The following is a 1,153,433-nucleotide window of genomic DNA, read 5'->3' on the forward strand; positions in this document are numbered from 1 at the left end:
TTGGCAAACACAGACATTGGGTGATTAAAGGACGGAATATTAGATGATAGAAACACTTGGGTGGTCACGATGGGTTTCTGCTATGGATACCTGTCTGACAAATGACTCCACTTAATCCGAGTTTCGGCAATGCAGATGGAACATTAGGAAGCTATTGGTTATAAATGAAAGAATGTCATGTTCAAATGGATTAAATAATGCAGGTAGCTAACGACACAAGTGACTGTACGGACTAAAGGGTCATCGGTAGCAAGCTGGCCAACAGCGTTACAAACACCTGTTTTATTTCTCTCTGTTTGCTTCACCCTTTGCAGTGGCTGTTTCATCTTAAAGCTGTCACAGAACGGCTGCCGGCAGCTACACATTTCTCTGCTCTCTTCCTGCAGGTCAAAAGAACATTGTTCCCTATAGCTCTCTTATAAGTACAAGGAGGTTTCTTTCTCAGAAGCCCTCATTCAGTGTCTGCTCAGAACTAATTGGCCCTCCTTGGTTTCCATGCCCTGAAACTTACCTGTGGCCCTGAGGAATGGATGTGCTAATGGGCTTAAACTGGGGGTCGTCTCAGCTTCACCTGAGTACAAGGCTGAACCTACAATGGATGGCTGTTAGCACAGCCAATTCTCAGGGCCACAAGTGAGTTTCAGAGCATGGGAGCCAAGCTGTATCCAGTGATTTCTGCATTACTGAGCATTTTGGTTTCAACAAATGTATGTAGTTCAATGTCTAACATTAACCCCAAAACAAGGGCTTTGTTTTCATAAAGCATGCAGAATTGCATGAGGCTGCACTGTGGTTTAGCATTTTCAGTTGTCCCTGTAGTTTGTGTGTCCATTCAGCAAATATTTAATCATCCCACCGTATGCTAGGAACCACACTGTTCACTAGTTCATAGCAGAGGTTCATGAACGAAACTCACTTCGTTTAATTTTTACCAACGATCTTTCAGAATAAGTATTTGTATTACTCAGCATTCTCATCCACACTCAGATTCTGGATAAATCAAACAGAAAGGAAGTAATTGATCAGATATAAGGGAGCTAACAGAATCGATAGGGTGTGGAGAACCTGGTTCAGAGAAGGAAGCAAGGTGTCTCAAGTGGCATAGGCAGCAAAACTCCCAACAGCTTCCTAGAATCAGTGACTGTTCTGTGCACCACGAGTGTTCCCTGCAGCAGATGTCTTACAACTTCACAAATCTTTGCACCATTGACTTATGTGAGAAAGTCAAAGTCATGGGGTGGGGAAGAGGGAAGAAGAATCCAGCCCCTTCAGATTCTGTAATAGGATGGACATGGTTTTCTGTCAAAAACTCACACAATCAAATATTCCTCCAGAGTGAACCTGCTTACTAGGAGTAAGCAGGTGTGCATACAGGACAGCCAGAGTCTGAGAAGTGTCCACACCACCGTGATTATCTCCATTTACAGGATGATTGTCTGTATTTACAGGTAAAGAAACAGGTTCAGACAAGATGAGTCATACATTCCTTCATTCTCATACACTCTTCAAGTCAGCCATTGAATCATACTGGGTGACCAGTTCATGATATATCTGAATTCCTGAGATATTGGTTTGTTTCTGTTTGCTATCCTCCTTATTTTGACTTAGTTTTTAACTTTTGTAACTTGAAGTCATGACGTTAATTATTTTGTTGGATTCATAAAGAAAATGACATTGGTAAGTTACCCCTAATTTCGTATTTCTATGTGACTTTGCTTTAGAAGATTCTTCTAGAACCTTCTGAGTCATGAATCGATAGGATTATCTTGTATTTAACATCTTTAAATCTCAGGTGATCTGCAAGGCATGAATTTAAACCAACATCGATATCTCTTCTTGTGGGATACTTAATTTTCATTCCTGATCCAAAAATATGTATTTATTTGTTTTTCTTTCTTCTTTTTTTTTTTTTGGCCCTTTATTTTCTTTTAATTTTTATTAAATTTATTGGGGTGAATTGGTTACTAAAATTATATAGGTTTCAACTGTACAATTCTACGTCGTCTATATATTGCATTGTGTGTTCACTACTGTATTTATTCCTTATTTAAGAATTTGAGCATGCATGGCACTGTACTTGATGCTATAAATACAGTGAATTATTAGTTAGAAATGCAGTTGTATGAGAAAGAAACTCAACTCATACTAGCTTAGGCAAAATAAACAAAAAAATAAAAATTTAATTTTTGATTAATTTAACCCTACTGAGGAAGGGACAAAAATGGAGCCAGCCTTGGAATACCTTAATCCATGGACTCTAAGACCTCTCTCTCTCTTCCGCCCCAGCCCTGGACAGCTGCTCCTAGGAGGATGGATCCAGGGGGCATTAGACAATTCTGGAAGTATGTCCTATATCCTAAAAGGGAAAACGGTATCTTCCTGACCGTCTTCGGTTTAACAATTCCACCGTGGATCGTATGCCACTCCCAGATCAGTTACACAGGTCTGAGGACTCCTTGGTTGAAACTGGGTCACATGCCAAAACCTGTGGCCAAAGCTAGTATGATCTCCAAAAGAAATGTGGAAGAAATCATCAATCACATGTAGTCCCTGACCTCATCAGAGTTTGCAGTGCAGAATGCTGAACAAAATGGGAAGTGAATATAAACTACTAGTAATTACAGGTGAGAAGAGTGGTACTCCGAACTATTTGGACTTTTTTTTAAAAAAAAGCTTTTAATACAGACAGAAAAGGATTCTTCAAGAAAGTGGTACCTTAGATGACATACAAAAAGGCATAGGGATTAACTACATAAAGGGTATAAGAGTTTCCCAGGTACAGGGAACAAAGAAAAAGATGGGAAATATAAGTAAAGCCCCAAAATATGCCCTAGAGAGTCAGAATTATAAGGTTAAGAGATCAAAAGGGATCTTGCACAACCTTTGATAAGATTTTCTTTAAACTCCAAGGGTATTCAATAGCTTAAATTTCATTCCCTTTATTCACATAATATCTTAATCTAATGACAGGATCTTACATAACCTATAATAAGGTTTTCTTTAAACTCCAAGGGTATTCGACAGCTTAAATTTCATTCCCTTTATTCACATAATTTCTTAATCTGACAGTTGTAGAACAAGCGCTAGCCTTGGAGAAGACGTACTTCTGACACTACAGACACAGGCTGACCTTGAGTAAACCATTTTCCCTCCCGGGGCTCCACGCACTCTACATTTTGTGAAGGGGTTGGATTATACCAAGCGTTTTTCCCCAGTAATCTCTGTCTCCCACAAATGACGGAGGTCAGTAAGGAGATTGATGAAGGTAAGGACAGGCTGGGATTAAGGATTAGCCTTCTTCCAGAGTGCCATTTGATGAAGCGCCCTGAAAGCTCACCAGGGTAATCACTTATCTGGAAATAAAGTAAGTTGGAGAAAATGAAATTACCAGAGTCCTAGTGAGGAAAGGTTCATGTGAAAAGACTACTTGCTGAGTCACAAGGAATGGGGGTGAGCCCTCCAAGGGACCTGCTGATAGAAGCAGAGCCTCCAAGGTGTCTGCTAAGGAAAGGCAGTCTGGCTCACTGGGGAGGCTTGTTTTTCTGATTGGGGCCTGCTAGCTTGTCACCAAGTGTGAGCTGTCCAGGAAAATAGAGGCTGAAAACTGCCCACAGCCGTGGCCGTCCGGCTCTGTTTTCTGCACATACCTCAGAGTGTCTCCTAAAGAAATACTTAACTGCGTGTTGGTTTGAAGGGTTGCCAAGACGTCAGGCTGTCCAGAATACTGTAGGGTGTGGCCCAAGGTTAGGAGAGAGTGCCTCTTAGAAACCTGACTGCTGGCTCCAAACTGCGCCTCAGGTAGGAAACCTGAAGCTCTTCCTGTCTGCACAATAGCTTAGCATCAGACCCCAAGCTGTGTGCACGGGTGTGTGAGTTACCTGGTAACCTGTACCGCCATCCACCCCCAACCAAAAGAAGAGTGAAACAGAACCTGGTTCTGACAGTGCAGGGAAGCGAAGGAGGAGAGTGGGGCCACTGCCGCCACCCTCAGAAGGAAATCCGACCACCCAGTGCAGGATACATGCCCAGGAAAGTGAGAGGGCTGAAGGTATGGCTGTGTTTCCGGGACACTGGTAGGCATGGCAGTGAAATGTCAGCATTCATGTTTGCCAAAAGAAGAGCAGCGTCAGGGTGTCTGGGCTCGTCAGAGGCAGTTAGAAGTACCATTTATTCTATTACACACTTTCTAGAAAGGAACACATACAGACTAATTTGGTGGTTCATTGCAATGAAAGGCGTCATCAGGATGCATTTTTAATCCAAATAGATCTCTTGTGAAATTATTTTCCGGAGACACAGTCTAATGACCAAAACCAAAACAGTCTATAGCTAATTCTGGAGTCAGTAGCGAGCGCTGAGATTTCAGACATCTTTCCTACATAATTGTCAGAGGAAAGCCAGGCTGTAGTGTGGTGGGGTTTTTGTTTGCCTGTTTTGTTTTTAACCTTGAAAAGAAGGTTGAAATCTATTTTAGATAACATATGTATTTTCATTGGTTCATAAAAGAACTTTATTTTGAGTTGTTTTCAGAAAATTATCTCTCAGTTATTAAAATACTTCAGTCCTTCCCTCCAGAAGAAATTAATGGCCTAGGAGACGTTGTGGACTATTAGTGGGGCTAAGCTGGCTCTTTTGATGCTGTGTTTTTTTCCTGGGTAAGCAACTTTACTTATCTTAGGACTGGTTTTTCCTTTTGTCAGCTGGAGATAGCACCCTTTCTAATTCACTGCAATCCTAGGGAAGTTTGAGATAATAAATTTTCAAGTCATCTTTGCATTCTCTAGGAAAAAAAGGAGAATTTCCCTTGTTGTCTTTAAGATGAGAGTAGATTTTGCATGTATCAATTCTTTATGCAGTGCTTTGTATTGTGTGAACTATCAGTGAGTCCTTGATGAAGATGAAGATGTTGGTAATCACCGTGATGATGGTAATAACATTATTAACTTAGGAAATAAGTCAGTGCACGGAGACTCATGTCCTAAACTGGAAAGCTGAATGAAAACGAAAGGCGCACTGTTGAAATGTCATCCGTCCGTGTAGGTTACTGTGAGCGATGTTAATATTAGATACATGGGTAGGTAACAGTCTGGTTTTCATCACCTTATTTTGCAAGTATTTCCAGATCAGTGGGTGCCACCCTGAGTTCTTCAGAGCAAAAGATAAATGGAGAGTCACCAGCAATTTCGCGACCTCACTATTATTAAAAGTGTTAAAACAATCAAACACAGGCTTAAAAAGAAGTCAATCTGCTGCGTTTGCGAGCCCAAAACGTTGCCTTTACAAACTGCTTATATAATGGTTTTATTTCCAAAGGGCAAAAGGGAGACAGATTTTTGCCCCTGAATATCGTTACTAACAGCTTGGGGAGCAAAGTAACTAGAGTGTGTTACATGCATAAGTCACAAGCATTTGAATGTGTAATCTGTATTTTAGCATCATTAGCACATTTGCGCTGTGTGATGTTTGCCAAAGAAACTCTTAAAAAGTTTCCCAAGCGTGCTCCACGGAAAAGCAGTGTAGGAGGTGGAGGGGAATCAAAAGGTCAACATAAAGTCTTTCTACCACATGGAGCCAGAGTGTCTCAAAACACTAGACTTGTAGCCAGATCATCTGAGTTAAATACTTGAAACTGAGTGCAGACGGAAGGGCTGTGAGTGTCGCCGAGGGTGGGAGGTTCCCAGGGGAAGAGTGCTCACCCAGACCAGCCCTGCCCACACTCCATTTGCACACGTGACTCCCCCACGGAGAAGGGGCACATGCACACGCATGCATACTCTAAGAGTGGACATCGACGCGGAGCGGTGAATGGAAGCCACTGAGCCTCCCAAGAATTCTAGCAGCTACAGGAGTGAGTCACTGGGTCACTTCTCTGGTGAGCAGTTATGTGACAGATCAGTGGAAATGTCATGGATCAGCTGTGGTTGCCATTAAGTCAAAAGGTTGTTGAGTGGGGGTCTCAGGTAGGAACTGTAATGTGTGCAAAATGTGTGTTGTCACACGTGTGCGTGGAAGCCCCCTGTGTGCACTGACGCAGCGCCAGTGGGGCTGCTGAGCTGCACACTCCCAGTGACGGGCACGGACACTCAGCAGATCAGAAATGGCGTTAATGAATTTTCTGATGCCCCCACAGAGCATGCCGGGGCCTCCCAGCTCATTCATCATTTCTGGAGAGCCCAGAAGCACTGCTTTGGGTCGTCAGACTGCTCAAGACTCACGGATTCTTACACCCATTTTGTGTTGGTAACTGACTAGTAAAAACCATCAATAACAGATAGGCCGTTAGCTTGATCACAGAAGTCAACAGTCAGTGACATGCTATCATGTGATACAAATATTATCTGTAGATACAGTTTCAATCAGACCTCTCAGAGGTCCAGAGAGACCCAGAGATTTTCATGTTCTAACATCCTTGGAATATCAAAAATTAGGAAATGCCAAACAAGCTAACAAAACTTGTACGATGTCACCAGTGTTTCCATTTAACGAATAATGTCTGATGACAGTCTTTTTACATCTCTGTCACTCTTTCTGGGACTACATATAATATTTTACTTGAAGATGACATCAAAGAATCGAAATGTGAGCCACTGCCTGATTGTAATGGCCAGGCTTCTCCTGGGACATGGAATTGATTTGCAAATATGAGTTTGGGGGAAGAATAATAGACAAATACTTTATGTAAATATCATTACATAGAGAGAAATAATAGACAAATAGAAAATACCAAGGGTGGAAAAGAGGAATAAATATTTAAAGTAGCGACAGCATGTTTGAAAGTGACTTTTCATTTTTAATGATCCTCTAACAGAGCATCTTACGTTGTCGTCGCTGGAATCCATGTCCTGGGACCAGAAGGCAAGGACAGTGTGTCCAGCCCCAGACAAGTAAGTACGTACTGAAGATACCCAGGTGAGCAGAGCAGATGTCGCCCTCACCGCTGTCCGCCGTGCCTGGGGCACTGGTGACGCTCAGACGTGTTTGTATGAATGAGTGAGTGAGCGAGTGCTGGCCTCCCGGCAACGTTAGGTGGCAGGTGATGTGGCCATGGAGTGTGTAGCCCACCACACATTTCCCTTGTCCAGATTCAGCTGGAGAATCTCCAGTCTAGCCTGAGTCTCTGTCTCCTTACGGGACTGTTCCTGCTGAGGAGACAGTTCTTGATCTGCAGGCCTGAAATAAGAGGGGCTTCTGGGTCATGTCCGAGGCTGTGGCCTTCACAAGGCATGTAATCAATGGTGCATTGAATGCAGGGACTGTTGCCATGGGCAGGTCTTGCGTGAACCATCTGCTTGAATCCCATGCTTTGTTCAGCTACCAAAACACAATGAGCCAAGAGCACCTCTGTGCAGGTTTTCACTGCCTTCAGGGAGGGCCCCACTGTTATTCAGGGGCAGGTCTAATGGTCCCTGAAGACACGTTTCCCTAATATCGGGCATGGTGAGGACGGCAGCAGCAGATGCATGAAATGCCAGGGAACTCAGTCAAGATGGCAGGCAGATGCCTGTGGTGCCCTCATGCTCCCGGGTGTTGGGAGAAGGGCCTGGAGCAGCACCCAGACACACAGCCTCCACGCACCTCTCACCCTTCAACAGACGTGAATACTAACACCAAGCAGTGTCTCACTGTTTGATTAAATTAGACCTTTTGTTTTCTTCCCTCTGCAAAAGTAGATGCTACGCTGTTTCCCCGAAAATAAGACCTAGCCAATCAGCTCTAATGCGTCTTTTGCAGAAAAAATTAATATAAGACCCGGTATTATATTATATTATATTATATTATATTATATTATATTATACCCAGTCTTACAGTAAAATAATACCCGGTCTTATATTATATAAGACCCGATCTTATAGTAAAATAGTCACACTAATTTTTGCTCCAAAAGACGCATTAGAGCTGATTATCCGGCTAGGGCTTATTTTCGGGGAAACAGAGTACCAGCTTGGGTCCTTCACACGTTAGGACCAAGCCAACCAGACACCTCAGTCTTGGAGCTTTCACAACTGAATATGTTCATAATAAAAAATAACCAGAAAAATGAAATCATGTCCTATTGTATTTTCTCCAGGAGAAGCCGTTACATTTTGAGGGAAATAGAAGCCATTAAACAGGGAGCTCTGTCACAGTCGGGCGCTCAATAGAGAAGGTACCTGTAGGCGCTTATTTAATCTCTGGAGTGTCCTGGCCGTGCGAGGACAGACAGACTGCAGAACCCTGGACCTGCCGAGACCTAGTCTTTCAGGACATCAGTTCTTCTGGGATGGACCTCAGTGGGCGTGGGGGTTTCTCTCAGCGCAGCAGTGATCGCAGTTAGTCTCATGGGCCAAGTAAAACAGGCTCGTTCGGCACAAAACAGTAAGAAAGGGGGTGGCAGTGATTCCCCTTGATTCCAGGGTCTGATTTCAGAAAGAATAGAAATAATAGCTAAAGAAGTTTTATTTGAAGGCATCCAAGAGTCAATTATACACAATGCAGAGTAAAAATAAATGATAAAGTAGTCAGTACTTAAGAGCTTATGCATAACAAATACGATTTATTCAGGTAATAATAGATGGTGGCAGCGTTGCTGGGGAGCCATATTCTGCCATTATTAAGGAGAAGGACAAATACATTCATGCTTAGCTATTCGAAGAATAAACCCACGTGTGTGTTTTTATCACTCCTCCACAAGAATGAAAACGTGCACTTACTAAGCAAGTCCTAACTTTTATGGTCCCATCAGGGTAGATTTTTAACAATAAGTCAACTGCTAACGTACACAAAAGGGCCCTACACGATAATAACATTAGTTAAAAAGGTGAAATTCCCTGAGTTAGTACAATTTCCCAATAAACACATTACACTTAAATCGTAATCAGAGCTTAAATTACCAACACTGAACAGTAGCTAAGGATGTTTCATGATATCTTGGGTTGCACATTTCTCAGAAAGAAGGTGTCTACTTTGCTTGTTTTCTTGTTTTTCAGTTGAGAGTGTACCCTTTCTCATTGACCTGAGAAGAGGACAACTTTCTTCTTCAATAATTACTTCAACGCTAGCGAAGGAAATGTGCTACTCTTGACTTGTCGATCTAGAATAGCCTGAATGCAAGAGGTTTTACGACACTGAATTAAAAACCCAGAAGATTTATTTTTTCAGAAGTGTCTTAAACATATAAGCAGATGCCACGTTGTTCCATCCCTGATGCTTTAATCATAAGAACATCTTTTTATCTGAAGACTCCTGGCTGTATCTGCGTGCACTTTGGTTCTCTTCCCGTAGGTTCTGTAAGAGTGACCTGCTCCACAGGTACCGAGCCAGAGTGTCACACACCTCTAAGCACAGCCGTGTTGTCTTGTTTAGTTTTCTTTTCTTTTTTAATGTCGAAGGGAATGTCAATGACGAACAAGTTGAAAATCATTCAGAAATTGTTTTCACTCCCATACTAAACTGTTTCCTAACTTATATAAGTGCCATTCATATAACTGCCATTCTTATTCCTAATTGTAAAATAAACTACGGGGAAGCTGATTCCATCTTGCTCACCATGTGACAACCACTTTACAATGCCTGGCAGAGACTGAGCTCGTGATAAATGTCACAAGCTCAGAGAGGCTGTAGAGAACACTAACTACTGTGGTTCTCAGACTGTCCTCTGTCAACTTTAGAAGAGGGCAGGTAGACGGACTAGCCCAGCAGCTACGATTTCAAGACCCTTCTTTGAAGATCTAATCAAACATTAAAAAGCACCCATATTACATAGTAAATAAAAAAATGTGAATAATTTTTATAACTTTGATTTTGAAATTGTGTGGCCGAGAAACTCATTTAATTTATTGTCTATGATTTCTCAGCAATGACAATGTATATTCAGTATTCGTGCAAAGTGCGAAGAGTTTAATCCATATAGTGTTCTCAGAAGTGATGAAATTTCTATGGATGGTAAAGTTAACAAAACAGGCTTTGCAGGTATTCGTTCAAGTATTTATATTTTGAAGGTTTTTTTTTTTTTTTTTTTTTAAGGTTTTGGAGGCTAGACATGGTTTTCATTCTCAGATCTTTCAAAGGTGCTATAAGTTTTTGGGTCCTGGAGCCGTGGTACCTGACGGGTGGGATGGCTCTGTTCTCAGCCCTGCTTTAACTAGAGCAGAGCCAATTGGAACCATCTGACACATTGGACAGTCGCTAAAAGTCAGTCTTTGGAGCTGGCAAACCACTGATACAGAAATTTTTAACCTACCAAATGTGGATACATAATAACATAAGTCTCCATTTAGAAATGAGAATTCAGGAAGTCTTTTCGGGACTTCCTGAATTCCATATGGGACTTTTAAAGGAAGATAGCTTATTTGGGGGGAAAATTATACAGTTATTACTTGGACATTTCATATTCAGTAAACTGCCTTTGATTCACAATATGTAAATTGCCTTTGGGATTTGAATACTGGCTGGCTAAATTTCCAGGGCTATTTTTAAAAAAATCCAACTCAGGCTTCCTCGGCTACACTCTGTTCTTTCTGCTGAGGGTCCAGCTCCCCAACTCTCCTAACTCCTCAGCCCGAGGAGGTTGAGCAAGAGGCACGTTTTACTCTGTTGGAATACATATTCACGTCTGTGTTTTGTAGAAAATCAGTGCTGTGAAATCTATTTTCAATAATTGTAGAAGTCTAAAACCCAGCTAGCGCAGATTACAGTAACAGTTCATAAATGAACCCATCGACAATCTCATAGGATCCACGTGATTTCCCAGTGGATGCTTTCTTCTCTGTTTGTCAGCTGGAGTTCAGACCTTTGCATAACACCCCTTCTGAATTCTGTGTGAAAACCTGAGGTATGGCTTTGGAACTTCTCAATCCTTGATTGTATCAAAATAATATGCCTGTGCTCTAAGTGTTCCAAGAAGAAAGTCAATCCTTTCTACAATAAGATAAAATCATCCAGAGACTCTGCATTGTTTCATGCTCAATGTCCAGCATTCAAAACGGCCAGGCGTGTCTGAGAAGAAAATCAAGGGTCTAAACCCCGTGGAGAAAACAGACTGTAGAAATAGGTGCAGAGTGACTGGGATTCCCAGGTGGGTTTATAACAACTACGATTGGAAAGGGAGGACTCTGCATCCATTAGGGGCCGGATATCTCGTATGAGTTGCATTTCCCTTCGGAGAACAAGGATAAGTCTATGAAAGAGGGAACCATAAGAGGTGCACTCTGTCTTTACTTGCACACTCCCAGTTCACGCTGACAAACAGGAAGAAGTCACGTGTGAAGAGGTGGGGCTGAGGAGACAGCTTGGGGTTCAGGACTGCCAGAGCAGCTGGCAACTGAGGGGGAATGCCCCAAAGTATCAACCGCAATGGACAGTGCCAAACATGAGTGTGGATTCATCTCATACCCTTAGCTGAGTCCTCAACTGCAAATGTATAGGCTAAAAAAATATTTTAAATCATGAGTCAGCATCTAACCAGAGATTTCAGCAGTAGCTGAATGCTAGGGAGATGGAGATTTGAGATAAAATCTTGTTATCTTAAAGGTACTTTGTAAACACATTGAGCTTTCTGTTGAAACCCCAAAGGTCTGTGACGTAAAGCATAAGGAACATGTCCAAGGACAAACAACATTGCCGTAGAAGTGATGGCAGACTGAAGGAACTCCATGGCAACAGCCCAAATGGAGCCACAGTCTGAGTAAAGTGACCTGCAATGAGTTAGCTTGCTTCCAGAAAAACTCAACCCTCTTAAAAGAAAAGAATAAAATGTGAAGTGTTCAAACTCCACAATGTAAAGCACAGAATAAAAACTGCTGGACTTACAAAGAAGTGACTCAGACAGAGGCTGAGTTTGGCTCCCCTGGGGTGCTGGGGAAGGACCCCGCCTCAGCCCTGGGCTCACCATCGGCCTAATAGAGGACTCTGCAATGGTGACAGGACTTCGTGTTCACCGCAAAAATTGTCTGAGGTTTTCAAGAAAACTTAGAGTGCTAATATCATCTGAATTTCACAAGTTTTCCTGAGACTGCTGTTTTTTTCCAAGTTTGAAACATTTTTTTTCTGTTTATGCAAGACGTTTGTAAGAAGTTTTAATAAGGCATTTAAACATCTCTTTTCTAAAATACATGTCTTTAATAATTGCAAAGAAACCATTACTGCTTTTTAAAACCACAATTTCAAGTTCAGAGCTAGATAATGAAGTTAAACAAGTACCTTCTTTCTTTAATATTTCCAGATAGATAATTTCTTAGAATGTAAATCTCAATTAAAATTTCTTTGTATTCTTTAGGTGAAAAAGCTCTAGGGGCTTCCAATTTAGTTTTGTCTAACAAAGTTATTGCAGCTACAATTGTGGGTTATATTGGAAAATCTACAAAGTGCTTTTTCCTTTAATAAGATGTATTCACTGGACCTCTTTAGAAGCATTTAGGATCTTGACCATGAAATACTTAAGTAAATAGCTGGTTTTTCTACAAAAATACCTGAGTAAGTTACATGTTTTACTTGAACAATATTGGATGATTTGTGCTATCATTACCAAATTCTCATTTGTCTAAATAATTTTCCTAAAATGATCTCTGATTTTTTTAATATATTGAAAGGAAAGAAGCCCCTTAGGAAAATGGGGGCGCTTCACTGGGGGTCACCTAATCTGGTCTCCTTTCCCGAGTCTGTCAATAACCAGCTGGGTGACCTTGTTTGTCTCAGCTTTTTCTCTGTGCGTGGAGGCTTTGGGTGACGTTATTTATTTCCCTGGTTCCTTTCAGATCTGAAACTCCTTGTGAGTGCCACAGTCCTTGTATTTCTGATTATTCAGTTGCTTTACATTAAACCTCTCTGTGCCGTCCTCAGGGAACGTGTTCAGCTCTGTAAACACAGGCTCTCGCACTGACATTTGCATGATAATTGCCTCGAGATATTTATTTTAAAAAGACTCTGGCTCCACATCCATAACTAAAATTTAGTAGGTACGAGGTAGGGCCCAGGTATATGAATTTTCAGCCATGATGCCAGATGATTCTCATTCAGCCATCACAGATACCAGAGCCTTAAATTTGGGGGAGGGGGGTGGTTATCGTTTGTTGTTAGTGAACTCTGTTATCCAGACGGGAAAATTCTGGAGCCAGTATCGTTTCAGTGGACATAGAAAGAATAGGATTGATCTGGGATGTAGTGTGGAGTCTACTGGACCAGACTTTCATCAAACTATTGAATGAATCAGTGGAGAAGAGAGGAATCTGGGAGAAAGACTATGTTTTTGGCTTGGGCAATTCGATGGACAGTGAGGTGTTTCACTCTGAGGCCAGCAAAAGGAGTAGAAATAAATGGGGAGTGAGTGAGAAGAAGAGTCGGGAATATTGATAAGATTTGGACATTGTTGCCTCTGGAAGATCCACGTGGATTTGTTCCAAATGCACTTGGACATTTGGGCCCAGTTCTCAGGAGAAAGCTTGAGATTGAAAATTCAGATTTGATATTTATCTGAATACAGATGGCAATTGAAGTCCTGAGAAAGGGTAAAATGTCCAAGGGAAAATGAATAAGTCATGAGAGGTCGTGCAAGAGACTTAAAGAACACCGGTGCAGTTCAGGGAGCGGGTACCATATGTGATGTGATGAAAATTATCTGAGTGCTCTCATGGCTTCCAAGGGCCTTACAAAAAGAGATCTGTATTTTGTTAAACTGGACTGGACCCAGAAGTCAGACTTGTAACTAGTGTCCTCGTGTGATTCTGATGGAGGGACCCTAAACCACATCTGAGGATACACTATGTTGTAGGCTCAGGAAGATGATGGTATTTTTCCCTTTCGAGATAAGTATATGTTTATAGAATAAGCATTTGAGACAAAACAATTACTCTTACCTGTCATATGCTCAGTAGAAATAATGACCGTCTATGTTCATGAATAAGAGTAACTTTTTTCCAACCACTAGATTGAGAACTGAGAGTCTATTTGTGTTGTTCCTGTCGATGTCATTGCTTCCCGTGGCTTTGCTGGCTGGTTAGCACACAATAAATGCTTAATAGATATTAATTGAACTGAATTATAAGAATAAAGTTTTTGGCAGATGTTGCTTTTTTCCCTTTCTTTTTTATAAATATCTATAATTGCAAAGTAATTGAGCATTACTGAATTGGAAAGCCCAGAATTGTAAACATGTCAGCTTCCCTCAATCTTCCCTTTATTAGATGTGTGTGAACATTGTTAGGTTCCTAATCAATAAAACAAGATAATAATAGAAGCTGCTGGGGCATTCAGTTTGTTAAGGACAGACTAGATAATTCAGAACCGCTTTCCCAACTTGAATTAAAGTGGGGTGTTTTTTGTTGTTGTTGTTGTTGTTTTTGTCTGCTTTCAGGCAGGCATCAGGGGGCCAACAAGACAATGAATATCTTTAAGAAGGAGGAAAGCAAGAAGGTGAGCATAGATTGGGGGGACTCTGGTTCCTTGAAGTGCATCATTCCCAGTCTGGAAGAGGGGCTGAAAGACTGGCAAGTGATTCATGTTTTTAACAGCCTAATGGGATTTGGGGGGCCTAGCTCCCCAGAAAAGCGCCTTGGTAAATCTTTCATGCTGTGGGTTTGGACCACGGGGGGCTACCCGCCAGGAATAGTGATGACCTGGAATCCCTGCCGTAGGGACTAGCTGACTTGAGATTGTCCTTGACTAGTCGCCTGCCAGAATCAAGCAGACATACCTAGTGGAGAAAACCATATCATCTTAGGCCTCAAATTATATCTACCACCTTTCATAGACATGTCTCAGACTGAACCAGAAAGAACCAGGCACATGAGGAGGAAAGACCATGTGAATGCAAAGCAAAAGAGAAACTGATTCCTGAGAGGTCCGATCATGGCGCTGTTAGAACCAGACTGGAAAATCACTAAGGTGGTTGCATTCAAGAAAGACACAGTTGGGAACTTTGTTAGAGCACCGGATAGACTGGAAAACACAACAGCTGAAAACTCATTGGGTGGGTATGAAAGCAGATCAGATATAATTGGAAAAAAAAACAGTAAACTGCGATATAGATCACAAGGAAATATCCAGACCGAAGATTAGAAACATTCAGAGGGGAGGATAATTAAGCATAGGAAATACAGTAAGAAGGCCTAACATATGGGGGATTGGAGTTCAGAAGGAGACTGTTGAAAGAACCAGGCAAAGCAATATTTGAAGATATGCCTGAGAGTTTTACAAAACTTAAAAAGACATGAAGTTACAGGTTCAAAAAGCTCTACCAATGATGTGGTCAACTGAAAAAAAGAAAGAAAAGAAAAGAAAAGTGGCCAGAGGTCTTCCCATCCCTGAATGAAAGCCATTTTGTTATGTGCCCCGTTTCTCCTTCTATCAGGAAGCTGAGTGGAACTTCTGTCATTGGATTAGAACTGGCCTTGTCATTGTTTCTACTGCTAAGAATCTGGAAGAAGTTTGGAGGGGGGATTTCTGAGCCCAGACCTCAAGAGGCTTTGGGACTGGGGCTGACACTCTCGCTGCTTGTAGACCGCTGTGGCACCAGCCTCCTTGCGGCTGAGACACCGCATGGAGAGAGAGGCCCAAGGAAGAGCCAACACCAGTGACCACTAGGAGGAGCGCCCGTTCCCAGGTGAGCAATCAGGTGACTGCAGCTGCGTAAGTCACTCCAGGGCGGACCAACAGAAGGGCCACCAGCGAAACGTCAGCAAATAAATCGATTGTTGTTTTAAGGCGCTACACTTTGGGGCTAGTTTACTAAGCAGCAACAGATAACTGACACAGAAATTGATATCTCAAAGTAAAGTAGTGATACAATAAAAACATAAAATGTGCCAGTAGCTTCAGAATTTGGTGTTGAGTATAGGCGGGAAAATCAGGGAGGAAATTTGGAATGTCACCTGGAAAGACCAAGAGGAAACATTTCTAGGACATAGAAAAGGTGTGACCTGGGATATTTAGGGGCAGGTGAGACTCTAACTGGGAGGGACTTGGAACCTGGAAGGAATTCCTGCATGTACCTAAGGCCGTCTGTCACGGAGTGCTAGAAACGTCGGTTTGCAACCAGGATGTAGAGGAAAAGTAGAGGACCCAGGACTTTCCAGGTTGGCAAATAAAACCTTCTCATCTCCTGTGCTTCCAGCTAGCAAAATATTCTCAAAGTAAGAATTCACCTCTGAGTAAGGATCAAATCACAGGCACGGACGGCTCTCACCTCTCAGAAAGCTGTGAGAACTTGAGCAGGGCCCCACCTCCGCTCAGCAAAATGACAGTAAGACTTGCTCACAGTCGCCTGATGTGACCAAAGAGGGGACAGGTCTGTCTTGAAAACACTGCATGTGGCCTCGGAGATTTGGAATGTCACCCAATGTTTAAAGGAGAATCACAGAGATTTTATGACTGTTGTGTTATTTAAAAAAGCAAACACTGCTAGTGTGAACTAAAAAGGACTGAGACTATTCAGGCCATTCGATATAAAAGGTAGCCTGGCAGCCTCTCACTGTCCATGGATGAGAAGTACATTCAGCAGCAGAAGGGACCATTTCCTGCAGAAAGGGAATGGCTGTCACTCGCGTGGCGAAGGACTGAAGAACCGCCAATGGGAGCGGATCGGGCCACAGCGGAGGCGGGCGGGAGCCAGACTGTATGCAGCTGCATGCCAGCGTTTCTCAGAGCGGCCCTGCTTTGTGCGCCTGGCTCCCCTCTGAGCAGGAGTTTCCACCTGCCCCTGTCTCTCCGCGTGCCCTGGGCCTGTGGGGGCATGCGACTTCAGTCCAGAAGAGGCGGGACACAGAAGGAGCTGCAGCCAGCAGCCTCCTGACGTCTGTACAGATCCAAACTGGGAGCCTGATGATGGGATTGGCAGAGCGGAGGGGCTTCCGAGAGGCAGGTGAGCAGACTACCCACGTGAGAAGACGGGGACGATTTGTGACCAGACGACAGACTGTAGAAAAGGACAAACTAGCTGCCGTCGCGTCACGTGCATGTGCACACAGCTGTTGGCAACGTAACTTCCCGTTGCTCCCATCCAGAGACGGTGCCCACTTTTCACTACTTTGAATGAGGATTTGCCTTGTTCCTTGCTTTGACCAAAAAATGGAGCAGAAATTCTATTTTAGGAGTCCCAAATAAGGCCTGGAGGAGACTCACAGCTCTGCTGCACAGGAGTCAGTGAAGACGCGGAGGCTCGTGTCCGTGAGAAGGACAAAACCCAGAAGGGACGTCCAACCACTGTCTCACTTGGGACACCAGACGTAACAAGGAGGGCGTCATGCAGCAGCCGTCTGCAGTCCCACTTCAGATGACTTGAACCACATAGCAATCTCGGCAGGGTCCCCGGAAGACTCGATCCAAATGGCGGCACTCAGAATCTGAGCCAAGTCAATGTTGTTTTAAACCCTTAAGGTTTGGATGTTTGTGTGTGTTTGTTTTGTTTTTTACAGAGCAGTAGATAAGGCATACAACTCCAAGTACAGCCAGTATGCTTTTGACAAGCAAAGGAGAAATAAAGGAATTTTCACACAAAAATATCTATGAGGGAAGTCACTAAGAGCAGCTCCCCAGTAGGGGCAATTCTAAATGAATCCAGATAAAAAAAAAGGTTCAGGAAAAATCCAGAGAGACTCAAAGAACGGGTCGGTATCAATGAGTGACGACTACATATGGCAGCAGTTTTAGTGCCCCAGTGGGTAAGACAGACACATGTGCAAGTAGATAATCCTGGGAGGGAGAATTAAAAGTCACCATACTCACAGCATTCAGTTTGGGGGGGAGCAGTAAGTGGAGTTCGTGTGTTCTAAGGCGTACTGATTACTGGAAAAGGGGAAACGTTCCAAGAAACATTCAACTAGTAAGTCACGGGTGCACAGTGCACATGTAATCTCTAGGGTAACTTCCAAAAGAATCCACAAGAATGGGTAAACTCAGACTAACGAGGAAATGGGTTGATAAAAACAATTTACCCAAAAGAAGGCAAGAGAGGGGAAGAAAATACAGAACAGGCAGGACAAATAGTGTGAGGATTTGAACATAAATACGCCAATAATTACATTTAATTTCAGTGGAAAACGCTCCACTGAAAAGATAACGATTATCAAACTAAATGGAACAGGACAGAAGGATTGTTAGCAGTTAGGAGAGTTACATTCAGGGAAAGGTACTGATTGAAAGGGGCATGGGGAGCTTCCGGGGAGCTGGTGGCTCTACGTGACATATTTACTGGTACAAAGGTGCCCACTTTACAGCAATTTATGGATCTCGACATTTATGTTTATGCACTTTTCTCCATGCATTTGTTTCACAATTTATAAAGTTAAAACACATGCACACGCACACAGAACTTACCTCATAGAGGTATTTAGACCAGTTGACACAGGGCATGTAAGGACTAGGTTTATTTTATGGCACACTTAATAAATGTCTATTAGGTGTTACTATCATAATTTTCCTATATTTTACACAATCCAAATAAAAATATAACTAATAATTTTTAGCCTGACGAAGTCATTCTAATATTTGTTCAGAAGAATCAACTAACAAAAATAACCAAGAAACTATAGGGGAAAAAAAGAGAAGAAGAAGAATCAAAAGGTTTGCTTGTTCTAACAAATATTTAAATATATGTAATAATAAGAATGATACTGGTATATGTCTCAAATAATAAAATGAACAAATCATAGACATGAATTTATAAAATTGACACGTGTCAGACTTTTTTTATCAAAATAATAAAGTAGCGTTTCAGGTTTGTTGAGAAGAGATTTGTCAGGAAAATGGAACCTGCATGATTGGTGCTGCTTTTATTTCCACAGCAATTGCCTATGACATGCCCCCACGCCCGCCCCGCCCCGCCAGCCCAGCTGCTGGATGCTGCTCTGTCAGTTTGCTCTGGTGGCTTTCTCAGAGAGCAATTTACTTCTCAATTTGCTGGGAAGGCTCTCTTTTCCAAGGGCTAGTCACCTGTTATTTCATACTTTTCTTCCTCCAAGCAGAACCTTTGAGGAAGATGTTCCCAGCCGAGTGCTGTATCTCGGAGACATTTTCTTCAGCATCTTAGTTGTGTTCTTTTCAATGAGCATTTCTTCCCCACATAATTCAAAAGACATCCTTATTTCTTTTACAAAAGTAGAATTGATACCATTATGGCTAAACTGCTGCACACGGTGATGTTGGAACAACTGGTTAATCATTCATAAGCAAAAACGACAGTTAAAAAAGTAAAATCACCTATAAACTAAAATTAATGCCAGATGAAGTAAGGACAAATTTTTTAAGTAAAAGCATAAATATGGCAGGAGAAAACATAGGTGGCTATATACATTCCCTTGAGATGAGAATTAGGGACTTTTTTTTTTTTTTTTTTTTTTGGTAACAGCTTCAATTCACATACCATACATTTGGTTTTTAGTGTATTCACATAGTTGTACAAATATTACCAAAATTAAATTTATAGCATTTTCACCACCCCAAAACCAAATCCTGTATTTAACTGTCACCTTCCTGTCCTTCCCTCCCAACCCCCAGCCCTAACCAAACCACTGATCTACTTTCTATCTCTATAGATTTCCCTGTCCTGGACATTCATATGAATGGAACCGTATAATGTGTGATCTTTTGTGACTTGTGCCTCAATTTAGCATGTTTTCAAAGTTCATTCATTTTGTATGGTTCATCCTTACTTCATTCCTTTTTGTGGCCAAATAATACCCAATTGTGGACCACAGTTTGTGTGCTTACTCATTATTTGATGGACATTTGGGCTGTTTCCACTTTCTGGTTATTATAATTAATGGTTCTGTGAACATTCATGGACAGATTTCATTGCAGTTATTTTTCAATTCCAGTAATAACTCCAAGTGGTTCTCGTATATTTCCCTCTCTTTATTGACCTCCTCTGTCTGATGCGACGTTGCTGAGATGCCTTCCTTTACTTCCTTAACCATGCTTTCCTTTACTTCTCTGAACAGATTTATAATGGCTGCTTTGAAGTCTTTTTCTCTTAAATCTGACACCTGGTCTCTCACTGGCAATTTCTGGTCCCTGTTTTTGTTTTCTTCTGTTGCATGGGTCACACTTTCCTGATTCTTCTTTGCATGTCTTGTAATTTTTTTTGTTGTTGTTGAAAACTGGGTATTTTCGATAAAACGCTGTAGCAAGGCTGGTAATTATTGTTTGCTTTTTTATTGGTTTAGTCACTCACTGGACTATCCGAGTGAAGTCCTTTTTGTCACAGTGTGCACACTTTCTTTTGCTCCTCAGACGGCACAGGGATGCACACAGTCACCCCGGGGTAGCAGTGGAGTTAGGGGGCTCTGTTCAGATTCGTCTTCTCTGGTCACATGCAGACGTTAGGCTCTGCTAATCACCGCTGACGGTCCCGTTGTTTTTAACAACACACTGGGGCCTAATTGCTCCCTGGACTGAGACTGATCTGATTAAACTTGGGTTCTTTTACCCAAAACGGGGAGTTTTTGAGGTAAGTGTTGGAGGCCTGCTCTGACCCAAGGAAGGCTCTTCTTAGCCGACTTTCTCTGGTGACCTTATCAGCCTCTGATTTACCTGATTTCCTCATGAAGCTACCAGCCTCCCTCTTAATTGCTTTCTACCAAAACTTGCATTGTTTTTGAGAGCACCCTTGGAATTTAGCTTCCTCGCACTCTTTCAAATAAACACAATAATTTCTTGCCATTCTTGTTTTGCAGAGAACCTCTGGGTGCTCTGTTCTCATGGCTTACTTCTCCCCCTGGGCGAAAGTTCAGAGCGTGGCTTTGGAACCTGTGGTGGGAACAGTGATAGGACTCTCTCCGAGTGATCCCCTAGACTTAGCAGAGTTCTGGGTAGGAACAATGGCCTCTGCTGTTCTAGAGGCAATGGACTGACTGTTCTTGACCTGGAATGCCCACCAGACAAGTGTGCTGGGGCTGTAGCAACTGGACCCCCAGGAGTCTCAGCCTGTCATGGTGGAGGTAGAGTCTGCTCTATGAGGGAGGGCTGGCGAGAAGGAGGTGACCTTGACTTCTCAGCCACACTCAGCTGGCATTTAGCCACTGCAGTAGGTAGTAGGGAGGAACATAGAAATGCTAAAGGCCTGCCCCTCCCAGCAAGATACCACATCCTGCCACTGGAAGTTGGGCATGAGGAGGAGGGAGGAGCCATGTGTTCTTGGCTCTGCCTGGAGTGGAGTTTCTGGCAGACTGAGCCGAGGAAAGGGAGTCATGATTCAAACTCCATAGACTCTCTGTTCTTCCTAACTTTCACTAGATTTTCTTGACTAAATGTTTCTTCACTTGATGTGTGCCCTTAAAACTACTTCTAGAGACTTTAAATGTGTGTGTGTGTGTGTGTGTGTGTGTGTGTATGTGTGTATGTGTGTGTGTGTGATAAAACTAATTTTCACCTTCAGTATTACTGGTTTTCTGAGTAGTTGAGAATGCAGAGGAGGAGACTCCAACGTCTGTGACCTCACAAAGATTAACAACTAGACAGCAATCCAAAAACAAAAACAGAAGAGGTCAGGAGTCTATTTAAGAAGCTTCAGCAACACAAAGAAACAAACAAAAAAAAAACCTAAAAATAACTGCACAAAAAAGGTCAGGAAGAACAGTTTCGATTTGCCTGCATCCCCCAGCTCAGCACTTCTCGGCTCCAGGAAGGAACTCTTTCAAGTGCATATGGAACATTTTCCCAGCTATGTCAGGTAACAAAACAAATCAGTGCATTTAAGAGGATGGAAATCATATCAAGTGTCTTTCCTGACCACAGTGGTATGAAACTAGAAATTAATAAGAAAACTGGAAAATTCACAAATATGTTGAGATTAAACAACATGCTGCTGAACAACCACTGAGTCAAAGAAGAAATCAAAACAGAAATCAAAGATGCCTTGAGACAAATGAAAATGGAAATGGAATGTACCAAATGTATGGGATACAGCAAGAGGAGTTCTAAGAGGGTAGTTCATAGTGATAAATGCATACCTCAAGAAACAAGAAAAGTCTCAAATAACAACTTTACACCTCAAGGAACTAGAAAAATAAGAGTAAACAAAGCCCAAAGTTAGTAGAAGGAGTGAAATAATAAAGATGAGAGCAAAAACAAATGAAATAGAGATTGAAAAGATAATAGAAAATATCATGAAACTCAGAGCTGGTTCTTTGCAAAGATAAATAAAATTGACAAACTTTCAGCTAGACTCACCAAGACAGGACTGAAATAAATAAAATCAGAAATGAAAGAGGAGGTGTTAAAACTGGTTACCACAGAAATACAGAGGATATTAAGAGACTACTATGAATAATTATATGCCAATAAATTGAACAACTAGAAGAAATGGATAAATTCCTAGAAATATGCAATCTACCAAGACTGAATCATCTGAAATAGAAAATCTGAAGAGATTACTATCAAGGAGATTGAATCAATAATCAAGAACTTCCCAAAAAAGAAAAGTTTAGGACCAGATTCCTTCACTGGTAAGTACTACCAAATTCAAATAATCGATACCAATCCTTCTCAAACTCTTCCAAAAAATGAAAGAGAGGGAATTCTTCCACATTTTACAAGGCCCGCCTTACCCTGATATTAAAACCACACAAAGATGCCACAAAAAAGAAAAGTATAGGCTGATATCCCTGATGAATAGAGATGCAGAAATCTTCAACAAAATATTAGCAAACCAAATTCAACAGTGTATTAAAAGGATCATACACCATGATCAAATGGGATATATTTCAGGGATGCAAGGATGGTTTAACATCCACAAATCAGTCAACATAATACACCACATTAACAAAATGAAGGACAAAAATCATGATCATCTCAACAAATGCATTTGACAAAATCCAGTATTTATTTATGATAAAAAAAAAAAGAAACCATTAACAAAGCAGGTGTAGAGGGAACATAACTCAACATAATAAAGGCCATATACAACAAGCCCACAGCTAGCGTTGAGTTCAACAGTGAAAAGCTAAAAGCATTTCCTCTAAGATCAGGAACAAGCCAAGGATGTCCACTCTCACCACCTTTATTCAACATAGTATTGCAAGTCCTAGCCAGAGCAATTAGTCAAGAAAAAGAAAAGTCATCCAAACTGGAAAGAGGGGACTGAAATTGTCTTTTTTTTTTGCCGATAACATGATATTATATATAGAAAACCCCAAAGACTCCATAAAAAATCTGTTAAAAACCAATAAACAAATTCAGTAAAATTGCAGGATACATAATCTCTCCACAAAAATATGTTCACTTTCTTTACACTAATAACCACCTATGAGAAAGAGAAATTAAGAAAGCATTCCCATTTATAGTTGCATCAAAAGGATAAAATACCTAGGATTCATTTAATCTAGGAGGTAAAAGGCCCATATGTTGAAAACTGTAAGACATTAATGAAATAAATTGAAGAAGACACAAATAAATGGAAATACAGTTCATGTTAATGGATTGGAAAAATTGATATTGTTAAAAAATCCATATTACCCAAAGCAATGTACTCATTCAATGCAATCCTAATAAAAATTCCAATATTTTTCACAGAAATAAAACAAGCAATCCTAAAATTTGTATGGAACCACAAAAGACTCTGAGTGGCCAGAGCAATCTTAAGAAAGAAGAACAAAGCTAGAGGACTCATGCTCCCTGATTTCAAACTATATGACCAAGCTTCAGTATTCCAAACAGTATGGTACTGGCTTTAAAACGACACACAGATCAATGGAATACAATAGAGGGCCCAGAAATAAGCCCATGCATGTGTGGTCAATTAATTTATAACAAAGGAGCCAAGAATATACAGTGGGGAAAGGACAGACTCTTTATTTAATAAACAGTATTGGGGAAATTGGATTATCACATGCAAAAGACTGAAACTAGACAATTATGTTACACCATACACGGAAATAAAAAGGATTAAACTCCTGAATATAAGACCTGAAAGCAAAACCTCCTAGAAGAAAGCAATATAAAATGATGTAAATTGTGACATCAAAAACATAAAATGTGGTGGGGTGAGTAAAACAGTTTTTTGTATGTGACCAAGGTTAAGTGGTTATCAGCTTAAAATGGACGATTGGTTCTGTAAGGTGTTTCGTGTAAGCCTCAGGGTTACCACAAAGCAAACCCTGAGGTATATACAAACAAGGGAAAGAGAAGGGAATCAAAACACACCACGATGGAGTATCATGAAATCACAAAGGAAGATAGCAAGAAAGGAACGAAGGAATTACAAATGGACAGAAAACAATTAAGATAGCATTGGTAAGTCCTTACCTATCAGTAATTATGTTAAATGGATTAAATTCTTTCAAAGGCATAGAGTGGCTGAATGGATAAAAGAACAAGACCAACACTTCAGATTGAGAATAGACTCAAAATGAAGGGATGAAAAAAGATATTTCACACAAATGGAAACCAAAAGTGAATAGGACTGTCTATACTTCTATCTGACAAAGTAAGCTTGAAAACAAAAACTGTAACAGGAGAAAAAGTAGGACATTATATAATGATAAAAGGCTCGATATATCCCGAGGATATTGCAATTTTAGATACATGTGAGTCCAACAGTAGAGCACCTAAATATATTAAGCAGATCTGAAGCAAGAAATAAAAAAAAAAATATGTAATAATAGTGGGTAGAAGAACTGAATAGCCCTTTTTTTTTTTCCATAGAAGACATACAGATGTCTTCAGGTACATGAAAAGAGCTCAGCATCACTGATAACCGGGGAAACGGAAATCAAAACCACAATGAGATATCACCTCACACCTGTTAGAATAGCTAGCATCAAAAAGATGAGATGACAAATGCTGGTGAAAATGTGGTGAAAATGGAAGGAAGCCTTGTCACTGTTGGTGGGAATGGAAGAGGAATGAGTTCTAGGCTCTGATGACAGCATGGTGACTACAGTGAACAGTACTGCGCTGTAGTAAGTTGGTAAGGCAGTAAATCTGAAATGTTCTCACCATAACAACAACTGAAAAATGGTAATTATGTGAGGTGAAGGATGTGTTAATTAACCTTCTTGTAAGAAATATTTCATGCTGTGCACATCCATCAAATCATCACCTTGTATATTTTAAACTTACACAATATTATATGTCAATTATATCTAAACAAAGCTGGAAAAAAGATATAAGGAAAAAGTAATAAATGTGATTATATAAGAATGTAAAATGTCTGTCTTTTCAGAGTTAGAAAGCAGAGAAGTATTTGCAACAGGTAAAATTTTATTTTCTTAAATGTACTGAAAACTTTGACAAATCTCTAGGATAAAGCTGAACATTTAAGTAAATGAACAGAGAACCCAAACTGTCATTATATGATGCATATAACAAAGAACCACATGTAAAATGTTTAACCACATTAGTAATAAAACAGAAACTCTTTATGTCCACAAATTGGAAAAGATATAAATAAAATTATATTACTCAGTTAGCAAGTATGCAAGGAACTGAGAAAATATGCTACTGACGAAAGAGTAGATTTCGGTCATAAGAAAAGATGAAATACTGCCATTTGCGACAACGTGGATGGATCTTGAGATTATTATGCTGAGCGAAGTTAAGTCAGACAGAAAAGTAAAGAACCATATGACTTCACTCATATGTTGGATATAAATCTAAAAGCAACAAATGAACAAGACGAACAAACAGAAACGTGTATACACAGACAACAGTTTAGTGGTTACCAGAGGGTAAGGCGGGTGGGTAGAAGAGGGTTAAACGGAGTCCAGTATGTGGTGATGGAAGGAGAACTGACTCTGGGTGGTGAAACACAATGCAATGTATAGATGATGTGTTATAGAAATGTACACTTGAAACATAATTTTACTAACCATTGTCACCCCAATAAATTAAATAAAAAAGAGTAAATTTACACAAAATTTGGCAAAATGAATAAACATATTAAAAATGAGCATAGCTTTGCCATGCTTCATTCAATTCATTTAAAAATGATAGCATAGTGTGATGTATGGCTATGGTTCTGTGGTGTGTGTACGTGCACGTGTGTGCGTGTGTGTGTGTGTGTGTGCGTGTGTTGGGTTTAACCAGTCTCTTGCTGTAGTTGGTTAATATTTGTAGTTCCCTAATCAGGAAAATGTTTCCAGAGATGGGTACTTAGCATCTGAAAGCCTCCTATCAGAAACCCACATGAGATTCAATTAACTTTATTTAAGATCAATGATAAAAGCTTTGTTAATTGGCATAATTGGAGGTAGCAATGATTACTCAGTGGTGAAATTATGGTGCTCAAGATATGGGTTGGACTAGAAATGGGGCAGTAAGTTTCACTCCAGCAGAATCAGGTGTGAGGATCTGGTGAGCCCCATAGCCTGTATTCCTATGCAGTCATTTCTGTGCGGAGCTCTTCTCAGAGGATTTCGTTACCTGACTCCAATTAAAATGTTAACTGAATCCTGCCCTTGCAGGACTAATATTGTCGCCTTTGTCTCTACTAGTGAATCTTTCAAAGCGCTGTTGGAGAGCCTAGGGAGAGAGTTGGGACTTTGTTGAGCTTACAGTTTGCATGATATTTTTTATGTCTGCTGGATGTTTTCACATGTGCAGAATTTTGCCTGGAATCTTCTTTATTATAACTCACTTCCTGATTTTGAGGATGTTGAGAATAAGATGTAGAGTTCTCACCTACCTTTAATTGTTGGACAGCATGGATACCTACCAAAAAGAATCTAATAATTAAGAATGAGTAAAATCACAATACTTTTTCACTTGGTAGTTTAAAATCTAGGAATTTATCCTAAGGAAATAATTAGGGATGCGTGTAAAAGTTAAGTTCAATATGTTTATCAAAAAGTTGTTTAACATGACAGAAGATACACAATTTAAATGTTCAACGATTGAAAATTGATTAATTTGTAGTATCTAAAATAGAATATTAAGCAGCTTTTTAAAATTAGTGCAAATAAAACTACTTGGTAATAAAAGAATTCAGGAGACATTGTAAGAGAAGAAAATGATAATAAAATATGTACAACATGAAAATATTTTAGAAAATATGTAATTGTGCTTATGTGATTATAATATCCATTGTTTAGGAAAAAATGAAATGTGTGACTCGATGAACTCTCTAATTTCTCAGTATCTCTTTCATCTGCAAATATCAGGGTTTCTGAAGGGGGAACTATGAACCATGTGCATCAGAATCATTTGGGTTTTCTGTCAAATCCACATATCTAAACCCCACCCGAAACTTATCCAATCAGAATATCTTGGGGATGTTTTAAATATCTATTGCTATGTAACAAATTACAACAAGCCATAGGAGCTAAAACTAACAAATATTAATTATTCAATGTTTTTGTTGGTCTGGAATCTAGGTCCTTAGTGAGGTGCTTCTGGCTGAGGGTCTCTCAAAGCCAAGTTCAAGTTTTGGCCAGTGACTCCATTATCTCAGGACTTGACTAGCCCTGGAGAATCTGCATCCAGGTTCACTCACACAGCTGTTGGTAAGCCTCAATACGTCCACTGCTAAACGTGCCCACGAATGGTGGCAGGCGTGGTGATTTGCCGCGTGGAACTATCCACAGACTGAATCTCTTCACAACAAGGAAGGTGGTGGTCTGAGAGAGAGAACACCCAAGACAGAAGCCACAGCTTTTGCGTAACCTATCTTGAAAGTGACAGCCATCGTTTCAGTGATTCGACAGTAGTGACACAGTACGTCTAACCAACAATTGAAAGGAAGTAAATATGGGGTTGGGTACCAGGAAGCCTGGAGGGCCATCTTGTAAAGCTTCCTAACATGGGCTGAGACCTCAAATCTGAATTTTTAACACTGTTCTCAAAAGATTCATATACAAACCATTTACTTTCACAGTCCCTTTAAAAGAGTGAAACATGGGATGCGTAGTATCTGACGGACTGATTTCAGCCCATGGGTGGGTCTCCTCTGTATCCAGCCTCCCGCATAGATAATTGTCAGTCTTGTTTCTCATTTAAAATGATCTTGCTGGAGCGCCAGTGTCCTCAGTTCCTAAAGTCACACTTTTCACTCCATGAAGCTTCCTCTCTGTTCACCCTTAACTTTATCTTAGTTCTTGAAATTATCCTGCTTTGTGCCCAACTGCATGACGTGTAATGTTGGACAACAACAAAATCATCAAAGCAATTGTGGTATGCAATACACAGAAAACTCCTCTATGTGATTTACTCGAGGAAGCTGGCAAAGGACAGTCTTTTTAATAGTTCAAAATATACCTGTTTCCTCAGAATAATATGTTCGTAAAATGATTGAGTGCAAAGTGAGTATCTGCAAATTGAATCACATACCATTGTTGACTTTAAACATAGACAGAGATACATGTCTCCAGCAAAATGGATTCATGAATCGGATCATGTGGTCTGATGGAGAACCATGCACAAACCCCCAGAAACAAAGGAGACTTTTTTTTGTTAAATTTATTGGGGTGACAATGGTTAGTAAAACTACATAGGTTTCAGGTGTAGAATTCTGTAATAAATCATGCATGTATCACATTGTGTGCTCACCGCCCAGAGTCAGTTCTCCTTCCATCACCATGTATTGGATCCCGTTTACCGTCTTCTAGAGTCCCCCTCCCCCCTTACCGTCTGGTAACCGCTAAACTGTTGTCTGTGTCTATGAGTTTTTGTTTACTTGTTCCTTTGTTGCTTTCAGTTTTATATCCCACATATGAGTGAAGTCATATGGTTCTTGACTTTTTCTGTCTGACTTATTTCGCTTTGCATAATAATACAAAACTCCATCCATGTTATGGTAAATGACAGTAGTTCATCTCTTCTTTTACAGGGGAGAAGTGCTACCTATGGGCTCCACCTCTGCCCAGGGGTGGGAGAGCTCCCCCTTCCATTTTAAGTGAGGTTTCTCCTTATTAGTTTTTACACCATGTGGACTAATGTGCTAGCCACTTAAAGGGGATATTTGGCACAGTCAAATCCATTGTTCACAGGTTCCTACTTGCTGAAATGCATTTGCAACCCCAGGGTCAGGCACTTCTGCATTCCTTTGTGGACACACGTGGAACAGGGAAAAGTCCGAAGTGCCTGCTTTCCTAGGTAAAGTGTAAAGAGGTCCTGCTCGGTCTCACTGTTCTCTCTCGTACTATAAAGAAGTCTCCTTTTTGCAGTGTATTTGGTGCCACCTTTTTCAAAGTTTTGTGCTTTTTATTGGTGACCTCGCCATTTCAAATGGCCCAAAGCTCAGGGCTGAAGCACTGTGTGGTGCACGAAGGCTGTACTGGGCCTTCAGAGAAAATCTATGCGTGGCTAAGGCTTGTGCAGGCAGGTGTTACGATGTTGTGGCCACAAGTTCAATGTTCATGAGTCAATAGTGTGTCCTAAATAAGGTGTCTTTAAGCAGAAGTACACACAAAACAAGGTTTTTGTGTTGATTAATGAATAAAAGTCTTGTTACCCAAGGCTCCTAGGAACAGGACTCGTTATTTCTCCTAGGAGCGGAGGCTTCAGTGTTCGCAGCCACTTTATAGAACAGAACTGTGAGCAGCGGAAATCAGCTGTAAATGCTTTTGCAAAGTAAAGCCCTCTGGAACTTTTCTGTTTACATTTCGTATCAAGAATCTAGTGAAATTGGGAAAAGTGTGGAGGGGAGCATGCTGATTGATTCTTAACTTCCCTGCACCATGCTTCGCTGCAGGGGCCTCACAGCCTTGTTGGTAGAGGAGTCTCAGCTGGTTCAGGTTTCTAGTTCACTTGGACTCGAGCTGTGAGCCTGTGTCCCAGCCTGCATGGCCGTTAACTGCTTTTGTGAGTTCATGACCGTTGCCCACTCTGCAGCCAGTGTTACTGTTCCAGCCTTTGTTTTAAACTCACATGTCAAGCAGTCACCTGACTCACCTGCAGAGGAGGAAGCTCAGGCTGCTCTGAAAGCCTGTACCTGAGCTCGGGCTTTTTGCACTCTATTTCGGCACTGAACGCAAAGCTGTTCCTGACACAATTCTTTAGAAAATACTGCTTTATCCACTTGATTAAAGTGAATTTAAAGTTAGTTTAAAAATGGAGATAGGCTACAAGAGGTGCTTTGTACCTGAAGATCTATCAGACACCTCATACATAGAAAATAAACAATCGTTATCAAACTAAGGTAACTTTTATCTGATTGCGGCACCCTGCCATTTGATGATCTTCCTCAAGTCATTTAGAACAAAGAGGGCGGTGTGTTGTGAGTCTCTTTAAATCCCACTGATGCGAGGTACTTGGAGAACATTCAGTCAAACCCGATGTGGCCAGAAGAGATCGTTTCTCCTCCTTGGTGCTCTTCCTCTCTCCTTCTTGTTCCAGCCACACCCACCAAATCCACAGGACGTGGGGGGAAGGATAACAACAGTGGACAGAGAGATGTCCTTTCTGGAGTTTTCGGAACCTTTGCATGCTGTGTCTGACCTGATGATGTATTCCACCCATGTCTCCAAAAAGTCAAAAGCATTTTCAGTGCGGTTCCGCTTACGAGTTACCAGATTTCGTTCCGATTGATTTAGTCAGTGTGCACCAGGTGACCTGTGTCCACACAGTACTCCTGTACGACAAGCTCTGAAAGTCAAACTGCACATGTGTAATTAATTATTAGGGGGGTGTGTGGGGGGGGCGGGTATTGCAGCTCTCAGCTCACAGGCCACCAAAGCTAAATGACAGGAGGAATTTTCCACTGCGTTCAGATGATGATGATGATTTGCAGCTTACATGAGGACCAGTAGTTCATTCACGAGGGTACTCAGGGCAATGGCCTTGAACTTGCTGCTGACAGCTTTAATTGGTTTGTTAGGAACATTTTCCCCCAGAGGATCCCAATGACAGTTTCCCTGAGCAAGAAACTGACACCCAGCCAGGTTCCCTGATATGCGGGACACGTGTGTGAGTATGTTGCTATCAAAATAAACTGTCCTTTCCGGCCAGGGTCTGGCTGTCCTAGCACTCCCCAGCCCTGGGGGCTTTGGTGGGAGCCTTTCCTGGCGGGGGTGGCAGCTGCGCTTCCTGTCCCTAGTGGGCTGGTGAGAAAAGGGACTGGATCATTGGTTGCGTTTTAAACAGCTGCTGCTCTTCTTGGGAAATGTTGGGGAGGGGCTGATCAAGCTTCGCATTGGGAGGTGAGGCCCTGTTGGTGAAAGGAAAGGCTTCTCATCAGAATGTGTAACTGATGTCCCCTCAGCAGGACCCGATCTGTCTCCTCCTCATAACACCTGTTTCCCCAGCTGTGGGGAGAACTGGGAAGCAGAGTCTGTTGTGGTCATTTTCAGTTTCCCAGCACCTACTAGAATACAACGCCAAGCAGATAGTAGTAGACAGAAAAAAAGGGTTAAAGGGAAGAATAAAAACACAATTTAAATTTGAAATTTAGAAACTGTTAAGGGACTTTGGCCGACATCTTCATAACACTTTGAAAATTACTTCAGTTTGTAGTCTCTTTGAGATTGTGACAGCCTACTTTATTCTTTTTTTTTTCTTTGAAATGTCTAAACTATCACGTTTCCCTGAACATGTTAAGAGTATATATGTATAGGAAGGGATTTTTCTCTGGAGATCTTCTGGCCAGGTTTTTTTGGTGGTGGTGGTTACATATTTTTAGTGGAAAAAAATACTTTTAATTGACTAGGTGCAGAAAAATAATCTAAAAACATTACATCATAGTCATTGTTCTGGCAGAAACACAAGCCTTTAGAGTCAGTGGAGACAATTCATCTTATCTAGTCATTTACCATGAACATTCTTGTGTTACCCACATTCCGGTTTGCAAAAGTGCCTCCTCCATTGGAGAAACACACCACACAGCTTAAAATCTCTCCATGTTTAACCAATCGGGAAATCTGGGGAAAAACAACAACCCTAACTCCTCTCTTTAGCATTAATCTCAGGGCAAGGAAACCATGGAATTTCAAGTGGCCAAAACACCACCAACCACCGTGCGTGGATTTGCCCACTTCCTGAACAGGAATTCAAAAACAAAAACAAACCACTGTGTGAACTAACAAGGCAGCAGTTCATATTTGGAGAAGTTAGTTTGCTTACTCCAGTAGTTTAAAAATAGTTTTTCGGTTAACACCTTTTCCACATAATGGAGATGTCAGGGTAGGTTTTCGTGGTGGTGTAAATGGTAGGAGGCTGTGCATGGAGCTGTACACAGCGGATCGCTGCACAGGCAGACGGGGTTCAGCAAAGCTCCGGGGGATTTTCCCTGCGGGAGGCTGCTCTCGGGTTGCTGGAAACAGACCGCGGGTGCGTGCCGCCGGCGGCCTTTCCTCCGCCCGCCAGACTCGCGGCGCAGGGTTGGTGAGGGCTGGGGGGCGGGGGGCACTGATGTCCGTCTCCGCGGTTACCTGAGGTTTGGAGTTGGGGTGCAGAGAGCCATTTCTGCGGAAAAACATCCCTTCAGTACAGTGACCACGGAAACGTCACTGTCGGGAGCACATGCTTTTGAATAACAAAGCTTTCAATAGTCCCCACGCAGAGCAAATTGATCCTCGCACTGATTGTAAACCGTTTCCTCCCGCCCCCGCCGTAAGGATGGGACTCCAGGTCGGTAACGCCGCCTGTCTGGCCAGTGGCCTCGCCTAAGGACAGGTAGGTGAAACATTCCCAAAGCCCCCTCTTCTGGCTTCCCAAGTTCCGCGTCGTCCCCCACCCCTCACTCCCCTGGATTCTGCAAATCGCAGCCCCGAATCAGACGTGGTTGTTTCCTTGGCCAGGACGCCTGAAAGATCCCGGAATTCCGTGTCTCCGGGAGGCCGGAGGTTTGGGGACTCGGGCAGGTCGCGCCTCCTTGCGCCCCGATACGCGGGTTGCCAAGGAAGGCGGCATCGCTCCGGCATCTTCTCCGTCGCTAAGCAGCACATCGCTACACCCGGCTCGGGAACCGGGTAGATCTTCGGATGCCTGGGCTCAGGCGAGGCGCCCTCCCCCGGTTTTGCGCGCGGGGCCTGGGGCCTCCCTCCCTGCAGGGCCGGCAGGTGAGCCCGGGTCGCACCTCCTCCCGGCCCCGCGCACCGAGCATGCTCAGCCCGCCGCGCCCCTCCTCCCCTCCCCTCCCCTCCCCTCCTCCCCCCGCGCCCCTCCCCCAGGCCGAGCAGCAGGCAGCGGAGCGGCGGCGCCGGGTTTTCCGAGCCGCCGCGAGCGCAGGGAAGGAGGGACGCGGCCCCACACCGAGCACCGGGTTCAACCCCGGATTGGTCGCAAGTAGGCAGCGTTCGCCGGTCCGCGGGGCCTCGGACTGTGCCCGCGCCGCGCAGGTGCTGAGGTGAGTGCGGCGCCAGCCGCCGGGGCCCGGCTGTCGGGCGCCGAAAGCGCAGGGTCCTTGGGGGCGGCGGGTGGAGAGGGGCTCCCCGGGCTCCCTCTCCCGCCGGCGGGACCGGGGCTGCGGGCGACCTGAGCCCGGGAGGAGGTAGGGCCCGGACGCCGCCGCTGTCACCCCACGGCGACCCCTTTGCTCCTCGTCAGTCAGGAAATAAGTTTGTTTCGCTGCGAGGCAGCCGCAAAACCAGGAGCGCAGAGCCAGTCCTGCTGCGGGGACCCCCAGAATCAGCCCCCCGACCGATTCAGCCTGCTCCCCTCTGCGCGCCCGCGCCTGGGGCGCAGGTTCCTCCGGGTTCCTGCCGATGTCTGTACCCGGCTCCGCTGGGCCGGCCGCCGCTCGGAGAGGGGACGCCGAACTTGGGCTGCGGTTCCCAGGGACTTGGGACGAAGGGCGCTTGGGCTGTAGCGAAGCAGCAGTGTCGGAACTGAGGCAGATTTGGGGCGCCCTCTCAGTGCCAGGCTTGGTGCTGAGCGCTGGGGTGCAGCGGCGAGCCACACAGACCTGGTCCCCGCTCTGTGGCCGGTCCCTGCGCACCCCGGCTCTACTGAGAGCCCGCGGGGGTGCGGTTCATTTGCAGCAACTTCGGGGGCCTTTGCAGTTTCTTTGCTCAGGCAGAGGCCGCCAGGTCTCCTCTCCGGACCCTGACACCCGCGGATGCGCCAGGCTCCCCGCAGACGCGGAGCCAATCGCTCTCCTGGAGCTGAGGGCGCAGACCCCGCGTGCGTGTCCCCTTTGTGCTTGGTGTCTGTTTTATGACTATGAGTGGTGTGGAGGGGACGGTCGCAAGACGTGGGCGCCCGGGCGTCAGATGCCTGGACCCATGTGCCGCACAGTGGAGCCCGCGCGCGCGGAGGCGACTTCGCAGGACCGCGGGAGCCTCTGGAGGCTGCTGGCTGGCGGGGTCTCCAGATTCTCCGCGAGAGGGCTGGCGGAGGGAGTGGGGGCCGAGTCCGGTTGACCCATGCCCTTGGGTGGGGCGGCTGCATGCCGGGCTGTAGTGGGGGTTGGTTTGCAAGATGGGGTTCCTGGGAGGATGAATCCTGGGGACTTTTTCTAGTTTTCCTACTGGAATCAACAAGGGGCGGGAAGTGCTTGTGGGAAGCACACAGGTCTTGTCACTTCTTGGGAAGCTCCTGCTCTCGGCTGCGAGGGGAGTGGCTGTTTCAAACAGTAGTTCCACCACTGGTTTGTTTGGACACTTACAATAACAATTGGGAACGTGCCTTTGTTGTGTCCATTGAGGTTTATGGTTGACGTCCGTTAAGGAAGGGGGAAGGAGCATGAGCTCGGCAGGTGGCAGGTTTCCACGCGGTGGCATTTCCAGGCGGGCAGAAGAGCAAGTTTGTCTCTCCCCAAGTGGGTGAAAAAGAGCACTGTGTCATGGAGGCAGGCACCAGGGGTGATTTTCATGGTATTTGAGAAAATTCACATTTCACCCATAACTTTATTCGTCTTGGCTTCTTTCGAGATTTGCGTGCATCTCCACAGCGGGTCGTGGGAGTGGAAGATCACCAAGTCCCACAGGAGTATTATTTTTGCCATCTTATAAAATGCAGTTGATTTTTTTCTTCCAACTGGCTTCCACTGCCTCAGATTGATGAGCAGGGATGATGATGATGAAGCTCCGTGTTTTTCAGTCTGCACCCTGCGAGGTAGCTGCAAACGTGGGGACAGTGACCTTTTCCAATCAGGGGCCATGGCTCTGGGAGAAGTGACCTGTTGTTTAAGGGGGCAGCTCAGAGCCAAGTGGAAGTGTCAACAGGCAGAGTTGCTTATCTGCAGCCTTTAAAAACCTCTTTTCAGTTCCTTTAACTGGGGGCCTGTGTCAGGGAGTCAATTTCATGTTGGTGGGTGGTGAGGAGTGAATAGGGAACAAGCCTTTCAAACAATGTTAGATTTTTAAAGTCATCCTAGTTCTCCCTCTCTTTCCTTTCTTCTCTCTACACACTGACTCTATTGGCTAGAAATTTTCTTCTGAAAGGTCTTCAAAACGAAAGGTGACCAGAATAATTAAGCTTCTCAGCAGAAGAGTTCCCCTTGTAGTTGTGACTTTTCTGCCAAGTTTATCTAATAATGGTTTTCACTTGTTGGATTCTGCTTTGTTATATTCAAAGATATAGAATGCATCCATTTCAGTCCCTTTATATCTGAAGCATGCTTTTGTATGATTTTAATTGAATTAAGCTATTTCACATGATGAGCTGGGAGATGGCTGTACACACAGATGTGGAGAGTTTTGTTGTTTTCATTTTCCAGTGTACAGCGTTCTAAGCGGTGAAGGAGACCAGATTTATTACCTAGACTTGGTCTTCATATTTTTTTTTATTACATACTATCCGAAGAAAATTGGACCACGTATCACTAAAATTTATTTATGTATTATATGCATATACTGATATGTTGTTAGACTTCTTAATGTTGTAAAACATATGCAGGAAGAAACTAAAGGATAAATAAAGCAAATGTTATGAAACGGAAGTTCTAATAGTGGTTTTCTGTGTTCCACTGGATTGGTTTGCACAGCCCCCACGTGTCCACTTTGCAGATGGCTGATGGCTGAGGAGTTTTTACCTTTCTCTGCTTATCTCTAGCCCTGCCATTCATCATCCCCGATACTGTAGCCAGTTGCAAAGCGGCTAGGAAGCTGCATGTCTGAAACATGGGCCAAGAGCGCTCGCTTCCCATTCCTGGACTTGGATGGCATAAGGCGTAAGAGATGGATGTGAGCTAGGGCTCTCCTGATCTCCCAAGTGGGCTGCACAGACGGAAAAACACAAAGTTTTAATTCACAGAGTGAAGTTCCAGTGGTCAGAAAGTGAGAATTGGAGGAGGCAGTGAGCGAGGAAGGGACGCCCCGTCTCCATGTGGCCGTGTTGTGTGGCTGGGGAGCCAGCAGGTGCCAGGGAGCAGATCGGCCCAGACCTGGGTGTGGCCTGGCACATCACGACATTGGACAAGATGGTCCCGTGGCTCCTGTGAGTCTTCAAATCCTTAGCCGTCTGCTTGGGATGACGTCTATTTCAGGGCATCGTGGTGGGGATTAAACATGGGAGCGTCTGTACAGAGCTTGGCTGTACTCAAGGGGGTGGGTTAACAGCTACGGCAAGTGAATCGAAAAAGTGTACTGTGTCAGATGCAGAATGAATTGATTTCTCATTCATGTAAAGTCCCAGAAGGGGTGATCCTGGCAGCACCCGTCCAGGGTGATATTCAGACACCGCACCTTCAGCCATTCCGTGCTCCTGCCGTCTTCAGCAGGTCCCCACGTTCATCCCCATCAAGCCACGGGGAGGATGTTGCTTGCCGAGACCTGAAGGCCTACATATCATGTTTGCTTTCCCTCCATTGGCTGTATGTGGGTGCGTCTTCCTCAGAGGGAGGCTGGGAAATCTCATCTGTCTGTGTTTCCAGAAAGGAGAGAAAGGGGTTGGAGGAACAGCCCGCACTTTGTAACATTCTATGGCTGTGTGTGGTGGTTCCTCCATGTTCTGTAAGCATCACTCCTCTTAACTTCCCTCAACCAGAAAAACTGGGACAAATATAGAAAACAAGAAAAGAGCCACATACATAGCGCTCACTATTTCTGAGATACTTTTCTAAGCACTTTGTCCTGCTGGAGAGATACCAACTCTGCTGTAGACAAGAGGAAAACCAGGCTGAGAGAAATTGAGTCACTTGCTCATCACAGCCAGTAAGTGGCAGAGCTGGGATTAGAACCACGGTCTTAGGCTCCAGAACTGATTTTCTTAGCTTCACTGTATTAATTTTTTTGTTCTGGCTTCCGTACTTACCTGATTATAGCCGTCAGACTGTCTTTTCTTTTGGTCTTATATAAAAAAGTTGAAAGAGAACTTAAAAATCCCAAAGAAGAAAAAACATTGCCTTGAATCTGAAATCTACTGCAGTATGATTCAGGTTTATCTGGAACAGCCAGCAGGATCAGGTAGGTATTTCCAGGAAGACCCCCCACTGCGAGGCTTTGCACTTCTGATGAGCAAATAGTGCGGGGCTGGGCCCTCCTGTGACCTTGCTCTTCAGCTCTCACTGTGGGAGTCCCGGGCTCCCACTTTCATGCTGCAGCAAGTGACCTAAATTCCTGTTTGCTCCTTGGCCTAAGCACATGTCCTTTCTGGTAAGTTTGCAGCTGAAATATCCTGTCCTAACCTTCCTTCTGCTCTTCACCAACGTTCCCTCCTTTCGTTCTCCCAGCTCTGCTAAACGTTGTCAGATTTCCTGCATGGTCATCAGGGCCTCCATCCAGAATCCCAGCGTCCTCTGAACGAAATGACAGCTCGCCCTGTTGTCCTGTCCTCCTGACACTAGAGAGGCTGCCTCAGCTCACCGTTCCTGCATATTTGTCTTTTACAGACATGCCTGTCAGACTTTTGGCTTCCCCATGGCTGCAGTGGAGGTGTGAGGTGGTGGGTAGGGGCAGTACTTTGTGCCACGACAGTTTGTGGTCCAGAGATACAGAGTCCTTCCTTCTTATCGTGCAGTATGTTCTTGTGGCATCGTCCCAATCAATCAATGGCACGTGCAGACATACTGTGTACTTCTCACCGACCTCTTCCTCAAAAGTCCCCGTTCATTTCCTCCTCGCGTTCCCTGAACTCTTGTCCTAAGAAATCGGCTGTGATTCCATTTTCTAAATTTCCTTCCCTCCGTCCCGCTTGTCTCACATCCCTGCCATTTATGCTGTGCACACGTGTGTGTGCGCCTGTGTGTGTAAGCTCCTCCTCATCATTTTAAGGGTGTAGAGGGGTGCGAGGTGCAGACCTGCTTACTGTCATGGTTGCACACTCCCCCTGAGCCGTGTCCCCCAGGGCCTTGTGCAGAGGTAACTAGCTGCTGTGACAGGTAAGCTGTCAGTTTCCAGTGACGCCCAGTAGCTTTATACTTCATGGTCATGTGCAGTTATCCGGTGCTCACGGCATTGTTCCGGACTGAGTGGCTTTCCGTGGTGTCAGCGGAGGACTCAGGTTCCTACCCTCTGTGGCTTTGTCCTGTCCTGCGTCCCCAGAGTCCTGTTCAGACAAGGTGGAGGGGGTGTGAGGCGAGAAATGTCCTGATGAGTCACAGGAGGGCTGGGCGTGGTGATCGTGGCTTCTGCCCACATTCTACGTGGCCATTCCCTCTGCAAGGGAAGCTGAGAAGTGGAGCCCCACGGATGCCCAGGAGGAAAGGAAGGCAGACTTGGTGGATGCCCAGCGGTCTGTGAGCCGTTTCCAGTGAGCGAGTATGGTGACCAGCTGAGTCCCTACTTCCCTCCCTCTAGGTTTGCAAACAGAAGAGTCTAAATATTATTTGCCGAAGTATGTATTCCCTTTCTTCCTCTTAGTGGGGCCTCTGTTACTACCCCATTCTGTTTTTTAAGGCTTTGTTTTTTAGAGCATTTCAGTTTTACAGTAAGATTGAGAGGGGGGACTGAGATTTCCCTACACCCCCGAGCCCCCACAGGCCCACCTCCCTAGCGTCAGCGTCACTCACTGGACGCGTGGCCATCACCCGGATTCCGGAGGTTGCCATAGCGATCCTGCTGGGGGGGCAGGGGGGTGGAGGGGTCATGTCTCCTCTGGGTTTGGACCAGTGCCCATCCTGCCGCATCACACAGAGCGCTCTCCCCACCTCCGTGCTCCACCTAGCGTCCCTCCTCCCTTCATCCCCGGAAAGTCCTGATCCTTTTATTGCCTCCATAGTTCTGCCCTGTCCAGGTCGGCATGTGGTTGGAATCTCACGGTGTGCAGCCCACCTTTTCCGACTGGCCTCCTTCGCTTAGGAATGTGTGTTTCAGGTTTCTCCCGGGCTTCTCCTGGCCCAATAACTCCTTTCCTTCCAGCGCTCAGTGCCATCCCACCGCCTGGTGCTGTCCCGTTCTTAGTGCCTGGCGTGGGTGGGACTCCGTTTCCTACCTGAGGAAGAGCCCTGGCCTCCTGTCCCCAGCAGCCACCAGGGGTGTCAGATGCTTGCTGTCCCTTGGTGGCTCCAGGTGGGCTCAGGGCCCATCCCTGAGCCAGTAGCTATGAACAGGGACACAGAAGCAGGAGGACACTGGCCCATGTTCTTGCCACCAGAGAGGAGCCTCCATCTGCTTCCTGGGTCACTGCGTGTTGATTGAGAATGAAAGCCAGTGAGAGGAGAGAATTGCGGTCCTCTTACGCTGCTTGAGGCCACCCAGACATATACTCATCACTAAATGATGCAGCCAGAGCTCCCGTTTCTTCAGTCTGTTCTCCTTGTAGAGCTGAGAACAGAAGTGGAAGGAAGCCCCGCCCATGCTCTGAATTCCCTCAGGAGATGGCCTCTGGCCCCTCCCAGGTAATGTTCTCTTTCTCCCATTGCACCCCCTTCTCAGGCCTGCAGCCCCCGCATCCATCCTGGGAACTGTCAGGTGATGTCTTCCTAAGCCTTTGTGTACAGTGCCTCTCTGGCTGACCTATTGCCGTCTTTCTCCACCATGTTTATTATATTTTGCACAAATGTCATGCTCTGCTCAAATGTCACTCCGTGAAGCCTCTTTCAATACCACTGAGGCATAAAGAATGGCTTCCTTCTCTGTTTGTGCTCCTGTTTCATATATATTTTTTCCATGTCACTGCTAAAATACCTACTGTGGAGGTGACCAGTCTTCCTGGTTTTCCCAGGACTGACGGGTTCCCAGGACACTGCACATTCAGTGTTAAAACCAGGAAAGTTCTAGGCAGATTGGGACAAGACCGTTGCCCTGCCTGCTGCTGCATTGTCACACTTACTTCACGTGTCACTCAGTACCATGTGAGGTGCTGGAGACAGTGGGTAAGAGTCTGGAATCTGGTTCGGACAGAAGCCTTACGGTCCTCAGTGCACGTGCACTGGCTCTGTGATGGTGGGTGGTAGCCAGTTGCGCCTTGTCTCGGTCTCAGTGTCATCCGCTGTACAGTGGGAACGTGTGCATTTTGTAGGGTTGTTCAGATCATGAACAGACGTGGTAAATCACTTAGTTTGCCGCTGCGTGCATCTGTCAGGTCGGGCCGTACCTGAAGGCACTGGAAGTGTGGGGAGACTTTGTGTCTGCAGAGTACTTGGTACATAAACCCCAGCGAGCGTCCGGTTCACAGGTGTTCAGTGGGTTGATGTTATTGATACTAAAGTATCTCTTGCCGAAAATATGGTAGGCACCAAAAATACCAGAAAACGCATGTTCACGGAGCATTACTGGTGTCACCAGGGGTTTCTGATACGGAACTTATAGTCAAGGAGCGTGATGGGAAATATTTGAGAAAGATTTTTTTGGTGTTTAAAACTTGAAAAAGCAGGACTTGGCTGCAAGAGTAGTTCCTTTTTAGACAAGGTTTTATTTTTCTGGCTTTTAAAAAGCCAGAATCAACAGTTTTCATGGTTTGGCAAGAGAAAATTTTTTCCATATGCTGGCAGAGTCAGTTTCAGCTCATAACCCTAAAAATACATATTTTTCACTGTTAATAAAACAGAAGAGATGCGTTTCTGGGAAGGGAGTTTGCTTCATGAGAAAACATGGATCAAGGGATAGGAGCATTGCTGATTCCAGAATGATCCTGAGTTTTAAAAAAAATGCATACAAATGTCCTTCGTGGCCACTGTAGTAAGATGCTCTCTCTACCTTCGTGCTGAGCTTCTGTGGGTAACATTACTCTGTACCCAACACAATTGTAGAAATAAAAACCATAATAGTTCATGTCTCCCTTGCCTTTTAGGCTTGTCCTGGAAATGTCCAGTGAGGACAGGTGTTACCAGTGTGCCTGTGCCGAGATGGCCCTAGTTTGGAGAAGACAACCAAACAAAAAAAATGACATGACTCAACTCCCCAAATGTTTTATAGGCTTGATTGGGGGTATCCGACCATCATTTGTGTTGTACAGATTTGTATTGTGATCTGCATTAGGACAGCTCTTCAACTCTCAAGGACAAATATGAATATTTTTATCTTTAGTGACTTATTTGATTAGCTATTATCTTGCTATTGATTTTAGACTCCATGCAGATTAGCCAATTAATAGGGGGTCCAAGCACAATTTTACTGTGTTTAATTAGGTGAATGACATCCTTAAAGAGATAATGTTTATGTAAGTCACATTTCTGATTCCCAGAAAATTATAGTACAAACATGGTTACGTCGAATTCTTGGAACTAAGTAACTGTAAGTAGAGGTTTGTCATTAACCTAACAAGTGATTTTTAATGTCAGATCTATTACTGTCCCCTTGGCACAGGTGACTGGATGTGATTTCCTTCTTGATGTAGGATAGTCGTTTAGACCAGAATGTGGGCTTTTGATTCCCACAGACCTGGACTTGTTCCGCCTCTTACAGCTGCATGACCGTGACCGTGAGCAAGCCCGTAACCCTTCCCAGGGCAGGTTTTCGCATCTGTGAGGTGAGGGGGACCACGCCCACCTCACGCAGATGCCATGAGCACCTGTGGAGAGGTTAGGCCAGCACAGGGGGAGGCCACGTCAGCCCTCTACCAGGCTCTCTCAGTACACGGACGTGCTTCCATAGTTGAGGAAACAGTACTAGAGGCTGTGACAGGACCCCACATACGCCGCCAGAGGCCCGTCCTGTCTCTGCTCTGCTGCCTTTTAGGGGCTCATACACGTGTGTTCCTGGCTTTGGTGATTTGCTATTTCTCACTGTGAAAAGTCAAATATACAACCATTCAAACTGCATTTAATAGTTTGAATAGATTCTGAATGAACCCCTTTTGGTGAGAGAATAGTAGCGTGGGTGTTTTACATCCATCTCCACTGCCTCAGTTTCTCCTCTCCCTGCTTCCTGACAGAAGTACCAAGAGGTAAAGCGTGACTGTCATACAGGAGAAATAGAAAACGTGTGCTCCGATAACATTGTCACACGTCTTTCTGACATGATTTGCGGCAGAGTCGCGTTTGTGAAGCTTCCGGTGTGTGACAGTTGTGGACAGTTGGCTATCTCACCTGCAGGACAGGAAACTTCATTCGGAAGTCTGCGCTCTGAATCCGGGTCTTTCTTTCCTGTATGAAGTTCCTTTGTGTTTTCTTTAGCGCACTGCAAGGTCTCACCCACTGGTCGCTAGCATCGAACTCAAAATTATTAGTATGTCCCCTCTTTTTTTTTGTGTGTGTGTGAAGCTAAGGGTCAGAATTGGAATCATGTACACAACTGTACATACTGTTAGGGTGGTTGTGTGTGTGTGTGTGTGTGTGTGTGTGTGTGTGTACGCCCACTGAGTAATGTGGGTTATTGAGAATTCATAGTTCTATTAACTCTACTCGATCCTTTTGTTAGTAGCAATTTACAAGTAAATTGTAGTTTATATCATGGGCTGTAACTGAAATGAATACTTTTTAAAAAACATTACTGTTATTCAAAGCAGCAGTCTTTCGTTCTTCTGAATTAATGAGCTTTTACAAATTTTAATAATTTTCTTATAATGTAGCTCCTTAAATCAACACATGAGGGTTCACTCTTAAGAGAAGAAACATAATATAATGCACTCCCCCAAATAATGAATTCCATGTTTTAGGTTGGGATTCAACGCTGCAGATGGAAGTCACTGTTTTATGTGATGTACAATAAAAGAAAGCCGGTAGCTGACTTGGTTCCAGAGAGCTGTGATGACTCAGATTCTGGCCCCACGACTTGTGTATCTGTGAGATGAGATCAAGTTATTCAACCTCTCTCAGCTTCGTGTTTCTGATGTGTATCGTGGGGACATTCTTGCAGGGGTGTGAAGACTAAGATGAGTTAATTATGTATACATGTAGCTCGGCACATAATTATACCATTCCTAAAATAACTGAGTTTATCATTAGGACCTTATTCTTTTGATAATTTAGTCCGTACGATACCTATGTTGTTGATGAAATATGTGGAAGTTATAATTTACACACCCGGAATGCCGTGCTTTTAAAATACCCCGTGAAGTGGCTCGTGTTTGCTCCCTTGTCTTCCTCGTGGGTAGACGACGTGATCTGCCTTGGCCCTGTGGAAACATCAAAGCAGCATCTCCTCGGTGCCTCGTCTGATGGCTGACCGTTAGAGAGAGAGGCGATTAGTGTCAGAACCGAGAGGCGATTAGCACTATGTGAGATTTCATTTTGGGGACATGGTTTTGGCTATGGTCACGAATCTTACTTATTAAAAAGAAGGGAATACTGAATAGATTCTCATCTGTATTCTTTCTACTTCAGCTGGAGCCCATTTTGCCATGCTGCAAGAGGAAATGAGGACGTGTGACAGCAGAAATGTAAAAATGTGTCGAGTTGCTCTCAGGCCAATGTGATTGAAATTTTTAAAAAGATTTACACTTTTTTTTGTCTTATTTGTAATACTGACAGTACTGGGAAATGAAGTTCTGTTTACTCTGGAGAATAGCAGTGTCTTTATGGGTACTTTGAATTTCAGAACTTAGCGAGCCTCACAGTAATGACTGCTGTATTGTTAACATGCATAATGAAAGAGTTTTACATGTTTGAACTGAAGCAGGTTAATGCTATTTTACTTCCTATGTGTTCAGAACGCAGTAAGTTCCTTTTGAATGTTTCTCCACTTCCTCCTTGTGTGTGAGTTTACGGAATTCAAATAATACTTTTATCGCATATTGTTTTGTTCATAGTTAACCATTTAACCTCATGACTTAGCTGTCTCAATTGCTTTTATATTTCTTTCTCTATTTCTAACACATACAGTAAGAACTTATGTAGGTTTCAGTTGTAATTTACATTTTTCCCCTTGCTATCTACCAAGCTGATTCACATATGAATCTTAGTTCCTTGGCAGACCTCCATCCTTGCATTTCATGGAATCCGAGCTGGGGCTTTGTTATGGAAATTCTAATCATTAATGCCCCGTGTTTTCCCCATTAGTTTATTCTCAAGATGCTCTTTGTACTACAGGTTCTCAGGGGTTCTTCCACCGCCAACCAGACCGAGTATTCCTGGAAGGCCGAAAGCACGCACTTTCCATGGGAAGGGTGGTAGAAATCCTTAGGCTTGTAGGTGTTAGAAAGAGTGGCAGAACTCATTACGTGGATGGATTCCACCACCCCTGCCACTGAAATTACCTGGGCTGAGTAACTGAAGCGGGTGGCGGGGCTGTTTTCCTTACATCTGAAAATAATAGGACAGATTGTCCATCGATAGCGTTATTTGAGTTTGCCTTTGGTCCTTGATGTTACTTAGGTTCCTTACTTCCTGACTAAGGACTGCATTTGGGTGGGGCCTGCGTGTACAGTCTAAATTCGGTACAGAATGTCACTGACGTAGGAAGTTTGCCCAAGACTTGCTGTCACTGTAATCTCGAGATTGACTTTTCCTGGGAGCTTGTGAGGAATGCAGCTCTGTCCCCCACCCCAGACCTCCTGTATCAGGATCTTCATTTGTGCAGGTGATTTTCATTCACTGTAAAGATTGATAGGCATTGACTTACATCGTATTCTTAATGAAATGAACCAACTGGTCCCCTGCTACTCGGCTTAAGTGTCGAGCATGTACTCACCATGCTTACTTGTCTACTGAGGATGAAATTCTGCAGAATTAGACAGGTACAGTAGGAGGGCTTAGCCTAAGGAGGATCAGAATCCAGTGGGATAGATTTTATATACGAGGTCTGACAATTAAGTTCGCGGACTTGTTGCAATGGTGTTGCTAACCTTTTTGATATCAGAGGGATTATTCGTTATGAATTTGTACCAACTGGACAAACAGTTAACTAAGTTTACTATTTAGAAGTGCTGAAAAGGCTGCATGAAAAAGTGAGACGACCTGAACTTTTCGCCAACAATTCATGGCTCTTGCGTCACGACAATGTACCAGCTCACACGGCACTGTCTGTGAGGGAGTTTTTAGCCAGTCAACAAATAACTGTATTGGAACACCCTCCCTACACACCTGATCTGACCCCCAATGACTTCTTTCTTTACCTGAAGATAAAGGAGATATTAAAAGGAAGACATTTTGATGACATTCAGGACATCAAGGGTAATACGATGACAGCTCTGATGGCCATTCCAGAAAAAGAGTTCCAAAATTGCTTTGAAGGGTGGACTAGGCACTGGCGTCAGAGCATAGCTTCCCAAGGGGAGTACTTTGAAGGTGACCGTAGTGATATTCAGCAACAAGGTATGCAGCACTTTTTCTAGGATGAGTTCGTGAGCTTAAGTGTCAGACCTTGTATATCTCTAAATTTCAGGAATTCAGGCAGAATGTTGTCCCATGAATGGAACAGACAGTGCTTCAGAGTTGTGGTGGGGGAGCATCTGCATGTCCTCGTCATGGTCTTCCGAAGCCCTTGGTGGGGACTCTCTCTAGCCCTTCCTGCTTACGCTGAGGTCAGGCACGTCTAGTGCACCGTCTTCCAGCCCCCATTGGTGTAACTGATCAGCCTTTAGAGAGTTCCGGTTTTCAGGACAGATTTCTGACATATGAAAAGCCATGTTAAATGTGCTTTCAAGGAGCTCTTTGCTTGGTGTGGACATTCATAATTACAATGTGGTGTGGGATAGTATGGTGGCAGTTGCCTAGAGATGATGGGGAAGAACTGGTAATTGAGATGAAGTGGGAAGATAGGCAGGATTGCAGTTCAGGCTTGGGAAGAACACTTAAGAAAGAGAATATGTGGTCACAGTGGCCTGGGGTGGGCCTTAGTGTGTGGGATGGTGGCGATGGACATTTCATGGACGAGAAGGAGAGTGACAATCTCAGAGCAGGGCAGGGAACAATCAAAGACACTGCAATTAGTGCATCACAGAACTGTACTGTCACATGTCTAGTGTGTGACCCACGTTGGGGAATAAGAGGAAATTGGGCCATAACCTGGAGGCCATCGAAAGCCATTACAAGATTTTGAAGGGCTGGGGTAGCATCTGATTGTTAAGTTTGAGAGATCCGTCTGAATCCAGTGCTGAGATCTGAATAATGGCCGGGGGTATGTGTGAGGCGACAACCGTACGCTGTCTCCACTTTTGGAAGGATGCCTGGCCTATGATTAGTTCCTGTTTCCTGTTCCGGTCATGTTACTTATGTAAGATAACAGTAAACTGGGTATAAAAATGCTTTTGCATTTTATTTATTTAAATATTTATGCAGGTCTAATGTATTTCATATTTAAGTCCAGTGTACATAGGGATTAATAAGTAATTGGGGGCTTAAATTAGAAAACTAAGAAAATGAGCAAACAGCAAGATTCTTACTCATATAATGAAAAAAGCATCTCACCAGGTAATTAAGTGGGTTTATACTGTACAATGAGGAGACGTGTCTCATGGCCATGGTTTTCCAAATGGACAATTTCAATTGGGTACAAGATCTTTTTTTTTTTTTATTTAAAGAAACAAAACACTTGATTTGAAGTGTCAGACATTTACATGGCAAGGTACCCGGTGCCCGTCTGCCGTGCACTATGTTTCTGGGTGATTCCGCACCTCTCCTGTGACGGAGGTGCTTTGCTAATGACGTCCGTTGTCCTTAGACGTTATTTTGGGGACACTCACGCTGTTTGACAACGTTTCAAGTCACGCCCGATGACGCTGTGATGCCCAGTTTCACTTTTAACTCACAGGAACAAGTTCAATTTCTCAACAGCGAATCTCTTCCACTGTCCGTGGTCTTGTTGGGTCATAGATGCAGAGCCTCCCCCGGGAAGTGGACCAGGACGTCTGGTGACTTCTCGGCCAGGCCCTCCCTCTGTGCTATGTGACCTGCACCACACCTTCTCCCCTCATCGCTCCCATGGAATCTCGAGCTCCATGACACGAGGCTTTAGCAATGCTCCGTACAGCTGATTCTTTTTACAGTGTCAGGGTCTGGCCAGACTGCCCTCTGGTACCTGCACTGGGAGGTTTGGGGTTGCGAGCTTCCCCGGTTCTCCCTTCTGGCCTGTGACCTCCCCGTATCCTCTTTATAGAGGACTTTTTTCTTAGGCTCTCACAGTGGGTTATTCCCGCCTTCAACCCAAGAACCTGGGAGGTTCTCCCAGCATTTGCACGTGTCTGGAGACGCTTCTCACTTGCCATGTGCCTTCGGTGTGACCCTTGCCCCTTCTGTTAGAGATTCCGTGGCACAGACACACAGCTTACGTTTTCGTCCCTCGTTAGTCTGAGGCCCCGGCAGGAATGTGGAACAGTCGTCCTCCTGGACAGCGGGTGGCATTTTCCTCAGTTTGCATTAAGTGCTCATCTCAGTGTCCTGCAGAATGCAGGGGAGATGGCTGGCAATCGGTGTGTAACTCCCTGGCCTCCCCTGGTTTTCAGGTTTGGTGAGTGGCTTTATGCAGAAGGAGTTCTGACAGCTCATAGGGCCAGAGCTGCCACGTGGCTTCTGCGTGAGCTGTGCCTTCTCTGGATAAGCCCCACCAACCCCTACCTGCTGACATTTCAGGTAACTGACAGCTGGGTGTTCCCTTCTTGGTCCAGCTGATACTTACATCCTTTCTGCAGATGTGTCTCTGGAGCTCTGGTGTCACTGTCAGGAGCTAAAGCTCAGCATTAGGGGCCTTGCCTGCAAACTTGTCGTCTCAACGCTGAGTCCCGAGAGTTTGGTACCTGGACACTGAGGCCTCCTCTTGTTCCATGTACCTTCTAGGCAGAAAGGTCTCTGAGTTCACCTGGGGCCTGGTCTTCAGAACCGGGCAGCACCCAGGCCGGCTGCTCTCCTAGTACATGTCACACGTAGTCTTCACCATGAAACCCTTGTTGACCTGTTAGGAGCAGGGCTTTACAGCAGACTCACTGTCAGCCGTAAAGACACACCCCTGCCCGCAGCGTGGGAAGCGGACAGACCCGCGTTTGTAGGACCGATACCAAGTCTCTAGGGTAGTTGCTGCAAACAGGACGCTCAGAAAAACCCGGGCACCAGAGGGCGATGACGCCTCACAGCCCCACTGGACGTGCTGGATCAGAGCCCCGGGGGTGAGGCTGATATGCCACCCACGTGATCCTGATGTTCAGCCAGGTTTGGGAATGAAAGCACATTCTTCAGGACACCAACCCTTCAGATATAAATAGGATCCCTTTAAAAACAGCGAGCAGAAGTGAGCTCAGGACACTCTGGATTTTAAACAGGTTTTCTCACATTAGGATTCTCAGAATGCTTGTGTGCACCTTGACACGCATGTTTCTCAGTGTGATGGCTGCTGTAACCCCGTAGGATGGACTGGGGGTTTATCTGCAGCAGGGGCTTCTCACAGTTCTGAAGGCTGGGAAGTCCAAGAGCAAAGTGGCATCAGACCCCGTGTCCCACCAGTGAGAGTGACAATCTCAGAGCAGGTGAGCCTCAGTTTCTGGCTCATAACAGCTGTCTTCTGGCTGTGTCCTCACAGGGAGGAAGGGACACCAGAGCTCGCTGGGGTCTTTCTTGTAAAGGCTCCAGTTCCATTTGTGAGGGCTCTGCCCTCATAACCTAATCACCTCCCAGAGGGCCCACCTCCGTTTACCCTCACTTTGGGGATTAGGTTTCAACATACGAATTTTGGGGGGACACAAGCCTTCAGTCTGTAGCTACCAAGAAACAACCCTCCACCCACAAGTCCTGTCTACTAGATCTGACGCTTGCGGCTGTCAGCCTGGCTGCTTCTTAGCATTGTTTGATTTAGGTGGTCTGCGGTGAGGATGGTTCTGGAAAATGCTGGGTTTTTTTTTTTAAGCTTTCCAGATGATTTTATTAAGTGCAGCAGGGTTTAAGATTATACATAGAATGTTATATTTTTTGGGAAATTTAATCCTAGTGTTTTTCATGTCAGCCAGTATTTTACTGTTTCATACCTATTAGGTAGTTTTATTCAATTTATATATGTCTCATGTCATGTGTTTTAGAGTAGGTTTCCAAATATCTTTTTTTTCTGATTACAATAGAAACTTTTCTAGGAAGAAATATCCCCCCAATCATTGGAGATACTCTGTGAGAAAAAGAATGAAAAATACACACACACACACACACACACACACACTCACACACTCATTTTCTAAGTAAATTCTATTCACAATGAGTAATGTTAATCAGACACTTACAATGTACCAGGCAAGTTGCTAAACGCTTCTGTTATATTACCTCATTTAAACTTAATTGTCCTGTGAGTGAGGTGCTGCGCGGACCCCTGGGTCCTAAACGAGAAAGTATTTGTCAGAGACCTTGAGTCACTTGCCTCAGGTCGCACTGCCAGTAAGTGGCAACAGCGACGTCAGGTCCCAGGTATGCCTGCCTGGGAGCTGCAGCCGTTGACGAGTTCGGATCCTTGCTAAGGTAGCAATTGTTATGTTTAATGCTAAGTGTGTGGTAGCGGGACCCAAGCTTGCACACGTTGCTTTCGGAAAGTGCATTAATTGCAAGGACTCTGAATCTTCATGAATTACTGGGGTTCAGGAAGGCATTCCAAATGTTAACAGCCATTTCAAAATAGGAAAATTTCCAAACCAACTTTGGTGTTTGTATGTAAACAGCATTTTTATAGTTATAGTAGATTGGTAATTTGTGTATGTAAATTATATAAGTTATATTCATTATTCTGAATGCATTTGAATACTCAAATTCACTGTATAAATATATTTTTCATGCAGATAGGCCTCCAAGTATTGCTAAGCATGTAGAAAATACTGAGATTGATAGTTTTTGTTACTCTGGCCACACATTTAAACAAAGGGAAAAGAATGATTTTGACTATGGGCTATAAAACTCACTGAAGGGGATTTATGTCTGGGTCCAAATGCATTTTTTTAATGAGTCATTCAGAACATGATGCTTCATTTGAAAAGTACAAGCTTTTGCATCTCATTATAACACTTAGAAAGTTTTCAGTTGCATGTCTTTCATTTTGGCAGAGAAGATAAATTGAGTAATATGTAAATGACAACACAGGTTCTTTTTAATCAAGTACGATGGTTAATCTTATGTGTCAACGTGGCCTGGCCACAGTCCAGACATGTGGCCAAACCCTGGATGATGTATGTCTGGATGATGCCACGAAGGTGGTTTTTAGATGAGATTAACACTTAAATCAGGAGTCTATGAATAAGGCCCAGCCATAATGCGGGTGCAATCCGTTGATGGCCTTCAGATTGAGACTGACCTCCCTCGAGGAAGAGGCCATTCTACGAGCAGATGGCTTTCAGATTCAAGCTGCAGCAGCATCTCTTCCCTGGGTCTCCTGCTGAGAGGTGTCCCGTCTACTCTGCAGGTTTTGTACTTGCCAGCTTCCACCGCTGTGTGAGCCAGTCCCTTGCAATCAGTCTCTCTTAATCTCTCTCTCTCTTAATCTCTCTCTCTCTCTCTCTCTCTCTCTCTCTCTCTCTCTCTCTCTCTCTCCTTCTTTTTCTCTCTCTCACACACAAATGCACACACATTCTATTAGTGTTCCTCTGGACACCCCTGACTACTGCACCAACAGTCCTTTTCTCCCTGTTTAGAGGAGGTTCCCCCATTGTTTTGCAATGAGTTTTACTTGGACATCTTGTCCACAGAGTTGACGTCATGCTCTTGCAGACCGACGGGCAGTGGATGGCCCCAGGCTGTACCGTCTCCAGCACCGGCTGTCTCTCACTGATGGGCAGTTTTACCATCACCATGTGGGACAGATGGGCGCACACAGTTCCAAATGGAATGTGCTGCCCCCTGCAGGTTTGTGGTGTTACAGGTTTCCAGGTGTGGTTTTGGTTTTCCAATCAAAGGGAGATAATTTTACAAAAATGTGAATGGGATCCTTCTAGAATCCCCTTCATACTTCCATTTAACTTACAGGTAATGAATGGTATTCAGTGTGAGGGCCACATTAGCTACTGTGGGTAAGAAAGAAAAATGTGGGGAATGGACCCCTCCTTGGTGGAGCTTAGTGTCCGGTAGGGGAGACTGAAAACCACAAGTTAAATGACCCTTAAAATAAAACTAGTTACAAACTGGAGTAAGTGGTCAGAAGGAGAGAAGGAGCGTGCCAAGATGGGAAGATGCACTTCTGATGGCCGCGGGAAACAAGGGTTCCTGGTGAACATGATTTTTGAGACCTGAAATGTGAGAAGAAGCCTGGCCATACAAATAACCAGGGAAGAAAGATCCAGGCGAAGAGAACAGCGTGGAAAGGGAGGGAGGCAAGGAGGAGCCTGGTGCACCACTTGACTTTCGCTTTGTGTTTCAATGGTCAGGACAGCTGTAGACCGAGCCCAGCGACAGAGGCTGTGGACAGAGTTGGGGAAGCCCTGGGAAAGTGAGGTTGCCGTAGGTGGCTCCAGCTTGAGCGTGGTGCAGGGGAAACCTCAACTTCACACTTCCCTGGTTTTTATTCTGTTGAGCTTTCCTGTGACATAAGCCGTCCATGAAGCATTCAGGTCATAAGTACATGGTTTTGGTACGAGTATGACCATGAACGTGAATCCCTATGTGTGACTAGCTCGTGGATACCTGTCTAGAGATCTTAAACCCCAGAGTGTCGTGCTGTTGGTTTGAGAGGCTGTCCATGCTGACAGGCTCTCGGTATCTCCAGTCACTTGAAACTCTGGGCTTCCTGATGAGAATTTTAATACTATGACTCTCTCTCCCTTCCCTTCCGCTCCCTGATTCCTCCTCTGCTCTCCTCTACCCCTTCCTCCTGTCATTCCCTTACTTCCATTTTCTGTTCAAGTCCTTACTGAAGGCTAAGAACTGAGTACAGCTCTGGGTACAGTGAACGTCCCGTGTCCCTGTAGGAAGTCACGTGCCTGGAGGCGCGTGTCCTCCAGCCCTGGAGGACTGTGAAGTCGGCCAGTGTAGCACTCGTGTTGTCTGAGAAGCCGCTCGCTGAAGAACTTGAGCCAGCGTCAGTGCTGTCACTTGGCAGATTTCCATTTCGGAGCTTGAAGCATTCAAGTGTACAGCCTCCATCTTCATTGTTGAAATGAAGAATTAAGGTAATTATCCATATCATCTAAAGGGGAAAAATCCGGTAGTGAAGAAGTGGGCTCTGAGATCTTGATTGATTTGGACTGGCTGTTAATGTTGTTGAATTTCCCTGGATAATGCCTGAACTTTCCATTTCAGTTTGCCTTTATAACCCTTTGTATTTTTAATTATTCTTCCGTAAAGGTTATATGTCTGTGAGTGTGCATTTTAATAGCATAAAAGGGTATCTGTGGTCAAAACTAAGCAACCTTTCCATTACCTTCTGCTAGCTCTTTCTTCTAGAGGCAAGGTTATGATTATTTGTTTATCTTTCCAGAGATATTTCTTGTATCTGAGCATGTACGTGTTAAGGTGCTTTTTCAGTTAAAACAGGAATCAGAACATTTACTGTGAAACCGATGGCATACCTTCGGCAATGTATACCTTTAAGGAATACCCTTTCTTCCCTTAAAGGTGGGTCTCAATCGTCGGTCCATATTGCTCTGTAACGGCAAGTGTTGTATTGTCTCCTGCCTGCACTGACCACTCTGAAGCTGAGGCCACGGTGCTAGAACCCTGCTCGTTGTCATCGATGCTCTTTATAGGACTTTGCCGCTCTGAAAATGAGTTTTGTAAACGTGTGAGTCTATCTGTAGAATAAATTCCAAAAAGAGGAACTGGAGTTTCTCAGTCAAAAAGCCGTGCCTTGTAACTTTTATACTTATTTCCGGATTGCCCTCCAGAGAGACGATCAGAGTTTACATTCTGTAGAGTGTCTTCGTAACTTTGGATTTAGGAGCCCCGGTGATTAGCAGAGGTTCATTCCGTAATCCGTCCACACGCACAGTTTTCACAAAGGCTCCCACGTGGTCACACACCGGGCAGAGCGGCTTCCATCAGGTGTCGTATGCAGGGTCATGGTCGGCTGTGGTTCCATCGTCTCCCACTGTAGGAGCTCATGATGGGCTCCCAGCTGCATGACTGCCATGCTGCCCTTTGAGGCATTGGGTTCTATAGGTGAGACCCTGGCCCGACCAGACGGTCCTGCTGCTCTGTGCGTTCGTGCGGCAGACGGAAGAAGCCGAGAATATATGCTCTTGGTCCGGGCGGCCTCAGGGTCTGGCACCCAAGTGATACCCAGCTGATCGTAGGGAACCTGCGATGGTATCATGAGCCGACAGAGACTAATAGCTCTCCTTTGCTGAACTCTGACAGTCTGCCGGGAACCTGGGCATCCGTTATTTCTAGTCTTTACAACCACCCTCCAAGGTGGGCGTTGTTATCCGCTCTTTACAGTTATGGAAGTTCAGAGACGCCGAGTGCCTCCTGGGTTCTAATAATTGGCACAGTAGAATTTCGGTTCTAAAGTCTCTGCACCCGTATTTGTGACGTAGCTGGATCTGCTTCCGGAGGCGTTTCCCTTTGATTTTGCAACGCTGCAGATGACCGGCAGAATCACTTTGCTTCACTCTTTCCTGCTGATCAGCAGCCGAACAGTTGTAGAGGCCGCCTTGCCTGCAGCTCCCTTTCCTTGGTGGCCACTGCTGCCCCAGGTGCTGAGACGTGGCTGCCAGTTCTGAGTTCGTTGTGCTCTGCCCGGATGCCATCTACAACCTTATGTTTCTGAACTGACATCTCCCGAGAGTTATTGAGATGCTGTAGTTTTCTAGCCCTGCACTGACTGTAATTAGTCGCTGACATATGATGATTTATTACCGAGATTTCCTTAGAAACTTGCTTGGTGTTTCGGGGCTAAGAGCCAAGTGTTAAAATTTCAGATTTACAGTAGTTCTCCCACACCACTTAACACATCAAAACCGTGCGTGGGGTCACCAGGCAACCTGACATCGTAGCACGGGTCAGCCCTGCCGCCTGTCTCTGAGTGAAACTGAAATGTGTAGCGATTAAGAGCACCGAAGAAGCTACGCAGCCAAATTAATTCTTCTTGATTAGGCCCTGGCGAGTTCTTCAATATATAAACAAATTAGAAGAATTTAAGATGTGGGCTGGTCAAAGCCAAGAATCCAGGAAACCTAACAATTCCACAAAGATAGAGACAAGCCAGAAGGTGAAACCCGGGACCATCAAAGCATGGAGAGGCAATAAGACACTCTCCCCGTGGCATGGGTGTCACACAGAACGAAGATTAGGGAAGAGTCAGGGACGGGACGTCGGCAACACACTCTGTCCAAGAGTGTGCCCGGACAAGTCAGGGACAGTTTCCAGGCCACTTGCAGGTTTTGGAGGGGGGTTTGGGGGGTGCAGATATCTGCACTGACTTTCACTCTCACTGGTGTTCTCACCCCCGTGAACCAGGCCCATAGGTCAGCTTGGTAGGCTGTGAAATGGGGGCGGTTTTAGGGAATGATGACTTTATCGATAGAGGATTCTTTGTCTTGGAAGTCACGTATTTCTCAAAGCCTTCCTCTGCATAGATTTCTATTAAGACTTCCGGGCCCCTCGGGTTTTGTTTTTGTTCTGAGTGTGTTTTAGTTTTTAAAATCCCATCATACTTAGGGTCCCCCGTTCCCCCATGGGTAGGTTTAGCATTGATTGTGACTGTATTTTAGCAGAAGCCCTTTCCGCTGTGTCTCGTGTTACAGGTGTCCCTTGACTGTGGAATGGTGAATACAGCCACTCGAATGCTTGCGTATGAAACAGTTCACTGTCTTTGCAGCGTGTCTGCCAATGACCATGTTTTCCTGTTAGCAGGTCACTAATCTCTATCTCGTTAGAGCCCTCAGGCTCTGGGTGATAGGATAGAAAATGAAAAAATACATCCGCCCTGTGCGTCACAATATTTTCTTGTCCTTATCGCCTGTTCCGCTGTGAGATAATTGGCGTGTTTTTCTTGTCTGTGTTCTCAGTTCCTGGGGCCCTTTAGTGGCTGCGCACAGTACCTGGTAGTAACATGCTCGGTAAACGTATGCGAGGATTCTGCCTTTGCTTCCTCTATCTGACAGCTTTTCTTGTACTTTCTGGGCAATAGAAAGTAGATAGACATCTGGGTTTCGAGTAGATTTATACCTTATAATTAAGAAATATTGATTTAATATTTTTTCTCCTGTGGACTTTATTTACTCATTAACTAATAAGATTTATTGAATACCTTGCAGTTCTAGCTCCTTAGCCCATAATTGTTTTGAATAGAATGATACTTGCATTTAATCTGATACACAAAACTTAGTGTTGTGATGGGAAGAGTGACAGGAGGGGAGAAAATAGCTTTAAACATGGCTGAAAACTCGTCAGGCACCTTTCTTACTATTAGAAGTACTGTGGCCTCCTTTGGTTGCAAGACATGGAGATTTATTTAGGATCCACTAAAGAATGGAGGTTTTTCAGAAGTTGAGATACAGACATAAAGAACAGAGAAGTACCTTGCACGTGGAAGGTTCTGGTAGGAATTCTGAGAGGCTGCACAACCACAGTGTGGCTGGACGTCCCCAGGCCAGGGGGGCTCAGGACCGGAAGGGGACGTGGGGTCTCTTGGTGTTGATGAGCTCAGTGGGAGTGCGAGCGCTTTACAGATCCCCGTCCCCCTGGTGCACCGTGATCTACCTTCCCACCCCGTCTTTTGTGACGGGCCATGTTTGTTTGGTCCCCCCACCCCCCTGAGCTGCGTGCCCTTTTTCAGGAGAAGCCTGTATTGATTATGTCACCGTGTCCTCAGTTTGGGGGCAGTGGCCTTGCCAGGCCACCTGGTGACTGCTGGCTACCCTGCAGTCCCCTGCGCTGTATGTATGACTGAAGGGTGGCTTCACCTGCCGAGATTACAGGTGTATCAGGGGACTCTCAGAAGGGCCTGTCTGTGGGTCACCCTCGGGGGCCATTGGGTGCCTGTTTTTTTGTTTTTTTAACTTAAGAAGGAACTCAGTGTTTGATCAAATTAAGTGGCCTGAGGGGAAAGGGAGTCATGTGATGGTTACAGGGGGACCTTCAGGCTAATTTAACTGTGTCATGTCCCATAGTCCTTCGAAAACAAGTGCCATGATTAAGGCCAGTCTCTTTTAGTGGAGTGTCTACTCTTTTAATTGATTGTTGGGAATCAAGAACATTCCTGACACATCCTGAACATTGCATGAGAGGTCATTTGAGCCTCTTCAGTGTCTGCACTCCTGCCAGGAGCTCCCCCAACCCCACCAGTGATGGAAGGTTGGGGTCCCATATTGGAAACTTAGGCCGAGTTCAGTTCGGCTGCTCAGTGCCAAGAATTCTTGAACCCACGAGATGCTGGAGGCATGGGCTAAGTGGAGCCCCATTCATCATTGCTGTCAGACTCTGCCAGTGTTTAAAAGGTGCTGCAGGGCAGGGTCAGTCATGCACAGAATTAAAAGATCGCAAGCTCCGCTGGTCCAGCCAAAAGCCCGCTCTAAGCTGAGTGGCGTCAGGCCAGGGGTGGAAAATAAGCAGATGCTGAGTTCGTGCTGCCCACAAGCGCCGCTCTCCCAGTCCGAGCGGGGATGCTGAAGCCTGCGCGTTCAGTCAGTTCTGCCCACACCCCCGTTCCTCGTTTGAGTTGAAGGCTTTAGTGGAGTGCGTGTCACCGAAACCCTCCAAAGGAAGCGACACATCCGTCCCTCCATGGGAAGGTAAAGATGGAGTCTGCTCGGTAACCGTTTTGCGGTCAGGGCTTTATCTGCTTGTAGCTAGCCTGTGGCTTGTTTCTAATCCTCTGCCCGTTTCTTTCCCTTTCTTCACTGTCCCATGTACCTGCTGATTCCGACCGGAGCCACACTCACTGTTGATGGCTTGGTGAGGTCTACTTTTTTAAATCGACCAAAGGAAAACATGTATTTCCCAAATGGTCATATCAATACTAACATTTATTGAACACTTATTATGGGGCACCGTCACTCTTTCAAACTGAATGTTTGCAGAAACCTCACGACGGCAAGAACTGTTGTTATAGCTCTTTGACTAATGAGCAGAGTACGGCTTCGGGAAAGTGAGCCAAGTGTCAGGGTCTGCAGGACAGTGAGCGGCAGAGCCAGGGCTTGGACCCTGGGAGAAGTGGCCGGCGCTGACCCTGGTCTGACACGGCCACACGCTGGGGCTGTGCGTGACAGCACTTCACCGGCCTCCCACCCGAGCATGTGTCGTGAGGTGAGCAGCTTGGGTAGTGATGCCAGCCCAAACCAGGAGGAATTTACGGTGCCCAGCTCCCGTGGTGGAAATTCGGTGCCAAGTATTGGAGTAGATGTCTTCACATACGCGAAAGGCTTTCCAGGGCAATACTGTCTGCTTTGCATTTGCACGGATGTCAGAACCCAGAAAGGAAACCTCAGGGAGCCGACTGGGTGGAACGGCCCCCAAATGAGCAGTTTGTCTCAGCAGGTAGTGAGTCTCCCATCACCAGAACCACTCAAACATAGGCTAGGTTCTGGTTTTATAGGAATCCCGGGTCGCTGGATCGATTATGATGCATTGTAGAGAAACGTTATCCACTGTATACTCTGTGGAACTTCAGAAAAGTACAAATCATGATTTTCTGTGAACAACTATTTGGGAAATGCCTCCGTTATCAGCTCATAATATATACTAGGACATTGAAGGCCTAAGAACTTATTCAGGAAAACAAGACAAAAGCAAAAATGCACAAACTGTTTATTTAACCCGGAGTGTCCCCAGATTTTAAATTTATTTTATGATTCTTAAATACCACAAAGTCTTTCTTTTCTGCGGCACCAATTAAGAGCCTGTAGAACATGGTTTGTGAATTCTGGTTTAAACATGCATGGTGTGCCAACCCCTCCCATATGAGTTGGTGCCCCTGTTTGTAATGAGAAGCAAGAGCACCTCTGGCTCCCTTGGTGGACTTTCAAGAAACCAGTGCATTCATGTGGTTTTGGGATGGATGAAGAAAGTTGCTTCAGACTTGCTGTTTTGCATCCTCTTGTATTCTCAGAAACAGCAAATGCCGACGGCATTCGGCATTCGGTTTCCTTCCACCCATGCGTAGGGACGCAGAGCATGTGTCTGGACAGGGAGCTTAATTTCTTCTAGCAGGCTCTCTTTTCCTGGGCATGTGTCCACTTACCTGGCATTATATGTATTTCAATACCCCAAAACTGTTTACTTATTTTCATTTGCGAAACCCCAAAACTATTTACTGTTTACCCTGGGAGTTAGAATCCATCTGAAGAAAACAGACGCTCCCTGAAAACTTCATGAACACTGCAAATCTGCTAGAGACTTTGGAGAGACACTCTTCACCCTGTTTATAAATGATAGGTTTTTTTTTTTTGTTTTTTTTTTTTTTTGCTTTTTTAACGAATGGTCTTTTGCATCATCTGCTTGGCAGTTAACTTCATGAACTTGAGCGAATTTCCAGTTTTATGTAACCCACTCTCTTTGTTTCCCTACTTACGCCACCGTATTGTACATAGTACGATGTGCCACATATCAGTGCTGATATGGACAGGTTCTGTCACACAAATTTATATTGGTGATTTTCTGGGTGAATCTTGGGAGTTGTGGCAGATAAACATGTTTTCTAAAAGGAAGGTTTTTCAAAACTGGCATTATATGCATTTCAAAACCCCAAAACTGTTTACTTATTTTCATTTGTGAAACCCCAAAACTATTTACTGTTTACCCTGGGAGTTAGAATCCATATGAAGAAGAATTTGTAAAAGGATTTGAAGACCTAGAGTGGGAAGGTGACACGGTGTGGTATAACTTTATTCGTTATCAAAAGCAATGGCTCTCTCTGTGTCATTCCAGTTTGAATTATACTTTTTCGTTTTTGTCATGTGGAGATTTGCACACGTTTATTCTCAACTTTCCATTTCAATTTTAAAAATAGAGCCTCAGCATCTTTCTTCCAAAGTTAATAAATTAACCCTACAGGAAAGACGCTGCCGTGGGCTGTCCCAGGGTGGGATGGTAATTCAAACTCTGATGTTCCCAACTCAGTACGAGTCAGAGGACATGGTACTCAGGGACAGCCAGCCTGGGAGAACCCTATGCGTATGGAACCCATGGTGTTTCATTCATGGAATAAAATATAATTCTTCATCACCCTAAATTAAACAGCTACAGGTCTAGACCAGTTACATGCCTTAACCAGAAGTAGGATGTTTGTAGAGAAGCTGATCCCATTATATGTAAACTTGCCCCTTTGGTACAGTCTACTTAGTTAGGCAGTATTAGTGAAATGTTCGTCTGTTGCGGAAATTGGCTTTAGTGTGATTTCTGGGTTTTGATAAGTGATTCCAGTCTTCTGGGATCAGCCACGGTTCTCTTTAGCCACTATTCTCAGTGGATGTTTTATTAGAAATTTTTTGAATGGATAATAAGTTATAGGTCTGTAGTCCTTCTTATCTGAAACCCTGGGGTCAGAGGTGTTTTAGAATTTCCCATTTGGGAAAGGGAGTGTGCCCCCGCTGCTGACTGTCCTGTTCCTGTAGGCTCTTGGGCAGCACCTACACATGTTGACATTTCCACAGCTCCATTTAAGCTCCAGTCTGGTTTTGCTGACAGTGGGTTTGGTTTTCAGAGCTTTTTGGGTATGAGGATTACACATAAGGGCTGTGCTCTTCTTACCCCATTTAATTTCTGCAACTCTTTGAAGAAGATGTTATTCATTTGGTTTTGAAGAGGAAGAACAGCTTCAGAGATGTTGAGTGATTTGCCTAAGGATACACACCTAGGAAGGAAGTGGTAGAGTCATATTTAAACTAAGTTGAGGAAGACCCACAGCTGGCGTGTGCAGCTTTTGCAGCTTCCGGTCCTGCCAGTACATGCCAGTGTGTGTGATCTGCAGGACACAGACTCTGGCTTACAGCAGCACAAAGGGACGTGACCGGGAAGGCATCAGGTGGCCAGAGCACCAGGTCCAGGGGAACAAGTGGGGAGGGCGTGGGTCTCATTAGCAACGACTCTACAGGACACTCCTAGGATAAGCTCGCTTCCCACATGCAGTGCTTTTGCCACTCTGTTCAGATTCAGATGGCAGAGGTGGGAGTAGAATGAATACTTGCACAGATCTGCCCTTAGCTAGGGAAGAGCAGGGCTGGGGCATCTAGCATGGGAGGGATGGTATCCCCGAAGGAAAGTGATGACCGGTAGCAAAAGAAGGTGTGACTAATGCAGGTAGTGACCACCACCCTGACATGTCCGCTCTGTGGACGACGAATTAAGTGCAGATGAAATTAACATTTGGATGAGAACTTTTACTACCTTTTTAATTGTGATCCATTTTACTTTGAGACCTTAGTATCTGAAAACTTGCATCCCTGTCCCATTTCAGACAATTTCTAGCTACTTGGCTTTCAGACAGAGGGTCCAAGAGTCGGTTTGTTATTTGTAACCTCAGAGAAACAAGACGTGTCCCCTGACCCAGTAGGCCTTGTGATAGATAAAGTAACCCAAAGCGCTTTTAGCCTTCTACCCCGGTGGCCACCTCCCACCTGGAAGCTGGGCTGGCCGCATGCAGTGATGCTGCATGACCTCCATGATTAAATCACTCGGGAAGGCGGGGAGCCACTGCAATGTTAGAAGTCTGAGCAACACGAGGTCAGACAATTTTACGAACTCGTCCTAGAAAAAGTGCTACATGCCTCATTGCTGAATATCACTATGGTCACCTTTGAAGTACTCCCCTTGGGAAGCTATGCACCGACGCCAGCACCTAGTCCACCCTTCAAAGCAATCTTGGAATTCTTTTTTTGGACTGGCCATCAGAGCTGTCGTCATATTACCCTTGATGTCCTGAATGTCATCAAAATACCTTCTTTTTAATATTTCCTTTATCTTCGGGTAAAGGAAGAAGTCATTGGGGGCCAGATCAGGTGAGTAGGGAGGGTGTTCCAATACAGTTATTTGTTTACTGGCTAAAAACACCCTCACAGCCTGTGAGCTGGTGCATTGTGGTGATGTAAGAGCCATGAATCGTTGGCAAAAAGTTCAGGTCGTTTTCATGTAATTTTCTCACGCAGCCTTTTCAGTACTTCCAAATAGTAAACTTGGTTAACTGTCCAGTTGATACAAATTCATAATGGATAATATCTGTAACATCAAAAAAGGGTATCAACATCGTTGCCACAAGTTCACAAACTTAAGTGTCAGACCTGGTTTGCCACCAGGAGGCACAGGCTGGCCTGTGGAGAGAGGGCGACTCCCGGCCAGCCAGCTGCTGAGCCAGCCCTCCCAGTCAGTGTGCTGTCGTGACAATGACCTTGGACACCCCACTCAGCCAAGCTGTCCGGTACTTCGGCCGGAAATGCCATCCGAAGACAGGTGGCCAGCTGCGTGAGAGCAGTCGCAGAGACGCCAGGGATAGTAACCCATGGTAGGGAGTCAGGAAGTTTCTGGGGGGTTTGCTGTCTACTGGGCGATATCCCCAAAGAGATTTGTTGTGAAGAAGGGAAGTAATGTGTTAAATTCCTCACGTGAAGGTGAGCAGCTGTTTCATTATCATTGTTTTGACTGTCTCGAATCCAAGGCCTTTCTCGCTAACGTTCTCAGAGATTCCATGATAATCTGCCATTGTGGTGAGGGTAGTGATCCTTCCATGCTCCCTGGTCGTGGACGGAGAGTATTTGTGGCTGGCTGGCAGCCAAGACTGTCATCCTTTTCCCTTACAGCAGGAGTTTAAAAAACTCTGCCTTTTCCACGCATATTTGTTTTTTCATAATGAATGAGATTTTCTGCACTAACAGATCTTTATTGTTATGACATACTTGGAACTTCTGATGGGTCCTCATTTTGGATGGCAGGCCAATTTCTCAGTTTTCATAGACTCTTCGTCTGTCTTGACACTCGAGGAGTAAGATGTGACGGATTTTGAAAAAGTGGCAGTAAGAGTCGAGAGCGGTTGGCCCAGGAGCTTCCCAACGATTGGGAAAGGCTGCCAGAGGGACTGTCAAAGAGACATTGGTTCTCGGTGGTGTTACAAGCAAGCGGATGGTGAAACGAAGGAAGAAGAAGGAGTAGGAGGGACCTGGGAGGAAGCGGCGGTGTGATTCTGGAGCACGCAGCAGTCTGGGGGGGGCGTTGGACGGAGGAGTCAGGGAGGAGAGGAGCCTGGGGGGCTGGTTGGGATGTCTTCACCCAGTGGTTTCACTCCCCCATCTATAATTAATTCTAGCTTCATTCAGTCATTTGCTCTCTAGAGAAAAAGAGGGCAGAGGGCTGGCTGGATTGTCTCCTTTATCTTACAGTTGTTTGAAATCAAAGGGCATTTTCTGTGAAGTCAGTTTCCCCTGTAATTCTTCAGATTTCGTGTCCTTGTCTCATGAAATTGAGTCTCCATCCACTTTATGAGCTGCTCACAGAGAGAAGAAGTTAATGGAGTTTTGCCAAATGTAGTGAGGAGCACGTAGCACGTTACAATGTTGAACAGTCCCCGAAAGGGAGTAACTCAGCGTTTCTCATAGGGTTTTAAAAGGTCTCTGATTCTTGTATTTTTCCTAGTTGTGCATAGATTTTACTTCAAGGAAAGTTTTATGTAGTTACATTATCCTTATTATTTACTGACTTTCTGTGGAGTTCAAATGGACAAATGGATGCCCTTGAGGATGAGGAATTTATATTCTGATGAAGCCAAGTAAATATATGTGTACTACAGTGTGAATTGTTGTTAAGAAACTTTAGGAAATTACTTGTGTACCTGAGTTCATGAATTATTCAGTTTAGGGTTACTTTCCTTTTAAAATTTATCACTGGCTATGTCCTTTAACAATCCTTTGATTTATTAAAAGTCACTTTCCAGAATTAGATTTAAAGCCTTATTGTTTTCCTATGAAAATTGAGTATGTGTCGTAGAAAGCCTGTATTTCTTTCCTATGACTTCACCTATTCCCCTGTTGGGAAAGCCAGTTCTTTGAGAGCTGATGGACTTAAGAACATTTGAGCTCATCTGGAGAGCTAGTTCGCGGAAGTAAAGACATGTCATGAGCGTTCTTCACTGACAGGAGAGACAGTTGACTTGCCGAAGCCCATCCTGGCTTCCACGAGGGGGCAGATTACTTGGCAGAGAGAACTTGATGGTAAATTAATATTCTGGGATGACTGTTACCCAGAGGAAGCTGAGATACAGACTGGGGTAACGCGTACATATATTGCCTCCCTAGGGCCAGTAAGAGGGTGCGGGTGTGGGCGGAGCCTTTGTTTGGGGTTGGGGGTATACGGACGAAGCGGCAGTGTGGGCACCATGCCACTTAAAATACACGGTGTGTGGCCTTCGTGAGTGTCTGATGGCCTCTGATGGCCTGGTCTGGGTCCAGATTGGTTGTTCAGAACAAATAGGGTTATCCTAAGTTTGGAAAATGGTTCCTGAACTCTCAGAACTTCCGTCTGATTGGAGAGAAGAGGCTGTGAAACCGCCGTAACCTATCGGCGTTCAGATCCCATTGCCCAGCTGGTAAATACTTCCTGAGTTCCTCTTGCGGATGCCATTTCCTCACGATTGTGTCTGAGAGCTGTTGGCTTCCTTCCTGGTGCGAGGGCTGCGTTTGGAACATAGGCATAGTGTTTTGGAAGCATTTGGCCGTAAGTCTCATTCAGGTATGGAGCCATGACCACAGGTGATTTATTCAGGTGCATTGATACTCATTCTAACACTTTCTTCTTCCTTTACTTCTGCACTGGGTGGTGGAGGTTGTCATCCCAACTTCTCAGCCATCCTGAAGGGAGGTACTGTCTCAACGTGTATTCAAAGGAGAACATAACCGAGAGGCGTGGTACCCTGTGTGCTTCTGGATGCAGCTGTATCTGAAGCCAGAACAGCCCTAGAGCTCAGTTACGTAAGCCAGGAACTTTCTGTTTTGATTATACAAGTTTGTGTTGTATTTTCTTTCACTGATGACTGAAAAATTACCAAAAGACACACTGAATTATTGGGAGAACTCTTACAATAAGAGAGGGACTGTGGTAGCCAAGTGATAACCGGCTACCGGATTAATTAAAGTGGATTAATCTTTCATACCCCATTACGTAATTTTTGTGAACATATTTACAGTATTCTTCCTTGGTTGTGCATTAGTGTTTTGGCAAGATTAACCCAATGCACAGGCTTTCTCTGTTGACGCTTTATTTAAGGTGTTTTTCATATTTTAGAGAGCTGTGTTTGAGAAGTGATGTGATTGTGGTTTGTGAGAATATAATCCTTAGAAATTTAAAGGGTGACATTGTTTCCTTGGTTAAAAAAAGAAATCATAGAGTGTTCTAGATGTGTGAACAGGAACAGGGGCCATACACTATGGCTTTTGTAATTACAGACACCACTCAACAGGATTGTCTGTGTTTGCTTTTTGATTAGGGTACTGTGGGAACTAGTGAATTGTAAAGTCTGTTCTCATCTGACAACGTGAAATGAGTAAAGATAAAAATATATGGATTATCAGTTTGAAGAACTCGATGCTTGTTATCCTGCTTCATATGATTGCTGAAATGTAAAAAAAAAAAAAAGACACAAAAAACAGGACCTTAAATAGGACATCTGTGACATAACCAATTAGAATCTAGGAGAGGAAAACATTTTCACAGTATCCAAAGCCATTGAATCAAAATAGTTGTGTAGATCATACTTGAGTTCAGATATAACCTAGATAAATTCTCTAGCTGGGGCACCCATGTGTCAAAAACTAAAACTCTGGCTCTCATTTAAAATGGCTTCTTTAGACTAAGGTCATCTAACTGTATCTGAAATGGACATGAAATGTCAATTTCATAACGTTATAGCGGCACATTTCATACAGCTGCATTTAAGGTTATGTCAGCGTTACCCATAAAAAGCAAACGATTTAGGTTTTATTCCAAATGTCCTCAGCTCAGGTATCAGTTGCAGGACTCCTTTCCCCTGCAGATGGGTGTGGGGCATGGGAACCACCTCCCGGAGCCTGTCTGGAGCTGGGCCCTGTCCCAAGGTGGGATGTGCTCCCCAGATTTCCCCATTTTCATCTCCTGCACATAATCATTTTGGGGGGATGTTTTTGGAAAAATGCTTGATTCAAAATGAGTTTTGCTGCCCACAAGCCATTCAATGCATACATTCAACTTGTGTATTATTTTATGTATAATAACTTGATTACGTTGGGAGGTTTTTGAACCTTCTGTGGGCAGAAGACTGAGTCTGGGAGCTGTGCTCATCACGGCTTTTCTGACAAATGACAGAAAGATGCTGCAGATGTTTAAGGCGAGAAGGAACCCGAGAGCCGATCTTCGGTTGACCCTCAGAACTGTGCAGTCCACTTCTATGCGGATTTTTTTCAGTAAATGCTATAAATGTATTTTCTTCTCCTTATGATATTTTAGATAGTGTTTCTTTTGTCTAGCTCACTTTATTGGAAGAATACAGTATATGATGCATATAATGTACAACATGTGTGTTAATCGACTATTTATGTTGTCGGTAAGGCTTCTGGTCAACCATAGGCTGTTAGTTGTTAGGTTTTGGTGGCGTCAGAAGTGATGTGTGGATTTTGGAGTGCGTCACGGTCGGTGCCCTTAATCTCCGTGTTGCTCAAGGGCCACCTGGAAGAGCCTAGATCTCAGGTCCCCAACTTTCCTGGATCTCAGCGAAAGTTAGTATTTCAGCGATGTTTTCTGTCACTTGTAGGCCAAAAGACATACTCGGCACTTTCCTTTATTAAGTAGATAGGTGGAAACAAATTATCAGTACTTATGTCCTAACATACTTTGAAAAAAATTTATACCATTTGAAAAAAATACACACAACTTGGAAGAAAAATATTTTTATTCCAGTCTTAACCATGATTACTCCAGAATAGGAGTGCATTTGTGTTGGGCACTGAATAACTTCTCAGACACTGGGATTAGATCGGAAGCTGCCACCCTATTTCCGTGCAGCCCATTTTGTCACCACAATGGTATGTTTCCAGCTATGTGAAGATATGACATCATCAAGAGGCGTGTAGTGCCATCCAGTGTTGAAATTGAACTCCCTTGAACTGCCTGGAAAGTGGAACCCCACTAGGGAACCATGCACTAACTTGTCAGAGAAGCTCTGCTGGGGTGATGATGGACATTTGAGGTTAAATGACAGGCACCCTTGCCACACAGCTTGGCTAGGGGGTGTTACAGCACCTGGGGGAGCCAGAACCAAGGGCGGGGAAGCCAAGGTGCCCAGTCACGGCCCCTCCTTGGGCTAGCCAGTCAGCGTCTGTCCTGTTCCCTTCCTCCGTCAAGCCGGCACTCATCACGGATGTGTGCGGTCCTTTCCTGTCGATCCACAAAACTCACCTAAAAACCTGCAGCTTGTAAAATACTTGTTTGTTGACGCATGAGAAAGACATCTTTCTCCACATATGATCCGCAGAAGGCCGCACCTCTGCTGCCCAATTGGGCTGATAAAGAAGTGTATCTGAACACATGGGTTCCTTTGGCTGGTACCGTGTATACTGACACAAAGCTGGAGCATGCCTTCACATTTCTGTGTTGGATTTGGAAAACTGCTGACATCCCTTTCTTTTCTTCTCCACGCTGTTTGTTCATCTGAGCTCCCTTGTGTATGCCTCGGTCTGTTATACGTACGAGTTGACTGTTTCACTGTGACAGGACGACCCTCTAATTGTGTTAAGAGCTTCATCCAGCTTCTTGCTCTTTCATGTTCCTGAGTTTCGTAACCTCCCAGCCTGACAAACTCAGTGTCCAGGCTCCAAGGTAAAGGGCTGTTGGAGCCCTTAGACTGGCTGGCACTTACCCTGTATTTCGGCTGGAGTACTGGTTGTGGGAGAGTTGGGGGAAATTCCTACCAGGCAGAGTGCCTGAGCATTTCAAGTGCTTTTCCGCCACGTGGGGTGTCATGGGAGGAGGGACACTGGCCCCGCCTGATGGATACATCCTAGTCACTGTGAAGACGGAGGCAGGAGAGCTGGCGTCGGGCAAGGACATGTGACGATGGAAGCAGAGGCCGAGTAATGTGACTGCTGGCTCCGAAGACAGAAGGGGGCCGCAGGCCAAGGAAGGAGAGCCCCCTCTAGAAGCTGGAAAAGGCAAGAGAGCGGATTCTCTTCTGCAATGCCCCAGAGGAGCACAGCGTGCCGACGCTCCGTTTTCGCCAGTGAGACCCATTTTGGGACCTCTGACTTCCAGAACTGCAAGATAATGCGTTCATATTACTGTAAATCCCTGCGTCATGGGGATTTGTCATGTCCGCAACAGAAAACGAATACGAGTATGAAGCGGAAGAAACCATATAAAGTTCCCTGAGCCCTCTGACACGAATCTTTAACTCACACCCCAGAATGACGTGGCTCTCAGCTTCAAACGGGTAGCTGCAAACCCTTCAAACGGGTAGCTGCAAACCCTTCAAACGGGTAGCTGCAAACCCCACATCACCGCTCTCAGCCTTGTCACGAGGTTAGTTCCACCATGCTGTGTTCAGCTGGTTCTTCTCACTGTGACATAGTGTGTACGAGGGGTCTGCTGACGGTTCCAGAGGCTTCCAGCTTCTGGCAGATGCAGCCATCTCACGACTCCAGCTTCCGTGAAAGGAAAGGTCGAATGTGCTCACCGCTGCCTGGCCCTGGCCCAGTCGGAACCAAGGCGGGTCTGCACATTAGCCCCTCACTGCCGGTGAGTCCGTGCCATGCCGACGCCGGGTTTCTGCATCCGACACCGCGCACGTTCATCTCATGGTACTTTAGTTGTTTCTGCGCACACATAAACCTGCAGGGCACCGTTTTGCTTTCTCAGGGGGCTCTCGCAACGGGTCCTCCAGCCAGAGAGGGAAGCAGAGATGTCCCGTGTGGGGGCATCCAGCCTTCCCCGTATGTGGGGGAGCACCCATGTCTCCTGTGATCGCCACGGACTGGACCTTCATGAAAATACTTGTAACCTCTCAGAACACAGCAGCCGTCCCCACTCTGCTCAGCGCTGGGCCCGTGCACTCCTGCCCCTGGCGATTGTCTTCTTTCTCACTCCAGGTTTTTTGAATCACCCTTCCCTTACCAGTTCAGAAATGAGATGAGGAAACCTGCCTTCGCAGGGGAGGAGGGGGGTGGGCAGAAGCGGAAGCGGCAGCTTTCTAGAAAGTAGGATTTGATTTCCGGCATCTAAGGCGAGATCTTGAGAGGCTTGGGGAGTGAGTGTGCACGTGGCTTCTGCTGTTGTGATTGAGCTGCCACTTCCTGTGACGGTCAGGCAGTGCTGCTACTTCTCCTGTCTCCTGAAGAAGCCAAGTAAGTGCTCCGCGGCTTCCTCCGCTTGTCTCTCTTACTATCCAGCCGTGAGCCATTACGGGAGCCAGGGTCTGGCGGTCACGGGCAGCGCGGTGCTTGTTTCTTCTGGACCATCCGCCTACTGCGGCCCGGCCACACCCAGCCCCCGTCATCTGTGGTACCTCTTCATCTCACGGGCTGGGGCTTTGGGTTTGTTTCCTTGTGTTCTTTTAAGGGGTCCCATTTTCTTTGTAACTTAGAATGAACCATGGGCAAATTAATTGGTAAAATAGTTTTGTTGTGATACGTGTTTTCTTCTTCCTTTGTTTGCAGATGTGGTTCACCGTTACATTTACAGGGGTTTTGGGTGAAACCAAAGTTAGTCAATTCTGGTTTTCCATAAACTGTGTCATGTCTATAATGTGTAATAATGTTCATTCTTTTGTTTAGTCCTCACAACAACTTTTAAGAGAAGGGGAGACTCCTCCCCCTTTAGAAGCTGACTCTCAGAGAGTCACCAGCGACTATAGTTCTGAGCTCAGACGACCATCCTAATTGTCGCCCTTCTATTGTAGCCCCCGCTAGTTTCACGGACGCGGTATTTGTGAAGTTCATGCTGTACGCCAGACATCGCGCCCAGTCCTTACACTCATGCATCTGGTCCACAAAGCCAGGATTGGTTATTCTCTTTGGCCCGCACGAGGGACAAGTGAGTCTGGTACGTGATTGCCCAAGGGTCTGCTGTGAGCAGGTGCGGGATCAGAACCACACGGACCTGCCACGTCTGAGCTCTTGGTGGTGGTGACCCAGTGAGGTGCTCGGTCAACGCATCCATGACTCATTGTCATGGCTCACAGGTTAATTTGTGCCTTAATGCTCTGCTGACTTCCTAGGTCTTCTGAGGACGCATACCTTCACTGTGGCGGCCGGTGGTGTGAGGGGACGTAGGGTTTCTGAGCTCCAGCAGCGGTTCTGATGAAGATCAGTTAGCATTCGGTGCGAACCAAGTCAGATGCGTTTCTTCCCTTGTTTGGGCACAGCCCACCTCAGAACCCGGGGGCCCTTCTAGACAAGGAGGTTCTAGCCTCTGGCCTTAACATTGTTCTCCTGGCTCTGGTGGATGAAACGTGAGTTCCTTCTACCTGAAAACTTTCTATAGACAGTTCCCCTGATAATTCACTCTAATGAATGGCATCTGTTTGTGTCACCTTATGGGTGTCCATAGAGATTCCAGAAGGGAAAGACAAGCACTTGCCTGAGTGGTTCTGCTGTAGAAAGTTCTTCAGCCTTGGGCCGAACACACAGATGGAGGAGTTGAGAGCAGGGCAGTAGAGAGTGTCTGTGAGGGGCATGTGTGGCGCTTGTCACCTGTGATGGGTGACGTGGCTCGGCCCCCATGTGACCTGGCCTGCTGAGGATCTGCACTGTGTTCTGCCCGTCCTTCTGGCGCCAGCTCTAATGTCAGTGCTCCTTAAACCCGGCCTTGGGGACCTGAGGACAGGGCGGTGTCTGGCTGGTGCAGTGTCCTCTTGTCAAGGATTTCCCCGGGGACATCGCTCAGCACTGAGTCCCCTGTTCATGCTGATTTATTTTACTTGTTTGAATAGGAATACACAGGAAAGGAAGATGAGATGTCACCAGAAGGCTTTTGCACAGTGATGTGCACCGTGCCCGCTCCCCCAGGAAAGCACTGCTGGTTAAAATAATTTGGGGGGGGGGGTTCCATGATAGTAGATGTGTGGGTGTTGGAGTTTATCTCTGATGCTCTGGGCTTATTTTTAATAACTTTCTCCCCAAAGAGAGTGGTTTTTAACCTCACATTTCCTTTGCTCACTTGGAAATACAGTAGCGGAGGGTCAAGAGAGCCTGTGACCAACCACTGAAGTCTGACTTCTCGCGTCACTTCATCAAATTAGTTCTGGTGTCATTTTGTTTTCCTGGAAATCAGTCACTGTTAAGTGATTCTTTCTGAACCAGCACACACATTTATCACACCCTGGAGGCGCTCAGAACCAATTTAGGGGCGTTTAGGTCCAGCTGGTCGTGTTGCTGGCCTGGCAATTCTGGCCTTGTCATGGGCCGTCTCTCTCCATCCCCTGTGCTACTGTGAACCCTTCAGAATGGGCACGGGGTGTTGCATTCAGAGGCTGGGAAGGAATCTTAGGAAACATGGTAGTGTGGTGAGGTGATGTGGACCTTTTCATTTTTCCAGGTGAACAGAGTGGAAAGACTGATAGGAAATGGCAGATGAATTGAGGGTAAATCAGAAATAATGATAACAAATCCTCAGAACTTTAGCTTTGATTCATTTCCGTCACATTTATTTTTAAGAAACGTGCTGAAAGCAACAATTGGCTTTCTGTGTAAGTTAATCGTGCCAAGCATTAGACGGGAAATGGAGTTTCAGTCGTATTTGTTGAGCTTTTTTGAGAGCCTGGCATTCGTGCCCTTTCCAAGTTCTCATTCTCCTCCTTACAGACCTATCTGCTCAGTGGTGTTATTCTCATTTTCATACAAGGGTATTTGGGGATCAGAAAATTGAAGTAATTAGACACAGGTCGTACAGTGTAGTGCAGTAGGGTGGGATGCAAACCCAGGATGCTTTAGATACTATACTACGATAATGGTTATTTTCGAAAAAAAGAAGTCTTAGCATTCGTTTAAAAAAAAACATTTTTAATACTCTTGAGACTTGATGACCATTTTCAGTAAGTAGTTATGTTATATAAATTTAAAAATCACCTAGAACACAGGTGAGCTTGCCACATTGTTTATGATGTTTATTTTATTTTAAAAATAAATAGTGATTTTCGTTTATATTTGAGAGGTGTCGAGGCATCCAAGACTCTACCACACATTAATATTGATTATTAATTTTGTTTACTGTGATTTGGGAGAATAATTTAATAGACTGTTATATTAATTCAGGTATCATATGCAAAACGGCAGTTAATTGCTGTTAGAATTTTAGAGTAGAGATGTGTTTATTCCCAAGTGTAAGCTGAGTAGTCTGTCTCTAGGTCATGTGTGACGCTCTTGTAAGTAGTACCATAGCTTTCTAACTTGTTTTGCTGAGACACCAAATAAATACTGTCCCTTTAAATACACACATACAGATGCATATATAAAAAAGTGAATGTCAGGAAGTATCGGTGACCCTCATCATAGCCACTGCTCAATGGTGTTTTGTATTTTAGCCCATTGCCAACTATATGCTGGTCCGACCCCCAACGTTGCTGTCATAAGTCCATCACTGTCACCACCACAGGCTGTGGTTTGTGGCAGTGGGTGTGGTAGATGAAAAGGAGGTGGTTTTTCAGTCAGACAATCCTGGGGTTGGTACCGTGTTTCCCCGAAAATAAGACCTAGCCGGACAATCATCTCTAATGCGTCATTTGGAGCAAACATTAATATAAGACCCGGTTTATTTTACTATAATATAAGAACAGGTCTTTAATATAATAATACAATACAATACAATACAATACAATAATATAACACCGGGTCTTATATTAATTTTTGCTCCAAAAGACGCATTAGAGCTGATTGTCCTGCTAGGTCTTATTTTTGGGGAGACGTGGTACCTAGGCGGTATACGTTAGTTATGTGTCACCCCAAGGAAAACGTTAATAACCACTATTCCTCAGGAGGTCGTGAGGCCAGGGACAGACTGGGCACTCAGAAATGTCCCTTCCTTTTGTCTTTTGAGTTCATGCTTCAGCCCTTAATCATTACCCTGTAATATGATAAAAGGTGTCTGGTTCGGTCATTCTAACACTTGGTTGGATTTTATATTATTTATGACTTTTACTATATCTATGCTTCATATCCTGGGCCCCGAAATAAAAGCCAATACACAAAACAACAGCCAAAAAAAAAATGTAGTAATTTTAACAGATCGACGTTAAGTGTCCATAAACCAGGACAGAACCTAGGGGCTCGTTCACTTTTGTGTCGTGTTTATTACCACAAATGGAAGTGACTCCTGGCATCTGTGAGTGCTATTGGAGAGCGCCCGTGGGCGTGCCCTCTGACCCCCTTCCCTGGCCCGTCTTTGTAGGGCTGCCAGCTGGTCACAGCTTCAGCCTCTTTAGCCTCTTAGGCCCCAGTCGACACTGTCATCGCTCCTTCTCATCTTGCCCGTTAGTGGTGGGCTCCCCAGCCGGAGTCTGAGGCCCGGGTGCTACCTTTGGGGCCTCATTTCCTTCTCGTCTCCAATCTCTATGCTAACTGCTCTCTACTCATTAGACAGGGCTCGTCGGTCACACTCCATAGCGGCTTCCTGTTCTCTCCTGACTCTTCTAACCCATGCTCTCTTCCCTCCACATCACTTACCTGGACGCTGGTTTTTCTGACTCTGCCTCCCAAAGCCTTTCTCCTCCCCTCTCCTCCTCCCCTCCCTTCCCTTCACTTCTCCCCCCTTTCCCTCTCCTTCCCTCCCTTTCCTCCCTCCCTCCCTCCCTCCCTCCCTTCCTTCTTTCCTTCCTTCTTCTTTTTATCTCACTTTTTTCTGTGAATGTGTGCATTTTGTTGCTCATAATATTTCCACTCTGCAAACACATTTGAAATAAATGAGCTACACAAACCCCTAGAAAACTACATGTGTCAAATTTTTGTTTTCTTTCCAGCTTTATGGAGATAACATTGACATATAACATTTTGCACTTATATATTGCAAAGTGATCACCACCGTAGCTTAGCTAGCACCTCCATCACGTCACGTACTTGCCATTTCCTTTCTGTGATGGCAACAGTTAAGATCTGCTCTTAGCAACTTTCAAGTATATGATAGAGTATTGTTAACTGTAATCCCAACGCTGTACATGAGCTCCCCAGGACTCACTCCTCTTACACCTGGAAGTATCCTCTTTGACTGACACCCCCCCACTCCCCCACACCCCCCCCTCCCCTGGTAACCACCATTCTACTCTGTTTCTCTGAGTTCATCTTTTTTCAATTCCATGTATAAATGAGACCATACAGTATTTGTCATCCTCTGTCTGACTTATTTCACTTCGCATAACGCCTAGGGTCTTCTTTCTTCCTATCTCAAGGCAAGTAAGGTCTGTCTCAGGTTGGAAATATTTCATAGTTCTCATACAGCTGCTCAGAGTAGCATTTTCTCACCGGAGGTAATCCAGAAAAATAGTGGCAGGGCTAATTGCAATTCTGCAACTTTGGCTTTAAGCAAACACTGTTTCTTGGGCTATGCTAGTCGGGTGAAATTATCCAGTTTGTATACATCTTTTGCGGCTTGATGAATGCACTTAATATTTATCAGATGATGGCAAAATTAAATGAGTTGGTGAATATTAATGTCTGTCTTTCCGTACAACTAGACGCCTTGGGACAGTTCCAACGTGTGGCATTTACATTGTAGTATGATGCATTAATAACGTGGCTCAGAGAGAATTACAGTTGAGGAGAAATGTAATTTTCTGTGAAATGGATATTTAATACTTTTTAACATTTAGCTGATTATCTTTGTATGCCAATTAAACATCACGCTCCCCCTTCTTCCGGTGAGGTTTTCGTGTGTGTATTGAGTGAATCTATTAATTCTCTTATTGTGGTCTCAAATGCTACAATATTGTAGATTTCCTTTAGCTGTATGGAGTTTGGTATATTTTGCTGACTCTGCTCTAGTTGGAGATGTTCGTTTTTGCGATTTATAGCAAACCAGGCAGGTTTCATGTTGTGTTCTGCTTTGGGGTTGACTATTAGGCTGTCATGTCCTTTTAGAAATGTTCCGTCTGCCATGTGTCAGCCTTCAGGGTGGAGTGATGGAGCAGTGCCGGGAGTACTGTGTTGTCAGAACCCCAGGGCGTAGTGCAGGCTTGATTTGGTTCTGCGTGGGTACAACTTCCATTGGCTGTTTCCATGCCACGTGGACAGCTCCAGTGATGGCAAGTTAAATGGCAGCCCTTAGTCTGTGGAGGGACGCGCTGACAAGGGTGCCACTTGGCCAGAACTTAGTGAGTTGAGATTACTGCGTACTCCACAGGTCCCCCCGGCTCACAGGGATGGCTGTGCCCGGAAAGTACCTTCAGGTTATACGCCGAAAATGGTGATCTCCCTGAAGGGAAGTTCCATTGCCTCACGCACCCCACAGCAAACGCTGCGGGGAACTCTGTGCCGCGGCCTGACGTTTTTAAACAGCTCACGAGTAGGTGCTGCTCTAGGTCACGTGTACTTGTAGACACACACACAAGTAAGCTCCCAGGTTTTAGAATAGTAATGATAACATTTCCATAAGGTGGTGCAGGGAGTTTTGCCATGAATACACAATTCTTTTAGTGTGTAACGAGATGGTAAGCTCCGGTTGCCTTGTAGGTTCCAGAGCTGGCGCGTGTGTTTTCACTTTGGTATACTGATGCCATAATCGGGGTCTGACCCAGGCCAGCCCCACAAGGTGTCAGCAAACCTTTCCATGTGAGCACCCGTTGAACAGGGAGTGGACTGCAGATAAACTGATGTTTATGTTTAACATTGTACAGTAGGTGGGCATAGGTGGGATCAGAATAAAGAAAATAGTGGTTGGGTTGCCTCCATACCTTCATAAGCTGGTATCTGCTCAGGTAATCTTCTCAGGAACTTACTCACTCATGGTAAGTACTCCACGAACCCACGCTACTCTGTAAGCATTCGCCACAGGGGTAAGGCATACACTCGAGCAAAACGCTCTGGGTTTTAGCTAGGAGACTTCACACCAGTGGCTTAACCGGTGCCTCTACTTCCTCACCTCCAAATTGGGATAGAAGTACTTACCTCATAGGGTGATTTGGGGCAAGAAAGGGGCCCAGTGCATTGAGAACACTGATAACAATGTTTTTAATAAGCAAGAGAATGGTAATAAAAATGCGAGCGAAATGTTAGTTGTTATGTGTAATGTATTCTAAAACGAATTCTTAACATAACTGTGCTTCTTAATATTCTTGAAGAATTAGTACTACTTCATTTCCTTGCCGTTCTTGAGAATCTCACATTGCAAGTAGCTCTACCCAGGTGTAGGGCATACATCTTTCTGGTCTTTCTCCCTTATTAGAGACTGGCGTTTCCACGGAATGGTCTGACTATCTGTCTACGTGTCCTCCCCTGGGCTTATGTAGCAGCTACTTCAAAGCTGTCTCCTCTCGCACTTAATCATGTGAAACATCAAATAACTTGCCAGCTCATTTTATGCATGTTTTCCTATTGAGAGAATTAGTAACCTAAAATGAGTGCAGAAGCTCATTTTCTCAGTTCTCCCTTCGAGTAGTTCTTAAGCATCTCTATGTTGGAAAAGTAGGGGTGTGTGCAGGTTTTAAGAGTGACTGAACTTGGGGACACTCGTCCAACCACCGTACTCAGATTGCTTCTGTTGAATTTCCTAAAGCCTGCCCTCCCTTCAATGCAGTTACCGTTTTTCTTGCCCATCACGGGGACAGATTTGTTCTCCCTCCTAGAGGGAGGACCTTATTTATGAAGCACGTATTTTTGGAGCTTTCCTGGCCCACTAGGCACTGCTCCAGGGCATGGAGGAGACGATGACTAAGATCAACCACGTTCTGGCCCTAAGGGGCTTTCGTCACAGGAGAAGCCACAATGAGAGCCTAGCAAATAGAAGACATTTGGGAAGCTGGGAAAGTACGACGAAGACATTGGAGCAGGAAAATGGGGCAGAGGCAAGAAGAAGGATATGCTTTAGACGAGGTGACCAGGAGCCCTCTGTGAGGACGTGGGAGCTGAGTAGAGACTTGAATGGTGACGGAAACTGTCGCGCAAAGAAGGTTCCAGGCAGAAGCAACGTAAGTGTCGGGGCTCCGAGGCCGAGAGGAGCCCGTTCTGGGTGGGGGAGCAATGGAGGGCTGAGTTCCTTTTGTAGCCTTGGGGTCCCCGGTGTTCTCCGGACGTGGGGGGCACACCGTGAACAACGTGAGCGATTTCCTTGTGGGGCTTATATTATCAGGCTGGGGCGTGGATGGCATGCGGGGCCAGACAAGAAAGGAGTTCATTATGTACACTATTAGCTAATCAGTAATGTGGAGAAATAATGGGGGGCCAGGAGCTAGGGGGTAAGTGGGCTACAGTTTAAAGTACTAAAGTCCATGCAGGTTTCACAGAGCAGGTGACTTTTAAGCAAAACAGTGAAGGAGCTGGGAAGTCTGCCCTGTGGGTATCTGCAGGAAGAAACCACCGGGCTTGGTAAGAGCTAGTGCCAAAGCCATAACGGCATTAGCCTGGTCTGTTCTGAAAGTCTCAGGGATGCCCTGTGACCAGAGCAGAGAGAGACAGAGAGAGAGAGAAAGAGGTGACAGCATGGGGTTTCTTGTCACCCTCTGCCAGGACTTCATTTGGACTCTGAGTGGAGTGAGTGATGAGTAGGGGATGGACCGGGTGGGCGGGGAGCAGGGACCTGTGAGCACAGTCGTGGGACCACCGGCAGGCACACCCTGGTCGCTGCTACAAGGCTGGTGGGAGAAACAGCAACACTGTGTCAGATCCTGGTTGTATTTTGAAGGCTCCTGGCAGTGAAGTGAGAGAAAGAAGAGCCGAGAAGGAGTGCATGTTTGGTCTAAAGTCCTCAGGAGGTGGCGATGGGCAACAGGACAGCTGCTGCTGGTTCGTGTTCGGGCAGCGTGAGCTGTGAGATGTAAACTGGGAGGCGTCTGTTACACGCGGGGTCAGTGTCCCTCGTGTCCCCCGACACAGTATATCCCCTCCTGACTTGGGCCTGGCAGTGTGACCGCCAGTGGGTCACTGGAGGGGAGACAAGCGGGATTGAAATGTGCTCACAGCGTGGGGCTCAGCCTCCTGCACGTCCATCTTCCGGAGCAGGTGAGAGCTGGTGTCCTCTGACAGGGTCCCCAGTGAGTGCGGGGGAGCGGAGCTGCCCCCGGGAAATGCAAGGACTTCCGACTCGAAGCAGGGCTGCCCCCGAGCCCGCCTGAGGTCATCAGACCCTGTCAGACCCACAGATCCATGACGGGGGCTGCTGTGATAAGTCACGGAGTTTGGGGTGATCTGTCACGCACAAGTTTTATGCAGAAGTAACTCAGCCAGGAGCACCTGAGCAGGGAAGGGAAAGGACTTGGGCATGAGAGTCCCGTTCAGAAGTCCGGCCGGAGATAGAGCTGCAGGTGTTATTGGCCTGTGGATGGTATTGGAAACGGCAGGGAGTGTCCTGAGAGGGTGACCCAGGACTGGATCGCTGCGTCTTCACAAGCTCCTGGAGGAGGGGCGACCCGCAGAGAACACTGAGAGGGAGCGCCCAGTGAGGCCCAGGGAAAGCAGATTTCCCTGGAAGGGAGGTGGGCAAAGCCATGATGGAGGAGGAGGAAGACATCGGGGCGTCAGAGGCCACCACTAAGAATTGCTGGTGGGAGGTGGGATTTGGGAGCCCGGGGGCATGTCTGGCTGGATCAAAGCTGTTTCACAAGCCTCATTAGCATGGGTTTAAACTTGATGTAGGAGGAGAGCAATTGGCCACAGTGAGTGAAACAACTTTTTGAGGCGTGTTGTGGGAGGGACTGGCAGGGGCCGTCGCAAAGGGGCCGTGGGTTTTATTCGGAGTGAGCTGAGAGGCCCTGGCACAGTGGACAGTGATCTGTCTGTCTGTTACGTGTTGCTCTGACTAGTGTGTGCAGAAGGGTCTGGAGGGAAAGTGGGGAGAACGGCCAAGAGGCTGTTTCCGTTTCTGGGGTCACAGAGGGTGTTGGTGTCCCAGCGTTGGAGGTGGGAGACGTTTTACAAAGCGGTGATGTGGGGACTTCAGCTTAAAGAGCTAACACAGGTTTTAAGATTGAATGAAAAACATAAATGCACATGAGAATTATTTTTTAGCATTTATTTCCAGCTTTACTTTATGTGAAGAATGCCTAGTTGAGGCCACATGATGTCATGTTGATCAGTTCATTAAGATTTACGTTCTGCCATGTTCAGAATGATAGTTTCTGTTGTCTGTGGAAAAAAATGGATAAGATCATTTTTCTCGCCTTCAAATTCCATTCCACACTGAACCCATTCTCGCAACACTGGCCCGTTTTGTACAAGTCACATTTCAGATGGTTTCTGGTTTGTTGTACTTGTCCGAGTTTGTCAGCAAAATAGCGGGTTTTTTTGTTTTTTTGTTTGTTTGTTTGTTTGTTTTTGATTGGAAGAAGTTCCATGATCTTTACTTGGGATGAGGAGGAAGCCAAATAAAAGCGGCCTCACTTCCTTTGACCTGGGGTTTATATGTACTATGGAAATGTGGAATAAAGTGTTTTCCAAGGGTGCTTTCAGTAGAGACTCAAATGAGTGTCTGTGATGTGTTTTACTCTTATACCACGTGCAGGGGTTCCCATGGGAACCACCCCCAATTCGTGGGAAGAGTCAAATTTAACAAAAAGTACAGAAAAGCCATTTAATCATTCTCCGCGTGATCCATGAAAGAACCCAAGAAATACGGAGGAAATGAAATCACTAGAATCTCTATCTATCCATAGGGGACTGCTCAGAGAAAAACATCCCGCTCATCTAAATAGATTTGATAGATAGCAAAACCCCAGTGTCCTGGGTCTCACAGCTCCACAGCCTCTCCCGTCGTCTGTCTCTTTCTTGGTCCAGATACCTTTTTCAGAATCTATGTGTTTCAGTGTCTTAGACTTTGGCATCTTGCCAGTCATTTTTATTTAACCGTTTTTCCTCTGAAGAAGTTGTTTCCAGAAAGAGCTGAGGGTTGTAATACCGTGAGCCCTGTGCATAATCTCCTTGTTCAGAGAGCTGATTGTAAACCTGAGCTCCCCCTTCTCTCTCTAATCCGACGCTTACCTGCCTGCATTCATTCATTCCTGCATCTCAGGTCCCAGACCATCCGCTGCTGAGCACGGGGGCCGCGTGTCTGTTCCGAGTCGTGGGGCAAGTGGTGCCACAGGATATACAAGGACAGAGCATACCTGGGAGGGAACTTTGTGACAGGAGAGACATTGGGGTCCCCCAGGACTTGTGCTAAGAACAGAGGACACCCCCAAATGTTATTTGAGGACTCAGATCCCTTTTCCTTGACTTGACTGAAAACTAGTTTTAAATGATTTTTTCTGCTGAGTTGCGATGGACACTGAGCCCTAAACACGGTGATCTGGAGGGTCTTGGGGACCCTGTAGTGTCTTGGGGACCCTGTAGCCCGTGGTCCGCTTGGTGTGCACCCGGCCTCCTGTCCAGGACCTGTCCTCACTCTCCCTGTCTCCTGTGAAGCCACGCTGGCCTTTGATGTATTTCCTCAGACACTCCTCTCTCGTTCTGCCCCAGAGGCCTTGCACACTTGGTTCATTGCTCCTGAATATCTAGGTAATTCGCATCCGTTCTGACCCGCCCAGATTCTGTGCCGTTTCCTCCAAAGGTCCTCCTTGACGCTCCAATCTACGTTAGTTTTCCTGTGTTGCTTCCTTACTGTACCTTTACTTTTCCGTAAAAACATTTACCATCCTCCATAATTACATTTTGTAGGTGACATCCTACAAGGAGGGTGTTTTACGTAGGTTTGCCTCTTCCCCAGTGACAGACATTCCAGACTCCCTTGCCGTAGAAGCTTATGTGATTGTCCCCCTAAGCCCAGGCCGGGGCTCAGCTGCCTCAGAAGGGATACCTGGGGGCATCTGAGGGAATACAAATGGGATTTCGGGGAGATGGTAGATGTCACAACCTTACCTGCCCAATGCTTCCATGACCAGCCGGGGACTTGGGAGGAGGCTGTTGGTGGAAATTTAAAACTCTGAGCCACGAGAATCACGGAAGCCCAAGAACTGGGCGTCTTGGATGAGCTTAGCCTTCAGGAAGTGAAACTGTTTCCCGTGGGCCACGTGGGGCCTGAACCCGGGACTGTCTGAGCAGGAGCGCTGGCAGCAGGGGCCGCTTCCTTAAACAGCAGCCGTGTGTGGCAGCGGCCAGCGGTGACAGTGATCAGGTCTCTGCTCCCTGGCGTGCAGGCCCCAGGACTTCTGTCCGTGACGCATGTGGGTTGTGACGAGGAGGCTGGGAGAATAAGACACGCCTGCACGTGAACCCTGGAGTGGAGAAGCATGTTTCCTCTGGTGTGTGAGTCACTGTAGACCCTCCACGAATGTCTGTTTTGTAAAATGAGGAGATGGAGGCCGAGAGAAGTCAGGTAACTCATCACAGGAACAGGCGTGATGTGGTGGGTGAGGACCAGACCGGATCTTCTGGCTCCGGATTCGGTGTCTCTGCCGTTGAATGACGCCACGAGGAAGGCTGGACACATTCCACGATGTGTGCTAAGACCTTACAATCTATTCCCTCCTTACGAGGGTGATGAAAGTTATAAATTGCCACACATACTCCTGGCTGTTTTGGAAACGGTAAGTCTGTGTCTAGGGTGCTGTTCTTATGTCTGTCGTCATTGTGGCACCATTCAAATGTCTCTTCTGAGGTCTGTACCTCCTCTTTCCAGTCTGCCTTCTAGCGTCCCTTTTTCTCTTTTCACTTGTGTCCTCGAGATATTTTTCTGTCATGACTTCCCCAGCTAGATTTCTATAGACAGAGGAGTTTTGTTTTCTGATCTGAAGTTACTCTCTTACACGTGCAAACACGTGGAAAAAAATATTTTAAAAGTGAAATAAGCGAAGTAAGCACATGTTAATATAATAAGGTAGATTACATACGGGCTGGTGGGTAATAGAAGTGAAAATGGGCTGATTGATGAGTGAATGGCTCCTTGGAGGAAGAGGCTTTTAGGACGAGGCACAAAAATATGGGGAGAAGATGTGCATTCTGGGGGGAAGAGGGAACAAGACGTGTGTCAAGCTGGGAAGGGACACTTGCTGAGCTCAGTGGGGAAGGTGGGTGGGGAAGGCGGCTCAGGAAGGCGGTCCTGGGGTCAGTGGCTCCTGACGTTTCTGAGGGGCTGGTCCCGGCAGGACATTAGAGGGCCTCGTGTGACGCAGACTCTTCTGGGTACAACCAATGGAAAGGGATCGTCCCAGGTTTTACTTGTACACCTTGGGGGTCACCTCTACATTGTAACAATAAAAGATGAACAACCTCTAGCATAGTTTCTGGTTTCAGAATCTGACTCTGTGGCTTAGTACCTGGGTGACTTTGGATACACTTTTGAAGATCTATTTCCTCCCGTGTAAACTTGAGGTTTTGTGATGATACGTTGAAATGCCCAGGAAGATGTCCCATGATAGCGATGGCTTACAGGACATGTCCAGGACGTGTTAGTTTTATACATGAAAATATATTCAGTCGAAATTGTGATGACTGGCATGTTTGTAGTTTTGAATGGATGCTTTCAGTTTATCTTGAATGATTTAGTTCCTGACTTAGAAACTTTTCCCTTTGGATTTTCTCAGAAATTAATAGTCTTTCATAAGTGGGTGTAGAATCAATCACTGTTTTCATTCAAGAAACATGGCTGAATGAGCAAGATTTGTACAAAATCACTCCCAGGAATCTATCAACATGAATTGAAAAAAACGAAACAAAACAAAAAGAATCCCGAATTTGGAAGATTTCATTTCTACTGAAGTTAGAGTGGAGTCTCAACCCCACACCCTAAATTACAAAGACTAGTGTTTGGGTTCATTTTAGGAGAAGTTGTCAGGATTTAATTCACCTGTTCCTTAATCTTGGCCATCCTGACTAGGTGGGAAGTGAAAATGTTTGAAGGGTTTTTTTAACAACCCACTAAATAGGATGGAGTGGAAAGTTACACATCCACTTTTATGTTCCAGAAAATGCAGCTTATAATGAAAACACCAACAAAGGGGAACGCTGTTTCCTTACAGTACTCATGGAAGGAGCTTAGATACGTTTCCAAAAGTCTACTATCCTCCGCTATTTGTCTGTCGGTGTTTCGATACATTTGTACTCGGTGTTCCTTAACATGCCGTTGAGCATTAAAAGCTTTTATTTAACAGAGTCTTCCCATGCACACGTGGTCCTGGTCTCCACAACTGCTACAAGGATGACGAAGGACAAGCTGAGCTGTGACGCCCAAGGCAACCTTCACAAATGCTCGGTGTGGAGGACGATGGCCGGGCAGCTTACCTGCACCTTTTTCAGTTGCACATGTGAGAAGCATTTAGACTCTCAGTGGCTGAATTGTCACTCACACGGGCAAGTGAACTGTCCTGCCAGCAGGGACCGCAGAAGCCGACAGGGACAGGTCTGCGAGGATCAGACAGTCACGGCCGCAGGGGGTCCGCAGGGAAGGGGGGCACTCAGGCCGTGTGATTTGGGAAGCTGCACCCATTGTGTCTAGATCTTTGGTTTTTCTGGAGAGGCAAAGCTGTGTTGGGCTTGTTTGTTTTGTTTTTTGGGAGGGGTTCAATCCGCAGATTTAAAAATGTTGGGACCCAGTCCATTGTTGGTGCAGCGTGAGTCAGGGCAGGGCACACTGTGTGGCCGGACCCGTCCCCGTGACCCATTGCAGCCCTGCAGCGACCTGGGGGAGCGGAGGGCCCGCGGGGCAGGGGTGGGGTGTGCAGTCGCCCTCAGCCCAGGTGCCCCTGCGTCTCCCTCAGTGATCAGAACAGAGTAGAGCTCTCGGGCATCCGTACCTGGTCTCCTGGCGTCCTGACCAGCTAAGGATCATTACCAAGCTTCTCAAGTGCATACCGCTTGTGCTGGCGCTTGCAGGCCTCCAAGTGAACAAGGATACAGAAGGCATGCGATCGTTGGTTCAGGGAGCACCGTCTCCCAGCCTGTGGACTTGGCACTAAATGGGTCGTCCGCCTAGCCTTGGAGCCTTGGAGCCTGTGTCTGATGACTGTCCCAGCAATCTGGTGTGTGAGGGACATGAGCCTTTTTCTCTCTTTCTTGCAGGTGGTTTGTAGGCAGATCTGTCAGCAGCCACAAAGGATACCCTATTATATTTTTAAAGCAGTGTATAAGTGGATGACATTCGTCCCACTCTGATCTTTTTTCTTCTGAACAATCAGGTCAGTTTCACACAGCCTGACTTTTTTTTGTTAACGTTTAGTTTAATCCTTTGACAAACCTGGCCCACATTTGTGTTTGACCTTGGCCCACCTGCCTCCAGCTGGTTAGGTGATTTACACATTAGGAAATGACTCTCTCTCTCTGTCCTTGCTGTTGAACTCCAGACCTCATCCAGACTCTTCCTTTGCTTTGCTTTGCTTTCCCCTCTATCTCTCTGATTTCTTCTGTTCGTGCTATTATAATAAAATTGCTTGAAAAATAATCTAGTCAAATGCATAGTTCCCTAATTTTGCACGGAAAAGCTCAAGTAGGATGGGAAGGATGTGTCACTACATTGGAATTTAAAATTTCTTATCATCGGATGTCAGCCTTGCAGGATTCCTTCTGTGACTATAAATGTGCATTCTGTCTACTGTCAGGTGGAAGCAGCATTGCGGTCCGAGGGTCTGAGCCCCATGTTTTCCTGAAAAGGCCGCCGTGCACCAAGTGGAGAGGCCTCGTGGGCAAGGTCGTGCACATGCTGCTGGGGAATCAGGAGAGAGCATCTGTAGAGGTTGAGAGCTTAGGATCTGAAGTCAGACAAAGCTCAGCTTGCGTCCTGGCTGGTGCCGTATAGTAATTGTCCCGCTGTGACACAAGGCAAGCCAGGTGAGCCTTCTGAGCCCAAGTTTCAGCAATCCCACTGTAGAGATAACAGTCCTCATGTCAGAGGGCTGTGACGAGGAAATGGGACAGAATGCACGCTGCCTGCGTGGTGCAGGGCTCGGCCCACAGCTGGTTCTCAGTCAGCTGTCACTGTGACTGCTGGCGTGTCCTAAGCCAGACCAGGTGATCCGTCACCCAGCTCTCGCAAGTCTTCCAAACCATCCAAGTCTTCCTTGAGGTCTTCCAGACTCCCCAGCAGTGACTCGGGCCGTGTTGTCATTGGCTGAGGGCCGGTGTCTCTGCTGCTGCTTCAGCTGTGCATGTGCGGGGGTGTTAAATGTGCACCCTCTGTGTCCACGTCTCATATGTGGTGTGTGAATTCACCGAGTCCGCAGGGAGCACCTTCTCCTGTGCACACAGCTCTGCGCTAGGTCCCAAGTGTGCAGGGTGGGTAAGAGGGCACAGCCCCTGCTCCCTGTGCCGGCCTCAGGGCCGGGGCAATAGATGCTGAAAACCGTTCTCTGTTTGTTTATGGTCCCGGCAAGTGATGAAAATGGGTACCAAGTGCTGTGAGTGAGTCACAGAGGGCACCCACGTGGGGTGAGTCTTGGCTGGGCAAATAGGGAGGAAGCTTTGTGTTTTAAAGGGAGAGAGAGCAGAGGGGCAGGACGGGGGATAGTAATTCTCAGAGTTCGTAGGAAGTCGTCGTGGCTGACCCGAGGGGCTGCTGGAGGCTGAGGCTGGAGAGGGGGCCTCAGACTATGAGCTGTTAGGTCGTGCTAAGTTTTCTGGGCTGTAGGATGACACAGAGGAAGGTTGTTGGAAGGGTATAAACAGCAAGGAGCGTGCTAGCGCTTTTACAAAGGCCATTGAGGACTCCATGAAGAATGGGGGTAGGAAGACACTCAGAAACAGGAAGAGCTGGTGGGGCTGGCGGGTGGGTGGTCATGGGGTGGGGGGTGGGGGTGAAGATATGAGAGATCCATGGGCCCATGTGCGATTGATGGGTCCCCAGAGGCGGAAAGAGGTGGAGATGACTCCACTTCTGCCTTGAGCTCCTGATGTCGTGGACGTTGGCGTAAGGAGGACGTAGGGTCAGAATTTTTCCAGATGCAGCCAGAGCACAAAGGCTGATGGAAAGGGTGGAGCACACGGCAGCGTGTAGGAAAGCCTTTGTGTGTGCTTCTCCCTCATCCCCCGCCACTACCATTCTCACAGCACTTCTGACACCAAACGTGTTTGTTTTTCCCACCCCAGGCGAGTTCAGCTCTGACACGATCAGAGCACAGACCGTACATAAGACGGATCCGCCGCACTAGACCACCTCCCTACATCAGGCGTCCGTCACAGGAGCAGGGCCCTGGGTGCCCCACCGCTGCTGTGTGACTCGGCTGCAAGTTGAGTTTCCCATGACCCCTTCCTTGGATCCAACCATTTTTGCCAGGACAGTTTGACAAAACTCAGGGAAACACTTACTTCTGTCTCTCAGTTTGTGACACAATAAAGGATACAGGTGACTAGCCTTATGCAGAGAGACACAGGACGAGGTCTGGGAGGGTCCCGAGTGCAACAGAGCCTGTCCGGGTCGGGTTGGGATGGGATGTGCAGGGATTGTATTCACCAACCCAAAAGCTCTCGGGACCCTGGACTTTTGGGGGTTTTGTGGAGGTTTTATCAGGTAGGCATGATGGGCCGCTGATTCCATCTCTACCCCTCTCCCTTTCCCACAGGATGGGGGTGGGGCTGAAAGTTCTGAGCTTCTCAACATGGTCTGTTCTTCGTGGTGGCAACTAGCCCCTGTCCAGGAGCCCATCAAAAGTCGCCTCATTAGAACAAAACACACTCCTGTCACTCAGGAAATTCCAAAGGTTTTAGGAGCTCTCTGCCAGGAACCCTGGGTGAAGATCACATACATAGTTCTTGTGCTAAATTACAATATCACAAAGAGGGAAGGGAAAAGAGGACTGAACGTCATGATTAGGATAGAAGACATCCGTACTTCAAATATGTTGTTAAGTAGAGACAGTCAAGTGCCAAGATTGGTTAAGTAAGTTGTGATTGGAGGTTTGTGTATGTGAGTCAGGACTCAGAAAGTCTTGTCTCCTGTTATTTTGATGGGCAAAGTGTTCTCCAGCGACAGAAATCAGATAAATACTTAGGTCAACTAAATTCATCACTTTTTAATAGTAAAACCTAAAGTAGTCTCTCTGGGTTCTTGCTATAAATTGATTGATTACAATGTTTGCATTGAAATTAAGCTGAAACCACTATCATTTGTACACTAGATATTGATCTTGTATCTTTTAAGCATGCCTCCAGTGTTTTATTTTTTGTTTAGATTTATTCTTTTTTAATGCTTCAGACTAAATATAGTGTGGGTGCAGATGAGGATGAAATAAAATGCCACATAATTTAGTGTAGTTTTCCTGTCTGCATTTTGTTCACTTCAGCATGTTATGACCCCTCCTTGGTTTGTACTGGAAGTACTCATTTGTGTTCATTGCCGTGAGGTTCCTATCTGATTGAGAATTAAGTATTTTACATTCAGAGTTTAGTTCATAATATTGGAAACTATTCCTTCTCAATGTTCAAAAATTTTGCACATGTACATATGTTTGGATTTTTAAAAATTCAAATAATATCAATGTGAAGAAATTTGGAAGACCAGGATGGGAGTTTAAGCAGGTTTTGTTTGTTTTGGTTTTGTTTTGGACCTTCTTTCTTTCCATGTAAGAGTTGGAAAACTATGTCTCACAACTGGAAAATCCGTAAGGGTCCCTATCCATGTACTTGAACCCTTAAAGGGGGTCCGAGCCACTCACTATTCGTGCTACGGGTGAGCTGTCGGGACCTGTTGGGACCTGTTTATGGGGCCCATGGTGTCTGTCAGATCAGGGAATGGGGACACATGCTCTCGCTGTCTGCAGCACATGGCCTGTCATAGCCCAGAACCAGAGTCGTTTAGAGAAAGTTTAATGCTGTGTACAGGACAGGACTACAGTGAGAGACTAATAGAAGTTCTCAGTCAGACACAAGGAGAACTCACACTTATCAAACAAAAGCGACCATGAAAAAAAAAATTGAAATTAAAAGCAAAAAAAAAAAAAAATTAAAAATTAAAATGGAGATTGTTAGGGGGAAAAGTACACACCTTATTAGAGATGGTAAATATCAGAAAGAACGCTACTGGATACCCATTTAATTACCTGGATGGCTGGCAAAATGAGAATAACTGCAAGTAAAGACCGTTTATAAAGGAAACAATAAGACACAGAGGGTGGGTCCTGGTCTGATAGCTAATAATAGGGGTTTTAGAAATAGAGAGACACGAGGGATGAAGGCAGAGAAATAGAGAACCGTTTCCCCTTACATTGACCTGATTCTTAAAGCTTCACATTCAATAAACGCACCACAGGCTGATGAAGATTAATGAAAACACAAACTTTTAGACATATCATGGCAAACATTTTGAGTTCCAAAAACAAAGAAAATTCCTACAAAAATTGACACAGAAAAAGAAATAGGTTACTGACTTGCAAAGAAACAGTGCTGTGTTACCTGATTTCTCATCTACAACAGAGAATGCCAGAGGACAGTGCATCATTCTTCTCAGAACTCTGAGTGAAAAGGGTGGCAACCCCAATATTCTTTAACTAGACACAATTTGGTCACGAAGGACTCAAAGTATTCTACAACGGTATTGTTGTTTTTTTTTTAATGAAAATGGGAAAGAAAAAAGGGGAGAGGTAACTTAATGAGGTACTATATAGCCCAACCAAAAGTGGGTCAGGTTATGCCACGGATGAGGAAGATGTGATAAAAGGATCACAAACGATGCTCCAAGACCGGCCCTGGGCTGAGTGCCTTAAGGACACCGAAGGGGACAGTAAGTGATGATTTTGAGTGTCCAGTGTCAGGGCTGGACAGCAGCCTGTAGTGTTAGTACATTTCCAAAGAGATCCGACACCCAGCCACGTTTGGTGATCTGTGAATAATGAGTCCAGTAAAAATATATTTAAATTATTGGTGATCACGTAGTCACGAAATGTTGATGTGATAGTTCAGATTCAACTAGAAGGAACAAAGTGTTAGTAAATTTTTTTTCTAAAACTGAAGTCCTAGTTTTTTTAAAAAAAGAGAAAAACTAAGTGCCGTGTGTCTGTTACAGTGAGAAGGACATGCAGGGTGAGAGTCATGGAAGAACCGAAGGGTGTGGCCGTCCTGCCTTGTTCTCGAAGGGGTAGTTCTCGGCGATGGTTTGATTACTGAGACGGAGGGAGAAGTATGTTCTTTGCTAACGTATATCTAATATAATGAACCATAAGATAGAAAGAAGATGAAGAGCTTCATAAAGACTAGAGAGTGGAACACAATAAAAGAGGAGAAAAAGAAAGCTTCAATAATAGAGTAAAAATTTGGGGGAAGGGAACAATAGAAAATGTAATGAACAAAGAACTGAGACAAAGTGATAGACTCTCTCCATGTTATAACTCAGGTGGGTAAGTTAAATCTTAATTAAAAAACAGATATTCTTTCATTAGGAAAAAGGTCTCATATACAGTTAATTACATGCTGTTTAAAAGAAGATGCATTTAAAGAAAATAACCAGAAGGTTCTTCACAATTATGTCCACAGAACTTGGCATGATTGAGGATGCGATTCAAAAATGGTTGTTGACTCATGAAATGAATGAATGTACGAAAATGTAGCAGAGCCTCCCACCACCACCACCACCACCGCCACCACCACCACCATCACACACACACATACACACACACACACAATTCAGGGTAAGTGATACCGATGTCAAAGAAGAAAGTATTAGATAGCATAGAGGCCTGTTTTTATTGATAAACATTCAACCATCCAACAAGGTATAGGAGCATTAAACATTTATGCACTGAGAAGCATGCAGTAAAGCAGATGAATTAGCAAGTTGGAAACATGAGGGAAAGTTAACACAGCTGTTACCAGACTGGGATATTTTAACACATCTCCGAAAATTGGACTAGTCAGAGGAATCCACATGAATGATGTCATGTGTTTTACACTTTAAAGCTCATACCTCTTCTTTGATAACAAAAACCTCTACCTTCTTCTCTGATGGCATTCCAATTTTAAAATAAAACCAATTTGGTGATTAAAAAATAAACCAAAGCATTGGAACAAAACACTTCTTCGCTTATACACCCTCCCTGGCCAATTTTGACATGTCCTTTAGGTTATTGTACGCTATGCTGTTTCCAGTCCTTCATTTGAGAACCATGGTTTGAATATTACAGTTCATTCAAGATTTATTTCAAAGATATAGTTTGAAAGTTTTACCATAAAAATGTGGGCTATGCACTCTTCAAAAAATATTTGTGGAATGTTTATGAAAATTGACCATACAATAGATCTAATGAAAGTTTCAAATTTAAAATTTTAAAAATATTACAGGTTAATTCTCTAATTAGAGAGCAATAAACTATAACGAGAAAAAGTGAAATTACTTGGAAATTAAAAGAAAAAAGACAACTTCGGAATGACACTTGGGTCAAAGATACAATGCTATCTAAATTTTACAGTATCTTAAAAAAAGTCAGTAAAAATGTTTAATATTCTGATGTATAATCAGGTCTTTACTCAGTCTTTTTATAAACATTAATGCTTTATTAAGTAGGAAAAAATGAAATTAAATAAACAGTTAACTCAAAAGGCTAGAAAACAAACATTACAAATCAAAAGACATTAGTAAAAAGTAATTAGTAATATAAAAAGCAGAAGTTAGTGAATTGTGTACATAAAAAATATGTACAATTAAAAATAGCCCATTTTTTGAAAAGACTGATTAAATTAACAAAGCTTAGTCCTGTTTGATTCAGAAAGATGAGAAGCTCAGAAATACATAATAAAGTTTAAAGGCAGTAGGAACATAAATATGTAATAAATTTTCCAAATTGTTTTATGGATATATACATATCCATAATATACATATAATATACATATATGTTTATGATTTTATGGATATATACATATAAACAAAACTGGATGTTTTCTTGGAAAAAAAACTATAATTTTTTTGTCAGGAATAGAAAAATTCGCGATTAAATGCTTTACCAGGGGAAAAAAAATGAAAATATTGTCTTAGATTTAGCTTTATTTCTGTAAAACGAGCAGGTCCATGGCTTGTATAGTTAAGAGTTTGAAGCAATTAAAGAAATAAATCATTACCAAGTATTTAAAATGTTTCAGAACTTTCAGACTAGAAGTAAAAGGGAATACTTTCTATCTCATTTAAAGTTCATGTTTTGAGAGGCTCACATAAATATATTTTCAAATTTGAGAAAGGCTGCACCCAAGTAACAATGGCAAAAATTGTAGACCAGTTTCCCTCTGATTGCTGATGTAAATGTTAGTGAATCAAAGCCATCCTTGCATTAAAAGAATGATACAAACTTATCAAATACATATATTTTTTAAACAATGTAAGAGGTTCAGTATTGAGAAGTATTATGCTAATGTAAATTTTACAATATATCAAAAAGATAAGGAATTCCGTATTACTGTTTTGATAGATATTTAAAGCCATTTGATAACATTGAATAGACAATCCCCAATAAAGATCTTAGCAAACTAGGAAAAAGAAAAGAAAATTTCTTAGTATAATTACAGTTGAGGGCATCTGTGACCAATAGCAGAAAACTTAGCAATTCATTGTAACACTCAAAGCATTGCTGTTCAAAATCAGAGAGGACAGAGATGCCCCTTATCAACGCTCTTAGCGTGCTTTGAAGGATGGAGAAGGTACAATGGAAACAAGATTAAGAATAAATAATGGGAAGGAACAAATTATTACTATTTTCAGATTATATTTCAGTTCTTCAATTTCAGTTATTTACAGTTACTTAACTTTTTGAACTTATGGGTTCAGTAACATAGATATAAGATACAACCAGTAGCCTTACTTAAAAAAATCAGAAATGTGAAGGAAACACCATTATGTTCATAGGAGAAACAAATATGAAAAAAAATTGAAGTAAGCTTAAGTAATGTTCAAGACCTACATGAAGAAATGTATTATCATTCACTAAATCATGGAAAAGAGGTGCTTGATTGACAGGTAAAGCATGCTCTCTCGGTAAACAGGAAGACCTGTCATTCTAGGGATGTCAGTTGTGCACAACTTTATGTATGTTTACTGGTGTTCAGATGAAAATCTTAACAGGTTTATTTATTCCTTTATATACTTATTTTTATAAATATGTTTATTAAAATATAGCTAACGTATAATATTAGTTTCAAGAGTACACCACAGTTATTCATTTATAGACCTAAAGAAGTGATCATAAGTCCAGCCACCATCTGACACACTCCCACACTGTCACAATATTATTGACTGTATTCTCTGTGCTGTACATTACATCCCCATGACTTATTTATTTTATCCCTGGACATTTGGACCTCTTATCCCGCTTCACTTTTTTCCCCTTTTTACCCCTTTTAAAATTTTTCAATTACAGTTGACATTCCATAAGGTTTTATGTTAATTTCATGGGTACAGCATATGGTTAGACATTTATATAATTTAAGAAGTGATCCCTCTGACTAGTCTAGTACCCACCTGGCACAATACAGTTATTTCCTTATCATTGACTATATTCCCTATACCTTACTTTACATCCTAGTGACTATTTTGTAACAACAAATTTGTACTTCTTAATGCCTTCACCTTTTTCACCCTGTCCCCAAACCCTGTCCCATCTATCACCCCAATAAATCTAGTACCCATCTGACACCATACATGATTGTTACAACATTATTGACTACATACCTTATGCTGTACCCTACATCCCCATAACTACTTTTTAACAGCTAATCTGTACTTCTTAATCCCTCCCCCTTTTTCACCCACCTCTCAACCATCCTCCCATCTGGGAACCATCAAAATGTTCTCTGTATCTATGCGTTTGTTTCTGTTTTGTTTTTTAATTTTGTTCTTAGATTCCACATATCAGTGAAATCACATTGCATCTGTCTTTCTCTGTCTGCCATACTTCACTCAGCACAACACCCTCCAGGTCCATCCATGCCTCTGAAGATGGCACGAACCTTCCAAGGGTGAGCAATATTCCATTGTATATATGTACCACCTCCTCTGTCTGTTGATCCATCGACAGACACCCAGGCTGCCTCCACATCTTGGCCATTGTAGACGATGCTTCAATAAACATATGGATAGCGGTTCAAAGGGGTCTGACACTGGAGATAGAGAGACAAGTTAGGAGGCTGTTAAACAGGCCCAGCAAGAGGTAATGAAAACCTCAGGTGGAGCAGAGGAAATAGAATTTGGAAAGAAGAATCAAACGAGAGAGACTGGAAGTGAAAACAGGACTTGGTTGCTGATTGCATGGACGGGCCAAAAGAAAAGAAAGGCAGAGGTGGCTAAAGTGTAACGTGTATGTGACAGGTACCCTTGGCACCACAGATCAGAAGGGTGACCAGTCGGTGCCGTGCACATTGGTAGATCGTGCGTGTGTGGGTATCAGTCGTCACAGAAATGACTGGTTTGTTTGGATGTCTGCATTGGGGCTTTCATTTCATCCGAAGGAGGGTTGAAGTTCTCAGTGGTCAGCATTTGAGCAAAAGGGAACACAGGTACAGTGGATGCTTTGCCGGATCAAATATGATCTTTATGGGCTGTGGATGCCTCATGAGGACGCAGTGACCACTGAGCAAACAGACCATTTGGCTTGAAGAGAAACGTGACAGGCATGATGTACTGACTCGCTGACTTGGGATGGCCCTAGCTGGTCGACGGCCTTCAGCCAAGATGCGGGACGGTGGGAAGCCACTGCCGGAGCGCCCGGACATCCGGGTGACCAGTCTGTGTTTATCCCGTAACCTAATTTAGCGGTGTTCGTTTATCGGCTGCATCACAGACTCCGTCCTCCCAGTTTGCACAGTGCCTTATTTACACGTTTATTAGGCTGATGGTTCATTTATCCCGAGCAGAGCTTTCTGTCGGATGGAGAGCTCTTAGTGGGTATAAAGAGATAGGCTATTGCTAGGAGGAGGGCAGCGTGGACCGTGTATACAGTAGGAGAAAACACTCTGGAAGCCCGACGCCTGCCTCAGCTGCTTCCTCTCTGAGCAAGCGTGGTCACTGGGTTTCTGTGGCAGGCCTCACCTCAGCCAAGTGACGTCCCTGTACTTCCACCAGCAATGAGGCAGGGACCTCTTGTCCCACTGTGACCTGTCTGCTGTGACATGCGTTTCAAACAGCCTGGTTGTGTATGTTTGTATATAAATCTTTCTTATCTTACTAGATTGTGAATTCTCTAAGAGAAAGACAGGAAAATCTGTTTAAGAATGTGGGAGGGTTTGAAGCGAGAGGGAGAGGCCCTCTAAGCCCATACTGAGGATTTCATCCTCCTATTAACTGCAGTCGATGAACCAAGAAGGCTCTCTGCTGCAAAGGCTGCCGATCTTTAGGAAGTGGCCTGGCAAGCGCTCTGGCTAACTGGTGTGCTGGAGATGTCATGGTGACACCGACCCAGACAGGTCCTACGAGACAATGAACAGAGAGTGGAGGCTGAAAGGTACAGACAGGCCAGCAGTCAGACACCACGGGCACGCAGATAGCACAAGACAGAGTTAGTGTAAAGAACGAAGTTACTAGAGGCAGCACAAGGCCATTACCAACCCGTTTATCTTTACAGAAAGCCTCATTAACTGAAGTGACCTGCAAATGTGGCTTATTGCTTGTATCTGGGGAAAAAAACACAACAATGATCATCGAGCCTAAGGAGTACAGCATGACTGTGTAGTGATACAAGGACAGAGGATGCTTTCTAGGCCGAGTGTCCGTGCCCTCCCTGGAGCTCCATGCACAAGGACCCACCATGCTTCCTGACGTCACACAGAACGTACACGACCTACGCGGCCAGAGATGGCTTTCCAGGATGGGCAGACGTCTCGGGAGTCGGGGGGGTGTGGTCTTTTACGGGAAACTTTACAGGAAACATTCAGTGTCAGGACCATGGCCCCACTAGGAATACAGCGCTAACTAAAGGGTCTAAAGTTTACTTCTTACTGCAGCTTTGACAGGTAGGATGTCTATACATGTAGGGGTGCTATGGTTATTTGGTGACATAGTTATGATTTTGTTTTAATACTTATATATATAGTATAGTGTATATTAGGAAAATATAACTAGCATGACAAATCCATGCTTTCCCAAATTCTCTTGGTTAGGACAAGTGTAATGTAGGTATTTAAATTGAAAACATGAATTGAAAAATATTAAGTAAACAATTTTGGTGGCACCATGTATGATCAAAATAATGGAGGATGTTTGCTAACGACTTATTAATATAAGACTTCTTTAAAGAAAAAAGTGTTACCAGATCAGCATGAAATGCCTCAGGCAAACTGGATCAAGATCACCACCTTTTTTTTTGCTCCTAAATTCCCTGGGTATATTTTAAGGTATTAGGTTGGTGCAAAAGTAATTGCAGTTTTTGCAGTTATTTTTAACCTTTTAAACTGGAATTACTTTTGCACTAATCTAATATTTTATATATTTTGGGAGATGCATTGCTTTAAAAGTCAGCTCAAATGTAAAATAAAGACTATTCTCTCTACTAGCACTAATAGTGCAAGAAATACACATCATTGCAGGGCCTCTATCATGAAGTTGGACTCTACTCTGAATTTCAAGAATATACTGAGGAGGAATAACTTTGTGTCAAACAGAAGTCAAGAGAAAATGAGCAAAGAGTTACCTTTGTGGCAAACACCCAGGAAAACCTCCAGACCCGCATACACGCATACACATGTGCGAAAATAGGAATTAAAAAATCACTTCCTGGAGTCAGAGGGAAACATCTTTTTTCATAAACATTGGATGCCCATTTCCCTGTCAAATAAAGAAATGCAGGTAAAAGCAGAGTTGCGGTGAGTACTTCTAGGGTGTGTATCCAATTAAGGGATGGTGGAAACAAGAATGCTTAAAGCAAGAGTGGCTAAAGCTGTTTTCTCAGAAGAGCTCCTGAGTCAGATGCACAGGTGAGAGTATGTGATCTCATCACTGTTCCATTTTGTTACAGGAAGGGATTCAGCATTATCAGCGTCATTTTCACAGAATATTGTATTGGGAAAGTTAAGTTGGTAATGACCTTCTACCTGGGCTTTCTATATCCAGTGTCTTTTCTCTCTGGTCCATCGGGGATACCAGTGATACACATGTCCCCCTAGAACATCTGGATTTTTTTCTACTCACCATGAATCCCCCCTCACGTTAGCATTTTTCAGCAGGCCTCCGCTGTCTGTTCCAAGTCTGCTTTTTTTTTTTTAGATTTTTTTATTGGGGAAGGGGAACAGGACTTTATTGGGGAACAGTGTGTACTTCCAGGACTTTTTTCCAAGTCAAGTTGTTGTCCTTTCAATCTTAGTTGTGGAGGGCGCAGCTCAGCTCCAGGTCCAGTTGCCGTTGCTAGTTGCAGGGGGCGCAGCCCACCATCCCTTGTGGGAGTCGAACCAGCGACCTTGTGGTTGAGAGGACGCGCTCCAACCACCTGAGCCATTCGGGAGGCAACTCAGCTCAAGGTGCCGTGTTCAATCCTAGTTGCAGGGGGCGCAGCCCACCATCCCTTGCAGGACTTGAGGAGTCAAACCAGCAGCCTTGTGGTTGAGAGCCCACTGGCCCATGTGGGAATCGAACCGGCAGCCTTCGGAGTTAGGAGCATGGAGCTCTAACCGCCTGAGCCACCGGGCCAGCCCCCAAGTCTACTTTTCCAGAGTTTCCCTGTATACTTGTATTTATTTACCTTAATTTTAACATGCTGTATCAGTTAGGGTTCTCCAGAGAAACAGAGCCAGTAGGTCGGTTGGTCTCTCTCTCTCTGTCTCTCTCTCTCCATATATAAATGAAGGAATATATACACATTATATTTGCAATAATATAACACAGGAACATATTATAATGTATTTTGTTGTTATATGTATATGGGTTGGTTCCCACATTTATGGAGGCTCGCCTGTCTGACCTCTGTAGGGTGAGCTGACAGGCCAGACACGTACACAGGGCTTGATGCTGTAGTCTTGAGTCTGAAATCTGTGGGTCAGGGTGGCTGGCTGGAAACACAGGCAAACTTTCTATGTTGCAGTCTTGAGGCAGAATTCCATCTCCAGGATACCACAGTTTTTGCTTTAAGACCTTCAACTGATTGGATGAGGCCCAGCCACTTTATTGTAATGTATCACATGGTAAAGTAATCTCCATTACTTAAATTCAACTGATCGTAGATTTTAATCACATTTACAAAATACTTTCACAGCAATATCAAGACAAGTGTTTGACCCAACAGCTAGGCACCATGGCCTAGCCAAGTTCATGCATAAAATTTAATTATCATTCATGCCTCCCTTATTTTCTATCTTGATTTGTTTTGCATTCTGTCTTATATGTCCTTACGTGACATTTCTAAACTTAAATACCCTTCAAGCCCTGGCTACTTTTCTTCCTCCTCCACTGCAAAGATACCACTGTCCACTTGGTGCAGGAGTGATATGTCTAGGACCTGCGGAATTCTGTTGCAGGACGCACCACTTTTCTAGTGTGCATTCCGTGCTGCCTGATATGGAATGGATTTATGTGAGGTCTTTACACTCCCTGAGAGCTCTGAACTTCTCAAGGGCCAGGCCGGTAACTGTCTTTGCATGGAGTCCATATGTAACGCATTGCTCTACACAAAGGGGCTTATAATCCACCCCATCTCCCTTTTTTGTGTTCTGAAGTGCAGAGTGCTATTCTGAGCCATTTTTAGCCTCAAAGAATTACAGATACGTTCTAGCATACAGTGGGAGTGTGTGATATAACATAGTGTTTCACCAAGTGTCATAAGCATTCTACCACAGGAAGTAAGTAGTCTTTATATTAAGAGACACATGCTGATTTTAGTGCGATTTAGAAAAATGTGATTAATGTCAAACAGATAGATTTTCAGGTGTTAATACTTAGGATGAGATTAAAATTGAGCCCTATGCTAGGCTTGAATCCATTATTAAGTAAGAGAGGGTTGACGTGTAAATATGGCAACGCTGTGAAGTAATATTTGAAGGGAATAGGTTTGTGAGGTGTGAGTGCAGGGCAGTCCTAGACTGGGAATGAGAAGGTCTGACGGGCACTTTGCTCTCTCAGTGGCTGTCTGCGTGGTCCTGAGACATTTTAACTCTGTCATCACCTGTGTCCTGTTTTTTGTATAGACACTCTGTTTGTGTCTCTTGCAACTCTAAGTATGATTAGTTACTAAAATGGCTTTGAATACACAACACAGATGGTGCACACATGAAGACGTCTCTTGATTGGTGAGCTGAGCCCAGATAGGCCGGGTAAATAGCCAATGAAATCGGACCAAGAACCCGCTAACAGCAGGCACAGTGCATCGCTTAGCTTGGGGCCGAGCAAGTCGATTCATGATCCAATCTTTCTGTGACAGTCCTGTTGAGTCAGTGGCCCCATCCTCCTGCCCTCCTCACGTTCCTCCTGGGCTCATTGTACTCCAAGGTGGTCGTGATCGCTTGCGAGTATAAATGTCCTACGATCAGTTACCTTGCAGTTCACAGGTAACCATCTGCTGATGTCTCACAAAGCTGCACGGGCACGGTAATTATATTAAGAGTCATTATCATGTAATCGCACACGGTCATTTGTACCTTATTGAGTGTTCCCATAATTAATATAGTTCTGGCCAAATCAGAATCATCCCTGGGATTACTGTTTTTTTTGTGGAAAATAAGAAAGGTTGCTTCCCGGTCTTCTCTTTTATGGATTAAGGAGTGCTGTCGAGCTGACATTCCCCTAACACCCCCAAAAGGATGAACTGGTAAGGAAAGGACAAACGTAGCTTTCATTAATAGAGTTCCTTGCACATCCAATGAAGTTGAGATAATAAACTTCAACTCTCAGCATGGATGAATGCTTTCCGTGCAGTGGTAGCTGTACCAACAAATATTACCCCATTAAGGAATACACTGTGAATGGCATTGAGGACAATGTGTTTTGCGTGTCCAATACCCCCACTCGCAATTTTACTCTGAACTTTTGTTTTTCTCACATTATTCTCGCTTCAGAACTTTTAATATTCACCTACTCATACCCCTGTGTATTTTAACTTCCAAAGGCTTTGTTTAGTGTGGGGCGGGCTACGTGTATGATTCTAGAAGCCTCTGCCAAGTTTGATTATTCAAACTTCCATTAAAGAACAGCTATATATACCGGCACTGTCCTTTACAAATGTTATGCAAACTACATATGTGATTTAAATTTTTCCGGTAGCCGCAGAAAAAGCAGTAAGAAGCAGGTAATTTTAGTAGTATATTTTATTTCAAACAATCATTAGTTCAAAGCAATTCAGTGTAAAAATTACCTTTTTTTGGTACTAAGTCTTTCAAAGCTGGTGTGCATTTTACTTATGGCGTACCTCAGTCCAGATCAGCCATATTTTGGAAATACGTTTGTCTGGCTTCCGTGATGAGGCTATCAAAGGCACATGGTAGATTTTGCCTTGCTGTCTCTTGGGTCAGCTTGCTCTGGGGCAAGCCAGTGGCTTGTGGAACCCCAAAGAGACTCAAGCAGGTCCTTGGCGGTGTCTCCATGACAAAGACCTGAAGGCATCCGGCCAGAAGTGGGCGTCAAATCACTGATCACGTGATGAGTCATCTGGGAAGTGAATCCTCAGTCTGAATCCAGCCTTCAGCTGCATCCCTGGGTGACAGCCGCTAGAACACCCCCAAATTCCTACAGAAATTGTGGGGAGTAATGATTATTCTTGTTTAAAGCACACACACAAAAAATAATTAGCCACATTTTAAGTGCTCAGTAGCCATCTGTAGCCTGTGGCTACTGACCGAGGTAGTGGAGGTATATTGATTATATCGATCATATCTACATGGTAGAAATATAAGAGTCCTACTACATAATTTGCTTTCTAATTTTGTAAATTTTCTATCAGCTTATATTTCAGAAGCTGGTAAGAAAATGTGTCCAATCTTTTAAAAATTCTATTTTTTTAGTACAAAGTTTGCTACAAGGACAGGGATGGAGCTAACACTTGTGAACAGCTTTATGTGGTCATATATGTCGTTAAGTCCATCGATATTTGTTACCTAACTTAATTCTCAGATAGCCCAGAAAGATAAGTTGTGTACCCTCACTTTACAGATCAGAAAAGTGAGGCTTAGAAAGTTACAGCGGCTCAGAGTTTTACACCAAACAGTGAACTGGTATCGGGGCGTAGCTCTCTCTGAAAACAAATTATTTCTCGTGCTTTTCATATAAAAAACACATATTTTGGGTCCACGTGCTCATTGGTGCTCCTGGCAAGCGCAGTTTGGATGACCCATGTTTCCCAAAATATTACATAGCAGGCGTGAGTGGAAGAAAGTTGTTGATTTTTGTTGTTTTTTTTGTTTGTTTGTTTGTTTTTGATTCTTAGGCTTACTCTTGACTTTCCTTATCCGTTGAATTAAGTTCCCCAATTCAGTTTCTTGAATTGGACTCTCCTGATAGCTCGCTCTGGCAAACTTATCTCAAATGCAGGATAAATTGCCTTTTGGCAGCATTGTCACGGGAAGTTTGTTGACTATCACACACATCCGTAGGAAGCCTGCCTTTGGGGATGACTCTGGGACTGACAGTGATGCCTCCAGAGCCATCTGATTGTAGTTACAGAGAAAACTTTCCTTGGATTGAAGAGCCACGTGCCAGTGTGATTGACAGCGTCTGAAAGACAATCAAGGTCAAATCCAGAGTGAATGGGGCGCGTGGCCGTGGGCATCGGCTGATAAGTCATGTGTCAAATGTTGCTTCGCCATCTGGTTACTGCTCACGGTTAGGCTGGATTCACTGTGTAGCACTTCTTATTGAGGACAACTACATGGGACACTTGTTTGTTTCTCATTTATCAGTGAAATGTGCTTTATCTGCTCGCACAAAGCAATTCTGCTTAAAAGTGAAGCTGAAAAACCATCAGCTGTAATGATTCCAACATGACCTTCAAAAAATCCTTTACTTGGGAGGTTGTCATAACTATGTTGTAAAATACGTTCTCATCATTTTAACGTGATTTACGCATTATTGGAAAAATATATTAGGTGCTGAAGATGGCACTCATGAATTGGTGCATAATTCCTTAAACAGTAATAAGAAAACACAGTCGGCCGCCCCTGGGGGTTTGGACGCCCTCAAATGTTTAAAGACCATGAGCCAATCTGTCTACCAGATGTGTGGGTAGACCGTAAATAAACTCACAATCTGCATCCCAGCAGGTGATGGCATGTCACTGATAAGCCATGCATAAAGGGCCAGGTGACTTGAGTGAAATTCAGAAAATTCGTATTCAGCACAATGTGTCTGAGACCAGGAGTGAAGAAACTCCACGGGCATTATTTGGTCTGTTTTGGAGGAAGAAATGAAAACACAGGGAGGTGAAGTCAGTTAGGCTATGTCATGTTATTCTTAGAATGGTGTTCACAGTCTCCTGATTGTTAGTTCAGTATTATTTCCTCCTATAATTTTGCTGTGTTTGTAAATGATTATATTTGTAATACAGTGTCTGATTGGCTTATCAATTAATGTTAAAAAAGCCATTGTCACTCTTCATCATTGATGGATTTGTAACCATCATTCTGTTCTCAACTACCGTATCATCTTCCGAAATAGACTATTTAAGAGCTGATCCCATTGATAACAGGCGGGATGAGCCTGTCAGGGGTAATTAAACAAATTCCCAGGGAAAACAGCAGTGTCCCCAGTTTGGGTGGTATGATAGCTACATTTCCATATATAAAATAGAATACTGCATAAGCAATAATCGGAACCGATTCTAGTTGGTGATCTGTATGCCGCCACTGGTTTCCTTGCAAGGGTGGGTATTGACTGCCTCTAGGCGTTTACAACAACCACAGCAAATCCATTCCAACGATGATGGCTTCTTGAGTAAACAATATAATAGAACCAGCAGGTTCTAGCAAACTGTAATTTTATCATCAATTACATGATGTTCTACCATGTTAACACTTATGCTCCAGCATGTTTTGGATGGTACTGCTGGGGTTGAAATTCTCAGCCAGTAAGCTAGGCTAGGTGGTGGCTATTTCAGGATGTAGCCAGGGATAACACTTTCTAAGTGGAAAATTGGTTATCAACTGTACTTTCCTTTTTCTTTACTCAGGTTTGTTTACATATCTGTCATCTGTCTATTTACCTGTCTGTCTATCCATCCATCCACCCATCATCCATCCGTCCATCATCCATCCATCCATCCATCCATCCATCCATCCATTCACCCACCCACCCACCCACCCACCTATTATTGTTAGCTATTCAAAGACAAGACCATAAATAAATTCACAATAGTGTTCACTGAAAAGAGATGATAGAAAGTTGTTAATCATCTTTAATAAAATCTGGAGATGCAGCCTTAGTTGTATTTTGTTTATTCCTTTATCACTAAATAGGAGATGCTAAGTTATATCATTTCATCTTTTCATTATAAGCAGCGAATATGTAATATCTCCCATCTAGAAGCATCATAAACTATCTGAACTAGTGTTTACAATTATGGGATGGCCATCCAAAAGACTACAAAATATGCAGTTCATTGCATATGTTTTGAATTACTTGAGGAAATGTTTAAAATTATGAGTCAATCAGCCAAAAAGCTATTGAATACATAACTCATTACAACCTTAATAGAACCAAATATGTCTTTCTATAATCCAATTATCGGTAATTTCAGAGCTATTTCCAAGCAAAATTTCCCCATAAGTTTGCTTTTTGTCTTGGTTGAGAACTGGCACTCTTGAGATAAAGCCACTAACCCAGCGTGTGCATTTTTTTCCTACAGAATGATTTTGTTCACCTTAAAATGACTGTTTTTAACAGCAGGTACTTTCTTCTTCCTGTTGAATTACACTCAACATGCTTTTGGTGTTTACAAATATGGAAAAATCAGCTATAAAAGTGCTGGATAAAAAAGAGCTATATGCATATAGTAGGAAAATAACATTTTAGCTCTAGTTCATGTCTTCTCTAAAAATTTCTCAGTAACTTCAAAAACTTACATCATATTTTCCAGGAAGTCCTTCGGTCTACTTTCAAAGTGTATCCAGAAACAGGAAGCAGTTATAAGGTCTGACTGGCTCCCTGATTATGAGTGAAATAAAATCTTTACTACCTGTCAATCTTATAGCTGCATGACAAACATGATTTTTAACTCTTTTTAAAATTGAGTATATTTTACAAGTTTCGCAGATCTTCTACTAAATGTTCAGTGGATTCAACTGGCAGAGCCAGGCAAATGTTGTCACAAGAGAAGTACACTTCATGGGAAATTTAAACCAATGTCGTGTCTTCTCTTCTCTCCAGAGATGAAGTCAAGGAAACAATAGAATTTTGCTGGCTTTGTTTTTCTCATTTTAATATTCCTCTCTACTAATTTTGTGTGCTTCTTTTTTTGTTTGTTTGTTTTGGTTTTATTTTTGACCTGATAGTTTATTTCTCATTAGTGACAAGAATGATTGGCAATTTGGTTTTATGTTCTGACCATCCTGGACACCTGCTGGGCAGGAACAGGTTACCTTTCTAAATGGATTAATGGTTTATAGAGATCTGTTCTCTGTTAGGTGAGCTATAATAGAGATTCTGGTCTGTTAGTCTTTGTCTGTTTGCGTACTTGTCAATTTCAAAATTTCAGTTAAAAATTTTGTGCCCACTGGGTAGGAGAACAGCTCTTTGATATCTGGATTGTATGCAATTGGACATAATGGCTGTGCAACCAGAGCCTTGCCTGGGATGTCGTATTTGAGAATGACGCTTATTTAATTAGCCCAAGCTACTGAGGTTTTAGAAACCTTGACTGCAAATGCAGCAGAGATAGGAGACAGTACTCCCTCATTAGAAGAAACAGATATAACTGGAAAACGTGTTTTTTTTTGGATAGGAGAAACCCATCCTTTTCAGAAAACAAGCTAGTGAACATATTTTGTCCACGTGGACTGAAAATCTGCATTGAAAGGTATTTCCCTTCCAGGAGGGAGTAGAGTAGGCCTTTGAGGCACACTAGAAATGACAGCCCCAAATGACAAGCCCAGAGACGGGGTGTTTGTCTTCCTGGACACCTCCTGGTTGGACCCGAATGGGGACACAGGCTCCTTGGGAAGCCTAAAAAGTGCGTGCTGCAGACACAGTTGACTTCTTTACTGTTTCTAGGACATCAGACCCTGTCTCTTAACTGCCTGCACTTGCTAAAAAATTCAGACCCTGAGAATCTGCTGGAAGTCTGGAGGGTGTGGCCCTCGTTACTTAGCTTGAGGAAGAGGCAGGTCTGCAGTTCCAGGCTTGTGCAGCTGGGGCCTCTGCCTGAGCCCGCAGTTCTTCCTTGTGGGGGTCATGCTCTCCTGCCTGAAGCTTATGCCTCAAGCCTCGTCTTTGCTCCTGCATCGGTGCATGGCTGACATGTGTTCTTAGCCTTTGGTGTCCATGCAGCCACAACTCTTACTTGAGCAGGGCCTGGGCTCTGCAGGGCTCCTCGCTGCCTTTTCCCCTTGGATGCAGCCTATTTTTTCTGAATTAGTGTTTTGAGGAGCCGGTTCTCTTGGGGGCAGGATCAGGGATATCTTACCCAGCAGGGACTGGATCTGGGCCTTCAGTGGGCAGAGGCTGTGCAGGGGAAGTAGGAGCATTGGTTAGCCAGCGTTAGGCTTCAGCTGGCGTAGGTTTTACCCTGAATAAGACAAAGGGAGGTTCTCCTGGAGAACAGCTGCCCCAGACCAGACCTGTAGACAAAGTGACGCTCTAGGTACCTGGATGAGGGACTCTGGGAGGGGTGACTCCACTTATGCTGCAGAACCCCTCGCCCGCGCCCCCGCCAGGTTCCTGGGACGGGAGATGCTGGGATCTGCGCAGCTGCTCTGGTCTCAGAGCCCGAGGAGAGCTGGGGATACTACCGTGTCCTGTTCCACATTAAGTAGTTCTGTGGCTATCGGAGGCTTCAGTTCAGAGCCCTGCCTGGGCTGTTTTGAAATGACTCCTCCTTTTCTTTCTTTTCCCCAATCTGAAAGTCATCATCTTCATTACCCTCTATCCAAATGCTCATTGACATCCGAGCTAAAGAAGAGACGCCACCAGCCTCCACATGGGGGATGCATCCTAAGAGAGTCTGTGACGTACGGGACGAAGGTGCTCTAGTCGCAGAACCTGGGAGCTGGTGGGGAGGACACCCCATCCTGCCCAGACTCCAAGCCAGGAGAAGCCAGGCAGCCGTGGAGCTGTGGTCCATCTCTGGGGATATTAGAATGGAGAGGCCATCCAGCTGGGGGGCTCTGCACATCTCTCTAGGGTGGAACTCAGTGGAACGAGAAGCATGTCAGAGAGAGATAAAGTGGCGTGTGGGGTGCTGCAGTGGAGAGGGTCGGTGGCCCTCACTGGCGTGTCCTTTCCTGAGTCTTCTGCTGAGGATGTTGCAGACCCGTGGACTTCCAGGGACAGGAGTGGACTGAGCACCTGATCAGAGGCTTTCAGAGGCTCAGCATCGCTCTCCAGACCAGCCCTAGCGCAAAGGCTCGGAGCTGCGTCACAGGAGGTCCTATGGGGCGGGGACGCGGAGCGTGCTGGGGACTCTGCCCCTTCCCCCCCCTCCCCCCCGTGTATCTTCCACTTTCAGGGACACCGAGTGATGTTGCAGATTGTACCCTGGCGTCCTCTGTGATCCAGAAGCCCTGCCACCTTCCCCAGCCTCCCTCCCCACTCTACTCTGCCAGGTCCACTAGAAGGATGACGGTCTGACTTTTCTTGAGAAGTTTCGTCTCACTGGTTTAGTCATTTGGCAAAGAACAGAAAAAAGCATGAGTCAGTCTAAGCTGGCAGATGGATCTGGGGTCCTTTACCTCATTTTTGCCTCCCTGTCTCTCTCTTTTTCTCTTCCTAAGTGTAAAATAGGTGCTTCTAGAGGGAGCACCGACACAGGAGGGAGCCCGCACCGCGCAGGAAGCAGAGCCGGAGCTCACCCGTGCGCAGAAAGGGGCGGCAGGAAGCAGAGTCCTGCGTTCCGCAGCGCACTCCTTCCTCGGAGCGGGGCACGGAACGCAGACGCCACAGCCTGGAATTCCGGCCGCGTCTCAGAGCATCCGTCAGCCTCAGGGCTCCCCAGGGCAGGGCCGTGGACAAACACGCCGAGCCTACAGGCCCCCCACGATCTGTCCCAGCAGACCCCACCCCTCCGCCCGGCCTGGTACAGCCCTGCAGCCTCCGCTGCGCCTCGTGAGGTTTCACCTCAACCTCTCAGCATGCTGTATCCGGTGGTATTCAGGTTGGAGTCAGGATGAGAAGACGATACACACTCGCAGTGCACACTGTGTGTGCATACATGCACACACTCACTAAATATACGTGCCTATGTGGATGCTATGTATATGTATATGTACATGCGCACAAATCGTGCCTCTGTGACGCGCACGTACTCTCTCACACCGCGGTAGAATTTTGTCGCTCGCCCCCTGATACCCAGATATTAGCGGGGTTCCTCTTCGCCCCGTGCAGTAATGGCTCTGACGTCAGCAGTCCGGTGGCCGTGCGTGTTGGCGTTCGCCCAGGGCTTCTGGCCGATTCACATGTTCCCCTCCGAAGCTCCTCTGTCTTCATCGCAGGCCTCCTGGCATAATGTGTTTTTCTGTTTTGTTTTTGTTTTGTTCTGTTCTCTTGCACTGACCCACACGTAGCACTCAACTCCCACTCCCCTTTCGGGGTTTGCTAAAATAATCTTTTTTTTATTTTTTAATCAGCCATTAGTAGCCTCTGTGTTACAGCTGCTGTGAGCGGTAAGGCTGGAGACAGGTGTGAGCACAGCCCCACAGCAAAGCATTTAAAACCTCACAGTCTGTCCGTCATTCCTGTCCGCCCTGGGCTGCTGTGCCTCATGCCTCTCAGATGCCCCGAGGGACCCTGCAGGCTGGTCCCTCTCTTCGGAGAACCCGCTATCCCGCAGTATTTCCATGTTTTTCTCGTTTAGCCTGTTCGTACGGAGCAGCTCAGGTCTCCCATGGCCAAATCCCGACCTCAGCGTGGTGAACGCGTCCTGATTCTGGCAGGAGCCCAGTCCATCTCTTCAGCTCAGTCAGCCCCGTACCAGAGCGGCTGGCCTTACAGAGAGCGAGATGTTTGATTTGAATTGCACATGTGGCTACTTCTTGTGTGAATGCTTTTCTGACCTTTCTACTTTCTGTCTTTCTCCAAGAACACTATTGATTTGCTAATATTTGAAAAAATAAGTAATGAGGTCAAATATTTGGTGGTGGTGGTGGTGGGGGGATATGTGTTTGGAGGGGGAGTGTGAGTGTGTGTGAGTGTGTGTGTGCGTGAGTGTGTGTGTGAGTCCGTGTGTGTGTGCGTGTGAGTGTGTGTGAGTGCGTGTGTGTGCATGTGTGTGTGAGTGTGTGCGTGAGTGTGTGTGAGTGCGTGTGAGTGTGAGTGCGTGTGTGAGTGCGTGTGTCTGTGCATGTGTGTGAGTGCGTGTGTGTGAGTGTGAGTATGTGTGTGAGTGCGTAAGTGTGTGTGTGCGTGTGTGCGTGTGTGTGAGTGCGTGAGTGTGTGTGTGTGAGTGCGTGAGAGTGTGTGTGTGTGTGTGCGTGCGTGTGTGCATGAGTATGTGTGTGCGTGAGTATGTGTGTGTGTGTGTGTGAGTGTGTGTGTGTCGCCGTGGGCTCCGGGCAAGTGACAGACCTGGGATACTTGCAGCTGCGTCCCTAAGATCACAAACGCAGGAGTCACGCACTGACTGGGTTATGAATATGCTCAGAGGGGTGGGTCTCCACCAGAGCTGACTGGTCCTTTCTTTGCCGGTTTCCTCCTGCAGCAGAAGTTTCTCCATACTTCCCATTCCCCCGGAATACTTGGACATTGTCTTTCTAATCTACCCTCCCTTCACTGCAGGATTTCTCTCTGTGTGGAGAATTTCCTCCCCATGTCCTCACATTTCTGCCATTGTCACTGTGGCCTCATCTGGCCCTGGCTTGCTTTAAAGCCTCAGAACTCCCAGCCTTCTCGTTTTGAAGAAATATAAATCCCAGAAAGATAAGATTAAGGTGATACAGTGGATTATAAAAATGGCCCATCAGCTTTATTCTTCACAAATATCAATATCAAAAAGGAAAGAAATGCTGGGGAATTTTTTACAGAGTAAAAGATGCTAGAAATAAGTGATGACTGCCTATGCGTAGACTAGAGTCAGATCTGGAGTGGGAGAAATACCGGCTATGTGGCCATTACTAGGAGAGTTAGCAAAACTGAACCCCGACCCGCAGATAAAAGTTCTCTGTAAATCCTCAGTTCGGTGAAGTCAGTGACTATACTGTGCATGTGAAAGGAAATACCCCCTTTAGGAAATGCTGGGATCGCCAGGTCCATGAGGCCTGTCATGGGTCCAGGAGAGAGAAAAGCAAACAATAGGACAAAAATTTATAACTGGGTGCTATGGGTTAAATCCCCACCCCCAAAGACATGTTGAAGTCCTAACCCCCAGCACCTCAGAATGTGACTTTATTTGGAACTAGTGTTATTGCAGATGCAATCAGGTGAGACGAGGTCACATTAGGGTGGGGTGACCCCTGATTCAGTTGACTGGTACCTTTATAAGAAGAGGGACATGTGAAGACACAGCGGCACCCAGGGAGAATGACACGTAAACAGAGGCAGAGATTGGAGTGATGGAGCTGCAAACGAAGACCAACCAAGGATTGCCAGCAAACCCAGCAGCTGGGAAGAGACGGGAAGTCTGTGGGGAGTGCGGCCTGCACACCCCTGGACTCCACACCTCCTTGTACACCTGGGAGGCGATGCATTTGTGTCATTTTAAGCCATCTTTGTTACAGGAGCCCCTGGGACCCTAACACAGCATGTGGATGTGAGTAAAGCGTTCAGAAATGTTCTTTTCTATTCTTGCAGCTTTCAGCGTGTTAGAGATTCAGCAAGATAGAAAAGACACTAAAAATGGAAATACGTGTGTGCATGCACACTCAAACAGGCAGCCTTCTCCACGTGCACCCGTCACCTGGCCTGAGTCCCTCATCGCGCTCCTAGACCACTGTACAACCTTCAGTACTTCTCCCTGCTTTTACATTTGCCCCTCCCTGGTCACTGCAGTCTGCTTTCAGCAAAGGGTGACCCGTTGAAAGTGGCATTTGTATTCTGCGTCCTGCATTACTTCCTTCTGCTCAGAGTCTAAGCCAAGTCCTTACAGTGACCCTTGATTCCTTCTCCTGCCCTTCCGCTCACTCCGCCCCAGCCAGTGACCGTGAACTCACTAGGCACAGAACCATGTTTTACCTGTTCTCTCTGCCTGAGTGACTTCTTTACCCCTTTCATTCTTTCAAGTCCTTGTTCCGAATACATCCCGTGGAGTCCCTGTGGGCGCCCCCACTTAATACCCCACACCCTCTTCCCCGGAAATCCCCCCAGTCGCCCGTCCCCTTTACCTCGCTATGCTACCTTCTGCCATGCTGCTCACACGTTCCTTCACTCTTGGGGACCGTGCTCTGACTGCCCCCCATGATATAAGCTCCTCAAGGCGAGGTCTCTTGTACTGTATGTTGCTGTATGTCAAAGCTTAGCACCTCGTGGGGGCCGAGTAAATATCTGTGGGATGAAGGGCATTTTAAGTGTGAGTGACGGAAGGAGATTTTTAGAGTAAGTGTAAATTTAGTATGTCTTCCTCCCCTAGTTACCTGTGAAATAATCTGCCATTTTATTTAAAAATATGTAGCCATACTAATGGGTGTTTGCAACCACGGATTGTTAGTAAGTAGCCCTAATTACTTAGACTAGAATTTTTAGAAGTGCAATAAATACGACTTCTTCGTGCATTCTGTCAAGAGCAGTGTGGGTCTCTCATCACCCTCCCATTCCTGCGTGATCTTAGAAGTAAAATGCCTTTTAAGAGAGAAAATAGTCCACTCACATCTGTTCCTCCCCAGTCCGTTCTTTCTCTAACATTCCACAATATGGGAATAGTATTAGGAAGCTTTTAGCTGCAAGGAAAAGAGCCCTAACCTATCAGGTTTAAAAATGAAGATCTTTATTATTTTTCCTAGAAAGAAGCCCTGGTGTCTTCTCTGTCACTCACTCCTGTCGTCTCTGTGCTCTGAGCAGTGACCTACCTCTAACCTGTGGAAGGTGCCTGAACTCAGATCTTTTCCAGTAGTAAACTGAAGCACAGGCTTTCCTGAGGTTGTAGCAGCTTTGAAGGAATCTTCATAATTTAGCATCACTTCCCTAGTTCTTCCTTCTCAAAGTGGTCCTTTGGCCTCTACTGCTCTTTGCAGGTTTCCATGGGTGCTCTGGTCACCTGGATTCGTCCTGTGTATGTAGGAGGGTGATGGCCCATTTTTAAATTCAAAATGCTGTCATTCCCTTTTCATTCCTTCTTGGTTTGCCTGCTTGGACTGCTTAATTTTTTTGTTTGTTTGTTTTTAATGAAAAAAGGCTCAGGAAAGGATACACCTGAATTACTCCACACTCAGGATTTACTGAGTGCCTGTCACGTGCCGGCATGGGGGTGTAGTGCCTTAAGGCACTGCATTTCTGGTAATCCTCAAAATAGCCCTGCAGGGTCTGAGTCCCTTTCTTTACAGGTGAGAAGGCTGAGATTCGGAGGTTTGTCAGTGTCTCGTGTTAGTTAATACATCTCATCAGTGGTCAGATGTGGATTTGAACTCAAGGATTCCTGGCATACATTTTCTGTTCTTTTAACATGATCCTGAGTTAAGAGTATCAGTCTGGTGAGAAGATGGAAGCTGATAGGTACATCCTTTTTAAAACAGGGATGGATGTTCAATAATGCATGCATTCTCCTGAGGGAACAGTGCGGCAGATGGTTCGGTTTCACCACACGGGGTCCTCGAGTAGTGACAGATTCATAGGGAATCATGGATCTGTGACACTGTCACACCAGGAGGAAGATGTATCCGTCTCCCTAATCACGCTCTTTTTAGTGTTGAGAAAGTTAAGTTTCTCCTATTAACTTGGTTGCTCTCAATTTTCTTACCATGTCAAAAATACATGTTTCTAATATCACAGCAAAGAATAATGCCTTTGGATGATTCATTTTTAACGTTTGAACAGAATAGCCTAGAAGTCAAGCTAATGTCAGTTTTCAAGTTTGTGTTGTGCTCTTTTTAGCCAGTACATGCGGAGTATGACAATATCTGCATTAAGATGATTTTTACTAACTGCACAATAATTTCACTTACAGTTGTGAAATCACATAGGGATACATACATCATATCAGAATCACAAAATGCTTGTTCTAACTAAGTCTGAGGAAAATGTTATTTCCAAATGTCCAAATTTATAAATAACGGTGGACCTCTGGATTGGGGTGGAATCGGTCAGGAAGAAAAATAGAGTCCAGTCCGAGAAATAAATGCCCTCGCCCCACCCCACCCACCCCCATCATGAGGGACTTGCATAGAATGTCGTGAGACTTAATTTGCTTCGTTTTGAGAGCTGTTTCTTTTTCAGGCTTCGCATTACATTTTATTTGCAAACCAGCTCTTATCATTTTAGTCATTATTGTCAGAGATTCCAAGTTCTTAAATTATGCTCATCACAAAAGATACTAGTTTTATGTCCTCATCTCCTTCAGTGACTCATCCCACATCACAGCCAGGGCCACACTGGTGACATCCAGCACAGGTGACAGCCTGTGTTCGGAGCAAGCACACACAGAAATGACGGGAAGCCGAGTCACCATTCACTGAGGCACGAGGAGTGTCTGTTGGGGTCGTGCGGCCCTGGTGGAGAGCTGTCCACGTGTGTCTAGCACACAGAGACGCGCGATTAGCACGTGGCGGTGCGTCCGTCCCTCACGTGGCGCTATTAATCCAGACCTGTAGGCAGGTGTGCCCACAGCACGCGGTTTGCCGAAACACACACTGACCTGCACTTTCAGCAGAGGCCGCCTTCGCTCACCTCCCACAGGCTTCTACGGTCTTGCCCTCCCTTCTTGCTTCCCCGCTATTCCTTGTCCATTCCACTGTTTGGGCATTTTCACACTCTCTAGAAAATGTGTGTGCTTTCTAGAAAATGTGTGCACGTGCGTATGCATGTGTGCGTGTGTGCGTATGCATGCGTGTGCGCGCATGTGCATGTGTGCACGTGTGTATGCATATGTGCGTGCGTGCGTATCCATGTATGTGCGTATGCATGTGCGCGTGCGTATGCATGTGCGCGTCTGTACACGTGTGTGTGCATGCGCGTGTGTGTGTGTTCCTCTCCCATCGACTGTGAGCATCTCCACTGCACAGACGCCACTGCACTTACCTTCTATCTTCCTGTTCCTACCGTCCATTATAAACATTTTTGTTAACTGAAAGCTTTGAAATTACTGGTTTTAGTATAATGGGAAGAGCCAGCTGGATTCCGGTTCTGACTTTATGACTTATTAGTCACTAAATACTACTTTTATTTGGCATGCATTCATTGGGCACCCACTGTGTGCCTGGTTGCTCCAGGTGCTGGGGCTGGTGCAGGGAGTGAATAGATGTGGTGTCCTGGACTTTGTACTCCAGGGAGAAGACAGAGATGAATAACGTGCGTGGACATAATCGAGACACACATGAAATGATGATATGCAGAGAATTAAAACAGGAAACGCATAAATTGCTCCTTTAAGTTAAGTAGGTCGTTTAGCTGAGATCTGACCTTCAGCCAAGAAGGTCAGAGGAAAGGCATTCAGGACAGAGGGCATGGTTTATGCAGACACCTCAAGGCGGCAGCGCACTTGTCACACTTGGAACGTGCAGGAGGTCATGGAGACATGTGCCGGGAGAGCGATGAGCAAGGCTAGAAGTTTGGATTTTATTTTCAATGCATTCGGTCAGCATGGTTCTAAACAACAGCGTTTTGAGCTTATCTCTTAACACGTGTTCCTCACGCGCTATGTGGAGAATGGGTGTGAGGCAGGAGAGGTGTTAGGGTCCCGGGTGTGTCACCACCGCGCTAGCCCACCCTCTCCGCGTTTCACTGCTCCAAGTGGTGCTAGCAGACATGGAGTTGGGTGGGTAGACTGTGGAATATGTTTGAGCCAGAGTTAAAGATTTGGTGTTGGTCTGGGGAGGCTAAGTAAAGAGAGGAATCAAAGTGCTTGTAAACTTGGGAAAGTTGCTTAAATGTATTAGTGACAGGCCCCTCATAAAATCAGAATTATAGATCCATCAGTGAGTGATACCAAACTGGGAACAGTTTTGCATCCCCACAGCGTGCTGCGCTGGGGCATTTGGCAGTATCTGGGCACATTTTTATTATCACAGCTATGTATGCAGTTGATGCTGCTGGCATGTGGGGGGCATGGACCAGGGAGGGCGCTGCGCATCCCATCGTGCACAGGACGGCTCCCTCCGCCAAGCCTCACCTGGCTGCAAATGGCCGTGGCGCCGAGGCCAAGAAACCCCGGAACACATCTACCCACCTGGCACGGTGGTGCCGAGGACTGTGGACCGAGTATATCCGAACCGGGATGGAAGGTTTAGATTCTCTACAGAGACAAAGCATTATTGACGCCTCCATTTCACAATGTCTGTTGGGCTAAAGACAAGTTAAGTTCCCACAGTGGAAGAATCCAAGGGATCCCTTCCCGCCCAGTTCTGAACGGAAGCGGTGCATTTTAAAATTAGTACTTTGGGCAGTAGTCCCGGGAGGTGGGGGCAATCGTGAGACTTGAGGGGTGTTGTGCCATGTTTCTTCGTTAAGAACTGCCAAGAGAATTAATTAAAGAAGCTGGAGAGAACAGAGGCTCAGATAGAGTAGCCGGTTCTCCATCCTCTGTCTCAGCGGGGGGCGCCCCCTACAGCCCCAACACGTGCTCTGCACCGAGCTTCCTTAGTAACCTCCCCCAGTACAGGGCACCTCCCTCCAGGAGGTTAGGCCTGGGAATTAGGAAAACAAGTGCGCCTCACCTGTAAGGAGCTTCAGGAATACTTCTTACAATGCAAGAGAAGTGCAAAAAGAAAGACAGGGAGGGAGGAAGGGAGAGAAAGACGGAGAAAGAGAGAGAGAGAGAGAGAGAGAGAGAGAGAGAGAGAGAGAGAGAGAGAGAGAGAGAGAGAGAGAGAGAAAAGATTAAATGAGTTGTTAATTGGGTACAAGATAGTGTTGGTGAGAAGTTTAAAATATTTAAGGAGCAGTAAATATTCAAGGCAGGTCCTTTGAAGTGATCAGTGGCTAGGTAAGCGCATACATTAGCTGGCAGGGAATCACTCAATCAACAGTTGACATAAAGGAGAGGAGAATTAAAAATGCAGAACTCAGAAAGAGGATTAGCAAAGCTGCTAATTGCATCCAGGTACTGTCTTCCTCCCATCAGTGACTCTTTACACTCTTGTCAAAGTATTGCTGAAAATAACCAGCTGTCAGAAGGTCCCTTTGGGTGTGTTGACCTGGTCTGGTGTTCATCCGGCTGGTCTTTATCGGACACCTGCTTACTTGGATTGATTGATGACCAAGTCCAGCTGGAGTCCCCAGCTGTGAAGTTCCAGGAGGGGACCTCAGAATGCGGTCCTTCAGCCTGAGAGTCCTGCGGCTAGCATGTGATGCTGGGCAGAAAAGGAAGATTTTGTTCGTTTTTATCCTTCATCACTTCAAAGTTCCAAACTTTTCCTTCTGCATCCAGACGTTGACTGAGAGAATCAGACAGTGAGCCCCCTGCATGACAGTGTACTGAAACTGACACAATGCATGGTTTTCTTCATTTAAAAAATCCCCACTTATCTTTCTTTCCCAATCCTTCTCAGTCTCCTCTACACCCTCCTAAGTATACAATAAAATGTATTAAAATGGTATCAATTTTACAATGGAGGCTATTTCCAGTATCTCCAACTAGAAGAACAGAGTTCTTAAACCACAGAGTCACTTGTTAGAACAAGGCTTTCCTACAGGCATTTTTCTTTTTCTTTGTGAAGGAAATAGGACTTTTTCCCCCTCCAAAGAGCAGGTTTCACTTCTTTGTCTGGCTCCAGTAGCCATTAAGCAGTCCTTGGTGCTGAAAGATACATAGAGATCCCAAGACATTTTCTGGTTGGAGGAAAACAGTGCATATTTTCAAGTCTCCCTGTCTTCAAGGCTCCTAGCTCTTAGTTAAAGCAGCAGGATAATCAGCTTACTGTATTGTTGCCTATGTTTTCCTTGGGAAGAAAAGGCATGGAGCTGGGAGTTAGAAGTACTCTGATTTCTGCATTGTTACTAACTACCTTTGTGGCCTTGGGCAAGCCATTTACCTTGAGCTTCAGCTTAAATGCAGGGATGTTAACACTGAAACAGTCAATTTGTTAAGTGGATTTGAAACCTGATGGAGGGTAAGAACTGACTGAGTTTGGGTTTTTATAAAGTCTCAAGTGATGCATTTTTTTTTACAGCCAGTCTCCTAGTATTTGTGCATCCCTGAAAATTCATTGCCTTCAGTTTGAAACTAGAAATTTAAGGTTCAGAGAAGCTAAGTAATTTACTCAAGGTCGTATAGCTAGCTTATGGTAAAGCTTGGACTTTAAATATAATCTGCTGACCTGCAAAACTGTTGTTTCCCAATTTATTACTTGCTTATTTAATGTGAGAATGACAATACCTTTTTTTGATAACAACAGCAATTTAATATATATATATGTATATATATATATGTGCATGTATACATATACGTATATGTGTGTACATACATATATATGTGTATGTGTATATGTGTGCGTATATATACACATATATACATACGCATACACACACATATATGTTTATGTATGCACACACACACACACACACACTCTCAACAAATTGGGTATAGAGGGAATGTATGAGTATCTAACACATTAAAGACCACATATGCCAATTCCACAGTGAACATCATACTCAGTAGTAAAAAGGTGAGAGCTTTTCCTCTAAGATTAGAAACGAGACAAGGATATTCACTCTTGCTGCTCCTATTCAACAGAGTACTGGAAGTCCTAGCCAGAGCAATTAGAAAAGAAAAAAGGAAAAAAGGGCAGCCTCAGAAAAGAAGAAGTAAAATCATCTGTATTTTCAGATGACGTAATATTATACATAGAAAACCCTAAAAATGTTACCAAAAAACTATTGGAATAAATGAACTCATTTAAGTTGCAAGATACAGAATCACTATACAAAAATCAGTTGTATTTCTATTCACTAATAATAGAATATTAGAAAGAGAAATTAAAACAATTCCATTTGGGATTGCATCATAAAGAATAAAATACCCAGGAATAAATTGAACCAAGGAGATGAAAGATTGGTACACTGAACACTGTAAGACATTGAAGAAAATACAAATAAATGGAAAGATGTTACATGGTCATGGTTGGAAGAATTAATATATTGTAAATTATTCATACTACCCAAAGTGATCTACAGATTCAATGCAGTCCCTTTCAAAATTCCAATGGAATTTTTCAGGAAAAAAAAAATTCTAACATTTGTATGGAACAGCAAAAGACCTCAAACACCCAAACCAATCTCCAGAAAGAAGAAAACAGCTGGAGGTGTCACACTTCTCAATTTCAAACCATATTACAAAACTACAGCAATCAAAACTGTGGTGTTGGCATAAAAACAGGCATTGGTCAATGGAACCGAATAGGGAGACCAGAAATAAACCTGCACGTACATAGTCAATTAATTTACAATAAAGGAGCCTAGAATATAAATGGGGAAGGACAGTCTCTTTGGTAAATGGTGCTGGAAAAACTGGACAGACACATGCAAAAGAATTAAACTGGATGCCTATCTTACACCACATGCAAAAAGTAAGTCAAAATGGATTAGAGGCTTAAACATAAGACCTGAAAACATAAACCTCCTTGAAGAAAACATGGGGTAAGCTCCTTGACCACGGTTTTGGCAATGATTTGTTTTTGGATTTGATACTAAAAGCAAAGGCAACCAAAGCAAAATTAAACCAGCAGGACGACGTTAAACTAAAGAGCTTCTGCACAGCAAAGGAAACCAGCAACAAGTGAAAAGGCAACCTGCAGAATGGGAGAGAGTGTTTGCTAACTATGTATATGCTAAGGTTTACTATCAAAAACGTAGAAAGAACTCATAAAACTCAATAGCAGAAAAAGAAGCAATTCAATTAAAAAAGTAGGCAGGGGAACTAAATAGACACTTTTCCAGAGAAGACATGCAGATGGTCAACATGTCCATGCAAAAGAGCTCAGCATCACTGATCCCCAGGGAAACGCAAATCAAGACCATGCTCCTGTTAGGATTGCTGTATCAAAAAGACAACAAACAAGTGTGGGGAGGATGCGGAGAAAAGGCAAGCCTCCTGCCCTGTAGGTGGGATGTAAATTAGTTCAGCCACCTTGGAAAACAGTATGGAGGTGCCTCAAAAATTTTTAAATAAACGACCTTATGACCCTGCAATTCCACTTCTGGGTATTTATCCAAAGGAAATGAAAACAGAATCTCAAAGAGACATCCAAACCTCCATGTTCACTGCAGCATTATTCACAATAGCCAAGAGATGTAAACAATCGAAGTGTCTGTCAATGGATGAGTGGACAAAGAAGTTGTGGTGTGTAGGTCTGGGGTGTGGGGGAACAGGGAGAGGTTGGTAAAATCACGCCGACATTCAGCTATAAGAACAATGAGGTCTAAGGATCTAATGAAACGTGGTGAATATAGTTAAAAATATAGATGTGTGTATTCATATGCATACACATTAACTTTTACAGGATTGACTAAGAGAGGTCACGCACCAATTACTCAACCGTAGACAGTTCCTTAATTTATGTCAGCTTTGTTCATTTTTTCCCAACTCAGAAGCCATTATAAGGATCTCAGGTGTAGCTAGCGAGGGTCCCTTAAAATGCTTCATATAAAAATAAAAGTGCCCACTATTGTATTTTAGTGGCATCCCTATGAGGCCATAGCACTTATCATTTTAACCACTAAAATTAATTGTAATGCCTTTATTTCATCTAAGTAACATACGTGTACCACTGGTTCATGCTTTCCCACCTGGGACTCAGGGAGGGTTTGCTCATTGTCCCGTTGTGTGGATCATGTCCCGATGTATAAAATGGAAGGGTCTGGACTCATTGATCACCACTGGCCCTTGCCTTCTGGAGAGAATGTGTATCTCTACGCCCCATTTCACTGACGCAGACTGTGTACAGGACGCTGTGCTAGGCGAGGGACACTGAGAAACGGGGTGCTGTCACGGTGGTCGTTTGATTGCCAAGCACGTACCTAGCATCCATAGTTTGCTTGTCCGAGGTGCTATTCTTCTTCCTCTCGTATTTCTGAGAGAAATTCATGAATCATTAAAGGAAAAGAAAGCCAAATGGAGCACCTTTCGTTCTTCTGGGGCTTGGGTTAGACTTGTAGAATTGAAGTGTAGTATTACAGACCACGGCGGATGGCGGGGGTTCATTTCCCAACGGTACGTAGTCGGTACTTGGCCTGTTTGGCCTGCATGGGGGCGGCCTTCCACCTGTGCACGGGGATTCGGTACTGAGTCAGCTCGTTACCACAGACGGTCACACTGACAGAGAACAGAAAGTCACAGCCTGTCCAAGTGCTCCGACCTTCGAAGTTCCACCCATAGGAGGTGTGGCCTCATCAATGCCTAGAATTGTCCACTTCAGATCAATGGTACTCCTTGTCCTAATTTTTCTTTTCTCTTGCAATTTATTCATATACTTATATGTATATGAGTGGTATACGTACTCTTTAATCTCTATATTTAAAAGTTCATCGTGTAAATGTAACAAACAATTATAATTTTTGAATTGTTAAATTTTATGTTAAATTGTATTTTATAGCACATATCTAAGGTTTTGTATTCGTTCATTGGGAAACCCCATGAGACTTGCTTGTGAATACTTGGAAAGACAGAGGAATGGTTACCTTTCAAGATCTTGGAAGTTCACACCTTAATACATAGGTTCAGTAAAATTCATATTTCTTGACATATTCATTACTCAGCAAAAATTGTGTATGTTTAAAAATATTTTTTTGTTTCATGTGTACAAAACACTGTAATAGTTAGACATTTATCATTTATACCCCTCATAAATTGATAACCCCCTCCCCCAATCTACGACTCCTCTGACATCGCATACAACCCTGACATTTCCACTGCCTCTATTCCTAATGCTGTACTCCACTTCTTGTAACTAATATATAAAATTATAGTTGACATTCATTATTATTCAGCTTCAGCTTCAGGTGTACAGTGCAGTGATCAGGCATCTACATCATCCCTGAGGTGGTCTCCCTAATGAGACAAGTGACCATCGGATACCCTGCAAAATCGTTACAACATTATTGATTATATTCCCCAAATTGACTTTCATCTCCCCGTGGCAATCTTGTGGTTACTGACTGTGCTTTCTAATCCCCTCACCTTCCCCTTCATCCCCACCCCTCCTCCCATCTAGCAACCCTCAGTTTTTCCTCTATGTTTCTGAGACTGTTTCTGGTTAGTTCATTTATTCCATTCTTTAGATTCCACATACAAGTGAGATCATATGGTATTTGTCTTTCTCTGTCTGACTTATTTCACTTAGCATAATGTTGTCTAGGTCCATCCATATCATTGCAAATGGTAAGATTTCATTCTTCTTTATGGCTGTGTAATACCCCATTGTATAAATGTACCACAGTTTCTTAATCCAGTCGTCTACTGATGGCCATTTCGGCTGTTTCCATGTCTAGGCTATTGTGAAAAGCGCTGCAGTAAACATATGGGTGCACAGATTTTTTCAAATTAGCTTTTTGGAATTCTCTGGATAGATACCAAGAGTGGAATTGCTGAGTCATAAGGTAGTTCCATTTTCAGTTTTTGAGATACCTTCATACTGATTTCCATAGTAGCTGCACCAATCTGCAATCCCACTAACAGTGCACGAGCGTTCCCCTTTCTCCACATCCTCGCCAGCACTTGTTGTTTGTTGATTTATTGATGATAGCCATTCTGACCGGAGTGAGGTGGTATCTCATTGTGGTTTTTATTTGCATTTCTCTGATGGTTAGTGAAGTTGAACATTTTTTCATATATCCATTTGCCATCTGTATGTCCTCTTTAGAAAAATGTCCCTTCATATTCTCTGCCCATTTTTTAATTGGATTGTTTGTGTTTTTTTGGTGTTGAGTTGACTGAGTTTTTTATAAATTTTGGATATTAACCCCTTATCAGATATATCATTGACAAATATTTTCTCCCATTCAGTAGGCTCTGTTTTTGTTTTATTGGTTTCCTTAGCTGTGAAAAAATCTTTTTAATTTGATATAATCTCATATGTTTATTTTTTCTCTTACTTCCCTTGCCCAAGGGGATATATCAGTAAAAATATTTCTCTGAGTAATGTCTGTAAACTTTCTTCCTATATTTTCTTCTAAGAGTTTTATGGTTTCAGATCTTACAGCTAAGTCTTTAATCCATTTTGAATTTATTCTTGTATATGGTATAAGGAGGTGGTCCAGCTTCATTTTTTTTTGCATGTGTCTGTCCAGGTTTCCCAGCACCATTTATTGAATAGACTGTCTTTACCCCAACAAATTATTGCTTCCATTGTCGTAGATTAAATGACCATATAGGCACGGATTTATTTCTGGACTCTCTATTCTGTTCCATTGATCTATGTGTCTGTTTTTATGCCAGTACCATGCTGTTTTGATTACTATAGCCTTGTAGTATAATTTGATGTCAGGTATCGTGATACCTCCCACTTTGTTCTTATTTCTCAAGATAGCCAAGGCTATCTGGGTCTTTTATGGTTCCATATAAATTTTAGGATTATATGTTCTATTTCTGTGAAAAAATGTCCTTGGTAGTTTGATAGGAATTGCATTGAATTTATATATTGCCTTGGGCAGTATGGAAATTTTAACGATATTAATTCTTCCTATCCATGAGCATGGTATGTGTTTCCATCTATTTGTATCTTCTTTAATTTCTCTCTTCAGTGTCTTATAATTTTCTGAGTACAGGTCTTTTACTTCTTTGGTTAAATTTATTTCTAGGTATTTTATAGTCTTTGAAGCAATTGTAAATGGGACTGTTTTCTTAATTTCACCTTCTGATATTTTATTATTGGTGTATACAACTGCAACTGATTTCTGAATATTAATTTTGTATACTGCTACTTTACTAAATTCATTTATCAGTTCTAATGGTTTTTTGGTGGAGTCTTTGGGGTTCTCTATATAGAGTCTCATGTCATCTGCATATAAGGACAATTTTACTTTCTCCTTATTAATTTTGATGCCTTTTATTTCTCTTTCTTGTCTGATTGCTGTGGCTAGAACTTCCAGAACTATGTTGAATAGAAGTGGAGACAGTAGGCAACCTTGCATTCCTGATATTAAGGCAAATGGTTTTTGCTTTTCCCCCATTGAGTATGATGTTAGCTGTGGGTTTATCATATATGGCCTTTATTAAGTTGAGATATGGTCCCTCTGTTCCCACTTTCTTAAGAGTTTTTATCATAAATCGCTGCTGTTTTTTGACAAATGCTTTTTCTGCATCTATTGATATGATCATATGATTTTTATTTTTCATTTTGTTAATGTGGTGTATCACACTGATTGATTTGTAGATGTTGAACTAACCTTGAAAACCAGTAATGAATCCCACTTGATCATGGCGTATGATCTTTTTAATGTATTGCTGAATTCTGTTTGCTAACATTTTGCTGAGGATTTTTGCATCTATGTTCATTAGGGATATTAGCCTATAGTTTTCTTTTTTTGTAATGTCTTTGTCTGATTTTGGGATCAGGGTGATAGTAGCCTTGTAAAAAGTGTTTGGGAGATTTCTCTTCTTCTGGATTTTTTGGAATAGTCTGAGGAGAATAGATGATAATTCTTTTTTGAATGTTTTATAAAATTCTGCTGTAAAGCCATCTGGCCCAGAGCTTTCGTTTGTTGGGAGCTTGATGATTATTGGTTCGATTTTCCTGGTAGTAATCACTCTATTCAGGTTTTCTGTTTCTTCTTGAGTTAGCCTTGGCAGGTTGTATGCTTCTAGAAAATTGTCCGTTTCTTCCAGATTGTCTAATTTGTTGGCATATAGATGCTCATAGTAATTTCTTAATTTTTTGTGTGTTTCTGTGGTGTCTGTTGTCACTTCTCCTCTTTCATTTCTGATTTTATTAATTTGGGTCCTCTCTCTTTTTTTTTGATGAGTCTGGCTAAAGGTTTGTCAATTTTGTTTATCTTCTTGAAAATCCAGCTCTTGGATTCATTGATCTTTTTTTTCTTTTTCTTTTTCTCTTTTTGATCTCTATTTCACTTATTTCCACTCTGATCTTTATTATCTGCTTCCTTGTACTCCCTTTGGGCTTATTTTGCTGTTTTTTTTCCAGATCTCTTAAGTGTAAGGATAACCTGTTGATCTGTGATTTTTCTTATGTCTTTTGGTAGGCCTGCATTGCTATGAATTCTCCTCTTAGGACTGCTTTCGCTGAATCCCATAGATTTGGGGTTGTGGTGTTTTCATTTTTGTTTGTCTCAAGATAGCTTTTGATTTCTTCTTTGATCTCATTGTTGACCCATTCATCACCATGTTTCTCTGAAAATAAGACCTAGCCGGACCATCAGGTGTAATGCATGTTTTGGAGCAAAAATTAATATATGACCCAGTCTTACTTTACTATAGTATAAGACCGGGTCTTATATAATGGAGTGGAGTGGAGTGGAGTGGAGTGGAGTGGAGTGGAGTGGAGTGGAGTGGAGTGGAGTGGAGTGGAGTGGAGTGGAGTGGAGTGGAGTGGAGTGGAATACAATACCAGGTCTTATATTAATTTTTGCTCCAAAAGATGCGTTAGAGCTGATTGTCTTGCTAGATCTTATTTTGGGGAAACAGGGTATTTAGTAACATGTTATTCAGCCTCCATGTATTTATGTGTCTTCCGATTTTTCAACTGCAGTTGATTACTAGTTTCATAACACTGTGGTCAGAGAGGACACTTGGTATGATTTGAATTTTCTTAAATTTATTGAGACTTGTTCTGTGGCCTGACATGCGGTCTATTTTGGAAAATGTTTCATGTGCACTTGAGAAGAATGTGTATTCTGCAGCTTTGGGGTGAAATGCTCTGAAAATATCGATTAAATCCAACTGGTCCAATGTGTCATTTAAGGCTGCTTTTTCCATATTTATTTTCTGTCTGGAGGACCTGTCACTTGTTATCAGTGGTGTGTTGAAGTCCCCTACTATGATAGTGTTACTGTTGATCTCTGTCTTTATGTCAGTCAATATCTGTTTTATATATTTAGGTGCTCCTATGTTGGGTGCATAGAGGTTTACTAGGGTTATGTCCTCTTTTTGGATCGAATCCTTTATTATTATGTAGTACCCATCTTTGTCTTTTAATATATTCTTCATTTTAAAGTTTATTTTGTCAGATATAAGTATTGCTACTCCAGCTTTTTCTCATATCTTACTCCAACCCTTCACTTTCAGCCTGTGTGTGTCTTTTGATCTGAGATGAGTCTCTTGTATACAGCATATACAAGGGTCTTGCTGTCTTATCCACCCTATGTCTCAGCCACCCTATGTCTTTTGATTGGAGCATTTAATCCCTTTACATTTAAAGTGATTATTGATAGGTATATAATTATTGCCATTTTGTTATTTGTATTTCTGGTCTTCATTAGTTAGATTATTTTCATCTTTCTTCTGTTTACAGAAGCCCTTTTAACATTTCCTGCATTGCTGGCTTGGTGGTAATGAATTCCTTTAGCTTATTCTTTTCTGGGAAGCTCTTTATCTCTCCTTCAATTTTAAATGATAGCCTTGCTGAATAAAGCAATCTAGGTTGTAGGCCTTTGTTTTTCATCACTTTGAATACCTCCTGCCACTCCCTTCTGGCCTGCAAGGTTTCTGCAGAAAAGTCATTTGATAGTCTTATAGGAGTTCCCTTGTATGTAACTCGCTGTCTTTCTCTTGCTGCTTTAAGGATTCTTTCTTTGTCTTTAACCTTTGCCATTTTAACTATAAAGTGTCTTGGTGTAGGCCTATTTGGGTTCATCTTGGTTGGAACTCTCTGCACTTCCTGTGCTTGTTTGTTGGTTTCCTTCACCAGGTTAGGGAAGTTTTCGGTCATTACTACTTCAAATATGTTCTCCATCCCTTGCTCTCTCTCTTCGCCTTCTAGTATTCTTATGATGCGCATGTTGTGCTTAATGTTATCCCAGAGGTCTCTTAAATCATTTTCATTGTTTTTTCTTTTTTCCTTTTGTTGTTCCACTTGGGTGATCTCTGCTAACTTGTCTTCTAAATCGCTGATTTAATCCTCTGCCTCATTTAACCCACTGGTAATTCCTTCAAGTGTGTTCTTTATTTCAGTTATTATATTCTTTAGTTCTAACTGGTTGTTCATTATGATTTTTCTATCCTTTTTTATGTTGTCACTAAGCTCCTTAAACATTCTTACCATCAGTGTTCTAAACTCTGTCTCTGATAGGTTGGTTACCTCTATTTCATTTGGTTCCAATTCTGTAGGTTTCTTCTGTTCTTTTATTTGGGACATGATTCTTTATTTCCCCATTCTGGCTGAATCTCTGTGTTTGCTTCGATGTATTAGGTAGATCTCCTAGGGTTCTTGGTTTTTGCTGGGTTATCTTATGTAGTATGTGTCCTTTATATTTGACTTGCACCACTTCCCTATTCTCCTGTGCATGTGCTCCAAAGGTGACCCTTGTGTTGTATGTATTCTCCTGTTAAAGTTGAACTTTAATTGCTTTTGGCTTGTCAGTAGGTGGGATTGACTCCTAGGCTATCTAGTTGTGAGCATTGGCTGTGCCCACAGTGGATGAGCTGCTGTGTGAGGGTTGACCGCTCAAATGAGGCTTGGCCGCTATGGGCTCTTGTGCCTGTAGAGATTTCCCTCTGGGTGTGAGACTTGTAGGTCAGACCCCGTAATACTCTGGTTTGGTCTGGAGTTGGCCTCTGGGTGTGTTGAATCTTGTGCCTCTTGGGCTGGGCCCTGGTGTAGGGCAATTTTAGAACAAAGCAAATCAAGAAGCATAACAGCAACAACAACAACAAAGAAAAAACCAAATACATTCACACGTAAAAACAACCGATAACCCACACTCAACACAGGCAGAAATATCAAAACTACAAAAAAAAAAAAAGAAAAAAAGAAGAAAGAAAGAAAAGAAAAGTAGCACCAATTTTGGCTTGAGCCCGCCAAACAATCTCCAGGTTGTTCTCTGCTGTACAAAGAGTCCTCTGCGTCTTGTGGAGGCAGAGCCGGCCACCTGGCACCAGAGTGTCCCTGGCACTGCAGTTCTAGCTGAATGGGGCTATGGGGTGTGGTTGGTAGTTTCTACAAAGTCAGTGCAGTTTCTGCTCTCGCCTGCACATACACGTACTGAGAGCACCACAGCCAGCCACTGGGAGGTGGGTTTATTCCTGTGCCCAGGTCTCCTGAGTCATAGGGCACTTCTTCCATCAGGGGGTGTGGAGGGTGGGAGATTTCTGAGCTGCTGAAAGCCCAGAGCTGCCTCTGCCACCTGCTTTTGACCTCTGTGTGTGTCTCTGTAGCTGTGATCGTCCTGCAGCAGCAGCAGCCCAGAAAAGATGGGGGCTGGGAAGGGAGGTGTCTGCTGTCTCCCAGCCCAGCCGTGTCACACTCTAACCAGCTTCTTCCCTAGGTCACAGCTGTAAAGCGGGTTTTTCTGGGTCCTGAGCACTACCGCTCCTCTGTAATCTGTCACTACTTTTCAATTCAGGGACCAGCTTGAGATTCTGGAAGGGCGAGGGTAGGACTGCTGTGGGAGAGTCGGGGGACGGGGGGCCCAGGTATGGAGTTTGCCTTTTGTCTTTTTTTCTGACCTAGGGCCCAGCTGGAGATCTCCGCTGAGGTTACTGCCTCAAACCTGGATACGGGATACGCTGCTCTCTCTGCAGGAGAGATCAGCTGTGGGATGCAGGGAAAGAGCCCACCTCATGGCTATCCCTTCCCCTTTCCCCTGCTAACCCTGTTTGCCCACCTTCACGGAATCCTCCTGCGAGTCTCTTAGCTGTTCTGTGTGATGAGCAGAAAATCCTTTGATGAGTTATAGATGTTTAATTTGTGGTAAGTTCCAGAGGAGAACTCAAGAAGATCTCGCTCGTGTACATCTTTTTAATTATTCCCCAACTTCCAGTGCCTTCAAATCTTAACAGTGAATTAATTCCTTTGATGTTACATACGTTCCACAAAATTATGTGCAACTACGCTATAAAATAACACAAGGCACTCTTTTGATCCTAAAAATAGGCACACTGTCTTTTGCGATTGTAGAATTTGTTCACACATTCTTCTTGGAGTTTTGCACTCTTGTGTGTTTCTGTTTGCTGCATCATTGCTTAAACAAAGTATGACTTCTGGATGGCTTTTAAAACTACACATGCTTCAGAATTAATAAACATAGTCTTTAAATAAGTAATGTTCGACTAAGAAAAAACAATTCCTTTTAAACCTCTTCCTTTAGGGCACACAAGAAAAAAACCCTAATGTGTTAGTTTTTGTTTCTAGAATCTCAAAGTCTGCTGGGCGCCATTTCAGATAAAGTCACCCTGTTTGGAGGAATATCAACCCTGTCAGCTCTTGAATAAACACTTGAAATAGTAATTTACTGAATGGATAATGGAGAAAGCTGAGTTAGGACAGGATTTCTGGTCCTAATACATATGACTGTCTCATAATTGTCAGTATAGAATCCTATGAAATCTATGAACTTTGAAACTTACTGAAGATATTATTTCATTTATAGTTAAGTTAAGTATTTATTTATGTGTAGTAGATAGATGCAGGTTGGGATATACTTAGGTTTTGCCTAGTAAAAGAGTCACAGCTTTTTTTTTTTTTTTTCCTTTTCAGATCATGAATTAGTTTTTTTTTTCTTTTTGATGAGAAAAGGTCATAAAAATCAATTATTGTTAGCAAGATTTTAGTATTGTCTCTTTTTATGCCCTGTTGAGTTAAAACAGCTTTTTAGCCTTCTTATCATACCTTTTAATATGTGAATGATTTTCTGTCATGTCCAATATTTAATAATACGTTTTTAAAATTTCTAAGTGTAGCCACGGTATTTGTAATTTTTTTCTGAGGGTGAAAGAATACTATGAAAAGGCAAAAAAATATAACGACTGATGGAAGTGGGATTCCCCAGCCTCATACTACATCCCTTTGTTTTTCTCCAACTGGAACTTCTACCAGGAACTGCAGATGTGAACTGCAGGGACTTCTTTGTCCCTGGAACCAGCTTGGGCCCCAAATGCAACCTGGTCGGGTCCTTACTCAATGCTACGGTCACAAAGCGCAGGGGTCACGTGTGTCTTGTTCTCAAGAGGCTAACGCAGGGTCAGGCATATAGTAGCCATTCAGTAATGAATGTCAAGTACGCATGTGCAGTTTTAAAACACACCCCTCACTTCTTTCATCTGCAGTCCAAGTAATAACACTAGAAACCCAGAAGGAAGCAGGAATAACGTGTGTCTAGGCAAAGTGACATGTATGTGGTTCTCAGAAAACTGTTTCTTCCTTTTTCAAAGCATACGATTATTAAATAAACTTCTGTAATGAGTGGATGTGATGGTAAATCCTATGCACATAAGCAGAGAAACACTTAATCAGCAGTTTGAGAGATGAGTCTCATTTTGAGGCAATACAGAACAATCGAATACATATCATTACTTTGAGTTTAAAGTAGGTGGGTTTAAAGTAGGGAGGTGATGAATGCTCAGAAAACAATCTAGCTAACCCAGTTCTGTCTGTTAGGTGGCAGCTATAGTCACTGACAGGTGAGAATATTTCACTTGTATTTCCTTTATAGATATACGCTCTTCCAATGTACTTTTTCCTCCCATGGATCCTCTCTCCTTCTTCATTCCCAAGTGAAGCTGTTGAAACAGAACAATTTTGAGATAAAGTGAGAAAGAAGAGAGGTCATCGCTCCCGGCCTCCTCTTTTTAAACAATAGGGAAAGATCAAAGTGAAGGTCAGAGCTAATATCGTCAACTTATGAAAGCGCCCGTTCATCATGTCTACCTTTCTTTGGCAGGACCTACAAAAGCTTCTGTAGCTAAGGATGATTTTATTGTCAATATGCAATCAGGCAGGTCAATGTTCATTTCATTTGTGAAGAAAGCCACATCAAGCAAATTTCATTATAAAACCTAAAAATCAATATACATTTGTACCAGTGTTCTCTAAATAATGAATGCGAGCCCTTCTTTACCCTGAAATAACATTTTTAAGGATTGGGTTTTTACTAAAAGAAGTAAGAAGCCATATTTAGTTCTTCTTTGGACAACATTTGTAATAGATGTTAAGACAGTGATATTAAGAATGATGGTTGGAGTCTGTTTTGTATTAAATGCGTGTATTGGTCAGTAACGGTGCCTGTGTAAGTTGAGGCTGACTTGGGGTAAAAGTATTGAGACATATCAGCTGGCAAATAGCAGAACAGTGATAATAATCCAGCTAGTAGTTGTTTAGTGTGTCATATGTATGGACATGGGTAAGAATTTTTATTTGTTTTTTGCATTGACTCTTTGTAAGTCCCCATGTATGGGGGTACAGTGGCATGTGGGGGCTAAATGCCATAGCGGTGACCTCCACACCATACACGTTTTTATTTCACCTAGCAGTTTATTACCAATGTGTTGCTCCAGGTGGGCCCGCCAGGTCTCAGAGCTTAGGAATCCTTTGCTCAGTTCAGTGCTCCATCCGATACAAGAGGGAGAGAGCAGGTGGAGAGGGCACGCGTGGCTGTGTCTCAGCGAGGCTTGGAAGGGCCATCTCCCCCTTTCTTTGCATTCCACCAGTCAGAACTCAAGTCATGTGGCTACACCTAATTGCAAGGGAGCCTGGGAAATGTCATCAACCAGGTGTACAGTGAGGAAAGGAAGGGAGTTCGGTGAACAAGCAGCCAGACTCACCCACATAGGGGTGTTATTCCTCTTTTAGAGATAAGAACCTATGGCTTCAAGTTCAAATACTATCCCCATAACATCTCAGTGGATAGTGGTCCTCCCAGGTGTGCCTGAGGGTCCCTGTGTTTCAGCACTGCCCTCTCCCTCAGGCCTGGGCCTGCAGTGGGGCACCTGACTGTGATCTACCCGGAAACACATGGTGTTTTCCCAGTGCAAAGACTAGCAAGGGAGAGGCATGGCTGAGATTCTGACGTGTGCTCCAGGCAGGGCCCTGCACGAGATCTCACTGGAGCCCCACTGGTAATGCTGACACCCCAAAATGGAGGCAGTAAGCACTACATCTGGGGGAAGTTAGAAGAACCCGCCGGCAATCTCTGTGTGGGCTCTTCATCGTGACAGCAGGCCGTGCTCCAGTCGGAGCCGTTCAGGCAACCTGGGCCCCTGGGTTCTGCGAGCAGGGACCGCTGTGGGCCCCTGCTGGATGTTTAGTGTTTTGTGTAACCACTGAGTTTTAACGTAATTTTATTTTGTAGTGTTACTGTCACTGCAGCATAACCTAGCCTTTAGCCCCAAATCTCTACTTTCAGTGTCTGTCTTACAGGACTATTTATAGAGGCACAGAAAGATTTCTGTGTCCCTGTGTCTATCTGTCTATTCCGTGATATTCACTGGAGTCTTGTTTTAATAAGTTATGGTTGAAAGAATTATGCTGCAACCACACAATAGAATATAAGGAGCTGATGAAAAGGATACAATTTAAACCTATATTTACTTACATGAAATGATGTACAGGATGTGTGATTACACGGAAAATGTTAAGTTGAAAAGTACATAAATTATAGATGTGTTTGTGTGTGTGTATACACATACATAGTTAGATATTGTTATATGTGTCTGTATATGTTTCATGACGTCAATAAAATCTTTGTTCATATTTCTGTAGGGAAGAGGTCTCCCCAGACAGAGAGCTGGAGGAGGTGATGGCATCTGGCACTGTCCCCTGTGTAGTCCCAGCCACCACCACCTTCTGCCCAAATCACCAAATTAACTTCCCCGACGGTCTTTCTCCCTCAGTTCTGGCCCCTCTGACCCATTTCCACGCAGTAGCCAACAGGACCTTTGCACTAGGTCTCTGGAGTCTTTTTTCTCCTATTAAAACTGAAAGCGACTCCCATGGTTCCCATGAAGAGCTCCAGGTCCTACCCTGTGTTCCTAAAACAACAACATTTTCAAGCTTTGCTGGGAGGTGCGATCCCTTAGCGGCGAGCGTAAGGAACACGGGAGGTGAGAGGGACAAGGAAATGAGGCAGCAAAGAGATGCCACGGTACCAGGGTGGCCACTGCTTTGTGATCTGCTTACAATCAAGGACGTTCGCTTGGCAGATACCGCAGCTGGCCCACGTGAGACATTGCTGACGTGTGTACACAAGGAGGGAAGAAATGAGAGCATGAACTGCCCGTTCCCTCAGGGCTCACTGGAAAACCCGCCCGTGTTTCTGGGTCACACTATCAGGCCCTGTGGAGCTACTGAGGAACCCCAATTCCACGCGTGCTGTGGTGGTTGATCTGAATGTGACATGAGCGGGGTAGCAGAGATTTGGGGACACATGGCCGTTGGCCCTCAGGAGGCAGAATCTAGGGGGGCTCCCATGAAGTTGGACAGCACCCACACAGGCTGAGGTGGAGCAATGGCAGAGGGTCCAGCAGTGGGGGGTGGCCCGACCTTTCAGGAGGCACAGGGGACGTGGTGGGTACAATCTGTCGTGGTTAGAGCCCTGGGTCCTGGCACACCGACCTCCTTCCTGGGCCTGTGAGCACGCTACTTCTCATTGCCTTCCGCCTTTCCTTAGAAGGCACCCCTCGGAGACATTGCAGGTCCCTTACAGACCACCACAACAAAGTGAATGTCGCAATAAAGCGAGTCACACATCACAGGAGTAAATGTTTTGGTTTCCCAGTGCACATAAAAGTTATGTTTGCACCATCCTGTAGTCTATTAAGTGTGCAACAATATTATGTCTACAACATGTGCATACCTTTTAAAAAATGTCCTTTATTTCTAAAAAATGCTAACCATTATCTGAGCCTACGTTGAGTCAGAATCTTCAATTTGCTGGGGGAGGGTCTTCAGGTTTTTCTTTTTTAAGCAATATCTGTGAAGCACGGTAAAGCGGAGAGCACTAAAACACGTATGCCTGTTTGTGGCTAAGCATTACTAATTTATTTAGGGTCTTGGCTTTGTTTCCCCTTTCTCTGCAATGAGACGACTCACCTCTTTCCTAGTTGCCTTTCGTTTGTTCTCGTTGCTTTCTTAACATCCTTTAATTGTCTGTTTGAATCTGCCGACTTCCTTTACTACTTAGAAAGCTCTTTGGAGGCAAAGTTCTTTTATTAACTGTTTTCCCCCAAAGTAAACACATAGTGGAAGAGCTAATAGTAATGAATTGATGAATGATAATGACAACTAATGTTTCTCTAACAATTATCATATTTTAGGCAATAAAACAATTTCCCTGATAACTGGGTTTTCACAGGACTCTTGGGTAAGAGAGCAGCTCTTGCTTTAGTTCTTTTTCCCTTGGACAGAGCACGTTACGCCCTCACGTGCACGTGTAATTTTATGCCCCTCTACACCCCCTATTGTCTTTTCCTCAATGTCACAGAACTATGGGTGTTTTTCTAGGTGGATTAAAAGCAACTTGTTTTTAATTCCTGTATTAAAGGCGTTCCAAACATATTTGATAACAATAAGTGTCACAGGAAGGCATTTCAAAACCGGTTTCATAACAATTTTGTGTGACAACTACCACTCCTGAGGCGTTTCAAGGAACAGTTTAGCTAATTGTGCATATAGAATTTAAAATTTACTTTTTTATTGTTAGTTAAATTGTTTTATTGTGAGTTAAAAAATACTGAAACGGATCTGAGATATTGTGCTTTGTAAGAGAAAGATATATTTGGTCATTCTTTCCCATATGTATTTGGGATTCATCCATGATTCCTGACTCACAGCTCCCAAACCCTTGGAATTTCCTAAGTGGAGTGAGTGGACAAGGTGTGTCCTGTTACGTGAGTTTTCTGACCCCCGTAAGCATGGGGCTGGTTGTCAGGAGAACCCACCTTGTGAGCAGAGGGTTGGAACACCTGGAGGCTGAACCAGTTGCACGTGGCCATGAGTTAATCATATGTAATGAAGCCTCCATGAAACGCAGAAGGACCGGGCTGTAGAGCTTCCAGGATGGTGACCACTGCGGTGTGGGGACAGCTGCTCCGGGAGGGCACGGACACTCACCGTCTCCCAGGCCGGGCCCTGTGCGTCTCTTCCCCCTCGCTGTTCCTGAGTTCCAGCCTAGTAAGTAAAATGCTTCTCTCAGTTCTGTGAATTGTTTTAGCAAATTAAGTGAAGCCAAGGAAGGAAGAGGTCGGGGAAACTTCCATTTCGTAGCTGGTGGGTCAGAAGCACAGTGACAGCTGGGGCTGGCGGTTGGCATCTGAGGTGGGGGCAGGCCTGTGGGACTGACGCCTGAACCTTCGGAACCTGGTGCTGCCTCTGCCTCTGGGGAGACCGTGTCGTTGAGTTGAGTGGTGTCCTGACACTGGCTTGTTGCCGTGGGGAACCACATCCCCTCATTGGAAAGGGCACCAAAGTTCACTCACAGTCTGTAATGTTCTTCTGCCTATGTCAGTCATGAAATTATACAGGTGTTTCTTCAGGCAGTGGGGTGCCCTCTTTGGGCAGACTCCTGGGTAGACCAAGGCTAGCTCTTCGACAGTCTGTAAGGACACATCTTTAAAAACCTCTCCCCACATTAATCACTTATACCTGCTGCCGTTTGTGCACCATAGATATATCTCATTACTGGTATTTCTGTGCTTTAAAAACATTCCTTCCTCATAGAGAAACTCTTCTTGACTGCCCTTAAAGTGCCCCCCGCCCCCCATATTTTACTAATTTAGTTTAAAACAGTGACTTTCAGTCTTCGAACATTGGAATTGACTGGAGACTTAAAGCAGTAGTAATGACCGCCCAGCCCTAGGGACTTGGACTAGATTGATCAGAGCTGGGAGCCCAAGCACAGGCTTGAGAAGCGCTCTGTGATTCCTGTGTGTAACGCGGTTGAGTTTGGATTGAGCAGAAAGTTTCTGAAAGTATGACCAACAGATCACCAGGGATTTCTATGAATGTTGGAGATCAGCAAAGGTCTCATAATAATACAGATTTTGTTCCTGGTACGAAATAATGCATTTTTCAAGTCCAAACCTGCCAGGAATCTTGCCGTTATTGGCATCACTTTCATAAATGATGTGGTTTGTTGGGTGTTGGTTAGCAAGATGCAAACCTGACTGACGGACTAAAATTACTGTCTTAAAGTTCCTGAAAGCCAGGGGACACTTAGAGTGTTGGAGTTGAGAGTTCTCGTTGTCTTTAGTCACACCCATTTTATGGACGAGGAAACTGAGGCCCAGATGGATGCAAAGTGTGGTTCAACTTCACGTAACAACCCAGGCGAGGGACGGGCTAGGAACCTGAACTCCCAGCCCAGAGGGCCTGCCCTTTCTCCTTTGCCCCTTGCTCCCAGGAGCCTTGGGAAATATCGCAGGATTTCAGACTCCACTTGTTCCCACAAGCTGAGTCCCAGAAACCTCACCATGTGTAGTGGAGGTCCCAGTGCCAAGTTCTAATTGCCATTCAGTAATTACCGGGAGCAATACGCATTCTTTTCTAGAAGAAGACCCAAGTTGCGTGTGATCCGCACCTGTGCCTTACACAGGGCTTCTCTGCTGAGACATAGCCGTCAGGACAAACATACAGACTCAGGTAGCCGAGGTCTGGAATTGAGCCGCGAACGTGTCCTGTAACGCCTTCTGTTGCCCACGGACGTGTTCTCCAGGCTCCCCTCAGCATGCCCTGTCGCCAAAAGTCTGCTTTCCCCCTGAAAAGCAGGTTTTGTTTTTGTGCCGTTGTGGGGTACCTTGTGAAATGAGCTAGTGCCTTGTGAAATGATTCCCCAGGGAGCTTAAAGTAAGAGAGTCCGCTGTGTTTTGTGTTCTTCCATTGCACATAGCTAAGATTACAGAGCTGGGATGAGGTTAGCAACAAACTACATCAGTGGACTTACAGCTATTTTTTTCAGGTTTGTATTAAAATATACGTAACATGCAATGTTATATTAGTTTCAGGTGTACATCATAGTGTTGAACAGTACCCACCTGGCACTACACGTAGTTAAGTGCCGTGTTATTGCCTGTATTCCCTGTGCTTTACATCTCCATGACTGTTTTTTAACTACCAATTTACACTTCTTAATAACTTCACCTTTTTCACCCACACCCCCAACCTCTTTGGCATTTTAATTATAATGTGTTTTGGTGTCGGCCTCTTTGGGTTTATCGTGTCTGGGACTCGCTGCACTTCCTGGGCTTGTATGTCTTTCCTTTGCCAGGTTAGGGAAGTTTTCAGTCATTATTTCTTCAACTAGGTTCTCAATCCCTTGCTCTCTATCTCCTCCCTTTGGTACCCCTACGATGTGAATGTTGGCATGCTAGAGGTTCTCTCAGAGCCCCCTTTAGCTCTTCTTATTGTTTTGGATTTGTTTTACTTTTTGCTGTCCCGATTGGGTGTTTTCTCCTACCTTATCTTGTAAATCACTCATTCGATCCTCTGCTTCATCTAGTCTACTGTGGATTCTCTCTAATATATTCATTTCTGTTATTGTATTCTTTGTTTCTGACTGGGTTTTTTTTTTATGTTTTCTATCTCCATTTTTATGTTTCCTATATATTTGTTGAAGTTCTCCCTGAGATCATTTAACATCTTTATAATCAGTGTGTGGAACTCTGCATCTGGTAGATTGCTTGTCTCCATTTTATTTAGTTCTTTTTCTGGAGCTTTGTTCTGTTCTTTCATTTGGGACCTGTTTCTTTGTCTCCCCATTTTGGCTGCCTCTCTGTGTTTGTTTCTATGTATTAGGTAGGGCTGCTGTGTCTCCTGGTCTTAACAGAGTGGCCTTATGTGGTAAGTGTGCTGTGGGGCTCAGTGGTGCGCTCTCCTGGTCACCTGGGCTGCACACTCCAGGTGTGTCCCTTGTGTGGGTTGTGCTGCTCTCCTCTTGTAGTTGAGCCTTGGCTGCTGTTTGCATGTCAATGTGAGGGTTTGACCCTCAGTCTCATTGGTTGTGAGGAAGAATTTCTTTTCTTTTTTTTTTTTTTTAAGGAGTGGGCTCCCGGCATGCCACAGTCCTTATCATGTTCAGAAAGGAGGATGGAAAACACTAGTAGACTTATTTAGTACCAGGATTCAATGACATCGTGTGACTTGGGGGAATAGCATGTTTGTTTCCCTTTAATTTCATAGTTTACAATTTTTTATTCTTTTCACCCTGGGCTTAACCTCGGTGGTCTCCATGATTGGGGGGTAGGACTGAAGTTTTAAGTGAAGTTTTAAGGACTGAAGGTCACCTGCTGGTTGGACAGCTGACGAGGAGGCTATTGTGGCTTGTCTTGAATGGTCTTCATGGATGTCCACTTGATCAAACAATCGGTCACATTTACATTTGATTAATATTGAGCTTTTATAAATGTCACTGTTTTCCTTGAATGGGATAATGAAACCCCTCCCCCATATTTCTTATTTCTTTCCAAAATTAGTAATAGTAGTAAAACAGACTATCTCAGATGGAAGGAGAGGGGAATTATCCATGACTGGATTTTGACTTTATGCCTTGACGTTACAGTAGAAGTTTTCCACGATGAAACTTGACAGCATAAACATTTTCACAAAGTGAGGAAAACGCCATAGAGCCCATGAAAAGAACCCCGTGAAACCCTCACAGCGGCCATGTGAAAACATTAAAACCTCAGGCAGGATGGCCCCTCCCTAAGGAGGGGCTTCTGCTGTGTTCCAGTGGGGACACGACAGATAACTCTCAGGCCGTGTACTCTTCAGAACTGTTCAGTGGAATCTGACATCTTCCATAATAGTAATCTAAAATAGCCGTGGTTACTTGGAAAAAAATGCTCTTTTAGCATTTTCATTTTGCAAAGCAAGTTATGATTATTTGCAATAGGTAAACTAATATGAAGATAATACCCATATGCATATATTCTTAACCTCCTTTGAAAAATAACATGCTGCTGTGTTTACATCAGATCCATGTTAATTACGGAAACAGTTGAACCCGTAAATCATAGATTCCATGGCAGCGCCTGGCCCCATCTCCTTCTCATAAGATGCATTGAACGTCCTGGATGGAGTGTGTTCCCATCTTTTGTGTGTTCACACTTTTATATGAATTAATTTATCCAAAAAAATATATAGGATCATTTTGTGTTAACATTTACATAAGTAACATGATGTAATACATACCCTTTGGCCCCTTCTTTTCTTTTTTTACAGAGGGTGCCAGCAAATTTTACACACATTTCAAGATGGGAAAATGTATTAAAATTGTTACAAGAGATACCGGTAACAAAAGATGAATACAACTCATGTGTACCCATTTTGTTGGCACCCTGGTATTTGCTATTATACCATCAACATGGATACTAGTAGTTCATCTATTTTAAATGCAGTTGAATAGTCTGTTGCTTGAGTGAACCGTGATACTTATCTGTTCTCATTTCTGTTTCAAAAGTTTCATTTTTAACAAACTGTCGGCTGATTTCCTGGGACATACATTGTCCCAATGGAAACGTGTCTTAGGGCGGCCCCCACAGATGTGGGACCATGGTTGTAGAGTATTGGCGTGTCAGCTTTACCCGGTGTCCCTGACTTTTCGGGAGTGGCTGTTCCAGCTTCCACTCCCACCAGCAGTGTTCGAGTTCCCTTGCTTTGCTTTCAGTCGGTGTCCTGTTCTGGCTGCTCCAGGCCACTGAGCCCTCCTAACCCCACAGCCGTGACCTTGGAATAGCCCCGGGTGTCGCCTGCTTTCTTACCCCTCCACGGCAGGTTTGTGGGACCCACGCCCCACTCCTCTAGCTCATGGTGGATTGTGCAGCTGCTAGCTGGCCTTTACTCTGTGACTTAGTGCCAAAAAGCAGACTGTCCTGTTATATGAAAGGTGCTTGGACCCCCACTCTGAAAAGTGGATCATTCTGCTCTGCCCAGAGCCTGCTGCTTTAGCATTCCATGTTACGTTCAGGGCTGACTTTGACTTCTTAAAGTTTGTCTTCCAAGGATTGAAGTTCAACCCTGAGATTCCATCTGCTTCTTGGGACTGGGTGACAGGCTTGTGCGTGGCCACGCTTCACCAACACCTCCATATCCTCCTGGGCTTCCTTCCCAACTGTACATAGAAGGCTGTTCCTTAGGTGTCCCGTTCTTGCGAGCAGTGTGTTTTCTGGCCGGGCTGGTTCTCTGGTCTTCTTCCTGGTCTTGAGCGCCAGTCCGGTTCCACCAAGGACCCTGCCATTGATGCCATTGAAGAAAATGATCGATGGCTGTCACCACTGAACGTGCTTCCATGCTTGATCTCATGTGTTTTAAACCCTGGCAGTTTTTGAACTCCTCCTTCCTGAATAAGCATGGAAGGTCATAGTCACTTGCAGGACAACCTGACCTTGTTCAGTGATGGAAACATCTCCTCCACAGAGGTGACAATGACCAGGTTCAGATGAGCCAGAAGCAGGTGACTGTCCCTGGCTCCGAGGTGTGGAGATGTCAGAAAACCAGGGTCCCAGGAAAGCATCGTAGTGGGAAAGCAGCCTATCTGTCTGGGACTTATTGACTTCACAGGAGGCACATGTTCATTTTAGAAAATGTGGAAAACACAGCAAATCATAAAGAAAAATGTGGGTTATCATGAAACCATTGACCTTTCCTACCAGTCCAGATGTACAGATGCACGTGTACATATGAACTGAGTAAATATTTGAGTGCCTACTAGATGTTGGGACGAGAACGAGAGTGATAAATAGATCAAATATAAACCTTCCACTCATGGAGCTTGCAGTCTGTGGGCAGAGACAGGTAACAGACCAATAGCTGCGTATGTGACAGCACACTGAAAAACGCTGTGGCGGTAATGGGTGTGGTGACAGTTATGTGATCACGTGGGAGGGCAGGGGGCTTACAAGGCTGAGGGTCTGGGTGGAAAGGAAGCGATCTGAAGGGGGAGGCCCGTGGATTTTAGAAAACATTTCAACCGAGTTCCACACGAAGAGGACGCGGGCATGTGATCCAGAAAGGACGTTCCCGGGAGATGGACCACCCGTGCGGATGGCATTAGACATAAAAGAGGGTGGCACGTCGCTAACGTTAGGGAGACACACTGTCGTTCTAGTGAGCTTTCTGTGGCGGGGACAAGGGAGGTAGGAATACAAGAATGAAAATGTGCAGCGCAATTTTATGATATAACCAGTTAAGCGAAATTGAAAGTTTATAATAAAATGTACTTTAGAATTAAATACTGTGGTATGTTTATGTTTTTTAAAGAAATTGGGAACATGTATATGCCATACTGTGTTTCTCTGCAAATGAGACTGGGTCTTATACCACATTTCCCTGAAAATAACACCGGGTCTCATATTAATTTTTGCTCCAAAAGATGCATGAGGGCGTATTGTCAGGGGATGTCTTATTTTTTCATGTACAACAACCTGCATTTATTCAAATACAGTCACGTCATCTTCTTCTGGAACATCGTCATAACGTACTAAATGCGTCGGTCTGTCTGGCAATCTTAACGGGGGCTTATTTTCAGGGTAGGTCTTATTTTCGGGGAAACACGGTAGTGTTTTAAAATGTTTCTTTAAACATAAGTCTAATACCTGTTTTCCGACATGTTTCCCAGCCTCGATATAGAAATTCACTAATATGTAAGTTGGCTTAAATATTCGGTGGCGTATAATTGAAAAGAATGCCATATCTGCACCTCTTTGCTTTCTATATAAATCTGATACACGTGTTCATAATATGAAACGAAAGAGATGCTTCCTTTCCTCAGCTCTGGAGGCGGAGTGCATGATTACGAACCACAAGGAAGCACTGGTTCCAGTCCACCTTGCTCCTCCCTGAAATTCTCCCCCCAACCTGAGTGATGTCCCCCCGCTTCTCATCTTGCTACGAATGGCTCATTAGATTGTGCTACAGCAGTTCCCATTGTGCTTATCAGTTAGGACCAAAGTGTGCCATCCTGTTTTCTATATTTAAGGATTGTGGGAAGCTTCGCTTGGCGTGGGATGTGAGTAGCATCTGTTAAAGAGAGTGCTGGAGCTGAAGGTGTTAGATGTTTAAAGAGACGATGAAGCTTTGGACTCAGCTTCCCCCTACTTTTGCACAGGCCTTGCACACACTGAAGAGCGAATTCTCAGCTTAGTTGTAGGAGGCAGGTTTTATCTTCCCTTAATGCCTGATGCCTAGGTATGGGTCTTTGGTGTTTGGTGCAGTGCTAATGTTTCTATGCCTGGCTGGATAAGAACTTGATGTAACTCTGAAAGAGTTGGTGGTTTGTCTTGTTCCTAATTTAGGACAGTCTATTTTGTCTATAGCTGAATACCTCTTGTGGGGCTCCAATTGTTTGTGTGCGTGCGTGTGCATGTGTGCATGTGTGCATGTGTGTATCAGTAGTATTGAACTTTTATACCCAAGTGACAGAAAATTTTTAGAAATGTACAGGAACAAGTCAGAGATTCTCTTAGTGAATTAAACTTTACTTCCCGTATTTAAAGTTTCTTTCTTCTTGTGTACCTCTATTGACTGTTACTGTTATTTGGCTCGGCTTTGTCAAAGTCTTCGATTTGGATTATGTTGGATCTTCAGGCTACTGCGTCCTTTTCCTGCTTGTTATTTGGAGGTCTCTGGTTATCTATTGAAGTGTCCGTCACGTAGCCTCTCCCGGAGCTTTGACGTCTCTCTCCCTGTGTTTACAGCACAGTCTCCTGGAATAGTCTTTAATGTTGGCCCATATCAACAATAACAGATAAGAAAAAGATGGCTTTGTTTTGGTTTTAATTACAGCAAAGTAATTTATAACAGCTTTGTTTATTTGCTTAGAACTCAGAATCATTCACATTTCAGACTGATTTAAGCTTATTTTTTATGGTTGTTTTGAGCTGGATCTTAAGCTCTCAAATGTTCCCCAATAAAAGACGGCATTTTTTTCTAGAAATATAGACCTTAAAATTTTAATGGAATTTGCTTTGCCAAACTCATACTACACTTCTATTTATTTCCCTATGATAGCTTTCTTCTCACATCTAATTTGTTTCAGATTATCTTCCCACTTCCTTCCCGTCTACCAGGAGAATGTTGTTTTCACCATGTTCAGGACACAGTTTAAATGAGTTGATCAATATATCACTACTTTCTTTTGGACAAATAGCACTCTCATTGCTTTTTCTGTGCTGTCACTCATGTTTCCTTCATCTGCTGGGCTGTTGTGCTGGCACGGGCGGCCATCACAAAATGCCATAGGCCGGGTGTTGGAACAGCTGACATTTACTCTCACCGGGCTGGAGGCGAGGAAGTCCAAGGTTACGGTCCCGGCAGGTTGGGTTCCTCTTCTTGGCAGATGGCCACCTTCTCCCTGTGTCCCCACATGTCTGGGAAGGAGAGCTCTGGTCTCTCTTTTCTTAGAAGGACACCAATCCCATTGTAGGTCCCCGACCCACATGCGTTCATTTAAACCTAATTACCCCCAAAGGCCGAACCTCCAAATGCCATGACATTGGGGGTTAGGACTTCACCAGATCAGACCGGAGGGACGCAAACATTTAGTGCACGACAACTGTCTCCCTCTTTTGTCACCATCCTTCACACCCCTTGGGTTACTCCAGCGGTTCCCATTTGGAATTCCTGTGACAACAGATGGCCACGTGCCGTGAGTTAGTGTCAGTGAGGACGTGTTTGTTTTCCCACTGTGCTAACACCTGCTAGAGAGCCTATCATTTCTGTAATCTTCACGCACCTGCCTTCTCTGTGCTGTGTACTCAGGAATATCAAATGCACGTCATCAGGAAGTGTCTTACCTAAGCCATTGGTCCCCGTGAAGGTACTGGCCTTCACATATTTCTGTCCGCCAGTAACGAGAATTGGAGAAGAAGTGAAAAAATTGAAACCTTCACACACTGCTGGGGGGATTGTAAAATCACACAGCCTGTTGGGAAAACAGCTTGGCAATGACTCACAGTGCTAAGCCAGCAATTCCACTCGTCAGCATATACCCAGGAGAAATGAAAACGTACAGCCGCACCAAAACCTGTGCGTGAATGTTCACATCAGCATTACCCCCAAGAAGAGTCGAAAACTGGAGCCGACTGATGCGTAGACACACACGCAGTGTATCCATGCAGTGAAACATTGTTCCCAATGAAAAGAAACGGGTCACAGGTGCCTGCTACAACCTGGATGAACCCTGAGGACACTGCTACGTCAAAGAAACCAGTCTCCAAAGGCTGTAGTCGGGCTCACGTGGCAGGGCCGGCAGCTGGGAGGACGACCGTGGACCACATCTCCCGCCAACAAGCAGCACCTAGCAGACAGACCCCTCATCACAGGAGAGAGAAGGGGGCCCAGGGAAAGGCCCTACAGTGTGCAGGTTAGTCAGAAGAGCGGTCCTACAGGTCCCTTTCCGTCATCATAGTAACAAACACAGGCAGGTGAAGACTGAAGTTCCTCATGCGCCCTGCAGTGAAGTACTTGCAGGTGTACTGGGTGGCACGGGGCAAGACCCGCTCAGTGTACTGCAGAGGAGGCAAGAGGAAGAGGGGCTGGTCCCAAGAGCCTGTCAGCCCGCTGCCTGGGAGCCTCAGGGAGCCACGTCCAGTTCTCCCCAGCGGGTCCCTTGGTGCATCAAGCTGCCCTCTAACTCCCCTTTCTCTCCGCAGACTGACCCACCCACTCATGATTTCTATCCTGAGAGGCTCCTAGGGACCCCTGCACTGGTATCAAGGCCGCATATTATATGATTCCATCTAGATGAAGTTTCCAGAATAGGTTAACTTATGTAAACAAAAAGGAGATTCGTGGTTGCCAGGGTCTTTGAAGGGGCAAAATCGTGGATAATTCCGAATGGAAACATCGGAGTAAATTTACATAGTTTTTTTTGGGGGGAAAGGGTATAAAAATATTCTGAAAATAGACAGTGATAGTTATATGATCCTTGGAATGTGTTCATACTAATAGCAACTGAATTGTATATTTCTATTGGGTGTTTTTGTTATATCTCAAATCAAGAATAAAGCTTCTCCCTCCCCTGCCCTGAGAAAACCTAACTGAACGAGAGTCAGGGTTTCATAAAATTTGATCCATCAGCCACTGCTGGCCTTAAATGTGCTTCCTGTAAAGAAGGCTGAGAGGTACGGAATCCTTAAGAGAGACTTTTACTCCATCATTATCTGCCCCAAAGAGACACTGGAGTTGCCCTTGTCATGCTGATCCACGCTGCTTATTCCTTTCCGGAATCCCTGAACGGTATTGATGGGCATTGATGGGCTTCGGATCCATTGTGAGGACTCTGACAGAAGCCAGACCCAGGCCCGAGGCACAGCTCTTGCACCTCGTGTGCCTGTCTTTCATTCTCTGGATACAAAGTTTGGCTCCCATTCTTCCTGCAAAACCAGGTCGCCTGCTGCAGGGCTTCTTGCTTTCTGCTCTTGTACTTCTTCAGTGGTAGGAGTTGATATCTCCTGGAACTGACTAATGAGAGATGGAGAACCAGGAAATAAATACTCTTAGGTGTTCTGGATGGACAGCTAAGTTCCTTTTACACTGGACAGCGGTGGACAGACCCTGTACCCCCACCCTCTTGCCCACGGTGGTGAGCGGTTTAGTACACACCCTTGGACTCGCTTTCCATCCTTCCTTTTCCCATGCCTCCTAGCATCCTTCTGACCCCCCCACACCCCTTCTGTTTTCTGGGATCCCCCAACACTAAACCACTTATGTCTGAGCCCTTGTCTGTGTTTTTAGAAGCTGTAGGGCTCAGACACAGTGGAACTTCCAGGATCCTGTGTGAGTTCCGTACCTCTCGGGGCCTCAGTTGCTTCACCTACATGGAATAATAACAAAACTGGTCTCCTGTGCAGGAAAGAGCTATCAGCTTTCCTGCGACTGCTGTCATGAGAGGTACAGATTGGCCTCTGGCCGGCATCCGGCTGGTACTGATGCCCACTTTTTCCTAATTGAGAGGAGTTGCTCACTGCCTAGACTGTACAAATAATGTGGTTTACGCTGAGCACCTGCTGCTTCTGGTAATCAGGAATTTTTGTTACTTCAGGCAGAGGGCACCTACGTGATCAGCCCTCCCACAAACACACAAACGCTGAGCACTGAGTCCCTCATGGGACCCCCGAGTCAGAACTGTTGTACATGAGTTGAGGCCTTTTTCTTGCTGGGAGAAGAGTCCACTGCATGAGCACCACGCGGAGGGCAGCGGGGGCTGGGGGGACACAGGAAGCCTGCCGTGGATTCCGGCAGACCCCACCTGTCTTCTCTTCATCCTGCCATGTGTCCCTGTTACCCGTTGCGATGGATCGTAGCCAAAAGTACAACTTAGATGCCGAGTCCTGTGGGTCCTTGTAGCAAGTCTTTGAATCTGGGGTTGTCTTGGGGACCCCTGGCGATACTTGCTGTGCTTATTGTGGAGATGACGTCAGATAAGGCTTGAGCACAATGTGAAAGTTTTGAGCACAATGCTGTTCCATCCTCAGTGCAGGGAACGCTCACCCTTACTGAGGTGCTTCCCGTCAGCTCACAGTGGGGTAGCCCTTTGCTTGCGGATCCCAAGAGAATCAGACGGGCTGTGTCTGGAGGTCATATCAGAGTCTCCAGGGACAGGAGGGGATAGCCTGGCATCAGATGCTCTGGAGTAGAGATTTAGCTTGTTGATGCTCAGTGCAATCGCTTTGAAACCCTGGTCCATCTCCCTCACCGTTTTGCACAGCCGGCAGGAAACGAAGAGTGCGCACAGGCTGCTGACTTCTCTATTTGCGCTCAGGCCTCCTCCCCATCCACCCATCTTAAGCCATTGGCCTGAACTGTCCTTTAGCTCCCTGAGGCGACACATTTCTCATTTGCGGTGACCTCTGCCTCCCATCAGCGGCCGCCTCCTGACCACAGATCATGCGCTGGCTGTCATCTTCTCTCTGGGAAGTTATCCCTGAGTCCTGTGGGTCTCTCCTTTCAGGCAACAGAGTGCTGTTGAATCATGGATGTGAGTGAGTGGACGTCTGGATCCGCGCAGTGAGTGCCTTGGCCTCTCTGTCACTGTAGACTTGAGCAGGTGACGTAGGTGGCCCGAGGCTGTCTGCTCATCTGTAGTACCAAGGTGCTCGTTTATTTACTGAGGATTACGTGCCGGGCTAGGCTGCGATGGAGGCACAGAAGGAGCTGATACACTGGTGAACACACTGTATAGTCAGCAAAGCACTATGCTCGTGTCTGCCTTTTTAGTTATTATTTCCTCACTGTATAGATTTATGTTACTGTTATTATCTTCTATTAGGTTGGTGCAAAAGTAATTGTGGTTTAAAAGGTTAAAAACCATTGCAGAGACTGCAGTTACTTTTGCACCAACCTAATATACTGTTTCATGTTGTTCTACTTTGATTCTCCAAATTGATTGTAAGCTCCTTGAAGGTTTGGGCTGCCTCTTCGCCATCTCGACCTTCCCTGTGGAAGTCAGCAAGGGGTATGATGGAACTGGGGCTCAGGTGGGCATCTTGTCCAGTTCATGGGTGAGGACCTGGGAGTTCGGAAACGGTCATAGGGATGTTCCGGAGAGAAACAAGCACAGGACGGGGGTGTGCCAAGTGGGAGCTAATGAGGTGGCACCTTTCCGGGATTGTTGTGGGCCAGTCAGATCTGCTGGTCACAGACTCCTTCCTCAGTAGCTGCTTTAGAAATAAGTGCCCCATTGCCCTGGAATTTTGTTTCATTAATTATGTCAAATGGTGGTGGTATCTGAGGAAAACAAGCCTTGGGTTTCCATTTCACCCTAATCACTGGCAAACATTTATTACGCATACGGCTATTAAGCTCTTTAGATTATCTTTCTCATGGAGATACAGAGAGCCACTTAGTAGTGACCTGTGAAAATGCAAGGAGTATAAAGAAATAGTAAAATAGAGTATACTCAATAATGAATAATTATTTTGGACATCGCTTTATTTGACAAACATTTATTAGGTAGGTGCAAAAGTAATTGCAATTTTTGCCATTAGTTTTAAACTTTTAAACTGCAATGATTTTTTCACCAACCTAACACATATTCTTACTTTGTGTCAGACAATATTAGAAAAAGTTTATACCTATTAACTGTTTTAATTATGTTTATACCTATTGACTGTTTTAATACTTTGAGGCAGCTGTGATCATGACTTCTGTTTTGCAGACAAAGAAACTCAGACGTAGAATGGTGGGTTAATTGTCTAAGGTCACACAGACGTGTGAATGGCGGAGCTTATCGAACCAGTCAGTCAGGCTCTGTAGTGTGTTCCATTAAGGCCTTCGCTATCCCGCTTTCCATTCTCACCTGTGTACCTGACTCCCCGTAGACACATGCATCCATGGTGATGTGGACGTCATTGTAATTGTTTGGGGGGGCAATGTGGTGTCCTGACTCAAAATAAACTAACAGAAAGCTGTGTTATGGATTAGCAAACTTCTGTTCCTGCCTGACTTGTTTATCTCATCCCTGTACTTTCACTTTTCCTTGTGATTTCGTTCAGGAAGGTAACTAAGTAGGTGGATGATAAACTATGGGTAGAATAGAAATGCTTGGAAGGTGTCTCCAAACTCGTGAGTGTCACGAGAGCAGCTAATGTGCTCTCTTGTCACCTTCACGGCGTGTCCTTTGGCGCTGCGTCCGTCCGCGTGATGGCCCCAGACCGCGGACCTCACGGTCGTCCTCTTTGTCCATATTGCATGGAATCGAGCATTAAAAGCATAAGATATAAAAGGATGAAAGGACTCTGTCCCACTTTACTTATTCAGCTAACTCATCACGTCTCGACCTCAGATCAAATCCAGCCCATCTTTTCCGTCCTGCGTCTCTACCCATTTTCATCCTGCAGACAGATTTAATGGATAGGGAGTCTGTGCGTGAGTAATGAGAACACGAGAAGGGTGGCCAGCGTGATTAAGATTTTATTTGTAGTGTAATTCCATTCTAAATAACATTTTGTAACTGGAGAAACATGGTGTTTGCCCCTTTTGCTGGCAGATGTTTTTAAGTCAGTGGCAGAAAGGAGATGACCCACTTTTTGAAATTGTTCTTGCATCTTGTTTTGGTGGACTTGTTTGTTTGTTTCACAGGCCACAGTTAATTTAGTAAGGAAAATAAGCAATATGTTTAACAAGCGCGCTAAACAAATTTGTTTGTAGTGCTTTGAAGTACCGTAGTTGAACTTTTACATTAGAGATAAAATACTGCTAAAAGGTGGGCAAAATGAAAGGTTGTCTAAATAGTGAAAACAGCGTATTTCTTTTTTCCAAAAATGTTCAACAGAACTTAAATATAAATAACATGTATATAGAGAAAAGCATTTTCAGTTGGTTACAAGTGATTTTTTTCAAAAACTAATTGACCAATTAATTATATATGAATTTCCATAAATTTGGACCGGACTCCAAGGGGTTGGGGTTGGCAACCTATGGTCTGTTGGTCAAATCTGTTTCTCTTCTTTTTTGTGTTGCCCACAAACTAAGAATAGTTTTGATATTTTTAGATGTTCCAAAAAAAAAATAATCAACAGAATAATATTTAATGATACATGAAGTTTATATAACATTTAAATTTCAGTGCCCACAAATAAAGTTTTATTGGAACACAGCAACATTCATTTGTTGATGAATTGTTGACGATTGCTTTCATGTTAACACAGCAGAGTTGGGTAGTTCTGTTATAGATTTTATGGCCTGCAGGGCTGAAAATACTTATCATTTGGCCTTTACAAAGCAGTTTGCAGACCCCTGCCCTAGCCAATAAAGAAAACATAACATCAGTAGTAATAATACTGTGAGAAGTACTTTTCTCTGCATGATTTCTAATATTTCTAATATGACTGCAATGTAGATAGAAGCATTTCCATTGTACAGGTCAGGACAACTGAGGCTCTGGTGATAAGCTCATTTACTTGGTTAGAGCTGGGTTTTGGAGATAATCTTGTAACTCTAATGACTTGTAATATATGACTAGACTTTAGGCCTATTTAAGACCTACATTGTAAGTCTTTGGAAAATAGGGTCGTGTCTCCTGTTATCATCTCATTAATAGATGTTAGTAGGACTGGGTTGATGGATGTTACAGCGGTCATTCCAGGGTGCGAACCTTCTGACAGGCCGGCTCAACTCATGGCTGTCGACACAGGGGCGGCCGGTATGCCATCTGATAGTAGGTAGAGCACCTTTCCTTTGTCCATATGGATCCGCTTTCCCTCCACTATATATAAGAAGATCACAAATGGGGACCGCTTCCGCTTTGAGAAGTCTAACACAGCAGTCTTGTCGAATTGGCCTGCAGGGCCTCTCTGTGGAAATGCTTGCTGCTCACTCATTTATTGTAAAAAAACAAATTGGTGTACGTGGGAAGAGCTCACTGAGCAAGGTTTAGAAAGGAGGCAAGGGTTACTGATGGCTTTTATCGTTTATGTCTCACCTCCTCCCTTGCTGAACTAGAGACCAGGATAAATGATGCTTGCATTAGGATGTGACGATGGTGGGCTTTGTGTATTAAATTTAAGAAATGGCTTAGGTGGAAGTCCTAACAGGGTAGGTGGAAGGTGAACAGGATACGTAGGCCAACGTTAAGCCCGAAAGAAGAGGGAACCATTGTTTCTTCAGAAGCTTCCTGAAATCCAGTATTAAAAGACTGATTAAATGAAACATGTCAGGTCAACTGCACCTTAGTTTGCAGACCTGTTTAGACTTCTGATCGAACCTTCTGAGGACCAAGGCTGTAAAACACAGTGCTAAATACAGGGCCCCAGCCTAAGATTGGCACAGTGACATCGATACTGGAAAATAGCCCCTTCGTGGACTCCTTGAGATATGGATGGTGACCTACATAATAGCTGAGAGTAGACCCTCTGCTTGCAGTGTCCTCAGTGTCTAGAACAATCGCTAAACAACAGTGAACACAGTTATCTGTAGCTAACCTTTACAGAAGGGACAGTGTGCCAGGTGCTGTGCTCAGGTTGTACATTTAATACCTTATCTAATTGTCCAAAGTATCTGCTGGTCTTAATATATATTACAACGCTACAGGCTTACAGGGCCACATGACACTCTCCAAATGGCTGAAATTAGCACTCAGGTGTGTCTGGCCTCACAGCTGAAGACCGTTTCCTCGCTGCTGTGTGGCTGCAGACGTGTGATGAGGGAATGCGTGCGTCCACGAAGGAGAGTCCGTTGTTATCAGGAAAACCGCATCCTGGAATCTGGAACTGTTTTTAATCTAAAGTGTCTTTGCTCCTGATTCTAGTCCTATGAGCATCATTAGTAAGCTTTGTCAGAGTTCTGTACTCTTGCTTTGAAAAAGCATCATTATAGACCAATCTGAGTTAGGACTTGGGACTGAACAGGTGATCTGCCCTACACCGTGGTGTCACTGGCAGAGGGTCGTGTTTCTGCTGCAGTCTGGATGGGTCATATCAGGCGGTTGTGCCAAATGCCATTTGTTGAGCTAAAACTAAATAGTAATATCCCCTCAAGTGCCATAATGTGTACAATTTGAAGAGTTCTTATAGATAGCTCAAATGGTTTTCACAGCAATGCCGTTAGTGTGGTGGACAGGCATTTTACAGCTAAGAAAAGGGCCTCAAAGGAGATAAGGGAAGTGTACAAGTACCCAGCTGGGTGCTCAAGCCTTCTGAATGGAACACACACTGGGAAGTGCCTGGAGTGGGACGATGGGACCCCCATGACGAGCATCAGCCAGTCTCCCCAGGGTAGTGAAGGCAGGATTGTAAGGACTTGTGGGGTCTTCCCTTTTAGAGACTGATGTGGTTACTGGAGCCACCAAAGCACACGCAAGGAACACATGGCATACATGCATGTCGCGGGTCTTAGGCCAGTTCCATTGGAAATACAAGGATAGCCAAAACATCATGTCAGCTTCTCAAGAAGTCACAGTAAGACGTACAATGAACAGGTGACATTTTTTAAAGGTGACAACATGTTCAAAGTATTTCATCAAGCAATTATGAATGAGACACATTGTGCCCATTTTTTGCAGTCTTCAGTTCTCACTGGCTATACTGTAAGCTCCCAGTGGTCGTCTGGCGAGGGGCTGCAGTCCTGGACATCACAGCTGTAAACAGGGCAGTCCAGTCCAGCTTCCCTGGGCAGGTTTGGGGTGCGCTCTCAGAAGAGTCAGGGGGGACGTTTGCCTCATTAATTCCCCTACCCGTCCATTTTGGTCATTCAGGTGATCTCCTGTATGTTTAAGTGTAATTGAATTTTCATATTTTAACCTCACTGGCTGGGGCTAGTCATCTCACTGTTTGATATTCAACCATCTGATAAAGAGTTTCTATTCTCAAGAGTTCTCTGAGGAAGCGGAATATCTGTGCAAGGATATACATAAACATGACTCTAGTGACTGGAACAAAATTAGAGATTCCTGAGGAAAAATAGCTGCTGGAATTTAATAAATGCACTTCAACAGCACCCAAGTCTCAGGAGAAGCAAAGTGGTTATTTTGGGTTAATGTCAAATGAATGTGCTTTCGTTTTGCTTTTTCCCCCATCTTCTTGTCAGTGAGCTAAAATGAATAGTTGGTAATCGTTAGAATGCCATTTAACTACAGAAAGAGAAGAAAAGTCCAGAAAATATTTAAATTACCTTTCAACTCAGTCAATTATGTCCCAATAAAATTACGGTAATTTGGATCAAACTTACAAGGATTTTCGTACTTTTCCCTAGTCTTTTAGACATTTACTAATCAGTATTAAACATCCCTAGGAAATTAACACATATCATTATACATAAATTATACACTTCTATAAAGACATTTCTCCAATTGGCAAGGCTTACCAGAGAGTTTTTAAATATCATATTCTAGATCTATAGCTGTGTATAGGGAACACATTTTTTTTTAACGTTATGAATATAAAGCTCTCCTCCACCTGTCTGAAATTTTGTATTATTGCCTAATATGACTTGATATCATCATTATCATCTAATAATAATTACAGTAACATGAACAACTATTGAGATTTATTACCTTACCATAAGTGCTAGTGCAATTCAAGTCCTTCACATCCATTATTTCATTTAGTCTTCACAACGGCCCTATGTGCAAAGCTTTTACAACCAGTAACAGGTGGCCCCCATGACTGTATACTCCTAGACTGTATATTAGGAAGCATTTTTGAATAATGAAAAAAGTGCTTTTTCAAAAAGCTATTGGAGAATAACCCTCCACAGCGTTTGTACCAATGGATCCGCCCACCATAAATGCATGTGAATGTCTGTTACCTCACGCACTTCCCGACACAGCGTAAAACTTGTGATCTTGGCACATTCCCTGGATGGAAAACATGATGTGTGAAAATATTTTTGTGTTTGTATTTTCCACTGTAATTGAGACCAAGCCCTCTCCACAACTCTTATCACCTTTCAAATCTCCAGACAGCACTGCCAACGAGCGGATTAACAAGTTTTAAATGAGACAACTTTATGGGTGGAAAGTCATGAGAAAAATTGAGTTGAGGAAGAGATGTAGGAGCTCTCTGACCTTGGCAGATAGACTCTGCTTCTATGAAATGCATAAAACTGGGGCAGTTTGAGCCTTTTCGATAGAAATCTCTTCACACAGTAAGTTGGTTAGTGGAGCACCTGTTAGCAGCCTTCAAACCATCCCAGCCCAGCTGGCAACTTTGGCCACTGTTACTATATTTGTAAACTAAATGGGGGTCAGACTGAGCTGTTGAGATATAACAGTTACTAAAGACACACCTGCAGACACCCCAAAAAGATGCTAAGAATTGATGGGCTTTCATTTTTACATACCAGATTTTTCACTGATCCGGGGCTGAAATCGGCTGTCGACTCTTCACTCAATAAATGAGTATGTATTTTCCTGTCAGGAGATGGCATTTGCAGATAGAAATCTACTTCATAACTTCACCTCACGGCCTGTACGTAACCCCTTAAGTGGTCGAATAAGAAGCTTCTTCCTCCTTTTTATTCCAGTCTTATGATATATTCCTCATTTTCCTCTTGGCTATCTGCATTGACTATCAGAGACAGCTTTTCAGAGCGAGGCATAGACAGTCAGCATGCAGTACTTGATTTTGGAATACTACCACTTAAGGATTCTCTCCAGAGCCGAGGCCAAGCAGGCATGCGTGGGAAACGAAAGTTGTCCAGACCCTTCAGACCATTTCCTTTGTGCTTATTTCATAGCCGCCTGGTAAACATTTTAACAGAGCAGCAGTGTGATAGGATGGTCCTAGAAATCCTCGGTGTTATCTCTGCAGACTTGAAGGTCATCGAGCTCTCCCCTTCAGTTTTGTAGAGGGAGGAGCTCACCAGCGGAGTGACTTGTCTGGGAAAGTTACTGGGAAAGTCAGGACTCCCTGATTTGAGCCCAGTGAGTTTTCCTTTCTCAAAACCACCGATGCCCTGTTTCGATAAAAAGGGAAATTCATAGCACAAAATAGAAGGAAAGCAAATCAAGATGAAAATCTGTTAATACCTTATATAATCAGTGCTGGCACTGTCTCTTCTCTACTCAATATGACTCTTAGGCATCTAATGGGCTTTCCTTGTTTCCAGATGATAATTGACCAGATAGCTTTTAGATTCTGAAACAACAACCCCCTGACAAGAAAACCAGTAATAGCTATGGACGCAGAGGTCTCCATTGCATCTGGCTGGGACGTACAGACTGTATCAGCAGGTGGAATGCTCTGCTGACCACGTTTATGTTCACAACTATTTATAAAAGGCCTTTATTTCAGGCTCTGGACCGAGAAATCTTTGACAGGAATTTATGCTGATGTATCTTATATGTACATTCATTAAATACTTTTTTATGAAGCTGACAACTCTGGGTACAATACCTAGAGTTAGGAAGAAGGTATTATTTTCTTTAGTGTGAGGCAGGTGGGTGGTTGATTACCTTTGTTGTAAAAAAACCTTATTTTATCTTCCTCAGTTAGTCTTTCTCAGTGTGGTCCTCACACGTTGCATATTGCTCTTGTCTTTTTTTTCCCTTAGTTTTTTTCCTTCTTAGTTAGTAGCAGCCATTTGTCTGCCAGAGAAACCCATGACTGTGTTTACAGTGTTACCTCCGTTACAAAAGACTCAATTTTATGCTAAATGGAGGCCAGATACTTGGCGTTCTTGTGACTGGAAGCTTTGACAAAAGCTATTGACTTGCTTTGATCAGTATTGTTCTGAGTTTATTTCTGCCTGAGAAAAAGCCAGAGTGATTTGGGAGAATTGAGTTCTCATTTATCTTGGTTTATCTGTGCAGTTGATACGATCTGCTAGCTTAGGACTCACTCAGAACTAAGAAAAGAACCAAGTGGCTGAGGAGACCTGTAAGTCTATACATCTCAGAAAGGAAAAGGATTTATTTTTCCGTGTTCACGTGCCTTTTGAATAGTTTGAGTTGAATGGCTGTTGTGACTAGCATGAGATTTAACGATGCCAACATCAGCACTTTGTCCATTTAGTGGAGTGGGAAGGATTCTGCGTACTGGGCTGACCTGAAAGCTGCTTGGATCAAGCAGTTTATTAAGCTAGAAGTTCAGTGTGATAGGGTCAGAAACACAGAACCCCACAGGTCCCTCTCGGGAGGGATTCTCTAAGCCTGTTTCCCAACATGCTACCGAAATATTTAAAAGAAACCTGTTAACATGTTGAAGAAATCAAACCTGTTCTGTATTTTTTTTTCACTTTTGAAAATTCATTCCTTTCGTTGTTTTTATAAGGTTTGAACTTGTATCTGTTTAAAATATATTTTTCTGATGTAATGGCTTTTGTCTCTTAACTCCTCAGTAGGAGGAACTTCGCTGTCCTATTGTGGTGATGACGGTGAGGTAGCAATGGTTACTATGCCGACTGGAGGATGAGATATCCTTGCAGTGCTCTCACTAGACTTTAACTTTTGGTGATTTAGAAATCATGAGAGCATCTAGAACCTGGCATATTCTGGGCGAACTCATTTATTTGCCGTTGTACGCATCCACCCAGTCCCGCTCTGCAGGGACCCCTGGAGCTGGAGTGTAACTGACCACCCGGCTTGAAGGCAGCCACGGTTTCATTCAAGGAGAGGGAGGGAGCAGGAAAGGAATCTGGAACGCAGCAGGAGGCCCTGCGCTGGGCGATGCTGACAGCAGGCCCTTAAGTCCCCGGAGAGAGGCCGGGAGTCCTCTGGCGCGCGGGAGTGCAGCCCCGAGGGATGCGAAGCCAGGGTTTCCTCAGATGTAACGCTGTGCCACTTGTGAAGGTGCCGCCCAGTTCCATGTAGCGGCAACACGATCACCACGCTGTCGCGGGATGGTCCCGTGATCCCGTGGGGGCATTGCCAGGGTTCCGTCGCGTGGATTACCTACCGCCAGGCTCTGAAATTGAGCGGGTCGCGCACAGCAGGCGGGCCTGGGAGGTCTCGTCCTGCTGCTTACTTATTACAAGGCGCGCAGGCCGCCCCCCGAAGCTCCCTGACCTCCTTCCTGCCTGTGGACCGAGATGGTACCGCTGGTGCTTGACTTCCCGTCCCAAGGAGATCGTGTAACTGGGAGCATATCCACAAAGGGTGACTGCTTTAACCCTGGAGGTGTGGCTGCCACACCTGGATTCTGTGGAGCGAATCACAGGTGGGGAACCAGTAATTTTGTGGCAGTGTTCACCAAGCTGGTAGCATTTTGTCAGGGTCACTGTTGGACCCCACGCCTTTTGTTTTGGAGCTTGGGAGTCATCTTAAGTATGTTCCTCAGGATAACAACATGGGACATGCTTCAGTACAAATAGAAATACGTACCCTGAACTATCATTTGTATTCATTTATGCACGTTGACGTCACTCACTTTAGATGCCAGGCTCTCCGCTTGGCACCAAGATACACAGCCTGGGTGCCACCCTCAGTGTAGAGAGCATGAGGGCTGTGGCCACAAATGGCACAGGGGATCTGAGGCAGATGCTTTGAAGAAGCAAGTGCTGCCCTGTGAGAATGAAGGGGGACCCGACTTAGGGTGTCGGGAAGTTTCAAGGGAGCCACAGGAGGAGGTGGGGCCGAGAAAGAGCATACGAGAAGAAACTGTGCATAAAAGCCTTGACGTGGGAAGGAACATGTCAACTTTCAAGAACTGAACCACTCCATTGTGTCTCGAGTGCAGAGAGCCAGACAGGGGATGGTGGGCGGTGAGGTGTTCCAGAAAGGCTGGTGACAAAGGGACCTATAAGCCAAAGAAAGCACTTGGGTCTTTTTTTCTGTGACCTAAGACACTGAAGCATCTTAGGAGGGTCAGGGTTGGGAGGGGTGATAACAGGGAAAGGCCAGGTGGGGTCAGGAGTGAATGCAGTGAGAATATCTTCACTCCTATTGCAGCTGAGGTGGTGGTAGGCTCGTGGAGCCGGTGACAGAGACAGAGAGATGTGGGTGCGGTCAGGCGGGCTCCCCAGCTGGTGGCCTGGCTCCTGAACAGAGGTGACAGGGAGAGGAAGGGCTGTGAGACTGTGAGACTCCTGTCTTCTGCCTTGTGAAATTGGATGAATGACTCTGGTGCCGTTCACTGCCGGCACTGGGAGTGGACCAGTTGGGGGTGGAGGAAGAGGGTGGCATAGGAAGTCATGTGATTGTGTTTAGACATGTTGCGTTTGACTTCCCTTTAGAGTGTCCAAATCGAGAGGTCAGGTAGCCAGTGGGCTATGTGCAGACAGAACTCAGAAAAGTCTAAAGACAAAATACTACAAATCACAGAATTATAAATACATATTTGTGGTAGGTCCAAGCTATCATCAGTGTCACTGCAAATTTAGGAAGGTTCAGTGCAAAATTTTGGATCGTCAGAACAGTGGTGGATTAGTAAAAATTGGATCGCCCTCGTATCATTTAAAAGTTTTATAGTTGTTGCACAGTTTTCTTATCTAACCTTTAAAATTAGATTTCAGGTTTTTATAAATGTTTTCATTCTGATCTAAAAAATGTGGTAGTGATTTTAAAGAAATGGTAAGAATGGCATTGTTGTCACATAGTTTATAAGAAATGAGCACTAATTGTTGGTCCTGATGATCTTAAGAAGTTTTTTCCTTAATTTGAAATGAGACAGAGTTTCGACTTTTGTATGAATATCAAATGATTTTGCTTATTCAAACATATTACGATATTAGTATCTTATTTCAGATACTTAGATATAAATCAGCCTATAATAGGCCTTTTTTCTAGATTTACTGTGACGGTTTTCTTGCTCATCAGAGTAACTTATTACACAAGTTAAAGAATACCATGATAAAATCAGGTCCTCTGTAATTTAGTGAGTAAACTTTTTCTAACGTTACTTGCTATTGAAACTGTCTTTTTTGTAAAAGTAGTGATAGAACTTGAAATGAATAACACATTTTAGAGTATGTACCATTTTTAAATAAATAAAAATATGTAATAAAATACATAAATATATATTATCTTTTAGGAATTATAAAAAATTGAGTGGGACTTCTTTTCCTTATAGTTATAGAATGAATCAATAGCTCTAGCTTGTGTAAATAATATATACAGAAAACAAAGACAATGGATTTTATATTAAACTATAAGATAATAGGTGATTTTTAACGTAATGTGTAGCCCACAAAGTTCATTTGCAAATACAGTTTTATTATTATATGTCATTTACCAACGTATTTTAAAATTGTAGATTTTTCAAAGTAGGAACCAAGTTAACTAATTATCTTCAATTAATTACCTGAATAACTAAATGTAATGCACAATGCATTTATTAGTTTTCTCTGATATTAATTTGGCTGTAAATCTTTGGTTTTTAAATAAAATGTATAGTTTTGCTGTATTAAATCCTAATGTCATCAAAATGTACATTTTGGAACCCAACTTACCCTTATAAATGTATGTTACATGTTGGCCTTTTTTAAAATTTTTTTATTTTTTTAGTTTCACGTGTACAAAACTATGTAATTGACATTTCACCCCTCACGAAGTGACACGCCCTCTCCCACAATCTATTGCTCCTCTATATGTTGTCATTTTTAGTTGCCTCTGGTTTCAATAGGAGATTTCTAGTAATCACCTTTTTGATTGGTCAGCCTAATGCCTTTATGTTTTATGCAGCGTTCTCTGTCTACTCCTGGTTTGGGGCAAACATCATATCCTGGAGAATTACCAGTTTGCTTGTTTTAGCAATTTGTACTTTGGTAATTCTGTGATAATAATGTGATTTGTATTTGGTTACCATTGCAGAAAATCCTATGGCATTAACAGTTTAACTTATGGGGAAGATCTTTAGACTTAAAAAGGATTACTGACCATTTAAGAATGAATAATTAATCAGGATACAATTGAGTTTTAGCGGTATTAATGCCTATCTGAGCTGCACACAGATGCATGCACAGACCCACGGCCGCCCAGTCCCATTGCAAAAAGACCAGATGTTAACAAAGGGGACCTTTGCCTGTGCGCTGAGTCCTCACAGAGGGGCTGGGTCTAGAGTGACATCTGTGTAGCCAGACTGGCTGTGGGGTCCCTGGTAAGTCAATATCCCTAACGCTTCATTTCTTCATTGGTGTGATGAGTAGGCTAAATCATGTTGTTTCTTAGGTTCCTTCTTCCCTAAAATACTTTCCTTACATCCTACAAAACGCTAGAGTGTGATAATGTTGTATTAGTAACATTTCTATTAAGTAAGAGCTTACAGGGAACATGGAAGAAAGAGAAATTCATGTCCTGAATTAAGACAGTAGGAGAGTCCAGTGGATTCTTTAGTCTGGGACGTCATGTTCTTGGCGTATTGAGGGTGGGAGAGCCAGGAAGGCAGCCTTCCCTGTGTACCCTTCATCCTGTCTGACCTGGAGATTCCGGGTTGGCTCATGTGGAAAATCACTCATTTTGAAAGACTCCTCATGACCTTGTTAGCTCAAGGTTATCTTTGATCTGATTTCTCTCTTCCTGGACAGGGAGCAGGCTGAAGAGCATTAAAATATCTATTTTCTTAGTGGTTTCCTTTTCTAGATTTGAATAATTCACTTGATTCTTCCCAGCTACTTAGATGAAAGTGTGTTATCTAGGAATGCTAATTTTAGTTCTTTTTGTTGTTAGTTAGAGAAATAAGTGCATGTTTTCAGCCTAAATAATAAGTCCTCATGTCCTTCAATGTGGTCATTTGAGAAAACTCTTTAAGTTACATTCAGGTACCTTTTGTGTTGTGAGATTAGATATTTGGTTGAGATCTGTGTTTCCTTTTCCTGTTCCTTTACTTTTATTATTATTGTTTTATCTGAAGAGAGAGAACAAGGGGGAAATTCCCTTGGAGTGCCGGGCTTACTCTGCATTGAGTTCCCTTCTGCCCCACTCCTGTACCATTTTACACTCCTCATTTCAAACTCGCCAACATCAGATATCAAGGTGAGAACATTATACCAAGGTGAGTTTTTAATGAACCAGGCCAAAGAATCTACTAGCTCTCTCAGACCTTTATTCTAACTCTGAAGTTCTATGATTCTATTAGATTAAAATCTAAAAAAAATTGTCATTTTTGTAGGTGAAGAATTGTGTAGGTGTCATGTTACATGGTTCAGCCTACATGGGAAAGCTTATTCATTGTTTAGAAAAAAATGTATAACTCATCTGTGAACATGGTCACGACAAGCAGCAAAGCTTATTCAGACACTAACTTTTTTTAAAAAAGAGAAAACTTAGTTATCATCATGAGTGATAGATATTAAAAACTGTATTTTAAACATTTGTAAATCAAATGGGAATAAAATTTTCTTTGCATATCGTATTTCCTTTTGTAGGGAATGTTTTTATTTTTTTCCTGTGTTTTATGAGACAAATCACTGGCCTTACACTTTGAAATCAATTTCATTGTTTTCTTTGCAATTGCAACATAGCTGCTGAATATTTGCATAAGTTCTAATGACTAATGAAGTGCATGCTTGATTATATGCCATTTGTAAAAAATATCTTTTTATGGCAAAGGGTGGTTTTTAGCATGGCCTTGACAACGGCAATGCAGAAATGTGTTACTTCCCTTAAAAGAATGTAAATCAGTGTAAACAAATTTTAATGGAACCATTTAAAAATAAACAATTAAAATAATGGATGTTCGTTGTGTATTTCTTATTGAAGTTATACGAACATATACATAGAGCACCTACGTCTACCTATTTTCAGAGGCTGGTGTAATACTAATTTGAAAATTTATAAACATCACAGTCATTCTCTATTAAATCCGTTTGCATTACCTACATGTTCTTTCGAAGTGTGTCAGACATTGGGTAGGTGGTTATGATGCTGACACTGAGAATGTTCCCACGATTACTTTTCAGTGTTTCTAGCCCTCATTCCATGTTCCCGATCCTCCTGCCGCTTACCTCTTGGGATTGGAGCCAGCATTTGGCCCCACCTCCGCCTTGTATTCAGTTGCCTTTGTCAGGACACCCCTTCCTTCCTCCAGTCCCTACCTGTCAAGTTCTGCTTATCTTTCAATGTCTGCTTTAACTTCGGCCTTTCCCACAAGACCATCCAGATGCCCTACAGTCAGAACCCCTGCTCAAGGTCATTGCCGTCAGCCTGCCCTTCACTGGAGCTCATCTAAAGCATGTTGCTGTGTGACCCACATGCTCTGTGTGTCCCTCCCCCAATGTGACTGTACCTCTCCTCACTGTGGTCCCTGCTGTGGCACAAATCATGCTTGTCTAAGCCATCCAGGTGTGTTCGATTGAATCGTTTTCTAAAATTAAAACTGCATCCCAAGGTGGTGGAGATTCAGGCTTGATTTCCCCAAGTGCTTCATGTGGAGTGGGTGGGCCAATTATTTCCGCCTCTTCCTTTGCAAAGGATTTCACTTATCCTCTTGTTTTCTGCCCCAGTGGATAAATCTCACACCATCATTCATTTAACTTCAAGCACAGTTCCTGAGCGTTGAGAAAGAAATACTAGGAAAAACAGAATGTCTGCATCTGCGTGCAGGGTCTTAGGTGTTCGGTGAGAGACCGTGAAAAATGTACATGGGTGCTGGGAAGAGCACTTATTTAAAAAGGAATAAATGAGTAGTATTTATTTTATCAGGGAGCAGGAGGAAATCTTTGACAGAAACCACAGGGCGGGAGACGCTTTCTTTGACCCTTCTTTCTCTGTTTCTTAATATCTCTTTAATCTGATTAATAACAGCACCAATGCCCCAGTTTCACAGTTTCTGCTTAACACACTTCATCATCTCTGACCCTCATGGCATCATATCTGACCATGAGATTGGTGGGGCAGAAGGTACACATTATTCAGATTTGGCCGAGATAATTGGTTACGAGCTGTCTAATATTTTTTCAAGCCTAATTGTAAAATCTTGCTGCATTTTTTTTTATTAAATGTTAGTCTAACCTGTTATTTCTCCAACCTCTTTGCATAATTTAAAAATCAAGTAACATCTGTAGTCCAGAACGCAATGTTGTGACTTACCACTCTGTAATTATATGTTTTATAGCTCTATCTTTTAAAACAGATATCACTATTTTGATCATAATCCATAGGCTCCAGTGCCAAGTTGCACCATTTCAGAGTTTCCTGTTCCTGTGGACAAAGGGATTAGATGAGGAGGAGGCCTAGACCCTACCATTTTAGGATCATCAGAGTCTGGGCATTGAGAGTGGGGGCCTGTCTGTATAAGAAGGTGCTGCTGTCCCTGCCATGAGGCTAAGTAAGCCAGGACACCAGACGAGAGAGAGGGAGGCGGGGCAGGGCAGAGCCCTGAAATGGTTGAGTCCCCACTTCTCTCTCCTCAGACCCTGTTGCTGCAGCTCTTCCTCCAGTCCTGTGAGCTGTACCCTAGGGTACTAGGGAGCTAAAGGAACCAGTCGCCTGTTATCTGAGGCAGTTTGAATTGGGTCTTTGTTATTTGCAATGCAGAGTCCTGACTACTACAGATAAAATCATTCATATAAATGTACACTTCTCTTCCTGCCCCAAGGTCCATTCCTCTTTCTCTCTTCTCTTCCTTCCTTTCCTTCTAGTGCTACTTTTGACTTTATTCCTTCCCCTGTCTTTCTCCCTCTTACCCACCCATCCATCCACTGTGCATCCATCCATCTAATAGCTCACCAACTGCTTAGCATATATTAAGTGTTAGGCTAGGTCCTGAGGACAAAAGAGAGAAATAAAATACAGTGTTTGTTCTGTTTAGGATCAAGTTTCTTCTCTTTGATTTTAGGGAGCTGGTGTTCTCCACAGGGAGGCAGAGCCCACACCAAAAATGGGGGGAAATACCATAAAAAAGGGAATTCCTTAAAGCACATTCTTGATACTTAAAGTTGGTGGAAAGGCTGAAGATAGGAGGGGTTAATGGAAAGGGTTCGTGGAAAAGATGATCTTAGAGCAGAGATACTTTTTAACAGCTGTTCTCCAGTGAGGTCAAGGCAGAATATGAGTACCCAGTGCATTCCATGCACTTTAGTGCAACATTTAAACTTGTAGAGGGGAAAAACATAAAAAGTACACTGAATTTTCCTGACTCTGTTACGCATATGAGGTGTGGTGAGAAGGAAGCTGGACTCGGCACCCTTTCCTCTGTGCTAAGCACTGTCGGAGTAAAGGCTATGACGACACAATTAATTACATAGAGCATCACAGTCACCGGCTGCCCTTGGAGGTCAGCGCCTCACAGGGACCAGCAGGAGACAAGCTGATGACATGTCCTTAAAAGCACTAAGCACGTGTCGCAGCTCAGTCAAGGTCTGTGCGTGGACATTCCCGACGATGCTGGTCATTTGGAAAGAGAAGGTGATGTTTTGAAGGCACTGATGTGTGACAGTTCCTCATGAAAGATCTCAGCTACATTTCTCAGTTTGGCGCGCAAGGTCCCGTGAAAGCTGACAGCAACCCACCTTCCTTCCGCCTCTCACCTCAGTCCCCAAGCTCCTGTGCTTCTTCGCTCTCACACCTCACAGCACATGCTGCCCTCTCTCTGATGCCGTCTCCCTCCCCCCACTGTCCTCTGGGGAGCTCATTCTTTTAAGACCTACTTCTGCTGAAGCCGCCCTCCCCTTTCCCTGACTGTCCCAGGCAGACTCAGCCTTCTTTGTAATTGTACATCTCTTTCTCATGTCAGCAACCACTGTCTGGGTTGTTACTGTTATCACTGTATTTTCCTGTTTCCAGTGAGACGCACTCTGTCAGAGTGGGAAGCATTATAGCCATCTCATATGACCAGTTTCCATGCCCCTGCATGGGGTGCATTGAGTGTTTACTGCTCATTGACTGAGTGAATAAATGAACAAAATGAGATTGATGAGACATATATGTATGTCTTATCTGTGTATGTTTCCTTATTAAATACACTGAGAAGTCCTGCACCTAAAAATCGACCATGGTTTCAAACAGAAGCATTCACATATTTTGAGGATAGAACTCACTCCCCCTTCTCCTCTGATAACCAGTCTTCTACAGAACATCTTTTGAGTCACTGACCTAACAGAAGATAAACCCGTAATAGTTTAATAGGGAGAAAACGAGGCTGGAAGGATCCCTAATTTATCTGTGGTCTTAAACTGTCATTTTTCAGAAGCAGAACCTTGGGCAAAATAGACACATTCATGCAATACTCAGCGCGGCTTGAGAAACGCTTTCTGAGCAGCTCCTTTGTGCCAGGTAATCTGGCAACAAGAAGATGCATTAGACAGGCAGGTTGGGAAATACCACAGTAGGTAGGTTCCCAGGGACGGCTGATGCCGGTGTGTCCCCTGACTCTGAGCGTGATTCTCCTGCTATAATTGATTTCCCACAAGCTCACATTGCGTCGGAACTCTTGTAACTGTTCCTCAGAAGTACAGACTTTGAAGTGGGCAAAAGAAAATTATTAAGAACACTGAGTGTTAGAAATGTACCATGTGCGTGTTTTAAAAACTCTTACCATTTTGATTTAAAACAATAAAAATAGGTGCGCATATCTTCTTTTTAGACAAACAACTGTGTGGCGAAAAATTCTAAATTTCCCCTAACGTTTCATTTTATTAATTGTGTCTCATTGGTCCCATACCATGAAAAATGATGCACCTTCCAGCTACCTTTAACGAGATACGCGTGTCCTATCCTGAATCATAAAGCGATGCTGAGGTTTTCATGTTTTTTCTGCCTCCGTAGTAAATAGTGGTAAATAGCATTGCTTTTGGAGAATTATCCGTTTCCTCCCGCCCCGTCCTCCAACTTGACGGGCAGCAAGCAGACAGATGGGTACACGTGGGTGTGCATTCCTGCTCTTTCTTACTCACTCTGTCACACTCTCTGCTGTCACCTTCTCCTGGATGAACACCTTTCGCAGTGGTAATTTTTCAGAATGTCAGCAGTTCAATTTTTTTCTCCTTAGGGATCTTTTTGGATTCTGTTTAACAGTAGTATCGATGTACTTCCTTTTCATTTATTCCGTGATTCGGCTTGTCCCCCTGCTTATCTTGGACATTCTCATCCCGCAGCCATCTGCCCTCCCCACGTTTTTGACAGTCTGTGGCTCAGATATAGTCATGTGAACATAATCATATCATCGCTTACTTACTTGTTCAACAAACTGTCATCAAACTGTGTGTTTGCAGGTGTGGGGACCGTACTGAAAGGATTTCATAGTTCCCCTCATCGTGAAAGGAAACTTTCAGTGGGGAGACTTTTTGTCATTGTATTTTAAAAACATCTGCAAAGCACAACTTCTGTTTTGGACCTTTGCTTTAAGTAGTTGTTTCCATAGACAGTTACTTAGATGCTGGCGTAGCTTTGCTGGGGAGGATGGAAGGCGCATTTTTACTGGGGATGTCAGGACAGAGGGCAGCATCATCAGTATATGCACTATTGGTTTTTCTTGCAGTTTATTGAGAAATAACTGACATGCAGAAATAACTATATGTTTAAAGCGTGCAGGGTGATGGTTTGATCTGCAGACATTGTGACATGGTTACCACAGTAGGTTCAGCTAACACCCATCCTCTCATATCTATACAATAAAAGGAAAATAAAGGACAAAAGAAAAAAACAATTCTCCTGTGATGAAGACTCTTAGGATCTGCTCTCCAACCCTTTTCCTGTTTGTCACACGGCAGTGCTAGCTGTCATCAATGCTGTGCGTTACGTCTCCAGCACTTAGGATTCTTATCACTTATCTCTCTCTCAGTATTTGTTCATTCACCCCCATCTTTGTAAGAATGGAATACATAAAGAGTATTTTCGTAAATAAAAAGATAAACTGATATTTTCAGTGCCCATGTTGTTTCCACCAACAGGAGAAAGGGGATAATGGATACAAACACATGACCCGAGTACAAGGTAGAAATGCAGAGGAGCTTCTGAAGGAGGTTTGGAAGGAGTCTGGTGGGGAATTCAGAGAAGGCCAAACTACTTCTGTGTGGGTCCAGGACAGTGCTATGGAGGCGGATGGCATTGAATTTGCTCAGTGACCGTGGTCGGGATGTGAGTGCGTAGGGCCGTGGGTGATGTCCCTGCGGCTGAGTGAGCCGTGCAGTACAAACACGGAGGTAGGAAACGTGGGGGCTGGATGTGAGCCGTGAGTGCTGAGGTCAGTGGAGTGCAGACACAGTTGGGCAGGGGCGTGCCTGTCATGGCGGAGCCCGTGTACGTGGGGTCCTGCTCTGTTCAGGCAGTCTCTCCTCTCTGCAGGGCGCATGTGCACGGGTGCCTTTCTACCTGGCCAGTGTGCACTCAGTTCTGTTGATACAGTCAGGCTGGAGTAGTGACTGCAATGATGCCGTCTTCGCCAGCTCTGGGAGGACATGGAATGTACAAAAGGCAAACCCAAGTACCTATTAAGTCATCAGATGTCATCGTGTGTTTATGAAATCAGACGAAAGCCAATTTCTGCATTAGAGCAAACCTACTCTTCTGCAGTTGGTGGGGGCTGTAAAGAGAGAGCACTCTGCTTCCCTAAGAAGGTTAAACCGTGGTCTAGTTAAATATGGACTTAACATGACACTGCCAAACTCGCTGCCTCCTATGATTGATGATGATGATGACGAGGGACGATGATAGTTTTGAAATCAGTTTTGCAGGGGAAATTGCTGTTTTTCTACTTCGGCTGGTGTAGTCTGGATTGGGGATTTCTGGTCATAGTAGGAATCTTTTTGATTAAAAGGCTAATTGCTAAGGACTGTCTTCTCTGTGATAAAATGACCCTAAAACTGAGCAATGGGGCCAATGATTGCAAGTTGCTCCATACATATTAGTTGAGTGACAGCAGTTTTTCTGGGCTTTACGGTGTCATGTCTTGGTGACTTACGTTTTGGGAAGCACACAGCAACCCCTGTCTGGTCAGGGAAATGGTGGAAAGTGTGGTACTGGGAAGATACTGTAACAGATAACTAACATTTGCAAAGAATGACCGCGTGGTACTGTTCCATGTTCCCTGCAGGTCTCTCAGGGCTTCAGCGCTTGGTCCCTCTTCTGGGGTTGCTGTCCCCACATTCCTGCTGGCTGGTCCCTTATTGCCCTGGACCTTTGACCAGCTGTTGTCAGCAGAGAAGCCTTCCTTGGTCTTCGACTCTACAAGAGTGTCGGCAGCTCTGTTGCTCGTTCTCATCTCTCTGTGGCACTTTCCAGCAGCACCCGCTGTGTTGTTTCTCCGTTTATGGTCTGTCACCCCGTGCTAAGAGGTAACCTGCATGGCAGCAGCAGCTGACTAGTCCAGTGCTATAAACTGGGACCCTATAAAAGTTTCTGGCCCATATGAGGCAGGCACTTAGTAATTGTTGAATGACTAGCTGAATGAATTAATCTTGATTTTACACACGGGCGAAATAATGTGCTCAAGATATTAAAAAAGAAAAAAAGTTAATGTGTGGCTCCAGAGCCAGTGTGAAGCTTTTGGGCTTATTAACCCAAATTGCTTTGGTTTGGTTATACACAGATAACACAGACAGCGAACACCCCCCAAAGGGAAATGGAACAGTGAGGGCTTCCTGTCAGGGGACCATTTTTATACCTCATCACATTCTAGAAAAAAGGCATCAATGCTGTTTACTACAGACTCACTGGCAACCACTATTCCCTACCATTCCATTGTGTAACCTGCGGGGACCCTTGCCTGATAAAAACATCCTCGGAAAGGAAAAGAAAACAAAACATAACACCCCTCTCCCCCCCGCCCCAAGATATTTTTCAGAGGCCAGTGATATTTGCGTGCATTGGGTAAACGTGATCCATCTAGTTTTACAAGCTTGACCTGGCTGCTTCCTTAACAAATGCGGTTTGGGCCTCGGTCATTCATCATAGGGGAGTTGGGATAAGGAGCTTCAGCACTCTCTGAGGTTAACCCTGAAAACAGCCATGGGGGGGGGGTTTGTAAATGGCTGAGCAACCACGTGTCCTCCTGACAACACAAAACTGCATGTTGTCGCCTGTTGTGGTGTGTACTGGCTCGATGTGGTGACGTCAGCTCAACTCTAGGAGGAGGATTTGCTGTAACGGGGAGATCCCATTAGGAATAGAAAGAGCTCAGATACAGATGTTGAAGGGATTGCCCTGGACCCTCCAAGGGTACAGGGAGTTTCCTAAGCAGACTGAACTCACGAGCGGCTCAAAGCAGTGTCATCTCCTGTGTCAAGTGAACTCTCTTAAAAAAATTGTAGATGGTCTTAAATAACCAAGATACAGATAGCTGCTGCCACCATCATTATTTAGAGGGGGTGATGAACTGTTTTGTGTGTGTGTGTGTGTGTGGCGGGGGGGGCTATGACAAATGAGAAGCTGAGCCAGTGGAGGCCAGCATGTGGTGTCACCTCCAGGGAGCACTCAGCACTTGGGGTCGCGGTGCAGTCACGGTGATCAGACCTCTGAACTGCGACTACACCAGCCGTGTGTCATCCCATGACTCCAAAGGTTATCTGTTTCCCAGGTCAGTTAGTGCTAATGAGAGTGGCAGCGAGACGGGTGACAAAGACAGATGTATTTAGTTCTTGTTGTAGAACTGGTAGGGCTTTGGCAGAAGGATCTAGCTCTTCGGGTCAAGTTCAGACATTTGTTGAGGTTTACAGGGAGCACGAGTGGCCAGAACAGATGAAACAGCAAAGATTGGGCCAAGAATCAAATGGAGGGAGAAGGGGGTCGTGGAAAACATGCAGATGAGATCCAATGAGTAGGAAAGAAAGCAGCCACGCAGAAATGCCAGACCCTGAAGGTCATCAAGTGGGAAAAGAGTCCCAGCACCCCGGTTTTAGTTTCCACTCGCAGTAGCCGTTGCCATGGACAGTTTCTTTAGAGGAACCCAGGACCATACTTACGCCTTATCCCCTGCATAGGACTGTTAGTACTGAACCCCACTTTTGGATATTTTATTCTTTTCTAGATCCTTGCAGTGGGGTTCTGGATGATTTTGCATCCCTGCTTCAGCTGGGAGGCGTGCCAGAAACAGAGTTGAAAATGAGCCGTCTTCGTGTCTCCCAACCCTTCCCAAGATTGCGTGCTTTGCCCAGAATGTTGTTTTTTAACGTAGGTTTGGGGTCTCATGGGGAGAAGGTGGTTCCCTCAACAAATTAAAGTATCTAATAACTTGCCCTTGTGATTTAACTTTTTTACATAAAACTGTATTCATGTCTATGTGGTCAGGTAGCAATAGAAGGATTTAATTTCATCAGAGAACCTAGATTTGAAGGGACATGAGGGGATTACCACCTGTCACTTTACAGACCGGGAAGAGGAGGGGTTGTCATTGGTTTCCCTTAAATGACGCAGCTCAGTCACAGTAAAACAGGACACACACCCCGGTTTTAGGACCATCGTGTTGGGGTTCTTTCTTGTAGAAGAGCAGAATAGGGGGTTTAGAACATAAGCGTGGCAGTTATTAGGTTGGTGCAAAAGTAATTTGTTGTGCGGGGTGTCAGGCGGGGTCTCTGGTCCCGCTCCCCACATAAGAACGCAGGACATGGCTAGGCCAAAAAGGAACACCCACGGAGCCATAGGTAGGGGAGTCACACCACTATACTCTCACTGGCGGCTGGGTTGGAGACACAGGAACCAGGAGCAACATAATTCTCAACCCTCACTGTGCCGCTTGCAGGCTCAGCCACCATCTTCTTGCTAGCTCCCCCTTTTTTTCTGCTAGCCTAGCCACGGCAGTTATATTCATGGCTAATGGCTCACTGGTTACAGCTGACGGCCAACTAGCCACAGCTGCTGGCCATTTGATCACAGTCGATGGCCATTTACTACCTGAGCCAGCACCTTTCTATGTGAGGCCGAGAGCCTGGAAACTGCTTTTTGGGGCTCTGTCCCCACATAATTGCTGTTCAAAAGGTTAAAAACAATGGCAAAAACCACAATTCCTTTTGTACCAACCTAATAAAACCAGATTACAGTTTCAGCTCTCCTCCATATTAGTAGCTGTGTAGTCTTAAGCAAGTTATTTGCCCTGTAAGCTTTTTACTTCTTCATCTATAGAATGGGTGTTACGCAGGGTCTCTGGTCCCGCTTCCCACATAAGAACGCAGGACATGGTGAGGCCAAAAAGGAACACCCACGGAGCCATAGATAGGGCAGTTCTACCGCTATGTTATCACTGGTGGCTGGGTTGGAGACACAGGAAGCAGGAGCCACACGATCTGCAACCTGCCGTCCGCTTCTCTGCCAACCAACCAACCGACGTAGCCACGGCAGTTGTATCAGTGGCTAATGGCTAACCGGTAACAACTGATGGCCAACTAGTCACAGCTGATAGCCATCTACTACCCGAGCCAGCACCTTTCCACGTGAGGCCAAGAGCCTGGAAACTGCTCTCTGGGACTGTGTCCCCACAATGGGGTTTTATAATAATAACATTTTGTATTTATATTATGATAATGCCAGTTGATAATAATAGCATTTATTGTATGCATTTGTTTTGAGGATTAAATGGGACAGTAAATAGAAGACTTAGCACAATGCCTGGTGAAGTCATAGAAAACGTTCACTACGTTACACCACATCTGTATTCGATGTTTATTTCTGCATAACACATTACCACAGCTCTAGAAGCCTAAAATAACCCACACTAATAATCCACACTTATTACCTCGCAACTTCATGAGCCAGGAGTCCAGCATGTTTTGGCCGAGTCCTCAGCTCAGTTTTTCATCACGCTGAGACCGAAGTGTCAGCTGCTGTGTCCTCCGCCGGGGCTCCTTTGGGGCCAGGCCTGTTTCCAGGCGCCCTCGGCTTGCATTGCAGGTGGAGTTCCTTTCCTTGCAGTGGAGCCCAGGCCTTGGACCCTCTCCTTGTAGCTGTCAGTCAGGACAGCTCTCAGCACCCAAAGCTGCCCTCAGTTCTAGGCCATGACCCCCGGAAGCAACTTGCCACCCGGAAGCTCCTCTTCTTAGAGGTTCTTTGGGCAATCTCTGTACTTCCAGCCCTGCTTCAGGAAGGGCCCCAGGCCCTTTACCTGAGGAGGTCGACAGCACCCAGGAAAATCTCTCAAAGCCAACTGATGTAGGACTTCAGTCCCATAAAGGAGAATAATCATACTCACTGCCCCACCCTCACTGACAGGGACAGGATTATACAGGGTGTGTACACGGAGGCGCTGGAAACTCCGGGCTATCCCAGAACTGTGCCTTCCTCGGAGAACTGTTATTACTGTCGGTTATCATTCTTCTTATCATTATCATATGTTTCTGAGGGATGACGGTTGAGAGCACTATAAGTAAAGGTGATTCTATGATGACAGTAGGAAATAAAAACAACTAAACAATCTCTTCACAAGCTGCTTGTGAAGGAACTTACCTTGTGTCATTCTGTTTGCATGTTCATTTGGTTTTAGACTGCATAGCCAAACTGAAAATATACTAACGGGTATCCCCAAAGAATATAACTTTATACACCAGGTCCCGAATGAAGACAAAAGTAGACAGTGATCATGGAAACCCAGGTCATAATATTCAGTGATAATTATAATGCTTAGTGATTTAGAATAGAACCTTTCATTGATTTGGTGCTAGTTATAGTTAATGGAGGAAGAGAAGAGATTATTTTAAGAGAATGATTAGTAAAGGCACTTGCGGATTTTACACATATATCTGAGGAATAGAGATTCTGCTTATATGCTAATGTTGTGTTGTCACCTATTTGCACAGTGTCATTATCTAAATAGTCTCAGAATTCCAAACAGGAATGTGTTGCCTTCTTACCATAGAAAAGAAGCTGATTAAAAAAAAAAATCCTCCTGACCACTTATTAAAATGTATTTTCTGTCCTATAGGCCATGTCCTTAATTTCCCAGTACACTTTGAATATGTCACAAGCAATTTGTAATGGCATCAATTAACATTTGGGAAGTTGAGTCTGGCCATCTTGGATATTAAATATTTGCTCCAGGAATGCTAATAAAATCCCAAAGCATTTTTTTATATTCCCAAAGCATTTTTTTTAACAGCAACAGCAATGTTAAGGGTACCAAATAAATGAAAGAATATCCCGTTAGATCCATTTTCCTCATTTCTTCCAATTTTTGTGTTCCCATTTGATTCTGAACACTCTCACTCTTGTTTAAAGGTTAAAGTTTGGGAATAGGGCTCTCGGGGCTACATCACTACTGGTCCTGTAGAAAATGTGTCTGCATAACCAAAGTCATGGCGAGGACTTGGGGAATGAAATGAAAAGAAAGAATGAATTTGCCCTTCTCTCTATGTCTTCGAAGGGCCATTGCTACTTCTGTATTTAGGGATTCTTGGATAGCAAGGAAATATATTATTGTTACTTAATTTAGCCCTAGTTATAAAATATTATGTAGACATTTTTATTAGGGTGACATTTTAGGGGTAAAAAAGATAATGTCCAGTTGAGTTGGTACTAGTTATTGTTCTTAATTCACAATATATTACGTAGGCAGGTTTGGTATTTTTCTGTATGTTTCATACCATGGGTTACACTGAAAATAACGTTGGTTTCATTTCTTCTAAACCATGCCATGAAGCAGAAATATTAAAAAGAGAGGTCATTTTCCCATTTTAATCAGTTGTCTACTCGATATATTCATTTGTCATCCAATTTATTTAATTAAAACAACACTGTTAGGAAAGTGAGTATATCAAACTTCGTTTCATTGACTTAATTGTATTTATTTTGGCCTGACATAATTCAAATCAGCAGTATAACTTGTGATGATTTCTACTCATTCTCTACATTCATATTTATATGAATTAGAATATGGTGTGGCACGTAATAGGTGCTAGGTACATACTGACTTAGTGAAGGGATTTATGGATATTAAACCATAGAGTCTCTAATGAAATGATTGAATTTACTTTTCCCCAACTTAGTTGAATGGTAAAAATACTCTGGATAAAGTTTTTGATTATAGTTTAATGTGTTAAGGCCCGTTGGAAATGAAATGAACTTTCTAAATGGATCCTCAACAAAACATTAGATACTTAAATGAGTTTTATTTTATATTTGTGTATCTCTTTTGGGACTTTATTATTGCTTTATTAATTTATAGCATTTTGGTATTTCCTAGATACGTTTTCAAAAATTCCCAGGAATTATATATTAATAAAAATAAAAATTGCTTTCTTTTTCCCCCTACTTTTTTTGTATTTCCATTGATTATATTCCATACATGTGAACAAGGGAAAACGGGGGAATAATAGGGGGGCATTCATTGGGAAGTGAAAGGATATTGCTTGTCATAATGGTCAAATCATAAACCATTGATTAGACGGCTTAGCTCTTACAATAGAACATGTCCTCTTTTTCTGGGTAATCTGTGGATTTACTGGGGCTGATGATTTTCAAGCCCATCCACTAGGAAACTTAACACACATACTTAAGGAAGGTTATACAAATGCTGAGTCCTTCTAAGTATGTATTGGCTGGATAATCACATTTGATGACCCAGCAGCTTGTCTTCCGAAGCACTCTAGAATATTTAGTTCTTTCTGAAGTCATCGATGTTGTCCAAAGACTTCAGATATCAAGTTTGTCTTGAAAACTGTTGATTAGGTCTTTGCTTCCCAAGGTATTTCGTCATCTTACTTGGTCTTTAAACTTTTATGCCAGTTAAGCTTATTTTTTATGTATATTTTTGTCTTTTAGAGACATAAATTTACAAAAGAAGAGCAGATAATACATGTAAAGCCCAGGAAAAAGAACCCAGATTTCATAGTTGCATGATTACTTCCAGTGATATCAATGGCCATTTCAAATAATTGAAGACTCAGAGCATTCCTGGAGGCTAGAATTATTCATTTTCTTTCTTTTAATTGAAGTTGATCAGAATGAGTGGATAACCCTAAATCTCCTGTGTCCTTTGTGCCCTGTTAGTTTTCTAAGTATGCTGAAGGATTTGCTCCATTTGTCAGCCTTTTAACAAGTGTCTAAACTACTTCCATTTCTGCTACCTTATTTTCAGGCCTATTAGGGTGAACAGTAACTGTATTTCAGATAGATGTAACCTTATTTTCTTTTAAAAATGTATTTTTGATAAGGGTTGATGTTGTTTATGAGAACTGAGATCAGAAATTCAGAAGTGATAACATAATGTTTTAGTCAACAGAACAAAGTAAAACTACAAATATTTGGCCGCGTGATTTATACCATGATTCTAGAATCTTTCTCTACCCTATGATCAATTCACTGTTAGAGAGCTCTGCTCAGTAATTTTTATTAAATTATTTCAGAAACAGAAATACAACTTCGTGCTACTAATCTTCTCTTTAATGGAATCAGGTGGATCACAGTGTGCCAAGATTTCTGAGCAATTTATCATTTTCAGTTATATCTGCATAGCTGGCATATGTCTTCTTAGTTTCCAATATTCTGATTTTAAAAGTTTTATTGAATATTATCAAAGATTGTCTCCTTTTTTTCTGTCTCAACTAGGAAGTTGCTTCCTAATAAACGAGAGGGAGGCCTAGACAATTGCTGGGTGAAGTCTTTTATTTTAGGATGAAATCTTGCGTGACGGGCCAGTGAAGAGCGTCTTCTGCCCTCGTGGCCGTGGTCTCCTGTGTGCACGAACGCAGCACCGTGCGTCATCAGCTCTGAGCTTCCTGGATCACGCATCCCGTACATAATATTCCATTCACACAGCCCATTGCTCCAATCATATCTGGAAACTCCAATCTTTTGCTTCACAGATACTTTGATCTAGCCTCTCCTGTCTTAGCCTGACTTCCTGACCTTTACAATTTTTATTTTTGATTATTTTGTTATTCATATTTTGATTTGCTCATTTCCCCCATTAAAAAGTGAGATTTATGAGAGCAGAGACCTTGTCCATGCCAGCTACCACTATTTCCCTGGTCCTCAGGGCACTGCCTGGCAAAGAGGGATTCTCAAAAAACTAAAATAATAATAATAATAATAATACAAAGTGTACACACGCGCACACACGCCTCTGATATGATGCCTGTTACTATTATTGGCATCACAACATCCCAGCTGGCAGGACCGTGGGCTCTGACTGCTCCTCGTGCTTTGTCGTCTCCCTCAGTCCTTACAGCCGATGAGGAACAGGTGCTGTCACCCCAGGGAGGAAAGGCGGTTCCAGGGATGCCCCCTGCGCTGTACTGCGCTGGGAGCTGATTACTGAGTCTCTCAATTTCAGACATTTGGGCTTCAGACCCCTGCCTTCAACCACGCTTCTGCACACATCTCCGTTCCGACACATCTTTATGGGGTCTGGCCATACGTTTGCTTTTGGACACAAGCCTAGTGTTTTTAGTCCATCTGTGAACACAAATTAGGAGTTTGCTAACCACATGACGAGGGAGAAGGGGGAGTTCAGTGAAAGTTGTCTATAATGTTAATAATAGGAAACAACGATTGGACGGCGCCTCGTGTTTCGTAAAGAGCTTCCCATGCGACTGCTCGTTGAGTTAAATCCTGTGTCAAGTTGGGGATGTTACACGCTGCGGCCAGATTCTGCCGCTGGCAGGCAGGTGCTCAGGTCTCTGTTCGTTTTTCCTTCTGTCGTAGAAGGTTCCTTTCCTCCCACACACCCTTGTTTTGTGTTAGTCCCATGTTTCACTCCATGATTTTCAGTCTTTTTTTGCTTTGGTCGCCATGCTTTCCTATAGTTTTTACTGGTCATTGGACTTGTGTGTGGCTTTATGAAATACGGACTGGGGTAAGAACACATGGCCATAATTGCGGTTTGCTGTATAATTTAGAGAGCGGCTGGGTCTCAGTGTCTTGTCCCAAAATGGAGCTAGCAGTTCTGCTTTCTATCCCAAATTGGGGTGTGGAGTTAAATCGGGGTTCCCCACCTTGGTGTGTGGACATCCTGGGCCAGGCGGGCCTCTGCTGCAGGAGGCTGTGCCCTGCTGTGGGGCAAGCAGCAGCCTGGCCTCTACCTGGCAGCACCTTCCCGTTTGTACAACCACAAATGTTTTCAGATGCTGCCAGTTTTGCCTCCCGGGGGAAGCAGAATGGCCCCTGACCGAGAACCTCTGGGTGAAATTAAGATAGTGAATATGAAAATGTTTTTTAAATGTTGAAACACTCTTCAGATTCAAGGTATTATTGTTAGGATGGGCTTTAGGAACAGTAAAAACTCACTGGGGTGGGCGAGGCAAGGGGGCAGGAGAGATGACGGTGCAGGGAGGCAGAGGACTGGCATCGGCTACCCACTGTCACTGCCATGTGAAAGCTGGCTCAGCCGGTTCCTGCTGCAGATTTCTTGCTTTTGCATTATCCTAAGCGAATATTTCATATACTGGGGACTGCTAATAGGACTTCCCATTGCAGATTTAAGTTTCCATTTCTTTATGAAATATTCTGCAGCACATTCACTGCCATTGATGAATAATTAAAACTAAATTGTACTTGTCAAAATACATGAATACCCACATTTGGAAAAAGAAAATTGCCTAATTTTTTTTTTTATACCACTTGATTTATTGCATATTATTTGTATTTGTGGTGTTTGGAGCTATGTAGAGAGAGACTCAAAGTTATTCAGAGTTAGAGCATTGATGCTAAATTTGTTTTGTCGAGTTGAGACTATAGAAGATGAGAATTCGATTTAAAGGCCTCCATGTTGGTTTGTCTACTACTCCCAGAGTAAAAACTCGAAAACACCCTCGGAGCAGCCTCATGGGTTCACATATCAGGTTTTGTTAAAATGGCTCAGTTATACATGATTTATACAGGAGGCCTCGGTGACAGTGCTTTCAGAGAGCTGTTCAGGACAAGAATGCCAGCAGCCTCCCTGTCAAGAATTCTCTCCTAGTTTCTTTTAATGGAACTTGCTACATTTACCATCTGGGATGGACGCTTGAGTAGCAACACCAACTACTCCAGGCGGCAGAGATTCTGCAATTATCCAGAACGGAGCAAATAGTGTAGGACAGGCTCTTCTCATCACTCTCTCCTCGCACTGGCATAATGCTCGGATGTAGACACGAGTTGTTTAATTTTCAGACAGAGCCGTGTGCCTTGAGAGTAGCTGGACCTCTTCCATTGGTACTACTTTTTATTATTGTCAGAACGGATCAGATAAATCTGCCTGAGTATCTGTGTGCGGGATGCATGTTGAAGGTGATTTTATTTCTCCCCAATAAGTCCCAAACATGCTGTCGTCTTTATTTTATTTCCCTCTTCCATCTTAGACTGCCTTTTGCAACTTGCCTCACAAATCACATTGTCTCTACTTATTACCAAGGCCTTTCTCTCGCTGGTAAATGCATTTTTTCCTTTTCTCAGCGAGATTCAGAGTTTTCCCTTGTCTTATTCCCTATATCTTCCCCTTCACTTTTTAATGGGAAAATTGCAAATATATTTCTAAGGCCTTCTGTATGACGCTCTCCATTTATTGAAAACTCATGCCGTATGAAGTAATGTAGACGAGATATCTAAAATGCTTCATCTGTTTTCTGCTCTGTGTCCCCAGCTGGACCAATTTTTCCAGATAATTTTCCCTTTCTTTCCAATTTCATCTGCACCATATAATTCAGGAAACAAAAAGCACTTTTGTTTTGCAGATTCATTCTGTGATGCAAACTTTCCTGACTAACAAAACTACCAGAGTCCACTTAGGATTTTTGCAATTTTGCACAAGAGAATAAATGCCCTCTGGCTGGAGTAGGGCGGCCAGTCCGTTTAGGTGCCGAGTGAAAGGACATGTAGGTTTTATAAGCTTGGACTGGTCTCATCACCTTTCGTGCCATGTTGTTTATGTAAAGTGAGAATCCCGTCCGCTGTCCTCTTCCTGCCCAAAAGATTATCGAGGTCCCCGAATGTGAGGTATACAAATATGTGAAACATTTCTGCAGTTCATGTGTCTTTTACTTTGCACATGCATTTCTCCTTCAGAACTTTTGCTGGTTAGAACTTTAAATACCATTTCTTGTTCATACTTCATTAGGTAGGGTTAGACCTGGCTGTCAGAGAAAGACAGCTCGTAATGGCAGAGACTTAAATGAGATAAAGGTTGATTTTTTTTTTCTTTCTTTCAAGTGGAAGTCAGGTAGATCTTCCCAAGCTGCTGTGGCCTTGCAGGATGTTAGGGACCCAGACTTGGCAAACATGACCTTGGCCTCCTGACTGCAGGTGGAGCTTTGGTGTCCTAGGCTCTTGCCAAGCAGCAGCATAGAGAGAAGAACATGCATCTTCTCTTGAGGGAAGTTCCAGTGGTTACTGTGCAGCTGCTCTGGTTCATCCTGTGGCCCAGAACTTAGCCACGTGGCCGTGGGTGGTTGCCAGGAAGACTAGAAGAGAATCTCATTCTAGTCCCTGCCTGTGTGCCCAGATAAAATTCTGTCTGTGGAAGAAAAGACTGGCAGTATTTTCCCCTGCAAACGCTAATTTTAATACATCCTAAGTTTAAAAAACATTATCCTGCTGAGTAGATTGTCAATGACATGTGGGCAGGGACTAGTATAATAAAATGATTTTGTATCATCGGTCCTACTGGTAACACCAAAACAGTGAATAAATATTCATTGAAAATGTACATTGAGAGAGAGTATTTTTCTTAAATGTGCAATATGATTACTAATGAGACTGATTTTTTAAAAATGTAAAATAATTTTCAAAATTTAAACCAGTTGTACCCAACCTGTTCCTTGATTCATACAGTAATCACCAACCATCTTAGGAGCTAAGTGCTGTCGTCAGGTTAGTATAGTTTTTCTTATACTGGCGACTGTGGTGTAAACACGTATGTCTTGGATTCTCTTAGGAAATGACTTTCATACTTATCTCAAAACATGTAAGGGAATAATTCTCTTCATGGCTAATTTTTCTCTTTACACCTGCTTTTTACATATTTTGCTCTGACAGCTTTCTAACTCTTCCTAACAAATCCCTCTACCCCCCATAAGGTGGAGATCCAGTCCCCTTGGAGGGTTCTTGAAGAAGGGCTGACCTGGAGGCCCCCATACTTCTCAGACAAGGGGCCTTAATGTTCTGGGATCAAATTAATTAAATGTTTCATTTAGCGAGCACTGTCGTTGGAGAATTAATAATGCCTTCTATGCAAACTGCTTCATGGGTAATGAACAGCGCTGCTATTTTGGGTGTTCTAGAAATGTCACACTGTGGAGGCTTCTCAGAAGGACCGCTAAAGGGAAAAGCCACTGGTGGTGGCAACAGCTGCCACCACACGCGAGCAGTTTGCCTGGCTTGAGGTGTTTAGACAGCAAGACTTTGAGCTCTCTGGTAGTCAAACAAAAGACGAAATTGCAAAAGTTATTTTTATGGCTCTTCAAACAGAAGCAAATGGTGGTGTGACCCACTTTACTATTACAGACTTTTAAAGGGAACCCAGTAAGAATTAAATGCACTTTTTGGCATGGACCTGTCTTGTCTCAGAGAAAGAAAGATGGTGCCTGGGGAATTTCCCCTTCTGAGGAGTGGACATTGCCTGTGTGTGCACAATATAACATCCACCTCCTTTCTGGCTCCTGTGCCACACGTGATGGTGGGGTGTGGAAATTTCGAGCAACCGTCACTGAAAGAACCATTTCCTGAGGTGATACTGCCTTTTACTCAAGGAATAAGTAGGTTTTCGTTGAGTTGACCTATGTTTGTCAAGGGAGCACAAATTTCTCCTGTTCTCATAGGAAGAGGACGATTTCAAAGAGCCATTTTGTTTCCTAACAAAGAAATTCATACTGGAGACAAATCAGCAGTTTCACAGCTGGTTTGTGAAATCCTGAAATGATGTATACAAACCAAAGCAGGAGAGATTCACTTGGAATGAAGGGGATGTTTGAATCGCTTCCCAATTTATAATAGGATATTGTTTCATGGTTGTACAATATTCTAAACACGCCAAGGGTGTTAGACATGACAATCCTATCTCGTCTGTGACTCACAAACTTTATGGCAAAGTGACAATTTGAAAGCCTAGAATTACAGGATTGGGTGGAAGTGTGTCTTCTGACCCATCTCTTGTCCCCACTTTCCCACTCTTTGCTATTTGTTTTTTAAATGTGTGCCTTGTCTCATTGTGACAATTCTTTCTTTATTTATTTATGTATTTATGTATTTATTTATTAAATTTTATTGGGGAATATTGCAGAGCAGTGTGTTCCTCCAGGGCCCATCAGCTCCAAGTTGTTATCTTTCAATCTAGTTGTGGAGGACACAGCTCAACTCCAAGTCCAGTTGTCATTTTCAATGTTTAGTTGCAGCGGGCGCAGCCCACCATCCCATGTGGGAATTGAACTGGCAACCTTGTTGTTGAGAGCTCGCACTCTAACCAACTGAGCCATCCGGCCTCCCCACCCACTTTCTCACTCTTCATTGACCATGCTGACCCCCCTCAGAAACATACCACAACAACTCTGTGAAAACACCCATTACTTCCTAAGGTAACCTCTTATATAGTTGGACAGTATTGGATTTTCTGACATACAGTGAAAAAATACCACTTTGTTGGTTTTGATTCTGCCCCCTGGAGTCACATGGGACCAAGGCTTCCCACCTAATCCAGAGCAGGGTTTATAGGTGTTTCTGTATTGTAACCGTGTCCTGTGGAACCTGCTGCCTCTCACGCTAGCGTTGTAACAATGGAGGGATGAGAAGTGGTCAGGTTCGGAATATATGCCAGTAGGCGTCTGTGGGCGTGGTCCACTAGACTTGACCGTGGGATGGATGTGGATGAAAGAGCAAGAGGAGTCTGCCTTTGTCCTCAACTTTTTACTATGTGCTCAATGTAGTGTGTTTGGTATTGAAGCAAAATCAAATGTGCATTCAGGTGGTGGTTCCATGCTACAGGCAGGGAGCAGTGTTCTGTAAGTCTCCAAGAAGGTTGGCCAGACCTGCCTTATGGGTCAATAATGGGTTCTCATTCCTGTGCTTTGAGAGAGCTGTCCTATGTATTTACTGTGTATCAAGAGTAAAGTCTTAGCGTTCAGCTTTGTTTTAACTCTAAAAACTTGTGAATATCCAGTATGGAGGTGAGCATGATTCCACAGAACTTACAATGAAACAGTCTTAGCAGATTACCAGGGTAAACGTTTTCAGTGCAGAGATATCACACCCCGGTTGCTGCCACTAAATTTTCAGTGACACTGAGAGCAGGAATTTGATTCTTTCATACAGTACCTGTTGTATAATGGAACTCTGTACATGCGGGCTCAACTGTGGTAAAACTACAGAGTCTGTAAGTGGTTTTGTTGTGTAAATCAGATTCTAGTTAATGTGTGATCTATCTGTGTCTTTCTATACCTATAGCTTTATCTGTATCTACATATCTATCTGGGAGGAAAAGAACTAGTCTTGAAAAATCTCAGTCCTTTGTATTTTGCAATCCTTTATCTGCTTTATCCGCCATGTGCATGCAAATAACAGTATGCCTGAAGTTACGTGTGTAGGGCACAGGAGGCGGGAATCTCTGGTATATTTCAACCTTAAACTCTCATCCCCAGGTTAAGAGGCACTGGCTTCTCTCCTGTTGGAAAGGAAATTAGGTGGCTAATTATACGGTGATTGGCAGTTTTCTCCACCTATCCACAAGGTACTAGGAGACTGAATGTGACAGATGTACCAAACAGGCATCTGGCTACACATCTAATGAATTTGTTGCCTTGCCTATAACAGAGCTCGGCTGCCTTGAGAAATAAATCCAGATTAAATTCCTAGTGTGGATGTGTCCTGCAAACTTGCAAAGTTTTCGAGGGTGTGCCCTTCAACCAGGAGCGGAAACAAACTGCACATTCAGAGATTTAGCACGCAGAGGACGTTGTTTAGTCAGTGGTTAGTTTGGTGGTGATTGCACAAATTCACTACGTTACATTTAATCAGGGATGTTTCTGGCATGTGGGTGGCAAGCCTCCTGATTAATTCATTTATATTCTGGAAATAAGATATGTTCTCCTGGATGCATTTCCACTTTGGCAATTCACAGTATGCGTTTCAGCATCTCTAAATGGCTTCTTTGTTCACAGTCTCAGAGCCAGAGTCATGTTGGATGCCATGTGCTGACTAGCTCACCAGCCAAAGAATGACAAACAGGAAATGGCACCATTTTAGCTCATCTGTGTGGGAAGCACAGCAAAGGAACAGTTTATAGGTGGCTGTAAATACTGCAGGATTTTGATGTCATACATCTGAATTACCTTGAGAAACCAATTAGGAGAGGTAGGGGGAGCTCCTGATACAATGAGATCCTTTGAACAATGACAGCCTCTTCAAGTGTGATTCTGAAATTGGTTAAGTATGTTTGTGATGTAAGAGATTATACTAAAACTATTTTTTTGGGGGTAGAAATGAGACTGAAGAGATTATAGAGTCTATTCCTTTATTTCAAAAATAATGAAAAGGAGATTTTGAGATGTGAGTGGTCGTTTTTCAGCTGTAAAGATAGTTTGTAGTAGAGCTTGGAACTCAGGGCTTCTAGTTTGCTTACTGATTCTCTTTCACAGCCAGTGTAAAGCGTGTGTGTGTGTGTGTGTGTGTGTGTGTGTTCACGTACGCGGTGGGAGGCTGGTTCCTACACATGGGGATATGGAGAAGTTAAGGAATATATGAGACACACATCATGCATATGGCATCACCCTGTGCAGACATGTGATTTGCTTGTAAGTGTGGGATGGAACAGGAGTACTCACTCTGACCTGTGGTACCCACTTCCCCCTTTCCAAAAGTATCTCCCAGGTGGTTCTGGGGAGGAATACAGGTAAGGTTCCTTAGCATGATCTGTATCTACGCTCACAGACAAACTATAGGGATGAGAAAGAATTGCTTCATCGTGACCATTTTCTGGCATTTACCATGAGATATACTTGAGGAAGACAGAAAATGGATCTTTGAAATATTCAGGGTAATTGCATTTCCTTGGAAGGTCCCGAGTGGGGCTGCCCATGGCTTGGTTCCTCCTGTTCTACTCATTTCTCAGGGTCCAGCTGCTTGCTGGAGAACAATTGTTTAGTAAGCAAATGTCTAAACATTCTGTATCTGGGGTGATAGTGGCTCATAAGTTCGTAAGCTAAGGTGTCTGTTCTCTCCGAAAGAATTCTCCTCTCTGAGGTTGAACATCTCTGTTTTTGTTTCTAGAATTTGAATGTTAATTAGGCCATTTCTTAGGAAGTTAGAGACGTAGCTGCTTCTGGTGTTTCACTGTAGCAAAAACAATGCAGACTGGAGACAGAAACTGTGCCATTTCTGTGAACTGTTAAGTCCGTGTGTGATAAGCCTGTTTATACTTAACTTGCAGACACCAGAAACAGGGGCAGGTGGTGTCTTTCGTCCTCTTCACCTTGAATTCAATAACACAATAATCTCATTTATCCAAATAACTGTGTTATTGTTGCTGAGAGAGAGAGGAATGTGCTAGAAAAGCTACCTCTGTACACCTGAGTTATAATCATGGAGCGCCTGTAACTAAGAATGCATTCTTGAATGAGCTTCTTATTTTGTGGCTCACTCATACTTTTGAGGACAATTTCACGATTCTGCAGCCACAGTGCTGATTCAGGTGCTTTGTCTGCCTTTACTTGCTGTGTGGTCTTTCTCCCGCAACCTTTCTTTTCCTCCTCCATTTGTCAAGTAGGGACAATAATAACACATATGTAAGAGGTTTATTATGAAGATGCAATGAGTTAATGTTTGTAATGTGCTATGTAATTATGTATCATTATTATTTTAATGAGAAAATCATCAGTTCGCTTATCTTGTTAAGGAAAAGAATGGCATGATTCCAGGTAGACAGCCAATTAGAGTTTTCTTCAGAGCTTTTCCTGCTTAGATTTGTACTTCCGAACACCGGACACTGGCATCACACCACCTGCAGCAGAATCACCTGGTGGGGCCCCTCCTCCAGCAAATGGCTTATTGGGGTCAAAGTGTTCTTATCAGGCAACTGTCCTGAACCTGAGGACCCCACCTTATACCTGAGCTTTACTCTTCAGTAAACGACTTTTTGTAATTCAGGATCACATCATATCATTACATTTTATATCAGAATCCTAAATAATACTTAAAATATTATACAATAAATACTAAAATATTGTCAAAAACATATTTTTGAAGAATATTTGAAAATATGGGAACAAGTTCATGAAAGGTTAAGTAGAAACAGCAGGTTAACAGGGTGCAAAACAGTATTTTAGTATGAGCCTAAATTTTTAATTCATTAGAGTTTTATAATCATGAAAATGTTATTAAAATATTACAATCCTATAATAAATTTTAATGAGTACTTTCTTGATTTGGCCTTAACATTTTCTTTTTTTTCCTTCTTTCTGCAAACTTCAAAATAATTATTTATTTGATCCTTGTAGAATTTGTACGAGGTATTACATTTTGAAAAGGACAGTTTTTTCAATAAATTTTATAATTAGTTATGATTGATATCAAAGAAAACTTGATTTATGAACACTTATTTTGAATACATTCATTTTGTTGAATTTCTAATCCTTTTTCAGTGGACTGTCTTAAGTTTTTAGATGGACAATCATAGCATTTACATAATTGATACTCATAATTTCATCCTCTACTTCTAAGTAGGTTACACTTACTTTAGTTTGTATTTTTTTAACTAAATGTATTAAAGTGACAATAGTTAGTAAAATTACATAGGTTTCAGGTATGCAGTTCTGTGACACATCATCTATATAACACACTGTGCGCTCACCACCCAGAGTCCGTTTTCCTTCCATCACCATATATTTGACCCCTTTACCCCTGTTACGATCCCTCTTCCCCTTTTCCCCCTGGTAACCACTCAACTTGTCTGTCACTCTGAGTTTGTGTTTCTTTATTTGTTTGTCTTCTTTGTTACTTTCAGATTTATATCTCACATGAGTGAAGTCATATGGTTCTTGACTTTTTCCATCTGGCTTATTTCGCTTAGCACAATAATCTCAAAATCCATCCATGTTGTCGCAAATGGCAGTATTTCATCTTTTCTTATGGCAGAATAGTATTCCACTGTGTACATATACCACATCTTCTTTATCCAGTCATTTATCAAAGGACACTTTGGTTGTTTCCATGTCTTGGCCATCGTAAATAAAGCTGCAGTGAACTTTGGGGTACATATATCTTTACTGATAAATGTTTTCAAGTTTTTTTGGGTACATACCCAGGAGAGGGATTGCTGGGTCATGTGGTAACTCTGTTCCTAATTTTTTGAGGAACCTCCACACTGCCTTTCATAGCGGCTGCACCAGTCTGCATTTCCACCAACAGTGTATGAGGGTTCCTTTTCCTCCACAGTTTCTCCAACACTTGTTATTGTTTGTCTTGTAGTTAGTGAAGTTGAACATTTTTTCATATATCTGTTGGCCATTTGTATATCTTGGGAGAAGTTTCTGTTCAGGTCCACTGCCCATTTTTTAATTGGACTGTTTGTCTTTTTATTGCTGAATTGTATGAGTTCCTTATATATTTTGGTTATTAGCCCCTTATCTGAGGTGCTGTTTGCAACAATCTTCTCCCATTCAATTGATTGCCTCTGATTTATTGATGGTTTCTTTTGCTGTGCAGAAGCTTTTAAGTTTGATATAGTCCCATTCATTTATTTTAACTTTTACTTCCCTTGCCTTTGGAGTCAAATTCATAAAATGCTCTTGGAAGCCAAGGTCCATAAGTTTAGTACCTATGTTTTCTTCTATGCAGTTTATTGTTTCTGGTCTTATGTTTAAGTCTTTGATCCATTCTGAGTTAATCTTGGTACGTGGTGACAGATAGCAGTCTAGTTTCATTGTTTTGTACATGGCTTTCCAATTCTCCCAGCACCATTTACTGAAGAGGCTTTCTTTTTTCCATTGTATGTTTCTGGCTCCTTGTTGAAAATTACCTGTCCATATTTATGTGCGTTTTCAATTCTATTCCGTTGGTCTGTGTGTCTGTATTTCTGCCAATACCATGCTGTTCTGATTATTGTTGCCCTGTAACACAAGCTGCAGTCAGAGAGTGTGACACCTCCAGCATTGTTCTTTTTTCTTAGGATTACTTTGGCTATTCAGGTTCTTTTGTCATTCCATACAAATCTGATGAGTTTTTGTTCTATTTCTTTAAAAAATGCCATTGGGGTTGCATTAAATCTGTATGTTGCTTTAGATAATATGGCCATTTTAACTATGTTGATTCTTCCAATCCATGAACATGGAATATCTTTCCATTTCTTTGTGTCTTCTTTATTTTAAAAATGTCTCATGGTTTTCAGTGTATAGGTCCTTCACATCTTTTGTTAAGTTTATTCCTAGGTATGTGTTTATTCTTTCTGTTGCAATTGCAAAAGGAGTTTTTATTTATTTGTTAAATTTCTTTTGCTGAAATTTCATTTTTAGTATATAGGAATGCAATGGATTGTTGTATGTTGATTTTGTAGCTGGCAACTTTATTCATTTTTTGCTTCAAATAGCTTTTTGGTGGAGTCTTCACGGTTTTTTTATATAAAGAATCATGTCATCTGCAAAAAAATGACAGTTTAACTTCTTCATTCACAATTCAGATGACTTTTATTTCTTTGTCTTGCCTGATTGCTCTGGCGAGGACTTTCAATACTGTGTTGAATAGAAGAGGTGATAGGGCACAACCCTGTCTTGTTCCTGAACGTAGAGAAAAAGGCTTCAGTTTTTCTCCATTAATTATGAGATTAGCTGAGTGTTTGGCCTTAAGGTTTTCCAAAATGAAAATTACTTTACAGGTTTCTTTCTTTTTTCTCATTATAAAAGCTATAAAGCTCATAGTAGACATTTAAAGTCAAACAGAAAAAAGAAGATATATATATATATATATATATATATATATATATGTAGATAGATAGAGATAGATAGATAGATACAGATATATTGACAGTCTTACCTCTTCAAAATGACTGTTAAGTGCTTTTGCAGAAGTCACCCCCGATTTTATCCGTGGTTTTCTTTCATTGAAAGAATGGAGCTTGTGTTGTCTACGTTTTCCCCTCCGCAGTGTGTCACACACACCGTCCCACTCCACAAGATACTGACCCTCATGATCACCCTATGGTCTCTCCCACTGCCGGTCTCTTACGGGTGGATGGGTGTAGAATTGGTTTTTTGTTCGTCTGCACAATGAGTGCATCGGCACTACACTCAGAGATCTTCTTATGCATGTCAATTTACACTACCGAAGAGGGTTTACGAATACAGTTCCAGCTCGGTTTTTTAAAATAATGTATTGTTTTCATCTACTTTTCCTTCCTTCCTTCCTTCCTTCCTTCCTTCCTTCCTTCCTTCCTTCCTTCCTTCCTTCCTTCCTCCCTCCCTCCCTCCCTCCCTCTTTTCTTTCCTATCTATCTATCTCCCCACAGAGGCAATAAAAGGCCAACTGTGTTTGTGTACAACAAACAGACTTGTCAGCAGGATGTGTCCTTTGAGTTGGTTATCTTGCATAACTGATGTCTTCCATGGAGACACTTAACTTCACGTCTTGGTCTCGTTTGTGCTAAGGACCGTGACTGATGAGTGAGTTGAGTTTGGGATGATGGTGCATGGGCGAGGGGCAGAGTTTCGATGGCCTGAATCTTCAAGGTGGTTTGTCCTAGATATTTAATTGACTGAGTCTGTTAGATAACGGAAATCTTTGACACACCAGTCTGAAGGTCGGCTTCCCTCTTTCCTGTTTTCCTCTTAATACTAATATATGTTGAATCAAAAATAAAAACCTGGGCTGAGAGTATAACAGACCTGATTTGTTTTTTTGACATTTTTTAAAAATTTATTTTGTTAGTGAAATTACATAGGTTTCAGGTGTACAATTCTGTATTACGTCATCTATAAATCCCATTGTGTGTTCACCACCCAGAGTCAGTTCTCCTTCCGTCACCATAGATTTGATCCCCCTTACCCTCATCTCCCACCTCCCACCCCCCTTACCCTCTGGTAACCACTAAACTATTGACAGAGCTGATTTTAATTGTGGCCTGCTCCTTTATTATCCAGCTCTGTTTTCCCCAGGTAATCATATATCTCTTGATGTACTTTTTTTCATACTAGTTATCAAAGAGATAGGAGCCTTTGTCCTTGTTTCCTTCATTGAATGGGGTTTAGCATCATTTTCCTGTCTTACATAAACGTAGAAATAAGCATCCCCTGGAGATGCTGCGAGAGAAAACCATCCATTTTGGGACCTGAGGGAGGTAGCTGTGCTTTTCCATTTCTTCTGCAAACTGTGGGTTTCATGTCACACTCAAATCTTCATCCAAGTATCAAGGAATCAAGTTACTTGTCCTTCAAATCTGTAGTTGCTCCAGCATCTATGTTTGCTTACTTTTTTTTTTCCTCATGAAACCTAGGGAAGTACTGTTACTCTTTAAAATTAAAAGCATTATTTCATCTTTGCAAGTGTGGCTACTTACTTCTGTCCCTCATTTATAAATGCTATCCGTCAATGAATCACCTCATTTTTCCTCTGTTAAAGGTTTCGCCAGTGATATTCTCAGCACCTTAGAAGGTCAAGTATATGGGTCTTGGAAAAAGAAAGTTGAAAACATATTTAGAGGGAAGGAGGAAGGAACATTGGTGGGTGGGGGAGGGACTGCCGCCATTTGACTTGAGAAGCAGGAGTTCTCCCCATGAAATGGAAAGTTTACTGTCAAGCTTTGTAGTGAGAACATCCAGTAGGAGCAGTGGTGATAGCTCACGTTTCTGTGATGGGCTAGTTAGTGCCTCAGTTAGAACACAGGGTTAGGAAAGCAGAAATGGGGATCGCGCCTTCTCAGAGTCCTCGTGGTTGGTTCTGAGTGTGTGGCCCAGGCTGCAGCTCGGCGGTTTTGGCGAGTATAGATGAATTTGTGCCCGTGCGAATCCCTAATTGGAAAAAGAGCTGAAACTGCATGTGTTTTTTTATATGCTCACTCCATGGAAGGATGGAAATTTCCCCTTAGCAAGACTAAGCTGAGAATTTCAGAGTTACCTAACACTTTTGCATCTGCATTACCCACATTGTGTGTTACTGGAGTCACTGAATGTTCAGTGTTGTAAGTGGTTCATTATGAATTTACATTCTGAATACGTTCCCGTCAGCTGAGCTGTCACAGTGGAGTATTCTCTTCTTGCAGTTTTGGAAAAGCCAATGTGTAAATCATATTTTATGAATTACATGGGCAAAGCCCAATGTCACATGGAGAGTGTCCATTTACATGCCAGTTCGGTTATGTCCATTTCACATTATTTTAAGTATCTGCCAACTGCTTTTGTCTGCACTCCAGAGCCACGCTGTTTATTAAAACAACCACAAGGAAGTGTCCAGAATAATGCCCCAAATTTCATTGTCTGACTGTTCTTCTTTCAGGGATCACTACTTCTTCTGAACTTGTTTAGCAATTATTAGTTAGATGCTTTGCACTTCACAATTAACTGTTATTTCTTATGTTTATTTTTCTGATCAAAAAATCAAATTTGATTTGAAAGATTTGAAATATGAGATGAGTATCAAATTAGCAATAAACCTAACAACTGACATTCATAGTTTTAAAAATATCCTGTTACATATGCATCCAAATGATTATGTTTTCAACAAAATAAAAAAGTGAAGTTCCTACCACATGTTTCCATAACCTTTTAAACATTTTCTGCATTATTAATTGAGTCTCTCTTTGCGTGATTATCTTTTAATTTTTTTAATGGGTCAATTAAATAAGTATTTAGAAGGTAGGATTCTTCTGTTTCTTTGGAACCCCCATGGCATAATCATTGCAAATAAAAGTTCTCAATAAATAGAATTTGTGTGAACTAAATATTGGTTACTTTCTAAAGTCATTTGCTCTTTTAAATTCCTTCAGTCCATGATTACAGTGACACAGTACAGACTAATGCAGTTGCTTTTAAAGAATCCAGGTATGTCAGAATAGCTTAAGGCGTAAACCTATAACTTTATTAAACAAAGATTATTATACACATCAGTGGCAACAAAAGTGAAAAAAAAAATGGTAGGTTTGGTAAAAACAGACCAACAAAGCAAGCAAGAAAGAAGGAGCTATGTGTTCAGAACCCACTATTCACCAGGGGAGCTTTCAGGGCCATGAGTGTTCATAAAACCATGGTACCCCAGTCATCTGACAATACGATGTAGATCATCAAGTTGTTCATCTTTCCTTTGCAGTAGGATGCTGTACACACATTCTTGGCAGAGTCCAGGTTATAATGAGCAAAATACCTCTTGTCATTGGTGTTGTTTTAATATTAAAAGAGTGACTTTTAAAGTGAAAGTATATGAAAAGTGTTGCTTAGTTCAAAAACATTCCTTGGAGCTACACAAAAGTTCTCAATAAACAGTTTACAGAGACAGACAGAAAGGAGTGTAGTTTTCAGCTGGCTCTGTCAGCCTTAAAATATTTTTATTTCTTGTGCTTGTTTTTCTTGGTTTGTCTGGTCTCGTCCTCTTGCCAGTGTTCCCAGCAGGGTGTCCTGTGTGCCTTTCGGGACCCTTGTGTTGGCTATCTCTATGTGGAACCCATACCCGTGCAATTATTCGTCTTCCCCTCCAGCCTGCACTGTGGGCAGGATTCTCATTCCACCTAGCATGATATATCGCCTGCTTTTCTCTTCCTCCCAGTTTGTCCTTTCTCACTTGGGGAATATCGATTGCCTCCCTTGTCGGTGGGATGCACCTCCACGGTTTCTCCGTGCGCACTTCCTTCTTGGTGGAGACTCAGCAAGTCCCGCACAATGCTATTTATTAAACTTACCTGTCAATTTCTCCTTCCTCGCGTGGCTGCCTAATTCAGTGGGATCAGCGCAATACGAGAGCACACAGGATAATGACCGAGAATCTTTTTGTAACAGAAAATTGTAAATCAAAAAGCGACTTTGGTTTAGAAGACCAATCACTTAAGCAGGTGGCAACTTTTAAAGTTTGTACAGCAGTTTCTAACTGAATATGGCAGCAGACAACCGTTTTCTTGATGGGCTTCCTCTCAACTTTTCATTACATGTCTAAGAAGATACATAGAAAGACACAAATTGGCAGCAAGATTGCAAAATAAAAATGAGAAGCAAATATTCCCCTCTAAATATAAACAAAACAAACATAATCTATAAAGTAATAAAAATTAAAATGACCTCACTTGCTCCATATATCACTAAATGCTAAAAATCAGTAGGGCACATTTCATTAGTCTTGGAACTGGCTTAGGAAATGCATTCTTAGTCTACACAGCCTACTGAATACCATTGTATCAGGTGGCCATTGATAAAGTAAGAAAATAAACTGACCAGTGATAAACCAATCTTATTATGCACTGAAACAAATTACTAGAAAAATAGGTGATCCTTCCTTAACAGGGCACTCCCTATAATCAGAGCTGGAATCTCACGGGTCTGTCTTCCCACCAAGGTCAGCTCCTATCTCTCTGCATCAGTGCAGAAAGTACAAATCTCAGAAAGCAACATGTCAGATCAATAATATGGAGAGTTGCAGGCGTGCCTAGTGGTGGAAAGAGAAATACTGTGCCTTCAGTATACAAGTGGACATTTCTATACCCTTCCAAGTAGAACTTTAAAATGCACATACAGCGTAGTAGTTAAGAGAAAGGATGCTTAAATACAGGATGGTTTTGAATTCTAAGATTACCATGTACTAACTCTGATTCTGGAAATGTTTCCGGACATCTTGGCTCTTTAGTTTCCTCCTTTATAAAATGGGGGTAAAACACCTCATAATGTTGTCGTGAGGATTAAATAAGTGAATGCTAAGTCTGGTGTTTGGTACTGTGAGCTCTGCCTAGATGGAAGGCACTGCTACTGCTTATCCTTAGCTTCGGCTTAGAAGGAACTGGATCCCTGCTAGCTTTGCAGATCGAGCTAATAGACCATAGCCATCGTGTTAAAATCCCACGGGACATTTCAGTTGAGGTTGCCAACCTCGGGTGTTTCCCTTCTGGGTGAGCAAAATGCCTGCCCCAAGTAGATCTCTCCTTGTTCATGTATAAACAAACAGAACACCTAACTGAAACTAACAAATACATCCAAATGAAGTAATTGATTCAGGCCAGGATGAGTAATGTTTAATAAGTTGGTGTATGGGGAGCTGGATAATTTTATAATGTCAAGGTCGAACGACACAAATAACTTTCTAGTCAAAGGAAAAAAGATTGTCCAGTGAAGGAATCAGTCAGATCTCAATGCCTCCTGGTGTGATGCAACATGGACTAGATGTCATTCAGGACGTATTCTCGTCCAGGAAGTTCTACAAAATTGGATCAGCAGGCGATACAGCGAATAGAGGAACACGCCAACATCCTCACAGATGCAACCAGACGAATGACAAACGTGAGACCTTCTGGGGGACAGCAAGCAGGCCCGAGCTCTCCAAGTTAATGTCTAGGAAATGGACTGCCCTGTATTGAAAGGGACACGGAATACAACAAGCTGCGGTGCTTGAATTAGATACTTATTTTGTCAAACCAGATTAAAAGGCCATTTTTGTAGAGTGTCTACTTCTGTAGAGTATGCATTGTGAAAGGTAAGCAGAAGTTTTGCTAAAATATTCCTGGACACAACTGTGATAGATATAGTTTCATGTCCTGCAAACCTTCTCTTCCTTTCACCATGTTTTCATCATGACCAAGTATAACAATGGACTAATTGATAGGCCTTTACAAGCGTAGTTGTGAACCTACTGCTCTTGAGTAAAAGGATATTTCAAAAATTGTTTATTAGGATCCTTTGAAAGGTAATTACTACATATAAAAGCAAGAGAAAGAACGGGAATCACCTTTCCCTTCTTCCTCCCTTTTCGTCTACAAGTTGCAAGATCTTCGTTTACTGTGGAGGATACAACTGGAGAGTACTGTTCCTTGCCCCAGGCTCCAGAACTAGTGGTGTTTGTAAGTGACATGGAGGCAGTCGAATCCTGACACGTGCTCTTAGCCAACCCTGTAGGGTCTTCAGCTGTTGCCCCCGCATCTGTGTGTGGCCACAGAGGACATGGCGAAATACCAAACTGAAAAGGAGAAAGCACACTTTACAGTTTTTCATGGGAGGACCCTACCTCGGCTGCCTCCTTGCTCTGTCAGCTTATAACGACTTCGGAATGAAGCTTGCTACTTCGAGCCCCAGTTCCTGCAAAATTGTTCTCAAAGCCTCCACACCAGTTAATTTAAGTCCCTGACAAGTCAGGAGCATTAGGAGAATGACACACGGGGCTTTTGTCCCGACCACCGGGGGGAGGGACGTCACTCTGGCACCAGCCTCCAGCCGTCTTGGAGTGTCAGAAGCAGCCTTTCGGAGGTGCCACCCACTTGCTCTGTGAGTGAGAAGTTCAGATCTGGATGGCGTTTTCCACACTCGTGACAGTTGGTGACATGCTGACGGGATGAAACAGGAAGACGGCACACTGAAAGTTTGCTGTGACCTAACGAGCAAAGTTAGAGAAGTCACTCCTAGTCACATGAAAGCTTGCACAGCCTCCGTGAAACATGGCTCAGGCACTGCCAGCTCTTGTGATTCTGGCTCCCCCTGAACCGTATTTTGGGACGTCCTAGTCCGTGCACAACCCGACCCATGATGAGCTCAGGACCTGAAGCCACGAGGTGTGATGCTAACCAAATGGTTTACGTTCCCTGAGCCTCGGTCTGCCCGTCAGTGCAGGAGGGACAATGAGGATACTCACCGTATTGGGACTTGTGAGGATAAGTAAGACGTCCCACACTGTGGCTGTCCAGGGACAATTGCCACAGCTGCTGCCTGCTGGCCCCAAGGCCCGCTGGCCTCAAGCCCAAAGCATGTCGGGAGTCGGGTCCTGTAATGCTCCGAACGGCTTTTCTCATCTCTTCTCTCCACTGTCCAGTGCCTCTTACATGTCTCCTGCCTCTTGCCATCCCCAAAGGAACACAGCCACTCTGGGGGCCCCTGAAGCCCTGTGTCACACCTGGCGGTGCCATCATAGGCCAGCTGATGGGTGTTTCTTTTTCCTAATTCTTGATGGGATTAAATAGTTGCATGTTGCATGTTTGCTTGGAGAAAGGGCCGGCTGACAGCTTTGTGTATTGTTAACGAGTGTGCATTTTCCACATTCCTTTTTTGTAGGTTTATTTTAGTGCTAAATCCCCCGAGTTGCTCTATTTGTCAACTCACAAGTGTCTCTGTTGTCTAGCGTCATCTAGGGCTACGGAGGTGAAGATTGGTTAACTTGGACCAGTATGTGTACTAGCAGTATAGTTCTTGACTCACTTGTTTTTGGCTAACCACTCTATCGACTGTAAAACAATGATTTTCATGTGTTTTAAATTTTAATAAGTCATCAGCTTCTGACTTCCCACGTTCCCCCCAAGAGACATTCATTTTTTTCCCTTTATTTTTACATATCCTCCTGTTCCATTTTTACAATCATCCTTTGAAATTTTCTTATTTTCCTATATTTTACACTTTATTAATCTGTGTAAGGTGACAATATTTATTATCTGGCAGATCATGGATGTAAGCTTTTATTTTACAATTTCTTTTCTTGTGAATGCCTGTTTTACACAGTTTTGGGGTGATAAGCCTGAATTTTGTGAGGCCAGTTAAATGCAGCAAACATTTGTAAAATTACTGAAAATGAATCAATGATGACAAACATTTCATGATATGTGTTTATTGCTGGTTGGTTGTAGTTCCATTTGTCTCAAAAGATATTTTCCTGAAATAAGGGCTTATATTATAAAATGACTCTGCACAGTACACAGTAGGCATTTTCTCAAGTTCTCTGGCGAAGAGGGCAGCCACCCAGTGTCGTGGTCACGTCAGCCAGTGTGTTGCTGGGACAAGCTGTCCTGAATTACGTTCCATGGCATATGTCGCCAGCCTGGCCTCTTTCTGCCGCTTTTTCTTTTTTCTTTTTTTTTCCTTCTGCTTTGGTGACTATTTTGGACAAAAACGGCTGACCAAATGTGAATTTGACTAAGGAAACAAAGCAAGACTTTCACATGGGCTATTCAAATGCAGGCTTTAGAGTGTCTTAAGTTACTTTCAAGAAGACATTATAGCCAAGAGAATTGAAAACATATTTTTACAGAAAAGAATGTACACGGATTATTTGTAATAGCCATAAAGTGGAAACAACCCAAAAATTCATCCACTGATGAATGGATAAACAAAACGTGACATAATCATAAATGGAATATTATTCAGCCACAGAAAGAAACAACATACTCATACAAAAGACAATGTGGATGGACTTGGAAATATGCTCAGTGAAAGAAGCCAGACAGGAAAGACCACGTCTCGTGTGCCTCCATTTTTATGAATTGTCCAGAATAGGCAAATCCGTAGAGACAGGAGGTAGGTTAGTGGTTGCCAGAGGCTGGGGGTGGGGGGCGGAGAGGGGGGATGGAGAGTGACTGCTTAATAATGGATATCGGATTTCTTTTGGAAGTGATAACAATGTTGTGGAATTAGATAGTGGTGATGGTTGCACAAGCTTGTGAACACATTTATAATAAATCCACTGAACTGTATACTTCAAAATGGTTAAATGGTGAATTTTATGCTATATAAATTTTATCTCAGTAAAAATATATAAAAGAAGATGTTACGGTGAACACCGTGTATGCAAATACTAAGCAAACGGAATTAGTGGAAATTCTTTGAGTTCACGGGCATCAATCACGTGTCTGGAGTCCAGGAGAATTGACATGGATGAGCAGTTGCAAAATTATGCTACTAAATGGAGTGCATTTGGATAAGAAACACGTACCACAATCCTGCTAATGGTAGCATAGTGGGCGTTCCAGTTTCCATGAATGGACCCCTCTCCCCCCAAATAAAAGCAGATAATTTGTCATTGAATGGTGGATGGGAATACAGAGTGATGTATTCACAAATCTGTCACTGACACAGAATCACAACGTAGTTAGGTGCCGTGTCGTGAGGATTTGGACCAAAGACACTACATAGACGAACTGGATATGAAAGAGGGGTTTCCTGGGGAGGTTCCATTTCACCTGTTTTGGAAGGATGTGTAGGAGTTCTCCACAGTGTAGATAAGGAGGGAACAACACGGGCAGTGAGGGCTTTCATCTTACCTAACTCCCCTTTTTTCTATCCAGAAAGGCTTAGTCAATTCTGCACTGAACCCAACCATGCATTCTCTCTATAGAATTGTAACAGCTTACAGTTCTTACTTTTGGGTTTAGATTGTAAGGTTCAGTTTTCCTACAATTTCTGCATTTCTGTTCAAGGGAGGCCATTGGAACATTTTTGTTGTTGTTGTTGGCCATTTTGGATCGACAAGAGCTAAGAAAGCATATTTCCCTTTATGAATTTTTCATATACTCATTTGATGCTTGTGTGCTCTCTGCCCCCTTGCCTGGCCTGAAATCTTCTTACTTATCTAGTTCATCTCTTGCCGTTTGCCCATGCAAATGCAAGATTATAAACTGCTAAAATAGTAAGAGTATGTCAGCAAAGAGCAAAAGGAAAGGAAAGAGGGTGAATAGAATAAGTGCACAGACAGGGAAAAAGAGCAGAGGTGACAGATCGCTCTATGCATTTTAGGCAGAAGGAAAGAAAGAAAGTGAGGAAACAGTTGGGAGGAAGGTGGGCTGATGCTGCCTGTGGGCTGGAAGTAGTGAAGGAAGCAAGTTCAGGGATGACGCCCCAGGCAAGCACAGGGCGTCAACGTGTTTGTTCAGGTGGTAGCGACAATGCGGAGCTGCTTAACTTGCAGTAGATTTTCCTTCAGGCCCGTCTCCCAGATACCTGGGAATACTCAGCTCGCTGTGGAGTTGAGGGGGCTTTACACGGTTTCAGTTGATCCCTATAGTATTTCAGGAAGGTGGTGTTTTTTGTTTGTTTGTTTGTTTTGCTGTCTGTTACTGTTTTCCATGATTTTTTCCTTACATTTAACAAAAATATATTATTGCGTGAGTCTTATTTATACCAAATTTCTCATGATTGATGAAAAGGAAGCCAATTGTTATATCATGTGTAGTTTGAAATAATGTATAATGAGGCATCAAGGGAGGGGTCTGTTATTTAATTGTACTAGTGAAAGAGTCGAATATGCCACTCCAACATATGCTACTTTGGCATAAGGATTATTTTGAGCTCAAATCAATTGAGAAGAAGCTGACACAAGATAGGCTCCCTGCCATCCCCCTTTTTGCCTAAAAGCAGGACCTACATTTTCAAAGGTGTTTCTCTCCCCTCTCCACTAGAAAGAACAAAATTTAATCACCTGTGACAACTTTAGACCCCTGAGCCTGAAGATGGTACCAGAGAAAACTAGAAAACAAACGTGACTGACTAGCCTTTTTCCACCATTAATTTACCTACCTACAGTTTGCCATCCTTGGAAGCCTAAGACTATTTCCCTGTGTCCTGCCATGTCCCCACACATCTGTTGTTCTTTGTTGAAGATGCTGTACAAGCTGGAATTATAAGCCATCTCTTTGAATTACTCAGTCTTCCCGTGTACCACCCATGTACACATGAGGTGTACATGTTAAGAACTTCTCTTTGTTTTTCTCTTGTTATTCTGTCTGATTACAGGGGTTCTCAGCCAACTGAGAAGGGTAGTAGGAAAATTATGTTTCCTCTCCTACAGAGTTGTAACTTTCTATTTTAGAATAATTTATTTACATAGTTATTGAAATCTAACTCTTGTAATAGAACGATTTAAAATACGCCAGCATCATCTTTAAGGATGTTTATTTTTAATAGTAATATTAAGTATTTCTGAGAACGGGGAAAGAGTCAGTTTAACCCCTTATGATATCAGTGGACTAAGGGCCACGAAAAGTAATCTTGAAGAAACACTTAATAGTATGTAAAATAGTTCTGGTAAATACATGTTACAGAAAATTATTAATATTAAAGTGATTCAAATTTTACCACAGAGAGAAGTCTTGAAAAATACACTAATGGTTCAACAGTTATGAGTTAGGTAAAAATATAATTTTTATTGTATCATGTATATTTGTCAGTTTATCTGACATGGTTTTAATAATAAGAGGAGCAATAAATTATACAAACAAAAATGAAAAGGGCCCAGTTTACATAAAAATGAGGTTTCTGTGTTCTTGTAACAGACACAATAGGTAATTAGAAAGTGGCCTCAACTATTAGCAAACAAGTAGAATATGGAATTTGTAGTTGTTACATTAATACCTAAAGTGTTGCAAGGTGAGTAACAACCTGCAGGTAAAAACTCCTAATGAACTTCCCTTATTAACTGAAGTGTAATTAACATACAACATCACATTAGTTTCAGATGTACAACATGATGATTCAACATTTGTATATATTGCAAAATGATCACCACAATAAGTCTGGTTAACATCTGTTACCATACATATGATAATTTTGTTGTTGTTGTGATGAGAAGTTTTAAGATCTACTCTTAGCAACTTTCAAATACGCAGTACAGTATTGTTAACGATAGTTGCTTTGCTGTACATTCCATTGCCAAGACTTACTTCCTTCACCCATTTTGCTCCTGCCCTACCCCTACCTCTGGGAACCACCAATCTTCTTTGTATCTATGATTTTTTTTTAAAGATTCCACATATAAGTGAGATCGGACAGTATCTGTCTTTCACTGTCTGACTAATTTCACTGAGCACTAACACCCTCAAGTCCGTCCATCTTATTGCAAATGGCAAGATTTCATTGTTTTTATGACTGAATAATATTCCAGTATATCTATATGTCACATTTTCATTAAGAAGTTCTTAATCTGCAAACAAATTTGAATAGGATGTAATTTGATGAATGGTTTGGTTAACATAATAGTTTTTCTTCTTTACTGTTAATAAATAACATAAATCTGTTCAGCGACCTTGTAATTGCTCATTCTTTCACACTATAATTTCATTGATGACATATTAAAATTATTGAAGTGAGCAGGTGGAAGGTTGTGCTGGGGCATTGGGGTGCCTCCCAGTTCCCTTTCTACCCCATTCTTCCCCTGTGCTGTACCTCGTATTTCTTACATTCTAAGTATACTGCTGTGTTTAAAACATTAGTAACGTGTGGTTGCCCACGTGCAGACCTCCTCATATTACAAAGTCTCACTGTTCATCCTGCCCCTTATTGCACTGATAGTATGTTCACTTCAGAAAGCTAGAAACATCTAGATAAGCAGAACCAAGGCGATTAGCCTATAATTCTAACACCAAAAGGTTGTAACCAATGCCATTTTGGCATTATCCATCTACATTTGTTTTTCCTTTGCTTAAAGCACATAAATAAATGATTGTGACTTTTTTCCAGATGTTTTATGGCTTGTATTTCATACTTAGTGTTATAATGTGAACATCTTCCGTGTCAGGAAATATTATTCTCTATTATTTTAATGGTCAGATATTGTTCCATATATGGATGTACATAATTTATTTAACTGTCTTCTGTCTATTGAGGATAAATTCCTGAAGCAGAATTCATGAAGCAAAGAATGTATATATTTTATATTTTTAATGCATTAATAAATTTCTATTAGGAAAATTTGTACCAATTTACATGTCTGTCTACACTGAATTAAAGTATTGATTTAGCTATATCCTTGGTGATTTTAGGTAGCATTTTTTCCTTTCATTTGCCATTATTATTAGCAAAGAAAGGTATCATCTTTTTTATTCTATTAGTCAATTAATAAAATTAACTAATATATCTACATGTATGCATCTATATGTATCTATCTGTATGTACATATACATATGTATTAGACCTTTAAAAACTTAAATTGTTAAGCTTTATTTTGATCTGTGGTTGGTCTTCACATCAGTTTTCTTATTGATTAGAAAGGTGAGCACCTCTCTCTCTTCAAATTTGTAGTAACTAAATAAAAAAATTTGTGAAACATGAAAGGAACATACCACAATCCCAACCATAAAGGGTCCATTTAGCTTAAAAATACATGGTTATTAAACAAGGCTTAAGGTATATAAAAAGGTACATAAAAAGGTATTTATAAAGAACAAGAAATAGATACAATTTTCAATATCTGAATAGGAAACGTGTCCTAAAATATGTCAAATGGTACTTAGGTCAGATCTGATTCATGTGTGAATGGCATGGATGACAGCTGACTTGATAATAGATTCTTTAATATTTACAATAGGGCATGTTCTTCCTAGAACTGACTGGGTGCTCAGAGTCTCTTGGGATTATCCAAGGACATAAGCAAATTATGTTTAGTTTACTCCGGCACCGTATTTTGCAATGAACATAGGCATAGACAAAGTAGAGAATGCTGAAAGTACAGGGATAAGATGAATTCCAGGTTCACGGGAAATGTTGGAAAAAGCCAGGGTTGTTTAGGAGACTTATGACTCAGGAATAGCATCTTTGGACACAAATACTAGTGGGGCCACCGATGCAGATTTAAGTTTGATTATACTCTTAAGATGGAGGAAGGATCTGTAGGGAAAAAAGATGAGGACACTAGTCACTGTCACAGCACAATATTCATAGTTGGCTCAGACGTTTCCCTAAGGAAGTCTGTGGGCCGTTCTCTCACCAGACCTCTTCATCCAGTCCCTGGACTTTCACCGGACAAGGTTATGGTAGAGCTGATCTTATAGTCCGATGGAAGCTGAAGTAGCTTACATTTCAGGCCGTGTGTGGCCCCGAGATTAAAGATGACTTCATAAATCTGGACAGCTGAGGGGCGTCATGCCATTCTATCCACTGTAGCTCTGGGACGTGATGCGGGAAAAAGGCGATTTTACATCAGCGTGTTTGTGACCCTGAAGCTGAAATTGTGTCTGATGATAACTAGGTTGTCTGACTTAATGAACTTAGTAAACTGTTTATATTCATTTCCTGGTACTTGCAGTATAGTACAGGAGTAAAAAGCCAATCAGATTTTGCTAAGTATATTTTAAAATGAATAAATTGAGAATTAAGATCTCATTTTGATTGTGTTAATTTTATAAAGAAATATGAGGAACAGAGCATTTCAGGCAGTGATAACAATTTTGACAGAAACGGAGACATTTCATGATGCAGTGGGAAACCTGACAGCAGAATTAGCAAACAAATTAGAGTAGATGTTGGTAGAAATAAAGTAGTATGGATTTGAAAGGAAAATAAGACAGGGAGGAAATTGCTGTGAAGGCAGATTAAAGAAACTGGGAAAGATTGCAACACGCTGAGGTCTTCAGATGGTTCCTATTTGGCATGGAATAGATTAAGCCATACTAAGTAAAAACATGAAATGTATCACAAATGTATGTGTTAGCCAATAAGTAGAAGTATAGTAAGAGAAATATGAATCTGAAAACCAGAATGAAAGAAAACAACTCATTTTTTGTTGTTGGAAGAGGGCTGGTCAATGTAAGATAAGCCTATGAATGAGGGAAAGTGGTTTATATTAGTCTGAAGTAACTGAAGTTTATTCAGTAGTGGAGGGAATGTGGTGAGGACCTGGAAATGGTGAGGAATGGAGTTCAGTGGGTGCAGTATGTACAAGCATTAAAGGTAATCAGTGAGGTGGTAGGTACCCAGACCCATCCTGCCGCTGCAAAGAGTTTAAGAATCATTTAATCCAACCCCTCACCCAGTGAATACACATGAGAAGAGCTTGCAAACAAACACTCAAAAAGGAATCCATTACCTTATAGGATAATGCATTCTAGTTTTAAGTAGCTTTCATTACAATTTGTATAATAAAATATATAATACTTACATTGTACTGTATGATATGGTAAATTATAAGCTATTTACAGCATAAAGATGAAAAAAGAAAGAGGATGATTAACTTTTGTCCGGTTTTAACCAAGTGCAAACTTATTTTAGGTAAAACTTCTCCAAATTGATGGGGAATAGTCCAAAAACATCTTTTTTTTTTTTTTTTTTAAATGGGTAAAATTTGACATTTAATCATGTGCATTAGTAGGTCAGAGAAGTCAAACTGGAAAAAGACTGCAGAGTGGTAGGGGAGATGGCAGTTAGCACAGATTCTACCAGAAATGATCACTCATGGTATGTGTGGGGGTGACGGAGGGGAAGAACACGAGTGCTGAGGAAACAGGTGGACAGAATGAAAGTCATGGGGAAGAAGGCCCTGTGTGAACCTAGGAGCTCAGCAGGGCCGGTGGCCACTGGCAGACAGATTCAGTGAGGCTTCTCTCTGGATTATCTGAACATACAGACAGTTCATGTTACACTGACTCAGATCCTCTGTGGAACAGGGTGGAAGCATAACTTATCCAGAGACAGGACAATGGGAGACAGAAGCAGCCATGGACAAAGTGGTAGTGCAGGGGTAGGGGACTGGGAAAGCAGGTCCCCTGAAACCTGAGTTGATCAAACGCCATGTGGGGCCTTTGCACAGAAAGATGGCCGTGGGTTGGGTGTATGTCCATCACATAGAGATAAACTAGGCAAGTGCCCTCCCTAGCTTTTCTGTGCCTGGTTTTCTTATGTGCGAAATGGGATTATAGTTGTACCCACATCACAGAGACGGTGGATGGGTTAATTGGGTATTATACATAAAGCACGTAGCATGGTTCCTGGCACATTTATGGTGTTCCTTAAAGGTTGTTGTTAATAAGGAAAGCAAGGCGTGAAGGTATCTGCTTTAAGTCAGAATTTATGGGACATGTATTGTAGTGGAGGGAAACGGAACCAAATAGGATGGTCTTTCGGATCCTTTCAAGCCCACATGGGATTCTCTGCCCATCTTCCACCCACGCCTCTCACCCTGTGGAAATATAAAGGAAAAGGAAAAATGAAGACCAAACTAATAATTAAGGACCTCTTGCTACTCTCATCCATTTTGGGCCTCCTTCTAATTTTCTTCTACTTCCTGTCTTTATAAAAATTGTCATTGATGTACATGTTGCCACAATAGACGCTGAATAGCTTATTAAAAAATATTTCATTACAAAGCAGTTCTGTCTGGATGTTTGACGGTTGCAAATTTAAATCCACCTCGCCTGGAGACTTTGCAGTGCAGTTTCAGGGCCTCCATTACGGGTATCGTTTTACATTACTGGTGCCTCTTCTGCAGCAGGACCTCTGGGCCAGGCGCTTTGGGAGGTCTTGGAACGTGCTTGTCGCACGTGGTGGAGTGGCCAGGCTGGGATTTACCGTCACACCTAATACAACAACGAGAATTGGGGGAAACATGAGACAGCAGTTTTTAGATAGTGAACAGCAGGCAACATAGAACAGTGACCCCGAAACCAAGGCCACAAAGGAGGGGACCACTAGGATTGTCCTGGCTCCACATAGGAGGGCTTCTGGGTCACAGCGCAGGAAGAGGAAGCCAGCAGGACCTTGAAAATCTGCGTAGTAATTTTGAGAAACTGTTTAATCCAGTCTTGGTACATTGAGACTTGAATGTCATCACATTGAATTGTGTTTTATGGAAATGATTTGGCGCCATTTCCATCGTTTCATTTATACTTGTAGCATGTTTGCTGAGTACAAATCATAGATCCCGTGGTTGCAGTTACCAGGCTAATCAGTCATGATGACGTGGATACCAGAAAGTCTAGAATAGAAACAGGTAGACCTCATAGGAAACCCAGGTAACTGAGCACATGGGCAGAGCAACCAGGAAGACGAAAACGCTCAGTGTGGCTGAGATCAGGTGTTGAAGCAGAACTGGGGAGAAATGGCTAAAGAGGCAGAGGCGGGCGGGCTGCCCGGGTGTCACAGCCACGTCAGAGGTCGGTATATTGGTTCTAAGGTAACAGCACTGCAGGTGAGGTCACGGGCATGACAGCCACGCCTTGGGAGCTGGCCAGAGAACAGGCATTAACACTTCTGACTTCACGTAGATCAGATTGGAGAAAACAACTCATTTTCCTTTGAACAGAAACTCCAAATCTCAGCTTCATGGAGTTTTTTGTTATTGAAAAGACCAGATTTTCCAAAGAAAAACTCAAGACACTAATGGAATTTTGTCATGATTTGTGACTTATTTCTATGAAAGTCATACGTTGTCAAATTCAATCACTGTCTCATATTTAGCTGCATTTATTGAAGAATAGAACTTTCTGTGTAGATTCTCCTGGCTCACGCTGTGGCTGTATTTCTGGATCCCTGCGTCCCTGCTCACTGAGATAGCGAGACTCCACCATGGCAAACATGAGGATTTTCATTCTCTCCTGTTCCTCTGCTTGTATTTTATACACGTGTAGTCCTTCCCAGTACCTAACTACATTAGAGTTTTCTTGGTTCCAAAGAGTGTGTTGGAAGAACGCGTTAACTTCCCCAACACTGAATGCAGAGCGTAGGCATTCAATAAACGCTCAGTGAATCTTATGGAGAAACTCCAACCCATCCAAAAGACCTCTCACTGTTCAAGAACTTATCTCCAAAATTTAGCATAATTTGAAATTGATGAATCATTTTTGACACACAATTAGACGAGTCACCACTGCCTGTCCCCTCCTCCTTTGGGTAATTGAAGGAAAAAAAACGAGTGTTACAATTACAATGGCTCAATGTGAATGTTGCATCATGATTGTTAACTAGACGCTCAGCTTTTTTTCTGCTTATCCCGCATTTCACCAAGGGTATCAGCTACTATAATACTAAGGGATTAGTTCTTCGAAGTTTTTATGATAAAGTATTTAGAGGTTCCTCCATTTCTTCTGGGATTTAAGTGATCTTATTTGATTGAATTGCTTTGTTTTGAACTGTAAATTTTATTGACTTTGAAAAAACTAGTAAACTATTAATCAGTTGCACCATTAGCTTAAAACAAACTGCCTCATAAGTGCTGATTCTCTATCTCACTTATCAAAACTGATATTTGTATTTTCACTACTGTAGCCCTAATTATCTACCCACATATTTTGGCAGCAGAGTATTATGATGAGAGAGACTGATACATTGTTATTTTATTATTGTTAACATTATTGTTGAGGCAGAATGGACTAGCGTTAATTGCTTAGATTTACCACTTGCAAGCTGTGTGCCTTTTGGCACATTACTTACTTTCTGTGTCACATGGGAATAACATAGCACCTCCTTCACAGGGTCGTTGTGATAGTATTATTATTGTTATTAGTTATCATTGTTATTACATTTACTGGGGTAACATTGGTTAATAGCATTACATAAGTTTCAGGTGGACAGCTTTGTAGGGGGACATCCGTGTACTGCATTGTATGTTCACCACTCAGAATGTAGTCTCCTCCATCACCATGTATGGGATGCTCTCTGTACCCCTTCACCTCTGGTAGCCATCATTCTGCTGTATCTATGAGTCCATTTATTTATTTGTTTGTTTTGCTTGTTCATTTGTTGCTTTTAGTTTTTTATGCCACATGAGTAAAATCATATGGTTCTCAACTTTTCCATCTGACGTATTTCACTTAGCATGATACTGTCAAGATCCATCCATGTTGTCGCAAATGGTACAGTTTCATCTTTTCTTATGGCCTGGTAGTATTTGCTGTGTATGTACACCACATCTTCTTTAAGCATCATATATGTGTTGGCTTAGTATTTATTAGCAGTAGTGTTGTTATTTCTTTATACATTTATGAGTATATCTCTTTAAAGGAAACAGGAGTAGCAATTTATTTAAACAGTTTCATTTTGACATCTTTATAAAAATAAATTTTAATTCCATAATCTGGTTTAATGATTCATTGAAAGTCTAGGCAGTACTCTCAGTATTGAGTTTGTGCTGTTACCTATGTCTGTCTTACAAACCCCGAAACTTTGTGGCCTCAGCCAATGACCGTTTATTTAGCCTACAATTCTGGGGATCAGCAATTTGGGCTGAACTCAACTGGTGTGTCCGCTGGTTTTGGATGCAGTGCTGCTCAGCTAGCTCTAGATCCAGGTTTGACTGGCGTCAGTTAGGGGAGGCAGCTAAGACACACGTCTCTTGTCACCTAGACAGTTGTTCTGGCTTCTTCACGTGGAGGAAGCAAGGTAAGACTCCAAATGCAAGATACGAGATGCCTTGTATGCAATGCAGTGTTGCTTCTACCACGTCTTATTGCTCGAACTAGTCACGATGCCAGCGGAGACGCAAGGGCTAGAGAACTAGACTTACCTGTTTGAAGGGTGATCGGAGGACCTGCAAAGTTACATTGCAAAGGAAGGGGAGAGAAGGGTGACATTTCAGTCTACACAGCACTGCCAGTGTTCCTCCCGGAAAATCTTATTCAGATGTTTAAGAATATGCCGTCTCTAATTCCTTCTGTGGAAGTTATTGAAGAGTATAAAGTGTGTCAAAAATAATTCCGACACCACTTTGATTTACCATCATTTAAAAATGAGAACTATTTGAAGACTAACAGGAGGAGACCAAGTGTAAGTGGTTCTGCCTGGAAAGAAGAATTTGTCTGAGGGGCCCTAAATCAGTGTCACCAAATTCCCATGACAAAGGTTAGTCCCATAGAAATGTCCACACTAGCTTTGAGATTTTATAGGACAAAGGGAGGAAGAAAAGGAAAGTGGTCCCTAAATGCTGCAGCTCGCAGGTAGTGTCTGCACAAGGATGTTTGCTTTGTTACCACCTTTTGTCCTAAAAACCTGTGAGACTTTAAGAGACTTTAATGAGACTTTAAGGGAAAATTAACCTTTTATATTCTCTTGGAAGATCTTTGCTTCAGTGTTGTGAAGTTCTGTTGAGTTTATTTTAAACTGTGTCACTTCTGGGGGGTGTGTGTATGCATGTGCGTGTGTTTCCTAAACACTATTGAGTGGAATAGAAAAAGTTTACATAGGAGAATGGTGAAATACAAATTAGGTATTTCCTCATCCCTTTGATAGTAGGCACTGTTTTCATTTTTAATGCATTTGGGAGTTTTAGAGAACTTTTATGATAATTCTCACCACCTAAGGATCCTGTTGACAAAATGTGGATTTAAATCACAATGTAAATTCAAGTTAAGAGTGCTTTAAATCTCAGCTGTAATATCTTTCAGTGGATTCTTTAGTGAGAGTTTCCTCCAGATTTGATGTGAGATAACAAATAACTTATATTATTTACAACTCTCAGAATACCCATAATGCTTGGTAATTTATGTCTAAAAAGAATCTAGGACAGACTTTTCCCCTGGTTTTATTTTTAAATTTCCATCAGAAAGAAATCAAATCATCTGTAAAAATCATGTTGCAGAATATTGTCAGATGATGTTAGTAGGTTGGTGCAAACGTAATTGCAGTTTTTGCAATTATTTTTAACCTTTTAAACTGCAATTACTTTTGCACCAACCTAATAAACATCCAGGTGTTTAACCACAACTTTAAAAATTGCAAAACATTTTGAAAATTTAGTTAAGAGTTTATGTTGCCATTTAAAACAAACCAAAACAAAAAAACACGAAAGACAACAATTAGATGCCTTCTAAGTCTATCTACCCTGACCCACTTATATAAAATTACAACTTCCTTGATCCTCTGTCCAGTTTCACCCTATGCATTTAATACTCCCCAAGGTGTTTTGGACTTCTAAACCACTGTATGCTTTCCTTAGTTGTTACTGGTACTCCCAGGCCGTGTCCACATGAACTTGAGCTTCATGAGACCAGGGATGTTTGACTCACATGGAAGGATGTTTGACTCACGCCTACAACAGTGCTCGGCGTGAAGGGAACACTGAGTAAATGCTGGATGAGTGAACTATTAAGTGGAAAAACGAATGCATTTACCTGAATTTTTAAAAGACAATGTAATTAGTAATAAATCACATTTAAATGTGTATCCCATTTTGTATTTGACAATAGTTATGTGTGTAATTTTAACTTTCTCTGACAGGGATGGCTCCATCCTGTCAGTCAAAATGAAATCTAGTCTCAGGCTCTTCCTTGGTGTTGAGCAGACTTATTTTCAAACCTGGCTTCTGTCCCTGTACTTAGAATTAATATATTAATTTTTTTAATACGCAGTACCTCATCTATGACTGTTGTTCAACTCAAGTAATTATCCAATTAACCTTGCATTTTGAGAAAGCAGTTTCCTAATTACTTCCTGTATGCCCTTGAAACAAGTGGGAATTTAAAAATTTGTTCTTCTCTTCCCTCTGTCTGCTCCCCTCCTTTCTCCTGTCCCTCTGTCTGTGTGTCTTTCTGTCTCTCTGTTCCTCTGTCTCTTTCTCTTATAGAAGTTAATGGAGAATGAATTTCAAATCCTTTTGCATTCATATTTAAAAAGCTAGTAATCCAGCAATCATGCTTCTTAGTGTTTACCAAAGGACTTAAAAAGCGTATGTCACTCAAAAACCTGCACAGGGATGTTTATAGCGGCCTTATTCATAGTTGCCCAAACTTGGAAGCAACCAAGATGTCCTTTATAGGTGATGGATACATAGACTGTGGTCCACTCAGAGGATGGAATATTATTCAGAACTAAGAGAAATGAACTATTAAGCCACAAAAAAAGCATGGGGGAAACTTAGATGCATATGACTAAGTGATAGAAGCCAGTCTGAAAAGGCTGCATCAGGCATGATTCCTACTATATGACATTCTGGAACAGGCAAAACTGTGGCGACAGAAAGAAGATCAGTGCCTGGAAACATAGAGCAGATTTGTTTGACCAAGTTCTCAAAATAGGTGTCAGAATTATTTGGGAAGTTTTACAGTTTTTAATTTAAACCATACTTCTTCCTTAAAACCAGCAGCCTTGGAAAGTATAGCAAGCAGATGTTTATTTTGATCCCAAATTGTGGAACTAACATTCTCATTTATAACTGTTTGCTCTTTCCATTTTCCCCAGAGAGAGGATCAGAGTATATTTAGTCAGCGAACCTTCTCCTTTTTTTAAATACAATGTTTTATCAGAGAAATCTGAAACTCGCATGAAGCCTTGCCCAGTTGCTGGCTTTCAAATAAGGGCCTGGTTCACCTGCAGGCAGTAACGAGTTGGTGGATAATCATTTTCAAAGTATCATCGGTGTTATTCCTCAAATCCGGATTTGGTCTAAGCCATCCTTCATATGTCCTTGACCCGTCATTGAATCCGTTGCAATTGAAATGCTGTATAAATCCACTGAGTGTTCTGATACTGAACATTTACGGCAGTAATGTGGAAATCTCAGACACTCACAAATGTATTTTTAGTGCCTGTCACTGTAGAATAAAAAACTTTGTAAGCAACACTAATTACCTTTGTGATCAAGAGGAAAACAAAAATCCATATCAATTTAGATTACTATGGTCTGCATGGTATCTGCTCCTGAATAATCTGTTTTAACCATTTATTAAATTATAAATACATTTTTATAAATCTGGTTGGCATTTAGATATTTTATAAAACACAATAAATGCCAGAGAAAATTGAATTAAGAAAGCTTGTAATATGCTTTACTACTAGTTTTTTTTAAAAAAAACGTGCCTGTAAATGGCTCTGCTCTATATCAAGAATGAGTCTGATCGCAGACCAGAGAATAATTCTTTTTCATGCCAGAGGCCTTGACCTTTTTGTTGATAGCTGTTTTTTAACAGCTTCACCTTGTGTTTTATTCCTTTGGATTTGAAAGAAATTTGATTATCAGCCTTGAGCAGAAATCGTAATCACAGCAGAGGAGACAAGTCATTTAGGGGATAATAGAGTCGTCAGAGCAGCCGCGTGCCGTCTGTGTGCCTGACGCAGGGACGCTCTCCCAGCACCTCAGACACCACACTGGCACCCACTTGGGGCTTCTAAAGCACTTCTGTCATGTTCCCCCGAAAATAAGACCTGGCCGGACCATCGAATGCATCTTTTGGAGCAAAAATTAATATAAGACCCAGTCTTATTTTACTATGATACAAGACCGGGTCTTATATAATGTAATATTAATTTTTGCTCCAAAAGACTCATTCGAGCTGATGGTCTGGCTAGGTCTTATTTTCGGGGAAACAGTACTGGTTGTGTACCTTAGGCCACCAAACGTGGGATTCAGGCTGGCTTTGCATAAAAAAAGAAAAAAAAATCTCTGTGGTGTTTGATGATCTCTAAATTTTCAAATTCACTTCTAGTTTGCACAGACTGGCAATCTACTTGACAGTGATCATCAATGTCATCAAACTGTAGTCTGAAAATGACACGGGGGGGCCACTAGTTATTAATCACACCAGCGTGTGTGTATTTTATTGGCACAATTGGACTTGAACTCACTCCTATTAACATTGTCCTTTGTGAAAGTAATGTTAAGGATAAGGAAGGTGAAGGAAGGGACTATTAACATTTGCTTTGTAAAACATCGGTAGTTTGGTTACGTAATTTAAAAATAAAAACAAAGTTAGGTTATGGGGAAGTCTTGGTTTGAATTAATTGGTGTACCTTAAGTAAAGTCATCGCAGCACTTGTTTTTGAAATGCTGTCCTATTTTCTCAGATTACTTCTCCTGCCTGGAAATCTGAGAGCCAGGTCATTATAAGTAGCTTCTCCTTCCATGTAGGGTTCCTTCGTCTCCATCCATTTTCTCATTGGAAGAGTACAAAAGGCAAAGATCCTACCACTTGTGCCCACTGTAGATGCTGGGGACATATTAGTCACTTTGTCCCATAAAGGGGAGCGTCTGGTGAAATGCTGGGATGTCTCATTCCTAAGCTTCCCTCTAGGGTTCTGTTTGTACCTAGCAATCTCAATATGTACTGGATTGAGAAAGCAGAAAGTATGTGCTCCATTGATACTTAAGAATAAAAATGTGAATGGGATTTTGAACGACGACGTGCCCTTTGGCTGTATCATATGTTACATCCAGTGGCAGCCATCAGCTTTCAGGTCAGCTGGGACATTGGCTCAGAGCTGTTGTGTGAGACGTTGTCCTAAATGCCTTACAAATATAAAAACTACTCTTCAATACTATGAAGTTTAGACACTATGAATTTATGTAACTCCCATTATTCCCGAGCTCCCAAGTGGAAGAATCAGGCCATAAATCCATGGTCTTATTTTAAAAAATTACCGATTTATTGGAATATAATTCATCTGTTTGAAGTGAGCAACTTAATGCTTTTTAGTATATTCACCGAGTGAATAATTATATTCATCACCACAATCAATTTTAGAATATTTTTGCACCCCCACCCCCTCAAAAAATACCTTGCACTCATAAGGAACCACTGCTTTTCCCCATTCACTAACCCCCCCCAGTCCTAGGCAACCACTAATCTATTTCCTGTCTCTATAGATTTGCTGATTCTACACATTTCATGTAAATGGAATCAGCAATACGTTGCCTTTTGTGACCGACTTCTTTCAATTAACATAGTATTTTCAAGGTTCACCCATGTTGTAGCGTATATCAATATTTTTTATTGCAAAACGATTTCCTTGCCTGGATGTGCATCTTATCTCGTCCTTTGTTAGTTGGAACATGTTGATCCTTGCTGTTTTCCCTGCCACTCGACTTCCTGTCTGCCATTGCTAAGGTTGACTCATCCACAGGTCTTTGGCACCAGGGCATTTGGACAGCTCAGCCACTTCTTTCAGCACTGGTGCAAAGGACAGCTCTAAGCTGAGGGTTTCAGAGTCCTAGTGGCACCTCAACTCTGCCTAGCAGGGACCCTTTGGGAAGTGTCCCAAGACAAGCAAGCCTGAGTAGGACTCCCCTCTATCTGCCCTCAGCTCCCTTCAGCTGAATCCATAGCTCATGTGTCACACTACCCGACTTGCAATACAGGAAGGAAAGAATTCCAGCTAGTATTCAGAGTACAGTGGATCCTTGGAATATTGTGTGAAAAGTGTATTTTATATAACAATGAAGTATCACCTTTGGATTTTTCCTTTTTAAAATAGATTATGGCACTTTTAGTTGGGTATTATTTAGATTTCCTATTAATCGAGTACATACTGAGATGCACACAATATGTTTAGTCCATGTATCTTTTGATGGGCTATTCAAGATATCATTTGGTGACATGAGCTGCTTGTCACAATGTAATGGGGACTTGGGAGCCACTGTGTACAGTGGAAAATTTCTCGTACAAAATATTTTCTTCAAGAGTTCGGATTTATACACTTATTAATTTCATCATTCACATCAAATTAAATGTTTTATGGCTTATGTAAGAATTGTGTAGCTTACTCATGTCCAATTTTCCCTGTTACTGAAGTGTGTTAGTATATTTAAAGAAAGAAATTAATTGCATATTATAAATATCTCATTGGAAAATAGTAGTTGGATTATTAATGTACCCCATTTACATCCAGTGAAACATGTTTAGAGCCAGATTCTATTAGTACTTTTTTGAATTTTACATGATCCTTGACAGCGATTATGATTAAAGATGGACCGAAGGGAGAGAAGGGGTGTCACATCGCTTATGAGCAAGACACTTAACATCTTCTCGCTTGAATTCACAATATAATTCAGAGGAAACACTATTGGCCTTGGTAATTAGGCAAGTAATGGAGGCAAAGAGTCAGCTTTATCATATCCTGTGATCTGACCCAACAGATAAGGTGTCGCATCGCACTTCACATCCCCGGAATATGCATTTAAGTGAAGTGAGTGGAGAGCAGGGCATTCTTGGTTGTAACCCGTGCTATGTGGCTTCAGACCATTGCATTGTTGTGTGATAATCTGTTGAGATTCTATGTTTCAGAAACATCAAAGTTCTATTAAAAAGAACAAACAAAAAATGATTGGCCAATGGGGAAATATGTGCAGTTATTTATTTATTCATTAACAGCGTCTAGAGGCATAACTGGTGTTCTGCAAAGATCGGGAGACTCATAAGGAGGGTGTGAGAAACTTCCTTTTAGCTCCTGGTGTGCGGGTAGAAGGCCTTTATAGCACCACTTCTCCAGTGCTGCGGTGGCCTTTACATTCATTCCATGCACAGAGCTAGCAGGTGTTTTCAGGTTTTGACACTTGAGATGTAGCTGTATGAATAGGACAAAATGATCATGGATAGCCCACACGTATCAGTGCTGGAAACGTCTGGTTCTCATCTGGCCTGGGCAGTTAACAGCCAGCGTGGAGTACATGTTAGGGATTGCACTCTGTTCAAAGAGAGGAGACATGTATTTGACAGCTGAGATCAATTGCTCCTACCTGGGAATTAACTGAAAGTTATTCCACAATATATTTGCTTCAGGGCAGTCTTTAGGAATTATTTTGCTTTTCTCTTCTTCTTCTTCTTTTTTTTTTTTGGTCCTTGTGATGTTTTCCTGTATTTATTTGCCTTCTATTTTGCATCAACGTACTGTTGAATTTCTAAGTAGTGCACTTTACCAGTTGCCAGATTCAGCTCCCATGTTCTCCCACCAGTGTCTTGGTTCCAAATCTTGTATTCCTCTCACGCAGCCCTTCTTCTTTCTGCAGGCCAACCCACACATCACACTGATATCTTCATAAAATATGTTTGTGAATCTTTTTTCAATTTAGATATTATTCATAAACCGTAAACTTGACCTTTTTACAGTTTACAATTCAGTGGTTTTTAGAATATTCACAAGCTTGTACAACCATCACCACTATTCAGTTCTAGAATATTTTCAAAACTTGGGTCCATTACTAGCCATGGCACATTTTGTTCTCCCTCAGCCCCTGAAAACCGCAAATCTATACTCTGCCTCTATGGGTTTGGGCATTTTACATAAATAGAATAATGTACTATGTAGAGTTTCACGGCTGGTTTTCACATACCATGATGCATCGAGGTCCATCTATGTTGTAGGAACTATCAGTAATCCATTCCTGTTTACGGATAAATAATACCTCATTACATGGATATACAACAGATTTGTTTATTCATTCCTCATCTGAGGGACATTAGCATTTCAGTTTTTTTTACTATTATGAATAATAGTAATGAATGAATAATGCTGTTATAAACATTTGTGTACATGTTTTTGTGTCAGCATGTTTTATTTCTCCTGGGTATATAACCGGGATTGGAATTACTGGGTCATAAGGAAACTTTATGATGAAGTTTTTGGGGAATGAGCAATAAACTGCTTTTCCAAGAGGCTGCAGCATTTTGCAATCCCATCAGCAATGTATGAGGGTTCGTACCTCTTGATATTCTTGCCAACCCTTGCTATTGCATGTCGTTTTATAGTCACGTCAGTGGACATGAAGTAGTATCTCATGATGGTTTTGATTTGCATTTCCCTAATCACTGTTTATTTGAGCATCTTTTCAAGCTCTTGTTGTCCACTTGTACAAGTTCTTTGGAGAAATGTCTGTTCAGATCTTTTGCCCATTTTTTTTAACTGCTTTTTATTGAGCAAGAGTTCTTGGTATATTCTGGGTATTTGATGTGAATACTCTGACATTGTTCTTTTTCTTCAAGATTATTTTAGCTATTTGGAGTCCCTTTCATGATATGAATTTTAGCACCAATGTATTAATTTCTGCAATAAAATTAGCTAGAATTTTAATAGGGAATTGCATAGAATCTGTAGATAAACTTTGACTATTTCTGTCTTAATATTGTCTTCTAATTCATGAACATGGGATGTTCCATTTATGTATGTCTTCTTTAATTGTTTCAATAGTGTTTTGAAATTTTCTGTGTAGAAATCGAGTACTTCTTTTATTCCTAAATATTTTATTTTTGATGTGATTTTGTGTTTAATGGACTCGTTTATTTCATTTTCATGTTGTTCATTACTGGTGTATAAAATATAATTTTTTTTGTATTGATCTTATATCCTATAATTTTGCTGAATTTATTAATTAGATCCCATAGTTCATTTAGTGGATTCCATAGGATTTTCTGTATAGGGTATCATGTCATCTGCAAATTGAGATAGGCTTACTTCTTCGTTCAATTTGGATGCATTTTATTTCGTTTCCTTGCCTATCTGCCCTTTCTGGAACTGGAGCTGCAGTGTTTAATAGAAGTAGCAAAAGCAACGGCATCTTTGTCTTGTTTCTGACCTTACAAGGAAGGCTTTTTTTTTTTTTTAATGAACTTTGTTAGGTTGAGGAAATGCATTTCTATTCCTTGTTACTTGAGTGTTTTTATGTTTTTATCATGGAAGGGTATTGCATTTTGTCAATTTTTTTTGTGCATCTATAAAATAATCATTTTTTTCCTTTATTATATTAGTATGTTATATTACATTGATTGATTTTCATATGTTGAACCAAGCTTTCATTGCTTGGATAAACCATTTAGGTCATAGGTTCTTTTTATATCTTGCTGGACTTAGTTTGTTAGTATTTTGTTGAAGGCTTTTGTGTATAACTTCATAATGGATTTTAATCTGTAATTTTCTTTTCTTGGGATGTTCTTGACTGTTTTGGTAACAATGAGTATTGGGTATCATTACTTTGGTATTACTGGTATATTACAGTCCTACTGGCCTCACGGACAGAGTTGGGAATGTTCTCTCGTCTTGTATTTTCTTAGACAATTTAATTAAACATTTTGTAGAATTCACCAGTGTAACCATCTGTTCATGGACTTCTCTGTAGGAAGTTTCTTTATTACTAATTCAAACATTTTATTTATTATAGATCTATTTGGATTTTCTATTTATTTTGTTTTCATTGAATTACTGAATATTTATGGAATGCTTGCTACGTACTTGGCAAAAGGAACAGAAACAAATTGTCTAAAGTTAGTTTTAACACTTTCAGCAATGCCTGAGTCCTCATCATAAAAAAAAAAAAAATCTGTTCTGCTGATTTAGTATCCATTCATTGTTTGGTTAATTTTCATGTATGGTTTTCTCAAGTGTACGTACTTTCAAATATTACATTATGTTGTAGACCATTAAATATTCCAAAGACGATCTGAAAGACTAGAGGAATCACCATTGCTTTTATTTCTATTTGACAAAGCATCCGCCAGTAAAGTGAAACCCAGCTTTTTGGTGGCAGTGGAATAGTCTGATACTTGACTGCCAGACGTCCACTTTTAGAAAAAGCCCAAGCACTGGGATATAGAAAGAACACCACGTACTATGCCAATCAGTGAGCTTCTCAGAATGCACTTTTCCTGGCTTATATTTCCTGAATACAAACCATCCATTACAAGGAGCTTATAAGCAACTACAGTCGACAAAAAGAGAAGTGTAGTCAATGATGCATTTGTCTTCAAAGCATCATGTTCAACCTTGATGCAGTGTCTGAAAATGAAGTTGGTCAACATTCTAGAGAAACCAGCAGTTGTTCCAAAGACGACTGTTCCATATATATTTAAATTATTTTCTTTTCTAAGATAGTCAATTATTTTTCTATGCTTTTGATGACTATTGGTCTTCTGAGTTTTGGATCTCCCAGAGAAGGAATGGGCTAACAACGTGTGTCTGTTGCATTTTTGATGTCCTTGGGCACTTCCCCAGCTCCCGCCGGTACTGCACCTCCATTGCTCAGCTCAGCCCTCTATATATTTACTCTTGAAACAGTTTTGTAGTTTAAGTCTTTTTAGGAGTTTATCCATTTCATTTAGATTATCAAATTTGTTGGCATAGAGTGACTCATAGCATTACCTTATAATTATTTTTTAATTGTAAATTTGATTGTAATCTCCCCATTTACTCTTAATTGTAGTATTTTGAGCCTTTTCCATTTTTTCGTGTTCAGTCTAGCTAAAATTTTCTCAATTTTCCTAGCAAAGAACCAACTTTTGGTTTCATTGATTTTCTCTATTTTTTCTTTTACTTATTTTCTCTCTAATCTTTATTATTTCTTCTCTTCTGCTGGCTACAGGTTGTTTGATCTTTTTATAGGATCTTAAAGTGGAAGGTTAGGTTATTGATTTGAAACATTTCTTCTTTTTTAATATAGGCATTTATAGTAATAAATTTCCCTCCAAGTACTACTTTAGCTGCATCCTATAAGTTTTAGCATATTGTGTCATGATTTTCATTCATCTCAAAGTAATTTTCATTTTGCTTTCTTCTTTGGCTCCTTGGTTATATAAGATGAATATTTACTTTCTAAATATTTAGAAATTTCTCAAATTTGCTTTTGATCTTGATTCTAATTTCATTTCATTGGGGTCAGAACATATTTTATATGATTCCAGTCCTTTTAAATTTCTGCAATGTGTTTTATGATTTTTTGTAGTCTATATATAGTCCATAGTCTATAATCTTTAGACAGCCTATAGACTTTTATAGTCTAACTTAGAAAATGTTTCCATTTGCACTTGAGAACGATATGTATTCTGTAATTTTATAGTTGAATGTTTAATAGATGTTTGTTGATACAGTTTGTTTATAGTGTAGTTAAAATCTTCTCTTTCATTGTTGATCTTCTGTCTAATTTTCTTTCCACTCTTGAAAAATGGGTATTGAAGTCTCGAATTGTTATTGTTGAATTGTCTATTTCTCCTTTTAATTCTGCCAGTGTTCCCTCATTTATTTTGGGTTTCTATTGTTAAGTGCATGTATGTTTACAATTACTATATTTTCCTTGTGAATTGGCTATGTTTTTTTTCATTGTAAAATGTCCTTCTCTATTTCTGGTAACATTTTTGGCTTAAAGTATTAAAGTCTGATATTAGTAATATAAGTCCAGCTCTCTTTGGTTATTTTTCCATTCTTTTACTTTCAGCCTATTGTGCCTTTGAATCTAAAACATTTCCTTAGACAGCATAGAATTGGGTCATGTGTTTTATAATCTATTCTACAAATCTCTACCTTTTAATTGAATTGTTCAATCTATTTACATTTAATGTTATTATTGACAATGTATGGTTTATATCTGGCTTTTTAAAATTTGTTTTCTATGTGTATTATGTCTTTTTTGTCTGTGACTCTTTATCCATTTCCACTGACATCCTGCAGTCTAGGCCTTCACCTGGCAGGGATTCAACAGAATACCCTACTTGATTTACGTTAATGTCTCCAGTACACAATGGAATCCTGGTGATGTCAGGTCTTCCAATATATCAAAAGAAATTGAAATTTCATATTTTTTTCTGTATTTTCTCAATTTTTTGTTTTAATTTTTGAAACTAAGTTAAATTTTTAAAAACATTGTGGACCAAACAAGCTATATCTACTTGGTAAATAGAGTCAGAGAAACCATTCGACACCTGTGTTTTCCATATTTGGAAGATCTCAGGATCAACTCAAGTCTGGCATGCTTGCTTTTATATGTTGTCTTCCCACACTTATACAAATCCCGTCTCCCTGTAAAACAGTGTGAAATAACAATAATAAAAGCTTTCTTGTGTTAAACACCTTATAATATACCGAGTACATTCATATCTCTAACTCTTTATCCTTATTTCTGTTGTCAGGTAGAATATGTGAAAATTTTATCAGACAACACTTTAATACTCCAAGAGCTTCTAAATGTTAGAGCTTTTGGTACCAAATGTATGGATGGGAAAATATATATTCTGATTGAGACTTTGTGAGAAAAGGGAAGAGTGTTGGAGCAACAGTCAAATGACTTGGCTTTTGCCTGTCTTCAACGAATTGAGTGGGTACTTTTCAAGTTTCCCGCTCTCAAAGACTTCATTTCCTCTTTCACAAAGTAAAAAGTTTACCCTTGTCGATTGTAAAAGTCCCATTTTACAGGTCAATGTGATTTGGTTTTGACTGTCACTGGGGAACTATGGGAACCATGTAAGAGGTATTTCACAGTCATTCCAGAACGTGTAATGATGAGCAATGCAGGGTGTCTGTCATTCACTCTTCCCAAGAGTAATACCGTCTGAGATGTACAAAGCTTCCACAGAAACATTTATAGCATAAGGGTCGCAGTCCCCCTTTTTCACCCCAGCACATTCCGCTTCATCATAGAGTGTCCTTATTTTTAGCTTTATGCCGTCAACTGTAGCTAATGTTTGACCTGATACATGCACCTCTACGTGTTCTCTTTAACAATGGCTGCCTTTGTATCCGAGTGGCATATTAAGCACCTGGGAGACTTTAGGTGTTCCTTGATATTTTAACTCAAATTGCCATGATGATCTGTGCATACAAAAGTCTTGTAACCCTTCACCTAAGACTTGCTCTTTCTCTGCTCCCACTTGTTTTCTATCATCCTGTAGATATAAAAGGATTGCAATTGAAATGCTATAAAATGTTCTTACTGCAAGTGCTCGAGTGAGCAAATCTGGTTAGCTCTCAAATGATAGCTATCCATCCTGTCTCTCCAGTAGTAGATGTGTTTTGAAATTTTCACATTTGATTTATAAACAGAAAGTCTCCCTTGACTTTATCCTCCTGTTTTCCACACTTTTTTTTCTTCCTAAAGAATGAAAAATAACAGCTGAGAAATGTAGCCTAGAATGAAAATACCAGAGACAGAGAAGCAGACTGAATGAAAAAGCACAGCTACCAGTCCCCTTGAAATAACATTAATGTCTTACTGGATCTGACAAAAGTCAATGAATTTCTAATTGAGGGCTGTTTTTCCAGTCCTGATTCAAGCTGCCCCGCCTCCCAACAGCCGCGGGAGTGACTCACAGTCTCCTCAGAAGGCAGAGAACCACGATTGGATCAGTGATGGATTCACCCCCCCCTTGATTTGAAATATTCTTGCCTCTGCCTTTCTGTCAACCCTAGAATAGCATTTTGATTTGTAATTTTATACTGATTTTAATTTGCTTCATTATTTTCTTGGAACCATTGAAGAAATACATCAAACAGAAGCATATTTGACAAGAAGCAGAGGCCTTTCACTGACACTAGAAATGTTGGGTTTTCTTTCTGTTGACGCTTTTAATGACACTCTGACAATCTACTTTTTATCATCTGAGGTAAAAGGAACGCATAGTGTGACTTGAAAACATCTTGACAGGGAGTGCAGCTGTGTACCTACGAGAATAAATGACTTCTGATCTTCTGGGTCCCTCAGCAGGAATAGCATTTCAATAGGTTTTCTTCAGGGCTCTGGCATGCTAAGGGGAGTTGCTAGTGTGTCTTGAATCAGCTGCCTGTGCAGCAAGTTTGTTATGTCAGAGAAAGGCTTGTACACCCCATAACACTTTGGAAAATTGTATGATTAGGTAATTATTTGGAAAATTGCTTCTGTGAAAAGTAGTTGCATAGAAATACGTTTTCTCAGCAATACATTTCCTTCTTGAAAGTCCTTGCCCTTCATTTAAAGACAACAGAACATCTCAGGTAATCCTTAGATATTTTCCTGAGGTATGAAATGGTTCTAAATGAACGATGTATATCTGGTATAGTGTCAGCAGTTACAAAGCATTTATTGAATGGATGTATGAAAATTAATTTAAAAAATGGAGGGTTTTCATGACATGAGAAGACACTATTTTTTAAGCTCCAGGTAAAACTAAAGAATGAATTTTGTACAGTGCTCTGGTTGTCGTCTCTTTCTGAGTACATGACGGTGTTGTAGTTTCCCCCCAAAGTGAGGCCAAACGAATGCTGTGGCCAATGGCACATGGGGGTGGGGTTAAAAACCAGGGCCTAGTCCTTTGTTTCCCCTCCCACTGTTTTTCGGTTTTTGAAATGTTTGTTGAAACTGTCTTTCATCCACCCGAATTATTGTGTTAAGCAAACACTACCAACCATCATTAGACATAGAGCATGAATGAAAAATAAATTGCTTTGAGGCCTGGTTGAGGTGCTAATATTGGGCTGTAACGTAGCTTTTCTGGAAGATAACAAACCTCTTGTCATCAGCGGGTTTGTTACAAAGATCTACAGGAAATTTGGCATCCCAGTGAGCCAGGAGGAAATGCATCCTGGGCATCCTGACATCTGTGTGATGAAGTCCTCATGGTTCTCCACGTAAGAGCTGATACGACCCAAATGGTTGAGTCCTTGCAAATAACAAAACCGATGCTTTCTAGAATATGTGTGCCTTGTAGTGCAAAACACACTGTGAGGACAAGGAGCATAGCTTTTCAAAAATACACTGATTTTTGTCCCAAATATGAGAGAAACCAGTGTTTTCAGATGAATTGACCTAAGCCAGGTATTTTAGGTTCTTCTGGATTTTTGGTTGGTTGTCTCTGCGTGTTTCTGTGTACGTGTATGAGAGGGAGATCATTTTCATGATTTCTGTTGTTCTCACTGATATAATAAGAACTAAAATTAAAAACTAGAGTCCAGTACTATTAAAAACATGACAAAAATACAAGCAGTATATGTCAAAGCCTGTGAGGTAGGACCACAATTGTACTTTCAGGCATAAATACATAGCTTTAAATAAAATTGTATCGCATAACATATTATAAATAGAGTGAACTAATGTTCAACTTGAAAAGTTAGAAAAGATAATAAATCAAAGCTTTATGAATCAGGAAAGTAATGGAAAAATCATTAAATAATACAAAACCAGGAAATAGATAAATCTAAGAGCTGTTACTTGAAAATAAGACATATAAACTGCTCAAAGGTCACACACAGAAAAAAATAAGGAAAGCACATAAAGTAGATTAGTAATTTTAATTATAAGTTTATATATTATTAGTAATTATAAAGGGGTTACATCAATACAGAAGAAATTAAAAATGTTAGAGAATTGGATGATTTTTTGGCAATACAAATTACCTAAGTTAACTGAAATAAAAAAACATATAAGGAAGCAAAATAACTGCCCCCCCCCAAAAAAAACCCATAGAACTTATAGCTATCCCCTTTGGGATGACATTGGGCTGCCTTCTTAATGGATAAACTTCAAATTAATAGAAAATTTGTAATTTTGTGTAACAAAATTGTATCAGAACAAGAAATAGAAGGAAAAACTGGGAAAAGTTCTTTGCGAAGCAGCATAATGTGCAAGTGGCCGGTGCAGAGTCTGACAGCCTGAAGACAGGCCGGTGCTGGTGGTGCCAGAGGTGATGCTGAACCAGCGATGGACTAGGGGAAGGACAGTGCTGCGGCGTCCCAAGAGTCCGTGAGCCCCCAGCATTGATAAGTCGAACCTACTCCCCAAGGTGATGAATTTAGGAGGTGGGGCACTTGGGTGTTGCTTGGGCCCTGAGGGTGGAGCCTTCATGAAGAGCATCAGTGCTCCTGTGAGAGACCCCACCGGGAAGTCTCACCCCTTCTCCATGTGAGGACACGGCGAGAAGCTTCCTAAAATACAGGCTGAGAGAACCCGTTGGGCCTACTTTTAGCCAATAAGGAGTTTTCTTACGTAATAGTAACGTTTGTAGATCTAGACTCAGAAGGCTTGGATTCGAGTTCTGGAATTATCAGGGATGAGCATGGATAAGTCATTTAACTTCTGGGACTCTTGGGGGTCCCCACCCATAAACTACAGCTCGTAGTAACAATTTAACTTTGAAGATGTAGCTTATGTTTTTATCATGACATAGTGCTTCCTTTTTTACAGTAATATCTCATGATGTTAATGGTGATACCAATAAATGAATAGATGAAAATAAAACTGAACATTTGGTGAGTTTCCAGTAAGTAGATATTAAACACTCTGATGTTTCAAGTCATTCTATATGATCTCAATGTGTGAATTCATCTGTTTGATAGTAAATATTGGTTTTGAAAAGGTCATCCCTTGTCAAGGTAGTTTTTGAGGCATGGTCTCTACTTATCTATGTTACTTACAAAAAGGTTGAAACTCAAATTATGCTGAATGATTGGAGGAGAAAGTCTAAAAGTATAGGTTGCTGATAATTTAAATAGTTGTAAAAACACATTACAAGTTGGGTTTAAAATGAATATTCTGATAGCCCTTTTCCTAAGTGAGTACTATGAAACCAAGGCACAAAGTATGGTCTATTGCGAGGTCATTTTTATCCACCCCATTCATACCTATGGCATGAAACATCGAACATCATACCAGGTGTTCCCAGGGATGTGCACTGGCCCTCTGAAGGGTTTAATTTACCCATGGTTATCTTTTACATGCATATTAATGCAAACACTTAAATAATTCAAAAAAGAAAAAAATGTATATGCAGATTAAGTGGCGGTTGATCCAATGTGTATCTTTCTCTACTTTCTCAGGACTGCCTTTCTCCTCCCCCATACTTTCCTTTCATCCCACAAGCAGGCATACTGCCACCGTCCTAATTACCTGTGTCCTTGGTCACCACCTCACACCTCTCAGACCCCTGGGTCACTCATCTCTAACATTGTAGGGATGATAACATCAGACCTGCCTCTTTGTCCACGTGCTTTTATGGACCACGCAGCAAATACTTCATGAACACGCTGTAGGTTTCCATATAGATGTGAGGAGTAGCTCTGCCTGCTGAATCCGGCCCTGACAGATTGTCATAAAGAAGAAAAGTCTGCCTTTCTAAACTCAATTAACAATGGCACTCGTTTGTGAAGCAGTTGGCATTTCATTTAGCTTAACCTCATTAATTTATGTGAGGACCAGATGTGGTTAGGGTAGTTTGTTTTTTGGAAGATGCTAGCAACCAGAGGATTCATCAAAATAATGACCAAAACACCCAGAAAAATCGATAGCTACTTTCCAGCTCCAGATCTCTGTCCTCGCCTGGAGCGAGGGCTCAGCACGACTGTGGAGGTCGTGGTTCCTGGCCGGCCTCCCTCCTCTCAGAGATCCTGACGTTACCATAGCCATGGCCCATGCAGGTACACGTTTTCATTGGCCCGCACTTCTGTTCAAACGGGCAGTCAGCATTTCCATTGACTTCGGAGCCTTTCTTCTAGCTAATCTGTCAGTTTTCCCTCACATAGCGCGGCTGCTGTGAAAGAAATTGGAGCCGTTACACCCCGTGCTTTGATACAGTTTGTAAAATGCGAGGTGGAAGACAGTAAACCAAACACAGCATGCTAGTAATTTCTTTAAAAGGCCTGATGGGCTAGCTCTCAGTGTCTGGGGCCCAGGGAGCTGGCATCCCTTTTTCAGAGAAGACTGACATTGTTTCAAAGTGTTATCTTACTTGTGCATCAACAGAATAGGCGTCTTTGGTATGACTTCCAGGACCCAATACAGAAGAACACTTCATCTGCTGCCATTTCCCCATTGTTTTGAGTTTCTCTAGATTGAAGTGAAAATTAATTGGAATGTTAATCTTAGATGGAGTGATCTGATAGGTTAAAAGCTTGAGTATATCTACATGCCATCCTGGGAGTAGATCCTTCACTAGATACTATATAAGAAAACAGCTATCATGGTCTGGATATGCACATCATCAGAACTGTTCTTACCAGAAAGGAAGCTTGTAGCCCAAGAGCTGGACCCCGCCCCCATCAGGAATTGGCAGAGAGCGCGACGTCTTCTAACACATCAGGATTTCTTGCCCCTGAATAGGATGGCTCTGTAACCTTCCCTGTTGAAGCATTTCTAGGATTAATACTGATTTGTATATCTTCTCCTTCTAACAAGTGGGAGCTACAGGGAGTCTGTTTTAACGGAGGACGTTTAGGGGTGTGTGGCACTATCGCGATGTGCAGATTAACTTTTCGTTGTGTGTCTTTAAGTTGTCTGTTGTGGAAGGCTAGTCAAGCAGTTCTCTACTATAAGAAAATGATTTTGTCACTGCCTGTTAGTATCATTTAAAATGTTGCAATCGATTTATATTCATTTGAAAGAAAGAGGAAGATTAAAAGAAGAGGAAACAATTCACATTTCTCAATGTTTATCATATGTATACTAGGCTTCAAGCATCCTCATATATATATATATATATATATATATATACACACACACACACACATGTATACACACATAAACACACATACACACATGTGTATATAATTACATATATAATATATAACATATATATTACAGTGATACAATATAATATTATATATTACATATGTATTATTTAATACTTACAAGCACCATAGAAAAGAAATATTGCTGTTATAATTGTAGACTTCAAGGATATCCACAAATGTTTAAGAATGATAGTCGGTCAGTTGAGCAATGCCTATAAACCACATTTCTTATATTCTTTCTGGCTTCTTAAAAGAGAGTTAACTTTTTCAAGTCCTTCATTTATAATCCTAATAGAAAATAATATACAAAAGTTTTCAATTTTCAAGTAAGACCTCAAGAGCATTTTGTGTGTCCATCAGAATAAATCTGTATTTTAGGCATTATTACCTCTTGTATTTAAAAAATTGGGCTCCTACAATCTGTCCGAGTCATAGAATGAAGGGAGAAGGTGCCTTAGCAAAGAGAAAGTAGCTGAAACAAAACTCAAGTCTCCTCCCGTGTCTACTGAGAGGTGGGGCTCATTTCTCTCCCGTGACCCTTCAAGAATGTTTTGCTGTCTGTCAAGGTCCATGAGCTGTTTTAATGTTGTATAGAGGGAAAATTTGGTCGAAGCTACTTGTTAAAAAATTAACCAACACACATTACAGGAAACCTCACCTATGGTACAAGGTAGGGGACCCTGAACAAATATAGCTTATGTGCCCAAATTTATGATTCTTTCTTTACCCTGGGTTTAATATCTGGTTTCGCTTGCCTTTCCCTTTTAACTTCTTCATTCTGTATTAGCGTAGTGTCGGTGTACGTTTATGTGCCTCCCAGGTCGGTACCTCTTCTCATAGTTGACCTTCATAATGCAACTTTATCGCTATGGTTGAGGTTAATGGCATGTAAACTTTATGCAAGACATCAGTCAGTATTCCGTTTTAATTTACCATGTTAATAATGGTTGCTGTTCTAAGTTTCTTGTGTCACTTTTGGCTGCCACAAAATATCCTGAAGCAACTCTCAGTGTTTCAGAACCATACTCACTGCTGACTAATGAAATTATTCATGCCAGTCCAATGTGAAAGGAAACACATGAGTGTTTGGTTGGTAATTTCTTCACAGGTTGCTATCAGTCTTTCTCTCTAAGCAAATAGCATAAGTTCTTCCAGAGTTTACTTGCTCTAAAGGGAACCACAATTGTAATTAAGAATAATTACAGTAGGAACAGTGAAACTCTCTTTAGATCATTCTAGATATGCTGTCGTTCTTAAAATATTTTTATTTCAGTCAAGACAGCCACCATTAGACTCTCAGGGGAGAGGTCTAAAAGAAATGGTAGCTGAATCCACGTGGAGCCAGCCATCTTGGGTTGCTAAATTCTCAGAATGGAGAAATTCCAGATCATTTGGGCTCTGTAACAGGCAGGCTGACTCCACTTAGAGCTCTGAAGGGACCCATTTTAATTCTCAAGGCACATTAATTCTTATCTCCCTCATAAACATGTATTTGTTTGAAGCATTGTCCGTGCTGTGGCACGTAGCCTGGAACAATTCTAACTAGCATAGTCAATAAAACTTCAACGCAGGAGTCATGGAGATAGGGGACCAAAGTTCACCCCACCATTTGTTTTCCATGTGCTTCTGAGAGAGTTATTTAAAACTGTTTCCTTAGTTTTAGATGGAAACAATAACCATTTGTCCTAACTGCCATGAGACGTCAATAAAATAATCTTACCAGAGTGACAAGACTTAGCAAACATCTAAACAAATGGAGTGTTCTGTGATTGTTTAAATCAGAAGTGCTCTATAAGGATTGCAAAATTTCACTCTTTTACATGCAATTACTATCATTTTAATAACCTGTGTTTTCAGTACCATTATTTTTTAATTCATATCAACTTTAAATTTATTCTTTTTAATTTTTTTAAAATTTTTTTTTAATTGGGGAATATTGGGGGACAGTGTGTTTCACCAGGGCCCATCAGCTCCAAGTGATTGTCCCTCAATCTAGTTGTGGAGGGCGCAGCTCACTGGCCCGTGTGGGAATCGAACCGGCAACCCTGTTGTTCGAAGTTCACGCTCTAACCAACTGAGCCATTTGGCCGCCCAAATTTATTATCTTTTTGTACGTAGCCTGGTGATAGCTAAATTCTCTCTGAAGTCTTTGTTCTGTACCGGGAAATCTCTCAGGTTTCCATTTGTTGAATTAATACATCCACATGGTTGAGGACATTTGTGGTCATATAAACTTGAGAATCTTGATGTCTAACTCTGCTCTATCACCTGGCTATTTGTGTCATAAGACAGAGAAGTGTCTTCTGATATATAGTGACATTGACCTTCCTTTTCACCAAACAAAGACGTAGTGATCTGCTTTGAAATATTGTAGTATTTGTTTATTCAGGATTCGTGGGCGGTCATAGGGACCAGGTATTTTGGGAGGCCACATAGAGAGACAACAGAGTACTCAGAACACTGGTACTTATTTGTTTTGTTTGCTTTGGAAAATAACTTACATACCCTAAGTGGTGGTCATATTTGTAAACGTTATCGCTGCCTATGCCACAAGCTCACATATTTCACATGATAAAATGTATATTAGGTTATTTTGTAACATACTTTACAGCTATCAGGCAATGTTTTTACATGAAGAATAATGAATCAAAATGTAACTTGGGAGCTGGGACTCCCATAGCAAGCTGTAGACCAATCATAGCAACATTACTCACCAGAGCCAAAACAAGGAAGCGACTCACATGCCTGTAGACAGATGAGTGGAAAACGGAACGCAGTACATGTGTACATGTAATGAAGTATTACTGAGCCTTGGAAAGGAGTGAAGTTCTGATACATGCTAAAACATGCATGCACCTTGAAATGATCATGTTTGTGAAATAAGCCAGACACAAAAGGACTAACATCGACATACAATTTTATTTATAGGAGGTACCTAGAGAAGTGAAAGTCATGGCAACAGAAAGTAGAATAAACATCTGGGCAGGTAATGTTTACTGGGTGCAGTGCTTCAGCCGGGGAAGATGAGAAAGTTCTAGAGATTAATGGTGTGACGGTTACACACATTCTGAATGTATGTAATGCCACCGAACTGTGCATTTAAAAACAGGTAAAATGGTGAATTTTCTTTCAATACATTTTACCACAGTAAAAATATATATTTAAACATTTTTATAAGACACCAAAATTTAGATCCTGAAATACTGAAAATGTGATTGTCTGAAATGTGCTGCCAGTCAATCATCTTTTTCCTTTATTGAGTTGCTGGCTGTGTTAGCCTTAACTCAATAGAGAATTAGTTAACTCCTTATTGAGTTGCTTTATGTAATATTGTAAATGGATCAGAGCTTCCAAATGGAGACAGAGTTGGAGTCTAGGTGCGTGAGTTTCAGATGAGAACAGAGTAGCATCGCGGACGTTCAGTCTCCAGGGCCCCCGGGCTCAGCTCTGGCCGCAGTCGTGGGGGCACAGTCTCAGCCTGATAAGCACGGGAGCTTTTGGTGCAGGATCCCCGGGGGGACGGGTGTGGAGGGACTGGCGATAACAGGAGGCACACACCCCAACAGTTGATCTCTTCTGTTGTAATTTCAGAGACGTGCACCCCTGATGATTTCACCCCTGGTGATTTCAGGATGCGGTCTCCTCTAGGAGAGCTGCCCAGGTGACAAAAGCACGCCCTCTAGTCTGTCTCTGGGGCACAGACTGTCAATGGCAATGGGGGAAAAGCCAGACAGGACAGAGGCAGTGAATGCACACTGCAGAGTCCGGGACAGCGTCTGTGCGTGCCCTGGTCTGCTGGACAGGCCTGGCATCCGCTTCACCTTCTATTCGTCTGTGTGGACAGACACTTCTCTAAGTGTCTCTTCCTTCATTTCTCAGAGCTCCTGGGCTGAGAGAACCACCCGCTCTCTTTTCAGTCAGGGTACGCCTCCAACCAAATGGACATGTTTGGCAGCTAAACAAATCGTCCACCCATTACGTTTTCTTGGGTACCTGTGTGTTTTGCTGGCACATGCTGCTCACAGCGGCTGTGGCTGACTGGTGTAGGCAAGCACACGCGTGCTGGTTATGTGCCTGTGTTTACTCTCGTGGGCTGCTTGGTGCATTGACTCAAATTACCTTCTGTGAACGAGACAGTGTGCATGCAAACAGCTTCGGGAATTAGTAAGTGGACTACTGATTTCGTAGTTTGCCTGGGGGCTTTTGGAAGCGTGAGCACTGCGTCGGCAATCCCACGTGTGGGCCTGGAAACATGTTCCTCAAAGCCAACCAAAGTCATTCCCTCAAGACAGGTGTGTCCACCTCAGCACACGTGGCACAGTGACTGAATGACTCTTTGTTGTGGGGGCCTGTCCTGTTTAATGTACAATGTTTAGCTGCATCTGTGCCCACTGGACGCCAGTAACACCCTCTCCCAAGCCATGGCAGTCACAAATGTCTCCAGACTCTGTCCAGTGTGGCCTGTGGGGGAGGGACAAAATCGCCCCCACTGGAGAAGCACTGTATTGTGAAAGCACTGTGTTGTGAAATTCCAGGGGTTAGGTGTTTTGGAGCAGAATGTGGGGTGAAAAGAGAGGAGTGATGGAGGGACCAGTGAGACAGTGTGTGATATGTTTTCCGTGGTTTTGTTTCTTTTCAGACAGACAGACAACCTGCATGCAATCTCCATGACATGAGCTTTATAGAGCTGTTCCATGTTCTTGTTCTCCAGAAGCCTACGGAGACAACTTGAGAAATGGCACTTTCTATTCAAGCCATGCATGTGCTTTCTCCAGGCATTGTCGGGACTCGTAGTTTGGTTTCGGTTGTGTCATTGGCAAGTTCAGGCATTCAACTTGGGCACAGCTGAAAACGGGGATTCGAACGATACGCTCGGTAGGCTGTTTCTCTGTGTGTCACCTCTGCTTCCTGTGGTCTGTCACCAGAACAGAGACAAATGGCTCCTGAGTGCCTTGAGCCTACCCCAAAAGGAGAGGCCCCACCTCTGTCCCGAGTCCATAGATCAAACCAGGAGAAATGTGTTGGGGCTGCATTGTCTGCGTGTCGTGTGCCGCAGGCACTTTTCCAGGCGGTGCATGGACAGGCCTGGATCACCTAATCCCGACCCACTGCGCCCTGCCGACTCCCAACCCTGAAAACAAATCATGAATGATGCCCTGAAAAGGAGAGATTCTTTAGTTACTCTTTAGAAGAGAAAATTAAGCAGACATTCCTTTGTGAAAATCTCCCCCCCAATTTTGCTCAGGTGTATTTTCTTATTCTTTCTTGTCTTGTCTCTGTGGTGAATGAGGTGATCCTTCTGTCTGCTTCTAAGGCCTCCTCTTTAGTCGTTCTCAAAGTCTGGTCCAGAGAACCCTGAGGGGTAGCTGGGATTTCCAGGTATTCTGTCAATCAAAGCTATTTTCATGATCCTCCTAAGAGGGTTTTTGCCTTGTGACTCCGTCTCTCACAGTGTGTGGTGGAGTTTTCCATAACGTGTGACACCACAGAAGACTGGATGCAAAGACAAGTAGGAGAATCCAGTTCATTATCTACTGTTGATTCACACACTCAAATGATCTGCAAAAGTGTAAAGCACGCCTCTCTTCTCCCTATATTTTGTTTCACATAATCTAGTTAGTTTTCCACAAAACCTGGTAATTATGTTCATATGAAATGAATTTAGTATCACTTTTAAATAAGTATTTTTAGAAGTTTTCATTTTAATTTCTCATATGGTGAATATCGATCGCCATATCATATAAATAAAAGGCTCTTTGGGGTTCCCAGTCATGTTAAGAGGGTGCCTTGTTATGGTCTCAGGTGAACACCTGGAGTGTTCATTGCGTCCTCTCTACTCTGCCTATTGGAACAGTGACACCTTCAGCCCTGGGGAAGCTGCGAATCTGTTATGTCCCCCGCCCCATGGCTGTCCCCTGACAGGCGGGGGAATCTTGCCCCTGCACGTGCATTTTAAGGTTCTGCCAAAGACTCAATGGGGCCCCAAGCAGAAGTGTTTAGATGCTTCTCCATGCAACTTCCTCCATTTTATGACCGACTGAACCCCACACCTTCCAAAGTGCCATCGCTGCTTCCCTCGTGAGACGGCTGCTTTCAGCTTGGGCCTCACTGCCGTGTGCTATGGTTTGGGGAGTGGTCAGTTCACGAAGACCAGTCAGGCCACATGAGCTCATCTCATGCCTTCTTTCTCTGCGGCCCCACGCTTACCATCTGTTTCCTCATACATTTTGTTCAGTTTTATAGCAGTTTATAAGACTAAACTAAGTGTTATACCCCTTACTCTGACTCTGAAATTGCCTACATTGGAAGTTTTCAGTTTTTCCTACATGTAGGTGTCTCTTTACAAGGGACCTAGGTCAGAACGTTGCTAGATGACAGCCAGGTTGCAAGATGACACCTAAGGGTGGGGGACAGGTGACAACTTCTCTATTTTACATCAGTTTGAATGAACTGTTTACATTTTATTATGTATATAATAGTATTGACATAGTAGTGCATGCATATACTTAGGAAAAATCATGCATAATTAGGTCTTTTTTGTGTGTCTTTTTCCTAACAGAAGATCAAAAAATGTGGAGCTTCTCATCCTCCAATATTGGAGCTATTTTTTCTTTTTTGGGAAAATTCTAACTTGATACAGAGCAAAAAGAACAAATATTAATACCCGGGGATTAAGCAAACTTTAGCACATGCCAACTACAGAAGGAGAAGTTCGGCAGTGTCTTCCATTTCTCGTCAGCCTGAGAACTCAGTCAGGGCACTGGGTCCCCTCCCAGGATAGAATGCTGCAATGGGGTTTCACTTGGAATAACAATAGAGTGGCTGTCCCTGTGTTTGAAGGAGTGCCGCTTTCCTGGCCCTGGGCAATCCAGGTATCATGGCCTCCGTTTTTAAAAAGCAGAAGTCCAGGCTAGGAGAGAACCCTTTGCCTCCGGCCATGCAGGAGGGATCCAGCTTTGATCCAGCATTTCTCTAACACAATCCTCTTGCCAGCTCATCAAGCATCTTGGACCTAGACTGTACATAAAACAACTTCCTCCCTACAAAGATGTGGGACGTCAAGGTCATTTTTCAAAATGTTTCAAGTGCAGCACTGCCTACTCTGAAGTTCAGTTAAGCCATAACCAGTTGGTAGTGAACTGGAGAATTTCCAGTTGGTATGAATTATACAACCCTGGGCGGGAGAGAGAGAGAGAGAGAGAGAGAGAGAGAGAGAGAGAGAGAGAGAGAGAGAGAGAGAGAGAGAGAGAGAGAAAATGTAGTGCTATATTTTCTTTCAAGAAGGCTGAAGACATTGCCCACTAAATAGAAAATGTCTGCATTTTTCACATACTCGTGCATGGATTTCCAAATTGATGGCTATTTGCTTCAAAAGTAGACAGGAAATCAATCGTGGAAATTATTGTGTGCGTAGCTCAATTCAGTATGTTGTAAAATATTATTTCTCTCATCCCCTTTATGCTGCTTAGTTGCTATTTTGCTCTTCACGGCAATAGCAAAATGCCCGATGATGTGGTAAACGCAGACTGGTCTGTAACGTTCACTCCAGAGCCCAGCTGCCATTTGTCCGGTGGCCCTTGGCTGTGGCAGCAGCCGGTCACGCCCTCTGTATGGAAGAAAACCAAGGCAGGGAGTTTACATTTTGTTCAGGATGCGTTTCCCTTCAAACACATGTCAATGTGTTACTCCTACTTTTCTTTAAAGGAAACCACACCATCGGTCTCATTCTGGACTGTGAGTAGCAATGAATGTGGACAATGGTGCACATTCTCAGGAGTAGTGGGGGAACTAAGGGGTGTCCCCCGCCAGGGAGCAGGAAAACAGATGTTGTCAGTGAAAAGCAGGGCTTACGATTGGAACCCCCATTCCGGGCTCTTGGATCTCATCACTCACATGGAATTTCCCTTCTCACATTCTGGACTTTGCACAGCACGGTCACGCTGCCTAACAGGGCTGCCGTCCTTCTCCACTGGTGTCTACCCGACATGCTCTATCAATCGAAAGAGTGTTGTAACTAATAGTGGATACGAGGAACTTTTCTGTCAATAACGTAAATGGAAGAAAGTGTGCCAGAAATGGCCATGCGTGTAAAAATAAATATATATAAATATTTATAGAAGCATATAATATACACACATAGATTTAAATTCAAACGGTCGGAGCATAACACTAATAGTGTGTAATGAGCACATTTTCGAAAGCTGTGACCCTCCACAACCCCTCTGGGCTTCACACCTTCAGTGAGGAAGTCAATATGTGAGGAAGGGACGGGCCAGGGAGATGAAGTCATTTGCTGACGGGCACTCAGCTGGAATGTGGGGATCGGCGTCTGAACCCTACTCTGCCTCATTCCTTCTTAGGGTGCAGGAGATTCCCACATGGAAGTACTTGGGCTCCAGTGTTCCAGAGTCGCTTTGGGTGAATTATGTTCCATTTCATTTGTGTTCTATTTGCTGCACATAAAGGTGTGTGCTTTCTTCCCGCTACCTTGGTAAAACTCAGATAAGGAGTGTGCTCCTCTAGGAAATACTGCATTCTAAGGGTCCAGTGTATTTTTATGTCACATCACCAAGTGTGACAGATTAGGCTGTTGTGGAACATCAGGCGGCGGCACACTGCATTCCTTAGAAAGGGAGGGATGTGTTGGCAGTATAGCCATGCCGGCTTTCTGTGATGACGGTGAACCCTTGGAAATGCCGTAGTCTGGTTTTGCAGACAGCCGACAGATAGACATGTCCCCTAGGGTTTCCCCCTGGGAAACGCAGACTTGAGTTTAGGAAAGTCTGATCATTTCCCTTAGTGGAAATGTAAGGGGCTCAAAAGCCTACACTGGGATATGGGCCTTCGTCGTTTGAGGAGAGTTGTTTCCCGGCTCCGTTCCTGGGCTGCGGAGGCAGGTGAGGTAGTTCCCACAGCCTAGTGGGTGTGGACCCCTGCTGATGTGGGTCTTTCCGGTTAGGAATTCAGCACTAGCCCTACTGCCTGTATCGAACAGGGCCCAGTGCGTTGGGAGGGGGTCAGCAGCTCCCGGGTCATCTGCCCACTCCATGCCACTCCCACCCCCCAATTATGATCTCCAGCATGCCTTCCGACTGCCCCCAAATTGCCTCTGGTTGAAAATCTCTGCTTTAGAGATATAGAACCTCGGACTCCTTGTTGTTACAAACTCCTAAAATGACAACACCTTTATGCACATTTTAAGACTTTAGACGTTTTGAGAATGGCATCACATGAGCTACTATGCCAAGTACAGTCCCAAGCATAGGGCAGTAAAATAACGATTATATACTCTCTACTAGCATCTCTACAAATGTGGAGTGCTTTATAAATTACAGGAGGCTTTCAGACTCAACATTTTGTTTAATTTTCCCAGTAACTATTAGGAGGTGGTTTACCCATTTTATTGATTAGAAAATGGAGACTCAAGAAGAGTATCTAGGCCATATTTTTTTTGTGTGAGTTATGGAGATCATAAAATACCACTGTTTTGAGTAGTTTTAGGTGAGTAGAGTTTTCTTGCTGATTAAGAGCCTTGCGTAAAGAGCTCTTGTGTGGAAGACGTTTTCCTCTTGAGAGCAGTGCCGGTTCTTTCTCCTGCTCTCCTAATTCTAAGCCCGCATGATGTCATGGGGAGCTTGTCTGGGGACCTCCTGTAGAGGGGAACATCTGTCTGCAGGCCCTCCCGTGAGCTGCCCTCATTGTGTTACCTCAGGACAATGTGTGAAGCTCCGAATCTCACGTTTCTGACCTTACAGCTGATCGGCAGCACGAGCCATGCCCGTTTCTCTCCCACCCTCCTCCCTGCCTTCAGCAGATCTCTCGGCTCTTAAGCATCTTCCAGCCCCATTTATCTTGTAGTCCAGACCGCGGAAATTAGTCTTCCAGAAAATGGCTCTTCAAGCCAGAATCTCCAAGGTGAACGAGGCTGTGTGATCTTGCCAGGAAACCTCCTGCACTGTGTGACACTGCCATCTCAGGGAGGGCCACTATTCTCAGCTTAAATATCAGCTTTATGTTTCAGTACAATAAATAACCCATTTCTCTACAGTAATGACTTTTTCCCCTCACTTTGTGGAAGCTGCAGGGACCCTTGTTATCGAGAGATAATCATATCCTCCCTGTGCCAGTTATGGCGCCCAGGGAAAGTCCCGAGGATATGATTGTGTTAATAACTCTCAAGCCTGTTCTGCATCATGTTGGGCTGTTGTTCACTTGGAGTGTGTGGGGGGACCCATTAGTGTTCTCTGTGGTTGACATTATTTGTTGCAATAATGATAAAAGGAGCAAATGACATATGTCAGCTTGTAGCGAGACAGCATGACTAGAAACGCATCCCACTTCCCATTGAAAAACGCGTTGAAATGTAATCTCTTCTTCATTAGTTTACGAACCTGAATGTTAATACTCAATTATGTCCAGCAGAGCTCGTGGAAATTCTGGAAATAAACAAGGATAATTTAATGTCACCTGACCTTTCCCTCCCACAGAAACCTCGGGTTGGGCTTTAACCACCTGTGAAGGAAGTAAAGCTCACGGGAAATGGGCGATTCGGTGAAGGAAAGTGTCATCAGTAACTTCAGTGTAAGGTGGATGGAAGGAGCAGCCCTTTGCATGGGAGGCCATTCCAGAACGTGGACGGTGATTGTGTGCTAGCTACCTTTTCACGCTGTTACACTGTGATAATAGCTGACGTTTATTGAGCGCCTGCTATAGGCCAGGTGATTTTCAGACATTCTTTCACATTATCGTCCCAAGAACCTTGCCAGGGAGCTAATATCATTTCTGTTTTGCAGCTGAAGAAACGGAAACGGTGAGGGTTAAATAACTTGCCCGCGTTCCTCTAGCAGGGATGTGGTGAAGCTCAGGTACCCCTCTGCCTTCGGAGCCCCTCCCTGTGTCACCTGCTGATTTATTCAGGGTGTGGTGTGCAAGAGGTGATGTGCGATCATGGAGACTTGTAACCGTGTGTTATTGGGTAGGACAGGTCTGACCCCAGCAAAAGTGGAAGAGACCCGGAAGTGAGATCACCCTTGTCCCCACGAGTCTCGGGTCCTCTGTCAGCGAGAACAGAAAGAACTGGATACGTCTCATCTGGTTTTTTTTGAAAATTTTCATCAGAATTATTTTCAGGCTTTTACTTCTCACTTGGGAAGGATTGTTTCGTCCTGAGGAAATGACAAACACCGCTTTGAATTCCAAGGTGTTTGGGAAGGTCTGGATCAGGGCTTCTTGTTCCCGGGAGGAACATCATTCTTCCTGACCTGGCCTTGCCACCTGCTGCCTCTTCAGAGTGGCTTTGGGCCCAGGTTCTCTGCCGTCATTTGTGGGTTCCGGTTCCTTTGTGTTGGAATACAGCCAGTGCACTTAGGTTGACACCAGCGGATTTGTTCAAAACTCCTGGGGAGAGTCATCCATTGACTCATTTGTGCATGTCTTCACTTCCTATCTGTTCCCACGTGGGAGTGTTTTGGAGTTTATAATAGAAGCCATAGCTAAAATTTAACCATAACTTAATACCATTGTCACAGTAGATAAATGAGAGGGATGTAACATTGGAAAACGTAATAAATTTTCAGTGGTTTTCAGAATAATTAAGTATTTTGTGCACACGTCGCACTGGGCACTGTTGTTTGCACGGATGACCTCATTTTGCCTCACCGAAACAGTGTGTGGTGGAAATGCAGTGATTATGCTCATTTTATACATAAGAAAGCCGAACTTAAAGAAGGTGACGAAATGAAGGCCTTTCCTTGCTCTCTTGACCAGAGAGAGGCCATTGTACAGCTGCTGACGATGGATGCACAGTGTCTTTCCGTGTCCAACAGCTCAGAAGTGGCCAGGAGTAATTCCCACGTTCTTTCTACCTTTCCAGGATTAGAATCCGGTATCTATTTACCTGATCCATCTCTGCCCATGTTGGCACATCTGAGACAGAAAGTTTTAGTTAAATCACTCTGTCCGCTGATAAGAATATGTCTGTTCAACGTTTGCTTTTCCTATGAGAAATGAATAAACATTTCCTAGTTATAAAATCAAGAACTTCTCAGTATCTACCTAGGCCTTTAAGAGCAGTCGTGAAAATATGCTGTGGAAACGGGACTTCTTTGGAATGCATATCCCTTTAACTTAGTTTTTAAGTTGGTTTCATTCCTTCAGTCTGCACACAGTTAGAGAACAAATGCTTTGGACCGGGTTGAACTAAGCTCTGCAGCTTCAAGCTGAAGAGTAAAACAAGATAAGACAGGTACCGATTTTCCCACAAAGGAAGACCTGTGTTTTGTGCGGTGTCGGTGATAAACGTACTGTGATTAGTGTCATGCTGGAAAGATGCTGAACATAACAGGAGCACAGGATCCATTACGATCCTGAGACACTACGGTTTTGTTAAAGGGATTATTTCAAAAAGAATGGTCTGTTAGTCTTTCAGATTCATTTTGATGATGTTTGTTTGGTTTTTGGGGGGGGAGTATAGTAGTTTTATTTTGACAGCCACCCCATGAAGTTAGGGACCTTGTTCTATTTCTTTTTCTAATTTCTTTGAGTAAATGAATAAATTCAAATGTAAAATCTATTGGTCAACACTAGTACCATGTTTCCCTGAAAATAAGACCTCGCCGGACAATCAGCTCTCATGCGTCTTTTGGAGCAAAAATTAATATAAGACCCGGTCTTATTTTACTATAATATAAGACTGGGTATAATATGATACAATATTACATAATATATAATATTATAATATAATGAAATATAAAATATAATACCAAGTCTTATATTAATTTTTGCTCCAAAACACACATTAGAGTTGATTGTCCGGCTAGGTTACTTATTTTCAGGGAAATAGGGTAAAGGAACAGCTAGCTGACTGTGATTCCTATTCGCGAGCCAGGAATATCTGAATATGGAGATTTCCTTGCACATAGACAGCGTCGGGGGCGATTTTTGATTGTATGTTCCGTCTAGTGTTCGTCTGCATGTTTCCCTCAGTTTCTTAAGGCACGTAGCTGAGACCTCCTACTACCCTCAGAAAGTTTGCCATCAGTGGTTTCACTGCTTTACCAGCCATCATTTAGTTGCGAGGTACAGAAACCTACACCGCCAGCTTCTGTAAGAAGAAGGGCTACCGAGACCCTGTGCCAGGCAAAGTGATACCATCTAAGAGCAGAAAGCTTGGTAAAACCTGACCCTCTGGGGACTAACTTCTCACCCTCTTACTCTATTTTCAGTCCCTCATTTCTCAGAGGGATCAGGCGTAAGGGTGTGTATCATCTCAACTCTGGTTTTCACAGGTCTTTTGTTCCCTGTTTATCTCAATAGGTTTATCTGTGCCCGTAGTTCTACCTTGACGTGCCTCAGGGTCGTAGTTCAGAACCTCCCAGAGAATGATGCTATGAGTTTTACGTGGTTCAAGTATTCAATGGTGGTGAACGTGCTGTAGCCAGTAGGTTGAATCGCACAGTACGGAGAGTGGTCCTTCCCAGGAGCTCTCGGTGGCAGGGTCTTCAAGAAGCAGATGTTGACTCATGGGCCTCCTTGGGATAAGTCCCAGATATTTCGTCTCACTCCCACCCTCCCATCTGCTTCGCATTCTCTTTGCTCCAAGGCACCTAACTAATCTGATCAAGGTACTCATGCTGTTAACCCATCCTACTGGGGTGAGGGTTCCCTCTGGAAGCAATTCCAAAAATCAAAGGGATGAATTTAGGGCCAAGTGTCTTAGACAATGGGCCAATATTTGGTAGTACATGCTGTTTTTAGTGCTGGCTTTGCTTTTCATGTGTATAGTCATCCTTCATGAGACTGAGCATAATGTCTGACAATCTCTGACCGCTGTTTCCTGCCATGTTACTAGTGGGGCATCACAACACCTAGATTGTATTGTTAATCTTCAGTTGTTCTTTGAGGCTGAATAAGGTTATGGTGCCCACTTTATAGGTGAAATTGAGGTGTAGAGCAATGAATTGAGGAAGGTTGCATGCCTAGTAACTGAATGAGGTGATATGTCATCCCAGGCCACTGTCCCATGCAACCTTGACCAAAGTTTCTTTTTTTTTATTTTTATTATGGTCATTTTAATTATTATTACTGATCTGTAAACTGGAGTTGCAAACGGTGCCAAAGGCTGTAAATAGAGCTTTACCCTATCAGTACATATCCTTAATGTAAGAAAAATAAATCGGGGCTCTGAGATACGTAATGAACTGTTGTAGCCAGCTTACATACCTACAGCCGGTGACTGACCATATCACAGTACAACAAGTGGTGGCACATGTAGGATTCATGGGTAAGCTGAATATAGGATTTTTTCTATTTATAAGAAATACTTTTTTACATTCATCAGGATCATTTGTGGCCCTTGATTTTTGGGGCATAGGTAAAAAAGGACAGAAAAAAATACATTTCTGAATATATTGGCGATATAAAGAGGACATATCTGGTCCTTACTTTCTGGAAATTCTTGATCGTAACCTGGAAGTAAAAGTAGGTGCTTAATACAGTGGTAAATTATTATGCTACCCAGCAGGGGGTATCGCAAACTTAAGTGATTATGTATTTATGGCTAATCAAGAACATATAATATTTCTATCCCAATCAAGTATGCTATATTTAAACGTAAATTAGGCTACACTTCTATAATTAAAGATTTTTCAGAGTGGCCAATCTACATGTATATCTACATTAAGTGATAATTTCCATTCTAAAAATATTACAAGACAGTTATTTTACTCAGAAGTAAAGTTATGTGCAGTAGAAACTCGGTTAGAGGATACACACATGTGCATAAACATGAAGATATGAGTATCTACACTTATTCTAAATAATATTGTGTATACATTTTCCTTAAAGGGAAAAACTATCGCTTCAGGGAAAAATACTCTCAGGTGCAAAACTCATTTTCCAATTAAAGTTTAACTTCATCACCTGAAGAGAATATACAATGCCATATTTATGGGATGAGGTGTTTTGATTTTGTTTTTTGTTTTTTTATTGTTACCCTCATTTTATGTATTCACTTAACTGTAGGGTGTCCCCTTGTTCATCGCTCACCATTTCATTATTAGAAAACCCTTTGTAATGTACCTTCTAGGATACAGTCTCTTTTATTGAATCTGAACACCACAAAATATGACACGGGCCTCACAAAGCCTAGAGTGGTGACATGTCACGAGTCATACAGCCAGCGGGAGGCCGAGCAGAGAAAGGAGCCTGGCGTTCTGGCCCTGATCTCAGCCATTGCTTCAAGCTGGAAATCCACACCAACTGTATTGGATTTCGTTTCCTCCTAATTTAATTTGAGAATGGGGAGAGTTAAGCACCAGCTATATGTAAGCCCACGTATACTTAAAAATGTATTTATTTGTTTATTTGTGTTTTGTATCCTAGGAATCAGTGACATTCAGCAACTCCCCAGCATGTGGCCCCAATAACTGCCCTAAAAGGTAAGCGTCCCACGGGGAAGAGCTTGCTCACAGGTACTTCCTCTTTGATTGACAGCCTTAGTTTCTGTGGAAACATGGAGTCCCCTTCTGTATACATTGATACCTTGAGAGCATTTCTGATGTCTTCCGTAAGGTTGAGGTTACTGAAGGGAATGAAGTCATATAAATTAATACTTGAAAATAGGAAATTGAGACCTTCCTCTTGTCTTTCTGGAGGAAGATACTTGTGGTAGCTCTTCTGTGGCTCAGATTAATTTGGTAATTCAGAAACTTCGGAATTTGGCATTGTGGAAAGAGTGTTGGGAATAAAGTAAAGAATGTTGCACTTTTGCCAAATGGTTTTGCAGGACAGGACATTTTATCAGTCAAATCAACACAAATATTAATGTAACTTGGTCCTACAAATGTTCGTGTCTGAGAGGTGAAGCTGTTTATGGATAAAACAGGAAAAATGTCACTCAGTGTCTACACGTATGCCACAGTTTTCCTTAATGAAAGATACAGCTCTAAAGACGTAACACTGGTATCTGTGAGTGTCCTGAGGCTGTTGTAACAGAGTACCTGGACCGCGGTGGTTTATTCTCTCCGTCTGTGGGATGGACGTGTGAAATCAAAGCATAGGCCCCCCTCTGAAGGCTCTCGGGGGATCCTTCCTTCTTCTAGTTTCTGGTGCTTGCCAACAATTTTGTGTTTCCTGGGCTGTCGTTCCCTCACTGAAGTCTCTGTCTTGACGTGGACTCTCCCCTGCGTGTCTACGTCCAAATGTCCTTCTTGTCATAAGGAGACCAGCCATTGGATTAGGGCCTCCCGAATCCAATAGGACCTCATCTCAACTTGATTGCATCTGCAAAGACCCTTTCTCCAAAGAAGGTCATATTCACGGTGGGAATTAGGATTTCAGATATCTCTTTGGGGGACATCGTTCATCCGTAACGGCATCCGTCCCTGACATGTGACATGGGTGGTAGTAAAGTTAACTGGCTAACTGGGCGTGCGTGGGGAAAACACTGACATGGGAAGTGGTGGTGGACGAAGCTCTCATCCCGTTGGCACGCACCAAACGCAATGCTGAATTATTTTAAAAGATACAGTAATTATTTCTTGATGGCCAAGTTATCTCCCAAGCAAGATAAAAGTTAAATACAATTGTACATGGATCGATGACATCACGTAAATATCAGTGTGTGATTTGGACTCTCGGGGAAGATTGTTTCTAGCACCCTCAATTAAAAAATATTTTTTAAAAATTTCTTTCACTTGATCCTTAGATGATTTTCATAAGCCAAGATGGAGTAAGGGTTTTTGTTTGTTTGTTTTACCAAGTGGCTATTATTACTCTGTAGCAAACCCCTCTAAAACTCAATGGCTGAAAACAATGACCACTTATTATTCCTTTGGAGTGTGATGGGTCAGCTGCTTGGGTCCCCTGCTGTGGAACAGACTCTCCCAGTCGTGACCAGGAGTGCCATGTGTTTGGGGTTGGCTTGCAGGTTAGTTAGGGGCGCCTTTTCTCCACGTGGTCACTAATTCTTCAGCAGCAGCCAGGTTGCTTCTCACGGTGGTGGCATTATTCCAAGATATTCTGCCTGTTGTCATACTTGCTATTAACTTCTTTTCTGTGTTTACCTGCTCAGACTCATCTACCTACAGTCCACCCCACCTCGGGCAGTGGGGGTGATCTCCTAAATCACTGCCTAAATCTAATCAGATTACCACAGGCACCTGTAAGTCTTCCATCACCTTTATTTTCCTTGCCTCAATTCCTAGGTATTTAACATGGCTTTAGGATGTTCGGTATAAGTTGGTCCTCACTTATCTCTCTACCTTCATTTCTTTTCCCCATTCCCACCTTCCAAAATATGCTCTATCAGTTCAAATACCTTTAAATTATTTAAATATGGCATCTTTTTCCCTTTCTTTTGTTTGTTCTATTCTTTCTCCCTGGAATATTTTGTTCTCTTTCCCCTGCTCTCTTGTTCTGTCTTGGTCAGTCAACTCATTTTATTGCTAAGTGAAAACTCACTTCTTCCAGGAAGCCTCCCGTGTTTTCGCTTGCCTGGGTGAGGCTTCCCTCTGGTGAGAAGAGGAATGTCAACGACATAGTAATGACATTGTTCTGTCCTCGCTTGCTTGGTGTCCCTCCGCTCCCACGGTGGCTCCATGGAACCAGTGCGTGTGTCTTCCTCTATCTACGTCATGGTATCCCTAGAACCTCGCAGTACACACACAAAGGCTGTCGTCTGTCACGATCCACGAACAGAGAACTTAACAACATCTTCCCTATTCTGGTTCCTCCTCTGTCTTTCAAAGTTGAAGCTGTTGGAGATGTCCAAAATTAAGCTTGGAATGCAGGGGTCAGATCCCTCAAATTTCCGTGGTCCTTCTTTGGCCATATTAAGGAGGGCCCGCCCCACCACCCTCCCACTCCCAGCCTTTTGTCCTCTAGCACCAGTTGTAAAGGTGGTAGCCTATGGATCAGAACAGCCCCCAAACAGAGTTATTTTGCTTACGCAGTTGCCTTTGTTTTCTTGTTTTGTTTTGTTTTTAATTTCAAAAGGCAAAACAAAGTTTAATTTGTTGGCTGCACTTAAAAATTCGCCTTCATATATAGTGATGACTTTCAGATTCTCCGAGAAGAAATCAGAGTATCTTTCTCCCCTGGGTTTGCATTCCCAGATGGCAGGAAGGCTTCACGGACCACCAGCAACCTCCCTCTACTTGTGTCTTAGTGGATTCCAGGACTCAGGGGAGAGGAGAGTGTGGCGTGATGGCCGGTGGGCACAGGGTTTCCCTTTTGGGTGGTGAGCATGGTCTGAAATTAGGTCGTGGTGATGGTTACACAGCCGTGATTAGCGTGTCACATCATTGGCTGCCTGTGTGCCCCAACAGGCACTTGAGGTCAGTGTCCTCAGCTACACAAAGACATCTGAATTGATGGACTGTGGAAACTTAGCTCCTAAGAGTCCGTCTCTGGTGAACCAAAGGCCGCAGGTTCACCGGCTGAATGGGCCAGTTAGTCGTTCCCATCATAAATCCATCAACTAAGCGAAACTAATTTTGGCTTTGTGTTCAGAGCCCTGTGCTCAAATCCTCGCTCCAATATTACAGGAAATAACCGAATCTCTCTGAGGCTCTTTTTGCCCACCTGTACAATGGAGACTGTAATACGCGATGTGGGCTTATGTGATGTAAAGTTGCTTTATTAATACCGTAAAATGTAGTCTAAACTCCACACATGGAGAAAGTGGAAAAAGACAGTTACATTCTTTTTCTCTGGATTGCTGCAAATAATTTCCATCTTTTGTTAGGTGATATTAATTAAAATAGATTAGGAAAATGAAGGGCTGATTCACGCTGTAACATGGATGGATCTTGAAAATATGACAACAAAAGGAGCCAGACATAAAAGGCCACATGATGTATGATTCCATTCATGTTAAATGTCCAGAACAGGTAACACTGTAGCGACAGAAGGTGTATTAGTGGATTCCCGGAACAAAGGGGAGAGGAGTGTGTGGAGTGACGGCTTATGGGTACAGGGTTCCCATTTTGGGGTGAAGAGCATGGTCTGAAATTAGATTGTGGTGATGGTTGCACGACCTTGTGCATACACCCAAAACCGCCGAGTTACACAGTGAAGGGTGAATTTTGTGATATGTGAACTATATCTCAATAAAGCAATAGATTAGGAAATGCATGTTTCAGGAAGGTGAAATTTCTCCTTCACATGTGGTGACTAGAGAATGTAACAGACCCTTGGGTGCCATTCAGGTCAGTCCACACTATTTCTAAAAGTCCCACATGCCCTCTAAGGCCAAAGACCACGTCAGAGTTCTAACAGTAAGGCCCACGGTTTAACATAAAGGGTACGAGGGAGGGGGTCAGATGGTGACGGGTTCATATTTCAAGTATTTTCAGTCACGACCTCTTTAAGCCTCAGACACCTCAAACCATAAAGTGAGGGCACTAATAGCCACTTTATGGGGTTACTTTAAGACTTAGGAGGAACGAATGTCGAGGACTTACCATGGGTGCCAGTTGCAAAACGGACCCTCCGTCACCGATCCTTTGAAAATTGGTATTATCTGGTTGTACATATCAGGCCATCTCATTCGAATTATGGCCTTGCAACTGTCCCAAGATCGGCTTTTCTTTTGCTGACATTTTGCCCCAAAATAAAAGAATGACTAGAATTTCTGATTGTACTTGATGAATGTAATGAGCCCCCGAGGGACTTTTGCTATCATAGGGACCAGAGAAACAGGGTTTTTATTCTCCCTGTGTTTCTCTGGGGAGACCACAGAGCCTTCCCTGGCACAGGTGGCATTACCTGTGTTGGGTGATGTCAGTCAGGACCGTACAGCGCCCCGCCTGGCGCTAAAAATGTGCCTGCGCTTGTGCTTCTGAATGCGGCATAAGCTGCTGCCGACCAGAAAATAAGCCTCTGCCGGAAAATGGGCAATTGTCCATCATTTTTATTACTTAGGACTCTTTTCCTTTAGAATATAGTAGAGATTTTTTTTTTTTTTTTTTTTTTTTTTTTTTTTTTTTTACCTTTGGCTTTGTCTTTGAAAATTGAAATTAAAATCACACTGTGGGACTAGAGAAGATAATTTAGTGATGCAGTGGAGTCTATTAGAAGTTACAACATTTAGCAGACATTTTTAACCTTAATTATGAAAAAATGGCTACGTGACTTGCTCCGCTTGACCCAGTTGCTCTGTGCTTTTCCTTGTGGGTAGTGGGAGGGCTGACGCCCTGGTGAATGCTGGGATTGCAGGACACTGTGGGTCATTTATTCTCTCGGCAAGTATTTATTCAATTCTAATGATGTACCAGCATCTGTGTTAGGATCTGGTGGTACAGTAGCAAAGAAAATATGTAAGAGCCCTCAAATTTTGAGTTTGATGTCCAATAGGAGGGACATAAGAAACAAGTAAAAATATTAAAATTGCATGAGGTCCTGTGAAGAACAGGAAGAGAATACAATGATAAAGCTGCACCGGTTATGGTCCAGGGTCACTGCTGACTGGTGTGACTCGGGAGGGAGGCAACCGGTCACCAGTGGCCATCTGCTTTCCTTCAACTGCATGAATTGACCTTTGATCGTTACGGAATGAGACCTGTTCTCCATGATGTTTTTTGACATGATATTTACTTTATGGGATGTTAATATTACCATACCTGCTTTATGTAAATTACCAGCTCCCTGGGGTGGTTTCTTTCCTACTTTTGGTTTCAACCGTTCCATGTCGTTTTAGGTGTGTCTCCTGTTAGTAGCACGTAGCTATATTTTTCTGTGTGATCTGTTTTTCTCTCTTTTATCGAGGGAGTTGAATTGCTTGCACTTATTTTGAATCCTGAAACATTTAACATCCTTTCTACCATCTTACTTTGTGTCAGGTTTTAGATAGCTGCATACATTATGTTTGTTTTTTAGTGTCTGCCTATTTTGTGTCAGCCTTTGGTTTCTGTATATTGCATCCTTCCTGCCTTCTAACACACTGATTTTTCTTTATCCCAATATCCCTTCCTATTACTTTGGATTGTGTACTCTATTTCCAGTTTTCGTAGACTCCCTTAAAATTTAAACTTAGCAGTATCAAATTTAGTAATATTCTCCAATAAAAGCCTAAAAAAAATTAACTCTAAGTGTGCTACTCAAAGTTCTAAGTTATCGTTGTATACATAATTTAGTTCAACTTTATTTTTCTTGCAATTAGTAATTATTATTGTTATACGTAATGTCATCAAGGCTTAACTTATATAGATTTTCCAATTTTTGTTCATTGTTGCTTCTGGCATCTCACTTCCTTTGAGTTCAAGTTCCTTTTACGTAACATGTCCATATGTCCTCTTAATGAGGAGCTGTTTAATCTTTGTTTATCATGAAATGTTACCTGTCAGTATTATGTTTGAATACTGTTAAACTGGATTTGGAATTCCTAGTGGACAATATTTTCCCCCTGAATTGATAATCTTTTATGTGATCTTTTTTTTTTCTCTCTGCTTGTTTTTAAGATTTTCTCTTTGTGTTCAGAGTGCTGCATTTTCATTATGATATGCTTAATTATGCATTTGTTTTTAGTTTTTCTCTTTGATACTCTATTTTTCAATCTGAGGGCACATTTCTTTTTTTCAGTTTTGGAAATTCTTATTCATCATTTATTTGAATATTGACCCCTTACCATTACTTTCTGCATATATAATTAGATGTATTTTGGACCGTTTATTTCTCCTATCTTAACACCTACCTATCCTTTCATATTTTCTGTTTCTTTGCATCTCCATTTTGGAAAAATTCTTCAGATTCCTTCTCCAGTTTTTAAATTCCTCCTTCCTTGGTGTCTACTCTGCTATTTAACATTTTGTAGTAGTCAAGATACCTAGTTTATGCTACACTAGCAAACAATGCCCAAATCTTATGGGCTAAAACAACAAAAGTTATTTCTCCCTCATGTTAGGTACCCGATGCAAGTTAACGTGGGAGCTCTGCTCGTTACATTGACTCAGAGCCCCATGTTGGTGGACTCACCGTCAGGGTGTAAATCCACGATTGCTGACGAAAAAGAGGCCCTGAGGGATCATGATCAAGGCCGGAAAGCTTCTTCCCAGAATGGACACACGTCCTTTTCGCTCACATTTCATTGGCAGAAGAAGCCACATGGCCATGGATGATGCCAAAGGGGGAAAGGAAATACAATCTTGACATTTGTCTGGAAATAAAGGAGAACCAGAGTATTTGTGAAAAGCATTTAATTGTAACCCCAAATGTCCATTGGGTTTTACATTTTTCAGTTATTATTATTATTATTATTATTTTAATTTCCAGAAGTTCTGTTTGGTTTATCTTTCTGTGTTTCTTTCATCATAATGTTCTGTTTTATTATGGATTCAAATTCATTTTATCTATAATCATTTTACACACTCTTATTTTCTATACTTGTTTATAATCTTTTATTCTAGTAATTATATTGTATGCTCTCTTTATTGTCTCAGCTGATTCTTTTTGTGGTAAGTTTTTTTTTTCCTCATCTAGTTTTAAATTTTATATTGTGAGCCAATGTTAGTTTTTTTGTTTGTTTTGTTTTGTTTGTTTTCACCCCCTGTGGGAATATGTGTCCCCTGTGTTGTGAATGCATGCTCCAAGAGGGTTTTGTATCTGCCTATACTGAGGTTCTTGGGTTGAAAGGGCTCCTGACCCGTTTTGGTGTTAGTTTCCTGCACTTTGTGAGTAATATACATTTAGATTATGTTCTAAAGCTTAGCAAAACTTGGGGTTTCAGCTTTTTAAAGGGGATATACTGAGCCCAGGGCCAACAGCAAAATTCCGTACCCATTCTTACGGCGACTTGGCATAGTGTTTCTAGTATTTTTTTTCCCCATGGATTTAGGGGACCCATGTTTTATTCAGGGATCTGTGATCTGCTTTTCTGTGGCACAATGTCTAATGTTAGCGCCCCGGCTCATCTGCACTCAGCGCCATCACAAGGCCCATCACCTGAGCTGAGAGATGTCACATGTCCTGCTCCTCTGCTCCTTTATGCCCGTTCAGAATTACCGCTCATGTACTTAAGATTGGCAACATTTTTTTAAATATTGCTTTAGTTATATTTTATTCATTATTTTCTGTATTTGTAGGTGGGCATTGGGCTACATTAGCCAAGTCCATCAAGTTTTCAAAACTAGACGTTTCCAGCATCAAATTCCTAACCTTTAAGAACAGGTGCTCAAGTTACATTAGCCACAACAATCTCGTAACCGTATGATTTATGTGTCTATACGAACTAATGGGGAGAAAAAAAAAAACCGACTGCATATCAGGTCTCCTGTCTTTTTTTCCACTTTGATATGACCAACTGTGAGATGTTAGGGAAATCATCAAGCTTCATTGGGCTGTTTCCTCGTCTATGAAATAAGAAATTGGGACTTGATGCCTCAGATAAATGGGTTCTCTTCTTTAAGCTAAGCAGGTTTAGGATTGACAAGTTTTTAGGAAATAACTTGTCTCATCCTAATATTCTAATATTTAATTATTCAGTGATTTCTACCAGAATTCTTTCTAAACTACATTAGTGCAAAAATCGTGTGTTCACCCCACTTGATTTATAATAATTGTAAGTAGCTGTGTAAAGAGCTATCATGTCTTATTAAACCTATGGATGGAATGAAATTTGTTCTGCTATCATAAGGGTCTCGTAATAGTAGCATAAAATGTTCATTGATTACTATAAAATACTTTTTGAGAGGACTTCCAAAGTAAGCCTGCATTATTGCTGTCATCATACAGAAAAGAGAAATTAGCGTGTGTTTTTATCTTGTCATATTTACACTCAGACATATGGTAGCTTGTCAAAATTGCAAAACAAAGTCTTTAGAACATTGAGTACAGAATCGCCCTCCTAATTGCACATGTAATCAAGGAATGTAAACTTCATAGATCACCCCAAACAGAGTTAATTCCCTTTTGAGTCTCCTCTTTAAAAACGGTCTGCAAACCACAGACTCCCAGGATTTGTGCATTGCCTTCAAAGACGCAGTAACGCAAGTTACCCGAAGGCCAGTCGTTTGCTGTCAGCTCAGTTTTAGCCATGCAAATTTTAAGGAATATAATACAGATGGTACCTCTATCTGAAGATTTTACACAACATTTATTAAACATCTGAGCTTGGCGGGACTGAGGGACTGGTTGCCAACTGTTAGTACAGCTCTGATGTCACACATGTGGACTTGGATGACATCACTCAGTGGGCACGTGCAGATCCACGGTGGAGTAAGACCTCAGGTGGAGTGCCGATGGACCACTACCATGCACCGAGCACATCAACACAAGCCCCCCGGAACAAGCGAGAGAAATTCAAGACACTTAAACGTGGGGACCAGTGCAGTGAGATGCCAAGGAAACAGCAGCCAGCTTTATCTGCAGAGGACAAAGGATGCTGCATCCGGAGGATGCTAAGACGCTGCTGGGGAGCTGCCGGGCAGGGCATGGAGGGGTCACCGCAGGCTCCCTTTCCCTGTAAGACCTGTTTTGAAGTGAGGCAGTCACTTGTCTCAAAAGTCAAGGACTGAATGTACCTTAGAGAAGTGGTCCTGCGTATTGTACCATTTAATCCACCTTTGAAATGAAAGATTAGAGATAAGATGAAAGCTAACCAGATCCTTGCTGGAAGAAGAAGCAAGCTTTTAAGGGAGAACCATAATTGCAGCTTCCTTCGAGGTTTGCGGAAGCCAGGTTTTAGGGAAGTGCGGGATTAGGCATGTTGGTAATGGCAGAACCTAAGGTGGGCCCAGCAGTATTCTTAGGGGCTTGAAAACCTAGGATTTGAAGAGCAGGTGCTGGACACAGCTGCTGAGTAATCCTCTTAACCTCATCTGTACCCCAGGAGGAAGAAATAGCAGAATAAAAACCACCACCAAGTGGTTGACGGCAGGGGAATAAAGGAGCATCAAAATACACAAGGACAAATTTGTCTCAATGTTAATGATTTTGAACAAAAGAGACTGGCAGTTGCTCTAGAGATATGTGTAAGGGTATAAGAGAAAGACATAAGAACTATGCCTAACTAAATAAAGGATAGACTCGAGTAGAATTCCAGGGGTGGTCCTTTCTTCAAGGTACTTCTAAAGCTGTTTTTCACAGAGGGCCTAAATCACTCTTCATGTCTCTTTATTAATGTTCTGCTCATGAAATAGTCAGGAATGAATAGCTCTCAGACAGTATCTAGTTGATGCTGATAAAAAATTTAATCCGGGACTATCTAGATGTCTTAGCCAATAGAAATTTGAGCAAAGCAAGTGTACCAAAGAAAAGTGGGGAGCAAAGCAGGGAAATGGCATCCAATTTTGTGGGCGAAAGATATAAAACTTTAATGTATGAAGCCATTGGCAGTCCTGGATTGACGTGGCAGAGACTAACCAATCTTGGTTGAAACACCTCCCCAAAGCATGAGATAGCCTAAAATGAAAATGCCCAGCATATACCATTATTTCTGTGTAATGTCAGAATTCCATGTCTTAGTAATTCTCTGTATTTTTAAAGTCCCTTCTAGAATTCACTGCAAACACTGACTACGGAAGCCCAAGTTCTGTTTCTTCCATAGAGAATAATATGGTACTAGGTCTCCATTGAGTGATACAGCTGGAAGGAGCAAACTCCTAGAACACACACTAGGTCAAATCCAGGACCAATTTGTCATTTTACAGTTGAAGAAATTCAGGCTCCAAAATCTTTAATGACTTGTGCAGAGTCACAGGGTCACACATACCAGAAGTCTCCATTTTCAGACTCGTGCCGTTTGCACGACACTGGGAGTCTTGCTGATGTCAGTGGGGAGAGTTTACTTCCCACAATTAGTTTTTCTCCCTCCAGGACAGAGGAGGATGATCTTACGTCTGCAAAAAGGACGGGGTGACATTTAATTGTACTCAACAGAAACACAAGAATTCACATGCTTTAAAGGCTAAAGCAGTCCTCGCTCGATGATGATAAAGGTCAAAATAGCCTCCAGATTTGAGCACTTTTGATGGGTCAGGCACTTTCGTAATCCTTATAAATACCCTTTCTTCTTTGATACTTGCAACCAACCCAAAGGTAGCATCTAGCATTTCTTCCTTTTTCTTTTTCTTTGATAAAGAATCTGCAGTTTAGCGTGGTTAGATAAGTTTCCCAGTATTTCATGTTAATTGTGTGTCAGAGTTGGGATTCAAAGTCAATTCCATCTTGATTCCCGGGCTGGGATCGGTAATTATTGTTGATATTCCTACAGATGGGTGGGGGTCAGATGCTCTTCACCCCTAAGGACCAGTAAGTACCAGTGAGGGGTTCTGCACGTACGGTTCACGAAAGGCACCCGCTGGGGTGATGTCAGCCGCTGGTTGCAGCCCAAACACTTACCGTCCACAAGGTGGCAAATACTACTAGGGACTTCATGGCTGAGACGCTCCTCCCAGCAGGAGACGCTCCTGCGGAGCCCCTATCCGCTGGCGCTGTGGGAACATCTCACTTGGCTGTAAAGAAGCTGTTGATTGCTTACACGGCTTCTGTGCCATGCCAGCTCTCCTTGCCAGCCTGCTCTTCCTTATCAAAGAGCCAGGAGCTCCAAGTGAGGTGAGAATCCCACTTGACAAGCAGACATAAGCCATTTGGGGAAAATACAAATTAAAAGGCTCTAAGATGGAAATAGAAGCTTCCCCAGCAGGCAGTGTCTTGGGGATACATTGTGTCAGATTACACAGGGGAGATGAAAGAAGAGTGAGTCACAGGCTCCAGTGGAGAGAGCCTGCTGTGTCAGGAGCTGGGCAGCCTCAGAAGCTGGAGGAGCTATTTCAAGGTGCTGGCACAGCTGAGTGCCCCCAAGCTGGCATCTGCTTAGAAAGAGCCTTGAATAGTGCATGGTTTGCCAATTTCTCAAGTAGCTTTAGCCTTTGTCCTAACGTATGACCTCTGGGCCACGGCCTCCTAATGGAATTGTATTCATATTTTAAAGGGAGAAGTACAGAAATGTAAAGAATTAGAGACGTTTTGCCTAATATCACATGTGATTCAGTGGAAGAGCAAAAAGTACAATTTGATTTCAAGGCGTTTGGTCTTTAAAAATAGACATACGCTGGCATGGGCTGCGATGTCATGGGGCATGAGTGTCTTGGACAAAGAAATCTCAGTTGCGAGAAACAGAGACCCCCCCCCCCCCGGCCCCCTAAACTAGCCCAGCCAAACAGTTAGTTTACTGGAAAAATACAAAGCACCTCACAGAACCCGCAGTGAGGAAGTCCTGCCAGGTTAAAGGCAGAGCTGACAGGTCAGGCATGAACGCATGCCCCTTTCTGTGTTTCTGGGACCCTGTGGTCTGTGTGTCTGTGCGCCTGTTGTGCTGTTTCCTGGTCTCTTCGTAGGTTCTTCTATCTACATTAGCATGCAGTCAGCCAAGGTCGGTCATCCTAGCCCTGGAGTAACATGGCCCACCGGCTGCCCTACTCGGGTCTCGTTTAGACTCTGTGGCCTGATCTGAAATTTTACAGTTTCAGATAAAGCCCCTACCCCTTTTACTTTGTGGGGTGAGGAGACACAAGGACTGCCTTTCCGCCAGGCTTCTGGGTGTTGGCTTTTTCTAAGACTAGGGCCAGAGGCTTGGCGGACAGCCCAACGATTTCTGTGGGTGTTCACTTCTCCTGTAACTCACACTGCAGCAAGGGCTGGGCTGACCCCGGGCCTATGTGTAATACCCACGCTTGCCACCAGGGGAGCCAGTGCTCCCTGCCTTCCAGCGCGCCCCTGGGTACAGGTGCCGCTTTCACCCCGCGCTTCCTGAATGCTAATCCTGAATCCAAGGACGTTCAGTGTAAGGCTGTTTACACCACGTCCAGCTGCTGAAAGGGGAGCGGGGCTGGTTACCAGCCTGGTCAGGGACTGATTACGGCGAAGTACTGTACAGTTAAAAAAAAAGCGCTACCATTTGGCTGTGGCCTTTTTGTGACATCTACCTCTGAACTAAGTCAGAGTAATATTTTACAGGACACGTCTGAATCGTTTTAAAGATTTGCATCTTTTTGCTAGAAATTCCAGGACTGTCCAGACCATTACATTTATGCAGACCACAGGGCACATGCCTGTTTCTTATCACAACTTGAGACCTAGACCAGTACTTCTCAAATTCAGAAATGCCCACAGATCACTGGGGAATCGTGTTTAAAAATGCGAATTATGTACTGGTCTGAATTCACATTTTTAAGCAAGATTCCCCAAACTAATAAAAAAAAATTATATATATGAATTCTGCTCCAGGAAGATTGGGCAGAGCCTGAGTGCTTTCCTTTGTAAGGAGGTTCGTCCAGGTGGTTGGCGGACCCTGCCTTAAGTGGCAGTGACATGAAGATACTGTTTCTACCTCCAGAAACACTGGATTTTTCAGAGCAGCAGAGTCTGTCCTAACTTTCAGAACTGAGCGACGTGAACTTCAGTGTAGGAGGTGAGTTACTTCAGGATATGATCTGGAATTAGAAACTAAATTCTGTTGATTCTACCACCTTCAGGGACGGTCATATTTATCATATTGATTCCATACTCTTTTGTTCAGGTTGGTAAAAATGACTGCGTGCATGGCCTTAGTTCACTCTCACTGCCTGGTTTTCAGCTTGAGCAGGGACTGTTAACGTAAACATACACCTAGAAGACAGATTTATCTATTTATCAGCCAAGATTTTGCAAAGGATGCAGAGAGATTATTGATTGATACTAAAATTTTGACAGCTGGGAGTATTTTTTTCAGCAACAAGATGGGTAACTTGGGCTAAAGGGGACCGGTGACAATCAAACTCAGATTTATTATGGACCTTTCCAGGGAGGGGGCCTTGTCCTTTCTCAATGCAAAATAGTCTATAATTCCAACTATAAGATCCTGCAGCATGTAGATTATCTTTGAGTAACTATTATAAATAGAAACAACCATCATCTTCTCAATCCTATGTGTATGTGGTATCATGCTGGGACATCTGTAAATTTAGCATACTCTGATATTCAATATACTTCTAAAAGAATGTTCTACAGAATATATCATATTTCAGTTAGAGGTTTTTAAAATAACTCTGCTGTCTTTTATGTAATACGAAGCACGATTTCTACACTTAGTGTGTGATCGATAAGCCTACTATGTAACATAATCTGTGGTTTGGGAACATCTGTTTACCCTCCATGCAACATTTTTCTCTAGTGTGGATGATGGAAAGTCTGCTGGAGTAAGATTGTTTCTTTGGGTTTCTAACAGTTTCTACCAGCTTTATCTTTAGGGTCCTTGATAAAAAGGATACAGTATTTCTGTATGTTCCAGGTGGATGTCACAGTCCGCTTAACAGTCTGAGTAGCAACGTGCCTGGGGAGTTGTGTGACCTTGGGACAGGCTTGCCACGGAGCCTCCGTTTTGGCACTTACAGTAAGGAGATGGTAACATCTACCTCGTGGGGTAATCTGGACGAGATGGCAGCGTATTTAAAAACCTTAACCAGTACTTGGCATATTAAGCACTCAGCAGATAGTGTCCTCGTGCCCGGAGGCATTTAATACCCTAGGAATGATGCGTAACAAAACATCCTTCCCTCTAGTTACCTCTGGCACCTCGAACACGCTTCATAACTGCATAAGTTTTCATTGTAACCAAAACTGAACGATTAATAGGGTAAATTGCTGTGATGAGAAAAATAACAGAGATATGCTTTCCAGAACCATTCAAAAATGATTTTCCATGATGTGCTGTATCGAGCCCCCACACCCCTGCTTCCACGATGAGCTCTACAGGATGGGAGCTGATGGTAAAGAAAGGCAACACCAGTGGAACGGAAGTGCATCCTTGCTTCTCTTCCTGTGGGCATCGTGATTTTAGTGGTATCAATTCGTTGGTTATATGTAAGGAACTACTCTGTTGGAGTTTTGTAGGAATTATGTTTATCCCACTATAGTTACTGTCAAACAGAGAAAGTTCCTTTTATGAAATACCAGAGTATATGATGAATGAAAGAATATGCCTGGTTTCATCATAGGGCATGTATGCAAAAGTGCGCATTTTTCTTGTTCACAGTTGCCTGCACTCTAAGGAGAGGTAAGTCTGTCTGCCTTCCAGTGAGATGTTACCAGTGGGTTTCGGACTATGTCATAGTCATATAACGTCGCTTAATCATTTGGGGCCCTTTCACACTATCCAAGACAAATGATCAAGTTCTCTGACTAAAATACGGTAAATATTTACTTGCTAGGTTTTAATCCGCCCACAGCAGCCTTCGGACGTAGTGAAATGGTGACTGTTTTTATGTATCATACACCTGTCAGAGCTGCACCATTTAATTAGCTGGACGTGAGTTTACAGATGATGTCAACTCGGCTTTTAGAGCCGGGCTTCTTGTCTGGTTGCAGAGAGCGGAATACACTGGTGACATTCCTGGGATGTGTCATGCATGTTAGGAGACATTACGATGCAGACTATTCCGTGTTGCCGTGGGACCCCTCTCTGGATCGATGCTATGTCTGTTACTCACAGCTTAGGGGCTACAGTTCCTGATGGAAGTTACGCAAACACTGAGGGTGTTTTATCAGTAAGATCCATAACGAATCATCATTTTCTCTCTTAAGACTGAGACAGACCCAAACCAGCATGTGCTTAAATCATGTATATTTGATTGCTGTCTCATTTACTGGTTAGACAGATAATTTGGGCGTCTTCCCAAATTCTAGGTTCTGTGCAGTGTACTGGTAACGACATACCTGCCGTAAGGGAACTCACAGCACCGTGAAAACCCAGTGAGTAGGTCGCCACTGCAGATGTGACCACACTTGGCCTCTTTGGAGCACAGAGTATGTGGCAAACGTCACAGGAGAGGTGACATTGGAACAGGATGGTGAGGAGGAAGCAGGAGATGGCAACACACATGATCCATTTGGATTGTCTTGTTTTCAACAGCAAAAAGATATTTTACTCTCCAGTTCAATAATGTTTCTGAAAATTTTAGTCTCTCCCCTACCCCATCCCCCACCCCACCCCTCGCTCAAAAAAAAAAAAAGTCCTCTTTCATCTTTCATTGAACTGGAAGTCATGCAAAAATATAATTCTCCTGGCATTTCAGTCTTCTGTGTTTGCCCAATGAGACGTGAACCCAGCCTTCCATAATGCTGAAAATTGACTTTTGAAGAACTTGCGAAGTGCTGGGCTTTTACCTCCCGAAAGGCTGGTGTGGAGCTGCGTCTCCTCGTGGCAGACCAGCCTGAACGCTCACGGTGTGGTCGTGAGCGCACACTGGCCTCTGCCGTGGGAGTGCTGCGTGCGGGGCTGCTTTTATCCCGCAGCTCGTCATGGGGCGGAATTGACTTTCCGGGCCCTGGCAGAATTAGCGGAGACGACACTGTATGAAATGGGAAACAGGAGAGGTTCTTCTGTAAACGCAACGGCGTTTGGGCTGAGTCGCTTTCACTGCTGTTACCTGTGCTTGCCCCAGCCACCTGGGCTCACACCTCGTGCAGAACAAAGAGTGCGTTTTCTGGCAGATGCTCTGTGTCACTGGCATTCAGCCAGGGATGATTTCGTCACCAGGATACTTTTGGCAATGTCTGCTGGGGAGGGGTGGTGCTGTTGGTTTCTGAATGGGTGGAGTCTGGGACGATGCTCAGCCTCCTGCTTTGTACGCGATCTCCTCCCCGGCAAAGAACCGTGGGCCCTCCATGCCAGCAGCGGCAAGGCAGAGAAACCCTGCTCTGTCGTATCGGAAGGCCGTTCTGCGACTTTGACGTTGTTAGTTCATACGTTTATGCCTCACTGTAGAAAGAAAATCAACCCGTGTGCTTATGCAACTATATTGTAACAACTTGAGTAATTAGGCTGGAAATTACATGCTTTGCTATAAAACGAAAGTGAATCTTTGATAAAATTATGTTTTCAGACAAAAGAAATGGTTTCTCACCTAATGCGGTGTGACTGTAGCATTGGTGACGTCATCCCGTGCGTGTGCCGTGAGCACGGAACTTGCTGGTAGGCGCCGGGGGCGCTCAGGGAGCAGGTGGACACAGACGTCGCTCTCATCAGGTCTGTGATTCCCTGGGATCTAAGAAAGGCTTTAAGTGTTACGTAAGTGCATATGACATGTATAGTTCAGATCCGCGTTTTATGATCAGCAGACACGCAGGGTCAGGGTGATCTGAGAACTGTGGGAGGATCTGAGCAAGGTCTAGTGAACGTCCCTCTTAAACAGAAAAAAGGGAGAAGCAGTCCGAGCTGACCAGGCCAAGGAGGAATTCCAGGCAGAGGGAGTGGCCCGGGAAGCGCTGTGGAGGACAGAAGAGCTCGGTGCATTCCGCAGACAGCAGGAGTCAAGCAGGGCTCCTCACTGAGAACCCGGCATGGCCTGGACCTACCCACGGTCCTGTAAGCCGTGAAAAGAAGTTCTGACTTCATTCTAAAAATAAGACTAGTGTTTTAAGACTTTCAGGCAGGAGAGGGAGGGAGTGTGATGAGATTCACGCTTGGAGTTGAAGTATTAGGTTGGTACAAAAGTACTTGGAGTTTTTGCATTTTTTTTTTTAGCCTTTTAAACTGCAGTTACTTTTGCACCAACCTAATGAGACAATCGGATGGTGTTGTATTCTAAGTTTCTGCCGGAGTACATCTTACAGTCCTTGACTGATGGCGGGTTGTGGGCATCTGTGTCTGAACCCGTCAAGGCCTGGCGAATTCTCTCACGTGTAAAATGTCCAAGTGTCCCCTTTCCCCAGAGAGCCACGTGTTCGGTCAGTGTGTGATCAGACACCACTCGCATGTTGCTAAAGCAGGAAGCAAGTGTTGTCAAATGGCTCCTGCGTCCCCAGCAGGCAGAACTCACAGCCACACACCAAAGGTCAGTGCCAGGCTCAGCACGCCACGTCTCTCCTTCCTCTCAGGCAAGGGTCATTCATTTGTGCTCAGAAACCCCGGAAACCTAGGCCTCAGGGATGTTCAAGGACCTTCCTGGTCCAGGGCCCCACGGCTAAGACCTGATCATCAAATCATCACAGCTAACTTCTGTGACTCCCACACCTATGCTTTTCTCCCTGTAGCATCCTGGACGTGGGGATGTGCGTGTCTCATGTTGAAGCTGTACTGTAAACGTGTGAGCTCCGTGTCACTCTGTTCTGATTTTATACACTTGGAAATGCTAGATGGGAGTTTTGCTCCATAATTCCCAGGAGACACAGTTTAGACCTATGTTTGTCTGACTCCAAACCTGTGTGCTTTTCACTGCACCTGCTGCTGTGTCCGAAAATCATCAAAGGCGAACGTCTTTCCTCCTCTCATATGCTTCTGGGAAGATAGCGAATAACTGGTCAGCATTCCCTTCTATGTAATTTAAAGTCGTCTTTAAGGTGGCAGCAAGCTTCATAAAGCATGGGATGCAGTCATTCCGCCAAAGCCTGAAGCAATAAATAGGAAAGGTGATGCAGAATCTATAGCTTAGTGTAGGTGATGTCCTACAAACAGGAAATAAATAATGCGTATTGCATATTTCCAGTTCTGTGATCGCTTCTAATGATCGCCGAGGGGTGGAATATTTATAACAGACTAGGCGACGTTGTGTTCCAGCAACGAAAGCCCGAGCTTTGCTTGGGTGTGCTGCCATGATGTTTTATCGGGATTCCTTAACCTTGTGTCGTATGTGTATCATGGTCAAGTTTAGCTAAATCAGGTTTGGAAACCAGACAGTCCTGGGTTGGAGCTCGTGTGCTAACCCTTCTGGTTTGCAGAGTCCCTTTAACTTTCTGACCCTCTGAGCCAGCTTCTATAGGATGGAAATCCCTGTCCCCAAGTGCTTGTCAGGGTCCTGGGTAAGGCACCTGCCATGCCAGGCAGGAGCCCTGTGAAGTGGAAAGCGTCCTCCTCGTATCGTCCTACCTGCCGCGCTCGCTGCTTTTGTCCTGTTGTCTTGCTTAGTGGTCCGAAGACCACCAAGTGTTGGCATGTCAGCAGAGGAAGGCAGGTTACCGGAATCTTTGGAAGTGATGACAGTAGAATTTCCATTCTCACAACTCTCAGGTGTTAGCCCGAGTTAGGTCATTTCAAGAGAACCTTCTGGCATTTTTTGACAGGATAGCCATTCTACGTCTTTTGATGGAGTTGACCCCCTGGAGGAGTTAAATTGTCACAACCCCAGCCTGGCCCAGGAAGCAAATGAAATCAGGGATGGTGTGTTGCATCTTGTTTTGGGAGTTGCAAGGAAGGGGGAAAATGATGCAAAATCTGATCCTGTGAATCATGGTTTCCTGGTGATTGAAAGCATCCAGTGATTCTAATCACGTTAAGGGGAAAAAAGTTCTATTGTTTCTATTCTTAAGAGACAACTCCATTATGAATCTAGGCCATAGCATGACAATGTCTGGTGTCTCAATCTCTCTCTCTTCCTCTCTCTCCCTCTCTCTCCCTCCCTCCACCTTGTGTGTTTATGTTTCCTTCTGTGTCAAATATACTATTTTCATAGTCCACAAAATAATATCAATAATGGAGTGATTCAACTTTATATTAGAGACATTTTTCAAACCATTTATCCTTTGGGGTTAAGGAAGTTACAGTACAACATTATATGTATTGTGTGTATTTCATCTGGTGACTTAAGCACATTGCTTTTTGGTGTTTGTTTTGTTCGTTTGTTTTCAGTTTTGGGGGCCCCTCCACTGGCTATGTGGTTTAATATTATTTTTTGATGGAAGAAAAGGCTGCAAGGGGCTTTGAAACAGTTGTAATGAGTAGAGGTAATAATGTGCCCAGCGTCTCTTCCCTCCTGTCGTTGCCAGTTCCCTTATTTGGTTCAGTCTGGCATTTTCTGTCGTCTGTACTTCCTCAGTCATTTCTAAAGATTCATCTTCCTGAGACACAACTCTTCTGAATCCCTCATGTGGATAAAAATACCCCCCGTGGTCTGTGAAACAGAGCCCAGTGTTCAGCGTGCTTCACACTCTGTCCTCAGTTCACCTTTCCAGTCTCGTGATTTTCACTGCTTCTCAGGCCGGTCCAATTCATCTTAAGGACATGTAATTGCATTAAACACCAATTGATCTTTTCAAGTCCTTCTCTATCCAGTTAATAATAAAGGAACAGGGAAGGAGGGAATGGAAGGAGAGAAGTGAAACAAAGAGCGTGCAGAGCGCCCTTTCTTCCTCACCCCTCCCTGGGTGCCTGGTTTGCCAAAATGAATCCAGGGCAGCAGGAGAGTCTATTCTTCTTCTGGTTCCCAGGGGCCTCTTCTGTGTGGACATCTTGTCATGCTTGGTGTGGTTCTAGAGTCTGAATGTACATAATTTTTATACAGTCTGCCCCCTAAAAAAAGCAAGTCAGCAATCGACGAGGTGTAATGCTCTATGAAGAAAGAGTGATGTGTCCCAATGCTAGGGTAGAACAAAACAGAAACACACAAAGGTCTGTGTTGGGACTGTCCAGAGAAGGGAAAGGAAGCCCTCCCCCAACACGGCAAGTCTGTCATGAATTAGGGTCACTTTGATTATATCATATGTTCACCTCCTTCTTTAAGCCTTGACCCTCACTCCCACTCAACTGTTGTCTCTGCTGGCAGTCTGCCTGCCTTTGGAAAGCCTCTTCCTTTCTTGGCTACGTCCTTACATAAGAAGTGAATCTATGCAGGTGAAAAAAGTGTGTCTTCCTGTCTCTTGACTAAGTGAGAGCCCAGGAAATGAAATTCAAGTAAATCTGTCAGTTTGCATCCAAATGAGGTCTTTTATAAGTTACCCAGAAGAGATTAAATATCAGGACTGAAATTCTGGGATTCTGAGTTAAAATTCACATATATATTTTTTTTCATTCATGGTATATTTTCCTGTGTTGTAATTCTCCACTTTGTTAAAAAACAAAAAGAAGGGGGACCATATCTACCTTAAACACAGTTGGTGTCTCTTATAATTTGGATTCAGGGTCATGTCTTTGTGATGTTTTGTTGTCAGCAATGTCTTATTGACTATGTTTGCATAACTTTAATAGCTAAAGAACATTATATGTAGTAAGTTGTATCCAAACACTTTTAGTTGAAAATACCCATGCTTAGCTATAGTTTGTAGAAGCCCAGAGTAATAAGGAAAGATGTGATTTGCATGAAGTTTCTTCAAATTTAACATATGTGACCTCTTGGATCTAGCTATATTTAACGCTGTTTTGTAATAATGTTTATTAAGCATCTATGTGTGTGTGTGTACATGGGTGTGCGTGTTTGTGTAGGAATGCCCTGACAGAAGACTAAGTGTTATATAACTAAAGAGTACTTCCTTGCACAAAAACTAAACAAAACAAAAAATCATAGAAAACACACAGCTGTACCTAAGGAAAATTACTGGATTTTGAAATGTCACATTTTATTATTCTTGGAGAATACCTGTTAGATGGTACATGTAAAATATATAAGTTGCTTTTCCAGATTTTCCCTTCAAATATGCAGAGGAAAATTACTAACGCTATATTTGAAAGCTGAAATTATCCTCCCACCCTTGAAAATAGGACAATCTTAATTATAGTTAGGATGTATGGTGCATAAGTGAGGGTAGAATATCTTTTCACTGGTGGAAAAATCTCACTGGGCTTTGGGCTGATTCTTTCTTTTTTTATCGTAGGGAGAGGATCCATTGAAACTTTCTTTCTCTGCGTCTCCTAAACAAAGCTTAGAAGAGTTGAGCCTTTAACTCTCTTGGCTCTACTGAGTCCCATTATGTTTGCCTCAGGATCCATAAGCACTATACTTTTTCTAGGGGACGTTCCTCCAGATAGATTTCAGCAAGAACCTACTCCATGACTACGGTAACTTTACAAGTCAGTGTTGTGAACCGGTACTAATGGGGCTACATTACCTGTGTTCATTCCTCCTCTATGGAGACTTCTTTTCATCTGTTTTCAGAGTCTGAACATCTACGGATGCACATCCACCTAAGTCACCTGTAAAGGACTCACAACCAGTCCTTCAGTTGAGTCACCGTTTCTCAACTTTATCTCCAATTTCTCCTGCCAATTGTGTTGACACCACGCACGTCTGTAGAGCTGATGGACAAATCATCCTTCCTGCCAAAGCCTGTTCCCCAATACCTGTGAATTCCACATCTTATGGGTGATTTTTTGAGATGTAAAATATGAATGGATGGGGTTCTTTACATTTCCTTAAATAATACAAGAACAGCTAACTGAACTGAAATACAAGGTTGTAATTTCTGACTGTAGTGGGGAGTCTCTATGCAGCATTCAGTGCGAGCTTGTGGCTACACAGTAAGGAAACAGGTTTTCTTCTCTGATTGACTTCCAGCCACACCTCAAGCATCACAAACTAGCGAAGAGGAAACCGTTAACATATAGTTAGATACTGAATGAAACTTCTGCCTGTGAGTTGAGCTAAGGCTAAGGCCAAAGTGGGGAAGCGTGTCAGTGCAAATAGTCACTTGCTGATTTGAAATGTAGACATTGTCTTCCCTTCCATTGAGTTTTGGAAAGCTGGCATTTTCAACTCCTATTCGCAAAGCAGGTAAGAGAGTTATGACTTCACCCCTCTCAGTGGTCCACTTGTGCTGTCACTGTTGCTCTTGTACTCATTAAATAAAATTGGAGCTGTTATTATTTATCCACCTCCATTATCCCCCAAGTATCAAATGGCAGATCTGACAGGAAGAGCAGCAGCTTCTCCCAGGAACCTCAGTGGGACAGGAATTAGCAGGAGGCTGCGGCAAGTACCATGTTTCCCCGAAAATAAGACCGGGTCTTATATTAATTTTTGCTCCAAAAGATGTATTAGGGCTTATATTCAGGGGATGTCATCCTGAAAAATCATTCTAGTGCTTATTTTCCGATTAGGTCTTATTTTCAGGGAAACACAGTAGAAAAATGACCTTTATACACTGCTAGTGGGAATATAAACTGCTGCAGCCACTATAGAAATCAATATGGAGGTTCCTCAAAAAATTAAGAATAGAATTATCTTATGTCTCAGCAATCCCTCTCCTGGGTATCTACCCAAGAAATCTGAAAACATTTATTTGTAAACATATATGTACCCCTGTGTTCATTGAAGCATTATTCACAGTGGCCAGGACATGGAAACAACCGAAGTGTCCTTCGATAGATGATTGGATAAAAAAGATGCGGTACATACATATAATGGAATACTATTCTGCCATAAGAAAAGATGAAATACGCCGTTTGTGACAACATGGATGGATCTTGAGATTATTATCCTACGTGAAATAAGTCAGACAGAAATAGTCAAGAACCATATGACTTCACTCATATGTGGGATATAAAACTGAAAGCAACAAACAAACAAACAAAAACTCATAGTCACAGACAACAGTTTAGCGGTTACCAGAGGGGAAGGGGGGAGGGGGTGGTGGAAAAAGGTAAAGAGGGTCAAACATATGGTGATGGAAGGAGAACTGACTCTGGGTGGTGAGCACACAATGGGATTTATAGATGATGTAAGACAGAATTGTACACCCGAAATCTATGTAATTTTACTAACAACTGGCACCCCAATAAATTTTAATTTAAAAATACCATATTTAAAACAAAAAAAGAGAAACAAAACACACACAAAAAAAGAGAGAAATAAAGTGACCCGAAATCACAAATGTTCTCCTAAGTTTAGATGTAGAGGATGACGTTCCCCCCACCCCCATTCCACGCTATGGCTTTATCCGCAGGTTTTGAGTTCATGGAGCAGAATGTCCAGGCTATATTAAAAACGTGATACTTCCTTCCTCTTGCTTGGAAAGTAGAAATATAGTTTCATTTTCAAGAAAGCACAAGGTCCTTCTCTGAGGCAGAGCCCTACCTAGCAGCTAAGTGTAGAAATTACAATACTTGTCACAAAGAAATAACAATAATAGTAGTAGAGTGATGGATTAATCGTCTCTCCTCAGTAAAATGACGCTTCCCTCTTGAGAATGTCTGAGTCTGTTTCCCCTCCTGTGATGCAGGGTCCGTGGCCGTGTTGGTGGTCTCCTCTCACACAGTTTCCCATAGGACTGTGAGCTCACTGAGAACACAGCCCACAGCACCGGTCTGCAGCCCGACGACCACGTGTCCTGACCTGGTTAACTGAGTACCAACGCCACCTTTCATTCTAGAACACACAAAGCATTTTTTTAAACGTGTTTGTTTTTTATTTTTACATCGCTCTGTTCTCTTTAATGCACACAGCTGCATTTACAGCTGGAAGCGACTAGAGAACTTAGTTTCCCATTTTTACAGACCTTACGTCATCAAATACATTTGTGACATTTAATATCTTTAAAAGCACTTAATATGGGACCCATGTTAATCATTCTGCGGTATGCTTAAATCTATGAATGTTTTTTAAAAAGCTTACTAGTAATATTATGTTGGATGGAGCTGTTTTATAAGCGATGCTTTGGTGTCTGGCAATCATAAAATGATCATGAAAATGACTTAGAAAAAAACTGGGTTAGAGTGTACCAGAGTCAAGTTCAATGACATCCAAGGGAGCGAAATGAGCAGGGGACAGAGGAGGGTGAGGTGACAGAGCCATGAGATGCTCCATGCCGCTTCTGTTTCTGTTTGATCTGACAACAGTGGGAGGGTAACTGCTTAATGAGACGATTTGATTCAAAACCATTTGCATATTTTCCATCGCAGAAAGTGGTTCTTTCTGTAGTTTATGGAATGATTCTTTTATTTTATGGTGGTGCTCTCAAAGACAAGTATCCTTTAGCTTTTTATTTTTTTCAACCAGTGAATGGATTATCTGATTGATTGCTTACCACTGTCAATGTGTTTTTATCATAGATTCAAAGAGTCATAGAATTCTGAAAGTTTATCCCAGTGTTTCTCAACCAGGAAATGCATATAGACCAGTTTTTCCAGTTATGTGCTGGGTTCAACACCTGCCTCTCTCTGCAGATCAGACAGGCATTGGGGGAGACCCCACCTGCTCAGTGAGTGTGCTAAGCTTCAGTCTCCCCTGAAAAGCATGCTCTAACAGCAACATCTAAGGCATAGGGGAAGTCATTGCCTAACTTGGGGATTTCATGATTTCATACTTACATCGAGTGAGAATTTAAATCCAAATTCCCCACTTGTGTTTGGGTGTAATTTAGAGATGGATGTGAGGGGCAGGGGGGCGGGGTGCTTCAGTGGTTTCTGCTCTCTGTCGTACCCCGGAGGACCCTGCATCTGTGGGGAAGTGGATTGACACCTGAGGGTGTTCCGTCTAATCCTGGCTCCTGTGATCTAACTCAGTAAACAACCCCACCATTCGTCCTATCAAGCCAGCCAGAAATTGGAGCTGTCCTCAAGGTTCGCTTCCCACTGAACTTGGAGAAAGACCAAACACCCTTTTCAGGGCTCACACATCCCTGTATCTTTCAAGCCTCTTTCATAGCATTTATTCAAAGTACTTAGTACCTTTTAAAATTCTACTCACATGCCACTTTTCAAAAATCTTATCTGCTGAATCCAGTGCTCCGAATCTCCTCCACCTTCCCCAGTTTTCTTTTTTCATCCAGGGTTTGTCACTGTCGTCTGTCTGTCTCTGTTCTGGAATGTGAATAGAAGAGGGCACGGCTTTAGTCCTGCAACTGATAAACCCCAAATGTCTAGAATGGTACTTTGCACGCCAGGATCTCCATAAATATTTGTTAAATATCAGTTGAATATTGAATGAGTGATTATATTTATTTTTTATCATTTAATTTGTGTTCTCCCATTAGACTAAAAGGCATGAAGACAGAGAATATCCTCTGTTGTTTGCTTTTTGTGTGCAGGATTGTAGCCCTAGCGTGTTGCATATAATAGTCATGGAATACATATTTTAAAAAAATGAATTAGTCAAGAAAAGGAGTTGGAAGAATTTTAATATTTACATATCTATTAAATTTTCCCTCTAGTCCTCATAGAAGCTCAAAGCTAATGTGATGCTGTTTTTCATTAAATAATTTCCTTTGGTAGGTGATGACTGGGAAACATGCTAAATAGTCAGTGCTAATATTTATAATACAGCAGTTGGCCAAGTCCTCTAAGTACACAAATATATTTTCAGTGGAGGAATTAAAACTGGATTAAAACCAGCATCTGATTACTTTGTGCTGTTTGGTTTAGCTAAGAACAATTTCATCTCATTTAAATAAATAATCATCATGTTTTTAATATAAATGATTCTACAGACTCTGCTAAAAAGGGTTTATGTTGCTGTTTAGAGTAGGAAAGTTGTATAAATGTGACCATTCTCACAATAACCTTTTATTAAACCCTCCTGAAGGGTCAATGACAAGCATTTACAGTAGCCTTGATCTATCTATCATGTATCCGTCTATGTATCTATCTATGGTGTCTATATATCTAGCCACACATCATGTATCTATGTATCTATTATGTATTTATGTATCTATGTATCTATGAAGCTATCATGTATCTATATGTGTCTGTTTATGTATCTGTGTATGCATATATCTATCTATGTATCTATTTTTATTGAGGGCATGTGCTTCAGAAGCTTGAAACTTAAAGGACTGAAGCAGAAATACAGAGGAGGCATAAGTCGGTTTTAGTGCTTGCTGGAGGCACAAACATATGATAATTGTGTGAAGGTTTTGAAAATAATGGTTTTATATTATTGATCAGCTAAAAGATGAACATTGTGGCTGGAAGTATGTGATAGTTTACAGAATCTAAAGGGCATTAAAATATGTAGTTAATTTGTGCATTCTTCTTTGTTAGCACAAGATGTGACATGCAAAATGCCGAAGAGTCTGTAGAGGAAGTGTTCCCGTCCTTCAGAATCTCTATATCAGGGACATAGTTGAATTTTGACACCAGGGTCCAATCTTTAGTGTTTTCCGGAAAACATGACTAAAAAGGAAAGAAATGTTTCCTTTTTACTAAGGGTGTTTCTTTTGGGATGGGCTGGCTAGTTGGTGTGCAGAGCTTGACCATGTGTGTTTTTATCTATTTCCTTCTGGAAGAGGAGGAAACAGGTAGGAGATGATGGAAAGAACAACTGACTACGAATCAGAAGACCCAGGGACCAGTGTCAGGCAGCCTCCGATAAATTGTTTGACCTTAGAAAAACCACTTTATTGCTAACCCGCCCCACTTTCTAACATTTTAAGGGAGGAGGAGTGTGAAGGTCAGAGGAATTAATCTCAAAGTTTCATCTAGAGATTACGGGTACTCGAGGCAGTGTTCTTTAGTGAAAGTCAGGAGAGCTGTGGCTTGATGTCTCAGTCCCTGAGGGCGATGGCTGGTTAGAGACCTGCAGGCCAGAGAAAGGGTGACTCTGGCTGAACCCAGGCCCTCTTCTCTAAAGCCGACTGCTCTTGTGTGCTTCCCAGGGTCACTGTGATTGTCCAATGGAGTGAGGGACATAGAGGTGCTGGTAACCACTGAAAGCCAAGGGAAGAATTAGATGATGTGGATGGGGACGCCACTCTTCAAAATGTATGTACTCTTAGAATGGGCTTCATACCCGAAAGCGAGTTTTGTTTTCCATCCCTCCACTCCCACCTCAAGAACACAATCTTTAGTGTTTGGCAAATTCTCAGCTGCTATAAAAATCCCAGTCTGCTAATGGGTTCTAAATAGGACTTTGATGTTTGGCACAAGAAGTGACCAAAATAGTATTTGGTATCCAAAACAAATATGAAATTGTGATTTTAAAGCATTTATAATCATATTTGGGCAGATAGATTGTGTGTGAGTATAGTATGCAGAAGCCTTTTAAAGAATTTCAGTTTTAGAAAAGCTTTTTAAAGGTCACCCTAATTAAAGCGATGTTTTTGAACCCATGTGAAGTAGACACTCTTATGGGGAATTCATCGCAATAGCCCAGAATGGCGTTTCACTTACAGTTTGAACTTTTTATGGTTAATCTGGAAAGCAACAATGATCTTTTTGGAGGTTCTTGATCTCTGACTGAAATGACATTTTAATCAATAGTAACGATTTCTTCGCTATGATTAGGAGAACGGTGGTTCTCCAGGCAGTAATAATTAAGCAGTTCTATTTTAGAAGCCCTCCAAGAACGGCTTCTTTGGTAAGGTAAGAATCCATCTGTTTAGCAAAGGAAACAAACCTTCCTCAGGTGGAAGGTGATGGTCACCCACACTTATTTACAATCCCTTGTCCTCGGTCCCCGAATAATCGTTCTGTGGGGGGACCCCAGGATCAGCCATCCCTGGCCCCAGACAGAGCCTCAGACAGCCCAGGTCGGCTGTGCGGGGCTCATCCAGTCCTTGAAAACCCTACAGTGAAATTGGCTTCACGCTTCTTAACGCAAGCAAACTCGAATATGTAGAAAAGAGCCATTCATTCTCTTTGGGGTCACCTCAGCTGTTGGTGTCGTTTAACTTAAAAACGGTCCCTCTGTCCTAAGGTTGCTAGCACTTAATCGGTGCTCACAGAGTAGGGTCTCATGAGTGCTGTGTCATCACAGAACCAGACATCTCTGCAGGCGTCACTCTGTTGTACCGTGTCTGTGTGTAAGGGAGGATACCCGGTGGCCCTTGTGGGCTATCCTGAAGGGACAAGCCCGATCTGATCAGCACTGCTATGCCTCCAGTGAAAAGGAATGGTTAGAAGCAATGAAGTATTAATATTTTAGTCATTAGACACAAGTGATCAAGAGGAAATTAAAAAGCCTCAAGTGCCAAAACGATCATAAATATAGAAAATATAAATGAATGTTTAAATTTTTATTCAGTGATGATGAAATGAAACAAAGATCACATTCTCTGTTCTGTGCAAGACTAATCAAGTGTCACCACTTGAAATATTGATACAACAAATGAGAAAAAGATGAATGACTTTTCTGAAATGCTAGACCCATATTTAGATATAGCTTAGCATTTTATGCCATAATCTCTTACTTACTTTAGCAAATTTACTATAATTTGATTATTGTTGTATTGAGTGATATACTTTAAAAATTCAAAAGTCCATCTGACAATATACATAGAATGGGATGTCTTAAAAAGTCATTGTGTAAATCTGGCCCGAAGAGCTTTTATGAGACTGTGTATTAAATTTGAAGTTAATCAAGTTGATGACAGTGGACAGTTTCTCGTGTTTCTAAATACATGGCCTGTGTTTTCCACAAAATACAAGTTGCTACCTGCAAATGTCTTTCGAGGCATTATTTTGTGTTGCAGAGGCTCATCTGATAGAGAAGTGATTTATAGACAGGCTGTAGCTTTGCCAAAATGCCGTGCTGTGTCTATTTCCTTTGGTATGTCACAAGTCATACCTTCTCCCCCTCACTTTTTTTTTTTTTTTTGCCGCCTTCTTTTTCTTTTTCTTCTACTCCTTCCTCTCCCCACTCCATCCCCTGCAATACTGAAGGAAATGGGTTGTTTTGAAGATAAAAAATATGTTACGGTGGCCTTCTTCTCTTCAGAGCCTTTCAATTCTCAATAATATGAGTGCTCAGCTGCTCTGGTGCAAAAGGCCACACAGGTACATCAGTTAAGTTTCAGGTCCCATTCTGCTTTTTCTCACGATGGAGGAGGCGATGCAGAAAGCTCCCGTCCATTCCTGAAAGGCTATGTATCTGGAGCCAAACGCAACTCTCGTTCCCAGGGGTCCGCCCTGCTCTGAACACCTCCAAGCGAAAATGAGTCTTCTTCTCTTTCTTCTTTATCAGCCTTCAATCACCGTTTTTATGTCAAGAAGTGTCACCAGTTTTATGTGCCTGTCCACATTTCATAAAGTGAGAGGACACATGATAAAAATCTAAGAATAGCATCATAAATCATTCGTGCCTCTGAATTGCTTGGAAATGTTCAGCGCCTTGGTTTGGCTCCAGATGTTCAAATGGCCCCTTTCATACCGGCCTGACACATGTCAAGTGGAAAAAAGTAAAATAAAAAAGCAAGCAGCTGGTTCTACACAACCTCTGCTGCTCGCTTTCAGTTTAATCTTTGGTGTATTTTCCTTTCTTCTTCTTCTCTCACTTGACTATTTACTGCAGCATAGAAGGGTGACCTACCCACCTTTCAGGAAAGCTGTTTTCCACTCATGAAAGGTAGAGAAATGTGGGGCGAAGGTCATGTTGAACCAGGCCTGTGCTGGAGGCTCCCCCCGAAATGTGACGACCCCAGTAACCTGTGTATCAGACAGCAAGCGCTTTGCTGCGTTGCGCTGTTCTTCTCGTTCCCACCAAACTATTTCGTTGAAGCAGAATTATTTATTCCCTCGTCCAACTCAGAAGTTCGCCTGTTTGGTGCTCTAGGAAGTCCCAACAATGATTGGTGGCCACGGGAGGCTGAGCTACTGGAGTGCACAGAGGCAGCTCCCCTTTCCTTCTGTGGAGGGGCAGCTCTGAGCAGTCAGGAAGGGCTTCAAAGAGGGCGAGGACGGCAGTGGGGTTTGAAGGAAGTGCCTGCATATCTCCAGGCTATCGCTGAGATAAAGAGAAGTGTTTTCAGTGCCTCAAGCACAGTCCACTGTTGTACCTGTTTGTTTAGGTCTTTTTACCTGGAGAATTTCTGTGTCTCAATTTTCAAGTTTTCTCTTTTCTGTATAATTTTGTGGAAAGAGGCCTTTTTATGTAAAAAAAAAATTGTACGGTTTACATTTAATAGGCTGTAATGCCTCCACTTTGATGTGGGCTGCCCCCGGCCCCCTGGTTGTATGCTGACCATATGCTGATTCATTCTCCATCCGTGTGCAGGTCTGCGACACAGCTGAGACACCAGCTGTCTGGATGCAAAAAGGAAACAGCTGATGGCTCTCCTTCCAGTTTCCAGACACCAAGTCCAGTGATTGTTTTTTTGTGTTTTTTTTTTTAAACATGAAGGTGTTTTTAGTGTTTTCGATTGCTCCACTGTCGGACAGGATGTGAATGGCTTGTGTAGCAGACTGAACGGTGCTTCATTACACAGAGTATTAATAGAACAAGGGGTCTTCTGGGCCCGACACAGCCTTTGTCTCCTTCAGCCCCACACGGGTGATTGTGTCACCAGGGGATGCCTCGTACCCGTGTCCTGTGAAAGCTTTGCTCTCTGGACATGAGCTGTCCTCACAGCCCAGGTCAGGCAGGTTCAGGTGTCTTTGCATGCCAACACACTAATTTTCGATTTGAATTTATTAAAAAAATGAAAAAGCTCCCTTATAGTTCAGGGGATAGTAAAACTGAAGCTGCCTACAATATTTATAATATATGTTTGCATACAATATTTTTAACAAGCACACAGGATACCAACACTGAGCTTTCTGCTTCCAGAAGAATGGGTTAGTAGCAGGATGGGTGGCTCCCACCAGCTGTTGTGGTCACATCACAGTTTTTATGTTTTCTGTAGAAAGGAGTAATTGCTCACTTTTTCTTTGTTTGGAATAGGTGTAGTGTAAACCTAGATGCCCAAAGATGGAACTTGGGGCTTGAATTCTGACTACCCATTGCGTTACTTTGGGTAAGATAAACAGATTCAACACGAGCCCAAAATGCACTGACATGATAAAGTAGAATTTTATTCCTCAAGTTCATAGCAATCCAGACAGTTTCCATGTGTTAGGAGTGTGGGATGGAGGCGGTAATACTATCTACATAGTCCTTCCGGGACCCAAACACCTGAGGGGTCTGCCTCTTTCCTGCGTGCCTCCCAGGGCCATTCTGGGCACCCCCACTCCAGCATCGGGGTGCGGAAAGCATGACACCAGCGCCTGAGGGCTGTTACAGGACTGGCCCCCTTCCATTCACATCAGATAGACTTCGATCCCATGGCCTTGCTTGGCGGTACTAATGAGAATCGGGGAAATACCCTCTAGCACACTGTCTGGGAAAAGGAAAACGTGGGTCTTGGGGGACAGACAGGTAGCTACACTCTCTCATTTCTTCTTCCAGTCAGTATGTTCAGGGAGCGACCTGTTCGTTTGGCTTCGTGCTGGGCTCTGTGTTCATCGTTTCATTGGCCCATTGGCTTTCCCAGGGTACATCAGGGAACCAGCTAATGTATCTCTCAAGGGAGAGAAAGGAGTCTAAAGATTCAGGGAAAGTGTATGGGAACTTGAGACTTCAGGCTCAGGATCTTTCCTCTTTCTTTTTGAGAAGGGAAGGATTACAAATAATCCAGTAGTGTCATTCTTTCTTTTTCTGCCCTCGGAGTCAGCCTTTGTAAGAGGAGAAGTTGCTTTGTCATTATTAGCATTTTGTAAGAGTGCGTCCCTTTATTTTGGGACTAGAGGAATGGAAAGGTTGCACTGCAGTTCCATCACCTTTCCAGTGGACGGCGCTTTGTTCAGTCAGCATCCACATGTACACAGTTTTCATTGTCATGTAAGTTTAATGAGGGCAGACACGTTCCTTGTGTTTCTCATACTTCCCATCCCTTGCCTAGCACTTCTCCTTATACTGTGTGTGGGGGGTGATATTTGACCCTTTAAATGGGGTCCTGGAATAACTGAAGCATCATAAAGGCTCGAGACAGTTTTTCTAATAATCAGACCTTATAGCTCATTTTGCTTTAACTCTAGTTCCCTTTCTTTCCTTCCTTTCTCCCTCTCTCTTTGTTCCCCTTTCCTCCTTCTCCGAGACTCCCTCCCCTTCCCTTCCTTTCCCTCCCCTCTCCTCCAGATGGTTACCAATATTGATGAAACTCCCCCAGAAGCAGGCAGCTCTGCCTAGTGCAGAGGGAAAAAGCATAAGGTTGTAGGTTCTGGGTTTTGTTCTCAATCCTGCTGCTAACCTGTGATCGTACCTTGGGCAGACACCTGATTTATGAATATGGTTGACCTCAGTGTCCTACTCTAAAAAAGGAGGATGGATCCGCTGTATACAGTGGCCTCTTTCAGCTTGTCACCTAGTGGCTGGGTCAGTGTAAGTTGTTGGTTTAGGGCCATGCAATGGATGTTTATAAGATAAAACATGGGGTGGGGGCAGAAGATCTCATTTCTGTTAAAATCTAGTTTTTGAAATCAGAGCTGGGATCTGAATCTATGGTCACCATCCCATTCAGCTACATGACCTTGGGAACAATATGTAACTGCACTGAAGGACAGATTCTTCATCAGCTTAAAAAGTTGTGGGTTACAAGAGTGTCCGCTTCATAGGGTGTGGGTGAGAACCTAATTAGCTGTTATTTACCTGTCCAGTAGCACTAGCTCTCAAAGAAATGTAGACATTTGAAATAAAAAGGTCGTTCCCTTTCCTCAGTCCTTTGTGTTTGTATAGAAGGTAGGGAAAATACGGTCCACGCAGCGCTTCATTTTTTCGTGTGAACCGTGGCGGGCATCTCAGCCTGGAGGGGACCCGAGTTTGCCTGGGTGGTGGTCAGGTCTAGAAATCCGATGTTCTCTTGATTGTTTAAGTCCTTGGGATAAAGCACCAAAGAGCCCTGAGATCAGATATTGAAGCCCGGATGGAGGCAGGAAGGAGTTGAAGAAAATGAAACGAGTGTATAAAGCTCATCTGTAAAGCTCCGTGGGGCAGGTGAGACTCGGCATTAATGTGAAGAGTGGTGGTGTTTACCACTCTCTGCAGGACCCTGTATTTTAAGAACAGTTTGCAAGCAAATTAGTTTGTCTGATATCACTCCCATGAGCTAAGTAAATATTCTCACTTCACACCCATGGAAATGTAAGGAAATGGCCACTTAGCCTGAGTCATTTACTACCCTGACTATTACCAAGTTAATTGTATGCAGATTTGCTTTGCTGATCACGCATGCTTTGTGGCTTTCATTTTTATTTTTTTCTATTTCTATCCTATTTGAGGTTACACTGAATAACTTACTCTCTCTAGTGTTGAGCAGCTTCACCTGCACAACAGGGGGCATGAAAGAGAGCAGGGTAGACTAGACACTTCTCTCCAGCTTTAAAGACAGCTGGCAACGCGGTGGTTTCTGGATTACTTGATTCATAACTGACCAGCTCCCATCCTGATCATATGTGTTTCCTCTCTTCCGAATTCAGCCCTGTTGTGTTCTGGTGTCCTCAGTACCAGTCATTTCAGAATTTTTAAACCTTTGCCTTCCTCATCTTTTCTAAGGAGAGATGTACCCCAGAACTTGTTTCATCGTAGTTTGTTTCTTGGGTAGGCTTGGGAACCAGGTCAGGTTTGACTCACTTCATTACCTACATCTCACCTGTCGGGACATCCTGGGGACATCATCCACACCCTCCAGTATGTTCTTTTCTCTTCTGAAATGTGGGATCAATAAATCTGCACTGCATGGTTCTTGTGAGGCTTACATGACATAAAATACCGGAAGTACTTATGAGCGTGTCTGGCACGTGCTACAGTCTTCCTACAAGTCTATAAATCAGGATGGAACTTTGAAGACTCTGAGGTTTCTTTTATCCCAGTTAAAAATAAGTATCTGTAAACAATTTGCAAATCATCTCCACTCCTTAATGATGGGTTGACCAAAGTACCATGTTGGTTATATAATTTACGAAATTATGTATCCTTATAAGATATTGCATACTTTGAAAACTGTGTTGAGCTCATTGGAAGTACTTAGACACCATCATGTATCATGGTACTTTTTTGCCAATAATTTGAAATTTTTCTAACAAAGGACCAGGTCCTGAGATCAAATTGCCTTTCTGGAGCTGTGTAAAATGTTAAAACTTTAATTTCCAACTGATGAAGTTTAGTGTTCTTCCGGAATCCTTCAGCAGATGCCAGCTTCACTCACACACAGAAAATAGTTCCGATTTGCTCTGGAGACAGTGCGTGTGGGACTCTGTGAGTTCACTTAGAGGAGTGTTAAACCTGACCACCCTACAGCTTCATGTAAAAAACCCAATGTATACCCTGTTGAGAATGGCTTAACTTTCCTTTACTCCCCTTTTTGTGCTGTTCTGATTTGTTCATGTGAGTTTAGGTTTCTCACCCCAGGCATTTTTCAGTCTAAACCACAATCAGTACAAGAGGAACCCTTTCTGAGAAACGTGCCCTCGTCTCTGACAGACTCCCCTTGCACCTAAGTTCTGCTTATTTAAGTGCCGGTTATTTGAGTTTGAATTATAGGCAGATTAGAACCAAAAATAAGGAACACTTCTCTTTGCCTCTGATTCGGCGCTTTCTATACCGTGTGCTAAATGACAGCAGTGTGGTAACGTATGCTCAGGTGTGAAGTCGGAGAACGGTGGCATTGGACAGGGCTGAGATATAATGGGTTAAAAATGAGAAAAATAGATTCGCTGACCGCTGAAACTCTTAATGGACCCGACGGTTGATTTGGAAGGTCCAATATATTATACAGAATTTCCCAGACTTCTATGGTCACGGTCGTGAGCGGGACGTGGCTGTCAGAAGAACAGTCTCACACACGTGTGTCTTCCCACAACGTCAGATTTTATTAGAATAAAGCCATGGATCTCGTCCTACTGACTCGGTTTCCTACGAGCATTAACCCGGGCTCCAGCCAGAGGGCAGCCTCCCATTGTCGAGGGAGCGCGGTTTCACACAAGAGGGCCACATAGGTTTGCAAACAATAGGGTTAGGCCAGGCGGGCAGTCTTAAGAAAGAAGAATGAGAGCATCCCGAGTTCAGCGAGAGTCCCTTCGGTACTGGGGTGCGTGTCGTTGGGCGTCAGGCCAGGCCGGTGAGACAGACGGTAAGGAGGCGCGGCTTCGAGCGCCCCATCTGGGACGAGCGCAGGTGCTGCTGTCAGCTCGTCGGTCGGCTGAGGCCTGAGCGAGGAGCCGTCAGAGGGTTCTGATCTTATGCTGGGGGCCTGGTGCAGTGCCCGCATCTGCAGTCTGATAAAGTGGCCCTGGTGGTCACACTCCAGCCTGCGCCTGCAGTTACCTGGTGGAGCGTCCCCTGGGCACGCCTTTCACCGGAGGCTCTGGCAGGACTGTCACTCTGTGACTGACGCAGCTATCGGAATTACGAGAGTCCATTTTGTGTTCATAATGAATGCTCTATATAGACACAGATCCTAATTCACAGGATAATAACCTTTTCCAATTACCTGTCTAGCATGTGAATCCTTTTTATAACATCCTTGCCGTGGGTTTGGCCAACCCCTGCTTAAATGTCTGCAGTAATGATAACCATTCACAGTTATGATGATGATGATGAAAATGACAATGGCAGTTGCTACCACTGCTTTCTACCTGCTCTCTACGCAGTTCACATATTAACTGTCTCAGTCCTCCCACAACCTTGTGAAGTCGATACTGTTTATTTTCCCCATTTGATGTCAGAGGGGACTGGGACCAACAGGCAGCAGGTGAACACAGCCCAGAGGGAGCTGCGTCTGACCTTTGATCCTATAAAATCTTGTCAAGAGCCCAGAGATTTAATCACTATCCTCCCATGTAAATCTGTATCGATGTGCAACCATTGGACGTCTGCTTTTGGCTCTAATAGCTTAATGATTGAAAGTGTGCAAGTCCTAATGTGCCACTTGGAAAAGTTGATCATTCCTGAGGTCCTGTTTCCTCATCAGTTGAACGAGAATAGAATGTGGGTTGGCTTTATGAGGTTGGGAGTGGAGCAAATAACGTATTCCATTGCCTTTATAACATGGAGCCCAGCACGTGGTAATGGTGTGGTAACCATTAGCCACTAGGATCTAATCAATCCTGAGAGGACGAGCCTACACATGGCCTGGTGTGCTGACTGACCTGTCTGAGTTTAGCAAATCTGAGCAAGTAGGAGGTAAACACTAGGACTGCCGAATGAAGGTGCCCTTATGCGGTGTGCTGCGCCCCCACCCAGACTCTCTTCCTGCAGCTTCCAAAGTCACATGACAAGGCATCTATGAGATTACATTGGGGTAGGCAGGGCAAGCAAGAGAAATGTCCCTCCTGTGTAGATTTAATGTCCGAGAATGCCAAGGAGAGACAAAGTTATTGTGCTTCATGTTTTTTAAACACAATCGATCAGGAAATCATGAGAGTGTCCAAAACAAATCTTATGTCAGAGGGCAGTGCCAAGCCCAGCAGAGCCAGGACTTAAATAAAGGCAGTCCCTCTGTGGAAGTCCCTTAGCTGTGACAGCCAGGAGGACTGGCCATGGCGAGGCTCTTCGCCCCGCATTTCGGGCAGCTCCCTCCTGCTCATTTCTCTCTGGCTCCCAAGTCAGGGACGGACGCCTCTGCACTTGTGTGTGTCGTCTCTGCATGATATCCTTGGCTTCTAAATGGGAGGACTAAACTTCAGGTACCATTTCACCTGTGTTTGAGGGTTTCTCTTTTTATGCGCACCCTGCCTCCAAGCGTATTCTGAAAGGAGATTGGTGGCGTGGAGCCCCTTGTACGTCCCAACGTTTGAACTCAGTTTGGCTGGGAAGTCCCACTGCCTCCTCTCAGCTGCTCATGTGGTCTCGTGCTCAGCCTGTAACCCTAACGTCCAGCGGTTCTCCCTCCTGCTGTTCCCCAGTGCAAACCGATCACCGTGCGGCTGTCAGAGTGACGTATTGAAAAGTATAAGCATGCCATCCTTTTTCTAGCTTAGACCATGGACCACATGTCTTCAACAGGATAACTCTTTACGATGCCGTAGAAGGTTTTAGGATGCAGCCTGGCCTCACTCTCCAGCCTCTTTCATTCCACTTTTTTCTTCAGTGACATCAAATCACTTACAACTCTTCCTGACGAACAATACCAGGTCATAATTTCGTGTATCGTTTGTTACCCTCACCGCCCAGAACAACCTGTTAGCATCTTTGTCCTTCTCCCCAGTATTTCCTGAGCAGCGTTCATGGTGTGTTGTCCACAGTAGATGCTTGTGTGAGTTTCCTGGTGCTGCTGCAACAACGCACCAAACACCGGGCGGCTGAAAACAGCAGAAGTAATATTCTCCTCCAGTTCTGGAGGCTCGAGTTCCAAAATCAAGGCTCTGACGGGGCCCTGCTCCCTCTGAACCCTTCCTGCCTCTCCCTGCTTCTGGTGTCCCCAGATGTTTGGGTTGTGGGAGCAGAACTCCAGTCTCGGCTTCTGACTCACTTGGCTGTCTCCCGTGTGTGTGTGTGTGTGTGTGTGTGTGTGTGTGTGTCCGTCCAAGTTGCCCTTTTCTTATGAGCACACTGCTCATAGCGGGCTGTGATCGGCCTGACGACCACATCTGAACTTGATCACATCTGCAAAGACGCTCTTTCCAAATAGGTCACAGTCACGGGTCCCAGGGGTTAGGCTTTCCACATCCCTTTTTGGGAGGACAAAATTCAGCCCATCAGAGTGCGTCATCTGCATTTGACAAATGAATGAATGCATGTGTGCTCAGCCATCACTTCTGTGAAATCGGCTCGTGTTCCAAAGAGAGGTAATCAGCCAGCCCCGTATTAGTGTACTTTGGCCATACTATTTATTGTCCCATCACAATGTATTTGTTGATGTGTTTGTGTCATTAGTGAGACCATGAATTGCTCAACAAAGGGCTGGGCACTATTTATATCCCAGTGCCTAGCGTGGTCCCTGGAAGGGAAGAATGGATTCTAATTTAGCTAAATCTCCGCTTTCATCCGGTATGGGTTATTTTTCTTTTCCCCCTCAAAATTGCATTGCTGTCTGCTCGACCTTTGTGTGACGGTAGCCGAGTGGCCAGGTGGTGAGGTTGCGATATTGACATGTCCCAATTCATAGTCTTTTTCTGTGGGAGTTTTTTCCTGTAACCACTTCAGACAATAAAGCATGCTTTTATCATCTGGGGCCAATTCTTCTAACTAGCAATATCCTAAAATACTATAATAATCTGTTTTTTTCTTTCTTTGGAATTAGTTTAAATTGTTGTTTGCAAAGTCAGTTTGTGTTGTATTTAAAATATTTACTGGAAAAGATGTTTGTATTTTTAGCAGTAATTTTTGGAAAAGTTTATATAAGGGGAAAAGTAAACATTTCACATGCTTGAAGCTAGAAAATTTCTAAGGAGATGTCGGAAACTTGCAAATCTGTTACTGTTAGTTACTCTCAGCTAAAAAATGGATGGCTAAGAGCAATTTTCCTCTTTAGAAACAAAAGGGAAACTTACCTCAGCAAATTATTTGTTAAATATTATGTTCTCCTTTCAAAAATGATTTGGGGTGGGTATAACTAAAACCCATACATAGAATAGTTAAAGATAAATTGAGAATACAAAAAAATTACTTTGCACAGAGGAGAAAATTACAAAAAGAATTTGAGATAAGACGTAGCCACACCTAAGCATTTTCCTGCTGGTAGGTAAAGGAAAGAATAAAATTTATAAAAGTCATACATGTAGCAAATCCACAAATACCTCCTTTTTCCTTTCTCCTCGTCGGCTGGCTTGGCATCTTTATTTCAGGAAAAGTACCTAAGGGAGAATAGCATTTGAGTTTTGAACTTGTTCACCTTAAGTTATGAAGTGACTTCCTATATCAGTTATTACATGCTGCTGTGGTAATAAATAAATAAATGTTCACTTTGCATGTCATCTCGAATCATTCAAATTCATAAAACCGATCATTATATTAAATGCACGTTAAGTTAAATGGCTTAAATATTTTAAAAATATATAGCTACATTAAAAAATTACTTAGTTGTGACACACTCCATTCTTTTGTTACATGTCTCTTAAAAATGGTTTGGTAACCCAGGGATGTGATTCTGCTATCCGTGGAAGTCATGTCTTTCCTAACAGTTTGCAGATCACCTTTAAACATGTTACCTGATTGATGACTTATTTCTATTATTCTCAAGACAAATCTTTATCAGAAATTTGAACATTTAAAAGTAAAATTGACATGGAGCATTGATGCCATTATTAATTTATTTTTTAAAATCAAAGGAAATATGATTTCTGTGTTGTTTTATTTTGACTATGATGTCAAAATAAATTTTAAAAACATAATAATACCCTCTCTTACGTAGTTGGTTTTTTATTAGCTAAGATATTGGGCTACATTATTACTTGACTAATAAATGGAAGAAATATTTCATAACAGAAATAGCTGAAAAATTGTCAACTTTATTATAAGGATTTTAATGATCATAAACCTGAAAGTAGAGAATTGGATAAATTTCACGTTTACTTTTATTTCTAAGCTCTGATCCAAAAATCCAATTTTTAAAGGAGGTTTTCTTGTTTTGTTTTGCTGTTTCTCCTATGAGAGTTGTCACACTGGTTTTAAGGGACATACTCCCATTATTCTTCATTTTTTCTTACGTTCCACCCATTACAGCTGAACTATAGGTGTCATCAGACGGCAGAAAACAAAGAGCCGGTCTTCCCAACAGCAATGTGGGAACCAAATTGATTTTAAAATTGCCCTGTGCCACATGAGCTGTGGGGTTCTAGAAGCGTGCCATCAGCTTCTTTGAAAACGTGGCTGAAATAATACTTAGGGTCCATCAGTTCTGGTTTCCGTGTAACAACTTCACTAAGTGTGTTGTTATGATCTTTGGGGATGGCTTTTATTCCAAATTTAGTCAGTAGAGCTATTTTTTAAATACATGAAATTGAGCAATGTATGTTTTGGAAAACAATTTTCAAAATTTCATCTCTGCAAAAGGTACTTAAAATGCAGAGTTAAATGCTAGGAACATTTTTCGATGAGTGGCAGATATGTTTGGTTAAAAGTTTCTAGGTGTTATTAGTAGCACAATACACTGTGTACATGGGGTTCATCTGTCTCATGATGGAGTGTTTGGATGTGAAATGTATAAAAAGCAGGTATATTGTACCTGTTTCCTTTTGCAACAAAGGCATGCCATGCGTAGAGGATGGAAGGCTGAGATTCGAGATGCGATGTTGCACCCAGGTGAACCTACCTGTGGGTCTGTCTTCCTCTCCTCTCGCCATGCTCTGCAGTTCACTATTCAAGCAGGATCTCTGGGCCACACTCCCTGGCTTCCCGCCGTGGCCTGCATGGCGTCAGTGTGATTGGACACCCCCTGGCCCATCTCATAGGGACTCTCACCACTGACGTCCTGTTCTCAGTCAAGAATAGGCATCCCCCTCCACCCTCATTCCTGTGGCTCGAGCCAGCTCTCCGTGTTGTTTCCAGAGTCAGTGTTCCTGTCCTTCGGGGGCCTTGCCCCACCTGTGTCCTGACTCCCTCTTCTAAAACCAGTAGCCTTGTTCTGTTTTTCTGTCAGCATCGTTGGAATTTACCTATTTATTTATTCCTTCATCCTTCCTCTCCCTCCTTTCCTACTCTTCCTGTTTCCCTCTGTTTCTTTTCTTCCCTTCTATTATGCTCTACCTCCCTTGATAAAATACACATTCCACGAGAGAACGGGCCTTATCTCTGTCCTTCATTAACATGTCTCCATTGTGTAGAAAGGGGAAAATAGACACTTTATAGTGGAGAAATCTGATGGTCCCCACCTGAATCTAGTGATCGAAGTTTCCATAGTCGGTCATGGGACAAATCAGTCTTTTGATAGTTTGCACTGAGAAAGATACAACAAGTTCACGAAAGAATCAAGTTAAATGAGGAAACATTGTAATCATTCTACAAAACAATTATCCGTAATATTAAAAAATTTCAAGTACACACACACACACACACACACACACACACACAAAAAAAAAAAAAAGAAAGATTGAGGAGTTGTTCCACGTCAAATGAGACTAAAGAGACATGTCCAGTATATGGAGTATGTGATATGAGATTTGTTCTTGCTCTAAAAGGGCTTCATTGTACAAGGAGCAGAATCTGAATGAGGTCTCAGGTTACATAACAGTACTGGATAAATGGGTATTTCCAGATTTTGATAGTTTTATTGTGGTTATGTAAGAGAATGTCCTTGCTTTAAAGAAATGTATATCTATGTAGACATGCATTAAACTATTTAGAGTTAAATAAATATTATATCTGCAACTACTGTCAATGAGTTCAGAAAAAAACAGGGTGTGTTTAGAGATAGAGAGATAAGAAATGATAGAGAAAATGTAGTAAAAGGATAAAATTTGGGCAATCTTGGGGAATTTGAGCATACACTAATTCTTTATACTATTCTCGCAACTTTTCTCTAAGCCTGAAATTATGAAAATTATAATTTAAGAAAAATGCATCTAGTCAAACTTTATATTATGGGAGAACACACTAGCCACAAATAATCAATTTCAAATACTGATGCATCCTAAATAGAAACCTTAAATATACTTAAGGAAATACATTGTATAACAGTCATGTTCTACTTGTTTATAAACTAAATTGATGTGAAAACCAGAGATTTGTATCTTTCCCATTGAAATCATTGTAGGATTGGATCTAAGGTGGGGAACTTATGGTTTCTACTTTGAGAGTCACACATATAAGTTCAGTGTCTTCGTGCCGTTAGTGATTGATGAATGACCTACATAGAATTCAGAGTTTTTCTTCCCCACTTAACTTCTTTTAATGTAACATGTTTGTAGAATTAGAATAGTTTTATGAAAAAAGATGCTGGACATATAACTGAGACTTCATTAAGCCACTTTAATTTCTAAATAATGATGTTTTATTTATTTCTTGCACTGGGAAACTTTGCTCAGAGAATTGCGAGATGCAAGCTTTTAATTGAATGCCTTTTAAATACCATGATCTCCAAAAAGGCATTTCCCTCTTCCAGAAGCTATATTATTCTTTAAGAACATTTTTTTCTTTCTTTTTTTTTTAGGTTACAAAATAAAAGGTGTAGAGCATAATTCATAATGGTTGTGGTTATTATCTGGCCTAAAATTCTAATAACGGGTGTTCTTTACAGATTCTGAATAGCTGGACTATAATATGGGAGCCAGATTTAGTCTGTAATGGGTTCAGTCTTGACCTTCCCTGCCACACTAACTGTGGACATCATGCTAACATGATGAAATGACCAGCGTCTAAGGAGTGCCTCTGTTTATGGGGTTGGATACCTGCCACATCTTCAAATATAATACCTAGCATCCAATCCAAAATTACTGAAGCAGGAAAGTGAAACAGAGTGCATAATAAGAGTGTGTTAGAGTCGTTTAGTGTAGGCTTATTGTAAGCTCATTTGACTCCTTGTTTCCTGATTAAATCTATGCTGGTTCCTTTTATGACCATTTTTACAGTTGCATTATCTCAGTGCTACATGGCTATGAGTCGTTACCAAATTCAATATGTGAAACCATGACAAAACCTAAGAAAAATGGGGAAGCGTTGGTGGTCTGTGAAGAATACAATGAAATTGCTGTCTAAGGTCATGGATCTAGAGGAGAGCAAAACCAAATACGAAACTCAGTTTCCTCGCTTCTGTTCCTGCCCCACACCTGAAAGCTCTACCAACATGGCCGCCAAAGAAACTGCACATCAGAGCAAACTCAGCCTCATTTGGGGGGATGGTACCAGCATGCTCACACGTGATGCCTTAGTAGACTGAGAAAGACAACTGGCTCCATAGGCATCGTGTTGGATATTCACAAGAACCCAGCAAGGAGTCTCAGCTTGGAACTGCTTCCGCCATAAGATAATTGTTGAGAATCTAAGATCACCTGTGATCCTACAACGTCAGTAGGTAGCTTTATGATGGAGCTTGTACCCCACGAGAGCTAACTGTATGGATTCTGATGACCCACCGGTTTGGAAAAGTATAGTAAAGCCTCTGGGGTAGGTGCTGTCAGTTTGTGAATTAGGTGGCTCAGGTATAGACAGCATTAAGTAGCCGGAGCATGATTTTGTTTTCAACTCATCTCAGTCACCATGTTGGTTGGTCATTGTGGAGCTCAGATTAGAACTGAATCTTCTCTCAATTGCATCCTGCTCGTCATGACCAGCCCGGAAAAATATTGTTGCCTGACCCCAAATTAGATGCTAAATCAAATTCGATTAGACTGTTTCTGAGCCTTCCCAAAGCCATTTGACTATCTTGTCCGAGGACAGGTGAGTATCAAGGACGCAAAACCAATTGTCACTTTGTTCCCATGTGAGGGTTTCTCTTCAGAAAGTCCATAGTCAGCTGTCCCCTGGCAGAGATTTGATGGTTTGAGGTTTACTTTCCTTCTCCCCCTTACTCTTTGTGACTTCCAACACCTCGTTTGGAAATTCTTTCTGCTTCAAACTCAGAAATGTATTGTCTCACAGTGTTCAGATCTAGAAGGCCAGGACCAAGTGGTCGGCAGGGTTGGCTCCTTCCAAGGGCCATGGGGGAGTCTCTCCTGTACCATTCCTCTACCTTCTGCTGGTTGGTGTGTTATCTGTGGAGTCCCCTGGGTTGGAGATCTTCCCTCATTTCCATGTCAGTGTTCTTCCAAATGTCCCCTTTTGTAGGGACATCAGTCACACTGGATTAAGGCGTACCCCAGTGGCATTAATTTAAATTTAACTAATTACATCTGCAACAACACTGTTTCCAAATCAGATCACATTCTGAGGTTATGGGAGTTAGACATGTGAATTTTGTCTAATCAGAATTCAATGTATGAATTTTTGGAGGGCCAGAATTCGACCCATAAAATTCAGCATCTTTTCACAAACTCTTGAGGCTCTCTTTCCACCTTGTGATAGTATATGACACAGACTGATCAGTCAGTCCTTTTGGTACATGTTTGTTTTTTCATAGACCTATATGAATATTTCTTTTTGTCTATTCTACCATACTTATATAGGTAGAGAAATATAGATATCTTAATCAGCAGACATGTGCTTAATAAAATAATAAATACTTGTGTGTATGGGTCTGCCTAACTGTGTGAGGTTACATAAAGGGAAATAATATTGGACTTTTCCAATCACATTGCCTTCTGGTTCTATTACTGTCTTTACATAACCTTGGTTTATATGAACGATAAATACCTATTAAGTATCATCATCAAAGCTCACAGAAGATAAATGACACACCTGAAGAAATCAAGTGAAAGACATGGAAGAATCACCATAAATCCACGACGGCACCCAATGGAAATAATCATCAGGGCGAACTGAGACCCCGAGGAGGTGTCACAACTGCTACCAACCATCCCTCACCATCACTGCTCTCGAATGGGTCCAGATATGTCACATGCCATTTATCTGTTTTAATTCTCAATCACTAGCCTAAGAGAAAGCTACTATTCTCATTTTATAAATAAAATAAAAAGCCAGATTCAGGACTCAAGTTTTGGTCAGTATTACCTACCATTATTCAACCGCCAGTCTATCTTAGACTAATGCCCATCAGTGCAAGCTAAATTCTTCAGCATGTCAGTGAACACGAGTGTGCAAAAAGAGTGTCACTTCATGTACAAAGGAAGTGATTTTTGACTATTGAGAATGGAAAAAAAAAAAAAAGACCCAACGACTTAGCATCATCCAACTAGAACAGGGGTGTCCAAACTGCAGCCCGCGGGCCAACTGCGTCCCACAATCCATTGTTAATTGGCCTGCAGCAAATTCAAAAAATATATTTAGTTTACTTAAATAAACCAGGTGAGGCAATACGTACTTCACCTCGAGTGAGTGGCCCGGCTGTTTGTGTATTTTACCGCATACGGCCCTTGGTAAAAAACGTTGAAAAAAGTTTGGACACCCCTGAACTAGAATAAAGGGTCCACTAGAGGGTGAGTGGGCAGAACTTAGTGTGTCCAGGTACAGTCTGATTACAGGGGCAGCGGCTGGTCCTAGCCAATGGGGAGAGGGCTTCACAGGGGCGCTGTCTCAGACAATACTGAGGCATGGGCCTATGTGGAAAATCTCTTTTTAATCTGCCCCTAACTCAAAGCCCACTTTAGTAATAGTGAGGACTGAGCCTCATGCCAATAACTACATGAAAAAAGCGCTCAACGTCATACGTTATAAGAAAAATGGGAATTGTGTCCCCTCTAAATGGCTAAAGTGAAGGAGATTGACAGCAACACATTTTGGTGAAGATGTGGGACAACCAGAATTCTCATACATCGTGGGTGATGTGAAATGGTGCAACGACTTGGAAATAGTCTGACAGTTTCATAGAAAGTTAAGATGGATGCGCCTTATGACCTGGCAGTTTCGCTCATGTGCAGAGGGATTTATCCAGAAGAATGGAAACATGCCTACAGCGAGCCTTGTACGGAAACATTCATGAGAACTGCATTCATCGTTGCCCAAAAACCGAACTAGCCTCAGTGTCTGTGCACAGAAGAATGGCTATGTTCACACAGTGGGATACGATACAGCAACAAAAACCGGTGATGCGAATGAACCTAAAACGTGTTCAATGAACGAGTTCCCACACAGAGGAAGACACACTGTGCGACTCCACTGCCGTGGGCACTAGAATAGGCTCCATCCTCTCTAATGTTAGAAGTCAGTTCCCCTGAGGTCAGGACATTAACGAGGAAGGGAAACAGGAACCTTGTGGAGCTTTGAAAATGTTCTGTCTCGTGACAGGGCGATGGATCGGACGGGACACCTCAGACCTGTGCAGTTTGCTACATGGAAAGCATTCCTCAGTAAAAATAGCCTTTCAAAGCATCAGTGCTCACAGACCAAGGAGAGCCCATGCGCTGAAGAAACTGCACTGTGTGGGTTACGTGTGTCTGTGGGAGTGAGCACAAAACAGGCACACCTGGCCCTGCATGGTGGCTGTCCCCACAGAGCTGCCTCAGGTATGACGGAGAAGGAGACACACAGTACATCTGCAGCTGAAATGTTTTCTCAGAAATCCTGTGAAAGGTCCCTTTTTAGAAACAGCAGAGTGACACCCACCCATTTTTGTGTCCAGAGTGCCCTGCAAATTGAGTTACTTGCCCACGCCCCCAACCTCCTGCATCCCATGTTGTCCCCTAAACATCCTGATGCTCCAGATGCTCGTTTAAAATGATATAGTTATACTCTGGTTTCTCTTCAGGTCGTATAAATCTTTCGCCTTTTAAAATGATACAGTTATCCCTTCGAATCTCCTGAGCTCAGAGAGAGAACTCCCGTGGTGCTGCAGCAAATCCAGCTTGTGCCAAGGCAGTACTAATTTTAAAACTCAAGTGTTATGTCTGGGATTTTATTTTTTTATTTTTTTTATTAACCTCTCCGAGAACTTTTCTGTGCTGTCATCCATACATCAGAGGATTATGAAAGAACGAGTCAAAGTGGCTGTTTCCTTCTAAGGCTGTAATTTGGCTCCATGAATTATTAATTATTAGACTGGTATGGCATCAGCCCCTCCTGACCCACTATAAATTTGAAAGGCTCACCTTGTCGGTTATCATCGAAGGAGCTGCAGTCACGTAATTCTTACCACTTAGGGCTCTGTGCTGTGTTAAACGGATTTAGAATATTCAAGCCACGGAACTACTGGAATAAAACGTGAAGTAGAGAAGGTTTTTGTTAGTTTGGTTTTTTGTTTGTTTGTTTTGGTTTTTTTGTTTGTTTGTTTTTCTGCGAGTGGATTTGAAATTCAGTGGGAGGGAGCAGGTGTGGATTGCATCCAGGGTTTTCATTGTTGGGAAGGACGGAGCTGTTTCATAGATGCACAAGCAGATAGCAGGATGGGCAAAAGACTGTGCTTGGCGAGTACTGTCTGAAAGTAAAGCTTTGGAACCTCTGACATCTCTGCTGCTCTTAAGGAGGAAATAAATAATTCACCAAAGACCGAAGTTGTGCGAAAGTTAAGTTCCGTATTTGTTGAAAGCAGACATCTGACATAGTAAGTACATTATTTTTCATATGCGAATTATAGCCCTTCAAGAGAAGCAGGAACCAAGGATGTATGACCCCTTTTGTTTCTGGCTGGGATACTTAGCTTTAATACTTGATGAAGCCTCCCCGTCTTCCTTGGTTCGTTCTCTCTTTAATATGTAATGTCATTTTATTTCAAAACTTGATGTAGAAAAATATGTGAGCTTAAGTTCTGTTTCTTTTTGTGAACACCAGATTAGTCTCATTTTATGTGCAGGATTTTTTTTTTTTTTTTTTTTTTTTAGTAATTTCTGAGTATTTCATAAGTGTGCTCTCCACATAGGTACACATCTGACTCTGTCAAATTCAGACAATGTTCTTAACTAATAGTGCAAATACCACACTGCTCAACGTGACAACTTAAAGAAGGAAATTACACCAAAGCTCCGATCTCTCCAATGATTTTGAATTGGTGGTTTTATCAATATAAATGTAAGTAAGGTAGACATACATGTTGTTGTCAGCTATGCTAAAATAAATGTGTTAGGTTTCACTAACTTAGCCATTCTAGGAGATTTTTTTAGAAATAAATTATTTTGCTAAATCTCTGCAAACTCTCCTATATTAACAGAAATTTCAATAGCTTTATTACTTTGAGCACACTGCAGTGGTCCTAGGTCTTTTTGACCTAAATTAAAACAGATTACATTTTTACGAAATAATTCTGTGATGTTGGAAACTAGAGAGGAAATTCATTCTGTCAAAATGGCTAAGTGTGAAAATGACTTGGGAGCTAAAAATAACTTGATTATGCCCTGTTGCTTCTGTGTAGCCACTTTGAACAAATTGACAAGCTAAAATTTTTTTTGAATCCTGTATGACATTAAAGTATTCAGAATAGAGATGATTTTCATTGTTAGGCCCAAGAGGCCAAGGAGTGACAAGTAGTACTTCAAAGATAAATGACAGTGCATCAAAATTCTGAAAACACCTATAATTTTAAATATGCTTGAATAATAGCATACATATCCAAAGGGTTTCCTGAAAGAGATTATGCCACCTAATTGTGGGATGTACTGAAACAAAACAATGACATTTCTACCGTAGGGTCTAATCATTCATTTTTAAAAAATATTTTAAGTAAATTGTCTCAGGTTGCACCAGTAGGGGAAATTAAGCATTAGAGTGACAATTACATGAAGTTGCTCCATGGGTGCTGTTTTAGAACCCTTTACACAGTTGGCCAACAGCTATCAGTAAAAAAATTAATATTCTCCTGACTTTATTTTCCCTGGGAGAAATTGATCCCTCCTGGTGTCACTGAGGGGGACCCATAGCAGTAGGTTTCCTCTGGGTAGGCTTGATGAGATTGTGTTGAGCATCTGTGCTTTGGTTCAATATTAAATCAAAACTCTCTTTATAACGAAAGCATTTCCAAGATCCATTTTCAGGCCCATCCCTGTTGGGCATCATGATACCAGATCTTGAGAGTTCCCGGACACTCAGAGAGACGAAATGGGATCTGAACTTGACCACAGTCATTCTCCTTTCGGTTTTGCTGAGGCAACTTGACCCCTCCCTCCCATTTTACCAGAGATTTGGGTTATATATTTGGATTTTCAGTGTAACTGTAGAAGGTAGGGGTCAGGCTTTTTCCGAGGTTGATTTGTTTGATGGATCTAAGGTTTTAAATTTGTCCCATGAGGATGCTAAGTTTAAACTCCATAAGAATTTAGGAACAGAGCATTGTGGAAACAAAAACAATATGCAGAGCATATCCTCTGATCTAACCCGCGTTATATATGAAAGAGCTATTGCAGGCAGAAAAGAAGTGTCCCTTTGGTTGGAGCCCCGTATCTATGTCAGTTTTTCAAGGATGACTTTCTATTCTGGTTTGCCCTTACCTGGGTTAGTCTGGAGGGGTAGTTAGTCTCCAGGTTTCCCATGGCCATATTACCCAAGGTGAGTATTTTAAGCCTCCTCCCTTGCTGTACGTTGCCTGGTGTCTTCATTACGTCTCGTTTCACTCATGTAAGGTTCGAGCCATTGTAACTTCTGTGACCACAGTTTCAGGACCATTCTCGTGTAATGGGTGATGGCTTTTATCATGTGGGACATCTTATGATCCATTTGTGATTTCAGACTCTAGTGAGACAGCTGTTTTGAAAACAATCTGTGTACCTTCTAGCTGTTACTAGTTACATAAACTCTCTGAGCCTCTGCTTTTCTCTATTTTTAATGAAGATATTAATACTACCTAGTGCATTAGCTTGCTGAGAGAATGAAATGAGACAATGCATGTAAAATACTTAGTATTTGCCTTGCATATAGTAAATGCTCAATAACTCTATGGCTGCATTCACTTATATCGCAAGGATTTATACTTTTCCAAAACTCACTGCAATTAATTCTAGTTTGGAGTAATAATGGATCTGGTCTGTTACATGGAGTGTAAGCGAATGACCATGAATCTTATTTAAATATATATTTATTTTTAATGAAGAGAAAAAAAATCAAACAGTTTTTGTCATTACTAGTTCACCACAATGTCATGCTGTGGTAGAAATCTACTTGTAAAGAGTAACCTCCCCAGTTTTCTTCACACAGAATCAATAAGTGTGAGTGATTTTACTAGTTATGAACTATATCAAGGAGTAGTGTGACTGTACATCACGTAACGTAATTTAATGTGGCAGACACACCGAGACTCATTACGATGTTAGGTTTTTCCCAGGAAGTGTTTAGATAACTGAGTGCTGCAGGTTGGAAGTCAGTCCTATAAGGATTTCCTGGCTCTCTGCCTCCAGTAAAGCAGCACCTTCTAGCATCTCCTCTCCTTCCAGACTGAAATCCTTGAAAGAAGTTTCCTGATGAATGCCACCATAAAATAATATTCCTCTTACTGTAAACATTTCTACTATAACAGCATCAGAATCTTGGTCTTATTTTTGACATTTCCTCAATGTTTTCATTCTACCTTTGTTTCCCCCCTTAAACTTCATGACAAGGTTTTAGAACCATGCGGGTACCCTTGAACCTTCTCCTGCCGCCTGATGCGGGTTTGTGTTTTTATAGATAAGTAGCAAAATGAGTAGTATAGCTCAGCTTCCTAATGCTAACTCAGTAAGTCGAATAAACACATATATATAAAGTGTAAATGTACTAGTAAGTTGATGTTTCCAAAATATTAATAAGTACTAATATTTTCTACATGACTGTATCCTAGTCATGGTACAAAAATCATGACTATTATAATTTTTAAAATGAACTATTTGATGACATTTTGTGTCTGTAAGCAAAGAAACCGACTTTGCCATTGCTTTTGTTCCAAGTTTTCCAATGATTGCTTTGAAATGATTTGGATTCTGATGAACATAATAGGAGAAACACTGCCCCATACCCCGAATTTCTATTTCTAAGGGAATGTATATGTACCCCTTTCACCAGTTTTAACCCCTTTTGGGGAGCGTTATTATAGTTCCCATCCAGGATTCTTCCAGGATAGGTGTGAGGTATCAAGAAACTAGCACAGAATGGAGCACCTAAGTAATTGTTTTAATTGTTGCTACTCTTTCCATATTTGAGGGATAAAAACATCAAATCTTAAGATGGAAATGATCTGGCTATTCTCACTTTGATCAGCCTGTATGTAGAGTTAGTGGATTCTCCAAATTGCCAAAATCACAATCAAGAATTACTCCTGAATAGACTTTGGAGAGTATCCCAGTTGCATCACTGGGAGCTCAAACTTTTGATTTGAAGACCTCAGAGTCATGTCCTACCTCACACAGGTGGGGTCATGGTTCCCAGGACGCCGTTCAAGGTCCTGGTGCCGTTGGTGGTCAGCCCAGTGCAGGAACCAGGTCTCCTGGCTTCCTGGGTACTGTCCTTTTCATTGTGCCCTCTTTCCTCTGAGTTGCATGGATAATCTGTCCCCTGCTGGCTGTCAGAAGTCTTGCAGACATCTGTGGATAACACAGTGTAGCAGCTCTTTTTGGAGTGTCTCCCCTGAAGTTAAGGCAACAGAGAGAGTTTTCACTTGAATATGCTTTGGGGTGTAAATTATTTCACTACTTAGAACTTCTTGTTTGTTTTCCTGTAAATTAATACATTTCTGGTATTTTGGGTTTTCTCAAGTGGGCTGAGGGATGGAGACAATTCAAGGGAAGGGAGTAAATAAGAAAAATAAAGAATTATTTCATTCTCATTCAGAATGAATAATACACCTGCTTTGATATTTTGTTGTTCATTTTGTTTTTTTCGGGGGGATCCCCGAAATCCATTGCTTCTGTAGCTGGTAACACTTTGCTCTTCAGACCTGCTGAGACTTTGCAGAGGTTCAAACTCACCCCCCGAGTGTGGCTGTTTGTTTACCACAATGCGTTGCCCTGTAAAAGTTCACCAAACACTCTAGAGATGGAATATTTTAATCCTACAAAAGCACTTTTGTGTATTGGCAAAATCGCACATGGATTTTGATTATTTCTCGGTGGAGCTGGCCTGGGAATTTGAAATCCATTAGCGCTCCTCTTGGGGCAAGTCCATCTGCCAGCTCTCGTCTAATAAGTCAGCTGTATGGAGATGAGGTCTGTGACCTGCCGAAGCTGGACTTGGCCGCCCGGGCACTTTGGCGTCCACACACCCATCAGCATCAGGACAGCGGGCTTGGGGAGCTGCCCACTGGGAAAGCTCACCCTCCATTCGGGGTGCAGCTGAATTTAGTGGGGCTCTATCGGGTCCCACAGGTAGTCTGGACTGCCCTCTCTTAGCATTTCTGCCCCGCAGATTCTCCCATGTGCGTTTAGGGGTGCCTGAGGAACTGACCGAATGGCGATTGTCCCTCAGTCACCATGAAGATTCAGGCTCAGAAGGTTCAGATCCTCTTGATTGTTTTCTTTTTTCTTCTTTTTTTGTTTTCCCCACGCAAGCCTCTCAAACTATCTTATATCCATACTTTCTTGTACAATAAAGTGATAGCTATTCCCACCTTCTTTGAAGTGCAAGGTGTTTTTCAGGAATTGATGTACGTAAGATTGAAAGTTCTTTAAGTGGTTGGTACCTTCTGCAGGATGATTGTATTTGCAGTAGTTCCTTCTGTATCTTCTCTTTTGGATGAAGGAGTGTAGGCCGCCTGTGTGCTTGGGCTGTTGTCACAAAGTACCACACACTGGGGCTTACACAACATAAATGCATTGTGTCCCAGTTCTGGAGATTAGAATCTGAAGTCGGCGTGCCTACAGGGCTGGTTCCTTTGGAGAGCTGTCGGGGAGAGTCTGTTCCAGGCTTTTCTTCTGGCTTCTGGTACTTTGCTGTCAATCTTTGGTGTGCTTGGGTGTGCAGAAGCATTGGCCTGATCGCTGCCTTCGTCTCCACATGGCATTATGTGTGTGTGTGTGTGTGTGTGTGTGTGTGTGTCCAAATTTCCTCTTTTTAAGAGGACATCAGCCATATTTAATTAGGTATCCACCCTACTCCAGTAGGAACACAGTTTAACTAATTACATTTACAATGACCCTGTTCGCAAATATTTCACATCCTGAGATACTGGAAGTTAGGGCTTTCACATATGAATTGTGGGGGTGGGGGCATGAGGCAACTACAGCAAGGAACATGGGACTTTTATTTTTTTTTTTGTATTCTCACTGCGTATTCTTTTCACCGATTTGAAACTCTGGGATTACTGTAATGTTCTTCTGAATCTTTCCATTCCTCCATTCTTACTCTATAAGTGACAAACCATATCCAAATATATTCAATTTATAACCTCAAAGTAGGGCAATATACAGTGTGATAAACCTTACAATGAGTAATTGTGAATCAATCTTAGTAAATTAACAGTCTAGGTAACTTGATCACCAACCGTCACTTTCAGTCAGTTTCTGAGTGCCTGGATGAGATATCGCCCAGATTAAGTTCTAGAGACATTATAAATTCAAGTATTGAATTCCTCTCCTGTGTCATCACATTGCTCTTTCGACAGTGGGTGTAGGTAGGTTTGTGACCTATGGCTCTCTATAGTGGACCCTGCAAGGACAGATGGTTCACGTAGTCCTTTCTCAAGGTCCTTGACGTCAAACGCTTCTCATTCCTGTCACCTGTCAACCATAGTCATCATGTCTGAAGCTCAGTAGTTGATAGACTGTGAGGAGAATTGTTCCGTTTCTCTAAATCATTTTTCTTGTGCAGAAACCTTCTGTATTTGTCTCTTATTGCTTCTCTAACACATTAGCATAGACATAGCAACTTAAAATAATTCCCGTTGATGGCTCAGTTTCCATCAATCAGGTGTGTGAGCACAGCATGGATTTCTACCAAGGGCCTCACGAGGCTGGAAGCAAGAGATCAGCAGCCTTTTTGCCCTGGAGCTTAGGGGGAAATCCATTTCCGGGATCCTTCAGCTGTTAGCAGACTTCCCATCGTAGGAGCGAGAATCTGGTCCCTTGCTGGCCATTGTCCTGGCATCATTCTCGGCTCCCAGAGTCTGCCGGTCAAAGGCAGACTCGGCGGGTGGAGTTCTCAGCCCTCTTGCGCCCTCCCCTGGGCCTCCTTTCTCCGGCCTCACCTTCTCATGCACACGGGTCTGATGGCCGCATCGACCGTCCTCTTCCGCTTGTCAGTCTCATGTGATGGACTGCAGTGAGCCCGCCCACTACCCAGGATCTCGCCATATCTGCCTATTTTAAAGTCAGCTGATAAACAACCTTGATGTTGTCAGCGAAGTGCCTTCCCAGATGTGCCGAGATCGTGTCTGGCAGACTGGCCAAGGGATAGGCCTCTGGAGGGACATACAGGACTTAGAATTCTGCCTGTCACGTGCTGAGACATATGGACATAGACATAGATATAGATATAGATATATAGATATATTTGGTTTTTTGTTTGTTTGTTTGTTTGTTTGTTTTTTGTATTAAGCATTTGTATACCAGACTGCAATATGCCCACAGGTATGTTAGGGTTTACCAAGAACCTTCACATTTATTACCTTACGTTATTTTCATGACATCTCCAGGGGATGGCAGTAATCCATCCCCATTTCATAGACAGGGAGCAAAGGCCGTGAGCTTGAATCCATCTCAAATGCACTAGATGTTTGCTTTATAGAGTTCCTCTCAGCCTCAGAGATGTCTGTGAGTCCTTAAGCTCGTAAAAGAGAACCAGGCCCATATTTTCCTCCTCTGTTTTTCTTTTCATCTTTTTTTTTTCAGTAATTGAATTCTTATTTCTTTATTCCTTCCTGATGTGTGGATCTTACCAGATTACAAACCAGCTTCAGGACAGGGCAGGAGATTGTTTCAGGAGTGAAAGCACTGCGACGCAACATCTGGTTAATTTTTAGGATGACTGCAGGTTCCCCGGCTTTGTTTACTGAACGGGCATAGAAGCAGCAAGGCTCCAGGAGCCAGGAGCACACTTCTCACTTACACCTTGGCATTTCAATACCATTCTCAGCGGCTCCCAGGGCCGATTCCAGGGAGAGCAGGGGAACTATAGGATGAGCCTGGAGTATCTTTGGCACCAAAAAAGTAGGAAGTTTTCTAAAAGGATGGGTCATGTGACAGGACACAGGTGCCAACATCAAAGAGCTGGAAAATTAGAGCAACCTGATACATAACTGTGATATTGAATTAAATGAATATTCGCAAGCCCATAGGTAGATGATAGATAGACAGATGAAAAAAAAAAGGGAGGAAGAGAGGAAGGAAGGAAGGAGAGAAGACAACTCTTCATTATGGAAGAATTCCAACTAATGTACATAGTATGAGAACATGGAACATTATCATTAGAAAGCACGCTAATAATTGGTTCAGGCAAGACCCAGTGATGGATGCTGAAACTAGTGGATAAAATTTTGAGGAACAACAAACTTTTCTTACTCTCAAAGCACCCCCCCCCCCACCAAGTGTTTATGGATTCCAAAAAGGAGAATTGTGACTTCCCACTGGGAAAACCTTAACCGGGGATCGTGGTCAGCGTCACTCGTGCTGCAGCACACGGCCGTCATGTCACACACGCCTGACGTGTTGCAGAGAAGCGCTCATCATTTCTGTTTTATTTTTGAGAAAATACACAACCACAATCTGATGATGAGAACACACCAGACAAGCACAAGTTGAGGGAGACTCTGAATTGAGGAACCTACTGTCACCCCAACCACAAAGCATGATACCTTACCAGTCCTCTCCCTCCTGTCATCAGGTCACGGAATGGGAGAGGGACCCTAGTGGCCACAGAGGGAAAATCCGAGTCAAGTTCTTACTTAGTTTCTTGTTTTCATTGTGGCGTGATGGTTATGCAGGTTAATACTAGGGAAGCTGGGTGAAGAGTGTGTGGGAATGTTCCATTCTCTTTTTTCCACTTTTGTAGTCTAACATATACACACACACATACACACACGCGCGCGCGCACATACATATATTTATATAAATATTTAAAATGTTGTATGTGTATATACCGGGGGTGCCAAAATAATGTACACATTCTAAGAGCTGTTATCTACGTATTACTTTTCAAAGTTGAATTGAATTACGTAGCAATGTGTAGTATGATGTTCGCTCAAAAGATGGCGGTAATCAAATGAATGCCGGCGTCATTCATTGTATTACAATTTTAATACAGTTTTTTTTCCTTTCTTAAAATGCGTATACATTTTTTTGCACCCTCTGTGTGTGTGTGTGTGTGTGTTCGTGTGTGTGTGTGTGTGTTCGTGTGTGTGTGTGTTCGTGTGTGTGTGTGTTCGTGTGTGTGTGTTCGTGTGTTCGTGTGTGTGTTCGTGTGTGTGTGTGTGTTCGTGTGTGTGTGTGTGTTCGTGTGTGTGTGTGTGTGTGTTCGTGTGTGTGTGTGTGTGTGTGTGTGTTTTAAGTCCGGTTTCCCCATTAATAGGTTTGTAATACTGGACAACTCACGTAACCCCAGTGAGCTTCCCTTGCCTTTTCTATAAAGAAGGCGGACCAGTGCAGACTGTCACAGACAAGCATGTGACTGACATGTGACTTAGCATGATAATGAGAAGCCGTGGCTCTGAAGTCCTACAGAGGTGATGTCCATCCTGGTTCTGCCACTTAGGACCGTGTGGCCATGCATAACTTAAGTTTGTAAAGCCTCAGTTTCCCTATTTTTAGTGCCTGTAGGCTTACTGTGAATTTTACATACGATACAACAGGGACGCACTTTCCAGAGCCTTTGACTCACAAGCTTACTATTATTATTACATATTTATGAATAAAATCCTCATCAAATTAGTCGATTCTAATTATGTGTTGACTTCAGTACAACTTTTTTAAAAAAATGAGGTAAAATATATGCTACATAAAATTTACCATTTTACCCCTTTTTAAGTATACATTTCAGTGACATTAATTATGTTTACGACGTTATGCAACCACCACCATGATCTATTGCCCACACTTTTTTCTCACCCCAGAGAGAAACTTTGTAACCCCATCCATTCCCTCTCACCCCCAGCTCCTGGGAACCTCTGATCTACTTTGTCTCTGTAAATTAGCCTGTTCTACAGATTATACATAAATGGTATCTCATAATATTTGCTGTCTTGTTTTTCTGTTCTGTACAGGTTTTTACTTGAATCTCAGTTTAGTAGCTATCCTTGTAAAAATATTTTCTCTACTTATATGCTTTGCATGATCAGGAAAATATTTTGTAATGTGTTGTTTAAAAAAAGCAAATGAAGAAATATCTGTCTAATTTAATCCAATTTAATAACAAAAGATTCTGCCAAGAAGTTATATGTGAAAATGTTCACCACATATAACTTATGAATTACAGCAAAACCTTCATCTTAAATGTCCAGTGACAGGTGGATGATTAAATTAAACTGGGAGGAATTTCAAAAAAAAAAAAAAGTGCCTAATGATTTCTGGATAGTAGAAAAACAAGATGAATTTTATTTTCTGTTTTATTTTACGTAGTTTTTATTTTAAAGAAGTATTACTTTTCCTAAGAGAAATATCTAGAAATAAGAACAAATTTGTATTTAGTCAATTGATCGATACTTTTAAAAATGCAACTTGCATTGCCAATATCTGAGCTAAAATGTTCAAACTACTACCCAGACTATTATTGGTCCATAAGTTACTCATGAATTGAGAAGTAAATCTGTAAATGCTTATGTCAGAAGGTAGACCAAAAATGAAAAGAAACAAATCTGAATCCAGCGTATCTCACATTAGATTCTAATATCTCACATTAGAATTTATTTGCATAAATCAGATACTAAAATTAAGCATCTGCAATATGTAATGCACGTGCTCAGTTCATGTGCTGTTATTAGAAGATGGCAGAAATGAATAGGTTTCTATAATAAGGTAACAGGTATGTTTGCATCTGGAGAGAGGGACCATAAAGGAGGATGTTACTTTTCCTTTTAACCTGTTTAACTTGAAACAAAGAGGGAAAAAACTGAGATTAATCAGTTGTCAAGTAGCTTCTGAGAAACACGGATATATATAAAGATTCATGCTGAGATCTGACATACTTTTACGGTTTTCTTTTTTTTTTTCCCTTGCAAATCCATTTTATACACCACTTGATCTATGGATCAACCAAGATGTGATAACTTTTAGAACATAACTGCCGTAAATCTATCTCACTATATGGAAGAATGTTTTAAAACATGGAAAAAAATCATAAAACAAGTATAAAGAACATGGGAGTGGAATTTGGGCAATGTGTCTCTGTTTTAGTAGTCTTCATTTCATGCGTCATTTGGCCTCCTTTGTTGGGCTTGCTCCCTCATCTGTCATATGGGCTGATGCTTTGAGGTCATGAGAAGGTGGGGACTCTGTGACACGTTCAAACTGATTATCCCCATCCATCAAAATGTCACATTTAATGTCTGACGCATAACAAACAAGTGCAGTCCTGTAAACTTGGACTGTCACTGCCAGAAAATGTCTTCCTTTAAGAAGAGCCAGTATTTCAAAAGTGGATAAATTAAATGATTAACCACCATATATGATAAATCTTCACTTTACGAATTAATCCCTAGGTGATGCATCTAAATCGTTGACTGCCATACCACGAGTAACGTGTGTGTTGTGTATATAGTGTGTGTTATCTGTGCACTTCCACCTACTTGGTAAATGTTTGTCACATATTTGCTTAAAATAACTTTTTTTTTCATGAGCACCATGGCAGTTCAAAAATATTATAATGGTCATTCTTTGAAAAAACTCCATTAGGGAACAAGTATCTGAAACCAGTAGCACTTACTTTTTGTTTTGTTTTCATTCTCATCATAAGTAACTTTGTCATCCACTCTATCACCAAATAGACATTTTCTGTACAGTCTCTGGTTTGGGCTCGGGCAGAGCTTCATGTCCCTTGGGAACAATTACAAAGGTTCACAAGGTTGTTTTCACTTTGCTTTCTACTGGTGCCTTTTGAATGAGCCCGCCTGTAAACAACAGCATGAAGCTTTCTTGTTGGAATCCTGACTGCCGCCTTCCATCGTTTATTACAAATACATCTGGGAAATGATTTATAAATTAAATATTAGGAAAATGCACTTTAGGAAAAAAAAAAGTAGTGAGGGATATCATTTATAATTCTCATGTAGGGAAAGTCATGCCAGCAATTTCTAATGGCAGGACAGTGAGGGTCACTCTTAGGAGGTTAAGTCACAGTGTTTGTAACAGAACCAGGGTCGGGACGTTTTCACTGCATCTGCTTGGGCATGTGCGTTTGAACATATCATGAAGGCAGAGGTTGCGAATGTTTCCCTTAGAGTGGCCCGTTAGAAAAGTGAGAAATAATAAAAAACAAAACTGACCTATCAGGACACGTCATCTCAACTCCTCCACAGGGCGAACATAAAGTGTTTACAAGTACTTCTAAGTAGAAAGAGCTTCATTGTAGAGTGTGATAACACTAGGTGTCAGTGTCAATGTGGATTTGAGCTAGAGCAGGTTTTAGAGGCCATGTGACAACTCTTTTCTCAGTTGTACAGATGGGGACCTGCCTGGTTAGGACTTACCCAAGGTCTCATAACGGTAGAAAACATTAAGCTTTGGAGGTCGTTTGGAAGGTTTACTTTGAGATTCCTTTTTGCCCATACGTGGCCGATTTTGTACAATGGGGCTCTGCTGCCCTGCTGGTCAGGTTATGATGTCTGCACATTATGACAATGTCTCTCACATCTGCATCATTAACGGAAGATGAACCATAGCTGCTTATAACCCCAGAATTGAAGGGGAACACAGTAGCTTTGGGATCATCTTCCAAAACGTCACAAATTCCGGGGAATTAGAGCATACTTATCTTGTATGTTTTATTGAATAAAAACCATCTGTTTCTTTTTTGTTTTGTTTTTTTATTAAAGTATAGCTAACATACAATGTCATAGTTTCAGGTGTTCAGCACAGTGACTTGACACCTATATACCTTACAAAATGATCACCAAGGTGAATCTAGCAACCATCTGCCAGCACAGAACGTTACTACAGTGTTATTGACTGCGTTCGTATGTCATACATTATTACATCCCTGCGACTTACTTGTTTTATAGCCAGAAGCTTGTACCTGTCAATCCCCTTCACCTTTTTTGCTCAACCCCACCACCACCCTCCCCTCTGTCAACCATCAGTTTGTTGTCTGTATCTGTGGTCTGTTTCTGTTTTGGTTTTTGTTCATTTGTTTTGTTTTTTAGATTCCACATATAAATGAAATCATACATTATGTATCTTCCTCTGTCTGACTTATTTCACTCAGCATAATACCTTCTAGGTCCATCCATGTTGTTGCAAATGGTAAGATTTCATTCTGTTTTATGACACAGTAATGCTCCATTGTATTAATGTACCACCTCTTCTTTATCCCGTCGTCTATTGGTGGGCGCTTAGGTTGCTTCCATATCTTGGCTATTGTGAATAATGCTGCAATGACTATAGGGGTGTATATATCTTTACAAATTAGTGTTTTCATAGTCTTCAGAAAAATGACCAGAAGTGGAATTGTGGGGTCATAAGGTAGTTCTATTTTTAATTTTTGAGGAACCTCCATACTGTTTCCCATAGTGGCTGCACCAGTCTGCAATCCCACTCACAGTGCAGGAGGGTTCCCTTTTCTCCACATCCTCACCAGCACTTGTTTGCTGGTTTATTGACGACACCATTCTGACAGGTGTGAGTGGTACCTGATTGTGGTTTTTGTTTGCATTTCCCTGATGATTAGTGACATTGTGCATCTTTTCATATGTTCATTGGCCATTTCTATGTCCTCTTTGGAGAAATGTCTATTCAGGTCCTCTGTCCATCTTTTATCTGAAATGTTTATTTATTTTTTGATGTTGAGTTGTATGAGCTCTTTATATATTTTGGATATTAACCCCTTGTCGGATATATTGTTTACAAATATCTTCTAATTCAGTAGATTGCCTTTTCCTTCTGTTGATGGTTTTCTTTGCTGTGCAAAACCTTTTGTTTGATGTCATCCCATTGGTTTATTTCTGCTTTTATTGCCCTTGACTCAGGAGACATTTCCAGAAAAATATTGCTAAGACTGATGTGAAAGAGTTTATTGCCTATGTTTCCTTTTAGGAGTTTTATGGTTTCAGTTCTTATATATAAGTATTTAATCCATTTTGACTTTATTCTTTTATATGGTATAAGAAGGTGGTCCAGCTTCATGTTTTACATGTATCTGTCCAGTTTTCCCAACACCATTTGTTGAAGAGACTGTCATTTCTCCTTTGTATATCCCTGCTCCTTTGTCATGGATTACTTGATCATGTAATTATAGATTAATTGCTGAGCTTTCTGTTCTGTCCCACTGATCTCTGTGTCTGGTGGTGTGTCTACCGTACTGTATAGATACTATGGCTTTGCAGTACAGTTTTAAATCAGGGAGTATGGTACCTCCAGCTTTGTTTTTCTTTCTCAAGAATGCTTTGGCTATTTAGCATCTTTTGTGGTTACATTTCTTTCTATTTTTTTCTTTAAGTTCTGAAAATTTTGAAGTATCTTTTCAATACTTCTATAATGGTTGCATATAATAATTTCAAATATATAAGAAGTGGATTCATAACTATGAAAGCATAACTTGGTCGTTAACATTTCTTTTCAGAACCCATTTCAATTTCTTATTTCTTTTCTGCAAGAATGGTTAGACTGTATTTCAATATGAATTTCAAAGACATAATCAACCATGTATCATATCATCTTTATTGGACAGAAACATGCACATATATTATTTACATATACACTATACATATAGATTTATTTATTCATGAATGTATGTGTATATATACATTTTAAGTGCATTTTAATATTTATTTTTATGTGTTTGCATATTTATAAAAATATGTATTTTATCTAATTTAAAAATGTGTATGCATATTATACCATTCCTATAGAGGCCTTGTGTTTTTGGTATCTTGACCTCTGAACTGATAGTTTCTGCAGAAAACAATTCGCTAGTGTGGCTTTGTGGGTAACTGGTTGTCACGACATCGTTGGATCACTGACAAAAATTTTAGTATTTGGGAAGGTTAAAGTAGCTTATCAATAGAGTGTAGTTATTTTGTCTTTTTTTTTTTGTTTATTTTTTTTGTTTGTTTTTTGTAAAATGTGTATTAAATTTATTGGGATGACATTGGTTAGTAAAATTACATAGGTTTCAGGTGTACAATTCTGTAATACATCATCTATATATCACCACCCAGAGTCAGTTCTCCTGCCATCATCTACCACCTCCTTCCCCCCTTACCCTCTGGTAACCACGAAACTGTTGTCTGTGTCTATGAGTTTTTGCTGTCTTGTGCATTTGTCATGCTACGCGAGAGAAGTCAGTTGAAAAAGTCGAGAGCCATATGATTTCACTCATATGTAGCATATAAAACTGAAAGCAACAAACAAGTTATTTTGCAGTTTTTATTATAGACTGTAGTCCACATTAGCTTATGAGAAGAAACATCAGAGATCGGTGATATTCACTTAAACATTTCTTTTTATCTAATTTAATTCAAGTTTTGGGATTTTTTATTATAAAATGGTGTTGGTAAGTGGAAGAAGACAGCAGACCCTTCACAAGAACTGTGCGTGGCAGACATTGGAAATCTGTGATGACAGCATGCCTCTAACTCATCCTTCTGACAACATTTACAGTTAGAAGAAAACGGAGAATTCTCTAAGACTCATAGTTTTTCGATAAAGATTTGTTACACGGGCATAAAAATTCCAAAAGATTTCGGTCTTCTAACAATCTCTTGAAATTAATGAATAAAGACAGTGGCCTGCTATTCATTCAACTTGACCACACCAGGCAGTGGAAATAGAAAATGATTTAAACTTAATCCCTTCTCTTGACAGTTGTAAAGCGGTAATACTTCATTCTTATCCTCTCAGAAGATACTGGAAGATAACTTTTTTATTCTCCTATTTTCATATTCTGTCTCATCACCTCATATATCATATAGCCAGATTCTCTGTGGTCGCCCAAATAAACTGGCTCTAGAAAGCCACGGCTGTTACGAGGGCTCTGAAAAAGGTCTCAATGCTGAAAATCCATTCCAGATATATTTTCAGTATTATTGCTGCAGAATGCGCGTCCTTTACTGAGATATCAAAAAAATCAAAGACTAGATCAGCTCATTCATGTGAATAAGCATGGGGATAAATTTCCTCCTTCTCCTTGTCATTAAGGAAGCGGTGGTACAGCCGGCCTGACTGTGGCACCTCGGTCAGCAGAGCGTGATGTAGTTTTTGCTAATGTGTGATATTAATACAGTGTCAGCTGCCTCTTAAGCCCTTTATTAGCTTTACTGGGCTTTTGTAATTCCGTGTATTCAGTGTCATCACCCACCCACCACAAGTGCAGTGTCTGTATTTCAGCTGGACGTTACATTTACATTTAAAATGATGGCTGAATGCAATCAGTCTCCTCCTTGTAAACTTACAAACTGACATACAGGACATAGTCTTACTTCTTCAGAAGTATTCAGGTATTTATTTATCTAATATGATCCATAAATGTATCTGGAATCTAGTAAATAAAATCCTGATTAAATACATTTCTGGGGAAGATAGACTATTGATGTAAAAAATTGGAAGCTGCACCCTATTGACTGCCTTGTTTAGTTTTTCGGAACGGCTTTGCAAAGGGAATTTTATTTTTCCAACGGAGAGTTCCACAAGACCCTGTTCTTTCATTCCCTGGACTGATGGCTTTCTTTTCTTTTTTTCTTCTTTTTCGTCACTCTCTCTTTTCTTTCTTTGCTCTATCATGAGAAAATAAGTCAATGGGAAAAGGCGCTGGATCCATTTACTCTGTGTAGGTCATGCAATTTTTACTGTTTTCTGCCTCTTTTCCTTTGATTCTGTGGTTGTTGCTATTTGAGATACAGTTCATAACCGTAAAAAGCTCAAGACGTAAGTGCATAGCTTGATGGATGTACTCGTGTAACCACCAGAGAATGGGTGTTTCCATGACCTGAGAGCGTCCTCATCTGCCTCTTTCCAGTCAGCTCCTGCCCCCCCCACCCCCCAATGCCGTTGCTCTTCTGACTTCTGTCTCTGTGGATTAGCGGTGCCTGTCCATGAACTTCATATATGTAGAATCAGAAAAGTTTGCACTGTTTTGTATCAGGCTTGTTTTGCTCAACATAATATTTTTTGAGATTCCTCCATGTTGCCTTATGTACCACGTGTGTGTTTCTGTCATTGCCGTGTCGTAGTCCGTTGTGTGACTGACTACAGTCTCTTCCTGTGGCAGTCATACTCACGGGACATAGAGCAGATACTTAGATCATTATTGTTCTAGCCTTATAATGAAGTTGCTAATATAATTCCACCTTGTTTTACAGTATCAAGGGGCAGGAGTTCCATATAAAGGATCCCTTTTTCAAGTGTCAGAATTGTCTTAAATGTTGTTATATCTTAAAAATCTATAAAATGCACTACACACGTTCATGTCTTCCCAACTGAGTATATGATTATCTTTAAGATTTAATTTGAAACACGGATTCCTGTATGGTCTTCTCTTCACTTCTGTAGTTCTGTCACTGCGTTCCTTTCAGGCCTCTATCAGATCTCGTTATTTTAACTCAGTTCTTTGTTTCCTACCTTCGAGCCTCCTGATTCCCTGTTTCTGATCTTTGTTACATCAAACAGGAACCATGTTAGAATCCGCATACAAATTTAACTCTGTAGGCTGTGGAAGCACCAAGTTCATAGCTTTTAGCTCACAGACCGTGTAACATTTGTGTGGAGACCATTCCTGGTGAACTGGAGTAGAGGTCGGGGAGCGCTTCTCTGGCGTTTAATTTGCACTTTGAGCTGGGAACCAGCCACCTGTTCAGGTATGGATGACATCGTGCAGTTTTCATGTGCTCAAGCTTAGAGAGAGCATTAGCATTTAGGAGTATTCACTCACTCCGTGTGTTAATTGGAGATCCTCCCTGGACACGCAGTGCTTCCAAAACAGCCATGGTCTTCCTCCTGAGGTCTCCCCTCGTTTCCACACCCTAATGTTTTCATTATAAGCACACATTTAGTTCAACTCCAGTTCTTTCTGTTCTTAGTTTTCTCTTTCCCATTTTATGTACTTACACTTCTTTTGAACTTTTCATATTATTATTGGCTCCTTTTTTTATATACCATACATTTTACTTCATTTTTACTATAGATTGACCACTCAATTATTTATACGTGTACACACAGACATTTATTTAATGTCAAGAAATGAGACTCCAGTGTCTGGGTCATTGGCCTTTTGTGTTAAAATGTGAACACTGCCCTCTCTCATCACTATAGACCAATATTTGACACAGTTTAACAGAGTTACTAAATAATTCATGACACTTTGGTAACAGGTTTTCACTGCATTTATGCACCATGAGTATATATTTTTGTAATTGAAAAAAAGGCAGATTTGCATAGTAGGTAAGATGGAAATCTCCTGAATCAGACTGCCTGAGTTTGACTCATAGATATTGTACTGGCTGTTGTGTGATTTGAGACAATTTACTTAATTTCACTGGATTTTACTTTATTCACTTGTAAAAAAGGTGACATTGGAACCTACCTCTTAAAGTTGTTATGGTGACTAAGGTAACCTGTACCTTGAGAGTAGATAATAGGCACTGAATAAAAATTGGCAGTTTTTACTATGGTTCCCAGTACGCATGCCATTTTTATTCAAATATGTGCAATTTCCGTATGATCTTAGTTGTATATACGCAGTAAAAATGTAGCGTGTGAATTAAACTATTGACTGTTTTCTGTAACTGAAGTTGCAAACCTTTTCACTGTTGGGCTCTTTGTCTCTCAGTTGTGTGAACCACAGTGAATGATAATGGTAGAAAAATGGCTTTTTGACGACATATAATGAGAGACTACAGGGTACATTCCTTCAACAATGGTCTTGATTGAATCATTCTCCACTGCTTACTTTCAGAACGCAGATATTACTTCTAAGAATAACAAAAGAAAAGTCAGATCTCCCTTTTGAATCACTAAGCCTTTTGATATTGGGAGAATTCTTTAGGTGTGAAAGATAAGCATCAGTTTTGTTGGTCATACAGGTGTGTCATCATAAATTCTTTAGCTTTGCACAAAATTTTTTTCTTAATATTTTCCTCATTCTATAAAGATTTCTATATAAAGCCCTGAATATAAAAATGTTCTTATTTTTTTCTGATGACATATAGTTGTAGGTTTTTTTAGTTAAGTATTTCATATTTTTGGTGCTAACAACTCATTGTTTAGCCTGATCTCTACATTGCCATCCAAAATGTACATTGGCACCATTAATTGGGTACCAAAGATGACACAGACCTAACTCTCCCTCTCAACATGAACAAGACGAGGGAGGGTGCCCCAGCATGTGAGCAATAGATGGCATACTGATATGGCTGGAAGAGGGCAGATGTAAGACTTTCCTGACCTGTGTGATTTCAGGTTTTCCTAACAATGTAGCTTGGCTGGTGGGTTCCAAAGGTCCATGCCTTTCACATGCCATAGATGTTCCTTGAATTATTTACGTAGGTGTTTCATCCCAACTATTAGGTGGTAACTTCCTTGGGGTGTGAATTTATTTCTTCTACATCACTTTGAATAGGGTTTTGCATTTATGTCCCAGTTAAATATTTTCCAGTAAATGTAACAATCATATTAATTTTAAAAAGGACAGTGATATAAAAAGACTGCTTTTAAAGAATATGACAAGAAACATGGTATATATGCATTAAATGAATATGTAAAATGATTCTCACGAAATATTAATGGGTAATTATCTTTGGCTAGGAATTCAAATCATTAGAACTTTTCTTCTTTGTCACTGTATGATTATGTATTTATATAATCAGAAAATAAAGAATTTACTCATGGTAGATTTTAAAAGCAAACCTGAGCAAACCATTAACTAGTAGAAATCAATAAAGTTTTCAAAAACTACTTTCCAAAAAATTATCACACCAAGACTTTTAAAGAACACGTTTTTGTTGATACTTAATGTTCACTAAAGTACGGAGAGAGAAGGAAGTGATGAGTTATTTTTATAACACCACCATTACATTAATACAAAGATCAGTCAGAAACAGAACAGAAAAGAACACTTCAGATCAATTAGACTTAGGGATATAGGTTCAAGAATCCTTGTTAAAACCAGCAATGATTTATTTGTACATTAAAAGAAAAAGATAAAGAAAGGAAAATGATAAATGTTGAATGAATTTTGTTGGGAGATTTTTCCCCAGTATTTCAAAATGTCTTCCTCATCTACATCTTCAGTTCTATTATGTTAAGTATAATGCAAGTGTAGGTTTAATCACTTTCTATTTTGGTAACTCATTTAAGAGCACCCGTATTTTTATCCCGTGGATGAGGTATTCTGACTTCTCTGTCGCCTTCCAAGAGTGTTACTTCCTTACCATCAGAGTGGGAAAAATACTCTTCGTCTTGCATTCCTGCTGAGAGAACCCACTGTCTGTTTGGTGGCCGCCCCATCCTAAGTCTTCTCAGCATGAACGACCATTCCCAGAGCGAGCATATTTTGTGCAGGTATTGATTATGTTGGCTTGTAAAGGCACATAATGTTTTACCCACATCAGAGCCGCACTCTCTGAATGAAGGAACCATAATAGCCGGAGACTCCTGGTAATCTATATGAATTTTATAGAATTGAGGTTTATGGATCAGCTTTGTAGTAGTACAGAGGTTTCACTGGGCTTAACCAGGTGTGGGAAATTGTCAGGTACTTTTATAAAGTCATAACATTGCCACAGACAGGGATGTGATGGGTCATTTTATAAGAGACGAAAATGGATTAAACACATCACATTATTTCTGGTTCGATGGCCAGTGTAAGAAGGGAGGTAGTTTGTTTGATACACTTTCCTGTGTAAGCAGTGCTTTGTTCTGATGGGCTGCGAGACCAAGGAATGCTCTTTGCTATTTCCTTTTCCTATTGTTGTTTTGTTGTTGTTGTTGTTTTTTCCCTTATTCTTCTCTTACCGTGTTTCCCCGAAAATAAGACCTAGCCGGACTATCAGTTCTAATGCATCTTTTGGAGCAAAAGTTAATATAAGACCCGGTCTTATATAATGCAACATAATATAATATAATATAATATAATATAATATTATAATATAATATATAATATAATATAGTACTGGGTCTTATATTAATTTTTGCTCCAAAAGACACATTAGAGCGGATGGTCCGGCTAGGTTACACGGTAGTAACATAATTTCTGCAGGTTTCATGAACTCCGTGAGCAGCATGGTACTCCATTTGTGTATCGGTGCTGTTGGCCTTTTTATTCTCACCTCTTCTTTGCAATGTTTGTTTGTGATTTATGTTGGCATGGTCCCATTAGGGTCTGGGTTTTACCACCTTCTCCTTCCAGTACCAACTCTGGAAGCTTCCTAACGAACGCTATAAACTACGTTGGTATTACTGTACCCTCCTATTCTTAATACTGGGTGGATGTCACTAGAAGGTGAATTGGGGGTGAACTTTATTTAGTCCACCAACAGCTGTGTAATAAGTATTAGGTCACTTGCTTTGGGATTTTTAAGAGACATTTGAGATACTGATGTCCTGTCCTTACGGAGGGAACGACCTGATGGAGAGAGAAATTAAAAATACATTAACTAGATCTGGCTTCATATAATAAAAGAGAGCTGTTCAGTAAGTTAGAAGCAGATTCCCTCATGAGGTCATCCATATCGTGGGCCACCTGTATCCTCCCAAAAGAAGAGGGTCGTTCAGTGGGGACTATAGATTATGACACTTCAGATTCTGCCGTGTACTGACTCGGTGACCTTGGGAAATTGACTTCACGAGCTCTGCCCTCAGCTCTGCCTTATCTTTACAAGGGGATGATAGGAACACCTGCCCGCGTGCTCTCTGTGCAATGTGCGTAGTGTCATGTGTATAGATGACCGTTGGTGGTTAACTAGGCTCTGCCTTGTAGGTAAGGACGCTGACAAGTGCAGTTGGGCCGCACACTCCCTCGCACACACCCCCTGTTGCCTACTTCCTTATTGGAGTGCCCAGCGGCCACTGTGGACTCAGAAAAGCCCGTGGAACCTGTGGTGTAGAAGAATGAAGGGCCTTCTGGGGTCCTCACTTACTGCTGCGTCAGGTTTGCCTCTTTTACCAGGAGTCTGGCAGTCAGGTTACCAGTAAGGTGCAGTCCCTACTGTGTGACATGTTACCTGTACCCTTCGGGCATTCACCTGTCCTGGACCGGACAGAGGCACGTTTGGTTTTCATAAAACATTCTTTCCACCTCTCCTGTCCCCCGTCTCCTTTCAGTGTTAAAACAAACGTGCATTGGTGGGTGTCTGAGGACAGACGTGGCAGGAGTACTGTGTGGGGCTGTGCTGTCAGAGCGGTTTCAGTCTAGCAATTATGTGTCCCTCATCAAATAGACGGTTGGTGGCAAACTCAGGTGCAGGCACTAATCCCTTCAGTCTCACAGCAACGGCCCCACGTTGAGCTGGTTTCGGTCAAGCGCTGCATTCAGAAATTCCACGTTTGCACCGAGTCCTTCGTGCTGTTCTCTGGGGTCTGGAGCAGGGCCGTGAACTTCTGCTCCCTTCTCACCCCTCATATTAATAACCTGCCAGCAGGCCCCTTGGGGAGTGGTTGTAAAAAAAATGAGCTTATAAAATGATATTAGAGCAACCTCTTGGAAATACAAACAGAAAGTATTTACAAACGCTAAGTTATGCGGTTTGCAACACAAAACTGCTTACAGCCCAGATACTAAAATTACCACTAAACCATTAGCTACAACAGATCCTCCCAGCAGCAGACATTTACTTCCTGTCCTGTTACATGCTGCTCAAGGTCCAGTGTCAGCATAAAGCCATCATTTGGCAGTTGCATTTGTGTATTTAATAACTGTTGATAAAGCTGAAATCACGAATCAGTAAAAAAATTTGTCTTTGTAAAGCACATCCAGGGTTTAAGCAAAAGGAAATCAGTCAGCATTTCTTTTATATAGAAAACAGGATGCATGGCATTAAGAAGAAATAACACATACAATGATGTCTGAAATGTCACTGAATTGAGGGAAGTAATCAATATCATTTTTAATCAGTGCTGGCTTGCACTGTGAAGGAAAGACATAATTTAACGTGTATGATGTTCATATTACAGTGTTTCAAGAATCCCAGGAGATGAAAGAAGCCAAGACAAGGGCACTGAGACCCAAAGAGACAAAGTCCTTCCTTAAAATCTTGGGCAAAGTAGACTTGTTTAAGTTTGCTCCAGGTTTCAGAAGTAGGACTGATAGGTAGAAATTAAATGCCTCCATGGTTTAAATTTTAAAAAGCCTTTCTAGAAATTGGATATTCTCAACAATGGAAAAAAATAAACTGCTTTGAATCACAGTGAATTTTCCATTATTGCAAGTAATCAATCATACAACAGAGAACCTCCTGGCATGAATTATATACACAGAATTGCGCTGTATGGAAAGCTTGAGTGAGTGTCATCTGCAGTTCAGCCTGCTATAGCTGGGTCTTAAAATAGTCAACTTCCTTAAGATTTTACAATTTTGGAGGAAAAAAGAGTTAAAGAACTTTATTTCCTACAAGCAAATAAAAGTGGGTTGGTGGGGTTACCTCTCGAGATCCACACGTGTTCTGGGCATGTCCAGGATTTGTGTATTTCTAGGTAGGGGACAGAATAAACTGATCCCCGTAAGTCCTTTCCAGCTCAACGATTCCAAAAATTCTGGCAGTTTAGTGAAATGTGATATGGGTATCATAATATAACATAGCAAATAGAAAAGTGTGGCACTAAAAGATAAAGCCTTGTGTGTCAAATAGCATTGTGTGAATAAATCTAAAATGTAATTTTGAACCAATTTTTAAAACTTCTGCCCTCAAACATAGCGTGGTGTCATGCGAGAGATGATACAGCGCAGAGACCACAGTAAGGAAACCTGCAGAGAACCAAATGCCTTCTTGTATTAAATGCATTTGCCAAATCTGTAACAGAGTAATCGTGTGTACCTACCTGTGAGTGGTTTCCAGGCTCTACCTGTTTCTTTCTCCCTTATACACTCCCCCCCCACACACAAACACACACACGCGCACACACACACGCACGCACACACACACGCGTGATTACACATCGGCTCGAATATTTCTTCCCCTTACGGTTTCACTGCGCTTGATGACTGAAATGTTTAGCTGCAGGTTGAGTAGCCCCAAGGTGTTTACTCTTCTAAAAGTCATGATCACTGAGCAACATGGTATCTGGAAGACAGTCTGGCATGTGACTAAGGTTTCCCACTGGTGAAATGGGAATGACAGCACCACCTCCAAAGCGATGCGGTCATTTGCTTAACAGCATATGAGCGAGTCCGAGGCTGGAAGAACATTTGGACATTTAGATGGCCTTTGTGACACCAAGCATCTGAACACGGGTGAGCATGGTTGCGTCTCTGCTTCTAGTTGCCGTCTAACTTTTAGGGACAACTTTACCTGTCTGGACTTGAAAATGGAAAATGAAGAGGCAGTCGCTGGTTGCCCTCAAGGGGATAACATGACACAAACTTGGGGAGGGGTACAGCTAGGGTTTCCAGGCAGGGATTCCCGCCCATTCTCGGGAATTTTTTTTCACTTTCCTGTTCCCGAATCCCGAGATATAAACTGTTTCTGTTCTTCACGATGAATCGTTCCCACAAAGTGGCAGCCGATACTACCAGCCACCTGGGTTCAAGGAGCCCAGTTGTCCTGATTTCCTGACCAACTTTTCTTGGGATTTGGGAGCGGAAAAGTGAAAAAAATTCCCAAAAATGGGCAGGAATTCCCGCCCAGAAACCCTAGGGATAAACAGGAAAAATGTCTAAGAGATATACTGTGAGTAGTACGTTTATCCCATTGTGGGTATTACTGGCTTCAAGGAGCTGATTTTCCCGATTTTTCGATCAACTTTACTTGGGATTTGGGAACGGGAAAGCGAAAAAAATTCCTGAGAACAGGCATGAATTCCCACCTGGAAACCCTAGGTACAGCACGCCGAGAACGCTTCTAGGGAACCAAAAGGGACAGGAACACACACCTGATTTTGTGTTACCCTCTGTCCTTTAGCAACTTCTCCAAAGTAGCAACAGTGGTAACCCGGCGCCTTTGGTTTGAGTTCTGTTCCCTCTGGGGGTTTTTATAAGGTGGCCAATGTTCCGACCAGCCCCAAACAGATGGTGCCTTCTCAGGTGTCCCTAAAAAACCCAGACATCTTTTTAGTGACAAATTCTGAGTATGAATGACAGTGTACTGTCCTTAGAGTCCTGCAAGCCTGGGTTGGGAACAGTAAACAAAGTGTGGATGGAGTCCTCATCTAAAGCCATGTCCTGCAAACTGGCGTCCCCTGGCAGTCCCTTCTTCCTTACAAATCGTTGGCATTTAGGGTCTGAGAACTTTCCTGAGCATTTCGTGAGCCTCTATATATGTCCACAAAATCCTTCAGAATTTCAGAGGAATGTATTGGGATCATTGTCACAAAATGTGGAGATCGTTTGATATAAAGGATAAGCCATAAGCCCCCCATTGTTCCTAGTGTTGGAAAACAACTTGGTTTCAGAGAGTGCTTTGTCACGTGCAGGGATGCAGGGACCTTCTGGTGATGAAGTAGCGCTCTCTGAAAATCCGTGAGTGTGGTGGTGTCCAGAAGCTAATTTCCTTTATCCCCGTTTGCCACCTGTCCTGGATTTATAGCGTGGACCTGAACTTCCATGACAAAGAGAGAAAGCAGCATCGCCCTCTTCTTCACATCACCTTACGATTTTAGTGTGAAGTGATGCCATGGTTTTTAGTGCAATGAACTTTGAATGAACGAGCACAGTAACGAACAGATAACCAAAAAAAATAAATAATTGATTCGTCTCAGAACCATCTGACTCCGAGAAGGGGTTTCACTGAGACGCTTGTGTGTAAGTACCGTCTAGAAACCCTCACAAGTTTTTGCCTTTTCCTTTTTTTATTTTTTTCCAAATAGATGGTTTTTGACAAACAGACTCCTAAAGGCAGTCAAGTGTCAAATACAAAGTTATGGCTGGTGCAGCTGCCTCTGGGATCACACGCTCCATTTATCCATTACAGAAAGCTCAGATGCACAGACACGTGGTGTACCTGTCAATTTAGTCCATTTAATGAACATTGATCATGCTCATTCAGACACATTTCTCGGTGCGATAAACAAGAAGTCAGTCGTTTATGAAAGATGTAGAAACTTTGCTATTCCGCAAACTGCCTACCTGGGATGGTACTCTTTGCCAAAAATTAACAAACAAACGGGGCTACAAAAGAGAAAAAAAAAAGTTAAATAAAAAATTATTCTGGTTTTGCATATAAATCCCACATTTGTCTACTGAAAATTGAAATTTTAGTGACTTTGCTAGTCATTAGATTGCTTTATGGATTTTTCTTTTTCTTTTTTGTCTGTATATTGATATTTCAAGTGTTACAGCTTTGCTCCAAAGTCATTTTTTAAAATTTTCTTTCTATTATAAAACTTCCTACTGGGTAGTTTCACCATTTGTAAATTGTGTTGGGTATATGGACTGATTGGTGCCAGATTTATTGTTCTATATTATAGTGGGAAACATAGTCCTTTCTTACTATTTGATTTTTGCATCCTGTCAAAATATGTCATAAGAAGAATAATTTAGTTTCTTATAATTGGAAGAAATCATTTGTTTATGAATGATATTTTTGTTTGCTATTTAGTTGTTATTGGGAACAAATTAAAATAATGTATTCAATTAGGTCGCCTCAGGTAGAGAGAGGTGCGTCAGATTTAGAAATGATTGACTCGTAACTTTCATTGGGAGGCTAGCCTAATCAGTTTGGGGAAGGGCTTGCACATTTACAGTTCTCCACACATGTTATTATTTCAGCAGTTCCTGCTTTGGCTTGAGGATTTTTCCGTCACCCTGGGGCACAAGATAGCTGAAGAAGACAGATGTCTTCCCCAATTATACTACAGACTCATCTGAGAGACTTGTGGATTTCCCCAGGTGCTGATGAAAATTAGAATTGAACCAGAATACCAAGAGTCTCACATATCCCATCTTGGAACTTTCATAATCTTGTGAAATAAATTGAGCATTTCACACGGAATGTGGTATACCATTAGCAAAAAATATTCACCTAGCATTTTTTATAAATGTGTCTAAGATTGTCACTCAACAACATTAAACATGTATACAGTGACATTATTCAGGAGTATTCACTGTGGCTTTGTCACTAAAGCAAACTGAATCATCTGAGTCTCTATCCGTAGGGGAGTGGCCCACACCTACGGTGGAATATTATAAACCTATTAAAAATTATAGGGCAGATTAACATGCTCAGATTTGAAAGGATGTACATGTCCGTAGAATAACATGCATGCCATGATGCTCTTTGTTTAATAAATAAAAATAAAAACCTGTACATCTATTGATATATGCGTGTATGTGCAAAGAATATGTTTGGAAGAGAATTATTTTCCTCTGGGGAGGAGAATGAGATAGGACATTGTCAAGGGAATGTTGCTACAGACAGCTTTACGTTTCGTTATTCTACAAAAATAATGCATGAAACGAAATTTTGTGTAATTGTTTATAATTGATTTTTTAAAAGAAGAAAATCCATGGAACGGATGGGAGGAGCCATTGTTAATTTAACCAACAAATATTTATAGTGCCCATTCTATGCGTCGGGCACTGTGGGATTCGGTGGAGAGCAAAGAGACACCCTGGCGCTGAGCTCAGGGATTCAGAAATGGGTAACGATTTCATAAACGTGCGTATGTATTATGTAGGAAAATTAGAAGAGTTAGAAAAGTTGGTGATTATCTGGTCAGTGAAGGTTTCCTGAGGAAGGAGTGTTTGCACTGATATCTGAAGCTTGAATCAGGCCTAAGCAGGAGGATGTTTATGGAGTAAAAACAATGGAAACACCAAGGAAAGAGGTGAATAAAAATGTCGAGAGTGGAGTATTTCTCGTGAAAATAGGCCTGGTTTTGCAGTCTATCCAGTTGGCCACAGTTACTGTGTGATGCTTTGCAAATGGCTGGGCATCCAGAGAAATCAGTCGGTGTAACTGACAGCACAAGTGACAAGCCCAGGGTGACCGGGGCACAAATGCATCCCATTTGTGCATTTGTGATGCACCGAGCTGAGCTTCACCTTGCTCTTGCGGGCATTGTTGGGGCACGTGGGTGTCTGTCATTGCCCAGGCCATGTCCATGTCCCCTGACGGGCTCTCCTTCCTCCTTTCCTTCCCACCTTGTGCTCATGCCATCGTGCATCCATCCTGTAACACAGGTATGGAGCACCTTTATATACCACTATTGAGAAAAGCAAGCAGGGTCTTTACCCTATAAGCTCAGATTGTCCTGAAAGAAACAGGCAAAGAATTGATTAAGTCCCAGATAGTGGTTAATGTTGTGAATGGTTTATTGGGGTGCTGAGAGAGGAGAAAGAGAAGGCCTGCTGTAGTCGCTATGTTCAGGGAAGGTGTTTCGAGAAGGTGGCCCTAAGCTGAGACTTCAGCAGGGGGAAGGTCCAGACGTGGACAGAATGCAGGCAAAGGCATAGGTAACGGCCTTCACCTGGGGAGGAGCTGGGAGGATTCCAGCAGCTGGAACCAGGTGGGTACAAATGGAGGAACACATGTTTGAAAGAACTGGGATGGCCGCCCCAGGGTGGTGCAGAACCCTGGGGGTGGGGGGTAGAGGAAGCACAGTCCTGACCAGACAGTGGAAGCTCAGGGTCTCTTTTGTCATTCCCATGCCTGGCACTCTGTCTCTTGAATTCACTGAACCTGAGGTATGGTAGACACCCTACAGGGGATCTTATCAGACCCCTTCCTGTCGGTTGCCCTTGGCCGTGAAGGTCTGAGCCGCCGAACCTCTCCAGCAGTACACAGAGCTTTTCTCAGAGCCCATTTTGTGACTGACTCAAAGCCATCCCTCACCTACGCAGAGGTGATCCTGAAAACATCTGGATGCGTTTTCTGCCCTGTGCTTTTCGTTCACGCCTCCGGTGTCCTAAAAGACAGCCTTCTTAGCCGGGGAACCTTCACGGTGGCAAACATTTAAAGTCATTCCCTTCTGTGGACTCTCTTGAGCCCTGAGACTGAGGAGCATACTCCACTCTGCAGCCAGCTCCAGGAAGGGATTTTTCCAGCCCTCGCTCCTGACGTCTGTTCTCGTGACTGTCCCAGATGGATGAAGTGGGAAGTCCAGACAGTTATCTAAGTAATTCAAATCAAAGCGTTCAGTACTGACATGAATCTCTTGGGGTATCCCCATGGTTGTGTGTACAGCTAAACACCCAACTAATTGCTGGAATTCCAGCAATTAGTTACCAGTTCAATGAGGTAAGTTATGCAAAACTTCTACCTAAATGTACAGCTACAAGCCACCTGTAGTAGAGACGTGGCTGCCTTTCTTACCTGGGGTTCTTCATGGGAACCACAAACAGGAAATTACTGGAGTGGCTACTTGCCCGGTTCTCCCCAGGAGTAATGATGCTATACTAGCATCCTGCCAGATGCCTGGGAGAAAAGACAATTCCTTACGCACAACAGATGCTCCTTTTTAGAGAAAGCCCACTTACATACAGGCGATTCAGAAAGATCTATACACAAATAAATGCCTATGTACAACCTACAAATTCTACAGAACTCATTTTCTATCTATTTACTCTTGTTTCCTTTCCCCCAAAACTTGGAGCATTATATGATTTCCACCCCCTTGTAACTAATTTCTGGTTGTCAACCTAAACTGCCCGTATTGGCAAAGCAAAGTGAGGAGGCAATTGAAGAGCTACTGCAGGTCCAAAGCTGTTTGTCTCTCTTCTAGGCAAAGGCTGGACCCTTAGTAAATGTCTGGTGAGTAAAGTTGAATTGAATTAGTTTGAATTGAATTGAATTGCTTTGAGGGTGCTGGCCCTGGAGCCAATTACTTCATCCTTGGGCCTGTGTTTTCAGCTGCATATTTCCACAAGTGTTCGTTCAAGCAGTGGTTTATGGGAGGCGTAGCCGTGAGGAGCCCGGCAGAAACTCAGTTCAGGGCCGTGGACGCACAGATTAAACAAACAGTGTCCTCAGTCCCTAATTGCTCCCCATGGCACAGGAAGGTAATGTACCCAATGCCATCTGTGGTCTAAGTGGTGAGCCCTGGGAGCTCTTACAGAGAAAAGAACCGAGATGGGAAGGCTAGTGGGTGGGGAGGAGACGGCGTCCTGGAGGAAACGATACCTGATTGAAGCCCTAAAGTATGATCCTGTAGTCAGATGAAGCCGCAAATAGTATTTCCATTTAGGGGAAAGATGTCATTTTACTATTTACTCTAAGGTATTTCCTAAGCTTTTTAAGTATCTTACTGAAATTTTCTAGAATCACTTTCGATTGGCCTCTGGGATTTGGACACTGGGTGTTGGAAGGAAATCCTCCATGACCTCAGAGCTTGGCTGAGTAACTGTGAAATGAAAGGGGAAAAATTATTTATACACACACACACACATACATACATACATACATACATACATCCATATATATATTATACTCTCACTGTACATTTTAATCTCTGGTCTGTAGCTTAATGTCTCATATCTGTCTGATTTTAGGCAGTTTTGTCTCTTTGTCCCATTTTGCTAATAGACGCGGCCATAAATCGGCAGTCTGTAACTACAGTGTGTACATTAAATGGAGAGTGTCCCTGACAAGGAGAGTGTATACTCCTTCCCACTGGAATTGGCTGGATGGTTTTTACAATCACTTTTTACAGGCCCTGGTGTTAATTTCCACTTTCATCAGGTAGTAGAACAAAGTGTTTTTAAGACGAATGTCCACCGGCTTTAAGCCTTAATGGAGGAAGGTGATTTACGTGAACCGTCAAAATGCATCCTTCCTGTGGAGGTGACTTGAGTGAGACAAGTTATGTGACATGTTTATCTTTTTTTTTTTTTTTTTTTTTTTTTTTTTGCTTTCTACCTGTTTTCATATGACTGGAACCTGTTAATCACCAGAGTGCTCAAACAGTTAAGAGTTGTGCATTCCTCAGTCCCAATTCTAGTGAGGAAAAGGGAGATTTTGCCCATTAAATCTCTTTAGTTGGCAGTTTCATAGATTTTCTCTCTTTGGAAATCACTTGAGCATAAGAAAAACTAGATAAAAAGAAGTAACTGTTGTACATTATAGAAGAAAACTTTCCATAAAGAAACCGACTCCATTTATGTTCCTTAAAAATTAAACACTGTAAAATACAGTATCTATTAAAAGACCGAATTATGTGAATTCTCTCTTCACAGTATCATGAATGGCCGTTTTCCCTGCCACAAATGTGCATTTTATGTAAAGCCCTTTATATTGTGAAGTTTAAAACATCATTGCTAACGGTCAAATCCCAAATTTCTGAATCCATATATTTTGTTCTGGAGGGCGAATCCACTTAAAAGCAACCGGAAAAAAAGGAACAATCTAACAGGGCAAATTCCAAAAAAAATTAATGTGCACAAGTATCACCTCTGTTTTGTTAAAATATAGACCGCCAGGCCCACCCCCAACCATTCTGGTGGTAAAACCCTGCCTTGGGGTCTGAAATGTTTGTTTTGTTTTGTTTTGTTTTGTTTTTAAGGGAAAGCCTGAATGTTAGGATACACGTGGCTTCTAGGACACACTTGAAAAAATTTTGAAGCAGAGCTCAGTCATCTGTACCTTCGAAGACTCGAGCACTTGAGGTTGGCAGTGGAGTAGATGGGCAGGATTCAGGTAGAGTTAGCGTCAACGTCGGGAGGCGAGGGCACACTTAGTTTACTGTGGAGGCGTGCATCCTGAAACACCCAGCGTCCTATGAGGTCGTTGCAGCCTTGAGTCTCTAGGTATTAACAGATCCACTCCCAGCACCAAAACTGGGACTCACGTGATTTTTAAAGCTTCTGAGATGATGATGTGTCTCCAGCCAGAGTTTGTTTCACCTGTTTACATTCCATTTGGTAATTCTCCTTTTCTGCAGTTATGCTTATATTGACCTTCACAAGGGTCAAGGACTTTACTGCTTGCTTAACTTTGCCCTCTGTTTCTTTCATCAGTTCTTTAAAGACGTCTGGAGCTGCAAAATGTTTAAGATACCTTATTCTTTTAGTTTTAAATATTCGTGTGTGTGGGGCAGGTTCAAACAATGTCTGCTATTCATACTTCCTGTTGGAAATTGTTTGCCAAAATTAAAAACGGGGGCGGGGAGAAAGAGTGAGGTCCAGAGCAGTAGGAACACATTTCAGAAGACACTGGGCGGTGGTAGAGCACTGGCTGGGGAGCAGTTGCTGTGACGGCGGACAGTGGCCGCTAAGGAAGGTGGGTCTCTGTCTGCAGCCCAGCGTCGCCCTGGGTGGGCAGGGTGACTTCAAAGGGATATGAAGACATTGAAGAGTCACGGCTTTGGGGTACCTCTGCATCAGTGTTTCTCCAGGTGTGGTTCACAGACAGGATACACATATACTGAACCTTCACTTCCACTCTTTAGAGAGAAAGGAGCCACTACGTAGCCGGGACACTGAGATGGAGTATAAATTCGGACGGTCCAGGGTGGTGGTGTGTCTGCCTCGGCCACCCCTGCAGGGGGTGGGAACCTGCAGCACCCGCTGTTCCTGGGAACTTCCTCAAAGCTAGAGAGTCCTTAGGACCCGAGAGCAGCGGTGCTTACAGGGTGAGCCCGAGACCAGCAACACCCCGTCATTTCATCACTCGCCAGACATGCAGCTCCCAGCCCCACCCTGGAGCTGCTGAACAGAAATGGGGTGACCAGGCAGCCTGGTTTAACAGACACCCCGGGTTATTCTGACAGGTACTGACATCCTCTCATTGCACCTGGCAAACCAGTGCCTGTCTGATTTACTGTTCTCATTACATAGTATTATAATCATGTCATTTTTTAAAAAATTGGTGCCCCTCCTACTTCTATTTCTTCGTGTCACCGTGAAACAACATTAAACATCACTGACAGAGCTAGAGAGGAAATACGAATGCCCTGCCTTGAATTGTAGTCATCCGACTTTTCTACAGGAGGTGTTGGAGCGCTGTGTGTGTGTGTACACGCTCACACTAGCAAAAGCCGCTGGCAATAAGAAAATGAGATTAGCAAAGCAAGGCTAAGAGAAATGCACACAAGTTTTAGAAACTCGAAAAGCAGTTGTCTTTTCTTTCCATAATTATTACATTCACAGAGACACACTTGGCAGTGAGTCAGCTTTGTCCACTGTCTGGCTCACTTTTCAGTTTCCTGTTGGCGAAGGTCCCTGCTGAAGGATTAAGTCACACACACCTCATATCCATTAACTGACGGGACTTGAAAGTCACCCATATATCTTTATGTGCTTGAGATTTTGTCTTGTCATGTGCTATTGTTCAATTAGACACAACGTCGGTAAATATTGGGAGCAGATAATTTGTGAGTTACCCACAATCCTCAAGGACTGCAGTTCCTCAACTCACTTTTAACGTATCCAAGTCAGAGCAGCTTACACTAAAGGAAACAATTGATGTCTACGCATGTTTGAGAACAGTTTGTCTCTGAATAATTGGATGTCTCTGCATTACAGAGCCAGATATTCTGAAATATATATATTTTAATTTATCCATCCATTGAACATATATAAAAGCAGGTTAAATGACTAGTTCAGGGCCCTGTACCTGACATCAGCTGATCCCGGATGGAAACGGATGCCCTATGATACATGGTACCTACTAGTGTCCTGGGACCATTCACTTGTATGGTCTTCCCTTCATTCATAAAAGGACTTCAGTGTTGAAGTCAAAATCAGCTGCTGTTTTCCATTTAGCAATTGCTAAGTAAATGTGTGAGACATTTGCATACGTTCCAGAGGTCCCCAGAAGCCCATTGTCCAGTGGCGTAGAATAGGATGTGTATTAGTGAGCCCAGGTATGAATGTGTGACTCAATTGGTAACATTTTCCAGGAAGGAAAGTTATCTTATTTAAGCCTCCCAAATTTGTGTGATCTGATGGAACCAGCATTGCTTACAATAGGACCCAAGAGAAATACAACTATATTCCCCAGTGCTATCTGTCCCCAAAGACACTTCTCTTTATGGCAAAATATTCTGACAAACCACTGATAAAGTATAACCCTTGAGAGCCTCTTCTTTCGCATATTCTGTTCTAGAGAATAGCAGGTAATAAGCACAGTATTAGGCTAGGTTTTCAGTTCAGATTTAGTTTTGGTTGGTTCCTGCAGCTCAGTCAGCATTCAAACACAGTTTTTGCAGGTGCTGGGAAAGAGTTATTTAGCCCTGCAGTGTGACTAATTGCTAGTAATTGCCTACAAGAAGGGGTCTGGGACAGCCTGTCTCCAGCTCTCCCCCATCCCGTTTTGTGCAGGATGCTGAGAAATCGTCAGCAAGTGTGCATGACACAAAACAGGTGGGTCTCGGTGGAAAGAAAAGCCTCGTGTAAAGTGAACTTGTACACACACAGAAAACACTATGAAAACATGATTTCTAAAATAGTGCTTTATTTTCGTTACTGAGGAGCCTGAATTTGGAATTAGCTGTTACCAATATAGCATCACCCAATCTCACCTCTTGCCTTTTTCGTCTTTCCAACAGCTAATGTTTTATGAACTGATATTAAATAGGCCATTTGAAGAAATATCAGGAAATTTACCTACGTATGAAAAGAAAAATCAATTTATAATGAAAATGCATGTTGATTTAAGTCCTGTAAAATAGGAATTTAGTATATTTTTAGGTCAGATCTTTCTGCAACCTTGTGAAAGAGTACATTTCTGGTGTCAGTTTTGATTATTATTATTTTCCTACAGTTTCTCTTATAACTTTGTTAAATCTAATTCAAGATTCCGGATGGAATTCAAGTGGTTACCTTTTTACAATTGCCTAGAACTGCAAAAACCTAACAAAAAATATGTAGTAGCTTGTAGACTGTAAAGATTTAAGCAGATATAACCCAAGCAATAAAATGGATTGTTTCTAAGTATGAAATGAAGAAAATCCAGGTTTTACCAAATATCGAAAATTATCTTCTGTGTTCTGATGAATTTCAAGACAATTTTTTGAATGGAAGCATTGCAAAATGTTTTTTGTTTTATCTATATTTTTCTATTATCTCACATTCCTTAAATATTGAATTACCATAATCTTGTCATTTACCCCCCACCACACACACACACACACACACACACACACACACACACACACACACAGCTCATCTCTGGAGTTTTATGAGTTAGTCCAAAAAGGAAGTGCACTAAAATTTAGGACCTTGGTAATATTCTGGCTTGGTTAGTTTTATTCTGTTACAAGGACCTTAAACTTACTTGAGTAATTTAGTGTTAAAAACAGGCAAACAAACAAAAAAACCAAAAACTAAATTCAGCTGAGTAAATTTAAAGATCACATTGCCTTTATTCAATGATTTATGAGTCTGGCAGCATCCCCTGTAGCAAGTGGAAAGGAGCTCCAAAGAGCTGCAGAAAAGGGAAGGTTTTTAAAAGTTAGAAATGAGGAAGGACAAGGAAATCATAAACAAAAGAAAGGATTATTTCTGGCAAGGTCACCTTCCTTGATGGAACAAAAGGGGATTACTATCAGGCAGATTACCTCACTCCTGCAGACCAGGAAATTCTACCCCTTGGGGAGGTTGAAACTGCAATTAGTTTGGGTGTTCAGTTTTGGTCCGGTGATGTGGCCTTAGCACAGGGCTTGCTGTCTCTTCTAAAACAATTCCCCTTTGGATCAGACTCTCAACTGAGAGACATGATGAAAACTTAAGTGGCATTAGCGCCACTTCCAGCAACCACTCTGAAGTTCTCAAAGTTTTCGTCGATCCTTGTGTGGTGTTCACAGGTCATGGCGTTTTTTGCTTAATCTCTGTGATATTACAGGCCACAACCACAGGTTCACAGTTTTTAAGTCAACCACTCTCTTTGTTCCTTTTCTAACGTTGTTTCAGTCTTAGGGGTATCATTTTCTTGGAGGTTAGTGGCTCTGGACATGCACTGAAGCTTTTGAAGGAATACAGCTGACCAGGGAGACTCCTGTGATTACTCTGAGCAGGATAATTCCCAATGTCTGGAGTGCATCATGGTCCCCAAGACCCAAACCAACCTGAGCCCAGTACATCAAGGAAGGACCCTGTTGCGGGAGTCACCTTTTTAAGCCAAGTGGCTTACCCAGTGATCTTATGTGTCTGAGACGCATCTTCCCCAGAGGTGTTAATCCAGGTGGAGCAAGTGGTATTGGCCACAGCACAGACCTTTCTCAGCTAAAAGGTAATCAGGGGGTGTCCTATCACAAACAACTTCGGCCAGAGAGTCTAAGGAGATCGGTTGGGCAGCTATTTTCTCAGCAACAGATTCTGCAGTATTTTCAAGAATGAAGGAGAGGTTCCTGATCATAGCCTCTCTTGTACTCACTCCTAACCAGGGAAGCAGGGCCCTGCCAAAGGAAGGGAATCCTGAGTCATTAATGACCTCTGGGAGGTTCTTTCTAATTTAAAGATATAAATTCAGGGGAGTCAACCAACAAGTGTTATAGGTCATCTTTGGACAGTTAGGGGCACAGTTAGAAAACGTAAGAGGCATTGCCCAATCAATGCGCCAGTCATCTGGGCATTCCGAGGCCCCAGGAGAATGAATACCCCAAAGGTAAACCCTGTCGGACCACAGACCATCCCACTATGGCAGTACTGTTAACGGATTCATTCGCAGGAGTTGTTGCATTTGCCTGTTCAAGCCAGGGGTCAGTTAGCTTTCAAGCACATTTGGAAGTAATATCCTAGCTTGAAATAAAGAGCTGATGTAAGTACCTCGCGAAGGTGGGTCCTGCTGGTGAGATCTTTTTGTGATCGGAGCAGATCTGATATAGATAAGCATGAGGATGTTGGGGTGCAAATGTACTAAGATTTCTATAGGGGTCTGTGTCTAATTGGGCAAATATAGTCATCACTGGAGAAAGGTTGAGCAAGGTACTGTTCGTCCTGGCCATAGAGAACTCAGTAAGAGACTGCTAAGGGGGTCAGTCATAGTGTGTGGTGACATTGGGAATAAAAGAGAAATTGGTCACCGGGAAGACCAGGGTATCTCTAGCATCATGGGTAAATCAGAAGCTTTAGTGACACATCCATCACTCTGGAAGGTGAACGCCCTTGGCAATGGCCTGGGAGATACAGAAGATGGCATTGTCTTTCCAGGCCAATGCCAGAGTAAGGAAAGAAAAAGAAGAAGAAAGGGTTCTACCACAACATCAGCTCTTCTCCTCCTCATCAGTGTGATTCGGGGATCTCCAATGTCTGTACAGGATCAGATGTCAGGTGGAACCTTCCTTGGCTGAGAAGGTACCCAAGGCTCAGTGCCGTGTAGCTTTGCCCTTGGAAAGGTCCCTTCTAGGGTTGTCTTCCTCTGGCGATGTTTCCAGAATACCCAGTCACCATGCTCCAGAGTATGACCCTTTGAATCGGGATCTGGGAGAGCTCCTTTAACCTGCTGATGATAGGACTTTGCATAAGACATTAAAGACGTACAGTACCGTGTCATACTAGCGTGAGGCAATAAGGCGGACATAGAAGGATATCGTAGGAGGTTAGTGTGCGTGCCGAGAAATGTTGAGTTGCTTGCGAGTTAAGAAGACTTTGGATGGCATGTGGAGTGTATAAGTAAATGGTATTTCTTAGGGTTAAGTCCGCAGAGACTTCTGTTAACTGCAGCTGGGATGGGCCGTCGGGATGGGCACCAGAGCTGAATCAGGCTCTGGGCCCGCTAGGCAGAAGGCCTCTGCTTACACCATGTCCTTGCATAAGCGTCCCAGGGCTTAGCTCTCTCCGTTGGGAACAAATAAGGTGAGGTGTTTCGGATAGGTAGGTAGGCAGGTGGTTCTTGCATTGCTTGTTCTCCTCCCACCAAGGCCTGTGCATACTCACCTTCCTAAGGAAGAGTCCCAGGGATTGAAATTCTGTGACATTCACAGAGTAGGAAAGGCAGTAAAGACAAATTAGGAACCTGTGTTTGTGATAACCAGTAAGGCTTGCAGATCCATGAAGCTGTTGTCTGCTTATGGGCTTGCAGAATTCTTGGATTACCTTAATTCTTTTTGGAGGTAACTGGATTTCTTCATCCCTTACATTGTGACCTAGGTAATGAACAGTGTTTAGAAATAACTGATTTTTACCCCCTTGGAGACATTGTCTTTTCTCAGCTAACTGTTGTAGCAAATAAATGGAATCTGTTATAAAAGCTTCTTTGATAATTGAACAGAGCAGGAAGTTGCCTACATATTTGAAGAGAGTCAGTTTGCTGGGGGGGTGGGGAGGTCTTAAATCTTGGTGGAGAACATGGGAGAAACAAGGAGGGTCCCCAGTGATCCCGTGAGCCATGGCTGTCCGGGTATTTTGTTGATCCTCCCAAGTAAAGGTAAATATTGGCCTTGGGGATCCAATGGAATGTTGGAAAGTCTGAACAGACTCAAGGTGGTTCACTGCTGGTGACAAAAAAGGGTTTGGGTTTGGACAAACCTGGAAGTGGGGAATAAGTGTTTTGTTACAGCTCTCAAGCCCTGGACAAATGGCCATCCAACACATGAGGTTTCCGGACTGGCCTGAGAGGTGTGCTGAGGGGCTGGCAGGAGGACTGAGTAGCCCTGCGTGGTCAGGTCGTCTGCTGTGGGTGCGAGGCCTGTGGGGACTCAGGCTGGAATGGATATCAGGCAGTTTGGGGAGGGGTTTCGTTATGTCTGTTTGAATTTTGAGAGGCTCTGCACTTTTTATTCTCCCAAAGTCAGTGTTACAAGTAGCCCACAGATTTTTGGACACTTCCATTAAACTAGGGGACGTTTGCTGGAATTCTCCCTCTCCTATGTCAAGAACAAATTGTAAGGAACATAAAGACCAGATTTTCGTTGATCAGGAAATTCTAAGGTGAGGTCCAGGGGAGGTAAACATATCAGCCTTTTTTATTTGAAAAGGAGATCTCTACTTACTAGATTAGACTGGAGCTGAATCACAGCAAAAGGAGTGTTTTGCAGTGAAAGGTCCCAGAGGCATTCTTACTGGTTGACAAAAAAGCTTCTGAATTTTATTAGATACCCCACCATGAAAACCTGTCGTCCACTTGGAAGGATTTGTTGTCCTATTAGACTGGGGTTTAAAGTCGAAAGCATAGCTCCAGTGTCTACCAGAGTTTGGCAAGGTTTCCCGTTGGTTTTCAGTTTAGTTTCCCCTGGGCTTTTGAAGGGGATCACTGATAGCAGTTTACTGAGGGTCCCTGGGAGTCTCGTCAACTCGGAGAGGGGCCTACACGGGCCTTCCTTCACGGGCAGATATGGGGGTACTCGTTTATGGTGAAGGATTTACAGAGAGCCTTTGAGGACAGTCTCCTCTGCTGCCTCCCAGTTGATTACAGTTGAGACATGGATCCCTGGACCAGTGTTTTGACGGATGGACCTCTAGGAGGGCACAATGTGGTGGCCCTGGTGTTATTTGAGGTACCTGGCCTCGGAGCTGTGGTAGCTGTCAGGCCAGCAGCCTGTCGGACTTTTGCTTCTCGTCCTCTCCGAGTGCCTAGCTACGGGCAGGAAGTAGTTCAGTCATACCCCTGGCCTGTCATCCTATTTTCTGCCTTTTTATCAATCCACTAATCTCAGGAGATAATCCATTTACAAACAGCAAGGCTAGAGTTTCTTTTGGAGGAAAGTGTTTCCTTTGACAAACCTGTCTGTTCGGTATAACTGATGAGTCCGTTCCATTCTGGTTCCTGGTGACCCATCCAGCACTGAGTAGGAAATGGTGCAGGAAATGAATGTTGGGGTCCATTTGTCAGGAGGACCATGGGACCCTCAGGTCTCCTTCCATTGTTTTCTCACACTTGCTCACCCATCCTTTTCTCTTTCAGTGTTTTCCTCTCCCATTAACCCATCAGGTGACTGCCCTTTTCGTAGCCTCTTAGCATTCCTGCTTAAGCATCACCACCTTCTTTTAAAATCAGTATTGTGCTTGTAGAACAAAGAGGAGAACTCATCAAGAATCACAGCAGTTAGATAAGAAAGAATGTTTCTGTCATTTTGAGATCATTCCAAAGTAGCTTTGGTCATGTATCAGGGAGCTCAATTTTAAATAGGTATTTAAGTGCTTATCTCACCACTCACAGGGCTGGTCTCTGATGGGCCAGAGGGGCTGTGCTCTGTCTACAGACCATCGGCCTAGGGATGCTGCACAGTGACCACTCACCTGGGGTAGGCCTCCCTGTCGATTCTTTTTCTCTTCATTTAGTTCAGCAGTCAGTTTTAATTTAACTAACCAATTTAATTTGTGTATAAGTTGATTTATTTGTAGTTGATCTTTCTTTCTAGGCTTTAGGCAACGAAGGATGAAATTGATGTACATATTCTATCTGAGAAACAAATGTATGGGATTAAGTTTGAATGCCATTCCTCAGGAAACCCTTTTCTGCCTTTTCCTGGATAGTTCGAACCATTTATATTTCCTTCAGGGCAATGTCATTTTATATGTATTTGTGTGCTCTTTTTTTTTAATTTCATCAAGTATTTTTCCAATGACTACTTAATAACAGGTACCATTATCTCAGTGAATATACTCTGTGAATAAAATAGATAAAAAATACCGCCTCATGTAGCTTGCATTCTAGTAAGAAAGGCAGCACGTTAGAAATGTGTGTTACAATGTCAGGTAACGAACAATGCTATGGTGATGAAAATAAAGCAGCATACAAGTGGACAATGACCACGGGAGGTAGTGACAATATTTGATGTGCTGGTTAGGAAAGTCCTCTCTGAGAAGGTGACATGATGCCAGGGACTGAGTCACAAGCAGCTGACCATTTTGTGAAGGTCAGTCATCAAAAGGGGACCCTGAGGGAGGCTCAGTATTAAATTGGAGGAAGCAAAGGAGGCCAGTAAAGCCAGAGTGGTAAATGAGGGAAAGTGGTAGAAATACAGATTGTAGAGGCTGATAGGGACAGGTCACACGGGGCCTTACTGCCTGACATAAGTTCATGTATATATATTTTTTAAGTTCGATGGAAAGTCACAGTAGGATTTTAACTCATGTCTCGCCTGTTAGGCTGGGGTCTACAGTTCCAAGTGTAGCCCCATAGCCTGGTGCGTGGTAACTGTTGGAGAAAGGGAGGGAGCGAGGGAGGGATGAGTGAGTGGGTGGGTGGATGGATGGATTGTGGATGGAGAGAAGGAGAGAGGGAGGAAAGGAGGCGTAAGTGGGTGGGTGGATGGGTGGATGGATGGTCAGATGGACAAACTAATTAATGGTCTGCCTACCCTGTTGCTCTTTTCTTTATGTGATTCAACTAATGACAAAGCTTTTCGCTAGTTTGTTTTGCTTTGCTTTTCTAATGTTAGAGTTATTTATTGGTATTTTTCCTCGCACTTGTATCCTTGATGAAAGTTTAAAATTCGTTACACCGATAAGTAGAATTTCCTGAGTCCTGCGCCGTGAGGGCCACGTCCTTTCCCTTCTTTCTCTGGATGAAAATCTGTTTGGCTCAGCAGCTTGGACACGATTGATTACCCATATAAACTCACTTGGATTTCCACCTGGTAACTTATCCTAAAGGATCACGTGAAGCCAGATTCCCCAGCTCAAAGTCAGAGGATCAGACAGCAACTGTCCCGAAAAAATGGCATAGACAGAATGAGGGTTAATCCCCCTTGGGGGGGCCCCGGTGTGGGTCTGCCTCTGTAGGCCCCATAACAGCCTCCCTGCTGGGCAGAGGTGAACCTGAGCAGCCTGGGGAGTCCTCCCTTCAAATCCAGGTGCAACTACCCGAAAGTATTTCTTATATAAATGTAAGTATAAACATTTGCAGTTCTTGATCAATCCAGAAAGTATTAATAGAAGTGAAATCAAGGCTATTATGAGAGTAGCAAAGCAAAAAAAGTAAAAATTAGAACTGATTGCTACCATCTAAGAAACGTTTAACTAGTACAATGAAGTGTCTTGGAAATCCACATGATTTAAAGATACTAAATGTAGATTTAAAACGTACATAAGTTGTTGCCAGCTCCTGTAACAGGTCTACAGACTGCTCAAAAGGAAAATCATATTTGTGGGATGTAACACTGATGAGATACTCAGCTGGCCACTCAGTGACTGGATGGAGAGATGAATGAATGGACATTTGCTCCTGTTTTGATTTGGTTTGGGTTCTGAAGTCCATAATTCCCTAATTCGCAGCTCTGCTTAGTGCTACAAATGTCAAAATGCCCTGTGACCTTGGTGAGATCAGGGGGAAGGGAGGTGTAAGCCAGGGAAGGGAGGGCCGTTTTTTTGGAAGAAGGTCCTTTTTCCTGCGCATTTTCACCTTTTAGAGAGAGAGAGAGAGAGCAGGCCCTTTTTTCCTTTTGTGGCCCGTTGCGTTTTTATGAGGGTGCGCCACTGTACATACGTCACAGTGAGCGAGGGCACACTGGCGCACAGACCAACAGACGTGACGCTAATATGACTTGAATGCAGAATCTGTTTTCCCTTCCCTAGCCTCCAGGGCTTCGGAGAATTTTGTTGCTGCCCCATTTAACTGGCATCTTTCTTAAAGGGCTGGTTTTATTCATTCCAATTATGTTCTCATTCTCTCCCCAATTCCTTTCACTCAAATTCTGTGAGCTCTCATCTCGCAGCACCTTATCCTGCAGCTTATTTATCCTCTCACCTTCGCTCCTTGAATTGAATTCAGAATCCGATTTGGAGCTTGTCTCTCTGAGTGTAAAACACCTCCTGCTATAAATAAACACTGAGTTTACTTGGGTTTGATACTTAGATGAGTCACGTCGGCATATGTTTTGCTCCGTGCTCTCTCTCAGTGTCTTGTGGGTTGAGTTCTCATTTTCTGCTCTGAAAATGGCAGTGCTGAATGTGTGTTGAGGGACTAAGGCAGGTTGAGGGAACTCCTCGCCGAAACTGGCGGAGGGCCAGTTAAACCCAGCCTGGTGGCCTCATGCCAAAAGTCTAATCTTTCTTTCATTTTCTCCTAGTCCCCTGTACTTTTGAGGGTCATAGCTTAGTAAACTGGTGTGTAGTAGATAAGCAAGGAATAGTAGGGGGAAATGACACCAAGAGCAGAGCGGCGTCATCCTGTTTTATAGACAAACACCGACGCCTCCGAGATAGAAATGACTCGTCTCTCGTCACAGAGCAGGCAGGTGACAACTGGGATTTGAATTCAGGCTTTCTCAGTCTAGATCGTGAGTCCCACCCTGAGTGCAGGTGGGGTGAGCTCCCCATTTACCCACGGCCTAGGGGTGGGTGAGACTGTGGAGTGTGATGGACTGCCAGCTCTCCATGAGGAAACATAGAAATGCCGTTCTTAGCGGTTTGGCTAATAGTGGCAGGCCTTTTGGAGGGTCCCATGTGCAAGTCCTTCCAGAAGGATCTAGCACCTGGACAGAGCTTGTAGGGGCTTCTGTCTCTTGTTTTTAATTGCTGGGCCTCTGTCAACACTCTATTTCAGGAGGAATCTGTTGTAATGCTGATCACGCTAACATGATTTGAATGCCTACTATGTGCTGATTACATCTTCGTCTTTATCTCTGTTAGCTCACTCAGGCATCAACACACACCATAAGAAGTAGCTAATCCTAGCGCCATTTAACGAACGAGGATCCCCAAGAGGTTAAGGAGCGTGTCCGAGGTCACACAGCTGCCAAGTACATGACCCACTGGCTGCCTGGCTTCAGATTCTCGGTCGTAAGGTCCATCACTACAGGTTCAGAGGCGCGAAGTCGCTGCCCGAGGCTGTGTATCTCACAAGTGGTGGGCTTGAGGTTTAGACCGTTTCCACGACACTCCCGAACCTGTTCTCTTTAGCACCACCCCATACAGGAGGCTGAATGAGGTTGACCACTGTATCTTATATTCCCACTATTACTACGTTGTTCTTTATTAGAAGAATCTGTCCTCATGCCTTTTTCCTTCTAAACTGTATGTCTCTGAAAGGCAGAGTCTTTCTCATCTAGAAGGCTGTATTTCTTGCCCTTATGTCACCAATTATTTTCAATGCTATGTCATCAAGCCTTTGTTGATTAACCTGGAGAGAAATCCTCTGTAAAAGAGGCCATCAAACCTAGAGTTTTGATATGTTTCTTGCCCATGGAAAATAACTAGTTATCATATTATCTTTACTTGCCCGAGGTCATACAGCAAACTGTAATAATAACAACAACAACAATAATAATAATATAGAAAAGAGTAACAACATTATTTAATGCTTAAAATATAAGCACTAAAGGACTATTCTAAGAAATTTATATATGTTCACACTCACACACATAAAACATATTATTTATTTACAGTGTATGATAACCGTAGGTATATTATAGATCTTGTTATTTCCTTTGAAAAAAGAGATAAGGAATTTTAGTAATGTGCCCAAGATTACTTAGCTCAGTAGGACATGGAACCAGGATTCTCATTCAGGTAGCCTGGTTCCAGAGGCTAAACTCCCTAGAAGCTAATGTATTTTTTATTGCATGGACACTTATACATAATTACAATATAAGCAAGTCACTGCTATATTGTTTCATGTATAAGGGTGTGCATAAGACAGTGGAAATAATGGCGGATAAAATTAAATGTTGGCAGGTGTCAACCGTGGCCACCTTCTCTATATCAGAAATGTCATTTAACCTGGAAGGGCCAGTAACACTAAAAGAACACATCACTGCTTTACCAAAATACATGAGGGAATCTGACATCCCACAGAGAGTCAAGCCGCTGACGGATACTGCTGTGTCTCTGTGTGTAACGTTTTTGTTAGTCAGTAAACAGGAGAAAATCGCTGCTGCTGGGAAAGCCATGTATCTTTCTATGACAGGACAATTATGTTTGCAAAACAGGGGTGATCAGGACCTTGCTGTGTCTTCAGAATGTAAGAATGTGTGTGTCTGTGTGTATATGTTTTATGTGTATATGTTTAAGTGCACATATGTACAGTTATCCACATACACGCAAGGAAGTTATACATTTACACGTCTCAAAGTAATGGTTTTATGCTGTCCTATAATTCAAATTATTGCAGCAATGGTGCATTTTTGTAAAAAGTGTAAGTGCTTTATGTTGTTTGCTTACCCACAAACTCTTTAAGCTTACGGACACGTTTGCAAAAACACTGTCTCTTCACTTTATTTTTCTGTGGCCCTTCTGCCACTGTCCAGTCCTCAGACCCGTGTTTATCTCCAGGACCGCTGCCGTCAGCTCCTAATTACTCCCTCTGCCTTCGGTCTCTTGCCGCTCAAGTTCATTTCCCACGTCAAGGCCTTCCTGTAATGCAGGCTGAATTGTGTCGATGGGCCTTCATTGGTACAGAACGAAGTCGAAATTTTGTGCTTCTGCTTCTGCAGCACAAGATGTGCCATGATTTCTCTTTTAGTTCAAGAAAATGTTGTCGAGCTGCATGTGCTTAGCACCGCCGTCTTGCCCTCACTAACTTCCCTCCCATCATGTGCTCCTCTCTTGAACGCTCACTTCCTTGTTAGTTAGTTGTTCCTATGTGGTCTTGCCTCAGCACTCCTCCCACCCCGCTCCCGGGAGCCTAAGCCGACTGCCGTGAACGTGCTGTGCCTGGGGGGTTACAATATTGTGCATCGCTTGTAAATGTTGACGTATTCTATTACTTAGTGTCCCATTTGCCCCTAGGATGAGGTGAGCAGAGCTGAGCTCAGAGCAGCCCACTGGCGAGTGAAAGCTCAGGAGTGTGTATGAGGAGTGTTAGGTACGGGGCAAACGGTGGAATGGTCCACAGGAAACGTCACTCATCGGAATCTGAGTACCAGAGAACGTGAAGTAGAGTGTTGAGTTGAAGTGGGTAAGTATACTCATCTCTCAGGACGGGAAGAGAGATGAGTGTACAGATGGAAATAAGCTAGGTGATTGGGACACCACTGTCCACTGTTGGAGGAATAGGGAGATGTGTGTAGTAATAGGGCTTCTTAGTTGTAAGTTAGAACAACCCAACTCAAATGAGTTTGAGAGTTACCTTCTTTCTCTCCAGTGTCCAAACTAAACACCAAGAAGAGCTCTGAAGGTTTGACCAGGACATGGAGTACTGACTGCTCTGGGCCATGTGTCAGAACATGTAAACTGACAGCCCTTGCCCCAGAATCACCCAGAGCAGGAGAGATGGGTCTCTGAATGGATATTGGACAAACAACATGCCCCATTGTCTATTTAGCACAGTGTGGCAGCTGGGTCACAAATATCCAGATGTGTGAGCACCAGCTGGCAAGACGTGGAATATACAGGTCTTCGAAGGTAGCTCTGTCTGTTCAGCTGCCCAGATGTCCTCCTCTGTTAACCAAGGGCGACCCAGTCTCATTTGTGTTTCGTGCGCAGATTGAAGGAGAGTACACAGGAGACAGAGAGCGTTATGTGCATATGAAGAGCCTGTAGATACCAGGTGCTGCTTCTCCATCACTGCCAAGCCCACAAGGCTGCCTTCCTGTCCCCACATGTTCTTACTTCCGATTTCCAATCTGGCCCAGGGTGTTTTTGCCACCACCCCCCCACCCTCACTGTCACTCTAATTTTTACTTCCAAACAGAAAATCACAGTTTTGAGAGAGCACATATTTTCTACATAATTCTGGTCACTGGGCAATGCTGGGAGCTAGGGAAAACCTAGGACCTTGACATTTTCCCAAGCTAGGGCGGTGTTTGGGGCATGTCAGGTTTCCCAGAGGGAAAAACTAATAGAAAAAGACATTGTCCTTTTCAGGATCATTATCTGAAAGACCGTTTCACTGACCAGGAGTGGGATTTCTGAGTGAGGGGTAAACCTGCACTCAGAGATGCCACCAAGCCCAGGGGTCAAGCAGGCGGAGAACTGAAGCTAAGATGTGAGCTCAGTGATGGAAGGTAAGACTGTGAGATGCAGTCAAATAGGAGAAAGACAAAGAATACACCGGAATTCTTAGAGGATGAATCAGAAAACACTCATTTGTTTCCAGGCATTTGTTTTTTCTATAACTCAGTTTAAATAATGTCTATTTTCTTCCTGTGTCAAGATGTCAGCCAAGCATGTATGTGAAGAGTGGACAGGGAAAGGCGAGGGGTTTGCGGAAAGTTTGGGGCTATGTTAGTTCTCGACTTTGCACATTAGAATGGCAGTTTGCTGAAAAATTCAATATGGCAGTTGGGCAGTGGGATTTCTTGCGGTGTGAAGGTCTGGTCAGTCTCTCCATGCCTCTGGCCCAGATTCTTATCAGTTGAAAAGGGAAGTAAGCAGCTAAACACCACTGGAGGTAACGCCCAGAGCGCATGGTCCTGGCTGAAACAGAAGTAATAGATTTGGCTTGGACCAACACACCCCACTTGGAACTGATGGTGCGCTGGCCCCGGAAGAGTCTGCCTTGACTCAGCCAAACCAGCTACAGGCACAGATGTTGGCACAAGAGGGAAATGACCAAGCTGCGCCTGTCTCTGGTAGGCCCTGCCCGCTCTGCTTGGTGTATGAGGGTTAGGACCAAGCTGAGCCCAGCCCACAGCGGTCAAAGAAAGAGAGAGCAGGACAGAGGTTACAGGACCTTCCTTTCTCATGAAGAGAAGGCAGGAAGGGTGGAGGGGTGCTGAGAGCTAGCTCTGCCCCCAAAGTGTGGAGGTTCTTCAGCTCCTTTCACAGGGACTAAAAGAACATGGAGACGTAAGGGAAGCAATTTGGGTTTTCCCCTTCACGATTAAGCAATTTAATTTATGAGAACAGCGAAGAAATATTCTTAAGTAAGGAAATGCGAATGACCTTCAAAGCAGGTATATTATTAGCCAGATATGGATATAGTCAGAATTTAATTTTTATTAATATAGATAATAGCTTACATGGGCCTTATGGTGACATTACTAGCACTCTAAAATTTAATTATATTTTAGAGCTTCTGTTAATGTCTTTTGTAGGATTATACAATCTGGGGCATCACCAGGGAGCTTCATACATTTTATTTTCATTATGATTCGAAATAAGCAGGAATGAAGTACTTTGCATATTAAAACAGTTTTGAATTTTAAGGTCTTTATTTAAAATTAACCCCAAAGGGTACAAATCTGTGTTGTTTTAGTACCAAGTATTTTAAATGTATTTACATATCTATCTTAAATATACTTATTACATGCTAATGTATTAAGCACTAATCACTATTTTATATACTAATATCAATGAGTTACATTTTTATCAGTATTTTTTTCCTAATTATTAGTTGACTATATCAATCTGTGTATCTTCACAATAGTTTTAAAATACCCTTTCTGATGGCACATATTTTCCTGAGTTTTTTGTTATACAGAGTTCCATTTTTTGTCCTTTAAGTACCATACCTTGATTATATACGTACTATAATTCCCATCGCTAGTAAATCCCTTAAATTAATAGAAAATTCTGTTCCACATTTTTAGAGTCATCACAACAATGTACTAGATACTTCTATAAATTTTAAACCTGGTTTTTCCCTCAGAAGCCAAAAACAGGAATTCTGGGCGAGAATTCAATCTCTATTTTCCATAAGACATGCTTATAAAGGGAGAGAGATACTATCGATCCTTTGTTTTTCTAGTTATCATGAGTCAAATGCGTAATTTTTGGTGGGCTGCCAACCACGTACATTACTAGGTGACATTCACAGAGACTGAGAAAGAAAGGCCTGGGCAGCATGTACGTGAAGACACAGGAAGTACAGAGGGCCGGAGTCAGAGACTTCTGGGCGCGCTCTGCGATGTACCGCCTGCCCTGGCCCGAGTGTCCTTGCCTGGGAAACGAGGTGGTTGGCAGGGTGTTCCCAGCGTCCCTCTGGCTGCAGGCACACCAAGCGGTACTTGCTTAGTGCGTGCGTCACGTGAATTCAGCCAGGCTTTGTGCTGTCATCGTCCCGTCCTCATGTGCCTTCTGGTGGCTTCAGAGACATTCTGTTTGGGAGGGGACTTAGTGTGGCATGATTACAGCCTAGGAATTACAAAGTAGCAGTTGTCCCTCATCTATAGTTACAGTATGAGTGTGTTGCACGTGTGTAAAGTGGGGGATGGGCAGAGGTTCCTAAAACTTAAATGAGTCTGTGTTTTAGCCTTATATATTTTTCACTGAATTGGTATTGAAAAAGGTTGGTGCAAAGTGATTGCTGTTTAAAAGGCTGAAAATAATTGCAAAAAAAAGCAATTACTTTTGCACCAACCTAATAGTTGTCGTTTATGGTCAGGCTTCTGCCCTTTCAGAGTCAGTCATGTTCATGGACTTGGTGGGTTGGGAGGGGAGAGGGACTAAGCACAGGGTGTATAGGTAACAATGTCTAATCAAACAGCTTCTTTCTTCATCCCTGTAGGAAGACAAGATCACCACGAGTATGAAACAATGACAGGGGAAGGTCATGTGAAGTCCCAGCGTCTGAAGCAGGCGTTACCCCACATAAGCCTCTTCCCCAGGAGTTCTAGAACTTTACCGTAGTTTGTTGTTGTTACGCTGGTCTTGATCATGGCAGACATTCATGGCTGTATTTGACAATGAGTTTTTAATTTTTTTCCTGATTAGACCTTTGCAATTATTCATAATGTTCATTTGAGTGAAATGAAATGGTATACACTGAGGCAGGTGTTAACAGAGAGTAAGATTTGATATGTTTTGAAAAGAAATGATAATGATAAGTGACAGGGACCTAATTTGTGGAACAATCTTTTTGCATAAAATAATCTATGAGTTTGTAATTATGTGATTAACTCACTATGGAAATAAAGGCAATTGAGCTAGAATCATCTATAGAATCAAAAAATACCTGGAATGTTTTCAAGTTAATCGGTTACAGTGAACTTTCTTGTCAATTTCAAACATAAATACTATTTTAAAATAGTCTTAGGAGAATGGTGTTCATTTATTTGCCACTAAAATCCAAGGATGATCAAGAAAAAATAGCAAAAATAGTATTGATGACTGCTTTTTCTTACTGTTTATAAAGCACTTTCATATACATAAAACCTCATTTTAAAAGAAATATATGAATTAGTGAGGCAAAGTATAATCAAATATATTTTATTTGATTTTTTAAAATCTATTTTTCAATCACTATTGACATACAATATTGTATTAGTTTCAGGTGTACAACATAGTGATTAGACATTTATGGACCGTACGGAGTGACCACCCCAATTAGTCTAGTGATTTTAAAGATGAGGAAACTGAGGCACGGTGGGATTAAATACCACGTTCATGATCATGTAGCTTTTCAGAGGCAGAGCTAAGAAATTTATTGCATACTCTATGTTCTTTTTACTGTAAGAAAACAAAAGTGAAATATCTAGGGGATATGAGTCCCGAATGGTTTCTAGTACATTTATTTGATTTGAATTGGATCATAGAGAATTAAATTCTGACTTTACTAGCAATGCATGAGAGGAATAGAGAGATATGTCTAACTTGAAGATTGACGTTATAAAATAGCCAAAGCTACAATAAATAAACAGGGTGAATTATAGTTTTGGTCAATATGCATAATCATTTGGATGACTTGACTTGCAACAAACAAATTGTATGAAAATGTATTTATAAATTCTAATTGAAATCTAGAAGTTATTTGGAAAAGAAATTCACACGTTCACAGAGGGAATATGGAAAATACGTACTTAAGTGCTTTACTTTCAAGCATTTCTATATCCTATGACATTCTGAGAAGGTAGATATAATCAGCCCCGTATAATAAGCAGGGAGCTTGAGGTTCAAAGAAGTTCTCCTTTGTCATATGACACGAAAATGGCAAAGCCAGGATTCAAGTCTAGGTCCTTCTAATTCCAAAATTTCTATACTTGTTTTCCACACCATCTATGATCTTATCTGTACTCCATGTTAACTCATATACTAATTTAATACTCAGTAAATATTTCCTGAGTGAATGACTGAATGTGTGAACATCTCTAAAAATGTTTTAAGCACGTTTATTCTGGAGTGAGATCAAGACATAGCTGTGACACCCAGGACCATGGGGAGTGGACAGGTTGTGAAGAGATGCCATAAGCCCTTTGGCAATAGAGAATGAAGGAGTCTTAAGTGTTTTATTGATAAATAACTAAAAGCAGTGGCTAATCACTAAACCTCAAGCACACGTCCTCTTAAACACAAAAGTAAAACCAATAAATACGGTATGGAAGCAACCGATGGTTGGGAGATTGCTCAGAGAGGGCATGCGTGAGAGTCACATAAAGGAAGAGGTGGGCTCGTGAGTCCTCACAGAAAGGGCGGCCTCTGATCCCAGATAGATGCCCAGGAAGCGATAGCCATGTCCTGTCAATCAGGAAAGACCATCAACCCGTGTTTGGCTTTCTGACAACCGTTACTCTTCATTTGGGGCCATCGCTTGTTCTGAAGGTTAGGGAAACAGGTGTGATAAACTGTTAGAGCCACTGTGGTGGGATGTCGGCCCTCCAAGGCCAGTGTGACCCCAAGAGGACCATATACACAGGTGAAGTGTCCAAAGGACAGTACAGAGAAGAGATGCAGGACACTGAGAAAGAGGGCCCTTGCCTCCTTCCTTGGCCTGTTTTTTAAAGGGAGACCCTCCCCCCCCCCACTTCTGTGATTTCCATACCAGGAATCTCTTAGTGATCTTTATTGTAACTGCTCTGTTAGCAGGTGAGGAGAAGAGGACATTTTTACTGTTAAAGATTTACTATTTTGTTGGTGGTGGAAGGAGAGCACCTTCAAAAAGTATGGAAATGGAAATGCAGTGTTTTATTAATAAATGGTGTGCTTAGCCAGGTTTCTGTTTCTTGCCTCTTCGAGTAGTCATTGTTGAAGGGTGTCCTCAGCCGAGGGTGACATTCCTGTGTGGCCAAAGAGGGAGAGCTAGAGTCAAGTTTTGGGAGGAGGTCATTGGTTCAAAGGTCAGCAGACCTAACAATTGAGTTGATAGTTAGTTAATGACAAAACCTGGCCACTAGAAAATTCAGAACTTCAACACACGCCCCTCTTCTTCTCTCCTACAGCACCCCCAAAGTCACTGTCAACACTTAGATCTGTTAAGCTCAGTGTGTGTTGGTCCTGGTAAGCACCTACTGTGTGCTGGACATTGTGTTAGACTCACTGTAGATTACTTCATTATTTAATCCTCACTATACACTGTCCCAGTGGCATTTGCATCCCTGTTGTACGTGTCAGTAAGTAGGTGAAGAGAGACCTAGGGAACTTACCAACTCTGCTAGTTGAAGGCCGGTTGAATTGAGAATGAGCTTAAATCCATCTAACCCAGAGATCTCTCCCTACACCCAACCACCCTTATGAGGGAGTAAGCTCCCTACCCACGGGACCAGGGTGTGGGAGAAGTAATTTATTAACGGCTTAGTTTTCTTCTTTGTTGTTATGAATAGTGTCTAAATATTTAACCAGGTGAAATTGACATAACACAGAATTAACCATTTTTAAGCGAACAATTCACTGGCATCTAGCACATTCACGATGTTGTACAAAATCACTTTATCTCATTCCAAAATATCGTCATCACCTTAAAATAAGACCCAGGACCCAAGAAGTGATTACTCCCGACTCCTTCTCTTCACAGCAGTCACCACTCTGCTTCCTGTCTCTTTGGATTGACCTGTTCTAGACATTTTGTATAAACGGTTAATACCACATGTAACCATTGGTGCCAAATTCTTTCACTCATTGCGCTTTTGTGACTCATCCACCCTTCATTGCTTTTATGACTGAATAGTATTCTGTATACCACAATGCACTCATCCATTCATCTGCTGACAGGTATTTGGGGTGTTTCTACCTTTTGGCCATTTTGAGCAGTGCAGCTGTGACCACTCGTGGTCATGTATTTGTTTGAGTAACGGCTTTCATTGGGCGCTACAGGTTTTGGAGTATTTATTTCTGGAGTATTTACATTGTGCTGGTCCCTGAACTCATGCTTTATCTATAGAAACTCTGAATTCTCAGACCTCCATGAGGGGAATACTATCACCCCTGTTTTACAGATGAGGAAACTAAGTCACAGAGAGGTTAACGCATCTTGTTTTGGGTCACAAACTAGTGACCCAAAGCTTGGCTGGACCCAAGCAGCCAAGTCCCAGGGTCTACACACTATGTTCTTTACTATTATTAGATTTACAACAATTATTGGTATTGTGGTTATGTTAGAAAGCTACTTAGGTGTTAGTTTCCTTAAAAATGATATTTATTAGTTTTGCTCCTTAGCAAAAATTATATAGTGAACAATAAAACAAACCCCAGACCTCACAACCCAGAGTACCTCTGTTGCCATTAAAAAAATCAAATCAGATCACCATCCATGTGCAAGGTTAGAAATCCAAGCAGTAAAGAAACATAGAATTTGTCTTACGACTGTTTTTCTGGAAAAATACGTGGGCTTCCCAATCCATACTCCAGATGTGTTCCGACAGTAGTGGGGTTCCGTCTCAGTCCCATCCCCCAGGCTCTGGCCTGCTCACCGGAGGTGTATGCCAACCAGAGGCGACTGCTGGGTTGGTGGCAGACCAGAACTCCCAGGCCCTCCTCTCGGTTCTGCATCCTGGCTCGTGCAGGTGACCAACTTCACCTAAATGCACAACTTCCCAAGTCCCCGTGTAATTCATCCGGCATGTTTTGGCCCCGTGCCATTCTCAACACAGGTTTGCCTCCCAAGCCTGATGTCCACTTTGTTACTGTCACTCAGAGTGGGAAAAGGGCAAAGCTCTCTGACCATCCGGGGATTTTTATTGGCTTTCACGGGCACGTCGACTACCAGCTGGGAGAGACGGGGACCCCCTTTCGCTGAGCTTGGACGCACGGCTGCTTTGCGCTGCCTTCTGCTAGATCTGCGCTCGGCCCACAGGTGTCCGCCCAGGCGCGGAGACACTCGGACTGAACGAGGTCTGGCTGTAGGACCAGCACTTGGTTTGCAAGTAGAGTCGTTCATCAAGTTGAACTCCTGCTTTTGAAACCAGGGCTTCCATGCAATTCTGTCTGAGTATTGAACGGCACGATCTCTTGCTCAGTATAATTTATTATCTGAGGGATGGGCCTACATTTAATAGCATTTGGCCACATTTTAATCTCCCTGAGCTGCTGTGAATTAAACCAAATGGTGAAGTGATAATGTATGACTGCGTCTTTATACCGATAGAAGTTAATGTTAACCAATAAAATGAAATGTGTTTTCAAAAAATGAAATGGGTTTTGCCTAACCCTGAGATATATACACATTTTTCTTGTATCAAACAGACCGCTAATGTATGTCAAGCTAAGCTTCTTTTTTTCTTTTATCTCTCTCAGTAAGTGATTTGTATTGGAATAGAAATCCCTAAGTATCAGGTATATGTACTTCGGTTTTGATGTCTTTACTATGTCTGAAGACATTAATTAGGCATTATCTATTTATTCCCTCTTATAAAATGTTGATAATGCCCATTTGGGGATGGACATGCTTGTTACAACCATGCATGTTATTAATGAGCTTTCCAAGAATGGATTTTTTTCCACAAGTCAGCCCATAAATGTCTCTGATATCTTTACATTGGAATGAAGGCAAGCCCAATGGTCTTGTTTTCATTAAGATTATTTTTATAGGCAGAGATTCTTCTTGGCTCCCTTTTTAATGGATTTTGTGATAGGAAAAATGCAAATGAAGTAACAGCAGTGCCTGTAAATTTCTAGCCTGGTGACTGTCGTGCAGTTTTTATTGGCTTTGCTGTCCAACCTTCCCAAGCACATTTCCTTTGTGTCAGTGGCTTATGTAATACTAGATCATTCGTCTGCACGTTGGACTGTATAATTCTTCCTTTCCTCCAAGTGTGCCTTCTGTGCCACCTTCTGTGTGTGTGTGTGTGTGTGTGTGTGTGGTGTATGCGTGTTTGTGTTATGAGTGTATGTGTATGTGGTATGTATGTGTTTGTGTGGTGTGTGTGCTATGTGTGTTATGTGTGTGGTATGGCGTGTGTTGCGTGTTGTGTGTGTGTTGTGTGTTGTTTGGTGTGTGTGTATGGTGTCATGTGGTGTATGTATGTGGTGTGTGCGTGTGTGGTGTGTTTGTGTGTTGTAGTGTGTGGTGGTGTGTTGTGTGTGTGTGTGTGTGTGTGTGTGTGTGTGTGTGGTATACAGTCCTATAAGTGCAGCATAGTCTTTCTTAGCTGAAGCTAAGAAGTGTCGCCTTGGGATTTCCCCTACACATTTCAGGTCTGATACATGGAAACCCCGTGGTTATGGCAATGACACACACTTCATACCTAAAACCAGGTGACCTGCAGTCTCGGCAGATGCCTAAATGATGACCTACCCCCTTGCTGGTACACAGAGTGGTGTAAACACTACTCAGAGCAAGATCCTAGATGAGGATGGTCACTTTGGACACTTGACCGCACTACTGTACTTTTTCAACCTCTCTGTTCCCCTAGCCGATCGTGTGAGTTTCCCATCTTTAAAAGGAAACATTCATTTCGGATGATCCGGGTCTCTGATGACAGTCAGAACAACCTGACGGCTGGAAACGTGCACAGATGGTATGGAAATCACTCGGCCTACACGTGTGTTGGCCGTCCCATTGTTATTCCATTTGACATGCGTCTCCAAAGCAAAAGATATTTTGAACATGTTCTCTGTGGCATTTCCACCTGAACAATACAACTTGCTGACTGCACAGCTCTCACTGTATGTAAGGCACATCGGGCTCTCCATCGTGTCCTGCCCTGTAGGATTACTTTGTGACGCTGGGGCGGGGTGGCAAGCCGAGAGAAAAGCAGCTGCCTTCCACAGATGATACTAAAAACAGCTCCGAGCTCTAAAAGCCCATGTTTTATTTGAGCACTTTAGCTGCTACAAAAGGCTAGCTGGGTTCCTGTCCTTTGTGGCTCAATAACCCCAACCATGGGTCCGCAGGGCAGCAAACGACTCTAAGAGGATGATGTGATTTCTGTGAGTTTAGTTTCTGAGCCACGTTTCTCTCTAACAAATCTCGAATGTGTTGAGTATAGAGTGAAAGGTCTCTCACTGTCCCAGGGTGGTCACCCTGAGAACAGAAGTCCTCGGTGTCACTGTCCCTTATCCCGGGTACAGTTTATCACCATCGTCCCTCAGGATGGTCTGCCCAGGGGCTCCCAGCTCAACACTCATGCTGGCCGTCATTGTTTCTCAAGCTTCCAGTCACCTTCTACGGGCCACGCTTCCAAAATCATTCCTGAGCCATTCTGACAATTTCCACTGAAAACCCCCCGCCAGACCACGAGTGGTGGATGTGTGTGTTCTGGAACTCCTGGACGTTACCAGCAGGTTTCCACAGATGTTTGGTGCCATCACCAGTAGAGTGAAGTCTGGAACTTTGCTGTGAACTCAGCCCCTTTGTGGTTTGGCTCAGATATTAAGGAGGAAGGGGCAGGTCTTGGATGCACGTAACCGTTGGGCCATCTCCACTTTCCTGACATTCCTTGGAGTCACCATTGATGAAAATGATGGATTTGTCTGTCCCAAGTGACAAATAATCATAGTCAGCTCTGGCCTCTAAGGACGGGAGATAACTAGCCTCTAAAGGATGATAGTTACGGATGGTCCCCCACAAGAGGACTTAAGGTAGACCTTTTCTTATAGATTAGCCTACGACGTGTGCTTGGCATCTACGAGAGATTCCGGCAGGGGTTGGAACACTGGGTCTGAAATCACCAGTCAGAGATATTATAGTGTACCTGCTGTGTGACTGTCACTATGCTAGTCGCTGGCAGTGCAGTACAGATGAGGGGGGCGAGAGCCCTTGGTGTAGCTTCCAGCTGGAGAGTAAGACGGGCAGAAAGCTGAGAGCTCTGTGCCCTGATGGCCTGGTTGGGGACCTCCCTTGTCTGACTGGCAGTGATGGAATTCATCTTCACAGTCTTGTGCTCACCTGTCCTCAAATGGTGTAGCCCACCTGGGTCATGCTCAGAAGCCTCTCAGAGCCCCTATTCAAATGGTCCTTATCCTTGACTCTCCAGCTGTCCAGGTAAATAGGCCACCTGGGGTATTTACTCCAGGACACGCTAGACCTCGAGTGTAAATGCAAATGAATTGCTCTCCTTTCTTTTTTCCTCCCTACTCCACCGAGGCTACTCTTTTAAATGTCTGGTTTCCCCTCACTTTTATATTTATATGTACTTTGAAAGCTGGAAAGACTCATCGTGATACCAGGCTACCATATATTGACGGCGTTACTGAGTGCTCTGCTAAGATTTTATCTGCATCATCTCAGGGAACTCTCACGGGAACCCCGCGGAGTTGGCTTCACTCTCCAGGTTTCCTGGAGTCAGAACCCAAGGTTTAGGCACCTCCAGCCATCTGTTGGTGGCCACACAGCTGGGAAGTTTGGCCCCACAGCTCCCACCCAGGTGGTCTGATTCGAGAACCTGAACTCTTAGCCATTGCCCTCCAGTTTATCCATGAGAGAAGGTCGTTAAGCATCTTGTCCCGTGCACAAACTATTTAGCTGCAAACTCCAGACCAATACTTATGTTTTCATTGTAATATAATAATAACAGCAGCAGCTAGATCTCACAGTGCATACTGCATGCCAGGCACGCTGCTCATTTATTTAATCAGCACAACTACCTGAGCAAAGCACTATTTTCTTCCCTGTTTTACTCAGCAGGAAAGTTACATCCTGAGACTAACTCAGTTGCCTCAGGTCACGCAGCTGCAGAGGTAAGAAGCTGGAGTTCTAACTCGGCCCCTCTGATGCCAGAGTTTGTGTTCCAACCTAGCGCTTCTCAATGAGGATAGAAATCCACCCCCCCTCTGGAGACCTTTGCAATGCCTAGGGATGTCTTCTTGTCACAACTTGGAGAACCGACTGCTGGAATCTGGGGGGTAGAGGCCAGGGATGCTGCTAAACCTCCTGAAGGCACAAGACAGCCCCTCACAATGAATAATCATTTGCTCCAAAGTGTCAATAGTGCTGTAACTGCTGTTCTAGCCACTCTGCTATCCTGTCTGTATGCCACCAGCATGGTCTGGGAAGAGGCACGCAGTGCAGTGCACCCGCCCAAATGAGGAAAGCGGGGAGCACCCTCCAGCGTACATGCTTACTTAGCATGTCTTCTGTCAGGACGGCAGCTCTGGGCGGGAGACTGCATTTTATTGGGTACCTCATAAGGATAAGAGCTAGCGTGTGCCAGCAGGCACCGCCGGGGGCTCATCAATTATTACAATGGAAGCACAAATTGGCCTGTTTAGATTTTGGAGGAAAGAATGGCAGCCCAGTTGGAGAAGATGATGAAAGCAGCACTCTGATGGCTGGTGGTGATTTTGGCTTTGGTGAAGAAAAGTAACCACATTGTTATTCTAAAAACACGTTATTTCGGAAAGGAAGAAAGCTGATGTTTCGGGCATTTTCTTTTCATTAAAGCAAACCTGTTCTGCAGATTTGGTCTTTTCTCAGTAGAGACGCTCAATTGCAGTTTACGCAGCAAGTTCGGACAAAATTAAAAAGCAGAATAAAAATATTTTTATACCTACATTGTATATTTCTCGCAATAGTTTCCAAGTGTAATTACCCATGAATTTCATCCAAAAATCTTCAGCTGTGCAAATCTTACATTTGGTTCCCAGCTAATCAAAATTGGGCCTCAGTCCAGCATATACATTACTTACGGACACCGGGACACACGTTTCAAACAAAAGAAAATTTCCTTATTACTCCTCCCCAGGTTTTCTGTTGTTATCATCCAGGTGATCGAATACAGTGAGACCCGCCTACCCCCTGTGTTCCCGTTTAATAAATTGTGTGGTCTGTTTATTAGGTGCTATTAGCTTTCGTGAAGAGCACAGTAGAAATGAGATAGTCTCTGCCTTCATGGAACTGCGTCAGGAGTCACACACCTGACTCAGATATACGTCTGTGACCCCTGAGGCTGGTGGCATCAATTGTAGCAATTTCAGAGAATGTCTCAGTCATGTGAGTTAGATCTGCAGCTTGAAAATAAGGAGCATGCGAGCAGGCCAGTGGCTGGTAGGTGGAAGGAACAGCATCCTGAAACAGAGGCATTCGTGTCAGGCAATGAAGCAGAAAGCAGCTTTATCCACTGAGATTTTCTTCTTTAGCTAAAATAGCCAGGTGCTAGAGTCACACAGACGTGTGTTTGAATCCTCCAAAACCTACCACGTAGGGTCCTATTACGTTGGGAAGACCATCGTACTTCTCAGCTTCCGCGCTGCGACAGCGAGCATCGTGGAGTCTGTGACTAGCCGATAAGAGCACGCGTGCCCAGCATTCAGCGCCCTTTCCTGTCACCCCGACTGCCATGGTCTCCCCACACTCGAAGGTCCATCGAGGTGTTTCTGACTTTCCTCGCCTGGATCCGATGGTTGGCCGCGCGCCACACCGCGTCCCTCACGGGGTCCGTAGACACGCTGTTCCCTGAAATACCACGTCAGACACTTCTCCGCTTTACATATTTTAAGGACAACATTAGGGTAAAGGCAAATAAGCAAGCACAATTAATTTTAATAACCTCTTCTATTTAAGCCAGATATCCAAAGTGGTATCACTTCCACGTGGAATCAATGTCAGAATTATTAATGAGATCGTTCCCATGTTTCTCCGTTCTCAGTCTGTGAAATCAGTGTGGCTTTCACATCACACGTGCAGCAGACCTCAGTCTGTGATACGTGCCCGTCTCTTGGGGACTGTGCCCTCCTCCGTGCTCTCAAGGAAGGAAATGGTTAGCCTCTCATGCCTTTGTAACTTTATCATCATCTGTGTCTTATTTGAATACAAACGTCCAGAGGCAGAAAACTATGATATAGCTGGAGAAATAGAAGGCTATATCCATTAAGCCAGGGACAGTTTTTTACAAACACTTGACTTTAAGGCTACTGATAAAACTTTCAAGTGAGGGCGTGCTTGTGAAATAAAACCACATCATACAAAATAAAACCGAAATTCAGTTCCTCTGTGCCTCAGGCTGAAATAAAAGCTGGTGTGAGGGGCGACCAATTTATGTTATCAAAGTTAAATTTATCGCCGTCAGATGAACACAAAGGTGCAGGATAACCTTTCAGTGGACGGGATGGTGTTCCTTTATATACAAAGATACCATTTGCTTTACGGGAAATATATTCTTTAAATAGGAGTGCGCTGCTTCTGTGTGTCGGGAAGACGGGGTGGCAGGCCACGCACCTCGCTGGGAGACCAAGCTGCCTTCACGGGTGAAGCTCAGTTCTGTGACCAAGGACAGATCCACACGTGTGTCAGGCTTCATTCTCAAACCTAGTAATGGAATGTCTGGAACTCTTCACTTTTCTGTCCAATCTTCTTTGAAATTTTGTTTGCACCCCTAACATTAGGCTGTGGGTTTGTGTTTCTCAGACCATTAGAATGAAGTGTGCTTTCTGTAGGGATTTCACCGTGTTTAACTCTCACTGAACCACTTGTGACAACTTCATTAGTGCTGTGCCCTAACGGTCCTAGTTGACAAGCCCTCAGGGTACGTCGGTGCAGTTTTGTGTTTTAGTCGGTCAAGTTCAACATGGCAATTAACTGTCCCACCATACTGCTTTTTTTTTAAAAGAACTGCCTGTTACATTCTGGTAAATTTCTAAATGGTAAACTGGGTTTAGGTCTTGGGTGGCCTGTGTTCTGTATCTGGGAAAGACACACGTACTCTGTCATTTGCTGAATACTGGGTGCAGCTGAATAGTCATAAATGAAATGGATGCCATGACATTTGTTTCTTGCCTACCCAAAGGTTAAGCATCCAAGAAATAATACGGTCAAGTTACAACTTTCCACAGGTGACCACATAAACTACTTCGCTGCTCCTGGAAGGGGAGTGCTTAACTATTCCTGAAATAGCTCTGTAATTAAGTAAATGTCTAATGTGAGAAAGAAAATGAAAGATCCGCAGTGAAGGTCTACACTAAGGGGATGCTTTGTTTACTTTTATTAACTTCAAGCATGTTTTATTACGTAAAGGCATTTTGTAATCGGAGCTTTTATCTGACATACATATATATGTGTGTGTATGGGTGTATGTGTGTATATATATATATATATATATATATATATATATATATATATATATATATATAACCCATTCTTCTTCCTCCGAAAGGCAAGACCATGCCACTAACTTTCTTTTAAGAATATCCTACAACTTTAAATAAAGTCAACTTAGAAATAAAGCTATCAAAAATAAAAGTAAAATACACCCTAGCCTTTATTAGAAACCAGGCGTTGGGGCGAGCCCGGTGTCGCGTACGTTTGGAGGTGAGTGAGTTTGAATCAGCATGGCTGCTGCAGGAATGATTGCGGTGTGTCGTCTTACTGCGGTTTCTGCCTCCTTTTATCTGGTGACTGGATTGGTTAAAGGGAGGTTCGAGTTATGGGCTCAGTGCCAGTCGGGGCAGGAAGTCTTCTTGTCCCAGATTTCAGCGTTTCTCTGCTTCCATCATCAAGTGTGTTTTTGCCCCGGAAATATGAAGGATACGTGGCCCATCGTCCGGTCCCACTGCCCTGAGCAAGGTGTTAGGAAATGGCTGTGGCTCACAGAGGAGGGACTTGTGACTGTGATGAAAGGTGTGGGGCGTGGGGGGGACATTCCAATATCCTGGACATGCATCTCCTACCGAAGGCCCTCAGGTTTTTACCCCACAGATCATTAGAACATATGGCACCGTCGTGAAGTTCTATACTTGGGTGATTTCAGAGTTTACTTTGTGAGATATTCAGGAAGTCAGAAAAACGTCCTCAGGTACCTCTGGCGGTCTATTACATGTGAATTATGCCAAACATTACTCACCACTGGAGACAATTATTTAATACTTATGCCCTCTTCGTTTTTGGTCAGGACTATCCACGTGGCAAGCAAGAGAATTCAGAGTTCGCTCTTCCTTTGAGCCATCATTTCTAAATGTTGCTGTGGGAAATGTTGCATTAGGAACCTGCCTTTTGGGTTTGGATGGAGACTACAGCTTGCAGAACTCCCACTCCTGGAACCACTGTCCCTTTCCCCAGACAGGTGGCTTACAGAAATGGTAGGCATAAAGGGAAGGCAGAAAGAGGTGTGATGCTGGGGTGCAGGTGCGGGGTGGGGGTGGGGGGTCATGTGCAGGGGTAAAGGGTGAAGAGCGAGTGAGCCACAGGCACTCTGGCAGTGAGTATCCGCATTTGGTGTGGCCCTCCATCCCCAGGGACCAAGTAGAGGCTACTGTGTGGGTACCTGCACCCCTTCCACAGAGGCTGATTTACTGGGGCTCACGTTGGACTGAGAAGGTACTTTGTCCAGGATCCCAGGGCTATGGACCACACTTGAGAAACTGCCTGGAGGAACAGGAAGACTCCTGTCTTCCACTTCCGGGTTCTTTGTCAGGAAGCAGAGAATCCCAGGACCCACCACTGTTTTGTGAGGACTGCATTTATTGAACCTCCTTCTCTGGCTGGTAAACCACCTGGCACTGATTGTCCTGTGGAGGCATTAATGACCTTCTAAACCCCATAATTTAGATTCTGAAGCAGATCAGGAGAAGAAGAAAAGCTTCTTTCTTATTTCTGTTCCTAAAAAAAATATAAACTATGTAATGGGGACAGAGTTTTTGTGTGGGATGATGAAAAAGTTCCAGAAAGGGAAGATTGTGATGGTTGCACAACAATATGACTTAATGCCACTGAGTTTTACACTAAAAAATGGTCAAAAGGTAAATTTTGTTATGGTTATTTTATCACTATATATATATTGCAGCAAAAGTTTTGATTACTCACCAATTGTTACTTTTGAGATCATTTTAGTGATCTAGGTGCATGACTTCGAATGAGCTACAATGAAGCAAATTATTCCACAAAGATTAGCTATTTATCAATTTAGGAAAAAAACAACTTTTTGTGGTTTATTTGTTTTAGCTTTAGGAAAGAGCTGACAAATGTGAATGGTGTTCACTTTGGTGTCTTAAAGAAAATAAAAATTAATAGGATAGCCATTCAGGAGTCAAACCTGAAACCTCTGTGTTAATTTCTTGGAACTTGAAAACTCAGTTTCTGGGTGTCGGTTGCTTTCTGACATGAAGTTCTGTAGATCTGCAGTTTACTTAGGTCCTTTGCTTAACATCTTCATATGGAATATTTGGGGGCATGCAGGGCATAACTGGTCAGTTTGGGAGGTGGGCTTCATTGTTATTTGAAAGGGACGGGCTCGCGTTCAGACTGTGTTATGAAGAAGGTGATGAACATCAAGTGTGCAGGTACTTCCTGGCTGGCTGTGGGGGGGCTCAGCAGGGAATTTAACCTGTGATGTGTCCTCAGGGCACCAAATGGGCATCCACGCAGCCATCAGAGCACAGGACAGGAGCTCACCGCCCCGTGGTAATTACGGCGGTTACTGCAGGGGTGTCCTGCTTGTGTCAAAGGGGCATTCAGATTAAGGCGACTGTTCTCTTGAAATATTAAGGCCATGAAAGACAATTATAAGAGAAGTTCGTTTTGGGTACTTGATATTAAAGTTAAAATGCTTGTCACACAAATATATCCAAAAAATCCTGAACACCTAGGTCGGTTTCCTTGGAACTCAAGTTGCAGGAGTGAAACCTAAGGTTCGGAGCTGCGCTCACTCAGCCTGTATTTCTGTCTTCTACCAAGCTCTACAGGAGTGAGGAGAGTGAAGCACCCGTCAAGGCATTGAGTGACAGAATCGGGAATTCAACTGGAATGACGAAATTTTCATGCAAGGGAGGGGATGCCAGTGATTTCTTTTTTAAAGTAAATTTTGTAAAGATCCGGGCTGATTCTGTCTTCCCACTTGAGATTGAGTTCCCCTTGTAGCAAGCAGACTCTGGTTGCCATGGTATCTGACCTTGCTCTTGGCCTTTCTGTCACAGCTGTAACTGGTCACTTGAAGAGGGCATTATGCATGCATTTTGACCATTGTTTCCATGTGAAAGCTGGATTGTTTTGACATGTGCTTTATTTAGAAATTAGATTATTTACCTAGGGCAAGACTGCCCAAAATGAACATATCAAGGGAGCAAAATAGCGATTATATGTTAATTGTTCTAATGACAGGAGGGTTAACTGTTTGCATTCCAGCTGTTATGTTCATCGTGGGGGGGTCTTTTGTTCTTTAACAAGCCCTTAATTTCGTTTCTTGCTTTATGATTTCTTTTCTTTTTTTGTGTCACCAAAGCTCTCAGTCAGGGATCTAATTTTAGCATTCACATAGGGGGTATAAGCCACTCTTGCCTCACTTAAAAGTCTTACAGTGTCACTAATGCACATTTTTCCCCATTGGCTGGTAGGCTCAAGTTATGCTGTTTTTTGAGAGAAGCAAATCCTGATCATGCCCTGGGTACCAGAATATCAAGGGTATGGATATTGCTAAGGTTCTGAAATTGGCACAGTGTTACTAATTTACTTTCTGAGTCCTAAATTTCGTTTCCAGCCAGAACCTTTGCCAGCCCCTTCTGCCGTTGGGCCTGGAGGTGCAAGGCCTGGGAAGCTGTGTGAGCTAATTCTGTCTGCCTTTGGACAGGGACACGCCCCTTTCCAACCATCGCCACAGGACTTGTTAGCCAGGTCAGAGTGAAGGTGAATTGTGTGTGCGAGATGCACTTTCACATCATCTCAGGAGAACGGCTTCCATTGTGGGAAGGATGGGTGTCCACGTCCCAGCCTTTCCACTTAACGCTTGTGTGATTCCTAATACGGTGTTGCTAATGTCCCTGAGCCACTGTTTCCTCAGATGTGGGTTGTAATAGCTGACCTGTGATGATAATATGAAATAATACACGCAAAGGTCTGGGTAGAATTCCTGGTAAATGTAGTGTCACAGTAAGTAATCACTGCTACCCTGTTTCCACGAAAATAAGACCTAGCTGGACAATCCGCTCTAATGCGTCTTTTGAAGCAAAAATTAATATAAAACCTGGTCTTGTATTCTATTCTATTATATAAGACCCGGTCTTATAGTAAAGTAAGACTGGGTCTTATATTAATTTTTGCTCCAAAAGATGCATTAGAGCGGATTGTCCAGTTAGGTCTCATTTTCAGGGAAACACAGTGTTATTATTATTATTTTTATCATCATCATCAATAAGTACTTGATAAATAAATGAACCTTTACATAAAACAGAATCGTATGTTTTGAAGCAGAACAGAATTACCTCTTTAAAAGATCAAGACCACATACGAGAGATACAGACCTGAGTGTGGCCTCGTCCCCCTTGCATGGGAGGACTGTGCCTGCCAACGAAAACACTACCCTTAAAACTTGCCGTTCAAACAGCACCCACATTCCACTCCCTTGTACTTGACGAAATAGGTGTCATTTACATGTTTGACAGATGGGGGACCTGAAACCCATTATGACCTTGGCTACCCTGCAAATGGGAGCAGAGTCATGGCCACACTCGTCTCTGCTGACCCTAGCCCAGAGATACTTCCCTCGCTTCACCATTCTTTGTCCAGTGAGTCCTTCCTCCTTAAGAAATGGGCCCAAGAAGTTCTGTGAATAAGTTGGTATTTCATATTTCTAATGAAATGAGGTGACTCAAAAAGAAATATTAAGAGTAAAGAAATAAATCATTTGAACCAGGATTTGTTTTTATTTGGATCCTCTCTCAAGACCATACCGGGGATTCCCGATGGTTTTCAGCGAGTTCCTGAAGCCCCAGGAAATCATGTTTCATATTATCGATATGTTTCCAGAACAGAGGGTGTGTGAGATTTGGGGTCTGTGACTACTTTCTATACATAAAAAAGGAGAAGACTGTCACCAAGCCTAGGAGATAGGCAGATTGTTAGAGCAGGTCACTGGGGTGTCACCTAAAGGATGGGATGTATTACATCTAAGAAATGCAGACCTTTGTGGTGGGCTCGTGTGACTTTTTGCAGAGAGGAGTCTGTCATTTAGAAATGTGCCCATCTGTACAATGTTTGTCTCAGACACTTCGTTATTCTCACTTAACTGGCAGACACTAGGTTAGGTGGGCCCACGGTTGGTTCAGAAGCTCGCTGACGTCAGCGGTGACCTGGCTGGTTCTTTCTTTCCTCTCTACTCTCACAGTATGTTGTCCTTTAGTTCTCACGCATCTCAGGGTGGCTTTGTGCACTCCAGGAATCATATCAGAGGTGAAATGGGGAAGGGAGCATCATTAGGGTCTCTGAGTCCTCTCATTTTTATAAAAAAGAGCATGCTTTCCCAGACACGCCCCTTCCATGTAAGAATTTCCTGTAGCTCATTGGTTAAAACCAGCTCACGTGGCTATTTCTAGCTTCCAGGAGTCCAGGTACATGAGACCTGACAAAGAGAAATGAGATTGCTGTAATTCGCCCAACCCACTCTGAGTTCATCACCCACCGTGGGTGATCATAGAAAAGGGCGGCCTGGCCGTAGCATCCAGCTGCCCACGTCTCTCTTTCCTGTGGTAATTTTCCACAAATCCTGACGAGTTAACTACGTTTTGCTTTTCTATTAAATTGAGAAATTCCTTCCTAAATAACATGTTCCTGAAACATTCCAATGTGTTAAGTAGTAATCATTGACTTAGTTCTTTGACTCTTAAATATGGTAATTATTTCTAATATTCTACTTTTAAAGTTGGATCTGTTCAGACCAAGAAAGCAGGAAGTGGTTTCATGAGGGGACAGAGTCAGGAAAGCCTGGCCCAGTCCTCTGATTTCCTGGAAGGTGTTCGTCTGTCCCAGGTTAACCAACGGTGGTCATCGCTGAACGCGGGCCCTCATTTCTTACTTCGTCTCCTCCCAGTTTTATGGAATTTGTATTCTGTATGGTCCAAAAATCTTGGAATGACTTTGAACAGGAAAAATGCACTGATTATTCTCAACAGTCGTTTACTTTGCTCAGGTAGATCTGCCACACAGCTACAGGAATATTCTAACGGGGTAAGGTTGGAGCCTCACCTGGGGATTAATCAGAATACACAACCTGCTGCTGGCAGGTAGGGCCCGTTTCTCAACAACATTTTTCAATTAGTTTGCGGAAGCTAGAAGTACATCCTGAGTGAATACATAAATACACCTTTCGTTCTCTGGATCCATCGTTTCATATCTGTTGGCTGGTGGCCCAGTAGTAAAACCAAGTGTTTGAATTCCAACCTCCTATGAGAGTCACTTCCTCGTGTCTTAGTGAATAAAATGAAGTGAGTTTTCACTGTCTGAGATAATTCATCTGATGTCTGCTTATCCACCTGGTGCATGGAGGTACGAGCACGTATTGTGTTTCTATGTGAGATGAAGTATTTCACTGCAAATCTTGGGAAGACATGTTTTTAACAGTTACTGGTATAAATGTGTAGCGTGGGGGTAGCAGTGCTTTTCCACGTACTAGGGAAATGTCTTTGATGATTAGGTGAGAATTGCTTGCTTTTAGAGAACATGGTTACTGGGTAGTTCTTCCCTTTTCAACAGTGTATTTTCTCTGTTGATAACATTACATAGTGCTTTCCTTTTATGCTTCCTTTTTCCATCTCTAGCCTCCTTCTCAGTCTGGAGTAGGTTGAGAATGCTCCTCTTGGCTCCACATCTATTTTCATTTTTGATCGTGTCTCAATACTGTCACTTTTTCCCAAAACCCTTGTTCTGCCGTCATGACATCAAGGGACATTGTAGCCCCATCACAGATTTCTTTCTCCGTTATGTTCTTCTCAAGGACTCGACTTTAGCAGCTTTACCCTTAAGACAAAAAGCTACTTCTTGCCCACTCGAGCTTCTGATAAAGGCAGACCTGGTCTGCCTCTCTCTGGGGACATACAGCACATTTAGAGTCATGCCAGTTTGCACAGCCCCCTAGTAGAACTGAGGGGTGTTTAATAAGTTCATTATATCATGGACAGGTATTTGTGGGACCCCTGTCGTGTGTAAGGTTTGGGACTAGATGCTTTGAGAAACGCAGAGAACATAAAATTCAGCCTTTGCCCTGGGCACTCTCACTTTTGCAGGAGAAAGGACGGCATGTGTTTCTATGGAAGTCAGCCTGCATGTAAGGGTCTCTGTGCATCCCTGGTTGAATCCATGTTTGTCGAATGAATATGGCTCCAGTAACAAGAGCTGTAGACGTTCAAAAGAGCTGCAGGTCCTTGAGCCAAAGACTTAGAAAGCACCAAGTATGTGCCCTCAGTGAGCTTATCTAGCCTCCTCCTCTTACAGATAAGTGGAAGCAAGCCTCACACTAAGTTCCGAGAGTGACTGTGAGTTTTCAAAAAGCCACACATGTGTTAGTGACAGACCGACAATAACAGGTATATCTGGAGAAAAGTAAACGTATGTCTATCTTTGTCAAGGAGAGAGGGCTAGCTTTTGCTTCCCACCCTCCTTTTAAGTTCTTTACAATGATGTCATATTCCAGAGCTAGACGAGCAATTGTTTTCTTAGACATGAGTAGTATCTGGATTCTCTCTTTTCAATAAGGAGAATTAGCATTGCCCTTCTGAAATAGTTAATTCTAGGACTAATGCTCACTTAGTCTTGCGGTTGTTGTCCATAAATCTTAAACCTGTCAGTTGTTTGGCTTTGCTGATTGGATGCCATCTGTCCCTCCAAAGGTGTATTGCACAGTATTCCAAAACGAGGTGACCATGTCATGTGCCAGCATAGCAAATTAAGAAATCTTTCATCTAAATGTTCTAGGCATTAATAGGGCATGTTGTCAAAATCGTTTGCCAGTGGACTTTTCATTAACCTTACGTGTGTCCTGTGTGAGTCTTGGATTTTACCTTCTGAGGACATTTATAAATGCCTCGTTCTAGGGTGAAGCTGGATGCAATACACATCCGAAAGTCTAGTTTGAAAGCTCAGATGTGACAGTGAAATATGTTTTGAGTCATTTTGACACCAAAATGTTACAGATGTGGAATGTATCATTAGCTACTTAAAATTTCCAGGGAAGGATCCTGAATTTAAAACTTTCTACTCAGCCCTCCAGCAGATGAAGTAAGGACACAGGTACTTAAAAGGTAATCGGAAGTATTTTGGAAATGCTAAAATGCAATAAAAGTAATTTGAACTAGCTGAAAACTAGATTAGCATCTGAGAAAATGTTGAGAAAAAGGGAAAGCAAAGACAACCTAGGGGTTTCACAATGAAAGCAATAAATAAAATGGAAATGAAGAGTTAAACAGTATTATCACTACTTAAAAAAGAAATGGAAGAAACCTTTTGCAGAATGTGTACAAAAACATTACCACCAGGGGGGACTTTGGCGATAAGATGTGCTTTGTAATTTTTGTTTCAGATGCATCTGAGATATATTATAGAACATAATGTTATGTATTGCCGCATAGAAGAACATACTGCAGGACTTGTGTGTATGTCTGTAGCCCAGCGATATAATTCAGCGTATCAAATTACCAAGAAATGGATTCATACAGTCCCATCCACTGTCAGAATTGAGACTGAGTGAAGAGACATGTCACAAAATATTTTTCAATGATAAATATATTTGAAAAAATAGTTATCTTTGATACAAGTGTTTGGTAATAAAAATAAATATTTTTGGAATTGTACTCCTCAAATCACAAGGAACAGATCTTACCAGTCATCTCCAAACTTCTTGTGTGACAGATGAGAGACAGGGCCCTCAGAAGTGAAGTGACTTGAGTGGCCCACCCAGTAGGAAGCATCCAGTGGTGGTAGAGTCTTCTCTCAACACACTGTAGTTTCTAAGTTCCGTGTCTGCACCAATGGTACCGCCCCCACTCTGGCCTCGCCGGAACAAGAGAATTACCTGTGATCACCTGCTGGCCCTCTCTGCCCATGTGCAATCCCCAAGTCGCATTCATCCCACCTTCTAGCAAATTCTTGACTGCAGCTGCTGGGCCCAGCCCTCGTATACGGCTATCTTGTTAAAGCCTCCAGTACCTGTCTCCCGATTTACTATGACAGCACTCTAATGGTCCTCCCTACCTGGCGTCTGGCTTCCTCAATTCCATTGTCAACAGAATTTTTCTAAAATGCAGCCTTGATCTGAAATCACCCCAGTTTCACAGTGATGGGTTGTCATCCTATGACATGGTGCACAAACCCATGCAGGCTGGATTCTGCCTGCCTCTTGCCACCTCCCTCCCTCTCCACTGTCCCAGACCCTTTGCTCTAGCCACTGCAACCTGATTTTAGTTACCCCAAAGCTGCTCCCTGCAGGGATGTAGCCACTACCCACATGTGACAATTTACACGAAAACAAACTCCAGTCACATGAAATTCAATTTTCAGTTCCGAAATCACACTAGCCTCATTGCAGATGCTCAGTGGTCACCTGTGGCTGGTGGCCGCCATACTGGATGACAGAGTGTAGGACGTGCCGTCATCGCAGGGAGATCAGGTCAGCAGCATGGCTACGTAGGTCAGGACCCTCCCCTGCGCTCCGTCCTTCTCACAAGCCAGGAAGTGACTGAGGTCGCTGAGTACTCTCACTTCTCCAGGCCCCCCTACTTCCTAACTCCCCCTTCCTGTTGGTCTCAGAGGCAGGCGGCCTTCCTCTGGGGCTGCATGCTGGGGTGTCTTCTCCTGTCACTTCCCAACTCACCAGCCTCGGTTAGCTGCCCTCTCTGTGCTGTTCTTTGTACACAGGCCTTCTCTTAGCACAGCATTTCATCACATGTGTAATTGTGTGCTTCTTGGTCTCGGCCACCCACCAGACTGAACCCCTGTTTCTTCATCAGTCTCCGGTTCGGGGTCTGCAGCCTTGTGTGTGGCGTGTTGCAGGCACTCAGTAAAGTTTTGATTAATTAATAGATTAATTCAAGGGATTTATTCATTTGAAATAGAGAGGCTCACCTCATAGAATATGTATATTTATAATTTTCCAGGAATTAAAGCCTTTTATATTTATATTTTTATTTATTTATTTATTTTTTAGTTTGACTTCTCTTTTGAAAGAGAAGTTACTTTCCTAAGATATTATATTGGCTTTAAGAAAATCGCTCTTAAGGATCCGTGAGCTGTGTTAGAAGATTGAACCTGAAGCAGCTGTGATGATGATGATGAAGATGATGGCTGGCCATCTTCATAGCAGGAAATCTAAGAGAAAATTTCCCTCAGCCTCACACCCGCCCAGGGGGAGGGAACTGCATTCAGCAGGAGCCTGCTTTAGACTAAGCCCTGTGGGGGGCCCAGGACTTACTACAATCAGAACAAACCAGCCTTTTGCATTCCTTTCTGCTGCCTGCTAACCCATGACTACTTGAATACATAATTTTACAGTGGCCTCCAGAGTGAGGTAGTTCCTATTTTTAGTTGTAACATTAATATTTCATCATAGGCATCCAACACGGACAGTGTAATTGTTTTTCATGGCTGCACGATCGTCTATCCAGTAATGATAGTGTATTACGTACAGAGTCCCAGTTACTTTTTGGACAGTCAGATTGTTTTCAGTGTTTCCTATTTTAGATAGCAGTGCACTGAATATTCTCATGTAAGCAGTTTTTCTTGTTGAGAGAGAGTTTACCTTAGGCTAAATGGCGAAGGCTAAACTTAGGCTAAGTTTAGGGTATCTGGAACATTTTGGCAAATATTTCCCCATGAGCTTGGGGTTACTGTCATCACTTTAAATTCTTTTGTCAGTTTAACCGGTACAACATGGACAGAGAAGATTTAAAAATTGAGTTCATGGTGGGGAAATATATACATTTCTTTTATCAAAACACTGTGGTGTTCTTTTAGATAATCACTATCACGTTGAGAAAGAAAGTGAGTTCAAAAAAGAAAACGATGCCATTCATTTAACTTCCAGCTTTAAGCGAAATCACTAACCTCTGGTCCACCAAAGTTGATACCCCCTTTACAAGTTCTTAGGTGTACCTCCTGCAGGGGTGACGGTACGACCTCCCAGTGTTGCTCCACTCTACCTGGAGTAGGACCTGGTGAGCTCAGGAGCACAAACAAAGCCTGTGATGGAAGCTATAGACTTTTTTATTCCTCGAAGGGCATTTTATATTATGTTCCATTTCAAAATATGACAATGGATGGTGCACAAATGTTTAAATCCTCCTATGTACTTCCACCAGTCTCTCACATTAGTTGTTTTTCTTTTTCTTTTTTTATTTATTGGGGTGACAATTGTTAGTAAAATTACATAGATTTCAGGTGTACAATTCTGTATTATATCATCTATAAATCCCATTGTGTGTTCACCACCCAGAGTCAGTTCTCCTTCCATCACCATATATTTGATCCCCCTTACCCTCATCTACCACCCCCCACCCCCTTACCCTCTGGTAACCACTAAACTATTGTCTGTGTCTATGAGTTTTTGTTTCTCATTTGTTTGTCTTGTTCTTTTGTTGTTTTTGGTTTATATACCACATATCAGTGAAATCATATGGTTCTCTGCTTTTTCTGTCTGACTTATTAATGCTTAGCATTATACTCTCAAGATCCATCCATGTTGTCACAAATGTTCCTATATCATCTTTTCTTACCGCCAAATAGTATTCCATTGTGTATATATACCACAACTTCTTTATCCATTCATCTATCGAAGGACATTTGGTTGTTTCCATGTATTGGCCACCGGAAACAAAGCTGCAATGAACTTTGGAGCACACGTGTCTTTATGTATAAATGTTTTCAGATTTTTTGGGTAGATACCCAGGAGAGGGATGGCTGGGTCATATGGTAATTCTATTTGTAATTTTTTTGAGGAACTTCCACACTGCCTTCCATAATGGCTGCACCAGTCTGCATTCCCACCAACAGTGTATGTCCCTTTTTCTCCACAGCCTCTCCAACACTTGTTACTATTTGTCTTGTTGATGATAGCCATTCTGACTGGGGTGAGGTGATACCTCATTGTGGTTCTTATTTGCATTTCTCTGATGATTAGTGATGTTGAACATTTTTTCATATGTCTATTTGCCATTTGTATGTGATCTTTGGAGAAATATCTCTTCAGGTCCTCTGCCCATTTTTCAATTGGGTTGTTTGTTTTTTTGGGGATTGATGGGGATTGCATTAAATCTGTATATTGCTTTGGGTAATATGCCATTTTAACTATGTTGATTCTTCCAATCCATGAGCACGGAATGTCTTTCCATTTCTTTGTGTCTTCTTCAGTTTCTTTTAAAAATGTCTTATAGTTTTCAGCATATAGGTCTTTCACATCCTTGGTTAAGTTTATTCCTAGGTATTTTATTCTTTTTGCTGCAATTGCAAAAGGAATTGTTTTTTTATTTCTTGAGTTTCATGAGTTCCTTGTATATTTTGGATATTAGCCCCTTATCGGAGGCACTGTTTGCAAAAATCTTCTCCCATTCAGTTGGTTGCCTCTTTATTTTGTTGATGGTTTCTCTTGCTGTGCAGAAGATTTTAAGTTTGACATAGTCCCATTTACTTATTTCAGCTTTTACTTCCCTTGCCTTTGTAGTCAAATTCATAAAATGCTCTTTGAACCTAAGGTCCATAAGTTTGGTACCTATGTTTTCTTCTATGTAGTTTATTGTGTCAGATCTTATGCTTAAGTCTTTGATCCATTTTGAATTAATTTTGGTACATGGTGACAGATAGCAGTCCAGTTTCATTCTTTTGCACGTGGCTATCCAATTCCCCCAGCACCATTTATTGAAGAGGCTGTCTTTTCTCCATTGTATGTTTTTGATTCTTTGTGAAAAATTATCTGTCCATATTTATGTGGTTTTATTTCTGGGTTCTCAGTTCTATTCCATTGGTCTATGTGTCTGTTTTTCTGCCAATACCATGCTGTTTTGATTATTGTAGCCCTGTAGTACAAGCTAAAGTCAGGGAGTGTGATACCTCCAGTATTGTTCTTTTTTCTTAAGATTGCTTTGGCTCTTCGGGGTCTTTTGTGGTTCCAAACAAATCTGACGATTTTTTGTTCTATTTCTTTAGAAAATGCCATTGGGATTTTGATGGGGATTGCATTAAATCTGTATATTGCTTTGGGTAATATGCCATTTTAACTATGTTGATTCTTCCAATCCATGAGCACGGAATGTCTTTCCATTTCTTTGTGTCTTCTTCAGTTTCGTTTAAAAATGTCTTATAGTTTTCAGCATATAGGTCTTTCACATCCTTGGTTAAGTTTATTCCTAGGTATTTTATTCTTTTTGCTGCAATTGCAAAAGGAATTGTTTTTTTATTTCTTTTTCTGAGATTTCATTGTTAGTATATAGGAATGCAATGGACTTTTGTACGTTGATTTTGTAGGCAGCAACTTTACTGTATTCGTTGATTGTTTCTAACAGCTTTTTGGTAGAGTCTTTAGGGTTTTCTATATATAGCATCATGTCATCTGCAAAAAGTGACAATTTAACTTCTTCATTCCCGATTTGGATGTCTTTTATTTCTTTCTCTTGCCTGATTGCTCTGGCAAGGACTTCCAACGCTATGTTGAAAAGCGGAGGTTGATAGGGGACAGCCCTGTCGTGTTCCTGAACGTAGAGCAAAGGGCTTCAGTTTTTCACCATTAATTATGAGATTAGCTGAGGGTTTGTCATATACGGCCTTTATTATGTTAAGGTATTTTCCTTCTATACCTATTTTATTAAGTGTTTTAATCATAAATGGATGTTGTATCTTGTCAAATGCTTTTTCTGCATCAATTGATATAATCATATGATTTTTGTCCTTTATTTTGTTTACGTGATTTATCACATTGATGGATTTGCGGATGTTGAACTATCCTTGTGCCCCTGGGATGAACCCCACTTGGTCATGATGAATAATCTTTTTAATGCATTGTTGTATTCGATTTGTTAGAATTTTGTTTAGGATTTTTGCATCTGTATTCATCAGAAATATTGGTCTGAAGTTTTCTTTTTTTGTGTTGTCCTTACCAGGTTTTGGTATTAGGGTAATGTTGGCCTCATAAAATGAGTTAGGGAGTACTTCTTTAATTTTTTGGAAGAGTTTGGGCAGGATTGGTATTAGATCCTCTTTGAAGGTTTGGTAGAATTCACTAGTGAAGCCATCTGGTCCCGGACTTTTGCTTTTGGGAAGGTTTTGGATGACTTATTCAATTTCGTTACTGGTGATCGGTCTGTTTAGATTTTCCAGTTCTTCATGGTTCAGCCTAGGAAGGCTATATGTTTCTAAGGACATGTCCATTTCTTCTAGGTTTTTGAATTTGGTGGCATATAGTCCTTCATAGTATTCTTGGATGATCCGTTGTATTTCTGTGGTGTCCGTGATAACTTCCCCTTTTTCATTTCTGATTTTGTTGATTAGTGTCTTCTCTCTTTTTATTTTAGTGAGTCTAGCCAAGGGTTTGTCAATTTTGTTAATCTTTTCAAAGAACCAGCTCTTTGTCACATTATTTTTTTCTATTTTCATTTTGTTCTCTATTTCATTTAGTTCTGCTCTGATTTTTGTTATTTCCTTTCTTCTGCTGATCTTGGGTTTCATTTGTTCTTCCTTTTCTAGTTCTTTAAGGTGTAAAATGAGGTAATTTATTTGGGATTTTTCTTGTTTCTTGAGATAGGCCTGCAATGATATAAATTTCCCTCTTAAAACTTCTTTTGCTGCATTCCCAAAATTTTGGTAGGATGTATTTTCATTGTCATTTGTTTCTATGTATCTTTTGATCTCTCCTCTAATTTCTTCTTTGACCTGGTCGTTCTTTAAAAGTATGTTGTTTAATATCCATGTATTTGTGTTTTTCCTGCTTTCTTTTTGCAGTTGATATCCAATTTCAAAGCCTTGTGATCAGAGAATATGCTTGGTATGATTTCAATCTTCTTAAATTTGCTGAGGCTGATATTATGTCCCAATATATGGTCTATCCTTGAGAATGTTCCATGTACACTAGAAAAGAATGTATAGTCTGATGTTTTATGATGAAGTGTTCTATATATGTCAATTATGTCCATTTCATCTAATGTGTCATTTAGGGCTGCTATTTCGTTATTTATTTTCTGTTTGGATGATCTATCCGTAGCTGTCAGTGATGTATTTAAGTCCCCTAGTGTAATTGTGTTTTGGTCAATTTCTCCCTTTAGTTCTGTTAGTAGTTGCTTGGTATATTTCGGTGCTCCCTGATTGGGGGCATAAATATTGATGACTGTTATGTCTTCTTTTTGTATAGTCCCCTTTACCATTATGAAATGTCCATTTTTGTCTCTTGTTATCGTTTTTACCCTGAAGTCTGTTTCATCTGATATCAGGTGGCTACATCTGATTTTCTCTGGATACTATTTGCTTGGAGTGTCAATTTCCACCCTTCCACTTTGAGTCTATGCTTGTCCTTGTAGCTGAGATGTGTCTCTTGGAGACAGCATATGGTTGGGTTTAGTTTTTTGATCCAATCTGCTACTCTGTGCCTTTTTATTGGTGAGTTCAGTCCATTTACATTTAGGGTGATTACTGATATGTGAGGATTTCCTGTCATTCCATCTTTAGTTTTCTGGTAAGGCTGTATCTCCATTGTTTCTTTGTCTTTTTGTTTTTGTCTATTATTTCTGAGTTGTGGTATTCTATGACGTTTCCCTCTGTTTCTTCTTTTATTACAGTGTATATTTCAGTTCTGGATTTTTTTTTTTTTTGAGTGATTACCCTTAAGTTTATGTAAAAGAAAGTTTGATATTTAGAGTATTCCATTTTCTTCAGCATGCTTACTTTCTCCATTCCCATATTCCGGTTCAGGCCTTTACTCTCCCCCTTTTTATGTTTTGGTTACCACAAATTGTCCCTGTTGATGGTGGTCGAATAGCCTCCTTTAGTATTTCTTGTAGTGCAGGTCGTGTATTAGAAAATTCCCTCAGCTTCTGTATGTCTGGAAAGGTCTTTATTCCTCCTTCGTATCTAAAGGATATCTTTGCTGGATATATTATTCTTTGTTCATAATTTCTCTCTGTCAATAGTTTGAATATTTGGTTCCACTCCCTCCTGGCTTATAGAGTTTCTGCTGATAATCTAATGGGCTTTCCTTTGTAGGTTACCGTCTTCTTTTCCTGGCTGCCTTGAGGATTCTTTCTTTGTCGTTGATTTTAGACAGCTTCAATACAATGTGCCTTGGAGAAGGCCTGTTGGGTTTGAGTTAATTAGGTGTTCTATTTGCTTCTTGGATTCGAGGATCCAGTTCTGTCCACAAGTTTGGGAAGTTCTCATCGACAATTTGTTTGAATATATTCTCTGTTCCCTTCTCGCTTTCTTCTCCTTCTGGTATGCCCATAATTCATATATTGCTCTTTCTGATGGAGTCAGGAAGTTCTTGTAGAGTTCTTTCATTTCTTTTAAGTCTCAAGTCTCTTTCTTCTTCCATCTGTGTAATTTCCAGGTTTCTATCTTCGATGTCTCTGATTCTTTCCTCCATCTGGTTAACTCTACTACCTAAGCTGGCTACTTCATTCTTAATTTCTTCTATTGAGTTCTTAATCTCCAGAAATTCTATTTGTTTTTTTAAAATTTCAATCTCTTTCGTAAAATGCTCATGTTGTTCTTTGATTGTGTTTCCGATTTCATTAAACTGCTTTTCTGTGTTTTCTTGCATCTCGTTGAGTTTTTTCAGACCTGCAGTCTTGAAATCTCTGTCATTTAAATCACATATTTCTACATCTTTAAGTTCATTTTCTGGAGACTTTTCACTTTCTTTCTGAGCTGTCTTGTTGCCTTGGTTATTCATGGCAATTACTGATTTATTCTTTCTCTTCCTAGACATCTACAGGAGTGGCTTCTGCAACAGGTTGATAGGAAGAGGTCTTTCTTTTGTTTTCCAGTACTTGTTGGTAGAATGTTTTATTGTCTCTCCGACTGCAGCCTTTTTTTCTCTCTCACACAGTAGTGCTATGTTTTCTCTGCACTATTCCAGCTTCTCACACAATGTGGGGATTCCCTGGGAGACGGGCTTCTTCTCTGTTAATAGTTCGCCTGGGTCACAGGATGCAGTGTCTGTGTGGGTATGCGGAGAGCTTTTGAAGTTCCAAAAGCTCTCTTTTGAAGAGCTTTTGAAGTTCCAAGCTCTTCGTGCACCAGATTCAGAGCCCATATGTTTCAGCAATTCTGTTTACTCCTGCAGGGATCCACCCAGATAGGTGGGGCCATGGGCAGGGTGAGTTGTGAGAGGTGGCCCAGAGCAATGGCGGCTACCGCCACCACAGCCGGTCCTGCTTCCACAGCTCTCTCCCCTTTGCTGGCACTAGTTGGGTTGTGAATCTCTGTCTGCGGTCTACAGTTCTCAGAACAGCAAATATTCTGTTCTTTTGATCTGACACTGCTACTGTTCGGCTTCTAGCACTGGCCAGGTGGTGGCGGAGTGAGCTCTGGGAGGGTAGGGAGGGTGCGGCTAGTCTCAGTGCCTAAGGCTTCCATTCTCGGCAGTAGTGAGGGCTTAAACCACCGTTTTCAGCCTTCTTCCCTCAGTCTTTTCTCTGAGGTCTCTGCCATGAGCGTTGGGTTCAGCTGTATTATATGCTGTCCCCTCAGACCTGTGGGCCATAAACAGAGCCCTAGCAGTCCGAGTTCTTCCCTCTCCCACAGCTGCGGTAATTCCGGGAGGCAGCAAGGTCGGAGCACTGAGCTAGGTCTGCGTCCTGTGCCCACGTGGCTCCGTCTCCACACTTCTCCCTTCCTTCCTCCGCGACCCGCGCGATTCGCCCACCTTTAGGTGAATTCAGTAGTGGGCCTCTTCATCTTGCCTGTCTGCTGTGCAGGGAGTCCTTTGTGGAGTTATAGTTGTTCGATTAGTTGTAAATTCCGGGGAAGATTTACAGAGGCTCACCTCACGCCGCCATTTTGATGATGTCTCCCAGTTCTTTTTCATAGATATCAATTTTTATTTGCTTGTGTGACTGCTATAATTCAAGGCGTTTGTGGCTCAGGATGTGCTTTTCTGCCTCGTGATAACAATAATGTCGTAAAAGCAGCAGTAACAGTAATACCCAACTCGCCTGAGTATTTATGTTGTGAGTACCACACTGAATGCTTTGCAGTCATTAACTCGTGTACTCCTCAGAACAGCACTAGGACGTAGGTACTTTTTTTTAAATCTCCATTTCAAAGATGGGAAAACTGAGTCATGGGGAGGTTAAGTGGCTTGTCCACAATTGCACTACTATTTAAATCGAGGCGATCTGGTTATCTGAGTTTCCTGCTCCTCACGTATGTGCTATGCAAATGGATCAAGTCTTTTTTTTAATATTTCATGCAGTTTCTAGTGAAATTCTGAAAAGTGGAAGACAGGATGTGCTAAAGGTGTGCTTGAAAACTCGTTTGTAACTGTGCTTATAGAGGGCTTTGCAAATCGGCACAAAACCTGACTTTGGAAAGCACAAGTCTGATATGGCCTCACATCAGTCTGGATTTACTCCAAGTCTGTCACATAAAATGACTCTCCCTTTATGTCTGTGACTGTGGTCTGTTTCTGTTTTGTTAATTTGTTTTGTCTTTTTGTTTCCCTCATATAAGTAAGATCATACGGTATTTGTCTTTCTCCATTTGACTTATTTCACTTAGCGTAATAGTTTTTAGGTACATCCATGTTGCAAATGGCAAGAGTTCATTCTTTTTTTTAATTATTATTGCTGTGTAACATTCTATTGCATATATATCTTATCTTCTTTATCCAGGCATTGATGGACACCGAGGCTACTTCCATGCCTGGGCTATTGTGAATAATGCTGAACATGGGGGTGCATGTAACTTTTCAAATTGGTGTTTTTATTTTTTGGGGGTAAATACCCAGAAGTAGAATTGTTGGGTTATATGGAATAAATAAATAAATGGGACTACATCAAACTAAAAACGTTTCTGCACACCAAAGGAAACCATCAACAAAACAAATGATAACCTACGGAATGGGAGAAGATATTCACAAATGAAATATCTTATAAGGGATTAATATCCAAAATATATAAGGAACTCATACAACTCAACATAAAAATAAATCTGATTAAACAATGGGCAGATGATGGCAATACATTTTTCAACAAAAAGGATATACAGATGGCCAGTAGATGTTTGAAAAGATGTTCAACGTCACTAATCATCAAAGAAATGCAAATCAAAATTACAATGAATTACCACCTCCTGTCAGAATGGCCATCATCAATAAATCAAGAAATAACAAGTGGCGAGGATGTGGAGAAAAGGGAACCTTGTGCACTGTTGGTGGGAATGTAAATCAGTGCAGCAACTATGGAAAGCAATTTGGAAGTTCCTCAAAAAATTAAAACGATGCTATGTAAATTATACATCAATACACTGTTACCAAAACGAACCTGAAAATGATACTTGGCATAGTCATTGATTGTTAATGTCTTCTTATTTGTTTTTATTATTTTTATTAGTCTTTATTATCCATCTTACTAAGTCTTTATACTACTTAAGGTGAGAGATTACGGGATCTGCCATAGGACCCTGTACTTGGATGGATTTCATCAATATTTTATCACTTTTTTTTGGATGACGACATGCTTTCAAATTTGTGAGTGACACACCTGGGAGAGATAACTAATAGAATAAAACCCAGAACCAAGATTTGGAATTGTTTTGACAGCCTAAAAACCTGGGCTCGTTCCAATAAGATGCAATTGGACAAAAATAAATGTAAAGTCTGGCACAGGCTGGCTTCCTCAGGCAGGCAGAAGAGGGATAAGCAGCTGGCTTCTAAAGTAGTTATTCCCCTTATCAAAAATGTGTTGGGCATCCAGAAAATCTAGGACGAGGTTCAGGCCAAAAATGGAGGCTTTAGATATAAATGGTGCATTAGGAATTTGGTTGATGCCAAAATTGTGCCCATCTGGATACTCCATGCTTTGTGTTCACGTGATACTGATAGGAAGACGCATTATTTGTATTATATTTATAAGGACATTAAATATTACAAGTATCAAAGTCATGCTTCCCATGTCATAAGCTTTGTGGTAAGTGCTCTACGTGCATTATCCCATTTCATACTTGTAACCAACCCACAAATGGAACATTTTATCCCATTTTGCACGTGCACACCTGAGTCTCTGTGAGCCTTAGTCATACAGCTAGTGAGCAGACCCAGGTACGAAGCAGTCAGAATTCAGGCCTCCCATTTTCCACACTGAAGCTCTTTAATCCATCTTGAGAATTGCTTATAAGTGGAATTTCATTCTTAAAATCTAGTAAAGTAAAAATGCAAAACCAGAGAGATACCCAGCCTATGCCATCCAGGGGAGGGACCACTGATTGGTATTTGACCAATCCCAGGGCTGGTTTATTTTAGCGCTAACCCTTGGGGAGGGACTAATTTTTATCCCTGAGTTCTAAGCGGTGCCCCATCTAACGAGCCACGTAAAAATGCTGAGGTGTCGTGGTGATGACGAAGGCCATACACCAGTAGGGACAGCTGCGTAGTAAAAGGCTCTTAGTAGTCCAGCAAACAAACAGGAGACTTTGCTAAAACATATAATCTATTTTTAATGACTCTGAAATAATCGCCTGGGCATTGACATGGAAGAGTATTATCCCCAGTCAGCTGTTTCACAGAAAATACTCCACCTTGAACTGTACTCTTAGATGCTGTTTTCTGTTTGCTCTCCTATAATCTGAAGAGGGGAAAGGAAGTCACCATGTGTTTGTGAGAAATGAAACAGAGGATTTACCGGCTTGAAACACTTTCATTCTAAAGGAGAAGAAAAACACACTGGCACAAAGTCAGAAAAAACCGCAGTTGATGATTTTGTGTTTCAGAGAGGCCATGCACACCGCAGATGTTAGTTAGTCTGAGGTGCAAGGTCAATCTGAAGGTCAGAGGGACAGATGACCAGCTCTTACTAAGGAGTGTATGCATGCCGTAAGTCTCTCAAATTAAATTTTAAATAATGAATGAACAGTGTAAATTCCCTGGTATATAGGTGTCTGTTCTTACTTAGCACTGAGTGCTACTTGATCACTCGATTTTACTACATGAAATCCTGATCACAGCTTTATCAAAAGGCTATGTTCATTTCTTCTACAAACCTATAAGGGGAGGCTAGTATGAGTTCTATATTCTCTCCTGAATTTCCACGTTCCCAGCAGGACTTAACTCCTTTCCCATTCTTTCCCTCTTCCGGCTACTTTGACTACAGAGCCCCCGCTATTCTGGGAATGCTTGTTTTGTCTCTTCCTTTAAATATCCAAAAAGATGGTAGACTTCCTTTTCCTTCTAGAAAAGATGAAAAGTAATATTCAATCAATTTTACCTACTGTTGCCATTTCCTTTGCCTTTTATCTTTGTGACCCAGGAAACAAGTTACTTTTAAGCCTTCCCTATTTAATTCAACAAAGGAACCCTTTTAGAATTGCAGTTTGGCTAGTTTCTGTTAAGAGCTGCTAAATCAGGAGAAGCCCAAGGTGCTCTTGCGCCCAAGATTTTAACGAGCGTCCTGAGCTTGTACAAACCCATTAGTGCAGGAACAGTGTTTTCCGTTCTTTTTGAGGAACAAGCAGCCAGCACCTTATCCTGAACACTCTGTCTCATAACGGCTTTGGGGGATTTGGGCTGGCATCAAAGTTGTCTTGCTCTGTAACGGCCATTCATAGAATGGGGAATTAGAATTACTCAGAACGTGCCATCGGTTGCATGACCTTTGATGATGGCAACTGTCAATGCTTAGGTTGTCACCTCGAAGTTTTTAACCTGTAGAAGAACCTGTTTGATGTGACCGCTATGAAAATACCCATCTGGGGGTAAAATTTTAACAAAGTCCTTTTCCCTTTGACGTTCAACTTTCACCTTCCGTCACTCTAGCTCTGTTAACCTGCTAACTTAGTAATACAGTTCTATTATTAGACAGCATCATCTTGGGTACAAATGGCATGTGGCTTGTGCATTGTATCTGCATGAGCGAAACGATGTGTGAGCAGGGAACCCTCGGAGGGATGCGGAACTTTGAGCTTCCTGAGGGGACAGTGAACCTTGTGCTGTGCATCCATGTGGGGACGTACGAAGTGATTCCCATGGAAGAGACACACTGGCTGGCTCCTGATGAACTGGAACTTCTCGATCAGGATGCCTGCAGCACATGCCCCGTGGGACTGTCTCCTTACACCTGTGCTGTCAACTGGGGAGTTGGTCATCCCTGAAGGCCCTGCTTGAACCGCCGCAAGGACATCAAAGAGGGAGCTGAGGCTGGCCACTTGGCATGCTACCATGTGCCTCCATGTAGCCTGAGGTCAGAGGTGGCCGAGGATAGGCTTATGCAATTGAATGTTTACTTGAATCTGAAAGGAAGCTCTAGTAGGTATGAAATGTCTGATTGGAACATGATGATCTAATGAGAGATCCACAGAACAGCTCGTGAAAACACCACTCTGTACTATTATTGCATTCTAGGGATTCGACCTAGTGTGTGTTTTTCTTGGTGAAATTTCCAGTGTAAAAATAGTTTTAGTTTATATAAGCATGCCATTTCTGAATCTGATTCCTTTCTTGGCTAGTTTGTAAGCATGCTTATCTTTAGTCTAATGCACTGACTTTTATATTTCACCAGTTCTTGGTGGTGGGGGATGGAGTGGGGAGGGTATTGTTTAAACTTGACCTAAAACAGTAACAATTAGGAAAGTTACATATTTTAAAATTTTTTATTAAATTTATTGGGGTGATTTGCTTAATAAAATTATATAGGTTTCAAGTATACATTTCTATAACACATCATCTATATATCACACTGTGTGCTCACCACCCAGAGTCAGTTCTCCTTCCATCACCATATATTTGACCCCCTTTACCCTCTTCTACCACCCTACCCCCCTTACCACCTGTTAACCACTAAACTATTCTCTTTGTCTATGAGTTTTTCTTTGTTTGTCTTGTTTCTGTGTTGCTTTCAGTTTCATATCCCACATATGAGTGAAATCATATGGTTCTTGACTTTTTCTGTCTGACTTATTTCACTTAGCATGATAAATTCAAGATTCATCCATGTTCTCCCAAATGGTCCTATTTCATCTTTCCTTATGCCTGAGTAATATTCTACTGCATATATGTATCACACCTTCTTTATCCAATCATCTATTGAAGGATACTTTGATTGGTTCCATGTCTTGGCCACTGTGAATAATGCTGCAATGAACATAGGGATACATTACGGATAAATATTTTCAGATTTTTTGAGTAGTTACCCAGGAGAGGGATTGCTGGGTCATATGGTAATTCTATTCTTAATTTTTTGAGGAACCTCCACACTGCCTTCCATAGCAGCTGCACCAATCTGCATTCCTACCAACAGTGTACGAGGGTTTCTTTTTCTCCACAGCCTCTCCAACACTTGTTATTACTTGTCTTGTTGATAATAACCATTCTAACATGTGTGAGCTGGTACCTTATTGTGGTTTTGATTTTGCATTTTCCTAATAGCTAGTGAAGTTGAGCATTTGTTTTCATTTATTTGTTGGCCTTTTATTATGTCTTCTTGGAAGAAGTGTTTATTCAGGTCCTCTGCCCATTTTTTAATTGGATTGTTTTTTAGTTGTTGAATTCTATGAATTCTTTATATATTTTGGATATCAACCCTTTATTAGAGGCATTGTTTAAATATCTTCTCCCATTCAGTTGGTTGCCTCTTTGTTTAGTTGATGGTTTCTTTTGCTGTAAGGAAGCTTTTTAGTTTGATGTGATCCCATTCATTTATTTGTGCTTTTAATTCCCTTGGCTTTGAGATCAAATTCGTAAAATCCTCTCTGAACCCAAGGTCCATAAATTTAGTACAGATGTTTTCTTCTATGCAATTTATTGTTGCAGGTCTTATGTTTAGGTCTTTGGTCCATTATGAGATAATTTTGGTACATGGTGACAGATAGCAATCCAGTTTCATTCTTTTGCACGTGACTTTCCAATTTTCCCAGCACCATTTATTGAAGAGGCTGTCTTTTATCCATTGTATAAATAAACTTAACAAAGGATGTGAAGGACCTATACACTGAAAACTATAAGTCATTATTATAAGAAATTGAAGAAGACACAAAAAAGTGGAAAGATATTCCATGTTCATGGATTGGAAGAATCAACATAGTTAAATGGCCATGGTATTGACAGAAACACAGACACACAGACCAATGGAACAAAATTGAGAACCCAGAAATAAGTCCACATATATATGGTCAGATAATTTTCGACAAAATAGCCAGAAACATACAATGGAAAGTTACATCTTTGTCAAGCGACTTAACCTTCTCTTCCCTCCTTTCCTACCATCCAGCCAACCTACCAACCATCCATCCTTCCATCCATCTACTGTACAAAAATTATCCATTGACAGGATTTAGAGATGAAAATACATACTCCTTATCTTTCAGAAGCTCACAGTCACATTTACTGTCCAGAATAATATCAGCAATTTCAGCTATTCTTTACCACAGATGATTTCCTTCAGACTAAAATAAAATGTGTGTGTGCATGTGTGTGTGTGTGTGTGTGTGTGTGTGTGTGCGTGTATGTGTGTGTGTGTGTATGTATTTACAATGCCAATACATACAAACACTTAAAATATTTGTTAGTATCTGGTGAAAGTTTTCTCTTTTTCCATACAATAGATTCTGTGACTTCAAGAAAGTTTAAAGGCCTTTGGCTAGATGTTACATTGATATTGCTCTCTCATCCTACATCTTTGTAATTTTAGGAATATATGAGAAACTGTCTTTTATACTCTCATTTCAGTTTTTAATCTACTGTGGGATTTGACCCATACAAAATGTTGGAAAGAAACAGTATCAGCTTTTGACAGTAAATGAACTTTTGCAAAAACAAATGGTATGTACCAGTAGATTATATTTGTTCACTAAATAAATTTATAAATTATGACTCAGTGAATTTTAAGATTGCACATTAAGAGTACGCTTAACAAACCTGTAGGTCACCACAGATTAAAAGACACTTCTCCTTTCACCCTTTGTCCTCCTTTGTACCTGTCCAATTGACAACCCCAAAGCAATGGAGCCATCTGTACGTATCCCCAATACAGATTCACTTCCTTGCACATTAGCTAAAATGCACGGTTTGCAATCACCCTTCAGCTTGGTAATTACCTAAGATATTTAGATGCTAAAGCTTAACAATTAACATTCTAAGTTCATATTTGGTAGGACAATGTATAGAACATCTGAACTTTCAGAATTTGTATAGCAGCATTCAACGGGACACCGTCATTTCTATGCATTAGTGCATTACCATTCCCTTCAATTGAAATGAAGGCTTACTGTTGAGAAAAGCAACCAAATAATGTTATTTAAATTGAATGTAGGCTCCATTTTTAATAATAGATAGTCTGGAATCCTAGATAAAAAGGAATAATGAATAATACAATAGAATCCAAATCATTCATCTTTCCTTAGCTCTACAGACATGCTGCTGGTTTCTATCAGATCTTTTCATGGCATTAAGCCTTGCTTTGTGTTTGCAATTTTTTTTTCCTGTGAGTTTTTATGTTGAAATATTTTCCACATTTGCATGTATTGACTCAATTTTTTGCATGTGTGAAATATTGAAATAGCTCAGTTTAATGGATCATTTGGGAACTTTTGCCAATTTTGAGAGGCTGAGAAACTTGTTGAAAATTATTTTTGCCCTCTCAACAAAAGACATTAGATGTTTAAGCCTTCTAGAATAATTATATTGAATCTAATGAAAGTCATCACAGTGATAAAGGCTATGCTCAAGCCACACCAAGATCTGAGTAACAAATGAAAGAGTGACTTTGCTTCATTCATCCAGTTTTCCCTCCTGGAATGAAATTGACAGTGGGGGGAAGGGCACTATAGAAGGAACCCCACACTCCTCCACCCACTGTTCACCTTCCCATCTTATGCTAGACCTCATCTTCCCTGCTGGATGAAACCCCCCATTTCTTGCAGCTGAATTGAAGAGAAACAGAAGTTATTGCTTAGTTTCCAAAGTTCCGTGTCATAAGTAGCTGAGGGAGTTGGAAGAGTAACTTTCTGTGTCCAGAGTAGGACGTGCATGGGCTAATGTTAGAATCTCCACACTCCCAAGCAATGCTAGTTTTATCAATCACTCTTGAATGCCTTTTCTACATGTTGTGAAGTTTTAAAGCTGTTTTAGACAAGGGGATAATGTCTGTGCCTAGAATAAGCCATATATTCAGTTATTTAGGAAAATGATGGAATTTATTTTAATTTGTTTTAATTTCCTCCTCTCCCTGTTTTTTTCCTTCGCAGCCTTCCACATTTGTTTTCTTCGTATTCTCTAAGGAATAAGGAATACTCTAAGAAATACTGATTTCAGCCATTTTGCCTATTTAACCTTTATTGTAGAAAAAACATGTATGTGTGAATCTGTGTGTGTGTGTGTGTGTGTGTGTGTGTGTGTGTGTGAAATGTACTGCTCTGCTATGTTACGTGCGTCTATAAACACCAATAGGCAAATGGTAAATAGCAGAATGTGGAAGTCATACATGATCAATGATACTTTCCAAGGCAAACGTTGCTGAAATAGCAGGATTAGAATTATTATCTTCTCCAGGAAAAGAAAAAGCCCTCAGCTAACAGCTGCATGGACAAAAGTGCTCCCAGCTCTATTTTCAGAAAAGAAAAGCCTAAGCATCTGCACTAGGGACTTTTTCCTAGAAAGGCACACTTCCTTCTGAGGAGGGTTTTCTGCTTGGGGCAAGCTGTGCTTTCTCTTGAGCCCCCTTCGCAGAAGCCCTACTGACCCAAAGCCTACAGCCTCTGCTCCTCTCAGTGTTAGAAACCCCCTTGCCCACTCTCATGTTTGTGTATGTTTTTAGTTACCACCTAGACCGTCTCCAGCCATGCTCAGCTGCCCACTCTCATGTTTGTGTATGTTTTTAGTTACCACCTAGACCGTCTCCAGCCATGCTCAGCTGCCTTGTCTCGGTTATCCAAGATGACTTCTAGAGAGGCACCAATAATTGTTTTTGTTAATGTTCTGATACTAAAGTTGCAGGTGATTTCAATGGTCTACCCCATTTTTTTCAACATAAGCCAAATTTTTAGTACATAATTTTACAAAAACGAAGGTTTAGTGGTGATGAACTCATTTGCTTGACTGGGAAGCTCTCCAATTACGAATGATAAGCTTGCTGGGTAGAGTATCCTTTGTTGGAAGATTTTTCTTTCAATACTTTACATTATGCCACTCCCTTCTGTTCTGTAAGCTTTCTGCTGAGATATCTGATTAATCTTATGGGGGTTCCCTTGCACGTAATAAGTTGTTTTCCTTTTCCTTCTTTTAAGATTCTTTCCTTTAGCTTTAACTTTTGACATTTTAATTACTATGTGTTTTGGTGTGTGTCTCTTTGGATTCATCTTGTTTGGAACAATCTGGGCTTCCTTGATCTGGAGGTCTGTTTCCTTAACCAGGTTAGGGAAGTTTTTAGCCATTATTTCTTCAAATACGGTTTCTGACCCCTCCTCTTTCTTTTCTCCTCTGGGACCCTTATAACGGGAATGTTTTTCCACTCAGTGTTGTCTCATAGGACCCTTAAGCTATCTCCAGTCTTTAAAACAATTTTTTTTTTCTTCTCTGTATGGGTGAGTTCCATTACCCTTCCTTTCAGCTCCCTGATCCTTTTCTTCTGCTTCATCTATTCTGCTGTTGAAACCTTCTAGTCTATGTTTCAGCTTAATTATTGTATTCTTCAGCTCTCTGAATTCTGTTTGGTATTTACTATGTTCTATCTCTTTGCTGAAGTTCTCACAGTGGTCATCCATTTCTGCCTAGTTTGGTGATTATTTTTATAATCATTACTTTGAAGTCTTCATTGGGTAAATTATTTATCTCTGTTTCATTTAGGTTTTGTTTCTGAGGTTGTATCTTGTTTTTCTTTTTCATTTGGAACATATTCCTCTATTTCCTTATTATGTTTGTTTATATGTTTTAGACAAACAGTTCTCTCTCTCTCTCCCTCTCCCTGTCCCTCCCGACCTTCCTCCCTCCTTCCTTCCTTCTTTCCCTCTCTAAGGAGTTGTTCTGTGTCAATGAAGCCTTTACCCTTTGTTGTGGAGTAGCAGTTCAGTTAGTCCTCAGGTTCTTTCTTGAGGGATTGTTCTATATGTAGCTGTAGATTTGTTGTGTCTGTGGGAGGGGGTGTGTTCAGAATCTTCCTATGCCACCATCTTGAACTATCTCTTTATAACAGTTATTTTAAAACTTCACATTATTTAGCTTGAACTATCTTATCCAATCTGTCATTCCATGTTTGTTCAAAATCCTTCTAAGTGTAGTTTTAGTATTTATGTCCTCTGATATTCAGTATGATCGAAATGCCTAAAAGACATCTGTATTCCCATAATCCAAATCCTTTTGCTAACATTGGAAATTGACTGTCTTGAAGTATGAGGAGGTGTTTTTTTGTTTGTTTGTTTCTTTTTAAATGATAGAACAAGCTGCCTGTTAGGGTTTTATTACACGCTAGTATCCTTTCTGTGAATCATTCACAAGTTTTTATTTTGTTCCATAAAACTCAAGTGTGAACTTCTCAGACAAAGACTTTGTTTAAGTCTTCCATACCTTGTTGCCTTGTTGAATCAGAAACTATGGCAGTTTGGGCTCTATCTTTTATTATTATTATTATTGTTTGAAAGTAATCTCTAGGCACTCCTCTAAGTTTATTCAACAATAACCGAATTAAAAGGTCCTTTTATGCAGGACATGTATCCTTCCAGTTTCCTAGCACAGTGCCTTCCATATAATAAGTGCTTAATAAATACTGTTTGACTCTGACACAAGAGGAGTCTTATATGCTTTGCAGATATTTTGCACACTTTGTTATTATAGAACCTTTCTGATAGCATTTGAGAGCCTTTTCTCTAAACATGTCCCAAATGTCAGAGATTGTAGTTTGAGATCGTGGGTCAGGCTGCTTGGCTTAGACCCAGAGGCTTATCCTTGATCTGCAGAAGCAACCTGAAGACCGTGGAACTCTGATGTCATGCCCACTTGAGAATGAGAGGTCTTCTTCAGGGCTCCAGGTTGGCAGAGTGAGTAGATTCTGTTTGCAGGAATATTCTTCTACAGCACCCAGAGCTGGGATCAGCCATTCCTTTCCATTCTGCTTTCCCATATTTATTTCACATATGTGTAGGTGACCTTGTTCTTAAGAGATTTTTTTTTCTCTTTGGTGAAATAATTAAAACGTCTTAGTCATTGGCTCATTGTTAAATTTTCTCCTTAATTTTCTATTTAGCTCCTTTTTATAAAATGCTAGGTCCTTCTAGTTAAGAAACTGCAATAAATGAAGGAGGGGATGAAGAAGGTAAACTTGTATTAGCTGACTTCCTTGATAATACTGAGAAAGAACCATGTGCCAGTAGCCTAATTAACAAATCTAAAGTGTGGCAGTAGTTTATGGTTCAAACAGTATTTTCCATAGTCTTTTCAAGCTATCAGGTTTTATAGGAAGATGGCGAAAAAATTGATGGTTATAGTTCCACAGATTTAATTCAGTGAACATAAAAAAAAAAAAATGATTACCCTGAGGGCATTAAGAACTGTTTTTACTGATTGAATATTTTACTTGCATAAATGGTAGTTCTTATAAACAGCTGTACATTTTACTGTTAGTATTTTAAAGTTCTTAAGATGTAGGCGTACGTGTTTCATTTTAATTGTGAATTGCCATCCCCCACCCCGAATAACAAAAAGGTAATATACAGTGTCTTACTTTCTATTGGTACCAAAGTGATAAAATTGCCATCTACTCAACTTCCAAGAGAACTCATTTTTTGTTCTCTTCCCCCCTTCTATTTCTTAATGAATATCAGCTCTAAAATAATTGAATCATTGGGGTACTCTAATATCCTTGCAGAATCTAAACTAGACTATTCCCAAATGTGGGGAAAGTTTACAGAAAATGCCATTCCTCAGGACATAAGGTGATGAGATAAATTTTTAACTCAAAACATCAAAGCAGGAGGCTATCTGAGAGGCATTGGAGCTTTTCTGTAGCCTCCCTTGTTTTACAAATTGAGTCTCTAGCCCCCCTCATTTACCCAAAGCACACGCAGATCTAGTCAATGCTTTCTCCTTAACAAAATTTCATCTTCAGAATACTCGTTTAGTGGCTTTTAGCTGCTGCAATTTTATTGTTGGTTTCAGTATTTAGTGTTGGGTAGTGATTATGGAATGAACTGCCAGTAGCCAAGCAACATCCATTCTTTTTTTGTTCCTTAATAACAGGACATTAATATTATTTGGGGTATCAATGTGCCCAGATAAAATACTGTAATTTCTAGCACATTTGCAACAAACATGGCCATGTAACTAAGTTTTGTTCAATGCGGTAAAAGCAGAACTATTTGGGGGGACTTCTGAGAAGTTTTTTCAAAGGGAGATAATTCAGCTGGGAATTGTGCTTTCTTGTCCTCCACTCCACTTTCTTCTTTGTGCTGCCTGGAATGCAGACTTGATGGCTGGAGCTCTAGTAGCAACCTTGCACCAAGTGGCAATCTTGACTATGAATGTAACATGGCAGAATAGAGAGAATGACAGAAGAAGCGCAGGCCCTTAAATTGGAGACTATGGAACTGCTCTACCAGCTTTGGATGATGTAGGAGATTTTTCCCAGTGAGTGAGAAATGAACTCTTTCATTTGAGCTATTATTTTGATTTTTCTCTCACAAGTGGTTAAACCAATTTGGATAGAATGAAGTTTCAAATGAATGATGTTAAGAGAAGTTGAATTCTAGTAGATTAGGGAGGCAGTGTGATAAATACACATAATCCCAGTAACTCCCTAAGAAATTCATAATACTGGAAGAGTTGCTTGATTTCTCTGTGTCTCACTTTTCTCTTTGAAAAATAGAGGCACTGATAATAGCCTTTACTGTTTCTTCATATTGAGATAATGTATAAGTTCTTGGAAAAGTGTACAGATAATGTATAAGTTCTTGGAAAAATCTACAGTACTAATGGAAATATGTTTTCCATTAATAATGTTACCTTGATCTATAAAGCAAGGCTTCTTAACTGAAAGTCAGTGAATTCCTGGATTTTTTTATTAAAAATTGTAATTGTGGATACAGCTTTTTTCCTTGGGAGTTATTCCTTTAAATCCTTAACAGAATCTAGATATCAGAGACAGTGTCCAGAATGGGAAGACAATATTTTTCCAGAGAAGGGCATCTTCTGTTGCAGAACAGCTAACGTACGAGAAGATGATTTGTATTTTTACTTTCACATTATATTCAACATTTAAAGCCATCTTGAATGTCGAAAATTGACAGGTCTTATAAGTTCCCATTTCAAATACCACTTCCTCCTCAGAGCGTTTTTTAAAGTGCCAAGTAGGAAATAATCATTCCCTTTTCTAAATTCCCACAGGACTTTAATAACTATTATAATATATATCTATATGTTTTATGCTTCTGTAAGGGACTATAGCTTCCAAGAAAGCAAGCATCAAGTCGAAACCCAGGTTAAATCCAGCCACTTACACATAGGGCTTATTCAGTATATTCTTATTGGGTAAATACCATTTTCAAAACATTTGCTTATTTCATTGGTGTATACAATACATTTTTATATAGCTGTGGTGTAAAAATAGCAAACTTTAGTCTTAATAGAATTTAAAAGGAAAGGCTTCTAAGTGGGTGCAGTGTTCAGCTGTTGGGACATGGCACAGAGAGGGCAGCAGGTGGTGATCCACAGGGCATGGCTGCAGTGCAGACTTTGTCACTTGTCTTCTGTCCCTAACCATCCAGATGGCAGTAGGAGTTAGATCGGTGTGTAGTCGCTCACAGCAGTTAGACTTAAAAAGATATAAGTGATTTCTACTACGAAATATCAGTTGTTGCCACACTATACTTTCTGTATAGTAATTAGAAAACAAAGGAAAGCTAATTAAGTGTTACCTTTAGATACAAACTCAACTTTTTCAGGTCACCCAATAATATATTGGCATTAAAAAGATTCTGCCAGTAAGAAAGCCATTTATTCTCAATGATACCTGATAGGCATATAGGCTATTTCACTCTAATTATATTAGTTTGGTGCAAAAGTAATTGCTGTTTAAAAGGTTAAAAATAATTGCAAAAACAACAATTACTTTTGCACCAACCTAATACTTGACTGCTTTTAATAAGCTCATTTTATTTCTACTGAGGTACTGTACAGTCTTATGTAGTCCATTAAAATCCTGTTTTGGGATTTTGGGAGGCTTAAGAACAATACCATACTTTCCCTACAAAGTTCAGCATCAATTGAGGGGCATTCTTAGCAGTCAGACTAATAGAAATGAAAACATAACCCTTATGACTGATAAAGTGAATAAAATGGCATAGACTTATTGACAGGCAGAGTGCTAGTAATTCACCCCTGAATTGAACAGATTTACCCACACAGATACTTGTGCACCTGGACAAGTCTGTATCTCCCAGACCCCTTTCTAAAGGGACAGGCTCTGTGTTCCCTGTCAGAGAGCAGAACAGAAGGCATCCTGTCTGCAGGTGGAGATTTCTGAAGCAAGATGAGCAGAAGTAACTGAGATGCTTATGTTCCTTTCCTTCTTGGGGAAAGTCCAAGAGTGATACTCTCCCATTGTCCCTTCAAGTGGGAACATGTGGTATTTCACTGTGTTCATCTAATACTGTTTCATGTCATCATTTTCTTCTCACCAATAATCCAAAAATGTTCATAGACACTCAGCCCTATTGCATCGCATAGAAAATCCTTAACTTGACACCTAAGGTCCCTGTGAACTGGCCCGAGAGTATCTAAAATCGATACCCCATAACATGCATTTCCATAGCATTTCCATCTTCAATTGACTTAGCTCATTAGCTTGTCTTTGGAAAACCCAGAATTCAGTAAGTACATTTTGATACCTGCTTTTAGTGATTCTCCCATCGACCCTTTGTTCTTGAGCGTACACACAGAATCCTAGTCCTTTTTCGAGAGGAGTGATTTGGGAGATGGAGTGGGTTTATGCACGTAGGTCCCAGGTAAAGTTAGGCCAGCACGATAGCATATGCATTTTTTTTACATGCTTTCTATTAATGTTGCTTATTAGTCGCTGCTTTAATATTTTCCTGATATTGCCTACCCTATTGAATACTGAAGAGCCAAAATCTGTTATTCTCTATTTTATGACTCTTTATTTCTTCCAGAGTATTTAACCCAATCTATACTGTGTTTCCCAAAAATAAGACCTAGCCGGACCATCAGATCGAATGCATCTTTTGGAGCAAAAATTATATATATTATAATTATATACATTGTAATTATATATACATATTATATATAGACCCAGAATTATATATATTATATTTATCATATATATCATATATATTATATTATATTATATTACCTAGTTTTATAGTATAGCAAAATAAGACCGGGTCTTATATTAATTTTTGCTCCAAAAGACAAAAAGCATTAGAGCTGATGGTCCAGCAAGGTCTTATTTTCGGGGCAGCACGGTAGTTAATGAATTGCTTACTGATTATTTATTTGTTGTCTTTCTCTTGCCCTAGGATATAAATGCCATAATTGTTTCCATTCATTGTCTGGCTCATCAGCACCAGAATAGTGATTGGCAGGCAATAGATAATAAATATAAGATTATATCCTGACTTATTTTTACCTTAATGTTTGAAAACAGTATCGTTCCATTTTGTTCTTGCCCCTTCCTTCTGATGAGAAGTCTACTTTCAGTCTAATTGTTATTTATTTGTAGGTAACTGAGCCTTCTCTACATTCTTGTGTGTTTCTTTTTTCTTTGATCGAATCTGAAACATTCTAGTCCATTTCTATTTAAATATTGTTGTCTGCTGCATTTCCTGTTTCAGAATTCCCTTCTCATTCAGATCTTTTCCGTATTTTTTTATTACTTTATTTCAGTCTTTGTATTCTCTGTTATTTCCTCAGATTTGACACTTAATTCATGAACCTACTTCTGCAACCTAATTTAATGGTCTATCTTTTAGGATTTGCTTCGTTTTATCTAATGAAGGATAATTTACATTCACTGAAATGTGTTGGTGATGAGTTGATGATTCTTTGCTTTGCTTGTACATAGAATGGCGTCATGTAGCATCATGCCTGTCGACGTAGAAGAGTCTCGTCACTGCGGAAAATTCCCCCAGGTCCCACTTTTCCAAATCCAGTTTTCTTCCTTCAAAATGTGTAGATTTTTTAATTGTAAAAGTTTGAGTTATTATTTCTATAATAATCTTAAGTACCTAGTTTATCATGTCTTGCAGATGCTTCTGTTATTTTTAGTTCTTTGTATGCCAGCTCTCAGTTGCAGCTTCTGTTTTGTCCCTCCTGTTGGTTTTCCTCGGGTGGTGTATCCTTCACAGGTTTTGTGTTAACTACAGGAGACAACCCCCCTCCCCCAGTCCTCACGATGGTCCGCATAGCCCTATATAGAAAGACGGAATTCATTTCTGCTGGGTTCCAAATGGATTCATCGGCTTTTGCCTTGTGTTTGTTTTACCATTTCACCTGGAGACTACGGGACGACCCAAGGCAATATGAATATGGATTACCTCTGTGCAGACTGAAGTTAAACTTAACTTTGTGTTCTCACCTTTGTATTAGTTGCCTATTGTTGCTGTAACAAATCACCACAAATTTAGTGGCGTAAAAGAATATAAAGTTATCGTCTCACCGTTCTGAAGAGTGGAAGTCTGAAATGAGTCTGCCGGCTGCGTTCCTTCTGCCGACTAGTGGGGATTGTTTCCTACCTTTCCCAGGTCTGGAGACCCCTGTCACCCCCAGTGTGCCCTCCGTCGTCCACATTACAAGGCAGTGGCGGAGCGTCTTCCGCTCGCTCTCCACTTTTGCTGTCCCGTTGCCTCTGTGCCTGTGTTGTTGATCCTCCTGTGTCCATCTTATAGGGACTCGTAATGGCACTGGGCCCGCCTATATAATCCAGAATTATCTCCCCCTATTAAGCTCTTTAAATTTGTTACATCCAGAAAGTACTTTTCACCATGTTAAATGACAGTCACTGCTTCTGGGGATCAGGGCTTGGATATTTGGGGGTGGCGGGGGCATTAGGTAGCATGTGCCCCGCTGTGACGTTTCGAGATAACACACTTCTTTACCATGTGCATGTACTGGGGGTGGAGTTTTCCTACTTCCCATCTCTCACATGGTGCAGAACTTCCAGTGGCCCTGTTTGGGGCAGAGGTCTTAAAGTTTCAGTTCCACACCTCACCTGTCCCCGCGAGGGGTTCACGTTCATTCCCAGAACCCACAGATGCTTTCTCACATGATTCCGGGATGTGCTTTCACATGAATGACACCTAGTGGCGTGCAGCTGACGTCCCAGCCAGCTCTATGGCTCATTACTGGGCCCTCGACCACCAGCTTCATCTCTTCCTCTAGCTGGGTTCCCCCCCCCCCCCGACCCCACACCGAGATCAGGTAATACATGTGTTTGCTAGAAGTTCACCTTCGTTTTCCAGATGAAAATGAGGATGCTTAACTGATAAATGACCAAGTCAGGAGAGAACCTTGTGTTCTGACTCTGACATGACAGCTCTTTCATAAATCTTAATAACCGTGCTTTTATTATTATTCCTCCTGTCATTGTTAATACTCATTACTGAATTGTCAAATTATACAAGAACCTGATGAAAACCATACTGTCGCCTAGCTTTGTATCTGCAGCATGTGCACAAAAACCCTTCATACATTCTTTAAACATGTATTGAGCTGCCACACTGAGCGAGATGGTAAGTAAGGGACATTGAATGAGACATGTTATCTGCCGTAAGGAAGCCATAGTTGAGAAAAGGGAACGCTTGCATGAATAGATGATTACAGTGCAGTGTGCCCAAGTATCCTGTGAACCCAAAGACAACACGCGAAGTTCTCCCTGGGGGCTGGGAGTGATGGGGTGGGGGGAAAGAGTGGGTTCAGAAATGCTGCATCTTCAAATAGTCATCATTGGATTGATGGATGGGTAAGAAAGAGACAGGGATAAATAGATGGATCGTCACATGACACATGGTTACTATCATTATCATCGTTCTGTAGAAAGTCAGGCAGAGAGAAGTAAAGTAACTTGTTCAAGCACACAGTAAGTGGGGCATCCAGGACACGAGGCTGTTTGATTCCAGAAAGTTCACTTGTGATCTCTGACAGTTTGACCTACTTCTAAAAGGTCTGTCAGAGTTCACAAGTAAACATTGGAAGTACTTTGCGATGAAGGTGGTCGGGATGGGGAAGCACACAGGCAAAGGAGAAAATATATTTGCATGGAAGGAAAAAATAACAGGGAATTTTCAAGGAAAGAAGAGGGAAATTTCTGTTGACGAATGGGCTATAAAGCCCCAATCAGGGGGCCCGGGAGGTCCTGGGAGAGGGGCGTTGGCATGAATCGGTAGTGTCTGGGTTTACCCGGTGGTTGATTGAGGCCCCCTGAAGGCTTTTAAACAAGAGGATCATGTGCTCAGATTTCTGTTTTGGAAAGTGCACTCCCACTCCAGGGTGGAGAATGGATTTCAACCAGCGCTTTTCATTTTTTATTCATTTCCAGTTGAAAAATGCTGCAACGAAATAGCATGGTTTAGAAATCAATAAATGGCACAATTTAAAATGTCTGGAAGGAACTTATTGGCTTCTCCGTGGAGAGCACGTTCTGAAGAGGCTGACACTCACCCTCCGCTGATAAGTGTGGTATTTTTAGCATTAGTGGATACGGAGAGGAAGGTCTCATTATTCAACTTCAGACATTACCAGGAAGAGTGATGTCCAGACTCATCCTCATGCTTTCCGTCTTTCTCTCAAAGGAAAAGTGGTTAATTTCATGTTTTTTCCTCCCATCTTCATGGGTTCTAGAAGTGATGATACATTTTCATGAATTGCATGATGAGTTGTCACTGGCCTCTGCATCTGACAAATTGCACAAGCTCAGTGTTTCCTAAGTGGCATCATCACCACCGTGACTTTGATGGTGTGTGAGACGCTTGAGTGAGTGGGTCGAGATCCTTTAAGCAAAGAAATTGGCAGATTATTGAGGTTTCCGAATCCAGGTGTTTTGTAACTATCATTCTAAAAATTGATTCAGTGGAGGTTTATTGATGTATGCTACAATGACCGGGTGAAAGGTTATTAGAAAAAAGGATATGATTATGGTCTCAAAGTATCCCCAGAGGTTTCTTACTAGTTACAAAAGTGAAATGAGACTTTTGCATTTATAAAAGAGAAGTCCGGTGATGAAGTGTAATTGCGCCGCTGCCCGGACAAACTGGCAGTGCCTACCTCCTAAGGTAATGCACTGGAATCCAGGGTTACCTGTGCACAGACGACATACTAGGTGAGAGTTTTGTGTCAGTGTTAAAGCTCCTGGATGGGTTAATTACATTGTGATTATGTAGGTGAAAGTCATTGTTCTTTGGAAAAGCATTATTTGGTGAATCAGAACATTGTATACTTTAAATATTTTACAGTTTTATTTCTCAAACCTCAGTAAAACTGGAAAAATAACACTTTTTGGTGAATTCTTAGGAGAATTATTTAAAGATCAAGTGTCATGATGTCCACTCCTTATTCTCAAATGATTTGGGGAGGGGAGGTTGTTTACAGCAAGAGAGAGGAAGGAGGGAAGGAGAGGGGAGAAGGAATAAAAACACAAAGCAAACCTCAAAATCTTTCCATTAGTTGTAGGCCAGAAAACATATGGGTACTCGTTGTGCCGTTCTTTCACCTTTTCTGTAAGTTTGAATATTTTCCAAATGAAATTTGGGAATCGGGGATGACCAAGTGGAAATTGGGTGCTCTCTAAGTTATTACATGTATATTTAAGATCAACCCTGACCAACACTTTTAAGGTTTAATACGTTTGCTTTGTTTTATACCAGCCTATTTTAAAATTACAGAGTTAGAGCCACTGGTTTATTGCAGTCAAATACTCTTGGGTCCATTTTTGGTTGTAAACATGATTGGAAAGAAAAAAATTGTCAACAAAGAAAAATAACTGTTCTGCATAGTTAAGGTCAAGAAATAAAGCTGCCATTTACCAGCTTGGAGCCCTTAGGCCGCTTACTCAATGTCTCTGGTTCTCAGTGTCTTCATCTGTGACATGGGAAGAGTAATGACACCTCCGTCAGAGGGTCCTGGTGAAGATTAAAATAGATAATCTGTGTAAAGTGAGTCGCAATCTCTGAACATAGTAAGCACTTGATATAATGAAAGCCTGTGGCAGAAAAGAATTTGTCTCTGGGCAAAAGTCATCCCTCTGCATTGTGCGCTGTTCAGAATAAATCGGTAATGTCACCCCCTCCCCAAAAAAACATTACAAACTCTAAAAATTGCAAAGACCCAAATATATCACTTAGCATAAAGGCGGACATACGTATACTTTAAAGTTATATATTATTACATAATCCACGTATGGATCATGTGGCTACATCATGTAGTTTACATACATTTCAGATTCCAGCCCCCCCAGACACACTCCCCACCCCCCCACACACACTCCCCACCCCCCCACACACACTCCCCACCCCCCCACACACATGCACAAATCAGCATGCATGTGTGTGCACAATTAATAGTCACTTTTTGCTGATGGTGACTCCAAATTTCTGAGATGCTTGTGGTAAATATTGAGACATTGCATTGTATCCAGCTTATAGGTCAATTTGGTGTCATTGAGCCATAATTTTCAAAATGGGCTATTGTCTTTTCACACTGTTTTAATTTTGTGGTCTCAGTCGGTCATTGTTACAAGAATCTGATTTCTTCCTAGAAAATGGATATGGCCACACACTTTCTCTTGTGGACCCCTGCTTTTGGCTTGCTTCTTTATTATTTTATCACTGACTCCATCCCTTTTGGTTGGAAAAGAAAGTCCAGTCAGGCTGCTTCAATTGTCATTCCAGTGGGTGCCCTAGGCAGAGATTTCTGAGCCATCCATCCTTTTGAAATTTTGTTCTCAGCTGGAGAAATGTCACAGTTGTCTCAGCTTTTGACTCTGAGTTTTAGTGAGAAAGGCAAGAAATAGGAAATACGAACATTTTCTAGAAGAAGCAATGAGCAATTGTATGCACGTCGAGTGACTTACTGCTGAAGATTCTAAAGCATTAAAAAATATTGATTAAGCCTCAACCTGATGGAAAATTGTTGCCATAACTTTCATTTTGCGCGTAGATTTGCTGAGGCTCAGAGCTGTACTTAACTTGCTGAATCTGGTCTTATAGCCAGAAAGAATCCCTTTCCCCAGGTTCTTATTTACTTTGACAAGCGTATGGGTAAAATTGCAGACTCTTCAGAGTCCCAAAAAGAGGCAGTTTCTTGCAATTTCCATGCAAAACCTATTTTGGTTTTTGAAATGCATTCTGGGGTAAATGTATCAGGTTCTCCTGTCTTTGTGAGAACACTTTCTCTTGTTTGCAGTTCCTGATCGTTTTGGTCTGTTTCCATCTCTTTCTCTCTCCCTGCTATGGTTATTTTGACATTAATTTTGGCTTTGATCTTAAAAGAAAAAAATATATACATTCCCAGATTCAGGCCTTTATGATAAACCACTGCTTATTTTAAGTGGTTTGTCTCAGGGAAAAAAATATACGAAGAATTGATGGAAGTTAGAAATGTTTAGTTAGTAATTAGTACCTACCATGAGACACCAGTGCACGTCACATGATGTCGAAGTAACTGTCACATAACGTAATCAAAGATGAATCAAAGTAATTACTCGGCGAACAGAGGCTGAATACAGCTTTACACCAATTAAACTATTTCGATGAATCACTGAATAAACACGTTAGTATTTTACTTTGCCCTTCTTTTCACTTGCTTCGGCAATACATGGCGAATGTGACTGCGCTGCGCAATTGCTGTTTAATTAACCTGTTTTTGTCAGCATCTCACCTGAGCTGCGTGAAGTCTCAGGAAAGATTGAACCAGATGAAAATAACAGGTCTGAAATTTGTGCCGGTCCTTTTACAAGGTACACCAAATTGCCGCAACACCCAGAGAAATAAAGGAACGGATTTCCTTATAGAAAGTGGAATGAAAATACTTGGAAAATAACATGTTGAACCAACACGAAAGTTTAGTAAAACTTTTCAGAAATGTAGTTACATGGTTTCATCACTTCTCCCCGTTGTGTGTTGTCGTTATTAAGAAGTGATGATAAATCTTCTTGAGGCCTTGTACCTGCTTTGGGATAATTGAGTGTAGTGGACACGCAAAGGTCTGGTAGCGTGCATCTTTTACAAAATCCTATTTCCTTTGGGTGAGTGACTTTTCTAGTGATTGAGTAAAGCATCATGAAAAGTGTCAGCCCATCATCCTTTCATTCCCCAAGACCAGTATCAAAACCCTAAGGCCGTGTGAGTTGCCTTGACCTTGATGATACATGTTTTTCTACACACGATGACCTAACTGGCAAAGTGAGGAGAAGCCCCGTCTTTCTCCGCATTTGCACAGTGGGAGTATGAGAAGGGAATACACAACGGTCCAGTGTATAAATAAAAAGACTTTGTCCACATATGGAAGTAGTCTGGGGATTGGCGCCATGAAGACAAAACTTCTGCCGACTTTTGTCTCTTGATCCCGATGCTTTTACTCTGAGACAGACGCAGTTTCTGTAGAATTAGCTAAAACCATCTTCTGCCCAACCTGTCTCTTTCTTCCCTTCCACACATTTATAATTTACTCACTGAGCACCATGCCTCCAGTTCTTGAAAGCAGCAGCTTCTTAGCCAGTTTATCATGGCACCCCTAAAGGTGACCGAGACCCCTGCATTTTGGACACTTAGAAAATCTTCCTTTGATTTCATTCCCGGGACTCTGGTGACTGTGCTGAGGGGTAAGCGCCCTTCCCACAAAGGCCACTAGAACGATAGGAGAAGGTCATAACTGTGAGGGCCTCAGACACCTGGACGCAGGCCCTGTTGTACAGGGAAGAACAGATAGGCTCTGGCAGGTGAAGTGGCATACTGTACATTGCCTTATTGGAGTAGCAAGGTGAGGATTAGAACTCAGGTTTTCTGACCCCCTAAACCTGGGCTCCCTTTCCCACACAGGCTAATTAACTACTTGGGGGGGGGGGGCGTTGTGTGATGTAGAACTAAAAATTATGACCTGGGTGCCCAATCCCAGCCTGTTAATGAGTGACACAGGAGATGCGTCTCCTTGCTGTGGAATGGAACGTGTTTCAGCCCTAATCCAGGCTTGCTTAACTAAGGTGGACGTACGTGGACAGATGTCTGCAGGGGCTGGCAGGTAGCCTATACGACAGACGCGAGAGCAGCGCTGCTTTGGGCAAGTGCAGGACACTTGTTCTGTTTGAAAGTGTTCATATTCCAACTCTGAAACCTCTCCCTCGCCAAACGAAGCATGTCAGGGTCCCCTGCTAGCAACTCCTGAACACATCACCACGCCAACCACGGAGAGTTCTCTTAGTTATGCAATCGGAAGACACATCACCATTCCTTCTGTAGCGCTTGCTGTTTTCAGTTCCATGTCACCTCTGCGTTGAGCGCCTAGAGCTCAAGAAGAAGCATATCTTTGGGGCCTTAACATGTCCCCATGGAGACCAGCTTTAGTGCAACCAGTCTCCCCGAAGCCTAGACCTGCAAAGAATATATACATGCGTGTCTCATAAAACCCACAGGGAGAACGTGGCTGCAGCCTGTAACCTTCCTGGGAGCTGCGGGAATCCCGAACAGACAAACCCGATCCCAGGGCAAACCTACCACCTGCACCAAACACCCAGTGCAATTACACTCTCTAGCTGAGGGCTGACAGAAATCGCCCACTGGGAAGGCAGCCTTCCTCGCTACCCCTCCCTTGAAATCTATAAACAGCTGTGCACGCCCCTGTGCGTTTGAAAGGTTGAGCACATCTGATCGGGCAGCAGCTTGATTTCCTGATCAGGTTCAATGTGAGTGGAGCCAGTTCCAGGGCTGTGATGCTCCCGGGGTGCGTCTTTGATTCCTGCGCTAATTATGTCCACCCTTTGGGGGAACGCAGCCGCGAAGCTGGGTCCTCCCTGATTATCGTTGGCGGAGAGCCACGCGGCGCGCAGTTCAGCATCTCTAGTCCCAGCTGAGAATATGGTCCCATTATCTCCCAGCTGCCTAAGCGATCCACACGGGGCTGGTCGGCTGGGGTGAGCAGTGGAGTGGACGCAGGGGCTTGCTGAGCTGAAACCACTGTGTGATCTGCTGTGACACGCACAGCGAAACTGGGACACTACAGTCTGTAAGTACTGGGCCCCCTCCTCCCTCCAGCTTCCTGGGAATGTGACTTTGCAGGCTGCATTGCATTTTCTGTTCCATAGCTCTTTGTTGAATCAGGCGGCCGAGACAGAGTGTAATGTATTTAGAGCTTGCTGTTGCTGTCAGATCTCTTTTATAATTGATTCATACAAGGAAAGCAGAGACCTTTCAGAATGCTTTTATAGGAGTTAAAAATTATTGGCTTTGTTTCTCATCTGGAAGCATGGGTGCCCCGTGTGTGGCGCTCAGGATGGTCAGAGCGTGTATTTATCTTCTCTATCTCTGGCGAGCACAAGAAAGACGGAAGTAAAAGTAATGTGTATGTAAAGACCTCATCTGCGTTCACTTTTATAGAAAAGAAGCAAGTGTCAGTATTTCCAGAGTTTATTTAAGACAGTTTATCTTGCGGCTCTCTGCTGCCTCTGAGAAACCAGAAGCAGGAAAGTTCGTTGTTTTTCAGTTGCATGCCTTTTAGTAACTTTGCCAGGGTCGGGGAGAAGAACTGTTAGAAATACGTGCCAATGTAAACGGTGTACCTCCTTTTTCACTCCAAAGGATAGTGTTTAAAACTAAGAATGTCTGTTTAGCTCATTTGTGCTTTTGAGTGCACTACTGTTTATGAAGCGATCTGAGTTCTGAAAAGCGAAGCATATCACTTCAAACCCGGGTTCATTTATCTTTCATGTGTCTCCAAATGCAATCTGTCAAACTAATATTTGTTATCCCTGAGAGATGAATTGATCATAAAAACGAGATTAGAAATTAATATTGTTAATGATGTTTTCATGGTGACTTTCCAATGATCAATGGCTGAGTGAAATTAAAGATTGTTATCACTGTGTAAAGGGGTGTGGGAATTAGTGTCCAGGTTTCCCTCGGCTACATATAAATCACCCTTCTTCCTGGATTGAAAGTAGAAGAGTTGAGCTGGGGGGAGAATAGAATGGGAAGAGACGAGGCCAGAACCACTTGAACCCGTGGCCAGAGCTGAGTGAACCAAAGAGCCCGGAATCATTCCTACCTGGCAGGGGGAATCCGACTCCCTCACTGCACTCGAGAACCTGCAGCCGAGGAGGCTGTCATTTCCAGGGTGGAAAGAATTTTTCAGAATAGTCTCAAAGCTGAGAAAAACCACAGCGTGTGAAAGTGTCTCCTGGTGAGGACCAGTGTGTGCTCATTAGCTTTGCTTGAGGGGAACACAAGAGAGGGAGAGAGGGAGACTGAATACCGGGGTGTCTCCCTGCCCACAGGCATTGTCAGGGCTGGAGGTGTGGAAGGGAGATGCTAACAAACCAGGAAGGACAGATGAGAAGGGCTGTGGCCCCTCTGGGCAGCGAATGGTCCTGGGGCTGTCTTTGTGGAGAAACCTGTTGCCTGAAAGAAGGAAGTGTGCTCTAAGGGCGAAAACACTGAAATGTGAAACAAAGCCCTGTAGTGATGATGGTTAGCACACTGCTCCTTCTTCCCAAACAGGCTGAGTGACATGACTAAGGAAGCCTCAGCTGGATTTTAAATAATTGTTGGCATTTTCCTAACTAGTGCAAATATAGGGTCCTGCAAAGACGGGATCTTGTTTCTAATGATGACAACAACAGAAACAGAGGTAGTCCAGGTCCCCTGCTTTTTTCTGACAAATGTTTGTTTTGTGTCCACCTAATTTAGTAAATGCTGTTTGCTTTTGAATTCTCATTTTCTTTATCTGACTCCTGAATTCCTCTTTTTTTTTTTAATGTATCAGGAACTTTTGCTTTTTAGTATTTTCCTGAAGTAGTTGAGTTTTTATTTTTATTTTCCAAACGTTTAGAAATTTCAACTCACATATTAAACATTTTTTTGTAGCTGGTCACTGCAAAGCTCCAAGAGATATTTTCAAGATTTGTAGCATGTTCCTTTTACTTTCAAAATGTTTTCATCCTTTTCTAAAACTCCAGGACACTGTCTCCCCAGGTGTGTTTAATCTGTAGAAAGAGGGCTGGATGTTTCAGGGGGTAGTTTTAGGGTCTAGCCACTGGGCAGAGAGGAAGCCAGGTGGGTGTCACATACACCTTGTCAGAGGTGCTTTTAACGCCAGCCATGTGGTGATTTGATGGGTCTTCCAGATAAAAGTAAAGTGTGATAAAAGGAAACACAGGAAAAGTCTTAAATTTGGTCTGTGAAAAAGCGGTGTCTCTGTGGGTGTTTGCATGCAGGCACATTTACCCAGCAGCCTTGGGCATTTTCTGTGCTGTTCCAACTACCCCCTCAGCAAGCAGGAGGTGCTGGGGTTGAACAAAGCGAGAACTTCCTGCGAAGGGGACACAGCAGCCTGGGCCTGGGCCTCTGCAAATGGGAGTTCTCTGCCCCCACCTAATGTCCCCAGCAGCCCTTGTCAGCAGGCCCTCTGGGCACACAGATTGCACCCTCCCTCCTGGGCAGGTAGGGGCAGCCAATGGGAGGTGAGGACGGAAGCCCTGGGAACTGTGTCCCCAGGAAGTTCAAAGGAGAATGTGGCGGAGTGAAAAGAATGAACTAACTCAGGAACCCTGAAATGTCAGGTGCTTGTAATGTCAGGCGTGAGCCCTGACTCTGCACTGCCCGGCCTCCACCCCGTAGCTTCTGTGCAGGGGCAGGGGTTGCTCGGCTCAGCCTGTGTGCCGTTGCAGTGCAGGCTCCAACAAGCCGCTGCGCCTCTCTGGGCCTTCTTAGCCCTCTGCTAAGGGAGGGATGATTGCTGAGAGACTTTCCAGGTCAGGAAAGACTATGATCTCATGACCCCTCATTCTAACCTGTCATCCACTCCTCAAAAGCCCTTGAAATTGCTTAGGGCTGTGGAGCCGTCTCAGACAGCAGTTTCCAGGCTCTCGGCCTCACGGGGAAAGGTGCTGGCTCAGGTAGTAAATGGTCATCAGCTTTGACTGGTTGGCCGTCAGCTGTGGCTAGTTAGCCATTGGCCACTGATATAACTGCCGTGGCTGAGCTAGTAAGTGTGGTTAGCGAGCGGATTGTGGACTGCAGCTGATGTGGCTCCTGCTCCCTGTGTCTCCAACCCAGCCGCCAGCGAGAGTATAGTGGTATGACTCCCCTACCTATGGCTCCGTGGGTGTTCCTTTTTGGCCTCACCATGTCCTGCGTTCTTGTGCGGGGAGCGGGACCAGAGACCCTGCATGACAGGGACTGAATGAAATGTGACATAATTGTCATCGGAAACGAAATGTTAGGTACTAGGATTCTTTGTTTTTTATTCCTCTCTTCCTTCCTCGCCCTCCCTTTGTCCCTCCTTCCCCTCCCTCCCTCCCTCCTTTCTCTCTACCCCTGTCCCCTCCCTCTCTGCCAGGTCCCTGGTCCCTGTCCCCCTGCCTCCCTCTCTCCTTTTTTCATCAGTGAGCTGTTCTGATGTCAGAAACAAAATTGGGGTTTTGTTCTTTTGTATAACCTGGTCATTTGCCCCGTCTGCTTTGAGAGGTCTTTGAGGAGTGAGACACTGACAAACTGCTCTGTGTGTCACGTTTTCTTAGTACTGGGCACGTGTGCACGAGGACCCTGAAACTTATGGGGGTGTATGTATGTGTGTAGACATTACCCGTGTCCTTTTTTAAAGTAAGAGAATAATTTACATTTCAAATTGAGGGTAATTAAGCAGGATCCATCATAATGTGATAAACTAACAACATTTAATTTAAAAATTAAACAAAAAACATTCACAAATGAGAGTCCACTTCAATGTCACAGGATATGAAAGAGCTAGATTTTTAAAAAGGAAAAAATAAAAGTGTACCAAAGGATTATATTTCCCCCCAAGAAATGAAGTCTTATTCAACAGTATGGAAAATAAAAGCCATAAATGATTTCATTAAGAAACACATACCTGATGACAGACTCAGGTGAGCAACTTTGTGGACTTCAAGTGAGATTAACCGAAAACTTCATGGAAAAATGTCTTTATGATCCACTGCTTGCTCTCAGAACTACTTATCACTAGGGAAGTCTCTCAGTTAAAAGTGACAAAAGATGAAGTTACTCGACCCACCACTAATGAGTCTGGGCCGTCTGAATGTGCTCAGATCAAATTGTGAGTAAACTGCATTTGAGCACCTTCACCACAAGTACTGAAAGAAGCTCCATTAATTTCAGAATTGGTGTTTGTAGCACAAGGATGGTGGTGATTTGCGACCCTCCCCCCATTATAGGAAATAAAAATACGCATTGGCTGGAGAGCTGGAATGGCATAAAATAATTGCAGGCCGATACTCTGCTTAATAGTTGACAATATTCAGATATATTTTTCACGTCTGGTGTACTCAAAGATGGATGATAAGTAGCCATTTGATGACAGTAATAGCGCGCACATGCTGTACTTCTCATTCCAGAACAGGGTCGTGTTATGGCAGCTATTAAATGTAGGTTGGAATATTAAATTTTCTCTCGAATTTTACCATTAGGAAACCTCTGTATATGTGGTTACTACCCTGGAGTTTGAATATTAATTTTATTCCTTATTGAACTTGTAGACTCTATTTGATGTGATCCGTGCAGAATATAAAGTTAATTTCCCAAGTCTTATAAAACTGGGTAGACATCCTGGCTTTTGAGCATCCGGCCCTGTTGTAAGTGGAATTAGTAATGTGAAATAATTCCTGTTTTATAGTCGTACATCCTTCCATGACCACGACGATTTTGTGCTTACAGACTATTTCTATGCGCGAGATATAATGGGGACGGGTATGTTGGATAATGTGTGAGTCTCCAGTCCTTGGCTTTAGAGTTCCCGAGCAGCTCAGGGCGCTGCGTTTGGTTTCAGACCAGTGTGTGTGATGACCTGAGATTTCCGAGCCAATATCACCTAGTTAATTAGGGTTTGTCAGACTGTTTTATTGGGTAGTTTTTTAAAAAGGTGAAATTATAAAGCGCGCTTCGACCTGGCTTTCGGCTCGTGCGTGGTTTCACACCCTCACGCGTGGTTTCACGTCCTCGCCTGCATTCCAACGTCGGACTCTGAGCCCTGCTGCATCTTGGCCTGCAATGTCTCTGTTTCAAGGAAGGAACATGATGACTATTGAGAGGAGCCCATCAGAAGGAGCTGCAGAGAAATACGGCACTTGGATGGCTCCATATAAAACACACAGATTCTGAGGCTCTGAACAGGATTTAGAGAAGCTGACTATGCCAGGCAGGTGGCAAGGGGGATTGAAGGAGACAGATTTAAGGCTTGCCAGAAGGAAACCCTATATCAAGGGATAGAAATTTGAATGCTCCACAGAGAAAAAAAATGTAAATAAGGCAATAGAGGAGTGAGGGTACGATTATGCTGGAAGGAGACGGCTGATGCTACAAAGGGAAGCTGTTGAGTGACTGCAAATATCAAGGGTAAGGCCGCCGCTGGGGCAAATTCAAAGAGAGTTGGCCTGGGCCTCGCTAAGCTACCGCCCCATGACTGAGACATTCAAATCAGTGAGGAGATGCGAGGAAAAGGACTGCTCCTGGCTCTTAGCTGTGCTGCCCCTACACACCTTCCAAACATGCTTCCCTTCAGTGAAGTAGGTATGAGGGCACCGTGGTAGCTTGTCTTACTGTAACGAGGGTTTCTGAAGTCGTGTGTGCACGCGTTATGCCTAGTGTGGTGGGTGTTAACAAGTGTATGTGGAAATCGTGTAGCTGTCTACACTGGTGGGTGCTTCTCTCAGTTTCTGTTTCCGATCTCGATCTCACCCCTCAACACCCCCAAATGTTTATTTGCGATACCCCAAAGGCTCCCGGGAGACGGGGTGGGCTGGCGGAGCCCCAGGGGGCTGCTTTTCTGAAATCACTTCAACTGCCCAGGAAACACATTTAAAGTTCTTATGTCAGGTTAGTGCACCACGATCCTCAGTGGGTTCTTGAAATCGTTTCACTTCACTCTCCGCCTACCGAGAATCGTGTCCAGAAGAGTCCGTTTAGGTCTCTCCAACGTTTCTATAAATACGCTTGTCTGCTGGACGTGAGCTTCTAAATGAGTTGTGTCACTAATCACACACCGTCACTTTCAACAACTTAGCCTCCGAGCTGCTTAGAATTCTGTGTGTTTGTCCCCCTTCCAGATGTGTGGAGCCACTGGTGGGGGCGGGGGGGACAACCACTACTCCCGGGGGAGAGCAAACCATGTGTGCAGGCACAGGCTCGGCATCTGAATGATGGGTGTGTGTGAGTGAGTGTGTGTGTGAGAGTGTGTGAGTGAGTGTGTGTGAGTGTGTGTGTGTGTGTGTGTACACGCATCTAAAATCTTAGCACATCATTAACATGTGTCAAGAGCCATGACTGAATGACACATTGGTTACAGTCATATCTTTTTTCCAAATTATTTTCATAATGTGAAATAATATTCAAGATGAATGTTCATGTAGAGATAGAATGAAATATTTCACTTGAGAAACATCCTTGCGTATATAGATGACAGTTTTCAAGTTCCACATAATCTGAAAGGTAGAGTTAGGAGCTAGTTGGAAAGTCTGGATAGAGCTCTGACATTTCCTCCGAAGTATCTGTTTTGTAACCTTTCGGCTTCCAGTGGGAGCTTTTCCTAAAGTGTGATGAGGCAAATACCTCCGGAGGAACGTTTGGTCACTTTAGGTAGCGAATACATAGACGTTTTTAATGGATGTGTTAAAGGAAGAAACATGTAGCTAGCAAATAAAATACATCGTTTTACAAATATAATTGCTTAGGACAAGACTAAATTGACAAACTGCTTTTCTGAAAAAAAATTTGTTTTTGATAAGCAATTTTCGATTCAGTTATCGAATATAGCAGAACTTGGCATGGTGGCATGCAAGGGACCCTGCGCAGGTTATTCCTGCGTGTGCAGGATGGCCACCCTAGCGAATGGGGAACCGGTGACATGAAATGATGGCATCTGAGGTCTGGAGTGGTCTGTGGGTTTCTGTCTGACTCTCCTCTGACCGGCTGCAGGGTCACCCAGGAGAGAGTGGCTGTCACGACAGTGAGTAGGAATAGCCTGGAATTCCCAGAACGTGTGGCACACTTTTCCCGGCAGGAGGGTCACCCTGGAATTGTTCTTCAGATTCTGTGCACATGCCACAACCCAGGTCTATGCTGAGGGCCCAGAACCAAAACGAAGGCCTGAGGAGACCAGACTGAAAACATGAATGAGTGAGGAAAACCAGGTGTCAGAAAATAGAGAATCCATGGGGGCCATTCAGGACCCTGAGCAAGGGTCCCACCCAAAGTTGTTGTCATGCAGGATTGTGGGCCCAGTGTCGCCACATGTCACCGATTTTAAATATTACTATTTTTTTTATAAATGATTGATGCTAGAGGCATCTATCAAATCCATACCCGTATAGTTTACATCCTCTAGTGTAAGTTAACTCAGGGGCCTTTCCCTGGTGAGGGAGAAAACACAAGGTTCTACAGTGTGAGTGTTTAGGGAGGAACCTAAGGAGATGGTTAGAGCAAAGTGTGTTGAACTTCCTGCAAAGCTTGCTGCAGACCCTACTGTGTCTCATAATAATCAATTTGTAGAGGTCAGGTTTAAGAACTCCTATGTTACAGGTATAAATATGAAGTTAATCACCCAGAACTCAGTAAATAAATATATTTTACTGTAGCCGAGTCAGTTTAATAAACTACAGGTGTAGTTACTGCTTTGACCAACATATACTATTTTAACTTGAATTTGCCACTAAAGTTGCTAGACGTGATTTATACAGCTATTGAAAGGGATGCATTGTTGATTTTTTTTTCTTTTTCAACATTCAGAGGGTGCAAAAAAATGTAACACTTTTTTAAGAAAGGAAAAAACGATTAAAATTGCAATACTCACTATATCACAGTAACAAACAATGAATACAACTCACGTTTGACTTCTCCATTTGTAAGAGGTGCTCACAGTGGTTCCCATCAGCCTCCAGACCCTTCTGATGACGGTGAACTTCTTGCTTGAGCAACGCTGACCAAAGTGTCCACTTGTGGACATATTTTTGCCCCCCCCCCGTATATTTAACTTTCTGTAGACACTCACTGAGCACGTATATGTATCCAGGCAAGAAGAGGGAATCTGAAGATGCTTCCTTCCATCACATTAGAGGGACAAAAAAGATGGTCTAATTTCCACTTGTGTTTGACCTCATGATGCCACCTGTGTGCTATTTAGTTTTACACCAGGCATTTCCCAAGCTGTGTGTGATGAAGGAACCAAGAGCACAACGCTTCAATGTTCAGACATGCACGCTTGTCTTGGGTGTCTGTGCAGCTGACAGACTCAACAGTGGGGACGTCACAAGACTGCTGCCTAACGCAGTCGTTCACTTAAAAATCATTTATTACATGTGTGCTGTTTACCTCACCCGGCCCTGGGGTGTAGGGGTTGAGTGATGGACATGACACATGGAAATTCACAGTTCTCCTCCAACTATTGTACGTGGAGAAGAGGGAGGGACAGGCTCCGTGAGCCACCCTGGGGCCCTGTGGTGGCCATTCTGTCTCCGAGTCTCCACTACTTTCTTTTGTTCTGTTGGTTCTTTTCTCCAGCTAAAGGGGCTTCTGTGGGTTCAAGTTCATCCTATATAGGCCATGTAAAGGGGAGACACAAAACAAGTTGCCAGATATTTTTGCAAGCCCCAAATTATGTTGACCTCAAGTAGCTGAGTCATTGAGGCCAGCGTTTTATTTGTGTGTCTGAGAGCAGCTTTCTGTAATTAGGCCACCAAGGTTCTAAGAAGACCTCCCCTCTTTTTGCTTCTGTGAACAAGGCTGGGCCTTACCTACCCACCAAGCCTCTCACTGCTTAGCTGTTGTTCTTTCCACCTGCCTTAAATGATTGACTTGATAGCATGACTAATCTGAAACCTATTTTTAACTCTGTTTGTACCCCAGACGTGGGTACGGCCATCCCTCCCTAAGACATGGTCTTAAGTAGAGTTGAATTAACATGTGGGGAAACATTTAAGCTTTTTGGAACAAGATGCTTTATAACGGCAAAGTGCTATTAGTATTAAAGATACTAATTTGGAAGTAAATATTATAGCAACTGAGTGCGCAGGGGCTCTTAGTGCACTGTTTCATTTCAATGTATAAAAAGAAAATTGGTGCTAAAGTCTACGGTGTCTTTCCCACTGGTAATTTATTTCCCCAAGGCTATTGATGTTTCTCTGCCTTCCGACTCCCTTCGCTAACACAGAGGCTTACTTCAGTTTTGAAGTAGCCAGTTAGAGGGACCCCTGGAATAGATGACAGCTTTGTTTTTTGTTTGTTTGTTTTCTGTTATCTCAGCGCTGAACACTCTGGAGTGATTAATTGTAAGCGCCTCTGATATCATTTTGTTTCAGAGGCACAAAAGTTGCCATGCTTGTCACCTAAAGACAGCTGGCTCTGAGCGTTGGTGAAGTGGTCCTACCCGCTGCGATCCTAGGAGACAATCAGAGGGATGGTTGTTCATGTTTGGAGCCTACATGCTCACTGGCTTTCCAACTCTGCTCCCTTCATTCATCACAGAACATTCAAGGGGTTGGTTCTTCGCCATTCTCAGGGGCCATCACTGGGTTTCATCTGTGTGCGGCTGCTATTAGATGACGGAGGGCTCGCAGTCCAGGTTATTACAGGACAAGCCCCTCGCCTCTGGTGGCCCAGAAACAACACCTGTGTGCCGTCAGTGCCTCCACATCAAATGGATGCCGTCGTCTGAAGATCTATACTCGCTATTAACAAGGCTGTTGCATTTCCCACAGAGACGCTAACAAACGATGTAGTCTTAAATATCAATTGATTTAGAATATCTCTTAACCTGACATCAATAGTAAGGCTTTAGCGTAGCTCTCATGTGAGAAACGTGATGTTTTGAATTTTTAATTAATTTAGCAACACAGTACAGACTGTATTGTATCTCCTTTCTCGTGTTAATATGACTTAAGAGCTCCTAGTAAGAGAAATGTATTCTTTCAGTGGCCCAAGAGTCCAAACGTTGGATAGTGACACTAGTGGGAAAATGGTGGGCAGTGCTTCTCGAAGGTTATGTATGAAAAGGCAGAACCTGTTTCAGGCTTGAGCTTCTGATTCAGTAATTTGCACCCAGATGAAGTCAGAGTTCAGGGTCTAAGTCACATTTGAGTCCTAAGAGTAATGACCAGTTTGAATTCCTGCTTCAGCCCACGCTGCATTTTATCACTAAAGATTCCTTTCTTGGTCGTCATTTTTCACCTCCTTCTCACTGTATTATTATGTGAAGTCAGAAAAGGAAATGTCCTACATCAACCGTTCTACCAGCCGGTCAAGCTAAAAGTTTGCGTCTCATTTTATATCACGCTGCTTTGTGCCCTAAATCGTTGCCTTTTGTCTAAATTGATCTGGTCCTCTTTGCCTGACAGCTGAGACTTGTGGTTGGTTATTTAAAGTCATGTGAAGGAAAAGATTTTGAATGTTTTAGCGAGGAGAAATGTTTTCCCGAGAATCTTAGAACTTGAGGTGTATACTAGCGACAAAACAGATGTGCTCCATATGGAATATTCTGGAATATTTTGAATGATACTATTGTTTATTTCTCTTTTAGCCCGAGGCTGCTGAAAGTGAAATGTTGGCTTTTCTAAAATGTGCGTTCTCTAGTTTCCCATACACTGTTTATTTCCCCCCGGTCACATTGCATATTATTTGCTGCTGGTGGTGACAACTGTCGGGAAAGCGAGAGGCCTTTCGTTTTTAAAAACTTTCTCCACTGGTGACGTGATGACAGCTGTCATGGGAATGGGGAAAGATAGAGCGATTTTTCAGAGTCCGTGAAATGAAGGCACTTTCGTTGCTGCAACTTAATGAAAGTTGCTTCGTTGTGACATGTGTCAGGGTCTTTGTGATGCAAGTGGGGAGGGATCGTTTCTGAAAGATGTATGCCTCCAGTCTGGATTTGAGCTAGAGGGACATGACCTTGGGTTTGAACTTACACAAGGTTGCCGCTGTAATCAAATCCAGAGTCAGTATAAAGAGGTTTTCGATCATGAGGGCAACAGAGAGTAACCTACCGTACAGAGGTTGTGTCCACGTGGTGCAAATACCAGGAACTGTGTATGTCTCCTTGGCGCTTCGTTACCCAGAATCCTTAGGAAATAGCGGTATATTTACCCAGTCATCTGGGTACTTAGAAATTAAGGTGAAGGACTGCCTTTTCAATTTGCATTAAAGCAATCCTTCCTTATAAATTAAATATATATATGTCATTTCTCTATTTTGAAAACATATTTCTGTCACAAAACCCACGATAAATATGCACTGTTGTGAAAAGGAAAAGGAAAATTCTCAACCAAATAGTTATTAAAGGACTTTATTGAGCTGTTCATTCATGATCCATATAGTTAACATTTTAAAAGTACAATTCAGTGTTTTCAGTATGTTCACAGAGTTCTGCAACCATCAGCACAATCATTTTAGATTCATCATCCCCCAAAGAAACCCCGTACCTGTTAGCCGTCACCCCACATTTCTCCTATGCCCTCCCAAGCCCAAGGAAAGCACATTCTACTTTCTGTCTCCAGGGATGTGCCTATCCTGAATATTTCACAGAAATGGAATTATATAATCTGTGATCTTTTGGGACTCTTTTCACTTGGCATCATGCTTTCAAGGTTTATCCATATTGTAGCATGTATCAGTACTTCATTCTATTATTATTATTATAATAAAGCAATGTAATAGTTAGACATTTATACCTCTCACAAAGTGATAACCTCCCATCTACTACCCCTCTGATAACATATATAGCTATTACAAATTGACTCTTCCCCATGCTTAACATATATATATATTACATATATGTATTATATATATATAATTTATAATATATATGTATATATAATTATAGTTGGCATTCAATACTATTCTACTTCAGCAGTACTTCATTCTTTTTTATGGCTACATAATATCCCATTGAATGGACTTGCCACATTTTATTCATTCTTCAGTTAATGGACATTTGGGTTTTTTTAACTTTTTTGGTTATTACAAATAACATCACATTGAACACTTAAGTACAGTTTTTGTGTAGACATATATCTAGGAAGGGCATTACTGGGTCATCACTGAAAATTTTTAACCAATATATGTTTCAGTTTTACCAACCTTGAAACACAGTGGATTTTTAAAAAAGAAAATAGTGAAAAGCCATAAAAGAAAATATGTCTCAATGAATAGTTTTACTCAAACACACAAATAAATGTCCAATTGTTTTAGTCTCTAGAAAATGAATGTCTCCTAAACCTTTCATCTCTCTTCTCTAAACTCAAGAGTGGCACACCATCCAAGGATGAAAGGTTTGACCACCAGACAGGAAGGTATTGGTCTGTAAAAAGTAAAACCAAAATGTGTCTTTCCTGTATTAGGAGCAAGATATATGCAACTTGAAGAAGGGATATTTACACACTGGTTTAGTCAGCACATCAGGAAAAAAAAAATTGTAATTGTATCCCAGCTTAGCCTTTGGAAGCTTAAAATATTTGCATGGGGAGATAGGAAACTGTGGATGAGTTTTGTCAACCAGTCTGTAAAACCCCAAAGTTATAGATGCAAATAGGTGTTGGGCTTGTCTTTTCTGATCCCTGGAAGTACCAGCTGAGATCGTACACCGTAGAGCATGTCCGTGTTTGAATTCGACCTTTACTGGGTATCATGCGTTGCCGCCCTGGATCCGAGAGCTCATTAGACAGAGGCTGAACCAGGGCGCTGGGGACGGTGGTGGTGTTCACACAGCATCACTTCGGAGGCTGTGGTCACCACTCCTGTGTATTTGCTGTTTTGCAAGTATTCTCTTGGGACTGGCTTTTCTGTTTCCAATTGAAAATAGGTTAGAGGAAGGATATAAACACGTTAGCGCTCTGAAAGGAAAACAAAGAGAAGTTACTTCCACACATATTATCCCCCTTGACATGCATGATGAAAGGTAATATGAAAAAAGCAATGTACTGAATGTTGTTTATAGTATCAGCAATTGTTTAGTCGAAGATATTTTAAAATTTGTATATGTCTGTAAAAGACATGGATATGAGCATCATTGAATGTGCTCCAAAAGCAAATAGACAAGTGTTTTACTTAAAATATAAGTTATTGACACATCTTTATTGTATATTATGTGCTCTTTGAATGTTTTACGCCAGGCACAAAGATGTATTAGTTTACATGTTGCAGAATCTTGTCACTAATGTTTTATTTGCCTTTCAATTTGGAGGGGCCAACATTTTCCATTTAATAAGTATTATCACTAAGAAATATGGGACCTAGAACCCAGTCAGTGAGTCAGTATCGAGTGCCAGCTTTCTATAAGGATTCGAAACGTGTATTCAGAGCTGAATATGGCAGATAAACTGGGTAATGAGGGACACGGTTGGGAACTGTCTTTCGGTTCTCTTTTTAGCAGTGATGGGCTTTACATACAGAGCGTCCTGTAGAAACGAAAATCCACATTATACCCACCCCCCGGGTGCTCCTCCAAATAATGCTCTTAAGGCAGGTTTGTTGTAACTTGACTTGCAATTGGATTAATCCGTCAGTTATGAACCAGGGCCCGCCCCAGGCAAAGCTGTACGTGTTGGCTATTTTAGTGAGTTTCTCAGTCGTGGCCTCACCCACCCCTTTGACAAATTGAACCCATGCCTGGAACCACGGCTCTCTCCCTTACCCTGCTGCTCCCGAGCCCCCTCCCCTCCCCACGCTCCCTTTTCTCTCCCACTTCTCATTTCTCTATCAACACTTATTCTTCGAGAGGCTGAGGACACTCTGTTCTAATAGTTCTTGTAATTCTTAGAGTTATGAAAAGTAAAAGAGGCTGACATGTCTGCAGCACATCAGGCCGTTTCTCCAAGGTCTTACAGGAAGTTTAAGGGCAAGTCCATTCTATGGCTAAAATTTTCATACTTGCAAAAGAGATACCAAATTAGGATCCATTCCTAACATCTGTATTTTTAAAAATCAAAGTTGTCCAAGTAGAAGTTGACGGATGGAGGAAATATAATTTTATAAGCCACTAATTTGGAAATGTTTTGCTTTGTACATGGGTTACTAGGAGGAAATGAATCTAAGCATAAATATAGTCCACTCACATATTGTGTTTGGTTTACCGAAACACAAATAGGAATTAGTAATTATTCATTGCAAAACAATACTTGTTCACTTTCTTAAAAGTAAGGGTAAGTACAAGAGTCTTCGTACTCTTTCTGTTACGTTCATCAGCTGTACCTTTATGTTTTGATAAAGAAAACACATGTCCTTTTGAAGCTTGTTTACTTTAATATTTGCATAAATATGCATATGCCTATAATGGGAGAAAAGGAGGACTATGGGAAAGGAGATCATATTGTTCTGAAAACAGGGCATTCCTTTGGCATGAGGCTGCCTCTGGCTGCAGGGTGGACACGCAGGCCTAGTGCTTTTTCTGGAAACTGTTGGCTGGAGCTCTTAGCCGTGCCTTGTCCACATGGACTCTGGTTCCATCTGGTCATTACCAGTCCCTTCGCCCTGTTGTGCAGCTGAGGGCTGTGACCTGAGAGCCTTGCCTTGGTTCAGCATTTTATCTGAATGTCCTCTGAAGTTTTAACTGGTTACTCTGTCCTCCACTCTGCTCTCGTTCCTGTCACTTTACACATTGTTCAAAGCTGCCATTTTTCTCTTGAAGGCTGGTGCTAAAGGAGGAATCCCCTCCCCGCTCTGTTTGTCATCTCCTTCTGGAAACATGCTTAGGATTTCATGGGGGTAGGATCAGGTCATTGTGTAGACATGTATAAAAAGATTTAGGTGTCTTCAGTGGAATACAGTGTTGGAGAGATGCAGATCTTTATACCTCAGCTTGTCTATCTTTGCAAGTAATGCCAGCTCTCCGGGCATTGCCTGGCACGTAAAGGATCTTATCTGTAGAATAATCGTAGTTGGCACTGGATATTTATGTCCTTTCTCGCTTTCTGAAGATTGCCTTAAATAAGAATACCTGCCCTTTTTTTAAAATATAGTTTTGTCACTGTGTCTTTCTGAGAGCTAGCTGCCCAGAGATGCCTTTCCATCTTGAACTTCAACAAAAACAGAGCAACTTTGTTTCCCTGATGGCGTGTCGTCCCTCACAGTTGGATATTCTGCCGTCCCCTTTTAATTCTGCCCTCAGTTCTTTCTAAAGCTATTGCTTTCTGAATTTCAAGAATTCCTGAGCTCCCCATTTTTCAGTATATGTCCCTTTCTGGTATCTTCCCTCACTTTCAAATTCCAGTTTGGAATAACGTGTTATGTGATCATAGGCTTTTTCTGTGCTCTTCCTAAAACAATCAGGGCGCTTGCTTGTGTTCATTATTTCTTCTCCCCGTGCGAGGAAGCTGCTCCGACTCTCACGTGAAGCCGTCGGCGGCCCCTAGGCTCTCCTTGTTGCTTGTTGGCAGTGCTTCGTGATTCCGTCACATTCCAGTCCCTGCGTTGGTTGGGTCGCCCCCTTTCACCACTCCTTGTACCGGGAAGAGCCCTGCCCCTGTGTGTTTGAATTCAGAAAGCAAACCTCTAAGATTCGATTGCTTCATATTTTCATGGCATTCCATTTTGTTAAGGTGTTGGACATTTCAACGAGGAGGGCAAGCCTTTGTATGTCCATGTATGTTCAAGAGACTCTCTCAGAATAGGCTGGATGAAAAATATGCCTTTATTAACACTCTTCCTGAATTTTGAAAGTGAGCTAAGATATGGCTCGTCTCAAACTGTTTGGCAGCTCAGTCGCGTGAGGAAATCTCTCACTCTCCTGAGGCCGTGCTTTTGAAGCCTTCTTCAAGGAGCAAGCCCCCTGTTTTACTCTCAGCACCAACCAAGAACAATGAGTCCATTTTCTGGGTCACAACGAAAAGCTGTTGATGCAACACCTAAGTGCCAGCAGCTTGCACTTGAAACTATTTTCTTCAGAGAACAGTCCAAAGGACTCTCAGAGACGCAGGAGTTAAGGGTGAAGCAGTCAGGCCTGCATCTGTCACCTTGTAACTCCAACGTGGCATTTATATATATATACATGTATATCAGGGAACCTGCTAAAAACCATCCACGTCTCTGAGTAAGTTTCAGATCTGCAAAGTGCAACGGGGTGGAAAGTTTACTTAAATCTATTCCTTCATCCCTGTTTTTAAGCCTAATCCTATTGCTTTTAGGCACACTCAGATGCCCAGAGCTAAAATCATTACTGTACTTCCCCAATGACTGGTAATGGGATTGGACTTCATAAGCTGAGACCAGTTGTTATTTAATTCACTGTTTTTAAAGACCTTGACCTGAAAATCGATGTCTTATGCTGAAAAGATTAAATTAGCATTCTCAAATACATATCAGAAGAATGGTTGACCCCACTGAGGCAGAGTCATATTACAGTAGTACACTGAGTTTGAGCCCAGACAAATTTTGCACGCCATCTATTTGTAAGGTATCAAGCCTAGCAATTCTTCTAGGCCGGTGAAAATAGCTCTCTTCTTTTTCTGTCTCAGAATTACAGCATTTGACATCATGCAAGTGGGTGGTGTACCACACAATGTTGGAGGGGCCGGGCTCTAGAATGCTACTGCGTGGTTCAACTCTGGGTTCCAGTGTTTAGTCAATGTGACCTTCATAAAGGTGCTTGACCTCTCTGTGCCTCAGTTCTCAAATGTGCAGAAAACAGTATCGACCATGTGGGGCTATTGTACCTATGAAGTGAGTAGAACAGAATGAAACTCTATCGACCAAGTGGGGCCTGCGCTGCGTGTCGTTGTCGTATGTGGAACGGTGTGATGGGTTTCTGAAGTTGGGGGGGACGATTCTGTGTTACACACATGACAGGCTATCGAGGAAGTTTAGAAAACTGCATGTGTATTTCTGTACTCCGTGCTGGTACTGGGGTCTGTAGCTGGTGCTGGAGGCTCTGTAGCCACCTGCAGGGCTGTCTCAGAGACATAGACTTGCTTGAGTCGCAGAAGTCCTTGTGGATCCACTGGAACAAAAGGTACTGACCAGCGCTGGCAGGTGTGGGGAACCTAGAGGTGACCTCAGGATGGAGATCCCAAGGCTGAAGGACAGAGCACTCAGAGCCTTGTACTGGTGAGCGGTCTGCGTCTGCCATCCCCCAGTAGTCATTAGGATGTGTTTCTACTGCTTTTTTTTTTCCCTGCTGCTTTTTAAATTGCTGCTTTTTAAAGTTTAACTTATTTTTTCCCCATATACATATGTACTTTACATAATTCCAATTCTGACATATATATATATATATATATATAGTTCTACAGTTTATTTTTAATATACTAAAGCATATTTTGTTTCTGTATTACCTTTATGGACTATTTTGAGTTACATACAATGTCCTATAAAATTTATGTACCTTAAATATTATTGATGTAACTATTCCCCGTTATTGAACATTTAGTTTTCTTACAGCTGTAAGCTTTTGGAATTTATACTGCAGACCCTGCGACTATTCTAAACAAGAGAGAATATTTATCTATTTGAAGAATAGATAAAAGGTTATGACATTTTTTGATTTCCAGTAATTATTTCCAGAAGGATTATCCATGAACAAAATAACAGTGAAAGTGACTAATTTAGGATGGCAATGTATTCTTAAAATTAGCATAAACCAGTAGGCTAGAAAACAGTGACAGAAGGATAGGATTCAATTCTAGTGCTAGATTGTAGTCATCAGAATTCCAATTTTCTGAATACGAAGGTTGGACAGTTACGTTCGTGAACTTTCCACTGTGTAAATGCAGGGGAGAGGGAGGAGAATTTGCGACCTTAATTGTCCAACCTTTGTATATCGCCTTTGTTACCTACCAGGCGAACGTTTTTGCTGTTCACATGAGCCTTAGCCTGTCCCACATCTGTAATCTAATACTGTGTGTTTAGAATTGTTGTCCATTGGTGCTAACTTCTTTTCCAATGTGTCTTGAAAAAAGAAAAAAAGTTGGTTTTGCTTAGTTTACCATCTTTATTATTTTCCCGTTAATCTCCACCTAAGATAATAATCTTGAGAGCAAAAGTATTTGGAAATGCCCTTGGCATACAGCCCCGAAGATGTTCAAAATGAGACCTCTGTATTGTTTACACTTAAAAAACAAACTTTGACTTTTTGTCCTTCACCACCTGGGCCTGATACAAAAATCAGTGAGGTGATCTCGGTTCACAAGCGTGATTTCTTCTTGTCTCCTTCACAATGAAGGAAAACGTACAAAAATGAGTAAGTAAACAGATTCCCAAGCTTTGCTCCCCAACCTGACCTTCCACGCACCTCAGAGGCTTTGTAGAATTTCTGAGATAAGACAGTGTGTGCTTTTCCTTCTGATAGAGGATAGGAATGAATGGGAAACACTTGGCATCAAGAAATACTGTTTTGCACACTATCAATTGCCACTGCTCACTCAACACTTGCAGCTTAGAGCTAAGACGAAACTTAGAGTTATTCTCATTTTTTCCCTTGTAGACCCAATAATTATATTGAGAGAGTATCTTTAAACAAATACAGATCATCTATTAAAAAGAAAAGTGGCAGAGGAGGAGATAATACGCCCTAATCTGCACCATCAGCGTGTGTATCAGCGAGCATGTTTTGAGCTAACTAGAGAGGATTAGAAAAATTGAGAGGTTTTGGAGCCATCCACAGATCTGACAGAAATCACTAGCCATATGATTTCTTTGCCTCCCTTTAGGAAGTCCATTTCCTTTAAGGATTAGTAATGAGCTTGAGGGTTGAGGTGGCTGGATTTAAACCTGCACCAAATCACAGTTTGATTACATGGAGTTGCACCACATTGCCTCACCCCGCCCATGTGGGTTACCAAGCAGTTCGTTTGGAACCATGCGTCTCGGGGGCACTGCGTAGTATTTTTGTTTGTAACAACAGAAAGCAGTCAGCTGAGAGTAGAGGTGTGTGGTTGTAGAGAAGAGAGGAAAGAAGAGGGGGAGAGAGAAAACTGCGTTTGCCGCTTCATCGTCTGTGTCCTCAGACTCGTGACCGCTGCAGGTTGTTTCACTGGTCTTATAAAAAGTAGCAGATGTTTCAGTAAGATGTGTCTGTTGTCTCCAAAAATGCGAAATATGAATATTTAATCCTTAATAAATAAAGTAGCCAATTCCATAAACATTATACTTTAATAACTAATAGCAGGTCAAAACAAATTCAGGGTCAATTATAAGGAAAAGTAATTTTGGGGGGCACCATTTTATGCATTTCACTTTTCTTGATCTATGCTTTGTTAAGCAATTTATACCCTGTGCTTACATGACTTTGTGTTTATTTGGAGGTAGATTAAAAAAAAAGTGAGAAGAAAGGACATAGTTGGCATTATCAGTTAGTGATTTTACCTGAGGACGTGTATAAGGCAGAAACACTGAAACAGTAGGTTACGATAACAAAATACCTGTTTTGCAGGCGAGGAATCTGAGACTCAGGAGACTTCTTGAGTCATTGCATAGCTGGAAATGGAACCCATGTCTCTGTTTCTTTCTTTTTAAGTTTATTGGGGTGACAGTTGTTAGTAAAATTACATAGATTTCAGGTGTACAATTCTGTCTTACATCATCTATAAATCCCATTGTGTGTTCACCAGCCAGAGTCAGTTCTCCTTCTATCACCATGTATTTGACCCACTTCACCCTTCACCCTCCTCTCCCCCTACCCTCTGGTAACAACAAAGTATTGTCTGTGTCTATGAGTTTTTGTTTCTTCCTTTGTTTGTAGTGTTCCTTTGTTGTTTTCAGTTTATATACCACACATCAGTGAAATCATATGGTTCTTAATTTTTTCTGACTTAGGTCGTTTAGCATAATAATCTCAAGATCCATCCATGCTGTCGCAAATGGCACTATTTCATCTTTTCTTATGGCAAAATAGTATTCCATTGTGTATGTGTACCGCATCTTCTTTATCTAGTCATCCCATAGCTTCCTACAGCTATCTTCTGGGACTCTGGACCAGATTCAGGATGTTTGGGAAATTATTTATTTGCACACTTAAACTCATTTGAATTTTGAAAAATCTCAAATAGAGTACTTCCACATCAGCTGTTCTACGTGGCAACTTTGGGGAATGGCTGTTGTAGATTTGGAGTTGGCGTGTTCTAGGTCACTTTATTTAGTTTTTTTTTTTTTTTTTCTGGAGTGAAATGAGGGTATAATAAAGAAATAATATTAAATCATGCAGTCATTTACATATGCTTCAATTTCTTGTGCTAGCAAACCTTCTCAACATAGTATTATTAACCTTATTTTGCAAATAAGTCAAGAGAAAATTCGTGTTTTCCATGTGAAGGAGTCAGAGAGGACAGCAGAATCCCCGGACACAGAATCCCTGGAGTATGTAGCATCACTTCCTCCTTCCCGAAACAAGTACCACAGAAGGTAAACTTTGGAATTCACTGTTCATGACACTATTTATTTTACATTTGTCACATGTGATTTTCTCAGGATACCCAATATAACCTCTCCTACACATTTGGTTGAAAATTAATTGGCAGCCAATGGCAGAGGGTAGTCACTTAAATTTGCTGAAGCAAGCACAGTGGCTTCTTCCAGAGTACATGTCAGATTGTTCTAAGAATGCCAAGGGCAAAAATATGTGCTGAAGGAGCTGTGTGGGTTCAGCCTGTCGGAGGCCCCTTCAACTCTTAATTAGCGTGGAGACGCCATCCTGACTGGCTGTCCCGGACACCATTAGGCAGGGCCACTGACCTTGGCAGCTCTAATATATGTCTCTGTAGAATTGAGCTGTGAAACGAAAGGGAACTGCACAGGTGTTTCCAAGGATTTTAAAGCAGCAGTGTGCAGACTCCACGTAGGTCATTAAAACTAACTATTAGTGTACACGGCGACCAGGCAGGGCATAGTCCCGCAGGTATCAGCCTACCTGAGGGTCAGTAGCGCCAGGCCCCTTTCCATCTCACACACTTCAGCAACATCAGTTTTTATTCTGACCCTGGACATTCTGGCAGGAGAAATTATGTGGGGACAAGTTCTTCTTGATAAGATCATCAAGGGTGACAGAAGTAAGACGGGGTGTGAAAGTCTGGCCTCTCACCCGCCAGCCTTATCTCGTGGCTAAGTACCCAGCCTGTAATTATATTTGAGAATCTCAAATAGTCGGATAAGCAAAACAAGCCTTTTGTAGACCCAGGTTCAAAAGTGAGGTTATGAGATAGGATTTAAGGCCAAAGGAAGAGAGGTAGGAAAGAGGACAGGAGAGGAAGGGGGACAGAACCTCTGTAGTGAATGAAAATCTTCTGCAAAGAAAAAACATACATGAGAAATAATCTCCCAAACACAGGACTTCAGCGTCTGCATTCCCTTTTCATTCCAAACAGTGTGCCTACGTCAGCTTGTCTAGTGGAAACTTTGCTGAGTATCACATTGAGAGCTCCAGAAGGTATATATCTGCAGCAGATTAAGGTACAAATAGTTCCAGATTAGTGTTGGGTGGCGAGATCAACTCACAGCATGAGGCCTGCACCTCCACAGAGTTGCTTCATGGCATTTTTCCTCTCCCAGAAATGAAGTGGCAAATTGCTTCTTGAGTTGAGTGGAAAAATCAAAATGTTGTCCGGTTGGTGTCCCGGGCAGTGAGTTGCATGCTTCCTGGGCTGCATAGCAGGTCACAATTCTGGAAGGGGACTCACTGTTCCCTCTGGAATTGGAAGCTCAGAAAACAGGTGGCCGCACCTGTTGTACCAAGAATGACCTTGAAAAGAAATGTTTGCAGCCGTTCTGTTATCACTGCAGTATATGTACATTCACAGAGCTGGAGCAGAAGTCCTCGGCATGGCCACAGGTTAATTTTATGAAGGGTCAGGACCAGACTGTGTACATGGTCATGCCATAGGATGTACCAAAGTCAATCCTGACAATTTATTTTAGTCCCGATTACTTTGGGAAACCTGATTTTCATCAGTTACCCAAAATAGATGGCTTGTTGGCTCCTATTAGTTTGAAAAATATGGTAGGGTCTGTTTTGACCTGAAAGGGGTAGAACTCTGATCCCGCTGCAGCTGTAGTAAAGAGTTCAGCACCTCACCTGCTGTTTGCAGGTGGACTGAGCTTTTCAGGTAGAGCACTCAGTGAAAAGCAGCCTTTTAAAATGAAACCCAGCAGAAAGCCACTTAACAAACAAATAGTAAGGCACACTGTAGAGACGGTTCAGTGTCATCAAGTGTTTTTCATCTTAGGGTGGGTTCCAGTAAGTGAGGTCCCTGGGTCACCAGGGACTTTGGCACTGAGAGGGGACAGCAGTGAGTAAGGGCTTTGCTCTGGACCTCACTGTGGAGAGAGACCGCGGCCACGTGTAGCTTCTCGGCTCCCAGCTCCATCAATTCTGCTACAGAAGTGACAGTGGAGCCCAAACAAGACTATGCCATTGCTGAAGTCCCAACCACCTCCATGTGTGTGCAGGTTTGCAGACAGCTCACTGGGCACATGATGAGAAATCTGTCGCTGTGGTCACAGATGGTCCAAGACCGATTTGGAGATCACACTGCTGCTCCGTTCGTTAACACACACCTTCCCTGGAGGTGCTGAGTGTCTAAGGACTGGCTTTACTTTAAGCATTGTTTCACCTCCATGCGTTAAGAAAGGAATAACTCCTTGGTTTCTGCACAGTGGGCTTTTTTGTGATTTTCTGTTTCATTCAGGAGCCATCTTGATATGGAGGTGAGAAAGGGACTCACCTCTCTAAGCATTAGCCTTGTGTATTTAGCTGTATCTGCCCCGTTTGCTTCTCTGCAAACACACAGAGAACGCTTATAGGTGATTTATTGAATTAAAAATTCAAAAACTTTTCTTCATATAGCTCTGCATTCTTTTTACAAACTCAGGCTCGTGATCCATGATATTCATGAACCTGATATTATAATCCTAACAAATGAGGTTCAATCTGACTCTGAGACTCCAGTTCCCAACATTCATGACTGTCCCATGACAGCCATTATTGGTTCCTTTTTTTTTTTTTAAAGAACTTTTCATGGATTGGGCTTAAATATTTTGGTCAATGATAGAAATACACTCCTCAATGCCCCATTCCTCCTTTGAGAAGTTGGGAAAAAAGGTTATCTTTATGCAACCATAGGTAGACTGTGGTCATCCAAGCATATTTTTATATAAGGTTGATTCCACCTAAAGCAGTTGAATAGAATATTATCAGTCATCTTGTAAACAAAAGAGTTTAAGCAACTTTAAAATACACTTTGCAAGTCATTGTGGTGGGATTAAAACCATGTGAGAATACAGACCATGCTCTGTCCTCACAAAAGTCACAATTTAATTGGGAGAAGAAAAGAAATACAGTATGAACAACGTGCCAGTGTAAGGGACACGTCGCTTTTCAATGTAGACAATGTCACGAAGCAACATTTGATTGCCTGAACAGTAGAAATAAGAAATGCTCCAGGAGACAAGATGAAGGGGAAATGGCCATGGACTGTTTGTCTGCAAGGTAAATGGAAAAAAACAAATTTGAGCAGGATCCTAAAGGATTGTTAGGATGTACACATTTAGTCCAAAGCAGAAGGGTGTCCGAACATGCGTAACTGGGAAAGCAGAGAAATTCAAAGAGGGTTGGGGATGATGATGACGATGGTAGAAGTTAAGTTTTCATTGGATCCTTAAGCACTGCTTGGATGGAGGTCACCCGATGGGAATAAGAAAGATAAACATTGGGAGAAATCACCGACAACCCCAGGTCTTCAAATCTGGGTGAGTGGAAGAACAAAGTGGAGGTTTAACTGAAATCTGGTGTTTCTTGAAAGAGCTGGTGTCTGGGGAAGTTGTTTAGGAGATGGCTTTTACTGAATTGAATGAGAGGATTCAAAGGGAATATTCAGTATGCAGTTAGAAATCTGGGACCTGGAATTCCAGGGAGACTCACGACTGAAGGAACAGACTGAAGCTCCATGCCTATGGGACGTAGCTGAAGTCACCAGGTGTTTGTGGGAGCCAGGGGTTTGGGCTCTCCTTAGGGACCTCTTACACCCAGAGGGCAGTGAGACACAGTGTGTCTTCATTCTTCTCATGCGGAAAGAAAGTGTGTTACCCACCAGGTTTCTCAAGGTCCACAAATCCTCAAGTTACGAGATTTTGAAGCACAGAAAGGTACCAATTAGTGGAGATTTGTATTAATCAGACTTGTTTTATTTCTTGTTGTTTTTGTTTTTGACACCTGGTGCAATATTTCCAGTAGAGAAAGACTTAACTGGGAAATTCAAAATGTGTATGGATGGCCAGAGAAGAAAAGCATTTGTCTGTATGTGTATGTATCCATATGTGTATGTATAAGTGTGTAGTCCTGCACAAACTTACAGAGTCCTCTTCCTTATTCTTACTTCAAGGTGATAATGGATCAGGACGATTTGTAATGGTCAAAAATGCGCAAACTGAAATGGATACCTAACCTTATGTTAGGAGAAAAGTGAAAGAAATTACTTATATCACCAATATAACTTTGCAATGGTCACAAAATATTTTTTTAATAAAGGAAAAGCGCTAATCTTTTAATAGTAATTTTTAGAGGCATCCCAGGTTTGCTAGGATGTGCGAGGCATTGGTTTGCTAGGCACTTGCGGGTTTTGAATAATCCAGTAAAGGAAATGAGCCTCTTCTTTAATGGACACACACACACACACACACACACACACACACACACACACCCCTTGACCATCAGGCTCTTCATAAATCTTTACTCCCATCTCAGTTTCTATTAGAGTACTGTGCATGTGTTGTACATAACCAACTTTTGCTGGAATTACTGGCTTACAACAGCTTTTATTTTACACTTTTTTTCTTTAGTTATTAATAGACCTCATTTGCAATCTAAACCACATCTTTGTTTTATTTGGAGAAACAATGAAGTTTCAGAGAGGAAATGAAAATGGGCTCAAATGGATACTCAGAATTTCTCGCTGTCTGACTCAGTACCTAAGACACAATCCCCTTCCCTCTGACCAAGAACATAAACTGTCTGTCTTCACTGCCTGCTCAGTCCGGGAGAACGGTGTTCTCTAGACATAAAGTGAGGGGGGAAACACCATCAGGTGAACTGAATCCTGAGCTAAGTGAGGTTACAGGGAAGAACACTGAGCCCCACCTATATGGATTCCTGGATCAGGGTCCTGGGCATTAAAACTCCTGGTGCTTTTATCAACGTAACAAAACAAAAAGCAGGAACGCACATGTGTTTTTGTGGAAACCACTTAGAACAGTATGTTAGGTATGCTGGAGGTGAGGGTGAATTACCCAGCGACAGAGCAATTCCAGTTGTTCTGACTTTTAAAGATAGTTTAAAGAATCAAGTCTGGAAAACAGATGGCAGGTTTTTGCTAGTGATATGACACATCTGTCCACCCTGTAAGTTAGTGAATGGAGGTTCGGCACCTATGGTTGTAAGATGGTTCTGAGAATGTGATGGATGCAATGTCCTCACAAAGGATTCACACTACCTGACCTCAGCAAATATGCATCCTAGTACAGGAGTTAACATGCAATTATAGTGCCTGTCGGGGTGTGATACAGGAAATCCACAGGAAAAAAAAAGTGCATTATTATTCAGAGCAGAAGCCACAACTCTGACCTGTGAGTATCTGTAAAAGTTGTCTCGAAAGAGGACAGTTGAGGGGATTTCTTTTTTAAAAGTGGAGGAATGGAAGAAGCAGTCAAAGCAAAGCTGTATGCTCAGTATCATATGCGAAATGTGGCAAGCTCATGCATGGAGGACCTGGTTTGACTAGAGGACAGCTGCGTGCCAGGGAGGCTGGGAGATGTGGCCGGAGAGGTCCGTTGGAATTTGACTAGAGGTGGCACAAGGTGATCCAATAAGGAAAGTGAAGTACTTGGGGTAGTGGAGGGGCAGTGCGTGGGCGTGTGGAGACTGGAGTTCCATTCTCAACTCTGCCACTCGCTCACCCTGTGTCCTGAGAATCATGGGACCTGCTAGGGATATACATTTCAACCTTGGCAATGACAGTGCCCAATGGGAAACCAGTGAGTCATGTCACAGTGATTCTACGCAGAGCGTTTGTCTTGTAGGTTTGGGGTAGATGACTAAGTTATAGGCTGAACACCAGGTGAAGTACTTGGCTTGTGTTCAGGAACCGCGTGCTTTTGTGTCTGTATACGGAAGACTCCTACTCTTCCTGGGGCGTGCTCACAGTATCCCATGGGAACAGTGATTGGCTTGTGTATATCTTAGCTAACACTCACACTGGGGCGCGTGCTGTTCACAATATTCTCTCTCTGTGTTTCCTTGGTTTGTTTCTCTTCTTTTTCACTGCTTGTTTAGTTGAACTCATGTATGTATGACCAGTTTGACCATTCATCCCAAGAAGAATAAGAACATGGAAACCAAAGTCCTTTATTTTGAAACTCCAGTCAAAGGGCTGCCTTGAAATAATTACTAGATGTTAAACATTCTTACCACAAGAAAAAGAAAAAAGAAAAAAATATATATGATATATGGTCAGCTTTGGCTTCCAAATGAGCCTGATGGCATGTAACAGTTTCTCCCAGGGGATCCGATGTCAAATGTGATGGTTTTCAGCACACAGGGAAAAAGAGAGCAGAGCCCAAAGTTAGTAGCAGTATCTGGTAGATGTGTTTGGGAGATGGAAGATGGAAAAATGAGGAGAGAAAGCATATGAGAAACAGGATTTTAGACTAATTCTGCTAAATAATAGAAATAGAGAAGGCTCTTATTTCTGACAATATCTATCACCGGACATTACCATTAACTGAATTATTCCTTTCCATTTCACGGTTTTCTATTAATCAAATGGCCAAATAGGGTGATTCTTGCAATTCACAATGTTGGTCACATTCTGAACCAAACCAATATTTGAGTTAGTTTAATTGTATGGATTAACAATTGAAGAAACAAAAAAAAACTCATTTCTACTTGGAATCAAAGCTATGTGTTTTCTTTAACTACCAAATTGGAATAGAAATCAGATAATCTGACTCTTCTATGTATTGTACATGAATGGACATTTCTTTTACATCAAGTCTGTGTCACATATCTTATTCAGCTCTAGTCCTGTGTGAACAAAACTTAAATCTTTATAATGAAGTACCTCTGGCTACTTTAGGATACTAGTATGATTACTTCAAATTCGCAACCGTTCAGTTGTCTTTACTAAATTTTCCAGTATGTTAGTGTTTTAATAAATTATCCATAAGATATATTCAGGTATTAGTTCCAGACTTCTTTGTGGTAAATATGTCTGTATTTGTAAGCCTTAATTTGCTGGTTTAAGAATATGCATTGTATAATTTCTAATTAGAATTTCAAGCTGAAAATATAAACATTTTGCTTAGTTCACATTTCAGTTTAGAAAATACTGCTGGTGAGTTCAGTGTTTCAAGGACTGTGATGATGCCTCCAGTTTCATGGATCATTTCATCCTGCATCGGTACAACAATTTTGTATAACATGTCAGCGGTGGGTCCTGCTGATTTTTCTAGGCACTAATCGGACCCACAGGAGACCTTTTATTTAAGCTTAAGAAAAGAACAACCTATTACTGTGAATTGGGCATCAGTAAATATTTCGTGTAAATGGCTAGGCACTAAATATTTTTTACTGTCCGGGCTATATGATTTGTCACAACTAATCAACCCTACCAGTGTATCATGAAATCAGTCATAGACAATACCTAATGAGCAGGCATGGTGGTGTTTCAATAAAACTTTATTTACAAAAACTGGTGTTGGGCTGGATGTGGCCCTTAGATTGCCAATATTTGCTGTAGGTGACAGACATGTCCCAAAGTGATGTCTGAGGAACTTTTGTCCCATGCGATGTTCCTGGATGAAAAGGAATTTCTAGTCAAGTAATTCTGGGAAACAGCACCCAGAATACCTCTTCTCTTAGACAAATTCCATTGTCATCTTACTAAAGGGTATGAGAAGTCTTTCAATAAAGCAATCTGTCTACTTTGGTTAACTTAGTTCCCCAAACAAATATGACCTTGAAATTCTTCTTATCATAATAACTTTTAAACATATTTCAGAATCCATGACTTAGAAGCAAGTTTCCAAACTCTTAATTGGACTATCTATAGAGTTATTATATGCATGTCTTTCTTGAAATCTTTTTAAATCCTTAAGCTAATTCACAAACTTTTGTCCACAAAGGTAGCCAGGGTAAAGTCCTACCTTCTTAACTAGTTCTGAGTGATTTTCCAATTATTCTTTTCTGAGGTTGTAATTATATTACTTCCTGCTGGCAATTTGAGTTTTTGGACTTACTTGGTTTTTCCCTCAGTTAAATGCATTATAGTTTAAATTTATTCAGCGTATAGTTAGTGTGTGTCTACTTTCCAGGCACACTGATGAATGAGACCGGCTTTGTCTATCCTTTCTGGGCATTTATCATAACAAAGGCAGATAAAGACACAAGTTGTAATACTGTATGATAACTGCTCTAATAAGACGCATTCTGGATGCTGTCAAAGCACACATGCAGAGTGCTAAAACATAATTAGCAATCAGAGAACCTTTCCATGGGAAGTTCATCTCAGTACAAATTTCAAGCTAGCTGCAGAGAAACAGGGGAGAAAAAGGTGAAAAGATAAGAAGGTAAGATTGCCAGAGGTACCTGGCTAAGCCACCGTGTGACTGTGAAAGAGATGCTGCAGAGATGGTGGGGGTGGTGTTGAGCAGGTCTTTCCTGGTTCTGTAAAGTCACGCAGTTAGAAGGAACGTTGGAGGCAGTGACATGGCCACGCTGTGCTCTGGTAACACTGTGCCGGAGTGTGGGGATGGGCCCGAGGGTGGGAGCTGCTCACGGGAGGGACTCGTCTTACGCTGTTCCACAGCTTCCCCAGGAAATCTGCCATCGGGGACCCATGACTTCTCTTCAGACAGGTAACATGCCGCCAGGCCTCCTGTGTTCTGGAAAGAAAGCGAAAACCAGGCGCTTGTGCGTTTTTCCTTGAAACCATCTGCTTGCTGTTGGAAACGCGAGGCTGTCTTTTCGTTTGAGGTATTAGAAAAATTGTGAAGAGTGAATGATAACAAATATTTTTAGGAACTTTAAAGGAGGCTTTGTTACCTATTTGTAATGAGACAAAACTTGGCTCCCAGAGGCAGCCTGACTGTCCCACCTGAAGGAAGTGATGGTGTGTGAGGCGACCCTCGGTCTTTCCCTCGGTGACAGCACTTAGCCGGGCAGGGCCGTGCCTCGGGTCTGCTTTAAGACAGCGGAGCCGATGAGCACATAACTACATGCACACGTGTAATTACATACCCCATCTGTCCGCCCGCACCTGCATTGTTTCTGTACAAGCGCATGAGGTGTTTCTGGAAGTTCTCCTCAATTAGAATGAAGCATCACGTTGTGTTCAGTAACTAACACTGTATGCAATATGCCCACTTTATCCAGGCTAGTGCAGTGGAGCTCAGAAAGACGTGAAGGCTTTTTAATTCCGTTTCTTGTATGGAACAAATTATTCTGTGTTGACACTTGCTTACATCGTATATGTGTGCATATATAATATGTATGATTTATGTCGTGTTTATGTGTTTTTTCTGGCTATTTAACATTGCCCAGAAATGCATCTTCTAATGGCCAGACAGCAGGCGGGGCGGGGGTGGGGTGGGAGGTCTTCATTAGGGACTGTTTGTTGTGAGGGAGGATTGGGTGTTAAACAGGACAAAGCCATCAGTTAGGGTCTGGGCTGCGAGTCACAGAGGCTTCTCAGAGCCCAGGTGAATGTCCACAGCACAGCAGCAACGCGTTCCTTCTCACACCCTCTCCCTGGGTCCTGTCCCTATGCTCATCATGGCTCCCACACTCGTTCCTCAGTTGAGCAGACTCGGGAGAAAGTGGACTCTCGGGAGGAACGGACTCCAGGGCTTAGGAGTGACACATCTGTCATTACCGTCCCATGCATGTCCATTGTCGGTGCCCCCGCCCCACTTGAGGGCTTTCTCTGCGCTGCGAACACAGTTAGAGGACATACACACCATTTCCTCTGGTTGGGAAGAGTCTGCCTTCCTTGCGGGACACTTGGGATGCTGTTCCATTGTTGATGCAGGGGATTCTTTTCCATCCATGAGGGTTACTGTTTCTCAGTTAGTTTGGTCTCCTTCCTGCAGAGGTTTCAGAAGGCAGCCCCGAGATACAGACTGAGGCTGACGTGCGACAGGAGGAATGCCAAATGAGAGCATATGTGTATTCACACTTCCGTGTATACACACTTCCATGTATTATACCTACATGTATTTACACTTACGTGTACTCACACTTACGTGAGCATGGGTACCAGGAGGGTGTATTGTATCAAGTTGTTTTTTTTCTACATTTGGTCTTGAAACTTGGAGTTGAAATGTAGTAAAATCGCGGCTTGAACTGTGTGGAGGCACCGGCTTGAACTGAAGTCATGGGATGCAATTGTGCCTGAAGTAATTTCAACGACTTAGATCTGTCTTTAGTTCTCGACCACATCTCTGAAACAGCCTAAGCCTCACGATGTAAGTTATCTCTAATTAGAATTCTAGTCTCAAAAATGGTTTTTGTAGATAATTCATCTATTTCTTAGTGTCCACAGGTAACCAGAATTACTATATTTTCTTTTACCAACAGCATGTCCAACCGGCTAATTTAAGGAGGAATTCTGATGTCATGAAAATTATCTTATCTATCTATCTATCTAGGTACATATATAGATATACATGTATATATAAATACATTATCTATCTATCTATGTATGTATATATATTTACAGCTATTCCCATTTTTCTGTTTTTCTCCTGTCTTTACATCGATCTCACATTTCATTGCAAAGAACTCACAGTGATAGTAAGTAAGAAATTAAGGGAAAACGTTTGTGCTGTATTTTTAGCATACAAGAAATTCGGATTCCTGGCTTATTTATTTCTTTATTAAGAAAAGTAGGGTAAGCTTGCTTATTTTCAGATCTTCATTTGACTCCTTAGCAGTTTAATTTTAATTAAATTTCAACAGAGTAATGTTATTGACCATATAGATTGCAGTCTGGGCATCTAGACATTATTTCTTCGTTTCACATAATTTTTCCTCCAACCATTGTGTCTTCTGTGAACAAACTTGCATGACCTTTGAGTTTTCTCCAGAAATGATATAGCAAACCATAAATATAACATTACGCTGATATGATGTGTGAACATTTCTTCCAAAGAATATAGCTCCACTGTTGTGCAAACAAAACCCACAGATTTTAAAAGTCTGATTCTCAGGCTAGGAACCGATGGATGCAGCATTAGCCTGATTTGGAAATAACAATAGACTTTCAGAAAAGTTACCGAAAGTGGTTCCCAGTCCCCTACGCCCTTCCCTTCTGGTTCCCTGTGCTGACGTCTGACATGAGCACAACACAGTGCTCAGAACCAGGTAGCGAATGTCTGTACAATACAGGTCAGTCCACAGCAGACCTTACGTGGCATTCACCACTTCTCTGCTGATGTCCTGTTTCTGCTCCAGGGTCTAACCCAGAACCTGAGATTCTATATCGACTCATTTCTCCTTGTTGTCCTTCCTTCATGACAGTTCCTCCATCTTTCCTTGCCTTTCGTGATTGGACACTTTTGAAGTTACTGAGCGGTTGCCTTGTAGGCTCCTACTCCGTTGTCTGGTGTTGTCTGGATTGCACTGAGCCTGGGCGTCGTGGGCCAGGAGACCACAGCACAGTGTGCCCGCTCAGCGCGCCACACCAGAGGGTGCGTGAGCCGCTCTGACTTGCACTGGCAGTGGGTGCCTTGCTCATTTGTTGGAGAGGGAGTTGCCTGAGTTTCCCACTGTAAAGTTACTGTTTCCCCAGCCTTCACTTTCGACATAGACGTGTATATTTCTTCTTAACTCACTATGTATATTGTAAACTCCTTGTACTCTTTTCTTTCTCTGTTTCCCAGCTTAAAAATTAGGATACCGGAATCTAACTGTCATCCCAACAGGTGCCGTAGACTTAATACCCATCCTTTGTCGATTGTTGGATAAAAGCCACTTTATAACTGGGGATGCTCGCCATCACATCTTTAACAAGAGCTTACATAGAATGGGCAAAGTGGACTGCAAGACTGCAGGGACATGTGCTCTCTGTGTCACAGGCCAGCCCCGAACCCTGCTTGTCCCTGGCCCCACGAGGTTTGCCCGACATGGCCTACGCAGCCTAACTCAGCAAAGGACACTTCCATCTGTCACTTGCTACCTATGTGGTACTATGCTAACGGATAGATAAGCACCCACTGATAAGTGAGATAGAAAACTCTGCCCCAGCATCACACTGACATATAGGGCAGGTCCCTGACAAGCCCATGCTTCTGAATCCTGCACTATAATTCCGTCCTGTTCACGTGTATCTGGTGGTGACATGTCCCCACCCATCACAGAAAGGCAACCTTGGTAAACAGGCTTACCAGCTCTCTAGTCTATTTTTCTCTTGGAACGTCAGTGTTATGTGCACTGACACGGTATGTTCAGAGGAAATTGGCCACTTACAGGTCTAGAAGAGAGCAGGGGAGGGGTTGCAGAAGAAATAAGTGGCCCATTTACCTCCTCAAGCTTCTCTTTCCTCTTTGACAAATGGAAACAATCATATACCTCCCCCGTCAAGTTATTGTGAGGATTAGATAACCTATATAGATTCTTTGGGTAGTAACTGACACATAGTAAGCAAGCAAAGGAATAGGAAAAAAAAAAAAGAACAGCGTGTCATTTTATCACTGCCGTCTTTCATGCCTGAGATACAGATGTGGTTGCAACAGACAAGAAAATGGAGGTGAGCACTTGCTTAAATGGTTCTATTTAACGCACGTAACTTCTACACGTATTTGACACCAAATAAGAATGTAAAAGGTGTGTCAGATGGTACAGGAGCACCCTGTCATCAGCATGGAGTCCAAGCTAAAGGAGAGTGACACTGAGCTGTGCTTCTCAGGAAAATAGCCTGGTCTCCAAGAACCCGTGTTCACGAGCACATGGACTAGAAAACACACTAGAATGCATGCTCCGTGACGACAGGGCTTTGCCCACTTCACTGGGCTCTCCAGGGCCAAGCTCAGTGCCTGATCTATTGCAGGTGTTCACCAGACGTTGTTTAGAGGAATGTTCCCTATACTATTTACTTCTGTAAGTAATAGCACAGCATTTGGAATGTACCGTGTGGTTGCCGCCGTGTGAAATGGCAGGCTGTGACTGCAGATCCTGTATTACCAGTTCACTCGTGAGGGGGGCAGTGGCAGGTCCCCAGACTCCATCCATTATGCGACACTTCGGAGTCGCCCCTAGGTAAGGCAGCCCACGGTAAGATCGGTTTACGGTGCTAACCGTCTCACATGCCTGAGCTCATATACTTCTCCGTAAACTTCTGAAGTAGGCTGCAATGTTTCCAAGTTTATAGATGAAAACCTGGAGGATCAGAAATAACTGTTCCAAAACAATGCTAGTATGAGATTAAAAACAAAAACAACAACAACAACAAAACCCAAAACCAAGACTTGAGTTTAGGTCTGTTTCGGAAGACCATGTGTACACTTGGATCACACTGGGCACTTTCCTGGCCCCCGCCATCCAGCCCCCTGCAGTACTACCTTATTTGCTCCCCCAGTAGAATAAAACAAGGTCCGTGAGGGCAGACTGTGTCTGTCTCATTCATGGCTGCATCATGGGGCATTTCCGTTACTAGACTTTTAGTTACTAATTTGTGAGTAAAGGACAAAGGATAAAAGATCTTAGTCCTTTTCATAGCGTCTCAGAACTTGTGCATCTATGTTTGCAATGTGATTTCTGCTCCTTCTGATAAAGTAGACAGAGACTCTCCTTTAGGCTAGTAGATATCTGATCTGGCTGTCCACGTGCTCGCAAGCTGTGCATGGGCAAGTGTGCATACTGACGGATATAGTCGTGAGCTTTCCTTCCCCACCAAGTACATCCACGTACAAGCTCTGAAAGTCATATGGTTCTTGCCACTTTAAAGCCTACACCTAATCCATTAGGTGGTAGAGTGTTTTGTGCTTACCTTTAGCTCGTCTTTCGTTTAGATGATTAAAAAATGTCTGTTGCTGTCTCTGTGTGCAGCGTGCTTCATTAGCAGTGATTTATGTGGGCGTTTAGCAGAACTGGCACTCTGCAGTACACCAGTGGGCAGAAGGAAAACAAACGTGCAAGGATTGCTAACAGCCCTTCTTTGCTGCTCTAGTGGTGGGAGACTTCAGAAAGTATGCAAAGTTGACTTCCCATCACCCAGAAAGCGGGACTGAGACAGGCGTCTCTGGATGGTGTCATCTCTCCCAAGTCCCATCCATCCGCTCTCCTGTGTTGCCCAGGACGGAACCCAGTGGGTTGTGGTTTTCCCCTTCAGGGACACAGCGTGCATCCCACAGCCACGTGTGTCCTGAAGCTGACACTTCCACTGCTGTCCCTCTTCTTTTCCCAAGTTTACCTATCAAAGCCATGCCCAACTTTTTCTAGCAGAATCCAGTTGAACAGATTTTCTCTTGTATTTCCTTCAACAACCTTGTGTTGTCCATTACTGTCACTTTACCAAAGAGGAAAGTGAGGCCAACAGAGGTTAAATGACTTTCCCAGAGTCAACAGCTCAATGGTGGAGTTGGGATTTAAACCTGGCTTGTGTAATTATAAAGCGAATATTTTCGACCACCAGAGGGAAGCCAAAGAAGTTTTTATTTTACTTGTGAACCATATTGATTTTGTCATGTCTACCTGAGATGCTATGTTGAGGAGACTCTGGGATGCCCTTGGGCTGAGCAAGAAAGGGTGACGCCCGCAATTACCGCTGTTCTCCCTGGAGTGGGAAGGGGAGTGGGGCGCCATCTGCTTTCCTGTCTTCAGCTATGGTCTACTTTTGTTCTTGTTTTCCTTGTAATGAGAGTGTACTAATGAGGAAAACAATGTAAAGGAGCAGTAAAGTATCTGCAAAGCAGTCTAAATAAGAGGAAAACACCATGTGCTTTGTCATACAACAAGTGCAGTCTGAGAAGCCTGCATCGTGACTCCTGGGGAGAATTTCAGTAGAGTGGTTAAGTATCTATAATCTGAAGTCAGTCTTTGAGGGTTCACGTTGGGAGTAATGGAAATAACCCATACCTTGGTGGCAGGGGTAGTCATGTGGCTGCGTAAGTCTTTGAAATCCCATTCAACTTTACACTAAGAAGAACACATATCAGTGTATGTAAAATATACTGCAGTAAATTCCGGGGGGAAAGCATTCAGAGTTCATGTCCTGACTTCGTTACTTATCACCTCTAACTGAGGACAATGTATTTGACCCTTAAAATGAAAATAATATTGTTCTCCACCTTAAAGCGTTGTTTGAAAGATTAGATGAGTTAAAACTTAGTAAGAGACCACTGCATAGCAACTGTTCTACAAATGATATCTATTATCTATCATTATCTTAGGTATTTTATATTATATTTTACCATCACATTGCCTCCAACATTGTTTAATAAGTCGTTTGTTAACTACATAAGTTGTATGAGGAAATCTCACAAACATATAAGCTTCAAATGTATATATATATATATATATAATTATATAGCATACATAATATATGAGCAATTATAGCTTTGAACACGCGGCTTTTCTGTTTTCAAATAAGGCTAGCAGGGAAATTGTGTCCATTTGTTTTTCACCTGAACTATAAAAGTGTCCAGTATCTACATGTGTCCAGTCCTAAATATGTACTTATTCAAACTGATGGACTACTAGCTTTGCTTGAACACACTGAATTCATTAGACATGAAAGAATGTTTATGATGAATTTGTGACATATGCTTAAAAAGCTAAGCAGATAGAGAGGAAATTAACTCTAGAAAAACCCAAGAACTACAAAAAGGAAATATAAGCAGTGTATCTTGGGGCTCAGTTGAAAAATTATTAACCAAATGAGCTAATAAAACTGAATTTGGACAACAGTACAGCCAGGTATGCATGTGTGTGTTTGTGTAAGTGTCTCTATCATTGGAAGTGATTGTGTAATACCCCATAAAAGAAGCCCGTATGTACAACCCAAATGCAGAAATAGTGGTCTAAGCGTGTTTAATCAATATCAAGACGCATACCGGAAAAACTTGTTTTCCCCAGGAAGTGGTTCCCTTGGGGAAGGAGGAATAAGTATTTAAGCTATGTTGATGTATTACTTTAATACAAGGAAAAACTAATGGATTAAGGGATGACTTAGTGGAGACCACTAATAGTCATGTGTGTTTGTGGCTTGGGATGACATTTCCAGTAACAGCACCATACATAGAATTTAAAAACAGTGCATCTCAAGCAACTTAGATGGATGGGAAGATAATGCCATCTGAGAAGCTGTGAGGTACCTCGAATGGCTTTGGTGATGACGGGTCCCGTGGCCGTCATTCATTTCTCTAATTATACATCTCCCAAATACACGGCCTTTGTCTGGTATACTCATGCCATTCAGGCCTCCAGGGACGCTTAGAACCATTCGGGTCCATCCCGCTCTTTTCCTGGTGAAGAACCTTGCCCAGCAAGGAAATAACATCACGGACCCAGGAACCCAGCGATTCTACATTGCATGCCAGTGCCCTTTCGAAATGCCACACTGTGACTATTGCATGACTGCAGCTTTTTTAAAAGATGGCCTCCACAGTAGTGACTGTAAAGGTCCTACATCGAAGTGGAACGCAGTTGTATAAGGAGGAAGCATGTTGAGAAATGGCTAGTGGGTGTGCACTCTAACACATTCAGTAATAGGTTTTTTGAAATTGGTGTGTAGAACTCTGTTGGCCCTGAGAATGTATAAGCGATATCCTTCGGCGGCTGAAATAATGAGATATTAGCAAGCCAGCTCTTATGCCAGAGTGTCTGCCTAATGTAATCATTACATTTCTGGTAGGAATTGCCACATGTGGCAGACACTATTTTGCCTAGAAAGCCTTTAAAAATGAAGGAAATTGTCCACCTTAGCCGACCCTCTATAATTCCTCAAAATCCTCTCTAATGTGTGATGGAAACAGAGTCCAAATCAGCCAGCAAGTCAGTGAGTCTGATGTGAATTCAGGACTCTGCCTCATAGCTCTCTACCTCCCAGTTAATAGGTGCAGTTTTCCAAATGTGTTATCCAGGCCCTTCATACTTCTTTTCTTCGCACTGTTCCATTCGTACTTTCATATGCTTGGGAAAACAGTCCAGTGCGAGACAGGAACCAACACACATTTTCTCACATTTTCTCATTCCTAACAGACTACTTATTGCAATCTCCACTAAAGTAAGGGAGACATTAGGGAAATATAAATGGAAAAGCGTCTCTTCTAGTAGATGGAGTAGAAAGTTGGTACAGGAGAACCTCAAGGAAGCTAATTTGATTGACTGATGTGATATGAATTTTCATTATCCAGGAAGAACCAGCTACCATAACCATGGGAAGCAGAGACTATTTGTACTACTCACTTGACATATAAACTAACTTGTATAGTCAGTAATCTTTTCTACCCGGCTGAGTCGTCATGCCCTTGTGGGCAGAGACTTTGACCTTGACTCTGAATTCTGCATATTACCATTTGAATAATGGGCACTCAATAAATGTCCGTTGATTGATCGAGCATTAAGATTTGACTGTGTGCCATTTTCCATTGAAATGATTGACAGGTTGCTTTCTGAGGATGCTGAATCTCTCTCTTGCATTCAGAGCTGCACACTGCTTCCCACCGCCCTGATTGACTGCACCCCTCATTAGTTAATTGTGAAGTTAGAAAACACAAAATTATACAGTTGGGAACTGAGGGTGATCCTTTTTAAAATTCCTGCCTTAAGAATGACTGCACTCTAATAATTACCAATTAGTAAGAAAACAAATGTTCACGTTGGTCTTACACTTAAGGGAAAGCAACATGTCCACAACCGCATTGTCACGGAAGACTTCTGAGCCAACCTTAGTGAAATGTAGCCTTCGACAAGGTCTCTGCTCTGACACCCGTGCTATATTTTGTGTTATGAATAATATACAGATTCTGCACTTTTGCTTACTGGCATCTGGCTTGGCTTCTGCAGAAGGAAAGAAAAGCAGAGTCAGAGAGAAAAGAGTCACCACCCAAACTTAACATGCTTTAAAAGGCACATTGCTTTGTACACATTTCTGTCAAAATCATGACTGCAGAAGAAATAATTTTAACAGACAATGAAGACCCTGAAATTGTTAAAGATATTGCCAACCTTGGTTCAGTCGTCAATTCAAATGGAAACTGCAGCCAAGAAATCAAGAGAAGGCTAAGGCTCAGAAGGGCAGCGACGGAAGAACTAGGAACGATAGTTAAGAGCAAAGACGTGTCATCACAGACCAAGGCTAAGATCTTCCACGCCCTCATATTCCCAATTACTATGTACGGATGTGAAAGTTGGACAGTGAGAAAGGCTAGTAGGGAAAAAAAAAAGTTTCACTAGAAATAATGGTGCTGGAGCAGAGCTCTAGGGAGACCCTAGACCGCCAGAAAGACAAACAAGTGGGTCCGAGAGCAAATTAAGCCTGAAATATCACTGGAGGCAAAAATGATAAAACTTCAGGCACAGCATGAGAAGACAGGGCTCTTTGGAAAAGAAAAGAATGCTGGGAAATACAGAAGGCAGCAGGAAAATAGAAAGACCAAATATGAAATGGACTGACTCCATAACAGAAGCCGTCGGCTGAGTGTGCAGGAGCTGAGTGGGCCTGTGAGGACGGGACACCGTGGATGTCACTCACTCAGAGAGTCACCAGGGGTCAGAGCTAACTCAACGGCCGGTAGCAACAGCACTGTGGCAGAAAACAGCATGGTACTTGAAGTATGAATACATATGTTTGAATCCTGGCTCTATTGCTTTCTAGATGTTTGACCTTGAAAAATTCCCTTAGCCTCTCGTAGTCTAATTTTCCGGGCTATAATTTTATACACGATCGTGATGCCTGACTCCAGGGTTTCTATGAAGGTTACATACAAAGTGAATGCCAGAGCACACAGTAGGTCCACAGAAGATGTTAGTTAAATGTGTCCTTTCATTTGCATACCAACTCTTCATTGACTGCCTACTGTGCCATACACAATTCCACGTGCCTCTTAGATGTCCACGAGCGAAGCAAAGATCCCCTACGCGTATGCTCATCAAGTGTAAAATCTGTCTGGGGAGAGTCTGAATCTGAGTCTGAACAATAATGGTAATTACCGTTTGCTCTCAGACATAAGTCAGTTGATCTTCCCAGCACACCGGTGAGGAAGACAGGGCTCATGGCGTGTCCCCGATCTATAAACAAGCAGGTGTGTTCCCAAGGGTTCAAAGGCTTTTCCAACGTCAAAAACCTTGTGGCAAAACCAGGAAGAAGGAGGTCGGTGGGCTGGATTCCAAGTCCAGCGCTCTCCCGTGTCTTGCTGCCAGGAGCCCTGCTCAGTGTGTGCTGTGCTGGTTGTTCACTTAGTACTTAGAGACGGGGTTCAGTTGTCGACCAGAGAAGAGCAGCAGTGGGGGGACATGGAGAGTCCCTGCTTCTGGGGCTCAGGTTTAAGGCAGATCCCATACAGGGTGTCAGGCCGTTCTCCTGTGTGGTCATCCCCTCACCCCCTTCTCCTGTCCAGCTTCAAGTCCAGACTCTTCAATACACATTCCATGCTGTTTGGGGATCAGGGCCCTGACTTAGGCTGCACTGACCTCAGCGAGGACCTGTGCTGGGGCCTCCAGGCGTCCTCTCGGTTCCAGGCAGTGAGCCGGGAAGGCAGGCCGCAAGGCCGTTATTTCCCAGGTGAGCTGCACCCCTGGTTGGTCCGAGGTTAGAGCATGGGTCTGGGCCGGCCGACTCCGCTCCTGTCATGAACTTGAACTCTAAGTTCTCAGCATCATGCCTGTGTTGTCCTGCTCAGTGGCCTTAAAACCCCCCTGTTCTCTCTTGTGTGTCCTTAAAGGCACAGTTCAAAGTGTTAGCCCTTTCGAGAGGGTCCTTGCAGCCCCTGCCCTACCACCCTGCACCGCAGCTGAGTTAGACGGAGTTCTTTTGTGTCCTCTGTGCCTTATACTTAATAAACTTATTACGAACATTGCACTGAATCAGAACAGCAGGTGCAGTCTTCCTGCCTCGCCAAGCAAACAGTGATCTCCTTGAGAACAGAACTCTCACCCCCACTGGCTCTGCACCCCCAACACCCAGCACTGTTCCCGCCACACAGTAAGACCCGTGCCTGTTCGTTGAGCTGAGTTAGAACTATTTGGACACCAGCAAGACTTTAATTGAGCAGAACGCTAACACTGATCACTATATGCTCAGACCCAGATATAGATGCTGAACCCGGGAAGCTTAAGGGGGGAACAGAACCGTGCTTTTGTCTTAAGCACCTTATGGCTTCCCCACGACTGGTGCTCTTGGGATTCTTTGACGGGTTGGGCTACGGTAGCAAAGTGTGAAAAGAGCCTGTAGCATTCCCTGTTAGTCGTCTTCGTTGGCTTAGCCAGAGAGAGCAACCAGGTCCTGTTTCATTGAGTGCTCCCGCCCCTCTCCTGAGCCCCCAGGATTTACGGGTCTAATTCTTGAGCCGACTCTCAGAGTTAGTGATGAGCACGCTGCGTTTTGCTGCAGCCACCCTCGGGTGATAAACCAGAGAGCTCCGAGCCGCAGGGGCCATCTGTCACCGCCATAACCCTCAGCTCGGCCTGCAGCTTGCTTTCTGGCTCTGGCAGAAAACCCGAAATTATGAAACTTTGTATCCCACACCACAGTGCCACGTGAGGTCCGTGAATCTTCAGCTCCCTTCAGAAAGCCTGGTGCTCCGCTCGCCGCTGCCCACTAGACAAATTACTGTCAAGACCCCATTATTTCTGACGAGTGAAGGTGAACCTTACCTACCCGAATGTAAATAAATGCCGATGGAGTTCTTGAATTCCTTCATCCTTAAAAGTCCATAGCTCTTAACAGAGCACACACTGGAAATGGCATGGTATCACCAGGTAAATCTTTCTCGGGTAATTGGATACATTTCCTAAGCTCCTTTTAATTGCTTCAAGAAACTACTTAACATTGCCGTCCAATCCCCAGATCCGAGATGACATTTCCCTCACAAAATTAATTATTAATACCCTGATCATTTGCTTAAGACATTAATAGATTTCATTGATCAGCACATCCTGTGTATCTAAAATGGCCTAATCACCATGCGTGTCAGAAGAGGATCTGAACATATTCAATTAGATACCCTGCCCACTTTCGGCCCAATCCGCAGATCAGAAGTCGAGAGTCCCTTTTGTCTTCACTACACACGAAGCCCAACTTTATCAGAAACTGAGCTATGCAAGGGCACAGAGGAAGGCGAGTTCTTTAATGAGGGTTCTTCACTTTCTAGCAGCTTCCTGGTAAGCAGAGGGCTTCTCAGTGAGCACACAGTATAAATTAATGCTGAGTGCCCTGGAAGGACGAGCTGATGTCGGTCAGGTTTTCCTGCAAGTCTGTGTTCACTCACAGCTTTTCCTTAGGAGTGGGGGTGCCGTGAGAAGCCCCAGGTTATCATCCGCTACCATAAGGGGTGTACCGTAACAGCACCTAGCGTGTATAGGGTGCTGTAGAGTTCTCAGAGCAGTTTCCTTTTCTTAACCATGAGGTTTGTCCTTGGAACAACCTTGAGAGGGAGGCGGGGTGGGTACAGGATCGTGCCACTAGTTACAGCCAGAACTGCAGTGAGAATGCCAGTCTCCGGGTTCCTAGACTTGTCACTTGTTTGATTAACTGATGACTAAGAGGCATCCTGCTCATTTTTCAATGCCAGTGGCAGTTCATCTGCTTCATGAGGTCTCCCCAGCCGGAAAGTTCCCTCCTTCCTTCATAACAGCGTATTAAACGGCTGAAATGGCAGGTAAGTGCCCTACCCCGCAGTAGGCGACCCTGGAGGACGGAGCCGGTGTCTTCACGCTGGCATATCTTCTGCCTCACCTAGTGTCTGGGAAGCAAACAGGTGCCGTGTACATGCACACACGCACGTCGGGCCGGCAGTGGCGTTGGGAGAAGGGATGGGTGCATGAGAGCAAACACTATGAATTCTGGTTTTCTGAGGACACCGTGGCTTCATTTGGTTCAAGCAGCGTTTAGAAAATAGTGTGACCTGATTTCCAACATGTAAAACTTGGGAGATTTTCAAAATACAAAAACGTTTTCAACGTTTCTTAGGAAAGTCATAGGTGTTCCTGCAGTCCTGGGATCTGTGCCCCGCGTGTTAGCCTTCAGCTGGAGCCGAGCAGCACCTGCCGCCAGTGGCACACGGTGGTGTCACTCATGCGCTCACCTGCCTTGTCGCCTTTGGCGCACAGAACAAGCAGCCTGTCTGTGCCATAGACTTGTCCCGTTTTAAGATTCCTGGCTAATCGAGCCTTCATTGTCGTTCTTGACCATGCTCTGGGTTTGCCCAAAAGAAACCAGTAGACAGCTACTCAGACTTGGTGGAATTTCTCTCGATAGACACTGGAGCTGCGTAGTTCTGGTGTGTTTTAGAGATAAAACATGGAGCATAGGCAAAAATGTGTAGTTTGATGGGGTACTTAATTTTCCCACACAAAGCTTCGTTCTAAAACTGGGGAATTTCACCTTAAGACCCACCAAGGTTGACCCCATCTTGTTCAGTAGCAGTTCTTGTGGACTCACTTTTTTGGGTGTGTTTTAATTGGCAAATGACTAAGAACAGGGACTGGGAAGGACCTTGTAAACAGTAGTCCAATCTCCTGCCGTCGGGTTGGTTAGCATCTAATCAGAATCCATTCCTGCCTTCACTTGGTAGTCATCGGACACACCAGCTCTAATCCCCACCCACTTATTATTTGTAAGAAAAGGAAAGGAGGCTTATTGGCTTCATATTTATGATTTAACATGCTTCTCTCTTCTTGAATCGTACTTGGTCACGGGTGAATTTTATTTGTATACAAGTAAAGATGCATTTGCGAGACCACCAGGAGGAGAATTCCCAAATCTCATTGTAATATCTTTTCTTTCCTACAGATTAAAGGTTGAACGAGGCTTAAAAGAAGCAGTGATTCTATTCACTTGTTATTGGACTTGAAACTCCTTTGACCTCGGAAGCTGAAGATGAGGTTGCCATGGGAACTGCTGCTCCTGCAATCATTCATGTTGTGCCTTGCAGGTAGAGTGTCATTTTAAAACTTTTTGATTTAAAAACGCCACTGTATTTCACACTAATTCAAAAGTGGGCCTTCACTTTCGATGGCAATGATCAAATCCTGAAGTGCCTGCCACTGTGGTCACACTGGCCGACGCTGTTGAATACACATCCCTGATGTCTTTTAGTGGCTGTTTTCATGGTGTGGCATCCAGAGCTAGACACTGATGTTTCGCCTGTCTGGCTGGTCCTTTCAGAGTCATTTGAACTATTATGTTGCTTGAAAGTTGTTATTTTTGCTCATCCCAGTGCTCAGTTGCTCAGACATATCGGGCAATAAAACCGATAATTTTGTTGGGGGTGTCACCTGCTGTGGTGTCCGTGCGTGGAGTTAATCTGGGTAGCCCTTTCAGGGTCTGTGTCAATACCAGCCCAGCTTTTGATACTGATTCTCTTGCTTTTTCATGTCAATACACTTATAGTGTAGCAGGAGCCTGAAAGCAAAAAGACAGGCGGTTTTTCCCGTATACTGATGGTCAACTACCAGACCAGGGCTTTAAAAAGTTCAAACACGCTTCTACTGCTTTTGTGGTTCTCTGCAAGATTGAGGCTACCAGTGGATGTACGAAGCAGTGACAACACAGCAGGACTGAGGGTGGCTCCCTGGTTGGACCGTGGGATCTTCCCAGGTCTTTTTGAAATGTGTCTAGTTGACCTGCTTTGTCATTCAGAAGGTCAAGTCCAAGAGGGATGCCTGGAATATATTTGCATTTTTACAACAAAAACCAACATTGACCTTTGGAGTACCATTACTTCGCTTCATGCATTCATTCAAGTAATGTCACTGAGTACCTTGCAAGGAGCCAGCTCTGTGCGAGTAACTGGGAATAGAATTACAAGCATGACAGGCAGTCCCTGTCCTCTTAGAGCTCCATGAACTGAGTTCTGTAGTGACCTAGACTAGCAGCTTGATACATACAGCAAGTGGTTTTCAATTACTACACTATTAAAGGGCGTCGGGCTAGTTGTAACATGCAGGGACCCTTACTCTATGCCAGGCATTGTGCTTGTGGAACTTTATCTCGTTTCGTGCTCACATGAACACTAGGAAGTATGTACTATTTATTGTTACTCTCATTATACTATTAATATTATCATTGACACATCAAGGCGTTAAGAAACTCACCCAGGGTCGCCAAGACAGGAAGTGGTAGAGCTAATCAGATTTAAACCCAAGCAGACTAAACAGAGTCCAGACTTTGTCCATCACACAGTGCGGTCCTCTAGCTTTTGTGTTGACTTGTCCAGATCACGGCTGCCAATTGATTCTGGACAATTCGGTTTTCATTCATTCTTCCTATGTCTTTCTAATCGTGACCCTCATTCACTAATAGACCTTATATGCCCTTCAGGTCCTGAACTCCACGCCTCAGTTGGGTTCCCAGCGCCCTCCCCGTTCCCTGATCATAGATGTTGTGGCATCCAGCCTTGTCTTGCCTTGTCTTTCAGAGACGGTATTTCTCCCCCTCGTGAGGTCAGAACCCCACTCTTCCCTCCACCGGCCATGTGCCCCAGGCTCTGTGCTCCAGCTGCTTTTCTCTGGGCTTTTCGTGCCCTTTGACCCGCCTAAAATTAGGCCTCAGCTTAGACAATCCAGCCCTAACTTCTTCACAGCAAATCGATTTCTGACCCTTTGCCAGTGTGTTCATTTAACCCACTGTGCTGAGTAGATAGTGAGAAGTCAGAGGGTTGAAAATCAAGGAAGCCATTAATCTCTTCTATTGTGTTTTGAAAAATGTGGGACTCTTCACCTAAGATGTGTGCCTGTATCTACTTTATTCACTTAACTTTTTGTCGGGAATCAGTCTATTGAGTGTTTTTGCGAGTCGTTGTGTGTGTGTGTGTGTGTGTGTGTGTGTGTGTGTGTACTGTTTTACATGATGTTAATATTCCCTTTCCATATGTCTCTGTCAGTGTAGCTAAAGTCAAGCTTTAATTAATGTTTTTGTTTTCTTGCTATTTGTCTTGATTTCATTAATTTGCACAGCACTCAGCAGTCTGAATTTTGAACAGATTTCTTTACCGCCCATCCTTTTCCTTTTCTATACTTCCTTCATCGTAGATTTCTTGGTGAGTTTTTTGCAAGGAAAATATGTATGTCTATCATGTTTACCATAATTAGTGAATCTCAAATATGTCTTTCCCAGTGTTTTTCTTTACATAGGAAAATAAACGATCCACGTGACTCCTGCCAGGGATGCACCTTGAAGGGTCTGCTAATTATTCAAGGCCATTGATTCCTGATGCTCTTCTCTTTTGCCTAATGCTAGACTCAGGCTCAGACAATAATTGAAAAAAAAAAAAAAAAAAAAATCCTTAAACCAGTAGTCTGAAAATTCAGTCTACAAAATTGGCTTTCTTATTCTCCCTTTCAATCAATTTAAACCAGGCGTCACAAAACCCTGCTACCTGAGAGAGCAAGGAGGCTAACAAATGAGTGGAACGTTCTTAAAGAAACAGTGACTCCTACAGTATGACAGGCAATGGTGGTTACTGGGAAACTGGAGGAAACACGGCCAACTACAGTACCAACCAGGGAACACCTCCAGGCCCAGCTGCAAGGCCCCAGGCTCTGAGATGTTTAGGCATAATTCTCCTAATTCCTTAGCATTGCCAACTAATTAAAATTATTTTTTAAAAGTAGAACTAAAAAGGCCATATAAAACAAACCAAAGTAGTCTTTAGACTATACCCGTCCACCAGTCTGCGAAGTTTATTTCAAGCATTTGTTTTTGCTTTGACATTAGACTCGCTGCAAGTACACTAGACTCCTGGGTCTTTGTACGAAGTCTTCCTTTTGCCGAGAATGTACTTGCCCTAAATGTCCCTGTCACAAGTCCTTTAACCTTCTTTGGGCCTGTGTGCAAATGGCACCTAATTGGTGAGGCTTCTCCTGACCACAAGTAATAAAGCAGAAGAGCAACATTTCCTTCACCAACAACCTATACCTCTCTTATTATTGTCTTTTTCTCCAGAGCCCTGGTCAATATATGAATAACTATATGTCTTATTTGTCTTTGCACTAAGCGTTTTCCTTAGCAGACTGAAGTTTTATTAAAGCGGGCGTTTCTGTCTTTTCAGTCCACTGCTGTATCCCGAATTCTAGAAAATGCCTTGTATGTAATGTCATTCAATAAGCATGTCATTCATATTAAGCTAGTGCTGTGTCCTGCCGGATGTGAGAGGGGAAGCAGGTCTCCACTTCTGGGGGACCCAAGTGATCCTCTAGTCCCCTCCTAGGCCAAGCCATTCAAGTGTTTCTTTAGTTCACTTTAAATATGTCAAGTGTTTAAATTGGCCTGTGTGCCTGGTCCTCTGTATCGGACACTCTTGTTGCCACAAACACCCTCTCCGTCATCTGTGCCTTTAGCTACAGCTGGGTGGACTGTCCCCCAGCTGTGTGTTTCTGCTTCGAGTCTTTGAAGTCACAGCAAAGGGGACTCTGGGAAGTCGGCGCCACCCTTGGGTGCAGTCTTTAACCAGTGGGGCACGACAATCAGGAGACACATGCCTCAGCCTCCTCCTTTGGAAGGATGCGGCCCTCCAAGGTCCCCAGCAAGATGGTCTCCCAGTCCTCGCAGTAGCTCCTTCTGCCTTTTTCTTCCTCACCCCGGCCTCCTGGGATCACCTCCCAGGTCTGTCCCTCTGGCTCTGCTTCCCAACCAAGGCCGTGCTCACACCAGTTACCAGCAGGGAACCAGACAACATGGGTCGTGTCGGTGATTGGTAATCACACGGGGAGCAGCTTAGGCGGGGACGATCGCAGTGCTCGTGAGGTGGCTCCGGACGTATGTACGTGTGCAAGTTCTCCCTTGTACACACGTCTCTTTAAGTTAAGTCTGTAAAGATTTTCTAGGTCCTGCAACCAGGTAGGATTACTGTTCACCAGCTCTCTTCCTGTCTTTACTATTTACTGGTTTTATTGTTAACCAGCTGCTGGGCAAGTCATTTCACCTCGCCATACAATGAGGGGGTTGAACAGATGGTCCCTAAAGTCCTTTTCAGCTCTAAAAATGGGCAGTTGCAGCTCTGCACATGGTTCGCGAGGCAGATGTATATATTGCTGAGAGGGTTGGAGCGGAGCCGGAATGTTCATGCCACTCGTGTGAAGGTGCACGTATGTCCCGATCCTACCGTGTGGGACTGGTTCTGTTCACACTGGCAGAATTTGAAAGAAAGGCTCAAACGGCTGATGCACGTGTCCATATACTGCCAAAGGCATGGAGACATTCAGACACTCTGTGGACGGCTGGAGAATGCATGTTTGGTGTGTTCCTGGTCGCTCTGGGTGTCAGGGGGCTAAATGTGTTCCCATCTCGATGGTGTAGTTTACCTGCTTCAGCAACCTTCGCTTTTGGAGAAAGTATGTCCTCTCCCAATGTATTTTGTTGATTTGCTCACAAAACTGTGTGGTTGTTGCAGCTGCAGTTGGGGTGGCCGTGGGGAAAAGTCTTGTGCAGTGCGAGACAGACGTGTTCTGGGACCAGTGAGGATTCCCCAGACAGTGCATCACGGAGGGGGTGCCGCTTGGATCTGTGACAGTTAGAAGTGTAAGCCAGTGGCCGTCAGAGCGTGGGGTGGCTGCTCAGTAGTCTTTAGAAGGCACGTCAGGCTCAGAAAGTCTCTTCTCACGTAGACTGAAGTGGGCTGTCCATGGTTCTGGCTTCTTCTAGGGCCAGAGGACACAAATAAATACACAGTAGGAGCTGCCGGTATTCCTTGATGCTGATAATAAAATTCAATGAGCTCAGTCTTCCCGCCTGATTAAGACACCCAGCGAAGCTTGGGATCAGTCCTAAACCGTCCCCCTTCTTCCTCATGCCAGGGAGCCCCCAGCTGAGCACACACATGTGACTCAGAGCCTGGCCTCACGGTGCAGCCGTGTGCAATTTTTCACTTCTTAAGATTCTCATGTGTTCTTTTCCTGAGAATAAACAGAAGAACCGACAATATTCAAATACTTCTTTGTTCTACACAGATATTAAACCTAGTACTGCCTGTGTTCTTGTAACAGTAACAAGTATTCAATTAAGATCAAAAGCGCGTTGAGTAAATGTCAGTTTTCATATAGTTACTGCAAAGCAGAGTTCTGCAGTGACCTCTTATTGGATTGTTTCTCTTGCTGAGGAGCTGGCTTGGCAGTGCCTTCACGCTCAGACAGGCGGAAGCCAAGGGATGGATTTCCTAGCTCCTCTGCACTGGCTTATAACCACAGATGAAAGGGAGCCAGAGTGCTCCAAAGATTTAATAAGAAGAGAGCTAACGACTAGATTAAAAAGCAGTGACTTCAGTGATAAAAATTCAGGAAAGAATAGTGTGAAAATAATAAACAGCAAAAGGAAAACTCCCTTGGAATATCAATTTACATATTTAAATACACTTCACAGTGGGACACTATTGATCAGTCATGAAGATGTTGAGGTAAATAGAGAAAGAAGCAGCAATTATATGGTCCCACCGACAAGAACATATAACAACTGCCATACAAACCAAAAGGTGTTGGAAATACTCATTTTAAGACCACTCCTGAAGCGAAATCATTAATGGCTTCATGAGATATGCTCAGCCAAGCTGGATGTCGTAACTATATATAAAACTCTATTGATAGAGTGTAGGACATGTTATATTTTGTATCTAGGGGAAACGTGATTGGACTCTTGAATTAAACAAATTAGGGAAAGAGACGTAAAAACAGCGAAGTGCAAATCCAGACATTAGGTGCATTTCCTATCAGCTCATGTGATAATTGTCTCGAGGGTGCTGCCTGGTAGTTTGAGATGGCGGGTGAGGGAGAGCCTGTGGCCTGTCAGGATCGCCACCTGGCGCCACAGCAGTGCTGGTGACGGGCATGAACTTCCTGCCACCTGTCAGCTGCGTGATCAAGCGATTTTTGTCTCTCTAAGCCTTCGATTGCTTTTTTTCCCCCATCTATTAAATGGACAATATAAGTGTATTTTCTTCCTTTGGGTGTTTATGAGAACTGAGATAACATACAGAGGGTGCCAAAACATGTATACACATTTTAAGAAAGAAAACTGTATTAAAATTGTACTACTCAATATATACCGATAACAAAAGATGACACAAATCACATTTGACGTTTACAATCATAGGAGGTGCTCAGAGTGGTTCCCATCAGCGTCCAGAAACCGGATGATGGCGAACTATTGCTTGAGCAACGCTGACTGAAGTGTCCACTTGTGTACATTTTTTGGGCACCCCCGGTATATATTTTTCGTACTTAGCACAGTGTCTGGTGTCAGCTGGTCCTCAGTGAACCGCTGTGTGAGGACCTGCCACTGCTCGGCACTGGGCTGCCCCCAGGAGTGAAGATCACGGCTGAGACATGACCCTGTCGTCCGCGCACGGACGATGGTGACGCTGCCGGCATCAGCTTCCTGGCTCACTAGTGACTGTGGTGGACAGTCGTGTAACAGAGCTGACAGCACATGTGCACTTTGCTGCACCCCTTTGCAACGTGACCTCATCTGTAAAATGGGGACACAATCATCATTATAAGTATCTATGAAAACTCCACCCCTAAAAAGTGGATTTAACTCATTTGTGTGTGTTGAGCACTCCGCCAAGTACCTGGCCTGGTCGTGTGGCCTAAGCGTCGGCTGCTGTTCGTGTCGTCGTTGTCGTTATGACCAGCAGCTCCTAGCACGGGGCCTCCCTGTAGCTGTACGGCAGCCACCGCAGTGAGAGCCTGGCACTGGAAAGCCTGGGGACTTCCTGTGATGGGCTCCCAGAAATGTATGAAGGGCGAATGGGCAGAGGTTCTAGAAAGAGAATGCCTGGTGGTACCAAATAATGCAAGAGTTTTTAAATGCATTTTGCCCACACCGAAACAACTGAGATAGAGGAAGGAGCACGAAGAAGAGACCTAATAACTGGGTGATCGCGTCTCTGTGATGCAGCGTGCTGGGGCACACAGTCCCCGATGGCCATCCCCTGCACCGTCTCTGCTCCTGGACTCTGCGTGGTGCCACAACCAGACCTGTCCCCTACGTGAAGGACAATGCTGGATGACGATGTGGGCCCACACTACGCTCGTAGCACCTTAACTTGCTTAGCACCTGTTAGTCTGAAACGTACTTGCTGAACGGCCTATTTCAAGGCCTGGGAGGGGTGCGAGACGAGTCCAGTAATACTAAGAGCGGGGGGGCCGCGTGTTTCCGTGCCACACACTGGCTCCCATCCCGGAGTGCAGTGTCCCATTGAACCTCACCACAACCCGTTTCGCAGAACAGAGGTCACACGACCTGCCTGAGGACTCAGAGCTTGTACGGGTCCAAGGCGGGATTTGAACTTGGCTCTGTCCGCTCTGAGGCCTGGGCTTTCCACTGTTATGCTGTGATGTGCACTGACGTATACTTGTCCTCATGCAGCTCACATCTTACAGAACACTAGGAGCCAGTGGTTCTCAGATATGGACCCTGGGTCCACAGCATCAGCCTCCCTGGCAATAAATGTATTAGAAATGCAGATTCTTAGGCCCCAGGCCAGACCTACAGAACCAGAATCTCTGGAGGTGAGTCCACAGCCTGTGTTTTAACAAACTCCCTAGGGTTTTCTGATGCTTACGAAAGCTCAAGAGCCACATTAAATGCTCTTGAGAGGCAAGGAAGGCAGAAATTATCATCCCAATTTTACATGTGGGAATCTGAGGGTGACCGACCTGCTCAAGGTTACCCGGCTGGCATTAATGTCAAAGCTAGAATCTCGGCTTTCTGATTCATAATCCAGTGCCCGGCTTTCTCCCTGGCATATATGCTGCCTTTTTACTCAAGTCGGTCTGACTTTCAGGGCACTTACCGAATAGCTGATGATAGAAAAGGAAGTGCTTGTTATGTTGAAGAGGTGCCCTGAGTATTGACAGAATTTAACTTTAAGATCCAGCCTCCTTTTACTGCCTGGAAACCACTAACAGGTGTGACACTGGCCTGTGCTCTCTGTGTTGTGACGTCACAAACACAGAAAAGATGCTATTCCTTCATTCGGAAGGGAAGCAGAACTGTGTTGCAGAATCTTTGGGAAGTAGGAAAAAAATATTAAGTCCCTTGAGCCTACAAATAGAGTGTAATTATTTTGGTAAACAAGCATGTACCTGTTACTAGGTGTGAGATCTGTGCTTAGAGAGATAAAAGAAATTGTTTTTGTGTTTTGCAAAAGCCTATGTGGATTGTCAGATGGTTTTGTCTTCTCAGAGTAATCCTTTTCCTTAAGGAAGATGGCAGCATATTTTGTTTTGGAAAGAGGTGATGCCCCGGGAGAGGGTTCAGCCCTCATGTCTGAATGAAGACATGTTACCAAGGTTCTCATCTCTCCAGCAAGGGTTGGAAAATGGCCTTGGAAGACCCCTCTAAAGACTAAAACTGTGCTGGAAGTAGTCCCACGTGGCTATTCAACACCTGAAACCTGCCTAGTCCCAACTGAGTTCACAGAACCTGCAGGAGTTTCCTGTTGCTTCAGTAACAATGACCCCAGCTGGGTGTCTTAAAACAACAGAAATGCATTCCCTCACAGTTCTGGAAGCCAGAAGCTGAAAGAAATCAAGGTGTCGGCAGGGCCGGGCACCCTCTCAGGGCTCCAGGGAAGGACCTTCCTGCCCCTTCCAGCTTCTGATTGTGGCAGCCTTTTCCGGCGGTCCTTGGCTCCCACACGCACGACCCCAATCTCTGCCTCCAGCTTGATATCACCTTCTTTTTTGTGTCAGCAGCTCTGCCCTGGGATGTTGGAAACCAGTAAAAAGACAGAAGATAAAATACATCATTAGTACCACTTGTACCAATTATACATTGAAATGAATACATTGGGTTCAATAAAACATCAATTTTGCCAGTTTGTTTTTGCTTTCCTTCAATGTAGATATTAGCAATTTTTGAATGCCATATGTGCCTCCCATTATATTTCCCCAGGATAGCAGTGCCATAGACGATGAAGGAACTAACCTAATGACCCTTAAGCTGTAACTGTAGCTGAGAATAATTACCCCCTTTTCGTGTCTTTGTAGAAATAGGCTTAGGCTGGTCGCCCTGAGCCTAAAGGGAAGTTGACTGGGGAACTGGTGTAGCGGGCGAGATGCAGAACGTACATCTGCCAGGGTGACGACTCGAAGGCCTGGGTGAATATCATTCACCACGGCCCCTCTAAGATGCCTTCAGAGAGGAAAGAATGTCTGAGTCCCGTATCCAGCAAAAACATGATACACTAAAGACGAGAGGATTTTTTTAAAACACTTTTTCTAGTGAACCTACAAATCACACCAAAACAAAAGTGATTTGTAGGCAAATGTTCAAGCAGTATTACTCATAACAGTCAAAAAGTGGAGCAGCCCAAATATCCATCAGGTGATAAGCGGATAGACAAAAATGATTGACCCACACAGCGCAATATTCCTCAGCCTGAAAAAAAGGAAGAGGAACCTTGAAGATACGATGCTAAGTGAATGAAGGCAGACACAAAAGGCCACATGTATAAATCCATTTCTATGAAATGTCCAGAATAGGCAGATCCAGAGCCAGCAAACAGTTCAGTGGTTGCCCAGCGTGGGGCACAGCAGGGAGTAGGGAGTGACTATTCCTGGGTGTGCAGACTATTCCTAGGGCGATGAAGAAATTCTGGAAGTACATAGTGGTGACAGTTGCAAAATCTCATAAATATGCTAAAAGCACCTGTCTTGGTCTGTTCAGGCTGCTTGAACAAAGTACCACAGACTGTGTGTCTCATAAACAACAAATGTATTGTCCACAGTTCTGGAGGCGGGACATCTAAGAGCAAGACACCAGCTTGATGTGGTGAAGAAGCCCGTCTTCCGGATCGGCGATCCCGGCTTCCCTGCGTCCTGACTGCGGGAGGCCGGGGTTGCTCTCTGGAGTCTCTTTCTAAGGGCACCAGTCCCAGTCAGGAGGGCTCCATCCTCATGACCCGATCACCTCCCGTGGCCTCACTCCTGATACCATCACCGTGGGGGCGAATATTTCAGAATATGAATTGGGTGGGGGGATCATTCAGACCATAGCACCATTCGATGATGCATTTTAAAAGGGCGCATTGTATGGCGTGTGAATTTTTTATCAATAAAATACAAATACATCTCTGAGGAAAAACAAACACAAGTATCTGTCTGCTGAGAACTTGTCTTTCTGTCAGGGGATCAGTTCCTCAGGCAAAGCTTCCCTCTCATGATTAGCAGGATTATTGGATACAGACCCATCCCAACTGCCATATTTTACAAACAAGTTCACTGGTTTGGCCAAAGACGCCCAGATAACAAGGCGCAGAATCAGAACCCGAGCTTCTGTAATTCTCCCGCTCGTCCAATATGGCATCTCTGGTGTGTGTTTTGTGGACACTGGGGGTTTCATCTGTCTCTCCCCCACATCCGAAGTGCAGCTTCTGTAATAAAGAAAAAGGAGAAAGCGCCTATCTTCCAGGGAGAAGGAGCACTGACATCAGTTCACCTGTGCTGTGATGCTGGAGCCCCCCTGGAAGCAAGCGAGCCAAGTGACCCCTGGAGCCCCCCTGGAAGCACAGAGGGGGCAGGGGACCATCTGTGTGAGGGGTGCTTTGAGGACACAGTGTGAGCATTAACTTCACCTATTTTCAATTTCATCCCCAGTTGGCATCCCTGGGAAGCTGACCTTCTTTTCATTTTCTGCCTGTCCGTACCAAACCCCCAAGTGGCCCAAATTAAAAATCCATGTAGAGACAGTGACTAACCTTCCCCACACCTGAGCGCTATGTCCCAGGCTAAAACTTGGGAAATCATTTTGATGCAAAAAGGAAAGGCAGGTTCGTGGATGGAGAGTGTCTGAAGAACCAGGGATGTTAGGTAGATTCTTTAAAAGGCATGGATGCAGCAATGCATATTTTGCTTGAACTGCGTAAGTGAAAAGAACAAAAATCAGTATCAACTGTGTGGTTTCCACCACATCATCCACTTACATGACATCTATACCGGAAAGAAATTAATGAGGTTAGAAATGCCTTCCGTTTGCTGATGGGGAATCAGATGTCAAAACAAACAACTCAGAATCAACTGGAGATACAGAAGCCAATCCCTCTCATCTAGGGAACTCGGAAGAGAAGGCCAGTGGTTAACAGAACAGTCCATTGCGGCAAGTACGTTACTTCCACAGTCAGACACTCATGGATTCTCAAGTCATGCTTTCATCCAGCCTAGCTATCCCTCGGGCAGAGGAGCAAACCGAAGAGAGAAAGGATCAATTCATTTGCCCGAGTCACATGGTCAGCAGCTTTCAGAGCTAGGATCAAATATGGGGAACATCAGCTATACTTTTATCAAAGTGGTGATTTTTCCTGACATGGACTTGATCGTTGTTTTCTTGTTACACCGTAACGTGTCTAAACTCTACTTATGTGAATAGACATGAATTTTATTACTAAGGGTGTTGTAGTCAAAAGTTGGTTGATTGCATTTGTCCACCATTTTCAAGTAACGGTAGTGGTGTTTGGTAACTTGCTAGTAAGGTCCTGGAGGCTTTTGACACAGTGGGAAATGAATTTGGAGGAAAGCTGAGTTTCTTCTAGAGATTAGGTGGAACTTTGGGTTCCTTTGAAAATATTTACATGTTATTTGTGAATTTACTCATTTATTTGATAATTTACTAAGCATCTACTACATTCTATGGACTGGTAAATGGTGGGAATGCCTAGATATTTGTGACTTAGTCCATCGATTTGAGCAATGTACAATCTTGTGGGCAAAAACAAGTACTTTCAAACTCATATACCCTGCCAGATTTATATGAAAAATCGAGGAAAAACAGAGGGCTCTTTTCCATGAGCCATAATGTTACAATCTCAGAAGCTACAGGTACGACCTACAGTGGAGACAGCCCTGGTGCTGGGGCTGACAGAGTTCTGAGTTGGACGCCTGTCTCTAAGTATAGTTACTAAGTGTATGAACTTCCGGAAATTCTCATAATTCTCTGAGAAACAAGATGTAGACTATTCAGCACAGTGACTGGTCTAGAATCAGCCCTGATAATAATGTCTGTGGCATTGCCAATTAATAATTAAAGGGCATAAGCTTCTTTCCCCTTTACACCTGAGCCCCAGGCAGGCAAAACCCTTCCATTTACTTTCAGTAGAACCTGAATTACTTAGTATAAATAGCAAAGAAAGAAAATAGTGGGCGTGAAAGGGAAAGAGAGAACACTGAAATCAGGCATGCCTGTCATCATAAAACCAGGTTGGAAAGATCAAAAATGATGGTGTTTAGTTTTGTTGTAAAGTTGACAGAGAAGGTGAGGCAGAGCACGACCTCCTTCCCAGGTGGGGAAACAAGATGAGGGAAACAGGGCTTGTGGCTGTTTCCTCTGCCTAATTCTGTTGTTCTAAGGGTAGATTGGTGTCTTCTTCTCTTTAGAGCCACGTAGATATAAATGTATATAAGCATTTTATTACTGTATTTTTACCCAGTCTGTTGGGCAATCTGCTTGAATTAGAGAATATTAGACATGGAGACTGCTAGGTCACCCATCTAATATTTTATCGTTAACTATCAATAATTAGTATTCTCCCTGACTTTTCACATTTGTCACCGTCGAAACCTGACTTGGAGTCCTAGGCCACTTTTCCGTTACTGATGGTGAAGAAGATGATGGTGGTGATAGTGATAATAACCGCAGTATTTATTCTTTTCTCTCATCTAATGCTTTGGATAAATTTTGTAATTTATACTGGGCTCCGAGCAGCCCGGTGTGGCTCATATTGTCACCTCCGATCCTAGAAGGAGAAACTGAGTCACCATAAGTGGCTGAGGGTTCTGCAGGTGTGGCCTCACCAGCACGATGACCTCCTCCCGCTCTGTCCTGCCAACCTCAGTCTCAGACCTTGCAGCTTCCTTCTGGAGCAATAGCACCGTGTTTCTAGTTTCCACTTCCTGTCCCTTCTCCAGCGTCGCTTAGCCCTTTGTCAGCTTCCTCCCCAGTTAACGACTGGCTACATTACTGCAGAGAAAACCTAATGAAACTGCAGATGTCACCTCCCGAAGTTACTTCATTTCCTGTAGGCAGCCCCATGGTATAGCGACCTCTGCTTTCCCTCCACGGAGTTCTCTGTCCTCCAACTCCCAACATTGTATCTCCCTTTGAAGTGTCACCTTGTTTTCTCTCCACCCCCTGTGGAAATACTCATTACCTCTCCCTCTGACCCACACCAGGGCTCTGCCTCCTCTCTCCCCACTACCTTCCTTGGCTTTCTGAGGCTAATTATATTTTAGCTTAGAATACAGATGTAAAGCTAATGAAATTATCTTTAAACACTCCTTCAAACTCCAAGGGTTCACCTCCTTCTGAGTTGAAATGAGTAAAGTTGAATTTATTTCTTTAAAACTCACTAGGCGAATGTATTCACAGTCTCAGCCATGTATGGTAAGCTCTTTGCACCTGCTGTCTTCTGTGCTTCTTTCTTTTAAAGGAGGGAGTGAAATTCTCTAACAAAATTTCGTCCATAGAATAAAATACCACCTCGCATGGGAATTATGATAATTCAAAGAACAAAACCAAACCAAAACAAATTCACATCTCGGAGCAGAAGAGTAAATAATGAAAATGCAGCACTATTTGTTTGGGTCAACAGTTGTTGCCAGAACTCGATGTGATATTCTCTGTAGGATTTTGCTCAGAAGTTATGAACTCCCGGTAAGACTGGCAAATACGAGTTGCACACAAGTGATCTTTGCAAAATAAAAATCATCAAGTGAAAATGAGTTCTCTCCTCTTTTCTTCTCTTCAGCTGAGTTCTTGGACACCCCCTTTGGGGATGTTTTTCTCCCCAGTGGTGTGATATTTACACAGAACCTGGGTTTTAATATAATATTCATCTAACTGGAAACAGAGCCAATTTGAAGTCGATGCTCTAGATTTCTTGTATTCCCCTTAGGATTTCACCTACTTGCTCTGTTCAGTTGCATTAAAGATGAGGGAAGGGAAAAGATTGTCCATCAATTGAACTTCACAATCGTTTATGATCTCATATTATCTAAATTGATCTCCAATTCAGTAAATAAGTAAACAATATATATGTTTTGTTCAGTGATTTATAGTCTCTTTTGAAAGAAAAACAATGTAACTGTGTGGTAATGGATGTTAAGTAATTACCATTTATTGTAGTGGTCATTTTGCAACATACAGAGAATGCCAAAAAAAAAATGTATACACGTTTTTAGAAAGGAAAAAAACTGTATTAAAATTTGAATACTCAATATATACCGATAACAAAAGATGAATACAAGTCATGTGTATACATTGTTTTTGGCACCCCCAGTATTCACATCTCAAATCATGTTGGACACTAGACTAATACAATGTTACATGTCAATTATACCCAACAAAGCAAAGACTATTACAAACATCCAAAATTTTTAAAACTACACACAAATAAATCACTCTTGAATTTAGGGCTTTACCTTTTTTTTGATGTTAATATAATAGAAACCTGAGGAATCTAGAACTCTATTTGCCATTTTCTGGGTTTATAACTTTAGCTAAATCACTGTACCACTTAGGACCTGAGATTCTGCAGAAGTGAAATAGAGGAGCTGAGTCCAAATGAGCTTTCTAGGCCCTTGTTACCCAGAATTTGATCATCATCTGTTTTTGTCCAATCGGTATACTCCTTGTATTATGATTCACTTCAGTTGTTTATCACCTCCATTGTTTCTTTACCTAAAGAAACATTGTTGCAGCAGTATCACTTGTTATGAATACAAAATAGCCCTAAACATAAACATTAAAGCAACAAATGTATTAAAACCCAGTTTGTCCTGGATGATTGATTCTGAGTCCTGATAGTTCTCCACAAAAATAAGCCTATCAAGTATTAGACAGGTTTTTACTGCACGCTGGCATCAACTGAGACTCTCTTTGATTTGATCAGGACTTAAAGAGAATTAATTGAAAGAGTCAGTGAGTCGAGTTTAGTTACTGCCTTGTCTCTGTACAGTCTGAAAGTTTTCTCACATTCCAGTGTCACCAGGAGGCATCCACCATCTTGGGAGGTGCTAATGTCAGAGGACAGCCTTGTCCGGGCCCCCAGAACGGTGCTGCCGTGCCCCAACATGAGCTATCCGATGCACCCTGGCCATAGCGACTCTGATGAATCATATCTTTATGTGATCCTTTTTTCTTCATTATTTTTCAGATGTGGAAAATTCTGTTGTATCTTTGAACCTGTGTAATATGCAAAAGTTAGCGTTAACCAGTTGTGTTGCAACTGATTTATGTAGCAATACTGTCGCCTTTATGTGTTTGAACTTCTCTAAAACTATAGAGAAGATTGGTTCAGCCATTCTCTAGACTGGTCCGTTCATGGCTTGGTGACAAATAGTTCATTTTTAAGGTTTTCATAGCCTTAGAAAATTCACACAGATGTTAGGAAATACATTTGGTGCACAACAAAATAGGTGTTTTGTCCACGTTTTTTGTTTTTTTTGTTGTTGTTGTTGTTGTTGGACTTATTGTACTGAGCGATTGTAATTAGGTAACTGTGTATTGAGGAAAAAAGCAGGATCAGATTGGTGGCGAGTCTGAATTTGAATATCTTTCAGCAGATTTCTTTCCTTTGCAAGTTCTAATTTGAGCATATGTAGTACCCATTCAGCATCCAACTCATATGTTGGATATGCCTGTACAATTGTAATATGCACAGATAAGAATAACCGGTGTTGGGTCTATACGCCGTCTAAATGTATGGAAACATCTACTTGATGTACCAAGCACAATGTCATTCCCAAGTCTGTTGGATTTCACTTTTACATTTTGGTTGTTATTGCCACTAATAGAATGGACAGTGATGGCTAGTAAGTCAGTGGCATGACGGCGGAATGCCACATTCATTCAAATATTCCTTGAATGTGAAACTCGATAAGCTCTACCGTTTATTCTCTTAGGATCTATGTCACGACAGGACCCCGACTGAATTCGTATTTCCCCATTAGTCTTCACAGTTATCCTAGAGGGTAGATACATTGAGACCACCCTTGTTTAACAGATGGGAAAACTGAGGCTTACGTAGAACTTAACCATAGTCACACCACTGACAAGTAGCCGCAATGAATTGAAATTTGAGTTTGTGGACCTTGAAATGATACGGCAAGGGGTATTTTTTTAAAGTCCATGTGATGAAAATTTTTATTTGAGTTTTGATAGACAGGAATAGGTCATGTTTTGGATGGGCTGATGAAGGTCACATAAGAATTTTTTTCTCCAGCCCAGACCTAGATGTGCTGAAAATATTTTAAGGAGGAGAACACGTGGGTTGGTGGATTTGTTTCACCTGCTTATGGATTGAATGATTAAAGCCTGTTTTGCCCATGGCTAAAAGTATCTGATAAAAATGTAACCGTTTGGTATAAGGAAGTGAATAGAAGCTGTCATCATTATCATCACCATCCGCACTAGTCACACATATTGATTTCCTGTGATGTCTCAGTCTGTTCGAAGTACTTACACTTAAGTTTATATAAAATCATTTATTTCAACAAATATGGCAGTCTGGCAAGAATTGCATTATTCTTTACATCAACAGGTGTTTTCAGACAGTCTCATTATTTGTCTATTTCAAGAATATCGTACCTTGATGACCTTGACTTACTTGGGCACAAGATACAAATTGGAGAGCCTGAAAATCTACTGGCATGTAGTCAAGATACATTTTCACAAGCGGGGGATTATTTGGGAGCAGAAGGCATCACTTCGCTACATAGTTAATGGTTCTTAGTCTGGCATTTTATTGGAGAGCTCCATTTTATTGCAATAATGTTAAACAGGGTTCCTGAGAAGCTGTTTTCTTTTGAGAATTTGAAACATTACCGATAAAGATCCCTGTGGCCAGTTCTATGCACAAGATACATACTTATCCATCGATTCCATGAGATACTACACAAATTCCTTGCGCTTCATAAATAGACCATTTCTGCTAGTGGATTATTTTCCCTTGAGTATCTGGTTGACCAGGATATAAGAGAATGGAGCTTGGAGAGTTCTTAATGATTATATCAGAAGTGTGTGTGTGTGTGTGTGTGTGTGTGTGTGTGTGTGTGTGTGTCTACACTTCTGCGTAATTGTTTATATATGTACTTGTGTATTTAGATGAGTTTTTATTATTCATTTTCAAAGATAAATGTGATAGATTTTGCATATTTCTTGCCTCTGATCTCAGTCTAATAGAGGAAACAATGGAGAACTGATCATAAATGGAAATGTTATAAACGTTTAATAGACATACTATTAGTCCCATTAGTGACTATTTCATTTCACGTTGAGTTTGAGACCAGCCTTCAACCAGGTGAAATACTGAACCCAACATGTGATCTGACTCATACTTTAGTAGGAATAGCACACCCCTCGATAGCACACTCTCTTTTCATGTCTTACAATTTTATTGGCTTATTTTTAGTAGCCCCTTTAAAACATTGGCCAATATTACTCAATTTGTTAACTATTTCTGATGTATTCTTTCTGTTAATATCAATGCCAATAAGTTTTATAGTAAAATGCTTTGTTTTGTCATTTTAAAGGTGGTATTGTCCATAGTCACGATGGCAGGTCCTATCTGAGTTTACATCCATCCGATAGATTTCAGGACAAATTCTATAATGTCACATATCAAGGACAGGAGAACAGGTTTTATAGGAAAACTTATATCGGTCAAGAGTTAGAAAAGAGAAAAGAAGCCAAAGATCCCTTAATTCTCATCCCACATCCCACCAAAGGTGGATGCCTTGAGCCTACAATGACGGTCTGTGTTCCCGTCATCTATGTTCTCTTCAAGCATCCCTTCTCTCCAAGTCTACCTTGTCAGGAAAGGAAAGCTGGGGAAAATAGAAGACAGCAGGAAAAGAAGAAGAGCAAACCTGAGATGAATTGACTCCATAAAAGAAGCAGTCAGCTCAGTGGACAGGAGCTGAGCGGGGCTGTGAGGACGGGACACTGTGGGTGTCACTCATCCCTCAGGTCTCCAGGAGTCAGAGCCCACTCAATGGCACGTAACACACACACAAAGGAGAAGCAGATTGCTTGGCCCTAGGCGGGCTGTTTGTAGGAGCTCTACTATACCAGCTCCCAGCACCTAGAGACCTTCAGGCCCTGAGATGTCATGGTACCCCTTGCAGGGAGCATGAAGCCCCTGGCTGCATGATAACCTGAGCTGGAGGGCTGCCTGCCCTGCTGGGAGAAAGTAGGCTAGTCCTGTCCTAGTGGGCGTGTGATCTGTACATTTGCATGGTCCTCACACAGGCATGCAGAGAACATTTTCCAAAGCTGGCCACCTCTTAGGGCCTCACCATTTAGTGGAAGACTCACTGGAATAACCATGACAATTCCTCAGCATCCGTGTCCTAGGAGGGTAGCATTGCACTAATACCAGATACAACACACGAAGCTGCTATGGTGGTGTTGCCCTTCTAGGAATTTAGGAGATGACATTGGATTCTAAACTTTTTGAAAACCAAATTAACACTCTAGTATGTGCCTTTTCACATGGGGGTATAATTAAAAGCAATAAATGAATACATATGCAGATGCATTGAATTTATTGATAGACTTTTAAGGATCCTGCAGTTTGACTGTAGACTTAAGATTAAACATCTAAAATAGACCTTATAACCATCCCAGAGAGAAGCATATTGAATTATGCATAATTCTTACATTGACTTACATACAAATTAATTTGCTAAACAAATTATAGTGTATACATTGAGCATTTTTATTTAATTTTAACAGACTAGTAAAATGGACATTCTTTTTAAGTTTCCGTTTAGATAAAGATGATAATGTTGACAACAGTCTTAATACCAGCAACCACTGTCCCTTGTGGAGTGTTGACCCTGGTGGCAGTAAGGGACCAAGTGAGATATGTATGAGATACATGTATGGGTGTCTATGTGTGTTGCACGCATGCACACGCACACACACGTATGTATTCTCATTTAATCTGCACACCCAGCAACCCTGGGAGATAGACTCAGTGTTTAGGCCTATTATTCAGATAAGGTACCTTAGAGGAGCTCCATAATTGGTTCTTCGTTCCTCTGCTAGTGGAAGTGGGATTTGAGTCCAGGCAACTTGTTTGTAAAGCACCATGCGTTGTATCACTATTCAGGACCGCCGCCATGTGGATAGAATTTTTATACATAAATGCTCCGTGCTGAGTTTTGTAGAAGATTGGATTTTAAACCCACAGAGAATTGGCTGCATGTCTGATCACCAGTCCTACCTTTGTAGGTGGTGTGTATGGGACCAACTTAAGAGTTAAGCGGAAACATCCCTGGTAATATTTTCTTATTTGGATTGATCTGGTTTCCACACATACCAGATAAGAATTCAGAACTTGTTGAGGGAGCTCACTGAACAAAATGCTTTGACCTTTGTAATGGGGAAGGGATAAAAGACCAGGTCACCCCGAGCTTATGTGCGAAGAACTCGACGTCTGCTCCTGGCAGCCACCAAGGCATGTATAAGACAAGGGACCTTCTTCTGCAGCCTCCACTCCTCTGCTGCCCTCTGTTCTCGGCAGTTCCTTAGCCAGGACTTCAGACTGCCCTGGCAGTCGCAGCGAGGTCAGTGGCTGCCATCACGATGTAAGAACCACACCACTGGCTTGTGATGGACCGACCGACCGACAGACGGACAGACACTGCCTCTTCTGAACTTGTAACGTGCCTTCTCGGTTCAGCGTTAACGCTTCAAGTGAAGAAGTTTCAGGAGCTTAGCAGAGTCTGAGTACCTCATCTTCGAAGGAGAGAGCTTTAACTGAAGTTCGTATGGCGTTTCTGTCCTGACGTGGGGCTCGCGAGTCCTCACTGCGAGGCACTTCAGCAGACAGCTGGAGCACCGCGGTGTACCTGGTGACTGTACCCCAGGGGTTCCCCCTGCCTGGGAAGCTGGAGAGGACGGAGAGGCGGGCACGGAAGCCACTTGGCGAGGCGGGGTCGTGTACCTGCCCAGGTGCGGGAAGGAGCGCAGAGCGCAGGTTTCATCTGAACCGCCCCGCCCCGCGGAAGGAGGCGCGTACGTGGAGGGGCCACGCACGGATGAGAACACGGGGCGTTACAGCCCGAGGTGGGAGAGTGAGCTGACACTGTCCATCAGCCCGTGGAAACAGCCAGTGCCCAGCCCTGCGGTCCTATGCCTTGAAAGTGCACAAAGAGTGCCGTGGAAAGTACACGCACCTGAGCAACCTGCGTGAAACAAGAGGAGACAGGGCAGTTTGTCAGATTTTCTCCCCCCCCCCCCCGCCCCCCCCGACCACCACCTAATGTGCTTTTTTGCATCAGTTCTCACCAGGCCGCAGCTGAAATTCTTACTCACGGTTCGGTTGCCCCCAGAATTGATTTCTGTAATTCTCTTTTACGCCCCCCCCCCCCCCCCCCCCCCCCCCGCAGCAGGCTGCTTGGAGGTTGCGACACCCTGTGAATTCAGCAGGTGTGTCGGGCCTGGCAGCCTCTCTGCCGCCCTTCCGGCTCCCTTCACTGACTCACGGTATCAAACGTGATTGCCCCTCGATTTTAATTTGTGCCTGCTGTGTCACCGAACGACCTCGTTAGTGCTGCCACCGAGCCCCGTTGGCGACGTTGGCAGGTCCGAGGAGCGCCCCTCTCTGTAAACCACGCTGCTCTTAGCAAGTGCAGCCCTGCCCACTCCGTCGCCTTACCCTTTTTGGACAGGAAGGCCTCTGGCTTATTTGAAGGGAGAAGATACTTTAGAGAGAACAGAGAAAAAAGAACTAAAGCGAACTCTGTTTGCCTCTCAGTGTTCCAATCACCAAGGATTAGAATTTTCAGGAACCAATTTCAATCTGATGCCTCTGTTTAAAATTGAAGTGGGTGTGTGTGTGTACATTCACAGATATATTTTTAATATAGTGTTTGAACTGTAGTGAACCCAGCACTCTTTCCTTGATTTCATGTGTGTGGCCCTTTTATTCCATAATTCAAAGATATCAGGAAACCTATGTAGGTTTCACAGAAATTCAGTGAAGTGAGACCCTAAAGACATAGTATAAATAGCTCCCAACAGCTGGGGCCTACAGATCAGTTCAGTTAGGTGATGTGTTTATTTGTGCATGAGGAGGGTGACAATGACATTTGCACAGCGCTGTCCCAATACATGTACGTGAATGGGGGCATAGAGACCCGCGCTCTTGGTTTTGCAGCTGGACAAATTTCCCCAAGCTGTTACTAATGGTAACTTTTCCTATTTAGAGTGAATTTTCAAATGGAACAAGGCATATTTTTAGTTTTCATCCCTGGCTTTGGAAGTAATTTACAAGTACTTTCTAATCTAAGGAAAAAGCATATCTTTGCCACAGAATACATTATTAATAATAACAGGTAGCATTTATTGAGGACTTTCTCTGTGCCCGGCATCGTGTTCAGGGTTTTGCATGCAGGATCCTATTTTAAGCTTTAAAAAAATGGGTTAGTCAGTGGTGGTTCCAGAAACTCTGTGTGCTAAGGAATCGGGGATAGCAGTCAGCTCTTAAAGTGCATTGAGGATCTTGCCTTGAAGAGGTTTATCCGTCTTAAGCACATTAGTTTTCCTTGGTGTTTCCATTACAGATCAATATAAATAGCGGCATTTCCTCAAAATGCCTCCAGTCACACTGTGCATAAGGCTGGGGAAACATCTGGTCCATTTCAGAGAGGAGGGGCGACCCCCATGTAGGGGTCACGGCACGCATGGTGGGAGGTCTCGCTAACGCCCTCCTGTGCGACCCTTGGCAGTTACTAGTTGTAGGTTCCAGTTTTACAGACGATGAAACTAAGGCTTATAGAGTGTCAGTGACTTCTCAAGGTGATCCAGCTGGGAAAGGGTTGGGGAGGAATTCGAAACCAGTCTGTGTGAAGGCAGACCCGGCAGGGGGCATGTCATTTCCAGTCTGTTGGGGACCTACTTTCCACAGGACCCAACTGAGGGACCTTTCTTCTGTTTCTCCATCCTTTTGGTTAGTTTGAACTATACCTTTTGGGAGCTACAAAGCCAGGGGCTTGGAGTTATTGTGCAGGGTCAGAGGTGCCCAGAATGCCGCTCGGCTTTGCTTCCAGCAGTTTCTGTGTTACAGCCATCTTCTGTAGAATCCTTTGTAGCATTCATCAAACTTTGTTAAAAGTTTGTAGTGCCAGCGAATCCTCCACGAGTCAAAGAAAATCATTCCTTACAGGAAATTACATCAGCCTGTTCACCGTGGCGTCGGAAGGTGTGTTTTGTAGATTCTCTGGCAGACATCAGGGTCCTGGGGGCACCCAGTGGATAAAGGAGCGTTGGGTGTGACCTGGCTGAGGTCTGCATTGCTCAGCCCCGAGTCATTTAGTAGCAAGAGTCTAACATATCTTCTTTATCGAGATTTGAGCTGTGTGTTCCTCAAGTGAAAAGAATTCAGAACGTCGGCTTGGGATTCAACCCATCCCCGTTTCAGTTCATGGGAGTCTTTTTGTTTTTAATTAAAATTTATTGGGGTGACAGTGATTAGTAAAATGACATAGGTTTCCAGTGTACAATTCTGTAACACATCGTGTGTATATCCCATTGTGTGTTCACCACCCAGAGTCAGTTCTCCTTCCATCACCATACATTTGACCCCGTTTCATGAACAATGACGTCGTGGACCCGCAGAATACAGGTGTTGGATGGTAACAATGTAGCAGAGAAGACACAAGTGCTACTTACCTTCTTGACGGAGCACATTTGTCCGCTGATGATGCTGTCCTACGTTTTGGCTTCGGGGGAAAAAGGAAAGCTTAAGTAAATAGGGTTGCGGTGAGCACATACAGCAATATATCCGATCCTATTCAGGCGTGGCCTAGGTGGCTTCATGAATATGAATACGGGAGGAAGCTTTTTCTTCTCTTGCTTTATTATTTGTTGGTAGGATGTATTCTGGAATTCTTGAGTCCCTTCCCATTTTTATATGCCTCTCAATCCTCTGCCAAATTATAATTGTCAGGGAATTTTGGTTTTTCATTTTGGATGGAACAAACTTGTTGGTACTCTGTGTGATGGGAATGATATTTCGGGTTAATGAAATAATAACTGATTTTTCCCCGTATGCAAAACATAGAAGACTAATGGGATTTGGAAAGCAGTGTTTTCCTTAACATTGAAAATGTACAACATGAAATTCTGTCTGATTCAGAAGGCACGTTAGGGTCTCCTAGTGTGATAAAATCATTAGAAATTGTTGATCTCTGGTAACACAATGCAAGTGCCAGTTTTTAGAGATTTTTCCATGGTGAGAGAAGCAGATAATCAAATCTTTACAGAAACAAAACACTATGGAAAATAATCCGGGCAGTCTGCTGATTTAAGTGTCTTAAATAGAACGGGTTAGGTAAATATGTACAAACATTGAACATGTAGAGAGAGCAGTTTCTAAATATCAAATTCAGGAACTTTTGATTGATGACTTATATGTCATGTCATTTTCTTAAAGATTTGTTTCTTGGTTTCCTACCCTTGAAAATAAAATGAGGTGCATATCAGAGCTCCAGTGGACTGAAAACAGCCCATTTGGGGCTTATGTATTTCTACCTTTATAAAGCACTGTCCCCTGTCCCAGAGTACCTTCGGTTGATAGGAAGGAGGCACAGATATGTGTCCCAGCTCTTACACTTAACAGCTCTGCTTATCTGTCGGGATACAAGACATAGTCTAGCTGTGCTAAGTTAATAGTGCGCTCTCTCGCCCTCGCTCGCTCTCTCTGTCCCTCTCCCGCTACCCCCTCGCAAGATTTCTCACTCCTGCTGCATCTTCCAAAGTGGTTCAGCTTCAGCAGCGGGCTCTGCTCGTGGGTCATTCAGGCACCGGGGCTGGTGGAGGCTTCCTCTTAATGCCTGCTTCCAACACCACCAGTGGTGGGAAGGGCCGTGCGCCAAATCCTAGAGACCCCTTACATTTCCACCCAGAAGGGACACACACACCTTCTGTTACCTTTCCTCTCCCAGAGCAAACACATGGTCAAAGGAAAGGCAGCAGAATCCTCCCCTGCGCCCAGCCAGGCCTCACTGATGAATGACTTTGCATGAATCTCTTAGTATGTCTGAGCTTAACTATTCTAATCTGTTCAAAAATGTGGAGGATTTCCCTGACTGAACCCCTCTTCCAACCTTACGTATCATGGATGCCAAAGGAAAGTCATTTTTTTCACTCAACAAGTATTTTTTGAGCTCATATCATGTGTCAGACACTGGCTTAGGTTTGGAGACACTGAAAAAAATCTAAAACGCAAAATTCCTCATGGTGTGGATCTTATATTCTAACTGGGTCCACGGGAAACAAGTAGACCAGTGACTATGTAATATTTTAGGTGGTTAAACGTTCTAAGAAGAAAGTAGGGTCAGTTTGTCAAAGAAAGCTTCTCTAATGAGAATAAATGTGCAGACATCTGAAAGAAAGGGGAGAACAAAATTGATACTTATCAGTAGGAAACTCCTTCTCAAAGTGGAAGCGCCAACGCAGATCCCTGAGGCAGGACGCTGCCAGGTATACCTGAGGGGCCCCCTCTCCCCCCAGTGTAGTGCACTGAGTGACAAGGACCTGAGGATTAGGAGACCTGACCAGAGCAGGGTGTCAGATGGCAAAGGGCCCTGCAGGCACTGAAAGGAGTTTGAGTTGTATTCTGAATGAGTGGGAGGATTGCAGGCCTTTGACTAAAGGGGTATCATAACATGATGTGTACTGTCCTTGGCTTGTCCGTGGACGCTAAGCTGTAGGCTGGAGTAATGGCAGCCAGAGCACAGCTAGGCAGCTGCTGCAACACGCTCCGTGGGAGACAGCGCTGGCTTGACCAGAGCGCAGGTGGGGGAGGGGTGGATCCCGGACGCCTTTGAGCAGGGAACCCTCAGATTTAGTAGTGGATCGGCTGGGGGATGTGCACTTACCCCGTAATTATTACTGTATTGGTAGCACGTGTCTGTGTCACAAAACTAACCCAGAGCCTGTCAGTGCTCATGCTGTGTCGGGTTGAATTTTCATGAGGTTGAAGTCTAATCAAGGGAGGCAAACAGAAAGATGTGGGAAAAAAAAAATCTTTATTAAGAAAATAGACGGTATTACTGCCAGGAAGAAACTTGAAACATGGGTGTGAGTGACAGGTAGTCAGGCGAGGTCCGGGGAAGCTGAGCCTACAGAAGAGGCGCTGCTGGGAGGGGGCACTCAGCAGACACACAGTCGTGCGAGGATCCTTGGGCTCGGCTAGTGGTGTCGAGGTCATGGTCACTGTCATTTGGACACGGCTGAGGGAAACGCCTGCTTCAGCTGGACGTGGAAGGTGGCCTGGGCCAGTCACACTGGGCTTCACAGGCCGAGGCGAGAATTCCAGGTTGTTATGATTTGCAGCAATAAGAAGACATTGTGAGGTTTTAAACAGAGACGGAGGTGAGCTGCTTTACCATTATAGAGAAACAAACACCTGACTCTGACTGCCGGAGAACGGATTTTGAAGGAGCTGCGGCACTGAAACCATTTTGGAGGCTGTTGTTTCGTGGCTAATTCTGCATTCTTTCCTTATCTTTGCACAAGCAGTTGCTGCTTCACTTTGGAAGTGAAATTAACAGTTGCCCCTCTACACTGCCGCCAGGCTACGTTCTTGGACGATGAAATGTAGGGTCTGCTGATGACTTCCCAGTAGCTACAGTTGGTTCTTTTAAAGTGTGTATCTTTAAAAAAAAAAAAAAAAAAAAACCTGTGTTTCTTTCCAGTGAACATTTTTCTGAATATTTAACACTCACTCACCTTTTCCATGGGAGACAGTGTGGTCCAGTCCTCCCCCTTGCCTCGCGCCTTCTCTGGCTTCGATTAAAAGTGACCACTGCAAAGCTCCACACCTGTGAGCCTGTGTCCCCGGCTCCTGGCTGTGACTCCTGCCTGCCCTCCCACCAGCCCCCGCCGGAGCTTTCCTAAGCAGCTTCTCCTACCACACTGCCGCCACTCCTGCTGAATAAGTCCGATGGACTTTCTGAGTGTCAGTCTGCCAGGGCTTTTGGCTTTGAGCATCTGGTTCAAATGATCTCTCTTTTTCCTGGAAACTCACGTGAGTAAGGACTAGAGTCCACACTGTTACAGTGATGTTGCAGAGTGATGTGACCAGCTCCCCTGAGGTTGAGTATGTGCGTGCCCACCGTCCAGCAATAATAATTCTAGGTACTCACCCAGAGAAACTATGCGTGTGCCCGTGTGTGCACAAAGCTCTGTGATGACAGAGACATAGAAGCAACCTAAGTGTCCATCACAAGGGGAATGGATAAGCAGTCTGTTCATTCATCTAACAGGATGCTGCATAATGAATCAAGAGATGCATGCATTGATGAGAACACGCGAAAACGTAACACTGAGTGAAAATAGGACATTTCAAAATAATGGAGAAATGTAGCGCTATTTGTGGACATTTTAGAAATACAAAAAAATAAATAATACATACATGCACTTATCGATGTGTGGCTAATAGAAGTATAAAAACAAACGAGGTGCCAGTACATACACATTTCAGAAAACTTCTGGGAATAAAAGCAGGTAAGGAGATAGAGAGGTCTTGGCTGAATCTGTCACTTCTAAATTACGTTAAAAGAGGTCGATGTATTTTAAGCTAATCCGTAAAATGTTATCATCTGTGAAATCTGACTTTGGAGTACATGGGTGCCATAATAATTTATGAACTTTTCTGTGGTAGAACTATTTAATAATTAAAGATATTAAATAATAAAAAGTAAGTCTTTTTTTCGCAAGCCCCACCTCGATCACTTCTGTGGGTTAGTTGTGTGCTTCACACCACCCAGGCGCATAACAGAACCATTTTTTTCCCTAATGAGCGACTGAATCCTTTTTAGATGTGACGGTCCACTTTTAATGGTTAAGTGTTCTCTTCAGTAAATCCTAGGGTTTTATTGTACAGTCTCACAGAGGGACTGACATGACTTGACTGAGGTGAAATTTGGGGGCCGCTTCAGCCACCTCAGTAACCACATGAAATAACGATGCAGTTTTGACGTCAACATCAGATGAACAACCGGGAAGGGAGGGAGCTGAGGGAGCCAAGCAGAGAAAAACAGTTAAACCAGTCGCCTCGCCCCCTGCCATCAACCATTTGACTTGAGCACGGCTCACACTGGATTCTTTTCAATGCCTTTGGGTTTGAGGACAGTTGATAGAAAAGGAAGTTGAGACAGGGCCTTCCCCACACCCCGCCATCGCACCTGTGGAATATCACAGGGCATCTTCTCTCTGGAGGTCGGGTGTCCGGCGGTGCTGAAGGTGACAGCAAAGCTCTGCCTTCCTCGTCTCCTCAGGTGAAACAACCAACAACACACGTTTCACGAATCCTCTCCTCCTTTAGCAAAGTCCTGTGGAGCCTTCGTAGGGGACCTCTGGTCCCTCTACTGGGCTTTCTTAGAGAATCCATATGTCCTCCTCCCATGCTGACAGGTGAAATGCAGAATTCCAGGCAGTGACACAGCCATCATTGTTTATGAAATGCATGTTGTTCTCAAAAGCAGTGTGTCAAGTATGATAGGACTCTCACTCATCCTTAAGTAAGTTCATTACAACTTAAGGATTACATTACATTTTAGTTTCTTCTCCTTGTACTTTGCTAAAGAAAATTTGTCTTTGGGACTTGAAATATACATATTTCTGTATTAGGCACATGCATAGTGTATATTATGTATAGTATCTATTTCTATTACAACCTATGATAATCCATATTTCTATTACATTCCCTTCAAAAATCTTCTGTTGTCCAATCTTCCAATCAATTCTGTCTCTTGCTATCTATCAAGTAATATGTTTAGGTTTGCATAGGCTTTCATGTGGTATCATTGTGTTTCATTGAACAAATACCACTGACTTCGTACTTACAAAACTGTGTTTCATCCCCTTAATTTTGAATATGTTCATCCGAACAAAAATGCGTTCGTCTGGTCCTTTTGAGGCTGGAGATGATGTCCTGTTGTTTCCTGTATCCCCAGCACCGTGCCTGGCATGTGGTAGGTGCTTCAGTGCGCCCACCAGTTACAGAAGCGTCTGTACTCCTAGTAAATACAGAAACGTAGGTATTCCCTCCAACTTTGTTTCTCTCCATTAGTACTGATTATGTGTTTATACTCTGCCTTTCCTTGTCTTCTGACTGTCTCCTCGCATAGGATGTACACTCCAAGAAGACAGGCGGGCCACTTGTCCCCACACCCCACCCCCTGAGAACAGTGCCTGTTACTTTATGCACATGTTATAAATGTGGAGTCAAGGAACATACTGGTTTTCAGTAACGGCAAAGCAGATTGTTAAAGAAAGGCAAGGATGAGTCCTTTCAATTTCTTCTCCCAGGGTTTTAATATGGAACGGAGTGTTTTGAGGGTTGCCTATAAGAGTATTCCAGATTCGCTCCCTCTCTTCCCATCAAGGGTGCTCTTTTCTTTTTTTTTTTTTTTAAGGGTGCTCTTTTCTAACGGACAGGTGAGCATTTTGCATCCATCGGACCTTGAGGAAATCGACTGCCTTTTGCATGGTCGTTTATGATCTAGGGAAGTTTTCTCATTTCCACGTTTCTCATTATAATCTTCTCTTAACCAAAGAAAGGAAACCCAAAATGTTAAAGAGCATCCCTGATAGGTCAGTCCGTATATGCATAATGGCGTACTTTTATTCCTCGGGTTGCCATGCTGAAGGTGCTCTTTTTGAGGATTTAGAAACCTGTGACGATTTTGAAGTGGCTGCTGACACACATGATGAAGCTGAGGTCTGTGGCCTTACAAGGTGATTCCGTTAGTCAATTCTAACATCTCTTTTTGGAGACACTGCTTTTTTATGTGTGTGTGTTTGCTCTTCTCACCTTTTTTGCAACTATTTCCACGGAGTCATATTTCAGCACTTGTGGAAACTTGTGACAAGTTGTCATCTAGTAAGGGCTTACACGTTGTGCATGTTGCCATTCCAGCAGTGGATTGATGGGCTGTAAGTTTACCAGTCCTCAAGGTAACAGGTCTGAGGGGGAGAGGAAAACATGCAAATGGTTTTTTTTTCTGTTTTTATTAGCTTGCTTCTCTGAGGAACTCAGTGGCATGGCATAAGACTGATATCAGAACTTTTAATGTTGTAAATGTACAGTCAAGTGGGAGGGCAACCACTGTGAACATTTGCAGTGTGTTATATCTGAGAATGGGGTGGTTTTCCTTTAGCAAAGACAAACTGACAGTGTTTCACAATAACTCGGGGAAAATGCATTTTTGGGTTATGATGAGAAATTTATTAGACCTGGAATGGGTGCTTAAATTTGTGTTGCTTATGTAAAAATAAAATTACAGTTTTGGGGAGTTGCTTGTTTTTTGTTTGTTTGTGGGGTGTTGGGGTTTTTTTGTTTGTTTGTTTTACTTTTTATATGTTTTCTCTCCAGATAGAGTTCTTGTCATCTAAATCGTATAATGCTGGTGTTATAATATGCTTTATATGTGTTATCTCACGGATGGGACATGGTTGTCCTTTTCAGTAGATATCATCATTACCCACATTTTACAGATGTTGTAACTAAAGCTTAGAAATGGGTAGACAGGTCATCTTGATGGGAAGTGACAGAATTTGTGCACTTAACCTCTATTATAGTGCAACACTTACTAAATAACCTGCTATGTGTGCAGCCTTTCCACTCATGCACAAGTCAAGGTTTAGAGGTAGAAGTCCCCACAGCACCTGGGACAAAGAGAGGGACCGCTGGGACAGAAGTAAGGGCAGGTGAAGGTGACCAGCCAGTGAGAGCAGCGGCCCTCCCCAGCTTCAGTTCTAGGAGCGTAGGAAGAGCCAAGTGGCCTCTGTACCTTGGTTGTTGGCCTTTGCAGGAAACTGGTGCGACTCTGGGAGGTGAGGAAGATGTGACCCTCTCCAGCTCCAGTAGCAAAAAGATCCCACAACCACAACAGGAGACCCGCATCTGGAGAGAACCAAGTTACATTCTGTCCTTCTCTGTGTCCCACTATCACAATCCTTGGTTCGTAACAGATTTTCTGTATCTGTTGATTTGAATGTTATGAAATGAATACCAACATGGTGTAGAATATAGCTTGTTGTATGGCCTTGGGAAAGTCATCTTCCTTCTCTGAATCTAGGGTTCCCCCTCCCAGTAGAAAGGGGAGTCGTACCTGCTTGGCACAGCTGTCACATGAGGTCAGTGAGAACTCTGAATACAAACCTGCCTTGGACACTGTCACACTCTCTCTGTTGATACCTAGTGAGCAGGTGGAATACAGAATGAGTAAGAGCCTGGAAATGTTAAATTGATTTATAGTTTTAAAAATCAGGAAGATGCTCAGGAAAGAAAGGATCTAGAAGCAGAAAGGAAGGGCGAATGGGGGCAGAGGCAGAGAACGGAGCAGGAGAAGAATGAATTTTTAGGAAGCTGTCTGGAACATTTAGGAAAAACAGGTTGGTAAAGGGATTGACTAAGACATTTGGCTGTGTGTCGTGTCACAGCTACCTGGGACATCTCTTATACAGATGGCTGGAAACATTTCAATTACATTTTTAAATGTCAGTTGAGTATTTCCTTTCAGTGTCAGTTGAGTATTTCCTTTCAGTGCAGGCGAGATGAACTATTAGGTCGCCAAGTTGTATTCAGTCTGCATAGGGGATGGAATATTATAAAGCTGCATCCAGGAAAATTTGTATTAAATATGTCCAGATGGTAACATTTTAATGGCTGGAAGCACTATAAAGCTTTTACATTGAAAATCTATTTAAATAAATGTAACCACACACACACACACACTTGGTTTTGCAGCAGTTTGGAGGCAGAGATACGACATATTAAAACTAGTTTCACAACGTAGGGACCATTGTTGCTAAGGGAATTCAGTGATGAAGAGAGCTGCTTCAAGCCAGGTAAAGGGACACAGATAAAAGATGTTTTCTAGATTATTTAAATTAGGGATTTCATGTGATAAACTTAAATTTCTTATATCTTACTCTTTAATCAGCATGTACTTTATGATGTCTTTATTACAGATGCAAATATACAGGCATTTAATCTAGTCAAATTCAACCATGCAGACTTGAAATGAAAGAACAAGATGGGAGAAATAACAATCTGTAATGAGTAAGCATGAGTAAGTTTTTGCACTGTCACCCAGAGTGCTAACTCCAGTGACCTTGAGATGAGAGAAGTGAATTAACTGGTCACGCGGTCCATCTCATCTCATTCATGCCTGACTAGAGAAAGCGTCTCAGGGGCTGGGCGTCAGCATTATGTTTAGACACACAATATTGTGACGGTGTTTTCTGTAAATTGTAACAGAAGGCTGTGGCTGCAGATCGATGGAGCAGTGGCCTCATCATGACCTAAGTTATTTTTCAATATTTATTATTTTTTTTAATTTCCTCATTAATTTGCTCTGTCATTGTGTGAGTGGCGACTTAGCTTCCCTTCAGAGAGCCACCATAGCTCTAAGCTCACAGGGACACTCCAGGTCCAGTGGGAAAACTTCTTTTTCTTCTCACATTTTATCAGGGATGGAACCTTTTCCAGAGGCTCCCCAGCCTGGCTCTCCTCCCCTGTTGTTGGGCAGAATGGCATCGCAAATTCAAACCCACCCCCGACAAGGGAAGTGGTACCATGATGATTTGCTTGTGTCAGCCATTATTGAGCCTCAGGCTTGGGAAAGGGCCCTTCTCTCTGATGCATATGGGCCACCCCAGGAAAACACTGCATTCTGTTAGAAAAGGGTGGGGGGAGAGGGAAGAGTGGGTAGGTGGGCAAGTAGGTCTTGCAACCCATTCGTCCATGAATATATTGTAAAGCAGTATTTCTATGTCACATGTACACACTCACGTGACTTCATAAGGTGGTATACACAAGACCATGTGCATTGTATTTTATGGGCAATAATAGAGCATTTGTGGGGTAATCTTGACTCAGATTTTTTGCCTTAAGATTGGTGTTACTATAAAACCTACACATAGAATGAGACTCAAGTGTCATATCAATATTTGCCTTAGTTTAGAGCTTATCCTTATTAGGTGTGTCATAAATATTCTTTTTCATGGTGAATAGAAAACTGGTTTGCTGTTATAAAAGTTTGATCAACAACTTAAATATATTTTTTTTAAAGAGAACCAATGTAGAGTAACTCTACTATTCATTATTAAATAAATGTCACCAAATTCTTCCAGACATCCAGATAGGTACCTGATCTCAAAAAAAAATGCCACATACCTTCTGTGTGCTTGAGTCGGTTCTAAGCATCGTGGATAGAGCCAAAAATGAGACAGGTAAGGTGCCTATTCTCGGAAGCTTACATCCTACTGTAAGAAGAAAAAAATAACCCGGTAAAGTCAACCAGAAAAATGAATACATTAGTTAATAAAAGTGAAGATCATGAAAATCACTTTGCTCACAAGAAAGTGAGTGGCTACTGGAGGGGGCCAGGGACTTGCTGTCTAAGAAAGTGCTATTCAAGCTGAAATCTAAACGATATGAAGACAACAAAGAGCGATGTGTGCACCTCCAGGAAAGGACAATCTAAGCTCTGGGGAGAGCTGGTGCAAAGACCCCCAGCGGAGACTGAACTTGAAATGTGGGGAACAGAGGGGAAGATGAGGTCAGAGAGGTCTGCAGGGCCAGATCGCATGGGATTGTGTAATCAAATGTAAAAAGATGGACATTTATTCCGAATACAGTGGGAAGCCATGGGAAGCTCCGTGCTGAGAAGGGACAAAATGCCCACAGGATGAGGTGTGGGGACAGTATCGTGAGGAAGGACTCAAAGTACAATGAGGGGCTGTGTTCTCCAGGTGACCGGGTTGGTGGGTAAGGCCAGGGTGGTCGGAGTGAAATGTACAAAAAATGCACGGATTCAGGATATTTTGGAGACTGGATGTGGGAAGTGGGTAAATGAGAGAAAGTGGATAATGTCTAGAGTTTTGGCGTTAGATACACATTAGTTGAAGGAGTTGTTTTCTGAGATGGGTAGACAGTGGGTGCGTTGGGTAAGGTGGTAAACAAAATCAGGGCTCTGTTTGGCCCTATGAAGTTAGAGAGGCCTGTTGTGCACTGTCCTGGTGGAGATGTCAAGTAAGCAGGTGGATCCCTCAGCCTAGAGCCCCAGGAAGAGGCAGGGACTGGAGACAGAGATTTTGGAGGCATCTGCATATCAATAAGCAGAGAAGTGCCCACACAATTATTTTAATTAATTCCACAGAGCATTCTGAAGTACAATTTGGATAACTGAAAACTGATGGGTGCTTATTTATTGAAACATTTGTCTTGGAAATTTGTTGACAACGCGATTGCTGAGAAATTAATTGATTGTTCATGACAAGCAAGCAGTGATGGCTCATTTCATCAAAGTTTCCCCCAAAAGACAAAGAAGACTTTATATTATCAGCTTTGGCTTGCTTTGAAAATTTGTTTTTGTACATCACAGTTTGGGGTTAGCAATAAAATCCTCTGCTTTTGCTTCATAAATCAAACAAGGACACAGTTGTTAAATAGTCTCTATCATATTAATTAAGCCCTGAAACAAGGCAAGCATCACAGCCATTTATAACAGGGTGTTGCATAAGTCGCTAATCAATGAGAATAGCAACTAATTAAGACGCCACCAGTCAGCGTTTGGAGCAGAAGTTGGTGACTTTCAGCTTAATTAAACCTTGCAGGTGTCAGTGATGATATGAAAGACTCTTTAATCTGTTTTTGCCTAAATTCCCCCCAATGATTTTCACATCTGTACAAGCTTCAACCCACTGTTTTGAGCTAGGTAAAAGGATTTCAGTGTCTTGAAATCTTTTGCATTTTTAAAAGCCCTCTTCTGAACTAAATTGTTGAGATTTCTCTTGGATTAAGACAACTGAATGCTGTGCATAAAACATTACTCCCCAAAAATCATAAACTTAGAATGCTAAGTCCCACCTAAAAAAAAAAAAAAAAGAAATTAAACAAACTGGCTGAAAAAAGTAAGTGGATTTTGAAACACCTTTATTAAAACATAATTTACATACCATAAACATGACTGATCTTCAGTGCAGACTTTAATGATTATTGGTAAAGGTATAGAGGTGTCCAATCATCATCAAAATGTAATTGAAACAATCATGTTTTAAAGATTGGGCAACTTTACCCATGCTGGTGTCATAATTAGCTTGCAGGGGAGGCTGGGATGTAACTAACCCTTAACAATGACCAAAGAAAGGATTGTTATGCCTTTTCTTATGGTCCTGAAGTAGTCTCATGAGTTGGATAAAGCTAATACAAAAACAGGAATCCAGACAGGGTAAGTCAAGGATTAGGATTAACCTCTCCCTTACCTAATACCGAGGGTGCCAAAAAAATAGATACAAGTGGACACTTTGGTCAACGTAGCTCAAGCAGTAGTTCGCCATAATCAGAAGTCTCTGGACGCTGAAGGGAACCACTTTGAGCACCTCTTGTAATTGCCGAAGTGAAACGTGACTTGTATTCAACTTTTGTTGTCAGTATGCATAGAATATTACAATTTTAACACAGTTTTCCTTTCTTAAAAATGTGTACACATTTTTTTGGTACCCTCTATATTTAAGTACCACAATTTCTACTGTAATTAACATTATTTGGCAAAAATTAAGATCTTCGCAGTGTCCTTATTTCTTTTTAGGGATGTTCTTTTATGCCTCATCTGAGAAATACCTGTGTTCTTTTACAAGGAAAATGGTCTGTTCCTTCTCAGTTGCTGTCATGCACCACCTAAGGACATTCTGTCCATTTTGATGGACAGCACATATGACAGTGGTCCCGTGAGATTATCATAGAGCTGAAGCTCCTGTAGAAAAGGAAGGGTATGTGATTCAGGAGGAATTTGTTTCTCTGACTGGAGCAGAATCTGTGGGGCTTGGCAGGAGGTGCCCTCTCACTGCACCTCAATTCTGGGGGCACAGATGACCCCCCAGCCCCTCAGCCACTGACCGGCTTCAGCACAGAGCCCGGCCCCAGCCCTACACATTCAGAGGGCGCCACCGGCCTCCCAGACCTAGCTCGGTGGTGTTCAGATGCACGGCGGTAAGTTCTTTGTTGAGGACCTGAGCTCCTGCACGAGGACAGAAGTCCTCAGGGGCCACCTTACCGAGCGTTAAGTGCCACTGTCACTTCAGTAAAAGCTTTCTGTGGCAGGGTGCAGCCAGCCTGTCCCTGCACTTTGGAAATATTTCCAGGCTGAAAACGTGATGTGTAGATAAGTTATATTCCATCCATTCAATGCCAGAGAGAAGCCTCTGCACCAGAATGGGGGCCACGGAACCAAAAACAAACTCCCAAAGTCAAGTACTGAGTGCCCAGTCCCTCACCTCTCCATGTTAAACACCGTTTTTAAATAAATACCACAGAGTTCCTGCTCTGACCACTGCTCTGTCATGAGGTGCCAAAGCCACAGGGCCATGGCAGGTCCCTGTGTGCCTTTATCTCTCCATCACGTTTCTGATTCCTGCTGATCCCCAGGCCTCCCTTCACTCCCCCACTCCCCCCGACAGTCGGTGTCATGGTGACGTACGCCTCACCCAGCCAGCCTCTCCTCCATATTTCCAGGCTATCGGAAATGTGTCCAGGCTCCTAGCCCTGGAGCAACATGCTGGACCAGACAGCCTCGGTGTGCAGCGGGCTGGACCCTCTGGGTTGGTGTAAGTGCCTCTGATTTCCCACAATGACAAAGTCACTTAGCGAAGCATTTCTCAGAGAATGTTTCCCTCATTAAACTACACGTGACTATATAATCTTGTTGCTGAGATGATGTCATTTTTAGAAAGTAGCTTAGGAAATGGGAACACATTTCTATTTGAGTTTTTAGAGAAGTGTGAACATCAAAAATGTTTGTCATGTTGAACATATCAGGCAAAATTATTTGAGATACGCCGTGGTTTGCTGACTAATATTCTTAGTCCTGCCGTCACTTTCTGTATTCCAGGAACTGGGCTAAGCTGTATTTTGTGTGTGTGTAATTTTTACAGCAACCTGTGGAATAGGCCTTTATATTGGCCCCATTCCGCAAACTAGGAAACTGAGGCACAAAGGAATTAAACAGAGCTCAGGGGAGCCCAAGCAGTGGTTTTCAGAGCCGCGATGCCGAAGGGTGGCTGGTCCGCCCCAGAACCCTTTCTCTCACTTAGTCAGGATCTCCTACTGCACGTGTGGACGAGCGACACTGCTCACATCACGTGACTTTAGTTGTTTACCATCAGGGAGGTTTAACAAAGTTTCATGTGATGGTCCCAGTGCGATTAAGAAAACAGCCATAATTTGCTCTGAAATCTTTCAAACGTGTTAGCTAACCCACTGCTGTGCCAAGGAATCTGGACACTTGGCTTAGCAATGATACTCTTCTAACGTAATCGCAGCCACTGGGGGAATTATTTAGGCTCTTTGAACCCGTTATCTGTAAACTGCGGAAGGCATTCCTTGGCTGACCTGCTGCCTCCTTTTCTGTCTTCCTAATCACAAGACGGCAGCACAGTTCACACAGACGGTAAGCTCCTTAACGACGGGGACTTCCTCTTCTTGCCTCTGTGTCTCCAGGATCATTTATGATACTCTGTCACCTCGGGAGTGCATAGTAAATATGTGCAGATGTAAAGTATAAAGGAAAAGGTAACATTATACTGCTTTCCCTGAAGATTTGTCGTCTAGATCAAATGTGGTAGGTAGCGTAAGTGACGTTCTGTCCTTGGGCTCTTGCTACCGGCCGTAGGTGACTGGAAACACTAACGTGGGGCTACCCCTACCCGCGGCACATGTGGATTCATAGGCACAGAGGCAGCATAGAAACCACAATGTGGGTAAATAGTGCCAAACGCATAGCTTGAGGAATGGACAAAGAGCATTGCACTGTCCGCCCATGGGGGGGACACTTGCAGCGTCCATGTGTACCTTCCGTTTCTATTTCTACTATCAAAGTCTTTCAAAATAGTTTGTCAGAGACAGCTGTAGTCATTGGGTTGCAGGTGTAAATAGCTGACATTAGAAGAACTACGTGACCAAGGAGGAAAAGAAGGGACTGGTTGTGTGGAATCACTCCTAGGATAGCACACTGCACACCTCAGGTCGCTTTCCATCCTGGGAGAGAGAGAAGGCATTTCTTGTGCCTGAGGAAGAATATGGGAGGACAATCCCTTTTTCCTTGAGATGTGTTTCTATACTGATCAGACAGGCTAATCACTCAGCACACACAGTCTGCCCACCTGCCACCACTGTCCTCGTCTCTGTTCACAGGACACTGCAGTGCATTTGTTGTGCCTTCATTTCCTCCGCGGGACTCAGAGCTTATGGCTTTAATCCGTTCAGCTTTGGATTCTGTTTTTCCTAAGACAGAGACGATGCTCGTTTTTCTGTACCTGGTGTTGTTTGTTTGTTTGTTTGTGGCATAAATAAGAGAATCTCTCCACATGTGTACTCAACTATTGACGTGCTATCTGTCCTGGCCCCTGGGGAATCTCTGAAAATTGGAGGGAAGCCAGCCATCTATTTATTGGGTTATATTAAGATTGAATAATGGAAAGCAGCGCAATGCCATACTATATGAAATTGTATATTACTTTTCACTGAATACAATTTTAGCTGAGCTACTCTGGTAGTGCAGAAAGTGGTTTTGAATTTGACATAGTTATTCATTTATTAAGGGCCCATGGGAATCTAAGTTACAGAACGTGGGGTAAAATAACCACCCTGTATTTTTATTCTACTCCCAAAGATTTAGGTATAGATAATAAATATCGCTGCATTGAATGTAGTCCTGTCATTTTTTTTTTTTAGGTTGTTTGTTTTTGTTTTGTTTTGCTTTAGTTTCAGGTGTACAAAACAACATAATGATTAGACATTTATACCCCTCACAAAGTGATAATCACCCCCCAGTCTATTACCCCTCTGACACCGTATATAGCTATTAGAATACCATTGACTCTATTCCCTATGCTGTACCTCATATCATATATATATATATACGTATACATATATAAAATTATGGTTGACATCAATATTATTGAATGCAGTCCTTTCTGATGGCTTGGGTTTAAGTAAAGAAGCTGTTTACACAAGAATGTACTATGCGTAGGATAAAGAGGATTTTAGGAAATCCGAAACCCTCGCAGAGATGTGTGTATCCCTGGTCTCTGGGCTAGCCCCCCCCCCCCCAGCTTGTCCTTCCTTAGAAACCAGGCCTCAAATGCCAGAACCCCCTGCTAAAAATTAAGGTTGGTGAGGCATGATTTTATCTTTTGGGGCGCCTTTCCTGGATGTTTAGCAAAAGGAGACTACACATTTTAAGAGAAACAAACCGAAACACGAAATAGGAAAGGCTTGAAATCTGGCTTTGGAATGTACATATTTGAACTTGGGTCAGTCCCAGACCTCAGTGAATCATAATTTCAACCTTCATGAAATGAAATAATGAAAGTGACATCTGCCTTATGAGGTGGCTTGGAAGCTGGGGTCCCCTAGGGACACTCTACAAGGGGGCATGTGTCTGCCTCTGTTCCTCACCAGAAGTTTGGTTATAATTCTCAGATGTGTTTCACCCTGTTTCAATAACTGTCTGTTCCCAATTTATATTTTACCAAAAACATAAACATCTTAAATGGAGAACGACTGAACTTCGTGAAGTGAGGACCACATAGTTTACATGCATTTAACATGTATTTTTCTCTGGGTTATGGTAAGTTCTCTTCTCACGAAAGAGTGTGAGAATCTGAAGCAGGTGTGCCCAAGATGTGCCTCCCATCCAGGGTCCGTGCCGAAGGGGCTTCTCAGAAGGTGGTGTCCTCTCTGGCAGCCCCCACGTGCCCTGCGTGGCACTTGCTCCAGACCACTGTGTGCTGCCACATTGCTTCTGGACTTCCAGACTCCCATCATGCTCTGTAGCCATAGCCCACTGAGTGTTTAAGGATCTGGGGTTCATTCACATCAAGGGACCCTCCAGAGACAGCACGGAGGCACTCAGTGTCATCTGTGCCCTGACTGTTGGAAAATGTCCCCTTTCTCTCAGTCTGCTCCTGCTCTGCGTGTCTGCCTTTGGCCTTGCTGGTTCGAGGTTCTGCTTTCCGTTGCATGTCCTGTGGCAGTAGTTTCATATTTATTACCTTTTGGTGGTAAAGAGTAACTTCCAGCTGGGCATCTGAGCTGAAAATGTAGCCCTCACTGGAGACCAGGTCAGCACTTCCGTGTGCTGGAGTGGCGCCACGAAACTCTGAGCTGCAGTAAGTGTGGTGTTCCTCCCCGAACAATATCACCAAAGTGACAAGACAGACAGTGAATATAGTAGCTGCTCAATAAAGATTCTCTGAGATTAGTTCCCTTTAAGTCTCTGTGCAGTTGCTGAAGGACCTGTCATGGCTATTTTAGAAGGGTGATAATCTCCGAATTTGGTCTTTCTTTTGAAAGCCATTCAGTGAGATAATTTATGATGCTGGGTAAGTCCTTTCTGAATACTGATTCTGAGGGTATAAAAGTAGTAGAGATGCAGGACAAGCATGTTTTCAAGTAGAGAAGATGGCTCAACAACCTGGAATGTGTGAGCGATCATGGAGAAATAACCAGAATTAATATAGTTATTACTGTGTATTGCATGTTTTCATGTGTGCCAGACCCCGTGAGAAAACCCGTGTATACGGTATCTTGAGCTGGCCCCTCTGGAGCAGCCATAAAAGAGAGAGTGTGGCTGTATCCATTTGCAGAAGAAGTAACAGAAACTTGGAGAGGTCAGTTACCTCACCCCACATCACACAGCTGGAATGGAAAAGCTGGGATTTGAGCCTTAGTTCTTCTGACTTCAAAGCCAGCGTTCTTAAGGATTGGATCTCAAAGTGTGAAAAGTGGGTCAGATGAGGATGATGGGGACGTGTATCTACTGTAATTTTTCTTACCCAATATCAACTCTCCATTTATAGATAGTGGAGTAATTTTTCTATAGCTGTGAACAAGTTACCTGCAAAGGAATGGGGAAATGAAAGATCCATGCTCTTTTGGAGGGTAAATTTTCTTCCACCTTGAAAAACGGTGCAAAGCATAATAGAAATACATCACAATCCTTCGTGTTCACCTCATTCAAGGGTGCTGTTCTGTGGGGCCTGTGAAGCCTGGACATTAGCTTCTTGAGGACCCTGTTTTGAGACTAATGTTCTTTTATTTCCATCTTCAGTCTCCTGTTTTCGTTCCTGATTCTCTGCCCTCCTATTTTGCCCATTTGCGGTCCAAGCATTTTTGTCATTTTGACTCGTCGTGCTGGAACTGCGCCATCATTTCTGAGTTTCATGGATCAGTGCACAGATAGGCTGGTCTGTGCTATCAGTCGCTTCCCGGGATTCCCATGGCCAGTAGCTGTTACTGAGGGGCTTTGGGCTGGCGTCTACACAGAGGGGGCGGGAGGTCATGGGGCAGGTAAACATAAATCAGGTGTGTGCAAGCCGGCGTGATGAATGTGAGTTCCCCAAGCGCTCTGCCTTTTGTCACATGTACATACGAGGACAGAGGGCTGTGTGGTGTGAGCGGTGAATCTCAGAGCTGCTCCCTGGGCAGAGCAAGCGACGTGGGGACAGCTGCTAGAGCGCAGTAGCTGGGACACGGTTTAGGGATCAGGCATACGGACTGAAAAATGGTGGTGGCTATGTCAGCCGGAGAAAGGGGCACAGGGAGGAGCACAGTGTCCTGACTGGGACACTGGACCCGTCAGAGGGAGGTGACCACACAGCCCAGCAGGGCATCTAACCCAGGACCCACCAGACAGAGAAACCAACCAATTCTGTGTCTATGAACTGCTAAGGGAAATGTTCCAGTTCCTTCAATTCTGAATGTAGGTAATCATGGCATTAAGACTGGTTACCAGCTCTACCTGCGGCTAATATCACTGGCCTAGTCAGACCATATGAACATTTATCACAAATATCTCAGAATATCGTTTAGGATATCTACCACTTTAAAGTTTCCGTAGGTATCACACTCACTGTTAGAAAAGCACATATTATTTTATCACAAAACTTGGAAGTGTTTTTGTAATTGTATTTCAGTAGACGTGGTGTCCTGTGTAATTCTTGGTATGTTACTTTAAGCCCCACAACTATTATTCTGGGAAAACCTCCGTAGGTGTCACCAGGGTACCACACAAGTCCATGGCACAAACAGAAGCTGGGAACTCTGGCGCTGGATGTTGTTTTGAATGTTAGGTGAAGTCTGGCTTCTGAAGGGTTTAATTTGTAAACGTGATTTGAGGAAGAAAAAGTTCTACTGTGGTGTATTCAGTACAGTGTGTGTTGCCACAGTCAGCGTCTACCAGGAATGAAAATTAATTGCGGGAGTAATGCCTTTTACCTTTGATCTGTCACACCTTAACCAGCGGTCATCTGCCCCCCGTTAATCGTTGTTTTTATTATGCAGTGTGCACTGCAGTGAGACTCTGGCTCTGCAATTAGAATTCCTGGGTCTTAATTTTAGCTGCCCTGCCACCTTAGGGTGACAGTGCTGGGTACCTGATTTTACCTTGCTAAGCCTCAGTTTCCTTAGTATTCCCAAAATGGGAATAATAACCGTACCCACCTTACAGGGTTAGGGTGAGGGCTAAATGAAATAAGCACTTAGAGCGCTTAAACTCGTTCTAAAAGCATAGTAACTGCCGCATACACAGTCGCCAGTATTATTTTCAATACTGTCATTGTGTGTATAAGAACTGTCTCCCACCACCATCTTCATCCTCCAGAAACGTCCAGGCCTTAAAAACTCACACACCTTCCCCGGGACACCACAGCAGACTCCCGTGCTCTAGGGTGTCCTGGTCCCTACCATTTGCAGTGACTTATCTGATAACCAGCCTACTTTCTATTTTAAAATTAGTTTCAGTAAGTTTTGGGTCAATGTACAGGAATACTTATAAAGGATAAAGGATAGCAATATAACACAAAGTAATGACAGTGTAAGGAAAACATGTTTACAATTAACTGTGAAATTCCCAGAGAATTCCTCCACGATGCCAGCCTCTTCCCTCCCCTCAGTTGTAACCATTCTCTGAATTGTGTGTGTTATTCCATTGCATGCTTTTCTAGTTCTACCACATATATCTCCACACCAGCATAAGCTTTATATAAATGGAGTCATATTGACACCCGTGACTTGCTTTTTTCACCCAATTGAAGTTCCTGAGATACTTCCACAGTTACAACTTGCTAACATTTATTTTATTTTTGCTTTTCCATCATTTTTCTCTGAATGGGTACACCCCAATTCATTATCCTTTTACTATCCATCACCTCTTTTTTTTTTGCTATTTGTCTATAAGTGCTGCCATGCCTAATGTCACACATGTCCTGGCTGCACCTGACTCTAAAAAGAGACATTCCATCGTGACTATCCTTGACTTCACCACATAATTCAAAATTGTTTTTCAAAGGATTGTTCTAATTTCCATTCCTGCCAGCAGTGTCTAATTATACCAGTTCCTTCACGTCCTTGCCAACCGTTGACATTGTCAGACTTTGGCACGTTTGGCGGTCTGAGTTTAAAATGATATCTCAATATGATTTTAATCGGCAGTTTTTATTTTCATGTCTTTGTTGACCATTCAGTTCTCTTCTGTGAACTGACGGTTTTCTTCAGGATTGTTTATATTCGTCATAATTTGAAGTAATTCTGCACATCTGAAGACGTTCATTCTATTATCTATCTACCCACCCGCCTACCTACCTGTATATCCAATCACATCTTATCCCAGGTGGTCACCAGCCTTTCCGCTTATTTGGAGTCTTTTGAACAGCACAAGTGCTTAAGTTTAACATAGTTGAGCCTTTTAAGATTTTTCCTTATGATTGCGCTTTTTGTCTTATATAAAAAAATTCCACAATCTACTTTACCTAACAGTAAAAGGAATCAAGCAAAACCCTTCTGCATCATTTAAGAGCAAAAACCATGACCCAAAGGAAGAGGGGAGTGGTCTTGGCTTGGAAACGGTTGTTCTGACAGTTTTTGTGTCTGGCTCCACTGGGGATAAGAGCCAGGGAATTGTTTGTGATCACCCAGACTATTTAGACAGACCCTCCAGTTAGTCAAACGTCGATGTGGTGGTCACCTGTAATTTAACTTGGAGTCTAGGTCATCTTTTCTTCCCTCAGCAGTGCTGGACGCCAGTGACACACTGTTACAAGGAGGAAAACTGTGTCTGAGCTTCTAGTGCTCACATGTACCATGTCCTGGGATGTGATTCCTGGGTGACGCATACAAGCGTATCTGTGTCTCCTTTTATAACCTTAGTGCTCTATGTGTCCATACTCAGTCTGCTCTTGGACGCCGCTCCACACTCTGCTGGTCTGCTTATAACGTTTGGTCTGTTCCTTACCTTCCCGCTGCTCTGAGGTTGGGCGTTTCCTGGATTGCGGGACACTCAGTCCTAAACCCAAGCCTGGTAGTGGGAACAATGTGGTCACCCCACTTGGAAGATAAGAACTCCATATGTATTGCACCTTTGTATGTTGTGCAGCTCTTTCCAGTGTTTGCACATGATCAGAAGTTGGAAAGTGTGTTTTGTATTAAATTGGGAGGTGCTCAGTTCTGTCTTGGATCCTACTACATCTTTCTTACGTCTAATGTTTACTTCCTAGCATATGATTTCAGTAAGCTGTCATTTTTCTTAAGTATGTTTAACCTTTTTTTCTTTAATCTGCTGGCCAGCAACAGGCTTCGTTTACCAACAGGTCTGCCATCTGTGTGAGAGTACATCATGTACTTTTTTTATTCATTTTCACAAATATATCACAGTTTCCTAATTAAAAATTAATGTATTATGAATCATAAGATTACCAGGTTAACATCTCACAGACGTTAGTTGAAGATACTGGTTTATTTTTGTTCTGTCATTAAGAATCTTTAGAACCATGAAAGTTCAAGTTGTCAAGTTTTCTGTCATTGTTGAATTATCCTGGAGGTGACTTTTCTGTGTATAAATTTCCTAGGGATTTGCTTCATAGTGTAATTTGAGAGGGAGCTGAAGTGGCTCCTGTAGCTAGAAGGACCCCTTCGTTTGGCCAAGTCCCTGTCCTACACTCCAGCACTTTTCACCCATTCAGTGGGTTAACACTTTCCGCAGCACTCCCGCAAAAACGCTGGTGCCTGGGGAAGCGCAGGCAGCTCCCAGGAGGATTTGGATCTGTACCCCTCTGAACAGAAGTTAGTGTTTGAGCTGCTTTGCAAAGTTTCAGCTTCTGTCCGAGGTGTGGCTAACATGAAGGGAGGGAGGAGTCACAGCCTAGGTGAGGGGTGTGGCTAAGGAAAGGAGGGCGGAGTCACAGCCTAGGTGAGGGGTTTGGCTAACAAGGAAGGGAGGGAAGAAACAGCCTCTTGAACACAGAGCATCAAGGTGGAAAGGCCTCAGCTGCACGTTTGGGAGCTGGAGTGGGGCACTAGGAGAAAAGTCTGCAGAGACCAAATTTTCTATTGCACATCTTATCTTGGGACACAAAAGTCTTTCAAAGGTTGATTCTTGAGAACATGTTCTACTTGAGATAGAATGCAATGGATATCTGATGTGGTTTGTGCCAATCTAAGTGACTGAGAGATTTCCAGATTTCTCTGATTGCCATCAGTAGGCCAGGATGAAATGGGAAATGGGATTTTTTTTGTCCCTAGTTCCTTTATCAGTGTCAGTGAAATGAGAACTAGGCTCTCTATTCTCCCAAATTGGAAAGAAATCAGATCCAAATCTTGAAAAATCAGTTGAGTGTCCTTGAACCTATGTTCCATGTCTGATGTGTACAGAGTGGTAAGTGTCTTATTAAAAGGAACCTGATCTTGTGATAATTCAGAACGGATGTACCAAAAAGTTTTATTTAAAAAAAAATCACAAAATAATTTTTCTAAGTAGTGATAATTTAGAACTGAGCAAAACTAAAAATGTTATTAAAAAACCCACAATATAATTTCATCGGAGAAAACTTTCCTAATTGTGTGGCAAACAGAGTAGGGTGACTGTAAGGGCAAGAATCCAGCTGCTGCTACTTCTGACCTTCAGAAGTAGCACAGTTGCTATAGTGAAACTGTGTCTTAAGAAAATGTAACCCATACTGGCATCTGTTTCAGACTGAATCGTGTGACCCCAAAAGAACCCTTAACCCTAATATGACTGTATTTGGAGATAAGGTCTTTAGAAAGGTGGCTAGGGTTCAGTGAGGTGATTAGGGTGGGACTCTAATCCAACAGGACTGGTGTCTTTATAAGAAGAGGAAGAGACACCAGCGATGCACACACAGGAAAGGCCATTTGGGGACATATTTGGGGACAGAGAGAAGGCAGCTGTTGACAAGTCAAGGAGAAAGCTCTTACCAGAAACCAACCCTGTGCAAACCTTGATCTTAAACTTCCAAGCTCCTCAACTGTGAAAACATTCATTTTTATGGCTTCAGACACACACTCTATGGTATTTTGTAATGGCAGTCCTAACCAACTACTGCAATATCTAATTTCAAAATAACCATTTAAAACATGCTGTGTACTGTATTCATATAATAAAGCTAGAGAAAAGAAAAGGTCATTAAGAAAATTATAAAGAAGAGAACATATATTTGCAGTATTTATTGGAAAAAATCCGTGTGTAAAGTGGACCTGTGCAGTTCAAACCTGCGTTGTTCAAGGGCCACCTAAACAGTCACGCACCACTTCAGGACATTGCGGTTAACAGTTGACAGCACAAGTGACGCTGGTCCCGTGAGATTATCATAGAGCTGAAGCTCCTGTAGAAAAGGAAGGGTATGTGATTCAGGAGGAATTTGTTTCTCTGACTGGAGCAGAATCTGTGGGGCTTGGCAGGAGGTGCCCTCTCACTGCACCTCAATTCTGGGGGCACAGATGACCCCCCAGCCCCTCAGCCACTGACCGGCTTCAGCACAGAGCCCGGCCCCAGCCCTACACATTCAGAGGGCGCCACCGGCCTCCCAGACCTAGCTCGGTGGTGTTCAGATGCACGGCGGTAAGTTCTTTGTTGAGGACCTGAGCTCCTGCACGAGGACAGAAGTCCTCAGGGGCCACCTTACCGAGCGTTAAGTGCCACTGTCACTTCAGTAAAAGCTTTCTGTGGCAGGGTGCAGCCAGCCTGTCCCTGCACTTTGGAAATATTTCCAGGCTGAAAACATGAAGTGTAGATAAGTTGTATTCCATCAATTCAATGCCAGAGAGAAGCCTCTGCACCAGAATGGGGGCCACGGAACCAAAAACAAACTCCCAAAGTCAAGTACTGAGTGCCCAGTCCCTCACCTCTCCATGTTAAACACCGTTTTTAAATAAATACCACAGAGTTCCTGCTCTGACCGCTGCTCTGTCATGAGGTGCCAAAGCCACAGGGCCGTGGCAGGTCCCTGTGTGCCTTTATCTCTCCATCACGTTTCTGATTCCTGCTGATCCGCAGGCCGCTCTTCACTCACCGCTCCCCCGACAGTCGATGGTGTCATGGTGACGTACGCCTCACCCAGCCAGCCTCTCCTCCATATTTCCAGGCTATCAGGCCTACATCCCGTTCAGGGAGCAGCTCGGACAGCTCCCATGTTCTGTGTCTGACCCTGTGGGAGGGAAGCGGGGGGAGGGCTTGTGGGACAGTGGTTATCACGTCTGCAGTGGGGGACAGTCACGTCCTGGGCCTCACACTTACTCACACTCACTCACTCATCCTAACTCACTGACCCACTCAGGGCAACTTCCCGTCCTGCAGGCTCCGTTGATGGTAAGTGTCCTATACAGGTGTGCCATGTTTTGTCTTTTCCACCGTGTTTTTACTGTACTTCTTTATGTTTATGTACACAAATGCTTGTGGCACAGTTGGCTGCAGTACTCAGTACGGTTCTGATTCCTGCTGTACAGGCTCCTAGCCCTGGAACAACACGCTGGACCAGACAGCCTCGGTGTGCAGCGGGCTGGACCCTCTGGGTTGGTGTAAGTGCCTCTGTGATGTTTGCACAAGATGAAATCACTTGAGGACTCATTTCTCAGACTGTCCCCCTGTTGTTAAGTGATGCGTAAGTGGACCCCATTTTCCCCAGGCTGATGATCACTGCTTGACTTCTGAATTCGATTCTCTTTATTCTAATAAAGGTATTTGACCTGAGTTCTTCCAATCCCAGGTCCACACACTGACTTCTGGTGCCCACTGTGGGTGCTCCAGCCTTGAAGGCTGGTGACAAGACTTTGCAAGTTTAATAAGAAAGCTGGATGCCCAGGGTGTAACATTGACCTCCTTGCTCTGACACAGTGCACAGTTCCTCCTGTAGCCTCTAAGATTTCTGGAACTTGCCTCCAGGGTTTTGTCATCCCCCAAATCAATTAACTCTGCTGTATTTAATGCCTGCTTGATTTGATGCTGGGGGAGGGGAGACGTGTGTTTGTTTTTGTCTTTTGCTTTTTGTTTTTTTTGTTTGTTTGTTGTTTTGCTTTTTTGTTTGTTTTTTCCTAAATGGGGAATTTATGAGTTGTTACAGAGGTTCATGATACTTGGATCAAATTATGCTACAAACTCATATTTAATCATAGGCAACCCCCAACCCCCAAAAACTCAATTTGAGATTTCCCCCTGTTTCTTTTTAAGATAATTCTTATCCTCTGCTAACTTATCTTTAATTTTTACCCGAGGCAGGCAAACTAGAGTCTTGGGCCAAATCTGGCCCACCACCTGTTTTTGTCAGTAAAGTTTTATTGGAACACAGCACACTCATTGTTTTATGTTATCTTTGGCTGTCATTTTGCTACAATGGCAGAACAGACACATTTCAAAAGAGTAAAAGAGAACATATGAGCCTAAAATATTTACTACCTGTATATCTATGTATTACTAAAACATTTATCTGTGTAAAAATATTCAATTTAAGGAAAAAGTTTGCTGACCTCCTTCTGTATACTGACCTCTTTGCTTAATCTCCCCAACATACTCGTAAATCTTATTAGTATGTGAATCATAAATAATGCTGAGAAACTATACTGAATATAAATATTTTTATTAAATTAACATGACATATTTATATCTATCTAGAAATATGTTTATGTGTGTGTATATATATTATGTGTATGCTATGTGCTTAAAAAAATCTTAGGAACACTGGGATTTATTGAGTAGTGTCACTTTTTAAAACAATGTGTAAAATTTTAGATCCAATAAATATTCATAATACAGGAATCTTATTGGCACTGTCAAAGATTTTCCTGGGTGAGGAAGCGGTCATTCTCTGCACCCAAGCAAGTGATGTTCAATTTGCTAAAATACAGTCTATTTTACTGCCATCTCACCAACCCTCCATCCATTTATTATGGCTTGACCAAGTTACAAAAGGTTTGCTTTACATTTCCATTAGATCTCATCCATATTGGCTGATGTGCAAGTACTGTTATTATCAAGCAAAGTTTCTCATCTCTTCCCCAGAAATTAATGAAGTCTTGACAGCATCTTCTAAGAGTAATGGCTCGCATGCAGCATTTGGTGCTTTATTTCTATTTGTTATTACTGACTGCTAGGTGACTAGGTCAGGAAATTAGCTTGGGGGGGGAAAGAGGCGAGCAGAGATGCTAAGTTGAAAATTCGTACTGCGATGGGTACTGTGTTGAATACTTAGATTTGAAAGACTTCATTTATTATGTAATAGCCAAATGCAGTTAGCAGAATGCATCTGTCAGTGAGCCTTACAAATGGTTTAGTGACCCCCAGAGATTAGCACTACAAGAGAGCAGCAAATTTGACACTAAAACAACATGTAATTTAGTGAAAACAAAATACCCCTAAGAGTTACCATGTGCTATCGGAGACCCGCTGGTCACCCAGGGCCTGACGTGGGTCACTCATGTCCACCGTGTGGCTCTGTCGTGGTTCTTGTGTCTTCATCGTAGTTCTGATAATGGTGCTAAGGGATACATGTAGAAAGAATTTAATTTTTATAATTTTTTTATCTGAGGAAGCTGACTTCAGGTTAGCCAAAGTGTAAAATACAATTCAAACCTAGTGCACAGGAAGCCAGAGTTTGTGCTATGTTTAAAAATCATTTCATTCTTATTCAGCTGCCTTACGTTTACCTCCTCTCCTAACCTGTAATTCCAACCTTTATTTTATTAATTGTTTAATTCCCCTCGTGCTTATCAGGTGCATTTCCCACGCAGTGTAGTCAAGTCTTATTCAGAGTTTCATTTCCGAAAACAGTGCGGAGACAAAACTACTTATCAGAACCTTTTAGGAAAGGTCCACTTTGGAGGCTAACATATATCACCTCTCAGTACACCCAACGCGTCTGAATTTCCCCGTGATGCTGGAGTAAATTACTGATGGACATGAGATGAAGTACTTTTCTTATCCTCAGGGGCCGTGTCGTGTGTAAAACATGCCCCTTCAGGTACCAGAATCTCGCTCTATGTGGCACGGAGGGGCCTGTGGAGATCAAGGCTTACTCTGAAGGCTTCAAGTTCATGGCTGTCTTCTCACGCTCATTGTAGGGCACAAGGCCGTGGAGCGTGTTCTGAGCAGGATCACCTTGTGGGCGATTTTTGGTGTGATTTAATTCATGCAAATGAAATTGCCCTGTGAGGCCCAACCATTGTACTGGGTGGTGTTAATAATATTTCAAGTTTATGGAGCACTAACCGTGGGCCAACCATGTTATATGCATTTTGCGTGTCATGATTCTCACAACACTAAACAAGGTATATAGTACCGTCGTCTTTGTTTTAGGGGTGATGGAGCTGAGGGACAGAAACGTTGAGTCCATTTCTGCGGTCACAGTGCCAGTGAGTGGCCACACCAGGATCAAACGCCACAAAGGTTCTTAGTCACCAAGGTGCTCTGCCTTACCGACTCCATCAGTATGAGTTGACGTGGATGAAATACCTCAAGGAATAACAATATACTTAACTTCACACTGTGCAGTATCTACCTTTTGCTTCAGGTTGCTATTTTATTTTTATTCCACTGTACATTTATTATTTCTATCGTCCAAAGAACGACTTAAGGTAGTAAAATCGTCAGCCATCTCTACATAGGAATCTGGTCCCACCAGCCTTAGCTATCAGTCACCTGCCATACCGCACAGATCTGGGGATACCTTTCACATAGGACAGTGTGTGGGTGACGCCCCACGCCAGAGCTGTGCAGTGTGGTCCATGCCCTGACCTGCTCGCTGGTCATTGGATGCATCAGGAAAGTTTGTCTCTGTCACACTTCACCAGTTCCGTTATGCTGTGCCTCCAAATTCGGCTCCTGTGCATATATAAAACATAGAGATGTCACCACCTTGTCCAGCTTTACATGTGAGGGTTTCGGCTGGGTCGACTTTGCGCCCGTGAACGCATTGGTTTCGCGTGTTTATAAGGGAATCCAGGTAGATCCCAGGCTAACGTCCACTGTGAAGATTCAGTATATCTTTTCATTAGGTGGGGATTCTTCTGAAGCTTCTTTTCTCTCTCGTGTATTAGTCATGATAATGGAATCATAAAAACAGGGAGTTCCAAAGTGTGGTCCAAGCAGTCACAGAGTCTGCAGCCTGTGAAGTGTCTGTGGAGGCAGGAGTTCTGTGCTTATGAGCTGTTGGCATGAGGCTGATTTACAGTCACGTGGTCTCTAGCTCGTGACCTCAAAATCCACTCCCTAAAAGGGAGGAGATGAAGAGAGGAGAAAAAAAAAAAAAAGGAAGAAAACACCTGCTCTGTCACTTGTCAGGAAATGAAAGGAAGAAATGGGAGACTCAGAGTAAAGTGACACAGCGAGAACACGGACTTCCTACCGTGGGTGCCATTACCTGTCGACACTGTTGATAATGTACATGAGGAAATGCTCACCTGCTCTCCGCAGGTGACATTCCTCCCTCATAGTCACTGTTTCTCAGGGCAGGTGGATGGCGGTTGGGAAACGATTGAAATTGTTCCCGAGTTCTTTGCAGGGTCTCATGTAAATTCATCACTAACTGTGGAACCATCTACTGTGCATTTACGTAATGAAAAATGTATCAGTTTCACTACACAAATGTATTAGCTTCCTCTCTGTAGTTAAATGAAAAATGTATTAGCCTCGATGTATAAATATATTAACATTCAGGCTGTGGCATTTTCTCTTAGATGTGATTCCACTTGAACTAGTCTATAATGCAAACACTGCTTCAAGTCTGAATGCTGCAGACTTACACGTTTTGAAAAACTCTCTTCAGTAGCAGAAATATTTGTGTCTACAGTGGTATTTGTTTATGATCGCAAGTAAGTTTCCTTCCTAACAAAATGCTGTTTCGGAGCATCCTCACTGCTTCTTTTATGCCATATGCTAGAGAAGGGTATTATTTTTTAGTCTATAAATGATTATACACATTAACATTTGTAATTAAAAAAATAGTCTAGAACTGGGAGGAGATGAAGATCTTCTTTTTAGTAGAAAGACACAGCATGAGCTACTAACTGGGGGACTCACTTTATGTGGTGAAAAAAATAATAATAATAATATATATGTGTGTGTGTGTATGTGTGTATATATATCCGTGTTATTTTATGTAAATGTGACTTGTATTCATCTTTTGTTATCGGTATATATGGAGTATTACAATTTTAATAGCTTTCTTCCTTTCTTAAAACGTGTATACATTTTGTTGGCACCCTCGGTGTATGTAACTATAGATATAACTATAACTATATATATGCAAACATATATATACACACATATGAGCAGGGCACGTGTCTCTGTAGCACCCAGGAGCATTTTCACGGGACCTTTGTTGGGGGACACACCGTGGCTGTGGAACAGTGTTCGGCGGGACACTAGGTGTGAACTGCATCCCACTCATTCCAGACCCACCTGTTCAACACCACCACTCTGGTAACTGTTGAAATCTCTTCCTTCTCCATCTCCTTGAAAAATAGCCTGTTAATTTTTGAGTGAATCTGGACGTGTCCAAAGAAAGATACAAGTCAGAAAACAGGGAAGGCGTTTAATGCCAAAAGGTAATTGGAAGTCAAAGTATGTTCTCTTAATTTGTCTAGTTACCACACACTCTTTCCTGTATTAACAATTTTAGGCAAACCTTATCTCCCATTAGACTGCAGTTTGAAAATAAAGACGTGCAGAGCAGAAAACGATGTGCCATGTCAGTGGGTCTCCAGACACACCGATGCGTCCGTATATAGCCTCCAAACCAGGTGCCGTCGGCTCTTCCACCATGGATAACGGGATCCGAATTCTCTGCCCCTGTTCTCCAAGTGTTTTTGGAAGCTCCCACAAGCGGTGCCTGGAAAGCGCCCACAGAAGGACTTGAGCTGGAGGCCACCAGGATCTGCCTTCCCTTGTCCCACTCCAGCTTCTTCTGGCCACATTCAGAGGCTGCAGAATCCTTTCTTCTGGACAGGAACAGCCACCACCATCAGGAGAATGAGGACAGAAGCTGACAGGGCCCCCCACCATCAGGCCCCAGGATGTACACCACCCCTGTCCTCTGTGGCCCCTGTGCCCCCGTCTAATGAAATTGGACATAGAAGATAGAATGCTGTAGCCTTTAGAGACTGCAGTCGTTCTCCACAAGTCTGACACCTACCGCCTGGTAGAGATCTGCTCACCTCAAGGAGAAGGAAAACCAGGAATTACCTCTATCTTTAAAGTATGCAAGTCAACCTGGAAATGAAGTGGTTTGCAAAACAAAAGTGCTCCTTCATGCATTTGTGCTGGGCCGTTTCCAAGCCCCTGAGCCTAACCTCAGACGTGTATATTTTTTTATAACTGCCCCCCACTCTTCATGTTCACAATGAAATCCAAACAAACGTATAAAATCCTAACAGAAGCACAAGCACAAGGTTTCTTTGAAGCATTACATTTTCTGAAGACTATTTTCTGTTTCTGTGCAATGCATTTGCTGCTGAAGGACAAATCAGCCTTAACAACCTCAAGGTCAGTCGCTTTGGAATTAGCATTACTCCCCTATGCACATTTCTGTTCGGTTTTTAATTATTTGTAAATGCAATGCATACGGTAGTTTCCATTTTATTTACGTACACAGGTTAAAAAAAAAACAGTTAATGAACTAGTGTCCTCCTTTGCTCTATTTCTAAGACAAGCAGAATACACACATTTTGATTATTGTCTTCAGATTGTGCAATGTGGGGGTCCTAGTGTGTCACCCAGGATTGGTCCCTGCCTTAGCAGGCGGCGTCACTAAGCTTTGAGCTGCCTCAGCTGTCAAGGTGTCTTGGGACCTGCATTCTGCTACCTATTGTCACCTGCGCTTTCAGCTCCTATAAACCCCTGGTGGCTTGGAATCTTGACTACAGCTATCCCCAGGCATGTGACACAGGGCTCTCTGCCTGACCTCTGATGTCTTTCTAGACCTGTCATTTAAAGCCATGCTTACCCTTGCCTGAATACATTTCCCAAATTCCTAGTCTGCAGTTACAGAGGCTGTCCTTACTGAATCTTTATTTATCCAATACCTGATCTGAATCTGATCCCTAACCTACATGTTGGAATGGAAAAGGCCAGAATCTGGAAGTCACCTGGAATTACAACCCGTTGCGCTTGTCTACTGTATGACCTTGGCCATGCTGCTAATCCCCCATCTATAAGTTCTATTTCTCTAGCAGTAGATAAACGATAAGCCTTTAATGAGTTGTGTGTGCAAACTGTCAAGCAGAGTGCAGCACACATCCTAGGAACGTGACAAATGGCAGCTCTTCTTCTCCTCTCGCTCTCGCTCCACTTGAACTTCTAGCTCCACGGGGAAGATTTCCTCACCTGCTTCCACCTTAGTCCCCACTCTAATTTGGCTTCAGTTTCATGACTGTGTGTGTGAGGTGTGATAAAAAAAAAAAATATGGTTCATGCTTAAATAAAACATTTGATTACGGTAAAAGACACATTGCCATTAATCCCTCTCAATACACCCCCCACACACACTTCAAACACGCTTATCCCATCAGGTGTTGGAACTTCAGTCCTGCCCGCTGACCTCTGGGAAGGGGAGAGGGGCTGGAGGTTGAACTGATTGCCAGTGGTCAGTGAGTTAGGCAGTCAGACTTGTGTAATGAAGCCTTTGTAGAAACCCCAAAAGGTCGGGTTTGGAGAGCTTCAGGGTAGGTGGACGGGTGGAGATGGGGGACAGTGCTGTGCTCCAAGCCCCTGCCCCATGCCTCGTCTCTGCCTCTCTTCCATCTGGCTGTTCCTGAGTCACGTCCTTCTATAATAAACCAGTAATCTAGTGAGTAAAAAGTTTCCCTGAGTTCTGTGAGCCACTCTAGCAAATTAATCGAACCCAAAAGGGGATCATTGGAACCCCCCAGCTATAACTGGTCAGTCAGAAGCACAGGTGACAACCTGGACTTGTATTGCTGTGTATGGAGGGGACATGGGGGGAGCAGTCTTGCAGGTCTGAGCCCTTAATCTGTGGAACCTGACACTGTCTCCAGGTACAGAGCGTGGGGATTCAGTCGCTCTGTGGGACACGGAGTCAGTGTCCCTGGAGAACAGAGCTAATCGCTTGGTGTTGTTGGAGAAACCCCACGCACAGTGGAACCGGGGGCAGAATCAATAGAAGCCTTTCCGTCTTAGCCTCACCGTCAAACGTCTGGTTTCACATGATTCAGTGGCCCCGCCCCCCAACGCAGCTGTGAAAATGAAAGGCTTTCCTTTCACTAAGGTCTGGATATGTCCTAAACATTTCTCAGCCCTTCAAATTTATATTGGAATTTTAGTTGTATCGAAGAGGTGTGAGTGCACAAATTGTAGATTTCTGAAGGGGATAAACATTTGTTTCTCTTTTTTCACTTTTAGACATGCATTCAATTCACATGTCATTAAATAAAATAAAGTAAAAACCTGCAATAATAATAAACTTTGATATTTAGTTATTATTTTTAACTGTATATACACAACTCCAAAACCATGGCAGAGTGACTTTCTGTACATGAAAACAAGTAGAGTTGATGAAGCCATTTAGCTGGACACACAGAGTCTGAAATCTAAATAGGCACCTCACACTCCACATGTGGACTGGACCTCCTCATTTTCTGCCCTAACCGTTTCTCCTGCAGCCTTCCCGTCTCATGACGGCAGCTTTCTCCTCCCCACTGCTCAGACCAACGAGCTCAGCTTCCTCTTGGGTTCCTTGCTTTCTGTCATCTCCTTCGGCCAGTCCGTGTCTTTGCCTTTAAAATGTATTCCCGCTACTTCTGCCCACTTTCCATCCGGGTCTGAGGTACCAGCAAACGTCTCTCTCTGGGAATTCGGACGTCTCTTCCTAATTGGTCTCCCTCGTGCTGTCTGCACTCCGGTCTCCAATCTGGACTTCCCGCTTCTACCTTCTGCTCTCTACTGTCCATTCTCACACAGCTATGGGAGTAATTATTTTAAAAGGCAAACCAGGACCTGTCTTTCCTCTATTCAAACACTTGCATCGGCTCTTTACTCAGAGCAAAGCCAAGGTCCGGCTCTAGCCTCCCCGCGTGACCCGCACTACATCCCCTCACCCCCAACCCCTCTCCACCCTCGTCTAGTCTGCTCTGCCCTGTTCCTGTTTCCCTTTGCCCAGGGCTCACTGGTGGCCTTGCCCAGCCAGCCGTAAGCTGGCCTTGCTTGGACCTGCCTGCAGGCCTTGCACCTGCCTTTCCTGCTGCCATGATCTGCTCTTGCCCCAGGTATGTAATTGTCTTCCTGCATCTCTTCCCTCAGGCCTTGCTCAGCTCTCACCATCTCTGTGGTCTGCCCCAGGCACAAGCTACCCTCCTGCCTCCCGCCCACCTCCCTTCTGGGTCCCTTTATCCTGTTCCATGTTTTCTTTTTTCTGTAACATTTATAAACTCACATACAGTATATTTTACCTGTCTGTTATATTTGTTTACTGTACTTTCCCCCCTGCTAGCACATAAGCTGGTCTAGGGCAGGCCTCTTTGTTTAATTCACTCATGTAGTCCAAGCACCAAGAATAGTGTCTAACACAGAGCAGACACTCAGAAATGCTGAATGAATGAATGAATGAATGAATGAGTGAGTGAGTGAATGAATGAGACTGCATCTGAAGTAAACTCATTTGGAAAAGCTTACTACATTAGTGTTTTCTTGGGTGGGAGACTTGTTGCCACTATTTGTCTGCAAGGTTGAAATACCAAAGGGGCAAGAAAATCTCACCTGTTATCTGGCGTTGTGCAGATAAAGCCAAATGATTGACTGCTTGACTGAACTGGCTGTTTGTTTGGACATTTTTTTTTTTTATAATAGCTTAAGAAAAAACTAAGCTAGAGCTAGAATTGTCAAAAAGGCACATAATACACACTTGGTTTTCAAAGAATTTAGTTAACTGAATTCAATGAACCAAAAATACTCACAGTGAAAACCATCAACATTTATATGTAAAACAAAATCTGGTTTTGTCTGACTTAAAGGGGATGTAGCCAGGAGCTATCGGATTACAAAGGAATAAGAGAATAATCCGACATTGCTTTTCTCTCCATGCAGGCTTTCTAAATTCTGAAAAGACAGTATTAGGAAATTCATTACATGATGGTGAAGTGTGACAAGTTACAGAGTTTAACTCGGGGTAACAGAGGCGAACGCTAACATGAGGCCACTGGAGAAACCGCTGTCACACAGGATAAGCAGAGCTCTGTAACTGCAGTACTTTTTAGGGAACAGCATCTTCCATTTTCAGAGACTTATAAGGCAGTTTATGGGTTAATGTGGAAGGAAAACGGTCTCCCACCAAAAGGAGGTGTACAGTTTGTGTACAGAAATATGTCTGGCGTGGACCATACATGCAGGGAATGGTGGCTTTGTGGAAAGAACAGGTTGTGAAAGAGGAGGAAAAGGTAGTAAAAAATCAGTGGTTACCTGATGTCTCTCTGCGGAAAAGAAGGTTGGGTGATGATAACGATTCCTTGGGAATACTTACAAAGCTCAACAATGACTGCCGTGTAAGTGGCTGGACTCCGGAACAGCTCTTAATAGCAAAGGGTGGCTTCTATGTGAGTGTGGGTGCCTGTGTATATATAACACATGCACATACATGTGTCCTCCTATAACACACTGTGCGTGTGTGTATGACCAACACTGTGGAGGTCCTTGATCAGAAATACTGACATCACTATTCAGTCCGTGATATCAAGTGTCCCGCTGCTGATGGGTAATTCCTCTCCTGCCAAATGACTTCGGAAGCAGACAGGCCCTTCCAATAAAGGAGCTATTTCTAGGATTGCGTGTCATCATCAAGACCTCGTTCTAAGTGTGTCACATTTGTCAGGTCAGATTCCTTTCTGAGGGGAGGCAGCATTGCAGTGCTGGGCCTGGCGTAAGAAGGAAAAGGAAAAGGGTGATTACTGAGGATTAAGAAAAATTGGTGGGTGGTCAGGCAGACTTTTCTTAATTTCTCAATTTTGCCTTGTCACCGAACAAAGGGGAATTCTGCCAGATTGTTCATTATGCCTTGGTGCATTCATCAATACCCCAGAATAAACGTCGTACACAATTCCAATTACGTGTTGTTTTTTTAAAATGCAACAAATGTATCTAATTTAATGATGGATGAAATTAAAGGCTGTCATACGCTTAGCTGTTGCCAAATCGTTCCATTAATTATGATAGGTAGTTCAGCTGTGGCATGTGAGTATTAAAAACCTTATTGAATTTATCTATAAATAGATCTGAAATGATTTGTGTGTGTTCTGTTGATATTTCCCAGGGAGTACACATTATTCACATATTTCACAGAGACATAGAAGGAGGAAACACAGATTGCCCAGAAATCAGCCTTTGCGTTAAAAATGGAGGTTATTTTATTCCTCCTGAGGGCAGGAAATACCAGATTCAAGGAATCTTGACATAAGTCAAATAAAGGCCAGTGTCTCCCGTGGAGAGTGTTGAATTCCTCACCGTTAGTGGCACTCGCCCCCAACATTTTCAGTCTCACTGTCAAGACTGGCTCACATTCTCTTTTCAGGTGATATTTTTATGCTTCATCTTCGGGACGCCCCTAGTCTGCACCCCTGGTCCCACCCCATTAGTCTAAAGAACGCCCAGATTGCGGCAGAGTTTTCAGTACAGTGTGTTACAGTGTGAGCTGGCCTCCTGGAGGTGCCTGTTAAGCGTTGTGTTATCTGCTGGTTTTCCCAGGGTTTATTCGATGCCAGCTCAGAAGCTAGGGTTATAGCATCGCCAGTATCAACAGATGGAACTTTAAAAGCCTGTCAGATTGCAAGCCATATTTGTAGTATGTGGAATAATATATTTCATTATTTCAGCACTTCTTTCACACCTTAACTTTGGTGCATCACAAAATATTTCACAAAAATTTGGGGAAAAGAAGACATTCTCCTTCCTCAAATAAAATAAATCCCATAAATTACATAAAGCACATTGCTTCTGTTGGGCGTCAGTGCCTTGCAGCCTGATAATCGGTGTAGGTGTGTGTGCTTAGGTGCAGGTGTGTCTGTCCCTTTTCTGTGTATGTTTATATTACAGCCAAATCTAATACATTTAGCTTTGCTGTCCATCACGAACCTTGCCCCCAATTTCTGCTCAGCGAGCACAGGTATATTTATTTCTGCAGTTAGAAGATAAAAACTTCGTGTCTTTCCGTCCTCTCTCTTCCTATTTCTTCCTCATTCCTCCATTTGTTGAAACTCTTCCTGTACGCCAAGACCCAAGAGGCACTCTGTGTTCTCATTGCTAGGAACCCAGTTTAAACTCAGCAACACGTGTGCTGTGTGAGGGGGGCTGGTACCTAAGCTAAGCTAAGCTCTACACCTGTGTCCTCTATACCTGTGTCCTCCTCCGGAAAAAAGCGATAATAACAGGACATGCCTTCTAGTGTGGAGGTGAGGTTTTACTGAAGTAACGCCTTTACAGGGCTGTGCACAATTCCTGTCACACAGGAAGTCCTTACGCAATGCAACCTGAGCTGCAGCATCGCTTGGTGGACCCCTTTTTGTGCTCGCGCATTAATCTCTTCCCCTCAAGTAGTCGACTTCCTGGTGCTTTGCTGCTGGAAAGTTATGGACCCGCGTCCTCTGGTCCCCTGACTTGCATGCGTGCCTGTCTTCTGTGTTGCTGAGCATGTATAGAGCTCCTGCAATGCAAACACTGTGTGAGATGCTGAGAATGTGGACGTCAGAATGCAGGCACGCTATCCCTGTTTATTTTCCACCTGGAGAAGACAGATAATAAAGGAGTTAATGTGCAGACGGCATCAGTGGAGACAGTGATGAGCTAGGAAGGAAATAAAACGGGTGATGTGACAGCCACCGTTTGGGTTTGTGTGTTTGGAGATACTTTACAAAGAGTAGGTGAGGCCACACTGCTATTCTCGAGTGGTTCAGCAGCGCCCTGACGGCGCACGTCTGCGGTCCCAGCACCTGCACAAAGCTTAGAAACTTCTCTGGGAGCTGCCTCCTGGCTCTCATCCCTGCTGAGTCTCTTGTCAGATTTCAGCCTATTTTCTGCTTGTATCTGATCGCTCCAGTGTGTCCCCCATTCTACTCAGATTAAGGCTGCAGTCTGCCTGGCACTGGCTTCAGGTTCATCCCAAGACATGTCACTCACTTGCATCCCTCTGCTTCCATGTACTGCAGCCCGCGAGCAGACACCCAGACATCTGTTCCTGTGCCCCGACACCACTCGGTGTCCCTCCATGCCAGGGAGGGAGAGCAGAAAAGGGATCCCCTAAGGGCAGGTTCTAACTATCTCCCCAAAGGAAAGAACTCGGGCAGACACCCACCAACATCAGCAGCTGGCAGAGCTGGTTTGTGCTTTGGACATTGAAAAGGGTTCAGCGGCACTTGTCCTCACCATCCAGTGGAAGGGAAGTTTCCTTTGGAGAAATGGCTCCACAGACTCTTTACCACGCGCTGTATAGATTCTGTCTCTAGTATGTCTGCCGTCTTCTGAGCTCTCTGAGTCTCAGAGCCCAGGATGAGTGCTGGTGACAGAGGGAGATTGCGCCTGTCTTGCCATGCTCATTCTATCTGTCAATCGGTCTGTCTGTCCGTCACTCAATTCAAATAATGCAAAATACCTATATCTACACTGAGAGGATCAGACCAAGACTCAGGTGGAATTGGATCCCCTGGGTGGATCCATGGACTGGACTCCCCGTGGCCTCTGTGATCTGTCTGTGGGCGAGTCACAGAAGCCAGGGCACTTGGGCTCTCTGACCTACAGTCACTCACGTGGACCCCGTCCATCCACGTCCCTCACCCGAGAACGTGGCCTGATTGTCTGTGTGGGCTTTACTTCAACGCCGCATGAAGAGGCAGGCGCAGTGACTCCTCTGATGTTGAGAAAAGCAACTAATCCCTCATCGTGGATTTTGCAAACATCAAGGATTACTCTGCTTGTTCCCAAGACATGGGCTTCATGAATTAATGTGTCCTCTTCCAGTTAAATATTCAAAACCCATTTGCCTAAACTAAGTAGCAAAGAAAATAATTCCGAACATGGGTGGCAGAGGGGGTTGGTCCATTTTATTGAAAGCCCTTGATGAAATAGATTGGCAGGCCACAGCTAATTTAAAAAAATGGGCTCACTTTACTCATTGACCTCTCTTATTTTTCAGACATGAAAATGGTTCAGGCTTCACGTCTGGTCTGTGTAAAAGCATTAAGTAGTTCAGAAATCAACATGTCTTATCTATCTATTGTGCTCTGGGGAAAAAAGCCACCTTGTGACATTATTTCCTTATGTTCCAGAAACCTGGTAATACCTATGGTACAGCAGGAGTATAAGCGGTTTCATTGTAAAGAGGTTCTCGTGACAAGATCTATGAAGAACATTATGTTATTAACTTAGACGTCTGCACTTACAGTATAGCTTTTCCAAGGCAATTTTTGTTGGGCTACAGGTGGTTATCTAAGACAATCAATTTACATAGAACAATTTATTCTTTTTTCATGCTGTTAAAGCAAATTGGTATGTAATTAGATTTATATACTGAATAATCTCATTTGCATATCCAATTAATTCTTCCTGTTTTAATTTGCTAGGGTTGAATTCACATTACTAGTAAAAATAACACTTAAATTATCAAGGACTCAAATTTTCCTTTGCTGTAATTTGTTCAAGATGTTCCATTTAAAAACTGGTCCCCAGCTTTCTTTGCAAAATCTACTGGGGGTATGTGAAAGACTTCACTTAAAAATGCCCTTAAATAAAAAAATCACAAGGTTGAGGTTTGCCCTTGGCTCACGAGGAACAGGGGAACAGAGGGTAGAAAGGCACTGCCTGGCTCATGACACAGTGCTGTTCAAAACCAGGAAAAGTCAGTTCCAGGTTTTCATACTCTTGACTTCTTTTCACATTTCAGAGTGTTTAAACAGAAACACACATGCGCGTGCGCGCACACACAGTCTCTGTACTGATTCTTCCATTGTATCCTTGCTGCCCTTGTGGTTCCTCGCTGTATATAGAAAATGCATGGCCTTGGGATTCCAACACACCCGCTTAATTCTTGTTCTTCCCTTTGGCTGACTCTGATGTCCGGCAGCTCACTCTACATGCGAGTCAGTCTCCTTACCTGTGCACATAAGAGAGCGTAGTATGTAACGCGTCTTCCAGAACTCCGATGATTTCTTCTGATATAGCACAGCACACGTTTGCTAGTATGGAGCTAGCAACAGACGCTGCTCAGAAAACAACTGTGCCCGGTCTGTAGAGCAGGTTCCAGAACACGATAGAAATGAATGTTCAATTTCTAGGACTCGATACTATTTATTATTAAGCTCAGTGAATGTCTATTAATGATCGTTTTCAATGGATTCAAGTAGTGTCTGAGCATTTTGTGCAAGTTACTTAGTCTCTCTGTGCCTCAGTTTCTTTCGTTGTAAATTTGGAATGATAAAGGGACCCACGTCCTAAAAGCATGGTCAGCATTAAGGGAGTTCGTGCATGTTAAATCCTGGAATATCTCCTAGTACACAATAAGGATTCAATCCATGTTAACATTCTTATCATCTTGAAGGAACAGGCGCGCATACCAGTTTTATTATCTGTGACACAGTGTATCAGTGTGCTCAGGCTGCCATAACAAAGTACTAAACTCTGGATGGCTTAATCAACAGAGATCTATTGTCTCACAGTTCTGGAGGCTTAAAGTCCAAGGTCAAGGTGTCGGCAGGTTTGGTTTCTCCTGTGGCCTCTCGCCTTGGTGTGCAAAGTGCTGCCTTCTCATGTGTCTTCACAGACCCTGCCTCTGTATGTGTCCAGATTCCCCTCTCTGTATAAGGACAGCAGTCACATGGGATCAGGGCTCACACTACCGGCCTCATTGTAATTCCATCACCTCTTTAAAGCCCTGTCTCCAGGTGAGTCAGAGTCTGAGGTTCTAAGGGTGTGGCTTCAGTCCTCTGACTTTGGGGGAACACAAGTCAGCCCATGACACCAAGGCCGACCATTCCCCGTGGATTGAGGTGCGCTGAAAGCCGGCCTTCTGAAGTCACTCCAGAGTGTCGGCTTACCTGCTTTCATCCGGCGCTTAGAGAGCACGGGTCACCTGTGCCTTATCTTCAACTCTCTGTCACTTTCTGTGGCTACAGCCACTCTTTCAAAGCCGTGTGTCCCTTTCTCCCCTCTGGTGTTTAGTCTGTGTGTCCAACTCACGTAGCAGAAATGTCATCACACTTCCAGTGCCCAGACTAGTCCACATCTCAGGTTTACTGATTATTATCCAAATACACACATTCTACAGATACACCTGTAGGGTTATGTAAACTCAGGCAGGTCACTTCACCTCTGTGAGACTTCTTCTTCTTTTTTACTTCTCTGTAAAAGAGGACACATATCCACACAAAAAGAGGTAACCTAAGAGAGGATGCGAAACGAACTTTGCAGCTTCTAAAGTGCTATGCAGGCACCAGCTGTCTGCTTGCTAAAAAGGCTGTATTAATTCCATTGTCTCTCTTACAGCGTTAGCTTTCCATTATTAATATTAAATGGCTTTAATGGTCACCTTAGGGAAGACGGCTACTTCATTGCCAAAGCGAGGTTTACATTTAGACATAGGGTCTTCTTCCAGATCTTAAGAAAACTGTGATTTGCAATTGACATGTAATCAAATCGCTGTTCCCTGCTGCGTGCCGTTTTCATAAAAATCCCCTCCCATCACCGCCGCATTACAGCCACAAAGCAAATGCTCTACAGATTGTCTCTGGATCAAAATACCAGTTGGAACCGCCATCTATCTATGTGTCATTTCGCTGTCAGTTACTTCCTTTGGAATGCCTGTATCCTTCCTGTGTGTAACTTTCAAACCGCCTACAGGTACATAGGAAATGTCACCAGCTTCTTTGTCACTTCAGGTTGGAAGATGAGCCACCTTTTATGGGTTAAACGATAAGGGCTTGGGATTTCATAGGCTGGAGTGGTCTTAAAGGGCATCTCATTCATTTGTAATCCTGTTAGCAGACACTTTACTTTGGACAGGAAGGAGACCAGAGTCTTTCGGTAGCAGGTATTGCCTGGCCAAGTATACGAAGCCAACAAGACTTTTCCAGTCCTTTCTTTTGTCATGTCTTCCGATCTACCAGGATAAGGATTCTGGAGTGGCCACGTGGGCCAATTTGACTGTCCCGCCCTTTCCTACCTCACCCTTCCTTTTGTCCCATCTCCTCTCTTGCAGGGAGGGTGTAGACAGGGAAGAAAAACCTCTTAGGGTCTCTGATTCCTTAAGTCTCCATGTGGGCCCTTTGTATCTTGAATCCTGGGTGTCTCTGATGCCTTGAGACTCTCCTTCTCTAAACGATCACTTCTTCTCCAAGGCCACCTTGGTAGGCTGCCCGCCATGCAGTTCTATCACAGTCGTGGAGAACCAGCAGTTTCACTCTTCTGAGCATGTGCCCTGGGTGTTAAGTGCACACTGCCTGCCCTCTGATTGGCAGCATTCTCCAAACCCCTGAGGAAACCCAGCAGGAGGGAGAGAGACCGTGTCCCATCACACACTCACCCAGGGGACATGTGTGGAGTTTGTGCCTGCACCACTTACTGAGCACGCCGTCCACGGGCAGCTTTTCCTTGGGGTTTTCCCATGAGAAACTCAGTAAGCGATGGACGGATGTGAGCACTAGCATGACGCAGTGACCATGAAGGGCGTTCAGGCCTCAGGACGTCAGTGGCTGTGCCGAGTGCGGACTGGGTTTTGTAGATGTGACAGAGATCGTCCTCAGAGAAGTGTCATCACACACGCTTGCTGTTGAAAGTGTTTGTTATGGATCTTCTGGAATTTTCTGTATGGCTTGTGTTTCATTCCTCTGAGTACTTAAACTTCTGGAAAATCATTGTCCTTTGGAGTTGGGTTGCATTTTTGGTGACACCCAGCTTCCTATTTTTAGAAACTCAGTGAATGTGGTGACTACGCTGGGTCATGCTGTGGGATCAAAAAATTAACTGTGACCATAAATTAACAAAGCTACTTTTCTTATGTGACTCATAAATCAGGTACCCAATATGCAGTTTCAAAGAGGAGTTTTAAAACTCACATGAAATGACACATGTGAAAGCTTGTTTTAAAATTATAAATCACTCTATAAAAGTGAGGCCTTATTTTTTATTCATATTCATTATTAAATGTATTTCAGCACACTGCTTTAAAACTCAATACATATGTGTTGAATTCCCTTTTTTAATGCCTAAATCCGTTTCTTCATAAATTGTGCCCTTGGTGGTGTCTGCCAGTTACGCTGTAGATGGAGTTCTCCGTATTCATGTCTTGACTTCACAGCAAGTATCTTAAAAGAATTATCAAACAAGGAAGCGAAGGCTCCGAAAGGAGCAGTAAGTCACTTATGTAAGGTCAAAGGGGAGAAACGGACGGACTAGAGAATATAGGTCAGATCTCCTGACCGTAAGTCCCCTAACCTTGGCTAGGGCTGGCGAGTTGAGCCTGAAATCCTCTTCCTTCTGTTTTCTCTCCCAAACCTCTGCCTTCAGCCAGCACACTGACACCCCTTTCTCCCTGTATTCCTTCCACCTGACTTAGGGTTTAGATAACAAGAATGTGGTCATCTTGCCTGTTTATTTCCTGTAACTCCCTTCAGTTCAAAATAATGCATGTGCTGGGCACTAGATGAATGCCCGTCTAACCGTGGCACAGTTTCGTCTTCCTCTTCCCACTAACCAGTTGGTACCCAATCCAGGATATGTTTTCACTGAGTTCTCGATGACTACATCGAGCCAACTAACAGTTGTCAAACGAGGAATCTGGAAGTATTGTGCTTGTAGAGAGCTGATGCTTTTTTGTGGCTTATTTTGTCTTCATTTGTCTTCATTTATTCTGCTTTGTTGTCCTTGGTGAATAAAAGTAACCCAATAATCAGACTTACTTTTGATCATTTCCCCAGTCCTGGCTTTCCTTCCTAAAAGCAATTAATTGCCTCCTTTCTGTTCAGGGGATGAGTCTACCGACTCTCTCCGCCCCAGAGCTGAGCTGCAGGAGTTCAAGGGCGGTCTGGGAAGACCACTGAAGAAACTCATCTTCACCACCTTGCGCCTCCTTTTTTTGGCATGACCAACCTCCTGAGAATATTGTCTTAGAAAGCCCCCTCAAAGTTTGACAGCTCTTAAAATTATGTAGGTTGCAAGGCTCCGTTGAAATTACTGTGCTACTTTCAAAACTATATTGTTTGCAATCACAATGTTGAAATCACCTAAAATTGGGGGTTTAAGTATATGCTTTACGGTGCATATATTACGTCTCCATTAAAAGTGCCACAAAGCATAGTAGTTACCCTGTTAACAGGGGACACATTTTAAAAGATGGTTATTTTAACAGTTATTTTGCTATTGTCATGTCATGCGAATGTCTGTTTCATTAAGTTCATTTTAAATCCCAAAGTTGAATGTGTTGAGGAAACGCATGAAGCAGCAGGTTCTGTTTGTGGAAATGGGAAGGAGTGTAGGTGAGGGGCTGTTCTTCTGCACCATTTTGATTTTGTTTTTTGTGCCACAGGGCCACCAAACGGCAGGTGTCACGAAGGCTGTAGCTTGTTGCACACTGTATTTACAATTTGTCACTAGAGGTTACAGTGTCTGTGATGGACAGGGAGTCGGGGGCACGGCTTCCATGTAGAGTAGTGGAAGCTGGATGTCTAATTTCAAACTTAGCTCGAATACGCTTCATCAGCCTGACCTTGCAGTCATTCCCACAGACTTTTATAAAGTAGATGCACATAAGTTGTAGGGATCTTTCTGTTTGTGTCTCATTTTGTACTTGTATGAAGTTTGATGTTTGAATATTAAAAGAGTACATGTTTTAGAATCGCAAGATGCGCTCCTTTTCTCCACATGCTTTTTTTATCGCTTGTCTCTCCCTTTTCTAAAAGACTTAATGAGACCAGCCCAACGGTATTAATTCTGAGAATGAGCGAAGATGATGTTTACTCTGTGAGAGTTCAGTCAGGTGCAAGCATTCTGCCCCTCTTTGCAGTGTGTATTTGAGGGATGGATCTTTGCTTAGGAAAGAAAAGGAACATTTGGGGAACAGTGTGGCCATTTTGTTATATATTTATGCTGCTTCACTTGTGCTTTTTTTTGCCCCCTCGTCCTTTCTAACCCCAGTAAATGTAGGTAGGAGACCTGAATTTAACTTTGTAAGAACGCACAGCTGCCTGCAGTCTTTTCTAAAAGATCTGAGTCGTCAGTGCTTGCTTCTCCTTACTATCTGCTGCTTGGAGCTGGCTATTATGCCCCCGATAACGCTGTGGAAGAACTTCATCCACTAATACCTTACATGCAGCCCACTTTCCAAAACGTACAGAACTCCACGCATCAAAGTAGCATCTCACCGTAAAAACCAGATGGCCTTTTTTTTTCCCCCTAAGTAATTATTTTTGATGAAATTTTTAGACTGCCCAAGATGCAAAGTCACTTGTTCACTTTCTCTTTAGGAGGTCACAACCTATAAATGACATAAATCCTGATATTTTAAGGAATTGAGAACAACTGTTGTATTTCTCCTCCAGCCAGTGTGAGGAGTATTAAGGAGGAGCTTGCATTGCCTTTTGAGTCATTGGCTCCGAAGAGAGTTCTGGAAGTCAGACCGGGGAGATCCATAGCTGTGGCTGCGAAGGGAAAGCTTGCCTGTTGAGAATGTGTGTGCACTATTGCATCACCCAGTGTGTGTGCCAGGCTTTCTCTTCTTAATACTGTTAATGACAGGCTGCCCCTTGGGTTCTGTATGCACTTCTCCTTTCTCAGAATGACACTGATAGTGAAAGTTGCTCTCTTGGTCCCGTAAAAGTTGAATTCAGGCTCTTGATTTGGGTTTCATGCAGACAGCATTCTCTCAGCTTCGTGCAGTGGCCGTTTCTCATTCCTGCCACTAGTATTCCAACGTGCAGAGAGATTTGCCATGAAAAGTCACCACCGTGCTGCAATGCCTGACCCTCTAAAAGGGAGACACGGAAAGGAGTCTGCAGAAGAGAAACAAAGGCTGGCACGCTACCAGAGCCATTTGAAATGATGGACGGTAAGGACTTGGACAGGTAGTAGCCCAGTACCTCTTGCCGGCAGATGTTAATGAAAGGACTGTGCAAATGGCTGCGGCATCACCAACTTTCCTTTGACTCTGGCATTCGGGGTAATCCCAGCTGGGCTGTGAACCTTCACATATTGGCAGGCCCATGGTCTGGAGGGGGAAGCTGGCGTGTTTGCAGTTGCCCTAGAACATGGGTAAAGGGGGAAGACTGAAGGGCATCTGACCTCAGATCTAGGACCTGCCTTCTCAGAATTTGAGATATCTAAAAAATAGAATGGCCTTTGTAGAGTGGGGAGAGGAGAGTGTCTTATTGTCACGGAGATGTTAGGATTGCGACAAAAATGATCTGAGTTATCTGGCATGTGTTGAGGAGTGAGGACCAGGCATTATGGAATTTTAAAAGCAATTAACATAGAATGAGTATAGTTCAAGTTATAAGGAACAGCAGCATAGTCTCATTTCACTCAGTGATAGTAGATGACAATACACAACATACCTCAAGACAGAAAAACCTCTTCAGAAGCCAAGACACTGAAGATAAATTCTGATGGGTAAATAGACTACCTCAATATCACACTACTTTTGCCCGTGCAAAAAGCAGTTTGATCTAGTCCCAGATTTGGTTTCCCGGAAGCACCGTCAGCTTCCCTGCGTGTTCCTGTCTGTGGAGCATGTCCCACCATTGTAATCACGGGTTTGTTGTCGTGTCTCGCTTCTCCCTGAGCTCTGTGAATTCCATGAAGGGAGCAGCTATGTCTCCCTGCCCTCCGTTTGAATCCCAAACTTCAGTACAGTGCCTGGAACAGAATAGGAACGAAGCTAATATTTGTTGGATGAACTAATGAATGGAGACGTTTTACCAGTGTTAATGTAACGATAAATTATTGAGAGAACAAGTCTCGAAAGGGAGGTCTAACTAATTAATGTTTTGGTTTTATAGGCAATCATAGATTCGTTTACAAAAATCGCGCCTTAGCTATCCAGAGGAGCAGCACCCAGACTCAGTGGGGATAAGCAGATACACATGTGGGAGGAGTTCCAGTGCTCTTCCCCGGTCTTACCAGCTGGCTTCCTTTTCCTGGGGTAGAAACACTGCCAGTTCCATGTCAGTGGTTTGCTCACAGGGGAGGACCCTGCCTCATTGGGCGTTCTGGTCAGATACTTTCAAATTCAAATAAGCAAGCTCTCTGAGGAATCTGTGCATAACCCAAAATAACGTAAGATTACTCTGGTGGTTTGATGTGATCTGGAACGGTTCACCTACTCCTACTTGGCAATAAAAATAAATTAGAAAATGGGACAGCCAATTGTTACAGCTTAGAAAACTATTGAAGACTGAAAACAAATATGTAGGTTAATGCCATGAAGTGCTTGACTGGACAAGCATATTTTTTTTTCCAATTCTGGGGCAGAAAATGTCTGTAAACATTCCTACATGTTTGAAAACAAGTGAAAATGACCTGTGGCTTTGAGGCACTTATTGAAAACCTACTTTAAATTGAATACACAAGCCAAGATAATGCAGGCTGTGTGATAAGAAACATTAGAGAAATCTATAACATGAAGCTTTTTATTATAGGTTTATTACATCAATCTCTCCAGTGGGTAATGGAACTTGTAAATATACTCTTATGTAGGAGTCTCCTTGCCGGCTTTTTTTCATGCTGAAGTAAGTGCAGCAAACTTATTTGCTGTCAGGGTACATTGAATTCAAGATGAGTATTTATTTTGCTTCTAAGAAGGTTTTGCTTTTGTGAATTGAACGTTTGATCGGCTGTGTGAAAACAAGATGGTACTGTAGGGAGAACAGGAAGTAAATTAGTTTTTCCTCAATATGCGTTTTGTAGACCTAAGTATTTAGTTAGTGTGGGGCGCATATGTGCAGCTTCTCAGATGGGTGAATCATGTATTGGATGTGTGCGTTTATGGCTCTGTAGTTGGGTGAAGGGAGACATTCAAAATGTCAGGTTGTAGTCACTATTTGCCAGTGTGAAGAGTTCTAGGGCAAAAAAAGAGAGAAAAAAAAGTATTTTTAGAAGGGAAACTTCTTAACCTCTTTTTGACCGGAGACTTTATTAAGTTCAGGGGGGCATGTGAATAAATAAGACACTCGGAAGGCATCCAGCTACACTACAGTTTCCATAAACTTGGCAAATAACACTAACCAATGATTCCGACTTATGCTGACACTTGAAAGGAGTTTATGAGGTATAACTAAGGCTGTGAGAATGACTTGCCTCGGAAATGATCACAGTGGTAACAAGAGTACTTAGCCATGACTTTTTAATCGTATACAAAGGGCCAGACCTTGTGCTGAGTGACCTGTATGCTGTCATTTCGTACTCTCATTAAACCGGGAAGGCGCTCCGACACGCTCATCGTACAGAGGGGAAAGTAAAGCTTAGAGAAAGAAAGCACCTTCCGAGGGTCACACAGATAAATTAAAGTCTGTGCCATTTATCTGTTGTTATTTTATTATCTTGCTTTATGTTTAACAAGTGTCATCCTTCCCATTTTCTTCAGTTCCCAGAGCCATAAGCATTCGCAGCACCCTTTCTTTCTTGTAGACATTTCCAGTAACATGTCTGCTCATTTCATCTTCACTCATAATCTGAGACGTGAGTTATACTTACTCTGCCTGGGGGAAGTAAGACTGACGAAGGTGGAGTGACTCGCCCAGGGTAGGTAACTTGTTCTTAAGTTCAAGCCTTTTTATAACAAAGCCCATAGTTTCTCCAATGCAGCATGTTCACGTTCCAGGATTTGAACCTGGAAGAGGACCAGCTGCAAGTAATGAATCCATGAATTTAAATAGCTGTTTGGTATTATTTTGTATTATGTGCAGACACACACACACACACACACACACACACACACACTGAATTGTATTTGCTCATAAAACACGATAACAGAGAAAATGTCTCCACTAGGAACTCACATACATTGTGCCATGAGAGACCAAGTTGGCCCTCTGCTGCAGAATCCGATTCCATGAGACCTTCTTAGAAACAGGAGCAGAGAGTAAACGTGTACTGTCTTGCAGGTACGACCCTCGAGTGTCCTGAGGTTTCTGCTCTCCTCTCACCTAATGATTCGTGAATTGTACCGTCTCTTACATCAATATTCAGGCTTTTCCTTAATTTTTATTATCCACCCTTTCACTCATTCGGCTTCCTGGATATAAGATGGCCAGTCTGTGACCAAAGACATATCTTATTCTTTCTTTTTTATCCATTAAGACTTCTAATAATATCCAGTAGATATTTGATAACCACAACTCTGTATTTGGTTGTTTTCCTTTGATGCGGCGATGTTTTGAAATCATCCTCAGTGCACATAACCTTTTGGATGGACTTTGTATTCAACATGGCAACATGTGAATTTCTGAAAATGTTGCTTCTGTCCCGACGCTTAGAACTGAACAGCTCCATTTCCTCAGCTGTGCCTCGGACCCAAAATCCTATTCGCGGTTGGCTTTTATTGGCTTTTAAAATAGCATGACGATCTGATGTGCAGTCCTGGGCTTTGGCAAACCTGCTTCCTTGTGGCCAGAGAAGTTGGCATTTCTTCCCAAGCTACTGGACCCAAGCAGTGACCTCAGTTCAGTTGAAAGCACCCAGTAGCCTGGAAACTATAAGTCCACAGCACTTACTGATTTTCCAAGGTCTAAAGATAGTTTATAAATGATAACAAAATGACAGCAACATACTTGAAACATTTTTAAAAAGAAATGAAGTTAGAAGTGTACAGGGGCTTATTTAAGAAAGACGTACTAACGTCAGGGGCGGTGGAGTCAGCCTCGCTGCTCCATCAAACGAGTATTTCATGTGTGAGGAGATAAAGCAGCAAACTGTTTAAAATAAACAGCATGTGTTCACCTTAGATAACCAGGGCATCTCACTCGAATACACTTGCTCCCTGCAAATGAGCGCACTGCTTTTCAGAACCCAAGGCTATATTGTCTGTTAGCCAAAGCCTCTGCTTGGTCTCTTTCAGGCCGGTTATAACCTGGTCATCCGTGGGTGTGTGCCCAGGCAATTCTATCGATAGTCTCTAGCACGTTAGGAAAGCGAATTTAAAACCCCAGGCCTTGGACATTCCAAGGTCAAATTGCAATGACATTGAGCGGTCTTTTGGGGGCATTATTCCTGCCTCCTTTGTCTCCAGTAGTTATGATGATCTCGACTTAATTGCCCCTTCAGCATCCTCCAAAGGGGGAAACACAGGAGCATGATCTGCTCGAGGCCAGAATGACAGATAGAGCAGTGACATTAAACAATACGGAAGCCCAGTGTGTCAGAGCAGGACGAGGAGCCCGAGGCCATTTAATCCCACCGTGTGCTTGTCAAAGACACGGGACTGGAGCCCAGAGTCCTAAGGTGACTTGCCCAAGGTCAATGCAAGGAGACGCCCCTCCAGTGCACTTTCTCTTGGTAATTACAGGAAGGACCATTTATTGAACACCGCCCCACCCCAGCCACTGTCCCCAGCTCTCTACATGCTTTGATGTTTATTGTTGAGGGAACTGAGGTACAGGGCCAGTTATATAAGTTTCCACTATGTCATACCCACCACTCCCAAACTATTTCTCTTCAGCTCAGCCAATAGCTTCAATCTTTCCAGTATATTCGTAGCTAGACAAAGACAAGAAAAGAAAGACACCAAGCACACTTTAACTTATCTGACTGTGTCCTCTTGGCAGAGGAATGTCCCCAACCTAGGGGACCCCGAATGAGGAGGGCCCGTGGCGTGAATCCTCCAGAAACTGATGAACCCCTGAATTCCTAAGTTGACTGTGATTTATGCATCAGAAACTGAATTAAACATTTCAGAGTTTCTACGCAAGATTTTGCAATATTTATGTCAGTCAAGGTCAGCTTTCCCCAAAATATGTTCTGTGGATCACTCACCTCTAGAGATGTTCTTTGGTGGGGGGAATAAAAAGCCTGTGATCAAATAATTTTCGGAAACAAAAAACTATCATCTTATGATGCTCATTAGTATATGGAAGTTTTGAGAATGCCTGTAATAAAGAAACATGTTTTTGTTTAATGTAGCAGTTCCCAAATTTAGATAAACACAAAAATACCACTATCACCACTTTTCGTTAAAAAATTCCTGTTTACATTCCTGCAGAACAGACATGGGGAGAGATGTGTGAGCGGAACAATAAGCAGTCAGCAAATACTTTTCCAGGGCACATGTGCCAGGTATTATGGCGGAGCTTGTTTATGACGGTCACAAGCTCGGGAAGGACCAGTGCTTGTAAAGCATGGTCTCACTCTGGTTTGGTCAGAGGTGCAATGCACAGGGTGGGGGTGGAGCTAGAAAGGAAGACCTTCGTTGAGGACGCTGGTAGCTAAGTCAGATTAGCCCTCAAATCTGAGACGCCCGCATCAGGAATTCAGCTCTCAGTCCTGTAGGACTAGTGGGGGGGAGTCCCAGGACATCTGTGGCTCCATGTTGTCTCCAGGGGCCCAGTCTCATGTGCATCGTGGGACTTGTGACATCGATGCCCAGCCACTTGACAGGAAAAGAGGAAAGAGATGGGAACATTTTACAGGAGGCTTGTGTGCTCTAAATCTGAGCAGATGCTTTGCTCCCACCCTTGGGCCACTGGCTGGAGATCATTCATGGGCTACATGTTACTGCAAGACAGGTGCTGTCCTGCTCTGGGTCCAGGGAGAAACAGGAAAGGGTTTGGTGAGTAGCTAAGTGGGCTCTACCTCAACGAACTATGGAATGAGGCCATGGAGAAGGGGACGGGACCTTCCAGGCAGAGGGGATAAACTCCAGAGACACAAAGGGAGGGCAATTGTGAAACTGTTGACAACCTGCAAAGGACTGACATGACTAGAGTACAGGATAGCTGTGGCAGAACAGTGAATGACGGGTCAGACGAATAAACAGAGGCGAGAGCATGCGGGCTTTGGGTACTGCGCTAAGGAGTTTGGGATGTATTTCTTCAACGATGGTGAATTAGTAAAGAATCTAAAAAGTGTCGCGCTGGAATCCCAGAACAAAAAGAGTTAGGAGGTTATGGCTGTAGACTTGGGATAAATAATGAGGTGATAAATAATGAATGGCATGGAATACAGATGGACTCAATAAATGGTGGTAAAATACAAATGATGAGGGGCCCACTGAATGAGAAGAATGAGGAAGACAAAAGGAAGTGTCCGGAATTTCTCCTGGGCGATGTCTCGCTAAATTAGTTAGCTATTGGTCTGATTTATTAAGAAGGCAAGAGAAGGTTTGGAGGGAAAGACAGTCAGGAGGAACCCATGTGGGTCGGAAGCACAGGAGGGAGGTCTCTAGAGGTTGAGATTTGATACCTGTCAGCAGGTAGATTTCCTGGGAGTATGTAGGGTGAGCGCAGTCACAGAGTGAAAATAAATAATAACAAAAATGACAAGTCTGCGAGCCAGAATTTAAAGGACTGGAAGAGGAAGAGTTTGTCCATGAAGAGACCTAAACGATAAGAAAGAAAAGGAGAAAGAATTTTGAAAAGAAAGGTAGGAAATCGCCTAATGCCCATCAGCTGCTGAACGTATGAATGAATTGTTGTCTGTCTATACACTAATATTATTCAGCAATAAAAAGAAAGAAAGTGTTCATACATGGTACAACGTGGATGAATCTTGAAAACATGCTGAGGTATAGAATCCTATCACCAAAAAAACACATGTTGTAGGATTCATTTGTATGAAGGGTTCAAAACAGGTAAACCTATAGTGATGGAAAGTAGATTAGTTGTTCCCTGGAGTGGGAGGTGGGGTGGAGGTGATGGGTAATAGAAGGGAAAGAATAGTGAGAGCTAAGGGGCTTGGGGGGGTGGGTGATGAAACTCCCCTAAAATCGATCGTGCTGATAGTTGCACAACTGTGAATATAGTAAAAACCATTGAGTTCTAGACTTAAAATAGGTGAATTGTATAGTATATGAATTATAGCACCATAAAGCTGTCATTTGAAAAACAAGTAGTGGGGAGAACAGCAGAGTCTTGGGTATAATATCATTTGTCTTCTGATTACACTTCTGGGGGTGAAATTCTATGATTTCTAAGCCAAGTCATATATTTGTTTTTTTTTCAGAAACATATTTAAATTTCTGTGTGGACAAAAATCATCACTTTTGTTTATAATTGGGCATATTCTTAAGGCACCGAGTTACCCCCTGTGCTTTTTGCATCAATGAGTCTAATAAGTTTTCTGTAAACTAGCATTGAGACTGATGATAACTAGGTTGGGGAAGTTTTGTTTAGAATAAAAGACTATTAATATCAAAATGATCTTGGAAAATGTTGCAGTTAGCTGTAAACATGTGCCCTGTCCAGGTTAGATGGTCAGAACCACACGTTCCACAATGCCTGGGCCCCAAAGGGAACCCAGCCAAACTTATGGGAGGAAGACATTTGTCGTTTTACATTAAGAGTCGCACCCAAGATATTGTCCTGGTTTTCCTGGAAAGGCACAAATATCACAGTTATACATTATTTAGTAACCAGCTTGCTTGGCGCAGGTCAGGTCCACGTGATCCAAAATATGATACTTAGAATGCAGTAACACAAGCAGATTTGTTGTTTTAAAGTAACAGAACATGATGAGTGAAACCCGCTTTCTCTGGAAGAAAGATGTCTCCTTTCCTCAGCATTTGATTTGTAAGTGGGTTTGGCCTCATTAGTATTTAATCTTCTTTTTAATCTGTACCTTAGTTGCTATTGTAGCCTGCTTCTGGGGAGGTTTTCCTTTGAAATACCAATAACACCCATTGTTTACTTGAATGTGAAAACAAAAGCTCTCTCAGGGGCAACTAGTTGTATTTCATCTCCAGGGACATAATTATTTTGTGTTTATCTACAGCCCCTCAGGGGGCTGGTGATGTAGGACGCCCTTCTGTGGCCTTTGTCATTCAATAGAAGAATCTGGTTTGTTAGCCTGGCAAATGTTAATTCAGATGGTCTTGCATCATTCTGGTGAATTGCCTGTTCTCACCTAGCTATGTTCAAGTTCCCCGGTTTTATTAGCATGGGTCGTAGCTCTTCAAAGCTGTGTTAGCTGATGTTTCCTGAGTCGTTTTCTTGAGCTTTAGTAGTTTAGGGGTTTAGAAACAGAGTGTCTTTTCTGTTGATGTGTTTTAAGAGTTTAAGTTCATTTTCATACTCATAATCAAATGAATCAGAATAAGGAATGGGATTATATATAGCCCTCTTAAATTTGCAACCTGGTCGGACAGCAGTAAAGCTACAAATAGGAGTTCAGAATCAATACCTGTGGAGAGTGATACTGGGGAATCCAGCTGCGCATCTCCGCAGCAAGCTCGGGGCTTGTCCCCGCAAGCTGGTGCTTTCTGTGTTCCGTTCACTTGGGACAACCAGGGTGAGAAAACGGAAGTCTCATTCTGTGTCCGGAAACCAGAAGCACCGATGATACGAGCCCCAACCTGGCTTGGTGAGCACTCTTGGTCTTCACAGGAGAGGATGTTTGGGTAGATGGTCGTGGGCACTGAAGCTGCCCTCTCCAGCTCCCCTGGTGGGGCAAGATGGGTTAATTCCCCACTTTCCTCTCTAGCTGACTGCTTGGCAGATGAGGGGGAGGGATGGAATGTGGAGGACATGCTTTCGTCCGCATCCTAAAATTGTAACACTGCCCTGTGCTCACACACGTGACACAAGGCGTCGTAGAATGGGTGCTTCATCTCTTTTTGTGAAGGAAGGTTTGGCATTACTTTAATTCTTCGAGGAGTTTGTTCCCTTCATGAAGGATATTATCCACTAAGAGAGATACACTTTGAAATTAGAATACAGCCTGCAGTTAAGAATGAGCAAAGATAACCGATGAAGTTCGGACCCTTTCAAGTGTCTGTCCATCACGCCTTCCAACCCGCTGTAGCTAACTAACCACAGAACACATTCGAGTGACTTTATCTCCTTACTTTTGTTGCAAGAGGAATAATGGTGATGCTTCTTGTTATCTCGGCCAATTAATACTCTCCCTCTTTAGATATCTCAGTTCTGTTTACTAGCTATTTTTGGCCTTCCAAAACCAACTTCGTGTCTTTGGGGTTTTAGTTCACATGCGAGTCTTGTTTTTGTAGAATAGCTGAAGTCTTCACAGCCGTTGTTTACAATTCTATACATAGGTCATTATAAATAAGGTCTGATTCTTGAACCAGGGGTAAGAAAATCTACCTTAAAAAAAATAGTAATATACTTATGTTTCAGGGAGCAACCATTTTCCTTTTGTAGATCATAGTGCAGTAAGTGGCCCTTTTATGTGCATTATTGATTTTTTCCAAAGTAAGTCCCTGCTGATTTATTTTACCTATGTTATCATTTGGGAATAAAGGAATAGAATTTATCACAAAGAATGAAATTTTTAAAATACGTAACTTCCCTCTGCTTAAGGCGAAAAATATCCTTCATTAGCTTTGTAACATTTCAATTCATTAACTAATTCAGCAATAGTTATAAGAAGTTTACTATGAACCAGCCAGCCGCTGTGTCCGGCCCTGGGGTTACACATGTGATTAGGGCCCGCTGCTTGTCAGCTTTCCTTCTGGTGGCCTTAAGAAGCACACTGGTAGGTACCGTGTTTCCCCGAAAATAAGACCTAGCTGGACCATTAGCTTTGATGTGTCTTTTGGAGCAAAAATTAATATAAGACCCAGTCTTATTTTACTATAGGACCGGTCTTTAATATAATATGATATATGATATGATATGATATGATATGATATGATATGATATGATATGATATGATAATACTGGGTCTTATATTAATGTTTGCTCCAAAAGGCACATTAGAGCTGATGGTGCAGCTAGGTCTTATTTTCGGGGAGACGTGGTAACTGCAATGCACTTTGATGACTAATAACAGATATGCCCCGAACAATGGAAATACCGACTTGCTCGTTTCCAAAGGACTTTTGTACTCCTATGATGGTAAATAACATGCTGTCGTTCAAAGACGTGTTTGTTTTTTCTCCTGTCAATACGTTTTAGTGGGGAATGGTCGAGTCATTTCATTACAGAGGCACAGTCCGTGGTCAGACAACATGGGTAAAGGCCAGGCTTCCACAACGAGGTAACACTGGGAAGTCATTAATCCCATACAAGCTTTAGTTCCGAGACAGGAAAATTGAGCCCTCTTAAATACTTGTGTACGTGACTTCCATTTTTGTTGCCACATCACACCGAGGTCTAAGCCACCATCATCCCTGATGCAGAACAACTGGACCACGCTTGCCGAGACAGGTTGCAAAATGTGACCATGACTCTTCCCCATCCAGGTGTGCACAGCCCTTTCCAGTGTGGCTTTGCTGCTCCTCCCATCAAGGCGGGGGCACTGCGTTTCCTCACCTCATCCATCTGGCCTGACTCGGACCAGTGGGATGCAGCACAAGTGACACTTCTGAGATTAGGCATTCAGAGGCTTCCAGCGTTCACTTCCACCCTCTTGAAACATTGTCTTGTGACAATGAAAGGAAGCCAGTCTCGCCCACTGGGGGTGGACCAGAACTGAGCAACTTGGCCAAACGCCAGACACTTGAGTGCAACCATCTCAGACCTTCTAGCCCAGCTGACACCCCAAGGGCATGTAGCCACATAGTGAGCCCAGATATTGTGAGAAGTGCTATAGCATTATTGTTTTAACCACTCCGTTTTGGAGCAGTGGGTTGCGTAGCAATAGATAATTGAAGTACTTATCCCCTATTCTGCATACATTTCATAATAGAAAAAGTGTCCTTAAAAGAAAGAAAGAAAAAAAAATTCATATTGCAAATCCAGACCCTCATCACATGATGCCACCTGATTTGGCCCTGCCTAACTCTCTTTACCTTACCACCTCCTGGCTTCTTTCTAACTTACCCTCTAGACCAAGCCTTTTCAGACCTTTGCTCTCTCCTCTTCCTTGAATCCTTTTTCCCCCAGACATTCACAGCCCTGAGTCCTTCTCACAAATCAGTTCTCACTGAAATGTTATGTATTCAGAAAGACCTCCTCTGACTTCCTAAAATAGCCCCATTCCCACCGCCAGACAAAAATTGCCCATTTGCCCTGTTTCCTTTCCATCATAGCCCTCAGCACATCTATAATGACCTTGTTTGTTTGTCTATGTCTACATCACTGTCTGTTGTCCCACCTTCCCAAAGAGGAAAGCTCCGTGAGGTCAGGGGAAAGCTGTGGACCACTGGGCATCCAGCTTCTAGAACAATGTGTGACACAGCAATGAATGAATGGGTCCAGCGGTCCTTCTGAGCAGTTATTCAAAATAACAGACATGAAAGCACCTGGTAGAGGACCTGGGTCTGAGAGCCGAACTAATAAGGAATTCACAACCCCCAGGCCCTTCATCCCGCTTGTTGGCCTGTCTTCAATGCTTTCTTTGAAGCCGCAGTCTCTGTGAGGCTTATTACAGCCATTATCTCATTCGGTTATTATCCTCTTTACACCAATCACAAAACTGACTCTTACGGAGGTTGTATGACTGGGTAACTAGCTGCTTGGTTCTCAGATAGAATACCCAAGATTTAAACGCACAGGGTTTAACTGTAGAGTTCCATTTTTAAATAATACACTGGACTATGATTGCCTGAATAAATCACTGTTATATTATTGCCCCATCTGTATTCCTCCCTCCCACACGATGACAGAGTCTTGCTTATGTTTGGATCCCGAGCAGCAAACACCCAGGACACAGGGCTGCAGGTGTAACCCGTCCAGTCTGGGGGCCTGGGAGACAGCTTAATGGAGAAGTCTCGTTGCAGATGGACCTTGACGAATCGAAGAGCAAGAGTTGGCCAGGCGGAAAATTTCTAAGGAGAGGAAACTACACACAAAAGGGTTTTGATAATTCCTTTTTCAAAGCTTACAGTATTTGGAAGAAAATATTTTCGGGACAAAACCAACCTCTCTGGAAACTTGAGAAATGTATAAAAAAGACATTAAAAAAAAAAAAAAGAATGAAGAGAAAATGATTAGAGAGTTGATGTTTCAGAGAAGACCCTAGCTGGAAAACATTCTTAAATTGTCCTTAATTAAAAAGATGTTTGTGTGACCAGGAGGTCTCAATAGACTTTTCAGTCACTTGCAAAGAAACTCTTCAGAGTCTTCAGAGGGTTTTTAGACTAAATGTGTACCCTGCACATGAAATAAATTCAGTAGTAGGTATTAACTGTTCAGGGATTAGCACACCAGGTTCCGCTGAGCGATTTCAATGCCTTCTTGGTTGAGCAGAAATTGTGTGAGAGAAGCAAGTCATACCATCCCAGACATTTCATATCACTTCGGTGATATTGGCTATATGTTTATAACTTATTACTGGTTTATCTTAACAAGAGCGTTAGAAGTCATACAGCCTTTATGAAGAATGGCCGAGCATCATTGAACCGCATGGTTCATTGTGAGTGTTTGTTGGAAGCATTTGAAACCTTTGACTTTAAATTCCCAGCAGATGGTGGTGGCAGCAGGCAGGCGCGCTCCAGTCAGTGAGAAATCAAAGTGAACTTTTAAAATAGCTTATTCGTAAACTTGGAACAAAAAGGAGTAACTGTTAGAAGAGAAAAAAAATCAGGTTTCCTACAATGCCTCTTATTATGTGCAAATCAAAAAATTGACTAAACTGTAGAATTTGCCAAAAGCAGGAGAATGTGGAGTTTACATTATGGAAATGTAAGGCATTTAATCAGTCTGTTAGCAGAGCACTTGAACATAAGCTGTCACCAAATCTCGTTAGTGTATAATAAGGTAAGACTTGCAGCCCAATGTGTTTTTCTTCTGGAAAGCTTAACGGGGGGTGTTTTCTAAAAGATTGTGTTTTCTCTATTAATGATTTAAAGTGGGGAAAAAAGAGGGGTACGTTTTCTCTTGTTAGCCCATCCCACAGTACGGTGATAATTATCTTACTATACTTGCTATTACTCTTACTATAGCAACTATTATTTTTAATACGATTTGGGGAAAATAAATGATTCCTTTTTATTAATCATTAAAGTACTTCCTATAGCTTTTTGAGTACTTCAAAGTCTAGAATTCCATGATTCTTTGAAGAAATTCTTATCCAACCCTGTTTAACAAAATCTTATCTATTCTTGGTCGTGTTTGTACCTACCTTGTCCTTAAAATATTGATTATAACTTCTCTTTTCGATGGAAATTTTACAGATTGTTCACCTTTATCTTACTGGATAGCTGCTTCATGAAAACCAAGCCAAAAGTATCAATGTCACTTTTTCCACTTTAGTTCTCTTTTTCATGTGTCTGTTTGTCTCTGCGCTATGGTGGTGGCAGTGGTGGTTATGGGGGGGAGGGTGATATTTGCAGGAAGTGACCAGAACCGTAAGAAATGGCCCTAGCACAGAAGACCAAGTTGCAGATCAGCTTCTTGTTTTATGTGCCGTGCTGTGTCTTCTGTTATCCAAGATCCCCTAGGCCATTTTGCTCGGGTGGTTTCTCACATGAAATGGAATAGCTCACGATACCGGTCAGCCCCTCAAAATGTCAAGCACGTGACACAGCTCAGAAACTTCATCAAATGCCAGTAATAGCGACAGAACTGCATGTCTTAGGAAGCGGGCCCACACTCAGTCTTTAGGCTTGTGAGGCTTTCCTCACGCCTTAGGTGTGCTCATTCCCAGCCAGCCGCGCCCTTTCCTCAGGTGGATGATCCGGGGGTGGAAACACAACTGTGATTTTAGCTGCAAAAGTACAATTTTACATTAAATCAAAAACTGGACATGCTTTATTGAAATGCCCTCTGTATATGTTCCGAGTTTCAGTTCATTGAATGCCCTGAAAATTAAGTCAACACTCAACAGGCCGTGCTAATATCAGTGAGCTGCTTAAGCCCCCATCTTAATCAGCCATTTCCATCCCTTTCCTCCTTCCTGCCTGTCAAATGTTCCTTAATTAAGAATTATTCTTAATTACCAAGTTTATATGTCATTTTATTTTAGAGGTAATTAATTAAATTAACACTAATCGTTGGGGATATTGCCTGTTCTGCACACACAACGCTGCTCTCATCATTGGAATACCTTGAGCCCCATGACTGACAGGACTCGAGCGTATTGATTTGTTTTGTGTCTGGTAGGTGGCGGCTCATACTGAATAGGATAGAAACTCAGCCCCTGGAACAGACAAAGAAGGAGGAAGCATTTTTTTTCTCGGTTGATAAAGGACAGTGAACAAATGGACTCTGGTTACTCACTGCGTTATGTGGGGTCTCTGAGGGGCAAGAAAGGGTGATGGTTATGGATAATTTTGAGCCTAAACAATAGGCAGAGCGAAGCTATTTTGTGAGAGTCCCTTGGTTACTTATTAGAAATGGATTGGCCAGGTTTTGTAAGTGTGGAATGACCGACCCAGGTCCACCCTCGTTGGAGGGAGGAGCGATCCAGTGAGCACATCCAGAAACAGATGCACTAGACCTCTGGCCCTTCCCCCACCCCTCCCCCTCCCACATTCTCAGACTGTCTCCAGTATCACTCCCTCCGAGAAACCTTCCACCACGAAAATGACCCACCTTCCCTTGACTCCACTCATCCTTATTATAATTTCAATTCATCTGGTTGATTATTTGATTGTCTGCCTCACCCAACAAATGAAGTCTCTTCTGGGGCAGAGATCACTTCTAATTTTGCTTATCATTTATTTACTTGTCATTTGTTTAACTAGCAATTGACAGAGTAGATACTAAAGAAAAATTTTAATGAGTGAATGAATCAATTATTAAATATTTTTTTTCTGGAAACTGCAAGCTATTTGACCGTTTTTAAAGTATGAAGCCTCTAACATTTTTGGTTCCTCTGTATTATTAGGTTCTGGGATGAGGCAAGGGATGAGTAAAAGCTTATCCCTGCCTTCAAATATTTATAAGACAGTAGAGGAGAAGCCATACAATTAAATATCATATAAGCCAGACTATATAGTTGCTGAAGAAAAGGTAGACATACCAATCTATTTAAAACACATAGAAAGCAAATCTTCCAAGATAGGCAAGGCCTTAAAAATGCAGACATTATTGGAAATCTGCCTTGAAGGGAGTTTTGGATAAATGGAGAATTAGGGAAAGGCATACTGGGAAGAGGAGGACAGGAGGAGCAAAGGTCAGATGCAGAAATGAATATGACGTTATCAACTTGTCAAAGATTCGGACCCCTGGTGGCACTCGGTGCTGGCGAGGACCCAGGGACAGTGCCGTTCTCCAACTGCTGGCAGGGCTGTCAACGTGTGCATACTTTCTGGAAAGGAATTTGTCAATACCCCTCGGAAGCCTCAATTTCCTCCTCTGGGGGTCTCTTTCATGGTCAGAGATATGTGCAGTTCTTTATGTTCAGAAATTTTTGTTTTCTTTTTTATTGTAGCATAATTAACATATAACAGCCTAAACAAATCATGATAGGTCAATGATTAAATGAATTAAGGAATTGCTATAGGATGAAGATATGCATCCATTAAAAAATTACATTTTTAAAGAATATTTAATGACATGGAAAGGTGCGTAGAATGCAATGTGTATGTAATATAATGAAAATCTGAATAGATAACTGGACACCAGTTTTATAAAAGTTAAAATATACCCAGGGAGGGAGAAAAGGAAATAACAGCACGATGCTAATTTTTAGCATGAATTACCTTTGGATCGTAGGTTTACAAAGGCATTCCATTATCCTCTGTGTGTTTCCTGTTTCCCAGAGTTTCTTCCATCAATATATTAAAAAAACAGATATGTTTGGAATTGTATATGTTGTAAAGGAAATAGGGTATGATATCTTATGGCTAAAGTGTAAAATGTACATGAGGATAGTTTTGGAAAATGAGTTAGAGTTTTATAGGTTATTTAGCCAGTGATGCCCTAATGTGGGCAGAGTCTTATATTAAGTGTTCAGGGTAATAGGAAAAAGTGCATGATACCGTTCACCACTGAATGATTTTGTAATCTGGCTGGAGAGGCAAGACACAAATGTATCATTTTAAAACAGTGTCAGATAGCAGTTGTGGCCTTACCGTGGGACAGAATGCCATAAATGGCCAGCAGCATAGTAAATCCATTAGGACCTGGAAGTTCAGGTCACTGGTTAGCCTGTTCAGTCATTCCAGAGGATTTCAGGTGCTTTCGTCATCTCCTAGCTGTGTTCCCATAGTTGTGTGTGGTCTCCCTGGCTGTGCAACAGCACAACAGCTCTGCACTCACCTGCCATGGCACGGCGTTGGGGTGATGGGTGAACGTGTGCAGGCTGCTGGCTGGAAAGGTGGGGGGAAGAGTAAAGAGAGTCCAGAACTTATTGCCTAGGAGTCCAGAAATAAGTGGATGCTACTCACTGGCTTTCCTTGCTCAATTATGTATCTTTCCAAAGGGCCCCACCCTCGGTATCTAAATATATAGGTTGTACCTTCTGCCACGCGACGGGCATCAATTGCACACGTACCTATGGGTATACATATGTGTGAATATTCTGTATGTGTGTGCGTACGTATATATGTATGTATATAATTTTTTTCCCCAGAAATCACTCAGTTTCTATGACAGATGATTATATGGCCAGTGTATGTGTGTATGTGTGCGCATATCACATACATGTACATATACCATATATTACATGTACATACGCCATATATAAATATAATTTATATGTAAATATAATTTTTCCAGGAATCACTCAGTTTCTATAGCAGGTAATTATACGTAAACACTCTGAAATAGAATTACTATTTTAATTTTGTGTTGCCATCAATTTGTTTCATCTTAAATTACTAGAATGGTGAAAAATATGTACATTGATGTAACTGAAAAATGCCTAATATTTTGGAAAAGAGGAAATATATTTTTTCCAGACAGCTAAGAGAACAAATAAATTCTCCTTTGAAAGTATTAATAACAAATTCAATATCTTAGGTGAATGGGATATTTCTTAATATATAAACATCTTAAGATGTTTACTTAATTTGTTTGTGTTTGTTGTGTCAGTATGAACTTTTATCCATTCACAAATATTTATGAATCCTCTGCTGGATGTAAAGCCGCTGATAAGTGTGGCAGGAACATTGAGTACATCTTAAGGAACAAGATTTCTTGTGGTCCACAGATACTGAGAGTTCTAGAATGAAGAAAATGTACTTTTGACCATGAAATGTTTGTGATCTCTTGGTGGAGTCAGAGGAGTAAACAAGTTGCTTTTGTCCTCAGGGCAGTTAGCTGTTGACCTTGACCGGTTGGCTGGAGAGATCAAGGGCATCTTTATGGAACAGGTGGCCTGGACCTAGGCGCCAGGTTGTAGTAGTTCTTAACTTTGTTTGATGAGGTCAGAGATCCCTCTTATCATCTGATGAAAATGATGAGTTCTCTTCTCCCAAATTCACAAGCACATTGTAACTCAATTTAACAAGTTTATGGATTCTTCTCCAAGCGAATTCATTGACCCTTGAACAACATGCGTTTAAAGTGAGCAGGTCCACAAATCCACTATACTGTGTTTTCCCCGAAAATAAGATCTAGCCGGACCATCATTTCTAATGCGTCTTTTGGAGCAAAAATTAATATAAGACCTATTATATTATATTATATTATATATATATTATATTATATTATATTATTAAGACCCAGTCTTATAGTAAAATAATACTGGGTCTTATGTTAATTTTTGCTCCAAAAGGCTCATTAGAGCTGATGGCCCAGCTAGGTTTTGTTTTTGGGGAAACAGGGTATGTGGAGCCCCATAGTTAAATTAAACCCATGTTCTTCAAGGGTCAATTGTATTTTCTTTCTTTTTTATTATCATTTTGTATTGATGTTTCAATTACAGTTAGTATTCAATGTTATGTCAGACATTTCTATAACTTGTGAAGTGATCCCCTGGATAAGCCTTGTACCCCTGACACCACACATAGTTATTACAATATTATTGACTCTATTCCCTATGCTGTCCTTTACATCCCTGTGACTGTTTTTATTGTTGGGAATTTATGCTTCTTGAGCCCTTTTCACCTTTTCTCACCCATTCCCCTAACCCCCTCCCATCTGGCCACCATAAGTTTGTTCTCTGTATTAATGAATTTATTTCTGTTTTGTTTGTTTTTTAGATTGTACATATAAGTGAGATCATACAGTATTTGTCTTTCTCTGAGTTATTTCACTTATCACAATGCCCTCTAGAGCACTTTTTTTTTTAAATGGCTGATTTAAATCCCTTGTATTTATGTACCACCTCTTCTTTACTCATTCGTCTATCCGTAGACACTTAGGGGTCAACTATATTTTATATCTGTGGTTGGGAATCCACAAATGTGGACAGCTGACTTTAGTTATACTTGGGTTTTCAGCTGTATAGGGTCGGTGCCTCTAAACCTGTAGTTTACAAACCCTACTTTAATAAGTAGTCAGAGTTTGGACATGTACTAGGCTGAAAGCAGATAACGATAATTGTGGGTAAGTGATAACACCAAGGTGAAATGCATGAAGTATGTATAGAACATGGAGAGCAGCTCCATTTGACTACCTGGAGTTCGGTAATGGAAGATCTGGATTGAGAGGTAGGGCCATCAAAATGACCGAGGAGTGTACCCTGAATCATATACATTACATGAAAGTTTGATCAAACAATACAGTGAATGTTTAAATTTTAAGAAAAATTGTTATACTAAAAGACACATTGCCATTGATCTCCCTCAAAAATACTTCCCCTCGCTTTGAACATACTTATCCCATTGTTCTGGCCACTTTCTGAAGTTCTGGAAGTCCTCCTTCGTGAGTGTCTTTACTTCATCCTCCATCATGACAACGCTCTGTGTCACACCTTGCTTCTGGTACAGAAATTTCTGTCAAATAAAAACATTACGGTGTGTCCTCATCCACCTTATTCACCCGATCTGGCACCATGTGACTTCTGGCTCGTCCCCAAAGTCAAAATGATTCAGGGCATCAAGGCAGCCACGACAGCGCAACTGAAGACACTCACGAAAGAGGACTTCCAGAACTGCTGCAGAAAGTGGAAGAACGATGGGATAAGTGTGTTCAAAGCGAGGGGTGGTATTTTGAGGGCGATTAATGACAGTGTCTTTTACTGTAATGATTATCTTTTTTTTATTTAAACATTCACTGTATTTCATGATCACACCTCATATTGGTCCATTTCCAAGGGCCTGCCTTTTAGCCTTTGTTAATCTTCATTGAATAAAAGTGCCCAGTCTTCCCAGTTTTATTTCAGAGTTAGGCCTATAACAAATTTTGCTCTTCACAAGGTGGTTTCCCTTGTGCTGCCAGCATCCAGATGTGCGTTGGGCACTCTGTGGAAGCAGTGGAGAGATGGGACAGACTGTACCAATCACCGACCCCATCATTCAAGTCTGTCTGTCAGTTCCCTGTGTGGGGACATTTCATTCCCTCAGAGTCCCTCTTGAGTCAAAACAATCCACTGCCATTATTATTATAGTGTGTCCGTCTCCCAGAATGTCACAAACTCTTTACAGCAAATGGAACAGAAAGACGATGCTTTACAGACTTGGGTTTATAGTGTTTTCAGACAGGAAGGGGGAAAATGACAAGAAGAGACTGAGTGGAGTCAAGGTAAAGGATAAGGCTGCTGACTGGAAAAAACAGTCAAACAAGATTGATAGACCCTAGACGAGTGCCCACATCTCTCATGCACCACAACACACACACACAACACACACCACACACAATATACTTAGTGGGCCGAACAGGCTCAGTCAGCGGACTTTTATGAAGAGTTTTGTTGATGATGTGATCTTCCTGATATTAATTTTTAATGAGAGGAATATAATTACTGCTTATTGTTGAGTATAATTTGGTGAGTCCCTCTGAAGATAATATCCACATGTTGAAGGTAAACACTCATACCAGTGCCTGGCACATATGAACCCATTTTTAAGTGTTTTTCATCGTTGTTGTTGATGATGATGGTTGGTGGTGATAAGGATGGCTAACGATGGTGGGGGATGTTCATTATTCCTTACAATAACCCGTGAGGTAATGATCGTTTCAACCCGTTTGATATTTGAACAAAGACAAACTAAGGGATGTGAGAATGTGGCAGCTCCAGGGTTTGCATTCTCATCCTTGACTGGGATGTTCCAATAATCTTCCAGTGTCAGGTGTTTCTTGGAGTCCTTTCAGGATCACTGGCCTTAGAATCACTTGTGGTTATTGTTTTAACAGATTCCTGGGCTCTACCTACAACGGACTAAAAAGTGCATCTTTGGATAGGTCCCCAGGCTACCTTTTTAAGAAAATCCACACCTTGATGGTTAAACACACTCAAATCCAAGAACCATGGCTCTCTGCAAGCACTGACATCACTCATGTTTGCATATCATTTGTAGGATTCTACCTTAAGGAGGGCTTAATTTGATGAAGAATAGTGGAGGGGAATTACTGGCTCTAAAATGCTGCACCACTTTTCCTGCAATTCACACTATTAAATATTTATTCTCTTGGTTTCCAATGTACCTATAGGAGATTCCATTTAAAGTTTAAATAGTTGGGGGATCCATTAACATCCATTAGCACTGTGTGTGATTTAGGGATTTGAAATTGAGTCATTTAGCAGAGCTTCAGGGGGAAGAGGAAAGAGGAAATGAATTTCAGAAGACAAAGGAGAGAAGGGCAGGGAGCAGAGTAGATGGTCCCACTGAATCCTTACAGCTGAGGGTCCCAGACAGCTAGGGGAAGATGGACAAAGGAATGTGTCGCCAGCTGCCTAGAGGCAAAACAAGGAAAATTGTTAGAAGAAAATTGCCTAAATGGCTTTAAGATTTATTGGTGGTAGGGGTGGACCTTAAGGACCAGTTTTCTTGTTTCCCTCCCAGCATGACTTCCAGTTTAGTCTGATACTGGACCCATGTATTCAAAGTGTCTAACGAACTGAGTGCAGACATCTCAGCATAAATCATGGGACTTAGCATGACCCTAAACAAGTCAGATTGAAATGGAAACCTAGATTTATCCAAAAATAGTAATCAGCTAATTTATTTGGGGGAATGAAAGTTTCAATTATGAATACTGTTTTCCCAAAATTATTTTTTAAATTACATATATAAAAACTTTCAACACTTGTTTTCTTTCCAGTGGTCATAAATAAAAATAAATTTAACAAAATTCAATCCATGTGACTTTCTTACCTATGGTGTGAACATATCACTATAGACATTTTAAAACAAACAAACAAAAAACAGAAGGCTCAGGAGTGCTCAGACAAGAATAAACTGTGAAGTTGACACACAAGAGGATGCATTTAGGGAGGGTGATTAGCCAGGTCAATCCCCTTTATTTCCGGATCAGTATGACAATCTGTGTTGGTGCTGAATTTGCAAGAAAAAGAAAAGATTAGCCGGAGTATTCTTGTGAAATGGGAAGCTGCATTCATTTTTAGTGGTGGAGGCTCTTTCTTTACATGGCAGTTAGCTTTGGTCAATTGAAATGTACGCAAACATCAGTGATATTAGTTCTGCCACCTTTCCTTGTTTGTACATAATCAGCCATCTGGTCTCTAAACCTAAAAAAGCATTCACCACCATGGAATCTCCTTTGTCAGGGTCAAGTAATGGTGATTTAAAGAGGCGTGGAGGGAAACTTTTCCCTGCAGAGGCTGAGGAAAAGACACCAGAAGAGAGAAGAAAACTTGAGCATCACAGTTTACTTGAGGTCTCCTATCCCCTTTCCTGTCTGTTCCATTTATGACAAACAAAAAAAAAAAAAAAAAAAAAAAAAAAAAAAAAAAAAAAAAAAAAAAAAAAAAAAAAAAAAAAAAAAAAAAAAAAAAAAAAAAAAAAAAAAAAAAAAAAAAAAAAAAAAAAAAAAAAAAAAAAAAAAAAAAAAAAAAAAAAAAAAAAAAAAAAAAAAAAAAAAAAAAAAAAAAAAAAAAAAAAAAAAAAAAAAAAAAAAAAAAAAAAAAAAAAACAAAAAAACATTTTTTAAAAGCACCTTAAAATACAAGAATGCATACAAACCTTGAAAAGAGAAAACCAATAGAAAAAACCAATGGAAACTGGCATTCCTCCCCCACTCCATTTTTGCATGTAGTTTTATTTCAGTTTGTCCAGTAACCCCATACAATTCAGAGCACTTGGACTTGTACTAAGAAAAGACTTACAGAAAATGGAAGGGTCCTTCCAGTGAAGTGCGGCTGTGTTTAGGCAATTATGCAGTTTTAAGGTTTAGAGCTCAAGAGTAAGCTTCATAGATCATGAAAGTGATTTAAAGGAGAAAACCCAACTGCTTTTGTGTGAGTTTTATTTGTGAAATCATGAAACTTGGCCCTTTTTGTTTGTATTTTTCGCTTGGTAGGTGAAAGCCTTGTTTTTCACTGTTTGGAAGGTTTCCTGTGATATGTAAATTGTAGGAGGAATTAGAAGAGACTTAAAATGGATGATGGTAGTTGGGGTTACAGCAGTGGCTCTTCCCAGTTGTGTTTTCTATTTGAATTTCAAACCTCAGTGAGCAGTATTACACTCTATTTGGGACAGGAGAAAAACCCAACCACAGACTGACTTGGTTTTTCTTTGGAGAAATTGCAGTCAATTCCTGATTGCCCACACTGTATTTCAATCCCAAAATACAAGGAATTAAAATAATTGCAAACGAGAGGGCACACGCAAATAAAACTGTATCCTGTCCAGAAAACTAAGCTCCGCAGTTCTTGGTGGGAGGACTCAGAGTTTTCCTGGGGAGTGGTCCTAAACTGAAATCACATTATTACAAATTCCAAGCAGTGCTGTAGGGCAAGCTAGCAACATGCATGATGCATGTAGCCTGGTAAGCAGTGTTTAACCCTTTCATCAGCCTATGTCCACTGTGTTTCCCCGAAAAGAGACTGGGTCTTATATTAATTAATTTTTGCTCCAAAAGACGCATTAGGGCTTATGTTCAGGGGATGTTATCCTGAAAAAATCATGCTAGGGCTTATTTTCCGGTTAGGTCTTATTTTGGGGGAAGCACGGTACATCAATTTAACTTGTAGTCTTTGGTGCACTTTAAACCGTGCCTAGTATACAAATTGGTGCTGCTAAAATTCCATGGCATCCAAGCTGAGATGCGTGGGAGGCCACGGAAGACATGACCTGAGGTTTAGGAGTGAACGCCAAGCTAGAGGTTTAGACTGGGCAGCCCTTAGTCTCGAGGTGTGAGTTGAACCTGCAAGTGAGCATGACCTCATCTGGGAAGAGGACATGCCTTTGTCTGGGAGCCATGGCTTTCGTTAGCCTACTCATGTTTGCCCACTCAGAGTTTCAACAGTTGAAATGCCCGGTGATCTAAGAGGAAAGTCTGGATTTCTGACGTCTCTTGATGACGTGGAGACTTGCATTCCTGCATGGCAGCATTACGCTGGCCCTGAGAAGAAGCCACCGTCCCCAGAAGTCGCCCGTACTTGCTCCTGGCCTGCTTCACCCTTTGCTTGCAAGCCTGCCCCGTTGTAGACATTGGGATGTCCGGTCTGTGATTAACGATGGTGAAAACGTCTCTCTGCCTTCGATTTTATTCTCTCATTAGTTGGATGGGCAATTTTTTTACAAATGAATGGGAGTTAAAATTGTGCAACGATCAAATGTTAGAATAGGAAGAATTCTTAGCCATTATTTAGTCAGCCATTCGTTTTGTAGTTGGAGGATATGAGACCTAAAGCAGCAGGGACGGTGACTTGCTGCGTTGACAGGAAGTCCACATCATGGCAAGGACAGAGCAGGTCACATGCTTCCTCCCAAACCTTGGACGCTTGAGTTACTAACATATACTGACATGTTTGTTTTTAAGTGAACAAAAAAAGGCTGGTAGTTTTATCTGGGTGGGGATAAAAAGACAGCAAAAATGAGGGTAAAACCTGTAACTCCTCTGCTAGCCTATCAAATGAATGAGAGCATGCAGATGCAGATTTTGAAGGGAATGTAAATTTGCTTATCGCATTTGTACTTTGAACATGGCCTTTTAAAAATCATCTGCTTATTTCTACTTGTTGAGAAAGAAATTGCTATTTCCTCAGTGTTTTTCTTTGGACCACGTTGGGTTTTTCCCAACACACTTTGCATGGCAGCCAAATGAAAAGGCCCACAGGAACCACCCTCTACCCAAGAATCAAAGGAATCGCTTGGTGTAAAAGGTATGAGCCGTGCCAGGCTCAGCACCCGCCAATTACTGATCACCCACGCTGTGTTTTATCATACTGAATGCATGGAATTAAAATAATTGCAAATGTGTGTATACACACAAGAGAGATACGGCGTGTGCTCACAGCTCCGTGTTGTAGGTAGTAGAACAGGGATGCGGTTTAGAACAGTTTGCTCTGGGGTGCGATCCCCGTTACAGAGCCGGCCCTCACTGGAACCCACATTTAGTGACAGGGCAGAGGAGAGCAGGCAGCTTGTTCACCAGGACCCATTGGGCAAGGTCAGCCCTTCGGCAGGTTGGAGGCATGAAATCCCATCCAATTATCGGCTGAAGGATTTTCCAAAAATACATTCATCTGATGTCACTCCCTCGCTGGGTCTTTGCAGCCCCCGCTGGGGATGGCGGGAGCCCCAGTCTGAGCCCACCAGAGAGAGCTAAGCATTCCTGTGGCCCAGCCACTGAGGATTAAGCATCCAGAACCGGTAAACTAAGGAGCAGGCTCAAGAGGAGATGAAGTCCTTACTGAGTCCCGGGGCCACACCTGAGCATGCTTTATCACGTCGTCCACAGTGAATACCGGAAGTGAACACGCCAGAGAGTTCCAGAGCCTGCACACGTAACAGTAGTATGAAAACTTCATTTCTTAAGTTTCTTAGAAGCAACTTCTTTCTGACCCTAAAGCTCCATCCAATCTTTGCCAGTTTGGTGAGGAAACTGCATTTCCCTTCTACCTGGAGCCGACTCAGCCCCTACAGGTATACACAGGACACAGGGAAGAGGGTCTGAGTCTCAGTCTGTTAAACGTGGCACTGACAGTCTGATTGTCAAAGCCCAAGTGGGTCCTCAAATATGGCAGCTCTCACTCTGGAAAGAGAACCTGTCCTAAGGTTGTGACATCACTGCCTTGGCTAGCACCCCTGTAGGCACACAGGGGAGTCCCCAATGGTAAAACAAGCCCTGGCCTGGCACGGACGCTCACTCCCTGGTGCAGAGGGGTGTCACCGTTCTTCTTTCCTATGACCCTTCCCCCGTCCACTTGTCAGCATCTTGTTAGAGACTTTCTGCTTCCCACAAGCTCTTTCAGGAGAGAGAGTCAGAGTCAGAGAGAGATAGAGAAAGAGTGTGTGAGAGAGAGACAGAGAGAGAGAGAGAGAGACCCTCTTTCTTGGGGAGACATTTGGTGACGTCTGTGCTAAATGCAGTGCAGGGCAGTCCCATATAACATAGAATTATCCGACCCTAAATGTCAGTGGTGCTGAGGTGGGGAGACCCTCTCTGTGCCTTGTTTAATGGGATCGGGTTACAGATCTTTGGAACCATATCTGAGGGGAAAATGAGAGACAGAGACAGAGTGGGGTGGAGGTGGCGATACCGGAGAGGAAATCTTGGAAGGTGGTGATTGAGAAGGTCAGGATGGGGGCCACTCCCTGAAGTCCCACCTGGGATGAGCGGTGGAGAGGCTGATGGAAGAAGCCTGCAGTGTGAATGCACTGCTCTGGCCCAGGTTCCCTCTGCCTCCTCTCTGGCCAGCACTGTGAGAATTCCTGGTTTCTGCAGAGACCTTGAGCAGTGCACATCTCCTTTCCTACCTCCAGCCATTAGGAAAATTCTTATCAGTTTACTACTTCATGTGCACTCTTTATGGAAAGCCAGGCGTGTCCTGTGAGGGTGTGTGTGTGTGTGTGTGTGTGTGTGTGTGTGGCCATTATGCCTAAGAACTAACATTGTATTATAATATTACATCTTCTCACTGCTCTCCACTGCTCAGGAGAAAACTGAACACCTAACTTAGCTGGCTTATGATGTCCGGCCAAGCTAATAATCCCCCTTTTTCTTCCTTCACACTCTCCAGTCCCTTTGGTAAGCTGTTAGGGCAATACGTATGTTTTCCCCAAAAATTCCTGTTCTATGAGCAGGAGGTATTGTGTCCTCCAGCTTGGGAATATCTTGCCACAGCCACCATTCCCGCTAACTGACTTTCTCTGGGACAAGTGATGAGGAACCGGTTGCTGCGCTTCTGGTTTCCTGCATGGTCCCCATGGAACATGCTCATTAAGAAACAAAGTATCTGGGAGAGAGTCCCCAGGATGTTCCAGTGACTCATTTCTCAGGGAAGCTGCCCATTGGGACAATCCTGACGTGGACTCCCAGCCCTGCGACGTGATGGTCTTGGCTGGGTTTTTACTCTCTAAGCCTTAGTTTTCGATCCACAAGTCCGGTGCTAATGCCAGCGTCCCAGGTTAGGCAAATAATCAGGTTGAATCCATGAAGGGTGTTATCGTTGCTTCATCAAACTTAACAATACGCTCTTCATTTACAGAAAAGCTGGTGTCCATCAGTGACAGTAAATCCCACTGCCAGTCTCCTATAGCCCAAGTGGGCAGACTGTGGCTGGGGACAAATGCTGACAGTGGCCTGTTTGTGTACAGTCAATCCACAGGCTAAGAATGCCTTTACATTTTAAATGGTTTAAAGAATGAAGAATAATATTAATATTTCATAACACATGAAAATTATATGAAATTCAATTTTTAATGTACCAAAATAAAATTTTATTGGAACACAGCCACGCTCATTGCTGTGCCTATTGCGTATGGCTGCCTGCACGTCATAGCTGCAGAGCTGTGACAAAAACCCTTGTCTCACAGCACTTAAAATATGTACCATCTGGTCCTTTGCAGAAAACGTGTCTGGCCTGCCCTGGAGAGTGCTGGAGAGGGGCAGCCAGTGAGAGACGCCTGTGCCCTGGTGACCTGGGATGTGGGCCCTGCATTCAAAATCACGTTTACTTTTTATAGATGCCGTGACTTCATACGTCCGGCTGTGTGTCTCCGTGCAGTCACCCCGACCTATCGTCGTGTCTCAGTCTCTGCGTTCTGGGAGCCCGTGTGCTGGTTCCTGTGAGGCATCCCTCAAGCACTTCTCAAAGTTTATTCCTTCTGTGCCTCGCTGGCTGTATTTTAAATCACAACCGATAGTAGATCATTGAGCTGTTGAGAAATCTACCCAACACTTTTTCCATTGACCTAGGAACAAAGAGGCAGAAAGAGAATTTTATTTAGAATGCATGATGGTGGTGGCGGTGGTTAGGATGGAGGGGAAGAGGAAGGGCAAGGTCGAGGAAAGGAAAGGAGAAGGTTCTTCTTTCCTCCGCATGTGGGATGAGGGCACCGGGGGCAGCCCACTGGAGGACCCCATGACCTCAGTGCCTGCCCGGGGAGGCCCTGGGGACACTCCCTCCGCCAGGTACCAAGGATGCGGATCTCATGGAAGGTAACAGGAGCTGTGAGGAGCAGGGTCCTCTGAGGTTGTGTTTCATCATGCTGTTTACCTGAAGCCTTTGCCTCAGGGGACCCCTTCATTAGCATAGCCACCCACAGCGGGGTGGCACACGTACAGAAGTTAAAACGTCTATTTGTATTTTGACTGACATTTTGTCTCACTCGCAGAGGAGGCTCAGGTGGACTTTCTGGATGCTGTGACAATGTGCAGGTTGCAGGAAGCCCTTCCTAGAACTTTGTTCTTCCTGTTGTTTCTAAGTGAGCGGAGCTAGCACCCGCGCTGGTTCAGTCCCAAACCAACTCATGACCTCTGCACGCCAACCAGTGTGTGTGGTCGTCGGAGACCCCTGGACACCTACCTGCTGAGATGGTGACATGTGTCCTCCGTGCTCCTCAGTGTGCAGTGTCACGAGGGGCCACCCTGCTCCCAGGGCAACCCCCGGCGTAACGTGCATCTCAGATTCTTACAGTGGCACGGCTCGCTGGGGCGCAGGAGAAGTGTTAGGTTTCTCCCCAAGCAGCTGGCACTTGTATCTGCTCATCACAGACATGTGACAAGGCCGTCCCTTGACCGAGGTCAACTGCAAACAGCAAGAGGAAGACTTGGCAAGAGGCAGCTTTGCTCCCTGTTCCATGTTCCCCTCGGGAGAGCCATGGAGACCTCCAGGGTCCAGTGCCCCGTGTCCTCTCCCGTGCGCAGCTGCAGTCCCATGCTGTTTCCTGGCGGCCTGCTCCCTCCGGGATGGGATTCCCTGAAGCCTGGAGGATCTGGGCGGGAGGGAGGGATCCTGTGTTCCTTCATTAGTTGTGGAACCCTTGGAGTTTGTCTTGGGTCCCTTTGGCTTTCTTAATGTGACAGAACACTTAGGATTCCATTTGTCTCTGTGCGACCTGCTGCTCTTTATTTCCTTGATGAAAACATCCCACAACCGCGTATTCTGAGAAGCTTTCTTTCTTAATACTGTTTAGTAAATATTGTTTGTCATACACACATTGACACACACAGACACAATTTTATTTACTCTTGTGATGTCTGTTGAGAAAGGGAAATAATACTCTTATAGAAAAATTCTTAATTAAAATGTGTAAAAACCATTAGTAAGAAGACATTCTAGTTTTATAATACCTCTTTGGATTTCTTGACCACGGGTTAAAGTACCTTTTTAAAAATAGGGTATTCAAAAGGCTAATGCAGCACTCCAATGAGTGTCTGCTCCTACCTTGAATTTTTTTAATTAAACATCTGCCCATCACATTATGAAAATTCTCAAACATCTATTAAATTTGAAATAATGTCAAAGTGAACACCAATATAACCATCAGCTAGATTCTAGCTTTAACATTTTCCTCTATCAGTCCATCCACTCCATTCCCCGATTCATCCATTAGTTCATCTTTTTTTCAGTGTGTTTCAAAGTAAACTACACACATCCATAGAGTGTTTCCTAAATAGTTCTCCTGCATATCATTAATTAGCACTAAGTATTTGTTTCTAGAATTTTCTCCTTTGCACTAAAATGTATACACCATGAAACTCACAGATCTTAAGTGACCACTCGTGATTTGACAAATGCATACACCTGTGGAAAAGCACACCCTTATCAAGATACGGAACAGTATTACAGAAAGCTCCTTTCTGCCCCTGCCAAGTCTGCATTGACTTTTAAATCAAATATCTAAAGGATTGATTTTATAAGATTATCTTTAAAACTCCTCAGAGCCAGGAGAAAACATCAGTTAAATTCACAGATGATTTCAGATTTGCCTGGCAAACATCCTTGCCTGGGTTTTCTCTTTTGAGAGTCTCACTGACATTATGCAGAGCCTGCTTAACTGAGCACCATCTTTGTTCTCAAGGTTATGCCAGTGGGTCACTATCTTTGTTTTCAATGCCATCAAATGGATGTGTCCTGGTCATGTCACACTTTTGCAGTTTCTGACTCTTCTCCAGGAGTCTTTGAAAGCTAACCGATCCTTAAATCTAATACTTGGTGATCTGCTGTTAACGTGTCTGCCACGATAATTACTGTACAGAAGAGACCATTGATTTGATCCTCTGAATTTCCGAGTGAAGAACCAGAACTTCCAAGCGGGTGGTGGCTTTCCTAAGATTGCACATATCTTAGCGGTGTCCCAGCTAAACGTAGGAAGCAAGTGGTTTCAATACCTACCTGCTTCTTCTTAAACAAATTACTTTTCCTCAATTATTTTTTTCTGGACCTGTGTTAGATTCAGGCGGGATACAGAAGGGAAATGAGATGTGATCCGTCCCCTCTAACAGCACATGCACAGTGGTGAAAAACACCAAAATAGAAAATTTCTATTTTTACTGTGTTTTAATAATAACATGCGGTGGTTGCTATGGCGGTGCCTGACAGTGTCTGTTAAATCCATCTGGCTTCTTAGGAAAGGATTTTGGAGAAGTCAGCGGCAGTCTAGAAAAATGAATAAATGATAGCCAGGAGAAAATAGTGGTAGTGGCAAGAAATGCAAGATGTATTTCAAAACACAACCTGGGAATCAGAGAGAGTACCCAGAGGAAAGTGCATCGTCCTCTCAGGAACTCTGGAAAACAAACCCCAGGGAGTTCTCTGAGCAGCACAGCCCCTCTGTGCCTCAAGGGTAGTCCCACTACCCCCCACCTTCCAAGTCGCTGGCCCCCCACTTGTCAAAAAGATACTTCTCAAACCTTCTCTCAGTGGTTCCCTATTGCCTCCGGTGACTGATGCATTCTTCTCCCCCTGGTGTTTCTGGGAGCTTTTCATCAAGCACGTGCACGACAGAGGCCTCATCTAACTTCCCGTACTCACCCCCGAACTGAACCTCTTCTACTCAAATTGTACCCCACTCTGTACCACTCCAGTTCTCTCACTTTCATGACGTTAAGCCTTTGCCCAGTCCTTTCTCCCTCCTTGGAATTGTCTTTCCTTAATGTCTACATTTCAAGAGTCCATCTATCTGGCAAGTCTTTCTCCTTTCCCCAGAAGCCATCTTTTCTAGAAACTCCCATCCTTCTTGGCTCCCCCCTTTAAAGTCAAACCCCCTTTGGTTCTGCTGCAGCTCACGAAGGCTAACACAATGCTTGGCCTAAAGTAGGGATGTAGTGTTTGTGGAATCAGATAAAGAATTCTACCTTATGGCAGTGTATGCTGCTAGTTCTTGAGTTTCTCTAAGGTAGGGTCTGTGTTCTGCACATGTTTGTATTCCCAGAAGTCATAAAGCACTGTCGAAACTTGAACAAAGACCCAAATAAACCTAGCATGCTATTCTGTAAAGCCATACTGTTGCAATTATTCTCTGTTTACTTAATACACATCCAGGGAAGGTGTTGTTTCAGCAGGGGCCTCACAAAGATGGTCAATTGTGTATCAGTGTATTTCAGCCTCTCTTTTACTATTAATACAATACTACCCATATGGCTTCAAAGGGGGACATCATTTTTTTTAATTATTATTTTAAAAGAGAATCCTATAAATGGTGTAAAGAAAGAAGATACGGGAATGTCTTGCCGTGATAAATGTTTACCTTGGGGAGATTGTAGGTGTCATTTACGTAGTCAGTGTTTCTGCTGACCTCCTGCTGTGTACCAGGCACCAGGCCCCGGACACGTTCTGGGGTAGCATTTTGCCCAGCACAGGAATATCTTCTAACAGACCCCAGAAAGTCCACTGGTGTCTGTTTTAACCCTTTAAATTGCCTATGAGAAACTTACCATCTAGTGCACCGAGACCTTCCGTCTGCTGAGAGCCCCGGTTAGTGGGAAGTTCTTCCTAGTGCCAAGCTTTGTACTGCATCCCTTCAACTTCTCCCAGCCCTTCTTCTGCCTTCCAGGCCCCAGAACCTAAGAAATCCACTCCCGAAGTGCTTACTAGCAGTGGTGTCCTTTATGTGTCCCTGGAATTCACTGCGACTATAATTCTATGTCCTGGTTCAAGGTCTGTGGCCTTGAGTGGTGTCTTCTACATGGTGGTGAGCCAGGGGAGTGAATAACCAGCTTTCACAACAGCTGGTTGCGTGCTCAGCTTCATTCTTAGTGCTTCAGAATGGTGCGGTGAACCTTCATTGGAGAAGTTTAGCATTGTAACGTGCATTCATTGAGAAATAATTACGTGGGTCAAAGGTCGCTTTGTCCATTGGAATTTCTAGTTTTGCCCAATTTTTTTTTTTTTAATACAGAATAACCATTGTAAGGGATGAATAAATATCAGGTGAAATTTCGTGATTTAAAAAACCATAAAACTGCATTCTTTCAAATAAAATGTTAGATACAAATTATTGAATAGCAGGTCTAAATTAAGAAAGCCATCTATCCCGCCATTTAAAAAATTAAATCTTTTCTTTCGGTGTTCCTTAGCAAGTGTTTTGATGCCTGTTACCAGAGTAAACAGCACTGGTAAAACTCATCATCTGGTTGAAGATAACAAAGACACTTTCTAAAACTAATGGGAAACAGGAATATCAGGATGAAACATTAAAAATCCATGCCCTACAGTTTTATAGTTAATAAACTCCAGTATCCCACACAGTATTCAGGGTCTTATTAAAAATTAATAATAATCCACTCTTAAGCCCAGCACCCTTTTCGGTACTGGAGCTTCGTACCGTTCACCCGACGCCCGAAGTCTTATCTTCTTCAGGGCAAATATACAGAGCTCAAAATGACTTTTCTTCAGAGGAATTTGTTTCTATATACTGTTTACTTTTCCTTAGACATTTGTTGTCAGTTCAGGAAACATTCCTCCTCAGTTTATTCTGTACCAGGCTCCTGATTGGCATCTGCCTGGGGACCTTTGGGGCACGAAGAGGAGCCACGTTGTAGAGAAAATGAACGGGGCGTAACCCCTGCTGTCCAAAAATATATGCATGACGGAGGGGGGTCATCATGTCAGATTATTTCGATATGTTATTACAAATCATCCTCTGAGGTCACTCACGAGGGTGGCTCGGTCCAACGTGGGTTTTAGGGAAAGAGTTTTAGAGGAAATAAGACCAGAGTTAAGGGATTGAGGTAAGAATTCAGTGTAGCCGGTAGGGTTGTGGCGACACTAGAGTTGTTACTGAAGAATGAAGTATGGCCGGAAGTAGGGCTCCTGAGGCGTGTGTGTGTGTGTGTGTGTGGGGGGGGTGTGGGTGTGTAGAAATAGTCTGATTTATTCATTCTTAAACTTTGCAACAGTTCTTTTCTTGGAAATTAGAATTCTTTCTCGGTGGCCAAGGACTTTAGCTAATGGATTAGCGTTTGAAGGGGTCATGGAGTCAGCAGTGACGCTCATGATGCCCTGGGGGATTGTCATCAGTAATTCCTGCAGAGCAGAATTCGAGGTAGCACGTGGTGTGAAAGGTGTGGTCATAACTCAGCAGTACGTGCTCCAGGGGCCTTAGCGTGCGGGCCCCCTTCTGACACTCCATTCCTCTCTTGCCTGAATACGGCAGCTTATTTGATTCTTATTATACTGTTGATACTAGAGGAGAAGGTTTTCATCTGTTACAGAAGGGTCGCGTCCCTCAGATTGCTTGCATTCCAGAAACCAAACTTTATCTGGTGCTTTCCAATGTCATATAGCCATTTGGGCAAGCGATTGCTGTGAGTAGACGGACCATATTAAATAATCTATGTGAATAATTAGGAAGGGAGTTCTGTTGACTAAAAAATGGATCTCTCTTCTGTTCACTCGATGTCTTATATCACTCAAACCCCATGGGCTCCATCCAGGAATGACGTTTCAGTCCATGCGTCCAAACCTGCGTAAAGAAGAGAGGTACAAAATTTAGAACTCACAGTAACAGCCACAGCAGGAAATACCAGAAGCTATGAAGGAATTTTCAGTTCAATCACGTTAGCGTTTACTTAAGGCAATAGTGCATATGTGCTCGTGAAAAGGTAGCCTCCAAAATTCAGTGCCAGCGCAGTGCTCTGGACCACGTAGGGGACACCTGTGGTGTGCCTGCCGTGCCCAGGGCCTCCGCTTTGGTAACAGCAGTTAATCTTCCTCTAGAAGGGAAGGGGGGTGGGGGGTGGGAGATGAGGGCAAGGGGGAACAAATATATGGTGATGGAAGGAGAACTGACTCTGGATGGTGAACACACAATGGGATTTATAGATGATGTGATACAGAATTTTACACCTGAAATCTATGTAATTTTACTAACAATTGTCACCCCAATAAATTAAAAAAAAAAAGACAACACCTCTCCTATTTCCAGTCCTTTGGGGTTCTTCTGAGCTCCCCCTCCACCAGAAACCCATAAAGAAGCCCAGGTCGGGCTGCTCGAAGTCCATCCTGAAACTTGCTGAATCTCTGTGGAGGGAGACGTGTCTGCTTATTACCGTGTTTGAGGTGCTAAAATGTAATCCCACATTACCAGTGACCATCTTTGGGACCATGAAGATCAGCCTGCCTATAAACACAGACAAAGAAAAGACAATAGAGCTTAGACTTGGCATCTGTGTCTGACAACAGATTGATGTTTTTCTCAGACCAGTGTGAGTTGAGTTCTCTGTCACTCTACTTATGAGGATTCTCCAGAGAAACAGAACTGATTAAGATGCATGTCCATACAAAGAGAAAGCTACTTATTTTAAGGAATTGGCTGAAGCCTTGCTGGGGACAGGCTATTGTCAAATACCACTTCAGACCAGGTCTGTGCCCCAAAAGTCAAGCGTGACTTCATAAAGGAATCCTACCTGACATTTTCAAGTGCAACTTACTTGAACTCCTAAAAGTCAGGTGTAAATTGAGAATGGATTTACACCTAAGCCTTTTTGGTTGATTCCGGTCTTTATTTGGAACTGACATTTGGAGAATAACTCGTTTGCCCTTCGAATCAGTCCCTTGCTGGCTCCAAAGTGGGGAGGAGGAGGACAGGATCCAAATGGCTAGTGCAGCATATTTCTGGTGAATCTTACTTACTGGGTGTGGGCCAGTCTGGGATGGGAGTTAGCAATATGCGAATTCCCTAATTTCACCAGTGTGGCTTCTTGGGTCAGACTTCGATTCTGCAGCACATTTGCTGTCTAAAGACATTAAGGATTCTGTGGCTTGGCCTCCTGGGCCTGACCCACCCGCAGTAATATGTTGATTGTTGGTATGTGAGACGTGTTGGGTTACAGAGCTGAGTCTCTGCACAAATGCAGAGCACCCACACGAGATGCAGTGCATGGCACCTCCTCTCCTAACAGATGGACGGGCCAGCTGCCTGCGCCTCCCTGTGTCTCAGAGTGCGAGCCTGGGCCCTGCCGACGTCAGCATCCCTCCTCCGTGAAGCCCAAGCCACGGAGAGATGACACGCGAGAAGGGGATGTGGTGCCTTAAGCCAGGGCCACTCTTGAACTAGACACTGAGTGCCCTTGGGACACCCACCACTGTGACAGAGCCCTTGTGAGATGACTTTCAAAGATAAAGTTAGACATCAATGAACTCTGTAAAATCGTCATGTCCATTGTCTCATCCTAGAGATAATAAAACTGAGATCCAGAAGGGTTAAGCCCCTTCTTAAGGGGACATAGTGGCACAGAGGGGTCAAGAATTCCAGGTCCTTCTGAGTTGAGTGTCACCCCTGTGATGAGAGGGACCAATGAATGCGTGATTTCAAGTGTGAGCTTTCCATCATTTCCAACAGGAAAATGTGGACCCTTAGATCTTGGACCTCTTTCGGAATTTATTCTACTTCTCTTTTTATACCCGGAAGGAGGGACTCTTGGTAAGATTCCTCTGTGTAGAAATATTCATTTGTAAGTTGGTTTGAAATTAGCCTGTCATGTGATTCACTGAGATAGAGTTAAAATAAATTCCTTCCGCAAAACAAAACGAAAAAGCAGGGAGAAAGGATTTTATCATTTATATGGATCAATTCCCAGCGTTTGCTTCAGTTTAGTTATTAATTTTCCCTCCAGTCTGCGATATTCAATTAAGCCTTCCCTCAAATTGGCCATAAATTTCGATGAAAACGAAAGAAGCTCCATTTAGCAAACAATTTCTGTCAAAGAATCTAATAATGGGCTGCTGTAAGAGTGATTCTCACTTGAATGAAAATGTTTGCTCTGGTTGTTTTCTTTCTTTTTTTTCGATTGTTTGTTTTCTGGGTTTTGGTTTTGGTTTTGGCCCATATTCTGTGTAACATGCTCACAGTGGCTGGAATGTGGAATCAGGTGGAATTGTTTACAAGCATAAAAATATATTTCATAGCAGTGTTTTTGATAAAATCCCGTAATGTACTGTCCCTACCTCATTTCTCTGTTACAAAGAATGGCTGGGAATGAGGTTTGATCCTTATTCTCTGATTCTCACGAGAGCGTGTAGGAAGAAGCCCTTCCTCACCTTTTGGTGGGCACGTCCTTGTAGCTACGTACAGTCGCGGAGCACCCACAGAGTGTACAGAAGTAGGAATAACCCACTCCAGAAACTCCGTGGTATTTACTGAGGAGGGAGTGATGGTTGGCACTGACCTGGACCCTGGCAATGAGAGATAAAGCAGAGACAGACAACGTACGCACCCTCAGTGTGAGTACCGTCTAATGCCAGGTAAGGCAGAAATGAGATAGGACCTCAGTAAGGACACATGACATGACTTGGGGCATTGGTGATGAAAGTGCAGTGATGTTCACCCCCAATCTGGGATATTGTGTACGAAAGGGCATTTGAGCCGCAACTCAAAACATTCTGAAATAGACTTTTCCAACCTTTGTTCTGCTTTCTCTGTGAATGGTTTGCCTTGAAGCTACACGGGCAGCGGGGGGTGGGGAGAGCATCCTGAGAAATGCCTCCTAAGGCTAGTGTGAGTGTTGGCACCCTCAGGACCACCCCACTTGTTACAGGAGAGAAAACTGGGACTTAGCACAGGACCAGCTTATCCAGCAAGATGGAAACACGCTGGGATTTCAGCCCTGGCCTTGTGAGGCTGCTTTTACATTCGTTTTCCTTGTTGAAATAAAACTTCAATTTTCACAATTCCTTGACTAATTAGGGTCCTTAGGATACAAACAGCAGCAGCGACTGCAGATAATTGAAGCAGAAAAGGGAAATATTGAAAAGTTAGCAGCAGTTCCCAGAAACTCGGGAGACTTTAGATATGCAGAGCAGGAGGGAGCTGGAGAGGAGTGAAAGGTGTAGGTTACCAAGCAGTGAGCAGTTTTCTCTGGGAACGTTTTCCCTGGAATGAATGGGCTCTAAACTTATTATGGTTTCCCCATTTCTGTATTAAAATCTTAGAGAGAACAAGGTCTGATTGACTTAGTTTGAAAGGCGGGCCTGTGCCCACCCTCCGCGAGGAAAAGGCCGGCGTCTTGATGTATTCCCCACTGTGACAGCACCCAGCAGCAGTGCCCCCAAGCAAACCAGGGTGTGTGACCAGGAAAGCGCGTATGTTCAATGCGGGTTTAAGTGAGAACACACCGACAATGCCAGTATGGATTTCTATTGACAAAGCAGCAGGTGATTCTGCGGGCCTGAATTAGCAATGTGACATATATATTATTTTCTTCGTACTCTTTAGGGTCTGTCTTAATTGCACAGCCACAGCTGACAGCTTTAACTGCCCTTCTTCCAAAGACCGTGACTCCTTGCTTCTCCTGGCGCGCTCCGGAATGCAGACAATTACACGGACTGGGAAATAGGCAGGTTGTACCAGGTCCTCTCTACTAAGCTGAGAGAGTTGCGGTGGGGTCGCCCCAGATTTAAAGGGTCCTAGGGCTTCTGTTAGGGGAGCTCTCTCCAGAGAGGAAGTGTTCTTTGAGAAAGGACGGTATGACTCACCTTACCATGAGGCCTGAGGAACGTGAGTGTGCATGTGTGTGTGCACATGGGACTTGTGCATGCGTGTGCTTGTGTGTGAGCGTGTGTGCACACGTGAGTGTGCATGTGCGTGTGTGTGCACAGGCATGTCCTATGCACTGTTTGGAAGGAGCGGTACGGATGGAAGGGAGTTTTCCAGCACAAATTGACCACTTTAGGATGTTGAATGCCCTTTGCCAAAGCCATTAGGGATTTACTGTGTAAGTGTTCTGTGTCCAGCGCCTCCCGCCTGCCTGTCCAAGGGCAACGTGGTTCATGTGCCAGTGAGTTCATCTGCAGACCCAGCTACCTTGTAGAGTGGGCCTTCTCAGTGCTCTCAGGAATGCCCTTCTGGTAACTTCTGGAAGGTTTCAAATGGAACGGGAGAGTTTTGATTCCAGCCTTTCACATGTATCATCTCATTCAATTATCCCAGCCCTACGGAATAATTGTTTTTATTATCCTAATTCTAGAGCTAAGGAAGCTGAGGCAGAACGGAGGTTTAATAAGTAGCTTACGATCATCGTGACGTACCTTTTATAACATTTCCACACTCTTCCCATGACTGTTTTCTTCACTAAAGGCTCCTTGAGGACACATGTAGTTGCTTAGTTGTGTTTCCACCATCCATGCCTGACATGGTACCTGGTACGTAGCTAAGAGTGAAGACATGATTGGATAAATTAAAGACGATAAGGCACAATATAAGGGAAGGTTTGTGCATCTCTGAATATACTAGCTTCTATGAAATGAAAAAAAAACACTATTCTATAATTTGTTTATACTTTTCACATCTATTACCTCATTTGATTTTTACAGGAAATGCATTTCGTTAAAGGATTTTATTTTTTATTTTTTAACTTGAACTAAAATCTCAAGATGTAACCAGCCCATATTGGCAAAATCCTAACAACTAGTTCTTAGTTATCAATGGTATTCTACACAACAAAGAAATCTTCAGTAAATTCTCATATCTAGAAACCTAGAAATTGTATAAACCACATTATATTAGCACAGAACCACAAAACTAGAAGCTGCAAATAAAAAAAATTAAACCATAAAGTTATATTCAAATTAAATGAACATTGAATCAAAGACGAAAGCAAAATTGCAATCACAGTTACTTGTAAACCAGTGATAATGACAGCATAATATATCTAAATTAACAAAAAATACAAAAGCACTCTATGAGGAAAAAAATTCATAGATGTATTTGTGTGTACTAGACAAAAAAAATTAAAAGAGCTAGGTATTTCGTTACAAATTTTTAAAAAGTGATCATAACATAAATATAAAGAAAGTAGAAAGAAGGAAACTTGAAGTCGGAAAAATCTCTGTAACGTTTTTAGGGAAGAAGAGATGGGAAGGAATGAACTAGCGTTTCTCTTCAAATTGAAGCTGACCTGTCACACATTCCCTCTTATGTATACCACCACCTTAAGACCCTTTTAAAATAAATGATGATAAAAAGATAAAATAGTAGAGATAGAAAAGAGGGTAACACTCTAAAAATAAAATCAATTTTAAAAATACAACAGGGGTGATCTCTAATGGCAGAAAAAGAGGTGGACAGAGGAATATGGCTGAAGCGGATAAAATTGGTGACCCAGTGCAGTGACAAGACTGGTGTCCTTGGCTGAAGGACTTCATATGGCAATGGCTAAAGTAATGGTTCTCTTTTGCAGGCGTCAGACTCACTGGAGGACTTGATGAAACATATATTACTATCTCCATTCCCACAGCTGCTGGTTCAGTAGGTGTGTGGGAGGGAAGGGGAGTAGGGGGCTAAATATTTACGTTACCAGGTCCCCAGTAGCTACTGCTGCAGGTGTGAAAACCATACGTAGCGCTACTGTGCTAGAATATTGGGGATCCTCTCTGTGGCACTCCCCTCTTAGCAATACATGGGAAGAGAGCTAGATCTCCCACTGTTCAAGTGATACCTGGGGTTTGTTCTTTATTCTTTATTTATTACATGCATCTAGAACAAGCATGAATAGCGAGCCTCCTGTTTGGACCTTATTGTATATATGTGTGTGTCCAATGACAATAATGTGGATTTAGATATGGACCATTAGATTGACTTTTAGAAGCATTAAGGGGTTCACAGTTTAGAAGGCAGGAACATTTGGAGCAAATGAAATGAGAGATGTTGAATAAAAGACTTCAATGTGTAATATATTTTATTAAAGTTATCTATAGATAATGATAACTGAAGTTTTAAGAAGAGTATGTCCCTTAAGGGACATTAATGTACATTTTTTTAACCATCTCAAGTTGCATCCTAAAGACTGTATGAGTAATGATAGGATCAGAGATCACTGCAATATGGTCTTAGGCATGGATCAAGTCTGAGGTGTAAAACAGTGTTTCAACTTCAGATATGTACATCTATCTATGTGGAGGTAGACAGATGATAGATAGATATAGATAGATATTATAGATAAACAGATAGATCCATAGGTGCTTTATAAAGCATTGAGTGTAAAGTTCCCATCGACCTGGTGGAAGGGAGGCATCTATTAATGTAATAGAATAGTAGAATAGCCAAGTGTCTACAGAAGTCCTTTTTAAAATTATGCTTTCTGTAACAGGGAAAACCCAGTGACATATGCACAATGCACAGGCACCACTTTTGTGCTGACACATTCTCTGTGTTATGGTCACCACGATGATAAGTGCCATCTGCTCTGTATCCGCTCAGACAATACTCCATGGTCATTTTTGAGAGAATAGTAGTGTGGTTACTGCTGACTAGTCGTATTACTGTTTGACTCGGAAGCTGTGTTTGCAGGCCAGATGCACAGAAGGCGAGTGGCCTCCTTCCCTGCCGCCGTCACATCTGCCCCTGCGCCTCACCCACTTCACATGCTGTCAGGAAGGGCGGGAGGGTGTCACTGCATGTGAAAATGGGCAGCTTGTCACACAGGTGATCTGTCTGTGATCATTCACAGCTTCCATAGCAACATAATACTTGTGTGGTGTAAGCGAGTAGGTCGGTGGGTGTTGTGTACAACTCTTTCAACTTTTCTGCATGTTTGAAAATTTTCACAAAAAGTTGGGGGAGGAACCAACATTTAATTGTCTCCAGAGCCAAATGCCTAGAGTCAGCCCCAGGTCTCCTGGTATGTCCTGGGCCAGCCCTTCAACCTCTCTGTTGCCTCAAATATAAAAGGTAACTTATAAATGATAAACGTCTAAGTATTACTTTGTCTTGTGCACCTGAAACTAATAAAAAATAAAATTAAAAAATAAATAAATAAAATAAATAAATAATAAAAAATAAAAGGTAACTTACCCGGTGGTAATAAAATGAAGTGAGTTGGTATTTGCAGAGTGCCTTAGAAGAGTCATGGAAGTAGGGAAGGTCTAGACTGGGTGTATGTGTGTACGTTTAATTATAAAATAAAACTTCACAGATCGTTCCATAAAGGCTGTTGTCTTTTGTTTTTACTTAAAATCACAGAAAATTAAATTCAAAAAATCTTTAGGAATAGTTTCATTCAACCCTTTGAATTCCAAAGGGATAGCATAGAATTCTCAGCGAGTTAATAATAGCACAGCAGGTCAATAAATCAGGTTTTCCAATTGAAAATCCCCTATTATCACTAACACACTAGAATTTCTCCATTGGTAGTGGAAGGGAAGAAATAGCAATTTTTGTTATGATATCCTTTTTTTGTTTAATTCAATATTGTGTGATACTTTTAAGTAAGTTAAAATATGTTTGACTTTCTACAAATCTGATTGAATCTCCAGTGCTCAGATGAAAATTAATTACCATCGCTGTAATTTAAGCTAACAAGTATGAAAATAATTCAGTAAATTATAATATTTTGGTTTTACTTACTACCCTGTTTCCCCGAAAATAAGACCTAGCCGGACCATCAGCTCTAATGCGTCTTTTGGAGCAAAAATTAATACAAGAGCGGGGTCTTGCTCCAAAAGACGCATTAGAGCTGATGGTCCGGCTAGGTTTTATTTTCGGGGAAACACAGTATATAGTCATATAAGGTATAGTAGAGTAAAAATGACAGCTTGTTTTATGTAACACCGGTCCGTTCTCCTCTTGGTTCTTCTGGGTGCTGAGAAAACAAAATGAAAATTTAACAAATTGGCTTCAGTCTAGGAAGCTGATCAAATGCATCGTCCTTAAGATTATCCCATATTATTTCATATTTCAAAGTCGCAATAGGTTAATGTCGTAGTTACCATTTACATAAAAATGAAAGCTGGTGACATGAAGGTGAAATATGTAACAATTCTGGTCTTCAGTAGATACCTTAAAAACAACAATCGTGATGACAAAATACTTTCATTTGCTAATATGATGGCATTTTTAGGAGGGAAAAGGAGTGTCTAACGCAAGGTGATCTTCCTATCCAGATGCTGCCTAAATATTTGGACCTTGTAAGTAACATGATTCCCTATAAGTTACTCCTAAGCAAAGTAACCCTATTATTTACAAGCAACAGGTATAAATGGTGGGAAGGGTGGTCATAAAGTGTTCCTGGGAGACTGCCCATCACGGAGAGTATTTCTCTTCCCGGATTATTATCTTCCACTGCTCTCTGCAGAGAGCAGCTATCACCTTCAGTGACAAAACTGTGAAGTTTTAATAAAGGCTCCTACTGGTACGGGCCTGAGGCTCTAGCACTGTGGCTTGGGGTCCCACCCCATGAATATTCAAAACCTGGAGTGTTGAGACCATCATGTGCCTCCCGGAAAGGCGGTGCATTTCCTCATTCCCAGTCAGGGCACGAATGCCAGAAGAAAGCAATAGGATTTTCTCCTATTGTAAAACCATCACTATTTTATAATAAGTACACAAACGAACTATTTTGGTTGGAAATATATGTGCATATAAGAAAGAAGCTCTCCAGTCCTTGTGTAAAATGTACTAGGAGAACTTTTAAGTGTAAATCCAATTATGGATGGATGGCTTCATGCTTGTGATTGCCTCACAGAAACGTGGTACGAGTTTTAATGGCTGTTCCTCCTCGCATCTTCAAAATACAAGGTGGCATCTGTCCTTCAGATGCCCCACAGACCTCACCCCCACCCAGTGAGTTTGCTTTGCTTAGAATGCTGAGGGTGTGTTTTACACCGATCGTCACATACATAGCTTAACATTTGAAGACAACCCAGCAAAAACCTAATTTCACTGGTGGACATAAGCATTCCTTTTAGAATACGGGATGTATTCACAGATTTTTGTTGTGTTTATCTTGAGAGAGACCTGGGTTTATAGTATAGAGGGATTCTCAACCATGGGTGCACATTGGAGTCATCTGGGGGACTTCAAAACAATACTGATTATGACTTAATTCATTCAGTGCAGCCTGCATGCAGGCAAGGGATGTGTAAAGCTCTCTGCGGTGACTGTCATGTGCTGCTGAGGTGGACCCGTAATGACGGCAAGTGTGTATAGTTAGCCTCAGGCTGAAGACACCAGCTTTCTAGATCAGCTCTCTTTGCCAACTCTTGAAGATAATTTCACATCTTAAAAAAATGTTTTCGATAATTAGGTCGTTATTGAAATCTCACGATGCATGTTTCTCGTTATCTATCACGTGTTGATAACCCCCTTTATTAACATATTTAACCGTCATCTCTAGCTGTCCTTATCTTTCCCCAGAAACGCCATTGATAAAAATTCAGTTGCTCACACTAGCTATATTTGGCCCCTATTGTAAATGGAAGCAGGGTTAGTAAACACACTGGTAAAATCTCTCAGGAACGCTTCAGTGCATCACATGTCTTACATGTGAGGGGTTTGGTTTTGTAGTTGTGCAATACACGAGAGTGATTTGGGTTTTGTGACTTCCATGACTAGTTGTCCAGACCTCAGAAAACTGAGATAATGCCGCCTATGATGTCATCCATCGCGTATGGTGTATGTGGAGAGCAGTAAACAATGTTCTTCTCTTGGGCAGACACAAGGAGTCATTGGAAAGGAAAAAGAAAACTCAGTCAGGAACAATTGTAATTGTACATTGTTGTGGCAATTTTATTCTGGGTTTTGTTGTATCTTAAGAGTGACAGCTACACCCAGAATTTCTTGTTTCCGTAACTACTGCGATTTCCTTTTCCCAAAAGCTGTGTAGTTGTAACCCGCTCTTTTGTTTTCCTGCTTTGACTAAGGAAATTAATTTTTCTGTGAGTAGAAGGATAAAAGACAAATTTTAAAAGGTGTCAATTGCTTTCAGTTTTTAATGTTGGGAAAGTGTCCAATCTTGAAGTCTGTCTATAACTAATTTTAGATATGATTTTATTTTTCTGGCCACCCGTGGGTTTGTCACAAATTAATTAAATGCTTCATTTCTTTTATCTAATTGAGGCCATTTCTATCTCTGATGAATAATTTTGTAAAATTTGTTACAAAGGAAAATGCTTTGGGAGTGACTGTCTTTGCCAAGAAAGCACACACACAGAATCATTCTTTTTTTACCCTTTGCTTGTGGCAAAGGCCATCCAGACGCTCTTCTGGGAGCCTTCCCTCTCAGAGCAGGCCAGTCTCTTCCTTGGTTCACTTATAGCATGAAAACATACTTGACCCCAAGTTTCAAAGCAGAGGAGTCAGCTTTACCTAGCACGTGCGATGTGCATTAAAATCAACAAAATGGCAAGGTATGAAACCAGTGGAATGGAGAACTGCGTTGAAGTGGGGGTCATTCAGCCCAAAGACATCTGACATTTTCTGAATAAAGTCGTTGAAACACAGACTTTGAAAGTCATTGTCAGTTCTTGGTGATTTCCTCAGCTGAAGTAGTTACCACATGTAACATGAGGTCACAAATCCAGATCCTACAGAGCCCAGGTGAGGAAAGAAAGAAGTGAAGCCCAGCAGGTAGATGGTAACAGATGGTGACAGGTTTGGTCCAGACTTTGGAGAATGCAGGCGGCTTTCACTGAGTTCCAGCCAGTTTCTGCGTCGCAGGAATGAATGCTGGCCCAGTGTTACAAGAGCTCCCGATTTTTTAAGAGGAGCTATAAATCTGGGTTTTTATTTTTAATAATGCCAGATTAGAAATGCCAACCACAGAGAGGATTAGCCTGACAAAGAACGTCAGATCACTGCTGCCAACACTGGGGAACTGGTCCAATCACCCACCTGCTGAGTGTCAAAACCAGGACGAAGCAATGATCATAATTCAACTGTAAAACTGGTCGGAACCTTTGGGAGAACGTAAATTTCAGCTCATTCTATAATAAGGGTTCCAAGACCACTGAGGGTAATTTAAAAAGTGCCCAAATCCGACCGCACCTATGTCCCAGTTGCATTTGGTACAAATATTTTTAGGCCTATGTGTACTCAGCCAGTTACTTTCAACTCTCCTTTCATTGGATTAAGAATTTTTAAAAATGTTATTTATGGTGTACTTCATGAAAGGGCTTCGCGGTTCATGTCCTCGGGCTGTTAATGACAGATGACTCATCTGTCAGCATTTACTGAATCATGCAGCCATTAAGATGTGGTTTACGGAGGTTCTTTAACCGTGAAGGAAGAGCTTATCATCCCTGCAGAAGCTGGATGTGAAGTTGTACATATGTTGTGATTACAACCATTATTAGAGTTGAATTACAAAACAGCAGGAGGAAATACATCGGAAGTAGCCGTTAAGGAGGTAGAATTACGTGTCATTTAAAAAATTTTTTTTTCTGAATTGTTGTTATATGTCTGTATACTTTTCATAAAAAAATAAACGGAGGGCCACCAGAGTGAACTATCCGAAGGGAGACTCAGAGCTCAGCAATGCGTGGCTTCACCACCAGGAGGCAGAGTTCCCCGGGAGTCTCACCTGCGAACCCGGAAGGCTGAGAGGTCATCAATACATTGAGGAAGAAAGAAATACGAAATCAATATGGAAAGAATGGGCTTGGATTCCGCCAGACCTGGGCTGTATTCTGAGCTCTGTCGTTGAGGCATAGCGCCTTGGGAAAGAAACCTAACCTTTCTCGAAACCTCAGGGTTATCACCGGTGAAATCCCAAACGGATTTTCACACCTGTGAAATCTCACTTCTCGTGGTGGAAGCGAGACGGCGTCCTTGAGCGCGGGGCAGGGAGCCCGTCGTGCAGACGTGCCCTGTGATGCCCGCGGCTGCCTCAGCCATTGCGAGTGCCAGCGTCCTTGCAGGACTGGTCCTGACCGCGCACCTGCCGTCTAGCGACGCAATAGTTACCTCCTTGTTGAAATGAGTGCCCCTTACGTGCCAGGCAGAGTGCCAGGGCGCTCACGTGACCCTCTTCTCAATGTCGTCGCAATCTTTAAAAATGTTATTGACGATACTAGTCTAAGGAACGACAATCACAAAGAAACAGATGTCATGTTATTATATAATTATCTGTATCATATAGTAGTACAGTGACACCATTATCAAGAAAGCGAAGCTCCCGGAATTTCAGTGACTGTTCCAACAACTCATAGCTAGACGTGGAGGAGCTGGGATTTAAACCTGACGTTTCCGATGCCAGAGCTGTGTTCTTCCCGCCGTTTTCTCCAGACAAAGCTGTGCGTAGCCCTGGACTGCGCAGTGAAGGGCCGGTGGGGATGAGGTGAGGCTGGACACGCCTCTTCCCTAGCTGGCCCGCTGGGGAACTGAACGCTATGCCCAAAGGAACCTGAGCGTTTGAGAAGATAATGTCTTGTACCCTGCAGCTTGGAGTAAGGCCACGTTGCCAGAGCCACAGGCCCGTAGTCCAGAGACAATGCCGAGGTGAACAAGGATTCAGCCTCAAAGACACAGCTACTATCGTAAGAGTCAGCCGCTAGTGAGAAGCAGCCCAGAGTAATTACAGGGAGGGAGGTGAGAGCGTCCTGGGCCTGGTGTTCAGTCCCCATGGTGAGTGAGGTTGGGGGCTGTAAGAGAAGAGGTTAAATAGTTTAAAGGCATGGGAAGAAAATGGGCAATAATCAGGTTATTGGGGAAAACCATGGCCTTTTGTAAAACACACTCCTTCAATGAAAACATTAGAATATATTTTTAAGGTTTGGGAGACCTTTGATATGTGGAAATCCCTAAATTCACAGATACCTTATAGCGTGAATTTATTTGGGGAGGCATTTTTTTCCACAGAGAAAGTTTAGTGTCAACACCCTATTTATCCCATGCATGATGAGGAATAGGTTCTAGAAACCCCCCATATCAGTGCTGAGCGAATGTTGGGTCTACTCACTGACCTCTCTACCCCAGCTTCTCGGGGGGTCACACTTCAACATGGTGACTCAGCAAAACCACAAGCTACGGGGAGGAATTTTAGGATCATTTACAAAGACAATTGTCTCCAATGTTCATCCTTCAACAAAAGAGATTCTGTTGTAATTAAAAGAGCTTATGAACCTTATGGATATCTACATAAGTTTTTCATGAAGGCTTCTGGTACATACAGACAAAAATAATATATTCAAACCAATGAAATTATCGTGGGGATCTGACCCCAGATCAGAAGATGTCACTGTCTTCCTCTCTCCAGCTACACCTTGTCCTGCATCCACATCTTGGTGAAAGAATGAGCTTTCTGTCTGTGTGTAGGAGAAGGCAGAGATCTGATTACGGAAAAAGTCTACCTGTTAATTTTCTCTTCTCCCACAATGATAAACTGTTTAGTCATGAAGAACACTCCTCCAAGGTGTGATCAAAAAATACAGTGAATGTTTCAAAATAATTATTACAGTGAAAGACACACTGCCATTAATCCCTCTCCAAATACCCCCCTCACTTCGAACACACTTATCCCATCGTTCTTGCCACTTTCTGGAGCAGTTCTGGAAGTCCTCTTTCATGAGTGTCTTTCCTTCATCCTCTATCATGACAACACTCTGTGTCACACATCGCTTCTGGTATGGCGATTTCTGTCAAAACATTATGGTGTGTCCCACCCACCTTATTCACCAGATCTGGCACTGTGTGACATCTGGCTCTTCCCCAAAGTCAAAATGACCATGAAAGGTAAATGTTTCGAATCAATTCAGGACATTGAGGCAGCCACAACAGCGCAACTAAAGACACTCACGAAAAAGGACTTCCAGATCTGCTTCAGAAAGTGGCAAGAAGGATGGTATAACTGTGTCCGAAACGAAGGGGAGTATTTTGAGGGGGATTAATGGCAATGTGTCTTTTAATGAAATATTTTTGTTTGTTTAAACGTTCACCATATTTTGTGATCACACCTCATATTTTATATATACAAAGGAAATAAAAAGTACATTAGCCTATTTTATGTTACAGATTCTTATAATTTGGAAATTTCTTCACAATATCATTATAATTTGGGGGCAATATAGAGTATGATTGAAATGGATTTTTTTAATATCAGACCACCTTTGGTTAAGTCCCGCCTTGTTGCTTTAGCAAATTTATTGTCTTAAACCTTTATATAAAAATGAAATATCAATAGACTTTTATCTCACAGGATTGTTTTAAGGATTAAGTGAGATGCTTTATGTAAAGCGCATCGCATAGACCCCATCTTAGTCACCTAAGGATGCTGTAACAAAACACAAACATTTCTTCTCTCACAGTTCTGGGGAGGGCTCTCTTCCTAGCTTGCAGGCGGCTGCCTTCTTGCTGTGTCCTTCCATGGCAGAGAGGCACTCTCTCTGGTGTCTCCTCTTACATAGACACTGATCCTATCGAATCAGGGCTCTACCCCGGATAACCTCATGTAATGTTAATTATTTCCTTACTCCAAATACAGCCACCCTGGGAGCTAGGTTTTCAGTATACGAATCATGGGGGGATGTGATTTGGTCCATAGCAGTCCCCATTACATCTTTAATAGACTAATTACATTTAATATACCAAATTGTTTAAATTAAACTCAAAGATGTATCTCCTCTCCATGTGTCTTAAGGTTTTTTTGGGCTTTGTTTGTTTGTTTGTTTGTTTGTTTCTTAATGAAATACAATTTTCCACGTTAATGATTTTGAGGTATAGGATTCACTGGGTTTTAGTATATTCACAATGTTGTTCACCATCACACAGTTCTCTTGGGTACCATGCAGAAAGGTAACTTAGCAGGCCTGACTGCTGTGGTTGAAAGGCCTGCTTCAGAAGTGAGCCAGCCCTCCACTAGCCTCTGGGAACTTAAATTCCTGTAGGTTTCCCACTGCCCTGACTTGTAAGAATGGCTCACTCTTCCTAAACTGCTTGTGCGAACAACATGGTTTATTCTGAATTGCTGCTTTCCTTCTGGGTAGCTGGAAAAATTGGTATGTGCCAATCAGAGGCTGCCGAGGTGACCCGTCCCCAGTGAAAACCCTGGGCGCTGAGTCTCTAATGAATTTCCCTGGTAGGCAACATTTGACAGGTATTTTCAACATGTGTTACTTTTGTGTGACTCCACTGGGAGAGTAATTTGGAAGCTTGCCCCTGGTTTTCTCTGGCCTTCCCTCCACGTGCCTTTTCCCTTTGCTGGTTTTGCTCTGTATTCTTTCACGCTGTGGTGCGATGAATCCCACCTGTGAGTCCTAATATATGCTGAGTGCCTGAGTCCTCCTGGCAAATCATCAAACATGGGGTGGCCTTGGAGACTCCTGACGTAACTAGGTATATACCTAGAAGTGGCATTTCTGGGTTCCTTACTTTTTTGAGCAACAAGCTATACTCCACGTCACCTACACCGTTTCACCTTCCCACCAGCACTATTCGAGTATTCCAATTTCTCCACATTCTTGCCCACACTTGTTATTTTATGTTTCCTTTTTAATGCAGTCTACCTAATGGGTGTGAAGCGTTATCTCATTGATTTGTATTTCTCTAGTTCTGATGATGCTGAACATCTCATGAGCTTGTCTGCCATTTGTACAGCTGTTTTTGAGAAGTGTCTATTTAAATCCTTAGCTGGTTTTCTAAATTGGGTTGCCTTCTCACTGTTGAGGTGTAGGGGAGTTTTTACATATTCTGGATACCACACTCTTATCAAATATGTTATATGGAAATATTTTCTCCCATTCTTTAGCCTGTGGCCTTTTAAGTGCACATAGAGGTTGGCTGTAATTATTCTGTTTTAATCATCATGGTTTCAAATCATAACTAGTCTTTTTTCAGTTCTCAAAAATAGCTTCATTTATGTTATCTGCATATACATTATTTCCCTGGTTATTTTTTCTGACCCCGTAACTTTTGCTATGTTGCTAGCACACTGAATTCCCTGTGTTGGCCAAGTATTTTACACATTTCAGTAATTATCTATGGAAAGGCTATAAATACTTCTGTTACATGCTGGAAATTTTGCCTAGAGTGGAAGCATATTAACTGTCAGCTGCCAGCTCCTGAATTTCCTTTGACAAAATGTTAACAATTGCTCAAATCCTATCTACTTCAGGATAGCTTTTTTGTCAAGATCCCGAAGGCTCAGTGATGAATGGTTCCTTCTCATTTGAGGGCAATCATTACCCGGGCACAAATGGTTAGACTTCACTTGATTTTTTTATAGAGATTGCCTTCTGACACTAACCAATAGTTTCTTGTTGATTTCCTGAGGGTACAGAAGAGTTCTAGATGACTGTACTGTTTGAAATGTATCCTTATCACTCTTCTCCTAAAAGAGAACATACAAATTCTCTCTAATTATTCATTTTTTTCCTCGTCACGTCAACAACTTTGTTTTCACTTTTGCGACTTCTCAAGTCCCTGGAACATCCCAAAGACACTTAGCCATAATTTACCTGTTACTGCAAAGTTTCTAATATGAGCCTTTGTGTTTTTAAAGGAAATGTAGATACACATACACTCGTAAAATGTATAAAATGATAGATCCAGATGGAATCAGGAGCTTTTAACCTGAAATCCATGGATCATCTTCAAGGAAGTCTGTGAAACCCCTGATCTTTTATGTAAAATTTTGTGTATATGTCAGTTCCTCTTCACCTTCTTATCACTGTATTGTCTGATTCAACAAATGATAAAAAACTACTGGCTGGGCTAAGTGATATCTTAGGCTTGCCCAGATCTTCTTCTTTTTCTTTAATTCAATTACTAAGCATCAACTTGTCAGTGAATAGTTGCTCAAGGAAGGAGGAGAGGGAACTTGCCTGTCTTCGTTTATTATTGTATCTTCATTTATTATTGTGTTGGATTGCATGTGTAACAGAGCAGAGGCTCAAGAAACATTCATTGTATGATTCAGTGAATGGATGAGTGAGTGAAGGAATAAGAAAGAATTCCTCTACCGAAGAATATAATGTTCCTAACATAAGAAACAGGCTGCATAAAAATAATACTCTATTTTAAAATAGAATGAAAAATTAACTTTCATAGAAAACTCAAAAATTGACTTTCTTGGTGGAATGAGCGTCAGCTAGTTCTTTCAGAAGATCTTCCAGAAGCACCAGGTTCTGCTGTAAATAACACTTGACAAGCAGTCAGGATATTTCATTTCCATCTGGTTCTGCCGCGTACCAACTCACACTCATTGGCAAGTTGTCTCCTTTGTTCATTCACTCATCCATTATGGACGGATCAGATATCCACTGAGTGGCAGAAACAATGAAAAAGACTGGGGAGCAAAAACAACATTGACTCAGGTTCCCATCTTCAAAGAGATTACAAGCAATAGACGAGTAAATAGAGTATTTTCATAGTCTGGGTAAGCAACTATCATAGAGTACAGGATGTTTGAGGGGCAGAAGGAAAGACCTTTCATTGGTGGGGACCTTTGATTGCCTGCCAAACAAAGAGATCTCTCCTGCTTTTGTTCCACATCCCACTCTGCTTTTCGTGATGTGACTGAGATACAAACACCATGACATCAAAAGACAGAAAACAATCAAAGGGATTTATATTCCCTTCACTCCCTCTTAAATGCAGACATCACCCACCTTCTTTCCAGCCCGGTCGGAAAGTGACCCTTCCTGATTTAGACAAGAATTCTGACACCCATGTTGGCATCACTCATCCAAGACCAAAGGAGAAGAGTAAAGATGGGTTGTGTGCAGCCTACCCTTGAGTATTTATAGACCCAGCCAGGCTACTAATTTGGGGGGAACAGGAGGGTAAAGAGAGAAAGAGGTGCTGACCCACTTTATTACTTTCCTGGAGGCAAAAATTCTTGTCCATGATGATTTACATTCAAATGTTGTGTTGCATCAGACCGCTGAGGGGCAGATCTGTCTTCCTACCTAGTAGAGAAATATTTAAAATAGGGTTTGTTCTCCTCCCGATCCCCCAAACTCCCCTCCCCTAATCAGAAACTTTAGGGAATTTCTAGATATTTTGTGTCCCCTTCCTTGCATAGAATTCACTTGGTGCCCAGCACTGTTCTTAGCACTTTAAAAGTATGAAGGCATTTAACGCACACAGATAAGCCTGTAAGCTCAGTGCTACTGTACCCTCCATTCAACAAAGGAGGAAGCTGAGGTGTGGAATCCAAGCAACTTGCTCAAGGTCACCTACACGTACCGTTGAGATGTGAGCCCAGGCACTATTGTCTGGAGTCCATGCTTTTAATTCCTATACTAGAAATAACTTACAGATCTCAGCGTATATATTCACATAAGAAAACTGGCCAAGACTTACAGTTCCCATTGTAATTCCATCTGCATCCCTTGAGAGAGAAAAAGAAGAAACATCATGGCAGGGCCAAGGGCATCCCAGGCTCCCGAAGCGGGATTTTGTGCTCGCTTTGACAGTAGAATGAGGATGCAGCAACAGTACCTGCCTTTGCTTATACGCACGTGTGGGCTGGAGAACTTGGCCCTGAACACGGCCACGATGGACGCTAGTGGGTGGTACAGCTGCTCCTTTCCTGCCTGTCTCCTGTGGGTGCTCCCTGCTCACTGGGCTCCAGGCACCCTGGCTGCCATGGTGTGGGTGGGGGTGGGGGGGGCAGTATTGGTCTCAGATACACTTCTCAGCGCTTTTCCACTGGCCCAGGACGTTTCTGGACCCCGCTGCCTCTGTTTGCCATGTTTACCTCCCAGATGTCCTCAGACTTTGTTTTCTCCCCTCCTTCAAGTCTTGGATCACATATCATCACCTCCGAAAGGACTTCACTGGCAGCCCTGTTTAAAACTGCACTCTCCTCCCTGGACTCCCTCTGCCCCTTCTTGTTACTTCCCACACTAACCACCTTTCCACACACTGCAGGCGCTACTTGGAGTTCTCCCCCAACCTAGAACGCGGGCTCCCTTCCGGCGTGTTTATTTCTCTGTCTGGCCTGAGTGTGGTCCAGCATGTCATGGGGCCTCACGGAATACTCGGTGAATGAATGAAAGAAGTTAATCCGGCAGCCATGACAGGTATTTCCTGCTTAACTTGGTGTCTTGCTAAAGCAAACAGGAAATTTTGTTATAAAGGCCGAGAAGCTCGTGGTCGTCACCTCCTGTCTGGTTACAGGTGTGTGGGAAGGGACTTGGGCATCATGTGTTAGTGACATGGAGAGGACAGCTGGATGACTTCTGCAAAGGGCCAGCCACCTGGTGGACGTGCCTCTTACCTGGTCTTAGGAAAGCCAGGACGACGTTTTTCTCCCTCGCTTATAAGCCTGTGAATTCAAGTCAGTGGCATTTTCTGTTGCCGTCTATCCCTTCACGGAAAGAGTTTTTCTTTGTGTTTGTCCAAATCGGTGTGCATGTCACTTTACCTCATGACAGGATGACATAGAAAAGGCAGAATGTGCAATAATTGGATGCAAATTTTATGCTCTTTTCAAAAGGTTCTGAATCCCCTTTTTCATAAAGTTTTCTGTAGAGGCTACTTCAGGACAATGTATTCTTTCTGTACATCAGCATGCTGGTAATTCCAAAAAAGAACAACTTTGTAATGCGAGAGAAGTAGTAACAAGCATACATGTGATGGATGCGTTTACTCCCTCTGCTCTCTAGTGAAAGAAAAGTCTTCACTTATTTTCTCCTGAACCAAGCTTTCAAGACATAAATATTGCCCAAGTAGATGGCCTCCCTTCCTAAAGGATGACTCCATTCTCCTCCTTCACTATATTTCTGGGTAAAAGCAAACCATTTCTCCTGTTATCCAAACAGTAAAGTGAGAACACCCATGGTCCTATGGAAGACACACAGTTTCAGAAAATCAGAATTCTGCTTACAGCTCCATCACTGAGTGTGTAAACCACTTACCTGCTGAAAACCTGCCTTCCTCACCTGAAAAATGGGGTCAGATTAAAATTCTGAAGTCACTCACATGTTGTGATACCGTTCTTAGTCAGCGTATCAGAATCGCATTTGTCATTTGTTGGTGGCACTACATAGAGAGCAGTTGCCACTGTGTATCATGGTACCACAAAGTATTCGGCTCTCATCTTAGAAGACACCAGGTCCGGTCCCTGTCGTGCAGCCTGTCGTGAGGGTGAGTTGTTCCTGGGCCCCTCCTTCTCATCGTGGTGCGCGGAGGAGACCAGCATCTGCGAGCGGGGCTGTTGTGGGGGAAGTGAGACGAGGCCTACAATGGGCGTGTCCTTGTCACAGAGCCTGGCCGTACCGCGCACTCAACATGAGTAGATGTATTGTCATTATTCTGCACGTCGCTAAATAGGAGATACAGGGGCTCGCCTTCTGAGGAAAGGAAGGCAGGCATCCATTTGTGGTTTCCTAAGCATCTGTTTTCTGAGTCTGAGCCCAAGTCAGCCTTGTGTGCCAGCGGTGGTACTTGTGTTTCCCTCTCTAGCAGGACTTCTGGAGTCAGTGAGTGAGTGATGCCGAGCAGGATTCTGGTTGGGGTTTTCTTACCAAGTTCCATTAAAATGCCAGTGTCCCGCCGGGAGACTCATACTTGGAGCCCACCGCCTGCCGTGGACTTCATCTCGATTTTTTCTCCTCCCCGACTTCGTGGGGGACATCATGACAGCCTTGTATCCTAGGCAACAAAATGCAAAGTAACTGAAGTACTTACACACCAGAAAGAGAGGCGAACTAAATTCAGATTTAGTGGCTTTTTCCTGTTAGAAATATGTTGTCAGAGTTTAGCTTCAGCAGCTCCCAGATTCCTCCCTTTCACGCTTCCTAGTATATATGTTGACACATTCACTATGTGCCAAATTAAACATGTGAAACATTTACAGAAAGAAGGCATGGGGAACGTCAGCTGCCAGAGAGATGGTGCAGGGGTTCCTGAATGTTACTTGAGGAGCCATGATGCAGGGAACATGAAAAGTGCCACCTGTAGGTGTCCCGTGTTCAGGAACCTGAATGTCAGGAAAGACCGTGGGGGACCTAGGGTGTCACTGGGGAGTTAACGACACCAGCAGTTCACCCGAAAGGGCTGAAAACAAATGCTCTCCACGGAAGTGCAAACTTACGACGGAGTGCAGGAAGGCGCCCTAACCTTTGGTCCTCCTTGGGTTGAGTCGGGAAGGCTGTTTTGGCTCTGGGAACCTCAGAGAGCTGGGTAGAGTCCCTCATTGCTGCCAGTCACACAGAAGCTTGGGCAAATCCAGGTTACAGCGGTCTTAACACGGCATGAGTTTCACTTCAGGAGCCCAAGCAGGCCCGTGGGATGCCTCAGGCTCCCTGCAGCACAGGAGAACTTACCCACGAGCGTGTCAGATGGAGACCCTGCTCACCCAGGAGTACAAGAGCGGCGTCCCCTGCGTTTGCTGTGAGGGCCACACAGGTACCCTTGTTCCTTGGTGCCAGGCCAGCAGCCGCCTGGGGCACTAGACAGCCTTCGGTGGCTGCTGACATTCCCCCAATTCTTCTTCCTTAATTGGTGGCTCATGACCAGGTCACCTGCATTGGCCTAACCTGGGGTGCCTGGTTCACATGCGTATGCCCGGCCCACCTCCAAGTCCAATCAGAATTTGGGGCCAAGGGGGTACAGCTCTGTATTCGTTTTTCACTGGCTCCCTAGGCATCTCTTTACACCAAGACTGCACAAAAGCCATTAAAAGCAACACTACTGTTTTAGATTAATGATCTTTCAAAAAACCATTAAAGTTTCTGAATTCCAGCTGAAAGCTAAGAGGTTTTGGAATGGATTAGCGCACAGTCATATATTTTGTCTGCAGCAAGAAATAGTGTCCTGTGATGGAGAAGAATGTGGGAAAGACACATTTTGATGGGGCTTGTTGTGTGTGTCCAGAATTCAGGTCAAAGGAGTGGATGTCTAGGGGGCAAGTGACATCAGCGACGACCAAGTTGAGGCAGAGACACAACAACGAGAAAAGGTCCATAGAAGTCAGGTCTCTGCCTGCCACGCTGCTGAGGCCTCCGTGTGGTATTTACACACAGGTCCCTTTGGAGAACTGTCCAAAGGAACTAGGAAGCTGAGACAGAGTGAACGCACCCAATAAAGTGGTGTGTGTTTCTCTATGGATACCGTTTCGGTGACGAGTCCCTTAGCTACAGCTGATGAAACAATTCAGATTTGCTAATGGTTTGCAATGATTAGCTCCCATACCCGGGAGTCATGGGGATAAATCATACTAGGGACAGAAGTGGTTCCAGAGCTCATTAAGGTCATCAAAACTCAGCCAGTCTCCGTTCTTTAGTTTTGTTTCAGTTTCATTCTCTTTTTCTTATCTCTGTGTCTGGTGGGGGCTTCTGGCAGCTCCAGGCTTTTACCGTCTATGCAACCCTAGACTGTAAAAGGGGGTTGTGCCTGGTCGTTTCACGAAAAGCCCTGGAATGGAGCTGTAGTAGCCAGACTTACATCGTATGCTTGGGAATCTATGTAGGGACATGGGACATCACCTGGCCAGGCCATCCACCTGCTCCTCCTGGCTTGGCATTTAGTCTGTCCAAATGACTGAGGTGAGAGAGTGAGGGAGCTGGTTCTGCCGAGAAAGACTGGAATGTTCTTACCATAAGGAGGAGCGATGGATTCTGCCCAGGAACAAACCATGTCACTTAGGGAAAAAGATATTGAATGAATCGGTGACCTCACTATCTCATTTAGACTCCTTTAGCCGGAGCCCACCAATTATATTCATGTGTGTTTCTATCCTGTCATATGTTCTCATGACTGAATGGTGATGTATATAAACACACATTGAAGAGCTGGCTGCCATGGGACTCAGGGGTATCTCAGGGCAGTAAACTGTCCTGTGTGATGGTTTCATAGTGGACACAGCTTATAACACATTTGCCAAAACCCATACAATTACACAACACAGTGTATCAGTTGGCTTATCAGTTATAACAAATGCACTGCACTAAGGGAAGAGGTTAGTGACGGGGAGGGTGGGGAGAGGACAGAGGTATTCGGGAGCTTTCTGCATATTCTCCATTTTTCCGTTAACCTAAAATTGCTCTAAAAATAGAAGTCTATTAGTTAAAGAAAGAAAGTTAGCTACACTTCTCTGACAATCAGTTCCTCCAGAATGAACACTTCATGCGGGCAGGACGGTGTCTGCTGCGGACACTGTATGTGTGACATTGGAATTGGCATATATAAAAGGCCCACAAGCTCTGATCGGAAACCATTTGGGTCAGAAATGTTTGAGAATTGAGAGTTAACTTTTTTTTCTTATTTTAGAAAAGAAATAAGGTCCACAAAATGTGCCCAGTATTTATAACATCCCCAGCTGAATCTGGGTCAGCACGCCACAATCAAACACATTTATAATTCTGCAGCAAAAAAATATGAATATTCACACTGAGGCTATATATAGCCTCACATCGGTTCAGGTCAGTTTTTGCCTCCCAATGAGTTACAAAATATTTGCATTTGTTGAAACTTCATTTTTCTTTTTCATAACTGGGGCTTGACAGCAAAATCACCCAATTACTTAGTTTTAAAGGAGTAATTAATCCAGTGTTCCTGGAATTTGTCAGGGTTGGAGGTCAGGGTCGGAAGGGGATGTGTTGACAGTTCCCTGGCTGTTCCTTTCCACCGCTACAAACGCTGCCTCCAGCAACACAGAGTGTTTCTGTGGGCAGAGACCTCGTTCAACTCTCGCACTTCCTCACCTCACCGCCATTTCTAAGATCTGGCAGGCCGTCCCATGAGGTCTTCATTCTGTGTGACACAATGTGTGATGGCAGCAGGATTATTGTGTCAACCGGAGAACAAAGAAAGAGGAGGAGAAGAGTTCCCTTCTCATTTGAATTTCCTTCCACTTCCTGCCTGCCTTCAAACATATACCAACTGTCGGTAGACCTCTCTGCTTCTTGTTGCTTAAAATGCTTCTTTGAGGATATGAAAAGGAGGAAGGTGGAGGCAAGGACAAATGAAAGAACATCTTATCCTATGAGCGGCGTGTCTGTCTCCTCTAATATCTGTTTTTCTTCTGCGCCATTCAACTGAACAACCACACGGAACCACATGGAGTACTTATTCAATAAAAATGTTGTGTGCTGGGTACTTACACACACAGGCACTTGTGGTGGGGCTCTGAGCACCCCTGGCTATTTATTTTATAAAGACTAGCAAGGCTAAATCGTATTTGTAGTGATAGTTTGACAGCTGTCCAGTCATCATGTCTACAATCAGTGATTCAATTTTAAAGGAATGTTCTCACACTTGGGAAAATCAATGTTACAGTGTTTCATTTGTTTCTGAATTTCCTTAGGTTATTGCCCATACATTTTGTGAGTAATTTGGATCCGCGGAGATGCTGCTGACCTTACAGTTTTTAGCCAAAATGAATTTCCATGATCATCAGGAAGGCTGGAGGAGAAGGCTCGCAGCCAGCTGGATGGAGTGGGCCCTGTGTGTGCCCTTCTTGGAACATTCTGGTGGCAGAATGAATACTATTTCTCCCTGCTGGGCTTCCCCCGCAATAGGAGTGGTGAGAAGGAGAAAGTGGCAATGAGCGTGACTGTGGGACCACGCGCAGTAAACCGGCTACGGGACGACCCCTTCCCTGTCCCTGGTGACCTGGCCTGGCTCTGTCATCCCAGAAGGCCACATGTGCGTGTGGGGACACACACAGAGCAGTTACTCTGTTGGTGGATCAAGAGCTCCACAGGCTGCAGAGTCCAAGACAGAACGTGGCAGAGCCCCTTGGGTTTGTGTCCGGGTTCCTCTGTGCATGCCGATGCAGCAGTCTCCCCACTTTCAGATGTGACCCAGACAGAACTCACCTCTGAACCCCCGGCTCTCATTCTGAGCTCATTTTCAAGCCCCGTGTGCCCTGTTAGGTTACTTCCCAAATTGAGACTGTGGCCACGTAGGTAAGTATTTCTGGCCAAGACCAGGTGTTTCATCAAACCTCCCACCTGAGTTGTCGGAAGCTGAACTGTGTGTTACAGGCTGGGTTCCTCGGCTGTTCGGGCAGCACGTGGGACCTGCCACCAAGATAAAGGGTCTGAAAGCCCTCAGGATCCAGTCCACAGCGATGACAAGCAGGCTGGAGTCTGGTGTTTTTCGTTTTCTGCAATGAAACCACAGTGTCGCATCTTTGTGCTTTCCCAGTAGAGGCCGCTCACTGAGTTGCCAACAAACGAAAACGATTTCCAGCAGAAGTGCCCCGACCTAAGGGGGATGCAGGAAAACGTGGCCTTTGGCCCCACCCCGCTGGAAGGTGCGGAGTGATCTGACGCACAGAACAGAACTGCGGGGGTGTTTTTCTTCACCTCTGGCCTTCATTGGTTTAGGGTTGAAAGCCACCTGTGCTCAGTTCGTAAGGTCAGGTGCTGGTTTTCCAGCGGTAGGACGCACAACGGTGAGCTCTGATCATGAAAGTCCAGTGGGTCTGGCAGGGGCTCAAGGCCCTGCCTTTCGAGCACCCGGGTAAGATGGTACTGATGTAGGAGAATTCTGGACCACACTTTGAGGGATGTTTATTTTAGGCACATCTTGACTTTTTACTAAGTTGCCTTCCATGAAATATTTATCCTGAGAGCATACCTGCTGTCTGATACGGCTCAGCCCCTAATGCCTTTCCTCCCCACCTCAGCGGCCTTTTAGGATGATTCATACATGCTGTCTAAAAAAAGAACTGCGGTCAGCGTCGGGGGATTTTTCAAGCAGTCCCTCCCCACTAGCTCGCTCCTTTGTGCCTGTTGTCTTTGCTGGCCTTTCACTCCAAGTCCAGACGTCGCTCTGCACTTGCTCCTGTAACCAGGGCTCTAGGGCCTCTGCTTTGCTTCCTTGGGTCCACGGTCAACTAAGATTCAGTCTTATTGTTCTCTGTTCAGTCTCAGCAAACCTCGGGTCAGCTCCGTCTCTTCCCAATCCGTAACCCCATTGGGCTCTGGTGGCCTAACTGGGCAGCATCCTGCCTGCCTGAGAGAGAAGCTTAGGGACATGCAGAAAGGAGCCAGGTCAATGCAAAGGAAAGAGAGGGAAAGCTGCGGAGAGAGAAGAAGAGAGAGGGGAGAGAGAGAAGGAGAAGGGAGAGGAAGAAAGTGACATCATTGATGGCTCAAAGCTACAGATAAAGTAAGTGATACCTAGCTGTGGAGAGGTGTCTTATTACTGCTTTCTTAGAGGATCATTTTATTTTTAGGTGAAAATTATTTTTATTTCCATAGCAGATATAGTACATTTGTAGTCTGTGACCTGGGAAATACATTTGGGATTAAATAATCTCTTCCAATCTAAAATTCTGTGTGCTTCTATCTATCTCTTTCCGTAATCCAAAATTTGTAAGAGCAGCCTTGGGACTACATTTTGTTTCTGGGACACTGGCAGGAGGACTCAGGAAGAAGCTGGCTGGCATTGATTTTTGTCTCCTCCAAAAAATTAGATTTTAAAAAGAAAAGAATCAAATGTGAAAAGGAGGTTGAGAATCACTGATCGAGAGCAGTGTTTTCTGATAACTTTCACTATCTGATGAACAAAAGGGGAGAAGGGTTAAGAGTTGCCTGACCTTTAACCTAAATACGTTTCTGGTCCTGAAATGTCTGCTGTTTTCTGAAAACCCTAAGGTTTGTCACTCTTTCTTGAAGCATGAAAGGGGGTTTTCCTTTGCTTAGTTCTCCTCTCTTACACAGAACTTGTGTGCTGCTCAATTGGAGGGAACGCGGGTGGGCGGAGTGGCCGGAGTAGCCTGGTGACTGATGGGCAGAAGTCAGGACACCACTACGTACCTAGATTTGCACCGAAACCCCACGCTGGGGCTGAGGTCACTGGTCTGGAAGGTCTAAGACTGTATCTGGGCTGTTGGCAACCTGACTGCTCCCCCTTCTTCTTAACCATCGTTTTAGAGAATTCCCAGAAGGATCAAGATCATTGCCCACAGAGCCCCTGGGAGCCCTCTGATAACAACGTGAGCCCATTCCCCCAGCTTCTCCAAGACGTGTGGGTATGAGGGTGACTTTTCAGCCGTCTGGGATCCCACACATATGAACATCAATCCCACATCCATCACTTAAATAAGAAGAGATTCGTGACTTCAGAATAAAGGGTAGTGCTCATAGCAGGAACGTATGTGATTCAAGTGACGAGAAGACGGCACTGCAGGGCAGTGGACTCGTGGGTCTCCCTGAGGACGTCTCTTCTGTGGCAATTCAGGGCTGTCCTTGCGAGTCCTCACACTTGGCTGCTGGAGTTCAACGATGAGTGCTCTCAGGAAGGGTAGCTACATCCCACCTTTCGTCCCATACCTTGGCAAACCTATCCATTCTCTTTGCAGTGTCAGTTTTATAGTTGCCTTTCCTGGCTGAATTTCTTTCTGGGAATGTCGTCAAGCAAGGTTGATCAGACTTTGCCCAACAGCGGAAGTCCAGGAATGGGTCCAAAGCCAGGGCTGGTTGACGTTCTGCTCTCAGGGAATGGAGAGCTGGGAGCAGAAGGGGCAGTGTTAGTGGACTTCAAATCTTCACATACGAAAGAATGCCCAGGAGAGCTAGCTGAAAAGGCAGGCCATGGACCCAGGTTTTTCTGTAGTCATCCTGGACGAGGGTTTCAGCCAGCAAGCATGGCACGACTACAGTGCGGGTGGTCCAGCACCCCTTTGAGACCTGTTGGCTTATTAAAGCCTTGTCCTCTGTCATTTTCTGAGATATCCCTTTACCTCTCTAGGCTGAAAATCATGGCCCCTCCTCTCGTTACACAGAACAACTTACTGTGATAAAGGAAAGTTTGAACTTATCTTCTAGACTTTGAAAATGGCACATGCAGAGTCTTTTGTGTGTACCTTCAAGACACTTGGAGGTCCCTTTGTGGCTACTACACAAAGATAGAACAAGCTTAGTGATACCTCCCTCCATGTTTCATCTAAGAATGTCACTTTTGGGACTTTGTCACCCAGGCACCTCAAGGTTTGGGGGAAATAAAGGAACTCTGGAACTCTTTTTGTTTCCTCAAAAAAAATTGGTAATCTTTGTCTAAAGGCTTTGCAGTTAGGAAATCTGTTTTCTACACCTGGGTAGCTAAACTTCCTACAATGTCTACCTTCATCTTTGTGAAACTACATAGCTCATGCTTGAAAGGCTGTGGCTTTCCTTAGATGAGAACTGAAATACTGTCCTCTTTATGCTAATGTTTGTCTCCAGGCAGTAAGCTTTGTTAACCAAGAGAAAATAAAAACTTTAGATGAAATGCGTTATTTATAGTGAATGCAAAGCATCATTATTATCAATTCTTGTTACAAAATCCACAGAAAAAAAATATCCTTTTTGTTATTTAAATATGGCATGGAGACATTGAGAAATAGTACAGATGTTAGCCCCCAGCCTCTCAGCTGCATCCTGGATAAGCATTATTATGTTTTATTCTTATTTGGAATTACTTGTAATAGACTGTGTATTTCTGTATGCAATTCAAATCAGGGAACACCAGTGAATTGAGATGATTGATATTATATCTATATATACACACATAATTTTGGAATTGGAACAACAATAGACATATTTCTCTCTTCGAGAAAAATCCACCAAGCGTGCTGCCATGCTAGGGATCTCGCTGAGTAACGCTTGTTACCTAACTCGATGGGCCTCCGATCCACGTAACTCTTCCCAGTTGAATTGAGCTAACCCTCGACCAGCCTCTAAATGTGTTTTTAACATAACTGCGCACATTTTGAAAATCTGAAAGGTAAATATCTGGCTTTGGGAATATCCAGCCTCAAGCTGTAAGTATTGAAAGGAGGTACATGTTTGTGCACTGTATTGCACACTTTTATTTTGTATTCTTCAGTAACTCCCATTTTCCTTGTTTAAGTCTCTCATTCGTGTGAGATTTTGTCCATGGCGTGAGGAGAGAGGACGGCGGTGGTAAAAATTCACGACATCTCTGAATTAGACCTTGTGCGCGCGCATGTGTTTATGGGGAAATAATCATGGCTTCTTGCTCAGTCTTCACTGGTGTCGAGCCACTGCCCCATGTAATCCAGTCGTTGTAGAGATGACAACATGGAGGCGTAGGGTGTGAGGTGGTTCTCTGCAGGTTGTGGAGTTAGTAGCTGACCCCTGGTGTCTAATCTCAGTTCATGGTTTTTCTGAATCCACATCCTACACGTTGTCACAACAAAGCCATCGGCTGTCCCCTTTCCTCTATAATAAAATAGAATTATGTTTGGTCATCTTGGCTTCTTAATTTTTCTTCTATCCCACCCTCAGCATGTGGATTTTTTTCAAGCCTGAGTTAAAAGCCTCGAAAGAAACTACCTTACCATGCTTCACTTAGATCTCCAAATGAGCTTCCTTCTTTTTCCTCAGTCCCGATTCACCCGAGTGAATCCAGTCTCATCCTGTCACCTGTCAACAAAAGGCTGGTTATGAAGGTTTTCCAGGATAGCAGTTGTAATTCACACTCTTCAAAATAATCACATCTAAGGGGAAAATGGATTGTCAGCTATGGGGCGATATTCAATATTACTTTACATCAGCGCCACTGGCCCTCTGATTGAATGCATTAAAAAGTGAGAAAAAATGACTCTCAACCAGAACAAGTCCTTACTGACTATCTTCTATGTATAAGCTGTTGTACTTGGTAGCACAGAACGTGGACAAATGAGTAGTATACGGTCGTGCTCCCAAGGATCTTACAGTCCAAAGAAGGCAAAAGAAGGTGCAGATGCTCTAGAGAGAAAAAAATGGTGTCCACAGAGAGACATAATTTAAGAGTCATAGAGTTAAAGGAAGAAAGTGAAGGTCTAGAAAAGTCTTCTAGAAAAAAAAAGGACTTAAATTAGATTTTGAAGAATGAAAATTAACATTCATGAATATACATGGTGAGATGCATTTTGGCTAATATAGTAACCCATATTAATTATGGGTTACTCTAGAAGCACACGTACTCTACATTGCTGCTTAAAGTGTAGTTTGTGGATTATTCTAGTCTTTGTTGCTGTTCCATGACAAACTAATTTTCATGCATCTGTTTTTTTTTTCTTGTTGAGAGAAAGCATTTAGAAACTTCTACATCATTATATACACACACATATCATTGAGCTAGCTACAGACCACTCTGAGCGTTACTGAGTCTGTCAGCTCAGTCACATATGGTTCCAAGCCACGTGATACTCACACAAGCATCCCCATATGTGGGTCCATAACACTTTGGAAAAAAACAAACAACTGGTCATTCACCACAGATAATTTGAGAAGCATGACTCCAGGTTGTTTCATTTACCTTCATAGCCAATTTAAGGAAGTTTTATACCCACTTTATCAGCACAGACCTGTTTCTCATTCCTAATGTGTTTACAGAGTCATCACTGCTTACTTCCAATTATGTTATCCCATTATAGGGTGGAGACAGTTTAACTTTGTGACAGTAGCATAAAAGGGATATAGGAGGCACAGTGTGTGAGCCAAGTGACAGGGTGGGCTAAAGGCAGATGGACCCAGAAGGAGCAGAGGAGAGAAAAGGGAGTGCCGAGTGGTTCCATGTCTGGAAGTTGTTAGTAAAAAATGAGTTATCAGTGTCAAACGGGAGAGTCTCTTTGTCTCCATGATGTCTTCATGTGAATCCACAGAAGCTTCCTCTTCCCTGAGACATTTCATCCAGAGGCTGAAATTGTGAATGACTATTTTTTGTTTTGTTAGTTTATCTCTTTTATTTTCATGTTGTTTCCTCTTACTGTTCCTATTTGGAAGGTGTTCTTCATTTTTGCACATTTTCTCTTCTCATTTCAGATGACTACACACTGCATGGTCCAGTTTTCATTCAAGAACCAAGTCATGTCATGTTCCCTTTGGACTCTGAGGAGAAAAGAGTGAAGCTCAATTGTGAAGTTAAAGGCAATCCAAGACCTCATATCAGGTTTGTGGATTTCTAAGCATGTGTTCCCAGGTATAGTTTCTATTACTGAAACCAACAAGTACTCATGGAGCACCGATTACATACAGCGCTTTCAGATAGGCATGATGGGATATCCTGAGATGCTAACGACATGGTAGTGTTCCTAAAAAGTTCAGTACCCAACTTCTGTTTCAGGCAGTACTGGGAATTAACTATCCTGACTGGCCCTCTCACTGAGAGCCTTATCATTTCTTAACATCGTATTAAAAAAAAAAAATGCAACCTTTTAAAATGCACCAATAAACTGGCAGGAAAGTAAGAAATACTCAGAAGTCACAAAGTAAGTAGGTTTGGAACCCGGAGAAGAAATTGAACACGACAAGTGGTTTTCACTTTGATGAACTAAGTGAACTGGAGCTTGGATTTCGCAGCTTCACAGGGCTCTGGGGTCACAGGACAAAGCCTCAACTCAACCAAGAGGAGACTCTAACCTGAGAATGCTTCCCAAAATAGACTTGAGTCCCAAGGGCTCTATCCTTAGAGTAAATGTAACAAGAACTAAACTTGCTGCCCTCCTACAAGGGAGTGTAAAGCAAAAGTAACTGCCTATTTCAACCTTGGTGCTAAGTGGTTTTAGCAGCAGATGAGACACAGCTGAAAGGAGAATTAGTAAACTGCAAGATAGATCTGAAGAAATCATCCAAAGGCAGCGGAAAGGAGGAGAGGGAGAAAGAAGGAGGTGGGGAGAGAGAGGAAGAGGGAGATGGGGGGCAAGAGAGAGAGAGAAAGAGAGGGAAGAAGGTTGAGAGAAAACATTTACACATATCTAATAAGAGTTCCACAAGGAAAGGCAAGGGAGAATGAGATGGAGGCAATGTTTAAAGAGAAGGCTAAGAATTTTTCTGAGCTAACTAAAAATTCAAGCTCTAGTTTTAGGAAGCCCAGTGAACTGAATTCCAAGCAGTACAAATAAAAATAAAGCCTCATCTAGAATTATCGTAGTGAAATAGCAGAACACCAAGTGGGAGACATGATCATAAAAATACCCAGAGCTGTAATTTGGATGACCTTCAAAGGATGACAATTAAACCAGCAGCTGACTTGTCAGTAGCAACAGAAAAAGCTAGATAGAACACAGAACCTTCAATATGCTGAGAGCACTTAACTGTCATATTTCTTTACAGCAGAGATACTTTTTAAAAAGGAGAACAAAGTAAGTGTGTTTTTAGGCAAAAACTGAAGTTTGACTCCAGCAGACAGACTCTCACTGAAGAAAATTATAAAAGATATCCTTTAAGCAGAATAAAAGTGATCCAAGGAAGAATAACTGAGATGTAAGAACAAGTGATAAGTAAAGCAAGTAGTCAAGGATAATATTTCCACATAAAAATCAATTGCACTAACTAATAAAAATAGTAAAAACAATACTGTCCTGAGATGATAAAAAAGAAAAATTAAAAGTCATGAAATATACTAGAAATAAATTGAGAAGTGATATACTGCACAATGGACTATCCATATGGTTAAAAAAAATGAAATAAATTTGGACCCCTACCTCAGTATGTACAAAGATCAATTCCAGGTGATCAGAACACCTACAGGGGAAATTTACAACACTTTTAAAAGAAAATAGGCATATGTATTTATGACTTTGGAGGGAAGAAAAGATTTCTCAAATATGACAGAAAAAGCACAAATCGTAAGAGAAAATATTTAACCTCATTAATGTTAAGAACTTTGGTTCAACAGAATTTATTGAGATGAGTAAAATTATAAGCTTCCAACTGGGAGAAGATTTTTTTCATACTATTCTTGGCAATGACTAAAATTCAACGTGTTTAAAGAATTCCCACAAATCAAAAAGTTAAAAACAATTAATCCAGTAGAAGCAGTACCAGGACACCTGGTCGGTTACTTCTAAGAATAAGAATATCAAATATCCATTAAGCGTGTAAACAGATGATCAGTGTTATTAGTGAGCAGAAATATACAAATTGAACTAAAATGACACACTCTCAAATCTACCAGATTGACAGAAATTTAGAAATTGAATAAATAAATATAAGCCGGTATATTCCTAGCAGGTAACGGGAGGAGGCAGTAGTGAAAATGGAGGTGTTACAGCTGCAACAACACGACTGAGTAAACAAAGCTTGTCACTAAAGAACAGGGAGTACAATTCTGTATTTATGAATTTGAAAAGCAGTTAAGACAGCAGCTGTGTAAGGATAGTAACATACGTGACAAAATCATTATGAAAATCGAAAGCCAAAATTAAAGATGATATTAACAGTTGAGAGGGGACAGTGACTGGCGTCAAACTGGATACAGAAGACTTCGAAAGTAATAATATTGCTCTTCTGAGCACGGAGCTTTATTGTCCCATGATTCTTCATAACTTACATATATCTCACGAATATTATTTTGCCTCTTGAAATTTAATGATAAAAACTTCAAGCTAATAACCAATTTCTAATAGTATGTAAAAACCAAAAGGATACATAACATAAGCCATCATTGAGGGAAGGAAGAGACTGGAGTCTTCAAGGATTCACAGAAGTGGGATCTGATCTGAGAAAGGTGGTTTTCAAACAAAAAGCTGGCAAAGGACTCCCCATCCAAGTTAAGGCATGGGGGTATTGGCAGACCGAGAATCATTTTAGAATTTAACTTGTGTGCCCATTCATTCATTCATCAAACACATCATCATGCACCAGACTACCCAGTGTTTCCAAACTGAATTCCAGGGTACATGAGTTAGCTCAGGAATTACTGGGGTGAGTATCTACAGAGTTGATCCCCGAGGTTCCACCGCAGCAGCTCTGCCTTGACCTGGCTGTGTATCAGGATTCTAACGAGTACGTCTTCTAGGAAGCATGTTGAAACCACCATGGTAAGGTAAGCAGATGCAATGTACCAGGCCCTGCGTTGGTTTGGAGTAGTCAGAGATTAATGAACGGCACGTTCCGGTCGTGTGCTTCTGGGGGACTGCCTGGGGGTGGGAGTGGTAAAGTCCTATGCTGTACGTGCAAAGGGGGTGCCAAGGGGCTCCATGTTCTAGCCCACCCTGGAGGAAGGAAAGACTGCTTCAGGCTGGAAAGGGAACTGAAAATTTCACAGAAAAGTTTAACTGACTGGAGGCGAATGATCTCTTGCCATATGGATGAGGAAAAGAAGTACATTCCAGAAGAAGAAAACAGCGACTCTCTAGTGGCCATATAATTCGGGTGAACATATAATTTAGCACCAAATCAGGCCACTGTTGATAATTACTCTAGGACAGCAGGTGTGAACCCAGCACTACCTTGGACAAACCAGAATTGTAGCGATTCTCCCTATAACAGGTTGAATTCAAGGCTAAATCAAACATTTTAAAATGCTTTATGTCGTCAGAGAAAAGAAAAAAAAGAAAGAGGCAAGGTTCCTCCATGCATAAATGATGAGTTTAATGGCCCCAGCTTTTAGTGTACAGCCAAGTGTAAGTTCACAATCAGCCATAAATGGAAATGAGTTCTGCAGCAGAATTTGGCAAGTTGCTGCTTTGTTTCTCCCCAAACTGTGACCTTTAATTAACATTACTTTTGTAACATTGTATTTCCAGATACTGGGGCTTGCTTTATCATTTAAAACAAGCAAGGGAACAGAAACCTATTATGTTTCTAAAGACTGCCAGGAGAAGCTGAGAAGAACACTTTTAATCAAATGCACTGACAATTGGCTGCAGTGCACTTTGTTTTCCTCCATCCCTGGCAGTTTCTCTGTCACATAAAAGCTGATTGGTCCCTGGGAGCTAGATACTTCCTCTCCTTAAAGGAGACACCAAGGAAAGCATGGAGCTTTCTAAGGTGTTTCTGCCTGAACCTTGTCAGTGTTCAGGCCGACTTTCAGGTGCAATTTGAGATGTGCTCTCCATGGGGATCTTTTCTCAGCATCACGGTTTCCCTAGCACACCCCCACTGACCTCTCCTCTTTGTGTTTATTCCCTCAGCTAAGCCTGCTCTTTTCCTTTTTCCCTGCCCCTCCATTTTGAAAAGATTGACCCAGACCGAGAAAACTTTGAGAAGTTTTGACGTGTGCCAACTTCCCTTGTATGAAAGTTCCCAAAGGACAGGTGACATTACTTGTGGCACTCAGCTTCCCTATCCAGCCAGAAAGAGCAGTCACGTACTTGGTTGGAGTACTTTTCCTGTAAGGTTTGTATTCACCTTAGTGTGCAGACAACAAATTCCAAGTCAGAGAGGTCCTGCCCCTCCGTCAGTGCCAAGTTGAAACAGTAAACAAAGAAAGAGGCTTTCGCTACAGCCAATCCCACAGATGGCTTCCCAGCCAGTTCCGCAATACTATACCTTCTAGAGCTTCAGAACTGGGTCACGATTTCCCAAGTGATTCATAAATCAGCTTCTGAGATTCCCTGATTTGCCCTGGCCTTTGGAAGAATCTCTTTGTTCCAAATGGGTACCGTCTCTGTATTACCAGTACTTAAAACAGTCCTCAAACATTGAAAATAAATGGTGAAATTTCCAAGAGTGTCGCAGTCTGGAATAAGATATGGAATTCAATGCAATCCACATTCAATTGGAATGAACGGTGACTGCATCGCAATAAAACTAGGTAGAGTGCTTTGTAATGGAGACCCGGCTGCATTTCACAGCAGGCACTTTATTTTCTAAATAATTCCTTTGCCTTTGCTGTCCGTATGTAAAAGCTGACACTGAAGGAGATTAGGGACTCTGTGCAGAGCACTTTGGTTGAGGCAACGGGTGTAGACAAACCCACACAGCCTTTCGCATTATCCCCAAAACCACTTTTCTGAAAAGACTCCTGTGGTCTCAGTCCTGAATTCCACACTCTGCTTGCAGCTCACATTATACTGCAATTTCCTCTTTGAGTTCTTAGATTTGTCATATTAAATTGCTCAACTATCATTTGAAGTGAGAGTTATGGCTGAGACGTGATCAGCTGACAAAAAAAAAAACTGTCTAAGGCAGGCAGGCAGCTCTGGAGATTCATGTGCACATAGACCCGCTGAAATAGAACCCAGCTGTTCTCTTTTTATTGCTTATTACTTTCTTGTCTGTGTCAGAACACAGAGAGAATTACTCTCCAGCTTAAAAACAATGTCAGCCTCTAATACCCATCTTCTTATAAGCAAACACATAAAGAGCTATGGCCCCTTCCGGGCTTCTGGCCCACCTTTCCCACACTTAGTGTTTATAAGATTTTACGTCTCAGAGACATAGATGTGGACAAACATATCCCGCTGTGCAGTGGTGAACCAGAATGCTTCATAAATTATGTATACACAAAGCAAAAATATCCAGCAAAGAAGTAAAATATCTAGTCAAGTGCACGAACACTTATGGAGCCCAAGGAGAGTGTCAAGTTCGAGGTCACTAAAGGAGAACACAGCTGTGATCTAGGCGGGTCACCCACAGTGAAGGCAGAATTCCTACAGAGCGGAGTGCAGGGAATTCTGTGGGAGATCGGAGACAAGTTCTGTTTCCGTTAGGAATAGTGAGGAAGACCTCATTGGAAGAGGTGTCCTTGAAGTGACCTTGAAGTATGTGAGATCTCCACAGAATGGGATCATTCAGTCTTTAAAATTCTGGTTTTGTTGATACCCAAATCGTGAAACTAACTGGCCTGCATTTTTCTACTGAAATCCTTCTGCGTTGTGCACACCAGCCATAGGACCCCAGAATAGGCATGTCTCCCATTCATTACTCCGGTGATTGCTTCTGATCCATTTCCTTTGTGCTCCTGTGTCTCCTTATTTTGGGGTCTCCCAATGTGAATGCTACTGTGAGACTGTTGATAGGTCAGAAGCTCCAACTATGCGATTTTCATTACCTGTTATTCAGTGTAGGATTTGGGAGGGAGGGGAAAGATAAGATAGTCATTGATTTGTATTAGCTCCGAAGTCACTAAGTATCCAAGTGACTTACTGGTGAAGATAGGCTCTCTTTGAAATGGCATTGGCTATTTAAAAAAAAAAAAAGATTTTATTACTAAAGATTTGCTGTTTAAATGTGTGAGTCCCACGAGAACTAATGTACTGGGCCAAACACTAGTCAGATACACAGATGATCTAAGTAAACAAACAGAGGGCAACAGAACTCTGCAATGGCCTCATCTGCAGCTTCCCCGGCTGGTTGATTGATGCTTGACGGCCGGTGGCTCCGGTGATCTTCCTTAAAGCTAGTTCAGGCCCTAAGACAGCTCTAGATCAATAGAGCTCCTCGGCTTTGCACTCAGCCATTGCAGTCATATTAAGGACCAAATCAAAGCAACCGGGCTGCAATTTCATCAAATACTCAGCAATCTACCTGAAAGTGGTATCCCGTGATCTATAGAGACCCTTTTGAAGAATAACTGCAAAGCACAGAAAGGGCTTTTACTGAGGAGCCCTGTTCGAAGACAGTTGTGCAAGATGCAATGAGGAATTTCAAAAAAAAAAAAAAAAGAAAACAAAAACAAAGTGAAGTGTGTGTAGCATCGTAATCATTATAGTCACAAAGACAAGTGTTCAAATCCCCATACCATTTGTTACTGGAAAGGACCCGCTCTCTCTCTCAGGGTTTACATCGTCACCATTGCTAGGTAGAGCTTTTTAATAGTTTACTCTGGTTAAAAAAAAAAGTCATGGTATTTCATGCTCTTTATAGTTTTTATATATTTTGGACAATTCCGAAATATTGATTAATATCACAAGGCTGTGTCTACTGGCATTTTTATACTGTAGGTGGAAGTTAAATGGAACGGATGTTGACCTCGGTACGGATTTCCGCCACAGTGTTGTTGAAGGAAGCTTGCTGATCACTAACCCCAATGCAACCCAAGATGCTGGGATGTACCAGTGCATAGCAGCAAACTCGTTCGGAACCGTTGTCAGCAGAGAAGCAAGGCTTCAGTTTGCCTGTAAGTAGTAATGATGTCCTGCTGCAACTATTACTTTGAGTGTTGGCGCCATTGTACCAGGAGCCCTCAAAACTGTGTGTTTTCAAAAACCAAATAGATCTTAATTTGCTATATCATCTTCTTCAACCTTTTCTCATATTTGGGGAATACCTTCCTTGTAGGGTGAATTGTAAATCTGCATTGGGAGATGTATGCCTCTGTATTTGTAACGATTGAAAGAGATTGACTGTATGATAGTTTGGTTACGTGATGCTCTACAGACACATAAATTCCCATCACACTCAAATTTACACACATGTAAATTTACATATATGACAAAACACACACACACACGCTGTCATGCAGGGCGGCCTGCGGGGCCTCTAGTCCCACTCCCCAAACAAGAACGCAGGACATGGTGAGGCCAAAAAGGAACACCCACGGAGCCATAGGTAGGGGAGTCACACCACTATAGTCTCACTGGAGGCTGGATCCACACAACCTGCAACCTGGCATCCGCTTCTCTGCCTGACAACCGACCGACCGACCAACCAACGGAGCCGTGCCAGTTATATCATGGCTGATTGGCTAACTGGTTATAGCTGACAGCCAACTAGCCACAGCTGACAGCCTTGTACTACCCGAGCCAGCACCTTTCCATGTGAGGTCGAGAGCCTGGAAACTGCTCTCTGGGATTCTACACACACACACACACACACACACACACACACACACACGTGCGCGCGCACGCAGTTGACCTGCCTGTAACTGAATAGTCAATATGAGAAGTATTTAACTATAAAGCTCAGAGTTAGAAAAAACTGCGGTAGTCTATTATTTCTATAATTCTCTATTTTTTTCTTATTTTATAGAATAGGAGCATTTTAAAAACAACTATGATAACAAAAAGTTGATAAATTAAAGCATTACCTTTTATAGTATCCTTTTTATATTTTCACTTTAGAACCTTTAGAAAACAAATTGCCACCTCTTAAGACCGCTATCTAATAAAAGTTCATGAGCATATCAAAGAAAGTGGAATTTAGAAGTAGCAAGTGGAAAATAAAATCCAGGGGCAAGAGTATAGAGGCCTTTGAAGATTGATGACCAGCTGCATTTGTAAGGGTTTATGTATTTGCATATGATTATGCATTTCCTTGCGTAAAATCCCAACTCATAGCAGTGCATTAATGTCAAAGGTTTTATAATTACAAAGTCTGTTAGTAGTAACACTGTAGAATATTCTCATTAACAAAATCCTCTCCGGGAACTCAACATCAAATATACTGAACATCCCGTGCTTAATCTATGATTGCTATTCAGTGGTATTTTTATTAGCTGAGAAACGAATTTTCTAAGTACAAGGAATATATGGGATTCCAGGATTACTTTGTTTGTGAATGTTTCCTGGGAGTCTTCTAAATAGTCTCGGGTGTGCAGAATAATAGGAGGATAGCATGCCTGATTGAGTGCTACAGAACCGAAGTGTTTATTTCTCTTGGTTTCATACAAGTGTAATATCTATACTTACCTTTTAGTAATGACAAGTGAATTTTATTAGATTCATTTTGGGAAATAATCACAGAAATCATCAACACTCAGAGTAGGGAAAGTGTCTGTATTCAAGTACTCTTGTACTTCGTTGATTTTCGGATTTCATACTGTAGGAAATTTTTCAAAAAAACCCAAAAACCAGTAATAACAACAAAAAAGAGACTGACATAGCATTACCGACCTTTTGTTTTTCTAACTTACAACATTTAAACAACTCATTTCCACCTCTTAAGGCTCTCTTTGTGTAAAAGTCCACACATTTATACTACCTAAATATCTGATAGACAGAATCTCATAGTCAAAGTAAGTCATTTAAACACAATAGCTTAGCCTCTGTGAAAGCACTGCCACTCATTCTGTGGCTGAATTGGCCTGAGGACCAGTGTCTGGAATCCACCTGGCTTGTCCCACTTCCTGTGTGATGTGGACCTCCTGCGTCCTTCAGAATCCTTGGCGGATACGCTTAAGATTTTAAAAAGTCTGAAAATAGAAAGCTCACCTCTTCTGCTCTAGTTGTTCCAAAATACAAAACAAACCCAACATCTCTTCCTTAAAAGTAAGCTAAATATCTAAATTTCCATCCTTTCCACTCCCAATGCTTACTGTATGATTTTGGTTAGGCTTTAAATAGGGGAAAATACGATCGTGGCCCTTTATCTCATAATTCTTTTCTTCTCCAGGTACTTAGTTCGCAACCATCTTCTACACAACACACTCAGTTAATAGTTACCGTGTGGAAACGTATCCCATTCTGTGCATGTGGCTTGATCTTTGCAGGAGATGACATTGGGGACAGACAGTAGCATCCATGATGTGAACTTCTTTCTCAGTGAATGCAGCTGACATTGTTACTCACTTTTCTTTAAAGCTCCAGTCTCGTAACTTCATTTTGAACGCACAGTGATGTAAAATCTGAGGATTGGTTTTTCATGAATGTCTCTTAATCCTCAGATTCCCACCCGTGTCATTGCCCGAAATTCAGAGTGTTACATTTACTCCTATTGAATTCACGTGCTGAGTAGTGAACCTTCTTTTTTCCATCAAGGTTGAAATTGTTTTAAATTCTTTTTTTAATCTGATATGTGGATTATCCTATACTGTAGTGTCAGTGGATAATTTGATAAGCATGTGTCCAGTCAAATAATTGATACAGTATGTTGACCAGGACAGGGCAGCATGGCAGTACAGAGCTTCCAGTAAGATGAGACTGAGTTTTTAAGTCACTATTGTTTGCATACTCTTGTGCAGTTAGCTGCAGACTCCTCCAAACGTGCTTCAGCTGAACCCCAGTGTCTCCCACTTGTTCTTAAAGCAAGGAGAGCCTTTGCCAAACACCTTGGAAATCAGGGTGTCCTGTTTCTGCATCAGCCACCCCTACCTGGGCTATGACCCTCTCCTCTAGATCTCCCCTAAGCATTTATCACAAAGCGGCCAGAATAATCTTTAAGCACGTTAGCGAGGTCATTCCATTTTCCAGCTTTATGACTTCTCAGCACTTAGAAAACATCTCAGATTCATTACCATGGTCTCCTTTTAATGTCTATGACAAACCATCTTCTGTACAAGGGTCCTGATCCTCCTGTTCCCTTTCCTGACACGCTTTTGTCCTGACCCTTCACTGGGCTCACTTCTTAAGATCCTTGGTTCTCAGTTGAGCTGTGACTTCCCAAGACGAAGTTTCCATATCACCCCGTCTTACGAAGAAGTACTCCTATTGCTTCTTCTCCTCGCTGTGCTTCCCTTTTCCAGCAACGTCCTGTTTCGTTCACGGCGACTTAGGACAACCTGCAATGATTTTGTACATTTATTTCCTTCTCATTACTTGAGTCTGATGATAGAATCTTTGTTCCAAAAGAGCTGAGACTGTCTTGTCCATCCTTGTATCGCCAGAGTCTAGGACACTTTATGTGGATGAAAAAGAGAATTCCTTTAGTGTCTATCCAGTGACAACGCAAAGAAAATATATGTGTAAAGTTATTTAGGGCACGATGTATTTCTATAAACCCACGCTCTTTATAGTGTCGTCATTTTTTGGTGCTCAACCTTTTGATCATCAAATCTACACTGTTCATACTTCTATCTGTCCCTTTTCATTTAAGGAAAATGAAAAGATGTGCCTGAAGCCAAAAGTCATTTTTAAATGCTTACAGGACAATTCTTTTCCTCAGTGATGGAAGGTGAAGAAGACAGTGACATCTTCCAAATGTCACTGAGTAATTGCTTTCACCCTGAGCATTTTCATCATCATTGAGAAAAAGAAATGTTGCTTTTTGACCACACTTGCTGCACTGTAATATGCAAGTGAGAATATTTCTTTGGTTTTAAGCATATGATTTTAGGGCTGCAGCAGACCTTATGGGTGTTTTGGCCTATATCTTTTAAAACATGAAATTGAGGATGCGAGTAACTGAATTCCTCTCTCTGGATTGCACCGTTAATAAATGACATCCAAGGAAAACCAGCCTGAGCTCCAGGTTCATTGCACCCTGGCTTGTCTCAGCGTTAGACCCACCTTATTTTTAAGAAAAACATTCCTTCTTCTTTATCGAATATGTCACAGTTTTCAAATCTCATTGAAATACCTTTTATAATTTTATCCAGAGGATCATTTTATAAGTTAGACATTATGGTTTTTATGCTGCATGTGAAGCCATAACTTGGCAATCTCTTGTATTTGGCATTTAAAAAAATGAATTCATATAAGCAAAACTCCTAATTAATGGAGACGGTGCCGCTAAGAACCTGCCCCTCCCCCACTTTTTTCATTCAAAACCTTTCCGCTAGAAATCCTTCCTTGATTAAACACACATGCCATCATCTACGTCACTCTTGATGAGCTGTGGACATGCTCATGAGCAAACATTGCTGTGATGTCATTTGGAGCACCGTTTGTTTTTCGGTCCCCCTGTAGGGTTAGGCCGTCAGCAACCACTTTTCTCACTGTCACTTGGCCAGTTGCTAATAGTAGACCACCAGTGCCCCTCCTCCCATTTCCTCCTCTGTTTCACCTCGGGCTGGAAAACTGGACTGATTAGTGACTGGCACTTAGTAAACTTGCAATAGTAGATGTGGAATGAACGGGTACATAATAAGACTTGGATGTTCACGTCATCAGGACATCAGTTAAGCCGTCGTGAACTCAAGGACTGTCCAATGGCCCTTGAGTGCTTAGAGGTGGGTGCACACATTCCCACCTGGAAGTGGTGGAGATGACAGGTGCCATCTGAGTTCCAGACGAGGCAGGAGGCTTTAGCCTAATAAAAAAGAAGTGCATGTGTGGAAGGCATCAGCGTTCATTTGTATCCTGCAAATCTGGCCTGAGAGTACGCAGAGCTTCTGTGAAGTATTCAGGAATAGCTTTCCTTTCACCTCCCCTGCACCCAAGGGGAAAAGCAAGTTGAATGTTCTTTAATTCTTACGCAGGCCACTGGATCAGAAGATAAGGCCAGGAGTGGAGGGAGCTTCAGTTCATTAATTCCACAGCTGATGGTGGGGATTTTCCAGAGGCTGTGTCTATACGGAACAAAGTGGTACAGCCCATCGCCTAGCTGGCCACTTCCCTGCCAGGCACCCCGAGCCAAAGTGGCTTGACAATCGTGTATACGTTTGTGACTCTAATTTTAATATAATCGGTTTCAGTTTCCATAATGAGAACAATTAATAACAGTATTTCTGCTCTAATAGTTAATATGCAAATTTCCAGTGTGTTGCAAGTAGGTTGTAAAGCATTCAGAATATTGCTATTTTATGGTAAATAATTGTGGGTTGGTAAACTGTATATCCCCAAGCAGTACATGCCGTATTGCTGTAGTTCTCTTACTCCCAGATCATTCCACCCCCACATGTGAAAACGATGCACTTTCAATGGAGATTATTGTGACGAGCTTCCAAGGGAATAATCCAATAACTCCATACTGTAGCCTGTCAAACTGATTGTTTCAGAAGTATTGTTTGGGGCCTCCTTCCTGGAAGGTCAGTTGTTTTATAACAGTTCCGATTTTCAAAGCAGAAGACTTCTGTTACGCATCACCTATGGATGACCATAGTTTATACATAAGTACCTCCCAATTTCTCACAGCGAATTAAATCATTTCAGAAAATCAAGTTGCCTGACTGCTATAAGGCACCTGGCATTATCTTGGCCACGGACAGGGTGGTATTCTTTTGCATGAAGCCGAAGCCATGGAGTGCTATCTGTGCTTATCTCTGTTGCTACCCGGCCTGAGGCGGGAAAAGAAGCTGGATTGGTACACTATGCTTGCCCCATATGCCTACCCCCTGAGCTTGTAGTAAGGGGAAAGGAAGAGAAGAGAGGAAGACTGAAAAAGGAAAAGGAACGATGGCGATGATAGTAAAAGGGACCTTTCAGAGCAAAAGCCACTCGTGTTGGCCTCCCTGTGACCTCAGTGTATTTATAAGGATAAAGTAACTCAATAAACCAATGCATTCTGGGATTAATTTCCGTGAGCTTTATCAGTTATGTGCCAGCCAGTGGTTTTGTTTTTTTTTATGGTGAAAGTTTCTCCTGGATAAACAGCAGTGGAGTCGATTCTAGCTTCTACAGCAAGTCCAAGTCTCCTAAACGTGGGTACCCTCTGACAATCGCGCTGATGATGGTGGGCCGTGATAATGATACTGGTAATAAAGATTAGAAAAATGTATCCGATTTAGAATGTTGTACTGTATCCGACTGAGGCTTTTAACATCCTGGTGTTTGAGCCTGATCATTGCTTCTATTCACAGTAAATTTCAAATGTTCATTGCTTTTAATATCCAATAATTAGTGGATCTTTCGTAGCCAAAAAATGAAATGTGCAGTCAATCTGAACAATAGCTGGGGTTTTGATAGATGGCCAACCCCATGCATGCATGGCTCAACTGATATTTAATTATGAAGCCTGCTTAAATAGGCAAACTTTTGTTTCTGAGCAATAAAATGTTGATAGATGACTGGATAAATAATTTGTGAATATTTAGATCAATTAGAACTTAATAAACTAAGGAACATTTGGATGGCAAAACTGAAAACATTTATCAGTGGAAGTCTTTGATCTTCAAAAAAAGAGTAAATTTTTCTCATTTGAATAGTTAGAAGACTTCAAACCAAACTTGCTGAATTTCTGAAATAGTGCTTTTGGTAGACGATGTCTGCCACATACTGCCGTCCTAGTAAGACATTCAAAGTGATGACTGGTGTCTGCTGAAAATTTCCTAATGGAACTTTAAGACTAGTGGGTGTGTGGCCATGCCGTTGGTTCTTAGTGATGCGGGTAATTGTGAGTTGTTGGTGTAATGAGTCATTGAAATTCACAGGGAACACCATTCCACTTGTATTTCTTCGGTCCCTTCCCCAGAACCTATTAATATACAGACACCAGTTCATTGTCGCTGTTAGTTGATTAGGTTTATCTCCTCCAGTTATTCCACAGTCCTACTTGGGGCTTATATGACTGACAAGGAATAGTTGTGACTTAAATAAATGAAAAATAGAGGTTTTTTAGTTTGGTTGTTTTTTTAATTCAGAAGCATCCCAGCAATACATTATACACGCAGATTGGCAACCAACACCAACTGGGGTCCAAACAAAGCTGACGACCAGACAGAGCTTTACAAATAATCGCTGAAGTTTAAAACAGTTAACACTGTGTATTTTAGTAAAAAACAACAAGTTATTAAAATATTACCCCTTTTGTTTCATTGTTGTGAATAGTCAGTAAATAATACAATAATTTTGATTGTTTCTGAAGTTTAATTTTTTGACAATGAAGGTCAAGTTTTACCATCATTTTGCTTCACGATTGACTAAAGTTTGGGTCAGCAATCAGTCACGTGTTGCCATTCAGTTGAAAGGGGGAGCAGTTTCTGAAAGGGAGGAAATGGCAACACGCAGAGGATCACTGATTCATTCTTTTTAAAGAATTTGTGTCTCAGAAGTTATGAAGTTGTAGAAATACACATGTTCAATATTGCTCAAAATTCAAAATCCATTTGGCCATCAGCAGTGGGTTGAATGGTAACTTACCAAAGATTTGACATCCACCTAGAACCTATCAACATGACCTTACTAGGAAAAAAGGGTCTGTTCAGATGTCGCTAAGGATGTCTAGATGAGACTCTCAGGGTTACACAGTTGGTCCCTTCGTCCAGTGGCGAGAGGCCGCATACGAGGCCGTGGAGGAGGAGACGAAGAAGAGGCCGTGTGATCGAGCGTGGAGGCAGGACTGTAGTGGGGCAGCCTAGGGCTGCAAATGGTTGCTCGCAGCCACCACAGGCTGGCGGAGCCGGCGTGGTGCTCTCTCCTAGAGCCTTTGCAGCCCGGCCAGTGCCTCAATTTCCAGGTCTCTGGCCTTCAGAAGGGGAGAGAATCAATTTCTGTCATTTTAAGCCACCAAATTTGTGGTCACTTGTTTACAGCTGCCCTAGGGAACTAGGAGACCAACACATATATGCACAGTCCCTTTCCTTCCCTTCCCTGACCACTTTCATCAAAGAAAAATGAAACCACCTGGGGACTGAGGCCCACATCAGCTGCCTCTGCACTTAGGGAGCCAAAGATTGAGGGGTGTGGCCTGCATTAAACATGGGTTACCTGTGCGAGTGTGTGTCACGCTCTGCATTTTCCTCTGGAGAGTGTAACAGGGTTTTGAACTGTATGTAGTCAGATTGGATGAAATAATAATAATAAGGTAGCTGCAGAAAGTCACAGAGGAACCTTTTCCCCGAGCACTTCTCTGCCTGTCTCTTTAGGCCTTCCCCGGAATAGGCAGGATTGGCCCTTTCTCCAGAGGCCAGTGATTTGAAGCAATCGGGAGCTGTGTGTTAGCTCCGAGTCCCTCTCCTTTTTTCTAGGTCATTCTTCCTGAATTTGGCCCTTTAGTCTGGTGTTCTAAAGGCCTAGACCCCCATGGTGTAAGGCACTTAGAATGTCTGCTGTCCCTGTGGCCGTAAGTTCGCCTGCGGTCTGTCCTGCGTGGCTACCGTTTCTCTTAGGACATCTGTAGCTGTCGAAGGTCCTACGCTACCAAGGCCACTTCCTCTGTCCTCCCAGTGAGCCACTCCCACCGAGGAGGCCCGGATCTGACCAGGCCGTGCACCTCCTGCCTCACATGCATTTGATACAGCTCCCTGGCTGGTTTGTACTTCACAGCCATGTGTGAGCCCTTTAGAGAGGAGTCTGAGGTTAAATCTCAAGTTCCGGGCAAGATGAAAAGGGTGTGTGTGTGTGTGTGTGTGTGTGTGTGTGTGTGTGTGCTTCCGAGAACTAAATTACTCTGTCGATATTTCCCCAGAGACTAAATTTGGTCCCAGCCACTATACCCTCAGTGGGTGGCACTGCTGTCAGTAATTCCTCCATGATATATGAATTTCAGCCACACACTAATCACAATCAGAGTATTAATTTGCTGCCAAATACTTGCATTGCTGTGTATCACTCGTATTTCAGATGCGTTTGTTTTCTGTAACTCTTACAAGTCCCCCCCGCACACACACAAAGACCATCCAGTCTTGTGCAGTAAGCAGTCTGTTAGTTTGGCCCCATAAAATGATAAAATGTACATTAATTTTACTGATAGGCCCTCCTTTAATTGTGAAAAAGCCCCAGTGGGGGTGTGAGCGGAAATCCAACCAGTGGACTTTGTGATTGTTTTTAAGCTCGGTGATTACTTTCTTCTAATTTTTCAAATGTTGTCACCATGAGGGCAGGTGGTTATGAATAAGTCCTGCATAAATATCCGTGGAATAAATGAAGCTGAATAAATATATGAATCAATCTATGAAAGAATTTAAGGAAAACAGAAATACCTCGGCCTTTACCAGCCTGTGAGGTAATATTTTCTCTTAAATATTATGTTTCCTTGAACTAAGAAGTACTGTTTTTATATTTTTATAATAAGGAGGTACCCACGAATAAAGATGTATATTAAATAATAGTGTTTCTCTTCCCTTAAAAAAAAATTTTTCAATAAAGAAGTGTTGCCTCTTTCTTTCAATACCATCTCTTTGGTAACAGCTTTATTAAGATATGTCACATACCATATAATTGAACAATTTAAGATGTCCAGTTGAATTAGTTTGTAGTGTATTCACAAAGTTGTGCAACCATCACTGCTATCTGATTTCAAAACATTTTCATTACCTTCAAAAATAAGCCCTGTACTCATTGATCGTCAACCCCATTCCCCCAGGCCCTGACCCTACTGGTGTGCTTTCTGTCTTGGGAATTTTCCCATTCTGGAGGTTTCATATAAGTGGCATCATATACTGTGTGGCCTTGTGTGACTGATGTATTTCAGTAGCATACTTTTATCAGATTCACCTCTGCTGTAGCACGTGTCAGTACTTCCTTCCTTTTTATGGTCAAATAACATTCCATTGTATGGAAACAGCACGATTTTGTTTGTCTAGTCACCCGCTACCAGACACTTGGGTTATTTCCACTTTTTGGCTGTTCTGAAAAATGCTGCTGTGCCCATTCATTCGCATGCTTCAAATGATAAGTCTCTGTGTAACGTTTTGAGCAACTGCCAGACTGTTATCTAAGTTGGCTGGGTCAGTTTATAATCCACTGACAGTGTGTGAAGGGTCCAGTTTATCCACATCCTCACTGACACTGGTGGTTGTCTTTTTAATTTTAGCCATCCCAGCGGCTGTGAAGTGACCTCTCACAGTGGTTTTGATTTCAGTTTTCCTAGAGACTAATCATGTTGAACAACCTTTCATGTGTTTATTGGCTATTGGTAGCATCTTCTTTGGAGATATGTATAATCAAATCTTTTGCCTATTTTTTTAATTGGGTTATTTGTCTTTCCATTGTTGAGTTGTAAGATTTCTTTATATAGTCTGAATGAAAGTCCTTTATCAGATATATGATATACAAATATTTTTTCTCATTGTATAGATTGTCTTTTCATTGTCTTGATGGTGTCATTTAAAGCACAAAAGTTTTAATTATGATGAAGTCCAATTTATCTATGTTTTTGTTGCATGTGCTTTTGGTGTCATAACTAAGAAAACATTGCTTAATCTAAAGTCGCAAAAATGTACTCCTATGTTTTCCAATAGAGTTTCTGAGGTTTTGCTCTAAAGTATAGGCCTATGATCCATGTTGAATTAATTTTTGTATATGTTGATGTCAAGGTCCAACTTTATTCTTTTTCACTGTCTTTTTCAACGTCATTCTTTTGCGTGTGGATGTCGAGTTGTCCCAGCACCATCTGTTGAAAAGATGGTTCTTTCCCCATTGAATGGTCTTGCACTGTTGTCACAAATCAATTGACCAGAAATGTAAGAGTTTATTTCAGGACCGTCAGTTCTATTCCATTGGTCTATGTCTGTCTTTAGCCCAGCCACCATCGTGTTGATGACTGTAGCTTTATAGAAAGTTTTGAAATCAAGAAGCATCCATTAGTAGCATCATAAGATTTCTTTTTTTTTAAATGGTGCCCACCACATTAACTACAGACTCCATCCTATTTTCCCTTCAAGCAAAGCATCTTCCTTTTGGGCAGGTCATATAAAATTTAATATCAATCAATTCTGGGCTGTCCGGTCTTAAATTACATCACATTTGGAGCCGTGACAGTCTAATCCACTGTTTCCTCAAATCTGAGGTAGAACTCATTTATCCTTACTCCTCAGAGTCTCAGTTCTGTTTTCGTCAAACAACCGCTCAAACACGAATGCTTGTCTTTTCTTAAGAATAGTCACTATTTTACAGGCCAGATGTGATCTAAATCGATTGAGGAGAATTCTTTTTTCCTCAGGTTTTGAAGTCCCAGAACTATCACATAAGCAACCGGACCCCTTAACATTGGCCAGCTCATCTCCATTTGTAACTCTTCCAAGAACTGTGGAGAAGCCATTATTGTGTATTTGCATAACCCAAGGGCCATGAGTGGGTTTTCTCAGAACAACAGATACTCTTGAACCAGGGCAGTTTTTCTGTCTCCACCAGAGTATTTTATTACAAGTCATTTCTCCTAAATTTGCTTAGATCTTTTAATCATCTCCGTGGCTTTTATACCTGTTATTCTCTGTGTGACCTTGAGAGAGCTTCCACACTCCTCTCAACACTAGTGTCATCTATAGAATGGGCACAATGGTAGTATTTAGAGTTGTGAGGATTAAGTATGCCTGGGAAATGTAATTTGTATGTTATGAACATGCCTCCGCCTGTCCATGTATGCAATGTATATTAACATGTGAATGCCATGCTCTCTTCTATATTTTGTCTACGAGTGCTCCAGTATTTATTGGTGAGGTACTAGAATTGCAGTATGGCTTTGCCTCGCCCTCTCACTGGTCTGTGTACCCCCTGAGATTGGACTGGATCCCATGTTTTTATATTTTACTCAACATTAAACATGGTTCCTTGTACCTAGCAGATGTTCCAGGGTTTCAAACGCAGTTAGCAGTTGCTGTAGCTAGGACATCAAGCTTCATTTTACCCTGACCAACTAGTTATTGTACATCAACAGCACTAATCGCACCCTGAGATTTCTACTAAGTAATTATCTATACTGTCAAGAAATTGCAAATTCTCCTACAAATTTGAAAAATTCAGTACCTCTGGAAAATACCATCACATCATCCAAGTAAATGTGTTATGACAAATTGAGTTGTCAATACTCAGTGTGCAGATTTCCTTTGTGTGTTTGTTTTTTCTTCTTCCCATAAATGTTTAATGAATACCAACTAGGTAGTAAGCGCCGTGTGAGATAAGGGGGTCGTAGCAATGAACTAGACAAATATGACGTTGTTTCATCCAGCAGGGAACACAGATATTGAGCATGTAACCTCAAGTCTGCCGAGTGTAGGGAAGGTTGGAGGGCTGCGTTTCTAAGGAGCAAAGGATGGAATAAGAGGCTGCGCAGAGCCAATGAAGAGGTGGCCTGAAAGTAGTGTTTGCTTATAGAAGAGAGTTGATTAGACAGACGTTCAAGGAGAGGTAAAGACTGGAGGAGAACAGGACAAAGAGCAAGGCGTTTCAGAGAGGAGAAAGCATAGACTGTACAAAGCCCTCATTCATTCCGATTTTCCTGCATGTCCACTCTGTATTGGGTGGGTAAACAAAACAAGACACAGTCCTTTATTTTATAGAGTGCCCATTCCAGTGGGGGAGAAACATGGTCATCAAGTAATCGTGCAAGAAATCTATAATCACCAACTGAGATAAATGCTAAGAAAATGGCTGTGGTGCTCTGACATTTGTAAAAAGGTGGCGAACCAAGACAGGGGTATTGAGGAAAAGTCCCCTGAGCGAATGACTGGAGTTGAGACCTGAGGGATAAGGATTAAAAAGGAAGCATTTCCCAGATGGAAACCACAGTGTGTGCAAAGACACTTGGGTAGAATAGAGCATGGGCATTTCGGGGAATCAAAGACCTACTGTGTGGCTGCAGTGCACGGAGCTGGGGCTGAAAGCAGTACCATATGAGGTGGTAATGAGTGTGAAAAGGAAGATTGTTTGTTTGTTCTGCACTTTACCTCAGTATTTCCTGGAATCATTGTATGCTTTTTGCACTTTATTATTTTTTTAGTACACAAACATCTCTCTCTAGCTGTTTTTTTTTTTTCACTCATCCTTTTATCAAGCTTTGGTAACAATCAGCTTGTTGTCTATAGCTATATGTCTGTTTCTATTTTGTTTTGTTTATTCATTTGTTTTGCTTTTTATAGAGTCCACACATAAGTGAAAACCATATGACAGTTGTTTTTCTCTAACTTGTTTTACTCAGTGTAATGCCCTCTGGGTCCATCCATGTTGTCACAAATGGCAAGATTTCATGCTTTTTTATGGCCCAGTAATAATCCATTGTATATATGTCCCACTTCTTCTTTATCCAGTCATCTTTTGATGGGCACTTGGGTTGCTTCCATATCTCGGCTATTGTGAATAATGCTGTAATGAACATAGGGGCACAACTATCTTTTCGAATTACTGTTTGTTTTCTTCAGATAAATACCCAGAAGTGGAATTAATTGCTGGGTCATCAGGTAGTTCTATTTTTAATTTTTTGAGGAATCTCCACACTTTTCCATAGTGGCGGTACCCTGCGGTCCCTCCACTTAAGCATGTCGCTTTAGAGGCTGAAGGTGAGGAAAATGCTCATATTCTACTGTAAACCATGCCCAGTGTTTTGCCATCTCCATGCGTTCCATAGAGTGGCAGCGTTCTGTGGGTGCAATCGTCAGCTCCCACGTCTCCATCGATCCACCTGTATACCGGTATGAGCCAGGCGGGACAGTAGTAATTCTCTCTTAATCCTTATGTCAAACTCCACTTATTTCAAACAACACTTGAACTGTTCATGTTCCCATTTTATAAAGGAGGGGACCAACGCATGAAAAAGTTGCATCACTTGCCACAGGTCACTCAGCTCACAAGTTGAAGGGCTGGTGCCAGGTGACTTAGCTTCAGGACTTGCAGTGTTTGTCACTCCACTGCACTAGGTCTCTGTTATTTCTCTGCAATGACAATGCCTCTCTGTCAGAGAGAATCGCTTGTGCAGAAATGCAAAACTGAGTTGGGAAGTGATGCTAATGAAACAGCCAGACTCAATTGCTGAGTGCTTATAGTTAAGGAACGTCCACTTGCAGCCCAGGGTGAAAAGGTCAAGCTGCGGTTTGTCCTTTAGCTGGTAAGTGGCGATGCTGAGAGCAGGACAGAGAGCTACGGTAGGATCTCACTGTCATGCAGCTTAAGTGTCGTCCCTAAGTTTCTGCACAGAAGAGAGGGTGAGATTGGGGACACTAAGAAGAGGAGGAACTACTTACCCGGAGGTGCTGGAGCGGGGAGCTCACATGCGCTGCTGACGCCTGTTGTGCCAGTTTTGGGGCCACTCCTGGCACCCCTTCCCAGAGTAGTTGCCTCACTGGGTTGTTGTAAAAGTTAGAAATATCTGTAAAGTATTGGGTGTGTGGTAGAAACAGGAAACTATAGCTTTCATATAGTTACACAGCTAATTATGTACTGCTCCAATAGCTTCATTTGTGTTTTCACTTTTGTTTAATAATCTTCCATCATTAATCACCAATTACATATATCTCGATATCATTAAATAGTGTCATGTTACACAGCGTTTTTGTATCTGTGACAGCTGTATACACCTTCCTCTGTCTTTGTCTCTAGTAGTTACAACACAGGTGCCCCCAGAAAGCATCTCATAGATTTATGAGGCAAGTATCACCTGGAGAATTCCTTCCTCAGTTAACCTCCTTCATTTGCCAAGAAGTACAGTGCCTTTGTTGCATTTGAAACGGAGCAAAACAAATATTCAGCATCTCTTCAGTGAAGACCCTGCACCCAGAAACAGAGAAACCAACCTTGGGTGCCAGGAAGGATGAAAACAATTCATGAGCTTGGGAATTCAGGCAAATGGAACGCCGAGAACCTCCCAGAACTTTTTTTCCTGTCTGTAGCTTTTACAAAGGACTCCTACTTCCCAATCCCCACCTCCAAGGTGATCTCTGATCACCACTCCATGCAAATCTTACAGTCTCAAGTCACAGTAAGACTTATTTTGGGAGCTGGTACAAAGTCACCGGCTCTGCACTCTGGCTGAAGTCGCCTTCCCCAGTCTTCTCCTTCTCAGTGCCCTGCTGATATTTGTATATGTCCCCAAATAATACTCTGTAACTTTATCTACCAGCCCCATAAGAAAGCCCACCAGTGTTTCGCTTTGTTCAGTGCATTTTGGTTGGATAACCAGGCCGCTAGATCACTATCCGTAGGAACCAGGGTCCTACAGAGCAGCGCGTAGTCACAACAACCTTGAAAAGGTTAACACTTGAGAGCTAAACGTGCAAAATCAATTCAGAGACAAAGACGAATGTGTTTTCCTTTTGGAAGAGATATTGATCTGGGGCAGGCAGGGAAGGGGATCTCGCAGACTTTATTTCCTGTGTTATCGGGTGATTGGCGTGCGTGTAACTTTTTGAGCAGAAGTATGTTGTGGCACAGGATTGAGCCACAATCTTGGGATTGATTGATTAAATAGACCCACTGTGTGCCTCAGTGAATCAGACCGTGTTAGCGTATCATGAAAAAGGACATGAGCAAGGATGTCCTCTTGCTCTTTGTGAGCGAGCTGTTTTGTAAAACTTCTCATGCACTCACCCCATGGACAGATACCAGAGCTAATAATGAGTCTCTGGAATACTTCAAGGTGGAAGATGCAAGGCCTGTTGGGGAAACACCCCTCCTTGAGAGTCCCAGGCTGGGAACGCGGACAGTGGGTTCCGATCCCCTTCCTGTGTGACTCGCTCTGTGATTCACATCTTAATCATGATAAGACGTGCAGTCCTAAATGTGAAGAAGGCAGCAACTGGCTGACTTATCCTGACACCCAACACGTGGCACAGTGCTCTGCAGTCAGCAGGTGCTCACTAAAGGCTCTTAACATTAAATAGATTGCCCTCTTAGTATTTTTGTATGTTTTTCTTAGATTAGAGGGAAGACAAATTTAAAATATTGTCACATAGCAGTGGGTGTGTGATACCACTTGCTGTTTGCCAATTCGAGGAGAAGCTGAAAAACACATGTATGTAAATGTTACATTGAGTTGTGGTTTTTAAATACTGAGATGTAGGTAAAATGGTCAGAGAGTGGCACTTAGAGATGAGCGAATGTATTACATCTGTGGGGTCTCCATATTTATTCCTTTCGGTGGCATTGCCTTTTCCACCTCCAAATTAAGCATCACAAATGTATCCCTCATTTGACCATAACCTTGATGCCTCTAAAATGAATGGTGAATCTAGGAATATAAATTATAATCACATCATAAACATGTTTTTCTTACCCTTGGCAGTGATGTAAAATAGTCCATTTTAAGCTTGTTTGGAAGGTTAAGCAGGAAATCTTTTCTTGGATAATTAATATTTCAACAAAAATCGATGTTGCTACAGTTAGCAGGTAGGTGATCTGGCTAATTGGCTCGATATTAAATTAGTTAACTATGAACTGTCTTTTAGCTGAAATTGTGTTGGTGGAAAAATGGGAACTGGGAGGTATGTGTTGGATTTGTCACCCAGTTCTGTTCGGCCAGCTTATGTTCTAGATTTGGAGAACCACTGGGGCTTGGCCCCCAATCGCCTCTAAAACATCCCAGTGGTTTTCCCTCGCTGGTTTGTCATGGCACTGGGGACCATACAGCTCAGGAAATGGTCCCCCTGTCCACAGAATGCCTCTTGGTCCTTTCTGTCCACTATCTTGCTTTCTCCTTGCTAATCCAGGCCACCACTGTTGTGCCTTGGAAAAATAACGAATCGCTGAATTGTCTGCCCTATTTTACTGTTTAGAAAGCACCTTCCAGTCAATTACTTGGTTTGGTCGTTACAAAGCCCCAGGAAGTAGATTTCCCGTGACCACCATTCCGTCCATTGTACAGATGTGGCACGTGCAGCTCAGCGGTGGGAGGAGCTTCCTCCAGGAAGTGTGACACGAATACGGGTCAGGCCTTGGAATCAAGACTCAACGCTGTCCGCATCCTGCTGTCCGTTCACGGCCCCACGGTGCTTTTCTCATTCAAAACGGGCTCCGCTCTTAAGCCGAAGAAATGGATCTTGACTAACGGAGCGCCTGACATCTGTCATTTGTGAAGAAGCTATTTTGGGGGTGTACCTTCAACTTCTGGTTCATAAAACTAGTCTATGATGAAATTGTAGTATATTTTTTAATAAGGTAGAGTTTTGACAATTTGAAGGACTTTTATTTCTGACTTTATGCCCTTCCTATAATTTTTAATGTTGGAAAATTCTTTCTTTGATGAATTGATAATGGTAGAAGATTGTGGTGGCAGTGGTGACAGTTTTTGGTGTCAACACTTAGAAAAACCTGTGTTGGTTTCACACACCTCCCTTTTATTTTCTTATAACTCTATTGCTCCATTGCATCCAAAGCTGGATACACCAGTGCTTTTGAAACAACAGGCAGCTGGTAGGGTGGGTGGGAGGTAAGAGTGCTTCTTGCCTGGTGGAGAGGTCCTTGGAACACAGCCATGGAATGAAGGGTCCATGCAGAGTAGACCCAAAACACCAGGAAGACCAGCAAATGTTCTCCAGGTGTTGGTGGCAGCCTCCCGGTGTCCCCTGGAGACCGTCTCTCGGGCCTCGGTACCTGGGCTCCATCTTTTTCTCAGGGTTGGGTTAACTGGCCCGTTACCCAAGAATGAGAGAGTAGCTTCTCTTCCATCTCTTTCCACTTAGCTTGGAGCTTTACAACCACGTAGGATAAGGCGCCCACCTCCCTCCCCACCCTTGAACCAGGACCATGAACTCCCTCCATCCCAAGAGAGGAAGGATGTCACAGAATCTCATCAGTCTGGCTCTGAGACACTGGAGACGAGGAATCTTCAAAGCTGCAGACTTTGCAGCACACTATCTGCTTTTTCCAGGTCTTTCTTGCACAGCTACTACACAGGCACCTCTACACTGGCCCACAGGGACTTAGGGAAACAGATAGAAGCTCTCCAGAGCTGGAGGTAATCCATGGGCTAGTCTCCACAAAGGAACGCAGACTCCCAGGGTCATGTGGCTAAGAACTGCCATTTGAAAAGCTGCTGCAGTGGGAATGGCAAGAGTTTAAAAGCAACTCCGCGGGTGGTAAAATGTTCAGAGGGATTCTAAGACACAGCTGAGGGACTCGATGGCCAAACACGGCAGATTACTCTCAGAAACACGGGCAGTGTGGAGCCAGCTGGTCCGGATATTGTGTTTTCCTTATGTTGTGATCTGCTTTTCTATTAAAAATTCAGCATGGGAAGCAAGTGTGCCTGGAAATGCTGCTTCTCCTTCACGGAGGGGCCGAGGAGCACAGAAAGAGCCTCACCTGTCTTTCAAAGTCAGCACTTTGCAGCAGAAAAGCACATGTTTAAAATTCCACTCCAAATTCCCTGCAATTGTGGGTACACACGCCCGTGTTAGAGACAGGTGTGCATTCTGTGTTTCATCAGGATCGTACCATACAAGGAACTGTTCATTTGGTTCAGCATCCGATATTCACCTGAGTTTAGATCCACGTTGTGTGGAAGACAGATACCTGTAAATACTACACAGCACACAAGATACTCCCTACAAAGCTGGTGAGAATTGAAATAAAATGATACAATAAATTTGAATCCCCCATCTCTAATGCAACACGGGAAGCTGATGAAGCGAGTGACATCGTGGGCAGAAGTGCCCACACTCTTTATGAGACTGTCTCCTCTCCCCCACGTTGGCCGCCCCCTGCCTCTGGGAAGTCGTCTTACCTTCTGAGCTCAGTTGTATTCTCTGTATAGTGGGAGTGACAGCGATCTTAGTGCTGTTTTAAAGATCCACCGAGACAACGTATGTGGGAATATCTCCTTCCAATTACAAAAGTAAGACATGTCCTGATGGAAAAAGGCATCAGAAAAAGATCTAAAGAAGAAATGTGTGAAAAGAGTGAAAATGACTAAGAGGGATATTGCACTGTAATAAGAGAGAAAGGCAGAAGGCATTAATAAAATATCGATTCCAGGATATTAGAAGGTAAATAACGAATAGCAATGTGCGCAATATGTTATGGAAGCATGGCAGTGACATATAACCTATTCTGGGGTCCCCAAGAGAGACGGTGACTGAGCCTGGCCTTGACAGATGGTTGACAGATGAAGGGGCCCAGAGAGCTGGCACGGTGTCTCACCAACCAGGGCTGCAAAGGCAAGGTAGCCCAAATCATCACGGATTGGCAGGGGATATGCACACACTCCAGATCAGGGAGGTTGTCAGATATACAGGGGCAGTGGGAGACCATGAGGCTGGAGAGAGAGGTGAAGCTCAGGCCGTGGGGGGCCTTGTCTGAGATGCTAATGAACTTGAAATGGGCTTTGGGTGCGTGATGACTTCAAAGGGTTTTAAGCAGCATCGTGATAGCATCTCGATGGTTTGTGTTTCAGAAATTGGTTACTGTGGCTTCATTTTGAAATGTACATTTAAGGGACTGGCATGCCAGAGCCTAGAAGACATGTATGATGACTAATGAGTATCTGCCCCAGACAAAGGCAGTAGAATTAGAGGAGGCATATTTGCAAAGTATTTATGAGGTAAAGTCATCAGGCTCGTGGATGGCTTGGGTGAGAGAGGGACGTTGGGGTGAAGGGTATAGAGTAACCCCCAAGCTTCCCCCTCAGATGGTCAGGTATCATTGACTGAGTTTGGAATCAGGTTAGGGCTGGAGATCAAGAGATGGCAAATTTACTTTGACACACTAAGTATTATGATTTGTCATCCGAACTTGGATACTTATAAATATGAAAGGATCATTATTAATAATCTTTTCCAGGACCATCCATGTAAGAGGGTGTCCCCTGGAGCCCTTTCTCTCAGCCCTTTCTCAGGAAAACAGGATATAAAGTCACCTTATGTATAGGACACTCAAGTCTACGTGTCTATGCTAATGAGATTGTTTAATATATGAGGATAATACATCAGCAGGCGTGAAGATTTACAGTAAGTAGACACGGGCAAAAAGGGTAGAGTGAAAATTGGGACAGTGCTTCTGATTAGCCAAAAAAGGAGAGAAGAGCATCAGGCCCAGGGCACCACGGGGCACAGCAGGGTTCAAAGCATTGCTGAGGTTGGAAGAACCCCCATAGGAGACTAAGGAGGAAGAGGCAGAGGAGTTAGGGCTTGGAAGAGGCAGAGAGCAGACAATTCCACACGGTGGCTGAAGACGTCCCATGCAGCAGAGAAATGAGAAATCAGATAAGAAAAGAACGGAGAAATGCCTGCTGGATTTGGTACCACAGAATTGGCTATCACCAGAGTGATTTCAGGTAGAACTGAGGACAGTACCCAGATGCAGTGAGGTGAAGAGTGAGTGGGAAATGAGGAAGGAGAATGCAAGGGTGTACTTAAAGAAGGAAGGAGAAAGAGGGACACAGCTAAAAGGAGAGTAGAGTCAACAGAAGTTTTGCTTTCTTATTTTTTTCAGGTTGACATAAATTTGCTTACTTGAATAGGCTAAAAGAGCAAGCTTCAAGATACAGTTTTTATTCCACTGTAGTACTGACTTATTTGAGTTTTCTTCAAGTTTCAAACTTGTACATTTTTTTTCCCAGTGATGGTATGAAGTCCTTTTAAGCTTTGTTTTGTACTTTGCTCTTCTAAGTGGGTGGGAAGGGAAGCCCACATTCTTATTGGGTATTTCTCACAGCACACTGCAGCCGAACCAGTTGAGCACACTTGGAAACTGGAGGAAAAGCTCAGAAAGTCTGGATGAGGTGAGGCCAGGAGGGCCGGTCTGTGTCTGCCCCTGACTGCTGCCCCGTCCACTCCACTGCTTTTCTTCTCTGTGGCTGGAAAGCAGGTCCTCTCTTCTGAACAGCCTGTAGGCATCGAGGCACCGAGACTCTGGTGTTGCTAAGACCTCACCTCAAGTCTGTCGGCTTTTGATCGAGGCAAGTGTTAATCCAGAAGAGAAATGGTAGCTCCACTCTGAGCGCGCACTTCCTCTGCCAAGCCCATCGCTGTGGGAGCAGCCTGCCTTTTCCACAGCCGTTCTTCCTGTCATTTCCATTGCACTCTTCGTCCCTGTATTTCCCCCATTTCCAGCACCTTCAAAGGAACCAATCACTTGTTTCTCCTCGGGCACATCAAGGTGAAGGAAGAACTCGTCTCCCCTACAAAACTGACTAACAAATATTGGTTTCCCTTCACTCTGTTAGCACTTGTGAACATTTAGAAAACAGGTGATATGTATTTTGAGTTTTCGAAAGCCTTCAAGAAGGGCCGGAATTTGTCCTGGTGTATGGACATGTAGGGGAGGAGATAAGGCAGGAAATAAAATATAGGACCCTCCTTCACACTAGCATGTGCCTTTGGAAAGACTGCAAGAGGGACCTCTGTGAGAGCGGTCTGGGAACCATTGTGGCCACAGACTGTGAAGCAACATCATTTGGTTCCAAGATGTTCGTTTAATATTATTTTCTTCTTTTCATTGACTGCCTAGATCATGAAACAGATGCTTTGGGGGGCAGCTTACCAACCAGCCTATTGTTATTGCGAGATTCTCAGGGTTCTTATGCCATTCCCCTTCCAAGACTGACCAGTCTACTTCTTTCAAAGTAGGAGTGGCCACCTCAGCTCTGCAGAAGACAGGCTGTGCTTGTCAAGTTCACCCAGCAGCCCGCTGGCACTCTTGACCCATCATATGCTCTGTGGGAAGGTAATGACTTTCCAGCAGGCATAAGGGATGGTTTGCTTTTGTATCTGAAAAGCATTAATCTCCTATGATGTGATCCAGATGCTTTGCAGTGACTGTAACAATTAAATGTCCCATGGTCTACTTAGGGCACTGCTTTGGCCTGTTTCAGAATTCAGACACTGCTGTCTTTATCCCCACCCTGTTCGTTCTCATGAATCCTGATTTGTTGCCACCCTCACCCTCTTCCCCATGAGCTCTTCTGTGTGTGGAGTTCCTAGGGACGCACACTGTCTCTGACCATCCTCTAGAAGGTCCCACCATTTGATCTCTGTGACGTTCAAAACTTCCAGCAGACTCATTATGGTCACACTCTGTGACCATCTCCTTTTTTCCTTGTTTACTAAGCTGTTTGTGTCCTCACTATAACGTCAGCTCCACGAGGGCAGGAACCTGTTCCTCCCAAGTCTCTGCTGTCACACCAACCCCTCGCCTTGGGCCTGACCCAAACAGCCAGATGTTTGCTGACTGAAGTATCGTTTGGGTAGCACAAACCACTCCATCCTCCGTGCCTGCATTTGGTACATACCTCATAGCATGTTTTTTTGCACAGATTTGTGTGATGCGCCCTCTCCGTTTGGTAGACCTAAACTCGTTGAAGGGAAAAGACTGTATCCTCCTCATCCGGTTCCCCATTACCCAGCAAAGGGCCTGCTCAGGAGTCAATGCTCAATAAATATCTGATGAATCACCTGTAGGCTCCCACTGCATTACATTTTATTTAATAAGTTTTTGCTGAGCTCGTAGGGGGCAGAGACCTAAGTTATGCATGCATGCTAACTGGAAATAGACATAGCCCCTTCATGTAACCTTTAGGCAAATGATATAGAGACCAAACAATATATATGCTACATTGGAAACCCCTAAGTTCTATTCCAAGGGAGACATAGGACATCCATGAGTTTAAAGATCCTTTATGTTTTTCAGGGAAAAAAAAATTTGTATATGCTATTAAAGCAGATTAAATGTCATTTGTGATGACTACTTCTGAGGTGAGGGGAAAATGAAGACTACTGAGCATTTTCTCTATAGCAGGAAGGTGTGCAGTTCTCTCTTATTTAGGGAAGAGTTACTAAAGATGGTGAGAGGAAAGGTTGCCACTGGAAACGTCTCCAGCTGACGTTTCTCACGTGTGTTTGGGTGCTCTCCGCAGGCACAGCTGCTTGTGTGTCTGTGACTGAAAGCCTCCTTTAGCAGCGACTTCCCATCCTAGCCCAGGCCAGGTGCCCCTGACCCGACTCTGGCAGCAGCCAAGCCCCGGACAACCAATCGGTGCCGCAGTTCAGCTTGCCCCAGTGACCCTCCGCTTCCCCACTTATGACAAACCGAGTCACCACACAGGTAACTGGGGGTGGGTGGGTGGGCTCTGCTGTCCCACGGTGCAGGAGTTCTGCCACGTGGCACGTCCACAGGACAGCTGGAGTCATGAGCTCCTGGTGTACTGGGGACATCTCACGGAGGCAGTTCTAGTGTGTGGCCTTTTACCCACAACACAAATTCTTTTCGCTATGACTACCATTTTTGCAAACATACCTAGCAACAGAATTGTACGTTTTGGGTTTTTTTATGACAGGTCTTCAAATCTGTATTTGTCATTCAGTGACTTAATCTATTACTATGTCTTTGTATTTTAATGCAATATTTTTTTTCCTGATAGATAGTACCTATCTTCTAATTTTAAGAAAAAAACTATTCCAGAAATATTTTACATCATCTATATTGTGTGTGTGTGTGTGTGTGTGTGTGTGTGTGTGTGTGTGTGTATGAGAGAACCATGATATAATTATTTTGAAGATTTTAAATTTGAAGAATGAAATAGTATTCCTCTAGGCCAAACAAGTTCAATTCTATTTTCAAAATGTGAATCCACCAATGATGTTTTAAAAGCAAGTTTGTGCCTGAGAATCTCCCCAGCTCTGGGATCTAAGACCACTCCCCGCCCCTCCTGGGCTTCACTGTCTGGAGCCTGTAGAGCCCTTGAAGACGCCTTATTGCTCTCGCTTACATCTACTATAAAGTTTTTAATTTCCTCTGACCATGGCTACATTTAATGAGTGCTCGTTCAGACAGGAAATGGAACTATTATCGTGATGAACCCGTTTCTCCTGGTTATTAAAGGAATCCGTTTTTATCGTGCTGATTCTTTTCGATGTATTTTCGTGCACGGAGTAACCAGTACGGTTGGGTTCAGTATAATGGTGTAGAAAGAAGAAAACAGCACACCTAGTAATAACTGACTTGTAATGAGAATTCTTGAGGGCTTTGACCAATCAGATCCAAAATAATTTATCTGTGATAGTAACAAAAGCAAACGACTCCCAACATTATACCGTTAAGGACTGTCGCAGTATTCCCAGGGCTTGAATGCTGTCTCTTATCGATGCCTGAGAATCAACTTTACCACTTTGGCTACCAGTTGCTAAGAAACAAATTATAATCACAGCTCACATTCTTTGCTATCTTATCCTCTTAATACCGCAGAGTGGCATTTATTTCCTTCAGATGAGTAAATGATCAACAGAGTAATTGTTTTAAATAAAATTGACAACAAAAGCATTTTCAGGAAGCAAGCCATGTTCGTGTTACTTTTACTCGGGAAGTTGGAGTAATGATTTTATTGGCATCAACATGTTAAAGTGACTTGAGACAAACATTTATAATGGCTTTTGTGTGTGTGTGGCAGTTGTTTCTTAATTAGAAATCAATTTTACTGTTTTTTGTGAGTAGTTATGTTGGCTAAAAAGAGTAACTTAGGAGTGATCAGAGTTCATATAGTAGTTCTTTCACTTAGTAGATGTGTCTACATTTGAAACTTGAAATCCAGAATTTAATTTTAATTACGTCTTTTAATTTCCTCAAAGCCTCAGTGTTCCCTTCGGAAGAATGGATATAATAATATGTACCTTGCAACGTTATGTGAGGAATAAACAGGATAATGTAGTTGAAGTACCTAACAGCCACACAGCAAGTTGTAGTCATTCTTTGTGTAATTGTTAACCCCTACCCTTAGAGGAAGCATTCTTAGGATATTTGTAAAGATAAACAGCTGATAGGGTAGAGTAGCAGTATATTACTTCAAATTAGTGCAACAGTAACTCTCAATAGGCCACACCGAAATCAAACAGTGATATGAGGCACTTACTATTTTACTCATGTGTTTGAATGGCCCCCTGAGCATTATTACGTTATGATTCAGCCCCGGTACCAGTGTGAAAGAAATGTGGGGGTCTTCATCGTAAGGGGTAGCATGTGACTGAGCAGACGGTGTGTGTGTGTCTGACTCACACCGCGTGCTGCATGTGAGAGTGTTGTACAGGCGAGTCAGATCACAGGAGCTGCCCTGTGGACCTACGTCGTGAGGGCCAAACGCTGGCACAGAATGAGACGAAGTCTTTCCAAGTCAAGCTGCAGTGAGGACCGTGTTCCTACTGTCCTTGTCTTTTCTGTAGTAGAGACATGTACTACAGAGTATAGACATTTTCTGTAGTGGGCATTTAGAGCCTGACGACACGGAAGAGATCGTTTCTGCCTGTTGGCCTCTGAGAAGCCCTCACCCCCTGCCCCCCAGCCCCTCACAAACACATTTGTGACCTGCAAAGGGCCCTGAACCCTCCCACCTCAGCGTGTCCAATTGAGAAAGTTATCTGCGTTTTATATTTGGGGTTCTGTGTAAGAAGGAAGGATTCTTCAAAAAAAATAATGGTTTCTGCAGAAGATAATCTGGATTTTAAGCTTCTCTTGTAAACAGAATTGTTAGCAAGTATGGCTTTCAGCGAGCCCCACTAGATCGGGCATGTTCCTCCAGCACTTGGGTCTTAATATGTAATGTGCAGTTAAACCGAACCAAGTGCTCTCATGGAATCTTCATTTCTGACCCCGAAGGCCACTGAGTCTGTCGCCTTTGCTCGACCTCTCCATCTACACTCATGCTCTGAGAAGCCCATGCTCCCCTTGGTGCAAAAGTACCACTTCCGTATCATTATTAATACTTTTTTCATTTCCTGGGAGGGAAAGTTGTGGGGTTGTTGATCACAGAGAATCACATAATCTTTTTCAGAGTCCCTGCATTGTCCATTTTGGTCGCTGTCAATTCTTTGCTGATTTTAATTATTCCTCATGATTCCAAACCCAGGTTCAGTCACATATTTTCATCTGCATTAGATACCAACTGAGTATATGACACTGTACTGAGAACTCTGGAAAACAGGGGCCAAATTAGGTAGGGTCCTGCGGAAATCTCAGATGAGCAGGAAAGGGAGAGTGAAGAGACATGCATGTGGAGTCCCTAGCTTCCTATGAAAAGAGAAGAAACAAATATGAGATCAGTCAAAACAGTATCTGTCAGAAACTTAACAAGGAGTAAAGGTGCTTTTTATCTTAATTCCAGGGACTTCCAACTTGCGGAATTCAGTAACTACCATTTATATTATTTATTCTTCCATATCTTTCCTTCCTCCTTTTGAAAGTGTGGGGAAACTACTCTGCTATCTTTTAGTTTATCATCATCAACAAATGGGACATAAAGCACTTTACAAATTAAAAACAAATGGGAAAAGAGCAAGCGCTGACACGATACTGGGCGTCAGATCTAAGCCACGTCCCTGGAATGTACCTGTGAGGGGACCAGGTGCCAGGAATACTGCATTAACCCTTGTCGTCTGCCTGCCACGGAGCAGCTTTTTACTAAATGGTTTCCTAGTGGCAACAAAGCTTTCAAAATGCACACACATAAGTGATTCCTACCTGCTGATTGTATGGGATTTTAAAATTTTTTTATGGTGAGGAATAGACAGTTCATAATGGCCTTTATTAACAAAGAATTAGCGTACATCCCAGAAAATTCTGGCTGTTTCTCTACGTTAGGATACACCACTGGACAGACGGAACACCAGGTGGCAGGATTCAGTTCAGGGACCAACAGCCGGTAAGACTTCACTTTGAAAAGCTTTTTAGGCTCATTCTCTGAGATTTCTAGGATAAGCCCCTACTTTTCTTTATCTCTCTGCTCATTAATGCATAATGAAGAGAAGAAAAGGAAGCCCTGTGTCCCCGAGCCCTAGGGAGAAGAAAAGCAACTTGATGTTTATGAAGTGCGTTCGAGGGCCAGCCCAGTCTTAGGACCAGAGAGGTCCCGGGCATGGGTTTTGTGTTTCTGTTGCGTGTCCGGGCCTGCTCCAGGTGTTCGCTGGGCTACGTAAGAGCCCCCAGGACAGTGGTTGTGAAGGGAGGAGGATGGGGGCCTTGGAGCAGTGCCTCCTAGGAAGGTCACAGCTGTTAGCTGACGTCCCAGTGCTATTATTAGGGCCTGCCCCCTTCCCTTATACCTAGGTGTTCACACTGAGGTCCCCCAATTATCTGCACAGGTACGTCCTTGAGGATTTCATGGGAATTGAAGGATCTGAAGGAATAAAAGGGAAGAGGAGGAACCAAGGGGCGTTGTTAGGAAGCCATTGTGATTTTTCTCCACAGGATTCAGGCTTTGAACTGTTTAACACTTTTCTCTAGATGACGAGAATAGCGATATTTGAGCACTGAAATGTTTGCGGCACTTGGAGAAACTCAGGCCAGTTTCATGTGCCCCATGTTATAAAATAGCATTAGAACTCAAGACTAGAAAAGAGTTGTCACCTAAAAGAAAAACCATGAAGTCATTGTTGGCATTTTGAAATATCACTTGATCACCGCAGGCTAATTACTGCTGTCCCTAATCCACCAAGCTGACATTTAATGAACGGTCGTGATGTGGCCACTCTCCAGTGGGTTCAACCCCAGCCTTTTCTTGTTTCTCTTTCGTTTTACGGTACTTGCAATAAAGGTGCTGTGCATCATTCTCCTAGAAAGGTCAACGTCCTCTTCTCCTAACCCTGACCCTTTCTGGTTTTCTGGGTATACATTTCTCAGAAGATAGACTGTTGTATCCAAATTTTAGATAATATAGATTGGTTTGTATTCATCTCATGGCCTGCTGAAATATTGACTTGTAGACATTTAGAAAATCAGGATAATAACAATCAACATTTTGTACTGTTCCTTCAGGAGTTAGAAACTCAAGCCCATGCAGGGACCAGGCAGGTGACACGAATGGGGGTGGATGTGAGCTTACTGGACAGAAGGAAACGGCCAGACGGAGCATGCGTTGCTCTGTTTGCAGCACTCAGTGTTTGGAGAGCAATTTGGTCCTATGCTCGGCGGGCACAGCATTCCTTGGGCTGATTCTCCCACCCTTGATACAGCTGATCAAACACTTTCACACACATTCGATCCTCAAAACACTGCAGGGAAAATCTAATTAGCCCCATTTTCAGATGCAGAAATTGAGTTTCGGAGAGGTTAAAATCTTTGCCTGACGTCGTAGTACGAGTAAGTGGTAGAAATAACATGCAAACTCAGCCCAAACCATGGTGAGACGCCTGAGAAACCAAGACTGCGGTGTAAGAGAGACAAGACAACGTGACAAATGAGACTGTTGGTGCTAAAAGGATGTGGGAGGGGCGGCCGGTTAGCTCAGCTGGTCAGAGCGTGGTCACACTGGTAGCACCAAGGTTGCTGATTCGACCCCCTCATGGGCCACTGTGAGCTGTGCCCTCCTTAAAAAATAAATAAATAAGCAAGTAAATAAAAAATAATAATAAAAGGACGTGGAGCTGTAAACTGAGTGACTTGCGTTTCAGGCCCAGCCTTGTCCTTCACAGGGGACTGTAAGCTGATATGTCTACGTGCGTCGGTTCGTTCGGGCGTGTGTTTTGCTCTGTGCCCACTATGGAATCTCCCGGGCTGGGTTCTAGGTGCCATTTCAGACAGACATTGTCAAATGTACACTGGCCCATCCCCCCACTCGGGGAACATGGGTTACAAGTGAGGCCATCGTCTGACCCCTCAGGAGGGGCTGAGGCTCAAACCCCGCCGTCCTGGGTCTACATGGGGCAGCGAGAACGTCACCTTGGGCGGGTCGCTTGGCCTCCCTGTACACTGCTTTGTTCTCCTGATCTGTAAGATGCAAGGGTTCAAACAGCTGCGACATCATCGCTCCTGAGGGCCCTGCTAGGTGTGCTATCCCCTCAATAAGTGTGACCTGAGATGACGCCTCGGGAAATAGGACCTGAACCCAGGGGAAATGCAGCAGTGTTTTCGCTGACACATTAGCAGTTAGTCAGGCTGGGCAGTGTCACCTGGGAGGGCTGTGATGAGCCGGAAGGAGCAGGTGTGGGTGCATCTCTGGATTGAAATTCCAGCTCTGCTCAGATGTGGCAGCTGTCTCACCGTATTTAACTTCTCTGAGCTCCGTTCCTATCGGTATAGAAGGGTTGATGGGATTCACCTCACCAGGTGCTTTTCCAGGCCCTCAGGGGCCGTAAGTACTAGGTCAGAAGCACTAGTTCCCTTTCTCCCACACACTTGACCTCAGTGTTGCTGTGAGTCTGAGGACGATGTTTACAGAGCCCCTGCTTTCTGAGCTCTTGGATGATTAAACTTGAGTCGCTCCTGCTTGGGTCAGCCCGCACAACTTCATGTACTTGACCCTGGACCTGCAAACCCCTCAATGTTTCCTAACCCCTCTGTCTAGTCATAGACGGGGACGTGTCCGTCCACTCTACAACACTTACTGAGCTCTGCTGGGTTCTCATCTTTGTACAGTGATGGATAAGGCAAGCAAGGTCTCTGCTTCTGTGGTGCTTATATCCCTGGGGCAGCCAGATGGAAAACGAGAGACCACACCAGTAAACAAGATCACGTGCGACGTGATCATGATGGAAGGACGTGTAAGTGGTTTTGTGACTGGTGGGAACTGGAGGGGACCTTGGGAACGAGTTCTGAGGAAGGCCTCTCCGGGCAGGGTTGTCCTGTGTGACCTGTCCTACCCCTCGTGGTGGCCATACTCAGGACGTACATGGCTGAGTTTAGGCCGAAAAACGAGTGGCCCCAACCCTCGCCACCACCCCCGCTGGCTTGAAATCATGAACGTATTGGAGATGATCAAAATCCATCTCTTTTTCAAGAGTCATAATCACATCAGGAAAGAAAAAATAGGTCCTACTCGAGCTGAGAGTGACCTGCCTCAAGAAAAAGTGCTCTTTGGCCTTTGGCTTTCTGTATTTAAAAAAGATAAGATCCACTTCTGTGAAGGGCAGTTGAATTATATAGCAGATACCAGCAACGCAGGTGTTTGGGAAGTCTGCTGTCAGTCTTGGGGCCAAAAATAAACTATGAAACTTAAATGCAGCGAGTGACCTCAGTAGTTCATTCAGATGATTCTGGTTTCTACTTGCACTTTTTGGGGCACTCATGTATGCGAAAATGTGTCAGAAATGGGTGTTACAGTAGACACAGGCTCTAATACGGGCATACGGTTTGACCTTAACCGTGAAGAGGAATAAGAAACCTGTGGAGGTATTTCAAGAAAATAAAAGATTTGATTTTTTTTATGTGATTAAGAATTAGGAGAAGGGTTATTTAAAAAGTGATGTGACCAGAATTATTGTACCACTTGAGGAATAAAGAAGGAGACATACAGCAGTTGTTATAGATAAGATTTATCGCTATAGAAGCCCTGGTATTTATTTGATTAGTTTCTGTGCTCTCCATGAGGTAACAAAGAGAGGGCAGAATCCTGTAAGGATCGAGAGCAGAATCTGATTCCCCGAGTTCAAGTCCTGTCTCCATCACTTATCTATTTAATCTCAGGCGAGTTATTGAACGTCGCTGAGTCTGTTTCCTCATCTGTAAAATGGGTTTGCTGTAGCACATACTCAGGAGACTAGCTCATGCGTGGAATGGACGTATCACAGCGCTGCCATCATGGGAACATAATAATGATAACGACAACAAGATTGTTTTAAGCAATTCCATATGCCAGGCACTGTGCTAGGCATTTGACTGTATTAGTTCTCTCAGTCCTCACACAAATTTATAAGGTATCTTCTTATCCTCATGTGACACATGAGAAATATGAAGCACAAAGAAGTTAAGTGTTTTATCCAGCGTCACACAGCTCCTAAGTGGTAGAAGCAGGATTTGAACCCTGCTGGCATGGTTTTAACATTACATGTCATTTTGGTATGAACATCAGCTGCTACTAATAATAATATTCCTAATTATTAATTCAAATTAGTAAGAAAAACTTTTATTAATGCTAATTATTGTTATAATAATTTTTTATTACTGATATAAAAGGGACTTCAACTATAGCATTTAAAAACTAAATGACAGCCAATGCAGAATTTCCTGAGTGTGCAGGTTGTTCAGTCCTGGTTAGTACACGCAGAAGAATGCTCACACATTTCCCCTTACAGGTATTTTATGGAAGCCATTTCTCCAGGGATGGCACAGGGAACGTCCTGCCAGCACCCAAGGTCACCCATTCTTTTGCTCAGGCTCTTACTGTGCCTGGCAGTGGACTCAGTGGCGCTCAGACTGTCCCAGACCTGAGGCGGGAGCTCGCATCCCAACCTGGGAGTCCCTGTCTTGCCACTGTGGTTAGGAACTGGCTGCCCAGGCAGCACAACGTGAACAGCTCGATTCTCAGCACAGTACAGGGCCTGTCCCCTGAGCTGTGGAAGCAGCATTCACTCCAGAATCACGCGGGCTTCCTCCTGTGCCCTGCTGGCTCCAGGGGCCACTCCCCACCCCTTCCTAGCTCTGGATGTGTGTTGATGCTGGACTCTCCTTTACCGCCTTTGATTTCTCATTCTGAACCATCTTGGCACCTCAAGGAAGACTGAGGTGACACCCTTCCTTCCCCAGGACACCAGCCAGCATCTCTGATGAATTTCACATCACTGGCAGGAAAAAGAATTGCTCAGAGAGTAGCTCATGTTTCTGTCTTTCTTGGGGCAGGAGGCGCTCAAAGTCACACAGCCCAAGTTCCAGGAGCCCTTTGGGAATGGAGAAGCAGATGAGTCACTCAGGGAAGTTGACTTTTGAAATGTGAATTGTCTTCTGTGTCCTGTGGCCTTTCATATTGCAGCATCCACCCATGTCACTGTGTGACTTAATTTGGGATTACTGAACCCAATGGAGTATAAACTGATGGAATATTCATTACTTCATAAGGCGTAAGGATAAAATGGAATTTGGAGATAGAAATAATTGATGTCTCAAATGACACAGATACTGTTCACAAGACTCTTATCTACATGAAATGTTCAGAATTGATTAGACTTTTTAAATGTTTACATCAAAGAAAATAATAATAATAATACCGTGTTTCCCCGAAAATAAGACCTCGCCGGACCATCAGCTCAAATGTGTCTTTTGGAGCAAAAATTTATATAAGACCCAGTATTATATTATATTATATTATATTATATTATATTATATTATACCTGGTATTATATTATATTATACCCGCTCTTATATTAAAATAAGACTGGGTCTTATATTAATTTTTGCTCCAAAAGATGCATTAGAGCTGATGGTCCAGCTAGGTCTTGTGTTCGGGAAAACAGGGTACCACCCCCTAACCCCTGGGGCAGTTGCAAGGGTTAGAGCTATGACACGGGTAAGGTGGGGGATGCTGTTGAGTTGCAGTTTTTACACAGTGGTCATTAAATTACCACGTCTCCAAGGTCTTAGTCCTGAGTCACTGGCCCAAGTGAACTCAACTCAGAAGTTTCCTTCTGATGGGAAATACAGGGATCCCAAAGAACAATGCAGAGAGGGAGAGAAAAGAGAAAAGAGAAACTAAGCCGGAAGAGACTTGGACCGATACGGACCAGGCTGCGAGATAGAGGGAATTTTTCCTCTTGAACCCTCCTCATGCTTCTGGCTCCATCCGCGACCAGTGTTGTACACAGGGGTCCAGCCCTTTGGAGGGTGAGCCGATGATGTAGCTCTTCCCTTGAGAGGGTGGGGTTGATAAGAACAATGATTGTTACATAACAGCGCCCGCATTTAGTTACCATTTAGTGCTTAGCCTTTACCAGGTGCCAGGTTTTTTTAACAAGCATAATCTCATTTCGTATTTTGGGGAAAATATTATCTCTTCAAAGTGAGAATGCCAAGGTCAAACCAAAGGAAGTCATATATCAGGAAACACAGTTAGTGGCAAAGTGAGAATTAGAACCCAAGTTTATCAGATTCGCATGTTCTAAATGCTCCTGCCTCTCCTTCTGGGGCCAGGTGGCCTCTTCAGGCTCCATCTAAGGGATGAGCCGTGACAGAGGGAACTGAAAAGAGAGGCATTGAGCCGTAATACACCTCAAGAGGGCAGCAGGGCCAGCCAGCCATCTTCCATCAGCAAATGGACCGGCCACCCAAGACAGACGCTGCTGTTCTATCACGGGATCTTCAGGGACAGTCACTCTACTCCCGCTCGAGGAGCAGAACCTGGCAACGTGGCAGTCAGAGCCTGATGGGCACATGTGCTGTGTGTGATTCGGGTCCCGAGCTGACAAGCTTTCTGGGACAGGTTCTGCTTGAGAAATTTCCCTTTAACGGGCCAGGCAAACCAGCTCCCAAGTCTCCAGTCCAGGAAAATCACTGTGCTCTCTGTGCATGATGTGTGGGGTGCCCCGACAGCTGTGTGCGTAGCAGGGTCCGGTGCTTGTCATAGACCCATCTGCCTTCCCTGAAAGCAGTTCGGAGGGTGACCAAGGACTTGTCCTGTCATCCATTGCTTGTACACCTTCTCGACTTTCTTCTGTTCCAAAGGAAATGATCTCCTCTTTGATGCAAATTCTGTACATGAAGTAGATAAATAATTCATGATAATCAGTGTCTGCCATCACCAATTTGCCGAGGTAACAGGTATTATTACTTCTGTTTAATTATAAAATTCAAATGGGATTGGATTTAGTGGCTTCCTTAATATATGTTACCTGCCAGACTGGAAACTCCACATCTGCAGGACGATCGCAGTGTCATGAACGTGTTGCGTATTGAATTATGAAGGAAGAAAAGGAAGATCCATCGTGAGTCCCGACTACGTCCCTGTTTCCTTCCACTTCTCTAAGACTATTATTAAAATGAATTTGGTAGTACACCTGGCAGGCGAATTGTAAGGAGTATGCAAATGGCAGTGGCTGCATGAGTGTTCTCTATTAATATTGTCTACATTATTTGGTTCAGAAACCACATTTTTAAAAATAAGGGAACAGGTCTATACAACTTTAGTGCCTCTTTCCTCAAAGTCACAGAAGCATGTTAACCAGGTGTATGAGTTTCCTGAAGCTGCCGTCACCAGCTGTGACACATTTGGTGGCTGACCACAACACACACGTGTTCTTTCACAGTTCTGGAGCCCAAACGCCCAAAACTTAGTGGGGATGTGCTCCCTCTGGAAGCTGTAGGAGAGGAGTGACCCTCGCTTCTTCCAGCTCCTGGTGGCGGTTTGGACATCTCTGCACTTGGGGCCACGTCAGTCTAGTCTCTGCCTCGGTCTTCACGTGGCCTTCTCCTCTGTGCGTCTAATGTCCCTCTGCCTTGCTTTTATTAAGAACACTCATTGTTGGATTCTGGTCCTTCCCAGATAATCGAGGTGATCCTCTCATCTTGAGATCCTTAACTTTATTACATCTGCGAAGATCTTTTTGCAAATAGAGTCTCTCACTCACAGGCCCTGGGGCTTAGGACGTGGACACATCCTTTCGGGAGCCACCATTCAGCCTGCTCCCCATATTTTGTAATGATCCCTACGCTCCCCCAATATGCATCCTAATCAGACGCTTCTGCAATGACAGGGGTTGACCTACTGGACTCAAACAACGGAGATTTCTACTGTGTAACAACTTTGGTGATAATGACTGTTTATAATCTTTATTTCAAAGGCAAGTCATGTGAGGGTCCACAATCTTCCTAGAGCTAAATGAAATAGAGAACAGAAAGACAATAGAAAAAATAATGCTTAAAAGAAATAACATTAATTTATGTGAATATGAATATTGTTCTTAGTTTTGAATGTGATGTTTTTCAAGTATCGAGAACTAATTGAAACATGCATCTTCTAGTTTGCAGCTGAATATGTACTAATTTCAGCTGTGAGCTTCCTAAGCAAAAATGCTAGAAAGCCAATTGAATTAACAAATGAACTCAGATTTTGAAAGCGTTATTCAGCTAAACATGGAAGTCCTTCTCGAAGAATCAGCCAAAGAAACCATCTTGTTAAGAGACACTTGTCACAACCAATTCCATTCACTTAGTAATCACTTCTAATATTAAAGGGTGTTTTGTTTTAATTCAGTATCTTCCCTCCAAGAGAGAGAGAGAGAAAGAGAGGAGAGAAAAAGGAATAGAGAGATCCTTAGTTGCAGTTTTTAGTTTTAAAATGAGTATAATAATAATAAATCCCACCAAGTATATATAGGGGTATAATGTATACTGTGCATTTTCAAACATAGATTCTGAAACACCAATATTCACAGGAACAACCCCTAGTGAGTAGAGATTTGCAAAGCTGAGCTCAGCGTTCATAAAAGGTAGGGGCAGCTCTTCGCACCACCCATGACCTGAAACATGTAACCTCCCTGGGGAAGTATTATCGCTTTCATTATGTTTGCCCAGGAGCAGCAAGTCCCATGGCTGAATTATTTCCACGTTACAGGCCATGAAATGAAGAAAGTGAACCTGTAAACCGTGCTGTGAACAGGATGCCAGAGTTCATGAAAACAAAAAACAAAAACAAAAAAACCTTCACAATTAGTTTCATTCGAAATGGAAGCAGGTTTACTTGCTGGAAACAGAGGTCACGCATTTCGCTTTCCATCCCCATCACACTTGTGCTTGTTTCTTCATGGCTATAAGAAGGTTGCTTCATTATCCTACCTACTCAGCAAGCCTATGAATCTCTGTTATTAATCCACACGACCTCTTGAGACGAGGTCCAAAAGCCAGTTTTAAAACCTTGCTAGCTCTGTGGGTGATGTGGCAGTGTTTCTCCATCTCTGGTTTTACTCATGACCGTGCGGCTTCTTCACATCTATGATGGAAAAGAGCGTTGGGGTTTTCCTTTGGGATTGGGTCCCTTCTGTATGGGTGATTGCCTCCATGAAATACAGCATGGGGCTGATGTAATCAAAGATCGTTGCAGCTGGGGCACGTAACTGATTTGTCATTTGTTCTGGATCCTTGCTATTGGAGAGGCTCTGGAAAGTGTTAACTTCTCAGTCACAATTTCCGGGAACGATTTATTTGTTTCAACTGCCCAATTTCCAGACCTTTGTGGTAACCTCATTAGCAGGTACTCTTCGAGCATTACCATGCTCTGGAGGAAACATAACAGGAAAAAGGTAACCAGCATTGGCCTTAATCACAGGTACTGAAAACACAAGGAGAGAACAGCAAAGTCACACAGAGCTTCCGGTTCTGGGAGGTTGAAAGGACTTACGAGACGTTCACGTAACTCACTCCTAGTATGAGGCTTAGACAAGGAATCACTTACTGGCCTACGCTTTTCTGCCAGGTTTTGACGAGTTGGAAATACCACATGCCGTGTCCCACATTTTTTGTAGTTGATTAATGGCATGAAATTTGCAGCAAAAGGAAATTCAGCATGTCTCAAATTCATCGTATCATCCAGATATATTTTCCCCTCCGTACACTTCTTTTAATAATTTGGAATAAATAATGAAAAACATGGACCGTATTTTACAGATTCTGATCCTAAAAGGTGATTAACTCATCAAAGAAATATTTCAACCTCCACAAACAATGTCTAGTGCCCATCGATTAATAAAAACATACCAGCATGACGCCCCACCAGGGCGGTGCTCAGCCTGTGCTAGGACAACACTGATTCTGGGCGGGATCAAGAAGTAACGGTTCACAGCCTTGGTTTCGGCAGGAGTTCTGGAGGCTTTAAGGCTGTGAGGTGCGTTGTGTATCCCCAAGAAGGAGATACAGTAAATAGTCACTCCCAAACTCAAGTGATGGTAAATCCCCTCAGTGTTCTCAGAACAAACGTTACAGTAACAGTTAGCACAGCACAAAGTAGGGAAATTGAGAGCAGCGAAATGTCAACTTGGGTTCTGATCCTGGTTCTGTAACGAACAGGACAAATCACTCGAGAGTTCTAGGCTTCAGCTTTTTGGGGAGTGGAAACAAGTGACGTCTTGCATCCTTTGAACACTTACAATGCTGTATTTCTGTCCGTGGTCAGGAAGCTTCCTGTGTAACACCCATCTCTCCATTCTCTAAGTTTCATGGCACGCTGCTGGTTTCAGTAAGAATCGTCAAACCCACTGGAATGTTTCAGTGAGGTGATAACCTGCAAAGGGTTAATATTTTGAAAGTGTCCTAGTCATGAGCAAATAATCCAAATCAAGCAGGTTAAACTTCCAAAGTGGGACTCGCAGCTGACACTTGATCTGACACCCAAATGAAAAGCTCGACTGGATTTAGGCACGCCACACAGTATCTGGGCAAGGGAGCGGGTGAGGTGGTGAAGGGCACAGACCTCGTCCTGAGGGTGTCAGTTCAAACATCTGCCCCCTCTGTCCAGGGTTCTGTACAGAGTCGCGTCATATATGTCCTTTGTTTTCCCATTCTCACCTGTAGTTCTCTTCCTGCTTTCCAAAGAGCATGGACGGATCTCTTGTCATTGGGATTTGGTGGGATCCCAGTACCTTTTTTTTTTTTTTGTCACAACTCCGGTGACACTCCCTCAGTGGAGGGGTGGTTCTATATTCTGTTAAGTAGGTAAGCAGCATCTCATTTTACTCATAGCAGTCTTACTTTAGAGGTATCAGAAGGTAACAGAGGGCGTTTTTTTTTTTTTTTTTTTTTTTTTTTAGTTTCAGGTGCACAAGACAAAGTAATACTTAGACGTTTATCATTTATATCCCTCACACTGTGAACCCCCCTCCCCCCATCCACTATCCCTCTGACATCGCACAGAGCCATTACATTTCCACTGTCTCTATTCCTAATGCTGTACTCCGCTTCTTGTAACTATATATACATATAAAATTATAGTTGACCTTCAGTATTGTTCGGCTTCAGCTTCAGGTGTACAGTGCAGTGATCAGGCATCTACATCATCCCTGAGGTGGTCTCCCTAATGGGACAAGTGTCCATCAGATACCCTACAAAATCTTTACAACATTATTGATTACATTCCCCAAATTGATTTTCATATCCTTGTGACCATCTTGTGGTTACTGACTGTTTTCTAATCCCCTCACCTTCCCCCTTATCCCCACCCCCCCTCCCATCTAGCAACCCTCAGTTTTTCCTCTTTGTCTCCAAAACTGTTTCTGATTAGTTCATTCACTTATTCTTTTCTTTAGATTCCACATATAAGTGAGATCATATGGTATTTGTCTTTCTCTGTCTGACTTATTTCACTTAACATAATGTTCTCTAGGTCCATCCATGTTGTTGCAAATGGTAAGATTTCTTTCTTCTTTATGGCTGCGTAATACTCCATTGTATAAATGTACCACAGTTTCTTAATCCAGTCATCTACCGATGGGCATTTCGGTCGTTTCCATGTCTTGGCTATTGTGTATAGTGCTGCAATAAGAAGGGTGTGTTTTGATTGAAATTTCTTTTGTGTCCAAAAACAGTATGTGTAATCAATGCAAAAATGAATCAGATGTATGTAAAATTCGTGGGTAATCTTTTTATTACACTGAATTTTTATGTGTTCCTTACTACAAAAAAAATGTAGACATCTCTGTCTCAGACTTCTGAAAATTACTTTTATTATCCTTTCATTAATCACAGAAATAGCTGGAGAGAAGAGAAGGGTGTTCTGTTCTCTCTGTAGAATTGTTAGTTAGTGCTTTCTTGACACTTATGGCATAGAAAGTTAAGTTAGTGTGGGTTTTTCTTCTTTTAAATTAAATCCAAGTGCATGTTAATTAGGTTATGAACTTAGTAGCTTTGACCTTCCTTCATTGTAGTTCTACTAAAATGGAATTATTGAGAGATTTTTTTTTTAATGGATTATAACTGCAGGTTTTCTAGAAACCAAATGCTGGAACCTGAGGAACTCATCAGTGTGGCTGACATGAACTTGAAACTTCTTAAAGGCAATCCAGCAGAATTTTTGGCGTCCCCAATCTAAAAATACCACCTGATTAAATTCACTTTTCAATATTCCTCTTAATTCCAAAGTGTACTTTTTAATGTGCCTTTATTTCTCTGAGAAAAAAGAATGAAAATAAAAAGCTGGAATCTAAAAATAAAATCCATACTGAATACACAAGCTAAATATACCCCAAGTTTTCTCATTGCTGCATTAATTCAATGAAATCTAATTTAGGCTGGCACCGCGGTTCTGAATAAAGATGAATAAGTATTACGAGTTCACATTGTGTTTCAGCTTCTTTCTTTAAGACTTATCAGGAGGAATGTTAATTGCCTAAGTCCGTACGTAAGATCCTGTGTTCTTCAAAGTTTTCTGGGAGAGATTAAATGAAGGGCGGCAAATAATTTAGCGTTTATTTTTAGCTTCATCCTAGCCTACTGCTGTACCCCCACCGTATTTGTCCTACTTCATACCTTTCTTCAAGTTGAGTTAACTTTCCAAAATCCAGATACTATTATCATCCCCCTCACCCACCGCACTGCACCCCCTTACATTCGTAGGAGTGGTTCCCAGCTGGTGCATTCTGGTTCTGCAGATGTTAGCGCTACACCTCCAAAGGGTACCATGCCCAAGGAAGTTTAAGAAATGGTGGTTTAAATAGCATTTAACAAGTCCCTTTACTGTGGCTTTTTCCTTTAGTATGAACTGTCACTCTCTAAGAGGTCAACAGAGTTTTCACCTTTTGCAGCTTAACCATGAAATATTTTGAAAGCATCTCAGTTTAGTAAGATTACGCTGAGGAAAACAAAATAGCATCGCAGACTGTGTCTGCACGATGGCCCCTACCCCCCTTTTCAGCTTCTCATCCCTTACTTGGTCCAGGCCCCTCCCTGCCATTTGGCGAGCATCCTCCATCTTTTTGAGGCCTCTTGATTTTTGTGCATGCTCTCCCTTACCCTGGCTTTCTCTTCCCTCTTTTTACCTCTTCTCAAAATCTTAATTTGTTTCTAGGTCAGACTGAGCGTTATGTACTTCGTTGTATATGTTTTTCCTGCAAGACCAACAATTTGCATTCTCTTTTGGAATCCCGTGGTACTTAGTTTGCATATCTGCTCAAGCTCACGCCATTATTATCTGCTTGAATCAGATGACTGTTGACATCGCCCTACAGGATGGGGCCTTTTCAGGCCAGTGGCTCCACCTTAGTTTATCTTTACATCCTCCGTTTCTGAACACTCCGCCAGGATGTCATTCTGGTTGAACAGAATTGAGCCAAATAACCACAAAACCGTCTGTCAAACCACATCATTCTTCTGCTCAGAAACCCATGGTGGCTTCCACTTCCACTCAGAATGGGAGCCAAGAGCCCTAAAGGGTCCACGGGGCCCTATACAGTCACCACCCCCGACCCCCATCCCATCTCATAGGTGCCTGCTCCCTCATTCGTCCCATAGCCACCTGGGTCCCAAATCCTGTCTTTGGGAGCTTTTCCTCTCCCTGGTATGCTTCCCCCTAAATACCCACCTGGTTAAATCCCTCTCCCCCTTCCAGTCTTTGCTCTAATGTCGTCTGCTTGCTCAGACTTGACCTGAGCCCATATTCCAAATCACCATTTCCCGCCCACCCCCACCCCCGTCTTCCCAGCTGGCCCCGCCCCTCTCACCAGCTCTTTCGTGTCTCCTTTTTCCCACTGCTTCTCTCCCTTCTAACATACTGTGTAATCTAACATGCATCCTGTTTCTTGTTCTCTGACCTCACCTGACCATATGGATGTTCAGCAAGGGTAGGATGTCTCTCTGCTCCATTGCTGTGTCCCAGGCCCCTCAAGCAGGGCCCAGCCTGCATTCCGCACTTGAGAAACATATGGTAGAAGAACTGAATGCGTGAACGTGCTTTGCATCCCTTTTTCTGGTACAGCAAATTTGTTTTGTATGTCATCATATATCCGTGCAGATCTCAGGAAGGCCCGGGTGGCTTTTGTGAGCTTTCATTATTGAAAAACTGTCCTCTGCACTTTACCTCACTCAAACTGTGAAGGCAGTAAAACATCACATCAATTAAAATATCCCAGTTACCACTGATCAGGGAGAACTCCATTCATAACACAGCGGAGCCGGCGTGTTGAACTCTCCGTAGCAGCACATATCACTCTCGGCACAGTATGTCAATTTCATACGATAATTTTGTCCCCCCTCATGAATTTTGGTAAAATAATGAAGAGCTCGTTCAGGGGAGGAGAACAGACCACCAAACAAAGTGTGTCTGTGTTTTAAAAGCCCATGGTTCTGCTCCTCAATCCACCACAACAAGGCTTTCATCATCGTCACAGTCCAGAACCACGGCCCGTGGCATGCCCCCTCCCTCGGAACGCTGGGGGAGGTCTCGGGAGCCTAGCGAATGTGAAACACCATCCTTGCCCTCCAGAAGCTTGTAACAACCATGCAAAGTGTTTTGGATTCTGGTGTCAGATCATTTTCTTATTCAGCTTTATTGAGATGTAATTGACAGACAACACGGTGGAAGTTGACGGTATACAACCTGTGGATCTGATACACTGTGTACTGCAAACTGATCACCGCTGTGGGGTTAGCTGACACCTCCCTCATGTCACACAATGACCGTTTCTTTTTTGGGGTGAGAACACTAAGATCCACTCTTCACAACTTTAACGCTGTAATAGAGTATTGTCAATTCCTGTCACCGCGCTGTGCATTAGAGCCCCAGAACCTCCTCATCTTGTAACTCGTAGTTTGTACGCTTTCACTGACATCCCATTTCCTCCACCTCCCAGCCCCTGGTAACGATTACTCTACTCTCCGTTTCTGTGATTTCAGCTTTTTCCACAGATAAGTGATACCAGAGAGCATTTGTGTCTTTCTGTCTGACTTGTTTCACTTAGCATAATACCTTCAAGTTCCATCCATGTTGTCACAAAGATCAGGGTGTCCTTTTTCTCATGACTGACTAATATCCCATCGTGTGTATATATACACACCATGTCTTCTTTAGCCATTTATCTGTTGGTAGACACTTAAGAAATGAAAATAGGATCTCAGAGAAATGTCTGCACCCCCATGTTCACTGCAGCATTATTTACAATAGCAGAGATGGAAACAAACCTATCATTTACTTATCAGAGGTTTAACTTGGAGCAAATCCCTTAACCTTCCTGAATTCCAAATGTCTTCCTCTGTATCGTGCAGCTGATACTTACACCGTCCCCGTCTTCTTCACAGAGATGTTTTGATGGTCAGATGAGTCCTTATGAGTGAAAATGGCGGGCTTGTTTTACTTATTAGAATAAGTGCGGTACAAATTCATAGAGACAGAAAGCAGAATGGCAGTTGCCAGAGGCTCGGGGGAGTGGGGGTGGGGCATTAGTGTTGAATGGGGACAGAGTTTCAGTTTTACAAGATGAGAAGACTGATGGAGGTGGATGGTGGTGGTGATTGCACAACGCACTGAATGCCGCCGCACTGGAGACTTTCAAATATTTAAGAAGGGGGTTCTATGTAACGTACGTTTTACCATAAAAAAATGGGAAACATATGCACACCCCCACGGAGTTATGCTGTAGGACTGCATTTATTTGGATATATGAGTTCAGGTGCCTTAGATAACTAAGATGGTCAAAATTCAAGAAATCTCACCAAAAATAAAGCAGTTTTTATAAGTACTCTAAAAATAGAAGGAAACATCCTCAATGGTCTAGTTGCTGCTACTATTATTACTTCTGCATCTAATACTTTATTATCATTGTTATTGCTAAATTATTATTATTATTACTCCTGCTATTTTTGCTGCTCTTCTTATCATCATCACCTTCTGTGTAGTCCTCACCTTCCCTGAAGAATGGGCTAAGAAAATAGAATTTCTACCACCACCTATGTCTGAACTGTGTGTAAGAGACTGAATATTTAACTGTGACATTTACCGACTGCCGACGAAGTGTCCGGCCCCGTGTCAGACACCAGTATGCATTGATGATCTCTAAATTTATGTGTGAGCCCAAAATCAGTCCTCTCCGCACCTCCGTGGTCACCTGTGGACATGCTCAGAGCAGCCAAATAGTTGTCACCCTACACACACTCCTCCGCTGAGGTGGAACAGGTCCCCTCCCTTTTGCGAAACATTCAGTGCATGCTTTTGGCATTTTTGTGGTTTTTGCTGGTAATTTTGCTGTTTTCAGTGGCTCAAAGTGCGGTACTGACCTGCTGTCTAGTGTCCGTGAGTGCCAGAAGCCTGGGTGTGCCTGACGGAGAAAATGCGTTTGTCAGGTGAGCGTCAGTCAGGCGTGAGTTATAGCGGCTTTGGTGGTGAGTTGGTGAAGCAACATTATATATTAAATCAGGAGCATTTAAACAGAAGCACAGAAAACAAGGTTATGGATTGACTAGCTGATGAAAAAGTCCTGACCAGAGACTCCCAGAAACCCATGTCTGCATTTCCCCAGGAACAAGTTTGTTAGTTCAGTATTTGCAGCACCCTTCCAGAACATAAGCACTGCCAATGACGAGAACCAGATGTGGGTAGGTCCCCCACATGTATTTCCAGCAGGAAAGTTAGGAGGCAGAGACACTCCCAGCGACGTTGTAGTGAAAATGACCTCAAGGGTGGCACTGTGAAGATGGAAAGGTGACAGACAGGCCCGTTCTCTGAAGGGTACGACGAGGCCGCAGCTGATTAGAGGTCGTCTCCTCAAGAAGCAGAGCGCCAGTCATCTCAGTCGCCTCAAGGGTGGATCGAGTCTGGGTTGAGTCACCAGCCGGCACACACTGGATGCCTTGCCCTGAGCAGTGGCCCGCATCAGACAAGGTCAGAGCATAGGGGGCTGAGGTGGGGAGGGACAGGGACCGAGTCACGGGTGCTACCTTCAGTTAGACCAGATCCAGGTATCTTTATCTGCATACACTGGGACTGTCATCTATGCAAACGGATCATTGATTGGACCAGTCCCCCCAGCAAATGCACTTCCTGTCAACTCCCAGAGTCCTTTCTCTCAGTCACTCCATGGGGATGGTTGCTTCCTTTATGCCTGGCAGTGGAGTTGCGTATGCGCCTATACGATCCAGACTGTAAACTTCTTGAGGTCAGGAACCACATTTGATTTACCTTCGTATTCTCCACAGGATCTGCTGTACATGACACCATAAAGAATATCGTTGGGGAGAAGGAGAGAGGGAGGCTGAAGGAGGGAGCTCAGACGGAAGAAAGGATGGTGCTGTGGACTGAAAGTCTGTGTCCCCCCAAATTCCTATGTTGAAACCTAAGCCCCAATGTGATGTATTTGGAGGTGGGGCCTTTGGGAGGTGATTAGCTCATGAGGGTGGAGCCCCCTGAATGAGATTGTTGCCCTTGAAGAAGAGACATGGAGGCCCCTGCTCTCTCCACACCTCACCGTGTGAGGAAAGACAACTGTCTGCAAACCCAGACGCAGGTTCCACCAGCAACTCATCTCAGGCTTCTCAGCCTCCAGAGCTGTGAGAAATAAATGCTTGTTGTTGAAACCACCCAGGCGATGGTGGATTTGTCACAGTGGCCCGAACAGTAAGATGTTCCCAGCTCCGAAATTCTCTGTGGGGTTTCTGAGACAGAAAACAGTAGCTGTGTGTGAGGCGGCCCGTCAATTACCACAACACTCATGGGGCTGTCGTCTTCCTTTGGGAAATCGGTGCCTGTTGGGTACGCCTCCTGCTCAGTTGTTTCTCCCATCCCTTCAGTTGCTTAGAAAGTGTGTTTTTGCTTTGGTCGGGGAACTGTTTTAAACTGTTAAATGTAAGATGAAAATGTTTATGAGTTTCCTCAGGTGTTACCTGACAAAGGTGACTTCAACGTCAGTTATAAATGAGAAAGTACAAAACTAAATCGAGACAGCGATGTCACTTGGCACTCCCTGCGTCCTCTCGGTGGTCTCGGTGGGCACCAGGAGCTGAGCTGGCAGAGGGAGAGTGATTGATTCCTCCACATTTGGAAACAGGATGGAAAGTAGAACGATTCTACTTCTATATTATCTTCTTGTAACTTTTCATGCCAACATTCCCTGCCCTGTTTCCATGACTTATTTTTCTATAGCACTTGTCACCTTCACAGACACAATGTGTGATGTATTTGTGTTGCTCACGGTCGTTTCACCCATTTCAACCTCTTGGAGAAGGGAGATTGTTTTGTTCTGTTTTTTAGTGCTGTCCCCGGTGCCTACACAGGGGCTGACATACAGTAGGTGCTCAAAGTAGGGATATTGTAGGTATTGAATGAATCTGTATGGGCTGCTCTTTGCCTTAGGGCACATTTAAAAGTAAGGGGCGTGAGTGATGACATTTCCAAAAATTGGCAGGTTTACCACAGGACAGCCTGATCTCCGATTTCTCTCTGTGAAAATGAGAACGGTGAAACTGCACCAAACCAAAGCCTAAATAGATGGTGAATAAACACATGGCTTGCATGTATATCTGATGATGGCTTTATTTTCAAAACTTTAATTAAATGAGATAAAAATATATGGTTGAAGTTGCCGAAGCAACTTAAATTCAACATAAATAACAGCTGCTCTTCATCTGAGAATTTCATCTATAGACAGAACATTTCTTTATGCCCTTAAAAATTTTAACCAGTGTACAGCTAATTCAGCATCCAGTGTTCCAAGAAGTGTAGTTAAGAGAAAGTTGAAATCCACTTGCATCTCCACAGCTTTATATTCAAGTAGCAATAGAATAAATATTATCTGAAGAAATGCTGCAAAAGCACAAATCAAGAGGCCATAACATAATAACATTAGTAGTCTGTATTGCAGGAAGTGAGAAACAGCCCGCCTTCCTTCGAGATCACACCCTCTGCCTATAAGTGTTGGCCAATTCCTTCGTGAGAGCAAGGCTCCTGCCTGCATCCCCAAAAAATGAACGAAAGAAAAGAAACCGCATGACAAGACTGAGATGAAGTGATTGCTTTCACTTGAAAGCAGGGTTTTTCCTGAGCAACTGTAGGGCTGCTTGATTTGTGGTCCCGCGAGTGTGAGCGTGACCTGTGGCCCTTAGTTCTCCATTTAGTCATGCGCTCCCAAGGTTTTTCCTATAGATTACTAATGTTATTATGGCCTCTTGATACATGCCTTTTCAGCATTTCTTCAGAGGCTATTTATTCTAGTGCTATTTGAATATATCTGATTTGCCCTCTAGGGTTGCCCTTTTATGAAGAAGGCTGGTGCGGTGAATTACAGCTTGCTAATTTTAATTTTCAAAGGGGAGAAGAAAAGGTTATGAAGTAAAAGTTCAAAATGAGGAATCATGTTTCTTCCTGTCAAAACTGGAATGATCATCATTCTATCAGATTATGGAATTCTTACCCTGGGTGAAGAACAGATAATTGTATGAAACATCGCTGGCTAGCTGGTAATAGCCTTGGTCACATAACAGGCCCGTGCAATTTGCACCATGTTGTTTCTTATTTTTATTCCCTGGGGCAGGGTTCCAGGGGGGGAGGGAATTGCCAAGCAGGGAATTTGTTTCATCTGGTGATTGCATTCCAATCTATGTGTATCTCTAAGCGTTCATTTCAAGGCAAAGTAGGTGGTTCAGTGCCCTGATTAGAGACATTTTTTAAAGGTATCTTCCAGAGCTTCCCTGGCCACTGAGCACACAAAAGCTGAGATGCCGGGAACAGTGTGCCGAGTGGAAGGCGCAAGAAAGTCCCCCCTGTCCAAGACCTGCTGACCACCACCTAGGTGTATAGTAAGACTGGAGGGAGAGCAGTGCTCCACAGGTACTAATTAGGTGCCTAATAATTATCAGACACTGTCTGGGTCATTGTCCTATAGCCTGAATAAAGATGGGAAAGATCCCTGCTCACACTGAGCTTTCGTTTATTTTGATGGGAGAGGAGAAGGGACAGTAGGCCAGATAGCATACAAATAAAAAAAGTCATTGCAGGTATGGGTAATGATTGCTCTGAAAGACGTAATAAAGAGATGAGGTGATAGAGAGTCATTGAGGCCAGGTGGTGGTCTATGTTAGATAAACACTCATGGAAGGCTTCTCGGAGGAGGTGGCATTTGAATTGTGTCATGAAGAATGAGTCTGGTAAGCCAAAAGATGGATAGAGAGCATACCATGCAAAGGGAACAGCAAGTTCAAAGGTCCTGAGACAGGGCTAGCCCTGAGGTAGTTGAATCACAGAAAGTAAAACTTGGTTCTTACAGTATAAATAAGTAAGGGGAAGCATAGCAGGGTGTCGGGGATGGGCGAAAGGACCAGATCCCAGAGAGCCTTTGTCGAGCAGTGAAGAGTCTATGTTTTATTCTGAAATTTGCTAGGCCAGATGCTTTTCTGAAACCTTTGTTTCTCTTTGTGTTGTGAAGTATGAAACCAAAGACAGAGAATGCAGCTGCCTCGCCATTAGCACTCCTGAGTCAGGATGATGTGCAAAAGGAGATGAGATCCCGTAGAGAAAAATGCAGTAATAATGGGCGGTGTTTTGGGGGCACCTGTCTCCAAAGAACAATGTTATTTATGATGCCATGTAGCACCAGTCGCAGCAGCCTCGTGAGCTAGACAGGTGAACACTTTTACGGAACACACAGGGAAACGCAAACATTTTAAACTGAGTTCTTCTTTGGCTTTGTAAAATGCATGAATATCCATATAAAATCGATTACGTGAAAGACATGAAGAACGAGAACCAAAATGAGAAATAAAAACAGCTATTAGAGAAATCATACACTTACAGAAAAAAGGGCAGCAAAGCAACTTTTATTTTCTTGTAAAGTCAAGAAAATAATAGTAGAGGGGTGAAAACTGTGAAAGTCTCAAATAGACAATCAACGAGTGTGGTTTTGTTCCTGTTATTTAATTCCATGGAGAATAGAGGCGAATTACATGGACTTCTGGGTCAGGAATACCTGGATTCTAAGGTCTTTGATCTTGGATGTTGATTTTTTTTTCTTTCTATACACTGGGAATTAGTAACAATGCTTACTTCCTGGAGTTGTTTTGAGGATTAAATGAGTGAATGTGTGGAAAGTGAACGATCATGTCCTTTACATAAGCTGGTTGGAACTGTCCTTACCTTTTCCCCAAAGGGTTAATATTTACAAAAGTGATTAGATTCCCTAAACAGTGCACAGAAACCTCCTCAACAGGTAACACTGATTATGCTCCTTTAAGTTCTTGCCTGGGGTTAGTTGCTGGGAGGAAAATGTGTGTAGTAACATGGGGCTAGATGAGAAGGAGGAGAGTAGCCCCGCTTTTGCTAACTGCAGGATTGCAGATCGCAGGCAGATTTGCCTTTGGCAATATACACACCTGTCCTCCTCATCCTATTGTTTGCTTTTCCCTTTTCAGCTCTTCTATTAAAAAAAAAAAAAAAGGAGTGAGAAACAACTATGAAGAAACATCAAATTTCAGAGTATTTCTTAAGTCGTTAATCCTTTTTTGAGCTTTCTCAGCCCTACTTTATATCCCCATTATTTCATAGATTACATTTTCCTTTATTTCTTTTTTAATCAAAAATTGCATTCGAAGAATTTATGCTGCTCTTATTTACTTGTTAAGAGGAAAAATTCTCATTAAATCCATTTATGGTTTTAAAATGGCATTTCTATAATTCTAAAGTAATCCCCAAAGTGTGGAGTTTATCTGGTATGACTAAAGAGGGTGAGCAAAAAATCCAGACGTTTGAAGGGAGGACATGGTGAGGGTTGGGATCAGCACCTGGGACAGCTCCCACACATTCTTCCTTTTTACTTTGAATAAGCGCTCTAAGGATATTCAGTGATGTCCACAGCAATAGCATTAGGGACCATGAAAGAACAAGGTCAAGAGTCATTTTTACGACTGAGTCATTTGTAAATTAAGTATACATTAATTTAGGAATATTAATAAGGCTCTTTATTATGCAAAGATCTCCAGGAAAGAATTTGCCTTTCTTTTCAATGTCAGACCACTAACTAGAATCAGATGTTGGTCCTTTACTTTAGACTGCCAACAAATTGGGGTATTTAATGTCAAATCTTTAGCACGGCCATAGGGTTTTTGCTCTGTTTTGTTTTACGTAGTTGTGAGGGAGATAAAATGGCTGACACCAATACCTGGAAACTCAAGGCATATTTGCTGAAGAATAGAAAAGCAAATAGAAAAATTAATGACATAAGGAAAAACAAGATACTGACAAGTATATCTATCATTATTTTATGCTTATATATATTTTTTCAATTTCCATTTATATCCTTTTTCCATCTGTTATACAGTATAAACTTATAAACCTTTAAGCTCCATGAGTAAAAGATAGTATCAGTAAATAATATATTTCATCTTTTATTTCTGTTTTAAAATAACTCATTTTGTGTCCTTCATAAAAGATAAACATAAATTTTTACTATTTTATGAAAATGACATTTCCCACCTTTATATTAAAAAGTAACACGAATTCTCTCAGATCACATCATAGGAAGACGTTCTTAAGGAGAGTTACCTGAACCCGGTATATGTGAGTGTATCTTAATTGTAAGTCCCATTAAAAATACTGTCCATGCACCACAGAGGACGAGGTATCTGGCTCACTTCACCACCTGTCTAGACTTGAAATCACAAGGAAGACGAGCAAAAGAAGATGGAGTTTAAGTCTTATCAGCGTTTTGCCACAGCATAGTTGACTTGACCACTCTGGTGTTACTGTATCTGGTAGAAGTTTCCACTCACCAGCTTCCGCCCAGGGAGTCACTCTGTAGCCTTTCCTTTGACACTCAGAAATGATCATGACAGTGCTAACGTGGAAACTGGTGACTTTGGACCAGGCAGACAGTAGGTGCTGTGCTCTCGTGACCTTAACCTTCAAAGAGCCCTGTGAGATAGGAATTCCTGTCTTGATGTTAGAGATGAAGAACCCGGAGTCCTAGGAGATTAAGTGACTCACCCACATCAGACAGGTATAGAGTGAGACTGCTGAGTTTGTCCTTGGGTCCTCGGATTCCAAGGCCAGTGTGCAGGACAATTGCCTAGTCCCTCCTCTTGCTGTACTCTCTCACAAACAGGGAAACCCAGCCAGCCATACCAGTCTCACTGACAGTTTCTTCCTTCTTCCTGTGTGGAAACAATGTCAGAAATGTGGCTTTGCAACTCATAAGATTGTGTAGATCTAGACTTATTTTCGGTATGAGCCTCTAGGATCCAAGAAACCATGCCATCGTGCATCCACAGAGGCACTCACACACTCAGGGAGCTCACGGCAGAGTCAAGACATAATCTTAAGCACGCTGCATGATAATTGGTTTTAAAGTTATGCTCCAAAAAAAGAACCCTCTTTCTCTTTATAAATGGTGCAATCATCATTATGAAAATCACATTCATAACAAATGTTTCGCCTGACGATTTTTCCAAGCTGATATTGATTTCCTTATTGATTGCTTCTTTCAAAGTTGGAGGAAGCGACAACAAAGGGAACTGGTGCTGGCAATTCCTTGTTCTGAAGCACCCCGTGAAAATTGATAGAATCCAGATCTACTAAAGTCAGGGGGAAATATATATTTTTTTACTTGTAGTAAATAATACGTGAGTAAAAATACATGTATTACTTGCACGGTTTACTGCATCATTTTTCCTCTTGTCTTTTCTCCTGCCTTTCTGTGGATTCTTAACAAACCATGGTATGTGGTATTTTTCTCATTCACCTTCCCTGGCCATTTAAAAACTAAACTTCTCACATTCTTCCCTGGGTGGTCCCACCCCATGAATGATTTCAGTTCTTCCTGTTCATGTGTATGATGGGCCTAAATAAGTTACTCTTTTATTGACTGTTATTACTTCTCAAAAAATATCTTGGACACTCATGATTTTGTTTTCTCTAGAACACATCCTCCTGCTTACTGTAAGCTACTTCTTCCTCAGCTCTAAACATTTCATAACTTTCCAGTCAGGAAATATGTGAAAATTCCCCCCAGTCCCCCCGCCGATGCTCTGAGTTTCTCTGCAGTCTGAATTCAAATGTTTTCGTATATGAAGGGTTTTTTTAATATTGTTATTTATAACATATTCCAGTTTTAAGACCTTTGTACACTTTTACTCCCCCAGGATTTCAACGGCTAGCTCAGTTCCCCTGTGCTCTCAATAAGCTACACACTCCAAGTACTGAGTGTATTTTCCAGTCTCACTTAAAAAATGAAATGTTGATATTACATCCCACAGGCAAATAAAAGACAGTTTTCACAGAAAACCATGATAGGAAAACACATGTGCCACAAAACTGTGTCCCGTAGCACGTGATCGTGGTGGAAAATGTATGGAAAACGCTGATGAATGAAATCAACTCCAGAAAATACAGCCTTCTCTTTTTTTAAAGTCTATGAATCTCCTGTCAATGAACCATATACACAGCTGGAAAAACAAGCTGTTCTGAGAAAGCTTGGTACCTGGATATTATTTTCCATCATACATACATGTCATCTATTCAACCATTGTCTTTGGTCACCATGTGCATGGAGCTAAGGGGAACATGACCCAGGTGAAATTGTTCGGCTCCTCCCCAACAAGGCGGCAATGCTGGGCCTTAGTGGAGTCGTTCCTGATTCTTTCCTCCTTGTCCAACTTCCCCCTTTGCTCGTTTTTAAAATAATTCCCTCATTGAGGGCTCACTCACAAGGAAAAGCTAAGGAATGGAAGAATTGAAATCAAATGTACCAGCACTTCGCATTGTGCACTGAATGTGGATTTTTTTTATTATTATTATTCACTGAAGAGCATTAAATTCACGCAAACAGGCTTTTTTCCCACCCCCAGAGTATCAAGTATCAACTTTGAATGCTCTTTTTCACTGGCTTCACTAAATCAGTGAAGTGGTAGTTTCCTGTGTGTGATAGCAGTGGCTTTGGAGAGAGACAGATGGGAGCTTGTATTCTTCTGGCTACTTCCTAGGGGTGTGAAGAAGGTGCTGACCCTCTCTGAGCTTCAGCGAATCACCTGCAGATTGGGAATTGAAACTGTAATGGAATCAAATGAGAACTGCATGAAAAGTAGTTGGCGTATGGTGAGACCTCGGTGAATTTTGCAAATCGATGCCCTCACTGCTGTCCGTGCTGCAGTCATGGCGATAGGACATTATCTAAAGTGTGTTCTATCTCTCAGTGCCCGTTGTTAGTGACCATTACCTAGTACCAGAGCTTTGGCGATAAAATGACTCTAAATGAAAGAATAAATGGAATGTTGCTGAGAAAGGCTTGGCCATGAGTGTTCAAGCTTCCAAAAATACCCGTGCACAACGTCGTTCTTTGGTTTGGAAAATTATGCTGCTAGCAATTACCATCTGGATGGATGGTTATATCTGAAAGGACCAAGCTCGGACACACATGTCTTCTTTCCTTAAACATGCGCATCCCAGTAGCGACCTTGGATTAGCACCTAGAGCTCGCTCTAGAGCCCGTTGGCCACTGGGAATGCTTTTCAAGTGGAAGGATTGGGGTGTGACTTTCCTGCCACTGGATTGGACCGTTCCTCATTGGGCGGGACACACACAGACAGAGCACCAAACTGGTAGCATGAAAGGCCTGCTGCTTGGCAAATATTGTCTCATTTCATCTCTTCCCATAATTCTGATTTTAGAACAAAGCACATGTACTCCCATTTATGAGAACAGGAAGACTTGTCCAACACAAGTAAATACAGAGATGATTTTCCAACAGCTCTGCCCAAATGCAGTCTTTCCGTTCACTGTGTAGGTAGGGCCTACCGTCTGGAAACTGTTTCAACGAACTACTGAGCATATGTCTAAATATTTTCTCAAACACCAGATTCATGTGACATACTCTGTCTTTCCGAATCTTGTAGGGCTGCTTGGATTCAAAAGCTGAAAAGGAAGAAACAAGAATACCGCCTTTTAAGCTCAATAGGACAGTTAGCTATCATTGCATATATTTCTCGTTGTCTTTCCCATTTCTTAATGTGCTTTTTCTACTCAGAACTGCGGCAGATTTTGCTTCGGTAAGATTTAATCTCGATCAGCTCCTAGTTTCTCATGCAACTCTGGAGATTGGATGGGATGTCTGTGCTAAAACAGATGACTTCTTCTAAGAACCGGTGTGCAGAAGTGACAATTCAGACTCATTCGATGTCCCTTTTAAGGATAACGGTTTGCACCATTAATGCTATAATAAAGTTTTTTTTTTTTAAATCTATGCCTTAATATTCTTTGAAGGCTTTTCAAACCATTTCCCTCAAGAGAAGAAGAAATTATGTCCGAGCCTCAGCTGGCGCTCACTGAATAAAAAGAAGGTATTATATCAGAAATATAATTCAAATTGTAGCCGTGGTTGTTTTTTTTGTGCTGAGGATGTGCGCGTCTGGCCAGTGTTCCTCTTTGTACCTCAGCTCTCGTGGTCCTCGGGCTCCTGGGATTGGGTGTTTCCTGTCAGTCCTGCCCGCTAAGCTCCCGAGTTCCTACGGACAGAAGCTGTGCTCTCACCATGTTTGTGTCCTGAGCTGATGAGCAGATGATGTTTAAGGAGAATTTTATAAATACTTACTTGATGAAAACAATAATGTATGAGCTTAAAATTTGCCTAATTTCAGAAAAAACTAATAATCAAGATATGTGTGTATAGATTTTTTACTATCCCAAACTGTCCCTGAATCCAAGCCTGAGTGTGCAAATGCTCTGTTTTGTAACTGTGGGTGGGCTGCCCGGGTTCTCCTCCTCACTCTTATACTCACTAATGTAGCTTTTAACCAGTGTCATAGAACCTCTGTTTTCTAGTCTGTAAAATGGGGACGTTATTTCTAGTCTGTACAATGGGGACTTAACTCATACCTGTGGTTCGGATCGCTTGAGCTCATCATCATGAAATACTTACCAAAACGGCCAGCAGGGAGGAAATAGTAACTCGTACTCTGCTCTCCTGTGCACAGCTCCCAACCGCTCAGGACACACTTGGCTTGGAATAACCCCCACATCTGATGAGAGCAAATGCTTTAGACAACGAGAAGTGAGATGGCACTTAAAACACTCCGTGAGAGGATTTCAATTTGGGAGGATGACAGAAACGCCATTTTTTTAAACAATAATATATGTCACCTCCTTACACACAGTTCTTATATTAACTCACTTTTATTGGCTGACTCCAGCTGTGATCTGGGGCTTTGTAATGTCTTATCTCTGTGACCAGACTTGACCTCCTTGAGAGACGGGAACGTTCTTCCAAACAGAACCTTGGACATTTCCTTATAAACGTTAAAACTACACAAGAACTGTAAAACAGTTATGTCTGGGTGTGAATGTGTGTTTATCCATTGTGTATAGTGTATAGAGTATGTGTATGGGGGGAGAGAGTTATATTCCAGGTCCATACAGAGTGACAAACATGACTACATATAACAGAATGGTTTGTGCAGTAAACAGAATTGGGTATCAGAAAACATGACTTGACCTCCTGTTAGTACATAATTATAGAGGTGCCGTTAAGCATCCATTTCCTCATATAGACCTGCACTGTCCAGTAGAATTTTCCTCAGCGATGTAAGTGTTCTGTCTGCTGTCCAGCATGGTGACCGGTCGCTACATTGGCTGTTGAGCACTTACAATGCAGCTAGTGTGACCGATGAATTGAACTATGGCGAGTGGCTGCCTCATGGAACAGATACAGGACGACAGGACAGCGTCGCATGAAAGCGGCTAAACCGAATTCTCTTTGTGCAGGTGCTCCAAATTCCCTTTCGAAGTAGTGGCACTGTCCCGTGATGTCTTAGGACTTTATGTTTTAAATCCTTTTTCTTTGATTTGTCCGAACAGATCTTGAAAACTTTAAAACGAGAACGAGAAGCACGGTGTCCGTCCGTCAAGGTCAGGGGATGGTCCTGCTATGTGGCCCGCCAGCGCATTCTGGAGGTAAGTCTCAGTGCTCAGACGTCTGCACCCTTCACTTGCTGGTGCTTGTCTCTGTAAGGCTTGCGGCGAGATAATGAGGCTCAGAGAGTCAGGCGGGCTGAGGAAAGTGAGTGTTTTATTCTGCGCTCCCGGGCAAGGTTCACCGGTCCGCAGACGGGGCCGGTGAAGTCGCACCCAGGGCAGAGCGAGGGAGGCATATGTGTGATTTTTGGGGTGGGGGTTGGCTGAGTGAGGTGGCAGATGAGCAGGCCCCCCGGCGCAGATCGGGCGTGGGCAGCTGCATCCGGGAGTTGTTTATTGCACCAACGGTCTGCTGCCTTTTCGGGGAAACGCCAGGGGCCCCAGTTTCCGTCATGCGAGGAGGGGTCTGACTTGGCACAGGGGTCTGACTTGGCCCCTGGCCGCTTTGACCGTGCCCGCAGCTGACTTAACAGTCCCTCTTGGCAGCAGCAGAGGGGACAGTGTCATTTGGAGAGATTCCCAAAGTCCCTCTGTGTCAAGGAACAATCACTGCCAGTGCCCCTATAATTAAGTGGGAAAGTATGGAGTGTGCGGATGCCCCACGCACTGTCCACCTGGCACAAGGTGGGTGCCTGAGTCAATGCGAGTTAGAATCCTGTTGCTCGGGAAAGCGACGTAGGTAAAACTAGCCAGTACTTTCTCCAACTGCATTGGGTTAAAAGGGGGCCCTGCCTCATTTCATCTTGTTGTTGACCTGGGAGGGGATCAGACCCAGCACCAAAGTCCATTGGCCCCAGGAGCCAGGATCACTTTGTAAAGACTCAGAATGATGAAGCCTGTGAGGAGTGCATCTGACCGCAAATAATGGAAAAGCCCGCTAACCAGGCCCCAGAAGCCTGGAGCTTCTGTAGTTCTCACACACATTCCCATAGGCGTGTGATCTGAAGCTGACTGGATGTCTTCCAGGACCTAGCCTTTTCCCTCCTCCTTCTCTGAAGTCCCAAACATGCAGTGTGGCTGGGGCACCAAGTGTGGGGTGCAGATAGCAGGAAACAGAAAGAGGCAAGGACCGAAGTTTGAAGTCTCTTTTTCAGTGTGTCTTTGTACTGCAGAAGCTCCGCTTTTAGCTACGTTGCACTGATCACCCGCCCCCACCCCTATGACAAAGGAAGCTGAAGAAGCAAGAACTTTATACAGATACTGATGGCCCTGGGTGGGGGGAAACACTCATAGTTTTGTTAGTGAGAGTGTGCACAGTGCCGTGGTGGCGACGAGCAGTGTCGCTGGAAGGACTCTTGACTGAACAGCAAATGTGACTGCACAGAAAGGGCTCTGTGTGCGGACGTTTAATAGACAGTGGTACTTACTGGGATTCCACTAAAGTTTGTGATGACGACATTGATAAACTGCTCTTGGGAATTCTGGCTCAAATTTGTTACCTGCTATCCTTGTTAATGGCCTTAATTTTCTATTTGGCTTAAGACATGATTAGATGAGAAAATGCTTTAACCTGAGGATTTGAAAACACCCCTTTACTTTTGTCCTGTATTCAAAAGTTGTCACTTTGCCTTTCTCATCTAATGACCCAGCTAACATTTCCAGCAGGAGATGACAATTAGCAAAATAGGTAAAAGGCTCCCACTTCAAACATGATGAAAAGAAAGCAGGTGGGAGAGGTGGGTGCCCGTCCACGTCTGGTCAGGCTGTGGTGTCCTGAGGGGCTCTGGTTTTTGAAGACCTCAGAGAATCCAGACCAGATGTCAGGAGCTGGTGTTCAGAGAAATGGGTCTGTTCTTGGGACTTCATTTTCCCTACAAGTGAGTCCATTACATTTGGGGCATGAATGCAGGCCCGGGCTCTGTTTCAATCATTATTTGATATTGGGCAAATATCTTAAGTTCTCTGTGCCACACTCTACTGATCTTTAAAGGCAAGAGATTAAAGGCAATCTCTCAGACCCCTTTAGTTCTCTCGTTATGAAATAATAACTCAAAAACTGAACATAATTATTGAGTGGGTTTGCATTAATTGAAGTCTTGTCACTCACACAGAACCAATTAACTAACCAATGTTTATTTAGGTTAAAGTTCGCTCACACTATCACTTCCCTTCTTATTATGAAATCTGATCAAAGCAAGGATTGGAGATTTCCTAATTTCTTCTGCAGGCTACCTTCACCGCCTCCAGTTTACATAGCATGGCAGCCACTCTAAAGCTTCATCTCGTGGGTGCATCACGGGACAATGCGCACCACTCTCTGGTGTAGCGATGTCTTTGAGAAAGCTAAAACATGTGAAACGCTGCTGTTCTGAGGCACGCTGAGGTGCCTGACTCCCTCCCCTTCCCACAGAGAAATGTATTGAAAATGTCCGTGCACAAACACCGAAATGCCCTGGACTCGCCGGCAGCAGCCAGCAGCTCTGAAATCCGTTCCGTGAGCCACGCTGCCATTCCCGACGGTCCTTGCTGGTGAAAGACAAGGAATCCATATTCGCATTATGGGCTCTGTTAGAAGCTGTGTGCTCAGTGCCGCTGTGGGCAAGGCAGACGAGGCAGGGGGATTTGCGAGAACGCAACCAGAAGGGTCTGGAAGGTTCTAAGAGAGCATCAGCTGGGGGCAGTAGCGTCGGTGATTATCTGATGACATCCCCCAATGCAAACTGGGCAGCAGTGATGCCCTTGTTGCTTCTCCAGGCTGTCACCACCTTGACGCTGGCAGAGTCCCCAGGAGCCACTGGACATGCCAAGCATTTTAGAGCCAGCATATGGGATCCCGGTTTCAGTGGTAACAGACCCTGGAGAGGACAGGGAAACGAGTCAGCCTTTTATTGTGTCAGTGGGTACCGAGGACCGGCATGGCTCCGTCGTAAGGAAGGCTGCCGTCCTATTTCAGAGCCGTGCACTCAGACTTTGGGGTCGCACAGAAGTGAGCAGCCGTGGGTCTATTTAGAAAATCATTTCCGTCAGCAGGTACTTCCAGGACGCTACCATTCACTGTGTAGCGACCTTGTCATCTTTTGGTTAATAGATACGAATGCAGATGTGCTGTCATTGCACAGACTTTACTATTGAATCTTGTCACAAACACCAAGAAATAGAAATCACTCCGATGGTCTCTGGCTGTCTGTGAGGCTGATTCATATTAGAAACAGTTTGCTGAGATCTGGAATTTCCACCTTGCTTTCCATTACCTCCAAGGTCATGGTACCAGGAATTCATGACCTTCAGGAAGCAGGAATAGTACTTTGAGATTCTTCCTTCCAGTGACGAAAATTGCCAGCTTATTCACCAGTGAAATCCTCAGGAACTGTTCACCAAGAGGGGTTTTTGTTCCCACCTGCCTTTTGTGTCACCAAGAACTGTGCTTCTCAAAATGTGGTCCAGGACCAAGCATCAGCCTCTGCCTCACGTGGCAGTTTGTAAAAAAGGCAGAATCCCGGGCCCCACCCAGGGGCCTACAGAATCAGAATACTGATCTTAACAAGATCCCCAAGTAATGAGATGCACCTTAAAGTTGGAGAAGCCCTGAGCTGTACTGTGGTGTACTCACATGTACACACACACGTATACACACACACACACACACACACACACACACACACACACCGCCTCTGGGCCGCGGTGGGCAGGGCCCTAAAGCATCACCCACGCACCATGTTAAAACCATAGGAGCCAAGCCTTTTCCCCAAGGGTACTCCGATTCCGTACATCTGGGCAGATTCCCCGAAACTCTCCTTTCGGTAGACTGAGGCAGCACCATAGTTAAGATTCACCCCCTAGCCCAGGCCCCCTGTCAAGAAGGAGTGCTCTGATTTCCACATCACCTGCACAGAAGGGCTCATATTTCAAAGAACTTCCAATATAGTCACCTCTGGCTCTAGCTTTGACCTCGTGTGTTTGTGGTTGTTGATAAGGGAGATAAACAACTCAGAAAAGACTGGCTTTTCTCATTTTCGAAAGTGGCAGTTCACATGTGGTGAGCTCTTCCTATGTCGTGTTAGTGAAGGTATGGCTTCCTGGAGTGCAGAAACCAAAACCGCATGACTCTGATTCTGAGATGCTTTTCATTGCTATGGGTTTTATAGAAACGAGCTGTCCGTGTCATCATCAGGTGCTTTTACACGGAGCACGTCCTGTTAGACTCAGATCCCATTCACGTGGCATGAGATGGAGAGACCTTATAACAGAGTGTCTGAGGTCTTTATGGTGTTTATAATGCTTTGGTTTACATTATCTTATCTTTTGATCTTCACGATAATCCTATACGAAGTAAGGACGTGTGTTTCCTAGATAAGGGAAATCGAAGTAAGGAGATTATAGGAGGTCACAAGTTAATCAATGGCAGGGCCAGGACTTACCTTCGCCTGGACTGTGCTGCTTTTTTTCCATTCAGGAGAAAACATCCCAGATCAATTAACTGTGAATTTCTTGAGAGGGCTATTCTGGAATCATTTATGGTTTTAAAAGCACCCAAGGTGATTCTAATATGCAGCTGGGGTGTCTCTGCGTTACAAAAGCAAGTAGGTCTTGTCCCAGCTAAACCTCTCTATTTGCAAGTATCTCCGGGGTCCCAGAAATTTGATTTGATCTGGACATATCCATAAATATTATAACCTTAAGAGAATCAATCATGCCTTCCTACAGCCTGTCTGTTTTAACCAGATCATTTTGCATTCACTGCAGGACAAAGGTAAAAGCATGAAACTAGGACACCCACATTTCAGTCCTAGCTCTCCTGCTAACTTACCATGTGGTCTTGGGCCAATTATGTAACTTCTCTGAGCTCTATTCTGTTGCTACCTTCACACACCTACTGAGCTTCCAGCATCCAGATGTCACCTTCAGGACCAGGCTAACCCAGTTTCTTTCTTAGCCCAAATATGCTGACAGGCCACTGGTCCAGGACTCATCTCACTGTGCCAGAAATGAGTATCCTTGTGCCCAGAATAATCTCAAGACATGCACATTCTGGTCACACTGCCAACTCTGCCCGAATCCCCACTCGGTGCCTTAGTCCTACCTCCTGCCCTGAAATGGCTCCTGGCCTTACCAGTTCTACTAATAGACCTAGATTTCCAGGTGCATCCTTATTTCCTCCAAATACCAATCCGTGTCATTGTAGTCCAGACACTGGTTAGCTCTTTCCCTCAAGTCACCCAAAGGTGCCCCCAGGTTCCATTCTAACCCAGCTTCAAACCTCGAGCCACAACCCACCGTCCTTTGGTCCTAAGTATGGCTGACATCTAGAAAGTCGGGGACAGGGCCCCACCCACTGTATCAGGATCCCTGGGACATGGACATCACACTGGCTGGGTTGTAGTTGTGTCACCCTCTGATTTGGATGACTGACCACCTTCCTCAGGAAGCAGTCACCCCACGTCCAGCTTATTCCCACTCCTTTCTGTCAGTGAGATTTTAGGCTCCCTCTCCTGCCCCATGTCTGGTCCCCAGCGTAACTCTCCAATCTCTCACCAGCTGGATGGAGTAGATCTTGGTCTGGAACCGTCTCCAATGTGTTGTGAAGGTAAAAACACATAATGAATGTGGAACAATTAGTTAGGCTTGGTTTGACTTTTTTCATTTGCTTAAACTTGAAATTAAAGTTTAGTCAGAAAACACCCTGTCTTCGGAAGAGATGATTCTTGATTTATATTCATGTAACACCTTTTCAGTTGGCAAATATTCTTCCACAATGTCTCCCAAGAGATCTATATGGAATTTGCATGTACCGTTGACATGCACCGGTCATGCCCGAGCATTGAGTCTTTATTAAAATGCTGATGTAACCATTCTCGTAACATTTGAAAATTTCCCTTAAACACTCAAAATGACCGCTGAGGTATCTCGACCAAGTGTTCTCATAGACCAGATCCCGTGTAATTCTTTACGTTGTATCTTCTCCGAGTGTGTACAGTATGTGCCTGGCTCTATTTTATTTCCTTACAAGAAACGAAGCATCAGGTCGACCTCACAGGGGCCAAGATTTTAAAAATAGTGCTGCAGTTGTTTTTTAATAGACTAAAGAATGCAGTCTTCAACTTATTGTATATAGCATCTTTAGAAAAGCAAGATTTGGGATTTTTATGTGGTTGTAAAATTAAGCAGTCACTTAATTGTCAGGAAAAGCTGTAAGAAGAACACCACTCTAAGTGTTGAGTTCCCGTATCCTGTTCTGGTGACAGTAAGGACATGGTTGACCCTGCAGATGGGAACTAAAGAAGGCCTAGCCTTTCTCCTCAGTCATCTTATTCTGTGTGTGTGTATATGTGTTGTGGGAAGGTGCCCCCAGATAAGCCCAGTTTTAGAAACACTGAGATAAAAACTGATAAGTAGTGGTCGGAGGAAATGGAGTCCTTCGTTGGTCACCACTGAGGTAGCTGTCCTTTGCTGCTCATTTCATGTGACCCAAGAACTGACTTGCCTGAGAGATGCCTGATCTCCTGCAAATAATTTTACAAACCACAGGTGTGCAGTGGGTTAAGACGGACATCAGTGGAGATCTGTGATTCAGAAGAGGTTCTGTCATTAAGGCAAAAAGTTGGTTTTTATCACCTGGACTTGGAACCCTAGGAAATAAGGTTTAAATGCTGGTCGGGGGCATCATCGAAATATCAGGACTGTGCCATCCCACGAGAACATTAGGACTGAAGCTTCGGCAAACCACCTTTTTGATATCATTTTTATAGAAAATGCATCCTGAGTTCCATTTCTAAGCCAAGAGGCTTTGTGTATTCACTGAAATAGGTGTCTTTTGCAATTTAATGGGAAAAGCTGACATGCAGTTAGTGACAGGTTAATCAATACCGTAGACTACCAGGTATCTTTTTTCTTCTTGGTATTAAATATCCTTAAGGCAGTCGTGTTTGGGTTTCTTGATTCGACCATGCTCCTTTGAAAGATACAAACCTGGACTCTTTTATCTGTAATGAGCCAATTCCTCCCTTTTTCCTCGTCCCACTTTGCCACTCAAAAGAGGTTGGTGATTTAATCAGCATAGAGGAATGTGAACCCATTTGGAAGATGATGGTTTTCTCCATTCATTAAGCCTCCCTGTTTCACTCATTGAGCAGAAAAAAAGATCCACACTGATCAGAGGCCACTTGTTAGAAATGACACAGTGCCATGTTTCATGATGGGTGGAAAGGCTGCTGGCGTGACTTCTCCTTACCACACCCAGTCCAGGCTCCATTGCTCTCAGCCACGGGGCCATTTAGCTCAAAGAATGAGCACAGGAAGCAAAAGAGAGGAATGAGGACTTGCGTGTCCAGAAAAATGACTTGCTTCTTCCCCATGGGAGGTGACAAGAAGAATGGAGGTGAATATTTCTGATGTCAGTTATCCCCAGAATTGGTTAAGCGTGTTTTGTGATGCTACTGACACACATCTTACCTTTGCGTTTTCCTGTCAACTCTTTTTAAAATAACTTGAATGTTTCATAACTATACTTTCGAATGCCTTGATATTAACAACTATACACTTATGAGGGGGAAAATGAGTTTGTATAAGAAGCAGACGTTTTCTGCATGTAGAACATTTGTAGACTTTATACATCCGAGCCCCCGATTTCTTAAATGAACCTATATAGAGAGTTGGCTACTCTGGTTTCTAAAAAGAGCACCCCAGGAGCGGTAGCTGTACACTTTCTACCTAAATTCTCCTTTCAGTTTCAGTAAGAGAGGTGCTGGAGCTGTTTTTGCAGTTACCGCCAGTCCCAGGCCATAGCTCTTAGAACTAGACTCTGTAACTTAACAAACAGCACTTAATTACATTTCTTTGTGTTTAGCCTAAAGATCATTTAATTTTTAAAAAGTAGCAGAAATAAATTTCAAGAAACTGTTTTGTTTTGTTTTTTGGTTTCAGGTGCACAAAACAATGTAATAATTAGACATTTCACCCCTCACAAAGTGGTAACCCCCCACCCCCAATCTATTACCCCTCTGACATCGCATATAGCTGTTACAATTCCACTCACTCTTCCCTGTGCTGTACTTTACATCCTGTGACTACGTATATATAAAATTATACTTGACAGTCAATATTATTCAGCTTCAGCTTCAGGTGTACACTGCAGTGGTCAGGAATCTGCACCATCCATGAAGTGGTCTCCCTAATAAGACAAGTGCCCATCTGACATCCTACAAAATCTTTACATTATTGATTACATTCCACAAACTGTCTTTCGTATCCCCGTGGTAATATTGTGGTTACTGATTGTGCTTTCTAATCCCTCTACTTTCTCTCCCATCCCCACCCCGCCCCCCACACACTTACAGCAATGTCATTTTTTTCTCTGTATCTCTGAGTCTATTTCTGTTTAGTTTGCTCGTTGATTCTGTTCTATGAGAAGTTCTGTTTCTTCGTTTCCTCCTTTGCATCTGTGCAACTGTTCCCATGTTTTTTACTTGGCAGAAACCAAGGATTTTAGTTAATTAATGATGGCCCTAATTACCCAGCTTCTCCCCTGACAGTTACCCTGTACTTGATTTAATGATAGACACTATATCAGAGTGTTTGTGGACAGATTTAAATTCAAGTTGACAATGTCACTATTTTTTTTTAAACATCCCCCAAAAATTGAAGAGATTATCTCCAGGTTTCATCCTCAGAACTGGAGGCCCATTGATGAGTCAGAGTAAGCGCCAAACACATTGGCACCAAAAGGAGATGGCATTTGGAAAGGGAGATTTGACCCACCCAGCCGAGTGACCTACCAACTGTGATCATTCAACAAAGTCAACTGCACACAGAGCTTTCCCTTTATGGAGCCATCCTGTCCCAGGAAGCAGTGAAGGGTGATTTTGTGTTGTAACACAGTTTCTAGCTGGGACGTAAAGAGTCTGGAGATGGAAAAACACATTACATATCCAGTAGAGTGCTACCAGGGATGTACCAGCCAGAACAGAAAAATGACCAACAGCACGAACCTGGCTGAGGGTTTCATAAATTACCCAGTGGACAATCACTGCAGGACACGTGGGGGCCATTCTTGTCTCAGTGCCCCCTGGAAATACAGCCTATGAATCTGTCTTTTCAGCTGGAAAAGAAATGAGCAGCTGTATCAGTACATTGTCAGCCATGACTCAGGGTTTTGTCAGGTCAGTGCATCATGATGTTATATTGAATGAAGCAGGATAATGGCGCAATACAGGAATCAGGAAATGCTGGCTGCATCCTGGAAATTTGAAAATCGACTCTGGTTGGGAGATCAGAAACAGAAGGTTCAAAAGTGGAATCTCCACCATTGTCAGGATCTTGATCCTGAGTGTGACGAAATGAAGAAGAAGGTGGCTGTTATTCTGCTACTTTTTTAAAAAAAACTCATTTAGTTTAATTTTCAGACATTTAGGGAAAAAAAATAACTAGAGTAGGCCAAATCATAGAAAACTATGCAGTTGGGCAAGTGAAGTCCATTTTCAGAAGCAAAGGACTAGGTTGTGTGGCATTTGGTCTAAAGGTAGGAGGATTATGGCTGCTGATGCTGTGTGATGTCAGAACACTGAGTTAAAAGAAAATTATTTAATTAAGTGACACGATATTCATCCCTGACAAAAAGTATGGATGAAAAACTTTTTTATTCAATCATGCTTTTTTGAGTTAACCATATTCACTAATGATTTTGACACTTGAGACATGTGACACTTGAGAATAAATACAAAATTCCAAATGGAGTAGTGATAGTTTTAAAAAGAGACCAACTCTGCCTACATTATGAACTTAAATAAATGTCCAGTCTTTAATTCAGAGGCTGACTGAGCGGCTGTTCATGAATTTTAGGCAGATACCAGCTGCTAACAAACAGTGGCTGCCAGTTTGTACTGAGCCAAGAAAGTCCGTCCCATCTCTGACTGTAAGACACCTGATTTTTCTCACATCAGAGAAAAATTGGGTATGTTAGTTGCAGGTTAACACATTATCACAATTTTCACTGTCAAAATTAACCCTTGGAAAGGAGTTGTGTTATAACACTCCACAGGAATCATAAATCCATATGTCAGGCACAGGTGGAAAGATAGTTGCAATTGATATTTCAGAAATATCCAAGGAATCTCTGCTTTGTGAAGTAATTTGGGATTTGTACATTTTCTCATTCCTCAAACCAGCTCATACACTAGGAAACACCTTGGAAATGCCAAGATACTTCAATTGTAGGTGTTTGAAGCCCAGGTTTTATCATTTCATGCAAATTCAGGTTTGCCTTTTGAAAAAGATAAACAAGATTTTGAAAAATAAGAAATAGTTGATGTAAGTGTCATATGTTTCTTCCATTTGTGGTTCCCACTTATTGCAAAATGAAGTAGGTATGACATACTTCTGAAATCAACACCTAAATATTAGAAAGACGCCCCTACACCTTCTTCTCTATAAGTCTTACTACCTTTCAAATGTCTTCACTATATTTCCAAGCCAGCATTCCTTATCAATGTACAGATCCAGTTTACTGGAAATTGTGATGAATGAGATTTATAATTGGGTCCTCACAGAGTGTGTAGATTAGGATTTCAAGGTTGAAGAGACTGGGTTGCTTTTTAAAAGTAAAAATGGTGAAGTTTGGCAGAACCTCTCAGATGCTGACGTTGTAGTAGACATGGCAAATGAAGGAGCAAAACCAGAATGGCCCCTCCAACCATGGGACGTGCAGGTCAGATAATCACACTGGGATATGTGCTCTTGGTTGTGGGGTGGGAGAGGAATGGGGTTCAATGATCTGATCATGTAAAATAGAAGGACATGGCGTAGACTGGAGAAGGCATCCCTGGAGAAGCAGCTCTGGAGCTTAGACTTCAAGGATGGATGGATGGATGGATGGATGGATGGATGGATAGAAGGAAGGAAGGAAGGAAGATTAGCTTGGACAGAACAAGAGTACGTAAGTCTGGAATGGTGAGGTTGTCTGGCCATGATGGAAAATCAGTGTAGTGGGACCCCTGACAATGGCAGGAAGAAAGGACAAGCGTAAGTCTGGGATGTGGGCAGAGACTAGGCTCTGAGGTGGGAAAGCTTTACATGTCTTTCCAAAAAGAGGTTGCTAAAATTTGTTTTGTTTTGTTTTTAGTAGTGTTGTAAAATAGGAAATGAGTTGGGGTGGAAGGCAGTGTTAAAATCGTTTCTTGACAGCCAAGGCTGATTTATGATTACCCAGCTTTCTTTAAAAACAAACAAACAAACAAACAAACAAACAAAAACCAGCAGCAAAGTTCTAATTGGACTAGAAACAGAGGGTAGCCATCCTCAACCTACTTGAAACATTACCCGTAATTCTATTCTCAGGTCAAACTGAGAAATGACGATAGGAGACAATATTAGTCCATTCTGGATGGTATAACAAAATACCACAGACTGGGTAGCTTATGAACAATAAAAATGTATTTATCTCAGTTCTGGAGACTGGAAGTCTGAGGTCAAGGTTGCCAGCATGGTCATATGGGGGCCCTCTTTCTGGTTCATTACAGTGACACCATGATGATAACACCCATCACGGTGTTATCACACTGTGGAAGACACCAGGGAGCTCTGTGGGGTCTCTAATAAGGACACTAACCCAACATAAGGGCTCCACCTCCACGATTGATCTCACAAAGGCCCTACCTCCTAACCATCACATTCAGGGGTTAGGATTTCAACGTATGAATTTGGGGAGACACAAACAGTCACATTAGAACAGAGACTCATGACTAAACAGATAAATTGACAACAAGGAAGATGGAAAGGATATCTTTAATGGCTTCTGGCAATGGCTACCAGTATATCTCTATGTCAAATATTTATCAAATCTGGATAGCTAGTTCAAAGGTCTGATAACTGTCCCCTTATTATGAGAAACATTTTTTCCTAAGGAATCCAGAGGAAGTGTCCTACCATATTTACAACACACAAAGACACACACACACACACACACACCATCCATTTCCCACCTTAAAAATCAGCAGGAAGTCAACAATTCCAGCCAAAGCTTTAAAGAGATAGAAGCTAACATGGCATACTGGGTGTAGACACAGAAAAACGGTGATACCGGTTCAGTCTGAAGGTGATAGCTGAAGCAATAGAAAATTTTATTTCAGTTCCTCAGAACCTTTCTAAACCAGTGATAGCCAGAACCGAGTAAATTGGGAAGGGAAAATGTCTACCAAATTGCCTTAAACTTAAATCTGACATAGGAATTCTGGGAGACCCTGTGGTCAGTTTCAGGGAATCAAAGGTATACCCATTTTTGTTGGTGAACCTAAGACCCGAGTAGAATCACAACCAATGTTAATAAATAGAGTTGAATTTAAAAATCTACTCCATAAGGATAACCTAGAAAACACTCAATGATAAAAGGGGCAGGGATGGGAAAAGGGGAAGTATCAGCCATTGCCTGAGGATTCAAAATAAGACTAACACCAAAAATGCGTGTGAAAGAGACGCCTTTACAAAATATAGTAAACTTAAAAGTCATATCTCTGTTGTGCTTTCAGTCAAGAAAAGACTGATTCGATGAAACAAAGATTCTAGTATGAAAAGGAAGTTGATACAGAGCAGGGTTTAAAGAGAGCTGACGACGATTAAATGAAAGCATTAAAATCTGCAATGCATACTCAGTAAAAAGCCAAATGAACATTGTAGAAAATTGAATTAGTGATAAGCATGACTAAGTGGACAAGTTTTTTTTTTTAATGTAAAAGGAAAGTATAATGATCAGAGAGCTTCGTAAATATGGAAATTAGGGAGTAAAGATCCAATCTATACATAATGCAATTGACAAGTATATTTGATCAGTGTATACATGCTATTTTATTTAGTATTGTGGCATACTGGCAACTTCATGTTATTACATTATTTAAATAGTAAGATCATATTGTACTTTCTCCTTGTTGAAAGGGAGCCAAAAGGTATTATGGTATTTTCATTTTATTGATTAGAGGAAATGTAGATCTAGTTAGATATAAAAACAGAATGTGTTTTTGCTCCAAGTTGCTGGAGATGGTTAAACCCAGAAAGTGTAATCTATCAACTAACAGCCAGAAGTAAAGATGAGCAAAACAGCACATATTTAAAAATGCACAGAAAAGATGACAGATATAAGAGCATATAACTTATGACATAAAATATAAAGAGGTATAACTTCCATATTAAATATGAGAGCAGCAGATCAAGTTAAAAATCTGTGTGATCTAACCAAAATATGATAGCACTTCTTTTTAAATAAAATATCTCTTCTCTTAACAAAATAGATTTTGAAAAGAAGAGAAAGGAGGGTAGAATTATTAGTTTAGGACCTAGTATTATTTAAATACAAAAACATTAAATCAGGAAAAGTATTTTGTATTATTAAAATGCACAAAACACAATGGAGGTATTCCAATTACATTGTTTTAAACACCGTAAAATACAGTGTCAAATTTATAATGGTAAAAATTTGGAAAAACATGGAGAAATTACAAAGCACATTTGTTATTTAACTTGACAGACTAAGTAAATAGAAATAGGAATACAAAAAATGTTAATAATGTTATAACAAATAACATATATTTACGTAGTTTCTTTTCAAGTGCCTATGAAATGCTTTTTTTAGTTGGTTATATATTAAGCCAAGAAATAAAGTTTAAACAAGTTGAAATTATATAGGTCAGGCCTTATTTTCTGCCATCATGTAGTTACAATAGAAATTAACTACAGATCAGTTTGAAACAACAACCACAATTCAAAAAAACACCAACACACGCAATATCAAGTCAGTTTTCTGATACCTAGTGTGTCAAAACAGAAAATAACATAATTAAATGGATGTTTAATTATGGATGTTTCAAAAATGAAAACAGATAGATCTACACATATGAAATTTATGAAAAGTACAATGTGAAGCAAATTAATAACCTTAAATTTATTATTAAGCAATACATTTCTGTAAGTCAAAATCTATAAACTAATATTCACTTCATGAAATTAAAAAATACAAAACAAACTGTGGAAATGAAAGATGAAGGTTGAAATTAGTGAATTAGAAACAGCACACGGAAGATACTCGAGAGTTTTGAGAGGAAAAAAGGGTGAGCTTATCCCTCTCCAAATCTAATCAAGAACGAACAAGAGAAATACAAATGCACAAAGTCAGATTTAAGAACGTATACCATTTTGCATACGAGATTTAAAATCATGAGAGAAAACTATGGACCATTCTATGATCATTAGAACATGTAGGTGAAATGAAAAATCTACTAAGAATGTAGAAATGATAAAATTGAACCAAGAAAATAGTATAGAATAACTGAGTAGACCAACTATCATGGAAGGAAATGAAAGTTGTCAAGAATTACTTTCTCCAAGTGCTCTGGGCTAAAAATTTTATGAAGAAATTCTTTGAAATCTTTAAGGTAATCCTGTCACCAAATAATTGGTGCCAGGGCACAGACAAGATGAAAAGCTCCGGTCCATTTTATGAAATGAGTATAATTCTGGTACCAGAACCTGGCAAAGACAGTACAAAGGAAAGGAAAGCCACCCACGCATGTTAACACCTACCTAGTGGATAATATACGTCAGGCACTATTTTAAATGCTTTCCATACCCTAACTTATCTAATTCTTACAGCAACCAGATGGTAATATAAATGCTATATTGCCCCATTTTATAGAGGACAACGCCCCTGAGACATCGTTTAAGTAAATATGGCAATGCACGACAATGCATCAACAATGCACGAACAACCACTTTGGAATATGTATGTAAAATGGGGAAGAAGTTTTAAGGGTACAGGTAACTCAAAAAGCCAAAAAGAGTACCTGCTTACTGCCTTCTCCTATTCCAGATTAAAAATATAAAAACAAAAACAAAGTCCTAAAATGAAAGCATCATGAACAGTCAGAAGACGCTTCTTTCTATGTCCTGCTAAGTGACATCTAATACCCAGAGAGGATAAGAGACAAGTACGAATGAAACAATGTTGATAATTTTTGAAACTGGATAATGATTGAAGCTGGATAATGATAAAGTGTAATCTATCAACTAACAGCCAGAAGTAAAGATGAGCAAAACAGCACATATTTAAAAATGCACAGGGTTCATTCTACCATTATCTCTACTTTTGTAATTGGTGTCTATTTGAAAATTTCCATAACAAAAATTTGAAAAATGTAAGTATATGGTTTGATTTAGTGATCGCCAAGGTTGCCTCCAACTCAGACTTTCGTACATGGTTCCTCCGTTGTTAATCACCTCCTTCTCCAAAAAAGCATCATGCACCAGCCTTTGAGGGGAGAAGATGTTTGCATCGTGTGGAGGAATTTGCACCGAGTATGGACACAAGTCTCCTACAAACCATACAGCTATTTTATTTCCTATTTTCGATTTGAAAATCTCTCTGGCTATTCAACTTAAATTAGCTGTGCTTGCTCCCCTGCCTCGAGAGACGGTTGTCACTAAAAACGCCTGGATGGGCAGTAATCCGCTTTGCTCCTGCCTGGAGCTGTTCTGCATCTCCAGTGGCAGGTCCTCGCCACATTACTGGGGCAAGGGTGCAGTGAGGTGGAGTCTGCACTCAGCGATGCTCCGGGGACTTGACTTTCTGCAGGGAATGAAAAAAAACATCCATGTGAACACCCCCATTCCCAAGTGGTACGGTAGCCTCGTTAAGAGAATTGCCTGCAGGGGAGAGCATTATGCTAAGAGGACTAGCTCACTTTCAGGTTAGGAAACTTTAAATTCAAGTTGACATAGCTCCCATTTTCATTTCCATACTTCTCTCGGCTGGGGAGATGTGGCGTTTGTCACTAAAAATCAGCCAGGGAAGTACAGGGAGGGGATGGGAAAGTCAGTGATCCAAAGCCTGAAAGTGCCTCTGATCTGAAATATGTCATGTTTTATTTTGTACCAGATACTGTACCAAATGTGCTTTCCCGCTGGTAGATCTGCGCCTTTCATTTTCAGCACAATGCCACATACCCAGCAGTAATCTTTAACAGCAGAAATGCAATTAACATAACCTATCTCGTGATGTGCCCGCATTCCAGACAGCTCGTGAGCCACAGAGAATGCTGTGTTGTCAGCTTTCTGACCACGAGCGGCTTCACGCCCATTCAACGCCACGTGTGACTTCTGTTGGAAAGTCAGGGTGGACCCATAAAGCTTATCGTTTAGCAGCTTTCATGTGGCTGTACTGAAATTTTCAGAATGACAATGAATCGGCTCATTAAAAGAGAGCACTGAGTAAGACCAAAATTAATCCTCCATCGTCCCAGCTGTAGAAGGTCTCGTCTCCACTGTGTACTAGTGCCTGTCTTGAAAATGAGTTACAAGTCCGTAAAAGGACTCTTCTGGACATCCTTTTCCGTACAGTCCCACCTTCACCTCTTCCAGCAGAAGCAGGGAACCAATCCAGGATTAATTCATTGAAGAGTCAGATTGCTGTCACAGATAGTGAGTGAGAAATACTACAGGTTTAAGCATTTCTGTGGACAATCGGGTAGAATATATTTGCCACTCAGACGCTATTGCCTTGCAAAACATAATAATTAAGAGGAATTTGGGGAGTTGGGCCTGGGAGTGTCACTTATGCGTGGCCATTACCCCTGAATCGCTCAGGAGCCCCAGCTCTTGAAGCCCACTCTTGGTCCCCGCTTACAATTCCGCCTTCAACACATCCAGCAGCATCACCTCCCTGGCGGACTCTGGAAGTTGGAAAGCCTGGCATTGGTGCTCTCACTTCTCTGTGACTTTCTCCATCAGCAGTGGACTGCCGTGCCGGAAGCCGTGGGTTTCCTCCCCACTCTGACTGCTGTTCCTTTTATGTGCCACTCTGCCTGTCATCAGAGAGACAGCCAGAGAAAAGACCGCTGGCATCTGTAACTCCTGGGGGTCCATAAAAACTACAGCAGGTAGATTGTTCTCTCAAATGAAGTTCCTGGAAATATGGAATGATGAATGCTAATCGCTTTCTTTCTCTGGCTTGGTGACAGCCTGTAACCAGTTAAGGAAGAAAAAAAAAATGACACCCACACACTGAAACATACATCCTAGATTTTTATGTAAGAGACATAGTTCTAATTGTTATGTTGACTCCCTGGAGATAGAGACCAATTATTTTGAAAACATTATTTCTTTACATCTCTGCAAAGGAACTATCCTAACAAATGACAGCTAAATATGTTGTCGAGACCTATTTTTCCAATTAATTGTTAAAAAATAATTCTCTGCAGTAAGTCAGAATTGCCTTTAAGACCTTGGCTGGATTGTTTGTTAGATGTTTGTTAGTTTATTTCAAATGCAGGTAAGAAGCGGGGGCTGGAAAGAGAAAATCAGAAGCCCACTGAGTCAGGATGGCAGGTTTTTGCTTTTGTACAAAAAAATAAATAAGTGGAAGGAGGGAGGGAGGAAAAGGAAGAAAGGAAGAAAGAAAAACAGGTGATCAAAACAGAAATATGTTAGATCCCTGTAGGTGAACGATTTTTATTTCTCTAAAGCTTATAAATATTGAGAAGTGTAACGCTTCCCCTGACAGCTTACTTGTCAAGTTACTACAGGAATAAATCATCCTATTCTGAATCTAGAACACGGCTCTAAAACTTGCAGAGACCACACTGATATTGAATTAGAGCGAGCCAGATGTGAGTAACAGGGACTGGTGAAGCTGTGAGCCAGAGGATGCATCCCGCCAAAAGGGGCAGCCGATTGTTGCTTCCAAGGGTGTTCTGAGGCTCAACTAGACCATGGAACTGAGGTGGTCACCATGGTGACGCTTGGCGTCCAGCTACCTACAAACAGGACACAGTGCATCCTGACCGATTTGTGCCCAACCCTCCTCTTCACTGGGAGTCCTGGGATAGTCCCAGCGGTCGTCCCAGGACTCTCTTATTATTATTTTCCATTTTCCCAAGTGACATTTTCAGAGCAAAGAAGTGAGACTCACCTAGCTAAGTGTTTTGCCTCCTGACTTAGAAGGTCCACAACTTACATTGGAGCCAGGCTCTCTTGTAACATTTCTGTAGCATAGCTTCCAAAGTCCCTACAAGAAACAAGCCCCGTGGTGACAGTCACCTCATTCAGGGAAGCCCAACAAAATGGCTTTTCACCAGAAATGCGTAGTTCTTTTGCACTCTGCCCAGCCAGACACAGAATGCCAGTCCTGGGTCATTTTGACCATAATGCCATGTGCCTGGTCACATGACATTTCACCTTTATCAGGTTTCCTGGGTAACAAAGACATAACGTTAACCCAACATAAATGTGTCTATAGAGAAGAAGAAAGGATTTTCGCACTTTACCCACTGTTGCCATGTGGGAGTGTGAGCTCAGATTTTTCTTTTCCTTTTCTCCTCCTGCTCAGCTCCTCCTTCTCCTTCTTTTTCTTCTTTTAGAAAAGTGAGAAGTCCAGCTTTTTAAACTGTGAAGTCTCCCAATTTTAGAGGAGAACACTAGAGTGGGAGCACCGGCCCAGGAAGCGGAGGGCTGGGTCCTTGCAGTCTACCAGTTAGCTGTGTGACCTTCCAGCTGTAAACGGAAGGTCAAGTACAAAGCTATTTCAATGACCTGTTACTGTTTCCTAATTGATAGAGTTCATGCTGCCTGTTCCTGTGTTCTGTGCCAGGGAGGTCGTTTCTCCTCCCTCAACTTTTCTATTCTGCTTTATCCTGTGAAAGCAAAGAGTGCAAAACAGTCAAAGTTCTTTCAAAACCATAAATGGCTGATGCCAATCTCATCATTGGATAATATTCCCCAGCAAAGAAAATAAGAGGAACACTGCTAACCCTCATAGAATTTAGATCAATGTAGCTGCTTTTATTTTGCCAATCTACCATCATCACCAAAAAAATGTAATGTGATATAGGTTTCATTGACAAATGAAGGAGAATTAGAATGAGGTTGTTTTTTTATGTCCCCAGTGCAGTGTCATCCGAGCCTTATGGAGCCCCAGTCAAATATTCTGTTCGGTCGCCAGAAATAAAGAAAGAAACTGACCAACTCACCACCTGGCTCCAACATCAAATCTACATTTGACCAATAGCCTAGGGGTTTGTTATTTCCTCAATCCTTTTTGAAGACATCTTTTCCTTTTTTTGTGTGTGTCAGGGGATCTTTGTTGTGTGGGAAAAGCGTGTCCACGAGGAACAGAGGGAACAGTTTGAAAGTGGCCGTGCCTCACAGTGATTAGAAATGCTTCTCTCTCATGATCACGTGGGCACTTGCAGGAATTTCATTCTCCTCCGCTGACCACAATATTAGACATCTCACCCAGGAAATGTTGCACAGGACATTTAGTTCTAGGAACAGGATCTAGTCTTTTACATCACTGTAAGAAGCTGGTCAAGGGTGTTGAAAACTATCAAAGGATTAACTGGGTCACATTGAAACATATGATGTAGAAACAGAGGGACCTTTTTTGTTATTCAGTTGAAACAATAACAACAGAAAATACAGAAGCTAACTCCCCCCATTTTTTTCAAGAACATTTCCATTAAGAGAAAATATGAAGACTTCATTCAACCTGCAAAATATTCTTACTAAGCATCGTGGAAGCCATTTTAAGGACTGTGTTCTTTAACATAAGGGCAATGGGAAGCCATTCGGTTTTAGGTAATTCTGTTTCTGGTTTGAAAATACAACTTTTGAAGAGTGTGGAAAATGGTTTGCAGCCAGGGAGCAGTGTAGGAAGAGAGGCCCAGACAGTGGCAGTTGCGATAACTTGACCGATGTCGGTGTCTTTGTCTCACGAGTTGATAGTGGCTATAGCGGTAGGAACTTGATGTGCCCTCCCCAACCCAAACACAAACCCTCTGTAGGCTCCACGAGAAGGTCACCTCACCCCCCTGGGCACTGGGTTCCATCCCCTCCCACTCACTCAGGGACTTTGGTCTTGCTGTTGTTTTCCTTTTCATTCCTGCATTAGATGAATTCTCCTTCCCTACTATGTCACTCCTACCTACCTGCAAACTTGCAGCAACGTTTCCTGTCCTAAGTAAAGTACAAGCTCCTTTGAACCCATTATACAATTTCTAGACTCTCTTTTATAGTAACACCACCCCCAAAGAGTTGTCTCTACATCTTCTCTTTCATTGACTCTGGTGCCCAGTCCTTCAGCCTTTTCCCCAGAATTACACAAAAATAGTGTCATCGGTGATATCCACAGCTGGTGGCTATCTACTACATTCTCAGTTGGTGGCATTCTCAGTTGTCATGTTATTCAAACAGTCTGCAGCATTCACTATAGCTGATCACTCTAAACTTTTTGAAATACTTTCTTCTCTTGGCTGTTGGGCCGACTCTCCTGATTCCCCCCTTCATTTAACTGGCTTTCCGTTTCCTACTCCTCTGCTGGCTCCTTCTCATTTTCCTGCCACCTTCCCATCTTCTTACAGCATAAGCACCCTCAGACTCAGGACCCAGATCGTTCCTTTATATACATACGTACTCCCTCGTGATGTCATCCAGTGCCATGGCTTCAAAGACCACCTTTATGCTGGTACTTCCCCACCATCTGTCTTCAACAGCCCTCCCTCCTAAATCCTACACTCATGGATCCCGTCTGCTCATCACCTTGCTTGCTCGCCTAATGATCATCCCAAAGATCACATGACCAAACCCGAGTGTTGATTTCTTCCTAAATGTGATCCTCCTGGAGTTTTCCCAGCTGTGGGAAAGGGCAGCTCCATTCAGCCAGTGGTTCAAGACTGACACTGATGACATAGCACTTAATTTATTTCTTTCCCTTATACCTCCATCCACTCTGTTAAGAAATCCTGTCCTCTGTAGCTACAGAACATACGCTGCACCTAACGACTCCTGCCCACTTGTACCACTGCCACCCTCGTCCCAAATCTTGTCACATCCAACTCAGATCATCACGACAGCCTCCTGACAGGTCTCCCTGCTTCCATTCCTGCCCCTCGCCAGCTGTTTCTTATCATAGGAGACGTGATTCTTTGGAGATGTAAGTCAGCTCCTATCTCTTCTTTTTCTCCAAAGATTTGTAGTCCTCACACAGAAAACAACTCTAAGACCCTTATCTTGGCCAACAGCCTCCGGAAACTGGTCTGAGCCACCTCTCAGTCACCGTCCCCTCCCTCAGTCTACTCCAGCCATACGCTGTTTCTCAGAGACACCTGCTATGTCCCTGCTCGCAATGGGGCTTTGTGATCTCTATCCCCTTGCCTGGAATTCTCAACCTCCAGAGACCCGCATGGCTTGCACCCTTCTTTCATTTCAGATCCCTGCTCATTTTCATGCATTTCCTGGTATTTCTAAAACAGCACTGTCATTCTCCATCTCTTTCATTGCTTTTTTTCTTCTCAAGAGTGTTTAGCACCACGTGACATAATGCTCCTTTCTGAGAATTGGATTTATGGACAGATTTGAGGAGTTTCATGGTTGTATTTTAACACATGTTGTATTAAAGCCACCACAGGTATATTATCCAGTGGAATTCACAAGTAGAGTCAATAAGTCACGTAAACCGCAGGCTTGCAGGGCTGCTTCAGGATTTGTCTCCAGGACCTCAATGGGTGTGTTTATTCTACTCTTCAGCTAAGGTATATCAGTGGGAAAGTTTGAAATGCACTGTCTTGTAGGGACTGGACAATCATCATATTATATAAATGAGGGACACTGAAAAACCACCTCCTCACCCGTGTCCTCTGTCATTGAACTGCCGTCACCTGTGGCGTCCCACCATTAGTCTGCCTCCTGGAACTGTCCACAAGTGGAAATCAATAACCAGTGCCTCTGCAGGAAGCCTGTGCAGAGACTTTGAGATAAAATTCCATGGTCTCATGCATAAGAGTCTGCTTAGGGGGCAGTAAGGCAGGATATGGCTTCTCATACAGCACTAGAGTCTCTCTCAACCTACCTCCCCTTAATTAACCTCCTGGATGAGCTGCTCGTCTTTTTTCCTTCTCAGTACCAGTGGCTGGTGTGGGTGGCAGGCTGGAGGTTCGTGGCTGGGAGGCCACTCTCAGGCAAACCTGTACCCCTTCTTCTTACCCGTTGATTTGTATCCTTGGCAAGAATCAATTGTTTTTACTCCCAACCCTGTTTATGCCAGTTATGCTTATAATTATATACTTCATATTTGCATAAAGTAATGGAATAGGATGAAAAGGAAAGAAATGTCATTCCCACAAAAACTACATGAACTCCTTTGGGGAAGACTCCGTAAAAGCAAGTCATAACAAACGGAGATTCTGTGGGCAAGACACTTAAAAAAGTTTGGGGGAAATCGTTAAAGGACTAGTAGGGTTCTGTAATCAGATTGTTGCACAATCTTTTTTTTTTTTTAAGGAAACCAGACCTGAAAATGAGAGCAGATGGTGCGGGATGAGTGTAGTTTATGTGAAAATTATAGCAACAATCCCAGTCCACTGTCAACTTCAAAAAAAAAGATAATAAAGGGCAAGAGGCTCGCTAGTCCTGCGTGAAAGATTGACGCATAATAAATTTAATTTCCTACATATTAAATAATTTTATTAATGAATTCTATATAAATATATAAGCCATATAATGGTAACATAACATGCAATAAGAAGTAAAATTAATTGCATAAAATGTTTCAGATGTGAATATATTTCTTGTAACTTTTTCAACTAACCATCCAACTGTAGGTTCCAGCAGTATAGGATGAGAGAATTTTTACATTATTTGAAAACAGCTTTCCAAAGTAGAGATTACAATCGCATTATAGACATGTCGAGGATAGAAAAGGATGTGAAATGCACAGAACGATCCTAGGAGAAAAGTACATTATTATTCCCATTTTCTGTGTGAGGCTTACGGGAAATGAATGGCTGACAGCTGACCTATGAAGAATTAAGAACGGCCTCCACTCATGATTTGGGCTCTCAGTTCTTACATGGTAACACCTCTTCAAACCACTTCTACACATCTCATTCATATAACATGGCTCACCGGAAGACTGCAGAGCTAATCATGGATTTTAATTAATGGCTTCTGAAACACGGTGACCATGTGACAATAGAAACGCCATTTTCCTGTCTCCAGTGACCAACTCTTGTGCCTTCAGAGGGTGTGGGCAGCGCCTTGATTCGGGTGCATATCGAGTTCTCCTCTCAGAGATTTCACAGCGCTGAGATTTGGAGAAGTCCTGTAGCAAGGATACGTGCCAGCCTCTTTCAACCCGGTATTTCCCAAACATATTTGTCCACGTGGTTTTGTCATGTAACGCCTCTTTGAACTACACTGAACCAGTATCCCATGCCCATGACAACGTAGCTTTATAGGCTGCGTGTTCCTGCTTTGTCCTGTGTCCAGTCCTGTTTTTACATACTTTCACTTGTTGGCCGTCATTCTCTGGTCTGAATCTTCATATTGCACCCTTATTTTTCTGAGCTCTTTGTCATACTCACTCAGGAGAAAACAACAAATGTTTCCAGAGATAATAAACTTGGCAGTTTCTTCTGGTAGCTGGATTATGACGTTGGCACTCAGCCCCTTAAAAATCAGTAAGGACTGCATGCAATTAGCCGCAAACAGAGAGTCGGCTAGAGACTGAGCTTGCCCCTTGCTCACCAGGTCCTGGTTAAGAAGCTATGGAGGGCAGACAAGGTCCCAACTCCTGCCACAAGCTGAGCGAGGGCACGTTGGGCCAGGCATCATCAAAGAGGGTCAGCTAATCATTGTCCCCCCAGTAGTTTGGGATCTGAAGCGTGGCCGGAATGCTAAAATTATCTCTATCGTGTTGTTCCTGGGGGCTAAGGTTGGCACTTTGGGAAGCGATTGCTCTCTGTTTGTGAAGCTGGCTGGAAACAGGTGTGTGCAGACCTTCACCCTGGCCTGGCTACAGCCACACTCCTTCCTGTGCGGGAAGACCAGGCCACGGGCGATTTGCTGTCGTTGGTGTCCGTTCTGGGCACACTCATAGTCACTATGGACAATGATGCTTGTGCTCAGAGACGTTCTTGAGAAGGACCTTCTTTTATTCCCCCCTCAGCCACTCTCCTGAATCCTCACCACCATCCATCAGAAGATAGCAGCCACAGAGCTTCCTCTCGGGGGGCATCAGTCTGCCTGACTTCTCCCTCCCCGTCCGCTTACAGGCAGACCTAACTGCCAGGACAACTCAGAAGAGTCAAAGGGACTGGCCCAAGGTCACACAGCTCACCACTAGCAGATCTTAGTGTGGGCTTTAGTGTGGGTGACATGTTTTTCAGTTAGAATGTGGCTGGGCTGACATCTGAGGAAGAAGAAGTAAAGCCAAGATGCCCACGGTGTGTTAGCATGGGAACAGGACTAGCGAGTGGCAAGGGGAGGGAGTCAGCTTTCCATGGAATTGAGAAGGTACGATCTGAGCACAGATTCCAGGACTCACCACAGAATTGGCCACGGCACGCTTGTTAAGATTACAAAACACTGTTTAATACTATGTCTATCACCTAATTGTTTTGTTAATCAGGATTCTTTGGGCTGCTGGTGCCAAAATCCGATTCAAATGAGCTCTAACACAAATGAGAATGTGTTGGCATAAAATTCGCATTAGACACACAGCTAGGTTTTAGTTCTCAGATGGTAACGTCCGGACTCTGTCTCTCCATCTCTTGGCTCTCTTTTCCTCAAACCGGCTCTCCCTGCGTGGTCACCCCAGCAGGGAGAGAATGCCTGAGTCCCAGTAATTTCAACAAAAGCTTCACAAGTGACTTGTGTGTGCCAGCTTGAGTCGTATGCCCGTTCCTAAACCAGTCGTGGTGACTGGAGGGCATGGGATGGTGTGGATAGAAGAATTGGATTGGGCAGACATTGCGCCATTCCTGCAGCCAACATAGAGAGCGGCCTTACTGAGAGTGCGGGCGAAATGGTCCCTGATGAAAAATGAGGATGAGCTTCCCAGCTGGGGGGAGGCTAGCCACCAAAACCAAGGGGTGTGCAGTTGGCATCTTCTTGGAAGTTATGCTTACGGTCCAGGATCCCATCCCACAGAGTTATTTCAAGACGGCAGAGATGCGTACCGTGAACCACTAGACCTGCTCTGCTCTCCTAGAAACGTGACCAGGATTTAGGAAGCCCAAATCCTCCAGAACACTGTGGGCTGTGTACACCCCGCTATATCCATGGTGCCTCAGAGAATGCCTGCACACAGCAGGCACACATTAAATACGTGCTGAACAAATGATTAATAACTAGACATCATGGAAACAGAGTTTCAATTCAGGGTGATGAAAAAGTTCCAGAGATGGATAATGGAGATGGATAGATGACAGTTTTAATGTACTTAATGCCACTGGACTGTACCCATACTCGTAAAATGGTGGCAATGGTCAATCTTATGTATGTTTTGCTACAATAAATTCCTTAAATGGAAAAACAGCTTTGACATTAAGGAAATGCCAAACCTGCGCCCACATCCTTGGGAAGCAGTGCTGTGTGTCACCGGACCTCAGAAGACTGCTTTCAAAATTCCCTCCAAACCCCATTCTCTTATTTATCGCTTACCTAGATGAATTCTTTCTTCTTCACCTCAGAGAACACTGAGTTTCTCAAGTCCCCACACCTCCTTTTGTTAGTCAGGTGGGAGAAGAAAACCTGACCTATGTGAAACTGTAGAAATGGGTGTATGTATTTAGCTCCAATAAATGCAGTGACTAAGGAATTTAAATTGTATAATATTTTTCACCTTCCCAGAGATGGATAGATTCCCTGCCCTGCCCTCCTCCCAAAGGATTTTTTGAACTTAAATATGTGTTTAAGTCCCCTGGGCATGTTAGAATAATCATGAATGTTTATAGTTGCTATAGCAACTAGAAATGCTGGCAAGTGAGAAGGAAAGGAGCCTGAGAGAGTTAGATAAGCTGTGTCAATTATTGAACATCTGTCAAACATTTAGCCAATTTAAAGTGACAGGCAAAAAGCTAGAAATCGAAAGTGGGTGAAATGTATTTTTACCACCATTCACTTAAGAACATTCGTTTTGTATTGTTTTGGCATTATTATAGACAGGTAATTAACTTTCATTTTCATCCACGTAAAGGAGCTGTTTTCTATGGGTAAGATATGGTCGCATGTGTAATTATTTTATACTGTAATAATATTACTCTCTACTGCATGTTGCTCTTACAGTTTCTTAAGCTCTTTTGCATGTATGTTTTGATTTAGTCTTCATGACTACACAGTGAATTTGGTAAAGCAAATTTTACAGTGTTATACACTTCATGGAAATAGAGGTAGAAACCTGTCCCTTAGAACCTGGGCCTCTTCATTCAGAGCTCTCCTGTCCCCGTCCAAGTGACTACTCATTGACACAGAGGCAGCACCCTAAGTATTTGTCACACGTGCCTCCTGACCCACGCGTGTACCGGTGACAGTCCGCCCAGGTCAGTGAGGACTCCTTTCGCTCTGGATCCCAGGGCAACCTCAGAACCCAGCACACACTGCAGAGGGCCCATGGCAATTCGGCAGAGCTGCAGGGTCAAGGTGAGATCCATCTGCAGGCCTTGTGCCACAGTGACTTCTCACCTTCCCTTGGTGTGCCCTTGCTTACAAATCGTTTTCACGTGTATGGTCTTATTTGGTCACCACGCCTCTCAGGGGATGGGTAGCCCTTCTTTATAGATGAGAACATTGAGGCTGAGCGATCACAAAGTTAGATGAGGGAATCTGCTCCCCTGCTGTCTTGTCACCTGCACTGTGTGAGGACAGGGCCGTTGGTACAGAAACCGAGGTCGTGGATTCGGAGTCCTGCCCTGATCATGTACTAACCACAAAAAAACAACCAAGAATGGATTGGCTGCCTGTGCAGCACTGGTCCCTGATTCTGAAAAGGAGTGTGGACTCGTTTTCTGCAGGGTACTTTCCAGCTGTGATCTGTAACACACGGACTCTGGTTGTAACTTTACTGCCGAGTTTCCCACATACGACCTTTTGTTCTTACGCACCACACTCTGTTAATCTTTGCATCCAGTCTTCTCTCGGATATCCTCCATTTCTAGAAACTGAGAGAACATATTAATTTTAAGTTCTGGTTTTGCTACTTAAGTTTATTAGCATACTGCACTGTACACGTGGCCAGAAGATTTAATTTCCTGGGCTACTTCTGTTGAATGTAAGATTTACTAAGTTATTTTTCCTCTCTGTTCTTGGATAGCAAATACTACCTCTTGGAGATGCATCAAATGAATAACATAGTGCAAATCATTTCAGAAAGGTAGAGTGCTATGTGTACTAAGATAAGATGTCAACGCAGCTGTATTAATCAGAAACCCTGATCTCGTCTGTTAATGGAAGTGGATGATTTTGAATGGGTCTTCAGAATGAATTTGAATGAATGTGTAATTCATCAGACAGTTCTATTCACCATCTTTGCCTTATCAGTGGTAACAACAAACATGGACGTGTACAGAGGGCTAGAGTGTATGGACACTGTGCTCCTTATAATAAGCAAGTTCCTTATATCTTTCCCTTGACCCTCTCAGCTACCTGAAAAGTGTAAGTATTATTATCCCCACTTTTCAGATGAGAAAATTGAGTCTTACGTAAGTAACTTTCCATGGTCTCATAGAAGCACAAAGCAAGGTTTCAGGGCCAGATGTGTCTAACTCCAGATATTAGGGCAGGTACTTGACCTGGTATAGAAAATACTCTTAAGACACATGAGGTGAGAATATTTATTAAATAAATACATCAAGACTTGCTTAGACATCAGAAAAGAGCTGTGATCTGATGTTATTTTTCTCCTGAAAGTTTTATTGAAGCTGCCTTTTTTCTTGCAAGTCTTTGTTTTATTGCCTTAAAAGAAACACAGGAGTCATTGGTCAGAATCCACCATTTCTAAGAGCCTGTAATTTAAAGAACAATTTCACGTGGTAATGGATAGATGAGAGATTAGTACACAAGTATTTTTCAAAGGATAGTCTGAGGGGGTTTATGGCCGATGGTAAGAGAAGTCCATTACTAAAGGGGAAGGGAGGTATGATAAGTCTAAGTAGAAAAAGAAATGACGAGGGTTTATATTAGTCAAGACACTTTTGATCGCGAGGACAGAAACTCAGTATCCACAGGAGACTTTTTTTTTTAATGAGTGGCTCTGTTGATTAGAAAAAAGGCAGATGACGTGCATATTTCCTCAGAGCTGATTTTCTTGAGGAGTCCAAGCACCACCTACATTCAGAGCCTGTCGGCTCTGAGTCTTAGCTTCATCCTGTCAGACCAGTCTGTCATGGACATGGCCAGGGGACACTCTGCTCATAGCCTCTGAATCTTAAAAACTGAGGGAGAAAAAAAGACCCTCTTTGCTCAGGAATGACCCTCATTCCTCTTTGAATGTTAGAAATTTCTGATTGACTGACGTGCATCTCATGACCCTGTCTGCGTCAATCACTGGTCCTTGGGAGATGAGGTAACACGATTGGTCTGCCTCATGACTCATCGCCTACAGCCAGCCTTGGAGGAATGTGATTGGCTACCACGAGAGCCACCTGAAGAAGTACCTCCACGAAGAAAGGTACCTTGCATGGCACATGGGATAATGAAGTCAAAATCATGGATAACTAATCTTTCATCGGGTCCTGTCTGCCACACTCCTGGGCGGAATCTGACCATCGTAGTCAGGGAATATCTCTTTTGTTTGTAAAGGTCCAAATGAATAGAGAAAATACTTCTCTGTGGGGAAGGGCAGACTCGTTTTTAATAGAGCACCAGGCCCAATGCTTTGGTCCTTTGTTTCTTCTCATCCCTGGCCTGACAGGGAAAACACGGGAAAAGCGTCTGGGATTACAATGAGGACTTGTGTTTTCTTGGCAATTTGATTAAGGGTTAATTTATGCTTGGGATTTAAATGTCAGTTGTTTGAATTTTAGGTCACATCTTTAATTGAAAAGGGTGTAGAATTGTTTAGTACTCTGGTGAAAAGGCTGTGTATTGGTGATTTGTGTGGGAGCTGCTGATATTGGCTGAAAGCTTGTTCAGTTAGTCATGTTACTGCTTGTGTCCTTTCAAAACTGTAAATAATTATAGTCTAACTGGAATTTCCTACCATTTACTCAAAATTTTTCATTATTCCTGTGAATGTACTTCAGTTCCCACATTGAATCGTTCTTTTTTTTTTTTTGCCTCTTGCTCCCCAGAAGTTACTTAAAATACTACGATAGATTTTGATGATGCTGTGACAAAGTGCACACATTCTAGTGAAGATGATTTGTGCAGCCTTTTCTTAGAAAATGTCTTTGAATGCTGATGATACAGGCGACTTGTCCATCCTGACATTTCAGGATGTAGCTGGTCACCAGGTTCGCTGAAATCGGGAGCATCTCCTGAGTGCCAGACGTGAGATTAGGTACTGTGGCATAGCCTCCAGAGGCAAGCAGGGTGGCGGTGGTCCCTGCTGCCATCCTGATTTCAGCCAGGGCTTGGCACATCAGTCAGGACAACCCTGTAGCACCATGGCACTGGCTCAGTTCAGTGGAAGGCTGCCATTGTAGTGGGTTCTAGCATGGGAGAGGCAATCTTTGCCACCTGCTCGAGAGACGTCTGTTTTAATCCCAGTCAAATCCCACTGGTTCTACCTTTGGTCTTGGATTAGATCGCTTGACTTTCCCATGTCTCACTTTCTCCGTCTCTCCAACAGAACTAATCTTTATTCTACTTATTTCTAAAAATTTTCAGAGGCGACAAATGAGATAATGGGTACTAAGTTGTTTTAGAAATGCAAAGAATTTAACAAGTTGTGGTTCTGCTATTATACATGCAGGACGTAGCCTTTCTTAAAGACATACGGGGAAATCTGGCTCATTGGACCTGCTTTTACCTTCCTTGGACATAGAAATATCTTAATCTGGGCATTACTGCCACCTTTGAATAACTGAAACCTGGCTGGGTCACACACATCTCACCTGGTAACTTAAGTAATTTTATCAACACATGTCATGTAGCCTGTTTTGTCGTGCCATGGGCCAACTTCACCCCTACATGCTGACCTCTCTGCTTTTGCTAAGTCTCTCTCCTCTTGGATATATGGAAGACTCTGAATCAGTCATCTGTTCTTTCTGCCCTTTTGTAAATTCAGTGAAACTGCATTAGAGAGTCAGGAAAAAAAGAACAGGAATGTTTTGTTTTCCTTAGTGAAAGGGCTTAGGCATTATGACTTAAAACATACGGGTTCTGATAGTACAGATTTTTGCCCTTTGTCACTTCAGTGATTTTCATGTCCTGTGAGTGGTCTGGTGGAAGGCCTCTTCCTCTAGGTATAAGTGACATCTTTCTCACTGAGACATTTGGCCTGGAGTTCAGTATGAAATGGTTGCTCCAGGAACTTCTGACATTCGGGATTCCAGTTCAATCTTACTGACATTTACTGAGTTGACTACAGAATGTGGGGGACAGAAGTGAAGCGTGTTCTCCTGCTATGTGTTCTCTTGTCCACAAGTCGTACTTGGGCCTGGCTGAGGAGGGAGAGACAAACAACTGAACCTCCTAATACAGCAGAAACAAGATGTGAATATATGAAATGGTGTTTAGTTGCTACGAGGTAGGAAAGAAACACGTGCCTCTTTGGTAGTTGAGAAAAGACCACATGTACTTCCCAAGTGGGAAAATGGCTCTTTCCAAAAGATGGGGGTTGAGATAAGCAGAATTTGGAAGGAAATGCCGGGAAGAGAGCCCTGAAGCCTGGGCGGGGAGACTGAAAACCGTACTGTACGTCTGGGAATCAGGGACTGGTTTTCCATTATCATTTTATTGAAGTATTATTGACATACTCATACGATATTATATCAGTTTCACGTGCACAACGTAATGAGTCAACATGCGTATACATTGTAAAATGTCACCCCAATAAGGCTAGTTACCCTCTGTCAGCATACAAAGTTAAAACACCATGATTGATCATATTCACCATGCTGCACATTACGTCCCCATAATTTACTTATTTTATAACTGGAAGTTTGCACCCCTTGATGTCCTTCATCCATCTGTTCTCTGTATCTATGAGTCTGGTTTTGTGTTGTTTGTTCATTTATTTTTTTTTTTTTAGATTCCACATCTGAATGAAATCATGTGGTATTTGTTTTTCTCTGCCTGACTTATTAACCTAGTACTGTGTTTCCCCGAAAATAAGACTGGGTCTTATTTTTGCTCCAAAAGACGATTATGGCTTATGTTCAGGGGATGTCATCCTGAAAAATCATGCTAGGGCTTATTTTCCGGTTAGGTCTTATTTTCAGGGAAACACGGTACAATACCCTTCAGGTCTATCCATGTCGTCATAAATGGCAAGATTTTATTTCTTTATGGCTGAGTAGTATTTCATTCCGTCTGTCTCTCTCTCTCTCTTCCCCCTCCCATTTACATTTAATATTTGTGTGAGTTTTATATTTATTCCGTCATATTCTCATACATGTCTTATTATCAGAACAGTGTGTTCAATTCCCTTCAAGTTAAATTCCTTAACTTCCACCTACACATTTTTCAAGAAAATCTATACCTTCAGAAAAATGCCCAGTTTACCCAATAAAGTAGAGGCAATAAAATAAGAAGTAACCCGTAAAGGGTGTGGAGCAGATTATAAGCCACACCCAAGAGCAGTATTCAAGGGCTGTGTACTTGCCCACAAGGGTCCCTGTTTCCGTCTTACTCCCACCCTCCCTGCCACGCCTGGGCGAGTGAAGATCACGGCCTGTACTAACCGATCATTAAACACAGTGAGGACTTGGGAGGCTTTGTTAGAAATGCTTGGCACAAATCGCATGGGACTTAGCACTAGGTCTTATCTAATCCTTGCCTCGTATGGTCACCATTTCACTTCTCCTGTATCACTTCTGCAAAGATGGTGGAAAGGTTTGCTTTTCTGTGCCAGCATGAATCGATTGGCAGCCACTGCCTGAAGCAGTGTATTGAGAATGATTGTGAACCTGTGTCTGGCATATTCAAGCATGAATGTCTACCATGGGTGTAGGAGTGGCAGCCAGTGGCCCAAGTGACTGATGTATGCCACCCTGCTCTGCTCAACACTAATTCATAATGAGAAACAGTGTCTGAATGCTGGAAGGACCTGCTTGATGCTGGAGACCTTTCTGAACCAAGTTGTCTCGGCCACAGGGCATCCATAATAGGCGTCCTTTCAGCTACAGCCATGATTTCAGCAACCTGAGTTGTAAAGGACCATGGCCGCCATGACAGGTGTTAAATATTCATTGGTCTGTCTTCTGAATAACAGAGGGACCCTACCTGTTCTGTTCCAGCCCTTAATTCCAGCTTCTCTCAGACACTTCCCCTCCACGGCTGTTTCCCAGAGTGCTGTTCACTGGACGACAGTTTGCACGTGACTTTATATCGATCATTCCGTGTCTTAGTATAATTAGAGGTGGCACCCAGTGGCTTCATCTCTCAGAAGCCGGAGGTCTGTTGGTCACTCTTTCTTGGGACTCTTACACTCTCCTGCCATTTGTTTATGGTGCATAATCAGTAGGGCTCTTTAGTACTTCAGGCTCCCAGTATAGTCCTTAGTCCTTAGTATTTCTGGTATTATCTAGATTACTCGCATCTCCCTTTCTCTTATGTCAGAGAAAGACAAGCAACTTCTCAAAAGTTGACATTAACACATTTGATGTTCAGTGCAACTCTTGGTCTAGGTAAGGCGGGTGTTCTTTTTATTATCCCTATTTTTCAGATGAGGTGACTCAGGAGTAGGAATTACTTTCCAACTGATTTGCCCCGAAGCCAAGACTCAGCCCATTACCTTGGCACCAACTCGAGGAGTCTTCCCACTGGGCTGTCCTCTCTCTCCCGTTGTCCAGGCAAAGTGCCGACGGATTGCACCCCCACCTTCCTAACCGCTCTCCATCCCGGCACTGAGCTTAGTGCTTCTGTTCATAGTTGGTACATATTTGGCAGCAGATAAACCAATGAATGCTTCCACGTAACCCGGTTCATTTGTAGATCACTTAAAATGCTTTTCTTCCCGCACATCTACTCACTTAGAAAGACATCTCACTTGAAATTCAACCCCACAACACTAAACAAAAACAAGGGTAGTTGCTGATAAAAACTCATCTAAAGATGAGAACCTCATGCTGTTAAAATAATTGATCCATACCAAAATTGGCCACAGTGCAAGGACTGGAATCCCGGTCTCCTTGCTATTAATTCTGTTATCTTTTTTCTACACAACACAGCTTGACTCAAGTAAGTAAGTGGAGTGTGAGTGTGTGTGTGTGTGTGTGTGTGTGTGAGTGAGTTCTCGTTCTTGACCTTGCTAATAGCTACCTATGTGATGAGTAGGAACTTACTGGGTCACTTTGGATCCCACTCTCCTCATTTGTTAAGATTAAATGTTGGATTTGGTAGCATAATATAGAATCATGGAATTTTAATGCTGGGAAAAACTTAGAGATCATCTAGTTCTACTCCCTCAATTTATTGATAAGGAAAACTGTCCGCTTCTAGCTCCAAATTAAATTCTGAGAGGAACTCATGACTTTCTAAGAGATCCAGCTTTTCTGAAACCAGAGACTACCCCGTAATCCCATCTCTGCCACTTACCAAATGTGTAACTGTGACCCTCGCATGTCACATTGCTAGACTTCCGTTTCCTGCTCAGTAAAATTGAAAGGATGGATTAAGGCTCCTTGCAGATTTAACATTTTCAGGACTACGAAAGACATCTTTGAAAATTGACATCTTCGCTACCCCTGGGGTAGGACTCAGACTGTGAAGAAGCATAATGTAACTCCAGCAAGAAGCTAGACAGCATGTGGAACAAGTTAGAAGCATCCGTCCAGAGGACAATGATCAGGTGCATTTGTTCAATGTGTCCCTGAATTTAAAAATTGCTATACTGATGTCTGCTTTTAAAAATAATAACCCAACATCCTTTGCTGTTGGCCCAAAGATACGGACAAAAGAACCAATTAAGAAAGTGGCGTTCTGTAGTCCATTTCCTATAGATTTGGGTACTGCAAGTCAGGACACTCTCACTTGATCTTCTGCCTTGATGGGCATCACATTATAACTCATCTCAGTATTTTTCAGTCGGGCATCAGAAGCCTCACAATTTATTAAATACCGCATTCCGAGTATGTGTTTACTCCTTTGTTAGAAATTGCCAATGGGACAGGAACTGTGTGTCACTTCCAGAGCAGTTAGTGGGGGAACGTATCAAAAGAGATCTGTCAAGTTTGAGTAAGTATAGATATTGCATAAAGTCTCGAAGGAAATCAAGCCGAGTGGGGTACATTCTTGCTAGTGGCAGTGTATGAGAATGTATTTGTTTTATTTATTTGGCTTTATTTTTCAGAACGTTGATAGGATGTCATGTAACCCATTGGATTAATGTTTTGCTCCGATAAAAATAGACTTAGGCTGTTAGGGGAAAACTATCATCTGTTGAGTGAAATAATGGTACTAGCTCTTTACTTTCGAGGGTTAAGAGGTCTTACTGCTTCCTGGAGGGAGCCCAGGAATGCAAATAGAGCCTCAGGGACGAGGTTATAGTCTGCTTTTGACCTTGCTTAACCTTTCTAGGCCTCAGAATTTTCATGTTTTTCGTTTTTTGTGTGTTTTTTAAAATAGCATTTGTGCTATGGTAAAAATCATGAAAAGCCTATAGGCGTATAGGCCAGAACTGAAAAGGAGTACCAAACAATGGCTGTCATTCTATGCAAGTAACGGAATGGGTAGGAAATTTTGTTTGGACAGGTTTTTAAATAGATATTTTTAAATTATTATTATTATTTTTTACCTTTTGACCCCCCTCACCCATTTCTCCCACCCTCCCCTCTGGCACGAATCCATTCTCCGTGTCTGTGAGCTTGATTTATTTATTTATATTTAGATTCCATATAAAGAGAGAGCACACAGTATTTATCTTTCTCTGACTTAATATCACTTAGTATAACGTTCTCAGGATGCATTCATCTTGTTGCAAATAGCAGTATTTCATTATTTTTTATTACTGATAGTATTCCATTGTATATATGCACCACCATTTCTTTATCCATTCATCCATCAACGGACACTTAGGTTGCTTCCATATCTTAGCTGTTGTAAATAATGCTGCAGTGAACATAGGCAGTATTCTTTTTAAATTAGTGCAAATATCTTTTTAAGTTAGTGTTTTCATTTTCTTTGGTTAAGTACCCAGACGTGGAATTGCTGAGTCATAAGGTAGCTCTATTTTTAATTTTTTGAAGAACGTCCATACTGATTTTCATAGTGGCTGCACCAATCTGCAATCCCACCAAAAGTGCACAAGGGTTCCCTTTTCTCCACATCCTCACCAGCACTTGTTGTTTGTTGATTTATTGATGATGGCCATTCTGACCGGAGTGAGGTGGTATCTCATTGTGGGTTTTTTTTGTTTGTTTTTAAAGATTTTATTGGGGAAGGGGAACAGGACTTTATTGGGGAACAGTGTGTCCTTCCAGGACTTTTTTCCAAGTCAAGTTGTTGTCCTTTCAATCTTAGTTGTGGAGGGTGCCGTTCAGCTTCAAGTTGTTGTCCTTTCAGTCTTAGTTGTGGAGGGCGCAGCTCAGCTCCAGGTCCAGTTGCCCGTTTCTAGTTGCAGGGGGCGCAGCCCATCAACCCTTGCAGGATTCCAATCGGCAACCTTGTGGTTGAGAGGACACGCTCCAACCAACTGAGCCATCTGGGAGGCAGCTCAGCTCAAGGTGCCGTGTTCAATCTTAGTTGCAGGGGGCAGAGCCCACCATCCCTTGTGGGACTCGAGGAATTGAACTGGCAACTTTGTGGTTGAGAGCCCACAGGCCCATGTGGGAATCGAACCAGCAGCCTGTGGAGTTAGGAGCATGAAGCCACCTAACAACCTGAGCCACCGGGCTGGCCCTCATTGTGGTTTTTACTTGCATCTCTGTGAGAATTAGTGATGTGGAGCCTCTTTTCATACGTCTGTTGGCCATTTGCATTTCTATTTTGGAAAAATGTCTATTCAAATCATCTGCCCATTTCTTTAATTATTTCTTTTTTCTATTGAGTTGTATGAGTTCTTGATATATTTTGGATATGAACCCCTTATCAGGTAAATGATTTGAAAATATTTTCTACCATTCAGTAAGTTGCCTTTTCATTTTGTTGGTTTCCTTTTGCTGTGCAGAAGCTTTTTAGTTTGATATGGTTCAATTTGTTTATTTTTTGCTTTTGTTGCTTTTGCTTTTAGTGTCAGATTCCAAAAAAATCATTGCCCGGACTGATGTCAAGGAGCTTTTTCTAGCTCCTTGTTTTTTTCTAGGAGTTTTATGGTTTCAGCTCTTATGTTCAGGTCTTTAACCCATTTTGAGTTCATTTTTGTCATGGTGTAAGGTAGTGGTCCAGCATGGGGCTACTTATAATTACATGCACATGCATCAATAAAATGATTAGCCATTCTCATATAAACATAATTATATCTCTCTAAAAATGCATGCAGATGTGTTATGATCCAGTGACAAACAGAAAGCCGTCGGGCACGACCCTTGCTTTGTGTGTAAACAGTGGATTATTGGGGCAGAATTTGTTTCCTGTGGCTCATTCCGTCATGCATTTCTTTACAACCAGGCCTCACTGAAGTATCAAACAATGAAAATGCCTTTTGAAGTGATCCGTGTTCTGTATACAAAGCAGAGGTGAACTTCCTACCATTTTCCAAGGACACTCCATGCATTTAGACTTTAACCCAGGGTCATGTTAAAAGAGCAACATGCCAGAACGCTGCCAGCTAGTTCTGGAAACCACAGGGTCCCTTTGCATCCAGTTGTTCCACCTCCCCCATCCGAAAGCTTCTGAAGCTAAAGTAGGGCATGTTGGCCAATCAGTGCCAGTGCCTTCTGTGTTGCTTCTCCAGCTTAAGACAGATCTAGAGATTACCCTTGACAGAGAGGGATCATGGGTTGCCTGGAGCTGAAGAAGTTTGGTTTCCTCGGGGCACAAGAGTTCACCGCAGCAAATCATTTAAACTAACTGTCATTTGAGTCCTCATCTGAAATTGAAACTGTGGGCTCGTGTGTTCATTCACAAAACATTCACCTAATTCTTAAGAAAATTAGGACTTTCAAAGAGTATTTGCAGGGATGACTGCCTCCTACCCTGGTCCCACTGGCATCCAGGGATGAATAAGCATTTGTGAAAAGGCCAGTTTTAATTGCTACTTTATACTCACTCTCTTTTGAATGTAATCATTTTTTTCAGCTCATTTTTAAAAATACAGATTTACATTCATGAGACCAGCCAACCAGTCAGTCGATGTATGCTTAGCGAGTGTTTGCTACAATGTTAAACCAACATCTCACTAAAATACAGGGAAAGGAGTTCAACCTCACAAGTAAGGAAAGAGTAGGAATTTGCATGGATAGTAAGGGGTGTTGGGGGCAGACTGGATTGAGACTCAGAAATTACTCTCTCAGTAGGGCTGAGAGTTTGCACTAGTTACTTTGTTTCTCTGTGCCAAACTTTCTCAATTAATGGAAAACTATAAAGCTATTGAAAACCACACAGTGCTAGGCCAGCATGTGGCACTATGTATGATGTGCTATCATGGTTATTATCCACAGAATGAAGGAAGTGATCTAAACAGCTTCCAGGGCACTTCCAGCTCTGCTCTGTCAAGATTATAGACTGTCTGGGTCTGTAAATTGAGCATTAGCCCAGGAAGTACTGCATGGTGCTTGGCGCACACTGAGCAAATCTCAATGCTATTCCCTTGGCTTAAAGACATAGGGCTTCTCTTAATCAACTACCGTATACTCTCTAGTTCTTTAGAAATAAGACCGGATCGATTAACGGTAAGAAGACTGGTAAAATGCTTTAGGGGACTGCGATTACTTCCTATTTATATTTAGCAGGCTGAAAAACAACCTGTGGGCAATGGTTGTGAATATCGAACTTGACCCCTGCTTTCCTGAACAGGGCGGCCTGGCTAACGACGGTTCCTTTTTGCTTTCAGAGCTGAGCTATGCCTGGATCTTCAATGAATACCCTTCCTATCAGGACAATCGACGCTTTGTTTCTCAAGAGACTGGGAATCTGTATATCGCCAAAGTAGAAAAATCAGATGTTGGGAATTATACCTGTGTGGTGACGAACACAGTGACAAACCACAAGGTCCTGGGGCCGCCCACACCGCTAATCCTGAGAAATGACGGTGAGTTTTCCAAGGGATTTTGTTAGTTCTGTTCTTTGGGACCACAGGTTGAGTGTGGGAAGTTGTAATGTTATTGGCACACAGAGCCTGATTGTCTGAATTGAATTTAAGAAAAATTTAATGTTTTCTACACTTGGGACCCTTATTTTCTCCGCTTGTGTAACAAATAAACCCGTGAATCCATTTTGGAAAACTAATTAGAAATCGAATTGCTAATCTGGACAGGAATAGGCTGTGGGCTTAGGTGAATATAAATAACAAAGGAACCTACTTCTTGTTTCCTTCCCACTGAAATCCAGTACCCAGGTACAATGAAGTGGGAGATTGAACAATTAGGTCATTAACCTTTTCTATACAATTTAGAATTCAGGGTCCAGAAAGAAGTTTTAAATTATCCAAATAATATCTGGATTTATGATCCTGAAGACATAGTTCCCACCACACTGAAATGCAGAACTCTCAAGGCTAATTGCAGAGACGTTTGAATTTCCCACACTTTTGTGAGAATAGTTCCAGAAAATACATGAATTTCACCTAATGACTTGAACGGATGACGTGATAGTGCATGGCAATTCACCATGTGCTGTTTAAAGTTAATCTTACCAAATTATATGCCCAACTCTGCGAGAACCATGCCTTTTCCCCACCATGAGTCTGTATATGATTCTATTCCCTCTTCTTGAAATGCTGTTCTTCTCTTAGTCACTTGATTAACTCCTACTGTCCCTTCCAGTTTTGTCAGACACCCCACTGTCCCCAGGAAGTCTTCTCCGTCTGAGCCCCTGTCCCAGCCAGGCTCTATCAGGCACCTTCTCCATCAACTCCAGTGACGCCCGTCATTGCAGCCCCAGAACCCTTTACTCTGCATCACAGTTCCAGCGTGTGTCACTGTCTCCCCAACTATACACTTGCCTTTGTAAAACCACGCGCACTTGACCGCCCCTGTATCTCCAGTCCCCAGGACAGTACCCGGGACACAGAGGTTCTCAATAAATACTTGTTGAGTAAATGAAAAAGACACGCTTGACTGTTTCCATAATGGCTGATGCAATGACTTCAGCAGTCGTAGTGTACATGTGTAGGTTTCTGTTCTTTTTAAGTCCCTCTCTCATCGAGTACCCATCGAACCTTGCGTTATGAACAGGATTTACTAGACCCATCATACAGATGAGGAAACTGTCAGCCAGGAACGTTAATAACGAGCATTTGTTAGGCGCCAACTATTTGTTGGGTGTTCAGAACTTCACCTGGATCATCTCATTCAAAAGTAATTCCACGAGGAAAGTCCTCTTTCCTATTTTACAGATGAATGCACTGGGGCTCAGACACGGCAAATAGCAAACCCCAAAGCCACACAGCTCGCGAAACAACAGCGGCTCAGATCCACGCGCAGCACCACATCTTGACTGCAGAGCCCCGCGTACTAACCCCTCACTGTGCCTTTTTGGTACACAAGGCCACCTCTCACCTGAATCTTACGCCAATTAAACGGGGCAAATTCAAGCCTAAAACTCAGATTTTTCTCCCAGTCTGTCCTCTTTCACTCTGTCCTGAAGGGACCTTTGCTCAAGTGGGGCTGTGACCTTGAACCCTGACCCCAGGCTATGTGCAGACAAGCCACCTCTGCAGAGAGGGGCTGAGCAGCCCTGCAGCGTAGAGCACACTGTGGGATTTTTGAGCCAATGGTGTAGATTTCAATCACTCATTCATTTATTCATGCATTTCACATGTATTTATTTAGCACTTGCTATGTGACAGTCACTCCTCTGGGAGCCAGTCAGCCAGGGCACTCTCTCAGCTGCCTCCATTCTCCTGGAGGGCACAGGTGAAAACAAACAAAAACAAGACTCGGATTGTTTTAAATAGTAACGAAATAAACCAGTGTGGTAGCACAGAGGCTTGGGGGCAGGGGGGCTGGTGGAATGTCTACTTCGACAGGGTCGTAACGAAAAGGCTTTCTGAGGAGGTGACGTATGAACTGAGAGCGAATGACAGACTCAGTCATGGGGAGCGTTCCAGGCTTAGTGAACTTCACGCGCAAAGGCCCCGAGGGCTGAATGAACACTTGGCTTGTCCAGGGAGCACAGAGAATGTGAGCTGGGTTGGGGTACAATGAGCAGGGTGGGCGTGGTTTGAGTTGAGGTTGGAAAGGAATCGGGGGCCAGATCGTGGGGGCCATGGAGAGAAGACTGGAGTTTATTTCAAGTGTGATGAGAAGCCCTTAGAGGATTTTATGCGCGAGTGATATGCGTTTTTAAAAAGATTGCTTAGCTACTGTGTGGAAATAGACTTTAAAAAAGTGAGAGTGGACACGGGAAATCCAGTAGAGGACACAGCAAAGTGATTTGGTCGGGAATGATGGCCGCCTGGAGCAGGGAGTCGTGGTGGGGAAGCCAGAAGACGATGGTTCAGGGGACAGTGTGTGGGCAAGGCTGCCAGGACGTGCTGATGGGAGGTGGGAGGTGGCAGAAGAGAAAACCAAGGAGGACATGTTGCTTTCTGGCACAGCAGCTGGGTTTGTGGGAGTGCTGTTTACTGAAATGGTTTTACTAAGCAGGTTTGTAAAGGGATAGTCAAGAATAGTGTTTTAGGCATTATTTGTAAAGCCAAAAGCATGACTTCTCCCTTGGCAACAGAAAGAATGCTTTGCTTTATGGTCCCTGGCCCATCTCTCCATTAGAGTCTTCATCTGGTATATTTATTAGGTTGGTGCAAAAGTCATTGCGGTTTAAATGGTTAAAAATAACCACAAAAACTACAGTGACTTTGGCACCAGCCTAATATATGTCCTCAGCTTGCCTTCCCCACCAGTGACCCTGTGACCCGGCACACATCATAGTTTTCATCCAACTTGTACCTGGCCCAGGGCTTGCCACATGGCAAAAGCTAAATTAATACGTTGGCTTAAGCTGAATTCTATTAAATAAAAATGGAAAATACTATCAGTTTAAATGGTCAGGTAGACAAGGGACCAAGCCTGCCAAAAGCTATCACTGCTCTCTCTCCAGACCTAAGGGTGAAGAAACTTGTTCAAAAGATGGGCTCCGGTGGCATTTTGTACAGAATTATTTGAAATACAGCCCCTTCTGGCCTCTGCCAGTTGCCAGAATGCCTGTCCAGTGGTGTCTCTCGTTTTGGTGAATCACGTGACTAATGTAACGCAATACAGTAGTACCTCAGTTTTCGAACATCTCCATTGATGAAAATTTCGGTTTACGAACACTATAAACCCGAAATGTAAATGCTTTGGTTTTCAAACACCCCTCGGAAGTCGAACACGTCACGTGGCTTCCCCTGAGTGCAAGATCCTGAGGCCTAGCTGTCTGTCGGCTGTTTTCCAACGTTTCATAACTCAAGCGGTTTTCTGGAATGGATTACGTTAAAAAACCGAGGTACCACTGTACTGCCCTCAATGCACTAAGACACACGGAGGCGCGTCCTCTCAGGGTTGCTGCTTCAGAGAAAGGAACAAAATGTCAGGAACACAATACTCCAGAACCATCCCGTACACCTGAAGTTGACAGCCACCCCCCCCCCGCCTCTGGGATTTGTCTCAGCTTGTCTAGTGTACCCTCAGGGAGATGACAAATGCTTTCTATTAGAGTATTTTATCACAAAATTAGTTGACTAAGGGTTTTATTCTTCAGCAGTTAATGCCCATTCATTCTTAATTTCCGTAAGAACCACACAGTGAAAATTCATCATGCGTCTTTCCCATTCAGGCTGGAGTCCATGAAATGGATACCCAGGCTGTCACGAAGCACAAATAGGCTATCTAATTAGCATTCGTCTGGAGGTAAGGGAAAAGGGGAAATCGAAATCAAGAAGAGATTGCCAAACAAGGGGCGGTTCTTGTTAAAGGCTACCTACCCTGTGAGGCCAAAATCAGTGAAACTGTCATTCCACAATTTCTAGAATCTAGTCCCTCTAGGTTAGCCTGATAAGTGCAAGGTGAGTGTGCAATTTGTACAATCATTTTGATCACCGAAGCTCGCTTAGGATTTCACATTCTCCTGCCTCGGAAACGTGACCGAGCCATGGAGTTGATCTCCGGAATGCAGACGGTGGCTGCTCAGTCCCCTGTCCACGCACCCCTGTAGCTTAAAGAACAAGAACTCCTCAAGCTTCAGGTCCTTTCTTGAGTTCCAGCTAAGCAGTTCTGGACCATGATTCATTGTCTCCAGCCCAAGAGGTTGCAGTGAGTCATAAAAAGTGCAGAATGAACATTGGCTCAGGTCCTGATAGGAATCGAGGGTGGTGTGTCCCCTGCCCCCGCAGACCCTACGTGGCTGTTGCCGCCAGCACGCTGCAGCGTCCACAACACCTTGGCATTCCCTGGTCCCTTCTCTCAGCTCTTCATGTCCTCACCCCTTCCTGCACCTCAGATCGCAACTGAAACACGGGGCAGGCTGGTCCAGAGGTAAGCGTGAGGCCTCTGGAGCCAGGTGCTCTGCTGGGATCCACCCCACGCATTAGCCATGTGACTGGATGTCAGGGTAACCTCATCACGCCTGGTGTGCTCGTCATGCACATGAGGAGAGTGGCCCCTACCTCAGACGCTTCCTCTGTGTGTTAAATTACGTGTAAAGTGCTTTGAACAGCGACACAACAGAAGGGCAACACCAGTGACTTTCTTACGTGAGAGACACTCAACAAATTCGTTATAAAAACAGATTATAGAGCGTACAGGTCGTATGACCCTTGTTTTGTAAAATCCATGTGGATGCTGACAGAGAAGGCAGGACTTGTACTCTCCAAAATGCTAACAGTGTTAAACTTTAAGGTGTTCAACTTTTAGTGATAAAATGTTCTATTCTTTGTTTTCTGTTTGCTTCGCTGCATTTTCTCATTTTTCTACACTGATCAGTTTTTAAATTTTTGCAGCCATGTTTGGTAAAAGGGCTTTCACAGATTATGGGGCCTACAAGCACTTAGCAATCCGATCACTCAATTTTGTATCTTTGTCCTTTGGAAAAAAAGGCAACTGGGGACCCGAGAAGCGAGGAGAAGCAGCAGCAGGACCAGACTTGGTCCCCAGTCGCCATGCCATTTACTTGAGGGTCCAGAAAGTTGTCTGTGGCTCTCTGTGTACACATTTACTTTGTTTCTTTTCCCTTACAATTTTCAAAACATTTGTATAGGGAGTTCTCCTAAATAACTGTACGTTACTTTGTAGTACTCACCTCCAGGAAGTACAAAATCTAGAGTTGTTCAACCGATGTGTGACAATTTTCTATCAGAGTTCATATTTATTTATTGAGGTGTTTTCACATCTGCTTTGAAAAGATAATATAACTTGTGAGCTGGGGAAGGGTACCTGTTGCTTAGGTACCAGGAAAGAATAAGATTAAATTGAGAAAAGCATATCGTAATGACTTGTCCCGCGGGCGGTAGCGCAGCCCAGGAGTATGTGGTAGACCAGTTGCTCCTTATTGATCATGACAGGCTTCCTAATAGGTCTCAGAGGATTGTCCGTAAATTTCCATAAGCAAAGGTGACAGATCACCCATACCATGTAATGAGAGAGGTCATAGATTTAGGTGACGATCATAAGTGCCTACCCTCGACTTCCTCTGAAATGGTACAGAGGAAGAGAATTTGCAGACACTAGGAAAGTCTTGGGAAAATGAGATCAAGTCTGTGAGGATGTCTGCGTGTGTTACCTGTATACAGGTGTGCCGTCGGGCAGAAGAGTTATCATATGGCCTTTGTGTTTTGGGTCCGAATGGGTACTGGTCAGCCAGTCCTTAGTTTTGCTTATTAGAACCAAGACATTTGAACACTAGTTGTTAAATATTTTTGAATATTATCCCTAATTAGAACTCTAACTAGAAGAGATGCTAGGGAATAGGAAACAAAGGATTTATCCTCTTTTAGAGTTTCGAATTCTCTCTCTTTCTCTTTCTCTCATCTACCTCTCTATCTCTGTCTCTCCTCCTCTGTTTATCTCTCCCCTTTTCTCCTCCATTCCCACTATATTTACATTGATAAACATATATTTGTAGGATGTGTGTGTGTAAATATACATATGTTTATATGCACGAGATTGTCTTTGGAAGTTAAAACATAAACTTTGCTTTGCTGAATATTTTATTGTACTTCAATATAAAGTTAAATTACTTAAAACTGATATTCTCAAATATAAGGACAATAACAGGCACGTTTTCCTGAGTCCTCATGCATGTTTCCCCCACCAGCCTCAGTTTATTTAGCCATGAAAGCACTGAACAAATCCAGCATCGAAGTGTTTATATCCTCCTCTGAAATCGAGCTTTAACAGACAGGCTGACAACCTCAACTTCCTGTAGTTTCAGAACAGACTGGGGTAGGACAGAGATACGTGTGCTGAACTTGGTGTTGGGAATGTCCCTGATCGGTGCCAGGCAGCCTGTCCTATTGCTGTGGCCGCACCTAGGATGCAGTGAAGGGAGCAGGGCTAAAGGTCAGGAAGAAAAAAGCCATGGGAGCCTGGTGCACATCATGCCATTCCTTGGTCCTCCGTTTTCTTAGCCATTAAAATGAGTGACTTATAATAAGTTATGTCTCAGGTTCCTTCTCGTTGTCTTCTAGGATCCCAGACGCAATGCTCTGCCTTACTTTACTCCCACCTCAAGGTCACACAGGCCAGATACATCAAACGCTGCTCCACAGACAGGTGCTGTTCACTGGATCAGATTTCTCCCCAGGCTGAACAGCAATCCTAGCACAAAGCTCCGTGCGTTCGCTCGTTCACTCATTCACGTCTCGGTGAGCCATTGGTGACCGTCACCTCTGTGACCTTCGACCTCCTCGGGGTTCAGATGACCAAATTCCCCTCAAGGTTCCAAATTGAAGACCAAAGAAAACCTAACAAGCAGAAAGGAGGAAACTAGAATATCTAGGATATTCTGTAATATTGATGCATTACACTTTATCCTCCATTATGAGGCGGCCATGTGTTCTCAGGCAACTCTGCCAACATTGCCCAAAGGGCATGACACTCTCAAGTGGGCAGCAATGACCAGTGTGTGTCTCCACAAAGAGATCAGCTGTATTCGTAGGCTGATTAATTAACCGAGTGAGGTTCAATCCTGGGGTTTGTTTTCACATCACACAGGTTTCTGGCGTCAGATGAAAACCCCAAGTTTAAGAGGATACTCTCAATCCTCAGGTCCCTTGCCCCTCGTCTCTGCCACTGGGGAGGTTCTCGTTGGGACAGTTGTTGCCCTAAACTCAACAGGAATTCACCTGTTGTAGGTGAGCAGTGGAAGAAGCGATTCCGTGGACAGTTACCTGGACTGTCTCCTTCCACCCAGGGCAAAACAAGCCTTTTTTCAAAGGGCAACGTGATCAACTCAGTGAAGGGAATTTGTATGACTAATCTGACATTTCCAAATAGTGTAAAGTAGTAGAATATACATGACATTCCACAAGAAAGTCAATGTAGACACTTTTCATAAGACAATTTTTGCCATTTCTTTTTTTCCAGCAGAAAATCCTACTCGGTGGACGTTGGTAAAAGTTCCTTCTGTGGTTTAATTTAGCAAGCACAGATTCCAGCAAAGGCAGGTGTTGGCAAAATCTGAGGATGCACAGCTCTGCAGGCTGGCCTCCTCCTGCCAACACAACACTCTGCAAATCGTAGTTAAACAAGCCTGGTGTGTGGCTGATTTCTCTTTCACAGTCTGTCATTTGCCAGTTCTTTTGTTAAATTCTGTGTTCTTACAGGCATCGGCATCAGCCTTAATAATTTTCCAGGTTTTGAAAGAGGGCCAGTCGCTGCCACAAGGCCATCTGCAGAATGCAGGCTCTTGATGGACATCGTCGCTGGTGGGCCTGTGGCACCAGGACTCTTCCCTGTGGCTAGCCCCTCGGCGATGGCCCTTAAGGTCAGGTGGAACTTCTTGCTTTGACTGGACACCTTACGACAGAAGTTCTTAAAGTGTGTCCACCCCAGACGAGCAGTATTAACCTCACCTGAGAACTTGTCAGGACTGCAAATCCTGGGGCTCCCTCTCAACTTACTAAATCAGAAACTCAAGCTCTCCAGGCGATTTCAAGTTTGAGAACCACTGGTTTAGAAAAAGCACCCGGGAACTTCTCGCTATGTCTTTGTCAGGAAATCAACCCCTTTACTTATTCAGTAAGCAGTCATTGCCTGCATAGTCCATGTCACTGTGCAGCACACTGAAAATAAGTAGACTGCAAGTGTCACGAACATAACGAGACGGTCTGTCTGCGTCAGCCACATTGTGCCCCATGGCCAGGCACAGCGCATGGTTTACTGTTGATGGTAAATGATTGTGTATTGTGTTAATTCATGGGACTATAAGGATAGCTGAGCCCCTGATGATTGAGGACTTTTATGTGTGGAATTTCACGTGCTGTAACTTTCATTATGGTTATGGTGGTTCTCTTACTCTAAAAAATAGAAAACTCTGACAATGCATTTTAATAAATTAAGACTTTTTTTTACTTTATGTTTAAAATGATAGGTGTAAATAGCTCTATTTAGAATCGAAAGCAAGTGTTGTCTCTATAGGAAAACCATATATCTCGTGCAGGAGAAAAGGAATAGTATGGAGAATATGTATCCCGGTCAGAGCTGACTGTATTATATCCACTCTTCTATTTTGCCTTGGCTGTGTAGACACAGCTCAGCCTTTATATCTTCCCACGTTTTAAAATAGTTTCAAGATGGATGAAGGATTCTGGAACAATTCCCCCAGTGGCCTTGTTCTCTTTGCCTAATATTCTGTGAATGACCAGAGCAGCTGTAGACTAATTAAGTACAAAAGTGTACAGGTGGCCAGAGGAATGACTTGACAAATGCAGTCCTATTTAGGGGGCCTTTTGTTTCTTTAAAAAAAAAAAGGTTAAAAAGGCAACAGCTTCTTAATGTAGAAAAATTAAGGCCAAAATAGTTAAAAATGAACGAAATAGTCAAATAAAAATGTCGCCTGTGCTAGATGTAACCAAATGAAATGGAACCGTTCACAGGTGTTCCTCAAAATGTTCATAACACAGTCAAAGAAGATTGCTTCCTTCATTTTTCATGACTCTAATAAATAAAGACAATCTTTCTATGAATGAACACTCTAAACAACAGCAAAATCCATGCTATCCCATCTCTGATCCATATCTCTATGACCTGTAACCAATGTTATAGCTACAGATCAATCTGCATTATTACTGAGACCTGACACCTGTATTCCCATAGTCATAAATATAGATCACGGAGTATCACCCCTGACATCTCTCCACACGGCCGCATAAATGACCTACACAGCTCAGTTTAGAAAAACATGATCTTCAATCAGTGAACTCACACAAGAAACCATGATGATACTTAAAAACGACTTCCATGCCTGGAAAGAAGTACATATTTGACTTGATGGCTGTTATTTGTCACAGCATAAAAGCCCACATTCCTACATCTTTTCCTCCATTCCACAGATTACTACTCATCACATTTTTTCTTTTCGCATGGCTGCTACTGAGCTAGGATTTGTGAGGGATACAGAAAAATCAGAAGTATTTCCATTCCTCAAGGAAGCGAAAGTACAACAGAAGAAATGGCAAGTATATAAAGAGCTGTAAAGATGATAGAAAATGGTAATGCTATGTGCGAGGCCCCCAATTCACATACAAAATGCTTTACGGCAGTAGTTTTTCACTGAGTGTCTCTTAAGTGAAGAGACAGCAATAGAAGCTAGAGATACAGCGGTACCTCGGTTTTCGAACATAATCCGTTCCGGAAGATCGTTCGAGTTCTGAAACGTTCAAAAACCAAGGTACAATTTCCCCATAGAAAGTAATGCAAAATGGATTAATCCATTCCAGACCTTTAAAATCAACCCCTAAAACAGCAATTTAGCATGAATTTTACTATCTAATGATACCATAGATCCATAAAATTTACAGCGTTCGTAAACTGAAATGTTTGTCAACGGAGACGTTTGAAAACCAAGATACTACTGTACTAGTATGTGTGAGAAAGATGGAGACATTACTTGATATCATGCATTTTACAATTGAGATGGAGGACAGAGCCTACATCCATGAACAAACAAGAGAATTATACATTGTGATAATTAACGTAAAGGAAATAAGACGTTAATAGAGAATAACAGTCGTGACCTACTGGTAGCTTAAATGCGGTGATCAGAAAACACTTCTCTGAGAGGACATCATTTGCGTTGGGACATGAAGCAAGAGAAACATCACCCATGTAACAATCATGGAGAACACGAGAGGAATGAGAATGAGTCCACGCAAATACTTGCATGCAAATGTTTATGGAAACATTATTCACTGTAGTCAAAGTGGAAGCAACCTACGTGCCCGTCAACTGGTACTATGGGTTGGATTGTGCCCACCTTCCCGAGAGACAAGTTGAAGTCCTAACCCCCAGGACCTCACAATATGACAGTATTTGGAAATAGGGTCATTCCAGATGTAATTAGTTCAGGTGAGGTTGAGGTCATTGCAGGAGGGGAGATCTTTAATCCAATGTGACTGGTGTCCTTAAAAGAAGATGATGGGAAGATGCACAGAGAAAATGCCATGTGATGAAGGGATAGAGATCAGAGTGACACAGCTGCAAGCCAGGGAACACCAGAGATTGGCGGCCACTCCAGAAGCTAGGAAGAGACAAGGAACGATTCTACCCAGGGTCTCAGAGGAGCACATCCCTGTCGACACCTTTATTTAGGACTTCTAGCTTCTAGAACCATCAAAGAATCAATTTATTTTGCTTGGAGCCACTCAGTTTGTGTCACTTTTTGTTACAGCATTACTAGGAAACGAATATAACCAGTGGACAGATAAGTAAAATGTGGTTCATCCGTATGGTGGCATCCTGTTCTGCAAAAAGAAGGAAGGAACCACAGATTCCTGCCGCAGCTTGGATGGACCTCGATAGGTTATGCCAAGTGAGAGGAGCCAGACGCCAAACACCTCCTATCGTACGACTCCTTTTATAGGAAATGTCCAGAAAGGGCCAATGTAGACACTGAAGGCAGAGCTTGGTCTCCTGGGCTGGGACTGGTTCCAGGGAAGAGCTGTACACGCTGTGAGGGGTCTTATCCCGCTGATGGATATGCCCTGAAACTGGATGGTAGTGATGGTTGCGCAACTCGGTACATTTTCTAAAAACCATCGCATTGTATGGGTAAAATCGCTCAACTTTTTGGTCTGTAAACTATACTTCAATAAATATGTCTTTTTCTTAGAGAAGTCATGGAAAGCAGTGACAACTGAGGCAAGAGGTTCAGGTGCTGTCTGGTCATGGAAAGACCACTGTGAGCTAGAGAGTAGGACACGGTGGGGGGTGTGGGAAGGTTCCTGGAGCAGTGGCTGTGAGTCTGGGCTTTCATGGGGGCGGTTAGGGGACCCAGCACCCTGAGCCTGCATCACAGTGATGTTTCAGTGGCTTAGGACAAGGTTGTGTGAGATATATTTGCCCCTGGTGACCCTTCACAGCTGGATTAAAGAACCCCAATTTATCTGTAATATTTTTAGAAGGAGGAGGCATGGGAAACCTGATCTGTGACACATTGGCTTTGCCCCTTGTTTTTAGCTGCTTGTCCCACCCCCTCCCACACAGGATACACTGCAATGCAGACAGTTTCAGTTTCCTGGGAGGATGGAAGACCTCTTCCTCTCAAGTCAATCCCTTCTTTAATTAACACTGCCTAGGGGTACACAGCCCCACACACAGCACTCAAAAGTGTTAACTCCTTCCTGCACTCCGAGCCTTGGTCTGATCTATGGGATGATAAGTCAAGTGCACTGGCAGTTGTGTGTGAATGCCTGTTTTGCAGCAAATGCTCAAAGGAAGGCAAACCCAAATTTAAGGGCAAGAGAACTCAGAGTGAGTTACAGGGAGGGATGGTTTTGGATTTGCCCACGTCAAGCCTGGGTTTAGTGTACTGGAATCTGTTTTCGCAGTGTTGTCCATTGCATTGGTGAGTCGCTGTAGTAAAAGATTAAGGTGAGCAATGGGAGTGTAGAGGGAGGGGAGCGGGCAAAGGTACAACCTTGAATGCCGGCGAGTTTGTTGTGAGACTGAAGACAAACTGTTTAACCCCTTGGAAATTACAGCTGTGCTTGCAAAATGCAGGGACAGATGAGAACTGTAATTTTATTTATTTATTTTTTGGGGGTGGGGGTAAGGTCCCTTCGAGAATAGGTTGCTAGCTATGGATCTGCCTGTAGAAAAGCATGGCTCTGGAATGCCAAGATTCAGAAGGCTGAACGGATTGTCTCCAAAGTCCCTTCCAAATCCAGTCCTCCCTGTCATTCTGGGAAGGGAAATAAGCAACTAGGTTCAACTTGGCACTTCTGACAACACACCTCATAGCAAACCCAGCTAGACTATTGTGACACTGTTAGTTTTCCTTTTTCTTTTACACATTGACGAAATCCCCTTGATGCTTCCCAGACTCTGCAGCTGCAAATGAAGAGTCACCTCTGCAAAATGGGTGGAATCGTTTCTCTTTGTCATTGTACTCTTTCCCATCCATTCTCTGCTCACCTTTTCTTCTGAGTCTCTTCTTCTTCAGTCTCTTCCCTCTCTAACTTTGGAAAACCTAGAGGAGAGATGAAAAGGAAGGTCCTATTATTTTTCAGTAAGCTAGAAGATTCCAAGCTTTATATTGGCACAGTTGAACCAGAGACCGTGGAAAATGACTAGAAATTGAATAGCAATAAGTGTATGAAAACATTTGGAGCAGAGGTAGATGGGATGAAGAATGTACCGATAAGAAATAATTATTTAGTTATAAAGCATGAACTTAGTTTGCTAGATTGTCTTACCTTGGTCATAATTGTGGAGTCATTTTTCAGGATGTGAGAAAGTAGGAGACAATGACCTTCAAGGTAAGCATGTCGTTGGCCAAATGGATATAATTTAAGGGTTGTTTTCTATATGTGCTTCCTATTATTCTTTTCTTACTGGTTCAGAATCTAATAAAAACACTGGCATTTGATGCTACCTTGCGTGTACTAATTTGTGATTTGTTCAGACTGGCTTGGAAGTGAAAGTTAAAGTAATTTGTGGCCACAAATTGATTGCTCCGCTTTTTTTTTCTTTAATAGACATAATAAAGCATGCAAGTATTTTTTTTGCTATTTAAATTTTTCTGCAGTATGTTTCCCAAAAGATAATTGATTTGATTTTCCTGGTGACTAGGACTTTATCCGCCTTTGTATTTGTTTTCCATGACTACCCAAAGAAAGGTATTCCTGAGACAGGAAGTTGTATGCATGGAGAATTTAATCCTAGGCAGATGGTGTGGCACCACGACACAAGTGTCCCTCTAGCGGTAACTGGGAGAGGAGCCACAATTCACGGCTGCTAAGATGGGACCTGCTTTAAATGAGGGAATGAACTGTGCATATAATGAGGGATTTGAGCCTCTGACATTAACAGGAAAACACCGGCGTGCGTTTTAAAAGAATCTCTAAGACTTAGCTCCTTCTTTTTATTCACAGGGGTGATGGGTGAATATGAGCCCAAAATAGAAGTGCAGTTCCCAGAAACGGTCCCGACTGCGAAAGGAGCCACGGTGAGGCTGGAATGCTTCGCCTTGGGGAAGTAAGTTCTGGGTACCCTGTTCCCTCACCACCGCCTCCCATCTCGGCAGGTATAGAATTTACCTCGCCCTGTTCACAGTGATGGTTTCTGAGGGGACTGAAAATCAAGCCTTTGTAATTCTGCATACCCACCCCCTCACCACAGAGTGGGGACATGGAATGGCTTGAGGAGGAATAGGCTGCCACCGTTGACAGGGCCAAAAGGACAGGACAGCGGGTGATTCTGAAAAAGTATTTCATTCCGTTTGTATGCCCTGTAACGCGCATGCTGTCTAACCCAGGATGACAGGGAAACAATGGCTTCCATTTGAAGTACAGTCAAGCTGACTATTCGGAAAAACACGGACTTTCACGCCAGCCCTAGTTTACAGACGATGCATCAAACGTTTCTTGACTTTCTTTTTAAATCGCCAGTCTCTTCTTTGTGCTTTGGTTAGAGATAGGTAAGACCTGACATTCTCTACGAGAATCTCTGTTTTCCGGAGCTGTCTAAAAATTATCCACAACTTGATTTTCTGTCTATGCAGTATCCTCGCCTAAGCCTAGTTGGGAACCAGTTAACTTTGCCATGTCAGAGGGCACAAGGAAAATGAAAAGCAAGCCAGTTGGGACTTTACCTGTAACCCCACAGAAAATGTTTGGCATGAACAATGAAAGCTATCATCTGAAATGAGAATGTTTAGATCCTCTATGCATTTTAACCATGCTTGAGAATCTCTGTACCCAAGCCCACCCATCCAGCTAACCCAGTGCCAGCTACCCATGCTTTTCTTGTGCCCAAGTGTTGGCTAAGGCAAGAATAACTTTTGTCCAACCCTTGTATCAGCGTGGGGTCTGTGTTCATATGAATTTTGTATTTTACAGCAGCAATGGTAGAAAGATTTTCTCTTTTTTTTAATTTTAAATCTAATAGAAGGGTTCTTTTGGTTTCCATAGTTTGAAGTCATGACAGTAGAAGCTACGGGAGAACCTTTACTTTGGCAGAGTGCAGTCCAGTAGTCATTTTTTATGTCCTGAAAACTGACCCATTAAATAAATTGTGGCTTAGTCATAAGACTGAGCACTGTACGGGCATTAAAGTCAGGTTGTAAAACAACATGGAAGACAGAAAATGCCTATGGTTATTGCTAAGACGCTAAAAGCAGATTGCCACAGAGTGTAATGGAGACAGTCCCATTTTTTATTAAAAAAGAAAAAAAAAGTGTGTGTGTGTGTGTTTGTGTGTAAAGAAACGCAATCCAGGCAAAAGGTGAAAGCAGGTAGCTGGATAGGTGAAGAATATACTCGTTGAACTCTACACGGTGACACCTTGAAAAATCTCCTGTAGAGAGAGCCAGCAGAATTCAGTGTGCACACTTCAGAGGGGATATGAATTAAACTCTATTCACGCTGCTCGAATGGCACTAGAATAAACACAAAAGACCCAAATTGGGCTCCTCCAGTCGACACAGAGATGTTTGGGTGTGCAATCCAGCTGCTGAAACACCAGCGATCGCCCACTTAGAAGCAGAAAGACTATATCTAAGGACAGTCATTTGAAAAGCACATATTAAATGTATATCTCATCAAGTGGAAAGACACCCACAATGGATTTTGGATAGAACCCTTCTGAATTTTGAGTTAGTGTCTGTCTAATGAACTTAAATTGTCCTAAAACAAGTATAGTAAGTTGATGGCTTTAATTTTCTAAATACCATCTCAGGTTTTCCAGGGAAGATTAGCAAGTCTTTACTCTAATTACTTCTCTGTGTGTGTTTTTTGTGGAAAATAACTAAGTAAATAATGGTACCCCCTGCTAGCAAGCTGCAATCTAAAAAGCTGCGGTTAGCTCGCCCAGCCATTGGTTTGCAGACTCAGTGATGCCCTCCCTGCCATTTAAGGTGCATTCTGTCAGTTACAGCTGTGGGATGATGAATGCCCTGAGAGCACATAAAGACCCCACACATTGCTGTTCTTATCTCACTATTTTAAGTAAAGTCCCCCCAAACCACCCTTCCCATGGGCTGCTCTATAAGTTGGTAAGTTTCTATAGGGCGTGTTCAGAGAGACAGGAAATGGAACCTACCAGTCCTTGCTTTGTGGCCTGAGGCCTGAAACCAACATAGCATCACTCCTGCCTTATTTCAGTAGTCAGAGGAGTCAGAGAACCCACCAGGTTCCAGGGCAGGGGCCTGGACCTCATTTTGATGGGAAGAATGTGAATTTGCAGTCATCTTCAGTCAGCCACAATCGTGTGTGAACAGTTTTATTTTCATATTTATGATTTAGAGAAAAAAAAATAGATGTGTTAGAAAAAACGACAATAATCATTTAAAAACCTGTTTTTATTTCCAGGATAATATTGCCTAAAAGCTAGATGACCTCATTTAAGGTTAAGAACGGTTATTTAAGAAAAACACTAATTTATAATGAGATTAAAGATGTGCATAGGGATAAAATCATTATAGTGAGGCGTGAATGAACCACGTTTGGGGAATGCTGTCTAGCGCAAGCTTATATGTTCAGAACCAAGAAGGCGGGGGTTGTTAGGAACATCGGCTCAAGTGAAAAATAGTTTTCTCTGCTTTGATTCACTCCTTTTTATTTTCACGATCAGTCCAGTACCGACTATTATCTGGAGAAGAGCTGATGGAAAGCCAATAGCAAGGAAAGCCAGAAGACACAAGTCAAATGGAATTCTTGAGATCCCCAATTTTCAGCAAGAGGATGCTGGTTTATATGAATGTGTGGCTGAAAATTCAAGAGGGAAAAATGTAGCAAGGGGACAGTTGACTTTCTATGGTAAGTTTGCGATTCCGGTTGATCATTTGTCATGCTACAGACCCTGGCCTTCAAATCCTAAGCTGGGAGGTTTGCATTCAAGGACTGTGCTAAATAGGACGGTGCAAAACCCTTGGTTTGCTACTTAATTAGCATTCCCTGGGTGGTTCTAGGTGTGGAGAGTGGGGGCGGGTGGGGGGTGGTGGACAGGGCAGAGAGGAGGAAATTAAGGCTGATATGTTTGGGGAAGAACACACTTGCAAAGGAACCATTTTCCCTCCTGCCATCAAGCTGTAAACCTGATACAGGAAATGTTTTGTTATTTTTGCTCCTGATTTATGTATTTTTTTAAAGGTCTATGCTTTTCTTCATTCACGTTTTGATTTGGGGCTCATGTTCATCCTTTCTAATCGCTCCTGTTCGTAGTGATTTCATGTGGTTCTATGAACATTTCAAAATGTGCACACTGTCCAGATTTAGTTCTTTCAGAGTGGAGCGTGACAAATCTCTCTCACCCCAAAGACTGCTTATGCACAGCTGCTCCTGTCCCAATCAAATCATCGGCATTGATCCAAAGCCATATAAATGTAAAACCTCTAGCACGTGGTCATCAATTGAGCCGGTCTTGGAAACCCTGTGAGGGTATTGATTTGAAATCCAGAAAGGGATTTCACTAGATAAGCATTGACTTTTGCCAAATTGGAAATGCCTGAATCCCATCTGTCCGGGGTGTTGAAAATAAATATTATAGATTGGTAATTATTCAAGAATGGTTTAAATAAACAACAAGTATATTAAAATGATGAGAGTAGTTCGTAGGGGCAAATTGTAGCACAAGATTTAAATGTGCTTATTTCTTGCAATAACTGATAGCACAAAAGTCTGTTTATTTCACCAATTCTTCCAAAGCATTTTGGTTTTTAAGAAATTTCAAAGAATTTTATTCAAGAGTCATATAAGGCCTTTTACAAGCATGATTGGAACTGGGTGGATTTGGAAATCCAACGAAACTTCAGTGACACCCTCCCACCACCGCCACACACATGGTCCTCAGCGTTTTGAACTCACATACTTTTGATGCAGCGTGGGTAGCAGGAAAACACACGTGGTTCTAGAAAGTTCTTCACATGATGGCGTGGGTAACAGTTATTTGAATACACCTATGCTCCTATTTAATCACTCCTCTTTCTTCAACACCATTAAAGACTTACTCGACTCGGAGCCAAATGACAGACTCGATATTTCACTTTGCCCTTTCTTAAACTGTGGTAGTTGGTACCTCATTTGATTGGTTGAAAAGCAAACTTAAGACTGAAGGTTACAGATTTGTTCAGTGAGATGCAGTTGCTGTCTTTTAAGTGTCTAGGGTACTTTTTCTCACCAGTATAATTATTTCTTAGGTGTCAGATAGGGACAATCTGAAGATATTCAGGTAAATGGCCAATGTTTTTTTTGCTGTTGTTGTTGTTGTTTCTTTTTTATTAGGTGGACAGACTTTTCAATTCAGGGGTCGTTGTTCCTAAATGTTGTCTGAGTTGCTCAACTAATTAAAGTCATTTTCAGTTTTATGATTTTCTTTTAAGTGAAATATCTGTTTTCAGTATGTTAAAAAGGTATGAAATTTTCTGTAATCGGAACTTGGCTTGGAGCTTTCTAGTGGGTCAATTTTCCTGTACCGGGGAAAGAATTCTCCAGACTTACTGTTCTGAGAATCAAACTTTCCACTGGCTATCAGCTTTGTGTAGTGACATGTTTTTTTCCAAGGATCCTGAGTTGGAGACAAAAATCAGGCCCTTACGGCGTTTCCCTTTTAAATGAAGTTATCTGCATCCATGCATGGGGGAAAAGGCACAGTAAAATTTGCCTGCTTTCTGAAGATAACTCAGCTTTTCCTCAGTTGTAACCACCCTTGGTTTAGAAGCTTTTCAGATGAGTTGACTTCCAAATCGCTTGGCTATTACGTCTATGTTTGTTCTTTTGTTTTTCCTCAGCTAGCATATCAGTGACATAGAAATTATCAAATTGTTTTCATTGTCACAGGGGAGCTTAATTATACTAAAGGGCTTGGCTGTCATTTTTTTTTTCTCTCATTTTTTTGGTCTCCATTGGGTTTTCCCAGTGCTGCGTTCCTAATAATATTCAGCTGCCTGGAGCTCCAATTGAAATGACTTATAATTAGAATCACTGTGCAGATCACAAAAAGGGAGAAAGTGGCCCCAGTCACTTAGCCATGAACATGCTGTCTTTGTTGACAAGAGAATTGCTTACAACACTCACATGTGCTGTGCTCAGGGATCACAAACCATGGGTTTCGGCTTAGAAAACTGCTGCTCGGTTGTTTCCACGTTGTTGCGTTCCATCCATCAGCTCTTCACTTCAACAATCCCAGGTGTGCTAACTTCTGTTCTGGCGTGGCAATTACCCCCTCCTTGCACTCAAACCGTTTAACCTTTTTCCAAAGACCTGCAGGGCATGTTCCATTTCTCCCGTCTTCCCTGCGTCAGGATGGTGGAAGCCCCCGTTCCTGGTGGGTGCGGCCCCACCACGGCTGTGTCTTTAGGTTGGCGTGTGCTACTCATGTTTGGGATGTGTGAAGAATGAAACTAGTTCAGACATAAACCATGGTTCCCCTGCCCAGCTTCCCAGTTTCTTTTTGCCATGACTTATCCTTCGCCATGTGGTCTACTTTTAATCTGCTCTTTCAGACGTTTTTCAGCATAAAAAACTTCCTAAAAATAGATCTGTATATTTTCAGGGTTAAAGACTATGGATCTTTGTTGCTAAAGGTAGAAATGTTCCAAAATGATTTAATGTTTTATTCATTCATTCAACAAATATGTTTTTCATTGCCTGCCATATGGCAGGCACTAGGGCTGCAAGACAAACCCTGCCCTCAGGGAGATTGCATTTTACTACAAGTTGACAGACTACATGCTATGAAGCAAATAAATGAACTAGAAAAATTTCACATTGTGGTACGAGTTATGAAGAAAATAATTAGGAAGGCGCGATAGAAAATAACGAGGAGCAGGGGAAAGTCTTCCTTGGATAATGTAGTCGGGGAAGACTCTCTAGAAGTGACCTCTGAGCTGAAAAAGAATCAGCCGTTCAAGGGGAAGTACGTTCCAGGCAGGAGGTGAGAAGGTGCAAAGGCCCTGAGACAGGAATTGGCTTGATGTGTTTGCGATGCATCAGGGAACCCCGTGTAGCTAAAGCACAGTGAGAAAGGGCAAAAGTTGTGAAGCACAGGAAAGTGACAGATAATGCAGCACTTTGTAAGCTAAGCACAGAGTTTGGGTTTTATTCTGAGTGTAATAGTAAACCACAGGAGGATTTTAAGCAAGGGAATGGCTTTATCTGATTCATGCGCTCGAAGGACCTCTCTGGTTGCTTTGTGATGACCAGATTTTTAAGATCCAAAGGCAAAAAAAGGAGGACAACCTGTCAGGAAACCATCTAAGTGACAGGTGTTGGTGGCTTGGGCTCAAGGAAAGAGAAGTAGAGAAACTTGAAATATATGTTGGAGTTAAAGCCACTGAAACACTCTTGTGTCATTCCTGCAGTTACCCAGTTTATAGATAAGGAAACCGGCTCCCAAAGAGATCAGGCACCAATTGCAGTTTGCACAGGACGAAGCAGAGCTGAATTCCCTGTGCTGTGCTTGTTCGTTCGGGCTTGAGGTTCTCAGACTTCAGCGTGCCTTTGGATAGTGTGGAAATTTTATTACAATGCAGAACACTGGGCCCGTGGCCATTGTCCACATACAAAGTGGAATGGGAGAGCTAAAGTAATTATCTTTGAAGAAAGGAAAGGGAAGTTTATAATGGATTTGATTCACTTCATAATTACTCATCTTTCCACCTCATTGTGTCCGTGTGGCCACTTCCTTATTACACAAATAGACCAAGAGAATTATAGCCATCATTTGGAAGAATAAAGTGTGAACTAAGAGAACCTGATATTTAATGCCTTTTGTGCCATTTTTCCTCTATAACAGGCGTTAAGACAGCAAAACCATCTTTACCATTAGGAAACAGTGAATATAATATCTGAGCAGTAAACAAGGCTATGTATTTCACAGAATCCCTTAATGTTTGAGCTACAAGGAACTATTGGGGCCAACCTTTCGACTTGTGTAAGTAAAGTAAGGCCCAGAGACATAAAACAGCTCACCCCTGACCATACAAGTGAGAACTAGCCATGACTAGAACTGCAATATCTGTTATACTCTGCCATATGTTGGTTACTTGTCCTGCCAATAACATGTCGTCATAAAATACGGAAGGAAAAAAGCCCATCAGTCATTCGGATGAGCAATTGACTTTTTCACTTCCTGTTTTCTAATAAGTGCACCTGACGATTGAGTCCAAAAGAGCCCCTTTCAGTCTCCTGTCCCAATTCCATCTGTGGCTGTGTGTCTAGACCTAGTGCGATGTGGTCCTTTGGCTCCAAGGGCAGAACTGGAGGCTTGATGACACTGAAATGGCGTTTGAGCATCGTCAGGGTCCTCAGGGAGTGAACACAAGCCCCATGCAGCACAGCACAGAAACTTCCCCACGGACGTGCTGCAGACCTATGGTCACCACGTAACATGCAGCCCTGCACCGTGGCTTACAGGACAGGATGCCAGAACATGGCCACAGCAGATGAGGCAATTTCGCAGTAGAGCAATAGTCTGCTTTATTGTCCTAGACAGAACTGATATGCACACCCTCAGTTTCTCTGAGTGTCACTTAAGGTAAAGTCAACAACTTTTATTCCCTTCCGTTCATCTGGTGGTTCCAGTAAAGTGGGTTGCTGCAATTGTTCAAGGGGTGCACACTGAGAATGTGGAAATAACAGCCAGTGGGAAGTAGCAGGAGTGAGGACACAGGTCCTTGGCCCCTGAGAAACGTCAGGCCAGGGAAGAAAATGTCACTGCAAGGACAGTATATTGAAATGAAATTCACTCCCTTCACTCTGTGTTGCCACAGAAGGCAGATGCAACTGTTATGATTTTTATCCATCAGGGAATATAGTTTATATTTACCTTTAGCAAAGTTTGCGTTAAGTGGATTCATTTGTCTGAAAATGTCTGTGCTAGTCTAAAGCAGTAGTTCTCAAACTTTTGGTTTCCAGATCCCGTTTTACTCTTAAAAATGACTCTCCCAAATTAAACACCCCAAAGGACCTTTACTAATGTGGGCTCCATCTACCAACATGTGCCATATTATTATAGAAATTAAAATAGAAGTTTAGTACTTTAACAAATTTTAAATGACACTGATACACCAATGCATGTTAACATAATTTCATATTATAAGAAAACTGACTATATTCTTCCAAACAAACAAACATAAAAAACATTTAATGAGAAGAGGGGCATTGTTTATGTTTTTGCAAATCTCTTTCATGTTTGCGTTAACGGAAGGAAGCTGGATCCTTATATGTGCTTCTGCATTCAATCTGTCATTCTGTGTTGTGTTGGTTGACGTATATGAGGAAAGTCTGGCCTCACACACATGAGTCGTTGGAAAGAAAGGATCTCATTGACACCCTGCTAGAGACTTGGGGAACCTCATGGGCCCCTAGACCACGCTCTGAGAACCACAGGGTCCAAAAGAATACCCCCATGGCCGTTGGGGGTAGGGTAGGACGCACTGGAGAGCCTGCAGCAGACCTGCGTGCCGATGCTGAGGGAACCACTTTCTGAATCTGGACCTCAATGTCTCTGGGCCTCATCTCCAGAGTGGGCGTGATTTCTTTTAACTCGCAGGTCATCATCAGGCTGAGAAATAAGATGTGTGAAGTGAGGTTGACGGGATACCCCGTGGTGAGTCCATGGTGACCGTGAGCGGTAGGTAGTATCATGCTCAGAAAGGGGGAGATGGGCGAGTTTAACCCAATAAGAGCAGACTTAGAGAAACACTAGGGAGCGGCTGGGTTGAGGATTACAAAGAAATGTGAAGAAATCAATCCTTGTTAGGCTAGAGTGATAGCTCGCATTATTTGGGTAGTAATGGATTTAATGAACCAGTCTCAAGGCCTTTTTCAATGAATATATTTCTGATTTCCATCTTTTTATTCCACGACTCATTTCTAACATTCTGAACTCACTGCAGCATATCTGGGAAGAGAAAATGTGTGTTCTTATAGAAATTGGCTAACAAGAAAAGAGTTACGCGAAACTGTACAAGTGATGGTACAAAACAGTGATGCTGCTTGTGCCAAACAAGCTGTCTGCGTTCGGGAAGATTGCAATGGGCAGACCAAGGACGGCTTCCTGGAGGAGGCATTTCTGCAGAAGAAAAACTGATTAGGGGATGAAGGGGAGGAGGACATTCCAAAATTACAAGATGGTATGAACAAAGGAATGAGGCAGGGACTGGCTAACTGGATTTGAGGACAAAGGAAACCCTATTTGTCAGGAGCTGTGGGTTCACTGGGCATACTCGGAGAGAAAGTGAGAGAACCAGGTGGAACCAGATGACAGAGGACTTTAAATATTAGCTTTAAAATATGAAATATGGCAATGTGCTTTTAATTTGTATAACTTTTACAGCGTGCAAAGCACATTCACAAATCCCATCCATTATCTCACACACGGGTTACTTCCTGCAGTCATTTCTGTTCTATTTATTAATGAATGACTATTAATAGAAATGTACCTGCTTTTGCTTGCCCTCTAGTGTGCCTTCACACAGTTCGGTTTTTGTATTTTATGCAGAGTGGAGCATTGTGGTCTGGTAGGCCTGGCGTGGTGGCATCTCCCCTTCCGTTGACATAAGTGGAGTGTATCTTAACATAAAGGCAATGAGAAATCAGAGTGTTCGAGTAAAGCATAAATTAACAGAGAGCTCAGGACATGCAAGAATTCAGTTGGTTCAAGAGGCAGTCTAAAGACTTAGCATACTAAATTCAGAAGGGAATTTAGACACCATCAAGTCCATTGTCTCCTTAGCTCAAATGGGAAAACTTAAGCTGTTGGTCTCCAGCCTCCACATTCAAAGCTCAACTCACAAAGCACAAGGTCGAAATGCCTTAGCAGAGTGTTTTTCAAAGTGCGTGTGTTGTTGTTTAATCAAGTTACTTTTTTTTTTTTTACATAAAATTCTCAGTATTTAAAATAAAGCAAGGCTGCTCTAGTTGAAGGAACAGGAATCTCTGAGCTTCAGAGAACTGCATGTGAAAATGCTCCTTGAGAGACGGTTCTGATGGGGCTGGATGAGAGCTAAGACCTAGTGGAGATTTTCAGGGCTGATCAAAGATCAAATGGGGACCCTACCCCAGAACATAATATGAGTATTTCTTGTAAAGCTAAATAAAAACTGACTTCCTTTTAATGAGTTCTACAACTGGGGAGTCAGGGGTTAAGAGCAGACTGTAAGAATAAATTGGAAAACTATATAAGAAGGTTGGTGAGTAAATAGCTCAACTGCCAATATTGGGAACATTGGATTCAAGGTAAAGATACTGAGAATGCCTCATTGATTCTGTCAACAGCACAAGAATTCCAGGCTGGAGATAAAGATTTGGGAAGCAACTCTATGTAGGTGGTAAATTGAAGCCAAGTAATTATCTTCAGGCTCATAAAACCCATTACCCATAAGCTTCGGAAGCTCTGCTAGCCTAACCTCTGCGTTTCCTGGAGATGCTTCCTCTTCTCCGGGACTGTCAGCCGCCAGGCCTGACTGGCAATGGCTACAGGTCCTCCTTATTATCCTAATGGAAATGCTTTTCCCCAGAGTGTCCTTGCTTTTGGATTTTTAAATTTCTAAGTCCAAAGGCTCATGATGGCATTTCTTTCTATTAGAAATTTCTAGTTTTGGAGAATCAGACAGCCAGATAGCTCTGAGAATCGTTTGACCACTAGATTCAAACTATATCCATCTTCAATAGAAATTATTATTGGGTAAGATGCTTGCGTGATTCCTGTGGCTGGAATACACAGGCATTGATTTAGGTCATTTCTGTCAGTTATTGAACAGAAGATTGAAATGAAGACATTATCCATCTATCCAAGAGACTAACAGTGTCATAGCATCAAATCTAACACAACCATTAACCTTGTATTTGAATTTGTAGCTTGAGAATAAGACTTAAGATGTTTTAGAGAAGAGATTCTTCTGAAAGAACATGAATGGCCAAAACGGATGGTTCTGTTTTAATATGTGGATATGATTAATTCTACTTAATAGTCAGGATCTACATGTATTATTTGCCCGAAAAGACATTAGATACAACCTTCTTTCTGAAATAATAGTGCTGAACCAACCACTTCTGGCCTTCCTTAGACCTATTATTTAGACCTGGAGTTACAAAATGTAGTTGAACCTAAATATTGGATGATAAATACCATAGAACCACCCACATGGATTATATATTTAAAAAAAAGAAAGAAAAAAAAAGGAAACAAACATGGTTTTCTATTAGGCTCTAAAATGCACCATTTTTTTATCCAAGGACTTTGAACTGGGTGACCCAAAGAGCTGGAGAGATGTGAGCAGCTTCCATGAGGCGCAGAACTTTATTCTAGAACAGAAAACTCACCCACTTAGATATGATTCATTCCGTCTAAGTGAGTGAATCAAACCTGCATGGTGTGGGCTTTTGCCCTGTGGATCTGCAATTGGTGTGTTGAAAGGAAGATTATCTCATTCTTTGCCAATTACAGAATATGATATTTCATTCCTGATCTCCCTGGGCCCATGTCCAGGTTTTCACTTCAAAAGGAATACATTTTCATCATTTCAGGTTTGGCTTCTATGTATTAATTTTACCTTAAAAGCAGAGAAAGTACCTTATGATGGCTCTCAAAGGCTGGACTCGTTGCTGGGGTCACCTTGGCCGGCACCAGTACGACCTGAGCCTCCTGGCTAGGCCCCTTCCTGTAGGATAACATGGGGCACATCCTCAGAAGGGTTCAGTTAGCGAGAGATTCGTAAGGTCTTTCCAAGACCCTCCCTTCCTTGCACCGTCTCCTTTTCCAGATTGCAAGGTATTGCTGCCAGCACTCTGTATTTTTGAAAAAGAGTGACGAATAAGCCCAAGTGTTACAGGAAATCTGTGACATTGAAATCTGTGTCTCTGCATGGGGTTTTGATGTTTTCTTTTTGAACTTCAACTTGACATTGCTTCATAAGTTACGTTTGCCCTTCCTTTTTTTTTTTTCCTTTTTTCTCACCCTCTTTGAAAAGTTTGGCTTAGTTGTTAATATTCCACACAGCTTTCTGGAGCTTTTCTTGTTTGCTTGGTCTTCGTGAGCTCTATGGGGGGTAAATATTCAGCAGGTTGAATGTGAAATCAGGTCCACAACTGCCATAAGCCGATCAGGGTGACACATCTGACACACAGTTCTTCCAGCAGAGAACTGAAAAAGCACCTACTTCCTGAGCTTCCTTTGCGTGATGGCAGGAAGATACAAAACAGCGGCCGACTGACAGCTCTTTCAAGGATGAAGGTCATGGCCCTTAGTTCAAGTGAATGCTTGTTGATGTTATAGCTTTTTGGGGAAGTTGACCCCCCACCCTTCCTGCACAGGTGGCACTGCATCGTCCCCATCGAGAGAGGATTTGTCAAACTGGGTTTTGCTCTTTGAAAAACATGAAATTGCTTACAGATGGAAGAAGGAAGGAGAAAGCAGCGTTTACTCAGGGGCCTAGAGACACCTCTGCTGGTTAAGGGACGTGAGAGTTTTTTCTAGTTTTGTTTATTATTAAGAAGGTAAGGTAGACAGCTTGTCCTCAACCCTCAACAGCAGATTCCCTCAACAGCAGATTCCTTTTGAATTAAATTGTGGATGATTCTTACCAAATGAAGGTTCTGAGGCCAAGTCAGGAAGAGATATGTTTTAAAAGGATTGCGTAGCATCTTTTAATTAAACACTGAATCAACTCTGGCTATTCAGTTTATAGTGGCAGACGTCACCCTGTAGAAATGCTCTGTGGGCATCACCCTGTAGAATTGCTGAATGGGTCCCAAGGCTCTCTTCTGGGTCAACTTCGGGCTGAGGGCCTCCTACCTGAACACGCATGCCATTCCAGTTACCATTGGTGTGAATTATGCCATAGGCAAAAAGAATGATATTTATGAAGACGTTTTATGGAACGTGGAATTAACACCGTCTTTAGCTCCGTTAAGAACGAGGAAAGAAAACATGACTTCAGTTGAACCATGAGAAATGCGGCATAATTTTGGTGGCGGGAGGGGTAAGGGCAGGGGGCAGTGTTGGAATAAGGAAGGCCTGACTTTCTGTGGTAACCGTGGGCAGGATGTGATGTCCCAAGAAGGTGTTGGTAAACACCAGGACTCACTCTGAGGTTTGGGATTCTAGGGCCATACTCGTGTGGATAACACTCTATCAATATGAAATGAGTCAATGTTAAAAATGTTGATAGTCTTGAAGGGGGAAGGAGTCACAAAACTTAGCTAGATCATGTGTGGAGTGAAGTGCATCCGTTAGGGGCAGGCTAAGCTGCTGTAACAGACAGAACCCAAACACAGTGGCTTAAATAGGAAGTTTTTCTCTCTCTCATGTATCTCTCCAAAAATAGGCAGGTGAGTCCGGGGCTGCTTTGTTCCACAAGGTCATTCAGGCAGGTCAGCATTTCCACCCTACATAACTTCCATCTCTGAGCCCAAGGATGTTTCAAGGATGTTTGTCACTTTTTTTCCCATCGGTGGGAAGGGGCAATGAGAGTCCAGAGCAAGTGTCTTTAGGTAAATAATCTGGAAGGTTCTCTCTGCACTTTGACACGCATGCCATTGGCATGAACTTAGTCACAAGGTTACCTCTAGCTGCAAAGGAATCTGGGAAATGTAGTGTATAACTAGGAAAACATGAGCCCAGCCGAAAATGGTGAGGCGGTGTGAAATATTTCTCTTACAGAAAGGAAAGAAAAAGGAGGACTAGACACTTGGGGAAGAGGGAGAGTTGATTTTGCCACATGGCTAATGCTAGTTTTATTTATTCTGCACTTACTGAATAAAAGACCAGCCACATGGGCTGCAGAAGTGAGTGGCCTTTGGACTTGGACATGGTTTGGGGTGTCTTCTAAAAGTCCTTGGTGAACTTCTGCCCATCCTTGTAACTTGCTTAACATTTGGAAGAGGGATTTTATGATTGGCCTACTTTTGTCCCTTGGTTGCATATGATAAAAATAGATGGAATGTACACTGAATGTCCGTCTTGTCTTTGCCTTCTGAACTGCTATAGCTCAACCTAATTGGATTCAAAAAATAAATGATATCCACGTGGCCATTGAAGAACATGTCTTTTGGGAATGCAAAGCTAGTGGAAGACCGAGACCTACATACAGGTGGCTGAAGAACGGTGAAGCGCTGTCCACTCGGGTAAGCAGACTGATGACAGGTGTGTCTTAGTATTGCTTGTAGTGTCCAAGGTGTCCTTGTTGCTATGGAAACAGGAAAATGACAAGTTGTTTCCAAACTAATCTGCAAGCAAATGCCATTCTTACTGGAACAAGTGACAGTGAGTGCGTTTGGTCAACAGCCTGCACGTAAATGCCATTCTTCAGCTCCAGGCGGGACCTTGGCCTTCACACATCAACATCTCTGGCTTCACACTTGGAAAGTCATGCAGAAGGTCTGGAACATGTAATTGTGTAAGACACAGATTTGTGTGCGCACTAGACACGAGCGAGTGAGTGACACCTCGAGACATCCAAACGCCCCTCCCAGTGTGGTTTCATCATTCCTTCTGTCTGGGAGACCTCTGGGCAGCGTGGTGTAGTGTGTTCCCCATCCAGATACCCACTCTGCCTCAGACATGGAGTAATGATGTGTTCAAACACGAGATTAGCATCTCTGATCCCACAGAAATAAAACAGAAACAGGAGGTGATGCCTGGGGCTGCAGGCAGCGCTGGAGGGCCCGGGAGCGGCAGTGTAACTGGTACCTCAGTTACAAGAGTCCCTCTCCAGGGACAAGATGCAATATTTTCAGAGCTCAGGCTCAGGTATACATCGCCCCACCCACCTGTTGCCACCCAGTGGTACAAGCAGCCAAACGGCTTAGTAGGACTCTGACGTAAGAGGGGTGCAAAGCAAGGGGCCATGCCCCCCAGTGGCCCTGGGGTGGGAGCTGCAGTAGCCCTGGCATCGTTGCAGGTCGGGACCTCAGAGAAGCCATCAGGAGACTGTTTGTGGGCCAGTGGGCCAGGGAACGGAGTGGAGCGGTCACAAAACTTCTAAGGGGGAGGGGAGGACACAAACCAACAAAAATGACTCCTTTTCAAAATAAGCCTGCAAACCAGCAGTCCCTTTAGAAAGATAACCTCCTATAGAACAAGCAGTCTGTTTACCAGACTCAAAGAGATAAATCAAAGAATCATGTCCATAAAAATAAACAGCATGTTTTGAAACGATAGCAGATAAATCTTTTTAAAGACTAAATGGAAATCTTAGAAACATATAACCATGAAATAAAAATTCTACTGACACTATTCATTTTGTAAGGAGAAATGATAGGTTATACTAATATTCACAAAGGATTCAGAAGGTGTTCTTCTCAAAACAATTTTAACAAATGCTGAGCTAACCCACCACTCCAAACACATTGCCTCATCCGACATTCCCAAGGGACCTTGTGAGTAAATGCTATTGTTCTGCCCATTTCACAGACAAGGAAACTACCTGTTTGTAAAATGGTCAGAGCTGAGCGATTTGCCTTAGATCACATCGTTCGTTCGTAAGTAACGGAGCCCGGATCCAAATATTAAATGTCTACTGCGTTCAGAACCACCAAAGTTTACCTGGGTAAGAGTTTCAGAATTGGTTATGTGGAAACATTTTTATGAAAGAGCGAGGAGGAAGAGATAAGGGAAGAAAAGTGTAAATGTTCTTTGAAAATATTTCAAAAATTGCTCTTTGGGTTTTCCAAAAACAGGCTGTGAGCAGGTTTGCGTGCAGGCGCTGCGTTGGGGGTGCTGTCGGGAGCCTCACCTGTGACACAGTCAGGGAAGCCAGGTTGAGCCCAGGGGAAGTGACACAAACTCAGGGCGTGGCCTGGAGCAAGATGGTCCTTCACCGTCTCCCCAGTCGAGGCAGGGACGCTTGGCCTTTGCATCCCTTCCTTGACCCGGTCGTTGGATTGGGGGAGTTCCTTCAGCCAAGGGCAGTTCCCCGAGAGAGACTTAGCCATTATCTCACTCAGCAGCTGGGGGAACAAGTACCTTGGTCCTGAAGGGATTATCTGGAAGGTCCAGCGGTACCCTGGGAGAGGAGGGACGTGGACACAGTCAAGGAACGCCCGTCCAAAAGGAGCAGACCCTGACAGAGAACTCGGAACAAAGCAGGAGAGGATGGTAGGACCTTCGAATTGGGAACAATTGTGTCCAATAGAATTTTCCTTACAGGGTTTTCCTATTGCACTCAAATGTTCACCGACGTTGGACACTTTCCTTGGGCCCCAAGTTGAGAGTCAGTTTTTCATCCTCCCGGGCCCCACGGGAAGAGTGCCTGTGGGAGGCGCTGGCAGGGATGTCAGTGGGCACAACTGCAGACCTGCAGACTCGGGGGAGGGGGCGTTGGAGGGGACGCCTGCACCTCCTGCTGTCACCTGAAGGGCTCCAGCTCGGCTCATGGTCTCTCAGTTCTGAGAGCCAGACTCAAATCTGACTCAGATCCGTAGAGCGCAGGTACCCAGGTAACTGGCATCTTCCTCCCTTTGTTTAATTAGTGGAGCACAAGGCCTAGATTTGATGAAAGCCTAATACGGTGTTCACCCAGCTAAACTGAAGCAGAAAACCAGTGTATCTTCATATATTGGACCGTTTTAGATGGCAGGACTCCTCGAAGGATGAGATCCTTTTCTGGGACTTCAGAAAACGATCACACAAGTTACATATCCTCAGGCTGACGAATGAGAACAGTCTGTTCCAAACACTAACTTGCCTGTCTTCAGACTGGCCACCAGCCGGTGGTCCTACGCGTAGGCCAAGGGAGCATTCAGTTATTAATACCTGCTTTTTGTTTTGTTTCCTAAACTTCTACTGATATTAAATATTCGTCTTTGCTTCATCAAAGAAGATTACAATCCGATTAACTTTCAAAGCGTTGCCTGCTCGTAATTTGAGTGTTTTAAATACACAGTCAGTTTCGTTGTATTCCCCACCCGCTCAGGTAGCACAAAGCCTTAGAGTAAAAAAACCCAGCATTTTAAATTTTAAGTTCATCCATTTCTAGGGGGTAGTAATATGAATGTTTTCCCTGTTAAATCAGTGAGAACTCAAAAGAGTCCTACCATTTAAATATCACTTTCCAACTGATGTACGGGTTGTTCCATTTAGCATCTGACCTGCCACAGATTTAGTTGACAGATAAATAGATAATGTTATGAAAATTGCTTATGTGATGGCGATTTTCTTCCCATTAAGCCCCTTTGATATAACATGTAGCCAAATGGCCTTGAGATCTCATTGCAGAAGGTCATTGTTTTGTGTTTCTCTTTTCTTTCACAGGACAGAATTCAAATTGAGCAAGGGACACTCAACATAACAGTCGTGGAACTCTCCGATGCTGGCATGTATCAGTGTGTGGCAGAGAATAAACACGGAGTTGTCTTTTCCAACGCTGAGCTCAGTGTTATAGGTGAGTCTACATACTGGAAGGAAAGAAAATAAAAACTGTTTAAGTCACTGCACTCACATAGGCTTTACCAAGCATAAATATTCAACCCAGAAACGGGTTAAGAAATCTTTAGACTGAAGATACCACTGCAAAAACTAGTAACAGTCTACACACAGTGAGAAGAGGTCACTGTCTAAATCAGCCTCTCTGACACTTACAGTGGATAACAGGGTTCCCGCGACTCTCATTTTTATTCCTCTATCCATCACTGTTCTAAATTACACAAAGTTTCTGAAATGCTTTGGAGTCTGTTGCTGTTGTTTCAATGTGTTGTAACCTTCAGCCTGGAAGGAAGAAGAGCTCACACGGATTGGAAAGGTTTATTGGAATACCTGGCTGAATGCCTATCTTCTTCTCCCACATCTGAATTTTCCAGGCTCTGCACTGTGGGCTGCCCGTGCCTCCAGCGACCCCTCTCACCATGTGGCCCCTTCCTCCTGCTCCTCAGCTGTACTGACCTTTCTGCCCTGTGGTCCACCGCCCTCCCTTCCTCCAGGGGCCCCGCACATACTGTTCCTTCTGCCTGCAATGCTTTCCCTTCCCCTCTTCATTTCCTTAAGTCCTTCTCATTCTGCATCTCCCAGCTCCACCGTCACTGCCTCCAAACGTCAGCCCTGGCCCCATGCCGAGGTCAACTCCTGCTCTTACAGGCTGTTATGCTGCCTTTAATTCTCCTTGTAACCGATGCCACAGTTGCAATGTACTTGTGTGTCTGATTTCTGTCTTTTTATCCCACTGCACTGTCATCCCCCATGATCTCAAGGACCATGTTTGGTTTCACTCATCATTTCATACTTAGGACTTAATACAATAGTGAAGCGCATAGTGTGCACTTAATAAATATTAAATGAATGTAGGAATGAATGAATGTGTTAAGTGATGAAGGAGTTGAGAGACTATTAAAAAGTGCATAAACCAGGTCAGGTCAATAAACAATGGAAAGTATAGGTTAAGTGAATTGACAAACTTATGGGCATTAAGGAAAAAAACAACTTGCTTGCACCCCAGAGAAAAATCTTGACTCTGACTTCAGAATTTCTCTGAACTAACTAATCAGTAGTCCTCTTCCGGGAAAGCATACTAGAAGATTCTGAGTAAGAGAAAAGCAGCGCAGAAAGGACGCTGATCCCATAAGCCCTGAGTTGTCCTCCTGCAAAGCACGTTCTGATACATTTGGTGCCTAGCTTGTAGATCTTACACGTATGAGTAGGTGCTCCAAGCTGAATGTACTCCCACCCTGTGCAAGGTGAAGAAGGAAGGAAAAGCTGCCATGACAGTTCCTTGGACCAACATCCATCAAAGACAAGAATTTGTGAGAGTTTATGGGGCTGCAGCCTTTTTCCAAGAGGCCTAGGGACATTCTGGCCTGGAATGTTCTGGAATGATCACCCGCATGACCTACTGTTAAGCATGGCCTTTGTGGGTGCCTAAACACAAATACCTCCAACCCCACAAATGTTAGGAACAATCACGTTTACTTCCTCGGGACAAATATGGTCGTTCCCCCCGCCCAGGTTGGCTCTGACTATTGGTAGTTGGAAGTGACTGTTGGTTCATAGTTTACCATGGTGGATTGCTCAGAGTTTTCTGCAGAAAGAAGTGTGTTCTCTATTATACATCATGTCAACTCGTTAGAAGAACAGGTAAAACTGAGGGTGAGTGGCCTAATGAATGGGCCACATTGTCCTGAAACCCTCCCATGAGTACTTGACAATCTACAAGTCTGGGGACCGACCCCATTATAATTATAAAAGATTTTGTAGGTCCCTTTGTTAAAATTTGATAGTGGCAAGTGACTAAAAATCACGGGATAAAATCATGGGGATGGAGGCTAACTATAGTCCCCAACGCAGGGCCTGAAGTGGGAAAGGCTGTTAAAATGTTTCTTCTCTAGAGCCCCTACCCACAGCTGGAAATAATAGTGCGTATGAGATCTGTATCTTAGAATGGTATCTATTCGTTGTGTGGATGAGCTGTAAAGGCTTAAAACAGCTCTTTGCAGGGCCTTTCCCAGATCCTTTCCCTTCCCCCCACCCAGGGTTCAAAGCCTGTGAGTTGGCAATCACTGCTCCAACTTTTACGTTCAGAGGGTTATTTCAAATCATTTGCAATTGAAAGTAATTCCAAGTGAATTCTTGATCTGAGTTCTTATCTTAAGTTCCCTAAGGTCAGCAAGATAGAGCACTAAAGATAAGGAGGAAGTACTTGAGAAGTTATTTAGCCACCCTGGTCTCAGCCAAGCTGAGTATAAGAACAGTAAGGCACATCAGTAAGTGACACAGGCCAAACCCTGGTAGGAAAAAAAAAGTAAGGCTTCAGGAGTTCAGGAAAGGGAGATTGGCTAATGGCTCAGGCTGGTCAGCTGGCCCTGAACAAGAATTTCTGTTTGGAAAAACAGAAAAGGGCACCAGGAGTGTTCCAGGTCAGAGTGAATTGGCCTGAACAGAGGCTCAAAGTTACGAAACATCTGGATAGTTTCTTGCACATAGAGAATCCTGAATATACATCTAATCTTGAAATAACATCTAACTAGTTAACATCTTAACTAGCCTGTAAGGATAGTTTCTTGCACATAAAGAATCCTGAATGTTCTTCAGAAAATTTGATTGAAAGCATAAAGCATATGGGTAAAATTTAAACGTGAGAGAGGAAGATGAAAAAATTAAGGACCAATTTTAGAGCATCTTGAACAACAAGCTTAGACTTTCCCTGTTTAATGCACCATTTCCCTTCCAAACAAACAAAGTCAAATTAACATACTGCAAGTGAATTGAAGGGCAGTAAAGTGTTGAATGAGTAAATCCCTAGAGTCCATGTTAAGTGAATGAGAGAGAAGACGTTGGACTGTTTGAAAATACACATAAATTAATATTGGTTAACTCGGGGAAGCTATACTATCATTTTATTCCACAAGTCACCATGTTTCTTGTAGAGTAAAATAGTTTGACTCTTTTGGGTCATCTGACTGCTTTGGTATTACCTGTATTAGAATCATGGTGAAGTTGAATTGAACAAAGGAACAAAATGAAAACAAGATACTTCAGTACAAGGAAGAAAAAAAATTGGGCTGCTCCAGCCATTGATCAAATATCAGATGCTGTAATGCTGGAGAGGAAGTCCCTTTCATGATAGGTACTGGCCCTAAGTCACGAGGAAGGGACGGTCAAGAAGCGAGTGACCGATGTGTTCTGTCTGGGTATGTAATGTGCATGTAACGTATCTATATTTAATGGATTGAAACTGCTAAATAATTAACCTGGATGCTGGTTACTCCCTGGATGCCACAGAGAGACTGTTTTCTTCAGCTCAGTGTATTAGAGTTGGCCTGGTTCTGGGCACATCAGGTAGAAATCTCCTGGTTTGTGACAGAACCTGTTGCAATTGATGCTTTATTATTCCACAATGCAACTGTCTGCAGGCCTCTCCTGTGCCCACCTGTGTCAGGGACGGGGTTCTGTTGTGTGACACACTCCGGTGGCATCCCCAGGGTGTTCCCCGGGTGACACTGTATTCCACCCCTGCCTCCTACTCATGAAAGTGTATTGGAACTGGCGTGAGTAGTCTTAGAATCATGTGGAAACTTTAATCTTCTGTAAAAATGTCATTAGAAATTGTGAGGTATTTCCTTGGTTGAAAAATCACTTTTCTAAGGCACTGTGTTCCTGTTTCTTATGTGCGTCCACTTCAATGGATGACTGTATTGGTGACTGCTGGCTGACTGCCGAACTTGAAACTTCCCGTGATGCTCCATTCGGAACGCACGTGCCATGTGCTTAGTCATGGGGCCGAGACGGGAGCTAGGTCCCAAGAGCAGAGGCGGGGACCAGGCACCTGTGAGTCAGTGCAGGAGTGCTTTCTAGGAGAAACCTGGAAGAGAGCAGGATAGCGAGGGCGCTGAGGTGGGATGTGGGCTCAGGTGAAGTCTGGCCCTAACTCAGCCTGAGAGGGATAGCTGCAGATTCTCAGTTATTCCCGCCTGAGGCACAGATGCTGCCCTTTTTTTTTTCCAGTCTCCATATCAGTCAGTCATTGGGCTGCCCCTAAAGGGGCAGTTGGCATTGTCACTACATAGGAGTAGGAGATAGAGGGGCGGGGGTAATGAGAACAAAACCTCCCTTCTAGTCAGTTCCCGAGAGGGAGCAGCTGAGGTGGTAGGCTGCCATGGCTCACAGCAGCTGGGGCCAGAAGAAAGAAGCAGTGTGACGCACAAACAGCCTCGGCGACAGAGGACGAGTAATACCGAGTCGCTTGGTTACTTGGTCCAGTTTCCCTGGGTCGTAATGGGTAGTGTCACGAGTGTCTGATTTTGAAATGGAATGAATGGTCCCTGAGAGCGAGTGGGTGTCTTCCCCGTGGTCCTCTGAAAGTGGTTTGACTCTGCCAGGACTGTGTCATGGGACAGAAGCAGCTTTACCTGAGAGATTTCCGTCTGATGGTTCAGTGTCACAGGCTTTCCTGGCCTGGGGGGTGGAGGACATCTGACCCTGGCGGGATACTCGGATACCACTAAGGGCCAGTTAAAGGGTGGCGCTGGCTGCAGCAATTATCTGATTAATCTGGCCTTTACCCGTTTTCTAACCTGGCTCCCAGATCAGAAAAGCATTAAGACGAAACCCAAAGTCATTCCACAGGGACGTCCACAGGCACTCATCTGCACCCGAGTCGGATGTCTCAGCTGCCTCGTTGAGCCAGATTACAAAATAATCAAATGCGGCACGTGTGATGGGCCTCCAGGGAGCAGACAAATGCCTTTCTTACCAAATGTCATTGTCTAGGCGGGAGCTTTATTTCAATCTCCAGGAAGAGGGAAGGCTCTGTGCTTGGATCTCCGATTCCAATGTGGTATTTCTAACCAGGTGGTCAGCCCCCACGTATCAGTAAAATGAGGACGCCGTCCCTCCCCTTACCCTCAAAACAGAAAGAGATTACACGCGAGAGCTTTGCTCAAGCCTGATGTGTTTGTAGCAATATAAGAAGCGTTCTGCTGTTGTTCACTGGTGTCCACACCAGAAACCTGGAGCAGCCGCAAACACACAAACAAACAGAACGTTCCTCAGGTTCCCAAATTTTGCTGCAAATTAAAATCACGTGGGAGCTTTTCACTATCCCGGCACCACACCGGTTAAGTCCATCTCCGGCCCGGGACCCAGGCCATATGCTGTAAAGCTGCCCAGATGTAACTCCAGGGAACAGTGCCGTCTGGGAACGACTGCTCTAATTGAGCAGATCGGAACACCACCGATTTGTTCCGAAGGTATTGATCCTCGCGGTCACCGCGCTCAGCCCGCAGGGAGGACCTGTTAGAGCGCAGGGGGCTGAGCCCCGCCCCCGTGAGCCTGACAGGGGCGTCTGGGCGGGGCCTGCCGGTCTGTGTGTCTCACCAGCGCCTGGGTGCTGGTGGTGCTGCCTGGTCCAAGACCACATTTGGAGAGCCAACCACTGCTCTAAAATAAGAACTCCGGGCTACGCAGAGGTTGTATTGTTTGTTTAACTTGAATATAGCCTACGTAGTAAAGCTTCAGGTTTTGATCAGGCCTCTGAGTCCGAAGGCCACCTGCAGCAGAGCAGTACCTGGCATCAGAGACCCCAGCCCTGGCTGAAGGACGCCTTTCACCCAGACAGGTGAGTAGGAACAGGCACACAGAGGAGTGGCTTCACAGACTGCCCTGTGAGGACCGGGCTCAGGTGTTGCTTGCACGGCTCTGGTGGTGTAAGGCCATGCGAGGGGAGATGTTGAAATCTGAGGGATAAGTATTTGACAGTTGCTCACAGCAGTTTGCCCCACAGAAATGCTTCCAGTGAGTTAGGGTTTAAAGTGCAGCTGAGGAATGCAGCCCCAGGCATTACTGAGTATCAGCACCGCTCACTGCCTTGCAGCCAGAAGCTTGAATCTTCTGGTACGTGGCTGGGGAAGCGCTATCCATTCTGAAATCCACAGTCCTGTGCACAGAACGATTGCCAACAAATTCTTCCTCAAATGTCAAGCCGCAAGGAAGTTTTGAGTCTTCTAGCAAAATTATATGTCTTTCTCTTATGAGCCAGTAAAAAATAAGCTCTTCTCTTTCCCTCTGTGGCCACGCTGACCTGTCTGCTTTGGCTGTGAAGTTCAGGGCTAATTTCACTCTGTTGTGTTAAGTCTAGTAAGATTGTTTCCGATCCTTCCTGGGTTGACTTCAGCCATATTTTAAATGTATCTAATACTTTATGTCTTCTGCTAGTATCCAGCACAAGTCTCTTTGAATTAGTGAATAAATAAATGAAATGAAGTAACTATCCCCCCAGCCCACCCCCGCCTGTCCCCCACTACCTTCTGGCAACAAATTGATTCATTTTTGTAGCCTTAGAATCCGCAGTCAAGATTTAGCAGTCGGTTTTCAACTTTAAGGCATGTAAAAATTACTTGGAGATCTTTTTAAATTCAGGCTCTGATTACAGGTTTGGGGCAGGGCCCGAGGTAATGAATGTCCAACGAGGTCCCAGGTGAGCAGCAGTGCTTCTGCTCTGGCAATCGCAGTGTCAGCGGCACAGCTTGTAAACTTGTGAATTCCCAGGTCCCTCTCCTGGTGGGTAGGGTTTAGGAGTGGATACCGTTAACAAGCTCCTGCAGCTGATTCTTATGATGAGTTAAATTTGGGCACCGCTGATGTACAATCTTCTCTGTAGATCCTGTTCCCAAACCATGAGCCATCACTGTGGAGCACCCTGTAAAAGCACACAGGAGTTTGGCGGCAGGAGAACTGACTGTTGGTATCAGCGCTCCACATTGACTCCGTCCACATTTCCATTACTGAACTGAGTGCTGACAAAAGCTCTATCAATCATTGTGACAATTCTACCAGAAATAGACCATTTGCACCAACAGCATTCCAGCATTTTTTTTTTTTCCAACATGAGCAGACAGCGGCTCTTCTAAGTTCCTGAAGTGTACTTAATGTAAGGCAGGTTGCTTTTTCTAAAGCCTTGCGAATGTGGTTGAAAATGAGCCTAGCGAAATGGCCAATATGTGTTCCCTTTGCATGTTAAAGCTCCCTCAGTGAGTGCCTTGTGGAAGGACCGTGATAAGCAAGAGATCAGTCACTGCTGGATTACAGACAGAAGCGTCACTCATCCACATTGTAGTGTTTCTCTCGAGCATGCAGCCCTTAAAGCTGCTCTGGTGCCCAACTCACAAAGCCTCAGGGAGCAGATTCTCTGAACACAATGAACCAATCAAAGGAACTGGAAGGGAGCTGAAGTGCCCTGGGTTGCTTGTTTGGGAGTACCTGGGGAAGACAGAGGAGATGGTCGTATTGCCACACAAGAGGTCCCAGATCTGGGGAAAGCTGAGCTCTCAGGGCCCACTGGTCCATTTCCTGTGTTTTGGGGAAGTGGGGAAAGGAAGTCCTATGCTGGAGGCAGCTGACACTGGCAGGAGCCAAGTCTGTGGATCCTTGTTACTTGTCACCCAGTGACTTCTTATCGGTAGCCTGAAATCGGCCATGGTGGGAGTATTTACACCACAGAAATTGGCAAGCACTAAAAACCAAGTTGTTTGGTGTTTTGTTTTGTTTGGAGAGCCAGTTGTTAAACATCTACCATCACACCAGGTCATGTGGTTTAAGAATATAAACAGCCCAGATTGTATTTCTTGGGTAATTCTGTTTCGTTACACTGAGGCCCCACTGCAGAGAGGCTGGAGTGTTCAGGCCAGGAAGTGAAGAAGCCATCTACAACCCCACTCAGAGAAAAGAAAGGGATGTGGCAGCCAGGCAGAGCACTGTGACGGGGAGTTTCCTGTTTTGAACTGAATTCCTGAGCGCTCTCTTACAGCGTATAGTACTTCAACAACTATTGATTGAACCTCTACTTTGTGCCAAGCACTGTGCAAGGTCCGAGAGATATACACACCCATAATACACAGTCTGTGCCTTTAAGAAACTGATGAACTAATAGCTAATAACAAGTGCTCCCATTTCTTCACCACTGGGATTCTAGGACTCTCACTACCACAGTCTAATGACTCTCTTCCGTCCATTTAACAAGTATTTCTGTCTCATGACAAAGTTAGCCGTATCAAGTATGGCATTCCAGTACTCTACACGACTTGTGTGACCAAGGTCACTGATTTGTAGGAGTGTTCAGGACAGTGTGCCAACTCGAATGAAATATCCCTAATTTGGAGTGATAGAAGAAGGTCATGTGCTTACAGATATTTTAAAATGCATTGCCTCATTATCTTTAGATAGGGTAGCTCAAGGGAGGTTAGTTAACAAGGGGTTAGCAGCCCAAGCCCTGCTTAAAGCATTATATAAAAATGACTTTTAATCCATGTATTCATTATTGTATAAGAAATGATGCGCTAAAATGGCCTTAAAGTGTTTTTCTTGGAATAGGAAAAAAGTTTGCATCCTTGTCTACACAACTAATTTTTGGCTTTGCAAACATTTTATAAAAAGAAAAAGGGCTGAGCGTGATCGTGCTTGTTGGCAGAGAAGGTGTTGAAAGATCTCGAGATGGTTCCTGTGCTCGGAAGCATTTGTCAGTTATCGCAGTGCCTGAGGAGCCAATGTTAAAGATATAGTTCTCGCCTGTACCAGGACGCAGAAATTACGACGACTCGGCAGCGAAAAGGAACTAGCTGTTGATACACACAACTTGGATAGATCTCAAGAACATGGCACTCAGTGAAAGAAAGGAAAAAATCCCCAAAGGTTACCTGCTGCATGATTCCTTATGTATCGCATTCTCAGATAACTGCTCCACAGAGATGGAGAACACGTGGAGGTTTGTAGGCTTTAGAGAGGGTGTGGCTGGAAAGGGGGGGCAGGAGAGAACTGTCTTGATGGAAGAGTTCTGTATCTTGATTTCAGTGAAAGTCGCTCAAGTCTGCATCTGTGATCAAGTAGCAGAGAGCTGTCCACACGCATTCTGCCAATGATCAGCTTCCTTGTTTAGACATTATACCAGTACTGCACTTACACAGGGTGTAACCACTGGGGAAAGGATGCACACGGCCCCCCTGTATTATCTTCGCAACTTTCTGGGCATCTGTGCTTATTTAAAAATACAAAGGGGTTTTTCTTTTTTTCACACAAAGATGTACTTTGGGGCTCTAAGTAAAGTTTTGCAGTGTGAAGTCCCCTAATGATGGTGCTGGAGTAATAGAAATAGCAGAAGGTACAGTAGGCATGAAGTACTTCCTCCGGGCAGATATCGTGCTAAGTATAAGTACTTTCTGGACCATTCATGTATCACTTCATATCAGAACAACCTTGTGACTGTAAGTAGTAGTATTCTGCTTTGTGATAAGAGGTGCCTGTAAACAGAAGAGCTCCCATGGTCGGAGACACCCTGAGGAGAACAGGGCCTTCAGTGAATGAGAACAGAACTAGCAGGACCTGGGGAGTAGGGACATTAGGGACACATTAGGCGGCACTCAGAACAGAAAAGTCTCACTTCCGAGTTTTGTTTAGTCCCCTTTGTTTAGTCTCTGATCACCGCTGATCAGAGAGGGCTAACTTTGGATTCCACCTTGGACCTACAAAGAAAAAAATACCCGCTGCAACCAGCCTTCTGGTCACCTACCCAGCAAGCCAGGAGAAGATTGGGGTTCTACAATCTGATACCAGCATTGTCTCCTCCCTGGTGGAAATACTTGAATAAATGCATTCCCTCTAGGTTTCTTTTTCTGGAACGATGAAGTATTATCATTAAGTAAAGATAACAGGTAAAGGTTAAAATAGTAGGAAATACTGACCTTCTAAAAGAGCCAGTCTTAATAGTCTACTGTGATGGAACTGATATGCATAATTACCCTTTCTTCTTAACTAACAGAGTAAAACGTCACACCCATATATTTCCCTAATGGGACCGCCACTGCATACCCAGTTAAGAAGTCATCATTCCTACTTTCTCTTGAGAAATGATACTGTGGCACAAAACTTTTGTTGTCAAGGGTTCTACCGGCTACTTAAAAGACCTTGATATGTGACAGAGAATTTTTGTAATTAAGTACAAACAGTTCAGAATCGCAGAGAGGGTTTCTCCCAGCCAGAAGCATCTCATAGGTAATGCAATGTATTAAAGATCATTGATAAACAATTACCATGTTTCCCCCAGAATAAGACCACCTCTTATACCGTATTTCCCCGAAAATAAGACCAGGTTTTATATATTCATTTTTGCTCCAAAAGATGCATTAGGGCGTATTTTCAGGGGATGTCTTATTTTCTCATGTACAACAATCTACATTTATTCAAATACAGTCACGTCATCTTCTTCTGGAACATCGTCATAACGTACTAAATGTATCCGTCTGGCTGACAATCTTAACGGCTTATTTTCGGGGTAGGTCTACTTTTTGGGGAAACACAGTATAAGTTGCCTTTCCCGCATGGAAGAGGTCCTGTAGTATGACTCATTCCAACAGTGGGACAGCAGTGCCCGCTGGTAATCCATGTAAGAAGTCCTACCCTCTGAGGTGTAGCAAATGAGGGTGTCCCAACTCTGTGCTCCTGACAGGCTCCAATGGGTGATTTAGCAACTGACTTTGTCTTTGCTGAATTATTACGAGCTTCCTGATGTTTCACCTTCAGTGTGCACTAACTGTTTAAGTGCCTGCAGGGGTTGGTCCTAACAGTGGCCTACCGGGAACCTTACCAATACCCTCACACCTCACTCTCTGTGACTGTCAGATCAAACAGGCTCCTTTCACTTTTCCCTCCAGCCTCTCCTGGACAGTGTTTGGGAATCGGAATAGATATAGGGTCCAGGAAGGAAAAAGCGTCATCCCACAAGTTTGTGGGATGTGCCTAAGAGCATCTCAGGTACAAAAGGTGGTCACAAAGTGGCAGACTGTGAAGAAACCTATTAATGGGTCAAGGATTCAGAAATGGATGGAAACCTGACAGTTTTGCCCTGGAACCCGCGACAGCTCATGGTGGCAACTGGTAGACCTGCAGGGTTAGATAACGCTAGAAGTAAGTTAAGCAAATAAACAAAGGGAAAAAATTCGAATGTAGAACTCCATTTTTATTAGTGAAAGGGATTCAAAGCCAGTCTTATCTCTAGGACATCCAAAAGATAATATGCACATAAATACGACAGCACAAATGCTTTTGAAATGAGAATGTGTTCCCCCTTCTGTGTGGCCCAGTATGATGCTCTCTCAAAACCCATAAAAGCAACATACAGGTTTTTTGACAAATACACCCGTGTGTTATGCACAGTTTGATTTATGTAAACTCGTTTCAGATGCAACTGCAGAATTTCTCCTGAGCAGATGAAAAATGTCAGTTTAAAGTGATGAAAATATATGTGTGTAGCAAGATACACTTTTAAGAAAGGAGTTTTGTATGATGTGGATTTGTATCTATTTCACAAAATACCCTTTTTAAAAAACTTCTAGAGTTGATTTTTTTTACATTAATGTGTCAATTCAGGTGTTTGCCTAAAATGAAAATGAGTGTTGTGTCACAAGAACCTTTCTGTGTTGCAAGGTGGTGGAGCTGGGATCAGTGCCTGGGGGACCAGTGATGGGATCCCTGAGGTGCTGGCGTCTTCATGTCTTTCCTGAGTTGCAGCAATCAGACGCAGCCCACTAAGTCATCAGCACAGCTCGCCAAGGCCGGGACAGACTGGCCATCATCCCCACTCACCCCACATCCATCCTCTTGGCTCGGTTTGGCCGTGAGCTCCAACACGACCCTGCCTAGGGCCGGTTCTCCAGTCTTGATGCGTCTGCACGTCCTTCCCAGCTCAGCAGTCTGCACTCTTCCTCCTTCCCTCTTCCCTCAGGCTGTCTTCATACACACACACACGCCATGCACACCACACACACTCACCACACACGCCACACACACGCCACACACATACACCACATACACAACTCCTGCGTTTTTGTAGGATTTAGCTATTAGGAATTTGTCTACTCGTGGTAATGTATTTCTTAGGATGGTTATTGTTTTTGTTAGTGTTCTCGTTATATGAATATTGAGTAGGCCTGTCTTCTTCATAAGCCTGTCATTTTTATCATGTGATTTGGCAGATGAAAGCAGGAGTGTGTTTGTCTCATTATAGGGAAGCATCTGTGCTTGCACTCTGCTTATTAATTGTACTTATAGAATAACTGAGTCGGGGACGCCCCTCGTGTTTCCGAGGTGCCCAGACTGAGGTCTCATTTGCCTACTGATTTATTTACTTAATTTCACCTTCACGAGTAAAACTAGCCCCAGGTGTACATTACATCACCCCATTGAAAAATAACCTCCCTGTCTTTATTTCCTTGTGGGAAATTACTGAAAACCTTTCCACAACAAAAGCACTTAATAAAGACTTAACTTGCTTCCATTGGAGCTTGTTTTTTTCTCTTTTCTCTTTTTTTCCATCATTAGCATATGGTTTGGGTACGAGTAAGAAACTGACACTCATTCTCCCCACCCATACACACACACCCCCTGTTCTCCTGGAAGTACTTTGTGGTTAGTGTTTAAATCTCACACTCAGCATGCTCTGAAATCTTCAATTCCATCAGGTCGCGTTGTAACAAGTCAGGGATTTTAAATGTGGTAGAATTGAGATTCTAAGAAAGAAATCCCTGCTCACAGCAGATCCTACAACACGTTACTTCAATTAACTCAGAGGAAAATGGAGATTTTTTTCAAAAAGGCAGCTCTTATCTTTCTTCCAGGAGGATACAGATATGTATCTTTTGTTTTAAAAAAGAGCTAATTCTTTGCTGTTATTTCCACAAAACTATGCATTTGGTGTCAACATGTGTGAATTTTTTAGAACACTAGTGGTGAGCTTGGAATAGAGTTTTCTAAGAGCAAGTCACAGTTTTTCCTGCATGAACCAAGCGGTGGTGGAAAGCTGAACAAAGCCCTGCCTTTCTAGGAGCTCACAGAGGGTAATGACACAGACACGACAGCACGTTCTCTGGTGGTGACACGCACACAGCACAGGCAGAACTGTATCGAAAAGGGCACGTGTTAACCTCCACAATCAGAAAAATGCCTTGTGGCTGTTCTTGTTTTATCTCTTCCATTTTGTGTGTGTGTCACATGCCATTGAGTTGGCTGTGACCCCTGGCGACCCTGTGAATGAGTGATGTCCACAGTGTCCCGTCCTCACAGCCCTGCTCAGCTCCTGGAGACTCATGCCAAAAGCTTCTTTTATGGAGTCCATCCATCTCATGTTTCGTCTTCCTTTTTCTTGCTGTCTTCTGTTTTCTCAGTGTTATTGTCTTTTCCCAGAAACCCTCTGTTCTCATGACGTTCCCAAATCAGGGTACCTTCAGTGTTGTCATTTTTGTCACCCGTGATGTTTCAGGCTTAATTTGCTCTAGGACCCACATATTTCTGTTCACTTGAACATGGATTTTTTTTTTAAATGAACCTCTCAATAGGGTGATGGAATGTTCCATATCTTGATCTTCATGGTGGATGGATTATACCAAATTCATGAGTCTGTAGACTTACAACTGGTGCGTTTTACCATCTATAAATTACTCCTCAAATTTTAATTATCCCTCAAAACTCAGGATGCTACTTCCCTTTACTTTAGAAAAAATTTAACTTTCTCCGTGTGATGCCCATGGCAACAATAAGTATATTACAGAAAGAAATCTCCCATAATAATTAATTATGTTCTATGTTCTCTTCCAGCTGTGGGTCCAGATTTTTCAAGAACTCTCTTAAAAAGGGTGACTCTTGTCAAAGTGGGAGGTGAAGTTGTCATTGAGTGTAAGCCAAAAGCTTCTCCGAAACCTGTCTACTCCTGGAAGAAAGGAAGGGACATACTAAAGGAAAATGAAAGGTACGCTCTTGAAATATTTTCAATATTTGATTAACCTATAATAATTTATTGGTCTGTTATTAATGGTTCTAGAGGGAAGCATTCACTCTTTGCTATTTGCAGACTAAATGTTAATCAAAGAACTGAAGCTTTGGAAGAGGGTGGTAAATTAATTGGTCTTTATAATCTTTCTTGGTATTAAGATTCTGCAAAGCCCTCCCTGCACAGAGGTCATGTGACCCATGCTAACGCTGCCGGAGCTGCCCAAAGATGAGCAGCCAAAAATGCGCTTCTTAATTGTAGCCTAAAATTTATTTGTAGAATTGCCCACTTTTCTCCATCCTACCTCCTTTGTTGCGTTAACAGATAAATCCAATTCTTCTTTGCTATGACAACCCTCCAATATTTGGCAATGACTGTTATGTCTCTTGTTCATCTCTCCTTTTCTGAAGCTAAATATCTCTAATTCCAAAACCCATTCTGCAAACGACATAATTTTAATCGCATCTTTGTGAAATAACAGTTTTTTCCTCATTGATATCTAAACTCTCCACCTGTATGTTTCTTATTATACTTGAATTACACTTAGAACACCTGTTGTTTATTATATGTATATATATAGGTTGTTTGAGGTTTTAGGCCAGATTGCATCCAATAGCAGCTCTCTCTGAGACCTTTTCTTAGCCGGCACCCCTATAAAATATCCCCCACCCCTTTCTGTAATCTCCTCAGTCTGTTGGAAAATGATAATTATGTATGAGTCTGTGTCGTCCATAACATTCACCAGCTGTATACATAATGATTTTAATTGATGCTGAAGGTCAGGTACTTACAGACGCAGTCAGGAAACCTGTGCAGACGTGTATGCACCTACCCTTTCCACTGTGTGCCTTTGAATCTGCACGCGCAAATAAGATCATTGCACTGACGGTTGTCCTTATTAGTTATTTTGCAAACAAACCTGGCATGGTTGATGGATGGTGTAGCCACAAGCGTAGCAAATTCATAATGTGCATTCCTTTCTGATTTCTGTTACATCAAGAAAGCAGTATTCTTCGCTACATATTGGCATGGCGTTCAAATTTGAAGCCACACCTGAAATTTGGGACACAATTTCTCATATTGTCGCCTTAAACATCAGGTGCTTTTCCTGTTTTACCTCAGTGTTTCCCATAATGAAATATGTGAGATTACCTTTAATAGTCATGTGTTTATTAGATTGGTGCAAAAGTCATTGTGGTTTTTGCAGTTACTTTTAACCTTTTAAACCGCAATTACTTTTGCACCAACCTAATACTCTAATGTGTAATAAAATATAATTGAAATATAGCTAGTATGTGCCACATGCATGGCTTAGAATAAGGCTATATTTTAAAAGTTTTAATTCAAGAATGGTATAAAGGAAAAGTAGTTTTTAAAACCATGGGGATAAGAGATAGACATGCCAAAAGCCGTGAATGAATGAAGCTAGAGTAACATGGGAGAGCAGCAACCCAGGAGAGGCTCAGCTTCACTGTCACAAACACTGTTGGCATAAAACAACAACAGGCCATTTCTCCTTCGTACTGCATGGCCGCCCTCCAGGGGTCAGCTGGTGGTTTTGCTGCTGTCTAAAGCCAAGGCTGGGGGTGTAGCACTCTCTGGAACGCTGGAATCGCAGGAGGATAAAGAGGGTGGCTCCACAGCCTGGGAGCTCTAAAGCTTTGGCCCAGAAGTGGACGTGTCACTTTCACTCATGTGTCCTTGGCCCAACAAGTCCCATGGCTCTGCCAAGTTCAACCCCACAGGGAAATACAGTCTTCCCGTGTACTTAGAAGAAAAGAGACAAGCTAACATTGGAACTCTATTGACGACTGCTTATCACTGCTGTAACTTAACCATTGTTCCAGGTTGATTAAATCACCTTTGGGAAAACAGTGTATTGATACCAAGAATCCTATTTGATAAGTGAATTGCACTGATTGTTTCCACCACTTGACTCACCACAGAAGCTTGTCTCTCTGCACGTTTTGTTCTTTCTACTCCTGATTTGATTAATAGGCTTCAGATATTGCTTCAACATTTACAAGGCACGAAAGATCAATTTAAACCAAGGAAACTCCCCACCATTACTCCAGTCTTGCTGTTCATCACCTCCACCTCCAGTGTCACCAGGCAGGACCCAAACCATCAGTATTAGCCCTTCCCTCTCCACGTGGGAGCTTATTCTCACAGCTCTGGCCCTGCCTTCCACCGCACTCAGAAGGGATATGCAGATGGATTGCTTTTGGTCACGTAGGTGAATGCAAAAGCTTGCCACATGTAATATAAAGAGGACAGGTGGGGGCTTCAGTGTGCCCCTTCCAAGGGAGACACCTGCCACTCTATCCGAGCACATGGCCACCGTACGGACATGCAGGTCAGGTGCCTTCCCATCTTCTCATTTGGAAAGAAAAACTAGAAATCTGGACTTTCATCTGAACTATCTTCATTGTTAAATGTCGGTACCTAATTTTTTTTTATTTTAAAGTTAGTACACACCTCCATGGGCCAAGTGTACTCCATGGACCACTGGTTATTTGTATGTTTGTTTTAACTTCAGAGAAAGATATAAGCTCAATAGAACATCTCATAATTTCTGAAAAGGGTGAAAAATAGCAAAGATTTTACTATTATTGCCTCATTGCCAGAGAAAACATTCCACCATTTTTCTCTTTTTTTTCCTCTCATAATGGAGAAACAATTAAGTGGATAAGTGCACAAAAGCAGTCATAGGTAGGATTCAGGGGTGAAAACTTTTAGGATTCCTATTTTAGGAAAAGACTGCCACTGTTAGACCAATGCAAAAGGCAGAATTCTTTGTGTTAATAATAGTGTTTAATGCACTGATTTGTCAGCCTCAATTGTCTTTTGAAGTGTGGAATCTTAAGAAGAAACAGGTAAATCTTTAACATTTGAAGAAAAAAAATATTAATCTCTTAAGTACCAAACACTGGTCTAAACAAAGTTTTGGTGAAACAAAATTTTATGCTCCCTAGAATCTATGTTTTGAAAGACTTTGCCAAGCGCTACTTATTCAGTGATATTTAATTTCAATGTTAACTAACCAACTGCTCACAGAAGAGTTTACAATAAAAGTAGAGGAAGCAACATTTTAAAAGTTTGTATCTCATTTAATCATACGGTGACATTGTAGTTATTTTGGTGGCTATAGATTCAGAAATACTGGTGTAATGTGAACATTAAAAGTATACTTGTATGCACTTATTTTGGTTTTTCAAGCATTTAGAAACTTAAATCATATTCACACTGGCCTTAACCATATTATGCCAAGCATTTAATGGAAGACTTAATCTTCATTTTTTTGTAGCTTTGTTATTGTGTAGACAGCGTATCTATATAAATAAAACATGTCTCGTTTTCTTGTACACTTACCAGCAGGCAAAGTGTATGCAATATCAGGCATTTAAAATAGGGACGACCTGTCACAAAGCCCAAGTACTTTAGTTCTCAGGAGAGGCTTCTAGTCACCATCAAAGCAATAAAATCATTCCGATTAATTGAGCCATGAAGCCTACTAATTGAATAAGGCTGATAATTTTGTTTACTGTTAGTTTTTAAACAGAAGGCACTTGAGGCAGATGAAACCAAAGTTGATCTATTAGTAGCAAAAACAGCAAAATACAGAAAGAGCCAGAATCATTAATAAAAACTTAGAATCCTAGAATAGAAGGAGCCGTAAAACCCCGTGTCAACCAGAATGGACTGTTGTAGTTGGGCGTGACAGAAACCCAACTCAGAACTGGCTTCAGTACAAAGGGGGTTCCTGGGCTCCCACTTTCCAGGGGGCTGGGGCAGCTTGTGACTTAGGGTGTGACAAGGTTCAGATGCTCACACACTGTCATCAGAACTCGGTCTCGTTCTCTTTGTCTCTCCCCAACGTTTTCTTCCGTGCTGACTCCATTTTCCCACGGGCTCTCCTCTCCTGGTGGCGGGGTGTCTCACCTTTTATAGCAATGGCGGAAGAGATGGTCATGAAATTGAATGAACCTGCCTTAGCGTCCTTCCCTGAACCGGTCCCATTCAAGGGGGATGTATTGCACTGGATAGGAGGGCGTGAGTCACGTGCTTATCCCAAGAGGCACATGGGTCACTCCACCACAGGCCACATGGACTGATAAGGGACATGGTCCCTCCCCCCCAAATTCAGGGTCCAATTACCAGAAAGAGAGTGAATGGATGCTGGGTAGACACCAACGTCACATTCCTGCTCTACTCACAGAGCCCAGCATCCTTTCCAGGACAAGGACCCACTCAATGGCTGGACCCTGCTCCGTCATCCCTGGGTGCTTCTCAGATGCAGAGTGAATTAAATTCTGCATAACCTCTAGCCTGGTAACTTCCACTCATTGTTTTCTGCTTTGCTCTCTGAAGTCATACTAACAACGCCAATTCTTCTCCACTATCCCCATTCGCAAGGCTATTTTCTCTTGTCCCCTTTCAATTCTCTTCCAATTCTTTTCCAAGCCCAAATGTCTCTGACACTCTTCCTATGATGTTATTTGACATCTTGTCACTGTCCTGATCATTTCCTTCGATGTCTTTCTGGCGGCCAGAATTAAATACAGTACTAATAAGGAAATAAATAGTTTTATTTATCTCTGTGGCAAAGGATGATAATTATTGTTACATTCTGTCTCTAAAGACAATAAATTATCTTCAGTGAGCTTAGATCACCAAGGCAGTAAATGTACAATGCATCTTGGAAAGACCACTCCCTCTCAAGGGTGTTTTTAAAAAGTAATTTGATGCTTAAAGGGGTAAATCTAGTTAATCTGGCAAATTTACTTAGATGAAATATTTTACTCCTCACCGAAGCTGAAGAAATGAGTGAAGTGTTACTCTAGTTAATTTTAAATAAAGATTTCTTTAACTCATGCTGGAGAATTTCTCTCCTCCCTTTTAAACATCGCGCTAATGCATTATGTCAAGCTAATAGATAATAACCAAGTATAGATATGTCACTGAATGTTTCCAAAAAGACTCTCAAACCTGCAGCCTGTATGCCACAGGCATGATTTCAGAGCAGTGTGACTATTCTGTCAAACGAACCCACTCCAATTTCACTCAATCAACCAGGTGTTCATTGGGTGCTTGCTGCAGGTAGGCCCCTTGCTTGGCCCAGGGGATGGAGAGAGAGCGGAGACATAATCCAGCCCTCAGAGTGCTCATAGCCGGGTGCAGGGTCCCAGTAGCAAAAGAACAAACTAAGTTTTTCAATAATCCTAGGGCATAGGTTATAAAGGTGATATATTGAGAAGGAACATTGAAACATGTGGGCCAACGATAGATTGTGGAAGCCTTGAATTTTATGTCTGCGGGGCTTAGACTTGAACTAGAAGACCCTGGAGAGAATGGAAGGATTTTATGCAAGGGGAGTACACAATCATACGCTTGCTGCAGAAAGATTGCTCTGCCTGCAAGGTGCGGAAAGAACCCGGTGGGGCAAACTTGGGGAGGACGAGAATCCGACTCAGGCAGCCGTCCAGGAAATGGGAAGGGCTGGAAGGGTGTGAGTCTCCTCAGAGTAAAGGAGACGAGAAAGCGATTAAAGGGTAGAATTTAAAAGATGTAATGACGTATTTAGTGAAAAACATGAAGGAAAATAAAATGACTCTGCTGGTGGATAGCAGTGCCACTTGCCACGATACTGACGATAGAAAGAGCCATTCTGAGAGGAGAAAGTAAAGAGATTCATATTAACATGTTCATTTTGAGGTGCCCGCAAATGGAGATGTCACATTCCCATTCAAGTGTCACCTTCTCAGCGAAGCCTTTTCCCACTGAACTGTTTCAAATTATAAAATGCCCCTTTCTCTTTCCCTGCTTTATATGTTCCATCGTTCTTATCACCATCTAACATACCACATTTTGTATTTCATTATCTGTCTTCTCTACCCTCCACCCAGTCAGAATGTAAATTCCATGAGAACAAAAATCTGTGTGTGTGAGTGTGTGTCTGTGTTTGGCGTAAACAGTACACATTTAATACCGGACAGTCCCGGCCATCAAAAGCCTAACAGGGTTCTCCCTCACCTAAAATCCTGTGTTCCTTCTGGAGATCCTCGGGGACAATCTGTTTCCTGCTTTCTAGATGTGACCTGCATCCGTTGGCTCGTCATACCTCTTCCTCCGTCTTCAGAACTAGCAATGGCAAGTCTAGTCCTCCTCACCCCACCTCTCTCTGACTTGCTTTTCTGCCTCCTTCTTCTGCCTTGACCCTTGTGGTTCCGTGGGGCCCTTGGTGTGTGTTTTGTTCCATTCTGTGTCACTACCATTTAGGACAATGCCTGGTAAGAGTAATTGCTCAGTGAATGAAAGTCCAGCAGGAAATTGATGTATGCGTCAGAATTCAGGAGAGTAAAGACAGAGATAAATATCATCCAGAGATAGGAAGCCATGGAGAGAATAAGTTCATCCAGAGAGAGTTCTGTAGAGTGAGAACATCTGCCTATCAAACAACAAAGGATGGAACCCAGAGGAACAGCCCCAGGCAAAGGATGGGTGGAAGGAAGCAGAGCCTGCTGGGAAGACTGAGAGAGGAGACTTGGGGAAGGACAACCAGGAGAATGCAATAAACAGAAGCCAAGGAGCAGGAAAGATCAGAAGGAACAAGCTCTTGGCGCGCCCGAGAGGCCCAACAAAATAATGGCTCAGAGATGGCGGCTGGATTTGGCAACCTTGAGTGGAGCGCTATGGACACCAGCGTTGAAGACACAATAAGATTACATATGGCATTTCTAACCAGACTGAAATATATGTTTAGGTTTGCCTGATCCCCACAGTATAATCAGATCAAGGCTAACACTGGATGAGAATATTCAGCCCAAATAGGAATCAAATTCACGTGTCTTGTCTAGAGACATTGAGATCTGTTTCTGAAGTGAAACTGAATCATGCCCTAATTCGCCTCCCTTCCCCAAGGCCTCTGGGAGAGTTGACATGCATGTAATACATGCAAAGAAGTCCCAGCACAGGACAGCAACACTCCACGTGTGTACAAGGTGTGAAACCCCAGCCTGAAGACACGGGCAGTCTGGGAGGCAGAGCAAAGGTGATGGCAGGTATTTGCCCAGAAGGCCATGCAATCCTCACCTGGAAAGGAGAGGTTATTGCTCCAGGCGCTCTGCTTCTCCTCTGGAGGCAGAGTGTCTTAATGACAAGTCTGCCCGCTGGGCATCTCTTACAGTTGCTGCGGAGCTATATGCTCTGTTGTTAGGAATTCTGCCCCGGGGAACAATTATGTTATTGCACTAATTAGAGGCAGTTCTTCTCCACAATAATGGAAATCCTGCCTTGGAGGCAAAACAACATCAAAGCAACTGGAGCATCTCGCTCTGGATGGGTCTGTTCGCCCGGCTTTTTGGTAACACTGCACCGTTTTCATTTGGCATGTGCACTCGTCATGGAGATGGACAGAGCACATCCTGCCCTCCAGACTCAGACCCGGGACCCTTCCCCCTTGCCCTGGTGTGTCCCTCCTAGAGCCACAGATAAAGTGCTATGGCTTTGAGGTCCCCTGTCGTGCAGTTGCAGGGGCGTTTAGAGATTTGTTTCTAGATGTTTGTAATGATGCACAGACCCAGTTCTCTCTTGCCGCCAGACACAAGCCTTTTCATCAGTATCGTCTGTCACCTCGTGTTATGGTCAGGGGCTAAAGTAATGACCAAATTCAGGCAGGGACTCCCTACCACCTGTTCTATGCATGTGGTGTCCACATCGGTTAGGCCCCAGGACATGCTGAGGAGAGAACTGGATTTCTGTACGGAGGATTGAAACAAGGTGCCCGGTGTAAAGGCAGCGCTTGATTTGAGTGTCACCTGCATTGGCCATCTGTCGTCGGTCCTCTTGGCAACTATTACACTAACCTCTCAGCTGGTTTACTTGGAACCAGCCCTCTCTGAAATCTTCCACAAGACGAAACGTCCCACATCACGTCTCTGATCAATTCACATTTGTCACACACTTCTCTGGACAGGACGTATTTGAGATATGAACATAACCTAATTTAAACCAGGGTTCTTTCAGGTATCATCAAAAAGGGATAAAACAATTTCTATAGTGGTTTAAAGGACAGAGACTTTTCATCTGATACAGTTATAAATTTTACTCTTTAACAATATATAAAAGAGCATTCCATAGTCTTCAACACCCATACACATAGAGATATTTTGATATGCAAACATAGAAAAAAGCCTGGAAGGGACTCCGCCTGGAAGGGACGCCCCCGAAATGTTAATGGTGGTTTCCCTGGACCTTCCTCCCTCCCTCTCTCCCTCCCTCCCTTCCTCTCTCTCTCTCTCCTTCCCCTTCTTTTGACATCGACACCTTTTATATGTATGTGTATGCGTACTTCATTAATATCAATTTCCTAGGAGAGGCCGAAAGGCCGTGAGGCCGTATGGTAGAGCGCACCAGTACCCCAGCCCCTGCTCCCTACTGGGTCTGGAATACTGTAGCGACTCAATATTTTTGTATGAAATGAATGAATCAACCCCCCAAACCCTCTCCTTCTTGGAGGAGATTGCTGGAGAAGGCGGTGGTAGGATATGAAGTGGGAGGTGTGGCAAGAGGGAAACATGAAAAGGGAAAGCACGGAGGCATGTCTGAGCAGGGAGATTCCTCGGGACCGGGCTGAGGAAGACCCTGCGTGACAAGTGCAAGAACTCGCATGCCACTGGGTACCAGACAGCAGTGGGACACGTTTGGGGCACAGGTCTCCCCACTCCTTTGAAATTTTTCCCATCCTTCATCAGTTCAGCTCCATGTGTGTATGCAGGGAACGCATGTTGGGACTTACTGTGCCCCCTCTGGGATGTCCCCTGACCATCCTGGACTTACTGTGCCCCCTCTGGGATGTCCCCTGACCATCCTGGACTTACTGTGCCCCCTCTGGGATGTCCCCTGACCATCCTGGACTTACTGTGCCCCCTCTGGGATGTCCCCTGACCATCCCGGGTCGGTGTGTCTCCATCCCTAAACCAGAAACCCAGAGGGCGTTCTCTCGTGCGGGTCTGCAGACTGGTGCTGAGCTGGCTGCAGTGGGACCCACAGAAGTACATTGAAAAATGCAGAATGCCACTCTCCATTGCCCAGGGCTCCTCCTGGGAGATTCTCAGATGAGACCCAGGAATCTGAGTTTGTTTTGAAGTTTCCCAGGTGATTCTAATGCAAAGCCAGGTGTGACGCTATATTGGTGGCTTCCCCTGGACCCCAGGACAGGCAGCCAGTCACATGACCTGCACGCCCCTGCACTGGTCAGGCTCCCTGTGCCACCTGTTCTCGCATGCCTCCTTGTTGAGCCCTGTGGCCCTCCTGCTACTTCTTCAAATGACCTTCTTCCTCCTGCCGCAAAGCCTTTCCACACTCTCTTCTCTCTGCCTGACATGCTCTTATGCAGGGCCTGACAGACTGCAGCCCACGGGCCAAAGCCAGCCCTCCACCTGTGTTCACACAGCCTGCAAGCTGAGGCTGGTTTTACATTGTTAAATGGTAGAAAATAAACCCAAGAAATATAGTATTTTGTGACATGAAAATTAGATGAAATTCAAACTTCAGTGTCCATATGCAATGTGTTACTAGACACAGACCTACTCGTTATTTACAAATTGTCTCTTGCTGTTCTGGCACCCCTAGGGCAGGTTTCAGTAGCAGTGACAGAGACCACTGGCCTGCAAAGCCTAAGACATTTGCTCTTTGGTCCTTTACAGAAAAGTTTGCATCCTCCACCCTCCATCCAACTCATGGCACGTGTCTGGAAATCTGGGGTTTCAAAACATCTTCCCAGTAATGTGGTCTTCCCTTTGCTTGGCTTTCTTTTTTGTTTTTTTTAATTAATATTTATTGGGGTGACAATGGATAGTAAAATTACATAGGTTTCAAGTGTACAGTTCTGTTATGTATCACATTGTGTGTTCACCACCCAGAGTCAGTTCTCCTTCCATCACCATATATTTTATTTCTTTTACCCTTGTCTACCATCCCCCTTCCCGCTTACTCTCTGGTAACCACAAAACTATTGTCTGTGTCTATGCGTTTTTGTTTCGTTGGTCGTTTGTCTTGTTCCTTTGTTGCTTTCAGTTTTGTGTCCTGCATATCAATGAATTCGTATGGTTCTCAACTTTTTCTGTCTGACTTATTTCGCTCAGCATAATAATCTCAGAATCCATCCATGTTGTCGCAAATGGCAGCATTTCATCTTTCTTGTGGCAGAATAGTATTCCATTGTGTATATATGTACCACATCTTCTTTAACCAATTATCTGTCGAAGGACACTTTGGTTGTTTCCATGTCTTGGCCACCGTAAACAAAGCTGCAGTGAACATTGGGGTACATGTGTCTTTATGGATAAATGTTTTCAGATTTTTTGGGTAGATACCCAGGAGAGGGATTGCAGGGTCATATGGTAATTCTATTTTTAATTTTTTGAGGAACCTCCACACTGCCTTCCATAGCAGCTGCCCCAGTCTGCATTCCCACCAACAGTGTATGAGGGTTCCTTTTTCTCCACAGCCTCTCCAACACTTGTTACCATTTGTCTTGTTGATGATAGCCATTCTGACTGGGGTGAGGTGATATCTCATTGTGGTTTTTATTTGCATTTCTCTGATGATTAATGATGTTGAGCATCTTTTCATATGTCTGTTGGCCATCTGCATGTCTTCTTTGGAGAAATGTCTATTCAGTTCCTCTGCCCATTTTTAGTCAGTTTGTTTGTTTTTTTGTTGTTGAGTTGTGTGAGTTCCTTATATATTTTGGGTATTAGTCTCTTATCGGAGGTGTTTTTATTTTGGTTTCAGTTTGGTTTTTGTACCTTTTACTTGTCCTTTGTCACTTACCCTTTGATTAAATCGTCCCTTCCACTGGTCCCATCTAACGCAAAGTGGAGAGGAAATAAATTTGGTTGAAGGCCAGAATGTGCTCCCTTCTGTCTCTGGAAGAGCAGGTCCCAACCTTTGCTCGGGGAAACTTCTTTTAATGCCCCCCAAGCTTTGAACTCCCTGGGAAATCAGAGCTAAGGGAGTTTCCAAGGTGAAGAGACAGAAGGTGAGGGGTGCGGCGGATGGGGGCAAGTATACACCTCATACTGTTACCCAAATTCCTGGAAAACCAGCAAAACAATGAAGTGAGGGTGACGCTTCATCTTTGGCTGAGAATCTGTGATTTGCACCGACTGTTTTACACAGGGGTTTCATTTTAATTTTATGGTTATAAAAATTATAAACTGTCTGTTTTGGCTGAAGAAGGAAGGAGAAGATAGAAGTCACAAGACTTTCTTCCTAGGGTTTTACAAAATTCAGCTATTGTGACGATATTGACACACAGGAAACAATTGGGAAACCACCAGTGAAGCACAAATTAATATAATACAGTCCAAACAGAAGCACACAGCTGCCCTCAGGGAACACGCAGAGAATAGACACTCCGCATCAGGCAGAGTCTGCCAGAATGGGCTTCCAACGGGAAGCGAGTTTAAGCTGTCATTAGAGAAAGGGAGCCATGTAGAGAGGCAGAGAGGGGACAGAGCCGGCCATGTTGGAGCTCATGTACATGCAAGATTAAGGGATGGACGTGAGCAAGTCTCGTACGCAAGTGAGAGTAAGAGAGGGACCCACACAGGTGGAAGCCGGGGCATCTGTCGGGTGTAGATGGAAGCAGTGGAAGAATAATCAGGGGGGAGGGAGGTGCTTGGGGTTTCTTGACGGGAGATGGTTAACGTGAATAATGTTGACAGATATAAAATAAGAGTGACAGAAACCCTGTGAGTCGGCTTGGCTGTGAAGGAGCTCGGAAATCTCTAGCTATTAAGATGAAATAAGACTTTGATCTCCCTTTCTGTCACTAGTACATTCATGAATCAACCTTGGGCTTTGGGAGTCCTTGGGATTCTGGATACTTATTACTTTGACTCTTGTCATGTGTTTCTTGGTTATCTTGCGGTCACAGTTTTCCCACTTGTTAATGTTAATGAAAATAATAATACCTAGCTTTTTTTCGGTCTTTACCCGTCTGCTAAACATGCCATATGTGTTCTCTTTTAGTTCTCAACAAAACATTGTGAGAGCAATCCTATCATGAACCCCACCTTTTAGATAAGGACAGCTGGGCTCGAAGAGGGTATTTACTTACGTGAGGTTGCAAAACTGGGCAGTGTCAGAGCCTGGATTCAGATACAGGTCTCACTTCATGCCTGTACCAGCTTTGCGTAAAGAAGGAACAGGCATTAGATGCTTCTCTCTATGGCATCTGGTGGTAAGTCAGTGAATTAGTAGTAAAACTAAAGTACTGCTTTCATTGCCTCCCTTTTAAAACAGTGGGGTATTGCAGGTGCCTTTAATGTGGATGAGATGACTGGCCAGACGCAGCTTTTCCTGTTACACGTTTCATAGTTTCAGTAATAAATTGGCAGCCTTCAGATTCATGGCTTTTTAGTTTCCTGGGGAGAAGGAGGCATGGTGGTCTGATTTCAGGGCTGGGGTAGAGCCATCTAAACCCCTTGGAGAAGAGGTCAATTAAGTCCTTGAGGTACCTCCGCACTGCCTTTGTTCAGAGAAAATAGCTCTGTGTCACCAAATGGACTTAAGTGATCATGAAAATATTCCAACCAAGTGGCATGTAATTAAGAGCAATTAGAACTGAAGTGTTGTGACTGGATGTGGAAACCAGACCGGCGGTGTTGATGCCCTCTTAGCAGAGACGAGGCGGATGGTTTGGGTTTCTCCTCACTTTGCTGTCCCTGGGAATAGAATCGGCTGGACCGCTTAGATGCAGAGAAGCCATGTAAAAACCGATGGTCTGTGTCTGACCCTGTATTTCTGTGGTACAGGCTCATGCTCACGTTTCAGTTGCAGATATGCCAGAGTTAATTGGATCTCGACTAGTTAATATCCATCATGGTATCTCTTCATCCCTTTTGCCAAATGATCTAATTAGAGCAACACTTGGCTCTCCATATAATTACAACATATGGCACTAGAGGCTACATATAGTGGAATTACAGGTTGCCTGATGAGAGATCCAGGTGGTGGGTAAGAGACGCGATTAAACAAAGTTGGAGTGTGTGTTGTCGTGTATACAATCCCTCCTACTCTCCCCGGAATAAGAAATATTTTGTAATTCCACTGTCCTTCCCCCCACGAAACAACATAATTACATCATAGAGTGGGAGTTTTAAAATGTAAAAGAAAACAAATAATTGATAATGTTAGCCTAAATTATTTAACGCTCCATGCCTCTAAAAATTATCCCATGTAGTAAACCAGCAGCACCAGGAGCAGCTTTGTGTGAGATGGATTATTCAGGGGGGCACATTCCTGCCTCCAACCAGGACTGCTTACCTGGCTGCTCAGTAGATAACAAAAATAGGGCTGAATCCTTTGACCAATAAGAGGGAAGAGTTTCCTCATGCGTATGTATGATCTCTGGAAGCAGACTGACCAGTTTGGGTGGGTGATGCATTCAGCCTGGGGGTGTTGAACGTGAAAGGCTTACCATGCAGTGGTACCTGGAGCCCACCTGCCCAGGCCCGTCCTCCTCGGTCCCTGTTCAGTGATGTCACATTGGTAGCTTGACCTCGACCAAAGTGGGAATGTTAACACCATGGAGATGAGCACGTGTCAGGACATTTTTTTTCCACAGAGAGCCAGTTACGAGACCAACACATCATTACGTGTGCCACATAACGCGGCTCAGAGTTGACAGTGCCAGTTTGGAGTTCATGGGACAGATGAAGACTGGAAACATAGCTTTCCAACTCGTCTGCTCTGAAGTGATGAGGGTGAACGAGGTGCAATGAGAGAAAATGGAAAAAGAAAAGAGTTCTGGATAGACTCTTCTAAATTGTGTCAAGCGCATGAGAGAGAAAAAGAAACCAAAAATCCCTCAGCAGGCAGAGCAGAACCAGGAAATTGGGTTGTTCTGAGATTCTAGGTAAGAGTAGATCATAAATAGGCAGTGTTTGACATTGCCAGGTGTCACTGAGCCGTGGGAAAGAATGAGGACCACAAAGTGTATAGATTTGGTGTGGTAACGGCGTTGGAAGTAACCTAGAAATAAGCACTTTCAGTAAGAGCCAAGTTCTGTGGGCCGGGTCAGCAGCTGGATGCAGCGACCCGTTTGTGCAGACGTCCAGTAATGAACGGCAAGAGGAAAATCAGATCTGTGGAGGGGAGTGACATGCTTGTGGCCAGGATCACATTATGATGGAGGACATTGGGACATAGTTATGTCCTGAGGAAATCACGCTGGTGAAGATGGAGTTACAGGTATAAGGGAAGGGAGTGATTCTCAAGGAGACAGGAGGGTATTGGAACCCAAATCAATTAGTGTGGGAAGAAGGATGAACCTGTCTTCTTCTCTGACTGGGGAGGCAGAGCAGGGCGGGGGTAAGAGCACAGAGAAGTTAAGTGTGAAAGAGGGCGCCGAGGAATTTCACTCAATATGGCCTTGACCATGATCTCAACAAAATGAGAATCCAGGTCATCCTCTGAATGGAGGGGTGATTGTGGCCATGGGAGGGGTAATTGTGTGCTGGAGAGAAAGGGATGTCTGGACCATCTTCTGTGGTCAATGCGACAGAAATTAGATAGGATTTGGATGGTGTTGTTTATATATTCAGTTTCTTCCACACACATTGGCTTTCCCACATATCGATGTGCTCTGAAGGGTTTTATTCCAAAAATGGTGGTTTGTTCCAAAGGATGCATAAAGTTGTTATAGGAAAAATGAGGTTGACTGCTTTTAACACCAAGAAAAAAAATGTTTTTTCAGGTGAATTGAGTATGTTCTGACTCAGAAAAAAGCAATGCACTCTAAAATTACTTTTACCCTTTCTCGTTTTCTCAAGGACGCACACTCCTTCTGTCATCCTGTTTCCTCCGTCCTTGAACTCTCCCTCCCCTTTCACTTTCTCTTGAGCACCTCTCTTCAGTTCCTCAGACACTTGACTCCTTTGCTGTCTTATCCCTGTGCTGGGCAATCCCATCCCCTCCCGTGGCTGTAAACACCATCGATACTCACAACTCCCAAATGCATGTCCACAGTCCAGGATTCTCCCTGCGTGATTCAGGCTTACACGCCCCAAACAGAACCCATTCCTGCCACCGCCTCCTCCCGAAAACCTGTTCTTCTGCCAGTTTCACCATCTCCCTCTTGTTGCTCACTCCAGAAACCTAGAAAGCATCTTTGATTTCTCCTTCAGCATCCCACATATCCAATGCATTAGTAAATTTTGTACATTCTACTTCCAAAGAATATATAGGATCTGTCTCCATCTTTCCCTCTGCTTTGCCACTGTCCTGGCCCAACGACCCTCATCTCTTGCTGCACTGCTGCAGTAGCCCCTGTCTTGGTCCCCTCGCACGACTGTAACAAAAATGCTATTGACTGGGTGACCTAAACATTCGTTTATCAGAGCTCTGGAGGCTGGAAAGCCCCAGATCAAGGTGCCGGCAGATTCAGTGTATGGGGAGGGCCCGCTTCCTGATTCATACATGGCTGCCCTCTCACTGTAACCACACATGATGAAAAGAGGGAGTTCGGAGGCCCCTTATTAGGGCAGTAATCCTGTGTGTGAGGGCTCTGCACACCTCACAAGGGCTGGTCTCCTCCCAAAGCCCCACGTCCTAGTATCACATCAGGGGTTAGGATCTCAGCAGATGAAATTTGAGGTGACACAAGCATTCAGTCCATAATACCCCCCAGCTGGTCGCCCTGCTTCTACACTCCCTCGTTTCCTACCTGTTTTTTATTCCACGGCCAGAATGGTCTTTTCACAACATAAATCAAATCTTATCACTAACCCTTACGACAGAAGCTAATTGCTGAGCAGGGCCTTCACGGCCCTGTGTGATCAGGCTCCTTCCTGTACATTTTATTGCAGGGTTTTCTTCCAGTATCCACCCCATCGCTAATCTGAAGTGCCAAGATGTCTGAAACCATGTGTGTCTTGTTTTCCTTTGGATCACCAGTGACTATTTTCCTCTTCAATTCCTTCTTTGCATGTTTCTGAATTTGTAAGGACGTAGTTATGTCGTTTTCCTTGACTATTATCTGTCTTCCCAAACTGGTGTGGAAGCTGGGTGAAGACACATGCTGGTTTCCCTCACCACTGTTCACCCAGCACAGTAACACATCAAGGAAGGAGTTCCTCCATTTCAGAGCTGTTCACTAAGTGAAGAAATCAGTTAACTCTCAGGCTGCCTCATTTCGCAAAGGACTTGAGGATGCCTTAAAAAAAATATGTGTGTATATATATATATGTACATAATGTACATATACATATATATGCATATATCTAATGATATATAAAAGTAAATAATTTATGGCGTGGCAATAATGGGAGATTATCAGTAGAAAACCAAAAACATCAGAACTGAAATTAGGACATGGAAATTCATTCTTACAATTCACAGATTTGGATGTACCCATCTTACTACCTAAGCAGAGAGAGAAACATAGCTAAAAGAGCTATGGTGATTATAACATTCAAAGAAACTGTTTTTCCTCAGAGCAAAATCTTAGAAAAATCTTCCCCAAGAGACACAATTACTATAGTAGATACAAGATTTCATAGATGTGTCTTATAAGTCTCATACATTTGGTAAATAATATACTGACAAAGGGCAAGTTAATGAAATTATTTCTGTGAGGAGCAGCCCAGTATATGGTTATGCTTTTTCTGTTTTGTTTTGTTTTGTTTTTCAATGGAGAAGCTTTACCCAAGGGTAACATTTTAAGTATCTACAGCAGTATTTTCTTTTTTTTAGCATCTTTTTTTATTAGTTTCAGGTGTACAAAACAGCATAATGATTAGACATTTACACCCCTGACAAAGTGATGACCCCCCAATCTACTACCCCTCTGACACCATGCATACCGTGTTTTCCCGAAAATAAGACCTAGCCAGACCATTAGCTCTAAATGCATCTTTTAGAGCAAAAATTACTATAAGACCTGGTCTTATTTTACTGTAATATAAGACCAGGTATAATATAATATAATATAATATAATATAATATAATATAATATAATATAATATAATATAATATAATATAAGGTAATACCAGGTCTTATATTAATTATTGCTCCAAAAGACACATTAGAGCTAATGGTCCGGCTAGGTCTTATTTTCAGGGAAACACGGTCATTATTCCAATATTCCCTGTGCTCTACAGCAGACTCTTCCAGTGCTAGTTCTTGGAGTGGCATTGTTGGAAGAAGGGACACAATTTGTATAATATAGTGTTCTGTGATTGAGGAAGTATGACGGTTGCTATTTCTGACCTGCTCAGAGCCTTCACTATGCTGTTTGCATTGAGATTCTCCAAGAATTGTGTTCCCCAAATTTACTTGGAAATAAATCTCACTGAACAGAGTGCTTCAAGGGATTAGGGCTTCAGGGGGATAAAACCCTTTGGAAAACACTGAGCTAAATGAATGTACAGCTTCATTTACTGTAGGAATTCCACTCTTAACTCTCATGGCAGAGCAGAATTGTACTCAGGGTTAGGTAGATAGAGCAATTTCACTATTATAATTACGGGCAAGACTATGAGATGCAGCTGTTCTGTGTGACCACTTGTGTGTTACCACTTTAGACCCAGTCTGTACTACAAAGCAGGCCAATGACAATCAGGAAGATAAATGGCCGCATGCTCCCGTTAGGTGAGAACGGAGGCGAATTCCACGTGATAATCAGCAGACAGGGTCCTAGCGGTTAGCTCATTGCTGATTCCTGCCCACAGAACCCAAGATGGAGAAAGCTTAGTAAGGCTACACAAGTTTTCCAGACATAATTGTCCACAAGAGTGTTAGGCATTATAACTGAATAGCTGAACTGAAAGCAGACCAGCTTTTTCTCTAGGGAATAAGAGCAGAAATGACTCAAGCCTACAGTTAGCCAAGGACAACAGAGCTTTGCTCCTGGTCCCCTCGGGTGTGAAGCTGAAAGTTGAACACAGGAGGGACCACTCAGCAAGTTCTCGGGGTTTCATCTCTTTTTGGCAACCTAGCATCCAGCAGTTTGGGTTGGTTAGTAAATACTTGGTTGTGAAGACATAGCTGTTATTCGAACCATTACCGAATACATTTTTAGAATCCTAGAAAACATTTATAACATCACAAATAATTCCCCACCAAGCAGCTTGGAAGTGTTTGCTCTGCCCAAAGGGAACACCCATAGTATACCACTTGCCTGAGAACATATGTGTTTGTGTATGTGACTATGTAATAATGGCATTGTGGTGCCATTGTAAAAACAAACCCATTGGAGAGCTCTTCCTGGCATAGCATTCCACACCACATTTACCTTCATCATTCAAACAAGCTCAGTCACGGGCCGAGAACGTGACCTAAAGGCAAATGAATTTCATTTTGTTTTGCTTTGCTTTTGCCCCACGCCCTCAAACATGAACCCAAACATCACACCTGCTTTATTAAATTTTTATATTAACTGCAACATTTTGAGGCAACTAGAGTAGACATTGTACTTTCCCATTTTGTTATTGGGGGCATCATAGCACAGAGTGAACAAACCGGTGCATCCCAGCAGAAGAATTTTGGGGTACGAGTGGGACCCACTCGAGACACCTCCGATTAGGTCCCCCTCCAGGACAGCTAGTTCCTGTGCCTTCTGATGTCCTTCAAAGCCACGGCCTGGGTCTGCCTTTCTGCTTCTCCGTAAAACCACCTGGTATTTAGTTCTGAATTTGTAATGCATTTCTTTTCTGTGAATACTCAACTCCTGAAAACAAAGCAAAGCATAAGGAAACTATGTATAACAGAATAGTTTCCAATTTCAAATGATGACCTTCCTCCTTATTTAACAAATATTTGAGGCAACTGAAGTGGAGTAAAACATAATAATATGAACACTCCCTTGGAGCTCGCTGGAAGCTTGATGAAGGCTGCTGTCGTAGATTGCAATCGGAAACAGACTGAGATGGGGAGGTTTACTCGAGTGCTCACTGGAAGGGAGAAGGTGACCTTGGGGAGGCCCGTCCCCACTGCCAAGGGCAGTTCCTGACTGATGGGGCTGTCAGCTGTCGGACAGAGCTGGGGCGGGAGACACCTTGACCCTGAGGAGGGGTCCGGGCAGAGTACCGTTTCATAGAAGTAATGACAGGCAATGGTGGTGTGGCACGCATCACGGGAGGGATGCTCAGAACTGCTCGTCAGCACAACAGAGTCTGTTGTCAGCTGCCCAGTCTCACCTGGATGCCCAGAGGCAGGCGGTCTGCCTCTCACCTCCTGGTCAGTGCTCACGCTGGAACCCGTAGTCTTTCTTACATGAGACACAAAGTACGAGTCCTTTGCCCAGTTTCATTTCTCCAGCCCTTTTCTCGGAAGGCAGACTCAGGGAGTCCCTCCACAGTATCTCCTTTGTCATACCCTTACGTCCGTCTCTCCTTTTCCATACCCTTAGGAGCCATCTCCCCTCTGAGTTTTTTCCTTCTTTCCCACCGTCCCGTGTCTCTTCTCCCCCTGCACGTCTCCACCTCCCAACCTCTACTTCTCTGCCTTGATGTTTGTCTGAGATTGTCAGTCATTTAATTCCATTTTTCCCTCCTGAATAAAGGTATAAAAGATTTCCGATCCATATGGAAGGAAGGGAAAAAGGAAAGGAGAAAGGACGGAGGGAAAGTAAACCTTGGGGCCATCAAGCTTTTGCACGGACCAGTGCGACCACCTCTTAGTCTAGTACCTATGACTTTTTATGCAAAAGACTATCTTTTCTCTGCTTTGAGTTGCATGGGGGGGAAGGCCCCTTTAGTTAGCTGAACTTGGTATATGCATTTCCCAGATGGTGGATTCCTGTTCCTCCTGGAAAAGAAGTTTGGAATAATAATAATAACAAAAGGACCTGCTATGCATACATGGCTGCCTGTGCTCATTCGAGTCCTTTTGGCAGTTTCACTAGAGGCAGGCTTGACATGTTTCTTTTCACAGTTGACTCATGTCAGGCGCTGACTCTTGCCAGAAGATAGCACATACCATGTTTCCCCGAAAATAAGACATAGCGGGAAAATAAGCCCTAGCATGATTTTTCAGGAGGGCATCCCCTGAACATAAGCCATAATGCATCTTTTGGAGCAAGAATTAATATATGACAGTCTTATTTTCGGGGAAACACAGTAGGATTGTTACCAGAAGGGAAAGGCTGCCCTGGAAAGACACGTCCAAGTTCAGGGTCAGGGCCGGCTGTCATCTCAGTTTGGGAACGATGACTCCTGGTTTTGGATGTCGTCCACATTTGTGTTTAATGATTTCACCTGCTCAGTGTTTGGAAGGAACCACAGGTCCAGCAACTGTGACCTCACTCCAAAGGCAAGCAGGAAAACTGCAGAGCATCTCGCGGGTCTTCCATCTTTGACTTTGTTTTTAGATCCACTTAGTAAAAATTGCTCTATATTTTACCACTAGTATGTACCTAACCCACTCTTGTGGAAAAAATAGGGGGCCCAACCCCCAGAACTCCCGGCCCCCACCCCTCCTTCTGAACAGAGATGCCTTAGTCTCGGAGCTGCCCTGGAAGCAAGAATAGGAGGCCCCGGGGGTGACTCGTGAACTCTCCAGGGGCTCCCAATGCCACTTGGCACCCGGGGCATCTCCTGTAGCCTTTCTCGGCAGGAGGCCCCTGCAGGCGCATGCATGCGCGCGGGACACGCTCCTCCCCGAGCCATTCCGCCCTCGGACTGCGGGTCCCCTGCGGAGGGCAGCAACCCAGCTGCTTGTTTTTCAGTGAGGTAGGAGGTCTGAGTTCTGCGAGTGTTCTCTGCAAGTTCCATGTGTCAGAAATAATGAGTGTATCAGGCACGGGGTCCAGGGCTTCCCGTCCTCCTTGAAGGATGTGTATCCTTTCCTGGACTGCACGTAATCTGGTTTGGGGAATGTCAGTGTCGCATGAAGCTGTGGAGACCAACAGGCCAGTGGTTGTCAACCTAATTCGACCCCCAGCGTGCCTGCGGGCCGCGGCACATTCCTGTAGCCCGGAATGGCTCGTGACCCCCTGCGTGTGGGAGGAAGAGGGACGAGAAAGCAGGAGAGGGACGGAGCCGAGGGGGTGTGACGCCTAAGGGCCTCCTGCAAGGGCGTGGCTGCAGGAGTCCCCCTGGAACCCTCTGTCGTGCCTGGCGTTCCAGCCTGTGGGGATCGCTGGTCCCCTCATCCCCAGCCCACCCCGCACTTGGGCTCTACATTGATGAGAAAACTGGGTTGAGAGGACTCAGCTAGTCTCACAACTAATGATTGACGTGTACAGGCTCAAGTACCAGAACGTCCAAACTGAAGGATCCCCTTCCCATTCTTGCTTTGGAAATACAGTTTTATAGTAAAAGTCGTACTTAGAACCCCAGAAACGTGCCATCAGAAGGTCCCCAAAGCCTTGTGGGGAAGGGTTCACCGAATTCAGCTTGCAGAAAGGTTTTCTTCCGCAAACAAAGTCTATTAGTTAACATCCTGTCTAATTTTTTAAATTAGGTCCGTTAAAATTTGGGCTGTATATGTCTCGTCATCCAGATTTCTGATTTATTTGTAAGCAGTGGATGACCTGCAACAGTCAGCCTGCATTTCTATAACAATAACCAGCCAGAGCTGAGAAACTCATCTTTTTAACAAGGGCATGGGATCTCTACTTAGCCGTGCATCCCTGGTGCCCCACGGTAAGATGTAGTTCAGTGGCCCTTTATCATTACTCTTGAATTATTGTTTTTCTTACTTTAGAGCTAAAATAAAAGTAACGTTTCTGTATCTATAGCTGTATCAAAAATGAAAATGAGAAAGCTTGGCCAAAGGGCCACACATTTTAAGACAATGTAGGAAAAAGAGTATCTTTTCTTATGCTCATAATTAACATTCTTACTTTCGAGCATTAGGAAAGTGTGTCATGAGGACTTACTGTCACCCACTTTAGTTTATGCTCCCTCCCCACCTGGGTAGGTCTGCCTCTGTACCTTTGTGTTAGGTAATAATTTGAAAGAGCAAGGTTTGCAGTCCCTCCGACTAGCTGTGCAAGTCTGGCCAAAACCCATTTTCTGAGATCCAGTAGTACAGTGTTCTTTCTATTTCCCTGTGGATGGTGAAATAATAGAACCTCACTATTTTGTCTTCCCTGGAGATTCTGCTAATTCACTGGTGGGTCTGTTTGTCTCTGTGTCCTCTTTTTGTCTCCGTTTCCTCTGTCATTCTGGCATTTACAACAGGTTGTCAATTATCCTTCTTTCCAGACTATTTTAAAATCTGAGTGTAAAAGCTACATTCAGAGCCCTCTTCTGTTATAAATACCAGGCATCTCTCTAGCAACACCCAAGTGAGGGTTTTCTGGGCTGTGTTTCCTGAGCAGTTGATTGTCAGCCTAACTTAGCGCCTGATAGATAAAACAGAGAATTAAACTTGCCTTTTAAACTAGTAAATTATTCTCTTCGAACATTATTGCTTATATTAAGCTCCTGTGCCATTAAGGCTGTCTCCTTTAAATGAATGGGCACTGGGAGTATTGTTTACTCAATTTAATTGTAGGGGAAAAAACCCCTCATACACGGGAAACGGTCGTTTGAACCGGTTTTTACCAGTCACAAGCCATGTGAATGAGTGTCCAATTAAATAGAGGCGCACGAGGGGTCCCATCACAGTGACATCCGTTATCTTAATTAAACAAGTTACTATATAAAGGTGCTTTCATGGCTCACTTTGTTAAGAGTAGGTTCTGACCTAGCAACTCTAGGAAGGTTTGTTCTCTTTGTGGGACTTGGCCGTGGGTGGTGTTCCCAGCTGGTCCCATTATGCTGCAGACCTGGCAAGCTTTGTCATCTGCATAGAGGTTCAGGCCCACACAGCCTGGGGAGAGGAAGGAACGGACCTTCTGCAAAGTGGAACAAACAATAGCAACGGCCCTGGGCAGGGGCGTCTCATAGTCGCTCTGGCCCAGGTGGGTATTATGACTCAGAGGGAAGGGACGGGAGAGATGGAGAAAGGAAAGTGGATACATCTTTTTGAGTCTCCATCACGTGCCAGACACCAAGGAACACCCTACGTACAGGCACAGACCTGCTTTCTCGTATCTGTATCTTTGAAATCCAAAAGGCTCTGAAAGCAAAAGGTTTAGGTTTTTATTTATTTGCTTATTTTCGCCAGCTTTGCAGCAAACTCATTTGATGGCAAAACCAAACTGAGGCTATAGACTTTGTCATTTTGTTTTGTTTGGTTTGATTTTGCTTTAACCCATGTCTAATCACAGAAATAATAATGTACTAGATAATGAGGAACCACATCAGACTTTTGGGGAGATGTTACATGAAATAAACTATGTACCATCGTGTTTCTTAATGTTAGAAATCCTGAATTCTAAAACATTCAGGATTTTTAATCCTGAATAAAAATTCTAAAGTTTCCCTAAGGATTTTTGACAAGGACTTAGTGTAATAGCCCATCTTAAAGAAGATAAAATAAACTTGGGCTCAGAGATATTAAGCATCTTGCAAATAAGCCCCTCCTATTTCTTCTGGGGGGGGGGGTCCTGCAAGGTCCTACAAAGCCAGTCTCTGCTTATCTCTACAACCCTATCAGCCATTGGACAACTCTTTCATTCAGCTGTAGTCACACTGGATTTGCAGTTCATCAAAGACACCAATCTCCTTTCTGCCTCAGGGCCTTTGCACATTCTTTTCCCTGGAACTGAGGTACTTTCTCCTGTTCTCAGCTGAAATGCTATTTCCGCACAGAGACCTTTAGCAGGCAAGCCAAAAATAGCGTGATGGAGAAGTAGGTTGATTTTTCCTGGGTTCAAAGGTGAGATGATGTCGGAAAGAATTTGGGTATTGTGAGATTCGTTTTATCCACACAGCAGGTAGTCCTTCTTTTTCTGATAAAGGCCCCAGTCATTCTTTCAGGAAATGCCTTTTCCATTATGCCATCTTCTCAAGGTTGTCTGTCCAGTGCTCTGCCCGTCTCTGTCCATGGATGGAGTGTGGGGGCACAGCTGAGCCAACCAGGTTCTCTCTCCCTTTGGGAATCAGAGCTTTTCTGCTGACACAACATGGGTAGAGCAGAGCCACTGTGGTGACAGCTCCCTGGGGACACTGCCCCTCAGGTTCCACTCCCTAGATCCCAGAGCCACTGCTGGTCACTGTCCTTTCCAAGCCCTGTTTGTTTAGCTTTTTCTCCAGTAAGGGGAGAAATCCCCCTTTGGCATAAGTCAGCCAGAGTCGGTCACAGGTCCTTCGAACACAAAAACCCTAACTGACGTAGGCAAACAGATGGATCAGCTGTAAGAAGGTGGGTTTTTTCCTCTAAATCCGCCTTAGAAAAATAGGAAACAGCCCTTTAATGGCGTTTGGGTATTTAGCTCAATTCTTAGCAATGATTGTGTCTTATCCTGTTTGAACTAGACAACTTCCATGAACATCTCAAACCATTCGGGGGCTGTTGGAAACATTTCGCTTCACAAAGGCGTTTGCATTCAGCTTAAGGCATTACCCACCGGTGAGGTACCTCTTAGGGGTGGCTGGTCTTATTGAGCACGTACAATTGCAGGCGGCCCTGGAATTAAGGCAACTGCATCCCCTCCGGAGAGCTCTGTGCTCCAGAAGAAGGGCGCCCACTGAGCGTGAGGCTGTGGTCCCCGCGGGCGTGCGCTGGGCCTTCTGGTTCTGGCGCTGCAGACTGTGAAGTTCTCAGGACGAAACCTTTGGCTGCCTCCGTGCAGACTCAGGTTGCCTGGCAGCTGCACCCTCCCAGAATGAGTCATTATTCTTCCCTGCTTCATTGATTCTCACCGAAGGAGATTTGGACAATGGCCTGAACCTGCCAAATGAGTTCCGGAAGCTTCGCACATGGGTAGCTTGTTATATAAGCAGCTTGTGCCCAGCAGGGAGGCCCACCCCGTCTGACAGGAGCAGGTTCCCGCCCCGCTGACATCAGATGGGGTCCTTTGCCTACCTCTGTGCATGACATCTGAGCCCAGAGATGCTGACATATACCCTCTTTCAGCAAAATGAGTCCCCATTGCCTGGGCAGCACCGTGATGGCACTCGGGCAGTATCCTGGGCTGTCATTTCAGGTCCCCTGATAGCCTTGTGCAGGTGGAGGAAGAAAAGATGGCCCGGGATTCCTGGTGAATGGATGTCAGCTCTGCATGGAGCCCGTCCAGAACGCCAGGATAACCGAGTCTGTGCTTGGAGCCCATGCTCCTTTCTTTGACAGCACTGGAAGCTGCCATGATTTGTTGGGAGTCTGTCTCCTACACGAGGCTGACTGCCAGCTCCGTGAGCACAGACTTGCCTGCCTCGGTCACTGCACTGTCTGGAGCACTTAACACAGCACTGGGCACATAACAGGTACTAAGGAAGCATATTTATTGATAACCTCCCACAGGGAAGGGAAGCTTCGTCCCTTCATCTGTGCATCAGAGCAAGCGTGGCTCATCTCTTTACAACAGTCCCACTGATTTATTTCCTTGCAACTCCTTTATATTTTTACAAGTGGTGAAATCGTGATCTGTGTGGATGTATTCGTGTGTCTCTACCTTCAAAACACTATTTTAAAAAAGAATATTTGTTTTGGAATGCTAATATTTACACCCCAGCCCCCACCCCCAACTAGCCACATACACACCCTCCCCCCACCAGTTGCCTTGTACTGGGGGGCTCTTAACGGAAGGATTTGCTAAAGGAAACTTACAGACTTAACATCAGCTACGGAAAGACCCAGGTCCCCACCCTGGTCCCAAGTGCCTGGCAGTCTCTGGAGGTCTCCAGCGCAGAGAAGCCAGGCTGCAACACCTGGTCTGAACCCCAAATCTTGCAGGGACATCCCGCTCCGCTCCTACAGTAGGGAGCATGGAAAAGGAGAGGCATAGGTGCTCCCAAACGGAGGGGAGGGAAGAGTCAAAGAACTCCTTTGAACTCTTTGTTAAGGAGCTGCAGAGCCATGGAAAGGACGAGATTTAGGGAACAGTCAGAGGCCTGGTGTTGCTGTCTCTGCAGCCTTGAGGAAGTCACTGACTTTCTCATCTTCCAAATGGCCTCAACGATGAGTAAACACCATGGTGCGTCAGTGAGACTTCATTAGATGGAAAAGCAGTTGATAAAGCATTGTAGAGGTTTTATTCCATGGATTTTAGATCTGTGTACATCTTTACACAAGTGGGTTACATCGTACCTATTTTATAACTTGACTTTGTTATGTAAAATATACAGTAGATATCATTCCATGTTGTGAATATCGAACATATTTTCATTTTTAATGGTCTAATCAAATGGCATTATATATTTCGTCCATTCAAATATTTGTCCATACAAATATTTATTCATTTTAAACAACTCTGTATCTTCTTGAAAAATGCTGTTTAATCAAGTACAGTTCACATCAACCTTCTAGGATTCTAATGAGACTTGTAGTCGCCATGGGAATTTCCAAGCAGCCATATTTTGGGCACCGCCACCAGCGTGAAGCAGCCGGCATTTATTGAGGGATATTGGGAGGTGTCTCACAGGTACCCTACCTAAATCTCCCCCAATTAGCCAGGCTCATTCTTGTGACACTCATTTTATACTTGAACGAACTGACTCGTCAGCATTACCTTCTTCGTAGCCATGCAGCTGAGTAGGTTTATTTGACTTCAAAACAACATAAACTCCATCATATCGATACCTCGCATGACCTTGAACTCAGCATTTCAGACCTAAGCTCCCGTGTGTCCCCACCATTTCTTCGAAAGATACCCCCGTGGATCAGGCCGCGCTAACCAGAAGCCTGTCCCGCGACTGCCCTGAAACCACTCAGGTGAAGGTTAGTGAGCAAAGCACCCTTGAACCCAATGTCCAGGATTCACCCTTCAGCCTGGCCTCTCAGCAGCGTTTGGCACAGGCGGTGTGGATCGCCCCTCCCATTATGAAACTTTTGCTTTACTTCATGTCCAAGGCCCTGCTTCCCTTCCACACCCCGGCCACTCCTTCTCAGTTATGACTCTTAGATGCTCCTCTCAATAACCTCTGCACTGACCCAGGGCCCAGTGTGTGGGCTTCTCCTCTATTTATTCCTTCTTTTGAGGTGCCTTGTCTTCATCTAGTCCAGAGCCTTATAAGCTACCTAAATGCTGGGGAGTCCAAGTTTATATGTCTAGCCCAGATTCTTCCCAAAACTCAAGGGCAGTGAATCTCATGGGCTGTTCAACGTCTCAGGCATACAAAGTTTGGACTCTAGTACGTAATGTGTTTTTCTCCTCAGTGAAAACAGAGGGAAGTAGTTAAGCTTTGTTGGGCCAGTTGAGTTGGATGACGTATGTTCTCCAAACCACGTGGAGAAACTCTCGGACTAATGGAGTCGTTAACGCACCAGTTCATTCGTTTCAATATTAATTAGCAGTAACGTCATTGCCAAGTACTATGCGAAGACCCTCGATAAAAATTTTAGAGCCGGTTAGCTAAGATTAAGTAATTCCAAATTAAATTGGTCAGTGGAATCAGCTTTTAGTTTGCACACCAAATGGAGGCTGTCTGAATCACTCATTCCCAGATTCACTTTTCTAAAATATGCATAATCCTTTCCAAAATGGAGATGTGTTTGGATGTCATGCAAGATAATTGCAGCTTTGTAAACTTGGCCCGAGGAAGATTGAGTTTTTGAGTTTTCATTTAGAAACCTTACCTTGATTTCCTGCACATCACCCCGTGTCCCCTGATTCCTCTGCTTGGTGTCATTACGTCAGCTTGTCTTCTGCAGAGAAAGAGGGAGCTCCACCAAAATGAACAAGGTCTTTCACCTTCTCCCTTTGGGTTCCGTGAAGCAGCTGTGTATGAGACTTGTCCCCGCACGCCCAGTGGGAGCATGCCGAAGATCAGTTGCTACAGGTGGACAGTATGTCTGCTCTTTCTCCCCCTTTCCACATATTAAATTGTCACTGTGTCAAATGTCTTGTCATCAAATATAGCACTGCGAAAAAATTGCAATTATATTTATCATTTTTTCCCTCTGACCTTTAGATTTCATTCAGGCTACAGAGAATCTCTCTGGGTGGTTCAGAGAACACACAATCATCAAATCAATAGGGCCAACAACACCTGACACCTTCTCCCTCTTTTCACCGAGGGGAGGGCTGTCTACGTGTTGGAGTCAGAACTTTGTGCACCTAGGATGGGTAGCAAAGACCTGCAGCTTCAGTGCATTGAATCTTGCAGTGTAATAACCTTACAGCCAGGCAATCTAGGTCTAGTAAGTAATTACAACAATACCGTTTGGAGTTTTCTAGTGTTTTCATCCTCTCTGCCTGGTATGAATTTTGAGTTTCTGTGTCTGGACAATTTTGTTTAGATTTTAAAATCTTGGATTTCGATGTCTCATCATTTTCATCAGAATGCCTACTGTCAGAATTCAGTAGGTTATAACCCTAATGTTTAACAATGGTTCCTCTCCCTCCCTGGAGAGGAGGGACTATTACCTGGACTATTTTGAGGGCTCACGTGGCAGTTAACAGCAGGTGGGTCCCCCAGCAGTGCAAACTCATTTTAATATTGGCGGAAGCAGAACTAATCAAGAAGGCAAATCTGCCATGAAAAAGTCCTATAAAACATTCCAAAGTTAAATGGACCATTAAAAAATAGTAGACACTGGAGACAGCCAGGTGCTTACCAAAATCTAAGAGTTGAACTTTAAAAGTCACACATAATGATCAAGATGAGATACCAAATCAGCCTTAAAGATAATATATTCCCCAAGACTCAAGGACAAAAATGCATATAAATCTTATTTATTAGCATGATTCAAGTTGCTACAGAGTAAATGGATTTGTGTGTGTCAGTCAGGTGGAGTGTTTTAGGCCTCTTACTGCAAGTCACAAAATAAATACAAGTTCAGCTCTTCTCTTCACCATGTTGACTGTGTTCTCAGACAGCTTTCTTCCCCATGGCTAAAAAATGGCTGTAGCAGCTCCAGACCTCAAATCTTCAGCTATTCAGTTCCAAAAAGAAAGAGTGAGAATTATTTCCCAGAAAATCCCAGAAGAAGTCTTAGTACAGATCACTGGCTCAAATTGGGTCATCCCTAACCAATCACTGTAGCCAGAAAAAATTAAATTTTGTGATTTGTATAAGCCTGGGTCCCATGTTTCACTCCCAGGCTTATTAGTAAAGCCTAACAAAATCACATGGCTGAGATGGGACGAGGGGTGGATTTTCAAATGACCGTTATTGGATATGGGGCCGGTGGCTGCTGGGCACTACTGTATATACAAGAAGCAATGGTCACAAATGGAGGACGGTGTGGAGAAGTTAGAACCCCTGTGCTGGTGAGAACATAAAATTGTGTAGCCGCTATGGAAAACAGAATGGAAGTTTCTCAAGAAAATTAAAGATAGAATTACCATACGATCCAGAAATTCCATGTCTAGGTATATCCTCAAAGGGATTGAAACCAAGGACTCAAATAAGTTAACTGAGAAAAAGAGAGAATACAAATTACAAAAATCAGAAGTGACGGATTATCACTACCGATCCCATAGACATTGAAAGGAGAATCAGGGAATACTATGATGAACTCTACGCCCACAAATTTGATAAATTACATTCCTTGAAGACACACTCTGCCAAAGCTTAAACAAGAAGAAAAAGATAACCTGAATAGACCTATATCTATAAAAGAAATTGAATCAATAACTAATAACCTTGCAAAACAGAAAGCACATGACCAGATGCATTCACTAGCGAATGCTACCAAACCTTTTAGGAATTATACCAACTGTCTACAATCTCTTTTAGAAGATAGAAACAGAGGGACTACTTCCTAATTCATTCTATAAGGCCAGCATTACCCTAATACTGACACCACACAAAGACATTACAAGAAAAAGAAACTATCGATTAAAAATCCTCAACAAAATATTACCGAATCGAATCCAAAAAAGTGTGAAAAGAATTATACACCCTGACTAAGTGGGGTTTATCCCAGATAGGCAGGGCTGGCTCGGCATCTGAAAATCAACTAATGGAATCCATCACATTATATGAAAAATGACATGATTATATTAATAGATGCAGGAAAAACATTTGGCAAAATCAAAACCTGTTCATGATAAAACCTCTCAGCTAACTAGGAACAGATGGTAACTTCCTCAACTTGGTAAAGACTACCTACCAAAAACCTGCAACTAACATCATACTTAATGGCAAGAAACTAGAAGCTGTCTCACTAAGCTCAGGAGCAAGGAAAGTCTCTCCCTTCTCATGACTACTTTTCAGTATTGTACTGGCAGTCCTAGCTACAGCAAAAAGACAAGAAAAGGAAATAAAAGGCATATGGATTAAGAGGGAAGAAATAGAGCTGTCCTTGTTTGAAGATGACATGATTGTCTATGGAGAAAATCTGAAAGAGTTGACAAAAAGAAACTCCTGGCAAATAGTACTCCCCAAAATGGAATACTTAAGGGTATAAATCTAACAAAATATTTACAAGACTTGTATAAAGAAAAGTATAAAAGTCTGATGACAGAAATTAAAGAATTAAATAAATGGAGAGACATTTATGTTCTTGGATAGGAAGATTTGATATTGTCAAGATGTCATCTCTTCCCAATTTGATCTAGAGATTTAATGCAACTCCAGTCATAACCCAGCAAGTCAGTCTGTGGGCAAACTGATTGTAAAGTTTATGAGGAGAGGCAAAAGACCCAGAATAGCCAACGCAATACAGAAGGAGAAGAACAAAGCTTGAGGACTGACAGTACCTGACTTCTAAACTTATTATAAAGCTATGGTAATCAAAACAATGTGGCATTGACAAAATATACAAATAGATCAGTGGACCAAAACAAAGAGCCAAGAAATAGACCCACATAAGTATAGTCAACTAATTTTTGGCAAAGGCGCAAAGGCAATGCAATGGAGAAAAGATAGCTTTTTCAACAAACAGTGCTGGAACAACTAGATATCAGTGTGGAAAAGAAAATGAATCCAGACACAGACCTTACACTCTTCACAAAAATTAACTCAAAATGGATCACAGACCTAGAAGTTAAATGAAAAACTATAAGACTCCTAGGAGGTAATACAGGAAAAAGTCTAGATGACCTTGGGTGTAGTGATGACTTTTTACATACAACACCCGAGGCGTGATTCATGAAAGATGAAGATGCAACTGATAAGCTAGACTCCACTAAAATTAAAAATTCCTGCTCTGCAAAAGACACGGTCGAGAGAATGAAAAGACTAACCGATGACTGGGAGAAAAATTTGCAAAAGTCATGTCTGATAAAGGACTGTTACCAAAATATATAAAGAACTCTCAAAACTCAACAATAAGAAAATAACCCAATTTATAAAGACCTTTTTACAAAGACCTTAACATACAATTCACCAAAGAAGACATACAGATTCAAATAAGCACATGAAATGATGCTCCACATAATATGTCATCAGAGAAATGCAAATTACAACAACAAGGAGATACTACTACCACAGATTAGAGGGGCCTAAATCTGGAACACTGACAACCACAAATGCTGGTGAGGATGGGAAGAAAAGTAACTCATTCATTGCTGGTGGAAATGCAAATGGCATAGACACTTTTCAATATACTCATAGTTTCGTTATTTCTGTATAAAACCAAACACACTCTTATTATACGATCCAGGAATCATGATCCTTGGTATTTATCCAAAGGAGTTGAAAACTTATGTCCACACAAAAACCTGCACAAGAATATAACAACTTTATTCCTAATTGCCAACAACTTGGAAGTAACCAAGATGTCCTTCAGTAAGTAAATGGATGAATAAACTGTGGTCCATCCAGACAATGGAATACTGTTTAGCGCTAAAAAGAAATGAGCTGTCAACCCATAAAAAGACACGGAGGAACCTTAAATGTGTACTACTAAGTGAAAGAACCCAATCGGAAAAGGCCACATACTGTATGATTGCAACTATACAACATTCTGGAAAAGGGAAAACTAAGGAGACAGTAAAAGGATCAGTGGTTGCCAGTACTGGACCATGGAAATTCACCAGCAGAACTCAGACTGTTGAGTTCTCATAGCAGCCAGACTACCACCTTCCCTGCTACCTCAGCAAGCTCCTTTTAAACTTTACTATAAACACTGCAGTTTTAAAATTATCCCTGTCGTCATCCCTCTCCACAGTGCAACTGTGAGTGATAAACAGCAGGTAGATATTGAGCCTACCTGAAGAAGCACGTAAAATGCAAACGTTAGAATCCAACAGGGAAAGCAAGAACCCCCTTAAGAAGGGTGGAATCCGGCTGCAAGAAGGAACGGGAGTCAGAAAAAAATTAAAGCTGGGAGAATCTGGGAAGGCTTCGTAACAGAGACAGCACCTTAGAGGCGCCTTGCTTGATGAGGAAGCCGTGCATTTGTGGCGAGAGTGTGGAGAGGTATTCTGGGCATTCCTTGAGTGAAGATTGGAAACTAAAGCTAGGCTGAGGGAGTCTACACATGATGAACTTAGGTTCCTCCATAACTCCAGAGCAACTGGCATAATGTTGAAAAGGCCAATTCACTGACTAGTGATTTTGCCCAAATAACGCGTTTGACAAACATTGTGCCTCTAGGGAGCAGAAGGGTCAGCAGTCGTTTGAGTATCCACGTACCTGCAGCAAAGATACAAAATGAGAGCGTCGGAGGCATTAATTGAAATCCAAGCTTTCAGTGTCTGCCAGATCCTTCCTCGACCACACTGAGTAAAAGGCATAAGTACGTCAGGTTAGCTATCAACTGTTTCTTTGTGTGCAGAAATAAATGCCATTACAGGAAACTACAGCAGTATCTTGACATCAAGAAAAGAATATAATCCTTTGAAGTCCTTTGAGGTCAAGGACCTTAGCTTCTAGGGGGAAGTATATTACAACCAAAGAGTTGGGTAATATTTTCACTGCAAGTTTTCAGAAGGCAGTATATTTTCAGTTATGTCCATGATGTTAATAGATAGCCATTGCAAAAACTCTTTAAAAGTATAAATACTTCACCCTCTTTCTGTGCGATGGGACCAGAAAGGCAAGTAAGTCCACACAAGGAGTTTGTCAATTCTTTAGGTTGGATGGACTTTTTCTAGTAGCCCATTTCACATTTATACCTCTCCACATATTGTGTGAAAATTGAGGAGCTATCCCTTGGTTTTAGAGTTGGTATGCACAACCTAATTATTGGAATATACATCATTTCCTTACCCTTAGACTGAATGCCTCGCCCATCCCACAGGTAGTTAGAAGAACTGATCCTTTGTTTTCGGACCTATACTATTTATTTGTGAGTGACCGATTATCAAAAAGAAATCTTCAACTCATCAGAAATAATTTGGGATCTGTAAAAATCCTCCGACTTCTTCCAGAGTTATGTCAATTTCCCAAAGATGTTTAGCATCTATTCTTTTTTTTGTTTTGTTTCACTGGTTTTGAGAGTTTGCTGTCAGTTGAGAGGAAATATAGAAGAAAGTGTTAAAACCAGCTTAAATAACTTGCTAGTTCTATTTAACTTTGGTACAACTTCAACGAAAGTATTTCAAGTCAGTATTTCAAATTCAACTGCCGAGGCTCATGTAAAGTTTCCCGGGCACAGTCACGTGGGCATGAAACACTGCAGCTCTGCCTTCAAAGTCCTTTGAAAATGTGTCTCATGATGTCTTTAGAAGGCAATATTCTAAAATGAAATGAAGAACTTCATTTTCAGCTGAATTTTCTTTACATCTGTCACCTTAGGTGTGGGTTCTGAATTTTAACATGTTTCTCTTTTTGAACCTGTACTGATTCTAAAAGGCTACGTACATCCTAGTAGAAATTGGTTTGAAATGACACCCCGAAGAGTTGGCTGAGGTGTACAGTTGTCGCTTTGGTTCACAGAAGAACCAGGAGAATGTCATGTGTAATAATGGCGAATGCCCTTCAACACACAGAGCTTCTCTCATTCAACCTTAAATATAAGCATTCATTTCTTGTTAATCTACTGTGTCTTTCAAAAACAAACACCAAAAATACTTGAGGCAGCTTAACTTATATTCAAGTTATAAAGAGTGAGACTGTCAAAAATAAAAGAACATTTAGACCATGTAGAAGAAGGGAAAAGCATACATTAATATTGACTTAACTAAATAAATATTAGTATTTTGAACTTCCTAGTATTCCCAAGACAAAAGGGAAATCAGTGAGCTGTTGAAGTACATTATCTGAAAAATATTCTTGAAAGAGATGACTTTCTCCTGAGAGTAAATTATAAATTAATTTTAGTACTTGAATCCAGTAGCAGATGGACTGTAGTAGTTTCCCAATTTTTTACACTTGCCTGCATGCATGCCCTCTGCCAGTGCCGTCCCACTTGGATGCTGGGCCTGGCCATGTGACTTGCTTTGGCCAGTGGAATGTTAGTAAAACTGAAGCACACAGCTGCTTAAAAGTGCTTGCACAGTGGAGCTTTCCCTTGGCTGCTTTTTGAAACCTGTCACCACCCGTGCAAACAAGATAAGGGAAACCTGCAGGATAAGGAAGGGACACAGTCCCGTCACCCTCTGTCACCCTAGCCACACTTAGCAGGCCCATAAACTCAGGAGCAATAGAAATGCTTATTGTTGAAACAGCTCAGCTTGGGGTGGGGGATTATTTGTTATGCAGCAATAGCTAACTGATGCAGATCATCATACAAGGATATTTAATAACACAATGGACAGTGTCTTGCACAGTAAATTGTCAGCAATTACAGGAATATCTTCAATATAACACATACCAGCCCTTGAAATATCTTACATAAAATAAAAATTAAAAAACTACTTTTTATTTGCCTCGGTGCCTACTAATACAAAATGTTGATTAATTCCCCCCTCGTCACCGGGAAACAGCCACCCTTTTAGTCAAGCACAGCAGCCCTGCTTAATGGCTGGGGACACAAAGGCTGTTACTACTCTTTCCAATGCTGTCAGTGAAGCCTGAACAGAGTGAAATTAGCAGACTATGGTTTAGCCGTCACGTCATGCTCTGAGGGTGAAACCAAGCCATCTGCACAGGATAGAACCTTTGAGAAACATTGTTTAAAGGGAACTAGGTCTAGAAAACATGCTATAACTTTTCCAATCTATTTGATACTTGAAATTTTTGTATCTCTGTTTTTGGCGGTGCTTCCTATAATAATCCATTGCCTTTTTCTTCTTCATCAAAGTCTATTTAAGCCTGGGGAAAATATGCTGGTAAAAACATGCCAAAGACAATTACATCTGAAAAATTAAGTTATATGAAATGTGTCATTTGATGCTGGAGAATTATTGAATCTCTAGGCCTTAAAAATCATTCAGACCATCCCCCTCTGGTTCTTGACACCCCTCAAGGAAAAGCATGACCTGTCTCGCTCTCTTCTGTTAAAAATGCCTCCAGTAAAAGAAACTCATGCCTTTTGTGGAGAATTGTACCCCTTAGGAAATGTTCATTTATTAAAATGTGTATCCACAAATAGAGTTTTTAAATCCCTAAGTTTTAAGCCAGCTCTTTGGTGTGGCGCTGGACAAATCCAAGCTTTTGCTTCCAAACATTTGAAGGCTGCAGCTCTTCTGTGCCCAGGTTCACCCCAGTCCTTTGCTCACCAGGCGAAATGTGTCAGCATTCTTTGGTTGCAATTAACAGCAATAACTCTAGTTAACTCAAGCGAACAGGAATTTTACTGAGAAGGTATGAAGGACTTAGAAAGTCCATGGAAGAAGCAGGCTTGAAACTAAGTGGCCCCAACGTGGCTCTGGGCGCTAGGAAACAGGAAATGCAGAAGCTGTTTCTTTACAGGAAGAATTTGATCAGGTTTTCACTGCTGAGTTAAATCAACTCCAACCCTATTCAGGTTCTTTGTGCCGCTTTTCTAGGGGACAGGGGTTGTGTAGACCATTGTAGCATCAGTCCCGGGCCACAGAGGAAGAGAAAACCCCTGGCGACGGTCCCACCAGCTCAGATCCTCAAAAGAAAATGTGGGTGCTCTTAAAAGGAGAGGATAGGATAGAAGCGCGGTAGTCAAAACCCAACAAAAACAATGGTTAAACTGTTCTTTTATTTTCACGTGAAGAGCTCCGAGTCCCATCTCTCTTCTTCCCATGCATTGTGTGAGGCGTGGATAGTGGTGCCTGGGCTCCAGCTGCAGTCTGACCTGCACGGGGTCGAGTGGGGCTATCCCCTCCCTCGTTCTGGATGTCATATATCAGTGTAACCTGTGATTATGTTCACATTTTGGGCAAGCTCATCATTCCACTGAATCAGGCTGAGTTGAAGTCACCTGAACTGCAGTAACTGTTTTCACTGTCCTCTGGTCTGGGCCATGTCTTTTCCCATCGTGATCACCCCTCTTCCTCTGCCTAGAATGCACTCCCCTGCTTTCTGTTTTTGCCCAGTTAAATAACTCTTATGTTTGCTTCGATCTCAGTGCCATCGTCACTTACTTAGACTCAATTTCCCTGTTATAAACTCCATGTACTTCCCCTTTATAGCAGCTATTAGGAGGTAATTTTACATTTATGCATGGCTTCAAATTGGTCTAGAAATAAAATCTAAATTACTTACTCCGTGACCCAGCCCAAGCCTTAGCAACCAAACTCATCTCTTACCACTCCCCCTGCTAGCCTTCTTTTGTTCCTGGAACACACAAATCTATCACATTAGTGATACAGGAACAATAGTGTCTGTATTCTATTCTTAGCACATTTTACTCACCTGAATTATCATAGTTGTATATTTGCATTATTGTTTATTGTCTCTCTCCTTCCACTAAAATAAATGCAAGTTCTGGGAGAGCAGTACCATTAATTGTCTTACTGCTGTAGACCCAATATCCAGGAAAGGGCAGGGTGCACAGTGGATGCTCAAGAAATATTTGTTGAATTGGTGCATGTAAGAATAGTCACCATATAATAAATGGCCTTCCCCAAGAAAGGTTAGGTTCCATGACAGCAGAGACCTCATCAGCTTGGCTCCCCATTGCATTTCCAGCACATTGCCTGACACACAGTAGGTCCATATTGCATACTGTTTAATGAATGAAAGAACATCACATTTTCACTGTTAACGTTTTTGAGCCTTCCCAGAGACATTGATATTCATCCCCAATAAATGTCCGTTACTCCATTCAGCACCACTTTACAGACGGTGAACATCACCTAGGCATTTCATTCTGTTGTGCAGAATGTGGTTTATGCCTCTGGATTGAAACGTGACTGGTGTACGATATGAGAGTTATCCCTCTCAACTTGGTATCATCCAGAAAAGCAGTTAGCATGGGACCCCATCTTCACAAGAGTAACCAGCAGTGTCACTGGGGAAATCTGGCCACCACCAAGAAAACGAGACTGGGAGCTAGCAATTTTCTCAGGCCATCAATTAGTTATGAAAATCCAATGTGCATAAATTAGACTTCACTTTATATTTGATTCCCACCAAATCGGCCTAATAATTGTATTGATTTTTCCATTCATTGTCCTTTGTGAATTGGGAGACTCGAGTTGAAATGCCAAGTCTGCTAATAAGCAGCTTAGTGTTTCTCTGAGTTTAAGGAGCATGCAGATATCTAGGAATATTATTAAAGTAAGGATTCTGACTCAGAAAGTGTGGGCTGGGGCCCGGGAATATGCATTGCTTAGCAGCACCCAGGTGTAATGGTGCTGCCGCCGACCACAGACCAAAGTTTGAGTAAGGAACTAGAAACCCGGTTAATAATAAAAACCACTCCTACGCAAGTGCAGAGCCTTGTACTTTTCAAAACACTTGTTTGTAAATTATTTTTTTTTAATTCCTACACTGACCCAAGTCTGCAGTAATAGATGAGGAAACCAAGGTTGAAAAAGATTATACTTTCAACATCTAGTTCATAACACGACTGGAACTTTATCCATACTCCTCGCTCCAAGAACAGTAATTGTTGCACCTCGGACCCTGGGCCTCATTCATTCACTCATTCGCAAGGAATTCATTCAGACTGCCCTCCACCCCAGGCACCGCTGTGGGGCTGAGGCTGCCACAGCGAAGGAGACAAAGGCCTTTGTGTGTTTTCTGATCTGTAAAGGGAATCATTGGCCCCTCCCAACGCCAGTGTTCGGTGAGTCTGTTGAAGGGCACCATGTTTATAAAATGTATTAGAATTGCTGAACTAAGGCATTACCGTGGCGGCATCTTCTACCTGCATGACCTCAGGATGAATCGGCTTAACTTCAGCTGAGCATCCCACCCTCCAGAGCTGCTTCCCCCATGCTTTGTCTCCTTGCAATCACGCATGTCTGAATCTACACACACACACACACACACACACACACACACACACACACACACACACGACCCGCACCTCATCCTCCTGAATTCTCCTCCTGTGCTGCTCTGTGGTCGTGCTGGCCACACTCCCCCTACTTCAGGCTCTCTTTACCTCTTGTCTGGTCCCACAGTGTCCAGCAGCACGTTCTGTAATGATGGAAGGTCTCTGTGTCTACCCTCTCCAGTATAGTAGCCAGTCACCTCACGTGACTATCGAGTACTTGAGAAGTAGCTAGTGCCACTGAGGAACTGAAATTTAAATTTCACTGTATTGCAACTACTTAAAATGTAAGTTGCCTCATGTGCTTGGTAGCTAGCTCCCGGGCAGCACACGTCTGGACTCCGGTAGGAGCCTCCTACGTGGTTTCACCGGCAGCTATCTTGTGCTGAGACTCCATTTCCTCACTCCCTCTCCAGTGTGATCGTTCCAAAATGCAAATCTGACAGTATTCCTCCCGTGCCCTAAGCCCTTACTGCCAGGATAAAGTCTTTGTTTTGAACATGACTTTCAGGGCTCTTTGTGACCTACTTGTTCCTTTGTTGAACTCTCCAGCTCTCTTTCTGTCTCAGAGTTAATGCCTTTTCTCACACACTGTCCTTTCCACATGTATAATTCCTGCTTATCCTTTAGGAATCAGTTCATCTCCGTGAAAAACCTCCCTTGAATCATTCCCACCAGGACCTCTGCTGTAAGAAGGTACCATGTTTCCCCGAAAATAAGACCTAGCCGGATCATCAGCTCTAATGCATCTTTTGGAGCAAAAATTAATATAAGACCCGGTCTATAATATAATATAATGTAATGTAATATATAATATAATACTGGGTCTTATATTAATTTTTACTCCAAAAGACACATTAGAGCTGATGGTCCGGTTAGGTCTTATTTTTGGGGGAACACAGTATGTTTTTAGGATACCTTACAAATACATACATCCCTTTAATTAACCACATTACTGTTACTTACAGGTGGTGATGGTGGTGGGATTTTTATTTTTAATCACACTGTGCATTTCTTGAAGGCAAGGACTCTTTCCTGTTCATTATTACCCAAGAACCTACCAAGATTGGTAAATACTCATAGGCATGGAATAAATGTGAGATGGAAAGGAGAGAAGAAAGGAAGGAGGAATTAAACCAGTTACTATATATATATATATATATATATATTTCTTTTTCTTTTTTTTTTTTTTTTTTTTTGTTAATCGCTCCTATTCATTGTTTGGGAATTTCAATTTTCCAGTTTACTTTCCTACCACTGACAGCTAGTGTAAATCTAAGTTGGACACAGTTTTTGGATGGCTTTCTTATAAACAACTGATATGTTGAATTTAGTTTCAACTGTACAAAACAAAAGGTATTGTGTCTTATCTAATGAGACAGTTTGTTTCAGTCACTCAAATCATTTTTCCTTTTGCTAAAATGTCTGAATCTTTCACTATATTGACTGGTGACACAATCATTAATTTTTAAAGCTAGAAAACACTAAGTCCAGCCCCATCATTTTTTGGAAAACGAGGAGGAAATTGTACAACTTGCCCATGATAAGTCAGTACTTGAGTTGTGAATTCAGTCAATCTTTGTATGTACATGGATACATTCTAACAGTTGACGTCTGGGAGGAAAGACATTTTGTTTTCCAATACCCACTTTAGAGGAGTTCATAAAATCCATGACAATAAGTTCGATGAGATTTAATGTAAAATAATAATTACAGAGTCGTGCCACCTTTTGTGCTTCCCGTTGTGTCCGTTAAAAGTGGACTGGGCCATCTGTCTTGGAACCATGACCATTTTCAGTTGGAATTTAGGGAAGCCTGCCTTATCTCAAAAGCCCGCGCCTGCAGCCTTCTGTTGAGATGGTATCAGCTGGAACAAATAAGCTGAGATTGCATTTGCTGTTTTTCTGCACTAATCTCAAGAACAGTTCCAAAAATGGTTTGTCAGCAGCTGAACTGAGTACAGAATCGGTGAGCATGTCCATATTTCTCCTCACAAGAAAATCACTTTTTAAGCTTCTTGGAAATGGATTACAATATGCTTCCCCCCCGTCCTCAAAATAAGTGTCAGAATCCATCATTTTGTACTTTGAAACATATTCCTAAACACCTAAGAAGAACATCGGTACTGAGAAGAAACACTGGAGAGCCAACCTAAATTTACAGGGAATATAATCCCTCCGGAGAACCCTGTCGCCATGAGGACAAAGCGAGGTGAAGAACTTAGCAGTTATCTAGGGAACTTGCCTGGGTTGGTTGAGAAACTTGACAGTTCAGACTTCCTCTTCCCAAATAGTTTTTATGTAACTTTTCAGGAAAACAGAAATAGCACTAAGTGACAAAGTTTGAACTCTAAATAATTCTGTTATAAGGCAGAATAAACTTTTTTGTGATCAGTTATTAAAAGGGAAGCCAAACACTCACTTGTGTCTCATACAGTAGTACCTAGAATAGGCCCGCCCCAGAACCAATCACTTTAACCGAGAAAGAGCATGTGATACTGTCCCTGGCCACACCTGAGTCCTATGAACACCCCAGTATCCAGGGGATGGTATTTTAACCACCCAAACTGGGTGGTCTGTGAGTGGGGAAGACATGGCCTCCCAAGGGAAAATCGGGATTGTTACTGTTACTAGACAAAGAGGAGTGGACGCTGGACAGGCATTCAATAGATGCCACCGCACAGGGGAGCTGTGTGGCCAGAGCAGTGTTGCTTCTCCCTTCGGAATCCCCTGAGAAGGTTATCACAATGCCTCTGATATAGCAAGTGCTCAGGAAATACCTGTGGCCTGATGATGTGTAGGCTAAAACACAGGAGACCACGAATGGAGGACTTGGTTTTCCCTTACAGTTGTACCTCGGTTTTCGAACGTAATCCATTCCGGAAGACCGTTCGAGTTCTGAAACGTTGGAAAACAGCCGACAGCTGGGCCTCAGGATCTTGCACTCAGCGGAAGCCATGTGACATGTTCGACTTCCGAGGTGTGTTCGAAAACCGGAGCATTTATTTCCGGCTTTACGGCATTCGTAAACCGACAATTTTGTCAATGGAGACATTCGAAAACCGAGGTACTACTGTATTTTGTTTGGCAAGGCTACAAAAATTAGGAAGATGATTAAAATGCTTAAAAGATAATAATTTGGGGCTGATTCTCAGATGCTCATGACCGTGAGGGTACATGGTGGTCAGAGAATGGCTGGATTGGTGTAGAACTCCAAAGCAGTTTACAACGAGACATTTTTCCCATGTAAGGCTTTTCATATATACCGGGGGTGCCAAAAAAAATGTACACAGAGCGGTCAACGTTGCTCAAGCAGTAGTTCGCCGTAATCAGAAGTGTCTGGACCCTGATGGTAACCACTTTGAGCACCTCCTGTAATTGCAGAAGTCAAACGTGACTTGTATTCATGTTTGGTTATCGTTATATATTGAGTATTACAATATTAATACAGTTTTCTTTTCTTAAAATGTGTATACATTTTTTTGACACCCTCTGTATATGTGGCTTTTCTTAATTCCCTTTTTTTCAGAGGACAGACCCTAGCGAATCACCTGGAATTAATTCAGTGGTATAATTTAAGCTGGCAAGGAATCTAGCACACTAATTTATATTCACCAGGCATTTTTTCTTTCCAAACTATACCAATTTTTATCCATAACATAAACACAATGTGTAATTCTAGAAGGTTTGGAATAATTCATTCAGTAGCAAGGCATACCTTGAAGTATGTTGCCTGTAGAAACAGATTGAAAATTGTAAAGGGACAACTTACATGTTAAAAGTAAATGTTATACTTAATTTCATAAAAGGAAAATGGTTCATATCAAATTTTAGCATCCACGGGAAGTTTATTTTCCAGTAACTTTTAGAGTTTTCTTTCATGACAGGACCTTCAAGAATGGCATGATAGATATTTCTTTCTTAACTGCTATGTGACTATTAAGATGCTGTGAAAACTTGCAAATTAGGTTGTAAATAGCAGTGAGGAAAGCATTAATTTTCTCGGCCACCTTTCTTATAGTGCACTTCACATTATGCTGGAGACAGGTGTTAAAAAATAAGCCTGGCTGCTTACATAAAAAGTCCAGTCTCCTATTTTCCAAGCACAGTGGTATAATTGTAGCTCTCATTTATGGCGGTGCTTTGTAGGACTGCTGATTAATTATACAGACCTCCTGATGGTTAATATTCTTTTCAACTTTGTCTCCCTCTGCTATTTGACCACTACAAAGTGAATCTCCCTAAATCACTTATTATTCAGGTTACTTCATTTTAAAAAATGAATTTGCTATTAACATCACTTTTTTTCACACATAACTGTAACTCATAGATGTTAATAATCATTCTGTTTCTTATTTTTGGACCTAACTCACATTTATATTCTCTCTCTCTCCCTCTCTCTCTCCCTCTCCCTCTGCCTCTCCCTCTCCCTCTCTCCCTCCCTACCTCCCTCCCTCCTTCCCTTTCTCTTAGGCACACACAATCCCAGGCACACAACACTCAAAAGAAAACTTCTAATAAGTTCTTTATCTGACTCTTATCATCTACCCAAGGCAAACATGTCTAACAATTCTGTGTTACTTGACCTGAGATATCGGACAAAGAGACCAAGCAACAAAGCACGCTTTGTCGAGGCTAATATTAGCCAATCTCATTTTTGTACTGATTAGAGATATCCGATTTGAATACTTCACTACTGTGAATTCTTTGAAAATACTTGTAACACATTTGGTTTGTTGCTTGAGGTTATCAGTATTTTCAGGATTACTATATTCCTTTCATCATTATTCCAAGTTTAACATTTACCCAAAAGCCTCATTTACCTGATTTTTCAAGAAATGTGGTGTGCTGATTATTAGAGGAGGATTTGCCAGAAAACTCTTTTATACACAGACAGTACAAGTATTCAGATATTATCCTGCTCTTTGCTTTGCTTTAAGTAGGTCAGATTCACGCGATCTGTGCTCTTCACCACCTCCACCCCTCATGCTTATCAAACTCCCGTTATCACTGGCATATCTGAATTGCTGGCTTCTGCCCATGGACCAAGACACCTTTAATTATAAGCTCTTCCGGCTCCTTTCTTAAGCTCTTCACTTTTTCTGTCATCAAACTCCCCTTGGAATTAGGAAAAAGGTCCTTGCAGACTTGGGCTGTTCAAGAGAAGCAGACCCCCATACCAGTTCCTTAAAATAATTATTTATGAGAAAACCCATTACCTGTGCAACTTTACAGTCCTTTTTGGATGGTTTGTCTGAAAAGAATAAAGACTCTTCTTTCAAAAGAAGTAGCTTCCTTTTCCATCTGGGGGAAACCAATTGTAGGACACCCAGGTCCCGCCAGTATCTTTCACGGGACAATGGGTTAGTATTTGTTGAGAGGAGACAAGAGTGCTGCAAGGACTTGGTTGATCATGGAAACTTCTATGCAAAACAGATCTGAAGGTATGGAGCACATAAAAATGGTGCCCCTGGAAAGAGGACACTCAGGTATTAACTTCAGAGTCCATTTACAAGAGTCCATTTACTGAGCTTTCTAGAAAACAGTAATACACTTACACACCTTTCTGAGTATAAGTTTGGATGATATCTCTGTTTCCTCCAAGACAATGATTTCTCTTTACAGTTTTGTGACATGGAGGGGCTTTAAGGGACCCACATACTTTCAAAAACAATGTGCATAGTTGCATTTTGATAGGAGAATGTTATCCTTTGCTTCCGATTCTTGTAGACCCCGGCCTTCTAACCACCCACCAAAAAAATGTTAGCTAGCAGAGTCTTTATTCCAAGAAGTGTCACCAGTGTCTCCAAAATTCTCAAAACTAAATGAATATTAATCCACATTTTTGTTGTGTGCCTCTTTGTACATAAAGGCTGGCCGGGAAATGATAAGAATTACTGTATAAGACTTGGGCCCTGCTTTCCAGAAACTGTTTGGATAGATGGCGTGATGGGATATTGAGGCAGTGTATGATAAATGCCACGTGGGTAGATTGGACAACCTCGAAATGTCATGAATTTGCAGTCAAGGGACCTGTACAACACAGGTGAATGGCCCATTCGGTCATAATGTTGTAAAAGGAACTGCACCCTGGGATCATGGTGAGAATAGATGTGTGTTTCACAAAGTGTAAGACTTGCATCTCTCCAAGTGCTCAGATCATCTTACACAGTACACAAACATTAAATGACATTGAACCGCATAGTTCTCTTTCTAAAGTTCTGAGTACATCAACGGGAAAGTCGGTTTCGCCCTAGTGTGTCAGAACATTTGCAGCCCCGGGTAATACTCCTTTCACCAAAGGAAAAGCCCTCCATGGGCTCGGTATCCTGGCAGACATCTGCACCCAGCTGGAATATGAGGCCTGGGGTACAGCTGGAATATGAGACCTGATCATCTGTATTTGTACAGTTAGCATCGACTTCCGGCAAGGGATGTTAGTTTCTGTCTATAGTAGAAATGATCTAAAGTTTCTCTATTCACTTACTTTGATTTTAAACTTTGAGCCACTTAAAGAAAATATGGTGACGGGAATTACAACGACGCAGAAAAGAATAGTAACAATGACCGCTGCAGCTGATGCGTATTAAGTGCCCACTAAGGGCCACCGCCGTTGTGAATGTTTCACGGGGACTTTCACATTTTACCTTCTCAGAATCCTCTGAGAAATAGGTGCTACTGTTCTGACTCCCGTTTGAGAGATGGTAAGTGAGCCCAGCGAGGATAAGAGACTTTCCCACAAATATTGGAACAAGGAGTCGAGCTGTCTGGTGGTACATGAATGAGGCACCAGGGAATTGGGGGGAGCTTAGATTATGTGACCGTTAAAGTTGCTGGATTGAGGGGTTCGGGAGGATAGGTGAAAGGGGTGGGATTAAGAGGAACAAATTGGTAGTTGCAGAGTAATCGTGGCGATGGGAGAGCACACCACAGGAAATAGAGTTGGTAGTACTGTAATAACTGTGCCTGGTGGCAGGTGGGTACTGGATTTATTGGGTGATCGCATCATCAGTTATGTGAATGTCTAATCACTGTGTTGTACACCTGAAACTAACGTAATATTTTGTGTCCACTGTAATTGACAAAATTTAAAACTATTTTTAAAAAGAGAAATATATGACCGGTAAGGTGACGTAGTTATGGAGCTTCGGTTCTTCCACAGAAGACAGAAGTGGTAAGGGCCGCAAGTGTACAAGGAGGGAGGGGTCTTGGGAATTGAATTGTAGCTGGACCCGGACGGTGGTGTTCTATCGTGATAGGTGCGGGAACTAGGAGATTCTTTGATTTGTTAGAAATGTTATAAAGTTCTTAGATGAGGAGTTGAAGCAAGTAAACTGTGATCCTGCTATTCCCCAATGGTTGCAAGTTGGGTTCACGATAAAATGAAAACATTTTGTTTTCCTAGCATTGCTGTTTGCATTAGAGAAACCTCTCCTCACTAAATTACGTAATCCATATAGTGGCCCTCCCTTTCTAATTAATAATTATTATTTGACTTCCAGGCCTTTTAGTTACTTAGGGGTAAAGGATTCTAGGATTACAACTTCCAGTCATGTTTTTATACATTCTCTCCTTTTGCTTCCGCTTTCAGACTTTAAACATCAATTCTCAATATTAGGAAAAGCAATGTCCACCATAAAATCAGAAAGCAAAAACAAACCAAAAAAGTATTTAATTATGACCCAAGATCTAATGGCCAATTAAAGGAATACCTCTTTCATGTTTCCATGTTCATATAATGTGTTTTGCCTCTTGTTTTCTTTCTTTCTTATACCCCCCACTACTGCAGTATGGTAGAAAGAGTCCCGGCTTGGTAGTAAGATCTGAGTACGAAACTGTACTCCATCTTTTATCAACTGCACAGCCATTGGATTTTTTATTTACTTCTTTGGATTTCCTTTTTCTCAACTGGAAAACTGGCAGAATCCTGTTACTCAGGGTTGTTGTGCGGATTAAGTGTGATACAAAGTGCAAACACCCAACAGCACCCAACAATGCATCACAGGTGTGAAATAAATGTGCTCAGCACCTCAGCATACGCCACACTCAATTAATCATCTAGTCCTCTGGGTCTGCTGGTCCATTTCTGTGATTTCTTCTTCTTTATTTCCATTTATTTCTAGAGACAGCTGCATTTGGCTATCAGACTGTGCTTTTACCAGCTATCCTGTGTCCTAAGACAGTGTGTGTTTATTTTATAATACTTCCTGAGTGCCTAGTAATTTAATAAGATTTTCCTCATTATAAAAGTAATATTACTTATTATGATACTCTGATAAAAATACATACAAATACAAAAAGTAGAATATGATTTCAGAGAAGGTATTCATCTTCACCATGCCTTTTAGATCTGTGTTGAAATTGTCTCGAGTCAGATGTTCCTGGAAGAAAGGAATTCTAGGAGACATAGAGAGATCCCGCAAAATTTAAGGGTGGCAATTTAAGAGACAAATTTTAGAGAAAAATATATCCTTTACTTTATTTCTTTCTTCCTAAAACATGGTGTTTTCAGTGTTATTTTCTTACCACATAAATAAATAGAATTATAAGCTTTTACCTGCCCAAGAAAAGTATCCCCACGTCCATCCATGATAGTCACAAGGAATAATTCAAATTGACTCTACGATGTTTAATCCTTATTCCACCCTGAGCAGATAGTTCCTTCCAGGTTAGTTTACGGAGCTGTTACTATTGGTTTTCAGAGGAAGTGAGACCTGCATCATAGGTTAAACGAACAGGCGTTTATTTTCTCTTTCGAGCGGTGCTGCAGGCAAGGGGTGATAGGCTCGGAACCGCTGGTTGGTCTTTGGGCAGGTGGAAGCTCACAGCTTGTTCAGAGGTTTATTAAACTCAACTCTTACCACAGAAAGCAAATTATCTCTCAGGGCACTTTGTCACTGGGTGTCTGTTCAATAGCGATGTCTGTTGCCGCCACAGACTCCATGGAAAGATCAATGACAGGTTGGCCTGAGAGTGCCCTTGGAGGAGGTCTGTTCCCATGGAACTTCACTTCAATCCGTAATCCAAAGCCTTTTACTTGAGATGGGGAGCAAAGCCATCTTCTAGGGCTTTCAGTGGGCTCTTCAGGAACTGCACAGAGCACTCTTTCTTTCCATAGATTGAACTAATTCACTGTCTCCAATCAAGCTGAGCGTTTCCATGTATCTTTTGAAATTCACCGTGTAAACTCAGGCAAATTCCAGATAAAACCGTATGAGGGCTCTCCAGACCCAAAAGCGTGTCTAAGAGATTTATTACAGGAACTGTCCCACATAATTATGGAAGCCGAGAAGTCCCACGACCTGCCATCTGCAAGCTGGAGACCCAGGACAGCTGGTGGTGTGATTCAGAGTGAGTTCCAAGGCCTGAGAACGGGGGGCACTGGCAGTGTGGGTCCCCGTTGAGAGTGGAGGTCTCAGAACCAGGATCGCCGACCAAGGCCAGGAGGAGATGGGCGTCTCAGCTCAAATGGAGAGAACGGGTTCTCCCTTCCTCCACCTTTGTGCTCTATCAGGCCCTCCAAGGGTTGGATGAGGCCCACACTGGGGAGGGCAGTCCTTACTCAGTCTGCTGATTCAAACACTAATTTCTTCCTGCAACACTGGCCCAGACACACTCAGATTTCACGTTTTACCAGCTCTCCGAGCATCCCTTAGCCCAGTCAAGTTGCCACATAAAATTAACCCTCACAAAACTTAAAATACCTTTTGGATTTCATTAACCTAGAAGCCCATTTAAACCAAAACGAGTCCTGTTTTCCCCTTCAGAGCCGAGTCTTGGTGTGTTTTGCTCATGTCTGCAGCACACCAATGCCAGTTCATGGGCCAGCGTGTCCTTAGTTCTCAGCGGGCACTCAGCCAGCGTGGTGCCGAGTCCACCTGTCTCCAAGTCTGTTGGTCACAGCCAAATTCCTGTTGATGGACGGGCTGAGTATATACATCTTTGTCTTTGTGTCCTCATAGCCACCTCTCCATACCTTCAAGATTTTGACAACCCAATTTTGGCTATAATTTTAATATCAAAATAAATATTAATTAAGTGGCCAGGTTAACAACAACAAAAAAACACAACAAAAAATAGAAGATCTAGTTTAATCCAACAAATAAACAAACTGGCTTAATTAAAGAAGAAATTAAAATTGCAGGTAGGCCGTAATTTTGGTTTTCCTGTTGGACTCTACTATTTTACACATTATTCATTACCACCCCAGATCTGTCCTTCAGACTCTGCATTTAAGTCCATGTTTCCCCAAAATTAAGACCGAGTCTTTTAGCGTATTTCCCCAAAAATAAAACCAGGTCTTATATTCATTTTTGCTCCAAAAGGCACGTTAGAGCATATTTTCAAAGGATGTCTTATCTTTTCATGTACAACCAGCTACATTTATTCAAATACAGTCATGTCATCTTCTTCTGGAATGTTGTCATAACGTACTAAATGCATCCGTCTGGCTGACGATCTTAACTGGGGCTTATTTTTGGGGTAGGTTTTATTTTCGGGAACACACAGTTGTGAAGATACCACTGAAAGAACGATAATTTCAGGTGTCTGCTAGATGCTATTGGGGAAAGGCCAGGCCCACACGGAGGCCCGCACTGACTAGCAAGCACGTGTGTTGGTGCTAGCCCGTGGACGCTAACCCACCTCTGCATCACTCCCTCTCCCTGTCCTCTAAAGGCTACAGAGGCGGCTGGCTCAATCCAGGCCAACAGCCCTGGTGACTGTCCTCTCTTGCCTGCTGGAGGTTGAAAAACATCCCCCTAAATTTCATGTCTACCCAAAGCCTTAGAATGTAACCTCATTTGGAAGTAAGTTCTTTGCTTCAAACTGAGATGTAATCACATGGAGATGAGGTCATACTGGATAGGGGTGGGTCCTCGTCAGGCAACCAGTGTCCTAGTAGAAAAAAGGAAATGTGGATACAGACATATGTACAGAGGGAAGACATCGTGAAGAGACACGTAGGAAGAACACCCAGCGACGAGGGAGGCAGAGGTTGGAGAGATGCATCTAGAAGCCAAGGAATGCGTAGGACTGCTGTCACCAGAAGAGAGCTAGGAGAGGGGAGAGGAAGGATTCTCCTTCAGAGCCTCCGAAAGGAACCACCTCTGCCAGCACCTTGATGTCAGACTTCTAGCTTCCAGAACTGTGGGACAATGAATTTCTATTGTTTTAAGGCAGCCAGTTTGTGAGACTTCGCGATGGCAGCCCTAGAACATGAATCAATGCCCGATTCCCCTCCTGCTCCATTGCTCTGTTCTCTCGTGTGGTGCGTCTGGGGAAGAGACAATCCAGGAGGGAGGGAAGTATGGCCTTAACCCCAAAGGCCCTTTGATGAGGGGCCGGCTGTGGGCGTGCAGCCCTGTACCTCCTCACTAGGGGTAGTTTGGGGACATCTGGCAGAACTGGCCTCATTCTAGGGCACCACTGGTGGCCTCCTGGGGACCAGCTTCCTGGGACAGTTCCGCCATCCTGCCAGTTTGCTTCAGCAGACAAGTAGCAGTGCTTCTATTAACCAGGCTTGAGGTTTTCTATCCTATCTCAGCGCTCCAGGCATGTTGACCTCCCTCGTAACATGTAAACCTAGCCTTTCACGTTCAGGCTTTCAACTTTCAAACATGTTTTCTGGAACTCATCAAGAGCAAAAGCAAGGGAAAGGCCATTATGACCCTTTGAAGTTGTTTACATTGCACGTAATTTTAAGCAAGTTACAGTATCCTCGATCTAACTACATTAAAGATGATTTCAAATTTAACTGAATAGTTTGATATTTCCGTTGTGTGTTGGTTGAGAGGAAATTATTATTTTGAATTCAGATATTTATGTATTTATTTATGTATCAAATGTATTGGGGTGACATTGGTTAGTAACATTGTATAGGTTTCAAATGTACCTTTCCATAGTACGTCATCTGTGTATTACATCCTGTGTTATTATTAATCCATCATTACCTCTTTTGCAGATTTTCTGAGTTGACTTTTAAAGGGATTTACTCCTAAGGAAGTGTTTCCTTGTGATTCAGAGTCAGGCGGGGATGTGGTGCCTCTGTCACCTTCCGTTGGGCTTCCATGCAGAACTGCTTAGAGAATCACAGGGCACCACTTGGGGATAACCCTCCTGTACAGGGCGGTAGAATATTGTGGAGTTGGCAGCTTTTGTCATCTGTTACTAAAAAGGAAAGATCAGCATTTTTTAAAGCTCCAGTGTCCCCAGACTGGTTTTGATTTATAAGACTGACAAGGTCAGCTCTTCAATGGCTGTAACCCAGAGCCTCATATTAAGAAAGAGAGATTCAATTTGTCTCACCGTTCCAGAGATGCCCCTAGCCTCTGAGGATCTGAAATCTCCAAATGACACTGGGAGGACGGCTGCTTCTCTATGCAGCCCGTCATTTACTGGGCTGTGAATGAGATGACCTCTTTTCAGGTAGGGAAAATGAAGTCCTGGGTCACACCTTTATTTTCACTCCTTGCTGCTTTATCATCTTTGATTTTCCTTTGATACTCTCATTGATTTAAAAAACACCTACAGGTAGGTCACTGCTAATCATTCTGAGTGCGGAATGGATTTACATTTTCAATTCCTTTTATCTAAGGCTATCACTGTTAATGAGGATTAGGAGAGGCTCAAAGTTCAATATCAAGCTGATAGCTACAGGTCAGTCAACAGTCTGAAATGGGGAAAGTAAGATGAAATGGAAACCTCAACATCTGAAGAGGAAATAAACATGAAAACAAAACCATCCTTAGACTGGATTCAGGTACTCTGTTCACAGGGAAAAAAAAGGAATGTGGAAATATTGGTTGTAAAACCCCTTTTCTAAGTTGTTATAAGATCTTAATTAAAAGGAAGCAAGTATCTCCACGTTCTGTTGAGTTGCATATCAGAAGTTCTTTGAAGTAGTCCAAATTAGCACCCCAAGGCCAAATGCTAGCTTTAATGCTAATCCCTCACTCATGAAAATCCTATATAACAAATTAAAAGCACCAGGTCGTTGTATATTTAGCTTTTATCTACACAAATAAGTGGCCAAAGGTATCATAGCTGTGTACGAGGAAAGCTCAGGTGAACTTTTTCATTCTCAGAAGTCTGGGCTTATTCCTCCACAGTGGAGTTCGTCGTCTTCTAGCCACAAGTTCTGCAGGGACAGCCTCGGAATCACCTGCTGAACCCTTTCCTTCTCCTCCAATGTCACTGCCAGCATCTCCCGAACAAATCCAGTACTTTAAGGGATTGGCCCTGTCCGGTTGTAAGGGCTTAAAACCCAATGTCTGGTATCTTAACTTATTGGTTCATACAACAAGGCATCTGAGGGAAGCTGCTGGGTTTCACGGGGATGTAAAGAGGTTGAAAGGTGCCATAAGGTCTCTGCCTCGTCCTCCCTTCCCTGTCCTCCTTTCCCCTCCCCTCCCCGTCCTCTCCCCCTCCTCTCGCTTCCCCTCCCCCCTCCTTCTCTCCCTTTTCCTTCCCCTTCGCCCTCCTCCCCTTCTCCCTCCCTCTCTCCGTCCTCTCCCCTCCCCTTCCCTCTCCCTCTCCCTCTCCCCTCTCAGGCTCTGCTTGTCTTTGCTTGGCTTCTTTAAGGCATGCTTTCTCGGTATGTCAGACAAGATGACTGCCAACAGTTCTAGATCCCCATTTCCAAACTGAACCATCCAGCAGAGAGAGAGTGTGCTCAGACAGCTCCTGGTTTCGGTGGCATGCCCATCCGTAAACCATCACTGCGCACAGGAACACAGGGTCTCCTGATGGCCAGGCCTCAATCCCGCCCATCTGCACACTGCAGACAGTATGGGAAACAGCTTCCCACTGGAAGAGGCAGTACCTCTGGTACTAGGACTCATGGAAATGTCTGTGTGATGGTATAGAACCCTTGGGCACCACTTCCTGATGTACAACCATCTGAGCTCCTCCTGACTTAGACAGGCCTCGTATCCAGGAAGCGTTCGGTAGATATCTGTGAATGGAGGATTCAGCTGTAGTCCTCCGTGACCATCAGTGTCCCCCAGGTGCTTCCTCAGGCGTAATGATGTGCTGTAGGACTTTGGAGGACAGAGCGGATTTGTGGCACTCTTGGCCTTAACAGAGTCCTTTATTCATGTTTGAAACAACGGATCCAGGAGGACACAGAGTTTTAGTTACCAGAACATTCAGCTCATGCACTTAATATGGGACCTTCCCACTGCCAGGCACTGTTCTGAGCTCTGCACATCTCTGCAACAGCCCTCTGAGACATGGTTACTTTTATCATCCCATGACTCAAATAAGGAAATTTAGGTCCATTGACTTATCCAAAGTCCCATAGCTCAGAAGTGGCACAAGCCTGATTTGAGTTAGTTCAGTTCAGTCCCAGGGTTTATGTTCCTAGTCACTACACTATGTTGCTTGGATAAGAAAGTGGTTGAATTTCACAAAAGAACAGTTCCTCCAACATCATATTATACCACATTTGGATAATACCTTGGGAGAAGAAGCAATCACGGCAATTTGATGGGATTTAATGAAGGCTACTCAATGCTCCGGCTTCTGCAGAGGTCTCCATCACTGACCTTCTCCGTTGTCTGGAATTCTAGCCTTGGAGATTTTCCTCTTCTACAGGTGACAATGGGAGCACTGGACACTAAGCCCATGCCGGGCACTGATGTCTTAAAAATGAGCAATACACGAGTTTGCAGACTTATTTTGTCATTTCACAGAGCACATAGGAAAATGGACAGGGAAATTTTGGGGCGGGGCAAGAGAGCCTGTGAGAGGTGGTGAAGAGCAAACTGGTCCCACAGCTGGGGTAGCGACAATGTGTCCTTTGTGCAGTGGAAATACCAAAACTAAGGGTGCAGGAATGGAAATGATACTGGGAACAACATTTTACAGAACTTTACAGTTAACAGAACTTTCCACGTGTCTCATTGTAGAAGATAATCATAGGACCCTGTGAGATTAAAGAAAGAAAAGCTGACATAGAGCAGTACCTCCCTGAGGAGACATTTTTGATTGTCACGACGTGGGGGCAGGGGCGGAACTGCTGCAGTCTCGTGGGTCGGGGATAGGGGTGCTGCTAAATGTCCTCCTCAGGAGAAGGAACTGTCTGGTCCCAACGTGTCAAGGCTGAGAGACCGTGTCTTAGTGCGTCAGTAATTCGGCCAGGCCATTAGCAAGTATCAGATCAAGACTGGAACCCAGGGCATCGGATGACACATCCTTTGCTTGTCTCCCGTAGCCTTTGGCGTTACACAGTGTGATCCAGGTGATGGCTTTATGTCTTGGGAATTACAACAGCACCACTTCAAATGGTGCAAATTATTGAGAGCCCTGGGTCCCTTGAGAGCATCAGCTCACCCCTTACTGTTAAATCTGTCCCACGCCTATGTCACCTCATGGAAGATGACTTCATATCCAAAACACAGATGTCACCTTCCTTACTGAGTGCCCATCTGCCCCCATTTCACAGTTTGCAACAGATTATTTTATAAACAGGACTATGATTAACTCCTCTAAAGCTGTTTTTGTAATTATTGAGGTGATTAGGATTTGATCACCACTCTTTTTGTGGGTACATCTGCTGTTTGGCTAATGGGACATCAGATGGTCTTTACTGGGAACTGTTATGTGTGTGTGTCTGTGGTCTGAATGAACAAAGGGCCACCACGTCCATATCTTCTTCACTGATCTCATGACTTACCTTGCTTGTGTATAGACTTCAGATTGTCAGAAATGATAATTGGACAGGCAAAAAAGCTGATTTTATTACTATATTAAAAGGAAGTATGCTCAGAGAATATTGCTCAATTTTCCCCAGATGTACAAATGACTAAATAAGAGGACACAGTTTTAAAGATGAAAGAGAACCACCCTAATGAATACCAGGAAATGTACTAAAACTCTCCCTGACCCTCTCTGACCTAATTCTTACCATCAGTCGATCAGATTGCTGTTGTTGGCTCCGTTTTATAAATGAGGAAGCTACACTCAGAACAAGTTGCCCCCAATCACACAGCTAGAGCTGACAGAACTGGAATCTGAATGCCTGCCCCGATTGCAACATCCTTTATAGAGTTCTTACACCCTCACAGCTTCCCGTCAGCCGGGGACCTGGAACATGGGATGGGTTGTCACGAAGGCTGTAGCTTCCCCATCTCTGAGAGACTTTATGAAAAGTATGTACAGCGTCTGTGACCCAGTGTATTTGACTCTTCACCTGTGGGCTTCAAAAGCCCGGCCCAAAGTGCTATGAAACGAAACTGTGCCCGTCAGAGATCCCCTGTTCCAATTATTGGTAAAGGACTCTGTTGAGTCCTTGGCCAGTGGCATGTGTTTTAGCACTCTGAATTCCTGTCACATGTCATTGACCTTCTCAACGGATATTTATTTATTTACGTATTTACTCCGTCACTTCACAGACACTCCCAGACATCTACGACATGTCATCCCATGTATAAGCTCCACGAACCCAGTCCCTGCCCTCAGGGAAGTTCATATTCCATGTGATAAGACAGTTAACAAATAAACAAAACTTCTAGATTGTGCTTGGGAAGAAATAAAGTGGCGGCAGGAAAAGAGAATCACAGGGAAATCCACTTTTAAAATGGGAGTCAGGAAAGGTCTATAAGGAAAAGCTGCCCTTAAATTGAGGTCTTGAGAGGGGGAGAAGGTGGAAACTTCTTCCAGAGGTCAAGGCAGGCAGAAGAGGAGCTAAGCCCGAGCTGGGAAAGGGTTCCAGGTGCTCAAGGAACGTGCAGAAGGACGTGTGACTGGAGTTCATCAAATGGTCACAGATGAGAATGAAATCAAGTCAGCAGGGAGAGGTCCTGGAGGTTCTAGAAAGGAATTTATTCTGAGCACAGTGGGGAGCCGGGGTCACTATTTCAACCCGGGAGTGAGGCCATCTGATTTGTATTTTAAAAGAATGCATTGGGAGAGCAAGTGTAGAATTGGGCAGATCACTGAGGACAGTTTCCGGGGGCTTCCTGAGAAGGAGGGAGCAGAAGAAATAGGAAGAAGTAGGTAAATCTGCAAGATATAGTAGCGATTGAACAGACACTTAGGTTGAATGAGCTACCTGTGAACATTTTTTATTTCTCTGACCAGCCTCTAAGCCACGTCTTACTCAACTTTCCAGCTGCTGCTTCTGCTGTCGTCATGTTGAAAACAGGCTTCTCTAGAATCCTCCCTGGTCCAGCCTTGTGTCTGTCAGAGAAAGTGATACCTTCTCAGCACGTTGTAGATATTTGTTCCTACTTGTGGGGTCTGAGATGTGCTGTCCACACTTGCTATTCTGCCAAAGTCATACCATGTCGTGAAATATTTTAATTTTTTTAAGTTCACTTCTTGCCTCTCATTAAAGTATTGTCTGACCCATTTCAGAAATAACTCTATGCAATAATAGCTCACTTAATTTAAGCCTCTCATCCAGAGGAAAACAATTTCAATTATAACTCATAAAGTCACCCATCAAGGGATTTTTCTCTTCTTCCTCATTAGCAGTTTTAAGATGAATGGTGACCCACAATAAGCTTTCCCTTCAAGGAATGTGGTTAGAGCTGCCAAAAAGAAAGAGTAGCGGCCACCTATCTAATATTTGTAATAGTTATTCCAACACAATGTCAAGAGCATTTTAGCCAGAAAAGTATTACAGAGATTAAAGCCCCATATCCTAATTATATGTATGTGAACATAGACAAACACCCTAAATAAAGATGAAGTTGTCGAATGGTGTAGCTGTGATTTATAGTAGGAAAGATGACATGAATAATTTGCAGTTAGTTGTATGCGATAAACTCACCGTTTGGGGTTCATTTGCTTTGATTTCAGAATTACCATTTCTGAAGATGGAAGCCTCAGAATCATCAATGTGACTAAATCAGATGCTGGGAGCTACACCTGTGTAGCCACTAACCATTTTGGAACTGCAAGCAGCACTGGGAACTTGATAGTGAAAGGTAATGACTCAGCCAGACAACGCATACATTAATATTATTCTATTATCATTTCTAATAATGTAATCTATAGAAGTGGTGCCATTCATATTAATATGAGCAGATATCGCTGCTAAATTAATTCATCATGGCGAACATGATACGATTCATACTTCTTAGAGAAGGGTGGGTGATGACTGTGATGGAAAGGCTATCTTTTTCAGAATCATCCAGCGCAATTCGGAGAATTACAGCCATTGTATCTATTACGGTATTGTAACTAATACTATCTTCAGTCCTTTAATTAAATTTCCTTCAAGTCTCTGTAGATTTGAAATTCATATCTAGGAAGACTGTGCTAACAAATTAAAAACCCATGATTCAAATACTATTTTTAGCAAGCATTGTTTAAACAATGACTTTGGCGGTTTTTAGAAGTTCTGCCCCAGTTACTCAGAGATGCGGACGCCGATTATTCTGCTAATAAAGGGCTTTGATCACCTCTGTGCTTTGCTGCAGTCACTAGTCAACCCTCTCAGTTTTAAGTTTTCCACGTCCTTTACCCTGGGTGCTTTATAGTCATGACAGAGTCTCTGATGCTGTTGCACAGCCTGTGACATCACGTGTTCCAGCACCACTGGGTTGATGGGAAGGGCTGACGGTAGTAAGTGAGAACGGTGAAGGCTGCAGTTTTCATTTATATTTTATTTTCATTCCCATCACTTTATCTCACGCCTAGTTATATATGTGGTTTGGAGTTGAAGGGGTCTTGGTGATGATGTGACTGAGGGTGACAAAGCGGGGTTGTGACTTTCTCAAGGTGACCAGCTGCCGAAAAGGGATGTGAACCCAGGAACCCTGCTTCTGCCTTCTCCGGGTTCTTTCTACTGCATTGGGAAACACTTGCACTTACTTTTCCTGTTTCTCCATAATTAATATAAATGGGTGACATCATATTAGTTCCTTTTGGCCCGTTTGTAGCTTTCTCTATAAGGTAAGAGAGCCTGAGGCAAATAAAAACATTCAAAAAGAATATTTGCCTCAATTTTAATTTAAAGAAAAAAAGTTACAAATCACCTAATTACATACTTCGGGGTGATTGGAAGTTGGAAAAGTCCTACCATTTGGGGAAGCCTTTTTATCATAAACATTTGCGTCTGTGCAGATAGAAAATTGGAAGCCCCAAAGTCAAAAGTAAATCCATGTTTAGATTGACTCCACCGATTTCAGTCTCTGAATTCTTCACTCCGAGCAATTGCATGGCATGTGACTGACTGTGTGCTCACTCTGTTTCACAGGGTAAAGGAGGAAGGTTAGAGAACCTTTGTAAAACACAATTCCAGCTAGAGGTCTTTGCTAACGTAAACTACTTCAGCTGCAAAAGGAAGCCGAGTGATCAGCCAGGACCAGGAGGGGTCCCAAGGTTTTGGAGCTGACCCCTGTTGTAGAGTATTTGTTAGTTACACAGATCTAAGAGAATCTGATCTAAGAAGCAGTTGTCTTAAGTAGTGATTAAGTAGTGATTAAGGGGCGGGGCTTGGAATGGAGAGACCTGGCTTTGAATCTTATTTCTCCCACATACTGTTAGGTTGGTGCAAAAGTAATTGCGGTTTTTGCAATTTTTTTTGAACTTTGTAAGCTGCAATTACTTTTTCACCAACCTAATAGCTCGATGGCCTTGGACAGATGATTAACCAGTGTGGGGACATTAGGGGTGTTGTGATGACTGAGATAATCCATGTTAAGTGTTTAGTACAGTGCCTGGCACCTGAGAAACAGTAGTAGTAGTTGTTGTTGTTTATATGTTAATAAAATGGCTATGCTTTTATTCTCAATCATATTGAAATGAGCATTTATGAAATGTCCACCCCAACACATTAGAATCATTAGCAAAGAGAAGCAAGCCCGCCAAAGAAATGACTGAGTGGTGAAAGATAAGACACCTACACAGAGAAACCACATGTATGCTGTTCTGTCCTGCTGAAAGTGGGGAATTTTCACATGTGGAAACAACCTATGTCCTGTATTTCATTGCCATCCTCCTCATAAACCTTGACTTCCTCAGCTCTCAAGTGATTGAGAGCTGGCAGAATGGAAGGTCCTGTTTTGCATGGGAGTTCTCACCCCAGCAGAACCTCCAGCCCCAGGACAAAGCCACTGCCGGCCACCCTGCCACTCCCCGGGCTAGTCTTGTCCTGAATCGCAGTGCAAAGCTCACAGATACACCAGTGCTGAAAGACACCATGGTCACCTTGCCTTCTAGTAAAATGTAAACAGCAATTCTGTTATAAGAGTTTTAGGCAGTTCATAGGTCAACTTTTTTTTTTTAATTTTAGTTATTCTTTCAACGTGTATTAGGAAAACATTAGTTTTCCATTTATGGCAAGGATAAAAAATATCTCCTTTTACAATGTATTTAAGTAAAGAAGGGAGTCAGTATAAAGAAACGTGTTAAGTGTGCATTATCACGTGAGGGTATGTGAAAAAAACAGCATGAAGATGGTCTATGAAGCCCGGGAAACATGAGTTACCGGCAACTTTCAGGAGAGTTCAGAGGACATGGGGAGGGGACTTAGAGGGACACGTGACAGGCTCCGTGCATCCCTGCCTCCGCGGGCCGCGTGTTTTGCTGAGGCACGTGGGGCTTTTTAAAATTGAAATTTCCTACCAGATGGGGAGAGGGAAGGACTGGGCGGGAAGACCCTGGGGCTGTGAAAAGAGGAAGGCAGAGGTGTGCAGGTGCGAGCTGTGGCAAGTGGGTCCCCGCCGCTCGCCAGGCAGAACTCATTTGTTTCAAAGGAGCCTTTTGTGTGGCCAGCGGCGCAGTCAGCTTCTCCACAGAGGTCCTCTGGTTCTTGTATTCTTCTAGATGAAGTGGGGAAAAACGGAAAGAAACATGAGCTTTACCTGGTCCATGTGTTCCCGAGGTTAACAACCGTGTTTCTATGGGCCAGGTCAGAAGGTATTAGAGAGAACCGCGCCCCCCCCCCACAGGGGGGGCTGGTTCTGACTCCAGTTAGCGTTAGCAGGAAGTGCGCATGTGCAGAGGGGCCTCCAGGTCCCTGCGAAGGACGTTAACAGACACTGAGAAAGACAGTTTAGAAACCTGCCCCAGAAGGCACGAGAAGGCCGCGAAAACTGTTCCGAGCTCCCGGTGACCTGTGCCAGGTACTGACTCACATCAAAACGCTGAGCCCCACCCCTTTCATGCAAATGGCACCATTTGACCCCAAATATGACTGAGGGCGCTGTGTTCATTCAAGTTTGAAATCTACAGAGGGACTCATTTATCAGAGAAGGTGTTCTCCAACCTAAAGAGGTGCTTGTATTCATTTTGATCTCCTGATATGTCTGGGATTAAAACACGGAAGGTCAGACATCAGAGCACATCTTCTCTGACCTTTTCACGATAATTCTATCATTAACAACACTTTTAAAATGCAATTCTCTTCCTCCCCGCCCCCACCCCCATGCTCCAGAGAGAGGCGGAAGATGGTGCAAAACACAGGGTCAGGAAGTAAAGAAGGAGAGCGGGGGACAAAGCCACTACACCAGGTACAGGAGGTTTAAAATCTGTCTGAGGCAGGCAGCGGTCAGATGGAGAAATATTCAGATGACGTGTGAGCAAGCGGCCTTCCAAGCTGCGCAAGTGTGACAGGTGCCCAGAGGGCTCTTGCTAACCATCCCATCATCTGAATTTCTACATCCTACGGATTTCATTTCTCAAGCTAGTTACAGTATATTTGCGACTTTAATTTTAAGCAAGAACAGATCTCAGACCAGACCTCCGAATCCTAATACAAAGCATAATATTTGACCTTTTGAGCAAAGATGTGCTTTAGCAATGGTGGATGTCATTAAGAACTACATGGCAGGCAGGCTGCATTGACGTGTGATGCTGTACCTGTTAGTTCACTTCTGTCTCGACAGTGGAATGAAAGGCATGCCGTTCTGCTGGACGCAGAGTCTTTGCTGTACAGGTTTCATTGGACAGTTGTGTGTAAGTGGCAGTTCGAGAGAAGAGTCACCTTGAGTATTTGTCTCGGGTGTAGTCCCGCCAGATAACTGTGGTTATCATAACTCGGCTTCTATTGATCAGCTCCTGGGCTCAAAATGAGAAGCAGGGCGTTAAGCTGTGGTTGCTGTTACCATAGTTACTCTGCTGCACTACCTCCAAAATGACCTCCTGGAACTATGGCTGGTGGTTCCAGACTACACACTGAGAAACCCCGTCCTACCCCAAAGAACGCGGTACCTGCCACCAAGCCAATGAAAGTTCAGTGAGGTGATTAGTAGAAGTGGAGGTATCCTAGGTCTCACCGCTACCCTAATAAATCTATATTTTTAATAAACACCCTAGGTGATCCTCATATAGAGCCAAGTTTGAAAACGTTCCATTTTCAGGGGTGGGCAAATGATGGCCCATGAGCCAAACCCAGCTGGGTGTCTGTTTTTGTATAGCCCAGGACCGATACAAAAGAGTGGTTACCATGTGTTTAACTGGTTGGAAAAAAAAAAAAAAAAGCGAAAAAAACATACACTATTTTGAGACCTGTAAAAATTTTATGAAATTCCCATTTTAGTGTCCACACATAAAGTTTTAGGGGAACACATCCCCGTCATCTCTTTACGTACTGACTATGGTTGATTTGCACTAAACAGCAGCAGAGTGCAATAGTCATGACAAGAGACCATGTGACATATACATTCCTACATAATAATATCCTCAATTTTGCCTCTTGACCAGCAAAGCCTAAAATACTGACTATTCAACCCCTTACGGAAGAAAATGTACTTCCCCTTTCATCTCATAACACTTTCCCTTCCCTGGATCGGTCTTCAAAATTTGGTCCAAGGTGTAGCCCAGCCAGGTTGTACACAGCTGTTATTATACCGCATGCTGATCTGCCCGAGGCTGATTCCAAGCTGGAGTTAGTCGGGGGATTTCTTTCCCAGGGCCTTAGCCTTACCCCAGTGTCAGAAGGGTTAACCTCAGTGTTTGGACACAAATTGAAAATCCAGAGAGTCAATCAGAGAAAAGTACCTTGGCAGACTCCAGGACGGTGGAGTCAGTTTGATTCTCCAGGATTCGAGGAGACCTCACGCTGCTGGAACCAGACTGTTGGGCCGGGGAGAATCTTAAAGCACAAAGCACATTAACTGGGGTTTTTCAAGACGCTAATCACTTCCTGAACTTCCCACTGTCACCAGCCAGCCGAAATCAGTTGAACTGTTCTACTTTTAGCTCAGACTGTGGTTTCCGCTTTTATTAATATATACAGAAGGTGCCAAAAAAATGTATACACATTTTAAGAAATGAAAAAACGGTATTAAAATTGTAATACTCAATATATACCAATAACAATAGATGAATACAAGTCACATTTGACTTCTGCAATTATAAGACGTGCTCAAAGTAGTTCCTATCAGCATAATTTTAATACAATTTTTTCCTTTCTTAAAATGTGTATTCATTTTTTTGGCATCCTCTGTATATTTTTTTTTTTGAAGTTGTCCTGTATACAAATTTTACCCTGATTTCATCTGGATAGAAAAAGACATTTTTGTTCTGATTGTTTAAATTAGTTTTTCATTTCGTACACAGAATTACTTTTATAAGAAAAAAATTATACTTTAACTGTCTAGAAAAAAGATTCTCAGTAGAATTTAACTACAATCACGTACACTCCTAACAAGAAGTTATTTTGTGTTCTCATTCTTCAACCCTGCAAAGTGGTGACGCTCCTGTGGCTTACTGAATACTTAATTGGTTTCTTCATTGCCAGAATCAAGAGTTTATTTATGTGTGAAAGAAAAGAGGCTATCAAATACATACATAGAGCAGACAGAAAGGAAATTTTCTTACCGGTGCTGGAGTGTCGACAGAGTTACAACAGCTCATTGTGTAAAATTCTTGTGTTAACCGTTTGACAGTGAGAATTATCACCTGCCCATGCACAGTTTCACGGACACAATAGTGTAAAGTCTTTTTGATTGGAACTTTTTTGGAAAATGTGTTTGAAGCAGCCCACATCTCCTATGTAAAATTATTCAAGGCTCTATCCATATTTGACTGGGGATCAATCAGAAATAGGTAACCAGCAGTGACGTTTGGCTGCTAACCCACAACAGAAGCTTTTCACATTGGGCCCTTATATCAGAATACATTTCCACCTAATTAGATGTCTTCCACTGGAACCAATTATTTCTAGGTGATAATTAAGAGTCTCTCTAATAGGATTAACGTAAATTCTAACCCAAGGCATCTAGAGTAGGGAGGAAAAGTTTGTTGTTAGAAAGGCTAAATGCTAATTATGATAGGTCCCCCTGGGAGAGGGACAGTGGCCAGAATATACCAATATCAGATCCTCTTCGATCTGAGAAAACCTGCCTCAGTGGAGTTGACGACAGTTAACTCCTGCGAATCCTAGAAAAAGGAAGGTGACTGTGCCTCCTGTTCTTCCTGTCTTCGCAAAGCATGCTATAACCTGGAACTCTTTTTCTACCAAGACAGGAAGCCAAGAACTTGTTGAAACACAGCATAATTATTTCCCTGGACATCCACGTGAGCGTGATGAGTACCACATAGATTTAGCAAACAGCTTGCCTTCGGCTATGTCAATCATGGATAGAACGATTCCTTTTTTGCCCAATTCTCTCTGTAAAGCAGCCTCTTGCCTTCCAGAATGCCGAGGTTTACGTTTATTAGGATTGCATTCCCTGCCGTCTACCCTGACTCCATCCTGCCCATCACTTCTCCATCCTCGGTCTAGAAGGGAGATGTAATTCCGTAACTACTGCATTTCTCTACGCCAATTTGACCCTTTCAGAAGAAGGCCTCTGTGCTTCACATTCGTACTTTCGGTAGAAAAGACACACAGTGGGTCAATCAGCTCTTGGAAAAATATCAACCTGACTAGTAAACGGGGAAATGCACCTGTGTGATATGATTTTTATTTACTTATTTTTACATATACGATTGGCAGAAGATCAACATCTAACGACATTTTATGTTGGTGGGAATATAAGGAAAATGGTGGAGAGCAAGTAAAATTGAAAAAGTTCATTCTCCATGGCTCAGCAATTCCATTTCTGGGTATTACTCTAGAGGAAATTATGCATGTTCTGAGGGTAACTTACAAACATGTTCATTATGTTGTTTGTAATGACAAAAAAATGCACAAGCAAATTAAAGTACAGATCGCATTATTTTACATATGCATGTGAGATGATTTAATACTAAATTAGAATTAGAAAATAATGCCCTATCATGTTGAAACATAAAAATGCACATTCAACATAAGCACTAACTCATGATGGTATTTGTGAGTGAGGGGTCTAGAGTGATTTCATATTGGAAATATTGTGTTTAGGTAAATTTTTAGAGTATATTCAAAGGGGAAAAAGGTTGGAGTTCTATGAAGAAATGTTAAAGACTGTTCATTGTAGACGTTAAAATGTAAGTATTGCTAATTTTTTTTTTTTTGGTAGTTTTATATGTATACTTTCTCAAATTCAAAAGAAGACCTCAGGTCAGAATTCTCCTACATGGTCAGATATTGCAATCAGAATCATCTGGACAGGGGATCTGATTTTCTGTTTCTCCTCCAGATGTTGTAGGAGAAATGAAACCTTATCACTAGTGATATTTAACCCATTTGATCCAAATACTTTCCTTTAAGGCAAACACTCTACTGTAGAATGAAATAAATGGTTTATTTCCGAATGAATACTTATCAATCAAAATAAGCAAAACAAACAAATGAAAAAGACAAGCAGAATATGACTCTTTGGCTTCATTAAACGTGAAGCACGTAATTACTTTCTTTTCCGGCAATTCAGAGACTTGTGCTGTACTGATTCAGTTTAATTGAACTTATTACCACAAGCAGATAATAAGAATTATATTGAAGATATCCATCTGGCTGGCACTGGAAAACCTCACATGTTTCATTCTTCATGGCTGTCATAGGCCGTACTAATTGCCTCATTTCAGCTGTTTCACAATCAGTATGATTTAGCTATTAATGTGATAAAACCCTTACTAGAGAGGAAGTTGATATTAAAAAGCATAGATCTCTGACCTACCTCTCCCACCACTTCAGAACACATCTCCAGCATTATTAAAGTTATATATTTTTCAAATACATAAATAAAAATCCTTCTGTTTCTCATGTATATCTTTTTAGGTTACAGCCGTCATTGTACATCTTACCATAGAACCATTCCCCTGCTGAAGGGAATAAGTAGTTTATTTTGAGCTTTTCAGTCTGCAAAATGTTTTTCAAAGATCAGTGTGGTGGGTTCAACTACGGTGTGTTTTCTTTTTTATCAGTTCTAAAGCTGAGGTGGATTTTTAATGGCTAATTGTGTAATAAACACAAAGAGGGAAGTAAAATTAAGCGCTTTTATCTTCCGTTCCCAAATATTGGAACTTCCTGTGGTTTGATAATGCGGCTCTGTCACACCGCCTGGTTTTATATCGACACGTTCGCAGAAGCCGCGGGGAGTGTGTGTGTCTGTGTGTGTCTGTGTCTGAGTTTCAAATTATCTATAGTTTTGTATTTTAGAGGGGGAAGCCAGCACTTGGTCCCAAGTCTGTAAAGGATAGTTTGGTCTGTTAGAAATGCTGAAACAAAAGAGATGTGTCAGAATAATTCATGAGTGGTTCCCATCTTCCTTTCTTCACATTTGTTTTCTGTGCCAAAGGCGGGAGGGGTATTGCTTTCTCAAAGAAGTAACCTCACCAAGCCATGATTGAATTTCTCGGGCTGTCATAGGCAATCAAGTCTAAGAAAACCGTCCAAAAGACTGCAGGCCTTTAGGTTAAATACGGAATCTGACCAAGATGAAAGCGAGTTAATTAACGTTTTCATCATCTCTCTGATTTACTCTAGCAAGATCCATTTCTAAAAGGTTAAAATGGTTGTCCCTTTTACGCAGCCATTTGAAGAGCTCAAAGTAGGTGACTGGATACGGGGGAGGAGATAAATGTGAGCGGAACATTTACAGCAGTGGCTTGCTTTTGACCTGGCCTCCTAGCAGTTCTGTAATCAGTCTGCAAAAGCACAAGAGACGTTATTAAGCGGAGATCAGCAACCTCTGCTTTGAAAATTTCCCAAACTAGGAAGCACATCTCGTCTCCCCACCACCTTCTCTGTGCAGAAGTAGAACTGTTTGTAAATGTAAGTAAAACTTGGATTCTACCTGGAAGCGTGGGATCTAGAGTGTCCAATCAGAAGTGTCCTCCCTTCCTTGTAGACTTTCATAAGCCACGCCCACTTCTCTTCTGGCACGACACATATCTGTCTCTATTGGCATTGCCCTCAGCCTAAGTAGAACCATGCTACTTGTACTAACACTTCTTGATGGGTAAGACAACGGGAATCTCATCATACAGGCCAGTGTAGGTGAGGCAGGGCAGTCTGAGGCAGTCCAAATACAAGGGACTAGTCAAAACATGCAAAAGACATGCCATTGCCCTCCCTCTGGACACTGTGGGCCGTGGACCACCAGCAGCAGAATTGCCCATGTGCCTTTTAATACATGTGCCTTCCTGGACCTGCTGAACACAAATCTCCAGGGGAGAGGCCCAGGAATTTTCACTGTTAACAAGTTCCCCCCCGGGAATGCCTACACACAGCAAAGGGCAGAACCCCAGGGGCTGACAGCCTAGCAGCAATGGACACTAACAGACAAAGAAATAGAGCTGTGTTCCAAGTACAGAGGAAGCACAAAGGAAGGAGCGAGTAACTGACTAAAGGGGTAAAGGTGATGGTTGACCTGGGAATTAAGAGATGAACAAGAGTTCACCAGGGTGAAAACTGTAAAGGTAATCCCAGGCAGAAGACATTTATCTGACAGCCAAAGGCATAAAGCCCACAGCACACTGGGTCAGGATTCAGGGGAAATGCAGTGGGAAGGTGAGATAAGAAACACCCGGAGAGGAGGCCACGGAAACCCTGCCGTTGTACTTCGGGGACTGGGGACAATAGAGGCAAATATTTGGTTTTCTTGTTCATGGAAAGAAAACAGATTCCATCAACTGTACCTTTAGGATCCTGACACCAAGTCCAGGGCAAATTTTACATTTTCTATGAGCGTTTAGAAAGAGAAGTGATTATCCCCAGTATAGGATTTTTTAAAATTGTTTTTAAGTGTGTGATAATTCATGATATTTGTAGAAATATTAGAAAGAAAATAAAACCTAATCATTCAGAGAGATCTGTACAGATTTTTTTCTTCCAGAATTCTATGTAGGCGTGCATATATGTGTGAGGGTGTCTATGTATATATTTAAATCTGTATCTATCTGTTTTTAAATCTAAAATAAGTGTTCTTATCACAAAGACATCATACTATACAGTCTTGTTTTTTTTTTATTAATATCTTTCTACAGCATAGATTTCTGAACAAGAAATAAAAACTGGCCCTGTTTTCTTTCTCCTGCTAGTCAAAATAGCATCAGCAAGACTCCTTTACGAAAAATCCCTTGTGATGCCAACGTGCGCAAGATAGAGAGAGGAGGCCGGAGGGTGGTGTGGAGGGCTGGTTCCAGCGTCTCACCTCAGAAGGGTTGGTGCGGGGAGTCATGTCAGCCTGGAAGGGAGCACCCAGGCCATTTCTCTGCCCTCTTTCTCCACCTTTTCCTACGGCAATTTCTTATCAGTGACACACATGTTACTGATAGTATGCTGTGTAGATTTTCTGATCCCATAAATCATTCAGGAATGGATGAAATGATGGAATCAGTGCTCGAAATGACCTTGAAAAGATAATCGTATAAACCAAATATAACAAGACTAATTTTAATAGCAGCCAATGTAAACCTTTGCACTTATTCCAAAATTCAGGACGGGAGAGTCAAATTTTAGGGTCAGGCTGTGTGTTACAGGTGTCAGTTCACTGTAAGATCATTGATGAGTCAACAATAGTCTGTGCTTTATTAAAAAAAGAAAATAAAAAGAAATTAAACCTATAACTTAATAGAATATCCAGAACAAGAGAGGGAAACATCTAAAAACCTACTGTAGCGCTGTTGCAAATACAACTTGAGGAGTTAAGTGTTCTCACTTTCAGACTGACGTAAAATTTAAAATCAGCCTAGAGGACGAGAACTGAGATGGAGATTGGAGGTTTAGGTCAAGAAACTGAGGCTGGTTAAGCCAAAGAAGAGGACTCTTGGAGGGTGGGAAGGGAGGGACCATCAATTTTTTCAAACATTTCAAGAGCTATCCCGCTCTGATATCAAAGGGAAACCAGCTAGGTGGATGGGGAGTGTCGGGCCAGAGGGTAGTATTTGTGTTCAATAAGGGGGCAACGTTTCAAATAATTAGACCATGCAAAAGGTGAGACTAGTGATTTTTCTGTTATTGATGCTGCTCAGCTCCAGACAGGATGTCTACTCTGGGGAAGGACTGCAGAGAGAATCCAGCATCAGGTGGGAGAGTGTGGTCTGAGGGTGCGGGCACCCGCTTTCTAGTTGTGTCGGCATTCTCAGGGCCCACTCTGGTGACTGTAAGCGCTGACCCCTGTGGACTGCCCAGCTCTAGAATGTTCCTCTATGGTTTTGTGGTTTTGAAAATGTATTTCTGCCCTGGTGTTTTTCTACCCCTGAGCAAAAGCATGCCCCTAGGTTTAATTCCGTTATGTTAACTTTATTATTTCAGAGTCTTGCTATTTTGTTCTCCCAGTGTGAATGTATCCATAATCAGCAGTGCCGGGTGGGTTGAAAAGGTTATCCTGCTAATTAGGAGTAACGTGTTCCTAAAATAGAGTCCAAAGAAGAATCTCTTTTATATTTAATGGTATGTTGGAATTGGAGGGAGTTCGGTAAACTATGCCTTCGTTCATTGCTTGAGTTTTAAACTCTTGAGTGATCAGCCAAGGTCGTCTTGCAGATGGCTTCCAGATGCCAGCTTTGTCCCTGATACAGCTGATGGGAGAGACTGTGGGTTGGTCCATAGCCGGAGTGGACTCGGTGAGGCCCCTGCAGCAATAGACCTGCGCCCCTGTGCAGCCTCAGGTGCTGCCACGACCAAACTCACAGAATCAAGCCGATCGGTGTGCTTCCTTCACACTCCAGGACAAGGAACAGCACAGCCAGGAATGTGGCGTGGTCTTTTCCAGACTTGCTGTTGGTTAAGGAGGAGTGAGCGAGGGGAGGAGAGAGGAGTGTTCAGAGACATGAGGAGTGTTCAAATGCCAGCCACAGACCAGAAGCGGTAACTGGTGGTTCTCGTGGCGCATTTAACTGGAACCCCCAGACCTGCTTTGTGCGACTGTGCGCGTGTTTAGAACTTTGAATCAGAATGCTTTTAGACAGGGGGCATGAATTCTCTCCGTTGACCTGGCTCTCCTCATTCCTTTTGTTTTATATCCAAAACCCACATTGACGATCTTGCCAAGCCCTCTATAAGCATTTGTCACTCAGTAATAAGTAGGTCCCATCACTCTGCGGAAAAGGTCAGCCTTTTGATTATTTTCAATTATTAAATTATTAAGTAGATGTAAATTGACCGTGATGGAAATATGAGAAGAAGACTGAAAAAAGGGAATCTTCCAAATCTCTCTATTTATAATTCTGTGCACGGTCTGTTTAGAATGTGCATTTTACTCCCACGTCTAAACCAGGAGGTTGTCAGTGCGAATAGAAACTCAGTTATCTGAATGGACATGGTCTTCTTGGGAGCAGCCAGTGGTTAATTGGGACAAGAAAACACAAGTCATTATCTTTGAGAATTCTGAAGCAAATTGAAGCAGGTTGTCACCTCTCACCAGGAAACAAATTAGTCCTGTCTTTCGAAAGACTCTGCATTCTTCAGCTGCAGACTGGAGATTCCTGTCAACTGCCTAAGAAACAAGGAGAGTGTGGCTTAGTGGGATGAAAATAGTGGCCATGGAATGCCCAAAAACAAATTTTCTCGTTTGAATGACTATTTCCAGTTGGTTTGACTGATGTGTTTGAATGATGAAATTTGTGGTAAGCTTCAGCTCCAGAAAAGTGGGGTGCCATCTTCCAGCTGAAACCATTAGTCTACCAGTCTGTTTGGGAAAGCTCTGTGCATAAAGGAAAAGCCATAAGTTACAGACAAAGAGCTCTTTCCCTGGCTAACTTGTCTTCATGCACTCCCTGACATTCTGGCTGGGATTACAGTCCAGCTTTAGAGAGAGAGAGAGAGAGAAACAGTGCACAACACGCTGTGTTATAAAGGTTGTAAATGGTAAAAAACTTGAGAAGATATAACCTACTTTTTCCAAATTTTGTGAATAAGGGAATGATTGCAGTCTAGTGGAAAGAATAGTAGGCTAGAGGTCCCGCCCACCTAGGTCCTGGTCCCATCTGTGTCGTGTGACACTAAGTAGATAACATCTCTCCAGGCTCCAGCTTTCTCACCTGTAAAATGCAGAGCCTTGAATAGAGAGAGTTAAAGCCTCTTTCAGTTATAAAGTTCTATGATTCGGTAAAGAAGTAGTTGGAATAAAGCATGAAAGCCCTCTAATTTCCAGTTTCTTTTTCATTCAACAAAACCAACAAAAATCTATCCTGAGATTATCTAACTCACACTCCCCAAGAGAAGGAGATAAAATGTTTCTTGTCCAAGAGATTTACATTATATGACCATTTATTTTACATGAATTCAGGTCATGACCCCTGAAGGAAAGAGAGAAATCACAATTTAAATGGTGTGGACAGTTTTGCCTACTAGTCCATCATGAGGGGTCATGAGATAAGGACATGAAAGGACACTGGGCTCAGCTTGTCTCTGTCCTCATGGACTTCTTAAAATATGATCATGTTGCCACACTGAATGGGACTCCAGTGTTTGATGACATGTTGATTTTATACAATATGGCACCAAACACAAGCCAGCCACTTCAAAGGGCACATAGCCAGAGAAAGCCGGAGAGAAAGCTGGCTCATTTGGACAGCTTATTGATTCCAAGGTGGTGCCTTCCTGTGGGATTTTTAAGGGCACTTTTCAGTTTGTAAAACCTTTGTTTTACATCCTGACCTTAAAACTGAGCCCTGTGTAGATGTAACGTATCAGGAAGCAATGAAAACGTCTACGTGAATGTTCGCAGCAGCATCTTTCACACAGTGAACTGTGGAACCAACCCAGTGCCCATCCCTGACAAAGGGATAAACCAAATGGACTACTGTTCACCCATGAAAAGAACGAAGTATTGATACATGCTACTGATATGTGGATGAACCGTAAAAATATGATTCTAAGTGAAAGAACCCAGACACAAAAGGCCACATAATGTGTGATTCTATTTATGTGAAATGTCTAGAACAGACAAATTCATAGAAACAGGAAGTAGGTTAGTGTTGCCAGGGGTTGAGAGGAGAGGAAAACCTGGATTAACTGCTAATAGGTAGGGGATTTCTATTTGAGGTTGTGGAATGCTATGGAATTAGATAGTGGTGATAGTTGCACAGATAGTACATATTAAAAATCACACACACACACACACACACACACACACACACACACACACATACATACACTGAATGATGTACTTTTAAAAGGTGAATTTTATGTTATGTGAATTATATTTCAATTTAAAAGTGAAAAAACTAGTAATGATCTATTTTGCACAACACCACCACCACCACCACCACCACCCCCAAAAAAAAGAAAGAAAAGGAAATAAGATTACCAGCTGTGATGTCCAGGAATCATATGATTCCTGGCACTTGATATGTTCTTAGGGATCGCCAGCTTTACAAGTCTTAGTTACGTTAGGGGCTTTCCCAGTCCTGCTTCTCCTGGTAGCGACTCTGCACTCCACTCCTGGAAGAGAAGTGGAGAAGACTCCCACGGCCAGTCTCCCATCACTGTAGCCCTGCAGATTCCTAGCACCCTTTCTCTCTAGTCCTGGGCCAGCACGACAGATATGAAGATCATCGTAACTGGGTGGAGATGATCTGGTACCATGTCCAATATGGTCCATCTGTTCCCTTCTCTACTCATATATTGTAGGGAGAAGGACACAGGGTTTGAAATAGACAAGTCAGGTTCAATCCCAGCATGATCACCTATAAGCTGTGCAAAGTGAACTTGTACAATGGGTATGGCAGAACCTGTCCCATGGGGTTGTTGGGAAGACTGAATTGGATCATGGATTTAAATTAATTAGCACAAAGCAACACTCAAATCTTTACTCCCTTCTCTTGCTGGATGTGGCAGCATCTGGCCAAGTGGCCGTAGTCTACAAACACCTTGTCTGTACCATCGCACGCTTGGCCCCACAGGTAAAGCTCTTCTCACATGTGGGCTCTATCGCATTCTCTCCCTCAGCTCCAGCACTTCCTCCTGAGTTCTCTCCTTCATTTTGTCGTGTTGCCGTCCATTCAGTCCTCCCACAGCATGAAGCTGGAAGCGTTCCTGATGACCACCTCAATACTACCCCCGTGTTATTCTATGCACCTCTCTCTTACTGCACCTACTATATTTTTATAAGAATCTATTTCACTCCCATTTGATTATTACTCATTTTTTAATTTCTAATGCCAAGCATAGACTTCAGTAAATTTTGATTAATCAGTGAGAAATGAAGCTAGTTCTTTTTTCTGGTGAAGACATTAAGTCCCAGCTCACTGACAGCCAATAATGATGGGTTCTTATTTTCCTCTGGATGTCTACAACTATTTATTTTTATTATTTTAGTAAAATAATAAATATCTGTAGGCCCACGATCAACTTAAGAAGTAGGATATTACCAGAAACTTACATCTACTTCTGTACCCCTGTCCTAATTCATCCCTCAGCACCCTCCCCACCCCAAGCCATCTTCCTTCTTTTAATATGTCTCAGATTCATGCCCACTGAATCTTGTGACACACTTCACTGATAGGTTTGTTAAAACAAAGTCTGTTTTCTGTGTCACTGCCCTTACTGTTTTATTCAAATAGAGGAAGAGATGACCCAATAAGCAACAGGGAAATTACACTGGCCACTTCCTGTGGCGTAGAACATGCTCCATGTTGCCTGGGCGAGGCGAGCAGACAGGCACTGAGTTCTCCGTTGATAGTCGAGGAAACAGGCTCAGGAGGTTGTGCAACATGTTTTAGGTCAGAATCCTGTCTGAGGACTAAAGGTCCATTGCTGTTTCCATTACACTCCACTGTCGCAGACTTTGAGACAGAGAAGCATAGGGTGAAAATAAAAAGAGTGCCTACTTCATAGAGAGGTTGAGAAAATTAAATGTGATAATGCTTTAAAGTGCTCAATACATGTCCATGTCAAGAACATATAACAAATATTAGGCATCATTATTATTGTCATTTGTGTATGGATTGGTAATTCAATGTTTGCCTCTATTGGAACCTTCTGTGAAGTCCCCTAAGCCACCTGGAGCGGTAGCCGGGTCACTGGGTTGAACTGATGACCTGGAGGCCGTCTTGGAGAGACTCAAGGAGTAGAGCTGTTGTGTTGGGCTCTGGAAAACATACGCCTGCCAGGCGCGTTGACCAAGGCAAGCCTTATTCAGATGGTACATGGTAGAGTCTGCTCCAAGGGGCTTAAATAACCTTTACTTTAGCCTATTTAGTTTCTCTGCCTGGGTGATCTTGATGAAAATTCATAATCTCTCTGAGCTTCAACTTCCTTATCTATGAAGCGAGGCACATCTGTACACGTATTTATGTATTTATGTGTCTTCTATTGGTTTTGTTTTTTTGCCAGTGGGCTTTGACAATGTACAAAAATACCTCCAGAAGTAAGGTGAAAGTATATGTGTATGTGCACGCGTGCATGCGTGGACTTGCCCATGTATGTTTGTCTTTATATATTATTATACTATATATTATAATATACTGTGTATATTATTATACTCAAATTGTTACTGTAATAGTATGAGATATTTGGGTACTTTTTCTCTACATTATCAAATTCTCCTCCTACCGCCCTACTCCCTAGCTTCATTTTGTGACTGACTGCTTCTCATCCTTCAGATCTTCTTCAGACACCTTCTCTAGCCATCTTATCAAAAGAAGTTTCTTTCTATTCTTCTCTATCATAGTACCCTATTCATTTCTTACAGAACACTTTCACAATCTAAACGTATTTTTTGTTTTTGATTTTTTGTTTTTGCTTACTTATGCATTCAGCATGTGTCACCCTAACTAGAACGCAAGCTTCATGAGGATGAGAACAGCTGACCTAAACCCACAGTCTTTAGCACATGCCTTGCACATCTCAGGTGCTCTGGAATGAATGAATGAATGAATGAATGAATGAATGAATGAATGAACGACTAGACCACATAACCCAGTCTCCTTTTGCACCGTGTTAGAATCATTTCATTCTCACAGTCAAGTCATAAATTGGCCCAACTGGAAGGACCCTTGAAATCCTTGGAAGAGACGAAACCATCTCTTCTAGCCCTTTCTTTTTGCAGGGGAAACTGGAAAGGAGAGATTTCACATCCAAGCTGAGGCCCAACAATCTGTGCCCCCTCCCACTGTGTTGCCTCCCTGAGTTGCTCAGCAAAGTCTTGTTATTAAAGCAACAGCAAATTAATAAGTGGCAGACCAGGGGAAATCAGAGGTCCTCAGTGGGGCATAGTGAAAGGGATTTGGGCTTTGGTGTCCCACAGCCTGGTCACCTACCAGCTTCATCTCTTCTGCCTTGCGGACCTGGCACAGGCAGGAACAAGCCCTAGGACCCGGGACAAATTCCTCTTCAGAAGTTTCCTTTTGCTCCTCTATCAGGTAGGGAAGTCCTACCTGTCGTAAGCGCTGGCATCTCTCCGGAAGCCCCCACGGCCCTGGTGTTTCGTACTCCATATCACTGGGCTTCTGTTCCTCTCGCCGCCTGCCTCCCACTGGTTCCACTACCATTCATCCAAGCACAGAGCCTCACAACGTTCCATTTGTATCTTATAGGGCTCCCTAAAATTGTACCCCGAACCCAGCAGTGTCGGTGAGCAGCACTGAGGTCTGAGAGCTGAGTCACTCTCCTCTCAGAAAAAGTAAATCATTACTTTACGTCTACTTCTCATATTTATGTTGTTTACCTTTGTGCATGTATTATAAAGCCCACAAATCAATGTTCTCAGCAGGCCAGGCTATTTGAACGTGCAGAACATGTTGTTTGGTACTAGGTGTTTCACAAACAAGCCCCCACCTGCCGGGAGTCCTGTTTTCTGAGGGATGGTGGCGTGAGCAGCTGGGGCCCGGGATTGATCTCTGAATGACTTGTGCTTTATCGAGGACCAGATATGATTTCCCATGTATCTGATTAACCTTCTCTGTAAGATTGCCATCATTTCTGTAATGCCAGCGGATTATTCTCTGCGTGGAAAGACAGATATCAGCTCCTTTTAATCAATAGCCTACAAAAGGTGTCATCTGGCTCTCCCTGCGGTTATCTAGGATGTCTGACCAAAAGGATGCTGTCATTTGTCAAATAACCTGATTTAATTGAAAGCACCCAGTGAGTGAAGTTGCCTTTCTTTTGAAAACCGTATGCAGAACAATACGTTAGGTCAGGTAAATGCACTCTTGTTTCCTTTTGGAGAGAATTCCAGGGGGTAAGATACCCCCTTGTCCCTTTTCATTGCATAGGACTGGCTTGGTAGTGCCTGTGCTGGCCTGGGAGTGAGAGAGGAGTACGCACGCGATCGATCTGTGCCAGCGCGCCCAAGGGGGAGCTATGCCGAAGGATCGCGGGGCTGTTGTGTAATCTTTCATCCAAACCGGAGTGAACCGGAGGCTGGTAACACTAGTACAGCAGAGATGGGCCAGAGCTGTCTGGGCGAGGAAGGACATACGGACACCTCTGCGTCACACCATCAGGATGCCGCGTGACTGGCTCGTTTGGGGTTGACGAGGTGTTGGTGGTGTACCTCCTCGGGACTCTCCGAGGAAGTAAATGGGATATGAATGAACCATCGCTCATTATTCAGCCATGTAGAAAATGCCTGTTTCCATATGTAAGATAATGGCTCCTGCTCGGAGAGAAGACCTGTTAATTCTTGGGGAGGATACTCTTCCATCAGACTTGGACAGTTTTCCGTCTGCGCTAAAATCCTTTTGTACTGTCAGTTTAGGGAAAATGCTAATAAAGCCTCCTACCCAGGTCTCCATTTGGAGCTGCAGTGAGTCACGCCGGAATCTGCCATTCTCCGCAACGAACGTTAGGCGACAGTGGAGAAATCCGTCTGGTAACACCTTACCTGGCGTGACCCCTCCAAAGGAAACAAACCGATCAGGGCTGTATTTTTAGAGACTGTAAGAGCAGGCCAAAGAAGCAGGGTTTGCACTGAGGTGGTTGTAGGAGTCTCACATGACGGTGCCGGGGTCCGCAGCTCATTCAGTGTGAGGGGAGGCTTCCAACACCCAGCCCACTAAGGGCTCTTAGCCCAGGCTCAGAAGCCTCCCTTCAAATCCCGATTTAACCAGTTCCTCTCTACGTTTCCGATTCTGCCTTTGTAAAATGAGCATACTCCTTTCTCTGTGTTGTTACGAGTCTTCAGTGAGGTGGCATTATGCAGGCAACGTGGCGTAGGACACGACACTTAGACACGACACTTAGAGACTCTGCAAAATGATAGGTCTGTTTCCATCTGGAGGCAACTAGCTCCACTGTCGTAGTTCAGAACCCCGACCAATCCAGGTTAAAATGTCCCCTCTGCTACTTCCTAATCATGTGGTCCTTCTGAGCCTCAGTTTCCTCATGTTTGGAATAGAGGAAACAATGCTCACCCGACAATATTTTGTTTCCTCGGTTTTCATTTGCCCCCAGAGTTATATAGGGATGAATTAAAGAAAGAAGTCATTCTAAAGGACTTAGCATGAGAAACGCAAGCTCTCCTGTCCCCCTTTTTCACTTTCCCAGAGGTACCCACTTCCAACTCTGAGCTTTTGGTTGGTTAACGGTTGCTTGGTTGGCTGGTTTTGTATTGATTTTCATGTCTCTAAATAACATACTTATATTACTACCTCTTCCATGTTAGGGATTATCTTTGGACTTCTTATGATAGAAAATGAGTTTTTTTAGCTCTCTGTCACTCGCCCCTACCCACATAGTACCCTTCTAATTGCTCCTAATACAAATAAACCATAATTCTGGTTAGATCAGTAATCCATGATTACATAATTATGACTGTGCAGTGCTTTTCCCAGGTGAGCAATGGGGCAAATCATGATTATTATTTTTTTCCTTTTTGGCAATTTTTTATTTCCCTACTATCTGTGTTTGTTTACTTAGTTTCTGTATACACATCACTACTTCAAACTCCAAACTTTAAGCCAGTTTTCAAAAAAATATTTTAAATATGATTAGGGACATACTATAAAAGACCCTTCTGGATATTCCTTCACTATCCTCCTGGGAAGGAAGTCGTATCTTTTTCCTTTTGGATGCTGTATTTTCTGAATCTTGTTTATTTCTTCTTCTTCTTCTTCTTCTTTTTTTTTTTTTTTAAAGCATATTCTGCAGTGGTTTGCTGAAAAACACCTTGCTTCTCTCCAAGTTTCTTTCTTTTACTCTCACACATGATGATAGTTTGGCTAGGAATAGAATTCTAGGCCAGAAATAGTTTTTCTTCTGAATTTTGAAGGATTGATCCATCATCTTTCAAATTTCACCTCTGCTGTTGAGAAGTCTGAAATAATTTTTGGTTGTGTTCCTTTGCATGTGATCTATTTTTAATTTTGTTTTTCTCTGGCTCTCTCTAGACTCTTAAAGGCTGTTCTCTTCATCTGCATTGTTCTACAATGTTACAGTATTGTGAGTTGGTGTGGAATCTGATATTCTCATTCCTGATTAATACTCAGGGAGCCCATTTATTTTGGAAACATACGTCCTTCTGTTCTGGGAAATTGAGGGATGATTTTGTTGAGCCTTTATTTCTGTCCTGTCTTTCACCTATTCTCTTTATCTAGAGTAGCCCTGTAATTTTCTCTTTCATCCTTCTTTTGTTTCCTTTCTTTGTGTTTTTACTCTAGCCTCCAGAAACTTTTCTCAGATTTCTCTTCCAACTCTTTTCATCTCTGCCATTGCCAGGCAAACAAGGGCAAGTTGCCAGGCTGCACACCATCGTGCCTGCTGAGGCAACATTTCCAGGAAGAAATTCATGGAGACATGAGAAGTAGTAGGAATGCAAGCCCCCCGTTGTCCATGTATCCTAGGGTAACCACAGAGACCCAGTGTACTGACTCTCAGATGGCCAAAGAAGGCGCTGAAGCTTGAACTGCATGATTATGGGAAAACAGCTTCCTTCTTAGCACAATCTGCAGACTAGAGACCAAGCCTGTGGATGCTACTTGTGTGCGCAAGCTGCAGGAACACCCACCCCCTCAGTGTTCACAATCCAGGACATCCACTTCTTTCCGTAGCAAGAGTGGGGGCTAGGGACCAAGTGCTAGAGTTGACTGGAATTAATGCCTTAAACACTGGGCCCTGGCTCCTTTCCGTGGAGCAGGGCAGAAAGCCACCTCCGTGACTGGGGATGAGCCCACAGGAGATTAGTCTGAGACAGGTTCACCTTGTCTCTCGACTGTCTCATGGCTTCCATTTCTAGGAACTTTCTTTTGGTCTCAGAACGTTCCTTATTTGTAGCAATGTTTTCTTACCTGTGCATGAATTCAACGTGTCCGAATTCTATGAAAATATTAATGAGAGGTTTTCTTCACTTGCTTTGGACTTGATTTTCTTTGGATGTTAGAAGCTGTCCTCGGATGCCCAGTGATTCTTCGTTGTTGAGTCACTGTGAGGAGCGAGGCACTAGGAGCGGAACTGGCAGCCATGAGCTTGTGGGTGAAGCTTATTGACTGAGAGTTCCACGTGACGGAGCCATTTCCTTGGGGAGCCCCCGCCACAACTGTGTCAGTATTTGTTTGTTTTTCCTTTCGGGTTGATCACAGAAGCTAGCCAAAGTATTTCTGTCTCCTTCTTGGAGGACAGACATGTCACTGTCAGTGTCCTGGGTGCCATATTGAGGAAGGGAGCTGGGAATCTCAGCAGTCACACTATAAACATTCACGGAAGCCCAGCCACCCTCCGCTGAAGCTGGTGTCCTCTGACCCAGACAATTCCTCTGTTACCCAGCATGCTTCTGGGCTAAGGACGGTTAGTCGCCTGGCTGCCTGGAATAAGAGAGGGTGTCTGGGGACTTAACTGATGCTAAAAACATTCATCCCATGCACCATCACCTCCATTTTCAGTAATACCTAACACCACCAATTCCTGAGTCTTCATGGAATAGTCTAAAAATGAAGTTAGTCTGCTTCTTGTATTTCCCCATTGCCAGCTTAGGATTCAGGGCTTCTTGTCTGCTAACCATCCAGTTGTGTCCCGATATCCCCAGTTTTAATGGTTATGCCTCCCAGCCATTCTCTCTATCCTTAAAGGCTTTGAAAGCAAGTCCCCTTACCACTGGTAAAGACGTTCCCGAATCCTGATAGCGTTGTTTCAAAGAAGAAATGAGACAATTTGCTGACGGAAGCTAGTCGCACAGAATCTGATACATAATCCTAGTGATTATTTCTGTTGCTTTTTTATTATTCTATTCTTGTAAAATCCTCCCAGTATATATCTTATTTTTGGCCAACTCTCTATAGCCAAATATAATAGCGTAGAAAGGGGAGGCCCTGTGAAATCAAGACCTAATTTATCAGGTTTATCAGGCCCCACTTGCCACTGTCCTTAGGTTATCTGCATATGGTCATGTCTACACGTGTAAAAGCAAGAGGGATTGAGTGTGCCATGACCCCCAGCCACTAATGCAAGGTGGGCTCTGAATCGTTGCTTAGCATCTTGTAAGTACCCCCCTGTACTGAGGCCAGGTCTATTAACTACTGGTTAATTCTACTGAGTCTTATTGAAGAATGGACTGCCTACCCACACCTACCCACTTGTACACAGCCCAGCAGCGCACCTGGCGTGAGCCTGTGAGGTGAGCAATCTTACAGCATCTGTGGGAATTTGTGCTGAAGCTCCCAAAAGTTACTCTTAGTCGTTGTGTGATTTCTGGCCTCCAGCGAGTTATAAAATGGAAGATAAGAGGGGAACACAGAGGTTTAAAAAGATTACGTGTTTTAAAGCCAGAGACACCGCTCAGGTAAACTTTGCACAGACCTTTCATGTCCCTCGGTAAAATATATTTTTGGCCGTGCCCCATAAACTACTCAAATAATCCATTAAGATAGCTGTAGAAATCAGCATAGCAAACTATCAGTGAGCTAGTTTCGTCATTCACCGGTTATTAATCTTCTCAGCTCAGGGTCATATTGTCCTGTCTTCAGCATTTTTCACAGTGCCTGATGATGTCCCGAGTTAATGGAGGTCCTGGAATGTGGCTCCAACAAGCATGATAATCTTCTGACTCGGTGTCATCCAGGGGATCTTCTTCAAACGTGGTGCTTTTTCCTGGCAAGTGAGCGAAAGCTCCTGTGCCATTTCTCTGGGTGTTTGTGCACTTTTCCGTCAGAGAAGTGCCTGCATACAACGAGAATTTCCTTGTGCTCTTTCCACCAGCAGCAGATCGTCCGGTGCATCTGTTATCATTTCCAGTAGCTGTCAGTTTCATTTCCTCTTTGGCTTCCTTGTAAACTTGAGGCAGATTTTGTCATTACTTAGAGAACCACAACATTTCTTTGGAGACTTATGTGTACCTTTTTCTCAAATGAAATTTTGCCCTCCCCTGCCCCAAGCCCTGCATATTTGGGGAACTCTTTCTTTGAAAGTTCCCGCAGTTACGACACATGGACCAGCGGACAAATGAACTCAATGGTGACAATGGTGGTGATGATGATAGTGAATTTGTGTCAAGCACGTCATATGTGGCAGTCACGGTACATGCAGCAATAGAACTATTACAAGTTAAACAAGTTAACTGACGTATGGGTTAAGTGACCTACCCATAATTAGTCAGCTAGTAAGTCGGAGAGCTAAAGTTTGCATGCAGGTATTTCTGACTGCCCAGTTCCGTTTCTTAACGACTTCTGTTCTGTAAGAGCAGCCCTCTACTTGGGATATTCTCCCTTTTACTACCGAAGTCTGCACGGAAGTTTCCGGTTTGAATGTTCTTTACACCTGAAAGAGGTTCTCTTCTCTTAGGATTTCTATAAAGTTTCAGGTGGGATCAGTCAGGGCACTTTGGGCCATTGGAAGGATTTGGGCTTTTCCTCCCAATGAAATGTGAAGGCATCTTTGTTTCTCCTAGAGCAGGGGTATGCAAACTGCGGCCCGCGGGCCAACTGCGGCCCGCAACCCATTTTTTATTGGCCTGCAGCAAATTCCAAAAATATATTTAGTTTACTTAAATAAACCAGGTGAGGCAATACGTACTTCACCTCGAGTGAGTGGCCCGGCTCTTTGTGTATTTTACCGCATATGGCCCTTGGTGAAAAACTTTGAAAAAAGTTTGGACACCCCTGTCCTAGATTCTTGGTAACAGCTAACATTTGTTGAGCACATTACATGGCAAGCTCCAGTCTCAAACTTTTATATTAAGTTGCTCCTTTAAACCTCAGCATATGAGGGATGTGTTATTACAACCATTAAATCTGAGGAAACTGAGGCAGTGAGAAATGAAACAGCTTTCCGAGTATTGACACAGTCAGTAAGTGGTAGAATTAGAATTAAAACCCAGGGAGTCTGGCTCCACATTTTTAATCCTTAAACAAAACTACCTGTCATTCAAGGGGTCCAGTTTTCCAACATACAGTACTTTGAAATGACTTTTTTTTAAAACTTGGAAACACTTTAAATCCATCTATTTCTGCCTCCTTGTGAGCTGAGACTTCAATTATGGAGCACGCTCCATAAATAACAAAGACACCTCTAGCTCTGGGAGCACGTGACGATAAATAAGTCTCATGACGCCTGTTTTTCTTTCCCAGAGCTGCGTTTTGTCCTTCTCTCGGAGCTTTCTTCACCTCATGAGGCTGGAATCCTGTTTCTTCCTCCACCTTCTCCTATTGTGACTGCTGCAAGTCCTCTGGTTCTATCACATTCTATCAGAACAAAAAGACAATTGATCTAGAGAACATTATGTTAAGTGAAATAAGTCAGACAGAGAAAGATAAGTTCCATATGATCTCACTTATTTGCGGATTCTAAAGAAAAGAATAAGTGAATGAACTAATCAGAAACTGTTTGGGAGACAATGAGGAAAAACTGAGGGTTGCTAGATGGGCGGGGGGGGTAGGGGGTGGGGGGGTAGGTGAGGGGATTGGAGGGCAGTCGGTGACCACAGGATGGCCACGGGGTTTGAAAATTAATCTGGGGAACGTAATTTGGTGGTTACCAGAGCGTAAGGGGGTTGGGGGGTGGGGGATGAGGGTGAGGGGGATCAAATGTACGGTGATGGAAGGGGAGCTGACTCTGGGTGGTGAACACACAGTGTGATTTATGGATGATGTGATTCAGAATTGCACAACTGAAATCTATGTAATTCTACTAACAATTGTCACCCCAATAAATTAAAAAAAAAAAAAAAAAAAAAAGACAATTGGGCAGAGCTCCTTTGTACCTAAACATCGCCCACCACCCAAATGCCATCTCCCAGTGAATTGAAGTGAGCCAGGAGCTGCGGCCCTGTTGGAATGCAAAGCAGTGACTGATGGGGCTTTCCAGTCAAACCAGACCTGGGGTGGAATTCCTGCTTTCTCCCTCTAATTAAGTCCCTGGCCTTGGGGAATATATTCAGCTTCCTTAAGGGAGCCTCAGGGTCCCTGTCTATTAATAGATGATTATGATACCTGTGTCTTAGAGTGGGGAAGCTGAACCCTTCAGATTCATTCACTCCTATCTGCAGAGCACCTGCTATGTCAGTAATCGCGTTACGTAAAAGGTGCATATGCTGAACAAGAGGGACATGTCCTCTGCCCTAACAGTGCATACATTTTAGCGAGTCATAACTGCAGGTGTGTAGCTCAGAGCCTGGCACAAGGTAAACACGTGCTACACGTAAGCTGCAATGATGAGCACGAGGATGGTGATGGTGGGTGGGCATCGTGGCATCATTACCGTTTCACCCAGAACCTGAAATGAAAATTTCAGTCGACAGGAACTAAGCCTATAGGAAATCTACTTGCTGTCTTCTTTTTATCTTCATATAAATGACCTACTAGATAACCACGAAGCAAAAGGAAAATGTTTAATAAACAGATTACTTGGCTGCCTTGATAAATGCACTACAACCCTAACTTCTGGTTAGAGTCATAAAGCTAAACACTTTTAACAGTTTCTTTTAAATCACCCACATTAAATCTTCCATTGACAAATGTTCAGAAAATCGTGCAAGAATGTCACCTCTTCTAGCACCATGGGGCACTGGCATCTCCATCACTGGGAAACAGCAGTGTTTTTTTATTCTATCGCTCCATCCTAGAGGTGCTGCCTTTTCTCTATTCGCGTTTTACCTCCTTTTCTAACCAGTTCAGTGATTCCTTTTGAATTCGCCACCTTTCTCATCAATTTCACAGTTACTCTTCCTCTGGGTAATTTTCCAGTGACATCCTTGCGACTGTCGGTGCATGACGTGCCTTTCGTGTCGTGGATTTAGCTGTAAGCTGGAAGCATCTGGCAATCACACGTAAACTCCTGCTCGTGAGCACTCAGGCTTGAACCAGGAATTACTGTGTCATCGTCCCTGGCTTTTATTAAGCAGCCAACAGCTGCCCGGGAACTAAGACTTACTCCAATGAGCTCTCCCCTTAGTTTACAACCCTCTTCTCATCCTCCAAATAACTTTCTCCTTTTCCTTCTTTCCCTCCATCTGCAGCATCCATAGTAACGGTAAGAATGGCTTCTCACACTTGGGGTAGCATCTTATGGCTTATGAAGCGCGTTAAAATCCATTAACCAAGTTTGAATTTCATAGCCATGCTGGGATGCCAGAAAGCATCGCTTCCAAATTCCAGATGAGGAAACTCTAGCTCAGAGATGTCAGATGACTTCCTGACGCACCCACACCTATGTGGGTATTGGTGCTGTGTGGCCACACCTGGGAAACTAGGTTTTCAAGATGCTCAGTAGAATGTTTTGTACATTTCGTGATGCTGATATTTTGAGGCAAACCTCCTATGGCAACATCAGAGCATCCCTAAGAAGAGGTCTTCTACTTCCTGAGGAGTACCTAACTCCCAGCTCTTGTGTCTGAGATGAGCCCTGGGCCTGTGCTTATTTTCAGTGTCCTGACTCTTTAGCTTGCTTCTAGTCTGCGAGCATTTTCCTCTTTCCTGGGAAAATGGCGGGGCATTCCAGTGGCTGCCATGCTGCACGAGTGCACACTGTTCACTGTGCAAGTGGTACTGTCTGGCGCTGAGCAAAGTAGCAAATCCTGGGACCAGGGCCAAAAGAAGACATTGATCTCTCTGAACCTGTTGGATACCCTGCCTGACGCAGACCCCTGTGTCTGTGTTCAGGTTCCGGAAAGTTGTAGAAATGGATGAGAAGCTGTTTATAAACTGTGGAGTGATCCACAGATGCTCGGAGCCGTGCGCCCTGAGTGTCTGGCCTGTCCAACCAATGAACAGACTGGTATTTGTTACGTATCTCTGTGAGTTCTGGTCTGTTTGGTGCTGGAGCAGTTTGCAAAACGTGGTTCACTCTTTCTCACCACAGCCCAGAGAAACAAGCCGGGGGACTTGGCATGACTTACACAGATAATGAGTACGTGTCTTTTATGATGTGGGCTGGGGTCTGGCCTCACTATGTTCCCTACCAAGAGTGAGCTGTTAGAGTCTAAATAAATAATCTGGGAAGTGTGTACAGTTCCTGTAGTTTAAAAGAATTTCCTGAGGAACAGACATTTGGATGCGCGCGTGTACACACACACTCACACACACACACACACACACACACACCACGCATACATAGCCCTAGGAGTTTTTTTGTTGTTGTAATTCAAGTAACATGTTTCTGGAATGAGGAAGAAGTTTATTTTTTTGATTTGTTTTTTAATTAACCAAGACCTGGCCAGAAAGCTATTTCTCTTTGCCCCTAATAAGTCTCTTCCGGAGTCTGATGAGTTTTTAATGCTGACGGTCACTCAGTATTTTGGACAATGGTAGCACTATGGTGCTTCACGTAACCATCATGGGAAAACCCAGCTGTCGTTGTAGGAGACAGTCAGTGATGCAGAGAATGTGGGCCTTTGAGTCAAACCACAACTCGGGCTGAAATTCCACCTTTAGGTGGAAGGAGTGAGATGCAACTTACCTGTAAACGATGATACTTACAAAGCTGCAGCTTGCCCGACGCAGGTTTGCTATTGTAATGCCCTAAAAACCACGGAGTGAAGTGTCCTTCCACCAAAGGCTGCCTCTGCGCTTCCCCAAACTTCCTGTGCCGTGTGCTATCCCTCGTGCAGCTTCTCGTCTCCGGTGTCCATGAGCAGGGACGGTGCCGTTCTCTGCCTGTGTCTTTCGTGCGTTTTCACCTCGTTCTGTCTCCCGCACCGCCACTGTCCTCTACCTAGATTAGATCTAAGTTCTAAACTTTTTAATGTATATTTAGATTTTTATGTCCCCTGCACTTACTTTCAAAGGCATGAAAAGTTGTAAGCATCTCTCTGAAAATAAATTAAGTTGCTTTATACATCTCTGAGCCTCAACTCTTTTTGCTCTGTTTTGCTTTGTTTTCCTGTTTGGATCAGCAGCTCTCAGAAGAAAGACAAGGTTCTTTATCTGTGCAGTGACCTTCACATCTCCCTCTGGAAATAGTTCTTTTCGACAAGAGTGTTTGCCAAATATTTGCCTCTTTCTCCTCAAAATGAAAACAATAACAAAGTCTTAATTGAGAGCTCTCCTAATTTCATTCTCCTTCCTTTATCCCATCCACTGTGTACACAGGTCATACTCTGTCTGAGGCATGTAATTCCCAGGAAGCAGAATCTCTTTTAGCTGCGAAACTTGGGATGTCCAGCCACCAGGCACACAGGAGGAGCATCTCGGTCAGCATGGGGGCCCGCGGCTGTTAATAGCTGTCCATCCCACAGGGTTTCCAGAGAAAGTTCACTTAGAATTAGTAACGAACCCCAAACAAGCTGGTCAGTCGTGGCCCACGGTTGGAGTGGGTAGAGTTGTTTGATTTTGTTTTGCAGATAGCTTTATAAATCATCGCTGCGAATGTCCACAAAGACAGCAGTGCACTTGTTCGAGCTTCCTATGCTCCTCCTTGACCTTTTCTCAAATCTGAAAGCAAACAAAGAAATACTGCTTTAGAATATGAGAATTATTGCCTGCTTCCCGAGATGCAGAGTCCTCAAACTGAGGAGCTTGAAAACCTGTGGAAAATTGAGGAGGGGAACACAGGGAGGGACGCTGAGACTTCAGCACCACCTGCTGACCAGACACGTGTCCTTCTCTGTGCAGCAAACTGCAGGCAGGGCAGGGGGTGTCGCTTCTCTGTGCAGCAAACTGCAGGCAGGGCGGGGGTGTCGCTTCTCTGTGCAGCAAACTGCAGGCAGGGCGGGGGTGTCGCTTCTCTGTGCAGCAAACTGCAGGCAGGGCGGGGGTGTCGCTTCTCTGTGCAGCAAACTGCAGGCAGGGCAGGGGGTGTCGCTTCTCTGTGCAGCAAACTGCAGGCAGGGCGGGGGTGTCGCTTCTCTGTGCAGCAAACTGCAGGCAGGGCGGGGGTATCGCTTCTCTGTGCAGCAAACTGCAGGCAGGGCGGGGGTGTCGCTTCTCTGTGCAGCAAACTGCAGGCAGGGCGGGGGGTGTCGCTTCTCTGTGCAGCAAACTGCAGGCAGGGCGGGGGGTGTCACTTCTCTGTGCAGCAAACTGCAGGCAGGGCGGGGGGTGTCACTTCTCTGTGCAGCAAACTGCAGGCAGGGCGGGGGGAGTCACTTCTCTGTGCAGCAAACTGCAGGCAGGGCGGGGGGTGTCACTTCTCTGTGCAGCAAACTGCAGGCAGGTCGGGGGGTGTCACTTCTCTGTGCAGCAAACTGCAGGCAGGGCGGGGGTGTCGCTTCTCTGTGCAGCAAACTGCAGGCAGGGCGGGGGTGTCGCTTCTCTGTGCAGCAAACTGCAGGCAGGGCGGGGGTGTCGCTTCTCTGTGCAGCAAACTGCAGGCAGGGCAGGGGGTGTCGCTTCTCTGTGCAGCAAACTGCAGGCAGGGCGGGGGTGTCGCTTCTCTGTGCAGCAAACTGCAGGCAGGGCGGGGGTGTCGCTTCTCTGTGCAGCAAACTGCAGGCAGGGCGGGGGTGTCGCTTCTCTGTGCAGCAAACTGCAGGCAGGGCGGGGGGTGTCGCTTCTCTGTGCAGCAAACTGCAGGCAGGGCAGGGGGTGTCGCTTTGCAGCTGTCCTGACCGGGCAAGGCCTTGTCTGTGATCCGCCCCGCCCTGGCCTTGCCTCAAGGTGTGCATTCCATTTCTTTTGTAGTTTAGGCACCTAATCTCTTACTTTGTGTCAGTAGTGGGTACAGCCAGATGCCCGCCGATCAGATGCCATAATATTGTCCTTTAATCAGCGAAGTCCCCATTATGCTTCTCTCACGTGTTGTCGATGGTGGCATTTTATTCACCAGCACTGGTGGCATTTCTTTGGGACACTTTTGCCCAGTGACTTCTAAGGGAGCCTTACTCAGGTGTAGTGGCCAAAAGAAAGGGGCCCATAACCCCTCCTTCTCAAACAGGAAGGGTTCTGATTAGTAGTTGATAAAAGTGTTTCTCCATAGTTCAAAGAGATCTGTGGTTCCTGTCTATCTTTTTTTTCCTCTTTCTTCACAGTCAAAAGAAAAAAAAAATGCTACCGAGTAATTTTAATTACACCTTGACTTGTAGATACAATTCTTAAATTTGTCAATGAGAATAGTCTTTTCCAAGAGTCTATTTCAAATCCCAAGCCAGGAAGTTAGCTTTCCCTGGTGGCAGATAAAATAACAGCAAGCGAGTTGCCCATGAGTGATTTCAAAACCAACTGTAACTCACTGATTTAGAAACAAAACAAGACAAAGCAAAGACTCCTTACAAGTAGTCGTAAGTGACGTGGAGACCGGGTGTAAACAGAGTGTTTGGGCGTCCTGAGGGCCTCCGCCAGAGTGACATCGGTGCTTTCTGCTGCACATTTTGACCAGGGGAACCCAGTAACTGTTTTTCACGGGGCTGCTTGTTTCCCAGGTACCCCCCTTTCCCCACCTTGGCTCGCACACAGCACTTTCTGTCTGTGGCAGTCCAGTTGATCAAACAGCACTGCTCCTCCCAGCCCTTGAACACACAGCAGCGCACATGCTGCACAGGGCTGATTTGTGACTTGTTCCCTGGAAGCTTCCAGGTTGTGCTCAGTCCAACTAGGCTCCAAATCTGCCTTGCGTTTTCTTCTGGTGTCATTTGTCACATGGCAGCAGTAGTTCGGAGCAGCGGGTCACAGGACTACATGGCAGTCATGCTTCTTGGCATGAATTGACTCAAGACCTTGACTCCCAGGAAGTGTCCTCTGCCACCTAAAAAGGGCAGATTTCCTTCTCTTGAGCCGAGATAAAATCCCTGTTTTTCCCCCAACTGGTTCCTCTTCCCTTCTTCATACAGCAAAGGCATATTTTAATTGTGCTAACAAAAACAAAGAGAGGTAACATAAAGAGAAAAATAGCCTATGTTTTGCTTTTAAATTTTTTAAATTCTCAAATCACTGGCATAGGTGCTCTCTAGGAAACCAATCTTAGTGAAAAGTGCATCTAACAGAAACCAAAGGATGTCGAAGAGAGTAATATTCTAACCAAAATGGAGACTTGGAAACAAATGCCAAATACATAGATGCTGATATGATCTAGATGATGATACACTGGGTATATTTTATTTCATAAGGAAATTTGGGCACGTAAAGCTGCCTACTGCCGATGTGAGGGACTGGGTCTCAGCTCCCTGCTGGGAAACTGAGGGAAAAATATCTCCACCCTGATTTAAGAACTTTGAAGGGAATGTTCCTCCGTCCAGAGCGGGCAGCAGGCCAGGCCCATATAATATAGGATGGAATGCCCTATATTTTGCTACCTTATGTGATACAAACCCCAAGTCCCTCATGTAACCCGATTCAGGGACTTACAGCTTACAGCTACACCACAGGGAAGAATGCTCATGAAGAAGAAACACTCCCCCATTAGAGGAACTTCCCAACCACAATTACAAATATAATGAGGAAGTCTGTCACGGTAAGAGACAGCCAGCAGGTACAACAAAGAGTCACACCCGGAAAAGAAGCAATAATGGGATAACCTGGAAAGAACTTGTAGCCAAGATTTAGTGCAGATTTCTCAAGGACAGCCTCACCTCACCCTGCATCATCCCCACGTTCCCACCCAACTCCCAGACAGAATGAACCAGTTCTGAAAAGTGACTCAGAGGGCAAAGGACTGGAAGTTATGTTGTGGTTGGTTGGTTGGTTGGTTTTGATAGCTGCTTTAAAATGTAGAATGTAATGACCCAGCAAAGAGTGATAATTAGAAAATTAATCAACTTTTCTTCTATTTAATGATGAACTAGTCTTTAAAAGCTTACTATTGTTTTAAGTGATGCCTTGGTCCCGACAGCAGGTATTTGATGAATGCGTTGACTCCAGTTGTCCCATGGGATGAAATGCAGACACGCAGAGTGTTTCTGTTTTAGTGAAGTGATAACCTGTATTCATTCTTTTTCTAAGAAGTAGCACAAAACTGATTTTTAAATGATATATGCTCTAGAATTACACGCTGACATTGTTTTCCTTTTCTTTTTCTCTGGTGTATTCATTTATAATTTTTGCTTTTTAAATACTAAGACAGCAAGTCCTGTCTTCCCTTCCATTTCACCTCTTGCCTTCCCATCATCCCTTCCCCTCCCAGCACAGAGGAGACCACACGATGGCTGAGGACACAGGCAGTGAGGTGGGTTGGAGACCCCAGGACGAGGGAAAGCCGGGGGGGGCGGGGCGGTGCAGAAGTGCTGGGCAGAGGACACAGCTCACAGGGTTGGAGAACTGGTTATACTGAACAAAAAAGTAAGTTGATTAAGCAAACAAGCATAATTTTTTTTACATTTATTTATAAAATATAGAAATAGTCACAGATGTATAGGTGTGTGTATTATGCGTGTGTATGCGCACACACGAGCACTCAGCTCTTTGGCTGAGGGCACCTAGAACCGATGAGCACATGGGTGTCCACATCTTCGTTTCTCAGACCAGGGTGATCACGGGTGAGACGTCATGTCCGTAGTTGCTCTCAAAAGGTGGCACTAAATCCCCCCTCCGTCCCCCGGAGAATCGCTGATCCTTGGGCTATAGCGGAGAAAATTATAAGATGAGCCTGGAACGTCTTATTGGGCCAGAAAGTTAAGACAACATTCAATAAATAATAAAATATGACAAAGGCAGAGGAGTCAGCTTAAAAGGACCCCCACTGGCCAAAAGGGGGACAGTTTGAGCATCAAAATGAGTAATGATAGGAATGTCTTCTGACCCATTGAATGAAATAGGAAGCCAAGAGTTTATACCAAAATGCATACACGCGTGCTCTTCCTTAAAGGAGACTGTCAATTGGGATATGTCAAGGAATGATAGAAACAGAATCACTGTTGGGCATTGTCATAGGGGCGGATGATTTAGGCAGGAGTCCTAGGCTGGCAGTAGAGGTTTGATGAGTTATCAGAATACTGGTGTCATTTCAGAATCCCTCCCACAAAATGCTCATCAGTAACAAGGGGAAGTGGTAAGGATAAGGTGGGAAGCCAGGCAGAGGGCAACACGACCGGGTGATGTGGGTTGACAGGTGAGTGCTGACACGAAGTCACCTCGCAGCCACAGCTCCCGATTCGATGCACTTAGGACATACTAGCCAACATTTCAGTGGTGCCCCTGCTGAGGACGCACGTCTCAGTGGGGTTGTCGGGAAACATCAGCTACATCCAGGCTGAGAGTCATCCCACAGAATGCAAGGGCCATCCGCTTTCAAACTGTCAAGACTTTGAAAGACAGGGAAACCCTGCAGAAATGTCCTAACTTGAAGGAGTCTGAAGACGCATGACAATTAAATTCCACCTGCATTCCGGGGTAAGTTCCCAGACCAGAACACCTACGATGTTACTGAGAAAGGAAGCAAATTTGGAAGAGCAGCCTAGCTGGTGTTCAGTATAACGTGACACCCTTTCCCTGAGGTGCCCATGTCTGCTGGAATATTCCAGAAATGGTGATTCACGTGCTCCTGAGTCCTCCCTTAGACAGCCAGCATACGCCTTTATGTAGTTTCTCTTTGCTTCCTACTCTGGGACCACACAAAAGAAGCCGGACTCATCTTCTGCCATAAGCCCTTCATGTATTGGCAGACCACTGTTATGTCTCCTCTAATTTCTCTTTCTCGTGCCAAACACTTTCAGTGATTTTCGCTGTTAGGGATTTGTTAGGTCTTCAGTGACCTAGGGCCACGGATCGGTCTGGGAATCCAAGGCTCTTCCTAGTGAGTTGTGGTCTCATGAGTGCAAAAGACAATGGGATTTTGACCTACCTGACATGGAGTACCACATGCTTTGAACGCAACCGGAGATCACATTAGCTTTCGTTGGCTTTGGACACCGAAATGCTCCAGCCTTTTTCGGGGGACCTAGTCTTCCCCTGGCCTGCCTGTACCCGTGTAGCTGCCTTTTTTCAAGTGTACCTTTTTGCCTTTATCCCTATTAAATTTCATCCTAAATGAAAGCATTTGTCCAGCTGGAAATCACTGTGAATTTTCATTCTCATCTAATGTTTAGGGTATTCCTTTCAGATTAGTCTTTTATGCAGAATTGATTCATGCAGTTCATTCACCACTGGTTTTGTTTTTATTGAAGAAATGGGACCAGCTAGAGAATGCTGAAATTCGTCCCTAGAGATGCTACCTCCAGGTTTATTGTGATCGTTAATCAACCATCTTTGCTGTGGCATTTAACTGCTATAAAAAGTAGTTCTCCGTACAGTCCCCTGTGTGTCTTTTGAGATGAGCTGACTCTCAACTCTGACGAGCTCCTGTTATTGAAGTATCCCATTTTTAAAAGTCTCCCTACAAAAATTAATATATGAAAAAAAGATACAACCTGACTGAAACGTGTCATCAAAACCATCACCATTAAGAAATCTACCAACAAAAGGAGATGTACGAAGGTTGGACAATTAAGTTCACGAACTCATCCTAGGAAAAGCGCTACAGACCTCATGGCTGAATATCACTACGGTCACCTTTGAAGTTCTCCCCTTGGGAAGCTATGCACCGGTGCCAGTGTCTAGTCCACCCTTGGAAGCAATTTTGGAACTCCATTTCTGGAATGGCCATCAGAGCTGTTGTCGTATTACCCTTGATGTCCCGAATGTCACCAAAATGTCTTCCTTTCAGAATTTCCTTTATCTTCAGGTAAAAAAAAATAAGTCACTGGGCGCCAAATCAGGTGAGTAGGGATGGTGTTGCAATACAGTTATTTGTTTACTGGCTAAAAACTCCCTCAGAGACAGTGCCATGTGAGCTGGTGCATTGTCGTGATGTAAGAGCCATGAATTGTTGACGAAAGGTTCAGGTCGTCTAACCTTTCCACACAGGCTTTTCAGCACTTCTGAATAGTGAATGTGGTTAACTGTTTGTCCAGTTGGTATAAATTCACGGTGAATAATCCCCCTACTATCAAAAAGAGGGTTGCAACAAGTTCGCGAACTTAACGGTCAGACCTCTTATACCTTCCGTGAATGACGATGACAAACATACATATTAGGCACTGTGAGTGAAAGGCAAAGAAATTATCAACATTGCTTTGGAATGGTCTAGGGGAAGCAACAGCAAAATGAAATTCTTATCCTGTGACCCTACAGGCGCTTGTTTTTACAGATAATGAAAGCCCTAAATCAGAAAGCTTTCCACTAAACAGTGAAAGTCAGAATATAATATGACTTGGATAATGTGTTATAATTTATATGTCTAATTGCTGACCTAATCACTAACAGAGTGGTTAATAATTAACTCTCATGGTTGTCATGGTATTTAGAACAAAGCACTTAGTTTACTTTCTGTCCTCTGTATATCATAGAAAACACTATAAACATAAAGATATATATATATATATATATATATATATATATATATATATATATACACATTTATATATATTTGCTTTAGGAGGCTTGGGCACTTGCTAAATATATATATTTTTAAGCATCAGTTTCCTGGAGTTGGGAATTTATCAGTCTCTGCAGCGTGAACCAACCACAAGTTTAGAGAAGCAGTTGGTCCTATTTATTGTTGCTATTTAATTACATCCAAATCCAGACATCAATTCACATCCTGAGTTCTAATTGCTTTTGAGAGTTCTCTGCACAGAACAATAGTTTGAGTGACTCTTCAGAACAGAAGTCGTAAATACAGATCCTTCCTGATCTTGATGAATTAAAACCAAAGGAGGGGAGACAGTTTTGTTTTGAAGAAGCCATCTGTTTATTTGTGTACAGTGTTTGTATTCAAATTTAAGGAAATTAATCAGAATTCACAATGCAGAAAACAGGAGTTCTGAACAAGCATACAATTGGAGAAAACAAGTCGCTAATGAGGTTTGAACCTCTTTAGTTTAATCTTCTCTGGTCCCACGGCGACCTCTGTGGTGTGTGTACAGTGCATGACTTGCTTTGCATTGATTCTAGCTACTTTGGGGCTGAGAACGTGAATTGGCGACAAAAGGTAAGTGAATGAATTAGCAGCTGTCCACACAGCGACTGTACTAGCGCAGTCCTTGAATTAGGGACTGTCTCTGTTCTTGGTTAACAGGCAGCTGAGTTCACCAATAATGAAATCTGTCCCAGGTCCCTACATGTGCATAAAGGGATGGGCATTTCTTCAGGAAACAAAGGTCAATTAAAAATGAGAGCCAGAGCTGCACATGAATCCAGGGGTGCGTGCCAGCTCCTTGCTGCTCACCCATAATTCGTCAGGAGATGGCGAGCCAAGATATTCTTAGAGACCTGGACATCTGACGCTGTCCTTCGGGGTCTGATGTATAAGCTTAGAGCCAGTGCCAGCATTTGAGGCATAAAAGCGTCCCTGCTTTTTACCCAAGGCCCCAACTTCATTACTCTTGAGCAAAACCCTCCAAAACCGTCTTCACCCCGTGGCCTTCTTTGAATTTCTTCCCCATTTAAATATCTTCAGTTGACTACACATAATGAAGTGTGCAAATTGCTGGATTATACCCTTAGACGGTTCTCTGGACGATCTGTGAATGGATGTCATGTTTTCAGCTAAATGAAAAGAGTCCGCTTAGCATAAGAAAGACTTTCATAACCGCTCTAGACATTAGTTTCCCTCATCTGTTAAGTAGGGGTGATAATAGTACCTACTTGTCAAGAATAAATGAAATAATCCATGTAAAGCGCTTACCACAGTGTCTAGAATGTAAAGGGCGCAGTTATTATGAATGTTATTATTCCCTCAGTCTGCTTTATATACTTCATGGTACCAGGACGCTCTTTGTTATCCATATAACACACAATGCATGCTTGGTAGGTGAATCTATAAGTGAGTGGTGCATTAAAACAAAAATCTAAATTGCAAAATCAGTGGACAGCTAAGTCAAGTCGACTTAGGCAACATCTTGCCCCATAAAAACCATAGACGCATATAATTTTAGCCAGGAATTTTTCATGTGTGGATGAGGAAAATTTAAATTCAAAAATGATAAATGACAGGTTAAGTCAAAATGGAGCTATTGCTAGATTTTTGCTTAGAGTTATCCTGAGGTGATTTTGTTCTCAACTATTTCCCTCATTAAAAAACAATATCAATATATAGATACAATATATAAATACAGTATATAGATATATTGTGTATATCTTTATCAATAGATAGGTAAATAGATAGGTAGATAGACAGACAGACGTATTCCTGGAGGTCATTTAATCAATAGAGCAGATTTTGATTATGTGACTTGCAAAAGCCTCAGGTTTTGAAATAAAGGATTGACCCTCCCACGCCCTCCTAGCTGGCAGCCCCTGTTCAGACTTCTCATTTCATGAACATCACTTATTCAACAGTGACTAAAAGTGCACCAATCCACTTATCATGATCTTGTCCTGTTTTCGGACAACAACAAAAGTATATCCCACCGCTGGTTTATAATCTGTTAATGAACATAAACTTTCCTGTTCTCATGACCAAAGATGTTTGCTTTCCGTAATTGGGTAAAAGGATAGGAAACCTGTTTTAAATCCTTTCTTTAAAGAGGAAATTTTAGTGTGGGTTGTTGGAAAGAAGGTCCAGCAAGAGTCACCATGAGATACCCTTTTAAAATCCCCAGCTGAGGTTTGAATCTAAGACACATCCTTAATAGAGGTTTAGGCACCCCCAGTCTGAACCCCATCCTGTGCATAGAAAGGCGATTGGTGAGTGTTCTATTGTTTTGTTTGCTTTGGACTTGTCTTCTTTGTTATGATTTGTGGGGTTGGCTTTGTTTGATTTGGTTTAGGACAGAGAAATTTCTGGAATATGGCTAAATTCAGAATTTCATTCTTTAGTCACTTACATGACCTTTCTATTTAATGCAAATTGCTTTTCACCACTGTATTCTCTGATGCTATTTATGAAATACGGTTGCAGTGAAACGTGAGGGACCGGCTGTGTGTGAGTGTGGCTCTGGAGTTACGTACTCTCAGCTAAGCAAGCCCATTCCATTTCCGATTCAAACTAGAATGGAAAGGGTGACTTTGAAAACAAATTAGTAGACCTTACTTTGAAGAAGTAATACACATATATCATTTCGTCAGTGAAGCTCATTACAGCATTATTAATAATTATATGTATAATAAAATTTGCTGAAATGTCTACTAGTTTCAAAATGGTCAAAACTATAAACTTGATAATGCTTGAAGCATATTATGAAAAATGGGGATAAAGATATACCTAATATTAAGTAGAGAAGAGACAGGAAAAACATATGTGTAGAATGCTGGAAATAGTGCAAAACAAAACAACTTAATAAAAGCTATGCACCACAAAGACTGGAGAAAATTACACCAAAATGAAAATACAGGTTTAAGCTGGACGGTAAAAAATTAAATAGGATTTTGTTTTGTTTTATTTTTGCTATTTTTTTTTTGGCGGGTTGTGGGGTAGGGGCGGTGTTTGATCCCGTCTTTTAACTTGCCTGAATTTTCTAAATTTCCCATACTAAACATTTATCACTTTTAGGATAAGGGGGAAAAAAAAGCCCAACAAACTTCAAATGAGCATGGATTTTCCTGTTTGCACTCAGCTGAAATATTGCTTCCACTGAAGCTGGGGAGATCTGAAACCTTTTTAAAGAATCGATTTCAGAGCCAGCTGGCAAGGGCAGGCCCTTCCAGGGTCTTCTTAGGTGGGCTACCCTCAGAGCTCCCCACCTGGGTTCTGTTGCTCTTGGGAGGTTCTCATAATGAGTGTTTTCATCATTTCATATTAAAAATGACCTCCTGGCCTGAATCCCAGCTTCCCAGGTGACTGAGGTTTGCAGGCCATAACCTGCGAAAAAATAAAGGGAAACGACTCAGTATTTCATCCTCTTGGATTCTACTTTTTTTTTGGTCTTGTTTTCACCCTCCAGATCCAACCAGGGTAATGGTGCCCCCTTCCAGCATGGATGTCACTGTCGGAGAAAGTATTGTTCTGACATGCCAGGTGACACATGACCACTCGCTAGACATCGTGTTCACGTGGACATTTAATGGGCACCCGATAGATTTTGACAAAGACGGGGACCACTTTGAAAGAGTCGGAGGGGTAAGTATTAATATCGTTCTATCCACGGGAAATGCTGTATGGAACTGAACTGCTCCACACCGACTCAAACAGCTGTTTAACTTAAAAAGACATAGAAAGGTAGTCTTTGATGATGTCATTCAAGAAACTCTTGGGTGATTCCTGCTTCTTTCTGCATGTAAATCACTTATCCAGTGACCCCGTATAGCAGGCCTGTTAATTCTCAACAGTCCTACAGGTTAGTTATTCATTACCCTGTAAGAATGAGGAAACCGAGGCTCGGCCTGCTCTGGCCTCATAGCTATTCTTTTTTTTTTTTTTTAAGATTTTTATTAAAATATAGCTAACATACAATGTTATATTAGTTTCAGGGGTTATTCAACCATAGTTATTCAACATGTATGTACCCAAAGAAGTGATCAGCATGATAGACCCAGCAACCACCTGACACTGTACCACGCTGTCAAAGTACTATTTACTATATTCCCCACGCTGCACCTTACATCCCTATGACTTATTTTCTTTACACATGGAAATGCGAACCTTTTATTCCCCTGCCCTTCCTTCCCCCTTTTTAATTTTTCAATCACAGTTGACACAGCTGTTCAGTTGCAGAACTCAGCTCGGACTTCAAAGCTCAAGCCCTGTGCCCCCTACCTTACTGTACGCCACTGAACCTGTTTAAGAAAATCGTTTCAGGACAGTTTACTCAGATTTTGCAGCTTCTGATGACACTCACTTCAGCCCTTCTAGAAGGCTCATCATTGTGATAGTAGAGCTCTCTCTTGAATCTGTAAGTCTGATCAGATTATTTATTATCTCCAGGTAATTTGAATTCAAAGGGTTGAATTTTCACAATGCTTTACTCTTCAGAAAAACAACAACAACATATTAACTTTGAACTCACACCAAGATAAGGTTCAATCTGGAAATAATTTGAGTTTGTCACAGTCGTTCTCAAAAAATGTTTTTCTGCCCAACACAGCCCTACAGTCCCATTTCTAACAAAGACTCACTCTGGCTGCCATTGTCATGGAGGGGTCCAAGCACAAGACGGCGGAATATCAGAATATAACAGAGGGGCTGGGGTTTGAAAAGCCTTCCCCATCCTCCATGCTGCGGTAGGAATCAGATTTGCTCACCTCATCCCGTACGTGGAGAATAAATGGACGAAGGCTTACAGTGCTAGCCACACGATATATTGATCGAGGCCTAGTTTCCACTCCAATGTAGTACGAGTCCTGTTACATTCTTGCTGGCTTTCTCAAACAGTGTCTCTCAGTTGAATCACAGAACACCAAAAATGATTTGAGTGACATTTTTTTCCCAATTATCCCAAGGATCATATATGACTCGTGTACTGTGTTAGATGCACAGGAGAGAAACTAATTCCTTGCATGAATGGGCGCCTCGGGTCATTAACCATTTGCTCTTGGAACCCTGGTTGAGAAAGGCTGGATGGAATTGCTAATATTGACCATTCTGGACCTCTTGGATATGGTTCAGCCGAATAACCTTGACCACGTGAGAAAGATAATAACTACTTCACAAGGACACCGAGGATATTAAATCCCTTCGGGTCCAGACAAGGGCATAGCCCAATGCCTGCCACAAGAAGGGTGCTTGATAAGCGTCAGTGGTTGTGTTAATTGAAGGATGGGTAACACTGATTCTAACAACGTATACATTGAACGTATACATTGACAAAACCTTCTTAAATTAAGCAGAGTATTTGTTTTCATACTAGAAACCAATGTCTTGGGCAGGAGAGAGATTAAAAACATTATCTTCTAGAGTGGCACGGGCACCAACCAATCAGAACAGGTGCCTGGCTGATAGGGCCCTGCCAATCAGATAGATGTGGCTTTTGTGCTGGCCTGGCTGCAGACCAGCCATGGCAGAGACAGGCGGAGTCACCCCTCATGGAGTCAGCAGTAATGGCCTCCTTTCTAGAGAGTTCCATCTGTGGAATCACTCTCATTAGCCTTCACAGGGAAACGTTTGTCCCCTCTGTGACCCTAGTCTTGACATCAGTCGACTCTTGCTGAGATATAAGTGCCACATTCAGGAGAGCACCACCGAGGGTGAGAGTGGAGTGTGTCAGCCACCAGGGTCATTCGTGTCTGCCGAGTACTGACTTGAATAAAAGACGTAAGGAAACAGCTCTGAGGTCAGCCCATCTCAGTTTCCCTGGATCAGCAGAGCCAGCCCATTGCAGGTTTCAGCCAAGTTCTTACTTTGTTGTTCTCTGACAGCTCGCAAGTGCTCTGTGTCAGAAACACAGTGGGGAAAATACGCCAGTGCTGTTTGTGCACTTTGGATGGCATATTCCCAGAAATCTCAGTTAGCAGCTGGGTCTGGATGACTCCAGAGGGAGAGAGAAAGCTGCCATGGTCTCTTACAGGAGACTCCTCAGTCTTGCCTTTATTCTGTCTTTGTCTCAGTTTGACTTTAAAAACACAAATCTGGTCAAAATGGGTAAATAAAGAGAGCACACTCGAAATCGCAAGGTCAAAAAATTCTGATAAGAGGTTGCTGTGGTCTGAAATTTCCAGGTGGCAAGTTTCTCTGACTTTCAAGATCTCATTGAACAAAGTGAATTATTGAGACAGTGGAGCCATTTCCTTAAAACCTGTATGGTTCCCACCTCCCCTGCACACCCCCTTGTGAGGCCAAAGTTTCATTTAACTCTGTACTCAAAGTCCTAACACGTGAAATGTCTTAGGTAAAGAAGCAGTAGTGATAATGATGACGAGGCTTCCTTAAGGTTCCTCGTATATTCCCAAAATTCGCTCAAACACTTCCATCTATACAGGCTCCGTAGTCCTCACTGAAACCCTGTGAAATTGGGTAGCAATGATTATCCTATTTTATTGAGCAATCCTAAGACTTGATCAGTAAATAGTAGAATCTAGAGGAGAAACCAAGTGTTATAAATAAAAAAGCTTTCATGTTAAAAAAAAAATCGCAGCTCTTCTTGAATTCCTTTTAATGTCTTTGATGCAACTGATCATGGTCATCAATGATGCCCGTTTAAGTTTACTCTGCGCTTCTCCCTTTTCCGAAGGATTTCTCTCTCTCTCTCTCTCTCTCTCTCTCTCTCTCTCTCTCTCTCTCTCTCTCTCTCTCTCTCTCTCACACACACACACACACACACATAACATCTAGCTCATTAGGCAGTGCACCCTTCCATCTCAGGTCAATAGACTTAGGCCCAGAGAAGGTCAGAGACTTCCATGAAGGCACACAGCAACATATGGGGCTGCCGTTTGGGGTGGGGAAGCCTAAGTGATCTTGTCATCCATTAGGGGTTTAGAAAGAAGTGTGGCTTCCCAGATCTGACCCAAGGTGCTCTCTCGCTCAAGCAGTCATTTCCCAAGCTTTTGCTAACCGAGCTAGGAAACCACACTCCAAGGCATAGCAGTGTTCTTCAGTGAAACGCCACCTTTGGGACGGCGTTTCCCCGGCCTGTGGCTGCGTCTCCCCACGTGTATTAAAAGTACTGTGCTGGTGAACTGGGTAGAAATATCTAGGGTTCACAGACCTCCATCCCGGATGTCATTAGTTCATCTGCTAACCATGCTTGCATTTGGCATTTCAACAATAGATTGGCACCATCCCAGACTAAGGGATGTAAGGCTTCCGGGGAGAGTCTGGGTCGCATAATCCTTTCGTTCAGACCTGGGAGCGATCAAACTGCTGGCTGTTAGAAGGGTTGTGCAGTAAAATGCAGGTGCCCCCAAATGAGGGCCTTTCCAAATACAGGGTTCCAAAGCATGGGAACGCCAGTGCTGGCAATAGGCCAAGGGCATGCGAGTGAAACCCATGGGACTAGACCAGGAGCCACCTGACAGAAGTTACACGCTTCCAGCATGGGTAGCAAACGAGTCTGGAGACTCAGAGCAGCCAGACTGAGGTCCTGTCCAAGGTGGGTTCTGAACACGTTGCTGTCCTTACCTCTCAGGCAGGCGCTCTGTTCCTAATAGGCCACGGCTGGCATCACTAATGTTTTCATCAGCCAGTGTAAAATAAATCCATTAGTCACCATGCCCTTCATGTGATAACGATATTTAGAGCTCATCACAAACTAATTGTAGCCACTTCCCCTACTTTATCAGCAGGATTCAGCTGGTGATTTGATGATCCGAAACATCCAGCTGAAGCATGCTGGGAAATACGTCTGCATGGTCCGGACAAGTGTGGACAAGCTGTCTGCTGCTGCAGACCTGATCGTCAGAGGTATGGGAGTTTGGTTTTGGTTTCGTGACATCTGCTCCTGCACAGGGTTCTAAGAACCACAGTGGTCTAGGATTCTAGGGAAAAGGTCAGGTAGAAGCTAAACGTTGTAACCAGTGCTTAGCAGTCTGCAGAAGCGAACTGTGCATCCGTTTCTCACAGGGGGTTGTCAGAATAGGCAGAGCAAATCCAATTGCTTTACATTGAACATTACTCCTGGGAGTGGCCTGACTGACGGCCGTTGGAGCTGACGTTCTAGGACGTTAGATGACTGAAAGCAAATGGCTTACGGAGGGATCAAACTGCCTTTTTATGTTTCCTCCAGGCTAGACCCAGTCAGTGCTTTAGCCAGGGCTGTAAGAGTGACTGAGGTACCATCATTACCAGTTTTCCCCAGTTTCCTCTTTTATCTCTAAAGTTAATAGTTCTGTCCAGTTTCTAAAATACGTCTTCAGAGAGAAACATCACTTGACTGCCTGGATTGGAGTAAATAAGCTGTGGGTTGATGTAAAAACTGACATTTGTGAGAATCTCTGGAGTCCAGACAACATGGCCTGACTTCACGTTAAGGTCCGTGAACCCCCATCTGAGACACACCAGCTGATAAACCCCAAGCCCCACAAACCAGTTTGTTAAAGGAGCACTGCATGGACTTTTAAGAAATATTTTTAAATTAAATTTAAACTCTCTGTCCACTGGTATACACACCAGAATCAAGCCTGCTGCCTGCACAGAGGTTTTCTAAGTGAGGCCAGTCAGAACATCGAAACAACATCTTACAAGCATCCCCTTCACCCGAAGCCTCGCTGGTGGTGTGTTGGCACGTTGGGCAGAACTTTGAGTGAAGAACGTGAAATCCAGGGGCCATCAGGTTTGGAGGCAGGTGAATCTGAGTGTGTAAACCAGCATTACTGGAAACTCTGAAAAGTCTTGCCGTCCCATTAGGCATGCTGGCAGGGAAAATGTGTGAGAGTTAGCAACTTAAACTATCAAGAGAAGTGAGAGGAAAATCGCTTTTCCATCCTGCCTGCTTTGGTTCCCCTTCAAATGGCCTAGGAAAACCTTCCAGTAGTGGTCCAGATAAGGGCGAGATAAGGGGAGAAACTTTTGACCCGGGGCAAGCGCAACTGCTGGAAACATGTTTTTCCATTTTAAATGGCTGTTGCCATCACCAAAGCTGGTCTGCTCTCCCCTTGGGGACAAAAGAATTCTGTCGCTAAACATTTATCCTCCATTTAATTAGGATAATGTTCACATCAGCGGTTTAAACACCAATAAATTAGACTAATAAATATTGAAATCAGTAATACTTGAAGTTCTTAAGTGATATTGTATACTTCATTTCACAGAAAATAATATTAAGTACCAGGAGGAATTTGCAAATTCTGTCTAAAAGAAAATCTAGTCTAATCAGTTAAGAAGGCCAATAAATTAAGGTGCCATTTCCAACTGTAATCTTTTGTTTTATCTCCTCCAGCTCTGCCCTTGAGGTTTTCCGCAGATGGGGGGTGGGGGGAGGGTTCTGGACGGGGGTGGGAGGCAGAAGGGCCTTTTCCTTCCCCATTAGGCTTTTGTATTTGAAATGAGTACAGTTATGAGTCTTGGCTCTGGCCTCCTGGATTGTGATATTTACTTTATTTAATCTATAGCTGTCTAGTGGCAGCTAGAAAGGCCACCCTTCCCTGAGAGAGACCCTGGCGTCACACCAACATTCCCTCTGCCGTGGCCTGTGACAAAACTCTGGTGACCATGTAACATTTTGTTCAGAGGATAAGCATTTGCTCATTTGGTCGTTTTGAAAGAGGGACCCCACTTCCCCAAAACAAAGCTGGTAAACATTCTGTATGGTCGGATCTACACATTGGTGGGGGGGGGGGGTTGTAAATGCCAGAGCACACGGCTGTGGAAGCTCCGTGTTGTCTCCAGCGGCCACGGTCACACCACCCTGCATTCCCTTCTGCCTCAGTGGCCAGCACACGCTCAGATACTTCCTGTTACCTTAATCCATGGAGGAGTTTGGAGAGGAACACTTTCTGTTTCTGGTGCTTTGATTTTACAGGCCATCGAAGGAGCCACCGTTACAAAAGGGGTGGGGGGTGGGAACGCGAGGCTGAGAAAGCTGGTGAGAAAAAAAGACTGTATTGTCTTCTGGACTTTATCTGGTTAATAAGGGTCCCCAAGACCAAAGGTCACCTCAGTTCTACTAAGGTGGCATTAGACTGACGTGCTGAAATGTCACCATGGAAAATTAATCAATTCTAGCACACAGATTTCCAAACCTTTCATTCAGGGGTGGGAGGAAGAAGATAAATTTAGTCTCATGTGTGGGTCTATAAAAGTGACTTTTAAAGAAGGAAAGAGAAATTTAGGGCATCGCACAAAGGGTTCAGCAGTGAGTCCCAGAACAAAGTCTTACTTCAGGAAATTGCCGTTCACTTTGCAGCACTCTCTTGGCGGGCTCTTTCTTCCTGGCCCCGGCGACATGGCCCAGCAGTATCTCGGCAGTACTTTTGATTGCCGTGCTGGGGTGTGCCCGACCCCTCCTAGAAATAGCTCCCTACCCCTGTCTGATGGCCCTGAGGTCGCCATTATGTCTCCCTCACAGCCTCCTTCTCTCTCGAGGTTCTCAGTGGTGCCTCCTGGGAAACGCATTTGACTGCCTGGCAAGAGCTTTTTCCGTCTGAATCTGGGACAGCTTTGTGGCTTGGCTCTGGCTGTTAGCCTTCTGTGTTTGCCTGCCAGCCACTTTCCATCCCTGTTTCTTTATGATGTCCAAGCCATCCTTTAAAACTGATTTTCTCCCATTTCCGTGGTATAAGTACATGAGCAGAAACAATGGACATCAGGAAAGAGAAGTAGAAAACTACAGGTGTGATTTGCAGAAACTGCAAATGAGGGTCCTTAGGCTCCAGCCCGACTTGGAAACTCCTTTGAAGGAGCCACCATTTCGTGACTTGAGCAGCAGCCGTCTTCACAGCAGTCCCCTTGCACACAAGTATGGCTCCCGTTTGAGGAGGGCTGGGGCCTGGGCCAGGAATTACGACTCAGTGGGAATATATGGAGCAGTACTGCGACCCCCAAAGTCCTAGAGCCATTTCTGCTCAAAGCCGCATGTTGCTCAAATGAAGACTCTAATCTTCACTTATCACTCCTGCACCCCAGGTAACAGGACCTGACCCCCCGGAAGAACCTATAAATATGTGACGTACGAAATTAATGAATTTGGGCCCTTGTGGTTCCCCAGTGTTATCAGCATCTAGAGCAAATACTCCACGGTATTCTTTGTCTACCTGTGAGTTTTTTCTAGTATACTAGAAGGAAGAGGCAGGTGTCTCATTCTTCTCTGTGGTTTCTGAGCCTAGAAGAATGCCGGGCGCCTAGTAGGTATTCGAAAAGGAATTGGCAAGTGATGGATGCGAAAGTGGATGAATACGTGGTTGAAGGAGTCAGGACCCATTCAATTTAGGTGATCGCTCACTGGGACATTTGAGCACAACACACTGTTCCACTTCTGAGGGTCTTGCTCTTTTGCAGGCCCCCCAGGCCCCCCAGAGGCTGTGACCATAGATGAAATCACGGACACCACTGCTCAGCTGTCCTGGAGACCCGGGCCTGACAACCACAGCCCTGTCACCGTGTATGTCATTCAAGCCAGGACTCCCTTCTCCGTGGGCTGGCAAGCAGTCAACACAGGTACCGTCTCGGATGCCCGGCGCTGCTGTCTCTCAGGCCTTCTGAAACTCAGCGTGACAGACAAAGCACTGTGGCAGAAGCCAGGGGCATCTGGGTCCTCTTTCAGACACAGCTACCAATGAACCCTAATGGCAGTGTTTCCTAGACCTCAGCCAATTGTGCTATCGTGTATTTAATATTTTTCTTTCTACCAGTTCACGTTTGTTTGTTTGTTCATGTGTCCTTAGCAGTGATGTCTGTAAGATGGTAGGTCTGTTGCGTTGGTTGTATTTTCTCTTAACACACATTTCAAAGTACAATAGTTGTAAAAAGAGAATGCATCCATCTGCGTGCGCCCTAAAACCGTCTGTGTACCACGAATGGTCCACTGTGGGAAGCAGTGGATCATACTACTCCACGGTCACGGTCTTTGTAAAGTGCACACACTGCTGTCGAGAAACCAGGAACTAAGGACGGCACAGAGTCTGTAGACTCACCGCCCATTTTTCAGATGGATAAATCGGGACAAGAAGAGGCACGGGGTTTTGTTATATTAACAAATATGTGATTTGGCCCTTGCATCCCTGCCTTTCCTGTACATCCCTGTACCTCCAAAGTGACTCCTTTTGTTTTTTATTTATGTTTCATTCGAGGAATAAATGGACAAATGAGTAGTTATTGTAAGCAAGATACACACACTGGTAGTCCCCAAAGGTTGGCTCTGTGTCCTTGATGCTCTGAAGTAGAAATAAATGGAGTTGATGGGTCCAGGTTTATGCAATTCACATGATTTTCACAGCCTCGCTGTTTTGTTCTTGTTTTTGTTTTGTTTTGCTTTGTTTTAATGTAACTTATCCAACCTAAGGAATGGGTTTCTGTGTTTCCAGCTGACTCACTGACTTCCTTCTGAGTCCCAGGAGTGCTTTAGGAAGGAGAGATGGGAAACCCGGAAGTTAGGAGATATCCATGCCAGTCCTGACTCTGCTACTCAGCAGATCTCTGTCCATCTTCACGTGCTGTTCTGTTAAACGGGCATGATAAGAGTTGTTTACGGCCCAAGAGAAATAATTGTGACACACTTTTAAAAACAGGAAGTGCTGCACAATAAATATAACGAAGGCGGGGGCGAAGACAACAGTGATGATGATGATGAGGGTTTGAAAAAACAGCCTCGATTTGTTGAGCCCTTGCTATGTGCCAGATGCTCGGCTCAGTGCTTCTCTCGGGTTTTCTCAAAGCACTGTGAATAAATATAGTTATCAGCCTTATTTTATGGTGAGACAAGGCATGCAGAGGTTAAGCAACCCACCCAAGGTCATTGGGCTACTAAGTGCAGATTCCGGATTAGAATCCAGGGGAACCCACACTTCACCTCTGGAGGGTAGGACTGTGTACATGTGGCCCCACAGGGCTGGCAGCCCCTGACGCCCGGTCACCAGTAGGATGGCCTCAGCTTTGTCACAGGACACCTCCCTCCGTATATTCTGGGTCCAATGAGAACTCTTCATGATAATCAGTTTAAAACTCAAAAAGTTTTTCAGTTGAGCAGAGAAGCAACAGTGAGAGCTTCAGGGCCGTGGCATCAAGCCACGGGCCAAGTCCTCTTGTGAACGAGCCCTTCTCCAAGCACGGCCAGGTGAACGCTGGCCTGTTCTGCCTCTCTGTGTCCCATCCTTTGTGTTCTTCTGGGCCACCCCTTTTACGTGTATAGATTCTTTCTTTAGATGTGCTAATAGAGTTCACTGAGACCAGTGTTACGGGCAAGTAACCTTCTAACTCCATGGTTATCATAAGTAATAGAGCTGAACTAGGCAGTCAGACCAGGTGCAGACCCAGCATGACCTTGGGGGAGTCACTTCGCCTTTGTGACGCCCATTTTCCTCATCTATAAAAATGAAGAGAATCATTCTGCCTCCCTCCTTGGCTCCTTGTAAGAATCACACAAGGTTTCCTTCGTTATACAGTGAGCTAGACCCCACGCTCCATGATAGCGGTGCTTAGTCAGGTAGCGAGCAGCCCTGAAGTCTGTGTCTTTTGTGACGTCCTCTGCGGGTGTCTGACTTACTGGTTTGGCATAGAGTTCCGGGGTCACCTCCCTGTGAGGGCTGCTCTCAGGACTGCTGCGGCAGCCTGAGCACAGTCCTGGGGATGGGGGTGGAGGGACGGCATTTCCCGTCTTCCCAACATGGAGTCCTTTCAATGTCTTTCAGTCCCGGAGCTCATCGATGGAAGAACATTCACGGCGACCGTGGTGGGTCTGAACCCCTGGGTCGAGTATGAATTCCGCACTGTGGCAGCCAATGTGATTGGGATCGGGGAGCCCAGCCGGCCCTCAGAGAAGCGGAGGACAGAAGAGGCCCGTGAGTAGCACCCGGATACAGCTGGGCTGTTCCAGCGGCTGCTGCTCCGAAGGGAAAGGCTTTGAATTCTCCCTGCTCCTCAGCCCTCTGCCTCCCTTAGCTCACCCTTCTTCCCTTGCTGATTCTAACGATCAGAAATCAGGCCAAGAGACGCTCAGCTTAACGGGCAGTGAGTTTCAATCAAGAGTTCAGTTCCCTCTCTTCGCTGGGGTCCTATGTGCAGGGAGAGACATGTGCTTAGGTCTTTCAAATGCCAACTCTGTCTTCATTGATTCTCCCACCGGGATGTATGTTTTAAATGCACACCCAACATGTCAAATGAAATCAACTCGCAGAAACCACTGGTGGCAAAGTAAGTTCTTCAGGGATGTTCAGGCAGATTTTCTTAGGGTGCAAACCACTGCCAGGAGCCAGGATTCGGAGCTCCTGCTAACTCCTAGGAGCCTGGGCAGCCGTTCTGTCTGACCACCAGTGTTTGCAGCGTAATGAGCATGGGAGAGAATAACACACACGTGAAGTCAGCTGTACCCTGGGGGGCTAGGTGTGGGTCTGCGGAGGGCTCCCAGCTGGGACGAGTCCCTTGGTTTGTTAAAGGAAGAGCAAGGTCCCTAAGCAAATGGGCACAACAACCCCACTCTTAGACAAAAAAGCCATTTAGGTCTAGTTCTTCAGCTTTAACCAAGGGGACACAGCCAGTCACCAACTACCTGACCCCAGCAGGTAGTTAAAATGTGTCTGGAGTTTTTCTTTCTAGTCTTTTATTTACTTGATGATAACACAGCTAATCCCCGTGCCTTCCCTCCTCTAAAACTGTGATTTAATCCATTTAATCAATTCCTCTCAGCAGTCCTGAGGAGGGAGCCAGCATTACTTCCCCTCTTTTACAGAGAACACTGGGGATCAAAGTAGTTAAGCACAGTGAGCCAGGGGTCAACCTCTGTCCACCACTTCCTTCAACACCCAGCTCAGAACTCACCTTCCTCCCAGAAGCCATTAGCCCACCCCAACTCCAAGCAGCCTGCTGCGTCCGACATCACTGCACCCCTCGTTCTCTGTGCCGTGCTATGCTGTCCTCACCACCACCTGGTTGTTCTGTGTGTGCCTTCTCCCTCCTACTGGAGTGTAAGCTCTGCACGGCAGTTTGGACTCTCCCCCTTGTGTGCACTGCCCCCCCGTGTGCACTGCCCCCCACTTTGTGTACCGCCTCATGGTTAATAAACGCCCACCCAAGCATTAGAACCAGAACCTCTGTCCTTTCCTCACCCCACTGACCCCCGGCCTCTAGGGATGGAGCCAAACACGTGCTCAGCCATGTCAGAAAGGGAGATGGATTATCACAGCAGTTTCCTTGGCACATTTCGCTTGCTCGAGGTGATACTTTTGGTCCCTTGAGCACGTGTTTCTGATCTCAGGAGACAAAGGCGTGTGCATCAGAGTATTTGTTGGACGTGAGGCACCTGAGCCTTTGCTACCTGACATGCCCTGTGTTTTGTCCCCCACAGTCCCTGAGGTCACCCCAGCTAACGTCAGTGGTGGCGGAGGCAGCAAGTCTGAGCTGGTTATAACCTGGGAGGTAAGTGAGTCACAGAACAGAGGGGACATCCATCAGTCTAGGCGATGGAATTATTTTCCTCTCTAAACATACCTGGAAAGGTGCCTCCTCTGTTTTTCACAGCTAAGATTTGTGTGCGTGCAAACACTCCCTCTCACACAGCTAATGGCTGGAGGAAAATATGGCGCTTCCCCATCAATTCTTGAGTTACATTTTCATTCGATTCATCACAGGAAGGACAGTCATGAAACGGGAGACAACCCAGGAAAAAAAAAGTGTGTGTGTATATATAAAAGAAGCCTGGTTCACCGAAAACCAGGCTTTCCTTTCTTCCTGAACTGTTGCCTGGCCAGTTGGCTCAAAACGCCTGCCAGCCACAGGCTCGGTTTCCAGCGGCTCCATTTCCTGGCCATTAGCTTTGCTGCTGGAGCCCTCTTTTGTGAGGTGTTTTATTAAACACCCTGGAGGACAGCTAGCCACTAATTGATTAAAAATTGATTTCGAGAGAGGAGGTGGGAGTTTTAGAAAGGGTTCTTTATGTGTTTTGAAGGATTCTAGACCACAGGCCAGAAGTTAAGATCTCTCATTCGGCCACAGCCCCCGCGGTGACAGAAGTCACTCGACATCTCCGAGCCCCCCTCAGTTCAGAGAGGGGAGCCCTGCCTGAGCCAAGGTGGTCTTTACCTCTTCGCTGACATCTCCTGTCTGTTTGGCACTGGAGGGAGATTCGCATCAGACGGTGCATGTAGGAATTGCTGGTTTCTAGATCAACCCTCCGACTGTTGCAGGACGGGGTCTGACGCCAGGCTCTCCACCGCAGAGTTCCGTGCGTCTGTTTTGTCTCCCTGCTCCAGTGCCTCCTGAATATCTAAGGTAGACTGGCAGCAAGCCCCAAACTTAAGAGTCTTGACAAAGCCAGAAATAGGGCAGGTGTAGAAGAATATAGACAGCTGTGTTCTGGGCGGGGGGATGGAACCATTTCAGCTTTTGAGTCAAAGTGCTGTGCCTTCTGCACTTCTCCCTGACTGCCTGCCTTCCTTCCCAGACGGTCCCTGAGGAACTGCAGAACGGGAGAGGCTTTGGGTACGTGGTGGCCTTCCGGCCGTACGGCACAGCCATCTGGATGCTGACAGTGCTAGCCTCCGCGGACGCCTGCAGATACGTGTTCAGGAACGAGAGCGTGCGGCCCTTCTCGCCCTTTGAGGTGAAAGTGGGCGTCTTCAACAACAAGGGAGAGGGCCCTTTCAGTCCCACCACAGTGGTGTATTCTGCAGAAGAAGGTACGTACGGCTCACGTCGCCTACGTAAGGGATAGGTCTGCGATTCTGAGATGTTGCTTTTCAGACACAGACTCAATGGAGCATTGTACCCACCAGTTGAAGGTGCATCCTGATTTGAGAAAAGTGCAATGTAGAAAATTTCGTTCATTACCCACCACCTGTGTCTTAGAAAGACATCAAGTCCGCTGTGGATAAACACAAATGGCCAGTTCCATTGCCGAGGACCAAAAGTGCGAGTTCCATAGAAGATCTTCATATTTCTTTACACGTTAGCATCACTTTCAAAAGAATTCCCTCTAAGTGAATATCAAAATGGGATTTGCGTTCCCTCTGACCGTTTTTATTTTTATAAATCGTATTGTCCTTTCGACTTATTCTGTGTCACTAAAGAAAGGAGTAAGTCGTGAAGCAACGTGACTGCCCTCAGGGCCGTCCCCAGTGCCATCGCGTTCAGGGGTTCTCACGCATTCTCACTGCCTCTGTGTTACTCGTGCTCTCAGAATGCCCCTCCCACAATCCCCATTACCACTGGAGTTGGTCTTTGTTGTTTCCAAGGTCGTGTTCATAATGACACCATGTTAACACATCTGAACGTGGAGTCATTTGGAATAAATGAAAATGCAGTAAATTCTTTCCCCAGAGAGAGAGGGCAGCCCCGTACTCTCAGCAGGCCTCCGTGGCCTGCCGCCACCTCTGTTCTCAAGTCGTGCTGCCTGCTGCACACTCCGTGCTCCAACGACAGCCGCACGACTTGCAGTTGTCCCACAGGCCTGAGCCCCTCAGACCTGCTTCCACTTCTCCGCGTGTGCCCTTGTGACTTCACACTCGAGGTGAACAAGCAAGGGCCACTCACATTTCCCCAGGTCAGCCGAGGTCGGTGCTTCACTTTCCCCCAGTGTCACATTTGTCGACTCTGACGCTCCTCCCCACGTGTCATCCATTTTGAATTTTAGTTTTAGGTCCTCACCGAGGTGTGTTTCTTGAGGACCAGCCAATGGTTTTTTACCTGTGTGTCACCAGTGTTTAACCGAGCATGACACATAGACCCGCAGTAAATACTGGATGACTGAACACATAAACAGAATCATACATTGTTGTGGTCAAACTTTAGTGGTCTCCTTGTCCAGAGACTTCAGGAGTGCTGTGCACTCCACAGGGCGTACACACGTTGATGGTAAATGGTACCATTTGAACTTTTCCAAACATTTAATAGTTACACAGATTTGAATTGCATTAGGAAAAAACTCAGCTATCAAATCAAAACCAGGATTTCATGAATATTATTGCTCATGGCATGGCTAGGTTTTTCTTTAAGAAAGACCAGTGTACAGAAAATATCAACATATAAAAATGATACACACTTTTGGCAAAAACTTGGTAAAAGTAACTGAAATTTGCAAACAGACTTGGTCCAGACTCTTCTTTGCAGAAAGCATAAATAACTTGTCCAAGTTCACATACTTAGCTGTGTAGAACTGCACTGTCACCCAGCTGTCCTGAATCTTAGGCAAGCCAGCGACTCTCGTTTCCTTTCTCATAATCACAATCCAGTGACTACCGTGTTTCCCCGAAAATAAGACCTAGCCGGACCATCAGCTCTAATGCGTCTTTTGGAGCAGAAATTAATATAAGGCCTGGTCTTATTTTACTCCAATATGAGACTGGGTATAATATAACATAATATAATATGATACAATGTAATATAATATATAAGACTGGGTCTTATGTTAATTTTTGCTCCAAAAGACGCATTAGAGCTGATGGTCCGGCTAGGTCTTATTTTCAGGGAAACACGGGAGGACTCTCACCTATGACAAACGCTAATTAAAAAGGATGCGCGTTAAAGGAATTGCAGCTATGAAAACTTGGTGCTTAAACTTAAGTAGTCCTGGATGCTTTCCTTCCACTTTCCCCTAAATTTAGAACCCAGAGGCTTTGGACGAGTCTGTTCACCACCATCTCCATCACCATTCCCGCCCAGCTGTCAATCATGGCTCCTCTGTCAATCGAGGGTTTGGATCACAACCACTAAGGGCGACCCTATAACCATGGATTCTTTGCAGCTCATCATACCGGTACCCAGAAGCCTATCCTACTGCAGCTGATAAGAGTAATACCTTTTTCCATACTCATGCAGAACCTACCAGACCACCCGCCAGCATCTTTGCCAGAAGTCTTTCTGCAACAGATATTGAAGTTTTCTGGGCCTCCCCCAAGGAGAAGAATAGAGGACGGATACAAGGCTATGAGGTCAGCAAGAGATTGGGGCTTGGGTCTGGAAGGGTCCCTCCCCTGCAGTGAGCCCTCCAGGACACTCTCTGGTGGGAAAAGACCATGTTCCAGTTTAGTGTAGAAGCCTGGCGTCATGCGGAGCCTTACTGCCCTCGCCTGTGGTGCACCTTAGGTGTGCTGCTTCAGAAGTAACGCAGGTCTGAGCATTTATCAGCTAGTTGACGAGATGAGCTTGGATTTCTGATATGCCCAGGGTCACATGGGCTCAAAACCAAGAAAGAGAAAAAGAGAGAACTAGCCAACAACACCTGTGCCAATGTATCATCTCGCTGTGACCTAGGAACCCCGAGGGCGCTTTTTGCTGGGGACAATTTCTCAGCACATACAGAGCTCTGGGTTCTGCAGCCCTGCTTCTGTGTGGTTATAGAAAATTAACTCCATCATCAGAAACTGTATTAAGAAATATATGACCTGATGATGGAGAGCTCCCCAATGGGTAGGATTTCCAAGGTCTCCCTTTTTATTTTCTCAGGTTCAATACTGGAGACATGATGACACGGAAGAAAATGCTAGAAAAATACGAACATTTGGAAATCAGACATCAACAAAAATCACCAACTTGCAAGGCAGTGCGCTGTACCATTTAGCTGTCAAGGCGTACAATACTGCCGGGACAGGCCCCGCCAGTGCCACGGTCAACGTGACAACCAGAAAGCCACGTAAGAACACCGTCGCTCAGAAACATTTCAGGGACTCATCAGACATATCCCAAGTTCATCCCCATGATCATTTGCTAATTGGTGTCCTTAGGTGGATTCAAATTTACCTTAGCATTTTAACAGATTCCTTCTGAATACCAGGCAAAAGGCATTGCTCCAGAAGACAGAAAGATAAATGTTTTTCTCCTCCCTGGGAAGGGCCACTTCTTCTAGCTACAAATGCTAGGCGACCAACTGAATCTTTTTCCATTTGCAAGGCTGTATGTCGTTAGATTTTAGTGACCTTGAAGACACATATTAGTGCAATCGCCCATTAAATTGCCTCCACTCTCAAATTCTAGTGAGGAGATATTCCTCAGAATCCATTGAGACTTAATAATCTGTGACTTCGTATATCTTAATTTTTTTATAGCACCGAGTCAGCCCCCCGGAAACATCATATGGAATTCATCGGACTCCAAAATTATCCTGAATTGGGATCAAGTGAAGGCCCTGGATAATGAGTCGGAAGTGAAAGGCTACAAAGTGGGTAATTTCTTTTTCGCAAAGGCACCCAGTCCTGCCATTAGTGGGGACAGTCTCTGACATGAATCAGAGGGACCATGGTCTCACTGTGCCTGGCCATGCTGCCCCAGCCTCTTTGGGACTGTCTGCCCCCTGTGGTTTGGCCTGAATTTGACAGATGGACCTTGGCAGCTGGCCAGCATCTGGAGACGCATCTGTCCTGAGGCAGAGTCAGAAATGGGTAGAGACCCTGAGGTTGTGTCTGCAAAAAAGCCATGAAGAACCATGTTATCCACATTTCTACTATCACCTTTGTTTTGCTCGTGTTGAGGATATTTTTATCTAATCGACAGTAGCAACTCCTCAGTATTACTAGTGGTCAATCATTTTCGTTCCTGTCCCTATAGTTAAGGAGATTTACATATAGAAAAAGAAGGCCTTTTTTCAGAAAATTCGTTTGCCTGATCCCGTAAATATTAGCCTGACTTTTAAGAGGTAGAAAAGAAAAGGTATGGAGCCTGGGTGTCACCACTGAAAGGAGTAAAAGGTCGTGTCAGTGTTTTAAGGGATCTAACTGCTGCCTAAGGAACCACCCTAAAACTAGGGGTCACACATTTTTCATGATTCAGTGATCTGGACTGGCCCAGTAAGGCAGCGTGACACACAGCTGGCTTCTCGGTTGGAGGGTTGGCAGCACAGCTGTCTGTCACCCGGGCCTCTGTGTGGACAGCTGGGGCTTTCGCACAGTCGGGGAGCTGAGGGCGTCCGACTCCCCCGTCGCCGGCCTCAACGAGGGCGGAGGCCGAAGTCCCACTTAGAGGTTAAGGGTGAGACTGGCTGCAGTCAGCCCAGCTCAGATTCAAAGGGAGAGGATTCAGGTCATCTAGTCACAGCCCTTCATTTCACAGACGTGAAGCTGAAACCCGTGAGTGAGGGGACCTGAGTGTCCCCGGGTTCACAGGGGCCAGCATCTACAGGCAAGCAGAGGTTTGCCTCAGTGACCAGGGGATAAAGGTGATAGGCGTTTTTACAAGGAAAATTGGAGAATGAGTATTATTTCCTTGCCGCTTCTTTGTACTCCTGCGCCTTCCCCCCGTGAGGCAGTCTCGGGAGCACTTTCCCAAAAAACCCCTTCGTATAGTCCCGTGACTCAGCAGACACTTCTGCAAACATTCTGACATTCACGGCAGCGGCACAGGACCAGACAGGGTGTGATGGATGGAGGAGACCAGGTCAAGACAGATGGGGCATTCACCTCCAGCGAAGCCTGGCCGGGCTGGGCTAGGACTGGGGCAACTACGTTTATTTCTATAGAACTAGAGGAAAACGCTGGAGCGAATTACAGCCAGAGAGCATGTACCGTCCCCGGATCAGAGCAACAGATCTGACAATGTGACCTGTTTAAGCCAGGGGTTTATACATTTTTTCCAAATGTAGTTTTTTGTGTCGGTTCATTGTATCTTGTGGATCTAAACTACACCTATGACATGCTGCGCAAACCACATGTGCTGACTGTAAAGGAGCAAGAGGACGTAGCAAAGTTAGGCGGGTGGTAGGAAAGAGCTCTTTCTGAGTTGTCTTGATTTCCGACTCAATCTCTCCCTTCTCTTTGGGGCTGGAACTGCAGCAGCCAGACTCCCTACACCTCCTCATTTAGCCCCAGTTAGATCCCAAGGAAACTTGTAACTGGCTGTTGAACTGCTACGTGTGTGTGTGTGTGTGTGTGTGTGTGTGTGTGTGTGTGTGTGTACTTTTGCTTTTTCACCTAAATTGTCTAGATTCGTGGGATTTCTGCTTGGATAGACAACCTCAAAAAGAAGTTGACTTCAAAAATCTTAAGGCCCAGAACACTGTGTCAGCACAAATTGTCAAGCTGCTTCACGACATGAGCTAAAAAGCGAACATCTGGGTTCATTATTACAAACTAAACTGCCTGCAGAGCCAGGCAGGTTACATAAATGGGTTCTGTTGACACCGCCCTCTCCACAAATGCTGTAAATATATGTGCCAAGCACCGTTCTACTAGTTCATTTTCACTTTCTCATAACCCATGAAGTTGGTGCAGTTATTGGCCCCCATTTTATAGACGCAGAACCCATGGCACAGAGTTCATTCATTTGCCAACTTCACATAGCTGGTATATTCTTTTCCCAGCCTTACTGAGACAATTGACATAGAACATGGTGTAAGTTCAAGATGTACAACTTGTTGACCTGACACATTGACATATCACGATATGATTGCCACCATAGTGTCCGCTGACACCTCCCTCACGTGACATAGTTACCATTTCTTTTTTGTGGTGAGAACATTTAAGATTTACTCTCTTAGCAACTTTCAGGTGTATGATACAGTATTATTAACACAGCTAGGAGACTGGAGACAGACTGGGGTTCTGAACACAGGCAGTGGGGGTCCAGCACCCCGCCTTTCGGCTGCTCAGCTATTCTGCACGCCAGCAATAAACAAATGTACCGAATGGTAATAAAGCGCTACCAAATGGAATAACAGACCAAGGGGAATTCACAGTGCCGGGGATAGACAGGAGAGGCTTCCTGTGTTACGTGAAGGCCTGGGAGGGCTCTTTCAAAAGGTGACATTTCAGTTGGGCCATGAACAAAGGAGGGTAGAAGATAGGCATCTCTCTGGGAACAAGTGTCCCCAGCACAGTGAGTGGGTTGTGCAAAGGTCCTGAGGCCGGCACGAGCCAGTGTGGCAGAGTAGGAAGTATTGGAGACTGTGCTACACTTCAGAGTTTGTGATTATCCAGGATAGGCAGTGGCTTTTCAGCTCCAGCCAGTTGTTGCCAGACAAGACGGTAGACCCGCGTGGCCGTATTTTTCATTTACTCAGTAGAAGTCAACATTTTCTCACGTATAATTTCTTGTTTTTAAATGTTGATATCTAACTTAACAAACAAAAAAAAAAAACAGAAAAAACACACACAGGAAAACTAAAAGGGCCAGTTAACATATACGGGCCACCAGTTTTCTATTGTCTAAACCCCTGGTTTTTCATTCATGAAGACACAGACCAGAGAGGGGAAGCAATTTGCCTACAGCCACGCAGCTGGTGGCCGTGTTGGTCTCAGGTGAGAGTATCAGCCGTGGACCCAGAACGCCTGGGTTTGAGTGCTGGGTCCGCCACTTACTGGCCATGGGAGCCTGGGCAAATTGCTTCACTTCTCAAAGTCTTGGGTTCCCTATCTTTGAAACTCATTTCAAATAATAACAGTGCCACCTAAGACGTCATCCATGTGTGTTAGCTTTTAGAACGTACTGTGTTCAGACTCTTGGTCAGCATTCAGTGATGTTGGATGCTCTCAGCATCCGTCCCGGGCCCACTTGTTCTCCGTGTCTCCCACCCTGGATCATACGAAACGAAGCACTGTCTTCAAGCCCATCAGCTGAAGCAAGTGTCTGGCATGCAGGAAGCACCAGCTGGCCTTCGTGTAGGTTCCACTGCTGTCCTTGATATCACAGGACTGATCAGCAATGCTGACCAAAGGCTGTTTGTGGCTGGAACTGTTTCTGTGGGATTTGGATTTGAAGCTACGTAGTTGTCTGTGCTCTGGCAAAGAACAGAGGTAAATCAAAGATCAATTGATTCCTAGAAGCCAGTCGTGCCCTTGCACCTGGTCAGCCAGCCTGCGTTCCCGAAGGACAGGGAGGGGTCCCTGGCAGTCCTGAGGGCACCGGAGGAGGTTCGGCCCAGGCTGTTAGCGAGGGGTGCTGAGTTTGATACAAGTGAGGATGGGGGGGGGGGGTGCTTATGAATCTTCTCACTGTAAGGGGGTTGTGTTTTCCACCTTGTAGCAGCGGGACATAAATTAAGGTGATGAAATGCCCGGGCACAAATGGGACCTAACCATTTTAAAGGAATTTTATGAATGTCGCGTGTGTTTGGTTTCTCCGTGGAAGAATGACCTATGTCTCTAACCTCAAGAGATCAGAATTTATAGTGCGTCTTCCGGAAGGATGAGCTAATGTTGTGTTTCTCAAACTGTGGTCCCTGGACCAGCGGCAATGGCATTATCAGGGAACGTGGTAGAAATGGAGATTCTCAAATCCCACCCCAGACCTACGGAATGAGGAACTCAGGGGTGGGTTCGTGGGAGTAGTAATTAACCGTGCACGGCCTGGGTGCCTAACTTTTGCCAAGGACGTTTACATCGTATTCCCGTTGATCCTTCCTAGACACCATTTTTTACACACTTCCTTTGAGCCAGGCCCTTCACGATAGTCAATCCTTGTGCAATCTGGAAAACACCCCAGAAAGGCGGTATCATTGTCCCATTTCACAGATGAGACAAATGAGGTGAGCAAGTTAATGTAAGTGGACTAAGTCTATTCTCGTGTGTGAGAGCCATACATCAGCAAGGAGGAAATTGCGCTCCCGGGTGTGTCAGGGAGCCTTCCAGAGGTAATGGGAGGCCACATATCACATTGGTGGCCTCATGCCACCCCCACCCCTAACATCCCTTAAACTCTCTTTCCTCACAACGAAATGGGAGCTGCAGACATGCCCCTGCCTGCAAATGAGCCTTCCAGATGCGCGTGGGCAACCTGACAACCTCAGCGTTTCTGCATTTCACTAGTGCCCAGAGGGGAAAACAATTGAATGCTCCATCTATGCGGCCTTTGTGAGGACAGCAGGTGACACCTGTTCTTTCTGTATTGGCAGGTCTTGTATAGATGGAACAGACAAAGCAGCACATCTATCATTGAAACAAATAAAACATCGGTGGAGCTTTCTTTGCCTCTGGATGAGGATTACATAATAGAAATCAAGCCATTCAGTGATGGAGGAGATGGCAGCACCAGTGAACAAATTCGAATCCCAAAGATATCAAGTAAGAATGCTGTTTTTCTCCCTTCTCCCTGCCTGCCTCTCTTCTAAGCCCTCACAGTGAGTCAGGGTGTCAACGGAAGAAAACCCACAAAGAAAGACATATAATAAAACTGGACACCACCGTCCGCCTTCCTCAGCTGGTGTCAGCTGATCACAGGCAGTTTCTTGCAAAAGACAGTGTGACCGGTTTTGACTGATTTAATCTGTTGCCAATCAGAGAATCAGATTAAAGCAGCTCCAGATGGGTCTCCCAGGTTTCTTCATGTGGATCCACGTGGTAGCAGCTACAATAACCCCGAAATGATAGCTCGGAAAGTTAGAAGCAGAGGGCTGTAAAAAGCTGTAGCAGTTTGTCTGTAGTGATACAATGTGTAATTCAGTGTCTTTGGCTGAAGATACCAGGGGTGCCCCAAAAAATGTATACAAGTGGACACTTTGGTCAGCGTTGCTCAAGCAGTAGTTCGCCATAATCAGAAGTGTCTGGACGCTGATGGGAACCACTTTGAGCACCTTTTGTCATTGCAGGACTCAAATGTGACTTGTATTCATCTTTTATTATTGGTATTTATTATTAGAATTGTAATGCAGTTTTCCTTTCTAAAAATGTGTATACATTTGTTTGGCACCATCTGTATTTAAACTTGACACTATTAACTTTGAACGTGTACATGTAACATAGGAACATACATGTACATGGCCACATATAGTCAAGATTACCTTTGTTTACAAAGATTGTTGCATAGAGCGTGAGAATATTCTTTTTGAACAAATACATTCATTCCTGTTTTTCAAATATCTCAGCAGCATATTATTTCTTGTGGTGAAAGAAAAACAATAAAAACTAGAATAGGCAAATTCATAAAGACACTGAATTGCACACTAGATGACTGTTAAAATGGTAACTTTTATGTTACGTGCATTTTACCACAATAAAGAAGAAAAAAGATTGCAGTCAGATATCCAAGTGTAGTTTTGCCTTGGCCTTTGGGTTTAGCAAGAGGCCCATGCAGGCTGGAGGTGAACATTTTCAGGCTGTCAGTGGAGAGATGATGATATTTTAAATCCTGGACATAATCCTCTCCCCAGTGCCCTGAGTTTCATCCTGTCTGCCAAGTGTCCGTCATATTTGTCAGATGAGGAAAGGGTCCAGTATGTCTTGCGGATACCAAAGTGTAGACAGGATTGCTAAGCAATTTTAATTGCATCTGTGAAGTTCAGATGCCGCAAATCAGAAGAGAGGCTGTTCACTGGTCATTGCACACTTCTATCGTCTTTCCTTTGGCTGGGATTGGATTAGTGTTTGTTCATTTAACAAAGAGAACAGGACTCATGGTGGAAATTCAGGCTCCACCCAGCTATGCCCTGAACTCAGAAGTGACCTGCCAGTTTCCAGATGGAATTTGTGTCTACGGCATCTCGTTTACATACATATACTAAGTACATTGTTGTCTTTTTAGAAACTGGGCAGACTTGGGTTCTGTGCCCCTTGCCAAACCAACAGCTCTAATTTTTGTGGAAAGGGAACCAGATTTATGGTGAGATGTGGAAGCAATCTCCAGGCCACAAACACACAAGCTCAGGGTTTGTTTGGGGGTTAGTTTATCTCACGCTGTTAAAATCTGACTTCATACTTGCTTATCATTGCAAGGATTGTTTTGTTGTTAAGCTGATTGAGGATTCTTGGCTTAATTCTTTACAAAAACATTATAAGCAATTATATTGGTATAATTATTAGATGATAAGGATGAAACTGTGAGCAAGTGGAAAATATAAGACTTGTAAGAAAAAGTTTAAGAAGGATTGAGGTTTGTTTGTTTTTTCCTTTGGAGAAAGGTATGTGTTTAGACAAACATAGGTTTGAATCCCAATTCAGCTAACTATGAACGTTCACCTAGACAAGCTGTCTTCCTTCTCTGGTCCCGTGTCCTCGTCTGTTAAATGGCGTAATAACAATACCCGGTGCTTATCTGGTTCTTGTGAGAATTAAGTGTCATACTGCTCTGTGCTCAGCACAAAGGTCAAGTTCAAAAGGGAATAGCCGGTTTTATTTTGCCGCATCATGAATATATCTTAATAGTTCCCAGTAATGTTGTAGTGACAGTGAAGTTTCTTCTGTTAGATGTGGGCAGCCTCGTTTTCCAAATGCTTAAATGGAGGTGCAGGAAGGTCCCATAACCCACTCTCAGGTTCCTAGCTGGGTACTCATAGGCTGATGTTAAACAGTCCTAGGAAATGGTCATTTGTGGTAGAATGCAGCCAGTTGGATTGTTTCCCCCTCAGCCCCATGGCCGCGCTTCCCCTGGTGGCCAGTGGGGGACGACGCTGAGTGACGGTGTTCTCTCTTTGCAGACGCCTATGCAAGAGGAGCTGGTCCTTCCACATCCAATGCGTGCACACTGTCTGCCATCGGTACCATCGTGATGTCGCTCACAGCCAGGTCCAGCTTATGACAAAAGTCTACAGGACTTGCTGTTTATAATCTAAGCAACATTTAGCTAGTTGTTTTGGAGACACCCAGTACTAAGTAATATTGTTGTTCAAGTACATCTTATTACTGGAAAACAAAATGTTTCTTGCTTCTTTAGGGATGGCATTATACAGTACTTCCTCAAAGCAAATCTAGCTTTGTCTGAAGTTTCTTTGGAAACTCTGCAATGCACTGAAGACATCTGTAATACGATGTTACCAAAGCAGTTTACATATGTCCTTATATGCATATTTTTATTATATATTTAGTGTTTTATAGAATTTTTTAAAGTTAACATGAAATGTAGATATTAATTTTTTCCTCTGCTGTAAAATGCAACGGGCAACACAACCATACAATTATTATTTGACAATAGTTCCTTTCGAGACCGAGTTTGAAACTCGTCTTGGTAAATAAATCGTAACTTACTTGTACAGTTTTACAAGTATCTATGGCAGGACAAGAGCTGGTCTGTAACTCCAGGCCACCATGTGTCTATGACTCTTGGGATGGTTTACGCATTGACGTGAATCCTTTGACATGTACAGTATGTTTTTCCGCCCAGTGGTGAATTTCGTTGTTCAACACAACTTGAGATGGTTTCAGGAATGGCCGCAATTTCAAAACCTATGCTAGCTGCCCAACAGGTACTTGTGCAATATTTCACCCTGCACTTAGCACGGTCCGTGCAGTAAGACTTTCATGTCCCTCTACGCGGTCAGCATTGTCTTTGTAGTAGCATTCTTAGACATTAAATCTGAAGTTACATATCTATCCTGTAGTAACAGAGACCAAAAGTGACTAGAATCAACCAAGTCTTTCAAAGGATACTAGATAATTTTACTATCTCTAAACGTATCTGTTTTGAATGTACATTTTTTAAAAAAGGTAATTCTCTGTTCATGGATTCACAATTTCTTTACAGAATGTCTTATCTATAATATGTGCATCTCTTTCATAATAGAGCCCTTCTTCTGAATGGAAATCGTGTACGGAGTTTAGCAGGTTTCTCATATTTCGGCAAAAAGCTGCCTCAGAGATTTTTTTCCACGACTCTATGAAAGATCTTTAGTACAACTGTATGGTTTCTCGACGACTCTCCTGTTTTTCAATCAGTAGCTTAGTTGCTTTATAAGCTTTACCTTCTAAATGTTAAAATCACTCATTGGAAAATGACAATATCAACAAAACCGTATTCTTATGAAAGAACTATTTGTTATAATGGGGGAGGTTTTGTAAGCTGACACTAGTGGAACAGTGCATATAAAAGACAATGAAGTTTTCTATAAAAATTTTCACATGTAAACACGCCACCACGTTTTCTTCTTTCTCAGAACGCTCAAATTTGCCTGCAGTCTGTCATTTCTCTTTACAGATAATATAAGTTAACTTTTCAACCTTCTAGCTATATTTATCCAATAAAGTCATAATCAGGATTCCACGTGTGGAAAAACTAGGATGGTAACCGAAAAAATATATTGTCAGTATTTCAATCTGTGTTCCTTTCTTAGTTTGATATGGTTACTTCTATGTTAAAATAAAACAAAATTTAAAAGTCACACATACACACACAAAAAAAACAACAACAAAATAATAAAATGAACGAAAAAAAAAATGGCACCCCAGATAGTTCCCCACCCCAGTGTAAATGATATTTACCAGTGATCTAGCCTATGTAATCTTTTTTTTTTAAAAGGTATTGTTAATAAATATTCTGTCATTTGTAAAGATCCTTGTCTTTTGGGAGCATTTTTCCTGCCTGCCTGTCAGGGAACTTGTTCGCTCACCCTTGTGCTAGTTATAATTTGAGATCAGAGAGGGACTCAGAAGTCTCTGGCCAGGACCCAAAGCTAGATGACCCCGAGCTATTCCTTTGGAACTGACAACCCTAAAGACACCGTTTCAGATCTTCTTCAGAAGTAGACAGGGTCAAAATGCACAAAGAAGTGTCCTGAAGATCAAACTTGCATACTTCTTCTGCATGAGCTAAGTGTTGTGCATCTACTCTGAAAGATCTGTTGTGTTCAGGTTTCCCAGCTCCACTGCTGAAAGCATAAAATCTAAAGTGGAGCATTTACGGCCCCTTGAAGTCTAAAGACAAGTTCACCTTGGACCCAGCCACACTGGCCCCCACTGGCCCTTGAACATGGCTTGCTTTTGGTCTCACCTCTGTGCCTTTTGGTCATACAGCTGCTCCTTCCTGCAATAACCCTCCCGCTTTTCTTTCTCACCCAAATCCGGACTGTCCCAAGGTAGTGGCAGCCCCGGCTCGTCTGGGAAGCCTTCCCACACGTCCGTCCTTTGTGACGCCCTCCCTCTGCATTAGCGGCAAGCCCCGCCAACACCACTCACGTAGTCATTCATCAGGTACTGCGTTTGTTACTCTGTTGTACTGTGACCGCGCATTCTCGCTGAACGCCTGTATTGCTACTGATTGTCGCTGTCTGTATGCCTCGTCTTCCCCACTAGGTTGTAAGCTCCTTGGGGGCAGGGACGTTGGTCTGACCGTCCGTGTACTCTCCATACTGCCAAGTCCAGTGCCTTCCAATAAATGCTCATTGATGAATTGATTGAAGGGTCCTTTGAAGTAGCATTTTGCCTCAGTTGCCCGACTGTGTGATCCAGTGAACTCCTCAGGGAAGACCATCCCTACTTCCGTGAGGCGGCAGCTGAAACCATCCTTTAACCTCTCGGCTCTGTCATCTGATAATCAGGGCCCTGGATCAGCTGGGTCTCACTGAGCTGAAGATATTGTATCACGTGCCTCAGAAGCACCTCCACCCAAACCTGTCTGCTCTGTTGGCTGCCATGGTTCTTGCAGAATAAACAGCTCTGGCTAACTTGAGCAGACACCAAGGATGACAGCGGTTAGATCACTGAGCCGAGGAAATGCTGAGTAACTAAGCTAGGGTGAGAATAAGAACCAAGCCTCTTTGAGGGTCCAGACGGCAGGAACTTGGTTGGGAAAGTCTTTTTGGGGTGCTGCTGTGGGAGTGAATCTGCTCTTTGGCCAATTTTGAGGCCATTCTGCTCAATATCTGAATTTCTAGAAGAGACAGATCAGTCCAATTTGTGTCACACAGCCAGGACACCTTGATCACACCAAGCCTGCACACCTAGGGGAGGGATAGTTTGTTCAAGGACAATTGAGATGATGTTTCCACAAAGTGGGATGATGGGTACCGGGAAGGTCAAAGCAGCACACTTTCTGTGCCTCGCCATCCAAAGGGACTTCCGCAGGCCCTCACCCCAGTCCAAACGCTCAGGTGGAATGTCATTTCTGTGGATTGTTGCCAGTGACTGAATACGAGCACTAGGAAAGGGCCTCTTCTCTTCGCTTATTTAACCTTTCAAAAGTGCTTACTCTTGCCCTCTTGTTTTGTATGTGATTAACTGTTTTGTATGTGATTAACTGTTTAAAAGGCAAGTCTAGTTTGCCAGATAATTGGATTCTCAGTGTCCCCGAGATTTTACAGCACCCACATACCCCATGTACCAAACAGCATTGTCCCATGGGGTACGAGACATGGATGATGCATTTCATTTTCAAGTGAGCTCAGAATTCTTCCAGCCTGGGAGGTGGGAGCTGCCCTACCTTTGTGTCTTAAGATAGAATAATCATGTTATTCCTACCATCCAATTTTGGGTTATTTATATCCAGGAAGTAATGTTCAATCCTGATTAACCTTTTTCCCGTCTCTTCCACCATCCTCACCTTACCACAAATATGCTCAAAGAATTTTGAATTATAAAAAGTACATAAATAGTACATAATTAGCTACTGAAATGTCATGTCATTTTTAAAGTAATTTAATGTAATGTCATCAACCACCAGGTGATTTTTGTGCACTGTATTGTATTTTTTTTTTAAAGATTTTATTGGGGAAGGGGAACAGGACTTTATTGGGGAACAGTGTGTACTTTCAGGACTTTTTTCCAAGTCAAGTTGTTGTCCTTTCAGTCTTAGTTGTGGAAGGCGCAGCTCAGCTCCGGGTCCAGTTGCCGTTGCTAGTTGCAGGGGGCAGAGTCCACCATCCCTTGCAGGAGTCGAACTGGCAACTTTGTGTTTGAGAGGACATGCTCCAACCAAGCCATCCAGGAGCTCAGCAGCAGCTCTGCTCCAGGTGCCATGTTCAATTTTAGTTGCAGGGGGCACTGCCCACCATCCCTTGTGGGAGTCGAGGAATCGAACAGGCAACTTTGTGGTTGAGAGCTCGCACTCTAACCAACTGAACCATCCAGGAGCTCAGCGGCAGCTCTGCTCAAGGTGCCATATTCAATCTTAGTTGCAGGGGGCGGAGCCCACCATCCCTTGCGGGACTCGAGGAGATGAACTGGCAACCTTCAGAGTCAGGAGCATGGAGCTCCAACCGCCTGAGCCACCGGGCAGGTCCTGTATTGTATTATTGATGCCACAGTTCTCTTCCATTAACACAGATAATCAAGAATGGACCGTGTTTTCCTCTTGTTACAATTAGAGTAATTGTCTGGTCAACCTTGTGATTTGAGGAGAAAGCCTTTTAAAATCAAAGCTTTAGTGTCAATCTCTGGATATGCCCAAAATTACTCCACCCCAAAATGACTGATGCTGGTGCTAAGAGTATGGATTCGGGTATCTGACTGCCTGGGGTGCATTCTGACAATTGCCACTTATTACATAGGATAAAGTTTGTCAAGTCCTAATGCACAGCTATCCAAACATTAGCAAGTATTTTATAAATTAGTTATTGTTCCTTTTCTCAAGTGACTTGGAACAACCATAAAGACCAGGCATAGAATATGGATGCTTCGCATAGCGGTGATGAGGTGAACCCAACTGACCCATCCAGTATCACCTTTTATTTAAATATTTTCATTTCTGAATATAAATATAAATATTTGATCATTTTCATAATGAAATAAAATATTTAATAATATTAATAAAAGAGGTTAGGCAGCAGGGACCTCACTCAGATGCTGGCTTTTCCACAAATCTTCACTCACTTTCCCCATCTGGTATTGACCTCTCATTTCTCTGACTGTCAGGCACGTCATCTGTCCCCCCTTGTGTCTGTCCTCTCCTTATCTGGTATTTAAATCGCTGGTGGTCATGCCTTCTCCCTCCAGCAGACAGAGAGCGTCTTAGGGGTAGAGTCTGGGTATGATCTTGACTGCAGTCCCCAAGCACGGGTCCCTACCCCCGCCCATCTCTAACCCTGACAAAGCCAGAGAGGGGAGAGTATCTGTCACCATTCTGTGTGACTTCCCCAGCCCTCTGTCCCCCAGCCTGGGTATGATCAGTCAGGCTGCCCATTATTCCAAAAGGAGGCCTGTCCCCTCCTGCTAAATGGGCCATGCAGATGTAATGTTCCACAACTCAGGTGTAAACCACAGGACTCAACAGAGCTCACAAGTTATTTTAAAACCGGCCTCTGTCCTCAGTCACCAAGTTACGGTCCATTGTGGATTAGGAGAGTTTAACAATATAAACCACACTGAGAGAAAGTGGTTTTGTTTTATTTTTTTTTTTAAAAAAAAAGGTCAACTGCATGATAGATCTGAATGTCTGTAGACTCGAAGCTGGAGTTATTTAAATGTGATAATCCCAATCTCTGTAAATTGTCCTTTTGTGCAGTAGTCTTACCAATTGTTATGAACAGCACAAACTGTACCAGGAAATACGCATGTCTTAGGATTTAACTAACAAAGAGTAACAGCTGGAGTTTGTTTTTATAGATTTCAAAGTGTTCTGCACACTAAGAAGCAGGAGATACAGGTTTTTTTCCTTTGTCATTTAAGAAATAGAGGCAAAGGGGTGCTACAAGCCCAGAGTGGTAACAGGCCTTACAGTCAGGACAAATTTAGAACTCTTTAATTCAGTGCATTTCAACACCTAGAAATAAGTATCGACTGAGAGAAAGGACCAGATGGAGTAAGGAGCTGGTCTCTTCAGTTCAACGAGAGAGCAGCCAGAACACTGCGCTGGCACGAGGACATGGCAAGGTGGGGATGGAGCGATTCTGAATGGTGACCCGGACCAGGGCACGGCCGTTCAGAGAAGCATGTGGGTTTCAGTCATTTGTCCAGGGACTCCTGGCTGCCCTGTATGTGCCAGGAACTGTCCTAGACCCAGGGGAGTGCTGTGGAGTTAGGAAGAGACCCCACAAGGCCCACAGGATGAAGGAGGAGAGGCTGGCGTGAAATCACCTGGTTTGGAGTCAGACTGTGTGTGGGGAAGCCAAGGGACCAGGAACAGTATTTTCTCACAGAGAAATGCAATGACAATAATAGCTGACAACGATTATGCTTCTAGTATGCGCCAGTCTCTGTGCAAATCAACCTGGTGCTTTACTTTATCATTCATATTTCAGATGTGGGGAACTGAGGCTGAGAGGGTCAGAGGTTTTCCCGGGTCACACAGCTCACCAGGGAGGCCAGGAACTCAGGTGCTGGCAGCTTGTGACTGCAGCCCCCCCCAAAAAACACTAGATATCTGTGTTGTCAGGTAGGTATGTAGATAGGTACATACACACATACATGCATCCATACACACATACATATCAGGGGTGCCAACAAAATGTGTACAGGTGGACTCTGGTCAGCGTTGCTCAAGCAGTAGTTTGCCATCATCAGAGGTGTCTGGACGCTGATGGGAACCACTCTGAGCACCTCTTGTCATTGCAGAAGTCAAACGTGACTTGTATTCATGTTTTCCTATCGGTATATATTGAGTATTACAATTAATACCGTTTTTTCCTTTCCTAAAATGTGTATACACTGTATGGGCACCTTCTGTATACACATGCATACTCAGACACATACATACATATTAGTTCCCAACAGGAAGAGAATAAGGCAGTGAGCTTCCCAAGAAGCTGGACACATTGGTAGAAAAGCAGCCTCTGGGGTAGGATTCCTGCCGAGAGAGCCACACAGCGCGGGGTGGTGATTGCTCCCCTCCACACTGGTCCAGCGGGGCCGCTTCCTTTCCTGCAAAGGGGGTTGCTTATTGGTTGTGCTTGGCCACAGGTGCCTCAGAGCTGTTTATCAAACTCTGGCTAGCTACCCTGTGAGAGAAAATGTGGGCGGCCCAGTTAACCTGGATTTCAGGTTAAAAAAAAAAAAATCAATGCTTTTTTAGTGTAAGTACATTCCATACAATGTGTATCTGAAATTCTAATGTAACGGGGCCGCCTGGCCTCTTCATTGGCTGAAACTGGCAGCCTCACCGAGGTTATGCATTTCTAACGCTGAGCTCCTGGGTCCTGGTGACGTTATGTTCTCTAAAGGCTGACGGCTCTGAGCATACAGCAGGGGTTTGCTGTGTGAGATCTGGGTGGTTTGCCAAACTCGCCTTTCCCCTTGCAGTGGATGATGTGAGAATGTGTGTGTGTGTGTGTCCAAGGAGTCAGGGCCACTGGGGATGGTCCTAGAGCTGGCAACAAAGAGCATTATGACAAAGGGATGTGTCTAGAGCACAGCCCAGATTATACGGCAAGGAGGGGAAAAGGAGATGGGGGCGGGGCTCCAGAAATATTTTAAAGGGTTATACAAATGGTTTGTTGCCTAGAGCGTAACCACAGTACAATTAGTTGGCAAACAAATTATGTGGTTGGTTGATGCCGCATGGACCAGTCGTCAGAACCCAATACCGAGACCACGTGACTGGGCGTTTGCTCTGCCCCAATTCCCCTCCTTTAGTTAATTGTCAACAGGTAAAGGTGCTGAGCGCTAAGCACGTGTTGGGCTCGGTGCTGGGCGATGGGAAACTGAGGAAAGTGGAGGAAGGCTTCCTTCCTCACGCCCTGCAGGAGGGAGAAACACACTTACATGAAAGGTGGTGTGAGAAGTGTGGATGGTGAACGAGGTGACAGGATTCTGGGCCTACGCGTCTTGCAAAACCAACTCATAACAATTAAGTTCAGTCAAACACAGCAGAATTTTTTCATCACCACCCCTCCCCCCAGAAAGAATGAATTTTATGTGATTAAACATAACAGTTATTTTCTCATTTTTGTTGCTGTTTTAAAATAAAGGAAGGAAGGAGGGAGGGAGGGAGGGAGAGAAAGGAACAAAAAGAAAGAAAACAAACAGCACATTCAAATGTCCCATATTTCGGATCCAGTAAGCTATGTGCAGATAAACATGGGCCCACAGGCCAAACAGGCCTGGCCATTGCCTGTTTCTTGTAAATACAGATTTATCGACCTGCAGCCACTCTCCTTGCTGCCCCGTCTGGTCCCCGAGGGTGGTGCAGGTGGGCGGGAGCCGCACAGACTAGCTGGCACCCACAGCTGAGGATACTTACGGCCCAGCCCTTTAAGAAGAAGCTTGCCAACCTGTGACCTGGGACACCAGCACTTTCCTGTTGATGCCTTTCCAGCCAATTCCGCCCCCCCACCCCCCACCCCAGGTTTATGTGTTCTTTCACTTTATCACCAGGCAGGGACAACTCTTCGCTTTTAATTTGAATAAATGAGTAAACTAACAACACACCTTCTGGGTGAAAAGTGTCTGCTAGAGCGTTAACATTGCTCCCACTGGCCATAGGGGCTGCATTTGCTGCGCCTGACACCCAGGTACCCAGAGCTCAGCTGTAGGGCCGGCCCCTTAAAAAGCTCACGGCAGCTCCGGGGGCCCAGACATGGCCGGCTGCTGGGGTGGAGGGAGGCGTTTCTGGAGGAGAGCCGCACCCACTGTGAGTTCTGCCTACTTTGTTATTTAATCCGAGTAATGATTGCATGTCTTCTGTCAGCACACAGCATTAATAAGCGAGTGCACCGATTTGAGCTTGGTTCTTTAGACCTCTGGCGAATACGGTTTTCTCATCTGGTGTTCATGAAAGAAATAGGCCTTTCTCATTGTCCAGCTAAGTTCAACCAGTTCCTGTTCAGTGGTGAAGTCCCAGAGATCAACAGGACATGGTTCTTGACCTCTGAGTGTTTATACTTTAAATGAGACAGAAATATGCTAAGTGATATAGTAAGTGATAAAATAGACTCAAACAGAAGGTCCCTGGGGAATGCAGAGAAGGGCTTCCTGGTGGCAAAGAGCCAAGACAGTGGATAAAATGTCAATAAGATGGAAAAAGAGATTGAAAAGCCTTTTTCCACCTGAGAAAACTTGAGCAGAGGCTGGAAGATGGCGGGATGGGACAGCACAGTGCTCTTAACAAAGGAGTGCTCCCTGGAGATGTGGCTGGACAGCTACTGAGGAGCCACCCAAGGGGACGTGGTTTGAAAAGGAGCTTTAACTTGAGGGTGATGGGAGTTATTTACAGGTTTTGGACATGGGGGAGACAGGGGCACGTGTGCCTGTTACATAGATCCTTCAAAGAAGGGGAACACGGGAGGCAAAGAGGTCAGTGGACAGGCGACTGCAATAGTCCCACCTCAGAGATGATGAAGACAGCAGTGGCGACAGGGGGTCTTTTGGGGCAAAGGAGAAAGGTACTCCTGTTTGATTTGCGGACTTAGACAAGTCACCGTTGTTTACGTTAAACACTTTTTCATGCTGAACCACATTCACGTTCACATCTATTACCTAAACCAGAGGGATACTGGCGAGAAAACAAGACTGCCCTTTGGTTCAATACAATCTTCTAGAATGAGGAATGGTTTTCAAAAAGTTTGTGCCCTGGAACGTGAAGTGTGGGATGTAGAAGCGGGAATAGCTCCACAGTCACGGTCACAGAGATCCGCGGGCTCACGCTAAGTCCTAGTCTGATTAGGTTTTTCACCTTTACGTGAGTCGTCACAGATTGTTTAGGGTTCTGTTCTCGCTTCCAGATAGCTACTTTTTTCTGTAATCAGTTAGCATCTGAGGTTATTAATTCCACCAACAGATGGCCCTGACACATAAAAGTCTCACCATGCAAGTGGTTGGATTTTTAATCAGGATGCCCTCTGGCCGCGTGGACTTCTCCCCCCCCTCCCCCCCCCCCCCCCCCCGCCCTCAGCCTGCAGAAGTTGCTCCAGGCCTTGAGGCATTTCAGTGAGGCTCAGATGTTTAAGCTGTTGGCAAACCACCCCTCCAACCTCCCAGCCCCAGCCCACACCCACACGCAATCTGAATTCCAACAGGCAGAGATGGGGCTAAAGTGCTCATTGGAAGGGGGGTCTTGGAGTTCCTAGGTGTGTTCTGAGCCTGGGGCCGTGGAGGCTGTGTGGAGGGAAGTGACTCGCCACCCTGACCTTGCGGGGACATGGGAGCTGATGTCTAGTCAACCTGCCAGCGAAGGGAATGTTTGCTCTGACGGGCCATGGCGAGGCTCGTGGCCAGTCCCAAAGCCCAGCTCCTCTCATGCCGCCATTTACATGTCATAACATAGCCACATTGTCAGCAAAAAGAGAGCCAGCCTACGGTAGCCAGCTGCTCAGGCCATGGGTCTCCTGGCGATTTCCAATCGTGTTCTCGTTGGACACCGCCTTCCTCTCCGCGAGCTTACTGGAGGTCTTGACCGTCTCTGCCAGAGAAGGTTCAGTTCCAGCTCTATGCAAGAGGTTCAGTTCCAGCTCTATGCAAGGAGCTGGGCCAGGGTGACGGAGGGTTTCAGAGGGTCTGAGAAGCATTTGTCCTTCCGAAGGGTCATGTGCTGTCCCAGACACCGCAGGTAAAAAGACTGATTGTACAGGAGCTCACCTCCCTGTGGCACAGTCCAGTGGACAGACGCCCAAACTGGATGGTAAGTTCCCTACTGCACTGGCCCCAAGAGGGGACGAGGCCCAGAGTAAGACCCCAGAGGCTGCGTCAACCGGACTCTGAGTGTTAAGGCTTCGTGGAGTGGGAGACGTAGGATGTGGGTTCTCAAAGACTGAGTGTGAGTCCCACAGCTGGGCAGTGAGGAACGGGAGGGCCGTAATCCACAGGGAGACCCACGGTGGCTCCGTGCTGCCCCTGACACACACGTCCCCAGAACCAGAGGGTGGTTGGGTCTCAGTGCCCAGGTGATGGCTGGCTGCTGAGATCCAGAGGGTGGCTCCTCACAGCCTCCTGGACAGAGGCAGTGTCTGCAATCCTACGTGTCCGGCCCTGGTTTGAAAGCAATCAGACAGGAAACAGTCGTCCAAAAAAGTGGCATTGTTTGTGGCAGGACTTTTCTAGCACATGTTCCCTCAACAGAGAGAACATTACATATTAAATTTTGATATTCATCAGACTTGCCCAGGGCAGCTGTTGTTGAGGTGAGGTCAGGAAACCAGCAGCAGCAGCACCTGGGAACGTGCTAGAAAGGCAGGTTGTCAGACTCCACCTAGACCTGCTCCATCGGGAGCCCTGAGGTGGGCCTGGTGTTCTGTGCTGTGATGGTGCTGCCTGCTCACGGCCACAGACCGGGTCCCGTGGGGCTGGGACGCAAGTCTTCACTAAGCGACTCACTACCTAACAATCCCTCTGAGCCTCAGTGACTGCTTCTGGGGAACGGGGGTGTGATACGGGCGATGTGGGCTTGTCGGGATGAAAGGTGACGTGTGAGGCGTCTGGTGCGGCTGTGCCCACTTGGCCTGTTAGCACGAGCTGCTGGAGCAAAGTACCACAAGCTGGGTGCTTAGGAACAGCAGACGTTTATTTCTCACAGTCTGGAGGCTGGAAGTCCAAAGTCAGGGTTCCAGCCTGGTCGCGTCCTGGTGAGAACCTTCTTCCTGGTTGCAGACTGCTGACTTCTCGTAGCTCCAGATGGAGAAGGAAAGTTCTCGAGGGTCCCTTTATAAGAGCACCGGTCCCATTCCAGAGGGCTGCACACTCAGGGCATAATCAGCCCCCAAAAGCCCCACCTCCTAATACAGTCACATTGGAGGGCAGAGTTTCAACATACGGATTTGAGGGCGGGGGGAGGACACAAACAGTCGGTGCGTAACCCTTGCAAACAAGCAGCGGCTGGCAGCAGTCGTACGCTTCGTGCCTGTAGTCCAGAGCCCCCTTCCCGGCTGGTTGTGGTGGGTGGTTTCCAGGACAACGAGCACTGAACCACCTCCGGAAGGCATATGCCAGCATGCCACCCTGGCGGGGTTCTGAGCACTGTGACCTCCTCCCCTCTGCTCTGCTTCCCGCCTCAGGTCCAGGCACGGGCAGCACTGTTTGAGTCCCTGTGGGGGCCAGTGTTCCTCCTGCGCCCTCTCTGTCCAGGACACACCTGTACTCGTTCTACCTGCAGCCAGTCACCCATCACAAAGGCCCAGCCTCGATGCAGACTCTCACAGGAGGATATTGAGGGGAGGACATCCTGTCTGGGTGGGATGTTTGGTGGGATCCCATAGGCCCTCCCCCAAACCTAAGAGGTGGGGTCCAGCGGGTGCTGTTTGTCCAGGCGCCCAGCAGCTGCTGAGTGTTTGTCAGCAAAGGTCTCCTCAGGAATTCATCCTTGATCCAGTGATCCCTTCACAAGCCAACACGCCTTTCTCAGTATATTCCCGGTCTATACAGGCTGCCTTCAAGAACACAATCTTCAAATCGTGTCTTCTCTTTTGGCATGGAGTGCTGTATTAGTGCATGTGTTAAATGAGCTTGCTCCATTCATGCGACCTCGATGGTGCCTGTGGGTCTTGGCATAACGCTTCTCCGTCTCTCTCTCTCTCTCTCTCTCTCTCTTCCTCTTCCCCTCACCCTCCTCCAACGTATTCAAGTCAGGGAAGAAGAGGGCCATAGCTCCCACTTGTTATAAGAAAGAAAGAAAGACAATCTTGAACCCCAGTTCGCGATCACTCCAGACTGTTGCAAAGTGCTTTCTTCCTGCGATTTTCACTGAGTTTTACCACAGGCAGCTTCAACAGTCCCACTGGCACTGCCAGAAGTAAGCACCGATGACATTAGCCTTGAAAACAGTCTCTTGCCCAAAAACATTCCAGGTAAATAATTGAAATCTCAGAGACTGGCAGGTGAGGCGGTGCCACTGTGCACCGAGTGCGGAGAGGATGCAGGGCAGGGCGGCCAGAGCAATCAATCACTCCGGTGAGGGAGCGCACTCTGAGATGCATCCACGCTTTTAAGAGCTGCCTCTGGCTGTGTTGCCTCTCAGCTAAATAGTGTTCAGTAAATTCTGAAGTCCTCTTAGCCGAGAAACAGCAGTTCTCATGCTTCTTATCACTGAGGCATGTGAGCGTGAGTTCATTTCCAGAATGCCACAGTGACTATCAAAACACGAAATCTTCCAGCACCTCAAGTTCAGGCTCTTCTACATAACTTATGACTTCAATTTCTGTTTCACCGGAACCACTTTTCTGCAAAACAAAACATCCTCCGTTAGATGTCTTTTTGAGAACTTTTCATTTAAGGAGTTTCTTTACAACAGGTTTTAAGTCTATTTTGCTTCTAAAAATAGTAAATGGTCACTGAAGACAATGTAGAAAATAAAGTAGGAAGAAGACAAAAACACACAAAAATACCCATAAGCCTATCCCCCAAACAGAGCCCACTGTCTCTCCCCGGCCCTTTGTTCTGCGTATAAAAGTTATCTTTACCGTTACGTGAAGTCAGATGGATAAAGAGCTTCATAAATTGATTTCTTTCTGTGTAACATCATGTAATATTTTAAATTCTCATGTTATGTGATCCTTGGCTGCGTCATTTTTAATAACTCCATCACATTCTGTCCATAGTTTACGTGTGTTATGTCCAGTTTGGGCGATTATAAATAATGCTGATATTAATTAGAAAATTTGCAACAGAACAATAACACCGCCTGTAAGAGACCATATTCCTCAACTTCATTTACTCATTTCGCACCTTTTTAATATTTACACTGGATACTGCGCTGTGCAATGGGTGTGCCACGAGGACACACCAGACTGTGGTCTGTGCCTCTCATCCTTTCAATAGTCTGCTGTCCACTTAATTTTGGAATGCACTCCCTCTGGATACAAAGAATGGCTGGAAACCAGTCTCTAACAAATTTAAATTTCAGGCTGAGATGTGTTACAATAAGCCCTCTTTTTATAGCTAAAGGCCAACTTGTCCCTTCCTTGGTCCCTCCGCTCCCCACCCCCAACCAAGTGTCTGTCTTTTAGATGTTAAAATTTCTTAGGTGTGGACAAGCAAAAGCTGCTGAAGGAGAGCTCTGGGATGGCAGCTACCCTCGAGTCCCAGCACTGGGTCCCCAGCCACGCTCAGATGCGCAGGTTGTCCTTACAAGCAAAGGGTTTCCGTTCCCAGGAGCCAAACCCTTCCCAGGGGTTTGCAGACTGTTACTGCCAACAGCACCAAGGGAGCCCCTTTGTTGTCCTTGTAGCAGAGGCCCCAAGCTGGGTGAGCCAGCTTTCATCTTTGGCGGTAGAGACTGAGGCACTGGCACTGGGGCCCAGCCGTGGTCACCTGTGCTCTTGCCCCATGTTTTCCCAGGCGGAGGCCACAGGACGGACAGCAGTGGGCGGCCCTTCATTTTCCCAGTTCTCCCTGCTCTCATCCTCCCTCGCCCCCTGCCAGGTTTTCCGTGACTCTGCAATGTGAGGAGTCAGTGAGCGTGCCCAGTAGCCTGGCGTGCTGTGCCCTGGCGTTCATTTTTTGCTTATTCCGAAGCCGGCTTGTGTACCCCAAGTTGTTAGTTTGCACACATGACTTGATTTTAATTAACCACAAACCTCACGCTTATACAATAAGCTCTTAAGCCAGTTTCTTTCCCTGACCTCAGGATATTGAAGGCAATCTTTGGGGGCCCTGCAGCCAAATGAGATACCAGCACTAACATGTTCTATCAAGAGGCAGGACAAATGACTTCAGCCAGCTGCTTAGATCAGATGCAGCTTCTCAGGGGTGACTCGTCTGGAGTGAAGACGGACTGACAGCAAAAGCTCAGATACACCACAAGAGTTTCATCCTGGGGCGTGCTGTCCTTCCAGAAAAGCTATGGTTAAGACCATATTGGCTGTTCCCCGGTACCAAGCATGGAACTAATGGGGGTTGTTTGGTCAGCCTCACTAGGTCAGTAACTGCCATTGTCTGTAATCGTTCCAAACCCCCAAAACTGCAAACTCTAAAGAAAGGTCACAGCTTATTGAAACGATCCATCTTGGTGAGTGTTTGTTTTATCGACCTTTCCCTGTCCCTTCAACCAGTCACCAGTTGATTCATCCAATCCTGAGTGCTTTATTAGAGAGAAAACAAAATTTGTTAAGAAAATTGCATGATTTACATCAGGAGTCTGCAAACTACCATCTGTGGGACAAACCTGGCTTGTTGCCTGTTTGTTTCGGCACATTTGTGTGCATGTTGTCTGTCTATGGCTGCTTTCACACGACAATGGTAGCATTGAATAAACCATTTGACCCTCAAATATTTACTGTCTGTCTCTTTATGGAAAAAGTTTGCTGACCTCTGATCTAAACAACCATTCAATTTAAGGATAGATTTGACAATCAATGGGCCATAACTATATGCTGAAACTCACAAAACATTGCTGAGAGAATTAACGGAAACCTAAACAAATAGAGCGACCTGTCCTGTTTACAGATCGGAAGACTTGACAGGGTTGTTAAGATGTCACTTCTCCCCAAACTAACTTGTAATCCAACCCAATCCTGATTAAAATCCCAGTAGCCTTTTTGGTAGAAATTGATAAAATGGCTCTAAAATTTAGTATAAGGAAATAAAAAGCGCCTAGAATACGAAAAACAATGCTGGAAAAAAAGTTATGCTACCGTCTCCAGGTTTAGAATAAAGTACAGTAATTAAGACAGTATTATATTGACGTACAGGTAGACAAATAGGTCAATAAAACCACATAGACAGTCCAGACAGAGACCCACACATATATGAAAAACCGATTTTCGACAAAGCTGTCAAGCGGATTCACTGGGGAAAGTGATGATTTTTCTACACGATGCTGGAACGATTGGATAGTTATAGGTAAGAGCATTCGGTTAAGCCTAAGTGCTCTGAGTGGTATAAAGGGCCCCCCAAAAATGCATATCTGGGGAAATCATTTGCCTTCTCTATGGTTCCTTATACTATGGAACTAGGAAAAATTCCTCTGAAATATTTTGTTGATTAGGGTACCCACATGCAGAAACATGGATTCTTAACTCTTGCTGTGACATTCGTATGTGTTTTCCGGTGGCTCGCCCTATCAACAACAAAGAGGTTTTGTGTGCCATATCGTGTAACATTTTGTAATAAATTTGTTATGTCATCAATGCCATTAGATTCTAATTTATCTATACTTAAATCTAATGGATGCTACTTAGTATGTTTTCAGCAATTTTTTTTTTTTGCTGAAATTCAATATAATGGTAAATTTGTTACCATATAACAAAGGTTTAAAATAAAAATAATGTCATGTTATTAAACAGCTCAAAATGTTATTAAAACATAAAATAGTCAAAATATCAATTTTTGTGTGTGTGGATTTTTGACACATTTTGAAAAAAAAAAAAACCAAACAAACTTGCAATCAATTAATGCAGTGAAAGAGTTAAGATGTTAGAACTAAACAGCGTATTGGATCCTCTCATCTATGCCCTTACTCTACAGAAAAGGAAGTGGAAGGAATTGCCCAAGGTCAGTTAAAAGATGGCTGAGAGCAAATTCAAGTCTAACTGGTGAGGACACTCAAAATTGAGTAGGACCTTTCCAGTGTATAATGAAACAGTCAGACAGAGCAGGATGACTAAAGCGACAGAAAGCCGCAGACTCCTGGGTAAGAAGACCCTGTCTTATAATACGGAACACTAGTAACCCAACGGCAGATCCCTGGGGACCCAACGCTGGGCAGAGAGGAAATATCTTAAGAACTTTTAACATTACCTCATAGTTAACGGTTACAACAAAATCTTTAATATTACTTTTCGGTGCTGGAACTGGTGGAAACAACTTGGTCCATAAGTGACATCTGAAAACAGAATCAAGGAGGGAGTTAGGTGAACAAACGCATCCTTTCTTGCCCTTAAATATTACTCTAACAATTGACCTAGTTCATTCTAGGACCTGCTGTTTTGTATATTCAAGTCCTTATTGACCAAGACTTCCTAATGTCCACATTGTAACAATAACTAAAGACCTTGGGGGGACTGCAAGGTTCTGATGGCTTCTGAATCCTCTAAGAAACACACGACGGCCTCTGCTCCATGTGGCGCCTATTACCTGACAAGAGAAGGTCTATGTCGCGTGTGTGGCAGGGTGCCCAGCTGGTACCTACAATGCTGGTTGGCACCCCTTCCCCCTGCTGTGCTGGCTCACAGAGTATACTTCATTTTTCCTCCCCTTTGAACTGCCACCCCCAGCCCGTAGGTGCCATCTGAATATAACATTTATAACAGTGAAGCTGTTTAAAATAAAGGTCTAAATTATCTAAGGGCTCAGGAAGAACGAGCCTCCTCAAATGGCACCACCTTAGTGAAAGCGAACGGATGAGTTCTTATGGAGCCGTTTGCAGCCTCCAGGGTGGGTCACCAGATCTGCGTCCCTTTCTTAAAATCTGTGTTTGACCTAAGAACAGTTAGGTCAGACGGGGCCAGAGGACCCCATGGCCAGGGAAGGAATAGGTACCTTGTCACCGAGGTTTGTGCTGAGGAGGAATTGGAGTGATTTCAGCCCCCAGTGGGCTGCCTTCCTCTAGCTGACATGTAAAATGTGTGTGCGGGGGGTTCAAGAGAGGGAGCCGAGTGCTGAGGGGGCCGGGCCGTTGTAAGGAAGCAAAAGAACACAGGTGTGAAACCCTTCACAGAAACGCATAGACTGTGGACAGATTCAAGCAGAGGCGCGTAATGGGGGACGTGGGGGAGGTGACATTGTCTCCATCAGTTTCTGTAAATCACCTCCCAGCGTTTCTCACTCTGGTCCACACTCATCTTGGAAAGGCTGTCCAGATGACATAAAAGTGGCATAAATCCATCTGATAACAAGAAGCCGAGTGGATGGCCAGCAAAAGCATAAAAATTCAACAGGCAGAGCCTTTGGGACACACCCACACATAATGGATACCTACCTCCTGCAGACGAGTGACAAGATGAACACGATGCAGACGGTCGTCATCAGCACAACCAGGAACCACTCTGTCCAGGGCTTTGGCTCATCATTTCCTGACAAAACGAAAGGAAAGAAATCAGGGCTCGAATCCGTGACAGACAAAGGAAGTGACGAGACCCGAGGAGGCATCAGAGAGCTGGGGTTTGAGTCACAAGTGCTGGTGGATGCTGCACACGTGGCTGAACCTTCCTGAGCCTGAGATTTGTCATCTGGAAAAGGGGGTGACAATATCTGTCTCACAAAGTTGATGTCAGGGTGAAATGAAATGATGGCATTGAGGCCACTTTTCATCCTAAAGCATTATTCCTCAGTCAGCAGGGGCACCGCCTCTCAGCTATGCTACCTGGAGCTTATCAGCTTTTGCTGAGTAGTGAGGTTTTAGAGGGAAAAGCTACAAAACGGTAAGCCTACTGAGTAACCTAACTGCATTACAACCAAAATATTTTTTCCAAAGCTGGAAATTGAACTTTCAGAGCAAGTAAAGTGTGGGATAATACTCACGGTTAACAATACGGCCTCAGACTCTGCTATTATAAATGCTCCACAATCTCTACTATCCTGGAAACGCCCCTTGCGAGACCTCATGTATAGAGCATATAAAATGCATTATGTATGTAGATTGAGGTTTGCAAAACCAGTTGTTTACTAGTAGGGACAGGACTATGGCCGCACATGTGTGAGACTGGTAAGAGTAAAGTGAAAGTAAACAAGTTTATGTTTAGAGCATAAACATAAAAGTAAACATGATTATATTTATGTGTGAAACTGAGCATAAAACAAAATTGAGTGGTAAACACGTTCACCAAAACAACTTCTGGTTATCACCTAAGAAGTAAACAAGTCCAAGGAAAAGAAGATAAAAGCAGAACTCCAGAGCAGTGCCGTGAGTGGTCCAACTGGGGCTCCAGCTAAGACCCTCTGCAAGGCGCAAGCTGCGATACCCCGGGCCTCTCCAAAGCTCTTCCCTGCAAGACCAGCTTGCCTCAGACCTGTCGTGGGCCCAGTAGCCCCTCCCAGACCAGAAACCTTCTCCATCCCGATTGACTCTGGGACTTACTTGGTTCCTTATTAAATTCTATTCTACTCTGTATAACCTTCTGCTCTGACCAGAGCATTGGCCTCTGGAGGGACATTGGCTCCCAAATAAAGCTGTGCTACTCACTTTGTCTGAACCTGTGTGCTGGGACTTTGTTCCCCACTCGCGTCACGAGTACCACGCAGGGACATAGGGCCCTGCCGAGGGGTTAATGTCCCTTTGACTTTCAGAAAGAGATTGAAGTGTGGTGACTGCCCTCACAGATGCTTGTGACACCCCATTTCACAGACAGGAAAATAAAAGGAAACTGCAGACAGCATCACTTTGTTGCATGCTTCATTACTCTTTAGTTAAATTTGCTTCTGCTCTGCACTCAGGGACAGATTCTTCTTTGAGCTTTGGTGACAGCTTTGAGGCGGGGGTTGATTTTTTTTTGAGGTACTAGAAATGCATTCCAGAAAAATCCGAGGTCATTTACTCAGTGTTGAAAATGGTGTAATGCGCTTGCTAAACTGCCTGATTCACTTCCAGAGGAGAATGCAAACTGGAGGAAGCTCCTTTCGGTGGTAGAGGCCACTTGCTGTCCCTTCCATCACTCACCCAGCTAACCAGTATGTGCTGGTCTCCCTTTCTGTACTGTGCACTGGACACAGGTTACCAGGGTGAGCACACGTGGGCCCCCCCTGCCCGCAGGACAGGTCCGGCCATCAGGGAAAACCAGCACCAAGCAAATGACAAGGTATTGGGGTTCGGGGGGCAGGAGCGCTAAGTGCTGTGGTGATGAAACCACAGTGCCCCAGGAGGAATAGGTCCCAGTCTGCAGTTGGCCGTCATTGGTTTCTTCTACAAAACGAGAAGTGAGTGGAAGTGGGACTTTCAAGTCCGTGTAAATAGCCTTAGACTTCCCCAAACTCCAAAGTACTTTAAACCCAAACGTTCAAGGCATTGAAGGGAGTGATGTCTGCAGGACGTCCTGCTGGCGATCCCAGCTGTGCTTTGGCCTCCCGCTTATTGTGCCTCCCGAGAAGTCTGAGTCGGGGTTTATTTTCTGCCTCCCCAAAGCTTTCATTTCTCCCCCTTCATCTCTTCCCTGTGCTTTCAAATATTCATGGAGTCCTTTGTCCTGAATAATCCATCACTTTGTTCTGCCACCTCTCCAAACTGTCATCAAATACCTTCATACTTTATTTCCCAGTCTAAGGTCTTGAATAGGGAGGGGTTCAGGCTGCCCCATTTCCCCAGCTCAGAAACTGCTTTCTTAACGACTGGTGCCTTCCTCCCATTCGCATGCAAAGGATTCTCGGTTTTTGGTTCAAGTTTATTTGTCCTGACCTCCCTTGTGGACTTCAGACTTGACAGTTGCTTCCACCTGGAAACCAAGCCATTGACTCTTTTACCCAAATATTTCTCCTCGTCAGCGGCATTTCCTTCTCCCCTGTTTAATTTCAGCTGGCCTCTCCACTCAGCCCTGACCCCGCGGTATTTTTCACCAGGGTCTGCTCTTTGAACTTGGCAGTTTGTTCAGCACAGCTTCCACTTTTCATTCCACACAGTTTTCTCCCAGGTCTTTGTTCCTGGCTCAGGCCTGGCCGCTGCTCCAGGTCTAGACCCTAACCTGCCCAGAGGTGAACCCTGCTGGGATGTGCCTCAAAGCGACAACATGCACAGTTAAACTCGTGCTTTCTTCCATAAAAACGACTTCTCAACTTCTCCCACTATCTCCCCATCTGGTGTCCACTCTTCCACATCCCCAGCTGCAGTCGTCGGAAGTCACCAAGGTTCTTCCCATTCTTATAGCCCCGGCCTCCTTTCCTTGTTTGCATCGTTCTGCCAAACCCCGTCCGTCCCTCATGAACGCTAGAGAAGCGTGCTCTGCCTCGTCTGGAAACCGGTCCTGTTCCCAGCTTGCTGTGAACGCGGTGTCTCGGCCTCAGTGCCCTCATGGTGAAAATGAGGGACTTGAAATATCTGACCCTTCCGATGCCTCCTAGTCCCACTTAATCCAGGCCACCACTGGTTTGCGTACGCTTACCTTTAACAAAATCAGTCTCAGGAAAAGAGTACACTTGGCGTTGCTGCAAGTTTGAAAGTTGTAGCAAAGTAGAGAAATAAATGAATTAAAGTCACCCGGCACCAGAAGCAACTGAATAGCTTCTTTTATGTCCGGTGTTTGCATTCACCTTTCCTGAGGGCTCACAGATGCCAGGCATGTTGCAAAGCACTTAACACCTTCTCAATGTACTTCTCCCAGTGATGCTTCGTGGTGGGCGCTGCTCCCTTCACTTCACAGATGGAGAAATGAGCCGATGGAGCAGGTTGGGGTGGGGGAGGGACTAAGTCTACTGAGGACACACAGCTGGCGGGTGGAGCTGGGCTTCTAGGAGTAACAGTCAGTTCTGTGGATTGTAACTGAGTGTCCTGTTAAACCGAGTTTTTACTGCACATCCTCAGAGCAAATACAAAAAGCGACTGGGACAAACCAATGCCATGAAATCAAATACCATCTTGCTTTATTTCCCAGTCGGGTTTCCGGAATAAGGGACTCTGCCGGCTTCATCTCCACATCTCTGAAACTCACCACTGCACACTTAACCATGAGGCAGGTACCCCAACATTCAGAAAGTCCAGATTCACATACATGGAATAAGTATTTAGCAAGGAGCATGTCAGCAGAAAAAGTTATCCTGTTTACGATTCAGTTAAACAGGCCAAGTTTGGGCCCTGCAGAAAGAATGAGCAGTGTTGTAAATATTATCGGGACCACACACTGGAACAATTTGCGTCTCACATTGTGCAACACCCCATAACCTGATATGTCAAGGCCTGATAATAGCACCGTTTACTTCTGCCCATGATTACAAAAATCTTTTCAGTTAAACCACTCTCTACTTATTCGCTTCACCTCTTACTCTGATAAGTGAAGATTCTTGCTGAATTAGCAAAAATATAGAGGCAACTGATTTTATTTCAATCAAATAAAGTTATTGGTGCATGCGAGGTCCTTGTGGGATGCAAAGCCATGGTCGCCACTCAGAGGGAGTGGGCAGACGAGTCATTTCTCAGGGCCTGGCTCCGGCAGTGTCCCAGCATGCCTTAGGACTACTCCCCTGCAGCCAATTGAGAACAGAACTAACCTCCGGAGGACAGAGCCAAGGTCACTTTACCGCACAGAAAACATAACCTGGCAGGTAAATCCAGTACCAGAAAGAGCTTTCACCTACTTACCGCCAAGTGGACATTACCTGTGGATTACCTAGGGCTCTGTGATTTATTAACATGAAAAAACTGAGAGTCAGTTATATAAAATAAGTGAATTAAAGATTGCATTTACTCTTATTCTCGTGAAGGTAGAAAAAGGGGAATACTTCCTGCTGACTGTATTTATCCTTCAAGTTAAAAGTGATTAAGAATTTCAATACTGTAAAGGTTGGGGGGGGGGCCCTGAATGCATCAGTAATTTGAATTCTGGAGACTCTGGCCGTGGAGATTTTTTTAACAAGTTATTTCCAGGGAACTTGTACCTTCTCTCTGACTCAAGGTGAATGCCTTTCCTGCCATTAAAGCGGAAGCCACAAATGTTTCTTTTCAAGAGCTTAATGGGCACTGCTATTTGGTTATGCAGAAATGAGTTCTTGAAAGAGGAAGTCACCCAGCCTGTCCTGTCAGCCCTCTAGGCCCTCTGCCTCCCTGGATGCTTTTCAGACATCAGCAACTGGGCGCTCAGCCCTCTGGTTTCTGATGCCTTCGGCTTGCATCGTTCCGACATCTAACAATTTGACCTTGAGAAGAAGCCCACTAATGAGAATTCTGTCGCTGTGTTATGACCCGGCGTGTATATGATGACGAGCACGGGGTGCGCAGTGGGTTAGGATGGTGGCAGCGGAGAGGGCAAAAGCCGGAGGCGTGGGCCCGACGTAGTCCCAGCCCTGCCTCTGGGGCCCTGGGACCTTTGTCAAATTGCTCAGAATCCTTAAAACACAGAGTAATAAGCACAGATCTGGAGGGGAAAGAAAGTCACCCAATATTGCAGATACTAGGAAGTATACAGGGGCGTGGGGCGTGGATGGTCCAAACCCTCCCAGATCTGTGTTCAAATGGACGCTGTGGACAATTGGGGAAGGGACGTGTCGATACGGAGAGCCTGAAGACTCACTGAAAATGTCCCCATTGCTTGGTCTGCGTGGAGGCTGACCGGGTCATGAGCTGGCCCAGTGTCCCCTTTCACAGCCACGAGCCCCCACTGCCCATCCTCCTGCCTCAGTCTCCCTTGCTGGCACCATGACCCCTGAGGTGACAAAGCATCACAGAAAGAAGGGTGTGGAGCCAATCCTGAGGCCGCTTCCAGACCCAGGCCCAGCACTCTCTAGGTCTGTCGCTCTGGGCAGTTCCTTACCCTCTCTGCACATCTGTGTTCTCATAATCTAGAAATCTGTAGAATTAGGAAAACTGTGTTTCTGAAGATACACAAGTTAACATCACTGAGCGTGTCTAGCAAACTCTCTGGTCCAGTAAGAGAATCCCTCCTTCCTCTAAGCCGGCAGACCCATCGTGACGCAGAGTTCCTCCATGAAAAGGGAGGGGGATACCCCTAGAGCTGGCGAAGCCTGAAAGCACAGCGGGAACCCCCACTCCTGACACTTGGGACATACTCTGAAAGGCCCCTGCTAGCCCTCCTCCAGGCCAGTGCAGACCGCCAGGGGGTGAGGGGGCCCTGCAGCCGACAAGCGGTGAGGCTGCCAGGCGTGGTCCCAGCCGCCTTCACACTACAGGGTTCTAGGGGAGAGGAAGCAGTTGACTAAACCAACTCCCTGGTTCACCAACCCGAAATCCCTCCTTGACAAAGGACTCGCAGTATCCCTACGGTGATGGGAGTGCCAACTAAGCCCAAGTGCGTTTTTCAGGTTGCGATGGGGTCCGCTTTTTATTTCTCAACCAGTTTTGGTCACTTTTGACCCAGAAGCTGCCATCTCTTATGTCACAAAAGCTTTAGAATTTACAAAATTTATTCAGAAGTTAAGCAGCAGAAGAAGGCAGAAATTAAGAAACCTAAGGAAACCCAATTTGGGCCCTCTACAATATTTTCCCTGCATCTTTCCCTTTCCTGGTTTTCTCTGTTTCACCACAGGGTGAGGATTGGTTGTAAGACTACAACCAATTTTTTACTGTAAGACTACAGTAAAAAAAAAAAGAAAGGAAATGAAAAGAAAGGGAGAGAGAGTAAGAAGGAAGGAAGAAAAAGAAAGAAGGAAGGAGAAGAAAAAAGAAAAAAGGAGAGCAAGGAAGAGTGGGCAGGGGAGTCAGAGGCCTGAGGGTGGCACTCCAGACCTGGGGCTGAACCCTGCTAGGTGTCAAGTCAAGGAGACAGTTAGAAGGACCCAAAGGTGGCTCCGACCCCTCCAGCTTTTGGTTCCAGGTGCCGGGTTTCCTCACTCATTCACAGCCGGGGAATGTCAAGTAGAGGAAAAAGGTATAGAGTTGCCTGTTTATTAGTATTAGTGGAATCTTAACTTCCACCCCAGCCCACATCCTCACAAGCCCCCTGATTTTCTGCCTCAATCTACGTCCGTGAAGTCCTTACAGAGCCTAGGATGTGTCACGTGACTCTAAGAACACCCTGTCTTCTCCCCAAACTGTTACAAGAAAGCCAGGACCAGGATTTCCTGTGAGTGACCCTCTTTCTGTGAAAGGAGCTGCCCTGGCGAGCAGCTGGCACCCCCGTGGCCTTGACCTCACGCTGAGGGACCTGGTGACCCTGGTCCTGCTCTCTGGGTGCCCATGCACCATATCTCAAACCTCAAGACATCTGCCTTAAAAATGCCTTCAGCTGGCACCTGAACTATTGTTTCATAGATCCTGGCCTTTGCTGAGGTCGCCACAAAGGCCACTCGCATGAGAGGCAAGGCCTGTGACTGTGGGCGAGCCTGGTCCCTCAGAAGCAGGACTGAGAATGACTGAGCCCGGCCAGTGACACAGGTGGGAACAAACGCAGGGTGGACGCACACAGCACTCTTCTCTGAGGGGCAGGGCAGTGCTGTAGGGAATCTTCTTTTGCTAACTGCTTGCTTCACATGTGGCATGTGAGCTTCGGGGAAGGAGGCAACATGATGGACTCCAGAAACCAAAAGGCTTCTCTACCTACGACCAGGGTCAGGAAACGAGAAGCTTTTGGTAAACAGGAGACAGCAAAGATAACAAAGGAACAGAAGAATGTGGAAGTTAAGAAAGTTTAAAAAGGAGAAAGACATATGAAAAGTGGGAAGTTAGCTCTTATGATAAGACCTAGAGGCCAGTTGAGGAAGGGCAGGTGATAACGAGTGGTGATAAAACAAAACTGCTGCTTCCATTAAAAAAAAAGAAGAAGAAACTATCCTTGCTCTGGAAATCCTAGCACAGGAGGCGACCGAGGGCAGAGTTTCCAGGCAGGCAGCAAACACACACGTGCTGGCTGTCCCCGTAAGTGCCACCCTCTGGCCCCCTGGACCTCCAGGGACTTGGCCAGCTCGAGCTGCACTATCGTCCCATCTCCTCCAGTCTCCCTTTTCCCATCGATCAAAACTTCCTCACCCTGCATCTCACTCTTTATTTAATAACCTTGGGCGATGATAATGGGTTAATTGAATCTACGCCACTCCACTAATGACTCAGATGTCATCTGTTTGAGAAAATTACCCATTCATAGCCACTTCTCGGTTGTTTGATAGCTACTGAATTATTTGGTGTCTCTGGGCCTCCAATTCCTGACCTTAGAATAAAAGAGGTGAACTTCATAATAGCTAAGAAAGAGGTGATATCTGAGTTGTGCCTTGGAGGACGAATGCACGGGGAGGGCTCCAGGGTGCCATTTGTGAGGCAGGGTAGGAGAGAGGAAGGCGGTGTACAGGAAATGAATGTAGCAGCAAAATTGCCGGGTAGACAGCAAGCTGGGCATAATTATTGCTGCATCCTCACGGGGTGAGGAGGCGTCATGCACATGTCCCAGAGGGGCCCGGACTTCCTGTATGTTTATTAATCATCTTGATGAAAATGAAGTCTGCATTGATTAAATTCACTAATGACCCTAAACTGAGCAGGGGACTTCAGTTCCAAAACTGATGGATTTATAAGACGAGGAGTAATACTCATCAGCCCATCTTCACGAGAAGGGTGGCAGTAAATGAAATAGGCTCTGCCGTGGATACCGGCTGTAAGGTCCACTCGGAGGGAGACAATAATGGGCCCAGTGCCAAACCAGGAGGCTGTTACTTAGGAAACAATTATAGGAAGACAGCGCTAAAGTGGAGAGTAGTAAATTAAAAACAAGGTTAAAATAAACTCTCATCACGGATCACTATTTCACTCTCCGAACGTGTGTGGGGAGGTCGGGGAGGGGGCCTAGAGGATCGTGAATGGCAGAGTAGGAAGGAACTCTAAGGTGTGGCACTCCCATTTTACAGGTGAGGAAACTGAGGCCCTGAGAGGTGAGGCGTGACTGACTAGGTCAGACAGGTGGCAAAATCAGTGCTCACAGAACCCTGTCACATACCATGGTGCTGACAGCGCTGGTGCTGGAGTCAGTCGACTTGGGTTTGAATCCCATCTCTGCCACATGCTGGCCATGCAGCTTCACAAATTGCCTCAACTTTCCAAACTTATTCTCTCATCTGAAAAATAGTTTTGTTGATAGGATTGACCAAGGTAAGGCATGTGAAGCATTTAGCACAGTGCTTGGCCAATAACCATCAAAAAATGTTATCACTCTTATTGTTGTTACTGTTTGTATTTCACAATATTCTGAGAGGCAGGCAAGGTGGATATTACCTCCTTTTCCTGGGAACGCGAGCAGGGGCAGAAAGGACCGACGTGCCCAGCGTACACAGTAACCCTGTACTTTCTGTGGAAGGCTCCAGTGAGCCTCCCATCCTGCAGTGTGCTTGTAGCTTTTAGGCCACACTATAACCACGTGTGTCTGCATCTCCAGGCTGCATGGCTGCGGCACGCACACGCGAGACATACTGGCTGTTTTCCGTCTCCTCCTGAAATGCCCAGGGTGTCCAAGACGCCCAGATAATAGCAAACACAGGGTGTGGATTTTCTATCTTCCAGGGGCAAGGCTACATCTCCAGGGTGTGGGGTTGCCATCTGGTGCAGACTGAAAACGGGCCCTTTCGCCCAGAGCTGCCATCGGACCCGCACACCCCTTCACAGATCCCATGCACAGACACAGTGCTCATCCGCTTTGCCAAGGAAACTCGTCAGTTTCGTCAAAAACAACAGCTGCAGAATTAACCCAGCAGACGAGCCGACGTCCGGTCCTTTAGATCCTCTGTCTGTTAGACTGAAGGCCCAGGGACGGACGCAGACTTTATGTGCCCTGACACTTATGCAACTTTGGAATCTTCTTTAAGAAAAGTAACAAAAATATGCATTCCAAATTACACGTGGGAAAATTAAAGCAAAGGAGAATGGAGTAGTAGTTGCCAGGGGTTAGAATGGAGGAGAAGGTGGGAGGGGAGCGTGTGTATAACAGGAGGGATCTGGCGGTGATGTCCTGTGCTTTGAATGTGGTGACGGACACATGAACGTACACATGTGATACAATTACACTGACTAAGTACACTGATGAGTACACAGGAAGTTGATGGGATCTGAATAAGATCATTGGATGGCATCAGCGCCAATCTTCTGGTTGGGACATTGTACCATACACAGCTTTGTCAGATGTTCCCCTTTGGGGAAACTAGATGAAACCCACATGGGCTCTCTCTGTAGTATGTCTGACAACTGCGTGTGAACCTACAATTATCTCAAAATAAAGCTTTTAATTATTGGGGCGGCTGGTTGGCTCAGTTGGTTCGAGCGCAGTGCTTATAACACCCAGGTCGCCAGTTCGATTCCCACATGGGACAGTGAGCTGCACCCTCCACAACTAGAGTGAAAACAAGGACTTGACTTGGAGCTGATGGGTCCTGGAAAAACACACTGTTCCCCAATATTCCCCAATTTAAAAATATTTTTTTTAAGTTTTTAATTGTAAAAAATTGGATCGAAATAGAATTGAAAAAAAAATTACATAGGTAAAGCGTTTTGGAAAGGCTGGCACCGGCAAGAAGCTTGAGCATTCGGCTTCAATGGTGCCATGATAAATCCGTCTCTGGTCCAAAAAGCAGTGGGCTGACAGGAAACGAGGCACAGCAGCGATGAGAAAGCATTTCGACATGCACGAGTACATGTACACGCTTTCCAGGATTAGGGTTCAGGCATGAATAAGGTCGCGTGCTTTAAAATAAACGCAAGCTACTTACCCACATCAATCGGTTGACTCCACTTGCTCCAGAGACCCGCCGCTCTACACACAGACCTCACAGCTGCTCTCACTTGAACAGAATACTTAGAAATATCCCTAACTGTTGAGGTGAATTCACTGGTCGTCATGTTTGCTGTCTACATGAGAAAAATAAAGTAGCATTAAAATACTGTCTCGACACGTAGTTTACGTCTAACCATGCCAATGACCAGAATGGGACGTCATATACAAATAAGTCATGTGACTCACTGGGCAGTGACCCATTTCAAATCAATAGGACACATTGATTAGTCTGTTCCAGGCTGCTGCCCTGTGGACGGGTTGGCCGTCACCTTCAAGGGAAAGCTCTCTTGTAACCAAAATAAATAAAATGGGTAATTATAAGATCCAGAAGTTCCGTCCGAGTCCAGTTGATGTTTCCAGATCGGAAGGCTGGAGTGGCCGATAGCAGAATGCATAATCCCCTCATCTTGTCCTTCCATATTCTGTAGTCAAATTTCTAAACAATGTCACTTGGTTGCCATCACATTTTGTATCAACAAACTATGATCTGCAAGCCCCTCTGGCCTGCTGCCTGCTTTTGGAGGGCCTTCAAGCTAAGAATGGGTTACATATCTTTAAATGATTGAAAAATATCCAAAGAATATTTCATGGCACATGGCAATGCCATGAAATTGAAATTTCAGTGTCCACAAAGAGTGTCACTAGAACACACCCGCTCCTGTTTGCTTCTGTACCATCTGTAGTTGTGTTTGTCCTGTAGCCAAGCTGAGGAATGCTGGCCGAAACAGTATAGCCCCCAAAGCTGAATAGGTCTGGCCCTTTACACAGAAAGTTTGCTGAGCCGATGTACAAGGGAGGGGGAAGTAGGGAGCGCGGGGGCACAGGGAAATAGAAATAGCAGAGACCTTGGCTCTGGGATGGGTGGGCTGAATCCTGGCTCTGCCTCCAACTACTCCCAGGGCAATTTCTTGACCCTTCTGAGCCTGTTTCCACTTCAAAACGTAGGAATAAAAACACCTAACTCGTGGGTTATTGATTTAAATGCAATGAACCTTGGTGCTGCCCAAGCTTAAGGAAATACTAGATTGAATCCTATGAAAACAGCCAATACTGAACCCAGTTTTGATCAGCAAAAACAGCAGTTTTGGATGGTTCAGTACAATGATATGTGCTCAGGTGCCACAGGCAACTTAAGCTGACATTGTCTAGTGTTGAAGCTGTTTTCTCACTAATGAGCCCTTCTCCTACCTTCCGTCTACTGGTTAGTGTCACCACCATCCCGCTAATCCCCCGGGCCCCAACCCAGAGAGGGGTCCCTGACACCTGCACCTTAAATACTCCCAGATGTGTTTCTTCCTTCCTCCCCCACCCCACAACCATTGCCTATTTCAGCTCTCGTCCATCACCTTTTGCTTGGACCATTGCAGTAGCCATTAACTGACATCCCTATATCCACGTGACCCTCCCCCCAGCCCCCACATTTCATGCTGCTACCAAAATTATTCTTTGATTTACAGATGTGGTCATATTTCTGTACTGAGTAAAAACCCTCCAGTGACTTCCGTTGCCTATGTCCATGGTTTTAAAAGGAGAAACTTTTTCTGTCTTCTTTCTTTTTTTTAAACAAAATCTTAGCGCCATTCTGGGAGAAGTCAATTTCTAAGTATTCGTTGAATCAAATTGAATGAGGTTGAATGTGCTTTGCCTACTATCAGTAAGATTGAGTTTGAATCCTGACCTCCCTATATTTTTTCTAGCTTTGTGACTCGGGGCAAGTCACTTAATCTGTCTGTACCTCACTTTCCTGTGAAACGGGAACTATAATTACATAATTAAGTTTCAGTGAGGGTGGAATAAATTAGCATAATAAGGATTGGCACATAGTCGATGCTCAGTAAATGTTGGCTTTCTTCTCAGTTCCATTTCCCTTGAATTTTTCTGTCCATTAATGCTAATGAGTTTTTATAAATTGTGGTAAAATACACGTAACATGGAATTTACCATCTTAACCATTTTTAAGTGTCCAGTGCAGTGGTGTTGAGCGCACTCGTAGTGTTGTACACCGGTCTCCAGCACTCTTCATCTGGCAAAACCGAAACTTGACCCATTTACCAACTCCCCACTCCCCCACCCCCACCCCCGGGAAACCACCATTCTACCTTCTGTCGCTATGACTCTAAGTACTCTTGGTATCTCACATAAGTGGAATGATACAGTACTTGTCCTTTTGTGACTGGCTTATTTCACTCAGCTTAGTGTCCTCCAGGGGCATCTACATTGTAGCATGGCTCAGAATTCCCTTCCTTTTTAAGGCTGAATAATACAGCATCATATATATATGCCACGTTTTCATTATCCTTTCATCTGTTGACGGACACGGGTTGTTTCCTCCTTTTGGCTGTTATGAACATGGATGTACAAATTTCTCTTGGAGATACGGCTTTCAGTTCTTTTGGATGTATACCCAGAAGTGGAATTGTTGCGTCATATATATTTCTAGTTTTAATTTTTGAGAAATCGCCATACTGTTTTCCATGGTGGTTGCCCATTTTACATTTTCACTAACAGTAGTGCTAATGAGTTTTTAATCTGACACTTTGTATTATTTTCTACCCAAAAGATGTCCTTTCAAGACAAAAGGCCAGTAAGGGTTGGTTTATTTTCATAAAACCTGGGTAGATGTAAATTACCTTTGACCTTATTAGCTCTAAGCTATAACCAGAGTAGTCACTGAAGGTAATTTTTTAAATATTTCTAAAAGAATGCCATCATCGAATATTGGAAAGACCTGAAAAATTACCTGAAAAGCACCCTTCCTCGTGTTGTAAATTTTCACTTCATAATCAAAGCAGTGGGCCGGAAAGGCAGAAACTGGTTTCTCCCATCGGATAGAGAGACGGGTTCCTTCAATCCTGGCTGTGACATTCACTGGAGGGTTTACTTGATCTAGGTCAGAGAATGAGAAGTCAGTGACCGGGGCTGATAAATCCAATCCACTCACACTTCTCAAAGCATTTCTAAGATGTCACCTTCTCAAGTGTTTGCCCTCAGGATGTAATCACCTGACCTCCAAGCCATTGGACTCCAGGGCTCACATATGACCCCTATCTTGTAACTCTGAAGAAGAAGAGATCCTTTCTATAACCTTCAAAGATCCCTATTCCAGTTGGCATCGAATGGTTGAATCCCTTCCCTCTTCAGCTCCTTGCGAGACCCACCCCACCATTTCTTTTTCACTCCCAGCGTTGGACCAAGCCCAGGATAAACTGATCCTAGAGAGAAATTGCCCTGGAGCTGCCACCTAGCCCTGCCTCTACTGAGCAGGTGTAGGGCCGTGGGTCACCACTTCCCCTCGCTGGGCTTCAGTATTTGTTTCATTTTGCTGTGTGTGTGTCTTGTTTTAGTTTGGTTAGGGGATGGAGTGGAAACTTTCAGTTTTCTCTTGCATAAAAAGAATGGATTGGGCTAAGTTTGTCTTTACTTAAACAAGAACTACAGTTCTTCCCACTGAGGTCTCACTTGATTGTCTACAGCCATGTGATGTGGGTAGAAATTATTTCTAAGAGAGCATTCTTGTCTTAGGTTATGTGACTAAGAGCTACCGTTAATGAATCACAGGGACAAGCTAAGAATGAGACCCACTGGCTCCAGAGGCTGCCATCCCTAAGCAGAAAATTTTTAACCCAAAATGTCAATTTCTTTTAGTAATCTGAGGATTTGTCTCAATGAAATGAAAATCATATATACAAATGAATTCTTGTGGTCTGTACCAGATTGTGTCCATTTTCATATTAATATCATTGTTTCCCAAGTCTTTCTCAGCATGTTTTATTACCTATTTTCACGAAAGTGACATTTTTAGGTCACCCAAGAAATATACTATTGAAAAGAATTGCATTACTCTTTAGTAAATGCTATGATTCTTTAAACAAAGTTATGCTCCATTTGATATAGATAGAGATATGTCACAAGCCAAACCATGTCCTTTAAATAGTTTTCTGCATATTTATTGGGTACTTATACAAGGCACTGTCCAGAATACTTGATTAGCACAGTTCTCACAAAAACCTTGTAGGAAGTATTAATTGCTCCCCATTTCTCAGCTAAGGCTGAGACACAGAGGAATGGCCAGCTTGTCGAGGTCTCTCAGCCAGTCAGAGGAGGAGGCAGGATCCAAGTCCAGGCAGCCGGGCTCCACAGCCCACGCTAACAACCCCGCCACCATTGAAATCCTGAATGTCGATCACCACACTTGCTATGTGAAAGGCTCCCGATAAGTTTCATTAACACACCTACCTAGAAGGAAGGAGACTACCTTCTATTCTGAGAACTGAGGAAATGAAACCTTAAGTGACATGTTTCTATCTGAGAATCATATGCTCAGAGAGACATTACAACTCAGGAATATCCAGAGGACACAGACCAGCATGGTAAAGGTGTCACAAGAGAGGGGGCAGACAGCTTGGAAAAGAGAGATTTCAGGATGGGACACGTGGCTGCCTGTGGAGAGCTGAGAGGCCATTGTGAGGAAAAGGGTAAGAATTGTTTGGAGGTGTCACCAAGCCATCACAGGACCCAGGGGCAGGAATGGCACGACACCAGTCCTAGCTGCTGAGAGATGACATGGCTTCCTTCAGCAAGGTGTTCCCTTTCCAGTGGTTCTCAAGCAGGGGAGAATTTGCCCCCCTAAGGGACATTTAGAAATTCCTGGAGACATATTTCACAATTGGCGGGGGAAGGTGCTACTAGCATCCAGTGGGTTGAGGCCGGGGATTCTGCTAAACGTCCTACAGTGCACAGCGTGGCCTCCATGACACAATTATCTGGCCCAAAACGTACGAGAGTTGAGGCTGGGGGAGCTTGCCCCTGTGGTTCATATTCAGAGGCCAGATGGCCACTGGGCATCAGAAAATAGTCAAGCTAGGTGATCTTTATAATGCCTCCCAGTGCTGGGCTTCGGCGAGTGGGGTGTTTCAGCTTTGAGTCCATCTTACCAATGGCGTGAAGAGCAAACAGCTGATCAAATGGCTTGATCGCAGTGTGCTTGCTGGAGCCGTTAACACGTACTGCGAGCCAGTCACGCCCTTTGCTATGGATAAAAGCCCTGGGAAACCAGCATGCATTCTTTCTCTTCAGTGTGTCTTGGCTGTATTCTTGACATTCTTCGGTCTGAGATCCATACCTAAATTGGAACACTTGTAAGTTTTTCCGACTGGAGGCAGCAACCCATTTGCATAAGTCAAAATAGGTACTCACCTATAGTAGAGGAAATACTGTGTGTCCTCAGGGGCGTCCTTGCCGACAAGCCAGGTACAGTGAAGAGAGACTTGGTATGGCTGTAAGTGTGTACAGTTAGTTGCCACGGTGTTTGTGGTGCAAGTTAAATTCACAATTGAGGTTCCAGGAGACCCTAGATGGTCAAAAATAAACAGAACAAGACAGTGACATGATAGTTTCTGATTTTTGTGCTTCTTTTGAAACTGTAGGGATTGGGAACACCTTATCCACCATCAAAAGTAATCACCATCACGTATTTATAGAAACCTACTCTCTACAAAGAACCAACTTACTGCAGGAAGGAGCTAGGATTGCAGAGCCCGAGTTTCTGACGTCAAAGAGCTTTCCAACTCTTTTGGGGGCGGGGGCTGTGTGTGACACATGTACGAAAGGTCAAGAGCAGTGCAATACGTCGTCATTCAGAGCTTGTGTCCAGCAACCTCGGGGTTCTAATGCACATTTGTCAAGGCTACCTGGGGACACCTTGGTCCTCCCTACCCTGGGCCTTGGGTTTTCTAACTGTAAATGAGAGAGTTGGTTGAGGAAGGTCTCCAGTGCCACTTCCATCCTAAAACTTCTCCGAAGGATAGGAGTTTTGGCAACACTGCCAAATAACACCACCTCTTCAGAGACTCAGTGTGCAGCGTGCACTAGCATGTTCAAGCTGTAAGGAAATCTTAAGATTTCACGCGAAACCCTTTCACGCTCATTTCGCCCAGTATTTCCCCAATTTCTTTGACTGGGAAGCCTTGTTTTCATTTCCACCGCAATTATTGTCATGTTGATGGCGCTCTTCAGACCACACTGTGGGACACTGGCCATGCTATTGCTCAGAGGAGGAGAGAAACACTTTGGGCTGAGGGTCAAGGAGGACCTCGTCCAAAGGCAAGCCTAAGACTCAGTCTTGAATGATGGAAGGGAGTCTTTTAAGCTTAGTGTTAGTCAATTAGATCATTTTTATCAATGCTATGCAGTGTCTCCCAAGGGGGAGAGGCAGAGAGCCCCGTGTTGTCTGCAGAGAAGTTAAAGACAAAGATCTGCTTTGTGCGATCGCCGTGAACAGCTGTGTACCATGGTCTGCACACACTTCCATTCTCGTGTCCATGTGAACCTGCCCACACTCTAAACGCCCAGATGGTCTGTGCCCTTGTGCAGCCAGCCATTCCTGGAGTCAGCTTGTCTCCCAGTCCCCTCCCAGAGAACGAATTATTTGGTGTGAATTCAGTTTGATGCAAGGCAGAAATAATTAATTTTTCATCAGTGTCACCTGTATTGGTGTGCTTAGGGGACAATGTTATTCTGAAACAACGTTCCTGGGGTACTGCAGTTGTTTATTGAGACAGGCCGGAAGTGGCTCAATGTAAGGCTCTTAGTGGCCTGCATGTGGGATCTTGTGTCCGCTTTGGATAAGATTCTGTCCTTGGGTTCAAGTCCATTGTGAGTTGGCTGATATACAGTCTGAATAATACATTGTAACGGGTAAAGGAAACAGTCTTTACAATGCTGTTCTCAGTCACCGCCACAATGTGGTGGAATGGCCTTTTCTCCAATGATATGACAAGAGAATGGTTTGAAAATGACCCAGACCGGACTGTCAAGGCAACTGTAAGTAGGTGCACTCACATGCCCAGGCTTTGGTGGCCTGCTCGTCCTCTTTCCTTTCGTGTGTGTGTGTGTGTGTGTGTGTGTGTGTGTGTGTGTGTCCAAGTTTAACCAGAAGGGTCACTGGTTTTAAGTATTAGAACCCCAGTTTTCTACTGGAGGACAGTACAGAGACAGTGGTGTTTCCCTCTTTTCTTCACAGCATTTAGGTTTGCAGTCTTGTGGCTTCTAGGAGAATGTCAGCACAGTTTTCTTCAATGTGGTATGAGAAGCTACAGAATTGAAAATGAACAGTATGTCTAAAGCATGTATTACTACGTGCTGGATGCAATAACACATGGGACAATAACACATTGTCCCTGCCTCCCACGGGCTTGTAGTTGGAGCTAGCAGGGCAGAAATCTATCCGTTTGTGAAAAATAAGTAATGTCACATTGTCAATGTCAACAAGTAGCACAGCCCATGGATGAGTTCTGAGGGGAAGAGAATCCTTCCCTCCATAGGATGAAACCAAGGGACTTTCCAGAGCAGGGATGACTTGATCTGGGCTTTGAAGTATGGGAGGGCTCAGAAAAACCAGCACAGGAGACGAGCCCAGGAAAGCAGTCTTTGAGACAGGTCTGTGTCGGTGTGTGGGCATCATGATTACAAATCCATCGGAGCAGAGCAGAGGAACCCTGGAGGGCGTGGTTGGAAAGATGCCCCTGATCCCAATTACGAGGGATCTGACCAGCCCAGATTTTGTTTGTGACCATTCTGAGCTTCTAAGCAGAGGCGGGTAAGTGATGTTTGCAGGGATGTGCCAGGTGGCCCTAGATGGACTGTGATGATAAGAAGTGATGACAGGCTCGGTTAGGATGTTACTGAGGTGGGAGAGTACTGGGCAGGAAGTGATGGCTGACTCAAGAGAAGAAAAGCGAGTTGTTGGCTCTCTGGCTTGCTCACATCTACAAAGTCTGAAATATAAAACTGGGCCTTACCTGGTGGGGCTTTGAGCTCAGCAGAAACCCAGCTGCTTGCTCGGAGGGTGTGGTTGTGCCACGGGATGGTCCGCACACTTGCTGAAAAGCCTTGGTGAAGGATGCTCACATGTTTGCTTTCAGTGCTCCTGGTTTCAAACTAAAAATAAAACCCACAAGTTATGATATGTAAAAGGGAAAGAGCCTTAAGAGAACTGTTTTCATCAAATAGGCATTTTCTTCCCATTTTTCAATGGCACGTAAAATGCAATGAAATAGGTTTACTAAAAAATAAAACCCACAGTTCCACAAGTGTATACTTAACCCTAAGCTCATTGAGATGGATAAATTATATATGTACAGCTTTTTACACATCAATCATATCTCCATAAAATGGTTTTAAAAACTGAATAAATAAATAAATTACCCAATTCTAGTATTTACACATTTTTTAAAAACCAGTATAATAAAAACATCATAATTAATTCCTCAATGATACACATTCGTCTTAATAAACCAAACTAAATATTACAAATAAGGCTCCAGTCCCCTTTGACCACCATGTCCAGTTCTGGTCTCCTCCCATAGATAACAGAAAATTGACAGAAAATTCCATATTGCTGGAAAAACAGTTAATGCTATGCAATTGCTTCTCCCTTTGTTGAATTTTATTAGGCATCTAGAGGGTATCACGTGATTTAACATAGCAGTGAACCTGGGCTTCTGAGAGGTTAAGTGTCTGGTCCAAGGTTGCAAACAAAGGAAGAGGCTGAACCGGGAATTGAACTTGACATCTGATCAGACCCCATGCCCTCCTCCCATTTTACTCCCCTGTTTTCTTCTCGGCTATTTGTGTGTTTGTTTGGCTATTTTAGAGAAACCACAAAACAGTATTTTATAATCCATTGTACCTCAGACCTTACAAAACTTTCTTTTTTAAACAAAAGACGTGTCCCAAAGTTAAAATGTCCAGTGCTACCACTCGATGCTAAATAGCATGTGTGTGCACTGCTTCTCAGCGACTGCAACAGACGCTGCTCTACTGGGAACACAACGAACGGCCCTTAGGCAGCTTCCTTTTTTTCCGTTAAATTCGCTTCGATAAGGAAAATGCATTCCAAATTGAAATTGACTCTAATACAGATCGCCGTCAGAACACTTACCTCATCTTCTTGGGGGGCATTTATTTTCACATGATACCCTAGCTTGACATTCATTTGCTCTTGATCCGGATTCGGTTCCCAACGTAAAAGGACTTGAGCCAAACCGGCCTCTTTCATGGTGAAATTGACAGGTGGGAGAAGTGAAACTGTCGATCAAAAGAAAAAAGGGACAACACAGTGTTCAGTTGTCCATACGTGGCACTCTTTACGTTTTCAAATACTGTTTTGTGTACAGTAGTAGTTTATTATGAGTACTAGAATGTATAATACTCAAATAATTTTGGAAGAAGTTCCTTTAAAATTGTTTTTAACTCATTATGCATTTTTTAATACTTTGCCCAGGTATTTACCTATAACATCTATTGGTTTTTAATTGAAATATGTATATTTTAGTCTATCATTATTCACTAGAAGCATAGTTTTCAATCTGAGAAGTCATTATCCACTATTTGATTAGGATACTTTATTGGTTTGTGGCTAGCAATTTTTTTTAATGACATGGAATAAAATAGAATAGGAAAGATATCAAATATACTAAGTACTGCTTCGTGCATCAAATATAATAAGAATAAATTCCGTTTCATGAACCTTTTCTTTCCTTTATATATGTACTTATGAATTTTTATGTGTGCTGTTTCTTGATGTAAAATGGATTTATTTCTTAGTATGATTCAAAGTCAAAACAAATTTGTCAGCAAAACTACTTAAATAGACATTTCTGGGAGAAAATGTTTGTTTGTCTGTTTTTTCTTAACGAACCACTCTCTAACCTTGCTTTCAGAATAAAAGCTTTCATTTCAATTACAAAATCAAGATCTGCTCATTTCAGAAATTTTAAAGCACAGGTGAGGAAAAAAAGAACTGAAAGAAAATTGACCCACAATTCTACCACTGAGAATGGTATTAACATGTGGTATATTCATTAGCCTTTTTTCCTGGGCATATATGAATGTTTTACTTTTTCTTTTTCTAAAATTGGGGTAATATTGTACCACAATTATGAAACCTTCTTTGATTCTTTTATTATGTGGTCAGGATGTTTCTGTCGACCTTGAATATTTAATAGCCGTCTGTGACCCCGATCCACACTCACCTATGGACCTCCAGTGCTGTCTACAACACATTGTTCATGGTGGTCACCACTGGCCACACGTGGCTACTTCAATTTAAATAAATTTAAATAAAAGAAAATCTTCATTGCCTTAGTTGTATGAGCCACATTTCAAGTGCTCAGTGGCCATCAGTGGCTAGTGGCTACTGCGTGGACAGTGAAGATAGAAAACACTGCTGTGAGCATAGGAAGTTTTCTTAGACAGCACTGGGGCCACGTGACAGTTTTCTTAGACTCTGTCATTGCACCAGACCCATAGATCTACAAATTTCTGAGCTAAACACAGTGCAAGATTTTTTGTTCTTTGGTTGCAAGGCCCCTATCTATTCCCTTGCACGGAAAGACATTCTGAAAGTGGTCGCCAGCTCCAGCTTTATTCCGTGGAGTCTGTATGCCCGCATTTGCATTATGATGTCCCATTGTAGGATAAAAGTTGCATTTCAGCCAATCTTGCTTTCTTAAAATATAGCATATTTAAAGAGTTTGTATTCTGATAAGGATAAATAGTCTATCCCTTTTTAAACAATCCACTTATAATTTCCTAATTGAGGGATTATTTAGGAGAAAATACTGTTGTCACTTTTGTAACGTGCTTATTTTTTGTTAAAGATTTTTGCATTTAATAGATGGCACTTACATGTTTTATCAGGAAGTAAGTCTGCTGGCAGTATGACTGCGCCCCCCAAAAGAATCAGGAGTACACATGCCATGATGATCAAATTCTACAGAAAACAGAAAGATGAAGGTCCAAGTGGAATTTTTAAGAAAAACTGACAGCTGCTTTCTAAAGTAAAATGTAGTTATTTGGCCACTTAACCAACCAACATTTATGAACGATCTGTTATGTGCTAGAAATACAAATATGAAGAAATCTTATCTAAGGGCAGAAGGAAATGTAAATCAATCACTGTCGTCCAATCTACAAACTGTTTCAAAAAATGTGTGTACAGGGTACAGTAGGAGCAAAGAGACTTCTGAATTGACTCCTAAACGATTAACACACACACACAAACGCGTGGAAAAGCATTCCTGGGTGCAGGCACAGTGAGGGGCAAGCCAGAGAGAGGAAAGTAAGACCGGTGGTCAGCTGTGAACAGGACAGCAGGGCAGACCTTCCAACAGTAAAAGTTCTAGGCACAGTTAATTAGATGGAAAATAAACACCATTATCATTTTTATTATTCAGTATTGAAATATATTTCAATAAGACAAGGAGGACAAGAAGCTTAAATGTAAAACAATTGAATGTGGGAAAAGAAACTGTATCACAAACTGAGAAGAAATTTATGATACTTTGAGCTTTGCAGAGGCTGAATGAACCTGAACAAACCCAAACCCAAACAAAGCCAAAAGAGAAATTGAAAGCATAGTTATAAGCCCGGAGACAATAAAAACATATTTCTATCTACTTGAAACAATCGGACAACGAAAGTGAATTTAGAGTAGAAATGTTTTAATAACTCTGCGTGGCAGTGTGAAAAAGTGGCGGTCATTTCCGCGTCTGGTTTTACATGTCAAGGAGAGTTGAAGCTCTTTTATTGGGGATAGTAAATTAGAAATCTTGAATGTTTGCTCTGAAATTTTTGAAAGGTGTTTTTCATATGAACTTATCTTTAAAGAACAAATCATACACTTGGCTTCCACCTGTTGTGTACTGTCCAAGTTTTACACAGCAGCTCTTCCGGTGCCGTTCCACTGATTCGGTGTGTGATTATTTATTACCCAATTTCCAATGAAGAAAAAGAGTCTGAAAAGTTAAATCATTTGCCAAAGATGAAACAGATGGTAAATAAGGGAAGAGAGACCCAACTTTGGATCTTTCAACAGCAACACCTATGTTCTGTACTAATTTAAATGACTGACGGTTTTCAGTTTAAAACTTTATTTAAATGCTTTGTTATTTTGAAATGTAATCCTGGTAGAACCAAAAAAGATAGACCTTGGCTAAATGGATACATTCAGGAAATACCAAAAAATACTCTTTCTTCATTAACTAATGTGCTTAACTAACTAAACCAACTTATTATTTAATTCACCACTCTCACTACTTAACTTAAAAATGAAACTAATAAAATGTCACAACATAGAAGACAGAAATGGCATATAGTTGTTCAATTTCCTTTTCTTTCTCTTTTTTTTTTTTATATTTCCCATTAATAATGTTTACTTCTTTCAGCAAATGACTCAGGCTGGGCAAAACACCAGTATCCACATTTGGTTTCTGGATATCTATTAGCATTGTATGGTTTAGAAGAAGATGTTAAGGTTAAGAGTAGATTGGTTTTGAAATAAATGGTGAGTGGACAAGTGAGAATAAGACACTTTGCCTGGTGGTGTGATCTCCAGAGATGTCTTAGGAAGAACGTGCTCTCTAATATCCCTGTAATTAGATGGTTTGATTGTATTAGGTTGGTGCAAAAGTAATTGCAAATTTTTTTAACCTTTTAAACCGCAATTACTTTTGCACCAACCTAATAGCATGTTCAGTTTTCAAGTTCTTTTCAATTTTTATTTTTCAACTATAGTTGACATTCAAAGTTATTTTATATTAATTTTAAATGTACAGCATATGGTTAGACATATGTATATTTATGAAGTGATCACACTGGTAAGTCTAGTACCCATCTGGCACCATACAGAGTTATTACAACATTATTGACTATATTCTCTGTGCTGTACTTTACATCTCCATGATTATTTTATAACTACCAATTTGTACTCCTTAATCCCTTCCCCTTTTTCACCCAATCCCCAACCTCCTTCCCATCTGGCAACAATCACTTTGTTCTCTGTTATCTATGAATCTGTTTATGTTTTGTTCGTTCTTTCATTTTGTTTCTTAGAATCCACATATAAGTGAGATCATATCTGTCTTTCTCTGTCTGGCTTATTTCATTTAGCATAATATTCTCTAGGCCCATCCATGTTGTCACAAATGGTAAGATTTTTTTTTTTTTATGTCCAAGCACTATTACATTTTATATATATATATATATATATATATATATATATATATATATATAAATCATATATATGTATATATATATGATTTATATATGATATATATCATATATAAATCATATATATCATAAAACTCTCTGAGTTATATATATATGTGTGTGTATATATATATATACACACACATATATATATAAATCATAGGCAGTAAAACTCTCTGAGTTATATATATCATAGGAGTTTTATGATATCAGGTCTTACATGTAAGTCCTTAATCCATTTTGAGTTTATTCTTGTATATAGTATAAGAAGGTGGTCTAGTTTCATTTTCTGCATGTATCTGTCCAGTTTTCCAACACTATTTACTGAAAAGACTGTCTTTACCCCATTGTATATTCTTGCCTCCTTTGTCACAGATTAATTGACCATATATGCATGAGTTTACTTCTGGACTCTCTGTTCTGTTCCATGGATCTATGAGTCTGTTTTTATGTAGCATGCAGTTTTGGTTACTATAGCCTTGTAGTATACTTTAATATCTGGTAGTATGGTATCTTCAACTTTGTTCTTCTTCATCAAGATTGCTGTGTCTATTTGGGTTTTTTTATGGGTCCTTATACATTTTAGAATTATTTGTTTTAGTTCTGTGAAAAATGCCATTGATATTTTGAAAGAAATTGCATTGTATTTATAGATTGCTTTGGGTAGTATGGACATTTTAAAGATGTTAATTCTTCCTGTCCCTGAGCATGGTCTATGCTTCCATTTATTTGTATCTTCTTCAATTTCTTTCTCCAATGTCTCATAATTTTCTGAGTACAAGTCTTTTACTTCCTTGGTTAAATTTATTCCTACGTATTTTATTATTTTTTTGATGCAATTGTAAATGGACTTTTTAAAAAATTTATCTTTCAGATAGTTCATTGTTTGTCGATGAAAACCGCAACCAATTTCTGAATATTAATTTTGTATCCTACTACTTTACTGAATTCATTTATCAGTTCTAACAGTTTTGGGTGGAATCTTTAGAGTTCTCTATATACACTATCATTTCATCTGCAAATAATGAGTTACTTTTTCCTTTGCTATTTGGATGACTTTAAATTCTTGTTCTTTTCTGATTGCACTGGCTAGCACTTCTAATACTATGTTAAATACAAGTAGTGAAAGTGAACATTCTTGTCTTGTTCCTGATCTTAAAGAAAAACGCTTTTAGCTTTTCACCATTGAATATGATGTTAGCTGTGGGTTTGTCACTTATGGCTTTTATTATGTTGAGGTATGTTCCCTCTATTCCCACTTTGCTTGGAGTTTTTAATCATAATGGAAGTTGCATATTGTCAAATGCTTTTTCTGCATTTATTGTCATGATCATATGATTTTTATTCTTCATTTTGTTTATGTGGTAGGTCACATTAATTGATTTGCAGATATTGATACGAACTTGCATCCCAGGAATAAATCCCACTTGATGGTGGTGTATGATCTTTTTAATGCATTGATGAATTCAGTTTGCTAATATTTTGTTGAGGATTTTGCATCTATGTTCATTAGGGGTATTGGCCTATACTTCTTTTATTTTTTGCAATGTCTTTGTCTGGTTTTGGAATCAAGGTAATACTTGCCTCATAAAATTCGCTTGAGAGCCTTCCCTCCTCTTGAATTTTTTGGAATAGTTGAGAAGGATTTGTGTTAATTCTTCTTTGAATGTTTGGTAAAATTAATCTATGAAGTCATCTGGTCCAGGACTTTTGATTGTTGGGAGTTTTTTGATTATTGACTCAATTTTGTTAGTAGTGATTCATCTGTTCATATTTTCTGTTTCTTCTTGATTCAGTCTTGGAAGATTGTATGTTTCTAGCAATTTATCCATTTCTTCTAGACTGTCCAATTTGTTGGTGTATAATTGTTTGTAGTATTTTCTTGTAATCCTTCGTATTTCTGAGGTGTCAGTTGTCACATCTCCTGTTTCATTTTTGATTTTATTCATTTGGAGCCTCTCTTTCTTGATGAGTCTGGTTAAGCGTTTATCAATTTTATCTTTTCAGTTCTTGGTTTCAATGGTCTTTTGTATTTTGTTTTAGACTCAATTTCATTTATTTCTACTCTGATCTTTATTATTTCCTTCCTTCTACACATTTGGGGTTTTTTCAATTGTTATTTTTCTAGGTACTTTAGGTGTAAGGTTAGATTGTTTGAGATTTTTATTGTTTCTTGAGGTAGGCCAGCATTGCTATGAATTTCCCTCTTAGGATTACTTTTACTGTGTCCCATAGGTTTTGGTTTATTGGATTTTCATTTTTATTTGTCTCAATGTGCCTTTTGATTTCTTCCTTCATCTCATTGTTTACTAGCATGCTATTTAGCTTCCATATGTTTGTGTGTTTTTCAGGTTTTTTTTTTCCTAGTAATAGTTTTCTAGTTCCATACCATTGTGGTCAGAGAAGACTTCTGATATGGTTGCAATAATTTTAAATTTATTGAGACTTGTTTTGTGGCCTGACATGTGGTCTATCCTAGAATATGTTCCACGTACACTTGAAAAGAGTGTGTATTCTGCTGCTTTGGGGAAAAATGTTCTAAAGAGATTAATTAAATCTCTCTGGTCTAATGTGTTGTTTAAGGCTGCTGTTTTCTTGTTGATTTTCTGTCTGGAAGATCTATCCATTGTTGTAAATGTGGTGTTAAATCCCTTAATATGACTGTGTTACTGTTGATTTTTCCCTTTATGTCCATGAATATTTGCTTTATATATTTAGATGCATAGATGTTTACAATGTTATATCAACTTGTGGGATTCATTCCTTTATCATTATGAAATGTACCTCTTTATCTCTTTTTGTAGCCTCTTTTTTAAAGTCTATTTTGTTTGATATAAGTATTGCTACTCCAGATTTTTTATTGTTTCCATTTGCATGAAATATATTTTTCCATACCTTTGCTTTCAGTCTGTGTGTGTCTTTTGATCTGAAGTGGGTCTCTTGCAGGCAGCATATATAGATCTTGTTTTATTACCATTCAGTTACCCTATGTCTTTGATGAGAACATTTAATCCATTTCATTAAGATCTGTTGCTGGAGTTTTCTCTTGTTCTTTCATTTGGGATGTATTTCTTTACCTCCTCATTTCGGTTGCCTTTCTCTGTTTGTTTCTATGTGTTAGGTAGATCTGCTATGTCTCCCAGTCTTGGCCAGGTGGTCGGTGTCCTGTGGGGCCCAGTGATGTAGTCTCCCTGGTCACCTGAGCCAGGTGCTTCAGGGTTGTGTGTGCCCTCCTGTTATAGTTGAGCCTTGATTGCTGTTGGAATGCCAGTGTGTGGGATTGGCCCTCAGGCTGACTGGCAGTGAGAATTGGCCATAACCACAGCATACAAGCCTTCTGTGTGGGGGTTGACCTCAAGAAACAAGATTCACCCCAGTGGGGTCTGGTGTCTGCCAAGACCACACTTTGGGTGTGCCACTTATGGGGCTAATCAGGTTGTGTTCTGTTGTGATCTGTAGCTTGCCACCAGGAGTGTTGGTCCTGGGGCTTCTTGGGAGGGGCTCCAGTACAGGTCAAAGCCAGTTGCTGCCCGTGACCAGCCTGGGGCTAGCTGGTAGGAACTACAAAGTGACATGTGGTTGGTCGCTGCTTGTGCTGGGTCTGGAGGCACATAGGAGAGGTCACACTGTGAACCAAGGCCAGTTGCCACCAGTGCCAGACCTGAGTCTGCTTAGCCAAAGACACAGGGTACCCCAAGCCCTGTTGCTAACTGCCAGCTCTTCCACTACAAGCTGCCTATAAGGCTCAACTGCTGACAGGGCCTCTAGCAGTGTGCAAGTAGTGTGAGACAAGGTCTCAGGGAGTCACCAGGGTGGGGCCAGTAGTGTTCACCCAGTTAATGCAGATTGAGATTTAGCACCAGAGCAGAGATGGGGCCACTCAATAAAAAGCATACAGTACACTGAGGCCAGTTGCCACCTGCCTGGGTCCTACAAATCTTTGAGAGTTTTTAAGAAACAATGCAGTTCTGGCCAAGACCAGCAACCACTGCAACTGAAAGAGCCTCAGGTGATGAACAAGTTGGGGCTGGCTGTTTGCTGCTAAAAGAGCCTCCAGTGCTGTGCAAATTGGGAAGGGGGCGGTCTCAGGAAGCCACCAGGGTGGGGAGAATAGTGTTCATCAGGTTAGTGCAGATTCAGATTTGGCTCTGTGGGGGAGGACTCAACACAGGGACAATGGCAGTTGTCCCTCCAGCCCTTGCCCTAAAGCCACATAATTCAGTTTCTCCCTGCATGTCCCTGGTGCTCCATACGCCACTGTCCCTCCACTGGAGCCCAGGATGAGTGCCTGCAAGTGAGAGAGTCTGTGCATGTGCCTTTAAGAGGACACCTGGGTTTCCACCCATCGTCCTTCTCACCTAGATGACAGAATTCCCACTGATTTTCATAGCTAGATGTTGTGGGGGCTCCTCTTCCTGGCACCAGTGCTCCAGGCTGGGGAGCCCAGTGTGAGGTTGAGGTCCCTCATTCCTCCAGCTCCTCTGCAGCTGAGATATTTCTCCCAAGTCTCAACCACCACACGTGGGTTGTGGGACCAGTCCACTTTGTGTATCTGTCCCTCCTACCAGTCTTGATGTGGCCTCTTCTTTATATCCTTAGTTATAGGGCTTCTGTTCAGTTAATCAGGTGGTTCTCCATGTTTATTTTTCTATAATTTAGTTGTAATTTTGATATGGTTGTTGGAGGAGGTAAGCATAGCATTTACCTACTACTCCGCTATCTTGACCAGAACTTTATACAGTTCCTTTTTCAAATAAACATAAGTATTGCTAATCAGAATTATGCCACTTTTGATAAAAAATAATCTTGTTTCTTCCTCTCTGATGATTCCATACCACGTAGAACAAGAATTTTTAAAGCAACAGTGAAAATAAAAGCAGATATTCTAATCTTTTTAAAAAACTTCAACAAGTGATGTTTTTAATACATTGAAAGGACACATTAGTATTCACTAAACCTGAGAAGCAAAGATTTTTTAAAAATCCTTAACAAACAACAACAAAGACAACTGCCTCTTCAAGTTAAGAAAGTAATGTCTGAATTGTCCACATTTCCTGAAATGATATTACATATGCTCTATCTTTGCACTAATTTCCATTAACAGGAGGAATTCTAGGTCAGAAAAAAATGCAAAATTGATATTCCCTAGTGACTTTTACTGACTGGCAAAGTAATGGTATGTACAACCACACTTGTAAAAGTAATAAATGTCTATTTATCTTTTGCAATTAAATTGTTGAAGTAAGTAATCGGAACTGTTGAATATCTCAGTGGGGAGATAATTGAATATGTTACATAATGAGACACTTTCCATTAGAATTTGTCATGTATTCTGGTTTTACAGCTGCTGAAAAATAGAATTATTTTCCAAATCTGATCATTCCAAAATTTTGATGATTGATTTATTTTACCATAAAACAGCCATATCCTTTTTTTCACGTATCATTGTGATGTTTTGTATTTTAAAAAGATGACACTTTTGAAAGAAAATTGGTTGTCCTATGGTCAACACAAGATACTCTAACAGGAATCTAAATATTACCAAGAATGATAACTTTCTGTAAGCCAGATAAATTCCACCGAAGGCTGGGTATTACTGGAGCTTTAGCAATTGACCACACATCTTGTATAATTCTGTTCACTCTCTGCTCTGTTCCCTGAAAACACCTCCAGCGTTTGCCTGTGGTCCCTTAATATTTTTGGTCCCGGGCATACCAATCACCCTTGCTGAGAAAACAACCCAAATTTCTTTGGGCCGTCTCTTTAATTCAAATACATACTGTTAGATAAATGTCAACTGGGCAATGCTTCATTGTGCACAAGTAGAACTACTTCACTAGCATAAAATATTAGAGCTACTTCACTAGCATAAAAAATATATCAAAATGACAATATGTTCAACTCATTCTTCTCATGGCTACCAACGAAAATCCATCAGAAAACCATTAAACTGTTAAAATAAGATTCAACCTGAACAGAATGAAGCAAACACAGTTTGCCTACCTACAATCGTCAGAAACACACAGTCTCTTAGATTGTGAGCTACTAGCTCATGTGACATTTCACTGAGTCAATCTAAAATTCCTCGAGTGCTTTTGAGAATCTGGCTTCTGGCAGGTGTTATATATGGATTTTTTTGTTTATTTATTTATTTATTTTTTTGAAATTTGGGGAAAGATAGAAGCAGACCTTATGTACTGCAGATATTTCTAGAAAGTTGGGCAATATCTTAACAATTGGCAATGAATTTCCCCAGTGTTCCTGAGAATTGGTCAAATTCTACTGAAATTCAGACTTATACATATTTTCCCCTCTTGTTGTCTTTTCAACTTATTTTTCTGCCTGGGGCATTTATTTTATAGCCAAAGTTGTATTTCCAACCCTTCTTTTAGAGATTTTTGAGTCAGCTATGGTGACACGTAATTGCATACACAACCTCAGCGCACAGAAATTGAAAAGCAGCTAAGAGGATTCACGCTCTGTTAGGCCCTTCAAAGTAAAGAGTTTACTTTTACTTCCTTTTTTTTTTCTTGTACAGCAGAATCAGCAATGCAATTTATCTCTTGGGGGATAAAGAATAAATAAATAAGCCAAGGTGTAAAATGCAAATAATATGTTTACCTACTTACGTTGCATCATCCCCCAAATGAAAACCTGCACACTCCTGAAAACATAAACGACTAATAAGGGCCATGTAAGATGCATGCAATTTTTTTTTACTACTACTGGACATCTGATGAATTTTCTGAATCAGTCCTAAAATGGAACTCATGGATTCAAATCGTGGCCACAGAAATAAACATGCTTTTAGCCAAGATGGAAATGACGCCGCCACCCTGAGTGTTTGGAACGGGGAGGAAAAAGGAGTTTTTTGCAAATCTCCCGGCGGTTAAATATTGTCTGGCTACCCATCATCCCACATCCATGCTCCCCCATTCCTGGACGTACCTGTCTCTGGTGGTCCTCTAGTTCCCGAGACCGGACTCAATAGTAGAGGGCCAGCACTTTATCCATCGTGTCACTGCTTGTGTCTGCAGCACCGAGACTGTGTCAGATCCAGGGCATGGGGCTCAGTACACCCGAGCCTGTGCAGAACAGAGGCACATTAACTCACAGCGCTTATAAGTCAAGTTACATAGGGAAACACCCAGCATCGGGACAAATCAGATCAGAGCACCTCGGCCTGGGAGCGGGGAACAAGCCTGCTCTGTCTGGGGGAAGGTGCCATACATTTGGTCTTCGCCTGAAAACTCCCCCAAGCAGCCTTTCAAGTAATAAACACAAATGAGGTGATTTGATTTCTAAAACTTTATTATTTGAAATGTAAACTTTTAACATATAGCTACATACGTTAATACATTTTGTGGTAACTATGAGGCAGGGCATAACTTTTCATGCAAAATAGAAATTATAGCAGATAATGAAATTTTCAACATGATAATTTATTACATTGGGTATCAAATACATTAATCAGTATGGGTATAAAAGCAGTCACTTTTCATGTGTTTATGAATTTTAGGTTCATGGAGTATTAAGAGATTTTGATTTCTCTCTCTCTCTCTGTCTCTCTCTCTCTCTGCTTCTTTCTCTGTCCCTTTTTCTGCTTCATTCCATTCCTTTTTTTTCTGTATTAACAGAAATATGTTTACATTGCTTTGGGTAAACAATTAAATTAGTGAACATAAAGCAAGTGAGCTATTTCAGCAAAATTTTGTACATTTTATATAAAACCAAACCATCTCGAAACTCCTAGAACCCCCAAGAGAAACAGAAAGCCTTCTGTTAGATGCTGTACTGTCATCCCCTTCTGGGTTGTTGTTTTTTAATTTATAGCTTTCTTAATGAACTCGGAGACTTCCTTTCCGAGGTATTTTATTATATCCTACCTCCTATTTTCTAAACTCATGTATTCTCTAAGAAACCTTGGCAGAACATATGTTCTCATTTTAATTCCTGGAGGACCTGGTATAGTGGGAAACAAGTCTGTTTCATAAGCATCCACAAAGCTACAGGTGTTATTTCCATGGTACTCACTTTGACTGGACTTGTACAGTCCAGCTCCTTAGCCAGTACCCGAGAATGGGATGCAGGACCCTGAATCAATGGGACCTGCATGGTGCACATGAAAGGGCACCCTTGTTAGTTCTGTCCCTGCTAAAATAGAGTTATAAAGGGTTTTATTTCCCCTTTTGCTGTAAAAGTTTGTCCTATATTCACAATCAGGACATCCCACCTTTTCTACACACCTCCTCCCATGTAATTAAATTATTAGGAAAAGCACGGAGTCTGGTACAGAAAGAAGGCGCTTGCTCAGATTGCCAGGAATGAGCCTGGACCCCACTTACTGAGAAGTGCAGCGGCCGAGCCTTCAGATGCAGCTGCAGGGCACCGACAATAAACCTTATCTCGGGTGCACTTCTGGACTTAGAGGCGGTTCTTCTTCACTGTTTCATCATTGCAGCTGTCATGGTGAAAACTCGCCCACAGGCAGCTTCCTTTATGACGAGATGGCAACAGGGCTTCTTTAGCAAAACTCAGGAGAATCTGTGAGAGAGCAATGATGGCCCAGCCATCACCCGACTCTGGAGGCTGAAACTGCTGCCCAGGGAAAGGCTGCCCACATATCGCCGTCTGGTGCCAGCTCATCTGCATTTTCACTCCTTCCTGGTGTTCTGCTCTATTCAAGCACTGGAATTAATGTTTGCTCCTGGGTGGGCGACAGGTAATCAGGTTTCCTGCAGGTGCTCTGAAGCAGTGCATTTCTATTTTCTCTATGTGCGTCATCCAGCTACAGAATATAGAGTATTTGATGGGCCTCTGTCCCCTCCACAGCACTGGGCACAAAATGGGGCACGAGGAAGGTGACTGTGCGCCACCGTTTGCAGCCAGGCTCAGGGTGCAGGGAATGCCTGAGCCCTTCTCTGCTGCATTAGCAGGTCCTGCACCCTCAGGTAAACGTAGGTGTGTGGGGGCAGTTTCTGGGTGTCACAGATTGCTGGCGTCTGCAGCCTGGACTCGTCCTATACAAACTGTGACAATCATTGTGTTGGTGTGGGGCATACCCAGGACCTTCTCCCTCGTGTCACCCCCCAGTTCCCAGTGTAGCACCTCAGCTGTCCTTGGTGTGTTTCAATTTAAGTAAACCTACTTGGGTTTTCCTGTCCTCTGTTCCATTTTTGTCTGGGGAATTTCAAGGGGACTGACTAGCAAAGCAGACTTTAAAAAAAAATGGGGCCTAGGGCATGACTAGGTAAGACTAGATTACCGTACAGAGTATCTGAAGCAGGTAGTAGTTGTTGCTTTTGAAAGGGGACCTCCATTCTTAGCCCAAGGGGCTAAGCGGTGACAGCCTCTAAAGCCAGTGCAGGAGAAGTGGGAACAGAGGGGCCCAGGTCTCCTTAGAGCAGACACAGAGAGGAGGTGGCCAGGTGAGATTAGGGGTTCTGTTTGCAAAGTGACAAACCATGGGCACCCGGGACAAGAGTTCCTGGGAAGCTCAGCATATGTCCCGTGCATGGGCCGCCAGTGTGATGCTGGGGTGTCCCAGGTAACCAACAATTTCAGCAGTTGCCAAAATGAAACCAGATCAATCATTGTTAGATGACCTAAAAAATGTGATTTTCCTTAGGCAAAGGGAAAGTAAAAGAAAGATCAGAGAGATCCATTGATTTGCTAAGAAGTGCCCAGAAAAGTTTAGATACAGGGTTGGCCGTCTGGCCTCCTCTTTAAAATCCTACGCTAATTTTAGATTTAGCCTATTTGTCACTATAGAAGCCTTAAAAATAGTTATTAATCATTGTGAGGGCGGTCATTTCTGACCTGAATAGCTGCTTTAACATCCTCCCTATTTCTTACATTCATTTACTCAGCATATATTCACCAACGGCACCTGTGGACTATGCCAGGCAGTCTTATGGATGTAGAGGGAATTAGAGCTTCTGCCCTCTTCCTGGCGGTATGAGCCCTTCCTTGTCCACTATTCCCAAGGAGCTCACACTTTGTCTGCAGGCCCTATTTCCCTATGAGCGTAAAGGAAAACAAGAGAGGCAGGGCTTTGCACAGCTTGTTTTTTGTGGCAACAATGGTCTTCTTCAGAATAAACTGTAAATATCCAAAGACAATTTGGGAACATGCTAGAAGATTTCACAAAAATGGTTTTTAATAAAGTGAGATCAAATTTGACTTGTATCTCTTAAGAAGCAAACAATCTGGGTTTAGCTGAAGCGTATAGGTGAGAATGTGAGGAGTAAATACCATGGAAATCGGGGTTCAGGGGAATCCACCTTGAACTCTGGATAAAGAAGCTTATTAAAGCTATTTACTTCTAGGTATCCATTCTGTGGAAATAATGAGAAATGTAGACCAAGGTTTGTGTGAGAGAGGGAGAGAAAGTGAAATGCATTGTATTTTTACTTGTAATATAAAAGTGATACACAAATGATTAAGAGAAATGTATGATTTAAGGTTTACAAAAGTGGATAATAAAAGGAGTGTTTATCAATAACTTTAAAACACAGAGTATTATGGGAAAATGTTAAGTAAAAACAGGAGTCCAAATATACATATATAATTTTTTTCGTGATCTCATTTTTTATCAAAGGGACAAAACCTATAGGAGCAGTTATCTCTAAGTGGTAGGTGTATTAGTTGGCTATTGCTACAGAGCAACCAAACACAAACACCGTAGTGGTAAACAACGATAAGCATTTATTCCTTGCTCAAGTGTCTGAGTTTTGACTGAGGTCTGACTAACCTTGGCTGGGCTCCAGGTCACAGACCGGGGTCAGGTTTGTTCCAAGCATCTGTCACTCATCAGTGGCTACGCAGGTCATATGTTTCTTTTTTTCATATGATCAAAAAAGTGCAAGAAAACAAGACCCACTGCATTTCATATATTTGCTTACGTCATGTTCACTGACACCCCGGGAGTAGAGCAAACTGCATGGCCCTGCCCAGCCACATGGAGCAAGCCTGTACCTCCCACCATGATAAGGCAAGAGCAACTATGAGAAAGGAGGGAAGAACATTCTACCACAGGGGATCAGTATCTCCTTTAATTTTCTTCTTATGCTTCTTTATAGACAAATATTCCATTCTATACATTTGCAGGAATAGAAATTATTTTAAAAATATCAGAGGCATACAAATCAATGGACTAGACTTGCGACTGCAGAAATGAGCCCTCACTTTTATGGTCAGTCAGTTTTTTGACAAGAATGCCAAGACAATGAAATACGGAGATCAGTCTTTTCAACAAAAGGTGCATGGAAACATCCAAAAGAATGGTATTCATCCCCTGCCTCACACCATATATAAAAATTAACTCCAATGGGATCAAAGACCTAACAGTAAGAGCTAAATCTATAAAATCCTTAAAAGAAAACATAGGCGTAAATCTTTATGATCTTGGATTAGGCAACGGTTCCTTAAATATACAAAAGCACAAGCAAGAAAACAATACATAAATTGGACTTCACCAAGATTACCAGTTTTTGTGCTACAAAGGACTCCATCAAGAAGGTGAAAAGACAACTAACAGGATGGGAGAAAATATTTGGAAATCATGTCTGATAAGAGACTTATATTCAGAAAAACAAATGTGAGGAAATCTTACAATTCAACAATGAAAAGAAAAATTAACCCAATTAAAACAGGGATGAAGGATTTGAATGGACACCTCCACAAAGTAGATGTACTAATTAATAGCCAAGATGAACAATGAACGCTGGTCAATATCATGATCCCCCAGAAAAATGCCAATCAAACCATAAGCCAGCTCCTTACACCCGCCAGGACGGCTAAAATAAGAGAGACAGACAATACTCGTGCTGGTGAGAACGTGGGGAAATCAGACCCCTCATAGACTATTGGCGGGAATACGGTGCAGCCACTTTGGAACAGTCTGATAGCTCCTCAGAAAGTTAAACATAGAGTTACCACATGACCCAGAAATTCCGCTCCTAGGAAAATACCCAAGAAAATGGAAAGGATACATTCACACAACAATCCGTACCTGAATGTTCATTAAGTACTATCACGTATAACAGCCAAACAGTGAAACAGCAAAAGTGTTCGTTGACTGATGAATGGATATGGGGTATGTCCATGCAATGAAATGTTACGAAGCAGTGAAAAGGAGTGAGGTGCTGTTACATGCCACGTCACAGATGAACCCTGAAAGCATGATGCCACGGAAGAGAAGCCAGACACAAAAGGCCACAAATCAAATGACTCCGCTTCCTTGTAATATTTAGCATAGACACAGAAAGGAGAGTAGTGGCTGCCCAAGGCTGGAGAGGGGAAGTTTGGACACAGTGAGAAGTGATTCCTCGTGGGTCCAAGGTTTCTCTTTGGGCAAAGACATGCTGTAAATTTGATTGTGGTGATGACTGCCAACTCTGTGACTGCCTGGAACACCGCTGAGTCACACACTTATGTAGGTGAATTTTATGGCGTGTGAATTATATCTCAATAAAACTGTTATAAAAACACCGTAACAAGATTTAAATTGAATCAGAGGTAGTTACTAGAACAATCCCAGTATAACATCCATCCTGGACTTATCATCTATGAGTAAAATTGAAAGTGTGTCTCTATTCAGTAACGAATCTTAGTAGCTTAATTAGGCTTTTTCAATTCTTTACTCAGTGACCAATTTATTTAAACTCTTGCTTTTATTTTAATCTTTTTGACTTTTATTGAGACATAATGGACATATAACTTTGTGTACGATGTAATGATTTGATATAAGTACATATTGCAAAATGATTTCACAGTGACTACTATTGAAGTCCCATGTTTTAAAATTAATGCTTTCAAACCCAGATACAGGAAATCAACCCCAATATAGAAGAAAACAACCAAACCAACTACACAATTAAACTTACATTATTAATGTAAATTAGAGTTCCATTTTAGTCAAGAGAGAAACTACTGTGTGCCTGGGCCTGTCAATTACTTTATACACATTAGCAGAGCCCTATAAACCCATTTTACAGATGAGTAAACCGAGGCTCAGAGAGCATATATTGCCTGAAGTCACATTGCTCAGGGTGGCGAAACGTTAATTCTATCATTGTCATAATTATTTTAAAAGAAACATAACAAGTACTGGCCTGGGTGAAGATTTCTCTTGAGAAACTTGTGATTATTTTGGATTAAGCCTCAACTCTGAACGTTATCTCTTGTGGGAAGATCTCTCTCTCTCTCTGTCTGTCTCTCTCTCACACACACACACACACACATTCAGCTGCAGCGTGTGCATGTCTTTATTTTATTTTTATACTATACCGAACATTATGTTTATATCTCTGTCTCCCCCACTAGCTGGGAGGTCAGGTCTTAAATTTACCTACCTTGGTTTTGTCAGAATCCATCAGAGGATCCAGCTTTAAGAAAGAAGGGGTTGAGTTGACACGGTAGGGAATTCCGCAGGAGCCCGTATTTAAAGGTAAAACATGCAGTGCAGAACACCACAGGAAGCTGGGTTAGACAATTCTTGCTCTGATGGGAGGCTGCTGATAAGTGAGAATTTTGAAGGTGATTATTCTCAGTCTTTACCCTTGGGCCCCTATTCTTTTAACTACTATTGAAGTCCCATCTTTTAAAATTAATGACCCAGTATGAAATTTCAGAACAGCTGAAATTGATTTGTCTATTTACTTACCTCTTTTAAATGTAAAATAAAATTGCATTTGTGTGGAAAATCCCCCAGCACCAATGAAAATTGTGATTCTACCTTTGCTGAGAAATATCTTTATTTGTCCTCTGGGGGATCTTAAACTTTAGTTGGCTTCTATTAAACTTTTATGAGAACAAAACGAGTGAATGACTTTTTCTTCAAACAGGTACTTTTTGTTGTTTCAAAGATAGACTACATTCCTGAAAGAGAATTAGTTCTTTTAGACAAATTACTCAGTATCACTTACAAAGAACCAAAAGAGGGTGGGTGACGGGTTTGAGGAGACGGCCATCTCCACACCAAAATTGCAGAACATTCAAATTAGGTCATAATTATGTTTTGTCTGACTTGTCTAAATATTGCCTCACGTATCTTCCCCAAGGGGCCTAATACGCTATCATTATAAACTCATATCTTTATGTGAAGCGTTATTCTCCCTTCTCTGTCCTATTTTAAAATGCAGATGCTCCTGGGAGCATTGATATATTAAGGACAGTTTATGCCACAGGCTCCTGGAATGAGGGGCTCGCAGGAGGGGTGGAGAGCACGGATCTGAGGGGTATCACTCTATTTTTACTTGAAATCAAACCATGTGCTCAAAACCCAGGAAGGAAAGTATTCAGCAGTAAGGTCGACGCAGTTGGTCCCAAGTTGACCAATTGATTGTCTTGTAGCATCATAACCCTTGGTGTTCCCGTGTCCTCCCATCCCCCAATCAGTAAAGCACACACTTGGGCATTGCAGCAGGCTGAATCATGGCCCCCCAAATCCCCAGGGCCTGTGAACACGGTCCCTTGCCTTGTGGGTATGATTTCGAAGTGAGGAATTTCGATGGGAAGATGATCCTGGATTATCCAGGCGGCCCGACGGAATCACAAAGATCTTTGTAAGAGGATGGCAGGAGGGTCAGAGAGGAATGATGACACGCTGCTGCTGTGCGGCTGGCTTTGAAGGTGGAGGAAGGGACCCTCTAAAAGCTGGAAAAGACAAAAGAACAGATTCTCCCAAGAGCCCACAGAAGCAACCCGCCCTGTGGACCTATTTTAGATTACTGATCTCCAGAACCGTGGGATAATAAATCCATGCACCGTGCCTCTCCAACTCATTCTCCATGCTGCAGCCAGACTGATCCCGTGAAACACAGATGCGTTTATGAAACCCTCCCGCTAAAAAACTTGGAATGTCAGTATGACCATTAAAATAAAATCCAGATGTCTCAGGAGGCGTGCCCAGAGCTGAGTGACTGGGCCCCTGGCTAACAGGACGCAGTGGTGGTTTTGAGTTAGAATCTCTGGGTTCGAATTCTGCTGGTGCCGCTTACTACCTACCTGCGTGAACTTCAACAAATTAACCTCTCTGTGCCTCAGTTTCCTCATTGGAAAAATAACTCATTGGGCATCGGTGAGCATTAATGAGTTAATAAAATGCTTGGCACCATTCTAAGCACAATATAAATTGTTAGCTAGCCTTATCATTATTGTGAGTATTCGCACATGCCATTGGCACAGAGTAGACACTAAAACATTTGATGAATGACTGACTGACCGACTGACTGACTGAATGAATGAATGAAAACAGTGTTACCTTCACAACTGCTACCGTGTTTCCCGGGAAAATAAGCCCTGCATGATTTTTCAGGACGACATCCCCTGAACATAAGCCCTAATGGGTCTTGTGAAGCAAACCTTAATATAAGACCCGGTCTTATTTTCGGGGAAACACGGTACTTGTGGCTCTGGTGTTTCCAGTGTGGTGGAAACCTGCCCAACCCTAACAGTGCTCTCTGTTCCTGGTATTTACTTCTGGGTGTGTGCTCCACAAAGAGAATAATACTTCCTGTAGGGTTTCCGTGGCGTGAATGTCAGTTCCTTTGCAGGTCAAGTTTTATTTCCCTTAGGATGGGTCTACATGAAGAGCATCTTGGGTGGAGGAGAGAGGACTCCCGGACTGCTTTGGCGGTCCTCACTAATATACTGGGGGCGGGGCGGGGGGGCGTGAGTCAGGTGTTCTAGCTACAGGGTTCTTTTCTCCTTTAGTTTAATGGCCTCATCCTAGCCTGATATGTAAACGTTTTACTAATTGAATTCATTTGAATAAGCATTCCTTGAGAGCCTTTTGAGATATATTTTTAAAATCTTCATGTTCTAGTTGTTGTTTTTTTTCCTTCTAATATATAGAAAGACGATTTTAATCAGGTTTATTGAGGTATAATTTACATGCAGGAAAGTTTACCCTTTTTAGTGTGCTGTTCCATGTATTTTGACACACACACACATGCTGCCATGTAATCACCACCATTATCAAGACACAGAAGCATTTCATTACACCTCCAGATTCTCTCTTGCCCCTTTGTAGTGACCACCCCTCTCAATCTCCAGTTCCTAGCAACGACGGATCTGTTCTGTCTTTCTAGTTTTGCATTTTCCAGGATGTCATATAAACAGCATTATTTTGTATGTAGCCACTTGTGTCTGGTTTTCTTGACTTGAGATTTAGACATGTCGTTGTGGATACCAGTCGTTCATTCTTTTACATTGCTGAATAGTATTCCATTGTATGGAATTACTACAGTGTACTTATCCATTCACCTGTTGGAGAAAATTTGGCTTCCTTTCAGGTTCGGGTGGTTATTGATAAACCCACTGTAACCACTCACATGCATTTTTAGTGTGAACATAAGTGCTCATTTCTCTCAGGTACTAGTATTAGGATTTTTGGGTCATGTGGTAAGTGCATATATAACTATCAGAAATCACCAAACTGCTTTCTAAAGTGGCTGCAACAGTTTGTAGTCTCTTCAACAATGCATGAGAGTTCCAGTTGGTCCCCATCATCACCAGCACTTGATATTGTCAGGCTTTTTTTTCCCTTGCATCCCCCACTCCCTCCCCTTTGGCTACCATCAGTTTGTTCTCTGTATCTACGGATCTGTTTCTGTTTTGATTTATTTATTTAGTTTCTTAGAATCCACATATAAGTGAGACCATTTGGTATTTGTTGTTCTCTGTCTGACTTATTTCACTTACCGTAACACCCTCTAGCTTCATCCATGTTGTTGCAAATGTCAAGATTTCATCCTTTTTTATTGCTGAATAATATTCCATGATACTATGTACTATATCTTTCTTTATCTGTTCATCTACTGATGGATGCTTAGGTTGTTTCCATATCTTGGCTATTGAAAATGATGCTTTAATGAACATGGGGATGCATATACCTTTTCGAATTAGTGTTTTTGTTTTCTTTGGACAGATACCCAGGAGTAGAATTGCTAGGTCCCATGACTGCTCTATTTTTAATTTTTTGAGGAACCCCATACTGTTTTCCATACTGGCTGCACTAATTTACAATCCCACCAACAGTGTGCAAGGGTTCTCTTTTCTCCACATCCATGCCAGCCCCAGGTTTTTTCATTAAAATATTCTAATGGGTTTCAATATTCTAATGTGGTTTTAATATGCATGTTCCTAATGACTGATGATATTGAATATCTTTATATATGCTTGGTTATCAACCATATAGCTTCTTTTGTTACATTTATTTCTACATTAATGTAATATACATATCTACATGTATATCAGTACAATTCTAGCTATCAGAATTTATTTGTAACTATTTGCTGTTACTATATAAAAACATTATTGATTTTTATATATTAACCTTGAATCCTAAGATTTTTGCCAAATTCACTTATTAGCTCTAATGGTTTTTGTTGATTCCTATGATTTCCATGTAAACCATTATGTCATCTGAAAACAAAGAAAGTTTCGCTTCCTTCCCAATTGTGACATCTTTTATTTCTTATTCTTGACTTGTTAATGGTTATGAACTATGGCAAAATGTTGAAAAGAAACACTGAGACTGAGCATCCTTGTCTTATTGCTGATATTAGGGAAAAAGGTGGTCAGTATTTTACTATTAACTATATTAGCTGTATATTTTTCATAGATTCTCTTTACCAGATTGAGAAAGTCTTCTAATCTTAATTTTCTGCATTTTTAACATGAGTGGGTATTGAATTTTAAGTGCTTTTTCTGCATCCCTTGAGATGATTACATAGTTTTCCTTTATTGATCTGTTAATATGTCAAATAACTGATTAGTTTTCAAATGTTAAATCCACCTTCCATTCTTGGGATGAACTCAACTTGATCCAACTTGCTGGATTCAATTTGCTAATATTTTACTAAAGGTATTTGTTTCTATGTTTATGTGGATATTGATTTGTACATTTTTTGGTAATATTTGTTTCAGAGTTGTAATCAGTGTGACGCTGGCCACAAATGGGAGGAAATGTGTTCCCTTTTCTGAACAAAAATTGTGCAAGATTGGTGTTATTTCTTCCTTAAGTGGTTGATAAATTTGACCGCTGAAACCATCTGGGGCTGGAATTATCTTTGTAGGAACTTTACTGAACAAAATTCAATTTCCTTAATAATAAAGGGCTATTCAGATTCTAAAATTTCATCCTGTTTCAGTTCTGATAAATTGTATTTTTCAAAGAATTTGTCCATTTCATCTACAATGTCAAATTGGATGGTGTAAAATTGTCCATAATGCCTGCTATTATCCTGTTAATGTCTGTAGTGATATACTCTTTTACACTGAATTCTCTGTATTTTGTCTTGGTCAGTCTAGTTAGGATAGATGTAGTTAAGATGTAGTTATTGTGTTCAGTTGGATGGAATCAATGCTGTGTCTGTGAATGGCAGCTTGGAAAGCCAGTCCTGTGCTTCTCAAAATGGGGTGCTGAACACCCCTGTTGATACCCGGTCTGATCGTTGGAAGCCACAGAATTATCAGGACACACGAATTTTTCTAGGGAAATTAATCAATTTAAAATTCCATTGGAAAGATTACACTTTAAAAAACCATGAAAACACAGACATTAAAAGAGGCAGATTTTATTTTATATTTTAAGATAATCGGTAAAAGTTCGTGGAAGTTGTCCCTTTTCAGGATTTAGGACTGTACTCCCATTCCTTTGCCATCTTCTTCACTCCTTTCTGCCCTGGGAAAAATGAAAGAACTCAGTCAAATGCAAGTGCAACTGCAAAAGCCTCCAGACCAAGAAAGGCAATGGTTAGTCAAACCAGGTCATAAAACATGCCCAGTCATTTCAACTGGGCCCAAGACTTACATTTATTAATAGGGTGTCTTGAACACACTGTGTCTCCGATTCTGAGTATTTTACAAATTCCGTTCTCCCTGTGCAGACATTAGGATATAGAATAATACGAGTCAAGTGCCAATCCGGGAGCAGACAAAAATAACAAGTTAGCATTCACTGAGCACTACCTCGGTGCTGGGGAGTAACACAGTTAAGTGTGGCAGCCCCCAGGGAGAGCTCGTAACAGTCTCATTTTACAGAGGAAGACAGTGCCCCTTGTCCAAGGTCACACAGGTATGCAATGCAGGTGACCACATCCGGGCAAGCGAGAGGTGCGCCGAGAAGTAACTAAAATAAACGGTCCCTGGTCACCAGGGTTCCCAGGTGGCGTGGTGGCCTGCGCAGGCCTCGGAAAGGCCAGGAGACGGCGCTCTGCAGATCGCAGCGGCCAGGCCAGGTGGGAGGGACAGAGTGAGCAGCCCGGGCCCCGCCCACGTCCTGCTGCCACTTCCCATTGGCCGCCGGCCGGCGCGCGTCTGTGACGTCGCATCGGCGCCGTCCGGAAGTGCGCGCGGCGGCAACGGCGGCAGCGGGCGGGTGAGCTGGCGCGTGGGGGGCGAGCGGGCGCGCGCGGCAGGCTGGGTCAGTGGTGGAGTCCCGAGCGGCCCGCCCTCCCCGTGCGGGGTCAGCCCTCGGGGCCGGGGTGCAGGGGCTCTGGGGCGGTGAGAGGCTCCTCGGCACGGGGACGGAGCCCGACGGGGAGGTCGCGGGCCGCGTCCCGCCACGTGCCGGCCGACCAGTGGCTGAGTCATCGGGCCTCCCCGGGCAGTTTCCTTCCCTTGAGACGTTTGGTCCAGCACCTGGGGGGGGGGGTGGCGCACGCCCCTTCAGGGCCGGGTCCCCGGGGCGGGGCGGTTTCCGAGTTGAGGCGGGGGTGGAAGAAGCCGAACGCCGTGGCCCGGGTTGGGCTGGGAAAGGGGCGCGCGCCCCTGGTGGGGAACGCCGCTCTCCAGCCGCTTTCCCAGGAAGGGAGTGGTTCCTCGGCGGTTTCCGTCGGGGCCGCTGCTGCCGCCTCACGGAGGTCACCTGAAGTGGAAAGCGGTGTGACGATGGAGAACCGAGGGCAGGTGTGGGTGGGACTCGGGGGACAGCTGGATGGGGGAAATGAGGGCGGAAACGGCGCAGCAGAGGCCTGGGGAAATGCCTGTCTCCCAAAGCCTGGAGACGCCCCTGGCCAGGAGTGTCTGGTGCGGGTGGGGACGGAGAGAGAGACGCACGCAACTGCGACACGTTCTGGAGGACACCGAGTGTTGCAGAAAATGCCTGAGTGACATTTTCTACATGGCACCACTGTGCCTGGCAGCCCTGTAGCCCACACACTTCTACGGAAATCCGCCTCCCGGGAGAGTCTAGTGACAGTGACGCGCTATCTGCGCGCACAGTCGTCGGTGCTTCGCGAGTGAACCCGGAGACCCGCAGGCGCAGGCGTCGTTGTCGTTGTCATTCGCCCTGGGTTGTCACTTTTTTGTTTTCCACGCGAACAGCAGATGAGTGTCTGAGTTGATAAATAAAATGGCCGTGTACCCCTTTCTTTGCCCTCACTTTTAAATGCCATCGTCGTGCACGCGTGTTTGTCTCCTAGATGTGTGGTTGGTGACGTCCCCAGATGCTGAGGCGCCTGCACCCCTCGCGGCCCCTGCTTCACTGTGGTTGGAGGAGACTCTGCCTTCTGAAGCAGAGTCTGTTTACAATGAAGGTGCAGTCTCCGGAATTCCAGTCCCTTTTCACAGAAGGACTGAAGGATCTGACAGGTGAGAGACGGGTGCCTTTCCATGCTTAAAGGAAGCGCGTGTCAGTGGAGAAGCAGCCGGTTACCGTGTATGAGCCAGCGTTCACGGGTTTGGGTGGTTTCTTAGCCAAGGAAAGAAAGGCCTACTGTGTGTAATCCAAAACTATAGCCGAATCACAGGAGGCCAGACATGACTGCAGTACAAAGCAGGGCTTTTCTGTGTGCAATGCCCCGTGCTTCCATAGAGCGCGGCCGGGCCTCCTAACCTAATGAGCAGGGGTGTTTTGTTTTGTGGGTGAGGAAACAGGCTTAGGAAGGTGCAGTGCTTCACCAGCGTTTGTATAACTACCACCTGGAGATGGGCTTTGAACTTGCTCCGTCTGGTTTCAGAACCCAGCTGGTAAGCACTAAGCTGTGTTTCCTCCCTGAGTGGAAGTGCTTTCTGAGAACTGGACACACGGGAACAGGCGTCACCTCCATGAATGCACGTGCACACCTTACCTGGAGGGCACACGGGAAGTGGCGTCAGCGGAGTCGTGCCAGCAGCAGCTCCATCTTGCTCTCCAGTTCTGTCCTTCCTTATACTGCCCTCAGTCTCAGCGACTGCTCTTGCAGAAACAGCCACAGCCGCATTTCAAAGCCAGGGGTGTTTTGGTGGCACCACAGAAATAAGGTGTATGTATGTGGAAACGACCTACACAGTGGTTTGCAACCCTGGCTGTCCAGCAGAGTCACCTGGAGAGCTTTTAAAACATACAGATGCCAGGGAGCCACCCTCGAGCTGAATGGGAATGTATACATTGTTATGAAAATTCTACTCCCTAATTCTGATGCACAGAAGGTGGCAGAATCACTTTTTAAAAATAACTTTGTTTGTATGCACGTATTACTACTACAGCTGCTTTTCTGTTCTTGGAATGAGATCAGGGAAATGGTCCAGAACTTGATTCTTACAGGCTCTTCACCTGGTCTTGAAATAGAGGGCCTAAGCTTGATGCTTCACTGATTTTTAATTAGACAGTGGAAAATACTAGAAACTCACTGCCCAGTAGAAATACACATAGCACGAGTCACATAAGCACCCTAAACTTCTAGTAACCATATTAAAAAGGTAAAAAGAAGTGGGTGAAATTTTAATAATTATTTTTTAGTACATATCACTTCATCTACTGTATCTAAGATACCATTCTAATATCAAATTTGTGTAAAAATCGTTAATGGGCTATTTCACATCTTCCTTCCTTGTAAGTCTGATACCTGCAGACCATCGCAGTTCAGACTCGTCCCGTTTCAAGTGCCCAGTCACCACACATGAAAAGCAGGGGTCTCGCGGCTCCACCTCTGTCTGGCATTGGAGCTTGTTCTTTCCTATCTCCCAATCTTCCCATCTTCAATTGCAAGAGGCGTCTTGGAAGAAAGGTGTCAAATGATCGGATGTCATCGGTGGTTAGCTCTTGGTGGCCTAGTTTAGATCCTTTGGCATTTTCCTGTTGGAAACAAGGCTCTGGATATTGGTTACTATAGCTCTTGACATCTTTTAACAGTTGCGTCTGGCTTACTAACCCTGACTTCAAGAGCTGCATTTTCTCCACCTTGACAGGTGAAGTGCTCAGGTAGTTGTATGGTAAGTAATATGGTAAGATAGAGGTAGTATTTGCGCCCGAGGTCATGTCCTTGGAACACTGGCAGATGGGAGCAGGGGTCTATTGTACAGTTGACTTTTCCCAGGCTACTCTGAAAGTGGCAAGCATGAAATCTTTGAGTGAAGTGCTCACCAGTTAGAAAATCAAATAATTGCTTTTATTTGGTCTTTGCTACTTTCTAAAGACTTGGGTGTCCTGGTAAAATAAAATGTCCTGTATGAAAACGAAATGCAAAGACACACACAAACAAGATGGCTGTTGGATGGCATGTGGTTTAGTACTCTACCAGTTCTCAAATCTGAACGTAACAGCCGCTTTGCCACATGCAAAATCAGTTTCCAGTGCGCAAGAATTTGGGAGGTAGGATACTCCCAAAATGCACATACGGCGTTTTATCATTGGTCATTTTATTTCATGTAATTGACTCTTTATTTTGTCTGAGAAAACCATTTGATGCTAGGGGCATATAAGATTATTTGCCATTCTATGTATGAGACTGAAGTTCCAGATGCAGTGTTTTTTGCCACATGGTCAGTGGATGAGCCAGGGCTGCTGTGGCCACTTGAGTGTCATCCATACTCACTGCTGGGTGACAGTGCTCAGTGTATGTGATGTCAGAAAGTCACCACATTCGCATTTGGGACAGTAGGAACAGCTGACCACTCCTGGAAATGCTGAAGAACAGCTTGTTTGTTTTCAGGTGGTGACAGTCATGCCACGTAATGGGCTTCCCACTTACATTTCCCACGCACTGTCCGTCCCCCACCTCCAACACTCACAATTCAAAACTGTAAAGGGAAAAAGTTAATGAAACGTAAAATACAATTTAAAAGATCGGAGACAGTTATCCAAGTTTTCTGACACATTCATGTCGTGGTCTTTTGGTTGCTGATGAGAATAATTAACAGCTTCTCTTAAATGTGGCAGTTGAAGCAAATTAACACGGTTTGAATGATGAGATTCTGCTTTTCTTGAGTCTTAGGCCTCACTTTACAATTAAGTTTAGTTGCATTAGGTGTTAGTTTCACTGAGTATGTATGTAGTTTACAAAATGTGTTGGAAGGTGGAATGTATGCCTGTTTCTAGAAGATTGAAAGTGTCAGTAATTGAGGGAAAAAGGAGTCTTAAAGCTTGATAATCCTTGCTGTTTTAGGTCAGTTTAAAATCATGCCTTTCTTAGTTTTTATGACTATTCTTTCACATAGGCACATACATATATCTTCTCAGTTGTATTAAAATAGTAGAAGTGTGAGGTTTTTGGAAATAGTTATTGATTTCCATAGGGCTAATGAAAATGATGAGTAGCTTACTTTGAGTTCTGGATCTCTTTTTCTGTAATGCAGTTAACTTATCGGGTGACTTTGGCCTTACATTTTATTTTAGTGGAGCCAGCAAGAGAATCTTAAAACAGTGGTTATCTATGCATTCTGTCTTGACCTGCTTCATCCTATTAAAGCAGGTTCAGATGGAAGTAAAACTTACCCAGTTTTTACATTCCAAAACAGTTTCTTAGATACTATTTTGATTTGAAGGAAGAAAACTGTTTCAAAAAATATGCTTGCCAATGAAGCCACTTTTTATTTTTATTTTTAATTTTATTAAGCCAGGATATCACAATTCTGTTCCATTGTGAGCCAATTTTGTGTGCAGATGAGTGAGAGGTTTTCTACCCGGACAAGTGGGTGACTCTAAAGACGTGGACAGGTACTTCTAATAGGATCAGTACCCATACAGATGGCCTGCGCTAGTAGCCGAGAATAAACTCACTTAACTCCACCACCAGGAGAGGCTTCCTACAGTCCGTCACAAAAGAGGTGTGAAGGCGAGCTGGATCAGAGTTTTTCCCGCAGTGCGTGGTCATGACGAGCATTAAAAAGGTGAAGGAAAAGAGGGTAGAATAGATTGATCGCATGGGGTGTAGTAAGGGTCTTATTTCATGAAACTCGTATTTGCCAGCCCCCTCGCCCCCCACGCACACAAGTATGAGTGATTGCTCTGCGGGATGTCCTTCGTAGTGTGGGTTGTGCAGTGAGACGCTGGATAGCAGCTGCCCAGCTGCAGAAACAAGTAGGAGAGGTGTTGAGGTGAGGTGAGGTGGCGGCGTGAGCACAGGTACAGAGGGGACCTCTGGAGAGGGCTGCAGAGCTCCGTGAGGCCTGAGACAGCTGGGTGTGCAGGCCGTGGACACTGCTTGTGCGGACTCGTTGGAAGGGCAGTGACGTGGCGCCATTCTGCTGCTGACTTAGGCCCCTGTATCTGGACCGTAGAGGCTGGATTTCAGCGGGGAGCTGTGGCACTGGAGGCAGGGAGCTAAATGAGGGCACTCGGGACTCAGCAGGAGGGAGGTTCAGACGCCTTGGACAGGGACACATGAAGGGAGCGTCCACAAGTAGTTTGGCAGTCCTTAACCTTTTGGTCATGGACCTCTAAATCTAATGAAAACTGTGGACTGATGTACATAGTTTTTATTTTAAGGGACCAGGGACCCCACATTAAGGACCCCTTAGTAGGTATGTATAATCAGTGGGACCCGATTGGAAATGTGGAGTGGAAGGATTGTGCGCACTTCCCCTTGGAGAGGGCTTATTGGGGAGCCAAGTCCCTGTGGGAGAGCTTTTAGTTACGGCAAGAAGGTGGCAGAGGGAACAGTTGTTAGCAGGTCACTTTGGGGAAGCTGCAGACAGTGGGGCTGGAAGGTTTGGGAAGAATAGGTAGGGGAGGCTGACAGCAGAAGAGGCCGGGGTAGCGATGGCAGATGACAGTTTGTGTTGTGACAAGGGACACTAGAACTCTGACACACGTGGTTGAATGCTCGGGTCAGTGCCTTCAGCCCCAGACCACCAGGGACACAGCTTCTTGGGCTGTTAGTCCCTGCAGGGGTGTGTGGGGAGCACTGACCATGGAGGACCTGAGGGCGTCTCAGTGGCAGGGCTTTAGAAAGGGCCGTGGTGGGACTGGGCTTGTATCACGTGGTCTTGGGTCTAAGAAGGTGAGAACACTGCCAGGCTGAAACTGGTAGGTAAGGAGCAGTCCCGCGTATGAACTGTCACGGGCTGGTGACCTGGGCAGTGTTCGTGTCGGGTCTGTTCAGACCTGGTGACGACGTGTCTTGTTCCGTCATGGTCACAGAGACGCCTTGTGTGATGTTCACGTCCAACACAAGTCGCGCTGTGCCGTGCATGCCGGGCCAGTTCCTGGGTGCCCTTCTCACCAGCTCCATATGGTGCCCTGTGGGTACCTGGGTACCTGAGGTGAGCTTTGCTTTGTCCTGTGCTTAGAGGGGTCAGCCCTGGGTCTCCTGTGCTGACGCCCTCACAGGAGTTCCTGTGTGCATATGGCTTTTCAGGAGCAGAGACAGGAGTTGGTAGTAAACCTCAGAGATCGGAGGCAGATTATTTCGTGAAGGACTCTTAGCCCTGACCTTTATCGTAAGTGCTGGGCGGAGTCCTGTGTGATATGTAGCATGAACATATTGCTTCAACTTCATTGCACACAGAGAAGTATGTTGGAAAACACTTCACATTTCTAAAGTGTGCGCATAAACCTGGAGAAGGAAAGAACTGGTCACGTGATGCTTTGGTACTACTTCAGACTTACCCTGATGACCTTGGGCAGTGTGGGAGCCTGAGTGAGCCTCCGAGTCAGCAAAGAGAAATTGCGCAAGTCCCGCTTCTCACAGGTGCCAGCGGCATTCCGCTATGGTCAGTCACTTCCTTTCTGTGGGCCTGGTTCTCCTCATTTTCACGTGACAACGCTCGGTGACGTGATCTCTGCTGTCTGACCGATGAAAAGCCTGTACTTGTGCTTCTGTGCTTCTTAGAGGAAACACCCTGAAATAAAAGTGTTCTTTCTCATCTCAGAACTGTTCGTCAAGGAGAACCACGAATTGCGCATAGCGGGAGGAGCGGTGCGGGATCTGTTAAGCGGAGTGAAGCCGCAGGACGTGGACTTCGCCACCACGGCCACCCCTGCCCAGATGAAGGGCCTGTTTCAGGCGGCGGGCGTGCGCATGATCAACAACAAGGGGGAGAAGCACGGCACCATCACTGCCCGGGTGAGGGCGAGCGACTGCCTGGCCGCTGTGCTGGTTACAAGTGTCACCTGTCTTCCGGTTAATCAAAGGCAAATCACAGCCTTCTGTACCCCGCTCTGGAACCCCGCACCCTCCTTTGTCGACACCACGTTCAGGTCATTTTTATGGTACTCACTGTCACCGCCCCATTGCCAAGAGGCCGTTCTGTGCTGTGTGTTTGTTGTTAGTCTCCGGTGTGAAGGCGGCATCTGCTGACTCTAGAGGGAGGTGACTTGGCCTCCGCGCCAGCTCGTGATTCCCCTCCCTTGGCCTCAGGACGGCTATGCCTTGGTTTTCGGCTAAATCAGTATTCAGGGTCCACCCCGCTGGCTGTTTTTCACAGCTGGACCGTGCATGTTCCGCCTGCGTTTTCTGTGCTCGTGGGTCTCTTCCCTGCGATTAATAGCAGTTTCCTTGCACGTGGCTTTCCGGGTGCCCCATCGATGCAGGCAGGGCAGGGTCCTCTCAGCTCACTTCCTGTTCTGAGCCCTCACCTGGGGCGGCCTGTCTACTGCCACCTGGACGGTCGGCCGGCTGCTGCCCTGCCCCCAGGGTCCCCTGCACCAGCTCCTGCAACTCTGCTGTTCTCTTCCTCACTAGCTGGCCTGTTTCCGGGGTGCCGTTGGGTATTCTGTCTCGCTTACGCCCTCGTTTTCCTAGTCTGAACCGCGAGAGAACCTTCCCTTCAGGGCTGAAATATTTTATCTCAGCCTCACTCTGGTCTGATGGTTGTGTGGCCTGTAGAACTGGAGGCTGGGAAGCGTTTTCACTCAGAAATGGAAGGCTTTGTGTCCTATGTCCCGGTTCTGCCAGGGCCATCTGAGCTCAGGCAGGCCGCTCCTGCCTTTGCGACCCGATTGCTTGTCCTTTTGGAAGCCTCTCTCATCTTTCTCTCTGGTGTTTTCCATTTCAAGCTGAAGCGCCTCACTCTCTAGGGCGCTTAGTGGGCCTCTCGTGTCCTCTCCGGACTGCATCCCCTTCACCAGACACGTCTCTTTGGGGCCCGTGACGTCCCACGGAGGACCACATGGCTGACCTGGTTGTGCCTTCTCCTCCTGTTTTCTCACCTTTCATTTCACTTCCCACGGGGTCGCCTTAACTTGATCATCCAGTCTTTCTATTACGTTTGCAAGTTTGCTGTCTTCAAAACTTCTCAGAGGTCTTTCCTAGAATGTTTCTTTGGAAAGCTTCCTGTTCTTGTGTCAGATGAGTATCTTCTCTTCCTTCCTTTAGGGTATCATTTGGAGTTCTTTGGACAGTGTCTTTCTCTCCTCTGAGCTGCTTCTGCCTTTCCTTTGCCTTCCTTACATGGGGCTGTTGCTTGGCTCCCCGCTTGCGTTTGGTGGCCGTCCAGTTGTGCTGTGGGGCTGTGAGGGAAGTCAGCCAGCGGCCGTGGGACGCCAGTGTCCGTGCGGCAGGCCTCGTCAGGGGAGCTCAGCGCAGTCCTCGCCACCCCCAGGTCAGAATGAGGCGGCTCTTAGCATTTAAAACACCACGTGGGGAAGGGATGGGAGTCATGGGAGTCGTGGAGGCTTCTCAGGTCACCGTGTTTTCCTTGTGCTGCTTCCCTCCCACGGTCACCTGTGTCTGGTGCCCCAAGCTGTGGCTATTTTTAGGTTAGCCTTTCCACTGAGTTCTAATATCTGGTTCTCTGTCTGGGTGAGAGAGGCGTCCTGGGGGTCGCATTGTTTCTTATAATAAATCTGAAGCAGTCTTAACATTTCAAACCCTTTCCTTACCTCTTGCCTTTAGAAATAACTTGTCTCAAACTGAGTTGTGGATTCTGCATGAGAACTAGCTTGTTTCTAGGAAAACTACGTGTGAGATTGAGAGGGATTCTGGAGCAGACTTCCAGTGCTCCTCAGTGGCTTCCGGGCCCTGTGGAGAGGTCCCGGCTCCTGCTTGGCCTGAGCGCCATGTGCAGCCTGTCAGGCGCCCTTTGCCACACACGAGCCCCGTCTGCCCCTCGCGCGCACCCCATCTGTCCTGCACGTGCGCCGTCTGTCGGCCTGTGCGCCCGTCTGTCCTCTGTGTGCAGGTCCTGCCTCGTGTCCATGCCTCAGCTCGTGTGTCACTGTCATGGAGCTCCTCGGCTCTTCCCGCCGCGCTGTTTTGACTTCACTGATTGTCACCAGTGAAGGAGATGCAGGATGTGTGAACTGTTTCTTCCTGTCACCTGTGCCCCAGCCCGACTCCCTGTACATTGCCGGTCAGCTCTTTGCAAACTGGAGCCATTAGACAGTGCATCAGAGAGTTACCCGGTTTGACATCGGAGAACCGGAACACACTCTTTCAAGGGCTCCTCCCTCTGCCACAGCACGGGTCAGAGTTGCCATTTTTGTATGTCACACTCATCTTTTTTTAATTATGATGGGCTTATTATAAAAAGATTCTTTGGATCTACCTTTGAGTATTGTGGGTGTTGTTCTGATTCAGGGTATATGTGCACTAGTTGACTTTGAAAAGAAGGAAGATAAGCCTGACTGGTAGGACTCATACTTGTTTTCCAATCCACCCAATGATGCTAAAAACTAATTTTTAAAAAAACATGTTTAATTGCAGCTTCATGAAGAAAACTTTGAAATCACCACACTGCGGATTGATGTCGTCACTGATGGAAGACATGCTGAGGTGGAATTCACAACTGACTGGCAGAAAGATGCTGAACGCAGAGATCTCACCATAAATTCTATGTTTTTAGGTAATATATGGAGAGAAAAGAATGTTTTCATTTGGTCTAAGGGCCTTCTTTTCAGGGGGAGCCTGCATTCTGGAAATGTTGTGTAACCTGAGAGCTTGCAGTCAGTGTGAACTTACTGATCTCATCTGAAAATGTTGACATTTCAAGTGAGGAAAATTCACACTCACGCACACGCACGCACACTCATGCACACACTTGCACACACACGTGCACTGTGTCGCTCTCCTTCCTCTGCACTCTTTCATGATGTGTCCCCCTCTCTGGTGCCCACAGCTCTCGGTGGTGTGTGCGCCCCTTCTGCGCTGAGCCCAGACACGACCTCAGCTGCTTTCCACACGGTGCATTTTGGGAGCCGTCTTTAATCAGTCAAGCTGGCGTGTAAGAGCAAGCCTATTTATCATCTCAGCTTAATTGTTTGGTTAATGAAAGCAGTGAGAATCCTAATGGGAGCAGATGGGAATTAGGGTAGTGGTTTGGTACATAATTGAAGCAGTATATTTTGTACTTTAATTTTAGAAAAGCCTTTATGTTTAAGACTTTGGATTAGAAAAGAGAGGGATGAAGCATCCGGTATCGTAACTTAGTAGAGACAGTTGTAGTGAAAGGATGAAGTAATCGGGTCTGCTTCATGGCTCGGGGAAGAGGGTCGTGGGCCACGGTGGGATCTGTTGCTAATGACATTAATGGCGGTCACATCCTGAGTGCCTGCGAGGCTGTAGGCACAGCGGTGGTCACGCTCAGGTTATGTCAACTCTCAGAAGAGCTTCGTGAAGCGGATAGAACCCACTTGTCACACAAGGAAACCGACTCAGCTGTTAAGTAATTTCCCTCAAGTCACAGAAAGCCACGGTTTGAGCCTGGTTTCCAGAGCAGTGAAGTCTGACCAGAGCGTGCCCCGTTGGTGGCGTGGCTTTTCCAGGATGTGCTCCGACTCCAGTTGCTGGTTTCTCCTTCCATCGTTCTCGCTTAATGAAACCTCCAGCTAGTGCGTCTGGCCAGTCCCATGACTGGCTTCTCATCAACATGCTTAACTACAAGAGAGACACGAATATTCTTTTGCAAGCTTCTGTTTGTAAAAGTCAAGCTAGACTTACCGGTACTGCTCTTTTCCAACACTTGCTGACCCTTCTAATGTGCCAAGCACTGTTCTAAGCACGTCACCTACATTTAATCTTCCCAACAGCCCGATGAAGCAGACACTGGTTCGTGCACGGTAATTTGCTGAAAGTCATGCAGCTCGTAAATTGCAGAATTAGGATTCCTGCTTAAGCAGCCTGGCCCCGGAGGTCATGTTCTTAACCACTTCCTTGTTCTCAGCAACACAACTTTCTCATTTTTATTCGTCATATTTTGAAAGAATGATATTCAGAGCAAAACAAAAGTATACACCAATATGATACTCAGTGATCTTACTTTTAGTCACTTTTTTGTCCAGGCTTTGCTCAAACCTTATTGGATGAACCATTCCTACTTCTGGTGTTTATGGTTACTTTGTTTCTCAAATGCTTATTTTTGCATTTGTCAAATGCTATGTTTTCTTTCCTCCAAATTAAGACCTGAGTATTTCCTTGTTCACCAGAGATAGTTAAAAGTCTCTTCATTAAGAGAAATAGACAGGCCACATTTATTTGTTACATTGTAGTCATACTTTAGTCTTTATTTAGCTACGTTTTTTTCTTTTCATTTTTTCTTTCTTTTTGAACCTTGGAGCCTTTTAAATTTGCTGTACGTATCAAAATGCCACATAAACCAAAACAGCTTGGGGAGGGTTAAACCTGAGCTTACTGGTATTGTTGCATTTAGGATAATCAAAAGAGCATTCAAGTTCCAACAACTAAATTGACAGGTGGCTCTGTGCTTCCTCTCTGGGATGCCAGAAGATCAAGTGTCTGAGGATCACGACCCTCCCCGTGAGAATGATTGAATGGTGCGGGTGCCTCTGCTGTTTCTCTTTTACCTTCGTCATCCCTACGGTGGCTGGCTGTTTGCTTGGGCTGACATCTTTCCTGAGACACGCCACTTTCAGTTTTAGAATCAGGAAAGTCCTAGCATGACTGGGATGAATTTGGTCACCAATAGCTGGGGTTTTATGTGCCTTATGTTAACGTTTTTGTCAGTTTTTCTTTTTGCTTAACATGAGAACATATGGTGGAAAATTTTTTGTCTACCACATTTTTTGGAATGGCTCAGATTATTAGGTTCACATGGTTCAGAATTCACAAAGTAAAAGGCTGCCTAACGAAGTCTTCTGACCCGAGTATATCTTCCACTCATATTCTCTTTTATACGGCCTTTTTGTTTATTTATGAGAGCTTTTTGTATATTATGGAAATCAGCCATTTGTTTCTATGATACTGATGTACATACATTTTTCCCAGTACAACAGGTGCTCGAATGATGTCATTTGTTCAAGGCCATTTTGTTGTAAGGTGATGAGATGCCATAGGCACTCACCTTGTTTGTGTAGTTAGCCTGGGGGGGCATTGGTTTCGTTGTACCTCCCAGAACCTACTGACACCGTTGGGGACTTCTGTGTGTATATCATTGACTTTATGCTTTGCTCTTTGGTGGCTTTTGCCATGCAGGTGTTATTTGATTTTTTATGTAGTTGAATTTATTAACAATTTCTTTGAAGACTCTGGTGTTGTGTGTGCGTGTGCTTTATTTTGTTTTCCTGGTAAATATATTTGGAAAGGTCTTCCCGATTCCAGGATTATTAAATTTTTCCCTGTGGCTTATTATTTTTATTTATTAATTTTCCTATATTATTCTTGTTTGTTTATTTTCCCCAGATTACTCTGGCTGTTCTATTTTTCCAGATTAACTTGACAATCCGCTGTTTGGTGTCTTGTCTCCTCATTTCATACTGGCACATTTCTTGTTTATTCTGAGTGTATGCTGTTGTAAATGTAGCCTTTTGTTGTATTTTTATCTTCCGGTTGATAGCTGATACAGATGAATGCTATTTATGTCTGTATTTTAACTTTATAACTCTTAACTTTGCTTAATTTTTACTCTTTTTGAGAGAGTTTTTAGCAGATTTTCCTGTGTTTCCTAATTCTTTTTTTTTCCAGTTTCTCCATTTTTTATTGCGGTATATTTGATATACGTTATGTTAATTTCAGGTGTACAACATAATGTGTGACATTTGTATATATTGTGAAATGATCACTAAGTCTAGTTGACATCCGTTACCACATATAGTTACTAAATTTTTCTCTTTGTGCTGAGAACTTAAACATTTACTCTCTTGGCAACTTTCAAATATGCAATACAGTATTATTAACTCGTCACCATGCTGTACAGTACGTCTCCAGGACTGGTTTACTGTATAACTGGAGGTTTGTACCTTTTGACCCCCTTCACCCATTTCGTCCAACCCCCCAACCCAACCACCAGTCTGTTCTCTGTATCTATAAGCGTAGTGTGTTGTTTTTGTTCAGATTCCACGTGTAAATGAGATCATACAGGATTTATCTTTCTCTGTCTGACTTCCCTTAGCATAACGCCCTCAGTGTGCTGGGGATGGCAAGATTTCATCCTGGTTTATGGCTGAGTGATGTTCCATTACAGATGTGCACGTTATTTTCCAATAGTTACTTGCTAATAGTCATTTTCTCCTCTCTTCTAATGAATAGGTTTTGATGGTACTTTATTTGACTACTTTAATGGTTATGAAGATTTAAAAAATAAGAAAGTGAGATTTGTTGGACATGCTAAACAAAGAATACAAGAAGATTATCTTAGAATTTTAAGATATTTCAGGTAAGAATTTTTTTAAATTAATGATAGTTTTTTATTGTTATTACTGTTTCCCCAAAAATAAGAACTAGCCGGACCATCAGCTGTAATGCGTCTTTAGGAGCAAAAATTAATATAAGACTCGGCCTTATATTATTATGTTGTATTTTATATATCATATATATTATATTAATATTATATATTATATTATATATTATTATAAAGACCCGGTCTTCTATTATAGTAAAATAAGACTAGGTCTTCTATTAATTTTTGCTCCTAAAAACGCATCAGAGCTGATGGTACGGCTAGGTCTTATTTTTGGGGAAACACGGTAGTAGCCGTCTCCATTATCAGATTGGTTATCAGAGAGCGAGAGAGACCACACTCACATGACTTTTATTACAGTGTAGTGTGTGATTGTTCTGTTTTATCATTAGTCATTGTTAATCTCTTACTGTGCCTAATTTATAAAGTAAACTTTATCAATGGTGTGTATATATAGGGAAAAACGGAGTATATACAGGGTTCGGTACTTTCTCCAGTTTTAGGCACTCACTGGGGGTCTTGAAATGTGCCCCCCTCAAATAAGGGGGGGCTGTTTTATGACATATGAGTGAGATGTTACTTAGATACTTCGTATTTTCATTCCCAAAACATACACATATTTACTCCATTCTGTGGTTATCTTTTATGTAATTCAGCTTTAAATCACTTTTTTAAAATGTCCAGTTTTCTTTTCAGTTTACTAGTCCATGCACTGGTCATCCATTACACAGATACTTGAATGCTTGCACAGGCCCGGACTTATTATAAGCTATGCTAACTGCCCAGTTTATGTCCAGTAATATTAATTTTTCACAGGTTAAGATTACTCTCAGACTATTCTGTAACATCCTATGTGTTTTGTCAGCAAGTGCTGTTCCTTTAAACTTGACTCTTTGTAGACAGTGTCTTTTTTTTTCCATTTTTTTATTGAGGAACATTGGGAAACTGTGTGTTTTTCCAGGACCCATAAGCTCCAAGTCAAGTCATTGTTTTCACTCTAGTTGTGGAGGGCGTAGCTCATTGGCCCATGTGGGAATCGAACCAGTGACGTAGGTGTTATGAGCACTGCTCTAACCACTTAGCAAGCCGGCCGCCCTTGGACAGTCTCTTTTTACAAAGACTAGAACATAGGCCGAAAATTAGCCATCGTTATTTAGTCATTTACTTTAGATACTGATGAACTGAGCGGCTGCTTTAAGTCTGCCAGCTCTGAGTCCATGCAATGCGCTTCAGTGTCAGCAGCTGATTTGTCATATTTGAAATTGTTCCTTAAAAGTACCGATGTGCAGGGGCAGCCGTTGGCTCGGCTGGAGTGCGATGCTCGTGGCATCAGGGTTGCCGGTTCGGTCCCCGCATGGGCCAGTGTGGGCTGCGCCCTCCACAACTGGATTGAGACAACTGCTTGGAACTGATGGGTCCTAGAAAAGCACGCTTCAAGTTTAAAAAAAAAAAGGTCCCGATGTGCAGACAGGCGGGTGGAGGGGCTAGGCCTGCTGCGGGCTTACATCCCGCCTCGTTTGGGTGCTTTCCCAGAATGTCTTACTCACCTACTGTAAGGACCAGTTCGGGAGCTGCACTCGATGGCCATTCTGGGCATGTCACTGATTTGGAAGTGACAGCGAGGCGGGTTTCCAGTTCTTGCCAGATTTAAGAAGGTGACTTATATGTTATTGGATCTCAGGTTTTCTCGTCAGGGAAGAAAGAGAAGGTGGAGAACTGACCAGATGGTTTCTGAGGTCCCTCCTGCCCCTAATTCTGTGTTGTGTCTGATCCAGTGCCTAAGGAATGAAAAGTAGGTTTTTCTGATCGATGCACCAACACAGAGGTTCTCACTGTGAGAACTTTGTTTTGTAGGTTTTATGGGAAAATTGTAGACAAGCCTGGTGACCACGATCCTGAGACGCTGGAAGCAATTGCAGAAAATGCACAAGGCTTGGCTGGAATATCAGGAGAGAGGATCTGGGTCGAGCTGAAAAAAATTCTGGTTGGTAACCATGCAAATCATTTGATCAACCTCATCTATGACCTGGACGTGGCCCCGTACATAGGTGAGGCCGCGTCATGACATGTTTGCATTTTGGGCAGTGACACATGCCTCGTTTAAAAGTTCGTAAGGCAGAAATGTTTGACTAATTTCGTTGAAGAATTCTAAAAGGAGAAAGGGAATTTTAAAATAAACTACACTTTGAGGACGGGTAGGACAGTTTGGTACCAGAAAAGGGACAACTCAGGGACAGTGTGGGAGAATGGTACAAAGTGGCCCCTGGAGCCCGAGGAGGGTTTGAGTGAGGCTTTGCCACTCCTCAGCTCTCTGGTTTGGGTTAGTTTCTGATCTAAAAATGGGGTCTGAAAGTCCCGGCACCTGTGTGATGCATGGCAGAGGGATTCAGAGAGCTAATACTCAAAAAGCACTTAGAAGAGGGACAGGCACAGAAACTGCTCAGTAAATATTATAATTCATTTCAGAAAGAACAGTGGCATTTACAGTCTGTGTCACTTCGGGGAACTTGGGGGTATTTAAATGAAGACGAGACTACTGGCGGGGCGGCTGCTCTGCGGTCGTCAGTAGTGGGTGGTCAGGAGTTCGCGACTGGATTGTCCCTTGTGAGTCTTCTGCCATGGTCACTGCCACCTCTGCCCTCCTGATGCAGCTTGTTAATTAATGGAGAGAGGGACGTTTTAGGACTGCCCCCAGGGTGGAGGGTGAGCTGGAGAGGACAGCGGCAGTGTCAGTGGGTCCCTGGGAGACGGAGCGTCAGACTGGACCAACCCGAGTCCCACCTACTGTGACGGGCGCTCTGTGTGCCAGAATAGTGGTGGTTTAGGATATGAATGCTTCTCGTTCACTTCATCCACGGTAATAATGCGGGGGGAATGCTTGGTCCCTACAGGCTTACCTGCTAATGGAAGTTTGGAAGAATTTAACAAAGTCAGTAAAAATGTTGAAGGTTTTTCACCAAAGCCAATGACTCTGTTGGCCTCATTATTCAAAGTACAAGATGATGTCACAAAATTGGATTTGCGGTTGAAGATTTCGAAAGAAGAGAAAAACCTTGGTTTGTTTCTAGTTAAACACAGGAGAGATCTGGTTAAAGCAGTGGACAGTTCGGAGCCGCTGAAGCCCTATCAAGACTTCGTTATAGACGTAAGTACATACTGCGCTTGGTCCGAGTGTAGGTCGCCTTCTGTAATCTGAAGCTGATTTCTCGGTGCGAAGACCGCAGTGTATTCTGGGGACTGTGCTCATTTTAAACGACAGCCTCACACGAGCATCTATTTAATTTAAGCTGAGATCACAGCGGGCTTTCTGATGTGCGATGGGACTAAACGTTTGTTTGCGTTTGGCACTCAGTGCAGGGACCCTGATGCCAGCACGCGCGTGTGCGAGCTCCTCAAGTACCAAGGTGAGCACGACCTCCTCAAGGACATGCAGCAGTGGTCTGTCCCCCCGTTCCCTGTGAGTGGCCACGACATCAGAAAAGTGGGCATTTCTTCGGGAAAAGAAATCGGAGCTCTACTGCAGCAGTTGCGAGAACAGTGGAAGAAAAGTGGTTACCTGATGGAAAAAGACGAACTTCTGGGTTACATAAAGAAGCCCCAAAGTCCATGAGAGCTGGCAGCACGGGCAGGACCTTTTTGGTAAGGCTGGCTTTTCCCCTCCCCCTTAGTGAGATTTAAGACTTGAATATATAGCAGACTGAAATCCAGCTTAGAGGACGACTTCAGAAATGTATGCGAGATGACGTTTCATTACATTTTCGATACTAAACTGAAGGCTACCGCCTCTGCCTCTGGTTTGTATCACTGAACCTTGTAATTTTTGTGGACCAGTTGTGAGATGAGCCGAGTTGGCTTCACCCATCTGTTTGTGTGACTGTGTGTGTGCACGTGCGCGCACGCATAGGGCAGTTGTAACACTGATCTCAAAATGCAGTAACTTTTGAAGAAAAACTATTTCTTGGTGTTTGAATTGAATTCATTGGGTTAATTTATACAATTGTCTGTATTAGTTCTTATTTGAATTCCAGAATAAACTTGTACTTGAAAACAATTGACAGATTTGTATAAAATGTCCTACATAAAGTTTGAGAACCAGATGTGTCCCAGGCGCTGGCCTTCGTACACCGAGACTTGTTCTAGCTCTGTTAGCATGAGGCTGACCCTTCACTCTGGCGTCCCGGTCTCCTTAACCGTGCGTGCCCAGCCTGGGACACGGTAGCCCGAGGGTTACTCTCGAGCCGGCTGTAACATTTCCTCTGGAATCGGATGTGTCTATCTGATGGTATATCAGGTGCCACATATACATAGTGACATACTCCTTTCCCTCTGAAATGCTGATTTCTTTCACTAATTAAAAGGACTTGGCCTGTATTAAAACTCCCGCGAACAGGCCTGTCTATTTGGTCTTTAAGGAGTTGAGCCCTAAATGCTTTCAGTGGGCAAGTAAGTTGATGGCACAAAGCATTTATTTCAGCTGCTATATTCGGACCCTTTGTAACTGAGTTTTCTTTCTGCATAGCCAGGCATGGCATCTTTGTGTTCTACGGGCAAATAGCAGTATTTCTATTAAAGCCCAGCTAAGAAGTGTGAAAAACAGAGCTACGGGTGGTGTAGCAGAAAGGGCGCCTGAGCACTGCCGCTCACAGGCGGTAACTAAGGTGATTGAAGCATCTCAGTGACGTCGTTAGGTACTGCTGACGTCACACAACGCCCGCTATGCGGACTTAGCTGTTTCAGTGGTTTGGTTTGATCATGCGGAAAGCACTTTAAAGTCATATTATATGCATGTTTTCACATGTTAGGAAGTTTTATTTGTGTCAGTAAACAGCATAGCACTTCTGAGATTACATCCTTTAGTGGCAAATGTAAAAGCCACGTTCCCTCACTGCAGGGGGTTCAGGCTTCAGGGTGAAGAGGTGCTGTGGGATCCACTCAGAGGACACCTGCACGCAGTGGGGCTGTGGACACCAGCAGTCACATAACCCCCCAGCTTACGTCAGTAGTCAGTGAGCTTAGGGACACGTGCAGTCTTGGCATTTTGGGTCAGGGGGCGTATGCGGAAGAATCGACAGCAGTCTCGAGTGGCTTTTCATTTACTCTCTTTACAGAAATATGCAACATGATATATTCAGTTGATGTTTTCAATTAGGCAAAACTATTGCATGTTTGGTAAAAGACAAAATATTGTTAAGTTAAAACATAAGGAATTTAACAGTCTGTTTACCCAATTAGTTGAACTCTCTCCAGTGAATTATGTAAAGCAGTGAAGTAATATCAAAACCATAGTTACACAGATGGGAAAACTGCCAATAAACCCTCGAATGTGTAAGCAAAGAGAGGTAGGTGGCAAACAGTCTATCTCAAACTTTACCTCGGAAGTTAGTTCTGATACCTAAATTATCTGCTTATGAGAAATAGTTTACATGGTTTAAACAAAGAACATGTTTAATTTAGTTTTGCTCATAAAGTTTACTTACAGGTTTTCTTGAATTTACATTGAACAAGACAGCCTGAAAATACAGTATCACTGCTAGCCTGTATGAAGGGGACACATTGTAGCATCTCTGCTGCCCAGTAGTTCAGGTGCAAATTCAACTTCGGAGCAGGGTAACCAGTGTTATGTTTCAAACGAACACTGGGCAGATGATACACAAAATACTATTCTTTTACTAACAAACATGTAAGACAATGAAAACTTTATTCTGGGGCTCAAACTGCGTATTTTAACTTTTTAATATTTTCAAAATTTACAAATCAGTGTCTCAGAGGAACTGAAAGTTGAAAGGAACAAAAGCCTTTTAAAGTAACGTGTGTGGCCTGCCCGCTTTCTAAAGGGCCACGTGCGGAGTGTGGCACCCTGGCTGGGGACCTGCCTGCTGTGTGGAGCTGGGACACACAGGTGTGTCAGCATCAAAGGGTTAGCCTCACGTCCTAGGAATGGCAGATGTGTTTGTGAAACAGTCTGCTCACTTTCAGAGAGGTCTTCATGTCCCGTCAGTGACATGCGACCGGACATCAGATTCCACAGGGTAATGGCACCAAGCTACAGAAGGAGATATTCCTGAAAACCAAGTATTGTAGACTGCTTTCATCCTCTTCAATAGTACATTTTAGTTTAAATCTTCCAATTTCGTTTGGCTAAGAGCTGTAGCCTTCCGTGGAAGGTCGCCTTTTACTTACGTATGCATCAAAAGCAGTAGTTTCCAAAGCAGGTGTGATTTTAGAATACCAACTTGCTAAATAATCTGCTTTCTGCTTACAAGCAGAGCACTACCTTGTCCGGGCTGATTTCATCTTCAGTGTCGGGGATTGTGGGCAACAGGGCAGATCGAGTCAAACCCCAAAATTTTTGAGGTAACATGTCTTTTTTGGTGGCTGTAAATTTCCATCCAATATGGCTTGCACAGATCTTACACTGGGCAACAGTCCAGGCAAACCTACAAAATTAAGGAAAGGTATCAGCTAAGAAATCACATTTCTGGGTCTCAAGCTTAATTTATAAACCTGTTATGAAGACAGATCTCTGAACCAAATTCTAAGAATCAAGGAGAAAAAACACTGAGCTTTGATCTATACAGTTCCCTGAAACAAACCGCACAAGAAGATTTTCTAATTTGTGTGTTTCCCTATTACTACGCACGGATGCAAAAGTTACAGTTTAGAAAGTTGTCCAGAAAAAAACTGATTCATTTGAAATACTGGTGCTTGGAGGGGAATCCTATGGGACCCTGGGCCACCAGAAAGACGGACAAGTGGGTTCTAGAGCCAGTTAAGCCTGAATACAGTCACGGAAGGCAGGGTTCCTTGGAAGACAAGAATGCTGGGAAACAGAGAAGGCAGCAGGAATAGAGGAACAAACACGAGATGGGTTGTGTCCATAACACAAGCCGTCGGCTGAGTGTGCAGGAGCTGAGCGGGCCTGTGAGGACGGGACACTGTGGATGTCACTCACTCGGAGGGTCACCAGGGGTGAGCGCTGACTCTACAGCACCTAACACACGTTTTGTAATGGTAAGGATCAGTCTTTATATGGAATAATTATACAGAATATAAGTTACTTGACTGTTCTCTTAAGCTATGTTTAAATTTTTTCTCCAACGCCAAGAAATAAAAAGTATGATCTTATTAATACGAATTTCTTCTCACAAATTGCTGGTTTTTAAGAGCACGTTCTAAGTTGCACCTGCTTTTTGGTCTGTTTTGTACGGCAGTCACGTGAGAAAGCAGCAGCCCCTGGAGAAACGTACACTTTTGTGTGAGCTAAAATTGGGGTGGGGGGAGATAAGCGTATTTCTCATCTAAGATTGAAGAACTACCCTTCCAAAATAAGAATGATTTTGTCAGTTAATTTAACCAGAAATATAAGCCATGGCACTTCGGTCTCAAGGAAAATAAACTAAACCATGTCACTGCAACCATTTCCTTTTTCCCTAGGCATATCCCACATTTAGTCTTTATATTAACAAGGTAATTCTAGTTTTAGTCTTGGACTAAGAAGAGTGTCAAATAAGACTGGACAATCCAGCCGACATGGTTCTAGGTCCAGAACAGTGGGGGAAATCACTAATCCCTACTCAGTGTGCTTCCATCAAAGTATAGGCTGACCCAGAATTTGGAACAGAAGACAAATCATAGGGTTCTTGAAGAGAATATGGCAGGGGAGGGGGGCTAGAAGCGGCCCCCAGCTGGTGCTGCTGGCCCAGGATCACCCTGGAGGCCACTGGGCAGACCAGAAGGAAAGTGGGCTTCAACGGTCCTGCCGGGGACACACTGGTTTTGTATGTTACAGAATACGGGTCAGACACAGCTCTACTGGTCATAACACCGGTGATTTTCAGAGTGAACTGACAGGAAAACGCAGTCCGTTCGGGGTAACTGTATAGTGGTTTTGAGATAACAGCACTTACCCACCTTTCTCCCCAACTTTACATTCAGTGAGACGCAAAAATAGCTGTTTCGCGCCACGCATGAAATGATAAGCATTTAACTACAATTATTCATTTTACTGTCTACTTTTGATTACAATTCTAGCAGCTCTGCTTAGGAATTTGTGTTTTTCTGCCTAGTTAAGGCAAACCCACAAAACCCACAAAAGCCACAACGACCCCGACATTACCCAGGAAACCAGCTGTGCTCCGTGGAAGGCCGGCCGATCAAGGTCAAGTTGGAGGCCTTGTACACGGTCAACGTCTCATGCACGTATCCGTGAGGATTCACGTAGGCTGCCATCGGCCCGCACAAGGATAAACTGCAGCAGAGGATCAGCACAGGATAAGTTAACGTGAAAAAAAGAAAGCCTGATTCTAACATTTTTAAAAAGTTGACCAAGGAATGAGGTTACATGAGCTATCTTTGCTAACCTTTTAGTTTCAGATAATATCAGAACCTTAGTATGATAGCATGAGCTTGGCAGTCAGCCCAGCTGTATTCAGTCCAAATATTTTCCATGGTGACCTGAAGGAAAACTACTAGTTTTTAAACCATCAAGACACACACTGTAAAATACAGAGCTCAGCTTCACCTGAAGGTGTCTCTGGGGGGAAGTGCGACGAGATAGTCCTCCCCTGGCCATCCCTGGGCGGCCGGTTCCTTACCTTCCTGATTTGTAATTATGAATTTGTCATAAAATAATTTTCAAACACCATTATAATATCATACAGCATCGGGCCCTGTTCAGAAACTTGTCCTACTTTATCTTTGGCCCTCTGTGGCAAAACTGATGTTTGATGGAAATAGAAAGCCTGAGGCATTCGTGTTTGGTCCTTAACTACTGGAAGACGCTCTAACACGGATATTCTACAACATTCAGATTTCCAACAAGGACTAGGACAGGACTGCCCGGTCGTCGGTGACGTTGTTGCTGTCAATGCCCAATCGGGAAGACGACTCACCCAACCCTGAGCTATTCCCCATGCTTCACTGGCTGAGTGTTTTTAACGAAAGGAGAAGGAAATACAGCCATGGCTACAACTCTGTTAAGGCAGCTGGGAAAATGTACTCAGAAGCTCACTAAAAACATAATAAAGCTCTCACCTGAATATTTCATTTTTGGTTGTTATTTCTGATTCTTGACACTGTTTACAGCAAAGAGACGTGCACTGAAAAGTTTAAGAGGCGTTAGTGGGGACGTTCACGTAATGATGTCACTATACAGCGCACTGGACCCCCCACCACCACCTTTCCCTTCTGGCCACTCTAAGACCGGGTCTTTAGAGGTAGAACCAGAACATTCTGAGACCTGACACGTACTCACTCACACAAGTAACGACCTTGGACAAAGAAGAGTGACTGACACCAGAACCACAGGTGTTCCAGGAGGAAGTCTGGAGATCAGTCTTAGTGAAGCTGATTAGACAGAGGGACTCACAGCTGAGTGCGTAATAATTCCAGTGTCTGGTCCCAAATGACACATTTAAACTTTCCCTTTAATTTTCTAGTTGTCTGATGGCAGGACTCTATGACGGACCCTGTGACAGTTCTCTTGGTCTCCAGACTGATGAAATGTGGGCATCACAACATACTCACTTTATTCATAATGTCAAGTTCACAGCGCAGCCGTTGGATGGCGCTGCCGATTTTCAGGAGCTGAATTCTTAATGCGTCGTCAATGGGGAGAGAAGCAGCTACTCTGTAAGAAAAGTCTTAAAGAAATGGGGGGGGGTCAAGTGTCACACGTGCGAGGCAGGGACACAGCAGAGAACGTATGATCAGGTAATGTCCTTCTCTACAGGGTTCCCAAAGAACCCATTTCCCAGAGTTATAAACACGATTACAACATACCCGCTATCAAGGACATACTCTCAGGGGCTCTACAATTAACACCCCCTGTGCCTTTGTAAAGGCCACCGTTCAAATTAAACATAAAATCTAATACAAATTACATAGTTGCTAAGAGACGAGAAAAAAAGCTAAACAGCACCTAATAAACAGACGCAGACATTACAGGTGAGTCAGCCTGGGAAGGGGTGTCCTTTAAAGTTAGGCAACTTAGGGAACAGGGGAAAGAGTCTTCACACTCAGGAAGGGTTTTGGATGTGACTGTAATTTGAACTTCTTTGGAAAACTTTGCCTAAAATTGGAGTGTTCACAGAATTTAAGAACTTTCTTACAATTAAGGAAAAAATACTCATTTTTTTAAACTGCTAAAAGCCAAAGAAATGTATGTGCTTTTCAGAACTAATAAAAGTACTAGTTAAAACAACTAAAATTTTTGGTTTCGTGAAATCAAACACTTCTTTTAGTGAGACATCAAGGCCACAGGAAGGAAACTGACTTTTCATACCTATTGGGTTGGCAGGAAGTGAGTCATCTTTCAGATTTTCATCCCACTCGCGTAGCTGTTTCTTGATTCTATCCATTAAGGTTTCCTTGTTTAAAATAAAAGTATGCATTACAAGGTTCAGAGACTTTTTACAATTTACTGCCAGCTTTTTAACACTCTAATAAAACTAACACATTAACGGCAATTTAAGTCGTGCCTAGATAGTAAAGTCTGAATTATAGTTTAACTGTGTCTGTTTTCTTACGCAGAAGTGATCCAAGCCCCCCACTGGTGCCCTGTAGGTGCCCTGTTCTCCCTGGCTTAGAACTGGGCTCTCCTCTCCTTTTCTGGCTGCTTTCATGGGGAATGTGGCCCCTGTAAATTACACGAGTACTTGCTATACCCACACACTGACTTGGCACCTGTTCACTACATACGAGTGCTGACGTGCAAAGAGTATGCTGGTCTCCTGTGCATTTGCACTGGCTCAGAAGCTGCTGGAGGCCAGAGGCCTCATCTCCTCCTCGGCTGTATGCAGTGTAAGTGTGCAGAGCCTACGTGCTGTGTGCAAGGTGCGTCACAGAGGGAAATGAGTAACGTGTTCAAAGTGTACTGTGTGCCAAGTGCAACAGCTGCTATTACCCCATTTTACAGATACTCAAGTAGTTTGGCACAAACCAGAGAAAGTGATGGGAATCAGGCTTTGAACACAGTCCCTGTATGAAAACCCAGACGCTGGCCTATCCCAACAGCCTGTCTCGGCGAACTCTGCACCATGGCACAATGCCTGGCATTGAAGTTGGAGGTGCAAAACCACCTGGGAATGCCTCAATTAGTTCACTCACTAGGGGTCGGGAGACCAGGTTAATGCACTTGTTCAGCAAAAACCCAAACACTGCTAAGGATTCTTTAATTTTCTAAGTGTAACTACCATTGACCCAACAAAATTTCAAATGCTTAATAAACCCTAAAACATCTCGGTATCTTGTCCTGAAGTTATAAGATATTAGAAAGTGGGAAAACTAAAATTTCTGTCCGTTAAGGCAGCGTCCCTCGAGCAGTCTGGTTTCTGCCTGTTCTCCTTACGTGTAATGCATGGTGGTGGTTTTGAATGTGAAAGCCCAGTGAGTCTGAAAGTCTTTGTTTTGCTCTAACAGCCCAGAATTCCCCTAGAAACCAAGCTACCGTGAGCTACTTACAGCGTCATACAAGGAATACAGCCAGCGAGGCCATGAAGTCAAATTTGCACAATGAAACTTTCTCTGAAAACAGAAAACAAAGTCACTTAATAAAGTCGCCCCACACAATAAAGATTCTTACAGTGGAAAGAGCCACATGTGAGAGAGGATTAGGGCCCAGGAACACACTTCCTAATTTTAAAAAGATGAAAACTTTTGTAAATAATCACATCATAGATACTTATTAAGTTTGATAATCATGTTTTTATCTCCTTCAACTACATATTGCAACTTAGAATCCTGATTCTTTGAGAAAGTTCAAATATTCCACTTCCAGTACTGAGGACAAGCTAGCCAACGTAAGACGGAGAGGGACTGAACATCGTACTTCTATTGCCGCGTTACTGGTCTGTGGAGTAATAAGTATGTGTGCAGCATCCACAGCGAACACCTCCACACACAATCCAGATTTTCTTTGTGTAAAAACTTTAAATGGCTCTTAACTCCCTCACCGTGGAGGTCAGCAGGAGTGAGACAATTCCAAAGATAAAACGACTACTCGAGACGTCATGATCAAGGCCCCGTTTCGTAACGCTCAGGGAAAGGGGAAAACCACGTGTATCTCTTCCCGTTGTATTATGGGATCTGAATGGAAGCACGCCTCAATCCACATAAAAGTGTGAATTATACTTAAATTCCGCTAGAATTTCACTATTTCATGGGAAGACGCAATAATTCTGATGTCAGTCCTCAAAGTATACATTCAATGCATGAGCAGTGAGCTTGGAGTTCAGAAGCACACTTTAAAGTTCACCTGGAAGATTAAAGGCGAAAACAACCATGAAAATTAGGAAAGTGTTACAAGGACACAAATGTGGGATGGATGCATCACAGCAGCTCTGGTAATAGCAACAGATGAAGCCACCTCAGCATCAAGCAGCAATGAGGACCTCAGAATACGTCACACTGAGGAATACTCTGCCCGAGCAAAGAACAAGGCTTCACACCGGCAGAACGTGACAAACGACGGCGTCTTCCCGTGAACCCAACAACCTGCATATGGACAGACATTTTCAATTTTATAAACTGTTCACACATGAAATTGAGGGGCAGCGGAATAGGGAAGATCCAAAACGACTGCCAGGGTAGAGAGGAACAAGGAAAGCAAGATGCCCACTGACAAAAAGGAGGGAAACCCCACCCTGGCGCTGCAAGACCCAGGGCACAGATGCACAGGTATGGACTGCAGCGGCGCGGACACGGCTGCGTGGAAGGACTCGGGGCCGTGGGGACAGTATGAGCTGACCCAGGGGCCGCAGAGCTCACCTCACGGTCTGTTCTGGCTACATCAGGAGACTCTAGAATCTCTGGAACCAGGAACAACGGGCTGTAAAGCTCACAGGGACACTTTAGTAAGCACCGGGGAGCGAGCAAACCTTGAGAAAGAAGCGCAGCGAGTCCTACGTGTCCTGACCTGCTCGCTATGCGCTGTCAGCAGGTAAGAGCACGGTGCCGGTGTGGACAGACTGACAACGGGGCACTTCGTGTCAGCGAGGGAAAGAGGGACAAAGTAAGGTGGGCGTCACACCAGGACAAACTGCTGGGGTTAAAGCTTCAATGTTCTCATTTCATTTAAAGCATGGAATCAAACGGAAAAAGGTGATTTTTACTTAAATAAGTAAGTAAAGATTCCTTTGCACAAGGAAGTCATTTCTAGCTATGAATTAGAATACAGAAGTATTAAAAAAGAGAGAAATTCAACTACATTAGAAAGAACTCCTTCTGTAAAAAGGCAGACAGACAGACAGAACACACTCAGTATGGGAGCGCACCAAAACCAGTCAGAGGACAAACCAGGACAATGGGACAACGCGCAGAACTTGCCTGTTACGGACGGAGGGCTAACATCCTAATGTGCCGGGCACTAGAAATCCCGAAGGGCGGAGAGTAAGAACAGACCCTTCCGGCTGCAGGAAACACCCACTCCTTACACCTCCTTCGTACCCGGAGACCTGCATCGTCCAGTACGTTCCGGGCCTCATGCATCGGGTCAGCAGTGCAGCTGGGCATGGGGACTGGGTACGGGGACGAGCAGAGCGCTAGCGTCGCCTGTCACGGCACTAACAGGGCGTGTCCTGAGTGAGGCAGCCTCTGAGTGTGTCCGAGTCACACGTGCAGGAGCCAGGCGGTCGGTCAGGTCACCCCGCTTCTCAAGCTCGCCCTGCACGATGACCTGTATGACTGGTGATGGCACACTTCCGTGCAGGTCCGCCATTGGGCGGGCACTGGTTCTAGAATGTGCCTCACACAGCACCAGGCTGTGCCGCTTTCAGAGGAAGGAAGCAGCGTTCCAAAAACTGACAGAGGGCCCCCTGTGCTGTTCAGAGGCCTTCCCTGAGAAGAGGGGCAGAGAAGACCTGTGTCGTCAGAGAGCAGCTCTGGAAGACGCCAGACTAGCTGTGAGCCCGGCCTGAGGGGACGGCCCTTCTGGATGAGCCCTCGGCTCCTGCGGCCAGAGACGAGAGGCGACCCCGGCTTTAACGTCAGCAGAGGTAGGAGCCGAGCTCCAGCACATCCCCATGCTGCCACATGTGACACCTTTTTCCAGTCCACAAGCAACCCTTCTGATGAGCACAGGGCTTGATAAATGGACAAGCAGGGCAGGTCCTTACAACACTCCGCCACACTCACTCCAAGCAGGTTAAAGGAACGTTCCATCACGTCGCCAGAGCTCCACGACGGTCAACCCAGCGAGAGGGGGCAGTGCCAGGAAAGGCAGTGAGTGAACATGAGCTCCAAGGTGGAATCGCAGAACCAGGAAGGTCTCCGACTGAAGTGGGTTTGGAAGAGTGCTTTCTGATCCCACTGGCGTCCCTCCTAACCACTGGGGACGCTTCTCTAATGTCCTCTTGTCAGAATGGAAGCTTACACAGGGACACCTGTGGAAACTCAAGTAATTTTATGCCGTTTGGAACGTTTAATTCCAATGGCAAATGTTAAGAGAGGCATGTGCAAAACATTTCTGGGCTAATTGAAAACATCTCAGGAAGGACACACTTCCAGATCCTTTAAACACTTTTCTGCTGGAAAAGCCCACGGCAGCGTGACCGGCCTGAGTGAGCTCAGAAACACCTGAGACCCCGCCATCCTGAGCACGCCCACTGCTTCAGGGACATGGAGCCATGGGCGCTGCTTCCGGTTGTGGGATGTCCGCGTCCACGTGAATGAACCCTGCGGGCAGGGGACAGATGGGGCCCTGGACCTAAAGACAAGTGCTGTCAGGGACCCAGCTCCACGGAAGGTCAGTGTCCAGCTAACGGCGCAGCCAGACGGGCACGGCACGGAGCTCCCACCAGTGCCACGGGACACCTCACTCCCCGTGTGACACAGAATGGCTCTAAGTGGCCTCTCCAAAGTAGGACAGAGTTTGCAGATCATCTGGAGCCCAAAATAGATCCACTAGCAACTCTCCTGGCCTAGTGATCTACATTCACATTTCAAGACCCAATAAACTGCTCAAAGTTTAAACAAGAGAACCCGCTGAACAATCCGAAAGATACATGGGATGGAAGCGTTTGTGTCTCCTCAAACCTCTCATGTTTCTCACGCCTTAGCACCTTCTGACAGAAAATAACCAAGGGCTAACATTCAGAGTCCAGAATTACCGGAAAAATAAGACAGCAGGGAACCTGTGCCTCTCTGGTCCCTGCGTGCCTGTCTCTCCTTCCTCCGCTGAGCCAGTGGCAGCCCAGCTGCAAAGGCCGAATTCTGAGGCACCGTGAGCAGGCTGAGGTGCTTTCAGCAGACTGTCGATTAACTCAAGTTCAGGTTCAAGACGGCCAGACCCTGCCGACAGGACACAGCACACAGCACTCAGGCAGGAACTAACCCCACTCACACTCCCCCTGGGCTTAGAACTTTGCAGAGAGGCAATTGAGGATATTTAAATGCTTCATCGTTTTAAACACCGCATCTGGGTGTGGAGGAGCTGTTACATAAATCAAAACACTTTAGTAACGCCCCAAAAATATCCAGTGATTGAAATACACAACTATCTGAGTATTAAGATGCTATGTAGACAGCATCTTGATGCAGTTCCCTTGTCATGTAACGTCCCAGCCACCCAGTGCAAACCCTTAGCAGTCACTGAACGACTCACTCAACCCCAAGCTGTCCTGGGCGCCCACGTGCCCTCAGAGCTGTCTGCAACACCCTGACTCCAACAGTTACACTCCACAACCCTCCACTGCTTCGGTAAGACGAACGAGGGGAACAGTGTACGTGACGTGTCTGGATCGGGCGTGGGAAGGAAGCACTGCAGAGCCCCACAGCAGCTGCCTGCAAACTCAGGGCATGTCGGTACTGTGCCATCTTCAGAAACACTCGTTGCAGGGTTCCCTGGGGATCTTGAAGCAGTCTAACTTTCTCATTAGAATCTTCTTAGAAACAGTGATCACAACACACCACCACGTCACAGATTGGTCAACCACAGTGCAGAACAAGTCATAAGAACAAGGAGTCCCCAGACGCCCGGTGGAGCCTGAGCCCACCCAGTAGCCACCCTGTCAGTGGTCTGGAAGCCGGATGGTTTCTCCAAGCCCACGGACTGGTGTGAGACCCTGCATGAACGACCCTGTGCCAACCTCCTGTGACACTGAAGCTTCGCCAGTCTACCTGACAGAGAGCCAGGGATGACCAGTGCAGGGTCTTTCAGGTTACAAGGGAAACCGTCTTTCTGTTTTTAAAAGCCACTTTATTTTAAGTTGAGAAACTAGTAATCTTTTTCTTTAGGCAGAAATCATAAATATGACTGTTTTAGACATCTCACAAATGAGTACAGACAAGCTCCATCAGCTTTTCGTTTGAGAGAAAGAATGATCTAGCCAAAAGGATCTATGTAAGAATTAACGCACTTTTACAGAGCACCAGGTTGCAAGCCAGTTTTGTACAACTGTTGTACAAAGTGACCGCTGCCCAGCTTTTCTTCTGGAAGTCGGGAGGAAGCACAGCTTACTCTCTGTGTACCTCAAACTCTCCTTTCTTAAGATTACGTGTTTACGACTCAAGAGCCAGACATCTGATCTGATTACAGTGAGAGAATCCCGCAGAATTAAAAACCACACGCTGTTAACACCCAAATGGTCAGCAGAACAGCAGGAACCCCTTGCGGCGCTGACACCCGGCTGCGCTGACATACGGTCCAGGACCGCCGTGGGGCCTGGGGAGCAAACTGCGAGTCTTGTTTGTGTTTACTCCTAAAAACAGGGAAAGAGCAACCTGTCCTCATTTTTTGAAGATCATAAAAAGTTCGTCTCTCACCTTCTGGTATTTGTGCCACCATCTATGCGAACACTGGTCTTCGCAGGACACAGGTTTTGAAGGAAATATCTGACGTTTATTGAGCGATTCTAACTGAACGGCAGACATGGTCGACGGCAGAACACACTCGGGCAGAATTTGAACTTTGGCTTGCTGGATTCTAAAATCAAGAGAACAGAGCATGCTGTTCATTTTTAACATAAACTAACAAACGATTAAGTTTCTAAGCATAAGGCTGATTTTAAATACTAAGATTTTCAAAGCTTTCTTGTTTAAACATATTCATCAAATGCTGATGTTAGGATGAAAGAAATTTTCAAAAATACTATATTTCATAAAGCATACCAAAGTTAAAGCCAAAGATAACCTAAGGAGTGGATTTTCCATCTCACTGAGGAATGGAAAGGGAGATTTTTACATTTCAGACAAATATCCTGAGCCTGTAAGTGAAATGTTAAAAAAAAATCAACATAGGAACAACTCCTACTGCGTATCTGGATACTTCTAAATTAATTTCTTAGACATTCTTAGACACCCCACTTGTCCCATCTCCCCATCTGACTCTTACACCTTTCTCTTCTCGTAAACCATCTACCCTGAAGAGGAGGAAAGGAAAGGAGGAGAAAGTCAAGAACCCATTTACATGAGTGAGTTAAAACACAACTGGAGAATCACATGTAGCTTTAACTTCTAGGTGCATTTCTTTTCTCAAACATTTCATTTCAATATGCAAAGAATCAAAATATGCATTATCGCTGTTTACTTAAAAATTATTTAAACTCTCATTATAGAAAAGTCAGCATTCCAGAACGCTACTTGAGAACATAATTGCAAACATCTTTTCATGAACTAGTGCCAACCAGAGGGCTGTACCTTCGCGCTATTTTCTTACGCTATTTTCTTACGGGGCTTTGTATCTCCTAGCCTTTGAAATGTGGAATGTGCTAGAACATAGCACTGTCAGACTGACAAAGTCACACCGTATATTATAAGCCTCTACTTCACTATTAATTATATTTAGGAAATCTAAACAGGTCTTTCATATTAACCACTGTCTTGACCAACAAAAGTTTATGAATGAAATGCTGATATTTATTCAAGTAAAATAGTGAAGTGTGTCTGACAATATCTAGGTTTAATTTAATGATAACATTAGACTCACTCCACTAACTTCATTTCTTTCCTGTGAGCTCAAATTTACATCTACATGACTTTGGAAAATGTTTTTTAAAAATGACTGCATTCAAGCTTGTGTCCAGAATTTTCTTATCAACTCTCATTAAAAACAAACCAAATCTCAATTTTCTTCACCTAACACATGAACACAAACACATGGTAATCATATTTTTAAAGCAAAAGTGTATACCTTTTACAAAAGTCTTTAGAAACCAGATTCTTCTTTAAGGCCATCAATAAATGAAATTAAGAATTACATTTTACCCAACAATAGTTGGGTAGTTACAAGAGTTCCATAAGATCTGTTATTTTATTATGATAAAAACATTAATGTTATTGGGACGCCAGCTTCCTGATCACGTGAGCAGCTGTGTGAGTCACCTGCAGGACTGAGTGCCCGCTTTGTCACTGTTGAGTGTGTACAGAGCTGAGGCACACGGAGCTGGTTCTTCTCCCAACAGCTGAGTTTTGTTTTGAACGTAGCTAGTTTTGTTTCTTTCCAGCCTGTTATGGCACTTGTTTGTGATCATGGCTACATTAATTTAATAAACATTATAAAAAACCAATAAAATATATGAAATATAAGTACAAAAATAAAATTGCTTCAACAAGTATTAGGTTGAGCCATAAAAATGCTTTCAAATTTGGTTCAGACAATTCTAACAGTAGGAAAGAAGTGCACAATCGGGAAGGATTCCGCACTCTTGCTGCCTTTGATTATCTTTAGAATCTGTCTTGAAAGAAAAGCTACAGGTGTAAACCACAGACAGACAGTGGAAGTGGCGTTCACGAGAAAGACGACTGCCATGTCCGACTGAGAAAGTCTCTCGTTTGCACCAATGACAAGTGAATGACACCATGTGTGCATGCGGTTAAGATGCATGTGTAGGTTTGTATGTGTGACTTCATGATCTCCAGCTTGAACTGGCTTTTTGACTAACGGTTATGGTCTCAGGACAGGTAAGAGGGCTGCCAGTCCAGACAGGGTGCCGATGTCCTCTTTCTGAAGCCCCACCCCTCCGTCTTCCAGGCTCCCTCCAGGCCCCAGGGCTGCCTGACCCACCTACGTCTTTGTAATTCAGTAATGTTTATAAATACCTACTATGTGAACCAAACATACAAAAACCTTTCTCACTGCAGCTCACATTCTTTTTAAATCATAAAATCCTGAATTGCCAGGTGTTCAGAAGGCATCAGCAGTGCGGCACAGAGCTCAGGCGGGATGTCCAGCTCTGGCAACAGGTAAGAAAGAGGCCTGTGCACGAGGCCCGGGCAGACCCAGGAGTCTGCGTCTTCCTACGACCTCACAACACGCCTTACGTGCCAGCGCCGCACAACAGTCCGCAGGGGAGCAGGCAGTATCAGGACAAGTGCTTCACATTTTTTTTTTTTTTTTTTAAGAAAATACAGTTAGGTGAACGGATTTAAAAAAGTGAGTTTAGTATTCCCTGAACTTAAGAAAAAGCTCTGACTATGAGAGCCGTGCCGAAATGACAGCTGCTAAGCCAGTCCGCTCGGAATGTCCGTCTCCACAGGCACAGCCAGCACGCCGTTACTGAGCATTTATCAGGGATGCAGTACACTTATGGGTGACAGCAGTGGCACTAAAGGGACGGCTCGGCTGGAGCAGCTGGCAGCAGTCATCAGCGTGGCCCTCAGACACCACAGCTGTGCGGTGACCACACAGAGCTCACGGCCTCTGGCCTCCCTCCCCTTTTCACTGAAGAGAGGTTTTTAATCCCAAAGAAGCCTCGTGCCAAATGACGCTGCACTTTGAGTTTCAGCAGGATCAGCACATCTACAGGGACGTCAGAACGCCCCGGAAACCACGAGAACAGACGCTGCAGCCTTGTCCCCGGCTAATCACTCCCTAGGGAGGGGATGAGGTTGGAACTCAGGCTTCTATAGTTTGAAAAACTTCCCAAGTAACTGGATGCACAGCAAACATGCCCACCAGTAGGCTGAGCCTTCCAAGGGAAAGAGAACAGCTTGTTAAAAGTTACAGAGTGTAAAGGTCAGCAGAATACAAAACTGGACGCAGCCCATTTCATTTTCAGTTGCTCCCACAGCTTTAGACGCGGCTTCGCTTACCCGTCCGACTGTGTTCTCAGCTCCAGGACTTTGAACCTCTGTCTTCCGACCGCCTTCACTTTCACTATCTCAATCCCAAAGTCCTGCTCCTCTCGGTAGGCGTAGATCTCCGCCGTCGTCCCAAAGTGCGCTTCCCTTTCCTGTATGTTACTTCCCAGGCAGATTTTTAAAGGAAACAGTTTTGAACACTTAATTTTTAAATATGCAAAGTTGACAAAAGCAATACACATGGGAGTAATCACCCTCATTGCAAAACTATTATAATTTTAATATCCTATGGAGGAATTTAGATACATAAGGAGGCTTCAGAAAGTACACAGAGAGCACTTTTAGGAAAAGACCAATTTCCAGTCACTGAAGATGATGGAGGACTGACGGGTGAAACTCCCGTTTCCCAAAGCAAACATTCCTCGACTTCAGTAGCCAGAACCTGAATGCTCAGCCCTGTTCTGGGGCCGGGACTTCCTGTGTTCACTTCCTGCCTCTGCGGCTGGTTTCCACGGGCTTCCTGACATTCACCTTCAGTCTACCACTAGTTTGCAATGCGACAGCTCAGGGATTCTCAGAGGGAAAGAAGAGCCATGCTTTGGGGAAAGTAATCCTTCACATTAAAATGTAAAAGCTCTCTTTCTTTTTAAATGCAGTTCCTGGAAATAAGTTTCTAGACATGTTTTTCATTAAATATTAATGATTACAAATTTTCAAATACCAGAAAGTTCAATTGTGTATGAAGGTAAACGCCTAGTTTCCATGGTGACGACAGTAAGGAAAGCACTCCAGCTTTCAGTCTCCGCACTGACTTGCTCGCCTCATGGCTTCCCCCAGGGCACCCCCAGACCCCAGGGTGCTTTCACCCCGACCTCCGTGGCTCCACGGGAGAGACGTGCTGAGCACTCACTCCAGTGCTTTACCTGTAGGCGAGAACCGCAAAGGTTCTGTCTTTCTGAATCAAGGTCCGCACCATGCTGACCTCCTGAGGGCTGAAGAGCTGCAGAGGTAACGTCTGCCCGGGGATCAGCACCACCGTGACCTGCGGCAGCACCGGGATCACCGGGCAGCTGTCGTCGTCGTGCAGGGTCCTGCCGTGGAATTCCTCCATGTCAGCGCCCAGATACTGTCGGGAACACACACGCGTGACACTGGAGGTGTGTAGGGACACACGGCTCAAGCGACTGAAGAGCCAGCCAGAGTAAAAGCAATACAAACGGCAGGTCCGAACACTTATCGAGGTAATAAGCACGGTGGACCGCGTGCCACGTGGGAGTGGAATCTGACACTTAGTGGTGGAACTTCTAATGTCTTGTGAAGAGTCTCTCTTCACAGAGTCACAAATTCAAGAGCGATTTTTCAGTTCATATTTTCTTTTGACTAAGACACTTCTTAGTCCAAATATGACAAAGGACAAACGTGTTAGTTAAGTAAGAGCAGTGCCCAACAGTACAGACAGGAAGTACTTTAGTGGCTCCATGACCAGCAAAGGCACAGAAGGAAGGGTGACAATTCCGTGGAGAATTTCACCGGGACACAGTACGAGCTGCTCAACCACCACAAGTGGGTGCGTTTACGCCCATGCCATCACTCAGAATGTCGGGTGTAACACTAAAATCAGCCGCTTGTTCTGCGGAGCTTTTATCCACAGGAAATGTGTATGCCCATTAGACCCGTTCCTAAATTACGTACCGTGTGTGACGTTGGCAGGCTGGTGTCAAAATTGATGACATTTGGTTTTTTGGCTTCTTTGCTATCCTGGTCTTCAACTTCCATTTCAATGTCATCTTCTTCCTCGTTCTCTACTGCAAAGGGAGAATAGCATAAGAGAAACACCAGATGTGTGACCATGTCAGACGCGGGTTCCCCTGCAAACGCCAAGCCCCTCGTGAGCCCGGGGTCCCCGTTGGAGAATATCTCCAGCACCACAGAGAGGCGCCCAGGCTGGGCTCTGCCACTGCCCGCTCTACCCCAGGACAGTGGGAGATTTACAGAAGAGCCGCTAAGGCAGCCCAGAGCGGCCGCACGCCGTTTCCCGCTGCTCGGCTTCTTACACACAGCGTGGCACACTCGTCGCATCGCAGGAACCAGCGCTGGCTCCGAGCGGTTAACCACACTCCACCTTTACGTGGACTGCCTGAGTCTGTACCCTCCAGCCTTTCTCGGTCCCGTTCCTCCCACGTGACGCTGGGTCGTCTCCTTCGCCTCGTCCGCGCCCCTTTCTCAGCCTCTCCGTGTTTTAAGCCTTCCCAGTTTTGGGGCGAGCGGGTCAGGCCTTTGGTAGAGTCTCTCTCCATTAGGATTTCTTTGCTGTGTTTCTCACGATTTGACTGAGGTGCCCGTGTTTGGGGGAGGAAGCCCACGCAGGTGAGAGGCCGCTGTCCTCCCGTCAGGTCAGGGAGCCCACGGTGAGCGGGTCCTGTTTGTCACGCTGCTCCCCGGGAAGCCCCGGCCCTCCTTCCCCCCGTGCCCGGGGAAGGGAGTCCCCAGGCGCAGCCCCGCGGGAGGGGGAGGGCTCCACCGGGCGTCTCCGTGCGCTGTCTGAACCCGCCTGTGTGACACACGTCCCCGCCGCTCTCACTAACTCCGCCACCTCAGGCAAGTCATTCCACCTGGTTCAACCTGAACTGTCCTCATCTGCAAAGGGACAGCACGAATCTGGCGGTCTCTCAGGTTCTTTTAAACGCTTAACTTTAAAAACTTCCTACAGAGGACAAGGAGGGCAGACCCGTTCATTAGAAGTGGGAAAGGTACCACTAGTACCCGGCAGAAGGATTTTCGTAGCAGTGACATCACTCCCCTGGCTGTCACTACACTATTCAAAACTGAAGCGTTTGTAATCATTCTCACACACATGTTCTTTTGGGATTTTCAATTTAAAGTTCACATGAAACATATTTACAAGAATGTTTTAGGAAGCTTTCTCCACACAAATTTTAAACTATGCAAACTAAGCCGATCCACTTTAGGAGCCTGGTGTTGCTAACAGCAGGTCTGGGAGTTAGAACAGGCTGCGCTACTAGGTAGGGGCCGTCCTGCTACCGGGGGGCCGTCCTCTCCTGCTACACGGGGGCCGTCCTGCTACAGGGGGGCCGTCCTCTCCTGCTACAGGGGGGCCGTCCTCTCCTGCTACAGGGGGGCCGTCCTGCCACCGGGGGCCGTCCTGCTAGGGGGGGGGGCGTCCTGCCACCGGGGGGGCCGTCCTCTCCTGCTACAGGGGGGCCGTCCTGCTGGGGGGGGGCGTCCTCTCCTGCCAGCGAAGGGTAAACGCCCCTCCGAGCCCAGTGCTTCTCAGCCACAGGGGATTCTGCTCCTCAGAGGTTTGGGGAAATGTCTGGAGACATTTTTGGTTGTCACAACTAGGGGAGTCCTGCTGGCATCTAGTGACAAAGGCCAGGGATGCTGCTAAACAAGCCAAAGGACAGTCCCCTACAACAAAGAATTCTCCAGCCCAAAATGTCAGAAGAGACGGGGTTGAAAAACCCTGGCCTACACAAACCATAAAGATTTACTGAATCTTCTTTTTGACCTCGTATTTCGTGTATTTTTAAATGCCCCAAATAATCTCCTAAATAGACAAAATCTCATCACAAGAGTCATCTCCGTTGTGTATATGATTTAAATCAAACTATCTCCAGCCAGGTCTCTGAGGAGAAAATACAAATGCTTTTCAGGATCGTAATTGCCTTGGACTTTCTATTAATTCTCATGAATTCCTAGACACAAAGCTTTGTCAAAGAGAACAACATAATTATTTCACCTGATATTCAAAAGGTCAGTGGCCTAACACTTCACATAAATACAAAATTTTCTTAAGGACATACAAGTTTAACCAGGAGATAACAAAGACAAATCCAAACCAATATTCTGAATCTAATTCCTTGTATTTCCAACTTTGACAGCATGGCTTTCACTGGGCAGGTGGACTTACTGCTACTACAGAAAGTTTAACAGATCAACTGTTAGCTCAAAGGCTAGAATTCCTGATTTTAAAATTCACATTGAACTGTTCTGGCTGCTCGTCTCTAAATGATCTCCTTACGTATCGCAGCCTTTCTGATAAACACGGCTGAAACCCATTTCCCCTGCTTGGCTGCTTATCTGTAAATGTTCCCTTTGGCCAAGACAGTTCTTTGCATCTTAAATAGGAAGTTATTTCCTTAGCAGTTAAAGAGGATTACTTCTCATACTGCACGGGATTGTGGACACCCCAATGTTCCTTTCAATTAAAACTCATACGTGGTTTAGAAAAGCTTTCCGATTACATGTCACCCTCTCTGGGCGCTCTCAGCCCTGGGTTTCTGGACAAAGTCCACACGGAGTGTTTGCAAGGACCCGAGTAAAGCCCGATGACGCCCGTCTCGCAGGAGCGCCGCGTGCCCGCCAAGAGAACAGCTCAGCACCCTCCCTGCAACAGGGGATGTGGCAGGTACAGTGGGGCTGCGGTCTCTGAAATAAACAGCTCCGCTCTTTGGGCGAAGGCTGACACACTTACCTCCCTGTCAGCTCAGCTCAGCTCAGCGGGCCAGGCTTCAGGAGCAAGCACTGACCCGGGCTGCTTTATTTTGCACAATAGGTCCCTCCCGTACGATGTGCGTGCACTCGCTCTCGTCTTCCTCAATCCACGCAGCTCCAGTGCACAGATCAGCCCTCCCAGCACAGCTCCTTCGGCAGCTGCCTGAAACCCCCCGTTTCTTGGCAGCTCACAGAAAACCTCTCCAACCCCGCTGGCGAGGCCCGCCCAGGCCTGGTGTGCCTTCCCTGCCCCAAGGATATGCTTTTGGGTGTCTCCCCGCCACCTCACCACGCCTTCCCCAGCTCCCCCCAAGGCCCACGGGAGCCCTCACTTACCTGGCCCTCAATCAGCTACCTCCTGCTCGTTACACTTCGGGAGCCCCACAAGACCATACACCGTGAACACGGGCCTGCACCCCACCTCCCTGCGCGTCCACAGCCCCAACACACTTCCCGGCACCGGGGAGGGGCAGCGCCGACAGCCTCCGCTGGGCCGACACACCCCCGGGACCGCATCTCGTCCACAGCGCCCAGTGTCAGGTTCGCACAATGAGCGACACCAGCCACGCTGACCAAGCCGGGCTGCAGTCCTGGCCCTGCGACCCTGCGACCCTGGGCAGGTCCCTGCGGTGACCGGCCCGTCCACTTCTCCCCCCACGTGGGGGGCACGGCGGAGTGGCGTGGGGACGATTCAACGCAGAAGCGCACGCAGGGCGCGGGAGCGGGGCCCGCGGGGCGGTGAGGCCGGCGCGCGTCCGCTGTCACCGTGTCCAAGGGAAGCGGCCCGGGCACAGGGACGCCCGTCCCGGCCGGGCCCCGGGCGCCGCGTTCTGAACTCCAGCACGGGGAGCGCCGGGGTCTCTGCCTCCGGGGCAACCCCTCCCGCCCCCAAAGCCCCGCGCGCACCAGGCGCGACCCAGCGAGGAGCCCAGCGCCGCGCCCGGGGGTCTGGCCCGGGCCTGACGGACAGCCCGCGGCCTCGGGGCCCCGCGCCCGCCCCGCCCCGGCCCCGCCCCGGCCCCGCCGCGCCGCCCGCGGCCCGGGCCTCGCCCCTCCCGCCGCCGGACCGGGGCGCTTACCAGGCAGCAGCGGCAGGTGGTTGCCCATGTCGTGCGCAGCGTCCTGCGGGTCTCCCTCGCCGGCCATGTCTGTTTACCCGCAGAGGATGCTGGGACGGGGCGGTGCCCGCCGCCGGGGAGGGGCTGCGCCGCCAACGCCGCCGCGCAGGGGCCACAGCGCCCCCTGGCGGCGCCCGCGGGCAGGACACGCGTCGGGCGGCCTGGAAGCGGTGCGGCGGTCGCCGCTGGGACCGAGTGCTGTCCCTGCAATCTCTGACTCCGTGCCCGCCACGCACGTACAGAGCCCTCGCCTTCTCCCAGGCCCTAGTGTGACATTTTACATGGGGGGAAACTGAGGCTCAGATTCTCATCTCCACCTCACTCTTAAAGCAGGCGGCGGGGAGCAGACAGAAACCCGTTTTTGCCCCATTATTAACTCCAAGTAGACACACGAAGACTGGAAAAATCCATCACTTAGGCCGAGGGTGGTGGGATTGTAGCTGATTTGCTTTCCAAGAATTTTCAGTAATTTCCGTATATATTCCGTATATTCCAAAATCAACATGTATGAATCCGAAACAAATACGTGAAATGATTGCACAGTAGACAAAGGTCTACGATGGGTGGGTAAGATTGCCAGAATATAAAAAAGCCCACTCGTTATAACTTCAAGTAGGTAAAAATAGTCCTCACGAGGCAAAAAGACTGACGTATGCAAAATCGCACATAATTCTGTTACAGCAGTAGGGCGGTGACCAGTCAGAGTTGGTTTGGAGGATGGACAAAGTTTCCTTAGTGTCTTTCAACTTCACTTTTGTCAGCAAAGGAGGAAAATGAACAATCTTTAAGTGACGCGAAATATCTAAACATGGTGGAGAGGGAAAGAGGAGCGGGAGAAGCAGGTTGCTCTGGAGAAAACAATAATGAACCTGAGACACAGGAAGTGCTCAGAAAATTTGCCTCACGGGAAAGCTGAAAACCAAAAACGGTGAGCCAGGCTGCTGAACCCATTCTGTGTCATTCTGCCTTTGGTCCCGAATCACTCCATGTCATGCGTCAAGCTGTCTACGACCTCCAGCCTCAGTTTACCCATTTGCAAAATGAAAATGGAGCAAACGGTGCCCCAGGGTCGCTCGAGTTCATAATGGCTGCGATATTAATGACAGCATCTCCTCTCAAGTTAATCACCGTTTGCTCACACTACATGACTGGATGGGCTCGTGGGGCTAAGGTGATCCTGTCGTCCACTGAAGGATGAAGCCAGATGACAGAAGGAAACGGGCAGGACCACAGGATGACAAGGGAACGGCTGGCGTGTGTGAGACAGAGGCAGAGAGAGAACACACACACGCACACCTCACGCCTTAGCATCACCCGTCTCGCTGTGGCTTGCAGAGCCTCAGTGAGGTGTGATACCCGTAGATGTTTCTTTGCACAGCAAGCATCTGGTCTCTACACCAGGAAGCACTGGCCTTCCCATGGTCCTCCCCAGGGGCGGCACCAGAATTGCGCTCTGCCCCCGGGTCACCCAGGAATCCTGTGGACAAGAGAGGACAGCTGTCAGCCTGGCAGAGTGGGCAGATGTGGCTGGAAAAGCACTAGCTCTCTCTTTCTTCTTCTGTGCACTGCTGCAGGCCACGGATGCTGCCACCTGTGCATGTGCCACCTGTGCATCTGCCAGTCCCCACTCACCTCCTTTCTCTCCATTCACATTCCCCTCCTTCATTTCAGCCGTCCCGTGTCTACCCGTCACCCACAGCTGCCGCATCCAACAGGGGGAACAACCAACGGCCAGTGAACAAAACCGTCTAAGCAGGCAGGTTTTTGGATTAAGCCCTGGTTATTAAAACCAAAGAGGAACACATGATCATTCACCACTTATTTTTAATTTGGTGGCTTTATCCTGAAACAAGGTATCCTACAGAGTTCCTCAAGTTTCTTCTCCTTCCATAAAATGTGTCCACTGGTAAGGAGCTCCGCGAAGCAGAGGGAAAGGAAACACGTAGGCTCATAGACCTTTGCCTTATGCTGAAGAAGTACTTTTCATAGTACATAATTAAGGCAGGTATTAGATGAGAGAAAAGGCCAGTGAAGAAGCTGCCTGCTCTTTCCATTTCTGGCTCCCACACTGTGTTAGTCGTAAGGGATGCACTTACTGGGGAGACATTGCTAGCTCCCGTCTCTTTTCTGTGCTGTTCTGTGATGGGTTAAAGACCACTGCTGCCGTGGCCTAACGGTCATTACTGCAGCAGCCTCAACACTGGTTTCCTGGTCTCCAGCCTGGGAAGGAGCTCCAGCTGCTTCTCCACAAAGCAGCCAGTGATCCCGTTACATCCATGTCAGCCCATGGGACGGCCCGCTCACCGCTCCTGCCACGCTGCACCCCCAGTAGCCAGCGCCTCGGGCTGGCCCCCAGGCCTCTGTGATGCACACGGCCCACACACGTCAGTGGGACCCCCCTTCACTCCTCCCTCCAGGCTCAGGCGTCTCCTCACCTCTGGCTTCAGTCCCACAGCCAGGGGGCCCCTCCCACCTCAGGGCCTTTGCCTGGAACGCTCTTCCCAGAATGGCGACGGGAGTCGCTCCCTCAGACGCCCAGGTCTTTGGTCTTAGTCCTCCCAAGACGACCCAGTATCAAATTGTGGCTCCACCCCCAGGCCCATCATCTCTAGCCTCCCTCTCTGCTTTATTTTCCTTCAAAGCATTTAGCAACTTCTAAACTACTATGAGGATTATTTTTCAAAATTGTCATCCCCCCTCCAAGAAAGGAAGCTCAGCAGGGAGGTGAGAAATCTCCGCCTCTTTTGTTTGCTTACATGTCCCGGGGGCCTAGCACAGGGCCTGGCGCTGGATAATCCTCAGAAATGTTTACTGAATGAATGCATGAATGAAGGAATGGTGTACTCATGGCAGACACTGCTGATTGGCCCAACATCAATCCCTCTCTTCTTCCTTACTGAGAACCCTCATTTTGTTTGGGGCGATGATGTGTCCGGCTCCAGGGCATCAGGTTTGTGCTAAGCTCGTCACAGCCCACTCCCCTGCCCCTTGACCTTTTGCAGCTTGTAGTGGCCACATGACACAGTTCTGGCTGATGTGACAGAGAAAGTCAAGTGTTCTATGGGATGTGTATTCCAGCATCTACGACCCTGCAAAGCCCAGAGTGATGGAGTGACGGAGGGATCAAGTCTCCTTCTGCAGGGCGGGAACAAGGGACGCCGGCTCTGTGAGTGGGCGTGACCCCAGAAACAGCAGGAATGTTTATTTCATAGCCCCTTCAAAATGTTGACGATTTTATAAACTACCCTCATTCATATTTCAGTAATATGGTGAATGATTTGGGATTTGAAAACATATATCTACATCATTCACTGTGACGGCTATATTTCCAGGAACACCAGAGCCCGTTCAGGTCCCAAGCGTGTTGGGTTGTTTGCCAAAATGATTGTTGGTGATGCTACTCGATATTGCAATTTACTGAGACTTCCTGCCGTCGCATCCATCTCTCACTCGACACGTAAAGTAGGGACGATTTTGCAAGAAAGGAAAATGATGGGCAGTTTGTGGCTTTAAACTTGTGTTTAAACAGAACTGTTTCATGACGCAGCCAGTAGCTTTTCCTGATGCCACGTGCTGTTTCCACCGTAGTTAGGAAGCAAAGGGGTGGAGAGTACTGCAGAGACGAACACAGGCAGAGACGAACACAGAGGCGGGCAGGTCCCAGGTGCCAGTCCAGCCTTGCTTCCTGCTGTGTCACAGCTGGGTGGTTAACATGTCTCCCCCCACCGGCCTTGTATTCGGGGCCTTGCGTGTAAGGGTTTACAAAGGCCACGATGCATGAGGTTTTGCTATTGTAACAAAGTCTCAGTGGCTTAACATGAGTGTGGTTTTTGCTCAAATCAAGTCCACTGTGGGTTTGGTGCCTCTGAGATGGGTCCCTATAGGCTCTGGACTGCTTTCTCCTTGGGGCACCTCCGTGCAGTACATACTCCTGCGATCCCACTTGCCACGGTCAAAGAAAAAGCTTGGGGATTGAGCGGCCTCTTAAACGCTTCTACCTGCAAGTGACACACATCAGATTTCACTGGACGAAGTGAATCCTAGGGCCAAGCCCGACCTCAAGGGGTCAGGGAAGAATCATGGTCTGTAGTTTGGTTGTATTAGTAACATTTGCCATGGGGTGGAACTAAATCAGGCTTTCCTGTGTGTGCATGTGTGTGCGCACGTATGGATGCACATATATGTATACACGTATATATACATGCATATACATGTTTCAGAATACTTTGCTCAAATGAAACTTGACGTGGACGCATAAATAATTCAATATAACAGATCACAGTGGACCTGCTGAGTTCAGTGCTTTTAGCTCTCATCCCCTTTCCACACTCGAGGAGACCACAGTTCCACCGTCCCTGGACAGTTGTCACATGCCGTGATGCTGGCCATCCAATGAGCAGGAACTGGCCACAAGTCCACAAGCCACGAGCTTAAAATAAGAGACCAGCACGATGACCACACTCAGGTGTAGCCAGAATAGTGTATTTCATCACATCCAGGCGACATGAGAAAGTCCAGCTGCTCATAGGGAAATGAGGAGAGAGAGGGAAAACCGATCCCACTGGGGTCTGGATAAGCATAGTTCCAAAAGCAGGAGGAGGATTCGGGCCCCCGATTAATGCGGGTCCCCCACGTAAATACATCCTTAGACACAACTGATGTTAGTTTACCATTCGCATCACAGAGAAGCAGAAAAACGTAGAACCTAGGAAATTAATTAAGTGGGAAAGATGTTTCATATAAAGTTCTTAATGGATGTGTGTTAATGTGGCTTGCAACGGATGAAAACTAGAAAGATGGATAAAAGAGAGAGTAACGGTGTGTTTTGTCAGAGGAGCTAACTGGAAAGACCTCAGGCAGGACGAGGCCAAGATGACGTGCCAGCCAGGGCCCGAGCCGAGGACAGTCCAGCCGTGTCCAGAGACACAATGTCACAGACTCCAGACTGAACCACGTGGCTGTTCCTCAACTCAGGTTAATAAACATATTCGCCGCACGTGCGCTTAGTGCCAGGTGTTGTTAGGGGAGCTGGGGACACGGGCAGTGAAAGAAAACAGACAGGTGCCTGTCCCCATGGGGCTTCCACTCCACCTGGAGAACGAGGATAATGAGTGAGAAGAGGCTCGAGGGCGGACAAGACGTCCCTGCCCTTGGTGGGTGATGGTTGAGGTGGTGGTGGGACGAGCAGGTGTGTAGACCACATCACAGGTTTCCGGGGCCGGGGGCACATTTTATGTCCTCTGTGATACGTGAGCCACGATGGCCACTGCAGAAGGAGGGGGCACATTTCAAGAAGGAGTGCAGGCCCCTCTCAGAGCAGGAGGATTAAACAGGAGCTGGGCCTCAGCCACTCACTCTCTTTAGACAGCCGGACTCAGCACGGCCACAGGACAGCACACGGAGGCTCCCTTCCAATTGTCCAGCTTTTGACAGTGACATCAGACGGCCGCGCAGGGCTGCAGCGGCAGGCACAGTCTGGACGGGAGCGGTTGGCAGGCCTCGTAGCGCATGTGTCTCCCACAAGCCAGCCCTGGAGATCCCTGCCACTCGCCTACTTTCCTTCCTAAAACCACTGACACTGACACTGGCCATCCCAGCTTATCATCACTCAGGCCCCAAGAGCAGGGGTGTCCTGGCCTGCAGGGGCTCATCTGACCTGCAGAAGTCTCTGCTTCTGGAAACCCACCCTACGGGACTAGCTCAACAGCAGACAAAAATTTACACCTAATGATGTTCGTCTCAGCCCTGTTCAAAGAGGCAAGGTAGAAACAAACTAGATTCTACTATTTTGGGAGTTATCTGATAGCGTCCTAATGAATTATTTCTCTGCTTCTGTGAGCCAGAGTCAGTTTCTCTTCATTACTGGAAGAACAAAATGAGAAGCAATGCACAGACAAAATAATGAAATACTCTGAACTAGTGGTTACCTCTGGATTCCGGGATTTCCTTCCCTCTCACTGGCTTCTAAAACCTTTATATGTTTCAATGTGTCGTGATTACGAATAAACATAACTATAATTACTTTTGCAATTTAAGAAAATTAAAAGGTGTATTTTGTACAAATTTTTCCCCAAAAGGGCACAATCGTAGCTGAGATGAGACACGCACAGGTAACAGTGTAAGCCCCAGGGTGGCAAGAGCTGTCCACCACTTCCTGCCCTGGGAATGCAGCAAATGCAGAATGATTTTACTGGACAGAGGCAGGCACTGAGCTTGAGATGTTCCTACGCAAACAGAAACATATGATCCCTCTGAATGGACCAGAGCTTGGGCAGCATCGTGCCCTCGAGACGGCTGTTGTTTGATCAGGAATATTCTGCGTGTGTGTGTGGGGGGTTGCTGGCAGCTGGCCAGAGCACTTCCTGTACGTTAGAAGCTCAGGTCGTGCCTCTCACGAATACTTGTTTAGCACTCACTCTGATAAAGTCCTGGGCGTGCTTTGCATGTGACCCTCCCTTGAAGTCACAGCACTCCCGAGAGGTAAGTTCTAGCATCTCCATCTTTCATGATGAGCAGCCATGGCCTCCCGAAGGGATGGGAGCTTCGTGGTGATTTTCTAGCTTTCATTGTCTGCGACACTCCTCGGCTTCCCCCAAGACAGACGACAGAGAGAACCAAGTCAGTGGCGCTGGCAGGTGGGGATGGACGGTGGGTTTACTCAGAGCAGGCCACCGCGGTCCTCCTGCACGGACTGTGAATGTATCCCGGGATGCAGGTCTTCTTTGCAGACGGGACACACAAGCCCACAGATTTTCATTTGGATGCACGACTCAGGGCTATTCATTAATAAAGTTCAAAACTATGGGCAACCAAAACTTGGTTTTCATGAACTAAAATGAAGGCATCCTTCGAGTTTGCTAAAGGCGTAAATTTTATATTCTATCCAGAAATCTGGCAGTCACCCAGTGCTTTGGCAACTGCAAAGCTTCTACTGAGAATGTGCAGGCATGAAGACGGGGTCCCCACGACTCCCTGGAAGGGTGCTGTGCTCCGGGGACAGCATCGGCTTGGTGTGGGGTTGCCACTCTGATCGCTGCATTAATAAAGTTGAGGAACGATGGTGGGGATTGCTCTCTCTGTTGGTGGACTGATGCTTTTTGGGAGATTTTGTTGTTACTGTGCATACTCCAGTGTTTAGCCACCTTGGTGTTCCGAGGTTCTAGAAAGCTGGAATGCATCGAATGGGTAGAGGGAGGCTTTGGCTTTGCTCGAATGAGTCAAGCTCTAAACTCAGGGAGCCGCTGACGTGTGGCCCAGCCTGATGGCTCTGTGCTTTGTCCCCTGGCCATTCTCCTGCAGGCAGGAGTCTCTGTGCTGGCTGGAGACGCTCGGGCAGCCACCATGCTGCAGTCGAGAGAACTGACTGTGCAGTTTTAAAATTACAGCCCTCCCGTCCCTGGAAAAGCAAGGTATGCTGGGATTGGCCGGGCCCCCACCACACGCTCGTCTGTGCCAGGCTCAGGCTTGGAAGAGCAGAGCAGTGAAACCCTTATTATTCAGAAACACTCAAGCATAAATCTTGCTGATGATACAGCCTGGCCTGATGCCTCGGGCAGTGGTATGATCGTTGAAGACAAAGAGCAGGAACCTTTTTCCTGCAAAAGCAGTTCTTCCCTCGCTCAGCATAAGTATCCCTTCATCTGGAATCTCTCCCGATCTCCTTAAGTGACTATGGCACTTGCCACTTTATTTTGAATTTTATTTTTATGTGTCCCATTACCCCGCTGTGTGGAAAGTCTGCTGAGGGCAGGGACTCACCTTTGTGTGCTCAGCAAATAGGCCAGTGGTGGAGAAACTCGGAAAAGAACGTGACAGAGGGACAAGCCCGGCCGATGTGTATCCAGTCACGATATGCGCGGTCAGTGTGATGGCTCAGCCACGTTTCAAAGCAGGACAGACCTCCAGACCCCACCTTAGGACAGATAAAGGGGAGACATCGACGATAGTGATCGCAGGGACCTACTGCCTGACCCGAATGCTTTCCCCCTGCCAGGCCCTGGGAAAGAGGCTCTGCACCGTGATTTCCAGTCACCCCCCAGCAGCCCTTAGGGCAGGCATCTGTAGGCCCACCGGAAGGAACCAGAGAGCTGAAGTTCTGTGACCAAGGACCAAGGTGGCATAGCTTGGGAGCAGCAGAGCTGAGAATTCAAACCCAGACCAGCCTGTCTCCAAAGAGACCGTAATCACCAGTGGGAGACAGCGACAGATACTATTAGACGCCAGGTGGTGTGTGTGTGTGTGTGTGTGTGTGTGTGTGTGTGTGTGTGTGAGTGTGTGGGGGGGGTGCTGGCATTAGCCTTGGCAGCTAAGGGGGCATTTCCTTCCTAGAGATGGTAGGGAAGAAGGATGGTGTGGGGCCTGGGGAGTCCTGGGCAGAATAATGGTCCTCAGAGGTGTCCACGTACCAACCCCTGGCACCTTACGTGGCACAGGGGCTGTGCAGGTGTGTGACACTGAGGGTCCTGAATGGGAGATTACCCTGGAGCATCCCGGGGCTCAGTGTAATCACTAGGGTCCTTATAAGAAGAAAGTAGGAGAGTCAGAGTCAGAGGAGACGGAACAACAGAAGAAGAGGTCCAGTGAGTGGGACCAAAAGCCAAGGAACACAGTGGCCTCCAGAAGCTCAGAAAGGAAAGGGACACCCCCAGAAGCCCAGAAGGAGCGCAGTCCCTCTGGCACCTTGGTGTCAGCCCAGTGAGACTGAGTTTGCACTTCTGCCCCCCAGAACCGTAAGGTGATAAATCGGTGTCATTTTAAGGCACTGGGCTTGAGGTCCTTTGTCACAGCAGTGAAAGCAAATGCACGCAGGGCAGAATGTGATGGTGCAGGGGTCCTGAGGTGGAGGAGAGATTTCGGAGGTCAGACTGGTTTGGGGCTGCACGGTCAGGGCAGTGATTTTCAAGGTGGTCCCAGGACACCTGCGGTGCTGGTCCAAATGCAGATCCCCGGGCCCCCACTTCCAACCTCCCAATCCGATTGCTCATACAGTGACCCCATGACCCCTGGAGAGTGACAGTCAAGCCACAGCCTAGCCAGATGGATAAATAAATGAAATTAATTGGTGTGAGGATATTGCTTGGCACTGGCCTTTCTGGAGAGAAAGTTCAAGGCAAATCTAGGCTCCAGGGGCTGCTCACGGCACCCCCACCCCCGGCTGTGGTCATGGAAGTCTGTGGCCCCTCGTGACATCTGTTGGAATGGTGACCTTGCTCCAGTGCAGTGCGAGGGGCTGAGGACCCCAGAGGTGAACAGAACAGGCTCACCCTCTCCCTGGAACCTACAGTCTAGTGGGAAAAACAGAACACGTGGGATTCGTGGACATGTGAGCATCTGTCATAAACGATGGATGCCACAAAGAGGAAGTCTTGGGAGGACCTGACCTGCCAGGGGAGGAAAGCCAGAGAACCTCCCTCAGGTAAGCACAGCGAAGTATCACTGAGAGTCAGCTATGGGAAGAGGCGGTGGGGGAGGGAAGAGTGTAGCAGGAACCGCATGCGCGAGAGCCCTGAGGCAGGAGGCACTCAGGGGGCCGGAGGTCAAGGAGTGAAGGCGGAAGTGGCCGAGGGGAGGCTGCAGAGAAATGGGCCTTGTGGACTTGTTCAGAGTTTTACCTTCCCCAAAGCAATGAGTCATGGGATCAGGTTTCCATTTGGCAATTAGTGTTGGCTGCAAGGGGGCAGGCCAGTTGTATTGGGGAGGGTGGGACGGGGCTGGGAGACCCCCACCCGGAGGCACTGGGACTAACTGGCACCGTGCCTGAGACCCCGAGGGTGCCCACTGCAGCTCAGCTCCCACCCCTCACTCCACAAGACTGCCACGCCGGCTTGTCTTCTAAAGGCGGTCAGCTTTCCTGCTTACCTTACACTTCAGCCTGAGAATAAATGGATAAATGAGTTCTGGCATTTTCTGCAAACCTCAGATGCAGTAGCGTGTCCAGGCGAGGAAAGCGAGGTGACTGTGGGCGGTTCCACCACATCCAAAGGTCCCCGCAGGCGACACACGCACTAGAGACTTCTCCTGCCGGTTCTGGCTCTGCGAGCAGCCTGGGCATCGGTTTTGATTCCACAGAAGGCACAGGACTGTCCCCACCTGGAGAGAATGATCACCTGTGAGAACGAAGCCCAGAAAGGAAAGCAACAGTCGGTAAATATGATTCCAAACAACCCACATCAGTAGCACCTGGGGTGTTTCACCACTGCAACAAAGGTTCCTGAAAGGCCACTGAAAGAAGATAAAGAGTGTAGAAGGTAAACAAGAAAAGATATGGATGCCGTCCACCGTATTTTTATGAGCTAATATGACCAGGAAATACTGATTCCTGTAAAAGTTCTCTTAAGTCAGGGGACCTACTATTAGTTTCCATATCTCATTTAACATGATCCATTAGAGGTTTTTCACAGTTAGTCCGCTTTAGTTTTGGATTCGAATATGAAGATACAAATGAATTAGCTTGCTCTGAATTGTTATGTATTCTACCTGGCACGCTCTCTCTGTGTGACCTTGGGCAGGTTCCCTAAACTCCATTGCCTTTATTTCTTCTTGTTTCAAGGGGCGATGGTGAGAGTTGTCATCTTAAAGGGCTGCTGGGAGATGAGATGTGACAAGGCAGAGAAGCCTCGGAACATGCTTCTTCTCCGAGGCGAGCTGTCATTAACCGCTCGGCACACTGAGCCTAGTTCCAAGCCCACTGCTGGCTGTCCATCTCGCCCCAGCCCAGGCTCGCCTCCTTGTTCTCTTGCTGGGAATTTGGCTACAGTCCCCCTGCTCCACCCTGACCCCGTCTTTGTGGATAAGGGGCTCGGAGGCCCAGCCTCGAGAGCCGCCCACAGGGCAGCTGGAGGGAACTGGAGGCTGGAGGAGGGGACACCCCCCTCCCCCGGGGAACCAGCAGCACCAGCTCATTGGGTCCCATAGCAGCCACCCCGTCCAGTTTGCGGTGCTCCCAGCACTTGCAGAACTGCCTGACGGCACCTTCTCAGTGGCCCAGCGCCTCCTCGGAGAACCACATGTCAGCTGAGCAAGCTGAGCTGAAGCCCCCTCTCTGGGCTTCCAAGCTTGGTGCCAAGCTGTCCCTTTGTCCTTCAGGTCCTGGAGTTCGCTGGTCCCTGCAGCCCTACCTCCAGGAGGCCTTGCTCCAGTCAGTTACCTAGTTGCCGGCTTTGTATCTAGTTGGTAATTCTTTGCAGCAAACTCTCTCTTCTCAAATAACTGGGGAGGTTTATGCATCTGGAGTGGAAACACTCGAGCCTTTTGATGAACAGAAGTTCATACTTTGAATATGATCCAACTTGTCAAAACACTTGCACAAATTAAAAACACAGACAGTCCCAAGGAGAAATGAGCAAGAGGTGTGCACATGTGTTATACGTCCCAGAGGAGGATCTCCCAATGCCCAGCCGACATGAGACTGCCATCACCCTCCTTAGTAATGCAGGGAAATGCAAATCAAACTCTAATGAGATACCTATTAGACTGACTAATGTCAAATATACTGAAAGCACCAGGTGTGGATGGGGCCCTGGGACCATGGAACTTTCCAACAGTACAGCTATGAGTATGCGTTGGTTGCAGCCACTGTGGAAATGGAAGTATTTATATAATATTCACCATATCTCCATGCCTGGCCCAGCAATGCTACATACAGGTACGCCCCCCAGTAGACATGCGTGTACAAGAATGCTCAGAGAAGCGACACAAATGTCCCCCAGAAACAGAATGGGTAAAGAAACGGAAGTGTATTTATACAGTAACAAAAATGGAAGAACTGAAGCTACTAGAACCTGGAGTACTCTGATAAAAAGAGCGTTGAGCGAAAGAAGCCAGAGATGAAACAATACGTATAATGTGATTCCGTCTGTTTAAAAATTGATGAAAAAGTCAGGATAGCTGTCACCCTCGGGGCCGATGCAAGGGGGACTACTTGGGAGGACAAAGGACGGAGCACCTGTGCTGACAGTGTTCTGCTTCTAGACCTGGGTGATGGTTCCGTGGGTGCAATGAGTCCATTCTGTGTGTTAACTCGCTGAGCCGTGTGCTTTAATTTATGTATGTGCTATACTTCAATAAAAAGATGTAAAATATTTAAAGCCTGAATTTCCCATCTTCACTGGGCATTTGTTTTGAAAAATTGCCAGCTTCTCCCTTCCTATACTTTACCCGTCTTTGGAGCATCATCTCTGTTTGTTTCTTAGAAACCCCTGCAGATCTAAACCACAAACAGAGCTGCTGTAGCTTTTGGTTCTGGAGCCAGATATTCCCTACGAGGAGAACAATCCCTTTAAGGCAGGTTGTACTTGGTTTTGAATTTCTAGGACTGAGTACATTGCCTAATTAGAGCAAGTGCTCAGTAAATGTCTGTTGGGTGAATTCTAGGGGATGTTTGCATAGGATACATCATTGGTGTTCCCACAATTCGAACACAGTACCTTGCATGGCGCAGACGTTCGACACACTTATTGAGTGTATAAAAATGAATTCTGAAAGCACGCCTTTAGTTTATACCACATGGTGCCTCACTAGAAAATGAACTTCAGATTCGCTTGGACTACCAGTGAACTGCCACAAATTTCCTGGGTATGGGATGTCACCATCCAAATCTATGTTCTGCTTTTGTTTCTTTTTCTTTTCTGTCAAAGTTTTCAGATAGCCGAGAAACTGTTATTTGATCTCCCGTTTTCTAGAAGTTATGAGCTGATCTCATAGAGCTAGCCTGTTATGATAGAAAGGGCACTGGCCAGTCCGGCCCCACCACAGACCAGCTGGCTGGCTCTGGCCAATGCTTTGGTCTCCACTTGGCCTTAGGCTGCCCCTCTTTGCAATGGACAGCTGCATCATTGGGGCAGCAGACACGTGTCCTGTCAGTGACTCTGCTTCCTCTGCCCACGGCTGACCGACTTGCTCACCTCACACCTGTGCACTGAGCCTGTCAGTCACATCACAATTGTCCCCACAGCACACCAGAGCCAGGCCTGCCAACTGCACAGTCGAGCCTTAGCACCCCTGGGGGATGGGTTCCAGGACCCCACAGACACCCAAATCCACAGCCGCTCAAGTCCCTCCTGGAAAATGGCATAGAATTTGCATGTAACATATGCACACCCTCTCGTATACTTTACGTCACCTCTAGGTCACTCACTGAGAAAACCTGGTACAATGGAAATGCTGGGTAATTAGCTGTTGTACTGTATTGTTTAGGGAGTAATGACAAGAAAAAAAACCTGCACGCTCTGTACAGACGCAAGCCTCGTAGGTACATGTCAGCAACAAACAACATTTTTTTTTTTCTGAATTATTTTTGATCCACGGTTAATTGAAGCCACGATTGTGGAACCCGTGAATATGGAGGGCAGACTGTGGTTGGCAACCATGCAAAATCTAGTTGTCAACCCTGAACGGGATGAAAAAAGAAAGTCCCTTTGATTTCCGAAGTTCTGTGGTCTTCTGAGCTATAAAAAGTAATACTCTCCTGAGTGACCCCAGGGCACCGCATAATTTTAAAGTGCATTCAGAACTATCATGGAAAGGTCACATTTTTATTACTCACAGCTTCAAAGTTGAGTATTTTATTGCATTATCAATCTTTGCGAATGGCGGATCCACACGTAGTGCTCGTCTCACACAACACTTCTTACCCATGCACTCCTAGGATGAGGTTTCAAATCAGCACAGGGATGCATATCAAGTATCCCAGGAGAATGCAGATATCCCAAATCTGACATCCTCCATCCCTTAAGTATTAACAGTAAAACGAATTTTCCTAAAATGGTATCACTTGATAGGAGGCGTTTTGTGCACCTTGTCAGAGTGAATTTAGAGAAATCAGGAATAAATCATCCAAGCGACTGCCCTAGCAAAGGTCTGAGGTGTGAAGTATTTAAATAACATCTTCAAATTAGGTTTACATCAAATTCAAGTTTATCTAATGGCTCTAGATGGACATCTTTATCTAATGTTAAATATATTACGCTGAGTGTCTGTTCATCACTGAAGGCTAGTTAACATTACTTGGTGGATGAAAGGAAAGTGAAAAGTCCGTGGTTTTCCCAAGCAATGTCATGGTTAGAGGACCAGATGACTGGTGTATAATTAGTTCTTTCCAGTCCAGTCTCCGTAAAGAAGTTGTATCCTCATCATAGAAGTGGACTGCCTGTCATTCATTCACCAAAAAGTGGGATTGCAAGTGCACTTTTTTCACTCTTTCAGAGCACATGAATTCTGACCTCAAGAGGCACAACTGCCAGACTGAGAGGCAAGTAGGTGGGGCTAAGACTTAACACGTTTCAGGATGCTTGACAGTCTTCCCAGGAAAGCACCATCGAAGTTTCAGTGAGCAGAGTGGAGGAGTGATAAAAGGGGCTGAAATCCTGGCTGCACCCCTGGAATGCATCCCTGAGTTTCTTGGGCCATTTGCATTTGCATAATTCTGGGGACAAACTGGCTGCTCCTCAGGTTTCTTCCAGCTCAAACCTTCTAGACTTCTCACCAATGTTTGTTAAGGGATCAAAGCAACCAGCGATAACATCCACGTTATCCAGACTGTTTAGGCCCAAGCGGATTCTAGACCACTTTAAAGCAGAGAGTCTCGCCAGCATTTTGAGATGTGTGTGCCCATCTCCAGCCAGCATGAGTTGACCGATTACCTGAGTGTCCGTTTTTACATCCCAGCTGCCTCCTCTCCTGCCTGCTCCTCAAGTCATGGCCGACTTCCTGGTATGAGTAGCAGGACCTGAAAAGGTGAGGTACCAGCTGATTGCCAAGGTAGGCTCAAGCTGTGTAGACTCCAGGACACTTTCCAATCCTGCTTTCCTTTGCATGAGAAGAACTTCTGCTAGAGCAGAAAGACCATTCCAGGTGTTACACTTCAGTTTGGGGACAGTTCCCCGATCCTTTGAGTCTCCTTTTGGTGACCTGTGAAATGAAGGAGGCAGCCGAGGAGAGTCCCAGGATCTCCTTCCCTCTCTAAGTTTACATGTATCCAGAAGCTACGTTAGGCCTCCAAGTTCCTCACGCCCACACTAACCACCTTTCTGCTCCAGAGCTGATGACACATGACCTGGGAATGTCCTTTTACTATTCACACTGGGCGTACCCGGGGCAACTGGCTTAGCCTGAGTGACATTTGTTACGTGTTATCAATTGGGTTTCTTATACCATTCCATGGCTTTTCTAGGGGTGCTGATAAATTAATCAGGGCGGATATAGCTGATGGAATGGATATGTGTATGTATGTATACACACACACACACACACACACACACACACACACACACACACAGAGTACAGGAACACCTTGTTTTACTGTGCCTCACAGATGTTGTTTTTTATATAAATTGAAGTTTTGTGGAAACCCTGAATCAGGAAAGTCTATTGGTGCCCTTTTCCCAGCAGCGTTTGTTCACGTGTGTCTCTGGTCACATGTTGGTCACTCTTGTAATACTTCAGACTTTTTCATTATTATTATATTTTTCATGGTGACCTGTGATCCATGATCTTTGGTGTTACTATTGCAACCGTTACGGGGCCCCACGAACCACACCCATAGAAGACCATGAACTTGGTAAACGCTGTGTGTGTTCTGACTGCTCCACTGACCGGCTGGCTGGCCATTCCTCCGTCTCTCTCTCTCTCTCTCTCTCTCTCTCTCTCTCTCTCTCTCTCTCTCTCCCCCCCCCCCCCCCGGGCCTGCCTGTTCCCTGAGACACAATAATATTGAGATTAGGCCACTTAATAACCCTACAATGGCCTCTAAGTGTTCAAGTGAAAGGAAGAGTCAGTCGACGTGGCAAGCCTCATTGCTGCTTTAGTTTAAGAAATTGCAACAGACACCCCAACCTTCAGCAACCACCCCCCACGAGTAGCCGCCATCAACGTCGAGGTGACACCCTTCACCAGCAAGAAGCCTGTGACCCCCCGAAGACTCAGACGATAGCAGTTTTAGCAGAAAAGTACTTTTAAATTAAGGTATGGATATTGTGTGGATTATTTTTTAGACCTAATGCTATTACACACTTAAGACGCTGTATAAAAGTTATAGTGTAAACACAACTTGTCTATGCACTGGGAAACCAAAAAATTCATGTGACAAGCTTTCCTGCAACATTCGCCTTATTGCGGTGGTCTGGAACGGGACTTGCAATATCTCCGAGGTCCCCTGTATATACATTCACTTTCCAAAGGAATTGTTTGGAGATCAGTGTCAAAAATTCTAAACTTGAGGACTCTGATGAGTGTGGGGTCCAGACTAACTGAGCCTCCTGGATCTCCTTGCAGGAAGCCTCGTTTGCCCAGTCAATGGGCTGTGGAAAGTGCCAGACTTGTGAGTATTACTTGTATTCGTAGGGCATATTTGGTAGTTTTCTATAGGTGCCATGATGAATTAGCACAAATTGGGCAGTTTATACGATACACATTTTTTATCGTAGAGTTCCACAGGTCAGAAAGCCCGACCCAGGTCTGACTGGGCTGAGGTCAAGCTGTCAGCAGCGCTGTGTTCCTTTCCAGAAACTCCAGGGAGAGTCTGTTCCCTGGTCTTTGGGGGTTGCTGGAGGCTGCTCATCTTCCTTGGGGCACAGGGTCCCCCTTCCTCCATCTTGAAAGCCACCAGTGTCCTATCTGACCCTTCTCTCGTCGTCACATGTCTCTCTGATCACAACCAGAAAAGTTCTCCAATTTTAAGGACCTGTGATTAGCTTGGGCCCCCTGGACAATCCAGGCTTAGCTCTGCATCTCCAGGTCCTCCCTAACCTCGTCACATGTGCCAAGTCCCCTCTGCCATGGAAGGTTGCGTACTCACAGGTCTGGGATTAAATCGCGGACATTTTTTGAACCCAAGGATGAGGCACGTGGGGAAATACAAAGCCTCAAAATGAAATTAAATTGTATGAAGAGCCTGAAGGGCCTTGGGGACCATCCAGTGAAATCTCCCACATGGCAGAGGAGGGAACTGGGGCCCAAACAGACGCAGGACTTGCTTAAGGTCACAAGCTGCTGCAGAGGAGAAGCTACCTGTGGAATCCAGGTCTCCGGCTCCCAGCCTGGTCCTCCCGCCAGGGCTTACGTCCCCTCTGATTGGACTCTCACCACTGAAAAGCACTGTGTTTTTGTAAAACCACTGATGGGAATCTCTGTTCTTCTTGGAAGAAGAGTTTCGGATGAGAATAGAAATTTGTTAAAAGGTCTGTAATGAAATATCAAGACGGTTTGCCATTTTACAAAGACATTATTTTTAATCCCAAGTGTCAAAAATCACTCCGTTGCCAAAGAGATGGTATTTAAATAAAGGTCGCATAAAATCAGGGAGCGAATGCAACACGTGACGTATCAGAACTATGAACATAAGTTCAAAGACTCTTTGGACATTGGAAACTTTCTCTTTTGCTTTAAGTCCCGGGATCCACCCTTCCATCCATCACCCTTCCATGTCCCCACCTTACAAGCTAGCTTTGCATTCAGATCATGTGCCAGGGGCACTGGGAGAAGAAACAGAGTTCCCATACTCGTGGGGCGGAAAGCACAAAACCAAGGCCACCCAAAGAGTGCTCTTCACCTCATCTGATTAATTACCAGGTTCTGAAAGGTGTCAGTCACTGCTGAAGACCCCAGGTCTTCAGGACGAAGGAAGGACATCTCACCGCCCAGCGGACACATTCTGGACGTTTGACTGTTGGCCGCAAAACCCCAAACATGGCAACTTCTGAAAGAACCAGAGACTTATCGCTAAACCAGTTTGACTAGATTCCTTGAGAAATGTTAGTTCCCTTCCACCAGAGCGATTTCTCTAATTTACATGTTTTCAGAGAACTGCCTTTTTAAATTAAGAGTTTACTTTATTATTTTGAATTCGATCAAATTCACTTGACAGATATTTATTGAGTGCCTACTATGTGTCAGGACGGCGCTAAACACTGAGGACACACGGTGAAAAGCACAAAGGTAACCCTCATCTGGGGAACTTGACTACATTCTGGGAGCAATACTGGAGGAGAAGGCAACAAAACAATGGCAGGAAACGATGAGGGGCCGAAGGAGGGAAGGATAAGGGCACCTACTGTAGTTTGTGTGGAAAATAAAAGCCCTCGCGACCTGGACACGTTCTCCAGCTGGTGCTGATGTGTTAGATTCTGGTGAAGGGCTTTGTATCTATTAAATTTTAATTGCCCTTCATTTTGTAACAAATACTTTAAAACAAGCATCTAGCTCACCTCCACTTTGATTTCTAGTTAATATTGATGGCATCAGAGTTCATATTTTATTTAGTGATTGAAGGTAATGAGAAATTATAGTATAGGGTTTTTTTTTCAAATTCTCTGGCTGTTCATTTTTCATTGATTTAAGCCAAGTGCACAAATACCCATTGGCCACAAGATGGCGGGGTTGATATTTACATAGAGTGTCTGGTGGGGGGGAAGGGCCTTTTCAGAATTGCTGGCATCTCTCTCTCTCTCTCTCTCTCTCTCTCCCTCCCTCTCTCTCTCCCTTTCCGCTTAATAAAGAGAGGAAAGCAGATGAGAAAAGAAAGGCATTTAAAAAAAAATTCTCAACTAAGTTTTCAAAAACAGGAAACTCTCCCCCAACCTTGTCTATGAAAATGAATGTCCCCCTGGGTTTGTGGCCCCACTTAGTTGGTCTGACTCTACAAAATGATGCCAATGATTTCAAATCACCAATTCCTCAAACATGTGTACCCCTAGGGTAATCACATTCCCTCTCACCGAGACAAAAAGAAAAAAGAGGAAAATTTAAAAAAGGGAAAGTACCCTCTTGGTTATTTTAAGAGCCCCATGCTTTCTTTGTGTTTGTGTGGGGGGAGGGGTTTGCACAGACTTTTTACCGGTCTGGCCATGATGACAAATTTCTACACTTTTCTCCTACTTCTTCACTGGATCACCACCTCCCTCCTTGCCCTGCCCTCCACCTGCATGCCTGTATACTTTCCTGTTTAAATCATCATCGTTTTCACCTTCTGGGTCAAGGAAAGGAAATCCTGCTTTGTGTTCTTTGGCTAGTTCTCGTTGCCTAATGTCACGGTGAAACTTCTTGTTGATTTCCACTCCTATAAATGAAGGTCAGGGACGCCTTGGGTAGGCGTTGTGATTTGAGCTGGGAATGCCACCCTGTTCCTCTGAACTGTCCCCTTTCCGAAGGTGCTGCCCTTTCTGTGGGCAGCTCCTCCTCATCCCACGCCTGCCCCCAGCCCCTGCCTCCACAAACCTCACCTATGGCCTTGAGCTTAGGCTGTAGAAGTTGTGCTTTTGCCCTCAACAGATTTTCATTTCTATGGCTTTACAAAGATTTCTCATGCCTGTTCTCGCTCTGCACACGCCTCAGATCAATTTCAGTTTCATTCAGCCTTGGCATTCGAGCCAACGACCGGACTCTCCTCACGGTGTGAGAACCTGAATGAAAGTGAGAGCGGGTTACATTCATCTCGTGTGGGTCGTTTTTTTCGTTTGTTTGTTTTGGGTGAAAACGAGCTGAGGCTTTTTGTTAGGCTTGGTGCCGTCTTCCTGACTAGCATAAAATCAGGAGTCTGGGCAGGAGTCCCGACATCTGCACATTCGTCGTGTGACCTTGTGCGTGACCTCTTGGATCCTCGGAGTCCTCTGTAAAAGGAGGCCCGCGGCCACGTGCTCTCCGAGACCTCTTCTAGGTCTGACATTCTCTAATTGTGTAAATCGGTGGCTTCATGCTCTGCCCGCACCTCCTGTGAGGTGTTTGTTGCCTCACAGCTAATATGTGCAAGGCTGCCCTGGAGGGGGCTGGGGAGCCGAGGGCATCAAAAGGAGAGTGAGGGTCGGGGGAGGAGCAGGGCCCTCCCCTCTCCCTCTTCCAAATCCTTTCTTCCCTGCAGAAGGATCCCACCGATAACAAACACAGGACTAAGGCCTCACCTACTTAGGGTGATTTAGTGCCTTTTGCAAGCCACCCTAAATCCTATTTAAAGTGATGCAGAGAATAAGTATGACAAATACACCATGATATTAAAACTTAGAGAAATTCAACCTTCATGGAACTTAGGGGCATTTCCCCTTGACAAAGAATTGATGAAAGACAGCTGCTTCCAAAAGCATGGGCAGAACATCCATCCTTCCTTCCCACACCAGCCCCTCGGCCCGTGGTTCTCAAACCAGCACGGTATCGCCACCTTCTTGGGGGTTCCTTCGCACACAGATTGCCAAGCCCCACCTCCCTAGAGTTTCTGGGTCTGCAGGTCTGAGATGAGGCTCAAGACAGTACATTTCTATCACGTTCCCAGGTGAGGCTGATGCTGCCGGCCCAGGAGAAGGCCGGGAAACAGATTCTCCCCACAGCCTTTCCCATCTCCTCGGCGCTCCCTGTGCTCCTTGGCCATGGCCCCCGTCTTCCATCTTCAAAGAACATCATTCTAACCTCTGCTTCTGTCTCTCGTCTCCTTTCTCTCACAGCGGCCCTCTTGCCTCCGCTTATAAAGACCTGGGACTTCTGGACTTTTGACCTACAGAACTGTAAGATACAAACGTGTGCTGTTTTAAGCCACTAAATTAGTGCTCGGTTGTGACAGCAGCCGTGGGAAACAAACACAGGTCATGAATCCCTCCGTCTGTGCCCGTCCACTGCCCCCAGCCAACTCCGTTAAAGGCTATCGCGGACGTGCTTCCACTGAACAAGCAGCACCCACACGGGCCGTGGTTCCCACGCTTCCTAAGCCTTGCCCAGCTGAGAGCCTGTCAGTCGTCCCCACAAAGGGATTACGAGTGGTTTGGGTACAGACCTCTCAGGACACACACTTTGCCCATCACGACTCGGCAGGTATTTCCCTGCAGTCTCCTGGTGTTGGCCGCAAGGACCACAGAAGAGGGTTCCCAGGCATCCTGCGCGGCTTCTTTCTGTGATTTTGTCGGGAATGGGGTAAAGCCCGCTCATTTGCAGATGCAGTAACTTCCCGCAGTCCTAGCCTCTCCAGGAGCACTGTTTCCAGTCATGCGTTTGTCACCTTTGCTCTAAGTACTCTGCTTTCCTCCTCGCAAGTACCCGGCTCAGACGTCCCCCTGGTCGTCCACATCCATCCGACGGGCGGCCTGTCCTCTCGCCCTCTCTGTGTCCTTCTGCACTCTGGGAAGGTCTTACGTTGGTCTACACAGAGCTGGCTCCGCCACGTGCTTCCCTTACAGGCCCAGGTCCCTTCTTACTGCCCACGTGCTCTCTGGGACTGTGTACTGCTGCCTTTTTATGTCAGCCTCTTTTTTTTCACGGGACTTCTCACATTACAGAAATGCTTTCTTCTTGTGTCCTTTTGAAGAAGCCAAGTGTTTTCTTCTGTTTTATAGAATTGATCCTTTTCAGAAGTCTGCTTGTATCCCACAGAACATTCTCGTTTCTGGTTCTGTCGGATTTGTCCTGTTTTATTTTATTTTTTCCTGTGTTCACCCTGGAATGAGGGAGACGTGGCCCGATTGTCCCGCTCTGGGCCCTCTCCACTGTCTGTCCGCGTGTTGGGAGATCCCCCTTGGTAGATGTGCCAGAGCACATGAAACCGACATCCAGAATGCAACGGAAACCCAGTTTCGATCCTGCCCCTGCCGATTGCTCTCCTCTCATTCTGAGTTGATGGCATATGTACCGTCTATCATCCCATTTTAAACTCTATTTATTTGTTATTGTTATTTCTTGTCTGGAAGCGCTCTTACAATGAATTTGCTGGCGTTCCTTGGCTCACTTTGTACCAGGCACTGCTCTGAATGCTTTACGTATACTAACTATTTAAACACCTGCCGTAAGTGACATACTATGATCCCTACTTTAGAAACGAATAAAGGGAGGCACAGAGAAGTTAAGGAACGTGCCCGAAGTCACACAGGCAGCAAGTGAGGAAATGGGTTTCAAATCCAAGCAGGCCTGTCATGTCCTCTGTCACACAGTGAAACGCTAAGAATGATATGAATTGCTCTGTGTCCCTGGTTCCTGACACAGAACTCCTGAAATACTTGTAATTTCCTGGGAGATAGGAGGGTCTTTTGTTCTAATGAGGTGACTCCTGGTGGCTCCTGGACGGGCGCTGGCCACCAGAAAGACCCAGCTGTGATGAGAAGCTTGGGACTTTCAGCCCCACCCCTAGTCTCTGAAGAGGGGAGAGGGGCTGGCAGTTGAGGGGATAACCGGTCGCGCCTATGTGATGGAGCCCCGTAAAAATCCTAGAAGCATGGGGTTGGCAGAGCTGCTGGGTTGGCCAGCGCAGGCATGTACCAGGTGGGGGTACCCCAAGTCCATGGGGACAAGGTCCTGTGCTCAGATTCCTTCCACCCTCTGTACCTTCCCATCTGGCTGCATTCTGTGAGCCATTCTAGCAAATTATCCAACCCACGGATGGGGGCTGCAGGACCCCCCTTATATAGCTGGTTGGCCAGATGTAAGGTGACAACTTGGGACTTGTGATTGGCATCTGAAGTGGGGACAGTCTTGTAGGATCGAGCCCATAACCTGTGGCGTCTGCCCTAATTCCAGGTAGATGGTGTCAGGACTGAATGAAATTGCAGGACACGTAGCTGGTGTGGGAAATCCCCACACACCGTGTCCCAGCAGAGTCCAGTGTGAGTCGCGGAGGAGAAACACAGGGTGTTTTCTGGACATACCTCGTCTCTAACGCCCACCTCATTTAAACAGCAGTGAGGACTTGACCCTTTGCGTGGAAGTGGGGGATAGCTCAGGCCTGGAGAGAGAAGGGACTTGGAGATCACCAACCCTCGGCCAGAGCAGGCATTTTCAAGAAGACCTGCCGAGGTTTGGCTCAGTGTGTGAATCTGGGAGCCACGGCCCCCAACCCGTTCAGCTCTGTGATTTACAGAACGTACAGAATCAGAGGCCCCGAGTATATGTTTTCTAAATCACTCACCATCATTGGTGCATTCGCATTTAGTGCCTCTGAAAGCATGCCTGTTTTAAGGACCAATGAGTAGAAAACGTCTAATAAATCCTAGATTCTTCCCAGCTCATGAAACACATGGAATTAGACTCTGTAAGGACACAGAGCTTGAGGACTCCCCCACTCTGTTTTGAGGGCAACACCAGGGGCAAGTCTTCAAGATTTAAGCTGGAGTCTCTTCCAGACAGACACACACCATTATCTGAGTCCCAGGGTTCAATATTGCAGAACGAGAAAACCACATATCTGCTGTCACACACACACACACACACACACACACACACCCCTCCACCAAGGGGCAAACGTATCTCTCAAATCAGACCCCACAGCCTCCATTTCTCTTTTCTTCCTTCTCCGCCCTCTGCTTTAGGGGACTGGAATTCTTTGCTGTCTGACGGGGTCACCACCAGTCACATGTGGCTATTCAAATATAAGTTATTTGACCTTAAAGGAAATGACACAGTCCCTCAGTGGCACTAGCTGTGTTTAACATGTCCCACCGGCACACATGGCTGGTGGCGGCTGCAGTGGTCAGTGCAGACACAGCACATTTCCGTCACCACAGAAAGTCCCACTGGACAGCTGCCTTAGACGTGCCCTGGGGCCAGCAGCTGCAAACCTTCCCAGACAACGGGCAGGAGTCCCGTTGTTTTCCAATCTGAATCCAAGCATGTTAGAACTAGAGGAGACACTGGAGTAGTTGACCTAGATGCTTCAGGTTCTCAGCCACGGTTCCCAGCTTCAGAGCATCGAGAAATGCAGTTGGTCCACAAATGTTGGCTGAACGAATGAATGATTTCGAATTTATGCTCCTGTTCAGAGCGTGTCACTTGATCTTTACCAAACCTCTGTGGTGAGCTGGGCTGATAATCCCATTTTAAAGGTGAAGAAACTACGGACTGTACGAGTTGGCCAACCTCAAACCAGCAAAATTAAGCGATTAACTCACAGCCATGTTTCTTTATCTACATGGAGGGAATCGGTTGGGTTCAGACCAGAGATGTTCTGTTGCATTTTCAAGAACACACAGCAGTTGGCAACAGAACCAAGACTAGAATCCAGGTCTCCTGAAGGTAAGCCAGTGCTTTTCTGCCACCAACAACATCACGCGTGACGTTAGAACCTATTTCTTGTCTCTCCGTGAAGAATTCTTTGTGCCTAGTTTCCATCTTCACCACCTTCATTGACGTTAAATTTGTGTCTTTGCTAATAACTACTAGAAAATGCCTTCAAATTATTGGTACATTATACTAACAATAACAGCATTTATTACAAGGTCTTACTAGGTGACAAGCTGTTGTCTAACTAAACACTGTACATTAAAAATTCGTGAAATCCTTCTCAGAGCCCTGAAAACTAGATTCCATTATCATCCTATTTCAAGGCTGGGGGAAACTGAGGCATAGGGGTTTGGGTAATTTATTCACAAGTAATGATGCCAGCCCCTGTGTTCTGACTCCAGAGCATAAGGGAGGAAACCTAGGAGACTGGACGAAGACAAATGTCCCCACAGGGCAGTTGGAGGTTCTTAGAGGGGCATCTCTGAGAAACACACAAAAGCACCCCACTAGAAAAAAAAACCCAAAGAGAAAGAGACAGTTTTAAACATCCTCCAAGTACAGAGGGTCTGATGCCATATCACGGCGACGCCAGCCAGGTATGGCAGTGCCCCTCCCCCCTGCCATATTAAGGAGTGTTCCCATAGGAATCAAACTTGGTTACCGTTGTTTAATCTAGTGCATTTTGCAAATTTAGTTGACAAGAGATACCATTTATTAACATCACCCAGAACTTCACACTGTGGCACGAACTAGTGAGAGCTACCCGCCCTGAGCGTCCAGCCATCCTGTGAAGCGTTCTGAGGACAGGTTTAGAATTTGAGCGATTTGCATTTCAGGATATTTCTAATTAATTCATTTGCATTTTATGCAATTTTTTTTTTTTTTCTGAAGAGAGCACTCTATTGGTCTCCCTTGCTAAGGTAACTATGACACACATTAGGAATGGAAAGTATATTTTTTTGCATTATCTGAATTTGATTTTCCAAGGTCTTCCTTCTCGAGATATAATGGGTGCTCATCCCTTCCAATGTGACCATTCTGCTGCTAAAATACTGAAATCTGGGCAAAAGCTGAGCTGTTGTGGAAACATTAAGAAAACATAATTACCATCCAATGGTGCCACCTAATTTGCATACTGTTAAAATGTATCGTGATGGGAGCAGGAAACAGTTTTTGGAAAATATTTTCAGTGTCATGATTTCTATCCTCTTTGTTTGTCTTACCCACATGGGGCCAATCAGAATGCTTTATTGCACCCATTTGAAATAAATCAGGATTTTAAAAAATCTACTTCCTGGTAGCGAGGCACGCTTAATCTTTTATGGTACCTCAGGGTAAGTTTGGGAGCCTCTAAGAAATATAGCTCCTGCTGGAGCACTAAAACCTGGAGAGAGCTGACGGAAGTGCCACTTCCTTCCCGAGGATGTGACACCCACATGCAGGCAAGGGAGAGAGAGTCTGTGAGCCCCAGATATTGAGCAAACCACTGAGTGTTATAAGCATGAATTTAGAATTAGATCTTTAAAACACATGAAAGGGAACATTGCAACTTTTCAATAGAGCTCTACCTTTTTATTTCCTACAGAGACAGAGATCACCGCAGGTCTGCTTTTCTGCATTGAACCTCATCTCTCTTGTGACCGTTTCAAAAGCATGCAACGGCGAGGGATTTGGGATCTATGGCACGTGACTTCCTATCGTGTGTTAATGCACCTTTGGCCGACCAGAGGATTACTCTCTGCTTAGAAAGTGACTTGGGTCTAGCATCTAAAAAGGATTTTCGCACTAATAAACCACAAGTCAAGAGTCCAGACCATGAAGATAGATTTGATGGACATGCATGTATAATAACCCTTCGCTACACTTCCAGGAAGTAAACTGGACAAATACGCTATGGATGAGGGGACTGGAGAGCTTGCGTTGGCCGTATGCTCGTGGTGAGCTGGCAGGTTCTCAGGTTTTATGAATAAAAGCACAGTGTTTCACACACATGGAAGGTCTCTGTCCTAGTACCTTCTACACCTGTCAGTCCAGACACACAATCGGATTGCAAAGGCCATATTTCAAAGGAATGGTGGTAAGTCAGGGAGTATGGAGAAGAGGCTGACGGGAGGGTGTGGGGGGTGTCTGGAAACCCTGACAATTTGGAGACCGTGAACTTTGGAAGGCAGAGCCTGGGTCTTCACCCTCTTTATATCCTCAAGTAGCTGGTTGCTTGGAAGACCCGAGAAGATACAGACCTAAGAGGAAAGGCTTAGAGAGAAGTGAGAGCTGTCTGCAATGGTGGAAGCGGGCTTTCTCTTTCTAGGGGAAAGAACTAGGGTCAGTGGCTACAAAGTGTCACTCTGTGAAACCGCACAATATTGTTACAGTTTTCATCATCGTGTCAACGCGAGAAGTGAACTCAGACAAGCATGAAATTTTCTATTGTTTCCCTTTCAGCCTACTGTTTGCGAAGGACCTGTGATATTTTTCAAGGCCGAAGGACCTTAGATGGACTTTCACGAATTCAGGCAGATGTACACAACGGCTCTCTTGATTTCCTCCTTCCTGTTGCTTTAACTCAACGTTTTAGATTGTCTGTTATTTTCCACATTATCTCTCTCATTCTGCCCCTAGCACCTGTAATGATGAGCAAAATTTGGATTGTTGAGTCACAAGAAACTGAATTAATCTGCTATTATACATCTGGTGAAACCCAAGGAGAAGTTGAGGCCCGAATCAGATGCTCCTTTCATGCCCCTTTTGCTGTGTAGAGAACTATGGTAACCAAGGAAAGCTACTGCAAATACCATACAATTTCAGCTTAATATTTGTGAAAGATTTTCCTCCCCACTCGGGCCTGGATTTGAACTCAGCGTGATTCCTGTTGTGCGTTAATAAAATCCCTCAAGAGCCTTCTAAATAGTTTTCCACTTTACCTTTAAGTAAACTTAGGTCCTGAAAGGATCACAACCAGCAGAAAGTCACAGCGGGTAGGTCGATGTGTATGTTTTCATAGGAGCTCATAGCTGTAACACAGAAACCACACTGGAGAAAGCTCATAGTTGTAGAGCTATGAAACAGTTAGAATCATCCAGGAATGTCGGGGCAGTGATGTCCTGACCCTGGAAATTTTCAAACAAGGAACCTGGGAGGCTTGCCGCAGCAGTGAGGCATCTTATAATGTGAGAAATGTTGGACTCCTGGACTGTTTCTGAGTTTCCTATTATTCCAAATCACTAAGAAGCAACACTCAGACAACCAGAACACAGTGTAGGGGTCCTTCTAGCTGCTGTCCATACGGCAAATCAATTTTCCAATCCGACGCCAATGTCCAGCTCCATTTCTCTGTCTTCACCCCAGTGGGACATCCACGATAATATGACTCACAAAGAAGAAACAGGAATGATGTGTTTTAAATTCAGATAGACTATTTTACATGCCATTCCATTCAATAGGTCTATGCCCGGGAATGAGTCCAGGGTGGGAGATAAAAATATAATTTGCTCTGTGTACCCCAGTTGGTCTCCCCGTACCCATGGACTTGCTTGCAGAGTGTGCTGTAATAGAAACACATCTTTACACACTTGTTTCACATAGTTTATTGAGATGTTTACTTAGTAAACCTTGACTATAGAAGAGGGTCCATGACATAGGCTGGACCAAACGTAGCTTCCAAGACACGGAGAGCACTCAGGATCACCAAATTTCATTTAGTTTTCCTCTTCCTGGGAACTCAATTGCTTCATACAGTTCAGCCAAAGAACTGATGACCTGTTCTGACTGCTGGAAAAGCTAGCAAGACGCCTTGACCTTCACCATGGCCCCCACCTTTCTCCGGGACCTCAAGAAGAATGCTGACTATGGCACCTTCTGCCTCTCATGCTGGCGTTAGAATCTAGTCTCTGCTCACTTGGTGACTCTGTGATGTATGCTGTAGAGGAGGAAAACTCTCCCTTTCTTCCTCTCTAGGTTCTTTTGGCTGGTCTAACAATTAAGTTGACATAAGACTGACAGGAGAAAAACAAATTTAATTACGTACGTATGGGGGCCCCATAGGAATATAAGACCCCTAGGCACTTGCCAGTTGAGGCTTATGTGCCATCCTGAGCCAAGGAGGAGCGGGTGGGGCCTGGGACTTCAGAGGAGAAGAGGACAATTGCCAGGAAGACGGAAGAGCAAATGTGTGGCAAACACGTGTTTACCACGGCCTGCAGAGACAGAGGGACACAGAGAGAGGGCTGCAGGTGACCTCCCCTCACCCCCACACGAGCGCACTCTTGGTAGTCACCTCAGGTGATAGCTCTCTTCCTGGACCAGGACTTCTAGCCAAATTATTTGAGGCAACTAAGGAGGAGGAAAAAGCTTTCCCTGAGTCCTTCGAACCTTTATATTGTCTTCAAGTCTAAAGAATCCACACACCAAAGTGGCCTTGTGATTGCCAAAACACCCAGAGAAGCTGATGGTCTGATGAAGATGGTTCCCCCCCTGCGCTGCAGAAGCACTCTTTTCTCTGCTCTAAGATATACGATGCCTGGTGTAAAACTGAATCACGTTAACTATTGAGAACATGACACAGCTGAGGGCTGCTTCCTTATTTACCAACCGACAGATCAGCCATTTGTCACTCAGATGTACAAAGTAGGCTGTTTTGCAAATGAGTGATGTCACCCAAGCCATATTTTAGTTAAGAATAAGAGACTGTCAACTCACTGAAAATGTGTGAAAATAAATCCGCCTGATATATATACATATATATTTTTGATCGGTTAAAGCAGGACATGATAAAAATTTCATTGCTGATGAAAAGCAGAGGATGACAGCCCCTGGGGCACGTTTGCAGATCACGTAACCTGTAGGTTATGTCTTCTCTCTACTGCCACATGCCTCCCTCTCTATTTTTCTCTCCTTTATTTTCCAGCTCAGATCTATCCAGCTGAATCATAAAGTGTCAAAGTTGGAAGGGGCCTGATATATCATTTTCTAGAACTGTCATCTGAATCACCTGAGCTTCGAAGGAGTTGAACCCTTTCTTGTGCATATGAAATTTTTGGTCCATATCTTCTACAAGACATTTAAAGAGGCCCATGCTCTTTCCCTCCTCCCCAAATAATAATTTTTAAAATTAGTTTTGACGTTTAACACATAAGCAAAGTGGACCTCTGGATAACAGGTCTATTGTCATTTTTGTAAATTATCGACACAAAACCAGAGCTCAAGGTTCCCAGGCCAGAAGACATTGCAGTTGGACACCCAGTGCAGTCCTGTGACACAGCAGGGAGAGTGGTCACTACTGCTCAGGGTGACTCATTTCTCCTCTTCCCCTGCTGTCATAAAGACCACAGACGTGGGCACATGGCTTACGCTGGGTCACATATAGTTCTCATGGGAGAGACAGAGCCATAGGATAACCAAAGTCCATTTCGTTTTCTTTTTCTTGGGCACAGAGGAAAACTTCGTTCTCTTCTAGTCTCTGTTGCTGGTAGGTCGGACCATGTTACTTGCTGGGAAATGGATGGAAATACTGTCCGTAATTTCTAATAATGGCTCTTAACATCCTTCATAAATTTCTAGTTTTATTTTCATGTCTTGGGACCTAGGAGGCTGGGTATTTAGATCAAGGGTCATAAGAAGGGAGCCAAGGTGCCGGCGCTGTTTGATGGAGGACAGGCCCTGCTGATACACACAGGGAAGTTTGTACGATTAGAAACCAAGTTATTAGGTTGGTGCAAAAGTCATTGCGGTTTTTGGCAATTATTTTAAACCTTTAAACCGCAATGACTTTTGCACCAACCTGATAGGTGTGCTAACACACAAAGGTTTGGGGATGGTTAGCACAGCACAGCCTGGCTACCCTTCGCAACACAGCACCCCATTTCCCTGGGCACAACGTGGTCCGCGGGAGGGCTTATGATATACGGAGTCTTTCCTTGGCGTGCCAGGCAGCTTCCTGCAGTAATGAACAACCTCAGTATCTTAGTGACTCAAAACGGCCAACATTTACCTTTCATCATGTTGAGCGCCAGCAGCATTGCATTGGGTCGGTGGCTCTATGTGTCTTTTCACCAATGGCATAGTGTCCATAAGGACATAGGCGGTCTTAGGACAGAGGAGACAAGCAAGAGGCTGGTAGGAAATGGTGGCGCCGTGAAAGCTCGCATTCAGACGTGGCAGACACTGTGTTCATCTTCGTCCCATGGACCAAAGCATATCCCACGGCCCAACCCAACGTCAAGGAGACGGGCGGTACCCTGGTCCCATCGGAGGCCTGGCAAGTCGCATGGCAATGGGTGGGCTGGTACATCCTGTCACCGGAAGGGGGAGAGTAAATTATGTTGAACAATGATGTAAAACGCAGTACCTTGTATCGGTGTATAAACGTCGGGAGAGAAAAGCTGTCTTTTGTCTGGGATTTACAGCTACAGCTGCCAATGTCTGTGCTGCTCTGCGGAGGAGGCCTATGAACAGCGGGAGATGTTAAGCCCAGCGCTGCGAGGACGAGGGAAGAGCAGGATGGCAGGTGCACACAGACAGCCCTCGGATCAGGTTCTGGCACGCTGCTTCCCACAGCTCGTCTTTGGTGCCGCGAGCTACCTGCCCCAGGAGCCCTTCAGGCCAGGTCAGCCAATGGGGTAGATAGACCACCTTCTCCTTTATTTTCTATAGTTTTGCCGCACTTAGCTTGTCAAGAGTTCTTGTCATTTGTAACCAAGACGATCCTAAGTATTATAATATAGTTTATTACATAATACATATCACCACATACTATGTATTTGTTAGGGTCAGAGCCTCTTCATCTTGTTTTCTCATTGTGTGATCTTGAGCAACTGATATAAACTCCATGCCTCAGTCTCCCCATCCGTAAAACGGGAGCAATTATGCTTCATTCACAAATTTAAGTTAGCCCGTTCCTGTTTCAGCCTTTCTCATCTCAGAAAATGGCAGCAGCTCCATTTTTCCAGTTGTTCTGGCCACAATCCCTGGAAATATTTTTGGCTTCTCTTTCTCGTACACACCCTCCACACTCAATCCACTGGCAACTCTATTGAGAATCCAACCACTTCTCCCCACTTGTACCAGCCCAGCCCAGCCCGTCCTCTCTCCTGACTATTGCCTCGTTCTGCCTTTCCCTCCGATGCTTCGTTGCTCATACAATGGCAGGAGTGAACATTGTGAAACATGCCTATGCGGTCATCCCCCTGCTCGAAGCCCATCTCGCTCCGGAAAATCAACTTCTCACCCTGACCAGACCCTGCAGGACCGGGCTACTCCCTCCCCCACTGACCGCACCCCTACCACTCCCTCCTCACTCCACTCCCACCACAACCACCTTCACACGGTTCCTGAGAAACCAGCCCACACAGTCCTCAGAGCCTTTGACCTTCTGGCCCCTCTGCTTAGACTGCTCTTCCCAGAGTATTTCCCCCTCCTTCCCCTCCGGACTGTGCTCTGCTTACTCTCACCTGAGCACTTGTAACACCGGACGTGTTTTATGTGTGTTTGTTCATTTCTGTAAGCTTCAGGGGAGCAGACATTTTATTCTGTTAACTGCTTTGTCCCCATTTTGTTTTGAACACCATAGGTGCTTAATGCACGTCTACTGTATAAATGAATATATGGATGGAAGCAACTGATCTAGGGATTGACTTAAGCACACTGTGCCGGGAAAACGCATACTGTGAGGCCAGGCGCATAGTAGGGATGAAACTGTGTCTATTATGTCAAGGTATTTGGACGCTGGGCCGTACCTCTGCCCATGATCCTTCGAAGGACAGTTGCTGATCTGGGAGAATTTGGGAGCAAAGCCCCGCTGAAGTCCCTGAAGCCGCACGACACAAACAGCTGTGTCTGTGGCCTGAGCTGCGACAGCAGAGTCCTCGGGAGGGCAACCCAGGAGTGACGCCCTCTGGTCCCCTGTGACGCCCAGCTTCCACCCCCCTTATCAGGACCTCTCCAGCCGCTGGTTTAGACATCAAGTAATGAAAATCTCAGGCAGAGACACCCCTGGAAGAGGATTACGGAATTTTAACAGGATGGCTGAAAATAGACAGAAACACCCCAATCAACCTTTTAGAGATAACAGGCTGCGGCAGCTGTAGAGTGCAGGTGAGGGGAGGACTGTGGAGCATCCTGGGGACGGCGATCTCCATGGACACCGGCTGACAGCAGGCAATGGGGGTGGCCGAAGGTCATCACTTGGAATCCACAAGCCTCAGAAAGACTGGCCCGCCCCCCTCCCGCTCCCCCAGCACTGTAATTCCAGTGGTGCTAGTTTGAATGTATTCTGAGATTGCATTAGAGCAGTGCACAGAAATAGCCAGGGGCATAGCGGCCACCTCATCAGAGACGCAATGATCTGTTCCCTCTCACAGAGAGCCTCTCGCACACTCTTTGATGACCACACAGGGATACTGCTTACACAGAGCTGCGTTATTCGAGCAGAGAGCCCTCTGAAGAACTGTCGGGCAGCTCCTGGCAGCAGCCACCGTGGAGGGAACATCACGCCACATACCTGCAATGCGCTTTCCGCTCTCTCCCCCTCAGTCCTCCCTGGGCCTCTTCTGGGGCTCCCTCTGGTGTATCTGCGTCCTCGCCTTCCACGTCTCCTCTTCCTCTGGCTCCCTTGCCTCTCCTCTCTGGTCACCATTCCCTGGCTCTGTCTCTCTCAGCAGCTAACCGCCCCTGGACGCTGGGATTACAGAGATGACCGGGACGTGTTTCCTGCCCTCGTGGAGCTGACGGTCAGCTGCTGAGTGTGTGTTTTCCAGGGAAAAGAAGAAGGGGCAGGAGAGGTGAAGCACGACATTCGGAGGTGGTGGGGAGTCAGGACGCTTTGTGGAGAGGCTCCCGAAGGATGGAGCGGGACGTGAAGGGACAGGAGGGAGGAGGCTTCAAGTAGGAAGGACTAGTACGGATCAGCGCTCCACGGCGGGTCACGGGCCAGACACGGGGAGAAGTTAAATGTGTCTCCATGACAGCCCACGTCTCTGCTGTGCCGCTTTATACCAAGCACGTGACACAGACGAGCTCATTTAATCCTCTTTGAAGCCCATGATCAATGACCCCCTTTTACAGATAGAGACATTGAGGCTAAGAGACATGGAGTCATCTTATCCAAAGTCCCACAGCTAGTTAACAGTAGAATTAGAAATTAAACCCAGACCCATAACCGCTAGTCATTACTGCTTCCTGAGGGGAGGGGTAGGACACCTGTTTGAATCATGGAAGCGAAAGCCAGAGGGTGAAGCGTCTTGAACGCCAGGAGTCTCAGAATTCCTCGGTGAGTAATAGTTGTGGGTGGAAAGGGCCTTCCAAGGGGGAACAGTCATTAATAAGATCTTGCAGTTCCGCTCTGTCTTGTCCCAGTAAAAGCAGACAAGCAAACACAAATGAACCTCCCTCACCACCGTTCATGGCTCCCATCCCTTTCATGACCTTCAGCTCACTCACAGGCATTTTTATCACAGCTGCGTCATTTCTTTCTGTTCCATCCCTCTTTCCAAGTGTCTTTATTTCTGATCGCTATTGTTACGAGAGCACTTTAACACAGCTCGTTAAAACAAGATTCTAGAAATCCGTACTCAGCTCATGTTGGTCACTGCAGATTTTCGTGGTGGTGCTTTGTTTTCTTTCTAGTGCGTTATTCAGTAAGGAAGAAACTTTCTGGCTGAGAAACTGTGAGGTAATTATCATTTACATACTTCTATGGTAAATGCCTTCCCAAATTGCAATTTTACATTTTTTCCAAGGAGCCCCCAGGAATTTCATCTTATTTAAAAATCTGCTTATTACTTATTCACTAAATAGATTTATCCTGAAGTTGATAATATCCCTCTCTCGAGTGCAAGTTTCATTACCATTCCGTGAGGTTAATAGATGAAGGTCAGATATAAACATGCCAAAGAGCTTCTAACTCCTACGGCCCTCACCCAAAGGTTGCCAGCTGTATTTAAAAATATCCCACTAGATCTTTGATTAGCGATTTCACCTTTGAGCTCCTCAGTGAGCCCCAAAGGCAGAATGTTAAGCAAAGGACCAGTCTGTCTATTGGGAATTGGGATCTGCTATCTACAGTTTTACATATTCTAGAGATTTCTTTATTTGGCAAGAGGAAAAAAAGACATTCGTTTGCTCTTATCAAGAAGAACAGCGAACGTTTCCGTTTAACCTTAAATCGTTTTAAGATAGCATGAGACCTCCCTACAATGAGTATATAAAAGGAGGAGGGAAGGAAATCGAAAGTAAGTAAACCCACGCTGACTGTGAAGCACTGAACACAAGGGAGATACGTGTGTTGTCCTGTCGTCTTTTCATGGCAGAACTCAAACTTCCCTGGAAAAGTCACAGGACTGAGAATAACAATCTGAAAGTCAGTCATATACCCACTAGTCCAGTCCAAAGACCTCTTGGTTTTAAGATTCATGCTGTGCACTTCCAAATGTCGGTGGGTTGTCCGCACCGGCAGCCTACCTTGGTCCCTGAAGCATATACACGCTTTTCTTCTCTGTTAATTCATGTACGTTCATATCTTCCATCCCCACAGCAAGGACACTGTGATGGCTAATTGTACTTGTCACTTGACTGGGCCACAGGATACTCAGATAGCTGGGTGTGTCTGTGAGGGTGTGTCCAGATGAGATTAGCATTCCTGCTGACGGACTGAGTAAACCCTCCCCATTTGGGCAGCCATCATTCAATCCAGCACAACAATGCTTGTTGTGAATCGAACAACAAGGTGAATTAGCTCTGTCTGACTGCTTGAGCTGTCACACTGATCTCCTGCCCTTGATGCTCCTGGTTCTCAGGCCTTCAGACCCGGACTGGCAAATACACTATTGGCATGTCCACCCATCCTTCAGGCCTTTGAAATACATCACTGCCTTCCTGGGTCTCTACCTTACAAATGGCATATTATGGGACTTCTCAGCCTCCATAACTGCAAGAGCCATCACCTTATACTGAATCTATTTCTACAGATATATATATCCCATTGGTTCTGCTTTTCCCTGGAGAACCCTGACTAACACAGACACTAAATGATGGTGGAACAGTAGGCTAAGTCAGAACTTGCTAACTCAAGTGCCTACAAGAGTTTGGTGTGAAACAGGTGAGTGTAAGAAGGCTCCCTCCCATTTTCATCTCCACACACTCTCTAGGAACATGAATATGTGAAACATTTCGCCTTAATTTTCTGTAAGAAAAAGACTAGCACAAATATATGATAGCAACTGACATTTTGTTTCTGTAGGGACAGTAGGACTTGATGGGACCGAGTCACACTGCAAAGTGGATATCCCATAAAAAGGGGCCACTTGTTACTGGGTGTTAGCTGACTGGTGCAAAGGCAAAGCAATCCTGCAAACTCTTCCCTCTTTTTTTCCAAGAGAAGCTAGACTTTTGGATTTATAATTCAAATTTATAATTCAAATTTTGAAGTTGGCCACTAACTCAGATGTTTAAAAAATTGCATGAGTTTTGGGGGTAAAAAACGAAAAAACTGTTTGTGGGCCATTTCTGGCTCGTGGCTCACCAGTTTGAGAAACCCCGGGGTAAATGGGAAGTTGTGATGCTAACTGGGGTAGAAGCTGGGAGAAAACCACTGTAAGGACACAGTAACCTCATCATCTTTGGAACATGAGGGAAGCAGATGCATCCATATGGTTTCCTCAGACAGTGAGAACCTGTCAAATCAGTACCATATTCACTTCAAGGTAGTTAAAAAGATTAGCATAATGATATGTCTGTAATTTGAATTAATTGCATAGTAATCCATCACAGATTATACTAAGTGAAGGAGAACATAAAAATAAACACTGAGCCGAAACAGATTTTCAGGAGCAGAAAATGACTAGTCCAGAAGATGTGGGATTCACAATTCCTGTTCTCTCACTTTTTTTTTTACCGCAAACATGAAGGGGACTGATAAAAATATCGGCAAAATAGTTATACTTATTGCTCTTATACAAATAAATGATTTCAAACTCAGAAGCACATCAAAGGGTTTCAAAAGCATTATTTGTCTTGTCTGGAAATTATTTTGCTGACTTGGAATGATTTTATACTCCATTAAAAGGTTTTATGCAGTTTGTAACCTCAGGACAGGTGACAATGCCATTTAGTCTGAATTTCTTCATTTGGGAAAGAGTGGTGAACTTGATGGCATCTGAGCATTCTTTCAACTCTGTCATTGTATGAGATTCCATTACAAGAGGTGACAGTGGTCCAAGGATGATTGGTACCGGAAAAGGACCATTTAACGTGAATGCAATTAAAATGAGACCAGAAATTCAAAGCACATAGTGCAATGTTTGATTGGAGTGTTATCTTGAAAAATGAAACCCAAATTACAATATTTTATTCCAAAGCTAACAACATTTAAGTTATAAATGCAACTATGCATAAAATGTCAGAATGAACACAGCAGGAATCAAGGGTTCATTATTTGGGGGTGAGAATCATTTTTTTCTGACTAACTTGAACACTAGAGTGACACCTTTATTTCATGTTTGACTTTCTCAGTGTGTGCGAATCAAGAGGGTCACTTCTGTCGAAGTGTGTGAAGGCTGCACCCATTTCCCCAAGAGCCTCTCTTCATCTTTGATATTTAAGTTTTTCTCTTCTGAAACATGTGTCTTGTAATCATGCTTGTCAATTTTCCCTTCATTGCTAACCATCTGACTCCACTACATCCTTATGTATCGATGGCTTTACCTGCAATTAGAGCAGTTATCTGTCTCTTCCATATGCTTTATGAAATCCTTCATTTCTGGGGCGAGATTTATCCGATTTTCCATTTCATTTTGCAATTGCTTTACATTGGTGAGGAACAGAATTGACAAATAATCAATGAGGTACCACCCACCATGGACAGTAGCCTCTGAGTCTGTGGATTAGGGTTCATTTTATGAGGGGTTGATTATTAGTAAATATTTTTGTACTTCCAAGGCTCCCTGCCCTCAAATCATTTGAGGATAAAAACCAAACAATGAAATGTTCTTTCATTCCTTTATAAAAGTCCATTTATAGCCTTGCATGATTCCTCTCCATTTTAGTGACACCATTATTTTTCACCAAACACACAATAATCTCATTACAGAAAACTCTGATTTTCCATCTCCCCAGTGATGGAAATCTTCAAGGAACTAAGGATTACTCTCTGAAGTTTGTATTTTGGAGACAGAGGCAAGAGAATGAACTCGTGTAATCAGTCTGAAAATCCAATTTTCAGATATGGACCAAGGTTGGTCTAATTTCAGACCAGATTCCTACGTGGTCCTCAGTAATGGGATTGAGGCTCAGAGTGCAGGCTTCACACCTGTTCAATTGCATGTCATCATAAGTTACATGTCATTATAGAAAGAATTTTAAAGGTAAAATATAGATTACAAGAAAAAGGGTAAAATAAGCTAAAAGACAAAGGCTGTAGGAAAATCTGCAATGGAATGATCCAAATAGCTGGAATAAAAACTACCACATTCCTTGGATCAGAACCAATCCATGAGGTTCCTCTTCAAAGCTGAGACAATTAAAAGTGGTGAACAAAAGGCCTGCATATCCAGTTAGAAGAGGACCAGGCTGAGATACCCTCTGAATTAAAAGTTAAGAGTAGAAGATAGTTTGCAATCGAAAAATTTGTCAAGAGCAAGCAGAAAACTGCGACCAAATGTCAAATCGCCCAACAGCAAGTGCCAACTACACTGTGACACGTGAACTTCATCACCCGGGGACTTGGCCCTCAGGTAAGACAAGCAGCAGCAGCCGAACTCCCTCCAATACTGAGGCCAGGGTGGAGCAGGGTGCCCCCACCTGGGCACGACTGACATTACGGGGTGGACAGTTCTTTCTGCTGGGACTGTCCTGTGCACTGTAGGATGTTTTGTGACATCCCTGGTCTCTCTACCCAGTACCTACCAGTAACACAACTCGCACCTGTACCCCAAAAATTGTGACAACCAAAATGTGTCCAGACATGGCCCCAAGTGTCCCTGGGATCCCAAACGTCCCCAAGGAAATCTGCTGGGACTGTGGTTCCTCCTTGATGGCAGTGTTGGGCCTTTGACAACAGCTTCTATGAGGCTCCTCTGCTGACTTTCAGTGCAGAAAATCTCAAGCTTTGGTCGTTCCAGTACCATGTGTATGTTTTTGCTTGTCACTGTGTATCACTTTTAAGGGTTTTGATAGGTTTACACCACCTATACTATTATTTACTCAGTAATATGTCTAAGACTTTTTTTTTGTTTTTTTTTGTTTTTTGGGGTTTTTTTTGCACATACCTAGAACATTCTAGATGTTTCCGCGGGAAGTTAATTTCCCACATGCAGCAGATACCTCTGTGCATTAGAGCTTGATGTGTCTAGGGACCCAGGCTGAGAAAGGATGCCTGTGTCCTGAGATCCGGCCACCACGGGAGACAGCTCTGTCCCCTCCACCCCTCCATGCAGCTCTCCTCTTAACTCTGTTTTCCCCGACATCACGTGGGGAGAGCCCCACACGCAGGCTTGCTGAGGGAAGCTCTGTCTACTTATTTCCCTGAGAGGAATCCCCTTCCTTTTTACTTATTTGCTCATTTATTTATTTAGCTAAATTTGACACATAAAATTGTATTAGTTTTAGGGTATAAACCTTAAAGCTATTTTTAATGGATGTAAATTTATAATGAATGGAAATAAATTTATCTTAACAGGACACATGTATGCTGCTCCCATAAATGGAAGTGCAGCAGTAAATACAAAGTAATTAAAAATATACACTGAAAGCAAAAACATCTATGAAATTCTAGTTAGATAGTACTGGCTGCAGAACTCTCATCATAGCTGGAGGTCGGCTCTCTCTGGGGGACTAAAACGTGTGAGAGGAGTTAGAGACATGCTAACAACTCCAGGCTGAGGTACAACAAAGGTAAGGAGGAAAGTTGCTCACTATGCTAGTCAATGCTATTTAATGTAAAAAAACTAAAATGATCTTGACTATCTTAAGGTTATCTTCAAGCGGCCAGGGGTACAACCCCCTCCTCTGGGGAATACTCTTCTAGTTTATCTGTGGACATACCTGGTCTGTGTGGCAACAGTTAGGAGCCATGCAAAGGACATTCTCTTGAGGACAGGGGATTACACATTCACTGCCAGCATGGACTTCAGGCCGGGGAACCCCACTTTGTGACCTAGACACTGAGACCATCATGCACCCCTCACAACGTTGTCACTTCAGGATTACATGAGACAACTGATGTAAAGTAATTGGCATGCTTGACTAAAAAACATTTTTAAAAAAGTGCCAATTTTCCAAAAGAAAAAGGCCCGTCTTTCTTTGAGTCTCAGGTCAGTTAGCAATTTTCCATTAAAGGGAAACTGCTCTCTCTCTTGATAAAATGGTGTAGGGTTCTGACTTAGCAGCATGTTGAGAACTTCAGGGGACCTCTTTCCCTGACACTTCTGATTTCATTTCTGAGACTGAAGAGGTTTGTGAGGTCCAGCTGGGAGGGCTTGTCTGGTAGGTAGGCAAACGCTCCATTGGCTCAGGCTTGCCAAGTCCAGTGACAGTCACAGACCTTGCTTGGGGTCCTACCCTTGGGTTTGCTCAGAGGAATATTGTGATTTCTGCTCGGGCCAAAGGACTAACTCATATGGTGACTCAATCAACGGTTGGTTCAGATTTTTGGCAGTCACGTGCAAAATCCTGCCTGGAGGACATTGCTACATGGCACCTATCAAGCCTCGCACAATGACGCAACATTTCAAATTACCACTGACCGAAGGGGTAACCATACGCTGGGCATCGTGCCACACCCTTGTTTAACCCTCCTACTAATTCTATGAAGTTCCTGTCATTCCCGATAAGAGACGGAAAACGTAAGGCTCAGTAAAGCTGTAAACCGTGCTCAGGCTTCCATGTGGAGTAAACGGTGAGTTCAAGCCCTAGTCTGACTCCCACCTGCATGTTATACCTGGCTGTATAAACACACCTCTGTGGAATGAACAGATCTACTGGGCGTGTTAAGAGTCTGCACTGGCACAGAACTTTAGACCATTCAAAATCATTTCACGTGTGCTTCACAATCCCCCATTTTGCAGAAAAGCAACTTTTTAAATTCCAGAGAGGGGCTCTCCTGGAGTTTCGCACATATTAATCTCAGTCAGTCAATTTGTTTTGGCAATGGGGGGCTCGTTCTCCTGAAAATATGTGTCCTCTGGTCATTTATAATTAGAAGCTACAGTGTGGGGCTGAAAGAGAATTTTGTTTGTATGACCAAGTGATTTACTGGTTATGAATTTATTCTTGAGCTGAGATGGATCCAGATCTTATACCTCAACATCCCGTGAAAGCCAAATAAAAATATTTAGAGCAGAGAAGCAAAGGGTATTGGATGCCTCCTAAGTGCACAAATTTCACCAGACCTACTGACCTACTGTGATTTTAATCTGGTCCTTTAGTGTCTCCAACCACTGAGCTTGTGGGCTAGTATGTATTTCCACGGTTATTTTAAAACTGCAGAAAGTAACAGGCTCCAAAATTCTGATTCAAATGATTCAGGCATGCTGCGAAGATTACACAGATCTCTAAAATCTATAACCCAGCCTGATGTTTTTATTTTCTTCCGGAGTGCCTGATTTCTTTCTTTCCTCACCAATTATTTTACTGCAGGAGACACTTAGCAACTTGGAGGTGACTTTGCATTCAAGTTTAACTTTCTATTCTCCAAACTCAGAGGGAGGGCCATCTGATACTCCAAATCATATCTAAAACAAATTATGAAAGAATGGAAGGGAAAGGCTTGCCTCTCGGAGTCGTAGGGATGTTAAGTGACCAGGAGGGAGAGGTGCTGGAAAACTCATCTGAGTGAGTCAGCCTCCCGAAGCGTTTGGTGGATTCAGTCTGTGCTTTGAGACCAGTTTTCAGTCCTCTCATTTCTTGCTGCTTTTGACACTTGGTAATTAGTTATTGGAAGCCAAAAGGGAACGATTTTCCATCACTCGAAAGTACTGCTAGGTATTTCTCTTGTTGTTTGGAGGCAGACACTTGGTGTCTGAGACAGTCCATGGGTCTCAGTGCCCTGAGAAAGCCACACAGCCGGCGGCTGCAGGTTTGCACCTCTGCTCAGTACCTCCTCTAGTTCAGGGTGTCGTGATGGCCAGCCATGTGTACAGCCCTCTGTACCTCCTATACTATTATTCTCACCATTTGGACCTTAGCTTCATACTAAACAGTCTATACATTCGAATTGGATGCACTGGGATAGTTCTGTTACTTGGTCCTCATGGATATATTTATGTCATTGACAACTGTCCTGGATATCTCAGGACTCAGCCTATCATGGTGTGTTTATTACACATGGAAACAAACGCTGCCCCTGTGGCCATGGGACCTGGGGCTCGCTAGGGCTGGAGAGTGGGGAAGGGACCGGAAACTTCTTTGCTATTTAGGGCTAACAATATCAGCAAAAGATCAAGAGAGAACACCGATCTCCATGTGTCTGCCTTAAACTCGTCTCACTCCACCCCTCCAGGATTTGAGAAAGGCTGTCTTTCAGTCCCCCGGAGGAATGGAGGGCTGAGTTATTTCCTTGACAGGACATAAGTGGCCAAAGAGTAAGGTGGCTTGAGATGGCAATGACTAGACGTCCGCTAACCAGAAGGGGATCTGCAGACGGTGCAGGTCAGGGAACAGAGGCCTGAAACCTGGCAGCATGGGGCCGGCCAGCACGGCAGGACCAGGTCGTTCGTACGTGACAGTCGGGAGAGCAGCTCCACCGGGGCCCTGGGTCCTGCACGGGGCTCGCCGTTCATGCAGCCTCAGCCGGGCTCATTCCAGGGCTGAGCGCAGCACTTCTGTCCCCCCAGTTTCTCCAGACAGCTCCACATTCCCGACCTAATCACGTCTCGGGTTCCTTTTAGCTGTCGTTTTGTCCTCCTACTGAGTGATAAAACCCCGGTCACGTCCCCTGCCAGGGTTCTTCCTCAAATTGGTGTCCTCTGCTCTCTGTGCTGAGTCTCCCAACAAAGCAGCAGAAAGTGGACAGTCTGGAAGGGGGATGCTGCCTCGTCACACTCAGGACTCGGAAGCGTCTCCTGGAATGGAGTAACTGAGTTCTACTCACCCAGGACTTGGGAATGACAACCTCTCGTGGCAAGTCCCACATGCATCCTCTCTGCTTATCTGTCACATCTCAGCACATCTTCCTTTTCCTAGAAACCACCTTCTGAGAAACAGACGCCCTGGAGGTACTTTCTCTGGACAAATTCTGCTGCTTGCTGCATCATCAGTCATGGAGAGAGGTAATAAGTTGGTTCATGTACATAAAAAGGTCAGTGTTAGAAAACGTCTTTCCCCCTGTGTCTCATCTGCACCTTAACACAACGGTCGACACTGGCGGTGAGTTCTCTGTGACACCAATACTGGAATAAATGGGCAGAGGCTGAAATCATTACGAGAAAAGGCAAAAATGACTCTGAGACTGGCACTGACTTTGTCTTCCTGTCTATTTCTTGTTTGTTTAATAAAGCATCTAAAGCAAGAAATTAAAAAATAATGATATGATAATATCGGTTTACTTCTGGTGGATTAACCGTGGCCATAAATCTAAATTTAATTTTACATTTAATAAAATCCTCCACGTTCCCTGCATTCGACAGCAGGGCACAGATTTGCTTCCTCCCAATGGCTTTTCCTGCACGTTAAGTCAAAGGCTGTCGGTGATCATCTGCTTTGGTGTCTCCCAGACATGCCTGACTTAAAACCTGCCTCAAAATCCATCCGGTTGATAAGCCTTGTTATCCTTTTTATATGATTTATGTTGATTCCACCTTTCTTTTCATTATTCTTAATTATCTTTGCTGCCTTGTAATTTATCACTTAGGCCACCTAAACCGTCATTATTTCACTTAGCTCTGCTCGCACATCTTTGAGAGAGGGCACTTTAGCTTCAGAAAACCTCAGCAGCTTGATTTTTACGCTTGCCTCTGAGTTTAATAGTGCTTTAAAGCAACAACAACAGATATGCTAAAAGCTTCTTCTGGAAGTGTGAAAAGAAGAGGGCTGGGAGGGAAACGCGGGTGGTACAGGGCGTGGAGGGCAGAGCTTTCAACACAGTTTCTAGCAACAGTTTTGAAATAATGGCAGCAAATGTACACAGTTCACGTTGTGCACCAATGGCTTTTTACAGCCTCCAAACTTGGGAGGCCAAATACCCAGTCAGACTGAATACAAACCCCTTTTCCATCTGTAGTCATGGGCTGCTGAAGACTCCATTTCATATGAGTCACATAAAATATAAATTTCTCTATTAGAGAGTTACGATGAATCGTATAAATATCCATAGGTCAGAGTGGTTCCGTGTTGGCAATTGCAAAGGGTTCAAACAGAAACATGGGGAAACATAAGACTTTTCTGCCAGCCCACTAAATCTTGCCATTATTCTAGAAATCCCAAGGATGGAGCCATGTCACTAAATTCAGTAAGTCAAAAATGCCATTAGCTGCAGGAGGGGCTGGACATATGGATCTACTTCTAACATCAGGGGCACACAAGTAGGAAAATGGGTAGAGATTTAACCCAGCTCCAGGTTACCTTTTGGACCATATGGAAGTTTTACATGTTCCTCCCATATCTTATCCATCAATCTGTAGCTTTTCTTCATTCAAGGAAGGCCTAACTAAAGCCTAAGTGCACCCCCTTCTTCCATGATGTGACGATTCCCTAGGCTACTGGTCTAATCCTTTCCCCCAAAAGAATATGGCAATATATTTTTGAATTTTAAATAGTATAATTGTTTTGCAAAATATTTAAACAATTAGCCCAAGTTAAATTTCCTTCATTAATTATCCTGGGTGCCCATGAAATAACCAGACCTTCCAGATTCTTTTATGCATGACATGAACACATATATCTTAAATAAAAACATAGAGCATACTGCACTTGCTACTCTACAGCCTGTTTTGATCACATAACAGCACATTGTAGACACTTTCCCATGTCACCACATACGGATCTGCCATAATCATTATACGCCCTGGATGGCATTCCACCCCATCTCCATACCATCATTGAAGAAAATCAATCCCTTTTACGCATTTGGGTTCATTCTAATTATTTTTGTCACATGAACAAGTGTGTAATAAACATACTTGTACACACACCTTTGTATAATTATAATCTTACAAAGGTGTGTGTACAAGAATCAATTAGTAGAGGAGGACTCGCCAGATTATAAGCAATGCCCATGTCACGTGTTGACACGTGTGCTCAGGGGGCATTCCGAGGTCCGCTCCTCTGCAGAGTACGTGAGAATTCATTTCCCGGACCCCAATCAGCGCTGAGCACCATGGCACCCTTTGCTCTTCTTTAGGTTGACAGCCAGCCAGTTTCACTTCAATTTCTTTACTCCTTAGGATGGTAAAGAACTTCTCACACATATACTGACATTTCGATTTCTTCTTTTGTGACATTTTTCCCCCCATGTGTCAGTACTCTTTTGTGATTGCTAGTTACCTATCTCAAACCAGGTTAAAACCAACCAACTAACCAACCAACCGACCGACCAACCACGCAAGAAGGATGTGTTGGCTCACCGGCCTGAGGTACCCTGAAGTGGCTCAGAATCCTGGGAGAACTGAGGGGTGCGAGTCCCGGGTGCTGGGTGAGCAGGTCAGGGCTGCCAGGACTCACCGCTCAGTTCTGCTGGTCTCCGCTTGGATCCAGGCCACAGTCGGGCTCTCTACAAGGCAACCAAAATGCCTACTGGCTCCCCAGATTCACTTCTTCCTGGTTTAGCAACTCGTTGGTAAGACGACGCCTCTTTTCCAATTTCTGGTTTTCAGTCCCAGAGCAGTGGGCTAGTGGGTTCTGCCTGGGACGTTATCTGCATCCAGGAAGACGGGGCACTATCACTGGCTGTGCCTGGCTCAGGTCCCATCCGCATGTCCAGGGGACGGGTTCTGTTACCACAGAGGTGGCTGGTGGATGCGTGCACTGGGCAGCCCCACGTAAGTCACCAGCGCTGACCGCGTGTCCTGGCCTGTCCATCTATTCGCTCCCCTGAACTGCTGTGGTAACCACAGAGCACACTCCATGGTCACGGCAGCAGCCACCCACGATGCCCGTGTGTTTGTGAGTCTCCCCTGTTCCTACGGTGAGCTGAGGGGCTGCTCACAGCCGGCCTGGAGCAGGTCTCCTGCCACTGTCTTTCCTCCTCCGTGGGCCTGGGATGAGGGAGAGATTCCATTCAAACGCACTGGTCCCGTGACTTTTAAGTTTCTTTCCCCAGAGACCTAGTTCCAGTCCTTTTGACTTGCCATCTTCTATTTCTTTGCGTCTTTCCCAGGACTCAACAGAAATCATCTTCTCCCAGACCCCAAATCTGCCCAGAGTGCCCATGCACTGTCTCCAAGAAGCCCCTACCACCCACCCTCACATTGCCAGGACTCTAATGACCTGTCTTGTTGTCATTTTCTATCACTACACTGATCTCCTTAAGGGCACGGGGACTTAGGTGTCCCCTGCCTTGTGTGGCATAAAACCGGGTCTCAGTAAACATGGGGCGAATAAATAATGAATTTGTAAGTTAAGGGAGTCAGACCAGATGGTTTCTGAGTTTTTTTCTGAGCCAAGTATTCTACTGGATAGTAATGAATCCTTAATATCTTCGTCTAGCCCAAATGTCATGTAGAATGAGTCAGCTCTGGGGGCAACATTGCCAGTCTTGGCCATTTTAGTCTGACTGTGCTGTGCTGCCATGGCTTCCCCTCTGAAGAGCACGTGACCTACAGAAAGAAGCCTGCAGTGTAGAATCAGACAGCCCCGGGCGTAAATCCTGTTTCTGCACTCAGTAATGTGAACTTGAGCAATCTACTTAACCTCTTCAGCATCTTTAGCATCAGAATCATGAGTCAAAATAAAAAGACTAAAGGACAAAAGCAAGAATGACCTTGCTTGCCGTCCAGGAGTGTTCTGCAGGACTCAGAAAGATAATGAATATAGAACCCAGTTCTGTAACATGGTAGGTGCTCGATATATTCCTTATGGAATGAGGGGGCACGCACACCCCACTGTGTCGTCACTGTTAATGCAAGACCTGCCGACTAGACGTGCTGGCCAGGTCCCAGGACATCCACAGGAGGTCAGCGGAACTAACGGAATCAGACTCATGTTAACGACGTGAGACCATATTACACCCCCCTTCCACTGAAAGCTGCTTAGAGCCCCCAGTCCTGACTGCCGTCCTCTGTGAGGAGATGAGGTAGAAATCCATTTGCTCCTGTCTGATGGAGGAGCAGGAGCCCTGAAATTCACATGTTCGTTTTTTTAGCACCTTATGATATTGAGCTCTTAATTGGTCTGCGTTAGTTTATCTGTCGCTGCGGTATTTTCCTGGGATTCTCTTGGAGGAAGATCCCAGCTAGGTCTGCCGTGCAGCTCTCAATGGCAATGGCTCGCATACAGGCCTCCACTACTGTGCAGACTTCCCGGGGACAGGAAGAGAATTCACAGCAGAGAGCAGAACGGGAGATGTCAGTGTAGCCGGTGAGATACAAATTAAATTAATGTCTCCCCCATAGGACCTGATTTAGGTTTTGGGGCTTCTAAAACATATACCAAACACTATTAAAAAGAGTCAGAAGCACGTGGGGTGACAAACGCGCAGATTTGGGAAACAGCTGGGCCTTTATGTATCCTTCAGCAACTCATCTCTTTGGGATCAACAGTTCTCCTTTGAATGTAATAATATTTACATTTTAAAAGGGAAAATATAGCACAAAGAGGGGGAAATCCGACTTACTAGGTTATATTTTCTATTGGACTTTGTCTTGAATGGGTTAAGAGGACTTGTATAAAAGATGGGCTTGTGTTGCAAGCCGGCACGGTGCTGAGGCACGGACGACACGTGACCCGGAGTCAAGAGGCGAGCCTCAGTCGTCAGGCAGCTGTGCAACCTAGAGCAAGTCACTTGACGTCTCTGGGTGGCAAGTTCGTCCTGACATCATCACATCAGTAGTGTTTCAGTGACACTGGCATTGTGGAACCACCAGCAGGATCCGGACGCCCACTCCCACCACACACAGACACGCACGTTGCCACCAGAGCAGCTTGTTAGGGATTTTACAGAAACAAGGGTGTGCCATGTAATGACCATAAGAATGTGCTTTAGAATCAGACTCACAGAGTTTGAACGTCCATTCCACCACTGGCCAGCTGTGTGAAGTTATGTAAGCCTCCGTTTCCACACCCGCATAACTATTATTATTAACAATTGATTCCTTATTATTTTTCATTATTAACAGTACTCACGTATAATAACTATTTATAGGGGTGTCTGGAGGGTTAAAAGAAGCACTGTTGCTTGCCACAGGGTCTGGCACGCAGTGTCTACTTATAACATGATCATATTTGGGGAAAGGCATCGGAGACCTAAAAATGATTTTAGAAAACAACAGTCTAAATGATGTGTAAAATTCCTTCCAGTTCTAAATTCCCTTTTATAAAAAGTGGCTCTGGTGAGAGAGCAGAGAGCAGCCATTGGCGGGGTTTCTCACAGTCCTTGACTTCAAAGGCACTTGTCTTATATGGAGAATATATGCGCATATCCAAGCTTATTGAGTAAACTCTCTGCCTCTCTGCAGCCAATCTTCTCCCCCGTCCCAGGCCCTGACCATCACTGGTGTCTATCTCCTGTCCCTCTAGTGTGTCTTTTCTAGAAAGTCGTCTAGATGTAGTCACACCGTGTACAGACTTTATTAGACACTGCCAGAGTTTATTTCCCAACCCAAACAACTTTTGTACTCATTTTGCACTCAAGAGACATTTAGGAGACTTCCAATTAGTTCACACATGAGTGGCTGTTACAGCAAATTACCACCAAGGTCGTACCTTTAACCAACAGATTCATAACCTTACAGCATGGAGGTCAGAACGGACCTCATTGGGCTAGAGCCAAGGTGTGGCCGGCTGCGCTTCTTTCTGGGGGCTCGAGGGGAGAACGTGTCTTGCCTTTGCCAGCTCCTACTGGCCACTCATATGCCCTGGCCTCAGTCCCCCTTCCACCTTCCGAGCCAGCAGTGGCTGGTGAGTCTTTGTCACAGGGCATCTGACAATGACTCTTCCTCCTTCCCCTTTCATATTTAAAGAACACTGACTACACTGGATACTTGGCTAATCCAGGATAATCTCCTTATTTTAAAGCCAGCTGATCAGCAAATTTATTTCTATTTGCAACCTAAGTGCCGCTTGCTGTGTTCCAGCACATATTTATAGGTATGGGGGACTAGGCCACTAGGCCGTGGGCATCTCTGAAGGTGGCCGATGGCATTATTCTGCCTGCGACAGCCTGGAACCTCACAAGCATATATCATACTGTCAATTAAAACAAATGGAGTCGTCTTAATGGTTGTATAGTTGTAGCTAATTATGGTTTTAAATTACATTTCCCTAATAACGTCGAGCATCTTTTCATGTATTTCTCTGCCATCATGTCTTCTGTGGTGAAATGTTTGTCCAAGTCTTTTGTCCACTTAACAAGCTGGGTTGTTTGTTTTCTTATAATAGAGTTTGAGAATTCTTCATATATTCTTGACTGTAGTGTTTTATCGGATACGCATTTGGCAAATATTTTCTTCTAGTTTATACCTTTTCTTTTCATTTTCTTTAACAATATTTTTGAAAAGAAGATTTTAATTTTAATGATGTCCAATTTATCCCTCTTTTTATTTTATGATTTATGTTTTTTTGTGTCCTAGAAAATCTTTGCCTAAACCAGGGTCACAAAGATTTTCTTCTATGTGTTCTCCTAAAAATTTTATACTTTTAGGTTTTTCATTTGGATATGATCCATTTCGTATTAAATTTTTATAGGTACAAAGTGTGGGTTCAGGTTTAGTTTTTTTTTGAACATGGATGTCCAGTTGTTCCAGCACCATTTCTTGAATAGAAGAAATTTAATTTTTACTTTCAGATATTTCTTTTATTACAAAGAAAAATATTGAAGGAAAACATTCAGCCCTTTTGATTCTTCATGACTGCAGGACTTCTCAGCTGTTTTTGCCTTTTATTATCTATGTGCTAACGATAACACACTCTTGAAATCGAGACACTCAGGCATCACACCCCAGGTTAGATACCTACCATGATGGTCAATACACATCCCTGGATTTATGATGACTAATCAGTCTGTCACTGTCACGAGTAGGACCTAACTAATTTGATGGAGTATTTAGCTAGTAATGGAAACTCATTAGCAGAGCTCCGGTTCACGCTTGTTTGCGCCTGCAATTTCTTCTCGTTTCAAGGTCTGTCCCGTTCGGTCTGCCTGATGTACCTAATTTCACGTGGTAACAGTTCTAATGACCATCCCTCACCCTCACCTGGGAAGTATGATGAGCTCTCCAGCCCTTCCCACCAGGCTGGATGCCGACTTCAAAGCAGCCTGGTGCTGTCACCGGTACAAAAAGCTGGGAGTCCCATCACTCAGACACCTGGCTCTGCGTGACGCTGGGCAAGTTACTTAAGCCAAGAATAAAAGTAGGGGAGGCCCATGGAGCAGATATTCTGGAAATCACACCTGTGTGGCCGTAACTTCTGACATTTACTTTTCATGACCATTCAGGTTAAGGATTCCATTCTATCTGTGTGGAGTGGTTTAGGAAAGAAGACTTCAGATGCCTGCTGATTTGGAAATCACTGGAAGTAGAGTTTTTCCATAAGGAACTGGTACTGACTGCCTCAGGCCTACACATCGCTGACTGAGGCACAACACAGACTCTTCTTTTGTTTTGAACATGAGACCACAGAGCGCTTGACTCAGACGAAAGCTGCATTTTTAGGGGTGGGTGTAAGCACTGAGTTAGCCCATGGAGCTCTGACTGGCGGTTCCTGTGTGTATGTTGTTTGTTTTTCCCGCATTAGTTATAGGTTTCATTTCTCCACCATCCGTAAGAGCAGAGAACAGCAGCACAGCTGCCGTGACTCGGGGCTAGTGCTTTGAGATTCTTTATCAGAGATGTGGAAGTAGCTAGCAAACCACAGATCTTGGATTTCTCCTTTGAAAAGCAGCAGGGAGGCGGTCTGCAAAAACTTCACAAATGCTTGGTACACCCTGCCTATAATCCACCTTCGATGTGTTAATCACCTCAAGAAGTCCTGCCACAAAGACACAGGTTTTATTTTGCTAGTTTCCCAAACACGTTTGAGCGTGGGACACTTGTGTTCTCAGCACACCTGTTACCGCGTGGAACAGCGTTTGTGGGACTCGACTCTGGGAAATGCTGACCTAGAATGCCGAGAGCTGGAAGGAGCTTAGACATCATCCCATTTCTATGCTTTTTGTTGGATTCTCTGTCTTAGCTTTTTCTTTCATCCCCATAATCTCAATGAATTTCATTTTTCTTCCATCCTTTTATAAATTTAATGTTTTTAAATAGTCTTGGATTAGTGAGATACATTTTCTTTAGTATCCATAAAGCAATGCACGAGAATGGTGCTAGCTCTCTCTGAAAGACAGAATACTATTCACTAGTCTTATTGCTGTGAAGGCTAAATGAACTACTGTACTTGAAAATCCTGAGCGAAATGTACAATAAGATCATATTTAGCTCATCAGAGCAACTTTTAGTATTTTACGTTTTGTCTTTAAGTTGAATTCACTAGTCTGGCCTAGGACAAAACACTGAAAAGATGAGGTTTCTCTTTAGGCAAACAGCGCATCTGATTTCTGTGCCCCTCCTGGGTCTCCCCTTTCTCTTCTGTTGTCCTGATGACCTCTATTCTCCCTCTCCAGCCAGCTCTCCAGAGGGATGAGACAGCCATTATTCACACTTCAGTGAATGGAGGAGGCCGCATTTCAGCCCAGGTGAAGAAGCAGTGAAGTGTGTTTGGATAGGGCCCTTTCCTTTCTACTTGTCACCAGCTCTGGAGTCAGGGGACGCTCAAGGCTACAGTTATTCCAGATTTGGTTCCCTCAGGAGAATTTCATTGGGTGCATCATCCTGGGAGCTTTTAGCATCCTTGAGAATCTGCCCATTCCTGTGGGATTTTGGGAAACATTTTACAACCCCTTATAACTTTATAATGTTTCAGGAGAGTGAGAGATGACAGTAGGATCTCTAACGGCCATTAGAACCCTCCCTATTCATGCTTTTATTTTAAAGCGAGAACCCCGGGGTCTCAGAGAGCTGATGTGAGTTATCTGAGAGAACAAAGTTTATATCTGGGACAGTGGCAGGGGCGGGAGGCGCTTCCATGAGATGGGTGGCAGGGGGGGACAGTTGGTCTCAGGCTCCAGCCGTCAGTGTCATGTGAACACCACTTTGTACCTGGCTCCCAGAGCTTATGAATTCCCAATGGAGAAATCTTCACTAGTTCACATAGAGATTGACGTAGGACCTCAGTCATGTCTGGCTGAGACGGAACAGGAGAGGAGTACAGATCAATAAAGAAAGGAGAAGCGAGGAGATGTGTGACTTCTGCTCCTTAATTTGAGTGTCAAATGGGCAAAAGAGAAATAATCTCTTAGGAGCACCCCTTCGAATTGGACGATTCCAAGCCTGACCTGAGAACCAGGCCCACGACCAACGGGTAACATGAGTCATGGTCCTAAGTGAAGACCCCTTGGTGGGCGAGTGGTGTTTCTCTTTCCCAGAGCGCTTGGCAGCTGTGGCAGGCGTGCCTGTTGTGTCTGAGGCCTCCTCCTCCTGGGAGATGACATCCAGCACACCTAGTAAGACCTCCTGGCGTGATGGCCCGGGTTTCCAAACAAAATAAAAAACACAACAACTCGTTGTAGGCAGAGTGAAATCATGTAAGTGTTAATTGCTTGTTCAACAAAACATTTAAAAATGTACTATTTGCATTATTTTTGATAGTCTCTTCTTTGGGGGGACAATCTTACTATATTTTAGAGCGCCATCACATGACTCAAAAGGCGTCAGAGAAAAGCTGCTTTTCTGGTAGGCCTGCTTTTGTGGTTTTGTCTTTTTAAATAATGTTTTCCCCTTTACATAAATAAAAATTATCTTTATGGCTCTTTGGGGAGCCACGGACCAGGAGGTAAGTGATTTTGTTCTGTTTTATAGCCTCGAGAAATGGTCTAAGAAATATTCTGATAGAATATCACGCAGGTCACATAATTCTGAGCTGACAGGAGTGGCATTTATGCCGACACATTTGAGATGGTAATTTAAGAATGCTGCAGAAAGCTCTGGGAGTAAACTAAGGCTCAGATCCTCCAAACTGTACGACTGGTCAGATGCGTGCGTCTCTATGACCCTGGTCTTGGGGTCATGGCCCCGGTGAATTCCGGTGCAAGCTGCCCTGATTGGGTCCCTACAAGCATCATGGATTCGGGGCTTGATGTGGCCTCTGCCAAGTTCTTCAAGCCTGGAAACTGCTTCATGTGCAAAACCTTTATCTGTGTGATGCAGTCCTCCCCAACGTCCTCCTCTGCCATGGCTCCTCTGGTTTCCTCACTGTGCACAGCGAGATGAGGCGAAAGGAGGTGCAGAGGCCAGAGTCCCGCTTTGGTCTCCGCGCTTGACAAGTGCTGGGACAACCGTGCAAGTGCTGGGACTTCCGTGTCTTCCCCAAGCTGTAAGGACTTTCATGGCTCCAGTGTTGTTCAATGTCACCTCGTGAAATTCCCTCAGAATTTCATGCTAAAAAACTATCGATGATAAACTCCTCTGTACGGCTGTTAGATGAGGAGAGGACTGCAGTGTATCACACTTCTCTTTTTCCATCAGCTGCCACGAAGCTCAGTTTTCTGGACCAGTTTTTCTCTCCCAGGACATCTTTCCTACACTGATGTTGCTCTTTTTCTTTGCCTTTAATTATTCTAGTATATCTGTGTCTTTCAGGATAAGCAGTTAGAAGCAAGTACATTTAGTCCATTTGTTGACCATTTAACCTCATATATCGTTGGTGCTCTTTAGATCAGTGGTTTTCATATTGGGGAATATTTTTTTTAAGAGTCCATTCTTAGGTGTGTCAGCAGGGTAGGGGTGACAGGGGAACACTTGATACGTGTGGTTCACAAGAGGTGCCTTGATTTGTACATCAAGCTCCTCTGCTCAGGTTGAGAGCTATTGGGGCAGAGGTGCATTTTTAAGCTTCAGTGTGATACGCTCTGATCCTGCACGTCTGGCGTAGGGTTGAGAAATGTGCAATGAAACTTTTTTCTTAAGGGAACGTTCACTCAGGGCATTTGAAACGCTGTTATGAAGACTCTAAGAAGCAGGGACTTACCAGGTTGAAAGAAGTGACAGAAGGGTGGCGATTACCTTCATCCTACAGGTCAAAGCTAAATGCCAATTTCATCCCCATAGACTATTTCCTGTCTCAATGGAACTGAAAGGCAGGTAACGTCGAATGTCGCCCCTGCTCTGCCTGGCATCTTGGTGACCTTGAGGAGTCCATCTAATGACTGTACCTGTCAATCACCTCATCTGTACACAAACCAGTCAGCCTATAACCAAAAGGACCCTTTCCACGCTGAAAATGTGACAATTCTTCACCACCTTCCAGGGAGAGGGCACGTTTAGAAACAGGTGGTACTTTAGTGGCACCGGCTAAGCAATGAGCTGTGAGAATGATGGGAAAAGCCTTTTCTGACAAAGTGCATACGGCGTGGCTTCCTGCCAGGGACATGCACACCACTACCCTCCAGCATCAGAAACACGAAAAGCGAGGTCGTAAGTTGTGCAAATGGTTGTTTCATCAACAGGAGTTGGAAGCCAAATGCGATTGTTAAATATTTGCAATCGATAAAATCAATCTGTAAGCTTGCTTTTGCTTGGAAGAAGGGAGCCTGGCTGAAAGAGGGCCCTGGTGGGCACTGAACAGGCCGGTGGGGTAAGTGGAGCCGGGGCTCTGCCTCCTTCCTTCTATACACATTTCACCCAGGGAAGCAGCTCCCCTGGCTCCCGAGAGGAACATTCCTCTGCAGCAACGACCACTTGAAATTAATGAGCTCATCATCCCGTGTCTTCTTTGGAAGCAGTTATGACCAAGACTAATTACCTTCAGAACAAAAAATCCTTTTTTTCCCCCCAGTAACCTAAAGTGCTTCCATTTTGCTGTACCTTGCAGCACAGCACTACAAGCAGAGAAGATGTAATTAAATTAGAACTTGTGGTGGAAAGCCGTGGCGGCTGGCAATAATTGCTTTTCAGAGACCACTGTAATTGGCGCTCCAAGGACTTCATTTCAAAGCATCAGAGTCAATTTAGAAGCCTTGCTGCACGTGGGGTTGACCTGCTCTGATGAAGACACCGAGTCTTCATGTGTCTCAGTTTTCTTCATTTTAGCTAAACTCGTTTTTAATGATTCAGTTAATAATTACAGTACCATGGTGCTGTGTTATGGACACTGGAAGATAAAATTCAAATTCCCCTTCTGCCCATTAGTTAAAGTTGTAACCACAAAATATGCACCACCTTTGTTCATTGACTCTTTGATGAGCCCTGGAAATTCTACAACGAACAAAAATACCATTTTCATTTGGTACCTCCCATGCAGGACTTAAGACATTAAACCAAGGCATGAGAGGGTTGACGGGTACTGCAGTACCTGCTCATCCCGTTCGCTCTACCTGGCATGTTCCCCCTTTCTGCGCTGGTCCAGTGGGCAAAATTCTGCTTGTCCATCAAGTCCCAGCTTCAATGCCACCTGTGATGGACTGAGTGGCTGTGCCCCCTCCCCCAAATTCATGTGCTGAAATTCTAACTCCGAGTATGATGGTATTCGGAGGTGGGCCCACGGGAGGTCATAGGTCACGAGGCAGAGTCCTCACGGATGGGGCTGGCGCCCTTAAAAAAGACACAGTAGCGCTTGCTTGTGCTCTCTGCCATGTGAGGGTACAGTGAAGAGATGGCTGTCTATTAACCAGGAAGAGGGTCTTTACTGAGAACCTGACCTTGCTGGCACCCTGACCTAGGACATCCAGACCCCAGAACTGTGAGAAATTAATATCTGTTGTTTAAGTGCCCCTTGCAAACTTCCGCCTATGCATTCTGTTACAGCTGCCTGAGCTGACACCACCTCTTCCATGCAGTCTTCCTTGATTGCTGCAAGAGTTCACCAACCCAAATTCCAGGTCCAGGGTCCTGTCATCTACAGAGCACCGATCAAGGGGCCATGCTGACCAAAAGATGACCTAACTTTTGCGGAAACTGAAAGGCTACTGTCCTCACCGTTATGAGCCTCTCTCTCTCTCTGCTTACCTGTTAACAGGTTGCCAGCTAAAGACATGGGACACAACACAAAAGTCAGCTAAAGATTAGAGTCATCAGGACAAAGAAGGTGCTAATTAATTATCTGAAGAATGATATTTTTTATCTGAAAGAAAGCGCTGGGCTAGACATACTATTTTGTTGTATGACCTTGGGAAAGTCACTTCACTCTCCTGAGTTTCAATTTTGTGTTTTGCAAACTAAAACCTATCAAACTAAATTATCACTAAGATTACTTTTGCCTCCAATATTCTATGGGTATAATTACAGGTAGCATAAACCTTAAAATTGTGCCCAAGGTATTTATAGCATTAAAGCTAATTCACAACCTACCTGATCATGCCAACAGAGAGTGAATTTCTCCTGTGCAATTACTGTTCCTGGCTTCATAAAGACAAAGCAAAGGAAAACTTCATGATCTTACCATTTCATGCGAAGTCGACTGGTTCTGTGAAATATGCTGGGTAATTAGTAACTGGACGGAATTCTCCATCTCATTTTGCAGCAGCATCTTGACAAAATACCAGAGTGCCTCCCCTTTTGCAGGGAACATACTGAATTCTGTAAATGTTTGCTGGTTCTGTGACGGATAGGGAAAAAAACAACAAAACACCCTCAATGATATATCAAACAGTGGCTAACATTGTACTCTTTGTTAGTTATTATTACTTGTAGTAAGAGTGGTAGCAGTAACAGTGTTACTGCAGTAATAGCGGTAGCAGTAACAGTATTAACATTTGCTGAGCTGGCACTAGTCTGAGTGCTTCACGTGGATTACATCATGTACACAGTGCTGGGAAGTAGGTGCTCTCATTATCCCTTTCTACTGAGGCTCAGAGAGGTCAAGTAACTGGATTAGGATTACACAGCCCATGTGAGCCAGAAATGGGATTCAAATACAGTCCAGGCTGACCCCGGATTCCTGGCTCTCATAGAAGTTTCGAGTGACTCACACACGGTAGCTCTGATCAGGTTAGCACCCACTTTGGAGATGCCTGGCCCTATAAGGTGTGACCAGGGAGGCTGATAATGAACTGCAATGAACTCGTGCAGCTAAGAATTCTGTGATCCAATTCCAATGGTGTGGGGGCAGGGTTCCCATACATTTAGGAGCTTCTCTGACACCAGCTGGGTGTCCTACAATGCAACTCAACACGGACACTATCTACCTGGAGGTAGCATCAGGTCCCACAGGTGAAGGGCTCAGTCCCACAAGACTGCCCCACCCCACTTCAGATACCAATCCTAAGGGCAGGTTGTCACCTGTACTTCTGACCAACTGCCTACAGGTTGGAGGTTCCAATAACCCCTTCCTTGGGTTCAGTTAATTTGCTAGAGCGACTCACAGAACTCAGAGAAACATTACTCACTAGGTTACCCATTTATTATAAAAGGATGTAACTCAGGAACAGCCAGATGGAAGCGACGCTTAGGGCAGGGTACAGAGAAGGGGCCTGGGGCTTCCGTGCCCTCTGAGTGGGCCTCCGTGTGTTCACCAACCTGGAAGCTCTTTGAACCCCGTCCTCTTGGGTTTTTATGGAGGTGCCATTAACAGTCAGGATGGATTAAAGCATTGGCCATTGGCTAATGGTCAGGAGAAGGGCATTCAACAAGCAGCCCTTCTCGCCTCCCCAGAGGTCTGAGGGTGAGACTGGATGTTCTAACTCTCGAATCATGTGGTTGGGTCCCTTGGCAACCAGCCCCCAACCTTCTGTTACCTAGAGTTTTTCTAAAAGTCAGCTCATTAACACAACAAAGGACCTTGTTATCACTCTCATCACTTAGGAAATTTCAATGGTTTTAGGAGTTCTATGCCAGAAACAGGGAGAAGACCAAATATATTTCGTATTATCACAATGCCTCTACTGCTACTTAAAATACAGAAACACTCCTATGGGTTGGAAATCGTTGCTGCTCTAAGTCCCCTGAGGGTCTGCCCCTTGCCCTCAGGCTCTGCGGCTCCTTGGGTCCCACTTTCCCAGTATCTCCTCAAGACCTAACTACAAAGAGTTGATAATACCTGTCAGAGCAGGCCAGCCCAGGACCCTGCCCCTGGGCTAAGACTGGTGTCGCCCATGAAGTAATGATTAGGAATTAAAAAACACACATTACTCTTGGTAAACGGGACTAAGTGTCAGAGTGTGATGTATGTTAGGGGCTCAGGGTCTGTGTTTTCTGTTTTAGGGGTGCTATGAGGAAAATACTGTGGGCGGGGGTGGCTTAAACGACACACATCGATTTCTCCTAGTTCTGGAGTCTCGGGTGTCCGAGATCAAGGTGCTGGCAGATTTCGTGCCTGGTAAGAGCCCCGTCCCTGGCCCGCAGGCTTCTCGCTGTGTCCTCACACAGCAGAGGGGTGGGGAAGCTCTCTGGGGTCTTATCCATAAGGGCAGTCGTCCCATTAATCACGAGCTAAGCACCTCCCGGAGGCCCGCCTCCTCCCACCATCAAGTTGGCATTGGGATTTCAACGCACAAACTTTAGGGAAGACACAAACCTCCTTTCAGACCACACACCTCCCAATGACATCCTGCTGATACCATCATTTTGGGGAGTAGGACGGCAGCATACTACTTTTGGGGGCAAAGAAACATTTAGTCCATATCGTAGACTTCCTGAAGCATTGACCTGGCAAGGACAATGCTAAAAACCACGAATTCGTGACATTTCAGTGGCACCATTCTAAACGCCATTCTCCAATAAAAGCAACGAAGGGCTCTGGAGTGAATTGCCTGATTCCAGGGCTGGTGTAGGGAAGACACAAGATGAGCCTGGAACATCTCCACGTGCCAGACAATGAGGGCACAAGAAAATGAGAAGGACGGGGGTGAACGAAAAGGGCGCGGAGGACACCTGAAAAGTTGCTGAATGACTCAAGGTGGAAGAGCCTGAGCATCAAAATCAATGACATTGTCACATTACAACCCAAGGCACAAAATAAATAGCCACGAGCCCATACTGACACAAATAAACAAACAAACAAACAAATAAATGAGGGAGAAGTGATGACTCTTCTCTACAGAAGAATTCCAATTAATATATGTAAGTGGGATGAAATAGAAAATCATGTTTAGAATACCACAGTAAAAACTGCCACCACCAAGATCCACTAATAGATGCTAAAACTGGTGGGTGAAATTTTAAGCAGAAACCGAGTATTTGCAGAGTTTCAAAGGATGTATCCTGAGTATTTAGATATTGCAAAGGGAAAAAAGTAACTACAGTGGAGAATGCTGGCGGACCACCTTGCACAAGTGACTCGGCTTCACGTCACCCCTGGTACCTGTGGAAGACCATGTATCCCCGATCTTGCATATGGAGAAAGGCACGTTACCTCTGTGGTTTCCTTTCCAACAACACACAGCCTGTTTAATAACGAGAAAACATCAGACAAACACAAACTGAGGGATTTTCTACAAAAGAACTGGTCTGTACTCTTCAAAAGTGTAAAGGTCATAAAGACAAGGAAAGACAAAGAAATTGTCATGGATTGGAGGAGACTGAAGAGACATTCTAAATGCAATTTAAGATTCCAGATTGGCTCCTGGGACAGAAAAAGGACATTCTTGAAAACAGTGAAATCTGAATAAATTCTGCAGTTTAGTGGTTAGGAGAGTAGAACGGTTACTTTCTAAGGGTTCCTTACTGTTCCACGGCTACGTGAACAGTTCACATAAGGGGAGCTGAGAAAAGGGGATTGAAGGATATTTGGGAACTCTGTACCTAGTTGCATCTGTCTCCTAAGTCGGCAGTTATCTCAAAATAAAATGCTTTTGAAAATTAATTTAGAATCAAAACTCTGGAGAATTATCTATATTGTGCCATTCCCCTTGCCTCATTCATAAAACTTACGAAATTTATCAAAATAAGCACAAAGTTTAAGGAAAAATGAAACCGTTAACCACCAATAAGGACCTATGTTTACTTAAAAAAATACTCATTTAACAGATCTTTTTGGATCTCCTGCTGTGAGCTAGGTACTGTGCCATCAGGAATATATTTTCTTCTGTGTTGTATAAACTTCACTTCAAAATCTTTCTTTCTGACATACAATTTCAAAATCTTTCTCTCTGAAACACAGTTTTCCAGACATAAACCTATTTGCTCTGAAGAAATCGTTTCTGGTCAGATGATGCCACCAAAAAGGCCCTGGGTAGCTGTTGGTGGTTTTATTGGTTTCCTTGTATCGCCTTGATGCGGCTGGTTGTGTCAGGGTTCGGGAAACTTTTGCTCTATTCCAGTCGGGAAAAACAAATCACAGTGCCTCTGAGCTCCCTCCATAAGTAAATGAGACTATGGTTCGTGCCCGTCGGCTCGGGAAATGTCAGGCTTGACTGGTCTCTTTCACAGGACAGAAGCACCAGGAGGGAAATCCTGCTATCAAAACGTCTCCCCCAACATGAATTCTATTGTCACTTAACATGATGCAACTTAATGTATGGCTACTGGGCTATAGCTTCAATTGTGTACCAAACAAGGAACGGCAAAATCAATCCAACTGCTAGTTTTGCTCATGGATCCTTTAAACGCACAATTTGATGAGAGGATTGCATAGCGTCTAGCAGGGAGAAATGGGGACACCGTTAGGGGCCATTGCAGTGGCTATGACTCGGTCAACATGACCGTTTCAACCTTTCTGTCAATTTCTTCTGGACGCTTCAGCTGAAGTGTTCACTTGTCTTGAACTTTGGACTACTGAGTAGAAAAATAACGGCCTACTTGATAGATCTGTGGTGGTGAGCTGAGAAAAAAAGAACAAAAACAAGAGCTAAGAGAACAAGAAGGAATGCTTGAACCTGAGGTCTTATAGGATATGGAAATAATTGTGGGTATAATAATCGTGATAATGATGATTTATGAAAAAAGCAGTCACAGTTTATATATACACAAATATATATATACACATATATGTGTATATATAGAATACATGTATATATATTTTGTGTGTATATATATGTGTATATATATGTGTATGTGTGTGTGTATATATATACATATATATGTATATATATACACATATATATGTGTATATATATATACACACACATATATATATGTGTGTATATATATATATATATGTATATATATATATACACACACATGCTGAAGATGAGTGGATTATGTATGGGGAGGAAAAGGCTGGAGAAATAAAATATATTTACTTCATGGGAATAAATACGGATGACACTTTGTAACCTAAATCCATAAGTGAGACTCAGCTGGCCCAGTTTCTATACAAAGTTGCATCCGGGAAGTCCAGTCAAATCTCAGTCCTTACTCATGACCCCTGCAGAATATTATAGGAACCCCTCTCAGACTGACCAGCAACCTTCTCCAAAGTTCCTTCCTGCATCTCCCAGTTCCTCACGCCAAACCATCGCACTCTCAAGTCTAAGGTCAACGCTTTCCCTCCACGATTCTTACTCCTTTTCTGCCAGTTCTTTGTTATGTGAGTTCATTCGACGAGTTGTCCAGTCACCTTTGTAACCTGCTTCTTGCTTGTGATCGTTTCATAACAGATCAGGAGACGCTCTGCTAGTAGGTAGATGATGGGGGGAGGTGTGTGTGTGTGCGTGTGTGTGTGTGTGCGTGTGTGTGTGTGTGTGTGTGGAGGGCGCTGGGAACCGTCCCATCCATGGCAGTGATTCACCACGTGGAAGGTTCTGACTTGCTCCAGTCTCAGCCCGGAAGTGACAGAATCCCTTCTGTCCACGAAGAGGTCCTCCCTTTTGCACCACGCCGTGGCTTTGGGGCCATGCTCTCGGCGACAGGAAGAGGATTCCTCAGACTTCCAGCTCGAGCACGTCCCGCAGGGAGCCCAGCCCTGAGCGCCCCCACGGGCCACACACACACAGAGGGGCCCCGGCAGCACGGCTCTCGCTCTTCTCAGCGGCTGTCTCCTCAGCCAGCCCTCCTTCCCACTAAAGTGTCATAAGAGCTTTTTATGACATAATTATCCGTCTGTGCTTTGCAATTAGGTGAGGTAACTCACAATTAGCATGTTTAATTAGGAAATGAGGTGTTAGAATCACAACATTGAGCAAAATCCCGTCCTGAAGTTTCAGTTCAGAAACAAATAGCTTTTTCCTTTAAGGAGGAACAGCACACGCAATCGACGCTAACTTTCCATTTTGGCAGATAGTGAGATTTAATTTATGTTTAGCACTGAAAGAGAGCGTTCCATCTGTTTTCCAGATGGAGCCCACCTTCCCCTGTAGCTGGGAATGAGTCACTCTGGCATGTCACGGTCTTCCCGGTCACTCCTGGGCCATGTGGGCCTTTCTCTCCGGGGGAGACATCGAGCCGATTTACCTGGAGACATACCCTGTAGAATGATGACACTCAAGTCACCAGCTATTAGAGCACCTCCTGTGGGTCAGGCGCTTTGAGGCGCAGAAGACGAGTCAGTGAGCTTAGCGGGCGACTGACTTCTAATGCACCGGACACTGATGGACGCACGCAGGGAACGCTGTGGGAGCCGCGAGGACGGAGAACTCGGCCCTGAGGGGAGGTAGCATCTCCACGTGGCTTTTCCCAGGAAGAAGGACCCGTGTTCAAACCAACCAACCAAACTGAGATGCAGACTGGATCGGACCCCATCATGGGGGGTCCAAGGACACCCACGAAAGGGCCCGTCTCCTGGGCCTCGCTTCTTTCTGAGGACACGTCATGAGTTTGCCTGTCTTGTGACGTGGAAGACAAAGTCATCAGTAAAATTTCAAGAAGTTGCATTTTTCTGGAGGAAAGGCACGACTTCCTATGTATTTATGGGGCCTATTCTGAGGGTGTGTCTGTGACCCACAAAATGTTCAAGTCACTGATCTAAATTGGCCAATACTTATAGATATTCACTAATTTCATTAACACTGAAAGGGGACAGAGACAGGAAAGCAGCCCCTACTTTCAAGCTCTCAGGCAAGACAAAGCGCGTGGGGGTGGCAGAGATGCCACGTAGCCAGGTACGTGCTCCTCTCCACGGAGCGGCTGTGATGCGGGAAGGGGCTGTCCCGCCAGGGGTGTGACACTCCCAGCATCCACGTGCGGCTACGTGACCGGTCTCACCAATGGAATGTGTGTCAGCGTCAAGCTGACGAGGGTAAGAAGTGGGGTCTCGCTTCTTCTCCTCTGCAGTGACTGTGGCCGGAGAGCAGGTGCCCGAATCTCCCGTGGAAGGCGACTCAGTATCCCCCTGCACTCTTCAGGCTCTATGGACTGTGGTTTAAGCCACAGATTAACTTACACTCTACTAGCCATTAAGATTTTTGTGCTTATATGTTATAGACACTAAGGTTTACTTTCCTGATACAAAAGGCAAGCTCAACAGACTGGTAAGTGCCACCCACGTGTTAGGTGCAGCGGGAACTAGAAGAGGACGGTTGAGGCAGATCAAGGGAGGCGTCTAAGGTGGGATGAAATACGAGCCACAAAACCTTGGTGCTGAGTGGAACCAAGCAGAAGGGCCCACGGAAGGTCACAGTGGTCGGCAGAGAGTGGGTGACCGAAGGGGAGCTCTCAGAACAGCAGGAACAACCCACTGGGAACAGGGATGGGCTGAAGGTGATTCCAAGTGGCCGGAGTAGAGGATGGGACAGGGTGGATGGAGGTAAGAGAAATCTGAAGGTCTAGATCTCGACGGAGGTTAGACCTCATCCAAACGGCAAGATTAATGGGTTGTACTCAGAGCAGGGTTTTGAAAGATCGTTCTGGTTGCTGTGTGAAGAATAAAGAGAAGACGACTGCGGCAGGGAGCCCAGTGCCAAGACAATATTCTAATCCTGGCGAGCAGAGACAGTGGCCCAAATCAGTGAGGAGGCAACGGGAATACAGCGAAGCAGCCAGATGGGACGGTGCCTGTTAAAGCAGAAAAAGGAGCCGGAGCCAGAGGTCAATGCCATTATGGAGCAGGGTACGGGGGCCACAGGACTCGGAACGTACGACAATGCTGCCAGTCCTGGTTTCGCTATTAGGTTGGCACCTGGTGTTAACCTCTGTGGGTGTAGTCTTATCTGTAAAACGTGGGTTTGCAGAGTCTGCAGAGTTTTGTCAGGATGGAAGGAAGTGTCCTGTGTCTCTGCTGTGCATTGTAAGGGGAAGGCTCTGACGACCTGCCAGTGGGATCTAGGTCAGCGTTAGGAATCCATGGCCTGGAGCGGTAAGACGCTTTAGAGGTAGAATTTGAGAGGTTCTACATGGAGAAGGGTCACTGTCTACTCTGGTGAACCCACCTCACAGGTCATGTGGATGGTGTCTCTCCAAGGAGCCCACCAGTTCCCTCACCTCCCCCAGCGGAGCTGTCAAGGCCCCAGGTGGCTCAGCTTTCCTGAACTAGACTGTACTTGGGGACATCACATGCCTGGATGTCTTTGGGGTCATCCCATCTTCCGGCACAGCCCCCGAAGCCTTGCACTGGTAGCTTCTTCAAACTAGTCTTGCGTGTCAGTCTTTGGCTGCTAACAGTAGTAAGAAGTTCTCCATGATGGGGATCAGTGTTCCAAAATTCCTCATTTCTTCCACAGGCTTGTGTGTAGTTGAACAATTCAGAATTGGCCTTTGACCAGATTCACTCCTATAAGGCCGCTGTGTGAGCACAGGGTGGAAACGCACCGGGCCCTCAGTAAACATTTGCTACACGGCTCCCACTAGCACATAACGCATCCACGGTGTGCTTCTTCCCTTGGTTCCCGATTCCGGCTGCGCTCACCGTGCCACAGTTTACAGTTGGTGAAGACACTGATTCATTTTTAAAAACCAGAACCACCTCTGCATGTAGCTAATAAGATCTAGACATTTAAATCTGACTCACAGAAACACTTGGCCATTTTCCTGCATGTCTGGACCATGGAGATAATTCAAGGAGCTCTCTTCAGGCAGACTGAAAAAGCATTTCGCTTTTTTTTTTTTTTTTTTTTTGGACCCAAAGAAACCTTATTCAAGCAATTATTCTTCCATGTGCTTTCCAAAGCTTGGTCAACTAACTTGGCAGGTGGCAAGTCACCGTTTGTGGTAGAATGAATCTTTAATTGAAGTACCTGGGTCAAAGATAAAAAGGAACAGTTCACACAACACACAGCTGGTATTACAAACTCTTTGCATAAAACCACAATTTGCAACGAGCCTGGATGTATCATGAGTGCTTCTGGAACCATAAACCTCTCATTTGATTGCACCATTTAAAATGTTTGATGGAGTGCTTTGTGATACCTAATTTAGTTGTTCGCAAATGGCGGCATGGATGATGGTCCCCATTTGCGTTTGCAGTTCATCTAACGTCTGCTATGCTCCTGCGATGAGCAATGATTCCAGAAGGAAAGGGTGAAATGCAGTACAGACTGTCAAAGAGCTGTGGGCACATTTGGGGTGGCCTTCCCAGGCACTGGAGGGCACTGGGGTCAGGGGGCTCTGCCCTCTGGAGGGCGGCTCTGCCTGGTTCTCCTCCAGAACTCAGCAGGAAAGCATTCTGCACGTGCTGGCCATGGCAGTGGCTGCGGTTTTACCTGCTCAGCAGGTATGCTCATCCCCCTTCTGGTGACAGAACCGCCTTTCCTTTGGGACCCTCCTCCATCGGTACACATGGACTTCGTGGGCGGTCAGTCATAGGTCCCCACTGTCACCCCAACACTGTGAGTGGAGTGGGCACGCAGACCAGGCCGGGCCAGTCAGTGCACTTCCCCTCCGGAAGCTGAGATGGGCTCAGGAACAGGCATGTCACCGAAGTCACGCCAATCAGATTCCATCTCCAGACTTGCCCCAATTAGTGTGAGAGACAGCTTGTTCTTGGTTTGGGCGCACACGCTGTGAACACATAGGCCAGGGTCCTCTGCACCCCTCTTTCCCATCCTGTGGAAGTGCCAGGGGGGAGCAAGGCCAGCGTCCAAAGAAAAGCAGGGCCGGGCCTGGGGAGTGTGCCAGAGGGCTCTTGAACTCAGTCCCTGCAGCCAGAATGAAAGCTGCACTTGGACGCCCCGGGTACATAAGCTAACGCACGCCACGACCTCTGCTTCTTCTTCACGCGGCTCGTTTGAGTCGGCTCTCTGTCCCTTTACAAAGAGTTCTAATACTGTTGTTTTAAAAATGCAATTTAAACCAAGGGACCAACTAAACTTTTTTGTATTCTATCATGGCCCACGTCTAGGCATAGAGTGTGCAAAGTGAGTATTTGTAGCAATTCTTGTGTGAGACTGATGACAAGCATATCAGGGGAAAGGCAGCTGAGAGGCCTTGCTTTTTGTCTTCTGTGTGTAGGAGATTGTGTTTAAATGTCAGAGCTAGGGTGTCACCAGCTTTCACCCAGTCGTGCACAGCAATTTCCTCTTGGACAAAGGCAGCAAGAATTGTCCTTAAAGGTGAAGGGTTGTCTCAACACTTGTATCCTGCCCTCCATTTCAAGTCTCCATTTCCTTTCATGTATTTATTTTTAAAAACAGCTTTATTGAGTTATGTTTCACATACTATATAATTCACCTAGCTAAAGTGTACAATTCAATGTTTTTTAGATATTTACAGGGTTGTGAAATCATCACCACAATCAATTTTAGAGTTTTTTTCATCACCCACAAAAGAAACTCTGCACCCTTTATCAGGTACCATTCATCTCTCTTCCCTCGATCCTAGGCAACTACTCATGTATTTTCTGCCTCTATGGATTTGCCTATTCTGAAGTTTCCTAGAAATGGAGTTAGACGATATGTGACCTTTTGTGACTGGCTTCTGTCACTTAGCATCACATGCTCAAGGTTCATCCAATCAGGTATCAGAACTTCATTCCTTTTTATGCAGAAAACTATTCCACTGTACAAACAGACCACATTTTGTCTAACCACTCATTTGCTGATGGACAATTTGGGCTGCTTCTACCTGTTGGCCATGATAAATATCTCTACTGTGAACATTCATGTGCAATGTTTGTGTGGACCTATGTTTTCGTGTCTCTTGGGTGCACACCTAGGAATGGAAACTTTCTGAGGAACTTCCACGCTGTTTCCACGGGGCTGCACCACTCTGCACTCCCACCAGCAGTGCATGCGGCTCCCCTTTCTCCATAACCACGCCAGCACTTACGTATCTTTCTGATGACAGCCATCCTACTGGGGGTGAAGTGATGTCTGACTGTGGTTTTCACTTGCATTTGACTGAGGGCTAATGAGGCTGAACACCTTCCAGGTGCTTGGTGGCCATTTTTATGTCTTCTTTGGAGAAATGTCTATTCAGATGAGGAGTCCATCTTTTGATCGGGTTCTATTACTCTGATAGCAGTGGCCAGAGCACTTTGGTGAATGGAACTTGGCCCCAAGTTTTGGAGTTACTGGGTCTATTGCTGGGAACTACACTCCATGTGGTCAGTGGAGCCAGGAGGACGAACACAGAGGCGACAGGGCAAAGAGAAGACAGCACTGAGTCCCCATCCTCGGGCAGGAGGCAAAGAGGATGGATGTGGGGCCAGTGCTCGTACCGCTTTTCAGCCTCAGGACTCAGTTTGCATGTCACCTCCTCCGAGCAGTCTTTCTTGATTGCTCTTAGGGACATCTCATGAATTACGTTTTATGTTAGGATTAGTTTTTGTTTTCCTCAGGACACTTTTAGGACTTACAATTATTTGACTTTTCTGCTTCCTTTTTTTCCCTCCTTCTAACTCTGTCTCCCAGCAATTTGAGGACAAAGGTCACTTTGTCTCACTACTGCTGTGTTCTCAGCAGCTACCTTGGTGCCTGATAGCATGCCTTCTTTTGCTCAACAAATATTTCTCGAATGGAAAGCAGCTCAGGTTATAAGAGAGAACAGTTATGTTAGTTTATGTTCCTCCAATATTGAGGAACACTTTACGAAATCTTCCCTGTTAAAAGACTACCTTTCAAACAAACTCACTTCTGCCTCTTCACCTGTAACATTTACTTAGCAAAATCAACATTTGTAACATGCTCTCAACTTCAATCCTGAAAATTATGATGTATACTGGACACTCTTCATATACGCTTCATTCAGAGGAAAGGTGAGCTCAAGACAGGTTCCTTCTGGAATCCATTATCCATAGACCAAAGGGATTTTATTAATAAGGTGACGTTACCTATGTGATAATCCTACTGTAATGAGCCCACCTGCAATGGGATTTGAAGACCCCGAAGGGCTCTATCCTTTGTCTGCATTCCATGTTAAGGAAAAATGCCTCCTTGCCATGAGAATAGCACATCTCATTGTCCACAAGCACAAGTGCTGAATCCCCTGCTGTTACTGTAGCACCGTTTCATGTCATTTCCTACATTGGCCGTGCTTGTGCAGAATACACGTTTGAGTACCATTCAGAAATGGGACATGAAATCCCAGACTGGGACATGAGGATCCTTTAAAATTATAAGTAATTTAAAATGCTGCTCACAATTTATCATGTTGCAGAATTCGAGCGAAGAGGAGGAGCCTTTCTCTGCCTTCCCCACAGGCCTCCCTCCTGAGCCTACAAGTAAAGACCCACGTTGGTGGCTGCGTGGATGCTGAGGAAAGGGGAACATTCAGGTTCTTTCTCAGGTGACCGGCGGGGTAGTAGTGGCAGAGTTTGCGATAAGAGGTAGGACTCAGCATGTATCGACAGACTGTCTCTCTGGATTCAAATCCTGAGGCTGTCATATTCAATTCTTCCTTGCATCTATTTCTTTATCTGTAAAATGAAGAGAGTAATGGCCTCTATCGCACAGAACTGATGCAACGACTAACTGATTTAACCCATGTAGAGCACTGAGAACCGTACTGGAAGACAGTGTTTATAATTATTTCCTTTCTGCTGCTCATCCTTCATCCTAATTCACCATCACCATCATCATCACCATCGAGTGCGTAGGAGGAGAAGGACTTTAGGGGAAGGTAGGTAAACTGTCGATAGATTCCATTTTGGACATGTTCCCGTGGGGGCACCTGTGAGACATGCACTTAGGGACGTCTGGTAGGTACACGGAAAGCTCGGTCTGTAGCTCAAAGGAGACACCTGGGCTGTTGGTGCGGCTTGGGAACCACCTGTATACAGGTGACAGGTGAATGTGTGGCACTGGATCAGAACACCTAGGGAGAGCGGGTGCAGTAAGAAGAGGACAGGAGCTGGGGGCAATCGCTTGAAAGGGAATACGAAGGAAGAGGAATCCGCAAACAAATGCCAAAGTAGGAAGATACGAGGATCAGCGGGAAGTTAAGGGAGGAGGGAAAGGCTTAATAAGGGCGTGGCCCGTGCCACCGGATGGTGAAGAAAATTCAAATGACAGAGGGGACTAAGGAACCTACTGGCTAAGGAATTAGGAGCGCACAGCCGACACTTACTAGAGCGTGGAGCCCAGAAACAGCGAAGCTGAAGGTGAAGGCCGTGACCTGCTACATAATAACACAGTGTCCTCTGGTGGGGGGAGGGAAAGGGAATGGTCGGTGTTAAGAATTCAGGGAGCTGAGTCCTGCCTTGGTACCTCTTTCTTTTCGGGGCTGTCAATGCAAGAAGCTTCCACCCAAAGAAGAATGATTCACAGGAAGGGGATAAGGTTAGAGCTTGGCAGTCACTTGGCGAACACTGAATTCCAATGGGTGGCCTTTTTGATAAAACCAAACTGGGGCATCAACCTGAACACCTGGCCTGGATCTTAGACTTAAGCTTATCACCTTTATCACATGGAAGCCAGAAGTTAAAAAGGGGGTGAGAAGGATGTCCTCACAGGGTGGGGGCAGGAATTGAAGGGGGCGGGGGCACGGCTGCATTCCTGCCCAGTACAGGTGTCCTGCTGTCCTGGACTGAATTGTGTCCCCGTAACTCACATACTGAAGCCCTAACCCCACTGTGACAGTATCTGGAGCGGGCGCCTTTGGGAGGGCGAGGGTGGGGCCCCCATGATGGGATTAGTGCCCTTGTAACAAGACAGCAGAGAGCTTTCTCTCTCTCTTTCCCTGCCATGTGAGGCCACAGCAAGAAGGTAGCTGCCTGCAGGCCAGGAAGGGGACCCTCACCACAAACCGAATCAGCAGGCACTTCCGTCCTGGCCCTCCCAGCCTCCAGAGCAGTGAAAATAAATGCCTGTTGTTTAAGGCCCTGAGTCTACAGACTTTTTAATAGCAGCCCAAGCCTACTGAGACATCTGTTCACTTATCAAACATGGCCCAATGCATTCCCCCTCCCCACAGACATTTCCTCCTCTGCTGGGAGCTGAGAGTTCCCTCATAATTTTGCCATATTCTTAGTGCCAGAAACGTGAGCTGAGGGGCCCAGCTGTGGCCCTTCCTCCCCTGGCAGTTTGACGCAGCTGAGGTTGGGAGTTAGCAGGGTGTGGATGCCAGAGGATGTGATTTCCATATCTGCCACATGACCTGCTGAAACAATACTTCCTCGATCTTCTACAAAGAGTTCGTAATGATGGAACACTTAGAAGTTATTATACTCTTTTCAGAACACCATGAAATATTGACACATTTAATTCTAGGAACAATTTCAGGAAGAAAATAAGGCTCTATTGCATGTCACAATATAAAATCATAAGCACAAACACACATCCACAAAAAAGGCACACTGCTGAATTAAGAGTGATTGGCTGTTTGCAATAACGTTTGCTTGCTACTCATTCATTGGATCTCACTCACCAGCAGACAAACAGTAGCAGGTGCAGGAAGGCAGGAAAATGTTGGCAAAGAAAGGCCTAAAATTGAGAAAATTTTATCCATTAAGTCATATTTTCTGAAAATTGCAAAAACCCCACAATTATTCCAATTTAGTGAGGGAATGTATCTGTTTTGAACAGAATGAGAAGCTCTAAACTAGTTCTTAAAGTTTCACCCTACAAATTGCTCTGTACGGCAGAGGCCAGCCCTCGTCTTCAACACTGTGTTAACGAGAGAGTTCAAGTTCACACTGGGAAACTGTAGTCCAGCTGTCTGTAGTCCCCGTTTCCTGTTACCAAATGTAAGGGACTTTCCACCCCTTTTGCCCTTTCTCGTATGTAACTTTCTAAAATTTCTGTGCTACAAAAAAAGGACAGCTGTCTGGGAAAGAGGGAAGAGTGATGCGGTGAGAACAGAGTCTCTCCTTCCTCCACTTGGTTTTGACAGCTTCGTGCTAGTATGTTCTCCTAAATGCTCATGGAGTCAATTTATTTAATCTCCACTGGAATGTCAGCATAGGGTCAGATCTCCACGTTATCAACTGCTGGACCCCCAGCATTTACACGGGGGCCTGGCGCACGTAGGCACTTACTAAACATTGGTTCATTTTCTATTCCTTGCCAAATGTGTGATAATAAGTCAATGTAGATTTATGTTATTCAAAATGGGATGTTGACAATGACAGCATTTCCTATTTTTAAAACGATGTACATTTGCATTGTAACAATTTGCAGTCCATACAGTGGGAAACGGTGTCAGGTATTTGATTCAATGTGCTATTGTTAATAGTCAAAGATGAAGAACGTTACCAAAGACACTCCAATGACTTGATTATAGAACGAGCAGAAGCTCAGGAAGCGGACTCCTGCAATCTATGTGTGTTGCCCTCCTGTACCTGTGCCATCTTCACTCCTTAACACCACCGGACGGACACCCTGTGATTACCAATCAAGGAAAACTGATGAGCCCTGAGTTTCACAGCCAGTTTTCTAAGTTGATTCAGCTATCAGGAGATCTGTGACGAACTATTTCTATAATGGGCCAGTAGATTTGTCATTTACATATCACATTAAATAACTCCCCACCCCCCAAAAAAAGAGGAAAAAAAAGCACATGAGACCCATGACAAGGTCACACCGTTAGGCCAAAAAGGGAAAATAAACCAATCAGATTTTCTGAGCTAAATTTCAGATTTTGGATGGGCCTCTGATGCTAATTAAAGCCGACCATCTTACCTAAAATAGGAGCAGTCTCCTTGGTCACTAGGCGGAGGTGTTTTTTCCTTTTCGTGGTGAGGCAGTAAGTGCCATATTGGCTAACCACACCCCTGCCCCCATACACACAACCTTAGACTTGAAAAGATGCTGTTGGCAAGTAAATTATCCATTTGCTCACCACACATGATATTAAATGTCATCTCCAGTCTGGAATTAGGGAGAAAGCGCAAATATTAATTATGAGTCTAATTTTGGAGAGCTGGTCGCAGGAGGTGGCCCAATCCCTGTAACCTACATGGAAAAACATCTGCCCCACACGGCTTCCCCAATACAGATGCTGCAGCTTCCAAACTTCTAGCACGAAAGACGATCTTACCACTTACGGTAGGGCCTGTTTAAAATGTGCGTGATTCATTTATCCTTGAAAAATGTTTGCTGAGCACCTTCAGCATACCAGTCTTGCTGCTCCAGTGTGCACAACAACCCCAGAATAGTGCACAGAGCATCTCAGCCGTGTCTTCGTGTGAATCCACTTATCGATTTCCTCTAGAAAGGGTAGAGAGGAACAGGTGGGAACAAGAAAACCCACTGAACATTTAGAAGCTGGAGGTCACTGTGGTTTAGATTAATCAGAACATTTGTCAGAGGACAAGCTGATCTTTTCAAAGAACCAGCTTTTGGTTTGGTTGATTTTCTCTGTTTTATTTTTATTTTCAATTTTATTGATTTCTCCTCTAATTTTTTATTATGTCTTTTCTTCTGATTGTCTTAGGAATAGTAATTCTTCTTTTTCTAGTTCCCTAAGGTGGGAGCTTAGGTTATTGATTATAGATCTTACTTCTTTTCTAATATATGTATTTTATGCTATAAATTTCCCTGTGAGCACAGATCTGCTACATTCTATAACTTGGTAAGTTGTATTTTCATTTAGTTCAGAACTATTTGAACGTTTTTCTTGAAGTTTTTTTTCTTTGATGCTTATGTTATCTTGGAGTGTGTTGTTTAATTTTAAAGATAGTTTCAGTTTTTCAGCTAAGCTTCTGTATTCATTTCTAATGCAATTCCATTGTGGTCTGAGAACATTCTTTGTATGTTTTGTGTAAATTTGTTCAGGTACATTTTATGCTCCAGAGTGTGATCTCTCGGTGAAAGTTCCAGGTGAGCTTGGAAAGAACGTGTGTTCTGCTGGTGTTGGATGGAGTATTCTGTAAATGTCAATAAGATCAAGTTGACTGAGCATGCTGTTCAGGCCACCCATATCCTTACTGTCTGCTTGTTTGATCTAGTATGAGACACTAGCAGAAGAGTATTGAAGCCTCTGCTCTAATAATGGATTTGTCTGTTTCTCCTTTCAGTTGTGTTAGTTTTTGCCTCATGTATTTTGACACTCTTGTTAGGTGCATATACAATAAGGATTATGTCTTCTCAGAGAACTGACAGCTTTATTATTACTGAGCTATAAGCAACAACACATTGCTACTATCCTTTCTTTAAAAAAGCAGTTATCTTTAAGATAAATTAAGAGTAAGAAAAATAAAAGATTTATTTCAGCTTTATTTATTACTTCTCTAAAGCTCTTCTTTTCTTTATGTAGATCCAAAGAAACATTATTTTGATACATTATTTTCCTCCTATCTAAATAACTTCTTTTAATATTTCTTTCACGGTATGTCTGCTGGTGATGAATTCCCTCAGTTTTTGTTAAATCTGAGAAAGTCTTCGTATCTCCTTTATTTTTGAAGGACTAATTTTGCTGGATATAAAATCATAGGTTGGGGGCATTCTTTTATTGCTTCAAATATTTCACTCCATACTCTAACTTGCATGATTTCTAACAAGGAGTGTGCTTTAATTTACAACCTTATTCTTCTACGGGTAAGGTGTTTTGAAGCTCTGGCTTCTTTCAAATTTTTCTCTTTGCCTTTGGCTTTCTGCAGTTTGAATATAACACATTTGGACGTATTTTTTTTGTATTTATCGTATTTGGTGTTTTATCAGTTTCCTGCATCTGTGGTTTGGTATCTGTTGTTAGTTTTGAAAAGTGCTCAGCCATTATTCAAATATTTTTTCTGCTCCTTCTCTCTTCCCCTTTTGATATTTTCAATTACACGTATGTTACACCTTTTAAAATTGCCCCACATTTCTTAGATGTTCTGTTCTTTTTTGTTTTCTCTTATTTCTTCCCTTGGCCTTTCAGTTTGGTTTCTCTTGACCAATCTCAAAGCTCATGGATTCTTTGCTCAAATGTATCAAGTCTACTGATGAGCTTGTTGAAGACATTCTTAATTTCTGGTTTGTTGTTTTTGATTTTCAGAATTATCTATCGATCCTCTCTTAGAGTTTCCATCTCTATTACCCATCTGTTCTTGTATGTTGTCTACTTTTTCCGTTAGAGTGTGTATCATATTAATCACAGTTATTTTAAATTCTCCCTCTGCTGATTCCTACATCTCTGCCATATGTAAGTCTTTTCCTAACAGCTGTGTTGTCTCTTCAGACTGTCTTTTTTGTTGCCTTTGGCGTGACTTGTAATTTTGTTGTTGTTGTTGCTGAAAGCAAGATATTGTATCAAGTAATGGAATTTGAGATAAATGGAATCTGAGGACTTCAGCATGAGGGCTTATGGTAATATGGCTAGGAATGGCACTGTGTTTAATGTTTGTTATAGCTACCGATGGCAGAAGCTTCGAATTCCGCTAGTATCTAGTTTTTGTCTCTCCTCTATATTTTGTGCTTCCTCAAGTATACTTCCTTAGACAGAATCCATACTTTGTAGTTCTTTCAGCTTCAACCCACTGGTGTTATACTGCATCCCTGCTGGTGTTACATAAGGGTAGGGAAGGGTTGCATAAAAGCTAATGACATTTCTATGTTTTCATGGACCTGAACCTTGGGCTTGTGACCTTCACATGTGCGTCTCCAGGGGAGTAGCGGCACCCCCTGCCTCCTATTCTTTCCCCTCCCCACAGCTTCTCAATTGATTTCCTTGAAACTCTGATCCCTGTTCAGTCTCCCTTGCGCTGCCCCCCACCCAGGTGACACAGGAAGGGCTGAGGGGCTAGAATTGACAGAATGTCCTTTTCTTTCTGGGCTAAGGCTCAGGCAAAATCTTTTCCCCTGAGAGTAGGTCTTTGTTATAAAGCAGACTCTGGGTGAATTTTGCAATGATTACTTGCCCCCTGCCCCTGCCAGAACCATGAGTATGGATCTTTCTGGGATTGTCATCATGAGAATCTAGTGAGTTTCCTGGAGGTAATGCTCAGAGATGTGTGGGTTTCCCAAAATCAGTGGCACTTAGGACTTTCCAGAAGAGTCCAAGAAAAGTAATTGATTTTCAATTTGTCCAGCTTTTTCTTGTTGTAAGGATGGGGATATGTCTTCCAAGTTCTTTACATGTCAGAGTTGATACAAGAGGTCTTTACCTCAAGAAATGAAGATATATGTATTTACCTACATGACAAATTCATAGGAGGGACAGAGGAAGAGCTGGCTTCAGGAGCCATCAGGATTAAGGCTTTGAATTCTGCCAAGACTGCTTCTCTACATTTTGATTTCTCTCTATTCTAGCATCACTCTTGACTATGGCTGGTTGCTGTTCTGTTTTCTCCACAGCTGCAGGCAGCTCTGGACTCACAGCCCAACAACTCTGTTACCACACAAGGAGAGGGCCTTCCTCCAGCGTCAAATAAGAAACATATTATCTGGAAGGATTGTGATTGGCTCACCAAGCTTCACATGCTCATAGCCTAGACCAATCACTGTGGCTGTCGAGGGGCAGGACTATGATTGGTTCAGCCTGAACCATGTGCTCACTCTTGGGGCCACAGAGATGGGACCATTACCAGAAAAAATAATGGATATTCTTCCTAGGCATAGAGGCAACCGTTTTAGAAAAGGGAGTGTAGAAGGGAGAAGGAAGGCAAATAATCCACACACAGGAAGGGGATGTAGTGACTAGCTCACTGAAAACAAAATAATTTTGCCTACTTCGCCATTTCATGTACTTCAAAACCCTTTTTAAACCTTTTGGATGATTATGAGGGTGGATGATGTCAAGCCTTGCCCCTTGCAGTCCTTGCTGAAGTAGATAACTGGGCCTATTAATCTGACAATACATTTAAACTGAGTTATTGCGACAAGGGACCTCCATTATCTATTACACTAGTTGCAAACTGCTAGAATAAATCTCACGGGATAGAGAGGATCAAAGCTGCTTTCCTTTATTTGCCATTTTTATATTCCATGCATTCTTATATTTGATGTGGTTTAATGCACAGCTCAGGACAGAGCGAGTTCCACTCTACGCTCCTGCACCTCCAATCCCCATGAAATAAAAGTAAAAATCCCCTAAAGTGACAATTCTTGGCAGTTCAATCTGAATGAGATTGCCATTTTTTTTTAATTAATTAATGGTTGCGCATTCAAGTTTGACCTGAAATGGCCTGAATCTCCATAAAAAGTTTCAAAAAAGGAACGAAAGTTTCAATAAAACTTTTTATAAAAATAATTAGATGGGCTGTAAGACTCCCCCTGTTAAGCCCAACTTGAACTCATCTAAGAAAAAAGGAAATTGATAGCCTCGTATTAAAGAAAAACGCATGGGTATCAGGGAGGGTTTGATCTAGGACGTCACATGCTGTTACCAGGACCCGCTCTAGAGCTCTCTCTTGACTTTGTTCTTTGTAATAGGCTTCATTCTCAGCCCGCTTCCTTACAAGTTGATGTCCAGTGGAAGAGAAACCATGCCTCTCTCATACAATCCCATTGAATCTAAAGGCTCTACCTTGTTTCTTAGAGTGGGTCACACACAAAACCTGTCCTTCACTGCGCCAGGTGACGATGGCGCTCACTGGCCAGGCAGGGCTAAGGGGGATGGAGTCATGCAGACTGTGATCTAAAGAAAAGGAAAAGGGGACTCCCCAGAAGACTCGTGGGGTTTTTCACCAACATGATAGTAGCAATGGTAACAACAAAAATAGCAGACGTTTATGGAGCACTTAGTATGTGCCTACTACTCTTTGGGGCATTTTCAGTATTTTAACTAACTTAATCCTCATAACAACCTCATGAGAAGGCAGAGAGGGTGAGTAACTTGCCCACAGTTTCATGACTAGTAAGTAATAGAACCAAGATTTGAACCTAGGCTGTGTGGCTCCAGAGTAAGTGCTGGCTTAGTAACAACTGCTCAATATTGCCGCTTCACAGACACGGGGCACCAAAGCCCAAAGAGCCACCCTAGAAGGGAGAGCACAGGAACCGATAACCGCCATATTCCTTCCAGGAAGGCATTTTCTTATATGCTCTTCAGTTGATTGTCAATTGTATCCTGATCCCAGACTCTCTGGCCCATTTGGAAAATAAACACATCTGGCATCAAAGGCTGAAAATCTTGCCTTTCAATTTATGTTCACTATTTTGGCCTTATGTTCCTAGTCTCAGTTTCGATAGATGGATTTCCACAAGAAAGGACTCAATTTGAGGTGAACCTGTGTTTATGTGTTTGTGTCTGTATTTGTCTCATTCTCTCTGTTTCTCCCTTGAAGGCAATTTTACAATTTTACCTCCATTTTACAAACATATAGATATCAGCCTGCGCCTCCATTCCTGTGAACTCCATTCTTTTCCCCCCAAAGCCCAACGGGAACCCCATGGAGCTGGACGTCTGGAAATCGATTTTGCCTTCCACACTGTGCCTACCCTCTGCAGTACTCTTTGACAGCAGACAGGTTTTAAGAGGATCCCAAAGAGAATAAACAAACACCGACGAGGCAAAACATCTTGTTTCAACCCTGTGGAGATACTTGCAGTTTTGGGGAAAAAAGGAGTTAAGAAAATTTAAAGTCAGGGGAGTGAATGGAAGGAGAGAAAACACTTAGAATTCTGGAGTCAGTAACTCTGAATAATTTAGTTTGAAAGAAAAAAAAAATCTTGGTGAATTCAGTGAAATATCAGCACGCTTGAGTGTGATTTTGTTCTTGGTAAGTTGGCAATGTCACTGGGCTTACGCAGGTATTTTTCTTTCTAGATGGTTTATGCTGAGTAACAAACCACCTAACATCTGGTAGCGTAAGGTCGTATCTTATTTCTCATCCGTCTGCAGGTGGGCTGGGGGCTGGCTCCCCTGGGCTGGGGCGACGAGGGATGGTTCTGCTGTGCATGGTTTTCATTCCCCTCTTGGAGCCAGCAGGTCAACCTGGGCACGACAGTCTCATGACAGGGTGATGGCAGCCGCATGAAGCCAAGTGTGTAAGCACTTTTCATACCTCTGTTTGTATGATGTCTGCACGCTGTGCACAGGCCACAGCAAGTGCCACATTAAGCCACGAGTCAAGTCACAGGGTACGTCCTACCCATATATGGATGGCGACATCACACAGCACAGGGAGTGGAGGTGGGGAGGGTTAAAGCGCTGGGGCCTCGCATGCAGCCTGTCAGCAATTGGCTGTCCCCGGTCAGCCAGCCTTTGTGATGAGACCCAGGGGCAGTCGCTGGCAACAGATCAACCCTAACAGTCCTTTCAGTTAGCCAGAGGCCACCCACGGCTGCAGTGAGCCGATGAGATGCCATCTAGTGCAAACACCTATATCATGCTTTAGTTCTAACTACACGTATTACTCAGTTCTCTCAACATCCATGTGCGATAGGTGCTTATGGGGAAACTGGAGCAGGCGAAGGAAACAGAAAGAATTTGCATGACTACACACACAGTGATGCTGAATTTATACGGATGCTGTAGCCAGTGGAACCCAGTGCGTTTCACTTACCAAGGACTAAGAAAGCCTATAGAGTGACTGAGGATGGAGAGAGAGGAGGAAAATAGAACAGATGAAGAAAGAAGACCGGGAGAGCTGAGATGAGAGCGCGGGGAGGAAAATGGGGGTCTCAGTGCTGCCCTGGGTCCCGACAAGTTTCCAGTTCCAGCATTCTGCCACAGAAACCCGTGCTCAATCAGCTTTCTAGAGCATGGGAGGCAAAAGCAGAACCACCCTGGCTGGAGGTGACACATCTCCCACGCAGTCTCTTCCTGGGCCATGTCCTTCGCATTCTCTGCTCTGAGGCCAGCCCTCTTGAAACACCAGGGTCCTTAGGAAACTTACAAACACTGACCCAGACCGAGTGGCCAGCAAATTTCTTCTTAAAGGGACAGGCAGTATTTTAGTTTCCATGGGCTGTCACCGTGACTCAACCCTGCCAACGTAGGGCAAAAGCATCCATAAGGAATATTTAAATGCGTGTGCATGGCTCTGTTCCAACGTAACTTTAGTGTGGACACTAAAATTTGAATTTCATACCATTTTCAAATGTCACGAAATCTCGTGTTTTTTGTTTTTACCCATTTTAGACTGTGAGAAAACACCCTCAGCTCACAGGCCACACACACAAAAAGGTGGGGAGCTGCATTGGGCCTGTGGACTGTAGCTTGCTGACCCATGAACTAGAGCTTTGCGAAGGGACCCTGGTGAATAACTCCGCCTTTGCTCGTCTACAAAAGACAGGGACAATGCTAAGTGGGTGTCAGGTATAAAATGTGACTTTGGCACCTGAGGTGGCTTCAAACTCTGAATGTGTCTGTCCCCTAAGATTTCTCCTCTACCAAATCACAGATATCGCCTGTCCTTTTCAACCCTTAATGTCTTTTAGTCCACAATTGAAAAGAAGATTTAAAAACCCATCTGAAATTCTGCGGGTGTGAGACCCTTTTCTGAGAGGAAGTTTGACCTGAGGGGTTAGGGCGGGAAGAACTAAGCTTTTCCATTCTTGAGATTTTAAGATTCTCTAATAGAAACAGAAGAAGGTGGGGCAATGAGGGCATTTGGAAGGCAGAACTTGGCTCTCTCACTGCCTGGTGTGGGCCCACACTGCTGGCAAATCCACAGACGCTTCTTAACTTGCGGTTCTGGAACTGTTGTGCCAACTTTCAGTGCACTGTGCCATTGAGCCAATGGAGCAAGGTGGGATGACTGGAAGCAAACCCACTGCCAGCAACTTCTCTACTTCAAAGTCTTGTTAACAGGGGCTTCTGGAGCGTCTGTTGTTCCTTCCTCCCAATTTGGGGCCAATAAACAGAAAGACAGGAAATGAAAAGCAGAAGAAACTCTGGAGAAGGCCCCAAATGTTATCAGCCTCAGAACCATTGACAATCTAGTGCATTTGTATCACCCTCTGAGTCCCTATTGAGGTCGATGTTAAAAGCTAATTCACTTTGGCTGTGTCTTTAATGCATGGGATTTATTTTTTTTAAAGTCATTTGCAGAAGAAGACAGAGCTTCTATTTTGACTGAGTCCAATTTGTTAATTGCTTGACCAGGCAAACTAAATCGAGTTGAGTATCAAGTCAGCCTAAAAATTCAACACTTTTGCCTGGAGGTAGGAGCCACAGGACACAGGACAGACAACAGAAAAACGGATGGAAGCAACCCATCTTCCTCTCAGTTCCACTGCCGTCTGTCTAGGGTCACACCTCACAGAAACCTCTTCTTTTCTTTGGATAATCCCCTGAATAAAATATTCCCCATCATGTCTGTTGAAAACATATCATCACACTTGGAAAACTATGATAAAGGGTTGCTTTGTAAATGCCTCTTTCCTTTTCTGCAGCAGTCACCCTGTTTTATGTTATGTTTGTGATGGGGAGATCTGGCTTAATGAAGGCTTGATTCCACCGACAGAGGAAAGCAGTTAAGAGAAAATAAAAAGTACGCCTCTTAGAAGCCTTCTCTGTTGGGGAATCAGCAGTTAACCCACTAATTGCATTTTTGCAAACTCTCTTCTATAAAATGCTAAAGAATCTTAATTCGTGATTTCCCCTGAAGCTGTCATTGGGTGTCAGCGGGTGGCCAGGAAGTGCCAGGCACACGTCAGTGGGCACGTCCCAGCGAGTCTCCTCTTTGATCAAACTTGGAACCCAGACAGGAAGCAATATGCTCATTGCTTTACTGCCATTGTGGATTGTTCATTAGTTTTCATTATTTTCTAAGATCTAGAGGGAGCCATCAAAAAAACTTAATCATCAATGGAGGGCAAGGCAGCCTTCTGTGATCGTAAAAACACAAAGTGTTTTGGATTATGGACTTTCTATGATTTACACTCGAACTTGAACCGAAGGGGGCATATGGTATGTCAGTGTTTATTAGAAAACAATGGGGATTTATGATAAATCGTACGTTTTGTCATAAAATAAGTTGCCTTTCTATTGTGGTTTTTTTGTTTGTTTGTTTTTTTGAGTCAATTTTCTGAGTACCTGTCGGGGAATCCTTTCCTAATTTTGACCTCGCTAGAAAAATAAATTTAAAAAATAGCATCCCACTGTCAGGAGAGATTTGAAAGATTAGGCCAATTAGGCAACGTTTGAATTTTCTCTGAGCGTTCCTACCAAGCTTGGGGAATTCTTGTTTTCTGGAGCAGCCTATTCCATTCTGGAAAGTTCAGAAAGTCCAGTCTTCCTCCCGTGACAGCCCTGCAAGTACTGAGGCAGCTACGAGGTCCCCTAGCATGGTTGAAGGCTTGAAGGTTGCGGACTCTGGAATCCAGCTGCTCGGGGTCCTACCACTTGTCAGAAGTGCCTTTGGACAATTGTTTAGCCATTGCAAGCCTCAGCTTCCTCCTCTTAAAAACGGTCATGACGGTTCAATGAGGACCGTCATCGAAAGTGCCTGACAGGCAGTTTGCCCAACCCTGAGTGCTCAGTAAATGCTAGTTATGGCGGGTCTTGTTTTAACTTTGTTTCTGATGAAACAAATCCCAATACGTCCTCCTGTGACATGGTTTTGAGTCCCCTCCTATCAGGGTGACCAACTTGTCCTGGTTTTAAAGGGGGAAGTCCACATCCTGGGGATCTCTGTCACCACCGGGCAGACTGGGAAGGTCGGCCACCTTGTCACCACCGGTTACTCACATCAGGATTTGTCTGTCCCAGTGAAAGTATCTTTAATTAACGTGTGCCTGGACAGACATGCCACATGGGGGCATCTGATTAAAAACTGCCTGGTGTGTCAAGAAACGTGTTTGGGCACCTGTCTGACTTAGTCTTTGATCACAGCATGCTTGCTTCCTGATCACTGCCTGGTGCTTTTACTGCTGTGCCCTTGGTCTTCAGGTTCGGGCTCATTCGGCAGTATCTTGGGGCCCCTCATTGTAAGTCTTATTTCCTCCCTCACTTACCCATATACCTGTGCAAGATACTGCCTCCCCTGTCACAGATGGAACTGCACTGGTGCTCACGTGCTCACCGGGTGCTGAGCTGACGTTTCCCTAAAGGCTGCCTCCATCCTGTGCTCTGACACTGGAGGAATCGCCTCGTACCAAGTCACAGACGTGGGCTTGGAATCCGTTCATCGTCAGTCACCCTCAGGACTGGATTTCCATGCACTTCGTGAAGCCCCTCAATGGGCACTGTTCTCTACTGTGTACACTTCTGTATCTGTCTATAATATGAAAGAACTAGTCGGTGCCTTTCTGGGACGTCACTATACTCTTCCCCCTACATTTGTTCATCTTCTCTTCCAGAAACCCTTTCTAAAAGGGAAACGAGTGGGTTCTGGCCTAGTGGTTTGTTCCTGTGATTGCTCTTGCCTTTTACAACTGCTCCCAAACCATCTATGTGCTCCTTGCAATGTATGTCATTCCTGAAAAGACCATAACAGACACAGAGGAAAAGATGCAAGTTTCCTTTAATGACAAAGGATAAGGAAACTTCTGTTTGGAGGTGACTACTCAGCAGGAGATAATTAGCATTTGGCTTCTCAGGTGTCCCCAAGTCCCCCGCTGGCACTTATGGCTGGTACCTCCTTCCTGCAGTGTTGGATCTTCCAGAAGCAGAAAGCCTGTACTATCTTATTCTCAAATGCTGTTATCTCTTCCTTACCATCCAACTGCCCTTCAGATGTTGGCTGGGAGCCCACCTACTCGCCAGGGGCAATTAATTAGTAGGAAAAGCCCAGCACATTCCTGAGTGTTTACTGCCAGGTTTATGTGTCTAAGATAAATTTCTCAGGCAGAGTCTCCTAATGCAGAGTCAAGTTTCAGGCCTGGTTCCGAATATTTTTAATAGTATGTTTTAGAAAAAACTGCCTGAGATACTAATGAACACCCTGGTTAACAGTGCACAGAATCCATTCTTTCCCTTCTCTTTAAACTCAGAACTTGATTTGCTAATCTTTGGGCTCCTGAGAAGGTTCCACATTGTTTATTGTCTTTTGAAATTGGTGGTGGTTCAGTTTCTCTTTCCCAAATGGAACTTCTCGGGTAGGACACAGCCAGGACTTCCAGGCGGTCGATATACGTTAGATGGTACAAGCAGGTTTTAAGCAGGACGGAGTGGTCTCTGCAATCCTTATCTTTTCTGAACTTCTGTAGAATCGAATTATAGAATGTGATGTCTTTCCTAGTATTCCATGTACATTTTATCTTCAATTAGATTGCAAACTCTCCAAGAGCAGCAAATAGATGCTATTTATCTTTGTAGCTTATACACCGTTTAGCACATACATACATACGGTGCCAAAAAAATGTATACACATTTTAAGAGATGTTATCTTTGTATTACTTTTCAAAGTTGAATTGACCTTGGCACATTTGATGAATACTGACTAGTTATTTTGTAGAATATGACGATTTGAGTTATCAGTATATATTATTAAAATTTTAATACAGTTTTTTCCTTTCTTAAAATGTGTACACATTTTTTGGCTCTCTATCCATAAGAATATTTTTAAAGTATACTCATAGAAGTTAATCTCTAGTTATACCCCTCAAGGTAAAAACACAAGGGATTTGGCTGGAAGCGCAGCTCTCTGGATTCTAGCTGACCTGTAATCAGTATCGGGATTATCAGGTCCAGTACCACTGAGGGGGCGTTTTTGGTGCAGTTCCAGAAAACGGGGTGTTATCCGCCAGCCCATCCCCCTGCCCCAGCCTGAACAGTGGTAACGACAACAGTTTTTCATTTACATGGAGGTTAACTGTTCACAAAGTCGCTGCTCAGTCCCACTGTCCATCTTTTGAGGAAGATTATCAATAATCCCACTTTACAATTGAGAAAACTGAGGTTCAGAAAGCGCCGGTGACTTTCCCAAGGAAACAGCAATACGCCGCGCAGAGGCCCCGGTGGAACGGCGTCATGTGGCTCCTCCTTCTCTTTCCTGCTTGGCTTCATGTCCTTGCTGGTCTGCTGACACTTTCATGGCGCATGAGAAGCAAAGGTTCTATCAAGCAACAACTTAGGCCACAAACCTGGAGCTGACGTCTCTCGCTTGTGTGACATACAGTCCTTCAGCAGGGCCGCCCAATTTCCTGCCAGGTAAGTCCTGGATTTGTCTTTCTCAACCTCCGCAGCTGCCACCCGAGTCTACGCTACCATGACCCTTGCCTGGGTGACTGCAGCAGCTTCCTAAGGGGTCTTCCTCCTGTCACTCCTGCCTGAACGCCTGGTTGTCAACTGGAACGTGCATCGCACTGCCCTGGAGGGCTTATTAAAACACGACTGCTGGGCGCAGCCCAGAGTGTCCGGTTCAGGACATCTGGATGGGCCTGAGAATTTGCATTTTGAACAGGTTCCCAGTTATTCTGCTGCTGGTGGTCCTTTGCAAACCACTGCTCCACACAATCCATTTCCCACGGAACAGCCAGAGTCATCTTTCCTAAACTCCAATCAGATAGCAATCTCACCCTTGCGAACAAGCTCCCAATATCATCTCATTTACGCCCATGACAAAACCTGAGCCTCCCCCTAGCCTTGCAGGTCCCCGTGGGTATGGCTCCTGACAGTCTCTGACCTCATCTCCTCCTGTTTATGGAGCCTTCGTTTCAGGGCTCATCACGCACTGTCTTCCCATCTCCGAGCCTTCAACCAGGAGTGCTCCTTCCCCAAGTCTTGGAACGGATGACTCCTCCGTGTCACTGAAGGGTCCACTCGACTGGCCTCCCCGCAGTCCTTCCCGGACTTTCTCATTAAGAGTTGTCTTCTATCGTCTCGGTCTTATTTTCCTCTTTGTTTTGCCCGATTGTTTGCTCCTCCTCCCACCAGAATGCAAGCTCCACGAAAACAGGCCTAGTGTCTGCTTGTTTGCACCCTGGACTCTGTGCCTAAAAATGTGTCTCAATACGTATTTGATAAGTGAATGAAGGAACTTCTAAGACTCTCTCGGAACCCCCAGTTTCCTTCAGGTTAGCAGTCCATCTGGGACCCCAGTTCTCAAGCCTTGTGAATGCCTGAGGGACAGGTCCACGAGCCGTACCAACTTCTTTGCCTTTACAGAAACAACCATATCAGATCAACGGCATCTTGTCACAAATATGGAAACAAGCGAAGCCACAGAAAAGATTTTCCTCACTATCTGACTACAGTAGGAAAAGAGATCCTTAACAGCTAAGGAATCTTGAAAAACATGGGAATTAACTCTATTCATCATCCATAGCTACCTTTAGACTCTACTGCTGACTCTACAAATTGGCTGTAAGGGTGGTGGTGTGTGTGTGTGTGTGTGTGTGTGTGTGTGTGTGTGTGTGCGTGTGTGTGTGTGTGTGAGAGAGAGAGAGAGAGAGAAGAATTACAGACAAAACTTCTGTGGCATGTCCAACTTATCTTCTTTTAGGGAAAAGTCCCAATCCTTTCTTTTCTGTATACAAGGACTGACATTTCAGTTCGTGAACTTGTTGCCACGATGTTGCTAACCGTTTTTTGATATCAAAGGTATTATTCATTACCGTGTTTCCCTGAAAATAAGACCTAGCAGGACAATCAGCTCTAATGCGTCTTTTGGAGCAAAAATTAATATAAGACCTGGTCTTATTTTACTATAATATAACACCGGGTCTTATATAATATAAACCTGGGTATAATATAATATAATATAATATAATACTGAGTCTTATATTAATTTTTGCTCCAAAAGACACATTAGAGCTGGTTCTCCAGCTAGGTCTTATTTTCGGGGAAACAGGGTATGAATTTGCACCAAGTGGACAAACAGTTAACCAAGTTTACTATTTGGAAGTGCTGAAAAGGCTGCGTGAAAAAGTTAGATGAAAATGACTTGAAATTTTCGCCAGCAATTCATGGCTCTTGCATCACGACAATGCACCAGCTCACATGGCACTGTCTGTGAGGGAGTTTTTAGCCAGTAAACAAATAACTGTATTGGAACACCCTCCCTACTCACCTGACCTGGCCCCCAATGACTTATTTCTTTACCCAAAGATAAAGGAAATATTGAAAGGTAGACATTTTGATGACATTCGGGACATCAAAGGTAACACGACGACAGCTCTGATGGCCATTCCCGAAAAAGAGTTCCAAAATTGCTTTGAAGGGTGGACTAGACACTGGCATCGGTGCATAGCTTCCCAAGGGGAGTACTTCGAAGGTGACCATAGTGATATTCAGCAATGAGGTCTGTAGCACTTTTTGTAGGATGAGTTCACAAACCTAATTGTCCGACCTCGTATGTGGCCCTGGTAGCAATTTTCTTTCCATCCAGCTCAATGGCTGGGCATATGCCCCAAGACTGGCCAATCAGATTACTCCTTTTATCTCACAACTGATTGGCTACAGGACATACAACAGCATCATGCTAGGCCAGTGAGAGTCTCCTCTGCAAATTCTCCTGGAGTCATCAGGAAATTTACTGTCTCTTCAATCATGAGAACCATGTAAGCTTGGAAACTCTGGTGACAGCCTTTGTCACTGCATGGAAACAGTCTATCTGGGAATAAAGCTGAAGCCCAATATGAAGAGATGGAGTCTGGATAACATCACTTGAGCCCCTGGATCCAGGTGTGTTTGAATCTAACACATGGAATTCCTACTTAGGTAAACACATTGTTTTCCATCTTCACTAAAGCAAATTTGAGAAAGATTCTATCACTTCCAGCTGAAAGGGTGCTGAGGGACCCAGTGTGTTCTGCATGTCCTTATGAGACTCCTTCCTGAACAGCCCTGCTGTGCTGGGTTATTTTGTTGTCAATACCTCATTCAAAGACAGTTGGAAGCACCCACAACACCGTCCTGAAGCGGCTGTGAGCCTCGAGCCCACACACCCTTGTGAAGACAGTACAGAAAACGTTAGTAACAACACCTCCATTTCTATGGAGTTGTCTTCTAACGGGGTCACAGAATCCAGTATATATTTCTCTTCTCTTCACCTTGCTCCTGTGATGGAGGAAGGGAAACGGACAGTTCCAAGCTGTGTGACCCTGGGAAGTCACAACGCATCTCTGAGCATCCGTTTTCTAAAGTGTGAAACTGGGTCGGGAAGTGAGGATGGGCTTTCAGACCTGACATTCGGTAAGGCTGAGACGTGATGTGACACAATTTGCATCTAGATTGCAGGGTTTGCAAAGGAAATGTTGGTAGGGGACGTTACTGCCTGCAAGTAAGTTCTGAGAAAAGACACCCCAGGTTACGTCAGGATCCTGCCGTGTCACTAGAAGCAGGAAGAATCACTTCCATGCTTTCTCACAGATCTCTCATCTTGAAGGAGCACCAGCCGAGCTGAAACACTTTTAGGAGATCCACGTGCTTTATTTTACTCCCAACTTTTCTAGGGAAATACTATTGTCCTTTTATCATAAACCGTGGAGCATAAGCCAGTAGAACATGCCCAGGAGGTTAGCTATGAATTCCGATGTCTTCATGGTGTCCCAAAACGATCTGATTCTGAGAAAGATGAGTTTCTGTGACCCACACTTGTGAAAAAATACATTGCAATCATTCCTTCTTAAAGGATTATAATTCAATCCTTTATAATCTGCCTCTGCCACCTTCTTCAAAGCCTTAGGGCCAACAAAATTCCAACAGGAGCAAATAAACAGCCACTGGCCTACGTTCTACACGTGTGCAATATAAATTAGCCCCCATTGAACACTCACTGGGTGCAAAGCTAAGAAATATATTTTCCTACTGGACAATGGAAAACATAGTTCTTGCTTCAAGTTATAAAGCAACCCGTGGGGAGTCCATGGGCGACAGTAAGAGACTATGTCAGGGAAACATTTCCCTCTGTGCTAATTGATATAACAAAGAGAATAAAATTTGCCGAGAGAGAGGGAGCTAGATGGCATGAATGAGAAAAAGCTTACTGGCAGAATGGAGCTTTGAGATTTTCTAGAAAAAATTGAGTATGCGCATATTTGGGAGTATTTGAAGAGTTGCATGTTTTTTTATGAGTGGCAGACGGAGGCAGATTATAAACGAGAGCCAGAATACTTCATTTAACACGATCTAAAATATTAATGACATGAATAGGACAAGGTCCTCTCTCTTAAGAAGTGGTTTCTCACAACAACAGCAGTAATGGCTTTTATTTTTTTATTTTTTAGTGAAAGTATGCCCAAATGTCGCATGGGGCATACTTATATAAAAAACTATTTTTAAAATTAAAATTTAACAGGTAATTCTTTATTTTCATTGACTAAAATTGGGAACTGTTCAGAAGGATCTTAGTGAAAGCTTGCTTTTTTTTTTTTTTTTTTTTTTTAAGCGGGATTAGCACGTGTTAAGATATTCTCATCAACATCCCGCAGCACTCATCATGTGTCAGGTTCTGTTCTGGCCACTTTGTCCATTTTGACTCATTTAATCCTTACAGCAACGTATGCGGTAGGTTTTACTCCTTCATCTTTTTTTTCCCACAGGAAGAAACTGAGGCACAGAGATTGAGAGACTTACCCAAGGTGACAAGCAGGGGGCAGAGCCAGAATTTGAACCCCCGCAATCGGGCTGTAGAATCTGTGCCCCTCATACTGTGTAATTGTACCCGGCGAAGTCTGTGGCCACGCAATGATGGGGAAAAACACCCACCTCCCTACCACTCCTCCGACATAGCAAACCCCAGTGTTGAACTGTTGGCTCCACCTTTGAAACCAAAAGCACAGTTCCTGGGAGAAAGCACCTCTGATCCTGAAGACAGCCCCTGATGTCCCCCCCGGAGTCTGGATGCCACCTAGGAGCTGGCTGCAGGTGACTAGTTCTCATCTCCCCATGCCTTCTACTCACACCTCCAAACTCCCTCCTCAGCTGCCACCCCTGTCCTTCCCTGACTGGCTCTTAAGAGTCATTTTAGGGTTGTGTCACATGATGAAAAGACAGCATCACAGTATACTAACATTTTCCCAGGCTCTTGTCTTGGCAAGTGCTCTTCTGGCGACGTAGTAAGTTGTGGGGTCCCACGGAAGCTGAGGAAGGGGACGTGCCCCCCACCCCACACGCCTAATTTATTGCAGGGACTGAGAGACTCGCTAGGCTAAAAGCCCACTCCTTTATTTGCTGTCTGTCAAGGTTTGCTTACAAGATCAGCAGGGAGCCCCTGATGTATTTGCAAATAGGAGCAAGTACCATGCTAATCCAAGACATCCGGAGAATGATGCATGTATCACTCAGGGTGTTTTCACTGAATCCACACTCTAGTTTGTACAACATAAATGAGAGCAAATCATACATATGCATCTTTACCGTATTTAAAAACGATTAGGTCCGCGTATTGACTTCCGTGGGCTTTTCGTACCACACTATCAATTTGTAAAGTGCTCAAGCATTTCACTTGTAGTGAGACATTTATTGTCAATGAAGTGATATAAAGCCTTCCGTCCTGTTCATACTTAGAGCCAAGAAATAAGCCTATCTGTAATGACGCCTATATGAGAATTGAATACTTCTGTACTGTAATCAGACAGGACTGAAGTTAAAGACAATAAGGGAGTGAAATCAATCAGCCATGGCGGAGGGACTGAGATAATAATGGCTCGCGTGACTGGGTTGCTTTGGAAAATTAATAGCAACAGAGGGAATTACTAACCTGGGAGCCAGACCCCTGGCCACTGTCCAACACCCTGAGACCTGAAATGTGCAGAAAGCCACACCTGCAAGGCACAGGCCAGCTGGCTAGAGCCAATAACCACATGGCTGCAAACTCACATCCTCCCGGTCAGTGGCCCTCTACTGGAGGTGCCAGTCCCCGAGGGAACATTGGCAATGGTAGGAGACAGTTTTGATTGTGCGAACTTGGGGCATGGGTGCTACTGGCATCCAGAAAGTAGAACCCAGAGATGCTGCTACACATTCTGTGACGCACAGTCGAGCCCCCACGGACAGATGCCCAGCCCCCAATGTTGAGAGTGCCCAGGCTGAGAAACCGCAGAGTCATCAGCTGCCCTGCAACTGAGCTTGCAGGCAGGTCATGAGAGCACCGGAAACGGAGCAGCAACGAGAGATCCAGGACGAGTGGCTGGTTACCTGAATCCTCCGGTTGAGGTCTGTATTCTTCACAAAGGGCTCGTCGAATCCCTTGCCTGTTCTATCTGCTCCCCAGCGCTGGGGCGTGTCTCATAACCACCAGCTGCTGGCCGCCAGACATCGCCGTGGGAACAGACAGCTCAGTGCATCAGAGAAAGGACATTCCGGACACAGCTGGTCAACAGGAGGCTCGATAGGGCGGGTTCACCGTGCTCCTTTCTCTGAGTCCCGCCTACGTTGTTGGGGAGTGTCCTGGCCTTTACCACTGAAAGTATTTACTGAGCCAGTTCTAGGTGGCAAAAGGTGTTGGTGTATTTGAAAAAATGAGCTCAGTGAACAGGTGTGCTAAAAACACCTGCATCGCCTGTCCAAATACTGCGTGTGCGTGCCTTAAGTGTGTGATCTTGCGTACCACCAGCCTCATGCTGTGCTAAGCTGACAGCAACAACTTTGCAGAATAACCACAACAATACAGCAGACTTCCTGTCAAACCTGTCGGTAGGTCCACAAGACCTTGAAGTAATAAGGCTTTGCCCTTAGGTCTGTTAAACATATGTTCTCATTTTGTAGCACTAGGAAACCTAGTTTTTAGTCATAATAAAGAAATGTCAACTTGGAGTACAAACATTATCCCAACCAGTTGTCTTAGGAATAATCATAAAGTAAATAGAGCTTAATGTGCAATATGGACAGGTCTCTCCTTTGTCCCCAGTCCAAGCTGTCCAAGCTATTCCTGTTGTCATTCCAATTTCCTACAGGGTCCAGTCACCCAGAGTATATTCCACTGAGATGGGAGCCAATGTCCCTATAAATGTCCGAGACCTTTCCCATTCTGTTGTCACCTCGAACACCGTGGACCGACCCTGTGCCGAGGTGGCATTAGCACTAGGTTGTCCACATCTGTCATTATGGGGCTTTCTGAAGAAGCAGAAAGGTGTGTTTTCAACTGTGGGACCTTAGGCCTCCTGGGGGGTTTGGGAGGGGAGAGTTTTAGCACATCTCAGATCATGCCATTTGGATGGTTTACTCAGCTACTGGGTGAAATTCTTTTTCAAAATCAAGCAACTGCTGCTACCCCTTCACCTCATGGGAAATGATGGGAAAATAGTATTGTATTGTTCAGAAGTTACCCATTTTCATTCCTTTTTTTCTAAAGGTAATATTTCATCTCAGCCTGAAGTCCCCATAAGCACCTTCCCCAGCTTCTCACACATTACACACTTATCTCATTTAGACACATAGGATTTTCAGAGATGCTCAGTCCTCTCCTCCCATTTTACAGATGAAGAAACTGAGGTCAAATGCCTTGTCCCAGGTTATTTTGTAGGTTGCTACTCTTTGAGACGTTTGCTGCTCCCCTTTGGGGAATGATTTTATTCCTTCACTCCTCTGCCCTGGGATTTGGCCAGGTCATTTGCTTTGGCCAATGAGATATGAGCAGACATGGTGTGTGACACTTTCAGGCAGGAATTTTAAGAGCCATCATGTGTTCATGTCATGTTCTCTGCCTATTTCTATGCAACAAGCATGCCATGGGTAGGAACTGTTCCCTCAGTCTGGGTTCCAGATCAAAGATGAAGCAAGGCACAGCCTCAGCCAACTCACAGCTATGGAAATGAGAAATAAACCTTCATTGTTCTCACCTGCCACTTGGGGTCACTTGTTACTGCAGCATCAGACAGCCTACACTGACTGATACAGTCACCCAGCAGCTTAATAACAGAGCTGATTTAAGCCCTAATTCTCATTCTGAAGTCAGCTTTGATCCAACGTACCACACTGAACAAAACGTGTGGCTCATGGTTTAAGCCACAAAAAAGAAAATTATCCAACATTTGAGCAGAGAGGACTTGGTTTTGAATACTATTTGTTAGCTTGTATTCCAAAACTAATTAGAAAGGGTTTAGGGGATCTCACCATGGATCAGTTATATTTGTGGGAATAATTAAGGGCAAATCCCTCAGCAAGGCCCAGCCCCAAACTCTAGACTTTCCATGAACTTCTATTTCAAACTCTGCAGAAGGTAAATTGCATCTTACACAGCACCAACCATAATGAATTATTTTAAATCAAAGATAATAAAAAAAACAAAACACAACAAAAACTCCTGAAATTCAGAGGGTATCAAACAAAAAATAAGACAGAATGACAGAAAGGGAGAGGAAAAAAATGCCAGTCATTGCACAGAACTGTAAACATCACTTAGGTGTATAAATTTACTTCATTATTTTCTAGTTAACGAGTTTTCAAATAAGCTGAGAACGTTCTGGTGATGCCTTTACTTAACGTTGTAATTTCACAAACTGTCAAGAATAAGAGAACTCCACTTGGGTAAATGAAGATATGCTTGAATTTCCTTAATTGCCACCTTACTAGGTCTTTGAGCTCTTTGTTTCACTGTGTGACAAACGGTTCTGAGCACTGTCAGGCAGTCTCAGGGGAGACTGGGTTGCTACACAATGTGCCAGTCTCATTAGCGTGTTTCTGACAACCCAACTGAGAGAAGAAACAGGCACTTGTCTCAGGCAGAGCTGCAGGGCCGTGACTGACCCATCCAGTGTGGCCATGACTGACCCATCCAGTGTGGCCGTGACGGACCCATCCAGTGTGGCCGTGATGGACCCATCCAGTGTGGCCATGACTGACCCATCCATCCAGTGTGGCTGTGACGGACCCATCCAGTGTGGCCGTGACGGACCCATCCAGTGTGGCCGTGACGGACCCATCCAGTGTGGCCGTGACGGTCCCATCAGAGCAGGTTTTGCCATTGTTAGAGTATTAGTTCTCCTCCATCTGCCCATCTTCCCTGGGGGAAGGATGGGCTGAGGGTCCAAACTCCATGCCCTGCTCTGTGTCTCTGCCTCACCTTAACACAGTCCCTGGCACGCAGCATGTGCTCAGCACACGCTTGTTGAATGGCTGGATGACTGCATGGTGCTCGCCTACCACGCTTGGAGGCTCCCTCCTTTTCCACTCTCCACCCACCTGACGAAAGGCAGAGAAAACGTAATGACGTGATGATAAACGAGTGTTCGTTTTTCACTTTGAGGCTGGGTCCTTCTACCTCCAGCTCACACAAATTACCTGCCCGCAATACACCTGCGTTCCCTCTCCTGTACCCATTGTTCTGGCCCCACGCCAGTTCTAAATGCCTCTGAGGGACGAGCCTGCGGCCCAGTCACCTCTGGGTGCTCCCTAGTGCTTAGCGAAGCTCATTGTTCTTCGCAGAGGTTCTGTCTGTTTTAGTTTTTAAAATAATGTTTTATATTCTTAATGTGTAGTGTCTCAGAAACGTTTGCTCCTGAGAAGACAGATGGGATGAGAACAGAACAAAAGAATGAGGTAGAAGTTTGGATGCAAAGGCAGGGGTACACTTCCTGGAACCTTATGGCAAAAGTGGTTTCAAGTGAGGGTTCACAGCTGTGTTTGGCGTATGGCCGGCATTCTTGGTGTGGGGGGAGGGGCTGGTCCCCCAGAGGGTGAAAAGTGGCTTTTGGAGGGGCTAGAAAAATCCGTGGATTTTTTACAATGGTTCATGACCATCCAAAGAGGCACAAATACATACACGAATACACAGTACATCTGTGATATTAAAATGTCACAGGGGCGCGTGATTAGGAAGAAAATGTCTAGAAAGACTCTGAGGGAAGAGGGATGAAAATGAAAACGGAGCTGGGAAACACTGATTTATGAGGATGCTGTTTCCAGCCCAAAGAAAACTGGGCTGCGCATGTTATTGTATCTGGCTGTACACACGTCTGCGCAGTGTTGATAAGATGGATAATATATGCCATTTTGCTAATAGGACTTTTTTTTTGGAAAAACCTAGAGTTTATTTTGAGATTTTTTTTCTTTCTTAGCAAATTAAACATTTGATAACTGTTGCTATGCACATTAACAAATGCTTCTGGTGATTGACATCCACAAGTCAGGGAAACACTATTTTGAACAATGAACAACGCAACCCATGTGTAAAATGAGTCTTGTCAAATATTAAACAAAGCGACTAGTCTTAGAGCATATGACCAACATCCTCAGTCCCAGAAAGGACCGCAGAGATGTTTCTGGAAGACCAGTTGGAGGGGTCTGGTTAGTGCCCACGCTCTTCAGCTCATGGTACACGACCACCGATTGGGCTGTTTGCTTGGTTCACTGATTCAGTATGTCTACCCAGACTCCCCGCCCACGCCTCTCCCCGCTCATTTTAACGTGGTAAATGTGCATGCTGCTTGACATATTATTGCAAACTGTGCCCTGGTGTTCCATGTGCATGCATTTTTAATATACGTAGATGGCAGTGTGGCAAATACCATTCTGTTTGTTACTCTTTTTTTACTGAGTGTTTTCCTGAGTGTTGCATGGAAGTCCCTCCTGGGTGTGTGTCCGCAATGATCTATGCACCACTATTCTAGAAAGGCACACCCAGGTCATCTCCAACTCCTCAATAACCCAACTATCTCGACAATGACATTTCTCACACATGTCCCCTCATCTGGAATCTGTGTCAGAGTTGCCTGGGCTCCAGAGTTTCCAGATGGGGACTTTTTGAGATTCATCCTGAAGGTGCATGAGCCATTTTAAAAACCTTTAGCATCAGTTGCCAGCATCATACGAGTTTTGTCCTGTTGAACAAGATTTTATATTTCTGAGATATATTCCACTTGATTATATTTTATACAGTGTTGAACTCAGTTAGCTAATGTATTTTTATTCTTATGTTCATAAATAAAATGTGCCTATAATTTCCATAATGTTTTCCTGTTCTAGTCTTTGTCTACATTTGAAGTTAAGAATACACTAGCCCCACAAAATGAGCTGAGCAGCTTCTGCTTTTTTCCCTTAATTTTCTTAAACCACTTGTATATCAAGGAATTGACTGCTCCTTTAAGTGTAGTTGGATTATTGTAAAGATATCTGGACCTGGCTCTGTTTCAGAGATTACTCTCTGACTATCAGTTAAAAATAATTATTGGATTATTCAAGACATCCATTTCTTCTTTCTCTAATTTTTCAGGAATTTATCCATTTCAACTACGTTTACAAAATCAATAGCAATTAGTTGTTGATAATCTGTAGTATATATTTTTTAAAATTCTTTCATTTATTTTTTAAAAGTGTACAACATGATGATTTAATACATGTGTACATTGTGAACCCTTAGTATTTTTATAGATGTCTGTTGTATCTGTGGTTATTTCTTTTATATTCTGTATTTAATAGCTTCATTGAGATATTATTTACATCACATAAAATTCAGTTGTTTGAGTGTAAATTCAGTGCTTTAGCTGGGCTGACCAGGCCCCGGGCTGCAGGCCTGCCCTACATGTGTCGTTCTGGGGCCTGGGATGAAGGGAGAAAGGCTGCCTGTGTCTGGAAACTCACACACTGTCACTTCTGCTCACGTGCCCTTGGCCAAAGCAAGTCACAGGACCTATCCCAACACTGAGGGGCAGAGAAGGACACTCCTCTCTTGGCGGGGGAGGAAAGAGAGGTGGAGGGAGTGATTATTTGCTGAACAATAACCTAATCTAGCACGTCTGTTAAAGGGAAAAGTTGAAACGACAAAAACAAAACAGTGTTTCAGAATTTTAGTTAGCCACCACTGCTTGGAGAATTAGGGCTCCCAGATAAAATACAGGATGTGCAGTTAAACTTGAACTTCAGGTAAGCAGCAAATCATTTGTTTAGCAGCAGTGTGCCAAGTAGTATACAGAACACACTTGTCCTAAAAATGACTTGTTAATTAAAAAAATTTTAAATTGCTTAAAAATGATGTGTTGCTTATCTGAAATTCAAATTTAACTGGATTTTCATTTGCTACATCTGACAATTCTAGGCAGACAGACAGTGGTCCAAGGCTACATTTTTTTTTTTTTTTCTGAGAAAGAAAGCAAAGCAAGTCTTGCAGATATTCCAGTATTACACTGAGACTCTTTCCTTCCATAGAAGTGAGGAAAAGACAGCTGAATCCACGGGAGTAAGTTTCTCATGATGCAACTCAGCACCGCAGAAGTGCTTTTCTATAAAATCCTTACACACTTATTTATCTGTCACCCGTCCTCAGGGGTCCCACGCTCTCGTAGACTCCCCACCTTTACAGACGAAGGAACTGAGGTGAGAAGCTCATCTTCCCCCCGGCTCAGCTCATCCTAGGCTTAGGAAGCTCCACGACCTTCCCATTCTGCCCCTTGCAACAAAGAAAAGTAACTTTCTGATGCGTTTTTTTCTCCTCAAGATACTTGTTTATATATTCCAGAAAGCTCTAGAGGTCAAGTTTATGATTCTAATTTCAAGTGTCAGGTGTGAGAAATAAAATGTGGATTTCAGTAATGTCCGGCAGGCGTACGTAATTTTCACACCAGCCCTGCTCGTCCCTAACTCGAATATACTAGAGCTATGTGGAAATCAATCCTGTTCAACATCTCCAAGCTGCTTGGGGTGCGTGGCTAGACGTGGGGCAGTCGTGAGCTACACGGCATGTACTGTGGGCCTGTCTGGATGCTTCTGAAACTGTGAGTCACCTGCTCTGTCCACCGCGGGCCTTCTCCAGGCCTGTGGGGCCTAGCTGCTCTGGTATTTAAGGAGAAAATGCCAAGGCTGCGTGTCATTTACTTGAAGCCTGACTCCACAGCAACTCATAGCACAGAGCAGCACGATTTTGGTGCAAACTGGAGGACGTTAAGAGTGTCTTAAATCCTTTGGAATCCTCTCCAATGGCTTGTGTGCTGGAAGGAAGAGCTCCCAGAACATTAGTGGACACAGTGTGGTCACGTGTAGGATGGGGCTTTGTTCAAGTAGTGCTGCTGGTCTGGGGGACCCTCCTGCCAGGTCAGGCTTCTCAGAGTCTGGATTGACCCTTCTTCCTTGTTACAGAGACTTCCCAGATCTCTCCAGCCTCCAGGATTGAACTCTGAACTTACAGCGCCTGCTCTGTGCCCCATTTATTAGGTAAGAGACTGACCCTGGCAATATGGTATCACCCACGCTGTGTGTGCGTGTGCTGGCTAAAAAGGGGTGAGTGTATAGTCAGGGTGTTGCAACACTGGAGGTACTGACTCCTTATGTTTATCTCTGTTTATCTGTATCCCCGTTTCCAAGGGCCACTGTCTTAATATCAAAATCAAGGGAACTGACTCTTTTATCCCCTCGGAACGCTTTTTGATCTAGCTCATTTTTCATCATTGAGAGTCAGCTCCCATTTTAGCTTCAGGGAGACACCCCTGATACTCTCATGGCCCCTCCAACCACCTGCACTAGGGGTCAGACAACCTTTTCTTTATTTCATTTATTAAATTTATTGTGATGACAATGGTTAGTAAAATTATATAGGTTTCAAGTGTTTATTTCTATAACGCATCATCTATATATCACATTGTGTGCTCACCACCCAGAGTCAGTTCTCCTTCCATCACCATATATGACCCTCTTTACCCTCGTCTACCACCCCCTCCCCCATACCCTCTGGTAACCATTAAACTGTTGTCTGTGTCTGTGAGTTTTTGTTTCTTTGTTTGTCTTGTTCCTTTGTTCCTTTCAGTTTTATATCCCGCATATGAATGACATCATATGGTTCTTGACTTTTTCTCAGACAACCTTTTCAATAAAGTACACAACAGTAAACATTTCCAGCTCTGTGTGCCACACATGGTCTATGTCACAACCACTTAACTCTGCCATTGCAGCACTAAAGCACGGGTGTGGATGTGTTCTAATAAAACTTTATTGATGGACACTGAAATTTGAATACATCATTTACATGTATCATAAAATATTATTCTTCTCTTGATTTGTTTTCTGACCGTTAAAAAAATGTAAAAACCATCCGTACTGCAAACTACAAAAAGAGGCCACGTTGGGCGAAATTTTCTCCTTGGGCTGACCTCTGACCTAAATGCTTGTTTGTTTACTTGACTTTTTAATCCCACTGCACTAAAAAATTCCTTTCTAGCACCTTCCATCTTGGCACATCTAGGACCCATCAGGGTGCCTGGCTTGTGTGGGAGAGGTTGAGGTTTCCCCACCTAAGATTGTGTAGCGAATCACCTGCTCTGCCCCGCTGTGCTCCTCGCACGGGCCAGGGGCACGGACACCACAACATTTAATGAGCGAAGGTCTGGGCTGCATTTCAGTAACATGAAACTCTCTTTGTCCCCACCACACACAAAAAGGAAAAAAGCACCATATCAGTACAGGCCTGAGAACATACAGAAAACAGTATGGAGGTTCCTCAAAAAAATAAAAACAGAACTACCTTATGACCCAGCAATTCCACTCAGGGGTATTTATCCAAAGAAATCCAAAACAATAACTTGAAAAAATATATGCGCCCCGATTTACCGCAGCACTATTCACAACAGCCAAGATTGGAAATAACCGAAATGGCCATCAATAGACGACTGGATAAAGACATTGTGGTATATTTACACAATGGAGTATTACTCTGCTATGAAAAGGATGAAATCTTACCAAATCTTACCATTTGCAACAACATGGATGGACCCAGAGAACATTATACTAAGTGAAATAGGTCAGACAGAGAAACACAAATACCATATGATCTCACTGATATGTGGAATCTAAAGAACAGAGTAAACGAGCAAACAAAATAGAGAACAAACGGATGGTTGCTACATGGAGGGGGGTGGGGGATGAGTGAGAAAGATGAAGGGATTTGGAAGTAGAAATTGGTAGTCACAAAACAGTCACGAGAATGTGAAATACAGTATGGGGAATATAATCAATAATGTTGTAAAGACTACATATGATTATCAGATGTGTACTGGACTTATCGGGGGATCACTTATAGATTATATAAATGCCTAACCACTGCGCCGTGCACTCGAAACTAATATAACATAACATTGAATGTCAAATATATACAGTCACGGGATGAAATAGAGTCAATGGAATAGTGTCAGAGGGGTAGTAGACTTGGGGGTGGTTATCACTTTGTGAGGGGTGTGAATGTCTAATCCTTATGTTGTTTTGTACACCTGAAACTAATGTAAAAAATAAAAACATGATAAGTGCTACCTAATGTAGGTAATGTTTAAAAATATAAATAAATGACTTTAGAGCTTTTAACACCTTCTGCAATTGAACTGCATGTTTGCCAGAAGACCACAGCTGCAGGATCTGAAAAGGAAATATTCTACTATTTCCTTCTCAGCTCTATGCCTTCATTCAATAGGTCTGTTCACTGGGTGAGTGTAGTGCAGGGGATCCTGCCGACTTCGCCAAGTGTCGTGCAGGGCGTCTGGCGGAGCCTGAAATGAACCAGCATACCACCCGCTCTCTGCAATCCTGAGGCACAGCACAAAGCACTAACCCTGGGGCTTGGGCGGGAACACAGGGCCAGAGCTGCCTGTGGTGTTCGCTGAGTCATCCTGCTGCAGGGAACACAAAGGCTCAGGGTCCTGTGGAAGTCGCATTGTGGACCTGTCGAAGTCCCCACAGACCTCCCTCCTATCCGACTTTCAAACACCACTTTGGCGGCTTGCTCTCCTCCCTCTGCCGTCCTCTGCTTGGATGAGCCTGGCCGGGGGTGAGGGCTGTGCTGATGGCTCCTCCCACTTCCTTTCTGATGAACTATATGGACCCTCGAAATCCACCAGCCATGAGAGACACACAAACATCTCCAGGACTCCTCCATGATTGCTCTGGGAGGACACTGGGACTTTCTCTTAATATCTGGACTTCAAGGAATGAAAAATAACACTCATGTCAAAACCAGAAGATCCAACTTCATTCATTCATTCATTCATTCATTCATTCATTCATTCATTCATTCATTCGGAAGATTTTTGTGGCGTGCCCATACCTCCTCCCCTTCAAACAAGGTGGGAAATGTAAAAGTCTTGGGTTCTGTTATGTGTTGAAAGAGCTTCTCACCAGCCTGGCTCATCACAACTGGTTGACTGAGAAGGAGGCAGTGGAGCCCCTCACGGCAGCAGCCACCAGCGCTGACGCTTCCAGCTTCCCCATAGCCCAGCACAAGTCCTTCCTACAGGAGGGCTCAGGAAACAGTGTGACAGGATATAAGAAGCTGAGGTTTACCTGATGCACATTCCTAAGGACGAGGTAGAACATCAGCAGAATGTATAAAGGAGATGGCCAAAAACAACTTAAAGTGTTCGTATAAAAGGGCTAGGCATCGACTCCTGGAAGAGTTTTTGCGATTCCTTCAGAGAGAGTTGTGTTGTGACTCACTGAGGTGTGCCCTTGACGGTCTGGGGCCCCAGGGGACTGCTGTCTGAGTCCTCCTTGAAGAATCCCAAGGCCAAGAAGAGGCTGGCTAGCAGCTGACGGTCAAGCCAGAGGAGAGGGCCTGGGTGGGGTGGACTGCACACCCCGAGCTGCCAGGACAGAAAAGCCATCAGTCATTGTTTCCTGGGGACCAGTGGGAACTTGACAAGATTAGAGAGCAGGCAGAGGGCCAGTCTGATCCTGTGTGAGAGATCTCAAGCAGAGAGAAAAACTGGAGGTTCTGGCAGATGCCTGGGGGCTAAGGATGGAGAACTCTGGAACGAGGTGACTCAGGCACCTGCACCAAGGGACTCACAAGGCAGAGGTCCGCTGGGAAGAGAGAGGGATAGGAGACCCTGGTGTTGCCATCATCCTTGGGTCCATTACCTCTCCTGGCCGCCCTTTTCCCAGCAGCCGTATGTTTTTGCTTCTACAGCCTGCGCCTGCGACACTCTTTGGAGGACTAGCCTGGAGCTGCTTTGCCTGCAGAAGCAAACTGCTGTCAGTGCCTGGGAGTTGACGTCCCTGCACAGCCACTGCCGTGACAGTGTCTGCCAAGCAGAGAAGACGAAGGCCCAGCTCCTTGACCTGAAGTCAGGACAAACTGAGGTGTAATTTACCCCCCAGAATGCCAGCTCATAATTATCCTTCATGACTCTCTCTGGGATTTGGCCTGAAGTCACACGTTTACTTGGCTCCCTCTGCTTCCCTATCCAGCTTCTCCTCGCTACCTCACACCCAGCCTAAGGGTGTCTGTGCAGCACCCCAAGAGAAAAAGTTAGAAAGAACGCCAGCCAGTCCACACCAGTACCAGCCATGCACGATGCTCCTGTTCCCCTTACCTCTCCTCCCTCTACACCCTAGACCTGAGAAAACTGTCATGAACAAGTTGGGGTACTGCGAGCAGACACTGAAGTCACAGGAAGCAAGAATCGGAAAGCCACGTTTCTTTTCCTGACCTCAGGCTTTCTTGTCCTCAGCAGCCCTTAGCTGGCTGAATGGGAAACACAAAGTGGAAAAGACATGGCATTAAACCAACGCCACGGTCTGACTCCTACTTAGGAAACGGACACTGAGTCACTAACAGAGGATGATGCGTTAGCCAAGAGTGATCACAGCCGTCATGGAGTCCACCTGGACCATCCACCAAGAGCAGAGGAAGAACGAATCCCCCCCACTACATTAAACTAAACAGTGAGGGAAACAAACAAAAAAAAGTTTCCTTTCTTTAAGATTCTACCCCACAAGCCATGCTCGTTCAACACGGCAGTTTTACAGGAAAGCTCCTCATCAACATGACGCCCAAGTTTAGAAGTGGAAGCCTTAGTTTAGTACGTGGCACTTTTTCTTCTATCCTCTATCTACACTGATTCCGTTATCAGACGTCCCCAAAATAGGACACACATTAGCTAACCACTGACTTCCCATATCCCAGCTGCAGGAGGCACACCACAATCTGGGTCTGCTTTACTTTTCCAGACTTCTCTCCTGGATACACTCCTTCAGCCAGACGACGCTATACGCCAACATCCCTTTAACTCTCCTGCCTCCGAGCTTCTGCTCTTGCGGCTCCCCCACTTCTTTCTCCTGAAGTTTCGCGCAGCCTGCCAAGTTCACAGGACCTTCATGGATCTCACATCATATAGATCCTTCTCCCCACGAGTCATAGTACACGCGTCTGCATTGACAGGGGGAGAAGCTCAATCCGGGTCTCCTGGATATGAGGAAGGGGAAAGCAAGGGTGAGAAGCATTTGGGTCAAGGCCCGCAAAGGGCGTCTCATGTGCTGTTGCTCTCTGCTTTTGTTCAGTTGTTTTCAAACTTCACTGAGCATCAGAATGTCCTGGGAAACTGATTAAAAGTGCCCATGTCCTGATCCCCAGATATTTAGAAAGTTTAGGGCTGAAGCACATGGTGGGACCTTGTTTGCAGGAACAGCCCAGACTTCTGACCCCCTCCTGCATCTTGCACTTTGCCGTGTGGTTTTGCAGTCCTTCCCACAAAAGAAGCAGAGTCTGTATCCCACCACCAACCTCAGGAGGCTTTGAAGACGGCCCTCTCACGTTTGTACCTCTGCAGTCTGAAGAATGACGTACCGAGGTTAGCCAATTGGAGAATGAGAGACACTGGGGCAGAACTAAGTCCCTCCCACCAACCTCTCCAAGAATAGCTTATGTTGGCCAACAGCCAGCCTTGAGAACATACCCAGCTGACGCAGGTCTGAAGCACCAACCTGCAGCCTCTTAAACTAGACAAATACTTACTGTTTTAAGCCACTGACTTGTTACATGGCATTATCATGGTGATAGAAAACTCAGGACTCTGCCTTTGTATCAATTACCCCACTGTTTATTATGTGGCTCATGCAGAATACCACTGCTTATCACACTCTGCCTTGAACAGTGGTTATCTGTGGCAGTAGAGGGAGCTGGTCCCTACCCTTCCCACACAGATAGCAGCCTATCATGCAAGGCATCTGGTGGGGTCTCTGCTCCCGCTCCCCACACAAGAACGCAGGACATGGTGAGGCCAAAAAGGAACACCCACGGAGCCATAGGTAGGGGAGTCACACCACTATACTCTCGCTGGCATCTGGGTTGGAGACACAGGAACCAGGAGCAACACAATTCCCAATCCTCACTGCGCCGCTTGCAGACTCAGCCACCATCTTCCTGCTAGCTCCCCCTTTTTTCTCTTCTCTTCTCTGCTAGCCTCTTCTTCTAGCCTAGCCACGGCAGTTATATTCATGGCTAATGGCTCACTGGTTACAGCTGACGGCCAACTAGCCACAGCTGATGGCCATTTGATCACAGTTGATGGCCATTTACTACCTGAGCCAGCACCTTTCTATGTGAGGCCGAGAGCCTGGAAACTGCTTTTTGCGGCTCTGTCCCCACAGTGAGCCTTCCCTCTAGGTTAAAATCTCTCCAGGCCAAGACAATTCCCTTTTCTTCTCCATAAAGTCTCCTCAGGCCCATGAGTTTTGGGGTAAGCTGTTCCCACTGCCTGGAACGTTCTCCTCTCGGGTAATTCCTTCTCATTTTTCAGGTCTCAGCTTTGCTGTCACCTCCGCAGAGAGGCGTCCTCCGACCACTGTGACAACACAGCCACCACTGCCATTCCTGTCTCGGTGCTGGTTGTTCCCCCTCCCAATGCTGCCATGGTTTGGAACTCCTTCCCTAAATATACGTTTGCGTTGTATCGCCATAGTCTAGCACAGTTCCTGACACATAGTAGGTGCTCAACAACAATTTGTTGAATAAATGAAAGAATGAACAAATGAACGCTTGGCTCCTCACACTGCCTATATTTAAATCCCAGAACCCCATGTCTTAACCTTTATTGGGCAACTCCCTTGTTAATTTCATTGAAATTTACTATTTTTTTTTAACCTATGCAATGCAAAAAACCTGTTTCATAATATTGTTGTAAATATAAAATGAGAATAGCACATGTAAAGTGCTGAACACAGTGCCTGGCATGTAGGACAAGACGACTAGTAATATCGACGTGTCTGTGTATCTATCAGTCATATGGATCTAGGTATGTATATAACCTCTACATTACATATCCATCAAACATCTACCATCCATCTATCTACCCATCATCTATGTCCATCATCTGTTACCAGCACCATTATCTTATATCTCTTGAATATATGAATTCATATCAGAGATAATCCAACTAATTAAACCTGTTTGGCTTTGGTTATAGCATGCTCAAGACATCTAACATTGCTTTATTCTGATAAAACCCAGAATAAACAACCCAAGCCACCAAAGAGAGAAGACTCCTCATGTTTTCAGTTTCTGATCCTGTCATGGTCCCTGGATTATATGCGTGGACGGTGCCCACACCCTGGGTGGGTCCTGCAGTGTAAGACTGAACCCTGATACTTTGTACCACACGGGGAATCTCATCAGTCAGTAGTGCTGTAGGTGTTGGCTCGCTGAAAACAGTCACTTATTCTTATTATTTTTTGAAATCTCTGCTTCAACTTCCAGCATTGGGGGATCTCCATCAAGCCCAGGATTTATGCTAATGACAGCAAGATGGCCTTGTCCCAAACCACAGAAAGGGATGAGGAGGAGTTAATGGCCGCAATTACCCAGAGTGGATTGGCCTGTGACTCCCGGGAAGGGTGGGCTGCTAATCGCTATTAAGTGGTAATTCGATTACACTCTCCGTGTTTTCAAGATGAACTGGAGTTTAGCAGACCTTAAATAATGATCTGCGCCAAACTACCAGGCAAGGAGGACATCATCCGACTTGATAAACACACACACACACACACACACACACACACACACACACACGCACACACACAAACACGCACACACACACGAGCATAAACTCAGAACTTGTTCGAAAATTCTTTCTTTCATCTCTGCTTTCCAAGCTACATATGATAATGAATATCTTATTGGACCAAAATTTTCCCTGTTTCAAATAATTGCTCAAGAAGAGAAAACTGATTAGTTTTCTCTAATTAGTTATGAACTACAGAAAGTATAGACAAAATTTTCATATTAGTACAGCCAGGTAATATATTTATTTAAGTGGTATATTTTATATTGACATGGCCCTTCTTTCTTTGAAGGGTTCAATATGGTTTTTCCAAACCTTCCATAGTTGTCAGCAATTGAAGTGCCAGCAACATTTTAAAGCAAAAATGTTAAAAAATCCCAATATCTTTCCATGGCTGACTTTGTTCTGCCTTGCTTTGGTTTTACTATTAATGTGTCTTGCATGGTAGGTACCCTGCAGGCAAACACTGGGTCGGGAAATGTCTCTAGCTTTCACTGTTCCTGTCACAGTATCCAGTGCAAACCTGGCAGGATTAATAGTACATGAATGAATGAGTGAACAAATGAACACCATACAACAATGCAAACTCAACAGTGTGCTACTCAACGCAAGAATTATTATTCTATAACATCAATATCTTAAGAGTTCTGTCTTTGGAGTCAAGTAAAAGCAGGCCTCCTCCTCCTTGAAATTTTTGGTTCAACAGCCCTCAGATCTAGGGGTGGCCTCAGAACTTAAAATACGATTGGAACGTGTAAGACCTCTCCCGTCCCCCAGCCCCCGGCCCCCGGCTTCATGTCAGGATTAATTTTATTGGTGGTGCCCTTTTATGCCTTGATACAAATTAAAACAATACAGACTGGGAGATGCGTATTTCTAAATACCCTTTTAAGACAAAGGAATACCTGCAAGAAGTCTGCTTTAGTGCACACTAGAGAGCACAAGAAAGGAAAGCATCACCCCCTACCTGCAATGAAAGAGGGTTCTAGGTCTGATGTGAACCTACCTGTCCCTGAGCTTTTTGCTACCATTACCTAGCACCCACCTGGGAGTTTTATATTTTGCAGGAGGACCATCGGAGGGTAAGTGATGACCCCAAAGCCATCAGATCCCAATCCCTGCAACCTGTAAATATTCTCTCCTATTCTGGACCATCTGCATAGTTCCTAAATGCAATGATAAGTATCCTTATAAGGATGAGGTGGAGAGAGATTTTGGACAGACAGAGGAGAAGGAGGCAATATGACCGTGGAGGCAGAGATTGGGATGATGTGACCACAAGCCAAGGAATGCTGGCCGCCCCGAGAAGCCAGAAGAGGCAGGGACAAGTTCTTGCCTAGAGTCTCTGGGGGAGCTCGCCCTGCTGACAACTTGATTTTAGCCACTGAAACTGACTTCTACTGCTGGCTTCCAGAACTGTGAGAGAATACAAATCTGATGTTTTAAGCCACCACATTTGTCATAATCTGGGTTTTTTTTTTAAAGCCATAGGAAACTAATACAAATATAGAATTTTGTGTTAACCAAAATCCTGATATCACAACTGCATGAGAGCTTGTTAGAAAAGCCAAATGTCAGGCCCCGTCTATGGAATCAGAATTGGCAACTTAACAAGATCTGAGATAATTCATACACACTGTCAAGTGTGAAGGTCACTGCTCTAAGCAAGTCTGCAGCCTTTTGATGAGAAGCTGCCTCTCACTTGTCTGAGGTCTGAGGTCACCACTGGTGGAGGGGAGGTGCTGCATTAACAGACCTGCGAGGTCCTCGAGTGGCTGAGAAGGGGGCTATGCTGCAGGTGAAAATCCCCCTCAAACTGAGATCACAGCACAGCTCACTGAGAAGGAACGTGTAAATGACAACTGTCTTGGAGCTGGACCACGTCGGACTTCAAGGTTCTTTAAATGGTGCTCGAATCCCTAAAAGAGATTCTGATGTTTATACAACCAAGCCACACGTTCTTTATTTATTCAGAAATTAACAGAAAGAAATTTCTAAAAGCCAGAGCCATCCCTAGAGAAAGAAGCTTCTCACAGAGGCATGGGTGGCACACACTGACAGGGATACAGCAGGGACACAAGCTTTCAACATGATTAGAAGGACCAAGTAACCTTTACCATGTCTTTCAGCAGAAAGCTTGTATTTCTGTGATTCTTAAACATCACCTAAAGTCACATTTACACTTCTAACAACAGTTTTTTAACAAAGCAAAAAGGTTGAATTACAGTACCTACAGCCAAAGAAGGACTCATTAAACAGTTTGGATGGATTCCCAAAGCTCTGCAAGACTGTTTCCTGACCTCCAGAAGAATCCAGCAGAGGTAATTTACCTGTCAACTCCTGCTTGAATAGGCAACAGCAAAATGCTGGAGTCAACAACACAACCTATAAATGTGTATGGCAGCTAATTTTTAATTGGCACTTTCTCTTGCACCTGTCATAGCAATTTCACACATTTATCAACATATTGAAAATGCTTACTTGTTATTTGCAATCTTGTCCCTTTCACATGCGATCAACACTTCTCAAATTAGTGTCCCTCTGAGCACACACAGGTATTTGGAGTGAAGGTCACTTTACACCTGGCTAGCTGGAGGGAATCTCAGGGTTATAGTTCCAACTCTTTCATTCTAAAAATGAAAAAAAACTGAAGTTAGAAGACTGATGCCAATTCCTATTTCATCTCTCAATAGTACTGAAAGCTTCTAGAATGATTCGGACATTCAAGCAGATACAACAGACAGGAGCAGAGACTTGGTGGGCGGGGCGGGGGAACATAACAAGGTTATCTCAAGACTATGACTCTCCTATGCCAGATTGAATAGTGTGCCCTCAAATTTTATGTCCACCTACAACCTCAGAATGTGACTTACTTCCTCATTTGGAAATAGGTCTTCTCAGATGTAATTGGTTAAGATGAGGTCATATTGGGTTAGGGTGGAACCTAAATCCACTGCTATGTTTATAAGAAAGCCATCTGGGGACATGGACAGGCACACAGATGAGACCGCCATGTGAGGATGGGAGCAGAAACTGCAATAGTGGAGCTATAAGCCAAAGAAGCCAAGGATTTCCAACGACTACTAGAAGCTAGGAAGAGGTGAAGAAGGATCCTGCCCTACAACTTTTGGAAGAAGCATGGCCAATATCTTGATTTCAGACATCTGGCCTCCAGGAGAAATTTGGTGAGATAATTTCTTTTGTTTTAAGCCATCAAGTTTGTGGTAATCTGTTATGACAACCCTAGGAAACTAGTACACACCCATCCTAATTTATAAAGAAAAATGACGATGCTGCTGGTACATTTGTCAGATGCTTACTATGCATCAGGCACTATGCTAAGCCTAGTACATGGATTGTTCCCCTTAATCCTCATTACAATCCTGTGAGGTAAGTTTGTTATCCTTATTCTACACTCACTTGCCCAAGAAACCATAGCAAGTGGCTGAACCAGGGTTTGAACTTTGAATAGGGCTCATGCTCTCACAACCACATTCCACTATCTCCTGATAATGGTGAAAGTGGTGGTGATGGTGGTGGTGATGGTGGTAGTAGTGATGGTGAAAGTGGTGATGATGGTTGTGATGGTGGTGGTGGTGATGATGATGGTGATGGTGATGGAGGTGGTGGTGGTGGTGGTGGTGGTGATGGTGATGATTATGGTGATGGTGGTGGTGATGGTGGTGGTGGTGGTGGTGGTGATGGTGATGGAGGTGGTGGTGGTGGTGGTGGTGGTGATGGTGATGATTATGGTGATGGTGGTGGTGATGGTGGTGATAGTGATAATGATGATGATGGTGGTGGTGGTAGTGGTGGTGGTGATGGTGATGATCATGGTGATGGTGGTGGTGATGGTGGTGGTGGTGGTGGTGGTGATGGTGGTGATAGTGATAATGATGATGGTGGTGGTGGTGGTGGTGGTGGTGGTGGTGATGGTGATGATCATGGTGATGGTGATGGTGATGGAGGTGGTGGTGGTGGTGGTGGTGGTGATGGTGATGATTATGGTGATGGTGGTGGTGATGGTGGTGGTGGTGGTGGTGGTGATGGTGATGGAGGTGGTGGTGGTGGTGGTGGTGGTGATGGTGATGATTATGGTGATGGTGGTGGTGATGGTGGTGATAGTGATAATGATGATGATGGTGGTGGTGGTGGTGGTGGTGGTGGTGGTGATGGTGATGATCATGGTGATGGTGGTGGTGATGGTGGTGGTGGTGGTGGTGGTGATGGTGGTGATAGTGATAATGATGATGGTGGTGGTGGTGGTGGTGGTGGTGGTGGTGATGGTGATGATCATGGTGATGGTGGTGGTGGTGGTGATGGTGGTGATGGTGGTGATAGTGATAATGATGATGGTGATGGTCGTGCAGCTGTTGAGCGTGGTGGTGTAGTGATAGTGATGATGGTCGTGATGATGACAACATTTCCCAAACTCCCTGCTCTTAAAGCCAAGTGTGCCCTCTCTCTGCTTTACTATCTCTTCCTACTCCTTGAAGGTGAATCTGGAACTTTCAGATAAATAACCAAATATTCAACTACTTCATAGCAAACAGCAAATAAAAAAACTTTACAGCAGGCAATTCCTGCAACCAACCATTAGGTCTCATGATAAACAACTGTAATCCATGCCATCTTATTGCCCAAGACTCAATCGCTCTGATTTAATGGTCTCATTACTGAAGGAAGAGAGAGAAGAAAGACAGCCCAAGGGAAAAATTATTCTTTTCCAGGTGGAAGCATGTTTAAAAACCACCTTGAGGGAGGTGGTTCAACTATATATTCAACCATGTTTTAAATCTAATGGAATAATAAGTATTTTACAAATGAGGAAACCGAGGTCTAAAAATGAGGAGGGTCTTATCCAATATTAGAGGCAAGTTAACTAAAGATGTGGGGTTAGAACCCGGGTTTCCTAACCACGACTCCCAGGTTCATACATCCTTCCATCCACTCCGCTGCTCTTTTGTTGATCCATGTGTCCTGAGATATTCCTTATAGCAGACATGACAGGGGTGGAAAAAGCTCCCGAACGAGATCAGAAGACAGGGATTTGAGTAGTGGCTTTTCTAGTTATGGCTTCTGTGGCCCCAGGCAAGTTATTAGTTCATCAAAGCAGAAGGGACTTTAACTGTGACCTGCTATCAATATCTTGTCCACAGATGAAACCACCAAGACCCAGAGAGGCTCGGATGGGCTCAAAGTCACACAGCTAATTAGTGGCAGAACTCGTTCACTTTGAAACGTCTTACCGCCCCTAAACAGAGGCTAGGAATGTCTCACCACTGCTAGCATGTTCCTGTACTCTGGGGTCAGAGCTTCTGGGCTCAAATGCCACTCTCCTCTCACTAGGTCCCACAGCCAGGAGAAGTGACTTCCCCTTCTGTGCTTCAGTCCTCAACTATAAAATGGGGGAAACAATAACACTTACCTCATTGTGATTTTGTAAAGATTGAATAATAGAACCCAGTGAAAGTACTTTGAACAATGCCTCGGATTATATGATTATTATAGGTTTGAGCTACATAAATCTGTCTTCATTTGTGAGGCTTCTGATAAAGAAAAATACCGTGGGCGCTTAATATTTTCAAAACAGATTACAAGTTCAAAATAGATCTTAATTTCAATTATCACTTATTCATTCATTAACCAAATATTTACTGAACACCTATCACGTGCTAGGCACTGTTCTAAGTGTGGGGATATCGCAGGAATAAAATCCACTGAACTCCCTTAAATTCTCGTAGGGTTAGAGGGACAATAATTAGTAATGTATAAATAAATTACAGATGTATTAGGAGGTGCCAAGTACTATAAGGAAAAGTAAACCAGAGAAGGGAGTAGGAGTAATATAGCGAAGAAAGGAGGCTGGGAAAGATTATTGACATAAATAAGGTGGCCAAGGAAGGTGACATTTAAGAAATATTCGAGGAAGGGAGGAAGTTGGCTAGTAGACATCTGGGCAAAGTTGTCTAAGCAAAGAGCAAGAGCACAGGCTCCGAGGCACAAGTGCACCAGGCATGTCCGTCAGTGGGACAGCACATCCATCAGTGGGACAACAAGGAGCCTCGTGGGGTCAGAACCGAATGGACATGCAGGAGAGAAGGAAGCAATGAGATCAGAGAGGAGACAGGTGCCCGGCCTCTAGGGGCCTTTCTAAGCCATCGTAGGGACCTCAGGTTTTCAGTTTTCATGAGTTATGAAGCCACTGGGGAGTCTTTAGTTGAGAGGTGCACAATTGGGCTTGTAGTTTAACTGACTGGGAAGCAGGCAGTTTAACTGCTGCTGTGTTGGGAACAGACTAGAGGACTCAAGGATGAGAGCAGAGACCATTTAGCAGATATGACACAGACAGTGCTACCTGTTGACTGAAGGAGATTCATTTTCCTCCTAGCACATAGGTTTGTATCCAGGTGAAGCTGTCTACCTAGATGTGGATAATGGAATATGAGTAGAAGAGACATACGTATATTATATAGAGCTACATGTATATACCTGGGTCTGGAAAGGCCCCATGCTTTTATACACTCTCTCTCTCTTTCCTTCTTGCGGGGCTCGAAGCTAAGAACTCTTGAATAGTAGAGACACTAACAGAAGCAGCGCAGAAGCCCAAGTCATCCCTTGGAGAGGAGTGTAAAGATAAAAAATAAAAATAAAAACCAAAGAAAAAGGAGACCAGTCTTGAAAATCCCCTGAGCAAACAAAACCAGGTTAGTCAGTCATACATACAAAGCTAATTTTGCAAGACTAACTTGACCTGGGTCATTTCTTGCTGCTTCGGGAGATCATAAGTGAAACTTGAACTATTTCCCAAGGTTGATAAAACCATTGACAATTCTAATACTGTTGTGACCAATCACCATGAAGAACGAAGTCGCTGTTGTTTCACTGTGTAGGCTGCTTTATTCTAACACACCCCAGAGCCTCACTTCATGTTTGGTTTGAGTGTCCCCGGTTTGCAGACTGTCTTTTTGATGTGTGCACCATAACCTTTTACTAATTACTACTTGAGTGATTCAATGTTTTTACGTCTGTCAATTTGAACTTTTGACAGGAGCTACCCAGGAATACTTCCAGACCGGCCTCTAACAGTGAGGTGAATAAGAAATAAGCATTCACTGTGTCGGCTACTACGCCACCTGGATTGTTCCAGCACCTACAGAGCGTCACCCTGACAAATACCAGAGGCCAGTACAATAGACCAGGGGAGAGATGGTAATGCCCGAGAGCTGGACATGAGCCGTGGAGGCTGCGAAAGTGGCTGCAGCCTGAATCTATTCAGCAAGTGGTGACTACCAGATTTCCTGACACATTTGAAAAGGGGTGTGAGGAAAAGAGTTGGGGTAACACCAAGGATTTTGAGCTGAACAGCTAGAAGGATGGAGCTGTCCGGAACTGACAGGAAAGACCACGGGAGGAAGAGGAGATGGGTGAGGAGGCTGTGAGAAGGGGGAGATCAGGAGTCCAGCTCTGGGCCTGTGACGTTTGACGGTCGTCACACGTGGGAGCAGAGATGAGGAGGAGGAGTTTGCACAGCTATACGCAGCAGAATGCTGGGCCAGCTGGGCCAGCTGCCAGAGCCAGTTATTAAAGTCCCAGGAATGTCATAAACCAGTCATTAAACTATCGGTGGCTTGAAAACAACCACGGTGAGAGTATTTACACCACGGAAATGGGCAAATGCGCAAGTCAGGGCTTTCGGGGTTTCTTCCCAGAAAGCTGGTTGTTAAATAGTAAAAGTAGTAAATTAGAGGATTAAAAAATGGAATCACTTATTTGAATACATAACTTAAATAGAAACGTGTATAAATAGAAAATGTAGGGACAATGGACAGAGTAATTTTGAGAGAACATCTAAAGACTCCACTAGTTTAATGGCTATCTCCTTCTTTTCAAGCTGCGGCTGTGCGTGCACACGTGAGAGGGGCCACAACAGGAAAGGAGAGGTTTGGAGCAATTGTGGCTCAGACCAATATAACGGAAGGGAAGGATTCCCATGACGCAGTGAAGCCTGAGGCAGAGCAATGAGGTGAAATGCCTGACGGGGCCCTTTTTCAATCAACTTCCCTCCTCCCCAATATCTTGAAGACCCAGATGGAACACTGATCAACTGAATTGTATGTGACAATGCATGCATGAGTCATAGTGACTACATGGAATGACAGAGACCAAAGAATCATCATGGGGATGTAAAGGACAGCATAGGGAATAGAGTCAATGATATGGTAATAACTACGTGTAGTGCCAGGTGGGTACTAAGCTCTTTGGGGGAATCACTTCACAAATTATATAAATGTCCAACCACTGTGCTGTACACCTGAGACTAGTATAATACTGAATGTCAAGAGGAACTGAAAATAAATGCATACATATATAAAGGCATCATGAAGTTGGAAGGATGGACCGATTGACAAGAGGACATATAACAGGCTCACATAAGAAGTCCTGCTCTAGGTTAAAACTATCAATTGCACAAGTGTAGCACAACTCATGATACACCTTGATGCATTCCGGTCTCCTTAGCCTCGTTGGTCTCCAGGATCTTGGCCCTTTTTTTATTGCCCCAGGTGCTGCTCAAGTGACCAGCACCTTGGGGTATCTGACCAGCTTGATATGGACACAGCTCATTGCCCCCGGCCTCATACCTGCCTCACACACCTCTGCTCCTTCTGGGAGTGAGATCTCTGTGGGTCCACTCAGTGTCCATGCATGTGCAACTTGGAGGTAGGGTGAATGATGGTCCCATGGAGCAAGGCGTCGAAAATGGAAACTGACGTAAGTAAATCAATACATCTCCTTTTCTCACGTCCTGAGAAACAGTTGTTTCCACAGCCTCTCAGAAGCTGGTGGACCTGCCAGTTCTATCAATCAGTCATGCTTGGCCGTCTACAGAGGCCAGTAGGACATGACACTGTCTTTCTGGCTCTTTCCCTGTCCTGCTCCCGTCATGGGATCCACCCGCCAACCCCACTTCACTTTCCCATGTTAATTCCCAGAAATAAACACCAACCCCAAAAGGAGATCACATACATGAAAGAGACCAGGGGTTCTGATGCTAAATTAAGTGTGAGAAAGTCTAGGATGTAACCGCCTCACAAACCACCGTTTTCAAATGAGAAAACAGTACACACTTCGCCTCAAACCCTGCAGCTGTAAGAAGTGGGCATCATATTTGAACCCGCCATGTCTGAGTCTACACTCTATGCTCTGGTCCTCTACGCCACAGGGACGGGATTCAAATCCATTTTACAAATAAATAGTTACAATAGTAAGAATCTTTATTCTGGAAAACAAAACCCTGCGAGGGGCTATGAAAGCTGTTTTCAAATAAGTAAAGGGATGATATTTGGAATGTTTGGGGCGGTTCCACATAATCCTAGTGAGAAGGAATGACCAGGAAGGAATACAACAGTGAATGACAACATCAGCAACTCAAGAACTTCCGCGTGCCGCTCAGTGGGCTGCTCGGTGCTTTATAAAAACCCACGTGATGTTCACAGTGTGCCCACAAAACGCTCGCTCCCACTGTTCTCGTGTTAAAGGGGGGAAAGGGAGTAGAAGGCGGCATTGGGGTGTCCTGAGCAGTTTGGTAAAGGCTCAGTCAAGGAAGAGGTGGGGTGCAAACCTAGTCAGTGCACCCCCGAACCCTGTGCTTCATCACTGAGCCTCTTGCCACTGCAGCAGTACAGCTGTGCACTCTGTGCAGGAAAGTATTGAACAAAGGGGTTGGGAGGGCCAGCTGGCTTTTCCCCAGGTGGCCAGCTCCCTGTGGGCGGATTTCTGATGGCTGATTCACAGTGTAGGGAGTGGCTGTTCCTCCTAAAATGAGACGGAGCAGAGACAGTACCCTCCCCTCCATTATTTCCTCTGGATCGATGGAGTTGGAGGGCAGCAGGCAGTTAGGGCAGGGCCCAGGGGAACCAAGGCAGGAAGGGGCAGCACCCGGCAATCCCTCCATGGAAGCATCAGAGGCGTGTGCTGGGGTTGAGGCTGAGTGACCTCAGAGTTTGGCAGGATGAAGCATGGTGATGGAAACCCTGAAATCAGGATCGAGAGGTCTGCTTGTCGAACGGGAAGAGTCGCGGTGGTGTAATCAATGTGAATGTTCTAGAACCAGAAGCATCTGCCCTTTAATAAGGACTCAGAGCTGCCCAGTTTCTGGAATGGCTTGGACATTCACTTGGGAAGCTACTATAGAGTGAATTCATGCTTAGCCCAGAGCTGGGCTCCATGACCTTCAAAACTCCTTCAAAGTCAGGAAGCCCAGGAAGGGCTGGGCCTGGGAAAGGCTGCTCTAAGTCCTAACAGCTTTTGATGGTAACCCGAGAAACGAACACTACACACCTGGATTAGTAGTTGATTATCAGTGAAATGTTTCACACCACGTTGCTAGTATGGTCTGGGAATAAAGCCGAAGTTGGCTCCGGTTTCAGTCGCAGAAGACTTCTGACTGTTCAAATTTTAATGGATGCATTTAGCATAATCCTTTAGTTCCTTTCTCTGCGCTTCTCCAATCAGAACACGTGGAACTCCCATGAACTGTCTTGAGCAGACGTTCCTGCATGGATGCACTGACAGCGGCCTGCTGGGCTGGCATACACGCGTGTGACATGAACAGCAGGCACCCTTGGAGGGCAGAGTCACAAGGCATGTCGTCCTTTGGCAAGCAGAATCCCCCTCAGGCAGGTCTCTGTCTTCTCTCGATTATGCTTCATGTGCGCTTATCTCAAAATGTAATGGAATTGGTTGCTTCACAGATGGGTTTAAAGGATACTTGCGTTTCTAAGCACCGGAGACAGAAGAGTGACTGGTGTTGGTTTTCAAATTAGAAGCTGTTAGAACGGGGGAGGTTTTAACAGTTTTGAAGGAATTCAACCACCTTTGGTGGGGCTGATGTTTCCTGAGCAGCAGGAGGATTTAGTCCTTGGTGAGGGAAAGAGGGAGGGGGCCTGAAGCTAGACTGTTGCAGGAGTGATGGATGGAAGGAAGGAGGGCTCTTGGAGGGAGAAGTGAGGTGAGAAGGTCCCCAAGAGGACTGGGAACCTGGCAAGAGGTAAAGGCAGCTGTTTCCTTCCCCACGTAATCCCCTGGACACACAACTACTTATGTTTCAAATAACACTTATACTAACTCCAACACTAAGCCCACCCCAATCCCAACCCCAATGCTACCTTATCAAAAAACTAGTTATCTGGGAGACTAAATCCTGTAAGCTCTGAAATAAAAGAATCGTCTTGCAATGATTATTAAGTCAGTACCGTTCTATGAAATTATGCTACTGTCATCACCAAACAGTGATTTGCCTCAGACTAAATAATCTCCGGGGTTTCTCATTTAATGCTCACATGAGGTTCTAATCTCATCCCCATTGTACAGATGGGAAATCTGAGGCTCAGCGGGGTCACATGATGCCCTAGGTCATACAGCTCTCATGCGGCCGGTGGGGTGGGCTGGGACTGAACTCAGTGTAATTGCAGAGCAGCTGTGAGGAAATGACAGATGGCGGCAATCGTGGAGCCTGCGCACGGAGGGCTCTGATTGGCTAGGCACTGTGCTAAGTCAGCACTTCCCTGGCAGTGGGTGATTTAATCCTCTCAACAACGAACTGTGAGTTGGCACCAATGAGCCTCCTTCCACTGATGAGGAAACCGAGGCTCCCGAGATGAAGTTACTTGTTTAAGATCACTTCTTCCATCACCGGGGGCGGGGCAGGCACTGAAGCTCGGAGCCGGACCCCAGAGCCCCCGCTGCTTACCTGCAGGCACACCAAACCACTTCCGCAGTTCTGAAGAACCAGAGCAGGACCACGAGGCCCGGGTTCCAGGCGACGGCCACCCTTATTTTCACAGTCGCATTGGCTACATTGCAAGTAATCAACAAATAGTTCAATTTAAATTTCATTCCAATGGATCAAAGCACAGACAGACAGACTTTGACTCCACACGGAGGTAAGCAGCAAACAGGACAGTGAAGCCACTCTTCAAAAGCAGGAGTAATTGCATCAGCAGACACCGGGGGTGTGGGGAGCCAACCTCCCAGGTCCCAACCCAGACTGCACCCTAACGTGAGGTGTAGGAGCATGTTTGAAAGACACTGATGTCTTAGACCTCACCTAAGGCCAGTTAAGTCAGAATCTCTGGGGATGAGGTCTGCACAGAGTGTTTTTCTTCAATCTCTTCTGGTGATTTAACATGCAGCCCGAGATAAGAATAACCTCTCTCTTCGCCTGGAGGACCCTGCAACTCTAGTGCCTTCAGCACTCTTTAAAAAGTCTTAATGAATTTCTTTAATGGATATTTCTCCCCTAAAGTCCTAGTGAAGAACATGGAAGCTGTATGTCCTTTTCCTTCCAACAATTACTCTGAAGAATGAAGTTGCCCTCAGGCTGGCTCTCACATTCCAGCATGCCGCAGACTGAGCTCGGGGGCTTCTTAAAAGCCAGATTGCGTTCCTCCTCCCCAGAGTTTCTGATTCAGCAGGTCTGGGCTGGGGCTGAGGATCAGCAATGCAGGTCCAGGGGCCACACTTTGAGAAACACTTTCGTAGAGGGCTTGAAGGGACAGAGGTAAAAAACAAACCAAAACAAAATAAAACAAAAAAACACAAAAAGAAAAGCTCTTTGCTGTCATGCCCCATCAGTCTAACTTATTCAAAGTAAAGTTTCCACCCAGGGGTGGGATTTCTGACCCAAGGGTATCACTGATCACTCTCTTCTCATCTGAGCCCCATTTCCCTAGTTACTGCCTTTTCAGAATCCTGCTTTTCAGATGTGTAGCCAGTCTGTTGCCACACTGATAGATATTGTCTGATGTGCCAATAAGGCAGGTTTGTTTTGGCATCCGAGAGATGTTGGTGTGCAGCCAAAATCAACTGAGTCTTTAACTTCCTAATTCGGTTGGCCAAGTCCCCACTCCTGCGGCTGGCTCCTGAGTGACAGAGGCTGAGAAATGTTGCATCTCAATATCCACTGTGTCCTGGGCACGGTGTGTCTGTGACCCAGCAACCACGAAGCAGGGTGAAGAGGAAGAAAAGCCGACTGTGATCCGAAGTGCCACCCAGGGAATCTTCCAACACCATCCGGTTGGATTCACGGGCCGGAATCCAAGGACGTAGGTGGTGAGAACACCAGCTGCTGTGCCCAGTGACTCTGCCTGGTCCATCCATCCATCCCACCCCACGCCCCTGGCCGGTTAGGAGCAAAGACACCCTCTTACTGTAAAGGCCCACCATGGTTTCTGACCAGCTTCTTGTGTGTGGAATCCTCTGGTAGGATTGGGAGTTAAAAAGAATGGGCTCTTATATTCATGGAATAAGTTAATACAAGTATCTTATTCCAATGTCACCAGCACCCAGATCAAAAAAGAGACCCCCGGAAGCTACCCCTTCTACCTCCTTGCAGGGAGTAACCCTACGCACAGGGTAAGCCTTTCGCAATGTCTAACACGGTGACAAGTGCTGTGTCTGAACTTTCTTTCTATAACTGGACTTCGTTCTGTGCAGCTCCTTTCTCTCAATATTATGTTCATGAGATTAATTCATAAAGGCATCAGGAGTTTGTCTGTTTTTATTGTTCTATTGTATTCCAATGTATGAATTTGTCCATTCACACATTGCAATATTATAGAACAATAAAAACATCGATTTGTCCATTCAATTCTCAGTAGATAGGTGAGCAATCCCTACTTTGGGGCTATTAGAAATAGCACTGTTATAATTATTCCTGTGTAATTAATTTGGTGACTATCGCAGGCAATTCTGCTGAATATGTTCCTGGGAGTGGAATTTCTGGGTCATGGGATATGCTATGTTCAGCTTTAATCGATACTGTCAGACCATTTTCCAATGATGCGTCAATTTATGCTCCCAGTCGCAGAGCGTGAGGGGTCGAGTTGTTTCACACTCACATTTACACCTAGTATTTCATATAAGTCACGCTGGTGTGTGTGCATTTAAACTATGGTTTAAATTGCATTTTCCTGATCACTAGTGATGTTGAACATCTCATATCTATTGCCATTTGGAATCTCTCTTTGATGCATTTGGATCAAGTTTTGTTCACATTTTTCAGTTGGGTTTCCTGATAATGATTTGCAGGAATTCTGGATTTGAAGTCTTTGTCAGATTATCTATGTACCTGTCTGTCTGTCTGGTATCTGCTGCACCGCGCCTAGCCTGCTCGCTCTTGTCAATGGTGTCTTTTCATGAGCAGTTTATATGTTTGTAGAGGGTGTCTTTGCTCCTAGCCCCCAAGTAGCTTCCACCTACAATTCTGGCAAATAGGGAAACAATTTATTTAATAGATTGAACACCTTGAATGGTGTGACTTCTGAGTGGTGACATTTATACCCCTTGATTCACTAACCGGAAGGCAGGACACCTTGCTCTTCATTAACCTGTGCCTGGGCCCCTGGGTACTCATTTCAGATCTAGAGCCTACCCATTACACCCTGTCCACAATGGTCAGCTGTCAGTCCCTTTGGTAGCAATCCATTAAATACAAAAGAACTTCTAGTTATTATTCAATCATACCCATCTCACCAGTTCACCCAGGGGACTAAGGGAGAAGGAACGGGGGAAGGAGAATGTTGGAATGTAAACAAAGTGACTTAAAAAGGTATCTGGGGAAGCAAAGAAAGGAGGCAGGTTTTATTCAGCTGCAAATTAGGCTTTGAATGAAGTCTTTTGAGGATTTTGGTTTAAGTGTCCTCTGGGGCCAGTTTCTTTTGCACTTTTACATAGAGACAATTTACATAAGTAGAAGCTTGGTATCTGAGGTAACCATAGAAACCTGGCCCTTCCGTCGTATTCACGGTGTGCATTTTTTCCCCATTTAGCGAAATCTCCCTGTGCACTAGCTATGTGAAGCTTTACATGTTGATGTACCACTGAATAAACAGATCAAAGGTGGAGGAATTTTCGAGAAGATTGGGGGAAGGGGGTGGAAGGAAATTGCCAAAATGAAGAAAACCAATCCTTAGGGGTTACAGTGGGATTCACACCATCCTAAAAAGGTACAGATCTACTCTAAGATTGCCAAGACGTGTGATTTTTATCGCCTGGAATTATGTCAACTCAGATGGAGAGGGAAAAAGTTAGAAAGGAAGGGAGCTTACCCTTAGCTCTGTTATAATTAGTCTCTTAAAAATCCAATAAACTGTGCTCCAGCCCCAGCCCTCTGGATCCTGTCTCTGGGCAATGAAATGACATATTAATCCCGGGGATCAGCAGGTCTGAGGCTGGTTTACCTGTAGCTTGCTGACTGAGAAGATCATTAATGGAGCTGAGTTGCCCTTTAGACCAATGCAGCTCCCTCTCCTGGAACCCTCCTATTAGACCATCTCCAGAGTTCCCTGGGTCCTGTTAGCTATAAACTTAAACCTAAAGTATTATACACACTGATAGCCCGTTCAGCGCTAAGAAATCAACAATCCCGTTCAAATGATTAATGCCAGTATCAACAATATGATTTCCTATTTAAGATACTTCTTTCCCTACTCCGGTGTCCTCTCTGCAGTGGTTTTGGATGTGCAAGGCCACCACACTGGACCTCTGGGGACAGAGAAACCGAAGACCAATCCAGCTGACCTGTCCACGGTGCTCTGATTTGAAGCGTGTTGAAATCCCATGGAGAGGAGAGTACATTATCATATTTCAATTTGACAGTCCATCAGCAAGTATTTGACATGGCCAAGCAATGCATTTATGACCTTGGGAGAAAACACTTAGATGATGTCATCAACATATGAAGCCGTGGAGCTTATTTTCAGTGCATAGATGCTGTTTCTGGAATTAATGGGCCCTGAACTTATGGCCATGGGGAAGACGCTTAGGAACAAGCTTCTGACTTAGAAAACACTCATTTTTATACAAATAGTGTCCCAGAATGCTCACGCATTCTAATAAGGAATGAGTATGGATTTTCTAGCATAAGACAGTGTTTCAGCAAAAGACATCTTCAATATCAATTTTTAAGAACAAAAAAGGAAAAACTGCAGACTGAACATGATTCTCCAGAGTGACCACAATCATTTAACATATCTTAGTGTCGCTTACGTCACAGTTTATATACTCTTTTTCACAAATAAAATCTCTCCCTATACACCAAATTGCTTAAAACATCACACCATCTGTTCTGGAAACATTCTCTTTAGGATATGCAACACATCCTGAAGTTGCATTCATGAACCAAAATATGGCTTGTGGAAACTTTGTGACTTTGCTCATTAGAAATGCCAGTTGCTTTTGCTGGTACTGTATAAGGAAATTGGGTTTCTACCTAATATTTCTGCCTAATAGATGCTTAAAGTAACTTTTCAATTGTGAACAATTTCCTTACAATTTCTCATGTATAATTTTGCAGTAAATTTTATTTGTGGGTAATGGAACTATTTCTTTCAGAGCAAATTTGCTGATTATACACATTCTTTCCACCTTTGCTTCCTATAAAAAGGGGGAATAAATGTAAATAAGTCACCTTAAATATGATATGCACTATATAGTTTTTTAAAAATTATGTTTTCATTACTCTAGCTGTTTCATAAAAGCATACCAAAACCAGAATTTGACTTTCACCCGGAAACATTGTTTCATAGGTAGTGTTACCTAATGTGATTCTACAAACATAGCAATTCTGATGAATACAAATAAAACACAAAGCAGTTCAGGCAACACCAAACACAGGAGTTTGAATGGTATAGAATTGTATATGAAGTGAAAAATGATTAACTTTAAGATCTGTAGTTATGATGTGTTTGTGTCACAGTGTTGTGCATATAATAGGTGCTTAATAAACATCTTTTGGCAGATTGATGAGTATGTGCGCTCAGTAGGTTAAGAATGAGGTGGGCTGAATTATTCACAATAGCCAAAATGTGGAAGCAACCCACCCACGTGTCTATTGAGAGATGAACGGATAAGAAAAAGCAGTCCGTTTATACACTGGAATATTATTCAGCCTGAAAAAGGAAGGCATTCTGGCACAGGATACAGCATGGATGAACCTTGAGGACATTCTGCTGACTGAAATATGCCAGGCACAAAAAGCCAAATACTGTATGATTCCACTTAGCTCAAGTACTTACAGTCGTCAGACTCACAGAGACGGGAAGTAGAATTGGGTTTGCCAGGGGCTGGGAGAAGAGGGGAACGGGGAGCGAGTGTGTGTTGGGTACACAGTTTCAGTACACAGAGAAAGAGTCCTGGAGATGAGGGTGGTGGTGATTTCACAATAGTGTGGCTGTTCTAATGACTCTAAACTGAAAAAGATTAAAACAGTCAATTGTATGTTATGTGCACTTTGTCACAATATAGAAAAATGGGAAAAAGTACTCATGACCATATGTTAAGTGGTAACAATATATCAAGGAATTTATTGCGGTAGTCCTACAAAAAAACTGCTGAAGACCGTGGGTTTTACGTTTTGTGTATTTTACCACAATAAAAAAAAACAAATGAGAAAGCATGAGGTAGGTTAAGCATCTTGATTTACCACATTTTCCAACAAAGAACAGAACCATTTGTCTCATTCTAATTTTGTACATGCCTTTGCACCCTGACTAAATACTTTTGAGATGCTGACAATGTGCAAATTTCATCTGCAGACCTGACTTCTTCAGGAGTCGCTGACTAGGGTGTGCCATTACCTGCAGGAGGTGTCCGTCCACATGGACGTCTCGCAGGTATCTCAGCGTTAACATAACGCAAATCACACCTTTCTACTCCATCTATTTCACTGTCAACTACTCCTGTCTCAGTAAATAACACTGCAGATGACTCAGCTGCTCAAGAGAAGTCCTCCTTCTCTCTTGTCCCACAGCCAGAGCACCAGGGAGCCCTGTTGACACAACCTCTACCCTGCACCCCAGATATGCTCCCTCTCCGACTCCTCTACACAGCCCACCCCAGCTTGGCCACCACCATCCACCCCTCACCTGGACACGTGCAAAGGTCTCCTAATGGTTCTCCTGCTTCCTCTCTTGCTCTCTACAACCCAGAAGAGGCTGTTCAATAGACGAATGAGACCGTATCATTCCCTACGGAAAACATGTTCCTGTTTTCTCCTTGCCCTCTGAATGAAATTCAAACTCCTGTGGCCTAGGACACATGACCACTGTGGGCCCCTGTCACCCTATCTCCTGCCACCCTGCCTCTTGCTCATCGTGCTCCAGCCACACCGGCCTTCCCTCAGTGACTGCATCCTGCTACGCTCTTTCCTCCTTAAAGCCTTCATTCATGCCATTCTTCCTGCCCGGAGCGTCCTTCCTTGTTCTTTGAAAGTCGGCTGCTTTGGCACGATGCAGATCTCAGCTTATATTTAGCCCCTCATGCCTGCCTGGAGAACCTAGCTAAACATTTCAGCCTGTTGTTGTCACTCACTGAACTCTCTTCTTTTTATGTCATTTTCATTACTTGTAATCATATATGAATAAGTAACATTATATAAACAATTATACAAAAATATAGAATTTCTGAATATATTAATATGTATGTTATATTTTGTATGTATTATATTTGTCTGTTTGCCCTGTTAGATTGTACAATTCATAAATACGGGGCTTATGCTTCCCTCTCCCCCTAAATTCTCAGCACCATGGACAGCACACAGAACGCGACAAATCTATGTGCAATAAATAAGCGAATGAATGGATTGCACCTATGTGTCATTCAAGAAAATACTCCGAATCTTTTTACCAAGTCAAACTTAAGAGCTGACTGCATTTGGTAAAGGATGTGAAACTCTTTTGTAAGAAATTGCACAAATGGTAGGTATGATAATTTTCATTTACTACTGAAGAGCATGGCTGATTTAGAATCATAACACTACATAAAGATAATCTTGTTCAACCACATCAGTTTAGAGCTGAAGAAACTGTCCAAGTCATTAATGCAGCCACCCCTCCCCCATCATTCATCTGACCTCCACCACCAGCCTCATCTTGTCTTGCCTGCCAATCTATACGTTTGGCTCTGGGTGTTAGTGGAATATTATTGTAAAAATGTATAAAACTCATTTATGAGAACAATTAGCTGATGGTCAGGTTTAGTTCTTAAATACCAAGGTTTGTGCCCTGTGCAACTCCCTTTCATCTCAGGAGTCCAGACTAGAAACAGATTATAGAGAGATCACTTCCCCATTTCCCTTTCTAAATAATTGGGCAACAATAAGCATAAAAGCATCAGAAATCCATTCTTCTTTCTCTGTCTCAGTAGTACTTTGGATTATTAGACTGGATGGGGAGAATACAAAAACATGGGAACATTTCCATCTCCTTTTCTTTTATCCCAGCACTATTGATCTGCTATTCACGATTCTGATTATGTTTCCAACTTAAGGGAAAATGAGAATTTCGTAACAGTTACAGGCTATGTCTTCTCAAACATCAAAATGCTCAGGTTGCAAACTTCTAGCTCCTGTGAGGTGCTTTCATTTGGCTCTGAATTTAATTTTTTACGAATGGGAACATCAAGGTAGGCATGTAGGCTCTTCTGATGTCAACATAACTTCTGCAAGAGTCGTAGGTACCTATGTGGCATCGGCATAAGTATGGACATTTACTGAAATTTGACAGATCTCTGCTTAAAAGATAAAAAAGTAATAAACTTAAAACCTACGTAAAATAAAACATGGTTATCACTTAATCGTAATAGTATTTTGGTGGATACAGCTAAGTTAATCACTGATGCAATGCAGTGTGTGAAGAACAGGGTGCTATGGGAGCCCAGAAACGGGGCATGTACTTCAGACTCAGTCGTCAGAGAAGGCTTCCTGGTAGTTTCTAGATTATGAAATGAGAAAAGGTACTTCAAGCACAACAAAGCCCCTAGAAAAGCACAGAGAGGGCGACAGAAAGAGGGACCAGAAAACAATTCCGCTCACACGACGAAGTGAGGTTTGCAATGAAGTGAACTTTCTCCTGGACTGTCTCCACTGGCAAATCTGGCTGTTTGAAAGCACCGTGCAGTTTAACCTGTTGGTCTGGTCATAGGAACGGCCACGCTGACTGCATTCATTTGTCAGGCAGGCCAATCAGATGAGTAGTCTCAGTGAGTAGGTCAGGAAACAGTGTTCCCTGAGGCCAGCGTGCTAATCTCCTAGGATTTTTTCTTTTAAATGGCATTTTCCATACCTTAAATCTTTCACACTCTGTGCACTCTTTTATTTTCAGTAGTTTATTAAACTGCTCAGATTCCAGAGGGAGCAGCTTTGGAATCTGACCTTTTTTATTAGCCATTATTCTTAATGTTTGCAGCTCTATAACCACTAGGAAGGGCAATGAGTTCTGTAAACCAGACAGGGTCTCAGTAACAAATCTTGGCATCCTCCTGTTTTCATCTACCTCATGGGCTTAAAATGGCTCTCGGCAACATTTGACAGATATGAATTATATTGTGCTCTGGTACACGGGCATAAATAAAATGCTGATAGATGGAGGGATAATTGCAAGCCTCATATATGCATTTATCTTTGTATGAAACCTAGTGACTCTGTACTATGTCAGAAAGATAATAAAAAAGCAGATAGCCTGAATTATGGGCATCTATGGAAAACAAGTCAGTTACTGAGAATAACACTGCTCATGATATTCACAGGGTGTGTGCTGGCGCCTGAAGCCAAGAGCAGGACTGAAACCAGAGAGCCGAATTTGCGTGAGGAGCCTGACACTTCCTGACATTAATCCAGTCATCTGATAACTCGGTTCAAAGCCATGAGATATGAGATTGGGTCCACAGATGCCAAACTGCTTTTTTCTCTGAAGAGTCATAACGTTTAAGTCTGGACTTCAGGATCAAGGTGTCAAAAGCCTCTATGCCTTACCCCCAAAAACATTCTCCCTTTTAACGTGTGGGCTCCTGACTATCACTCAGCGGTAACAGCCACAGGCTTACCTGGATTCAAGGGAAGGAAAAGTAGGGGTACCTCTCAAACTTTCCATGCACGAATGGACATTCTCACCATGCAGGACTATATTCTCCATTGTCACAGGCAATGAGGGGAGAGGGATTTCCGGCCTTAACCGGCCACTTTCTCCACCTGTTAGAAACTTTTCCCATGACTGGCCCTCACGACAAGCTGACTCAGATCGGTGTTTCTGTGTAACCTGTGATTAACCTCATAAACACCAGTCTGTATCAAAACACCTGAACTTCAACCAGTAAAGAGGATCATTTTTATTGTGGACAATATGAGGGGAAAACAGAAAAGAAAAAAAAAAACTAGGGAAAAATGCTGTGTCTTTCTCACATATCTTTTAACTCTTTTAATTATTTATGTTATAGTCTTTAATTAAATGTTCCCTTCTAATTGTGACTTGCAATATCGTTGGAAAAGGTTGAGTTGGCAAGCTATACACTTACACTCTGCTTTAATATCCTTAGGCACTTAGGATCCCTTTAGGTACTTCCAGGAGATGGACTTGCCAAAGAGGTCTTTTTTCTAGAGCTAGAATTAATCTAGGCATCGATGAGTGATGTCCTGGAAAAGTTTCCCGCTGCCCCATCAGAATTCTTAAAATATTAGCATTGACTTTGATTAAGCCTCATTAACATTAAAAGACCATTCAAAACAGCTTTTAAGTAAAAAGAATTATCCAAGTACAACTGAGTGCTTTATAACCAAGGTAAACGTTTAAAGATGAAAATCTCATCCACATGCAGGAGTCTTGGTGGTGGCAAGCTCAGTATTTTAGCAGCACCTGCCAAATCCCCTTTCGCCAGTCACTCAGCATGGTAGACTCTCCTGACACTGGCCGCTGTTGGGCTGTTCTGAGATTTAAAGCCACATTTGAAAATCAGAAATGCCTCTGGGGGCCAGACAGGCAACAGAGAAGCTACTCAACTCAGCAAGGTTTTACCATATTGGGGTCCCGCCCCAATAGGACCAAATCTTCAGATCATTTTTATAAAAAGCCAGAAATGAACATTTTAATGGGAAATTTCTGGTGTGTTTTAGGGGCTGGGAATCATTAAAACATTCACGCATACATCATGCTGGCCAGTATCGTGCTGACCAAACGATGACGACGAGCTGAATTACAATGCAGAGACAGCCATTTGGAAAACTCCCTGAAAAAATGACTTACTGCTCTTCACTTCTCTTAGCTAGAACCTGCTCAATTTGGTCTCCCTGGATTAATCTTTCTTTACTTTAAATTCAGTCTTTCCTCCAACTGCAGTTAGGTCTATTGAAGTATAATTTACATGGAAGCAAAATTGATCCTTTTAAGTGTCCAGTTGGGTGAGTGTGTACTCGTGTAACCACCACTACAATGAAAACAGAGCGCATTCCTTTCACCCCACTTCTCTCCTGCCCCCACACAGTCACTCTGCAGACCCTCAGTCTCTGGCAACCCTGACCTGCTTTGGGGTGCTGCAGTTTTGCCTTGTGGAATGTTGTTGAACGTGTTAGCAGCTTCTGCCTTCTTATCACTGAGCAATATTCTACGGTACAGAGGTGCCACAATTTATTAAACCATTCACCAGTTGAACGGCATTTGTTACCTTTTCTAATGTTGGGCAATTTTGAATAAAGCCAAGATAGACATTCACGTGCAGCTTATCTTGTGGACATATGCTTCATTTCCCTGGGGTAAGTACCTCGGAGTGGAATTGTTCGGTCAGGTATTAAGTGTATGTTTTAGTTTATAAGAAACTGCCAAACTTTTTCCGAAGTGACTGTGCCATCTTGCATTCCCACCAGCGATGGCTGAGCGTTCCAGGTACTCCAGGTCATGGAGTGGCATCTCATTGTACTTTTAATTGCATCTGCCTGTCACTATGATACTGAGCTTCTTTCATGGGCTCATTCGCAACTCACGTATCTCTTTTGGACAAGCATTCATTCAAATCCTTTGCCATTTTCTTTGGGTTCTTTTTCTTATTGAGATTGAGTTCCTTATATATTCTGGATACAGGCCCTTTATCAAATAGGTGTTTTGCAACTGTTTTCTACCACTCTTAGCTTGTCAATTCATTTTCAGTGTTTTAAGAGCATAAATTTTAAATATTTCTCTTCAGAGTTTATACTTTTTAGTCTGGTCTTTAAAAGAAAAGTATTTGCTTAACCCAAAGTTACAAAGATTTTTCTTCTATTTTGTTCTTCTAGAAATGTTATGGCTTTACCTTACATTTAGGTCTATGATCCAACTTGAGGTATTGCTTTTTTGTTTTTTTAATATGGTGTGTGGTAAAGGCTGAGGTCTTTTGACTTTGGTTATTAAAAGACCCAGAATGCAAATATGCCAGCCTTATGTCAAATATTATCTTATGTGATGATTTTCTTCAATCAGAGAAATGTGTTTAGTTCAAAGCAATCTATGATTGCCATATTCTTCTGGTTAAATCACTGTTGGTCATTTTTGTCTGACAGCATGTTTAGTGTCATCTCATAGTGACGACTAAGCTTTATGCTGCTGACTTAGATAGCTGAACAATGACTATTTCTTCGATGTCAGTTTCAAGCTTCAGAGAAGCCCTGTGTATCGGCCTACGTTAGACGCGCGATAGCCATGGAATCTTGAGCAACTTTTTGTCTCCTCATCTCTAAGTGGGCATTAAAAGTCAGTGATTTTTCTACTCGTTAGTTTTGCCAAACTTCTTGGCACATATGTAGCATATGATGCAAATATTATTTGAGGGAGCATTGCTATTGAAATAGGTTTACCACGATTTCTCCTTCTTGGCATTTACATACATTTTGAATGTGACGGAACTCGGCCAATGAGACCACAACACGTGCTGGAATTCAGACGCTGGGAGTGGGGCCCATGGTCCAAGACTCGGGCTCCTGGAGTCCAAGCTCTTCCCTGCTTGCTTCCATCACAGCCGTCAGTGATTTCAGTGACTCCAGCTAGAGTGCCCTTCCTGACTCCTTCCCAGCTAAGAGAGACAATGGGGGTAGGAGCTACCGAATGGGGAGAGGTCAGCAGAAGTGTAAAAGCCTCACGAGGGTTCTGTTGTTTGCTTTTTCTCCATCAGGATGAAGCTTTCCACCTTGCTATGCTACAAGAGGACAAATCACACTCTTTCCTTTACAATTTGCTTTTCCATCTCAGACACAGATGGGTTTCTATTTACAATGGCGTATTTCTTAATAACACCCTAGCAACACTTGGCAATCTTCCACTCTTAGAAACTTGTTTTGGTGGCGAGGTGGGGACAAAAGCTTTACTGGAACGAGTACAAGAGAGAATAGGAATCCAGGAAACAGAAACAGGATTATAATATGGCAGTTTCCCTAGAAAAAGGAAAAGAAAAACAGGATGGCTAGAATAAGGGTCGTTCAAGATGGAAGACACTCATATGAATCGTGTTGGCTAACGGGGCAGGAAGCAGACCTGCACAAAATCACTACCCACACAGCTTTTGTCAAAGTTACCAATGAATGATACACTGCCAAACCCAGCAGTCTGTTCTCAGCCCTTGCATACTTGACCTACCTGCAGTATTGGTACAGTGGGTATCCCCTCTTCTTGAAAGACTTTCTGGACCACCACTCTCCCTCATTTTCCCTCTTTCCTGTCTGCCTGCTTCTACTTGGCTGGTTCCCCCTAACTTTCTAACCTCAGGCATCTGACTTATCTATTTTCCTCCTCATTTATAACTCAGGCCCTAGGGGCTCTCCTTCAGGCTTGTAACTTACATACCAGCACAGTGGGAAGAATATGGCCTCGTTCCCCAAAGACATCACATCGAAGTCACAGAAACTGTGAATATGGTATCTTACATGGCAAAAAGGAACGAAGACTGCAGATGGAATTAAGGTTATGAATCAGCTGTCCTTGAAATAGGTGAGTCTGTGTTAGGCAGATGGGCCCAATATAATCACAAGGGTTGTAAAAAGTAGGAGAGGGAGGCAAAAAGAGGTCAGAGAGATGCCGCGAGAGAAAGGCTTGACAGGAAAGCAGCCATTAGCTGAGGCATGCAGCAGCCTCGAGAAGCTGGAAAAAGCGGAGACATGGATTCTCCTCTGGAGCTTTGAGAAAGGGATGCAGCCCCACCGACATCTTGATTTTAGCCCAGGGAGATTAGTGTCAGACTTCTGACCTACAAGATTGCAAGATAATCCATTTGTGTTGTGTTAAGCCACCGCATTTGTGGTACTTGTCACAGCGGCAACAGGAAATGAATACAGGCAGACCTCAGAGATATAGCAGGTTCGGTTCCAGAGTACCGCTATAAAGCAAGTACCACAATAAAACGAGTATCACAATAAAGTGAGTTGTAACCTTCTTTATGGTGGAGGGTCTCGCATTCAACTTCTAAAAAATGCAACATCTGAGAAACACAGTGAAAGAAGTTCTGTCGATGTAACCAAATGGAAGCTGATGTCTTCAGCATTTTCTTAGCCAATCTAGATCTGGCCTCTGCACTTCAGAGTGTTCTCTTGACGTTGCTACATACATATTTGATGCATAAAAATTAAGTTTGGGACTTGCCCCAAACCTTGATCCTTCTACTACTGCCTTTCCCATTTCAGTAAATGCTGCCTCCATTATCCCAAGCCAAACAACTAGGAGTATCTCTGATTCTTCTTTCTCACCCCCCATCTAATCCATCGGCAAATTCTATCCACTCCACCTTCACAATAAAGCTCAAATCTGACCACTTGTTCCTTTCCCAGCGCTACCACGAGTGTTCCACCTTTCAAGCCACCATCATTTCTTAGAATGTTTGCAAGGTCCTCCAAACTGGTTGCTTCTCTTCCTCCCTTTGCCCTTATAGTTGAATCTATAAAATCACTGACTCACACCAGTTAGAATGGCTATCATCAACAAGATAAATAATAAGTGTTGGAGAGGCCGTGGAGAAATAGGAACCCTCATACACTGTTGGTGGGAATGCAGATTGGTGCAGCCACTATGGAAGGCAGTGTGGGGGTTCCTCAACAAGTTAAAAATAGAATCACCATATGACCAGCCATTCCTCTCCTGGGTATATACTCAAAAACCTGAAAACATTTATCTGTAAAGATATATGTGCTCCGATGTTCATTGCAGCTTTATTTACAGTGGCCAAGACATGAAAATAACTAAAGTGTCCTTAGATAGATGAATGGATAAAGAAGATGCGGTATATCTACACAATGGAATACTACTCAGCCATAAGAAAAGATGAAATAGTGCCATTTGCGACAACATGGATGGATCTTGAGATTATTATGCTAAGCAAAATAGGTCAGACAGAAAAAGTCATAAGTGGGATATAAAATTGAAAGCAACAAAGGAACAAGACAAAGAAACAAAAATTAATAAACACAGATGATAGTTTATTGGTTACCAGAGGGTAAGGGGGGAGGGGCTTGTAGATGAAGGTAAAAGGGATCAAATATATGGTGATGGAAGGAGAACTGACTCTGGGTGGTGAGCACACAATGCAACATATAGATGATGTATTACAGAACCGTATACTTGAAACCTACGTAATTTTACTAACCCAATAAATTTTAATTAAAAAAATAATCACTGACTGACTCTTAAAATATCAGATAAGCCACTTTTCTGTGCAAAGTCCTCCCATGTCTTCCCAGATCATGTAAAGTGACATCTAAGTGCCTCACAGTGACCCGCCTGGTCCTGGCACTTGATCCTCTTTCCTTCTGAAACTCTCTCACCCTAAGGATCGCGACTGCTTGCTGTTGTCTTCCTTTAGGTTTTTACTCAAATGTTACCTATTAGACAGGCCTTCTCTGACCACCTCCATGAAGTATCAGCCCCACCCCGACACACCATTTCACACTTTATTTTATAATAGTGCTTCCTATTGTCTGATACATAAATTTTTGATTATTTTTGAGTTCTGTCTCCACCATTAAAATGTCAGCTCCACAGAGCAGGAACTTGATCCAGTTATTTTCTTACTGTATCCTCAGCACTTAGAACAAGGTCTGGCATGTTGATGAGTGTTCAATAGATATTTGTTGATGGAATTAACATAGCAAATGGTCATATAGATTGATAGTTGGAAACCAGTTCACCTAACTGTGGAAGGGATATAATATGGGAAGCCTGACAGTCAGATTGCCCTGGGATTGGATCCAGGTTCCTTCCTACGTTTACTAGTTCCTCGGCCTGGGGTGAGTGAATTAACTTCTCCGAGCCTTCTGTTTTCTCATCTACACAATGCAAATTGTTGTAAAGATTGAATGACATGACACAAGTCTGGAGTTTAGAGAAGGGATTCAGACTAGAGACAGGGATTTGGAAAGTCATCTGCATATAGATGGTATAAAAAGCCATGAGCTTGGATAAAGTCACTCACTGAAGGGTATAGATAGAGAAGAGATAAAAATAATAGCCCTAGGACACTCCAAACACTTAGGTATTGGGGAACAAGAGAAAACAGCAAAGAAAGTAAGGAGGAATAGTCAGAAAGGAAGAAAATGAGCTAGCCAGAGTTACCACCCAGAAGACAAAGGGAGTGGTTCATTGTACCAATGGTACTGAGAGGTTAAACGAGACATACAGTAAGCATCTAATAAATGTTACTATATATAGTATGTACCTGTATCAGCTTACTATTGCTACCATAACAAAATACTACAGACAGGGTGGCTGAAACAACAGAAATTGTTGTTTTTATAGGTCTGGAGGCTGGAAGTCCAAAATCAAGGTGCTGGAAGCTTTGGGTCATCCTGAGGCCTCCTGTCTGTGGTTTGCAGACAGCCACCATCTCACTGTGGCCTTTTCTCTGTGTGGGCCCCTGTTTAAAGGCTCTGTCTCCACATACAGTCATAGTAAGGGTTGAGGCTTCAAAATATGAATTTTGGGGAATATACTTCCGCTTGTAACAGTACTTATTTTCTGTGTGTGTGTGTGTGTGTCTGTGTGTGTGTAATGGATGCATGCAGACAGAAATACAAATAATGCTGATCTCTGGGGATAGGTTGGAAGTGGTTATTTCCCAATTTAACTTTTATGGACTTTCTAAATTTTCAACAATAAACACTTATTACTTTTATAATCAGAAAAAAACATAAATGTTATAAGAAAGTAACACTACTATTTCAGAGCAAGAAACATTATGGCGTTCAAAGAGAGATATTCAAAGGCATTGGGATTACAGACGTCAGGCGACGACTGATGGAGGGATGTGAGTGTTTGGAAGAAAACACATCAAAATTCCTCTTGATCTGCAAGGGTCCACAACAGTATTATCTGGACAAACAGAGAGGTAATTTAGAATATAAATAAATGTGGAATATAACATGTATAACATATTTGTATCACACTGTTTTGGGGGTTATGACTTCACTATTGATTTGCTCCCTACATGTACTTGTGAAAGGCTCTGTCTGGAGAATGCTGATAGGTATTAAAGGGACAAAGCTTTCAGCGATAATGGACATTGGGGGGACCCTCTGTTTCCCAATTTTTCAGTTAAAGGCTTTTCAGAATTTTATTATATATACATAATAATATGTCACTTTCCTAAATTATAATGCTGTGAAGCTCCATGAGGGAGATTAAATATGTAGTAATTTTCAAACATATTGGCCATGGAACCTCCTCTCTTTTGCAGTGTTTTGCTTACTATTTTGTGGGAGACACATTGAAAAGAGCTGCTGTGTACAAATGACTCAAAAACTTCCTGATTTCGATATATGTTACAAAGATACGGCATGATACTCCTATAAGGACAGACTTATAGACCAGTGGAACCAAGTAGGAGCCCAGAAAGAAACTCATTCGTATATATGGTCAGTGGATTGTACAAGGGCACCCAGAATACACAGTGGGAAAAGGACAATCTGCTCAAGAAACGGTGTTAGGAAAGCTGGCTATCCGTGCAAAAGGATGAAATTGGAACTCTATCTTACACCATACACAAACATCAACTCAAAACGGATTAAAGACTTATGTAAGACCTGAAATTGCAAAATTCCTGTAGAAGAAAATATAGGGGGAATTCTTCATGACATTGGTCTTGGCAATGACCTCATGGATTTGACAGAAAAGGTACAGGCAACCCTACCAAAAATAGACAAGTGAGACTACATCAAACTAAAAAGCTTCTACACAACAAAGGAAACCATTAACAGAATGAAGTGGCAACCCATTGAATGGGAGAAAAATATCTGCAGACCATACTTCTGATAAGGTGTAAATTCTAAAATATATAAGGAACTATTACAACTCAATAACAAAAAATAACCTAATTAAAAAATGGTCAAAGTGCCTGAATACACATTTCTCCAAATGAGACATAAAAATGGCCAACAGGTGTGTGAAAGGAGCTCCACATCACTAATCGTCAGGGGAATGCAACGTCACAATTAGGTGTCACCTCATAGCGATTAGGATGGAAATCATCAGAAAAACAAAACTTAACAATGTTGGTGAGGCTGTGGAGAAAAGGGAACCCTCATGCCTAGTTGGTGGGAATGTAAAATGGTGCAGCCACTATGGGAAACAATATGGAGGTTCTTCAAAAAAATTGAAAATTGAACTACATTATGATCTAGCAGTTCCTCTTCTGAACATATCCAAAAGAATTGAAATCAGTATCTTGGAGAGACATCTGCGCTCCCATGTTCATTGCAGCATTGTTTACAATCGCCAAGATATGGAAACAAGCTAAATGCCTGTCGGTGAATGAATGGATAAAGAGAATGATCCATCCAGCAACATGGATGGATCTGGAAGACATTATGCTAAGTGGAATGAGCCAGTCACAGAAGCCAGACACAGAAATGTGTAATTCCACTTACAGGAGGTTTCTAAAATAATCACACTCACTGAAGCAGCAAATAGGATGGTGATTGCCAGCAGATGGGAAGGAGGGGACATGAGGAGTCGTTCGGTGGGTACAAAGTTTCAGTTACACAGGATGAGTAAGCGCCAGAGATCTGGGTGCAACAGAGCCAGTGCCTCTAGTTAATAACGTCACAGTATTAGGCACCTCAAATCTGTCAGGAGGGTAGATCTGGTTAAGTATTCTTATGTAGACAAGGGAAAGGAACACAAAGAGACTTTTGGAGGCGATGGATATGTTTATTACCTTGATTGTGGTGATGGTATCACTCATATGCACATATGCCCAAACTCATCAAATGTTATAGGTGCAGGGTATTTTTTGTTTGCTTTTGTTTTTGTTTTTGTATATCAATTATACCTCATTAAGCTGTAAAAGCAACAACACACCAAAACGAATGTTCTGGTTCTCAAATTTTAGCATCCATCAGGACTTGTTCAAGCACTTGTTCAAGAGTGCTGGGCCCACCCCCAGAGTTTCTGATTCTGTGGGTCCAGAGTGGGACCCACACTAGAATTTGCATTTCTAACACGTTCTCAGGCGTGATTCCTGGGAACCAGACTTTGAGAACCACCGCTCTGCAGCAACCACTGGAAACTGATGTGGTTCACTCATTTCAACTCGCTCAACTGAGCATCTGTGGACTTTAACTTCATAAAGCTCTCATTTCAACAGCAAATAAAGGGCCAACCAGAAAATCATAACAACCCAATAGAATGCTAATCCTACTGGCTTGAGCCCACTTTGCACTGCTGGCTGCAAGCTTCCCAGAAGTAAGGCTAACGGGTATGGTTTTCTACACGCTTGTGTGCGAAACGCTTACAACACGGAAGAATAAGACCATAACATACCCAAATCCAGCACATCTGTTAAGGGCATGGGTTTTTTGCAGACTATCAAGACTCCTGGAATATTATTCTCTTGTACAAAGCTGCAAGTACTAACCCAGAGCTAGAAGGAAGCAGTAACTTTGGTACCCCACATTGAGTCGAGGGGGTCTGGATGTACAGCTTCCCCAAATCTCCTTTTTGTTATTGGCTGTTGTCACTTAGGCCACCTATAAAACCTGGTCTTCTTACAATGGGTGATTCCCTACCCTGACAGGGTATCAGAGTCATTTCTGGCCTTTTAGACATTGGATACTTCCCAGCCTTGACGAGTTAGCAAGGTCACAGATGCGCATGGCATTTCTACTAGAAACGAACCTAGCAATCTCCCTGCCGGTCATTTTGATGTAAAGCCACGCTGGGAACCAATGCTTTGACATCTGAACGATATTAAAATGTGAATTTTCCTGGAATACATGGGACAGTTCCCTCTTAAAGACCACGGTAATGGTAACTGCCATCTCGGTGTAAAAGGGTCCAGACAACAAGTTCGGGTCCAGAGGTGGACGGAAGTAATTTAAAGACATTCAGAATGTTAATGTCTAACAAGAAGAGAGGTTGGTGCGTTTCCTGCTGGGAAAGGGATAGGTTTGGTCATGAGGAGAAACCGAGTTTAAATCCTGTCTCTGCCACTGCTCCATAACCGTGCTCAAGTTCCTTGACCTCTGGGAGTACACCTTTCCTCCTTCCTTACTTGTGGAATGGAGAAACAGGAAACAGAGCCTACCTCCTAAGGATTCTACGGGGATTACATTAAATGAAATTATGAGTGGCAAGTACACAATTTTGCCTTAACAGTGTTCCTGAGAATTTGAAAGAAATGTAAACCGTGTCTCCTGTGACACACAGAACATACAACACAAGCACACACACAGCTAGTTACCTCACCAGGAAGCAGCAGTGGGCTTGCCAGTTTCATAATGACACAGCCACGAACTATTAAAATTGTCTGTGATTGGAAATTGCTAGAGGGGCACAAAGAGAAGGCATCCTGTCCTCAAGCTGAGAGGGAATGAAAACGGAAACTGAGGCGACTACGTCGGCGCGAGCTGCATTAGGCAGCACGTAACTCCTGCTCTTTAAGCACAAAACATTATGCCGGCCATAGCGATGTGGTCAGAAGTGTCCCTGCAGGAGATGAAGACATAGTGACACAGTGGGGGGAGGGCGTGGGACTTTTAAGCCAACAGTGACACAGGGACATTTGGAAGAAAGACGCCTCGTCTCCGAATTTTCACAGATGTCAGCATCTTTGGTTACAGACGTTTACTCCAACAGTCAGGTTCTTGTTCATTAAGCATCTAGTGATCTTTTTCTGGCCAGGAGGGTTTGGGCACAAAGGCCCGTCTCCCCGTGGATATACTGGCATTGATTTTCCTCCCAAACGGGAAGCCAGAGACACCTCGCTGCACTTTATGACAAAGTACAGGCAGCTCCTTTCTCTTTTCAGTTCTTTCTGGCTGGAGGTGAAGGTGGCAGGGCTGGCTTCTAAAGTCAGAAGCATGGACCGCCGGAGATGGCGGTCTGGAGACTATTAAGTAGAGAGAGCTTATTTACCTGGCTTTGATGGGGGCCTATCTCTTGGAAATTATAGCACTCAGCTGTTTTTCCAGTTCGTCATTATCCAGTCATTTGTTTAGCTGCCAATCCTTTCCCTCTGGAACCCTGCTCTCTTATCAACTCCAGAAGTGGCTGATCGGGGAGTAAGCCAGTTCAGGGAGAATAAACACAAAAACAAATGGGAGGAAAGTAGACGAACTTTGGTTTAACATCTTGCACGTTATCTCTTCATCACCAGCCAGGAATCTCCCCTCTTAAATAAACCCTGCCCTTGTGCTGGTTTAGATTTGAGCGTGACCTGAGTCTTCACTGTTACACGTTCCAGGACTGGCCAGCCACTCACTGGGATTATAATATGTGGGTCGTTCCCACGTGGGTTTGTTCCCTACTTTAACCTCAGTCATCATCCTTTCATAATCATGAATCTGGAAGCTTCGGGCGTTGTGAGGAAGAGTTTAATGATTAAGGTGCTTCCCCGTGGTACATTTTGTCATTTGGAAGCTTCCAAATACTTTTCTAAAAGAGTGAGCTCGAAAACCTACTGAGAAGATGACTCAGCCACACACTTCCTTCATGAGTGAAGCCCGATGGCCCCAGCCTGAGAGATGGCAGGTTCTGGGTCTAAGTGCTGCAGCCAACGTCTGTGATCTTGGTCAGCATCTACTCCCCCTTCTGACAAAAGAGCATTGTTTTTCTTTGGGGAAACAACCCTCTCTCCCTTTTATTCCATTTGGCTTGGATTATGCTGGTCCCACCCCATGGGATGGGTTGGGGTCATGGCCTGGGCTCGGTCCACCCGAGAGCATTCTGCCTCCAGTGGAGTTACTGGTGGGGGGATGGGCATGTGAACCAGGACATGCCAATTCTCCTCAGTCTGGAGACTTTCCCCTGCAACCACTGGGGTCAAATGCTGTTCCCACGGGTCTACTTAGCGGATAAAGTAGAAGCCTGGAGTGGCTGGTGGCTATCTTTTCTGTTGGAGGACAAAGACAACAAAGAGAGCAGAGCCAAAAGATGGAGAGATGGGGAAATGAGAGAGAAGAGAGAGAGAGAAATAGGGGCAAGAAAAAGACAGAGGAATGAGACACCATTTGAGCTCCTGCATATAGTTACCTGAAGATATAGTTACCTGTGATTTTTCAATGACATGAGTCAATAAATATTCTTTTTTGCACAAAACAGTTTGAGTTGTGTTTTCAAATCTTTCATCTAAAAGATTCCTGACTCCAAATCCCAAAACTGGGATACAGAGAGGTTGGGATTCTTTTTTGCTTTCTCTCCCTTTCTCTTATATGTGTGACTTGAGATAAATCACTTAATCTCAGCCTTAGCTTTTGTTTTGCATAACATGATATAATGGATGCAAAATACTTAGCATGTTTTAGCACATATTGTGTTTAATGAATGACGCCTTCCATTATTATTATTTATAAATTAGTAACAATAGTTACACGAGTACCAGGCACCCTCCCCCACTACTGTGAACCTTGATGATAGCATCCTAACTTTTCACATGATGTTGATTCTATTAGTTGCCTCCAAAAAAGCCCAAGGATATGACTATTTTTACCAATCATACGAGGGAACAGACATTCTCATTTGCTGGAAACCACAGAGAGCAGTCACCTAACATGAACACACACACACACACACACACACACACACACACACACCACGAATGTCTTCTTTCCTAGTTGTAGCAGGGAAGTCATCATGGATGTTAGAACCCAGCTGTATATTTCCAAAAGCATTACAAAAACATAACACAATAAATTTGCAAAGTGCCACTTCTTACAAGTCATTCTTTTGGGGACAAAATGAACATGCTTAAAAATTGCAGTGATAATGCACCACAAGGATGCCTTATGTCACATTCTGAGAGCAAAGATTATTTGGGACACATATTCCCACAGAGCCCTACCTGTGAGGCATAACCTAGTGTTATAGCTGTCAATCAGTACACCAATTCAGTAAGAATGATGTTCAATGTTAAGAAGAGTGTTTAAGACCTAAAATATGCGCAAGAAAGGTCATTTCCTCCCTTTTCATCCATCCATCGTTCATCTATCCATCCATCCATCCTACATTCAGCCCCTAAACATGTCAATACAAATAAAACATTCAAACAGTTTTTTAACCTTCCAATTGCAAAACAGCAAGTTAGCTAAACATTTCTACTTCTTTAGCTCTATAGATGAGAAATGGGATTATGTTTACTTAATGGTATACTCTATTCTATCAGCATTAGTTATTAAATATTGAGTATATCATAATTCATGCCAAGGTTTACTGCCATGTGACAACTAAGACTACATTTGGTAGATGAGGGGACACAGCGGTCACTGAGGCCCGGGAGGACCGGTGGCCCAGCAGGAGGTGCTCGTTGTCTAGTGTGGACAGGTCAATTGAGTGAGAACCAAGACCTGCTCCTGCGTCTGTGACGCGTGTGCAGGAACCTCTGCTACGTGGAATGCTTTCGGAATTTCAAAATCAGCTTACGTATGGCTCAGGAAGTAGGAACTAAAGACCTGACAAGATCTGTGATCAGGATCTGGTGTGGAAAAAAGAAAAAAAGCTTTTCTCTATTTGAAGCAGAATTAAAGGGACTCTTGATGTACAAAAGTAGCTTCAAATGTATTGAAATAAATACTTGATTTTCCCTTGAAAGAACAGGAAACAGCACTTCTGCTGCAACTGGTCTGTTATGTGACTTTTCTTCTTTCTTCCTTACCTTTTAAAGCAGACTTTCTGAAAGTATGCTTGCAGTGTAAGAGGAAAACTCTTTGACTACATGCTTTTAAGAAGGGATGTCTTTCTATCCAGAAACAATGTGTGGTGAAATGCAGAAGCTGGTGGTCTGTCCAGCTGGCTGCTCGTTCCCAGGGTGTGGTGGAGGGAGCATGAGTTCTAGACACACAGCGACCTAAATTCAAACCCTGGCTTTGCCCTTACATGTCTACAAACTTGAATAAGGACATATCACTTAAACTCTCTGAACCTCCATTTTTCACTTACAAAATGAAATAATTATAAATGCTTCACACAGCTCTAAGAGAATCACAGAAAGAAGCGCAAGCAAAGAACTCTGCCTCTGCCTGACAACCCGCTTTTGGTTACGGTGTCTTCGTGGACAGTCGTCCACCCGACCCTCCTACTCCCCTGACCCGGAAACCTGTATTCTCATGGGGTTACTTCTTAACATTTTCACTGCGACGTTCGCCTGTAGTCGAAAGATATTTCCATACCGCTAACTGCGGCGTTTGACTTTACCCTGTGAGCTCAGCGTTCCAGAAAGGAAGTTTAAGAAAGCAGATGTACGCATTGTATATTTTTGTGTTTTTCAAGAATGAATAACAAAAGGGAAATGTTTACACTTTAAAGTAATCACTTAATAAAATGTAGCACCACCTTAACTGTATTTACTTAAAATATAAATGCTGTAATTATTTTCTGTGGATTTTTGACACACTTTGGAGAACAAACTTGAAATCAATTAACGCAGTGAGAAGTTTAATGTGCCCTTTCATGATGCCCAGGGAATAGCCAGTGCACCTACGTGTCCCTCTAGATTTATCTCAGTCAAAACTGACCCCAGGTATATTTCCTTTTTAAACTGCAAATGGGAGGTAGACGACATCCCACAGATGCAGAACGGCGTTTGGAAATAAACGGGAGACGTAGTCACCTCACCCCCAGATTTCCCACAGCTGACCAGCACTTGACTCCTCACGCTCAGCCTAAGTCTCATTTGCACAGTGCCAAGAACTTTACCTAATTCGCAGGGCTGCTCCATAGATGACATGTGATTCTGTGTGGAAAAGCACTGGCTAACATACGAGTATACCTTCACACCAATACAGGAAGTTACTGTCAACTAGTGGTTACTTACCTTTGAGGTGGACTCGTGTCTTGGCCTGGAAAAAATGCTCAATAAAGCCCCGTGGAAGCAAGATAGGTCTGTGGGGTGAACCCAGCTTTTTTTAAGTCAGATCAATACAGATACTTCTCATTCCATGAGTTGTTACCATTGTGACTGTGGATGTTTATCTTTGTGATCTCCAGTTTTCCCACTTAAAAAATAGGCTTTCCCATTTGTGTGAAGATTTTGTGGAGATTAAATGTAATTATGTATGTAAAACAACTAGCATAATGCCTGGGACAAAGATACTCAAAAAAAATGCCACTATAATTACGTGGATTTCAGGCAAAATGTAGGTTGGGCAGTAGGGTCTTAGAGTAATTCTCCTAGTAGAGATCCCTCCTGCTTTACCCAATCCACACGAAAGTTGAGCTTTTGCTCAAAATGTTGGGGGTTCTCCTGGAACCCAGAATATCATCGACTCCCTGTCAATTCCTTCCACTCTCGCTGGGATGAGTTGGCAGAAGACAGGGTAGGTCTTCCTGTGATCAGCTGGAAATGGGGCTCCAGAAAGAGCCTTGGGAGAGACCACAAAATAGTTACCTTCTTCAATTGCAGGTGGTAAGAACCAAACACAAAATGAATGCGATTAGCCAACTGCATGGAAACGCTGAAGAGCTGGAAACACGGCCTGAGGCGGCTCAGTGCCTCCCAAGTGCAGTCACGATAACACAGGCAGAACAGCAGGTAGTGCTGACTGGCTTCTAAGAGGGATGCAGGGAGCCGGGCTGTGCTCCCTTGTTCTGGTACCTGCCTGACCGAGTTAAAATGCTAAGATATGACCATGCTCTGCCCACAGGAAAAAGATGAGAGGATGACAGTAACTAGACAAGTTTCCCATGGCCCAGGGGAAATATTCCTTCAGATCATAAAAACAACTTTGCTGTGTTCCATGAAGCTTTTTGAAAACAAGTTGGTTTACTAGGTAAGTTCATAAGATTAGGGTGTGCCATGGAGAGTAGAATATGTTAGTTTGTTTATTGGGTCTTCATTGTAAATTCAGACACTAGCATGCCAGCTTATAGACCTATCTTTGTTTCTCTGGTTAGCATACATCAGTTCACTAGAGCTTAGAGATTTTTGAGTAAATTGTTAAATGGATAAGAAATGGCCACCAAAGAGGAAGAGGGAGAAGAAGCCAAGAGAGAAGAGGGATGTGGAACATTTATTATTTCTTAACTTGTTTCCAAACTATTGAACATTTATGTTGGATATAAAGACCAGGGGAGCCCTTGGGAGGAAGCATTGGCGGGCAGACTACTGAACGTGCACTTGTCAATGGGTTTGGAAAATGATGGCACCCCACGATGAGAAATGTGTATAGGAGTATTCACCGAGTGGCCCCCCCAACTTTTGAAAGTAGTTCTACCTTATGAATACTACAAAAGCTTAAATATGTTTTTGATCAATACGAATAGTTAAGCCAGTTATTAAAAATTGGCTACAATGTATCAGTATTGTTCATGATTTTTTTCCGTAGGCTCCTTGTATGTGTTTAAAGTATAAGCAAGAGGACTTACGGTCATCCTGTCCCCTGGGAAAAGGGACCAACAGTACGATGACTGTGAGCCAGGGTCTGGAGCCAGAAGGCCACGGGTTTGTGTGTTGCTTGTTATTTCCTAGGACTGGTTTTAGACAAGTTACTTTACCCCTCTGAGCTTCTGATCCCATTTCTGGAAAACATTGTGTGTTAGTTATTTAGGGCCGCCCCACAAATTATCCCAAACCTTGGTGGCTTAAAATGATGAACATCTATTATTGGCTGAGTTGTCAGAGAGTCAGGAATTCTGGAGCAGCTTAGCTGGCTGGTTCTGGCTCAGACTCTCTAATGAGGCAGACTGGGGTTTGCAGTGCCCTGAATGTTTGGCTGGGGCTGGAGGACCCGCTTTCACGATGGCTGACTCACATGACGAGTTCCTCACCACGGGAACCTCTCCAGTGGGCTGCAGGAGTGTCCTCATGACATGGCCACTGGCTTTGTCCAGAGCACGTGATCCAAGAAAGAGCAAATGGAAGGAGACTTTCGGTATCTAGACTTGACTGTCACATACCATCACTTCGTTCACTTTCTATTGGTCACACAACCAATCCTGATACACTACAAGAGGGGACGACACAAGGACATGCTACCAGGACGTGAGAATCATCGTGGAATCTTGGAGGCTGGCTCTGGGAACAATCAATCTTGTTGCCACAGCAAGGACTAAATAAGATACTGCACACAAATCAACTAACCTACTCCCTGACACATGACGAGGGCACGGTAATCGGCTAAACTTAAGGTCATACTGCTTCCATTACGAGAGCGTAAGCACTTACTTGTTACTATTACTATTGCCAAGATTACTGTTACTACCCTCATTGACTTACCAATGACTTCAGCACTGTAATAATTCTGACTATTCGTAAACAATGCCTCTTTGTGGGAGATTAAGCTGGACCTCCAAATGTAAGTACCCTCGGGTTGGTACTTGAGAAAGGCACTTGGGAATTCCATTCCCTCGTCATCCATACTGTAAGAGACTCCTCCTAACCCCTGCCCACACACCAAACGCCTTCCTTAATTGAATCCAGAAATTAATACAGTGGTACCTCGGTTTTTTAATGTCATCCGTTCCGGAAGACCCTTTGAGTTCTGAAACGTTCGAAAACCGAGGCACGGTTTCCCCATAGAAAGTAATGCAAAATGGATTAATCCGTTCCAGACCTTTAAAATCAACCCCTAAAACTGCAAATTTAGCATGAATTTTACTATCTAATGATAGCATAGAGCCATAAAATTTACGGCGTTTGTAAACTGAAATGTTCGTCAATGGAGATGTTCAAAAACCGAGGTACTACTGTATACTTGCCCTTCTCCCTGCAAAGTTTTTCTAAGTCTTTAAATGTGTGTATGTTGGGGTGGGGGGAGAGGGGAAAAAAGGAGAGAGAGAAAGAATAATTAATTACATCCTAGTCTTCTATTATTGCTCTAAAACAAACAGGGAGCATTATTATTATCTTGTTTCGTGGATAAAGAAACTGGGATTCAGAGAAACGAGGTCACTTGTCCCAGTTTCCCCAGCACATTAGATGCAGCGCCATAACTGAACCCAGGTCGTTCCCACGCAGCGCCCAGGGTGTTTTCCATTCTTATCCGCTAACTGGAAACTCACTAGAGCTGGGCTTCATGCGGAACTGTGCCAGACACTCCCTTTGTTTCCGCTTTCCCCCTCATTTCTTCAGTGAGGAAGAAACCAGGAAACTACAGAACCAGGAAGGCGTCATCAACCTCACCCGAGTGTCACCGATGATGGTAACCCTCAGAAAGGTAAACAGCAACTGATCATAAAAGTAAGCTAGAACAGGCCGGTCCTATTTCTAAGAAAAGCATGTAATAGGTGACACTTTGTATTTTGAAGGCTTGAAAGAAGAGCTACCCAATGTCTGGGCAAGGAAAAGAAACCAGGGAGACGCTGAGGGGAACGGTTACGGGTTCCGGAACAATCCGATGGCGGCATCAGCTCACCCCATCCTGCAGCCTTGGACAGCTGTGGAAGACCAAGCTGATGGTGTCGAGAGAGTTCACAGGACTTTGGGAGAGGGCCTCGTTCCACCACCACCACCAACCCAGAGGACCTAAGTTTGCCAGCACATCTTAGGTGTGGACTCAAAGGAAGCTTTTACTCAACTACTGGTGCCAGCCTGGAGGCACTGTGGTTGGTGTCCTAATGCCACTAGTTGTAAGAGAGACATTGTCCCCAGTTCTGCCCTTTGGGCTCACTCTCCAAGGCCAGCTGCCTTCATCTTCAACCAGTTCCCCGGACACAGGGAAACGGGGCTCAGAAGCTGACCGTGTAGCCCCCGTAACAATGAATGCTTTGGAGATTGCCCTGCAGGAATATAATTCTCAGGGGTTAGGGAAACCAGTTTCTCTCAAACACTTAAACAAACTGCCTTTTCTTCCACCAGGCTGCTTTTACAGGCATGATGCTCTTCCGATTGTCTCTCTCTTTTCGAGATCCCAAGCATTGCCATGGCTTTATCTGCCCGCACAGGAATTAGCATTAGTGGAGGTGAGGCGTGGCCCGAGTGTAAACTTCGCAGCTTTCTGCAATGAGCAGGAGAGGGTGGCACCCACATGCACTGCTCTCCTTACAAGAGACTACGCTGGGTTGTTTTTATACTTCTCTGACCCAAGACATTTTGTTTTTTATTTTCACACCATCACCTGGCTGCCCACGATGTGAGCTGCATTCCAAGTGGAAAAGAAGAACCCAGTTCCCCTCGTCTTGCTGCCAGTGGGTTGCCCCACTTTGCCCTTGGAAATCCCAGGGGTACGGGAGGGCTGGCTTCTCTAGAATTGCTGAGTTGTGGGGCAATGGGTGGTTTTGTTTCATCTCCACACAGTCCCCAAAGCCGCATAAACCACGTGGAAGGGCTCACCCTTATCTGCAATCAGGCTGAACCATTCCTGAGCTGGCTCAAATGTTCTGCAAGCTGAAGCGCAGCTCTGTCCTCACCAAACGATGTCTTCCCTTTGGAGTGCTGAAGTGTGAAAAGGGGCACCTTCTTTTATTGCAAAGTGAACAGCAAGTAAACAGAGAAATGTGATTAAAATTCAAATGAGTGCAGGCAGGAATTAAGCCCTCCCAGGGCCATCAGTTTAAAGCCTACCCTAAAGAGAGGGATAGGAAAGACAGCGGCAGCCTGGGGCATTTCACTACAGGGCATCTCCTGATCCCGGGCTTTCCTATATCCTCCACTCCCTGATTACACATAGTGAGTCCACTGTTCTGGGACGTCGGGGTGGGGGGGGGGCGGGGGGGCAGCAGCTGTTTGCTTGTTGCTGTGATTCCTTATGGGGCTCCTTATACCTTCCTGAGCCCCAAAGCCTGCAGCGATGACTATAGTTCCCATACTCCTGAGCCTCATGGAGCCACGTATCAAAGAGGACCCAACCAGTTTTAAACAAAACAAGACTAAACATGCAACCTTCTACCCATAGTTTCCATAGCAATTGCCAATCCTGAGCAGGGGCGTACTGTAAAAAATATAGCTCAGTTGCAACAGGCCCCAATAATTCCACAGGTCTTAAAGGGATTTGTCCTGAAACAGAAAGTAAATTACATTTCATAGACTCAAGAGGCCGTTGATAGCTGGTGCAGGCCGAGGGCTGCAGTCCACGGACCTGGGTTTGAATCTAGACAAGACTTTATCAGTCGGTTCATTTAAATTGTCTAAGGCTCAGTTTCCGCATCTGTACAATGGGGTTAAGAACCAGAGTGCTGATAGGTTGCTGTGATGACCACATGAGACAATGTATATAAAGCCTTAGTTCCCAGCCCGTAGTAAATGCTCAAGAAATGAAAATATGAATCCTTGCAGAAAGAAACAATAAGAAAACAAAAATAATTCTTGCAGAAACAGAGGCCTCCAAAGGTGAAGTGACCTATGCAAGGCCACATGGCTGATTAGTTGGGCACTAGAAATCAGATCTCTTAATTCCTAGACCAGGAGCATTTTCTGTTGTTCTGTAAAGATGGAGGTTGGACATAAACGAGGCCTTTTTAGATGACTGGTTCCCCAAAACACAACTACAAATCTTAAAATCAATCTGGATCTGAGTTCAGATTTACCGTATCAGAATCTATAGTTGTAAAAAGTTGCCCAAGTGATTCTTATGAAACCGCTCTATCAACTATTGATCAGAGAGAGTGACAGGGGCCTGCTCGGTGAGGGAGACAAGTGAGAGCAGGCGACAAAGGATGTGTGACAGACTTTGGAGGAACGGTATAGCGAGCCTGTGGCTTTGGGCAGAGGGCGCCTGCTTAGAGCCGCTGGAAACTGTACCAAATGGTCAGGTGGAGCCACACAAGGCAGCTCAGATCACCTAGGTGTCATCGTGATACCAAAAGAACTGTGTGGCCCTAAGAATATGAGATAATGCAGTGTGCTGTCGGGCGCACTGCCCACGGGTTTGACGAAAATATCGATGAAAAGATTACTAGAGAAAGGCTAAAACCAGCGAGTGACACAATCAGTTTGGAAGGCTCCCGACCTATCTGTCAAGGAAGCAGCAGGTAGGGTACCACTTGTACCACGGCACCTTGGCTACCTCTGCCTGACTGAGTCACTGATTGATAGATTAAGTATCAGTCCTATTGGGTGTTTCTCATAGGGTTGCCCAGGGTAGGCTGAGCTGGAATCATTATGCTACTTCCAGCAATTTCCCAAAGGCGTGGGCTACGATTATTGTTGCCTTAGAGGGCAAACTTATTTCACCCTTGGAAGATTTCAATTAAGTATATAAATATTTATAAGACCCAGAAAACTAATGTTTATGAGTTAAGAAGTATGTGCTGTAGGTATTTTATGTAATTTGGTGTCTTATGTAATTGTAATGTTTACAAGAGTTTGTCCCATTAAGTTAGCCTCATAATTCCACTACAAAACGTGCAGCCGAGCAATTGATACAGAGTTGGGATTTCTAGTTCAAATCTTACTACACGTTTACACAGCACCGGAACACTGGAAATAACATAAAGGCCACCTCAAGCGTACGTTTAGTTGTTAGATGCACGAGGCTGCTTTAAGTGCACAGGAAACAGAAGCCTGAGGCGCCTCCAGGGCTCCCCCCACACGGGCCGGGGAGCCCACATCAGAGTAAGCCCTGCCAGCCCCCTGGGTTAGGACAGGGACGTGAGGTCAGCTTCCTGGGGCACGAGGTCAATGCCAAGGGGTCTCAGAGGAAGGAGGAGCCTGGCGGGGGCACTTGGCGGGGACTCATTGTAATAGGATCAGAGAGACCCTGTGGTGGTGGCTGCAGAGTGGCTGGCAGGCCGACGCCAAACTGGGGTCACCTCAGGAAGGGTGGTGGGGCCAGGGGAGGCGTTTCATAGCCAGGCCAGGCTGAGAGAGCGCACCAGTCTGCCAGCACTGGCTTCAGCCACTGAGGGGACGTGACCATGAGACCAGTCAGAGCAGAGAACCCCTTTCTCATACACCCTCCAGGGCAAGGAAGCGCCCATTTGACTCCCCAGACACCATCTTAGAGAGAAGCAAAGGGAGAGAGAGGACTCAGGGATTGCCCTAAGCTAAAGATCATGGGTGGGATGGAAAGTTTCAGTGGGCGCCCGTGAGGAAGACAACCCACTCATGGACAAACAAAAGGCAGTATTTTCTGCGCCCCTCCCCCAGGTAGCAGGAGCAACTGTAAGGCCCCTTCAAACTTGGCTAACCTACACCTCAGAGACTCACAGGAGGGAGAGTCAGAAGCAAACCCAGAAATTATCTTCACTCACATCCTCCTTTTACAGAGGAGGAAGATATGGCACAGAGATGTTAAGTGATTTGGAGAGGGAGAACAGCACAGTGACCAAGAGCTAGACCCTGGCACCGGCACCTAAACCCTGCCGCTGCCATTTCCTGGCTGTGTGACTCATGGGAAAGTTACATAACCTCTCTGAGCATTGGTGCCCTCATTTTTAAACTGGAGACTCCATAATAGCTACCGCATAGAGCTCTTGTGGGGATCAAAGAGACTTAGCACAGCATCTGCCATAGGGTAATTGTTCAATAAACAGTAGTGGTGAGTTCACACCTGTGGGAAGAGACAGTGCTGGAACTGAAGGGAGGACGCTCAGGTCCCCAAGAGCCAGGGTAGCCCCAGCCCCAGATGAGCACTCAGCCTGCCTGGGTTTCACACCAGGCTGGTCATGGTTACCACTGCCCCTTGACGAGGCCACAGTAAGCGCCAGAGTCGGTCCCCAATCATCTAGGCGATGAAGTCGTTTCTAACATGCCATTTGCATGGTTAGCATCCTCTGCACCACTACGTTGGCTTGGAATTCTGCTGGTTACCTTGAATAGCCTTGTTCTTCTTCGAGACCACATGTGTCACCTCTTCCCTGAAAGTCCAGGTCGAATTTTGAAGGGATGCTGCACGGTGCTTCCAACGGTGCATGACCAGGGAAAATGGGGAGAGTGGAAAGAACACTGGACCGGGAGTCTAGTCCCTGCTGGGAACGACTTTCCGATACTCTGAGAACCTCTCGGAGTGTTGGGTTTCATATTCCTTTTTTAAAGGTGGGGCTCATATGTGATGACTGCTAAGTGCCCTTCCACCTCTGAAACGCTGTGATCTGTTTGGTACAATGTCGGGTTGGCTGAAAGTGTGTAAAGGAATGAAGCCGGCCAATGGGTCTTTCTCATCCACATGTAGCTACACCGACAACTGTTCTGACTAAGGGCAGACAGTTCTCCTTTCACAGGTGATGGAATCAATATGGGGACAGCACACTGCCACCAAATAGACCAGATTAAACCAACGAGCACATGAAATGAACAGCTAGCCTTTATGAGGACTCACTGTGAACCGGAGAGAAGGCTTTCTTTACATGGTACAATTTCATTTAATCTTCAGTATAACCCTGTTGGGTAGGTATGAGTATTACCTTCTTTTTGCAAATAAAATATAAAAATGAAGTCACATATATTTGTATGGGCTTTACGACTTGCAATCTATCTCTACAAGCATTTATTCTACTGGAGTCTCATGAAAATCCTCAGAGTAAGGTGGGTATTGTCCCTGGTCTACAGACGAAAAAACGCGGGCTCAAAGCGAGTGAAGAGATTCGCCGCAAGCCACTACGGGGAATTCAGGTAAGACCCGGACGTAAGTCGTGCGATTTCCTGTGACACTTGTTGCCTCTTTGCGGGGATATCTGCTCTCCTACTTTTCCATAATTTTTTCTTTCACTGCCTTTTTCCATTCATTCTCTACTGGTTCCACACTTCACTAAGAAAAGAAAGCATCCCTCACCTTCCCACACTCTCAGACCTGCTACATATCAGGACCCTCCTGACAAAATGAAGACAAGTGTCTCTTCTCAAACTCCACCCCTGCTCCGGCTCTGGGGACCCCCTCTGACTTCCTCTAGCCGTCACTCCTCTGTCCCCTCCTCCCTACCCTCCTGGCTCTCTTTCTGCTGAATCACACCTGTGAGCACATCAACAGGCTGTGGTACCTCCCGCCTCTCAAACACCTCCTCTAAATCCACGTCCTCCTCCAGCTCCCGGCCCACTGCTCCATGCCCCTTCACAATCAAACTCATCAAAAGAGTTGTCTATATGCGCTGCTTCCACAAGCCCATCTCCATGTTTTCCTCACCCACTCCAGTCTGGGCTCTCCTAATCTCTCATATGAAACTACCTGCCAGGAGCTTCTGACCTCTGTGTCACCTGACTTTACCTGACTCGGCCCCTCAGCAGCCACCGAGCCAGCTGGACCCTGCGTGCGTCTCTGCCCATCTCCTCTCTCGGCTGCTATGATCCCGTGCTCTCTCAGTTTTTTCCTTGTCGCCCTGGATGCTCCTTTTTATTCTCCTTAGTGCTGCTTCTCCCTAAGTCCCCTACCTGTTCAAGTCCCTTAGGTTCCTTTGTTCTTTCTACATTTCCAGTGTGATTCAGTCCTTTCCCATGGCTTTCAATATATCTGCACTCTGGCCATTCCCACGTTTATATTCCTAATCCCAGACCTCTTTCCTGAGCTTCAGTTGCTTCGATTAGATGACATCTCCTCTTGGAGATCTCTGCCATCCCCAAATAAACAAATCTCAAACTGAACTCTTGACTTGCAACCTACACCTGTGCTCCCCACCCCTTAGCCCCACTGTTTTAAGCATTTTGACAAATGACATCATCATCATCATCCATTCAATTGCTCACACCGGAGACCTATGGGAAGTCTTATCAGCACGGCTTCCAAAATGGACCTCAGACCCTTCTTCACTGCTTCTCCTCTAGCTCAGTGGTGTTACAGCACTGCAGATGGATCATTAGATAAGAATCTTTTCTTGAGGGAGGGACATTTTTCTGAAACATTCCAGTGACAGGTGAGCTTCACACTTGTGTGCTTTAATATATGGTCTGCAGCTCAGCAGCATTAGTGCAGTCTGGGAACTTGTTAAAAATGCAGATTCATAGGCCTCACCCTGGAGCTACAGAGCCCACCCTCCCGGATTCTGAAGGAGGGGCTTGGGAATCTGTTCTGCTGAGATCTCAGGTGACTCCTGTTCACGCTGGATAGAACTTGAGAACTCGTGGGCCGCACTGCAGCCAACGCTCAGAGCATACTGACAAGAAGTGTACACCTCCCTGCCCCAGGGGCCCTGGCATAGCTGTCGGCATGGTGAGAAGTATCTGGACGTGACTGTCCCAGGGGATCCTAGCCTGTAAACGAGCAGTGTTCACATACACCTGCAAAGGGCCGATTGGCAACCTGAAACGCTAGACTGGGAATCAGAGCATTTTTCAAAATGCTATTACATTTTTATGAAAACATAACACATACAATGGTAAAAATAATGTTCAAACAGGACAAAATACCTATGAGAATTTTCCATTTATTCCAAAGCTCCCAACATCTGTCCCCAGTAGGACAACCAGTGTTTTACATTTCTCGGTTATTCCCTCCAGAAATGTCCCTCACATATGCAAACATGTATACACATTTGTTACTTTCCCCTGCTTTCACCAAAAATAAATGATATCATATACATTCTTCTGGGAAAGAATATACCTGACATCTGCTGCTATTGACATACACAGAGTTTCCTTGTTCTTACAGTTATTCCATTGAATTAATCGCTCTTATTTTAGTTGACCTACTGCTGGCCATACAGGTTGCTCTTGAGATTCTGCAATTCTAGGCTTCTCCTTGGATACGCGTGTGATTATACCTATCAGACAAACACCTGCAAAGAGCACCTGCCACCATGTTTGTCTTGGTTCCCTCATCGGATGATTTCCAGGGACCATGATAACTCTGGATCTTAGCTCTCTTCATTGATCACCCTGTTTCAGCAACATTAGCAACACAAACCTCTGTTGATAGAGAAAAGATCTTGCTGAACGAATGCCGGCTTTCGGGCTGTGGTGTGTCCTGAATACCAGACAACACAGACCAGGAGAAAGAGAAGTGTTTAAGAAGTCAGGGGAGGTCAGGTGATTAGTATAAAATAGTCTCCACAACAGATAAGTGTTTACATCCGTCTTTCTCCACTCTGCAATTCCTACTTGCTATTATAAGACTGCAAGGGGGTGGGGCATTCATTTTTTCTCCTCTGTGTTGCTGAAACTGAAGGTGTGGCTGAGAGTTGTACATTTTCTCAGGTTTGCTTATGACATAAAGTTGAGCTTAGTGTTTCTGTGTGCAGGGGTCTGTTTTTAACACAGCTTTGTGCCTTTTGCCTTGAACTAAACTCCTAGCCTCAGCAAGATACACAAATACACATATACTCACGCTGTCACACTCACACAGCGCCACTAAGAGTGTGTGAGAAAAATTCCACTGCAAGAGGGTTATGGATAAGTTTTTCTTTGCTTCTTGGAAGATGGAAGACTCCCTGACAAGGGTTTTATTTGCATTGTAGTGGGCTGTCAGTACCGCCATTTATCATCGCCTGAATTAATAAGGGAAGTATAGAAGAAAGACTCTTGCTGCCAAATGGCGTGGGGATGCACAGATCCATCAGCTGGACACCCGGGCTATTGTCTGCTCATCAATTCATTTTCATTGACTTTCAGAACAGATAACACCAGGCCTTTTTCTGAGGCATGATCCGAAACTGACCGCCTACACGTGCTTTCCAGTCCAACCTTTTCATTCCACAGGACACTCATCAAGGCAGCATATCGTGTTTAGATTAAGTTCCTTCTCTGGAAACCAACTTGTGGCAGGACAACTGCTCCTTTCCACTGCCCACATGCTCAACAGTCTTAAGGACCTTTCAAAACTAAGGCAAAAGAGATTAGCATCAGGCACATTTGAGATGCAAAGGGAGACCTTTGTGCACTCCTGGCACCATGATACCTCAAACAATATAGTGCTCTCCAAGGTCCTGGAGACACACAGGCCACTGAGAAGAACAACACTGATTTCCAGTGGGCTGGTGCAGTGAACATTTGTTGTTTACTTTTGTCCAGAATCCATTCCCCTCCTACCCAAAAGAGTTTTCTGGCTTTTTCAGCAAAGCATGGACTCTGCCACCCTCAGAGCTTGTGCTTTTGGCTGGGTTTCACACTTATATTCAGGATTGGAGCATTTGACTTAGGGGTGGCACATCACAACACCACATTTCCCAGGGCACAGCGATTGGTTCATGAGTGAACCCACGTCCCAACAGAGCCAGTGAGATAGAATTAGAGTTTCTAGGATTCTTGAACATTTTTTATGGCCTCAAAATAGTAAGGATATAAATGTAGAGTCTCCAAGGGCCGTTACAGGTAAGCTGAATGTGGCAGAAGATTGAAATGAGAGAGAGACTGACACCAGTCACGATGGCATTATTTCGGCAGCTGGAAGAAGCCTCTCCTGAAACTAGTATCTGTCTGGATTAGTGAACTAATAGAATCTTCCCACTTTTTATAACAAAAAGACAGTTTGAATTGGGTTTCTGTTATAATAAAAACAATCTCAACTAATACAAGCAAATTTCTATTAATTGAGTTTATTGAATTTAGAGCTCTGAATTCAAAAACTTTGCAATAGTTTCAAAGTTTCTCTTTTTGAACAGAACCAAATAGCTTTTTAAGCTGGAAATCAGAAAACTTGAGACTATTATATAATTGAACCTCCTTCATAAAATGAGTCCTGCCCTATGCTATGAGAAATGAGAATGATCTACTTCTGATAATTATTGAAAGGTAATATGGACCAAACCTTTCGATGAGGATAACCACTAAAGATGGGGGGAAAATAGAAAAATAAAATGAAGGTATTGGCATGCTAATAAAACAGGAAAGGATTATTGGACCAAGACAGGCAGAAGAAGACAGTACTCAAGAGACACAACGTCCAGAATTTGCTATTCTGGAGGAAGCTAAGAGTATGAACGATATTTCTAACAGCGTATAGGAAAGGACAAAAGTTAAGAGCTTGCTGACGAGGGGTCATGCTGAACTCCCCGCAATTTGTGTTTGGGCCTTGAATGTCTGTATCCTAGGAGGAGGAGTAATTGGAAGTAAAATGTTTCTCACATGAATGGATTTTACCTAGGAGATATCTGGACAATCTAGAAAAATAACCATCTCTAAAAATGAATTAAAGTTATTCCAGATTACGAGAACCCTAATACATGTGTCAGAAACAAACAAAAATGATCTATGAAGGAAGACTATATCACCATCGCTGACAAATTATTGCTATAATTCTGAGAAACAATGGCTGGAACACAATCAAAGATAAGAAGACACACTGGGAAATAAGATAGCATGAAAGAGCATAACCAGGGGAAAAAGAAAAAAAGAAAAAAGAAAAAAAAAAAGAAAGTTATTCACACAGTCTTTACATACTGTAGCTAGAATTTCAAACAACTATGATTACTATTTCAAGGAGCTAAAAGATGGACAATAGAGTACTATATAAATTACAGAGATCATCTCAAAACAATCAAACAGAAATTCTAGAAATATTGAATTAATGGTACCAGGACTTAATGGAAAGATTTAATAGCAGGTTAAACCCAGTTCAAGAGAGAATTAGTGTTTTTGAGGAATAGAATTTCTCAGTTTCAATGTAGTATAATTTACCAATAATTTTCTTTTCGTGTCCTTATTAAAAAGAGTTCCCTTCTCCAAAGGCAATAAAGATAGTTGTCTAAATTATCTTCTAAAATCTTTATCATTTGAACTTTCATATTTACTAGTATATCAGCAATCCACTAAAATTGTGGGGGTTTTTGTTTTGTGTGTGTGTGTGTGTGTGTGTGTGTGTGTGTGTGTGTGTGTGTGTATGTGCATGGCATGGGGTAGAGATTAAGGGTTTTCAACTCACATTGTATCCAGTTGTACCAGCACTACTATTGAAAAGATTATCTTTCCCCATTACTCATAATTAGAAAATAATTTAGACGACTATCTTCATTACCATAGAGAAGGGAACTACCACAAAGTGGTAGAGAATATTTGTTAAATATATAACTGTAAAAGAACCCATACACAGAATATATAAAGACTCCCAATCATAAAACGACAGACAACCCAATAAAATAATGTGCAAGACACTTGAACAGGCAATTAGCAGAAGAAGATATCCCAATGAACCTGAACACATGAAACGATACTCAGCCTCATTAGTAATAAAAGGAATGTCAATTAAAACCATATGCTACTGCTACACAATTTGCCACAGTGGCTAAAGTTAAAAAGACAGAATCACCAGTTGCTAATATCTTCCTAGAAAGAGCTGGTACACATGCTTTGTACCTCAGCTTTGGCAGCTGTTGCGCAGGGGACAGGCCACTAGATTGCCTGGTTCTAACAGCTAATGGGGCTTGCATCCACAGGTCCCACAGGGCTGTAGTTAAAAAAGAAGAAGTATTAATGGGTGCAGGGCATTCCTCCTGCAGCTATACACCTAGCCCCACCACAGAGGGGACAGGCAAAAAAGCCTACCTCTCAGTTTCTCTCTGGAAAGGCCCTAACTACATTCTTTCTCAGCTGCTGCCTAAAGATCCAGCTTCCAATCAGCCTGCATCTAGGTGCTGACTGTGATCCTCCCTTTTGGGAACTGACAGGTCTTGGCACACCCTTAATACTGATAGCCACTAAGAACAAAGAAGACGGTTTGGACAATCACAAAGCTTTGAGAGACCACCAAGAGCTTGGGCCAGGCAGATCAGTAATATTCATCTCCCATACAAGATCACTCCATCAAGACCGGGAGAGGTAGCTGCTTAAGCCAATGGACAGAAACCAACACAGAGAGTCAAGGAAAATGAACGAAAGAACAAGACCTTAATGAAATAGAGATAAGTGATTTACCTGATAAAAAGTTCAAAATAAAGGTCATAAAGATGGTCACCAATGTCAGGAGGACAATGTATGAACAAAGTGAGAATTTCAACAAAGAGATAGAACATACAAGAAAGTACCATATAGAAATCACAGATGTGAAGAATATAACTGAGCTGAAAAATTCAGTAGAAGATTTCAGTATCAGATTACATTAAGTGGGGAAAAAAAGGATAATTGAACTTAAAATTGGCAGTGGAATTCATCCAGTCAAAAGAGGAAAAAAAGAAGGAAAAAAATGAAAGGACTTATGGGACATCATCAAGCAGACCAGTATTTGCATCATAGGGGTTTCAGAAGGGGAAGATAGAAAGTAAGGGGCAAAAAGCTTATTCAAAGAAATAATGACTAAAAACTTTCCTAACCCGGGGAAACAAAGACATCCAGATCCAGAAAGCCGGAGGAATTCCAAATTGGATGAATCAAAAGAGACCCACAACAAGCCATATTATAATTACATTGTCAAAATTTAAAGACTAGGAGAGAATCTTAAAAGCATCAAGAGAAAAACAACTTGTTAGGTACAACGAAACTTCCCTAGACTATCAGCAGATTTTTCAGCAGCAACTTTGTAGAATAGAAGTGAGCATCATGAAATATTCAAAGTGCAGAAAGAAAAAAAAATACTATCTACCAAGAATATTCTACCTGGCAAAGCTGTCCTTCAGAATTGAAGGAGATAAAGAATTTTCTAGACAAGCAAAAGGTAGAGATGTTCATTATCACTAGACAGGCCTTATAAGAAATGCTAAAGGGACTTCTTCTAGCTGAAATGAAAGGATTTTAACAGGGAAATATATGAAAGAATAAATATCACTGATAAAGGTAAATATAGTTAATGCAGAAATTTATTTCTAGTTAAAACTAGAAATCTAATGGAAATCTAACAGAAAACCCTAATGTTGCAATCATGGTGGGTATAAAACAATTCTTGTATAAAGGTCAAAACACAAAAGTATTAAAAATAACTAACTATAATAATTTGTTAATGCATACACAAGATAAAAGATGTAAATTGTGACATCAAGAAGAAAAAATATGTGGGGGGAGAACTTTGAAGTATTTGAAGTTGTTACCAGCCTAAAATAGATTGTTATAAATACAAGACGTTTTATGTAAGCTGCATGTAACCATAAAGCAAAAACCTATACTGTGTTTCTCCAAAAATAAGACCTAGCTGGACAATCAGCTCTGATGCATCTTTTTGGAGCAAAAATTAATATAAGAACTGGTATTATATTATATTGTATTGTATTATATTATATTACATTACATTACATTATACCGGGTCTTATAGTAAAATAAGACCTGGTCTTATATTAATTTTTGCTCCAAAAGACGCATTAGAGTTGATTGTCTGGCTAGGTCTTATTTTCGGGGAAACATGGTAGTAGATACATAAAAGATAAAGAGAAAGGAATTTAAACATACCACTACAGAAAATTATCTAATCACAAAGGAAGAGATAAAGAAGAAAGAAACAAAGGAATTACAAAACAGCTAGAAAACAATGAGCAAAAAGGTAATTGTAAGTCTCTATCTATCAATAATTACTTTAAATGTAAATGGCCTAAATTCTACAATCAAAAGACATAGAGTGGCTGAATAGATAAAAACAAAACAAAACAAAATGACCCAGCTATATGCTGCTTACAAGAGACTCACTTCAATTTTAAGGACACACGCAGAAAGTGAATGGATGGTAAAAGATATCCCATGCAAATGGAAACAAAAAGAAAGTAAGGGTAGTATACTTATATTAGACAAAATAGACTTTAAGCCAAAGGCTGTAATAAGAGACAAAGAAGGTAATTATATAATGATAAAGGTGTCAATCCAATAAGTGGGGATAACATTTGTAAGTACTTTATAAGGGATAATAAGAGTATTATATAATAGGAGAATCTAGATACATAAAGCAAATATTAACAGACTTATAGGGAGAAATAGATACCAACACAATAACAGCAGGGGACTGCAGTACAATAGCTAGATCATCCTGACAGAAAACCAATGAGGGAACGTTGGACTTAAACTATACGTTAGGCTAACTGGACTTAGCAGAAGTTTACAGAACATTCCATTCAACAGCAGAATACACAATTTTCTCAAGTGCACATGGAACAGTCTCCAGGATAGATCATCTGTTAAGCCACAAAACTAGTCTTAATAAATTTGAGAAAATTAAAATTAAAATTGTATCAAGCATATTTTCCAAAAACAATGATATGAAACCAGAAATCAATTATAAGAAGAACATCAGAAATTTCACAGTATGTGAAGTTTAAACAACATGCTGCCACATAATCAGTGGGTCAAAGAAGAAGTCAAGAGATAAATTATCTTATGAAAAATGAAAATCGAACTACAACATGCCAAAACTTATAGAATGTAGCAAAAGGAGGTCTAAGAAGATAGTTTTATAGCAATAAATTAAGCTACACTAAGAAAAAAATAAAGATCTCAAATAAATTAACTTTACATCTCAAGGAACAAGAAAAAGAAGAACAAGCAAAATCCAAAGTTAGTTAAAAAAATAATAATTGGGGAGGATGACAATGGTCGTGCAGAAATAAATGAAATAGAGACCAAAAAAGAAAAAAGAAAAAGAAAAAGAAAAGATCAATGAAACTAAGAGATTTTTTTGTAAATATAAACAAAATAGACAAACCATTAGCTAGACTTGCCAAGAAAAGAGAGAGAACTCAAATCAATAAAATTAAAAACAAAAGGAGTTGTTACAACTGATGACACAAAAACACAAAGGATCATAAGAGATTACTATGAACAATTATGTGCCAACTAATCGAACAACCTATAAGAAATGGGAATTCCTAGAAACAACCTGTAAAGACTGAATCATGAAGAAACAGAAAATCTGAATGGACCAATTATGGATAAGGAGATTGAGCAGTAATCAAAACCTCCAAAAAACAAAAGTCCAGGACCAGATGGCTTCACTGGTGACTCTACCAAACATTTAAAGAAGAATTCACACTAATCTTTCAAACTCTTCCAAAAAATAGAATAAGAGTGATCACTTCCAAACACATTTTATGAGGCCAGCATTACCCTGATACCAAAACCAGACAAGGACAATACAAGAAAATTACAGGCCAATATCCCTAATGAATATAGGTGCCAAATCCTCAACAAATTAAATTCAACAGTAAAGTAAAAGGATCATATACATTGACCAAGAGGGATTTATTCCAGTGCTGCAAGGATGATTTAATATTCTTGACAAACCACACTAACAAAATGAAGGTCAAAATTATACGATCATCACGATAGATGTAGAATATGTGACAAAATTCAACATCTATTCATGTTAAAAATGCAACAAGGTGGGTATAGACGGAATATAGGTCAACATAATAAAGGCCGTGTATGACAAGCCGACAACTAACATCATGCTCAATGGTGAAAAGCGGAAAGCTTTTCCCTCTAAGATCAGGAACAAGACAAAGATGCCTATTCACCGCTTTTATCTGATATAGTACTGGAAGTCCTACTCAGATCAATCAGGTAAGAAAAATAAATAAGAGGCTTCCAAATTGTAAAAGAAGAAGTAAACTTGTCTGTATTTGCATGGGTCATGATATTATATATAGAACATTCTGAAGATGGCACCAAAAACAACAAAAGAAGCATACCTGATAAATCCAGTAAAACTGCAGGAAACAAAATCAGTATGTGAAAATCTCTTCTGTTTTTATACACTAACAACAAACTATCAAAAGGAGAAATTCAGAAAAAAATCCCATTCAGGTCTTCATCAAAAGGAAGAAGATACTTAGTAATAAATTTAATCAAGAAGGTTAAAAAAAAAAAAAAAAAAAGCCTGTACACTGAAAACTATAAGACATGGAAGAAAGAAATTGAGGAAGGCATAAAAATAGAAAGATATTCCATGCTCATGGATTGGACAAATTAATATTGTTAAAATGTCTATACTAACCAAAGCAATATACAGATTCAATGCAATCCCTATTAAAATTCAAAGGATGTTTTTCACAGAAATGCAAAAAACAATCTTAAAATTTGTATGGAATCATAAAAGACCTGAATAGCCAAAGCAATCTTGAGAAAGAAGTGTAAAGCTGGAGGCATCGCACTTACTGATTTCAAACTACACTACAAAACTACAGTAGTCAAATGGTATGGTACAGGCATAAGAACAGACACATAGATCAATGTATCAGAACAGAGAGCCCAGAGATAAACTCATGCTACATGATCAGTTAATTTACAACAAGGGAACCATTGGGGAAATGGTAGTTGCTTCAATAAAATATGCTGGGAAAACTAGACAGCCCAGGCAAAGAATTAAACTGGACTCCCATCTTACACTATAAACAAAAATCAAGTCAAAATGGATTAAAGACTTAAATTTAAGACCTGAAACCAAAGAACTCCTAGAAGAAGTGTGTCATAAGCTGTTTGATATTGGTGCTGGCAAAGTTTTTTGGATTTGACACCAAAAACAAAGGCAACAAAAGAAAAAAAAATAGCCTACATCAAATTAAAAGGCTTCTGAACAGCAACGGAAAAAATAACAGGCAACCTATGGAATGGGAAAAATATTTGCAAATCATATATCTGATAAGGGGTATAATATCCAAAATATATAAAGGACACATAACTCAATGCCCCCCAAAAAACAACCCAAAACAACAACAACAGCACCAGCAAGCAAAACAATCAGATTAAAAAGTGGGCAGAGGAACTGTACAGACATTTTTCCAGAGAAGACATACAGATGGACAACAGGTACATGAAAAGGAGCTCAACATCACTAATCATCAGGGAAATGCAAATCAAAACCACAGTGAGATGCCACCTCACACCTGTTCGGATGACTATCATCAAAAAGACAAGAGATAACAAATGCTCATGAGGATGTAGAGAGAAGGGAACCCTGGTACCCTACTGGTAGGAATGTAAATTGGTGCAGCCACTATGGAAAACAGTATGGAGGCTCCTCAAAAAATGGAAACTGGAACTACCATATGACTCAGCAATTCTACTTCTGAATATGTATCCAAAGGAAATGAAAACAGGATCTCGAGAAACTATCTGCACCCCCATGTTCACTGCAGTGTTATCACAATAGCCAAGAGATGGATACAACCTGTCTGTCAATGGGTGAGTGGATAAAGATGGCGCTCTCTCTCTCTCTTTCTCTCTCACTCTCTCTCTCTCTCTCTCTCTCTCTCTCTCTCAGAGAGAGAGAAATATTATTCAGCCACGAGAAAGGAGGAAATCCTGCTGTTTGTGAAAATATGAAGGGACTTTGAGGGAATTATGCTAAGTGAAATGAACCGGACTAGGACAAATTCTGCTTGGATACGCAGGATCTGAAACAAGAACACTCAAAGCGCAGAGTGAAAAAGTGGTTGCCAGGGGCTGCGGGTAGGGGAAACAGGGAGAGGTCGGTAAAAGTACACCAACTTTCGGCTATAAGGAATGTCTGAGGATCTAATGTAGGACATGGTGACTTTAGTTATATTTTATAACTAAAATTTGCTAAGAGAGTAGAACTTAAATGTTCTTTCAAAAAAAAAAAAAAGAGAGAGATAAATATGTGAGGTGATGTGTTAACTAACTAGCTGGCGGAATCCTTTCCTGGTGTATGTGTCACAAATCACCCTGACGTACACTTTAAATACCTTACAATTCTATTTGTCACGTATACCTCAATAAAGGGGAAAAACAATTTTAAAATGTCAGGTAATATTATGATAATATTCTTCATGAGAGATTCATATTTATGTCTGATTATAATGTGCTTCTGGATACAAGGTAGGGAGTGACTTTCCTTTGCTAACTTTTAAGAGCAAAGAAGTTTCATGATTCTCATGAAGTGTATCATTTATGTTTAAAAGCTGCTTAGAAATTCATGCTTAACCCAAGAGAACTGTATTTATCTTCAATTGGAGTGAACGTAATCCTTAGAATATTGCAAGGTGCCTGTGGGTACAGCCTACAGCCTCATTTCGTGGCAAATACAGTAAGTCATTTTTTAACATTGAAAACAATCCGAGATACGTTGTAGATTGACTGTAAAGGCCACGTGACTTTTTAAAATAAAATAGAAGATATGAAAGGCAGTTCAAACTTCCGATAGCGTACTGCAAGCTAATCCCCAGAGCGGTGAGAGGTAACCGATCCTTTGTGCTTGTTTGTTCTGACAGATTCTTTGGTAGAAAAGTTTGAGGTAGATCAGATAAAGTGTTGGCAGGAGCAATCCTACATGGCACAGATCAAATCAGAAAAGCAGGAAGGTTCTCCTCCACGAACTCAATATTGCGGTTCTCCTGTTGTGCTGATTGTTTGCTTCCTGGTGTTTCCATAGAGGAAATCGTGCTATCCTGATGGGGATTGGTCCCCATCAGCTGCTCTGGCTGTCTGAGACAATTCCCATGGTACAAAGCAGCAGCTTCTCACTAATGAGAAGGAGAGATGGCTCAGGCTCCCTGGGGTGCACTTAGCGTTTAGATAATGGTTTCTCTGGTGCCATTTCATGTTCCCTTTTACACAGCACAGTCACGAGGAGCTCATGGTTTGAAGAATGCAAATTCCACCTTTCAAGCTTGATTAGCAGCTCCTTGAGAGCTCAAATGTCTTGCATTCTCCATATGGTTTAGAACAGTGTTGGGAATAAAGGATTTTTTTACCTCTCTAACCAGCTAGCTAGACCTATCCTATTTTCCAAAAGTATTTGAGGTGGTTCCAGGCAGCATAGACCTTCCATAAGTAAGATCAATTTCAACCTGTCTCTGCTTTTAGGTAAGATGCTACCTAGGTCTTTTCCAAAAAAAAATATTTGGCCACGGTCTCAAAACTGAGATGAACGGATAATAAGCACACATTCCAAAGAGAGATGCTTGATACTTCCCTATGAGAAATTAACAAAAGTTAACAAATCCAGTCTAGTGAGCACCACGCCATCCAAACTGGAAGAAAAGATGACCAGAGATTGATGGAAAGGTTTCTTTGAAACAAGTTCAGGTGAGTGGGAGAAGGCAGGGATGGATGGAGGTACTTGCAACCCTACCCCCCTCCCCTACTGTTTGGAGTACCTGTGAGAAAGTGCCTGACTCTCTGACTGGAGCAGCTCATTATGTCAGGCAGAGGAAAGAGGGGCCAGCAGGTATATTCCACAGTTTGGTGGGGGGCAGAAAAGAGTGAATTCCTGAGAACCACATGAACCCAACTGCGCTGAAAAAAAGTTAGCCATGAGCTGCCTGCCAAGGTGAGGGGACCTCAGAGGACTGAAACTGTGGGTACACCACTGGAGGGGGGAGTTCCAAAAGGTTAGCTGGAGACCACATCATGTGGATCAGAAGTCCCCATGGGGCCTCCAGAGAACACGCTTGTGCACTCCAGGAAAGAGCCCAGATTTAGGTGATTTGTCAAGACAGAAAATTTGACAAGTGAGAGAAAACCACAAATACAACTTGACCAACTAAAGTCTTTGATGGTACTTCTTTTCTTTTTGTTATTCTTTCACTCTTTTCCCCCTCCTTCCCCCTTCCCAAATACTCCAGAGCCAAAAAACAGAGAGAGGGAGAAAGGGAGGGAGAGAAAGAGAGAGAGAGAGTTGTGGTGCAAGGAACAGGAAAACCAGACTGTGCCCCCTTCTTCCAATTTACTCTCTGAGCAAAGGAGTATGTCTTGTGCTGGGGAAAGAGGAGAACCTTTCATTGTCTGAGAGATTGAAGTTGTGATTTAGACTAGACCAGGTGTTTTAATATCTATGTGTGAAAAAACTATGGGGCCAAAGAGTGGGGAAGATCCAATTACTGAAGGTAATAATTGATAATTAAAGATGTTTTCTGATTATAGCTTGCTAAATTGAACAGACTCAACAAATGGTCTAAAGTGTTACTATCCTTTGACGACTTGTCAATTAAATGCCCAGAGAAATGTATTTAACTCCTCTCAGACCCTAAAATCAGAAGACCAGACCTTCTTACAGCTGGGGAACAAAGACTCAGTATACTTTCTAGAGGTCAAATGGCAGATTCCACTCTGACGAGAGAATTTTATGGTCAAGAAAAAGGTCTTTTCTCTTGTTATCAGAAAATGCACAGAGTAGAACTCATACTGACTTTAGAGAAAGGTTAAAAATGGAGTTTTTACTATTTGTAACCACACAAATGCCTACCCATAGTAAGTGGTCCACAAATTGTGATAGAGACACTGTGGAATCAGAACGAACGACGGTTACACCACCACGTGCACCCATCTGGACACATCGCACAAGTACAATATTAAGGGAAGAAGTCAGACACAAGAGTGCCAACCACGTGATTCAGTTACTTCAAGTCCCAAATCAGGCAAAACTACGTGAGACGGGAGGAAGTTGGGAGAGAGGTCACCTTCAGTGGGGCACAGGGTTGGCAAGGGGTACAGAAGAGCTTCTGGGATGGCGGTAACAGTCTGCTTCTCGTCCGCATTTGTGGGTGTGTTCAGTTTGTGAAAATGTGAGTTATACAGTTATCATTGTGTACATATGTGTATATATGTGTTATAATTCAATAAAACATTCAAGTTTTTTCTTACTCCTCCACCACCCAAAGTAAATCATCTATTAGAAGTCCATGTAGGGGCTAACCTTATGGCTGAGGGCAGTGACCAGAGGTGGCCTGAGTGGTTCTGTTCACTTTGGGAATATTCATTGAGCTATACACTTACCACGTGTACTTCATAAATACTTCAATAAAATATATATTAATATGCGATGTCAGAGGGGTAGTAAATTGGGGGAAGGGGCTATCACACGGTGAGGGATATAAAGGATAAATGTCTTTTACATTGTTTTGTACACATGAAACTAATAAAAAAATTAATTAATTAAAATTTTTTAAATAAATAAATATTTAAAAAGTTGCAGGGGGAAAAACCAAAAAACTAAAAAAAACAAAAACAAAAATGTATATTAAAATAATGAAATACTTGAATCTGAAATTTCAAACTTGGTGTCCTAAATCAGACCTCCAAACAAAATGCCTTATTTTGTTTACTTATTTAATAAAATATTCCCATATTAGCTTTTTTTTTGCTAACATGAAACATATCAGCAGAGATCAAACATTTATTGATCAGAGGTCTAGCTTTCTAGATCTAGGAAACCCTTTTTTGATTCCCCTATTGTGCTTTTCTGTTGGCTATTGGGATACTAAAATGACCATTTTGTTCAGGTTGGTGACATCTACTATAGCCCACCTCGCATACACATTTAAAACACCTGTGGTCCGTCCATGTGACGGATCCACATGGCTCACTGTCTCCCTGCCAACCTCGCAAATATATCAGATTGGAGCCTCCAGCACAGCTTCTCTGGGAAGGCCCCCACCTGTGCAAGGTGTTGTGGGACCGCTCACTTCCCATCGCTTAGCAACCAGGAAAGCACCTGGAGCAACAGATGGTCCAGCAATATGACAATCGGAGGCAGTTTCAGTGTTCTGGGATTAAAAATCCCCAGGCCTTACGCTGCTAACTACAGAGAGACAGGGAGAGCCAGTGAGAGTCATTTTACCAGACAACTAATAAGCTTTGGTAAATAGAATCATTTTACCAACTAACTACATAGAAGCTTTCAGTTGGCAACAAATGTGTCCTCTCTGATTGGGTAGTTAGTTACCACTTTAATTATGTTATATTTTTAATGAGGAAGGTATGGAAATCATGCCATTCAGAATATAGATGGGTTTTGGAGAGCATGGAGAGAGAAGATAAATACTGCACACATCTTATTAACTTTTCAGTCAGCAAAGCTAAATCTATTTAATGTGTTCCATTTAAAATCAGGAACCACCACATACACATGAAAAATGCTGAGTCATAGGCCATATTTCATTCACAATTACACTGAAACAATCACTAAAGGACAAAAAGGGTACAAGGAGTCATGGAAGGAATAGAGTAGAAAAGTATTTTGGCTTCTGTCGTAAGTAAAGCATGCTTGGCAGCTGGAGAAAAAGTCCGCTGCCCACCACGTGTAGGCCTCTACTGGAATCATCTCCGTCAGGAGGAGACAAATGCACAGCTGGGAGCGTTGCCTCCACCATCGTGATCTAGATTTTTCTTTTGAAATACAATTGCTACACTTGGTTGTGTCCCATTATAAAGAACAGTTCTCAAAAGTCTGCTTTTAAGTTTGACAGTAAGACAATGAACCGGTCCCCAAATGTCAAATTATTAGAGGAAGCAGTTTATTGTGATGGGGAAACAAATGACAGGAGAAAAACTGTCTTCTCCAGGTTTCAGCGCTAAGCAGCTCAGAGACAGCAAGAGCTCAAGCAGTGGCCATGTCTACAATCAGGGAAGTCGGCGAGATGTGAAACACGGACGTACCCCAATGGTGGGCAAGGAGCACGGGGAGGAAGTTGCTGGTAGTGGGGGCGTAGCTGCTCACAGAGGCTCACCAGGTCCCTTCATCGGACAAAAGCCATCACATCACGAGCCCACTTACTGCTGCCCACTCAGGAGATGACTGCGTGCCATCTGACCCTATCTGTCCCTCATGTAATACAATTCACATGGTGACGGCGGCTTTCATCGTGAACTCCCTAGATATAGACAATTTATCAACATGCAAGCAGTCATCATTCAAATGTTATTTAGCCACCAGCATGAGACTCCACATTTGAGCTCAGTACAGGAAATTTCAAAACCAAACTCAAAGTTGGGAGCACCGAGGCTCTAAAACGAGAACTTTGTTACTGACTTTTCTGAACATAACATTTCTCATTTGGCTGGTCTTTATTCACACTGCGCTGACGACAGAGAAAATGTATAAAAGGTTATTATAAATTACATGGTATACATAGAAGAGTACACTGACAAAGAACTACTTTTGAAGAATTAGAGGATATTCCCATCACCATGAAAAATACTCATAAGATGTCTGCAAAGAGATATCTGGTGGCTTGAGCTCCAGACACAGTAGCTGAAAATTCAATATTGTTTTCCTATCTAAGAAGGTGGAAATGGTTGGAAAGCTTGGAGTTGCTTCCACCCAAGCCGTAATAAGAGGGTTTACAACACAGAGTTGAAAATATACATGCAGAAGGGTGATTCCATTTTCTCTGTGCCGTCAGCTTTAGTTACTACCAGTGTTCAGATGACTTGCAAATTTATATCCATAGTCTCCACTCTTCTAACACCCAGATTCTACTCTACGCCTCCTCTTGAATGTCTCAAAGATGGCTTCAACTCAACTTGTACAAGACTGAACACAAGGTCTCCCACCTCTTTCATACGTGTCCTTCTTCTTCCGACCACAGGCCCTTTGCTCTGCTTATTCCTTCTTCACTGAGTTAATGCCTACGTACCTTTCAGACCTCTGCTCAATGTCATTTCCTCAGAAAACCCTTTCCCAACTCCATAAATAGGTTAAATTTCTCTGGTATTCACTGTCCTATTTCTGTGAAACTTTTTCTTATCATAGTTATCATTTTACATTCACTTATACTGTTATTTGTGTTTGATTCTCTTATGACATTGGCATGGTCTCCTGCACAAACATACACAGTAAATGTTTACTGAATGAATGATTGAATGAATGAATGAATGAGAGAAAGCTTGTATGAGTGACTGTGCCATCTTTCAGTCTGGGGTAAATACCACGCTGAAGCTGACCTCTGCATTTGGTGTCTGTAGCAGCCATGCAGATGCACTTCCTGACTGTGGGTAGCAGGTAGCATAACTGATGGAAGGCCCCAGCTGCTGGCCTCCAAAACCCATCGCTGTGTTTGCATCCCGGCCATGCCTCTCCCAGGCAGGTCTCAGCCAATGACGGAGCGTGGCAGGGATACCGAGGCAGCCCCACTCTGGGAGGTGCAAGGCTTCTCTGATGGGAGGGGATGGCTGGAGGGCCTGATGGGCCCTGCCAGACTTTTTCCCTCTGTCCTTCACAAGGTCAGCCCTGACTCGTGGTTTGCTGTGTCTCCTGGTCTCCTTCCTCCCCTCACACTTTCCCTGGGAAGTATGTTGCGTGTCTAATTGCACTGCAGTGCATGTTGCTCGTAGGGCTGAGATTAACACAGTCTGATAAAGACTGTGCTTGACGGGAACGCAAAAGTGCTCACACCTAAGGAGGACTCAGTGTGTAGCTCTGGGCCCTGCTTCCAGGTCGTATGTCCAAGGATATCGGCCCAGTCTACCTATCCGACATTTCACACATTTCTACTGTGCGGCATCACCTTTGCACCCCAGACAGGACGTGCATAGTGCCGTGGAATGAAATACGTAAGATGAAAAACGTACCCTGACACCCAGCACCGAGTAAAAGCACGGCAAGTGTGAGCTGTCACTATTGCCATCCCCATGATCACATCACCGTCACTCTTCTATCCTTCAAAGGGGGGAGTCAGGTGCGCAGAAGGCCTTAACCTGTGTCACTGGCTGGCCCCTCCACATAACAGTCTGTGATTATTTCTGGTGACAGACACAACCCTGTGAAATACCAACCAATGTTAAGAAATCCGTTTCTTTTTGGCAACAGCTCTGTGATTTCATTGTGCAGCTGATCAGATGCAAGTCCAGACAAGCAGATCTCCCTTTGCCCCCTCACATACTTTTTGCCAACCTGAGCTGATCAAAATTTATGGCTATATTAAGCAGATAATAGCCGTTTGGATACAGGAGATGAAATCTTGTTAGGATTCACCTTGGAACAGAGCAGCTTTCCTGTGATCTGACCCTGACTTCTGAGAAATCGTACACAGCAGTTGGAACACAAGCTCCCTGTGGAATATTCCCAGATGCTTCTCCCTGGCCGTGCGGGAACATTGCTCTGCAGCCTGAGTCACTGAAACTTGCTTTTAATTGTGTAACCTATTTTAGCAATGTCAGGAGAGATCTCGGAGCTTAGATGAAAATGTCAAAATGACACTATTTCAAGTTAAAGACTCTCAGCCCTTTCATGTCTTCTTGACCTGCTTCTGTGTCCTCAGACGTCTCCCTTCCAAAGGCCCGGGGATGTCACCACCGGGCAGGTGCTTCGGATCCCAAAGGGAGGACTCGTTCCTGACAGTTCGCCTGTACAACATGAGGGCATAAGCTGAAGCTCCTCGGCTTCAAGTCCAAAGGAAAGGAAAACATGTACAGTAACGTATTGTTCTAATTGGGAAGGTGGTGACCGTAAGCATCCAGGAGGAGAAAGATAACTGGGTTGGAAAAGTGTAAAAATAAAAGGGTTTGTTTAAGAGAGTCTTCCGCTTCATCAGGAATAGTATGCAGATACTATTAATTAATCTTTAAAATGCTATGATTATTATCTGTGGGTGGTAGAAAAATGGGAGTTTATTTTTCTTTCTTCCAATTTTCTGTGTGGTAACATACTAGTCTGGGAGGTAGCACTGTAAAGATGACATGAGGAGAATCGGCCGTGGGCCTGTACATTAGACATTAATAGGAGTCAAGCTGTGAGATTTGGTTTCACTTCTTGAGGGCTCTGGAAGGTACAGTCGGGGGTCACCATGGACCCTCTGGAAGAGTCACCCAGAGCCCTGCTACGTACAGTCTCCAGACTTGCACTGCGGCCAATGATGTGTATGGTTTTGGGTTTTTTTTCCCTTCAAATGCTTTAGAACTGTCCACTGTATTTTCACTGAAAAATAAAATTGAAATGCTGAAGAGGAACAGCCAATTTACATGCATAGATTTTAACTCAGGATATGTTGCCCAGGTGGTGAAAATATTTCACTTCTAGGCTTTTCTCTTTATATCACATTCCTGTTAGTATCATATAGACATAAACAAATCCATACTACTAATTCCACACGTTTGCGTGTATGTTACCACAATATCCATTCACTATTTAGAACCAAGGATCATAAATCAGTAGAGTCTTAATTATTGATCTCTTATTTAGAATAAAGTATCACCAAACAACGACTTTCTCACTTAGCTCTCGGTTCAATGAGGAAATGGAAATAAAATCAAAGATTATCTAGAACACAATGATAATAAAAAAAGACAAAACCTATGAATACAAATAAGGCTACAGTCAGAGGAAAAATTACAGACACATTATTAAACCAAAAGGATTGAAATAAAGGAATCAAGTTTTTAGCATTAAAAACTCAGGGAAAAACTTCACAAATTAAACCTAACCAAAGCAAAAGTAAAGGAGTTATAAATAAATTTTAAAAAATTATAAAGAAGACAACTGAAAAAGAGCAGAGTTAAAAAGATCCAAGAAGTGTTTTTAAAAACCAAATCAAATAACAATGACCAGCCAAGGAATAATAATGAGATAAACCACTGGGGACATTAAGAATTTTAAATGGGAGAAAACATCAATTGACACAAATGAAGAGAGGGTAAATGGCCCGTGATACAATGTAAATAAAAATAATTACATATATTTTTAAAACTTTTAAGCAAAAAAATAATAATATCTGGCTAGAATGAATGATTTTCCAGTAAAATAGAATATACAAAATTAACACCAAGAAAAACAGATAAGTTTAACAGATCTATAATGATAGATATAAGCAGAAACCTGTCAAGGGTCCGAAAATCTCAAAATATTAGCAAATAGGAGTCAGCATTAAATTTAAAGAATAATGATTCTCAACACAGCAGGGTTTATCTCAGGAATGCAAGGTTGTGTAGACCTAAAGAAATTCTTTAATATCATTTATTATATTAATAGGTCAAAGAGGAAAAAAATATATGATCATAACAATAAATGTCAAAAAAGCCAAGTGACACAATTCAACCACTGTTTCTGATTTAAATGTGTGTGTATATGTGTGTGATAAACTATAAATTCAACGTTTACCCAACTAAACTGTTACCATTTATATACTTTATATTAATAAAATGATACTAAGGATCATCTGGAAAACATGGAAAATATTTGGAAACTTCTAGAAGATAAGCAAAACAATAGGGCTTTATCCTATGAGAGTATATCATTATAAATGGGAATAATTAAAATTGTTATGTACCACGGAAGGAATAAGCTGAACAATAAAAGCAAATAATGAAGAAATAGAGAGACATTTCTGGGAATTCAGTACATAATAAAAATCATTTTAAATCAGGTGTGAAAAGATAGTGGAATAGTCACTGATGACCAAGTGGAAAAATACACTGCATCCTTCCCTGACTTTACTTCAAAATAAATTTCATAGATTCAAAAACATAAAGAACCCATAAGCCATAAATAAAAATGTTCATGTGAAATTTGAGATGGTTTGAAAGTAGATACAGTACCCATAATAACTGATTTATGAATTCTTTGATTTTAAAAATTACATTAAATTAATTTTAGTTTCTAATTAAAAAACCTAGCTTTTCATGAAGCTTTCCACTCAACCTAAAGTAATCCTATTAGTCTTTTAATTAACTGAATACACTTTAAGGAAGGTTTTGCTTTCAAACGTAAACTTTCTAACATTTTGTTCTGCATCATAAATTTATATATTAAATGAGAATCAATATATACATTTTTAGAATCTTGAAAGTCTTATTAACATATGAAGTCTTCATGAGTTCTTAACTCAATCTTATAAATACTCACATAGTAAGTTAAATTTCCATATGTGGAAATTACATACTTTTACCAGCATTCTAAGTCATCTTACTAAAATTTCCACTCATGCTCACAATTCCAGATCAATGGATGATTTGGCTAAATATTTCATTGGAACCACTAGTCTAATTTATGATCCTACCAGGACAGATTTATGCAGGTGAGTCCTTAAAACAAAAATATTATTACTATAGGACGTATTTACTTCAGCATCTCTACTTTTAGTTTTACATTTCCACAGAGTAGAAACAGACTTTTCCCCTAAGAAAGCAGTGTGTCAATCAAACTCTTTTGGGATAGCCTAACCAAGAGCACTTTTAGAGGATATCGTTTCAGCAGACTGAAGATGAATATTGACCAGAGATTTGGGAGATCTTTTGCTGCAGAGACCCAGGACAATTTTTCTTAAGAAAGTAAGGAAAAAATAAAAGTGAGTTTGTAAATCGCTAGCCCAGTAGGACCCCAAGTCCATTCCCTCTGTAAAGAGGATGGTCTGCAGCCAATACCCCTAAGATACAAGTCATCCAAGATTAAATGCTCAGGTTGTGATGAGGCTGCATTTCTTCAAAAAGCCTGTTACCTGACACTCCTAGCTCTTTAGATTGGCATTTGTTTCTTTCTTGAGGTCTCTTAAAATGTTTAAATGACATCACAAGGGGTAGGGTAGATCCATATACACTCTTCCAGAAAGTTCTTTAAGACATAAAACCCAAGTGCAAATAGATTAATTCCATTTTTAAAAAGAATATACGTAGATGTGTATTAGTGTATGCATATGGAAACATACACTCATATACTTATATGTGTACACAATTTTTCTAGAAGGACACAGAAGTGCTAGTGGTCCTCCGTTCCATGAAATGTGGATGATGGGAGGGGACAGATAGCTTCCCTTTTTCTCATTTTTATACCTATATGCAATTCTCATTTTTACTGTTTATTAGTATCTTTACAACTACAATGTTAAAGAAGAAATGCAGAATTAATCCTTCCTAATACATAGGATACATTTATGCCAAGCGTCATTAGGTGCTGAGAACACACCCACAAACAGAAAGAGCACAGTGTCTGTCCCAGCAGACCTTCCATTCTATTTGAACAAATTGAATAAAATTGTGGTTAAGAATGAGGTATCAGTATGGCTCAGCAAATAGATGGTTCTAAAGTATCCAAACAGCGTGTTTCCTTGATGTAAATATTCCCTATATAAATGCATGTTCTTAGACGAGGCATCCCTACGGTAGGATTATGTTCACCAGACATCAAGTATCCATCACATTCTATACCTATTACGTAAACTTCTATACTTTGGAAGCCGAAAGGCAGCAGTTCTATCCCTACGACAGCCTGCTGGCCTTGTGCCCCTGTCCTAACCCCGGCAGTCAGCTCCACTTCTACCTCCATCCAAGATTCATCAAGAGATGACTAGAAAATGACTACCTGTTAGGATCTCCTGTTTAGTCACATCCTTAGGGTCTCATTTTCAGCTGGCCTCAAGCTGGGTGTCCAAATGGGACCTGGAACTGGGCTTTTTTCAGTTATTTACAACATGGCCTGCAAACTAAATAATTATACAGTTAAACTTTCATTTTTTACGACATTAGAAGAATCTACTGTCATTCACATTGGTAGTTTTAGAACAAAGACTCCAAGGCTCGGAGAGTTGAACTGTTCTCTCCAAGGTCACTCAGTTAGACCTAAGTAGGGTCAGGTGTTCTGACTCCTGATCCAGGGGCGTGCCACCTACACCTGTTACCTAGACTGTAGGTATTGAAACAGCTGGGGTTTCTATTTATTATTGATCACATTCTCTTTTCTCCATAGTCTTCTTAGGGGCATTTCTCATACAGTACACCCTTTCTGTGCATGTGGAACGCTCTTCTGATTTTTTAATTAGTCTATGCAAAACACAATTACTCTCATTTTCTCTTTCTTTTTTTGTGCAGGATTCAAACAGATATTGATAGGTGCAGACCACAGCACTCATGGGAAAGAGAACAAATGATTTTGTTTTCTAAATTTTACACATGTGGGGAGATTTGTGATGTTGGCTGGAATCCACTAGGTAAACTAAGTCGCTCTGTGATCTGGAAAATCCTGGTCAGTCATCTTTACAAAAAGGAAAATGCCAACGTATGGAAAGGGAAAAAAGTCTCCAAAGTTGACTTGTTCCTCTCCTTTTGTTTATAACGAATTAGCATATTGGTTAGAATGAATTAGCAAACCATGTATCTCTTTACTTGATGTTTTCGCTATGTGGAACATGTGCAATAATAGATATATGTCAATATTATAAACTAAATAATATATACCAGGGGTGCCAAAAAAATGTATACAGGTGGACACTTTGGTTAACGTTGCTCAAGCAATAGTTCATCATAATCAGAAGTGTCTGGACGCTGATGGTAAACACTTTGAGCACCTCTTGTAATTGCAGAAGTCAAATGTGACTTGTAGTCATCTTTTCTTATTGGTATATATTGAGTATTACAATTTTAATAGTATTTTTTCCTTTCTTAAAATGTGTATACATTTTTTTGACACTCTTTGTATTTAAGAATAATGGAAAAAACATGAAATTTTCAAAGAAATTCTAAATGTAGCATTCTTTCCCAACCTCTGATTCTGATCTGAATACTTAAGTTTTGAATGTGAGCACGAGAAGTAGTTTTAAACGAATCATTTTGTTTACAGAACTAGGTTTAAGTATTTTTAGGCTCGATAAAATAGACAGTGAAGGATTACTCCTACAAATTGGACTGATTAAACAGTTTATTGCTCCACCATAGAAGACTCTTCCTATGTCCAACTCCATATCCTCTCTTCCCGTAGGATGGTGACAAGCCTAAACATCTTGGGTGGAAGAAAAATAAAAAAACAAAAGAAGACAACAAATGCACCCACACCCAAGCAGTTACCCTGAAGGAGCAATGCTATCGATAGAACCTAAGATGTTCGCTGAGCACTTGAGCGGCTTCAGAGGCACATGCTCAAGTCTCCAGAGATGGACAGTTAAACACTGCAGAGCACATTCTCACCACGACCCCATCCCACTGAAGACAGTAGGTACTGTCAGCGCCCACAATTCCCTGTCTCGTTTCCTCTCCTCTCAGTCATTCAGGGGAGTCTGCACTAGGTCAGAGAATTAGAGAAGGAATTCAGGAAAGCAGCACTACCTTTAAGATTTGAAACTCCCCCACACCCCCCTTAATGTCAGAAGAGGAGCTAAATGAGCCCAGGTGCATAACTCCACGATTGTCACCACCTGCATTTGCTCTGTCTTTTGTCTGACAACACACTCTCTTTCTCCTGAGTTTCCCTATCGTCTCTAATGACTGGCAGGAAGCAAATAAAAGCAGTGAGGTTGGGGCTGAAAAGTACCAGGTGTGCTAGTTCATTAAAAAGAACTAAGGAATGATTGGATTGTGACACAATCCACAACATGATTGTAAATAACCAACCTAAGATGATAAAGCGTTAAATAAATATTGAGTTTTCTGCATGCTAATGCTAACATAACTCAACTTCTGTATCTGGAAGGCCCGTTCAATGCTATCTCACATTCATGAATGCCTTCTCCCCGGAGAACGGCACAGCAGTGCTTTGGGTAATGAATGACCATGTCCTGCCTCACACCCTCTCATTGGCCCAGGAGAGCAGCAGGACTGAAAAGGAATGAAGTACGATTTTCTACGCTCTGGATGTGTTTTAGATGACAGCAGGGGATCCATTCTGTGAGAGAAAACCATCTCTTCCCAGAAAATTCAATCAAAGAATTAAGGCAAGTCTGCAGTTGCCTTCTCCATTAGTCATGAGATTATTCCTCAGCCAGGTATTGGATGGTTTGTCATTTGTCTCCAGGAGTAGAAGTTGGGATAATGTCTTTGCTTTCCAGCTACCTTTACTAGGGTGAGAAGGAGAAGGGAAAGAAACACACGTGATTATCTGTGGTAAAAATTTTAGACTTTGGACTTTGGTGTGCAAAAGCACCACTTGCTATACTTATTAAAACGCAGATTCCTGGGACCCACATCTAATGTAATAATTGGTATAGTGGCATGACAAATGATCACAAAGGTTAGTGACTTAATAAAACCATTTTTATTTCGCTCACTGTCTTGTGGGTCAGGAATCCAGGACGGGCTCAGACAGGATGTCCTCAGTTAGAGCTGCTGACATGGTTGGAATCCCATGTTGGCTGAGATGAGAATTGTCTGAAGAGTCAAGTGGACTGGACATTCAGTGTGACTCAGCACAGAGCCAGCAGTCGGTACCGACTGTCAACTGAGAGCAAAGGTGGGGCTGCTGAGCAGACCCCCTCTGTGTAGGTAGACAGACAGCGTACATGCAACTGGCTTCCCCCACAAATGAGGGTCCCCACAGAACCAGCAGGAGCAGCAAAGACTTCTGGCCCACCCACTGGGGGCACCTAGTGTCACTTCTGTCATAATCTGTGGCTTCAAGTTGTCAGAAACCTGTCCAGACTCATGAGGAGGGGACATAAAGACCACTACTTATTGGTAGAATTATCAAATAATTTGTGACTGTTTTACAAATAGAGTCTTCCCTCTGGGGAAGTCCTCCCATTTATAGCCCTCCCACTTGCAAAGTGCCCTGTCTCTTCCCTTAGACCCCCCAAGGTCTCCTCTTGCTGTGACATCAACTTCAAGTCCAGGACCTTGCCATGTAAATCAGGTCTAGCGTGGGGAAGAGCCCTTAGAGACACTTTCTTGAGTAGGGGTCTTTTTGGTCTGAAAATCTATGAGCTAAAGAAATGTGTTACCTGCCCCTCACCCCACCCATAAAACATACAATTGTAGACAGGCATAGGATACCTGCTGTAGGGACTCCTATTTAATACGTTGGAGGGGAAATGACGTAAAAGCAGTCTTTGGTCAGCAATTCTGAAATCCAACCGGCATGTATTTCCTGTTTCCTGAATTAGGCTCAGCCATTTACAAGGATCTTTGCTCTCCTTCAGTGTTCTTGCTGCACTTTTCTACCAATCCTTCTGTTTCTATAAGAAGTGGCCTGTGTTTACGACTATCATTCTCACTCTACTTTTTGAATATTTATTTTGTGCTATTTCTGTCATTTTCAAAACAAGTTGAAAGCACATCTTTCAGGGCATGGCAAACTTCCTGTGTATGCATTTATAAACCATTCCATTTAACAAAAGCCACACTCACAATCTCTTTGAAACAAGTATTTTCTCTACCTCTGGTTTCCTGTGGGATGGCCATGGGATGACACAATATTTTTCAGAGCCTGTTGTTTAACAGAAAGGGTCTGTGAAGTCTTATTTTCTTTAAGGATCAGGAGGTTTTATTTAAAAAGGTTTATGAGGTACAACCTTAAATCTTTGTCTTCTTAAGAAATTATTTAAATCACACACTTGTCTTCATTTTTACTGAGACATTTTATTGAAAAGCCTCTGGCTTTGATATTTGCCTTGTGGGCCTTTTTTTTTTTTTTTTTTTTTTAATTTCCTCTCTGTAAAAATGTAGCATCAACTAAAGCCTCATTTACCTTAACGTTTTTATACATGATAGTCACGTTTATTAAAAAAATACTAGGCTATTAGTTCATAAGCATTGGGGGAAAAAGAAAATTTCTGCTGAGAACTGAAAACTATAAAAGAGAATCAAATAAAAACTCTACAACTAAAAATACCAAAAATTAAGAAAAATATGGATTTAACAGCAAATTCGACATGGGTGACGCAGGGTTAGTGAACTAGCAGGTCGGTAAGAAGAAAATGCCTAGACTGAAACACAGAGAGAATAGAGAAGAAAAGTGTAGAAAATGGCATGAAAGATATATGAACACACTAAAAACATCTAATATGGTTTGTTTTAGAATTCTGGTAAGAATGGAGAGAGGATGAGGACAGATACAATATTTGAAAAGAGTAACGACTGAGAATTTTTCAAAATAGACAAAATGCATCAAGAATTGCTAGGAGACCCATAGGTTCAAGTGCTTAGGATGCAAAGCAGAATAAATACTTGGTCATATAGTAAAAGTGCTAAAAGCCAAAGGGAAAGAAATCTTAAAGGCAACTAGCAAAACTACAAATCACAACCTTAAAAGAAGGAACAAGTCTGACATTTGACTTCTCAACAGAAATAACAGAAAGTAGAAGATGATGGACTGACATTTTCAAATGCTAAATTTCAAAAAAAAGAAAGAAAAAAAAACAAAGCAACCAATATAGAAATACATACCCAAAAATGAAAGTGAAGAAAAGACACTTTTAGACAAACAACACTTGTAAGAATTTTCCACTATCAGGTCTGCACTGAAGGAAATGCTAAGGGGGATTCTTGGAACAGAAGGAAAATTATCTCTGATGGAAGCACAGATGCTGGAGCGATGAGGAGAAACAGAGAGGATAAAAATGTGGATAAATCTAACGAAATGTTGACTGTATAATAAAACAGTAAGTCCAATGTCTTATGGGATTTAGAATAACTCTAGAATTAGTCCACAAAAAACGATAGTATAAAAAGCTGGAGGGGTGAAAGGGCCTTGCATTGTCTGGTAAATGGCCAAGTTTCTAATTTATTTTCCACTCTGGTAAGTCAATATGAGTGTTTTAATATTCAGTGTAACCCAAAAAGAAGAATAAAATGATGTATGAGTAAAAACCAATACAGAGGAATATGGAATAATTAATTAGTATAAAGTCAAGAAAGAAGAAGTAGCACAACTGGTGTGACAAATAGAAAACAAATAGTAAGACAGTGCATTTAAACTCAAATGTATCAGCAGTTACATGAAAAGTGAATAAAACACTCCAACTTGGAGACAAGAATGTCAGACTGAATTTTTAAAATATCAAATCTATGTTGCTTACAAGAGCATGCTTTAATATAAAGATTCCAAAAGGCTGAAAAGTCTTTAAAAAAAAAAAATTGTGATGGGAGGTTTTAACACATCTCTATCAGTGCCTAATAGGACAACAATCCCCAAAGGAGTAAGTATAAAATATTTAAGTAACACAATTAACAAAACAGCTCTTATTGTCATATAGAAAATGTTGGTCTAAAAATAAACTGCAAAATACACATTCTTTCAAAGCATATGCAAAACATATACCAAAATTGACCATAAAGCCAAGATCAACACGTTTCAGAGGTCTGAAGGCTACAGCATGTTTCTCTGACTCAGAAGAATTAAACTAGAAATCAACAATAAACACAAGGAGAGCATCCCTGAATGTTTGGGAATGAAGCCTTGCACTTCTACACCAACGAGTAAAAGAAGAAGTCATAATAAAAATGAGAAAGCACCTCGAGTTAAATAATAAAGAAGCAAAACATAAAATGGTGAGATACAGGTAAAATCATGAGTGAAAGGAATATATAGCCTGAGCTATTATATGAGAAAAGAAGAATGAATGAAAATCTATTAAATAAACAGAGTGTGCCAAAAAAATGTATACACATTTTAATGTATACACATTTAATGTGTATACATTTTTGCACCCGGTATATATCTTAAGAAATTATATAACAAACAGCAAATTAACACTCCTTAAGAAATAGGAGGAAATTATAATTATGAAAACGCATTCATTCATTAATATAATTAGATAACTAATAAGGTAGAATAACAAATCCTAAAGGTGGTTGCTTTGAAAGATTTGATAGAATTGACAGTCCTAATAAACTGATCAAGATAAAATAGCCAACAAAGAACTTAAATCCATAAGATATAAGGACTTTAATAGATATGTAAGGAAAAGATAACCCAATTAAAAATAGATGATACATAAGAAAAAGTACTTCACGGACGAGAACATTCAAATAGGCAATAGCAAATACGAGTGCTCATTCATTAGTCATCAGAAATGCAAACAAATCCACAACGGCTTATCAAAAACCAAACCAGTGACCAAGAGCTCCATCTGGCCGTATCAAACGCTGGGGAGGATGTGGGTATATTTCAGGTGGGAGTAAAAAACTGCTACAATCACTTTGGGAAATATTTGCTAAATGCTGACTGTGTGTGTAGACTCTGAGCTATATACCTTGTAGTCTGAGCTATACACAAAAGAAATGTGTCCATGTGTGCACCAAAACACAGGTATTTGGATGCCCACTGCAGAATTATTTAAAACAGCCCCAAACTGAAACATCACAAATGCTCATCAACACTAAAATGGATTTTTAAATGTGGCATATTTGTGTAACGGGATTCTTAACCAGCCGTAAAAATTAGTGAACTAGTGTCACCCAACACAACATGAATGACTCTCACAAATATACTGCATGAGAGAAAGACACAAAAGAGTACCGGCTGAGTGATTCCATTTCTATCACGTTCCAAAGCTGACTAAACTAGTCTGTGATGTCAGAAGTCCAGACAGGGCTTCCCCACTGGGGAGGGGCCAAAGGGGGAGTCTCCTGGGACCCAGGTAACGGGCTGCTTCTTGACCTGGGTGGGGCTACATGAAAGTATTTGCTCTGCGATCACTCAGGTTGTACGTTTACGATTGGCGTGTCTCTCTGTATATGACATACATAAATGTAAAAATTTATTGAAAATACATACGTAAGTACATGCACTCGTGGCTTTGCACAATAATGCAGGGCTGTGACAATGACAGTGCAAGCAGAAACCACACAGTCAATGGAAATGATCAATGGAAAAATGACAATTATGCTGTGACTTAATTTTTCTTTTTCCCTGGAACATTAAACACTCTTATTGTTGGTAGTAAATGTATAGGGACAATAAACAATAGTAACACTAACATTTACTTAGAACATTGTAATGTAAAACAGTGGATAACCCTACAATATCAATAGTTACTAAGAGTTTTTATTAAATACCAAGTATGAGTTAGCACGTTTTGGGAATTAAGAACCAGGGACATACACGTGGCCGTCTTCATCAGGTTGCTCACGGTTTGGTGGGGAAAAATCTGCGTTACCTTGGGCTATGGAAGGAAGGGGGCGGAGATTTGTTTCTGCCACTGTTACCCACGCCTGTCTCCATGCTGTGCCCTCTGAAGAAAGTAAACCATAATTTCAGTCTTCTAATAAACCACTACTTCCCAGTGGAATAAGGCGTGATGCTTATCCCCCACCAGACATGGAGACTTTTGGCAGAATGTAAAGCTGGATTCAGTTATAGCCTTGACCCTGGGCTGCGATTCGCTGACAGCTTTACGTGGTCCCATTCCACCCTCAAGAGTGGCCTCTGTAACTGGAAGGTCACGTGGAGCAAGGGAAGGGCACATCCTGACAATCACGCAATCTTCACCTACGCTGCTCCCCTCTCCTCAAATGCTTTTCCATCGGGGGCCTTCTGGCCCTTCCACCTAAGCAATGCCAACTTACTGTTTGGAGCGCACATCCTAGAACTCCAGTCTAGAGGGCATCTCCTTAGATGTGCTCACAGTACTATATACCTTTCCTTCCCAGCACTCGCCAAATTTTGCCATTATACATTATTTGTGCAAAGATTTGATTAATGTCTCTCTCTCTCTCTCCAGAGAAGTGCTCAACTCCATGAATTCAGAGTAGCTAGCACACAGTAGGCACTCAACAAATGCAGCTTGGCTTGGAGTTACGCCAGGTTTTAGATATAGGAATGCGACAAGAAAGAAACCGTTCTGTGACTTTCAAATTTACTTTCCGCTCACTGCCACTGAGCCGGAGTGGAACTGGTGTCTGAAGAGACCTGCCATTACATCATTTTTGGCCTTTAGCCCGTGACCTTACCTCTTCCCCTCTGCTCAGCAGAACATGCTGTAAAAGCTTGGGAAGACGGCTCTGCAGCCCCACTTTAATATCCTCCTCGCCAAGAAGATTGCTTCTGCTCTGGGGCACACACCTGCTTCTTCCTTCTCTGGCAGCGCTGTGAGATGAAGCTGATTAGAAATGCAATTCTTTCCAGGGCTGCTGGGATGGACGCCTCCAGCTCCTTACGCCTCACTCTCTGTTCTCCATCAAACGGCAAGTATTCAGGACGCACTTACTACGTGCACAGTACAGGCAATGGACTTACACCAGCCATGAAACTAGCAGTCCACTTTGCCCTGCCATATCCAGTCAGTTAACAAATCCCATTGACTCAAATTCCCAAATTTTGAGTCTTCATCACCGTCCCCAAGATCAAGCCACATCTTCCTTTGCCTCTGTCACCTAAATGATGTCTCAGCATCCACTCGGGCTTCCAGCTGTTTTCACCGAGGCTGAAGTGACATGTGCGCAAGTTGTAGCTCAGCTCCTTTGGCCTCTCCCCACGCCCACACCCGCCCAAAGCTCCACAGTGCGCTGGCTCCTCCTGCCACTCTTAGGCTTTACCATCTGCCACTTGCATCCTAACTATCTGTGCGCCAGCCACTGTGGCCTTCTTTAGGTTACCAGAAGGAGCTACGATGCCACTCACTTCAGAGCCTTTGCACGTGCTGACCCTTCTATCATGAATACTACCGCACCCCCAACTGTTCAGCTGGTCAGGTCCCCCTTCACTTCCAGTTACCACTGCAACCATCTATCATAAATGGAACAGTTGGCTTTTGACACCAGGTCTGTTGGTCTCTAAAAGCTGGTACTATTCTCACCACACTGTTTCCTCACAGTAAAGAAATAGGATATGGTGGGCAAAATGCATGGGCCGCATGCGAGTTCAAAATCAAGGTTAACTAGCCATGTTTCCAGAGGAGACATACAGATGGCTAACAGGCCCATGAAAAGGAGGTCAGCATCACTGATCATCAGGGAAGTGCAAATCAAGACCACAGTGAGATGCCACCTCACACCTGTTAGGATGGCTGTATCAAAAAGACAAGAGATAACAAATGCTGGCGAGGACGTGCAAAAGCTATTGAAATCGGTATCTCAGGCAGATATCTGCACCCCAATGTTTACACAGCATTGTTTACAATGGCCAAGATATGGAAACAACCTATGTGTGCGTCAACAGATGAATGGATAAAGATGTGATGTGTGTACACACACACACACACACACACACACAGGAATATTATCCAGCCACAAGAAATAAGGACATCCTGTCATTTGCAACAACATGGATGGAACTTGGGGGCATTGTGCTCATTGAAAAAAGTCAGACAGAGAAAGACAAATACTGTTGGATATCATTTATACGTGGAATCTGGAAAACTGAACTTGCAAAGACAGAGTAGAACGGTGGTTACCCGGGGCTGGAGGTCCGGGGACCTGGGGCGATGAGGTTTTAGGGCACAAACTCACTCTAGCAGATAAATAAGTGCTGGAGATCTAATGACCAGCAGAGTGACTAGGGTCAACGATACTGTGCTATAAACGTCAAACTTCCCCAGAGACTAGATCTTAACGATTTGCAACACAAAAGAGAAATGATAAATATGTGACATGATAAAGGCATTAGCTAACGCAACAATAGTATACATGTTGCAATATAAAGTGTATCAAGTCAACACGTTGTATCCTTTAAACTTACACAATACTATGTGTCATTTATATCAGCCCTTTAAAGGAAACTAGGCGCTGCTTCTGTTCTAGGCTCTTTCCCAGATCTGCTTTTATTTCCCCCCAAGAACAGCAGCTACCAGCCTAGCCTTTTCTTTTTTCCCCCTTCAGCATCTTCTTTTGCATCCCGGGTTTCTCTGCCTGGGATCATGGCTGAATTGAGGTTGCATGGAAAAAATACCAGATTGGGTGTCAAGCAAACTGGGTCCAGGCACCATCTGTGCCACTCGCCAGCTGTGTGAACATGCTCAGGTGACATGACCTTGCTCAGTGTGTATATCTGGGTCCTCCAAGAAGCAGACACCAGACAGTTAGACATGCGAGAGGCTTATTGGGGAGAACGCCTGTGAAGGTTAAAGGAGAGAGCCGGAGTAAGCAGAGAGAGTCCTCGATGCAGGTGTGACATCTACGAAAGGGTACGGGAAGGAAGGGGATTGCATCTGGGTTCCAAGAAAGCTTAGACCAGGCTGAGGGGGAGTCCTCGAGCCAAGATCCCTGGTGCCCCGATAGTGACATCTCCTGGCTTAGTCACTGGTTGGGAGCAGCCTGGGGAGCACGGCCTCTGTGTGAACGTGGGGGTGGGGCCAGGGGGACAGCAGCTGGGGACGTCAGTCAACTCCACTCCCCGTGACTACATTCAGCCTCAGTTCCCTCACATGTAAGAGGAGCAATGTCTGCTCAGTGATTTCTGGTACGACTTCCATCTCTGCAATTGTGAGATTCACACTTGCATCCCTGTTGTCTTGTTTACCTAACCTCTTCTAATTTTGAAAGGCTTTTTGTTGGTAGTAATCAGGAAAAGAAGAATAGATAATATAAACAAAATGGATGTTTCCATAAATCTGAAAAGCATCCCTTTTGTTCCTTCCTTGATTAAACTTTTCACATAATGGTACCGACTTCGTATTGCACGCAGCCTTGCACGTCCAGGACCCAGCGTGATGAATGGCATGCAGTAGAGGCCAGCTCACTCTCCTTGACTGAATGTCCGAGACGGAGTAGAACTAGGTCCGATATTAGACACATTCATTCATTTAAATGTCTAGGTTTTCGTTCAGGGGAAGAGCGGCGTGTAGATTTGCTTATTCTCCTGCCTGGAACTAGGGCTCCTGAGTCCCTTCCCTCGGGAGTGTGGTCACCTCCCTCACCTGTTTCCCTCATAGAGGCTCTGGCCACATTATTTTCCCATTAGAAAATCTTTTACCAAGTTCAGCATTCCCTAGTCTTCCCCCAGAGAAATAGTGTTTGCTCCTGTCACATACGGTCCCTGTTCTCGAGGAACCCACCGTCTAGTGGCAAGATGAGACCTGAATCAGTAACAAATACAAGATAGATCATGATCGTGATCGAAAACACAGCAGAAGCTGTTGCAGACATTGTAGTGAAAAGACATTGTGCTTTTCACTGCTGGGACCGACCAGGGCCAGGCAACACGCGTGAGAAAAGGGTTTGCCTGGGACACAGGGCCCTGGGGAGCTCGCGCCTCAGCTGAGTGGGGGCTGGGCTGGGGACAGCCATCATCCTGCCACCGGGGGATGCAGTGTTGCAGGTCTTCCTTTTGAGGGCTGGGGAGAAACAGGAATTCAGAATTTAAATACTTTCCATTTTATAATAGGAACTAATTCAAAAACATTAAAACGTGGCATATTCGCTAAACAAACCTGGCCCAGGCATATAGTGGGACCTATGGAATAAATGACACCACTTAACTGTCACTAGGGGCTCAATATAGACTTCACATATTTAGTGTTTTGTCGTCTCCAGTGTGACATTTGCAAAGTTAAGTTTGACTCTACATGGTGCTTTTCTTTACGTGGGGGCTGAGAACACAATCCCTTTACCCAATGCAGCTCCACTGATGAAGCCAAGGTTTGCAGGAGAGCCAGCTACGGAAACCTGCTCTCGATGAGACTCACAGATGCAGCCACTGGACCAGTGTGGGCACGTCCTGCCATAGGAAACTGAGTCTGCAAGGAAATAAGGGGGACTGAGGAGCCACAACGTCCAGGGACAGAGGAGGGCGGCAGCAGGTCAGGAGACCCATGAGGACCAGCTCCAGTGCAGCTGAGGGGCCTGCACGTGGCACGTTTCAGCCCTGCCGACCAGAAGGGATCTGCCAGGCCGTCTGGTGCCACTGCGAAGGGCCGAGGGGAGCTGCTGGGGAGTCAGCTCAGACATCATCTAGGCAACCAATGTCCACACTGAGCGTCCAGGACACGTAGAGAAGCCGTTGCCAGAGAAAGGAAAGTGCGTTCTTCGGAGGAGGAAAAATATCAAGAGGCCATTTGGCTTCGCAAAGGGAATAATGCATGCTTGTTAAAAACACTATAATTTGATGGCCTGGGCTGTGTGTCAGGCAGCCCACCGTGGGTTTAAGCAGAACTCAGCTCTCACCGCTCTGTCCGTCCTCCACACCCATAGGATGGAGCTGCGTCCCACTGCCAGTTGCCATGACCTTTGAAATTCAGTGGACTGCACTGGGCACACCACACAATTTGATCATGAGGAATGCAAGGAAACATCTGCACGACTGGAAGACGCGCCGGGTATGGACACCTTAAGTCATTTCAAACAACCAGGAAAGAAAACGCATGTGTAGACGGACCTAAGAAGAGGGGTGATGACAGGCCCAGGAGTGGCAGAGACAGAGAATTTTAGTTTTAAGTTACTACCAGGCCTAATTATGAAAAAAGTAAAAGATATCAGTTTATAGAGCACGTGGCCTCATTAAGGGCAAGAACATGCCCCAGAGTGAACCTTCTGCGGGGCTGCAAATGGTCTCTGATGGCCATCGCTGTCCATCACAAGGACACATGCTGAACAAGCCACTTAACGGAGGCTGGGCCACCTGGGCCTGAATCTCCCCTGACTGTAAGTTGCTTTACTGATAAAATAGGAAAGGGACCTCAAGGGTGATTTCTAACGTGGTATGCTGACAACTGGCCTGTGGCAAAGGTCGCCAGAGCAGCTCACCTTTGGTCATGGTGGGTGGGGGGAGACCTTTGAACAGGCCCACCAATTGCTTAAGAACCTGCAGGCTGGGCCTGCAGGTCACACACGGTCCCTGCAGTGTAATGACAAATTAGCGCCCTTATTCACACAAAGAAAAAGGCTCAGTTCTGTCGCCAGTGGCTGGACTGCAGGGGCAGCTGCACTGACGTGGTATCGCATGGCCAAAAGCTTATACTCCGCTGAGGCTGCAAGACATTGCCCATGAACTGGGATCTGCCAAGAGAATAGTCACCGTGTGTGAGGGGGGGCACTTCTGATAAACAAACCCGGGCTGTGGGGATTTAGGAAAAGACTCACTGATGGCACTGACAGGTTGAAGGAAAACCAAGAGTGAATGAGTAGAACATCGGAGAAGAAAACACAGCCACTTCTCTGCCTGTCAGAAACCTCTGCATCGTTCAAATCCCAGCGTAAAGGTCATCTACTTTGACCCGTCTTCCTACTGCAAAAGTATTTGCTTTGTTTCGCTCGCTCTTGTGCTTCTATGCCACGCGGCATATACCGCTCGTGAAGCACTTTTGGAAATTCTGTTTTGCCCATGTGTTCATTATTTTCTCATCTGTTCCCTCTGCTATCGGTATGCCCCTTGAGACAAAATCTGAGTACTTCAAACAAACAAACAAACAAAAAAATACATGTCCATTGCTTAACAAAGACCTAGGAGTGAGTGCTCAATACCTTTTAAAATGATTTCATGAGCACAATTTTTAAAATAAAGTTGACAAATCCATTATCAAAACATAGTTAGCTTGTTTGCCACTAAAGGTGCTGAATTCTATAACCAGCCACCCAAGCTTTAGGAAAAATATTTGGGTTTTGATTGTTTGTCTGTTTTTTTATCACCACTACCTGCTCATTGGGCGACTGAAATAACAGGCCTTTGCTTTAACCTCCAGTAGAGAACAGCGTTTGGAGTGGGAGGTGGGCTAACGGAAGCAAGTGTTCAGTTGGGTATTATTTTATTTAATCTCTTTGTGTTCGCTGGAGCTTCCTAAGTAGTGCTTCCACTAATGGCGTTTCTTGTTTTGGTTCTCAAAGGAAAACAAACAACCTAAACAGACGCCACGGCAAGGCGTCTAGGTTTTCAGACGCCAGCTTCCTCCGGGGAGCGACACGCAGATGGATGTAACTGTGGAAAAGCAATTGTGAACTTTTCCCGTGAGAAATGATGTTCTGTGTTACAGGCCCAGAGAGATAAGAATGAGTCCTTGGAAGGAGACTCACGTTTTTAAAAATGTGCAGACTAAATGAATATAGGACTTTTTCCTCCATTCTATGCTCAATCATAAATTTCAGCACATATGCAGGGCTTTCATCTTCCAAAAGAAATCTTGCTGCTGGGTTTTAGAAATACCTCTGTTTTTAAAGAGAAACCTTAAGGAAGGGTCTCCTAGCATAGCCATGCATGTAAATGTCATCCATCCTCCACGGCTCTTAAAAATCGAGTTCCTCCAGCCCAGGGTAGTTTTATTGGCCTATTTCACTGTAGAATTGTTCTGTTACTGTCATGTTTGTTGTTATTATTACTCTTTCCAGCACCATCCACCCTTCTGAGCAGAATGCTTTTCAATAGGAAGGAAATCTATTCCATCTGGTTTGGGTGAGGCTAAACCCTCTCCGCCACGGGACACGTAAGATCTGTTTCCTTCCCAGTGTGACCCACGCCCAGCCGGCCAGCACCCTCTGTCCCTCTGCTCGTTGGGACGGCACCTGACTTACATACAGTGTCAATAAGCTTCCCCGGGATCGCAGGATGGGCAGGTGGAGAAAGAGACGATGTCTCCCTCTTAATCGCCAGCCTGTAAGTGTAGACTTGGGATTAGCAGGGGCTAACTTCCTACCGATGGAAATACCCGGCCAGAGAATGACGTCAACACGCAGAAGTGAGAAGCAGTGTGCGACAGAGAAAGTGTCACAGCTCAGGTAGGTCTCTGTATCCAGGTGGGTCTGTACTTCATTGTCACATGAGCCAATAACAGAGCTTCTGAGTTTCAGTGAATTTGACTTTGGGTCCTGCAACATGCAACACGAAGAGGTCTAATCAATAATCCTTGGTTTGCCTGTTTTATGGAAACTCTGCTACTAAGAGGCTCGGACCACTCTCGCTGGACTCACATCCACGCCTCGGTCACACTGCTCTCCCTGTCTGAAACCCTTCTCTGCCCATTTAATTCTTATGGTCAGTGCTCACGTTCATTTCTTACATGAGTATCTCACCTCCATTTTCTTTTCTGTTTTTTTTTTGGGGGGGGGGTTGGGAGGGAACCTCTTACACAGAACACATTTCACATGTAAGAATTTCTCAAACTGTATTTCAAAAATCTCCATGATCAAGCCATCCAGGAAGGTTTATATTTTGTTATTCTGATTTTGCCAGGCTCAATGATAAGTACTTGGAATAGAGAAATGAACAGAATAGTCAAGGTTCCTGGTGTTGCTCACATTCTAGTGAGGGGTGGGCAATTAACAAATATCTAGTGATGGAAATAAACAAATGAGTAAGCAAATTTCAGATAGTGATGAAGGAGACGAAACAGGACCGTGTGTTACAGTGACTGTGGGAGGAGGCAGCTGTTTCAGACAGGGCAGGCCTGACGTTCGAACATATTTAAGTAGAGATTATAATAAAATAACATAAGGTGACACTAGGAGAAACAGTTACCCCATGACCCAGCAATTCCACTCCTAGGTATACGCCCAAGATAAATGTAAATATGCATCTATACTCAAATGTTCACAGCAGCACGAATAGCTCCAAAGTAGAAACAACCCAATTGTCCATAAACCGATGAATGGATAACGTGGCGTAGCCATACAATGGAATAATATTTGGCTAGAAATTGGAATGAAGCACTGATACACGCTACAATGTGGATGAACCTGAAAGACATTATGCTAAGTGAGAGAAACCAGACACAAAACATCATATGTTGCACGATTCCATTTATGTGAAATGTTCAGAACAGGCAATTTCATGGAGATGGAGAGTAGAGTCATGGTTGCCAGGGGCTGAGAGGTGGGGGGTGGGGAGTGACTGCCAATGGGGACAAACAAGGCCTCTTTGGAGTGTTGCAAATATTCTCAAGTTAGGTGGGGGTGATGGCTGCACAACTCTGTGTAGCTACAAACCACTGAATTGTACACGTTAAATGGGTAAATTGTGTGGCGGATGTTTTTTTACATCACTTGGGTTTGCAGGACACGAGTGGACAGTTCTGCTTCACTCACTCATCAAATGTTCTCTTGTTTTGTTACTTTGTGTTTTCTAGGATTGTGGCTTTGGCCCCAAGTAGACCACAAAGCCTTGGGCAGGAAGGACCATTGCTTTTCCCAACTTCAGTATTTCTTTGGCACCTCCCAGGAGCTATTTACACAATAGGGTTTCAGTAAATGTATCTTACTGATAGGTCATAGGATGACAGGCTTCAAGGCGCAGGAAAGAAGGTCTTGGGGTCTGTACTGGTTTTCCCAGGGCTGTGTAACAAAGTAGCACAGACTGGATGGCTTAAACAACATACTTATGGTTTCATAATTCTGGAGGCTGGAAGTCTGAACTCAAGCTGTGGGTAAGGTTCGCTCCTTCTGAGGCTGTGAGGGAAGCACCTGTCCCAGGCCTCGCTCCGGCGTGTAGACGGCCATCTTCATGGTCACATGGTCTTCTTCCTGTATATGTGTATGTGTGTCTGCATCCAAATTTCCCCTTTTTATCAGGACCCCAGTCCTATTTGGTCAGGACCCTCCTGAACACCTCATGTTAACGTGATTACTTCCGTGAAGACACTAGCTCCCAATGAAGTCCCATTCTGAGGTACCTGGTGTCAGGAGCACGACATATCTTTTTTTTTCGTGTGTGTGTGTGTGTGTGTGTGTGTGTGTGTGTGTGTGATACAATCCAACCCCCATCAGAATCAAATTCCGATCTCTATTACAATTCTCACCCATGAACTGCATGATTCTGTAGACTCCCTGACGGCTCCCAGGCCACATGACTTTGGCCACGGCTCGGGTCGTACCTATCACCAAGCTATTTATTATGAAATCTCCGGAGCTGAACAGAACGTCTCCCTCCAGTGACCAGGCTGCATTTCAGCCGTTTTTAAGAGTCTCTTATTTTGCCACCTCCTACTTTTCCCATCACCAGATGAGTTCATTTGGCTTAGTCATTTTATGTCCACTAATTTCTTAACGTCAAATAAAAGGGGAAGCCAGGTGAGACACTCCACTGTCCTCAAAGGTACAGAGCATCACTATTTCCCAAATCACAGGGAGGCAGGCCAGTCCCGGAATAAAAAATATTTAAATGCACACAAAGTTTGAACTGGATTTAATACCTGTGTTTATAGCCATGCACTCAGCACACACCATCCACGACCGGGTTAAAAAAATATATTCTGAAACGGACCTTTCTTTAACAAAGAGAACAACATAGGGTTTAAATGGTCTTCTGCGTGTTTTATTTAAGTAATGCTCCTAAAAGTCTTGCAAACACAGGACGTTTTTCTTGGTTTCTTTCTCACAATCAGGGAAATGCGAACCTCTAAATCTTCTTGCACTCTTCATTTGCTGAGCAAAGTGTTTGCACAGATGAAGGCCTCAGCTGTGACTGGCAGCTGGGCCTGGAATTCACAACACTTGGGGTGAGATCCTGGCTCTGCACCAAATTAGGACCCACTGCAACACGCCCCTTAACTTCCCAGAGCCTCACTTTGTTTCTCTTTAAAAAGAACACGTTGCTACCTGGCTAGCTCACCGGACTGTTACCGAGAGCCAGTTGACACCACCCAGAAGCAAGTGCAGGGTTTTGGGGAAAAGTTAAACTGCAGAATAGTATCTTCATAAATATGGGTTAAAGGGATGCAAAATTATGGACACATCCTTAGAAAAATATGGTTTTAAATGATCTCAATGAAACGTTAAATTTCAAGGCCACAATTTTGACTTAAAAATATATTGCTATTCTTGAAACTTGTTTTAAAAATAAAAGGTTCAAAACAACATTTTAAAATAAAAGGTTCAATCATTTTAAAATAAAAGGTTCAAAACAACAGTAATAAAACAGAGTCTCAGTCAAACTGAGTATTCCCATGGAAGGTGTGTCTCAACAGAGAATGTCAGCTGTCACGTATGTTAAGCCTCGAAAAATGTAAGGATATGTGGTTTAGGGCAAGTATGATGGCCTAGGCAGGACAGAGGCAAAGGGACTGAGGAAAGGAGAGACAGACAAAAACATAAGAACTCAATAAACTACACGCATACACGTGCACATACACGTGTACACACACACATTGAAATCATTTATAGGAAAAGAAAATGTCTAAGAAGGTTTTTTTGGCTTTAATTCGAAAATTGCTAGATAAAATTATAGTTAGTAGCAGATACTTTTTAATTTTACAAAACATAGCTAGTTTACTCCACATGGTCCAGTAAGTCGGGCTATGAAGGATGCACATAGAAAGCAAAAGGTTATATCTGCAGTGAATTCTAAGTTCAGAACATTTAGGGAGAGGTTTTGATTGCTCAGTTATATTATGTAGAACTTACTCTACATAATGGTTGTGTTTCAATTCTAAGACAATTACTATGTTGTGAGCTACAATGTGTTGTTGCATAATTGCCTTTATCAAGATACATTGTAACAGCATTACTTCTCTCTTTTACTCTGTTTTTTTTTTGTTTTCAAATAAATGAAGTAGTGGGGAAGCACTATGTAGGTGGTTCATTCTCCCCATCCCTCACCAGCCCGCTTATAGCTTTTTTCTTCTTAGTATGTAAAATAAAAAAAAGAATTTAAACACCAGAGCAAGCGGTGAAAGCTCTTTGAGGCGTGGGGATGCAGATGGGCTGAGGTGAGTAACTCCTCTCCATACTGTTAATTCATGGTGAACTGACAAAATCTTTGGGAGATGTCATTAGACACAAGAATTTAGGTGAATGAGAGGCTGGAAAATAGGGCAACCTACAGTCCCTGCTTGCAGTCCTGGACCTCTTGTATTAATTAAAGAACTATTTATTGGTCTTGATCACATATCCACTAAATAATGCACAGCACATCTGTGATGGATACCCCAAAGGAAGGGCCTCTGGCACCACAAGACCATATCATCGGAAGGAGTGAAGATTGGATCAGAGAAGATTTCCTGAGGAGAAGGAGGCTTACCCAGGTCTGAAGAATGAAAAAAGGGTCAAGTACTCAATACCCAGGAGAATTTCAAACACCGTGTTCACAAAACGTTGCACGTCCCTAGCAGCCACAGTCGGAATAGCCCCAAATGGAAATACCTAAAAGTCCATCAGCAGAGGAATGAATAACCGTGTGGAGTATCCACACAAACGGAATGTTCAGAGCCATAAGAGGGGAAAGCGCACCGACACACACTACGACATGGATGAATCTTACATGATGCTGAGTGCAAGGAGCCAGACACAAAAGGCCACGTGTCTTACGATTGCATTCTAGACGAGATCCATGATAGGCAAACCACAGGGACAGAAGGAGATTAGCGGGTTGCCAGGGGCCAAGGGAACGGGAGAAGAGAATGAGGAGTGACTGCTAATGGTACGGAGTTTCCTTTCGGGCTGATAACATGTTCTGAAATTAGAGAGTGCTGATGGCTGTGTGACTTTGTAAATACACTAAACATCACTGAACGGTACACTTTAAAAGGATGAATTTTATAGTATGGGAATTTTATCAATTAAAAAAAAAAAACACTAAGTAGACCAAAAAAAAAAAAAGTGTAATGGAAAGAGGCTGATAAAAGGAGCTGAAGGAAACTGCCATGTTGCTTGAGCCGAGAGCCGAGAGTCTGTGGCCAATGAAGCTGGAGAGAAGGGAGGCCCCAGGCCAGACAGAGCCTCAGAGCATGCTGGGTACGCTCTCCCCTCCACTCTCTGCTGCTGCCTGTGACTCGATTGGCCCTGGCATCGTCTGGTGTATGTTCTCACCCAGCTCTACCCGACAAGATGTGCTCGCCATTGTTCCCTATAAAGCCCTCGTCCCCTAAATCGACTCGCTACCACTCGTCCCTGACACCTACCATGTTCTTTGTGCCTCCACAACTGTTCCAAGTTGTCTCACACCTGAACCCCCTTCAGTCTGACCTGGTCTGCTCCCAGGGAAGAGGCAGCATGCACCCCAGAGGTTTGGCACAGCACCTGATGGCCATTTGGGACGAGCAAGGTGGTCTCCCTCAGCACAGAGCTAGGAACAAAAACTCAGGGGGAAAAACTGACTTTCTCTGAAAGCTCAAGTCACAGAAGTGTGGCCTTCAAAGATTTTGTTCTGAGGAATCGTGGAGAGAATGGAAAGAGAATTGAGAGGGGACCAGTCTGAGAGACAGAATGGGGGTCGGACTGTGGGAGGATCACGCTCACGTACTTTCCTTCAGATTTGGGGAAACTCCATATTGCACACCCGGCTCCAAGTTCTGGTTTTGGTCCCTGTACTGTAGCTACCAGTTATGCCCAAATCTGAGTGACATTCACAGCCATGACTTGCTCATTGATTGTTCCTGTGGTGTACTTCTTTCTGGGTGCCCGGAAGTTTCTGTCAGGGCCCTTGCACAGACAGAATAAAAGCTGTCTGGCTGGGAGAGTCTAAAGAACAGAACACGGCCCTTCATATGAAATGCGTTTATGAGTTGCTCCTATGTACCCGGCTGCCGGTGGCCCTGGAGGACGTAAGACTCACCGCTGGCCTCATGGAGACCCATCCCATCTCCCTCTGAGATTTTACTAAGCTCGTGTTTGCCAGGCTCTGTGCCACACGCTGGAATACAACAGAAATTCAGAAGGGCCTTTGCCAAACCTGGCTTAACGGTCTCACCCACGCTTTGTGAAAAACTGGCCCTAACACGAGTGAGCATGATGTATGGACCGGGCGCTAAATCATCTAAGGTCCCGAAAGTAGCAGCCGAAAGTCGTCCGTTTGGATAACCTGCCGAGACACGGAAAAGTTTGCTGGTTCTGTATTACACGGAGCAACCAGCCTGTCTGGTACCCCATGCCAAACCCTCGGCCGAGGGCGTTTCACAATCAGAGTTTGTCCGGCTGATGTCAGAGGTCAGTCTCCTGAGATGCAAAAATGAGCAGATAGACTCACCTGACATGTCGTCCAAAACCGAGACTACCTACGGGATCCCGAACAGCTCATGTCTGCAACTGGGCTCAGCGTCCTCATCAGAAGTATGGGGCACAGAAGAGCTCTGTTTGATCGTGGGAAAATAGTGGGCTTTTTAAAAATACTTCTCATTTTGAAATAGTTGGAGTCACAAAAAGTTCCCAAGGTCCCTTCCCTGAGTTTCCCCAATAGTAATATCTTGCAACAGCACAGTGAGTTGTCAACAGCAAGAGAGTGACACTGGTTCGGTGCTGTTGACCTAAATACAGACCTTCCCTATTCAGATTTCACCAGGTTTTTAGATACTACACCTTTCCTCTCAGGATATAGGTTGGTGCAAAAGTAATTGCGGTTTTTGCAATTATTGTTAACCTTTTAAACCGCAATTACATTTGCACCAACCTACTAGCGCGAGGGAATTTTATCACATGTGTATATTCTAGTAATTATCACCAGAATCAGGATACAGAACTGTCCCCTCACCACAAGAGTTGCCCTCAAATGACCTCCAACAGTCACACCCTCCTCACAACCTAACAACCCCTGGGAACCACTGCCTGTTCTCTTATCCATCACTATAATTTTGTCACTTTGAGAAAAATAACGGATTTTAAAAATGTAAGTTCAGTGTCTTCATTAATAGAAGAAAACCTTACTTATATATTTTGGGGGGAGCTTATAGTTAATCCTATTTCCTGCCATACACACCCTCCTTTTCTGCTACCCTTCCCCCATCACATTCTCCATTTAAACATCTCTGAAGAGAACATCATCCCTGAGCTAAGGCAGCTTATGGGTTTCAGATTGCTGTATTACTTTCCTGTCCCCAACCTGCCACTGGCCCCAGCACAGTAAGAAGGAAAAGACTAATATATGTTTCTATCAGGCCCCAGAGCTCAGCATGTCTATGCTAGCATGGGTGGGAAAAAAAAAGAAAAAGAAGAAAAGCAATCTAGAGTGTTCTGCTTCAAGTCCTCTTCTGGACACGGCAGAACAAATAGAGATTTATTTCAGGCTTCGGGGTTTGGGAAAGATCCGGAAAGTTAAGAGCATAAAGATATTTTATACACACGTTCATACACAGCCTGGTTTGCACATGACCCCTACGTCATTACTCCTTAAAAAGTAATTTTAACGAATGTGGATGGACAAAAAACATAAGAAAAGATGAAATACTGCCATTTGCAACAACATGGATGGATCTTGAGACTATCATACTAAACAAACTAAGTCAGACAGAAAACGTCTGGAAACAAAATGACTTCACTCATATGTGGGATATAAACTGAAAGCAACAAAGAACTAAGACAAACAAACAAAAACTCATAGACACAGACACCAGTTCGTGGTTACCAGAGGGCAAGGGGGGAGGGGGTGGCAGAAGAGGGTAAGGGGGTCAGATACATGGTGATAGGAGGAGAACTGACTCCGGGTGGTGAGCACACAATGCAGTATATAGATGATGTGTTATAGAAATATACACTTGGAACCTATATAATTTTACTAACCATTGTCACCCCAATAAATTTAATAAAAAAAGAAAACAGCAAATCTTAGCTGACGAGTCCACGTGTGCCCTACTGTAACACTTCTAGTGTGTTCAACAGAAGTCCCTGACCATCATTCCCTGGAATCCCGGTGGGAACAGTCATCATGCCCAGTAGTTACCAAGTATCACGTAAAGCAAGATGGGGAAGAAGCAATTTCACCAAATGCTGTGTCATGGCAGAACCCTCAACATGGAGACGCTTCCTGAAAAGAAATGAATGCTAAGGAACGCAGCCCAAAGTGTACAGACCTAGTAGTTCCCCATCTATTATTATCACAGTATTCTGGAAGGTTCTCTAGGAAATGAACTGGGAAACCCAAGGTTCTTTAGTCCTGTTCTTTTTCATAAGCCCACACATGCTTCTAGGAAGTGCAGAATTCAATATGCGAGCACCAATAAGGAGGGAAATAATGGTAAATAATCCTTTCAATGACTAGATTTAAAACAAATAATTGCATTTTTAATGCAATTTTTTCAATCAACAAATACGTTAACCTTTGTTTCAATCCAGCTTAACAAACGTGAGAGAATGACTGCTTCCCTGTGCCAGGCACGAGGCAGCTCGCGCTGCTGCTCTATGAAGCAGGACGCAGAGGCGACCAAATCCCCTGAAATCTGCAGAAGTCACCCCTTGGCCAATAAGAGAAACAGAGCGAGGGAACAGACCTGCCACCACTGGGCCGTCGGGCAGGGAAGGTCCCAAGGCTCCTGCAGAGGCCCGACCTCCACCCACCTCGAGCTCCAGCGCTCTCCACAGAAGGAGAAACTCCTGTCTCTGCCTATGCCTTTCCCGCCTTCTTCCCACCCTTGATGACAGTATTTCCAGGTGTGTGGTGATGCAATTTTCTTTCCTAAAAACAATTTACAGCATCCGTAACATACACGATTATCTTCCTCTGAACTCTGCCTCAGATTTTCGTCTATACAGTACTTCACCGGTTTGCTCAGTCTCCAATATGCGTCTATGCAGCACGTCACCAGCTCAGTCCTCTCCCAGCTGAGGCTCTCTCCTGTATCTCAGGGTCCTAGTCTCCAAATCACCTATTTTCCCGTAATTACAGACGCATGCATTCTCATTGCCAAACTTATGAAAGACACTGAAAGGCATGAAAAAGAGGCGAGGGACACCCCCAGCCCCCTAGCCCCCCTCAGGTCCCCACAGTGACCACACTGTCCGGGGCTCTGCAGGCTTGGCCCCGCCCACATCTCCGGCTGCATCTCACTGCTCGCTGCGTAAGTCTCAGGCATAGGGCCTTGTCTCCCTTCTCTCCAGGACCTTCCTCTCAGCCACCTTGAGTGTGCCCCTTCCCACCCGGTACCTTTCCCACCTCCATTCCCAATCTGCAGGTCCCAGCAGAGGGCTCTCCGCCTTAGAGAAGGGAAGGCTCCCCTGATCTCCTAGACGGGCTGGCTGCCCCTTGTGAAATTCTTGGGCACCACGTGTTTCTCCTTGTCTGTCCTCCTCAGCTTCCTAATTATTTCTTTCCTTTAGATCTTCCTGTGTGATGCTGCTGTCCTTTTGACCTCTAGTGCCATCCACTGTATCCACTATGCCTGCCAAATAGATGCTTGGTGAGTGGTTGTAGAAAGAATGAGTAAGTGCTACTCTGACTGTCAGTTATTTTCTGCCCTTCTTCCTGCCGCCCTCACTCTTCCTTTTCTCCCTTTCTCCCTCTGTCTCTCCACACACACATAGTCACTCTCACACACATCCTCTTAATTATCATAATTCATTTGATGAAACTTTACTAAAATGTGCACAGCGCTTCTTTTGTAGGTAAAAGCATGAACAATTTACCATTTCAAAAGGCTTTTTTCTTTTGGGTGAAAGGCATTTTGAAACACTTGCATACTTGACTATGTAAATGTAATATAACTTACATAGTTCCTTTTTATTGGTCATCTAAGGTTTTGAAATTTTTCCAGAATAGAAATAAATTGCAATAAATGTGTGAGTGGCTGTCTGGATGTTGGATTCCCTTTTTTGGATGGATTCCTAAAAGTGAACTTACTGAATCAAAGGGAAAAAACATAAACAAAAGCCCCTCTTGCAACGTGTAGCCAATAGTTTTCAGAAGGGAGGCTCATGCTTGCACTAGCATGCATTTCTTTCTACTGAAATGTTTGCTCATGAACAGTCCTGAACAGTAAAACCGACCTTGAAATCTGCAGTCACGGGCCAGTGTCACTCAAGAGCAACTCCATGGTCAAAACTGTTGACCAAACCTATTAAGAAATATATTTGTTGCCACCTCCCAACCTTTGTGCTTGCCATTCTCTACTCTTCTCTGCTTATTCAAGCACTACTTATGTTTCAAGATCTGGTTCAAATCTTCCTTCCTCAATGAAACTCTCAACTCATTTTGCACTTCTTCCCTGCATCCCTCTTAGATATCTTTGTTTGTCTTAATGTTAAGGAGCACATGTGGGATCCTTGTCTGACACAGTTTTCTATTTTCTTATGCTGCTTAGCAGACCACCTAGGAGGTAGAATTCCTTAGTATAAAAAGGTTGATCAATAGATGGCGTGGACTCCTGGGACCTTTAGAATTTAGCACATTGTCATGTGGGGAACTTTCCCTTCTCTGCCCCGGGGGGAAGCTGTCCTTCATGTGGTCCCAGCTTTCCTAACTCAGGGTTGGACATGTAAGAGCTCTGATTTCAATTCCAGTGTGTGGTTTTCCCCACGTCAAGCAATTATCTGACACCAGCTGGGTGTCTGGCCATTCAACTCAGCCCTGACACTATCTACCTGGAGATGGCATCAGGCCCCACCGGTTAAGGGACCCTTCTACAAAGCTTCCCACTACCTCTGACTGGCCATAGATAGAAGGTTCCATGACCGCTTACTTGGGTTTAATTTGCTAGAGCAGCTCACAGAACTCCGAAAAACATTTCACTCACTCGATTACCCATTTGTCATAAAAGAATATAACTCAGACAGCCAGATGGAAGCAATGCATAGGGCAAGGTATGGGGAAGGGGCACAGAGCTTCCATAACTTCTCCTGGTTCACCACTCACCCATCTCTTCACGTGTTCACCAACCTGGAAGCTCTCTAAAACCCCGTCCTTTTGGGGTTTATGGAGGCTACATTTCATACACATGATTGATAAATCATTGGCCAGTGGTCATTGAACTCAGTCTCCAGCCCTTCTCCCCAGCCCAAAGACGGTGGGGAGGGGGGAGAATGAAAGTTCTAACCCTCTAATCACATGATTGGTTCCCTTAGCAACCAGCCTCCATCCTAGGTGCTTTCCAGAAGTCACCTCATTAACATGACAAAAGACCTTTATCATGATCCTCACTTAGGAAATTCCAAGGGATGGAGGAGTTCTGTGCCAAAAATGGGGATGAAGACCAAACACATATATCTTATTGTAAATCAGAACATCACAGCCCAATACCCAGACGGGCCAATAACAGCTCTTCCCTGGGTTTCTGGTTGAAGCTATTGAGCAAAAAAACCTTTTGGGTTAGAACACTAGCTAGAGGCACACTGTAGCTTGGAGCTGCTGGTGGTCAAGTTTCCTCCCCATGGACGAAGTCCATCTGAGAATAAAGCCAATACACGTGAAAGCAAAGCCAAAGCAGAGAGAGAGAATCCAGAAGATATCACTTGAGTACCTGAATACAACTGTTACCAGCCACGAGCGCTGCTGTCCCTCTTGTGTGAGACCCTAAGTTTTCCTCCTTACTTTTCATTCTCTTAACATTAGTTTGATTTGCACATGTGTCACTTGCAACTACATGCGACCTGGTGACCACAGCTCTACTGTATAATGGAGGGCAGCATTTGTGGAAATAGCACATTATCCTGTCTATTCAGTTGCCATTTTAAATTCAACACTGCTCATCGTTTGGATGGGAGTTACGTCCTAATTCCCAAGAACTCATAAAATTACCTTTCATGAGTTCGTAAGCCTGTAAGGGTAACTTTTCATCGAGTGTTTGCCTCTTGGCCCTAATATTTCCCTCAAGCCATCTTATTACTGTTTGATTTTAAGACAATGAAAGTTAGTGACTTCAAATTACATTTTAATTATTTCTTTCACAATACACCAAATTAAATTTTAAAAGCTAAAGATACTGTCTGCTCCTGAACTTAGAGTTGTAACTTTTAATGAAATCTGTTGTAGTCTTTGTAAATTCTAATAATATTTTTACATTTTACCAGGTAGGCTTTTAAAAAAAATATATCAGCGGTGTTTAATTTTGCTTTATTATGATCTTTTTATGAGAGTCGCGGAGAAATTTCTCTTCTTCTTTGGTGTTTCCTGATAACACATGTTCTAATTTTACTTTTGACTAACTTTGGTTTAAGTTTTACAGTTCTTGTCTACTGGATATTTTTCTCCTCTGAGACACTGTAAAGTGAGTCAACAAAATCTGATGGAAGCCTGTCTCTTGAAAGGTCATATTGATTCGTGGGACTTATTTTGTAATATAGTCTGTCCAATGCCACTGCACCCACGGACGCAGGCTGAAGTCATTCCTCATAAATTTGACTTGACTTTGTCTGTGAGACAAGTTTATCCTCACTCGTTAATTACCCAAATGTTTCTTTTCAACTATGAACAGAGTTTGGGGTTACTTTTTCTTTAAATGGAACTTCCTGGAACAAATTATTTTTATTGCTTATTCACACACACACACACACACACACACACACTTTAAAAAAGTCATATAATATTCAAGTATGTAAAGTAGACATAAAAAAAATCTCAAGAAAGACCATTACATTTTTATATAATTTTCCAGAGTTTTGTATAAACACATACACGTGTGCTGAATCACACACATACTGTTACACACTCCCCCCAATGCATACACATTTCGCACATTATGATGATTTCTGCAATATTACGTCATGTAGGCTTAGTTCATTCTTTATGTGGCAGCTCATCCTACTGATGAATGTACCTTAATATAACGAATCCCCTTCTAATGGGCATTTAGATTGTTTCTACGTGTGTGCTATGGTAAGTAATGTCTTGACAAACACCATATTCTTCATATCTTGACCCAATTATCAGATAATTTCCTTAAATATTCAACAAATATTATGTAAAATTCTAAGAAGTAACATCACTGGACTAAAGTGCATGCACACTGACAATTTCAACACATATTAACAGACAGCCCTCCAAGAAAGTTATAAGAAATTACAACCTCACCAACATCATACAAGAAGGCTTGTTCTCATCAAAACATCTGTGTAAGTCAGTGTTTCTTAAAATATGGTTTAGGAATTACTGGCCTACAGTGGTTATACATGGACATCACTGGGCCTCACAGCCAACCAATTAGATAGAAATTGAAATGGGTATGTTCTAGAAATCTTTACTTTTACAAGTCTGGAAAGCATTACCCTGGCCATATCGTTTAAAAAGGTATTTGCTGAACAGATGATTAAAGATATGTCATTGGTTAAAGGACATTTATCTGTGCATATCTTTTCATGTACGTACTGGTTATTTTTGTCTGTGTGTCAACAGTCAGTATTCCTATTTCGTCCATTTTTCCTTGGGGATGGGGTTTCATTTTTTATTGATATTGCTGGGGCTTAGGGCAGGGCACCCCAACGTATGCCACTCTGGTATATAATTGTTTTGAACTAAAGTTACTTAAGAAACTGTCAGTGCAAGAAGAACACTCTGATCTCTCTCTCTCTGTGTCCTCCTGAGTGGAGGAGAAAAATCTCTCACTGAAAGGTGCCCTCCCCGCGTGTGGAGGCGAAAGAGAGATATCCTTCTCACCAAAGGGGGAATTCAGGGCTGTGACGCTTGTACAAACAAATTTTGTTTCTACTAACTTCCTACCCCAGCCCAAACTTTGCTTAGATTCCTCACTAATGAGCACCCAAATCTAAGTCTGCCCTGTCATTTCTTCACAAATGTATTGTTTCTTTGTGTAAAAGACATAAACGCTGCCTGCTGTGGGTACTCTCTGAGCATCGATTTTACGATGTGCACAGGAAATTCAATTTTCCCCCCATTTATCTGTCTGGTGTTAATTAGTCTAACCACAAGAACTCCACAGGTGTAAAGAGAAAATTCCCTTCCCCAACAGTTTAACCTTATTATATATTAAGGATATTAACTTCCTCCTAGTTATATATCTAATAAATGTATGTTTTCATTTTTGTTATTTGTGTGGCAGGATATTCTACCATTTAAAATGTATAATTTTTATTTAGTCAAAGTATTTTTTTTTTTTTACATTCCTAGCATCTTCCCAACTCAATATTAAAACCATCTTTTAGATCATATTTTGCTACTTAGTTAAATTTTTTAATCTACCTAGAACTCTTTTTTTGGGTATGTATTTTTAAAACAAAAAGCTAATTTTCTAAACATTATTTACTGAACAATCTCCTAATATTACCTAACCTGAAACACTAAATGCTAAAGGTCTGATGCCACTTTGAATATTTTTCTTGTCTGTAAGAACATTATTTTTTTTTCAGCCTGGAATTCAGAAATTCTGCTATAATGAGTAGTACAGATCACTACTCTCAGAGAAATGGGTACCAGAGTGGCTCAGCCCTGGTCTTGACTGCGTGGAGGGGAGGTGTTTTCCTACCAGAGGAGAGAGCTGAGCGAATGCTGGCAGACCAAGACAGCCATAGCTGGATTTTGTATTTTCAACAGCAAAAGGGATGTTTAGAGCCCGTCTGATTCTACTAGGTGTGTTTGAAAACATACTCTTGGGTAGGTTTGGGTTCAGATGTTAGAAGCTTCAGTGAGTATTCCATCGATTAGAGGGATGTTTCTAGAAAACCTGTTTGCACAAATGTTTGCCAGCGTGTTCTGCGTTTGCACTGAGAGCCGGCTCCTTGACAGATATTCAGATTTTTCCTCTAGGAAACATCGACCCAAATTCTTTACGGTGCTAAGTGTCCGTAACGCCACGTCTCCCAGGTTACCAGCCTGAGACCCTCTGGAAGGAAACGGTTTCCTAAGTAAACAAAATATGTCCCATGAGCAGTTTTGAGTTGGCAAAAATGAAATCACTTTGAATGTAAAGATCATGTTCCAATGACCGCATTTAACATTTTATCATTTAGGAAAAACAGGTTCCTTGAATGAACTTTGACAAGATGACGTTCTGGAGGATTGCTGCAAAACTGCCGAGGACATAGGAAGCTGGCTCCTGTCCTCGGATGTACCAGCTCAGGTCGCGCCAAGAACAGAGCAAGTACTGGGACGAGGTCTTCTGGGGAGATGGCCTGTCTACCAGGGGTCTGCATCACAAACACATTTCTCTGGGTGTGGAGGCCAAACCCTGCTGATGTCAGCCAACAGACTGCATCCTCCCACTGGCCTGGCTCTGAGTAGCCTTTGAGGAAATTTCCGGCCTCTGCTCACTGTCCAGATAGAAGACATGAACTCTGAGGCTACTTGCCTATGGGGACTTCTCAAGTGAGAGGACATTGCGTCTCCTGTCTCCTCTTTCTCAGGGAATTTGGGTGCCCACATGTTTATTGGGTTATTCCAACTAACGTGTTCCAAGATGTGCTACTATCCAAAGGATATGTAGAGAAATGGTAGCCACTGCTTCTTAAAAAGAAAACCAAACGAAATACACTGTAAATGCTTTGTTTTGACACGTTCTGGCTTCAAAGTGACACTCTGTTGTACTGGATATTTAGGCTAGATTGTAACCCCAAACGCCACAGACCCATTTCACCAACGTCATGGAGAACGGGAACAGGTCGGGAGATTTCAGTCGGGAGGAAAGGGGCGGCTCTTCCAGGCAGTGGGATGGAGAGCCTTCTCTCCCCACTCTCAGGACGTCACAGGGAACATAAGTGGGTGGCCAAAACAAGTGAGTGGAATCTGGGGTTTTGGCTCTCAAGCCAACCATTTCCCCATTGCTCAATATTGTTTCTTCCTACTGCTATGACAACGCGATACTGAACGTAGCATTTCTTCTTATCTGAGCATTGGGCCGTTTGAAGTGCTGACAAAGACTAGGGGAGGCAGCTTAGTGGCCTCCTGTGTTAATGCCACATTCACAGCATGAGGACCATTAAATGAGAGCACAGCGGGCAAGCGCCAGGACCCTTACCTACCGGAGCCAACATCCGAGCTTCCCTCCAGCCGTTTACAGGTGGGTGGGTCCACGGGACTCGGTTCTGGCCAGTGGAACATCTGCCCCTGCTAGAAATGGACCAGAAAATATTCTTCCACATAATCTTCTTGGTCTTCCGTGGTGACCTGGGAGCCACACGTGTAGGACGGCTGGGTCACAAGGAGGAAGAACCGGTTCCCCTGAATAACTGCAAAGCAGACAGAGCGCTGGCCACCACCCTGCTGACCACACGGGACGCTGACATGACACAGCGACAGGCTTTTACTGTATTAAACCACTAAGATTCTGGAGTCATTTATAAAGCATCATATCGCAATAGACATAGCTCTGTTTTAGATCAAGTAAGTGAATCCATCGGTTGGTGGGGGCAAAGGTTTTTATGTATTACCTAGTCAAATTAGCAAGGACTGATGATGAAATTTCTCAATGATTTTCTTAGAACATATAATGGCCATTTTATTTTTAAAACCTGTAGGATTTGGGGTACTAATTCTTACTTTATTCTTTAATTGGGTCGGGGGAACTTCCACCAAGGAAGAATATGCTCTGCCCTCTTTCATTATCTAGTGAAAGCTTTTGAAACACTTAGAAAACCCTCAGGTCTCTGAGCTTTCACTTTTCCAAGGATGATTTCTTACTTGGAATAAGTAAGGTGTGGAGCTCACACCGAGAAGTTCTCTGAGACCATTTTTCATTGAACGCTGAGCTCTGAGTGGCTGAAGAATCCAGACACTTTGTCAAAGGTGGGTGGCATGACCTTGCTGACAACTTGGAGAGTCAAGTAAGGAACGGCAAGGGCAAGCTTTTTGCTTGGAGTAAGTAATTCCAATGAAGTAGCCACATAAAGGAAACTGAATTTCATACCGTATTTCACTCCATAGTGTCATCGTGGCAGGGGGGGTTTTTTTCCCCCTCAAGTCCTCTTTTTCCTTTCAAGATTAAGTATAAAGCAGAAAACAAAACAAATACTATTTCACAGTCGCAGCTCCAGAATTTCTATGGAAGAGGGCACAACGACTGCAGACTGGCTGGACGAGGGGGCTGCAGAACTTGTCAACAAGGTTTGCTGCACAAGGGTGCTGTTTTTAGTCCTAAACCGAAAGGACTATAAAAACAGCGACGTTCACTAAAAATGTTTTATTCAGATGTTGTACATAATGTTGAGAAAAATATTAACTTCGTAAATATATATATTTTTCTTTGGGGTGGCCTGAAGGGGCTGAATATTTCTTTAAGGGGGCAGTGACAGGACTCCACAGCTGCTATTTTCTGGGCATTCAATTATGAAACATTTATCATGTACTTACAATATGCCAAGCATTGTTCTACGCCCTGGAGATAGAGCGGTGAACAGCACAAAAGCCATATGCCATGGAACGTACATACTTGTGGGAGAGACAGGTGGTAAAAATTCCCCAAGATACACAGTCTGCAATGCAGGAGAATTTATGTAAATATAAATATATATTACCTATGTAAGGTATATATAATGCCTAGCATAGTATGAAAGAGCGAAGGAAAGAACGGGAGGTGGGAGGGGGTGGAGAAGGAGGGAGAAGTTTAGAAGGTTATGTACGTTGCCCAGGGGAAGCCTCAGGGTGGGGTCTGAGTTAAGACCTGAAAGAAGTGATGCCTGTGTGTATCTGGAGTAGAAAATTCTAGGCTGCAACAGTAGCAGGTGCAAGGGCCCTGAGGCAGCAGCTCAGCTGGTGTATCTGAGGCCAGTATGCATTGAACAGAGTGGCTGAGGAGTGACAAATTGCAGGTGCCACCTGCTGAGCTCAGACCACTGCGAAAGGGCCCCCTCCTTTAGCTCCTCATTCTGAGCAAGATGCCGCCCACCTGGGAACTGGCGGAGCTGAGGTATTGACTGAAGAGCAGCTCAGGAAAGAATGGGTCCCTGAGGTGGACAGCCGGCCACCTGTCATCAAACACAGCAGACCCTGGGGTTGAGGTGGCACAGTGCATCTCTCCAAATGAACACAACAGTCATAAAAGTTCAGCTAAATCTACTGACGCACAAGAATGACAGTACCGTCCTAGCAAAGAAACACCATACCACGTGCTGTAAAGGAACTCAAATGACGGTGGGATGCTAGGAAAATATTTGGGTCGAAATGACATTCCAGGCTGATGGATTAAAGTACAAAACCTCGAGGCAGCTAAAAACAAAGTAATTTTGAACACCATTTTGGTGTTTAATAGATACATTGCACAAAAGAAGAACCGTAAATGCAGTTTGGTTTTCTCTTAGCATTTTCTTGCTCAATAAACATCTTTGAAATAACTACAGATTAATCATAAAAGAAACCATTATAAGTGCAGTTGCTGTAACAGCTTAGTGCTAACTCACCATTTTAATTCAATACAAGTTACTGAAATTTTCTGGGTTGGTTGAAATTGGCTATTTATACATGCAACAAAAACATATCGAGCCCTACCTCTGTATTAAAGATTTATGTTCTGGACTCGTGCCTCCGCCAATAACGTAAATGGCAAAGACGTAATGTCCTACAATACATCTCACAACACACAGACAGTTGCACCAGTGGAATTCTCCATTTCCAAATTGTATAAAACGCATGTGTAACAAAAAGAACTAACTCCATTTTCGTTTGACTGTTGACAGCCTCCAACCATCACCTCGCTCTCTTCCCCTTCTGCCTCTCAGCTGGACAAACTACGACGAAAGCCCAGATGCACCAGGCCAATGAGAAAGCCCAGATTCATCTGGACAAGCTAATAAGAAAGCCGGGTGCACCTTCAGCCCCCATGGGAAGTTCAAACCACTCAAGTCCTGGCCCCTGGGAGGGACCCTCACCCCAGGCCCAGCCCCGAATCCTCACACACACCCAAATTAGTCTCTCTTCCCTGCTCATTCAAACCACTCCATGTTCTTGGGAGCGTGCCCTGAAAAACCTCGTTATGTGAGCAATGAACATTTGTCACACTCTTCTGACGCGCGTGGGGCACCGTTAGTCTTGATATCGGAACCACATGTTGAGTGGAGATGCATCCCACCTCCGAGGGGGGACAACAGTGCCCCTGAATATTTCACTTAGTCTTTTACCTATTGCTGTTTAAAAGCCACAGTCAATCCATAACCTCAGCTACTTTTCCCTCGATTCATTTTTCCCAAGGGCATTCATTAGGTACCTACTGTGTAGACAGGCTGTTTCAGGTGCTGTCAAGTTACAAAGGAATTCATTCACCCCCAAAGAATTAAGAGACACAATTGTAGCTTTGGGACCCCAAAATTAACTAGAAATATAAAGCCAAATATAAGAGGGAGAGGGAAACTTATAGATTAATTCAAGACATTATCAATGTACTTTCTCTTTATGAAAGAAAATTAATCTATAGCTAGTTATTTAAAGCCCTTACTATTCTAATCAGTTGAAGAAATGAAGTATTTCTCTTGTCAGATAAAGCTAAAGCTCACAGTGGATGTTTACCTTACAAGTAAAAGGCATTGGTTGTCTGCCATCAAACTTCCCTACAGATTTAAATTTCTTTCATTATAACACCTTCTGAAGTCTCTGAAGCCTTAACATAAAAGACGTTGGAGCTGAAGCGTCCTAGCTGGGAAGACAGAGCTTTGATTTTTGTGAAGCCCATTTTACATCCGGGGTCACCACACTCATGCACGCGTCCATCTGCCAAATAGTTATAGTAAATTCATACATTGATTGAAACATGAGTGCTATGTTTGTAATACTGTAATTTCAGAGTATATATCTCCATTTATTCAAGACTTATTTAAGTCTCCTCAAATTTTATGCTTTCTTTTAACAAGGTGTTGGACTTTTCTTGTTAAATTTATTTCTAGGTCTTTCTAATTTTTGTCTGTTTTGAATGATTTTTCCTCCATTTCAGTTTCTAACCGGTTATGGCAAACATAAAGGGAAGGTATTGCTTCTTTTGTGGTATTCATCTTGAATCTAGCAACTCTACTGATTCTCTTACTAGTTTTAATAGAATTTCTTTATTTGGGAAGTCTACAATCATATCAGCTGTGAGTAATAAAAGTCGTTTTCTCCTCCCGAATATCTGTGTCATTTATGCTGTTTGGCTTCAGGCATTGACTAGAATGTCCAGAATGATGCTGAATAATAGTGACCATATCAGATTCCTGATTTTAATAGGAATGCCATTGATTAAGACATTCACTCTCGGTTTCGATTCAATATTTTACAGTTAGGAAGTTTTATTCTACCCCTGTTTGCTTTGATTCTTTTAAATAACGAACACTAGATAATGAAGTTTGAATTACCACGTTTAAAATGTTATTTTAACCCCTACATGGCAAAACTGGATTGAAGCCTGACTCTCACAAAACTGAAGCAGCAACATGTGCCAGAAGAGTATCCACGTGTTAAACCAATAAATCAAGAACACAACTTCTGTGACTTCATTTCCTTGTCAAATACAACCATCACAGCTTCTCCTTCATGTACTTCAGCCAAATACCAATGAAATGTCACCTTGAAACTTTCTCTTACATTGACGGCAGCTTTGTAACTATAGTTTGAAGAATCAAAGAATGGCATGTGTCCAAAGTTTGGAATATAGATAACTAATAATTAATAAGGGCTGTGATTCCGGAGAGCTTTCTTACAAATTACATTTCACCTGATTTATGATTCCAAGATTTGTCTTTTTATTTTTTATTCATTTAAGCTAGGTGCAGACTTTATATTAGATAACAATCTATTTCTCATGGTAGCACAGATGGCTCCGTGACAAGATATATTTATCAAAATAAAGGAGTGGAAAAACAAGTAATATTCAGCAACATTTAAATAAGGCTTTCAAAGTGCTGAGACTTTTAAGGAGATAGAAAAATGAAAATACAGTTATTACATGTCTTCTGATTCATTTCAAGTGTATTTTGAAGTATGATTAATGATTTTATAAATACTTTTCTCACTTCATCTGTGCCAACAAAGGACTTCAAATTAATTCACTATTTCTTACTCCTTTCTTAATGGGTTTTTAAAGTCTATGGCAACAAATCAATCCACTACAGACTCAAACCCACGTAATGTGATATATTCTTTTATATCCAGAAAGGAACGGGAATGTGACACTATAAATGATACTGTGAAATAGATTGGTACTGCTTGCACTAAACAAGAAAAGTGACATGGTCATTTGAAGGTGTTTAATTTCTAATACCAAAAAAAAAAAAAGTTATATTTTTGACTTTTCCTAGGCAACCAGTAGGCTCTGGAACATTTTAAAGGCTTATACTATACACTCTATAAATTTTAACTAAATATGTTCTTTATTAAAATTTCTTTCTCCAGATATTTGAACCCTTAAAGGGGAAAAGATAAGAACACCCAGGATATATAAATGGTTCCCAGCTTCTGAAACACACATTCATAAAGGAAGAGAACACTGTCACTTGGAAAGAAAAGAGTTTCAAGAATTTCCATCAGAAAAGAGGTTTTTTTTTTTTTTTTTTGAAACTTACAAATAAGAAAATTGCAAAGGCCAAGGGCTGAAAATTTGAAAGAATAGACAAACAGATCTATGGCACAAAATAGAGAGACTTAAAATAATCCCAAATGTAAGTGGGAAAATGGACTACAATGGAGGAGGAACGTAGAGCAAATCAGTAAAAAAAGGAAGACACATTCAGTACATGATGTTTGGGGGAACTTTACTCTTCAGGTGGAAAATGACAAAATTAGATCTCTACTTCACACCATTTCCAGATGGATTAAAATTAGAAATGTCAAATAAAACAATCTATGGGAAAATACAAGAGAATATATTTTGTGTGTTAGGCTAGAGAACACTTTCTTAAACAAGGCACACAAGGCAGAAGCCATAAAGGTGAAGATCAAATCTGTCAACAGTAAAATTAAAAATCTGAATATGAAAAATGATCGTCACAAAACATAAAGGACAGTTGCTGACCAGGAAAATTACTAGTAACACTGTGAGGTAACTAAAGTCTAGCAGCAGTAATAATAATAATAATAATAATAATGTAAATAAATGAATCATTTATCTAGAATTTAAAAAATAAAAATACGGCAGCAAAAACTTTGTAATACTTGGTAAGTACCAGACACTGTTCCAAGCACTTTACGTCGAACTCATTTAATTTTCACAACAACTTGTGGTGTGACTCTTCTTATTTTATAGAGGAGGAAGCGATCCTGGAAAAGCATTAGCATCTATTAAATGTGTTCAGTAGATACAGGAGCCAGTTATATTGCTTTTATCACTTACCTGCATGTTCTGAATATTTTTCAATTAAAGTTGTTTTTCATATTAATGATACTGTTAGAAAAAAAGATGCTTTGAAAGTAAGAATGGTGGAGACAGATGTGGCCATGGAGGCAGATGTTCAGTGAGGAGCATTTATAGGAAGACTGTATTTTGCACAGAGTCCTGTGGGCAGGAGAGAGAGAGTGCCTGAAATCCGAGAAAGGAGAAGCCACGGAATGCTGACCATTATTCACAATTTGAATATTTTTATGTGATGCACAGGCTTTCTGTTTCATCCAAGTCCCAACAAGGGCCTGTGACTTCCACAAGGCCATTATTTTGTTTATTTACCTGGTTTATGAAAACCTCTGAGTTTGTAATCCTGGAAAAAGAGTGAAATAAACAGTAGACAGAGGAGGGTTAGATTTGGAACTCAAGAGAAATACTTTTTCATCAGAGACAGTAGAGAAAGAGAAAGGGAGAGAAGAGATGAAAGACATTTCAAAAGAGAAATTAGGGAAGGTGAAGATTTAATAAGAAGAAAGTTAATATTAGAAAAAGGTTAGTGAGCATGCAAAAGGAGCTAACACCTGGGTCCACCTTAAAACTTCACACAAACGGGTCTTTGGTATGGCCATAGGGGTAAGAGCATCTTTAAGGAACAGCATGTCCCACTCTCCTGCATGTTCTGCCTTCTGATATCAGGATTTCCCCACACTTTGAAGCTTACCTCATCCCACACGTGTGATGTTTAGTATTACTTCTGTGGCTGCAAGATTTCCCCCCCTTGACTAGTCCTTTTAGTCTTCTCTGAATAAAACCTTTCTTGATCTTATCTGGAAAGGAACTTGGGGACAGTCCTTTTAAAAACAAACAAACAAAAACAAAACAAAACAAAAAAACCCTGCTTGTACAGCTTTCTTGAATGTGCGAGAAGCTATCATTTGATTGACTCTGGAATCATCACAGCCGTTTCCCCTTCAAGTCCATTCTCTTTCTCTTCTCCATTGGGAACTTTTGAAACTTGCCTTTTACCTCGCTGAGAAGCACAACACTGGTGCTCAAATGCTGCACAAGGTGGCCTCTCAGAACATCAGGGACAGGGATCGATTCCACCAATTTTGTAAAATCCTCTCCCCTTCTTCATCATCAGGGGACAAAGTGTGGAGCCCATGTCATCCCAGTGGGAGTGGTAGGTTTGCTATTTCAATTGAACAGCCTGATCAATCCAGTCAAGTAAATGGTTTCCTGTTTTTTCGCTGGTGAATTAATTAGTTGTTTAATTGAACTGAACAGATTTATAGGTTTCTTGGGTATTGCATGGACAAAACCACAATAAAAATCAATAGCTCGATGTCACCAGATAGACGAAATGATTTGATTGAAACTTTGTTCACATTTGCAATTAAGTTTTGGCTAAGTTTCTTACCCCTGTGAGGCTTTGTTTATGCAAATTCAAAGCTAGTATATCTCAAATGTGCTGGATATTTTGGAGGAATGATCAGGAGGATTACTGAGAGGCAGCAGGAGTTGAGTAGTAAAGGGATTTGTCACCAGCCTGGTGGAAGTGGTAAGTTTATTCATAAAGAAATCGATGTACATAAATCAAGATTTACGGAGATTTTATACGTAAATGCAAAACACCGCTCTAGGTACTTACTACAAGTGCACCAAAATGAAAATGATACAGTTTCTACCTTCAGTGAGTATACTAGTTAGGAGACTTTTGTCTGCTAGAAACAATGGACACTTTGGGCTCAAATAGCTTTGAAAGACAAAGACTGTATCATTTCACATAATTGCAGTGTTAGAGAGAGAGAACAGTTTTTGTTGAGATTCCATAGGTGACTTAATTTTTCTACTATAGACATTTTGTTCATCCTGATATCCTCAAATCGGATCCCCCCGAAAGGAGGCCCCCTTTTGGTTACAAAGGGGCTGTTGGGGACAATTAGAACTACATGCTGTACTGTCGGTATCTGGTGTTTGGGAGCGAACATATGAACGAGGAGAGAAGATTTGGGAAAGCTGGGAGAGAGGAAGGGAAGGGGAGGAGACAAGGGCACAAAAATACAGAAAGGCAACTTCTCCTCAGTTATAAGATGTAAGTCTTTGTCTTTCATTTGGTGGAGTCAGGGTAACACAGAGGCTCTGAACCAAGGACAGAGATTCAAGGAGGAATGTCGGGTACTGGTGTAGAGTTATCAGTGCCGCCTGCTCCACATTAAAGAGTATGGATGCTTAGTGGAAGAACTGATAGAGAGAGAAAATTGTGCTCCTGTTAGGAAGTGAGAACATGAGAGACAGGTGTTGGATAAGCAACTGACAACATCACCTACACTGATTTTGCATTTTTTTTTTTTTTGTATGGTGGTAGGGAAGGAGAAAAACATACAAATAATGATAGCAGAAGACAGAATGTAGTAAGTGGACATCCTCATAAGTCAGTCAGAGTTGGTATCGGAGTTGAATTGTGCTTTCTACCCCTGAAACGGACCATTCTAATTCTGGATGAATATATCCTCACAGTCAGAAATCCTCAGGATTTTTAATTTTTTTTTGCATAGCATTTCAATGTATGTAAACCTTTTAAACTTTATTGAAGATTTTTCTCTGATTTATGGCCACTTTCCACAGAAAAGCGAAGGTCTTGATTACTGCGGAGGAATTACCATATATCCAGTGAGGAGAGAGTAGTACACGCGTGTTGGGATGTGGGTGTCAGACAGTGCGCTAGAATTACCCATTAGCTACTTGTCCCCGCATATCAGCTTGTCTGTGAGCTTCATTTGAATATGTGCCTCAGCAAAATGTCTAATCAAAGTGTGTCATGAACTAGCAGGGTCATTTGCAAACAGTCAAAACCACTTATATTGAATTCAGAAATGCCAAGGGTCCTCAGTACAAATGTAAGCTATTAATACATTTCATAAGCGATGTGTGAACCAATTGTTATGGGAACCAGAAGGAGAAAATGCCTTCCCTGCAAAGAGTCAGTAGAAATATTAATGCAAATTGTCAAATATCCATGGCAGATTTAAAATCTCCTTTTGCATCTTCTATGGTGATGATTTGATGTGGACGACTAAAAAAAGTCCACAGTTCTATAATATCTGCATTAACTTAAAAAAGAAAACAATTCTTGATCTAAAGAATGGATTTTTGAAGAGAGAAATGGAAACACATTCAAGTCCCTTTGCCCTGATGGACACATTTAAATGTGCTTCTAAAGGATTTTTTGAAAGCGCAAAGAAGATTTGTGCTATCAAGAAAAGAGGAAAACTATTTTGAAAAGAAGAAAATAAGATCAAATAGGTTACTTTACACAACAATCAAATAGCTTGCCATATACAGTGCATGTGTCCACGTGACAAGCAGGGCAACAATTCTGAAAGGATGGAGAGGGAAAAGAGTATCACTTAAGAAGGGGCCCTCTTCTCTCTCCGTGGTGCTGAAGTCCGTGGCTGAAACAATGCAGGTTTGAATATTCACAACTAACACCCAAGACTCTTTTCATGGACGGTGAAACTAACCTCCTGCAGTGAGCAAGATGGATGCTTAACATATCTAGTTAAGGAGTTATGCTGCCGGTTCTAGAAGAGTTCCAGATTTACTTAGTAAACTAGTCACCAAAGGAGGACTACCTACTTTTGAAAGCCTCTTTCAGCATCGCCTCACATGTGGTTGTATATCCTTGCAGTAACAAATTAACTTATAATTAACCAGGAGATTTGGCCAGCTGTGTATAAAGACACACAGATGTCTCAGACTTCATAATAATTTGGGAAGGAAGCTATAATAAAAATATGTTCAGCTATTTGCCCAGAACATTTAGAAATGAAAATCACTAAAGCTCAGCTGGCTATAAATACCTTGGATGTGACTTCAACTGCCCTCATGAAAATCTCTCTCCATACTATCTGGAACACATTACTTCACTTTGTCTCACAAATACGCACTCAAAATATATGAGGGTATTTAGATAAATTCCCATCTTCTAAAATATTATTAAAAAGCTAGAAGGAAGTAATGATTGGGACACACTCATATCTTTGACTTGATTTCATCAATTGAAGGAGAATGTTGACCCTAACACCTAGTTAAGAGCACATCTTCCTGGTGGGAATATCGTTTTGCCGGGGATGATGAGTAAGGAGGCCTGTGAAGAGGAGCAGGATTCAGTGGGTCCATAGAGGAGGCAAACTTTGGGAATCTGGATGTTCCCAGGACCTACAGACTAGGGAGGAAGACACCAGATGGATTCTCCAGGGTCACTGTTGCACACCTAGCACTTAAGAAGCTGGAGGCACAAAATGGGGACTCTCGAAGCTGATTCTCTCTCCTTAAAAATCACTGCCTCCTTCCCTATGACCTGTTAGCTACCTATGGCTTTACAGATGCAACAGCTTCGTCATCATGAAAAATCTGTTGAGCACCTACTATGTATAAGTCATCCTATAATTACCTTAGATTATTTTATTTAACCCTTAAAACAGTGGCAGGCTTTACACAGCTATGCTTTACAGACAAGGAAACTGAGTAGTGGATCTAATACCTCTTAACAGAAATGGGATGTGAGCCCAGATTTTCTGACTTCAGAGACAATGTTCTTAATAAGCACTACATTTTCTCTGGGTTCCTACTTCCTGTTCATTCTGACCTTCTTCCTATGTGGCTATAATTTTGGTTCATCTTAATTACTTCTTTATCTTGATGGCTCCCTTATTCTAGAAATTCGTTATTATTTTCTGATCATTACTTTCTCAGTGACCAATCTTTCCTAGCTAAGAACTCTATTTGTTCTGGATAAGCGCTGTGAATCTGACCTTCCAGCCTGTCTCCAGTGACCTTGGCTAAGTTTGGCCCATAGCAACAACTAAGCCTCTGAGTCCTTGATCTGAAAGAGAGGACAGGTAAAATGCAAGAAGGGAACAAAAAGGGAGGTTGGTGGGGCCAAAGTCAATCTCTTACTTTTAAAATTGAAACCGAAGGTTAACAGCAGGTACTAACTCGGAAGAATCCTCTTCAATTGATGCTATACCATGACCTTCAGGTAAATTACTTAACTTCTCCAACACTGTAAGTAAACAAATGATATTTGACACCTACTTTGGACAAAACAGACCTGTTCTCTGCTCTCACGGGGCCCATATTCTACAAAACTGTAAGAATCACACTCTTGCGTCTGCAAGATTGAGGGCCCTGCTCTAACAAGTAGACATCTGTTAAAATTTGGTGTGCTTCCTCTGGGTAGAAATCAAATATGACCTATTCAAATTCAGCTAAGCTACATCTTGCTTCTATATTGGTATTACTAGGATGTGAGTTATGAAACCAAGGCAACTATTGATCACTTCCTTTGTCCTTAGAAGCCCAAGCTTGACTACAAAAGTGGGTAGGTGAATTGACTGAAGTACAAGGTTCCATTGCGGCCGAGTGTTTTCCTATTCAGAGATTGTAGGTCTTTGTTGATCTCATTGCCCCTAGGGTAACAGCAAGCCTTTTAAAAGAAAATGAAAAGTGGTAACATCGGCTTGAGCAAGCTTTTATTCTACTTGGAAACATAACTTAGAGCTATGGCATCATAATATGTTGCCAACCACCCAGAGAAACTATATCAGTACTACAGTGCGATAGTCTTAAGCTATGTCTCTGCAGGGAATGGCATGAGGAAAGGGTCAGACCACCCTTGTATAACTTAGGATTTTGTGATTAGTCCAGTGGTCCTCGGTGAAGGAAATATCCTAGGAGAGGAAAGTATGTACTGGTGTAAAGGGTGTCATCTCAATTCTCCAAGAGATGGGTTTTATCAAATACCAAGTTGCTGCAGACACTGCCCATCAGCACAGCTCTGCCTCAGGACACCAGCCTCTGCCGCACCCCACCCCCACAGGCTCATTTATGTCTCACCCATCCCACGAAATCCAGCCTCTCAGTGAGCCTGGCAAGTTCATCTCTACCTGGGGCAGTGAGGAGATGGTCTCATTCAGACTCGTGGATACAAACAAAACAGATTTCAGGCAGAAACCTACATGAAGGGTCTTTGGATTGTGAACACGATGCAATTTGACTTTTTCCTAAGGGAGCTTATTGATAAATATACCCAAATCCTGGGAGAGTGTATCTAACTATAGGAATGGCCGGCGCCATGATATTTTCAGAAATTCTCTCTCTCTCTCTCTCTCTCTCTCTCTCTCTCTCTCTCTCTCTCTCTCTCTCTCTCTCTCTCTCTCTCTCTTTCTCTCCTCTCTCTCTCTCTCTCTCCTCTCTCTCTCTCTCTCTCTCTCTCTCTCTCTCTGTGTGTTTGTGTGTATAGTGAATTACCCAAATCTTCAATATACAATTCAATGAGTTTTAATAAATATATACAACTATCTACTCAACACACCAGTCAAGATAATCAATATAAGTGAAATTTCTATCAACCCCGAAAGTTCTCCAATGAGTCATTGTTCGGGACAAATCCTTTCTGAATTGTGTTGAGCTAACTGCACAAATTTCAAGAAAAGTTCAAAGTAAATTTATAAACCCCCTAAAGAATGTCTTTTTATAGTCCAAACATTAAATGCCTTATCCAGTGTTTAATTAACCAGCATTAATTGATTTATGAATTTATTCAACCCAAGTACATGTATGTCTTATAATTTCATTAAACAGTTAGCAGTTTTGAGCATTTACAAGTGAGAGAATACAAGGCTAATAAAAGTGGCACTCTGGTGTTTAAAGTATTTGATATTTCGGGACTGCGTTTTTTACTTTAGCTGTGGTTTGCATTTTCTAAAGCTTCTCTAGGTACTTTGCTGAAGATTAATTGTCTATCAGGTTTATGCAAATAGGAGAGCTAAGACTCCCTTGCATATTCATTCATAAATTAAAAACAATGCTTTCCACCAGTTAGTTCTATAAAAGGGAAACAGACCTTGACTAGACATAATGAGGCATTTGTGTTCACCATAACTGGAATTTACTATTAGTGTTTGAAGAGCTATCAGTTCTCGTTTACTCTGCTAAGTGACAATAAGTAAGGATAACGGAAATTCATATCAACACTCCCGGGTCACCTAACTGAATTTATGGAGCATCACATAATGTTATTTGAAACAACGGAGATTTTGGCCCTGTTGTGCAGTGGCACAAACCACTAGTTTGATTTGTCATTTTGTACATCCAGTGATACTTAAAAGTGCACGTCCTCGGGAAGGATGAACTTGACAATGGCTGTGTGTTGGACGGTGCGCGCTCTCATTTAGCACACAGCGCGCAAGGTGATCCATGGCTGAGACTGGCTGGTGAGTCAGACACCAACTGCTCACTATTTTAAAATGCTCCAGTAAAAGGCAACTCTAGGGGGTATATAATTTATAGATTATAATTATACATAAATATTTATATAAAAGTCTTTCTTCCTAAAGCTAGTACTAAAGGGGACACATCAATAATAACATACGTTGTTTTATTTTTCAATTAGCGTAAATGTTCAGTTTATTTGGAAACCGAATTTTAGAAACCTACAACCATACAAATATAATGGAAAAATAAACTAGAAACACCTCCATGCTAAAGGTTTTCAAATGTTGTTGCCTCTGCCCTAATAGCTTTTCAAACATGTGGATTCCGGGGAGAATGGGCCCGTGGGATTTCACCTCCCTGCCAATCAATCAGAACACTGCTGTTTTTACCTAATGAATTATCTGAGGTTCTGCTGAGAGACAGAGAGAGCAGGTCACTGGCCCAGGCCACATGTACAAAGCCAGTGTACCCACCCCAATCGTTCCTGAAGGGAGGTTCCAGGACTCTCGTCATATGCAAGTATCATAAACTCAGTTGGCTGTTGCTTTTAATTCACTTAGATCAGAAGTAATACACCTGAGATGGGGTAGCAGAATACCAAGAACACACACTTACTACAATTAAAAGCAATCACCGATACAAAGCTATAATAATGGAGACAGAGTAGTTCTGGCATAAGAATGGACACAGAACAATGAAATAAAACTGAGAGTCCAGAAATAAACCCACACATTTTTGCCCAGTTGATTTTTTACAAGGATGCCAAGTGCATTCGATGGGTAAATGGTACAGTAGTTCCCTCTTATCTGTGGGGGATATGTTTTAAGATCCCCAGTGGATGCCTGAAACCACGGGTAGTACTGGAACCCATACATATTATGTTCTTATCCTATACACACACACCTTTTCACCTAAAGGAAGCACTTTATGGCTTCTCTTTGGCATACCTGAATTGCCAGCATCACTACTCTTGCGCTTTGGGGCCATTCTTAAGTAAAATAAGGGTTCCGTGAATACAAGCACTGTGATACCATGACAGTGGATCTGATAACCCAGATGGCTACTTAGTGACAAAAGGTGGGGAGTGTCTACCCACTGCAGAGACCTGGACAAAGGGGTGATTCGCATCCCAGGCAGGACAGAGTGGGACGGTGCAAGATTTCGTCATGCTACTTAGAACGGCGGGCAATTTAAAACTTATGAATTGTTTCTTCTAGAATTTTCCAATTAATATTTTCACACAACAGTTGACAGTGGTTAACTGAAACTAGAGAAAGTGACACCATTAATGGGGGACCATTATTTTGGTCTCCTCAACAGATGGCGCTGGAACAAATAGATATCAACACGCAAGAGAATGAAGTTGGATCCCTACCCCATACCATGTAAAAAAATGAGCTCAAAATATATCAGTGAACTAAATATAAGAGTTAAAACCTCAGATAATTTTCTGTTGAAAAAATGTTAAATCTTCATAACCTTGAATTTGGCTGTGGTTTCTTAGATATGAGGTCACACAATTAAGTTCGCAATGTCATCCTAGAAAAAGTGCTACTACATACTTCATTGCTGAATATCACTATGATATTGAAATACTTCTCTTGGAAAGCTATGCACTGATGCCAGCACCTAGTCCACCCTTCAAAGCAATTTTTGAACTCTTTTTCTGGAATGGCCATCAGAGTTGCTGTAATATTACCCTTGATGTCCTGAATGTCAGAAAAATGTCTTCCTTTCAACATTTCCTTTATCTTCAGGTACAAAAAAAAATAAGTCAGTGGGGTCCAGATCAAGTGAGTAGGGAGGGTATTCCAATACAGTTATTTGTTTACTGGCTAAAAACTCCCTCACAGACAGTGTCGTGTGAACTGGTGCATTTTCGTGATGCAAGAGCCATGAATTGTTGGTGAAAAGTTCTGGTCATTTTCATCTAACTTTTTCACACAGCCTTTTCAGCACTTCCAAATAGTGAACTTGGTTAACTGTTTGTCCATAAAAAAGAAAAATGTTAGCAACATCGTTGCAATAAGTTCACGAACTTAATTGTCACACTTTGTATGCCACCAAAAGCATGAGAAGCAAAAACAAAACAAACAAACAAAAAAAAGATAAATTAGACATCATCAATATTAAAAATAAATTGTGCATCAATGAACACAATCAACAAAGTAAGAAGATAACCTACAGATGGGAGGTTATCTTTGGGAGATAGTATTTGGGAGAAAGTATTTCTAAATCATGTATCTGATGAGGGTTTAATATTCAGAGTATATAAAGAATTTCTACAACTCAACATCAAAAAGCATACAACCCAATTCAAAAATGGGCAGAGGGTTTGACTAGACATTTCTCTAAAGAACATACACAAATCACCAAAAATCACTTGAAAAGATGCTCAACATCATTAGTCATTAGGAAAGTTGAAATCAAACCACAATGAGGTACCATTTCGTACCTACTACAATGGCTATAAAAAAAGGAAACAAAGAAGTATTGTCAGGAGCATGGAGAAAGGGGAAGCTTAGTACATCGCTGGTGAGGATGTGAAATGGTGCAGCTGCTGTGAAACACAGTTCAGCAGCTCTTCAAAAAGTTAAACTCAGAGTTACCAGAAGACACAGCAATTCCCCTCGTACATATGTACTCTAAAGAACTGAAAATAGGGACTCCGACAAATACACACCGCGACATGTTCATAGCAACACTACTAACAACAGCCAAAAGATGGAAGCCCAAGTGCACCTCAACAGAGAAATGAGGAAACAAAGTATGATATATAGATACGATGGAATATTATTCAGCCTCAAAAAGGAAGGAAGTTCTGACGTGTGATAACATGGATGAACCTCGAAAACATTATGCTAAGTGAAGTGAGCCAGACACAAAAAGACAAATATTGTATGAATCCACTTATATGAAATTTCCAAAATAGGCAAAATTCAAAGACACAGAATGTAGAGTTGAGGTGTGGAGAGTGGAGAAGACTTGCCAAAGCGACTCCGAGTGACACGCAGTCCTGCTCACGTGACCGTCTGCTCCCCTGACCCTCAACACACACACACACACACACACACACACACACACACACACACACAGTAAAGGGGGTGCAAGGAGTCCAGCTTGTATGAAAATAAAACAAATGTAACAAAAAAAGAAGCATCAAGTGCGGCAGGTCCTCCATTAATATTTCGTTCAATATTGTTCTATCATAATGTTGATGAGACGCCCTAGGAACGTAATTCTTGTTTGTATCAATTAGCCTGCAGTCAAACTGGTTTCACTATATGTCGTTTTGTTTCAAGTCGCAGAATCTATCGATGATGCCACGTGAGGACTCAACTGTACTGTGATCATAGTGAAAACATGTGGAATCTTTCTGATTTTCTTCATTCTGTCTCACCCAGCTTGGTCATCAAGCCAAGAGTCTACAATATTACCGTCCCCCATCCTTTTGGTGGCAATGGTGTTCTTATACCTCCTGAAATGGATTGAGGCAGGAGAGTAGAGCAGAGTTTTCATTAGCTCAGCCGTGTACCCACAGACATCTGGGTAATTCTGCCCAATGCCTGCCTATAACTAAGCAATGCATGAACTTACATCAGTGCTTTATACGACAGGAAGCCATCTGAAGGACACGTGTGGAAAATCAATGTAGGATAAACACATAAGCCATGGAAGCTCCAGATCTGACATCAGAGCAACTGACATGCTCCATCACAGGCAACATGTTTAAAATTAAAAGCTCAAAATAAATGAATACTGAAAAAAAATTTAACAACTATATAGTTATAAAATATATTTGAGATTTATTTCTTTATCTTTTAGAAATTAATAAAAAAAATTCTATTTCACTACTTATTTCCAAGCTTGTCTCTGTTATTTATTCAACAGAATTTCTCCTTATAAATAACGTTGGCGTTTTACTGAAATGCACATCAGGGTACAAAAGCTTTGGTTAAGGATTATTTTATGTTCCAACCTTAAAGATAATTCTTTTTTTTAGAAAAAGACTCTAACAACCTTATATAAGGATTCTTTTAGTTCTCTGACCAAAAAAAAAAAAAAATCTGACCTTTATTAGGTGAAATGCAAATAACTTAGTGACTACTGAACTAAAAATCCTGGGGCCCTGACTTCAAGTCCAGTTTGACTCAGGAGTCAGCAGGTAACCTCAGGACTTACTGCTGTTCCCCTCTGCTGGCCTATGGTGGTGCCATTAAAAATCGTTTTCACTCCTGGTCCCCTGTAGCACATTCTTTCAGCAACCCCAGTGACAAGAGAAACTCCAACAGTTCCAGCTGTGTTTACACTGTTATTCTGGGACTGCCCTCATCAGAGAGGTCAGGAAAATGGGCTGCCCTAAGCGGCCACACTTAGGTCATGTGCTCTCCCTGAGAGCTGGGGGTCAACTTCTCCCAACATGTGAGGATAGAAGTCAGAGCACTCTCCAAACAGCTCAAGCCGCTGCTTCCAGAAGACAAAATTCTGAGTGGGCAAAACAAGTTAAACTTCTGGGCCTGGTCAGTTGTGTTTCAACATGGAAAAGTACTCAGGGAGCCCATTTCAGGTTCTCACAGTGACTAAGAGCCCCAGAGTGACACAGCTCCCTGCGCTGCTGCTTCTCCATCTGTGACATCGAATAGTCATTACCTGGCTGGCGCACATACTATTTACACTTCGTGCTAGTAAAATGCTCAGGGCCCAAACGCCCTATCTAAATGCAGAGTATCAATATACACTGTGATAAAAGAGGCATTCCCTGGTTACCAGAAGGAACAGCACGACTGCAAAGGTACATCAAATGCTATAAAAGAAATGCTAAATTTCTTCTGACTTCTCACCACATCATTTTAAATTTGCTTTACTCACATCCCATATTGTAGAGGTTACATTTTCTATCAGAATGTCTGCACTTCGTCACTTGACTTTCTGAAGGTTATCATAACACAACCCTTTTTTTCCCCCTCCCACCAAGCCACTTCTAGAGGATGACAGAAGAGTTTGTTAGAATTCCAATACGGTGACAATTTTCTCTGTGCCCTTGCTCTCAGCCCTGAGGAAAATTGATTTTTCAAGTGCCTCTGATAAAGGATTACAGTTCTTTGGATTTTTTTCTTTTTTGTCTTTTTGAGAAATAAAAAGAGGTGGTTTGGAGTAAAGGTATAAATTCCCCTGTTTAGTCACAGAAACAAATTTAGATCTTCACAGCACACAGGGAAGATGAATGAAAAGCTAGTGCCCAGTGGTCCTGCCAGGATGAGAGGCAGAAATCTCACCTGACAGGTGATCGATGGGGCAGTCAAGGTTAGAAGAATTACCAACATGGATGAAGACAAGCAAAGGACAAGTGAAAAGGCCAAAAAAGCAACCCTCTTTTTGGTGATTTCTTTTACACATCACACTGTAAAATGATCTCTGTATCTCTTGCCACTTTTACCACTGGCTGAAGGAAAGCATTTTCATTTATTGACCTAATTACATATTTTGTTGTCATGGTGGGGGTGGTCTTCCATTTTTGTTTTGTTTTCATTTTTGTTTTGTTTTGACTTTTAGTAATGAAAACTAATTTTGGACTTACGGGCTAAGGAATGGGGTAAAAAGACATTTTCATTAACTAAGAGTTAATGGGCATCAAAGAACAATAATGTACAATAAAGCAGGTTACGAAACAGCATGTAATACAATCTATTTAGTTTTAAAAGATGACTATGGTATAACAGCTAACTCTTTGATGGTGTCGGGTCAGATATTTTTCTGAGTGCTTTACATTTATTAACTCCTTTAATCCTCACTCTATAGGTGGATAACAATTACCATCTGATAAATGAGGAAACTGAGGCATAGAGAGGGTAAGGAGACTTCTCATGGCCTCAGTTAGATGTGAAGATGGATGAATGGAGAGAAGCATGGATGCGTCAATCTCTAATAGTGTTCACCAAAGTCTTGATGATTATTTCTGGATATTGGAGCAAGACTCTCTGTTATGCTCATTTTGTTGTTTAAAACGCAGAAAATCATAAATATTTCTCATTAAAAACACTATCGTTAGAATCAGGAAATAAACATCACTAACTATTGTCATTTTGGGGGAAATGTTTCATTTACTGAACCAGCTTCAGTCTTCTTAATCTGACTGTTGCACAGTCAACTCAAACTCAACCAGTTCCAAATGGACAGAGTTTCACTTTCTCTTCAGACCTTCTCCTTGTCCTCATTCCTTTTTTGGGTGAGTGGTAACACCGAACCTCCAGCCATCCAAGAAAGAAACCTGGGAGTCACCTCAGACATCTTACCCATTCTGACCCCACCTGGACAGTGAGTGAGCAAGCTCAATCAATTTCACCACCCATCTGGTTCTCTAACCCATACCTTCCTCCTCTTTGCCCCTTCTCTCACCATCACCACCTTTACCACCAAGTTAAAGCTCTCCACATCTTTTGCCTGCATTACTACAAGTCTCCTAAGTGGGCTCGCTCCCTCCTTCCATCCATCACATTCATTACCTTCTTCCCTCTAATTTACCCTCTATCTTACCAACAAAGCCACCTTGGTGGGAATATGATCATATCGTGCCCCTTCTTAAAATTACTGAGTTTGTAATGCCTTCCACTGGATTTAAATCTTTCACCCTTAAGTCCTAGGACAGAGTCTAGCACCTATTCTTTACTCAATATTTATTAAGCAGTTACTATGCATCGAGCAATTTGCCCGTATTGGTGACATAAGGCAACTAACCTAAAGAGACCTGATTACTGCAAAGGGCGACGAACTCACCCCAGTTGACCCAACACTTCCCCAGTTTTAGCATTAAAAGTCTCACATTCCAGGAACGCCTCCCCTCCCCAGTCCTGGACAAGCCAAGGCAATTGGCCACCACATTCCTGCACCCCGTGAACTAGGTTCCAGCTAGGGAAGGTGGATAATAAATGGCCATTGAATGAAATTTATAAGTAAACAAAAGAATTTCTTTTTATAGCATCTGAGAATGGTCATTATATAAACATCTCTTATTTTTATATAATTTTACAATAAACCTGAAGTCAACTTTACGATGGAGAGAAAAACACATAAGTAGCTGAATATAGTAAATGCATATCCTCCCATGGGATGAATGAGATTATCTGATTCATGGGGTACAGAGGTACCCAGGGCAGCTTGAGAAGGGCTCCCTGGAGAGAGGAGGTGAGATGGGAAAGGATCTTGTCTCACACTAGGGAAGCTGAAACTCGCTTGTGTGTATTCCTGTGACACACAACCAGCAGGTGAAATACTCCTGAAAAAGTGTCAAGGGGGAATGGGGTGCAGATGCAGGAAATAAGGGATAGAGAGTTCTCGGCCTCTGCCATTGAAACTCTCGTTAGCCTCACCTGTACATGGGGGTAATGCAATACCTCATTCACATGTTTTATGAGTATTAAGTTAATCCAGTATATCTAAAGTACTTAGGGCAGCGTCTGGCACATCGGAATGGCCCATAAGTATCAGCGTATATCACCACTACTTCCACTGCTCATTCTGAATGTGGACCAGAAACACATGCATAGGAACTTGAGACAGTGGTGCTGGCTGAGCTCAGGGCCTCCATTTTCAGCTTAATCCAGGAAGAGGCCTATGGAAGGAGGGTAGGAAGAAGGCTTTGATTTCCATGTCTACCAGCGTGCACCAGAAAGCAGAACAAGTTAAGACTTAACCTTGAAGCCTACCCTGTTTCAGCTCAACAACCCACCTGTATCCTCATGATTATGAGCTGACAGGAATAGACTTTTTAAAAATGGGCCGTAAACCAGGTTGGGCACAGGCAGTGACCTTGGTCTGCAACAGAGCCCCTCCCTAGAGGCCCAGAACCAACATACCTGGTGGCCAGCCTCAGACTGTACCAGAGCACCACCCAACCACCTCCACAGACTACACTCCCAAAGGGCAGAGTGGGCAGGCACCAGAGTCCTGCTAAAGCAAATCCTGCTCTGTAGGGTCAGCCCCTGCACAACAACTTCTCCACTACAGTCACAGCCAGTCCTCACAACAAATTAGCCAGAGGGTCAACCCCTCCCATTGACATGCCAACAGCAACCAAGACTCAACTACAACAGGACGGCACACACAACCCACACAAGGGACATACCAGGCTCAGGTGACCAGGGAGACTGTGCCACTGGGTCCCATAGGACACCTACTACATAAAGCCACTCCTCTAAGACTAGAAGACATAGCAACCCTAACTAATACATAGAAACAAACATAGGGAGGCAACCAAAATGGGGAAACAAAGAAACACGTCCCAAATGAAAAAACAGAACAAAGCTCCAGAAAAAGAACTAAACAAAATGGAGAAAAGCAATCTACCAGATGCAGAATTCAAAACACTGGTTATAAGGATGCTCAATGATTTCAGTGAGAACTTCAACAATGAAATAAAAATCATAGAAATGGAGATAGAAAACATAATGAACCAGTCAGAAATGAATAATACAATATCTGAAGTAAAGAATACATTAGAGGGAATCAACAGATTACATGAAGCAGATGATTGAATCAGTGATTTGGAAGATAAGGTAGCAGAACACACCAATCAGAACAGCAAAAAAGAAAAAAAGAATCTCCCTCCCCCCAAAAAACGAGGGCAGTTTAAGGGGCCTCTGGGACAACATCAAGTGCACTAACATTTGCATTATAGGGTTACTAGAAGGAGGAGAGAGCAAGGAATTGAAAACCTATTTGAAAAAATAATGACAGAAAACTTCCCTAACCTGGTAAAGGAAATAGACATACAAGCCTAGAAAATGCACAGAGTCCCAAAGAAGATCAACCCAAATAGGCCCACATTACAAGGTCAGACAACTAAGTTTGCGAACTTGTTTCAACAATGTTGCTAACCTTTATTGGATATCAGAGGGATTATTCATTATGAATTTGTACCAACTGGACAAACAGTTAACCAAGGTTACTATTTGGAGGTGCTGAAAAGTGAAAGTGCTGCGTGAAAAAGTTAGACGACCTGAACTATTCACCAACAATTCATGGCTCTTGCATCATGACAATGCACCAGCTCACACAGCACTGTCTGTGAGGGAGTTTTTAGCCAGTAAATAAATAACTGTATGGGAACACCCTCTCTACTCACCTGATCTGACCCTCAATGACTTCTTTCTTAACCTGAAGATAAAGGAAATATGGAAAGGAAGACATTTTTATGACATTCAGGACATCAAGGGTAATACGACAGCAACTCTGATGGCCATTCCAGAAAAAGAGTTCCAAAATTGCTTTGAAGGGTGGACTAGGTGCTGGCATCAGTGCATAGCTTTCCGAGGGGGGTACTTCAAAGGTGACTGTAGTGATAATCAGCAGTGAGGTATGTAGCACTTTTTCTAGGATGAGTTAGCAAACTTAATTGTCAGACTTCATAAGACACATCATAATTAAAATGCCAAAGATTAAAGACAAAGAGAAAATCTTAAAAGCAGCAAGAGAAAAGCAATTAGTTAGCTATAAGGGAGCTCCCATAAGACTGTCAGTTGATTTCTCAACAGAAACTACGCAGGCCAGAAGGGATTGGCAAGAAATATTCCAAGTGATGAAAAGCAAGGACCTACAACCAAAACGACTCTACCCAGCAAAGATATTTAGAATCAAAGGACAGATACAGAGCTTCCCAGACAAGAAAAAGCTAAAGGAGTTCATCACCACCAAACCTGTATTATGAGGAATCTTAGAGGGACTTCTTTAAGAAGAAGGGAAACAAAAGATAGAAAGTATGAATAATAAAATGGTAATAACTACATATCTATCAACAATGACTTTAAGTGTAAATGGATTAAATGCTCCAATCAAAAGTCATAGGGTGGCTAAAAGGATAAGAAAACAAAACCCTTACATATGCTGCCTACCAGAGACTCATTTCAGATCGAAAGACATACACAGACTGAAGGTAAAGGGATGGAAAAAGATGTTTCATGAAAATGGAATTGAAAAAACAAATTAAAGTCTGGGGTAGCAATACTTATACCAGACAAAACAGACTTAAAACAAAAGCTATAACAAGAGACAAAGAAGGACCCAGTCATCCTACTTCTGGCTATTTAGCCAGAGAAACTCAAAACGCTACTTCGAAGGGACATGTGCATCCATATGTTCATTGCAGTATTATTTACAACGGCCAAGATGTGGAGGCAACCTCGGTGTCCATCAATGGATGAATGGATAAAGAAGAGATGGTACATATATACAATGGAGTAGTATTCAGCCATAAAAAAATGAAATTTTGCCATCTGCAACAACATGGATGAACCTAGAGGGTATCGTGCTGAGTGGAGTGTCAGACAAAGACAAATGCATATGATTTCACTTATATGTGGAATCTAAAGAACAAAATAAACGAACAAGCAAAACAGAAACAAACTCATAGATACAGAGAACATTTTGATGGTTACCAAAGGGGAGGGGATGTAGCAGGGGTGCATGAAAAAGGGGAAGGGACTAAGAAGTACAAATTAGCAGTTACAGAGCAGTCGCAGGTATGTAAAGTACAGCATAAGGAATATAGTCAATAATATTTTAATAACTATGTATGGTCAGATGGGTGCTAGATTTGTTGGGGTGATCACTTTGCAAGTTATATAAATATCTAATCACTATGTTGGAAACCTGACACTAATATAATATTGTATGTCAACTATAACTGAAAAATAGAAAATTATTTTTAATAATATAATAAAACGGGCCATTTAATGCACTGGGTAAGAAATCCATTTTTCAAAATATTCCAACACAAACTATGCTATATTAAGAATAAAAATAAAATTTGATATATAAGGAAATTATTTTTCATACTTTAGCCAAACCTTGTTGAACTTGAAAGTCATGGTAAATTGAGACTTATGCACACAGATTAAATTTAGGACTAATAAATAAAGAGCAAAAAACCCATCTTTGGCCAAGAGGGTTAAGACACAATCTGACATTTATATTCTAGAAATAGGAATACAGTCGTGTCCTTTCAAAAGATAGCTGAACAAAGCAGGAAAAATAATCAAACTAAGTATATGTGCTAACATGTTTCTGGCTCCGTTTTGAATAAAAACTGGTTATTTCGAGTTAACCCAAAAAAGGAAGAATAGTACATCCAGGGCCAGACACCAAAACCACAACCAGAAGGCAAGAGGAGCCCATCTGGTTTCGGTGTTGGCATTCCAACCAGGTCCAGATGGATTCTGGAGGGCACATGGCCAGTGCAGCACATGCCGGCTTTCCAGCATCTTGCCCAAGCATATGGCCTCAAGGAGGGATGGACGATTATTCCGACATGAAACTGAGTCCGTCTCAGTTACTTTCATACCGTGTTTCCCCTAAAATAAGACCTAGCTGGACAATCAGCTCTAATGCGCCTTTTGGAGCAAAAATTAATATAAGACCCGGTATTATATTAACATATATTATTTATATTATATTAATTATATTATACCGGGTCTTATAGTAAAATAAGACTGGGTCTTATATTAATTTTTGCTCCAAAAGACACATTAACACTGATTGTCCGGCCAGGTCTTATTTTTGGGGAAACATGGTAGTAAATGTTAGGCTAAAATCTGAAAAACAGACAATTTGAATAAAGATTCACCACACAGAGAAAGGTAGGTAGTATGTGTGTGTGTGTGTGTGTGTGTGTGTGTGTGTGTGTGTGTGTGTGTTGGGGGGTATGAGAGGGTGGTGTCTGCTTGAAGAGCTCCAAGACAAAGTCATGTCCCCTAGGAAAGCGCACACCCCTTTCTCTACGGCCTTCCGCCAGGCTCCTGTTTCCAGAGACGTCTTCCACTCCCAGCTGTGGGCAGATGCGACAAGGGCCGTACTTGTCAGGAACAAAACTGCACCCCACATTCCATCTAAGGCTTTTCCAACCCCTCATCCTACGTCTGCCTGCAGTAAAACAGATTTAAAAAACAAACAGAAAAACCCCTGTCTTCTAAGAGGTTGTGTGTGTGTGTGTGTGTGTGTGTGTGTGTGTGTGTGTGTGTTTATTGAAGGCTCTACTGAGCACTTTTAAAACATTGAACTCCTTCCTGTCCTACCGTGTCTCAGTGATTTTAATATTGCCTAATTTAACAGACATGGAAAAAGCCAGTGGTCTATTGAACTGGTTTGCAATAGAAATCAAGGCAGGCTGAAAGTAAGTCGTTCAGTAACTCTAAAGAGAAACTTACTGCGGGCTTTTTGTGGCTCTGCGATGAGGAGAACAATATTCTCAGGGAGGCACGTGCTGTAGGAAGTGAAATGATATTCCCTTTCCCTAACGGCAGACCCACATCTGATCGCGTCATTTCCTTGCTCAAACCCTTCAATGATTATCCATTGCTGACGAATGTGGCCAGGAATTATGAAATGCCTTAGTGAGACTAAAGACGAGGAGGAGACAGCTGGCTGCTGACCTCTCACGCCACCTCCTCCATCACCCTCTCGGCTGGGCCTCTGCAGGTCTCTATTTCTCCATTGGGCCAAGTTCTTCATCTCCGACAGACAGACAGACAGACAGACAGACACACACACACACACACACACACACACACTCACACACACACACTCACACACACACACACACTCACACACACTCACACACACACACTCACACACACACTCACACTCACACTTCCTACTGCTTACATACTTTCACTACCCCCTTTTTATCCTATCAGATCTCACGTGTCTGTTTTGGCTTTTGTGCCACAGTTAATTACTTTCTTGGAAAGCCTGCCCTTTCTCTCCTGGACAATTCGGGACCCCGTTACAGTTGTTTTGGCTGGAGTGTTTTCTCCATCACATTTCTCATTACAACTGCCATCATTTTTGTAATTATTTCTTTAATATATGTCTCCCTTGCTGGACTGGAGGTCTAACTTCCCCATAGCTCCACTCCCGTTTCTGGTGTAGTTCCTGGTGTCTAAGACTTGTAAACATATCCTTGTTGAATGAACAAGGGGATAATGACTGTCTGATGTGGCAAGCAGACGGGACCCAGCAGCAGGCCATGAAGACGCCAAAGGCCCTGATGATGGACAGGTGGGTGTGGCCAATGCTAATTAGGAGTCCAGTGATTAGGCAAAGCTCTTGAGGAAGCTGATTCACAGATTCTCACTAACTTTGTTTCCAGAATTACCTTCTTTTAGAGAAACACAAACAACTGGATATTTAGCAGAGCGTTTCATTACTCCACCATAAATGTCAGTGCTTTTGAAATTAGTGTTTTTGAAATGACATCGTCATTTGCCAACTAGCTATCGATGTCTCCTAAAGTATAGCCTCTCGTTAGCTAATGTTGACACTTTTGTCTAACATAACATTTAAGGATTACAGACATTTTAGAGATGATTTAATGTTCATCTGAATATGACCTGGTCTTATAAATTTTGAAAAAGGAGGGAGTTG

General features: G+C 43.3%; 4 protein-coding genes, 1 long non-coding RNA gene and 1 pseudogene across 13 annotated transcripts; 2 read left to right on the forward strand and 4 right to left on the reverse strand.

The window, feature by feature from the left end:
* Nucleotides 1-30,533: 30,533 nt before the first annotated feature.
* CNTN4 (contactin 4) lies at nucleotides 30,534-825,909 on the forward strand. 8 transcript variants are annotated; one of them, XM_033132995.1, is made up of 26 exons: nucleotides 30,534-32,216; nucleotides 32,454-32,511; nucleotides 32,637-32,897; nucleotides 236,002-236,057; nucleotides 428,391-428,532; nucleotides 560,090-560,216; nucleotides 566,938-567,113; nucleotides 621,602-621,697; nucleotides 659,496-659,693; nucleotides 673,170-673,272; nucleotides 675,868-676,052; nucleotides 687,226-687,362; nucleotides 690,490-690,619; nucleotides 704,302-704,452; nucleotides 760,532-760,659; nucleotides 800,152-800,327; nucleotides 804,425-804,545; nucleotides 808,077-808,235; nucleotides 810,425-810,574; nucleotides 812,077-812,147; nucleotides 813,172-813,406; nucleotides 815,544-815,656; nucleotides 816,171-816,357; nucleotides 816,770-816,882; nucleotides 821,545-821,713; nucleotides 824,062-825,909. In XM_033132995.1, the coding sequence occupies exons 5-26, from the start codon at nucleotides 428,478-428,480 to the stop codon at nucleotides 824,160-824,162; spliced, it is 3,081 nt and encodes a 1,026-aa protein (XP_032988886.1). In that variant the 5' UTR covers nucleotides 30,534-32,216; nucleotides 32,454-32,511; nucleotides 32,637-32,897; nucleotides 236,002-236,057; nucleotides 428,391-428,477; the 3' UTR covers nucleotides 824,163-825,909. The 8 variants fall into 8 exon arrangements, with proteins under 8 accessions (XP_032988886.1, XP_032988885.1, XP_032988887.1 ...); XM_033132994.1 differs by having other exon boundaries at nucleotides 30,534-32,511; XM_033132996.1 differs by lacking the exon at nucleotides 32,637-32,897 and having other exon boundaries at nucleotides 30,534-32,511.
* On the reverse strand, nucleotides 211,735-228,607 carry LOC117037097 (complex I assembly factor TMEM126B, mitochondrial-like; annotated as a pseudogene).
* Nucleotides 762,738-765,791, reverse strand: LOC117037201 (uncharacterized). The gene is made up of 3 exons (XR_004425477.1): nucleotides 765,680-765,791; nucleotides 764,540-764,737; nucleotides 762,738-763,500 (listed from the first exon to the last, which is right to left on the reverse strand). It is a non-coding gene; the product is annotated as an uncharacterized LOC117037201 (long non-coding RNA).
* Nucleotides 825,910-834,671: 8,762 nt separating the features above from the next.
* On the reverse strand, nucleotides 834,672-885,836 carry IL5RA (interleukin 5 receptor subunit alpha). Its single transcript, XM_033132811.1, has 12 exons — nucleotides 885,773-885,836; nucleotides 884,705-885,483; nucleotides 863,182-863,266; nucleotides 861,434-861,579; nucleotides 860,292-860,430; nucleotides 857,689-857,842; nucleotides 857,427-857,614; nucleotides 855,233-855,378; nucleotides 852,428-852,566; nucleotides 842,070-842,163; nucleotides 840,890-840,974; nucleotides 834,672-837,372 (listed from the first exon to the last, which is right to left on the reverse strand). The coding sequence occupies exons 1-12, from the start codon at nucleotides 885,834-885,836 to the stop codon at nucleotides 837,286-837,288; spliced, it is 2,106 nt and encodes a 701-aa protein (XP_032988702.1). The 3' UTR covers nucleotides 834,672-837,285.
* On the forward strand, nucleotides 884,864-907,889 carry TRNT1 (tRNA nucleotidyl transferase 1). 2 transcript variants are annotated; one of them, XM_033131975.1, is made up of 9 exons: nucleotides 884,864-884,929; nucleotides 885,975-886,143; nucleotides 891,625-891,818; nucleotides 894,399-894,537; nucleotides 898,176-898,302; nucleotides 900,181-900,374; nucleotides 901,218-901,471; nucleotides 901,679-901,965; nucleotides 907,764-907,889. In XM_033131975.1, the coding sequence occupies exons 2-8, from the start codon at nucleotides 885,999-886,001 to the stop codon at nucleotides 901,934-901,936; spliced, it is 1,311 nt and encodes a 436-aa protein (XP_032987866.1). In that variant the 5' UTR covers nucleotides 884,864-884,929; nucleotides 885,975-885,998; the 3' UTR covers nucleotides 901,937-901,965; nucleotides 907,764-907,889. The 2 variants fall into 2 exon arrangements, with proteins under 2 accessions (XP_032987866.1, XP_032987865.1); XM_033131974.1 differs by lacking the exon at nucleotides 907,764-907,889 and having other exon boundaries at nucleotides 901,679-902,377.
* CRBN (cereblon) lies at nucleotides 904,045-924,057 on the reverse strand. Its single transcript, XM_033131977.1, has 11 exons — nucleotides 923,934-924,057; nucleotides 920,032-920,144; nucleotides 919,263-919,465; nucleotides 918,352-918,501; nucleotides 915,085-915,244; nucleotides 909,787-909,849; nucleotides 908,609-908,693; nucleotides 907,852-907,967; nucleotides 907,360-907,424; nucleotides 906,443-906,574; nucleotides 904,045-904,763 (listed from the first exon to the last, which is right to left on the reverse strand). The coding sequence occupies exons 1-11, from the start codon at nucleotides 923,998-924,000 to the stop codon at nucleotides 904,583-904,585; spliced, it is 1,335 nt and encodes a 444-aa protein (XP_032987868.1). The 5' UTR covers nucleotides 924,001-924,057; the 3' UTR covers nucleotides 904,045-904,582.
* Between the last annotated feature and the right edge of the window lie 229,376 nt (nucleotides 924,058-1,153,433).

Source organism: Rhinolophus ferrumequinum, chromosome 17 (genome assembly GCF_004115265.2).
Source record: "Rhinolophus ferrumequinum isolate MPI-CBG mRhiFer1 chromosome 17, mRhiFer1_v1.p, whole genome shotgun sequence".
In the NCBI taxonomy this organism is placed as follows: Eukaryota; Metazoa; Chordata; class Mammalia; order Chiroptera; family Rhinolophidae; genus Rhinolophus; species Rhinolophus ferrumequinum.

Excerpts from the sequence above, each read along its gene's own strand:
- CRBN (XM_033131977.1), bottom strand. The coding sequence starts at position 924,000 with ATGGCCGGCGAGGGAGACCCGCAGGACGCTGCGCACGACATGGGCAAC. Across the intron at positions 907,968-908,608 it reads ACTTCCTGCCAACCCAATAG|ACTTTTCTTACAGAGTAGCT; the intron begins GTATGAAAAGTC and ends CATTTCTTTAAG. Across the intron at positions 904,764-906,442 it reads GAGCACAGCTGGTTTCCTGG|GTTTGCCTGGACTGTTGCCC; the intron begins GTAATGTCGGGG and ends TTAATTTTGTAG.
- CNTN4 (XM_033132994.1), top strand. The coding sequence starts at position 428,478 with ATGAGGTTGCCATGGGAACTGCTGCTCCTGCAATCATTCATGTTGTGC. Across the intron at positions 428,533-560,089 it reads ATTCATGTTGTGCCTTGCAG|ATGACTACACACTGCATGGT; the intron begins GTAGAGTGTCAT and ends TTCTCATTTCAG. Across the intron at positions 815,657-816,170 it reads GACGGATACAAGGCTATGAG|GTTCAATACTGGAGACATGA; the intron begins GTCAGCAAGAGA and ends TTATTTTCTCAG.
- IL5RA (XM_033132811.1), bottom strand. The coding sequence starts at position 885,836 with ATGACAACGACAACGACGCCTGCGCCTGCGGGTCTCCGGGTTCACTCG. Across the intron at positions 857,615-857,688 it reads CAGTATTTCCTCTACTATAG|GTATGGATCTCAGACCGAAG; the intron begins GTGAGTACCTAT and ends GTTCCAATTTAG. Across the intron at positions 840,975-842,069 it reads TTGTCACTCGTCTGCAGGAG|ATGTCACTTATGGACCAAGT; the intron begins GTAGGTATCCAT and ends TTCTGTTTTCAG.
- TRNT1 (XM_033131975.1), top strand. The coding sequence starts at position 885,999 with ATGCTGAGGCGCCTGCACCCCTCGCGGCCCCTGCTTCACTGTGGTTGG. Across the intron at positions 891,819-894,398 it reads ACGGCACCATCACTGCCCGG|CTTCATGAAGAAAACTTTGA; the intron begins GTGAGGGCGAGC and ends GTTTAATTGCAG. Across the intron at positions 894,538-898,175 it reads CATAAATTCTATGTTTTTAG|GTTTTGATGGTACTTTATTT; the intron begins GTAATATATGGA and ends TCTAATGAATAG.